This window comes from Chrysoperla carnea, chromosome 1 (genome assembly GCF_905475395.1).
Source record: "Chrysoperla carnea chromosome 1, inChrCarn1.1, whole genome shotgun sequence".
Classification (NCBI taxonomy): domain Eukaryota; kingdom Metazoa; phylum Arthropoda; class Insecta; order Neuroptera; family Chrysopidae; genus Chrysoperla; species Chrysoperla carnea.
Window position 1 is genome coordinate 96,108,942 of NC_058337.1, and position 1,099,161 is coordinate 97,208,102.

General features: G+C 29.1%; 18 protein-coding genes and 2 non-coding genes across 32 annotated transcripts; 10 read left to right on the forward strand and 10 right to left on the reverse strand.

Annotated features, from left to right (window-relative positions):
• Positions 1–45,391: 45,391 nt before the first annotated feature.
• On the reverse strand, positions 45,392–71,841 carry LOC123305284 (annulin). Of its 3 annotated transcripts, none has more exons than XM_044886957.1 (5): positions 71,733–71,841; positions 62,831–62,976; positions 47,670–47,912; positions 46,932–47,603; positions 45,392–46,859 (listed from the first exon to the last, which is right to left on the reverse strand). In XM_044886957.1, the coding sequence occupies exons 1-5, from the start codon at positions 71,798–71,800 to the stop codon at positions 45,595–45,597; spliced, it is 2,394 nt and encodes a 797-aa protein (XP_044742892.1). In that variant the 5' UTR covers positions 71,801–71,841; the 3' UTR covers positions 45,392–45,594. The 3 variants fall into 3 exon arrangements, with proteins under 3 accessions (XP_044742892.1, XP_044742893.1, XP_044742894.1); XM_044886958.1 differs by lacking the exon at positions 71,733–71,841 and adding an exon at positions 65,996–66,228; XM_044886959.1 differs by lacking the exons at positions 62,831–62,976; positions 71,733–71,841 and adding an exon at positions 56,978–57,088.
• Positions 71,842–73,622: 1,781 nt separating this feature from the next.
• Positions 73,623–78,249, reverse strand: LOC123302856 (hemocyte protein-glutamine gamma-glutamyltransferase-like). Of its 2 annotated transcripts, XM_044885959.1 has the most exons (8): positions 78,110–78,249; positions 77,042–78,002; positions 76,471–76,970; positions 76,127–76,389; positions 75,719–76,057; positions 75,384–75,648; positions 74,492–74,823; positions 73,623–74,043 (listed from the first exon to the last, which is right to left on the reverse strand). In XM_044885959.1, the coding sequence occupies exons 2-8, from the start codon at positions 77,982–77,984 to the stop codon at positions 73,812–73,814; spliced, it is 2,874 nt and encodes a 957-aa protein (XP_044741894.1). In that variant the 5' UTR covers positions 77,985–78,002; positions 78,110–78,249; the 3' UTR covers positions 73,623–73,811. The 2 variants fall into 2 exon arrangements, with proteins under 2 accessions (XP_044741894.1, XP_044741886.1); XM_044885951.1 differs by having other exon boundaries at positions 76,127–76,970.
• A 2,933-nt stretch (positions 78,250–81,182) lies between these two features.
• On the forward strand, positions 81,183–84,329 carry LOC123292393 (transmembrane protein 231). The gene is made up of 6 exons (XM_044873035.1): positions 81,183–81,406; positions 81,852–82,018; positions 82,085–82,210; positions 83,480–83,714; positions 83,809–83,876; positions 84,228–84,329. Exons 1-6 carry the CDS (start codon positions 81,268–81,270, stop codon positions 84,327–84,329), a joined length of 837 nt encoding a protein of 278 aa, XP_044728970.1. The 5' UTR covers positions 81,183–81,267.
• An 819-nt stretch (positions 84,330–85,148) lies between these two features.
• Positions 85,149–89,499, reverse strand: LOC123298915 (mitochondrial import inner membrane translocase subunit Tim21). Of its 2 annotated transcripts, none has more exons than XM_044881026.1 (3): positions 89,300–89,359; positions 88,605–89,125; positions 85,149–85,357 (listed from the first exon to the last, which is right to left on the reverse strand). In XM_044881026.1, exons 2-3 carry the CDS (start codon positions 89,106–89,108, stop codon positions 85,223–85,225), a joined length of 639 nt encoding a protein of 212 aa, XP_044736961.1. In that variant the 5' UTR covers positions 89,109–89,125; positions 89,300–89,359; the 3' UTR covers positions 85,149–85,222. The 2 variants fall into 2 exon arrangements, with proteins under 2 accessions (XP_044736961.1, XP_044736953.1); XM_044881018.1 differs by lacking the exon at positions 89,300–89,359 and adding an exon at positions 89,407–89,499 and having other exon boundaries at positions 85,155–85,357.
• Positions 86,232–98,763, forward strand: LOC123298880 (solute carrier family 66 member 2). Of its 5 annotated transcripts, none has more exons than XM_044880980.1 (6): positions 86,232–86,254; positions 89,820–90,035; positions 90,193–90,329; positions 93,254–93,337; positions 97,510–97,726; positions 98,392–98,763. In XM_044880980.1, exons 1-6 carry the CDS (start codon positions 86,250–86,252, stop codon positions 98,576–98,578), a joined length of 846 nt encoding a protein of 281 aa, XP_044736915.1. In that variant the 5' UTR covers positions 86,232–86,249; the 3' UTR covers positions 98,579–98,763. The 5 variants fall into 5 exon arrangements, with proteins under 5 accessions (XP_044736915.1, XP_044736922.1, XP_044736943.1 ...); XM_044880987.1 differs by having other exon boundaries at positions 93,254–93,322; XM_044880995.1 differs by lacking the exon at positions 86,232–86,254 and adding an exon at positions 89,148–89,327.
• An 11,781-nt stretch (positions 98,764–110,544) lies between these two features.
• On the reverse strand, positions 110,545–110,667 carry LOC123291160. The gene has a single exon (XR_006534944.1). It is a non-coding gene; the product is annotated as a U5 spliceosomal RNA (small nuclear RNA).
• Positions 110,668–113,165: 2,498 nt separating this feature from the next.
• On the forward strand, positions 113,166–113,288 carry LOC123291161. The gene has a single exon (XR_006534945.1). It is a non-coding gene; the product is annotated as a U5 spliceosomal RNA (small nuclear RNA).
• A 49,451-nt stretch (positions 113,289–162,739) lies between these two features.
• LOC123305302 (ubiquitin-conjugating enzyme E2Q-like protein 1) lies at positions 162,740–181,961 on the forward strand. The gene is made up of 2 exons (XM_044886988.1): positions 162,740–162,770; positions 180,597–181,961. Exon 2 carries the CDS (start codon positions 180,713–180,715, stop codon positions 181,559–181,561), a length of 849 nt encoding a protein of 282 aa, XP_044742923.1. The 5' UTR covers positions 162,740–162,770; positions 180,597–180,712; the 3' UTR covers positions 181,562–181,961.
• Positions 181,962–188,112: 6,151 nt separating this feature from the next.
• LOC123305092 (NEDD8) lies at positions 188,113–188,694 on the forward strand. The gene is made up of 3 exons (XM_044886708.1): positions 188,113–188,304; positions 188,381–188,511; positions 188,576–188,694. Exons 1-3 carry the CDS (start codon positions 188,287–188,289, stop codon positions 188,658–188,660), a joined length of 234 nt encoding a protein of 77 aa, XP_044742643.1. The 5' UTR covers positions 188,113–188,286; the 3' UTR covers positions 188,661–188,694.
• Positions 188,695–188,960: 266 nt separating this feature from the next.
• LOC123292398 (transport and Golgi organization protein 6 homolog) lies at positions 188,961–193,190 on the forward strand. Its single transcript, XM_044873048.1, has 6 exons — positions 188,961–189,045; positions 189,146–189,364; positions 189,437–190,235; positions 190,860–191,443; positions 192,259–192,410; positions 192,473–193,190. Exons 1-6 carry the CDS (start codon positions 188,961–188,963, stop codon positions 192,776–192,778), a joined length of 2,145 nt encoding a protein of 714 aa, XP_044728983.1. The 3' UTR covers positions 192,779–193,190.
• A 1,628-nt stretch (positions 193,191–194,818) lies between these two features.
• On the reverse strand, positions 194,819–215,575 carry LOC123292408. The gene is made up of 4 exons (XM_044873061.1): positions 215,455–215,575; positions 195,964–196,359; positions 195,464–195,895; positions 194,819–195,167 (listed from the first exon to the last, which is right to left on the reverse strand). The coding sequence occupies exons 1-4, from the start codon at positions 215,573–215,575 to the stop codon at positions 194,875–194,877; spliced, it is 1,242 nt and encodes a 413-aa protein (XP_044728996.1). The 3' UTR covers positions 194,819–194,874.
• An 8,012-nt stretch (positions 215,576–223,587) lies between these two features.
• LOC123290669 (probable G-protein coupled receptor 158) lies at positions 223,588–262,640 on the reverse strand. 2 transcript variants are annotated; one of them, XM_044870930.1, is made up of 9 exons: positions 261,829–262,640; positions 258,193–258,332; positions 257,052–257,214; positions 240,732–240,800; positions 232,034–232,450; positions 226,508–226,759; positions 225,316–225,540; positions 224,241–224,261; positions 223,588–223,942 (listed from the first exon to the last, which is right to left on the reverse strand). In XM_044870930.1, the coding sequence occupies exons 1-9, from the start codon at positions 262,480–262,482 to the stop codon at positions 223,727–223,729; spliced, it is 2,157 nt and encodes a 718-aa protein (XP_044726865.1). In that variant the 5' UTR covers positions 262,483–262,640; the 3' UTR covers positions 223,588–223,726. The 2 variants fall into 2 exon arrangements, with proteins under 2 accessions (XP_044726865.1, XP_044726866.1); XM_044870931.1 differs by lacking the exon at positions 224,241–224,261.
• Positions 245,735–253,173, forward strand: LOC123290670 (ejaculatory bulb-specific protein 3-like). Its single transcript, XM_044870932.1, has 2 exons — positions 245,735–246,050; positions 252,762–253,173. Exons 1-2 carry the CDS (start codon positions 245,867–245,869, stop codon positions 252,950–252,952), a joined length of 375 nt encoding a protein of 124 aa, XP_044726867.1. The 5' UTR covers positions 245,735–245,866; the 3' UTR covers positions 252,953–253,173.
• A 58,676-nt stretch (positions 262,641–321,316) lies between the features above and the next one.
• LOC123296825 (rab3 GTPase-activating protein catalytic subunit) lies at positions 321,317–419,932 on the reverse strand. The gene is made up of 3 exons (XM_044878494.1): positions 418,467–419,932; positions 322,663–323,124; positions 321,317–322,172 (listed from the first exon to the last, which is right to left on the reverse strand). The coding sequence occupies exons 1-3, from the start codon at positions 419,900–419,902 to the stop codon at positions 321,320–321,322; spliced, it is 2,751 nt and encodes a 916-aa protein (XP_044734429.1). The 5' UTR covers positions 419,903–419,932; the 3' UTR covers positions 321,317–321,319.
• Positions 409,652–413,896, forward strand: LOC123306029 (leucine-rich repeat and fibronectin type III domain-containing protein 1). Its single transcript, XM_044887891.1, has 4 exons — positions 409,652–411,490; positions 411,916–412,266; positions 412,452–412,713; positions 413,280–413,896. The coding sequence occupies exons 1-4, from the start codon at positions 409,652–409,654 to the stop codon at positions 413,582–413,584; spliced, it is 2,757 nt and encodes a 918-aa protein (XP_044743826.1). The 3' UTR covers positions 413,585–413,896.
• A 4,084-nt stretch (positions 419,933–424,016) lies between the features above and the next one.
• LOC123305559 lies at positions 424,017–425,656 on the forward strand. The gene has a single exon (XM_044887314.1). It carries the CDS (start codon positions 424,034–424,036, stop codon positions 425,426–425,428), a length of 1,395 nt encoding a protein of 464 aa, XP_044743249.1. The 5' UTR covers positions 424,017–424,033; the 3' UTR covers positions 425,429–425,656.
• A 3,725-nt stretch (positions 425,657–429,381) lies between these two features.
• Positions 429,382–436,259, reverse strand: LOC123297020 (GATOR complex protein WDR59). 2 transcript variants are annotated; one of them, XM_044878790.1, is made up of 10 exons: positions 436,037–436,259; positions 435,714–435,855; positions 435,423–435,627; positions 435,075–435,358; positions 433,965–435,017; positions 433,563–433,903; positions 433,046–433,160; positions 430,668–430,697; positions 430,219–430,473; positions 429,382–429,789 (listed from the first exon to the last, which is right to left on the reverse strand). In XM_044878790.1, the coding sequence occupies exons 1-10, from the start codon at positions 436,138–436,140 to the stop codon at positions 429,499–429,501; spliced, it is 2,820 nt and encodes a 939-aa protein (XP_044734725.1). In that variant the 5' UTR covers positions 436,141–436,259; the 3' UTR covers positions 429,382–429,498. The 2 variants fall into 2 exon arrangements, with proteins under 2 accessions (XP_044734725.1, XP_044734726.1); XM_044878791.1 differs by lacking the exon at positions 430,668–430,697.
• Positions 436,260–438,856: 2,597 nt separating this feature from the next.
• LOC123292419 (peptidyl-prolyl cis-trans isomerase, rhodopsin-specific isozyme-like) lies at positions 438,857–449,133 on the reverse strand. The gene is made up of 7 exons (XM_044873072.1): positions 449,112–449,133; positions 445,475–445,527; positions 440,790–440,994; positions 439,896–440,015; positions 439,740–439,822; positions 439,175–439,317; positions 438,857–439,013 (listed from the first exon to the last, which is right to left on the reverse strand). The coding sequence occupies exons 1-7, from the start codon at positions 449,131–449,133 to the stop codon at positions 438,872–438,874; spliced, it is 768 nt and encodes a 255-aa protein (XP_044729007.1). The 3' UTR covers positions 438,857–438,871.
• Positions 449,134–464,122: 14,989 nt separating this feature from the next.
• LOC123292427 (26S proteasome non-ATPase regulatory subunit 6-like) lies at positions 464,123–465,424 on the forward strand. Its single transcript, XM_044873085.1, has one exon. It carries the CDS (start codon positions 464,123–464,125, stop codon positions 465,422–465,424), a length of 1,302 nt encoding a protein of 433 aa, XP_044729020.1.
• Positions 465,425–471,375: 5,951 nt separating this feature from the next.
• On the reverse strand, positions 471,376–807,962 carry LOC123301666 (homeotic protein spalt-major-like). 3 transcript variants are annotated; one of them, XM_044884512.1, is made up of 9 exons: positions 807,660–807,962; positions 672,541–672,576; positions 484,381–487,980; positions 483,968–484,101; positions 474,363–474,563; positions 473,537–473,996; positions 472,921–473,234; positions 472,451–472,624; positions 471,376–472,364 (listed from the first exon to the last, which is right to left on the reverse strand). In XM_044884512.1, the coding sequence occupies exons 1-9, from the start codon at positions 807,862–807,864 to the stop codon at positions 472,026–472,028; spliced, it is 5,463 nt and encodes a 1,820-aa protein (XP_044740447.1). In that variant the 5' UTR covers positions 807,865–807,962; the 3' UTR covers positions 471,376–472,025. The 3 variants fall into 3 exon arrangements, with proteins under 3 accessions (XP_044740447.1, XP_044740463.1, XP_044740455.1); XM_044884528.1 differs by lacking the exon at positions 472,921–473,234 and having other exon boundaries at positions 472,231–472,364; XM_044884520.1 differs by lacking the exon at positions 472,921–473,234 and having other exon boundaries at positions 472,264–472,388.
• Between the last annotated feature and the right edge of the window lie 291,199 nt (positions 807,963–1,099,161).

The following is a 1,099,161-nucleotide window of genomic DNA, read 5'->3' on the forward strand; positions in this document are numbered from 1 at the left end:
GTATCTAGATCAAACTCTCTTCTCTTTCTATCTCATTGTTTCCTTGTTTTTCTGACACTTTTTATTATGAAGTCTCAATACTAAAATGATATTATAATTTGATTGAGATATTGAGATTATGAGAATACACTGAGTTAAGACGAGGCTGCCTCGTAGCCTTGTGGAAACACAAAAATAAATAAAGTACTTCGAAAGTAGCCATAATTAATGTTGGGCTTATGAGAAACGGTAGGTGGATTATGGATTTCTCAAAGATTTCTCCAAAGCTAGTCGGCAGAAATTAACAGAATCTATTTAAATTAAAGTTAAAACTTTATCAAATTATTGAGAAAAAAAATCCGTTGTACCAGATTAACTAAGGATGTATGAGCACGGTAGTGGGGACAGAAATTTAAAATAAAACAAATTTTCAATTTTTATGGTGAATTATGATATAACTTGACAATATAAGACGAAAAGTAAGAATAAAACTTTTTGATATCTGCAGTAATTTTCGAAATATCGAAAATTGCAAATTTTGTTTAATTATTTAGCCTTCGATATTTCGAAAACCAAGGCTGATTTCGAAAAATTCTATTCTTATTTTTCATCTACATTCATTTAGTTATTACAAAATTCATCATCAAAGTTGAAAATCAGGTACAAATAATTTCAACCACAAGTCTAAACTTGCCTTGGCGCTCGATAAAATGCAGATATATTTAACGGAATATGTTTTAGCAAATAAATTTTAAGATAATTTCTCAATGAATCAAAATAGTTAATCTACTTAATCAGAAACATAATGATGTGGTTCAGAATGACCATATCCACCATGGGTTGTTATAAGTATTGCAAGACTAGCTGACCAAGACGACAGTCAATGAGCGTGATCGTGTTGGACATTTATTTATTTTTTTGTTATAGAATATATCCCAAACCTCGATTCTAAAATGGTCAATTTTGGATTTTGTATAATAAAACAATAATCGTATATCTTCCGCATGTATCGCTATAATATTGTGTATTTTCTTAGCGTTGCGTTGCCTTCTGGAAGCTCTATGTATAAACATTAGTTTATCTTTATTATATTAAATTATGTAGATTTGAATTATTGTAATGTATTTTGTCAAATGAAATTGTTGTGAAGTGAAAAAGGTGATTTTAGATTTCCAGTGCTGTAATCGTAAAATCATCGGATAGGGTACGGTAAAAGGGTCGCAAAAAGCAAAGGGTATACATTAGATATAAACAAGAAGTGCGGTTTTGGATTTTCCGATAACTAAAATAAATCTCTAGATTTCTTGTTATATCTAGTCAGAAAGGTTTTTTGGCAAATTTTTCTCAAATTCTTGGCATTCTCGGAGGAGATTTGATAAGTTAGAAATTTTACATTTTTCTCTTTTCGGATTGATATTATGTGCTATTATGTAATTATTTTTTTAGAAGAAATTAAAAGAGTTGGATAACCACCAAATTCCTAATGAGTAACCACCAAAACGTTTTTTCCTCGAAGACTAAGGAAAAGTTTTACAAGATACTTTTTGGGTCGAATATGATTTGGGGAATCTAACCTTTTCTTGTTTCTCAATGGAATTCAATTTAGTTCCTCGAAAAAAATTTAATTACTTTTTATTTTATTTTTTCAATTTTATTTATTTTTTTTTACATAAAATTTTATATTTAACTTTTTATTATACTGGGAAATTAATCGTGTGAATCTCAAGGGTCCTACCAGACCCACCTCATGGCTTGTATATATCAAGAATATCACTTTTTGAATCATATTTTAACGAATAAAGCAATTTCTAGGGAATTTTCTTCAGATATTCTTCGAATTTGTGTGTAAAAATAAATCAAAGTTGACTTTTAATTTCTATGGCAGTATTGTGTTATGACTCAGGTATTCTAAATTTTTTCAAAACTTGTATAAAGTATTTCAAGAAATAATTTATGAAATTAAAGTCTCTATCGAACCAATGCAAATCAATCAAAAATATTTGAGAGAAATTGCTATGATGATGACATATATTGATATTGTTTTACTTCAACAACATCATTAAAGAGTTGTCTTTCCAAATTATATATGAACCGGTTAAAAATTTTAATAAAACAACGCATTGCAAAAATTTGGCTGTAAAATTTTTTTTATTGTTTTAATTTTAAAAATATAAAAAAATATTGTCACTCTACCCCTATAATAATATAAATAATAAAAATTACCTGTGTATATACTTTCTTGTGGGTATTAAAGTTGTGCTTTTATATAAATACTCTCTACAAAGCTACATGCTATTAAAAAAAAGCCGCCAGGGCACAATGTGTAACCCTGTCAAAAGAATAACGTAACACCTGGTGTATTTTGTTTTTATTTGTTTATACGTGTAAAATAATATAATCATCAGAATATGTGGCTTGAAAATTCTCCCCCTCTCATATTTTACATTCTCTTGTTTTTTTTTTTTGTTTTTTTTACAATGTGTGTTTTGTTTCTATGTTTTTCAACTGTTTTTTTTTTTATTCAATAGAAAATTTTTCGAGTTATGTATATATTATTTATAAAACCGTACTCAAATAATTACTACCCTTACCACTAAATTTTCTCTGTGGTGAACAGTATATCATGGCAACAAACCAAAAAATTGAATAGTGTTACATTACACCATGGCCAATGTATGGTAATAAAAGTTCGGATATTGTAAAAAGATATTCGAATTTTCATATAATAAATATTTTTGTTCTACAATATTACAACTCCCAAGTTGACTTTATTTCAAACCAATCCGCATTTTTTTTTTAAATGTGGGAATTAATAATAATATTTATTAATTTTCAATCGGTGTTTTTTTTTAATATTCCAAATTTTATGTTTAAGCACCTTACAATAAAAAAACATAAATTAATTAGTTAATGCAATTTGCTAATATGTATGTACGTAAACGTATTCTAGCTAGATTGATGATCAAAAAAATGAAAGCAGAGTAAATAAATTCAGGACAATTTGTACTGGTACCACTCAGGTAAAAAGCGATTTTATCAAAGGGGTACCCCTTGTAAGAGATTGCTCTTACTTATGAAAATGCTGAAATAAAATACGAAATAAAACCAAAAGAACTATGTTTGAGAATTTATTCCGCAATTATGTGGAGTACAAACAACAGGCGTTGCTAAGGTAATGTTTGTATACAAAGCAAAGTCATATCTATCGAATGTACAAACATTCGATAGAAACGCAATTACAATGTCATTACATTACAAGTAATGACATAGGCAAGTACAATGTCATTACACCCTTAAAAAAAGTTAATGATTTTTCGTTGACCCAAAAAGTAAAAAAATCGTGTGCATTTGACGATTGGTAGAATACTTTATGAGATACGGACTAAAATCAATCCAAAAATTGCGATATCTCAAAAAATCTGCATCCAATCATTAAATTAACCTGATTTTTATACTTTTTGGATCAAAATTATCCACAGAATTTCATCAAATTCCAAATCAAAATTTATTTTTGCGATTTTCTCGATTTTATTAAAGGAGTACTCGATTTTATCGAGAAATTTGTTTATCTCCAATTTCGATAAAACTCAGTATACAAGGTAATTTTGACCCAATAAGTATAAAAATCGGGTGCATTTGACGACTGGTCGAATAGTTTTTGCGATTTTCTCGATTTTATCAAAGGGGTACAAAAGAAAAATATATTTATAAATAATTAATTATACATAGTATGTAACATTTTACATTTACTGTACCTATTGTAGAGTTCGTACAAAACGAAGTGGCACCGAGCAAGAGAGAGTGTATGATGTATATGTATGTGCACTCGTATCTACACTCTCTCTTGCTCGGTGCCACTTCGTTTTGTACGAACTCTATGATATAATATAGGTTCAGTAAATATTATAAACTCTATAAATATTATAAACCACATAAAGTTAACAAAACGTTTTAAATATACGAAATTCACATCCCCTTTTTAATCCCTTAGGGGATAGATTTCCAAAAATTTCAGGCTTCTAGACCCAGCGGTTTGAGCTGTGCGTTGATCGATCAGTCAGCTTGAATTCTTATATATATAGATATAGGAGAACTATTAATAAAGCTATTCGCGAGTGATGTCGCTGGTAAATGCTTTTATGATTATAAATACAATTTTATTTGAAAAAGTTAATCAACTTAATAATGAAAAGCTTATACTCAGATAACTTTATATCGTACTTTTTATACTTGAGATGCCACTGCACAATGTTCTTAGATAAATAATCAACATTTACTGTCAACTTTATTTCCATCCATGTATTAATACTAAATTAGATTTTGGTGTAACATTAAGTAAATAAGTTCAAATAATTAATAATACTAGATTGTCTTCTTATACTTTTTTATATATTTGAAAATAAAAATTGTAATTACATAACGGGATTTTTCTATATAATAAAGCTATATACACATTAAATTGAACATAAGCCTTATATTATTATTATTGTAACATATTACTTTGATATTGGCTGATTCACACTATATGATGTGAGTTTCACATCCTGTATCGATAGCTTAAACATAACTTTCATTGATTTGTTAATTCAGCTTATGTACTCAATTTCAGATTTAGTTTTTTGTAAGCTGTTTGATCAAATTTTAAAAATTTATGTCCCGTAATCATTCAAATATGTTATAAAAGTCGTCCTTATCATAATTACCATGTTGTTCATAATGATAACGACTTAACTGAAACTAATTTTGGCTCATGGAACTATATCAAGGCAAGTAATATTTTACACGTTTAAATACCAATGTTGAAACGTTTAAGTGAAATTTCATAATTATTCAAGAATTTAGCACTGAAATCACGAACCCATATAACAAGGACGTGATACTCGAGTGCAGAGGATAGTAGGAAAAACGCTATCTGGGCGAGGTCTTTTGTTTTTAATCTTTTGCCTTTTGTTTCCAATCAATTGAATGTGATTGATAACAATTTCAATTGTGTTAACAACGCTTTCAAACGAAGCATTTGAACCAAAGTAAAAAAAATTAACAAAATGGAAGCAATGAAAATGACACACACTTGAATAAAATTGTAAACAAAATTAATTTTGCTTGGTTGACTTATTTCGTTTGTTGCAGGCACATGTTCTACAAAGCATAAACACACAAAAACAACAAGAAAAAAAACCAATTTATTATAGAAAAATGGTTAGGAGTGGATCAACTTAAGAAAAATCTGTTCTGTGATGGTAGGTATAGAATGTTGGTAAATAAGTTTCTTATTACATTATTACTATTATTATTATCTTATGTCCTTTTTATTACGTCACAGGTGTGTTTTCAGTTACAGGAATTACACTTTGACTAAAAAGGCAATTTTATTTATTTATATAATTTTTTTGCCACATTATTGTGTAAAAGTTAATGATGCCGCGAAATGAGGTACCGTAAATATATGTACTATATGTAAAACGTATTAAGAAATTCTTTTTAACCTTCATATAACTTAAAAAAACACAAATTTTTAATAAACTGGCAGTTAGAATAAAAAAAATGTATCGAACGAACCACGTATATCCTTTAGGATTTTTATTATTCGAAACGTAATGGTTAATTGAAGGAGTATACTAAATTGCATGTTTATAATAGATTTCAAAGCTATCGACTATAAAAACTTTGATCCTAAACATTTTTATCAAGCCGCTTATGATTGATATTAGAATTAAATGTCTTTTATTATATATAGAATTACTTTCTAGTTTAAGGATTGTCTCTATCTCGTATTAGTCATGTGCCAGAGCTCATTTTCAAACGACCTTGAAAGCTATGCTCAAATTCAAGATCTCTAAAGCCCGCTCCGATCAACACAGCTTCAGCATGCATCATTTTCATTTTCTTAGTATATAAATATTTGAATAGATATATAGAACTCATCGATAAAGATTACTAGTCGGTTAATATGTTTGTTAAAACATACAAGACCCTAACAAAGTTATATCTTTACTATCTAAATAACTTGCTGTAATTAGTATCATTAAAATACTAAAAAAATTAAAAATGGTAGAGAGAGGTGCAAAGCAATATCACCCGTGCAGAGCGATAGTTTAGTCAAGATTTCAACTTGTTCCCTTTTATCCTTCTCGGCATCGCTAGTGACAACAGTAAATATACAAGACATGAACTTAAAGACAATAAATATATTCAAGAATATCTTTTGATTTATTACAATTTTATTTATACGTTCTTATACTTGTTTTAAGGATATAAAAATTATTGCAGAAGGTGAATTTTTTTATGTTTTTATCAAGAAATTTATGAAATGCTCGTAAGACTCTATGAGTCTAGGAATATGTAGTCAAAACAAGGTAATCTATTTGATAAAGAGTGTGGCGTAATCGCCAATTATTTATAGTTTTTTACGTTTAAAAATATTAATTAATTATTTTAATATCTACTTAATAAACAATTAAATAGAAAAAGCTTGTATAAAATTAAAATCTAAGAGATACTGAAATTATTTTTTAGGTAAATATGATAATTATACCAAAAATTAATTTTAATTCTAAACATGGTACAAAATTCCATGTTTAATAATTTTAGACATATTTACGAACGTTCAACTTTTTGGCAACGTAATATCAATTCAAAAACCACAAAAAAACCTGATATAATGACTAAATATGTATTTAAATTTTTTAACTAAATATCGTTTCGTTTTTAATTTCAGATCGATCTTCTACCAAAAGTATATATGTAAAAAAGTGAGTCAATGAAACAAATAGTTAAGATTATCGTTAATAATTAAAGAAAATTGTCTACATAAATGTATACCTTACTTGAATTTTCCATGCTTTTAAACTATACCTACTTAATACGCCTCGTCACCACTATTGTTTTTTAGCAAAAAAGTCGTTTCTTATACGCATTAATAAGAATGCAAATTTTTATAAAATGTAAAAAATTTGATTCTTATATTATTTATATAGTACAAAATAATAAAATTCTTTAATATTCAGACCATGAAGATCTACCCTAACAAAGAAATTTTTTATTTGTGCCAAATTTTTTTGTCAAACCTACTAAAATAACAATAGTGTTTAATTTTATTCTCATACGTTTCAAATTTCACAAGAAACGGTTCATATGTCAATCAACAGTCATCATAATATAGAAATGAATTCAATATTTAATATTGTGTTGAATAAAATTATTGTATTTTAAAAATTGGTATAGAAAAAATTATCCCATCTACAGAGTAAATATATACATAATAGTTCCATTACTTGACGTAGAAAATTTTTTTCAGCTCTTAAATTCTTGCTTCAAATCAATTATATTCCTTAATTAAAGAAAATTATATTCAAATAACTAATTTTTGGACTCAAACTCAATCTATGGTATTCAGTCAAGTATTTCAGTCTATTTTCTGTTAAGATAATAAGGTGACAAATGATATCGAAACGATTGTACATATAAAATTATTGAAGCATATCAAATCTCGAAAAAAATGCATTCGTCTAGGAAAAGTAAAATTGCAAAAAATTAGTTAAGCTTCACTTTCGGACTACCAAATCAAAAAGAGAAAAAAAACCGGGCTTAAAAAAATAGTAAAACCTTCTATATAAATCACATAAAATTTTCGTATGGAAAAAATCCTGGAAATACCAAGAGAAAAATTTTCAAAGAAATGGTGAAAATATGTTTATTGTTTTATATTCTGGTTCCGTCAAATTTTTAACAAAAACCGGCTATTTCCAAAGATTATTAATAATTTTAATATAAGTTACACATCTGGAAATGGACTTTTTCGTCCACGCTAAATATACATAGCTTTTATTCGATGCTATACGCTATTTAAAATGCATGCTAAATTTTTTTTTCATTTTTAAATGGACTTAAATAAGATTAACATTTTATTTAAAAAAATGTTAAGCTTTTGTTAAAAAGGGTTAATATTTAACAACAAAAATATCATAGGGTTAAATAAATGAGATTATAGATTTATGTTATCAACAAAAAAAATTTATTTATTTATTATTTATTTACTGAATCACGTTTTATCTATCAGAAAATATCACAAATAGTCTTTTTGTTTTAAAAACATGAGGTTGTTTTTTTTCATAACCTAGCAATCCTTATTTCTATATAAGGTATTTAATACTCATTAATGATATTAACAATAGTTCCATGCTCAAAAAGGCAAGAAATAGTTTATACAAGAAAAAAGTGATCATAAAATTAGTTGTACTACACAAAAAAACTTATGCGACTTACTTCATTTTTAATCTAATTTATTTTATAATTTAACCCAAAAAAATTGCATTTTGGTCCTTCTTCTTAAGAGTTACAGCATCCAACTTTTGATCTTCAAATAGACCTCTTTCAGATTTTAAAATTACTGTACACAAAAAATATATTTTTTCAAAATCTTTTATTTTTTCAAAGTTTATGTTTTTCGAAAGCTATGAAACTTTTAAACATGGAAATAAATATTCAAATCAATTCAATTTAATTTCAAAATCATCGTATTTTTTTAAAGAATCTGTGAAAAATTTTCTCACCCTACGATTAGGCAAGCCCCAGATCTCAATAATCATTTTTGTAAAAATACTTTTCACAGTGTATTATACTATTATAATAGGTATCTTCATAAACACATGATCCATCGAAAATTAACTAGAATATTTTGACCAGTGATCTTGACTCGCTACTCACTTCTTTACTCTTCTGATGATCTATTCGATTGACTACAGAATGAGTATTATTATCTACCTACAAATTATATTTTGTATATATTATTTGCTATACATATATAAATAAAACATAAGGTAAGTATATTTTAGTAGCCCGCCGAGATTAAATTGAGCAAGTCTTTCAGATTGCAAAATATAAAAATTCAAAAATATTACCATTCTCTGATTCAAAATAATTTTCGTCGTATTTGACTAATAATCTCGTAACAAATTATAAATCTGAAGCCTTCAAAATAATGATTTGAGGCTTCGATGCAGCGTCATATTAAAATATCCCAGCCAATTGTTTGTGATATTCGGGTAAACGTTTTCGAAAAATTTAAGAAAAACGAAAAAATTTCTAATCATTTCTACAAATTTATGTACCATACAAAATACCTGAAACTCTGATAAGCATCCCAAAAGTTATTAGCTTAGTGTTTCGTTGCCAATTGGCAAAAAGAACCTGCATAATTTCTTCATATCCACTCTCGCTGATCTTGTGCAGTTTTGATAAGATTGTTTCTTAAAAAAGTAAATAAGGCCGTCTAGGCAAAGTTAGTTTAGAGTGGCTGTCCTGGGGTGGGACATACTTTGACCATAGAATAATGCGTCTAAACAACTTGCGAAAAAAAATTAAATTACCTGCTTGAACTTTTCAATCTTAGACCCTCTATATATAAATGTATTAGGTATATAATAATTTTAGTATCCGTAAAAATTGCCTAATTTTCTTCTACCATTCAGGTATACCACCATACGAAATGAATGAAATAATAATAAATAATTACAAAGATGCCGCCTGCTTGCAACTTGCTTACCATCAGATGAAGAAAATCTTAATACAATAAAAGAACTATCGATAATATTTAGTATTAATATTTTTATTAATGTATTTAAGATGTATATGCCGCCAATAAATCGACCATAATTCTTACATCAGAGTATATTATTAAGTATTATTATTATTATTATTATTTAATTTTTTTTTTTGTATGAACAAAATAATTTCAACTTCAATATAAATATTTCTTCTTTCTTTTAAATTATTATTACATTTCAAATTGTAGTGTAAATTATCTAGCATGCATATTTATTTGCAAAAAATTAGCACAAAGAATAAAATATATCTTGCTATGGATAGAAATAATTTTGTTTGTTTATTCTATAACGACAGAAGTAGAAAACGATTCACAGCTTATAAAGAGGCAATTTTATACAACTGGAAGATTGCTTTATTGTTACTGTGATTTTTAAAACTAATAAATCCGCGATGAATAAAGATACTGCTCAAAAGGAGGTTATTATAACATATAGCAATAACTTGGTTTAATTTTTTTCCATTTTGGTAAAGATATATGTTCTATTTAATCAACCTAACCAAGAAATTTTAAATTAATTGTAACAAGGAAAACATAAATAGCTGTCTAAAAATTAAACTTACAAAAAACATGACCATTTATTCAAGCATTACTAGTTTCGTGCCAAACTATATGTACCAAAAATCAGCGAAAATGCGTATCTAACATTCAATACTCAAATTTGCAAATAATTTTTATAATAAAAACAAATGATTATTAGAAATAAATAATTCTGATGTCGAATTGGCCATATTACCTCTAAAAATGTAAAACTGGACTTGATACCATAACAAAGTTTGGAAGTGACATTAAAATTGATTAAAAAACGAAGAAGTTAAAAGCAATCGAAGATTGCATTCAAAGGTTGGCCATCTCCTTTCAGCAAAACATAGTTTTACGAGTATATGTAATTTCTATGGCGATACCCACGTATGGCATCAATAGTGGGTATCTTCTTCCTTCTTGTTTTAATTAATAAACGTTCATATCTTGCATACTAGTAAAGATTTGTAAAAACCAACCCCACTTTTCTATTCGTGAAGTGAAAATTCTTCATCTGAAGAGTTAAAAGAAATTTAGTCCGATTCCATATTAAGACACCCCGTTATAAAGGCTCATAGTATACTATGGACCTTTATGGACGATTAATAAAAATATAACTAACATAATGTAACATTTTGAGATGATGTCCTTTTTTTTAATTGAAGTTAAGAACTCAATTTGAACCCCCCTCTTCCATATACAAATTTTGTATAAACCGAATTATAAATATAGATTTTTAAATCGAACAAGAGACACATTTTTGTTTCGCTTTTTATGAATCTCGGAATAAATCCAGAATATCAATTTAAAATTTTGAAAATGGATTAACACATTTTTAAACATAAAACCACTATTTTAAGTAATTAAGTATCTTATTATTTTCCGCTGAGTCATAAATACAACTACAAATCAATAATTATTATAACATTTTGAAAAACAAGACGAAAATAAGCTGTCAATATATATGTTATCATGTTAAGCTGTGTAGGCTAATATTATACGTAGTTAATGGATAATTGGCATATCTTATTCATATTAAGTGCTATATGTTTAACGCCCAGAATGTGATGTTATTAAAAAGTTATTGACAGGAATTTTAATTTTAGTAGATAATGGACTTCATTAAAAAATACTTAAATATGTGGTGAATAAAAATGTTTGTTAAGTTACATTTATTTTAAACTATCTAAAATTAGTAACAAACGATAAAAAGCATCACTTTTTATACCATGTTTATATATGTAATATATATCAAGGTATAATACGTTTAGTCCCAAGTTTGTAACGCATAAAAATATTAATGCTATGAACAAAATTTTGGTATAGGTGTTTATAAAATCACGTAATTAGTCCGTTTCCTCTGAGTGCCCGTCTGTCCGTCTCTCCGTCTGTGTACACAAGCTGTTTAGTATAATAATAATTATAGCGTGCTCAGGTAAACCCATCTTGTAGACCGTTGATAGAACAAAAGTTTAAATATAAAAAATGTTCCTTATAAACAACTTTTGTTTGAAACATTTTTTCGTAAACATCACTGTTTACCTGTGAGGTATGTATTATAAGGTAATATCAGTTATGTATGTGTGACATGTGTATATGTGTAATGTAACAGTGTAATCAACACTGTCTATACATGGTATTTCAACAATAAATTCACTCAATTGATTGTTTTCACTTGTTTAAATAAAATTTCATCATCTACCTGAAGCAAATGAGTTAATACCATTCGAATAATATCAAATTTCAATATTTAACCTCAAAGGGATGTTGCCTTCGACCTTCGTGGCGGGTTATGAAATTTTAAGACTGTTCTATACACATTTTTGATTGACGTAGAATGAATCTTTGACTGGCGTGAAACTTTATAATTTTTTTAAGAATCCTTTAAAATATTCATTGATAAAGCACAATGGAACTAAATATCTCAAAGAGAAAAATTCATGCATCTTTGAAATTTTCTACAGTTGTTGAGTAGGTTGTAAAAACTTCTTTAAAAAAAGGCGATCTTTCAAGGGCGCGCCTGACCCCCTCTTTTGGTAGATAGATAGCTGGGGGTTTTAATCAGTTTTTTACAAATTACAAAAATTCAACTAAAAGTTCTAGCTTGTTTTATTGTGCAAATTTTTTTCTCGACTTTCTTGCTTTAAAATTGATCAAGATATTCCAATTTTGAGATGGAATTTTTTTGCTCTTTTAATCAAATAAAAAGTATCCGTTGTAAGCCGTTAGAGATAGAACAAAAGTTTAAACAAAAAATTTATTCTTTATAACAAAATTAACAACTTTTATTTGAAACATTCTTTCGTCCCTGTTTACTCATGAGGGCGAAACTAAGGAAAAAATTTTGGTGTCCCTTTTCTCCAAAAGTATAAAAAAATGTGTTGAATATTTTCAGGCTAATTTCAACTAGTGGTTTTGTGAAACATTCTAAACAAACAAACAAAAATTCCAGAAAATACTTTTTTTAAACAAAAAAAAGTCAAGAAAATAATAGAATAATTAAAGCAAAATTGTGGTCCTATATACTAAAACTATGTTTTATTTTAATTGTCAACTTTCAAACTTTCATGAAACAGAAACTGCTAAAAATGATGTATTATTGTCATTTTTAGCAGTTTCTGTTTCATGAAAGTTTGAAAGTTGACAATTAAAATAAAACATAGTTTTAGTATATAGGACCACAATTTTGCTTTAATTATTCTATTATTTTCTTGACTTTTTTTTGTTTAAAAAAAGTATTTTCTGGAATTTTTGTTTGTTTGTTTAGAATGTTTCACAAAACCACTAGTTGAAATTACCCTGAAAATATTCAATTGAACAGCAGGATTGTGGAATTACCTGTTCAATTTCATATTGAATTTCTCTTTTAATGCTAAATAAATAAATACTTCCCTAATTACTTATTTATTATACCGTCAATATATTTCATAAAAAAGATTTATAAAATAAAAGCTGTAATATTTAAAAATGAAATCCTACAATAATTAAAACCAATAAATTCCCAACTGGGATTAAAATAAAAAATATTAGTAAAATACATTATATATTATATGTACACCACAGAATTTTTCCTCATTTAAAAAATATAACAATCAATCAAAAAATAAATAAAAATGATTGAACTTATCTTTAAACAAACAGAAAAATTTGAAATAAATTTCTTTTTTATTGTTTAGATAACGGAATACAAAGTGCCCAAAATCTACATAAGATAAGCGATTACAAATATTAAAAAAATAAAATTTTAAACAATAAATCATTTAAATAACCATAAAATATATGTTATATTAATAAAAATATTAATAATAAAAAGATTCACCCTCACTCGCCTCGATAGATAATAATCCTGGACATCAAATTATGTACATAAAAAAAAAAACATACAAAACAACCCCTAGTGAAAAACTAGTTAATCGTTTTATATTTTCTATCTCTTATTTTAATATATATACGCATATAGTATTTTGCAGCATCGTTAAATTAGCATGTGACATGATACCCTAGCGTTTATAGTCCGTCTATTCATCTGATTCGAAACGTCGGTTGTGAGATATGTCGAAATTATGTTAATTGAGATAAATACATTAACTACGGTATATACATTTTATGGATAATAAACCATATAATTTCTTCTTTTTTTTTTTGTAATATTTTTGAGTATTTAAATTCATCTAGACCGTTTCCGTTTTTGATTTTCTTATAAAAAGTTCGAAAAGATTATGTTTAGTGTAATGGTAATGAATTCTAAAAACAATTAAGCCGTGCATCTCTAAGGAGATAGAAATGTTTGTAGTATTTAAGTGATAAATGAAAAATTTCATCAAAGCAGTCTTATAGATTAAAACACATAAGTATTTTTCAAATTGTCGAATATTGAATTTTGTTGTTGTTATGTGTGTCAATATTACTAGTTTTGGTACCCGCTCGCTTCACTGGGTTTAAAAGTAAAAACCACCGCTTTATAGCCTCCATCTCTCTTGATCTCACTTATCACCCTTACATTACACTCGAAGGGATTGTTTTACACAGCTAAAATATATGAAGTTTTCAATTTTTAAAGTGTAAAATAGTTATAATTCATTGAGTATATCAGAAAAGATGGCTATGAATTATTTTACATTTACTATTTTAAATTTTTACAGAAATCTTTAATTTATGGTTCAAAATGATAGCCATAGATGGAGCAGTAAAATGTCATATTAAATTTAATTTTTTTTAAATATATCTTTATAAATTATAGCTTATGTGTTATTCTGATGTATGAGCTACATTATTGTTCAGTTCAAATCCATTCATTAGTTTTTCCGTGAAAGCGTAACAAACAAACAAAAAAACAAACAAACAAACAAACATTCTTACTTTCACATTTATAATATATTGGGAAATAGGGAAATGATATACTCTAGAAGTCTTTGGCCACCCTTAAAATGGATCTTTCTTTTCAAGTATGTTAGATACAGAAAAATGCCAGTGTACTCCAAATCACTTTTTCCACGATACATTTCTCAAACGAAACATACGCCAATAATAATGCCTCATTTACCAGCTAAAGTGGTCTCATCCATTTGTATAGAAAAATTAGCCATTTCATTTCATTAACACCTATGCCTTTGAACTGCGGTGTTGCTAATAGACTAAAAGAAAGTTTTTCGTTTACCTATATTATTTGCAGGATTTTTAGTACAATTTGTAAAATCAGTGGTCTTGAAATCAAGCAGACAGTCGGTTTTATAGAAACCTGCATATCATATAATCAAAAAACTATATTTTAACCTTTACGGAAATTTCTCAGAATCGATCCATGGTGATCGATATGGATCACTTTGGATATGGTGTTCTAGACGATATTCAACATATGAAATATTTATTATTGAATGAGATAAAACAAATATTAAACAATATATTATATTGTATTTACTATTTATTATTAATATGATAAATAAAGTGTGTGTTTTGTATATGTATGTTATATATATAATATGATGCTTCCTATATTCACTACTCTTCATTTAGTATAGAAAATAATTCAACACCCCAATTGTTATTATTTTAATAATATTCCATAATATAACAAACAATGTATCTATATTGTATTGTTTAATACGTACCATGCGTGCAACCCATTTTATTGAATAATTGCACCATAATATCCAAACAAATTAGATAGGCGGCTTTGATTATTTATGTAAAATTAATGTTCTTTTTATTTATTGTTAGGATTCATAACTCAGCTGTACCGATACTATTTGTATATTTTATACATCACTATATGTATCATTTCTTTTAATAATCCTATATAGCAATTCAGAGTCAGTTGGCTGTCATTTTAAAAGGAAGACTTTGAAGGTGTATATAAAGCTATTTGTAAACATAGTTAACATATTGAAACTTTATTCAAATATCTTCCAAAGTGATTTCCAAAATCACGATTTCAATCTACCCCTCTGAGACTGTTAGTAAGTATTTCATCAATGTCGTCTTGAATGAAATGAAGTCATTCATGAATAGCAGGTTCGCAGTTATTCGTCTTAGCACTATTAAAGAAAATGATCATTTATTAATAAGATTTCCAGTGCTTATGCAGAACAATATCCTAGTGTAGGCGTCAAAATTCCTTTATCATTCATAAAAATTTAATATACTGTTATTATATATAAAAATATTTATTTCATTATCTTTAAAACTATTTCCGATAATCGATAAAAATATATATAATAGCAATATTTTAACTATTGATAATTCAAGATAATATTCAAAGACAACAGAACCGCATTAAAAATTAAAAATATGATTTTAGTCTAACTTTTAATGGCCCATGGGCCTATTTCAAAAATTAGTTTTACCCACAAAACTTGAACATCAAGCATTAATTTAAAAAAGTTTTTCAAACTAGCCAAGATGTGGCATGCAATTTTGTTAATTTTTGCTGGTAATTAATATCATAAAATTAATATCATATTATAATAATGAAATCGCAGAGATCAGTGGAGAATTAACAAATTTGACCATTCTATGGTTAAGAAATCGAATTACTTGTGTACGTTCATGAGACATCGAAATTTTCATATTTAAAAATGTCCAAAGTTATGCAAGCTACAACTTTGTTTGAAACTTTTTGTCAATTAATGCATGGTTTCAATTTATTGTTTTTAGGTAGAAATTAACACCCCTAATCCTTTACACAGGCCATATCCTGAAAGGAAAAGGGGAAGTTTGTTTTCTAAAATAAATTTTAAACAAGAAACTATCAGTTTTTTTTTTTTTTTTCGTATAACGCTTAGTTTTGAAGATAAAAATGTGTGAAAATTGTGATTATCTAATAATTTTGTTTCGTAAATTAAAAGAAACACTTTCTAGAGATATGCCAAAGCACATGTCAAATACGAATAAACTAATCGTGCCATAGCAACTAGTTTCAGAAAATTTACCAAAACTATGTTACTCTTGCATGCATCTCGGCTTTTTAACCCCCAAACTAAAAAAGGGGGCGTTATAAGTTTGACTGCTATATGTGTGTGTATGTCTGTCTGTCTGTGGCATCGTAGCGCCTAAACGGATATACCGATTTTGCTTTATTGGTTTTGTTTGGAAGGTAATTTAATAGAGAGTGTTCTTAGATGCGTTTCAAATTCGAGTTTAGGATTCCGTACCCGAAGAATCCAAAAACCCGAAAAATTTCACTTATTTGCTATGTGTGTGCTGTCTTTACAGTCTAAACATTAAGTAATTCATTTATCCAATTATTTTAAAAATTTCTGGTGTTAGATTTTTTACACAGAATATAAAAACGTATGAATATTAGCATACCAAACTTGTAAAATAATACTATTTGAAAAATTTCATTATTATTAGTTGATATATTAAAATGTAAAAATCATACGGCCAATTTGTGACTCAAATAGAGCGTGATTCAAACCCTGTTGTCATACACCGCAAGTATAATATAATAGCTTATAGGTATCCATATATTTGTAGGTTCTACACACATATAAGTGTATATGGCATACATATTTGGTATAGTACGTACATATTCTTAAGTAATGTCCGACGTTCGTTTACTGGCGCCAACGTATTTATGTGACTTAAGTAACTAAAAATGATATCAATTACATTGTTCATAATTTTATAGAATTTCATGGTTGCTCACGATAAATTTAACGCGCTCTTTCATTTAGTTTTAATAAACATATATAAACAATAGCTGCTTGTTTAGCAAAATAACTTTTGGAATATTTTGTTCACCTAATAATTTATTCGGGAACCGTTACAAACTTGGGACGAAACTTAGTATACCTTGATATATTTCATATATATGGTATATGCAATGTAATACTTACCATAAAAATGCTTTATCATTCAATTTACATATGCATGCAAAATTTCAGCTCGGTTGAAGATATATGCTTCAAAATTGAGTTGCAACATTCCACTTGAACAAACATAGTTACATTCATACATATACATATTTTGTAAGTTAAATAAAAGATGCATCTTTATAAGGAAAAATTTTTATACTTTAGCCCAACCTGCAAAATTTGACTTAGAAATTAATTGATACAAGGCGCAAGAATAATCTATTCCGAAATTTAAAAAAAATATTCCTGTTTATTTTGTCTAACAGTCAAAATAAGATTACTAGAATATCAATCAAAAAAATAAAAAAAACAACAAATTTTGTGTTGAAGTAAAAAACTTTAAAGGAATATTTTTTTAGTTCAACGAGAGTACCACATACCATATATAGCTACAGAATGTTCAATGAAAAACCCTCACAAAGTCACAAACAAATAAAGGTCAAATGCAAACCCAACACTCAAAAAAATCTGTAAAAGGCACTGAAACCTAATAAATATATAAGAATATAAACATCAATAATATATAAATCGATACTAACATAATAAAGCTGACCTGAAGAGTTTGCTGAAAATTACTTTATCACCAAGTAACGTGAGATGTAGTTTATTTTCCAAAAAATATGATATTCCTACGAAAACTGCAGTAGTGTAGGTGTTAAAAAAATATCGTCTTAGAATTTTGTAAAGAATTCATATTTCCTATTTTGCCAGAATATTTTGGATGGTACATTCAGTATCTAAGTATATTGTTGTTTTGTTATAAACAAAGTCGAACAGAGAGCAATGCTTATCCATCTTCACAATGGGATGTCTACAAAATGATATGCTATTAAGCTGCTGTGTTCAGAATTTCAATTACATTTACATATCATTATATAAAAGAATATTTTTTTGATTTTTATAAAAAGAAATGGCTATTTGTTATACATTTTCTTCTCATCAAAATGTGACGTTGGACTAATATACAAAGATATTCAAAAGTAAGATAAAAAACAAAATCCAAAATCTTGCACTAAACACCTTGCAAGGAATAAAAGAATATTATAATAAAAATATGTTAAGGTATGAGACCACTTCATATCGGGCATGGGTCCGGTTTAAAAACTATATAAACTTAAAGATATAGAACTTAAACGGAGAGAGGTACAGAAAATATTTATTTTATAATGCGTATTCTATAACGATATTGGAAGAATCTTACTTCAGTCAATTTTTCCTTGGAAAAATTAAACCGCGCACTGTATCGATAACCGTTTTAAACTTGGTTTCGGCAAGCGTTGAACAAAAAACAGATAGGTATTATGGAAACCGCAGTAATTTACAACACTATTGTTCAAATGTATGAATAAACGATCGAAAACAATATAGCCAACAATTTTTAATGGTATATGGTCATTACACTGCTGTTTTTTTTACGAATTAAGCCTGATTAGGACTACTGCATTGAGTGTCTAACGTCATTAGTGATTTTCCCAATATCCTCTAGAAAACTATTTACTTACTCTTTAGTTCAAATGGTTGTGTACTACGCGGTACTGTTTTATAAAACCGCAGATCAATTTCTTCTATTTGAGAGCATTCCCAGGAGAAAAACACTTTTTCCATGTATTTATGGCTTTTTGCATATATACATCATCCCTTCAAATTGCCCTAGAGAATTGTCTATTTGCGTCGAGGAGGTGTAATTTGGAAATGTTAACTTCATAACCTTATCCTTCGTTTTTAATAAAGAAATATTTTTTTGCGGTTGATAACCTTTACACACATACCTTGACACGTCTGCTAAGTAAAGTTGAGTTAGTGTTTTTCCCTTTTCTAATATATATACGCTTCCTCTAATCTAGGTAAAAGGATTAAAATAATTTATGTGTGAATTGGTCTTGTAAAGTCTCCAGTCCACCTTCAAATCTTTTTATGTAGATATTTCATGTTTTCAATCTACCTTAAGGTTTTATGCAATGATTCCTACTTTGATATCACACGGTATAAATAACTTAGAACAAGAAAAATGATTTATAAAAATCAGTCAATGTAACTTGTAACTTGTGTGGGTCATTTGTTAATGCTCAACTTATGAAGAAATAACATTTAATATTATTTATTTATACTTATTAAATTTATATAAAAGTTATTTTAATAATTTTTGATATGTGGAATGTGGTCGAACTGCTTCCGAATATATTATTATTATTAATTTATATTATTAATTATATTATGTTTAATAGTTTAATAAACAGGGTTGTTCAAAATGATATAAATGGAAATGATTCTGTACAAAAATATGTTATCATTTAAATACGCGAGACACGTTATACAAAAAGATGTCATCTTAAAAAAGGGAAACGTGCGTTTCAAGGACCTTGAATTTTTTATTAAACACAAAATGTAATATTAAACTAGTTATAGGTATTTTTATTAATCGAATATTAAATGAACTCCATTTAATATGAAAAGTAATAGTTTAAAAATCTAAAAAACACGCTTTTGTAACTAGTTGAACTGAAATATTGTGAGGTGCTAAATTTCAACTATGATAAATATTTTATAGACAGATGGTATTGATAAAAGTAAACTCATTATAAAATATTTTAAAAGCACCCCACGCTTTTTTACGATAAAATGATTTTTTTGAATTTAAAGATATTTTCTACTTTTTAGTACAGCAAATTACAAAAGCGTGATTTTTAGTTTTTTTAAACTAACTATTATTTATATATCAAAAATTCAGTATAAATATGGTGGGAGCGCAAATAAATTTTTTTGTGATCATAGCCGTTAACAAGCGCGAATCGAAAGAAATGTTTCGAGTAAAACTAAATTTTTTTAACATGGTCAACTCTAATAGCTCAGTTGGATAAATCATAACCAATTTCATATGCCTAGGATAGCGGATTCGATTACCGTGAGTAATTTACTTTACTGTATTAAAGCGAAACTAAAAATGGTGTTAATGATTCTTTTTATTGCTTCTAACTTTTGAGTGCCTTCTTTCTATTGCTTCTAACTTTTCGTTAACTGAAAGATTTACATGAATTTCTTTCTGGGCCATCAGTCGGTATTTTGTGTTACATCGTAAAAAGTGTGATGGCACAAAATGTTTATAAAAAATATAACAAAATTGGTTTGGTTTTCGTTTCGTAAGAGCAATTTCCGACTGAGCTATGATTCATTGAATGTAGAATTGTTCGACCAAAACATTGGAAGTTCGAAAATGAAATAGAAAAAGTTACATGGTTTTGAAACTACTGTCCAATAATCGGAAACCATATTAACTGACAATGATGATGTGTTATAAAGAAATTTTACTATTTCTAGTATCTATGTGGAGATATCAGTTTTAAATTTAAATTAATTATTAATTTTCATAAAAACTTCCATGCTATTCAATGAAATTTCAAAGTGAAAATATATGTTTAAAAATGTAATACAAAGTAATACTTTTACTGGTTCGAAAGATTAAAATAACAAATTATTATTAATCGAAATCTATTATAAACAACTTCGTATCATCACAAAAATCATTTGTAATTAATTAGACAAAAACGTGATTACATAAAAAATCTATATTTACAATAAAACTCAAAAAAAAAAACAAAATTGCAATAAATTTTAATTTTGTAAATTAGTACTGGCAAATTAAAACAATAATTATTATTATTTCGCCAAATGAATTCATGTGTGTGATTATAAACACAGAAAAAAAAATTATTTTGTTTTAAAATGAATCGGAAATAAATTAATTATTACGTCATTCTATCATCAGTACTAATTTATTAGTGCATAGGTTTATTTCAATTATTGAATTTATCTTTATCAATAAATAATTTAAAGAAAGGAACAAGCATTTCTATCACAAAGACTTTGGAATTCGATGCATTTGGAAGTTTTAAGTTTGGGCCATGGCTACAACGTTAAAAATTCATTTCCTTATTCAATTAAAAATCAAAAATACGTTTTAAAATATTTAAAACTTTGGAAACTTACATATCTCCTTCTGTTGGGGCCTAGGAGGTCGAGATTTTTAGAAAATTAAAAGACACATTGCTTTTATAAACAAATTACAAAATCATTTTTATACAAAATTTGAATAAGAGATGATTATAAAAATGTTTGTAATTTTGAAAAACACTAACATTTTTAAAGCGATATACAATAGCTAGTAGTAAATGAGCTAATACTTTACTATTTTTCCAAAAATTAAATGAAACTGAATAATTAATGAAATTTTTTTTTGTGATTATTGCCGTTAACTAACGCGAATCGAAAAAAATGTTTCAAATAAAACTAAATTGTTTAACATGGTCAACTCTAGTAGCTCAGTTGGTTAAAGCTTAACCAATTAGCGGATTCGATAACCGTGAGTAATTTTCTTTCTTTTTAATTATAGGCAACTTTATTGCAGAAATGATATACAAATTACATAATGAACAAAATTAAATCTTAACATTATTTCTCTAACCTGTTTTTTCCTAAGTGGTACATTTTTAGCTCTATTTTTCGTCATTATCCAGCACGATAAGCTTGAAAAGGATTGTCAAATGTTTAGTAAACTTCTTTTCTAATTGCCTCTCTAAATAGCTAATAAATTTGAAAACAGTGTTAAAAAAGTGACGTTATTATTCAATATAAATTTATTAAAAATGAATTATAATAATCAACACAACAGCATATAATAATGAATAAATTGTTTCTATACACTACATTCTTACTCATCCCTTTTTACTTCTATATTGTATTATATTGAAATACTGGCTCAATTTCGAAAATTAACGCTTTCACCGACTATTAAAATCCAAGAAATAAACAAACATACTGTACCTACACGTGTGATTGGGTGTATTTATTGCTAAACGAAATTCCATCTTTGGGAGCTCGCATATAAAAATGTGAAATATCACATCCAAAACTACCACGTTACAACTGGAATCTTATCCGATTTTCTGATACAAAGCAGAGAGTACTTCATAAAAAACACACAACAGGATGAGTAGAAAAGAACTCCAGCACATGCATAACAAGTACAAGTACACTATAAATCAAAGTATCCTGCACAACATGACAGAATTGTTGACAACGCCGAGCTCCTTAGCGAATTTGATTTAGGCGTTGCTCCTATAATACCGAATATCGATTTTTTTTGTGTTTCATATAAAAATACTGTGAAATGAGGAATAAAGTTAATTTAAAAACGGTCAAGATGATATAAGCATTTTAAAACTACTAATAAGACAGATATTTGACAGAGAAATCAGACATTGTATTTGACGTCATATACTATTTTTTCCATAAGAGCTTTTGTCTTGCTTGTTGTCTTACACACAGACTTAAATGTGCATATAGGGGTCATGTGTGGCGTCCATGCAAAATTTTTTTAATAAATATTTTGTTTCATAAAAATTATTGTATTTGAAAACAAAAATATACAAATAATAATAAAACAAATTATTGTTTAAAAACAATATTGCGTTTTTATTTTAAAAGGGTTGAGTAGCATGAGGAAAATTGTGGGTGCGATGATACTCTCTGGCTTTAATGGTATGAGAGATGGTTATTATTGTTTGTTTGCCAAATAATTTAATAAAATGTTCATAAAAACAAATTGACAAAAATTGATAATTCAATTTTGTTACAATATAAAATAATGTATTTATAATATTAATAAATAAATTTTTATTATTTTTTATTTATTTATTCGTTTGGAGGGTGTATGCAGATATTATTAATTAAAAATAAAGTGAATTAATTAAAAATTATACTAAAATTTTAAATCACATATCCATATCCTCTGGAAATGAGCTTTACATCTTGGTCATCAGCAGTAACTTTAATTATGATGACTTAATATTTGTGTCTAAAAATCTATACATATATAAATGGTTGGTTTGTGAATGCTTCAAAAACTCAAAAAGTTTAATATTGATTGAGCTCAAATTTTGGCACGACAACACGCTTCAAAGATGTTTTTATCTATCTTCAATCTCTGACGCAAAGGGATATGGTATTGGAAGTGGGGATGAACAATTGAATATTTTCAAATGAACCCAAATAGAGTATCAAACAAAAGGTCAAGACGTATCGTTACAAACTGCAGACCCCCACGCAAGAGAATGTTGAGGTGGCAGAGCGATGATCAATCGAATATTTTCAAATATACCCAGGGTATTAAATAAAAGAGTATATGGCAAAAATGTAAATTATATGAAAATCAGTTCAATTAAAATTTGTGATTTTATCGGGGGTTATCAAATTTTATAAAATTTACTAGCTGTTACTCTTTTAATCTATTTCTGTGCAAGCATAATATGTCACAGCGAAGCCTGGCAGGGTAGAGCACGGTAGAGCCTGAAATTCTGACCGTCTATCGTCCACTTAATACCGGACTAATATACTACATGTATAAAACAAGACCAAGATCAAGACTAAGACTAGACCAAAATGAATTCCAAAACTTTCGAGTATTGATCTTTTTCATAACTTTTAAAAACCGATTTGAAAGAACCATGTTGGAATAAGAATCTGACGCTATTTTAAAAGATGTGCAGAAAATACGTGCGAAATGTTTGGGTCAAGTTTTTAATACCAGTTAAAGATGTTGTTCTTTATGTGCTGTTTTGTACCCAGATTCAATTTCGTACACAATCAAAGGGATATGTAAAACTTTGAAGTTGCACCATCGCAAAGCGTGGACAAATTGGAAGTGTTAGACCTATATTCCACATTACCACAAATTCGTGAGACTCATACTTTTTTGAATAACTTCAGGAGCGTCAATCTTTTCAAATAGAAATATTTGGAGCAAAATGGTAGACAAGCCTATTGTTGCTCGTCTATTTGTTTCGCGATGCAGCTATGTCGAAAAAGTCCCCTCTAAGAAATTATTTCAATTTTGTGGGTTTATATCAAACTTCTAGTAGGAGCTATAGAAATAAAAATAAGTCGAACCGTTATATATCTATCTCACAGTTCAAAAATTTACATTTAAATGAAATGCTTTCTAAATTTGTAGACTGTAGTTGATGAACAACATATGTGTTACACTAGCTTAGCTATCTACACACGCAATAAATATGACCCGTTTTCTTTATGTGCAATGTGTCCAAGAATGGGAATGGGATCCTTTTTTGATTTTACGATAATGATTCATAACAGTCAAAAATTTAATAACTTAACGAAATATCCTTCAACAAATTTTTCAATTATAATATCCTTAATAAGCCATGTGCCATCAATCGAATTTTTCCTTGGTATTTTGAATCTCAAATGACAAATTCTTAAGCGGATTTGTCCGATTGTATCAATTGCTCATGCTCACATGATAATTTTTTGGTACTGTTAATAATATTACTTATGTTAAACTAGCTGAAAACTACCCGCTTTGTTGGGCAACATCCCTACTTTCACTCCCTTCCTTCATATAACCCCTCCTTGCGTAGGGTTACAGTTTTATAATGTACAGGTCATGCTCTTTTATTTGATACCTTACTTGGGTATATTTAAAAATATTCGATTAGTCATCCCAACTTTCTAGCTCCAACGTTCCACTCCCTGAAGGTTAAAAATAGATAAAAACAATCCTTGAAGCTGGTTGTATATCTTGTCAATATTTGAGCTTGATCGATTAACAACTTTTAAAGTTTTCGAAACACATCCGTTTCAGCCCCTATTTCAACCCTTTACTCTACTATTATTCATTTATTTTAAATTCAAAACTTCCTCTTGAATCACTCTATATATTAGAAAAAAATCCGTTGTGTAGTTTTACAGATCTAAACATGCACAGGGATTAGGGACAGACAGACGGATTGAAGCGACTTTGTTTAATACTATGTATTGATAAAATATTTTTATAATAATAAACAAGTGAAAACAAACAATTGACTGAGTTAATGATTGAAATATCCTGTATTGAAAGTGGTGAATATCAGTGCTAACATTATTTTTTTTTTAGAACAGTTTAAATTAGAACAGTTTAAAAAACCAGCACAATTATGGCGGCCTTTCGGCCGTTGAAGTTGGCGAGTACGTGCTTATGGCACGAATCCTTCTATAGTGTTTTCCAATTTGCATAATAATAAACAATTTTTGGCTCTCTATCTCGTCGAGAAGAATCTTATTTTTAAAATCAAACTTTCGCCGAAGTCGAGTCGAAGAGAAAGTCAGGCAGTTAAGACAAGAGAGCTTGTTTTACAAGTGCTTATAACAAACATTGTTTGAAAGGTATTTATTTATCGATCTAAAATATAAAATGAGAACCCCTTCCTTGAACACACTGTGAATTCATCACAAACTACACTGTATGTTAGAAAACAAGTATTGTAATTTAATTAGAAATGTGTTACATTGTGAGGTGACACAGCCAAACAACAATATAATAATAACCAACCTCAAACCAACCCCAAACTAGTTTCTCACTCACTTGTGTCATGTGTACCCAGGTATGTGTTGTGTGAACCCTTTTTAAAATAATAAACCTAAGGTTTTCTTCTTTTAATGTGGTTTTACATAATTATTGTTCACCTTAAAATATTGTCAATATTATATTTGTGTATAATAACAACATCACATGGTCTGGTATATGTAAATATTGCCTTGTAGAGCCTTAAACCACCGGCGCAAGGGAAGTTTTATTATATTATGTCAATCTCAGTGTGGTGTGCCAAAAATGTCCATTATCGTTATGATTAAAATCTAACAGCCATAGGTATAATGTGCAATTTTAAAATATTATAAAACCAAGCATTATCATACTTGATTGGTTAAAATTAATGAAGAACTGGCCAAGGTTGAATAATGTATTTGTTTTATATATTGTTACTCATGTCACCCCAGCCCCCTCTCTACCATCACAAAGCAAATCGACTCCATCCCAAAAATTTAGTGCTTTTTATGTGCTAATTTGTTGCTCTATTCCCGATTTTGTTCATTCCCTACACAACACGACATTGATTTTGTATATCATTATTTTTAACCATCCTGTCTCTTTTTGTTATAATATGCGGTATCGTATGTTCATTTAATACCAAAGTGTGTATGTACACTATTACACTGGGTGTGCAATGCTTAAAAACTACGCGTTCTTATTGGAAGGTGTATTACGTTATGTTTCATATGAACATTCTCATTTACACTAATAGTGTATTTATTTTACACTCAGTGTACTACACCGGGATGAAAGAAAGAAACATAATGATACACATTAGTCTGTATAACATGAGAGCAGCTAATTGTACAGGCCGTGCTAAACTCAACAAAGTCAACCGACATATAGTGAGTATTAAGGCTGTTGTCTCGCTATGGGCATAGTGTCAGAAAGTTCTAAATTTATACTTATTAAGGATATGATAATACAATTACCATAAAATTTCGATTTACCATCTCTAACTCGAGATAAATTTAATTAAAGTTCGAATAATTAACATGGAAAGCATACGGGTGATTGTGTTTTTAACAAGTTATTACTTAATTTAAAAATAAAAACTTTAAAAAAAATTTTCAAAAACTAACTGATTATTGGTGTACTTACTCTGTCTAAAATAAAGAAAAAACAAAATTAATGTCTCATTGATGAGACCAATTCTTTCGATAATCGAGTTCAGCGACGCCAAAAATCCCCGAGTAACAAGTTTGGAATAATTTTCATCACTATTAACTGCATTGTGAATTGAGAATTTACGGTCAATTTAAAATGCAATTATAAAATGCATATTATATATGCAAACTGTATATTTTTAATATCTTATAAATCAATTTAGAGCACAAAATTTCCTGACGCCTCTAACGAATCGAATGCAGAAAACCGCATTCAAATCCGTCTAACTGTTCAAATTTTTCGAACTTTTACATTGTTTTTAGTTTTTCGTTTCCGCGACTATAACAATATTGTAACAAGGCAACAACCTTAAAATCAGTTTCATCTATCTACCTACCAGCTTCAGACCTATCCATTTATGTATTGTAGTGTTGTAGTAGTTTTAGCAACAAATATTATTATAATTCCTTGCATAAAATTAATATGCATAACAATGTTTCATTTAATTTGCATGTTTGTGTCATATGGTTTGCTTACTTGCTTTTATACTTTACTTTTTGGTTTATAAGCAATGTTTACCCTTACTTAATATAACAATAACATTCGTTATAATACATACCATCCTCATGCCATAGGCGGCATAGACGCAATAATTATATATGTGTAATAATATAAGTGGTAACTAAAAAATTCGTCTTGTTCAATCAAGGCATTCAATATGTTGCAATTGTCAAAGGATATTAATTTAATGTTAATGGAAACAATATAGCTAATTATGTTCGTAATATAACTCTAACTAACTACATTTAAACAATGTAATAGATGGACGATATATGCGAATGTATTTTTTCAATATTTTTAAGAAAAAGTCAACAAAATGTTTAAAAAAGGTTGGAGATATGCATACATCGTAAACGATAAAAATGGAGTGCACTAATAAAATCTTACTATTTTTCAACCCTTCCGTCACCTTTTAATTACAGTTAAACCTGCTTAAGAGAGAGTAAGAGGGTCGTAGAATTTTTTTTCGAATGTATCAATAATGACTCAATTTACATTCAACTTTTGATAAAATATTCATCAACATTTAAAACACATTTTTCCTTCTTCATTTTTTATTGTTCTTTGCTCGTACTGTAAGTAAAATGTTAACGCAAGTATTTAATTTGCAAAAAATTCGACGACTGTTCGTGCGCATGCATGGATAGTTCTACAAAAAAATTTTCTGAAAAAGAGTACATATGCAACCCTCAATTTTACGAGCTCACTATACTTTGTTTAGCTCGAAATGATAAACAACGATAGACAGGGAAGTGGTATTTTAGGTATATTTCTTCAAAACCACCAAGTAAATAAATCCAAGTTAATGTCAATTAATAACGCAACAAGATAATGCCACATGTTGCTATTATAATATCTCAAACGCTTCAGTTAAATACGAAGTGACCCACCCTCGATAACCAGTAGTTATCATGTTGCCTCGCCAATCCGTTTGAGGAATTGACCGACACTTTAATCGTATTAGGCTTACCTCTTTTTAAATCATTAAGTCGCAAACTATTTCTTTAGGAGTTGATTTTAATTTTAATTTAACCAGTAGGGTAGTGATATGAGATTTCTGTGGCCTATTTACGTCCTAAATTCTGTAAGTTTCCCCATAGGACGAGTGTTGCTACCCCTGTATAAAGTGATTTCTGACTCACATATTTTTATTTACACAAATATAATTTCAGATCCGAGCCAAGTTGAACTCATTAATTAAGATATTACAATAACTCGTTGTCCTCACAAGTGGGTTTACCATTTTGATCCGCGAAGCAGCCTTTTACTTTGAATCCGTGTCGCAAGAAATAAATATTACATGAGTTGAATATTAAAGTCGTAATTGAGTACGCCGCATGGTATGACCCCTAATTTTACTACTGCGAAGGCTACAAAAAATTTCACGTCGAATACAAAAAAAAACGCCCCATTTTAACTAATTTATAAATGTGCAAGGTAGTCATGAAGCGGCCACAACAGATTTTTGTCCTATATCATCTCATGGTAAAATATCTATAATTATAAAATAATTATATGTATTATTATAATAATGAGTTTGAGTCACGTGTTCGCTTATTATTTAAGTCTTTTGTAGTCTACATATTGTCCAATCTATTATGACTCATTATGTCATTTTCTGTGGTTGTTCTTTTCATTGTACTTAACATATGTTTGTAAAAAATAAAGGCCTTGAAGACAAATCAAATTATTAAAATTTGCATTTTTATAAATAAAAAAAGTACAGTTGTTATATTTGGCACATTTACACTAACAAATTTCTTGAAAAAAAATTTCGCTGGAGTTCTATGTACTTGCCATTAGAAACAACTATGCGTTTCATGGCAGAGTTTAGGATGTTAGGGAAAGTTTTTTTCATATCTGGAAGATTTCAAATGGATTATATTTTTCAATTTCTGAGCAGCTAAAATCACTAATCCCAGTCAATCAAGTTTTAAAAGGATTTGTATAAAAAATTCTTCTTAATCTATCAATTAATATCTTAGTGTTAAAATTTCTAAGAATATGATCCAACAGAACTGACTTTATCAGTTATTTATATCAATATTGTAAATCTCACACAGGTGGAGAAGATTACACACCTGGCTTTGAAAACTTCAAATATTTCATAGGTAATGTTCATGAATTCCCATGATGAATCAGCAGAACTATCGATTAATGTCAAAAGGAAGATCTCATATCACTATTATTTATTCTAAATATCATGTAGACGAATATTTGAAAGTCCTGTAACTATTATTCAAAAATTAAGCTCTCACTATCACAGATTTTATCCCGATGGAAGTACCAAAAAAAAATTAACGTAATTTAGAAATCTATACATCAATGGTATACATTTATTTTTATGATCTTAAAAAATGAACACTGAGTGCAAAAATCATTTTGCATAAAACAGATAATACCATCGCTAAAATTAAGGTTAAAGGAGAGCCTAAGTGGCCAAAGTTGCGCTTGGATAAGAACGAAGTAACCGACTCCACCCACATCAAAATTGTAATTGTAAATATAAATGTAGTTAAATAAATAAAGATAATGACGTGGGTGGCCTCGGTTATAGGCGTATATGCCAGAGAAACGGAGGTAAAACGCCATTATAAATTAAGGTTAAAGCTTGTCGAACCTTCTCTGATCTGTAAAATACCCACGCAAGAGGTTCGAGTTCGATTACCGGTATGGGCACCAAATATGACGGCTAGACAAAATTCTCTCCTGGACATGCTGAAAACCCAAATAATAAAATAGATACTTTAAAGCATGAATATTATTATCGAATGGAATTTAATACAAAATATGTTGCCATGTCGATACTGCAGACACAGACTTATGACCATACCATAAAATAGTATACCATAATGCATTCGAACAATTACTTGGATAATTAATGGTAAACTGACTGCTATATCTGCTACAAACTTAATATAAGGTACTTTCAGCTTTGGAATGATTCGCGAATGCAATCATTATTCCAGTAGGTTCAGTAGTTAACGTGAATAAACCAACTATTTTCAATCACTTAAGTAGGTATTTTAAATGTTTTGGATGTTAACACAGAAGTAATATCAATCATGTAATATACAAGTGGGTCAAAAGTCGCGATCCATCGTAAAGATGCATAATTAGAGAGACTATCTGAGGCCGGCGAACAATTACGCAAAAACAAGAAAAATTCTAAATAACCCGCCGGAATATTACTGTTTCTTGCATAAGAAAAAACACAGATCAGACTGAAAATTCGGTAGATATCTCTTGACATATGACATGTATTTGTTGGAACAAATAATTAAAAATTAAAAAGAAATTAATAACATTAAACAACTACTGAATATAGAAAAAAAAATCAAATAGACATCGAAATATAGTGGACTACATAAAAAGTAATCCCATTTATAAAAGTATTTAATTCAAATGCTATGATTTATTAAAATTATACGTTCTGTTCCCAACCAAGTCCAAGAGTACATATTATACAGTTTTTTATATTTATTTTATTCTCTCTCTAATACATTGTGTTGGCGGTATTATGTGTCTTTTATAAAAAGAAATCAGGAGGCGGGCATTGAATCAACGGCGGTCAATTTTATATATGAATCGATTATACACAATTTATTAGCTTTGGCCACAAGTCCTTACTCTGCATTGCCAACATAACGAAATAAGTAAAGCGGCTTGGCTTGATCAACAATAACCGATTGCGGTCAACGATATATGGATACTACAGAGTAGTTAAAACAGTTAACCGGCGACGCATATAAACAAAATGTGAAATATAAAAAAAAAAACCAACTATTCTATGACACGCCTACTAAACATCAAATCAAGTTACACTATATATGGTACATACATACATACATTCATATACGTATACATACCTTGAAACAAATGAATTCGTGATTAAAGAGAGAAAAAATGAACATCAAAACATCAAACCTTTTAACTTATCATGAAATTAATACTCATATTGGTTTATTTCATATACAAATCGTTCAGATCATTTTTTATTTTGGTTACTAAAAATTGTTAAATTGTCTTGGTAAATTGAAATAATTATGTAAAAAAGTTTTCAAAACATAATCTATACATATAAAATGTCCTGAATAACTGACTGACCTAAGGATTAACGTTCAGCCTAAATCGTTGATCGTAGAAACCTAAAACTTGGACGTAGCCACACGAAAAAAAATATGTAGAGATCCGCATGATGTAGCAATCCGAAAAGAAAGAAAAAGAAATTCTACTCCTAAGGGGGTGAAAAACGGAGCTAAAGCTTATATGGGACAACGTGTTCAAAAATTCAAATGATCTTGAAATTTACCTGGGGGTTACAAGTTATTAACACAGACGATTGACTTTTATTGTCCTTAATAACTTTTGTATAAACAATTTTTCCAAAGCTATCGTATTTTCTTTCAATTAAATGCAATAATGACATATTTTTAAGTGGCTATCCTCCGAAAAATAACGATTTGAAAAGTTTTTTTATGAGCATCAACTTTCTAATTTAAAGTTTTATTTTATCTCCTACCTTTTAGAATCTAAATTGACAACTAAAACAACCCGGAGAATTAGGTCCAATTTGATGTCTGCTACTTTTGTTGAAGTTATTTTTAGATTGGTTAACTATAAAGCGAGCTATTAGCAATAATATATTAAAATGGTCTACCCTGTATAGTCATTTGGTAGTTTTATCATTACAAAGATAATTTAGAGGCGACCTACATGTCAAAAAATTAACCGCATTAGGCCGAAACGAATGCTGACATAATTAATACATTAATTACATTTTTTCTGAAATAAAACTAATTTTACTTATATGAATTTAAAGTAAATCTTAATATACAATTGAAAATAAAATTCTTTTAAATAGATCTTAGAAGAATCTAAGGAACAATAGAAAATTTTCTTTAAATTAAATGGTATAAGTATTAAGAACTGGCTTTCTATGATGTTATTTTTTACAGTTTCACGTATATATACATAATATTGTTTTACAAATGAATCGTGGTAAAAAGAGATAGATAGTATACTTTAGCAATATGTTCAGGTTCACTAGATGGCAGTTGTAAATAGTGAGAAGTAACATTTTCTTGTATAATCATAATGAGTAAAATTCCATTTTAGTTAAAATGTAACAGAATTATAGAAGATATTTTATACCTTATATAAAAATGTATATCTTAAACAAAGACTTCTAAAAACTTTTTTGCTAGCATAAATATATTAAATAGTTCGATATACGTGCATGAGTAGTCAGAAATTGTCTTTTCGTAGTTACAACTTTCAAATGAGTTAACCTCCTACAAAACCCATTTTCAATGTTCCTGTTTAATTAAGTAAATGTATTTCTCAAGAAATTCATACTCACGAAAAAAATCTAAATTGAAAATTGTACATGTATCTTTGTTTGTAAAGCAATGTCGCAAAAATCATTGTTTGCCAACCTACACTACCTTCATGAAGAGTAAGTAGAAGACACACCTTTTACTTCAGCGATATGTCAGCGAAAAGGTCAGAACACGGCCAAAATTTGTACTACCGACTGTTACATTTTAACTCTTTTAGAATTAGAGGTATGAAAACTATTAAAATCATCTTTCGTAAAGATTAATACATTAAATAATAATAAAAGTCATTAATTGTTCTAGATAGCACAGCCAGAAACCATTTCCAATACAACTGGCTAGACATCTTACGAAAAGGGTAGACAACTAATAGGAAAAGTTGCTTTGAATTGTTGGAGAGCCTTGTTTTTTTTTTTATTCAAGACTGTTGAAAAATTATCCGATACTGATGCATATATATGCAATTTGCATAAAAACGAAATTCTTGGTTCGGTAATCAAGGTATACCAGCCCATGCTAGATCGCGCACTAGACAACCAAGAATCTCTGGTTGTGGAAACTGCTTTATGGAGAATGCAAGACCGCTCAGCAACCTATTTACTCATTATAATAGAGTTTGTAAGAACATTTTATTGAGAAAATGGTTAATTTCGTTCCACAAAATCTTAATTTAATTTTTATAATTATATCAAGAAGTAAGTTCATTTGAAGATAGTACTACCTGTACAGTTGGTGAAGAAGATCCTACCAAAGTGAAACTGCTACATTGCAAACACAGTTTTGGTTGATGAAAGAGGAAATCACTATGCCTTGTGCAGCAATAAAAAATCATTTTGTTTCAAACTTGAGTTCAGATGATTGAAGGAACGAGAACATAAAGTCTAGGGCATGAGGAGACGGTAAAAAATATCTAGTCTCTTAAATATGTGATCCATAAACAGCTTTCGATCACCTTTTTAAGTACAACTACTTAGATCTCTTATTATCCTTTTAATCATGGTGCAGTCCTGGTAGGCCAAGGTACGAAACGCTAAATATCCTGAAAATATTGTTAATTGGAAGTACTATTGCGATTAATGTCTTATTATATGTTATTGTCTTTATCTAAAACTGGAACTAGGGATCCTAAGAGCTCATTGCAAAATCGGAGTAACATGCATGAGTCTTTCTGTCACCATTATGGCTACAGCAGTCTCATCTAGATAATCCTCTGCTTGATATTTAGGACCATGTCATTATGGTTTTGCTGCTTAAGATCGCAAGTGAAACTGCACACCATTGAGAAAGGATTTATTTATTGAAGAAAAGGTATAAGAAAACACAAAAGCGCCTATAAAATTTCGTATTTAAATTATTCGCATTACTTCGAATAAGTCGTTTCTGTGTTGGCAGGTAATGTTCAACATATACAGAATATTAGACAGTTGTATATGTTGTCGGCTTATATTACAATATTCAAGTTTGAGGTTGGAAGGTGAAATATAATGAATTATTAACGCTATAGGTAATTATCTTCTCTATACATGAACAAGTTCTCCATTCTATTCTTGACGTTATTTGACCAAGTTTTTTACACTTTTAAATACTATTTATGTACTTATGTGAAATTATATATATACAGGTTGTTTGGTTATGCGATAGCCACCTTGAATAGGCAAGAGGGTCGAAAATGACTTTTAAATTTTTCACATGCTTTGCATATGAAAACTTCAAAATTTACCTATCCGAACAAAAACTATTGCATTTGGGGCATATAACTGAAATTGGTCTCAGAGCTAATGAGTTATTGACTCCTCTAAAGTACAATACCCAAATCAAGGTTACTCAAAAAATTTATAATACACTTGGCTGGTGAATTCAGAAAAGTATTTCTCTGCTCATAAAATTTCCAAAAATATTTAAATATTTTCGGTTTCATTCTGGGATGCCCAAAAAAATGACCAAAATACATATGTCACAAAATCTATATGTCACAAAATTATATGTGACTCATGCGATTTGTTACCGTACATTTCATATCATGTGGTCATTTGAGGCGCGTATTGTATTTTAATGGAGACAAAGCTCATTAGCTGTTAGATTCAGCTCACTTATATTCCTCCAGTGTAATATCACTACTTTTTTTTCTTTTTTTGCAATAGGTGGTAATATGTGAAAGTAAGAGGAAAATTTAAAGTTTGCCCTAACTCGAGAGCCGTGTATATTCAGTTGCAACTGGTCAAACTTGTTGCAAACGAGGTCTAGTAGCTTGATCTCAAGTTGTCGAATTAACAGACACCATGTATGTATGTAGTATACGTATCTAAGTTACTATGTATTTAGTATCTCGGTATACAGGGTGGATTCCTTAAAATTAGGTATTATTAAACTTGTTTTATGTATTCTGTTTCCACACTTATGTACGTCAAAAAAATTCGTAGCACAGGAGCTGTGTTAGGAGAGCGAATTCCCTCAGAGATTGGAAAAATAACACACTTTTCTTAAAATCGAATATTGCATTTTTAAATTTTCAATAATTTTTATTTCGAAAACTAAGCGTCTAGATAAAAAAAAAACAAGAGTACTTTTTGTTTAAAACTGATCAAAAAATTCAAAAATATTTTTTATTTTGAATAAATTCAAAATTATGTACTTTGCTTTTAAATTTCGTGCTACACTTCAGATTTGTTCCATTTGTATATTTTCGAAAAAAAATTATTTGGACTAAGGCTATTGCAATTTTTATGGGAAACTTTTTTGTTTACTTACTGAGATAAACACCGGAAACCAGGCTTGGGTCAATACGTTGAAACGATGTTATCATTCGATGCAGGTACGAAATTGAGCCATTCATGCTTTTCAAGCGTAGCCGATGCTAAACCATCATCAGGCACGCTTGAACCAATATTGGCCCGTTTATTTTTTTCTATATAGGCACCTGTCTGCTTATAATTTTTAATATAAATCTAGAAATCTTAACCGGTTCAGTGGCCGAGCTCGCTAAGGCGTCTTAGCTTGCTATGATCACTGGCTGGGAGGTTGCGGGTTCGAACCTAGGCAGCGGCAGTGTGAACAAAACTAGTTAATGGGGTGGTAAATTGATCACACTGTCGTCGCTTGGGTAAGAACGAAGTAACCGACTCCATCCACATCATGAAAATGTAATTGTATATATTTCGAATGTATTTGAAATAAATAAAGATTAAAACATAATGATGTGGGTGGCCTCTGTTAGAGACATAAATGTCTGATGAACGGAGGTAAAACCCCCATTATTATTATAAATCTAGAAACATCCTTTAAAGCAACATAGACGAAAAACTACATACAAATTTTCAAATCCATTTCAAGTTAATATTATATGGTGTGCTCTTCTCTTACTCTCTAATTTTGTCATCTTCCGTTTTTATTTGGCGGCCACCCAGTGTGTACAATAATTTCCACTTTGTTTAAACGGCAATGAACATATACACTGTTTTATTTTTGAACGCATAATTTTTGAAAATAAAATATTATTATATAAATTTAAAAGAAAATAAATTTAAAATTTCATTATCATTCGAATGGTTTAAAAATATCAACATTCTTTTAATTGATTTTTGCAGGTAATCTTAATAATTTATTTTAATTCCAATAGAAGTATAAGACAAAGAATTAACATGCAAAAAGGAAAAAATCAGAATCCCACATACAACAGCGAAAAGTATTTAATCGCACTTTAGATTTCAAATTAATTGTTATTTAAATTTTATATAATTATGGCCCAACATAAAAAATTTACGAAAGAATTAATAACTTAATAATCTACTCAAAATTCATTGTTTATCAATTATTTAAAGCTATAGAAAATAAAATTTGAAATTACTCGAATACTGTTGGTGTCGTAAATAAAAGACGTATCTAAAAAAAATTGTATCTTACTTTAAAATTTTAAACTTTATTTATATATTACACTGTATGTATAATACACGTGACATAGAGTCTAAAAAAATATATACCTTACATTATAAAGTACTGGCTAGAACGACAATATTTAGGTGGAGGAGAGTGCTCACTGAACATTATAGAGGGATCATCGAGCTGTCGGGGACGACTTTTGTACTGTTTTATTCAATTTTTCTTGTTTTTTTCAAAAAAATAGGTGAGGGGTGTGTTTAACTTTCCATTTTTTTAACTTCAAACTATAGGAAGTTATTCTAATGAGTCCGATTTTCGATATCGTAATTTTCAACATATCTTTCCGTTTCGTGGTTACGCAAAGGCATTAGCCCTAATTTGGAGAATAAGCGTGTGTGTGTGTGTACGTACGTCCGTAGGCATTTTTTTCGTCGTCGATATCGCGCGAAAGAAAAATTATATCTACTTCGTTGAGGGGCCGACCGAAGCGTATTAACGGCAATATGATTCGCAAAGAATTCCATAACATTCAATTAAGTCGTTTCGAGTCGGGTAAGATTTTTCTTAAATTATTTACTGACCCATATCGCGCGAACAAAAAGTAATATTGACTTCGTTGATATGCCGACCGAAGCGTATTAACGGCAATATGATCCGAAAAGAATTTCATAGCATTCGATCGAGTCGTTTCGAGTCGGTCTAGTTTTTATTTCGGTCTAGTTTTTTATTCAAATTTATTATAACTTTAGTTTGCTGGGAAGTTATTCGTGTGGATCTTAAGGGTCGCACCAAACCTTATGCACGGCTGGTTTTTTGTATTTCGATTAATTTTGCATTATCTTATAAACGCTTTTAATAATACCACCGAAATTTCTCCCAAAAGACTTGTGATAAACATCATAAACATGCATCGATGAATGTACAAAGGCAAATCAAAAGTGTACGTCATCTCAAAAATTGAATAAAGTCCATTCATTTTGAAAATTTTTTTATCGTATTTAGCTTGGCTATGTGATTCATCCTTGTTACATAGGCAAATATCACAAATGTGGACGTGCTATTATAAACTAATTATGAAACGCATTCATTCTTATAGACAAAATTTGGGAACTACTATTAAAACCATTTTTGAGAGATTATCTAAATATTTCAATGTTGAGGAAAATTTGCTGTTAGAAAAATAATCTATTTGTATTCTGTTAAAATAAACTTTTAAAGTTTCCAATTGACCTAAGTGATCATCTATCGATAAAACTCATAAGTAATATTTTAACTTTTTATCTGTTGAATTGAGAACTGTGTTGTTGTAGCTGAATAGTGTGTTATATGTATATGTCGGAGAGTCAAAATAATTTGTAGGTATACTAATACATCATTTAGAGTGAAGTAAGGTTGGGTGTTTAAAACAACAGGCCTTTAATTATAACACAGGCGCCGGCAATAAGATATATACAATGTTATTTATACTTATAATATTGCTGGCTTGATCTGGTGTTACTATTCAGTTAAAACTTTACACACACACACTATATGTATTGCTGCATACTATAAGTATTTACTGAATGGTTCACATAACATGACCCTCAATTAAAAAATTAACATTGATACGATATACGTATATCGAAATTAATTTTTACATTTTGAATTAAAAAATTATATATATATATATATATATATATATGGATAAATTTAGCGGATTTTGATAATGGTTAGGGTTAGGTTAGAGTGGCTGTCCTGGGGTGGGACACACTTAGACCATAGGGTCCGTTGTGATACCGAAAAAAGGTTGGCCCATCCCTGACCATTACTCCAAGGAACATTTGGAGCTGTTTAAAAACAGCAGGAGAGATGAATTAGAAAAATTTTTGCAAATGGCCTTTTTTTATTAAATAGGTTTCTTTTGTTGTAAAAAATACAGAAAAGGAGTTTTCTGGTTCCGGAACGATCTGCATAACCTCTTGCACGTGGTTTTTATCTCTTTATCTATTATCTGTATTGTTTTATTTGCTGACGTTTTCTTGAATATCTCTTGTTTGTTAAGAATTTGTTACATCGACCATGCCTGCTATCGAGCTCTGAATTTTTTTTCAAAACCTAAAAAAACGGAAATTTTTGATTGTTGTATCTTGTAATGATCTGATTTTTTTCAAGTTTTTTGCATTTTTGCTTTGTAATGTTTCGGCTCATCAGGTTTTAAACTGTACGAGCTATTGAAATTATTCAGTTATTTATATATTGGGCTAAAATTAACCATCCTTTTTTATGATCATAAGTAACAGCTTTTTCCAATTGCAACTCAATTCCTTCAATTTTCGAAAAGTTATCAGAAAAAGTTGAAAATAGGAGGTAACAGCGATTTTCTTGAGATTTTAAGGTTATTTTGCTATATTCAGGGTTCAATAGCAGGCCTGGACAGAAATTATTAACAAAGAGTACTTTTTTTTTGTCTCAATCAATAAAAAACGCGTGCAGAAGATCGCGCGGATTGTTCCAGAACCGAAAAACGTTAATCTATTTTTGTTTTGGAAACTATTTACATATGGGGTCTCCATACATAAAATATCCCCTATTTTGCATTCTAAGGAATGCTGTTTCGAAAAATATCATTTTGAATTACGCTTACACACTAAATTTTTCTTCTACTAGTCTAGGTCTTAAGGAGTGATTCTATATCGGGACATTGCCAGGCATTTAACACGTAATAATCCTAGAAATTAGAAAAACATAAAAATTGTAACATTTTTACGAGCCAAATTGTAAGTATATGTATAAGTATAAACAGTTTGTATCTTTATTTAATACATACAAATAGGTATATGTTATTTCTTTTTCTTAAATAGACATAACTTATGTGAATACTACTTAAGCTTACTGATTTTTTAAGCAGGTGTTTAAGATAAACACACGTAATATTAGTTCTGTATACCTATCAAATTTGAATATTTATTGCTTTATAATATTCGAAATAATAATATATATGTTATAACGCCCTTTTTTACTATTTCTTCTTCATGATATCTGATTGCAGGTCCTTTAATTTGTATCCCGATACTTCTAAAGCCCATATACAGGTATTATGGGTGTACTTATACATTCTGATAAAGAATGAAATATCTTTTAGTGAAATAGCAATAACGATTACTTATGTGATTGTATTTTAATGCAATCAAATCTGATATGGAATTTACCCTCCCAAATTGAATTTAGAATTTTTGAATCATTTTACATTGTTTGAGCTACAAACTTTCTTAGGCCAAAAAGTCAATATCATATTTTTAAAAGCTATTTTTAAAAGCTTGAGGCGCTCCGAATCATCCTAGGTATTTTAAATTGAGCACCTCAAGCTTCTGCAAATAGTCATATAATAGTGATATATGCATAGGTGTCCATGAAATTACCTAAAGAGTCTATTTCCTGGTTGCCCGTCTGTCCATGTGTTCCGTCTGTGGTCATTGGCCTTGCAAATTTTTCAAGACCAAGACCAATATAGTTATCACTTTAACAAAACCAATACCAAGACAAAGCAATCAAGAATCAAGATTATGATCAAGACCCAACTTTGCAAAACCGAGACCTAATTCTGCAAATTATTTACGCTAGACCAAAACTCATAACAAGACTTTTACCTTGAACTTATGGTTGAAAATAATTATTGAACTCGCTAGGGAATTTGTGTGCTTTTTTTATACCTGAATAAATTTTTCTTTCGCATTTTAAGTAAAACCAGAAAAATAAAGAAAAAACACTAATCTACTAACTTTCGATATAACATCATTTTATATAAATAATAGATATATATGTAGAAAAATGAATAATTTTGTAACGATTATAAAAAGTAAGACTACAAAAATTCTGAAATAATACAATAAGACTTAAACTCGAAACTTAAAAGCTCAAAACATGGCTAATGCAAGTACAAAAACAAGACTCGTAGACCAATACCAAGACTAAGATTCATCTCTGCACTGCAAGACTAAGGCTAGATTCTGCAAGACCAAGACATATTTTTGCAAGACTAAAACTAAAAATGTAAGACGCATACCAAGATCCAATGGTCAAGATCAAGCCCAAGGCCAAGATAACTATGATCTTGGTTATAATATTTGTTTGTCATATATGTTCATTTGTTTTAATTCTATCAAATCTTTTTTTTCGATCAATAGATAGGCAGAAATACATGTAGAATATCAGTATCCTTATAATATATTAAAATTTAAATTATTTATCATAATTCATTACAGCTTTCAATTTGGTTTTTTTTTTTTTTTTTAAATAGTTAAAGTGTAAAATTTATTTTAAAATTGGTGACAATTTTGTAGACTTGTTTTCAAATTAACACAACAGGGGGGCACATAAATAAATAAATATTAGTTTGAAAGAAAGACAATAATAAATTTGTATTCACATAGCTGTTTTTGGACCACAAGCTATGCTGGATCCAATATTTCAATTATTTAAAGACGTTTATTTTATGAATATAAAATTTTTTTTTAGACAATTATTGTTATACAAACAAATATTTATAATACTTTGTAAGAAATAATTATTGTTCGCTTTTTTTTTTATAAATGTGATATCTGTATCACCTTTGGGACAGTGGGTACCAAAAAAATATAAACTGAAAGTGGACAGGCAGAAACAGATCAGGAGGCAACGTAAAAATCAATTAATTTTTTTTTAGTATAGGATGAATTATTCATTAATATTGCTAAGAAAAGTGCGATTTCTTTCACAAAAATAATAACGTATTCGGTCTCATACCAGAGCTTGGCAATAAAATAAAAATTCACAGTAAATTTAGCTTTATAATTTTTAAAAAAATTGCTTTAGTCAGTCCAATATAAGGTATCGATGCTTTTCTTTACAAAGAAATATACTGTACAAAATTTCTTTGGAAATTTTTGCCAAAAATTACTGGAGGCTTTAACGCACAATTGTTTGTTGTAAATACAATTCTGGTTTGTGATTTTACCACAATAATTTAGGAATAATATTATACAACTTGTTTTTACAATTACTTGTTACAACTTTTGCAATAAGCCTTTGTCCTGATGCCGATTTCAATGTATCTTTCGACAAAATTTGAAATTGTGTGAGAATAGATGACAAGATCTGAAATCAAAATTAAAATCGATGATAAACATAAAAGAATATAAGCAATTAAATAATTTTTTCTATCTTATTCTTGTAAAACAACTTTTGATATGTAGTCTCTATGGCTATTCTAAGTTATGACGTCACCAAGTGTTATTTTCCTTTCTTTCTATTTGTACGTTTAAATCCTTCATATTTTCGTAGTTATTAATGTTATCCCAAAATTGATTTCACACTATATTTTGGCACGATAACGAACGTTTTTTGGAAGCATGAAAAAAATTTTAGGACAAAGGCCCATTATTACATTGCTGGTAAACTTTTTTTACCAAAAAAAATATAGAAGGCTCTAATAAAAATTTATTAACATCAACTTTTAATGACCATAACACAAACTGTGAAAATTATTAAACATTCAAATATAAATTTGCCTCAGATTTTGTGGTAAATTTATTTGTAAACGCAACCTGAAGCTGTACAGGTCGTATCACATTAAAAGTCTTTGAAATACAAAAGATTTTAGTTAAGTATTAAAGTAGGTGCACATACACTGCAGTAGTTAGAATTTCAAGATTTAGCTTCGTTAATTAAAATTTCAAAAAACAAAGTTCAATGAAATGATGATAAATAGCAAATGAAAAGTAAAGTAAAATTTACAAAATTTACAAAATTTAAAAATCCCTCAAAAAATTTTCCGGAACGGAATTTTTGGGGCACTTGAAACATAGCTAACAACAATCTTTATTAAATTACTTTAAGGCTCAGAGCCTTCTCCAAACTGAAACGATTTTGAAGATCATCGCCTATTTTTTAGTTGTTTCGGGTACAGAACTCTAACTTGCACTTTCGGTTCGGGGGGTTAAAATTATGAAAAAACTTTACCTGTTTGGAGTATTTTAATACAATACTTACCAAAAAATTTAGTGTTTTTTGACTTACCTATTTTACCAACAGACGAAAAGTCAATAGCAATTTTTTTTTTTAGAAACCGAGTGTAAGAAATTGAAGGAGGGTACTTACAGCTTTTGAGATCCGTAGGTTCGTAATCAAAGTAAAATGGACAAAATTTTTATTTTAAACTTTTTATATCCAGAAATAATGAACACGTACCAATTTTCCGGTTATAAATCAAAAGCTTAAAGAACTCTCTTTCCACACCTTTACACTCGATTTTCTATAAAAAAAAAAACCCTTGTCTCTCACAGATGCTTTTCCCTGCACCTTATATTTGTATTATGAACCATTTTTATGATGCGAATTTCACGTTGACTTTTGAGTTTTAGGTCTTCAATTGTTCTAAATTTTTGGTGATCATTTAACTTTCAACTACACGGTCCACTCTTCATTTGATAACACAAACTTAAAGAAAATTGTCGTGATAGCTTCCCCGTAGAAACCTGATGATTACACAACGTAAAGTAAAAATTAAAGACATAAACGATTAACGATGGTATGACACTCTGTATTTGTTATATTTAAAAAGATAATAATAGGTTTTTTGTCGGCAACCTTTTGTTTCACACCTCAAATTATTATTATTGTTAATTAGTTTCAACATCCAATTATCGAAAAATCAAGACCCATTCATAATACTAATACCTACCATTATATTTATCTTGATGGCCATATTTATAATATGGGCATGGGTATCCATTTGTATAGGTACCAAAGAACATCATTTAAGATCTACCTATTAGATATTATAAATTACAATAATAGAATATTATATGTGGATCTTAATTTTATAGAGATTAATCAATTTTTGTTGTGATCTTTTATTAAATATCGCTTGAAATTTTATTCTTTAAGTTCGTTGACATTGTTTAAATTTTAATAAAATACAAGCTTTCTTCATAAACAAAAATTGTTTTTAGGTAATTATCACCAGTGTCGCATTTAGGATTAGCCAAGTGAGGCAGTTGCTTAAAGCGACACAATTTGATGAGTGACTGAATTCGGGAGACAAAATAGGTACAATTTATTCATTTATTCTAAGTATATTTTGTTTCAAAATGTTTTAAAAGATAGCATATCAGAATTTCGCTAAAGCGGCCTGGTCATTAAATTCGCCCTTGAAAGTCACAGAAAGTAAACAACCAGGAACAAAATTGTTCATGTTAGCATTATTATACAATAATCAAATCAAAGTTGAATACCCAACAAAATTCTTTTGCTTCCAAATAAAATTTTAAAAATATTTTCAAGAAAAAAATGTAATATAAAGTAGGTATATTACCTTTAGATAATTTGGATTTGAAATTTTACCGAGAACATTGGCTTTTTATATGAAGCATATATTTTCGCTTAAATATTTTTTAGTTTCTAACGAATAATAAAAATTTTGGTTTGTTGAATTGATAAATATATTTCAAATAGATGAAAATCAAAGAAAATGTTTGAAGTCTGAATCAGCCCAAAATCTGAATCAACAGCATGATGTTCGCCATTCAGCATATACTTATGGAAATTCCTACCCAATTTGAGTGACAAAAAAAAAAACGTAAATTGATATGTATGATTATTGAATTGCATAATCGAAAATTTTATAAATAAATAGGAGCTAATAGGGTGGTCCCAGCCCGAAAAATGGGTCACGGCTCCTTTTACCATTCACGTAAATTGTTATGGAATTCCTTCAAATTGAATCTTGGCACCAGGTTACATACTTACAATAAAAATAAGAATATTGAATCAGTTTCATTTAGGTCAAATTTTCGTACTTTTTTCACATCCGACTTAAATTAATAGTAATTTCCAAGTTTGAAATGAAGTCCCGGTTCTTCCTGGCCAAGTATATTTTTTGTATAAAATTAATACATTTAGTCCCATCTACATTCAACAGCTGAAACTAAAAAAAAAACACTCCGGTTAATTCAGAAGTGACATCTATGATGAATATTACTAACTTCGGAAGAATAATGTAAAATATTTATCCATGAACATTACCACGAAGGTTATACAGTGATCTGAAAAAGTGTGGAAACTTTAGACGAACATTTTGAAAAAATAAACAACCGTTGTTTGAAACAAATTAGGGTAAAACTTTAGTTTCCGTTTTCTCCAAAACCATACAAGATAGACTATTGAAAATTTGTAGCTAGCTTCAAATAGTGACGCAGCTGCTTCTTATTTCAACATCAAACTGATCAGATTATATGACCTGGGTCAAAAGGGTTCATTTTCGAAGAAAATTTTTTTAATATGGTTTCAAATCATGCAGATTTGGTCTATGTTTATTTACCACTTAGCCAACCATCAGATAGTTAGAATTTTTTTATCCAACTATAATACAAATGCCATTCATTAAGTAACGATTTGTCCACCCAAAGCTTTTGTTTATCTACCCTTTAATTATAATTTTTGAGGAAATTAAAATTTAGATAATGTTTGTCTTCGTGTCTGCCCGCAGCTTTATTAGCTTCAGAATTTATTTTAAAAAATTTAACACTTTTCCAACTCAACAGAAAATTTTAAAAAAAGTTTCTTTATTTGCAATTCAAATAATAATAATAATTATAATAATATAGGCACAGTCAAGAAAAAGCACGTTTTTGGCACTAAATTCGTTTAAAATCTAAGTAAGTATCTTACACGTAATAAATTTATATAAAAATAGACATATTGTTTTGGTATTTTATAAACTTCGTATAAAAAAAAAAGTCAATATTAAAAAAATAATATTATTCAAATGTATTAGCACCCAATTGAAGCGTTTTTTTCAGTTCTATGTAATATTTACGTATTCGTTCCATTTTTCATATTATTCATTTCCTTATTTGGGATAACCGTAAATCGAGTAAAGCCATCGACATCTTCTAGTTCCTTCGATGTAAATTTGGCAGTAATTGTTTGTCTTCCGGTTCTCGGTGGGATGAAATCCAATTGTGCCTTAGCAAAACCACCTACTGGAATTGTATCTTTTAATTTTATAACTTTTTGATTTGGTATTCCTGGTCCTTCCACATAAAACACACCCTTTTTTAACGGCAATGGTAGTGGATTTTCTAACGATATGTCAGCAGTACAAACTAACATTTCTTGTGGACTAGCGTCTTGTAATTTAATTTTAATGTCCGGTTTACGTACACGGAAATCATCCTGTGCAAAATATTCGAATTTTGTGTCAGCAACTGTTGCCAAGCATGCGATATTGAAGAAGCATTGATCACATAATTTCTTGTGATATTCTTCGAATGTAACGTTTAATCGAATCTCTTCGACTGAATTGGCTTTAATGAGTTTTTCTTGTTCGTCACGTTTGACTAAATCGTGTATTTTTCCAGTGTAATAGGTCGTTTCAACTCTTAAAATAACACTAACGGTATGATCGTTGGTATAACTACGATTTCTTACCAATAATGCAACAGTAAATGGTTGTCCAATTTTAATATCATCCCGTAATTCAAAATCAAATTTAATATCATTGAAATCCTCATTCAAATAGTATCTTGAAAATAGATTTTCCGATTGACGTAATGCCTTCAACATTGTTAATCTCTCTTCTTCAGTTTTTTCAGGATATTTATAATTACTAGTGATATCTTCTCTTTCCATTTTACCTACAGCCTTTGTGCTCATAAATTTACCAATTCCTAATGTATCTTTGCGCATTAATTTCAATGGTTGAGTTGGTCCGGAATATTTCCAATATACTTTATCTGCATTTACTTCGGAAAATAGAAAACTACAATCGTAAGGGCGTAGCACTTCCCCTTGTTTAACGGCAGCAACTGGGGCTGGACCACATCGATACATTTCGTCACTCAATTCTTGCGGTGTTGCGTCAATAGCTTGCCAACCACCAAATTCAGGTCCTAAATCTGGACGATCCATCCAAACTTCGTTCCATACATGAAAATTCCAAACAGAATCTTCAATCATTTCTTCCATTAATTTACCATTTTCATCGACAAAATAATCGACTGTCAAGGAATCTTGAGTATCGTGAGCTGATGCATAATTTGTCACAATACGACATGGAATACCAATTGATCGGCAAACTAAAATCAAACAGAAATCATGTAATATTCTTAGTGAAACATTCCTGTAAAAGGTTTATTTGAAGTACGTACTTGTTGCTAAAACACCCGAGAATACCCAGCATTGTCCATATTTAACTGGTTTTTTAGTTTTATAATATTGTTGTAAAATTTTCATGCTACCAACCCACTTTGTAGGCGGTGTATGTTTTCCCCAATCTGTGCCCCAATTTCCATAAACTACTCCGTCATCGTCCGGTGAATTTACAGCTGCTGACAATGCTCTAGTCACTTTAACAGGATCGGATCGCGTTTTGCCAGAACATCTGCCTACTTTACGCATTACGTATAAAGAACATTCTAAAATATCTCTTTCAAATTGTGCATATACCCAAGGTACAGGACGTAAACGATTTCCTGTTCCACGCCATATTAAACCTGTATTTTCCATAACATACTCTTGTCGATGTTCTTCTGATTCTAAATAAACTTGATCTTGCAAGCACCATGGGTTATACAATATGAAAATGCCTACAGGTAGTGAATAACTAACCGCATTTCCAGTTGATTGTAATTTTGTATCAATGTCCATCTTCCATTCGGATACAACGCATTTTGAGGGTGTATTTATTCGAATTTTTATTTTTTCTTGAGTGGAATCTTCGAGCCACGCATTCCATTCTAAATTTGTTTCATCGATTGCATGTTTTTGTTGTAACCCGGCAATACCTAATGTTCCTTGACCATAATTAGGTTTGGTTGAGTCTGAAATTAAAATTTTTATTTTATGGCTTTTTTTTATCGAAAACGGCTAGTAATGAATAAGCTTACCAGCAACGCTAAAAATAAAAGAAATCCCATCTGTTTCAGGATTAAATGCACGATTTGCTGTTATTTCCAGCGAAAATGACTGTCCACGTCGAACAACCAAACATGGTTTCTCCTTCCTATTCATTAATTCGTATTCTGATGTATGGTGCTCTTCGCCATTTTGTTTCAGACATAAATCAACTTCTTTTATTGTTAAAATTTCTGGTGCAAGTTGTAATACGGTACCATCGACAGTATCTGCAACTGAAAAGGATAAAAATTCTTAATTATCTATCGAAATCATTTCTATTATACTATTACACAAAATTATTTTTAACTTTCACACAAAAACTATTAACTTTCCTAGCATTTCTAAACAATCTTTAGTGCCTTTAAGATAAATCTCAGGTTTCTTCACCTTTGTACCACGTTTAACGCAGGGAAAATATGATTCTTTAAAAATAATTTACTTGTAATAATTTCCATTTTTTCAAAATTATATGTAAAATGGCTAAAAAAATGTAATTTCAAATTTTTGTCAGGCTGACGTCCACTTCAAGTCATCAAGTTTTGCATATATTAAGAATAGACCCGGCCCTATTTGTCAATTTGTAGTAGGCTGAGTTTAAAGTTCAGATTTCGGTTAATAGTCTAAGATCCCAATTAGGATCGACCTTCACCCATCTGTTTACCGAATGAAAGTTATTTTTTATGAAATATAAAATGTTAACAAATATCCCTGCAATGGGTTGCCTAGAAAAATGTGGTCAAGACTACTTTTAGTGAAAATATCAAGAGTAAAATTTTTTGAAATTTTTCAGACTTGCATATCTAACGAATATTGATCTACTCGAAAGTAAAAGCCATAAAGAATATGCAGCAGCTATGCTGTCTGCCTCTTTTCGTTCACTATTTTCGCATTTATACAAGTTGTGAATAGTAATTACGTTCATCTGTTAATTCATTGCCTCACATATATAAATAAAGATAATTTTATTGCAAATACGGTGCTATATGATTGTCCACAAAATATCAGTCAAAAATAAAATTTACAAGCTTTCCAAGTTTTGATATTTTTATTAAAAGTTGTCTGGACCATATTTTTTAAGGCAACCCACAACAGGGATATTTGTAAATATTTTACATTTCATAAAAAATAACTTTCATTCGGTAAACAGATGGGTGAAGGTCGACCTTATTTCGGATCTTGTACTATAAGTATCTTAAAAAATAAAAAACATCTCCCTGTATAACTGTCCGATATCCCTCTAAATAACAAAAATATGAGTGTGTCTTCATCTTAAATGCGACACACTGTATGTGTTTACACAGAGATTTTTGGTCGGGACTACTCAATATAGCTAATTTTGACTGTATAGCAAAATTATAAAAATAAATGTGCAGTTAGGTAAATTAAGACCGCACCCAAAATTCAAGATGAGTTCGATTTATTTAATTAAAAGTGTTATATATAAATTAAAATTGATTATTTCAATAAAATATATCATGTCTTATTGGCGTGGGATTTTAAAGTTTAAAGTTATTGTATTTTAACATCTTGACCTTTCTTTATAATTTATTTATCAATTTGTAATGATTTATGTGTAATATGTCACAAAAGTAATTGGCAGAAAAAATTTATACTATCATTTAAAGTGATTCCTGATGTTTAAAGTTTATACCAATAAAAGCAGTCAGTAACAATAAGAAGAGAATTTAAAGCCCCCAATGATTGTGTGGTTGATTAGACAGCAAGGTACACCCAGTGACGGATTTAGGCCTAGGCCCGTGAGGCCCGGGCCTAGAGCGGCAGAATTTGAAGGGCGGCAAAATTTATAAAATTCCAAAATTTTAGAGTCACAAAAAAGTAAAGACAATTAATTATAAAAATTGGTTCAGAATAGTTTTTATAATAAATTTTCGATAGAAAATATTATAATCCAATTCATTAATCTACTTCTCAATCTGTGTGGGTAAGATGTTAATTTTTTAATCGATCAATGACATTCTTTATCATTTAATATATAGAACAAAACATCGAGCTATCGAAAAGTCACAGCAATCATGATGTTTATCCGAATGTGGACATTGCTCTCCGTATTTTTTGAGTATTCCGGCTAAAAATTGTTCAGGAGAAAGATCTTTTTCTACTCTTAAAAGGGTAAAAACCTATTTACGCGCAAGCATGGGCCAAGATAGACTTAATGCACTTGCATTACTGTCTATTGAAGCCCAACTAGTCCAAGAAATTAATTACGACAACATAATTGACGTTTTTGCACGGACCAAAGCCAGGAAAAAGAAATTTTCAAATTGATTAATATTAAAAGAAATATTAATTATTTATCTGTCTAAAGTTTATATATATATTTATCTGTCTTGTTTATCAGTAATATTTAAAAAATTATATTTCAATAAATTAAGTTACTTTAAAATAAAAAACTGGATCAAAATTAATTAAATTCATTCTATCAAAAAGGGCGGCGAATCGAACGGGGCCTAGGGCGGCAGCAAACCTAAATCCGTCACTGGGTACACCAAGATTAATCGTAGTTGACTGTAACTGTTGGTTGCATATTATGGGACAGTTAAGCAGCGTTTTTAAAATTCAAACGATTTTAAACAAAATTTGAATCATCGAGACATTTGCTTTGAAAAAAAATTGTCCCTGTAAAAATTTTGAATTTTAAAGGATCTGCAGTTCGAAATTTTGCATTTTGTACACATAAAAAAATTGATTGAGGCATGAAAATTTATTATATACATCAGATTCATATAATTTTCTAAGATAAGTTCAATTAATTAAGAACTCTGGATACTTGAAATAAAATTTCTAATTCGCCCTAATACAGTAAATTGTATTTCAAATAGATATGTATTTCGACAACAATGTACCTAGTCATTATCCGTATCTCTCTTCAGACATGTTACTCGTCGCTAATTTGATAGAACAGTCACCAAGAATATTTTCGATTAGGTAATTCATGCTGATAATGATTGCATTATGTTATAAATACGTTTTTAAACTAAAAAAAATCGATCTAGAACGAACTTAAACTCGCAGTAACACACTCAAAAATTTCAGCTTTCTATTCACGGTTTAATCTCTGACAGACAGATAGGCAGACAACGGAGTCTTAGTCATAGGATCCCGTTGATTACTCTTTGGTACGGAATGCAAAAACGTCCTTTATTTAATTCTGCATTATGTTTTTGTAATTAATACAAATAGAATACAAATATTTAATATTTGAATCATTTATTTAATTAACATTTTATAGAAACGGGTAAAATGTAGTACCTAGACTCAAATGTAACTTAAATCATCTTATTTCTCGGTAGATATTGTTATTTACTAGACCGTTTTCCGTATAAAGAATATTTGTTCCATGTGTAGCACAGCTTTTATTGTGAGTTGGATCAATCATATTTTTTAAAATACTTCATAGAAATGTCCGTCTGCAGTACGTCTCTGAACTGATTGAACGATAGACAAGTACCCAATAGCATCTCTTAATTGAATTAGCAAGGTTGCTTTGAAAAATGTAAGTAATAAGCCATCTAAGTGTTACTATAAATAGCTATAACGTAATTAATAATTACTTTATAAATGTGATATAGGAAGTTATTAAAAATATTTAAATCAGTATGCGCATAAATTATAGTTATTATATTTACATTATAGTAGTACCTGCAATCATTTTGGCTTTTCACCTCTCATTTTATGCATGGAATGTAAATTTTTGGTGGGATATAGAGTTCTATGCGTAGAGACCAATTTAAAAAAAATTAACTTCTAATGTGAGCACAACAAACAAATTTAAGGGTTTTTTTGGCCCGGAATTAAGCAAATAAGTGATAGCTAGAGAAAAACTGACATCACAGCTGATAAGAATGACTCGAAATTGGTGGATTTCAAAAAAAATCCAATAAGATCGGTTCAAATTTGCCTGTTTTATCCAAAAACTCTAATTTTTTAACTTTATGTCGTCATCAGAATCAAAAAAGATTAATTTGGTCCTATCACATTAAATTTTATCCATTTTGATAAATCAAGTATGTAACCTAGCTCTAATGGGTTTCAAGAATGTGGTCCTGGTGCCCGAACTAAGCAAATAAGTAATAGCTAGCGAAAAATTTACATCACAGCTGAAAAGAATAATCCAAAATTAGTGGGTTTCAAAAAAAATTTCATATTATTATAGGCTCAACACAAAACTCTTATTGGCTCAACACAAAACGCACATCAATTGGAAAAAAATTATGTTTCACCTTGAAAATTGTTAAAATATTGTATTTTCATCAAATAAATAAAAACCGGTTTGTTAAGTCAAGAAAATATAATAATGAAATAATTTCAATTATATTTCATTACATTATTAATAGGGAATGTAAATTTTTTATTGCGTTAATAAAAGCTCATTAATGAAACAGCAGAGAAAAATTATTTTTAATATAAAATAAAAATAAAAACTATAATAACAACCACGATAAAAAAAATCAAAGATTTGCTTGAATAGCTCATCAGATCCGTAACTAGGGCGTGGCAAAGGAGGCACCCGCCACCGACATATAAGAAATAGAGGCAAAACAAACGTGTGTTTTATATCTAAAACAAAAAGTTAGTAGAGAATCATGTAAAAGGCGCTCCTTAATTTACATAAGGTCATAAAGTTAAAAAATCGATATTTTGATGATTCCGGGGCCAGCTCTCCACATTCTTGAAACCTATTAGAGCAAGTCTGAATTTTTTTTGAAATCCACTAATTTTGGGTCATTCTTTTCAGCTATGATGTCAATTTTGTGCTTGCTATCACTTGTGTGCTTAATTCCGGGACTAGGACTCCACATTCTTGAAACCTATTAGAGCTACCTTAATTTTCTTTCTCAAATTTGAAAAGTATGACCCAAATTTAGTAGGATTACATACTTGGTTTATCAAAATTGGATAAAATGTGATCGAGCAAAATTAAATTTTTTGGATTCTGATGACGTCATAAAGTTAAAAAATTCGATTTTTTTGTTATCATAGGCAAATTTGATCCGATCTTATAAAAAATTTTTTTGAAACCCATTAATTTTGGATTATTCTTTTCAGCTGTGATGTCAATTTTTCGCTAGCTATCACTTATGTGCTTAATTCCGGGGACAGTACTCCACATTCTTGAAACCTATTAGAGGTAGGTTAATTTTGATCTCAAATTTGAAAAGTATGGCCCAAATTTAGTATGATTACATACTTGGTTTATCAAAATTGAATAAAATTTGGATGTGATAGCAAAATTAAATTTTTTGGATTCTGATGACGTCATAAAGTTAAAAAATTCGATTTTTTTGTTAACACAGGCAAATTGAATCCGATATTAAAGGAATTTTTTTTGAAACCTACTAATTTTAGGCCATTCTTTTCAGCTGTGATGTCAATTTTTCGCTAGCTATCACTTATGTCTTAATTCCGGCGCCAGCACTCCACATTCTTGAAACCTATTAGAGCTAGCTTAGTTTTGATCTCAAATTTGAAAAAACAAACCGAAAAGATATTCATAGATATTTAATTTTTGTTGACTACCTGAATTCAGCACTTCTGGCTTCCCGATCTGGATTCAGCGCAATTTAATATTTTGTTAGTTAAAAACCCCATTAAGTAAAAAATAACATCATAAATAGTCAGAAATATATTATATTTCTCTTACTATTGTTTGATGATTCGGGTACAGGCTGTTAACGACAATAAAAAAAGCAAACTTTTTAATAGTTTTGTACGTCAATTCAGGAATTCATAAGAAATTATGCAAATCAAACATTTTATTAAAAAAATGTGATTCACTTATAAAATTCACTGAAAAATTGTTATCATACAAGTAGCATTTTAATTATAAAATTAGATCACTCTTTTCTATTTAAATGAGACATTTAAAAATAATTACTTTATTTATTTTTATAACAACTGCACTAATTTACGACTAATACTTTTTCTATTGTTTGGTTTTGTCGAATAATTTCTATTGAATTGTGTAGGAGATGTATAATTACATCATCATTTTTGGAATCTGAAGGGCATGTTTATGTATAAAAATATATGAAAAAATGTAATGACCTTCCGCGCAAATGTATTTTATTACTTGTCTGATTTTATGTGGGTATTTTACGCTTTTATAGTCAAGTATTGGCGATAAAAATTGCACAATATATACATACAAAATTTCTACAGGATATCGAACTATATGGATGCCTTATGATGTTTTAATACGAAAAATCCTTCAGCGTTTTTCGATCTAACGGTGATTGCTTAACATCGAATCAACCGGTCGAATCATTGAAAATCATCTGCATCTCGGTTAAATCCCTTCAATATTCGCAGAATTTCTACTAACGCCCCAAGAAATACATAACACGAAAGCTCGGTAACTTGAGAAGTATAGAAATCTTAAAATCTCATTTGGAAAATTTATCATTTTATTTAGTAGATGCTGCCTAGACAGTGTCTGTCATTTATTTCGAAGGATTAAAATGTTTAAAATTAACAAGAAAAAATTTTTTTTATTTTGAGGACGCTATCTTGAAAAAGGTTCTATTTATGACAAAATCCTCTTGAGAACCTTTGATTTAACTAACAGTGATTACATATACGAATTTTAGGGCTGATCTGATGGAAGGTGTTTTTTGAACCCTCAAAAAAGAGGAGGAAACTGCTCGGGCAGACGAATCTCAAACCATCAGAAAACGATTCTATTGGTTAAAAACATAAGAAATTAACTGACCCTCTTGCCAACCCCTCTATGGCCACAAAGCACTTGCTAGCGACTGTAGTATTGTGAAATCTTTAATATGAATATGAATAATATTTATTTATAACCTTGAAATTAAACTAAACAAAATTTACCGGAATTCCATGTTTAAAATGTATTACGTCATTTTGATTGAACTTTATACCTTTAACTGTGAATCAAATTAGCAGAATAAGTCATTTAAAAATATCATAAGGTAATATTTTAACTAAAGGTAAAAATTAATCCCATTATTCACCTATCAAAATTTTATGTTTTATGTTTAAGGGTGCAGACTACAGAGTAATAGAGTAAGTAAGGTACAGAATGACTCATAAGTTAGAAACTGATAAAAAAAATGGAATAACTTCATGCACCAGACTTATCCATTATTGCATTCTTTACAAAAAATGAAAGAATATATGAATAATGCTAGCAAATGTAATTTATGAATCAGAATAGACGAGATTGGGCTTGATTAGAGGAAAATTTGATTTCTAGTAAAATGGTTTATTATTACAACTATCTTTTATTATAGTTCTTTCAAATTAGGACCTTTATTAAAAATTAATAATTATTTAGCTTTATTTGCAAATGAGATGCATAAGTATTCGGATATTATTGTACATTCCGACTAAACTGTTACGCAAACTATCTTCTGATTGAAACTACTTAAGTATGTAACGGCCCTACTGGTTTTTCTTATTTAAATTAATAGCCTTATTATAACCTTTTAAAATAATTATACTATTTAATTGAAATATAAATGATACTAATATGTTTAAATTTTTCAGTTATTTAACTTTCTTTTTTTTAAAAGAACGGTATATCTTAAATTCTATATCATGCTATTCTATATTAGGTATATCTAAAACTTATAAATAGAAAAATGACATTAATGAACAAGTTTTACTGCATCCATATAAATGATAATAATGTCTTTTAGAAAATACAGTTCATTATACTTTGTATATATTATATATTTCAAGGTATACTAATTTTAGTCCCAAGTTTGCTACGCATTAAAATCACTTATAAGTGATTAATTAGTCCATTTTCGTTTGTCCGTTCGCCTGTCAAAACGATAACCCAAAAACGCAAAGATATCAAGATATCAAGCTTAAAATTGTATACCTTGCTCAGGACGTAAATATTGAGTTTAAGTTCGTATATGAGCAACAAAGTCAATTACGTCTTGAGTCCGTAGGACCTATCAGGTAAACCGTTAGAGATAGAACAAAAGTTTAAATGTAGGTAAAAAATGTTCCTTATAAAAAAATAAACAACTTTTTTTTGAAACATTTTATCGTAAATGTCACTGTTTACTCGTGAAGAACAAAACTTTAGTTTCCATTTTCTCCAAAGATATTTAAGAATTTCTCCAAAAATATAAAACTAGAAAAGAAAGAGAAGAAAGGCCACAAGGCCACCGTAATTGTATTGGTTTTTTTAACTTTTCTAATCTATTATACAAATAATGCAAGCACTGACATTCAGCATTTTCTATACAGGGTATTTCATCAATTAACTCAGCCAATTGATTGTTTTCACTTTTTATATTTAATTTGTAATCTGCGCACTCTTTTATTAATTCATTACAAAACAATTTAAAGTATTTTTACCTCTTTATACTGCGATGCTGAAATTATCGGACACAACAGAAAGTATGGTGCCTATGATTCTTCGATTTCGTTAAATAGCGATTTAATTTAAAAAATTTCTCGACTAATAGGAGGTAAACTTAAATTTTTATAAAAATCACTTAGTACGAAAATCGCAATTGACTACTTTTTTCGCAGAGCTTAATATTCTTTATACAAAGCTTTCAAAAAATATGAGAATAGTCGAAAAATTCGAGAATAATAATTTTTCCAAATCTATCCAGTAATTTTTAAAAATCTATCTGTCGAAACGAAAATCCGAACCCTTCACAAAGCCTCTAGTCTGGTAAAGACCCTCTGGGCTGGGACAGAGCCTTCACAAAGCCTCTGAGCTAGGTCGCTGTAGCGACTTGTATTCATTCGTATTATAAGCCAACATATCGCCTATAACGACCAACGCATGTGCATACACATCTGTGTTAGGTTATAAGCTTCATTTTCAGCCTTGTTAACTTTATTTTGGAAATTATTAGCTCTCATACATCGGTTATAGCGACCAATTGTCATTGGAATTAGTCAGCAATAACAACCAGCAGGCAGCATGCGTAAACGTTCATATGCACATAATTTCATCTTAACATAAAAATGTACATATCACTTATAATGACTATCGGTTATAACGACCAAAATTCTTCATTGATTCAAAGTCGTTGTAACCGATTTTGACTGTAACTCCTTGAAGAAAGTTTGTCCTTTTTATAATGGAGTTTTGACTTGCGAACAACCCAGAATATGCAAACTACTTGTAAATAATTAATGACTGTTTATAGCGCTTTTTTTCCATTCATTTAATTTAATAAAAACTTTTTCTCTGCAACACATTTATTTATTAAATAAAACATAATAATTATAATAATTAAAAAACAAAACAGCAAAAAATTGATAAATTGGAGTTACATACTACGCCTACGAAAAAAATTTAAACGATCCATAAAACTTTGCCTGCGCCTTGGCAATGAAGGTGCTCTTTGCCTACGAAACATATCACTGTACACACAACTAGATCACTATCACTAAAATAATCGATAAATAATTTAATAATTAGCGTAACTACAAAAAAATTATTTAGTTATAATTTTAAAATGTTCCACCACTCTTGTAAAATTTTCACTTCAAAGCTCGTCAAATTTATGAGTAGGGATAACAAAAATTATTTTATAATAATTATATGATGATTGATAGTATTCATACAAATTTAAATTTGCGAATATAAATAGTTTTGTGGTTTGCAAATAAAATTATAATGACTTAAAAACTAATAACTAGATTGACTATTTAGATATAAAAGGAAGTGAATATATTTTCATATAAACTAATTACATATTTAATGAATAAAAGAAGAAAAAAAAACAGATAAAAGAAAAGTTTATAGTTTGTTATAAACGATACCATTTATGGTTCATAAGGAGCTGACAAAGTAATGAACGTCACACGTAATGTAATATACAACGTGATCATTTCAAAAGTATCTACCCTTAATAACTCTTGATCTCATGTGATTATTGTTTTGAGTGAAAACACGTCGATTTAGATATCAAGGGGGAAGTTCAAAAATGGTACCTAGAGAATTTTAATTTTCACCCCTTCGCCCCTAACCACCCCACTTTGAAATTTCAAACGGCACACCCTACCTTGTTATACATCATTTGAAAGAGCATAAAATTCTGTATTCACCATGATAAAAAATAAATCAATTCGATCTGTTGGCTCTTAAAATAGACACCTCAGAAGATTGAATTCATATCCTCCATCTTTCGTATGGTCTATTTTAAGAACCGATCGATCGATTTTAGTTTTTTATCATGGTTAAAGAGATATTTTTATGCCCTTTTAAATGAGGTATCACAAAATAGGAAGTGCCATTTGAAATTTCAAAGTTGAAGTGGATGGGAGTATAAGAATGAAACCTAAAATGTACCATTTTTGAACTAAATTAAAGGTACCATTTTTGAGCTTTTTTGTCGATACCTAAATCGACGTGTTTGACTTAAAACAATAATCGCATCAGGTGAAGAGTTATTAAGGGTGTAGACTTTTGAAATTATCACACTGTATAACGCAAACGTGTAGTTTTCCGACTATAATCAGTTTGCCATATCATTAAAAAATCTACCGGCCTGGTTTCTTCTGTCACCATGCTAAATGCCACCAATGCAGGCGAGGGAAGTTTTCTCGTCATTTTCCCGTAAATCAAGTTTGTCATTTGTTACACATGTGCAAAGTTTCTATTACTCAAAGCCCAAATAATACAAAAATTTTATTTACAGAAATTATGACCGCAGCGATTTAGAAAATTATATTTTTGTGGTATTTGGATTTTGAGTTTGCAATATTGCATTTGCTGAAAAAATCACTATGCACCTGCGAAGGCATAGAAAAAATAATTCTCGAATCTTTCTCGTTCTCGGATAGAGCTATAGGTTCTATGATTCATACTATTCTTCTCCTTCACCTGCATCGTTTTAATTTGACGGTATTTGACGGATTACCAAGGGATTTAAAAAACAAAACAAGTGAAAATAAGAAATTGAAATTGAGTTAATTATGAAAATTCTCTTTTTGGCAAGTAATGAATATCAGTGCTTTGAAACGAATCTTGGAGTCTACACTCTTTGAAACGAATTATGAAAATAAATAGGTTTACAATGGGAAGCTAGGTACCTTTAATTTTCAACTCTCTATTTTTAGTTACGGGGGAAATTGAATCTAAATGTTTATCCTTATAGCTGTCTCCACGGGAAAACAATGATATTTAAGTTTCAGACACAAGTTTTCAATATCTGTTTGAAATTACCAAATAAATAATGCTCGATTTTTGAATACAGAATCCAATCAATTATTTATTAATATGTCCTTCAGTATAGGTGCAAAAGTAGAAATTTCTAAATGGTATTTGTTACTCCTTTGCATAAATATATTTGAGTGGGATTTGTTTTGTAGGTAATAAAATAATTAAAATTAGTAGGTAATGCATACATTATACTTAAGTTTTTTATTTTTTTTCCACAAGTAAATTGTCATAATTATTAGACACACTTATGTATTTATTTAATTCTCATACAGTTACAGTGATTAACAAAGACAAAAAATAAATAATTAAAAATCCAATTAGCATAAAATATGAACAAAAAATGTAAAAACAAGTACTCATTGTAATCTCGAATAGTACCTAAATCCTTGTTATAGAACCTAAATGATAAAATGCAACCGAAGAAGGTAAAAGTAGAAAGTAAGTTTAGAGTAGGGTGTTTTAAGCAGTCGGGTATTTTTCTATTGATGACTTATTGGTATGTTCCGAAATACATAGCTTTCAACTGGTAATAGCCATATTATTTTTCAGAAAAAAGTTTTTTTTTTCAGATTTATTATTTAACTTTTTAATTATCTTTTAGTGACATCGCCTATGATATGACATTTCACGTGATAATCCTTTTTACAGTTGGGTAAAAATATTTGCTTAACGCACATTTCTAATTATATTTTAATGTACGACTTTTTTTTAACGTTTAAACATATATTTAATAATAATGTAAACAAAATTTTATTAAATCATATTGAAAAAATTTTATGCCTTCAATTTTAATCTAAACAATATCAAAACGTCATAAAATTTGAGTTGTTGATACCGTAAAAAAAATTTTCACATTTTTATTTGTATTTTTGGACATTGTGTTTATTGGAACTGTACTGTTTTTATGTCGTTGGTTTTGAAGGAGGTGCAAGAAAGATTCAGAAATAATTTTTCATTTAAAAAAATTTAATCAACTATGTCTTTTAATTCCTCGAATTATTAGTAATAAATAAATAAAAAAAACTTATCTATTAAGAGAAACAATTTAATTTAATTTATTACAGTTGATTTATTTCATTTCTATTTTCAGAATTCATCCATTGCATTGTGAGATTATTAAATTTAAGGTTGTTGAGGTGCTACAGAAAAAAAACACCATTAACTTGTTAACAAGTCATAATTGGTTTTTTCAAAAAGACTGTTTGAAAATTAAGTTTTTCAGAAAATAATCTACCGTAAATTAACATTGGTTCTTATGGAAAAACCATAGTTTTTAAAGAAAAGTTTAAATTTTACATTGATAAAAAAGTTATTTTTTTATATTTATTACACAAATGTTTACTGAAAATGATTTATGGTGACTTATTTTCTGAAAAACTTTTCATAATTTTCAGACAATCTTTTTTTAAATTTAAATTAACATTTTTAAGAAACTTTGAAAATATGTTTCTTCTTTATTGAAAAATTTTGAACACTTGCAACCGAATTTTTAAGAATAATTTTCTCCACTCAAGGGAAAAAATCTTATCTCTCTAGCTCTACGTTTTGGAGAATAAAAATTCCAAGTGAAAAACTTCATTGATTATACTAAAGATATTTAACTAAAAAATTTTAATTTATTAATTTAGTTAGATATTACTTTAGAAATATAACAAGTGATACCTTAACAAACCACACGCACTCATTTCGTTCATAAATTTTTATTAATTATAGATGTGTTTAATTTATCATGTAGGTATGAATCATAAACGTTTTTAGTTATAAAAATAACCGAGACAGATAACATTGCAATTGACCTTTATGGAATTTTAAATGAAACTATTTTAAAGAAACAAAAGAAAAAAGAAAACCAACTACATTTAATTGTTTAAATACTCTTCATGTACCTACTTGGGAATACAAGTATGAACGGCTTATATTTAAAAGCAAAGTCCTAAGAAATTTTTCTATTATATGTAAAACTAACGAGAAGGCACTTCGTTGATTGACATTTTTAATTTTGAAAGTTTCTTGATTAATTAATAGTGAATAAAGATGATGTTTTTTTGCTCATTCATGTAACAAACAGCAGAGAAAATTTATTTTTCGAATAACTATAAAAAAAAAACCAAGATAAAAGCCATTAAAAATTTGTTTGTATCTTTTTCTAATAAAACAGAATTTAGCACAGAGTTATTATGACAAGCATATGGCATCAAATAATATGTCCGATGACTCTGTCTTATCTATCTAATTAGTAATTTAAAATGCTTAGTCATATCTTTTACGGTATTTTCATATTTTCTAAAAAAATCCGAAAAAAAATCATCGATAATGCCGAGTTTTTCATAAAGAATGATATAACTTTAAATTTAACTTAACCAGCCAAATATATCCCGTAGCTTCGCTGGGAGGCGCAAATACGGGAAATAGAAATTGTTGACTACTCGACCGCAAAGATATATTCGATGCAATGGTATATGCTTACTTTTAAGGATACTAGATCAAACTTCATATTCAACGATTTTCGCGCGTTTTTCGATTAAAGATGGCTGAATCATTTTTTATTAATCATTTTATACTTAAAAGTATCTCAAGCTAAACACTCATTTTGATTAAAAAAAGATCCGGTAACTAAGCTGCAGCGTCAACTGAGCGATTTTCTTTTAACAAAATTTAATAAACTAATCACTCATTATTAACATTCATTCAATTCAATTAGTGAATATTTTGTTTAAGGAAAATAGATATTAAATATCAAATCAATAAAGATAGATGTGATAGAAAAAAAAAAAAAAAAAAAAAGATAGATGTGATCATATCTTTAAAATTTATTTATCAGAAATCTAGAAATGTTTTACCAGAATCACTTTAAGATTTTTTGTATGTTGGAATTCTTATGAGGATTTTATTCTTAAGGAAGTTTATATTTTACTCATATTTTAAAGTAATATTTCATTTTCGGAGAAAATATGACTATCAAATGGTAAGAAAATGGTAAATTTCTTCGTAAATTCTATTTTCCCACCTTTTCTTATGATGAAACATTTCAATTTTACTTATATTTCATTATTTTAATACCTACATGCTACATCGTTAATTCAAAAATATCTGTGTATCATTAACGATCACCCCATATAATTTTCATAATAGAAAATTGGCAATTATTCATAAATATTCTCTGGAATGTTTATAGTAAACTTTTTTATTAATTATAAAATATTCTGAATATGTTTGTTTTCATAAATTTTTTTTTTCAATAATATTTTAAATTTTATAACAATAAACATGAGCTAACAATTTGTTCGGAATTTTCCCATAAATTAAGTATTTATTTTTATATTTATAATATCAGAACTTCGACGGATTATCTGATTTGGTAAGCATGTTAAAACATTTTAATATGATTTTATGGCAAAAACAAGGGTCCAATATAGTGAAGATTATAATTTTTTTGTTCTGTAACCATTGTCAGAGATTCCCAAATAGATGTGATGGTTTAATCGAAAATATCATCTGAAAAACCTAAACACCCTTTTCAACTTCACTCTAGTTAATCTAAGCGGAATATTTAATTGTAATGCTTTCACAATTCTCTAATTTGAAATATCAGTAAGTGCATGATTTCAAACATCATTTGGCTTTGGGAACTAGTTAGGGAGAGAAAGAAGGCTATTAATGTTTGTTTGAAATGTTTTATATAATCAACTACATTTGTGGACTATTTTTTAGTTGTGCAGATCTACCTTAAATTTAAGATTAAAAACATATTATGACTTCCCGTAGCCTCCACCATTCATTTACCTATATTTCGTATTATTACCTCTATTGTATTGTCATTGGTTATTAATATAATAAGTAATCAATTAATCATAATTTTAGATTACATAGACACCCTGAAGTGGGTGAAATTAAATTAGAAAATTCCATTCTAATTACACTGGTTTCATACATGTCAAGCTAATAAAATTGTTTTAAAATTACCTTCTGATTCCCTTGGTGGTCTTGGCATTAATGCCATAGAATTAGAAGCTTCATTTGGACGAAATTTTGCTCGAAATGATGTTGGGCAACAATTACAGCAACACTTTTTGATTTTCTCCATAATGTTATTTGTGGATTTAATAAATCTGGAAAAATAATTTTAAACAAATTAAAAGACGAAGTCGAACATAAAAATATCGGTATAAAATTAAACACTTGATAAGTAATAAGATATGATAAATTATTAACGGAAATTTCACGGATACAAAAGAGATTTAGATTCTAGAGACACTATGAAAATTAACTAAATTACGAAACTTAGCTCAAAATGCAAAATAAGCAAGCAAAAAATCTTAAAGGTAAGTTATTTGAAACAATATACTAAGTGAAAGAAATAGTATGAAATAAATAGTAGAGATCTAAAATAAAATTTCTTCTGAATCAATTATACGTAACTATAAATAAGAACTTGAGATACTCACTTAACGGAATTAAACGAAAAATTCTATTTCATGAACATTGGATCTGGTCTCCGACACAAGCTCTGGACTGATCGATGTATCTTTGGCATCGTAGTTAGTTAACGAATGAAACAATTTTTTGTTTGTTTGAAAGATCAAACAAATTCCGTTAAGTGAGTATCTCAAGCTCTTATTTATAGTCACGTATAATTAATTCAGAAGAAATTTTATTTAAATCTCTACTAATTATTTCATACTATTTCTTTCACTCAGTATATTGTTTCAGATAATTTTTTGCAATTTATCGTCTCTTTTCTAGTTGTTTCGGGTACCCTAAACTCGCACTTAAAACGTAGCTAAGAATAATTTTGATCATATAACCTTTCAAACAAAAAATAAATAATAACAAGTGAAAAGAAACAATTGACTGAGTTAATTGTTGAAATACTATGTATAGTCAGTGTTGATTTCTTTATCACATAACACATACAAAAATGTATAGACAGTGTTGATGCGCAATCGTTTGTTTTTTTGACGTCACGTAAATAACAAAAGATATTCACTTTTAAATAGACACACACACAACTGATATTCCTATATTAATACATACTATAAAATTTGCACCTATTTAACGCCCTCGTGGGTAAATAGTGATGTTTACAAAAAAATGTTTCAAACAAAAGTTTTTTATTTTTTTATAAGGAACATTTTTTACATTTAAACTTTTGCTCTATCTCTAACGGTTTACAAGGTGGGTCCTACGGACTCAAGACCCAATTGACCTATGATGCTCATTTACGAACTTGACCTCACTTTTTACGTCCTGAGTACGCTGTAAAAATTTCAGCTCGATATCGTTTTTCGTTTTTGAGTTATCGTGTCCACAGACGGACGGACGGACGGACGGACAACCGGAAATGGACTAATTAGGTGATTTTATGAACAGCTATGACAAAATTTTTTTCCTAGCATCATTATTTTTAAGCGTTACAAACTTGGGACTAAACTTAATATACTATGTATATTTCATATATGCATGGTATCAAAATGGGTTCATCCGTTTAGAAGCTATGTTGCCACAGACAGATACACAGGTACACAGACACGATAATTTTATAACTTCTCTTTTTAACCTGGCCCGTTTTTGTCTTTATTTAGTATAGGATGAAAAATTATTAAGCAGGTCCGTATTCAGGGCGTTGCAAAGGAGGCACCCGCCACCGGCGTATAAGAAATAGAGGCGCTAAACAAATGTATGTTTTAAAAGTAAAACAAAAAGTTTGTAGAGGATCATGTAAACGGCGCTCATTAATTTACATAAAGTCGTAAAGTAAAAAAATTCAATTTTTTGATAATACAGGCAAATTTGATTCGGTCTTATTGGAATTTTTTTGAAACCCACTAATTTTGGGTCATTCTTTTCAGCTGTAGTGTCAATTTTTCGCTAGCTGTCACTTATATGCTTAATTCTGGGACCAAGACTCCGAATTCTTGACACCTATTAGATCTAGGTTAATTTCGATCACATATTTAACACGAATGACCTAAATTTAGTAGGATTACATACTTGGTTTATCAAAATTGGATAAAATTTGGACGTGATAAACAAAATTTAATTTTTTGGATACTGATGACATCATAAAGTAAAAAATTCGATTTTTTTTGCTAACACAAGTAAATTTGATCCGATTTTATTGTAATTTTTGTTTGAAATCGACTAATTTTGGGTCATTCTTTTCAGGTGTGTTGTTAGTTTTTCACTAGCCATCGCTAATGTGCTTAATTCCACGAACAGTACTGCACATTCATGAAACCTATTAGAACTAGGTTAATTTTGATCACCCAAATTTGAAAAGAATGACCCAAATTTAGTAGGATTACATACTTGTTACATAATAAAATTTTTTGGATTCTGATGACGTCATAAAGTTAAAAAATTCGATTTTTTTTATAGCACAGATAAATTATTTAGTTTCTTATTCCCTTCTAATTTCAAGTTTCTTGTCTATTCTTATTTAGTAGAGTCAGAATGATTTTGGCCTTGTTTACATTATAAAAGCTTTAAAATAATTATACTTAATAATCAATTTTATGTTAGTTTAGTGAAAAGTGTCTTAAAAGCCCCCTGTAAACTTATCAATTCGAAAAAACACTTTTGTTAACAAGTTGATGATGTATGAAAATTTAAAATATCAACAATTCTTTAGTGTGCTTGAATTGAATTGTTCAACGATATCTAAAACAGCGAATTGCACAGGCATAGTTATTGCGCAAGTTCTTTGTTTGCAAACCATTCTGCAGAAGTGGCGCACAAATCTTGATAATGTATACAAATAGCTCAATCCATAAACCATCAAATTTTACAATTTACAATTTAATTACAATCTAGGCTGTTAATAAGCAAATAGCAAATACTTTTTACAATGGCGGGTTTGATGTTGATGGCAGTCTAGACCCTATAGACATCTTCAATTCCCTTTTTTTGTCACGAAGCATCACAAAAATCAACATTTTGTATTCATGAATGATAAGCTAACTTCAATTACAAGAAAATATCAAAAATTAGCAAATTTTTGCAACATTTCTAAATTTCGGCTCCCGTTAGGTAAATGATGTTGACATAAGCCCATGTCTCATAGTCCTAAGCGGAAAGCAGCGACTGATTTATGAATGATTTTATCAACAATTAAGCATATAAACTTACATAAATTTTCAATAGAAGATAACTTAAACACACATTTATTTATTAATAATTTCACGTTCTTATAATCTTTTCCACAACTTTTCACAATAATTAAAAATCACAAACACAATTTTATTAAGTCGTCTTACACTATGTACTACATAAATGAATGGCCTTAAGATATTATGTCAATTTTATTTTATTTAATATTCAACAACCATAAAAGAAATATAGAAATATTATTAAACTCTTATTTCATCGCTCCTACTCTAAAAAAATATGTGCGGATTTCAAGTTTATATTATTTTATTATTGTTATGAATATTGTTGTTGTTAGGCTGAATATCAAACCGCGTGCTTTTTAGTATTATTGTATATATTGTATGAACAAATTTACCATAATATACTATAAAGTTGTTAAAAATCTACATATACATATTTTAACAGAGTGGGAGAATTTTAAAACACAAAAATCCTTGACTTTAATATTGCAATATTGTAAATTTGTTTTTATTCAGTCTTAAATTCGGTAAATTTGTTAATCACTATAAACGAATTCTACCGTTTTTCGATTTTTCTGTACCCACAACGACTAGTTTAGTGTACCTAATAAAAAATAGTTGATGAAATTCTTACAGCATTTGTTTATTTGAAATGTAGTTTGTATAGCAAGTGAAACCAAACAATTGACGGAGTTAATTGTTGAAATACCATGTATAGACAGTGTTGATTACTCAATCACATTACACATATACCTGTCACACATACATAACTGATAATCCCATATTAATGCATACTATATTTGCATCTTATGTGTGCCCTCGTGAGTAAACAGTGATGTTTACAAAAAATGTTCCAAACAAAAGTTGTTTATTTTTTTATAAGGAACATTTTTTACATTTAAACTTTTGTTTTATCTCTAACGGCTTGCAAGATGGGTCCTCTTGAATTTGGAGAAAAGTATGTATGTGTGTTTGTGTTTGGGAGCCGTGGTCAGAAAAAAGTATATTGACTTGACTGAAGTGTCGATCGAAGCATTAATCGATTAATATATATTTTTTTATAACTATTTATTATGCTGGGAAGTTATTTGTGTGGACCTCAAGGATCGCACTAGACACTACTCACAGCTTGCTAAAAATTTTTTAGCAAAAATCATAGAATTATCATTAAAGTTTTTATTCCGTTTTAAGGGAGTGAAAAAAACAACTTTCTATCAAACACTTAAAAATGATTGAATGCAAATTTGGACAAATGAGTAAATTTGGCTTATGTGCGCAACGGATTTATTAATGAAATCATTTAATTTTAAAAAGATGATGATAATACTAAATTTTTTGAAATGTATTTTATAATTAATTGATTAATCACTATTTGGGATATTTATGTTTTTATTTAAGCACGCATCAACCGCAAATTTAATTTGAATATGAAATGTTTAGATTAATACGGAAAATGTAGTAATTTCTTGGTTAAAAATGTACGTAAATGTACTTAATCGAAAAATTCAAATACGTAGATATATCTTTTAGTGATGTGACGAATATCCGCATTTGACAAAAATTATATACTGATATGTAATGAAAAGAAAACTTATCAGATTTATATTTTTTATTTGCTTTTATAGATAAACAAATTATAAATTTTTAAATAATGATTTATATTTAGTCCAAACTTTACTAATATGTTCTTTACTCATATTTTTATATCACTTTTTAATCACAGTTAAATTTGAAAGTTCCTCAAATCAAAACAAACTGAAATTTGCTTTTAATGGACTTATAAGAGGAATTCTTTTACGCTAATGAAGAACTAACTATATTTATTAAGTTAATACAATAATAATTTGCGAGCGCTTCATTTAAAAATTAACATTCGCGAATGCTACTATTGGCGAAAAATACATTCGTCCCATCACTAATATCTACTATAACATATTTTATTAATTATGGGTATAGTACATACCCATAAATAATAAACACGGCAAACGGGTCCTCTTTTTTTCGAAACCAAGATTGAAAAAAAATTTGTGTAATTTAATTCGTGTCATACATGCTTAGCTTTGTTTTTTTAAATGGAACTGTCATACATGCTTAGCTTTGTTTTATAGTTTATTAAAAAAAAATTAGATAGAGGTTTTTTGAACAATCAACTAGTATGTATAATTCAATCAACTAGTCGAGCGGAGGTCTAAATTCTCTCTATGACGTAATTTTTATACATTGTGAGTCCAATAGGATGTGCATATTTAAATACCTTCACTTTATCTATAGTTAACACGTTTAGGTGCCTCTGTGAGTAATTTTCCATTTTGATCTCCTTTGAGTTTTTTTATGGGTTGTTAAGTTTACCAAATCTTATGTTACTAATTTGAAATATTTATCGGCAATATTTTCTAGGCTATTAAAACAATTTTCCTTCGAGTTGCGACAAAATGTCATTATAGAGCCTTTGTCCTGATGTCGATTTAAATGTACCTCTCGTTAAAATTTGAAAATGTACGACAATAGATGACATGATCTGAATTAAAATGAAAATCGATAAACATGAAAGGTATTGGCAATTAACCCGTCAGCACTCCTGTTATGAGCATTTTGCTCACGCTCGATTTAAAACATAAATATCTTTTATTTTAAAAAATGGTATATGTGGTTGAAACTTTTTCTAGCTTCTCATCATGAGACTAACAAGTCTAATTTTTAATAATATTTCATATACATTTTTTTAAGTATACGGATCTCCGTGGCTCACAAAAATGAGATTTGTACTATTTAAACATTAAATTTTAGAAATATATTTTCCCAACTTTTATTTTCTTGTTTTTAAAAGTTACTAGATTTTCTTCTCTGGAAAATATGCAGATATGGTAATGATAGTACCAGTTAATATTCAGCTTACATGTAAAGATTATGTATGCGCAACATATAATACCCGCAGTAAAGTAAAGAAATCGTTATACTTGTACAAAGTTAACAGGGATCATGGGGATATTTACTTCAACCATCACTTTGTGATTTTATTTCTCCGTTAATTTTTAAATATTTTTAATTACTGCGCTTAGACTACATTATAGTAAACAAAAGTCTTGATAAAACAAAACATGTTATTTATAAAATTCAAACAAAATATTTCATTGTTTACATTATTAAATAAGATAATGAAATATTCTTTTTATATTACACACACAAAAATCCATTGCAATTTTTCGTGCATATTTTATTAGTATGAAGTTGTTAAGTGTCCTAAACTGCGATTATTTTATTTCAATAAATGAGCAAAATCCATTAAGGTCTGCTATAAAACTATTACCTAATTGTTGATAGTCTGGGGGACTGGTCAGGGAAGCGTCCATTCTGGACGTGGACTAAACTGTAGATTTTGTTGGCTTAGTATGTTTTTATGTCAAAATACTGTTGAATTTTTGAAATTTTTTTTGGTTTTTCCCCCTCTCTTGGTCCAAAATTTAGGTAAGGTCATGTACTTCAGTTAAATTGTTACAAAGAAACCCTAAAGATTTTTATCTACCTAAGTGTCAATAGGGCTTTTCATTTTGAAATCACGATTCACATTTGTTTCGTACTAAATGATTTATAACCAATGTGATAAAATGAATAACAAATATCTTCTATCTTAGTCCTACTTATTGCTGTCAGTACGAAAAAATAAACTCTGCACTTACGCTTATGACATGATGAATATAAGATTAAAAACTTTTCTAATTCCTACCACTTAACATAACAAATAAAATTTACAAAATTTTTAAAATCCCCGATAAATGTTTCGGGTACGGAACCCTAAACTCGTACTTGAAACATATAAAAGAACTCTTCATTAAATTACCCTTAAAGCCTTTTCCAAACAGTCAAACTTTCAAACCCTTTTTTTTTTAGTTCGGGGGTTAAAAACGTTAATAGTAGTTACCTACAGTACAAGACCGAATTGGTTCTGTTATACTTTATTCTAGCTGTCAAAAACCTTTTTAAGGTGTTTTTCCCAAGTTGAAATTCATAAAGACATCAAAATCAATAAAATTACTCATTTTCAAAGCTCCTGGTAGCCTCGTTTTTTATGAACCAAATGACAGTATTACTAGCTTATTTAAAGATTTAAGCCATATACTAAAAATTAAAATATAATACCTATAATAAAGCTCAAGTGCAAGGTAAAAACAATAATTAATAATAACCATAACAGTCAATAGCACTCTCCTAGGGGCACATAATATTATTATTAATTTTGGAGGTCGTTAAAAAGTCTTATTTAAATCAAATATTATAATTTTTATAATTGCGTATAAAAGATAATACATGAATGTAAATTTTTTTTAAAGTAGGATACTATAAATTCTTATTACACACGAAATTATATTTAATTATGAATCATGTTGATATTTAAATCCAGTCAAATATGTACATTGTCTAGCTACCTAACTTGACTAGAACTTTTTTAAATGAATTTGTTTTGAAATACAACTTGTGGGTTTGCCTTTTTTTTTAATAAAGAAGTAAAAAAAAAAAAATAATAAAATATTTAAATAATCAATAAAAAATCGTTTATATGTGTCAGGGAGGCGAGGTTGTAAATTTCATAAAACAATTTGGCAAAATCTTTAAATTAATTTTAATTTAGTGCATTATACTTACTTGAAAAAAGAGAAATTGCAGCAGTTTTACAAAATTTAATTATTAAAATAGGTAAGCCAAAATTTCCCGTTGTCTAAACAGTCAAATTTCGCCAATCCGATTATTAACTAGCCCTAGAAGCGTCTTTATAGGCCAAAAAAGTATGACCCAAATTTAGTAGGATTAATTGGTTTATTGGGATAAAATGTGATAGAGCAAACATAAATTTTTTCATTTACGTCATTAAGTTAAAAAATTCGATTTGTTTGATAACACAGTCAAATCTGATCCGATAGTATTGGAATTTTTTTTTTGTAACCCACTAATTTTGGGTCATTCTTTTCAGCTGTGATGTCAATTTTTCGCATGGTTTCACTAATGTGCTTAATTACGGGACCAGCACTCCACATTCTTGAAATCTATTAGAGCTAAGTTAATTTTGATCACAAATTTGAAAAATGTGGCCCAAATTTAGTAGGTCTACATACTTGGTTTAACAAAATTGGATAAAATTTGGATGGGATAGAGCAGAATTTAAATTTTTACATTTACAAAGTTAACAAATTCGATTTGTATGACCTACATGGAAGATCATGTCCTTCACGACATTATTTTACACTTCCCTCCATTTTTTATATAAATAAAACTGTTTAAACACAACCGACCCCATTTTGCGAATGCACAACATTTTTAGCTAGTTTTAAGTATGAAATTTTTTCTGGTTTCCTCTGCCATAAAAGAAAATGTTTAAAAATAAATACAACTTAATTATTATGTTTATAAAAAAGTAGAATGATTATGAAAGAACTTCTTTTTACTATTAGCAATTAAGTGAACTAAAAATAAATTTTTATATCACTCTGAGGAAATCTGATATCAATAAATATTTACATAGCCTAAAAAATAAATATTACAAAAATAAATTCGATTTATTTGTTGCATGATGATTATTTATTTCATAACAAAAGATTTTCATGTTTTGAAAATGAAGATATAATCCGCGGAAACCAGTGCCAGATTAAGCTAGCTGGGGGTCAGTAGCAAATACAAACAAGGGCCCTTTTGATGTATGTACCTACAAAAAAAATGATTCTCCAGAATGTTCTTTTAAAAATTATAAAAAAAAATTTCCTTACTTTTCTAGTCCTCCAACTAAGGTTTCTTTTATTCCCTTCTTAAGAAGTGAATTATCCATTTCCTCCATTATTTTAACAAAATACCGTTTAAACGTACCGGTCTAAAAATATACCATTTAGTAAAAAACAGGCTAGAAAAATAATATTAAGATTAAATTTTGTTCGTTATGTAATGTGTACAACATATCTGTAATAAAATTGCCTATAAATAAAAAGAATGCAAATTACATTTGATATTATATTATTTCTCTAGCCTGTTTTTTGCCACGGGTACCGTACTGCGGAATTCCCCACGAGCCGAGCTAGAGTATTATATTTTTTGATTTAAAACTGTTTTTTTGAAACATCATTCCACTCCTCACTGCATAGCAATTATTTTCAAGAGAAACAATATCGTGATCCGAAAATTCATAACTTTTTACCACAGTGCCAACTTTAGGTAAATTGGTACCTAATAAACTTATCTATTGTTACTAAAGGAAAGTACTATATAATGATCCCCCGGGGTAAAATGATCCCTCAATGTCTTAAGTGAACCATATTAAAGCCACCAAGTAAATTTATCGATAGATGACTTCCGCGTGATTCCTAATTTTGATCTATGGTAAGACTTTAAACGTAAAATTTCTTTTTTGTTGGCTGGTTGTTTTTCTCTTGGATTCTGTTGACTTTTAATAATATTTAAGGTTAGTTTTTAAGACGATATTCAAATATGTCGCTACGGGTAAAATGATTCCTTTTATATGCGGTAAAATCATCCCTATTATGTGTGTAAAATTGTAATAGGTAAAATGCTATGTGGCTGGTCTTGAATGTGTTGATTTAGATGATTTTACCAAAGATTTTTGTATCCATATTAATCATTGATGTAATGTAAAAGAACAGTAAATATTTTATGTGAACTGTTTGGTAAAAAATACAATGGGATCATTTTACCCACTTTTCTAACAAGGCCGGTCAAAATGATTTCTTTTGATGAATATAGTTCTGTATAGTTCTAAAAATTTGAACAGATCAAAAGAAATTGACATGCCAATATTGTAACACTTGAATAAAGAAAACAAAAATATTTCAACGCTCGTTGTACAAGTCTCGCTTTTTAGTTGAGTTAGTATCAAGTATGTGCTTTTTGTGTGTGGCAACTTTTCCGCCCCTCTTTCCCCATTTTTGCACTACAAAATCATGTTTATAAGCACATTTTTGTTTGAACAAAAATGTTTTGACAAAAACACATTTTCATCCAAAAGTATGAAACATTAAATCAGGTATGAAACATTAAATCAATACAAAAACCATATAACTTGCAGAAATTCACTTTATTGTTTTATGTAGAAAAAATAACTAACAATAATTTTTTTTAAATAATTAAATAATAAAATAATTTATAAAAAATTGAAAAAAAGTTATTTTAAAAAATATTTCAACTGTTTATATGATGTATTTTGAATAAGTGTTATATTTAAATTTACACATAGTTGAAATACTTTTTTTACTTATATAAAAAAAATATAATAAAACATTGTAAAAAAATTTAATTAATTAGTTAATAATTGTAATAATATCCCACTGTTTTTTTTTTTTTTTTCATTTGAGAACAAACAAAAACCCGACAAACTTTATAATTAATATCCATACACTCTAAATTAATCAAACGAAATATTAATTAAGTGCAATATTATTAATCAAACAAAAAATAACGAAAAAAGAAACTACATATGGAAAAAGTGTATAAGAAAGAGAAAATAGATTTTTCACACTTTTTTTGGTTCAGTTATTAAATAAAATCATGATCCTTTAATTCATTGCCTATTTTGTCATTTTTATATCATTAAAAACATTTAGCTATATTTGAAAATGTGTATAATTTGAAAATTTTTGTTTATAGCTCCAGCTTATTTGTAGCTAAATATTTTTATCTATGACATGTGTCCCAAAAATCAATCATCAAATTCATATTAGCCAAATATTAAAGCATAACAATAAAAAACCCAAAGTAAATATGCCAAATAGAACGATGCGGTATTTATTATAAAAATGTTTGCTGCAATTTTTGGCTATACGAATTCGAGTCCACTTGTCTTACTGATGTACCAAAACAGTTTGACTACCAGTAATATCACTGATTTGACGTGACGTAAATGTAGCAACAAGTTTTCGATCACCTGGGCGTCGTGGAATAAACATTTCAGTGAAGGATACCAGTTCACCGGGTCGGCAGTCACGATAGCGTACACGGCGTGGTCGTTGTAATCCAGGACCTTCCACAGTCCAGTAACATTCAGTCAATGGTATGTTCAATGGATTTTGGAAGCTGCAAAATGAAATTACAATATTAAGTTTGACGTAAATAAAAATGCATACTAGCTTTTACGGAGAAAAATTGCTATATTCAATGAGTCAGAGATTGTTTAAGTTTGCAATTTATCTTTTAAATAAAAATAAAATTTGTTTTAGATCTATTTTCAAATTGTCGGTCTTTTAATATTTGTTTCCAAATTTTATGTAATTTATGATTGTAATTACTGATTTAACTAATTTAATTTTTTCTTTAATTTATTGCGTTTTAATAAGTGGTTAGCGCTGTATTTGTTTTCAGCAGCTGGCATTTGTTTCAAAAAATAAAAATAAATCATTAAAAAATATAATAAAATCAATAATTTGGATTTATGCCAAATTTCATGCTAACAATAATGCAACATACTTTGAATCAAAATAAATATTTAAAATATGAACCACAAATAAATTTTTTTATTACAAACCTGAATGTTGCGTTACATTCTTGTCCCACTCTTGGGCTACCACGAATTTGTACCGACATTCTTGGTTTCATCAAATGGAAATCATCCTCTTCACTCCATGTTTGTTTTGTTTCTTTCACAGTTGCCAAAGCATAAATTTTAATTAATGATTGATCTACTAATTTTTCTAAATATTCATTTTGTGAGACATGTATTTTAAGCACTTCACGTTGATTTGGTCGTACAACAAATTCACCTTGGGCTCGTTTTAGACGACAAGCAGTGGTTCCAGTATAGTATACAGACTGGCATGATAAGAATGCTTGAATTGTTCGGATATCGTTCGATTTATTCTAAACAAACAAAATGAACATAAAATTATTATATTAACAAATTTTTACACTATATTATAGGCGATTCAAAAATAGTATACTTTTACAATATTAAAGCATAAGTTTATCAAAACAAGATAATCCTTCACAAAAGTAGGCAAAAGTTTATAGAAGCATATGGTCAGAGATTTTGCATTTTTGAAAAATACAATGATAAAGTTTTGGTTTACTATTTTCATATTTTTAGAACCCATGCCGATATTTGTAAGCATATTTTCGAATCACCTATAGAAGTAATAAGTATTCTCCTACTAACAAATCGAAAATTAATTTCCAAGGAATTTTTACGTTCTAAGATACCTTGAATTGAATAATGCTATTTTAGTCATTGGTCTGTATGTATCTTGCGAACAATAAAATTGCAACACAATCTAAACATCAGATATATTTGGCGGTTAAAAATACACATTTTTTAATGTGTGTTTTAATGCAACCAAATATATCTGATATACACACAAAGTTATGTATAAAGTTTTAGTGGTATTTCTGAATTTCCACAAAAAAAAAAAATGAATTCTTACATGAATATTAATGATGACATCAAAGCTTTGACCGAATGGAACAAATTCAATATCAACTAAATCGAAGAATACATCTTCGTGCATTGAATCAGGATAATCATAGTATTGCTGTGCCCGTGAAACTCCTCGTACTGCATTAAATACAGACAAACGTTGATCATGAGATCCTTCGACATTTTTATATTCTTGAGTAATATCTTGCATATCATTATCCCCTTCATCATCATCGCGATCAGGACGTTTAGAGACAATACGACGTCCCACTCTAAACATTTCCAATTTGATATGATGGTTAATATACTATCAAACTAACTAAATAGCTGGCAAATACTTACTGGTATTGGTTAATAGATAGTCTTGAGAATCCCCAATCGGAGTTATCGTCTTCTTGGAAGTGGCATACATCGGCATTCATTTCAGAGAAAATGAATGGAGTATCATAAGAGAAACCAATTTCACCACGCCTAATTGCCTCCAAAGATGCTGGACCACATCGATAAAAGTTGTCACTGTCTTCTTGAGGTGTTGGATCAATAACTTGCCAACCACCATAACCTGGTGGTAAATCAGGTCGTGCCATCCAAACATCATTCCACACATGGAAGTTCCAACATGAATCATTGCAATCACCATCGGGGCCATGCAATATTTCATTACCATCGCGATCAAAGTACCTTTAAACATTAAAATTAACGTATAAACAACAGTCAAAATAGCGTTACAAATATTTAAACCACACTAACTTGTCAATTGTCAAAGATCTATTTGTGTCATGGGCAGAAACGTAGTTGGTTACAGATCTACATGGGATACCCAATGCCCGACAGATAGTAACACAAGCCGCAGAGAATACCCAACATTGTCCATATCTTACTGGGCGACCGCCTTCTTGTAAATATCGTTCCATAATTGCAACAGTACCTGTCCAAGAACATGGATTGGTTCCATCATGATACATACAATCCCATCGACCTTCTAATAGACCGCAATCGTCCATAGAGTTGATCTTTCGAAAATAATTACGGTCATATTTATTTCTGTTAGAGTATGCGAATAAATTTTTACGATTACGTGAAAATGCACTCACAACAGATGATATAGCTCGGACTACTTGCACCGGAGAGCCTCGATCTGGATGGGGTAAATTTGATTGTTCTAATAAATACATAACCGCTGGTAAGACGACGTCATCGAATTGGCCGTAGACCCAACGGCGACCACGTGGATGCCTGTAAGAGCCACACCAAATTTTACCAGTTTCATTTAACACATATTCCCGGCGTTGTGTCTCATTTTCCATGTAAACAGGATCGTCCCTACACCAAGGATTGAACAGAACATAAATGTCATCTTCACATTCGTAATCGTATCGTAATTCTCGTTGTCCTTGGCGGCTTGTTTCAATTGTGCAGTGCCAAATACCAACTTGAGCAGTACATGGAATGTACACTTGTAATGTAATTGTATTCGAGTCCTGTCGATGGATGTTTGCACTCCACCGAAGTCTATCAGAGGGTCCTAAATTGTCATGTTGGTGGGTCACAGGAAGAATAACACGGGTACCTTTTGTCACAGTTGGTTTTGGACCTAAAAATCATCAAATGTAAGATAATATTTCTAAAAAATTCAAAACCGTATTGTACCGTTGAATTTCTTACCAAATCCAAAGTTAACGCGAACAACATCACGTTGTGGTTCAAACGGACGATCAAATCGAATTGCAAAGAAGAATGTTTGACCACGACGATAAATTGGTGTTGGTGGGTTGTCTTGTATTAATTCATACATTTCAGTATGGTGTTCTTTCGAATTATCCTGTGCATAAAATTCGGTTAGTTCAACTTTGATTGGTTCTTGTCCATGTGGTACGATTCCACTTGGTGGGGTCGATTGTGAGCCAGATTGCGAGAACCAGCTATGAAATGGCTGCTCAAATCGACGGCGACGATCATGTTCAATATTAAAACGATTCATCAGGCTTCTAGACCAATTTCTGCAATCAACACGTGGTAATCCACGTGAAACGCTAAAGTTTTGATTGCCAGTTTCGTTAATAGTTCTATTACGATCTGCAGCCGATCCAAATCCACCACTAAACCCATAAAACGATGGTCCATAACGGAATGTTTGAATACGGTGGCCAGATGGTGTATATCCATAGCTCGAATAGTGATTACCAAAAGTATCATAACGATCATAACGACTTCCTGGTGACCCATAAAGTTGTAGCGAAGTACAACCATACCGATCCATATAACGATCTACGCTTGACACATAACGATCAGTTGAACCATAGCGATCAGTAGACCCATAACGATCAGTTGAACCATAACGATCTGTCGATCCATAACGGTCATCGGAGGATCGATAACGGTCTTGAGGGGCAAAACGATCGGGAGATCCATAACGATCTGACGATGATCCGAATCGGTCAGTTCCAATTAAACGATCAGGATTATACTGCCCATCGTAGGTTCCTGAACCAAATGACCCGGAAGATCCTTGACGATTATAATTTAAATTTTGGGTAGATATTGGTGTTGGACTTGAAGTCCTAGCTGGTTGGCCAAATGGAGAACTTGGACGGTGTGGGACAGACATTGAAACTGATGTTATTTCCTGATGAAAATTAATCAATTTAAAAAACAACTCTTTGCGAAATTTTTTGTGTCTTAGAAAGAATCGTAATTTTTCTAAGGCACTTTGAACACGCAATAAATTATTACCGTAATAAGAATCACTTTTGTAAACTAACTTTAACAATGATCGATTCAGGAACTGTGGAAGTACTTATAAAACGAGGTACTTCCAGATTTTGGTCACTCACAATGCTACAAAATGCTGCAGACACTACTCTGATCACAACATCCGCTGTTGTGGTTGTCTTTACATCTCTCTACAGCCCTTTATATATGCAAATGCGAAGAAGATGATGAATATGGATGTTATCACCCCCAAACGATTTGTTGACACGGTCAATAATTTTTAATTCAAGTTTTTATTGTATTATAATATAAAATATCTAAATAATTCTTTCCCTCGCACTTGGGTATTAAATTCGTGTAAATATAATATTTTTATCTAAATAGTTTGTTTTAAAAAATGTAGAAAATAAGTATGCTAAATTTCATTAAAAGTATACTTAATGTTATTTTTGCCATGGAACCGTTTGGCAACCAAATATTTTCAGAAATATGTCTTATGATTATCAAATCTTAACTGCCTCTGAATCTGTTTCACCGAATATCAGAACACCAGCATCGAATATGGTGAGATAATCTAGCAACTTCAATGTAGCATTAGTTTCAATTATACAATAGTCCATGGCTCAAAACTGCAATTTTAGGATGGTCAGAAGCATAAGAAAGCATGAGTTTCATTTTCTTCCTTTTTCACAGTAAAATACTAAACTCTTCGAAAAAACGTGGAAAATAATAGATTTTTCGGAAATGATCCTTTTTTTTGCACATACAAACTTGTTATTCTACAGGTAAAAAGCTAAAAATTGGCACAGATAGCATTACTGCTTTTCTTCGGCATTGCTAGATTTCACCTAATTTGATGGAATATTAAAGCAAGTAATATCTCTTCTTAATTTTTCTTGATTTTTTGGATAAATATCACTCTTTTAAGGGCGAGTATTGCATTCAATCGAGGGGGGAAGGCTGTTGCATTCAAAATGTCTATTTCTAAAAGGTTAGAGAAATTCATAGAGACAAGCAAGCATCCCATATGACACGATATTTGTTTATAGAATCATAAATTTCGATGCAATAAAAAAAAAATTCCCTTCCATCCACTACATCCTTGATCCATAGAAAGAACCCCAAGTCTAATTTACAGATGTTTTTGTGATATTATATTCTACATAACAATAACTTTAACAGCAAATTAAAGGCTTTTGGTTACTATTGCTTAAGACCCAAGTTTTCGACAGCAAAATTTATTTACTTATCACGATTTTTCTCGAGTCTAACAGGATATTTTCGAGCTCTGTAAGTGTATTTGTAAAATGAAAATATAAATTTATTACAGGCATAGGTGTCCACAGCCAATTTGTTCTTAAGAATTAGGTACATTTGATAATAATAAATTATAGCACACGAGCAATGCCAAGTGCAGGTAATTTAATAATTAATGGTACCTATATAATAATAAAAGAAGAAGCATTGAATTTCTTTTAAAATGTTCATAAACCGGGACGTCAAAATCTAAGTCTTCTACAATTACCATAAGTCGGCGACACTATTGTACGAAAGAAATGAAATTGTAGACGATGTTAAACGGTGGTTGACCCAAAGAGACAGCTAGCTAATCATACCATAAAGTCTTCTTATTTTAAATTTTATTTCTTGTTACAATTATTTACAATGATCAAAGGATTCGCATAGCCTACAATATTTTGCAAATTTAGTTACTAGCCCATGATTACGCATTAGTCATACTGCAACCCTTGATTAAGACATAGATCGAATAAGCACAGACCTATGGCCCTCGATCAAAAATAGGCACCCACTAAATACTAGAAAAACCCACCTTTTATCAAAATATCTCAATAAGCTAGATGCGGATTAAGAAATTTTTCGCCCGTGGACAGTTTTAAGAATTTTGCACCCCTCTCTAATCTTGTTGATTAGATTATAAGGGAGAAACACCATATCCATAGGTGACTTTTGAATATTTAAGGTGTTAAAATCAATTCGCATTATGAAAATGTGCGTTTTCCATGAAAACGTAAACAGTAAGATATAGAAAAGTTAATAATATTTGATAAAGAATTACATTTTACATCTGCTGTTGACATATAAAACAGGGTGTTCAATTTAAATTAAACAAATTATTACCGTTAAAATCTTGTAATTTTTTAGTCATAATTTTAGGACAACCTGTATACGTAATTCAATTATTCACAATTGCGACATGAAACTCAATCGATTAGCAGACTCCGAATTTGGTTTGAAAAACGGAAATAAGCCTTGAGAATTTAAACGTTAAAATTGTTACAAAATTTTCAGAAAATACAAAATATTTCGAAAACCGTGAAGTTAAAATGAAATGAATGGTGAAACACACTTCTTTTTATCGTAGAACCTGAAAATGAAATAATATACAGGGTGTTCCATTGTAAAAAACACAAATTTAATACTTTTCGTCTTTTCCGGTCATCCTGTATATTACGAAAATAATTTTAAAATGTACAGCCAATAATCCTGTATCTATTCCAGAAAGAAAATTTTCTTAGAATCAAGCGGTTTAGCCGTAATCTTCCGTGTTGTTTCACGTGAATAACCTGGGTTTTTATTTTACCATTTATGTGTAAAAAAAAAAAAAAAAACAAATATCACACCTATTTAATACATATTTTATTATTTTTAATAAATGGGAATGTTTTATGGCAAGGCAAATTTGTAAACTGGAGTTAACTCACTTTTGTACACAATAAATACTTGGCTCAGGGAAAAAAATATTATTTTTTAATTTTTTGTAGGTATATATATTAGGTATTCGGTAATAAAGAGCAGAATAATATTAAGAATATATCGGTAAAGTTTTACTGATATAGTCTCTGGTAAAGGGACAATAGTAGAAAACAGTCGATCTCAAAAACAGCTGAAATTGAAAAAAGATTGAAAATTTTATGTTACTGTTGGGTTCAATTTTTTTTACTTTGCTGTACGCACATTCATTGCGACGCCGGTTATTTTACAATATTCACTCCTAACCATGAATATACTTAACAACCAACGCGTCGCTAACCATATACACTTTTCCACCTGCTTCCAATTAACAACCAACAAAACATATCGGTAAGCGTACTTACCTGCACTGTAAACAAACTAATGCGTCATAACATTATAAATGTCAAAAATGGTTAATAAAAAAAATGAGAATGTATACTTTATTTGCTACAAATGTTGAATATACTTATAAAAATTTATTCTGTTCAAAAATTACAGCATTTATTTTGTTTACAACAATTGTAACAATTGTATTTCCATTGATTGTTGCGTATCGAAGTCGTGGTATGTATGGAAACATTGGAATATAATTTTATAAACTAAGAGCTAAATGTAAAATTTTAGAATTAAAAGATAACAACAAATTTGTTACAATGGAAAAAATCATTTTATGTCTAGGCAAAAGTTATTTAAAAACTCCTCCTAAAGCGTTTACGGGTATAATTTTTGATTATGCAGACTTCTAAAATTCCATAGTTTATGGCATCATGAAGTAATTTAAAGTACATTACTTTACAAATTTCAAATTGGTATATTTCGAAAACGACGTGATATGTCGTTTTTTATTAAACATTATGGGTTAAAAATTTACGCAATCCTTGATTTTACAAAAATAATTTTCACATTTGTGTCTCATACTTTCTTGTTACCTTTTGGATCCAAAATTTTAGCTCGCTCTTGTACAATGTAGCATATTGTTTAAAAGCATTAAACTTTTGTTTTTCCTAAGGGTTTTGGATAAAACAGGATGTATTTTATGAACAGCCACAAATTCATTACAAATTTCAATATTTGTTTATTGGTATAACAAATAAATTTGAGGAGCCAATAATATGCAGTAATTTTTTGGAACATAAACAATTATTAAATAGTTTTGATAGATGTAATTCAATTGAAGTATGTTCGAAATAAATAATATCCAGAAAGTATCATTGTTTAAAAACTAATTTGGAATCGTTTTAGGTTGAAGAAATGGATATTAATGAAGATGGGATTAATGATAAGTTAATATTTCGACTACATTTCGATAAAAACAAAATTGAATTACATTCGATAACTCTGTTATTGCCAATTGATTATCAATTAAGTGTAAGTTAATATGTTTATCATAAAATTGATTGATCTATTTACATTTTTCATAACTGAACATCTTTTTTTTTATTACTTAGACAACTTATTAGACATAACTGAAGTTCATAAATATTCTGTTAAAATAATATTCTAAGGTAGTACATTCGTAAATCTACTTTTCTTTAATTGCTAATTGCCCTTGCTAATTGCTAAATTAAAATCTTTTTTTCCATATAGTAAAAGAAGAATTAGATATCAAAACTGGAACTTTTTGTGTGGTTTAGATGTACCAATTATCTAAAAGTGACAAGTTTTACATCATAACTTAAAAACTTTAGCACTTTTGACGCGTATTACTTCACTTCAAACTTTACTATCGATTTTTGCTGTAAATACAACAGATCAAAACGTTAATGTGTTCAATGTGTATGTATGTCTGTCTGTGGCATCGTAGCTTCTAAACAGAGTGTTCTTAGCTATGTTTCAAAGGCGAGTTTAAGGTTCCGTAGCTGAGTGATTCAAGAGTTCTTTAAAATTTTATTTAATATTATTTTAAATATAATTTGTAACAAGTTATGGATAGGGTCTGATGCGACCCATGAGGTCCACACAACTACCCAGTATAAAAAATACAAAAAAATAATAACTCAACCGACTTGAAAAGACTTGACCGAATGTTATGAAATTTCTTTTCGGATCATATGTTGCCGTTAATACGCTTCGATCGACACCTCAACGAAGTCTAGAGCATTTTTTGTTCGCTCGATATCGATCAGGAAATAATTTTAAATAAACTCTATCGACTCGAAACGATTCAACCGAACGAACGTACTTCTTCTTCAAATTGGTGTTAATGACTTGTCCTGACCATGAAACGTAAAGATATTTTGAAAATTTTTATTTCGAAAATCGGATCCATTACAATAATTTTCTATACTGAGAGTTAATAATGATTATAAGCTAAATCATGTATCAGATAAAAGTAAGAAAGATAATGCTATCATTCTTTGGATAAATTTTATAATTATCAAAAATTTATTAATTAAATTTGAAAACCTCGAATATGCGTAAAAAAAATTTTTCATTAAAACAGTTATAACTTAAATTTTGTAAAGAAAAAAAAAGTATGATGATTTTCGCAAAAAAATTTGAATTTGATGCATCCATAAAAAACCGGAAATCTTTCAAAAACCAAAGTTAACGAATCGTGGCGTTAGAAGTACCTATACTGAATGCAATTTATTAAATATTTATAATAATGATAATTCATTTTTCATCTTTTTACAGACCGTATGTCCATTACGAATGCAATCATTAATTACAGTTCAAAAAGATATTACTTATCCAACAGAACAAATGCAATTTATTGGAGATCTAAATATCAAACAAAAATCACCATTGAATTGTTATTTAAATTTCGAAGACACAAGTTACAATTACTCAGCTTTAACATTAAAAACGATAAACGATTACGATCCGTTCAATATGTTCAAAATTTTTTCAGAATATTCAGAACGGAAATGTAAGTAATTTTGTTTTAACTTACGTAATGTCTTACTTAATGTTATTAAATTCTTTGTTTTAATTATATTTTTTTAAATACGTTTATTTTTTAGTTGCGACTGTTTTCGGTAATTCTTACACGTTTTCTAAACCAGGAAAATCATCAACTTTTCAATTAGAGGTAACCGTGCACTATACAGAAAATGCAATACGTTACAGTTCAAGTTTCTTTCAATTACTGAAATGGGCTTGGATTCAATATTTGCCCATTTATTTAATAACAGCTTGGCTTATGAAAAAATTTCAATATTTTATAATTGAAAGTAATTTAGTGACAACCTTTAAATTAACTCCATGGGAAAATGAAAATAATTATTACTAACATTATGTGTATCCTGTTTAACAGTGTCATGAGATCTTTCTCTGCCAGTTTTTGCCACAAAAATATCCAAAGTTACATTATTGATTTTCCAACATTCTGTCCATGATATACATATATTTTAGACATAAAAAATTGCTTCCAATGCGAAAGAAATTACCGATAACTGAAATGCCTAAATTAAAGAAAAAATTGAATCTAGTCATAAAACATAACTCTTCAGACGAAACTGCATCGCGTCCAACGTCCAGTTAATACTCCCATGTATTTTATTGTCAGTCTTTGCCACAATAATGTCCAAAGTTACTTTATTGATGCTCTAGCCATTTATCATGGAGTATTACATATATAGGTTTTATTTTGAACTATTTCTGTGCTGAAGTTAGCAGCTCGCCTTTTTCATAAAGCAACTGATCATCAAATTAAAATTAAAACAGAAATCGTTTATATTTTTCCGCTATAATAACACGTTTTGCCATTTTGACTGAAGTTTGAGTAGGGGATACCAAATCCTAGATTTTTTTACACATACTTACGAAATCGAATCTCATGTACGTAATTTATTTGAAGACTGACGTCTTTCATTTTGAAATCGAGTTTTGTATATTTTAGAATTATGTACCTTCTTTTAATCTAGTCTTATTAACTAAAAATTTAATGTACTTAAATCATTGTAAAAAAAAACAATTATCTCTATCAAAACATTCGGACTATCATCGTTTTTTTCTTTTCTCTACTTATTAAACAATTTTTAATAAAATCGATTACACATTTGTATTGCTGAGAAAACTTTTAAAATTTTATCTGTCGATAAAAGAATATTAAATATTTAATTCTGAGTATTACAAATATTTAAAATTAAGATTTAATAATTTAAGACATAAAGACGTATTCACTAGTCCGTCCTAAAATTTATGTTCAAAATGACTCAAGATTTATATCGCAGAATTATAATTATTTAACGAATTATTTTTGAAGAAACATTAAAATTTTGAAATATCGTATGGCAGAATAAAAAATAATATCATCGTGTTTTCTTAAGAGATGTACTTTTATAAAGATTTATATACATTACAAATAAAAATTCTTAACAACAAATGTACAATTTTATCACACTTAAGACCTTCGTTTACACAAATAAATATTAACTAAAACAACAAACTATTTTCAGTCTTCGAAGTTTCGTCGATTTGCAGTTGATTATTTTCGATAGTTATAGTTCGCTTTGTGTAATCATCCAATTGGACAATCAAATATCGACATTCATAAGAACCAGCTGAATTCTGAAACAAATGAAAAACAAAATTATGTATCTGAAGTTATTTTAAATAATGCAGTAAACAGAGACAAAATTCCGGTGTTGAATATTTAATTTTTTCATTTTTAATGCTCAGTTTTAGTTTGGAATCGAAAATTTATAACGACTTAAAGAAAGTAAAAGTGTTCACTTAATCACTACTGCAACTTGACTCCAAATCTGGATTCAGCGACCACAAAATTTCATTTAAGGTGTTACTCAAAGCTTTATATTTTTATCGCAATTTTTTCCTTTGAGAAGTCCATTTACAAGTCCATGTAAACTACTGGACTTGTTTCTTTATTTTCAGTTTTTATTTAACGAATTTTTTATATGTCTACGGAAACATTTTGCCAAAAAATTAGTTGTGACGCAAAAGTAGAGTTCAAAAACCTTTACTCACTGTATTATAGTCTAGTTGAAGCTCTTGAAGTACAGAAAATCGAATTTTGAAAACATTCAATCTTGCTGCATATAGACATATTTAAGTTCAAATTGAGTTGGTTCTACATGCTGCTACCCGATGCTAGCAATTGTCACACAAGGATAATCGCGACAAACTTAAAGCCCTTTATAACCTCTTTATAAGTGATTAAAAAACAGTGTTGTAAAATGATAGAAATACTTTTAATTGTCTACGGATCCATTATATATTTACTTTCATTAGATAATCATATCTTTTCATTCATTTCTTTTCTTATCAAATATAAAACTCAAATTTATATTATACAACTCTTTTTTTATGATTCGTTCGAACAAAAACATTACTAATTATAATTATCAGTTATTTCTAAAACAATGATTCAATAATATAAAACAATAAACTATTGAACTTAAAAAATTGTTATGATATTTTATTAAATAAATTTTAATCATACATGAGGTAAGTGCAACCAAATAATAGAATTAGTTAGAATGACTATCATAATAGTTTTAAATAATTAGAATTTTGAGTCAGTCAAAATCAAATAGAGCGTATAATTTTAAACAAGGAAAGCATTTAAAAATATTATGCAGTATGTTTTTTTTATCAAAAACAATGCATTGTAAAATTTAGCATATTTATATCAAAAAAACATTAACACTTTCTTTACAGTTGATTTGGTGTTATACTCAATTTTTTAATAAATTTAATTTTAAAATTTCAAAAGAAAAGTAACTTTTGTTATTGATTCAATAATTTTTGAAAAGTAAAATTCAGACTATAAAATGTACAAAGCCCGAAAAAAATTATTTTGCGAAAGGGGGATAACAAAATTAGTTTTTTATTTACACATAATTTTTATGATTTTGTAAAAAGTTTGAAGCCTCTTGGGCAAAGTAGCGACGGAGAATGTTAGTAAAATTACAAAGTTTTTATAATTGAAATATTTCTTAATTTACTAAAACATAAAAACTAATAAGAATATCATGTCATTATATAGTTTGACCATGTAGGAGAGAAACAGATATTAGGTGACCAATAATATGGCGCTAACCAAATATGGGGAATACTAACGGTTTAACTAATTAAATTCGACTCTGAAAATTTAAAAAAAAATTGATAAAAATATTCTGATATTTTAAATGGTATAATTCTGAATTCATTTTGTAAAATTTTATACATGGGGTGCCCACACCACCTAGTCTAAAATTACATTTCAAATTATAACATAATAATCCAAATTAGCATATTAATTTAATTAATATATGTCAAATTGATTTTCTGGAATATCAAGAGCATTTCGATTTTGTTTTTAATTATAAAGTATTTTGAGCTTGGAAGAATATAATTTTTTAAATATATAATTAAACTATATACAATTTCTAAGTATATAAATCTTTTTATCTTTAGTCCTATTCGCCTCCATACTGAGGTTAGGGACCTCTACTGATTTGATTATGAAACCACAAAGAGGCAGTAAACATTGCCTTAGAACATATTAGAAAATGAAAATGAAGAATTTCTACTAGTTGGCTTATGAAATAGTCTTGAATGATACAAAATAAGTGATATGTTCTATGATTTTTTGATTGTTCATACCATGGAGATAGCGATTTTTATACCTCTTTCAACCAACAATACAGTGCCATCTATAAATTCTTGGAGTCCCGAATAAAAGTCAGAGAAATATGGTGGTTAGTCAATAGAAACTAGCATGATTGCAGCACCGCGTTATATACCTAAAACAACAATAATAAAGAGTGCCACCTTTTTTAATGCATTATGTAGGATGACTAGCAGTAAACCCCCCCTCCCCCTCCCCAACGCTTCACTGGGCAATTTCAAATTAAAAAACAAATATCCCCACTACAGAGCACTCGCAATATAGAAAATGCTTTAAAGACAAATTCACCAAATGTATCCTTCAACCTATTTCTCTCCTATTAGCCCGCCCCTTAAACACCAGCTTTACTTACATCCTTTGGATAATTATATGATCTTTGGCCACTTTGCGCTCGCAATTTAGTATGGACATTAATTTAGAATGTACATGGACAACGGTTTAATAATATCTAAGTACTGTAAGAAAATTTGGTTTTATCGCTATATCTTTGCCCACCTTAATCGTAGCAAGATAATTAATTATAACCCATGTTCTATTCTGATTTCTAAGCTACAATACAGTTAAGTTTCATCAAAATTCGCCCAGTAGTTTTTGCGTGAAAGAAACAAAGTCACATACGACTTGTGTGCATATTCATTTGAATAATAAATTCATGTAGGTATGTTTTTTTTAATTACTTTAAATTTAGATATCCATAGAGAAACTTGTTTTCCTGTATCTTATTTCCGATTTTAATTATAAGAGCATCGCCTGATACCTCTAATAGAGACAGCACTTTTATTACGTACTAAAAGTGCCCATAATCTTGCTGATCTATATCAAAAGAATAACTTTCGAGATTTTTTATGCTAGGTCACAATCAAGATTGCCAAAGCATTGATTTAAATAGTGCCGGTTTTGCTTGATTTTTTTTGCAAATGAATAAAAACTTTGAAAAGATTGAAAATTACTATAAGAATTACTATTTTTGTGTAGGGTCGTAAAATAAGTTTATGGGTCTGTTAATAAAATAAACAAGTTTTAAGAAGATGTCTCTACTTCATCAGAACTGTGTTACATTATTAAAGCATTATATTCTCAAGGAACCTGCACTTCTAATAATCATATGTAAAGTATTTGATGAATGGTATCAGTTTATCAGTGAATTAAAAGTAAATATAAATTAAAAATAGAACAAAGTCATACTTCTGCCATTTCTAGATGTACAGTAGCTCTGTTTCTAGTTCCTTGTATATAAAAAACCATTTTAAGGTGTTTCACGCCATTTTTAATGTAAGTAACATGGCTAACATGTCCACGTCTTCCTCTTCTAGTTTCCTCACCAAATCCTTTGATTGGTTCGCCTAACAAATCTTGTACTTTTGGATGTGCAATACATTTCTCTAATGCTTTTGAATATATACTATTTGGACTGTTACTTGAAAATAATTCAGAAAAAATAGTATAAAACATTGCGCCTGTGACACCAACCCCCAATAGTATAACACCTAGATATGATGTAGTTTTTGCTGTGTCTTTAACTTTTTCACTTAATGGTCTCACATCTGTGGTTATTTGTTGATTGCCTTTATAAGTATCAATTTGTTTCTTTTGTGATAATTTCGTCCTTGAAATATGAAGGGTACGGCATGCTTGACGTAGTGTAAATCGCATTTGACATCTTAAAATTGGCACGGTTATTTGTGACATATTTATGAACTTTTTATCTGAAAAATCAATAATCAAATCTAAGCAATTTTATTTATCCTTTAGTGAATATTAATAAGTGTAAACTGTGAATGTTGGTTTTATTCTGTAATGTTAGTGTCTACTAATAGGCAGTGCTAGTAGTCAATTTTTAGTTATGAATTATGAATAATATAAATCAAAAATATCAGTACCCTAAATAGTTTTAATTTTACGTTTTAGGTATGTATCACTTTTTAAAATATAAAAACCATTCTAAAACGAAACACAATTACAAAAATATAAAAAATATTACTCTAACCTTTAAAAGAATCAATTCTCTTTATCTTCACATAAACTGACTTTAGTAAAATGTTGAATATTCCTAGAATTCTCAGTTTATTTTCAATATTAAAGCGCGGCAATTATGGATTAAAGATGTAAATACAGGTTTATTTTTGTGTAATATATATGTAAATTTCATACTTTCATAGTATTTATTTGAATTATTGCAACAGGAAATTTTGAATTAAGATCATTTAAAGTTATTTATTATCGTTTCTACATTTAGTCATGGTAATTTCGACATAAAAATTACAATATTTTAGTAATAAGTAGCCCCGATTTTAGATTAACTATAGAATCTTAAAAGATTATAGTTATCGGTTTTTTTGGTAATAATTGGGCTAGATTTTAAGTGAATTACAACTAAACGAAATTCAATTCTTTCCACAGAAATTATAATATCATGGATTGGGTCATTGTAGACGAACTTGAATTGACCGTAGGAGATCTTGTTGGGTGGTGCAGTGCAGGTGCCATGATTATTGGAGGTGTAATTCCATATATTCCACAATATCGGCAAATTAAAAAAACCCAAGATGCTGATGGTTTTTCATTACATGTATGCTTAGCGTTACTGATTGCGAATACTCTTCGCATACTTTTCTGGTAAGTTTTATCATTTCTAAATGGCTTTACATTAAAAATGCAGGCACAATTCTGAGACATCCATTGAACACAATATTACGTACGGATATCCTTCCTAATTAATTATAAAAACTAAAATATTCTAAAGTATATGCAAAAAAATATTTGAAAATTTTAGGTTTGGGAATCAATATGAACTGCCTTTATTAGTGCAGAGTGTTATTATGAATTTGATGATGTTTGCGATGGTACATTTATGTGTGAAGGTTCGAAATAAAAATCAGATAATTAAAGCTCGAGAAAAAATATTTTCCGGTAAGCTGCAAGATATAATTATTATTATTTTTTTAATTTAATTTTTATTTTATATCATGATCATTTAAAGTGAAAAACCGAATAATAGGTATTATATTTATCATGCTTCCATATTTTCTTTTATTTTGTTTTATAGACGTAGTGATTTGGGTCATCATTTTCAAAACTAGTTGTTTATTTTTTGAATAATTATTTTTCTATTCTTTTTTAGCAGCTATTATTTCTATGCATGAACAGAATAAAGGAAGGGGTAAATATGGTACTTTAGGATTTTCACTTCTCTATATTTTATTTTATATTTTTATTAGCTAGTTTTTATTTTCTTTCCATTCTTATTAAATTATGTTCTGTTTTTACAAATTTTGTGTGAAACTTTTTTTTTTGACTAAAAATTTTAACTAAAATTTCTAAAAATGCACTTTTAAAAATTGATTAAAAATACTATATTATACTTAATTGTACAGCTTTAATATATACTTACAGCGTATATACTTTTTGGATGTTTGTATCAAATTGGAATTCTTTGAGAAGAAAATTATATGAAATATTTAATTACATTTTTCTTTATTTATATTGCATATCTTAAAGGCGTATAATTATGAACTTATTTCAATGATAGCATAAATATCATAATGAAAAATTGAACTTAAATTAAAGATTCTTAAATAGATCATTTAACACAGGAAGTCTTTTTCAATAAATTTATGTTAAGAACAAATATGACGATTGCAAATTAATTACAAGATTGCAAACATAGCGAAATTGTTAAAATTAGCGCGAACTGTGGAATTATTATGTACCAATACTACATGTAGCGTAATCTATCAGTTTTAAATATAATTGCTATTACTCCTTTTTGATAGCATCAATTTATTGTAGTATCGCGCTGGTATGTCGTTAAAAGTTTTTTTTTTTAATAATAGCATTGCCAACTTATTTTATATTTTCTATATCTGTGCTGAAAGCTTAAATTGGTCTAAACAATTTTGAGCATTGAATCGACCTCGTATTTCACCCTTATTTGTATCAAACATTAAAATAGTAATAAAATAATAATTGTGAAGAAAACGAAATAATTTTTAATAAAACATAAGAACTCCAATTTGAATATAGCCAACCAAAAACAAAATTTAAATCAATATATAGATATACTTGTTTCATAATTATGATCAGTTATTTAAATTACTATGAATTTGTTTAAATATTAAAAGTATTTCATCAAATTTAACAATTATTATTCATTGTTGCTTTTATTACATAATAAATTTAGAAAATTGTTTACAGAAACTAGTGTACCTATCTACATTCTTTGTTAGAATTAATTATTCACATAACATAAAAATAATTTAAAAATAGGCGAAAATTGATAGATAGAACCGTTCATGTTGATTCGTTAAATTTTGTAAATAAAGGACAATGGTCTGCAGATTTTTTTATGGATATAATAAATACTTATTTTGAAAAATTATTAAAATTTTATCCAAACCCAATTAACTTGTCCAAATTTTAGACGAAACAATGAAAGGGAACTAATTTATTGAAGAATACAATTTTCAAGATAGTTTAGTAAATTCAACAAATTTAAATCAAAATGTAGTGAAGAGTGATGAAAGCGATTCATACATGTTCTGTTACTAACACTTGCTACTCGACTCAATTTTTGGTCTTATATGTCTACAATGTTTTAGTCCTACGATGAACCGAAAAATGAACTTAACTATTTAACGCATTTTACAGCTACATCAAATGATACCCGACTGTTTTGACATTCGTATGTTCGAAGTCCGAATCCCAAATCAAGTTTTTTTAGTTTTTTTTATTGATTACATTGCCAGTTTTACAAGTTTTGTGAATTTTATGTTATGTGAATGATTTTAAAAAATGTCATACGAACAGAGACTAGAAATATCCAATGGTAACATTTATTAAATTATGTCAATTTCTTTATATAAACATCTACCATTGAGTTAAAAGACTTATGGAGTGTTCCATCCCTATTTCAACAAAATAGAGCGTGAATAATGGTTATAAGAATTTCCCAACGGAATCAGATATAAACTAAAATATGTGTCTACAACTGATTCCAGCAATTCTTTTTCAAAAGGTAGCGTGCTAAAGACTCCTATGTAGGTTAAAAAGGTAAAAAAATGTATCTATTTCTTGGCGGACAATGGAAGGAAAACTTGAGTAATGAATCCCCTAATTCGAATATTAAAAGTTCGCTAATTTAAGGGATCTCGAAAATTTTTATTTAAATTCTAACTAACTCAGGATCTCTTGGAACCGACAGACTTATATATTGAAGGTGATAATATTACTAACGCTTTTCTACCACTGTCAATAGTCGGTGGAATGGATTGTAGATAGTGCATTTTTAACTGCATATCTCAAGTCTGTTAGGAAGACTTTCGGCAATAATTCTTCCTTCCACCTCTCCGATACCCGTACCCGAAAAACTGTTCGGGTATATGCTTGTATTTCTGGATTATAAATCGGAAGCTCAAAATTATATACCATTCTTTATCATATTGTGTCGAAAAAACGAAAATTTACTATAATTTTTTTATGAATTTTGAAAGTGTACACAAAACACAACAAAAACCTTCGAAAGCTTGTTCACATTACATTTTTATACGGCAATATAAATAAGTTATTTAGATTAAATTAATATATCTCTGTAAGTGGCAAAAACCAATCCTTGAGTTCTTTAGTCAGCGTTTCTCATAACCGAGTCACTAGAATTTGGAACATTCCATATTACACTTTGCATTGCAATGATGATAATAAGTTAGTTTCATAAGACATTTTTGATTCAAAATACATCCATAATCTTAAAAAGAGTAGAAATAATTGAAAATAAAATTATTTAAAAAAAATTTAAGTAAAAAACAAAAACATTATTGTCTTATCGGCTATATTTGTAGCCAGTACAGTTGAGATGGCCAGATTGATTCAAGCTTCTGCGAAAAAACGCACTTCACATACGATATGCGGTACGTTTCTTTCCCGTACGTGATCTTGTTAAGTATTTTTTACACACACACACATATACAAGTATTTTGCACCATTTGTGTATTAATTTTGGGCCAGCAATGAATGTTAAAAAATCATATTAATTCAGCTAAGTACCTTAGACATTGAATGAGGTATTGTATGTAAATTATGTTTTAAAAAAATACGTTATGTTATTTTGTGATTCGTTTTTGTTTGGCTGTTTTGGAAAAAACAAATAATTTTGTGACGTTGAAATTTTTAAGTGTCTTGCACGATATTTAGTGTTTTAATAATACATTAACAAATATTCTTAAAGAGATACAAAAAACATTAGAAAAAATAAATTATTGGGTATACCCAATTTTTTTAAAATAATCTTTACCTTTGTACTTAAATCGGGTAATATTCGAAAACAATGTAATTTTCGATGAATTTCATGCATACGTGTGCAGAACTAAAATCGCTTAACAAGTGGGTAATAGACATCCCAAATGGTTTTGAAAATGGCCTCTTTTTGATTCTGTAAACTCTAATTTAAAATTTCGTCTTTTTATTCGAAGACATTAAGTTTTATGCCATCATTTTTATCAAAATAATCGGAATAAATTCATGTGTTAGATGAATAAATCATGAAAGATCCTACAGGCAATAGTTAAAAAAACTTATTTTTGCATATCTTTAAGAAAACTGAAGGTGAAAAACTTTCAAAACATAATGTTGTAAACCTCCTATATCCACTGGGTCGATATGGTTCATCAATAGTAATTTTTTGTTGGTTATAGGAAATATCGATTGTTACCTATACTATGTCGCCACTATCTCCGGTCGAAGCCGTAGGCTTTAAAGCTCTAACAAATTTTACTCAAAATTGTCTACAAGCTATAATTAATAACATTATTTTAAATTTTAATATTGAAAGTTTATATTGATTGTATAATGTAGAAATGTAATTTAAATCATCTAGAAGTTGGTCTAGAATGATTAAAAAATTACCTTGCAATTTATCAAAAAACTACCTTCAGCTTCTGCTGGTTTTTGTGCCGAAGCAGAAGGTTTCGTCGAAGGTGGTTTTTTGGTCGAAATCGAAGCCGAAGCTGCAATCGGACACTAATACTAAGGCACATAACAGCCAATGATGTAGATCACAGAGGTTTCATATATTAAGTTATTACGAAACACAACGATTTTTCGGATATCATTGTTTGGGACTTATGTGCTATTATGTGTAAAGGCTCAACTCCATTTAAAAGTTAAGCGATATACAACGCTGGCGTTAACCAATCAGAAGCCAGCATTTTACGCTGCTTAACGTTTAAATGAAGCTGAACCCTAACAGCTATAATATTTTAACATTTTTAACGTCTTTTTTAATACTTTGGAGTTATTTAACAGGTAATACGCGTGTGTGTGACTCATGTTATAAGAAATGAACTGTCAACTGTATTATATGGGAATTAATCAGAAATTAGTATTATTCGTTTTAGTGGGGACGAATTTAATAATACAGTAGAATCTCGATAAGTTAAAAACCAAGGGAAATGTTTAATGATTTGAGTTATCAAGTTTTTAATTTACTAAGGGTTTAAGTTAAGTAGTTTGTACTTAGTGAAGTTTATTTATGTTCTTTGTGTTTTTTACGTTATCGAAATTTAAATTAAGTTATCGAGATTCTACTGTAATGCTGATTTCTGATTCATTTCAATATGTATCTATTGGAACGTTTTAAGATTCAAATGATGTGAGCCTCAGCATTAATATTGACTTATTATCTGCTAATTAGCTCCATCGTCTATGTTTTTTTTTTTATATTTGTTTAATGGGAGTGTGAATTAATTACAAAATTAATTCAAAATTGAATCATTTCTATTCAATTTTATTTACCAGATAATTAATTCACATTTCTTGACAGTTTATAAATTGGATATACCTATTTTTAACATTGGTCGCATTCATCCTAATCACAAATTATTATGACATACAATTGCTCAATAGATGCTATTGAAAACAACATACAAATTAGCATTCAGCTGAAAAATTTAGCGACTGTCAGGAATTTTAGATTGCCAGCTAGTGATAGAAAAAAATATCAATTTTTAAATTCTGTTAATGATAGGCGGCAGAAAGCAACAGAAAAATATTTAAAATAACATGCATAAAGCATTAATGCTTAGATATAAATTAACATTTATTTGTAGAACAAAGAGAAAAATTTTTTACAGTCTGCACATTCGTTTGAATAAAATGCAAAACTGTTCAATACACTAAAAATTTGTTGGCAGACGGTTTTATCAGGTACAAACTTCAACATAATAATATTAGAAAAGAGATTGTTATGTTAAAGCTTGTACTCGGTAAAATCGTCTGCCAATAATTTTTTTATGTCACTACCTGAGCAACCTATTTACTTAGAGATGAATACGGTGAATGCGCCCATTAATATGTTCAAAATAATTTTAGTTGCTTATCACTGCTTTGCTTTTTAAAAAGGTTTATATTAACTTTAAGATACAAAATTCTAATTACTAAAACTAATTTTTTATTTTAAAAATATAGAAATTAAGGGTAATTTTATTTAATTAAGATTAAGAACATTAATTTTTATTGAAAACCAAGGACACACTTGAGTATTAACGAGCAGGTTTATTCTGTGTTACATCTGAAAATATTTGTAAAAGTTGCTTAAATGGTAAAATGATCCTTTATAAATATGAGTCTGTTAGCTAATAGATTCATAGGTTAAAAATCGCTAACATAATATAAACCTGATCGTTATAAATTTTCTTATATAGGTGATTCATTTTAATCGAGTCAGTCAATTTTTCTTCTAATGGCTACATTTTTAAAAAGAGTTAAAGAGCTGCATACAAAAGTTTCGTTATTTGGAGGGAGAAATATATTTTTCGATGTAAAATTTTTTATAATAGACCCTTTCGTTTCAATTACGATTCATTATTTTTTCGAACAGACAGTAATAAGTTGGACAAAGATACAAGACTGCTATTCATTTTATCACATTAGTTTTCGAAAACTGCCGAAACAAAGGATAAACATTTTTTTTAAATGAAAAGGTCTATTGGGCGGTTTCATGGTCAACTTAAATTTTTTAAATGGTAACCTTAATTTTTTTTATACCAGATTCGATTTACTTGGTTAAAAATATAAAACTTTTTTTCCATGTTTAAAAATGTTTTAAACAAAAATTGCATATTTTTTCCCAAAAAAAAAAGAAAATCTGTCAATAAACAAACGGTTTTTATTTAAAAATAATGGCGAGAACCTTCAATTTCTTTTTTTCGGAAGTGTATTTTCTACTCCAAATAACGACAACTTTGTACAAAACTTTTTTTTTTAAATACTCCCCGATAAAATGCCTGAGTTGATTAAAATGAATCGCTCTGTATAACCTCTCGTAGTTTAAAATACCAATGAAGCTGTGTAATTTTATTATACATACTTATATAAATTACGTCGATTATAAATGTTTATAAATCCGTTATCACTCATTGGTATCTCCATTGGAAATCTCAAACGATAGATATACTCACTTCTTTAAATTAGAGACACTGTAATCAGAGTCTGGAAACGACGCGACGTATAATCACCATTTTTAGTCGAAGTACTAGTATAGTATTAGAGTAGATACAGTACTAATTGAGTATTAACAGCCACATACTCCTCTTTCAAAATGGGGTATGCAAGAATACAGCTGCAATGATACTTTAGTATTCGCTCTGTCAAACACCTTTTTTAGATAATATTCCTGAATGTATTTTTTCATTCATGTTATTGACAAATTGTTGTAATTTTAAGATTTCATTCTCACAGTATTTGTTCTCTTATTTTAGTTTCTAAACCAATTGGTAAACTTACTTTGCTTATTAAAAAAAATTTAAATTGTATTTAAAAAAAAAAAAAAACGAAGCTCGTTCGTCCATGGTAGATCAGCATAAACATTTCAAGACAACTATTTTCTTAAAATTTTGGAATATTCGTATACTGATAATTTCTAAAAGATGAACTGAGCTCTAACGTTTGAGATAGTCATTTTATATATTTTAATTTAAAGAATTGTAAAACGAGAGTAATAAAAATTTAGATTGCAAGTAAAATAATTGCATGTTATTACAATGACAGTAAATATATTTGTGATATTGAACATTTAAAATAATAAATTCTCATTTTACAGATTTAGAAACTAAATATTTTTGGAACTGGACAGACTTTCAATCGTATGTAGATTTCATACTGTTGTTCAGTGTTGTTTCAGCAGCGTTGATGTATCTATTAATGGATGTCAGTGCATTTGTAGAAATTGTTGGATTTTTAGCTGTATTTACTGAAGCAATGTTAGGTGCACCACAATTTATACGAAATTTTAAGAATAAATCAACGGAAGGAATGAGGTAAATTATTTTTCCTCAGACAGTTTCCATTCATACGTATTTTTCCGCCCTTTTTAATCACTTGATACAGAATCGAATTTATCACCATTTCGTCATAGTCATAGTCATGAGCAAAGAACCTTTCAAAATCATTATGGCAAATGGATTGTAAAGGAAAAAATTGTAAAAGGAAAAGTGTTAAAGGGTACAAAGTTTTTACATGAACAATTTTTGATCTATTTGGTACGAAAATTGGGTTTGCTCACTGTCAACTTCTAAGAAAGTGACGCCCCGCACGTTATTTTCAACATGTGCGGAGTTCCACAAGTCTATTTTCAACTTGCAAATAATTATAGCATTAATAGATCCGTGCCTCTTAACACTTTAGTGTTTTTTAATCATTTAAAAAAAATGAAAAACAATTCGTTTAAAAACTTGGAGCCATTAATATTTTTGATAAGCAAGTTAAGTTATAAATTACTTTTTACCAAATTTTGATCGAAAGTTATTTCGCATAAAGATTCTGCAAAGTATTTTCATCATCAGAAACTAAAATGATTCAAAATTAGTGGTTTCTTTTCCTTAAATCGTCCTATCAAAAAAACTATTCTATCGAAACCTTAAATATCCTAATCTGTTGTATGCTGTTCATGCTAAAATTATATTATCAATATTTTTTCTTATAGTTTATCGATGGTGATCATGTGGACCTGTGGTGATCTATTTAAAACATCATACTTCTTATTACGCAATGCTCCGTTACAATTTTGGGTGTGTGGTACATTACAAGTGTTGCTCGATTTAGCAATATTAACACAGGTTCAATTATATCGTAAAAATACTGTTAAACAAAGACCTAAAATTCCCGATTGAGGGTGTGTGCCCTGCCCTGATTCCTCCCAAAGTCAATCTTCCAAATTAGATACACCAGCAGTAGTAGTGGTTAACACGTTTGAATCCGACCCAAATGTCGTCACTTCGACAACTATTTAATAGAAAAATTTCAAATAACTACTTCAACGAATACAAATAAAATTGGATTTTAATTAAAAGGGCAGAGCACCATTAATTCAAATTATGAATTTAAAAAAGAAAAACTTTAAAAGTCAATTAGTTCAATTTCGTTACTAAATGAAAATATTCCTTAAAAATTTTTTGCTATTTTTTTATGGATTTATTGCATTTAAATTTAGTTTTTTATTTTTTTAAATGCGTAATTAAAATTTTTTTTTAATGTTCAGCAATACTGCTAAATTAGCATTACAAATATGTAATTATGTATTTTAAAGATTATTATTGTACATGTATGGTTGTTGACTTTGTTAAATTTATAGAATCCAAAAGTGATAAATATTTTGATTTTAGAGTTGTATTGCGTGTAATTATAAAAGTCATGGTGCTAATTGATTAATTGTTATCAAATAATGAAGTATTAATGTCAAGTTTTTAAAATAGAAATAATATATTTTTTATCTACTTTACCAGTTATAGTCTAGGTTCTATTAATTTATAGCAAAGTATTTGTATAGGACGTTCAAAAAACATGTACACATCTCTAAAAGATTTCATCCTATATAACAAAAAAAAGACACTAAATTTCAATTTCCTCTTTCTTTGGCGTCTACACATCTGCTTATGCTTAAACGCGCTTAATTATAACATACTCGGCTGTCAATAATGAACTTTTCAAATACTTATAATTCTTACAAAGTATTCTAAGGTGTTAAAAAATGTACGAAGATTGGGACTTTTTATAAAGTTGTAAAACACTTTTATTGTTAAAAACCTTTTAATATATATTTTTTTAATGAATGATTTTCATTCTTTTATGAATAGGTCGTTATCCTGACAAAAGTAGGTAGTAATTTACAAAATAATCATTTTAATTAATCTAAAATTAATCCTCAAAATTAAATTCCAAAAAAGTCTTTAATCGAATTTTTAAATAATATTCTGTACCTATAAGTGCAATAAATAAAATTTTTTGATGAGGAATAGAAAATATACAGAATGCTATCTAGAAATATACAAATCTAAAAAATTTGATTACAGACTTGAGATATAATTTTGAGGGTTAATTTTAGTTTAATTAAAATAATTGTTTTTGTAAATTATCATTCATCTGCGTACACTCACATTTGTCAGAATAATGACCTATTCATAAAAGAATTAATCATTATTCATTTAAAAAACATGTATAAACAAAAACTCTGAAGAACGTTCAAAAATCTTTTAACAATAAAATATGAACTGTTTTAAACTGTATAAAAAAAATTTCTTATCTTGGCTGGTTTATTACCGTTTATATTTTTATGAATTACTAATATTAAGTTTAGGTTCTCACTTGGAATATAAAAAACTAATGGCGAGTACATAGCATAGCGAATAGATTCGAATCAATTTCGAAGTTTATATTTAAATTTACTTGTATAAAATAGACTGGGAGTGCCGAATGAGTAGCTTAATATATTAAATATAGTGATTTTCGAATTCGTAATCAATTTACGATTATTAAAAGTAATTTATGGAAGATTTATATAAGTTGCATTTTAGTTTATTTGAAGGGTTGAAGTCGTAGTCGAAAATAAATATACGAATACTCCAAAAATAATGTTTTAAATTAGTTTCTCTTTATTTTGATGTTAGTAAACTATTTAGTTAAATAATAATTTTTAAATTTCAATTTCTGAATGAATTCTAAAACGTTAGAAATCACTATCTAAAACTTTAACATTAACAGTCATCAACTTCTTAACAATTATGGCAATAATAATTACTATTTGTATTGCTAATTTTAGGCACCAAATCTATGTAATTTTAGTAAATACAAAAACTAGGTTCGTAAGTATCGTTTCGTATAATATATTTACAAAAGTATTTTGTTAAAGTTTACAAATTTACCAAAGAGAAATGTGCTGTTAGATTTGATTCCATTAACTTTGATTAAATATTTCAGCTGTTGAATTGAATTATCAAAAGTTGAGACTAATACAATCATTGATAATCTACGTCTAAGGCACTAGATGTTTAATACTAAGTAATGCACTCCTTTAGAGTAATAACAATCATGTATATCAGAGGGGTGAATTTGTTAGAGCAAAATATTTCATTTGTTTTGTAATTTGTTTAAATTTAACTTTCAAAAGTCTTATAAACAATAAAGAACGAAATATTTTCAACCTTTTTAAACTGTATAAAAAGGCTTAATCTTGGCTGTATAACAGTTCTGCGCAGTTCGGTAAACTTTTTTCATAATAGATACACATTTTTAAGCATTTCAGAATACTTTTAAATACTTAAGAAGTTTCGAATCAAAATATATTCAATCTAATTGTTTATAATTATTACCTAGTTCTGTTTTTTTGTTTATACGTTTACGGCACATATCAAAGTAGTTCATCATGTTTAAAATTGACTATAAAATAATTGAAATATGCTAGTTTCAGTCCATTAAATTCTCAGGTCCAATTATTTGACCAATAATTTAATTAAAGTTGGTGGAATCATTTCTTAGTATAAACTTATAATGTCGCATAATTAGTTTTTTATATATATTTTTACGAAAATAATGGAGCATATTTTGATTCGTATTAAATTATTAACTCATTTAAATATTTTTTTTAATTGTGACATTCACGTAATACGAAGAAAAGAGATGTGAACAACTAATCGAGTAAAGTGATTTTCCCTGCCATTGCACTACTAAATTATTATATAATTAAAAATAAGTGTTCAAGGGTTTAATATTATAGATTGTCTTCAAAACTCTTAGAGAACTAGAACTTTTAAAGCAATAAATAGATATCAAATTTTTAACGTCGCCATCGAATGTGTTAATTATTATTAATATTATTTTTAGTATGTATTAATCATAAAGTACAATTATGTAAATAATAATTATAGAAAATAAATTATGTAAAAAATTTTAATTATGATCAAGATTTTTAAATATATTCACAACAAAATGGCATAAAATAAGAGTTTGATATAATAATAGAAATAAATTTCATATACAATTTTATGGGGCTTTATTTTATATATTCATAGCATTTTCCATTCTCTTAATGTCCCACAATTTATTATACTCTTGCTATAAGATTTGTTTAAATTCAATTATATTTACATAATCATTCTTAATCTACCAAATTATTTAAAAACCGGTAAAAAATGGAAGTCTCCGAATGTTATGAATATAGCTTATATACAAACGTTCAATAAATAAAACAAAAATGTTTGGATAAATGTCTTTTTCTGGACAAAATGTGCTTTTATATGAAAAGTTGTGTGCTATTCTCGATGGTAGTTTTACATTTATGAGATATGCCCTTTCCGAAATTATCAATTATTTTCATTACATATTCAATTATTGATGTACTAAGTTTATAATTTTGCGAATATTTTGATTTTAATCGCTTATTATTTTACTCATTTTTTTAATAATGGGGCTATTCTAATAATAAAAAAAGACGATTTTCAAGTTTTCTTATTTTAGTAAATTTATTTTTGTATTTTAGTAAATTTAATGTGCCTTGTATGATATGTGTAGCTGTAGCGATTAGTGTGGTACTTAGTTAATTTATACATAAACAATTTTGAAAAAAAACTCTTAATTTATGTCATTATGAACTTTGTTTTTTCAACAAAGGGTGTCTTAAAAATATTGTAAATTTCTCTTAGCTGCATACTTGTAAATTTATTGATCATTTATGTGATCGTTAATGACATCCCTTATTAGCGATTATAAAAATTCGCTTTATTCCAATATCCAGTGTACTACTTTGAGACGCAGTGGAGTATTTATATAAAAATTGGCATATATACAAAGTGACATAGTTTTTACAGCTTCGCTGATCTTATTTTCAAGTACATCATTAATTAAGGTGGAAAAAATTTATTTCTCACGTTAATTTTTCATGCAATCTATGTTACATACATCATGTATATCAGTTTATAAGGTTTAAGGCAGTTTATTTCATGCTTCGATTTTCCTCAGGTTATTGATAAGGGAAATTTATTTTCATCAATAATTAATAAGTTTATATTGACAAGGCAGATCCTCAAAAAATATATTCACATGTTATAAATCGATTCACACGTTTAATCAAAATGAATTAGCCAAAGAATAACACTAATGTGCATAAAATCCATAACTTTGTTGTAAAAATCTACGCTTGCCCACGCAAATGACATTTACTATCATAATGTCACTAAAAGCCCACTAAAATAGAACTTAGTTAGGTACCAAATCAGGGATGATTTCTAAAATTTGTAAACTCTATCTTACAACGAATAAATAAATCATCAATAATCTTTGTCCTGTTTTTTCATCTAAATATTCTACTGCTGCGTTTAAACTAATCACTAAAGTTAACAATTGTTGATAATATTTTTAAATTTATCAATTTTGGTATAAATTTATTAAATTCAGAGCCCTTTGTTATTATATTTTTATAATTTCTATGGCAATTTAAAATAAATTATGAAAATAAAATGAATTGTGAAGCAACAATTTTTTAGAGTAGTTAAAATTAAATCAGATATACGCTATTGGATTTTAATACTAAGAAAGACTCTATCTAACGATAATAAAGAGAACTATAGTAGAACAACGCCCATAGACACATAATAATAGAAATGTTTGTTTAAAATTTTGTAAACCATACACATATAAAAGATGTTAATGTAAATATGGCACAGCACATTTAAATGTATAATGAAGTATTCATCTTTAGTCTTTTTATTCAATGAAAAAGTCAGCTGAGTGTTTTAAGTATGGTTTGCATTTTTTTTTACTCGTGGCGCTGACATCTTAGCGTTAAAATCGAATAGAGATTTTCAAAGGTGGGATGTAGGGTTAGGTACATACTAATAAAATTATATCCTTTATTATTAAAAGATCCCGACTTGGGTCTACCTACCCTCATAAATTTTTCTAATGCAATGAATATTTTATACAAAGTAATGTATAAGTAAACAAAGCGTATCAGGATAGCCGTCCCACATACTGATAAGGCTATGTGTTAATGATTAACGCTCACCAAAGGATTTTCTTTATCTAAGGACTTTTTTCAAGTGTCTTTATATGTTATGTGCAAAATGAAGCTAATAATATTAGGAATACGATATTATAGGGCTGCGGTAAAAAATTAGGCAAATCTTGGGGCTTTAACGGTTTTAAGTTCCAATAATTTAGACAACTTTAAATATTACACAACTTTATTTATATACCACCGTGCTCGCAGTGTTATCATCTGCATGTATATATAATATATAACGAAATACGATAACTTTTGGATTCATTAGATGCAAAATAATAATTTCTCTATGAAACTTGATGAGGGTAGATCGATCTAGGTCGAAATCTGAGACTATTATACAAAATGAAAGTGAATAAGCAAAATATTTGGAGTTAACTTCCAATTCAACTGTGATATTTATTTTTAAAAAAAACTGCCATCTGGTTTTACAACCACGAAATATTGAATATTGGTTAAAATCTGAATTAATTGATCGCTTATTCAAATGAAATATACTTGTCGTTTAAGATGAGAAAGATATTGAAATTCAAATTAAAATAAAATTAACTTTAAATAAAAAATATTAAGATGCTGCAAATCAGAATATACCAACCAAAACAATGTTTTATGAATTAAAATAAATTTAACAAACAATTGTTTGTTTTTAAATTAGAATTCGAATAATTTTAAATATACACTAACTCTAGCCCAATCTGTTTAATAAACATCCATAAAAACTCTTTGAAACATTGTATTGATTAAAACTTGAGTTTAAAATATTTTAAAACGAAAGGTAAACGTAATCCAAACAATTCAAATAGTAGAGTGAAATTACGCCTTGTGTATGGATTAAAAGTTCGAGCAACGAAACTTTGGGGTTTTTCTTTTCACATCAAAATAAGTATTTTTTGAAATTTTTTACTTTCCCGGAGTGGTGCAACATGTTCAAAAAACAAAATGGCGTCAAAAATGGAATTTTTTTCAGAAATTTTATCATTTTTATTTTATATTCGCAAAAGGGGACATCGGTGGATATCCAAATTTGGTAGGTTTGTAGTCAATGTTAAGAACTACTCCTCATATTTTTTGGGGGGGGTTTCGTCCCTTCCCCTCCCAGTTATATATATATGTATACATACATATGGTAAAACAGTTCATTTGACTGTAACTTGAAAAATATTTGATTGATTTTAATGAAACTAATATCAATAGTAGGTTTCATTACTTACAACTTTCGGTTAAAATTTTAGCAAAATCCGTTACATAGTTCGGCCAAAATTTCCAATTTAGTAAATTGTTTAAAATGGCTGCCATTTTATGCCATTTTGTCCTACGAGGTTAAATTTTTTTTTAAATTGTAGCATTTTTTATTATCTTTCGATTTTATAATAAGTGGCTTACCCGTCAAATGACTCCTTGATCCATATTTTTGCGAAAAACGGAAAATTTAACACTTTCTGGAAATAATTGTTTGGGGGGTGTATGGACTGGCTTTGGGGGGTGTTTTTTGCTTTGGCTTCAGAAAACTATTTTTAAAAGAGGTCTATATGGTTTAAAGCAAAATTTTTAAGTTTTAACCCCCGCGCTGTTAGGGGGAAGGGGTGTATGGAATAAATGTATCTTAAAAGATTTTAAAAAGAGGTCAAAATAGTTTAAAATGCTAAAGTAACCCAAAACCTTAGATGTTTTTATTAATATAGCCCTTTTTACAACATCCACCCCTCCCCGTCCCGCTTTCATATTTTTGCAAATTCAAAAATTTTATGACGTATAAAGGGGTTTTTGGGGTCGCTGATCTCGAATTTTGCACTTGATTATCAAGAAAAAATAGTAATATTTTTAGGGGGTGTTCTTATTTGGGCCAAAAATTCGAGATCAGCGACCCCAAAAACCCCTTTATACGTCATAAAATTTTTGAATTTGCAAAAATATGAAAGCGGGACGGGGAGGGGTGGATGTTGTAAAAAGGGCTATATTAATAAAAACATCTAAGGTTTTGGGTTACTTTAGCATTTTAAACTATTTTGACCTCTTTTTAAAATCTTTTAAGATACATTTATTCCATACACCCTTTCCCCCTAACAGCGCGGGGGTTAAAACTTAAAAATTTTGCTTTAAACCATATAGACCTCTTTTAAAAATAGTTTTCTGAAGCCAAAGCAAAAAACACCCCCCAAAGCCAGTCCATACACCCCCCAAACAATTATTTCCAGAAAGTGTATGGATCAAGGAGTCATTTGACGGGTAAGCCACTTATTATAAAATCGAAAGATAATAAAAAATGCTACAATTTAAAAAAAAATTTAACGTCGTAGGACAAAATGGCATAAAATGGCAGCCATTTTGAACAATTTACTAAATTGGAAATTTTGGCCGAACTATGTAACGGATTTTGCTAAAATTTTAACCGAAAGTTGTAAGTAATGAAACCTACTATTGATATTAGTTTCATTAAAATCAATCAAATATTTTTCAAGTTACAGTCAAATGAACTGTTTTACCATATGTATGTATACATATATATATAACTGGGAGGGGAAGGGACGAAACCCCCCCCAAAAAATATGAGGAGTAGTTCTTAACATTAACTACAAACCTACCAAATTTGGATATCCACCGATGTCCCCTTTTGCGAATATAAAATAAAAATGATAAAATTTCTGAAAAAAATTCCATTTTTGACGCCATTTTGTTTTTTGAACATGTTGCACCACTCCGGGAAAGTAAAAAATTTCAAAAAATACTTATTTTGATGTGAAAAGAAAAACCCCAAAGTTTCGTTGCTCGAACTTTTAATCCATATAACAGCCTTTTTTTGCTTAGATTTACTCCAGTAAAAGTAAAAAACAGCATGATTGTTTGTCACTTTCCAAACTGTTATTTCTGAAAAATCGATCCCACATTGATCATATTAGCGTAGCTTAGAGAGTGTTAAAAACATATATCGATCGATTATTATTATATTTGAAGCGAAAAATTTTTCATATAAACTTTATATAAATAGTTTGTAAAATGAAGCTTTTATTAGTTTTTTTTTAATCAAAATTATGAAAAATTTTCACTTTAGGTATAAACCGTTCCATAAAAATGTAGGTATCATCGAATCGGCCCAACAAATGATATTTAAAAGTTTGATTGGCTTATGAAATTGACTATTTTAGGGATAGTACGTAAGTAAGAGACAGTATATACATATAAGTTATTCTTACGTCTATCGTACATTATCAGAAATTTTTACGAGAAATTCTTAAAGTGTGCGATCACACCAACACTGCATTAACGATTTCTTTCATTTTTAATCAATTTTGAATTGTATAGACTGAATTACTCATTAGAAACGCAGTGATCTCGATTATTAAATTTGTCAAGACTTATAAAATTATTTGCTATAAAATTCTTTTTTTTAGTTTTAAATAGAATCTTTAATCTAGGTATTAGTTGCTTCTTTTAATACTAAAAGCGTTTGTGTTGCTGCTAAAAATTCAAAAATTTTTTTACTAATATCTTATTATTTAATATGTTTTGAAAATCAATCGAAAATTCGGAATAAAATTGAAATTCAGTTTCAGATTAAATTTTTTTCAAAATCATTCAAGACTTTGAATAGGAATAAAACCTACTCAAAATTTTGAATTGAATGGAACGTAAAAAAATTATTTTGATTTAATATTTCCCCTATTCTAAATTTTAAATTGGTTTGAATAGAATTTAATCGAAATAACTGAATTTATCAAATTTATGATTCATTTAATTCAATAGCAAATATATTGGAGTTGTTTATTAGAAATTAAAAAATTGTACATAAGTTGAAATTCGATATAATTTACAAGAAATTAAAAATGTCAGAAAAAATTTTAGATACTTTTTGTTACTACAGAGTACAAAACTTATTTCAATAGATTTTCTATGAATCGAAATGAACAGGAACTAAATTTATAAAAACTATTTTTTTCCTTATTCTAGACCGTTTTTATCCAAAATTTTGAATGAGAATCGAAACAGTCATATATCAATTATGTATAAATATTTCTAAAGATTTTAAATAGTGAAATGTGAGTCTAGAATATAAAAACTTCAACACCTCATAGAACCATTAATTTCGCACTACTGTATTATCACAGACATATATTAGACTGTAATAATAGCTCGAAACATATAAAATAGCATCAGTAGCCTTTTAGTGTCTCATATATGTTAATAATGCAAAATGATTCAAACAATGTAATCTTTAAGCATTTCTGCCATTAATCGAGTAAAAACATCAGATTTGAGAGAGACCAAATCTATTAGGATTAATTAACATATTTGTCAAAAATTATATAAAATTTTTTTTTAAATTAATGAAGTGTTTTTAACAAGTTAAATTAGATGTTAATAAGAAGAAAAGTATCTATAAAAATCCAAAACTATGTACTAATTAGGCTTTTCATTTAAAAAAAGATTATTTTTTGTTTCGGACAGTTGTCAATCACGTAAAGGCATATCACATATCTTCTATCTTTGTCAAAAAACGCTGTTTGATAAAGGTAAAATATAGGTATTCGATTTTCTTTATTTGAATAGTTTTTTGACAACTGTCCGAAAAAAGAAAAGCAAATTGATGAAAAGGCCTATTGTTCACAATTAGGTATTAAATTTTGTATTATTAAAAAAATGAATAGTCATTTGCCAAAATACATTTTAAATTTAACCCCTAAACAGCTACAAAATGGTGGCAATATTTTGATTAGATAAAAGATTTATATTGTATAAAGATTAGTTTTGAATTATTTGTTAATATTCGATTCAGGTGAAATCAAAAATTTGAGAATAGATGTTATAATTAAACACAATAACTTTAAAAGGATAAAACCCTTATTATTGTAATACACCTGTAGCCACCAGAACGGTTAAATTTAAGTGATAGTGTCCCCCACATGAGATAACACCTGATGGCATGGTATTTGAAAAAATAGATAGAATAGATAGATTAATAGATATGATGAATAAGGTGTGAAATCAATTGCATGAGAACTAAACTATGGTCGGCTAATGCCAATTGAATCAACATTTATATTTCTAATAGAACTAAACGTAACCTAAATTATGTTATAATCTGATCTAAACAACATAATATTTGCCTTAAAAATAAATATACATATAATTTTTTGATCTATTTAAAAGATAATATTAATTCATATCAGAGTTTTATTAATTAATTGATACATTTAGATACATCTGTCTATATTAGATACAAAATTTAAAAATTGTACCTACGTATTGTACATTTTATTATTAATCGTTTCGATTCAGAATATACTATTCATCAAAAAATATTATTTAAGTGTATCAATTCACAGAGTTACTGTATGTTGAAAAAATATTAATGTAAAATTAATAAAGTTAGAAAAAACGAATTTATTTGGTGTCTTTCTTTCATGCATCCTGTGATTTGTTATAGTTAGAAGAATTGGTTTAGTAATTAATCGACACGGATTTCAAAAACTCCCATCTCCATCGACCCCAAGTTTTTGCGATGAAAGGATGGAAATGCCGCAATCTACAGAATAGAGGATAATCCAGATGTCGAATTGGTCATATTACCCATAAAAATGTAAAACTAGACATGATACGATGACAAAATTTGAAAGTGAAATTAAAATGGATTAAAAAACGAAGAAGTTATAAGTATCCAAAGGTTGCCCATCTCCTTTTAGCAAAGCTAAGTTTTATATGTAATCTCTATGGCGATACCCACGTATGACGTCACTAGTGGGTATCTTCCTTTTTGTTTAATTAGGAATTTTAAACGTTCATATCTTGCACACTAGTAAAGATTTTTAAAAACTAACTTCATTTTTCTATACGTGAAGTGAGAATTCTTCATCTGAAGTGATAAAAAACCGACCCTCTGTTTTATTTATCAGAACGTAAATAGATCGTGAATGGGAGTGTTCCTTAATATTAATGCGTTCGTGCCTTTTAATTAAACATTTAATGAGAGTGAGTGCAGTGGTTTTTGAACTGCTAAAAGCTTTCTTATGTTATAGATGCCTTTTGCAAATTTCCTTTGTGGTTGTTGAAATAACAAAAGAGTTATTGAGACTGACATTGTGATACGGGCGTTCTCTTTAGGCAAATCTACGTCAAAGTCACGGATAATAAGATTCTTTGTAAGCTTTGTCTAAATTCTTTGGAAAGCACATTCTCTTCCATTGTCTTTTATAAACAAAATATGAAAGTTTTGATAGCTATCTTTTTTCAAGAATTGAAAGTTCTATAAATTCATAATAATAACTTTTTTTGTAGCTTGTATATATTCGGTTGCTCGGTTAGATGTTCGATGTAAATATCGTGCGACCAGCATATCCTGTCCGATGCCATCAACCGATTCCATGGTCTACGTGTACTTGGGTGCTATTCTCAAAGATTTTACTCAGTAGCTAGTTGGTAAAACTGCACTTACACGGATTTCCAAATTTCGCATATGAATAAATGCTATTTAACGATAGGTGCAATATGGACCAGGTGTGCCAGTGCCAGGTGGGTTAGGGAGTTTTTAAAATCAACTAAAGAATCCATTTTCGGTTGTCTGCTGTCGTCACGATTACTCAAAACCCAAAATGGAAATCGAGCTGAAAGTAAAAAGTGAGATCGAGTTCAAAAATGACTGTGTCTTCAGTAATATAATTAATTGCAAGTGATTAGACTGCGAATTATGTCATACCGGCACACTTCACACGAGCGTAGAAGGTCAGTAAGAGACGAAGAAAACTAAGAGGACGTGCTTATAAGGCTCTCCAAGACTAAACTCGAAATATATTTTTTGATTAACATTCCGAGGCCCATCCAGAAAGGATGAGCCATTAGAAAAATTCATTCTAGACTCATTTGAGTTGTTCCTCTCCACGGAAATCTTTAGTAAAAGGCGAAAGATTTATTCGCTCTGAAGAGAAACCAGAGTAATTGTACACATGTTTCATAATGTATATAAACATTTGACTTCAACATACCTACTGCGCGAGGATAACAAAATATTTTATATAAACTAATATTGAGTACATAAAGGACCATAATTTCGAATATGTAATTACGCTAAATTATGTTCAAGTATATTTTCTAACGTTTTCTTATTTTCTTTTATGAAAATCTCATGTTATTTTCGTTGAAAAAATATGAATTATTAAATTCAAAGAGTAATGGATATATATGTTTCGTGTATTCAAATATTGTTACTTACACATGTGTGTATGTGCTTGCTTAGTATGTTATCCTAAAAAATGAAACGAAACATCCTCAAAAAAATTTTTGGAAAATATTTCCATTAGTAAAATAATTACTTATTCACTGTTATATAAATTTTATAAATTTGTCATAATTAAGTGATCCTAGAACCAGTAGCGTATTTAGGTTTGATCCCGCCTTTCGAGCGTCATTTATTTAAGTTTTTAAAAATTTTCGAAAGTAGAATTTTCTGTCAATTTTTGGGAATATTTCACAAGACCACTAATGGAAACTACTTGCAAATTTTCAACTGCATATCTCGTTATAATTTTGTCCTAATGTGCTTCCTCACTGGTAAACAATGATATTTACGAAAAAATGTTCCGAACAATAGTTGTTTATTTTAATTTAAAGAAAATTTATACTTTTGTTTAAAAATTAAAAAACATTGAGGAACGTAATAGTCTAAGATCCCAATTAGGATCGACCTTCACCCATCTGTTTACCGAATGAAAGTTATTTTTTATGAAATATAAAATGTTAACAAATAACCCATTGCCTAAAAAAATGTGGTCAAGACTACTTTTAGTGAAAATATCAAGAGTAAAATTTTTTGAAATTTTTCACTGTCTTACATATCTAACGAATATTGATCTACTCGAAAGTAAAAGCCATAAAGAATATGCAGCAGCTATGCTGTCTGCCTCTTTTCGTTCACTATTTTCGCATTTATACAAGTTGTGAATAGTAATTACGTTCATCTGTTAATTCATTGCCTCACATATATAAATAAAGATAATTTTATTGCAAATACGGTGCTATATGATTATCCACAAAATATCAGTCAAAAAATAAAGTTTACAAGCTTTCCAAGTTTTGATATTTTTATTAAAAGTTGTCTGGACCATATTTTTTAGGGCAACCCACAACAGGGATATTTGTAAATATTTTACATTTCATAAAAAATAACTTTCATTCGGTAAACAGATGGGTGAAGGTCGACCTTAATTCGGATCTTGTACTATAAATGTGTTCTGTAAGTAAAGAAAGATAGTCACATACACACTTAACTGTTATTATTTTAACAGTGTATGTTTAAACCTTTGTTCTATCTCTAACGGTTTGCAAAATGGGCCCTGCGAATCCATAGCGGACCTCCTAGGGCTACTGGATTCCTAAGACAGTCCAGCACCTTTGTCTTTAATTTTTTTATCAGTTCTAGACTGTGCTGGATTTAGGCTTTGGCCCGTGAGGCCATTTTCGAAAATTTCAAAGGCGGACCAATTTAGGAGCAATCCGAATTTTTTCAATAAAATATATTGAATAATATAATCATGGAATTTACTTTTTATTTTGCTGCAATGTTAATTTTTTAATAGATCAATTGGATATTATCAATATTAGTCTTTATCGAAAAGTACTATGGATTACTTAAAAAAACAGAATGGTAGTCTTTATCGAAAAGTTCTATGGATTATTAAACAAAACAGAATGATGAAATGAACAATTTTGAGAACACATTTACGTTCCTCAATGTTTTTTAATTTTTAAACAAAAGTATAAATTTTCTTTAAATTAAAATAAACAACTATTGTTCGGAACATTTTTTCGTAAATATCATTGTTTACCAGTGAGGAAGCACATTAGGACAAAATTATAACGAGATATGCAGTTGAAAATTTGCAAGTAGTTTCCATTAGTGGTCTTGTGAAATATTCCCAAAAATTGACAGAAAATTCTACTTTCGAAAATTTTTAAAAACTTAAATAAATGACGCTCGAAAGGCGGGATCAAACCTAAATACGCTACTGGTTCTAGGATCACTTAATTATGACAAATTTATAAAATTTATATAACAGTGAATAAGTAATTATTTTACTAATGGAAATATTTTCCAAAAATTTTTTTGAGGATGTTTCGTTTCATTTTTTAGGATAACATACTAAGCAAGCACATACACACATGTGTAAGTAACAATATTTGAATACACGAAACATATATATCCATTACTCTTTGAATTTAATAATTCATATTTTTTCAACGAAAATAACATGAGATTTTCATAAAAGAAAATAAGAAAACGTTAGAAAATATACTTGAACATAATTTAGCGTAATTACATATTCGAAATTATGGTCCTTTATGTACTCAATATTAGTTTATATAAAATATTTTGTTATCCTCGCGCAGTAGGTATGTTGAAGTCAAATGTTTATATACATTATGAAACATGTGTACAATTACTCTGGTTTCTCTTCAGAGCGAATAAATCTTTCGCCTTTTACTAAAGATTTCCGTGGAGAGGAACAACTCAAATGAGTCTAGAATGAATTTTTCTAATGGCTCATCCTTTCTGGATGGGCCTCGGAATGTTAATCAAAAAATATATTTCGAGTTTAGTCTTGGAGAGCCTTATAAGCACGTCCTCTTAGTTTTCTTCGTCTCTTACTGACCTTCTACGCTCGTGTGAAGTGTGCCGGTATGACATAATTCGCAGTCTAATCACTTGCAATTAATTATATTACTGAAGACACAGTCATTTTTGAACTCGATCTCACTTTTTACTTTCAGCTCGATTTCCATTTTGGGTTTTGAGTAATCGTGACGACAGCAGACAACCGAAAATGGATTCTTTAGTTGATTTTAAAAACTCCCTAACCCACCTGGCACTGGCACACCTGGTCCATATTGCACCTATCGTTAAATAGCATTTATTCATATGCGAAATTTGGAAATCCGTGTAAGTGCAGTTTTACCAACTAGCTACTGAGTAAAATCTTTGAGAATAGCACCCAAGTACACGTAGACCATGGAATCGGTTGATGGCATCGGACAGGATATGCTGGTCGCACGATATTTACATCGAACATCTAACCGAGCAGAGACCCTGTACAATGGTACTTAATGACCCGTACTACATTTGAGGCATGCCCTCTTCATACATCAGTGTGAAGTTATATTGCTATTGTGATTGTGTATTATGCGATATATAAAACTGTGATATGACACTTGCTATGTTTTCTGTTTTTAAATCCTAATTCCAAATATTATTTTAAATTAAGTGTTTATTTTAAATGTGTAGTCCTAATTATTTATTATATTAGATTTTATCAATTTTTTTGTAAATGTTTTTTAAAAAATTTCAGACTACACACACTTGTTCGATTTTAAATTTAATCTTTCTTCCAGGTCCATCCAAACAGATGGATGGACGTTGTAAGCTTTAGTAATAGGATTTATTTAGCACGGACGTTGTAAGCTTTAGTAATAGGATTTATTTAACCCTAGGAAGACGAGATATGCACACACGCCGTGGACTTTTTTTAATACTTCAGCCCATTAGCGAAAAAACATATTATGACTTTTTTGGAGACATCATAAATCCAGTTCCTTGTTGAAAAACTAGCTTACAACAATCAGAACATTAATTATTAACTTTTATCAATACCCTTTATAGAAAGAATAGAGACTATTTATTTTATATATGAATTGAACATGTTACAGGCTGTTAGAAAAGTATCGAAATTGCAGCATAATTTTTGTTTAGTCCAATTTTCGAAAAATGTATTTAACAAAATGCATTCTTCCTTTTTTATAGATCACCATCTTTGTAATGTTCTTCCATTATGTGTTTAGTTCCTGAACAAAATTTTCGGATAAAAGTTGTTGGAGTTTTTATGTGAAATAACTTTCTAATTAAAAGTTCTTCTCTATCTCTTTCCAGTTAAGAGTTACTTTTCATTGACTTTAAACGTCAAGGTCTAAAGGTTAGAATTTATACAATGGGCCTTTGTCCTGAAATATTTTTATTGCTTCAAAAGACGTTCGTTATCGAGCCAAAAAATGTTGTGAAATCAATTTTTGGATAACATCAATAACTACGAAAAAATGTACAAATAGAAAGAAAGGAAAAAACACTTGATGACGTCATAACCTGCAATTTCCATAGAGACTACACATCAAAAGTTTTTCTGCAAGAACAAGATTATTTTATTGCTTAATTTTTTTATGTTTATTAATCGATTTTTATTTTTATTTAAGATTTTTTCTTCTACTCTCGCACATTTTCAAATTTTAACGAAGATACTTTGAAATTGACATCAGGACAAAGGCCAACTCTTTAGCTCAGTAGCTTTTGTATGCAACTTTTATTACTATTATTTTCTGAGATTATATGCTGCTGTTCCGGGACTTTTCTAACATTCTGTATATTTATTTAAACATTGACAACGTCGACGCAGAAATAATAATGATATCGATCGATAAACTACATTGAGGATTCTACATTGATAGCACAAGCGCTACGAATTTTCACGACAATTATGTCGTATACATAATATGTATATGTATAGTTAATAAATAGAGTTCGGATTAATTTGATTTATAATTATTAATGCTTGTTGTTAAGTGGTGAAAGTTTAAAAAACTTTTTAGGTTTTATTGATATTGTTATTTAGTATTTATATTATACATTTTTCTTAACGCTCTTATGAGATCAAAGACCTTTTTATAGGTTACGAATTACTTACTATTATGTATTTTAAAATTTATCTTAATACATATATTTTATTTATTTATATTGATATAATATAAATGTTTTTCCCATTGTTATACTGACTGTTTTCAATATATGATAACTGCAAATATGTAATAAAATTAATGTTAACGCCATTCTACCTCTATATACGGATAATAAGGACGTCACGATTTTTAGTTTATTTATTGTCTTGATTATTTTTACAGGCATTTTGGAATTGGGTGGCACTATTTTTAGAAGGTGTTCTCTAGCATAAAATAGACAAAAAATTTTAAATGAGCTCTTATTTGTCAGCCTTTGAATGGCCACCAAGATTTTCAGATTAGTCACTGATAAGATTATTTTACATCTTGGATGGGTTGGATGAAGTTCGTGGTTTATTTTAAGTCTTAACAGACGCATAAGAAATAAGAAATTGGACCTTTGACCAGGGCTGGATTAAATATTACGCAGAGTAGGAAACTGTTGGAGGCTTCGCATCGGATAGGAGCGGATATTTTCTTTCGTTTATTGTGTATTTTAATGCATTTAACAAGAATGTAGTTAAAATTAAAACATCCATGTTTTATGTTACTCACATACCTTCATCAAATTGAAAAGAGCTGATGATTTTCAAACGATTGAAAAGAGGTGTAGAGAATTGCATTGTCTACGGTTCCTGGCATGGTTGCTCTAGCCCTGTCTTTGACGCTGCAGCAATAGCTACTATGCATTTTATATTGTTTAGTTGACATTTTTAGGCCCCTCTATCTCGGTAATAAATTAATTTGAGACATACGTTTATATGAACTTTTTTGTTTATTTTAATAGAAACACCCCAAATTTAATTTAGAAAGCTTATATTTTTTTAAATAATGCAGGATCTATTATAACTTTTTTTGCATCATTTCATTGCCAAAAAAATTAAACAAATTCAAGCAAATTTTTAAAATTAAGTATATTATGATAAATAGTCCCTCTAATATTCACGTAACTATTTTTGCTTGCTTGCATGTAGATTTGGTAATACTGTTTTAGGCAGGCATGGGCGAGTTATTTTAAATCGAAATCACCATTATTATAACTTTATTGTGTGCCATAAACTTTATTGTGTGTCTCTTTATCCAAGTCCGTATTGCTCGTAGAGGAAAAAGCGAGACGGGTATATGACTCTTCTACCTATTTCAGTTCCTCTAATAGGAATGACATAGGTAGAAAAAAAAATGTTGTCTCTCTGTCTTACTCGTACTTCTGGTTGTCACTGGTTAGGTTATCACTGTCTTACTCGTATGTTAGTTACAGAAGTCTGAGGGACTTCTCTAAGTCACGTTTACCCATGCCTGGATTTGGGTATTACTTATATTTATATCCCCGTGTTATGCTTTACTTGTAAAATGAGGATTTTCAAAACCAGAGGAACTTAAAAAATAAATATCCATTGAAAACGAATTTTGGAGTTGAAAACATCATCTCTGTGTTATTACATACATAGAAGTAAAAATATAATAACTATTTCTGTATTTTTATTCACAGTGTGATAGAGTAACACACGTTTAACAATATAAGAGTAAGATGCAAGGCTTTGCTAACTGAGATCGAAATCACCTTTTTGTTTTTAATGTATACATACAATAATTTGAACGGTTAAGCTAACTATAGATTTATTATCTTTGCGTTCAGGCTACAACCACAATAGTGAGATCAAGATAAATATACCGACTACCGACTACCGAAGGCTAGTTAAAGTAGCTTTTGTTACAAAACTCCTTCAAGGACTTTAGAGTACACTCATTTGTTAGTACGATAGAGTTGGCAACCCCAAAAGGCTCTTCTTTGGTACTAACTTAAACTTCATATCGATGTACAACCTTCTAGGTCAATTTGGAAGGGCGGTAATTTCCATAAAATCGTTCTGCCTAGTAACTACATGCTGTATTTTATCTCACTTGTACTAAAGGAGGTGTTGGAGGTATCCAAAAAAGTTAAGAAAAAACATATACAGTATAGTCTCAGTAATCCAAACATTCAGTTGTTAGACACGTCCAGTAATCCAAAACCCTTCGCCAGCGCTTTCCACACCACTCTCTTCGCTTATGGGAGTACATTCATTCAAAATTGAATAATGGGCATAAATTAGATCAATTTCTAGCCTAGAAGTTCATAACTGATATCAAAATGAAGTTGTAACTGTTATGAAAATGGGTTGTTCCTCCGTATTTTAAACCTCAGTGTATGTTCAAAAATTAACTTCACGAGAAGATACTTGGGTTTATAATCTTCACCTATCTGATAATTTTCCCTTGGAATTTCATTTTTCTCTTTATTTGCCATGACAGATGATAGCAATAGCGTGTTCTTATTCTAATTTTACTGTCACTTAAATTTGACATGGCAACAATGCATTTTTCGTGGACCAAAATCGTCTCCTCCCGAAACAGGTTAATGTGAAATTTTTCATCGGTTCTCTGGACAGACTATTATTGTCGAGAAAGTTCAAAATGATATGAAGATACATACCTGGAGTATTTTTTTTTAGTATACCACACCCTTGTAGCACCTGGTACATTAAAGAGTAAAGCCTGGACAGTATATGAATAGAGAAATTTTACACATAAATATACAGTCTGTTTTGATAATAGACGTTACTGTTGTCATGATGTTGAACTACACCCTGGTAATATCAAGAATCAAAGAGCGGTTGAATATACACAATATATTCGCTGTGCTCTTCAATAACAACAACACACATATGGCATAGTACATTGCTTCAACTATAACGAGAAACCCCACCATTTCACATATATTATTGTAGACCGGGGACACGATACTAGTGGCTTGTGAATGCTGAAGTAACATCTTGTTCAATCTGCTTGTAGACTGCGATCACGCTGGTGCTACGCGTGAGCGCCTTAGCTCAGCTCTTCATATACACGCCGTGTGTTTCAATTGCATTCTAGTGAAACGACGGATTAAACAAAAGCGTGGGTGTATTTAGAGTAGACAGTATCCTTATTGTTTAGTGAAATTTTTCTTATTTTTATAAAATTCAGACACATTTTATTTAGTTCAGTGCCCTCTTGTTAATTTAAGTGTTGGCAGGATTGTTTTTAATTGTTGTTTTGTGTTTATTTTTGAAATAGTTTTACTTTACAATAGTTCCACGCCATTTTAAAGGATTATTATTTTTTAATTTCAGGTAGGTTACTTAAATTTTTCAAACAAATAAATACATTTGAAAATATGTACATAAATAAGTAACACTTAATTATAAAACCTTGGTTTTATAACGACACTGTATCCTTAATTAATTCAGTATTCAGGAAATACTTAAAAGGCTAATATTATTAAAAATGCATAATTATTTTGAAAAAATACGCTTTATTATTGTTGTCTACATATTATGAATGGTAAATATTGAATACGTATTTTTGTACTTATCAATAATGTCAAAAGTGTATCTTTCAATATTATCTATCATAAATTTTATTACGAATTACAACGATTATTTATAAAAATTTTTTATATAAACATTGATTTCTGATTGCGGTTTATTTACAATAAATGTTACACTTGCACTGTCCAAATGTTCTTTTAAAATTAAAATATTTTCTTCATTCAATGAATTGAACATAAAAATGTTGAATTTTGTAATTGAATTTAAATTTTTTTTATACAATCATAGATTATTGATGTGTGACAAGCAAAACACTATCAGAATATGAAACTGCTTGTCCGCATTATTCAGGAGAAATTTTTTGTTGACCTTACAACATTTTCAGTTGTAAAGGTACTAAATTATCTTATAATAATTACTTGTATAAAATTCTTAAAATTTGTGTAGGTATAAGAAAATTTAAAATTTCTTACAACCTAAAGCCCTTTCTTAGAGTTAATAGTAATTTATATTATTATTTGTTATAGTAATTTTGTGAATATATTATGTATTAATTATTCTTATAAAAATTTCTGAAAATAATTTTTTTCGGATCAAATTCAATAAAGTAATTTAACTAACAAAAATTATGTTTGTTACCTTTTATCACATCAAACTGTTTATTTTTTTAAATATAAATATTCTACGAGACAAAAGAAAACATTGGAAAATTGATGCATTATAAAATTATTTCAATGCGCAAATTTTTTAATTATTAAATTCAAAATCTGAAAAGGATTAATAAGAATTAAATTGAATTTTTTTAAACATTCATAACAAATTATATAATGAAAAAAAGTTGATTGATAAGAAGATTATGTATTGTATTTACATACAAGGTGTAATTTTTATTTTAAAAGTAGATAATAGATTATTTTTTGTATTTTAACAATAATTGTTTGGTTTATTGTTATCAAAGTAAAAAACAGCCAAGTTTTAATTATATCATCTGGAACTATTTACAATTATAGTATGTTTTATTATATTGGGGCGTCAATTTTTTAATCGCAATAACATTTTCTGGTTTTATCTGAAAGACAATATACTGTACCATTTGTGTTTAAATATGATTTAGAGCTAATGTAATTCTTCATAGACTCTAAATCAAGTGTAAATACAAACGGTAATAATAGTAGGAATAAATTAGAGCTGGGCTTTGCTATGTGCTTTTAATAATCGAAAAACAGTTAAGGAATTTCTTTCCCTTATTACCCATGCTATACCGTTGCTGTTACTGATAATGTAACATTTTGATCAAAAATTACAGTTGAGCTAAAGTTTGGTGTCCTACAGTCGTCTGTGGTGCCGAGTCGTCTGTTTTTGATTTTTTTGTGAATGGCTGAAAATACTTTTCGAAGGGGTTGTTTTGTGTGCTGAGCACAAATTTTGGGACATTAATTGCTGCTCGAGGTGAGAAAAAAAAGATATGGCCATTTTATGCGCGAAATTTGAATTGAACATGAAAATTTTGTTTTTTTTGAGTCTAGCTTTGAACAGAGGGGTCAGATCAAAAAAGTTTTCGGACAAAAGTTGTACCATCGATGATTTTACGAACCGCAAAATATGATCGACTTGAATTAGCCATAATTCGATATCTTTCGTATCAAATTCTGGTAATTGTGGAAAATTTTGAACCGTCGGTGATAAGCCCAAATCACGGATAAGAAAGTTATCGTTATTTCTACGTCTTTGTATTTTGATGTATTTTGAAGTTAATAATAAACACCGTTTCATAAAAAATACTGTTTAATTAATAATTAATATACTCTTTATAGAAAAGTAAAGGAAAAAATCTTTTTATTAAAAATTCGGTGTTTGTTCACCTACTTATTTTAGCAAACATGAAGCATCATAATAATAATTGTGTATTACAAAAACTAATTAATTATTATTACCCGTAAAATAAATTAAAATTTACTTTGTTTCAATAAAATTGGGGTTCTGTTGGTATTTGTATAAATATTTTCTTAAAATTCTTAAGATGTATATTTTCTTCACTAAATGTGTTCGAATTCGAATAGGATTGCAGTCTAAATGATACATTTTTGACCAGCCTTACTTTGGTCAAGGAAATCAAAATAGAAAAACCCGAACCATTGTGTGTCTGCCTTCTTTTTAACGATCATAATTCCAGTCCGATTTAAATGAAACTTGGTATAAGTTATATATGATTTGATTACTGTGATCATTATCGATTTATTTTAATTGATGATGAATTATAAGATAAGTACATATTGATTTTTGTATAATGTAGTTACGTTACTGTAGGAACTGCCTCTACTTTAATTACAATGATCACAAATCATAGATGTATTTTATCACTAATCACAGGCGTATTTAATTGAGTTTCAACAATTATGCTTTTGGAATTTGAAAGGTTAAGTTCGTAAATGAGCTAAATCGATTAGTAAACAATAAGTGGAGCGGTGGAATAAAAATGTTAAATAAATTTGATAAATATAAAAAATTTTTTTTGGGATATTTTGGCTAATTTTAAACAGAAACGGATGAATTCGCCTTGTTGACGCAGTCTCTGCGTAGCCACGTTGCTTTTTAAAATTGGGGTTTGAAATGGATTGGAAATGTTGACAAATTTAAATATGCAAATTAGAAAAGAATTAGTTTAAGATCGAAAAGAGAGCTATACCCTTAAATTAGACGAAATTGTAAGAGTAAGATAGATAGCCTTGGTACAAGTTGGTATAAAATATCCTTTTTATTTTTATTAGTTTTTCTCAAAATACAATTCGTGTGAACTTACGCCTTCATGAACCAACGCAATCCAATTGTATACAATTCACATGTATGAAGTAGGAAATGTTATTAAGTATATAATTAATATGTTTTCATTAATTTTCTTTATTGTTTTCAGGTGTAAGACAAATTTAAGAAAATACGTAAAGAAAACCTTATAGTTTGAAAACCTTATACATACTTTACCATTGTTTACACAATAAAAGACATCTTAAATAAACGAAGCGTTTATTACATTTTTGTTAAAAGACCACAAAAGATTCATAACAATTATAAACAATTCAAATGCACGTGAGAACTTATAGACGACAAGCCCATGCTGAAATTTTTCGGGTGAAATGATCCAGCAGGAATCATGTTGAAAAAGGTGGCGAGCACAATGGCGTTAGTTTTGCGCGATACAGGTGAGTACAAATGAGAATATGGATATCACACCCCTTGGTATCTCATTAATGCACCAGCAAATATGTGCGGCGTTGGTGGATACTAACTCGGCATAGGTATTTGAAGCGAATTTTATAAATGCTGTATAGAAATAAATCCGGTTACTTCGGTACCGGAAGTTAAAAAAAACTTTTAATCTCTCGTCAATTTCCAAAGCTCTACGTGTTTATTTCTGTATGGCATTTATGTTATTTGCTTCGAATACTTATGCAAAGCTAGTATCCATCTACGCCGTGCATATTTGCTGATGCAGGGGTGAGATATCAAGGGGTGTGGCATCTATATTCTCACCTGTACCGCGCAAAACTTACGCCAAGTTGTTTAAACTTACTTTTACATAGGAAACATCTTTTTCAACACGATTCCTGGTGAGTCATTTCACCCGAAGACTTTCAGCATGGACTTGTAGTCTATCACATGTTGTTGGTCTATTTAGAATTTAAATAGGGGTGTCCCACTCTTCTATTGCATTAGAAGAGTGATATATACTATAGAGTATAGAGAATATAATTCTGAGAAGAAAATGTCTTTGCTATTTTTGGACACAAATCGATGGCGCAATAAACGTTTTGTACTATACTTTTATTTTGTTCATTTTTACAATGAATTTTGATGACAAGTGAACAATGCAGAAGAAGCTATTATGCGATAATGTAGACATTATATTTGTAGAAAAGCATACTACATGGTGAAAAATGAAGATGTACATTAAAACTCACAAGTCTTTTATATGTGGAAAACAATGACACTCAAGCTCCGTTGTATATTATGTACCATGTACCATGCCAAATACAAATTACTAAATTTGTAGGGCGGATAAATTAGTTTTTTAATTCGGCGGGTTATTTTTTTCTCGCTGCTTTTGGGCATTTCTAACGACCCATTTTACTTTAGATTCGTTGAAATTCGGTTTACACGGTGCTCCTTTTCTCGATACCATAATTCAAGAGCGTATTCTTGTGAAAATTTTAAGTCTTATGTACTTTATATACTTTTTACCAAAGTCCAATAGCTATGTGCACTATTAAATTTAACCAATAAAGTAAAGATATTGTTGATTAAAGTAGTTTAAGGTGATTGTAAACCTATAATATTGTAAACAAGTTTTGGTTTATTGCACGGTACATACATATAAACCAAATACATGCTTTGTAGTCAAATAATGTGTTATATATATGAAACTACAAAAATATATAATAAATTGTGTGCAAATGATGCTTATAAATTTGATAATATAGATATCGCTCTTCAATCATTAATACTCTAACTATAGTCGTCTCTGTTGTTTTTATATCATCGGCAACCTTATACTTTTATGATATTATGATAAACTACAAGATTGTGAAAATTATTTTAGATAGTTTTTTACCACATTCTCTAGATTTTTTGATATAGAAATATCCGATTGAAAAGGATAATTCAATCCTTGCCTTTGTTAATCAAAAAATATATTTATGAAGTTTTATTGAAATCCCTAGTATTTTTCAATCCATGCATATCTCCTTAAAGAAACATAGAACGGAACCCTATTTAAATTGAGACACATAAAATTTATTATATTTCACTATGATTAATTTGTTATTAATTAAAATGAAAGTGATTATTATTTATAAGTTAGTGGTGTATGTATACCTCTATTATTACCTACTACTTTGTATTACTAATAGTCGTGTCATTTTAGCATTTCATAGAGAATTTTTTTGTACCTCAACCTATCGAGCCAGTTTTTTTTTTTTAAAATCATCAGAAAGGTCCATATATCAGAATCTACATCTAACCTTTTGCCGCTAGAAAATTTTGTTTTTTGATGGTCCCAATAGGCTAATCATTAGAATCCATTTATGAGGTGATTTTTGAAAATTTTTTAACCTTAAAAATATGGGCCAGAAACGTATACTCGGGAGTTTTCGGGGTCTCTGATCACTATTTCAAAAACAGAATTTCAATATAATCTCTTGGGATAATTTACCTCGATGGTCCAAAATTTCAATATTCTGTAAATATCCAAAAAATAGATCAAAAAAGTATACTCAGGGGTTTTTGGGGTCACTGATCACGATTCCGAAGTAAGAATGGAGATATACTCCCCCCTTATTGGGTTTTTTCGCCCTTCGTTGGCCTAAAACTGCAATTTTCTATAAATATTCAATTTGTACCAGCGATGTGAATTACCCCAAGAGGAAGGGGGGAGTATATCGAAATTCTGATTTCAGAAAAGTGATCAGCGATCCCGAAAACGCTCTAATGAACGTTTTTGGACCATTTTGTTGCATATTTTCAAGGTTTTGAAATTTTCTAAAATCATCTATTATAATAATGGACTTTTTTGGTTCATAGCAATGGCCAAACTTTCTAGCGGCAAGATTAAAAAGAAAAAACTGGCACGATAAGTTGAGGTACATAAAAATTCTTCATTTTAGCCTTTTTTAATCTAAAATGATTCGTCTATTTGTATTACTAAGTAATATGTAGTAACTATATATTAGTAATATATGCTTGTTGGATTTACCATGGTTTGTATTTCTCTTAAAATAAATATTTGTTACATAATAAAATTATTTATTTATAAAAAGTTATTGTTTAATCTTACATAAATATTATTTCTAAACAAACTTTTATTATTCGGTACTCTTTATAATTGAGTGTGTTTAAAATTTTACATGATTAAAACTTTCTGAACAAATATATGATTTAAAACTTCCTCTGGGAAGTTAAAAAGTCTAGACTGAATGCACGCAACTTCTATGTGCAAATAACATATGCCATTAAAAAAAAAAAAAAACTTTAAGGATGTACGAGCGCCAGAGCAATTTTGGATAAAAGTTTGCCTAAGTCTAAATCAATTCCGAAAATTTTAGGGGGTTTCCCGATTATTTAAATGAACAAATGACTTCAAAAGTAGGCATATTTAACATGAGTCTTTTGGGAAAACGGTAGATGGATGATATGTTTTCATACATTTCTCCAAAACCTGTTTGTAGAAATAAAAGAAAAAACTATTTAAATTAAAGTTAAAACCTTACTTAATTATTGAAAAAAAAAAACTCGTTGTGCCCGACTAATTGAGGATGTATGAACACGGTAGTGGGGACATAAATTTAAAAAAATATGTATTTTCCATTTTGATGGTGAATTATGTTATAACTTGACAATATAAGATGAAAAGTAAAACTAAAAATTTTTATATCCGGAGTAATTTTTAAAATATCGAAAATTGAAAATTTTGTTTAATTATTTAACTTTCGATATTTCAAGAACCAAGACAGATAACTAAAATTTTATTCTGGTTTTTCGTCTAAAATGAAGTTATAAAAAAATTCATCATCAAAGTTGAAAATATGGTACACATAATTTCAAGTCTAAGTCTAAACTTGCCCTGGCGCTCGTATTACCTTAAATCAAGGTATATTGCGAACTATATAGTTTTGCCATCTGTGAGTGAATTAAACAAGTTATCACAAATTCCTGTCACTAAAATAGATAAACAGAAATGTTTACGTGTGAATGGAAAACATTTATATGAATGTTTGGGTCAACAAGAATTATGTTATACATGTGTTTCATCTTGATCTTTTTTCGTTTTTGAGTTATCGTGTTGACAGACAGACAGACAGACGGACAGACAACCGGAAATGGACTAATTAAGTGGTTCTATGAACACCTATACCAAAATTTTGTTCGTAGCATAAATAATTTTAAGCGTTACAAACTTGGGACTAAACTGAATATACTATGTATATTTCATATATACATGGTATAATAAATTTCAATTTTGATAAAAAAAATTGCTTTTTAATCTTCAATCAAATGAATTCGATAAAAATGTAAAAAATAATGTAACTTGGATGGATGAAAAAAATTTGATAAACAAAAAATAGCTTTTTAATCGAAGATGATATTTGATTATGTGACATTATGACGCTGAAATTTTTATGAAAACCTGCAGTACCTAATATTGAGAATTATTGTCCAATGAAAACTTGTAACAACAGATTTCGTTGCGATACCCCAAAATGTAAGGTAAAATCGCTTAGTCTCCGGGCTGCAATATTTTTTTTTGTCCGGTTATATATTTATATTTATGTCCTATGATCCCGAGGGGGACGTAGGGCCTTAACAAATGCTCGCCAACGAACTCGATTCTGTGCCATGGACTCGACTTCTCCCAAGGATTTGCCTTCCTCAGTAATTTATTGCTCCGGGATTCTTTGCCAGGTATGACGAGGTCGGCCCACCCTTCTTTTTCCTTGGGGGTTCCACTTAAGTGCTTCTTTTGCAATGCTCTTGTTTCGCCTGATACTGTTGTTTGGGCCAATAAATGTTGAGGATGTGTCTGAGACAACTGTTGATAAAAACTTGCAGTTGTCTGGCGATGTTTGTGAGACTTTCCAAAAGAACACTTTTAACATTTGTCTCGAATATTTTCAATTTAGTGTGTCTTCTGAGTTGGTGTGATCTCCAGATGGGTCGAAGTTGCGCAAACGCCGCCTTGACTTTTCTGATTCTTTGTTCTGCATCTTCATCAGTGTCGCCATTTTCGGAAACAATACTTCCGAGGTATTGGAACTGTCGTACACGCTCTATGGGTTGGTTGTTAATGATAAGATCTTCATTGTTGGCGTTTATTCTCAACTTTTTGGTTTTTCCTTCGTTGATTTTCAGTCCCATCTTGTTACCTTCTTCGATTAGGTCGTTTATTTTACCTTTAATGTCATTGATATTATGTGACATAATGCAAAGATCATCAGCATAATCAATATCTTCTAGTCGTTCAGTCATTTTCCACCTGATACCTCTGTGTCTGTTTTCATTGACCTTTCGCATCACTTTGTCAAGTACTATTAGGAATAGGAGGGGAGAAAGCAAACAGCCCTGTTTTACACCAGTTTTGACGGGAAAGGGGTCGGTAAGTTTGTTTTGGTGTATACCTGACACTCATACCCGTCGTAAGTTTCCTTGATGATATTTACCAACTTTAGAGTCCGGTTAGAGGTTAGTAATAATCACGAGGAAAATTATTGTTTAAATATGCTATCATTAAAATTTCATTCACACCCAAAATAAATATTTATTAAAAAAATTTAGCATTGACAAAAAAAAAAACAATTTATGTAAATTAAGATATGCGATGTTATTTGTTTTAATTAAAATATTTTAGTTTTGCTATTTTTTTTTTTTATAGCAGGTAAAATATTTATGTGACGTAAATAAATATAAAATTTATACACAATACCGGATTTCATCACATAGAGATATAATGGAATAAAACTCCAATTAGCGAACGGAAAAGTTTGATGCTGTTAGGCCGAATGTTGTTAATTCAATTATAATAAAACTAGTCAATCATAGTAATTAAAAATATTTTGTTTTATTGTGGCGAATTGAATAAGCGAAAACTTTAGTATAATTAATAATTTTATCCATATAGGTATACTTTATGACATTAAAATCACACCAGTTAATACATCTAAGTGTTCCCGTCATATGTAATTTAATAGTTAAACTAATGTGCGATTTTAATGACATTGAGATAGATACTAGTGATATGTTGGATCAATAAAAATGCAGTGTCTTGAGCTAAAAATTTTATTTGATGCGTGTCTAAACCAGTTAGTAAACAACTAAACAATTTGTATACCATGTAAACGTGAAATATAATAATAATAATAATAATGTGAAATATATCAAGGTATACTGAGTTTAGTCCCAAGTTTGTGACCCTTAAAAATATTGATGTTACGAACAAAACTTTGGTGTAAGTATTCATAAAATCCATTTCCGGTTGTCCGTCTGTCTGTAAGCTCGATAACAAGGCCGAGTTCGTAAATGAGCAACATAGGTCAATTAGGAATTAACTTCCCAGATGATAAAGATAAGTTGCCACAGCCGCCTTAAACACTGCAATATTAATTATTTTATTACAAAAAAGATTTGAAGGCTAGAGGTTATCCACGCGCTTTCTATGCAAGAAGTTCTGAAATCAATATCCAACACATTCGAACATATTTTTTTTTAAATAATTCAAATTCACAAAATTTATAGTAATCGTATAGTAGATATTTCTCTAAATTTTTAGACATGTATCCAATTGTAATTTAATCTCAATTTTAACTATTTAATTAATTAAATAGCAATTTGTGTTAAAACAATCTTTAGTGTTTATAACACACAATTAAAACAAAAATTCAAGGTAAGCAGAGGAAAAAAAGCAAAACCCTCTTTGTGATGATGATTTTGTTGCATTAATTTTATCTAGTTCGTTATAATGAAATAATTATTTCTATTTTCTCTTATATATTTTCAAATCGATGTATTTGGTTTTAATTGGGAACATCCATTATCCTAATTACCCGCAAATAAACTAATATTTGTTTCTGTAAATATTAGTTTTACTGAAAAATGATCATAAATTATTGTTTAATATTGATGTTGTAAGTACATTACTAATAATCAAAATTTCCAATATTAACAGGAAAAATTTTTTCAAGTTTTATTTTCCACTACCCCCCTCCGCTTTTAACACTTTATTTTCTACGCGTCGTTATTGATTGGCGTGAATCCTATCTTTCGTTCACGATTTCTAAAATACTTACGAACGAACTCATATACGTAGATACTAAAAGTGACGTGAATACATTATCCAGACTATGAAACGTATTTCCAGCATGTTATTTACAGTTCCTGTGCTAAAGCTAAGATAAAATCCACTTTTCGAGAGAATTTGACGAATTTTTTTCACAGGCTATGAATAGAGAGAACTCTCTATTAAATTCCAAAGTTTCAGAAATTTTTGACCATTTAAAACAAGAGATAATTAATGCCGAAGTTCTCAATTTTGACTAATTTTCGTCAAAATTAATATCTCGAAGGCAAAACAACGTGATGCATTTTTTTTAAAATCTAAAATCATTTCTTTTAACTCTCCTACTTTTTTTAATTCTGTCGAGAGAATTTGTTAATATTGTAAGCAAGTGAAATTTACAAAATTTAAAACCACCCGACAAATTTTGCGGGTACGGAGCCCTAAACAGTTAAATTTCTTTTCAAAAAAAATTTAAAAAAATTAAAATAGGTTCATCCGTTTAGGAGCTATTTCATGATCTAAACGACCAAAAATTCTGCAACTTCGGGATCTCAGACATGATTCTGGTCTGTAAAAAAAATAGACCAAATCTGTCGACAAGTACTTTCATGCTAGAAATACCTTAAGATATGTTGAATTCATTAAAAAAAATATATATAATTATTTAATATTTATAATTATTATTCTAGCTAGTTAACAGCAATAAAAAAAAACGTAATATTAATTTGAACTTAATATTAGTTTTATATCTTCAGTTGAAAATTATTATTATTAATATAAAGTTTTTTTTTATTAATTTTAATCTACATATTAATTATTGTTATACATACATAATCAGAAAATACACACACAAAAACTTAATTACAATAATTCTTCTTTTGTAAAGAAAATGGAATATATTAATACTAAACAACAACGTAATACTTTGACGTCATTGGTCATGTTTTCTTATATTTGTGTGATAATATAAAATAAAATAATACCTAGACTAAAAATTATATACTTTTATGTAAATTTTTTTTGTACTTAATATTTTTTTTTATATTATCACTAGATGACTCGGTGAACTTAATTTCACCTACAGTTTATTTGATAATAACTTTTGATCAGCGGTTATTAATTTTAATTAACCTGTAGTTTTCAATTCATTAATATAGCTATATACTTAAATGCTTAGCTTACCCGCTAAACACAAACTTTATCTCCATCTCTTGATCAATTAGACAGCCTTCGATCCGGAGCTCGTTGTGCTTATATGCAACTTCTATTCATTACATATGGATCTGCTTATAGTCTACCTGCTAAACAGAAATTTTACTTGTATCTTTTGTTCAATTGGACGCCCTGCAGCTTGATTTAAATAGAAATATGAAATTTTTATAGCATGGTCGGGACGTAAAGAGTAATTTTGAGTTCGACGCAAACGACTAACATAGGTCAATTGGGTCTTGAGACCGTATAATTCATCTTGTAAACTGGAACAGATGTCATTATGATAAAATATACAACTTTTATTTGAAACATATTTTGTAAATATCATTGTGAGATCGCAAATTACGACAAATCATCAGTTTCCATTTCTTCAAAACTATAAAAGATAGTAATCTTCAAATAGTGAGTCTATTGATTCTAATTCCTTTCCAAATTCATCCAATAAAATCAAGGGAGTCGAAGGAGCTAATTTTCAAGAAACAATTTTTTGTTTGTTTAAAATTCTCACTCTGCAATTGTTTATTTTCCTTTTTTTCCCTTATAGCACGTCATAGAAATACATAATCAATTTTTTACAGTCTGGCATTGATAGAAGACATATATACAGACTGGAGCATTAAAAAATTTGAAAAATTTTATAGTCTACGTCAATACGCTTAGAATGTATTGGCAGACGGTTTTCTCGTGTACAAACTTTAACATAAAAATATATTTTTTGCCAACTAATATGTTAAAGTTTGTACTGGAGAAAACCGTCGGCCAATAAATTTTGTATTGTATTGAACAGCCTTGCCTTTAATTCAAATGAATGGCTGACTATAAAAAGTTTTTCTCATCAATACATAGTCACTTTAATCCGTCTGCCTGTCCCTAATGCCTATACGTACTTAGATCCTTAAAGCTACGGAACGGATTTTGATGCGGTTTTTTCTAATAGAGTGTTTCAAGAGGAAGGTTGGATTCAAAGGGATGTGATTCAAAAACTTAAAAAGTCATCAGCATCGATTAAGCTCAAATATTGACAAGATATACAACCATGTTCAAAAATTGTTTTTATCTATTTTAAATCGAATAATCGCATATTTTCAAATATATACCCAAGTGGGGTATCAAATAAAAGAGCATGACGTGTACATTACAAAACTGTTACCCCCGCGCAAGGAGATATGGAGGAAGGGAGTAAAGGTAGGGATGTCGCCTAACAAAACGGGTAGTTCACAGCCAGTTGATTTATGAACAAATGTTAATTTTTAACTATGCATTAATTCGTTATGAATGTTATTTTATACATTTTTCTGTTGCTTGTGGCTGTAAATATATATCCTCTTATCATTGGCAAAATGTAAAAACTTTATTATGTTTTTCTGTCACGAGCTCACAGTCTATTCATTAGTACTGAAAACTGAGTTTAAATGAAATTAACTCACTACAAAGTAAAATATGAACATTGATATGAAAAATAATAAAACAATACTCATACTTTGTGTGAGTCTGACATAGGACTTGACCCTGTGTATTAATTTAATTCCATTTTTACTGAAGAATTTTAATTACCATTTTGATGATTCTTAATTTAGAGTACACATATCGTGATAATAAAAGCAAATTTTCAAGGGCCTTTTCAATCAGTATGGGTAACATTTTAACATTTATTTACATCTTCTGAATTATTAATATATTTGAAGAATAAATTTATGAATTTTAGATTTGGTTCCTTTGGTTCCTGTATAAAATATAAGTGACTTTAAAATCTGAATTTGCATATGTTGAAAAAATTAATTTACCTGGACCCTCTCTAACAATTATTTTAAATTATATTATTCACTAGTCGATTTTTTTCACGCACCCCATTGTGTTGGGGTATCATTGGAGAAGTATTCAAAATACTTTTCCGATATATAGGTCTACGACCAAGCGTAATTTTTGTGACTTATTTCAGAAAGGCTGAAAATTTCATAGGTGTTAACGGTTATATAATAATCGTAAGACTATTCCGCGTTACCAAAGCGGGGATCCTAAGAAAGTGTCAGAGAGGCACTTTTAGCTTCTGTCAGAATTTTGAACTGATTTCAAAAAGGTTAGAATCAGTTATAATCAACAGCTGTTTAAAAAAAAAAGTCGAGATCGTCCGCAATGGTATTGGAGGAGGGAGCTTTTTCGGGAGAATATGTTGGCCGTGCCTCAACAGGAAATTGATTTCAAAATGGCTGAAATTCTGGTCACATGAAGAATTAATTATACCTAAAAATCACAAAAATCATTGCATCCGCAGTGTCGGGAGGGATGGTGTTTAGTCCGCTCGCAATCAGAAAAAACTTTTAAGCTATTATTCAAAAGTTTTCAATCGAGAAAGCTTGGATTTGGGATAGAATGGTACATTGATGTATTGACTTTGTGTGCTCGTCCGCCCCTCTATGTAGGTGAAACTGGAGCAAATATTTTAACTTATATAATTTACAAAATCAGAAAATGAGTAGCCTGTTCTTTCGAGTTTCTGCACACATTGTGTATCCAACGGATCATTATCCAATCTTTCTATAATGTGTACCACGTATGTCCCCCTTTGGTTTTCTTCTGGAGAATCTTTCTTACAAAAATAATGTAAGCACTGACATTTGAAACTTTCTATACAGGGTATTTAAACAATTAACTAAATTATTTGTTTTCATTCTAATTTTTTTATTGTACTTTTTAAAAAATAGAATATGGAAATTTTCCAACAACAAAAACAACCACTTAACTTGTCTATATGCGAAAACATTAAATTTTTTGTAATTTTGTTTGTTTTATTGTATAATTTTAGTAAGAAAACCAACCGGAAGAGAAATCAATAAATATGATTCAAATAAAAAACAATTTAATATACTTCCTGGTAAAATAGATTACATAGAGAGAACGCATTTTATTTCTTGAAATATGTGAGATAAATAAAAGATAGGGTAAAATCGCCTAAGAGCATACGATTACAATACTTAGAAATTATTACAAAGAAAATTCCTATTTAAAGATGACTTGTCAGTTATTTAGGTTAGGTCAGGTTAGAGTGGCTGTCCTGGGATACCGAAAAAGGGTTGGCCCATCCCGGCCACTACTCCATGAACCATTTGGAGCTGTTTAAGAACAGCAGGAGAGCTTTGACGTTGACGGACTCCAAGTCGGACAGGTCGTCAAAGAGAGGCTGGCTCAAGTAAGTCCATTTCCTCATGACAAGAGCTGGGCAGTGACAAACAAAATGAGACATTGTCTCCTCCTTCTCACCACTGTGACAACTCCTGCAGTAGTCGTGATACACTGCCAGGCCTAGGCGTTCAGCATGCCTGCCGCCCATCCAGTGTCCTGTAATAGCCGCAACAACTTTGCGAACAGATTCTCTTGGAAGTGATATTAGATCTCACTTAAGATCTGTCAGCTACTTATTCCTTGATAAAAATAAGAAGTGTATCGAACACGTTGCATATGTGCTTTTTAATAAGAATTCTGAGATCTTGTAAAAGTCGTATTTGTTAATACAACATGAATAATTATAGTAAAAAATAAATAAAAAACCCGACTGCTTGAAAGAAGTCCAATAGTTAACATAGCGACTTTAACAGATATTAATGGACCCCAACTTTTAAAGTCGCTATGTAAACTATTAAACTTGTTTCTCTTTTTTTTTCAGAGCTAATTTAACGTAGTGGAGTTTCACTCCTTGACAGTAGTCGGGTAAAAATCAAGTATGAAAAGTTATTCTTTCCTTTGTTATTATTTTTGCACTCATAAGAGCAACATCATTGTTATACTTTCTAACGAAATTATAACCCCAAAAAAGTTTAAATAAAATAAAGGTCAGTCAGTGGGTGGTGGACCAAATTAGCAACGAGTAACAAAATAAGAGTAATTACGATTAGCTAATCCATACTGATGATGACTGTTTGGTAATCGAAATACGTATTTATATATCGTATCTAGGAAATTGGGGCAAAAATAAAAATATATGTATTTAGAAATATCCTAGAGTTCTCATTTATTATCTTTGATAATATTTGTAGATTAATCTAGTTAGGCTTTTTAACAATCAACAGACTTATATAATATTTATTTACCTCTTTTTTATTTATGTTTATGTAACATATTAATATCGCAATAGATTACAAATGCGTACGATTAGACAGTTTTACTTTACCCTATGTAAGAGAAATAAATATGAAGAAAAACAAAGGAAATGTGTGTGTTATTGTATTATCATAATAATTAATTATTTATGATTGTTTTGCTCTGATTTTTTTTCATTGACATTTTATTTACTCTTTTTATAAAAATAATAATGTCGAGAAATTTAATTGGCTTTGTAGTGCCTTGTAATTATGCGTGTGATATTTATTACTTTAGGTCAAAATAAGAGTCATTGTAAACTGAATAATGCATTCTTCAAATAAGTACGATTTCTTTTCCCGAAAGCCGGAAATAGCATATATGTTTTCTTTTCGATTTAAGATCGATTGTTGCGGTTGAAGTTCCTGTGGATTTCTCGTTGGAGAATACAGATAACTTCATAATTATAAATATCTTCGAAAATGTGAAAAACGCAATAGAAGATTTTAGATGTCAAACTTAAAGATCATGAAATTCTCTAAAAATAGGACTCTTACCAAATTTGTCTCAAAAATCGGGTAAAACGAAATTTTAAAGATTTTAGTGACTGTATGTATAATGGCACATTTATGTTTTATATGTTGGTATTTATAATTTACTAGCTGTGAACTACCCGCTTTGCTGGACAACATTTCCAATTTCACTCCCACTCCCATATCTATATGTATTGATCAAATAAAGAGGGTCCTTACAGCTCGATTATTCTACCATGCTTTTTGCAATATTCACATTTTTTTTTTTTTTTAAATATCACATTCTATATTTAGAAAAGTCGTCTTGATCGTCCGCTGGTTATAGGCTTAAAAAATATATAATTAATATACTACAACAGAAAAAAAATACATAAATTATATATAAAATTCAAAAACTAAAACTCCGACGACTAAAAATTCTAGCTCGAGACTACTCACTATCTTTAAGACAGGTGTTTTACAGAAACAGGTCTCCCCTGCAGTTACTTAATTCCAGTGAATAATAAGAAAAATTTTAACCAGAACCGTTTTTTTAAAGAATTTTTTGTTTAAGTATTTTCTTTGGCATAATTTTAACTGTAGACAAAACATTTATTTCTTTTTGGATTGCCTTTATAATTAAGTAAATGGTATTCTAAATAAAGAATTCGAGTATGAAGTCCCGAAGAACAGCTGACATTTTATATCCAAGATGCATTCGCACTTATTTTTTCTTATTCAATTTTACATTGATAAAACCTTTATAGAGAAAGCCACAATAAACTTTCTTAACGTTGCAAACAATGAACAATCATGTTTTTTGTTACAAAAACCATACAAGATTATAAAATTTATTTAAATGGCATGACATAATAATATAACAGCAAAATTAAATTGCATAAAAACCACAATACAAAATTCTTATAAAATAAATATAGTCGCATCAATGAATGTTTTTAGTTGGGAGTCCTCAATGACAGCTCCGATTTTGATGATTTTTTTTTCTTAAAAATGATTGTTTTTGTATATTATTTAAAATCAGAAACATAAGGGCCAATGTCGCAACTGATATATCGACGCCCAGCCTGAATCGCTAATGATAGAAGTTTGGAATTTCGAGAAGATATTGATTTTATATTGTAGGTATCATATAAGAAAGGATTTTTCGAAATTCATCCCCTAAAAGGGTGAAATAGGGAGTGAAAGTTTGTATGAAAATGTATATAAACCGTCATTTGTGAGTTCATTACTTTTTATTAATATTTTAAAAATTCTTTCACCAACAAATGCTACATTATCAGCAAATTAAATGGGCTATATGGTATTTTTTTTAAATTAGGGTTCCGCACCAAAAGTAAAAATGCATTAAATATTGAAACCGAGTTTCAATATTTGAGTTCACTACGTAACCGATTTTAAAAATTATTTCTATATATTATCAGCAAGTGACATAGCCGTATTTTCTTTTCAAAATTATTAGCGATTCGCACTAAAAGCTACAATCCATTTGATAGTGAACAAAAGAGAAGTTAAGAGAATTGATGGCTATAACGTGGAAAACTGCTAGTTATTTATATTGTTTAAACAATATTTGTGCAACTTATATAAAAAAATAATTTTTGCGTGATTTTTTTCCAAAAAAAATTTTAACTTAATAGCAATAAAAATTGATTTTAACTTTTGATTTGATTTGATCCTTTTTAAAAATAAAATTCAACCCATATTAATTGGTTATAATAGCATTCTATGGGTGAAAGAATTTTTAAAATCGGAACTCAAAAAATGACGGTTTATATATATTTTCATACAAACTTTCATCCCCTATTTCACCATTTTAGAGGATGAATTTCGAAAAATCTTTTCTTATGTGATACCTACAGTATAAAATCAATATCTTCTCGAAATTCCAAACTTCTATCATTAGCGATTCAGACTGTGCGTCGATATATCAGTCGCGGCATTGTCTATCCCCCCCCAGATTATTTCTCCCATTCGAAATGTTTCTGATTTTAATAATATACAAATAGAATCATTTTGAAAAAAAAATCATCAAAATCGGAGTTGTTATTGAGGGCTCCTTAAGATTGTCTATTTTATGTATTCCTTTATCCGACTAAAAATAATAAATATCAGTTTACCAACAATTTAATTTATTTTAATAACATAAGAAGTATTCGTATTCTATTGTAAAATATTTTATGGTAGGTACATATAATTATACCATGTATATATGAAATATACATAGTATTATAAGTTTAGTCCCAAGTTTGTAACGCCTAAAAATATTGATGCTACAAAAAAAAAATTGGTATAGGTGTTCATAAAATCACCTAATTAATCCATTTCCGGTTGTCCGTCCGTCTGTGGTCACGATTACTCAAAAACGAAAAGAGATATCAAGCTGAAATTTTTACAGCGTGCTTAGGACGTAAAAAGTGAGGTCAAGTTCGTAAATGAGCAACATGGGTCAATTGGGTCATGGGTCCGTAGTACCCATCTTGTAAACCGTTAGAGATAGAATAAAAGTTTAAATGTAAAAAATGTTCCTTACAAAAAAATAAACAACTTTTGTTTGAAACATTTGTTTGTAAACATCACTGTTTACCCACGAGGGCGTTAATTAGGTACAAATTTTATAGTATGTATTAATATAGGAATATCAAAGTGAATATCTTTTGTTATTTACATGACGTCAAAAAAAACAAACGATTGCGCATCAACACTTGCGCATTATATGAGAATATCAGTTAAATATGTCAGATATGTATGTATGTGAAATGTGACAGGGTTATCAACACTGCCTATACATGGTATTTCAACAATTAACTCAGTCAATTGTTTGTTTTCACTTGTTTTTGTATAATTTATGGTTTCAATATTTTTTCTCATCACATTGTTATACTCTGTATATATGAAAAATATATCACGGTATACTAATTTTAGTTGTATACTAAGTTTATAACGTTTAGAAATATTGATGATACGAACAAAATTTTGTTATAGGTGTTCATAAATCAACTGATTTTTCCATTTCCGCTCATCCGTCTGTCCGTCCTATCGAACTGAAATTTTTAAAGCGTTCTCAGGACTTAAAAAGTAAGTTTAAGTTCATAAATAAGTAACATAGGTCAATTGGATCTTAAGTTCAGAGGACGTATCACAAAAGTTTGAATGTAAAAAAATTTTTTTATAAAAAAAAACTTTTGTTTGAAACGTTTTTTTGTAAATATCATATTTTCCTGAGAAGGTGCAAATTAGTACGAAAAGAAGTCGAGAAAGTTGAAAATTTGTAGGTGGCTTCATCTGGTAATTCTTTTAAAATATTATGGAAAGGAAACTAAAATTATTTTAATGTCGAAAATTTTGGAATACTGTAACAAAGAGCAGCCGAAAGGCCACCATAAAAATGGGTCGGTTGTCAAATAAATTTTTGAATTTTTTTTAGAAATTGTGGAAAGAAGAGGCGAAATTGCCTAAATAATACATATTTTTCATTTTCAATGTAAACTATACATACAAACTATAGACTTATATGATCATGCATAAAACTAGATTAATAAAGTAATGTGTCATAACCATGAAAACTCCTGAAATAAAACTAAAACTCATGCACGGTGTGAATACTGTATTTTAAATAGATCATACAAGGTTTTTAATTAAAAGACCAAAATGAAAATTTATAAATTTATTTCATATTTAAGTTTTTTTCAACACAAGTTAGCGGATGGAAAGATTATTATTATTGTCTATTATAGAAGCCCATCTAAAACTTTTTCATGCTACTAAAAAATTCATTATCATTTCAAATATGGATAGGCTTTCATTTCTATGTAAGAGGTCTGTGGTAGTGCTTTAATATTATATTTTGTTCCTTAAGGAGGGACAGGAGTGTTAAAAAAATCATCGTTCTACTTTACCAACATTTTCGTGTTTATACATTGGTAGTACTACACGTATATAGTATACATCTTCCATATACAGAATGTTCGATTAACATCACAGGCATATAAATATCACGACATGACAGAGTACATGCGTTAAGCAATGTATCTAAGTAAGAGGTATTCTAGGTGTTATATATGAAATTGTAAAAGTGACTTGTATCGTGGCTTATCTGTTGTAGTTCATCTATTCAACTAAGAAACTCCCACCCTCCACGCGTCTTACAACTATCTCAACGCATATCGAAACTTCAACACATGTATATAATACCTCTCACTAAGATGCATTGCTTAACGCATGTATTCTGTCAAACTCGTGATATTTTTATGCCTAGATGTAAATCGAACATTCTGTATATCAAATTTGCAATAGTCTGATAAAGTTAACACAAATAAATGTTTTCAGTGTTTGAATATATTTGACAATTAATTCAGTTTAGGTTCTATTTTATTAAACACTACTGTATGTACTGTGCTATACCTACTTCATCCTCATCAATGAGTGTTATGAATATCCTTGATCTAATTTTAAGTTTAGTTATTTAGTCACACTCATAGTAGAAACAACTGCATGACTACCTTGTGTATAATCTAAGTCAAAGGAAGAGAAATAACTATCTCTATATTGGCAACTAAGGCTATAGAAATAATAAATAAGCTTTAATTATGACAGGTACCTACTAATATGAATAAAAAAATATCCTCCACTTATCTATCTATCTTTGTCAGCTCAACAAGACCATTAAACAAAATAATATGATATCATTATAATTAATTGACAATAAAAGGTTTATCCTGCTTAATAAAACAATATAAGCTGTCCGTATAAAAGTGCAAAATTTTTAGTATTGTGTTTATAGCAACTCTTAGGACGTAGCCATACTTTAGTCCAGTAGGATTCCAAATCGAAAGTATTGCTGTTTGGTTCTAGGTCATCTCTCTAAATTTGATTTTTATTTATCGATTATTATTAATATATTACAATATATTGGAGTAATAATAAATTCAAAAATTATATTTTGCAATCCCTATACATTATAAATGTGAAAGTAAGGATGTTTGTTTGTTACGCTATATGGAGGATATGAAGCGGTGTTTTTAACTTTTAAGACTAGTGAAACGAGCGGGTATCAAGCTAGTAATATTATAAATAAAGAATATACATAAAATATTTAATAAATTTAAAAACATAAAATTTTCAAATTTATGCTCGAGTTTACAAAATAACTTTTAATAACCTTAAAGAAGACTTTGTAAAAATTCTCTTCACTGGCAAACTTACGTCTTTCAAAGAATGCATTTATACAATTTTTGATAAACAAACGTTTTATTCTTAGTTTCCATGTTTCATTCATTTTAAAGACTTCTTTATAACTTTATAAAGATAAATATTGATTTCAGTTAGAATATTTTCACTACTATTACTGTACTATCAGTATAGTGAAGATATCCTTCTGAATGAATAATAAAGAAAAACTTTTAAAAGTAGAGAAAATATTTTATGTTTCGAAGTTGAATAAAATTAAATATTTTGAAAATTCTAACAATATCTAAATATACAAAGTGTTCCTTAACTCCATCTGCATAGCTTACGAGCGTATTCTTTGGACAATTTTCGAAAGTGCCTTATATACTTTTGTCTAAGATCCAAACGTTAAGGAGCTATGGGCACTATTGAAATTAACCTACAAGTAGTGTCCGACCGAAGGTCGATTTTTGGCCGAAGCCGTAGCCGAAGCCGATTAATCGGCTATCGCCACAACCTTCGGCCGAAGCCGAAGGTTTAAAAACATGATTTTAAAACTTTAATATTAATGTTGATCTCTAGAAGTTGATTTAGAGGTTATGATCTTGAGAAGTTGATCTAGAAGTCAATCTAATGATGATTAAAAAAATTACCTTGAAATTTATTTCAAAATAATAATATTTAGTACAATTCGTTCAATTCCGACGTTTGCTAAGAACCTTCGGCCAAAGCTCCGGCTTCGGCCTGAATTCAGGCCGAAGCCGAATGTTTGAAAGAAGGGGTTTTTTTTTGTGGCCGAGGGTGGCCGAAGCCGAAGCTTCGGTCGGACACTACCTACAAGTAAAACCAGTGTTGAGTAAAGTTAATGTTTTATTAATTAATTAAATTGCATTTATAACAACCATTTAATTAAAGTTTTGGTTGTAAGGTTGTAATTGAACCCCCCCCCCCACAACTCCACTACCGCACAACACATTATTGCTCTTCTAGTAATTGAAGACTTAAATCTCTAAGAATGCCTAGGTCATCTTGTATGGATGCAGCTGCAATCATAATACATCAGAGATGAACTAATTAAAATATTACGACTGCAGATACATTCATACGAGACGACCCAGCTTCTCTTCACGACAGTTACGTCTTCGATTAATAGAAGAGCAATAATGTGCTATGAGGCATCGGGGAGATATTTTTAACCAAAACTTTAATTACGTTACATACTTTCAAAATTAAACGACCTCAAACTGTTTTTGGATTTCATATAAACTGCCCAATTATATTATTTTACAATTTTTTATTAATTGATTTGTTTTTGCAACAGATCGAAATGTGGTAAAAAGCTTTTTGCATTTCTTAAATTCGGTGTAAGTAGCAAAGAATAGTCTTCTAATACAATAGAAAGCACAATCCTTTTTTACTTATCGAGTGAGTGTAAAAAATGTACGCAAAAAGAGCATCTCTATGGTTTGATTTAAAGAACAATAATAATCCATTTACCATTAACATTTATACTTCCTTAATGTTGGACGAAACAATTGAATAATGTGTAAGCATTTTTCTTTTGTTTTGTTTACGTATGTAAATAGCTAGTAGGGGTCAAAGTGTTAGGTTAAATATAATAAAAATGAACAAAAATGTTTTTAAGAAGCCACAATAGAAAAATGAATAATTTAACAAGTGAAAATAACAACGAGTTATTTGTTTAAATATTTTGTATAGGTTGATTCTCAGTGTTTCTATTATTTTTAATGAATCACGTTAAATTAGTTTTATCCATTTTCTATCCATTACGAGTTGAATTAACTTGAACTAACTCATTTTCTATTTGTTGAGATATATACGAAATTCGTTTCGTCTCGCCTCGTGTTTTCTGCATCTGGGACACAGAAGACTGTAAACATCTTATATTTAAATGAAACAATTTGATTTAAAAAAATAAAAAACACGACTGCGAAAAATAAATTATGAAATTCTTTAACAATTTTCCAATAATGGGCCCCGACTGTTAAAGTCGCTTTGTAAATTACTGAACTTGTTTCTTTCTTTTCAGAATTTATTTAACGTAGTCTAAACTAAATTTTTAAGTAGAATTGATTAATTTATGCTATTTACGTCATTATACAAAAGTGGCCAATAATTGACCCATGTTAACAATACAAGAATAATTTGGCAAATTAAAACTTGATAAAACTCAAATTTCCAGAAGTTAAAATTTAAAATAATTAATATATAATTGTCTGAACAAATCTGGATTTGACTAGGTATCTCTTAAAAATAAACCATTATTTATTGGCAATTTAGCATTAATTAATTGATTTTATTGTTATTGTAAATTATGATATTAATGAATAATAATAAATTATAGAAATAACATATAAATTATATATAATAAACATTAATAATACATGTTAATTTGTTGATATACTTATATCTAAATTATTTAAATATTTGCTGAGTTGCAAAAAATTAATTCTAGAATATTCTGATTAAGCTAAGCCTTTGCATTTTGCTGCATAATAATCTGGAATAGTTTACGTAAAAGTTTATGTCGCATATGCGTAATAACATCCAGAGCTTCGTTCGTCCGTGTTCACTAAGCTGTGTAGTCGGAGGCCTGTTCGCATGTCCACTTTCGGCACTACATAAGTACTTTCCGCTTTAGGGCTTATTGAATATCGGTGTCTTCTTCTCCGGTGTTCTAGCAGTTGCGGATATATATTGTTTGAAATATTCGTACCTTAGCAACTTTTTTTTCATTAAGTTCCGTTAATTTTCGAGCCAATGACTTGAATTTTTTTGCATTTTCAAGGTTTTTTGTAGTACTTTAAAACGTGTACGATATACTTTTTTCAAAAAACGTCAAATTTTTCAGTTATTTGACGATAAATACTCCAATAGTTATTGCCAACGAAAAGACTTCAACTAGTTGTCTTCAACTAGCTGTATCTCATAAAAGAAAATATTACAGTAAATCCAATAAAATAAAATAGTACAGTATAACTAATAAAGTACAGTATTCTTTTTCTCTATTTATAAGCTAGATTTTCTGTGCAAAGTTTTCGTAGATGTCAATTTTTCGGAAAGTATACACTTTTCGAAATATGTTTTAATGACACTTTTGGCTTAGAATTTAAATGAATGAAACAAGCAAAAAGATATTTCTGCGATAAAAATATATAAAAATTAAAACTTTCCCATTTTATAGATTTTTATATTTTTTTAAGATTTGTGCCCGTGTTTGGTCATGTATTAATTACATGTTTCAACAAGTTTCCATATCGTTTCCGATAAATGTTTTCATATCTTGTTAAACCTTTCCAAAGACCTTTTTCTATCATAATTTGTTTTGATTCACGTACGTTATTATCGATGTTTAAATAAAACGCGTACATTATATTCTCAATCTATTTTAAGTCAATAAATAAATGTAATTTGTCATTCTTCGTCAAATGAAATTTTTATTTCTCTTCAAATAAATGTCACCCATGTTAGAACATTGTTGCCACATATATATAATTCAAACGGAATATTTTTTCTAGATTGAATATATTATCACGGGGTGTTTAAATTTATAATCGAAACTTGTAATTATAGATATGAAATATTAAATTTATTATTGGATACAAAAACAAGGGAATTTTGACTGGCGTTGTTTATAGTCAGTTTATTTGAAAATATATTAATTTTCAGTGGAAACTCTTAGTCTTAATAGTTTCAAAATGACAAATATCTTGTTTTGTAGTTAACCAATCAAAAAAATAACTTAAACAAAAGTTGCAGTTTGATAGGTGACATCAGGTTGAAGCTAGTTTTTTAGGTTTCTTTAATAGCCAATTTAGATCCTAAACGGTAAGAGATAGAAAAACACTGTAAGTTAGAAAGTTGATCCTCATTTTAAATACCATTATTTTTCATCTAAATTATTTTTTCGAAAATCGTCAGCTTTCAGAGGGAATGCGATTTAAAAATATGTCATTATTGCATTTAATCGAAATTAAACACGCTAACTACGGAAAAATGCTTTACCCAAACGTTGTCAAGGGCAATAGAGGACGTTCGCCTGTGTCCATGACTGACCTACAATTATCCATAAACTTTAAGCGTATTTCCTGTCGATTAAATGCAATAATTTAATTTTGGAAATACGTTTTAAGCAAAAATTGTTCGTTTTTTATGAGAATCAACTTTCAAATTTAAAGTGTTATTTCACCTCTTACCGATAACGATCTAAATTTACTAATAAAGAAACCCGAAAAATTAGGTCCAATCTGATATCAGAACATGATGTGTCCCATCAAACTTTTTCAGTTATTTTTGATTGGTTAGCTTCAAAACGAAATATTTAGGTATATAGATTAAAATGGCCCACTTAGTATATTTTTAGATTACAAAAAACTACAATATTTATGCTACTTATAGGACGTCAAACTTTAATTAAACTGTAAGTTTTGCTCAAAATGTTACATTTTCAGTAATATTTCAACTGTTTTTCTAGATAGCGCATAAAAGAAGTATTTTATTATTTATTTTATTCTATTTTTCTAATGTTACTACACAATTTATTTAAAAATTACATTGCTTCCGCTCTATAGAAAAACAGTTAATATTAATGAAAATGTAAGTAACATTTTGAGCAAATATTACAGTTTAGATAAAGTTTGGCATCCTAAAACTTTAAAAAATTATTGAAAAAAAAATAACCCGTTATGCCCGACAAATTAAGGATATATCAGCATTTTTTTTTCAATTTGGTTGGTGAATTATGTAATAACTTGACAATATAATAACTAAGACGAAAAGTTAGAATAAAATTTTTCGATATCTGAAGTAATTTTCAAAATATCGAAAATTAAATTTTGTTTAATTATTTAGCTTTCGATATTTCGAAAACCAAGGTAAATATTGAAAAATTTCATTCTTATTTTTCATCTACATTCATGCAGTTAAAACAAAATTCATCATCAAAGTTGAAAATATGGTACAAATAATTTCAACGACAAGTCTAAACTTGCCTTGGCGCTCGTACTAATTGTAGTTTATTTTCCAAAAAATATTTTTTCTCATTAGGGCATACAGACTTCTTTCAGAATATATGAAGAAAGAAAACATTAAATCGTTTGACTTTGTTCTTTTCGTTATTCTGAGGCGGAAGTGAGGCCTTATCGATTGACTCCTTCTTTTCCTTTTTGTACTCTCGGCAAGCTTTTTGCATGACCTTTTATCGTCTTTATTATATTAGAAATGATCGAAGTTCTGGTAAATTGGTACATAAATTTAATGCATAGTTTATACATATTTTAGATATAACGTAAAGCATTTCCACTTTATATCCATATATATCTATCTTTAAAACAATGTAATGAAAAAAAACATTCTAGGGAAGATTTAAAAAATATTTAAATTAAAATATTTAAATAAAAGTCGGGTATGTATGTAAAGAGTCTGGTTTGAACGCCATACAACCTCTATCTACGAATAAAGTATACACTCCTACTCTTACCAAATATATTTCTTTCAACGAAAAAAAAAACTGTTTTTAAAAAAAATTTAAAAATAATTTGTTGTCCAACTTCAATCCTGGGACTTGCTAAGCAAAATTTTGGGGTGAATTCAGAAGCTTGATGGAGAGTAAAATCACTAAAAACAAATGTTACAATTGTTATTGTTTTATAAATAAAATAGTGAGCTTCTGCTTCAATAATTTTCTATTTGCCCACCTTCATATTGTTCGGCAGGTTTGGTATTTATTAGTGAATTTTCAACCTTCTATGTTGTGGTTTTGGAGAAAATGAAATCTTATGTTCTAGTATGCACCTTCATGGGTAAAGTAAACAAAGATGCTTACGAAAAAGTGTTTCAAACAAAAATTGTTTATTTTTTTATAGGGAATTTTTATATTTAAACTTTTGTTTATGTTTTAAAAGATGGGCCCTACGAATAGAAGACCCAATTGACCTACGTTGCTCATTTACGAACTCGACCTCACTTTTTACGTCCTAGGCACGTTATACAAATTTTAACTTCTTATCTTTTTTCCTTTTGTGTTATCGTGTTGACAAATGGATGGACAGACGAACAATCGAAAATGGACTAATTAGGTGATTTTATGAACACCTATACACAAAATTTAGTATACCTATTTATTGTATACCTTGATGGGATTCATCATCATCCATAAGTTTTAATTGCAGAAAAAAACACACAAAAATTTGGACAGATCCATTTACGATTTCGGTAAATATTATATAAATCTCAAAAAAGTACTTCAGATGAGTTGCTACGAGATTCTTCATCTTTTTGAACAAAATTGAAGAAAACCCAAACATTAAATTTGAAAATCCTACTTCATGTAGGAGCAAGTTCTTTCGATTGTTTTATTTTATGCTTAACTTATGTCGTGAAGATCCATTGAAAGAAAACTCGCCGTTGAATTTTTCGGGTATAAAACATTACCTGTGTAATAAAATATATAGAGGTAAAACAGAGATAAAAGAGATGACATACAACTGACAGAGAAGATTTTCAAATAACAAAATGTGCAAAAAAGAAATTTTCTCTTCATGTTTGTGTTATAAAAGATGGGTGGTGGTACATGTGTATTTTGTTTTATTTTTATTAAATTTTTTTGTAAAATAAAAAGAAAATTCTTCATTGCGGTTATATATTTCGTACTATTTGTTAAGGTAGTTCGATCGTTATAGTTAAGTCCATAAAAATATGTTTTTATTTTCTTGAACTATCTATACATATATACAAATTAAACACACACAGCTGTTAACTAATAATTTTTTAAAAATTTTTTAACAAGGGGGACAAGAACCGTTTTCTTGGTACCAAAAAATTTGGCATAAATTAATGTTTGAATACGTTTTTGACAAAAAATGGTAAGAACCATTTTCGAGATGTTGAAGAAAAGTATCTATCTTTTAATGCTTACTATAATACCTCCAGCATGTTAATTAATTATGTACTTTTTAATTGTTAATATCTTATTCCACAAATCGGATAAATTTTCCTTTTATTTTATTAAATACAGAATACTTTTATTAATATTAATTTTATTTAATTCCTAAGAAAAACACTTTCACAAGTAAACTACACTTTGGGAAAAGAAATAAAAGTATATGTGTTTTGGAGAACGTATAGGGATGAACTTATGATGAATTCACAGAGCACGCGAAGAACATCGAGCGATAGATAAATATTAACAGATCTTTTCAAAGAAATCAATAAAATTATGATTGAACCATAGTTTTTTTTTACCAATAATCATTATTTTCTACATTTTTTGAACTGTGTAAATTCCATATTATAGTTGATTACCCTAAGCTACTACAATCCTAGGCTAGATTACTAAGATAAGAGGGTTGAGTCTGGTTGCTAAAATCATTGCTAAAGAAATTTGAAAGATTTTATAATTTGAAAGATAAGGGTGGAATCAGATTTTAAGCTGTATTTCACATTTAGCAAACAAATGCTGACTAGTCGACAGTGTGCATTCAAAGAGTGCTTGTGAATTGCCACTTAAATAGAAAATTTATAAGATCGGTTCTCGAATCAAATGATTGGACTTCAAAACTTATTTCTTTGTAGAAACCAAAGAAAGAAACCACGGGAAAATGAGATAATAATTTTTCAATGAAAAGGTATTTATTTTAAGCATTCGTGAATTAATTTTGGCGTAAACATTCGATTATGATTTTTTTTTACCTTTGCCTTTTTTTACTTTTTTGGGCGTAGCGATATCGACAGTTTACAAGAAAGTCATTCGGTGTTGACGTCAAAGTTTTTTATTATTATTTAAGATTTTTTTTATTTAACATGTAAAATGTATAAAAAAATGTAAAAATTTTTTACGGTTTAAACGATATTTTACGGTTTCTCAGTGTGTCATATTTCGAAACCTTTAAAATAAAAACCCTTGCTATTGTATCTTGCATTGTTGTGCCGTATTCTCCATAGATTTAAAATAATGAAAAATAAATATAGAATTTGTACTTTTGTTATTAGTATTATGTGTTGTTTTTTTATTTCATTAAAATTAAAACCTAATCATAATCCCAATTGGATTTATGATTGGCTATGAATGCTTTTCAACATTCAACAACAAAAATAATATTATTACTTCATTATTTATTTATCATTCTTTAAGTGCAGAACAGAGCTACAAATTCTATTTAAATAATGATAATGATAATCTTATTAATAAAATCAATGAATATAGCCTGAAGTTATGTTTCCGCGAGGCAGCGCTTAATTCGGTTCTTCACACAACACATACCCTGTATATAGAATATCTCGCAATATTTTATCTCATTTAACAATACGCTGCTTAAAAGAACATACATGTTTTTTATTAACTTATTACATCCTGAAAAATGCATTAATGATTTAAAATGAATTTCCTAGTTTCACAATTCTCACTAAAGAGTCCAGTTGTAGCCAGTCTAGTTATAATGCATACGAACCTTTAGAAATTTTCAACCCAAATTATTAAGATTACATTTTTGCCAATAATGGTAAAAAACGAAACGAATTCGAAAATGCAATACAAAAATCGAAACGCTACCTGTCGCTTTTACTGCCTAGACACATCTGGCCACTTTGTCGCAGGAGGATGGGATACTTCTCAAAAAATGTTCCGATGTACCAGTTGATGCTGTTGCTGGACGCTCAGAGTATTGGAGCTTTGCTAGAGAAATGTTAAGGATTTTCAATGTTTCAATCACATATATGAAGTATGCATAGTATGCATATGCATTCCCTAGAGTGAACAACTGTAATGATTACATGCTGAAGAGAGCCCCTTCAGGTATAATCATGGGGGCTGATTCTAGGTACGTTAGGATGTAAATCGCGGTACATTATGATTCTTAAACCAAATACGTATTGTTAGAAAATCAATATTCTTTAAGCAGAAACAATTTCCTTTGTGATACTATAATACTTGGCTTTCAAAAACACTTTTAGTGTAAACTTCAAACTAGAGAAATAAATTAAACGATTATTAATTTGGATATCGAAACAGCAATGTTTAGAATTTATAGAAAATTTAATAGAATCCAAAAAAATCCAATATCTTCTTACTTAGTGTTAAAAAAATACTGCCTACAATAGCGAACACCAGTAGAAGTGAGTAGACTCTGAAGAATTCGTATTGTACCTATGGAAATATGAAGATAGAGAACGCTAGCGTGTAAGTGGATGCGATATGCGAAGCGAGAGAGTAAGTTCCAGTAAGTTCCCCTGTGTCCTTGTCTAATACATATACTTATTAATATATATACTAAGTATGTATGTACATTTGATTATCGCAAGGGCACAGGGGAACTCACTGACAGTCTTCTCTTTCATTCATCATATCGCATCCACTTACAGGCTAGCAGATCTTTCGCGTTCTCAATGTATAATATTCTGTGATTGTACCTTAGATCGAAGTACCAAGTATAATACCGAAGGATGGTATTCAATGCGCATGATCGTATGACCAGAATCAGCTGCATCAATGATCTGTTTATATTTCACATTTACAACTGCATAAAAATTTATTTTGTTTTAACGTTCAAACGAGTAATATTGTTAGATAATTTTGTGTTAATTCTATGAAAAAAATTTTAAAAATGGTAAAATGGTAATTTGTACAAAATATACTGTTTTAAATTTATTTAAAAGTGATATAATATTATTTTAAATACGCGCCAGGATATTATGTTGTATATTAAGACATGCGTATTAAGACCATGCTTCGGCATTTATTATCCTTGTCAATCTATTTTGAAACGTGGTTCTCACTCTGTTAACAATTCCAGTAGTGTATTTTCAAAGGATTGTACCTATATAATTAAAGAAACATTGGAAACATTAAATTTTAAATGTTAATAATAATGACAAGTATTTCAAGATTCATCCCGAATGATCTTACTTTTTTTTGGAAATATTTTATTGACTAGTAGTATCCAGACAAAAGGTGTTTTTTAATGTACTCTTCGCCTTTAAAGTTTTTTAGTGTTAGCATTCTTATAACAATTAAGTAATAATAATTAAGCTTTGCAACCTTGTATATTGATATAACAATTTTATGAGATAATAGCATTAATTTGTTGAGTTATTTTTAAACTTTCTATTAAGGTCATATTTCAATTTTATTTTTAATATATGTAGTTTCATTTTATTATTTAGTTTAGAGTATTTATTTATTACCATCATTTTAATATTAAATTGAAAGCAATTCAAATACAAGTTTGTTCTTCTTGATATACCTATACAAGAAATTGATCGTGTTTAGGGGCGAGAACTCCATTAGGGTGCAGCAGTTCCTCTTGACGGAAAGTTAAAAGCTAACGAATTCAAATTATCGTCGTGTCATAAAATAATATTAATAAACCATTGACGGTAGGTTACAACTTTAATAAGCACCGTAAAACCAATCAGAAATCATGCTAAGCCCTTTTGCATTTTTTGAAGTTTTAACGATAAGAAAGGGAATATAATAAAAACTTGGTTCTTATGGGCTAGTTTTTATGTTATGCTAGTTTCTTATGTTTTAAGTATGCATTATTTTGAGTGGATATTGTTTATTATACCATGTATATATGAAATATACATAGTATATTAAGTTTCGTCCCAAGTTTGTAACGCTTATTATACCATGTATATATGAAATATACATAGTATATTAAGTTTCGTCCCAAGTTTGTAACGCTTAAAAATATTGATGCTACGAACAAAATTTTGGTATAGGTGTTCATAGAATCACCTAATTAATCCATTTCCGGTTGTCCGTCCGTCCGTCCGTCCGTCCGTCTGTGGACACGATAACTCAAAAACGAAAAAAGATATCGATCTGAAATTTTTACAGCGTACTCAGGACGTAAAACGACAGGTCAAGTTCGTAAATGAGCAACATGGGTCAATTGGGTCATGGGTCCGTAGTACCCATCTTGTAAACCGTTAGAGATAGAATAAAAGTTTAAATGTAAAAAATGTTCCTTACAAAAAAATAAACAACTTTTGTTTGAAACATTTTTTTGTAAACATCACTGTTTACCCACGAGGGCGTTAATTAGGTGCAAATTTTATAGTATGTATGAATATAGGAATATCAAAGTGAATATCTTTTGTTATTTTTGTGACGTCAAAAAAACAAACGAGTGCGCATCAACACTTGCGCATTATATGAGAATATCAGTTAAATATGTCCGATATGTATGTATGTGAAATGTGACAGAGTTATCAACACTGCCCATACATGGTATTTCAACAATTAACTCAGTCAATTGTTTGTTTTCACTTGTTTATTATAAAATTATGTCTACATAAAAACAATGTAATGAGAGTACTGTTAGTACTTAGTAACGCTTATGTGTTAACAAAAATTATCATATATTTACAATAAAATTGCAATTACCTAACTTACTTTACTTTCTTTTACAGTTTAGCCGATTCATTTGTGGCGAAACCGTATAGTAAATGGTGAGTAAAATAAGTAATTTTAATCATTTCTATAATAAATAAATTGCTTAACTTATTAATTAATTGAATATATACAGAATGGACCATATTTTAATCTATAATCTTTTCAGTTTAAACTCTCGAGACTTTTGATTTTTATAAATATTTTTTTTTTTTAATAATAATTACTTTTAGGAATTTCCAAAAAAGTGATAATTTTATTTTTAATAATTCCTAAAAGCAAATTCGCTTAATTTATGCAAGTCCTGCGCGACGAATTATTTTTTTTTGTTTTAAATTTATTTCAAACATAAACTATAATTTTTAATATACGGGCACTCAAACTATTGGTAAACAATTCTAGAACAGGCGCTGGATGGGGTTGAGTGTGCAAAATATGAGTACCTCATTTTGTCAATTAATTTTTGATCAGATAAACCCTATTGGTACAATTTTTGTATACGACCCCCCACCCCCACCCCTCCACAGAAACAGTTAAATGACACTCTTTTTTAAATCAAGTAAAAGTTACTCTTGATTCTATGGGTTATTTAACGTCAAAAAGGCTCTTTGTGATTTTTTCGTAAACTTCTTCTTTTTCGAGATATTAACAGTTTAATGTTTGGAAAAACTCCAAAAAGCCCATTTTAAAACCTGAAAAACTGGTGTTAAAATTAGATTTTGGAGCTCAAAATTCTAAAATAATGTTTGAACATCCTTTATAAAGAAATTACAGATTCTTTAATTCTAAAGCCTCAACTTTTAATTCCTTAAAGATGTTATAATTTTTATTAATAACAGTGTGTAAGACTGAAATATTTAGTATCTCTGTCTTACTCATTGTTAAGAATGGGAATTAAACATCTTCTTAAGAATTGAAAAATGAGCCTCTAGAATGAAGTAACCTCCATTAGTCTTCAGATCTTGATTAAAGGATGCTTAAACATTATTTTAGAATTTTAATAAACTCAAAAATCTAATTTTATGCCCTGTTTTTTAGCTTTTAAAATGGCCTTTTTGGAGTTTCCAAACATTAAACTGTTAATATCTCGAAAATAAAGAAGTTTACGAAAAAATCACAAAGAGCCTTTTTGACGTTAAATAACCCATAGAATCAAGAGTAACTTTTACCTGATTCAAAAAAAATGTCATTTAACTGTTTCTTTGGAGGGATAGGGGTATACAAAAAGTGTACCAATAGAGTTTCTGGCAAGATTCACATTATTAATCTATAAGCTTTTCTGATTAAGAATCAATTGAAAAAATGCAGTACTCATATTTTGCAGACTCAACCCCATCCAGAGCCTGTTCTATTCATTGTGAATCTTATATTACTTGTTTTTATTACATTTTGCATGTTTGAAAAAAAAAATCCATTAGTTTTCATTAGCTTGGAGTAAATAACACGCTAATATAATAAATTGACTTGTTGACGTATGAACACAAAGTACAATCAACCAGCAGCTACCAGATATTGGAAAACTCCAACCAAGTACACTATTGGTAAATGCAAGGAAGGTTATCGATCCCGGTGTATTGATACTTGAAAATAAATTAGTATACCATTGTTTTCATATACCTTTTATCTAATATAAAATAAGTAAATAGGATTATTCGGGATATTTTCTTTCTAGTAATTTATTTTCTGTAGTTAAAACATTTGATTGTACATAATGATGCTATTCCTTATAGTCCAAAAACTATTCGCCACGAAAATATATCAATTTTTACTTACTCCCCTTTCCACTCAATCAGCACTTTAATCGTATTTTAATCAACTTTGGGAAATACTGCTCAAATTGATAACTTACTAAAACGAGTAGGTAATAATAAAATAATCTCTGTTCCTTAGACATGCACATCTATAACAGAAGCTAATGTGGGTGGAGTCGGTTACTTCGATCTTATCCAAGCGACGATAGTGTGATCAATTTACCGGCCCATTAATTATAATTGATCAAACTTCCGCTGCCTGGATTCCAACACGAAATCTTCCAGTCTAAGTAGTGAAATGGCTAATGGTGATTGCACTATTACTCACTCGTCCACTTAGCCGGTTTACTAAAATGATTAACCATCACTTATTGCTAAAGCCGTAAGCTAGCAAATTAAGCAATTTCTAGGAATTTTTTGAATTTCTATAATGTTTCTCGGTCAGCAATAAGTGAAAATAATAGCTGTAAAAATTTTTCCAAGATAGTAACTTTTGCCTTCGTATAGCACACTTTTTCTATTAAACCAACAACGGTATGGCAATTTTTGAATGATTTTTAAAATTGCATTACTGCAAAGGCTTCACACTTTACAATAAGAAAAACTGGTTTCGGCCAAACTTTCTGAGCCTATGGATTTTTATGGTTCTTGAGTATCTAGATGAAAAACCTCCATGGGAATAAATTACTACAATTCGTAATTGTGACTGGCCAAAATTCAAACATATGCAATAAGATACGCCTTTGAGAGTGATGGGGGCTTAAGATTGTTCTACCGTAATTGTTCCAAACAAACGCACTTTTCCAAAGCAATTCCATTATTTCCTTTCGAGATCCAGTTTCAAATTTAAAAGTCAATTATAAAGTCAAAATATATTACATATTGTTTCCATTGCAATTTGCGTTTTAATGGTCACATGATATTTAAATGGCATTTACCATAATTTTGGAATTTAAATACCGTTTGAAGGCTTTGAAGCTTTAGTCTGTGAACGATATCTCAGTAGCGCCGAAACTATAGTAGGGCAACAGGATAGTGCCTCAAATTGGATTCTTCCCTAGCAACTTTTGAGATTTACCTTCGGGCAGATTTTGTCATGAAGAAAAACAAAATAGAATTTACATTCTTTGTGAGTGTGAAAAGAAACTCTCTCAAAAGAATACTATCATTTAGGATGTATAAAATTTCAACCAGAGAGTGTAGGCAAAATAAGTGATATCCTAACGGCTTTAAACAACCATTTCAAAACGATATTGGCGCTAACTACATTAAAGAATTATTCAAGTGCCTTTAATTTATTCCATAACGAATTTTGTAGTAACTACAATTATTGGTGGAACAATTATCCAAGTGTAGTGGAATTTGACATACATAATCTTCATTTTTATAATGAACACGCTTGGGTTGACTCGCAGTTTTCCTCCAAACAAATTTAGTTAAAAAATTTTTTTGACATTTTTGTGGAAAACTTAATATTCAATTCCAGCCTTTTCGTGTTAAATTGTGTTTGGCCAAATTTCATTACATTCGGACAATAATTTTTTAAGTAAATTTTAGAGAATTACTCCTATTAATATTAAGTGGGCTGCCAGGTGTTAATGTATATTAAAGTAGAATCTAGACATTTATTTCAATTATATAAATATGCGAAGACAACAAACTTATTTTTTCTTACTTTTTTATTTATTGATGAATTGATTAATATATTATTGTCTAACAATTTATATGATGGTAATTTATTAGCTGTTTGGTGTAGAAGTGAACACAGATAAAGAAGAATCATCTGTCTTGTATTATGAGAAAACAAAGGGACATATGGGTCATTGACATATTAATAATAAATATCGTGTAAAGTTATTTAGCTTCTGTTCAAGTTAAATTTATTATTAAACTACAATTATTATTATATTATCTGTGGGTGTGAACTGAAAACATATTCAAAAAATTTGTCACGTTGGAGCTGCATAAAATAAGATAATCTTAAAAAATGAAATTTTCGCTTGTTGAGAAATTTATTTCGCTTGTTTGTAAGTTATAGATAGTCCATTTGAAAATTTAAAAAAAAATCCTGGTTTAACGAAGCCCATTTTTGTAACCTACTATGTTGGATCGTTTGGTGCATTTAAAGAAATTTTTGCAAAGCTAGTTGATGGTGCAGATTCGTGCATTGATTTGAATCAAAAAATTTAAGCAGTTAGCTATTCTTACGAGCACTTAACTATCTCTTGTTGCACGGAAAGTCGTGTGGAAAGAAATAAAAACAGAGAAATAGCAGTCGAAAATAAATAAATTCGATTGTAAAAGAATTATGTGCTTTTTAATTCCGTCCTTGAGGTCATTTGAAAATGCCTTGCATCGTTAATTTTTTCCATACCGATTACATCCGTGAATTTGTTTGTAGTAAAATCAATCGACCAAATGCCCCACACTAATCTTAAGGAAATTGAATCTCGGTTAACTTTGTAGTACAAAAAAAATACCTAAGATAATAAAGAGAGGTACGTTTTCGATTTTTAAAAGATCACAAATAGGAAGCAGAAGAGAAATTTCGAACAAAAATTAGTTTTATTTTTAGGGTAGTAGAAAAAAATTTTAAAAAATTGGTAATTAATGGAAGAAGTTATATTATTTTATGAAGAAGGATTCATCAAGAAGTTATAACATTTGATTAAGAATATTTTTTACATTATTCTGGACTTACTGTTAAATTGATGAGTCTGTTGAATTTTGGTCAAAAGTGAATAAAGGACACTCTGTAAATATATGAGTGGGTGAATTTGGGCTTGTCATCCGTGACGTTCTCTCTCTAAATTTATATGGTAAATGGTAACGTATACGTATATAGAAGTTGTGTGGAGATGCCATTAGATTTTCATTTCGGAGTGTATAAGTTGTATTTATATAGAAGTTGTGCGGAGCTCCCACTAGATTTTGTTCATTAAAAACAGTAGACTTTTTGTTACGAATACTATAAATATAAAAATATACAGGTGATTTTTTTTCACTCTTACAGTACATATTTTTGTTTTTACGGGAACGGTTTCATGGTCATACTGGCGTCAACTCAGTTTTTTATTGAAACTATATTCGTTGTAAATTATGTGTATAAAAAATTAAGCATGAGTGTAGGCATTATTACTATAAGAACACATTCTTTATGCCCCCATCTACGATAGGACACATAGGTCCAATAAGTAACTTATGTCTATAAAAAATTTTACAATACCACTGTTACAGTTTTTGAACTGAAGAAAACGTAAAATCAGTCTTGAAAAACAATCTTTCAAATAAAGGAGCAAAGAATAGAATCTGTTACAAAAAGTATGAAGTTCCATTTAAAAAAACAAAATTGAACGCTAAAGACTCCCTCGTATAAAAAAAATACGTAGCAGAGGAGCTGCGTTAGCTAAGTGAATTCCCTCATAGATTGCAAAAATAACACTTTATTTTTAAATCGAATATTGCATTTTTAATTTTTGTGTTTAGTGTCTAGAGAAAAAAAACACAAGAGTACTTTTTGCTTAAAATACAAAAATATTGTTTAAAATTTTGTTCTTTGTACTCCTTTGGAAATTCCCTAAAATTAAGAACTCTATTTTCATAATACCTATAAATGAGCGGGAATGTTTTTTTGCGTTTAATGATTTGATCCGTTTTCAAAATACGGTTGTGAACTTTAATAAAAACCATCTGTATAGGTACTACACATATACATAAATAAAAACAAAAAGAAACCAAACTGGTGAACGTCGTCATAAAAATGTTTATTCGTTATTTAAATTTTTGTTTTTTTTTTTTTTGAATTGTGACAAATCTGGGATTTGTTTTAATTACCCTGATGGATTATTTATTATATAAATTGGGTCACTTTTACACAAAAAGAAAACAAAACGTTCACCATATATTTTAAACATTATCCAGCATCTCTTGTTCCCTGTTTAATATTTACAAGGCATGTGGTAGTTCAATAAATTGAAATGTCAAATGCCCTATAAAATATAAAATGTACAGTGCAATTTTATTTTAGCGATTTTACAATCGTATCCATTCAACCAAAAGGGAGCTTTATCCCTGAACAAAGTTTTGTATGGAAAATCAATATGTGTTTCAGTCCATTTCGTAAAACCTTTCATTCAGTGGATTGGCACATCTCCATTTGCTGAGAATGACGTCTATTTGATGGATTTGGGCCTTCCTCAGCGCCTCGCTGTACAGCGACTTTCGCTTGTTCGGTGCCCGCTGTTCCGGTTCTTGCGTATTATCGTTTAGATTATACGTGATGCGAAAACGATCCATAGTTAATCAAATTAGATGGTCTGATGGACGATTTTGATCACGTGTTACTCTGGGATAAGTCTATCCATTATGAAATGACAAACCGAACTAAACATAAAGCAACTCACTCTCCTGTCAAATAGGTTATCAAACAAAGGAGTGACATCAATATAAATAAGATATATAAAAATTCAGTTTTGTTTTACATTTCTACTGATTCTGCTGATTGTATATGTTTTTCTGTAAATTGCTTTTTGGATTTAAACATACGAACTGTCAGTACATTCGTCTTAGTTCTACGAGTGACAGATGATGCAATATTATTAGAGAAAAATCTGGATGCACAATAAAAGCTAGTAAAGCGCTATAGCGCTTTCTAGTCAGTTTCTCCTAGCGTATGGGCTAGGAGAAACTGACACAAAATTTTCGAATTATTTGTAAACGTAATAGCGGACAGTTAATAGGTCCAATTACTAATCAACTAGCTGTGAACTACTCGCTTTGCTGAGCAACTTCAATTTTAAATTTAGATTATTAATATTTATTCTTTTGGTACGGAACCCTAATTTTTTCCTTTCTTTACGTGAAATAATTTTTCAAGTCGGTTAAGTATCTAGTACCCACACCTATCTTGAAAGCTGTGGTCTAGTTCATATCATCTGTTACTTCCACTTTTCTAAATGAACACCTATTTTGCGTTATTGCGTTAATTTCAATTTCACATTTTGTAATAACTCCATTATTCTCTATATTAATTCTATATTTTTGATTTCTGAGCCGACGTCATCACACAAAAACTTTACCCCCCCCTTATTTTTATCTCTTTTAGGATAAAATTTTCACAAACTTTGAATATCGTAAGTATTTATATCTAATCAAAAGCCTATAAAATAAGTTTCAAGTTTCTAGCTTTAAAAATGACGTAATTTTCATACAAACTTACATCCTCTATTTCAACCCTTTGCAGCTTCTTGACATTAAACAGTAGCTTATGTCCTTTCACAGGCTCTAGACTATCTCTGTACCTTTCATATAAATCGATTCATTATTAGTTTAGACGTGATTGTGTGACATACAGACAGGCAGAGAATCTTTCGCGTTTATAATATTAGTGTGGATTAATTAGATAAAAATTGAAAGGAAAATAACGATGATAGGGGATTATTAGCTCATGTTTTAGTAAAATTTTTGCTTTAAATTAACTCTCATTTGTATTGCTTATATTTTAATCCCTAGCTTCTTGCTTTTAGTGATTACAAATGTCGCACCAATAATTGAGCACTATTAGCCTTTTTCGGTCTCTATAAAAGGTTTTTACTATATCCATTATAAAATACGTTATATGTGGGCGTTTGTTTGGTTGTTCTTTCTTCTTTTAAACGACATCATCTCGTGAATACTTAAGGATATGTCACGTATATCCTTACATGCGTAGGCGACAATACTATATATATTATATCTAAAATGAATAATTTGTGTATATTATATTTCATACTTCTATATGATGAATGAAAAAACCTTCAATAGAAGGCAATTCACATGTTTCGAAACGTTGAAGAACTACTAATTGCTCAGTAGATCCGTATTTGCATGTGAAAAAACAAATAATCGGTTTCCCTTTGAATAATTCAGTTTTTTTGGGGTGCTGAGTTTAAACTTGAAGCTTGACCACAAAATTTCCAGGATTGTTCCAAGATATTCGTAGTAGACAACGAAATTTTCCCACTAATTTCTGATTTCAGATTTGGTTTCGAAAATATGATTTTTTATATTTTAATTTTGTAAAGATTCATTTCTTAATGGAAGGTATCAATTCCATCTTCTGTGTAGTCTTTCTTGAGAATCAACCGATCCATTTTATTTTTTTTCCATCAGGATTGAAGAAAGGATTTTATACTCTTTGAAATGAGGTATCACAAGGTAGGGGGTGGCATATGTTTCAAAGATAGACTAGGCAGAAGATGGAAAGTATGAATTCCATCTTCTGTGTAGTCTATCATAAGAACCAATGAATTGATTTCATTTTTTATCATGGTTGAATAGAATATTTTATGCCCTTTCAAATGATGTATATCAAGGTAGGGGATGCCATTTGAAATTTCAAAGTTGGGGTGGCAAGGGGGGAGTGAATGAAACCTAAAAAAGACCAACCGTTAAAAAGACTGCTGTTGGTATAAAACTCTTTGTGCTTGATGATAATTTAATTTTTTTTTTACAAAAAGAAAAAGAAAAACCTTATTTAAAATAATATTTCTGAGAAATTCTTTCTATTTTCTTGTAGTTATTATAAATTGGATCGAATAACTTTTCTCTTTAATAAGTATTATTAGCAACTAGTAACAATAAAATTCTTGGTAGTTCTTTTTTATTTTCCTTTGGGACTACAAGTTTTTGTATAAAGGGAATGAATTGATATTTGTAGCAAAGGAGAAAAATCACTTATATATATGTAGTATCTACACAACAAGAAATATGAGCAAAGCTAATAAAATATGAATTTAATCATAAAACTTGTATAAATAAACAAATTTAATTTCAATACTTCATCATAAATAATATTGATTTTGCCAAGAAATTTTTTAAAACTATGCTTTCGTCATAACTAAGCCTTACTTCCAGAAAATAAAGCTTTATTAAAGAAAATAAATTATCTAGGACCATCCAAAACGATCTCAAACTAAAGGCCAGTATAAATTTAAACATAAATAATTACTGTGTTGACCTTTAGGCTTCCTATTTCCATAAAAACGTGTATTTTTTTACATAAATTCAGAAGCACTAAAAAAAGCAAAGGTCTGTAGATTACAAAGTAGATAATAGGCAGTATGTCATGTTTGTGACGAAATCCCTATATATTATAAATGTGAAAGTAGGGATGCTTGTTTGTGTGTTTGTTACGTTTCACATAAAAACTAGCTAATGGATTTGAATGAAACTGTACAATAATATATCTCATACATCAAAATAACAAATGAGCTGTAATTTATAAAGATATATTTAAAAAAATTAAATTTAATCTGACATTACCATAAATTGAAGATTTCTGTAAAAACAGTCAATTTAAAACAATTCATGGCCATCTTTTCTGATATACTATTTTACATTAAAAAAAATAAAAAACTGTACATATATTTTACGTGTGTAAAACAATCCCTACCATTATTTCGAGTTTTATGGAAAGGGGATGAATGAGAGTAAGAGAGGTGAAGCTATATCGCAGTGGTCTTAACCAGTCTTTACTTTTAAACCCAACGGATATGAAGCTAATAAGTCATATAAACAGACCACCAAATTTTCAAAATAATATCAATCAAAGTTTTTACATTAAACAATGATTTTTCTTCGATAGTTTTCATATCCCGATTTAAAGGTTTTTTTAAAATCGAAGGTAATTTTAGATTAATTATGGAAAAATAACAATAGCGGTTAATCTGGTCCCGTATGGTCCACACTATCCACTTCAAAATGATGAAAATAACTTTCTTTCACTGCTGTATAGTAACATTAATCTCAAAGATGAATTCACGTCTTCCAATTTTTCATATCGAATGTTAATTTCGATACTGACACAGTACCTTAAATTATCAAAAACTGCCGATTACAATTCTATTTCAGGACAATATATATTAAAAAAATAATAATAATAATGAATTAGAAAATAAATGCAATAATAAAAGCGTGACCAGGCTAATTAAAGTACTTAAAAATGAAATTAATACCAAATGTAATGTTAATTAATAAAAATTACTCTGCGGTCTACGGCTTAGACCGCTGTTAGGTACAGCTGATTACTCAGTTAAAAACAAGTACAATGTCATTAGTATAATTATAAAATTGTTTCATTTGGCAATGTACTGTGCACTATTTATCTATTAAAAAACACGCAATGTATATCTAATAAATGATTTAATAAAATCATTCAAAAAACTGTAATCATTATTTTAGATCTTAATTGTGGGAATTTAATACTCCTGGAATTTAATTATTAAAACAATTATTAAATGTCTCTTCTGACCAAATTATTGATTAAAATGACATTTTTATAAAATAAATACATAAAGTATATTTCTTCTACGTAGAGACTACCTATAAAGTGAAAATGTTCAAGAGTTAATGTATCAAAAAGGTATATCTCGAACAAATTTATTCTTGATTTTCGTGCAATTTCCCCAACTTCTAACAGAAAATATCAGCAGAATTCCAAAAGGTAGTCTCAAATAGATTATAGGTAAAACAAGTTAAAACAAACAATTGACTGATTTATTGTTGAAATACCATGTAAAGACAGTGTTGATTACTCTGTCACATTACACATACATGCCACACATACAAAACTGATATTCTATATAATACATACTATACAATTTGCGCATAATTTGCGCTCTCGCGTTTAAACAGTGATGTTTACGAAAAAAGTTGTTTATGTTTTTAAAAGAAACATTTTTTACGATTAAACTTTTGTTCTATCTCTAACGGTTTACAAGAAGACGGACAGACAGACAATCGGAAATGGACTAATTACGTGATTTTATGAACACCTATACTAAAATTTTGTTCATAGTATCAATATTTTTAAGCATTACAAACTTGAGACTAAACTTAGTATACCTTGGTATATTTCGTATACATGGTATAAAAATATGGTACTATCAAATATTCCGATCCGATTAATCCGAATCGCTAAAATCTATTGAAGTATTGAAAATCAACGTTATTTGAACGATGTCATCTTCGAACTCATAATCACATCTTTTTTAAGTAATTTATTACTACGTTTCCAATTTATGAAGCTAATATAAATTTTAGGCTAAAATCGAGATCTCGAAAATTTCAGTATCACTTTTAAGGATGTATACATATGGTATGCTAAAGTCGATGACGCATTCAAAACAAAAACTAAATATATAAAATTAATTTTATAATGATTTATTATTTTTTTGAAATTTGCCCCACGTTTTTTTATGATGCATTTATTATAAAATATTTGTAAATATCTTAGTCATGAATTTGACTGTTTTTTATTCAGCGTCCTAAAAATTATTGATTGCCTCAATAGACGTTTGTTATCGAGCCAAAACATCGTATGAAATCCATGTTTGGATAACATTAAAAACTAAGAAAATTTAAGGACTTAAATGTACAAATAGAAAGAGAGAAGAATAGCACGTGGTGACGTCATAACTTGCGACTCCTATAGAGACTACATATCAAAAGTTGTTTTTCAAGAAAAAGATAGATAAAATTATTTAATTGTTCATATACATTTTTAAATTTTAACGAAAGTTCTATGAAATAGACATCAAGACACTAGTCCATTGTTCAAGTTTTATAATTCCAAAATGTCGACAAACAATAGTTTTGACTACTAAGTTACAATTGGCAGTTAAAGACCAAGAGCTAGAGACCAAAATGCGGGTGACAATGATCGGCGTTTTTTTTTTTGAAGAGATTTTAGAGATGTAGCATATACGTGCCTACATAAAACATATCTTAAAAAACTCTCCTCTTCAAAAAAAACGCCATCAGCGTCATCGTCCGATTGAGTTAGAGTGGCGGCATTTCTAATTTTCTAAAAATTGTTCAAAATCATAATTAATTAATTAATTAAAAATTAAATAAATAATTAACTATAAATTATTTTTGTTTCAGATTGGAATTATCAACTGGATTGGAAAATTTTCATTAGCTGAGGTACGTTAAAATATATTTGTAAAATTTTCAACCAAAAACCAAAATTTGAACACAGGACACATGTTGGAACGTAATATAAAAAATAAAATAAAATACCAAAATTTATGTAAAGTTGTATAATGCAAAATTTTTTTCGAATCCAAAATTTTTTTATAACTTTCGATGTATTATCCCGCTGCAGTGAGAAAACCATTCAAATTATTTAGCGACAAAAGACTACCATGACGTATTAAAAAATATTTATTAATATTTAAGTAATATACCGATTTACAATTTTCTTTGAACCTGTTTCCAGTACCTGAGACCTCTTTATTTTCGTTTTGAAGCAAAAATAAAAAAACTTCTTTTTTATATGCGGGTAGTCTCTAATGTCGCGATATTTCGCTTTAGGCTGCCTAATTAACTTGTGATTTGAAAATGGAATTAAAACTACATTTAGCGGAAACGACAAAAAAGCAATGCATCTAAGTGAGAGGTATTATATACATCTGTTGAAGCTTTGATATGCGTTGAGATAGTTGTAAGACGCTTGGAGAGTGCGAGAGTTTCTTAGTTGAATAGATGAACTACAACAGATAAGCCACGATAAAAGCCACTTTTGTAATTTCATATACTACCTCTTATTTAGATGCATTGCTTAACGCATGTACTCTGTCATACTCGTGATATTTATATGCGTAGATATAAATCGAACATTCTGTATATGAAATGAAATATGATAGATAAAATAAACAAACCTTAAATAAATGAACAGTTTCATCGATTTCAACAAGAAGAATTATTGCCTATTGTTGTTTGTGGTTGTTTCATTTTGTAATACAAATACAAATCATGTAATAGTAAACAAATCTATAGATATACAAAATTACAAAATTACATGCACGATGCTATGTTTCAATCAATCGGCATACCGGAAGTTGGAGACAGTATAATAATATTATATGTTTTTTGGTCCGTTCATTTCAAACTTTGAGATTACCAAACTGAAATCTGGTCCAGTATCTAGAACTTGTGTTTATGTAGAGCTACCTGTTCTAAAACTAAAAAGTGACCTGGAGGTTGTAGTTGAGCAAAGTCGGTCAATTGAGTTATGGATTAAAGATTTTGAAATTAAATTTTTTTTCAAAATTTGGAGTTTATATTTGAGTAAATTAAATGTCTATAATTCGTTCGAAAAAAAATTCCAGTGTTCTTAATAATAAAAGAACGTCAGACGGAAAAATACCTTTTCATCTTAATTTTTCCATCACCTATCAACCGTTTTTCTGCTATACACTTCTTTTGAGCATCCTGTATACCCTCATTCCTGTGCTTGCCTACAGATTTTTTTTTTTTAATTCGCATAGTCATACTTGATCAGATAATTCTGAAATGGATTGTTCTCGAAACCAAATGATAAATAATTTATTTTTTTCTTTGTTAATTAACTTCCAGTAGAGCACTGCTTTGTAATGTCTCACCCCTAGCACTATGTCTAGTTTGCCTTGAAAATAATCCGCCTCTAACAATTAGAGTCTATTCCGTATATTAATATTTTTTAACACAAAATTGATGGTAATTATGAACTAAAAATAAAAAATGATTACTAAATAATAAAAGTGTTAAAAAAAACTTTTACAATTTCGTCGTTTAATAATAATTTCTAGTAATAAATTTAATGGCAGTTTAATTTCATATCATGCTATACATTTGATAAATTAATATACATCGTTGAGCTCTATATGACGATAGGTGTGGCTTTTCGGAGGAAGTAAAATATTGGATTTTTAATAGATAAGCAAAATATTTACATATATCTATAAAAACTAGCCTTCTTCACACTCTCGTGAATTTGCAAAGATTCAAGCAAGGAACGAGAATGTGCAGTTCGGGTTCGCTTAAGAAGGTGGGGAGAGGACGTGGGAGACACCACAAGTATGAGCTCCACATTCTCCTTCCTTGCTCGACTTTGCAACGTCCCGAAAGTTTGGAGGAGGCTTATTAATCATAAACAAAGTACAATTGTTTGTAGATTGCTTTTTACAAAGGCGGAAAATCGTTTTTTCGATTTTGCCGATTTTATTAACCCCCGAACCAAAAAAATGGTGTTCTAAGTTTGACCGCTATGTGTGTCTTCCTGTCAGTCTGTCTGTCTCATCGTAGCGCCTAAACAGATGTTTCAAATGCGATTTTAGGGTTCCTTACCCGGAACAACTAAAAAATGGGCGATGATCCTGAAAATAGGTTCAGTTTGGAGAAGGCTCTAAAGAAAAAGATAATTTAATGAAAAGTGTTATTAGATACGTTACAGGAGTTGCTTAATTTTTGTAAATTTCACTTGTATCTTATGTTCTACACCAGTTAGAAAGATGCAAAAAATTTACTCTACCAAATTGTTTGCTTCTCGATACCATGGATTATGTTCTTTTTCGTACATTCCTTGGAGTAAAGGTTAATAAAACCACACATGCAAGGGGACTCTACCGTCGTGTGGAGTTAAATTTTTTGATTAATGGTCGTAGGACCGCCGGTAGCAACAAAGTTCCTTACCCTTTTTCTTCAACTCAAATTCACGAACTTATTTTTACTACGACAGTAAACTAGAAATACCTACTCTTTTTTCTGTAGTGGTGTTTTCTACATGGTACTTTGTCTTACATAGGGATTTACTTGTATGACTCTTACATTCGATTGACGTATAATTTTATTTTATAGTTATCCAATAGAATTTACTCGTACACACACAGGGCATACTTAATTTTCCCAAATTCCTACGGCCGCGTTAGGGAAGTTCGTTCCAAAAATCAAATGATATTTTGTCTTCACTTAACGGGACTAACGTAATATACAGATAAACCCTGTATATTATTTGTAAATTATATGTTGTGTTCAAAGAATTTATCTATCACACTTAATTTATTAAATATGATAAATAATATTACAGAGTACAGACTAAAGTAAAGTTAGAACGATGAATGGGAAAGTTTTAATGTTTTATTGTAATGTATATGATCATCTGTGTCTCCTTCTCGTATTTTATAACTTTCACAGATAAAAGAGATGTGGTTTGTATACTTACTGCTTTAACTTGTGTTCCCGTTTTTGCAAAAAAACGATTAATAAAAGTTATTGTATTCGAGTCAAAAAATACAAAATTTTAACCTGTTCTCAAATATTGGATTTTTATGTTTCGAGTAGGTGAACATCGATGAAAAGTAAAAGATTTTTAATCGGTATGCAGTACATAATTGTATTCTCTCCTAATATAAAATCAAGTTTCTGGATAACTTAAAGTAAAGCTAAGTGAACACAGTATATATAATGTCATATAAGAAAGTAGGTTATTAAAGTGTGGACTAAAAAATGTACAGAGACATAGATAAAACGACCGCGACGCATAGTAATTATTTTAAATTATTAAAAGTGGAAATAGCAATGAAAACTGGAAGTTTTATTTCTTTATAAATTCTAATACTAAAAATAAATAATTTCTCTTTGTATTTGTATTTTGATACATACAGATTATATTCGTGATTCATTTTAAAGTTATTATTTTCTTATCGATAATAATAAATTTTGAGTATATAGTACGGCGGCTACACATGCTTCTAGTCACTCATAGTAGCTTGTACTTTGATGCCCCGAAATATTCTTACAATAATTTGTTCCATAGATTAGGAAGACGTTTGCCTGCAAAGTTTCAGCTCGATTGGATCACGGAAATACGGCAGTCAAGCAAAGATTACGAGTTAAGGTGTTTGTTTCCCTACAGTATATTTTAAAAAAGTTTTGATTTATTGTACGGTACATACATATAAACCAAATACATGTTTTGTAGTCAAATAATGTGTTATTTTTAGCTTTACAATACCACGCAACTACAAAAATGTATAATATATATTGTGTGCAAGTGCTGCTTATACATTTGATAATATAGATATCTCTCTTCAATCATCAATACTCTAACTATAGTCGTCTCTGTTCATCAAATGATCTTCGATGAACTCATAATTAAATTAAAATTTTGATTTTATATCAGCGACAACCTTAAATTTTTATGGTATTATTATAAACTAAAAGATATTTAAGATAGTTTTTTATCACACTCTCTAGATTTTTTGATATAGAAATATCCAATTGAAGAGGATAAACCTATATGATTCATTATTTTTTCAGCCAATTCTGAACGATAACATAATAATAAAAAGCTCGAAGGCCTAGGAATTTCTTGTGATTTTTGGAAACTTTGTTAATCAAAAAGTTTATTTTTAAAGTTTTATTGAAATCTCTAGTATTATTCAATCCTTGCATATCTCCTTTAAATAAAGGGAATAAAAAGAGAAAAAATTTTATTTTGAAATCTATTTTTTTTTTTTTTTTAATTGAAAAAATTGCTTATTATTGAGCCCCAATTATCGTAAAACCTCTCGGAGATCTGATAAAATGTTTTCACAAATCTCATATGATTCTAATTATTGTGTGATGTAATTTAGGAATGACTTCTAAGGGACCAATTGTACGCATTTGGATACTCTCAATTTAACCCGATATTCGACTTGGTGATCGCCGTACTATAATATAAAAATTATTATGTACGTAGTTATTTAACTGACTGATGATAAAATATACAGAGATTATTATTAATATGTATTAAATATTTATCATAGTCCCTATTTTTTTATTTATAGAATATTTTTATTGACTTTTTAATTTAGATAATAAATTAGTATTTTTAGTCTACAATAAAAATTCTTTCATTATATTAATAAGAATAATAATTGTAATCAATCATTATCAATAAAAATAATGCTTTAATTAAAGAGAGACTTACATAAGATCATGGATCATAAGAATATTTATTATTATTTTCTACTTTAAAATGAAAGAACGCTACTGACTGAGCTAATTGTAATACCTGGCAGCTTTATTCACGTCTCAATGCTTTTCTTTCTATTTTTTCGGTCTATTTTTTCCAGTTAACGTTCAACACACATCAATTATTTTGAACGTGCTTAAAAAAATCTCTTGGAGAGTTGACACAACTAAAATATATTTCCTTTATATGAGCTAAAATTAACATACAAGTTTGTAACTCCACTTAGAGAGAGATAGATATTTTTTGTGTATTTAAAACAAAGAGATTATATATAACGTAGAGGCTTAAAAGCATAGGAAATAAGTGAATTTTTGACCGTTAAAAAAGAGACCAAAAAAGGGGACGTCTTCCCTCTTTGTCTCCCGGCCTGACAAAGCGCTATATCAATATTTTGAATTATTCATCAAATCGTTTGGATGGGCACTTTACGGTTCTATGTTATTACTTCTATGATTTATAACGAATGTATCGTCTATTTAAGGTTAGAGGCATTTTGTCAGTATCAATGTATCAAATGTAAATGATACTATTGATAAATTTTTATATTTGTTGTATTTCCATAATTGAATTTCCATCTGTAACTGAAAAATGGAATGTAAATGATACAATTGATAAATTTTTTATTTGTTGTATTTCCATAATTGAATTTCTGTAATTGAATTTCTGTAATTGAAATTAATTGAAGTTTGTTTTGAAATCGAAAATGTGAGGAACGAGATGTGTTGATTGATTGGCACATCTCAGGCTTTCAATTCACATTGAAAACTCAACCTCAACTCAACTTAAATTGCAGGCGCAATTCCTCCGTGTGGCAAGGGGAAGGGGGAAACATTGTGACGTCACATGTTAAAATTTAAAATATAAACTGAAAGTTTAAAGTAAAAATAAAAGAAAACTAACCCGTAAAAACCAAGATTTTAAACTGTTGTTTTATTTTAATTAAATTTTTAACTGCTTTTAACACACAGGAGGTGGCTCCAAAAATGAGACCGTCTGTGACAAGGGGGGCACTTGTAACTTAAGTATTTTGCCAAAATTGAGGCTTTTTATTTTATATTGTAGATACCCTAGAGCCTACATGGCCGAGCGGGTTCGAATCCAGGCGGCAGCAGTGTGAACAATTTTTAATTAATGGGAGTGCAGAATTGATCACATTGTCGTCGCTTGGATAAGAACGAAGTAACTGACTCCACCCACATCAAAAATGTAATTGTAAATATGTTGTTAATTGCATAAATAAAGATTAACAAATAATGATGTGGGTGGCCTTAGTGATAAGGCGTATGTCATAAGAACGGAGGTTAAACCTCTATTATTTTATAGATACCCTAAAATGTAGATATAAAAACGATTTCTTGCGTGCTAATCCTAAGTAGTGCGAACAAATAAGAGATGAGACGAGACTACTTATGGAATTTCCTATTACGAAAGGAATTTCATCTCTATACAAAAAAAATATCACTAAAGGAACATTGTCGAAATTACTAAACTTAATTACTCGAAAATTAAAACAATCTTCAGAAAGTTTTCTTCTTCTTGTAAATCTTTTAGTGAATTTTCATATTATTATGGTGCATACATGTAAATAGTTTTTACAACCTTAAAATGGAATGTCTAATCCGAAAACGATTCAATTTGGGTACAATTATCTCAAAAACTTTGTTTTCAAATTTTTAGGAACATCAAAAACAAAATGTTATTGCAACATAAAGTGGTTAGATTTCTGATAATTTCAAATGACAGAAAGCATTTGTACGCATCAATAAACAGATTGGGTTGCTCATATTTTGTATACTCAACTATACCTTCAGAATTTTCTCTATGTGATGTTGTTAGCATACAAAAATCTTTTCACATTTAATTATTTATGTGTGTTTGTGTATAATTAATGAATTGTTGTAAATGATTAACAAACAACATTAATTAGGAAAGAAGGTTTAGATACAATTTATCATTCAGAATAAACAATAGAATAATTACAAATGTAATCATCACGTGGGGAGGTCGTCAAAGTCGTCATACCCATATCTGTAATATATTTGCTGAAGTATTTCTTGGTAGATTGTGCGATCTATCAAATGGTATCCACCAATGAAAGGATACTGCACAAAATATTCAATGTAAAAAATACTGTAAATAATCTCAAATTTTCAAAAATTAATTGCTGAAATCAGGGACAAGAATCTTTAAGCCTAGTATAGATACCAGTCAGCAAATATGTCTTTCATAAATAAATATCTAGCAATTCCTAAAACTTTTCCCTTTGCTTCTATAGATTCTAACAAACAATACCCTTGAACATACCGGAGGACTCCTCTCGCTTTCTTAACTTTTTTACTCGCTTATCTTTCTCTTTTCCGTACCATACCAATAATACTTCAAAACTTGCCTCGATTGCACGATAGTAAAGTTAATAAGTATGTGTTTTCATAAATATAGAGGCTGTTGCAAATATCACGATGTATCCGTAGGCCCCATCTTGAAAATCGTAAGAGATAGAACATGAATTTAAATTCAAAAAATATGCGTTAAGAAAAAATAAGCAAATTGTATCACAAATTCATCTTCAAATTCAGACCGATTTCAATACATGGATTCCTCTATCTATATGTTATCTATCTATGGAAAAATCCAATAAAGTTTTGATACTCAACAGTGTCTCTACCTACAGAGCATTTCAACAATTACTTACATCAGTCAAATGTTATTTTCACTTGCTATTTATAATATGACATTACACTTAAATGAATTTTCACAATAATAATACAGAATTATAATAAAACCTTGATTAATAACGTTATTATGTATGATACATATTTTACTAATAAATATGTTAAAATTATCATTTATCATCTACAATTATATATTCGCTATTTCCCCCATAGAGAAAATATCATAGAGCTGTATAGACTTAGGAAACACAATAAGTGAATTCTTGACCTCAATGAGAGAGGTGTAAAAAGACAGAAATCGTAAACGAATAAGAGAGACATATGAAACAGGCGGAGACAGCTATACGTGCCTACTTTATTTGTCTCTCTACAACTATACTACATGTACACTATATGTATACTATATACATGTCAATTGAATCTTTGTAGCTCTATGGTATTATCTCTCTGATTTTTTTCTGGCATCACAGGTATAAAATACTCGCCGACGAGCTCCATAAGCTTTTGTCCACTAAGAATAAATCGTTTGGATAAAAGTTTCTAATGATTATTCATGACATGTAGGCAGATAACAAAACACAATAGTAATAATTATAAAATATATGGATTATTATTATTTAAAGAAAATAAATTCTTTAAAATTATACATCTGGATACGTGACAGCAAACACCTATCAATTGTGCTTTGAATGTTCTACGTCATGTCATATGAAAGGCTATGTGAGCTTACAAACACAAAAACATATAAACTGGCAAATACTAGTAAACCAAGCTGTCATCTGTACCTGAATTTTTGCCACTGATATCTAAAAATTCTTAATTTGCCACTTTGAAAACCCGTTATAATGTAAAGAAAAAACTAAATACAGATAGCTTTTATATGAATAAACTTTTTAATAAAATTCTTTTAATTAACAGTATATTATTTGAAATTTGAACCTGATTAATTATTGTAAAAAAAGGTAAAGTATGATTAGTCTCAATCAACTCTGATTTCCTGTTTATATTGTAATTGATTAATTATTCATAATGTAGAACAACTTTCTACATAAAAACAGGTCCATTACTTGATTTTATAATTAGGTTATTGAAATATTTTTTAAACAGGATATGCCAATAACATCCTTCAAAACATAGTAAAACAATAAAGTTTTTAAAAAAAATTGGAGATAAGCTGGACTTTGTTGGAGTCTTAAACCTATCCACAAAACCCTTGACTTGAATGGGAATGGTTTTTAATTTTTTTGTAGAGAATAAGAGAAATAAAATCGAATTTTTTGTTAATATCTTAGAAATCATAAATTTTTCGAAAAACTAATCATGAAACAAATTGTAGCTTTTAAAATTTTGCATAAGAAAGGTCTGTAGGCTCTTTTCGCAGAATTCATTCGAGTCAAAGATAAGTTGCGCACGCGGTTATACTTTGGTTACCACAGTAATCAGAGTTTCAATACCTTTCAGTGCTTTTTAAATGGAAAATTTTAAATTTTCATTAGATAAACATCTACTGTCGATATTTTTCTTTATCAAACTCATGATCCTTTTTAAGAAACGTCACGGGAGTATAATTCGATTTTCCCCAACGTTATTTGCGCCTACATTTTTTCCTCTATTTTACGCCTTTCCACGCAAAAACTGTTATTCTAACTATAACTAATAGGTATTTATCCTCATACTTTACGTATTTTATCTAACCTCTGTGGAAACCGGATATTTATATATATGATAAAACTAGAATAATAAAAATTTTTTGCATATTTAAATATTTATATTCTTATTTAGTAGTTTTAAATATATCAGGTGTATCGGAATCAATTCACTTTTCATTTTTAGAGCCAAATGTATGAAAAGTGTTTGATGGAATGCAAGTATAGTACATATTATAAAATTTCCGCCTAATTGGCGCCCTCACGGGTAAACAGTGATGTTTACGAAAAAATGTTTCAAACAAAAGTTGTTTAATTTTTGATAAGGAACATTTTTTACATTTAAACTTTTGTTCTATCTCTAACGGTTTACAAGATGGGTCCTACGGACCCAAGACCCAATTGACCTATGATGCTCATTTACGAACTTGACCTCACTTTTTACGTCCTGAGTACGCTGTAAAAGTCAACTCGATATCTTTTTTCGTTTTTGAGTTATCGTGTCCACAGACGGACGGACAACCGGAAATGAACTAATTAGGTGATTTTATGAACACCTATGACAAAATTTGTTTCCTAGCATTATTATTTCTAAGCGTTACAAACTTGAGACTAAACTTAATATACTATTTATATTTCATATATACATGGTATAACAAGTGAATACAAACAATTGACTGAGTTAATTGTTGAAAAACCAGTGTTGAAAAACAAGTGAATACAAACAATTGACTGAGTTAATTGTTGAAAAAACAGTGTTGATAACTCTGTCACATTATGATGTTTACGCAAACTGTTTCAAACAAAAGTTGTTTATTTTTTTATAAGGAAAATTTTTTTACATTTAAACTTTTGTTCTATATCTAATGGTATACAAGATGGATCCTACGGACACAAGACCCAATTGACCTATGTTGCTCATTTACGAAATTGATCTCACTTTTTACGTCCTAAGCACGCTATAAAAATTTCAACTTGATATCTCTTTTCGTTTTTGAGTAATCGTGATGACAGACGGGCAGACATACGACAGACAGACTTACAGGCAGACAACCGGAAATGGACTACTTATTTAGGTGATTTTATGAACACCTATACCAAAATTTTGTTCATAGTATCAATATTTTTAAGCGTTACAAACTTGGGACTAAACTGAGTATACCTTGCATATTACATATATGCATGGTATAATTATATGCATTATAATCTCTATTAAGGGTGGAAATTATAAACGATCCTTATAAGGTTGATTGAAAAAATTTACAAAAATGATGCACCCAGTATAATGTAGTAAGTCAATGACGTCAGACAATAATATCAAGGATCAATACATAAATTTCTTTCAATATTTATTTAACATACAAAACAAATAATTATTATGGTTTTATATTTTATTGAAGGTAATCTGATAAGATCATATTATTTTCTTTCCATTTTATAGATGTTTAACCATGTTGTTGTATTCTAGTTGTAGTCTTATACCATTTTTTTCTTAAATTTTCTTTGAGATAAATAAATAGTACAGACAATAGAATCAAATAGTCACCTTGAGTTCAAAAATTACGCGAATAAAATGAAAAATTGATTCTAGATAGTTGATAAGATGTCAAATAATAATTTAAAAGACCGTGTATCACAAAGCGTCATACAACTTTGGAAAATGGAAAATTAACATAAAAGAAAGTTTTTCTCAAATAAATATATGTTTGCTTTAACTAAAAAATTCTCTCATACAAAAGATATAACTGGCGTAATTCGTACATTATTGTTTTTTAGGCGACTTCATGATTATAGCATCCTTCTAGCTATGCTGATATATGCGAGACAAAAATTTCGTAGATAACTCGAAAACCATACATTGTTGAATCTTATTCATCGATAACTCAATCGGATCATTCATTAAAATATATAACAGGAAAATCAAATATCATTTAGCAAAAGCTCATGAGTCTATTTTATAGTTCGTAAAAAAATAATCAAAATGAGCTGTAGTTGACGTCAGCAGCATGAAAATCACGGAGTTATGATGTAAATAAACTTTCGTATTTTCATACTCTTGATAGATCGAATGTTTCATTTAATGAGCCATATTTCCGAAACCATTATTTTTAATGAATCGAAAATCACTCGAAAATTGAATGTTTTTAAATAATCATCGAAAAACTGAAGAAATTTGTGGCTTCGCGCATAGCAGCTTATATATTTACAAAAAAAAGTAACTACTATTCGTAAAATGAAGCATATTTCAGTCAATATTGAAGCTAGAAAGTCGAATTAAAAACCAAAATTAGTAGAATTACAGCTCTCAAATTCTCTATTGCCTGTGCTAAAATATTTTATTTATTTGTGTAGATAATAATGTATATGCCAAATATGTGTGGGTAATAACACAATAGCAACGACACTGGCTAGACATTTTACTATTTTCTTGAGCTTAGAAAATCAACTTATTTTTTACATTGAACGAATATTAAATATCTTTGATTAATTTTTTGTACGTGTTTTGCTGCTCTTAATGTAACAAAAAAACTACTAAAACTGACTATTTTTAAATCATCGAAAGTCGAAATTTGTAGGAAGTTTTTTCGAAAATCCGTCGTATTCGCCTTGAAAAACTCTTTCAGCCACCTGCTCTCGATTCTATTTAAATAAGCGTAACTTTGACACCCCCTGCTACCCTTAGTATTGAGCACTATAATCGTAAATGGATACGTATTATTGCCGTCATAAATATTTCAGCCTTTTTTCTTAAACCGTATGAAATTTAGAAAAACTTAAATATCTTAAAACACTCATATAGACCTTCATTAAATTTTTTCCCATGTGATATTGAAGTTTATATCTACCGCACAAAAGATTCTGGTTATTTAACATTTCAGGCTGTAGTTTAATTTTCATTTATACATAAATGCTTTTTTCCAAATTCCAGGGTACGAAGCCGCGGGTGTAGAAAGCAAGTATTTCATAAATACATAAATAAACGCCGTGTTAGTAAGTATAAGTAGGTACAATGACATGGGTTTTACATTTAGTAAAACTTTCTTTAGTTTTTTTCACGATAAATTTATTTTCTTGATCATTTGCCAAGATCTGCTTTTATTTTACTGAAGGCACTAATCTCTCTATTAACAAGTGAAAACAAACAATTGACTGAGTTAATTGTTGAAATACCATATTTAGACAGTTTTGGTTAGGCACTCGCTTGTTTTTTTCTTCTTTTAAACCCAATAATTTGGGGTCATTCTTTTCAGCTGTGATATCATTTTTTCGCTAGCTATCACTTATGTACTTAATTCCGGAACCGGGACCCCACATTCTTGAAATCCATTAGAGCTAGGTTAATTTTGATCACAAATTTCAAAAGTGTGACCTAAATTTAGTACGATTACATACTTGGTTTATCAAAATTAGATACAATTTGAATGTGATAGAGCAAAATTAATTTTTTTTAATTTTGATGACGTCATAAAGTTGAAAAATTCTATTTTTTTGATAAAACAGGCAATTTTGATCCGATCGTACTGGAATTTTTGTTGAAACCCACTATTTTGAGGTCATTCTTTTCGGCTGTGATGTCAGTTTTTCGGGAACTATCACTTATGTGCTTAATTCTGGAACCAGGACTCCACATTCTTGAAACCCATTACAGCTAGGTTAATTTTGATCACAAATTTGAAAAGAATGAAATTGCCAAAATGTATTAGGTCTCTTATTGTAAAATAATCCCCTTAATTTTATAACATAGGTGTTTTTTCTGCTTTCATGGGAGGATTCGGTTTATTCTTCGACATACTTTACGGTAATTTTTCTGTTGGTAATCTAAAAGAGTAACTCTGATTCGAAGCCCGGGGAGTTATAGTAATACGAATCGGTAAATTCTTGATATCAAAAAACAATAATTCACGAGAAATTAAAGATGCAGTAGATTATGAAACGCCAAAGAATTTCTTCCCTTAAAATGTTATCGTTTTTCTTCTATTTATGACTTTGAGCACTTTATATGTATTCTATAATTATAATATTCAAAAGGCTTTTAATGGTTAAAAGTAATTCAATCAATTATGTGTTACATAATATAATATTTAAATGAGTGGAATAATTAATGAGGGATGTTAAATGTAATTTATATATATTCGTATATGATATATATACTCTTTTCATTTGCTATTTTTAATTATATATAACCCTTCCAGCATCATTCATCAGGGTATATTCATAGAGAACTGACAATTTTTCTGGTTTAACGAAAATCAAGCAATTCATATGATCATATGCACGAAACAGAGTACCTCTTTGTTTTGAAGTCGATGGATGGATAGCTGTTTTTTTTTTTTACTTTTAAATTTATTAAATAAATAAAAATATTAGATTTATACAAATTCATATATAAATGAAATAATTCATCTAAAGTGTATTTAATATACTTTTTTATAAATTAAGAATTATTTTTTTTATTAATTATCAATAAAAAATATTTATATTTTTGAATAAAAAAAAAAGGTAGTGACGTATTTACACCCTTTGAGGCAGTGAGCCAATTGGAATCACGCTAAATTTTTCTCCTTGTTTCTATGGTAAATTACGTTTTAATATATTGAAAGTAAGTTTAGAAACAAACCATTTATCAATCTGGCGTATGAATTTATAGTTAAGAAAAACCATTTTCAATTACAAAATTATATGAAATATAAAATTTTAAAAAAAAAATTTTTTAATTGTTCTTAGTAGTTTTTTATGAATGGAAATTTATTTTTATGCAAAAAAATTAACCTATTTGAACTCCTTGATATTATCGAATAGGTTTGATATGAAATCAGAATAAATTTACTATTCGAAGCTCCTTCAAATCATATATTTATTTATCTTTTAAAATTGTTGAGAAAATGGAAACTATAATTCTGTCCTGATTTATATCCTCACGGGAAACCAATGATATTTATGAAAAACTGCAGTATATTTTTTGCATTAAACTTGTTCTATCTCTTACGGTTTAAAAGAACAATTGACCTATATTCTATAACAGTTTTTCTACAGTTTATTCTATCTCTAACTATGCTGATAAAACTTTATAGGAAAATAATGTTTCGCATAAAAATACCAATAACATGGTCGAAACATCTTTTTCGAAAACTGCGTGGCTTAGGCATAGATTCAAAACAGTAGTTATAAATATGAAATATCTTATTTTTGCTTGAAACATTTAAACCTTTTACCTTTTTTTTAAACCAAATGAAGTAAACAATGTGATTAATAATTGATACATAAAATTTTAAATTTTTGTTATTTATTTCAATTTTACGCGTATATTGCATCCACTTTAAAGAGATATGCATGGATTGAATAATACTAGGGATTTATTTCATTAAAACTCTATAAATTCATTTTTTGATTAACAAAGTTTCCAAAAATCACAAAAAATTCCTAGGTCATCGGGCTTTTTATTATTATTTTATCGTTCAAAGTTGGCTGAAAAAAATGATAAATCATATAGTTTAGTTATCCTTTTCAATTAGATATTTCTGTATCAAAAAATCTAGAGAGTGTGATAAAAAACTACCTAAAATATTTAGACAATCTACAATCTTATAGTTTATAATAATACCATAAAAATATAAGGTTGCCGATGATATAAAAATAAAATTTTAATTTAATTATGAATTCATCGAAGATTCATCAATTGATGAACAGAGGCAACTATAGCATAGTTAGGCGACTATAGTTAGAGTATTGATGATTAAAGAGCGATATCTATATTATCAAATTTATAAGCAGCACTTGCACACAATATATTATATATTTTTGTAGTTGCGTGGTATTGTAAAACTAAAAATAACACATTATTTGACTACAAAGCATGTATTTGGATTATATGTATGTACCGTGCAATAAACCAAAACTTTTTTACAATACTGTGATAACACAAATGAATAATTGCAATAGACTATTGATGCAAAAAATATAAACTGACCCTACGGAGCTATGGTGTGTCTACTACTAATGTCTAATCTATATGCATTAAGCCATTGTAAACTCATACACAAAACATATCAAAAACAAATATATATTGATGAGAATGGTAGCTCACACTTAGTTTACTTTTATAGTAAATCTATTATTTATACAAATCAATTATTAATTGAATGGTGTTATGCAAAAGAGAGTTAACCCGTTAAACCTGAACATTAGGAATTATTCCACCTATTTTATATAAAAAGTTACATTGTTCAAAAATGATTCAAGCCCAATCAACTCTTCAAAAGTGAATTTATGCAATAAAAATTTTAACCTATAATCTTTGAATTATATTTACCTTAATATACCAAGAACCGAGCCTACCAAAAGACCCATTGTGCCCTGATAATTAAGGATGCATGAGCACGGTAATGGGGACACAAATTAAAAAAATATATTTTTTCAATTTTGATCGAGAATTATGTTATATAACTTAACAATATAAGACGAAAAGTAAAAATAAAATTTTTCGTTATCTAGAGTAATTTTTAAAATATTGAAAATTATTTCGCCTTTGATATTTCGAAAAACAAGGCAGATATCGAAAATTTTTTTTCTTATTTTTCTTCTACATTCATGAAGTTATAACAAAATTAATCATCAAAGTTGAAAATAATTGGTACAAATAATTTCAACCACAGGTCTAAACTTGCGTTGGCTGTCGTACTACCTTAGATAAATTTTCAATGTCTTCATTGTTTTTCCAAAATTTTCAATAAGTAAATTACTTTCCGAATCATGTGACTTATAAATTGAAAACAAATTCATTTTAATAACTGGTTTTTGTAAATTTTTTACCATTTATTTCTGGATGACCTTTGATATTACAATAAATGCATATAAAACATTTATTCTGAATAAAAATATTGTCATTTAAATTAATTGTAATATTACTTTTTTATAAACAGGTATGCCATTACAAATTCCTTGATCCAATCCTGTTTTTATACAATATCAATAAGGGAAGAGTGTAAAAAGTGGAATATGATAAAGAGAAAAAGTTTATGAAGTGGAATGATAAAATAAATAGAATGAATATCTTCTAGTATCTAATATAGTTGTTAACCAGAGCGAGAAGAATGTGTCAGAGACATTAATAGTCCAACCGATACCTTCATTTTCAAAACATCATGATCAATAAATTTAATCAAGCGTTGATTGGATTTCTTTTATTCTTCCATACTAACAAATGATAAAATTTATAAATTTATAATAATAAAAAAAGCTGGGCAAATTTCCCAATAATGAACCTGAACACAAATTGAGACACAGGATAAGGTAAAACAGAAATATCAGCTTTGGTCAAAATGACTGACATAATTTAACGCTACTCTATCTCTTTATTAACACCACACTAATTATATCTATTTGTATAGGATATCCATGTGAATCGTGAAAATATAATCAAATTATTAAGATTGGAGTAATATTCATTCGTCAATTTCTAAAGATACTCTTGCAAAGTAACGCAAAAAAGCCGACGAGCTTGCTAGAAATGGCACAATGCTGTCTGCAAGCTGCTCTTTAAAGAGGATATAAAAAGGGCCAATCTTAGATGGAGGGAGGAACGTACTTGTGGTGCGACAAGACAGATATGGTCTGAGTACAATCGTAGGCGTTCCGAAGATCTTATATCGCTTACAAGGGCCTCTATTAGCAAGGTTATTGCAGGTATTACAGAACACTGGCTTGGCGAAAGGCATGCTGAACGCCTGGGCCTGACAGTGTATCACGACTATTGCAGAAGCTGTCACAGTGTGGAGGAGATGATGTCTCATCTTTTCTGTCACTGTCCAGCTCTTGCCATGACGAGGTGGACTTATTTGAGCCAGCCTCTCTTTGACGAACTCTCTGACCTAAAGTCCGTTGACTTGAAAGCACTCCTGCTGTTCTTAAACAGCTCAAAATGATTCATGGAGTAGTGGCCGGGGATCGGCCAACTCTTTTTCGATATCACAACGGACCCCGTGGTTTAAGTGTGTTCCACTAGAATAGAAACTGGAAGTACCTTAAGAATCATCAAGTATCATCCTGACGCTATACGTGTCAGGATGATACTTGAAGAAACAGAATCATCATGTATCATCCGGACGCTAACTGTGTTTCCTTTCTAAATGTGTTTATATCTAAACATTTCGTTGTTAAATTAATTTGAGATATATGTATATTTATATGAATTTTTTGTTTACTTTGTGCTAGAGAGCACATATCTAAAATAGTGCCATGCAATTTTGAAACATTCTTTATCATATATTTTATCATTGTTATATATACATTTCTCATTTTAAACACTAAAGTAAGGTTCAAAAAATTTCCGGTTTCTTTATCTCCGATTTAATCGAATTCATTCAGCTTCATTTGAGAAAATGTTTAAGATTAATAAGTTATGAAATCAATTAAGAAATTTGGAAAAAAATAATTAAATCGCTCGAAATCGAACCTTAAAAGCTGCTCTTACATTGATTAAGATAAATATAGTAAAAATCTAAATCTAAAAAATAGGAAGTTACCAAATCAAATCAGCCCACCAGAAAAGCACATACATTTTCGGTGTGCTTATTTGGCTTGGGTAACTTCCAAAAACTAAAAAATGTCATGCATAAAAAATGAAAAATTAATAGAATTTTTTTGTTTGTTTCAGAATCTAGTCTACTTCTTAGAATTTTAAACCTGATCTTCAAAATTTCTTCATCTCATCGAAATTTAAAAGAAGCAACAGGTCATACTTCACACAATTTTCCTTAGTTACAAAGCAAAATGACATCAAGATCAAAAGAAAAAGTTGCTGCTGCATTTCGCAAATTATTTCGTTCATCAGATAAAATTGGCGAAGCGGGTAGCAATAATACAAGTAATAATAATAATAATAATGGTAATGCACAACAGGCAGTAGGATCTCCTGGCCGAAGGCATTTATTACGTGGATATCGTGATGCTGTTTCCCCTGCTGATGGATCAGCTTCTTTACCTTCAAGTCCAGCAAATCCTGCCGCAACATCAATATTTAAAAAAAACACAACAAGTCGTTCTGTTGAACGTGATAGCACTAGTACCGGTAGTCAATCAGCAGGTGCTGCTGCCGCGCAAAAGACTGTCAGAGCACGTAGATTAATGAAAGAATTACGTGAAATTCAACGTATACAATCATCTAGACCTGATCCTGTGTTCACTGTAGAACTAGTTAATGATAACTTGTTTGAATGGCATGTACGATTACATCGAATAGATCCAGAAAGTGAATTAGCAAATGATATGCGAGAAATGAGTATTCCACATATATTATTACATTTAATATTCCCAGAAAATTTCCCATTTGCTCCACCATTTATGCGTGTGATATCACCACGTATTGAGAAAGGTTTTGTTATGGAAGGTGGTGCTATATGTATGGAATTATTAACACCACGTGGCTGGGCAAGTGCGTATACTGTTGAAGCAGTATTAATGCAATTTGCTGCTAGTATTGTAAAAGGACAAGGTCGTATTGCACGTAAAGTGAAAGGTTCCAAAGATTTTAGTCGACGTTCCGCCGAAGAAAGTTTTAGATCACTTGTTAAGACACATGAAAAATATGGTTGGGTAACACCAGCATTATCTGATGGTTAAATTAATTTTTATAAAATTGTCCACTTATTATTTTATTATTAAATTTTACATAGAGCAATCTTTTCTTCAAGGAAAGATAATTACAAACTGTCTCAAATATCAAACGCATTTCAAAGTTGATATTTTGACTTTTTAGAACGCTTAGCGTTTCTAAAATGAATTAATTCATTTCCCTTTTAGGCTATCATATACCCGCATATTTTATTTCGAAGAATACTATCTATCCATCATCTATCTAATGGTCAATTAATTTTAACTGTAAATACAATTTTAATTTATAAGTTAATCATTATTTGAGACATTTTGTATTAAAATATTCTATGTGTATGATCTCATTTTAATCTGATAATTACTCAAATTTTACACCTAAACAAGATTAATTACAATTTTTTTAATGTAAATATTTATAAAATGGAATTTAATTTGAAAAATAAAATAAAACTTTTCAAATAAAATAATATGAAAATGAATTAACATAAACAATGAAATGAGCTAATGAACAATATTATATACGTTTAAGGATGTACGAGCGTCAGGGCAATTTTGTATAAAAGGCTTGATTTTTTTTTATATGAAGTTGGACTAAGTCTAAATCAATTCTGAAAATTTTAGGAGGGTTGCCCGATTATTTAAATAAATGACTTCTAAAGTAGGCATGTTTAAAATTGGTTTTATGGGAAAACGGTAGATGGATGACATGTTTTCATACATTTCTCCAAAACTAGTCGGTGGAAATTTAAAAAAATAAACTATTTAAATTAACGTTAAAAACTTAATAAATTAAGTTGAAAACAAAAAAGGCTCGTTGTGCCCGACTAATTAAGGATGCATGAGTACGATTGTGGAGACAGAAACTAAAAAAATATATATTTTCAATTTTGATGGTGAATGATGTTATAACTTGACAATATAAGACGAAAAGTAAAAATAAAATTTTTCGATGTCCAATATCTTTAATTATTTAGCTTTCTGTATTTCGGAAAACCAAGGCAGATATTGAAAAATTTTATTCTTATTTTTCGTCAACATTCATGAAGTTATAACAAAATTTATCATCAAAGTTAAAAATAAGATACAAGTAATTTTAACCACAAGTCTAAACTTGTCTTGGCACTCGTACTACCTTAAGATCAGTATTATTGTAATATAGATAAGGTTTTTTTTGTGGAAGTTCCATATCTCTCTACATCAATATTCATGAATGTTGTCTCATTTTAAGAGGACATTTTAAAAAGGACGGAATTTTTTCAAGAAAAACACAAAAAAAGAAACAACAAGCCTAAGATCCCCTATAGTCTGGAATTTTTTACAAATAGTACCAAGTAATCCGATTATTAGATTCTATATGTTTATACTCGAAAGTACAATAGTCTGATTACAAAAAAAAAAAAAAAAAAAAAAAAAACGATTACGACGGATTTCACGGGGAGCGGAATTAGCCAGAGGCTGGATTACCGGGAGTCTTAATATTTCTTAAAGTGAGACATCATTTTAAAGATCACCTCTAATGACCAAGTTTTTTTTTAATAGTCGAAAAGTAATGTTTTTGTTGAATTTGGCGAGCCTTGCGTGAGATAAAGGTCGCTGCCACGCTTAGTGCCCATTCGGGGTCAAGGCAAGCGGTATGAGTCCCGACTGAAGTTGAAGGCCGATATATAAAGTTTAATCCCGGTCGTTAATAAATATTTGCATTAACTTATTTCTCCATTTTTATATTACTGTTCGGAGGCTGATCAAAATAGAATGCGATTAATAGATTAATTCGCAGGGTCAATTATTTGTTTTCAAAAAATTTATAATTTTAATTAATATTCAAAGCAATTATGAAAATAGTTGTCATGATTTAAAATAAAAAATATTTTTTACGAAACTGTATATCACCCTTCATGCTTTTACTAAATAAGGATGCGAGTGTATTGTTTAAATCAAAATCATATATGTGTGTCCTGAATAAATAAAATTACATAAAATTTTACAAAATATTAAATAAATTGTCTAAAAATAAATTGCGGAAAAAATATATTTTTTATTTATTTTGAAAATTATTCGATTTTTAAATCAAAAATAATTTGTACACCAATTTATTATTTTTAATGAATAAAACCGGATTGGCTCATTGTTTTCTTAATAATTAATTTTAATTAAAAAGACAAACAATTTTTAATTAATGAAACTTTTTTAATCGTTGTCTTTAAGCAAAAATCTTTTAAATATGAAGGGTAAAGGTAAGGAGGACCATCTCATATGGTCGTGTAACTTATCAAGTGTCCATTGTACAGGCAAGTGTAGTCTGCCGACTTCAAACTGCTTTTGGCGCTATTATTAAAAAACGTATTCCAGAACACCAGCGCCACCTAAATTTGTTTTTCTTCACAGAGATAGTACTCTTTACCTATACCCTACACACTTAAAAGCAGAAAAATCTGAGTTTATCGGTTTTCTTCAGAAAATAAGGGGTTAATTAAATATATTTATTTAAAATTTGTAATACTTTTAAATTCCCGTTAAAACTCTTAGCGTGAACATTAAAAACTCCACGTCCTTTTAGCGTGCACATCAATTGTCCTGGTTTACACTAAGTGTAAATAGAAAAGGATAGTCTAATAAAACTGTTATAGTACTACCCTGAGTGTAAGTACACAGAGTGTAAAACAGAACAGCTTAGAGCACGCTAAAAGGGTGTGTCATGTGACTGTCCTAAACGAATACAGACAATATCATGTTTTTAGAGCCGTTTTGATAATGTTTCAACACAATATTTGTAAACAAAGGACTATCAAATTGAAATTTTAGAACAAAAAATTGCTAACTTAGAGCAATTTCTTTTGCTTACCTATAACTTTGGATTTTGGTATAGTAAAAATGAACAACGCGGGTGTTTCAGCGGCCAGCGGGAACTTAAATGTATTAAATTTTTAAAGAATATTGAAGCCTGTATGTCTTGTATGTCGTAAATGAGTGTTACCATTTAAACAATTTGAGACTATTAAAAAAATGGACGAAAACCTATTCATTTTCAATAATTAGTTTATTAATTAAACAAATCAGTCTTTTGTTTAGACCAGGTTGTGTGCTGGATATTTAAATTCGTTATTGTAAAATTACTACACTTGATGCGTCCAAAATTTGCACAACCATGGTTCAATTGCTCGTAATTATAAATCAAAACATTTTAACTAATTAACGAAAATTTCCATCATTTTCTTAACTTTTAATAAAATTATTTACCGAAAGTTACATTCCAAACGATTTATCAAGGTAGCTAGTTAATTTTTAGCCATATTTTCCTCGAAAATATAGACTTTTGCTCTGTATCGAAGTGGTGGGATGTGTTATACATCCGTCTCATGACCCTAGAACACAATTGTTAGGTTTTTTGGAAAAGTCTGATTCAAAATACCATTTCAATGAAAAGTATCTTTTAATAAGAAATATATGAGGGGGAAATATGATTTTGGTGATGGAGCTCTTACTGTTCACAAATATTTTTTAATTATGTAACCATTAATTGATTAATGAAGTGTAAAGAACAGTAGAAGCAACTAAGACTCAATTGGTTAAATAAAATAAAAAGAATTTATAGTAAATTTATAATCTTGATGAGAAAATAATTAGTATTATTATCCAGAACTATATTTAGTTTTGTATTTTTGTCTATTTTTTCCATAATCAGTTTGATGTGGGTACAAGCTGTGTATAAAATATTCTCACGAAAAATGAAACATAATTCCATGCTTTAAAACTTAATGTTAAACTTTAGTAAATAATAAGAAGAATATTAATGGTTTTTTTTAATGACTGATTTCAGTAACAATGAAGTTTATGTTTACAATGCTTATGCTTATGTAAATCCACCCTCAAAATTTATTCTAAAATTTAATTTTCAGTATAATCAGAAATAACATGAGGGAATTCGATTAACTTGACGTGAGCGATATTATGTGCTAGTGGTAGTTAGAGTCATCTTCTATCTATCTACTAATGCTTTGCGATACAGCCATATTGAAAAAGCCTCTCCGGAGCTATTTAAATTTTGGGGATTTATATCTCCCTCTTAATTGGACGAAATCGACTTTTGGTTTTCCTAAGGTTTGAGATTGTAAGGCCATTATGACTGTTTTATTCGTGATTTTTTAATGGTCGGGTAGACCATTTCATAAGTATTTATTGGCTCGCTTTGGTACCTGTCTGTCTAGTATGACTTATTTAACAATAGTGGAAGCGGTAAAAATATAAATTTTTTCCCATTACTTTCACCATATTTGATATGTTTACGATTTTAAATTCAAAAACGTAAATAATACTTTTTAAGAAACAATAAAAAGATTTATTTATTATTGTACTAAAAAAATGTAGAAAATATTTTTTTCTGAATCCCTCACATATGAATTTGAAAACGCTATATTTTATAGTTAGAAAAGTAAGGAATCCAGCTTCAGGGGCTTTGAGAGTTGGATACAAATAAAAATATATTTAAAATTATATTTGAAGCATATATACATGGGTTTATGGACCTATAAACCTGTATGTAGGAAATTTTAAAACGGTTTGGTAATAATTATAAAGTAATAAATTAATTTTCTAGCTTTTAATCAATTTAGTACAATCTTTTTGTCAAAATAATAAACATAAATGATTGTTTCTGAAATCACTTTTTAAAAAATTAACACTAGATCGTACTTAAAAAAAATATTATATAATTTTTGAGTGCCAAAATTAAATAAATAAAATGTATTAAAAAGAATACAATTAAATCAATTTGGTATGCGATTGTTGAATTTTTTTTTATATTTTCAATTATTCAAAAAGAATTAAAAATGTTTTTTTTAAATAATAAAGACAGAGTACAGAGTAAAAATTATTTAAAAATTGATCGGTTTTCAGAGAGAAAAAATATTACGTAATATCCGTCCCATGTAGAAATTAATATTTTTAAGAAATTTTATTTACTATGAATTTAAAAGACATTGATTAATGATTATTATTGGGGCCTGATTGTAAATAAGTTTTTGTTTCAATTTCAATTCGTACTTTGTCTTCCAATATATTTTCTGTTTAAGAAATTATAAAAAAATGTTATACAAAAGAGTTAGAAAATATATTTGTAATTTAAAAGAGGAAATAAATGACATGAATTTAAATTTAAAAATAAAAGAAAAATAACTAGTCAGATGGAGTCTATTATATATAAATGTTTGTTGTATATATTATCAATCATGTTATACAAAATCGATGTTTTTAAAATTTATAAACAGATTTTACTGCATGCTTGTGCAACAACAACAAAAAAATTATACGTTTATATAAATGTATATATAATTAAATTAGAATGTATAATTATTAATTTCATGTTGTGATTATATTATTATTAAATAAATTGTATTTGAATGTTATTTAAGTGATTTATTTTCGCCCCTATCTACTTAAGCTACAAACAAGGGCAAGTGTTAAACATAGCTATATCACTTGCAAAAAACAAAAAACATTATAATGTAGTCAAATGGTGGTTTTTCGACAATAAAATCCGAATTTAAAGTTTTCATGAGGTCGGCCTCAAACCAAAAAATGCTCAATATTTTCGTATTTTTAAAATTCTTTCCTTCAAAACTCTTATAATACCACGTAAAAGTATATTAAAATCGCCCTCCTAAAACGAAGAATAAGAAAACTACTCGAAGTGATTATGCAATTTCTGTGCTCTTTTTTACCCCTTTTATGTTACATGAACATTAAGTGCTACATACGTAAATTACCAAGAAAATAAATTTGGCGCACGGAGTGGGTAATTTGCTATTTCTTGCTCGGAAAACAGTGCAGAAATAGAGTCATTATCCCACATGAGCGAAGAAAATTTAATATCATTTGTATCAAAGAGTTTTTAAATCAAGAATGATATTCAGAATAGGAATTTATGTTCAAAGTAGGTAAACTTGATAGTAGTCTTTTGGTGCTAAATTTATAAATTTAAACTAATAATGTTTAAATTTCTTTCTTATTTTATAAATGATCACCTCAATTTTTTTTTTTTATGTCAAACTCTCTTTAAGAGACAATTTTTGAAGTGAAAATTTCTATAGGTGCGTTAGACGATTTTTGGCAGGGTAAAATCTTATGGTTTCACATCATGAATACTACATAATTTTTGCAGTATTTCTTCTAGTCGAATGTATGTTACCTTTTCTAAAAACGTTGTCGAAAGGCTGAACATAAGTTTTCGGCACAGCCACAGGCTATATGCCTTTTCATTTCTATTACGTTTCATTATTGTTTCGGACAGACCGTAATAAGTTGGACAAAGATACAAGATATTTGTTATTCATTTTATCTCCTTGTTTCTTAACAAAATGTCCAAAACAAAAGGTAATCACTATTTAAAATGAAAAGGTCTATTTATAAATTTCATATTTGGCATAAAATTAATAATTGTGCATGGTCACTGGTCTGATTAAAATAAAAAATTGCGTGGGATTTTTAAACTTTTGTAATTTCAAGTTCAATATAATGCCGACTAGTGGCAGCATACATCAGCCAATATTGAATAGGGTAAAATTGGGTAAAATCAGTAAAATGTCAAATACTAGCGATAAAACAACTGAGTTTGTAAAAAATTCATAAAAATCGAAACTGTTATTGTATGCAAAATAAATTCGTCAAAAGCTAGTTAATAAATTTGTAGTATTAGCTAAATAAATTATATATTTAAAAATAGCTAAATATAATTAAAAATGTTGATTAAAGTAAAGGTAAGTTATTCATTTCAAACAGAGTTTTTACTTTTCAATAATAATAATTTTTCAATATTATTTTTGGGTTTTGCAGACGTTAACCGGCAAAGAAATAGAAATTGACATCGAACCAACGGATAAAGTTGAAAGGATAAAGGAACGTGTAGAAGAAAAAGAGGGTATACCACCACAACAACAGCGGTTAATTTTTTCGGGAAAACAAATGTATGATTTTCTTAAAATTATAATTTTTCTTGTAAATTAAATTAAACTGTTCTTATTGTTACAGGAATGATGAAAAAACGGCCCAGGATTATAAAGTTCAAGGAGGTTCTGTTCTTCATTTAGTCCTTGCTCTACGTGGTGGATTCTGATCGAAAATTTTTATTTATTCTTCTTTCTATTTTTAATTTTAAGATATTTTGTATTTGAAAGAGATGATTAATAAATGGTTATTTTAATTTGAAATGATATATCTTATTTATGATTTAAGGTTAGGGAAGTTTTTCCAATAACTATCATACATTCTTAAAAAAGTAATTTGAAAATTTTTTATTAAAATAATTTTTTTGGCTAAATTATGAATTGAATGAAAGAAAGTCCGGCAAACAAGTCGCGTAATTATAATTTATATTAAACTTTTCATAACCTACAAATTAATTTAAATTTATAGAATGCGTTGTCATATTGACAGTTATCAAAAACATTTAAGCATGGATGGACATAAGGCTTTAGAATTATTAATTTTTAAAGATGAAGGTAAAATATAAAATTCATGATGGATTAAGCAATTATTTTGATTTGTACAAAAATTCTTGCATAAAAACGTAACTTGTTAATTTGGTTTTTTCTTTTCTAGGAATGCCCTCCGATTTAATAGAACGCCTTTCAATAAATTTACAATTAACATGCGATTATTTAAAAATAAATAGGGATAAAATTCAAGAAATACCTACGGTTGTGCAGATAACAGGAGATTTCTGTGATTCAGAAGATAAAACTAGCATTCTTTGGGATTATATCTGTTGTGGATTTTATATTTTAATCGATTGTATTAAAGTTCCAGAAGATGATAAAAGTGATATTTTTAGTGTTGTTCAACAAAAAAATATAAGAACTATATTAGAAATAATTTTAATGTTTGGTTTAGTTCCAAATTTAATACCTGGTGTTGGTATTCCATTAAACGTGCGTTCACAATTTAAAACATCTCCACAAGAATCTTTAACAATTATTCAAAAGTATACTCGTTTGCGTTCATGTGCTGCTGGACTTTTATTATGTAATAAAAATTTCGAAATACGTAAATTTATATTAAGCAGACATTTAGGTGATTTATTAGCTGCTTTGTTTCAATTATCTTTTGCTCCACTTAAAAAGCCTATACATGCAACGAATGAATTTCAAATAACCGAAGAAATATGGGAAAAGTTGCAAAGTGATCGACTATTTTTTCGAAACAATTTAAATAATTTACTAAACTCAACATATTTACCTGCTTTAATTAGAGAAATAATGGTTCTAATGGGTGTACAAAAACCTCCGGCGCCGAGATGGTTAAAAAGTGAATCTTCAAGAATGTTATGCGATTTATTAGTTAAAAAAGATGGCATTTTAGCATTATGTTATGCAATGTTTGAAAGTTATACTGTTGATATTGGCGCTCAATGGAAGCAAATGGAAATTCTACAAAAGTTAATATTTGATATTGGAAATTCAAGCATTTTACCAAATTTCTATGAAAATGTATCTTCTCAAATATTAAAAATGTTATCCGAAGTTGAAGATGACAATTCTAAACATTTATATCTAATTATAACAAGATTATTTTGTAAATCGATTATCGAACAAAAAAGAGAAATTTTTGAAACCGAAATATTTAGTGTTATTAGTAAACCATTAGCCAAGTGTACAAAAATTGATATAAATGAAGAATTAGTTGTAACACAGTTTGAATTGATACAATCTTTAAAATTTGTGTACCAAATTTTTGCTTTAGAAATTAATTCTAAAACGGAAATTTTATTAGAACCCTTAATACCGTATACTGATATTATTTTTCAATTTTTTGTGAAATTATTTAGTGATAATAGCACTGATAAAAAATACGCGAAATTGACTTTATTAAAAATTTTAAATAATGTTAATTTCGAAAAATTATCAGCCATTATTAATTTAATATTATTTCGGAAAGAGTCCGAAAATTTGTACAAATTTTCTGATCATTTAGAAATACTAACTGGTGACAGTGGAATTTATGTCAGAAAAAGTTTGAATAAAATTTATTACACCCTTAATGAAACTGATGAATCGTTTCAAAATTTATTAACAGATTTATCGAATAATGTACAAGCTAAAATTTTCCAAATTATTTTTAACGAATTTTGTAATATGTTTTCAAATAAAGCTGAAACAGTTAATTTACTTTTGGATGATGATAAAGATTTTGTACCAACATTTGCAGCAGATAAATTATTTTCTCTGAAAATTTTAGCTTACTTAGCTGAAAAAAAGTCTGTTATGGAAAAATTAGATATATCAATTTTAATAAAATTTGTTAATAACTTATTTGAAAAATATGAAAATTTAAATACAGATGATTTTGGAAATTCTGAGGGGCTATTTTTATCATTAATGCTGTTAGATATTCTTATTGACAATTCAATTGAACTGAGTCAATTGACTGGTTGTATAAATTCATTGGAAGCTGTTGCAAATAAAACTAAAAACGTTGAGTTGAAAACGTACATTACACAAACATGTACAAAAATACGAAATGGTGGCATCGATAAATCAAATAATGGGATCAAATCAGAATTTGACCAAGCATTGGAGGAAATTTGTGATCCTTTATTGCCAGTTCGAGCTCATGGATTAATGTCGTTAAAGAAGTTAATTGAAACGAACGATATAACTGCATGTGCTAGAAAACAGTATATTTTATGTATATTTCAAGAAAATTTGAAAAATACGGACAGTTACATATACTTAGCGGCCATTAATGGAATTGCTGCTCTATCTACAATTTATACTGACAATGTTCTTGATATTTTAACAGAAGAATATGTAAACATGAAAGAATGGCGGAATGAGGAAGAACATCATAGAGTACGTTTGAATTTAGGTGAAGTTCTTGTACAAGTTACAAAAAAGCTAGGTAAATTGGTTTCTTATGAAATTTTTAATAGCTTAATATATGAAGAGAGAAAGCTAGTAGACAGTAAAAAAAAAATGATACAGTAGTTAGTTTCAGTTTCTGTTGGACTATAATACGATTCTTTTAAAGGCAATACAGATAACGTAGAGGTTTTGTTTAAATGGAATGGTGATTGTGTCATTTGAAAGTTTTTTTCAAGAAGAATACATCAGATATTGAAACAAAGTAGACTGACTTTTTTCGCGAACTTACGGTGATTTAAATGTACCGGTACCCGCAGTAGGTTTTAGTATTTTTTATTACAAAAAGCACACGCACACACACTAGAGACGATTTAGAGTCAATTAATAAAGGGGGAAAGACTTTAATAAAGTGGAAATGAGTCCGCCGAAAAAACGTACGTGTGTCTGTCATAGTAAAGACAAGAAAATTATAACTCGTCATTTCTTTTATTTTTTACTCTAAACCCCTCATTGTGTGTGCGCATATGCTTTTTTGCGGTGAATGTAACAAAAATTACTAAAATCAAATACTTTTAAATTACTGTAAGTTCGTGAAAAAAAGAGTCGATTTAAAATCCATTGTTTTCATATTAAAAAATCTTTGCATGCCCGTGTCTCTTCTAAGAGCTTTGTGGCAGCAGTATTGTCGTTAAACAATCCGTATTTAGAGTCTTCTTGAAATCATAAAAATTCAGCCTTTTTGAACCCTTTGAGAGTATTTTAAAGGTTACCCTTCAACAACATTAATGGTAGAAATTCTACTATGTTGCATTAATCCAGCTACGCTATAATTTTGATTTTCTTATATTTTAGGGGAAATGGCTCCTAAATATAAAACCGTTTTGCTGAATACGTTTTTATTTGGAGTAAAGGATGATGATAATTTAATTCGAACATCTAGTTTATCGAACTTAGGACAAATTTGTGAAGTTTTGGGATATAAATTAGGAAATGCAACAATAGAGGTTTGAAATATTTTTTTTAAATATTAATTATCTTTTAATTAAAATTTGTTTTTATTTTTTAGATTTTACATTGTTTAGATTCAATTATAGAAACAGATAAAGCAATAGAAGCTCGACGTGCTGCTGTTATGGTTATGTATCAATTGTTGAAAGGTTTTGGACCAGATACAATTGTATGTCTGAAAGAAGCACTCCTACCTATTTATCGTAAATTAAAGGATATTTATATCCATGAAAAAGATGATACTATGCGATTACATGCACAGTTAGCATTAGAGGAGTTAAATAATTCAACTAGAAATTTTTTACTTCCGCCGACTCACTTAAACAAAACTATAAATATTTTTGGTGATATTTCTCTTCAATGATCCGTTAAATGCATGTAAGCTATTTTTGTATTTGATTAAAACTGTTGTATGATTAAGGTTGAATGTTAGATATTCGGACGTCGGATACATAGGCAATAAGTGGACAGTGTATAGAATGTCTCGGTTATCGAATGACGTTGTAATGTAGGATAATATATTTGCAACGTAACACGACTTACGGAAAACGACGTTGGACTATTTGAACTATGCCCTGTATATACGGAAATTAAATGCAAAAATCTACCTATGCTAATATGAAAGCGTGATATTTATAACAACTTCAAATATTAAACTTAAAAGTGATTTAGATACTTAAAAAGAATCGAATGCTTTGGAAAACATCTTCAATAGCATCGAAACATTTAAAACTAAAATAAAAAATATAAATAAAACTAAAATATGATAATTTTGTTACCACCTAATAATTTTATACAAAAAAATTAAAAGCATTTTTTTTTAAATCGACTTAATTTTTGCATTTGATTTACTTTCGAAAACCTATATAACACCGATTATTTCATTTGAATATAATAAATCTTTTTCTATTTAGAAGGTTGAAAACTTATTTTATCGATCATTTAGTTAATAAATACATTCAAAATTTGTAAATGATCCTTATTATAATAATTTCTTTGTCCGCATAAAGAAATAGTACAATTTATTAATTTTACGTAAATTGATGGAGTAATAATTGCTTTGACAGAATAATTGATAGATTTGATATTTGCGTATTTTGATCTGGTGCATGCTTGGGATAAACCAGTGTCAAAATGCTCTGTTAACGTATTACGCACAGCACTTATTATGATTTTTATTGTCCTGTGATTGTAGTACATTTAGTTAAATTGGCAAAACATTTACAAATTTGGTCAGAATTAATGACAATATACTTTCTTCATCATACAATGTGGCTATATAGAATCTATTGAAAGTATTTTAAAATTAGAATATGCTACATTAAAAAGCAAAACTGAAAAAATTATTTAAAATATATTATGGGAAAAGAAATGTTGTAACATGCTCCTGTGACTGTGTTTTTATTTTTATTTAAATATTAATATTGTGACAAATTTACAAAATTTTCATTTGCTTCTTCTTTTTTTGCAAGAAAATATGCAATATTAATTTATAATAAATAAAAACTCTTTTCGTAGACGTCTTAGTTGTTAGGTAAAATTATTCTATGCTAGTATTACTTTAAGATTTTCACTTTTTAAAATGAGTTCGAGTTTATCCACTTTATTATTAAGGACTGTATATTCTGATGCATAAGTTTTATTGCTATTTCTTGATTTTCTTCAGAGTTATACTTCTAAGGTGGCTTCTTCTTAATATTGAAGTCCCCAATTTTTGGCCAGAATTCAGGCTGATACAACATTACCTGTTATTTAGAATTAATACCACAACTTTTTGATTTTATATATTTTGATACTTTTTCCTCATTGGCAGTATTTTTAATACATCCTAAATACATCTACGTTTCTATTCTACAATTTCAAAACCGTTTTTCTCTTCTGAACTTCCTATACCATTCTTGACATTTTGATGCTAGTTTTTTATCTGTATGTTACAACTTTAAATTCTTAATTTATATTTATGCCTCGATTGTCTTTTCGTTTCGATTGTGATTTGGCTTTACTAACTGCAGAAGACACAGCCTCACTGTAAGGGAGTTTACCCATATTAGCTACAGGAGATGCAGTCTTACTATGTAAGGGTTTGCCATCATTTACAAGGATTTTACATGGATATAGTCCGAACTGAAAAGAATGCCTTCAATATTCAGAGGTACTTTATTATCAAATTTTCTCTTAAAACTCAAGGAAATAAGTTAAAATAGTTATATATTTTTAAATTTTTAGAAAATAATTATTTCTATTGTACAAGGGAACCATATTTATCATTTATTTAAGGAGTTCGTCAATTGAATTGTACTATTAGATTTAAATTAAGTTGCAAATATCTTTAATTCGTTCTAAATATTAGTTATTTTATTATCAGTCATTAATTAACAATAATAATAATTTAAGATTACTCTAGCCTTAATTTATCACCAAATTACTTTGGTGTTGAGTATGAAATGTATTTATTTAAAATTAAACTGCTGCACTTCCAATAGTTAACGAGTTTGCTGATATTGTTCCATTAACGGTGAATACATCTCCTTCTTGTGGTTTTAACACCGGTGGTTCAACTGTGCTTGCGACGGAATCTGTATCAGAAAATGGTGATTCTGTTGATGATGAAGTTATAGATAGTGTATCAACTTCTAAAGCCGCAGCCATTAATCGTTTTTGATGTGCACGCAATACAAATACAGTAACACCAAATATACCACATATTATAACAATTATCATTAGTAGAAAATGCGAAAACGGCTTTTCTGTAACTAAAATGTTTATATCATTTGAAATTTGATTGATAAGGTATTTTTGATGATATTTGGGCAATGAGATTTTTATTTCGCCATAATTGACCTGAATCGAATTTTTTTTTTGTTTGAATTTAAAAACAATAGTAATTTACAATAATACTGTCTGAAATAATGAAATTTTGAGTTCGTTAAATTTAACATGGAGTAAAACTGAGTATTAAGTTTGCAGATCACCATTGATTATTATTTCAAATATTCGCGATATAAGTTTGATAAGACTTCGAAAAATTTCAATATATATCTTTACTTACCAACTTCAGCTGATAATTGCCGCATTTGTCTTTGCTGTCTTACTTCATTTATCATATTTTCATATGGAATCGATTCAATTTGTGAAGAACCATGACCGTAAGCCGTTGGTAAATTAATACCTGCACGTACAGTTAATGTATCTGGTTGAAATGTACATAATACAAGGAATCTTCGGGTACTATGAGTTAAAATTGGTAAATTTTCTTGTACAATTATAAAAGTCGCAACTGTTGTTTCATTAACAACACTTCCGCATTCTTCATGGTTAATTCGTAACGTATATGTATCCCGAGCACTATCAGCTAGTCCCTCAATTGAACATCTCTCCTTACCGTCTGAATTTTCTACAGATATTCGCCCGCCAAAATATGGTCCCGTTTCTACATCTACTTCACTTACAGTTGGTAAACATAGTGTGGCTCTAGCAGAAACTAAACAAAATATTTTACATTAATTAAAACAATATTATTAAACGGTTTTCCATTTTCTGAAAACTTACATCCTTTTGTATCTAAAACAATACTATTTGAGCCACTTAAATCTTGATTTTCATTGTCATTGTGAATAATATCGTCAAATTCTTCACTTGATCGATCATTTCGATTTTCTTTACGATTGTTTTCCTCAATAGGTTTTACTTCGAATGTATATGTAGTTGCCATACGTAGACCATTAATACTTGTTGAATACGATTTCGATTCACGATTATTTGTTATTGAATTGTGTTCTGAATCATCTGTAACAGTCTTAGAGCGGCAACGATGTGGCCCCCATGATTGCAATTCACAATAATGTACTTGAAAAGCTCGTAACGCATCATCATCATCGGATTTTATCCAATCCCAGTGTAATTTTACTGCTCTATAATCGGAATTACCACTTAAATGTGTAATACCTGAAATCAAATAAGATAATTTATGATAAAAGGGTTTCTGAAAATAAAGGATTTTGTGTTTCATCGAAAATATATTTCGAAAATAACAGAAGGAACGTTAAATAATCCAAAAAAAAAATATTTTTCCCAGGAGTCAAGGAAAACGCGATTGAAGAGTTGTATGTGTTTTTCATTCGACGTAAAATAGCTACAAATTAAGAGAGCAAGTCGCAAAACTCAACAATTTTTATGGCCACCCCCTAAGATATGGGAAAAGCACCCCCCTTAGTTACCCTTATAACTTATGTTATTTATATCTTGATATCTCGAAAACCAAGGCATATATCGAAGAATTGTATTCCTATTTTTCGTCTACATTCATGAAGTTATAACAAAATTCATCATCAAAGTTGAAAATAAGGTACAAATAATTTCAACCCTAAATCTACCATTGCCCAGGTGCTCGTACTACCTTATATCTGCGACCAGGCACAAAAGCGAACTCCAAACTACGGAAATGGGTAAGTATTATGAACTGTTTGGTTCGCCTTCGTGCCTGCAACTTTACATAAAACAAAAAAGTTATAAACTTGTTATATTCTACTTAATTTTTTTTTTCAATTAACATGAGTTGTGGTGGAATTTATTGTTGTTTTTATTCTGTGAATTTTTTTATACGTGATAAGACAATCTTATGAAAACCCGTTACGTCATTACGAACTAACAATTCATTCTAATGAAAGTATAATATGCGATAAATATATTACTTGTAATTATTTTAAGCGATTATTATAGATATTTACTTTCGTGTAATATGTGCACTTATACAGTATGATTTTTCATAAAGTTTCCACCTTTGTATTTCTCAAACGTATAATGGGAAATAAAAAAAAAAACGCGATAACACGTATCAGCTCATTATAGGAGAATATATTTTTTTTTGTTGATAAAACTTATTTGTTTTTTGATTATTAACTTTTTATACTGAAAAATTTCTGAAATTAGGTAACAAAATTTGAGGTTTGGGAAAAAATATTTTTTTTTTAAATTTGTTTTTTTGCGACAATGCAGTTACAGTCAAATTATCAGTAACATTTTTTCAGTATTTCGTTAGAGGACGTTCAAACCTTAATTGGATCCAAAAGCAATAGTGTATTTTCTTGTACGATGATACGGAACGAGAATTAAACGAAAAAAACACGTTTTTTTAATTTAAAAGAGGCCTAAACATTCAAAAAAATTCTTTTCTCAACCCCAAATTTAAATTTTCTTCCTGGAATGTCATTTTACCTTACTTGATTTGGCCAAATTTTTTAATTCATTTTGAACTAACTGCCCGTACTTCTTCTCTATTGCGCATGAATTTGAAAATGATCGGAGCATTATTACGCAAGTAGTGTTTTTTCTCGCATTTTTTTGCTGATGATTTATTTTTTACGAACTAATAATAATGTAGCTGTCTTTAAACAGTCACCTAACTAATTTTCCTTTTAGTTATGACGAATTATTGTAATCTTAGACTGCGGGGTTTAGATGAACAGCTCTGTGCTAGAAGATGGTACGTATTTACTTTTAAAACAAGTGAAAACAAACAATTGACTGAGTTAATTGTTGAAATACCATGTATAGGCAGTGTTGATGCGCAGTCGTTTGTTTTTGTGACGTCACGTAAATAACAAAAGATATTCACTTTTAAATAGACACACACACAACTGATATTCCTATATTAATACATACTATAAAATTTGCACCTAATTAACGCCCTCGTGGGTAAACAGTGATGTTTACAAAAAAATGTTTCAAACAAAAGTTTTTTTATTTTTTTATAAGGAACATTTTTTACATTTAAACTTTTGTTCTATCTCTAACGGTTTACAAGATGGGTCCTACGGACCCAAGACCCAATTGACCTATGATGCTTTTTACGAACTTGACCTCACTTTTTACGTCCTGAGTACGCTGTAAAAATTTCAGCTCGATATCATTTTTCGTTTTTGAGTTATCGTGTCCACAGACGGATGGACGGACGGACAACCGGAAATGGATTAATTAGGTGATTCTATGAACACCTATACCAAAATTTTTTTCGTAACATCAATATTTTTAAGCGTTACAAACTTGGGACGAAACTTAATATACTATGTATATTTCATATATACATGGTATAAAAATGACAGACAATAGCAGATGAAGAGTGCCTCAGAACGATCAAGAACATTGCACTGTTTCCGAAGCTAAAATTATATTAAATCAATTTGTTACGTATTTGATACGATATCTGTAACTATAAATTCGATATGAATTGTTAAAGTAACGTTTCTACATGTAAAGGTAGAGTTACATATATTAATATAGGTAATAATGTTTCATGTACTGGAATATAAAAATAACCGTTTTTAAAACTAACGGACAAATTTTTTTTTCTTTTATTTAATTTTTTTTCATGTATTTCTCACGAATAAATAAAAATAATTGATATACAAAACATGATGATACATGAATTATAAATTATATTTGTTAAGTTTTTTATTTACTTATTCTTGAAAAAAAAATTTATTGATTGAATTATAATTAATGAATTACGCACATTCTTTAAAATATTCACACACGGCATTTAAAAAAGTAAAACATTGCATGAAAATTATCAAGTTTATAGGAGTGCTTAATGAATTGGTGACTGGATGTCAATTAAAATTGTGATAAATATGTCCTATGCATAAATGAACAACAATACTGACAATTCCGCAACAATATATAAAATTTTCTTAAATTAATCGATTATCGAAAAAAATTTTATTCATTTTTAAACTGATAGATATAACTTATAGATCCTTTATAAAATAACAAATAATTATTGTTTGAAATGTTTTTTTAACCTTCGAATTAAAAAGGGGGTGTTATAAGTTTGACCGCTATGTGTGTGTGTCTGTCTATGGTATCGTAGCGCTTAAACGGATGAACCGATTTTAATTTTTTTGGTTGCATTTGAAAGGTAATTTAATTAGTTCTTAGCTATTTCAAGTGCGAGCTTAGAGTTCCGTTCTTGAAAAAAGTAAACAATTGGCGATGATTTTCAAAATCGATTCAGTTTGGAAAAGGCATGACGTATAATTTTAACATATAAATAATTACTATGGAAATGAATGGTCAAATAAACCTGGCTCAATTCATTTTGAAAAGTGAAATGGTAAAATAATTTCAATTATAATATTTCCAAAAATTTGTCCCATCAAAAATGATAGCTCTCTAAGTATCCTTTTCATCTCACCTGATGTCCTTGACCATCACTTTGATAATGATTTAAGAAGGAGTGTTATAAGTTTAAAGTGTTTATCTGTGCGCCTGTCTGTTTCTCAGTGGTATCGTAGCCCCTAAACAATCGAATCGCCTTGATTGAGAACATTTTATAGCTAAGTTTCCAAAAATTGGTTTACAAGGAATACATCGCATTTGTCGGAGGTTTTTTAAATTTTGTAAATTTCACTTGTCGTAAGCATTCAATGGAAATCGAATCCAAAAATAAATTAATAAAATTTGCAACTATAAAAATTAGATAAAATAACAACTTACTAGTCGATCGAAAAAGAGGCTAGACAAATAATATATAAGTGATACAAAAGTAATTTACTTTCTTTTTATTGTGTATAGGCAATTTTATTACAGATATGACACACAAATAAGATACTGAACGAAATTATATCTTAAAAACCAAATCGGCGCGTTACATTTTTAGACCGTGAGTGTATTTTTCGTCAATAGCCAGCACGAATACCTACTAATGCCTCAACCAAATTAAAGCTATTTTTAAAATGCTTGTGAAAGTAAATTAAGTATTATCGTAAAGAAAAACTGTTTCCACTTTTATTGAATATTTAGATTCAATTTAATTCAAGTTGAATAAAAAATATTAATAATAATAATTAAATTCAAATACATATTAACTAGACCTGAACATTTCCAGTGTTTAACACAAATATGAATACCAATTTATTCATAAATGTATTATCTTTAAATAATAGTAAACTTTTTTTAAAAGAAGTTATTAGTGCCAAACAATTCATTTCTATTTAATTTGTCTTTTTAGTTTTTATATTTACTATAATTATCCGGCCCAGATTTACATGTCAAATTTAATTCACCATATAGTGATGACATTGCCTCACGTATATTGTGCGTATCAAACAGCATCGTATAAAACTTGATGAAAGCGTGTAATTTTTGTTAGGTCGTCATTTTTTATAATTTACATTGATCGGCATTTATTACCAAAAATAGATCGGGACTGCTGGCTCCACCCATATCAATCCTATGATAATTTTCATGATTACTTCGAAATAAAACGATTTCAGTCAAACTCCAAGAAACTATAGGTGACACAGTAACGGCACACAGTGGAGTATTTATATCAAATTTCTGTTCAAAATATAATGAAGGTGTTTTTATGCTCAAAATTGATTAAAAAGAATAGTTAGATGCAAAAGTACTTTTTATTTTTTTTTTTGAAACCACTAATTTGGGTCATTCTTTTCAGCTGTGATGTCAATTATTCGCTATTACTAATGTGCTTAATTCCGGGAGCAGGACTCCACATTCTTGAAATCCATTAGAGCTAGGTTAATTTTGATTATAAATTTGAAAAGTATGGCCCAAGTTTAGTAGGATTACATACTTGGGTTATCAAAATTGGATAAAATTTGGATGTGATAGAGCAAAGTTAAATTTTTTTGGATTCTGATGACGTCATAAAGTTAAAAATTCGACTTTTTTTGATAACACAGGCAAATCTGATCCGATCTTAATTGAATTTTTTTTGAAACCCACTAATTTTGGGTCATTCTTTTCATCTGTGATGTCAATTATTCGCTAGCTATTACTAATGTGCTTAATTCCGGGAGCAGGACTCCACATTCTTGAAATCCATTAGAGCTAGGTTAATTTTGATTATAAATTTGAAAAGTATGGCCCAAGTTTAGTAGGATTACATACTTGGTTTATCAAAATTGGATAAAATTTGGATGTGATAGAGCAAAGTTAAATTTTTTTGGATTCTGATGACGTCATAAAGTTAAAAATTCGACTTTTTTTTGATAACACAGGCAAATCTGATCCGATCTTAATGGAATTTTTTTTGAAACCCACTAATTTTGGGCCATTCTTTTCATCTTTGATGTCAGTTTTTCGCTAGGTATCACTTATGTGCTTAATTCCGGAACTAGAACTTCACATTCTTGAAACCCATTAGAGCTAGGTTAATTTCGATTACAAATTTGACAAGTATGACCCAAATTTAGTAGGATTACATACTTGGTTTATCAAAATTACCAATATGGTACTTCATGCTACCTTTTAATGAACAGCGAATATATTAATAATAATTACAATTTTTATCCAATTTTGTTTTTATTACTCTGTATTATTTACTTTATTTATTATCAGCAAAATTTCGATTTTAGAGGTCCTTATGCTTTTTTTGCGTAGAGAGAAATCAATACTTTAATTTGATACTCTATTATTTGAATAAATTTTATAAAGTTTATTAATTAAATGTATTTTGCCTTTACTCTTATGTTAAATACTATGAGTATACGAATTTTCATCAAAATCGTTAGAGCCGATCCCGATATATATAAGACGCAACCTAAATACTTGCCACTGGCGCTTTGTACCCTCGTTACGGCCCGGGCTTTCAGATGCGAGATGTTCAATAATGATAGAAACATCAAAAATTGAGCCATCTTAAAATAAATCTTGTGCCATAATAATCTAAAAGTGAGATTTAAATTTACCTATATAAATATTTAAAAAAAATTCTAATATATTTTTTTTACTTTATTTAAAAATTAAAACACCGCTATTCAAGGCAGTAAACAATTTTTTTATACTTTTTTGGTTAAGAAATCACCGTTAGTAAATTTTATTTTTGTAAATAAAAAGTAAAAATACCTAGAAGCATTTTATGTGTATTTTTTTTATATTTATTTATTGTAATTAATCTGTATCAAATATTTCAAATGTTAATCATTAATTATATTTTTATTGTTATGATGTCTGTTTTACCTTCATGTATTCATCAAAAGTACTTTATATTATTTATAATGTGCAGATACTTTGAAGGTCAAAATAATAATATAAAAAATATTTTTTTTATTTATTATTTATTATTTAATAAAAAAAGTAAATATGAAATGCGATGAATAAAAATAATTTTAGTAACGGAACTGTACATTAAAATAAAAGAATTAATTTTATTTCATCTATAATAAATTTTTGTTATTTTTTTCCATTGATTTGCCAAAGAAATTAATTAGTTTAGTATCCGGTTAGTAGAATGTTATAAACAGTAGTTCACATCGCGATATATATGCACTTTGAACTGTAAAGACTAAAAATTTATTTGAATATTTCATTAAACTATCAATAAATTACAATTAAAATACCTAATATCTGTCGAATACGGCTCTTAAAGGTTTTAAGGGTTTTTTCATAGCTTATTATGAATCTAGTAACATTGATACATTTTTGGAAAGGTAATGGGCTGATGAAGTTTTTCCTGAAATGGACACGTCAAATACGTCATACTTTTTTCGAGTAATCAATTCTTTAGAAAAACATGTTATATTTGATGCGTTTATTGAATTTTCAAATGTTCTCTCACTCAATAGCCTTTGAGTAACGGATTTTGTGGTATTTGGTCATTGTTACGCCGATTTCTTTGTAGTTGGCATTATGATATTACCGTCTCAAATCAACAAAAATTGGACCTACTTTTAAATGGTTTGAAACCCTTAAAAATTAGATTAAAGATTTATTTTTAAAACTAGCTTTTTAATTATTATTAATAATTTCTTTTAAAAAAAATTTTGTTAAAAAAAAACACAAAAATAAATTAATTACCAACTAATTAAGTACCAAGAATTACTAAAATAAAAGTTTTTATACCATGTATATGAAATATATCAAGGTATTCTGAGTTTAGTCCCAAGTTTGTATCGCTTAAAAGTATTGATAAAAGTAGTAGAAAAAAAGGCGCCTATCTGGGCGAGGTTTAGTCTTCGGTCGTTGCGTATTTTGTATTGCGCATCAGGCTGTGTTTTGTTTTCAATCACTTTCTCAAAACAGTATCAACTGTTTTCAATCACTTAGGCAGCCTGATGCACAGTACAAAAAAACGCAACGACCGATGACTAGACCCTGCCCAGATAGGCGACGTAAATTCAGCAATAGGCGCTTATAGCTCGGCATAGGAGATTTCACGTCCTTTTTTATATATATATATATATATATATATATATATATATATATGCTCTTGCAATAAAGTTGTCTACTACTAAAGTTCAACTATGAAAAATTATGTTAAATTGTTCCAGATATTTATTCTTTAAATTATAATATCGTTGGTAGGGTACTTAGGGAACATGTTGTACTAAGAACAATTGAAATTCTGTACTTTGAAAATAAAACACTTAAGTTCCATCATTAATTTGACTTTTTCAAAGACACTCTATAGGTATGGCCAAAAATAAATTATGTGGCTTTATTTTTTTTTATTTTTTGACAGTCTATTGTTAATTAAATTTCATACTACATATAAGTACTTACAAACAATTTGTACATGCTTAGAAATAACGGGTTATTCATTAATTCAATTGAAATGTAAAAATAAAAAAGTAACTGTCTTTAATGCAATTTCATTATTTTAAACACCTTATTTTACAAGTGGCCACTTTTTATTAAGTAATTAACTCGACTAAAATAAAAAGTTCATAAACGCCAAAAAATTCCCATATATAGGTATAGATAAGGTTAACTCCTAAATAGGTACGATGTAAAATAAAAACACATATTAAACGGGAATACAAAATGAAAATTAATTTATCTTAATTTCACAACCCATCTTAACTATTGAAACTTTGCGTGTACACACCCAAGATATGTATAAACACAGCTATTGTATACAACTGCGTTCTGCTGAAACTCACTGAACACAGTTGAGAAGAGTGATAGAACACTTAACAGGACACTGTCGATTGAACTACCACCTTCATGGGAATCTTTAATGATCTCATTTGCAGGGCCTGTATGAAGGGCGATGATCTCTATACATATTATTTGCACCTGCAGAGTCTTGCAGGGTGTTAAATATAGAATGTTTGGGTCCGAAACTTTGGATCCATTAATCTTGGAAGCAATCCTACAAGTTATTTACTTATAATAGCACCTCTTACCCTAAAACATCACGCCTTCGGATGACAGGTTGTTCTCAAGGAAGGCACATAGGACCACTTCTTCTAGTTGCAAGGGACCCATTTGAGGTACCACTCTTTATTACTTTGGGCTTTCACGTAAGGGAAATTTTTAATACAAGCTGTGGGTAGGGTCTGGCGCGACCCTTTAGGTTCACACAAATAACTTCTCAGTATAATAAATAGTTATAAAAATAAATAAAATAAATAAAAACTCGATATTCTTCTATTTAACCAGGATGATGCAGCTTTAATAAAGAATACACACCCGGTCGGGAATAATGTTTTCTGTTTTTCCGGACCATTTAATTATGAAAAGCTGTTTTGCTTTTAATTCAAATACGATAATATCTTTTATCCATTTATAATACCAAGAGATTGCCACGCGCTTAAATTTTTAACTTTTTTATTTATTATAATCCGTATGAATTAACGAATTCAAAAAAGTGTAACAATGTCAAAGAACTTAATTAAATCATTAAGTTTTATAGTGATGTGACGGATATAATCAAATACTCGATTCCGAACAAAAACAGTATGCCAAATGTAAATGTAGAGCAATGGTGCGTATATTTAGCATCGCTCTTTAAACCGACTGGCTCTTGGTTGCTGAATTATAATCTTTTTACCCTATTATAGAATGGCAAGGGTTATGTGTCTGACCGATATGTATGTATGCACATCTGTTCGAACTTACCTTCTAAACTGCTTATCATAATTTGACAATGAGATATCGTTAGAAGCGTCTTGATAGCCCGCTGGTTATAGACTATGTTACTTCATATTAAATTCAATACGGCGCCCTCTAGAGGACACAAAGCTATGAAAGCACTTTTCAAATAATTATATGTTGTTATACTTTCTCACGAAATTATAACCCCAAAATGGATTTGTTAAAATAAAGTTCGGAAACTAAAACCCTGACAATTACAGAATCGCGCTCTTATTACTTAAATTAAGTATGAAAACAAGAAAATAGTCTCATCTGAAATTGTTATGATAAGTAAAATCGTCATTTCAGTCGGAGGACCTCTAAGATTAAACAGTTTTCCACAGGACCGAAAAGAGGTCCCTCGACTGTAATGACGATTTTACTTATCATAACTTACTTATCAAATTCGATTCGTTAGAGCGTCAGATTTTGTGACCTAAATTGATTTATAAGAAATTAAAATTATGCAATTTGCATGATTAATATGCCTTTTATAATTTCATTTTAAATTAACCGTAAATATAGGTACTAAATTCACGATTCGGTTAACCATAGTGATGAAAATGATTCCAAACTTGTTACTGAGGAGGTTTTTAGGGTCGCTGAACACGAATATCACGACAGAATCGAGCACTAGGTACCTGATGCAGTGGATCTCCAGGGTACCCGAGGTATCTTGGGCACCAGGTATCACTTCTGACGCGATATTCCCAAAAACCTCCACCTCCAGGTATCCAGTTTGGAATCATGTTCATACCTATTAAACGAATTGTGAATTTAGTATATTTACGGTCAATTTAAAATGCAATTATAAAATGCATATTATTTATAAAAATTGCATATTTTTAATTTACTGACTCTCTAACGAATCGAATGCATAAAACCGCATTCAAATCCCTGTTACTGTTCAAATTTTCGAACTTCTGTGCTTCGTTTCTGCAACTATAATATGTAGTAACTATGTGCATGATATATATTTTGCCCATAAGTTGTTCACCTTTGTTGCCATAGGTTGTTTAGTTTAATAATGAGTAGAAGAAGATATATCAAGTCACTTACATTTCAAGTTTAATTTCAGTAATCACGTATGCATTTTACATTAGTAAACAGCCAGCTTGTTCGTATATGTACACATGCGTTTAATAATATGATGTTGATTATAATGATTGTCATTTTTATATAATATTTGTTCCGCTACTGGTGGTGGTGTTATCCAACTGACGATGACTCATTAAAATTATTATATTTGATAAAATAATAACATACTTTTATTTATCATAACACAATCTATTCACTCATTATACACCTATGACTGTTTATGGTTCTGTAGTTGTAGATTTAATATCCAAACATTTATACTTTTATGATTATTTACACTAAAGTGAATTTGGTATTTAATTATAATAAATAGTTTATGCTTAAGAAACTGGGCTCTTAATATTATTTCTTATACATTTTAAGCATATTGGATCGAACTCATGTAACAAGGACGAGAAACTCCTATGCCGACGAGCTATAAGCGCCCGTGGATGAATTTACGGAGCCTATCTGGTCTAGTCATCGGCGGTTGCGTATGTTGTACTGCACATCTCTCGAAAGACAGAAAAGCGATGTTTACACCATTGAAACAATTGAAATTGTTTTCAATCATTTTCAATTGATTGAAAACAAAAGACAGCCTGATGAGTAGAACAAAGCTCGCAAGACTAGACCTCGCTCAGATAGCCTCTTTTCTTCTTCTACCTTCTCCACTCGACTTTCAAGTCCTTGTTATATGAGGTCGTGCATATAGAGCCATCGTCGGGCCATGTATGTGTTATCTTCATTATGCCGATCGATACAATCTGGACGTCAGTGGCAGATTTTTAAATTTGCCGCCAATAGGCGATTTTAGTTTTGCTGTCCCTACTAACCTCTGCAATTCAATACCCTAGTTCACAATCATGTAAATTACATTTTTTTAGTCTATAAAATTACAATTTTATAATATGTGATTTATTGTCATCATTACATCAGATCGTTTTGTCCAGGGGTAAGAGTTTTTTTAAGGGTCTGGGTTATTTTAAATTTTCACATTTTTTAAGTACATATTTGGATCCAGCGACCAGAGAAACCACAAGGTAGCATTATTTTAGAGATATATTTAATTTTTTTTTTGTTGTATTTGCAAACAAATTGTGGGTTTTGAAACTTTTTTAGTTCAAATAAGGATTTAGCGTCTTCGAAAACTTCCAGAATAATAATATTTTCTTGATATTTTTGTTATAATCAAGTAACTAAAAATTGAATTTTCGGCCGTCATTTGAGTTTTCACATTTTTATGGTCAGATTCGAATTCAGCGACCCCAAAAGCCCCAAGATTGATATTTTCATCCTCATTTATTATTTTTAAAACGTTTCGGGAATTCGGGGGCATGAAAGTCTAATTTTCGAGAAAAGGAGTGCATAAAGGTCACAAACTAATTTTTTATCAGATAGTCAAATATAGAAGATACACAGATAAGAGTTTTGAAATATTTTGCAAATATGCGGACAATATTTTTCAGAAAATTATTTGAAATGAAATATTATACTATTTGAAGTTTTAAATTAACCACCATTCCCATTCTATTCAATTAAATGTATATTGAATTGATACATTGCGTGGCGTTGACTTTATATTGTCCGCCTCTGTTTAAATAGGAGTGAAAAAGTGTATTCATCTAATCGTCATATTTTGCATGAGAAAATATTATGCTCTTTTTTCCTGTAAAATGTAGATAATTTTGTAGGATATTTTTTAATAAAATTTTTTATAATCAACTATTAACATGCAAGGTAGGTATTATCTTTATATGATTGCAATATTACAAAAGAGTACGGTAGCCGAGCGATCAATCCATGTGGCATTTTATTATATAGAATTTGAACCTTAGTCAATTCAACTGTATATTTTTCATCTTAGTTAAGTTAGCCCCATAACGATTCTTCCTTCCTTATTTCTTCTTCTGCCTCGGAACTCAACCGTGTTTCGTTCCTAAAATACTAATTATATAAGTTTTATAAAACATGCTAATTATATTTCCGCATCTCAGTTTCATAATTTGGGAAGCTCAGCAAACAACTGTATATTAAAATAACTTAATGTTTATTTTTTGACGATTTTACAAAAAAATACAAATTTAACTGTTCCATTGTTAGTTGTTCATAGTACGAACTAGTAGTAAAATTAGGGGTGCAATACACAAAGCATGGCGAAAATTTGCTTAACCTACTTCTCAATAAAAGATCACAATAAAATAAAGAAAAAAAAATTGTAATCATTTTGAGTATAGACCAAAATAATGAAAAAATTAAAAATGCGAATTTTGCCATGAAAATCGTTTTATGGGTATCAAAAATTTTCTTTGTAACTTTTTCTAATAACTCTTTTCGATTTTTTTAACGTTAAGCAAAATATTAAGAATCAGCCCTAGGGTAATCGGTCTTTTGTCGCGTGGTAAATAAGCTCCCGAGTCGATGTGGAGCATTTTCTCACATAGGACATATATATGACAGAGCGGTGATTTTCGAAATAGAAGAGAAGGGGAAAATATGATAAAATTGGAAAAAATGTCTGCTCCTTGTCGAATAAGGTCCCTAACGACCACACAAATGTTACGTAACGCTTACAGGGGTTGCTAATTAGAAAACCTTAAAGCTTGTACTATATATGGATTCAAAAACCCAAAAAAACTCCTAGATACTGAATTTGAGCAATTTTTATGCTTTCTTACTTTTTATGCCTGTGTTACGCGATTACCACCTAAATATGCCCGCAGTCAACGAAACTAAAGGGTGGAGTTTGGTTCAAATACGAAAAGGATCATTGTTTTTTTATTATGAAAATTGTGACTTCATTTTTCCTGGTTATGGGTTAGTCTTATTCATTTGGGTCTAGAAAAGTTTTCGTTTATGACCTGTTGGTGTACGAGATTGCGAATTGGGTTTTAGTTACATCTGGTATTTGGAAACAGATTAATTATAAATATTTGTAGTATGTGTACCGACATTAGGTATATTCATATTCATTTATAAAAGAAAAAAACCATCTTGTAATTACAAAAAAAATGTACAGTTATTCCATATTATACTACTCAATCAAAATAAAATCTACAATTTAAACAAATATAATTTTAATATAGGTATAATCATTTTGTGTAATAGATATATTATTATTAAATTTAACTAGCTATCATTCATTATACGTATAGGCATTATTTCATTATTTTCTATGGCATCATTTTATTTTATATTATGGTTGGCTGTTTAATTTATCAATATTAGTAGCGAGACAGGATGGTAAAAATTTTTTAATTATTTAACGTAAGGCGAATAGCCACTAGTTTTTCTCAAATTAGAGTAAAAATAGCATTTCAGAAGACCAGTTGTTGTCCAGGTACTGATGAGGATGCTTAAGCATTTTTAACGGAATCAAACGGCATACTAACGGCATTTATATAATTCGCTTCGAATACTTATAGAAACACTATCAAGTAACACCGTACATATTTGTTGGTGCAGGGATGGGACAGCAAGGGATGTGACATTCATATTCTCACGTCCTTACTTGGAGCATCTTTTTCAACATGATTCCTGGTGGGTCATTTCACCCGAAAACATGGGCTTGCAGTTTACCACTTACAATATTAATTCCAATTCTACTATGAATATCATTCAATTGTAAGACTATCTAATTTAATTAAACCAATAAAATAATACTTTGACTTTTCTTCAATATACGCATACTATTAAAAAAAAGTTGCTTCCCGCTGTCTGCCTGTCCTTATGTATAAGCTTAGATCTTTAAAACTACGCAACGGATTTAAATGTGTTTTCTTAATAGATAAAGTGATTCAAGAAGAATGTTTATATGTATAATACATGCAAAATATAGTAGAGAAACACTGATAATTTTAGAGATTTCTAATGTGATGTCGTAAATAAACACATTTTTGTATATAGAGAGATTCTGTAATATACAACATTGCACAAGTTCGAAGCAGAGGCGGGTCGGTGTTCATTTAATAAAAAAAATCCTCTTTATCTACATTACTTTTAAAATAATTTAACAGAATAATTTGCTTTCCTTTTGCAACTAATAAATAAACTATCATGTATATTTCAAAATTAATATAAATTACCCAATAGGAAATTTTAAAACTATTTATTTAAAACAAAATAAAATAAATAAATAATTAAAGCCAAACTTTTAAAATTAATTAATATTCAAACTATAAACCACGAATATTGCACATTACTTCCGTTTTTATTATGCTACTTTTTAAGCGCCGCGTCATTAAAAATAATTATGCAAATAAGAAATTTGTAATAAAAGGATTTTTGTAACAATAATTAGGAACTATTTTTTCAAAAATTATATGTTGTTTTTAATAAAAATAAATAGATAAATTTAAATATTTCAAAATACAATTCACTAAACATCTAATTTATTTAATTAATATCTATTTTAATTAAATAATTTCGAAATTATTTAGCAAGTTCTACATTTTACAAAAGTTTCATGTTTAAATGAATTTATATTGTTGTTACGTACTTATTTGGCATGATATAATGTAGGTAGGTAAAAATGTATATTTGTGGCACTAAAAGTAAAATTTAGGGAATTTGGTTCCCAAAATTATCTTTAGTTAATTAAATTTTCATAGTTGATGGCTAATATCACATTATTCAGGAACATTAAAGGAATAAATAAAAAAGAAAATGACTTTAAAATTATTACGAGGGCAATAAAAAGTTGGTTTTGTTGGAACTGTTTGACGAAAATGAACCAGGAATCGGCTTCTTATTTTTGCATAATTGGACTGTAAAACTTGAAAAGACCCGTTGAAAACTTAAAACACCCGTTGAAAACTGAACACCTTATTTTCGGATCTATATTACCATCAACGATTTTTTACCATGTATATGAAATATACCAAGGTATACTAAGTTTAGTCCCAAATTTGTAACGCTTAAAAATCTGTCTCTCGTCTGTCCGCCTGTCATCACGATAACTCAAAAACGAAAAGAGATATCACGCTGAAATTTTTATAGCGTGCTTAAGAGTGAGGTCGAGTTCGTAAATGAGCAACATAGGGCAATTTGGTCTTGGGTCCGTAGGACCCATCTTGTAGACCGTTAGAGATAGAACAAAAGTTTAAATAACTTTTATTTGAAACATTTTTTCGTAAACATCAGTGTTTACCCGTGAGAGCGCAAATTATGCGAAAATTGTATAGTATGTATTATATGGGAATATCAGTTATATATGTGTGACATGTATGTATGTGTAATGTGACAGAGAAATCAAAACTTTCTATACATGGTATTTCAACAATTAACTCAGTCAATTGTTTGTTTCACTTGTTTCAATCAAGTCTCAATCAATATTAGAAGATAGAGGAAAGATTTAAAGAACAAAAAAACTAATGACTTCTATTTGGAAAAATTTTCCCGAAAAACGATTAGCTGGGTGTAGAAACTATGTTTCCTACAAAAAATGTTACCATTTTAATCAGGAATAACTATCTAATTTAAAGCAATTTTGAATCAGAGTGGGCTTTTAATTGAATCTGAGAGACTAGGTCGAAATTCATATCAAAGTATCCTGTATAGAGTGTATCAGTCAGCAAAATTGGCCTTGACTGTAATAAAATTTACCAAGATGATTGAAAAAATGACAGGTGATTTTAAATGTATGTTTAATGAAATCGCTAATAATTATAATAGAGCCCAATTCATATAATATACAGACACACAAATTAACAAACTATTATAAAAATTATGTTTCATATAGTACACATACGTACGATTAAATTGTGATGTGATGATTGGAACGGTATTATTGAATGATTGAATGAAAAAAAACGGATATCCGGTGTTTATACTTACTGTAGAACATTCTAGATACAATATATTATAATACTAATGTAACAATGAGTTTACCTCAAAAATTTGGTTTCATGACTATAGAACACAAAATAACCAGTAGCAAAAGAACTTAGGTAAAAATAACTACTGCCAAAAAAAATACCGAATTGGAAAGCCCGATGTTAAACGTGGCCGGTGGCAATAGTATTCGATGTTGAAAGACCTCATTTCAATAAGAACTTTTAAAAAGCAAGCTTGATTACTCTATCTATGACACCACAGATTTGAAGATTAAATTTTGCAATAATACATACATACATTTTGTCAAAATTTATCAATTTCATAAGCAAATTTTTAAAAAACATTTAAATACCCGGTATGTGTATTGTTTGTTTTCTTCTTCGACTAAGTACAATTACATCGTACTTACACTCTGTTTGGAAAGGTCAAGCAAAATTTGTGTACGGTCTACTCAAGCTAATTTTAATATGATGATATATACGTGGTTCAATAATAGTTTCAGACAGTTTTGAAAACGATTTCCAAACACTAAAATCTTGTAGGTAAAGTTTTGAAACAAAAATATACAAAACTTTGAATCACTTGTATATTGCTAATGTGCAATAGCCATAGGGGGCCCTAGAACAAAATTCGCAAACTCTTTGTTTGTGAGGACCAACATAAAATAAACCAACTCTATCGTTTATCATGTTTTACGAATTTTAATATAATTTATTTTTCGAAACTATACATCAATCGGCTCATCAACTTGTATCTTCTCAGTCTCATAGAAAGGAAACAAACCTCTGGAAACTAAACTATGTACTTGGTTAATTGTGCCCAATTTCATACCAACTAGGCCTGATAACATAAAAGGAGTAAAAATCAAATCAATATTTTTTTGAGAAAACGAATTTCACTCGTTTAATATTTTCAGATGGAGTTGGTATGCAATAAGATACAATTTTAAACTTTTTATCTTTTACTGCTTTGGAGGAAAGCTCTGGAAATTAATTTGCGTTTCATGTTTTTAACTTTAAATATAAATAGTACGAGCATGTAATTTTTTTTTTTCAAATAACGTTAAAATCTGAGGGTGAAAGTAAAATTTTCTGACTCGATACGTCTATTTATCAATTTTTCCCCAAAAATGGAATATAATTTAAAAGGGAAAGTCAACACAATGAAAATTAATTTATTTCTCGTCTCTTATAATATTAACTTCTCTTATATCATTAATTGTAATCAAATAAAACCATATTTTTAATGTTACATTGTGGTTAAACTTATTTAGCAGTTGACCGGAATACAATACGTGTTGTAAGTAAATTTTGAAATTGGATATGGATGAAATTTCTGGTCAGTGACCTGACTAATAAATAAATCGACTACAAAAATACACGCCAATTTAAAATTAACGTCAAATACTGGTATTTCAAATCGATAACTTTCTAAATAGTAACGTAGATGTAACAGTAACTTTATTATTTCAAGAAAATATGCTAAAATTCAAGAATTTATGCTAGTAGTTCCCGAAAACAAGCCAGTTAATGGAATGAGAATGCCAAATGTACATTTACTTTATTTCTGGACTTTCGTCAAATGTCTTGGTTTCGTCAAAAATCTGTAATAAACACTGGATAGTGGATGCCTATACTTTTACCATGCAATGTTTACCATGCGTATGTGCATATACATTTGCGCGAATGTAATTGTTTTTTACTTTTTACACATACATTTTGCGTTTGAGATAGCTTCTATTCCCTACGCTTTCTGTGACATCATCCACGATCCAACGGTATCAGACGATTCTACACTATCAAACGATTGGAAACTTGCACTGAATAACACAATGCGATTGCACGTTATGCGATCGTAGGGATAGTAGGGACAACAGACTTGATGAGGCCTTCAAATTGTAGGAAATGAGTTGAAAATTGTCAAAAAGTCATCCAAGGATTGAAGAAGATATTCCCGTGTTTTGAAGCCTCTATAGGGGCCTTATGAAGAAAAAGTGACCAGGGCCTCCAAAAGATTAAAGACAACCCTGAAGACAGTACGCATTACACAATAAAGCAACTGCCAAGTCCATCTCACATCGAACCAGTTGACTATCTGACAAAATATAAAGCGTCATAAAGCGTATAAAATTAGAGTATGTTTAACAAACTCAGGGTAAACAGAGGAAAGCTAATTGTATTTTTAAATCATTCTCTTTATGTTACATTATGACCTCCAAAATGCCGTAAGCTCAAAATTATATTAATAATATTATCCGCCTTTTTCCTGCTTGCATTTAACTTTCTCGGATGTTGCAGAATAACTCATGTGCAAAATTTGCTGCGTCTTGTTGCACCGCTGCAGTTCAATTAACCTTAACTTTTCATATACTACAATAACGTTAATTTTTAATTTGAGAACACAGCTGTGTGAAAGTTTTTTCTTAATTTGAGCATCTAACGAAAAACAAGTATTATGTAGTGTAAAACGGTCTAAAATTGTTTGCTAAAATACTTAAACATTATTCAAACAATATATAAGCAAAATAATTTTAGCAATATATAAGCAATATAATTTTTCTAATAGGATTTCTAGTTCGATATCATATATTGCTTGTATAATATTTTAAATTTGTACTTTTATTCTTTTTAGATAAAATTAAATTGTCAATTATTATTAAATTATTTAAAATTTAATGAATTTAAATCCAAAAACAAAAAAAAAAAAAATATATATATATATTTTAAACAAAATTCGACCTTATATTCCAAAAATTTAGAAAATTAATAAGACTCGATTATTATTTGAAAATAAGACCCACAATTTTATCTCCCGATAACAATAATTTTACGAGTTGATCATGCGTATATATTGAAGTCAAGTTGACACAGGTCTGCGTATTTTAGCCTTTACGTTAACTTTGCAATTCTACCGCTTTGCAGGCATGGCTAACTCTGGTTTCTCGTATAGATATTTAGTTGAAATAAAATAATTGGCGGTGCTAAAAGAAAAAAGTAAAAAGAAGTATCAATAATGTATAATTTTTATGTACGAAAAGATCGGTTTAAAAAGAGTGACATCTTAAAATTTCCAAAATGATTCCAATCAATAAAAGAATTCCACTATATAACATAAATATCTCTATATAACATAGAGATCAGTGAAGAATTCCGAATACTATTTATGGTTGCAGCCTCACTTTTTGATAACAACGATTCAGTTTATAAATAGAACAAACAATCAAACACCATTTATACAAATAATCCTTACCATTATTATTATTGATATTCGATGTTGATGGATTTTGCAATGCTGGTAAGCCACAAACATAATTCAAAATTAAAATTAAATTTATTGAACTACTGCTTATAAATATACTGATTAACGACATTTCGAACAAAACACAAACACACCACTATTTAATATTATAAACAATAAATAAATAATAGTAAATAAATCAAAATTATTTAAAATGTTTTTATTGTCATTTTCTAGATTCGATTTTTATAGTATTAACAAAACATTTCATCAAAATTATTGTTGTTGTTTGTTTTTGTTTAATATTTTGGAAATACCAACAATAGAATATAACAACATATAATAAAGATGATTTTGGAACACAGTTTTAATTTGATATCCATCCAACATGCAGTTAGTTCAAAAGTTTATTCTTCTAGTGTGTGTAGTTTTATGTTCTGCAAGAAGTTGAAACAAAATCCATCCACCTCTGCACATATACACCACAAACAGAGTGTTTATGTTATAAAATATGAAGTGTACCTATGTAAGTGTGATGGTATGTTCGCGATGTGGATGGCCGTATAGTTGTTGTTGTCGTTGTGTTTGAATACCTATTAAAGATGATGATGCCCACTATGTTTATATGTGATTGTTTCGCGAAATTTGTATGTTTTTATAGTGTTTGTATACATAGTACAATGTTTTTAGTACTTTCATGCACCAAAATTGCTGCTCTTATCAATTATTGTAAAATTGCTCTTTCATACGGGCCGAGAGGGGGATGCAAAGGGGTGCACTTGTACCCTCCTGCCTTGAAGGAAAATTCATAGAAAAATATAAAAATTCATTGTTCTCCTCTGCTCTTTTCCACCTTAGCAGTTCCATACGAAATAATTAATGCCTCACTATTAATTATACGTTCAATAAATGACAAGATAAGTAAAAATGAACACTTTGATGAGGAGGTCCTTTCTATTAATATACATATCTCATATTTGGAGATAATATTCTAGAGGGGCACAGCAACCATTTCTTCGGTATCGAAAGTAAAAGTTTTTAACCCATCCAAGTTTAGATGTGGATACATCCCATGATTGTAATCCTGGCGGCGCCCATGGAGTCTTTCGATCTTTGTACATTGCCATGATTTTCCTGGAATAATTGTGTTTCTGTCCAATCAATTTCCTTTTTGTTGAGAATTCAGATCGTTCATCAGAATAGTCCATGTTCTGGTAATGTAGACTTCCATTCATTGTTTACCATTCTTATCATTGCTTATCACCTTACTGTACCCCTATATACCTTAATCCTATTTTCAGCGAACTACACCTTCGATTGTGGTGTGTAAAACCAGGATAAAACAATTACACTGATAATTCTAAATTATTCAGTCCCCAAAGCGTAGTATCTCATTCGACCATATCTCTATAAGAAAAAAACTTCTAAATTTTCTCTGCTGAATGCATTATTGTGGATATATCCCACACTTATAACGAGTCATCGATAGTCGATGATGATAATCAATAACGCTAAAAGTGACCTTGTTGGTCTTCCACACAACCGCGGTATCTTTAATAAATAATGAAGAATGTGTTTTATGGTTTAGGAGTAACAAGATTGTCAATAAAAGCGTAGCAAACGCCCGCACCACTAAGGTTGGCCATACTTACTATTGAATATAGTGAAGCTTAATTTGCTTTACTTTTGTAAATTACCTACCTACTATTTTCAGCCCATGCAGGAATTTTTTTGGTGATGAATATAGAGATAATTGGACTGTACTAACATATCATACACAGTCAGTTTTTTTGTATACACTCACTGTTATAGAATATAACTTAGTGTATGTAGGTATGCGAAATCATGACTGACCGAGGAATTATGTAGTAAGCATAGATTCATTTGATTTGATTACCATTACAGATTTACTAAATGCTAACTAAATTAATAATTTAAAAAATCAAAAACCCGACTGTATTTTATAAAACCTGAAAAGAAAGAAACAAGTCTACATAGTGTCCCGACACTAAAAAAACTTTTTCAACCAATTTTATTATTTCTAATTAAATTTAAACATATAACTTATATATTTTTTTGTAATAATCGAAAAAGATAATTTTGTTTAATTTTTTTGTTTCTTATCACAGAAAGCGATGCTACAGTGGAAACCGATTCGCAACCCATTTTAGACCTATCACCATCAAAGTGTTGTTAACATGTGTTTTTTTTCGGAAAAAAGGGTATAATTACTTTTTAATTTTAGACATTGGATCATGATATTTTTATTTTTAATCTAAATGAAAACCTCTTTGCACGTAACAACAAAGCCATTTTCTTTTTTAACAAATACGATCTATTTACACCTCCATACCACAAAATCACACCAATTGTTAATTTGTGGTGTTTGTACGCCGTGAATTGTATTGCCCATTTATAGCCTTATATTATAATTCACTAAACGTTCTACCAAAAACAAAATAATGCCTATTATATTAATGACGTTTAAGTGGTTATTTTCATTTACCTAACATGTGTTATACATTCATCTATTGTTTTGTTTGATCAATCTTTTATTTCTTGTTTAAATATAAGTTCATCTGCTTGTAATAATCGGTAAATTAACTCTATGTGACTGATGACTTTACAAAGAGCAGAGAGCAGTTAAAAAACAGTATCTTTTGTTGCAATATAATTTGTATCATATGCTTGATGGATGTTATAAACTTAAATAGGCGTAACTTAAGTAATAAACATATGAGTACTTACCTACTTCTATATAGATAAATAAAATATAGGTAAAAATTAATTATACAATTGATTTATAAAAAACTAGCTGTGAACTACCCGCTTTGCTGGGCAACATCCTCGCTTTCACTCCTATATCCCCTTGCGTAAGGTTTTCAGTTTTGTAATGTACACGCAATGTTCTTTTATTTTATACTCCACTTGCTCCATCTTTTCACCCCCCGAAGGTTAAAAATAGACAAAAACAAGCTTTGAAGCTGCTTGTATATCTTGTCAAAATTTGAGTTTAATCGATGCACAAATTTTAAGTTTCTGGAGCACATCCCTTTCAACTCCTTATTTTATATTATACATATATTATACATAAAGACCTTCCTCTTGGATCACTCTATCTATTCGAATCAAAATCCGTTTCGTAGTTTTAAAGATCTAAGCATACATAGGGATTGGGGATAAACAGACGGAGCCGACTTTGTTTTATACTATGTATTGATATTATGAAAATCCTCCCTAATATTTTGAAAACTTAATGGAAAAATCAAGAAATATGAAATCACGTATCGACTCATTTGGATGAGGTATGAAAATACAGTATCCATGGTATTGAGATAGGCGTTGCCGAATAGCCGAAAACCATTGCAAAAGTTCTGTTGGATGGAAATTATCTTTGATTCCTACAATAAACAAAATCTTAATAATTTCGAATGAGATCACCTCTACGCTTGTCTAAACCTCCCCCGCTGCTCGAAAGCTGAAAGTGTATCCCTCAAATGCGAAACAAATTTTTGTGCATTTTTCTCCCTCTGCCCATTTGAGTTTTTGATACAATGTTAAAAACCAGCTTTTTTCATTTTAAGTACTGATTCGATAATATTTGACGTTTTTATCAAAAAGTTTAATAGATTAAAACGCAGTGTCTAATTTGATCAGAAAGATCGTTAGAAAAAGCGTAATAACACATTTTAAAGAGAAATTAACAAGCTTTCGAGTGCTTTAATTGGATTGGTTGAGGGTAATTTTCATTTTCTGATTTCAAAAATAGAAGGTACAAGCTTTCGAATGATTATTACCAAATGATCTCCGTTGTCAATTTTTTTTGAGTTCTATTTATAATTTTCAACGCCCATTTATAAAAACGTACGTAAAACGCATGTTCTTAGGTTAAAAGTTGGTAATCTTTTTGCCTAAATGTTTGATATACAATCAAACACATAATAAACAAAAAATAATTAACAAAGAATTTAATGGGGTCGGCTCTATGCTTTGATTAATGTACATATAAGCTAATTATTCTTCTGTTTGTTAAAATTTCCATAAAATGGCTATATCATTCATTATTAAAAACATAAGCAAATGAATATAAATGTTATTATATCTATCTTTCATCATTTTTATCTTTTTTTATTATTATAAGCATAATTGTACTACTAATCTAGAGAATTATCTTTTAATTTAAATTACGTACACTTGCAAATTTCAAGTAAACCATGAGAAAAATTTAGTTTTATCACGAGCTAAATTTCTTTGGTAACGCACCTTTTTCTATAGTTTAGATTAATGAGTCACTCTCGTAGGGCTGTCTATATAGAGCAAACTTATATTATATCGTTGGGTGGCTAATTCCTGAAAATTTAAGGTATTAATTTTAGAAGTCAAATACTTGTTTGATTCTTTAAGAAATTTAATTTTATAGCTACTTTTAGTTTTTACTGTGTGAAATACTTAATTGTAGTATTAGTTTAAAAAAGACATACTTCTGATTAAGTAGTTAACCCAATATGTGAGTACATTAATGGTACATTACGTTTGGTTTGATTAGGATATTGATTATGGCATAACATAAAAATTGCATTGTACTTACTTTAAATTATCTCTATTTTCTTTAACTTCTGATAACTGTTACAACTTAATTTTTTTCTATGACAAAACATAAAATTTTGACAAAAAATACAAATTGACAGTTATAAAAATATTTTATCATTTTCTCAAAATTCATGATAGCCTGAATCGATTGAAAAAGTTTTAGTTTCCTAGGTAACCTACATGTCGGTTTTTGATGTCTGTTGCAAGTTTTTTTGTTTTAACTCCCAACCAGCAAAATAATATCGTGTGATTAATTCCAAAAAAGGAAGTAAAAAATGAATTATTTTCGAATCTTTGTCACGTTGAATTAAGTACCCTGAATTACAGTATGTTCATTTCAAAAAAACGTTTTTCATTGTTTTATCTTTGAAAATATTATTTGAAAACAAATAACGGATAATGTTTTAAATATGTTTCTCTATCTTTATTTTTTATAAATATTTCTTTCTCTTACAAATATATTACATATTTTTATATAACATCAATTATGTATGATTATAATAAAAAGAATCTATACATGAAGTCGGGGGGAAATTGTTTTGGAAATGTGGGAAATGTATATATATGCAATTTTAGTGGCGTCTCGTTATTATGCTTATCGGCTACCCATCTACTCCGTTTTATGAAGTTTCTATTAGTATTGACTTTTAAAGCTTTGACTTTCGGATCTTTCTCATATCTGTTGGATTAGAGCTTGTATATAAATTCAAAATATTGTTATACTTTAACTGAGGTTTGGCTCCCTGAGACATGAGAGAACCCAAATTCAAACATTGGTAATAATACACGTCCTCGGGAGCGCATGCCTAATGTAATATTAGTCTAAGGAAAAAATAATCTTCAGAATCTTCTTCTTGTGAATAAAATTATAGAACGAAACTTTTTTCAGTAACTTCATAGCTGGCGATGCTTTTAGATAGGTCTTTATTTATAAATAAAAAGTCTTTCTTTGAAATTTCTCAAACGAATTTTGCACCAGATTTTCGCTGACTTTATATGGAGTTTTTTGATCTGTCCACCAGGAACTATCAAAACTCAAGCTTTAGAAATTTTAGTGACTGAATGATTATTCAGAATAATAATTGCCGAAATTACGATTGCTTAAACAAATTAATAAAGTTTGAATTTGCAATAAGCATTCTGATATCATTGATATGATACCGCAGAGTATCTTACAGGTAAGAGCATGCAAGTGTAATATACGCTTTGTTACTTTGTTCTTTTATAGATATACAGAGTGTCTTTTTTAAGTTGACACATACTTGAAACTCGAAAAATAACTTTTATCGATAAACATGCTCGAAGCGAAAAATTTTGGGTGTGTAGGCGCATATCTTACACATACATTAAACATAACCAAGGTTTTCAAGCTCAATGAAAAGCTCAGCCTAGTCCATAACTGGTAATCGATTGATGAACACTTTATATTAGAAAGTTGTTATTGATAAAAAAAGTAACATTTTTTTGTTCGAAATACTTTTCCGCAAACTGTACAGTCTAGAAAAAACAGACTGAAAAGTTTTTTTCGTATCAATTGTTTCTGCGAAATATAGAAACTTTTCATTGAAAAAAATTTTCGAATAAATCCATTAAAAGTGGTTTGTTTATCTATAAAGACAATTTTTGTTCAAATTGAAAGACCAAACGCACAAAAAGCTAAATATTTTCTATCAATTACTGTCCAAACTATTCGGTTTACAAAGAAAAAATGTTTGCGTATTTATAAAGAACAATTTTGTAATTTAAAGCGTTCATCTAATGTTTGTCAGTTATGAATCATAGTGAGGTTTTTATTGAACCGGAAAACTTAGATCGAATTCGATGGCGGTATAAGATGTGTGCCTTTGAAACTAGCATTTTTCGTTTGAGGTATTTTCCTTGATTAAATTTATTTATCGAATTTCAAGCATATGTCAACTTAAAAAAACACCCTGTATAAGAAAATGTCTCCACCACTACTCAATAGCTGATCTACCAGTACCTAGTACGTACTACCTACTGTAACTGTATAATTTCTGGAAGTACGCTACCAAGCAGAATCAGTTATTCTTTCACGTGCGTGCTCTATTCTGTATGATCTCTGTGTATGATATCGAGACGAGACTTCCAGAAAAACTACAAAAATAATTTCCCGTCTGAGAGTAATATTGAAGAAATTGGTAAGGGGTGAAAAATGAAAAATCGTATCGATAACAAAATTTGGTCCCATTTTGGATTTTAACGGTTTGATTATGTTTTGTTAACTATTTTGAAAATAAATGTGATTATCGAAAAAAAAAGTTAAAACCATTTAAATTTGATTGGATTTGATTATTTTTTTTTAAATTTTCGTTTAAATATAAAATTCGACTATGATTGTTAATAATTCTGTATACTTTATGAACAAAAAAACATTTTTTTGTCATTTGCAAAATGAATTTAAACGAAGCCACCAAAAAAGCTTTCATATGCCATAATTTTTGCTTTTTAAATAAAAATTCGATAATTTCTACTTTCTTATCGTCACACAAATAAAATTAATTTAATTAATCAATTAATCTTTTGTACTTCTACAAAGTTACAAACATTTTTGGCTGCGTTAAAAAACTTGACCATCCTTAACATTCAATAGCCTCGTAAAAATTCATCTAAAATTGGAAAGCTTTGCATTTTATATTAAAGCTAAATTTTTTAAGTATATCTTTAATGTTTAATAAATTTCCATGAAACTAAGTTAGTTCAATGTTTTTTTTATTATAATTTAAATTATTGCATTTATTTTAGTTAGGAATACAATGTAAACAAACACAAAAATTTGATTACATAATATTTTCAATTTTTTTTGTTTCTTTTTTTTCAAGTTTTTTTCTTTTGTACTTTAGAATAAGCTTTACATCATTTAAATAAATTATTTACATCACATTACTAACTACAATAAACTAAAAGTAAAATAAAAATATTCTTTTAAAAATAATATCAGTCGGATTAATAAAATATTTTAATTTTTTGAGCATTTATTTAAAATATTTTTAGTTTTGAAACAAACCATCTTATACTTTGACAATGTATCTTAAAAATATGATTATAGATGTCTCTCAATATGTTATAATATTGTGTAATATTTATTTATGTCTGGATTACTATTATTTTATCTATGGTCTGGATAATTAATTATCTAATAAAATGACAATATTTGTTATATTCTTAAAATAATATTATTAAAAACTATACAATAATTATCTGATTGGCATTATATTTATACAAAAAAAATTTCTTACCTATATTTTCTTAAAATATTTCTATTTACTAAATGACCCGCATAAAATTATTTTTTATTAAAATTTAATATTATTTTTAATTTCTTAAAATACGTTGTTAAAACAATTAATTTAGAAATATGCACAATGTTTTAAATTTTACTTAAAACACTCTGCGTAATTCAATTTGTTATTAATAACATTTTGGATAAAGCTGTAAAAATGGACAATTTTTTTTTTCTTTTAAATTTTTGTAAAAATATAACAATTATATATACTTAACATATTTTAAATCATTTCTTTTTTCGAACTGGTCAAATTTAGCTCTTAATGGGTAAATAATTAGGTTTTAATATATGATTTTATTTATTGCTAACAACAAAGGTACCTTTTTTCTATAGTGCCCACACTGTTAAATTTAAAAATTGTTTTTAAGTTAATAATAATTTACATTTTTTTTATTGTGAACTCGATGATGGAGGTGGTTTTATTAGAGCTGCCGCATTTGGTGTCCCAATTAATTCACTGTAGGTTGACGCTAAATCATTATAAATTGCACTAGGACCTTCGCCACTGCATACTGAATCTTCGGGAGTGCGTGACATTTCACCTTCTGTAACTTCAACTTCAGATGTATTGTGTTTATGGGATCGATGATGTTTACCATGTAATGCCTAGTTTTATTTATTTAAAAAAATATTTATATTAAAATGAAACAATAAGAATTTGTTTTATGAGATTTTTATGAGTGTTTGCAGCAGTTTTTGAAAAATTTGCAGCATTAAAATTTTTAATTCCAGGTATATCTAGATAACCAAATCAAAAAATGTTTTTTTTTCGTAATTTTAAATTTGAATGAATAACTCTACTTCAAATAAAATGCGTGTTTCGTTTCAATCGGAATGAAATCGAAATGAAGGAACAAAATCTGATTGGTTAAACAAGATTCACCTTTAAAATTGCTAATCTTACCTTTTCTCGGCTTCCTTTTTTCTAATAAATTGTAAGCATGTGCATAATTAAAATAAGCTCAAAATAATTAAGGAAATAAAATTTACAGTATGAATTGAGGGAAAATGAGCGAGTCTTCTTGCAGTATTCGCCAATGATGTGTAACATCTGGTAGACTGGCAAAATAAAGCAGATTAAAAGAGTGTGTTTTAATCTTTTTGTTTAATCGCCCTAAAATATTTTTTTTGTAACTGTTTGAAACAATCCTCTCGTTTAACCAATTAAAAATTTTTTAAATTTTTAGTTCGCCGACGCATTTATCTAGCACGAATTTTTCTCGTACAGTTCCTGAAAGAACTAGTATCTTAGACAAACTGATAAATGGGTAAAATAATCTTATCCAATTTTTGTTGTTGAAATCGTTTGGCCACGATTGGTCACTATATTGCGTCATTTGTACAGGATAAGATTGGTCATTACTAAAACCAGTGTTAGCAAAATTTTAAATTATCCAAACTATCCCAGATGTGTAAAAACAGAATAAAACCAGTAATCCTAAATCGATCCAAAATTTTCTTTGCAGTTGTTGAATCTGATGTGCCATTAATAACATACGATTTCATTAAAAAGCGTAATTTTGATAATTTTCTCTTACTTTGACTAAATTAATATCAAGTCAAATTGAAATTACCACTACCAAAGTAATAAAAAAATTTTATAGAAGATATCAAGGATTCCTCAAGGTTCAAAAATACAAAGTTAATATAATTCAATTGTACATCGAATTTCTAACCAGAAATTTTCTATTAAAGTATAGTCTCTCTATCTACTATGGGTCGCTCTCCCTCTCGTTTCGATTAACGGAGGATGATTTGTCGACTAGTTTCAGCATAGTCTTTTTCTTCTTCCTACTCAATGGATCGAATTTTGATTGATGACCTTTTTAATGTCTTTTTGTTGTCATTGTCATTAGTCTAGCCTACTTTCTGCTTAGTGTGTTTCATTTGAATTTACGTAATTCGTCGCACAGTGTCAACCAAAAACTAAGATGTTACACATCAAATAATTTCGAAATACTTAAGTTCGTATAACAAACCTGTAATGAGAAACGTCTATGTGCAACTTTTCGGCCACCTCGACGTTTTGATATATGTGGATTATTTGCTCGTAGTGTTTTGTTCTTTAATATCTCCAACTGGGTGTATAAACGTTTTAATTCGGCGCGTATATCATCTGGACTCATGTCAGCTAATGTAATCTCACCAACATCAACATCACTATTATTCGACATTAACGGACCATGGGTGTTACACGATTGTACCTTAAACAGGAATTATTAGTATATTTAATTATCATTAACCAACTAAGATTATAGTAAATGAAAAAGTTTACTCTTATTTGATCCTGAAATCCCCCACTTCTAAAACACCTGATATCTAATTTCCTCGTTCAAATGACGAAACATTTAAGAAAAATGCTTTTCTTAGAAGAAAAATGTCTTAAAAGATTAAAATAGATCACCTTTACCTATAGTAAGTCATTAAAACGGATTTAGGAAATAATGTCATGGGACGAATAGTGATTTGGGCGAATAGTCGAATGTCTTTGGTTCTAAGAGTTTGCTTCGATCGAAATATAGTGGGGATATTTTAATATCTGAGCTGGGTTACGAGAAACAGTATCTAATGGATACTTCCCGGCTACTAAAAAACAGCTGTCTACAATTATTCACTCGATGAAGGTCAAAGTTTATGTTCAACAAAATTATCTGGTTTTCAGGGGACATTGGCAGAAGAAATGTGTTAGTAATAATATACAATATGTAATTTTTAAATTGACATATGCTTGAAACTCAAAAAAATAAGTTTTATCGATAAAAATGTTGGGTGCATAGGTAGACATTAAACTTGATCTAGGTTTTCAGGCTCCATGAAAAGCTCAGTGTACTCCATGGCTGGTAACAGATATATGAAAGTTGTTATTGATTAAAAAAGTAACAACTTTTGCTCGAAAAATTTTTCCGCAAACCGTACAGTTTAGGCAAAAACAGACTGAAAAGATTTCTCCAAAAATTCTTTTTCGTTTGTCTTATGCGGAATCTAGGCACTAATAAAAGTGGTTTGTTTTTCTATAGGTAAAGAACATTTCTATCAAATTGAAGGATATAAGATATTATTATAGACTAGGATCGAAAAAAATTATAATAGGTTGTTAAGTTTGTGTAATATGAGGTTCCATGCAACAAAGATAGTATAGAACACTAAATTGTGCAAGTGAATGTTACTTACTGGCTTAAATGCATCCACTGGAAGTCGACATGAGAATTCTTGAGCTAATGAACGAGCTTGTTTATGTTGGTACCATAATTTTGGTATAAACAGTAATGCTAAAACAATTGTTGTTGTCAATTGGGATCGAATAAAATATGCTAAATATTCATGATCTGGATGTACATATGGTAAATACATTGGACGAATTATGTAAAATATTCCACTAAGGGCTAATTCTACACTAACTGCTGCACATAGAAAACGGCGTTCCTGAAATTAAATAGAAACTATTATTAGTAATGAAAAATAGCCAGAAATTACTTTAAAAAATATAGACTCGAAATAATTAAATACAAATAAATCTTTGTAAGAAAATGATATATAGCATGATGAATGTAAAAAAAAGGTAGAATTATACAGAATGTTCGATTTACATCTAGGCATATAAATATCACGAGGAGGACAGAGTACATGCGTTAAGCAATGCATCTAAGTAAGAGGTATCTCATCTTATCATCTTACTTTTTTGGGAGTAAAATGAGAACTTTTAGCTACAAATTGAATTTTCTGCACACCATTTTGAATTATTATATTTTTATGAGCAGATCCGAATACAGCAACTTTCTAGATGATATTTTTGTCTATAATTTTTTATATGTTTAGGTACTCATTTAGCAGACTTTGTTGACGAATAGGTAATAATGAACAATAATTTAATAAGAAAAATAGAAACGGCAATGAATGTTGTTGACGTAAAAATATAAATAAGATTCTTTACAATAATTGTTTTATTTATTTATTTATTTTATATTAAATATAAAAAACAAGTAGCATGGAAGGTTAATGAAGTAAACATTTGTAAATACCTATTAAATTTTAAGAAAATATATTATTCAATTATTAAATAATGTTATTTATGCTTATTAATAAACATAAATAAAATAATTTGAATTAAATTATTTCTTAAAAAAACATCGTTAAGATATACCTATCTTCAATATAAGAGAAATCTTTAGTTGTTAGTATACTGTTAGTGCCATATTGGAATTAAATTTTTAATTTTTCATTAAATTTTTTTTTTTTTTTTTTAAATTTAGATATTCCAATACTGTTATAAAAATGGCAATTTCCCTTCATGCTTCATGACCTTTGCTCCATTCGAGGAGATGAAGGTAAGAAATCCGATTTTTATTTCATGAGGTTATTCTTTAAAATTATTGGAAAAATGTCTTTTTGTATTTGAAGACAAAATGTATTTGTTGAGTTCTTCGATCGTTCCTATACTTTTTAAATCCACTATCAGGCCCGAAAGTAGAGCTAAAAGTTTTGATTCAATTCTTATACTAACTGCCATCATAGTCATGATATACTTGCAATGTTTCACTAGCGCTTTCAAAATATTTCGTTACATAAAAACGCAAGAACTTATAACTTAAACCTCTTTTTCCTAGATTTTACTGTAGCAAATACATTTATTATTTTATTGAAGTTAACGTTGGCGCTCTTTGTTTTTCAATGGACAGTATATGTTTCGAACAACTTAAAAAATTGTTCTTTACTTTTCCTGTCAGGGGGGCACCTGATACACTACCCCGGTTGCCCTATTATTTTTGGTTCTGTACACTGTGCATAAATAGTCGGGAGTTTGATGTGTGCACGGGGGTTGGATAAAAGTTCACGATTCATCCTTGACTGATCGTATTTCGAACAAGCACTAATTAGGTTTATTTTAACAAGGTGTAGGTATATATTTATAACTCGTACGTAATAAAATATCATTTACTTTGAATAAAGATAGTATATAGGGTGTGGAAAAAAATCGGCATTTCAAAATCACCAAAAGAAGAAAGAGAAAAGCAAATTAAATTTAAAAGAAAATTTTGAAATGAATCGTTTGAACGTTTCGCAATCTGCCACTTAGTATTGGAACGTGTTGAACTCTCATTAAATAATAGAATGTTATTCCAGATTTTTGTTGACATCGAAATTACGGTATTATCTGTATTTGTTTGTGTATTGAACAGTTAGTCTTGCCTTTTATTCAAATGAATGGCAGGCTGTAAACAGTTTTTCTCACCTCCGTGCAGAAAGTATCAACTGCCGTCACGCTGTGCAAAGCGAACTTGCCGCCGCGCTGTGCAAAGCAAAGTTGCCGCTTTCTGCTTCCGTCGGGTAGAGAAATAGTATACACATCATGAGAGCTAATAAAGAATGTCTCAAATCTTATGTTTGTTGCCCTTTGCTTGGCCCCGGGTGGCAATGAACATGAGATCTGAGACATTCTTTACTTTTGCTTCCTAGATGTGTAGAATTTTATGCATACTTATATAACACTGCACCAGGTTATGTGATAGTTTTGGATAACCACTACGAATATGGATGGAACAATAGTTTCAGTGTCAAGCGATACGCCATATTGAATTTTTTTATGTTTTTATGTTATTTTTGTTAATCACAGCATTGTAAATCAAATAATCAAAAAAACATTGCAACGAATCGATCATCTCGCTGTTTATATTTAATTTTAAAACGAATATAGTTAGCGTTTACTTCTATTTCAAATAACATTGTCTGTTTATTAATAAATAAAATGTTCATTTCATTGTATCTATGTATAGCTATACTTCTGTGATAATGGTAGCATACCCATCGTAGTTATAAATAAAGTTGGGCAAGTTATATTTTGACTGAATATCCCGAAGTAACGGCCATTTCGAATTAAATGTATCAGCTATCAAAAGTCAGGTTTGAGGATCTATACCAACGATTTGTATTAGACGGTACTTACTGATTTGAGGGTTTGATTGATATGAGGTAAGATACTGACAGGTTTAAAAGATCCCGCCCCGTATAATCCTTATGGAAAGTGAATTTTGAGCCAACTTTATGCACATTCGGGAAATGTTAATTCTTAGAGTAGGTACCTACAACAATAGTTTTAATTTCCACAAAGCTCAAAAGCTTATATCGATTTACATTAATTATGAAATAAGGCTTTGAAGAAATTTTGGCCCACCCATTAAAGGTTGGTTAGAAAAAGTTTCACAAAAAGCCATTTTCCTATCTAATATTGTAGGGTCCTTTAATTCTTTTGAAATCACCTTGAAAGTTGTATTTTTTTTTCTCTATTACAGAACTCTTCTTAATTATAGTAATATTATCTCCGAAAATATAAACTTCTGCACTGTTCTGAAGATAAACAGGGATGGAAAGGGTGCGTTATGAAATCGTGCCATATATAATATGTATCTTTCTCTCTGGCAGTTAAAAATTATACGATCTCCCATCCTCTTTTATACTATAACAAAAAACATTGACAACAAGCTTAGTTCCTTGGCCTTGATCAAGGTTTGAGCTAGGTATGGGAAACTAAGTATTGATTTATGATCCTTGGCCAAGGCTTGTTTATCTTAGATATGATACGAGCGTTCGAACATAGAGCTAAATTACTGAACTATACAAAAAGTATGAATTCGTTACGAATTCAAGAGTTATTTGACTGGCGTACCTCTCTGGCGTAACTGCACACTTGGTTTAAATTGAGTTAGAGGATAAAAAATTTGTACTTGAATTGAGCTAGTTAATGTTCTTGGTAATGAGAACTTTTCGCCATTATAAGTTAATATTTAATGCTTTCAAAAATATGAACAAACAAAAATTCCATTTCAATAAAAAGCAACTAATACAAATAAACACTTAAATTAGATGAAAATACTACTTTAATTATGGAACTTAGTTGCTTCTGAAGATCTCGATGGTGTAGCTTTAATTTACCTAAACAAAATATTCGCTAAATTATTAGCCCATGGCTAGTCAAAAATAATTTGCCTTAATGCGAGTTATACCTACTGGCAGAAAAACAATGAAGAGATATGTTTTTCCAGTGCACATTCAAACAAATAAATTCATTTATTTTATGTAATGTCATATTTTCCATACACGATTGTTAATTTAGATTGTGTCAACAACAATTTTAATTTACATTTCACGATCATACGATCAAAAACTTTTTAATTCATTTAAATACGATGATACTAAAATGAAATACAATGCTTATGTACGTAATGGGATCATCGAAAGGGCTTCGCAGCTAGTATCAGAAGTAGGTAAATGCTAATCTTAAATTACCTTATAGTAAATTGTCAATGCAAACTACGACAAATGATCGTGGAAATTAACCACTTACCAACCATGTAATCCATAATGCTGCGGGATCATTTCACTGTAACAAGCATTTTCCGTCCAATATTGATTAATGATCCTTGTCCTAGGCTTGAGAAAAAGTTGACAAACCATGACTTAATTACTCTTGAGAGACCAAGAATTGGGCGAGGGTTGAAAATTAAGGCTTGGTAAACCAATGCTGGCCCCTGTTCGAGTTCATCGTCAAGCTTAGCATTCCCAGCACGTGTCAGTAAAATTGTTTATGCTTATATTGAAGTAGCTCTACCAGCTTGTACCAAAATTGAATCCTTTATTTCCGAAATGTTCGAAATACGGAAAGAAAAGTGATGTTTAACGTGGCTGACATTTTGGAGAAAATTACCTCCAAGCCACACATAATTAACTCTTAACTTAATAATTAACTCTTTATTGATTTAACAATTAATTATTGTTTGAAATATGTTTATTTGTAAAATGAGATTGATTGTTGGGACGGAAAAGCATTAAAAATATGTCAGCCCAAAAAAAATTACTTCTTTTGGACAATTTCCAACATTTTGAGACTGTAAAAGTTTATTTCTGTTACATAACGAAGGAACTACAGCGTTTTCAATATAAGCATAACAGTTCATCCAAGCTATGTTATTTTGGGCCAATTGCCAATTTGAGGTTACAAACTAAGATGAACCAATATTATTCGAGATGATAACTAAATCTATACTATTTTAACCTTTAAAAACTCATGGAGTGTATTGGTTTACTTCCTTCAAAAAAACAACTGATTCTCTCTAACCGTCTCAAACAACACGTCAGCAGTCAAAATATTTTTACATGTCTCGAGGTACAAACTTTCCATTTTCACTGTCAGCTATTAAAACAAAAAAATTGCAGAAAATGCATATTACAGTGAAAGGCGCCCTCTACACGTGTGAAATTTTTGCAACACTGTTTGCCTTGATTACTAAAAGTAAAGACAAGAAAATTTTCACGGATACCTTTCGTACTGGTGGGCATACAGAACAATAGATTTGAAAAATAACTTACTCTTCTACTTAATATTTAAAATAAGTTACTGTCTTCTACTATTCGAATTTCGAATAGTAGAAGAGAATTGATTAAGATTCTTATCACAAATAAATTTAATTTCTAAAAGCAATTGCGAAAAGTTGTGAACTTCACCATCTGGCAACTATAGTACGCATTGATAAAAATTCTTTAAAAACGCGAATAACTGTTTTTAAGCTTTTGAGTTTGGAGTAAGTTTTTGCAGTTTATTGCAGGATTCTTCGTCTAAGTAAATGTTTTTATTTATTCTATTTTCATATAAGTATAAAAATTAATATATAAGGAGGAATATAATATAATTATCGATAGACTTACCTGAAACTGAGTGGCAGCATTACGACTTGCATAACTTAAATGTATACCAAATATTAATATAAATAATTCAGCACATTGTGTCACATAGTCCCATAATAATGGTTTACACATTAAAAAGTTCATACCATATGTATTTGAACTTGTAATTAATATATTAAAATGTTCATTTAGAAAATCTATTGTCGTGGCTGTATACGCTGATAAATATGCAAATACAGCAGCAATCATTACAAATAAATATTTTAATAAATCTGTGTCCTTCACAACCCAACGATGAGCTTTTCTTGTACGAAAGTCAATTAAATGACGATATAATTTTAATACAATTGCACCATAACATATTATAAAACCAAGTTCACGTGCCCATGCTTCTAATATACAACGTTCCACTGATGGTTCGAAGAAACGTATCACAATCTGAAAGTAAAAAAAAAGAAATGAATCTATTATTGTAGCTAATTGTAATAGACGAGTCAATCAGGGAATGGAAAAATTACATACAAGTTTTGAACTGTATGCTGTATGCTATAACTGTATACTATTGACTGCAGCTTCGAATAAATTGAAAATTTTACATTCTATCGAAAAAAAAAGTAGTAATATTACAGGTGATTCGGGAAAAATTGTTCAACAATAGCTTTTAAAAAGAGTCAAGTATGACTCTTCCGACTTCTGACTAGAAATTATTATTTTCTATTTTTTGGTACAATAAAAATTAGATCTTAATTGGTCAAATATTCAGCAAATAACATCCTTGAATATTTTTATCGAATTACCAAACAGCCCGTATAGAAATATAAAAATTTGCACGAAAGTAATTATCTTTTAATCTATGAGATCGATTTGAAGAAATTAAAGCAAAATTCCAGCATCGGTATAAAAGCAATAGCTAAACTCTTTAAGGAGGAAATTCGCTAAAAATAAAAGCACTTGCAGGCCTTAGAGGAAGTCGATATATGAAAAATTATGTGGCGAAATTTCTTCAAATTCTTGTCTGGGATTAAAGAAGGATAAAGCCATATCGCCAGCGGAAAACTGCGTGATGTTAGCGAGAGACGAGCAGAGAAGCATGCACTTTGTGCATTAGCCGTAGCTCAAAGGCCTCTCAAAGTATAAAACTACGATTGAGCTCTAATTATTCAAATTTTTATTTCCTGAAACTTTTATCATTTTTTTAAAAAACTTATCTAACCTCTACATTAAGTCTCAAAATCTCTGTTTACAGAAAAAAGTTTTATTAGTAAATCTATGTATGTATATAAAAACCACTCATTTTAATGTTGCCATTGTAGTTGGGGGACCGTTCTGTGGAACACCTTTTAATCTACTTGATGATGTAAGGATTCTAACAATTATCCAAATCTGTTCAGGCATTTATAAGTTATAGTGGAATAAAGAAAGTTACATAAATACACATACATGAAACCTAAAAACACTTCTTTTTTGGGTCATTCTTGTAAAACTAGTCATTGGAGTTTGAAGAGTGTGTGCTTGCACAATGACTCACGCAATTTCTTCTTAGATCTTTAAAAGGAGGTTTAGTCAGAGGGTTTTAGTAGGGTAAAAAAAATACATGTTATCCCAGAAACATACGTACTGATATAAATACAGGGACAGTACAATCCCTAATCAGTGCCAAACTTACTTAGTAAACCTAGGCTATATTCCCCAATACTCTTAAACAAATATTTTAATTTGTATATGGTAACATTTTGACAATTTTCTATTTATTGGGCGTGCAAGAAAATTGTAGGCGGATGTTTTATTCATATAAATGCATTTTATGACATTTATAATATATAAACTGACAGTATTCTAAGAGAAAGAAATAAAATAATATATTTTTACTCGTTCCATTCATTTATAAGTATAAATTGTGTGATAACAGATGAAACAAAATGATTTTAGACGAGGGTGTAGTTGCCTGCCCAAGCGAGTCGAGATCGATTTCTTCCCAGCGGCAGGTAATGATAGCAATCGCCCACCAAATGAAGTTTCACTCAAATAGTCTGAAATTATCTAGTTTTGATTGGCTCAACAATTTCAATGCAGGTTATATGAAAAAGTAGGTACTAATAATTTTCAAACTGCTGATTAATATTTAACTGGAAACATAAAGTCAAATTAGTACTACTCTTTACGGTTAATTTCTGCAATAAATCTCGATAAAAAAGAAACACTGCTAATAATTCCACGCAACCTCCTATCCCCATTTTTCACCCTCTGTTTCTTTTTATGAATAAATAATTTTTAAAAAAAAAAAATTATTTATTCTTAAAATTTTTTTTTTAAAAAAAAAAATTATTTATTCATAAAAAGAAACAGAGGGTGAAAAATGGGGATAGGAGGTTGCGTGGAATTATTAGCAGTGTTTCTTTTTTATCGAGATTTATTGCAGAAATTAACCGTAAAGAGTAGTACTAATTTGACTTCTAATCTAACTTCGTACAAAATGTTTGCAATATTAATTAGTTTAAGGAAAGGGCAAGGGAATAAGCCCCTCGTTTATAATACCTAGAACGGGCACAAATAAAAATATCCAAAAGTTTAAAAGTTAAATCTCTGATTTAAAATTTTTTACTTAAAAAAATTTTATGTAAAATTATTTCTGTCTGTCCTCTTTAAATGTTTTCGTTAAATAAATGTATGGAAAATTCCTATTTGCCTAAACTTTGTGTTTTATGGAAAAAAAAGTCCTTTTTCATATTTTGATTAGTGTAAATTACAAATGGAACCTATTCTAAATACATATGGTATTTGTTTTATGAAGTTTGTAACAAAAGTATTGTGTAAAATCAACTTGGGAATATCCTGAGAAGAGCTGCCGCATATATTCAAACGCCTACTTTACAACTATATAACAGAAAATCTATATTAATATTGTAAAATTTTCAAAAGGTAATCTCGGCAACTGGTTTCTAACAGTTAACAGTTAACTTTTTAGTAACCCTTATAATGTTTTACGATTTCCCATCGGATATGAATTATTTTCACATATGAAATTTGACATTGATTTGTGAATATAATATTACATTTCAAAAATTAATGTAATCGATATATTTTGTTATAAAACAAGTTTATAATTATGGTTCTGGTATCGAAATTCGGGCCCATGTTTTAGAAATTTATTAATGCGTAATTAAGAAATTACTAAAATCTAATGGTAATTACTAAAAATTTACGAATAGTAGGCAGAAAATAACGGAGTGTTAATTAAATAAAGTTCATGCTATTTTGTCTATGTATAGCCTCTATCAATGGTATTTTTTCAGTTAAAAGACACAAATTTTATTACTAATATAAGACCGTTTAAACTGTCTCTACACAAATACCAATTTAAATGTCCCGGTAATGTATTTAATTTCGTTAACTACGATATACACCAATAGATGTCAGGAAGAGTCATATTTTGCAGTGAATGTTTCAGTTTTTCATGAAAAGAAGGATAAAACGCCTTTTTTTAAAAATGAATCCTAGATCGCTAAAAAAAGCTAGATCGACTTTTCGCCCTAAAAAACCCCTACATACTCATTTAAATGAAAATCATTCGAGCCATTTCCAAGCTCTTTCCAAGATAATTTCCAGAATTGATCGTTTAAATATATAAGATGTATTCCTTAGAAAATTTTCTTAACATGCTTCGTCGATGAAATAAAGTTGGGGTCTTTACAATAGCACACCGTGTATATAACAAGATACAAAAACGTTTTTATAAAAGGATCATTCTCTCACTACTTGTATAACGTGAAGGTAGTAGAAAAAGTGTTGTCTTTTGTTTCAAAACATAAATGCGTCACTTTTTTATGTTGAGTTTTCAATACAAAAATATATACAAAAGAAAAGAACTAACTTCAAAATAACCATGGAAATGTGCTTTTATTGTTTAAAGCAATTCTTCAATAAAAAATATTTACAAAAGAAAAAAAGTAACTTCAAAATAACCGTGGAAATGCGCCTTTTTTGTTTAAAGCCTAGAGCATTTTTCTGCATTTATCCTGACAATAACAGATATAACCAGTCTAATATATAAAACTGACATACCAGTAATAAACGGTCCGAAACATCGGACAAAACTTTATTATATTATAAAATTGATATATTATTCTTGTAATATTTTTATTGAAAGCAGCCAATTGTAAGAATGATTTAAAAACAAGGAAAAGCTTCAGTTTCTTAACTTCACTAATTTGGCTTAATTAAGTATTATTTATTTCTTTAATTGATTTATTTGATTATGTGAACAATTTGAATAATTATGAGGAACAGGCTTAGGTATTTATTGGATTTAATATAATATTTAGAAGGATTTAGTTTGGTAAGGGTGAGGTTAAGCAAATATTACCAAGTTACAAAAGTTACTTAATTAGACATTTTAAATAATATTTGATCAATTTTGGGTAGGCTTGATTTGACCACTTTTGACGATTTCATCCCCTCCATCTCCACGGCTTCAGGGGGAGGGGTCCCAGAGGGGAGTTATATCAAACCTAGGACTTTGTTGATATAAGCCCTGATACCAAGTTTCACTACTGTCCCCTTAGCCTCTCCCTAGAAAATCCCATTTTCCTGTATTTGGAAAGGTTTTCCCTAGGGTGTGGACCTTCTCGAATTTTCCCGGATATGTGGCTTATACCAATTTTAGGAACATCTTAAGGTCTAGCCTTGTGCCCAGCTTAATCGAAATGGTTAGCCCCGTTTTTTAGAAAACCCCAAAAATTCTGTTTTGGCTTAGAGGGAAGTACCCTTGAAAAAAGGCTAAGGAAAAAATGAAAAAATAATCTGGAGTTATGACCAAACTGAAAATATTTACCGAGTTTGAGAAAAATTCGCAAGACTATGGTAAACTTAAACAACACGGGCATTTCATATTTTGTCTAGGGAGTTTGCGCAAGTCTATTGTTAATTGAGTGACACGGGCATTTCATATTTTACTTAAAAATTGTGCATTTAAGGGGAAAAAGGATAAAAAATTTTAAGAATAAAATTTTCCACCGATATATATATTTTGATTGTTTCCAATCTTTCGCATTTTTTGAAAAATCGATATTTATATGAAATATATGAAATTTCATGTAATTTGATTGAAGTAATGTAATTGAAAAGCTTTTTAGTGTTTTGCCCTCGATTAAAAATCTAATATGTAGTATGCAAAAAGGTTTACTACGCTAGATAAGATTTTATTACACTTTAACATAAATGTGTATATGTAGAAGATTGCATATAGTCGCATCAATGAATGCTTTTACTCAGGAGTTCTCAATAACAGCACCGATAATGATGCTTTTTTTCAAAATGATTCTTTTCGTATATTATTTAAAATCAGAAAGATTTTACTGGGGGAAAATAATCTGGAGGGGTTATAGGCAATGTCCCGACTGATATATTGACGCTTAGCCTAAATCACTAATCATTATTGTTATTTTTATTGTTTAAACAATATTTGTGCAACTTATATAAAAAAATCACTCTTGCGTGATTTCAACTGTTTTTAAAATAAAATAAAGCCCAGTTATAATTGGTGATGAGGTAGCATTCTATAGGTGAAAGAATTTTTAAATTCGGTTAAGTAGAGAACTTAAAAATGAAGATTTGTATATATTTTCATTCATACTTTCATCCCCTATTTCATTCTTTAAGGGGATAAATTTTGAAAATCCTTTCTAAAATGACACCAAAAATATAAAATCAATATCCTCTCGACATTTTAATTTTCTATCATTAGCGATTTAGGCTAGGCGATGATATGCCAGTCGGGACATGGCATTTTCCCCCCTCCAGATAAATTCCCCCCTATGAAATGTTTCTGATTTTAAACAATATATATAAAGAAACATTTAAAAAAAATCATCAAAATCGGATCTGTTATTCAGGATTCCCTAAGAATGGCTATTTTATGTATTCCTTTATCCGACTAATATAGAAAGTATATACACCTTCTACTTTTGTTTTGATAAAGTACACTTTAGTAATTGGTTAGTAAGCTTTCGTATCAGCATAGTATAAATTATAACGAGTGTCGCAAAAGTAACGCAACTATTCAATAACTTTCCAAAGTACCATTTTTTTGAATTCAAAGTAAAGTTTCAAGGACCAAAATAACCTATTTAGAGAATATAAGTTTGGCCTGAATTGATCTTATAAAGGATTAAACTTCAAAATTTTCAATAAAAACGCCCATTTTTTTGTTATAGATTCGTGTAAAAGACCTTATAAAAAAAGATATATTATTCTAAAACATATTTTTGTAAACCGAATAAATACGGTAGAATTCGAATGCAAAATTCTATTAATTATATTACGAAACAAACAGATATTATGTCAAGTGAGCTACTTTTAAAGTAAAGTTTTAAGTTATTTGAAACATAAAACTTTTGAACAACGGTAATACATTTTTTTATGATCCTTCAGCGCCAAAATCAAGTGAATGTCAAAATCAAGGTCACCAATAATCTCCTGGTTGAAAAGTACTTACGAAAATGGATTTTAAAAAAAGGATCATCTAACAGAATATATTGTTAAGTCTGTTGACATATGCTTGAAATTCGATAAATAAATTTAATAGAGGAAGAGTGCCTAGATTTAGCAGAAACAATTATACGAAATAACAATTTTGATACGAATTTCACACTGAAGTTTTGCCGTCACAATACGGGTTGAATTTTTTTTTTTGAAAATTAAATTTTAATTTGAAAATTTAAGGTCGGTCTGCATAGGGCCGCCCACGGGCATTTTCAAAGCACTCATTTGCTCTCTAAAAAAATAATTTTTATCCTTGCAAGAAAAAAAAAAAGTTTCTCTGGAAACTTCTTGGACAGTCTCGTTACTTTTGTGATACTGTGCATGTATACATCACCCTTTTTATTATTAATATAATAGCACTCTCATAATATACGTACAATATAATAAAAAAAAGTAGTTTTGATTTATTGCTAAAGATTGACAATGATGATATTACATAAAGCTTTATACACATCTCAGCATTGTGCCTACCAAAAAATTGAAAGACTATCCTCCTTGGTCCACTCAAAATATTGTTTTCAGGAGACTTTATTCAAAGGCAAAAAAAAAAAAAATAAAATAATAAAAAAGTAAGGTTTCGGCATCTAATTTAAAACCCTAAAAACGTGCAGTCTCAAAAGTGCTAGGGTTGCGTTACTTAATGCTATGTATACATAAAAATACGATTTTCGACCAATATCTCGAAGACCATCAACTTTATGAAAAATTGTCGGAAATTTTTTTCCCTAAAAAAATGTAGAATCAAAAATTTTGATATCTTCAGCCATTTTCCCAAAAATCGGGAAATATATATGTATTTATTTGCTAATTAACAATATCTTGAAACTAATTGATTTTAAACAAAAAATTTTTAAGAAGTTGTTGAAAAAATTTTTTCCTAAAAAAATGTAGAGTGAACAATTTCGATATATTTAGCTGTTTTCAAAACGATCAATTTTATATATATTTCTCGTTAATTATCCAATAATTATTCTCGAATTCTCGAGAGTTTTTAACTTGAAACTATTTTCTACTTTTTAATTCAATTAGTTATAAAAGAGTGTTTTTTTTTAAACTATTATATTATGGAATGTTATCTGCGCTTCCACCATTAAAGATTTTTTTTGTTAATCTTTAATCCTGAAGATCTCGACCAGGACAATCGAACGAACTTATTAAATTAGTCATCGGTCCTTGATAAGTATGTGAAGTTGCAATTCAATCCGATGTTTCGAAGTGGGTGAAGATGACGCACAAAGATTTCGTTACATAGATAATACAAAGTTAAAAACTAAAAAAAGCTTGTTAAAAATCTAAAATTTTAATCTAACTGATTTTAAATCAAATGAATTCGATAAAAATAATAGATAAAAATTTTGATGACATTTTGGCATTATGGTGTTGAAACTGAATTGAAAAACTCAATACTTGCAACTTCTAATATATTTCTGTATATAATGTTGCCTATCGACAATGTATATGAAATAATTCATCTTACAAATGAAGATACCTCTCAGATTGAGATATCGTCAACATTAAGTTCACTGCTTATGATTAAAAATAAAAAGGAGCCAAAATTCATGTTTACAGGATCATTCAATGAAGATCAACTACAACGTACGACAATAAATCAAATTCGTTCCCATTTTCCTTCCAAGAAGTTCTTTGAAAAATTCAAATTTTTAAACCCAAGCTAATATATGATGATATTTAATAGGTGAAGCATAACCAGGAGTCATTTTTTTGTTCAACAATTTCAATCCTTTACCTCCATGGACCTAGAAATATGGGAAACTTGAAATCTAAAAATCTCACGTTCTACTCTTATGGATTGATGATAAACTTGAGTTTTATGTGAGCTTTTTTGTTCTATAAGCTTGTAATTAACAAGAATTTTCAAAATTTTAACTTTAGAAAAAAAATCCATTTTAGAATTATTATAATTTTGCGATAACTCATTATTGTTGTTAATTTATCCTGTAAACTTATTAAAAAAGAAATTTGAGGGCAGACTCATATTGTTGTTTGTACCGCTTTTATAAAAACTTTATCTATTTTTTTAAATTTTGTATTTCTGAATAAAAACATTAACATTGTCCCTTTTTAGGTACAAACCATTAGAAAATTATGGATTATCTTGCTGCCACCCAAGAAATGTAATATTTATAATTTAATAAAAAATGAAATAAAGTTCACTTACAGTTGAATAAAGTAGGAATATTCCCAACAAGATTGTTTCCAGTATGGTCCACATTCCGGATGCAATTGTCTGTTAAAAGAAAATTAAAAGGAAATTAGAATGTTTATGCATATAATTAAATGTATAATTAAATTATTATTATTTTTATTAATATTTTCTTTTAAAAAAATGAAATGTGGGGAAATGAATTTTTTATTCCGGTTTTTGTAATAAACACAAATATTAATTTAATAAAGGAAGTATCCCTTTAACCAATTTCCTAGAATTAAAATACTTCAAGTATAACATGTTCTAATATTTCTGTTTTTTCATATCGAGTTTGCCAGTCTTATTAGTGTTGTCGAATATGCAATTAACTTGTAGCCAAGTCAGCAAAAGAAAAAAATCATTCATTTTTACCTCCTTTTGAATTAAATAACTACATTATCAAATCCACCTGAATAAAAATTTTGATACATGTCACATATATAATTGATATTCCCATATAATACATACTATACAATTTGCGCTCTTGCGGGAAACAGTGATGTTTACGAAAAAATGTTTCATACACAAGTTGCCTATTTTTTTATAAGGAATATACGTTTAAACTTTTGTTCTATCTTTAACTGTTTACAAGATAGGTCCTACCGACCCAAGACCCAATTAACTTATGTTGCTCATTTACGAGCTAGACCTCACTTTTTACGTCCTTAGCACGCTATAAAAATTTCAGCTTGATATCTCTTTTCGTTTTTGAGTAATCGTGATGACAGACGGGCAGACGACAGATGACAGACAGACAGACAGACAAGCGGAAATGGACTAATTAGGTGATTTTATGTATACCAAAATTTTGTTCATAGCATCAATATTTTTAAGCCTTACAAATTTGGGACTAAACTTGTTTTATATAATAAGAGGGTTTTTTTAGTGCTGGGATACTAAAAAGTCAAAAATGAAATAAATAATTTAATAAAATCCAAAACCCGACTGTGTAAAATAAAAGCTGAAAAGAAAGACACAAGTCCAGTACTTTACATAGCGACTTCAACAATCAGGATATATTTTTGGAAATATTTTATCCGGTTTAGATTTTAATGGAACCCGACTATTAAAGTCGCTACATAAACTACTGGTCTTTCTTTTTTGATTTTATTTAACACAGTCGGGTTCTTGGTTATTTTAAATTTATTATTTTATTATTACTAACTAGTATTACTAATTTACAATATACAATCGATGCTTGAATCTATATATGCGTGTCTCCAAGATGTAGGTAATGTTAAACAGTGTTTAAGTTATACATGATACACCTATAATTCCATATGTAGTAAGAATATTTCAAAATCATTATTAACATATAAAGACCCCCATATTATATCGATTGAGAGATCCCACCATCAACAAAATCAGTTCTTTTATATAAGTATTTACAGTGTGGTCTACTGAAATATGTAGTTCAAATCATATTCCACAGAGAAATGCATTAGTTTTCGAATGCGTAGGTATATTGAATTTTTGTAGCCTGTACGTTTTCAAAATTCTTAATAAATTATAAGATCCTTTTTCTTATTTTTCCAACTCTCGACAGAAAGCGGTTAGTTGGAAAAATGGATCTAGCGAATTTTGATAATAAATTCGATAGATTTTTACAAATGGCCAATTTTTTTAAGTATGTTTCTCTTGTAAAAAATGCAGAAAACCTGAATTTTGAGCAAAATGATTTTTTTTTTAATTGTAGGTTTTTGGATACTTTTATTTATATCTTTACACAGATTTGTACTTTCGGCTAATGCGAATGGTTTTTTCAAAGCCTGGTTATGAGCCGAAACATTGCGAAACAAAAATGCAAAATCTCGGAAAAATCCGTGTCGTTTTGATAGTATATATATACGTTTCTTGTGTGCTAATTTCGTAAGATCAGACAAGAGCGAAAGTTTTCAAGATATCTGTCTTGTAGTAACACAAGTACGTTCCTCTACATCTAAGATTGGCCTTTTTTAAGATATCCTCTTTGAGGAGCAACTTGCAGTTCACAAATGGAACTACCGGATATTTATTGATGCTTGTTCTGGCAAGCTCACCGGCTTCGAAATTTCCTGGAATGTGTCTGTGTCCCGGTACTCATACCAGGTTTACATTCATTTGTTCTGCCAGCTCATTTAAGGGCGTGCGGCAGCACTGAAGCTTAGAAACCATGACAAAAATATGACGAAGCTAAAAGAGGACTCGCGTAATGTTTATAACCATTCTGTAAATAATATAATTATTACATGAGAGATAGAATCACACAATAAGGCCACTATATGCATACAGATTTTCTTGTATAAGATATGTAAAATTTTATAATAATAATCAGTTTTTTAAATACAATGTGTCAATTTTGTTTTCTCATTATAACTATAATTATTGAGAAATTTGCTAATATTGTTTTATAGTCGTACACAGACACCTGTATATTTAAATGGAATTTTTGAAAAATATTTTACAAATTATTTATTCAGTGTTTGTTGAAACCCAGTACGAAACCGTTATCGTTATATTTTAAGATACCGACTGTCGCATGGCACATTAATTTTCCTAATACATACAATAAGTTTATTTTAGTGTTTCTTATCATCATATACAATGATATGCCTTGAAAGTAAATAATTGTTGTTCAAAAATGATTAATAAAATTTATACCTCATAAATAAAATTTGATGTGGGCATTATAAAATTTTTATGCACGTAATTCACTCACATTTACTAAACATATTTCGGGTATAAAATTTTAGAATAAAATAAATGCAATTAAAATTTAAAATAATTAAAAATAAAACGACTTAGGTCGACTAAAATTCAGTCAAACATGAAACTCAGATTGCTGAATATACTTTTTTTTATTTCCATCCCAATTACGCTCTACCTCATAAATGAAATCAACAGTTCGAAGTCACAACTACGATTTATTGTAGGGAATATTTACTCGATGCTAGCCAATACTCTTTATTATATTGTTTTATTAAAGTTTCATTTTCTTAATTTAAAATTTATTTCGAATATAGTATAACCTAATATCCAATGGTTTACTCGTAGCTCTATTTCTAACTTACCTATTACTATACACTTACCTTGAGGTATTTTTATACTTATACATTTCAATGCTTAACTCTTACATATCTCTATTTTTATAGTTCTAAGGTTTTCAATGTTAATTAATACATCCCCTATTCACAGTACCGGAACTCCAGTGAGATATTTGTGGTTTTACTAAATTATTCAATTAAAACTTTCAAATATGTCAAAAAAAATAAATAATTCATTTGTATTTTTTGATTAGTCTTAGGCAAAAAAGTACTCTTGTAATTCTTTTCTCTAGGCGATTAGTTTTTGAAATAAAATTTCTTGGAAAACTAAAAATACAATATTGAATTTTAAGAAAAATGTGTATTTCTTTTTTTTCAATCTCTGAGGGAATTCACTTAGCTAACGCAGTTCCTTCGCTACAAATTTTTTTATAGAGTGCTTATTTGCATTTATGTTTCATTTATGTGATCGAAATCTTTTCGTTTGGACAGAATTTGAAGTAAACGTATACATCAACGAATCTATGCATGCATACAGACCAATGTCTAAAAAATGTAATTCTGGAGAGCACCTCAGGTGAACAACATTACCTCCATAATAACTATGTATACGGAGGTGAACATTCATAAATATCCATTTGCAGTTTTTCTTTTGAATATGTAATTAATACTTGTAAGTGAATACCCTAATAATAAATAGAATGAAATAATTCGATATAAAAACTCTATCCGTGACCTTTATAGATGATTGAACGTGCACTTAAAGTATGGAACGTGTTGACATTCAAATTACCTAGTAATTAACATACGGTATGTGGCATACCTATAACATACACACAAAAAGTATGTCCATAAACATATATATAGGAAATCGTGTAGGATTTCACGATTGGCGCTGATACCAGTAACTTTCTGATTAAATTATACAGTTTCAAAATTTTATATCGAATATAAAGTGTGTCACATTTAAAATGAAGACACCCTCATATTTTCGTTATTTATTGGAATATCGATTTGAAATTTTGCACAGTTATTCAGAGTGATGGGTCACATTTTGAAGATACTTAACCGAAATGAGAACTATAAACTCAGCCTACTACATGTTGACAAAAAAAAAACCGATTCTTAATATTATGCCCAGCGTCAGAAATGGCAAGAGATATCAAAAAAAAAAAAATTCGAAAAAGTTGCTTAGAATATTTTCTTATACCCATATATCGATTTTCATGACAAAATTCGCATTTTTAATTATTTTGGTACACACTCATAAAATTATTACAACGTTATTGAAATATTTGATTATATAACACTATATAATTATCAATTTATCCAGTTTTTACAATCCATAGCACACTAATTATAAAATTAAAAAATAAACTTTTATAACTAGTTTGCTATGGTATGTAAAAACTGGACAAATTGATAATTTAATAGTGTTATGTATTCAAATATGCCAATAAATTTGTAATAATTTTGAGTAAGTAAAGACAAAAAAAATGAACAAATTAAAAAAGCGAATTTTGTCATGAAAATCGGTATATGAGCATAAAAAAATATTTTAGCAACTTTTTCGATTAGTTTATTTCGATATCTCTAACCATTTATGACGCTAAAATATTAAGAATCGGCTCTATTTGTCAATTTGTAGTAGGCTGAATTTAAAGTTCTGATTTTGGTTAAGTATATTAAATAACTCCCTCCCCTCCCCTTAATGTGAAACGTAATTTATGGAAATTTACTACCAAACTGTTAAATGTACTGCCAAATTTTCAAAATTAAGTAAAATTTCTGGACATATACATACACACACGTACTATGTAGACGACCACACACGATTTTTTGTTTTCTGATTGGAAACTATAACTTTCTATCTAAAAATTTAAAACAGATATAAATATAACCCAATGATCTTAAAATAATAATTTTATTCGTTATTTAAACTTCATACTGACTCTCAAACTATTATTTGGTGGTCGGTTATTTAGGATTCCTAGAATCTAAAGAAAGTAAAATTGAAAAAATAAAATTGAAAGTTTTTACATTTATAATAATTGAATAAATATTTATTTAAAAAATCAAATAAAAATGAAAGTATTTTGTTTCCTAATTTTATCACTTATCGCTATTGTCTACGCTGAAGACAAATACACAACTAAATATGATAATGTTAATTTAGAAGATATCTTATCCAGTGATCGATTATTACGTAATTATGTGAAATGTTTGAAAGGTACAGGAAAATGTACACCCGATGGTGCAGAATTGAAACGTAAGTTTTAATTTTTTATTATAATCTAAAACTAACTTATGTATAGCTCTTAACTTTTGTTAGAAACATTTTTTCGAAAATTGACTACATTCGTAGAGGCCGTGTAAGATCCATTTTCGCGTAAAACTCTACATTTAATTTCTACCTAAACTGTGCGATTTTTGAAGAAATGTTTCGAACCAAATATACTGCCCTTATTATAAGGAACAAATTTAAGTTCATTTTTCGAATTTTGAGCAATTGTTTATTCTTTTTTAAAGCAGCTTGTTAAATTCTAAAAACGAAATAAGTGATCCAGTTTGTAATGTTTTCTATAAAAAATTTTCAGTATTTTATGTTCCTAACAAGATCGAAAAGAATTCATATTATCGATAAACTAAGTCAATAAAGTCTATATGTTAATATAAAAAAAATTGTTGTTTTAAAATTTGGCTTTACGAATTTTTCGCTTCTCTCGCAGGAGCACCCGTAAGATGCCCTTCTCTCTCCTCTTTGCATAGCCAATTTTTTGATTACTACATATTGCCGAAATTAGCGACTTGTCGAATTTTTATTCTGGGGCCCCTGCGACTCACTCATCCTTTGAGAATAAGGAATCTCTCGATGAGCCAAGGGAATTAGGGAATAAAGTACATATACGGAGATATAGACCGCAACGCGGCACTTCCCATCAAAATTGCGGCACTTCGCTTCTTCAAATTTGTAAGAATTAGGAACGAAAAACATACACTATTTATAAGACCAATTACCATTAGCTAATTCCTAGTGCATATCACTACACAAGTCGAAATACATATTTATATAAAAATCTTTGGGAGTTTTCTTTTCTCTTATCTTTGATAATACTTATACTGCAGCTATATTTTGTATACGCACTCATTTTATTTGGTTACCGGGGCACTTGGCTCACAACCAGGAGGCTCCCAACTTATTCTAGTAGTTTTTTTTTTGATATTTCTACCCATATCTGACGCTAGGTAAAATTTTAGGAATCGACCCTACTTGTAAATTTGTAATAGGTTGAGTTTTCTTGACTCACTGTATATCTCATTGGTCTTGCATAAGAACAACAAGAAATAAGAATCATCAGGCCATTATAGGTTCTTCTGGAGATTCATTACACTACCTTTCCTTTGAAAATTTTCTATTTATATCCATAATACAAAAAATGAATTAATTTTTTATTTGTGTACATTCCAGTGAAACATTATTATGAATTTGGCAAACAAATTAATATTTTATTTATGTACATACATGATTAAATATTCATGTCACTTAAAGAAGCTATTGAATAAATAAAAATATTTTATTGATGGGTATTTATTGTGGGGGGTCCTACATTAAACTGTGTTTATTGTTACGCACAAAGACCTTTAGATTGTTTAACTTCTTTTTAGGGAAGTTCTTGTAATTGGTCCGAAAATCCATATAGAAATTTTCAACATATCTTTACGTTTCATAGCACTGAAAGTATTAGCTATTAGCACCATTAGTATTAGCTATTAGCCCCAATTTTATATTAAGTGTTCTTTCTTCCACATTTTTCGTTCACGATTTCTCGTAAATGAAAGATAATAACGATCTCGATTTAATCCTTGGCCTGACAGTGTATCATAACTATTGCAGGAGCTTTCTCAGTTGGGAGGACGAAGAAACGACCCCTCTTCTATGTCACTGCCCAGTTCTTGCCACGAGGAGATGGACTTACTTGAGACAGCCTTGCTGCGACAATCTCTTCCGTTCACGTCAAAGCCCTTCTGTTGTTCTTAATCGTAGATGGGCCTACCTCTTTTTACAGTATAACAACGGACTCTATGGTTTAAGTGTGTCCCACCCCAGGACAGCCGCTTTAGCCAAACATAACCTAGCATAATTTTTTTAATTTGCATCAAACAAAATTTTGTCGGTGACTGGTGCTAATCGCAGCATTTCTTGGATACAAAACGCGTGCTATTTATTATCTGAGAAGTTGATGGTGTGCACCATATGGGTCGTATTCAGCTTATTTTAGTGTTGAAATTGAATTTTTGCGTTTTAATGATAATTAGGCTTCTCAGAAATTGAAAGAGTTAGAGGAGATATATTATTATTATTCATATACCTAATCAAACTTTTACTTTTCAATAACTAATCGATATATTATATTGAGTAATTTGTAATTCTGTGTTCCACTTTGCCAAATTAAATAAACAATTGCATATAAAGTGAAATAAAATGTTTCCACATTGCATAATAGTTATAGTTATTATTAATACCGGTTAATAGTAAGGTGGGCTTGTTAATTAGGGTTCCGTTCTAAAATTTTATATTAAGGGATCATTTATAAAATACGTAACTTAGATTTGTTATAATTTTTATTAACAAAAGATGAGATAAGTTGTGGATAAATTTACCCCTGGATATTCGTAATCCAAGTTGTATATAAAAACTGCAATGTCCTCTTTTATAAATAAAAGGTCGGACAATTTTTGGACCAACTTCTCCCTCGTAATTCCTAATCCATTCATTAAGGAGCAAAAATTAAGGATGAACTTGCTTTCCTACCTTCAGAGATACTGAAATAGTTGTGAATGAAATGATTCATTTGAACTAATATTTTTCTTCCCCTTGGACGGAAAGTGTCAAATTTTTTCCCACTGTGCTAAACGTGCCACTTTCCGCCTTTGTCGACCAGAAAACATTATACTTACCACGGGAGCAAGTAAAGAATGTCTCAGATCTCATGTTTGTCACCCTCGGCTTCGCTGACAATCAAAGTGAGATCTGAGAATTCTTTACTTTTGCTCCCTAAATGTGTAATATACTAAGTATAATAGTATTTAAAGTAGTTCGGCCGTCATGTGATTAGTCAAATTGGCAACTAATTTATATTCATTGAATTTAAGTTATGAATAAAATATTATGAATAAAAATAATATGTGTATCACGTAATGTTTTAAAAATACTTATCGAAAAAGATAAAATTTATAATTTGACTAGTTTTTGACATATAAACGTCAAAAACCAGAGTTTTTTCATGTTTTCTTTTTAGAAAGCGCAAGGTAATGTTTTTTTTTTTTTTTTGCATAAACAGAATCTGTGATAAATGGTGAAAACTTTTTTGAAGTTCAATCACCGATTAATTTTAACACCACAAGAGTGTTTATTGTGATAAAGAACTTTGAACTATTATTTTCCATAAAAAAAAATGAACATTCACCGCACTTGCTGAAACAGCCGGACTACTTTAATTTCACTTCCCATTGCCACAGGTTACGGTTATTGTATTAAAAAAAATTGAAAGTGTCTTCTAAAAATAATAAATTTTTTCTGTTCTTATGATAATGCCACTTTTTTTATTCGTTAAGTATTGCATAATCAACCAGTTTGATCGGGGAAAGTATTTATTAATTCGAGGGCAATGAACACTAAGATACCTATATAATTTTGAATGTCATTGTGCTCAAATTAAATATTATGTAACTGTATTATTATAGCGTGTAATCTAGCTTTGTTCTGTTAAGTTTGATACATTCAATATGTTTGATTTAATTAAATGATTAGAAGATATTTATTAGGAACAAAATTTATAATCATAAACATTATTTTTATTTCAATGAAATTCTTTATTCCTTTTATTTACACACTTATTTTAATTTATTTATGTTTTCAACCTTCTACACGTGTTTGACCACGCATTTTATTGTATTGCAATTAACGTTTTACTAGTATTTATTTACAATATTGCATTATTCTCTCTTGTCTCTTTCTAACATAATGCAATTATTTTAAAGCATTGTAATTGCATTGGTTTTTACCTCCATATAAAATATACAGTGTCATTAAAAACTTGTTGTGGTGCATAAGGTTCTATAAGGACCAGAGTCATTACTTTCTTGGTGAACGAACATTTTGATCGAGACGTAACGTACGCAATCATGCCTAGATTTACATTTTGGCCCACATGGGCCATGGCCCTAGGCCGGAAATTGATCGAATGGTCAAAAAAAAAAGGAAAGGTATGGTTTTTAAATTCTGGTTTATACGCTTTCTGAAATAATGACAAATTCTTAAGCATCTAGCATCGATAAAAAGATTTGCGTAGAATTTTTCTCTTCAAATTTTATATGTAACTTAGAGTGGCAATTTTTCCATTGCCCAAGGGTGGTGCTTTATGTAAATTCGGCCCTGCACACAATAATATACTTCTAGTGAGTTTGGTGCTCAGGCACTCATAAAATATCATTAAAAGTGTACCTAAGAACCATACTTTGTACGTAAAACAGTTTAAATTCATTTCTCTTGCCATCTTAATAAATCGACAATAAAGTAGGCATATTTCAGAATCGTGGAGTAAGAGATTTTGAGCTTGGTCTTACGGTATGCGCATAGTATAGTCTTTAGATATTTTTTATAACTAAAGAGTATCTTGAAAAAATAAAATTTTCGTAGTTCAATTCTTGAATTTAAACAGCTTCCAATGACTAAAATTGGCAGTTTTGAGTAAATCACCACGGTAGGTCACATTATTAAACCCTTCTCCTCCAATGAATGGATATTAATAACGACTCTGTTTTAAGTTTTTTCTCGACTGCGCGATGCAAAGTGGTGCATTTATCAGTCTATATGTATGTATTTATGTATGTTTGTTCCCTTGCGGAACTCTAGAGGCCAAACGCGTTAATCCATTTTGATGATTCTTATGTCAATCGATTTGTATTGATCTTGCGGATGTCTCTAAATGCGCAGAAATGAAAAAAGAATTTAGCGACAAGCGGACGCCAAATAAAAAAAAAATAAAATTTTTCACTTTGGCATAATCCGTCAAGTTCCATTCAATTGAATCGTCCGGTTATTATTCGGTTTTATTCAGCGTTTCACGTAATCAAGTAAACACAGGCCAAAGAAAAATTGTTGCTATCATATTTAGACGCGAAAGTGGAAGTAAAACATTTTTTCGCTGGATTATATATTTGATATCCACAAAATTAATAAAATAAACCAACAAACCAACAAATAAAAGTAATCCAAAATAAAAAAAGCAATTTAGTTTTTAAATTGAATATCAAAAGTCAACGAACTAAATATATATTGTAAATCGAACTAAAATATACCTGTATAATATATAACCAAAGAAAGAAATATCTACCTACTTGTAAGTATGTAATAATATATAATTTAAAAATACAAATCAAAGATTGAATATTTTATAACATTGCATCATGTTTTAAAAATATATACCTTTTATTCATTATTGTTTGATTTCAAACATGATATGTTATATCAAGGTAAAAGAAAGTCAATACAAAACCCACTTATTCATTTTATTTTATTACTAAGTAAAACAAAAATTACTGGATTGAAGTAAATGTATTTACTTAACTCTTGATGTTCTTCAAGTAATTATCCATAATGATGTCAATACTTAATTCAAGAAAATAAGAATATTGCTCGCAGAAGCAAAGCTGACATGATTTTTCACTTAAAAAATTTACATCAAAGTTTGTATGTAAGCGCGTATGGACAGGCCGGATTAAACATTAGAAAGACCCTGGACCGAAATCTTAAGGGGCTCCCATGTGAGGGACCCCTTCTTATTTTAAAGGAAAAAATCACATGTAATGTGAAAAATTGATTAAATTATATTGAAATAATTTAAACGTAAGTTTCATTGTATGTTAAAATTTTTTAATTATTTTGGTTACCTGATTTTTACAGTTAATGTTATTTTGAATTTATTATAAGCACTCTGTAGTTTTGGAGATCCAACAACTATGTAGTTTTGGAGATCTACGATTGAAGATCGCATGCTCGGTTATTCCATTAGCCATTTGCTGATTTATTTTTTACATTTTTTTTCACATTTTTTTTTCATTTGATTGTTGAGGGCCCCCAGACACTCGGGGGCGCTGGGCCTGTGTCCAGTTATGCCCATGCATTAATCCAGTGTACGGATGTGTTTCCCTCACATACTTAAACTATTAATGGATTTAAAGCTGTCGATGCCCCCCCCCCCCGGGCTTCACGAGAAAGGTACGATGTTAAAAAAAATTTATATATAGACAGTGAGTGACTTGAAACTTCGTGAGTGGCTTCATTTTGGCGAGTCTACTAAACTTTTTTCTACGACTTTTTTCAAAAGTGCTGCATTTTGAAATGAGCATAATAATAATAATAATAATAAAGGGGTTTAACCTCTGTTCCTCAAACATATACGTCTAAAATCAGTATGATAACGTTATATTTTTCGGTCAGAAAAAACGCAGCAGAGAATTTGTCGGACATTATGACCTGCACTTGATAACATTATTAATTATCAACAATAAAATATTTTGTCCGATAAAAATACTGCACCGATGCTACCACCTCGAACATGCCGTACTTCAGTATTTTTGTGCATTCTTTACATCATAATATGGATCGATTCACATATCGAGAAAAATAGAAAGAACGGAAAAATTTATACTTTAGGTCCACTAACGGTTCGATTTAGAAGCCAATTTAGATAAATACTATCACAATTTTTAATCATACTTTTTTAATACGTTTTGTATGGTCATTTTAAATGGTTTATAATCACAATTAGTACCTATAGTATCTATTTAATAAACCATATTTTCTTTAAAATGACTTTTCAGCGAGCCCTTTGTTTTTGGAGTGATTGATCTAAATAAAAAGTTTATAGACAATAAAATTTTTATATAATTAATGTTTTATTATTGCTTGTTATAGGTTTATTACCAGAAGCATTAGAAACAGAATGCGCCAAATGTTCTGAAAAGCAACGAGAAGGTTCACACAAAGTCATCAGTCATTTAATTAACAAAAAACCACAATTATGGAAAGAATTAGAAGAAAAATACGATCCAACTGGAAAATTCCGAGTAAAATATGAAAAAGAATATCGTTCATTACAATCATAAGAATAATTTTAATGTTAAAAGACTTTTATTTTAAATATTTTTGTTATTATTGTAAAATTTCATAAAAGAAAAGAAAACTTGAGATATCATACTTGATCCCTATATAAGAATAAAGGTAATGATTTTGTTAAAAACATTTGAGCAACAAAAATTTACTATGTAATGTACACATAACCTGTACCTGTAATAAGAATAATAATATATTTTTAATTGAAAAAGTGGTCCACGATTTATTTTTAATTTTTCTTGAGTTTTAAAAGTTTTGGAATTGAATAATTTATAGAAAAAAATGTCAATTTGAAATATAGATTACAAAAAATTGAATGAGTTACAGACATTTCAGTCGGACCATGCTTAAAACGAAAATGCAATAAATTCTGAAAACGTGTTTGTTTCTCAACTCGCTTTACAAATCGTTTTTAATTTTTTGACACTAAAATGTTCGCAAAACTTGTGACTAAGGCTCACCGCAGAGGTCTTTCTAAATTTGGTTTAGCGTAAGCGATTTCATTTATTACTGCTTTTTTATTAACTTTCAAAATGGTTAAAAGAAAAAACAAGAATATCAATTTGTTGTCACAAAATAAAAAATCCTTCCCATACTTGTTAACGGTTAACAATTTTTTTCCCGAAAACGATTCCCGATTAATTTTTTTAAACTTTCAAATAACCTTCAGTGCGATATCGACGTCACAATGAAGAGCAGATATTTTGTTTGTTTGTAGAATCAAATTTTTATTATAAATTCTGAATATCTATTGTAATTTATATTCTTATATTATATAAAATCTCAACCTTAAATAATTACTTCTTCCCGGGGAAAAAATAGAAAAACTTGACCTTTTTTAATCTGTCACATAATCCTTTTTCTTTAAATTAATTGGCCTTATTCTATTTGCCGTAAATATATATTTGGCTAAACCTTATGTTTCTTGGGAAGCAAAATACATTGTTTTAGTCAAATGTTTTCAAATGCGAAAGGCAAAAGAATTGCCAGAAAGCCAAAAAATTGTTTTAATTCAATATTTTCAAATTTGAAAGGCACCAATCAGAGTCATCCGGCAAACCTAAAATATTGTTTTAACCAAATATTTCGAAACTTGAATGGCAAAATTGGGGTTGTCCAAAAAACCTAAAATATTCAAAGAAAGTTTAAATTAAAATTTCCTTAACGATATATGAACTGAATAATTAAAATAAACTCTTAAATTTTACTTTTTGTCGTACCTTGTTGTCAATCCATTTTTATTAAAACGGAAAATAAAGAAGCTGAGAATTATGTTAGGCTTTATTTTAGTTGATTAGTTGCATAGTCTTTTGATTATGTCATATAGAAAGGAAGTAAGGCGTTTTTATTGCAGGAATCGTTCAACGGGCTATTAAAGAATAAAAAATTGCGGAGTGCTATAAAATGAGAGGGTGGAAATTGACCAGAGGGATGAAAAAGCACTCCTTTTAGTTTTTTCCAAATATCTCGTAAACTAAGCAATATTTGGAATAAACCAAAAGAAGTACTTTTTCACACTTATCTTCAATTTCCACCCTCTTATTTAATAGCACTCCGCGGTTTTTCTTCTTTAATAACCCATTGAACGATTCCTGCAATAAAGGCCTTGAAGGCCTTAGTTCCTTATTGCCCTGTTTTTTAATACCTAATCAACATACTATAAAAATGATCTTGATTTATGGTCTTACATCTAGTATAGTTTGGAATTTTAAGGTTAGTTGTTTCCGATAAGACAAAATATTTTTGCGCCTTGCAAACCTTCTATCTTATTGTTTATCTCAGTGGTACACCCTTCTCCTGTAAATGGTTGATTTAATGAATTTATAAGTATGATTTCAAAACACAATAATATGTACAGCCTCTTTCTTGTTTTAATCTGTAACACAAGTTAGAATGCCATACCATTTTGGTCTAGTGTTTTGAGCTAAAGTTTTCTTCCAAACATACATTATCTCAATCGTTAGAGATAGTTTAAACTGGAATTCTTAAACCATAAAGTATTATAAAAAAATATCAAAGTTTAGTGTTACATACTCTTGGACTATTTTCAGAACAAATTTTCCTAAGATATTTTGAGACTCTTAACTGGATTCTAACATAGCATGAAAAATCATAAAAAAACTATTATGCATAAAAGCATAACCTCCATAAATTTTTAGGATTATTATATGAAAAAAATTACATAATAATATAAAAAGTCAAAAAAATTTAATCTTATAATAAAAGAACAATTTTCATACAAAACGAAAAGATACAAAGCATATACTTGGTTATTTTTTAATAACAACGTCAGCAAAAAAATAAAAAAATGAAGAAAAATATAACATATATTAAGGAAAATGAACTTAACATACAATGAAAAAAATAACCTTTTTACGTTCCTCTACACATACACAGACATATTTATACACATACTCTACTAAGGTACAAAACTTTTATTCTAAAGTATAGAAAATTAAGTTTTTTTGGAGAATGTTCTTCAAGAAAATATAGCTAATGGTTTTGTATCAAAGATAAAATTTGGCTTCTAAAATTATGCGAACAGAAATTTTAACTGAAAAATTAAGTGTTCTTCTACATTTAAAAATGGTTTTCAAATTCCAAGGAAAGAATCAAGAGCTTTGTGAAGAGTTTAAAAACTTATTCCTTATAATAAGGTGAATGCTATTTTACGGTCTAGATGTGCAATAAGAAGGGGTTTTTATCGCACATCTAGCCCATTTTATCATTTCAATTACATTTAATCATCACTGAAATTCCAACATACCCTATGAAGTGGACTTTTACTTCAAAATTTTCTTGGTAAAGTTTTTTTTTTTTGGTAAAGGAACTATAAATAGGTCTGATGAATAGATATCATGAACGGCAACTATCCAGTGATAGTCACCTAAAATACTCTATAGTATGTAAAAATTATCAGCAAGTGACATAGCCGTATTTTCTTTTCAAAATAATTAGGGATTCGCACTAAAAGTTACAATCCATTAAATATTGAACAAAAGGGAAGTTAAGAGAACTGATGGCTATAACGTGGAAAACTGCTAGTTATTTATATTGTTTAAACAATATTTGTACAACTTATATAAAAAATTCATTCTTGCGTGATTTTTTCCCACAAAAATAGTTATTAATGCTACATGTGGGATAAGTAGCAAATAATCTGACAGTCGTGGTGTTGCGGCGTGAGCGTAAGGTTATGGGACATTCTTATGAAGACGAGTGTGGTAGATGTCGCTACGAGCCGTAGGCGAGTTGCGACAACCACACGAGTCTTCATAAGAATGTCTCATAACCTTAGAGCGAATGCCGTAATCACGACTGTCATATTTGCTACTTATTCCGCAAGTAGCATTCAATACTTTTTACAACAATCGCTCGGGAAGTTGACTTTGAGAGAAATTTATCAATTTGAGAAATGATTTATTTACTTATTTTAAATGTAAATTATGTTAAAATTATTATGTATAAATAAATTATGTTAAAATATTAACATAAATTATTTAGTATATTATGATTTTCATGTTATTATCGCGGCGTCAGATGGCGTGTCAGTAGTTTCTAGTAAAGTGAGAAACGTAATACAGACAGTATCCGTGAGGTTATATTTTATAGTAGTATAGTGTATTAGGAATCTGTGCAGTTATGTAGTCTATAACCGAACATGTGCGTTTATGAAACACATATAGTTAAGTATGCGATTATTGTGTATTTTGAAGCTTCAAAGTGAAGCTTAGGTGACATACAGCGCTCGAAAAGTCTACTTCTCGAGCGGGCGTTGTAAAAATGTATTTTAACTTAATAGCAATAAAATTTTTTAGATTTTAACTATTGGTGCAGAATCATATTTTTTATGAAAATAAAATTTAACCCATATTAATTAATTGGTGATAATTTAGCATTCTAACTAGATAAAAAAATATGACAGGGGCACATTTTAGAGATGTGTGGTATTGTACAATGTATACCTAAATTTTTCCTCATTTATATAAATTTGTGCTAGACTACGCAGCTTCTGCGTGTTGATTTTAATTTATAATAACGAGTGGGTTGGTTATTTAATTGTATTATAAAAGATTTAAAATTTTTCATTACCTTGCATTTTCTCTGTTTGAATACAACTATTCCTATTATAATTGTTACACCCATACATGTGACTTGTACACCAAGCACTGCACTCCTTAATACCAGATCGGGATGTGCCATACATTGTCCTTCGTGATCGCAACGATCGCATATTGTTGGACATTCTGAACATCTGTAAAAATTTATTTCAATAGTTAAAATAAAACAAATATTATATCTATTTAATATATCAAATATTTAAATTTGTAACCGAACAGATTACAAAATCTATTGGCACGGTAAATTTCACACGTCATTGAACTTCGGGCTTGTAACGTATGTAACAAGATTCAATAGTTTAGACATCACTGTTTACCCGTAAAGTCGCAAATTAGAACAAAACTTTGTAGTTTATTTTCTCCGAAACTATAAAGGTAGGAAGTTGAAAATTTGCAGGTAGCTTTAACTAGTGGTCTTGCGGAACATTCTCGATTTGTGAAACATTCTAACTGAAAAAGCGTTCTTTTCTAGACATAGGGTCTTGAAATTTGAAAGAAAAAGGATATTTTTGAGAATATTTTCCTAAACACTTGTTAAGAAAAAATTGGAAATTTGACAGTGTAAGCTAGTAATCCTTCAAGATTTAAGGCGTATAAATTTCGGAAATCAGCGGTAATGATGTTTGCAAGCCAACTCTAGACCAACTGACTGAATTTCCAATGAATGAAAAGTCTATTAAGTAAATTAGACTGGTGGAATCGTTATGGTTATACCTACTAAGAATTTAAAAAAATATTTTGCGAAAGGGTTATATTTTCATCCTAATCAAAAGAATTTATGTTTCCAAAAATTGATGGGTTTTGTTTTGCACCGTTTTTAAAATGGTACACTTCTCTGCTCAACCGTATCATTTGATTAAATATTTTGTATCAAATGAACGTCATCCTTTGCAAATATTTCAGCGTATCACATTGTTAACAATTAATAAATGAGACAGATAATATTTTAAAATATTGTTCTTGAGAGAATAATAAAATAACAAAATCATTGTATGAAATGAAAGAATATAGAAAAAAACGATAAGAAAATGAATGGTAGATAAAATAAATATGAATAGAGAAAAGAAAAAGCAGTATCGGTTTCTATTCGATATTGAAGATAAATTACTCACCGTGGTATGACAAGCTCGTTTTCAATATCCTCACCGGAAAATCCCGTCCAAGTATTATTCACATCGGGAAAATAAAATCGTTCTCGACAAACACATTTGTAACCACCTCGTTTTAATCCATATTCAGTTTTTGGTACACACTTCACACATAGAATAAAGAAGAAAAGAAAACTTTTATTTATTTATTTGTTCGAATAATGTTTTGTTTTTATATGTTAGATATATGTTCTTGCTTCTTGTACTATGATAATATAATGTTTGCCTTAAGAAATTTACGAATAGAATTTGTTTTACTTCAGCTTTTTTTGCAATTTGAAATAGTTTTTCGATACCTATTAACTCGAAAATTATTATTATAACTTCATTTTTTAACAGAAAATCAGTTTTTTCTATAATTTTCTATTAAAATTTTACAATAATTTTTGAAGAAATCACTGTTTTAAAAATGTCTAATTCCAAATGTGTCGGCAGTAGGGAATATTCATAAAATTTAAATTTTAAACTTTATTGGCTGGACATTTCAACTAAATCATTATTTTAGTAATTAATATCTTTTTAAGTACTTAAAATTAATTAGTAAAAGTACAAATTCAGTGAGAGAAATTCTAATTTGTAAAAGGGAAATTCAAATTTTAAAACGGACGTGACGTCATAAATCACGTATGTGGCTGGTCAGATTTGTTGCCATACTATATGGTATCTATTAATTATTCTTATATTTTGTATGGTATTACATTGAGCCATATTATTCTACGGCTTTTTATTAGAAAAGTTAATAATAACATGTGTGAATTCTGTGTTGTAAATTCATTTATTTAAAGTGTAAATTATACATTGAACTGTTACCCATTGACAGGTCGCATATTAACACGTCATCAACAGATAGCGCCAAAAGGACTGCGTTTAAACATCCCAAAATTATTATCTATTTTAAATATTTGTTTACACTTAATTATGTTATAACGGTGGAAACAATGAATTAAAAATATTTAAAAAAACATGAATATTCCCTATTGGTACGAAAGTTTAACTCCCCATTCTATATGGCAGAGTAGCGGTGTATGTGGAAAGACCGCTATCGCGGAATCAGATTTATTAATGAGTGTATTTATTAGTTTTAAAAGTTAATTTTGAATAACATTTTTTCATTTTGACATGAAAAGATCTTAACATTCTTTCGATACATAAAAAATTTACACAAACCTGTTATACAAAATACAAGCTCCTAAAATTACAATCAAGAACTTAAAAATAGTGAGCTTGCGAATTAAGGTACCTATTGTTTTCTTCCAGGATATTTTCTTAAAAAAGCAGCTGTTTTGCTTGGAAGAAAATATTTTGAATTTGACTTTCAAGGTCACTTAAAAATAACTCATTAATAAATTACTATTAATAAGAAATAGAGAGATTTTTCTATAAGGAATTTATTCCTCTTTGAAAGTTATAATGAAAACATTTAACTGAGTCGGCAACCTCAAAATCATAAAGAAAATTAAATTTAGGTATTAGTAAGAACACTATCAGTCCAATTTAAAGATGAGTTTACTCTTAAAATATATATTGTATTGCTGCACATCTAGCGTAAATATCAAGTTTTTTTACAACGTTAAAGTGATAATATCTTTGGGTAGATAGCATGTTCTTCAATTATAATAAATTGGAAAAAGTTTTGAAAATATATTTTATCGAACTTGTGTTTCACTTTTCAAACTATGAAAAAGGTATGTAAAAAATTTGTTTTAAAATTATTTTCTACAGTGTTATATATTTTTATGCATCTCGTGTAATTTATTTAAGATATTTATCTATTTATATTTATTTTATAATCAATTATACATGCCTATATTTTTTTTAAAGTTATAATTTGAAAAAAATGAAAAATAAAATTCCAATAACCTACCCAAGTTTTTATTTAGTAACCAACTTTTGCCCGAGGCTTCGATCGCGTTAATATAAATTTTGTTAATCAACTTCAGGTTGCCGGTCGACACAGGAAGCATTATATAATACAAATGATTTACTCATTGTCTCGCTATGGGCATAGTGACAGAATTTTTTTTATACTTAATTAGGATTAAAATTTAAAAAAAGTTCAAGTAAAAGTTCTAGCTGATTTAATTGTGCATATTTTTGTTTGTTTTTTTTTTCGACTTTTTAGCTTGAAAATTGGCCGAGGTATGCCAATTTTAAAATGGAGCATATTTTCCTATCGGGCGCCATACTGTGTACTATACTGCATTAGAGAATTGTAACATTAGCAATAGTTATAAGACGATGCAGTATGGTCGTCAGGCCCATACTGGTTGGCGTTACCCACAATACGTCTGGTGGATGGCCCTATTCAAAGCTATATTATTATTAAGGCTTATATAGACACTATATGTATGTCTGTCCTTACTGTACCAGCAAGACAAATTATAGCTGATGTCCTATTCTGATGTATAAGGTATAATACAGTAAAATTTCATTAATATTCGCCCAGTACTTTACGCGTGTAAGCGTAACAAGCAAACAAACAATCGTATTTATAATAGTAGAACTAGGATAGGACTAAAACACTATAGGATAGGATAATGGGTGCTATTGGTAACTATATGAATAATTGATAACTATGAAAAGTTTTTCTTTAAAGTTATTTTTTGTTGTTGTTGAAAAAGCAAGATACGTTAAGTATTAAATAGTAAGAAGTTTTATAATTTCCTTCTTTTCTATAGTTGGAAAAGTGTAACACAAGTTAAGAAAACTTTTTCTTTGTGTGTATTTTTATGTCGATAAAATATATAATATTTTTCAATATTTCTTATCTCAATTTCTTTGGTATGAATCACTAGCGCCAAAAAAACAAGCGACCTTGCGTTTAATATCTCTGCAATGCCGCTTGGTTTGAATGCTTAATGGACTTACATTGCCCTTACATTCTAAAAATTAGCAATGTAAGGGCAATGTTAAATCCCAATGTAAGTTTTCGGCGTCGGCAAACGCCGGGATCATGTAAGAAAGTAAGAGAAATCTCAAAAACATTGACCTTATTTCAGTTTTTGCCGATTTTGACCTGGAAACCGGTTTTCATGAGACCAATAGTTTACAGCTTTACAAAGTTTGTCCACTTTTTCAAGTTATACGATACCTTATCAAAAAATTAACAAACACAACTTTTGTTTGAAACATTTTTCCGTAAATATCACTGTTTGACCGTGAAGGTTTTTCAAACTTTGAAAAACTATATTTCCCTACAAAAAACCGGTTTTATTTTAAATTGTTGAAAATTTAACTTTCATTAAAAATAAATTTTTGGCGAAAAAACAGTCTTTCCGGGCCAAAATTGACAAAAACTGAAATAAGGTCAAAATTTTGGAGGTTTTTCTTATTTTTTGGCATGATTTGGTCGTTGCCAGGGTTGAAAAAACAAGCAAGGTCCAATGTTTAATTTGATTGTAATAAAAGTTAAATTTTTACTTTGAAATATTGATTAAATTTTTCTAACAATTTCCACACACTTTCTCTCTGCAGATTTCCTACTCTTTTCAACATAGCGCCAAGAAGTTTGTTTGCAATAATAAATACAGTATATTTTGAACAATTATGTGCGCATCTTTAAAAAAAAAAAAGGGAAATTAAACCTAAACCATTACTTACTTTAGTTGAATAATCATCACATTTATGTCGACCACCAAATATATCCGCCAATAATAAATCGCATTGATTCAATACCACCGGTATAAATATGGCAACATGGAAATTTTTATGTGCTGTTGCTAAATAACCTTGATACCATGTACCACGATTTAATATACAATCACGTAATGGTGGCGACCATGTATTACCACCATTGTTTTGTTTAATAAAATCGATAACTTTCCAAAATGGTTCGGTTTCAATTGTACGATTACGATGTATCAATAAACGATCACGTTTACGATATGCCAATAAATTATGATGATCTGGTGATATTATTGCAATTGCAAATATACGTGTATGCTGATTGAATATTGTACGTACGAAGATTGCTTCTCGTGTTATATTTGAATGATGTTTGGGAAATTTACTTATAATACTTGCTGCATCTGTTGCAATTGTTATGTAACTTAATGCTTTTGGCGGTATTGGAATTGTGTTTAATATTTTTGGTACACAATTGTGTGTGGATGATTGTGGGGCAGCAATTAATGTTGGTATTATAGTTGTTAAACTGTTCTGTGTTGATGTTATATTATTGTTGATGTTACCATTTATTGTTTGTATTATACATATTATTGCCACTAATAACAGTAGCCAAACTTTTCTTGTCATTACGTCATCACTCAATTCATATATTTTTATTTTTCATTGATGTTCTTCATTTGTTGTGTTTCTATTTTTACATTATTAGTGAGTGTTGCTTACTTAGATAATAATGATGCGCACTTTTTTGAGATTACAATGGTTCTTTAAATTGTCATGTAATATCAATTATGAAATTTAAATCCATATTTTTTCCTGAAACAAAGAAACATAGCCATTAAAATGTGCCAAAAACTCTTATTGAAAGAAACTAATGTATAACATTATTTATCTCGCTCATAATCGGCCATCTTCGCTGAAATAATTCAACATTATACCTAATCTAATACAATCATCATACGACATTCGCCTTTTTCGTTGATTCTTTTCCTTTTTGAAGCCCCTGTGACCTGACCATCCCTTAAGTTCCCATGAACCTGACCATCCCTTAAGTTCCCATGAACAAAGCTAAATTACGCATGTTGTTATTTTAAAAAACCTTACTCGGACCACATCAGTTCTCACGTGATGCGTTTACTAACGAAAATCATTTTTATAGACGATTATTGTATTTGTAGACAAGTATCAATAAAACACAATCTGTTTATCATCTATTAACAAATGCATTTGATCATTTGGCAATATTTGCACTACCTTCCTTGGTGAAGCTTACAATACATACATACATATTTTCCGATTTTTCCGGATAACTTTTCGTTCCTCTAGAACCTTAAATGGACACGGTAGACCCATAATGATCTAAGTAACATTTTTATATTTGGAAGAAAATAAGAAAATTGTGTTTTTATGTTGAACAAAATTATTGACTTTTATGAGTTAATATATATACAATGTGATCATTTCAAAAGTATCCACCCTTAATAACTCTCGACCTGATGTGATTATTTTTTTCAGTGACCAACACATCGATTTAAGTTCAAAAATAGTACCTAATTTTAAGTTTCACCCCTTCGCCCTTAGCCTAGATTGAATTCATACCCTCCATCTTCTGTGTAGTCCATCTTAAGAACTTATGGATCGATTTCATTTTTTTTATTTATCATGATTAAAGAGAGAATTTTATGGCCTTTCAAATGAGGTATCACTAAGAAGGAAGTGCCATTTGAAATTTCAAAGACGGAGGTGGGTATCCTCTATATCTAAATCGATGTGTTTTCACTCAAAACAATAATCATACCAGTTCAAGAGTTATTAAAAGTGGATACGTTTGAATTAATCACACTGTATAATTAAATATTAACCACAAATGGATAACCAAAAATAAATATTAACCAAAAGTTCCATTATTCTAACAGTGGTTAATATTAATTTTTATAAATATTAACCACTGTTGAGATAATGGAAAAGCTAATAAATATTCGATTAAATTATTATTTTTTAAATAATAATAATAATCGTTTTTACATATTAAAAAATCAAAAATCATCATGAAATAAGACATTCTGATTTCACGGGGAAAATGATTACAAATATCACTTGGATGATTTATTTTCAGAAAAAGAATGCTTGAAAAGTACTGCTATTCTCATTTAATCTCATACAATCATTTAAAAAAAATGAAACAACCATATCGGCACATGCGTTCGTAGCATTTCATTTTACTATTGAACACCATATAATTTTAATTTATATGTATAAATGTTACAGGAAAAGTTGATTCTCCAGTAAGAGTTGACTCTTACAGCTGACTCTTCCCAGATAAAATCGACTGTTACTGGTATTTAATCTAGTATAATATAAAAAGTATAATAATCTTCAGTAAAAGTTCATTAAAACCGAAAAATTGAAATTTTATCAACATTTACTAGTTAGAGATAACTATAGCTAGGTTAAGTATACTCTCTCTGCCTAGAGCTAATAAAAGTTGAATTTTTACGAGAAAACGGTCTACCATCTAATAAAGAACAAATAAGGTAGGCAAAATCTTTATTAATAAGTGTATATGGAAAAGTTTAAAAAAACTAATAAAAATTGCTGTACGTAAGAATATAGAAAAATTAAAAAAATAAAATAAAATAAAAATTACTATATAACAAAAAAAAAGGCGAGGTTATACGGATACTATCGTGTGCCTCATGTTAGTATATAACTTGTAATTTATAAATTTTTATCTTAGTTTATGAGTTTTTCTCAGATTTTCTGAGGATCAGTGAATGAACGTAATCATAGGCTTAATACTAAGACGCCAAAAAACACGCCGATTCGTGCTAACATAACTTGACCCCATTAAAGGCATGACCAACCCGTGGACCAGAAATAAACGCAATCACAGTTAAAAACTATTAATTTTTCCTCAAAAACTTAGATAATATTCTGTTCACGCTAATTATCTACTCCAAATTACCTTAATGTGAGTGATGTATATCCTTACCTTAAAAAAAAGAAGAAAAAAACTAGTAGAAATGTAAATCATTTGCTACAACAAGGAATCTGACACAATTATTACACTTAAACTAAATTAATTTATTTTCATCAACTTGTATTTAGCCACAGCAGGCAGAGTTAACTCCTTCAAGGAAAACACGCGTGTTTACTTATTTTTAATCAATTGGTACTGTTGTTTTTAGTAAGACTTAACTCTGTGTAGGAAGAGTCAACTCTTACTAGCTATCGACTTTTCCTGTAACATATACATTTGTAGGTATACCACTATTGTTATTCTGTTTTAAACATTTCACTCCCATCGCATCGCTTCGTTTAGCTTGCATATAACCCTAAGTATTTGTGTATAGATTAATAAAATAATATATTGTAAATCATTGTTATTATGTAAAACGTATTTACGTATTAGTTTTACTGATTTGTTTTACAAATTTTAATTTAAAATTAATTTTATTTCTACAATAGATTAAATGACGATTATCTTTTGAATTAATTGACATTATTTTCATTGGTTGATAATCATTACATTTGTTTAAATTTAAAATAAAATTTTTGAATACGTAATAGCATTTTTTAAGTTAATAGGACTATATTGTGAAAATTTTAGATCAGATACTTTGGTGACATATGCACAACAATTTAAGAAAATTTTATTCTACAAATAGGTGTAAAGCAGTTTTCATTATGTTTGGTCCAAATTACTTTTGGATAACATACTAAAAAACCAGTGGCAGATTTACCGGGAAGCAAAGGAAGTAATTGCTTGGGACCCCGCTTGGACAGGGGCCCCGCTTGGACAGGGGCCCCAAAAAATGGAAAATTTTCAAAACACATTCGAAAATTTGAAAAAAAATAAAATAAATAACACATGAAAAAAAGAAAAAATCCATCCAAAATTCCATCCAAACTTGACTTTGATGATGGTATTCATCAATTTGCGACTGAGAAAAGTAGAAAAAAGTTGTAATTTAGATAGTAAATTATAAGTTAACTGTAAAATATATTGATTATGCAAAATTAACTAGTTATTCATTATTTTGAAATATCGGGGGGGGGGGGTATTTTACAATGAGGGCCCCAAAAACCTGAGGTTGCTTGGGGCCCCGTCCGAGGTAAATCCGGCACTGTAAAGACTAGGAAAGATCAAACAGGAACAGTTACTATAATCTGGTTATTCCTTCGAAAATGGCAAAAAGATTAAAAGAAACGTTCACTTCTTTCAATAAGATATATTAAGTGTTCATATTGTATAATTATTGGGTTTTGGACAAAAGCATGCAAATGCTTTTTATTAAAAAATTGAAACTTACACTCTCATTGGTACACCCCTAAGTTAATAAAAATCGTCATTTTTGAAGATCGTGTATACCTTATTTGAAGTATTACGAACCGTTATACTTCACATATCGTGACGATCGTAAAATATTGAGCTGTGATAAATAGGTAATAAAAACAAGAGAAATAAAAATATAGTTAATTAAGTAAAGTAAATGTTTATTTTTATTATTTTTATTAGATTTTGTGGTCAAACGTTAGAACAAATGTACATCGTAAAAACATAACGATATAGCAAGGAAAAACCTATCGAACTTTTTACTCTTGAGTGTGTTAAATGATAAGAAAAACAGTAATATAACAGTAGCTTAATGATTAAAATATAAAAATGGTATTTTACTTGCATTAAAGAAGACATTATTCTGGAAAATTGCGCGCAGATCGCATTGGCGATCATAAAATTTTCACTAATGGCGAAATCTTAGCGTTAGAAGTTATTTATCAAACTTATAAACCAATGTCAAGCTATTTATCAAACTTATAAACCAAAACTTGAAAATGAAAAAACTCAACCAATCATCAACAAATAGTAGTTTAAAATGACTTCATAGTTTCAGAATAGGATTACATCTATGTTAATTTATAAAAAGTAAGTATAATTAGATCCTTGGAAAATTAAATAATATACTATCTAAAAAGAACAAGTTACATTAATAGATTCCAAAAATACACCATTATTTTCGAATTATGTAAAACTGGTAGCCATTAAATGTGTAAACAAATATCAGATTTTAGAAAAAGTACGGAAAATCGAAGAACACGAGAAAAACGCAACATGAGAATCGCTATTTTTTTACAAATTCTTTGTATCTACATGTTAAAATAATTCATTTTTAGTGTTTTACTCGAAATGCTAACTTAAAACCTATATTCGAGGTGCGTTTGTTGATGGCGTAATCAAAAACATTTTTTTTTCGCAAATTTTGGATGAATTACGCAGTAGGGAAATAATATATGCAATTTAAACAAGACAATTTTTACTTGAAAATATCGAATTTCTTTAACTTTCTAATTTTCGGAAAATGGAAATGTTGTTTTAACCAGTATCAAATAAAACAATTTTTACATCTATATTTCCAATAGAAGAACAAAAAAACGCATATCCTTAATTATATTTAAATCCTACAGTTGTCGCATAACAAAATTATTTTCTTTGGTAAATCAAAATACCTTTTATTTTTCAAATGGTATATGTGGTTGAAACTTTTTCTATTTTCATATAATTTTTTTTATCTACTTTTCAATTCTGAATTTTTTGGATTTTTCCAACCAATCTACATTTTTCAAAAATAAAGTTCTTCAGAAATTGTTAGAATTTCCCTCATCACGAAAATAAACGTGTAAGCAAAAAAATATTGACGCTGGAAATTTGAGAGCCTGTTCGTGCAGTTTCGTTAGTTAAATATATGTCGCACTAACTAAATTAAAAGCACTTGTGGCAGAAATGTGGTGAAATTAGTGATTAAATGAATTTCATTATTAAGATTATTTCTCTGCTCTAATATTTTCACTCTCAAACATCATTTAATAATCACGTAATCAAACTATTTTTAATTAGTCTCAACACGCGACTTAAGATTGTCGAACGGTTGACGCGAATGCTGGCGGATTAATTTGAAATATCATTCTACAATAAGAAAGATTGAAAATGATATAGGTCAATCAAAATTGAACTACATAATTTTATAATAAAATAATATAATTGAAATATAGTAGTTTTACCAAGACTAGTAGTTATTAGTTATTTATAAACTATCATAAATTATATAAATAAATTATAATTATTTATTTTAGAGTTAACAAACTATTTCAAATTTAATTACTGTAAAATTGTTATGAAAATATATACACACTGTGCAATACTAATTTTCTGATTGAAAGTAATTTTTTCACTTCTCAAAAACGAAATTGCGCTTTAAAATGTCAATAATGTTTACTCAACGTAGCTCTCTACAAAAATTTTCTATCATAAATGCTAGTGATATTGTAGGAGTTTCAAATTATGTTTTCAATCAACTTCGATTCTATCAGACAACCAAAGAATATATTTTCAGTTTTTCCATTTAAAAAAAATATATCCAACAAGTTTTTCTGAGAAGAATAATTATAATTTGATTTTACAAATATTAAAAACCTAAGTAACATTGCCTTCATAGCAATCGTTAATATCGTTCTATTGTGTATCTGAACCACAAGTTTTATAAATAATGAACTTTACTACACATTTTTCATTTTATCATATTTTCTGGATACATTTTGGATCTGACCTCCAAAGGCCACATCCAGCACTGCTTGTATATTTTTGTATGTATGGGAATTTATAATTAATATAAAATTACAATATTTATTATAAAATCAAACACCGAAATGATTATTACTATAATAAATAGTGAATGTATTAATATCTAAAACCATAGCAAAAATGGAGTTTTTATTTAGGATTTTTATTACAAACTAGCTTTAACCGCAGCTACACCTCGTGATTAGCGAAAAATTGTGGAAGAAGAAAAAAGATAGACGAAGAGAAGAACAAAGATATAATTTGCATTGGAAAGATTTAATTTTTAATTTTTGGAACGAAGTTCCTTAACGAGGCTTGTCATAGTGAGCAAGCTGGGAAAATTCTATTTTTACCCAGCTAACTTGTCTTTGTTAGGGCCATATTATAATCCATATGCATCCATACAACATTTTATAAACTAAGTGACCTGGAAAAGGGTTGCAATTTAAATCGATAGATAGTCTTCGTTAGCAAAATTGTCTCGCATATAAATTACTATTCTAAATACTTTAAATTATATAGTTTCAAGTAAAAAAATGTGGCAAAATTAAACAGATTATAATATGTTTTCAGCTTTTTTTTAAATCTCAAAAATATCAGTGGGTTAATACTCAGTCAGTGGGTTAGTACTCAACGAGCGTACCATATGTAATGTACGACATACTTGGTTTTAACACCCTCTTTTGTTTCACTGTATCCCAACTTATCCTATATCACTAAAAAATGGTGAAAGAAAAAAAGTAAAAAATTGCATTGTGAAACTTTTACTTTTTTTCCAGAAATTATCGATAAATTTCCAGAAATTTTGTTTTTTTTAACGGAAAATGTGAAAAAAAGACATTTATGTATATCTAAGCGTGTATCTCCAACACAACTTTTGGAATACTCGTTAACCTATGTTTCTATAAAATAAATTTCGCTGTTCACTTTTTTTTTCGAAATATCCCTCTGACTTGCAGTATATTTGTTACATAGGTCATGTAGAAATGTTGAAATGTTATTATAAAGCACGAAAAGATAATAATTTATATAATTTTTAACTGATGGTGATGTAAGTTATTTTAATGTTGGGTAAGCATCCACAATATATGGCGTCGTGTTTCAATCAAACGTTTCCTTGATGCTTCTTCAATTTATTTCACTCTACACGTGTTGTCCAGGTTTCTCGAAATAAACTCATCGACTGCCAAAAGTCGTTTAATTGCCCAAGGCTTGAAAGTAAAGATGATGTTACAGGAGTGGACTAAGCGGGTCAAATGTGGCGATATATGGCGGATAGCAAGTGGCGGATTTGTCTTTAAAGGAGGGAGATAAGTGAAAGAAAGGTAGATATACGTCTATATTATTCCTGCCTAACATGATAAAACTTTCAAATTTTAAATGATATTTCCACATTTATCTATTTCTTCTACGGCAGTATTTTCTCATGCCTATCATTTTAACCTCGTGTGTAAGGTCTGTTCCCATCGAAAACAAAATTGCCTAATTCCTTTATAAATAAAATTCGTTTCTGATATTGACTGTAATAAAAGTTAATAGTCAACTAACTACTATATACCAAAGACTGCATATACTGAACGTGTTGTTAATTAATTATATTTTAACAATAAATTAAACACTATATCCAATACGTTTCTAAATTCTACCATCCTATACCATTAAATTATTCTATCACCCAAAAATAATCATTTAATTTTCCTCTAACAGAAATAGTACAGTAGTATAATAATAATAGTACACAAGTCAAATCGAAGTTTCCTAGACCACTACATTTAAATTTCTCTCTTCGAATTTGAAAAGAGATGGCTATCTTGAATTATTTTGTGAATGATGAGCAAAACATTTACAATAGCTTTTATTTCAACTTTAAATTATGAAAAAAATTGGCAAAAAGTTTCGCTCGGAATAAATTTATAACTGTTATGATATTATACCTAAATTTATTCAAGTATATACTTTTTTCATCTGATTTTCTGTTACGTAATTAAACCGAAAATAATAGTCACTCAGTCTGATATTTAGGGACCTTTATAACTTTTTAGTTAATTTTAATTTGACATTAAAGGTTTGAAACAATTTTTAGAAATATGTAATAATAATTTTAACCGTAAAATTATTAATTAGGGTGATGATATAATTTACAACTAAAACTCCAGATGGAGATCGAATTCTTGTAGGAAATCTAAGCGAAGTATTTTCAGGTGTATCCAGCCAGTATTTAACATTAAATTTTTCCCGATTTTCGATTTAATTCAAGTTGACTCCTTTTTTCGTCAATATTACAGTATTAACATAAAATTGTGTGCCAATAAAAGTATGCATTTAGATAGCATAGCTTGAAAAATATTATTTTCTTCTGTCATATATGTCATATATGCAATAATAATAATTGTTATAATTATAATTTTATTGTAAATAAAACTTGTTCCAAGTATAAAGATGTTTATAAAATGTAGTAGAAAATATTTATAGTAAGAACAGAGACAGAAATGTAAAATTATTATTTAACACTAACTTTTACCCACGTCTTCGCCTGTTTTTGTCCTTAAATAACGGGCAAAGATAATTAAATTTATCAATTATCCTGAAAGATCGTGCTTTGGCAGATACGTTCTTCTGTGATGAGGTCCCCCACCATAGGTCCCCCATATATACAAATTTTAAAGCAGCGTTATCCCTTTCGTTGAAAGACTGAAGCAAGCCAATAACTGTATAATAACTTTTTTGTTCAAACGTAGAAAATTAAGTATGAGATTATGTTTGAATAGAAACTGACCTTTTAGAGGAATTCAAAATATACCATACGCGCAAATCCATTAAGCAAAATGACAATCGAGTGAAGTAAATTAAATTTTTCGCCCTAAATTGCAAAAAAAAAAAAAACTATTTCAAAATCTAAAATCATTCTCCATTTCACCATTTTCAAAGGTATCGAGTTTTATTGGCTTTAACTCTGTTTTTTTACTTACTTACACCCCAAATTAACATTTCCACCTAGTCGCTGCAAGTTTTGTCCACAACTTTTGTCGCTACAATCGATAGTGTCTGAGTTACAGGGATTTAAACTATTAAATTTCTAATAACTTTTGTTTCGGACCACTTTACGTATAATCGATGGACATATTCATAATCATTGACCTAAACACCTTCAGAAAACACTGTGTCTTCTCATCTTTGTTTTACCTCTTACGAAACCCCATCTAGCTTAAGTACTATAAGGGATACTAATCTGTCTGCTGATAAATTCAGTACTGAAGTATTGTCTGAATTATGACATTGTTATAGCCCATGAAACAACACATTTTCATATTATGAAAATGTCATTGTGTTAGGTAAGTTTAAACTGTCATGTACACAATATAATCTGATATATTTCATTTCCAAGAAAATAAAATAAAATCTTACAAACTAAAGTGTTGCTCACTAATATTGTGCCGTTTATTTCCTAGAAAACAATTTCCACTTATTTATTTATACAACACTGTTACAATTTCTAAGTAGGATTATGAAAAATGATGTAAATAGTAATATACATTTAATGTTTTTAGTTTTATAAAAGTTATGTCTGTGACAGCGCTAATGTCAGTTTTGAAATAATTATTACATTAAGAACATTAAGGTAGTTCTATCACAGAAAAGTATATCCAGTTAAAAGTTATTACCCATACGCATCTACATAACTAATGTTATAAACCAAGTTTTTTTAGTGTTACTGTACATCTAACATTACTGTCTCACACATTTACTAGGAACGAATACCCATGAGAATGAATACACATATACTCTCCTCTCCATTAAAAATAATCCTCAAAATGTAATATTTAATTTAATATTTTATGAAAACTAATTTTCTTTCTTTTTTTTTAATGATTCGAAAGATAATATTCTACCACATATTTATATTGTCAAAACGGTAAATGTTAAAAATCTACTAGTGTTAAAATGCCATTTTTAATTGCAGTTATCTCATGTTAGGCGTGGTAAATTGTCTTCATATTTTAACAGCGTGTTCATTAGGCTTTTAATTACTTATATTAAAGTTTAGAAGAATTCTTAGATTTAACTTGCGTGATCCAACTACCCTAATATTAATAAGTACTATTAGCTTATACATATACTGTTTGCAGATTGCAGTTGCCTACAGAACCTTAATGAAAATTTTAGTTCTTGAGCAACTAAGGAAAGAGGCCTAAAGATGTTCATGGCAGCGAAGCAAATGTTTCAGATAAAAAAGCAGTTTAAGCTGTCACTTCTGTTTAGTTCTAAGTAGACTAGGATAGTCTTATAATACAATAGAAAGCACTATCCTTTTCTACTTACAACTAAACTGAAGTTAAAGTTTAAATTTTGATTAAAATATTAGACCTAAGATAATCTAAAAATGCCAATGACTAAGAATTTCGACCTTAAAACCCTGCTTGTTTCTTAAGGTTGGAACTAAAGAATTGCTATTTAATCAAAATAACTGCTCTTTTATCTAAAAGAACACTCGTTAAGATACGTATCCATGCCAGGACGATTAAGTTTATAGATCGAATCTCTGTTCGATTGAAACCCTGTCAGTCAGATATTGATCGATAGTAAAATTTATTTTCTACTACTACATTTGATAAGAATTTTGTGAGACTTATGTATTTGTGTAATCTTTACAATTGTTTCACATTACGTTTTAACCCCCGAAATAAAAAAAGTCTGTCTGTCTGTCAGTCGGTGGCATCGCAGCGCTTAAACGGATGAACCGATTTTGATCTTTTTTTGGTTTCGTTTTGAAAAGTAATTTAATGGAGACTGTTCTTAGCTATGTTTCAAGTGGGAGTTTAGGGTTCTGTACCCGTAAAAACTAAAATTGCCGATGGTCTTCAAAATCGTTTCGGTTTAGAAAAAGCTTTAAGGAAAAAGGTAATTTAATGGAGAATGTTCTTACATATATTTCAAGTGCGAGTTTAGGGTCCCGTATCCGAAAAATTGTCGGGGGTTTCTAAATTTTTGTAAATTTCACTTGTTTATTAATAAAAGTCCCACAGCACTTTCAGTCATGAAAAATTAAAGTTTTGCACATATATCAAAAATTGTTTTTTTATTAGACTTTAAAAAAATATCATAATTTTGGAAAGTAATAATGAGTCAGATTTTACGTTGCGTTACTAAGTTTAAAATTAATAAGTTTCAAATTTCGAAATAAAATAATTTTTGAGAAAATGCGTTCTAATTACATGTTTCATGAAATAACTATATTGATTATATAATTTATTACATAAATATTCAATTTTATCTAAAATGTGAAACAAGAGCGTTTGGAAAATGAAGTAATCGTATACGGTCGGCTGATTTTGTCTCCGTCTATAATTTTAATTTGTTGCACATATTAAAGTAGTGGAAGTAATTCGATGTGTATTAAAAACAACACAAATTTGTTTAAATTGATTTCGAACTAATGAAATGCAATGAACTATACATGAATATTTTAACATTGTAGTATTATCGGTACTTTCTTAACCAATATTTGCTTATAAACTCAAATAGATAAACTTAGAACAGTATAAAATGGTGTGTACATGTTGAGTATTAGATTACTTTCTTTCAGTAATATAGTTTTAAATAATAATATGTATGACCTATATTATGTTAGCGGCGCACTTTTCGAACTTTCCAACTTTTACATATGGAGAATTTTTCATTTTATCTTTAAAAAAATGGAACTAACAAACTCCATATTAAGTCAGCGGACCATATTACGAATTTCCCAACTTTAACATACCGAGAATTTACCGTTTTTTACCAGTTAATAATTTGTGGAATTTTCAATTTTTTCACATAATTATTTTAAAACAAGTGAAAACAAACAATTGACTGAGTTAATTGTTGAAATATCATGCATAAACAGTGTTGATTACTCTATCACATTATACATACATACCTACATGTTACAATACATAACTGATAATCTCATATTAATTAATCTTATATATATAGGAGACTTTCTATAGATATAGATAGATAGTCACTCATCACGATATCTCTGGAACTATAAGACCTAGAGACTTGAAATTTGGCAGGAATATTTCTTTTGCCAAGTAGAGGTCAGCTAAGAACGGATTTTACGAAATTCCACCCACAAGAGGGGTTGCGGGGGTGTTCATGACTAAAAAATTCATATTTTTAAATTATGGCTTTTAATAGTTCAAAACTTGGTCAGAATGTTTTAAATTACATTTAGAAATTTTTTTAACCTTCGGAGGGTAGAAAGGTGTAGCGAGAAAGTGGGAAGGAAATATCGAATATTTACAAATATACCTAAGTGGGGTATCAAATAAAAGAGCATGACGTGTAAATTACAAAAATGTTATCCAACGCTAGGAAATGTGGAGGGGGGGTGCAAGTGGGAATGTTGCCCAGCAAAGCGGGTATATTTTACGCCACGCAAAGCGGGCGGGTAACAGCTAGTACATAATATTAAATTTTGCATCTAATGTGTGTTTCGTTAGTAAACAGTGATGTTAACAAAAAAATGTTTCAAAAAAAAGTTGTTTATTTTTTGATAAGGAACATTTTTTACATTTCAACTTTTGTTCTATATCTAAGGGTTTACAAGATGGGTCCTACGGACCCAAGACCCAATTGACCTATGTTGCTCATTTACAAACTCGACCTCACTTTTTACGTCCTTAGCATGCTGTAAAAATTTCATCTTGATATCTTTTTTCGTTTTTGAGTTATCGTGCTCACAGACTGACGGACGGAAGGACAACCGAAAATGGACTAATTAGGTGATTTTATGCACACCTATACCAAACTTTTGTTCGTAGCAGTAATATTTTTAAGCGTTACAAACTTGGGACTAAACTTAGTATACTTTGCATATTACATATATGCATGCTATAAAAATCGGGCTGGTCTGCTAACTTGATATTAGCGGGATGATTATTTCAGACAATATAGGATTTTAATTCAGGAAGTGTCAATTTTGCTTAAAAAGCAAATATCTTGATCCAAAAGGCTCGTACAAGAATTTATAGATATATATAAACAAACTTTCGATTAATCTTAGTAAATTTGTTGTAAAAATTTTTAAAATTTTTGCATGCTTCTAAACTTTATTTCAAATTTAAGGATAACATTTATCACCCTTTCAACCATCATTACAAAGCGGTAAGGGATGATAAAATTTTTTGAGAAACCATTCCAAAACTACAAATTTTCTAAAGAGCTATTGGGGTTGTAAAATTTTGCGTTAATTAAATTTCTCTTTAATATTTTAAATGAGTACTATTTATGATTCAATTTCGGGACTAAAATGGGAATGAACGAAGTTTCAAAAAATCAAGCTTAATATTTATAACATGATTTTCGTCTTTTGAAAGTGTAATATTTGCAATTTTACCGTAATAAAAAAAATTCTAAGAGAGAAATCTTGTTCTGCAGAAAGCTCTGTCGTCGATTCAAATAATCTAAATGTCCTCGTATTCAAATACCTACCTATACTTTTATTGTATTACTTATTTTTAAATTTTCTATTAATTTTAAATTATGTTTAATTTGTAATCTATTTTAAAAGTTTCAGGATAATCTGTTTGATACTTTTTGAAAAAAATTTAAAAAAAAAGCATCTGAAATCTGAAGAACAGGAAAAATAATTTTCGTTTCTGATAAGTTTTATATGTGCTCAATCGTATGGGTCTATTTTTGTACTTGATTATACCATTATTGTCACTACTGAACCTTCTTTTCGTTCAAAAGAAAATTATATTAATTTTCTCTTTTCCTTCTTTTAAATTATTATCACAATATATTTCTATTCTACCCGTAATAATGGTATCGTGTCGACAATATTTAATTATTATTTAGCTCACGTAACCAATAAAAATTTTCCATCATGCCATCAATTTATTATCTTTTAATTTAATAATAAACAATTAATAATTTATCATCTTTTACTTTGTAATTGCATCCTTTATTTTTTGCTTTCTAAAGTGAAAATATTGTTAATCGACATCAAATGGTTTATTTTCAATTTATCAAACTCTCAAAGATCAGACCAATAATTTCCTATCTAAGTAAATTAATGTGTTAATCCAAAAGCGAAAGCAAAAATTAAATGTTTAAAAATTCAATTCATATTATAGAAGCATACAAATCAGAAGCATAAATAGTAAAAATCATTCCACCTCGAAAAAATCACCCCCCCCCCCCCCAACAAATGGAATGTCCGTGGACGGATTTCCAGTATCAAGTTTGTGCAATTTATTTTATATACCTATTGTTCTAACAGTGTTGAATTGGGTTTCCAAAAAAACAATGATCAACAAGTACGTGGACGAAGCAGATGTAAGTATTCTTCTAGTAAACAACTTTTCTTTGAGTTTTTCAATTGAAATATACATTTTGAGCATCCTCGAATGTATTTTAAGTAAACCATAATCAACTTACAGAGTTGATTATAGGTATATGTATAGTATTGTTTCGATGTGTGATATTATAGATTATAGTATAGTCTGTAGGTAAGGCCATTATTTATGTTTGTTTTATCATAATACATAGTATAAAACAAAGTCGCTCCCGCTGTCTGCTTAGATCTTTAACTACCCAAAGAATTTTGATGCGGTTTTTTCCAGTAGAAAGAGTGATTTAAAAGGAAGGTTTTTATGTATAATTCATTCATAATACAGTAGAGAAACACAGACAATTTTCGAGGTTAAACGAAATTGTGAACAAAAAGAGGGTAAGTGACGGCATATGAAGTGAAGGTTATCACACAATAATCTTTGTATTTAAAATTGAAGTTGCCCAGCGAAGAGGGTGGTTCACGACTATTTTTATACCCTGTTCTTCTGTACATGAAATATATATATCAAGGTACTAATTTTAGTCGTTTTCCCAATCTTATAACTTATTAGAAATATTGGTGATTCGAACAAAATTTAGATATAGATGTTAATAAAATCACCTAATTAGCCCAGTTCCGTTCGTCTGTCAGTCCGCCCGTGAACACGAAAATTCAAAAACGAATAGAGATATCAAACTAAAATTTTTATAGCGTGCTCAAGACGTAAAAAGTTAGATTGAGGTCTCGTAAATGAAGAACATCAGGTCAATTGACCCTTATTTGTAAGGCGTTAGAAAAATTCTATAAAATACTTCCGAAAACACTGATAATCAATACTAACTATACAGGGTATTTCAACAATTAACTAAGTCAATTGTTTATTTTCATTTGATTATTATATATTCGATTTCTATAATATTTATAATTGATTACTAACCCTATCTATCTCGTACAATAAAGATATTAGCATTCAAACAGAAGGTATAATGTTGTTTAGTTTCACTCGACTTGCTATTACTACAAATATTTGTGACGTAACTATTACTTTTATCTCACGTTTACCTTTATCATTATATACCTATAATATCGAACTTATATTATATTTTGTTTAGGTTACTAGTCAAGCATAATAAATTTTATTTTCAATAACGAAAACTTCTTAAAAGGAAATTTTTTTAGTCAGAATTAAATTCTTAAAAGCTATTGATAAAATATTTCAAATTTGTAGAAGAATTATGAAAAATATTTATATAGAGTTTATATATCTCGATTTAGTTTTATCAGATACTAACAATAACCTGCCCGCTTCGCTGGACAATCTCACTTATAAACCCCTCCCCCCGCATGCGTAACACTCGAAATGTATGTTGCTTTTTATTATGAACCCAAGTTATTTTGCTTCCTTTATAAATTGTAGCCTTTGTATTATTCTGATTTATGATCTATATTATTGTAAAGTTTCATTAAAATCCATTCAGTTTTCGAAACCATCTATAGAAGCCGGCGGGTAACTGCTAGATTTAAAAAAAATTTAAAACTCCCTAAAATAAAATGTAATTTAAATCAAAAACCCTATGGAGTTTTGATTTCCACTTCTATACAAATCACCCCCAAAATAACTTTTTATACCCGTTTTTAACCCCGCTAAGCGATGAGTTTCAACAAAATACGAAAAAAGTCTTCCATCAATTCTGTTAAAGAATGTTTATGTAAAACTTGCAATCACCAAGTAAAAGTCGAACCAAGGAATTTAATTGTCCCATACAAACTTGCCTCCGTTTTTCAGCTCCTTATGGGTAGAATTTCGGAAAATCCTTTCTTATCGGATGCCTACGTCATACAAAGAACACACCGCCCAAGATTAAGGTATCTACGATCAGCGGAGTACCTTAAGTAGTAGGTACTCTAGAAGAGATTACCCCAGACGTTTAAGATCAACGCTATTTTCATTATTTACATGCGTAAAATCCACTACATAAATAAACAAAACATTATGCATAATTAACAAAAAAATGAGTTATATTATTTCTATTTTGTTTACACGAATCGACGAAAAAAGTTAGAATGTTGTAGAAACTAACTTAACATAACAATATGTAAAACACCAACTTAAAATGAAAAACGTGGAGTCTGGAAAATATATACAAAGATAAAATGAAGAGTATGCAAATTTGTTTCCAGAAAATTAGAATATCTAAGCTATATAAAATAATACGATTATCGTAAATTGTTGTATGCATTAATTATACATTTTCATTGTTCTTACTTAAATATACCAGGTGTTTAATTTTTTTTAATTACATTTTTCGTCAACCTTATAATTTTGGCAGGAATCCGCTGCAAAAAGATGGACTCTGTTATTTGTAGTTTTTTTTTCTCTTACTATTTTCAAAATTGAGCGCATCAAACACACTTTCTAAAAAATATAGGGCAGATTTTTACTTTCGTTTTCTGTCGTATTTATTACGTTAACGATAAAATATTTTCAATAAAAGTTGTGTATTTTTTTTAAAGAAAAACTTTCTAATTTAAAGCTTTTCTCTATCTCTTATCCGTTCAGAGCAATAATTGATTTTTAAAGAATATTGCAAGTCAAGGTTAAACTTACGGTCTCTGTGGGGTGTCCCCCTCCAAGTAGAATATTTACTTGGGATATTTTTTCCAATAACCCTTCGATGAAGCAAATTTCAGGTGTATTATTTTAAATGGGACATCTGGTATAAATACTTAGCTTAATTTTTAATACCCAGCATAATTTTTCTTAAACACACGTGGGAAAAATTACCTGAGTAGGTAAATGATGTTCCTTTTAAAGTGGGATTGCTTAGAAAAGACGACATTGATCTACACTTTCAGTATCGTTTAAAATTAAATTAATACTTGTTGTAGAGACATAGTAAATGCTTAATGTTGGAGAGTTGTTCTTTATAGAATAACAATGCGTTATTCTGTTGCAATGTGTTATTCTGATGTATAAGCTATAATATTATTGTAAAGTTTCATTAAAATCCATTACTTGTAACGTTCAAGAAAACCCTGCAAAATAAATTTTTTCAGTAGAATCACTCCGAAATTGGATTCTATACACACTGTATAAAGATGCTGTTTTTTGCACTTGACGTAAAACTTCTTGAATCTTAACCTCTTCCGTCCTAGTGATCGAAAAAAAAGGTTATGTAACGTTTTTTTCTTAAGAAGCCTATCATAGGCATATACAGCATACGAAGGAGTCAGAATATCAAGGGAAAAGAACATTCGAAATAAGATTATTATTATTATTATTATTATTATTCTTTATTGATATGGAAATCAAAATATTGCAATAGAATAAACAAAATATTAAAAAAAAAAAAAAAAACAAAAACAAAATATAGATATTACATTATCCTACATAAACATAGGTAAAGAAAATCCAATTTAAGTATTTATAAATTAAACTAGAAACTACCTAATAAATTAAACAAAGCGATGCAGAAAAGCTGGCGCAGACAACAGTCCAGTTTAGTTTTTATAAATATAATTAACGTTTATCGAATATATATTTTAAATATTGCCCCACAATAGATACAATGTGTACGTCGCGAACGTTTAGAATGCTTTGAGCAGAGTTCAGTTCTATATTATTAAGAACTTGTCTAAGTTCACCCGATGTGCCTTCACAGTCCTCTATCAAATATTTTACACTCTCAATACCGCCACATAAAACACATATACGCTCACCATTTATTTTTAGACTATTCCATTTAAACCCATACATTCGAAAGCTTGCAGTGAGGTACCTTACATCTCTAGCTACAACATTAAGATATTTTGCTCCACCCTGGTAATGATCCCATCTACTATAAAGACTAAGACTTGGTTTAGCATTAATGTCCTGCAAGGATGCCAGCAAAGATCTCACCTAGTTTCATAATATATTGCTCTCCGCCTTTTCCTTTCATACATAAGCATTGCAAGGTTTTATTGCTATTTATTGTACTCAAAGTAGTACTGGTGGCATTACATCCAGTTCCATGTTGACAGCAGAATTAGGAATAGACTTTGGAATACATAGAATTTCTTTATAAAAGTTATAAGCAAAAGTATTTATAATTCTGATGCAGTCCTTGCTACAACTAAGTCCCCAAATTTCACTCCCAAATGTGATTATAGATAAGATGTCAAGTTCGAAAATGTATTCCGGACTGCATAATAAATATTAGAAAAATAACAATAGAACTAGAAAGAGAAGTGTATTATAACGATGTAAGTGTATCGCACTCGTATAAGTGTATGAAGCTTAAATATATTTTCATTGTATCTATTGTATCACAGTCACAATCGTTTGAGTCAACTATGACAATAGAACATATTATTTTTAAAGTCTTCTCTCTTTTAAATGCAGACCATAAAAAAACAAACAATAAGCTATTTAAACGTTAAGATGATTATTCGATTATTCTACTGCAAACAGTTATACCTATCTTTTAGATGTAAAGTTGATTTTATTTTATTATTTTAACAGATGTATCCATTTCGAGTATATCTGAAACAATTTTTTGTAGTTTCTTTTATAAATATAAGAAAATTCGCAAAAATAAATTAATCATTATAGCCGCACGAGGTTGAAATTTGAGATTAAAAACTGCAGTGTTATTCAATTTATTTTTACTTTTAAAGTCGGGTTAGATCCTTGTAGGGGTCACATTACGATGGAATAAGAAGTTTGCAAAGAAGAAATATTTCTGAGAAAGAATCAAAATAATAGATAAGTTTGTCTTTCCTTAAAATGACAATGATAAGCCTATTCTAAAAGGATCAACTTTCGTTGGCCGTTTCTTTTTTACTATCAATCTAGTAGGTTAAGTCAACCCTAGTAGCTCAGTTGGTTAAGGTGTACCAATTCCGTTCTCCGTATGCCTAGGGTAGCGAGTTCGATTCCCGCCGTCACAACAAAAATTAATTTAAATAGTAGTTATGATGGGCTAGTGTAGTGCATGGAATATGCATGAAGGAGGTGTACTCAGCCTCCAAAAATAATTTAGGAACTGATAAATGAAATTATCAGCGGAAAAGGTGGTAAAACACATATATGGTATCACAATGGGCTCTAAATGTGTCCTTCGTGGACAGCCAATTATAGCCTAAATCGATCTGGTAAGAGAAGAATAAAACATATTATGTTCGAAACAATACAAAATTCTACCTATAAATTAACGGAACAGTTAGATATTCGGATCGGTGTGGGATTCTTTTAAATACTAAAATGTTTTTTAAAATTTTCCAATGAGAAATTTTATGGTGACCCCAATTTTGTTTTTCGATAAACCACGATTGATTTGTAATAGCATTTTTGGCTGCCACATAAAAATCTAGATAAACTTGAATTATTGTACTTCCAGATTTTCTATTGACTATTCCTTGAAAAAATGTTTTCGCTTAAAATAATCTAGATTAAAAATGTATTTTTTTTTTTCAAATTCTTAGCCTAAAAAAGGCGTGAAGCCTTAAAAACTAATCACCTAGTATAAATCAACTGCAAAATTCCGGATGTAAATTATTTCCCAAATCAATGCAGCATGTTTTTTTGGAACAAAAATTTGGCTGACAAACAAGTAAAAACTGATAATTGAATTTGATTGCAAATATAATGTTAACACGAATATTTATAAGGGTTTAAATAAAACTGGATAAGTTATTTTTTAAAAACAAATCCGAAATATTGAATAACTTATTTGACATATGTCTACCAATTTCCGATATCCGGTATTCTATATCAAAACATATCTGAGATCTCTACTATAAGTGATAACAACGCCGTTGTGTTATATTTTATTCATGTTATGTGGAGATACATGATATATAGTTTTATTTTTGTAGAAAGTTATTTTACAATAATAATAACATTTATTGTATATCATAACAAACATGCAGTGGCGGCAGTTTTAAGTTTTCAGTCCCTTGTTATTCATAATCCAACACTAACTTGCACTAACTAACCAGAAACAAATCGATATATAGTACCTAAAGATTATGATTAAGCAGGTAATTCGGAATTTGGACATATTTTATTTCGGTAATCAAAGTTTTTATGATTATATACTTTTATAAACCAGTAGTACCTGAATGACCGAGTTCTGCTCGTTATTATTATTTTTTGGTAAATCTAAACTGAGCTATATCGATTTTTCGCCCCCAAAATCCCCTACATACTAAATTTCATGCAAATCGTTGGAGGCGTTTCCCAGATTCTTGGAAAATATAAAAATGAATTGATCGTTTAAATATATTAGATAAGATACTTCTGATAAGTCGAAATTTGACATATTTTATTTCGGTAATCAAAGTTTTTATGATTATTTACTTTAATAAAGTACCTGTATGACCGACCTTTGCTCGTTATTTTTATTTTTTTGGTAAATCGAAACCGAGCTAGATCGATTTGGAACCGTTTCCGATATTTCTGGTATATATGCAAGAATTGATCGTTTAAATATATAAGATAAGATACTCTACTCTACCGACACGAGGAAACGATTCGTAAGTATGTTCTAAATATTGTATATGTTTATTTAATAGGGCCACAACTTCTATTATCCAAATAAAATAGCTAATTAATCTTTAACCAATTACTTTTTAAAGTAAGCCTTTAAGCTTATATATGGCACAAAATTACGAAGATGGTAAATTCCATGTTCGCAATTTTTATTTACGTTATGAAAACTAGATTAAATCCTTCACCAACTAATCAAACCATCTTCAGTTGATGTCGAAGCAGAGCAACTTGGAAATTAAAAACTACGTGTATAAAAAATATTTATCGAACAAGTCATGAGGTAATGGCATTTCGGAAACGCTTATAAAATTTACAAACACGGAAAATGATTTATGATTTCTTTTTTCATAGATACGTAGCAAAGATACGTCCCCAACCTTTAGATAAGCATGTCACTCATTGACTAAAATTGAAGTTTTTTTAAAAATAAGCAATAAGAAACATAAATTAACGTATTTTCATTGATATAGTTAACATATACATAATTGAGAAGAGTTATAGATACAATTTTCTGTTTGTGATCGGGTCATTGATGTGAAAACTTCTTATTAGACTTTTAGTAGTGATCTCGTAAACGACGACGCGCTTTCGAATTGACAATATGTATGCATGCATGAAATGTTCAAAAATACAATTATAAAAAAATTTTTATTAAACTTTATTCTAAATCCGAAGTAGGTACATGGTATAGACCACTTGAATATATTATTTTTTTAATACTGTAGTAGTACCTAGCCGGTATTTATTTGAAGATTATGACTTTTTTATTGATCTGCTTTAATAGTAAAATATAAACGATATTTTGGTATTTTATGTATAACTACTCTCACGGGAATCACATCTTGAGAAAAATAATAAGAAGTCCTTATAACATGTCACATCATATTTAGAACTTTATCATGAATTTGGGACGATTACGATATCCGAATCGCCACAATTTGACAGCTTGTTACAAATTTAGTTAAAATAAATCGAAAATAAAGGATAGCATTTGTTAAATTTCGGCTAGTTTTAAGGAAAAACTGCAATTCTAATGACACAATGACTTTCAATATTTCCTTCAAAAAATGCCCATTTCACTATATATATTTGTTTTGTTTGTTAAAATTATACATTTTAAGTGAAGTATTAATTTGCCAGTGACATTACCTATTTTTTACATAGAGTATGAAAATAACCCACTTGGATCAGAATTTTCCAAATTTGCCATTTTTAGTTTGAAAAAAAAGTTGTTTGGTCGTACTTCAAATAAAAATAATGCCAAAACATGTGATTAAAAAAAGGTGGTTATGGCTGTTATATGTATAAAAATTTTTTATTGGGGTGAAACTTTCTTTGATAAGCGTGAAACTTTCTATTTTTTTTAAAGAATCCTCTTAAATATTGATTGGTGGAAATCAAAATTTATAAAGAAAAACAGTTTTCCATAAAAGAATGGTTAAAGTTACAATTGTATTTCATGCGATGCTATTATACCCTTTACTCTATCGATTTGTTGTTTATTTTTCGAAAATCCTGTTATTTTTCCCAATTTTCATTTTTCACACCCAGGTGAAATAAGAAAAATTTCTACATTTTCGAAAAAAAAAGTACCCAGGGTAGGTAGAATATGAATTCCTATAACAAGTCCATAGATATATAGTCGCATTGCTTGAAATGCAATTGTAACTTTAACAATTCTTTTCTGGAAAAGCGTTTTTCTTTACAAAAATTTTTTCCACCAATGATTCTCCAAATAATTATAAAATTGCCAAGCAAAGAATATTTAAAATTTCTACATAAAAGCCTTAATTGATGGAAGCGCTTTACAATTTATTATAAATCTAGAAATATTTCAGCATGATAATAGAGTTCGTTCAAACCAAAGTGGCACTGAACAAGAAAGAGATATATACCTTATTCACAATTTCATATATATGTATAACTGCATATATACATTATTTTAAACAGCCGTTTCAAAGATTCTCAGTTATAGTTTACTAAAAAATATCGAAACAATTTCTTTAGCCTTAATTTGGATCGATTTTTTGGAAAACTTTTTCATTCCTATTCATATTCTGAATTCAAACCTGGAAGCTTCCTGAAAGCAGCTAAATATTAATTATTATTTCCAAAATGGCTTCTACTGTTGTTGTATCGTATACGTCTTGCACAAATAATAAACTAAAACAATATGATACCGTAGATATAGTATACGATTATATTTATATTTCTATACAAAACATAATATTTTAAAGTATCTAGGGGATGAAAATTATAAACACAACACACCATAATAACAAAGTATGACACTCCTTTTAATGTAAATATTGATATTGTAAATACTACCTGTATACAGAGTGTATCTGAGCAAATGGTCAATGATCAGGGTCATCAGGGGTGTGGTAGGAGATACACTGAAACGAGCAAGGGCTTATTGATGTCTCATCTTCTCTGTCAATGCCCAGCTCTTGCCATGAGGAGGTGGACTCACTTTGAAGATCTCTCTGACGCCTTTCTCTTGCTGTTCTTAAACAGCTCCAAATAATTCATGGAGTAGTGGCCGGGGATGGGTCAACACCTTTTTTATATCACAACGGACCCTATGATCTAATTGTGTCCCACCCTAGGATAGTCACTCTAACCTAACGGATGGGACATTCTGATCAAAAGCTCTCACGGCCACAAAAGTTTTTCACGGCCAAAAAAGTCGAGCTACGGGCTATTTCACTCAAATTTACTTGTAGCTTTCATCGTTCGTAGCTCAAAAAGCTACCCGTTAAAAAATTTTGTGGCCGTTAGAGCTTTTGTACAGAATGATCCGAAGATAATTTTGAAGGCGGTTTGAAAAAGTTTCACCAAAAACCATTTTCCTAGTCTTATACTAAAACTATAATATATTCATAACTTTGATCGCCCGTATCGGCCGTGAGAGCTTTTGATCAGAATGATCCAAAGAACATTTTAAAAATAGTTTCACAGAAAGGAATATGTCGGAAGTAAAGTAAAGGAAGTATTCGGTTAGAAATAGTTTCTCAGAAAGCCATTCCCTGTCTAATATTGCGGGGTCCTTTGCAAAAATGATTCAAACAAAAATCTTTGGTATTTCATGAGAACCATTTTTCAATTGATTTTAACATTTTCTAGTGGTGTTCGTTTACAGACTCACGTTATTTATATAAAAATGTTTGTTTCGATGTTATTGATCATTTATTAAGATACATCCGGTATATAAAACGTATTTTACAATTTACAGATAGAAAAATACTTTTAATTGGATATAGGTATGGTAATCTGTTGGATAACATTTTAAACCTAGATATCTATCATTTTATACAAATTATTTGTAATATAATTTTATAAACTTTATGCACTTAATTAATTTTAGGGAGAGTGTTTCTAATCCAGGAATTTAATTTTAAAACCGTAATTACGAAACCTATTCTTAAACAAAACTTATTATATTCGCTATTATTCCTAAAAACTGTTGAAAATGTATTATTAAAATTTATTCTGGATTATAGCTTAAGCTTAGAGCAAACGAATCGTAAATGATGCAATTACCGTGCACGTTTCATTGTGCATCATAGCCAAGTTACAAGTCCATTTGACACTATGTTATTCTAACAAACTTCCATAAGCACGTTAAAACGGGCGTTTGTGTTACCTAAGCAACAAGCCTTTGTCCATCAAAAACGCAAACGAGCTTAAAATTATAAGAACATGTAGCGTTTAAGAAGAAGAATCCATTGAAAAAAAAGCTACAACCAAATATTGCACACTTCGTAATATTCATAGAAGTTGTATACCCTTTCGAACTAAGCAAAATTTGAGGTGGTAAAGAAATAAGGGGTGGTAAAGAAAATGAGAGATGCCATTTAAAAACGAGAAGTTTTTTCGAAGCTATATAAGTTTGAATTTGTTTTTACCTGACCGCCAACAAATGTTTAGTATTGCTTTACGAACATAGATATCGAAAGCAAGAAGAATTGAAAAACACAGGGGCATATATTATCATTTCAGCTAAAAATGACTTGCTCCTTGTAAAAAAAAAACATAACACTTTTTCGATAACTGAGTAGATTCATAATAATTTAATCAATTTTTTTTTTGTCTTATTTAAATCTATTACCATCGATATTTCGTTAGGGAGGTTACAAACAAAGAATCAAAAAAATTATGTTTGTCGAGAAAATTACCAACAATATCTCTTTTTTTTAAATGGTCATTATGAAAGTTACTTGACTCGAAAAAAGATAGATGATAATGATTTTGAAATACTCTTTTTTGATACCAGCAACTTTCATGTTGGTCACTTTAATGAGAATTATTTTTCGTCGCATCCATTCAATTTTCCAATAAATATTGTAAATAAAAATTGTTTGTTTTTTACAAGAAACAGCTTTTTAATTTAATGTATAAGTACGTCAACCCCTTACTAGTTATGTAAAAGAGTCAGCTTTTCAATAAACCTCAGGGCATTGATAATAAAAAGGTTCCTTTTTATTTTTTCTTCATTCTTTATACTATTTAGAAAAGGAAAGTTGTATGAAAATAATATAAATCGAAAATTCCTATTTCATAGACATTCAAAAACCAATGTGCATATAGTGCCGTTAAGGCAGAAAAAAATCTGATATTCAAACGTGATAATTTCTTATAGAAATGGATAGAGGCTTCAAGGGATCAAGCCGAGGTGCAGTTAGAGGTAAGTGTCATCAATTGTTCAAATTTCGACCCCAAGTGTTTCTAGTTCAAATTCATAATCAAAAATTCAGTATCAGCGTCTGAATTGAGCCCTTATGACGACAATATCAATGCCAATTTTGGCTTCCAATTAGTCTTATGTTTATTGTTTATCGGTGCAAACTAGCTACTTCATATTTCCCCACAGAAATTAATCCATAGATGTGAGATCATTCATGATGGAATATCAAAACAAATTGAGCACATTAAAATGAAAATTTCAAATCGATAATAAATGCATGTGACTCACCACCAAAACCAAAGGACATAAATTTCAAATTTTGATGCGTAATGTCCAAATCTAAAATAAGAATGGCTTCAAAAATAATATCACGAAAAATTATCGAATCCTTAATTGATCATTTTCTAAAACTATAAGTTAAAATTTGTTGTTTTATGAACTTTCAGGTTTTTTGTTTTTCCTTTACATCTAAACCTTTTTTTTAAGCTTGTATTTGATCAGCTGAAATATCATTAAAATTGACGCAACCTATAGCGCGTTGCAAATTTAGTTACAGATTAGGACACTAGCATGCATGTCCTACAAATCATTTTGATTTTCGACATGTAAACAATAATTTTCTATCGAAAAAGTAAACTTATAAATAAGCGTTATTTTTTACTTCAGTAATTTCATATTGAATAAATGCCTATCTGAATGTTTAAAGAAGACAGAAAATTGAAATGTAAAAAGTATTTCACTTCTAAAATTATCTCAATCACATGATTCAGGATGACATGACAGTCGTATACGTAAAATTCGTTTTTGAAATTCAATTTTTTTTTTGCGAAATATAATAATTTATTTGAAAGTTAACTGTCTAATACAGATTATACAGGAAATGCCACAAAAAAAAATGTACATATTAGTGAAGCGACGAATGTTCTATTTATTTCGTACAATTGTGAATGCGAATGTTTTCTCGCCATCAAAGGCAAAATTCAGTTTGTTTTTTGTTTATATGAAGTAAGTTTATAATATTGCATTTGACCAACAGTTAAATTTAACTGTGCTTAAAAAGTGATACAAAAATATAAGTAAAGTATATACATACATACTACATATTAGTGAAGTTTGGTGTTATATTGGAATTTATAATACAAAATAATGGTGGTTTTTTGTCAAACATAATCGTATCTTTTTTTGCGAAAGCGATTGTCAAAAAATATGCGAATGGCAGAGAAAAAACATTATAAAATTTTGTTTTAATAATAAAACCTACTCCGTGCCAACTGGGCCAGCAACGCTATGTTGCTCTTAAGAGTAATTAAAAATAAATTATTTGATGTAACTCTAAACAAGAAATATTATAATTTATAAAGGGAGAACGCACTTATTAAGGGAACCTCGGGTCAAGTTATTATTAAATAATTATTAATGAAAGCATAAGCCGAAATTTAAGTTTTAATTTTAAACAGTATTGAAATTTAAAATTTTAATGGCAAGTTTCAAAATCGGCAAAGAACTGGCGAACTCTTGTACATAAGTTCTAGAACATTGAATAAAGTTTTGGTTTTATTTATATAACTAGACCAGCTAAGTGTAGCCAGTTGTTGGCGCACAGGAAATAGAATTTGAATTAATTATCTACGCGCTTCGTTGGGCAAATTCAACATTAAAAACAAAGACTAAGAAAAGTAGTATAGCTTTTACCTTCCTGGTCCCTATTTATTCCCTCACCATACACTTGCAATTTAGACAGTACCAACTTTCAAGACAGATTTCCATCTCTTGATAAAATTAACAGCCTTCGGTTCGGGAATTCGCTGCGTTCATAATTTAGTATAGATATTTAGTAAATGCAAATACAAATAATTTCAGAAAGATAATAAACCATAAATTTTCCAAATACTTATACTGGGAAATTTGGAAAGTCAGCCACTCCCTTTTTTAATAATAGAGCTACAAAATTAATTAATATTAAAATTTATCCAGGCGAAGCTATTAGGTAGCCCAATAACACCGTCAAGGGCAATATCGAGAATAAACAAAGAGGATAAAGGCTGTAAGCGAAACTCATAATATATCGTCACCTTTTTTTAGCCACTCAGTATAGCTAAAAAGTGATTGATTAATATCAATATTTTGATGAATATGATGTTACTCATCTGGTATCTGAAGTCACCTATAAATAGATTTTGCTTCATGAACTTTTTTAATTATACGATTTTATGGGTGATTTCAGATATCGGTCTGGAAACGAGCACTTTTAAGGTGGTCTGGTCATATTCCACAGAATATTGATCGTGATGAATTTTTTGTTTACAAAATAAAGTATATATATTTCTTGAAAAGTAATAATTATTTACTTGAGTAGGGAACTCAAATAAAAAATCAGATAAAATATTATATTAAAATAAACTGAACGATATGAACAAATTTAATTTTTTTTATCATGACAAGTATGAAAAGAGATTAAAATTACCTCGTTCCATTAATTTACAAAATAATGATATTTTGTTTCATTATATGCGATCAAATTTGCACCCCTATATAATTTACTCCTTTACTTTACTTTAACTCTTTGCAATGTTTTGGTGTCAAGAATAAGACTCTACAATTAAATGAGTGCAAAATTTTTAACGAATATGGCTCCTTAAGTGGTTTGTTTGGGCACATGTTATTTTAACTCTTTATAATTAATGTTTTGGTGTCACGAATAACTTGCAGCAGCGATCCTAGTGCAGAGCGAGAGGACCGGGCGCTCTAGACCCAGGTAGGGGCGCTAAAATGACAAATGCAAAAAATTATTGAACAAAGCATGTAAAATAATAAATTAATTTAAATTAAACAAGTTTTGATTGTTGTAATAGTAGTTAATTTATGAAAAAGTTGGTAATTATTAATTAAAATGAACTGAAATTTAATTTATGGTTTAAAAGCGTCGACCAAAGAGTGTCGAAAGACAATCTCTTCAATGGGATACTTATTACAAATCACCCTAAATTATAAGCGCCTGAGTTTCTCCTTAATGTAGTTAATTTCGCAAAAGTCATCATTTTGTAATAGCTCTTATTCTTTAATGTAGTTAATTTCGAGCAAACATCATTTTGTAATGGCTCTTAAACTCACATTGAACGTAGTCGTAATCCGTACATTGAAGTAATAGGTACAATATAAAAAAGTTATAACGTTCCCATTATGTCAAAAATAATTTTGCAAATGTTTTTATTACTTTGAGAGGGAGAATAAAGACTCGTTTTTTTTTAAAAACAAAATATAAAAAATATGTACTTTTTAATAATAATAATAAAATGAAAACATAAAATAATAGGTTCTATAATAAAAATAATAATACAAAAGACAATCATTTTTGACAAGTATAATTAATTAAAAATAAAAACAATGAAAAAACTGTGTAGCTTGACAAAATTAACGCCTCATAACAGGCGTTAATTTAAAAAAATGAATCAAAAAAATTATTTATTTTTAACAAAAAGTTATATATTTTGGTGCTTTACAATCAGTTGAGATAGATTCGTTGAAAATTAAGTTACATGCTATGGTTTTCGACCTACGTTAACCACCTATGGTTTTCGACGTATTTGTTTCAATTGAATCCGAAAATCAAGATCGTTTGTGCGAAATATGGTGGAGTAATTTGTCATAAACAAATAAATTGTTTATAATGCTACCAATCATGTGAGCCAATGATTTTTGCAGTTTTAACTGTGAACAGAGATGGATATTATTCGCTAAAAGTAAGCCCAAGAAAGAATTTTACAAAAAATTAATTTAAAAATTTGGTGTGAATGCCGGAAAAAGATCGCTTTTTTAGAAATAATAGTTTAAAAAAACTAAAAAACACAAATTTGTAACTATAGCGCTTAACTTCAATTATTATAAATATTTATAGTTAGATATTGGTAAAAGTAAAGTCATTATAAAATATCTTAAAAAGCTTTTTTTATGGTAAAATGAATTGTTTGAATTTAAAGAAATTATTTTCTACCTTTTAGTTCAGCTAGTTACAAAAGCCTTTTAGTTTTTTTAAACTATTATTTATTTTGTGTTTTTTAATTTTTTAGATTATTTATTTATCAAAAATATAGTATAAATATGGTGGGAGCGCAAATAAATGTATATATTCTCAGATATGGAAATCGTTAATCCCGAAAATTCTGATTAGGATAATCAAATAAACTTATTTAATTATTGTATTTTCATCAGTCCTTCATAAGTAAGCCAAACTTCGAGTTAATCCGACGTTTTGAGGGGGTTCAAAATCATGTTCAAATATTCCGTTATATACTAACACACTAATATACGTATGAAGCCAATATAAGCTTGTTAAAAAGCGCTACATTCCTGGCTTTCTCACGAAATTTTGTTATAAGTTTTATTTTAGTTAATATTTTAGAAAAATTAAGAGATTCACGAAAACAATACTTATAGATAACTGATAAGCTGCTCACCTTAGGTAAAGTCTTAAGCTGTACGAATGTTGTTTCTGTATTATTACGTATACCTATAGATGTTAAAATATAAAATAAATAATAGTATAAAAAAACTAAAAAAACACCCTTTTATAGCAAATCGAACTAAAAACTTAAAAATAATTTTTAATAACAAAGAGTTTATATTACCGTAGCAGAAGGTTATACAATCAATCATAATTAATTACTTAAAAATAAAAATATAATAAAATTTAAGTTACAAACAGAATTATTAAATTCGGAGTGAAAAGTCGTGGAATTATTAAGTTCAGAGTGAAAACTCAGGATTAGTGGCAACATTCGTCTTTCAGCAGTTCCATAGCTACGCCCTCGTGGGTAAACAGTGAAGTTTACAAAAAAATTTTTCAAACAAAAGTTGTTTATTTTTTTATAAAGAACATTTTTTACATTTGAACTTTTGTTCTATCTCTAACGGTTTACAAGATGGGTCCTACGGACCCAAGATCCAATTGACCCATATTACTCATTTACGAACTTGACCTCAGTTTTTAGGTCCTGAGTACGCTATAAAAATTTCATTTTGATATCTCTTTTCGTTTTTGAGTTATCGTGTACACTCTCATAGAGGATATATGAAAAGAATATATTTATCCTGGCGGCCCTAACAAGGATAATGGGAAATTAACGAATTATTGCATTGTCACCGGTTCTTGAGACGTATGCAAAGTTTCAAGTTAATCAGATGTTTAGAAACCGGTGAAAATCGTGCTCAAATATTCCGTTACATAGTTACATACATACATACAAAGAAACAAACAAACATACAGCCCAAGCTTATAAAAGCGTGTTAAAGAAAAAACAAAATTGACATGATGTTGAACACAGAACATAAATGTGTGTGTACAAAACACACTCAAAAATGTGTTTGTCAGGAAAGCTTTTGTAAAACTTTATAGAAATATTATACAAAAAAATATATTATTTTGATCAAAAATTCAAAACAAAAACTTTGTATTTTCAATGTACATCCATTCGACGTGTTCGGATTATCTATTATATGTGTTTTCAATTTGTATGTTTTTGTTTTCTTTTTCTCTGTTTTCGAAGCATAAAAATCTGGATACGTAGGAGCTGCATCACATAGTACTTTTTTTTCCAGAAAATTAAATAAACCAATCACATTTTGCATGAAAAAAAAAGTATATTTATACGGTGATCTTGCCTAATAGTACAGTCAAAGATGTAACAGATTATGGAAAATGTTTGAAGTATACATATTGTAAAAAAATTCAAATATTTCATTTAAAAAAATTCAAATATTTTAAATATCAAGTAATCTCTGAGCAAAATAATCTAATCAGAATCATTTACAACTCATAGAAAGCTTGTAATTTGTGGTATATGCATATAAAGTTGAAAAATTTAGGTCAACTTCACCGCTTTGTGCAGTCAAATGTAAGAAAATGTTAAAAGCTATCTTATAATTTTATAAAAACTTATTAGTTCTATAAGTTTATATTAATAAAATACTAGCCGTAAGTGTAGTTTTCGTATACTACTATTAGTAATAATTACAAAGTTGGCAATATATGTATATCCCTGACACAAACTTATTTAGATGCTTTAATATTTCATATTTTAAGTAACGTGTTTCCCTTTTGTTACAATGGAATTGAAATATGTCGGTAAAGAAGATCGTAACGAATTTTGCGGTTATCATCTTATACTACTTTAAGTAAAAAAAAAATAGTTTCTATATCTCTTAGAAACAATATTATGTCCATCATCAATTTCTCTACGCATCTTGACAAATCAACAAAAATATAGGAAATTTTTGGAATCGTGGGTAAGAGCTCTTTAACTGGATGCTTGAAGTATGGGTCCCAAGTACCCTATCAACGGTAATTTTATATGCCAAGAATATTTGGAACAATGTGGCCTATTTTTTGTACCTCAATTTTTCTATCGAAACTGTTTATAAATATTAAAATTAAAAGTTTTATATAAAACATTAGTTAAAGCGAATTTTTTCAAAATTTAGAACTTTTTTTTACCAAATAGTGTTTTTTTTGTAGTAAGTCATTCGCTTATAACTTACGTTTCATAAGGTAAGGTATATTGGCTGTCCACGAAGGACACACTTAGGCTATAGAGCCCATTGTGATACCATATTATGTGTTTTACCACCTTTCATTTATCAGTTTTTCAATTTCAGAAGCTGAGTGAACCTCCTTTATGCATATACCATGCGCTACACCATAGCCCACCACAACTATTAATTAAATTAATTTTGTTGCGGCGGCGGGAATCGAACCCGCTTCCCTATGCAGTAACTGAGCTAATAGGGCGACTAATCTTACCTACGTTTAATAAACAAAATCATGTAATTCCATTGGCCGTCTTGCAACTGTGTAGTTAACCAAGTTTAGATGAATCGGTTTATTTTGATCTGAACTGTATGTGGTAGAACGTTGTAATAACCTTTGGAGACGCCGTATATATATAACGATTTTTTTTACATTTTTTCTAGGTATATAATGTTTTCTGTGACCCTTTTTATTGCTTCTCTTGTACTACAAAAAATGTGAGACAGATAATCTAGCCGTCATACAATTCAACATAGAGATTTTTGTTCTGCATGCCTCGTTTCAGAATTTATAAAAAATTTATTATTCGCATTGACAATGTATATATGTGCGTATAGGATAAATAATTTTTTAGAAACCGAATAAGGGTTGTTTTGTTGTTGAATGGTATGTTCATAGAGAATAGTAATAAAACAAAAAGAAGGTTCAAACATTAGTCTCGTTTTATTTTGTGAAGTCTAGTGTGATTCACTGAGTGAATTTTTGCGTGTTCACAATGCATTTTAGATCTTATACCTTTTTGATGTAAGATATTGACTAGTTGAAAATTTTGAGCTACCTTTAAATATTAAAATATCGATTTGAAATTTTAGGGGTCTTCATCATCTTTATTGGATGAATTACAACGTCATGCACATAACTATACACATAACTTTGTATATAATAAAATAAAGTTCAAAAACTAAAACCTCGCCGCTCTTACAAAATAGTGCTTTCAAACCTACTTATTATAATAATTTTAGATGAAAATATTTTCTTCTTTTTATACTTTTTAGAGCACTATTTTGTAAGAGTGTCGGGGTTTTAATTTTCGAAAATTATTTTATTTGAACTATTTTGGGGTTATAGTTTCGTGATTAAGTATTACAATATATGTATATTTGAAAAGAGTTTATTAAGCCCTTTCATTTGATAACTCACACGGTGTCATTAAATTATAATTTTAGTTCATAACTTTATGTCCTCTAGAAGGCACCATATTAAATTTAATGTGACGCAACAACATAGCCTATAGTCAGCCGATGACGAAGACGCTTCTATCGATATCTCATATGTAGAATTATGATAAGTAGTTTAGAAGATACGAGGGGATAGATGAAAATACCGGGCAAACACATTACCCACGTTATAGTATAGTTGGGGTAAAAATAATGATAGATAACACATCTAGGCATGAATTTCAATTACTACGTTAAATTCCAAACCTAAGAGGTATTTGAGGTTTTTCCCTAAAATGTACCTCAAAAATGTACAGATTGGGGAATATATAGTCTCGCCTTTAAAACATTCGGTAATAATTCACTTAAATTCAATTCAATTTACTTATTCTTTTTTTAAACAATACAATATTGTACAGAACATGTCATTTAAAGAGATGCAGCTATGGCTGACTTTGTTAGGAACTATTTCGGCATTAACCTCGTGCAAACGAGCAAATAAGAATCATCTAATTAGGAGGCAACATGACTATTGTGATATTTCTTTGTTCTTCATGAACTTTTTTCTGTATAATAACCATAAATATTTTATAGTAAGAAGTGATTAATTTTATATTTTCTTCAAGTTATGGTTCAGCAGAAATTTGAACTTGTTTGAAACGAAAGCAAGACTGTAGTCTAAACAAGTTTTTTTTTTGGATGAAACTACCCGAAACCACCACTACGGTCGGAAACTGCGTATTAACTAAGTTAACTATGTTATTATGATTATTATACTGTTAATTTATAATAATTTTAACAAGGGGTTGCTTAAGAATATTGCTGTTATTTGAGAAAAGTTAACAAAAGATCTATACAGAAAATAATAATACCTGTATAAAATAAGCTTTGAAAACAAACTATAACCATATAAAAGTTTTCTACCGTAAAAGAGCAGCAGAAGCATTCATAAAGTTTATTACGAGTAAGACAATATTTTATCGTTGAACAGCTACAAACTTATTTTGAAAAGTCGACATAGAAACTGAGATAATAACAATCATTATTTTGTACATTATAATTAATTGTATATTACTTGAATATACAGAAAGTGTTTTTTTTTTTTAAATGTATGATTGAAAAATAAGTATTACCGTGGATTCGAAAACTAAATTTTATCGAGAGCTCGAGATATAAATTTCATGTTTCAAATTTTTAGTTTCGCGCAAATGTCTTATTCAACTTGGGCTTGAAAGTTGAATGAAAATCTCACTCTGCTTCTAGTACCATTACAGATTATTAAGTTTATAGTTCCCTTTAGAAGATACCATTTAGTTAAGTTATCTTAATGACTGTATTCAATAACTATTTTAGTGATACTTTATCAAAGTCATATTTTGGCATAGAGCCTCTGCCCTGATATCGATTTCAATGTATCTTTCGTTAAAATTTGAAAATGTGCAAGAATAGATGACAAGATCTGAAATCAAAATTAAAATCGATTGATAAACATAAAAGATATAAGAAATAATATAATTTTTCCTTTCTTTTTATTTGTAAATTTAAATCCTTCATATTTTCGTAGTTATTGATGTAATTCAAAAATTTTAGGACAAAGGCCCATTCTTGACCACTAAAAAGGAGACAGAAAAGAAAGGCGTTAATATGTTTGTATATACTGATCTTATCTCTATCTCTATTCTCTACCTTATCGAAAACAGCTATACGCCCTTATTATCTCTACGTATTTTGGTCATATTCAATGAACTTAAAAATTAACCAAACTTAAAATTACACAAATTTGCTGAAAATATGCTCACACAAGCAATGCTCATTTTGACTATTATATACTTTCGTGGTAAAAAGCTAGTTGGCCATTATTCGACATAATTGATAACGAAGGGCATTATTGATAACGAAGGGCAATGCTAGTCACAGTAGTTAACTGACGGATCCAACAATTTTAATTCAATGATAATGATATTCATAATTTTGTAGATGCCAAATTTGATTTGTATTGCATTGATAGCTGTGTATTTGGTTTTAGGCAATTATTATTTTGATGTGTTTAATCTTTTGCATGTATCTAATACTTTATGAATTTTATTCTTTATTTAAACAATATTTAACAACGGTATTTTAAAGTAATTCAAATTTTTTGATTTGCTTGTTTCGATTTTATATTAAATTCACAAATTTATTTGGTAGAGTACAGTAAAAAAGGTTATAAAGAACACTTTAAATTCGAAGCCTGCTTATTTTTACAGAATTCACGCGCTTTTCAAAAAAATGTTGCTGGTAAAAGTTGTTTGTATTTTATAAAGATTTATTTGGAGTTTCTCCCTATCTCTAACTTTTTTCCAAAATTGAATGAAAATTTTATAATTAACTTTTAATAGAAAGTTTTCCTCTATCTCTTATATGGTTTATTTTTACTGTTTTAGTACTGGATTTAGATAAAATACAATGATAATGTCTTATAAAAGTTATTATGAATATAAAAAAATTTCATTAATTATTGAAACATAAAAATCCCGCTTCATATTTACTTTAGCGCCATCTGGTAACAAGATACAAAAAATTTACTTATTAAAATTTGTTGAATAGTATCACAGATGCCTACCTATCTATAATGTAACTAAAATTATTTATCTATGAAAAGTCCTTCTTAATCTCAAGTTCTTAAATTTAAGTAATATAATTTTCAATTATTTATATACCTTCATAATACTTCTTCAATTACGGTAAAAATTTATGAAGAATAAAAAAATATACTTTTATCAATAAAATTTTTCCATTGGTTTTAACAAAGAAAAATAAAAACAAAAAAATATAATAGCAAAATATAATAATATAAACTCCTTTTATATTACCAAAAAAAAAAAACAATTAACTTTTAACGAAAAATCATTAAATTTTAAAAATAAACAAGTGAGAACAAACAATTGACTAAGTAAATTGTTGAAATATCATTGATTACGCAATCGTCACACATACATAACCGATATTCTTATATAATACATACTATATATTTTGCGCCTAATTTGCGCTCTCACGGATAAACAATGATGTTTAAGAAAAAATGTTTCAAACAAAAATTTATTTTTTATAAGGAACATTTTTTACATTACATTTTTGTTCTATCTCTAACAGTTTACAATACCCAATTAGCCCATGTTGCTCATTTACGAACTCGACCTTTCTTTTTACGTCCTAAGCACGCTATAAAAATTTCAGCTTGATATCTCTTTTCGTTTTTGAGTTATCGTGATGACAGACGGACAGACGACAGACAGACAGACGGACAACCAGAAATGGACTTATGAAGTGATTTTATAAGCACCTAGAGTAAAATTTGTTCGCAGCATCAATATTTTCAAGCGTTACAAACTAAAGCGGACTAAACTTAGTATACCTTGATGTATTTCATATATACATGGTATAAAAAATGCATGTGAAATTTTTATTCTGTAGCAGAGACGTACACACATACTACAGTATTTCTAATATTAAATTTCAACTAGTTCAGCTTTCCGCATTACGATGAATCAATATTTAGATTATTCAAAAGGGCAGACTGTATTCTGGAATATTATTTTTTCTGTTCAAATATCCCGATTTACGACAACTAATGAAAAATGTTTGTTGATATAAGAATAAACAAATAAATAAAATATCAAATTTTATATCATATTTCAGTAAAATAGAGAAAACAAACAAACAAATGGCGAAAGTTTAAAAATACACGAAACAATAGTCATTGATTTAATTGTTATAATACCTGTATAAACTGTGCTGACAGTGCTAATTATCAATCCTTGTATTAGTTTTTACAAATAAGGCAAGTTTAAACCTCTTTAGCTGAAAAATTTAAGTGAGATAAAATTTTTTTGTTTTCGAATATTTCGGAAATTTTTTGAGGCATTTTCTAGAAAATAATTTATTTATTGTTTTATAACTACATGCTTTGAAAAGAATTTTTAAATAAAAATAATTGTTCTCCGCCAATTGACCCAATACCAAATTGACCCTCTATCTTAGTTTTGGAAAAAGGGAAAACTAAAATTTTACTTTAATAACAATTTAGTTACTAAACTTTTAAACTTTTTTTAAACTTTTGCTCTGTCTCTCAAGATTCAATTATTGCTCATTTACGTACCCAAACTTTGACTTTACGACCTGGACACGCTTTGAAAATTTCAACTCTATATCTCTTTTAGATTTTTAGTTATCGTGTTCACGGACAGACAGACAGACGGGCAAACGAAAATTACACAATTAGGTGATTTGATGGATCCATATGATCCACCTATTCATGAGATTACAAACTTGGGATTAAAATGAATATACTCGTATATATTTTTTATGTACAGGTAAAATGAACTTATACTCACTTTCACATATTTCACATACACAGGGTATGAAACTAACAAATGACTACATTACCTTTTTTTAAACTTTTTTATCGCTTCAGCTTTTTTATCTAATGTGTGTATTACATTCTCATTTTTTATCAAAAGAAAATGAGATATGAATAAGAAACAAATAACGTAGGTATAAAGAGAATATGTACGGAAGGTACACAGTATTTTGGAAAATATATTCATACATGGCACCACTCCATATATTTAATCATCATCTCGGGATTTTATTTCTGTTTTATTCAAATATATTACATATACATTAAAAAAATTACTGGAAGTAAAAATTTTTCTCTTTATTCCTAATTTTAATCATGTAAAACATGTATTTGTTCACAATAATTTCATTTGTTCATTCATTTGGTGCAAGTACTTCTATATAAAGTCCACGACTACATGTATATCTAAGCCCTCGAAATTTACAACTAGTAATTATTTTCTCCAATATCATTTCAAAACAACCAAGAAATTAAATATTCCGATGGAGAATTATTTATTATTTTGTTTCAATATAATAAAGCTTCACATTCAATAACTTATAGACGAAGAAAAGAAGGAATAAAGTTCCAAAAATTTGAGCAGTATGTCGGATTTGAATGCAGTTTTCGGCATTTGATTCGTTAGAGCGCTGGGAAATTTTATGACCTAGTCTGATTTATAAGACTGATTTTTGTGACCTTGTGACCTAGTGACTCTAGACGAAGAAAAACCGTTTATCTTGAGTACCAGGTATCTCTGAGTCCAATTCTGTCACAATATTCATGTTCAGTTCATCGAATCGAATGCCGAAAATCGCATTCAAATCCGAATTACCTCTCAAATTTTTCGAACTTTAATAATTTTTTGTGCTTCGTTTCTTCGTCCATCATAAAATAAATCCCGTTTATTCGTGTATCTTTTTCAAACATATTGCAGTGATAGGTTCTTAAGGTAGTACGAACGCCGAAGCAAGTTTAGACTTGTGGTTGAAATTATTTATGCCTTATTTTCAACTTGGATGATGAATTTTGTTATAACTTCATGAATGTAGACGAAAAATAAGTATACAGTTTTTCGATATCTGCCTTAGTTTTCGAAATATCGGAAGCTAAATAATTAAAACAAAATTTTCGATAATTTGAAAATTACTCTAAAGAACGACAAATTGTATTCTTACTTTTCGCCTTCTATTGTCAAGTTATAACACAATTAACCATCAAAATTGAATATATATTTATTTTTTAATTTGTCTCCACACTAACGTGCTCATACATTCTTAATTAGTCAGGCACAACGGGTTTTTTGTTTTCAATAATTTATTCAAAAAACTATTTTAATTTAAATTAAAATAGTTTTTTTTTTTTTTTTTTTTTTTCGACAGACTAATTTTGGAAAAATCTATGAAAACATATCATCCATCTACCGTTTTACCATAAAACCAATGTTAAATATGCCTACTTTTGAAATCATTTTAATATATTTAAATAATCAGACAACCTCCTCCCCCTAGAAATGGATTTAGACTTAGTAGAACGTCATATCAAAAAATCAAGCCTTTTATCCAAAATTGTCCTGGCGCTCATACATCCCTAAACTATTATTCATTTTTCAAAAAAATTTGATCTAGTAAAAATACGAAAAACATTGTGAGTAATATTTTACATTAAAAAATGTAAGCAAACAAAACTTATGTACCAGGCATAGATGGTAGTAAAAGCAGCCATGGTTCAAATTTTGTTTATTTTATAAACATGTCACGTTGAAAAACGATATTTACGGTACATGAATAATAAGTTAAATTACACACATTATACGTGGAATATGACAGAATTTATTTCAGTTTGAGTATATTTACTTACGTGCAACCTTCAAAATATAAAAATTTTTAATATATATAAAGTACTAAAAGAACCATAAAATTTTACCAAAATTTTAAACAGCTGTGTCTCTGCGAAATAGAAACCGCAATAAGTCTTTTGAAAACTTGCGGTTTGGTACGGAGGATTGGAAGAGTGAAAAATGTTATCCCTCAACTTTAAATAGCGTTGAGAATTGTTCAAAAATTTTAAAAATTATTTGACAACAAATTTGTTAAAAACTCTTGAGATGTGGTTGATTTTTCTCGAAAATGAGCTATACAAAATTCCCGTACGAGCTTTTTGGATCAATATATTATGCAAATTATGCTTTCCAGCATAATTGACACTTCGGGATTTAAAATCCTGTATCTTCTGAAGTAATCATCGCACTGAAATTTTTCTCATATCATTCAAAACTTAAACTTCCTATTTTTTTAATTTGAAGATCATCGCCAATTTTTTCTTTTTTCGGGTACGGATACTTTGCGCACCCCATATTTTCATTTAGAAATTTAAAAAAATATAATCCATACTAATATTATAAATGCGAAAGTAACTCTGTCTGTCTGTCTGTCTGTCTGTCTGTTACTCTTTCACGCCTAAACGGCTGAACGGATTTTGATGAAATTTGGTATGGTGATAGATGATAACCTAGAAATGGTCATAGGCTATAAATAATCACGCCATCGTTCTTGGGGGGTAGGCAGTAGGCAGATAACTAAATTGAGTTAGTGATTTTTAGTAGTTTTTGTTGGGACTTTTGCTCTTTCACGTCTAAAAGGCTGAACAGATTTTGATGAAATTTAGTAAGGTAATAGATGGTTACCTAAAAACGGATATAAGATCAAAATGATCACGTCATCGTACTTAGGGGGTAGGAAGTAGGCAGAAAACTGAATTGAGTTAGTGATTTTTTTATGGTTTTTGCTGGGAGTTTTGCTCTATCATGCCTAAACGGCTGAACGGATTTTGATGAAATTTAGTTAGGTGATAGATAGTAACCTAGAAAAGGATATGGAATATGGGGGGAGGGGTGAAAGTGGGAATGTTGCCCAGCAAAGCGGGTAGTTCACAGCTAGTATTTATATAAAAATAAAATGTGGCTCTACATCATTTCAGTAATTAAAATTTGTTTGTTTTCATCAAATCATACACGAAATAAATACAATTGTAAAGCAAAAAATCACAAAAAAGTCAAAAAACATTTCCAAGCTTTCAAAGAAATATTTTTTTTTAATGTGGTGAATGATATACCTCCAACATACCTCCTTCAGTTTATGTGTGATAATTAGTTCCATTTAAATTATTACTTTTTCTAACATATATTCGTTTCCTTTTATGAATAATATTGAAATTTCAATTTGCGTTTGTTTACATATCTTTATTTACAAAGTGAGCGAGCTCGTCTACGGCATTGAGTTTATACTGTTAGCAAATGAAATATAGTTAAAAAAACATTCTTTATAATATCGTGTGGGTTAAAAAGTGTAAAATAGTAAAGGGAAATCGATTAATTTGTACCTTTGGATCTTTAGAAAAAATGTAACTTTGAAAGCCATTTTTCGCTAAGCTAAAGCGCAAGAATTTTGATTCAATAACGAAAAGACTTTTTTCAAAATCAATCGTTTCTCAAACTCAATACTAGGTAAGTAATGGTCTAATAAAGACAGCATTTTATATACCGAAAACGTCGGAGGAAATTTTCCGTATATTAGAGGTTGCCAATCTTGAACGTAATGTTTCCTTGTTGTTGCTCGAAAAAAAATGTTCTATATTACTTTACTTTCACTTTGAGAGGCAGTACCATGGCGACATCATCTACAGGGTATGGACTGTACCCAGAAGGGATAATTTGGTCATTTTGTTGATATTACCGATTTTAACGCCTTTGTTTTGACATTGCATGACTTTGAGGACTCCCGAGTAAAAACATACATTGATGGCGACTATATCTTAGGTTTGGATATCAATATTAGGGATGTTGATTATTGAAAAAATTATTTTTTCGGGTCTATATTTATTTATATTGTACACAATTTTAATCAATACATGTATACAATTTTTTATCCTAAAAATATCACGCCATCAACACATTTTTTGTTACATCATTAATCACAATTTCTGATATTGAAATACGGTGTGTCAAATTTATAATGGACCTTTAAATACAATCTTAAAATAAGTGAAGGTTACAACCAACAAGGTATTTGTTTAGCCCATTTCACAACAACCTCTTGCCAGGCTTGTACCAATATTGGCCTAGTTTTCCTATATGGTAGTACAACTAGTACTTCACTTGAACAATTGATTTTCCAGTCATTGTAGCTCTTCTGTATATATGCAATATATCAGAATATATTAAGTTTAATCCCAAGTTTGTAACGCTTAGAAATATTTATGCTACAAACAAAATGTTGATGTAGGTATTAATAAAATTAGCCTAATTAGTCCATTTCCGTTTGTCTGTCCGTTAACACGATAACTAAAAAACGAAAAGATATATCGAGCTGAATTTTTTTATATCGTGTTCCGGACCCAAAAAGTGAGTTGTATTCGTAAATTGGCAACATGGGTCAATTGGGTCTTGTAAACCACAAGAGGAAGAACAAAAGTTTAAATGTAAAATTGTTTCATATAAAAAAGTAAACTACATTTTTTCGTAAATAATTTTATTTTTCCGTGAAAATCTAAATTAGGGTAAAAATTTTGTTCCTTTTTTCTCAAAAACTATAAAAAATGGTGAGTTGAAAATTTGTAAGTAGCTTCATTGCTACGAATTTCATACTTAACTCATCCGATAATTGAAAATTTGAATTTAGTAGTTTTTAAAGCAAGTGGGTGCTTTGAACCCCCTCCCGCTTGGCGACCCCATGATGACAGTAGTAAGTGCTAAGCTAGTAGTTCAATAAATGAAAAAAATTGCTAGAATAATTTTGACGGATTTGAGATTGCTTCGGTACTTTGTATAAAACAAACCCTATTACACGAAAATAATAATTCTAAACAATAAACATGTAGGAACATTCAAAATTGTTTTCTTCAACCAAAAATGCTAAACAGTCATGACGTAAACATTTTCACTTTTCGAAATCATTAAATAGAGGATTGATTGATATTTTGGCGCTTATATTCCGTACTATTTATATATTTTAGCAACTTATAGTTTAATACACTTCGCTAAATAAAAAGTTTTGCATGTAAATAATATTACTTCTTATGGGACATCCGTCATGAATAAATAATTTACTATTTATATAACAATTTACCGTTATTTTCATATAATATGACAATGATTAATCTTTCTCATTAAATGAATGATTAATTAAAAATATTGTTATTGTTATAATTAATTGTTTTTACATAAAATAATAATTAGTTGACATCATATTATTTCACAGAAAAAGAAATCAATATCAAATAGTGTATTTTGGATAAGTTATTACCAAGAACGCCGTATTTTAATTGTCCATTAAATTTTTATTATACCTAGCTTTTGTAAATCGTGTTTTACTCAAATTTCCGAAATTAAGAACGAATTCTCTATGAATGAAAAATGTGTAAAACAATCTAAACAAATCATTTATGATTAGAAATAATAATGATTTGTTTGTTGTCTTTTTTACAAAAATTGAAAAAAATTCGAAAATCGAAAAATAAGGCACCAAACTTAGTCTTGCTCGGAGCCCCTTTAACTTTAGTTCCGGTCCTCAAAACACGCATGGGAGCGTATATTTGGCTTAATATTCGTCTGACAATAATGGTAATTGGAAAATGTTTATTCTGCTTTTAAGCACCTATCATAAATAACACACACAATGAAATAATGGACAAAAACGTTCATCCACCAGTACACAATTTTATCCATAAAATAGTCCATACTAAATATTTATATAATATTTCGGAAGAATAGTTCAACTTAAATATTTATTTGAAGTATCCCTGAGCTAATTTTAACAAGTTTAGGAGAACATCTATACAAATGAAACTTCTTATGATATGAAACACTGTGAATGGTTCCAAACAAACTTCTATAACCATTTTGACATATAAATCCTATAAAACATTCACCATAAAACGTTTGTCAAACGCGTTTGGTAAAATGTTTGACAACTATTAAATTTAGCCAATAAAGTAAAGACATTGCTGCGTAAAGTAGTTATTAATTAAAAATTTTCATACAAAAGCTATAGCTGATGTAATTCGGCACATTTTCGATTTTTATTTGGCATCAACTTTCTAGCATCAAAATTGCCTGAGATATGTCACTTTTTATAATAAGTACAGTAATAGTATATTAATATTAATTATATCTGCATAAATGTGCAGAATTACATCAGCTGTAGCCTTTGTATGCATTTTTTTATTAATAAAACATTAAACTACTCTACTCAAAAATGCCTTTACTTGGATAAATTCAATAATGTCTATAGCTCCTTAACTATTGGGTTTTGCACAAAAGTCCAAAAGTCACTTCCGACTTAAAATTGTTCAAAGAATACACTCTAAAGCTATGGCCATCGAGTCACGGGACACCCTGTATATAGTTAATATTAAAATAAAATATAAAACATATAGTAAAATAATAAAAAGAAGCTTAAACTCCTCCTTAAATATATAAGAACACTCTCCATTAAATTACGTTTTTCCTTAAAATATTTTGAAGATCGTCGAAAATTTTTTGGTTTTTTTCGGATACGGAACCCTAAACTCGCACTTGAAGCTTAAAACACTCTTCGGTATGTTACATTTCAAATGAAACCAAAATAGTTATAATCGGGTAATCCGTTTACAGACAGACAGACACATATACTGATCCAACATTAAAAAGACAAGTTATGGTAGATGTGGCTATGAGAAGCCAGACCAATAATTTTATTTTAAGTTAATTATTAAATTCATTGTGAAAATTATAGTAAAATATTTTTTCTACAATTGTAACAAGGATAATTTTTTTATCCATACGAATAACATAAACAAAAACCATTATCAATAAATTTTTATTTTATACATTATATGTATGCCTCGTGTATCGTAACAAACATCATTTTTATTGGAACGGAAAATATGAGCTAGAGATTTATAGCGAATTTTCTTTTTTAAAAAGAGTTTTTTTTTTGTACAAATGATTACAATTTCAAAGGTGTGTTCTGTATGCACAAACATACAGACAGATAGAATAAAAGATAGAAGGTATATAATTTGAACCATGCACTCACATAAAACAGAAAAAACGAAGTAGGTTACGTCCGGATTTCTAGAAGACCTAACTTTGAGTTCCGGCTTCTGTGTATGTTTTAGTTTCTTTTTATTTGTTTAAATTATATATTGTTTATGTACCTAATGAAATGGCATAAAATATTGTTATGTGTGCTTAAATCGCTGTTTATTTAAGATGTTTTACAGAGAGGTACAGTGAGCGTCTTCGAAGAGCCAAGGCACACTCATCGCCAGAGAGAATTTTTGATTACAAAACCATGGCAAATGTTCCTCAACAGAAATTATTGTCAAATGACAAAAACAAGATTCGTTTCATAAACCTACTGACACTTAAAATGGGAAATCATAACATTCATGTACTCCAAGCAAGATGCATGCAGCTGTAACTGTTGCCTCTACTTATGATGTAGTGGTAGTTGTTGGTGAAGATATTGACTTGCTGATTATCCTCACTGCGATCTCAAACCAACGTGAAATTTTTTACAACAAATGTGAGAGAGGCAAAGCATCAGATGTCATGTATTCCAGCATTCCCTTTTCTAAATCCTCATTGAAACCAGAGCTTTTCTTCTTTATCCGCGCCTTTACTGGTTGAATTTTTAAAAGCTTTATCTCGGAAACAATTGGGTCTACAGAGACAATTCTAGTATCAAAATATAGCAAATTTACTCTACTTTAAAAACGTCCTGAAAAGGTACTATCAAAACTTGCGTTTGGAACTCGTGGTCAGAAGCTTTGATTATTCATTGAATTACCCGATTTGACAAGAGATCCGATGTATAAAGTTACTGGATTTGCAGTTTTTGGACTAAATTCAGATATGAAAACTTATTACTATGGAATTTCAAATGTTCCTTTTATAAATTGTTCAATAAAACCCTGTAGCAATTAATAATACAAAATCCATGCATCTGAAATAGTTCACACCATATAATTTCATTTACCAAATATTTTAATACACTTTACAGTCCAACCAAAACTATTTAAAGATATTTTTTTTATAGGTAATTGGCTCTTAATATTCCGAGTTTACCAAAAGCTGATAAATAGCCTATACTATTATACGTAAAGAGTTGTGGTATTAATTCTGACGAACAATTTCATTTCGAAGTATTTATAATTTTGTTTTGAATTATTTTGACTGTAAAATGAATATAATAAATTCATGAATATAAAACATTCAAAAATTGATCATGCTATAAAATAAAACAAACGAACAATAGTAACACCTGATCCCCATTAATTTAATATATGAAAAAACTGCTATAGGTATCATCACATTTTGGGGTGTAGCAAATACAATTTTGTCCCAATACCTGTTTTAAACACATATTATATTGATCATAATTTTTTATTTTGACAAAATTAATTTCATAAATCTTTTGATTGAGTATAGTTTATTTTGTGCGCCGAATCCATTATAATTAATACCGGATTGTGTCGGTAAATATACATTTTCACGAAACTTACCTCAATAATTTTAATTTTTGGCTTAAACTCAATAAATAAACTCCACACTTGATGCAAATTCGTTGATTTCTTGAAACTTTTAAAAAAATCACATTTTCAAGACACAAGAAAATAAATTATCAAAATATTGTTACACTATTTGCATTGGTTTAAAAAAAAAAATTAATACACTAAAGTAATTAAAATTATGTACAGTAATTGATTTGAGTAATTGATTAAAATTACTTGGAGTTTAGATAAAAGAAAAAAGAGAAAGAAATAATTATGAGCCGCTTAGATATGATAATAATTGTTGTAAAACGAACGCTGTCAAAGAAAAAAGATAGAAAATAGATGGTGTTATTATCGTTTAAAGTATAGTTATCTTAAATAACGTAATATATGATGAATAAAATCGCGGCGCGCATTGTTTTATGTAGAACTAGCAATAAAAAGACTGTGTCGAAGAGAGTAAAGATATTATTAAAATATGTGTGGTGCCAACAGGTCCTCTGACCGAGCGCGACCGTTGTTGGCTAGGTAAAGAGCTAAACTAGATGCATGTCCCTGACAGAAAACTCTCACTACCACACCAATATTATTACAACATTCTCCTATATTTTCTATCTCGTGGACGCAGGCGGCATTTTCTTGTTATATACCCCGTATGTCGTCCGCCACACCACCATATCGTCATCACATCGTTGTGTGCTGCTCGTTATTACTTGTGCTTGTGTGTATTCTCTCTGTGTTCGGTATTTGTTCGGTTGTTAGTCGACGTCCGTCGGTAGGTCGGTTGCTTATCTATAGAATAATGTATGTAGGTGTATTTGTATTGTATGACTATGTCAATGTGTGCGCTCCAAAACCACTGACGCTCTCATCTCATCTATTCTCTTCACACACATATACGACCGAGAATCTACGATATTATTTTATAAATGTTGACTGCTTGGTTGTTTGCTCGATGTTGCTCCTTCGGATGGATGGCGGCAGTTGTTGGTGGCTGCGTCGTTACATTTATATTTGGTTACTATGGTTACATTCGAATATAATTGAACTAGTCAGTCGCTGAAAAATGATTATGGTTTTTTGAGAATTTATATATTACATTTTTATTTAAATTATTATTTATTTTAAAATTTAATATATTCAACAATATTTTGAATGAGCTGATGTTTACTGTGTAGTGTAAGATAAATAATGTTTAAACATAAATTTGTATTACATTTAACAGAAAAATGGCGACTGAACAAAGGTACTGAACGTTTTCAATTAATTTCCACTAAAAGTTTTTTGGGTCATAAAAAATTCAGTTAAAGATCACCTTTACGTCTGCAACGAATATTTACCTCGGAAGAATTAAAAAGCGATCAGAAGTTTATTTTGTTCCATTTTTGATACAGTTTGGAAACTATGTTTTTCCCGTAACGGATTTGGGTTATATCTCATATAGTACGAGCAAGCTCTATTTGCAAGCACTAATTTTTGCAAATCGATCTATTACTTCACTCAAATTCAAGTTTGATGCCGCCTTGTTTTCTTTTGCAATTAAAATCAATATCAGTTCATAATAAGATATTATAGTTTCTATAATAGGTCATTTGTCGATTTCCCTTTCGATAAAGGGAAAAATTATTTTAGATGTTTCATTGTGCTGCAACCTGTGCCATGCATATTTTATCATCAGAAAATAACGGTAAAAAAGAGCGCTTATCAAAGGCGCTTGGCGCATGTATTGAAAATCTTAAGTTAGGAGTTCTGTTATTGTTAAAGCTCATTTAACATCGTTAAAAAAATTCTTGGGAGCAGGCTCGAGATTTGCTATCTTCGGAAGCTGACTGTTCTTTTCTTTTCAGTGCTAAGGAGGCTCTCTAAGCTTCGCACACTGCACCATCTAGACCTATGATAGCTATGCTACTGATTACGTTATGTAAGAAATTGAATAGAACGATAATGAGAAAACTGCTTCTTGGGAAATCCAAGAATATTATTTGTAGAATCATGAAGATATGTTTAAATTAACGATACAATTAAAAACCCAGGAATTTGATTAACTGAGCTTTCACTGCAGCAGTATGAACCTATGATTTCCCACGGACACAGAAAGTATCAGTGTAGTGCTCATGCAGACATGTGAGAATTTTCACAAATCAATTTTCATTAAAATTGATTTGAATTCAGTGGAATTACTCCCATCACAATTACGAACAAAAGTATATTCAGAAAACAAGATTTTGTAGCTCCCAGGCTACCATAAACAGAACAAACTGATTAGCATAGGATAACAATGTTTAGAGTGGGCACCTAGTTTACAGAATTGAAATGTAATATTTGTTAGCATTATCCATTATGATGTATTCACTCTATCGGTGATTATGTTAGTGGGTAAATGATAGATGTGCGCTTCTATTATAGATGTAGATGGATATGCTACATACAATATAGACTCTGACTACACGATGCTATGATATAAGTAGACCCTTGTGAAACATTTAATTAAAGCTATAATGGTTCATTGAAAACCGTGTTAGGAAATTATATTACTCTTTAATACCATTTACATGTATTATTATTACCAATACTGAGTGCTGTATGAAGGCATTCAGTGGTGTGTGGTATGAATATACCAAGGATGTATTTATTTTTATATACAGTAATGTGAAAAAGTTCGACAAACCTTTACTTTTAACCCGTCAGCACTCGCGTTATGAGCATTTGGCTCGCGCTCGATTTAAACAATAAATAACTTTTATTTTTAAAATGATATAAAGTTGAAGCTTTTTCTAGCTTCATATAAATTTCTCTTTTTTCGAATTTTGATCATGTTTCAGATATTTTTAACCCATCTACAGTTTTTAAATACATATTTTTCCAGAAATTGTGAGAATTTATTTCACCGCGAGAGTAAAGGTGTGAGAAAAAAATATTAACTTCGAAATGTTCATGTAATTTCGTTAGTTTAATTTAAGTCGTACTCAGTAAATGAAAAAAACCTTGTGAAATTATTAATCAATTTCCTTGTTCTAATATCTTCACTCTCAAACAACATTCAAAATCACGTTATTAAACTATTTTTAATTAGCTAGTGCATTACAAATATTTATATAAATTTATGTAAAGATTAATAATATATGACGCTTGTGCAGAACGCGATAGCAAATCACTCATCACTCGACTAAAGATTACTGAACGTTTGACGCGGGTGCTGACGGGATAAAAGATTCAAAATAAATTTTTGAAATTTATTCAAGTGGACTATAATACCTACGTTTTTAATGAAAAGAAACTGGGCTGAAGTGCTGCCTAATTCGAAAGAGTTTTTCAGACGAATACAACGGATTTTGAACAAATTCGCGATTACTTTTTTTGCGGAATTACGGTTATTTAAAAGTGGTGGTTTTTTTGTTCCATTAAGCACGTGGAACACGCGCACATGTGTTTTTCCGCAGGCTTTATAATGTCATCTCTTCATTATAATCTCATTAATGTCATCTTCACGTTATATAACGACGCTAAAATCTCTGGTGTATGTATGTGCATTTTTTTTTGCTAAATGTAACAAAAAACTACTTAAATAAGCTACATTAAAATTTGAACTTTTTCCTATCACTGTATATGCTATTTGTTCAGATAATTTTTCATTGCTACAGAACTACAGAGACGTATCTTTATGGAGAGCATTCATTATGCAAAATATCAAAAAAGATAACAACTAACAGAGTTAATTGTTTAACTGCGAATATGTGCTTGAAAATCAATTAATTTTTCACTGGTTAATAACATGATTAAAGTACACAAATTAAGTCCATTTAAATGAATTACATTTATAGGTGCTCACTTCCGATGTATTTTTGTCGTTAACTACCATAAGAAATTGAAAATCTGGATAGTACTTCCGAATGATACTAGCCAGATTTGCGATCAAAATACAATCATCGCGATTTGTTCGGATAAATTTTGGGGATAAACGTTTTCAGAAAAATAGCCCGCGCAACAATTGTTCTACTTGGAGGAAGACATTTTACGAAAATCTCGAATTTGATATTGACTTAGATTTCATACCAACGCCATCAGCGAAAAGATATGAGGCTAAAATTTTTTTAATAAAAAAATTTTATTGTTTAAAATTTAATGATTTTTAGAATGTGTCAACAAGTTTAATCACCAATAAGTTTGTGGCGTTTTAAAATTTCCAACCCTGATATTTTTACGCCCATGGTCGGATATTGAAATAATATTACCTACACATGGTCTCAAAAAATTTCAAAGTATATGTTTTAGAGTCAATTGAAATTTTTCACAACTGTAAGCATTCTACACTTTTAAACTAACATACGAAAAAAATACTTGTTTTCTCTTTTTAATTATATTTTGATTGTTAGATAGTTTTTGATATAAACAGAGCTGACAGTTTGTAATTAATTTCCATTGTTTCGAAAATGATGTACATTTTATCGAAACGATAGTCAACAAAATTTTGAAATCATATTGATATACAAAAATGTTATGTTCGTTGGTTATTGCTTATGGACTTAAAAAGTTCTGCATCGATTAAACTTAAATTTTTACACGATATACAACCTGCTTCGAGGATAATTTTTATCTGAGTGGGAGGGGGGGGTGAAATTTTGTATATGGAAAAACAATGTAAGTAATTTTATATACAAATACAGATCAACGTTTGCCTAAATGTCCTGTTACTTGGGTTTTTTTTAATTTCAAGTGATTTATAATATTTAAAAAAGATAATTCTAGTTATTATTCTCACAAGCAGTATGTTAGGAATGAATTCTTTATTAATTGAAAATCTACGTTGTACGAAAAATTTGAAACAATGGTTATAACGCTATATATTTAAAGTTCGACCCGGCAAAACATTGAAGATAGAAACTTGAATTATTGACAGATTTCTAAAACAAATATAGGTAGTTTAAAAGATTTTCTTTAAAAAATCAAATATCATGGAATGAGTATTTGATACAGAACTACTAACAGTTACGGTTCTATTAAATATCGACTTAATTTTTTCTTTCCTGTTATGGTCACGTATGTTCTTCCTATTCATGAACGATCAAATATTTTCCAATATACCCAAGTGGTGGGGTATCAAATAAAAGAGCATGATGTATACATTACAAAACTGTTATCCCGACGCAAGGGAATATGAGAGAAAGGGTTGAAATTAGGGATGAATGGTCGAATATTTACAAATATATCCAAGTCTGGGACCAAATGAAAGGGCATGATGTGCTGTTAAAAAACTGTAAGTTACATGAAAATCAGTTCAGCCGTTTAAAATTTTGTGAATTCTTTTATCGGAATTTATCAAATTTCATAAAATTTAATAGATGAGAAGCTATTTCATTGCACCCATAATCTCCCACAGCAAAGTGTGACGGGGTACAGCTAGTTTTAAATAAAATCTTTAATCAGTGGTTTTGGTATTAGAAATGTATTAACCATTATTAAGTACTAGAAAATTTGCTCATACCATATTTTAAAATTCTTATATAACAACTTTATACCACTTAGAGTTACGTTTCTGTTTAAACATACACGTGTATTACAATATTACACTCAAACAAAGGTGTTCTTGTTTCATATTTAATTCAAAAGCTTATTTATTTATAACCTTCTTTACAATTATAATTGCCAACCTGTGTGGTTATGTGGTATGTTAAATATTTTTGGATGATATTTCACATTTAATTTGTTGTCAATTATATATTTAAATATGACTTATTCATCATGGCATATCGTGTATATGTTAATTTTCGCTTCATTAAAAGTCAGAGATTAAAGAAGATGAACTTCTTATCTAATCTAATCTGATATTTTATATATATATATATATACATGTTACATACATACATTATATAATTGTACATAATATACTTAATATAATTGTTGTTTTAATATAGAGATTGGATTTTATACTGTTTTCCATTATCATATATGCAGTAAGAAGAGTTTTTATGGACATTCTCATTTTTAAGACAAGGAAGGACTCTTCAGAAAGATAATAGATGATATTGTGTACGCACTACACAGTCATAACAATAATTATCATATTTCTACCACGAGTATGACAGAAAAAATGCGTTCAGCAATGAATTTAAGAAAGAGGTATTTTAGACATGTATTAAAGCTTCGATACGCGTAAGTAAGTTCATCAGTTGTTCAGACTTTGTTATGCTAATTTGTAATGTTATAATTGCGCAGTGCGTACATGATATCATCTGTTAATTATGACAATGGAAAACAGTATAAAATTCAATCTGTACAGTTATTATATTAGTATTATATTAGTTACTAGCTGGGAACTACCCGCTTTGCTGGGCAACATCCCCACTTGCACCCCTCTTAAAATCCGTTCTTAGCTGACCTCTACTTGGCAAAAGGAATATTCCTGCCAAATTTCAAGTCTCTAGGTCTTATAGTTCCAGAGATATCGTGATGAGTGACTATCTATATCTATAGAAAGTCTCCTATATATTTATAGATTATATTAGTTGTTATTATACGCAAGTATACGTACTTACAAACTTATTAGGTAAGTATATGGTTTAAGATTTTTGAGACATCCGTCGCAATAAAGGTGGCATTTTATAAAGAAATGATTTTGTTCTATTCCTTCCCACTAGTGCCACCAAATATATCTGATATATAGATAGTGTAGCGTATTTATTGAACGCATTATATTTGAGAATCTGTTTGGCAATCAATAAGGAACGCTCTAAGTGAATATGTCAACACGGAAAACACTTACCATCGTTATGTGCTACAATGCGTTCAGTCTCCATTAACAAAGCTAAGCTAAGGCCTACTCTGAGAGAGACCACTTATTCGTTTAAAGAAATCAAACATTGAGTGATAGAGTTTAAAAGAGAGAAGGTGCCCAGGCGTACAACGAAGTGGTTAACAATCTAAACAATAGGTCCCAAAGTTAATACTTCTATCAGTTAAGTAATAAAGACAAGTATTTCATTTACCATAATCATTATATTAGCAAAGCCGAGGATAAACGATAGTAGGTACTTAAAAGACACTTAACTGGAGTAATGTGACCTAATTGCTGCCTTTGAATTGTTACTATAAACGAATGCCAATAAAATTTAATACTGAAAAATTTGTAATATAGGGGAGATGGGGAGGGGGCGTATTCCTTCACTGTTTTAAGTAATCTATTGAAGCCATTTATTATATTTATCAATGTCTTCCACGTTATCCAATCAATTGCCAAACAAAGTCTCATGACATGGCGATGTATAAACTATTTGGTGCTATGTGGCAAAAATATTAATTTTACTGGTTATGATCCATGGTTAGAAAAATTTCAATATAAAATTTACATTTTTGTTTTCGCCAAGTGATTTATTCTCATGATTCCAAATGACTTTTAATAATAGTATTAAAAATTTGATACTCGCTTAGTAAATTTTAAAATTCGTTTTTGGGCGTTTAAATACCGCTACGGGTTAAATGACTTGGTATGGGGTTAAATGAACCCTTTTTGTGATTTTGAATGTGTTAATATAGATGATTTTACACGTGATATTGTTGTTAATACTAATCGTTGATGCAACATACTACTTATTAAAACAAGCCTAAAGTGATCCCCTTTGAGAAGTGCGAACAAAAATGACATGCCAGTATTACATCACTTAAATAAAGAAACCAAAATTATTTCATTCATGGAAGGTGGGAGTCATTTTCCACGAAACTCCCCTATTTATATTATAATTACGGAAAATATTATTTTAAATGGATTTTAAATACCTCTTGAATGCATGGTCGTTGACTATGATAAATGATTTTTGTTATTTACCAAATAATAATATTCAATTTGTTACCATAAAATATAATATATATTATATATAAAACTGTCTATAATAAATAATTTTTAATTGTTTTGGATAATTTCCAAAAATATTATATCGTATTCACACGTACGTGTACTTTAAACTTCATATGTATAAAAACCTGGAGAGGTGATGAGCTCTCATTACCTCTCAAGGCATATTTCCCCTCTCATTTATTATTTTTTTATTCCCATGCTTTGTATTGAAATAAAAATCGCGCAAAAGCATTTTATTTTTCAATACGGATATTTTTAATGTTGAAAAAGCGACGTAAAAAAAGGTTTAAGGAGGACTGCAAATTTGATACTTCTCCATATGCACATCATTGACACTAACTCAATTTACATACCGATTTTAAATCCCTTTAGCTCAGGTTGGTGGGGCTACGGAAGTGTGCAAGTTGCGAAAAACACAATTTTGTAGTTTAAAGAAAATGATGGAAAATTGATACTCTCAAAAGGCATATATAAAATGATTCAACAGTACAATCTCATTAGCCCGGCACTTCAAGATACCGATATGTCTAATAATCCGGTAATCTCCAGCCGCGCAGGTTTCACATAAACAGACCTCAATATTCTCGTTGTGAAATCCTTTATTTTATTTGTTATGAATTTTTCTATACAATCCAGTAATCCCAATATTTCAATCATCCGACACACTATAATTTTTTGACGGCTAAGCTAAACTACCGCCATCCCTGCCACCAGCTTTTTATGCCACTGAATGTAAGAAGACGCTGGAGAAATAGGCAGAATACTTTCTGCTGTCTAAAACGGACGCTTTCAAGGTAGCGTACGTACATCATCTATGAAATATAAAATTTCTATACAAATTTAATTTAAAATTATGGTTTTTTTTCACAAAATCCACTTAAATATATTTTTTTCTAAGCCGACTGAAATAAATATTAATAAAACTATTCAATTCAGTGCAAGTGATAAATTACATTTTAGAGCATTAAGGTAAATGTACCATATTACGGGATGTTTAGGCATAATCCACTTTGAAGCTGATTATTGAAATAAATATAAATATTTCCACTATAAAAATTGATTTGTTGTATAAAATGATTTATTGAGAATTAGTTTTGATCATTTTTTCATCCCAAAGTCTTTAATTTATAGTATTAAACGTTAATTTTCTGGACTTCGAGTTTGTCTCTAATTCCGTGATAAAATTTGGCTTTGAACCTGACTCCGGGAATGAAAGTACATAATTCCGGGATACACACTTAACATAGGTAAAATAAAAAAATTGTTTTGTTTAATGTAAATAATATTATTGAGTATTATCATATAAAATTTGATTGAAAAATAAAAATTTTTAATTTTTAATTAATTTTAAAAAAAATCATAACATATTGCGAAATAGTAATGACAATAAATCACTGGTATTATAAATATTATCGTTATTAAATTAATGAAGTTAATAGAATTGTTATTTTCTTAAATTCTTTTAATAATAGTAAAAGTTATTTTAGCATTAATAATCATCAATAATTAATTTAAATAACAAAATAAAATCAAGTTTCAATTTTCTCCTTTATTATGTGATACTCCCGGAATTGTATACATAAGTAAAAACTCTGCTCATTATTCCGGGAGTTGAAAACACATTATATACTTATCATAAAAAGCAAGTATTTAAGCATAAATTATGCCAAATTAAAAAAAAAACATATCCCGTAATTACCTCACAAAAATCTACGGTATCTACTGCTTCAATCAGTAAAAAATATTTTAATAATTATAACACCAATTTTAAACGAGAGTTAAAAATAATTACCTCTTATTTTCCCTAATTACGGTAGACTCCCGTAATATGGTTCACTATCACTGATTTAAGAACATAATTCCGGGATTCATAATTTAAAGAAAATAATTAATTAAAATAATTTGAAAATGCTTTAAAACGATTTATTTATTCATTCTAATCAATATTTTTACATATTCAATAATTATAAACTTACCAGTAAACTAAAAAAAGCTTAACAATCTGACACTGTCATCTTACGTTCAAAGACAACATATTGGTTATAAAACCAGATGTTAACCGATTGATCACTTTTTCGATTGATATGAGTATTTAAGAGTGATTTGATTTGTTCAAAAGTCGATTTTTTTTGTTCATATTTTAGTGCTACAGGCTCTGTTATTTTTTAAAATCAAAAATTTATTTAGTGTTTCTTATTTTTTGATTAAAAGAAAAAACTCCCGGAATAACGTACTAACCCGTAATAATGTACATTTACCTTATTATTGGAATTGTAACTGTTATAAAATTGAGTTCAACTAAAAATAGTAACAATTATTATAGCTACTTTAGTAGAATAGGGCATAATAACAACATTCTTTTGAATGATTTAGAAAAAATAGACAAATTAAATTTTAACTAAAGAGAAGTGGTATATTCCAAAGTTTGCCTTTAAAATAAAAATAAAAACTTATTTAAAACATTTCTTCGGAAGTTTGATTCAAAAGAACTCGAATACAAAAACAATTTAAAATAGATTTTTGCATTAGATTTCCGTAAATTTTATTACGGTTACGAAAGACTGTTTCGAACAAAAGTTGTTCGTTGTTTTATGAAGAATAACTTTCTTTGTCAAGTAAAGTAAACTCGATGGAGGAAATTGTTTTTAATTAAATAATTATTAACCAAGTAAAGACTTGTGGAGATATGGAGGCGACATTTGTAGCTCTTTAATTTAATTTTTATATTATACATATTGTATAAAATACCCATTTCATTTAGAAACTCGATGCGTATCTGGCTCAGGATATTATACTGTGACTATCTTTAACACGTGTCAAATAATCCTATTCAACTGCTACGTATTCATGGGACACGAGGAAATTAGACACAATAAAAAGGTTGCGCAACAATGGTCTGTACTATAGATTGTAGTGGCTGTTAAATAATTTTATATTTATATCATTTTATAAATAATAATAAAATTCCAGATGGTGTATTTGAAATAATTTCAGCTATCGTACTTTAACACTTATACACTCATAGCAGAGAATATTATTTATTTTAATGGATAATAATATCATAATATTTTTATTTTAGATATTTTATGATGCCATTTTTAGGGTTCCGTCATCCAAGATGAAAAACGGAATCCTTATATTTTCGTCATGTACGCCGGTGTTACAACTTGTAACTTTGACATTTTCTACTCGATTTTTTAAGCCAAGAATAGTGTCGATGGTAATACTAAAGAAAACCTTCAATAAAAACTATTTCGAGCATAATACGTTAATTTGAGAAGGAGAACAAGCGCGTATCAAAGCGCGAGGGCACGATGAGCATGCCCACAAGCCTAATAATATTATATTCCCTTATTAATAATTTAGGGTAGAGATTGTCTCCGGAGGTACTCGACCTATTTCAGTAGGGAATTTTTCTATCTAAACCAAGTGTTTGTGTAAGCAATTGAAATATCGATATCGAGACCGTGAAAAAGAAGTCCAGATGAATCGACTATTCATTCACGATACCAGACTCAGTAGCTCATCATCTTGAAGCATGAGACCAATATTTGTACTCTAACATAAAAATTTTCTTACAAATACTGGCAACTCTCCCATTCTTCGCAAAGTAAATCAATGGCTCAATCGCAAAGCAGAGATAGCGGGATAGCTTTCTTAATTATACACGCAGATGTGAACCTGGATACAATGGCGTAAATAAAGACAAATAATTTGTCGGGTAGTTTTTCATTAAAGAAAGTTCTCTATAATAACGATGTTGCTTCTTTATATTTATATCTTGCGAAAAATCCGGTAGAACGTTTCATTGTTTCTGCTTTCATAAGTGATTATTTGTAGTCTACGCTTTAAATACTTAGTCACTTCATAAGTTAAAATTATTCATTATGTATTATGGATTATAAATAAGAAACGATAATACTTACCGGTGATACCTACCATACATCGAGAACCAGTTCCACATTAAATGAATTATCCGGTAAAATTAAATAAAAAAATATGAGTGAAGGTACAAAAATTCGCGTTCGGCTGAAATTTGGTAGGATTGCTCAAAACACCATCATAAATAAAATCTTAAAAGCCCTCATCGATCCGAGACGTGGGAATAAATTTACGGGGGATTAAAGTTCACAAAAACTTCACTAATCTTCTAGAGGCCCTGGACACATAAGGATCACGCAACCCGTGAGTAGATGAGGGTAGATAAGTAAAATTCTATAACTATATTCTGACTTAACTATTTTACTAATTAGATAATTATTAAATGTCACTGCCGCATTTCGTTTCATTTTATGTATTTTGATAGTTGGTAAATCGAGTTTCTTTCAATGTTCAATTACAACAAACTTCGAAAGTCGCATTGCAAATCAATTATTTTCTCATTGAATTGTGAAGACTCGACAATTCTAAAAGGTACCGTCAAGGACCCTTAATCACAATTAAACACATAAATAAGTATATCCAATCATATATACATATACAAAGATGCATACTTAGAGAAGCTAGATATCTAACGGTCGTATTTCAAATTTTAGGGACACTAAAAGGGATCATTGAAACTTATTATCGTTTCGTCGAGGACAGCAAAAACAGGTTAGCATCGGAAAGTTTGACCAAAAGCCGTTCGCCATGAGAAAAATTCAGACTAATTTTCTGTTTATTTCTATCGGGTTCCTCCAAGTCAATAAAAATTCATAAACATTCAATTAGTAATCTAAGTATAAACTTTTTACTTTTTCTATGTAAAATTTTCAATTAACAAACAAAAATTTATTAAAAACATTAAAACGGAAATCATCTAAAAAAATAAAGTATCGTGATTAAAAGCACCAGCTAATCGAAAATCATCTTTAGTTAATATAGCTCGCATAAACTGTATACTATATTTGGAGTATGGTGAAGGACGATTTGCCATTACACGTAAAACATATTCTTTTTTTTCAGGTGTTGGAAATGGAGAATTACTCATGCCCACATTACCCGACATCATAGATGCTGCATCATCACCAGCACCACTCTCCTCTACGCCCATATAATCTAAATGTTTATAAACATCCGAAAACATTTTTGTAATACGATCTCCAATAATTTCTCGTGGGCCTCCCGGTACAATCATTTCTTTATTTTCTAATAGACCAGTAAAAAATCGTACAAAATCCTCATTCGTTCTTTTATCGTCGATTGAATAAAAATTTTGACGAATTGATTTTGCTTTTGCAATTAATGATTCATGTGCTGCTATCTCTTGGAATACAATTTCATAACGTCGTGGTTGTGATCTGGAATCACGTGTTATACGTTCACTTGTTTTCACTAGATGACGTAACATTGTATTCAACTGTGGTAGTTCAACATATTCATTTTGTTTTGTTTCAGCTACCAAATAACAGAGAGCACAATGTGTTAGAACTGGTAAGATAAGATCAATTACTTGTGATATTGTACGGGATTCTAAATAGTGTAAAACTTTCTCAGCTTCACGCGTATCATCAAATAAACGTTTTTGGCGACGTGCAGGAATTGGTTTTGCTGACTGCCATACAACTGTCCATGTGTTATCCTCAATTTGCATACGTGAACTTAAGTGTCCAGTTGGTTGACCCCATTCATCGAGTTCAGTGGGATCATCAATCCAATCGCGTGGTGAATACCTGAAAATGAAATCGATAAATTTAATTCATTTGTTTTTTTGAAAATTCGATGACAAATTAGTTCTTTTATAGTAAATTTCTTATAAACGCACATACATATGTGAGCTCTTTATACGAGCCATCTGCGGTATCTTGGGCCAAAAATCACATTTTAAACACAAATGATATTAGTTTAAAATTAATTATTGCCAATGAACTCAATATAATGGTAATCCAATTAATCTACGGAGACCCAATGTTAAATTTGAAAAAATTTTTATCAGAAAACCCAAAATACGTTGTCATAGGTAAGTTAACAATGGCTAAGTTAACCCGAAAAACTTCGCAAAAGTCAAAAAACAGTTTTCTTGCATTAAAATCGGGAGTGTTACCACCTAAGCCAGCAAGTTTTGAAGCAACAACAAACTTCCATTTTATGGGAGAGTGGGCTTAGACTATACATTCGAGCTTTTTTCAATGGTGAGAGTTTTTCTAGTTAGTTGGAACTTACCAACGTATAAAATCTTCAAATAGTCCGTCAGGGTTAGCAGCTTTAAAGGATTCCATATCCGATAACAACGATGCACTCATCATACGTGCCCGTAACTCTGAGCCCATAGCATCGTCACCCAATTGTACAAGTACATCTGCATCTTCTTCTAGCTGATCTTCAGTTTTGGGCACTGCTTCTTGTGTTATTGGAACATATAATGGTTCACCTGTTTTGATTAGTTTCATACTACCATATTTTGATAAACGACCCACTGGTTCAGTCCATTGTTTTTGTTCTTCTTGATCACAATCAAAAAATTCATCATCTGAATCTGTTGATGAGACATTTTGTTCGTCAGTGTATGGTAGATTACCAAAATTCACATTTTCCCGTTTTAATTTACGCTCAATGCAACAATTGAGCAATTGTAACTTTTGATGAAGTAAGCAAGTACGAAAATCAGGGAACCCTGGTGACAGTCTGTAAAAAATGAGAACGAAAGTTAGTCAAAAATATAGAAATAGTCCAGGAGAAATTTCTGTTTGTGACAAATTAACGTAAAGACGCAGAGAGTTTAAGACAATACTTAGGCAATATTAGTCATGAAGCGTTCTCTTTTCTGCCACGCGTTTTTAAAATATATACACGTACGTAGTAGGGCTAGTACTCCATAAATGTGAGTAGGATTGTTCGCCATTTTTATGCTAATGTCAAATAGACAAAATGTTTTCAAATACTATTTTTAAGTAATAAATAACAAATAATAATGGTTTCCGTTTCTCTGACATATACGTCTAAAACAGAAGCCACCCACACCATTATTTTTTAATCTTTATTTCTTAAACTACATACATATACAATTACATTTACTGTGTGGGTGCAGTCGGTTACTTCGTTCTTATTCAAGCGATGAGAGTCTGATCAATTATACCGCTTCATTAAATATAATTGTTCACCTAAGTCTAGGTAGACAAGCCGATAAAGTCACTTTGCGCTTTAACCCACTCGGCTACTTAGCCTCGAATTTGATAAATTTTTAAGTAAAGGTAAGTGTTTTTAACTATATTTTTCTTTTTGAATAAATATAATCCATTCACACTTCTATAACCCACGAAACATTTAATTTTGTATTCTTAACTCAAAAGCGGCAATTTTGCTTATTTACGAAAACATATAACAAATAATTAGGCTTCATGAATTTTTTCATGGAATAATAGACCTATTTGAACACAAAAATTGCCGCTTTTGAAGTTATATTTTTTATCTGATCAGCCTTTATATCTCTTAGACCATATTATAACAATGTACCTATGTTGGCGATAGTCAATAATATTAGGTTTGCTTACTTGATCAAAATAATTAAAAATATTGTAATTAACTGATTAATAAAGTATTTCCTATACCATTACTTTTCTCTATTTAATAAGTTTTTAAATTTCTATTATCTAAAATTAATTATGAAAATTAAATAAATATTAATTTTTATGATAGTTAATTAAATTAATGATTTTGAGATATCTCAGTTAAATAGTGAAATTGTTATAATTATAACTCACTTACAATTTTATTTCTGTAACAAGCACTCACTCAATGTAATAGCACTCAAGCACTCAAAATATTAATGGTTATTTTATATTTATTTATAAATACAATAAGTACTTTAATTTTAAATTAAATTATTATAAATAAAATTAGTAAAAAAAATAATTTATTATAAAGGGTAAAGTGTTATACCTTGAGGATAATATATCTCGTGCCAACCTTCAGTTTAATTCCTGCTATCTGGAGAACTATATTTACCAGAAGATAACCAACTGAGATAATGATTGTCTATGTGCTTTTTCTTTTTCAAATAATATAAAAATAAAAATTTTTAATAAAAAAGTTATAAATTGAAATTAAAATGTTTTTTTATTTCAATATACAGTATGGCCATGGATTGAGTTTATCATAGGGAAAAAATGAATAATATAAATTTTAGGAATAAAGTCATTCTTTATAAAAAGTTTTGCTTACTTAAAAAATAAGATTGGCAATAAAAAATATTTAGTTAAATGTACAAGATGGTCAAAATTAAGGAAAACATGAAAATGCTCAGAAAATAGTACATTTATTTTCTATTTTATTGCAAAATTTCACAATCAAAATTAATTTATTACTTTTGTTTATTTACTAAATTTTGTAAACACATTTAAACATCAGTGTCTTTTGACACTATCTATTTTATTTGAACTATTAATGTTTATCAACGATAATTTCATATAGCACGAATCGAACCCGACTCTCTTGAATTATATAGATAATGTCTTGGTATTGGTTTTGTTTAAGTGGTATTATATTCGTCTTGGTGTTGAAAAATTTGCAAGACCAAGACCAAGACTGCAAGGCCGAGACTAATTTTGCTCATTAATAATCTTAATATATAAAAATCCACGATGTTCGTATACGCTAAGCTTCGAAACCACTAAACCGATTTTAATGAAATTTTTAAATATGTGGTTTTTGGTCCAATTTAAAAGATAAGATAATTTTTATCTTGATTAGTGAATTTAAATTTTTTAAATTCTGAATCTAGGATTTTTTTACTATAGAGAAAGAGTTAAATTCACTTCCAAGTTACACAAATTTTCGATAGATGGCGGTGCGAGTTATACAAATTGCCTAAAACAATCTTATTTTTATTTTGTGTAAGTATTAAATAGATGGAGCTGTGTTTCAATTTAAAATATGACTACCATTATATTACTTTTATTTATATGTATATTAATTAAATTGTGTTGAATAATTAAGTATAATATTAATTGATTGTATTATAACTTAACCACAGCAACGCATAGCCGGGGCAGCTTGTAGTTTTATAAACAATACTAATTTCATTAATTATTTATCGCTTGGTAAAGTAGTAAGGAATCCGTTATAATTTTTATTTTTAAAGTATATATTATTTACCTCATATATGGTTTATAATAATATAAGTATATCATCTTGATAATATAACCAACCACGAAATTAAATTGAAGGTAAAATATTATTAAATTACTTCTTGGTCTTGAGTCTTCTTCAATTATGTCTATATATCATATTGTAATGCTCCAATTTGTACCAAAAGAATAGCAAAAATTAAAACAAATTAGTGATTATAAAACTAATCATTTAATAATTCTATCATGAAATTATATTAGCAATTTTATGACTTATAGATCGTTTAATCAGTTCGATGTATATTAATGACAAATAATTGATTTTTAAAATCTACCTAAATTCCAAATACTTCGGATAAGTTGTATATTATACCAGTTTTTAGCCGAAAGGCTAAAAAGTTTGAACCAAATTGAAAAAAATGCTGCTTTACTGAAGATTGTTTTCGAATAAACTAAAAATAAAATTAATTTGCGAAAAAATAATAAAATTTGGATTATTGATTACTTCTGATTGGCTATTTTAGCAGGTATTTGCGTATTGTTTTTTTAGCGAAACATCAGTTTTCTCTGTTTGGAAAGAGAGGAATCAAAAGAAACATATGGGCCCACCTTAGCATCTTCAATTATCATAATTTATACCTACTTAAAAATTTGACTAATTAATTCTTTTAAGGTAGTACCAGCATGAAATCACTTTTCGACAGATTTGGCCGAATTTTTTTTCTCGGGTTTATAATAGCTTTATTTATGAATTCCTAAAATTTCATAATTTTTGACCGTTTAGATCGCGAGATATTTAAAGACAAAGTTCGCGATTTTGAGGGTCATGTCCCATTTAAATCATGTAAAATGTCCGGTCTCTCCAACTATTTTTTATGATATTATTATATATTGAAGAAAAAGGTGGAAAAAAATGTTTATACAATACAATTCTAAAAAAAAAATTTAGAAATTAATTTTCACTTTCGAGATATTAATTTTGACGTAAATTGATCGAAATTGGGACGTTGGCATAATTATTTCCCATTTTAAACGGTCAAAATTTCTGAAACTTTGGGAATTAATAGTAAGCATTATTAAATTCTTAAATTTAATTTTTCGTTAAATTCTGTCGAAAAAAAAATTGTACCATTGCTTTAACATAGAAACTGCAAATACCATGCTGGTACTACCTTAATTCCACTATAATTTATAAATTCTTGACAATATAAAATTTACATTTACATACAATTTACACAAATCTGCCTTTATTAACTGTCTGGTAGAAAGCTATTGTTTTCAGCCCGAAATAAATTTTATGACACCGTAAAAAACCTAAAAATATCAGTTTTATTAGTTAATCGGTATATATAGAGCGAAAGGTCACTCATTTACTCCCTTACTGACTAGGTAAATAAAATTGTAGGCTTTTATTCCGAATCACGTAGACTAACTTATAAAGAATTATCTGGTGAATAAACACTTTATATCAACCTTAAGTATCTCTGCGCTTTGGAAAGTAAAGAGCCTCAGTCTATAATCTAAGAGTTTATAAGTATTAATTGATCTGGTTCCAAAGGTAAAATCCGCATTGGATTGTTTTATTATAATTCTATGCAGGTATCTTTTAAAGTGTGATTAATGTACATATGTATTTATTTACAATAATTATTTTAATTCAAGGCAGCTCATCTTCCAAAGGCAGGCTTTTTCTAACCTAATTCAATCTTTTGAAATAGATCTGCGGCCAAGCGTAGTTTTTGTGGATCATTTCAGAAAGGCTGGAAATTCCCGTTTATCTTTAGTTTAGTCCCAAGTTTGTAACGCTTAAAAATATTGATGCTACGAACAAAACTTTGGTATAGGTGTTCATAAAACACCTAAATAATCCATTTCCGGTTGTCCGCAAACATTACTGTTTACTCGTGAGGCCGCAAATAAGTTTATAAAATTATATAGCAGGTAGGTATTTTATGGGAATATGAGTTATGAAAATTTAAGGGTGGTTGACCGATTATTTAAATAAGTAAATGACTTCAATAGTAGGCATATTTAGCATTGGTCTTGATTGGGAAACGGTAGATTGATGATGTTTTCATAGATTTCTCCAAAATTAAATTGTCGTAGGATGTTTCGTTGCCGATCGCGCACGATTTTTCCGAAGCAACTAGATATTATTAAAAGCAACAATTTGAGCCACGAATAGATTTCCTGCTAGTCATACAAGCCGAAAAAATAAATGGCAAAAAAATATGCTTTAATGTTTAATAATAATTTTTTTCGCGATAAAACCGTGTTTTCTTGTACATTTTCGAAAGGAATTGACTTTAGCTGGTCTCGTTTTTTTCCTTCTTTTACCATAACAACCCTAAGTTTTGTTTTTTTATTAAAATGCTTTTTTCTACCACGCGGACGATATGATTTTCGTAATATCATAATTGACGATACGTGCTGGCTAACAGCTATAAAATTTCCAATCATTCTGAAATTACTCACAAAAACTATGCATGGCCACACACCTAAAATATTTATTTACAAAAAATAAAAGAAATGCATACATTTGTGAACACCTATTCAAGCTATGATGTCAGCTATTGTTATTTTTATATGACTATGATTATTTAATAACAAAAAAAATTTGTGAATCAATGACATATGGTATAAATTATCTTAATTACAGTCAAATTTGTAAAGAAGATATTTAAGAGATATTTAATAATAAAGTTATTGTTGAAATAAAAATGGTACAAGTACAGAAGACACTATTATTTTATACTATTTATGGCGTTCAGCTTCAATTAAAACTTTACTGATTCGTAACTGGTAATAGATAAAAGCACACTGTTATTTAAAACATTGTTTCTAGTAAAAAAGCCTTTTTTTCTGAAAATATTATGTAAAAGAAATAATAGTTTGGATTGAAATTGAACGGAAAAATCTACCTTTTTGTGTATTTTTTTCATTCAATCTTTGAAAAAAGTAAGAGATAAAGAAAAACAAAATAACAAAAAGGATCATTATAAAAAACCTCACAACATTTTTGGAATTTACTAGAATATTATTTTCGAATAGGTAGATTCTGGAGATTTGCGTATATTGATTCCTTAAAATGTGTAGAGTATGTTGGTAAAGTGTTTGATCGAATTCGAAGTCGTATAAAGACATAGCAGTTAGATGAAACTGAAAGATGTTGGCAGTTTCGGATAAGTAGATAATTAGAATCATCGAGTATTCCCAAAAATCTAATTTTCAATATTTTCACCTGATTCTAGTTCATTCGATGCAATTGAACTTCTAAATTAAAATTCCGTTTTGTTTTTTTCTTTCAGATAAATTTTCTAGTCGAAATCGTGGATGAAGTTAGCGACTTTTTTCGAGGCGGGAGTCTTCGGAGTGGTACAACTTCCGTGTCAATGAAGATTTTTCTTCGAAATTTTTTGTACACAATTTTAAAATAATAATAAATAAATTATAGTTCTATCTTTTCATTTTTCGTCAAAAACAATTCCCAAAAAATGGACTGTCACACAGGTGGACTCCTTCACAAAAAATGTTTCAAACCAAAAATGTTATCTTTTGAATCAAGAAAAACTTTTGCAAAGTAGAGTGAGCTTTTATTCATAATTCTGAAAACTTTGGTCTAATTTAATGTTTTATGACTTTTTAACAAATTAAATTTACATAATTATATATTTTTCGTTTCGAAAACAAACTCTGGGAACTGGGAAAATGTTAAAAAATATATTTTCTATGGAATTCTTTTCGGAAAGTGTTAGACCAAAAAAAGCACAATTTGCGTAGTATTTCGTATTTGTGTTAAGATGCCTATTGATTTCATGACCTCGGTAGAATCTAGAGTTTCAAAGTTGCATATTAAATAGGTACAAGTACGCTACAGTTAATTAAGTGATGGTAGCATATGATTTTTATTAAATTACCGTTGTTTTTGTTTATTTTTTTACTTACTATTTTATACTTAACACATAGTCTCCATAATAACATAAGTTTTTTAAATATAACGGATTTATTATGAATATTTTATAACTGACCAATACCACAATATAAGTAGATACACTTACATATAAGTCTATCTAACTTTGTATAAAGAGTGGTCCAAGCAGGACTTCATTAAATCGTAAATAACGTTAAAATAATGACGTTTTTTTATACGCTTTAGCCAGGAAAAGGTCCTTTATAGATTCAGGATGTAATAATTTGGTAAAAACAAGTGAAATTTACAAAATTAAAAAATTCGTCGAGAAATTTTTCAGATACGGAACCCTAAACTCACTTGAAACTTATCAAAGAACACTCTCCATTAAATTACCTTTTTCTTTAGAGCCTTCTCCAAACTGAACCGACTTTGAGGATCATCGCCTATTTTTTAATTGTTCCGAGTACGGAACCCTAAACTTTCTGTCTATGCAGAGAAAATTCTTCACATGAAGTGATAAAGAAAACTCATCGTCCCAATTGTAATTAACAGTTATAGTTTGTCAATAACACCTGTATACAAGATAACTATCTTATTTAACTTGGGACTGACGTAATAATTTGATGAAAATTATGAGACTTTAACGGAATGTAAGTACTAACAAGGTCTCGTCAAAAACTGAGGAACAGACTTTAGGAAGTTATTTAAATAGGCTTGTGGCTAGTACTCCCTAATCGTAAATAATTGCCTATGTGTAAGCTATGGTTCGATCCCAAATTTGGATTTAAATACTAAATAACTTGGCATCTTGTATAAGAACAAAATTTCACATTCAATTTCCATTTAACCGGACACTTTTTGTGCAAATTTATTTTGTAAAATTTTTTTGCGATTTATCTTCAATCTCAAGTTAAAATGCACACCCTATAATCATAATACACACTTTAGTATAAGGTAGATACTATACGTGATTATATGCAAAAAAATTATGTACATATTATATATTAATTATTAATTTTTATAAATTTCGTCATGATTGTATGAATATGTGGGCCAAATACCTTCTTCATATAGTAATTGGATTTTTATACACTAAACTGATTCATATACAATATTTTTGTTAGATTGTCTCCGAAAATATAGACTTATGCTCTGAAACGAAGCTCAACGAGGTGAAGTGGTAAGGCGGGGAAATTCCTCTCAAAAAAATCAATTCTTTTGATTTTTTTTTAATTGATTAAAAAATGATCAATTTTTCAAATTAAAAACTGAAAATAAGGCTTACCTAATTAATTTTTACCATTGAAGTATTTGAAAAAGGTATAGGTAAACATATATCTCCATTGTACAGACAACTAAAAATTTTAGGGCTTATAACCTATTTTTACAAGCTTTTTCATCATCACTTCTCGGTTTCCGATTGAGCTGAAATTTTGCATGCACATTTAGTTTGGATGACAATGCATGGTAAGGTTGTGGCGTCCTGATTTTCCCATCACTTCCACCATATTTGATATATATAAATGTTTTTTAGACTTAAATTAAAAATTTTACTAAAAAATACTTTTTATTGTACTAAAAATTAGAAAATAATTTTATCTATGAGTCACTCATACCCGAGTATTTTTAAAAGCTTGAGGCGCCTAATATCAAGAATGAATTGAAAAATAATTCGGCATGTGGAGTAGATGGGGCGTTCTAGGCATGTGGAGTAGATGAGGCGTTCCGATTCATTTTTGATATTTTAAATTGAGCGCCTTAAGATCTTAAAAATAGTTGGGTATGAGTGACTCATAGATAAATTTATTTTCTACTTTTTAGTACAATAAAAGCTTGTCTCTTAAAAAGAGGATCCACCGAGTTTCATCAAATTCCAAAACAAAATTTTTTTCCGTTTTTCTCGATTTTTCTCGAAGGGGTACCCCTTAAAGATTTTTCAAAAAATCGGGAAATTTTTTTTATCTCCAATTTCAATAGAACTCAGTATATAAGGTAATTTTTTTACCCAAAAAGTACAAAAATTGGGTGCATTTGAAGACTAGTCGAATAGTTTTTGAGATACAGGCTAAAATCGTTCCAAATATTGCGATATCTCTGAAACTCTGCATCCAATCATGAAATTAATTAACCTGATTTTTATACTTTTTTTGATCAAAATTACCCAATCCACCGAGTTTCATCAAATTTCAAAACAAAAATTACGTTAGTAATTTCACCACCTGCGATTGTATTTTTATTAAACCGTAATGCCTTATACCTGCGAAAATTTTTAGTGCAATTACATAGAATTGAAAGACTGCACGTACAATAACAGCATGCAATTGCAGACATGTATGTACGCTATCATTCAATTTAAAAAATCAGTAAATAATTCAATAAGTAATCATATTTATAATAAAATCATAACACGCACAATTATTTTATAATGTTAATTACTCAAGCTTAAAGTATTATTTATTAGTAAGATATTTTATTATTGTCAAATTACATAAATGAAAACAAGGAAATTAACAATTATTTTTAAATCAGTGTCATTAACACCGCACGTGCTGTGCGTGTCTCATAAGTATTTTAATTGTAAAAATCAAGTAACATTAAGCACTACCTAGATCTAATACGGCAGAGGTACATGGTACAAGAGATACTGTATTCGATATTCGTGCAGTTTATCTGGTGAAGGTACAATTTAGAAAGTTTTAGCGATTTATTAGCAAATATCTGGATGACCGAGCTTTGCTCGGTATTCTTAAAAATACACAAATTTTATCACTTATAGAAGACCGTTTTAAATGTCTACACACAAATACCAATTTGAATCATTAACTACGATATACACCAATAGATGTCAGGAAGAGTTATAATTTGCATTGTATTTCATTAACTACGATATACACCAATAGATGCCAGGAAGAGTTATAATTTGCATTGCCGGTTTCAGTTTTTCATGAAAAAACGAATAAAACGACGTTTTTTTAAAATGAAACCTTGTTAGATCGACTTATCGCCCCAAAAAACCCCTACATACTCATTTTCATGAAAATCGTTGGAGCCATTTCCAAGATCGTAAATATATATATACAAGAATTGCTCGTTTAAATATATAAGATAATGCTAATTGTCATGCTGTATGGAATCGTATTTATAAAATGATTGTTAATATCGATCGATACAAACGAGAATATCCAGCCATGAAATCGTAAAGAACTTAATTTAGGTAATTTCAAGGGAGATGTGATAGAAAGCATGTGGCACGTGATAGCTTCGTGCTCAAGAACCCCCACAACAGCCTGATGTTCATAGTTAAACGGTAAGTTATCAGCTTTTCTGACCAATCCGTGTTAAACTTGAAAAGTAACTCATTTTATTCTCCATATCTTGCCAAGTTGATAACTGCTGCTTACCGTCAGTGGCGGGTTTAGATGCGGCGACCCTGGACAATCTCCCAGAGTCTAGCACCTTTTCCCACCAAAAGCCTTTTCCCACACAAGTATTAAGGTGTTTAAAAGTCTAGAGTATTCAAAATAACGTGAAAACGAGTGTTGAAAATCGTTCTAAAATTCAAATTTATTAAAAACTATTTGAAATAAATTATGGCTCAGGATAATTCGCGAACTACTGATTTCGACACTCATCGGCACATTATTAACACAAAAAGCTCGCAAGGTTAACTCTCATGTCTAAAAAGGTCTAGCAAAAAAAAATCTGAAAAGAGACATTATAATATTACAAAGAAACTTCCCAATACATGGCTAATTGTTAACTGAAGTCGGGTTTTTTAAAGTTAGTTAAAATTATACAAAATTAATTATCTTGGATCATCATATTACTTCAAATAGGCCTAATACTTCAGATAAGTGGTTAATAAAATAATAATTACTGAATTATTTCACTTTAGACTTGTGTATAGTAGCAATTAAACATACGTATCACATCACCATAAAGTGATCCTAATAGCAATAATCAGACATCTCATAAGATTTTTAAAACCTCGTGAGCAGTAAAGCATAGTTTTTTGCCTTTTCCAACTTTTGAAAAACATGCAATATCTATATAAACTAGCTCAACTTACATCGACTTTTAATTCTCTAGACACGCTTTCGGGAAGATATATACGCGTTTTTTTCAGACCAATAGCTTAAATATGACGTTATCATGCTAATTTGAAAACGCAGCACTTTTGAAAACAGTCTTAAAGAGAAAGTTTGATAGGCTCGCCAAAAGGAAACCACTCACATAAGAAAGCACCCTTTCTATACGGTCTATAAAAAGACGTCGTAATATAGCTTTCACTTCACATAACTTGAATAATGCGTTAGATTCGAATAGTTTAATCATAAAGCATACTTACTAAACAGATAGGTATTAGTTTCAAATACTCAAATGATTCGATATCCACCTTTATCAATTGCATACCAAACTATGTATACAGTACCAACATAAAATGGGTGCTCTTTAGTTTCACAATAAGAGAATAATAAACCAGTTAAATAAAGTAGAAAAACCCAATAACCAAGAAAAATGAAAAGAACAAAAAAAATGAAGACCTCTACAATTTCATTTTATCGAAGCTAAAAAACAAAGCCTTAAGCCAAGACTTAAAAGAAGAGATTTCAAGTTTTAAAATGAATTTGCCAATATTTAAAAAAGATAATTTTTCGCGCATTTGTGATAATTTGTATTCGAAAGTTGAGTGAAATTTTGATAAACACTTATTTTTGACGGCAAGTAAAAACACAATTTGTCTAACTTCTGTTGACGTTACCGTGCTGATATTGAATACTCTATAAAATAATTAAAATTAAAACCTTTTTGGTGTTTAAATCAAAAAGTTGTGAAATTTTTGTGGTTACGAGAGAAATACTTTAATGGTAAAAACACAAAATAAAATGAGTTTTTTGTTTTATAATTTTTAAAGTAAATTTAAAATATACAAAATGTACAAGAATTATGTTAACATGAAATGTCTAAGGTACTTGTATTCGCTCCGAGCGTGAATTTCGTTTCCATGACAACGATACACTACTTTAATTATAGAATTAATGGATGCATATATAATTGTGTGGATTGCATTGAAAACTTACATTTAAAATTTAATATTCTTGTTTCACAAATTTAAATAAATAATTACGATAATTAACATTTGAAAAATAATATTTGTACAATTTGATTTCTTATTTTCACAATTTTTAATGCATTAAGTTTAATTAATTAGTGTTTTTCAATCATTTTAATTTGACAGTTTCTATATCATTAACATGTAAATAATTGCAAATTAGTCATAACAGCCCACTTTATCTCCAAAATTTTTCACTTAAAGCGCTGGCATCGATTTTATTATCCCTACCATGACTACGCACACAACGAATATACGTTTTTCTTGCAGTGTAATAAAATGTTTTTTGGCAATTTAATTATAATTAATAAAATTATTATATGGGAATTTATGTAAAATGTTACCCTACTTGTTATAAAATTTAAATTAATAGAATAATTTTCTAATATCATTAATATTTCAATTACATTTCTGAAATTTAAAGAAAATGAATGTTTATTAAATCAAATGAACAAAGTAATGGGTGTATATAGAAAAAGGGATTTAAAAAAAAATGTCTTTAAGAAGACATTAAAACGATTTTTAAAACTAGGAATTGCGAGGTCTCAGTAAGATTCCTTCAAGGAATTGAATATTTCTAATTTTTTTTGTCATCATTTTTTGTATCTGATTTACAATTTTTCATCGATGTTCAGCTGTCCATACCGGAAACGTGGATTGGGTAAGTTTAACTAGATGATCCAGTGAACTTCGTTTCACCTACAATTTATTTGATAATAGCTTTTCAAAAGCGATTATTAATTAACTTGCAGTTCCAATCAATTAATAGCTATACTATGCTTAGTCCGCCCACTTAGCCTAACTGTGACTATTGGAAATACCTCTTGGAGCTCGCTGCGCTCGAATTCATAAATAGCTATAATATACTTGTTCTCGCTTTTCCCTTGCGCTAAGCACGTACTTTTCTTCCATCTCTTGGCCAATTAAATAGCCTGCATTCGCATACAGCTCCAATTCAATTTAATTCTTTACATAGGGTTTCCTTATACAAACTATCATCCCCTTTTTCACAATCTTACGGTGGGGGTAGGAGGACGACAAATACTTTACGAACTATTCTCATATCTATAGAATGTTCAAAAAACAATTTCATTAAAATACGTCCAACCGTTTCGGAGGTGTTTAAACACAAAAGCCGTGACACAAAATTTTTATATATTACATATAGTTGTTCTGTCAAAAAGATCACAATAACATATTCGTGATGGAAATGAAAAAATTTTAAATGGATAGTGAGAAGAAACGAAAGTAATATGTGTGTCTTGTATCTTTCTACAGTTGAGGAAAATACTCATGAGTCTCCCTCCATTACTCGTTCAGCAGGTATAAGAAAGTAATTAAGAAAATATGAGATTTATCAAAAGTACTGGAACTGATTTTAAGGCCAAGTAAAGAAAATGGATATTTACGCTTAGGCTTAGTTTTTAGTATATTTTTAAAGGTTAAAAAATAATTCAAAAGCCGTCCAATCGTTACGCGAATATTTATCGAAAATCAGGTTTCTTACTCATTATTGTCTCGATTCTCGATGAATTATTCTCGTACAGTCTCGTTTCTCTAGCCTCTCGTGGCATGTCTGATGGAGGTCGCTATAAATTTGGTACTTTTTTTCCCTAAAACTACACATCCGATCCTAATTCGATGGAGAATTAGTTGCGTTTAATTTTTATTTTTGACATAAAAAGGTACACTTTGAAAAAAACTTGGGTAAGCTATTTCGGCCCAAAATCGTAATATGCTTGGACAATTAAAACAAAATATTAATATAAATTCAATATTTTTTCAAGGAATTTATTTTCTCACAATTAATGCGAACATGTAAATTCAACATAGTTTTAGTTTTTATTTCTTTTAGTTAATAAATTTTTTATTTAAATAAATTTCAGATAAAATTATTTTAAAGTAGTTTGTGGTTAAAACTGATTTAAATTTACAGTTCACACATTAAAAACCCAAAAATATAATTTAGTTCTAATTTACAAATAAACATACGTGAATAATAAAATGCCCTTTTTTCGACACAAATCTAAGCTATAATAATGTTATAAAAATGGGGCCTCATTTCATGAATTTGAAGTGAATTTCCAGGGGAATAACCGCTCTTTTGGACATTTTCATGGCTATGCATATCTGTACAGCGTCTCCAAATTGAGATAAAAAATTACAAAAAAAGTCCATTTGGGGTAATCGACATTCAGCTTGGGGTAATCAACATTCAACTTGATTTGTTACAAAAACAGATATACAGGTTCAGGTACAAAACCGGTTCGGGTATGAAAGTTCCAAATTACATATGACACACCACGAGGTCTGATACAAAACCGGATCTTTATTTTATCTTATCAGATTTTTATTTTACGACAAAACAATCTCATTTAAAATGTTTTATGTTTTTTAAACATCGATTTGCAATACCTGATCATATTTAACAATAGGAATACAAAACTTGACATCTTCAATTTTTAAAGCATCTCTATATATTATAAATGCAAAATTAAGGATGTTTGTTTATTTGTTACGCTTTCAGGCTAAAGCTAGAGAATGATTTTTAATGAAACTGTACAGCAATATAGCTCATACTTCAGAATAACACATGAGCTCTAATTTATAAAGATATATTAAAAAAATAAAATTTAATCTGACATTTACTATTTTAAATTTTTACAGAAATCTGTAATTTATGCTGCAAAATGATGATTATAGATGGAGCAGATCTACAATCATTTTGAGCCATAAATTAAAGTATTCTGTAAAAATTTAAAATAGTAAATGTCAAACCATTCATGGCCAACTTTTTTGATATACTCAATGAATTATGACTATTTTACATTTAACAAAATTGAAAACTGTGCACATCAAGAGAGGTGGAGGCTATAAAGCGGTGTTTTTTACTTTTACTAGTAATATATCTATAATAATTTTAAAGTTTGAGAGTAAAAAGCTTTTGGAAATCGACAATGTGATTTATCTACCCCACTTCAAAAAATCGATCACATTGTGTTACCATGAATATAGATTTACGTACTCTAAACCATATAAAATTTGAAGGAGGTAGGAGTTAAAATTATTCCACTGATTATTGTCAAAAATGGTAATGGAAGTTTAAAGAAAATTTATATGATTAACCACAAGAATACAAAGAATTATTTAAATAATAATTGTTACTGCATGAAATTATTTCATATTACTCATAAAAATTAATATATGTATTTTTATAATATAACTATCTCTTTTTGTTGTGAATTGTAGGCGCAAGCTAGCATCATAAATTAGAAAATTTTTACAATACTAATAATAATTCATGGTTAAAATATTTGTGAAGGTGCAAGGTATGTATCAGAGGTTTGTCTTACTTAACACCGATTAATACCTACTATGATTACATCTGACTGAAAGTATTCGCAAGTAAAAGTACCTAGTAATATAGGAGAGACAAAAAGTTAATATTTTGTTTGAAATTCTTTAGAAAATTACACTTACACTTATTAGTGCATACTATCAATCAAAACTAAAAAATTTCAAAAGAAGTATACAATTTTTTGTCTCTTCTGAAAACTTCTCAAATGTTACTTGCGGTATTGTTATGTGTATAAGCGATGAAATTAAATTCAAGAAGAATACAAATGAAAACAAACAATTGACTGAGTTAATTGTTGAAATATCATGTATAGACAGTGTTGATAACTCTGTCACATTACACATACATATTTGTCACACACATATAACTGATGTACCCATATAATAATAATACAATTTGCGCATATTATGCGCTCTCACGGGTAAACATTTAAACTTTAGTTCTATCTCTAACGGTTTACAAGATGGATTCTACGGACCCAAGACCCAATTGACCTATGTTACTCATTTACTCGACCTCCCTTTTTACGTCCTCAGCACGCTATAAAATTTCCAGCTTCATATCTCTTTTCGTTTTTGAGTAATCGTGATGACAGACGGACAGATAGACGACAGACGACAGACAGACAGACAAATGGACTAATTAGATGATTTTATGAACACCTATACCAAAATTTTGTTCATAGCATCAATATTGTTAAGCGTTTCAAACTTGGGACTAAACTTAATATACCTTGGTATATTTTATATACATGGTATAAAAGTTACTTGGAATTTTATTTATATTCCATTTTAATTTATATCAAATCAAAAAAAGTTTTTCCCAGACCTTTTCGGAATAATGATTTTCAACAGTTGGATAAATCTCATATAAATTAAAAAACATTTTTTTCCAAAAATATTAATAATGGAGCACATCTATGATAATCATTTTGAACCATAAATTAAAGTTTTCTGTAAAAATTTAAAATAATAAATGTCAAACAATTCATAGCCAACTTTTCTGATAAACTTAATGAATTATGACTATTTTACATTTGACAAAATTAAAACTGTGCACATTACTTTTAAGTTCAGTGAAACGGGCGGGTATCAAGCTAGTACAAGAATAAAATTACTTAGAAAATTATTACTCTGGTTTCTAAGAACCATATATATCACAGCTTGTCTTCATTTTAAAATTAATAAATGTTTTGTTTTAATATTATGTGTATGGTTTACATTTTTTTTTGTCAAACGCATTACCAAACGTTTTATCAGACATGTATGTCAAACACTTTTATCAAACATTTTCATCAAACGGATCAAACGGATTTGTCAAACAAATGTTTGATTGTGTATGGAGCTCAAATAAACACATACTGGACATAATTATCAGTGTTAATTTAATCAGACAATTATTATAGCATTCCAAGCAATATTCTCTGCGGTAATCAACACTTAAAAATATTATTAAAAATTATTACAAAATTGGAATTTATATAAAAATGATTGCATGTAAAAATTACAGCACCAATTTCATATACCAAGAGCCAAATTTTGATCGTGCGCTGATGATGGTGGTTTTACAAACATTTTTTAATCTTTTCGTCTTAAAAATGTTGATTGTTGATAGAAAACTGCTGGTGTCTTCAATATACATATCGCTATTAACATAATTCTAAATACTACATATACAGGCAAAGATCACGAGACGAGGCTGTCGGACGCTATTTTATGATTGTTAACCAATTTTGACAAAGTCTTGACATCATTGATCCCCGTGTGTCAATAAGCACCAGTTACCAAGCCTGGCACCCTATTATCATTCCAGATTTCCACCAAGGCGTGACCAATACTCGTTTACAATCAGGGATAGTTCGGCAGCATTGCAAGCCAACATACTCATTTATAGTAGAAAATATCGAAATAATGTTTTGATTTCTGAAGAATTTGTTTTTGTTCCATATAATTTGTAACCTACATAAGACTCTCCTCTGGACCTCTGAAAATTTCTTGAATATCATAAGCTCTATTTAATATGTTATTCGCAAAGATACCGTTTGCATTTTATAATTTCGAGAACAATTGGAATATACCCAATGTCTTATCCAAGATAAAGTCCTGCACATTAAGTTTTGATAAGCCCGGCTCTTGATATTTAACATTAACATATCGTTCAAAAATCAAAAATTATTCAAAAATATACAACGTAATTGTTTGGTGTATTATAAGCGTTATATAATATTTTATGCAATCATATAAGAAATAAACATGCAAATTCCTTGTTTACAAAAATATGCTTATGTCTTACTGTTGTTGCAATTTGGATAATTCTTGATTTGACCTTCCCAGGACATAAAAAATTTTTTTATACTTAAATTATTAGTCCTAATTTTTTCTCTCTATTGGAAAGTGTTTTAATTTTCAAATACTCGATTTGGCCCGTACCTAATACTTCTCCCAATGATTTTCGAGTAAACCTTATTATTCTTAATTTTTCATTTACAATTTGTATTCTATTTTACTTGAAAACAAATGGACATGGACAGAAGATAACAATATCTTTCCAAAAACTGAAGGTCATTCAAGGAACACTATCATGAAGGTAAATCAACGACCCTGCATACAGAGACTTGGTGGTCCTCATATAGAGGTAAAAGAGTAATAAATATAATACAAACCAATAAATTAATTTACTATGTAATACTTCAGGCAATTAACATAATTAATAATTTTTATTCACATATCTATCTAGTTTTAGCACAAGCAATATACAAAGGTGTGTTATTTCTTAGCTGAGACCTTTATTAGTTGACTATTATTGAGAGTTTACTATTTATAAATAATTCTATGATTAAAAAGTCTAATAAACCCCAAAAATGGAATTGAACACGTTTTTAATTTACACAGAGACACTAAAAGCTTTGCACGAAGTTTCCGCACCATCTGCGTCGGTGGCCCAATTTCTTTATATCAACTAAGAGGTCCTCCATCAAGTTTCATTGTTTAATTCTTATTAGGAAGGTCAGGGGTGAAATCGGTCGTTAATTCGCTTCTTTTTTTTTTAATACAAAATACACATATTCGATTATATTATCGAAATTTCAAATTATTTGTTCTTCAATACTTTTTAAGTAGTAGTAGGATATTGATTAGATCAATAGATGACCTTTACTATTTATCAATACACTTATTTTTTAGTTGTGCAACGCCCAATATTTTAGTAATACAACATGCGTGTCTTATGAATCTCATAGAAAACAAAAATTATAGATATTACTATTTATAAATTTCAACTATAACTGGTATGTACCTATAACATTTTATACGTGTGTACTTAAAATTACATAACAACTTTCAAAAATATACAATAAAACATTAAAAAGATCTAATAAAAAAATTGTTCCATTAAATAGCAATATGACGTTAAGATAGAAAGACAATAATAAATCATCAAAAAAATAATAATTTAACCGCTGTGTAAGTTAAGATTAGATTATGCCGTATTGCCGTAACTTTTTCTATTCTTTCGTCGCGAAAACCTAAAATTCTAAAATACATTATGGTTTTACGTTTTGATGTATTCAAAATTCGAAAATAACATTCAGAAAAATGATTTACAATTTAAGCTCTCATGATGCGTTTTTCAAATTTTTATGTTGAATCAATAATCAAAGACCGACAGATAATTCGATGCTCGCCTTTTATGTGAAGTAAATTCTTCTAAGATGACTTCTTTTAAGATACGATTATGAAATCGCTAGTGTTTTTTCGGAAACAAAATTCCGAAACCAGTATTGGTCACGCCTTGGTGGAAATGTGGAAAGATAATAGGATGCCAGGCTTGGTGACTGGTGGTTATTGACACACGTGGACCAATGATGCCAAGACTAGGCCTATTTAGTCAAGCCTAAGTACTATTTTAAGAAGTCAAATACTTTTTTTATTGTTTAAAGAATTAAATGTTATAGGCTGTATGAATTAATTGTAATATTAGTTTAAAAAGACATACCTACTTTTGATTTAGTAGTCAACCCAATATGTGCGTACCTATATTTGGTTTGATCAGGATATCAGGATTCGATTGAAAAAGTTTTAGCTTCCTAGGTAACCTGCATGTTGGTTTTGGGTGGCTTTTTTCTTGTACTTTTTTTGGTTTAACCTATTAACCAGCAAACAAATCAGAACGATAAAGTGAGGTAAGAAACATAGTTCCAAAATTTTTTTTTCTACAATCAACTGTTTTTTGGTATCTGAGTTGCCTTCTATTGTGCTTCGGGTGTTAGCTGATAATGAAATCGTAAGCGAATACTATAATATAATATTATAGTCTTTCCATTTTATATGAAAAAATATATTTCGATGAGCGCCTTAAGGTGCACATAAGCCTCTAATCACTAATGTTTATATAATAAATCAACCTATGGTAAATATTTTAAATAATTTTTTTGCTATGCATGCTGTATGTATGAAAATGTATTATTTTTAACTGTACAGTCATTTACAAAATTACAAATTTATAATTGAATTTTATTTACTGTGCCAATAATACCAAAAAACTATTACTTTTTTAAGTGTATTTTGATTCTAATAAAGTTTCAAACAAAATGCGTTTAATTAATTCAGTATGATATTTATTTTTTAAATGATAAAAGTTACATAATTCTTTTCACATATGTGAAGAAAATTGTTTTTTGACCTCATAAAATTAATAAATCTATTTTATTAGATTAATTACAATCCAATTACATTAATAAGGCTCTAATAATAAAAAAAAATTTAACAGCAAGGAAATCATTTTTTATAAAATAGTCCCGCTGTGGTAAAAAAAAGTCATACAATAAAACAACTTTCTATGTAACTCAAAAAAACAAAACATTGTACTTATTTATTATGATCAATTAAAAAATTTAACAAAATTTCATAATTGGAAAATAATTATTAATTACAAGAAGAAAAAAAAACATGTTTTTTTGCGTCATATTGTTGTTTCCTTACCGGATTTTAACTTGATTATAAATTCACACAACGTAATAATTATCAAATTAAATAAATGACTGTTTATCAAAATTTTATAAACTAAATTGTTTTCATTTTTGTTTCCTTTGATTCTCTGTAATAGAACGTGAATAATGATAATCAAATTAATGAGTTTTTTTTCTTCAAATTAATTTTATTTCTTAATAAATATTGGATAGAATGTTATTATTTGCATCATGAAAACGAAATAAAAATTTGGTTATATCTCTATATGTTATTTAATAATAGTGACTGGTAAGACGAATAATAAACGTATTTGGAAGAGAGGAGGTGAGATGTGGATAATATATCAGTAGCAAAATTTGTATTTTTATAAACATTAGTAAAATGAATATATATGCTACTAAGTATACCTTAATTTTATCTTAATATTTACAGTGATCATAGACGTAAAAGGCCTTAACAACGATCTATCAGGTAGAAATCAGTTCAAAATAAGCTAATTTGGCTAAACAAACCTTATTACAAAATTGATTCGCCTTGACTATAGACGTTATTGAAGTTGAAATTTAAAAATTTGCGAAAATTGGTTATGGGGACATAGTTTTATCAGATACACATACTCTCCTAAATCATACGGGGGTATTTTGTATAAGGAACTTATTAATCTCCAAAATCGAAATTTTGTTGATAATGAATAAAGTAAATAATACAGAGTAATAGAAACAAAATTGGATTAAAATTTTAGTTATTATTAATGCATTTTCGCTGTTCGTGAAAATGTATCCAAAAATACCACATTGGCAATTTGATAAACCAATTATGTAATCTTACTAAATTTGGGTCATACTTTTTCAAATTTATGATCAAAATTAACCTAGCTCTAATACGTTGCAAGAATGTGTAGTCCTGGTCTTGGAATGAAGCACATAAGTGATAGCTAGCGAAAAGCTGGCATCACAGCTGAAAAGAATGATCCAAAATTAGTGGGTTTCAAAAAAATATGTCAATAAATTCGGGTTAAATTTGTCTGTGTTATCAAAAAAATCGAATTTTTTAACTTAATGACGTCATCAGAATCCAAAATATTTAATTTTGTTCTATCACATCCAAATTTTATCCAATTTTCATAAACCAAGTATGTAATCCTACTAAATATGGGTCATACTTTTCAAATTTGTGATCAAAATTAACCTAGCTCTAATATGTTGTTAAAAATAATTATCTCTTAAAATATTTTGTACTCTGACATAAAGGAGTTAAATTCTTGTTATTATTTATACAGCACTTGTGTTCACTACTAAAAGGCAACATTATAATCTATATGCATCCAGACAATATTTTATGTCTATAAAGTAACCCTTACAAGTGTTCCAATATAAATCGTTAGATAGAGTCTTTCTTAGTTGGAGTGTCGTTTACCTATCTAATTTTTTAAAAGAAAATAAATGTTAATGTGGGTGCAATCCACTTACCTATGCTCCTTACCTATGCTAAAACAGGAACTTATGAGCATAAGATCGAAAGTAATAAAATTGTCGAAAAAGATGTCACTATTCTCTATGCCACCTTTCTATAACATCCAGATTCAGCTTTAATCTGATTATTATCTTCGACGATATTTCCGGTGAACCTTAGGTTTCAACCCACCCTTATAATATGCTAATCATTCTTGCAAATTTAAACCTTTTACATTATTTTTAACCTTGTCTAAATCCGTGGGAAAATATGTATTTTTTTCAAATGAAACAATTATTTTATTAAAATTATATTAAGTTATGACCTGATAAAAGTATTACTAATAAAGTGAATGATTTTTTTTCTCAATCAAGGCACACCCAATGTATGAACCTTGCATTAATTAAAATTCAAATTAATACATATAAATAATTGATAGCTGATAATTGTCCATTTTGTAAAATAATTATAAATATTCAACTGTAAACACGCAAAAACTTAACTTTATTGGTATTTGTAACTAGCAATGTCATTGAAGAGTTCTATATTCTGTAAATGAATTATTTACATACTAGCTGTTACCATTCTGATTCACTCAATAATCATTAGTCTACATTCAGAGACTAAGGAAAAAGAAGGAAAAAAAGATAAGTGTTTAATTTGATAAAAAGCCCACGGCTCAATTTTTTCCCCATAAAAATAGTGTTAGGTGTTGCCCAAATATAGCTCTGTTATCTGTTAACTGTTAATGTTAAGTTAGTATTTATAACGTTTGTTAGTCATACAAAAATTATAAATTTCGCATTTAAATCTACACGTTTTTCACAAATTCCGAATCCTCACACAGTCTCTCCATAGACATTTTATAAAAGAATTTTTCTAAATAAAATATTTCGTATTTGTTCAATTTTTATACCATGTTTACATGAAATATATCAAGGTATACTAAGTTTAGTCCCAAGATTGTGAAAGAAGTGAGCAAGAAAAGTGAGGTGAGTTGTTACACAGTTGCTCGAAAATGAGTTGTAACATTTAGCTCGTAAATGAGTAACATTGGGTCTTGGATCCATAGGACCCATCTTGTAAACCGTTAGAGATAGAACAGAAGCTTTAATATAAAAAATGTTCCTTACAAAAAAATAAACAACTTTTGTTTGAAACATTTTTTCGTTTACATGCCTGTTAACTCGAGAGGGCGCAAATTAGGTAAGAACATTCTATAGTATGTATTTTATGGGAATATCAGTTATGTGTGTGTGAAACGCCGTTTTAAATACACAAGACTGTGGCTATCTAAGAGTGATTATCTTTCTTTACAAACAAACGATTGCGTTATCAACACTGTCTTTACATGGTATTTCAACAATTTACTGAGTCAATTGATGATTTTCACTTGTTTAATCCATTATAATGTATTATTACGATTTCTTCTGTACCAATGGATGTAAAAATTGAATGGATTTATTATTCAAAACAATAAAAATACACCTAAATACTGCTACTGCTAGTAACTTAATGAACTTTCCTGTATATGCATGACGTCAGTGATTTTTCGCGTAAAAATATAAAATTGTATAAAAGAAACAATATAGGTAAATTGGTCTACGATATATTCATACATTATAGTAGTTAATGCATTCTCTTATCTAAAAATAGATTTGCTATGTCGAAACAAAACAATGCAACAATATGCAAACAACCCCCGCTTCCATTCAATATTATATTAATAATAATAATAGATACAGGAATATATTATACTGTATCTATCATTATACCTGATAGTTTGACTGGAATCACTAAAGAGTTTATCTATATACATATTATAATAGTATATACAGAATTCATAAAGAACTCATTTGTTAATTATCTCAACAAAATGCGACATAATAATTTTTTTATTACGACTTTCAAATAAAGGTATTTCGAGATCCAATATATGTGAAAAATTGAAAATTCATATCGATTCTGTTTTCGGTTATGAGAAATTAACTATCAAAGTCAGCGTTTTGGCATCTGTTTTTAGTAAGAACACTGATTTGGAGAGTTAGGATTGGTTAGGTTATAGTGGCTGTCCTGGTACGGGACACACTTAGACCATAGGCCCCATTGTGATACCGAAAAAGGGTTGGCCTATCCCCGGCCACTAGTCCATGAATCATTTGGAACTGTTTAAGAACATCAGGAGTGCTTTGACGGCGACGGACTTTAGGTCGGAGAGGTCGTCAAAGAGAGGCTGGCTCAAGTAATTCCATCTTCTCATGGCAAGAGCTGGGCAGTGACAGAGAAGATGAGACATTGTCTCCTCCTCCTCACTACTGTCACAGTTCCTGAAGTAGTCGTGATACACTGCCAGGCCCTGGCGTTCAATTTGGATAGTTAATTTCTCATAAACCATACAGAGAATCGACATTAATTTTTCACAAAACATGGGGGTGAAAAGATGATTAACGCTATTTTGAGAAATTGAATTTCATCCCGTCGAATTAATAAACAGGCGATTTATTCATAAATGAAATTTAAAATTTTTGGTTTTATTTTCAATGTTATACGTTTATTGATAGGTTTTCGAAATATCTAAAGTAAAATTAGAACTAAAAAAAGTTAATTGTTAAAATATTCTGCATATATTTATTTGGGTATTAATTATACAAAATACTTGTGTAATTTTTAATACATTTATATACAAGATTTTATTACCAGACTTTCAAGGGTTGATTATGTTTTTCGCGTGTATCTTGTATGTATGTATGTATATTTGTTTGTAATTTTCTTTATTACCTCGTATCTTCTAAACGGTTCGATGAAATAATTAAACAAAATTTTCAATTTTCAATATTTTGAAAATTATTCCAGATATCGAAAAATTTACTCCTACTTTTCATCTTATATTGTCAAGTTATAACGTCTAAATTCACCATCAAAATTGAAAAAATATTTTTTTTTAAATATGTGTCTCCACTACCGTGGTCATACATCCTTAATTAGTCGGGCACAACGATTTTTTTTCTGTATTCAACAATTTATTAAGGTTTTAACTTTAAATAGTTTTTTTTTTTTTTAATTTCCACCAACTAGTTTTGGAGAAATCTATGAAAACATATCATCCATCTACCGTTTTACCATAAAACCAATATTAAATATGCCTATTTTTCAAGTTATTTTTTTATTTAAACAATCGGGCAAGCCTCCCCCTCCCCTTGAAATTGTGGCATCAAATTTGTCTATGCTAATACACACGTAAACAGAGACGCGAGAGACTTTCATGTACTTTATCCATAGATAATTCGACGATTCACTGTTAAACAATAATTCAGGATATAATAAATGGAATTGCGTCTTCGTTACGGGCTACACCTAATCGTACAGAGGCTATATAGCATTCCCAGCAGATTTTTACAGTATGATTTTATAGCTGAAATATGTTAAAATCATAACAAATTTTTTTTTTTAATTTACATTATTAATTGTATTTTAAATAGCTCGGTGTGAAAGTTAGTTGTACGTACTGAGTACTTTGTGTGGCGTTTTCCAATTAAAACAATTTAATTATATATTTTACTCTTTACTATATGCATTATAATATTTTTTTTAATTACAATTATAATGCCACTGAACTTGAAATATTTGGACAAGTTATAATACAAATAATTTATACCCAGTAATTTATTATTGTACAAATGTTACAAATTACACAAATAAAAGTTTTTTACCAAAAATATTGCTAAATCAATTTTATACAGAAAAAGTGGGTTATCACTGCCTTTTATGTAGTGCCATGCACATTCCCAAAACCTTATATTTCGAATTATTCCATGACTAAATATTTATTTACAGGTCGCCAAATTGCGTAACGTAACATTTGTGAGAAGATTACTAAAACTTTGGTTCCCTTGAAGGTTATTTAAGGTTAATAATATAACGTTGACTTACTAAATGTAAAAGTAAACAGAGGTATTGTACATTTTATACCATGTATATGAAATATACCAAGGTATACTTAGTTTATTTCCAAGTTTGTTACGCATAAAAATATTGATGCTATGAACAAAATTTTGGTATAGGTGTTCATAAAATCACCTAATTAGTCCATTTCCGGTTGTCTGTCTGTCTGTCGTCTGTCGCCTGTCTGTCATCTGTAGTCTGTCTGTCGTCTGTCCGTCTGTCATCACGATTACTCAAAAACGGAAAGAGATATCAAGCTGAAATTTTTATAGCATGCTGAGAACGTAAAAAGTGAGGTCCAGTTCTTAAATGAGTAACATAGGTCAATTGGGTCTTGGGTCCGTAGGATCCATCTTGTAAACCGTTAGAGACAGACCAAAAGTTTAAACGAAAAAAATGTTCCTTATAAAAAAATAAACAAAAACTTTAAAACTTTTAATTTGAAATATTTTTTTTGAAATTTTGTTTGAAATATTTTTTTGTAAACATCAGTGTTTACCCGTGAGAGCGTAAATTATGCGAGAATTGTATGGTATGTATTATATGGGAATATCATTTATATAGGTGTGACATGTATGTATATGTAATGTGACAGAGTAATCAACACTGTCTATGCATGGTATTTCAACAGTTAACTCAGTTAATTGTTTGTTTTTACTTGTTTGTCATTTAATTGACAATAAAAACATTTTGTCAGAGCAAATCCTCTATTTACTTCTATAAGAACAATATTTATATATAAGAGATAAACCTATCCATTTTCTGGGAAAATTAAAGAACAATTTTTTCAGACTCTTCCTTTTTTATTTATTATTCTTTTAACACTTTTTCACAAACTTTTTATTTACTGTTAGATACAGGTAGACGAATATTACATATGTATACGAATGTTGGAAAACATAAAAAAACACTTAAGAAAAAAGCATTCGATATCGTTATAATATCTGTACCTACTATTTAAAATGCCATTTTTAAATTAAAAATTTCGATTTATACACTGATATATGTAAATTGCCATCTTTTTGTCTGATTTGGAACACTTTTTAGATATATATTTAAAAAGTGTTCCAAATAAACAAAAAGATGGCAATTTAGTGAAACGTGCGCACTTTTTTTGATCTACAAAGCATTGTAGAATTTTTTATTGATAGCTAGCAGATCGAAAATCTGAATTTAGACTGAGGGCGTCAAAATCCATAGCCCATTTTGCCCTAAATGGGCAATGCATTTTGATCAATATCTTCGGTTCTAGATTAGATAAAATAAATCAGCCGCTCGGGCAAAAGTTAGGCCGTGGCCTATTCTAACAACGTGTAAAATTTGTTCAATATAAAAAATTCTAACCTTGAAAACTTACCACTTTTTCGAGGTTCGAATTTTTCAAAGTTAGCTCAGAATTCGGAGTATTAACCAAAAATACAATGGATGCTATTTTTAGATTAATTGACCTAAATCTACAAGAATAATTTTGAATTTTTACAATAACTGCATTTTTCGGCCTAAAACTTCGGAAATTGTTGATTTTGACGCCGGGAATGGCGATATTCAAAAAAACAAAATAAAAATCACTGTTTCATCATACATATTATTTTTAGATTAAACCTCCTACTCCAATTCAAAAGGACGGTAAAAATGGGCAATAAAAGGCCATATCTGAGAACTATAACCTTTTAATGATATTTAGTTGGCAAAAATTGTGCCTATGTACTCTAGCAACAACTTTTGTCAGAAAACTTTTTTGATCTGACAACTCTGGTTAAAGCTAGGCTCAAGAAAATTTTCATGTTCCAAATTTTTAAATACATCACATTAAAATTGAAATCCCCCTCCCTTATAATTTTCTGAACTGATTTAGACTTAGCCCAACTTCATCTAAAGAATTATCAAGCTTTTTATCCAAAATTGCTCTGTGTACTCGCAAAAACTTTTTTTTGTAACTTTTAAGAAAATTCCACATAGTAGTCAAAAATGATATATATTTAATTACTTCATCAACTTGAAATTATTGTGCAGATGCTATTTTTATGGCAATCTTCTGGCCGTGAAGAAAGGGTATATGGATAAGGACCTAAAAATAACTTCGAGAACTTACTTTTAAAGAAGCCAAAAAATTTTTAAACCAAAGATTGAAAAAGACACGCTGATAACTCGTCGTCTAATTTACCAACAAACCAGACTTACTCTAACAACATTTTAAAACAAAGTGACAGAAGCATTTGACATAGAAAACGATGGTGCATCGTATATCAATATACTAACATAAACTTGGTGGAACATACTACCTAATATACACTTTACTTATAATATCAACTCTATTAAATGCCTCCACCAGAACAACTTAGTGCACTCACAACACAGGTGATTTCCACTTGTGTGATGATAGAAACAAAACACTAAAAACACGTTTATTCAAACATTACCAATTCGAAAGGAATATTGTTGAGCGGCAATAAGATTATCAACAATTACATTGTTATTTTTTTATCACAACAATGAAGATAAACTTTTTTTAAAACAAAATTTTAAAGCGCATGTATAACGCACGCGTTTTTTTAAAAATAATATGGCGGTAAATATATGAAATAAAACAATTAGTGAAAATTATTTTTGTGTACAAGTTTTTAATGTGTTGGTTAGGACATAAAAAATGATCAAAGTGAAAATTCAGTGATTTTTAGCAACCTAAGAAGTGTTTATTTAGTGAATTTTTTTAGAATTGTTTTGATATTATTGTGAAAACATCAACTACTTGTTTTTCAATTATAGGATTTAGTTATTTACTTTTTTTGAAATAAGGGTTGGAATTAAATTTTTTTTTTCAATTAGGTAAGATTTTAATTTTAATTTTATTTTTTCTTACCTGTGTTAAAAAACTTTTTGAAACAAAATTATGGCTAGCATAATCAATGTTTACAAAAGTTTTATTTTTTTTAATGAAGACAATAGGATGAAATTTCAAAAGTAATTAAATGTGAAGGATTTTGAGAACGCGTTTCATATAGGAATTTCCTTTATTTTGCCGGCTTTTAACAATATATATGCTATATATTTCATTCTAAAACTTTAGTTTTACATTACTTTAGTACTATAGGTATAGAAAAATAAACTAAAATAGAGCGATTTAAATGGCGGTACGATATAGTTAACAAATCGCTTTTGTTAGACGAGCGTGAGCGTATCACGACAGTATCATATTGTGGCTATCAACTGAGACATAATCAAATGTTACTAGTTATTAATTTAATATTATTTATTTTTACTTTATTATTATTTAATTTTAATATCTCAGTTTTCTGTAATAGTGTCTTATTATTGAACTCCTCCTCTATAGTCGACAAATTCAACCCAACCAACTCGTTATTAAAACAATACAGAATTATCAAAAAATAAAATAAGAAATGTTTAAGACAACAAAAATGAAAGGGATAAAAAATCCGATAGATAATTAAATAATATAAATTTGATAATATGATAATAATAATAAAAAAAAAAAAATTGAGATGCTGTTGGATTCTACTACATGCTACATGCCGAATATGTGTCATAGTCGGCAACCAAAATATGATAATGTCGTGAGAAGCTCTTCTTGTAAGAACTGCTATCTCAAGCTAAAGTTTTTAAAAAATTTGGTATAGTAAGCTACATTTAACAATTACTTTTAAAAATTTTGTAAATTAAAATCAACAGATTTTACTAAGTGTAGTTCTTCGCTTAAAATTCGATAGAAGTCTTCTAAATAATAAATAAGCATGCTTTCCCAAAGTTCATTCATAAACTAACTTTCCAAAACTACTAAAGTTTTCAAAATGATTTTTTACTTTGCATAAATTAATCGGGTAGATCCAGGCCCGTAGCCAGACCATACTAGTAGTGTGGACACAAAGTAAAAAAAAAAACGGGACAAGATAAACTCTAAAGGAATTTTTTTATCCTAAAATCTAAGCAGCCTAAAATAGCAGGCATTTTTGATGATTTTTGAGGAATTTTAAATGGATTTTTGATATTTTGGTAAGTTTCAAGTCACTTTTAAGTCAAATGCCCAAACTCAAACGTGGCTACAAGCCTGGGTAGATCTATAATAGGGGGAAGGAGTTTGTAAGTTGTGCTGTGTTCAATATCTATTTATTCAGTATTTAAGCCTAAAATGACTGGAGGTCAGGTAGGGGGCATAGAGGAATTACTCTCTGCCTTATAAAACATACATAAAACGTACTTAAAATTTGTTGGCATCAGGTAGTTGGAAATAAAATATGACTTTATAAAATTAATCATAATTCAATTAAAAAATAAAATTAATGATGATTTTTAAAAATATTCACAGATACGCATGTTATTAATAAAATCATTCATAAATTACTTTAGTATGTATTGTCTATAACTATACAAACAGTAAACATATCGCATGTGCTAATAATAATAATAATAATAATTTATAAAATATTTTTAATATAATAATTAGATAACGGTGTGGCACACTAAACAAAAAAAGAATTAAATAAGAATTTCATATGAACGAATTGTTAAAATAAGAATTGAACAAGTCAAAACAATATGAGTTAAATAAAGATACAACTATATAATATATTATTATAAACTCGTATGTTTATTATTAAAAAAATGCCGTTATGAAATAAATTATGTAAAATTCACACATAAACGTATTCAGTTTATTTTAAAAAAATATTATTTGCGCACTCAAAAATACTACTGGTTTAAATTTTAACTAATGAATGCAAAAACCAACAAATTATGGTTAGATGGGAATTTTTTATATACTAAATTAATACTTCCAATAATTGTCATAAAAAATTGTCCAAAACACTTATAGCTTCCGTTTTAGATATTTAATATAATGAAAATGAATTTTTTAAATTGAACGTGTGAAAATCCTTCTCACGGAGGTACTCATACTTTGACAGTGATGTCATGGCACGAAAAAATAGACCATTACTACCGCCTGACCTAATTTTTATATTACGATCACGTGCCATTAATTAGCACTAGAACATCCAGTACCAGAAATGCTACGGCATCTCTACCGATCAGAGCCAACGATTAAGAAAAAATTTTAACATTTGTATCAAAATAAATAAAAAATTATCTGAAAGGTCGGAGCGATTATAGTTACTTTTCCACAATATAAATTTGTAACTATAAACCAAGAACAATGGTTTAACAAAGTTACACCTTCACGCCCCCGCGTGTAAAAAAACTAAAGACTATATTTCCATTTCTTCTACAAATGATCCGATACGTGTTTGCGCATTTTATAATTTTCCATCCTTTTTCCAAAATAATATATATTTATAGATTATTTATGTCCTATGATCCCGAGTGGGATGTAGGGCATAAAAAAAAAGAATATAAGGTATAGCAACTTCATTTAAAAGAATTATAGTTTCTTGATATTTCCCAAAAATATATTTCAATTTGTTGGAGTCAAAAAAAGTAAGTCGATTTTTGATCATGAAAACCTTATGACCCAGTAAAGAATTTAAATGAAATCAAGACCGTTTGTCAAATATAAAATCTTATATAAACACTACGTAATTTAATGATGGGCATATGTTTGAGTAAAATAAACGTTTCTGGTAGTAAGTTACGGTGTCCACCTCGAAAAATATATTTTGCTTTTAGATATAAGTTTACAATATTTTAACACTTTATTTGCTTTAAAAAGTGTATTTAATAATGCGGTGTACTACGTGCTACAACGCAAAATTGAGAAATTACTATCTGTTTTTTAAATCCCTTTTGTGTAAAATCCTAGGCACCTGAAGGTTGATAGTTGGTGTAAGACACAACTCTTGTTTTCTCTACTCTTTGCTGAGAAATCAATCATTTTCGAGATATTCAGTTTTCAGCTGCTAATGGTTTACAAACTTTTTTTTTGTCACCATCGTATTCAGCGCAATTGTCTATATAATATAAAAATAAATCGCTGAATGTGTTGCTAAGCGCAAATCTCGAGAGCAGGTGAACCGATTTGTTAATTCTTTTTTTATAATATTCCTTGAAGTACGATAATGGTTCTTACTTAGAGAAAAATTTAAAAATTGCCCAATAAAGTCTAAAAACAACACTTTTCTATATCCCCATACAGATAATTCGTAATAATTATTAAAAGTCAATTTGAACTTTACGGTATTAAAGTTTAAGTGTTAGTAGAGGGGTTCCGGGAAATCAAAACAATTGAGTGATGTTGGTACCGTATAAATATAAATGTCAATATGTATCAATATTTATACTATTGTAACATTGCTCAAAAACAAATTGTCTATGGTAAAATGTAAATTGTCTGTGGTAAAATTGAAATGTAAACATCTCGACTGTTAGGCGGTACGAAGTTCGCCGGAACAGCTAGTTTTAAATAAACATAGTAAATAAATTGGCCTCTTCAAATTTCTGACGTAAAAAAAGTTTATTCGTCTTAGCTAAGATCCTAATCAAGATAATCTGACAAACTTATTAAGTTATTGTATTGTCATGGATCCTTGATAAGTATAAAGTTTCAATATAATCTGACATTTTGAAGTGGGTGAAATATATAATAAGCTAATAAAAGCGTATTGAAAATGGAAATATTTACCATGGCCAAATATGTGTAAAATAAATATTAATATTATATTTAGTGAAAACCATAATTTACTTAATCAGAAAGTTATGCGTCTTGCCTCTAGAGGTCATTTCTACTACGGCTGGTTTGAATAAATAAATTGTCAATTTCATGAACTTGTAACATGGTATTTTTAATATACTTTTTCAAGTCACTATCCTATAATATACAAACAGGTTTTGTATTCAAATTAGGTAGATACGTATAACGTACGGTGTACTTCATATTTACAAACCCGATGAAATTGTATAATAATTAGTTTGAACTCACAATGTTCAATTAATTGACTGATTATTACCAACACCAGCACGTGAATGCGGAATTAGTTTTTCCAATGTTAAAAGTTGATTCTTTATGTAACACCGCACTTATCATGCGTATTATACCAGTTTTTATTTTTTAGAAGCTCTTTCTTGTCGCAAGTTAGGTCGTAGCTTTTTTTATCAAGTTTATAATCACCATTTTATTTCTTAAAGAATGCATTTTGTATCAACATAATTTTTGTGGCAAATGAGCCAAAATGTAAATTGGATTAAATGCCTTGTCCTGACCATGAAACGTAAAGATATGTTGAGAATTTCGATTTCGAAAATCGGTGCCATTACAATAACTATACCTAGTTAATAAGACAAAACTTGATAAATACTCACATATGAGTAACTGTCCAATTTTAAAATAAACTCGCAAATACCTCTCTAAGTATTAATGAGCTTTACTTACAAATTAATTTTCAGTTTTCAAAATTCTGTAATTGCCTACGTACCTGAAACAAAAACAAAGACATTATGAAAGAACGTCGTAATTTAGATAAGTAAATATGTAAAAAATTTATCAATACAATCATGGTATTTTAAACTAATTGAGTCGTCATTTGCAAACCCTGACATAATATTTTAGTATCTCAGTAAAGCCTTTAAAATTCAATTTGAAAATTTTGATTGGTTGCAAAAGAAGACATTCAGTTTCTGGTACAAAACCTGTCTAAAATTACAGATTAAAAATGTCGCACAACGAGTACAGATGTAAAATCGATCATTAATTGGAGGATAGTGGATATTTTTACATCAACTTCAAGTTGCAGTCAAATTTTTAAGTCGTATTTTCAGATTAGACAGACACGTTCACACAATTCTTTCTCATGCATAATAAATCCAAACTGTATTTTTTTTTGTTTAATTGTATTTAAAATTTCAGAAAAATCATTAAATATTACAAAAACAAATTATGTTTATCTTGAAAAAAATTATTTTACCAATGTTAATTTATTCAAAGTTTAACCTTGTTATCAACAAAACATTATATATTTTTTATCATATTGTCCCCAAAATTATATACTTAAGCACTATATTGAAGGTCAACCGGGGAGGGTGTAGGTGTGATAATAAATCCAATTTATGCTCTTTAGAAAACGGTTTTATGGGTTTTATGAGGTTTCTGGCATACCCAGCGGCACCCTTTTGTTCAAATGAGCTCGAAGTCTTCTTATGAGCTCGAGGCTCAACATTCGTAACGAAGGCTTCTTATTTCATCATTTTTTATGATTTTCAATTTCGGTACAGCCTCTTCTAATTGACCTAGAAATGTGCCTTTTGGGGTGTGAAATGTGCCTCCCTTTCCCGATTTCATTTTTAACCCCCGAATTAAAAAAAGGGGTGTTATAAGTTTGACCGCTATGTGTGTGTGTCTGTCTGTGGCATCGTAGCGCCTAAATGGATGACCCGATTTTAATTTTTTTGGTTTCATTTGAAAGGTATGCGAGAGAATTTAACGGAGAGTGTTCTTAGGTATGCTTATTTCAAATGCGAGCTTAGTTCCGTTCTCGAAAAAACTAAAAAATTGGCGATGATCTTCAAAATCGATTCATATAAACAATTACTATGGAAATGAATAGTCAAATAAACCTGGCACAATTCATTTTGAAAAGTCAAATGGTAAAATAATTAGGTAACTCAAAACAATAATTCAAAAGAACAAACTCAACTCAAATATTTCAATTTCAATTAAAACATTTCCAAAAATTTGTCCCAAAAAATGATAGCTCTCTAAGTATCTTTTTCATCTCATCTGAAGTCCTTGACCATCACTTTTATCATGGTTTAAGAAGGAGTGTTATAAGTTTAAAGTGTTTATTGTGCGACTGTGTGTTTCTCAGTGGCACCGTAGCCCCTAAACGGTACAACCACCTTGATTGAGAACATTTTATAGCTAAGTTTCCAAAAATCGATTTACAAGGAATAAATCGCATTTGTCGGGGATTTTTTAAATTATGAAAATTTCACTTGTGATAAATAACTTGAAAGCAATTAAAATTTCAAAAAATATACTTCGATTACAATCAAAATCTGAAAATATCGATGATAAAGTTATTTCGACAAAAAGATGGTTATATGATTCATATATATTTGATAATGTTTCGATACCAACCTGTATATAGAATGCTAAAAATTAATTGAAAGTTTATCTAATTCTGTGTAATTAGGTTAATGTTAATTTAACAACAAATTAATATGGTAATTATAATTAAACTTGAAGTTAAATCAGAAGACGATTCTATAATTTTAATTTTTTCAAAGGCGATAATATATACAAATTAAAACTCTATATACATATAAAATATACGTATTTAAACGAATAAGACATACGATAATAAATAATTATTTGTTATGTATGTATTCTAAACAGCAAGCAAGTCCATCGAACGGTAAATCCGTACTTTTTAAAAACGATTAACTAACGAACCCAATTGTTATATTAAAGTTTTTAAATACCATAAATATACTTTATTTAATGAGTATTAAGTAACTTACTTATACCTATTATGGTTAATTTAATTGTACATGCATTTAAAATTTTTATTTTAAATCAACGTACAACTAATCAAAGAGTTTATATACGAGAGAAAAGACTGCAATTGAGTTCCCCTGTGTCCTTGTCCATTACATACAAAAAATAATACAAATATAATAGCAGACACAAAATCTCATGCATCATATGATTATGGCATATGATTATTTCAAGGATACAGGGAAACGCACTGGCAGTCTTTTCTCTCGTTCATTATATCGCATTCTCTTACAGGCAAGCAGATTCCTCGTGTTCTCGTATTATCCCTATGCTACTAATGCAGAAAGGAAGCATTAAACTGAATTTAAAGCAAAAGCTTCAGAAATATTCTTATGCGTCGCTAACGGGGGGAGGAGGGAGGTAGGGGCAGCTGAGCAAAAAAAAACCAGACTGTCTGAACTAAATAAATAAAAATTAAATAATTTTAGTAAAATTGTGACGTAATTTCGACAATATCAAGATTTTTAATTGAAATAAAAATAAAAAAAATAAAAACCCTTGCTGCATTGATATAGTATTCTCAAAATTTTCGCCTAAATTCTTTGGAATACGAAGACCTAGAGGCGGATATTTTTTTACTATTGTTTTTTTTAACAGTAGTTGTTTAACATTATCAAAATTAGTGTTGAAATAAAAAACAAAATTAATAAATAACTACATATAAAAAGAAAATTAAAAACTTAAAATGATTCTAATGGGAATTAAATGATTTACTTTAACAGTGAATGCCGTTTGCGCAGTAAATACTTTGATCCTTATGATTTAAAGAACAGGGCTAAGAAAAATAATAAATTATTTTTAATATTTTCGACTTTACGGTTAAAACTATATTTATTGCTTTACAAATATTTCTTGAAGTATTAAACATGTATTTGCTAAATTTGAGCCTTTAGTACTTTGATTCCTGAACTTTAGCCCAATTACTCCAACACCAATGCAAATCTCCGTACACGCTCCTTAAGCATTGGCAGTGGGACCAATTCGTAAATAAATAACTGTAATTTATAACATTCAATGATACCTACCTATAATTTCTGTAATTTTACTATTTCCAATTAAATTATAAAAATTATGAAAAGTTTAATTACTCATTAATTTCATAATAGAATGTATCTAATATTAATTAATGAATTATACTATTTATTATTAATTGTGTACGTGCCATAATAATTTCATCTAATAATTTTTATAATAACTATCAAAACCACAAATGAATATGCCCTTATTTTATTTAAAAATGTTCATTATTATTACTATTTACTTATGAAATATAATTTTATTGTTTTTTTTCTTTTGAACAATTAACTTTACATGAATAGGTCAATACATAGTAAATAACTATTATTTAGTAAAAAGATTCACTGACATCTATGTGATGAATTAATGGTGTTTATTGAGTCTAATATAATATTATATGGCTCATAATTACTGTATCAAATTTCTTCTAAGTAGTTAGAAAAAAAGACAGTAGCATGATGTTGAAAATTTTCGATGAATTTGAGAATGATTTATTCCCGAATTACTATTAGTCCATTTAATCCAATTTTTAAAACACGCTGAATCATAGGTTAAAGTTAAATGTAAAGCGCCAGGGATATATAGTATCTATAGTGGCGTATTAAGGGATTTTAAGAGTGAACAAATCAACAGTGAACTTTTGAAACAAAATTTTCGATTGTTAAAAATTTTTGTTTTCGATTTTGCTTCTTTGAAATATTGAAAAAATTTTGTTCGAACACATTTTTTTCAATATTCAAAGAGGCCAAAACAGAAAAATGACTTTACTTAGTTAGATCATCTGTTAGAAAAAACTAGCTCGTTTATACGCAAAAGTTGCTTTTACAGGTCCAGAGTACACTTCAGTACATTTCTAGCGACGTAAGCTACCGCTCATATTATGTATTAATCACACATCCTTTTATGAATAAATGACAATAATTATCCTTTATATATTTTTGTCACATTGGTTAAACTCAAATCAAATTTTAAGTTTTAAAATTTTGGATGGTATATTTAAAAAACGTATACAAAATTAATCCAGTTCTTTGAAATTATCATTAAAATAAAATAAATAATATAAAAAACATGACTGTGTTAAATAAAATCTGAAAAGAAAGAAACAAGTGCAGTAGTTTACATAACGACAACAGTCGGGACCCGTTATTGGGAAGATTTGAGTCGGTCGAGATTTTAATGGGCCCCGACTCTTTCTATTGTCGCTATGTGAACTACTGGACAAATTATTTTCATTTTAATCCCCGAACTAAAAAAAAGGGATGTTATAACTTTGACCGCTATGTGTGTGTGTGTCTGACTGTCTGTGGCATTGATCTTCAAAAATTGGCGATGATCTTCCAAATCGGCTCAGTTTGGAAAAGGCTTTAAGGAAAAGGGCAATTTAATGGAGAGAGTTCTTAGATATGTTTCAAATGCGAGTTTAGGGTTCCGTTAGCCGAAAAATTTGTCGGGGGTTTTTTAAATTTTGTAAATTTCACTTGTCAGATTTTATTTAACACAGTCGGGTTTTTTATCTTTTTAATAATTTATTTTATTTCAGAATTTTTAGTGTCGTGGCTCTAAAAGCCCTCTTATACTATATTAAAACATTTAAGTCCAATTGCTCATTCCTAATTAAATTTAAACATACAATTTATATCTATTTTTGTAAACACCGTAAATGTTGAAATCCCTGGAACTGTTTGGACGATACGAAGTAATAAAGAAATTTACAAATAAACATACATAGATACATACTTACATACAAGAAACATTACCATTCCTTGACAGTCGGGTAAAAAGTCAATATATGGGTGAGCTTCGACTTTGAAGAATACTGGGATATAGCTCACCTTTTGTAATAAATATGAGATATAGCAGGGTGTAATTTAAACATAGAACGACAGAAGTAATACATATAGATATATTTGATTGTCATAAAATATACAATTTGTATTCTGTTTGTTTTTATATAAAGTTATGGCTTAGGAAATTTTAAATGTTTAAGTAAATTAAACCGCTAACCTAAATACACCACTGTCCGAGACTCCGAGCACAACTTATTCCCTCTAAACACTTCATTAAAGTTTGCTGGATTGTTTAAGATGGGATATCTAGTACATTACCTTCCCCTTTTTAATCGTATTACACTCCTGTCCAACATATCGTATTGTACCATATTTTCTTTTATCAGATTGTTTTTACTATAGATATATCATTTCTTTTGATTGATTATAATCAATTAAATGAACAATAGTTTCTTCAATTTTTGTTTTTATTTTTATTTTATTTATAAAAACATTGGCCAACTTTTCTTGATTGATTAAAATTCTTTTGACTTTTAAAATAATTTTCAAGAAATCTGTGTCGTCTGCGGTCTATTATAAATTACTTTTTTGACAAGAAAAAAAATTGCTATACAATATTAAGTAAATATATTTTTATTCGTTCAATGATTTGTGATATCGGTTATTAAACATAAATATACTTTCTTTGGCAGCAATTACGTTCTTTGCTTGGTTATTTACTAAACAGACAATGTACAGTTCGCAAAATTTTTAATTAAAGGAAGCATTTCCTTACGAAAAAAATAATGCTTGATTCACCTTCTATATTTAAGAAACGGAATTGATTGAAACCATAATAATTATTTATGATGAAATGAAGAAAATATACTTTCAAGGTAAATAAAATGCCATCTTACATCCTATACCTATTAATTTATTTACAAAGCTATTACAGGTGATTTATTGAAATCTGTTAGGTGACTTGAATGTTACACATGCTATTAAATTTTTGCTGTAACCTTAAGTTCTTCATTCTTGGAATCGCATTCCCAAGGATATTTCTATCATAAATTTACAGTCATATAGCATTTCACTTTTGCATCTTATGTATCTAAACCTCCTTTTGACGCTTTTGAACATCTAAATGTAAAAACAGAAATTCCGAAAAATTCCTCTAGCATCTAATTGGGCATCTCCTTGTTTCCTTTATATAATTTTTGGAAACTCGAAAGTTAAATCATGGGATGCCCACTTTAAATTTGAAAAAACCATCTATTTTCGAAAAATATTACAAACAAAAATTATTCAGATTAACCGGAATAAAGACGAAATTTCAATTTAACTTAAATTACTTTATTTAACCACGGAATTAATAAAACATACTAACATAAAATTAAACAGACCAAGCAAAATAAAATCGAAGCAACGTAACCACAACCGACAATTTCCAAATAATTAAATACAAATGTCAATTATCAAACAAAATATGTTATTTCTGTACTTTTTAAACAAACAAAAATACGTAAATAGCAAATGCACAAAGGTGAGCCTATGCGATTTTTCTTATTACAAAATTACTTTTCATACCCAAATATTGGAGGTCAAAAATGTGTATTCACTAGATTACGTGTTTTGAATACACAAAAATTTAGGCTAAAGTTTGTACCTGAATTTATTTCAACTGTAAATCAATAAATCACGATGTAATAAACAATTATAAACATAACTTGTAGGTATGTTTGAAGAGTTCAATAAATAGTTACAAGTTAAGCCTAAAGAAACATGCAAATTTTTATAATAGTAAATATTACTATTGTTTTAATTAATTATTATAAATATTTGGAAGGAAATAACGGGCTATCTATGTTGACAACAGTACAAAAACTGCATATTAGGATTATATTTATAACTGACATCAAGAAACGGGAGGATATCGACTCATTCAATATTTATTTTTAATCGTTTTTCCGTTCTTGCCTTATATTGATGCGTTAATCATAAATTTTGAGAGTACCTCGTTCAGAAATGATGGCAGCGATTGTTTACAATTTTTTTATAAAAAAATGTGATATTTTCATGTTTCCGAGCTTGGAAATAAGTTTTAAGCTGCAGATATCAAAACATATTTCCAAATGCGATACTTATAATACAAAATCATGTTAAATTTTTCAAAATTCTTTAAATAAATCCATACTTTTCGAAAACCTATTTAGTATTTTAAATGTTTACGGATAATGAAATAAATAACAGTACTAGAAAGTAAATTTTTTTGGCGAAATTTGCTCTCCCGTACTCTTATTTGTTCATTTCCCGGCAACTATTTAAATTACCAAAAAAAGCAAGTTTCTTGACGTCAAAACGCTACCTCAACGTTATTTTATTGTTTTCCATTAAGTTATCACCTGATCTTCCTGTTAAAATAACTTCGCAGTGCAACAGAATAACTGTACAGTGTGTTTACAGTGTGTCGCATTTAAGATGAAGACACCCTCATATTTTCGTTATTTATAGGAATATAAGTTTATTTTTTTATTTTATAACTTGTGTGTTACGGAATGAAAAAACTGGACAAATTGATAATTTAATAGTGTTATGTATACAAATATTTCAATAAACTTATATATTTGAGTGTAGAAGATAATGAAAAAATGACAAGTGCGAATTTTGTCATGAAAGTCGGTACATTTTCTCTAAAACTATAAAAGATACAGAGTTGAAAATTTACAGGCAGCTTCAACTCTTCTTACTAATGGTCTTGTGAAAGATTCCCGAAAAATGAAAAATACTTCTAGAAAATATTTTCGAAAATTTTCGAAAAACTAAAACAAATGGCGAAATGACCGAAAGGCCACCATGATTCCATGATTGTGTTGGTTTTTTAAACTTTTCTTAAAATAATGCAAGCACTGACACTTTCTATACAGGATATTTCAATTAACGCAATCGATTGCTTGTTTTCACTTGTTTAGTTTGTTTTTTTGAAGCCGGTTCTATTTTTTAATAAGTATTTTACAACAATTGTTTACAGTTGAAACAAGAAAATTAAATATTTATAACGACAATTCATTCATAATACATAAAACCTTACTATACATGGTAGCAACAACGTTAGACACGCAATGACAACAGTAGTTTTAGTATTATTTAATATATTATTTTAATATAAAATAAAATTTGTAACTATAAATAGTAATTTTAAAACGGAAATAATATTGTTTACATAAAGATCTTTTTGAGTTTTATGGTTCAAATAATATAACATGATTATATATCAGCTACTTCCTAATCAGTTATGAAATTATATTTTAATAAAAATTGTTTCATGCTAAAAGTGTTACCAAATTTTATATTTAATTGTATAATTTATAATAAATAAGATTAACAATTGGTTCCTCATTAATTAATTATCATTATTTTATAAGAATACCCACGATATTTGTTTTGTATAATGTATAGAATTTATAATTAATTAATATTTACACTTTAGATATAACGGGATTCATTCCACAAAATATACTAAAATTTCAATATCATAAAAATCTTTCAAAATTTTATCTTTTAGTAATAGAGATAGAAAAATGAGGACTGTCCACTTGCTATAGGAAAAGAGGCCACAAATAATTTTACTCTTCAAATCCCAAATAACTCACCGATGGGCTTTTAAAGTTCACTCAATAGCACCGCTTAATTGTTTTATCAGTGGCTGTCTCAGATTAGAATAATGATTTTCGATAAACTATCGAGAGAAAGAAAGCGAAATATGTGGTTCAAGATCCATACGGATACACAAAAGGCCTTACATGATTTTAATTTTAATTCATGATTAAATTTACTCATGTATAAACTTTTAATTCGTGTATAAACCCATCTGGATTGGATTTTCGGTGGTAGTTTTTTGATACAATTTATAATATATGTAAACAAATGATTTTTCAAAAACTGTAGTTTTATGATTAATATTTTATCTTAAGGATGTATGAGCATGGTAGTGGGGGCACAAATTTAAAAATAGATATTTTCAATTTTGATGATAAATTTATATTATTACTTGACGATATAAGACGAAAAGTAAGAATAAAATTTTTCGATATCTGGCTTAGTTTTCAAAATATCGAAAATTGAAAATTTTGTTTAAATATTTAGCTTTCGATATTTCGAAAACCAAGACACATATCGAAAAATTTTATGCTTATTTTTCGTCTACATTCATGAAGTTATAACAAAATTCATCATCAAAGTTGAAAATAAGATAAAAATAATTTCAACGCTTAATCTACTCTAATTCATTGCTAATATGTTTACTTTCTATTAAAAAGTTTTTTTTAAATTTGTTTGCATTCATTCCAAATGAAAATTATCAAAAACTTCCAAAATATGTCGTTTTTTGAGATTCCTCCATAAGAGCCAATGTATTCTATATCGATTTTTAATGACTTTTTTCTTAAAAATTTGCACGGATACCTAAGCTGAAATTTTAACCACATATTCTTTGAGTAAAAGACTACCTACAGACAAATTTTGAGCCTTTAAATCAAACATTGTTGTCATGCTCATACATCCTTAAGATACCATTGACTGTTATAATGTAATTATTAGTTTCAGAATCTATTTATTTTCTTTGGGAAATTTAAAAAATGCATTATAATATCTGTAAATTTTTAATGAATTATTTACTTTTTTATTGTTTCAATGAACATATTAAAATATTATTAGTAATAATTTATTAAAAATTATTTTTTCAAATATATTTTCACAAAATGGTCAATTGTAGAAACGAGACGGAGCAATAGAAATTTTTAAAAAGCTTTTAAATGCTCTTTTTATTTCCACGAAGCACTGTTACCAATTTTCAGCAATTTTAGTGGAAATACAGAACGTATAGATTGGTGCCACATACATTCTGAATCACTTCATCATTCGATGAGTCAGATTTACGGAATTTCACATAATAGCAAAAAGTATTTTTTTTAAATTTTGTAACCTACATTATTGTTAACTCAGAATTCGTAGAAAAAAAGAAAACAAAACCACAATTTACAATGAAGATTTAAAACCTACCTAATATACATGAATATACAGGGTCATTCAAACAACTCATGCCATTGCCTGTAAGTATAGTAAAAATCCTATTCTTGGAAAACCGCATTCACTGCATATTTAATTTCGCGTGATCTATCGGCTGCGTAAAAACCACCTGCTCCTATTAGAATGAATAGTTTCTATCCCTAACTCAATTTTATAAAATTATTCGTAGCGCAGGAGCTTTAGCTAAGCGAATTCTCTCAGAAATTGAAAAAATAACACATTTTTCTTAAAATCGAATATTGCATTTTTAATTTTCCAAGAATTTTTATTACAAAAACTAAGCGCCTAGAGAAAAAATCACCAGATTATTTTTTTACTTAAAACTGATAAAAAAAATAAGAAATTGTTTTTATTTTGAAAAAATTCAAAATTTTGTACTCCGCGCAATTTTTTTAAAATATGATTTTCAACCCCAGATTTTATTTTAAAAAAAACTACCCCTTCCGACAGAAGCAGGTAGATAATTTTAGGCTCACTAAAGAATAATGCCAAAGAAAATATAGAAAGTATTCACAAAATTGGTATGCTATAATAAATTCAACCCAAATGAACATGTCAAATAAAGTTTTATCGTCGATATCATAAAAACTTTACCTTCACCTTCTTAATGATAATCAATGACTCGATTTATCGTCTTAATGATAAATATCATTAACAAGCATTACTAATTTTTGTGTGTTATACATTCATTAAACTATCAGAGCATTATTCACAAATCAACAAATAAATCGACCTATAGAATAGTATACGAATATAATGTCAATAATACTTCTGCCGTGTACTTTAAGTGTTAAGTTAATTTTTGTCGATATGACCACTAGGTAAAAAGGCACAAAATAAGCAATTGTGATTATCCAAATAGATTCGTCTAGGAATAGGAATTTAATTGGACATGAATTTAAGTCGTGGCAAATCGATAAAAAAGTTTTGAAAATAATGAAAACAGAATTTTTAGACAGGATTAACCAAAAATACGAAAAACAAGCATAGGTAGGGTCTGGAGCGACCTTTGGGGTCCACACGAATAACTTCCCAGCGTAATATATAGTTATTAAAAATTAAATTAAATAAAAACTCGATCCATTCGAAACGACAAGACTGAATGTTATGAAATTATTTTTGGACCATATTTCCGTTAGTGCGCGTCGATCGACACCCCAACGAAGTCGATATAATTTTTTTTCACGCGATATCGATCACGAAAAAATAGCCACGAACTTGCGTGCATACACACACACATTTAAACTCTAATTCTATGTCTAACGGTTTAGAAGATGGGTCCTACGGACCCAAGATCGAATTACCTAAATTGCTCATTTACAAACTTAGCCTCACTTGATATCTCTTTTCGGGCAGACGGACAACCGAAAATTGACTAATTGGATGATTTCGTAAACACCTATACCAAAATTTTGTTAGTAGTATCAATATTTTTAAACGTTACAAACTTGGAACTAAACTTAGTGTACCTTGATATATTTCATATATCTTAATATATATATTTCTTGTGTGCGTGTGTATGTAATTGAACTCCTCCTAGACGGCTGGACCGATTTTGATGAAATTTTTTGTGTGTGTTCGTGGAGATTCGAGAATGGTTTAAATTTACAATTTGGTCCAGTACAACTGTTTTTGAGGGCTCCGTACCAAAAAAATGAAATTTCATTAAATGGTGGGAGCGCATATAAATCATATCACATTATGTATACTATGTGTACTATGTATTTTTAATAGTATTCAGGTATTGTCAATAGGCATTTATTAGAGCCATATGCGAGCGCAGCGAGCTCTACTATCAAAGACCAGGCCAAAGGTCGAAGGTCAGGCCACTACAATAAATAGGAGTTAAATTGGGGTTTAGCGGGATGGGTTTAGCGGACAGGCTAAACGTAGTATAGGTATTAATGAATTGGAGTTACGTTTTTACGGTACAACGTCCGTCGGGGCCGCTAGTACATGGTATAAAAACTAAGCACTCACTCTCTGTTTAAACCTTTACTGACGATTGACCAAAATTGGAGTATAAATAAATAATTAGAACACTTACAATGAAAGTATTATTAATAAAAAATAAAAATAAAAATAGATGTAACACATTACAAACGTATACTTACTTGATGATAATGATATTGGAACCATTTATTATGTACATATGTACGTAATGGTATGTCTATGTTTATTAAATAGATTTAAAAGTAAGCGTTCGCGTTCGTTGACTTGTAACGGATCATACCTACCTGTATAAAATGTTGTCCAATATCCACATCTTATCTACTAGCAATGTACCACGATCGTATAAATAAAGAGTTATTCATTAAGAGTGATACAACCAACTTTAAACTCGAACTAAACAACTTTTGTCTGTGACCCAAATCTTCGCTGGGAGGTGTGTATGCAAAAAAAACAATTTATCGATTACTCGATTGCATGGAATAGGCGATTGATATCATTGATCACATTGTTTATGCTTACGTTTAAGGGTATACGATCAAACTTTACGATTCGAAGTGTTGTATGATTTTGTTTACTGAAACAGTTGAAATATCGGTCTCCAAGCTACATCCAAACTTGTATCCAAACTGTTAAAAAATATCCTAGACTAGGTTGAGACATACCTATCGTTTGAGACGAGACTATGTGAATAATCGAGACTAGACGAGATTCTCGTTCAAAAATCGATGTTAGCTAAGTTTTCTTAATTTTTGTGTTAGTTTTTTTTCACTAAGACTACATGAGGCGACTTCAAGATGCTACAAGATTAATTTTTACGGGTTCAACACAATACGAAAATCCTATAAATCTCATCTTTTCCAAGGTCTTACCTGAATTTCGAGCTAATTTGCGTGAATACTCATCAAAGTTCAATATTCAGAGGGTGGCATCTCATAGAAGCTCAATGTAAAGTAGAGAGTTATTCTTTGTAAAATAACAAAAAACTTTTGTTGGAAACATTTTTTCGCCAACCTGAATAATTTCGGCGGAAAACAAAAATGTTTTGGTACTAAGTTTTACAAAAATAAACTTCGTTATTTGAAATTCTATCTATCTCTTACTATTAATAAAAATAAATAGCGCATCATACAAGGTTTCATATGACTATAAACCGTTTTTGCTTTCGATTTCTGTCGTAATTATTAAGTTTACGAAAAAAATATTAACAAAAGATGTTCGTTATTTTATAAAGAATAACTTTCAAATTTAAAATTATCTCTGTGCCTTCTCAGTCAAAGCTAGAGTTTGTTTTTAAATGACCTCGCGAGTCTAAGTGAAATTTATTGTTTCTATAGCATGCCTTTCTAAGTAGAGCAACTTTTACTTCAGACATTTAGACAAATTAGAATAAAATACTCCATCAAAAAAAAAAGAAGATATATCATTTTCAAGTTTAAAGTTCTATGACTCTTAATGGAAAACCTTCATATCATGAATACATTATTGTTAATGTAGGTACAGGTTGGTGTATTACTTTCTAACTACTTATATGTGTTGTAAATACACAATCAAAACCAATTTTTTATAACAGCACCACCAAAACTGTGAATCTAATCAAATCTAGGACTAAGGAACCTATTGTTGGTAATATTAGAATATAGGTAATTGTACAAATTATACAATATTTGAAAACCGATACTGATGTTGAAAAAATCAGTATTACGGTCCGAAAACAGTAAATAAATAAAATACAAAATTCGTATTTATTGTAGATTTTATTGAAAACTTCCAACTATTTGAGAAAAAGGACCCCAAATGTTTGCCCCAATTTGCGCCCTCACAGAAAAACGATGGCATTTACGAAAAAAAAAAGGTATCAAATAAAAGTTGTTTTATTTTTTTATAAAGAAAGAACAACTTTTCCTTTTAAACTTTTTTTCTATCTCTTACGGTATGTTGTTCTATCCCTTTTTGTTTTTGAGGTATCGTGCTCACGGGCAAACAGAAATGAACTAATTATATAGGTGATTTTTTATGAACACCTTTAACAAAATATTACTAGTACCATCAATATTTCTAAACGTTACAAACTTTGGACTAAATTTAATATAGCTTGATATATTTTATATACACAGATCACAAACTATAAATTTATATAAACACTGAAAGAAATGCAATCAAATAAGTTTAAGGCGGGAGATCATAAAACTAAAATGTATTATAAAAACTGCGCAATCCACTGACTAACTTATATGGAATAATAATAGTAAAATATTTCATTTAAATAATTATTTTACCTTGAAATTAAAAAAATATACACCTTTTTAATGATCAAATGATTGTTCTAAGTAAGCAAAAAAATGTTAAATTAATTGGGCCATCTAGCCAAGTCTTTAATGGAGGTTTTTGTGATAATGCAGTAAAATAAACCATCAAAGTTTGCGTTAAATTGGAATCGGAGAAAATTTAAGTTGAGAGTTAAGCCCCCTAGACACTTCATTTTTAAGATTCCCTATTTCAAATTCGAATAAAATTGCTACTATTTTGAACTTGAAGACAAGCCTATATTGAAATTACGTTCAAAATGATTATGACAAAAATTGTTGAAAAAAATTAAAACAATATTTCTAACAATTTATTACCAAACACAAAATTTATTACCGAAATGTGCACATTTAAAAGGTTACAAAAATTAAAAATGACAGTTGAGTGTGGAAAATGTTTTTTGGTTTTCGCATTAAAAAAAAAAAAAAAAACTGAAATTATTGCCTAACGCGCATAGCGTCTGATTGATTATCGCGGTAGACCGTGGATGTTTGTCGCGTCAATGGAATAAAAATTTTATTTAAATAATTTGAGATTATTACTTTTGGCATCACAAATTAATATAGTCTCTGAGTATTCCTGGTCATTTCGATAAAAAGCCTCTTTTGGTAAGAATTTTATAATGAGGGAGAAATATGACTTTTAACTCGGTGGAACTCCGCTGTTTAGGAAATTTTTTATATTTACTTTATCTTCTTATGTAGAATCAATGTCTAGATTTACGACCCTTCACCTTCATTCACCCTGTATATAAAAGCAATTAATAGATTCTTTATCAATTTCATTCACTGAAATTATGAAAAACAAAAGATTGACATGTCAGAAATTATATTATACAAATTATTTTTTTTTTGCAACTTAATTAAAATGAAAGAAAATTAGTTCATGAATACGTCTCGAATAATTAACTAACTCTTATAAACTGTATTATTACCTACATACAATAAATAATATATGACTAAAACAAACAAAAAACTTAATTAATGTTTTAGTTGAGTTAATTTTCAAAATTAGGTTGTTTGTGGTTTTAAAAAAGAAAAGTGTAAAAGTAATGTAATTCCATTCACGGTGTTATTAAATTGTTTTACTATCACATTGTAAATTGGAACATTTTTATTTAGCGTCCAAAAGATGACAGAAATTAATAACAGTATTAATCTGACCCTGAGAACGCCTAGTAATGTACACTACGGGATTCGAACCGCCATACGTATAAAAGCGAGGATTTGTAAGCTATCACTCTATACATACAGCCAACACGACTGATAGATGCTTGTGTAAAATATGCATACACATACTCAGAGTTAAATACATACTATATCTATGAAATTTTTTAACACTGCTAACATACCCATAATACTCAATATATTTATTTGTTTGACGATGTATTTTTCACGAATTTTTGTATTGTCGTAGATCTTTACGGTCAAAACCGTCATTTTAAAATTGTCTTTTAAAACAAGAAAATTTTTCATTTTACGCTTTGGGTATATCGAGCTATATATATCACAATTTTTTGCTTATAAATTTCCTAAAAAAAACGTAAATACCAAAAAACTTCTTAGAAAAAATCAATTCTTAGTGAGCAAAAATAGTAGTTTTACAATAATAAATTTTAATTTAAAATGCATTTGCAGTATCGATTAAAAACTTTTCGGATATCAATAAAAAATCTTTTAAATTCCGAAAATTCCCAAAATTTACTTCTAGACAATTAAACAAATTGGGCATAATTTGGACAAACGAAACAAAAATATCTGGAAATTTTACAAAAAAAAATATATATATACATTGCCACAATAAAATTTAAAAATACTTTCTATTTACCTAAATACAAACATAAAAAATAATTAGGTTATTATTATTAGTAAAAAAAACTTAATAAAATTAATTATGAACTAGATAAAATAAATATAAAAAGACATCACAGTTTAAGGTAGTCACCAAATCTTACAATAAATTAATCAGAATTAAAATTAACAAAAAAAAAAACACTTTTTAGGGTTCCGTCACTTGACACTAAAAGCTGGTAATTTGGTACTGGTACACTTAGTTTGGTGACCCAATCACTGACGTATAATATCAATAATTGAATTCTGATTTTTGTGGATAAAGGGCTCGTTTTGAGGAATATAAATATATTTAATTTATTTTTCCAAGATGTATATAGTTCAGTAACACTTTTTCAAGGTGTAACATGCTATATATCAAATGAAACAGTTCTTGATTGGGAGCACGCATATTTTTTAATAATTTTAAAATGAATGAATTTATAATTTTTTAAATTTAATTTTAAAGAAAATTGGCTATTATACCCTTTTCATCAAAATTAATGGATTCACATTTTGGGACAAATATAATATAACATGGGTCCAAACATAAAAAATGACAATCCTAAGTCTTAAAATTTCCGATAAATATATAATTAAATATAATTTTTTTTTAAGTTTCACGGAAAAAAGTACAAAAGTTTTATAAAAGAACTTAAATTTTCTAATACAAAAACCTTGTATCACTCAGGCTAAGTTTACTTATATTAAACGACAAAACAGAAATCAAAACAATACCTCATATGCAGCAATTTTTCATTACACTTTAGTATGATACATCGTTTTTTTTTTGTCACAACTACCAAAATTGGGCCAGATTTACAAATGATATGAGATGATTCAAAGAGGAACTCTCCCCATGCTAGTTCAACTCACACTTGACCAATTGTTTATAAAATCTTTTATACGCTTTGTAATTTTACTTAACTTTAATAAGATCGAAAGTATTTTTTTAGTTACGGCTTCCGCACATTGGCGGACTTATTTGCGGGAGATGACTGCAATGTTGGGTGCATATGAAATTTAGCTATGAGTAACTGAATTCATAAAATAACTTCAGTAAGATGATGTTAATTCAGGCGTGCGCATTCTTTCAGACAAACAAATTACTCTACACATTTTGCAAAATTTGAACCACGTTTTGTCACTTTCAATAACAATTAATATCATATCCAAATTCAGATTTTTACCTAAGTTACATTGCGTTAATGTCCGATCAGCCTTAAATTTTATTTAAAAAAATAAGATCAAACCAAATTATTCATAATTATTTTATTTACTTTGCTTAAGGTATTTTATAAAGTTTTCAAAATTATTTTCTCGAATACTAATAACTTTTTTGTTTTTATTTTTCAGAAATTTTTGAAAAGTAAGTATATACTTAAGCTTGAACTCTTGGAGAGTGCATTTTGTAAAAATTCAATTAAGGATGTACGAGCGCTAGAGAAATTTTGGATAAAGACTTGATTTTTTTTAAATATGAAGTAGGACTAAGTCTAAATCAATTCTGAAAATTTTAGGCGGGAAGGGGGTGGTTTGCCAGATTATTTAAATAAATAACTGATTTCAAAAGTAAGCATATTTAACATTGGTCTTATGGAAAAGAAAGATTTCTCCAAAGCTAGTCGGTGGAAATTAAAAAAAACTATTTAAATTAAAGTAAAAACCTTAATAAGTAAATTATTTAAAAAAAAAAAAAGAAAGTTTTGCCCGACTAATGAAGGATGTATGAGCACGGTAGTGGGGACACAAATTCAGAAAAATATAATTTTCAATTTTGATGGCTACTATATCTATAATAGTCCAACCACGTTAAACACAGAATTCAGGCGGTAAAATTTCTCTAGGAAAATTCGCTACTCTATTCATTTTCTTAGCGTTAAGAATTTACAAAAGTGCGCGGTGGAAAAATACATCATGAAAAAATAATATTACAAACTTTTTAATTCCGCCATGGTCTATCACGTGTTTGTAAGTCCCATTTGTAACTACGCCACGTCACGTTCGTTCCTTTTGTATGGAATTTAATATTAATTAATTAATTAATTAATTATTATTATTTATTAATTATAGTTACAATATATATCTAATCAGCATTTGAAAGAATGCACATCTTAGTTATGCAAAAACAAATTATGTACTATACGAATAACCTTAAATTTCATATTGATAATTATTTTATTTATATTTGTTTCAATTATGTTGTTTTTATAACAATTAATTTAATAATTCTCTGAATCCTCTAAGGCTAAGACTAGATTAAGAAAGTATATTATATGTTATTTTCTATACCTAAACATTTCTATGATTTTATATAGAACGGCCTTCGGTGATATAATTAATCATGAAAGTACTTTTCAAACGATGCAATGGTAATACATGTTTTATAATTGTATTGTTTGTTAGTACCACAAAAAGATTCACCGATTCATATACAGTTTTATGTAGATATTATGATGATGAAAATTGTCGTTATTTTTTAACCTTCATATTTCCTATGCGATTACAAAAATAAACTGGTTATTATAAAATCTCTTACAAGTTATTTTTAGGTATTCATGGTTCAAATAGCTTGTACAATGATGGAAATGGAATTTTCATTTTGCCATACGATGATAATTGGTGGAGTGATGAATCAAATTTTTTATTCATTCTAAATGTATTTGATTGCGTAGCACGCCTCCATTCTTCTTACATTAAATGTTGACGATGGTAATGTTTTCAAAATTTTGAAAACATATGAAAAATTAAGGTTACCGGTTTTAGTAAAGTAAAAATTGGTTTTTTTAAAACAACTTTCCCAGATTTTTTTTCTGTTGCTCACATGAAATTTTTCATATTTTTAAAACGACTCCAATTCACTTTTTAATTATTGTAATTTTAAATGTTCACTTTTTTCCCAAAAAGGCTAGTGGTGTTTTTCGATATCACCAAATTTTTCATGGAAAAAAACATCGATTTTTCGAATTATCCTACATTTGTCGATTTCGCCACTGACATTTCCAATTCGAAACTTTTCTTTTTCTACAAGAATATCTAATCGGAAATGTTTAACCTTTCAATGAATTGTTGTTAAAGAAACATAATACTTACTATTGATTATTTCTTTCAAAATTTTTTTTTAGGTTTTTTTATAAATAAGTAACTATTTTCAAAATTTACTTTAACTATTTTCAAAATTTTTATAAAGTCAATTAGTTGTTTTGTAAGAAATTCTTTTTTCTATGTAATCTATCTATTACATTATTAGTAACCCATTAGATACGTTATATTTCGAAGTAGTCTTCTTTATAAATAAAAATTACGTGTCACGTTGTTTTTCCGCGATGGACTTATAAACTACTGAACCGATATTAAATTTAATTTGCACACCGTGTGCAATTTGATCCAACTTGTAAGATAGGATAGCTTACATCTAAATTTATAGTCGCAATACTATTCTTATGCAAATTATTTGTCTATTATTTGACAGTCACAATTATCTGTTAGCTTCAAACGACTTTAACAGATGGCAATATCTGTTGACTAGATTGAGTGAGTATTCAATAGATGGCGCTATGTTAAAAATGCAAACATTTCATATAAGCTACAATTTATTAGTATGACCACCACGTGTTGTTGAGGTTAAGGTATAACCTGAATTTATTTTGTAATAAACAAAATACAGTTAAATTCAACTGTTCTTACTTTTTTCAATTTTGGGTATTAGCATAGCCGGCAACGTGTTACTTAGACTGAAGTATAAATTAAATTCATATCATAGTGAATATAATAATACAGTGAAGTTATTCCTGCATTAAAAACCTTATCCAATGCAACGCGTGGCCGGGTCTGTTAGTAATAATATAAATATTAGTCTTAGTAGACTAAAGTAGAATAAAAATCTTATCTTAGTAGACTATAAATGTTGTTGGAAGAAAGTCCAATAATTGATGTGAGTTGAGTCCCGGCTAATTTTTGGAGTTAAGTATAGATCTAAATAAAAATTTGTTAAAATTACAAAAATTACGAACTATTACAACAAAATTATATTATTGAGGAACATTTTTTTTAAGTATTTAATTTAATTAATTTTTTTTTTATAAAGAAATAACAATTTTCAAAATATACTTACTTTCTATAAAGTCAATTGGCTTACTTTATATTAAATAAATAATAATAATTGAAGGTATTGAAAGAATTTTACTTTCAATATAAATATTGGTTTTTGTTATTTTGTTAAACTATTTCATTTTATTAATATTTTTATTTTGTTTATAATCTAATAAAATTAATTGAGATAATTTGATTTAATAATTATATTATTAAATATTTTAAGCCTCCAGTTAATATTATTACTCTTTTTTTACTTTCATCATATAATTAAATTATTAAAAAATTTGTTTATAATTTTTATTTTTATTTTTTTTAATGAAACGCAATTGTGACAATTGATCTATGAAGATACATATCATTCATTAAAAACGCTGTAAACATTTTTATTCTGAATCATCAATGAAAAGGTTCCAAAATAAATGTTAAAACATGCAATACTTTCTTTTAGTCTCTATAGCTTGAAAATTATTACTTTCACTCTGAAAACAGAAATTCAAGGCAAGCATGAAAATAACGGAAAAAACTATCCAATCAATTTGAAGATATTCAATGGATATGGAGTCAAGTTGCAAATTTGCTATTGACCAGCGAACTTCAAGTATTTAAACAAACCGTATTTTTGCCGATTATTCTCTTATACCTGCTTCTATCCAAATGGGGGAGGGGGGGGGTTAATCACGCTAGAAAGACGTACCTAGTTCATAATCCAGCTTAAGATTATCATTAACAATGAGTTCCAGGGGATATTTTATGATAGTCTATCATTATTAGAAAAACATAATAGTGGCGGGTAGCGATAGTGGCTTCAAAGACATGAAATAAGAGAAACTCGGATAGGTAGACGAGTAGTATGCCCGTCTCGCTTTCTCCTCTATGAGCATTGCGGACTTGGATACACACAATAAAGTTATAACCATGGTGATACACAATAAAGTTTATGGCACACAATAAAGTTATAACAATGGTGACTTAGGCGTGGGCATAACTCGCCCATGCCTGTCTTAAATGCAGCCCTTTTTCGCTTTACTTATATTAGAGTGGTTATAACTTGAAAAACGGTTTTTTATTACAAAATGGATTCATAAATAAAAAACATTATTTAAGGTACAGTTTTCTTGTAGGTTCGCAAAACCTTGTTATTAATAAGCCTACTATTAAAATATATCGTTAATAGAATCTAATAACGGTTGACTACTCAATTAATAAATATAATAATCAATTATTAAAAATAATTACATAGATTTTAAAACAAATACCATTTGAAAAGAAAAAAGAAAAAAAATTTAACTTAAATTCGTCACGTTACAATAATTACTTGGTATACCTATCTGTATCTAAAACAAACCATTGCATTGATATCAGTATACAGTGCAGCCTCGATATAACAAATCGGAAAGGAACAGGTAAAAATTCGCTCTAACAAGTAATTCTTTAAACTGTTATATTGAGGTTAGGTTGGTCTAAAATTTGTTATAAAAAAGTAATTAATGATGTATCACTTTTCTGTGACTGATAAGGAACGCCTTTTACGTTTCTGAGCCATTGCAACTTGTATCTTTAACAATTACCACCGGCAGCAGCGTTTACATAACTTTCCATCAAACAACAATGATTGTTTTACGAAAAAAGTGTCAGAATCTGTCGCGACATGAATTATATACTATGGGACTATCGGTCACTTATTCGTGGGTACGTTGTATAAAGGTTTTAAGTTGACAAAATTCGTTAATTAGAGGTATTTACATTACAATTTTTTTTATAATTGAAAATTTGCTATGAAGAGGTAGTTGACTCTTTTGGACAATTCAAGGGTATTACGAATAATTTGTTTAATCGATTGAATCATTATATTGAGGTACGTTATATTAAGGTTGCACTGTAATATGTACTATGTTATTAGCCAGTAGTGTTCATCCAATCTACTATACACATTAATAGTTAGTTAAGCCATAGTACAAAATAACATTCTCTCATAAGCCCCACTTATTAACTGGGACGATTTTCCATATCATTATAACAAAAAGTGTTAACATACAACAAAACGTAAATGTTTGAACTTATAAGAAAAATGTAATCATTAAACTAATTTAATACACAAAAACCACAAAAAAATAATTATTTTTAGAAATAAGTGCACCCACAAATGTATTGTTGTAATTAATTTTTAACCTATCATTAAATATTGTGTTAGTTAATTTCATAGTAAGAGAATTTCTTTAATAATCTCTAACTACCAGAACAAACAAAATATTAAATAAAATCGGTCTATTTAATTTTAACACCTTTGCTGTATTCACTTTTAGAAATATAATTTATTCAAAATTAGTTTTTTTATATAGATTTTAATGTGACCTTGAAAAAATGAAAAAACAACGAATATAATGCCGGTTTTCCGCTAAACGGATAAACAAAAACAAAACTTAAACTCAAATAACAACTTACCTTATGCAAACTTTTTGAATACTGGTGTGTTTTGCGACAGTTGAAAAACCCATATTTGATTATTACTATTCAACTCTCACAAAACACGCCAGTCTTCAAAATGTTAAGTTATTATTTGAGTTTGTCCGTTTAGTGGAAAACCGGCATAACTTTTACATATGACTGAAAGTTCGTAAGCCCCCTGTATAAAGTCCTTTCTTTAAGGCTCGGAATTCTCTTTGAGATGAATCATAGCGTGCTAACTAAGTTTAGTAACCAACATCTGGCAGACATCAGCAGCCCATTTATCTATGTTAACATAAGTAATATAACAGTATTGAATAAGGCTATCCACCAGAAGTATTGTGCGTATCTCCAACCAGTATGGACCTGACGCCCATACTGTATTGATTCGTCCGCCATAACTATTGCTAATGGTCAAATAAGTATAGCGTTCACCGATACTAACATAGTGATATCCACCAAAAATTTCTTACCGTGTAATTGACAGGTAATTAAAATGGAGTCCACAATATATAGTCAAAATAAACTTTATTCTGAAACATTTGAAATTTATATACATTTATAATACAAATTGACAGCATCGTACAAGTTGACATATAAGGTCGATTACATATTGCTTTACATATTGCTTCGCGTTAGATATATAAAAAAAAGTATTAGAAAAAAATTAGAATGTTTTCAAAAATATGAGAAAAACAAAAATCACTCATAAAATATCAATAAAAAGCATTTTATAATAAGAAATATATATAATGTAAGGGAAATATGACTTTGGTAATGGAGCACAGTTGTCAAGAGTTTTTTTAATCACAAATTTCAATTTAAAGTAGGTCATAAATTGAAGACAAAAACTAAAAAAATAAAATACATGAATGAAAACCATATAAATTTTCATATTTAGTAAAAACGATAAATGCAAACCATCTAATTGATTCAAATGAAACATTTATATCAGTGGAGAGTGATAACATGAAACATAAAATAAAACATCTTAGTCATTAACGTAGTAATTTTCATGAAGGAAATTGTCAATACCTTAGATATATATATATTAATCATGTTTTTTTATATCTAGCAAAAACATGTTTTATCGAAAACAAACGAATGTAAGCATTGCCGAATAAATTTACTTACAAAACAAGTGAGCGTAAAAATTTTTGATAAGAAGTACGTATTCCACTTATAGTACACTCACTGTCAAAAAAAGTGCCACAGTTAAAACATTCTAAGCGTACTCATCATATGTTATGTTATAATAGTAACACTTAGAATGTTTTAAAACGAGCATTTTTTGTGACATTGAGTATACTTACCGCACGAATTTCAAACAATAAAATTAGCCAAATTATCTACAGTCAAAATCCAAAACTAAAAAGAAGTTACAAAATTTAAAGTTATAATTACCGTTTATTTACAAATTTTAGAGACCTATAGATAAAGTTTTGTACGATTACTAACGTATCTCCACTTTTATCGTAAGCAACTATTTTGATTGAAGAATTTTTCTATTAATATTAGAAAAATGGCAGACCAAGTTTAATTTAACATTTAAATTTTTGTTTACGTTTGGCGAATTTGAATACATTTTGAAATTTAGAATTTTCTATCAATCAATTTAATTTTCATAATTTTTTTTAAAAATATTTTCAAATTTGGAAACGTAAATGTTTGCTAATAAATGGTCAAATGATAAATTGTAATTTTGTAGTTTTGTAACTGCAGAGCTGCAAAATGCGGTAAATATTTTATAGTAACTCAGCAGCCTAACTGTTAAAGTATTTATAATGGTAATAAACTTGGAAAATGGCTAAATTCTGTACTAGCGAATAGTTCATATTCACGTTTTACTCATGATGCATACTATAACGATGGTTGAAAAGTGGTGATTTGTAACTTCGTCGGTTTTGTACGAACGGAAATTGATATTATTATTCAATTATTATTTTAAATAAAATCGAATTTGTGAGCTTAGAGGTTCTTTTTTACCAACCAATAATAGTTTTTTGTACAGATTTTAATTTTTTTGCTTAATACAAGTATTTTTGTTTTAGAAAATTTTGTTATTATACTATTCTGATTTTTTTTTGCGTTTTTTCTTCGGCCATGTTTGACCCGGAAAACATCCTTGGATATTGGCAGGAAACTGTTAGTAAAATCATCCTATATAATTACTTTAGATAGTTTCATCTCAAAAGTTCCATTTTCACAACGACCAGAATATTTTATCCTCCTACAAGCAAATGAGGATCCAGGTGAAGGTCATGGTTTTTTATCATATGAGCCAGATGAGCTCCAAAAAAATTGGTACTTCGAACAATTGATGCCATTACAGTAGATAGTTTCTAAATTAAATAACACAGACAATGATTGTTATTTTATAAACTAAGTTTGATAAGTTTGGTAAACTAAGTCGATGAACGAATTTGGACGAAAAGGAGATCATTTAGTTAAAAAAATTTGTTGCCATTCACATTCATTGTAGTATTTCAGAGGAAATGGAACAAAAAAACAAATTTCCGTGCCTCATAATTTTTGTTATTTATGTCTACATATATTTTACATATATTATCTGTTTTATTAGTAAAATATAAACGATATTTCGGTATTTTATGTAAGACTATTCTCTAATCACGAAAAAAATAATAAGATAAGTAACATCATATTCAGAACTTTATGATGAGTTTATTTAAATGTTATATCCGTTTTTTGAAACCATAATTTTAAATAAATTTTTATGTCATCATTCTAAACGCATAAATATCGAGATAACAAAGAAAATAAAAATTATATACATATGTGCTAGTCTTTTCGAAAATTTAAAGAATATACTGCAATTATAATTACACAATAGAATGGAATTTTATAAATAAATTCCATTCTTATTTCCTTAAAAAAACAATCTTTTTACGATATATACCTAAGCATTTTTCCCCCTACTTTGATCAGAATTTTCCAAATTTGTCATTTTTTGCTTCGTTTATTGCAGTTAAAAGAGATTCGCCTTCTTCAAAATCCATTTTTCGTATTAATTATGAATTATCTCAAGAAAGTATATTTCTTTGGAACAAGAGAAAAAAAAGTAAGCAATGTGATCAAATTTAAATCAGGTACTTCAGTCTGTGATTTAATCAGCAAATAGATAAAACTATTATTACTGCTAATAAAGATATAATTAATGTATTATTTAAATCAACCAATTAATGATTCATAAATAATTATTTATTTATTTATTAAATAAAATTATAAAACAATTTTTGAAATAATATTTTATCGGTTATAAAAACGAGATACGTTTTATTTTTTAACAGTTGGTAGGTATAAACGAATGCGATAACAAAATTGGTTGGTTTACTTCTATATATACATATGTACAACATAACTTAAACACTATACAGACTATGCTCATTTATATTAACGAATTTTCAGTTACTAATCGCTAACTTTAACCCCCCCCCCCTTTTATATTATTAGATGGGTTTAATATAAAATTTGAATCAATAGACTAACCATTTGTACAAGTTTTTATCTCTCTATATTTTATAGTGTTAGAGAAAATAGAAACCTAAGTTTTGTTCTACGAAAAACTGTTTTTTCAACAAAAGTTGTTTATTTTTAGATAACAAACATCCTTTATAATGGAGTTTTTGTTCTGTCTGTTACGGTTTAAAAAGATACCCAATTCGGTTTAAAAAATACATGTATTGCTCGTTTACAAACTCAAAGTTACTTTTTATGTCCTGAACACACTATAAAAATTTCAGTTTTATAACTCTTTTCGTTTTGGAGTTGTTGTGCTCATGACCGGACATAGAAAATAGACTAATCATATGATTTTATAAACACCTATACCAAACTTTTCTTGTAGCATCAATATTTCTAAACGTTACAAACTTGGGACTAAACCCAATATACTCTGATATATTTCATATATAAGTTATGAAAATAAAACAAAGAAATATGTACAATAAAAAAATAAACACGTTAAAGTGATTAAAGTACAATGATTTCCAATAAATTGACGGGCTGTTTTTTGTTTCAAGCCAATGAGAATCTAACGACATTTTACTCAATTTGAGATTCAGTGCTTAGATTCTATCCATTTCTAGATTAGAATGCGCTTTTCTTACGTCATTTCAATAGATGAACAGATAAAATTTATAGATCTAAAATATAGAATATAAAAATGTAGATTTAAAAAAAAAAAAACAAATTCGAGTGGTTCGTGAAGGCAAAAATGATCCAGAACCCCGAAATTCAACAATTCGGGCGGGAATTATAAAAAAATAAATGTTTTGACGAAAATAAATTCGAGTCTTAGGGAAACCGGTACCTGCCTCCCCTTTGATGATTTGTGTGACATGTCAAAAAGCCATGACCTCTATAGTATTTTGTCCTAAATTAGAAAAATTGGTTTAGACGTTACTTTAGTACAGTTACTTTAGTATCGGATTTACACCAAGAGAGTATTATTTTAAAAAAAAATTACTATTTACCTTATCTATTTTGCATTTTAAAAAACCAATTCAAATTTAGTTCCAAAAAAGTATAGAGTATCATGGCGTTTTAAATGACATCAAACCGTGACATACATTCATTTATGTAAATGCAAGTTTACAAGTATTTTCAAGTTTAGATGTTTTTGTATTTGTAAGAATACATAGCCTTTCATTTAACGGAACGCAATACCTTTAAGAACATCTGATTGGTGTTTGCTGTCACGTGACCGGATGTATAATTTAAAAAAATTTATTTATTTAAAAAAATATTAATGATCCTTATATTTTATAAAAATTAATTTTGTTTTTTGTTATCTACATATCATGATTAATTGTTAGAAACTTTTATCCAATCGATTTATTCTTAGCGGGGAAAAGCCTATTATCCACGAAAAAGTTCAAATTCTTAAACCAAATGCTATACCAGGGTACGTCCGCTTATGATTGTATATGGTAGTCATAAGAGGTTCCCAATCAGATTTATATTAAAAATAATTCGCACAATATACAGTTAGATTTTATGTATATGTGTAGAATAGGTTATTTAAAATCTTTGTGCAATAGCAATATATTCTGTTGATATATTTAAATAATGATATGTAGCTATGTATCAAATAAACACAAACACATATGTTAAGTCTGTTCCTCAATACAGACCGTCATGCTGCCCATAACGATTCTTATGTTAAATCTATAGGAATGGCAAAATCAAATCGTTGTGGGCAGCATGCTGGCTTGTATTTAAGAGCAGATCTATTATGTGTGCAAGTATTACGTGTTTTTGATTTTTTTAAATTTGTGAAACTGGTTAGGTTACTGGAGAAAAAGATGTGTGGTGTTCGATATTTAACTGTTAATATTTAATAATGATAGAAACTAGATTTAAACGACCGTGGCCGTGGTGAAAAATAGGAACAGGGCTTATTGGACATCTTCTATCTTCTATCTTCTTATAAATATATAGGAGACTTTCTATAGATATAGATAGTCACTCATCACGATATCTCTGGAACTATAAGACCTAGAGACTTGAAATTTGGCAGGAATATTCCTTTTGCCAAGTAGAGGTCAGCTAAGAACGGATTTTACGAAATTCCACCCACAAGGGGGGTTGCGGGGGTGTTCATGAATAAAAAATTCATATTTTTCAATTATGGCTTTTAATAGTTCAAAACTTGGTCAGAATGTTTTAAATTACATTTAGAAATTTTTTTAACTTTCGGAGGGTAGAAAGGTGTAGCGAGAAAGTGGGAAGGAAATATCGAATATTTACAAATATACCTAAGTGGGGTATCAAATAAAAGAGCATGACGTGTACATTACAAAACTGTTCCAACGCAAGGAAATGTGGAGAGAGGGGTGCAAGTGGGGATGTTGCCCAGCAAAGCGGGTAGTTCCCAGCTAGTCAATATATAAAAAGTAAAAATTAATATTTTGATTAAGGACGTTCTCAAAATAATGAGTGAATGAGAATTTTACTTGAAACGTTGAAACTTACGTTTCAAATTTTGAGGGTGGATTAGGAAACGTACGCGAAAATTAAGAGTAAAATTTTTTGGGCGCCGCTTGTTATAATTTTCCGTTTAGGAAAATATTTATCATGCTTATAACTAATTAAGATAATTTTTCCAAATTAATCTCAAGGAAATTATCCTTGGTATACAGTGTGTCGCATTTAAGATGAAGACACCCTCTTATTTTCGTTATTTATAGAAATATTGATTTTTCAAACAGAGTAATGGGTCACATACTTAAATAAAATCTGAACTTTAAAATCAGCCTACTACAAATTGGAAAATAGGGTCGGTTCTTAATATTTTATCTAGCGTTGGAAATGGATAGAGATATAAAAAAAAAAACTATTAGTATTCCATATTCCTATTTTTATGACAAAATTCACATTTTTAATTTTTTCATAATTTTGATCTGCGCTCATAATTATTACAAGTTTATTGAAATATTTGAATGCATAACACTATTAAATTATCAATTATTCCAGTTTTTACATTCCATAGCAGACTAATGGATGATGATGATGCGTTCCATATCTCTTAAGAGATGTTGGAGATCACTTCTCGCCAGAATTCTCTATCTGACGCATTATGTACAAGTTGTCTTCATCTTAAATGCGACACACTGTATAATAAAGCATACCTTAATATAGGATTCATAAAAACACTTCAATATAGAATTAATATGTGAAAAACGCAAACTTTAACTGCTCAAATCAAAAAATTGAACACTGTAAGGGGTATTAAAATATACCCATTATGGTATATGAGTACATAGGATTGTAAAAACGAAACTTTTTAATAATCTCTTAAATCTTACTTAAATACCATTCTCTAAGAAATTTCAGGTTTTATTATTTTCAATGACTAATTGTTTAAAATACAAAATTCAAAGATATTAATCAAGATAAGCTATAAAAACTCAATGATGACCTATCACGTTAATGATATTTCGAATTGAACCCTTCTTTTTATGTAGAAAAATCATGGATTTTTGCTAATGAAGGGGTTTTTCTGCCATCATATATATTATTTTTTTCATTCCCCTCACAAAAATAAGAAGACTTGCGTTTCATTGTTTTTTTTATATTAAAATTCGTTTTTGAAAAAATTAGGTGGAAACATTTTAAAAATCATGCAGTATATTGATTGTTTAAGTAAGATACAGAACATTTAAAAAGTATGGAAACAAAGTATGAAAAAAAACATGTGTTAAATATTTAATAATAATATATTTAATTAAAGTCGACAATCTTACCCCCCACCTCGTGAAATTCCCAGGCTAGGGCAGAGGGTATCTTTAAAATCTTAAATTGATTTTGATTGTAGATTCAAATTCTGTTAAAAAAGTAGTTGACGTTACTATCGTTAATTTTTTTTTCCTAATTTGAGAGTAAAATTATGAAAGTTATGAGAAATATAGGTATGATTATAAAATATTACCTCATTTCCATGAAATAATTGCTTAATAATTCCAAGTGCTTATTTGAAGTACTCTTTTTCTAATTACATTAGTTAACCACTTGTAAAAAAAATACTTCACTACTTGACAAAACTACTTCACTTGAAAAAAAAAACTATTTCAAATAAGCATCTGCTTGATAATTTCATGGAAATGAACTAATACTCTATTATTTTTCGTGACATGCATTGCTACATCCAATTTTCGTGGGGAACTGGTTTCGATTTTCATTTCATAAGATAGAGATATTTCAAAAAATGCCATTCTCGAGTTCTTCGACTGTTCTTATATTTTTTTGAACGTTCTGTATATTTATTTAGCAGATACAAACATAATGTCTTTTTTAACTAACATCTGTTACAATGACAAGAGTATATATTATAAGCAAGTATTATTTTATACGTTAATCAGATTATCTAACTGTGTTTTATTTTAAAAATTTAGGTTACCATTTTAAAAAAAAATCAATCGTTTGCTATCAAATTATAAATTACTTCTATACAAATTGGGTGTTATAAAAGTATCGGAAAACCGGAATAATTTCTGTAAAGTTTTTTTTCGAAAAATACATTCCCAAAATACAATTATTGTTTTATACAGGCCCAGTATTTCTCTTTTTTTTTTATGAAAATTTGAAGCTTAAAATTTTCTTGAAAGTTCAATTTGTAAGCTAGAAAATCAAGACTACTCTCAATATAAAACCTTGTACACCTCCTTTAGCATTATAACTTTTTATGAAATATTAAGTCGCATTCCACCACTTTGTGTTAAGAGTTGTCGAAGGTAGAAATCAAATATATGCATTCGAAACTTTATGCATTTCTTTGTTGCATCTTCGTACGAGTTTGCTTACCCCGTGTCCGCTTTCAAAATTTCGAAGTTCTTATAAAACTTTTCTTGTCATTCTAACTCTCTACCCGATACAAAGTGATAGAAAAGGACAAAAAAAACATCCGTATTCAGAAACTGCAAAATACAAGCATCCGAATAAAATGTACATGATCCTGACAAAACCATTTTTGCCGGTCATACAGATGTTTAAAATTTTGTAAATATTTGAATTTTTTAAAAGGGGAGACTTTTTTTGTTGCCTAGTTTATTTACAAAAAAGGGTTGGAAGGAATATAATGAACTCGACACTACCAAAAAAAATTTTCTTAACAATAACTCAATTAACAAAAACATTTTCTACTCGCTATCTCAACTTGAGAGAGCGGATAAAGAGAGAGTATAAAATTTCCTTTGTCACTCACTTAACCTAGATTCAGATTTTCAATCCCTTTTGGGAGGCTGTAGACACGGATAAAGTCTCTAAAATCGCGAAAATTCATGATATTGTGACATAATCGGGGGGAGGGGTTGAGACATTTGTACCTCCAAAAATCACTTTCTTGGCATTAGCACAACCTAAATACCAATTGAAATAACGACAATGGGCTATAGCGACGAATATGACTACAAATCTATTGAGAAAAACTCATACATAAGGGAAATTTAATAGATAATAATGACATTTAAAATCATCTTAATAAACATAAAAATTAAGGGAAAAAATCTTTGGAATGTAAAAAAGAAAAAAATTATTTAATATCAAAGTATTAAATAAATAATAACAATAAATTAAAATTTCTTTAGAATTGTGATAGTAAACGGCCTTCAAACATTATTCATTCATTTTATTAAAAATTATTATTATTAAAATTATACAAAATAATATTTCTATACTTTGCATATATAAATATATCTGAGTATGTGAAATTTATTCCCAAGTTCGAAATGCTTGGAAATTATGATGCAACAGATTAAATTTTGGTATAGGTGATCATAAAATCATCTAAATAGTCCATGTCCGCTTGTCCATCTGTCTGCTTGACTAAAGCACGATAGCTCAAAAACCAAAAGACATATCGAAATGAAATTTTTATAGAATATTCAGGAAGTCATAACGAGAAGAAACGTGAACGAGAAACAAAGGTTTTCTAAATCGTAACAGATAGAACAAAGCTTTATAGTAATAGTGCTAATTGGGACAAAATTTTAAATTCTATTAGCTCCAAAACCATAAAAGATAATGAATTTAGACTCTAGCTTGATATTAAGCTCATCCGACTAAAAGTTTTATTGTATACAAAATTACTGATTCAATTAAAATGAATAAGCCTACTCATACAGCATGTCCACCGATCGAGTAGTAATAATCACACAAGCAAAAGACAAAATTTTTTCAACTTTTACCAGAAAAAGCTCTTCTTTATTAAAATTGTTTGTGGAGAAAGTAAGGTTTCCATGTATCACACCTGGATTAGACTACATTATGGTATCTAATAATCAATAATCAACGAATTTCCTTCCAGACAGTGTTTGGGTATTCCATAGCATTCTTGGAAGATGTTATACTCAATTTAAAGATAAAAATTGCGATAGCTCGATAGCCTTTTCGATCCCCGATTCAACAAAGGCAAATTTGAAACAAACAATAATCTACTACACATCTAGGGAGCAAAAGTAAAAAATGTCTCTGTTATCATATGGGTGACAAACATGAGATCTGAGACATTCTTTACTTGCTTCCATGATGTGTATACCATTTTTCTCCCCGACGGAGGCAGAAAGCCGGAACTTCGTTTTGCACAGCGGGACGAAGGTTGACACTTTCTGCACGGAGGTGAGAAAAGCTTATTTTATCAATGAAAAAATGAAACAATTGAATTTTGATAATTATGGGAAATTTACAAGAACTTCTTGAATTTTTTTCAACATTTCATATTGTTCAACATTTTAACATTTAAATTAAATACAATAAAATAATACCTATACATAACATTTATTACATCTGTAAATTAAAATGCTAATTTTGGAAATAGAATACTTACAATCCATTTCAACTGTCAAATCAAATGTTACAAAGTTATAACATAATTAGATTGAATATGGATAGGATATATCAAAATATATAGTTTGAAGAAAATAGATTAGTAATAAATGAATGATATTAGATTATTAGAGAACATTTGGGTTTATAATAATAATATAATGAACCGACATATCGTATTACATGTGCATGTATATAGGATGTTATAAAAATAATTCGCTGATTTGATTGCTGGAATTAATTTTCAACAAAACAGAATTGTAGGGTGCCAAGGCTCTAGCCGAATTTCAAGCTATAAAAGAAAATAACATAAAAATTTTGATAAAGAAGAAAAAAAATAAAAATTAAATTAAATTTTGTTCTTATAATTTCTATTAAGAGTTACGAGTTATGCAGACACAATTTTATTTTTTTTTCGGTCATATATGTTACAATCTTCTGATCATAAGTCTATGATTGGCTGTATCTCTTATACTAACATAACATTTTTTACATTTAAACTATTGTTATACCTCTAATGGTTTACAAGACCCAATTGCTCTATGTTACTCATTTACTAACTCGACCTCACTTTTTACGTACTGAGCACGCTGTAAAAATTTCATCTTGATATATTTTTTCGTTTTTGAGTTATCGTGATGACAGTCGGACAGACGACAGACAGACAGACAGACAACCGGAAATGGACTAATTAGGTGATTTTATGAACACCTATACAAAATTTTGTTCATAGTATCAATATTTTTAAGCGTTACAAACTTGGGACTAAACTTAGTACACCTTGATATATTTCATATACATGGTATAAAAATCAAGACAAAAATCTTTCAACCAATCTAGGCCTCAAAACGTGACATTAACCAAATACCTTCGCAAGGGACAGACGGCTACCAGCATAACAATCACATCACATTAACAGACAACTATTTTCAGATAACAAATAGGTAAGATATTATGTAGAATTTCATTTCAATTAATCATAAACCATTAATCACGTATAAAAATATATTAAAATTATATACAATCAAATATTATTAATTTCCAAACTACACTTAACCAATAATTAAAAATTTCTTAATCTAAAATCTAAATTTTTCACATCATTAAATTTAACATTCATTTAATGTTGATTAAGTAATAAATTTTGATAAAATGATATACGTATAGATAGATATCTATATCAAAATAATCTACAGTTAAAAAAAATTTAAGAAGGACGTTTTTACAGGGTGTTTCAAAATTGCACGGAACTATTTTATATGCTAATTTTCTAGCTAATAAGAAAAAAAAAGTTCATATACACATAATATATCCGAAAATAATTTATTCTCCAGATATAGAAGTTATCGAATTATTTTTCTAAAGTTATTTATATATTAGATTTAATATTAAAAAATTTTAGAACTCGGATTGTCGAAGAGCTATCAACTATTAAGAATCTTCCTGAGACAGTCCTAAGATCCAAAAAAGCATAAATTCGATGCGCTGAATGCTTCAATCAATAAAGTGGTGGCAACTTTGAACAATTACTTTATATATTGAATTATTAAATAAACGTCTTTTGGCTCCAATATCTCAGTAATAAATTACTTTCGGACATGTGTTCGTGATTATTCTGAGCTAGAGAACCTAAGAGAGAGAAGTTCCTAAAATATTGTCGTACAATTTTGAAACACCTTATAGAACTCCTCTATAACATAACACAAGTTCATATTAACTAAATAAATATAAAATCAATCAGCTTAAAACTGAATATGAACACACATTTCATGCCTGTTCCACACTTATCCTCCTAAATTATATAAAATTTGGTAACCGGATTAGAACGGACTCTCACTTTTACATAATTTTCCCTTCACGTTCTACCTCAGGTAATTTTGAAAATATTGTCATGAGAGGAAATTGAGCCTAATTAATTAATCATTAATCATGAACAAAATAACAAGGTTTTTCATCAAATTGGACATTTTTTCACGCTTTCTTTTTACTAGAAACTTTGAATTGCATAAAACAGCATCTAGCTGGTAATATGAAAAATTTACAAACCTAATTTTCAAAAATTGTTATCTATTGGTGTTTTTGAATATTGTAGGTACTTTTATATTCCATGCTTATAACACAGGATTTTTTAAAAACCCATTTGAATAACCGAAAATTAGATGAATTTAGGAGGATAGAAGTGATATGCTGACTCTAGAGGGGATCTCAAAGTCATGGAAATTGCCTGTTAATCATATCCCAAATTAGCGTTACCTGATTAGTTTTTATTTTGATAACCCATGTGGGAAACCAAAAAAAAAAACGAAAAATAAAAATGTGCTCGGAGGAAGAAGAAGAAAAAATATTTCAAAGAAAAAAACGAAAACTGATAATTCCGGTAGATAGTATCATCTCTACTAGACTCTTAAACTAATCAAATTTTCTATTTTTAGTTTTTCCCTTTTTAAATGAGTTTTATAAGAAAATTTGATGCAAAAGAAAGTAAAAGATATTATTTTTGGATTCAGGACACTCATAATCATATAATTTACCTAAAACATGACAGGAAATTATCAAAAAAAATTTTCAGACCTTTATTTTTTATAAAAATAACAAAAAATAAAATTATCTTAAATCATAGCAAAATATTTATGACCTTGAAATAATTATTTAAAAAAAGAAACAAATTAACAAATAAATACTATCTCAGTGATAAAATCTTCTCCATAATTTATAAATACATAACACAATGCAATTTAAACACTCAAGGTATTTATTCACCGTAAATACATTATTTATGCATGCATTGGCGTAGTCAGGGGGCAACGCTGGGCTGTGTCCATCCTAGAAAAGTCAGTACCCATCCTAGAAAAATTGACAGTAGTAATAAAATATGCAGTCTCTATTTTCTTATTTACATAAATACTTATCCTTTTTTATTTTGGATAGTACTAGATTTCAGTGGGAACTGTAATTAAAACTCGAACTTTAACATGAATGAATAATTAATTTAAGACCCCGGTAACCCACTCTGAAACTATGATAAAATCAAGACTTAATCTTTAAGTTGATACTGTGCTACTACATCCTTAGGCTTAAAATATTCAGAAAAAATACGACAAAAATTTTATGTATCAAAACAAAATATCTTTCAAAAAAGTTTTTATGAGGTAGTTGGCCGGCTTCCAACCATAAGCAAAGTCTCTGACTACGCCAATGCATACATATATTGGGTATGCAAGAGATACAAATTTAGTGGAAAATAATTAAATTTCATCAAATACTTAATTTGAATACAATCGATATAACATAATTTTAAAAATTATTTGTTTAAGAATGATTATATGTAAGGAGTTGCTTTGCTCTCAGTCCTCGACCTTCTGATTCTGTATACAATGCACAGTATCCATCTCTTAATTATCTAACATCTCGATTCACCCTTCCATACTACAATTCCTTCTTAATTTCTAAGAACGCCTTTGAACTTTGAGGCTCGCTTTCCTCTCTTACATTATGAATAACAATAAAAAAATAATCAAATGAAAATAAATACAAAACTTAAAAAAATTCAAACAAATTCAACTAAATAAAATTATGTTCATAAAAAATGAATAAGCATTAATTAGATTAAAATTGACATAATCGTTCGAATTTTTTCTACGAGTTATTTTGAAGTTATAGAATCACCAAAGCCATTGACTTATCTGATAAGCGGCGAAATATTGAAAAAGAAATATAAAATATCAAATAGTTTAAGCACGGAATCAACCCCACAGACAGTTCAATTACACTTCGTCTTCACTATTTTATACACTTTGACATTTAGAGAACGTTTATTTGCATATTTTCAATTTACTTACCAGACGTGTGTTTCAATTAACAAAGAATTAATTCCATTTTATATGCAAATACGATATTTACAAAAACATTGTTTAGTTTCTTATTTAGTCTTGTAAAATTATAATTTTTTTAAGGTACCTACTCGTGAATAACGTGCTTTTCAAAAAACCAAAAAGTGAATTAACATAAATAACACCGATGAAAATCAGTATAACGAAAGTGAACTTAAATGTGTACTCGGGAATTATCAAGACTCATAAATACAATTTTACCATGAAAATTGGATAATTCAAAAAAGCGGATTCAATATGCCAATTAATAAACGTTATATCGCAGAAACGCTAGGCTCTTTGGGAAAAAAGGATTAAAATATTTTTTATATTTAACTATCTGATCTAAATTTTTTGTCTGAACTGATTGTATGATAAAACTTACCGTTTTGCAGAAAACGCGAAAAATACGTTTTTGTGACCTTTGACCACAAGCAAATATTTTCCCAGGTATCGTATCAACGAGGACTTTTTAGATTTCATTTACGATGGTGTTTTGAACAATCCCATCAACTTGAAGCTGGGTGCGAATTTTTATACATTGGCTGCTATTTTTTGGTTTAATTTGACGACCGAAAAAAATGTTATTCATTTAAAATTAAAAATAGTCATTTTTATTAAAAAAGTTATACGGAGTCCACCTTTTCGAATTTCCATATAAAAATCGTGATCAATGTCCTTTAAAAGCCCCTGAATTCCATATCAAAATTATAGTCAGTGGCCTAACCCCGGGCGAAGATTTTTTTTTAGTTTTATTTTTTATTTACTTTAAAAATAGCTATTTTTCTTTAACAATCGGACAAATTGCATCTGCCGTTTTGAATTTTGAAAAGCACACTTTCTAAGGATATAGTACTTCCCAAGAAATCGGCCAAATTGAGTTATTGCCAATTTGGCCGATTTCCCATTCTATACTTGTACCCATCTATACTTGTATTTCCGAAATAATTTATTGCGAATAAGCCATTATATTAATGGAGATAAATAAGATAAATAAGATAATACATATACTCAGTGCCACAAAAAATGCACGGATTACATGTAGTATTATATAAAAATAACAAAGTACCGGGCAATACTGAAAAATCCTATAAATGTAAAACCGTATACATTTTGAACTAAACCATGATGCGCCGATAAACAGATAACTCATTGCGTAAAGTGCAAGGCAAGTGTAAAGCTAATACTTCAAGACTACATGTAATTTTTAAAGTAATATATAAAGATAAGTATGCATAATAATTAATGAGTGGTGTTGAACTCCGTATGAGTCTTAATACAAATTATAATTTGATTTATAAAACATACAAATAAAATTACTTTAGTTTAAAAGTACTCTTAATAGAGCAAACATGTTGAAAAATAATCAATAGTTCATTAGGATGATAATAGCCCCTACCCTCCCATTTCGCTGGACAAAGGCTTATATGGTGTTGAACAGCAGTTTTTGTTACAAATTTATGAAGGAGGTGACATAAGGTCATCTATGAGCATCATTTTGAATCATCAATTAAAGATTTCTGTAAAAATAGTAAGTGCAAAACAATTCAGGGCCATCTTTTTTTATATACTCAATAAATTATGACATTTAAAAAAATTGAAAACTGTTCATATATTTTACCTCTATCATTATTTCAAGTGTTATGATAGGGGGATAAGAGAGAGGAAATGAAGTGAAGGCTATAACGCGATGGTATTTACCAATCTTTACTTTCAACCTCAGCGAAACGGGCGGGTATGAAGCTAGTATATCATATTTCTCACAGCTAACTTCTTATTGAAAAATATTATGTACTTCCCTTGGCTTGCTTATCTTTCGAGACATTGCATGGAGAATTAATAGAAAAATTTCCTATTTTTTTTTCATATTTGTATATAAACAGAGAACATTCCAAAAAATTATACATAACATTAATTTATTATACTTAAATTTTATTTATAGATTATTTTAAGTAATGATTTTATTTCTGATATTGAGAAATAAAATTAAGTATTTATTTTGTTTAATACTTAAGATTTTTAAAATAAAATTGCAAAACACAAAAGAATAATAAGTTGTTAAAAATGTATCTATTGAGATTTATGTATAAAAAATTTTTTTAAATGTCACAATTAATAGGATATTTACAATTTAAGTAGTAACATTTTAAAGTGATACCTATATTTTTTTTAACAAGAAGCTAATTTATGACATTAACAATAATATATCGGGTATCACAAAAGTAACGAGACGATCCAAGAGCAAAGTGATCAAATTTATGTAACGTAGAATTGACCTTGATAGAGTCAATAATAAAGTTATACCTAAAAAAGATAAAAAATTAAATCCATCGAATAATTACAGTAGAAATCGAATGAAAACTGGATATTCTATAAGATGAGCCTTTTTATACCATGTATATATGAAATATACATAGTATATTAAGTTTCGTCCCAAGTTTGTAACGCTTAAAAATATTGATGATACGAACAAAATTTTGGTATAGGTGTTCAGAGAATCACCTAATTAATCCATTTCCGATTATCCGTCCGTCCGTCCGTCTGTGGACACGATAACTCAAAAACGAAAAAAGATATAGAGCTGAAATTTTTACAGCGTACTCAGGACGTAAAAAGCCAGGTCAAGTTCGTAAATGAGCATCATAGGTCAATTGGGTCTTGGGTCCGTAGGACCCATCTTGTAAGCCGTTAGAGATAGAACAAAAGTTTAAATGTAAAAAATGTTGCTTATAAAAAAATAAAAAACTTTCATATGTTCTGAAGATGATCCAAGTGATCGAATGTATACAAAACAATTAATTTTTCTTTGAAAAAATTAAAAAAAAAAAAAAAAAAAAAAAAAGTGGATTATGCAAATAAATATACATATACAAATATTACATTTGTTGTTTTAATTTTATTATGGAATTCCACAAAGTAAATCTCAACACATTGAATAAAAAACTTTTGTTTGAAACATTTTTTTGTAAACATCACTGTTTACCCACGAGGGCGTTAATTAGGTGCAAATTTTATAGTATGTATTAATATAGGAATATCAAATCAAAGTGAATATCTTTTGTTATTTACGTGACGTCCAAAAAACAAACGATTGCGCATCAACACTTGCGCATTATATGAGAATATCAGTTAAATATGTCAGATATGTACGTATGTGAAATGTGACAGAGTTATCAACACTGCCTATACATGGTATTTCAACAATTAACTCAGTCAATTGTTTATTTTCACTTGTTTTAATTCAATGTCAATATTAAGTAGTTTTCAACAAGAAATATATGTAAGGCTTTAATTTTTATCTTTACGTTGATATTGAAGGTTATTTTAAGGTTAAAAAGGAATTTTTAACCCACTTCAAACAAAAAAGGAGGAGGTTCTCAATTAGACTGCATTTTTTTTATGTTTGTTATCTCAGAACTTTTGACTGAGTTAACCGATTTTGATGATTATTTTTTTTCTATTTGAATGCTGGTGCTTCCGTGTGGTCCTATTTCAATTTGGTCAGCCAAGGAATCGGTGTCAGCCAAGGAAACAACTGCGACAGAATAGTTTGCTACAATAACTTTGCTGACACCAACTCCAAAAATAACAATAATTATTACTACATTATTTTATCGTTATTTTTTTTAATTTTTAGTGCATTTTTATTTTTGTACTTTCTGAAGACGGTTTTTTTTTTTGTCAAAAGTTTCTTTATTATTTTTCTAAAATTTTTTATGATTATTTTTAAAGGGTCAACATCAGGTCAATATTAAAACCATGATTAGATTCCTGATTGAAAAGTACTTAAGAATGCATTTATTTTCTTAAAAAATTTACTCGCCTAATCGGTAATATACAAAGCAAATGGGCTGAACAAACTAAAATTCTTTCCATGCGTTTTATAGGAATTGACAATAAAAATAAATGGTTTCCCTTTGGAATTTTGAAACGGACTTTTATAGGATAATGGTTATTACAAGGACACGAAAATTGTCTCCTTTGGATCGTTATGTTGCTTTTTACACACCGTGTATTCAATAAAATAATAAAATAATGGAAAGTTGGAAGACTTAATTATATGGCAACAAAATGATTTATTTATTGAAATTTGATATAAATTTTTGTTCAAGCGTAAAACATCGTATAGGATGTTTCAGAATTAGCTTAAACGAAGAGATATTTGCAAGTGAATCGCGTGAATAACATATGGAACATTCCATTTTCCGAGTCCTTAATCTTACTTGATCGTTGATCATTCATATACCAATATTTCTGAAACTTCTAAAATCCTGAAAATTGCACTGTTTCATTACAAAATTAGGTTCTTGTTTCAACCCTTAAATTCCTGCAATCCTTAAGAATATCGTTTCCCAACTCTAGATCCTATCGTAGAATTAATTCAGTGAAATCATATAACAGTTTCAAAAATAAATTTCGAAATTTTAAATCGATTGAGTTATTACTCTGATATAGATTAATAAATACAGAGACTGATTTATTCCAATCTTAAAGCTATCCAAGGCCCACAAAATTAAGATTGATTAATAACATCTTCGAAATTTTAACTTTTAAAATTTTTGAATTTAAATGAAAATATAAACTATGCAAATTTCAAACGGACGAAGAAAAAAAAAAGAAAACATTTTTTCCGAACCGATATAATTTTTGTGCATGGAGATAGCACAACCTAAAAGGAATTACGAAAACTAATGAATAATTTTTTCCCCGAAAAAACATTGCATTCCTATGGTATATTTATTAGATTTCGAAAAGGTACATAAATAAACTGAACAACAGCATATAAATCGCTATTAATTACATAACTTATTAACAAACCACAAAATTTTTAATTCCTTGTTTTACGTAATTTCTTATGAATAGAAAGAAATCTGAAGAAAACTGTCACACAAAACCCACAACTTTTATGTAATTGGAGGGAAATCAAATTAAAACGATACTTAATTCAAAACCTAACTAATAATTAATTTACTTTTTTTGCAATGTAATAAAAACAAATGCACACACTACATTATCATTATATCTTACTTGTTTCTATTATTTTGTGGTAATTTATGTAAAAAAAAAAAGTACAATAAAATGCGGAATTATGAATACAAACATAGTAATTATTTCTAAACAAAAAATTTCAATCATGTAGGTACTCATTCTGATTACTTATGAATATAATTTTTTATAATAATCTATGATGGTGGTGCACTATGCATTTTTTATATAGTCTATTTCATATCAAATTGAATATTATATTAATTGTTTTTTTAATACTTATTTAATATTCAATATTTTATAATTTACAAATAATTTATTTATGTGAGTGAATAGTTTAATATTAGCCGTGCTTATCGGTTCCCTCCTTAAATGATTTTATTTTGCGCATAAATCAGCACAATTATATTTTTAATTTTGCGTTAACATTACTCTTCCAGTGTCAAATATGTAACGTCTAGATTTTCATTTAATCTTTCGGTTTCAGATTCATCAAACCTCTATTATTATACCATGCATATATGTAATATGCAAGGTATACTAAGTTAAGTCCCAAGTTTTTAACGCTTAAAAATATTGATACTACCAACAAAATTTTGGTATAGGTGTTCGAAGAATCACCTAATTTGTCCATTTCCGGTTGTCTGTCCGTCTGTCCGTCTGTCTGCCAACCCGATAACACAAAAACGAAAAGAGATATCAAGATGAAATTTTTACAGCGTACTCAGGACGTAAAAAGTGAGGTCGAGTTCGTTAATGAGTAACATAGGTCAATTGAGTCTTGGATCCGCAGGACCCATCTTGTAAACCGTTAGAGATAGAACAAAAGTTTAAGTGTAAAAAATCTTACTTATAAAAAAATAAACAACTTTTGTTTGAAACATTTTTTCGTAAACATCACGGTTTACCTTTAAGGGTGCAAATTAGGCGTAAATTGTATAGTATGTATTATATGTTGATATCAGTTACTTATGTGTGCCATGTATGTATGTGTAATGTGATAGAGTAATCAACACTGTTTATGCATGATATTTCAACAGTTAACTGAGTCAATTGTTTGTTTTCACTTGCACATTTTAAATTGAGTACATTTGTGTAATTTGCATAAATTACATCACTCAAATATCTTTTTAACGACTTCATGTAATTCAAAATATAAGGTTTTCATTCCATGTAAAACTTTAATAAACTTTAATTTTTAAATGATTAAAATATACCTCAAAATATACTGTTAAGAGTGTTGAGGCGCTGCAGAAAAATTAACATGCAGAAAAAAGACCATTAAACATGTTAAGAAGACACAATTAAATTTTAAGAAAGACTGCCTAAAAATCATGGATGCAAATTTTTCTAAAAATAAGAATCACGATAGAACAAATCTTAAAAATTAATTGGAATTTTCTGTAAAAATTATTTTTTTATAAAAAATTAAAACGTAAATATATTCATAATAAATTTAAAAAAATGGGGGATAAGAACTAACGTTTACGATAACTTACTTGGAGACAATCTTTAGTTTTCAGACAATCTTTTTAAAAATTTCTTCTGCTTAACTGACTTCTTAAAATGTTTAAAAGCCATAGAGATAAGACCATGGAGCTGAATAGACATAGGAAACGCAATAAGCGAATTCTTGTCCGCAGTGGTAGCGGTAGAAAGAGACAGAGATGTAGGCGAGGTATTAGAGACCTACTTTATCTGCCTCACTTTACTGCGATCAACCGTTTGGCGGCGACTTTGTAGCTCTATGGTAAAAACAATTCCAATATTTTAACTTAACTTTAACTTTAATTCCAATACCTTAATAAACACAAATCAAAAACTAAAAAAAGTTCGAAAATTTTAAAGTTTTTTTTAAACACCTCTCCTATAGCACAAGCAACAAATTAGTGTAAATTCAAACAAGCCTTTTTACGAGTAAATGAAAAGATTTAAGCCATTTCCAGCTTTCCCTGATTTATTTGGCCTACAAACCGCTTTAATGTTATCAAATTTTAAGATAAAAAGATAAAAATGTTACTAAAATTGTGAGATTTAAAAAAAAAGAATATTTCAAATAAATAACTTTAGCAATCTCTTGTATTTTTCATGTAAAAAAAAAAAAATTAATAAAACTTTCTCATCAACGATTGTTGTAGAAAAAAAACACATTTAATAGTAATAAATATAGCAACAATTGGAACAATTAATTTTGTTGTTACATTTATTTATAGATATCTTTTGTTTGTAATATATTTATTATGTTTGTTTTCATAAACGCAATATTTAATTATTTTTATTACCACACTTTAATCTTCTGTACTCTTGTCAAAATTAGTACACGCATTCAAATCACTAGTAAAATGCAAACAGTAGCAGATTATTATCTATATAGCAAGAGTAGTAGACGACACTACAGGCTCTGTGCAATTAGGTGGCCTGTGAACTCGCGAAAAAAAGTTTTTTATGAGGGTGTCGATTAAAGAGACGCGGTGGATTAACGAAGGTTAAAAAAGTAGTGGTGAAATACTCGTTGGTGATGATGCGGTAAACGTCATTTGGGGAACTTTACCCTTGTGAAAATGAAGTTTTGCACATGATACTCGCTGACATTGTAACTTTCTATGGGTCCAATCATTAAATTAACGTAATTTTTATACTTAAAAAAATTGCAAAAAATCAAAATTTTTTTTACTTCAATTTCGATAAAACTCAGTATATAAGGTAATTTTGATCCAAAAAGTACAAAAATCGGATGCATTTGTTGACTGGTAGAATAGTTTTTGAGATACGGACTAAAATCGATCCAAATATTTCGATATCTCAGAAACGCTGCACCCAATCATTAAATTAACCAGATTTTTATACTCTTTGGATCAAAATTACTCCATCCACCAAGTTTCATCAAATTCCAAAACAAAATTTTTTTTGCGTTTTTCTCTATTTTTTTAAAAAGGGTACCCCTTAAAAAAATTGAAAAAATTTCACTCACAAACTCCAATATCAATAAAGTTTATAAGGTAATTTATACCCAAAAAGTACACCAATCGGGTGCATTTATTGACTGGTCGAATGGTTTTTGAGATACGGACTAAAATCGATCCAAATATTGCGATGTCTCAGAAACTCTACCAGCTTCGCTGGACAATTGCAATTTTAAATATAAATAATATTTCGTTATAAACTTCACTTCATTTGCTATCACTTATTTCCGCTTTCGTACACATTTTCGTTGGTTTTAATTTTTGGTGCGATATCCAAATATTTCGTACAACGATTAAATATAATTTCAGATTTTTTATTTATAAAGATGCATTCATATCATACCGCTTGGGAGAAGAATGATTATTTTTTGAATATTGTAAATATTGTATATTAAAAAAACCTTGGTATGTTATAAAACATTATAACATACGTTGATCTATATTTATATATAAAATTATTAACTGCAGTTCCCATATAAAAAATTCGCATCCCCTTTTGAGCCCCTTAGGATTCATTTCCAAAATCCCTTCTTAGCACTCACTTACGTTACTCAAGAAACGTGTGTACAAAATTTCAGCCTTCTAGACCCAGCGGTTTCAGTTGTGCGTTGATCAGCCAGCTCTCTTTTATATATATATATATATATATATATATATAATAGATTAATAGCTTTTAATAGATTCGGAGTAAATATTTTTGTATTTTGTATATTTTCAAAGTTATTTCCAATAAATTTTTTCTGGACAGAAAAGGCCGAAAAATTGTTGTCTCCTAATTCGAATTTTAAATCTATATATATATATATATATATATATATATATATATATATATATATATATATATATATATATATATGTATATATAGATTTAAAATTCGAATTAGGAGACAACAATAATTTTTCAAAGTTATTTCCAATAAATTTTTTCTGGACAGAAAAGGCCGAAAAATTGTTGTCTCCTAATTCGAATTTTAAATCTATATATATATATATATAGATAGATTTAAAATTCGAATTAGGAGACAACAATTTTTCGGCCTTTTCTGTCCAGAAAAAATTTATTGGAAATAACTTTGAAAAATTATTGTTGTCTCCTAATTCGAATTTTAAATCTATATATACATATATATATATATATATATATATATATATATATATATATATATATATATATATATAGATTTAAAATTCGAATGGACAGAAAAGGCCGAAAAATTGTTGTCTCCTAATTCGAATTTTAAATCTATATATATATATATATATATAGATAGATTTAAAATTCGAATTAGGAGACAACAATTTTTCGGCCTTTTCTGTCCAGAAAAAATTTATTGGAAATAACTTTGAAAATATACAAAATACAAAAATATTGACTCCGAATCTATTAAAAGCAAATTTTCTCCAAAAGAGATATCAACCAGAATTTTTCTGTTTTTTACAACAACAAAAATTATAACAATAATAACATTCTCGTTAAAAACAAAGCGTAGACACACACACACACACATGGTAATATGAATACATAATGTAGGTAATTGGTAATTAAACGGTTGCTCTCTGATATTCACAAATCGATTCACTTCACTGATTTTTTACGGGAAATTGTCTACTGAATCAAATAAGATGGGTTGCAATAGAAAAGAATGTAAGGTATATAAAAACATCTATGCATTTTCTATTATGAAAATATAATTAGATATAAAAATTGTACCGAGTGTGCTAGAAAAAGTATAGAAATATAATTCATTTACATAAGTAATTTAAATAAAATCTTAGGCATTAATTATTACTTATTAATTAATCGGATACAGGAATACATAAAATAGCCATTCTTAGGAAGTCCTCAATAACACCTTCGATTTTGATGATTTTTTTCAAAATGATTCTTTTTCATATTATTTAAAATCAGAAACATTTCAGATGGCGGAAGTAAACTGGACGGGGAAGAAGCAAAAATTAGTGGGTATCAAAAAAAATTCCAATAAAATCGGATCAAATTTGCCTGTTTTATAAAAAAAAATCGAAATTTTAACTTTATGACGTTAACAGAATCCAAAAATTTAATTTTACCCTATCAAATCCAAAAGTCATCTAATTTTGAGAAACCAATTATGTAATCCTACTAAATTGGGGTCATACATTTCAAGTTTGTGATCAAAATTAACCTAGCTTTAATAGGTTTCAAGAATGTGGAGTCCTGGTCCTGGAATTCAGCGCATAAGTGATAGCTAGCGGAAAAGTGGTATAAAAGCTGAAAAGAATAACCCTAAATTTGTGGGTTTCAAAAAAAATTCTAATTAGATCGGATCAAATTTGCCTGTGTTATCAAAAAAAAACAAATTTTTTAACTTTATGACGTCAACAAAATCCAAAAATTTAATTTTGCTCTATCACATCCAAATTTTATCTAAGTTTGATAAACCAAATATGTAATCTTACTAAATAAGGGGCATACTTTTCAAATTTGTGATCAAAATAAACCTAGCTCTAATATGTTTCAAGAATTTGGAGCCCTGGCCACGAAATTAAGCACATAAGTGATAGCTAGCGAAAAACTGACATAACAGCTGAAAAGAATAACCCAAAAGTAGTGGGTTTAAAAAAAAATTCCAATAAGATCGAATCAAATTTGCCTGTGTTGTCAAAAAAATAAATTTTTTAGCTTTATGATGTCATTAGAATTCAAAAAATTTAATTTTGCTCTATCACCAAATTATGATATTTATAATATTTTAAATAAATGAGCGCCTGTTATATAATTCTTTACTAATTTTTTGTTTTACGGATAAAACATACTTTTTGTTTTGCCACTCAATTTCTGTTGCGCCGTTGACGGGTGCCTCCTTTGTCACGCCTAGTTACGGACCTGCAACTTATAGAGGGGAGTATCGCGTGGTTTTCTCATAGCTGGTGGTTACGCGAAGTCTGACGATCAATTCATAAACTAAACGATAAATCAGTAATATAGCCGTACGAATACACTTTTTTAAAGTGAAATGTGACTGGTTTATTTAATTTTCGTAAAACTAAATTCGCTGGTTGACGCTGCTAATACGGTACCGGATTTTTTTCTTTACGGCCAGTAAGTATAAATCTACAGAAAAAAAAATTCAAAGAAAGATGTATTTCGTGATAATAATTAACATAAACATAAATAGATGATACAGATTTAAATTCTATTTACCTATTCTTACCATATAATCTAAAAATAAATAGACCATAAAAATAAAAATAAATAAATAGTAAGAATTTTTTTTACTTAATAAAATAAATAAATAAATATAAAATTATTAAAATTAATATTAATAAAGCAAATCTTATATATGTACCGAGGATTTGAGTAATTATTTTTTATTGATAGTAATGAAAATTGTTAATTTTTAGGATTCTGTATTGTAAAAATTATTTTGCCATACGATAATTGAATTAAAATGAAACTGCGATACCAACTAAAATTATTAGTCTAAGATCCCAATTAGGATCGACCTTCACCCATCTGTTTACCGAATGAAAGTTATTTTTTATGAAATATAAAATGTTAACAAATATCCCTGCAATGGGTTGCCTAAAAAAATGTGGTCAAGACTACTTTTAGTGAAAATATCAAGAGTAAAATTTTTTGAAATTTTTCACTGACTTACATATCTAACGAATATTGATCTACTCGAAAGTAAAAGCCATAAAGAATATGCAGCAGCTATGCTGTCTGCCTCTTTTCGTTCACTATTTTCGCATTTATACAAGTTGTGAATAGTAATTACGTTCATCTGTTAATTCATTGCCTCACATATATAAATAAAGATAATTTTATTGCAAATACGGTGCTATATGATTGTCCACAAAATATCAGTCAAAAAATAAAGTTTACAAGCTTTCCAAGTTTTGATATTTTTATTAAAAGTTGTCTGGACCATATTTTTTAGGGCAACCATATTTGTAAATATTTTACATTTCATCAAAAATAAGTTTCATTCGGTAAACAGATGGGTGAAGGTCGACCTTAATTCGGATCTTGTACTATATGTTGCAGGCGTTGGATAGGTATTAAACAAGTGAAAACAAACAATTGACTGAGTTAATTGTTGAAATACCATATATAGAGTATTGATAAAGTAATCATTTGTTGTAAAGAAAGATAGCCACGCAAACCTGATATTACCATATATTACATACTTTATAATTTGCACCTGATATGCGCACTCAAGGGTAAACACTGATGTTTACGAAAAAATGTAAATTTAAACAAAAGTTGTTCATTTTTTCCAAAAAAATTATCCAATCTTGGCTATATTCAAACTCAAAATTGTTACCATCCCCTGCGGCTTTACGTCGAGGGTTGAAAAGTGACAAAAATTTTTCCAATTATTCCTATGGTCTTAGAAGTGAACGCCAAGTACAAAAATTATATTGCATGAAAACGAATATTACCATTGGCAAGTTTGTTCTTTTGCAAGAGTGATTTATTAACTGTTAAAGCGAAGCGTTCCATTAGATACAGCAGTTTAAAGTTAAAAATTTTAATTTTGCTCTGACAGTCAATAATTCGGTCAGTAACAGAACAAGCTAGCCAAGGGTAATATCAGTTTTAATGCAAAATAATTTATGCTCTCGGCAATGCACTTTCAACCGCTTTCCTATCGTTTTTATTAAATGAGTCGATGAAGGAGGCAAATTCAGGTTTCGACTGATTTCAAATAAATTTCAGAGCGCTCAGTCACTGGTTAAAATAATCAGGGCTTTTGATAATTACCCGCGGATACCCGATATTATATTAGAACCCTTAATGTATTATTATTCACTTGATCTTATTTTTTAATTCTTTTACAACAATAATCTACTAAATACTTATTACAATAAAAATAATAGGTTAAAGGTGTAAAAAATTACTTTCTCTATAAAAATAATAATGAATTAATAATTGATTTTAAACTACTAATTTTTTATTTGTAATTACCTATACAATTATGTACAACATTTGTTACAAATTCACTTAATTTTATTAAGTTTTTGTTTAATTTTATGGTTTGTATCTTACAAAAATTTTGTAATAAGAGGAGTTTCAGTTGGAAACCAGAAAGAAAAAAAATTAAGTAAATGATTTAATAAAAAACTGCCCAAGTGTAACTTGAGAGAGCATTCCGCTATGAATCATCTCCTAATTTTTGGAAATCTGATCCTAATTGTTTGCGTTAACAAAAAAAAAGTATCTATGGTCACTGTAATAGAAATTTGCGTTGCAACACAACTAAATAAGGGGTCAATTTGGGCAAAAACCTGCAGTGACATTAAAGTCGGATAAAGGAATATATAAAATAGCCATTCTTAGAGAGTCCTCAATAACAGCTCCACTTTTGATGATTTATTTTAAAATGATTCTTCTTGTATATTTTTTAAAATCAGAAGCATTTCAGATGAGGGAAATAATCTGGAGGGGGAATATTCAATGTCGTGACTGATATATCGACGCCCAGTCTGAATCGCTAATGATAGAAGTTTGAAATTTCGAGAAGATATTGATTTTATACTGTAGGTGTCACATAAGAAAGCATTTTTCGAAACTCATCCCGTAAAAGGGTGAAATAGGGGATGAAAGTTTGTATGAAAATATATATAAACCGTCATTTTTGAGTTCACTACTTAACCGATTTTTTTGGCCGATTTTTTGTCAGCAAAAAATATGCAGTCCAAAATTTTCTATACTTTAGGCCGCTTTAATGATACAAAAGCGTTAAACAAACTTTTAAGAACATTCTGTACCTAAGGCATTCAAGTTCCGATGAATAAGTAGTATACTTTTTCACTTCTCTGTTATTTTAAGGTTCGTGAGATTTCGATATGCATTACAATATTTCTAGGTATAGTTAAATAAAAAATAAAATAAAAAGTTCGATTCAGTATATAATTGATTTTGATTGCATATATGTCTGACAAATATTTGATGTAGGTTAGTATATTATTACATCATTCGAGTAGACACTTGCTTAATAAATATTACTAGTTCAAAGGTAACGAGCGTTTGTTTGAAAATTGTATGGAGTAATTTTGATGATATTTCAAAAAAGCCTAATTTTTATTCGTTTTTAATATTCTTATAAGTGGGTATTGCAAAAAATTATGTTTTAGTTTTCTTATTATTCACAAATTTTAAGACGAAAGTTTAATTTGAGAATGCTGGATTAAAATTTTTTTTTTTGTCATAACTTTATTTTAACGCGTTGGTAAACAAAAATTTTGGGTGAACAAACCGTTGCTAGAATAATGACATGTGAATTTTGTAAAAATTCGCATTCGGGGTTGCTGAAGTTAAATTTTAATTTTCCAAAGTTTAAAATTGAATGGTAGACAAAAATTTTGGTGGAAAAACCGTTGCCTAGCATTTGTTTTGTGAAAAATTGTCAACCCTAGTAGCTCAGTTGGTTAAGACGTTACCAATTCAGTTCGCGGTGTGCCTAGGGTAGCGAGTTCCATTCCCGTCGTAATTTAGTTAATGGTTGTGATGGGCTGGTGTGCATGGTATATGCATGAAGGAGGTACACTGAGCCTCTGAAAAGTAATTGAGGAGCTGATAAATGTAATTATCAGCGGAAAAGGTGGTAAAACACACATATGGTATCACAATGGGCTCTACAGCTTAAGTGTGTCCTCGTGGACAGCCAATATAACCTAACATAACCTAACCTTGAGAAAAATTCGCATTTGGGGATGCCTATCTCAATATTAATTTCCTGATAACTTAAAATTAACAAATAAAAAATATATAATTAATAATTTTTCATTAGCGTGGACAAATGTGGACAAATGTATTGTAGGTTAAACATTTATTTGATAATTCCGATGAGTTCACGGACAATATTTGATTTTTGACAAACAAATGAAATTTTCAAAATTTAAAAAACCCCCGACAAATTTTTCGGGTACGGATTCCTATACTGAAAACACATCTAACAACACTCTCCGTTAAAACACCTTTTTCCTTAAAGCTTTTTCCAAACTGAGTCGATTTTGAAAACCGTCACCAATTTGTTTAGTTTTTCCGGGTACGAAACCCTAAACTCGCACTTAAACGTAGCGAAGAACACTCTCCATTAAATTACCTTTCAAATGAAACCAAAAAAATTAAAATCGGTTCATCCGTTTAGGCGCCACGATGCCACAGACAGACAGACATACACACACATAGCGGTCAAACTTATAACACCCCTTTTTTTAGATCGCTGATTAAAAAATGTAAATAATAAATAATTATCAAATCCATTTCGTTAATGATACATCGAATCCAAAAACTACAAAGAGAACTTGAGTATGAGCAAATGATTGGATAGGAGTTTAAAAACAGACAATTACATTGTACAAAATAAAACTTTGAATGACCTAATTCAAATTATAAAAAAGAATACTACAAAAATTAAAACAATAATAATTGTATACAAAAAAAATCATTCAAACTTACTTTTAACATTATTGAAGTAAAGGCATGCTCTAATTTATTTTTGATTGAATGTTTAAAAAAAATATTGACAATAAGAACAATACTAATGTTAAGTCAAACACAATTAATGAATTAATTATAAAGTATAGAGTATGAAAGTTATTCATTCATCATTTTAACTTTAATAAGTAATTTAAATTAAACAATATAAATCACCTACAATCAATGATGGATGGAATTCATGAAATAATCAATAGAGTTATAGTTTTATATTCTGTTTTCAAAATAAAACCTTAAAAAATTAGAGCAAGGTAATTCCATCGACTATTATTAGGCTTATTTTGTGTAATATTCTATTTTATATCAAAACAAGCAGTTACCCGCTCGCTTCAATTCAACGACAATACAAACTTTATAAACAATTCCACCACGTGCTCTTCTTCAAGCTACTTGGCCCCATTTATCCTCGCCCCTAAACACCAACTATACTTTTGGTCATTTAGATTACCTTCAGCTCCTTGGATCGCTGTCCTCAAAATCTTGTGTATGCAAAAGCTAACAATGTTAAATTTCATTCAGAGATAAAGTCGTGGGTATCAGCTAGACTAATAGAAAAATTCGTAGCGCAGGAAATGCGTTAGCTAAGCGAATTCCCTCAGAGACTGAAAACTTAAAATCGAATATTGTATTTTCAATTTTTCAAGAATTTTTATTTCGAAAACTAAGCGTCTAGATAAAAAATCACAAAAGTACTTTTTTGCTTAAAAATCTTCAAAAAATAAAAAAATTAAATTATTTTTTATTTTGAAACAATTCAAAATTTTGTACTTTCTATCAAATACTTTTTAAATAATAAAAATTCTGAAGGACATATGCGGTTCGATTTACACAAAATTGCTGCTACAAACTGTCGAATTAGTATTTTGAAAACTCATAATTTTTGAACAAACAATTACGGTTTGATCAAACCAAAAATCATAATTAAAACATAAATTTGCTTAAATAATGTTTATGTTTAAACATCGAATAAACTGTAGATATTATTAATAAAAATACAATTTAATTGAGTAAACTCATGATAATTACAAGATTATTAATTATGCACATGGAGAAATTTGCCAGGAAATATTACAAAAAAAATACAAAAATGAAATTATTTGCTTTAAAAAACATGTAATTATAAATAATAAAAAATTTTGACGGAAATCATAATTAAAACATGGTTTTTACCACGCCTGTATATTAATGATAAAAGAAATTTGAACCTCTGTGAATGAAAAACTATTTATAACAGACCATCTAATAACTAGATTTTTATTAGAGGTTCAAATTTGGAATGCTTCAAGGTCATAAAACTCACAAAAGAGTATTTCACTAATTTTCTTTTTTAAGGTAGAGGCAAATTATGGTTTTACTAATTTCCTTTTTTAAGGTAGAGGCAAATTACGGTGTGTTATTTCTCGCTTTTGCGTCGAAAGGGGGCTAAAAAGTATTGATTAAAGTGAATGCAAATTTGCGAGTGAACTTTGTGGATAATATATCGAAAAATTCATTTTTCATTTTGCAGACAATTAGTCTGTCCGTTTCTTTTAAATCCGGAATATGCTTATACATCCGAAACTAATGCATCGAAGGCTGTAAATAGCGTCACTTTTAACTTCATGTGGCATTGCAACGCGTGACGGATTTAGCTAGTATTAAATAAAAATCGAATACTATTCTATAAAATAACATCAATTAATTGCTTTTTCTTTTTGTTTCAGACTACCAAAAAAAAAAAAAAAATTAACATCGATCGTATGGCGAAACATAATAAAAAATCAGCAGATTATCTGCTGTTTATAACCATCCACTTAACATTTTTAATAACATTAATTAAAGGACAATGTCCATGGCAACGTGAAGTGCCCGAGTTACAATCATCATGTCTATGTGCATACAATTTAGGTAAAGAATTATCTGTACAATGTGATATGGTGGATTTTCCAAAATTAATACAATCGTTAGATTTATATGCACAAAATACACCAATTGACTTATTATACATCAATAATTCAACAATAACAGAATTAAATGATTTTATATTTATTAATTTAAAAGTACATAATATACAATTATCAGGATGTAAAATTAAAACAATTGCAACGAATGCATTTCAAGGTCAAGAGGAAACGTTGAAAAATTTAAATCTACAAGAAAATATTATACCAGCAATACCCGTCGATAGTTTAAAAATATTAAAAAATTTAGCTTTATTGGATTTATCAAAAAATCGAATTACTGAAGTACCAGCAAATGCATTTATCACACTCAAAAAATTAACAACATTAAAATTATCTGACAATAATTGTACAATATCACCGGAAGCATTAAATGGTGTGAAAGATACTTTAAAAAATTTAAATTTAAAAGGTACCCGACAAAAAAATGTACCAGAAGCAATACGTGGTCTTAAAAAATTAGCATTTTTAGATTTATCACAAAATAGTTTACAAGAACTACCTGGTGATAATGGTTATAGCAGTTTTGAGGGTTTAGATTCATTAACTGCGTTAAACTTGGAACGAAATGTAATTCAAACCCTTGGACCTACAGCTTTTGAGGGTGTTAAAAATACACTAAGCTCTTTGAGTTTATTAAATAATCTATTGGCTGATTTTCCAACTGATGGTATGAGTGAACTTAAAGAATTGCGTGTTTTAGATATCGGTTTTAACTTATTAACACAGTTACCAGAAAATGCATTTCAAGGAAATCCATCAATTACACTCTTAGCTTTGGATGGTAATCCATTATCAACGGTCCCATTTAACGCACTATCACATTTAAATAGTACATTGCGAGGCTTAAGCTTGGGTGGGCGATTTTTGCATTGTGATTGTCGTTTACGTTGGGTTACCGAATGGATAAGAAATGGTGATTTGCAGGTAACAAGCCGTGAACGTAATCCACAATTTTGTGGTAGTCCACCACGATTTCGTGAACGTGGATTTTATAATATACAACCAGAGGAATTAATATGCCCCGGACAACCAACAGTTCCACCACCTGTATCGGAAAACACGAATGATTTAATTGGTGTTGCGACAGCTGTAAATCCTGAAGATGTGATTGGTACAAATACCGGAGTTGTTGACTCGTTAATTCCACCTGGTAGTCGTACAACAATTCGTCCAAATAATACAAATATCACATCTACAACAAGTACTACCACTACTAGAAAACCGAAAACTACGACAACTACGACTACCTCAACAACAACGGTTGCACCTGTTTCTAGTACCACAACAATGGTTTCAACAACTGTTAAAAATGTTACCCAAAAAACAGAGGTTACAACGTATTCTAGAAGTACAACTTTACCACCATGGAGATTAAATTCCAAGCCACAACAACAACATCAAAGACCGCCATTAGTTTTAGGTTTTCCACCCAGAACTAAACACGACGATACAGAAGTTATAGTAAAGAATGCATTTAGACAAGATAATTCTGTTATTATTCAATGGGGATCGGATACTGCGAACATATTAGGATTTCGTGTTGTATATCGTTTATTTGGAGATAAAAGTTTTAAACAAGGTCCACCATTGGAAGCAAGTGAACGAGAATTTAAAATTAAAAATGTTCCATCACAGGTAAATTATGATTATACATTAATTTTAAAAGGGGGTGGAATGGTAAGGAAAGGAGAGCTTCAACCCGTCGTTGCTTGTCTGATTAATAATTCCTACTTGAAAGAACGCATTTTGTAAGTACACGATTCCACATCATTTTTTGTTTTGGATAATGCATTTATACAAGATAATTCTGCATTTAACAACTGCAGATATTATATGGTCGGGATGCCCTTGTCTATGATATTCGTAGAAATATCAACTCTCCAGTTTTAGGCAGGAAATTCCCAAAAATTAAGTCTTCCACGATCGCCGAATTTATTTCTACCGATTTCTCAATTACAAAACTGTTTTGTATCTAACACATTTCACTTTTTTTTTATATATCCCCACTATTTTAATTACAAGAAACCAAAAACTTGATCGTTGATATTATATATTTTCAGGAGTGTATTGTTGTATGTGTTATTTCATTAGAAGAAATAAATGTAACGCCAGAAACAGTTCCGTATACACAATGTCGTGAAGTTCGAACAGTTGGTACATCGACATCAAATATGGATAAAATAACAATCGCAGCAAGTGCCGCAATTTGTGGTACAATTATAATAGCAGTAATTGTATTTATAGCTGCGTCTCGTCGGAGATCCAGGAAAATGCACGATCTTCAACAACAGCAGATGGGAGTAAAAACTGGATTACCTATTGGTGGTTTACCCGTAAATTGTTGTTCGGCGAATAGTCCTGGTGGTCCTTTGTCTTCATTAGCTACGCTTAATGCCTATAATACTCATAAGGTAGGTAAAATTTCTTAGAAACTTCAGTTTAGCAAAATAAACATCGTTTTTTCAATCATTTTACCACATTTGAAGCTCCTGAAACACACATTTGAAAATTCCGGATTCCTATAAAGTTAACTCAACTTCATTAACCTAAGTAATTCTAAAATAAATGTTTTTAATCAATTTTTCTCATGTTTTAGGAATGGGATCAAATTTCTGCGTATAGTGCAAGGAGTATTCAACGTCCACGAATATACGCAATCGATCAACCACCATCAATAAATGCAACAATGATACCAGATGATATGCGATCACATGGTGGCTCACATTTTAGTCAAAAAGGAAATGGTACGAAGTCACGTTCATTAGCCGATGGCCAATCCCAGCATAGCTTTTCAAATCATTCGGGGCGATATTTAGCACCTACTTCATTCCCTAGTAATTTAGTATCAACTCGTCAAGGTAAACTTTGAGGAAATAAATTTCTCCAAAAATATAAATTCCTCTTCTTCCATATTTTGTTCTAATTCTACTACTTACCAAAAACACCACCACTCTTCTCCGCCAATAAAAAAGGTTTCTTTAAATGAGGGTTTCTTCTAATGTGGTTAATCCAGGTAATCAACTAGAAAAATTGTCTAATTTTGTCTAACCGCTTTTCTTAACGTACTAACATGGGTTCTACATAAAAAAGGTTTGTCCTAAATAATAAATATATAACCTCAAAATTTCCAAATTAATAAGCAAGTCAACTAATTTTCATTTTATTGAATTATTCACAAAGTAACACTAAATTTTAATGCACTGAAGTCAGATTCAAGCTCAGAATTTCAAAATGACCCAATAATATATAGGGAGAAGCATCGAACGTATAGCGATTCATTTTATTCACCGAAAAAATATAACTTTTTTTTACAAAAAGAATTTCTTTTAATTGACAGAACACCTTAGAAAACCGAATGGCAAAATAATCGCTATTTCAAAAACGCTAGTTCAAAAATCATTCAAATTTATTTTGTTTTTAATAGAGCTACGTCAATCTCGTCAATCGTTGGCTGGTGCTTCAGATCGTATGTCACGCTCATCATACCCACCTAGCCACTTGACAGCGGCTACAGCAACAGTTGGATCAAACGCAGGAGGTGGCGGTGGACGACGAACAAGACCACGATCACGAACACGCGAACATCGTCCAGGAAGCCGTTATAGTACAGCTGGTTCTACACACACATTAAACAACTATTGTGACACATCTGACAATTGGACTGATCATGACATGGACATTTATATGGCAAGAAATCCAACGACGCGTGGAGGTTTAGTGCCGTTGTGATCCGAAGAGAAACGTACGTCGGATAAAAACGACACAACATCATCAAATAGTAAAAGTAAATTGAAAAAAGATGCAAAGAAAAATGTTGCGAAGTTAGTTGTGGAATTATCTGTAACTGTGGAACGTGATGAACAAAAAGAAGAGGATATTTTATATTAGAAAAATACGTGTGTGTTTTTTTTCGTTGATCAAATCGTTTATATTAGGGACCAACACAAATTAAATTATGTTTAATTAGCTATATTTCCGTGCTTTAAAATAAAGTCATAAGAACATTTTGTCTGTTGAATTAACGGGTAACGTGAGTTTTCTTGTACGGACAAAAGAAAATTTCATAAGATATTTATTGATGTAATATAATTTATTTTCAAAAATAATATTGATATGATCATCATGTTATAATAAAACGTCAGTATTAAATGCTCAAAAGTAACATTGGATTGAGCAATCCTGATTCAAGAATTAATTCAACTGTCAGACTTTTTTTTAAATGATTTTAATAAACCTAATTTTTTTAATGAATCGAATTAATTTCTCGTTCAATAGAATTTGAAAGTCTGAATTGATTGTATTGAAAAATGTGTTGCTCTGTCTTTTACTAATCAAAAGTCAACAAATGCTTTCCGAAAGACAATTTATGTTCCAAATTCTTGTAAATTTGCAATAATTCCGTTATGATGTGTCAGGCGAAATTAGCGTACGTATTTTCAAAACAAGTAGGGACACTATTGCCTGTATTTTGATGTTTTTAAGGTAAACGGTGTCCTTATGTCACATTAGAATGAATTTTATGTATTACATTCTTTCACGAATAGAGAGTAAAGATTCTTAGTATGTTCCTCAATAGATGGCAGTTTAGTTTATCAATTAAAACAAAATTAGTAACAAAAAATAATACAGATTCTAAATAAACAAACAAAAGTTTAATACGCCATTTTAATATAATCGTGTTGGAAAAACACTCTTTCACAGTTACACCTTTGCCCAAAACTCAATAATTAAGAAACTATGAGAAATATTAAATGTTACGTATTTAGTATGCGGGTACGCCTTGTGTGGGACACATGTACGACTCTCTAAATCTTTATCTTTATAATTATCAAAATATGCGTATTTCAAACTATTCCTATCGATGTCTGTTTGTGAGAAAAGGTAATAAAGATCTCGCTTTTGCACCAATCATTGCGTTATAAGATTAAGATGTGCTAAGAAGATTGATAGAAATGATGCGTAGAAATCGGAACGTTGGGCAATGAGAAAATAGTATATTACACACCTAGGGAGCAAAAGTAAAGAATGTCTCTCATCTCATGTTCATTGTCGCACGAAGAGGAGCGTTTATTCTCAAAGATTTCCTAACTTCATTGACCCGTAACGATTATTTTAAATTATTTCGTTTTGGAAAAAAAAGAAGAAGAGTTTTCGTCATAAAAATGCTAAAGGAACACGCTCTTAAAGCTTGTGTTGTTATTCGCAGTATATGTGTACATTTTTCGCCAATTGTATATCCAATCACGAAGATATGTTCTAGTATTGAATGAGAGAACTTTTACAACAACTCAATCCTACGCAATAAAAATTAATGATTTGCTAAAATACTTTAACGATCGTGCTTATTTTGAAATACATACGCAGCCAAATTTTTAATTTATTCAAAAAATTCAAGCAAGTTCCGTTTTAGTGAAAATATTACAGGAACTTCAAAAACTATTTTAGATTGACATTGGAAAATTACGATAAAATCAGTACCAAACTTTTAGTTTTTTAAATGTTGTGTAAGTCACAATTAGGATATTTTTGTTTTGTAAATAAAATTTCAATTTCATATTTAGATGGTAAGATATTAGGGCATGCATAATTTAAAAATAATGAACATAGCCCTTTATATTTAAAGACCTCGACCAAATTTTTTTTAAATTGTAAAATAAAATTTAGAAAATTTATTACGGTTCATGAAAACATCTTTGTAAAAAATTTTCTACTTCTGTATACATTGATTCCTAGAAAAAATTAGTAAAGCTAAGCTATTTTTTTATCTTCTTTTTGCAAAACAATAAACCATTGTCTTCTTTTAATTTGGCTAAAAATAAAGCCCATTCAATATTCCATGCTAAAAAAAAAATTAAAGTGAGGAGGCTGTAGTACTAGTTTATTAGGCAAACCTGTTTAATTTTAAAAAAGCTTTCTCTATCCCTCAAAGAAACAAACTAAATTAATTATTAATTCCACGAAGTATATTTGTATTCAAAGAGGTTTAACGAAATAGGTTTATTCAACACGTTTACGTTTTAAAATATTTGCTAAAATTTTATATTAAGGTTTCTGCCCTAATTTGCTGGCATCTAGCGTAGTATTAAAGGATTCCGTACTCGAAAACAAGTCCAAGATGCACCCGTCTATCAGCGGGCTGTATTTCATACATCGGAATAGTTAGAAAACTGACATTACGATATAGTGTGTATTACAATTGGCGCTATAACAATAAATAATGAAAATATCTAAATCCAAATTCCAAAATTTATATCCATAAATGGGGTGCTAAAAATTTAAGAGTAAATGGTAATCCGTAATTTATGTACATTTATTTAACATTCTATTAAACCTCCTGTATTACGTATACTTCGTGATTGATTCTTGTAAAATCAATATTTTTCAAAGTTATAAGAACCGTAATAATCCATAAATATATTATAGTTTAGTCAAATACCATATATAACATTTCTAAATATAATACCCAATATGATAGACAAAGAATTTTATATCGACTTAAAGTATATTGCGAACTATAGTCCCGCCATCTGTGAGTGAATTATATGAAGCTATCAGATGTCTAAGTCGGTAATTTAAATAAAAATAAATGTTTGTGTGTATGTAGACACATTTATATGAATGTGTGGGTAAAAATAAATATATATGGTACTTGACTAAAGTATATTATAAGTGAATAAGTAATATTTAAATTGTAAAATAAATAAGCTATTTAATAGCACAAAAATTGTTGTACATAATTTAGTTTATCAAGTCATTATATTTTTAGAAGTATTTTAGAGCCACTTTTTCAAATTTTTAACAAATTTGAAAATAAATAAAACAATATTAGTCAGTTGATCAATTGATTTTTTATATACAGAGAAATTACATTCGTGTAGATTCAATAAAATTATTAATAACCGATCGAAGATTCAGTTTCTGTTTCACCCTTAGTTTCGATTAAAAAATAAGCCAAAATTTTAGCCGCACCGAAACTTTACTCAAATAAAGTTATAAGAGTAACATTTTTTTTAATAGAAGAAGTAAAAAAATTGCAATGCCCGGGAGATAGCACTATTTATAGCTGCAAAAAATCAATATATTCATTTAAAAATTGAACTCGAGGGTTGAAAATCGGTACGTAGTTTGGATAAGTGCCAAAGATGTGCCTTTTGGAAGTGTTAACTTTCTAGTAATTCCACCCCCTTTTACCAAGGCTTTTCACAGTCTTTCCAAATTGAGCTAGATGGTTGAAAATTGGCACGTAAGTTGAATTAGTGTCGATGATGTGCCTTTTGGGGATGCCAACTTCTCAGCCCCTCAACTCTTTTTTATATACCAGAAAATCTTGTTTTAACCGGTTTTGTTTGAAGAAATATTAAATATGGGGGATATATGACTTTAGTGATAAGATTCTACTGCTCACGAGTTTCAACTAAATTTCAACAATCTTTAGAAATCTTAACATGTCTAAAGTTTCGGTTTCGGCCAAAACTGAGAGACGGAAGTTTTGGTTTCGGCTAAAAATCATGTTTCGATTGAACACTAAAAATTATTACCTATTCCAAATTGATAAAACTTGTAATCAGTTATTGTTTACTGCTCCTAAATTTCACGAAAACATTTAGTTAGAAATTATTACCATTGAACAAATTGTGCTCAAATTATGTGCAATATTTTGCAAAAAATATTTTTGCATAAACCAATATTTTTATGGACGGCTGAGTACAATTATATTTATTATGTTTATAACTAATAATTATTGTGAATAAATATAGTAAATAATATTTATTAAAATATAATAATTTTTTTTAGGATTATTTAACATTTAAAAGACATTTATTCCTAATTTCATTTTCAAATAATAATAAAAACGTGTTTTTTGTTTTATTAATTTACAGAAGCTGTTTTAATGTTTTATAAAAATTGTTTTTTTAAACCTTTGTTATAATTTACAAAATAAAGTGCATTATTTAATTATTATTAACCTTTCCAATTTTTTAACAAAAATCAGAAGTTGTTAAAAAGTAAAATGTTTTCATTATAAATAAAAGAATGTTTAATAACTTTTCAATAATATCTTTTAAAATCAATTACTGTAAGACCCGCCTCATACAATCGTCACACGGGCAATATTATTGAAGCAATATCTATTATTATGCGTGCCCTCGTACGAGTCAATAATAATAATCAATAAAAATGGTGATATAAACTGAGACAGCAGCCGTTCTAATAGTAGTGGTGTAATGCGTAACCACGTCGTCGCCAAATTTTCTTCAATTTTTTTTCCATCAAAATTACTATTTCAATATACTCCTAAGACGATCAATATATTAATCAATATCTATATTGTGTTACTAATATTAGACCTGTGGGATTAAACACTTCGATATTATGTGCTCGAACCTTCTTAAACATAATTATGCAGCAAGAAATCAAAATGGGTGCATCTAGCCGAACTAACAGGTTGGTGGCTCTTACAGCTCGAGAGTGCTTAATATCGGCACACCAAATATCTTCAATAAAAATTTGATAGTCAATATTTAAGGTGCCGGTACTAGCTAGCTAAGCGCTCAGTTTGGCTAGGCGCAGCCATTATAAAAAATGTTATTAAACTGAAATCATAACTTACCCAGGTATTTTGATGCTTTTTTCCCATCTGTATCTCATTTCTTGAACAAATTCATACCATATATGTCCAACTGTACGCACTCCACCCAAGGAATGTGCACTTTGAGCTAAAATAATTGCCAAACGCCAAACTAACGAATCAAACCCACAACTTTTAAGCACACCCGAATCTGTTGGATGATCAAAATCTCCAATATACGGTCTTTTAGGTTCTGGTTCTGCATCAGGGAATAAAAAGTATAAGATTGGCACAATAAACTCTTCCGATAACGGTCCATCTGAACTACGACTACGTTTTCGTCCTTGGCTTGTTCCAACACTTGCCGCGCGACGTAATACACTAGTAAGTGACGGAACTTTTGATTCAGTTATACGATTTAGCGCAAGCACAGTTTCATTATTCGAATCTGTTACATAATCACCTAATAAATCGGGCAATGTTTGATTATTCGCACTTAAATGTAAAAATTCAAGAATACAATCAGACAGCAGGCATGCAGGTGTATCTACCATTTTTATTTTCACTGCCCATGATGCAGCATGGAGCGGATCAAAATCTGAATAGTTTTGTGAATCAACTACAACACTTTCGGGTAAGTTTTCCCAAGAAGCTAACAAAAGCATTTCATTGAAGGGATCCAAACATGCACCAAATTGTAATCTTCCAATATCTTCCACTCCAATAGTTTCCCGTCGTCGGAATTCAAATTTATTCATAAATACAAGTGAATAACTAAACTGTACGGAAACCGTTACAGTATCTAGTGGAATGGGGGATGCTATTTTTGATTTAAACACATCTAACAACCCTGTTAAATATTTGCAATGTTGAGGTCCTTTCTGTAAGTGAATCATATCAAAATTTGTGCACAGGCCACGAGATTCACTAACGCCTAAAAAACATTGTTGCCATGTTTCCCCCACTTGTACGAACATTGGTAATTCACAATTTGAATTATTGACTGCCATATGGACAGAACTCAATAATATTTTTACTTTACTCTCGTTATCAATATCAATATTTTTTGTTGGTGATAGCACCACAAAATTATGTAATCCATAAACGCGTGCTAAACTAATACCAGGTTTATCAATATATTGTACAGGAGGAAAATCTTGACCAGTAAAATCTAGTTCCTTTGATACATAATTTGTTTCGTTTTCTAAATCATCATATAGTTCAGGTTCTTCATCAATCGATAAGGGTTTTAAAAAATGATGTGTCATTGTAAATTCAACGTCCGCGAAAAATAAATTTTCACTTTCACTCTCCCATATGCCATCAGAAAATGATGGATATTTTACATTTGAAAAAGATACAGTTAATTTCCACTCATGTAAAATTTCTTCAATACGTGCCATGAATATTTCCCATTCTGATGCAGTTGTGAAATCTTGATGATAGAATTCCGAGTCATCAATTTCAATATTTTCCATTTTATATTGTTTTCTTACTTTGTTATTGTTTTAACCTCGTGTTTTTATAATTTGACAATTAAATGACATTTAAGTAAATGAAATCAAATATTACCAACTGAAATTTTACTTTTGGTTTATACATAGGGTAATGACATCTAGCGCCACACATTATCGCAAATGGTTGTTATACCATGCATATATGTAATATGCAAGGTATACTAAGGCGATTCTTGTTAAGACTCTGATAGAGTATAGACGCATTTGTTTTTCGTCTACAACAATATCAAGAATTTTATTTTTTTTCAAATCAAAAACAACAATATTTCACTCATTCATTGTTTACGACAGTTTTGTTTGTGTTTAAATTGTTACCTTTTTTTTACCTGGTGAGTACATACAATAGCTGTTTACTTAGTAGTTAGTTAATTTTTGTTTTGTTTTGTTTTTTTTGTTTTTTTAATTTTTTTTGTATATAAATATTTTTAAAAATATAAATTTTCAATATTTTTTTTACTAATATAAACCATTAGGAGGTGGCTGGAAATGAATCTCCACCAGACCCTTCTCGGATGGGTCTGGAAAACCCTACTCCTAATGATATGCCAAAGAATGATACGCCATTAGTCCTACCTGACAATTCCACAATACCTACCAAAGAAAAACCTATTTTTAAATACCAAAAAAATGCACTCGGACCTTTTAAGATATTTGTTGAATCCAAGGATCAAAATATAGGACGCTTACATCCTTTAGCCGTTGGTCGTATTCTATACACAAATAAAATACCGAATATCGCCAAGATAGAAAATTTGGGTCGCAATAGGATTTGCGTCCAATTTAAAACAAGTACATCAGCAAATGCTTTTCTCGACAACCCCATCCTAAAAACCGAAAAACTCCATGCGTATGTTCCTACCCACTGCGTAACTCGGGTAGGTGTTGTTAGAGACATTGATTTAAATATTGATGAACAAACTATTTTAGAAAATATGCAAAATAACAAGCAAGTAAAAATATTGAAAGTACATCGGATATCTCGAAAAACAACATCTCCCGAGGGCGTACCGTCCTATAAACCTACCACCACTGTACTTATCACATTCGAAGGCACATTTATCCCCGATTATGTAACAATGTTTTACTGTTCCCGCCCCGTTGAAACATACATCTTCCCAGTGACCCAATGCTACAATTGTTGTAGATTTGGTCACATTACCAAAAACTGTAAAAGCTCTCCCCGTTGTGCCATCTGTTCCGATTCCCACAAATCCTCCGAATGTGATAAAGATGATTCCCTACTAAAAACATGCATTAATTGTAATGGGTCCCACTCAGCCACATATAAAAACTGCCCTGAGTATAAACGCCAAATAGCAATAAAGAAAATTATGGCCTCTAATGGGGTTTCTTATTTTGAAGCTTGTGGTGAAGTCCCCAAAATCCTGAGTAATGATACCCTTCCAAACCCAACAATAAACGTTAGCTCAACTCCCCAACAATTTCCCGCTTTATCTTATTCTACGTCTCCACTACCCACAACAAAACCTATTATCAGAAGAACATACGCTAAAATAACATCCCCAACCTCTGCTCCCTCGAATCCCAAAAAACGTAAAGATTCCTCTTCTCCTTCAAATTCTATTGCGGCTCAAATTGATAATATTTTGTTAAACCCAAATGGTAGATCCAATACCCCTATTAATTATAATTTTCCTTCTTCATCTACTGGACCCTCTCCAACTGACCCATTCTTCACTATTCTCATTTCCGTTTTAAATTCTGTTAATCTCGACCCAGCTATCAAAAAAAATATCTTACAAACTTCAATTAATTTATTAAATCATGGATCAGTTGGCTTCACAGCTGAACCTGCTTCAGTGGAACATCCGCAGTCTAAATCAAAATAAAGTTAACCTTTCCCTTATTTTATTCTCTTATCCTATTGACATTGTACTTCTAAGTGAAACTTGGTTAAAAGAAAATTCAACAACAAAAATTCGTGGTTATCAAATTTTCCGAAATGATAGATATGACGGTTATGGTGGAACTGCGATTCTTGTAAGAAGGGGTCTTTCTGCTCAAATCATTCCTGTTGAGTCGAATGACCGCTTTTTCCAGGTAATCGCGGTTAAAGTTGCTGGCATATCGATAGTTTCCATCTACAATAACTCCTCTCAAAACATTGTACCCTTAGATCAACTTAACCTTATGTTTCGTAATGTACCTGAACCCATACTAATTGCTGGTGATTTAAATTATCATCATCCTTTATGGGGTTGCCATGCATCCGATAGAGGAGGTGATATACTGACGGAATTCATGGATTCCAAAAATTTGGTTTGCATGAATGACGGATCACCAACAATTATTCCTTCACCTCAACATAGATCATCTGCTGTTGACATCACCTTTTGTTCCCCCCAACTCAGTTTAATTTCCCATTGGAATATCCTCAATGATAGTTATGGTAGCGATCATATCCCTATTTTAATAACCCTAAATCATCGTCACGGCCTATCCCAACCCAAACATTCACCTCGTAGACAGTGCGAGAGAGCAAATTGGGATTTGTACTCTCGTAGTGTAGACGATTCCCTTCCAACCTTCATACCCATAGACAATCCCTTGGAATGGTATTCCGTCTTTCAACAAACTATCACCTCTGCTGGTGATCGGGCCATTCCATATTCCAAACCTCCTAAAAAGTCAATTTCTCCTACACCCTGGTGGGATAACGAGTGCAGAATACAAATAAAAACAAGAAAAGAGGCCTTGAAATCTCTCAGGAATAATTTTACCCCTGAAAGATTCTGTACCTTTAGAAGGCTTCAAGCACTAACCAGGCGCCTATTTAAGGAGAAAAAGCGAAATTCCTGGAAGATTTTCTGTGAAAGTCTATCCAGGAATACGCCTATAAAAGAGATTTGGAATAAAGTCAAGATGTATAGCAGGTCTATTAACCCCTATCCCCAGACTCCTGTAAACCAAAACTGGCCGTTATCTTTCTTAGAAAAACTGACTCCGGATTTTGCTTCAATACCTATACAAATCCCGTTTGTCCAGAACGATCATCCACTGGATTGTCCGTTCGAAACTTATGAATTGGAGGGAGTTTTGTCTGGTCTGGCGGATTCGTCCCCTGGTCCAGATAATATTTCCTATAGCATGTTGAAAAACTTATCTGACAACGCTAAAAGATCTTTTTTGTCAGCATTAAATCAACTCTTTATACATTCATCTGTTCCGAACGAATGGAAACATACGACGATCGTTCCAATACTTAAACCTAATAAGGATCCTAATTCACATCAATCCTATCGTCCAATTGCGTTAGCCTCGTGCGTATCTAAAGTTATGGAACACCTGATAAAAAACAGGTTGGAATGGTGGTGTGAACGCAACAATATTATCCCACCGTACTCGCGAGGCTTTCGCAAGAAATCCTCTACCCTTGATAACCTGTCTATACTCATGACCGATGTTCAGATTGCTCTCTCCGAAAATGGATACCTGGTTTGTTGCTTTATAGACGTGAAAGGAGCATTTGATAATGTTGATATTAACATCTTAATCAACATCCTCACGTCTTTGTCTGCTCCTCCTAGACTAATATCGTACATTTATAACTTTCTGAAAGCTCGTTATCTCACTTTAAAGTACCAAAATCATTTATTAGGCCCTAGAACTGCATTCTTAGGCTTGCCGCAGGGTGCAGTTTTAAGTCCCCTCCTTTTCAATATCTACACCACTGGTCTACAAATCGTAAATCAGCCTCCTATCCAGCTCCTGCAATACGCAGATGATTTTGTTCTATATTCGTCCTCCAAATCCTTACAAACAGCTGTCGATAATGTTTCAAACGCTTTGTCCACATTACAAAACCATTTAATTTCTATCAATTTGGAAATATCCGTTCCAAAAAGTTTAGCCATGGTTTTCACTAGGCACAGATGCAATGTCGAATCCATTCCCTTTCTCAATACATCCATTTCCTGTCAAACGAACGTAAAATTCCTAGGAGTCATTTTTGATAAAAAATTGAATTGGAATTCGCATGTCGACTATATTATAAGTAAATGTACCCCACGAATCAACATCATACGTGCTCTCACCAAAGTTTGGTGGGGGGCCGACCAGAGTACTTTGCTTATGATATACAGACAAATTATTCGAAGTTTTATCGATTATGGTTCCTTCCTTTTGTCTCCACTTTCTAACCAACGATCTTTAAGGTTAGATAGAGTCCAATTCCAAACTTTACGCATTGCTCTTGGACAAATGCGCTCCTGTCCCACTAACTCCTTACTGATTGAGGCAGCGGATGCGCCATTAACTGTCCGTCGTCTGTATTTAGCTAAAAAGTTCTTCCTCAACCAATATTCTTCCTTATCCCATCCCTTAATTCCGAAACTTATCCGATTAAACAACCACTGTACAAACTCCCCCTATTGGAGAAATAAAGAACTTCCTCTCCTTGTGGTGGCTTATCGTGTCTTTGGTATAATTCCCATTTACCAATCCTTATTACCACCCTTTTTTTCCTTTGAGTTTGTATCCCGTTATTCAAAAATCCCGGTGTTTGTTGATTGTGGCCTTGACAAGAACGATACCGTTTATGGTTCTATTTTTGTCAATTCCACATTTAATAATTACCTGGACTCCATTCTTCCTAATTATACCTTCATCTTTACAGACGCCTCCAAGTTGGACGCAGACGCACGTGTGGGAGTTGCGTATCATTGTTCCTCTAGCGCACATTCTGCCTCTTTAAGCATATCAAAATTTTTTTCCATCTTTTCAGCAGAATGTGTAGCTATTTTGGAAGCACTCTCATACGTGGAGTCTGAAGGTATCAAAAAAGCAGCTATTGTATCTGACTCACTAAGCTCCCTTTCCCTTCTCAAACAAAATTCCATCTCTTCCAAAACTCCATTTCTTATAGTATTGATTAAAAACACCGTACTAAAACTAATTCAAAATCGTTTCTCCGTTGCCTTTGTGTGGTGTCCATCACACATTGGTATACGTGGAAACGAGTTTGTTGATATGTTGGCTAGGGACGCAGTTCAAAATGGTGCAGAAGATAACTCACCACCACCAGCACAAGATCTTTGGGCCGTCTGCAGAAAGTCTATGTTGAATGATTGGAACCAAATATGGAGAAATTCAACAAAAGGTCGTAAACTATATGCACTACAGCCTGCTCCAGCACTTCAAACATGGTTCCATGAATGGGATGTGGGCAGGAAAAATATTACAACGATTGGTCGCCTCAGAACGGGGCACAACAGTTTACCCGCTCATCTACATAAAATAAACGTTGTCCCCGACACAAATTGTAGATGTGGCTACCCATACTGCGACATAAATCACGTCATCTTCGCCTGCCCACTCTTTAATCAACATAGACCAATGCTCCTAAGCTCCTTAGCCCGTATGGGTGTTTTTGGTCCTTACTTTATACCCCATCTCCTATCCTTAAATAATTATGATATCCTCTCTACAATTTGCAGCTTCCTTAATAAGACCCAACTCCCAATTTAAACATAAATAAAGTGTTTTTTGTGTATCTTATGTAAAAACCCTACATACTTTCTCTATTGTAAACCTTTCCGTGGCCCCCAACCTATGTTATTATTGTCAACCACCTTTGTTAAAAGTCTCGATGGGCCCCGACGACGAACATCCTTCTAATCTCCTTTGTGTCCCCGTCTCTATAATTACTTATAATTTCTTGTTATCACTCTATAATTATTCCTTCAATTAATAAGAATTTCCCTTTTTATTTTCAAATTCCAAAGTCCTTATTAAGAATATACATTATTATTTGTTTGATTTTTTTTTTATTCTTGATTTCTTTTTTTTTTTTTCTTCTCGAATTAAAATTTTTTTTTTTTTTTAGGACTTAGTAGAATATTATATATTGTTTCATTTTTTTTTTATGACTTAGAATATTACATATTGTTTCAATCTTTCTTTTAAGTTTTGAATTGTATTTTAATTGTACTTTGTTAATGGCTGTATGGCAAATGCTGAAGCCAGTTTTTAAATAAAAAAAAAAAAAAAAAAAAAAAAAAAAAGGTATACTAAGTTTAGTCCCAAGCTTCATGGTCCCAAGTTTGTAACGCTTGAAAATATTAATGCTATGAACCAAATTTTGGTATAGGTGTTTATAAAATCACCTAATTAGTCCATTTTCGGTTGTCTGTCCGTCTGTGTGCCAACACGATAACTCAAAAACGAAAAAAGATATCAAGTTGAAATTTTTACAGAGTACTCAGGACGTAAAAAGTGAGGTCAAATTCGTAAATGAACAACATAGATCAATTGGGTCTTGACCTATCGGTCCGTAGGACTCATCTTGTAAACCGTTAGAGATAGAACAAAAGTTTAAAAGTAAAAAATCTTCCTTATCAAAATATAAACAACTTTTGTTTGAAATATTTCTTCGTAAACATCACTGTTTACCCGTGAGGGCGCGAATTAGGCTTAAATTGGATAGTATGTATTATTATATGCGGATATCAGTTACGTATGTGTGACATGTATGTATGTGTATGTGAGAGTAATCAACACTTTATGCATGGTGTTTCAACAATTAACTCAGTCAGTTGTTTGTTTTCACTTGTTTTTATTTTGAATTTTATGGAGGATACCTGCCAGGTTTATTTTCTGTTTATTATAAGATCATGGAAATATTGAAGAAGAGATCGAACGGAATAGGGAATTTTTTCATTTCGGAATCTCTAGATGCTCAAAAAATATAATAATTAATAAATTACATCTATTTTTAACCGACTTCAAACAAAAACGGGGGAGGTTATCAATTCGACTGTATTTTTTTTTTTTTTTTTTTTTTTTTTATGTTTGTTACCGCAGAACTTTTGACTGGGTGAACCGATTTTGATGATTCTTTATCTGTTTGAAAGCTGGTGCTTCCCATTTGGCCCCATTTCATTTTGGTCTAGTTCTGACGGCATCCATGAGAAAATCATAAAAGTCTTAAATTATCATTAAGTATGCTCGACAAGAGGACGAATAACTCAATATCACTTCGATGATTCTTTTTTTAGTGAAAAATTAGTTAGTGTACTTCAGATTCACTAAAAATCACAAAATAAAAAAAACTTTTAACAAAAAGAAAACCGACTTCAAAAGAAAAATTTTTCTCCAAACAAATTAAAATGCACTAAAAAGTAAACAAATAATGATAATATAATGGAGTTAAAATTATTGTTATTTTTGGAGTCGGTGGCAGCCAAGGAAACAACTCTGACAGAACAGTTTGCTACATTAGCTTGGCTGACACCGACTCCAAAAATAACAATAATTTTAACTCCATTATATTATCATTATTTGTTTACTTTTTAGTGCATTTTAATTTGTTTGGGGGAAAAATTTTTCTTTTGAAGTCGGTTTTGTTTTTGTTAAAAGTTTTTTTTATTCAGTTCACCATTTTAATCAACTGTGTAGATAGCTGACGACATTGATTGTTATATGGCGGTACTATTCAAAAGTTGCTCCATTAAAAATTTTATATTTATGTAAACGCTATTATTGTTTATTCATTTATTAAACTTAGAGAAAGAGTAAAACCAGTACTTATGTGAGAACGCCAGATTTAATTTTAAAATAAAACAACAAATAATTAAAATTTGACGAGTAAGTACTTACACGTACATTATTTGAGGGTAAAGCGACTTCTGGAGTCGAAGGTCAGAATCAATATATTATAGCACGATCGTGCGTTATTTTTAGACTAATGAAAATTGGTGCATTTTTATGAAATATAATTGATATCAAATATTAATTACATGCATAATATTTAGATCCGATATATCAAAATTGCTTAAAAGATACCGATTTTAAGTAATGCTAATAATAATAAATGATCGATACACAGAGTTGGATTTATCGGCAGATTATATAAATATGCTCGTACCAATAAACTGACAAGACAAAAGGATACAGCGGTGGGTTACGAAGATAAATAAGAATGTAAGCGAATTTTTTGTGACAGGCTCCACACTTTTAAATAAAAATAACCCCCGTGTGTTACGCAGGAAAAATAATAAACATGCTTTATTATTGATTATGAATTTCAAAAAAAAAAATAAATTGAAAATTTGTTATTTTTATTATTATTTAAAATATTCTACAAAATATCCATATTTACGATATTGATATTTTTTACATACGATAATCAAGTTATCTTTTACCATCCCTTACTGAGAGGGTAGCGGAGAATATTGTTGAAATAATCTAGCGAAGCTTCGGGTAACGGATGGTTAATAATAAATTCTTCGTTTTAAAATAGGATAAATTATTGCTAACTATATTAATTTAATCTAATATACAAAGTATCATGAATTAATTGACATAAAATAAATAAAAATAAATACAAAATCCCACAATATTTTTAATACATACATACATACTTCAAAAAAATTTTTAAAACTCTACAAAAATATCATTCTTAAAAAGTGGCAATATTTATCATTTTCAAAATGGCGTACAATTAATTCTTTTGACAAATTTCGAATTTATTGCTTGATAATTTATCTGGAACGTAAGGTTATTAATTTTTAGATTTACAAAGTAAATAAAAAAACTCCTAGTGAGCACTAGAGCTCCATCATCGTCATATAGACTAGTCGTATTTCTACCTCATTATAATTATAATAATGAGGTAGAAATATTAGAGATACTTTTTATTGAAATGACACTTAGGTTTTTTCTAGTTATTTAAAATATGCAATATCTACATAAAATGCGGTAAGGAGACTGGAAAGTTGACAACTCTAAAACACATATCCTTGGCACTAACCCAACTCTCCATACCGATTTTCAACCCTTTAGCATTGTTGCCAGATTGAGCTGTTTACCGAGAATTGGGCTAAGTAATTCTATTTTAAAATGGCAGTTCAAAAAAAATGTTCAATGTAGCAACTTTTCTTAAAAATGATCCCAAAACGACAGAAAAAAAACAAACATCTTAATACTTAAATAAAAATATTAATAATTTATGAAATTTTATTTCATATATTATTTGTTATTAAAATGGAATACCAAAAAGTAAAGTTCTTTACAATTTTTGTAAAAAAACAGTAGATTTTGCGATATTTTTTATGGAATTATGGTTTTTTGTAACTATAATTATAACCCGAAAATCATATTATAAAAAAAGTTGTTTAAATGTTAAAATATTCTACCATTAACAATATTTTGAAAGTTAAAATCTTCACAGAAGATTAACTTTAAAAAAAAATCAATATATTTACATAGTTCTGTTTTGAGACCAAAAAAATTTATTATTTAATCGTGTCCTTCTTGAAATAAATATTTAACTAATAATCTTTTTTAACGATATCACTGTCATACAAACTTTAATTTTGCTTTTCTTGCACCAATTAAGTTATTTTATCAATGCAATTTTTTATTTAATGCTAATCGAATAACCTTATTAAAAAAAAGTCTTCAATATAGCTTAAATTATTTCAAAAAATTGTTTAAAAATAATTTCAAGGTTATTTTACGTTTTATGCACTATTATTAAACAGCATCATTCTAATTGTAAGTAACAGAACTAATTTCAAGCAATATTTAAAAATAAATTATGAAAATACATTGGCGCCATCAGTTAAACATTTACAGCCACATCCTGTAGGGCATACATCATATATACGGAACCATTCCAAAAGATGTTTTGTGTGGCCACCATGACCACAAATTAAACAAAAGTTTGATGAACCGCGTACAGATATATGGCATACAATACAACTAAATGACATTTTACGACATTTATTACAATTAGGGCCGCGAGATGGTCGATCACAATAATGGCAGTCTGTTAAAAATTCAACACCTCGATGAGATTCTGGTGTGGTTGATAAAAATTTTAATACCTATAACAAAAATAACTTATAGATTAACAATATTCGGACCATATAATACACGTGAAAATAATAAGTCGATACACACAATGGATCTCCTAAGCCAACATTTTAACTAAACTAGTAGAAAATTATATAAATATTAAAAAAGATAATAAATGATAACTCTAGGATATTTTGAATATTATTTCGATTTAGTCCCAATTTTCTAGATCAATTTTTGTATTATATAAATACGTATTTCGACTACCAAGTAAGCATCATCAGCGCAGACCATAAAATGAGGGCCATGTAGATTATGACCAACAAAGAAAGAAATTCCAAAGAGGAATGAAAAATAATAAAATATTTGAAATCTAAAATGGAACTCCCATTTTCTTTTTTATCATTTTATTAAGGTAATACATCTCTTGAACATATTTGATATGGATTTTATATTACCTGAGATCTAGCATATAATAAATTCCATCGATATAAAATTTCTGCATAAAATTTTTTGTAACTATCATACAAAGCAGTATTTTTATCATCCAAAATATAGCAATCGTTTGCAGAACTTTCTTCAACTGGAAATTGCTGTTCGCTTAATTTCAAGTCATCCAATGAATTTGACCTAGTTGGTTTTCTAATTGGAAAACTCCATATATCAACGGCATCGGCTGGCGGTGGAATAGTATGATATGGTGATCCACCAGGCTAAATTTTTAATACAAGTTAACTTATTTTTTTTAATTTAAATTAAAAATATATTACAAATAGAAAAAAAAATAGCAAAAAAATGATACTTTAAAGCAGGTTGTGAAAATAAATAGAAATTTTATGTTAAAAGGCATGCAGACAAAATAAATGAAAATTTGTTTAGTAGTGATAGGCAGTGGCCCTAACCTTACCTTGAGCCACCGTTTTCCAGAGCCAAGACGCTACAAATTAAAAAAGTAAATATCAGTATTAATGTTTTCCGTTTCCCAACTATTGTTTTAATGCCAATCACCATCATGAATTTATAAACATTCTTAAGATAGAATGTCCGTAGTCCTACTTATTTACATAATGAAGTTAAATTTTGAGTCGATGTTAAGAATGACCGCCCCCTTGAGAACTGCTTAATTCATTATTTTTTGCCCGTCCATTAAAAAAGATATTGAATATCACAGTTGAAACTTTTTGCATGGGTTAAATGTATCAGTTGACTGAAATCGACACATTTTAAATTATATACAAAATTTATTAAAATAGAGAGTTTTTACAAGAATTAATTATTGGTACCAAGAAAACGGTTCTTACGCGCCTTGTTAAAAAGATTAAACACAAAAAAATTATTTATAAATATATTAATATGCAGCTGTGTGTGTATAATTTATATATATATATATATATATATATATATATATATATGTACACCATGCCTATGTATTATGTACAAGAACAAGGCTGATGTGACAAATAGTGTACGTATATATGACCATATTTTTATGAACTTGACTATAGCGGACATTCTACCTTAATTAAAAATTAGTCTTGAAAAATATTGAGAATTTGAATTTTAGATAACATGTAATAAAAAATGTAATATATCTTATTATCCAAGAGGAAACGACTCGCAAAATTTTTAAAAATAGAGAATTTAATAGATTAAAATAATTTAAAGTTAGCCTTTAATAAAGTAATATGAGGATAACAAAATGTTAATAATTTTCTGAAAATCACTGAAGCTTTATATTATATCATCTCTATCGATATCAATAAATCCTTTAAAAATTACAAGAAACCCTTTACTTGGAACGTTACTAATAACTAATAGTCTAGTAAACAAACACCATTTGGGAACGAACCAGTTCTATTCCCAGAAAATTTAATTAAGGCGTTATTTGATTCGGAATTATGTTTAGAAACTTTTCAGGGACAAATAAAGACATTGCGATAAGAATTACAAAAGTCATAAATAGTTTAATAACAAAAAAGAGAGAGAGAAAATGAAAATGAAATTCCTATATGCACATCTAAATTAAAACTATAAATATTGGTAAGAGTTCCGAAAGTGGGATTTATTTTTAGCAAATTTCCTGCTCTTGAAGGGTCTTTTTTAAATTTCGGATATCATTAATAGTTTTCGAAATATTTGCAAAAAATCAAACCCTGTTTTTTTTTTTTATTAAATTGTTTATAGCTTTTGTAATTTTTACCACAACCTCTTCATTTGAGTTCGAATAGATTATAAGCATAATTCCAATTCAAATGACACCTCGATCATAATTTTCCGAGAACTAGATCAGATTCGTTTTAAAATAGGGCCTGTTGACTAGACTATAAAATGACTAAAGAAGCAAACATGCTATTTACGAATTTGGTAAAATTTTTTATCGCAAAAAGGCCAACTCAAAGAGTAATTTGAAATGCGGTTAATGTAAGTCGAATAATAATTTATCTTTAATACTTTCACAGGGGAACGAGAAACATGTTTTCTGGCGGCGTTAGTTTTTTTTAAAGAAATTGGATGTCTTAAATGAGCGGATTGTTTTGTTTAAACTGAATCCCGTGATAAATCATAATATCAAAAAGAAATAAGTTATTTTTTATAAGCAATAATAATATAATTTAAAACTTCTTTTGAAATAATTCATCATTGAATTATCTTACTAAGAGGCCAGAACTACCTTAACTCATGAGCAACATACCTCAGCATCTCTGTTTCCCTGTGTTATTGCAAAAAATAATCTACAAACCTAATTATTCTCATGTTGGTCTTTTTTTAGTTTATGGAAATTACTTTTATAAATCGAAAACAATAAGAAAGCTGTAATTACACTAAGCGACACGATTTTGGTACCCAAAACATTATTAGCTTTTCTATGAAACTGCTAATAGCTAAATGATGAACACCCAAAATCACAAGCAAATTTTTGTATCATGTCACGTTTTTTAATTATTATGTGTAACTTTCTTTAGCCAAGTCGGAACTAGCCAATCACGAAATTCAAATCTACAAAAATCACGCCGAAATTATTATAAGTTTTTCTATTCATAAGATGATTGATTCATTAACTATCCTATTATTGTAGATACAATAAAACGAAAAAAAAAAATCAGGAAAGTATTTCCTAAAATTTTCAAAAGCTTACAAACATTGCGGTAGGGAGGATTTTCGCTCTGTTTATCAAAGATAACAAAAATGGTTCAAATTTGTCGCATAGTGTAATTTTTGGATGATTTCTATGAAATATAAGGCTACAGAAAATATTTTTTCAAAATTCTTAATTCAAATTCTTACACTATGACTGGATTTATGTCGTGTTCGTACTTCAAATGTACCCGTGGGCCGTGAAAAAACACAAGATAACATTGCAGCCATTTGAATATCAGACTTTTTTGCATAGTCGTTGATTCTGTAAATAACGAAATTTTAAAATTAGTTTAAGAATAATTATTATTATAATCGCAAATTTTTTTTATATAATTTTGTAGTAGCAAATTTGTAATAAGGGTAAATTATGTAATTGTAGGTGTTAAACAGATGTATTCTTTAAATATTTCGATACTTTTGATTATACAGGGCGTTCTGTTATTAACTGCCCTGTATAAATATTGACACCTGTAAAAACGAATGATTTAATTTTTTATCCAATAAAGGTAGTATTGGAAAAAAAATTAAATTATACGTTTTCAAAATTATCAAGATTCTTTTTTGTTTTTACAAGTTTTAATTAGTCTAATCGAAGTAAAGTTATTATATTGTAAGTAGGATATTTATAAATAATTTAAATTAGTTAAAGTATACATCAACGTACAATGATTCAATTAAAGCTCTCCCACAAGGATGAGATGTCCACGTGATATCATCTTCTTCCAAATTTTTACTATCGACAGTTTGATTTCCAAGGGTTGTAGCTGCAATACTTGCTAAAGTCCATGCTTGAACTAAATCAGTGCGGCCAACACTAGCAGCAATTACTGCATTTTTTTGACAAATTAACATTGGATCGTTGTTATCCAAAACATACCGTTCACCTAAAGTCCTATTCACAAAAAATAATTTTGAAACATCGTACACTGTAACCATCGGTTTCCCAGGAACATGTTTGCTTCTCAACTTTGTTGTTCTAGAATTTCTAGATGGATAATATGGAGCCTATAAATAAATACACCAAAGTTTAGTATCTAAAAATATTTATTTTGAATTATTAGCATACCCGATCCTGGAAATAAAAGGCAGTTATACTCATATTTCCTGCTGCCGTTCGACCAGTCATTGGATAAAGAACAGAACTTTGATTTCCTAATGCAGACATTGCACGTGGTGTTGAGCTTTCTGGTTTAACAGACAATCTTCTAGCATTTGGTGGTCTTCCAAAACACACAAGCATATTCACTGAACAAAATTTAGCACCTGAAGTCCGTGGAAATGGAATATACGCGTCATGGAACGAATTATTTAATGTTGTTGATAAAAATGGTTGATGCATTTTTAAATAATCTTGTGATGTATCAATATTTTCTTCATTTATTAACGAAAACTTTTCTAACGTAGTAACTAAATGCCGTAAACAAGGTTCTAAACATGATCGATTTTTACGAACTCTTTGCTGTGCGGTTTTTTTTAATTCCTTTAATAATTTGGACATAACAGTTTTGTCAATAGTAGTACCTTCACAAAATTGAAATACTGGTGTGGTATTGAACGGATATTTTGGTGGAAAATTGACTTGCATCATTATAAATTGGCCACTAGACGATGCTGTTACTGTACACGTTCGACGTTCCGCATCCATTTTTACTATTTCTACATTTGGTATGTTAACATTAATTAGTGAAAACTCCTGTTGGAGAGATTTAGGTTTCAGGCTGTTGCCGTTTACAGACTCTCTCGGTACAGATTTTTCACTTTCGATATCTGAAATGGCATCATCAAATTTATGAAGTTGAATTTCATCTGATAAACAACTTTGATGATCACCATCATCGAGATCAACAGATACATCTTCATCTGGCTCATGTCCACACAACTTTTGAAGCGACTGATCGATTCGCCATACGCGTAAACTTTGATCTTTTGACCAAGTAACCAATTGATAATCTGTAGAATTTTCTCTTTGTGGTCGCCATTCAAATTCTAAAACGACATCAGTATGACCGACAAATGTATGAACTGGTGCAGCTTGATTTACTGTATTCCAAAGTAGTAATCGATTGAAACCTCTTCGTAATTGTGGAACAACTACAGTCACCAGACCTTCACCAAAAGGCTGAAAAAAATTCCAGATTTAAGTCAAATATTATCGAAATTTTATATAGAAAATTACCGTAAAACGAGCTCTCCAAACTGGTGATCCAGTATTTAAAATATATTCAGCACGCTTTGGGTTTGAAATATTAAAAAATTTAACAGTTCCATCCTGACTCGAAGTGGCTAAACGATTTTCATGCTGTGGACTCCAATCCAAACCATGAATTTTGGACAAATGGGCGGCAATATATTGGACAGGAATTGTACCTTTACGTTGGTCCCATAATTTAATATCACCATCATGGGCTGTAGCTAGCAAATGTTCATTTAAACGATTCCATCTGACTTGCGTAGCGCCAGCTAAAAATTTATAAAATTTCATGTACAAACATTGATTTTTAAATATTTTCACACAATTAAATACCAATTGCTGACAAAGATAAAGATGGCCTACGCATATCACGAATATCCCAAATATGTATAAATGTATCTATGGAACACGATGCGAAAATGTTTATGTCGAAATGATGCCAATTTAAATCGCTTACGACCCGAGTATGTGATCGAACAGAGTGCGTAGTTGAAAAGTCTGATGTATTCCATGTCAATAATTCAATTTTCTGATTCGTCTTAAAATATAAGCAACGTAAAATGGTTAAGCTTTAAAGTAATTAAAAAAATTATTTTAAAATAATAAATAGTAATAAATAATTACCGCAATTGCACATATTTCTTTGTTTTGTAAACTTGGATTCCATTCTGCAACACTGACTTCGTAGTTACTTTGTGGCCTCGCAAACTTTCGTAATGAATCTGGTTGTTCATCTTCTAAGTTTTTTATTGCTAAATACCTACGACTGTAAAGACACATTTTAAATTAAATAAATCCAAATATATTTTACAATAAATCAGATATCAAACAGAGCAGGTACGAAAGACAAATTATTGGTAGAATTTTATCAAAAAGCTATATTCAGTTCCATGTTATGAGTAGTTTTTTACTAAAATAGTTTATAAATAAAATTTTTGGTGTATTACCCGGCTAAAAGGACGTATGTCCCAGTGCTATCTACAGCCATAGCACTGGCTTGTAAATCTCGATGTTCGGTAACCGTATATTCTGAACTCCATCTTTCCGCCATTTATATGTGCCTGTATTTATGCACTTATACGTTTTTTCGTTTTTTAATAAAACCAATGCATTTAATTTTTATTATACAGTAAATAACATTTCATAACATTGTTTAACATAACCACAATTTTAAATTTGTTATTCTATTTTTTGACGTATTTGCGTCTGCGTATTTCATACAGTTTCGAGCGACCTTAAAATCAAAGAGTATATGATAGAGGACGCAGAAATATAATTATGACATCTGCAGTCTGTGGCGTATACTACGGTTTTACATTTTAAATTCCTATAAGATCGGATCAAATTTGCCTGTGTTATCAAAAGAATCGAATTTTTTAACTTTATGACGTCATCAGAATCCAAAAAATTTAATTTTGCTCTATCACATCCAAATTTTATCCAATATTGATAAACCAAGTATGTAACCCCACTAAAGTTGGGTAATACTTTCCAAATTTGTGATAAAAATTAACCTAGCTTTAATAGGTTTCAAGAATGTGGAGTCCTGGTCCCAGAATTAAGCACAAAAGTGATAGCTAGCGAAATGTAAATTAATAAGCGCCTTTTAAATGATTCTGGACTAAATTTTTGTTTTACGTATAAAACATACGTTTTGTTTTGCACGTTTATTTCTTACACGTCGGTATCGGGTGCCTCCTTTGCCACGCCCTAGTTACTGACCTTCCAACATGAAGAGGCGATAAAAAAAATTAGGTCTTACTGCGCTTAGAATTGCATATGTACATTTTGAAGTAGGTGACTCGGGATTGATGCAGTGATATTTTCAAAAAATTTATCTCTAGCTTGGGCTGCCAAATCAAAATTTCAGAAAATCCAGATATCTTAATCTTCAGACTCACGCTACGTTAATTTTTTCACAAAACGGGCGATTTCATTATATTTCACTCCCTTTTCAATTTCTGGTGTTAATTATTTTTTTAAGTTTTTGCTTCACACTCACCCACCTGGTCACCTTCAGCTAGGTTTTGCTGCCGAACTTTTTTTGAATGTGCACTGAAGTTTCGCATTTTAAAAACGCAATAATATAACTGTGTCGGTGCGACTTCAACGTTCAACCATGCTTTAGATTACGTAGCTCTTGAAAATCTCTACAAAACAGTTTTTAAATCGATTGTATTTATATTAAAAATTAAATAATTGAAAAAAATTATTTGCTATCAATTACAATTTCATAGTTGATGCCTGTTTTAATCACGTCTGAAGTATAATTTGCATTTTATTATTTTGTTTGTCCACTTTGTGACTAAATGAAACTTTCCATGTATTAAGTGATTTGAATTTTTGACTCAGGCCTGGTCTGGTTCTAATATAATACATATTTAATACAAATAATAGTTTTTTTAAAGTGTCTTTATTAGGTTAAATCGTAAAAAAGTTTTTACAAATCATTTTACAAGCTTTTTATAAACAGAATGTCTATAAAAGGACTGCTCAAATAAGTCGATCCAAAGCCTTAGTACCAAATTGGTTTGTGTGGAAGCTATATGTTAAAATTTTGAAATCATTGGCTGTCTTGTAACTGAAACCCAAACGCGAAATTGTTTTTTTGATAAAAACGGCTATGTAGACTCAACATAGCCATAATAAGTTTATTATAAATCCATTTGCGAAGGACGCGGGGATTTTTAGATTACAAACCCCCCGTAGTTCTACGCCTATAGTGGTAAAGGATTAAAAGTGTTGAATTAATTAGATTCAGCAAATTGTTTACTACAAAAACGTTATCTTGATAAGAACCACTTATCCTCAGGATTTATAGATATACTCGAAGTTTGCAATTTTAATTAAAATAATTCGAATCAGTTTCAAAAAAAAAAAAAAAAAAAAAAACTGTACTATGATAAATTACGTTCAATTGTTTCACATGTTTTTTTGTATTTAAAAATACTGTAAATAGAAAACTTGTAGACCATACTAAATTAAGCTTATATAGTTAAAGATCTCGTACTTCATTATTCTAAAATGAACCCAGGTTTTAATCGAATTGTTAAAAATTGCAATAGATGGGTTTTACTATTGTATGAGCATAGTACGAAAAGTACTTTTTAACAATATTTTTAGATATAAAAAACTTCTGAATCAATTGAACGAAACTTTTCTTGGTTGAACTGAAACTAATTCCAATGACTAATTTTATAAATTTCGATTAAACACCATAAAGATAAACGATTATTACCAAGAAAATCTTTTGTAGTACACAATTTACTGAATCTAAAACACTTCCAATTCTTTACATCCATGGATGCATAAATTCAGATAGCTTGAAATCTTAAAGCCCACGTTCTACGCCAATGGATTGATGATAAACTTAATTTTTATGCGGGCTGTTTTTGTCTTATAAAACAATGAAAACGTAACCAATTTTATCAAAATAACATTTCTCGTTTGGAGTTAAGTTATAAAATCCAATTACAAAATTTCAAGTTAAGGACTACTACTTTCTACTAGCTTCAAAATCAAGCAATTTGTTACTAAGGAAGATTTAGCTAAATCGGCTTTTTTGCAATATAATCGTCAGCTAAATTATATTCAAATTTAATGAGAAAAAAACGGAACTTTTATAGTAGTGCTTTGTATTTTGTACCAACGATGCACCTATACTAACGATTATAAAATAGTATGATCTAATAAAATTTATAGCCAAGTATAAACAAGCAATTGTGACTATTCATATTGCTGAAAAATTTACAGAAACCAAATATTCTCACAATTACGGCACTTTATTGTTCTTTACGTTCTTTTGTAATTTCTTCCAGTTTAGTTTCTGCCTTATCAAGTTGTTTGATAATCCAATGAAAAAATGCTAATATTGAAAACGACATAGTAAATGGTACAATTGAAGCTTTTATCCATCCCATAATGCTGCATGCACAGAAAAAAATGAAAAATGATTAATCTTTGGGGATAATATAAAAGGTTATGTTGATTTTTAATGGAAATTATTATTACAAATTTAGAAAAAGTTTTTATTTATTGAACATAAAAAAATATATATTAAAAATAAGAAATAACATGTCGTTTACTCGTAAGGATCGTCTGAAACAAAGAATGGTGTCGGTGTTTTAATTTCTCCGGAATCTTTAATAATGACTGGATCAATTGGCGCATCATCGCTGTCTGTTTTCACTTGCTCTATTTTATGGACGATATTTTGTCCAGATACAACCTAAAAATTAAGAAAAATTAAGATACGTTCATTATTAATTTAACCACATTCCTTATGGATTTTTAATCCCAGTCGATTTATTGGAAATTGGGACACTCGTCCTCTTAACTATACTGTGAGCTATTATTTCATACTGTGAGCATACTATGAGCATACTGTGAGTTATTATTTCATTATTTTTTAGTTACGCGAAATCCAATAGAGAAATTATCGAATTATTTATGTTTGGTCCAAATTTTGTCTCGGAGATGTACTGTATTTAGCGTTATTTTGTAAAACAGAAATAGGACAGATAAATCGGAACTATGTTATCCCATTTGCAAAAAAAAAAAAAAAAATACCTAGAACTAAGATCCATAAAGAAGCTAGGGTATTGTAGAAGCTCAGAATTGGTGTCTGAAAAATATCTCTTTAAAACTTACTTTGCCAAAAACTGTATGGTGTCCATCTAACCACGGTGTTGCAATTGTTGTAATGAAAAACTGACAACCATTTGTATTTTTACCTATCAAAAATAAAGAAATCATTAAAAATTTATTTAGATTTTTTTTCCTTTAACGTTTGGGAAAATTACTAACCCGCATTCGCCATACTAATGAAACCAGGGCCAGTATGATTTACTTTGAAGTTTTCATCATCGAAATATTTTCCGTAAATACTGAGTGATCCACTTCCATCTGATTTGTGAATATCACCTCCTATTTTCAAAAAAAAAAAAATTATATTTTTATGAAGTTATTATGAATTAGAAGCCAATCTATAGAAAAAAAGGTTGGATTCCAACCTGCAGTCATTTTAATCGTTGATATATATTTATAAAAGCATTCATTTCCTACAATATGAAAAAAAAAACACTACAGCAGTACCCTTGAAGGGCCAAAACAAAATAATTTTTCTTGGTCATATTCCAACATGCAAGTTTTTTTTGTTTGTTTTTTGCTCCCTTAATACTACATCAATTTTAATGAATGTGGTGTTATTTTCAAAATAATTTTCACCCCTTGATGTCAAAAAAACTATATTTAAAAAATTCTTATAAACTTAATTTATTCATGTTATTTTGTGTAAGCGTATTTGTGAAAAAAAATTGCCTATATTTAACAAATTATTCTTACAAAATTCTATAAGACTTTATGAAGCGAAGGCCGCGTGCCTACTTAGGGGTAAACTCGATGCATACTTTGTGGTGGCTATTGGGGGTGCGAAATTTTAGCACGGGTCGTCTGGTATGTTTAAAACTTAATAAATGGCTACATAAGCGAGGAGTAAAACCAACTGCATATCTCACCGCAATAATAAACAAGGGTCGACTTATAAAAGACCTAGTTACTCCAAGTAAATCTTACAGTTCTGACTTAGTTCAACTTTTTATGCCCTGCAAATTTTTTTCAAAAGCTTTTTTTTATAGAGTTGGAGCTGAGTGTTAAGTTACATGGGAACACTCTATATACCAATATAAACTCTTTACAAACCTTGAATCATGAATTTTGGAATCACTCTATGGAATCTAGATCCGGCATATGTTTTACCATCAATACCTTTGGTAGCAATTGTATAAAAATTTTTTACAGTCTTGGGTGCAATTTCACCAAATAAACCAATAACGATACGCCCAATTTCTTCTTTACCATGCGTTACATCTAAATATACTTGATCTGTCACTTGATATTCCAAAGCCTAGAAATTAGAATTTATAGTTTGATATTAGGTCGATATATTTGAAGTAAGTACCTTATTCAGAAAAAAACACAATTTTTTATTTAGTTCTGGCATCCAGAGGGTTCTGAGGCTCATTGAGGTCGCTGAGGGATTTACCCAAGTTTTTCCTTTGAGTCTTTTCCTCCTGAATCATTCTGAGAATCATCCTTTTATAAAAACTAACACAATTACACACCCTAATCTAATCTACCATAAAAAGGGTTAAGAACTGAAAGGACATTAATTTTTATCTGCGGATCGATTATTGGAATATTAAAAGTAGTAAGGCACCTCATTAACTACGTATTTCTAACATGGAGCCGTAATACTCATTAGCTGTATAAGGCTTCCAACAAATATTACATAAATTATCTTATTAAATTCTTTAAAACATTTTTATTACAATCAAACAGTGTAATTCTAACTAATATCGAATGTAAAGTAAGCAAAAATTGCTTTAATCAATCTGAAAGTTTTATACCTATTATTAAGTATTATTTAATACTTATACCCATTATTTTCAATACCTTTTATCTCGAATTAAGTGTTTCTGCAATACGAATTGCAGTTTTATTTTTTTAAATAATATTATGACAAAATATCACGTTTTGAAAATAAATTATTTGTGAATACACATATTTATATTTAATAATATACCTATTTATATATATATATATATATATATATATATATATATATATATATATATATATATATTAAGTTGATCAATGCAACTTCAAAAAGTTCAAGATCCCGACGCAGGGGATTGTGGGGGAGGCGGTGGAAGTGGGGATGAACAATTGAATATTTTCAAATATACTCAAGTGGAGTATCAAATAAAAGGGTACACCAGCAACCGCGCCATCTAAAACAGTAACTAATAATTGCAAACGCCACGTATCCTTCGACACTCCTCCCCCTCGTTCCTTTTGTTACATATTACCACGCTAATCAAGAACTTTCTCCCCAATTTGTGCCTTGTGAACATATTTTTTGAATGACTCCTGGGAAGTTATGATTAGAAATAAAAGCAAAATTCAAATAACATTTATTATTAATAGTGTAGTCGTTATATATATTTTGGGTTACACTATGTTTCGCTTATGTATCGTAATTTGAAGACGATTGTTTCGTTAGTTTTTTATATTTTTCCAAGATGGTGGTCAAAAAGAACTAAAAAATTCAAACTCCAACAAATGTAAAATCTGTGCCAGTTTTATTTGGGTTGCTATTCCCATAGAGAAAAGAACAACCGGCCAAAATGGTACAAGTCTGGGTGGAGTTTTTTGGGCATAGAGCCAAGCTCGTATACTAAGACTACTCTAGTTGTGCATTGGTATCGCATGATAACTTTGTTTTAACGTCGAGTGTCGGATATTGGCTCAAGTCTGGGTTTATACGTATTAGGTAGTATGATTAATTATTGGTACGAATTTGCCATAAAGGAGAGTTAAGCCAATGTTTATACTTGTTGCAAGTCAAGTGAATTTGCTCACACAGTTGACAACCTCTCAACTAACATAGCTGCATAAAACATAAGTAATAATAATAATAATAATAATAATAATAATAATAATAATACTTTATTTAGAATATTACAATTCTTTATAAAGGAAATTCAAGTTTTAGAAATAAGAAAAAAAGAAAAAAAAAACAAACTCAATGTTAAAAAGAAGGAGGGAAAAACGAAAATTAATTATTTAATTTCTACAAGCAAAAGAGAAACATGATCAGCCCAGAAGTTATCCATGGAATCGCTATTGATCTAGTAGGAAGGAACGTATCAACAATATTGTTCTAACAAGCCAGAAAACTCTTTTTATATGTCCGATGCTCATGTCATGTAACATCTTTTCCAGATCAGTTTGGTTGCAGCTAGCTTTTTGAAAAAAGATGAAACGCTCGTAATTATAAACCGGGCAGATACAAAGCAAATGAGCAAGACTCTCTTTTTCGTTTAAGCTGCAGAGGGAGCAATTAGTTTCTTGATCAATAGTGTAGCTTAGGTTGTTAATAACGATTCTTAAAATTTTATGGTTTGTGGTACGTAACTGCGCAAATACTCGTATAATAATTAATATACTTGGTAATAGTAATTATTAATATACTTGGTTCTTTAGCCTTAACTAAAGCATGGATAAGAGCCATACCAAAACTTGGCTAACCAAAGCTGGCCCAATCTTGGAGAATAGCTGGCAAACCAAACCTTTATTCATTAACCTTGTTCAATGTTTAGGCCAGGGTTGGAAAAACAAGGCTCTATTTCATAGCCTTGGTCGAAGTTTGCGTCCAGCCTGGCAAACTCAGGCTTCCCTGGCAAACCCTGGCAAAGACGTTTCAAACTTGAACAGTAGCCATGTCATTAATATTGCAAAGATGAATATCTAATTCATTTAAAATTACATCATGTTACATGTATTTTTTTAATGAATTGTATCAGTTGTATAACCTTATCCTGAACTTTGTAAGTTTATCTGCAAATAAATACATTATAATATGACTATTAGTATGCTTAGAAATGAGGAAAAGTTCATATAAAATTTTGGTTAAAATTTTTGTAAATGTTTTACGACGATAAAGTTTCGACCGAATTATTTCGTTTTCGAAGAATTATAGTAACTAAATTTATTGATATTTAAAATTTTATTTCAAATCTTTATCATCAAGTATTTTCTTAATATTCTTTCTAAACTTTCTCATAGCACATCTGTAAAACGAAATATTATACTAGAAGTTTTAATTATAAACTTTTTTTGTTTTTACAATATTAATGATACACTCTGTATGTGAACAAAAGACTGATAAAAAAGGACTTTTTTCACTTCGTTTTTATTTTAGTTTAAAGAACTTACGTTTTCTGGTAAGTACATTGCGTATCATATATCTTCTATTTTAATTTTTTTTCCTAATTTCCCTACAACTGATTCTATATAAAAATCGCAGAGATCAGATCAAAATAGCAAATAAAAATCAGAATCTTGCACTACCTTCCTCAAGTTGCTTCGACAAATCAGAGTTATCTCCGCTGGTTAGAATCTTAGAATGGTTTGAAAGATACTTACGTATAATTTGAAAAACTGTACTTATTATATCTTTTTCATACAGCAATTAGCAAAGAAGTTAAAAACTCTAAACTAACGCTTTTAACTTTGAGCAATACATTTTTCAATAACTTCAGTTTTTCGCGTGATTATTATTTTTCCATTGTTCAAAGTAGGTAATAATGGATAAAAAATTTGGCAACCGGATAGTTCCCAAAGTAGGTTATACGTAAATCCGGTTCTGTAAACCTTACTTAATAATTGTCAACACGCTTTTTTATAACTTGTAACTAGTAGATTTTATTACCAAAACGATAATAAACAATATATTCAAACTAGAACAGACTTTTCTTCCATATAGGAAAATACGATACGAGTTTCTCTGAATTTCTTCAGTTTATGGTAATTTTAACATCGAGTTACATACTTCTAGTTTCAAAATCACTGATACTCAGCACTGTCTATAACTGAGTATTTGAACATTAACTGAGTCAGTTGTTTATATTTACTAGTTTTTTTAACGTTGATGTTATTTAAAAATCTACATTTCAGAAACTACCTTTTTTTTATAATCGAAAATTTCTCCTTAAGAATTAGCGAGATTGGATCCTTGAAATTTCGTAGTGTTAGCAATTTTTTGTGTGTATTTTTAAAGTAGATAATAATTCAACCAACATCATGAAAATCTCAAAGTAGGTAGGAATTGCATACTGACCATCAATAAAAAAAAAGGCCTCGCCCAAAAAAACCTTTTTTTCTATTATTTAAATTTTAAAGGAAGGACAGATGTTCTTTTTTATAATCTTTCTTACAGTACAATTACACATCTACAATGCTTTACTTTCTTTAAGAAAACATAGATTACCAATTTGGGAAGCAAAATGTCGGGAGATCACTCAGTTTGCTCACTAAGCACTGTATCAACCAAAACGCAATAAATTTTGTTTTAAATAACGTAAAAATATACCATAGCACATTCATAAGCCCGCAAAAAATTTTGTTCCCACAACTATAGAAAAATTTTATCCGATACCTTTCAGCAAAAATCAAAACAAAGTTACTGGATTATAAAGACTATGTATTGCAGAAAAGCACAACTTTACACATAAGTCACATAGAAAAATATCTACTTTTTTACCCGGCTTTAGTATATCATATTTTAAATTGCATTTGAAAAGATTTTGTTATCTTCCCCACATTTCAATAAAAGCGTCTCTTCTTATTTTAAAATAATTAATTACAATTTTAAATACTTTCTTTTTCATCTAAATTTAAAAAATTTTTCGAAACTACATTATTTAATAAAAATACTACCAATAAGAAGAAATCATACAACATTTGATCCAAAAGTGTAAAATAGGTAAAAGAAAGAAAATAGTTATAAATATTAAATAAACTTTTTTCATAAATTTTCTTACATTATTTGATGAAATTGTGATTATAAAACAAACACTTAAACCTAATAAATAATTAAATTGGTTCATCTTATTAATTTAAAAAATGAATGAGACTAAAGTTAAAAAATGAACTAACTTAAACTAGTAAAAGTTTGTAACTAAATAATATATAACGATGACTCAAAGAATGTTGTGTTACATTATACTTGTTCATATGCTTATCTAATTAACGAACACATGCCACCCCCTTCTTCCTTCTTCTTCGTAACTTAATTTCCATAGGACGAATCGAAACATTTCTACACAAATAACCATATTATAACATATAACATAATAATCATTTTTGTTCGATGTCCATGGTTCTCTACCCCGGAAAAAATACTAGTAACGTGTTAGTTGGGTTCGGGTATATCCTTGACGGGTAGTACCGACATGCGTTATTACAATATTTTTCTTTGGCGCTATAAAATGTTTGTATAGAAATTTGATACCGTGGGGGTGCTATACGAATGGCCATTTATGAAAAGTTAGGGAAATTTCATTCATGAAATAGGGTATAGTTGCCCAAGTCTATTTAATATTGAACAAAGGTTGTTGTTAAATCATTATGTAAAAACGACCAACATACAGAAAGTAGGTATGTATTCTGGTTCAAATCCGTTTAGTAAATATACTATAACTAGTAAGTATAAATCTAATAACTGTTTAGCGGCCAATCATTAATTACGTAAGGGTCCAGGGGTTGAGCAGGGAAGGGTTAAACAAATCTCTACATTCCCTTACCTTGGAGCGAAGGGGGCGATATTAGAAATATTTATTATTTATTTATTTATTTTTTAAGACTTTTGTCTGAAAGATTTCCACAAGGCAACCCGGAAAAACCGTGGCCCAAGCCAGTGGTTAAAATTTAAAACGAATTTTTTTAATAGTTATTCCTAATTAGGCAAAGACCAGAGGTTTGAATCAATATCGGATACCCAAGCTTAGCCGAAGATCTAAAGTTCATGCTTTTCACAATTATCATTCGATTTTAATGTAATCTTTCTTCTATTTCAAAACTAAGCAGTATTTGAGAAATCTGATGCTAAGTATACATTTAGTCAAATGGGCTAAAAAGGATTTATCTAATTGCACGGTTGAAACTTTAACGGGCTTCAACTTGCTTTCTGCATACTAATCTTTATAAAAATAACAAATAAAATTTATAAATTGTTACTTATTGATGAGTTTAAAATGCTTATCTAATTCGTTTTTTAGGAATCTGTATCCGAAGGTTACATCGATGTTGTTTACAGGAACTATGATCTATTCAAAGCATGCATTTGGAATAATTTAAGATAATATAACGTAAGTACTTTTTGTCTATACTTATTTAGAAACTCCGAATTCTGCAATTGTTATGAACAGAAGAAATGATTTATAAAGTTAATAAACAAAATTATATCAAAATTATTTCGAAACAAACAAAAAATTGCTTTCTGTATTATTATACAGTAGAGTCTCACTAACCCGGATTATTAAAAACCAAAAAGTACCGGATTACTATATAGAAGAATCATTTTGGACGAAAAGAGTGTAAAATGAAGAATTTTTTTGAATCTCGACCTATTAGGCCAATTTTTCTAAAAAATGTTCTGAAAGGTGTATAATTCGAAATCTACATCTAACTAGGTGCCGCTAGAAAGTTGTTTGGTCATAGCTATTGTCCAAATAACCCAATTATTGGAACCCATTTTTGAGGTGATATTTGAAAATTTTAAAACTTTCTACAAAATAAGCCAAAAAGGTTAACTCGAAGGTTTTTGGGGTCGCCGAACACGATTCAGAAGCCAGAATCCCTATTTATCCCCCTCCTGGGGTAATTCGCCCCTGCCTAAATGAAACAAAAAGGTAAACTCGGGAATTTTTGGGGTCGATGATACATTTTATTGTTACATATTAACTAGAATAGAATAGAAATAGAAGCGTTGTTGAAATGAAAAGTTGTATCGAAAATGATACACCCATACCATACATTTTGCCCTCATGGGTGTCCACTAAATAAAGTCAAAAAAGATTCAAGAATAAAATGAAGATTTTTATTGAAAATTTGCCGCTTATTTTTTTCACAAAGACATATGCACAATGGCCATGCATTTAGGTGTCGTACAGCATCTTTTGTGCAAGATGCTTCTCATTACCACTTAACTTAACATATTTTATAAAATTATGTCATTATTCTGGGGTCATACTAATTTAATCCATAAACGATTTTTTTTCTTCCATTTCTGTTAATATAAACAACTCGTGAATAGCAGAGCTCCTTCACTTAAGTCATGTTTTTCCTTAATTAAATGCTTCTTTCTTATTATACTTTCTGTTTATGTTTGAACGTTAAATTATTAAATATAATTTATGAAAAATCTGGGCATTTGAAATAAAATTTGAAATTCGCCCTGATGTCTATAGTCATCAGTATGAGTTAGTTTGTGGATTATTTCACCAAATGCGACGAGTTAGCGACGTATAACATCTCTAAGGAAAAAAATTACGATTAGTCATACTATTAAGAGAGGCGGGGGCGGGATACTGGGAAGTTAACAGCCCCCAAAGGCACCTCCACAACATTGACTCAATCTACACACAGATTTTTAGCCACATAGCTAAATTTGAAGAGACTGTGAAGACGCACAGAGTCTCCAATGCCGCGAAATTCTCTGATATTTCGACATAAAAAGGATTTAGACTAATGAACTGAAGCAAACTGTTTTAATTTTAACAACCGAAGCATAAAGCTTTAGTCCTTGCAGTTTTCTGCCCACTTCGCTCGACAATTCTCTTTTTTATTTCTAGAGCTGTTCTTCACAATGTATCAAAAATTGATAGACCATTAAAATACATATTATTCTAAAAAACAGACAACGCCTCAAAAAGAAAACATAAAATTTGTTATTTTTACTTAGCCTGAGATCATAAAGTGCACCCATGCGGTATTCAAAAGGTAGCAAGATCGATTTCCGCGACATCACAACAAAAATGAATTTAAATTAAATAGTCGTGATAGGCTTATAGTGTAGTGAGCGTGGTTTATGCATGAAGGAGGTGCCTCAAGCCTCTGATTAAATACAGATACTGCCGGTCGGACCTTTCAACCAAATCTAAATTTGCTGAAATGTACCTATATAGTTAACATATCAAAAATAAAATTTTTAATTAATCGATAAACCACTGAATAAAGAATTGGTTTATAAATTATTAAAAATTTTCTTAATATAATTAGTAAAAATTTTTCGACAACAATTCCGTGACTTCTATCGTTCTTTAAATTTTTCAAATCCAACTCAAAGAGATTTTATCTTCGTAAAATGCATCCTGTTTTCCATTCAACGCATATCTTTTAAAACATTGAAGTAAAATAAACTCATCCACATATGCTAAACTAAGTAATCTGTAGATACTCTGTTTCCTGGAGTCTGTTGACTTTTAAATATTGTAAACACGTGATGGTGATGTCACGTGTATTTTATATAAACTTAATTTTTATCAATCTAGTACAGCATTTTAATAATATTAATTAATTTCCTGAAAGCTAGCATCGCCGATGTCTGGGTTTAGTGGGCATAACAATTTAAGGATCGATTCTACTAGCTTTGGCCAGTAAAAACCAGTAAAGTTTTACTTGCAGTTTCTCGAACACTCATCGTACTATCTAATAGAATTTTCTTAGTACAGATAGATAAAATTTTTTACCTCTTCGTGCAAAGTAGGAAAAGTACCTAGTTTAATCGCAGAAATTCGGTTTTCAATTTTAAAAGTAAATATTCTATAATATTATAATTATATGCATTCCTGAATCCATTTTGACTGTTTCTGAATTCATTTTGATTAATTTGCAAACGTTCAAGAAATTTATGTAATATATATGGATTTAGAAAAAAATAGACCGGAAAAATAATTATGTAATAGTGTCCCATGGGATTGGTTGTGTTCAAAAGTGCACTTTTGAACACAACCAACCAGCTCCTCTATAGTCGACAAACTCAGCCCAACCACAAAAATTACAACAATACTCCGGGTTTATTAACTTTTCGGTCTATTTTTTCCGATTATCAATGTATATAAAAGATTTTTTATATTTATCATCTTTGTGTTGTGTAAGCTTTGATGACGTCTGTATAAAAAAAACCATTTATCTTGCAAATATCATTAAGATATTTGAGACACATTAAGCTGTGATTATTTAGTGAATATAATTGCAGGCGTTAAAAATGTTACTGGAATAATTCAGGCCACCGAGGAAATATTTGCCCGGGATTTGATTGTGGTTTATTTAACTTTTAGTATCCCTAATTATTCCACAGCTTTTGGAAGGATTGGATTGGCTAATGAGCCCGATGACGGAAAGAACCATCTTCATCTAAATTTGTGAAAAACACCATGGCGCAATTTCACCTAATTAAAATTAATTGTATTAATTTGATATGCCTAAGTCAGCACCTTTTTACACCTTTGACAATCTATCATCTTCGTTTGACAATTTATACTATAAAACAATTGAAAACAATCAATTGACTGAGTTGATTGTTGAAATATCATCTATAGACAGTGTTGATTACGCAATCGTTTGGTTTTGTTTACGCCATGTAAGTAAATAAAAGATAGCCACTCTTAGAGAGCCACATATACATACATATCATATAGGCACATAACTGATATTCCCATTTACCTTCCACGGGTAAACAGTGACGATTACGAAAAAATCTTTCAAACAAAAGTTGTTTATTTTTTATAAGGAACATTTTTTATATTTAAATTTTAAACTTTTGTTCTATCTCTGACGGTTTACAGTCCTGAGCACGCTATAATTTCAGCTTGATATCTTTTTTTATTTTTTCGTAGTATCAATATTTTTCAGCGTTACAAACCATTGACACAGATTATAGTTTTTAATTTAAAATAAATTATAATCTGTGATCATTGATTTAAACTAAGAGTCACAAAAATAAAAATTTTAAGTAGACAATTAATTTTATTTAATAAAAATTTTCCCCTACAAAATAAGTAGATAGATTTGAATGCTTTTTTGTTTGGAAACATGCAAGAAAAAAAATGCCAAAACTGAGCAAATGATAATTCAATAGATGTTTCTGATATTTTTTGTGGAAATTTCCAGAACAATCATTTTATAAAAAATGTTCATAAAAAACGTAGATAATGTTCATAGATAATTATCATAGTATCTAGTTTTTTGTGGTCAGAAAAGAACGCTACACCGAGTGTACCGGGTCCCAGGTAGATTTACATACACACAACAACAACTTATTTGAGTCCTGACCATAAAATAATGTAACCTATCGGACTTAACCTGACCCAAACCAAACCAAGGCCCAATAATAGAATTTGCTACAATCTCCACGCCGGTTTTTATCCGGCACTGGAGTGTATTGGATTTGGGCTAGATATAGTATATGAAGATTAGTTGGATGCGTGGTGCATATGTATAATTATAAATATACTAGCTAACCCAGAAAACGTTGTTTTGCCATATAAATTATTACCATCGATTATTAATCCTAATTAACTTGCAGCTCCAATTCCTTAATTGCTATACTATGCATATCCCACCCGCAACGACTAAACCTATCTCTTGGAGCTTGCTGCGCTCGCATGCAGCTCCAATTCATGAATAGCCATACCATGCTTGGTCCCGTTTATCTCGCTCGCTAAATACGTATTGATCTCTTGGTCAATTACTTCGATCTCTTGGTCAATTAGATTCCATACAGCTCCAAATCATTTTAATTTTTTAGGGCGGAACCCTCATCCCTATTCCATGCTGTTTTCTGAGTGAGAAGTGACACTGAAAGACCGCCTGGCTCGGATAACTGATCAAGTGATAATTGATCAGTTATCGATTAGGGTTATAAAGAAATAGGGGTTGGTGGTAGAAGTGTGAAAATTTAGGGTTTGTATGCATTTATCAATGCTACCTACATCATAAAAATTTTTTTCCGAAAAAATAACAAAAAATTTTTGGGGTATGAAAACTTATAACTAGGTATGAAAAACAGATTGCGACCGATTTTCAGACCTACCGAATATATATATATATAAAATTTCATAAAAATTGATCATGCCGTTTCGGAGGAGTATGGCAACTAACATTGTGACACGAGAATTTTATATATAAGATTGTTTTCAAACCTTATCACATATTTCATATATAGTATCCCTTTATCGTATTTTTTTAATTTTCTTTATCGCAATCGATTGGTTATTGTTTGGGTGCCCATTGATGGATATTTCATTTTTTGGTTTTTGGTCATTAGCGGTTTCATGTTTTTTCAAATTTATTTTTAATGTAGTTCAGCTTTTCATTTGTAGATAGCAGCACTGGTGTTTTAAATAGAGATATTAATGATAAAGTTCAACATACTTCTAAGAGATGGCTGTAGAATTCAAAATCAAATTGGACATTTTTGACTTTAAAGAATTCGAAATGAGCGGAACGCGTTGTTTATTAGGTTGTAAAAACTTCTTACCGAAAAATAGTCCACTCAAGGGGTGCTTAACTCATTTTACTGGGGGCCTGTTTGGAAGTTTTAATCAGTTTTTTTACAAATTACAAAGAAACTACAAATTAAATAAAAAAAGTTATAGCCAATCTGCACATTTTTGTTTTTTTTTTCGGCTTTCTAGCTTCAAAATTGATCGAATGAGGGTGTTTCGAAAATATGTACTAGAGTTTTTTTTTCGAGAATGTTTCACTAAACTACTGGTTGAAGTTACTTACAAAAATTTTCAACTCTCTAACTTTTATAGTTTTGGAGAGATAGATAACAAAATTTTGTCCTAATTTGCGCCCTCACGGATAAACAGCCATGCTTATGAATGCGAGCTCTCAGTTCAGCTGGAAGTAGTCAATTATCACAATAAACATCATCGTCCCAAAAAGCTTGATTGTGTTCACTTTGCTTAATGATAACGAAGTGTTTCGGTAAGGAGGTATAGAATCCGGCCACTGTTGGTGATAAATTTTTTTATTATAATAAAATTCTACCATACTTAATATTAATTTAAATTATTATAAATTTTATTGATTTATAATAAAAATTAGGTGTTTACTAACAAATTTATTTTACTCGAAATGTGCTACAGCTCAAGAAAATGTAATTTTTATAGAACTATTTGTCATTGTTGTTAAATTATGTAATTTTTTATAATGTGCTCAGTGGCAAAAAAGAAATTTTTGCTCACCCGTTGTCGAAAATTTGCCGCTCTCAAAACAATAAGTTTTTGGTTACATTTTAAATGTAACAACGACAATAAGACGTCAAAAGTCAAGGAAATATTAACTTTTCTAAATAGTTTGATAGAGTTGGTTTTTTGTATGTTGGACCTTCCAAACAAAGAGAATAAATAATATTACATATGGAATATATGTTTTATTATTTATTCTCTTTGTTTGTAAGGTCCAACATAAAATAAACCAACTCTACAGTTTTTGCTTAGTGTTGTATATTCAATTTAAGAAAACCTTAGTAAGGAAAACTCTCACTGAGAATTTTTGATTTTAACCCTCCCCCCTCTAAACAAAGGGGTAAGAGAACACTGACCGGGCAGACAGATCTGAAACCCTCAAAAAGCGATTATGCGCATCATAAAACAACGGAAATGATCTAAATATCTCGTAAGTCACTTCACGTTCACAGAATCCTTCTCAGCGAATGGACAATGTTATAGTTGACCAAACTGTAATATCATTCCCTCAAAAGTGTGCTGGGCATGTTTTATTTTGTAGCTCGAATAGTGAAAGCGCATGCAAAGTTTTTACCATGACGTTAATGCTGTTATAAATATAATCGCTTTATCACATCTTTTCACTTTTAGATATTTATGAAAACGACTATAGTGTTATATGGACAAGTCAGCAATCAAATTTGTACGTATAAAATCAGCATTTTTGATCGATATTAAGTATATTGACACGAAAGAACCAAATCAAAATTCAGCTATAAATAAGGACACTCAGTATTAATATATAATAAAAACAATCATCTAATTCTGTCGGTCCAATAAAACTGCCAAAATCGAATGATGTTTGTTTCTACTCGTATTCAAGTGACATGAGTTATTTCTGTCTCTTGTATCTACTAGCAGCACATTTTATTACTATACATAAATATAAAAATGCTCGTCGAACGAAGGCTGGAAACATTCTAGATGCACAAAATACGCTGCTATAGCTAGCCTTCTATACATACTCCACATATATACATATTGAAATCAATATAAGTCGTAATAATGAGAGAAATCATTGGTATGAGAGAGTTATATTCATATAGGGATGAAATCAGAACAGATGGGGAGAGGGTTGGACCTCATGGTGATTGTCGGAACTGCTTTTCTAGTTTATTTGACAGCTCGTTTTGTGTATATCTCTGCATCAATGATTATTCAGTTTTTTGTTGTTGTTTTATATTTTAAGGGAAGTGATTATAGCGGAACTTGTAATCAATTTGTTTTGTTTATTTTAAATATGTATTGATAGGCGGCAACACCATACATATCTCTCCACCTCTTACTCGGATCATCATATAAAAAATATAGCTCTATGACTGTGATTACACATACTCGTTCCTGTTGTATTGGTTTTTTGTGTTGACAGGTTATTTCATTAAAAAACAAGTGGAATTGATATGGCCTTTAGGGGCAAAACCAAGAACTTTCTGATGAATCTTGTTTAATAAACAAGTACCTTTAAGTTCCGCCAAATTGGAAGATAAACCAAAAGTCGGTAGATCATAATATGGGAGAAACTACACAATTTCTAGTGTCTCCCACTTAAATCTGGAAAGGTGGGTAAGATGGAAAGTATTAAGGGTAAGATGTAGTAGGTATCAAAAGTGCACCTTCTTCGTTGTTTCACTGACTTCTCGAAGACGATAAAAAAATAGACATATTCAAGTATCAAATGGGTTTATAGCATGGGCGTCACCAAGGGGAGGCAGGTAGGGGCAAAAGCTCCCTCTAGAAATTCCCAAAAATAGTTCAAAGTCTACTCATTTCATTAAAAAATGCCATATTCTACTGACTTCAAACTTTCAAATTCAAAATAATAGACTTTAACAGAAAAAAAAAATTGTAGAAAAATGGTATACAAATTACAAATTTTGTGTATAAGCAAATACAATCCCCCCATTCTTTAAATATGCCCCAATTAAAATGCCAATCAATAGAATAAATTTTTGAAAGAACGCGAAATGGTCAATTTTCTCATTAATGGGATAATTTGTTCGTTGGTAAGTGTGCGTTCGATAGTAAGATAGTATTTGTAGATAGTTAGCGTGCTACAAAACCAAGTAGTCACACATTTGTGACTGCTTGGGTGTGGGAACCATCAAACTTAGACAATAGAAAATTTTCGATATCAATTTTCTGGGTGAAGAAAATAACTTTGTTACAGGAAGCTAAAAAACTTTTTGAATGTTAAAAATGTAAATTTTTTTAATAAAAACTTTTATATGTATATGTGTGTACATACAATTTTCCCTGTATTTATTTTTGTTTTAATAGAATTTACCGAATTTTCGCTTCAAGGAAAATGAGCTATTGGTTTCGTGTTGATAATGTAATTTTGGAACAATTTCTTTAAATGCCTATCGATCCTACTTAATGGACTTGACAAGCTGGATTAAGTCGATAGAAGCGGGAGAGGTCATAGCCACAATTTGGTGGGAGTCTATTTAAGAGCTGGATCTTGAAAAATATTCCAAAGAGCCAGGAAAAATCCGTTAATCATGTCCATAATGTCATTAAGAATTAGAAAGAGAGAATATAAGCCCGATATAACGGAATGAAAAACTCCTTCATAATACCTTCTTAAATCTATCTTAATACTTATCTATGTAGATTGCTAATCCTTAAACTTTACATTATCATAACAGCGTGTGTACACTGAAATAAGACTTAAAAACATCCAGACGAATATTAATCGAATATAGTCCATATGTTTACACATATGTAAATCCTGTTGCATAGTTATAATATTATTTGATTTACATTTGAAAGAGATTCTTCTTGTTAAGATAGATAGGCGAAGATTCTTGTTTCAACTCTCATAGAGTGAAGACACAAATATTTAATTGTCTACAACAATAACAAGAATTATTATTTTTATCAAAAATAAAATAAATTGATAAATCCAATATTATTGCATAATTGTTAAAAATTTTTGTTTGTTTGTTTGTGATATACCTTTTTGTTTATAACTTAGGTGAGTCGGATACTTTATATATATATCTGTTTTTGTAATACTAAATTTGTTTTTACTGTATTTTTTCTAAAAACTTATTGTGTCTTTTAGTACATTTAAATTAATTAGAATTTTTATTGAGTTTTTTTTAAAATAAAATCAACTTTTAAGAGGTGGCTGAGGATGATCCTCCGCCAGACCCTTCTCGGAGGGGTCTGGATGACCCTCCTCCAAATCCCGATACTCCAGTAAATATTAATAATCCACCCGAACTACCCAACATCTCTACGAAGGAAAAACCTGTCTACAAATATGCGATAAATTCACTAGGACCTTTCAAAGTATTTGTAGAGTCAAATGAAAAAAATCTAGGAAGATTGCATCCGTTGGCAATTGGGCGCATATTGTTTAATAATAATGTACCCAACATTGTCAAAATAGAAAACTTGGGACGCAATAGGATTTGTATCCAATTTAACTCCCGTACTGCCGCTAACTCTTTCTTGGACAATCCCGTATTAAAAACTGAAAACCTTCGCGCCTATGTTCCTACCCACTGTGTCACTCGAGTGGGTGTTGTTAAAGACATCGATGAAAATATTGATGAACAAATTATTCTTGATAATATGAAAAACAACAAAAACATAAACATCCTAAAAGTTCATCGAATGTCAAGAAGAACAACATCCCCCGATGGCACACCATCCTATAAACCCTCCTCTACCATTCAAGTAACCTTTGAAGGAAGAAATCTTCCCGATTATATTACCCTATTTTATTGTTCCCGTCCCGTAGAAATGTACACATTTCCCGTGACCCAATGTTACAATTGCTGTAGATTTGGGCACATTACCAAAAATTGTAAAAGCTCTCCACGATGTGCCAAATGTTCCGAAGACCACCAATCATTGAATTGCACTAAAGATGACAGCTTACCTAAAATATGCATTAGTTGCAATGGTGACCACTCTGCTACCTATAAGAACTGCCCAGAGTATAAAAGGCAAGTTGCCATCAAAAAAATTATGGCCTCAGATGGCTTAACATATTTTGAAGCCAGTGGTAAAGTACCTAAAATCTTAAGCAATGTAACCCTTCCTAATCCTATTAATGTGTCGTCTACCCCGCAACAATTTCCTTTGCTGTCGTATAATTCTTCTCCAATCGCCACAACGACTAGACAAACAATTCGACGGACGTACTCTAAGGCTACTACTTCACCAACTACCGCCCCTGTTCCTAAGAAACGAAAAGACTCCACTCCCCTTACAAATCCTATTGCGGCCCAAATTGATAATTTGTTGATTAACCCCAACGGTAGGTCGAATTCTCCCATATTTTATAGTTTTCCATCTACTTCTACTACCTTACCCTCCCCCAACGACCCATTTTTTTCTACACTAATCTCAGTTTTGAACTCTTTTGAATTAGACCCGACTATTAAAACAAACATTGTACAAACTATTATAAATAAAATCACTAATGGATCAGGTGTCCCAAGAACTCAAACTGCTTCAATGGAACATCCGAAGCATCAATCAAAATAAATCCAACCTGGCTCTCATTTTATTTACCTATCCCATTGATGTTGTATTGCTTAGTGAAACTTGGCTAAAACCAACCTCAACATCAAAAATTCGCGGATATCAAATTTTCCGGAATGATAGATATGATGGCTATGGTGGCACTGCGATTCTTGTAGGGAAGGGTGTTTCGGCTCAACTTATTCCGATTGAGTCGAATAACCCTTTTTTCCAGGTAATCGCGGTGAGAGTTGCTGGCATATCTATAGTTTCCATCTACAACAATTCTTCTCAAAATATTTTATCTTCCGAAGAACTTAACCTAATGTTTCAGAATGTTCCCGAACCTGTAATAATTGCTGGTGACTTAAATTATCATCATCCTCTATGGGGCTGCACTGCGTCCGATAGAGGAGGTGATATTCTAATGGAATTCATGGATTCCAATAACTTGGTTTGCATGAATGACGGATCACCGACAACTATTCCTTCACCTCAACAAAGATCATCTGCTATCGATATCTCTTTTTGTTCTCCTCACCTAAGCTTAATTTCGTTCTGGCATACATTAAATGATAGCTATGGTAGCGATCATTTTCCCATTTTAATAACCTTAAATCATCGTCATAATTTACTCCTCCCCAGACATACCCCCCGTAGACAGTTCGAGAGAGCAGATTGGCCTCTGTTTTCTCGTACTGTAGATGACTTTCTTCCACCCCCCACATCCGATAATAATCCCTTGGAATGGTATTCCAGTTTTCATCAAAGTTTGGTCTCTGCTGGGAATATAGCCATTCCAAATTCCAAATGTCCTAAAAAACCGTTTTCCCTAACACCTTGGTGGGATGACGAATGTAAATTGCAAATTCAAACCAGGAAGGAGGCCTTGAGGTCTCTCAAGGCCAATTTTACACAGGATAATTTTTGTAATTTTAGAAGAACCCAGGCACAAACCAGGCGTCTATTTAAGGAAAAAAAGCGGAATTCCTGGAAGATTTTTTGCGAAGGTCTTTCCAGGAGTACGCCTATTAAAGAGATCTGGAATAAGGTTAAGATGTATAGGGGGGCTATTAACCCATATCCTCCTTCTCCATCAAACCAGGGTTGGATCTTAGATTTCTTACAAAATCTGACTCCAGACTTTGCCCTTATACCTATTCAAACCCTGCCCGCAAAAAATAATCATCCTATGGATCGTCCGTTCGGAATATGTGAGCTAAGGGGTGTGTTGTCTGGTCTTGTGGATTCGTCTCCTGGCCCGGATAACATATCCTATAGTATGTTGAAAAACTTGTCGGACAGTACAATATCATCTTTTCTGTCAATACTAAATCAACTACTTAGTAACTCATCTATCCCCGACGAATGGAGACATACGATGATCATTCCAATCCTTAAACCCAATAAAGATCCTAATACACACCAATCTTACCGTCCCATTGCGCTAGCCTCGTGCGTATCAAAGATTATGGAACACCTAGTAAAAAACAGGTTGGAATGGTGGTGTGAATACAATAACATCGTTCCACCATACTCACGAGGCTTCCGTAAAAATGCCTCTACCCTAGATAACCTTTCTGTACTCTTGACTGATATCCAGATTTCTTTCTCCGAGAATGGATACCTGGTTTGCTGCTTGATTGACGTGAAAGGAGCCTTCGATAATGTTGACATTAACATTCTCATTAACATTCTCACGTCTCTGTCGGCTCCCCCTGGACTAACTTCATTCATCTACGAATTTTTAAAAATTCGTCATCTCACCGTCAACTACCAAAATCATTTATCCGGTCCTAGAACTGCATCAATGGGCTTACCCCAAGGTGCAGTCTTGAGTCCCCTTCTCTTCAATATCTATACCTCTGGCTTACAGAATGTAATTCAGCCTCCCTCTCAACTCCTGCGATACGCAGATGATCTTGTCCTATACTCGTCGTCCAAATCCTTACAAACGGCTGTAGATAATGTTTCAAACGCTCTAGTTTTACTACATAACCATTTAAGATCTATCAATCTGGAAATTTCAGCTACAAAAAGCTCAGCCCTTGTTTTCTCTAGGCACAGATACAATATCGAATCAATTCCGTTTCTCAACACATCCATCCCTTGCCACCCATCCGCAAAATTCCTAGGAGTCTTTTTTGATGGAAAGTTGCAATGGAATTCCCATGTCGAATATATCGTAAGTAAGTGTACTCCTCGAATTAACATCCTCCGTGGCCTCACCAAAGTTTGGTGGGGAGCTGATCAAAGTACTTTACTTATGATATACAGACAAATCATTCGAAGTTTCATCGATTATGGCTCATTCCTCCTATGCCCAATATCAAACCAACGATCCTCAAAGTTAGATAAAATCCAGTTTCAATCCTTGCGTATTGCCCTAGGACAAATGCGCTCCTGTCCTACTAACGCCCTATTGATTGAAGCAGCGGATCCTCCATTGATAGTCCGTCGTCTGTATTTGGCAAAAAAATTTTTCCTCAACCAATATTCCTCTTTATCCCACCCGTTAATTCCAAAACTTGCCCAACTCAACCAGCTTTGTACAAATTCGGCCTACTGGAGAAATAAAAGTCTCCCTCTTCTCTTGGTGGCTTATCGTGTATTTGCAATAATCCCTATTTATCAATCTCTTTTATCTCCCTTCTTCACCTTTGACTTTCCATCCCGATATACGGAAATCCCGGTATTCATTGATTGTGGACTTGACAGCGAACATGCAAATTATGGCTCGCCCTTCGTCAATTCCACTTTTAATGATTATCTCTTCTCAACTCTCCCCAACTATACCTACATCTATACAGACGCCTCTAAGTTGAGTGTAGACTCACGTGTGGGAGTCGCGTTTCATTGTGGTGCGCATTCTACCACACTGAGTATTTCAAAAAACTTTTCAATCTTCTCAGCGGAGTGTGTTGCCATTTTGGGGGCACTCGCATATGTGGAGACAAATGGTATTAGAAAAACAGCTATAATATCCGACTCGCTTAGTTCTCTCTCTCTGCTAAAACAAAATTGCATTTCCTCCAAAACTCCCTCTCTCATAGTACTAATCAAAAACACCGTACTCAAACTAATTCAAAAACGTTTCTACGTTGCCTTTGTGTGGTGTCCATCACATATTGGTATACGTGGGAACGAATTTGTTGATATGTTGGCTAGGGACGCAGTTCAAACAGGACCAGAAGATAACTCACCACCACCCGCACAAGATCTGTGGGCTATCTGCAAGAGTTCTATGCTGAGTGATTGGACCCAAATGTGGAATACATCGCCTAAAGGGCGTAAGCTATACGATATAAAACCAACTCCATCACTTGAAACATGGTTCCACAAATGGGATGTGGGCAGAAAAAGCATAACAATGATTGGTCGCATGAGAACAGGCCACAATTCGTTACCCGCCCATCTACATCGAATACATATTGTCCCAGACAGCAGATGTAGATGTGGATATTATTATTGTGACATAAATCACATAACGTTCGCCTGCCCACTCCTTAATCAGCATAGACCCATGCTACTAAGCTCCCTAGCCCGTATGGGCGTTTTTGGTCCTTACTATATTCCCCACCTCCTATCCTTAAATAAGTATGAAATCCTTTCTGCAATTTGCACCTTCCTTAACAAGTCCAAAATCCAAATTTAAATGCAACTCCATTCTCGTTTTTTTTTCTCTCTCTTTTTTTATTTTTTGCTTCTGTTAAAATTTTTTTTTGTTTAATGTTTAACCCTCTCTATTGTCAACCTTTCCGCGGCCCCCAACCTGTGTTTTTACGTGTTATTTCCTCTGTATAAAGTCTCGACGGGTCCCGACGACGAATTTCCTATCTAATTTCACATGTATCCCTGTGTATATAGATATAAAATTGAAAAGTATAATTTAAAAAATTTTTTTTTTTTTTCTCTCATCCTTTTTTTTTTTTTTTTTGGCTGAACTAAAAATGTATTTATTTAATTATTTTGTTAATTTGCTCCTTTTTTTTTCTTTTTTTTTTTTCTCTTTTCCTTTTTTAAGAGTATATCTGTTTGTTTTAGATAATCCAGCATAAATAATTTTATATTTTTATCTACATTTTTTTTTCTTTTTTTTCTCTGAATTGTTTAATTTATGCATTATTTATTGTTAATTAAATGTACTTTTTTGGTTAATGGCTATATAGCAGTTTTGCTGAAGCCAGTTTTAATAAAATAAAAAAAAAAAAAAAAAAGATAGATAGGCAGTATGTTTTACTTCTGTAATATGAAAATAGTATAGCCACAAATATTATTGCTCAATTATCTATAAAAATAAAATGAATAAAAGCTTGGATTAGGTAATTAATTAAAACCATTTAGAAAAATTAAATCAATTAGTATTTTTATTTATTTATGATATTATATACATTTAGATATATTTTTTATTTTATTTAAAATAGGTCTAATAATCCAATATTCATAATAATAAATTGTAATAAGAAATACTTATATTTGAATAATCATTTTTTAAATATATGTCATTACTATACAACTTTTTATGTTTTAATATTTAATATTTTATTAATACAGTTTTAACCAAAATAAATGTACATGTACATAAGTAATCTGAGGTTACTCGCTCCCTCTATCTGCCAATCCATATTTTTAGTAGGAATATTAAAAAATATAATACAAATAAAAATATTTAGGGGGAGCGGGCCTTTGCATTAATATTTTTTTATTAAACCGATTTAAAATAAATATCATTATTGAAAAAAATTTCAACTATAAATGTATTAAAAGTATTTTATTCATCAAACAAAATATGTCACAAGATTTTAAGCAAAATCAATTTGTAATACTTAAAAAAATCATGGACTAGCTAGAATTTATAAATTATTATTATCCAAAATTAAATACGGTCTGGGTGATACAAAATTAATTTATAAAATTGTATTTTTTTAGCATGTAATTAACTCACCGTATCTTAATTTGACGCGTTCGAGGCTCGATTATTGGGAGCTCATTATATTAGGGGAGCCCAAGAAGGGATTTATGCAGTAACTCGAGCGAGTCAGATTATTATATGAGGGATTCTTTGGGTTCCGCGCGTAGGGCAGACAATCAGATTTGAGATTGGTAAAAAGAAATTGCGATAGATGAATTAGCTCGAATCTGACTCGCTCGAGTTACTAATCCCTTCTTGTTCTCCCCTAATATAATGAGCTCCCAATAATGAATATTAGGTACCTAGTGAATTAATTATGTATAGAAACCATAGAAACAAACAAAATGGTATTAGACGGAGATGCAGAGCCGAGTTTTACTCTAGTCTTTTCAATATAGTTGTCATTACGTAAAGTGGATGTGGGAGGAACCTTTTCGGTAATGGTGGCTAAAACTCCTGATGCGGGGGGGGGGGGCTGCGAGTAAAAATCTGCTCGTGTTATTTAATATTTTCACTTTCATAGTGGTCACACACACAAACACACACACGCACACACACACTTAGCGGTCTTATAACTCTCACTCTTTATCGTCGAAATTTAAGGTAGTTCCTCCGCGACCGTCCAGTCAAAAAGTTTTGGACTAATACTATCATTCAGTGCATTATCTGTGCTATGACTATTATACATATACCATATATTATTTTCAAAAGACTGTAGTTACTCACAATTATATATTCTATACGTATACACACACATACTTTGATATCTATCTTTACCATTAGTTTTTATATGCTTTCCACAAAAATCATCGCTAAAACGAGTTATTTATTTAAGTTTTTTATCGAAACTATATGGTAAATAATTTTTATTTTTATTTATATATTTTCTAAATATAGTATTCTACATTATATTAGTTTTTCATAGAGATGGTGGACGTCATTCATTGGTAAATAAATATAATATTTGTAAATTTGTGTATTTTTATACACTTCTCCCATGTACACGTACAAATTGCGTCACTTTTAATTGCTAATATCTCATGTATGGCATGGTAAATCATCTTCTAATTTTAACAGCAAGTGTATTATGAATTAAATATTTTATATTCTGAGTTTTGAGAAATTCTTGGAATATCACTTTCGTGTAGGTACTACCTTAAAAAAAAAAGACGTTTTAAATATTCAAAAATTAGAAAAAAAAACTATTTGACATAAATTAATAATCTGAGAATTTTTTAATTTTATTTTTGATTCTTTTCGTTATTTTAAAAGGATGATCATTCTTATAAGAGCATTGTTGTCGAAATTCCCAAAGGAACCATCCAAATTTCCCTTTGGTTTATTAATTTCCCATTCTTTTTTTAATGTTTGTTTTGCTTTAAGAAATTTTTGTAAAATAACATTTACGGAATTATACATTCAGCCACACTGCATTATTTATTCAAAGGCATATATTCAAAAAAAAATTTAGTTGCCAAAACAAGTCAAAAATAATAATAAATCCAAATATAGCCAATCAAAATTATATAATCGCAGGTAATCACTATATAAACACAATAATTAACAACAATAATTATGGCGAAACATTACATCTGTATAACTAACATTCTATGTCTATAAAGTCGCCCATAAAAAGGTTCCAATTATAATCGATAGATAGAGTCTTGTACAATAAGCAGGATTGTACAATAATTTAGTTTTTTTTTTTTTTTGTTTCTATGGTCTTAAAACTATATTTTGTCAAAAAATCTGCTATTTGATCTTAAATAGAATGAATTCTATAAAATCATTGGCTAAATCATTTATTTGATGGCGATTGATTTTTGTTGAAAAACCCATACATTCAATGCTAAGAATTATTCCGATTTATCATTATTATGAGTTCAGTGAGTCACATTCTAAAATGACTCTTTTTCTTTAGAATTAAAACAGTTGAACAGCATTAAACAAATTTGTCAAATCATTTGTAAAGTAAATTGAAAATTTTATACACATAAAAAATGAACATGGATTCAGTAATTGTCGATTCTGAGGAGGTAAAAAGTATTGAAAGTGTTAATTTAGAGTTACAATCGTTCGATGATTTAATTCAATCATATTTAAAAACACTCGCTATACCTGTGGAACCAGCTAATCCTGAGAATTGTGAATCAACTCCAGATTACATGAAAGTAGCACGATTAAAATTTTTCATAAGTTTAAATGATTCGTACATCGATACTGAAAATGTGAGAAGACAACTCATGAATTTAATAGAACTAAATAATATGTTACCGTACTATGAAAATTGTTGTGAATATTTTAAGTGGCCTGTTGATGAAAAATTAGTTGCGAAGATGAAAGCAAATATTGACACACAAATAATAGAATTGGATAAGTATGAAAAAAATGAAGAAAATACATCCTATGCATGGAAGAAACGCTTAGATTTCTATTTAAAAATTGGTGATTACGAAAAAGCTTATCAATGGGCGTATGAAAAGTCCGAGGATTCAACATTTAGTACAAACAGTCGTTTGGAGGCTACGTTTGCATTATTTCGAATTGCTTACTGTGATAATTGTAATGTTGCAGCAATGGGAAAATCTGTTGAAAAAGCTAAACATTTTATAGATAGCGCTGAACATAAAGCTGATTGGACTGGACGTAATAAATTTAAAGCATATGAAGGTCTATATGGTTTGGCTGTTCGAGATTATAAACGTGCTTCTATGAACTTAACCGATTGTGTTTCAACCTTCGAATCATACGAATTGACGGATTTTAATAAAATCGTAAAATTTACGGTAATAGCTTCTATGATTGCATTACCTCGTTGTGATATACGAAAGAAAATTGTTAACTATGGATTAATTATGCAGGAGTTGAATTATCCTCAATGTGAACATTTAAAAGAATTCGTTTTATCATTTAATGAGTGCCGTTATGGTGACTTCTTACGAATTTTGGCTGTAACTGAGCTCGTCCTTCGATTTGAACCATTAACATATCCACATTATCGGCAGTATATACGAGAGATGAAACTTAAAGCATACGCACAAATGTTACAATCCTATTCGATTGTAAGTCTCAAACGAATGGCGGAAATTTTTGGAGTTACAAGTGATTATATTGAAAATGATGTTAGTACATTTACGGCTAGTGGTAAGCTTACCTGTCGTATTGATAAAGTGGCTGGAAAAATAATAACTGCTAATGCTGGTATTGCTTATGATCGCTCTTTAACTTATCAAAACTGTATTAAAAGGGGTGACTTCTTGTTGAATCGTATAAAACGAATAGCCAGAATTATTGAGTCATAGAAAATTAATTAAAATTATAATTTAAAATTATTTTGTATCATTTATTAATAAAAATTTCATTTTTGAATTATTGATCCAATTTTTCCTTTCTTCTTCTATTAGAAAAATAAATATCCCTGAACATCAAAATTATCAGGATAAAATTTTAAACAGTTAGACTTTTGCGTAGAACAGTGTTAAACATTAGCTTTGACACACAAAATATTGGAACCATAGACGCCACATGCTGCAAAATATTTGACCCATAGACGCAACAAGCTATGCTGCGCAGACGTATACTTGACTGTTTTCTATGCTGCAGGTAACGCGCGCAGCTGTCATACTTAACTGTTAAAAATTAAAGTGAAGTAAAATGGGGCTTTTCATTTACAAAATGATTTTTTTTTTAGTTTCAGACAGATTTCAATCAAGTAAAGACATATCACATATATTTTATCCTAGTCAAAAAGCCCTGTTTGATAAAGATAAAATATATTAGACTTTATTAGATTGAACAGTTTTTTGACAACTGTCCGAAAGAAAAGCAAATCGAAGAAAACGTCAATAAAAGGATCAAGGGCGTGATTTCGTGGAACTGCAGATATGTTATAGAGTATGAAAATTTGCGTCAAAATCGAGACCAACCATAAAACCTCATGCATTAATAGATTATATAGCGATAAAAACAAAAAATAGAAAAAAGGTAATGGTTAGTTTTTCTGGGATACGTTGAAGAGAGAAGAGGGTGAAATTTATTATGAATTAATTTTTGTAGGTTTTGGCAATATTTTAATCCTACTCTGTTGAATGTGCGGACATCAGGTGATATTATTTTTTCTCTGTTTAACTATTTTTTCTAGCTAAATTACAAATTGCTTAATTTTTTACCATAAATTGGATTTGAATATTTTTATTGGCGTTTAATTAAACATTTGGTTTACATAGCCATTTCTAAATTTTAGTTTTGAATACCCCATCTGTTTATCAAATTATAAACTAAAATACTGATTCAGTGAATTAGTAGATAAAAACGATCTCCACTCAAAGCGCTGCAAGTAATTTAATATGGTTTTAAAACATACTCATTCATATGATCTGGCACCCCTTTGTTCGATTGTTCTGATTTTTGTAGCTTCTTATTTTTTTACAATTTATTTACCGTTTGAGTATAATTTGCCACTTAGTTTTTTCTAGCTAAATTACAAAATATGGTGTCTAAACGAAAATCCGAAAGTTTTAAAAATTAGTATGGCTTTTCCTTGGAGCCTACAACTTAACGTTTTTTGCTGATATTTTCATTACCACTAACATTACGAAAAATGTTTTATTGTTCAATATTAAAGATGATAAATTTTCCTTCAAAAAGCAAAAGACTTAGTACAGGAAAACATAAATTAAAAAATAACCCTTATTGGTATAAAAATTTATTGTATTTCATCAATCATGACCAAACGATAACCAATCAATTGCAATAAATAAAATTGAAAAAATTCAAAAAAGGAGTTGCAGGCAAAAAAATTCTAAAATACTTAGAGAGTAACTAATTACCAACTAATTAAATTAAATATAGTACCAATTCAAATATGCAATAGCGAAAATTGTAAAAAATTCAATATAGGGGTGCCGGACATAGCTTATTTAATAATCTTCAAAATAAATACACTAGATGGCCTTCGTAATACTTTTACATCGAATCAATTTTTGTATTTTATAAGTACGCATTTCGACTGCCATGTAGTCATCATCAGTATGAATTAGCAAAACGTCACCAAATTAGCAACGAAAGACACTATAAAAGTAATTACGATTAGCTAATAAATATGGATGATGTCTACATGGTAGTCGAAATACGTTTTATATAATACAAAAATGATCTAGGAAATTGGAGAAAAATCGAAATTCAATTCGAAATATCCTAGAATTCTTATTGATCATCTTTGATAACGTTTACATGTCGTTCTTATTATTTTATTTCTAACCAGAAGCAACATAATATAACTTTTTGGGATTCATTTTCCAAGTAGTATAGGTATATAGTATAGATTCGAATCATCAGTGTCCCAATTCATGGATATGCATACGAATTTAGTTTACAAGTTTACTAATTTAGAAAGGAATAAAGTAAAAAATAAAATATTTATTTCTATGTATGCCAGCTGACATGGTATGCTACGTAATATATTCATTTGATTTCGTACAACTTAAAATGCTGTAATTATTGTAAATTTATAGTGAATTTACTATTTAAATTCCTTTATTTGCTATAAAATCGCACAAAATTATATAAAAGATCTGTATAAGACACGCTAAAAATCAAACGGACGCGGATCCGATCTTTTATTTATGGCTATTTCAAAAACTTTTATGCAGTTTTTCCTAAAAGGCTAATACATACTTATTAGGTTTCACGTAGGAAGAAATTTATCTTAAATTGTTGCCCATTGAGTGTATTCATTACCTACTCTGTTGATTGTTCTATTCTATTAGAGAGGTATTCTGAATTTTTGGTTAACAACATACAGATTTAGATTAGACTCCCAAATCACAAGGTAACGTAAGACTTTATCATTAACTAGCATGCACGATTTCTCATAGATCGAAGTTATTAAACCAAGTTAATAATTACTGGTGTTGAGATGTCGAGTAAACGGTCTATATTATGACTAAGACGTAGATTATTATTATTTGAATATGACAGGCAAAATTATTTTTACTAAACTTAAAAAAATAATAATTATTAGTAATTTTTACGTATCAGCATTTTTAACAGAATGATTGCCATTTAAATCAAAGAAATATGCAAAAAAACATGGTACTAATTATACCTTTGATATAAATCAAAATGCTCTTTTGCATATTGCATACACTATTTACACTTGATGTAAGCAGAAAAGGATAGTCTTATAACTAAGAACATATATATTATGGATGTAAAACTTGCGTGGAGTGAGTAGCTGCAAAAAAGACGCTTACAAAATTTCCTACAAAAAACCTACAATTTCTTTTATATCTATAATGCTTATTTCATTTAGCGTTTAATTACGATATTCGACAAAATAGACCCGGAAAAATAGACATAGATAGAGTTTTTCGACTATTGAGGAATTAGTTGGGTTCTTTTTTAGCCCTTGCGTTCCAAAATGGGACACAAAATTTGTTTAGGTTGTTTTTTTCCGATCTATTTTTTTCTAAATCTCATAGATAAAAGTAATGAAATGATAATTTTACACAATTTTCTTTCTATATGTAGCCGGCCTTCTTGGGCAACTAGATTCCGAAATATCTGTTAAATGGGCCTTACATGATAAAGAAATTCTGATATATGATAAATTTGTGATTTTTGTACTATTTTATTTGACAAACAAACATTGTGTAAAATAATTAAACTTAATGTACAACGTAAAAGATGGAAATGAAGAAATAATAACAAATAACTGTGTTTACGTAAATAAACAAAAATAGCTGAAATGAATCCGTAGCGTAAATAGAAGAAAGAGGCTTTTGCAAATAACATAGAAGCAAATTAATTAAGTGTGATAGAATAAAAATATGCACCTACCTGCATTAAAACACACCATCCATTAAATTATAGCATGATACGGACTAACAATGCCTGTACAGTACTACAATTAAAGTTATTCGAAAAACTTAAAAGTAGATTTCAAAATTTAAAAAGAAAGTCGTACCCACTTACTAAAATATTTTAAAAATTAAAATCATAAGATTTATGGTGGGATTTTTGAGACCAAAAATACTTAATAGTAATTGTGGAATCACTTGGTAAGAGTTTGATGCCAATATCTATTATCAAATTAGCATCATCGATGTAATCCGATTACCAGACAAAACAGGTAGCACTGAATAATTTGTTTGTATCAAGACATTGAGTTTCGTTTGAATTAAAAATCCAAAAAATCCAATTAAGCTCGTTTTATAATCAACCAATCCAAAAATAACTTAAGCAAAAGTTGCAGAGTTTGGTGGAGGACATCATGTTCTGACATCAGATTTGACCTAGTTCTTCGGGTAGCTTTGATAGTCAATTTAGATCCTAAAAGGTAAGAGATAGAATAACACTTTCAATTAGAAAGTTGATCCCTGAATTTTCTTTCGATTAAATGAAATAATGACATATTTTTAAGTCGTATTTCCTACGAATGCTTACGTTTAACGAACAAAATTTTTTTATTAAAATATGCTAGTTTTTTTATGAGAATCAACTGTCTAATTCAAATTGTTATTCTATCTTTTACGTTTTAGGATCTACAAAAATCCTACGACCTACCCCCCCCCCCCCGAAAAAAATTTCTAGATCCGCGCCTGCCGAAGAACTAGGTCAAATCTTATGTCAGAACATGATGTCCTTCATCAAACTCGGCAACTTTTGTTTAATTATTTTTGAATTGGTTAATTACAAAACGAGCTATTAGCCATAATAGATTAAAACGGTCCACCCTGTATGTTCGATATAATATTATGTATTGCTAGTTAATATACATTGTTTTTAATTTCCATAAATTGAAAAATTGATTCGTTGGGTAAATTGAAGGTATAAATAATAAAACAAACCATATTTAAATCAGGAGCACACATTTATATTTAATGTGATTAGATAATGTACGGCAGTCGTAATAATAATAATAATAATAATATTTACAAATAATGCCACAGTTGTTCATATCTAGAGATATTTTGTAATAGTTTTTTTTTTTTGTTTGTTTTTGTTTTGCAAGGGTAACAAATAACGAAATTATACAAAGGACGTCCCATGACTTGATGCACATAGTTTAACAAGATCTTTTTTAAAACAATTCTAAATCAAAAATGCCTTATTAAATTTTAATAGACAATAAATTTATGAAATCGTGGAGAACTAATTACTGATTACTTAATTTACGTAATTACTGTTCTATTAATTGTGAATTTAAATGCACTGCACATGCTTGCTCGCTTAATAATTTGAGATGTACCACTTTGATGGATACTAAATAGTATATTTCACATCTAGGGAGCAAAAGTAAAGAATGTCTCAGATCTCATGTTCTTTGTAGCCAGACGCGAGGCCGAAGGTGTCAAGTATGTGATCTGAGTCGGAAAGCGGCAACTTCATTTAACACAGCGGGGTGGAAGTTGATACTTTCCGCCCGGAGGTTTTTATTGCAACAAGACTTTAATAATGATCATAATTTCATAATTATTCAGTTTGGTTAAATAAAGCATTTTCGAATTGAAAACTGTACAAGAAATAAGCTATTGGGTAAGATATGTGCATCAAGTTACGGACACCCTGTATACATATATATATATTTATAATATGAAATGTTTTTTTTTTAAGTTTTTTTCTTTTTTTATATCTATTTTATGTATTATTTGATTTTTTACAATCATAAAAAATTTATTCATTTTTCGCGTACAGTTTCATTAAAACTTACAATTTTAAGTACTTACACACGCTGTAAAATTTGTTTTTTAAACATCAACTAACCTCTCTTTTTGTAGCAAATTTGTTATATGTATATACTCAGGTGCCACAATTTTGGGACACATACGGTAATTAATCAAAAATATTTTTTATATATTTTCGATAAATAAAAAAACGGAAAAAAATAAGAATAAGTTCAAAAAAATATATATTTTTGTTTTTTTTATTATTAAAGCATAAAAATTTTTTCTTCAAAGTTGATTTTTTTTCTTCAATTTTTAAATACTTTTTGAGATCAGTACTATCTTTAAAGTTTTTATTTTATCCTAAAGAATTTTTGCTCATTGATATATTTTTGATTGTTTTATTTTCAATTTTTTATTTAATATTGGTAATAATTTACATAAAATAATTAACTTAATATTTTCAATCACACTATTTTTTAATAAAAAAAAAAACAGACATAGGAGCCAAAAATTTATTAAGAAACCAGAAATGGCATAAATTTTTACGAAAACAAAATAATTAATTTAAAAAATAATGAGGCAACTGGCAACCAGATCCGGTTTCATTGAAGACGTTTTTTTTAATAAAATAAGCATTATCAGTTAGTACAATAATAAAAAAAGAATTCTAATGCTTATGATATTTTTTTTTCTTAAAAATGGCAAGATGAATATAATTTGAGTAACGTCTCTGCCATTTGGCTCGAATGTCGCGCTACTGATGTAATAAGTATCACAGAGAATGCATTGCCCCTGCCCGACATCTTTCGCACAATATAATTAATATTTTGTAAATACATAATAATATAGTACACTTTTATTCTAGTTGAGACACACAGAAAAGTTTGAATTATGGATAAATCGATCACAAGATCCACTTATTTATCAATCCACTACACGGTATTGTGTATCTTCTCGCACCACTGTTCTATTTTATTTATTTTTTTTGCTAAATCGTATTAGACTAGTTTCATTTTAGGAACATTCCAGCCTTGCTTGTCCATTAAATCTAATTACACTGTGTACCACAATTTCCAGTGGATTATAATCCGAAAAAAAGTACTGAAAACACATTCGTGTTATAAACCACTTAAACATGTTGGGAACACTTAATTTTAATATAATACAATTTTGACGGATATTTTCAATTTTGAGGATATGTATAAAAGGTAGTTGAAAATAATTTAGATCTGTCTCATGCGGCTAAACCTTCACCACGCGTAGATGAGGGCACACCTAATTGTGAATTTAAATTTGGTGTTGGCACATTTATGGTACCATTTGATGGAGACACAGGTTCTTCTTCTGTCGTTGCTTGCCTTTCATAATGCAGATCCCAAACTCGAGGTAAAACATCTCTTGGTGGTCGATTTAGATCACTATTCTCACGAGGCGGTGAGCTGGCTACACTCGATGGTGGTTTATCTGATAAAGGCGAGCTTGGTTGAGACCGTAATGGTTCTGAGACTGGTGGATAGCCGAAACCCAATAAACTGGCATATTTTCCTGGTGAAGGAAGTCCGTTACCTGGATTCTGAATGACAGAAATCTCGTTCAGCTAATAGATAATAATATGTATTTTAATATTTTTTAAATAAAATTAGTTTTTTATTTTATTACCTTTTGTTGCATTCCATTAAGGAATGGAGCCGGGAGGTACGGGTAGAAGAGGTCTGGTCTCCGCTGTAGAAATTCGGAATCCTTGGGTGTCATGGGAATGGGTGGAAGATCGAGAGACATGCGGCGTCCGCGCCTGGATGCTCCGTTGCTCCACATATGAGTCCCCATGTGAACCTATAAGAATATTTTATTTTGATGAAATAATCCAAAAACAAAAAATATTGTAGCTGTTTTGGCCATGGCTTTAAATGTTTAGAATATTACATTTTATTTAGAAGAGAATATGAAAATGAAATGAGTTTTTGTTAGTTTAGCAGCTCTAGCGTTAGTATCTAAGCACCCCTCTCCAAAGCAAAAAATGTTTAATAGTACAATCGTGTCATGAGTTTCAAATTGTCTGTAAAAATTCTCATTTTTGGAGAGAAGTAGTTTTGGCTAAACCATTTTTGTGTGTTGATTGAAAATGTTACCTTTAAGTTTCCTTTCGTTGTAAAGGCTTTTTGGCAAACGTTACATCGAAATGGCTTGTCGCCTGTATGCGTTCTCATATGTATTTGTAGTGCGGAGCTTGATGAAAAGTTTTTATTACAAACATGGCATAAATGTTTTGTATTTTGTTGATTTCCTTGACTTCCAGGTGATTGATTTGATGCTTGATTTTGTGCTTGGGCGGCTGCGGCAGCTTGTTGTTGCTGTTGCATTATTGGCGATACACCACCGCCTGCGAAACGCACGCACTCTCTCAGCAACGCAATGCCGGAAGATGGTGGTGTTGTTGATAGGTCTAGTGAGCAAAAACCCCATATTGTGGTCATTTGTAAATCCTTGTTTCAAATTATTTTATGGGACTTTCAAGTTTTAACATTAATTTCTTAACATTTAGGTAATTATTTTAAATTAAGGTGAATATTTGAAAATAAGTCCCATAAACTAATTTTTATGAATGTTATATCAGCAAAATTAGCGCGCAAAAAGCGTACCGAGTTATATACAAAAATTAAAAAGAATGTAGCCCAAATAACAAAGATGATTTATGAGAAAGTATAAATGATAAAAATGACAAAACCTGTATGCAACGAAACTTACTTGGAGGCCGTTTTGGCAATGGCAATTCCGCTTCTGGAGGTGATCTTTTCATTAAACTCATTTCCGCTTTTATAGGCATTTCCGGAGGAAGTAATTGTGTTTGAATTGGTGGCAAAAGATCACGTTCACGTTCACGATCACGGTCACGATCACGTTCCCGTTCTCTTTCGCGTTCTCGCTCTCGTTCTCGTTCACGCTCTCGTTCCCTTTCTCGTTCTAATATTTGTGTAGGTGGTTCACTCGAACAGGAGTTAAAATTTTCTGGGCGTTCTGGTCTCTCCGGTATATTTATGATACTGCCGTGAGAATTACGTGAGTCTTCTTTAATGGAATTTGGTGGAGGTAATATCGATGATTGTGGTGTTAAAGAGGGACCACCAGGTGCACCTGGAGGTTTATCAAACATATGTTGTGGCATATCTCGTATTTTATGTGTCAGCATGTGCTGTTTCATGTTTCCCTGTTGACAAAGAAACAAATATGATAAATTTTTTGAGGTTGTGATAAACGCTACAATACCTAAAAGCAAAGCAAAAGTTTGCCAATTGTTTACAAAAGTCCAAAGACTACATGTTTGGGTAGTATGAAAATATATCATTTTCAGTTATGGACCGGAATAATTTTTTTTTTGTTTAAACATGAATAAAAAAATATTTGGTTTTTTAATAATTCCATTAAATGACTAGATAATAGTCCATAAAAATCGATCCATCACTGTAGTATTACAATTTTGTATCAAAGTATTTTAACAAGTAAAAATACACTAACTTTTAAATTTTGAAAAAAGCAAAATAAAGCAATAATGTAAGGTAAGGAATATCCTTACCAACAGAAAGGGTCTTATCCATTCGGAGGCAGAAGCGTATCCAGAACTGGGATGTAACATTGGGGGCCATCTAGGTGTTGCACTTGGTGTTGGTGTGGTCTTACGTTCGTTTGGACGTTTTCTCTTTGATTTCTGTGGGCCCCCGGCGTCCTGGATACGCCCCTGCTGTCCGCTTGAACATAGACATTCCTCACTTTTCGCCTGCAATAATAGCAAAGGCATTTTATTAATTATAATTTTAATAATATGACTTTAAAAAAATTGATTATAAGTATACGAATGTATTAGTGTATATTAAAACTGAAAAGGAGTAAGGTAGAATTTTTTTCTCTGAAATGTTGTAATAAACATGATTAGACTGCAATCATTCTATCAGAAATTTCCTGTGTGCGCTAAAGTCAATAAATATATAATTAAATGTATTATATTGTATTTTGCGTTTTTGACAGAAATTATAGTTTTAACGTCGAAAATCTGTTTTACTTTAATTATTCAACTATAAGACGCGAATCAAAAAATACTTTCCATATACCAGATGTTTCAAATTTGAAAACTGATTAAACAGATTCAGTGTTTGAAAATATTTTATTGAATATAATTTTATAATTATTTATTAAGGGTCATTTTTATCTGAATTAAAATTAATAACTTTTAAATATAACTGAACATAAAATTTTTTTTATTAGCAGTTAATATTCATATGAATGCGAAATGGTTAAAAGCAAAAAGTAATAATAAAACAACAGTATAAATTATTTTGAATAAAAGTTATTTCGCCCAAAAAAGACTTTTATTTTACTTTTGTATTTACACAGACAAAAAAATGTTTTATTGCTACCTTTTAAACTTATTAAAAAAAACAAAAAAAGAATAATTTCTTCACAAGACTCTGATCTGCAAGAAACCGATCATTGTATTATACATATTATACAAAACAAAATAAAGAATATTTTGATTCAAACGTGTTTTTTGTTATTTATTAGTCTTCAATCAACATATAATTTTTGTTTAAAGCATTTATCCTGATTTGATTTGTAGAAAAATTAAACATAAAGCCACTTTACATGACTTTTTAAAAGACCAAATCGATGTAAATAAAGTTACTATACGCTCTAGGTACAATACTATGACTGTTATTTACAAATTTTAAACAGTCTTTGTATATATATTTATTGGCGAAAAAAAATTTTATAAAGAAAAGCGGTTTTCCAGATAAGAATGGTTAAAGACAATTGAACTTCAAACACTACGATTATACCCTTTACTCTATCGCTTTGAAATTAGGATATGCTAGAAATATTAATATTCTACCTACCCTTTTTCGAAAATTATGGTAAGGTGTTTGTTTCCCTACAGTATTGTAAAAAAGTTTTGGTTTATTGCACGGTACATACTTATCAACCAAATACATGCTTTGTAGTCAAATAATGTGTTATTTTTAGCTTTACAAAACCACACAACTACAAAAAATATATAATATATTGTGTGCAAGGGCTGCTTATAAATTTGATAATATAGATGTCCCTCTTCAATCATCAATACTCTTAACTATTCTTCGATGAACCCATAATTAAATTAAAATTTTGTTTTTATATCATCGAAAACCTTTATTTTTATGGTATTATTATTAACTACAAGATTTTCTAAATATTTTAGACAGTTTTTTATCACTCTCCAGTTTTTTTGATATAGCAATATCCAATTGAAATGAATAACCTATATGATTCATCATTTTTTCAGCCAACTTAACGATAAAATAATAAAAAGTCCGATGACCTAGGAATTTTTTGTGATTTTTGGAAACTTTTTTAATCAAAAAATGTATTTATAAAGTTTTATGAAATCCCTAGTATTATTCCACCCTTGCATATCTCCTTAATTTCCCCAATTTTCATTTTTCACACCCAGGTACAGTGGAATAAACAAAATTTCTATAGTCCTAGAAGAGAAGAGAGTCCTCTAAAATTTTCTTTCGTTTAGATGCAGTGTTTGAAAAACCCAATTTCACAAAGGCAATTCTCTTTCCTTCTTCAATTTGTTCACACGTATTACCTGCCCAGGAACTATAGAAATTTTTCTTATTCCACTGTACTTAGGTGTGAAAAATGTAAATTGGGAAAATTAGTGTAGTGCTTGAAATTATATCAATTATAACTTTAACCATTCTTATCTGGAAAATCACTTTTCTCTATAAAATTTGTTTTCCACCAATGCAGTTTTAAAAGCATTCTTAAAGAAATTATAAAGTTTCATGCCATTCAAAGAATGTTTAAAATTTGTACAGCCTTATTGTTTTAGAAAGACTTGTAGGTAATAAACTTTTCTGTAGCCTTAAATTTATTATAAAAATGTGTCCAAGAAAACAAAGTAGATATAAAAATATCCTAAAAATCATATAGTTATTTACAACATTGTTATAGATATATTAAATGCAACATTGTGAAAATAAACATTTTCATGATAGAAAACCATTTAAAATGCATTAAAACTATTTTTCCTTGTCGATAATAAAAATGTTTTATTATATGTGTCTTGTCCTAATGATTTTTATTTCAATCATAATATATTTTCAATTCGTAAATAGAATTTTTTTATTCTAGCATTTATATACGTAAATGACTTTGTCCTAATTCAAACTACTTATACTGTGTGTTCTAGGATAAATTATATATCGATCGAATGTTTTGCTATTGTTAATTAAGGTGATTGTAAACCTATAGTATTGTAAAAAAGTTTTGGTTTATTGCACGGTACATACATATAAACCAAATACATGCTTTGTAGTCAAGTAATGAGTTATTATTGGTTTTACAATACCATGCAACTATAAAAGTATGTATATAATATATTGTGTGCAAGTGATGCTTATAAATTTTATAATATAGACATTGCTCTTCAATCTCTGTTCATCAAATAATGGATCTTCGATGAACTCATAATTAAAATTTTGTTTTTATATCATCGGGGACTTAATATTTTTATGGTATTATTATAAACTACAAGATTGTCTAAATATTTTAGATAGTTTTTTATCACACTCTCTGAAAAGGATAACCGATATGATTCGTCATTTTTTTAGCCATCTTTGAACGATAAAATAATAAAAAGTGCTTTTTGGAAGTGCCACCTTTATAGCTTCCCCTTCCCTCTTTTAGAAAAATGTTCTTTATAAAAACGAAAACATTTTTTGTTTGAAACATTTTTTTAGGTCGAATAGTTTAGACAGTAATTAATAGTAAAAAATCGACCTTTTTGCTTGTTTTTTCATTCAATTTGAACAAAAAAGATCTGTTTAGAAAAACAAACCTCTTTGATTGGAAATTTTTTCTCGACAAAAGCCTAAATTGCGCAGAAACAATTACACGAAATAATAATTTTGATACGAAAAAAACAACTTTGGGTAATATTTTTCAGTCCGTTTTAACCCAAACTGTACAGTTTTCGGAAAAATGTTTCAAACAAAAAGTTATTTTTTTAATTAATAACAATTTTCTAATTTAAAGTGTTCATATATCTTTTACCAGTTATTGAGTAGAATGGGCTTTTCATTGAGCCTGAAAGCTTAGGGCAAGTTTAATGCCTGTGTAAAATTTTTTTTGTTTTAATCCTGTTTATAATTAAAGCTTTTTTTTGAGTTACAAACACAGGTCGACTCAAAAAAAAAAAAACAAAAACATCCTATAGAGTATATAATTAACAAAAATGAGAATAAAATGCAAAGTGAAAGAAACAAAAAATATTTACAATCTTTAAGTATGTACTTGTAGTTAATTTAAAATATAATTATACTGAAACACTCAGTACTATACTTACATTATCTAAATAACAAATTGATATGAATTAATAAATCGTATTATGCTTGTTTGTTTGTATGTACGATACGTTTCATCACGATATAATCATAAATTGTCACGAATATTGTGTGGAAAATTGAAAATAAACAAAATACAATTTTCTATTTATAAAAAAAAAAAATAAATAAATAAATTGTTGTATAGTAAATTATTCACCAGATGGCATCATTGAAATTTTTTCAAATTTATTTCGAACATAAGTTTTGATTTTATTGAGAAAAAAAACATTAAAAATTATTTTTAATGATTGTGTTAATTTCACGAGTATTAAAAAAAATATTATTTTATGAAATTTTGTAAATATTTATACCAATAAAATTTTGATTTAATTATTTGATTTTTTCTTTGAATTATTTTATACTTTTTACTTGGAAGTTTCTTTTGAGTATATATTGGTCTCTATTTGGAATGGCATTCAATGTAGACGAATAAATTACATTTAAATTTTATTTAAAAACACCAAAAAAAAAATTATTTTTATGAAAAACTTGAATTAATCGTCTTGAAACAGAAAATTATTTAATTATTTAAAAAGCCAGTATTTCAAATTGAAAAATTTTATATTTACGCAATATTTTTAACATATTTCCATAGATACTATTTTTGATTTATGTGAACAAAGCGGCTAAAATGGCACTCTACTTGGGATTAGCGTTTTAGCTATTTGGGGTCTTTTTCAACTCAAAAAAATAAATGTTTTTTCTTAAAAAAATTAATAAATTTGATTATTTAAACTCGCCTTTATTAATTTTGATTGTAACTTCTAAGTGACATTGACTAAACAAACTAATAACGTATTGGTTTGAATTAGCGTATTCTAATTAGTGTATTTGTATAAAACTATGCAAATTATTGATTGGGATCGCATGAAATTTATGTTTTCTTCTGCTAATAATCTACAAAATTGAAGACACTATCCAATTATAATAATTTGGTAAATTATACAGGGTTGATCAATAAGATGTTATGACGAAAATGTTAGACATTTCACCCAAAAAGGAGTTACCTCTTAAGAAAATTCCAGCGTGGTGACTACTGTAAAATCTACTTTTCGACAGAATTTAAATTAGTTTTTTCACAAACTAAGATTAAGGCATAGGTATTATTAAATCTCAAAGATTCAGAAATGCTGACCGTTTAGAACGCGAGATAATTAATGCCTAAGTTCCCAACTTTGATCAATTTACGTCAAAATGACGAATTTTAGCATTATAATTATTTCGCGTTCTTAACGATCAAAATTTCTGAAACTTTGAGATTTAATAGTAAGTCCTATTTTTAGTCTGTGCGAAAAAAACTTGGTAAAATTATGTTGAAAAGTAGGTTTTACAGTAGTCACCGCACAGGAACTCTCTTAAATAGGTGAGACTTGCATATTAGGAACAATATAGTTAACCACCTATATAGATAAAGTGATCATGGGCGAAAGTATTTGTTTAAGCCAAATACTGTCGAATTTATGAAATTTTTAAGCTGTTAATTTCTGATTTACCACCAAGAATGGATATTGATAAAAATATAATTGGTTTTTATTTGCATTTAGAAAAAAATTTATTTATTGACCTGTGTATGACATCTACTATTTTTCATGTTTCATTGATGAGAGATTTTTGAGAGCAGTAGTAGAAATAATCAACGAAACACGAAAAATAGTTGATGGTTTACATGGCTCGATAAATACTTGATTTTCAAGATATAGATATAAACGATAAGAATTGAAAAGATTGGTAGGTACCCTTAATAGAACAGTGTTTATTAAAAATTTTAAAAAAAATTCTTTGTATGTTAAAATTAAAAAAAAAAAGATTTTAAATATAATGAGAACTTAAACAGCCTGTAAATGATGTCTGATTAAATATATTATTATTAAAAATAATAAAAAAAGTTCCGTGGCCGATAAAAAATTTAAGAAGACGTTTATTACAAACAACAATTTAAATAGTCGTTGTGTACACATATATACATTAAAAAAAGATAGAATGAATGGAAAGCATTCCATCATTGTTGGCAAAATGCCAACCGCTAATTTCAGATAGGACAATTTATACAGACATATTAAAACCAAATCATTTCTATTGTGTTTTGAAAAAAATTATTATAGTGCCATATTTACTTGAAGTTTTTGACATATTAAAAAAAAATCATTTGTCTCATTTCTAAAGAGCATATTACAAGGCACTCAAAATATGCAAGTAAAAATGAGAAAAAAGTCTCTGTTACAAATATAGGGTGTTACAGATATGTGAAATAACATTTTTTCTGTTTTTATCATAATATGGGGAAATTACTAGGTCAAACTTCGATATTTTTTAAATCGTCTTCATCAAAATTTATGTTTCCTCCATGTTAATGCTTTGCTCAAAAACCAATTGTAGTGTACATATCAAAATTTTTAGTAAGGAAATTATAATGTAAAAAAACAGAAATAAATCCAAAAAATTGTCCTTTTGAATTCGATGTAGAAAGTCGAGTGTGCTACAAAACTGTATAACATCCCAATCAGACCCGAATTTACCAGGCAGACAGAGGCAATTTTTGCAACTGCTTAGTCTTGTACTCCTAAACGTGCCCCAAACATTTAGCTTATCTGTTTTTTTTCGTATTCCAGCGAAACAATCATGATCTCGCAACTTTAGACTCGGTACTAAAATAATCATTTTAAAATTCTGCACAAAAAATATATGTACCACTTCTATGACTTACGCGACCAAAACAAAGCCTCCCTAGTTTCACAATTTTAAGAACTTTGAAGGCGAAATCTCGTGGAATTTTCTCCTGATGAGAAAAGTTGCTCACATTTTTTTATTTCATTTGTGAACATACAATCAAAGATAATATTATTATTGTGAAGATACCCTAGAAAGACTTCACTACCCTAGTGAAATCTAGACCGTTATTCTTAATACAGACATTTTTAATAGTTTATTTCACAAACTTCCAAAAAAAATGCAAGGAAATGAAACCATGAGGGGCATTAAAGAAATTTTTTTGAAAATTCAAACTCAATAAAGCTCATTTATACCTAATACCAGTATACCACAAGCATATTAGATTAAAAACCTTCTATTAAAGGGAATAAGAGTCAGTATTTAAAACCGTTTTCATTAAGTATAAAAAATCAATTTTTAAAGTGTATTTATAAAAAAACCAAAATCATTTAATCGGTAAATATTAGCTTTGAGTAATTGGTAATCATTTGTTGCTGGTGATATTTAAAATTCATTCTATAACAAGAAATGAAAAAATTTAAACTAAAGAATACCAGTTAGAAAGGCTTGTTTTTTTTTACTTTTATTTGGATTATATTTCATTCCCGGGCGATTTTTCGTACTCAAGATAGTAAGACACAATTATCGTAAAATTTATTTTAAAATTATTAAGATAGCATTCTTAAAGCGTTTAGCTCAGTTTCGGTGCAACATACAAAAATTTTGATATACCTTTTTTTATAAAGAATTTAACACTCTAATATAATATTATTACCTACATACTTTTTTTGGACTTCGCATGTTTTTTGGTGATATTTAGGTGAAATCTTTTTTTTTATTATTTGATTCTACTCATCATACAGTAGGTATAATCGAATTCCGAAATGGCGTGTTTTTTGAATATATTTCCTTGAATGGTTTAAATAGAATGTTTTTCATCTAGTATAATTGTGTTATCAGGTATATAAATGATATGAACATGCCTTTATAATAAAAGATTATATTTTACATCTATTTTACTTCTGATATACGAGTTTGTAATCTACTTTAAATAACTCATACAATAATATAATTTCTATTTAAAATCACCAAAAGAAACATCTTGATCTGTTTTGTATGACTGACAAACGAACAGACAATCAACAGACAGATAGACATGTATACTACTTCAACTATATAGTTATGGGTATATAGTATAAAATAGTATATACAAATCTAGTATCCACTTTACTTGCGTTCACTTCTTGCTTTACTACGACGCGAGCGATGGCAGGCAAACGTAAAGTGAATTTATATACGAGAGTATTCATCGTTGTGTTATGCTCTAGAGAGGAGAACAACTAAGAAGTGTTATATTTTACTCTTTTTTTTTTTATTAACGAAACGGAACACGGTATATAGATGATGTGGATATTGATTTGGACGCCTGCTGCCTATCCTTCGGGACTCTGACCTCTAGGGTCACATTACTACATTTGTTTAACGATTTTTTGTCATTTTTCATTTGACAATGTCTAGACTTTTATGTACTCACAAATCACAACAATGTGAATGATTTAGTTTATTCATTTTTTTAAAAATAAAATCGAAATATAATCATAATTTTGTTGTTGTTGATATTTCAATCGATTTATGAAAGTTAATTTTTTCATTTACATTTTTCTGGATCAATAAAAAAAATGCATTAATAAATAAATATTTTTCCGAAGTTATTTAATATTTAATGTAAGTAATTTTAGTACCTATGTAAAATGTAATTGGAAACTAACATGCAATTTCTTTGATATAATAAAATTAAATCAATAACAATATAATAATTTATGCTGTGGAGTTTATTTCTTTATGCGTTTTATTTGATAAATTCTTTATTGTACTCTCAAATTGCTGGTATGTAAGTCAAATTGGCAATAATGAACCTGTCCATAAAATTTTATTATTTATTTTTACTTAATTGAAGAAAAAATCTAAACAAAATAATGATTTTCGGTGCACTTATATTAGTTTCATTATAAAATATTTCTGTTAAAAGAAAAAACGAAACACAACTGGTTATATTTATCAATTAGTTTTAAATTATGACATCATAAATCGGCATTCGGTACATTTTTTGGATATTTTTTTTTTTAATAAACCAAACGCCAATTTTATAAAATTTAATTTTTTGTTTTGCCCATCAGCACTCGCGTTATGAGCATTTTACTCACGCTCGATTTAAAACATAAATAACTTTTATATCAACAGTTTTTAAAAACATGTTTTTTGCAAGTCCTTAGGAAATTGAGAGAATTTGGTTCATCACGAGAGTAAAGGTGTACCTACCTAAACAAAAAAATCTAACCTCGGAAATTTCCTTTGTACTTTCGTTAGTTTAATATAAGTCGTACTCAGTAAATTAAAAAAAACTTGTGATAGAAATATAGTGCCTTAAGTAAAAATGAATGTAGATATCAAACTGTTTTTAATTAGCTAGTACATTGAAAAATATATTTATACAAAACCATGTAGAGGTTTTGATTTACAAAGTTAAATAATATTAATACGCATGACGCATGTGTTGAACACGTGAGCAAATTTCTCATCACGCGACTAAAGAATACGAAACGGTTTACTCGAGTGCTGACGGGTTAAAGAATGTACTATTATTACATTAACGATACAAATTATTGAAGAAATTTAAAATTTTTTCCTGATAGGTTAACAAAATACAACTATAACTCTATTATTAGATATATGTTGTCGTGTATTGAATAATTGATTTTAATTTATTATTATTTTAATATTATCTGTTTTGAAAGACTAAAAATCATCTTAATATTTATTTCCTGTGTCAAAAGTGAAATCCCCTAAAAATTCTCTTTGTTCAGAACATAATTTTAATTTTGATTTTATCTAATTTCAAAAATTGTCTAATTGTTTTGCCTACATCTCGAGGTAATTTAAATATTGATTCAATACACTTAAAGGGGATTTTATTTTATTAAAAATATAAAAGTAATAATAATTATATTATAAATATTAATATATTGAAAATCGTAAAACATACCTTGGTAGAGAATCCACGATCGCAGACGGAACATTTAAATGGCCTTTCTTTAGTGTGACTTCGATAATGAATCTCTAACGCAGAATTGCACGCGAATGTCTTGAAACAGATGTTGCAAGTTGTATTTCCTCTCACTGAAAAGTTAATTTTTCAATCTAAATATTCTTCATATATGAATTTTAAATGATGAATTTTACTTTTTATTATATTTTAATTTTGATAATACATTTTCATCCAAAAATATTATTATTATTTTTATTTACAACAAAATAAAAAGGATAAAAATATATTTTAAATATTTATTAGAAGAAGATAGACAATAATGTGAGAGAGATAGACAGCTACTTATTTAAAATAATTGTGGAATTAAAAGGATAATAGGTGATATGCCGCCCTTTGTTTAATTATCCTACCTGCGGGACCCACTGCCAATCCAAGTGGACTAAATGCCGTCGACGTTAATACAGATGACGTTAAGGATGATAATGCCGAAGTCATTAATGGAGGCCCTGATGTTGGTACTTGTGGTAATAATCCAAAATTAGAGAATACTCCTGACGGAGGATGTGCTCCCGGTGGTCCAGGAGTCGTTCCTGGACTTGGTGATGGACTTTGCATTGGATGCTGTAATATGGATAGATGTTGATGTGCTATAGAATGTTGCGATGATCTTGGTGTTAAATCCAATGCGCCACCACCACCTAGTGAGGAATTTGATTCTTCTTCTGTATTTGGACTTCCAACACGTTGTGATGATGGCGGACGTACATCAGAGTCATTTGGACTTACTCTTCCAGACCCTTCGGGGGATTTATCACCATTTTGTTGATTTGGCGTGGATGTTAATAAACGAGAGTTGTTATTGCTACATAGATCATCAATTGATCTATTTAAACCGGATGCCGATAGCTGTGATGCCATCGTAGTAATTGTTCGCACCTGATTTTCAAGTGCGGCTAACGATGTAGAAAATGTTGGTGTTATATTTTGATCAGTCGTTGCATTCGACTCATTATCTATATCATCTAAATCCTCGTCTTCCTCCATAAAATCTTCATCATGATCAAACTCACCAGGTTTATAACCCATTGGAGGATATCCAGGAGGACCTAAAGGAGATAGACCAGGAATAGGTGGGAAGCCTTGATTCAAGAATGGATTCATGGAATTTGGTAATGGAAATCCACCCGGTGAAGGAAAGTCTTTAATTTCGGCGGCTTGTATTTGTTCTGGTGTTAAGTCGGTGGGTTCACCCGTGTGTAGTCGAATATGCTGTTGGAGTACGAGTGCATTTGTGAACTTTTTATGACAGACAGGGCATTGATGTAGTACACGCATTGGTGGCTTCGCACGATGCACTCCCATATGTGTTTTTAAATTACCTTTAGTTGTAAATGCCCTGCCACATATTTTACATTTAAACGGCCTTTCACCGGTATGAGTTCTGTAATGCATTTGTAATGCGCTCTTACATGATAAAACTCGATGACATATAACGCATTGATTTGGATCTGTTAACTTATGTTCTATGTTGTCGACAAGTTGTTGTAATTTACTAGTTTCTGATGTTTTTGTTACTTCAATTAAACTTTCCCATGAATTATCATTGCTACCTGGTCTTGGTAACATATTTGTATAGACGGCAGGGTCCCTGGCGGGATCTGAACCGGGCGGCGGAATGGGGAATGGACCTAAACTTCCAGAGGAAGTACTGGATGGCGGTGACGAAGTTGTATGTGAAAAGGGAAAGGAAGCGGGCATTCGCTGTCCTGTTGATATTGATAATGGTGTCGTTATGGATTGACTCTTACTCGATAAATTTTCTGGTTGATCTTGTAAATCATGTTGATCGTGTTCCATTGGTTCCATTGGACTCAAATCTTGATCTTGATCTTCGTGATCCATCATCTCCTCGTTACTGTATTTACTTTCCATGCTACATTCATCATACGTTGGTGTTGGAGATTGAAATTGTCTCTCCTGATTAATTTCATTTTCAGGTTGCTCGTGTTCATCAGTCTCTTCGGGTTCTTGCTTTGGCATGATTGTATTATCTTCAGAATGAGCTTCACTATTTCGCCGAGACGGTGGACGTGGAATCATATCGTCTATAGGTTCACTTTTACATCGCGGTTCCGGCATATCTCTACTTGGTGTAGGAGATGGAGTTCGTGGTGGTTTACTTAAATTTTCTGGTACTTCTTGTTCATCTCGTCTTGGAATAAATATTGGATGCGGTGGTAATGCTCTTATAGGACCGTCAATTGGAGGTCTTTGTGGTGATGGTAACGGTCGTGGTGGAAGTAAATCAAGTGGGCCAGATGGTGGTCGATATAATGGAAAAGGATGATGCGCTCCAGGAAATTGAAGTGGGTGTGGTGGAGGATGTGGAGGCATTCCTGGCGATACAGGGCGGTTTTGTCCCAATTGTGCTAACAATGGCGGATGATATTTATCTAAATGTTCTGGAACTGGGTTTGGATTCATTTTAATATGTGGAAATTTTGCAGTATGCCTTTGGAAATGTACTTTGAGATTGCCTTTGGTTGTAAACCGACTTCCACACACATTACACTTAAATGGACGTTCACCTGTATGGGATCGGATGTGTATTTGTAATGCAGAATCAGATCCAAAAACTTTACCACAATATCTACATCGATGTTTGAAAAATGGCTCATTTCTTCCAGATTTGCCATCATAAGGCGACATTGAACCTTTTCCTTTGCGAAATGCTAATTCATCGGCTAAATTACTGGCCAATAAACCTTGACTGGCATTATCTAGTACTTCTTGTGCACGACGTTGCAACATTTCAAGAGTATTTGGTTCATCTAGAGATGGAGGTGGATCATTATTTGTGATTATTGTAGATGCCAATGAAGACGATATCGAACAAAGTGGTGGTTGTGTAGCGACGAGAGGAACTTGTGCTAACGATGACAATGGAGGAGGTGTTGCTGATGTTGAAGGAGATGACGATGATGTTATGGCCGTAGTAACTGGAGCAGAAGTAGTTGTGACTACTGTTGGAGATAATGTGGACGTCGTTTGTGGTATAGTAGATAAATCAGCAGGCCTGGGAATTTGTGTATGTGTTGCTGGTATATTTTGACTTGTTGGTGTTACTAAAGGAATAACTGGAACCAATGGAGGTGTTGTTGTTGTTTGTCTTAATAATGGCGGCGATGATGATGATGTTGATAATCGCAATTGTGTTGGTGGCCTTATTGGTGGTGTCAACGTTATTGGAGGATGTTGTGGAATTGTAATTGGAAGTGGTGTAGTTGTATTTGGCGGATGTATTTGTGGCGTTGTTGTTAGATTTTCAACTGTAGTACAACTAGTGCTTCCAGAAATACCACCAGGAATCAAAGGTGGAGATGGTGATGTTCGGCCACTTTCTTTTGGTCTATTTATTGATAATTGCTGTTGTAATTGGTTGATTAATTGTAATTGAAAAACTTGCTGATGTTGAAGCGTAAATAGCGTTGATTGCAATACAGCAAGTTCTTGTAATGCTGCTTCATTATCTGCGTTATTAGCTAATGCTGTTGCAGCAAATTGTGCTACGGCTACTTTGGTATTTTGTAATGCCTCTAAAGTGACATGCCCAGCAGTTGCAGCTGGTACAGGAAATGGTGGCAATAATGGCCCTCTCATATCATTTCCTTCGTCTTCTTCACCATCCTCAATACTGTTATTATTGTTCGCCGCATCTTGTCGATGTCGACGAACTTCTTCGAGTCTTTTTTGACTACCACTACCACCACCGTTACTACTTAAATCTTCTTCATCTTGATCCTCATCACCAGACACAACCATATCTTCTGGATCAGAATGTGCTGGTTCATGATGTCGTCGTGCTTTACTATCACATATTGCTCGATGTGCTAAAAACTCCGGCATTTCTGTGAATTGTTCATGACATCTTGGGCACATATGTGTTTCTGGTGGTAAACTACCGGATGCTCCGCTAACAATTTCTTCTTCTGATGAATTTGAATTTTCACCTGTAACAAAAGAAATACAAACGAATTAAGATATTATTTTTGTGAATTCATAACATTTAAGTAAAAAAAGAAATTAGTTTAAACACCTTTTTATATACTAGAAATAAGTAGCTAAATCTTATTTTTTCCACTTGGGTGATAATATGCAATGACAAGAAATATTTAAATTTATCACAACAACATCTGTAATAACCCTTCGTTTCTAATAATTTTCTTTTATTTAAAAGGAAGATCATTGCACTAATGAGGACAGAAGTAGCAAGTATAAATGCAAAAGGTTTTGTGAATAATATGTCTAATGTTAATGTTTAATGGTAGTAGTAAGTACATGACACACTGGTTTTATTAGTTTAAGCGGATTGTTTTCGATACTACCTTGTTGCTTTGCTTACTTATTTCTTGTATACCGAATCCGATACCAGATTAAATAACATTAAGAGTTTTTGTTTGCCTAAATATGGTTAACATTATCTCTTGTTTATTTGAAAACTTCTTCAATATTTTTACTAAACAAATCGGTATATACTTTTTAAAGATTATACAAATAATCTTTATCTAGAGGTGATTAAGATGAACCTGGATATACCTATTTTTTTTTTGTTATATTTTTTTTTTTTGTGAAACATCGGCTCTAGTTTTATGTAATTTTATTTTGAATTCCTTTACAGAAATGGATTCTTTTTTACGTACTTTCGGATCTATTACTTTACAATCAATACTATCAAACATTTTACAATACTATTTTTTTTTCCGTTTTAAAAATGGGTCAAACAATCTTAAAATTTAAATTTTGATAACAAAGGTTAAAATATTTATTATTGTGGTTTCTCGTGTAAGTTCATTTCAGGCCGGTAGCACATCAAATTTTGTAATCTAGATTAAAAACTTACTTATCATAAAATTAATGTGCGGATGAAACAATGCAAGATGTTTAGAAGCTTTGTATGATATCAAAGTATTTGATTTTTTCCAAGAGAATCCGTTTACTACAATGTTGGTATGGTGTATAAACAGATACTATAGTATCTATGTTAGCATAAGTAATATTAAAGTACTGAATGAAGGGCTATCCACCAGAAGTATTGTGTTATCGCCAACCAGTATGGGTCTGACGCCCATATTTGATAGATTCGTTTGCCATGACTATTGTTAATGTTACTATTCCTTTATTGGTCAATTCCACAAAAAATCCTTTCTTACCGTGTAGAACAACAATTGCATTCATACAGATTTTCTTTTCTACATAGAAGTTCTACCATTTCAGGCAGAAATTTGAAGATTTTTTTATTAAAGTATATAGATTGTAAATTTATTTTGTTGTTACTATTAGTATTACATAGGCCAACGTACACCAAGGTTTAACAAATCATTTTGTCGAGTCAAGACAAATAAAACAAAAATATATTTAATACTTGGCGTGAGTTTCATATTCGATGTGAAAATTCTTTTAATCACTTGAACAAAAAATATTAATAAATTCCATATTTTCATGGGAATTATCGTTGCGATGAAAATGTATACACAAACATTGATGTAAGTATACTTGCTTAAACAATAAAGTCAAACCTCGTTTTATGAGGTATAAAGCTTCCAGAAAATGGAATAGAGAGTTTAATAAAACTCTCGAGTTTGAAATTCAGTTTCAAAACCGCAAATTTATCTTTGACTTAAGTTTTGTTCTTATCAAATAACAACCAACTTTGGATGAAATTTGATATATACGGATTAAGGTAACTTTTAAGAAATGTTTTGAGTAAAAGTTGTTATTGATTTTATGAGACTAACTTTCTTTTTTATTAATTTTGCAACAAATTTATTAGATTTTCGAAATTGTATCGAAAAAAAGTTGTTTGTCATTTTACAATAAATTTCTAATTAAATTAATATAAGGATTCTGAATATTTAAACAAAGTTTTTGTAGAACATCTTTTACTTGATCATTTCTTCTGAAAACCTTTTGTTGACGAAAATTTATAGGAGCAGGTTAAAATGAGGTAACAGTCATTTTCCGAACAATAAGTGTCTGATATTTGTTTCAAGCAAAATTTCGATCATATGTTTTCCAGATGTTAAAAATACTTTTGCTTCCATATCACCCGAATGTAATGAATTGCTATTTGCTCCACATCCGGAACTGTAATAGATTGTATACGGTGGTATATGACATGTACCCTGTGGTTTAATCTGACAACTAAGTGTATACCCTGTGGCTATTGAAAATTGAACAAATTTTACACTTTAAATTCCTAGCGTATTTCCTCTGAAAATGTTGATTTTACTAATAAAAAGGCACACAAATTTATTTCAGAAAAATACACACGCTTTTTTGCCAAAAACTTAAGTTAAATTTTAAACCTTTTTTAAACTGTCAAAAACGCGGGCATTCAATTTGGTGACGTAATATCGGTATCATTAAACGAAATAACACTGGTAAGTTTGACAGATATATTCATAGACAACTAATTATAATAAATATTAATATTTATTATATATGGATATATTATACCCACCTGTCTACACTGAACTAACTGATGGTCTATGGTTCATACCGATATGACATCACATCAGTGCTTGCCCGCGTTTTAGGTCACGTGATATACAGTTTAAAAATCATCATTTTTAATTTTAATATTTTAAAAGAAAAATGTGCTTTTTTGACTCGAAATCAGAATATTTAAGTATATTTTTTAATAAATTTTAACTTTTTTTCAAATTTCATAATTTATTTTTGACTAATGATAATACCCTATTTGGCCCCCGGTAGCTGTTACTTATAGCATGATGCGAGTTAGATAAAACTACAATATTATTCCGAAAATCACCTATGCAAGTTCGACTGTATTCAAATTGGTATATTTTTAGAAAATATGTTTTTCTTTTTCTATATAAATAATAATATATTATAAAATTTATTATTAAAACAGATGTGAAAATCCTCAAAACGTATACATAGATTTGATATATCTGTTTTATGTCATTTTTGATGTGAAATGTATTCAAAATAAATATTCAAAAAAACCTACACAATAAAAATACACACAAATACACGTAAAAAACATAATTGATATTCAACACAAAATGATTTAAAACAAATTTTTCAAAATGTCATTCAAAATTTTTATGAAAAAAAAAAAAGAAATTCTTTTTCGTCTCGTTTAATTGCTGACAAAATGCAATTGTTTTTTTTCCGAATGGTGGATGTTTAATTTTGACAGCTGTGATTTATAAAATAATTTTTTTTTTGTCTTTCTCAAATTTATAAAAGTTTGTTGATCTATTTTTAAGTATTTTAAATATTTACCAACTGTAAATAAATATCAATTTTTATTAAGTTTTTATACCATGCAAATGAAATATATCAAGGTATATTAAGTTTAGTCCCAAGTTTTTAACGCTTAAAAATATTGAAGCTAAGCAAAAAATTTTGGTATGGGTCTTCATAAAATCACCTAATTAGTCCATTCCCGGTTGTCTGTCTGTCCGTCTGTCATCACAATTACTCAAAAACGAAAAGAGATATCAAGCTGAAATTTTTATAGCGTACTGAGGCGTAAAAAGTGAGGTCAAGTTCGTAAATGAGCAACATAGATCATTTGGGTCTTGGGTCCGTAGGACCCATCTTGTAAACCGTTAGAGATAGAACAAAAGTTTAAATGTGAAAAATATTTCTTATAAAAAAACAACCAACTTTTCTTTGAAACATTTTTTCGTAAAGATCACTGTTTACCCGTGAGGGCGCAAATTATGCGTAAATTTTATAGTATGTAATTATGGGAATATCAGTTATGTATGTGTGGCATGTATGTATGAGTAATGTGATAGAGTCATCAACATTGTCTATGCATGGTATTTCAACAATTAACTCAATCAATTGTTTGTTTTCACTTGTTTTTAATATTTTCTTTAAAACAAAACTTTTTTAATTTATGTAAAATAATTTTGAGAAGTTATTTTTTTATTATAAGGGTTCTAAATGGATATTTTAAATGACTCTTGTGTACAGAAGTATAGGAGTCAAAATTAATATTTTACATTTTTCGAAACTTTTTTAATTTTCGGTTTTGGTAGTATTTGTTTTCGTTTCTTAAGTATATTCTGTTTTATAATAAAAAATGATTTTTAGTCATAAAGTAGGTATTTTTCAAAAATTGTATTTTTTTATGTTTGTGTCAACGATTGAAATTATTTAGAAGAATCTTTTTTTAACAAAGGAACAAAAGTAGTTTAGAATTAAATTTTAAAAATTTTGATATTAGGAACAAAATTTTGGCATAGGTGTTCATGAAATCACCTAATTAGTTCATTTCCGGTTGCTTGTCCGTTTGTCTGTCTGTCGGCACGGTAACTCAAAAACGAAAAAAGATATTAGGCTGATATTTTTATAGCGTGCTTAGGACGTAAAAAGTGGGACCGAGTTCATAAATGAGCAAAATGGAGATAGAACACAAGTTTAAATGTAAAAAATGTTCCGTAAAAAAAATAAACACCCTTTGTTTCGAACATTTTTTTCGTAAACACCACTGCCACTGTGAGGGCGCAAATTAAGTTAGAACATTATCGTATGTATTAAATGGTAATATCAGTTATGTGTGTGTGACTCAACAGTCGTGTTATATGTATAAACACGACTGTGGCTGTCTAAGATGACTAGGTATCTTTCTTTACTTTCATAATGTTAAAAAGACGAAGCGGTAGCGTAATCAAAATTTACTATACATTGTATTTCAACAATTAACTCAGCCAATAGTTTGTTTTCACTTGTTTTTTTAGCCCGCGAACAATAAAAAGGGGGTGTTATAAGTTTGACCGCTATGTCTGTGTGTCTGTTTTTTTGGTCTCGTTTGAAAGGTAATTTAACGGAAAGTGTTCTTAGCTATGTAGAGAGTGTTCTTCAAGTTCCGGTTCCGTACCCGAAAAATTTGTCAGGAGTTTTTTAAATTTTGTTTTCACTTGTTTTTTTTCAAATAATGCTTTTTCGTAAATTCACAATTTCTTTTCGTTTTTTGAAAGTTAACGGAAACGCAAACAAGAAAATTGCAACTTAACTCAAAACCGAGACCGAAAATTCCTTAACAATTCCCAGACATTTCCAAAATCTTAAAATTGCTTAAAAAATATGTAATTTTTAACTTTTAAAATTAGCATTTATATTTTTTAATTAATTTTTTTGGATAGTGAAAAGTCCTTGATTTGAATTGAATGCGCTTTTTAATAATACATTAATAAAATTTACTTAGCTTAGATAAATAAATATAAAAAATATATAAGTAATACATATACATATATTAGATATACACAATAGAAGATAAATACAATATAAAATGTATTATTACGATATCTAATCCTATATGAAAGCAATCTGCATATGTACAAAGTTAAATCTACCCTTCTCATAAAATGAAATGCTTTTTAACATGATAATTATTATAATACGTCTTCTGTTAGAATCTATCAAATAATAACTATATATATTTATTCAGCAGTATAATTTTTAATATATTATTAAAGTCAATTGTTTGAAACGTTTAAAAATTATCTTCACAGTAATTAGTGTAACTGACCATGTAGCTAACCTATATAATAACTGATTTGTTTTTATAAAGTCATGCATTCATTCAACGAATACGGCTATGTTTTGAATTATTTAACCAGATTGTATATTTTTATTATGCCTAAAATTTTTTGAGTTATCTTTTCTATCTAAGTATGTTTGTGGTGATTAAAATATTCATCGTGGAAAGCAGATTTTGATACGATCCATTTTCACAAATCTTTTTTTGGATCTCATTTAAAGTATTATGTGCGCCAAAGTAAGTTTAGACTTGTGGCTGAATTTATTTGTACCTTATTTTCACCTTTGACGATGAATTTTGTTATAACTTTATGAATGTAGACGAATAATATGAATAAAAATTTTCGATATCTGCCTTGGTATTCGAAATATCGAAAGCAAAATAATTAAACAAAATTTTCAATTTTCGATATTTTGAAAACTAGTCCAGATATCGAAACATTTTATTCTTCCTTTTTGTCTTATATTGCCAAGTTATAACGTAATTTACCATCAAAATTTAAAAAAATACATTTTTTTAAATTTGTGTCCCCCATTACCGTGCTCATAATCATACTATCCATCTACCGTTTTCCTATAAGGCCAATGTTAAATATGCTTACTTTTGAAATCATTTGTTTTTTAAAATAATCGTGCAAACCCCACCCCCCCCCCTTCCTTAAAATATTTGCCCAACATTATATAAAAAAATCAAGTCACATCCTTTAATATCAACAACTTTGATTTAAGAAGCTAACAGCCAATGGTCTTAAATTTTTTTGCAGTTTCATGTCGTTGAAAACTTGTCTAGTGAGCTTAATCCCTTTTGGAGTATTTTAAAATCAGAATTAAGTGACCTGGATATCATATGAGGTAACTAAAATACATATATTGTGTTCTTCACTAATACTATAAACGAGTCATAATGCACTGTGGATAAAAACATTTGGAGAGTGGTTGAATTCCTCTGTTGGGAATATCATATATATATAAGGTACACTATTATTATTACATCGAGAAGAGTTTTTAATATGATGATGATGAATCCCAGGTGTATTTAAATGTTTTATTTTCGTTTATGTAGAAGATGTTTCGATCACACGTATCGTATTTATCATGACGTGACTGACAATCTATCAAAAATGATTGGTTGAATCAACTATAAGAGAAAAGTTGAATCAATATTATTATTTTATATATATTGTATCTATTCTATATAAGGTGTTCGTAAAAATAGATTGCAAAAAGCTCACTTATTTTTCTTACATTTTTTTTTTTTGTAAAAATATTTTAGGCCTATAATAACAAGAGGTGATTTCTTAAGATTTCTTAAATGAAAAGAAGTTTAAAATGAAAAAAAAAAAAACATTTATAGTTGTAGAATTACCATCATTGAACCATATTAAACCAACGTCTCTCAAATGCATTTTAAACACGCCAGTGCATATGTTCATCAAAAATAGGAAACAACATTTTCGATGTGACACACACCTTAACGAATTAGAGCTTCATTAATTCTTGATTTCACAACTAATATTAGCAGAGTCGAAAATTTTATAAAATGCCAGCTTGTAAGAAATAAATTTTACTACAATTTACTGTATTATCATTTTTTCGATAAGCTTTTCTATTGTTCACTATTTTTAAGACAGTTTATATAATATTGGTAAAACTGGCATTCTGGTCCTGACTGTCTCTTGCTCTTATCGACTTAAACATACGTCTTTTTTTTCTTCACGAACAGTTTTGAAGTGAAAAATTCTTTAGGAACGCTGAGCACTTTTTGGGTGCACAAAATCACGCTCCATAACATGATTAACACAAACAACGATTCTTGCCCGAGTACAGAAGTTAAGCAACATTGTGTTTTTGCTTTTTTTATTATTATTTAGAATAGTTTTTTTATACACACGTTAATAATTTCAATTTACAAATTATGAAATTTTAATTATTTACAGATAAAATAATTAATTAAAAAATTTAAAAAAAGTTATTCCAAAGATTTAAGTTTTCACTTCCATCGCCCACATGACTAACTATAGGTACTTTTTGAAATATGCCTAAAGAGTGATTAAGATTTCTTATACGGTGGTAAATCTATGGGACATACAAAAATATGATAAGAGATAAAAACATTATAAAACTGAATTGGAAATACATATATAATAGGTTGGTATTAAAATAATTAAGACTGTTAGTTGTTATTCTGACTTGTTCTGGATATAACATTCTACTTCTTCATTCTGCTGAATAATTTTGTTTTTATAATTATTTAAACACCCGAAGGATTTCTATATATTTTTGTCACCCTTTATACATACCTAAATAATTTCATTTGCTGTGATCGTAATGAAAAATTGCAAAACGTTGATGCTATATTTTCCTGCAAAGGTCATCGATATTATTTTTGCTTTCGTCAGCTTTATCACGAATTAATTTTATGACCGTCAATTATACTTGTTACCAAATTGTAAAGCCATATGTTTGATAGTTAAAGATGTAGATGGACAATGGTAAATGTTATGTGTTACAGAACCTCGTTCATATGAGGATGCATGATGGATACACACAATCATTACAAGGGAATGAGAGCTAGTTGAGGTGAGGAAGATGGGTAGGGGGGTTTACTATGCTATATAAAATACTTCATATATATGTTCAACTACTATATATATAATATTAAATATACTGTATATATGTATAATAAAAGAGGTCTCTATTAAGGTTACATTTTATTATAGTCAAGAGTTCATTTAATAAGGGCATAGCTTTGATGTGTCGTAAATTATACCCACGTGAAACATTCTGCAAACGCTTTAGCGATAACTCAACGAATCACCAATCGATCGATCTTTCATGTTATTATTATCATTATTATTTTCATGTTCTATCTTATTTTAACTTATTTCATATTTGTTGTATGTTTGTGAGTACAACACGGTTCGAAGTGTGTATTTATATTTTATGTATAAGCTATATTGTGCTCTTTGTCTAATCTATTTATTATGTATGTGTTTCGTATTTATTATGTTTGATCAGTGGCATACAACCAGAAATTTTTCTTGTCTTAAAACACCTAGAAGTCAAAATAACGCAGAAATATAATACTGGGAAATACTATTTGGATCAATTTATACAGGGTGTAAGCTCTTTAGTTAAGATTACTAGACAAGATATTTGTCAATATTTAGTTTACGCTGTATGTATCATATTAAAAATCATCAATTATAATCGAGAGACCATGATGTAAATAAATATCGTATACATGATTAAAGTAAACAAAAACAAAAAGTAATAAGAATACAAAAGGAATTCATACAGTGGCTCTTATCTGTGGTATTTATTCAAGCAAGCATTTCGAATGGAATTCAATCAAAATGAGCCGAGAGAATTGAAGAGTAAATTTTAGACATTTATTGGAGAATAAAATTTTCTACTAGTTTTGTCTGAAATTGTTTTTTTGTTTTGAACCGCTGAACAGCTTAACGTCCTTTAGTGGTGGGCCAATATTTATAATTATAATGAATAATTACGTAAAAAATCATATAATAGACAGGGTCAATCGTGAATCCCAGTTTATTATGTGGTTTTATTTACTAAATTATTTATTAAATACAACTAAAATAATTATTTAAGGATTGTAAACCTACAGTATTGTAAAAAAGTTTTGGTTTATTGCACGGTACATACATATAAACTAAATACATGCTTTATAATCAAATAATGTGTTATTTTTAGCTTTACAATACCACGCAACTGCAAAAACATATAATATATTGTGTGCCAGTGCTGCTTATAAATTTGATAATATAGATATCTTTATTCAATCATCAATACTCTAACTATAGTCTTTTCTGTTCATCAAATGAAGGATCTTCGATGAACACCAAATTAATTAAAATTTTGTTTTTATACCATGGGCAATTTTATATTTTTATGGTATTAGTATAAACTATAAGATTGTCTAAATATTTTAGATAGTTTTTTATCACACTCTAGATTTTTTGATATAGAAATATCCAATTGAAAAGTATAACCTATATGATTCATAATTTTTTCAGCCAACTTTGAACGACAAAATAATAATAAAAAGCCCGATAACCTAGGAATTTTGTGATTTTTGGAAACTTTGTTAATCAAAAATGTAATTATAGTATTATTCAATCCTTGTATATCTCCTTAATACCTTATATTTATAAATATTGACCCTGCACTAAGGTACGTATAGCTGAGCGCTCCATGTTCTGTTTCTTTTTTTTTGAAGCGTCTCAACGACCTTACATGAAATTATGTGTTTCATCTTGCAGAGTTCGCTAGGGCTGTAAATGTAGTTCGGAGACGTTGAATAGACCATATTCCCAGAATCATCAATTTTCAGTTACTGTAATCCACAGGAGCATTACGGCTTATGCTGTTAAATACGAACATAGTATTTTTTTCGTATACGCCACTGTAAATTTAACGCTAACAAAGTCTGTATATTATTATATTGATAATCGAATAGCCCAATCGGCCGATTACTCATGTACATGTGTGTGTATGTACGTGACTATATACATTGTACAAACCAATACTTGTACACATTTTATATAAATCGTTAGTTAACGATGGTGTTTGTGTGGTATACTGGGATTGAATTTGTTCTTCTTTAACAAGACAATTACATAAAATTATTTCTATTTATTTTATTGTTTTTTTGTTATTGTTGCTTGTGTGTATATATGTATATAACGACGTCATTGTCTGCATATGCGCGTCGCAGTCTCAATAGATACACATTTGTATATATATATATTTTTTTTTTATTCCCTGTTTTTTTAATATATATTTTTTTTGAAATATTTATAAAATAAAATCATTTTAGAACAATGTCTTAATAAGAAAAGAGGTTTAAAATCTGCAGCTCGCTGGGTGGTTATAAATTTAAAATTTAATTGGAATGTACATGGTTATTAGTTAATAAAAAAAGAAATGTTGTGAAACAATTAAAATTTAAACTATGCATCAGGGTTGAGAAAGTAAATAAAAAAAACTTTTATCAAAAAGAAAATCGGCTTCAAAAGAAAAACTTTTCCAAAACAAATTAATATGCACTAAAAAGTAATAAAATAACGATAATATAATGTAGCTAAAATTATTGTTATTTTTGGAGCCGATTTTAGTGCATATTAATTTGTTTTTTTTTTTATTTTGTGATTTTTAGTGAATCTGAAGTACTTACACTAACTAATTTGTCTCTAAAATATGAATAATCGAAATCGGTTGGCGTGATATTGAGTTATTCATCCTCTTGTTGGGCATGGGTACTTAATGCAAATTAAGACTTTTATGGTTTTCTCATGGATGCCGTTGCCAGAACTGAAAATGAAATGGGGCCACATGGGAAGCACCAGCTTTCAAATAGATAGAGAATCATCAATAGATAAAAAATACAGTCGAATTGATAACCTCTTCCTCTTTTGTTTGAAGTCGGTTAAATATTGAACTATCCAAGAATGCTTGCTGAAAGCATTAGATAAAAATTGATAAGCTTTGACTAATCGCTACGCAAATGACTAAAATCTACTATCTACTATCTAAGATAAAAATTAGCGATAATCGCCGTACGATGATGTAAAAAACTACTTGTTTGATACAGGTCTAACTGTGAGAAAAGAAAAGAGATTCAGAATAGGCCGAAAATTTTATAGGCCCGGATTATTGTTGTAATTGCAAGTTGCGGTTGGATTGAGTTTGTCGACTATAGAGGAATTGAATGAAGTTTTTAGTCCTTCCGTTCAAAAATGGAACACTATTACAGAAATTTTTTCGGTCAATTTTTCCTAAAACTGTTTCGGCCTCTAAACTGGTGTCTCATTAAACATTGAATTTTTTATGTAGGTTTATCCTACTCTCCAATATTCTTGGAAATAAACTTACAACATTAACAGAAATACAATATTTTTATGTTAAACAGCAACACAGTCGATAATTTAATTATAATTTATCTTGGGCAGAAAATTTTGTTTCGAGTAGGGGTAGGTAGGTACCTACTTCTGAAATGAATTCGAAAATCATTTTGGATTTTGTACTATTTTCTATAACGTTTCAATCACTTTTAATTCACACAATAATTCATTAGGCACCACTTCGAGTTTTCAAAAAATAATTTTAAACTTTGAGAGATTAACGTTCCTCCAGAAAAATTCCACTAAGTACTTTTTAACAATGATTTTAAAATAATGGGTCTATATTTTATTCCAAGCATAACAACACGTAGATATATAAAGATATAATGAATGAAATTAATTTGTGTCGTCAAGTCACCACTTGCTTACACACAAATTGGAAAAGGTATATGAACGATTGAATTAAATTTAAACTGAAGGACATTTAAAAATAAATAAAAATCATAAAAACTATGTAGTACAGAAGCGTCGATACTAAAAATAAATCAAATAGTTCAATTACTCGCCTTTTAATTCAATTAAAAATATCATTTCTATCTAGACACATATACAGTCATATCTATATATCAATAAAAATTGATTTTATTTATATTTTGTACAACCCTTGTTGTATCTAATAAATAAAAATATAATAATTACGCGCATTTTAAAATTGAATTGTTATAAAAAAAAAGTTTTGTAATTTAAATGAAATTAGAACACACACAAAAAATAAGAATAAATCATTTATTGTTTTGATTTGAGATAGAAACTATGTCTATTGTTTAACAAATAAGAATAGAACTAATGCCTGATTCACATTCATACTAAATATAGTTTTACAATACAGGTGAATGACTAATATCGATTGAATTACCTAATAATAAAGTAGCACAATACGATCGATTTGAGTAAACAACTGAAACCGATATCAGACTTCGAACATGAAATATTATATCCAGTCAAAGTTGAAAGAGCAAACCAATAGCATTCAGACAAAAAATTCGTAGCGCAAGAGCTGCGTTAGCTAAAGGAATTCCCTCAGAAATTGGCATTTTTTCTTTAAATCGAATATTGCATTTTTAGCCTTTATTTCAAAAACTAAATGTCTAGTGAAAAAATCATATGAGTACGTTTTGGTTGGCTTAAAACTTATCAAAGAATACAAAAATATCTTTTATTTTGAAAAAAAAATCAAAATTTTGTACTTTTGCACATACTAACTCACAATCCCCTTCCCAGCGCTTTGTTTATTTGTCGATTTTTCTCATTAACGAACTTAACCTTCTAAATACCAAAACCCTCCTTCATACCAAATTTGATTAAAATCAGACTTAAATTAGGACCACCAGAAAGTTTACAGATATAGGTCGTAATTTAAGTCTGATTTTAATCAAATTTCAAAGGATCGATGAACATTTGAAGAAATTTTTCCAAAATTCCAACATCAATACAAAAGCAATAGCTCCATTTTCTTCGGCAATTCGCTAATAAACTATTTTACTTAAGGGGTCTATATTCTGATAAAATTTATTTTCAACAATTTTGTATTTCCTTTTAAATTGGAAAAGCTTTCAGAAAAAGTGGTATGATGTTAAAATTAGGAGACATTTACAACTATGTCTCACCATTACCGTTGAACATAGATGAGCGCAATTTCATGCTTGTAACATTAATGGTGATAAATAGGTAGATACTGAAAATCATGCATGTCAGGCAGATATCGAAGAAAAATGTGAAAAAAAATTTAAATGCCAAATAATTATTATTAAAGATAGATGTGTTTGTATGTATGAAATAATGCATTCGTCAAAAATTTTTGGCACCTGCTCCATATAGGACAACCGAACGAGACACATTCAAAATATATAATTTTTTTGTTGTAAATAAAATATGATGTTATAATAATGTCCGGATAGATTTTTTTTTCATTCTAAATGACTTTTTGTCAAGTCATAAATTAAAATAATAATAATTTTTAAAAATTAGATACATTTAAAACACCAACAAACAAAAATTTCATACAACCCTTTCAATGATGTTAAACTTTCTCTTAAATTCAAAACAAAACTCCAACTGAGATATTTAAAAATTGTAGCATATCGTTAAAAAATTTTTTGAATGTTGATACTTTAAATTAAATAAATCAAATTTTGAAATTTCTATTATAATACATTGACATTTAGAAAGTTCTATTGTTATCTAAAGTCTAAAAACATAAAGAAATTTAATTTTACCTAAAATTTCATTTGAGTAAAGGCTTAGATAAAAAATGGTTGTCTCAATAGTGCACATAAAAACCAATTACAAGAAATTTCTGGCATTGAAAGAAGGGTGGTATGAAGGTAAACTCTGAAGTAAGCTATACGGTAACACAACCAAACAATTGGATAATTTTAGTAAAATGGAAAATATTTTACAAAAACTTCAGAAATGTAAAAAATAAATTAATCATAATTGTATCGTCGGACCATTTTTCCATATAGTGTAATATTTTCAAAAATTTATGCGATATTTAAGTTCTTAAAACCAATATTCCTAAATTCTATATGTCTATATGTTCTAAATTCTATATGTCTTGGATTTAGGAAAAAATAAACAGAAAGAAATTTCTGTAATAGTGTCTCATTTTTGCACGCATGGACTAAAAACTTCAGAACCCAACCAACTCCCCTATAGTCAACAAACTCAACTCAACCAACTCGTAATTGCAACAATACTGTGGGTCTTTAATAATTTTCATTCTATTTTTCCCGATTACTGTAGGTCTTATTAAGAAAACAATAATTTTCTTTGCCAGGCCATTAAGTAAATACTAGTCTACCACAATTTGTTAAAAAATAATTTGTCGTAATTCGTAAAAATTTTTTGTTAAAATAATTATTATATATTGAACTAAAATTTAATTTTATAAATACCGATAGATTGAATTAAAATTATTTAGTATTACGATAAATCAGCAATCTTTGTTTTCTCAAAAATATTATTTAATTTAAATTTACAAACAAGCTATAAATATCACGCGAGTTTAACGAACACATAGTTTTCACCATAGGTATGTACCTATCTATCTATATATATATACATGTCTACATATTCAGTGAAGCTGATGTTGTATATCTATATATTTAAAAATCTAGGTCACGGTACAAGGTTACATAGATAATTTTCACAGCTGATTATTTTTTGTGAAAAAAAAAAAAATGTAAAAAAATTAACTCACCAAAAACGATAAACATAGTATTCAAATAAAAAACAAACTTAAAACTATCTCACTAAACAATAAAAAGTTTTAAAAAAAATCATATACACAAGAATAGATAGATATAATTTTATAATTGAAACGAAGAACAATCACTTTTAGAAAAGCCACGCACAATGCGCATCATACATTCATACACAACATATACATGAGAACTAACAAATAAGAAAGCATTTCATATTTTCATAACTCATATTTTATTATACAATCTAATGCGCACGTTCATATTTAATATTCATATAGAGATCGTGCGCACACAAATGAGAATATGACAAATTATACCTGATATGAGTAGTAGTAGGTTTTAAAAAGGTCTGTGTACTTGTGTACTACCAATACAGAATACAGTTTATGACGGCTGGTGGGGTTCACTTTAATATTTAATATATAAGAGAAATATGAACACGCCTATCATATTCATAACGCCAACCCTCTTTTCATATTTTTTTTTTTTTGTTATAATATTTCCCCTACCACTTTTCATAAATTCATATCTAAATCTGATTCGTATATTTCCTTTCTTTCTTTGGATGGTATAAACTTCGACCCTCAATATAATATTTGTATGATTTTTGTATATAGTATTGTGTAATAGAGGTCTCTACTGACTTTTTTTTGTTGTTGTATAATTTCGTTGTTTAGAAAGCAGGTTTTATCTAAGCAATGTGTTTTTTTCAGAAACATTATCCAAATAATTGAAAATTATCTTTTAATTTGAAGTTGAAGTTTTTTTTTGCTCAAATTATGGTACATCAACATGAAAGGAAAGTTAGTTTCATGTTTTATACTTATTCCGTCAGTATTTTTGAGTTATTAGATTAGCTATATTTGAGTTATTTTACCAATGCCAACATTTAAAAAACAAAGTACGTTTTTAAAGCACACAGTTTAATTTAAGTAGTTTCACCTTTTCATTCTGATTTAAAATAACTTAAGTTCAAAAAGTTGGCCACGGTAAAATAAATCAAGTAAAGTACCTTTTGGTTCAAAAACTCTAGTTTTAAAGCAAGTTCTAAAACCCTGTGAAATTCAAAAATGTACGATCAATTAATCTTAAATTACTTCATAAATGAATTTTATGCAGTGGAATCTACATAATTCGAGTTAATGAGTTTTCCATTTAACACATAGCTCGAGATACAGAGGATTTATTTATAGCTTAAATTTTGACTGAGAAAAGTGCGATTATATTTTACTAACTACGACTTACAGATCCTTCTTTTTGAAATTTGAGTTACGCAGTAAAAATTTGTACTACTCTCAATACCTCGCGGGAAAATAACATTTTGGTCGAATTACTAAGTCTATATAATTCGAGATACCGCATATTTAGGAGTTCAGCGGAGGGGAATGGAATTCGAGTTATAGAGATTTCACTGTAGTAGGTGTTTACAAAAATTGGGATCACATTAAGCCCTTTTTTCGTCATATTCGTTTTTACAGTTTGAAATTTTAGACCATTATATAGCTTCTGTTAAAAATTCAGTCTAATTGTGGCTAGTATTTTGACTTAAAACTATGGGGAAATGAATGCAGTTGGAAAAATGACATATGAAGGAATTCGAATTATTGATGTTCGAGTTTTCAAGTTAACTGTATAACACTCAAACCTTTTTTATGGTGTAGGTAAAACTATTATATATTTAGCATGATTTAGCTTTGAAAATGATATTTGTTAATTATAATAGATATTTAACGTGATAATTGTTTGATTTTATATATACGTTATGTGAACGCTAATACTAAGTTAAATTTTTGATTTATTATTTGTATTAATTGATTTTAATACACATAATAAATCAATAATTGATTTTAAAGTAAATTTTAAGTAATCTCTATATATATATTTTAAGTTTTGACCTTTACTCCTCCTGGTTTTTAGGCTCCTAACGTCAAAATAAAAATATATATAAAAAAAAAAAGTATATAAAATATTTATATATAATTCAAATTTATTTTGAATAAAATTTGAAAAATTTTTGTATAAATTGTTGTTATAGGTTAAATGGAATCAAATGTTTAATAAAAAAAATTCAAAGTCACGGTTTGACACCCACAATGTTAGAAAGACTATATAATATAACAGCAGCTATGCCCGCGATTATAATAACGATTCATATATAGCCGCGTTGCTTTTTATTCGAGGTGGTGTAAAATGCTAGTGTTATTTTTTTTGTGTGTAGCTAGGCTGCTACTATATTCACCAGTAAGCATATAATTTACATTTTGAATTTATTCTCATAAAAAACATATTGAAAAATAAAATAATAATATGAAAAAAAAAACAACAAAAATACCTATATATATTTATCCTTTTTTAGTCAAGTTTATCATAGCATTGTTTAGGTAATGTATTTTGTGTTTTGCTATTGTATATAATTTTTTTTTTTATTAGATATTCTCACGTTAAAATGCTGTTTAGATATTTATATTAACAATGATTTTTTCTGTTGTATTTAAAATATTTATACGTATAAAACGATATATATATAATATATTATAAATGTACACCCCTGATTTGCATATAAAACACGTTCAATCCTCTTTAATTCCTAAAATTTTTATCAAAAACATATCAAAAAATAATAAAAAATGTGATTAATGTCACAATTTTTGGGGTATGTTTATTTACCTATCGTAAACACATAATATACAAATGGATTATCGTACTTATAATGATTATGTAGGCAAACGTTATCATGTAAAGAATAGATTTAGGTACCCATAAATATTGTCTGTCTCTAAAATCCATCAGAGATAATAAATGTAGCTGAGATATATTGACTCTGTACGGAGGTAGAATCATGGTAGGGAGATTCAGATTGACGACCGCGCTACCAGTGGATAATTTTGGTGTTAAAGGAGGCTGTTATGGCTAATTTTCAATTGTTTACATGTAAATGTCAAATTAATTAATTGGTAAAAATTTAATTAAAATTATTGATAAATAACAAATAATTAAACTTTTTGTATAAGAAATGGCATAAATAATATTTTTGAAATGTAAATTAACATAATAACTGAAATTTTTTAAATTTTCAATGTAAGCCATATATTCAAACCATGCACTTATATATCCATCCATAAAATTATATTAATAAAGTACTACCATGGAAACTCCGGAAATAAATCTCATGCCCGATGCGAATCGGGGACCATCAGAAGTAGGTTTGCAATTAACTAATTTTAAAAAAACCTATAGGTACCTGGTACCGCAGAAACTCGTTGAAAGTGAGAAAAAGAGTGTTGAAAAAGAAAAATAGTTCTTAGGAAAAATTCTCAATTGTTTAACTATTCAAATAATTGTTCGCAATTCTAGATAAATATGGTGGGAGCGCAAATAAATACATTTGAATAATAAGATGTAATGTAGTAATATTATTTTTATTACCATTTATTTCATGGGCCAAATTGTGACCAAACTCTAAACCACTCGCGTCCACTTGTATACACACAAAAAATTTCATCAAAATAGGTCAGCTCGTTTAGGAGGAGTTCAATTACAAACTCACGCGATGACGCGAGTTTCATGATTTTTATTCACCATAAAGTGCTCAATGTGCCAAAAGAAGTTTTCACTTCAAAATTTTGTTGTTGAAATTAAGTAAAAATTGAAAAATTCGAAATAAAAAAACTTGCTGTCAGAATAAGCGTCTCTTCATGTTTGATACCCAACTATGTAATTATTTTCATGGGATATGAAAAACTATAAACCTATGATAATGTTTCATTTTGATGAAAAACACATGAGTAAAATACATAAATCAAATTAAATCATTTCAACTAAACTAAAAGCATTTTTAGTCGTTCATACGAAAATATGAAAATCAAGTTTTTATTTAAATTCAAATAATACCTAAATAAAATTTTTATTAAAAAGAAAAAATCGTGGGTGTATATGTAAAATATCGTAAACTGTCATAATATTACTGAATAAATTAAAATTCTATATTTAAAAATAAACTTTTTCATAAATATTTTGATAATTTCTTGTTCGTTTCGTTTATTGTATATATAATAGCTATATAATATATATTATAATTTATTTAATTTTTTAATTTTATTCTGTTCTAAATTGTACGTTTATAACAAGCGATGTAAGTTAATTATTTTATATATGATTTAAAAGATAATTTGAAGAAAAAAAATTATGTTTATAAAAATCAAGTTTGAAAAAAAAAAAAAAAAACGGAAACATTTATTTTTAGTTCTGCTTTTTAATTTACTGTTCGAATTATATTTTATTTTAATAAAGTCTACTAAATGTATGTTTTTTTTTCTTTACAAAGAATTGATTTGAAAACAAAAAAAAAATTATTATCTTCAACATTTGAAATAATGGGGATGGTGGTCAAATTCTTGTCATCACTTCCGGTGAAGAATTCTCACTACACGGGCAAAAAAATGAAGTTGAAAATCTTTAAAAGAATCGATATAAACGTTTAAAACTCCTAATTAAACAAAGAGGAAGACATAGAATAGAGACGTCATTGAACGGTATCGTCATAGTGATTACATATAAAACTCGTTTTGCAAGAAAGAGACGGGAAATAATCTTTGAATACTTACTTATAACTTCTTCTTTTTTTAATTTAACTTTCAAATTCTGTTATCGTATCAATCAAGTCTACTTGATATGTATTTGCCCAAATACATATAGACATTTTTATATGTATTTGGGCAAATTCGATATCAGCCATCTACCCCGTTGTCTATATTTGATATTTTGAATTATAAAAAAAAAATAGTTCGAATTCTTCCAAAAAATGTCTTATTTTGTGAACATCTCAAGACATAAAAATCAGAAACGTAAAGATCGTAAGGTCCAAATCAGCATGGATTGATAATTGTAATATGTGGCTGATACACGTGCCCGGTCAAACGCACACTGGGAAAAAATTAAACTTGAATCAAGCACCCAATATTTACTTGGTACAAGAATCTTCTTATTAGAATAACAAAAACGGATGCCGGTCAATTTAAGCCTGAGAGTACAATAAAAAATTTCGCAAATTTAGTAAAACAGAAGCGATTCCGCTATGCAGTTAGCAATAAACTGTGAAAATTTTATTAAAATCGGCAAGCTTTTTAGTTTCTTTCTTTTTGTGTTTGTTTTGATACCTCCTAGAACCTCTATAAGTTTGTCGATATATTTATGAAACATATAAACATATAAGAATGGTCAACTTTTTAGGACAACATGTATGCTGTGAGATAAAGGCGACAAAATGATTTAACACATTAATTGTAGGTATTTGTAAACAAAAATTTAATTGGTTAAATATTATTTTTTCCTCTTTGATGGTGTTGGTTAAGCTGATATATTCTTATTATATAAAGTACCTATTGAATGATCTAAGTTAACAAAATTAAATATTGTTTTGATTTAATTTAGGTTTTACCCTATTAAAATTTTAGAATAATTCTAGTTGGTATTTGAATATCAAAAGCAACATTATAGAAAAAAAAAAAATTAAAAAAATGTATCGAGTGGGTAGATAGATAGACAATCAAATTAAATTTAATCAGAAAACAAGTTTAAATAAAACAAAACATTATAACAAATATTTATAAAATTCTAATTAAAATTTAATTAAACGCATATATTTTGTTTTTATTAATAATAATAATTAATAATTAAAAAAAATGTAAAATATCTACATAAATCTATAATTTATGCATTTTATATATGCATATTTTGCGCTGTATTTGTACAAAATAAATAACATAGTGATGGGTCCGATATTATAAATATATCAAATATTTATATAACAAGCCAATTTAACAAGCTTTGGATAAAAAATTTTTTTTTTTCAATTTTGTTTTTACAACGTGTTTACAACCTAATAAGTAATGGTGGATAATTTCAAAGATGCATTAATTTTTTCTTTATTTCCATATTCTATTTAAATTTATTAGACTATACAGAATGTCCGATTTACATCTAGGCATATAAATATCACGAGTATGACAGAGTACATCCGTTAAGCAATGCATCTAAGTAAGAGGTATTATAGGTGTTATATGAAATTGCAAAAGTGACTTGTATCGTGGCTTATCTGTTGTAGTTCATCTATTCAATTAAGAAACTCCCACTCTCCACGCGTCTTACAACTATCTCAACGTATATCGAAGCTTCAACACATGTATATAATACCTCTCACAGATGTATTGCTTAACGCATGTATACAGTCATAGTCGTGATATTTATATGCCTAGATGTAAATCGAACATTCTGTATTTATGTAAAAATAATAAATACATTTTTGGTGGTGGCTCTTGGTTTATTATACTTGTATAGAAATATAGTAAAACGATAACACAAAATTTTTTTTTTGATGATTGTCATTAAACTGGATAAACATAGGATGGAAATGGAAACTTGAAATTTATATATTCCGTTTGAATTGTTCATGTTTGTATATGTATATTCTGTATTGTATTGTAATATGTATGTATGTATATATAGATTGCAGTGTAAACACTCATGAATGCTTTGTTGACAGATGATATGTCACACCACTATATAATTCAAATATACATATTTATATTATTATGTATTATTATAATATATATTTACTCAAAATAACATTTTAAATAACTGCAGCATATATAATCCAGTAGAACATATATATTATTGCTACAATAGGAATAAACATCAAATAACAATAATAAATAAGGCGGCCACAAATACGTTTCAAAAAACTCATAAATAATGCGCCAATATCACAGTTATTAGTAAAGTAGTGTTGCTACAAGAAGCGGCGAGAGTTGTATGTCCCTAATAATGCAATGAATGAATATTTTATTGAAAAAAAATACGATTTAAAAAATAATTTAAATAAAAAATTCGAAACTAAAACATTAAATAGCTTTAAAAATTTTCAAATATTGCCTCTTCTTTGAAGAATCGGTACAGATCGAAAGAGACGCCTTACAAAACCATAAACAATTTAGATCATTACTCTCCATAAGTCAAAACTGCTTATCCTTAATGGAATATGTTTTAATTGCAGAAAATTATTAAAAATTTTCCTTTTCAAAACAATTTTTACAATTTCCTTGCGCCAACACCAACAATACCAATCCTTATTTCCTTGAATGATAAATGATGAGTTCGACCATCATAAAAATAAATAGGGTTGTAAGCAGAATCGTACTAAAATATGTTAAAAATCAATAAGTAAAATGTATCTCTTTCACATTAAATATACAGGGTATTTCAGCATGGCTAGCCTAGGGCGTTCTTTTCAGGAGGAGTCATAAGGAGCCTAAAAATATATTTTTAATAATATATTTACAATGGAATGTGTAAAAAACAAATTTCATGTTAATACAAGCTAATTATTTTGTTGTCAATAAAATCAAAGTATAAATTTAGTGTTGAAAAAAAAACATTAAAGAGGGGATAAATAATATTTTTTTGTGGGTGTATATTATTAAATTAATACTATAACCACAAAAAATTATTTTATTGACAGCAAAATAATGCTTCTATTAACATGAAATTTGGTTTTTACACATTCCAATGTAAATATATTACTAAAAATATAGTTTTATGTTATCTTATGACTCCTTCTTAAAAACACGCCTTAGGCTAGCTATGCTGAAAAACCCTGTATATGCAGGCATTGAAAACATAAATTTAGGATTAAAACACACAAATGACAAAAGTGCGAAAATGATTGTAAATTGAATTTAAAAGAAACTTTAACATATTAACGCAATATAGATACATCGTGTTTCTGGTTGCCTTACATTAATAAATATTCAATACTAGGTTGTTGTACAGACAGACTGTCATTCCATTGTAGTACATTGTATATTGGTAATGTATCTCTAATGTTAGATAGATGTTACTATATGTATTCTACAGGGTATTCGTTTACGGGTAAAGATTCGATACAGATCAATTAAGAAATATTGAGTTCATCCGATGGGACTCAATTTTACTTTATTAACACGCTTTTATTATTAGCTTCATACGTATGTTAGTATGTTAGTATGTTAGTAGCATACTTATCAAGGACCGATGACAATACAATAATTTAATAAGTTTATTTGATTATTTTGATCAAGAATTTCAGAATTAACAATTTCCATATCTGAAAATATATTCGTTTACTTGCGCTCCCACCTTATTTATACTGAATATTTGATAAATCTCTATATATTATTGATGCGAAAGTAAGCATGTGTGTTTGTTTGTTTGTTATGCTTTCACGCTAAAACTAGCGAATGATTTTTAATCAAACTGTACAGTAACATAGCTGATATATCAGAATAAAACATGAGATATATTTTATAAACATATATTAAAAAAAAGTAAAAAAAATCTAAAAATTAATTTAATTTGACATTACCATAAATTACAGATTACTGTAAAAGTAGTCATGTGACATTACCATAAATACAGATTTCTGTAAAAATAATCATTATAAAATATTTCACGGCCATCTTTTCTGATATATTCAATGAACAATTGCGACTATTATACATTTAAAAAAATAGAAAACCATACATATATTTTACCTCTGTAAAACAATCCTTAAGATTATTTCGAGTGTTATAGAAAGGGGATAAGCGAGAGCAATTTTTATCAGTCTTTACTTTTAAACCCAGCGAAGCGGGTGGGTATCACTCTAGTAAATAATAGTCTAAAAAACACAAAATAAATAATAGTTAAAAAAACCATAAAACACGCTTTTATTCTTGTTTCATTTAGAAATATGAACAGTGTTACCATAGCGTTTATGGTTGGTGCAAGAATTTGGTAAAAAAGAAAAATTATTCTAAAATTAAATTTGACACTCATGTGTGCAGTATCAGTTCTAGCAATAGATTCAATTTTTATCTTAATTTACCTCAGTCATTTATACTTAATTCGTCTGATTTTTGTTAAAAGATTTGTTTTTGATTGAAATATAATAGTAAAACAAGTGAAAACAAACAATTGACTGAGTTAATTGTTGAAATACCATGTATAGGCAGTGTTGATAACTCTGTCACATTTCACATACATACATATCTGACATATTTAACTGATATTCTCATATAATGCGCAAGTGTTGATTCGCAATCGTTTGTTTTTTTTTGACGTCATGTAAATAACAAAAGATATTCACTTTGATATTCCTATATTAATACATACTATAAAATTTGTACATAATTAACGCCCTCGTGGGTAAACAGTGATGTTTACAAAAAAATGTTTCAAACAAAAGTTGTTTATTTTTTTGTAAGGAACATTTTTTACATTTAAACTTTTATTCTATCTCTAACGGTTTACAAGATGGGTACTACGGACCCATGACCCAATTGACCCATGTTGCTCATTTACGAACTTGACCTCACTTTTTACGTCCTAAGCACGCTGTAAAAATTTCAGCTTGATATCTCTTTTCGTTTTTGAGTAATCGTGACCACAGACGGACGGACAACCGGAAATGGATTAATTAGGTGATTTTATGAACACCTATACCAATTTTTTTTTGTAGCATCAATATTTTTAGGCGTTACAAACTTGGGACTAAACTTATAATACTATGTATATTTCATATATACATGGTATAATCAGCATACAGAGATACCTACTGTAATATGTAGTACCTATATATATTACACACATACATTAAAATTTAACAATGAAATAACATTTACCAATTATACAAACTTTGCAACATGTTTTCATTGATATAAATCAATTAATTTTATGCAAACTATTCTATTGTACATAAATATTGCATTTGTTAAAACTAAAGGTTAGTTCACATATATTTCTAAAGCTAACGCGTTTGATTAAGTTGTTTATAAAAATCGTATAATAACTGTTTTGTATTTTTGATATGGGCTTAAAAATGTTCTCTTGCTATGTGCATAATGTGTGAAAATTCTAAATTTTTTTGGAACTATGTTCCTTATCGCATGATATTTGTTTGCTAGTTGGGAGTTAAAAACAAAAAATCTGCAACAGATACCAAAAACCGACATCTAAGTTACCTAGGAAACGAAAACTTTTTTAATCGGTTCAGGTTGCCATGAATTTTAAGAAAATGCAAAAATCTTTTTACAAGTGTCATTTTGTATTTTTTGTCAAAATTGTATGTGTGATTATTTAAAAATAAATTGAGTTGTGAAAGTTGTCAGAATTTAAAGAAAACAGAGATAGAGATAATTTAAAGTATGTACAATGTAATTTTTATGTGATGTTTTAATAAATATCCTGATCAAACCAAACGTAATGTACTCACAGATTGGGTTGATTACTAAATCAGAAGTATGTCGTTTTTAAACTAATACTACAATTATTTCATACAGTAAAAACTAAAAGTAGCTAAAAAATTAAATTATTTAAATAATCAAACAAGTATTGGACTTTATTAATACCTTAAATTTTCAGAAGAATATCTTGTAAATAAAAAAAGTAAGCACTACATTTATTTAAAGTACGAAAGGAATATGGTTCCTACCGGGTGTTCCACGAAACCCTTCGATCTTTTTTTATATTTATTGAGTATATAAGAATACAATTACTATCTAAAGTTGAAGTCTATTGACCGTTTCTGACTCCAGATAAACTTAATCGATGTCTGGATCATTTACACGGAGAGTTCTTTTTTAATGCAATAATTGGAACACTCGGTAGGTATACTTATTCTTATATATTAAAAAAAAATAACTTAGAAAACCCTCGATTAATGATGACAAAATTTATAGTTAGTAATAAAATTTAACAGCCTCTTCTAAATTTGTATTTTTAATTGTAAAACAGTATTTAACATGAAAAGACAATTGTCGCATTACTAAAAGAATTTACCCACAACACATTAATATTGTTACAAGGAACATGTTCATAATTTTCGTTTTTAATAACATCATTCAAGAAAAATAATATTAAAAGAAATCATGGAATGTAGGCGTTTTGTACTGCTGTAGCTATAGTAATAATAATAGCTTTGATTCAAAAATCGACTTTACAGGACATATTCATCAAAATTAGCTAGTTCCTTACCTTTTGAACACGCTTTTATTAGCTTCATACGTATGTTAGTATGTTAGTATGTAACAGAAACTTTGAACATGATTTTGATCCAACATAAAACGTCGGATTAACTCGAAATTTGACATACTTATCAGGGACCGATGACAATACAATAATTTAATAAGTTTATTTGATTATCCTGATCAGGATATTCAGGATTAACGATTTACATATCTGAAATACATACATTTATTTGCGCTTCCACCATATTTAAATGATAGTCTAAAAAACTAAAAAACAAAAAATAAATTATAGTTTACTAAACAACCCTAAAATTTTCTTTGGATCATTCTGATAAAAAGCTCTCACGGTCATAAAAATTTTGAACGAGTAGTTTTCGAGCTACGAGCAATCAAAGCTTTACATACATTATAGTTATATAGCTCGTAGCTCGAAAAATACTCGATAAAAATGTTTGGTCCGTGAGAGCTTTTGATCAGAATGAACATTTTAGGGTGGGTAGAAAAATTTTCCATTTGCCTATCTAATACAGAGTCCTTTGGTATATTGACACTGTTCTACGGCACAAGTAAAACTATCAATCCGCACAAATCTGCGCAGATGGAAGTGAAAGTAACTACCTATAAAATTTAGATAAAATATACTAAAATATCTCCCCTATAGTGAAGACTCGATTGTTTTCGAATTTAATTCGAAATTTTAATCATGAGCAGCAATTATGAAGCACTAAAAATGATGCCCAAGACAAATGGAATCAAAATCGTCAAATTCAACATTAGTTCATAGCACAGAATAACATTTAAGTAGTTTTATACAATAAATATCATATGAATTTGTTTAAAGATCAAAAACAAACAAAAAAATGAAAATATACCGCAAACACTGAGGGACTATTAGAGCAAGAGCCCGCTTCGGCCAGACGCACATCATTTCATAAAACCCTAAAGTTTATCTGCGCACGTCACCAACACAGATAAGAACGATGAGCGACTATGTAGTTTAGGTAGTGGTTACCTTGGCAGGTAACAGGTAACAAAGGTGTAAAAAACAGCACCTCAAGTACATTAAGATATAAAGCTCTATTTTTTTACATTTTCTTCAGAATAATATTTAAAATGACGTCATCCATTGCCGGACACTTAGTATAGTTTCAACCCCCTGCCAGACACCCCCAAACTCTAAAAAATTGTGATTACACTTACATTATAGTATAAAAGCTGAATTTTATATATGTTTCTTGGGGGGCTATGAAAAGAAGTTACCCCAGTAGCCGGACAGTTTTCATGGTTTTTTCTATCTTGCCAGAGGCCTTGAGAGTCCGCCGTCGGTGCGAGCAGCACCTCAAGTACATTAAGATATAAAGCTCTATTTTTTTACATTTTCTTCAGAATAATATTTAAAATGACGTCATCCATTGCCGGACACTTAGTATAGTTTCAACCCCCTGCCAGACACCCCCAAACTCTAAAAAATTGTGATTACACTTACATTATAGTATAAAAGCTGAATTTTAAATATGTTTTTTGGGGGGCTATGAAAAGAAGTTACCCCAGTAGCCGGACAGTTTTCAAGGTTTTTTCCATCTTGCTAGAGGCCTTGAGAGTCCGCCGTCGGTGCGAGCGCGAGGCAATATATATTCAGGCGGGTTTGAGTGAGATGAGACAACGAAAAGTTTTTAATATTGTCCAGAAATTCATATGCAACATATACAATGTCGGTAGCATAATTGATGTTGATGAAAATTCTGAGCATTACTAAATCATTTTTTGTATACAATAATATTTTTTTTAACTCTGTAATAATTATAAGAATATTTTTTACTTTCTATAATATGGCTATGAATATAATAAAAATATTTGTTCATTGGATTTCATACGATAAACAATATTATTACCTCACACAGTCAAAACTTGAATTTCTCAAAAATATTAACAAAACTCGAAAAATTTATGGATTACTTTTTATACCATGTATGAAATATACATAGTATATTAAGTTTAGTCCCAAGTTTGTAACGCTTAAAAATAATGATGTTAGGAAAAAAATTTTGTCATAGGTATTCATAAAATCACCTTATTAGTCCATTTCCGGTTGTCCGTCCGTCCGTCTGTGGACACGATAACTCAAAAACGAAAAAAGATATCGAGTTGAAATTTTTACAGGGTACTCAGGACGTAAAAAGTGAGGTCAAGTTCGTAAATGAGCATCATAGGTCAATTGGGTCTTGGGTCCGTATGACCCATCTTGTAAACCGTTAGAGATAGAACAAAAGTTTAATGTAAAAAATGTTCCTTATCAAAAATTAAACAACTTTTGTTTGAAACATTTTTTCGTAAACATCACTGTTTACCCGTGAGGGCGCCAATTAGGCGGAAATTTTATAATATGTACTATACTTGATTATCAGTTATGTATGTATCACATGTTTGTATGTGTAATGTGATAAAGAAATCAACACTGACTATGCATGGTATTTCAACAATTAACTCAGTCAATTGTTTGTTTTCACTTGTTTCGATTTGTTTTTTTATTAAACTCACCATCTCACTCAAACCCGCCTGAATATATATTGCCTCGCGCTCGCACCGACGACGGACTCTCAAGGCCTCTGGCAAGATGGAAAAAACCTTGAAAACTGTCTGGCTACTGGGGTAACTTCTTTTCATAGCCCCCCAAAAAACATATATAAAATTCAGCTTTTATACTATAATGTAAGTGTAATCACAATTTTTTAGAGTTTGGGGGTGTCTGGCAGGGGGTTGAAACTATACTAAGTGTCCGGCAATGGATGACGTCATTTTAAATATTATTCTGAAGAAAATGTAAAAAAATAGAGCTTTATATCTTAATGTACTTGAGGTGCTGCTCGCACCGACGGTGGACTCTCAAGGCCTCTGGCAAGATAGAAAAAACCATGAAAACTGTCCGGCTACTGGGGTAACTTCTTTTCATAGCCCCCCAAGAAACATATATAAAATTCAGCTTTTATACTATAATGTAAGTGTAATCACAATTTTTTAGAGTTTGGGGGTGTCTGGCAGGGGGTTGAAACTATACTAAGTGTCCGGCAATGGATGACGTCATTTTAAATATTATTCTGAAGAAAATGTAAAAAAATAGAGCTTTATATCTTAATGTACTTGAGGTGCTGCTCGCACCGACGGTGGACTCTCAAGGCCTCTGGCAAGATAGAAAAAACCATGAAAACTGTCCGGCTACTGGGGTAACTTCTTTTCATAGCCCCCCAAGAAACATATATAAAATTCAGCTTTTATACTATAATGTAAGTGTAATCACAATTTTTTAGAGTTTGAGGGTGTCTGGCAGGGGGTTGAAACTATACTAAGTGTCCGGCAATGGATGACGTCATTTTAAATATTATTCTGAAGAAAATGTAAAAAAATAGAGCTTTATATCTTAATGTACTTGAGGTGCTGCTCGCACCGGCGGTGGACTCTCAAGGCCTCTGGCAAGATAGAAAAAACCATGAAAACTGTCCGGCTACTGGGGTAACTTCTTTTCATAGCCCCCCAAGAAACATATATAAAATTCAGCTTTTATACTATAATGTAAGTGTAATCACAATTTTTTAGAGTTTGAGGGTGTCTGGCAGGGGGTTGAAACTATACTAAGTGTCCGGCAATGGATGACGTCATTTTAAATATTATTCTGAAGAAAATGTAAAAAAATAGAGCTTTATATCTTAATGTACTTGAGGTGCTGTTTTTTACACCTTTGTTACCTGTTACCTGCCAAGGCAACCACTACCTAAACTACATAGTCGCTCATCGTTCTTACCTGTGTTGGTGACGTGCGCAGATAAACTTTAGGGTTTTATGAAATGATGTGCGTCTGGCCGAAGCGGGCTCTTGGACTATATGCTTTGACTATGTGTGTGTATAATACGCAGAGCAGTCAGAAGTGTGTTTGTTATTTGAAACTAACATACTTAAATTTATTATTATATATTATTATTTTTTTCCAACACTTTCAAAATATATAATTTTACATAAAAATGTATATTTTAAGAAAATATCTCTCTCAAGAAGGGGGGTTATTTACCTTACGTCTATGATGCCGGCTTTTATATAGATAGAATGAATATACCTACCTTCTACTACTCTATGGCTCACAAAGAACGAATTTATAACAACGTAACATTCAGTCAGCATAAAATAAAATATATAGTGAAAAAATTGTATAGTTTAAAAGGTTTATTTATAGCTATGAATGTAATGATATTGCTTTTGTATTTATAATATATATGTACATGGTGTTCCATTAAAAATTATACTTTTTTTTTAATTTAAAAAAATTAACAATTAACTTTTCATCCATCTCTTACAATCGAATATCATTTTGAAATTGTGTGTTTCTAATGATCATACAGTACAATGATACTTACACCTAATCTGAAAACAGAATTCGAAAATATGATACACAATCTTCTATATATACAAGAATGGAAACTGATTGATCGATCAACGCATAGCTGAAACCGCTTGCATTTAGAAGCATGCAATTTTGTACTCATGTTCCTTAAATGACTTAAGTGAGCACTAAGAAGGGATTTTAAGAAATTCATATAGAAAGGAGATGTGTATTTTGTGTATGGAAAGCCCATGCTAATAATTTTATAGACAAATATCCTAGATCAACGTTTGCATGTTTGTCATGTTACTAAGGTTTTTTTAACTTCATGTGGTTTATAATATTCACAGAGAATTTCAATCATTCCTCTCGCAAGCAGTATGTAGGAAATGCTTCTTTATAAATTGAAAGTCTTAAATTATATTTTATCGTTGTACGAAATATTTGAAACAAAAACAATGATTATACAGCGATCCGGCGGTCGCGATCTACACTATGAAAATCACTGCTTTATAGAAAAACTACCTCAATCAAAAGTTGTAGAGTGCAAAATTTATTATCGATTTGGATGTTTTCCAGAAGAGAGCAGAAAATTTTAAACTTTTCTGAAATCACCCTTCTTCCTGCAAATGTGAAAGGTTTTCTTCTGTAAGTCAAAAGCTTGGCATAGGTGGAATTTCAGCTTTTTTATTTCTAAAAATCAGATAATAAAAAGAAGCAGCCTGTATAATATGTAGCTAATAAATGTGATATTATTATATTTTTGTGAAAAAGAATATTATTATCGTTGAATTTTCCATCGTTGACATTTCAATATCACATAACATTTCATTCCTTATATTTTATATACATAAAAGCACAAAGACATTTTCAATCTTATAGGTAGAAAAATATATAAAAAGCTCTATAATATTTTGCAGTTGGCATATCTAATGCATGTATAGAAAAATCATATAGGTAGGTACATGTATAGAAAAATATAAAGAAAATCACAAACATATATAACTAATAAATACCATGTATCTCAAAAAGGTAAAGCTTTTTGATGGTTTTTTACCTCTACATTACCTAAATGTAGTCATATATTATAAGGTGGTGTGAGGCTCATACCAGCTTTTTTTTTTTAAACTGAAATTGGATTTTTTTTAAATTCAAAGATAAGTGCTTTAACTTTTATCCAAGCAATAAATATTTGAAAAGTTTTTGAATACTAAATTTTCGTAAAAAAAGTTTTTGCTCTATCTGTTACAGTTTTCAGATAAATGATTTAGGGGTGAGACTTGGCGGGGGTACATATTACTCTATTAACCACTCCCAATCTACATTTTACTCAAACAATATGTAAAAACATTTCGAAGCTGATATCTCATTGAATTCAATAAGTGATTCAATTAGTTTAAATTCCTTCATGGCAACATTTACGATAAATTTTAAACATGTATGTGAGATTTTGGTAAATACAAATTTTACATTCTACGATAAAATTGAAATATAAAGCTTTTGATATTGAGTATCGGAAATACAACAAAAGAAGAACGATCCAAATTCATTCATTATAGAGTTGTGTTCCGAAGTTTTTAAAACTTGATGGAAGAAGTAGTGGAAGCTAAAGTTAAAAAATATACGCTGTGAGCTTATATTGGAGAAATATTTCCACGATTCTTTTTGTTTGACTTTTTGAGGATTGAAATTTGAAGATTTAACCATTTTTGTCGACTTTTATTTGACAGCCGCATATGCTAAAAGAAATATGTCAACCTAATAGATAGTTCTAGACTTACAGCCTTTTTCCCACACATTTATGGAAGTAGTCAGCTTATTAGCTCTTAACATTTTGTAATAATAAGATTGTGTTAGTACTGAGTGTATTAGGCATACACTGTCTCTGTGCTCGAAAACTTATACACAATATCCACATATTTGCGTTACATTTATAATGCAAATTGATTCTTTCAATCGACTGTAAGTCGAAAATCAGTCATTGAAATTTTTGTGGTCATGAGAACTATTAATCAGGATGATGTAAGGAATATTATTAGAGGGGTTTTAACAACATTGACCGAAAGCAATTTTTCTATCAAAACGTGAGATGTCTTTTCTTTATGGCCAAACATACCAATTCTCAAAAAGGCAGACAAAAAGAATAATGTAAATTTCGGTTCCTTTTTAGCTCATTATATAAGAGCAAAGGTACAGACTTGTACTTTTCAAATATAGTCAGAGTTACCATATTCGAACGTGAATTATGAATTTTCAAAAAGACGACCAAAGCCCGCGGTTTTGGGAAATTTTCACGAAAACTACTGAACCGATCTGAACTTACAAAAACTCAATTGATTCGTATTTTAAATGCGCATTTTTACATGTAGTTATTTTTTTCGTCAGTAGAAAATTTTTTATTTTGAAACGTTAAAAACCCGTTTTTGACAGTTTTTGAACAATCTTTTGACAGATTTCCAGGCAAGGTAGCCGCATCCAAATGATACATGTTATTTGTCACGTAATCACCTAAGAAATAATAAATATTCGAGTTGACAGTTTCGTTGATTTAAGCCCAATTTTGAGGTAATTCTATCCGACAAAAATTTAGTAGGCACATATTACATACAATTATTTTTGAGTCTCCCTGTATATTATGTATATATACATTGGAAGTTTCTTTAAATATATTCCTAGATTATGGAAATGACAATATATATTTATATTGTGTGAGAGATGAATGATACATTATTATATTGGAAAAATAAAGAAAATGAAATATGATATAAAAGTTTGAAATTGTCAATATTATAAATTTCTCGTTTTCTTTTTTTTTATATTATTATTTTTTTGTGCAGATACGAAAAATATATTTTTTTTATACTCTTTGACAGTAAATATATGTTTTCATTTTTCACAAAAAAAGAAAAACGTACCATCAAGATTTACCATCATATTATTTGTGCTATTGTTTTTTTTTACTTTATTTTTTTTTGTTAAAGTGCGGTCATAAAGTTTGAGGAATGTTTTATTCATATATCAAATATCTGTTCCAAGATAAATGTTAAGATATGAGATTTAATAAGATACACGATTAGAGAAAAAATTTATTTTTAGTTTTCATTTATGCGAGTGAAACACTTTTTCCTACGGGACAAATATTCAATCAATTCGTAAAAAAAGAGCGTGTGAAACGAGCATAATTGGATCGTAAATTATGGATCTATCAGACACACAAAAATTTATAAAAGAGATAGAATAAAAAATTTAAAAACAAAAAATATTTTTTAAAAACAAAAAACTTTTGTTACAAAGATTTTTTATAAATTCTATAGAATTGGCACAATTTCAGATCGATCCCATAATTCAAACTAACTCCATAATACAATCATGAATTGAATTGATAGGTATGCATATATGTATCATAATATTATATTATACCGGGTGTATCAGAATAAATGGTCAATAATTTAGGAGATAGATAAGATACTCCAAAACGCGTTTTCGAAAAACTGTTGAGAGTAAAATTTGTTGACATTTTTACGAGAAACAGTTTTGTTCTATCTGTAACAGATTGTGAGAGATGCTGTAAATTAAAGAACTATTGATAAAAGAGTAAAACCAGCTCTAAAATTAACAAATCATTAGAAATAGATCAAAATTAAACGCCAGTAGCTCTGAAAAGCAGCGTTTTCGCCATCTGAAGTGGTAAAAAAAAATTAGTCCCATCCTTTATTCAGTTGCTTAGGTAGTTGTAATATTTCCTTGTTATTCAAAAACTGTTCATCAACGTTGTTAATCACTATAAATGAAGTGATTTTATTTCAATTCTGCTCAAAGAAAAAACTGAAATATTTTCTAATTTATTGTACATTTATCCAGTGCTTTATTGATTTTTCTCCTAACACAAATAAAAAATTTAGCAAGGATAACAATACGAAAAATAACTGAATCAATAGGCAGACAAATTTCCGTTTATAATATCAAAAAACTTGAAGACATTTAGTATATATATATATAATATAAATCGTAAAAAAAACAGGAAAAAATGAAACTATTATAATATATTGAGGAAGTTTCTATACAGATGAATAAAGTTAGATATTCTGTCTCGTTATTGATAACATATATTATTTCGTATATCGGTGGGAATAAGTATTCATGTATACATTATACATATAAACACACCCACGCCACATACATACATAACATACGAAGATATAGATAGAAGCGTGCATTACGTCGACGCATCATTATTGTAAAATAAGTTTAATATCTTTTTTTTTTTTTTGAAAATAAGTTGACACTGAAAAGCAGAAATACACAAACCAGATAAACATTACAACCAACCGTAATACTCTGAATACCATATTACACACTTGTACAATGCGGTTCGCAAAGACATGTACATGTTCATTCTAATGAGAGGTACACATATAATTGGTTTGAACATATCAGTACATTATAAAATTAATATTATCTAAACTAATATTATAAAGAGAAACGACTTGATTTTTTGTATGTTTGTTTGTAATGGATAAACTATAGAAAGTCACACTATTGGCGGATAACATTATTTGTATTTTATTTTCAATTTAAACCTAAAGAATTGTGAAGTGAAGACTTATTATGCGGTAGTTTTTTTTGTGGTAGCTAAAATTTGACAGCGAAGCGGGTAGGTAATTACTAGTGTTTTATACGGGAGGTACCCTTATTTAAATGAAACTATATATTTTATTTAAAAATAATTTGAAAATTTTACAAAAATTTGCACATGTTTAAATAAAAAGGTTTTTTTATACCGTGTATACATGAAATTTATCAAGGTATACTAAGTTTAGTCCCAAGTTTGCGCTTAAAAATTTGATGCTACGAACAAAATTTTGGTATAGATATCATAAAACCTAATTAGTCCATTTCCGGTTGTCTATCCGTCTGTCTGTCCGTCAAAACGATAACTCAAAAATTAAAAAAGGTATCAAGCTGAAATTCCTATAGCGTGCACCGGATGTAAAAAGTGAGGTTGAAGAAATGGTTCTTATAAAAAAATAAAAAACTTTTGTTTGAAACATTTTTTCGTAAACATCACTGGTTACCCCGAGGACGCAAATTATGTTTGAACATTTAACAGTATGTATATATGGGAATATCAGCTATGTGTGTCTTACATATACACGACTGTGGCTATCTAGGAGTGGCTCTATTTTTTACTTACATGACGTAAAAAAACCAATGAATGCGTAATCAACGCTGTCTTTACATGGTTTTTCAACAATTAACTCAGTCAATTGTTTGTTTTCACTTTTATAAATTGTAATTACTATTTGTATTTTTTGTGACACAGAGTATACACACCTACTTCTTCTCGTCAACTCCATCCTTGCATTGTACAAATTTTTATTCTAATCAGAATAACAGGTACAGTGTGCCGCCAATCAAGAGTTTTGATTATGAGAATTATAATTAATTAAAAAAGAGAAATTTAACTAATTAATTAATTAACAAATATTTTCGAAATCCTAAATTAATTTAGAAAAAGAGGTAGGTAGGTAGAATATTTATGTAATAATACCCGTCTATGTACGTTTATTTTTAAGAACCATCTGTGTTAGCTGTAAAGCTTCCATATGTTCACATATCACTTACTCGAATGTCGATTATTGTGACTGAAAACAGAATTGGAAAGAGGTCTCAATAACTCCCACACCTTTAATTCGAATAATAAACTATTTATAGAAATAATACGAATTTTTCGTATTGATGGAAAATTCAAACTGCCTACATTGAATTTCTAAAATATTTAGTTTATGACTATTACAAATATAGGGTTGTTATATCTATTTTAAATGAATAAGTCACAAATCTGCCTCTAGGGAACCATTTCCTGATACCATTCTGAACAACATGGTATAAATTTTAAGTTGAAACAGCATCATATTATTATAGCTAACGCGCGCGTATTCTGTATACTATGTTATTAGATATGAGATGTGTGTGTCTATGATACATACGCATGCATCTTTGTATCTCTATATATTATAAATGCGAAAGTAAGCATGTTTGTTTGTTTGTTTGTTACGCTTTCATGCTTAAACTAACGAATGGTTTTTAATGAAACTGTACAGCAATAGAGCTGATGTATCAGAATAACACATGAACTAAAATTTATAAAGATATATTTAAAAAATAAAATTAAAAGAAATAACAAAATTTAATTTAATTTGACATTTGAAATTACCATAAATTACAGATTTCTGTGAAAATAGTCAATATAAAATATTTCAAGGCCATCTTCTCTGATATACTCAATGAATAATTACTATTATACATTTAAAAAAATAATATATTTTACCTGTGTAAAACAATCCCCAATATTGATTCGAGTGTTATAGAATAGGGAGTGTTATAGAGGGATAAGCGGGAGTAATCTTTATCAATCTTTACTTTTGTACCCAGCGAAGCGGGTGGGTATCACTCTAGTATACACATAAAACTCATATCAACACACAAAAAAAAAACCTAAACACACAATTCAATCTCCCTTTTCATTTTTCATTTTTATTTGAAATCTTTTTTTGTTATTTTTAAAAGTAAAATGAATCATTATATACTAAAAACTACTAAATTCATCTTTCATTCTTTCATGCGTTTGAAATAAATCTATAAATTCTGACATTCTGTATTTAAATAAACAATGTTTTTTTAGAAAAAAATAATATGTAGTAAGTGCTTAATAATTTTAGAAATTCTGTCTGGTATCTTAAGGTTATTCAATTCGGCATGAAAATGTCGTATGTAGTTCTATTAATGCTATACACTGTATTTTTTTGAAAATTTAAATATGAAACAGATATCGATAAAAAGTATATTTATATATTTTTTAAATGTGATCCATGGTTCAAGACCATAAATCCATAATATACTATGACTCACACCATAAAAACTTGAATCACTCATCCTGATTGTTCCTGAAGAGTGTCTCCTTTACATGAACCATGTATTTACCGTTCACTTAAGGGAACCGTACCGTACACTTAAAGATAAGAGTATTTATGTGATTTATGTGAAACGTTGAAAACTCTTTAAGTTTCTTTTGGGGACCTGTGAGGGTTCGGTAACAGATTCAACTGCTTTTTTAATTGATTCTGGGTGATTAGTACCTACATTTTTAACTTCCCAGTATAAGAAGTTATTGAAATGGGTCCGATTTACCATCAATTTGGAGAAGAAATATGTGTGTGTGTGTGTGTGTGTGTGTGTGTACGTACGTACGTCCGTAGTCCTTTTTATTGGTTGATATCGCGCGAACAAAAAAAAGATATCGACTTCGTTGAGGTCACCGAAGGATGAAAGGATCAGGATCAATGCGTACAAACCGCAATATTATCAGAAAAGATTTTCATAGGATTCGGTCTAGTTATGTTGAGTCGGGCAATATTAAAAAAAATTTTTTCCTGATCGATATCGCGCGTACACAAATTGATATCAACTTTGTTGGGATGTCGGTCGAAGCGTATTATCGGCAACATGATCCAAAAAGAATTGCATAAAATTCGGTCGACTTGTTTCAAGCCAGTCTAGTTTTTACTTTTTTATATTTTTTATAACTATTTATTATGATGGGAAGTTATTCATGTGGACCTCAAAGGTCGCAAGAGACTCCATACCACGGGTTGTTTCCTTACATTTTCGACACTAGCTTAATTAAAATGAGCATACAAACCTATAAAAGTGGACAAAATAATTGTAAAACTAAGTATACCTGCGTAGCCTACACTGAGATTCTTTATTTATAAATTTGGGGCCAGCCACCAAAAAGTTCTTATCATCTTCTTTCTTATATACGTAATCCACAGTGGATCATCCTTTTACTCATTTGAATCCGTCCGCACACCGATACCCGCATTTATAGGAAAATGATAGAATTTGCTTATATGGCTGGCTCTGAACTTACTAGAATGTTATTAGAATACAAAACACAATCGTTAGCTCGTAATTAATAACAAGTTTTTAAAAAATTGTTACCATTTTTGCACTACAAATTTTTAATTTTATATTTTACTAGAAACCAAAGGCCATTCACACTTGTGGTTGTTTTCTAGTAAGTAAATAAATTTCAAGAAACTGAAAGGTCAAATACTCCTGCTTGGGTGAGTGTGATCCTTTGATGCACACAAACAATTTCCTAGTTACTATCATGTAAAATATAAAATTGAAAATATTAGACAATAAAAAATTATAAAAAGAATAATATTACGCAACGAATGGGACCAATTTGAAATCGATAGCGAACTTACCTAAACACCCATAAGGATCAATATAAAACCACCGTAAATATATTGCCCGGGCCATAAAATGATAAGGTTTGTTAGAATTTTTTATTTGAATTTTTCGACCCAATATGAGAGAGATGTTAAAATTAGGTATCGTATAGTGTCAGATAAAAACAAATGGGTGTTTTAGCTTTTTAAGATAAAAGTACACACAAATTGAGAACATTATACATATATTATACATTACATAGGCATGTAAATATTGGGGTGTCTGATACAAATTTAAAATATTACAATTGTCATCGTCATGGCAATTGGTAATATTGTAGTTTTAATCAAACGTAAAATTAAAAATAATTTTAGTGTGACGAATTAAGCAATTTTTGCGTGACGAATTTAGTTTATTCATATAAGCTTAAGTTGGTAATCAAAAACACCCTAATTTATGAATATCAATATGAATTCTTGCATGTTTAAGTATACATACATAATGAATAATGAATAAAAATTATTGACTTCATATAGAAGAGGAACTAAAACAAAAACAAAATTAAAATAATAATAATAAAGTACATACATATAGCTTTATTATACAGTATGTTCACCGATTGAGTTAACAACAGGAAGGACATGTCACAAACTTCTTTAATTTTACGGAAAAAAAAAATTGCTTATAAAAATCCGTGCTTTTCGAATGCTTTCACCATTAATGAGAGTAAGATTGCCATACTCCAAACTTCAATCGAACGACAAGATATCCAGTAAAAACGGAAATCATCAGAAAAATTGTATCAATCCTACAGTCTGTATTTCTCAAAAAAATAACGTTTCAACAAGTTAACAAAATAAACAACTGACCGAGTTAGTTGTTGAAATACTTTGTATAGAGATTATTGAAAATGACTGCTTGCTTTATTTTTTATCAACTGAATACGTAGAATAAAATGCACTTTCTACGAGTTTGTGACAAAGAAAAGTTTGTCACAAAGAAAAGTTTGTCACAAAAAAATTATTATATTTACTGAAATATGTTTCAAACAAAAGTTGTTTGTTCTTTCATAAACAACATTTTCTGTATTTAAACATTTTTTATTTTAAAAGAACATTTTCTTTTATATTTTAAGGTTTAAAAGATGGGCTCCACAGGGCAGTTTTCCATTTGATTTATTATGCTCTTTAAGCTTTTCTTTTTTATGTCTTTTAGGGTTTTAGTTTTTTCGTGCTCACGGACGGACAGACGGATGGACAAACGAAAATGACTTAATTCGGTGATTTTATGAATACCTTTAACAAAATTTTGGTTTGCTGTGCCAATATTTCTAAGCAGTACAAATTTTAATGTAGATGATTTGGTTTTGTTTCGTTAACAACTGAATACGTTGTCCGATTGAAGTTTATAATAACGCAACCATATTTTTTCGATAAGAAGGTTTTTTTTAACCCCCGAACTAAGAGATGTTATAAGTTTGACCGCTATGTGACTGTGTCTGTCTGTGGCATAGTAGCACCGATTTGAGTTTTCTTTGTAAATTTGTTTTCTTTCTAAGGTAATTAATGGTGAGTGTTCTTAGCTATGTTTCAATTTACAGAATAATTAAAAAATAGGCGATGATTCTCAATATCGATCCAGTTTGGAGGAGGCTCTAACGAAAAAGGTAATTTAATGGAGAGTGCTCTCAGATACGTTGCAAGTGCGACTTTAGAGTTCCGTTCCCGAAAAACTTCACGGGGATTTTAAAAATTTTGTAAATTTCACTTGTTAAAATGTAGAATGCAAGTTTTTTTGATAACTAATAATATATCGACGAACATACTGTATATTCACAGAATACATTCGTTAATGTGGCTTCATTTAGATAGAAATATGAACTCGCATTGGATGTGATGAAACCCTATAAATGTACCATGTATTTTTTTGTTGTTGTAATATTATTTTTTTATTGACAATATACACACATATAGATATAGATAGATATATTAATTAATTATAAATACATATTGTATTGTTATATATATGTATATTATTTTATTTATTTTATATGCATCCGGAATGATTTTTCAATACTCTTTTATATATTTTTATTTTATTTAAAATTGAATTATTATATTTATTTATTTAAATATAAATTGAATTAAAATAAAATATTGCATAGGTTTTATTACAGTACTTTGGTTTCATTATGTTTGGATTAATACTAATAGGAGCGTATTATTTCATTCCATTTACATATAATGAATAAAACATATATATATATATAGTACCTATACTTACTGTTGTATGCTAAAGTTCATTTATAATGATACGTACGTTTGGCACCTATCAGTACAGTATCAGTATATTCATTCACAAAATATTTCAGTGCCATTAATAATCTTTCAATACATCGCATCGGTGAAAATAATTTAATATCCTGTAAATAATAATTCATTCAACTAGCGATACTTTCGAATTATTAATTGATATCAAAGTTCTGAACCACACAAATATGTTCTGATATGATTAAATAGGGGCTAGCGAAATGAAAACAGGTCCGGGTACGTTTGCAAAAGACGAGAGAAAATTGCAATCTTGTTTATCAATAAATATTTTCGAGACTTTAAGAATTAAGCAACTTTTGTCTCATTTTGTTTCGCTGCAACTGATAAATATGTAATCTTATATTGGTAGATTCATTTTTTATAGATTTGAAGGAGGATTGAGTGGATACGAATCCTGCAAACCTCGATGTGTGACTTGACAAATGTGTTTTGCAACATGTTAAAGTGTATAGTTTTAATAAAAAGCCTATGTATGTTAATTAAATACCATTATAGTATGACGACTTCGTAAGTAATATTACATTTTTCCCAAACTTTCAAAGTAAGTTAAAGAATTATCTTTTTTATTTTATAAGAGAGAGTTGTCCATCGGATCAGCGTAAATATGGAACAAGCATGCTATTTTGGCCGTAAAAAATTGTAAATCCAAATAAAGCAGAAAATCAAATAAAATTTAACTTTTTATTAGATTCAACTCTTTTTCCATATCGTCTGCAATCATTTCAGCAAATGCTTTTTAGATTGGCAGCGATAAATTTTGTTAAATTTTGCGTATTACTTTTTAGTTTTTTGTTTAATCGGTTTCCCTTTTGTAGAATAATACTCTTTCTTTAGAACTTTGTACCCATGTACTTGGATTACTAAAATTTATTCTTAAACGAACATTATTGACAGTGTCGGCCTTGGCCTCTGATCAGGGTAGAGCGAGATGTTTTTTTTCAGCTCTTTTTGTCGATGATTTCACTTGGCATAAATTGATATTTGGCGCCTAAAGTGACCACTCCTCGTGCTCTAACCATGGGCCGGCGATGATTATGGACATAGCAGAGTTACGGCCGTGCTTGGCAACACTCCCATATAAAAAAAATGCATATTACCACGGGCAGTCCATCTAAATTTAATGCAGTGATGTTTGCATCAGTTTCAGTTGTTTATTAAGAGACTCATAATTGTGTTTATTCTATTAGATCTATAATGGAAATTTTCTGTCTGAGGTAAAGAATGTGTATATTACGATTGTGTCTGTAAAATATTTTCTATATATGCAAAGATAACATAAATATTATTTAGTATTTAATTAAGTATAAAGAATAACAATTTTTTTTAAACAAACTAAGCAAATAGATTCCGACAAAATATTCTCTCAAAACATAAAACACGTGCTATAAGCAAACGTACAAACAGTAAGCACTAACAACACGGCTTGTTATTTTTATGATTGCAGTGTCTATTTATGTCGTAGGCATAAATAAATTTGGTTAAATAATGATTTAACTAGTATAGTTTCTATAACGTACAAGAAACGTTACACAATGAAGTGGTAACGGGAGTGAAATAATAGGGAATATTCATGTATTTTTTTTATATTAATTCATTGTTTACACCGTTATAACAAAATATAAAAAATATAAATACTGTTTAAAAATGTGGTAAGTAAGTGTAAAAAAATATTAAAATAAAGAATAACTTTGAGATGTTTAAACGCATTCCTTTAGGCGCTCTCTATTGATGACGTATTAATATGTGACCAGCCATTTTGTGCCAGTTCAATGTACTGTTTACTACAAGTGTAGTACCCAAGTATGTAGTAATTATAGTATATATTCATGGTAATACCATACAAAATATAAGTAATTAATACCATACAGTATATCAACAAGTCTGACAAGCCATATACTATGACGCCACGTCCGTTTTAAAATTTGAATTTCCGTTTTAGAAATTTGACTTTCTCTCACTGAATTTGTACTTTTATTAATTAAATTTTAGCAATTAAAAAGATATTAATTACTAAAATATTGATTTAGTTCAAAAATCCAGGCAATAAAATTACGAAAAAAAAAATTTGACCAAATTTCAATTTCATAAATATTTTTTATTGGTAATTTTTCAGAAAGTGAAAAAAATAAATTCGCCGACTATAAATCAAAAATCAAAATTGAGTTTTATTAACATAAATGAAAACAAACAAGTGATACATAAATTTAAAAGTGATACAAGTTATAAAAACAAAATTATAGTATTAACACAATGAATAAAATTGAGGTTCATATTAGCATGATTGATATAATGATTTGATAATAATAATGTATTAATTTTTTTAACAAAAAAATGTATTGTAATACAAACCTTTGTTTAAATTATTTATATTATTCATATTCATAAATTAAAAAATAAATTATTTAATAATTATAATAATAATATAATAATAATAATATTTGTGTAGATTTGAATTCATTTATTTCTTTATAGAAAAAAAACGGAAATGGGTATGTTTTTTGTTGTTGTAGTTATAACTGTTTAAATTTTCCAGTCAATTAGCAAAATCGTGTTTATTGTCGGTCATAATACTATAGAAATTTAGGGTAAGTTTGGTCGAAGGAACGATTTGAAGCGGAACCAGGTATTTATAAGTTTATATTTACATAATATTATAAAGATTAATAAAACTGTCACCTTCAATTAAAATTGCCAACTATTCTCTACTATAACTTGACGGATTAGAGTACTCACAATTTATCGACAACAATTCGTTACAAAATTATATATACATATATTGATTTTCTATTATTTTTGGGAATTAAGCCCTATACATAGATACCTTTATTTCAAATGAGCTAAAATTAGCTAGTTACAGGGTAAGAAACGTATGGCGTTTATTATAATGCTGGAATGGTATAAGGGTAGATATTATAATATCTTTGTAAGCGTCAGTGAAAGTACAGCATTGTAAAGAGCTATCCACCAGAAGTATTGCGTTATCGCCAACCAGTATGGGTCTGACACCCATACTGCATTGACTCGCCCGCCGTAACTATTGCTAATGTTACTATTCCTTCAAAAGTGCATCAATACATTCAAAAAAAGTTTGTTATCGAGTAGAGTTGTTTACTTGATGTTATAAAAGAGAGGCTCATTTCACCAATTTGGGAGGAATTTTTAGGGAAAAACAATCAAAAACATCTTTTAACATAAATAAATAAGAAAGTGAAAATATGACTTTAGGGATTGAGCCCTGTTACTCATGAGTTTGATGATGAGGATTAAGAATATGATAATAATTAAAATTTTATAAAACCAACCAAACAAAAATTTAAGTCCTGGTCATTTGTCTGTAAAACTACTACCTACAGAAATATTTACGATAATTGAATTTCTAGAATTGATATAATATTTATAAAAAATATTTTGAAAGTGGCGGATATTGACCTTTTGACTACTTGCATAGGAGGCGCGTGTTTAGTCTCTAGCCTACACACCTTTGTTACAATAAAATAATATAATAATTAGGACCGTTGTGAAAATTAAATTTAATCATTTAACAAGAACAGCTTGTTGTATTATGGGCGCACAGTAGGTATTGCCATTGAACTGCATACAAAGTGTTAATACAAATTTCCATTATGCCTACAGCATATACCTATATACACATTAGTTTAGCTTGTGGTATCGATATATATGAAAAAGATGTTATGTTGTTGATCATTCGTGATTTAATGAGTTTTAGTGAGAAAACACAAAACCACAAGGGTTCTCATATGTGAGTGTGTATTATTTGTGTGTATATATGGACTCCCCCCGGAAGTATATTTTACTAAATATGTAAAGAATTTATATATCTTTATTAAATGTATAAGACGTAAATATCTTCCCGTTTCTCAAACAATATTTTTAATAATAATATTTTTGGAAGTTATATGAGTTATTTTATTAATCTTTGAAGGGTGTTCAATGTCTGACACTTCTTTATATTAAGTTAATTACAGAAACGATTCATCGCGTTTATCATTCAAAACTACTACAAAGACTGTATCAATTTATTAATGATAAATGCGGCTATGGATTTGGCCATTCAATAACTACCCAGACCCATTTGACCCAGAGATACATAATAAATCAATAGAATGTAGATTAAAAAAAAGAAACAGATATGCCGTGGGACACCCGGAAGGAACTATATTATTTTCGTTATAAATTATGTGTTATTGAATAGCAAGCACAATGAAAGAATGGTATTCGGTATATTTAATAAATTTGTTTCATGCTTTCGTTTATCAAGTTATGGAAATAGACACTTTCTTACTAATTATTATTATAAAAATATAAACAAATCATTAAAATTAATAATAAATAATAAAGTGTTAAAAATTTTATTTCAAACTCCATCTATGAACAGTATTAGGAAGTTTCCAAAGATCAGAATCACTTAGTTAATAGTTAATTGTACAGTTATAATGTTAATGACCTTTAATGTTAAGACAATTTTCTGAACTCGGTACTATTCTTTTAATCGTACAACTTTTATACAGAATTTTTGTTCTAAAATCATTATTATCCGAGTCGTTAGTCTATTTTGGTACTTTGCTAACACTCCATCGTGGTTAGTGTGCTGCAGAGTGTGCAATCATCAACATTAATAAGGTTAAAAGGTATTTATTTGTCTTAGCTGCAAATTGCAATCTTGCAATCTGTACATTTTATTATGTATTTATCTATGTATCTACATTCTACACTCTTTACACCTACCATAGATTAAGTGTGATTATACCTTTTACATTATACTTACAAAAAGAACAGTTTTATTTATGGTGACATTGACAACAGATGTATAAGTTTGAGTATATGATTAACGGATGTTTATTAATGTTTTATTAATAAAAGCTTTTTTGTTTTTATATTTTTAAATTATAGGTAGCGATACATTTACTTACATCGCTAACTCCATTAATTACTCCATTATCATATTTCCTTTTACATGTACGGTTTAAAATGTTTAAATAAAGAACAAAAAAATTAAGTACTACTAAGTTTTTATTAAGTATGTTTCTTTATTCTAATGTAATGCTTCAAATATTATGTTTGACAAATAAAATTGTACAATATCTGTACAAATATTACAAATAACGATAAATACAAAAAAAAAATACACTGTATACCGTTTTTATACCATGTATATGAAATATATCAAGGTATGCTAAGTTTAGTCTCAAGTTTGTAACGCTTAAAAATATTGATGCCACGAACAAAATTTTGATATAGGTATTCATAAAATCACCTAATTAGTCCATTTCTGGTTGTCTGTCTGTCTGTCTGTCGTTTGTCCGTCTGTCATCACAATAACTCAAAAACGAAAACAGATATCAAGTTGAAATTTTTATAGTGTGCTTAGGACGTAAAAAGTGAGGTCGAGTTCGTAAATGTGCAACATAGGTCAATTGGGTCTTGGCTCCGTAGGGCCCATCTTGTAAACCGTAAGAGTTAGAACAAAAGTTTGAATATAAAAAATGTTTCTTATAAAAAAATAAACAACTTTTGTTTGTAATATTTTTTTGTAAGCATCACTGTTTACCCACGACGGCGCAAATTAGATGCAATTTGTTTAGTATGTGTTATATAGGAATATCAGTTATGAATGTGTGGCTATCTAAAAGTGGATATCTTCTTCTTTATTTACGCCTCGTCAAAAAACAAACGATTGCGTCATCAACAATGTCTATACATGGTATTTCAATATTTAACTCAGTCAATTGATTGTTTTCACGTGTTTTTTATTTTATTTTAATAAAACATTATAGTTTGATTAACGAATTTGAAAGCATGTCATATCAATTGTTTTAATTTCAATGATGAGTCATATTATATCAGTAATGACCTTTGACATATGTTTCAAAATAGATTAAGCAGCTAATATAAATTTTGACAAATTAATATGAAAAAAATTTGGAGATACTTAATCAATTTTAAAAATTATAATACCGTATGGTGTTTGTTTTTTTTATCAACATGTGTGTCAAATGTAAATCGAACGTTATTTATGCTTACAATAGTAAAGTTGGTTTGTAGCTCTTATTTAAATAACGATTGCGAAAAAAAGAATTTAGACAAACCAGTAGTTTTTTTTTTTAAGTTAACCAATTAAGGTTAGGTTAGGTTACGTTATAGTGACTGTCCGCGAAAAACACACTTAGGCCAAAATTTTAATAACAGTTCATCAATTATTCTGCTTCATGTAGTTTTGCTACAGTTTTATTTTCATGCTATAGTTTTATTTTATCTTATGACTCCTCCTTAAAAAAAAAACGCCTTATATTAGCTATGCTGAAATACCCTGTATAAGCTTCAGTTGAACTTGGATGGAATATTAAAAATTCATTAAATCGGACGATTTGGACTTCAAATCTGGGAAACGAACAAATAGTCGCTGTATGAACTCACTTACAAATTTTACTAGACAAAACAAAAGACATGTATATAATAAAAATAATAATAACGTAAATTTATCTTTGTTCAAAGAATGTATGTTATTTTTATATAAAAATAGTTTGCATAAAAATAATATAACTGTATGAAATTTAAAAAATAATAACTTTTTATGAAAAATAAGTAAAAGCTTCATGTATACTTTTGAAATTCGTTGTTTTGTTTAAAATATTATTACAGATAAAAATAAAATTAATGATTAAAGTTTGTTATTAAATTGATTGCAGGATAAAATAATAGGTTTTTTTGTGTTTCGAAATTCACTTTGCTGAAAATCTTAAGTAATTATCAATTACTTTTTTCATGGCGTGCATTTATAAGATATGATCAATGAGTGAACAATTTATTATTTTCTATGGAATGTTACATAAACCAATACTCAGTGATCATATAATCACAAATCAAATGCCATTTTACTTATCGTATTTTAAGTTCGATGAATGATCGCATTACCATCAGTGATCATGTTTTTATAAGATATAAATATTTCCATAACATAAAGTTTTTTCATGCATTCGACATAAACTATTATTCGACTAGAAAAGTTATTTTACAAAACAAGTTTCGTTGAGTGTGAAATTATTTAATTTATTTTATATCTAGCGAGACTTACATTAGTGTAATTCTCACAGGACCGTCTTTACGCAGACACAGGGTCTGGGGGGAGCAAGCCGATAGTTTTAATATAAAACAATCAATTTTGAATACGTGGTAAAGGGGAGTCAGGTTGATTTACGAAGACTAAAACAAAAACGACGCAGTCCGATTTTCGCACCCCGGAGTCCAATAGTGTGAGAACGGTCCTAAATTCATGTAAGAGGTTGTTCTTTTTCAAGGCGCACCAGAAAATTTATATTTTGAGGAAAACTTTTAAAATATATGAACAACATTTTGTTTGTTTGTTATTAATTCTAGTTAAGAGAATAATTATATTCGTTCGAAACTCCGCAAAATTTAACTTCAGAAACTCTACTTTAATCTTTCCACTATGGAAGTTTTCTGCCATGAAAAATGAAAATAATAATTACGACATTTCTTTACGATAATTTTTCTAACCTAAAGCATTAACATAATACAGCCACAAAAGACTTTCTAGACCTGCGCGTATCAATGATGCCGACCGTTAGCTAATCTATCACGTCTATTAAATAAACATTTTATATACTCTTAACTTAAGGATCAAGTTATTTAACTCAACATAAACAGGTTGTACCTACTGCAGTTTAATATTTTATTTGATTTAAAATTCATTTTTAATTAACCACATCGAACATTTTGAACAAACCCACTACAAACCCAAGAACTACCTCTATACATGATCAAAATACACAAAAAGAAATGGGTACATAATAAAATTACATATTTTTGCATGAGATACTTTCTTCAAGGTCTTTCTTCTATGTCATTGTCAACTTAATATAATAATTATTGTCATTATAATCATGTAATAATGGTTTTATTTTTATTATACATTAACAATACCAGTTTGACAAAGATCTTTTACAAAAATTTTCTGTACAATGACATAATATACTTAGACAAAATAAACTATCTTTTACTCCCTCGTATAAGATACAAAGTGGTTCATATAAATTGAAAACTATTTTTTAAAGCAATTATAAAATAGTTTGCACAATATTCTAGATTGTCAACAGGAGAGCTAAGTATGAGAACTAGCAATTCGTGAATATACAGGGTGTTCTATTATTGATAGCAGACAATTATACCACTAAATTCAGCGTATCAAGACAAATAGAAAAACTCTTTACCAAATTTCGATTTGAGGCCTAATACGGGAGATGTAAGTGTCACTGTAAGGGTCATTAAACAAAGTAGGTGTCACTTTAGAGTATAGAGGGGACTATCATAAAACAATAATTGACTGTAAATTGATTTAATTGGGTAGGCAAAACTAAAAAAATTAATTTTTTGCCTTTATTTATAAAGAAAACAAAAAAATAATACATATTTATCAAATTATTTCACCAATACAGAGACACTTAGATGTGGGTATCAACATACGCAGGGGATTAAATTATGTATTCATATTAGTACAATACACTGCATATAAGTATCACATAATTTCTTATGATAACACAATGCTCTATCAAAGTTGTTGTGTTGTCCTAAGACATTTGTAAATTGTACTAATAGTTTAGGCAACAAAATAGTTTTTTTAGAATATTATCCATTAAATTTAGATTGGACCACCTTGTAGTAAGTATGTCCTTCAATATTTCTTGACATTTTTCAATATAACGTTGACAATATTTTTTATTTTTTTTTTTTTGTGTAACCAGGCTTTATTAAAATCATATCCTAAAGCAATTTTTAAGGGTATCAAATTTCTTTGTATGCATGTTGTGTTGACAAAAATAGTTTTTTTTTCTATCTTATTTGCTCAATTCCATTTCAATTGAATTGACAAAACAATATTTTATTTGTGTGTACTTAAAGGGCACTACTTAAAAATGATATGACAAAGATTAATAAAACTATTTTTGGGTGTATAATATACAAGTAAATAAAAACCTCATAATAGATGTTATTTTATAGAATAAATAATAATTTTTTTGGGGCTAGGTTATTTATATTGGTTTGCGGTAGTTTTTTTTTTAAAATAAGAAATTGAAACTCACTTGAATTTTATAGATAAAAAAAAGAACCGTTACTTTTTTTTAAAATTTTCATATTTATGGTGAATGTAAACCTACAATATTGTAAAAAAGTTTTGATTTATTGCACGGTACATATGTACATATAAACTAAATACATGCTTTGTAGTCAAGTAAAGAGTTTTTTTTGCTTTACAATACCACGCAACTACAAACATATAAAATATATTGTGTGCAAGTGATGCTTATAAATTTGATAATATAGATATCGCGCTTCAGTCATGAATACTCTTAACTATAGTCGTCTCTGTTCATCAAATGATGAATCTTCGATGAACTCATAAATAAATTAAAATTTTGTTTTTATATCATCGACAACCTTAAATTTTTATGGTATCATTATAAACTACAAGAATGTCTAAATATTTTAGATAGTTTTTTTATCACACTCTCTAAATTTTTTGATATAGAAATATCCAATTGAAAAGGATAACCTATACGACTCATTATTTTTTCAGTAAACTTTGAACGATAAAATAATAATAAAAAGCCCGATGACCTAGGAATTTTTTGTGATTTTTGGAAAGTTTGTTAACCAAAAAAAAAAAATATTTGTAAGGTTTTATTGAAATCCCTAGTATTGTTCAATCCTTGCATACCTCTTTAACTTTATTAAAATGTTTTGTAAATATATAGATACAGTTAGGTGATCGAATTTTCAAATTTCAGGTGACTTTTCAAGGAGCATAATCAATTAAAATGCCTTACAAAATATTATTAGTAACTAGGGAAATAAAATGGTAAATAATTAATGACAAAATATAAAAAATAATTCAAAAAAATACCATATTCCCTTGAAAATCCCAAATGTAATCAATATTATAGAATTAAAAATACATTTCGCTATAATCTACACCCTTTTTTCGAGTAAGGTACAGTTTAACTGAACGTATCTTTATAAAAAAAAACGTAATAAATAATTATATTAATATATAATTTATATGTTTAATAAATATTTGAAAACGTATCATCTCTGTACGCTCATACAAAACTCAAAACGTTGAATATTAAGTGACGTATGTTATATTTATTATGGGGATGGATATACGTTTATAAGTAGGTAGGTATATGTTATTTATTTAAAATTGAAAAGTATATACCACGATTATATTATATATACCGTCTCTAGAATGTATAATACTAAATATACAAGGTGTTTTTTACTAATTTAATACAAGCAAAATAACTTGAAGAATTTTAATCAGGAAAATATTTCAAACAAAAATTGTTGGATTTAAAAGAAGAAAGAGGGTAATTTAAGGTTACAGACAATTTGACTCCATTCTTCAGCCTGATTAAAAAGTTAACAGATAAGAAATAGAATTTGTTTTTTTTTTGTGAAATTTTTTCCTCATAAAGCCATGGAAGTTACAACAACCATCTAAACAATTCAAATCGCTTACTTATTCTAACGAAAATTTCATGTTTTTAAACTTTGATTAAATTTCTTCAGAGTAGAAGGTATAGATGATTACAATTATTTGTGATGAGCTATGATTGTGTTCATTTTTAATCCCCGAACCAAAAAAGGGGTGTTAAAAGTATGGCCGCTATGCGTGTATGTCTGTCTGTCTGCCCGTGGCAGTGATTTTGATTTTTTTTTGGTTTTGTTTGAAAGGTAATTTAATGGAAAGTGTTCTTAGCTACATTTCAAGTGCTAATTTGAAGTTCGGTACCCGAAAAAACTAAAAATTGCCTATGATCTCCCATATCGACCGAGTTTAGAAAAGGTTTTAAGGAAAAAGGCAATTTAATGGAAACTGTTCTTAGCTATGTCTCAAATGCGAGTTTAGGGTTCCGTAGCCGAAAAATTTGTCGGGGGTTTTTTAAATTTTATAATTTTACTTGTTGAGAATTTTATATATTTAACTGTTATCGATAAAAAATTTTTCTTTTAACAACTCTACCGACTATATCTGGGCGTGCTCTCCTCATCAAAAATTCTTTATAGTTTACTTTAGGGGCCAGCATCATTCTACCAGTTTCTATTATATGTACCCTTTTCTTAGAGTGGTCAGTAACAGCTTCAACTATTCAGTATTTCATTGCCTTAGGATACTTTAGAATAGTGGCATAATAATGGATAATGGACAAGATAAATGTAAGTGGGTACACTCTTAAAGTGTCTATGACAATTTTACTAAAAGTTTGGGAAACACATTTAATTAGCGAAACATGATATCGATGTCGATCAAATCGTATAAACGGCAATATGATGATCTGAAAGGCATTTCATAACATTTGGTCAAGTCGTTTTGAATCGGGAGAGTTGTTTTTTAAAACCGGTTCCCAATCGATATATCGCGCCTATCGACCTCAAGTGTCTGTTGATCGAAGCGTATTAACGCCAATATGATTCGAAAAGAACATCATTCATAAAATTCGGTCGACTCGTTTCGAGCCTGGCAAGTTTTTTCTTAAATTCTTTTCTGGTCCATATGGCGTGAAAAAAAATTATATCGACTTCGTTGAGGTGCCGATCGAATATAAGTTTTTATTATGCTGGGAAGTTATTCGTGTGGATCTCAAGGGTCGCATCAGACTCTATCCACGGCTTGTTTATTACTTTATTTGCACATGAAAACTACCCTCTCCATTGCTTGCCCTCTGATAGGTAAATGAACAAACATCTCGTATAGTTTCATATCTCAGAAATAGCGATATTTTTTAAGAAACTGAAAACTTATTAAAAATATTAATTTGTATGTGTGTTGGTTACATTTAATCATGCATACGATATTTATTTACATCATGGTCTCTTCGATTATCATTGACGTTTTTAATATGACATACAGTGTAAACTAAATATTGACAAATATCTTGTCTAGTAATGTTAATTAAAGAGAATTGAAAAAAATACACTCGAACCCGGACTGAATCCTCGACATGAATCCAAGGATTCCGGGTTCGAGTGTATTTTTTTCAATTCCCTTTAATAATGATTTAAGATATATTTTCAACAAGGTACAACATTTTACCATATACTTCGAAGCATCCTATATTAGATAGAAATATTTCCAGTATGTGAGGAGCAAATGTTTGTTGTACCAATATTTTATTTACTCTCAAAATACACGTTTATATAAATGTTTGTATAAATTTCATATCATATATACATACATAAATATATATATATATTTTCTTCTACTACTCCTTGGATTGGATAAATTCTGTTTCGTAGAAGGAATGCCCAGCCAACTAGATTACATTAAAATTCAAACTGTAAGTATTATATACGTACGTACATACGTACATACATTCATATATACTGATGCGATGTTTAAAATGAGGATGCAATATTGAAGTTTATATCTTGTACGGTATAAAATATATTTAACTTTGAGTTATTTTTTTATGCACATTAAAGTTAGAGAAAATACTTTTTAGATTGATGTTTTTTGATGGATATATACAGCGATGATTATATTATACTTATACAGAATATGTTCTTTAGATAATGATTGAAATTTGCAAAATATAAACATAAACTATTAAATAGATAGTCTTTATCAAAATAATCCCAGTTTTAAAACAATTAAAAAATTTTGGTGCTGCGCTACAAATGACTTTATCACGTATACATGGAAAAAATTAAATGTCCAAAACTTTATAAATTTGAAAAATTAATTGTTTTATAAGAAGTTTGAAGTAATTTACTTCCTGTGTACTTTATGACAGGCATGGGAGAGTTATTTTAAGTCGAAGTCACCATTGTTTTAACTTTATTGTGTGTTGTAAACTTTATTGTGTGTTTCTTTATCCAAGTCCGCATTTCTCATAGAGGAGGAAGCGAGACGGCTATACGATTCTTCTACCTATCTCAGTTTCTCTACTAGTAATGAGATAGGTAGAAAAAAAATGTTGTCTCTCTGTCTTACTCGTATTTTCATTTTAATCATCGCATAAACCAATAAAAATACTTTATCCATGGTGGTAATTCTTTGCCAGGAAAAAAATAAAATTGTATAAAAATACACTAAAGTGGTTTGTCTTTATAAAACTTGTATGTCTAAGCTTGTTTTTTCATCAAGATTTTCTGCATCTCTCACCGTTTGAAGGATTTCAATTTTGGGACTTCTGTAATTTCCCTTTTCTCCTTTCGTCTCTTCAATATTCATATGCATACTGAATTATAGTTCCAACAGTCAAACGGTGTGACTGGTATCGTGTTCACAAAATAAATGCCATATATATGCAAACATATCTTGAAAAATAAGCAAAAAATGAATGTAAAAGACCTCAAAACATGAAGTTTTTTCGTGAACTCCAAATCTTTCTTTATCAGGATAATTATATCTTAGTAGGAAAATTTACTTTCAGGCCCTAAAAACTTGAAATATTGAGAAAAACCTGAAAATTATTTTTTGCATGAGTACTACTCTTTCCTTATTTACTTTTTGCATGTTAAAGTACAAATCGGGTGAATAATTCTCTATGCCAACACCATCAGCGCTTTTGCGTTAGTACCAATCATCAGATTTCTACACCAGCAACGAAAAAGGCTGATATCTATGATATCTACACAGTATATACTAAATGAATGACTTTTATTCTCATTTGTTTCGATTGGTATTGCCAGCGTTGATAATATGTTTCTTCTAAGAAAATAATTTAAAAATCTAACTCTTCGAAGACATATGCGAAGCTATTTTGAAACACTATTTTTGTTTTTTCAATTTCGTTTTAAGTATACTTTATTTCTCAACAACCTGTATTTAATAATATACGTTTATAGAATATATAAATCTGATGATATCTTTTAAAATTATGTACGATAGCATCAAATGAATTTAGATTATTAAATACAACGAAAGATCAGAAGGATTCATATTTCCGTGGTATTTGATCAACTTGAATATTTTATACCTACTTTTGGGAGCATATTTTCAATTATAATTTCGATTTTCTAAGCATATTTCAAGTGTTAAAATTGCTTTGTAGAATAATTGTTTTTACTCACCTCAAAATTACTAAATCGGTCTTGCATTTATAAGTGTACGAAATACGTACCTTCTTACTGACTTTGCTATGTTAACCACCTTTTATAATGAATGTAAGCTTACAAGCATATCTATATATTTTATTTATTAAAACTTAAGTGGTAGAAAATAGACTTTACTATTAATTTACTTCAATGATTACCTAAGATAATTATTATTTGTATGTAATAAAACAAAAAATTTGAGCCATAATAAACCTATGTCGACAATCTTTGGAAATGTAGTCCAAATAACCTAAAAAGTTTATGTTAATGTATGGTCTACAAATTTTCTTTTTCCAGATGATAAAGTTTCTAACAAAAATATGATAGATAATCGATCATACAGTTTTCAGATTTTTATTTCAAAACTTAAATATGACTAAATATATCGAAAATGAATAGTCTTTGAGCATATTATGTTTGACCAGTCTTTGAGCATAATATGATTGACCAAAATAAGCAATTTTCTTTAAACCATTTTCATATTTTTGTTGTGAAAATTTATCACCCTGTATCTCGAAAATGAAAGGAATATGGAAAGCATTTCATACCCAAAGTTTTGTCACTCTTTTATTGAATTAAATTGTATAGTTTTAAAATGAAATTAATTAAACTCTTAATATTAATGTTAATGGCCGTGGTATTAGCTCTATTTAGGGTAGAATGTGGGTGGTTTGAAAACTATCCATGGCAACACTCTCTCTAGAAACAGTCAGTTCTACCAGGTGTGTGTTAATTTCTAGGAACCTACTCTGTTTTACCAATTCATCGTGAATGAATATACTAGTCAGAATTAACGGTTGCAAATTGCACTGTGTTATTTCTCATTAATAAGGAATTTTCTTTGTGGAAATATACAGTCGAAGAGCCGTAGACATTTGACTACATGAAAGACACAGCTACTTTATGAACAGCTGAAAAATTTAGTCTCAGATTGCGCTTCATTTGAATCGATCACGGCGCCAATTTCATTTTCAACGAGAATAGAGGTTGTACTTCTAAAAATAACACTTAAATGAAATTAATTAAACACTTCAATTAAACATATTAACCATACGCAATATAGAAAACGAACTTTATTACATTATATTTATTCATGAATAATAATTGATTAATATGAGAGTTATTACCTTCTATAAGGGAATATCTGCTTATAACTTGTTTTTTCAGTACTATGAAATATTCAGCATAATTATAGAAATTCGGTCAAATTTACGTTAAAGAATAATAATGATATTCAAATGAATTAATTTTTTTTTAATTGTATTACAAGGTGGAAATGATACAAAACAGGAAAGTCATGTAACATAAATTTGTTTAAAAATATTTTTATCAAATATGAAATCTATAAGAATTGCCTAAGTACATATATGCATATATATAGAGGAGAACATAAGGCCTCAAACGTTGGGAAAAGTTTTTGAATTTTATTTTTTTGGCTATTAACGTTCGAAAGAGGGTTCATAATAAAGATCAATCGTTTTGCGAGCGAATATGTCCAGAGTTTTTTTGGTACTATTAATGGATTAAAAAACTCCAGATTGACCATTTTCAAGATGAAGTGATTCTTGATGGCTTATTATCGATTATCTTGTATATATCATAACAAAGCTATTTCTAATATTTTTTTTAGATAAAATGAACACTACAGAAATTTTATAATAGTACCTAATAGGTTCATTATGGTGATTGTAAACCTACAGTATTGTAAAAAAAAATTCGTTTATTGCATGGTACATACATATTAACCAAGTATATGCTTTGTAGTTATGCAATGAGTTAATTTTGGCTTTACAATACCACGCAACTACAAAAATATAGGATATATTGTGTGCTAATGATGCTTATAATTTTAATAGTATAGATATCGCTCTTCAATCATCAATACTTTAACTATAGTCGTCTCTGTTCATCAATGATGGTTCTTCGATGAACTCATAATTAACTTAAAATTTTGTTTTTATATCATCGGCATCCTTTTATTTTTATGGTATTATTATAAACTACAAAATTGTCGAAATATTTTACATAGTTTTTGATCACACTCTCTAGATTTTAAGATATAGAAATATCCAATTGAAAAGGATAACCCATACGATTCATCATTTTTTCAGCCTACTTTAAAAATAATAATAAAAAGCCCGGTGTCCTGAATTTTTTGTGATTTTTGGTTAATCAAAAAATGTATTTTTAAAGTTTTATTGAAATGCCTAGTATTATCCAATCCTAGTATTATTCGTTCAATTAAAAATGTCAAAAAATTCAATTTAAAAAAAATTTGGACGAAATTTTCATTAGAAAAAGCATTAGTATAAATCAAAGAGCGTCTTTTGAACAGAAATATGTAATAAAATCGAAACTGAAATTTATTTCCCACCGTTCGCGTCCTTATGTGCTCATCTAATTTTAGTATAGAACACAATATGTGGACAGTCCACCAGCAACCAAAGTGATAGCTGAAATAAAATATGTTACTACAAATTCATACAAATACATTAATACAATTGACTTAATGCGGGGGAGTTTAAAATAAAAATAAGCCGGCAGATGTTTATAAATTTATTTATATTATTTCCTTTTTAAAATGACCAGATATTGGTGATGGTCAGCTTTTACCTTTTAATAATTTTGATAATTTTTTTTGAATGTTCTCAGTGCAATGTATTGTGCAGATATGTATATTGTATCTTAAGCTATGGCCAGATACGATTTCAAATTCGAATTTAACGATTTTAGTATCGCTAACTTAGTAATAAAAATATGATCATATTCTAGGCTTATTTGGAAAATATTTCTTAAAATACTTCTTTGAAAAAATTTGTCTGACTGTCAATTAATACGTTTCCATTATGATTGATGCATTCGAAGATTAAGGTATGACTTTTAGCTACATTTTTGTTATTTGACTATTTAAATTTCCCAAAAAATTTTGCTCTTTAAATATTAAAACATCAATGTTATCAATAGGGAATATTCATGTATTTTTCTTATATTTTTAATTCATTGTCTACACCGTTATTACAAAGTAAAAAATTTTGAGATATTTAAACGCAGTTTTTTGGCGCTCTCTGTTGATGACGTACAAGTACGTGATCTGTCAATTGGTGACAGTTCAATGTATAATTTACACTTTAAAAAAATGAATTAACAACACAGAATTTACACTCGTTATCATTAAGTTTTCTAATAAAAAGCCGTAAAATAGTATAATTTAATGAAATACCATATAAAATGTAAGTAATTAATATCATACAGTATGTCAACAAATTTACTATGATGTACTATGATGTCACGTCCGTATAAAAATTTGAATTTCCGTTTTAGAAATTTTTAAATGACCTCACTGAATTTGTACTTTTATTAATTAATTTTAAGTAATTAAAAAGATATTAATTACTAAAATAATGGTTTAGTTGAAATGTCCAGTCAATAAAGTTACGGAAGAAAAATATTTGACCAAATTTAAATTTCATGAATATTCCCTATTATGAGTTAAAACACAGAAATTTGAGATAATTTAAAAATAAATATGGACAAACTTAAATTGTAGCATTCATTCTTCAACAAGTTTCATCTAGTAATCATAATAAAATTATTATTACCTATACAAATTACAAATACACTATTCGATAATGAAATTATAATAATGCAGAGGACATGACACAAATATATTAATAAATGTGACAATAAAAAAATAAAATTTAAAAAAAAAAAAAAAAAAAAAAAACTGAATAGATATATATTTTAGGTATGACAAAAAAAAGATTATAAATTGCCAATTGTTGGCAATTATTATTATAGATATATCATTTCAAATATTTATTATTTTCAATCAATTGTCCATTATTAATTATGTAGAAAATTTTAATCTAGCATAACAAATTTTATACTAACGTGAATAACTAAACTTTTTTTTTATTATTATGGGATGATCAGAAGAATTGTTATTGTCACATATATATTATATTGCCAGACTATGTTTAAGCTACAATTGACATACGAGATAGCTATATTGTTAAAATTCGTGAATATTTTATTAGACAAGCTATTAATTTTAAAAATAATAAAACTCGACCAAGAATTGCTTCTAATTTAATTATATATCGTATTTTGCGTGTTATACGATTGACCTAATATTATTAATTTAAAACTTTTGAAGATGAAGTCAGGTAATTGAGCAGGACAGTCAATTTTTAAATGACTTTTCGAGGACTGTAATACCATTTTATGATCACCCGGTAGTAATTAAAATGCTTTTAACAAGCATTTATAAGACAAAACTATTGCGATTGCAAAGGTATTGGACGTCAGGCCCACACTGGCTGTCGATACTCATAATACTTCTGGTAAATAGCCCTATTCAATACTGTAATATTACTTATGCTAACATAGATAATATAGTATATGTCTCTATACCATATCAGCATTGTAGTAAATGCCATATATTTCTTACTGTGCAGATTCCGGTGAAGATTATTTTTAATCCCCGAACCAAAAAAACGTTGTTATAAATTTGACCGCTATGTATGTGTATCTGTATGCCTGTCTGTCTGTGACAGCGTAGTGCCTAAACGGATGAACAATTTTCATTTTGTTTTGTTTCGTTTGAATGGTAATTTAATGGAATTTCGTATCCGGAACAATTAAAAAATAGGCAATGATCCTCAAAGTCGGCTCAGTTTGGAGAAGGCTCTAGGGGAAAAGGTAATTCAATGGAGACTGTTCTTAGACATGATTCAAGTGCGAGTTTAGGGTTCCGAACTGTAAACTCGTATTTAGTGTGGAAATCCTTCTAATTATACCCATTTAAAGATACTTATTTTTATGGAAATCTTATAAATATAATTTTTATAGAAACTAGAAATTAGAACTATAGAAATTAGAAAACCTTGTATATCAGTACCAATACCAACAATAACATGATAAGAACTCATATTTATACGTGTTGTATATATATGTTTGGTAAATATTCAAGAAATTGAGTGCCATGCTTTATAATTGATAGCGAATTAATTAAACAGAACCGATTATCAAGTTTCTTCAATTTAATTGAGTGTAGTGTACCTTTATTTTAAATAAATATGTTTTATGTAAGTAATGCTTTTCGAGAAACATGTCCAAATAGGGCAAATAATAGAACAATAAGTATATTTTTTTTTAGAAACAAACATTTTATTATTATATTTATGCATACGTAATGTATAATAATAGGTTTGATTCTAGTTTTGTTTTAATGTTTAAACTTATCGTAGAATTACCAAAGCTGCAATTGTCGAAGAATTGATTCGATTGTAATTGCGTATAGTGATTAATGTAAATGTAAAACGTGATTATCTTTAAACACCGTTTTTTGTTATTTAATTGATTGATTGATTACACTAATTGGTCATTTATCATTAGAAAGTCAATTCTTCTAGGGATTGACTAGACAGGTAACAGAAAAAAAAGTAACCAATTTCTTTTTTTTGTCAAAATTTTAAAAAAAGAAAACAAACAATTGAGTTAATTGTTGAAATACCATGCATAGACAGTGTTGATTACTCTATCACATTATACATACATACATGTCACACATACATAACTGATATTCCCATATAATACATGCTATAAAATTTACGCTTCATTTGCACCCTCACGGGTAAACAGTGATGTTAACGAAAAAAAGGTTTCAAACAAAAGTTGGTTATTTTTTTATAAAAAATATTTTTTACATTTTAACTTTTGTTCTATCTCTAACGATTTCTAAAATGGATATCCAGGACCCAAGACCCAATTGACCTATGTTTCTCATTTGCGAACTTGACCTCACTTTTTACGCCCTGAGTACGCTGTAAAAATTTCAGTCTGATATCTTTTTTCGTTTTTAAGTTATCGTGTTGACAGACAGACGGACAGACAAACGAAAATGGACTAATTAGGTGATTTTAAAAACAACTATACCAAAATTTTGTTCATAGCATCAATATTTTTAAGCGTTACAAACTTTGGAATAAACTTAGTATACCTTGCATATTACATATATGCATGGTATAATAATTTTGAAGATAAAATATTCCGCGGAAAAAGATCTAAATTTTTGCCTTTTGATAAAATATTCATTTTAAAATGTTTTGTGTGGTAAAACGTTTTGCCTCAAAGGCTTTCTCCACCAAAATGTGTTAGAGCTTTTTTACAATGTGTAGTAAATTTTTCTGTTACCTCAACCTTTTAAAGTTTCGTTATTCGTGCCTGTAATCATCCATAACTGAATGCATGGATAAAACCTAATAAATAATAAAACACCGTCGCTCATCTACAGACACACATTTTATGTATAGAGAGAGGTTACTCGTACTCATAAACATGTATACATTTATTTCATTATCAATTTTTTAACACTTAATTAGCCCGTAATTTACGTTTAACGTGAAGATTATTTTTTATACATTGAAAAAAAATAAATAAATATATAAAACATTTATTTAATAAATTTATGAATACATGTATTTTGTATTTCACATTAATTACATGAAACACATTAATATCATCTTCATCGTTGTAGTGTTCGGAAGTTCGTCTTGGTAAAATACTTTTTTTTTTCTTCTTCATAATATTCTGTCTGTAGCATCTTATATTCTTTACCATACCTATAATGATACACGTACGTGGTGATAGTACTACAATCATTTTGGCTTCTCACCTCTCAAATAGTTTGGAAACATACCTATATATTTGTGTTTGAGGGATATTCAACGACATGAGAGAGGACGCGATATCTTAGAGAGAGATAATATATAGTTCGTTAAATAGTAGTTGTATTAGGGCAGTAAATCTGTGAACGCTACAACGATACTAGCATATATTGCTCCTCTGATACGGGGGAAGGGGTGAAAGTGGGGATGAACGATCGAATATATTCAAATATAGGTACCCAAGCCTGATATCAAATAAAAGAGCATGATGTGTACATTAAAAACCTGGACATGAAAATCTGCAGTTAAGTCATTTAAAAGTTGTGAATTCTTTTATCGAGGGTATGTCCAATTTCATAAAATATACTAGATACTTCTTATCTACATCTATGCAACTATCATGTCCTACAGCGAAGCGTGGTAGGGTACATCTGAAGCTTTAAAATCGACGAAATTGTGAACAAAAGGAGGGTAAGTGAAGGCATATGAAGTGAAGATTAAAACACAATAATTTTTGTACTTGAAATTTAAGTCTCCCAGCAAAGCGAGTAGTTCACAGCTAGTATATGAATAAAAAAGCGACTTTATTTGTTTGTTATGCATTCACGCAAAAACAACTGAATGGATTTTAATGAAAATTTTCAATAATGTAGCTCATAAGTTGGAATAAATAGGCTATTATTTATAAAGATACTATCAGTTATCCGAACGCTTCGATGCAAAATTTGTATTCTTAAATCAAAGACTAAATAGTTCAGATTAATAATAACAAGTATTTCGAGTGTTATGGAAGGAGAGAAGCTAGAGAAAGGGAGGTGAAGGCTATAAGAGTATTATGCTTGTAATAGTCATAAACGAGTACCTACGAAAAAAAACATTTTCTCATTTTGAGTGAAATAAAAGTTGGTATTTAACAGTATTTGGTCTAGAAATAATATTTCCATTTCTTTTTATTGATAATCAAACTTATTTTTCTAAGCAGAAAACCCTAAAGTTTTTATGATCAAGGTAACTTCACAGATATGACGTTGTTTTTGAATCACATCAAACACCCTATCTTCCTATCAACTTTCAGATTATTTGTATTTTTAAGAGGTTTGTAGAATGAAATGACTGTAGTATAAGTAACTAACCTACAGCTACGTGTGATTTAAACATATGTTTATTTTAGTGTTTTCTTGTATCATTTAATATTGTATTTATTATATTTCTTGTGTAATAATAATGCATATATCCATTAATATAGATGATAATGATGATAACAGATGATGATAACATCCAGCAAAAACAATTCTGGTATAAATGATCATTCAACCAACCTTTGTCTTAATGGAGGAATATAGTCGAACATAAATGTTAGATTTGTCTTATTTCAAAGTCTGGATGCTGCCGGTAAGTTTTCCCTATTACATTACAAAAGAAAAGCTTGCCATTTGAATTTTAGAACTTAACCCGATAAATATGAATTGTATGGAAAAAATAATAATGAAAGAAATGTCAGTTTACAAAATGAAATTCTAATCATAAAGCCGAAAAATGTATTTCTTTTAGCAAGTATTGTAATTCCGAAACTTTCAAAGTTGAACTTAAAATTTGCATCATCCCTGAATTTGTTTGACAAGGGCTCCCTTTGCCATTCAGCACTGAGAAAAAGTAATTTCAGCAGCTATAAGAAATATCCTCGTGCGGAATGAAAATTGGCTTCAGCAATCAAAAGTTCGTGCACCAGAAACGGGTCTTTGCAGCTGTTCTGTAACATAGGGGATCTTTAAGCCAAAATGTCCAGGTAAACCAATATGTTATAAATATGACCCTGTAAATGTCTCAAAAGCCACAAACCGTAAAATTTTGAAATTTTGGATTTACGACTGATGTAATATCTAGTTTTGCATCTCCTCTTGAATAATTTTTAGAATGTAGCGTTGTCGAAAATTTCCGATACCTCGTAGGCACCATAAACTTTGTACTGTTATAATATTGAATAGAATTGTTGTAACATTTAGCTGAATACCCCCCCCCCCCACAATCTTAGCTTCCTTTCTTGAACATGGCGATATCAAAAATCATTGATATTCAAATTCCCATAGAAAATATAATCTTCTTGAATAGCTTTAAATCCCTTTTATTTACCATTTATAATTTTATTTTATTCAACTACATAATTTATAGTTTTATTACAATGGTAAGATTCTACATTATGCAATTTTAAATAATTAGCTAGTTTCATGATTTCGAAAAATTTTAATCAATTTTCTGTAATTTGTAAATAATTATCGTAAAACCTTACAAATGGCAATACAATCCAAATTTTAACAATAAAAACAGGACTAAGAAATATTTTTTAATTTAAAACAAAAGACTATATCACAAAAAAAATTTCGCAGGCGGAGTTTCATTACATAAAATCGTTAAAACACACACAAATACACACGCGCACTCAAAACAAGATCAAAAAACCCAACACCAACTAAAAACAAAACAAAACAAAAATATATTTTTTATATTTTTTAAAAATACATAAATATTTTTATCCTTACTATTAAATTAAAAAGGACGCATAGTCTTTTATAAAACAAAAAAACAGCAAAAACATTTCTTCTCATGAGAGTAAAAAGTTAATACTTTTAGTTAAATCAGACGTTAAACAATGATTTATTTTATAATAGATGCGCCAATGTAAATAAAACATAACATACTTTAAAAACCAGTGGCGGTATGTATAATAAATATGTAGTCTTATAATTAGTGGATTTTCAAACAATACCCAAACAAGACTATGAAGGGAAGGCAACCTTTCAACTACAAATGTTGTAAGCAATCGTTGTGACTGCCATCGACTGTGAATATATGTATGTGTGTATATTATATTCGTATGGTCACAAAAATATTTCCAATCTACATTTCTTATATCGATTAAAATACCCGTGGATATACACATCATTTAAAAAGTGTGGGAACTCGAGAAAGGTACTTCCTACGCTCCGCTAATTGAACCCCTCACTAACCCTCGGGACTAGGTAAGGGTCAATCTAAAAATCTTAAATATAAGCCCCTCAATTTATATTACAGATTCAAATTTTCCAAAGTTAAAAAAGTGAATTTTACTCGAAATTTTATAAAATTACTAAATATATTTCATAATTTCTAATTCTTGTTTTTATCTAATTATTAAAAATTAAGAAAAAAAAATTTTTTACGATTAAAAGGTTAACGAAAAAAAATTATTTTTGTTCTTGGACTGTTCCCATACTTTTTGAGTGCCCTGTATAAAAAAATCCATTATTTGATATATTTTTCTGACTGTAGTCAAAACATTTTGTGCAATTTTTGCAAATAAGTATAAAAAAATTGTTTGTTCTTTATTTTTAACTGTAATATTTTTTCAAACAAAAATCTTTTTCGAAATTGTCTTTCGAATGACAACAAATCTCTAAATTTAAACTGAACAAATGACAATGAAAGATTACTTTTTTTAAGAAATGTTCTTTTTTTTTTGTTTATGATAAAAAAAAATTTAGAAGAAATTAGTACGTTTTGAATTGCTTATACAGGTTTACAATTGTTTCTGAATGCGTGATTTGAAATTGAAATTTTTCCGTGTATTAACTTATTTAAAACTCTCAGAATACTTTCATTTTAGATGTATAAGTACTATGCAAATTTTGCTTGATTTGGATAATTAGATATTTTCAAATGTTTTTACGTAAAATATTGTAAAGAGAGGACTTTAATTAATAAACTAAAATTCATGAAGTGAATGAGATGAGTCTTAAAATAGGATAATTCATTTGAGATGTATCATATACAAGATGTTCAAACATTTAGATCGACCAATTTTCTCACTTCAAAATCAATATTTGACATATTTCCGCGGATTCAAGGCCTTAATAACCGAATCAAATCTTTTCAATGTGATGTCTGTGTGTGTGTGTACGTATGTGCGTATGTTCGTTCGGATTCTTTCGCCTCGATTATCTCGCGAATCTATTATGACATTAACACATGACTTGGCTTATTCGACGCGTAATCACGTATTTAAGAACTGGAAAAACTCGATGATCGTTAAAGCATAAGCTGCAAAACATGTTCAAAACATGATCTATAAATGTTAACAAGACCTTTTTATAACTTTTTATTATACTGGTAAGTTTTTCGTGTGGACCTCGAGGGTCTCCACCAGACTCAATTTATTTTTATATAATTTGCAAAAATGCGAAAAAGTAAGGTAATACAATATGAGATATTTTGGAACGAAAAATTAAATAAATTAAGTCTTGCTTCTGAGACAATCGCTAGAGAAGTTCAAGGTCAATTTAATCGTTGATTTTATCCTTTTGAATCCAATAACTTTTGTAAAAAAATCGTTCGGTAGATTGTTCTGTGAACACAATGTACATATAACGCAAGCTTATTGAATGTGACTATCTTTGAACAACTACCTTAAAGTAATAAAAATATAAATAGAAACATGAAACGTTATTCGATTTTCCCAGATTCTAGATATTATTGCAACTGTTTCCCATTTATTGTTCAATAATTATTGTAAGTTAATAATATTCTTTTACAACGGAAATACAATACAAATTACATTAAAGTACTATTAATTACAACTAATAAGGGGTAAATAAGGGTTAAATTTGAGTACCTGTTTTTTTTTTTTTTTTTTTAAATATTAATACACTTAACTCTAAACATAACATAACATTTACAAAAAAAAAAAAAGTCAATTCGAATTCATTTGTTTTATACACAATAATAATAATTGCATGTCACACAATGAGTGTTTCAATTGTTTTTTAGTTTTTGTATGACTTCTTCCCTATTTACCAATGCATGTACAAAACAATGAATATAAATTTGAAAAAATAAAATAAAAGAGTGTACAATAAGTGCAGTGAGAATTATTTATATAGAGTAAGAGCCAGCGCCTGCCAGACACACATTAAAGTATAAAAGCTGAAATTTTTTTTGCGTATTCTCACTGTTGTAGGGACCAATCTTTGGGGGCTACAAACCTTGACTAACGGTTCCTTCGGTAGGTAGCAGGTAATCAGGGGCGCAGTACCCGAGCTCGCTCACGTTAAAGTATAAAAGCTGAAATTCACACAGAGTGTTCAAATGACCATTTTAAGTCAATATTGAAAAAGACATATCAATCCATCCAACTAACATTAGATGACATATCGGTCAAATATTCAATAAGTAAATCGTCATAGTTGTATAAGCCATAAACGGTTAGTGATACAAAAAAAATTAGTTTACAAAAAAGTAGGTAATTTAATTATCTACAATAAAAGTTATTACCATTTTTGGTCTAAAGCTCACGGTTATGGAGATATAGCCTAAAACGGTTTTCCTTAAAATGGAGGCACTTTTTGTAAGGATTTTGTGCTCTTACATTCAGTACGTGATACTGAACATATTTAAATAATAAAATAACTCTTGCAGTGAAATAAGTTCATAATCATGGAAGAAAATGTAGATAATTGTGTATTTTTGCATTTGACCTTCTACTACGTCTGGGGGAGTGTTAGCCCCTTCGGATTGATCTGTCTTTTTCAATATTGACTTAAAATGGTCATTTGAACACTCTGTGTGAATTTCAGATTTTATACTTTAACGTGAGAGAGCTCGGGTACTGCGCCCCTGATTACCTGCTACCTACCGAAGGAACCGTTAGTCAAGGTTTGTAGCCCCCAAAGATTGGTCCCTACACCAGTGAGAATACGCAAAAAAAAATTCAGCTTTTATACTTTAATGTGTGTCTGGCAGGCGCTGGCTCTTAGTCCAATAGCGACACTGATGCATGTTGATGTAGATCTACCCCAGATACCATGAAATTTTCTTAAGGTAGATAGTCGAAAAACAAAATCAAAGAAGAATAAGTACAAGAAGAACAAGTTAATCAAACAAGAAATTTATATACTTATACAGGGTGTCCCGTGACTCGATAGTCATAGCTTAAGAGTGTATTTTTTTGACAATTTTAAGTCGCAAGTGCCATATATACTTTTGTGCATGAGTTGATTTAAATACATAGTTGTGTGTTTGATAAATTTCAAGTGTATGTGGGTACTTGGTACTCTTCATTTTCAAGAACACTTTTTTTGAAAAATAACTCATAAATTATATTATATAGACTTTCCATTCATATATTTAAAAAAACGATGATCGCCTTAGAGTGCAATTATTCTCTTAATAATGAATAATTCAAAATTCGTTGTAAAAATTTACATGAGTAAATTTTATTTGACAAATTCAATCATCACTCTTAATCTGACAACCTCACATTTAAAAAATTTATATATTATTGTGATTTTTTTACAATTTTGATTATAAACCTAACCTAACCTAACCTAACCTAACCTACACTTTTTTGATAAATAACTCATAATTAAAAAAACAATGATCGCCTTAGAGTGCAATTATTCTCTTTATAATGAACAACTCTTAATCTGACAACTTCACATTTAAAAAATTTTTAATTGTAAACCTAACCCCACCTAACCTATTCTAACCTAACCTAACCTATTAGAATCTCTTGAACAATGTGATAAAAGGTTTTTTTTTTTTAATTTTAAATGCTTCCGCACCAAAAAATTAAAACCCATGAAATAAATGGTGGAAACGCATATAAATAATATTACTACATTACATCTTACTATTCGAATGTGTTTATTTGCGCTCCCACCATATTTATCTAATTGCGAACAGCTATTTGAATAGTATTGAGGTGTTATTTATTATTATTCAGATATTGTGAATAGCTTTTTATTAGAGAGCTGCAAGGCACTAGCCAGACCGAAGAGGCCAGTTATTCCAAAGTTTTAAATATTCCCTTTCGTCGACAGTTCCCCTGACTGACTACCTTTGTTTTTAGTTCAGCTAGTAACAAAAGCGTATATTTTCAGTTTTTTTACACAATTATTTAATTTATTAGTGTGACCGACTCATGTATTTCATTGCCTATCCAATTTTGTGAAATGTGTAAACTAGATATGTATTAAAAATTTTCTAAAATATTAAAGTTATTAAAATTTTTTTTTTTTTTTAGTTTAAGGTATTTTTAATAAAATTATTTAAGAACGAATATTTTTGTTTATAAATGTCTGCATAAACTGTATTAACTATACATATAAAAAAAAGGTAACTATATATTCTATATGAAAAATATAAAACAATAACAACATATACAATCAACAACTAACACTGATGGTGTTTTGTTTTGTTTTTGTTGCTGTTGCAGAAAGTGCATTTAATAATTATTAACCTGTAGCCTATATAATACATTGGAAGTCAATATTAAAAAATAAAAATTAGGGTGAAATGGGGGATTTCATTGACTGTAGTATTTCCTCTATACTGAACTAAATCACTTAGTAAAGAAGTATAATTGAATAGGCGATATCCGCGCATTATTTAACACTAAGAATATTTATATTTCTCACATTACACGAATATCTACCTGTCACAAGCTAATTGGAGAAGGAACGCAATGAAGACATGTCAAAAAATTTATGAATAAAAATAAAAAACAAGTGAGCAAAAAATACACAAGTACAACGGCAATTCGCGGAGTGTTGAACCCAAATAGTTTGTGTTGTAATCAAACCAATTTATTTTAGGCTTTAAACAAAAATAAAAATTTAAATTAAAATACTTTTTCAAAGCTTTAATTGTACTAAAAAGTTAAAAATAATTATTCGCATGAGTCACAGGTTTTTTACACGGAGGTGTCTTCACGGGTAAAACAGGTGTTAAATTGTTTTTTTATAGGACTGTATAATAGAATTAACTATGCTCTAAATCAAAATAAACTCAAAACTTAAACCATTCTAAGTGTTATTACCTACTAAAACATTACATGTTATTCACATATAATGTAAAAGTTATTATAATATACATATAAGCACTTTAGGAAGGCTTTTTGGAGTCACTGAGCACGAATATTACGACAAAATGAGGCACAAAGTACCTCGGATATCAATTCTGTCGCGATATTCGTTCTTAACGACCCCAAAAACCCTCAAGTAACGAGCTTAGACCGATCATATAACGAATTTTCCGAAAAATCCAGGAGACGCCGAGGATATCGTTTACCCTTAGCACCACGTACCTCGGAGACTAATTCTGATACAATATTCGTGTTTGGAAACATTTTCATCACTATTAATCGAACTGTTGAATTTAGTATATTTACGGTTAATTTAAAATGATATTATAAAATGCATATTGTTTATGTAAATTGTATATTTTTAATTTCTTATAAAGTAATTTCACAAATAAATAATAGATAATAAGTCACAAAATTTAATGACGCTCTAACGACTCGAATGCCGAAAGCCGCATTTAAATCCGACTGACTGTTCAAATTTGTCGAACTTAGACCGTTTTTAGTGTTTCGTTTCGGCGACTATTTATAAAAACCACATAAGTCTCTGGTTAGTGCAGTAGTTGTTGTATAAAAATTCAATTGATCCGAAAAATACCATATAATTGAATTTTAATGGTTTGGTGCATGTATATTACCTGCACTTAGTACTTAGCGTAGTTAGCTAGCTATGTACGTATGACGCTTATAACTCTATAGACGTATTAAACGTGTAATTAGACTTTTTTTAAGCATAATTTTTATAATATTCTGTAATTGTTTTTATATATTTATACCATGTAATATATGAAATATACCAAGGTATACTAAGTTTAGTCCCAAGTTTGTAACGCTTAAAATTATTGATACTAGGAACAAAATTTTGGTATAGGTGTTCATAAAATCACCTAATTAGTCTATTTCCGATTGTCTGTCTGTCTGTCGTCTGTCGATTACTCAAAAACGAAAAGATATCAAGCTGAAATTTTTATAGCGTGCTTAGAACGTAAAAAGTGAGGTCGAGTTCATAAATGAGCAACATAGATCAATTGGGTCTTGGGTCCGTATAGGACCCATCTTGTAAACCGTTAGAGATAGAACAAAAGTTTAAATGTAAAAATATTCCCTTTAAAAAATAAACAACTTTAGCTTGAAACTTTTTCGTAAATATCACTGTTTACCCGTAAGGGCAGAAATTAGTTATGTATGTGCGACATGTATGTATGTGCAATGTGATACAGTAATCAACACTGTCTATACATGGTATTTGAACAATTAACTCAGCTAATTGTTTGTTTTCACTTGTTTTTACTTAATACGTGATACTGTCAAACATAACGTAACAATCCATTTGTTTGACAATCATTAATAAATAGTGATGCGCTTGCGTGTGTGCAGTATTACATTGTTTTTTCATTTATTTTTTTGCTTGCTTCGTTTTCATAATTATCGTTAACAATAACTATCTACATCCTGGTTATCCAATACTTTATAGTATATATATATGTTTTTTTTTTTTTTCGTTGACGATTAATGAACACATATTTGTTCAGTTTTTAATTTTCATTTTGTATTATACATAATTTTGACAAATTGATTTTTACTTTACGTGACATGCATAGAGGTTATTTTTGGGGAGTACAAAATATTGTTAAAGGAAATTGATATATTTCTGTTGGGTTATTTATCATTTATAATTATGTATGAAATTATTTGAGTGGATTGGATAATTATATTTTGTGAATGTAAATCTATCAAGAATCTGTTTAATTTTAGCCCTACGTAATTTAACTTTTTTTTAAATAATGTTTGTCCCGCACCCACGTATTCTGATTATTGGAAGAAATGAAAAACAGAATTTATGATCTTATAGCATAGAAGTTTTTTGATACGATGTGCAATTGACGAAATGAATCTTCGTTAGTTCTAATTAACGTTATAATTTTAAACATTTCTCTATTAATATTAAATTTATCATTTGACGGAATTTTACTGTCTGCTTAATGTTAAACAGAGATTTTAACTATCAACACAAACTTGAAAATATTAAAAATTTCTAATTTGTCTAATACTTCTAAAGTTCTAATTTTTTTTATTTAGGAGTAGTTTGAAAAAGTGATAAAGTTATAAATTAGGAGTAAATTTTATTTTTTTACTCTATTTATTATAAAAATAATTTTACTAATTTACTTTAATTTTTACTTCAATCAAGAAGTTTATAAAATAAAATTGAATAATTTAATTAGCGAAAATTTATTTCATTGGATTATAAATTAAGGTCTAAGGTCTAACTTTTGGAACTAGAAATTTTATTCGCTATATCATTGTACTTTCCGATGGTGGTCATAATTTAATATATAGGTGTATTAAAGATTAGATTAATCTCTTATTTATTTAAACATCAATAATTTTTTTTTCTTTGAATGTGGTTTTTTCAAAATAAACACATTTTTAAAATACAATTTTGAATTTTTTTGTGGTAAATTTCTTTTAAACACGGAACAATATTTCTTTGAAATAATATTTAACAATAATATTATATTTCATACTCAAATAAAAATTTTATGCTGTTATAATTATACATTGGGTTATCTTTAAGGTGGTGGTGCCGAACTATTAAAACTAAATTTCATTTATACTAATACTAACATGTAGACAACTACTTTTGCTTTAGTAAACAATTCACTTTTGTTTGTTAAAAAAAAGAATTTAATAAAATTTTGATGTTTTTGAAACGGTTGTCCTTATCGCACGTTGCACGTTTGGTAGATGAGGGTAAGACTGAGAAAAGTGTAAGATTTTTTCTCCCATGTAGAAATTTTGGAACAGCCGGAGATCATACAGACTATCAACTAGTAAAGTATGTGCTGACCACGCTAGGCATCATTTTACACCATATTTTCCAACGTTGATTGGACGCAAAAATAGGACATCGAATTTATATACAGATTGTAGAGCAGTCGGTAGCCACCAACCAAAATCAGAGGGATATATCAAATGATGAGGCCTAGCTGAAACCATATTTCGTAATAACGATCGAACCACGAGTTTTTTTAAGATTTTCTTGTTTGTATAGGGTGTTAGGGCGTGGGCTCTAGTTCAAAATAAGCAAAAAAGCTCATATACCCGTACATCCAAAAAGAGTTTTTGACTGAGATATTGGAGCCAAATGATATTTATTTAACAATACAATACTCAAAGTAATTGCTAAAAATAGGTGCAATTTTGCTGAATGAATCATTCGCAGTCTGTCTGTTTCTCAAACAAATCAAATATATGACAAAAGCTACAAGACCAAAAAAATTATTTATGTGTACCAGCGCTCTTAGCAAATTGTGTCTTGATATTTTATATGGACTTTGTATTTGAAGCAAAATAGTAATCTTAAGTTTTTCTTTAGTGGATAAAATATTATCTCCTTGACTTTTTAAAACCGAAGTCCCTGATAATATTGTCAAAATTGATTTCACACAACAAACCAGTTTCAAACCATTCTATTTTTCCTGCTTTATTATAATACTACTGCCATAAATTCATTTCTATTTTGATTGACAATTAACAAACTATTTTTTCCATAAAAAAACATACATTTTTATCAGAATTTTAATAACAGCCTCTCTGCGGCGATTCTTTAATCACTAAACTGTATTTGAGTGCCAACTACGCGATTTTGGAAATGAAGTCTGAAGGTAGTATGAAAGCTTTTCTAGTGTCCAAGGGAGATGTAAAGAGGTTTAATGGGTTATTGGTTAAGGTATATTGAATCTGGAATGTGTTAAGTTGAAATAATCGAATAGCGTCAAATAGAACCTATTTATATAAAATAGTTTTGATCAGTTAATGATTATCATTGATTGAATCGAATCATGCACATGTAAGTATATAAAGTAATAATCATTAATAAACAATTCATGTAGATAATGATTGAAGTACCTTAGTCTTCAAGTACGTACCTCTTAGAACAAAAAAAAAAAAAAATAAAAATAAATAAATAGACAATGATAAATCTTTTTAAAAAAATAAAATAATATTTATACATATTATAATGTTATAATAAAAAGGTATAATCTCATTGGTTTATAATATTGTTACGATGTAGTTAAGATTGGCTCGGACTTAACCTGACTCCTCCTTAGTTATGTCCACTATATAACTTTTAATAAACAAACAACAACAACAACAACAACAACAACAACAACAACAGCAAACTTACCTGTCTGTTGTATGAGTACTTTGATACATACAATGAATAAGCGATATCATAATAGTAGGTACTTGCTATTACGATTTAAATATTATAATGTATGAGTTTTAAATATCCTTAGGGGTATGGAAGACAAAACGGACCAGGTATATAACTGAAAAACATAGTGGTGCTATCTATTCGTTGGAACAGCGCACTCCAAATTGTACATTTTCTCGAGATAAAAAATGATTTTTTTGTGGTTGATGCAAAAAAAGAAAATTTTGATTAGCCTTCCGAGAAAGACCAAATCATGATAAAAATATCAAATAAAAAACATTGTCAGTATATTTCCTCAAATTTTCAGTTCTCCTTAATCTCTCAAAAGGCGAAACAGACCGGGCAACTTGCGGTTTCTCATTGAAACAAGAAAAACTTGAAGGAAAGTTTTCAACAACGAAGTTCCTAAGCGCGGCTTACCATGGTGAGAATACTATTAGAAATCGTCACGTAAGCATTTGAGATACGCTGTGTGTGTGTGTGTGTGCGTATGCCATATTCATGGAAACCACCATATGTTCATCTACTTGACACTAACCAAATTCATTACTATTTTGTTAGCTGCCAAACGAACAACAATTTATAAACGATAATTATTTAATAAATTATTATAGCTAATTAATTTATATCTTTATTTAGGAGAGCAATCAAAAACAGATTATAGGTATAATACAGATTTAGAAAAGTAAGTTAGTAAAATTGTATATTATAATTTATTTAACGTTTACATTTGTTTTTGAACAAGTTTCGAACGACCGCCACATTTCTGTGATCCATTTCATCTGAATATAAAGTTAAAATGGACCAAAAAGAGACCTTGAAAATTCATCCAATAACTTCAAAATGATTCCGTTCAACTAACTCCAAAATGATAATTATGAAATCAAGGGATTCTTAAACTCCCATTTTATGAAAATCTTAATCCTCGGATTATCGATCAATTTTTGTAAGCATAGTAACAGGTTTTTACTTCCTAACATAATTGGCCTTGTGCAATCCAACCACTCGAACTTATATGCAATAAAATGAGAAGTTAAATGTTAAAAATGTTCCCTTGCTTATTGTATTTATGTCATTTTTTACAGGAATCAGAGGCAAATGAGAAATATGTATTACAATTCGAAAACATTGTTAACGTATTCTTATGATAAGAAATGATTTTAACTGTCATTTAATTGTGCAATCGTTTTTGTCGCCTGGTTGCCGAAATTCAGACTAAAGAATAGTAAGCTCAAGAATAGTTATCCGAATACAAAAATTTAAAATAGAAATAGCAAATTTTCAGTATGAGCTGAAAACAATGTTTCATATATTATAAAAAAATATTTAATTATTAAATAAAAACTCAGCACATAATTCTATGAAAAAAAATAGAACATAGCATGTAACAAAAAATAGAAATAAAACTTCATTACTTTTTTTTTTGTCGAGGAACTTGGTGACCCTACCATACAAAAATATACGATATTTAATGAAAACGAATGGCCATTAGAGGACACAGTCAAAGACAAAAATATATAATAATAATTGTATATTATATCAAGTAATTTATCTTAGTTAGAAATTAATATATTTATCTTTGTTAAAAATACTATGATTTTTTTTAACCGACTTAAAAAAATGTTCTGCTTTAAAGTACTTGTGTTTTTTACCAGTTGAAATTTCTAATAAAGCGTTTGTGTACATCCTAGAAAAGTTTGTAAAACCAACTTTATCGAACAAGAAGTATAAGTTAATCCGGCTCTAATTACTTAAAATTATCTTTCAGCCATAAAAAAACTGATTTCGTAGGATAATCACTCAATTTACCTCGATACAATTGTAATACTAATTATTTTTTTTCGTCGAGAAACTTCGTGACCCTACCATATATTTACTGATTACTATATCATTACTTCAAGCTTAAGCTCCCCGTTTCTACTATCTTATCGCACCCAAAATATAAAATGATCGCACTTAAAAGTCTCATCATTTGTTAAAATTTATTATTCAATCTGGTCATTTTCAAGCGAGATATAGCGCGCTAAAAATTATCTCACATAAAATTACATTATTTTTATTCTGTGTGAAAATACTCAATAAATCTTTACTAGAAATGAAAGCTTTATGTAAAAAATAGGATATCAAACCAAAATGTAATATATAATAGTTCAAAAAAACTCAAAAACACGCTTTTGTAACTAACTGAACTAAAAGGTAGAAAGTAATTTCTTAAAATTCAAAAAATCATTTTATCGTAAAAAAGATATTGGTAAAAGTAAAGTCATTATAAAATATCTTAAAAAGCATTCCATGCTATTTTACTATAAAATGATTTTTTTGAATTTAAAGAAATTATTTTCTACTTTGTAATTCAGCTGGTTACAAAAGTGTGTTTTTTAGTTTTTTACAATCAAAAATTCAGTATAAATATAATGGGAGCGCAAATAAATGTATATATTTTCAGATATGAAAATCCTTAATCCGGAACATCCTGATCAAGATAATCAAATAAACTCACTAAATTATTGCATTGTCATCGGTCTTTGATAAGTGTGCCAATGTTAATCCGACATTTTGAAGGGGTTCAAAATCATGTTCAAAGATTCCGTTTCATACTAACATACTAACATACAAATGGAGCTAATAAAAGACGTGGTAAAAAGTAATTTCTTCATTAAAATCGGAAATTCTAGAGTGGATGTTGAAAACATTATTAAACTTTGTTTTTGCAAAAAGATTTAAGCACTGAGCATTCGCAAACGGGCTTTAAAATTTGATATTAAAATTTTCCTACGATGAAAGGATGATTCATATTACTATTTTAAATTTTATTTTATTGTTTAAAAGTGTATTATTTCTAGCAGTATTTATTATGTAACTTGCAAAAATTGGTTCGTTTCGTAAGGCACTACCATAGTGATAGCACTCTAATAATATGACGGTGCTAAAGAAATATTCTCATAATACTCACTTTATTAGTAAGATTATGTGTGTTTGTGTGGTAGTGTATCTGTATAGACTGGGAACACACGAGTTAGTAACTTTATAACTACACCAAACACAAGTCATCAGAAATTACGACTTACAATACCCATATCTTCTAGAATACATATTACTTTTAGTGTGTATATTCTTATAACAAACAAAATATTATATTGAGACAATGTTGATAAAGATAACGGATGCACTCCAGTTTTTTTTAATTTTTAATTTTTAGACTAAATTTTAAAACAGTATGCATGTATGTAGTTTTTAACCGACTTCAACCAAACAAGGTTATCAATTCGACTGTTAGTTTTTTTTTTTTTATGTGTTTTACCGCAGAACTTTCGACTTGATGATTCTTTATCTATTTGAAAGTTGGTGCTTCCCATGTGATCCCATTTCATTTTGGTCCTGTTTGGATAACGGCATCCTTGAGAAAACAATGAAAGTCTTAAATATGCATTAAGTATACACGACAAGAGGACGAATAACTCAATATCACGCCAATCCATTTCGATGATTCGTTTTAATAAAAACAACTTTTAACAAAAAGAAAACCGACTTCAAAAGAAAAACTTTTTCAAAATAAATTAATATGCACTAAAAATAAAAAAAATAACTAATAATATAATGTAGTTAAAATTATTTTATTTTTGGAGTCGGTGTCTGCCAAGCTAATGTAGCAAACTGTTCTGCCAGAGTTGTTTCCTTGGCTGACACCAAAAATAACAATAATTTTAACTACATTATATTATCGTTATTTTTTTTATTTTTTAGTGTATATTAATTTGTTTTGGAAAACTTTTTCTTCTGAAGTCGGTTTTCTTTTTGTAAAAAGTTTTTTTTATATTAAAAACACACAATAGTCAGAGTGGTCGTACACACAAATCACAATTAGGTGAACAAACTGGTTGACTGGTGGCGATTTTTGATTCATAATAATTGAATACAACACTGTACCATAATAGACCGCAAGCTAACGCCTAAAAAAAGGTTCTGAGAATAGGAGAATAGCTTACCAGTAAGCTTGTATGTTCAGAGGGCATTTATGTTTTGATATTTCAAAAACCAAGGCGAATATTGAAATATTTTAATCTTATTTTCGTTTCATGAAGTTATAACAAAATTCATCGTCAAAGTTGAAAATAAGATACAAAAAATTTCCACCATAAGTCTAAACTTCCCTTGGCGCTCGTACTACCTTAACTGTTACAAAATTTAAAATGTACGAATCAGAATACTTGAAGTACGTTGATAATTTTTACAGTGAACACAAAAATATATAACATATGTGTAACATTTTTATGATATACTTTGTATTACAGTATACTAAATTCTATCGTTATACTGCCTTTTTCTTACCATGGTTGGTTGGTGGTGCTATTTCATCAAATACATTTTATTTATATATTTATATACATCGTCCTTGTTCATCCATTTTTAACACTATCCCAAGATAATAAAGTTTCATCAAACATGTTTCATAAATTTTTTTTTTGTTTTTACTTTGGAATGACGACGCGTAAGGTATAATATTTTTTTGAAAATAAACCATACAAAAAAGTTTATATTTTATATACAGAGATTTCTTAAAGATATTTTTAGTGTAAGTCATATTTGAAGTGAAATTTCCTTATTTCGTATAGTAAGCAATTTGTTTATAATGCTTAAGAATGTGGAATAATTTCATATAAAGCTTCCACTTGGTGGTTACATAATAGTTTGTACGGTATTAGAAAATTATTGTTTCACTTTTTCCAATAGATTGGATTTTGGAAAATATGGCAGTATTATTAATTAAGTGAGATTCCTAGTAGTATACATTTGCACCAACTGCCAATAGAGGATAATCCTCATGTCGAATTGTCCATAAAAATGTAAAACTAGACTTGATACGATGACAAAATTTGAAAGTAAATTAAGCTTGATTGAAAAACGAAGAAGTTGTAAGCAATCAAAGATAATTGCATTTGAAGGGTATCCATGTAATCTCTATGGCGATACCCACGTATGACGTCACTAGTTGATATCTTCCTCTTGGTTTAATTAGGAATTTTAAAAGTTATTATCTTGCATACTAGTAAAGATTTTTAAAAAGCAACTTCACTTTTCTATTCGTCATGTGAGAATTCTTCATCTGAAGTGATAAAAAAAATTTGGTCCGATCCCCTATTGCAGTAAATTGACAATTTCACATGAGAGTGGAGTTTGAGTTTTGGAACGGGACTCTGAAAGAAACAATCCGCACAAGATTCGGCATTAGTGCGCTATTTTTGAACAATTTATCGTGAAATGGCATATAGGTAATCACTCGTTATTTACTCGTCACTTGTGAATAATGTGATGAGTAAATTAGGCGAACGCAGTTTAAATTATTTGTCACGAAGGAAAATAGTCGGAAAGAAGCCTTTTCATGCATAAGTAAGAAAAAGGTATCTTCAAATGCCTCAAAATTTAAAACAAATTAAACATGAATAGTTTTTAAAGCATTAATAATTCACCAGAACGGTAATATGTTCGCTAGTTGTGACTGTCCGATAAATTTCAAGCTCGAGTAGTGTCCTTTATATAAAAGTAGACTGAAGTCGTGCGAGTATATAAAAAATACAATAAACATTCACTTTCGGTTGAAACATCAACTAATACTTGATACAACTTTAATTAACTTCCAATTATAGTAAAATAAATGTTAAAATTTGAAACATAACAGATACAAAAATTATTATTATTGATAAAACAATTTTAAAAACACAAAAGAACTTCACTGTCAGACAGACATTAAACAGAGAAGAAATATTTAATATATATAAATATATGTAAGCAAATATAGCAAAATAAGAGAGTATAGATAGATATAGTAAAGTTGAAACATTTAATATTTTATTATATTATAGCAAAAATAACGAAATATATATATAAAGTCATGTAAAACACAAGAATAATATAAACAGTAATTATTCCTTTGTAGTGAGACACGGCGGCCGCGTAACGTAAGCAATGTCCTCCTATAACTATATAATAATATAATATAATATAACTCTTAATATACATTAAACAACTGTCAAGTGGTGTATGTACGTATTGTATACTCACTCTGATTATTATTGAGTATTGTATTCTATATAGTATTTTAGTTAGTATATACTGTGTATATCTTCTACCTACCAAAAGACAAGTTGCGAATTGTAGTAGGTAATTGATTTTATACCTACAGAAAATCAAAAAGTATTGCAAGTGTTTGTAAATTCAGAAGAAATAAATCCTTTAAAAAATTAAGAAAATGGCCTGATTGGCTCTCATTGAATATAGCCTGAAAATTATAAAGTAATTTTTAAATGGCATTCCATTATCGTATTAAATATGATATATGCAAAAATAAATTTAAATACTTTAATTTTCGCTTAACCACTTTATTATAATTTATAATGCGACATGTTTCGGATATTACTCCAGCTGAATATGGAGTGGTTAAGCGAAAATTAAAGTGTTTAAATTTATTTATTCACAGAACATATTTAGTGCATATAAAGTTTATTGGAACTATATTCCTTATCATAAGATATTTGTTTGCTGGTTGGGATTTTAAAAAATTGAGTTGTGCAACTTATCAGAAGTTAAAGAAAACAGAGATAGGAAAGTACAATGCAATTTTTATGTTAAGTCATAATAAATATCCTGATCAAACCAAACGTAATGTACTTACATATTGGATTGACAACTAAATCATAAGTCTGTCTTTTTTAAACTAATACAACAATTATTTCATACAGTAAAAACTAAAAGTAGCTTGACTTATAAAATTAATACCTTAAATTTTCAGAGAAATATCTTGTAAATAAAAATAGTAATCCACATTTGTATGAATATGATGTAAAAATCGAAACAATTGTCACAATTATTTTTTAAAAATAGTAAGCGCTACATTCATAATGTAGCAAGGTAAAAAAGGAATATAGTTTCTATCGGGTGCTCACGATACCTCTCGATTTTTTTTTCAGTTTTTATATGCACTTTTTGCTTTCTGATTTTGATTTATATTTTAAGGAAATACATATTAAGGACTCTCCGCTAAATCATACAGAATGGTCAAATTTATTATAGCCAATACTGTTAAAATAATGGCAGTTTCTCAATATACTTACACTTTTTTAAAACAAGCTCTTGTTTAAAACCATAAATGAAATAAAAAGCGAATTGAACTCCCATATTAATTTATATTTTAATAAGGAAATACAAATTGAGGGCGCTCCGACTAAACAGGCAGAGTGGTTTAATGTATAATAGGAAATCTACATCTATTGAGAGATAACGTTAAAATAATGGCAGTTTCTCAATATACTTACACTTTTTGAAGCAAGCTCTTGTTTAAAACAAGGAACCTTATAAAAGAAATAAAAAGCGAAATGATCTCCCATATTAAGATGACAGAAAGTAAACAAGATAAATTTCTACTGTGTCATCTTTAAATGGGAAAATATTATTTTCTTTCTTGTCACTTTCTTGTTATTTGTATTACAAAAAAACTCGCTTTTAAAAGCACTAAATACTATTATGATGAATTTATCACTTCCCCTATATGCCCATTTTTGCCAAGGCTCCTCCATAGGTGGACAAATATGAGATATAACTTTTCTGTAGCAATCCTATTCAAAGTAGAAACTAATTCTAGCTCAAATAAATTTATCGATAATTTTATTTTTATAAGGTAAACAGGAACTTTCCTAATTTAGATTATTGGTTTTAAACTTTGTCTCACAAGAATTCAGAAAGCGATTAGATGCCTCAAGCCTAGTAATGTGCTTAGAACTAGGAATTTCCCAAATTTTAATGTCGATTTTAGGTACAATCATATCTTTCATACCAACTTCATCCGAGGTTAACTACTCAAAGTTGCAGTTAGCCGGATAATAGATGACAGCTTGTGGCTTAATTAATTCATGTTGCATGGTACATTTTTGGTTACGGAATACTTAAAGAAAAACTAGACAAACCTAGAAATATTATTAGTACCCAACCCATCCATACTTTTATATTATACTACAGTAAGTAAGTATATATTATACTTATTGCATTCGTCTAAAACATATTTATTTTAAATACAGAAGGATGCATCAGTTGGTGTACAGTAAAAATTCAGTGTATATATAATTGGCATTCATTATTTTAAAATAAGTTCTACTTATCATACAGGGAGAAGACCTTGTGAAGTTCATTAAATCACAAAGACTCAGGTGGTTCGGACACGTTCAGAGAATGGAAAACACACAAATGCCAAAGAAAATACTTGAAGCAAAGATATATGCCACTAGAAGAAGAGGAAGACCTCGACTCAGATGGTTGGACCAGGTGCTGGGTGACTTGAAGGTGATGAGAGTCACTGGATGGATATCTGCAGTCAAGGACCGCTCTGCTTGGAGGCGTATTGTAGAGGAGGCCAAGGCCCACCCCGGGCTGTAGCGCCATTTGATTGATTCTACTTATCATACATTACTTCAGAAAACGGCTCAAGAAAAATTTTAAGTATTAAATTACTACCACTACATAGTACTTCAAATCGCTGGCTCTGACTTCGGATCTTCCATTAAATCTTTTCCCCTTCATTTAACTTGCTTTGCCTAGAATATAAGCCTAGATGTACGATTAAAAATGAGTATATAAACTGTGATAAAATGACTAAGATCCAAAGAACCTGTAGTTTTGAAAACAATTTTTCTCACCTCCGTTCTTGAAGTGATAACTTACGTCCCGCTGTGCAAAACAAAGTAGCCGCATTCTGCCTCCGTCAGGGAGAAAAATAGTATACACCTTGAATAGTTCCTTGTCTCAGATCTCATGTCGTCTCAATGAACATGAGGTCTGAGACATAATTTACTTTTGCTCCCTACATGTACAATTAACGATTTTATTAGCATAGACATAGAATAGACATCGGCGAATCCGACCATGGTCAATAGGACTGTAAATTTTATGTGGAAAGTTAAGTACGAATCTTAAAAATTTAAACTTGATACAAATCAAAAACTTCGTACCTATAAATAACACTTGTAACAGTGAATCTACTTATGCACCCTTTTATACATAAAGTTTTGAGTGTATATTATATTATATGCTATAGCTGCTATAGCATAAGAATTTATGAATATACTGTGTGCGTGCATAATGCTTTTGCTGTCTTACAACATAAACAGCCTGAAATGGTAACTGAAATTGAAATTGAAATTGAAGATATAATACATAAACTTTTATAAACGTACATAAAATGTAGAAGAAGTATTATATGCACTATTATTTGTACGTTTACGTATAATATTCGTAAAAAAATTTATACTCTGTACCACAATCATAATATGTCATCATTACGGTAGTTCCTTCCCCGCATTGCTCTTATTGACTTGCAAAATTATTGACTTATTACCTATGCTATACGCATGCTGCTTTGTGTACTATCAATTACAATACAAGCAAGAAACGCACATATATAGTAATATTTAATAACTTTTCTTTTAATAATTAGAAAGTATAATTTTTTACTTTCTTCCTAATATTATTTCTCAAATTCGCACTCACGGGAAAAAGTTAAAAAGGTTGCCATGTTCACACGCATTTCCCGTGCTACGCGGGTGAAAAAAGTCATTTTTAACCCCCGAACTAAAAAAAAAGTGTTATAAGTTTGACCCTTATATATGTGTGTGTGCGTCTGGCTGTGTATCTATCTGTCTGTCTGTGGCATTGGTTTCGTTTGAAAGGTAATTTAACGAAGAGTGTTCTTATATATATGTTTCAAGTGCGAGCTTAGAGTTCCGTACCCGAAAAATTTGTCGGGACTTTTTAACTTTTGTAAATTTTACTTGTTAATTGCAATTATATCATATAGGCAGAATAAATCAATACAGGCAGAAAGATACCCAAACGAACAGAAGGACCACTAAACTCTCTTAACGTAAAACGGCCCAGTTGTTAAAACGAAATCGCAGAATGATGTTAAATCTTAATGTAAACTAAGCTATAACCAGAAAATCAAAGATTATATTTCACCGGCAAAAATAATTTTCCATCATTTATTGAGGCAAAAAGAAGTATGCAGCTAAAATTACATACATCAAAGTGTATTGGATTACTTTGATAAATTCAATAAAATGAATTTATTCATTGCTGAATCATAATTTTTTCAGCTCGACTCTACTATAAAGTGTAAAAGTACGCGACTAAGATCAGTAACAAAAAAACACATTAAAAAAACAGTGTTATTCACTTGTGGTGACTGAAACTAGAATAGAGTGCGGTACTATTTTCAATAAAAAACCAGTTTACTTAAAATGGTACTGTATTCTCTTTCTGTGCTTGAATTCAATCATCATAATAACTACATTTAACTGTTAGTTGTTGTAGTATGCATGTTTTTTAATAGAAAGTGAAATTAGATAGAACTCATCTTTCTGCATTGTTAGTTTAAGTTGTCATAATCGGGTCTAACTTTTTTGTAAATAAATTTCAAAATAGTTTTTACGGTTTTGGGATCATGTTCAGAAGAAAATTGGTTCTAATAATTTGTAGTGAAAGAATTTCAATTGAAACTGACATGAAAAATATATTCCCTAGCCAAGACCGATAAAAATTCGGAATTCATCTGCAATCTTTAATTCATAACTAATTGCTACGTTATAATATTTTAGTTAGTGGTATGTTCCAATAAAACAATACGAAAAGGTGCATTAGTCGGTAAGTATATATCGGATATCGGTATAATACCTATTCTAGTTTATTTGTGAGCCACAAAAATCGTTTGAACTAATCATAAGTGGTTATTGGAACTACGCAGTCTGGTGGTTCAAAATGTAATTACTATTACCTTTGTTATACCAAAAGTAGCGTTTATAAAATAATTGATACAAACTATATTGAAAAGTAACACATATACACAAGGTACATAATAAATGGAAAAGGGTACTCAGTTAATTTGTTTCAAATTCAGTATGTTTTCTCGATTTTCTAAACAAAAATTCTCATAGACCCGAAGAAATTCTATTATTAATTTCCAAAATACGAGAGATGAAGGCTGACAGAGAGTTTGGCTATTGCTGAATGTACTTAATGTGGTTTTTAGAACAATGTAAAACCTCTTAATACCATACTTAAAACTTTTGTATGGGAAGATTTCTTACAGATTACGATCTTCTGTATTCGAGAAATTAGGTACATTCAACAGAATAGCCAAACTGTCAATTACCATCGCAATACCTGGCTCAGAAATCAATCACTTGCCAATGAAAATTTTTGTTCAAAAAGTTCAGGACTTAATTTTGTAGAACAACCGACTGAGTTTATGTTGATACTGATACCAAGAAAGACACCGCATATTAGATTTGTAAATACTATTGGGTGCAATAAACAGAATAATTCGCCTAAATCAAAGTAATTGATTTGGAGACCATTTTCATAAAGATACGCACTATAGCTGTCGAGAAAGGCAATTTTATTAAAATCACTCCTTCCTTAAAAACTTAAGACTTTTTAAACCCCCTTCCTCGAAATTCTCTAAATTCACTTCTCTGATAACAATCCAGCCGGGAGTCATGATTACTTACTAATGTAAAATTGATAAGGTGTTTGTATACAATATAGCTATTTTTGTAACAGCTCTGAAATTTCGTTAACCTGATATTTAAAACCCGTAAAAAAGAAATTAATAATTTTGAATAGAATCGCAATGATGTGAAAAGAAAATGACGTCACGTTTATTTTACATTAATTGTAAGTAAAAAATCAATTTTCAATTTTCAATGTATTCGGAAAAATGATTATAATTAAATTTTTTCATTAATAGTTTTAATTAAACTTTCTATTGACAAAAACGTACTAAGAAACATGCAATTTAACCATTCACCTTAAAACTGAATCTTACACGGTAAGGGGTATAATTTTAATACAAATGAAACTTACTGTGCAAACTTTTATGTATATTAAATTGTCTCGCGTCGTTCTTAAACACAAATATTCTGTACTTATTTTTTTTTTTAATCGTAGATATATTTATGTGTAATTAGATAATTACTAATTTAGAAAAGTAATCAACTGCTGTTTGTGTATGGATTTCATAAAAAGAAATATTTTCAATAGAACGTAAAGGTAGGTCTCAATACTATAGACTAAAGACGACTGACTATAGAGTTTGGTATCCATTGATATGTGTTAGAAGACGTATTAAAGTGTATTAATAAATAAACGAAGACTAAGAACAAATTCGTTAAGTGTGTATGTGTGTGAGAACTAGTTTCAAGATAAGTGATACGTAGTAGACTGGCAGTTAACAACACTTTCGATTGTCTTATAAACTAAAATGTCAACCATTGAAGCAGGCATTTACATACATTAAAAGATGACGAAAGGCACTAATTTCCAATCCCCGCCTTGGCTATAAGGCACAAGGGGGCTAAATAACTCGAACAAATCGTACCTGACAAAATTTATTTAAAACAACTTCTGTTTGAAACATTTTACGAAAAAAACATATTTTATCGAAAGTGTAATTAGCAGCCTGTTTTTGTAGTCATTAAAATTTCAAACACGTAAACAATTTTTTTTCTGTCATATTTGGATACCTCCTCCCCCCGACTTCCTTGTACGCTTATACCCCATCCAGACTACCCCAAAGTATCCTCGTCGAGTATACTCGCCAAAGTTAGCCGAAGTGAAGCACTAAACACCGCACCCTCGTTTTAATTCGAAAGTATACCATTGCTATTCCTAACATCAAAGTGACACCAGCTACTACTGTACCTATCTGTGCATTATAACAAGTAATCACAATATTGTGTTACCTTTGACTCGGGTATAAAAAATCTATTTTCTAGCGGACAAGTCGAGGTGAGGGCAAGCGAAACACTGCAAGTCTCACCTTCACATTCTCGTTCCTCGTAACAACATGTTACAACAAGTCAAAATTTCAATATTCTATGTTCAAAGACTTTCGGTAGTGAAAACTAAATTATGAAATTTGATAAAAATCAAAATTTATGTAGAAATATACTTAAATATTTTGATTTTGAGTCATAAAAGCACAATGATGTTTTATTATATTAAAATTAAAAGTCGTGATTTATTATATGTATATCACGTGACCTAAAACACGAGCCGTCATGATGTGACATCATATAAACAAAAATAATATGCTTTAATTACTAATTTGTTGATGACTTTCATAATAATTGTAGGTTATGTTACCATCAACTTGTTTTTACCAATATTACGTCACCAAAATGGCTAGCAGTAACACATAATTTAATTTTATAAGAAGAAAGCGTATTTATTTTGCCAAAATAAATTTTTTTGTGGTTTTTTATCAGGAAAATCAACATTTTGAAGCACTTTTTCAAACATAGTAAAATACCTTATTATGCAAAATATTGACGTAGGTTACGTATGTAATACATGAGGCAGGCGCCAGGTGGAAAACACAGAAAAAAATATATTTATTGAACGACGGTAAAGTAAATATTTTAATTTTTAGCCTTGAATTAAAAAAAAAAAAACATGTTTCTTATACTTTTAAAATATTACACAACTAGTTCCTATTGTAAGCTAAAAAATATTAAATATTTTAAATGCAATGTTAGATTTAACATGAAAAATCTAAATTTTGTTTGTTTTATAAACTTTGCTGAAAAATTGATAGTTAAAGAACAAAAGTTTTAAATATTTGAAAAAAAAACATTTGAGAGTTTATTACACGCATACATTTTGGTTATTTAAACCGATCCAAACTCAGGCTTTTACATAAGATTCTGCCTGGGAATGTTTTTATATATTGTTAAGAACCCTATAAATCAAAAATTTTCAAAACACAAATTAACAAAAAAACAAAAAGTAAAATTTCCTAAGCTGTGAAGACTGATAAATCTGGTAAGGTACCTTGATAAGATGACAAAATCTGGTAAGGTACCTTGATAAGATGACATACAGGTAAGTTATTGATTGTATATTTAGTGAAGAACAGCTACGGAGCACTTAAAAAAACTACCACACACCATCATACTGCAGTCAAGTAAGTATTACATTTAGTAAGAGCATTTTATTCAAAAGGTTTTTATCTTTCATTCTTAATTAATGATTCGGATTTGATTTATGGCCAATTTTATTATTAACAACAACTTGATTGGTATTTTCTTTATTATTATCTATTTATATATTAGTAGTTAGTTATATGTAGGTATTATTATATATATGTAGTAGTCAGTCGCAGCAGCGGAGTCATTCTTGTGTATATGTCTTTTGTGTGTCAGGTGGATTATATTATACCTTAGTATTTAATTCTTTTTTAAACTTGTTACTTACTTTATTGATATTCAAATTATTTTATTTGAGTATACAGTAGACATATTGGCATTTACGATTAGATTTTGTAAAACTAATCATGAAATTATTATTATTATATTTTTTATTTAAATATTCAGAAAGGCAAATTCGTCTCAGAAGAATTGTTAATTGTTTAGGCTGGGAAGTTATTTGTATTCGGTTATTTGAATAACAGAGTACTTATACTTAGTTTACTTTATTATCTTTATCTACGCCCGTGAGAAAAGATGTACTTTGATAAAGTGTGATAATGAATTACTATGGTAACATTTCTAATTTTCTATTTTTCTAATTTTAATATATCAAAAAAATTTTTGTATTTTTTGATCAGTTTTCAACAAAAAAGTAATCTTGTTATTTTTTCCATAGACGCATAGTTTCGAAATAAAAATTATTGTAGTTAAAATTATTGTTATTTTTGGAGTCGGTGTCAGCCAAGGAAACAACACTGACAGTTTGCTACTTTAGCTTGGCTAACACCGACTCCAAAAATAACAATAATTTTAACTACATTATATTAGCGTTGTTCTTTTACTTTTTAGTGCATATTAATTTGTTTTGGAAAAGTTTTTTTGAAGTCAGTTTTATTTTTGTCAAAACCTTTTTTTATTTTGTGATTTTCAGTGAATCTGAGTACACTTACTACTTTGTCACTAAAAAAAGACTCATCGAAATCGGTTGGCGTGATATTGAGTTATTCGTCCTCTTGTCGTGCATACCTAATGTAAATTTAAGACTTTAATGGCTTTCTCAAGGATGTCGTTGTCAGAACTGGACCAAAATGAAATGGGACCACACAGGTAATAAACTTAAAAAAAAAATACTGTCGATTTGAGAACCTCCTTCTTTTTTGTTGGAAGTCGGATAAAAAATACAATAATGTCGATTTCAAGAAAATGTGTTATTTTTTCAATATCTGAGGGAATTCGCTTAGGTAACGCAGATCCTGCACTACGAATTTTTCTCAATCGTTTTTAGTAAGAAAGTTATTAAAAATGCGTGATTGCATCCTAAAATGTTCTACGTATTGCACATGCGTGAGATTACATTATATTTTTGGTAATGAACTCTGGCTATCATTTTTACGAAATTGTTTTTCAAGTATAAAAAAGCGTGATAGCATTCTATTAATAATCTATGCATAAAAATGCGTGAGTACACATCTTTTTAAAATTTACTTGGATTAAACACATGAGTCTGGCTGAGGTGAAAAAGATAATAATCGAATTGTATTGATTCAATTCAGATAGAAAATTTATATGAATTTTTTTCTTCAAATAACATAGAAACGTATTAATTATAATTCTTGTACAAACATAAATAAAATAGTTTTATTGATTTTTTATTAAAAAATTCAATAATAACGATCTTATTTATTATTACTACGCACTACCTCACACGAACACACAGGCACACTAATCGTTAAATATATATTCAACAAACTTGTTTTTCATATTTTATATTAAATAAAAATAATTGTAAGTTATTTTTTTATTGTTTTTATTAATACGATAACGAAAAAACATCATTGCAAAACAATTGTTTTTATAATTCTCGTGAAGACCAATGATCAATCATTTCGTTTCCAATCATATAAGTTTGTTCATTTTGAAAAATCGTCGGTAGATTTATAGAGTGTCTCATTTAAATCTCCTCAGCTAGGTGAAGTTGCTTAATGGAACACCCTTTGTATTAAAAAGTAGGTACTAAATCGAATGAGGCGAATAGATAGAGATTGTATTAGAGAAAATATCCGAGATTGCTCGTTTGAAATATAACAAACTGAAAAAATTACTTGTCTTCAAATTTTGAATGAGCAAACTTTTTTTTTTTTCTTTTTTGGAGCTGTTAAATGATATTCGCACCGGGCGTGTGTTTTATTTTAGGCGTTTCCATGGTAACGATACACTAATTTAATTATATAATTTTATGGATGCATATATAATTGTGTGGATTGCATTTATGACTTACTATGAAAATTTAATATTATTGTCTCACAAATTTAAATAAATAATTATGATTTAAAAAATAATATTTGTGCAGTTTGATTTCTTATTTTCACAATATTTAATGCATTAAGTTTAATTAATTAGTGTTTTTCAATAATTTTAGTTTGACATTTTCTATAACATTAACATGTAAAGAACTGCAAATTAGTCTTAACAGCCTCCTTTATCGCCAAAATTTTTCACTGGAAGCGCTGGCATCGATTTTATTGTCCCTATCATGACTACGCACACAACGAATATTTAACTGTCAGAATTTCACAGAATCATTTTAAAATTGATATACGATAACTTGAATAAATTATTGCCGAAATTAAATGTTTCTTATTGTTTTCGAAATGATGAGGAGTAGGTACAAAAAAAAGTATTTGATTGAACAAACTTATACATTTCGTATGAGGCGAAATAATATTTACTTTTGTATAAAACATATGAAATTGTATATTTATGTTGTTTGTTGATTTTTTACTTAAAAAAAACTTAACACCAAGCCAAACATTAATGCAATTCTTTTATTGTTGTTAACTCAAGGCGTTTCCATAATGTTACAATACTAGTACTCTTAAGCTTATTAAAATGTATACAATAAATTTATTGATCAAATTTGAATTAGCAGTCAGTGCGAATCAAAGTTTAAGCTGTTTAATATAAAACTAAACTGGATTTATAAGAAAAAAAATCATGTTTCACATATTAATAACAATTTCATAAACGTTTTCCGATCGTTAGCAATTCGTTATTAATTCGAATTTAATAAACTGGATTTGATCGATTATGGATGTTATATTTATACATTTTTTTAATATTAATTTTTATTGTAAGTTTGATTTTAATGAATTTTTCTATAATTTAATGTATTTAGTTTTTTGTTCGTGTTTGTTTTCTACGTTTCGAATAAATAACTGACCTAAATGATAAATAATTAATGAAAATTATCATTAAATTTACTCACATGTATTAAGGTAAGTGTCAAAACATTTGTAAAGCAAACGGTTATAGTCGACATATAAAGATAATAAATGCCATCATGAAAAAGTGATTATGCGCAGGAAAAGTGTATTGTTGGCAAACTTTCTTTCGTAAATGAGGTAAAAGCCACAACAACATTAGTGTAGTCCATTACAACGCGGTAAGTTTTTGTTTGTAAGAAGGTATCTATGATTATGATAATTCTAATATTTCGAATACAGCAATACAGGGTGAACCGTGAAGAATGTACCAAATTTAAGGAGTGTCTTCTACACATAAAAATAGTGCAAAAAACCCAATCCGTATTTAATTTTTTTTTAAAGATTTCAAAGTGCATCTATTGTACGTAGATTAAAGGAAATTTCGTGCATTAGAACTTGTTTTTAAGTTACAAATGAAAATCGGATAGCAACATTAGGGTTTTTTAAAATTTGTAGACGACACTCTGGAGTTTGGTGCATTCTTGACGACTCACCCAGTGTAATGTAAACATTAAAATCGTAATGTTTGTTAGTATCTGATTTATAAGTATTTCCATTGTACTAAATATTAATCGAAAAATTTTCAAATGTAAAAAATTTTGGTTAGTAGTAAAATATTGGGGGGGGGGTACTTATGAGAGCAAAATGGATGTGAAGAAAAGCTGACATTTTGACAATGTAAATCGAGCAAATTCCCAAACTCTTTCTAAACCATATCTACAATGATATATGTACTATCATTAATTGTCATCACTGTACCTATTTTTCTTTACATAGATAAGAATAGTTTGTTCTCTCTCGAATTGCTTTTTTTCCCTATATTTATAAGTTTACCTACTGAAAGTTTTAAGAAATCATGTATAAAACAATGTTCTTTTTGTCGCGATGTACTATAACACTAAGTGCAGATTATAAAGGATAATATCGCTTTCTATGTACATTTAGTAAAGCATACTATTGCGAAAAGGACTAAGTATTTACACCACCTAAGTTAAATACAAAAAGATGTCTTCTTCAATGTAATTCTACTACTCTTTTCTACTTTCCCTATTTTCTACCGATCCAAATAGAACAAACAAAAATAGAAAATTGGGAAAAAATGGAATAATAAACCCTAAAAATCATTTCGTCCTTATAAGTCAAGAAAATAGGGTGCAAACTGTCTCACACACTGAAAAGTGAATTTTTCACGGTGGGTTATTGAATTATTTTCGTACTTACATAATATGTATATTTGCAACAGACACCAAAAATCGACATCTAGGTTACCTAGGAAACTAAATATTTTTCAATCGATTCTGGTTTCCATTAACTTTAAAAATCTTTCTTGATCTGTCAATATGTTTTTTTAGTCCAAAATTTTATGTTTTATCATTTAAAAAAATTGAGCTGTGAAAGTTATCAGAAGTTAAATGAAACAGAGATAATTTAAAGTAAGTACAATGCAGTTTTTATGTTATAATAAGCCAAACTTAATGTAGGTACTCACATATTGCGCTGACTAATAAATCAGAAGTATGTCTTTTTTAAACTAATACCAAAATTATTTAGACTAAAAGTAGTAATTAAATTAAATTCTTGAATCAAACAAGTATTTGACTTCTAAAATTAACACCTTAAAATTTCAGAAAAATATCTTATAAATAAAAAAAAGTAAGCGCTACAATTATAATGTACCAAGGTAAGCATGGAATATAGTTCCTACCGGTTGTCTCACGACACCTCTCGACCTTTTTTTTGTTAATTTAAGCTTTTGGTGCAACCAAAATCTTGGTGCTCTGAAAGGTTAAGCATGGTTAAGCCACAAAAATTTTTGAGGGAAATACTATCAATGATATCTTATTATTCTTAATAACAACAAAAAAGTTTTTATAGTGTAAAAATTACTTATAGAACCATAACATAATTTATTTTATATAAAAATATAAGGTCAACTAAACACCATACAACAGACAATTTTTGTTGTTTCATTTAGATATTTATTTCAATGGTTATACGCCACCAATCAAATAATATTTATACCATTTTACCTGAATTAGAAACTAAAAAAAAAATATAATAAAACACTAAAAAAAACCTAAAATTAATAATAAATTAAAATAAATAAAATGTCATGTATTTTTAAAATCATCGCAATGCTTTTGTGTTTTATCTTCATTGAACAAGAAAAAAAATTATTAAATTTTTATATATAAAAATTTATTTTACATAGTTTTAGGTATATTATTTTATTTAAACAATGAAATCTATCTATTATAGCAGCAATTAATTTATAATATTTATGTTATTAATCAACCATGATACCGATTTGAAATAATATATTTTGTGTTGTTTTTTGTTTCTAAATCAATCATGCGTGGGTGCTTCGTGTGATTAGATGGAAAAATATTTTTATTTCCTTATAAAATCATATCCAATCAATAAATAGTAATTATTGGTTTAAGGTTATTCATTCAATTAGACTAAAATAATAAATAGTTTCAAAAACCTAAGAATAAAATAAGTAAAATTAATTTTTTGTTGCCAAGAAACGTTTTACAAAGTTTAAAAGGGCTTTTCACTTGCAAAATGATTCTTTTTTGTTTCGGACAGTTTCCAATCAAGTAAAGACATATCTTATATTTTCTATCGTTGTCAAAAAGCGCTGCTTGAAAGAGACAAAATATATTTAACTTTCTTAGGTTGAATAGTTTTTTGACAACTGTCCGAAACAAAAGCAAATCGATGAAAAGGTCTATTTAGCTGGGTCATGCGTTTTTTTTTTGTCATAACATTTACCTTGTAGTTACGGCAAATGTGGCAGAAAGCTTTTTTTTGAAGCATAAATGGAATAAGACGACGAGAAATTTTTTAAAGTGTAAAACTTTTTCTAAGCAATGTATTTGTTTTAAGGTAGTACAAGTGCCAAGGCTAGTTTAGACTTGTGGTTGAAATTATTTGTACCTTATTTTCAACTTTGATGATTAATTTTATTATAACATTATGAATGTAGACGAAAAATAAGAATAAAATTTTTCAATATCTGCCTTAGTTTTCGAAATATCGAAAGTTAAATAATTAAACAAAATTTTCAATTTCCGATAATTTGAAAATTACTTGTTTGGTCAAGTTAAAACATAATTCACCATCAAAATTGAAAAATATATTTTTTAAATTTATGTCCCCACTACCGCACTCATGCATCCTTAATGAGTCATGCGTAACGAGTTTTCAATAATTTATGAAGGTTTTAACTTTAATTTAAATAATTTTTTTTTAATTTTCACCGACTAGTTTTGGAGAAATCTATGAAAGCATATCATCTATCTACCGTTTTCCATAAGACCAGAGACTTCATATGAAAAAAATTAATTATCCAAAATTGTCCTGACACTCGTACATCTTTAAATCATAACAATTTGGTACCAACGCATTTTTTGCACAGATTGTATGGAGATGGGAATAAATTGCCAGCATGTATGATTCCTCAATACATTTTTTCAACAGGTTTTAACTATCTGTTAAAACATATTCATTTTGTATAATGCTTACGTATATATCAGCGACTCAACAAATATTCAAATATACAAAGAAATTGTTCTAAAAATACCAACCAAAAAATATATTTAAAAAAAAAAAAAAAAAACTATTGAATATCCCCTAAAAAAGTTTGTCGATATTCTTTTTTTTTTAAATCCGTAACCAGTTTTAATAATCACAGAGGTGTGTTTTTGTTTATATTTGTTTTTTTGTTTATTTGTTGATTTTATTATTTTAATTGGATTCTGCGGCAGGTTGAGCTGATGTTGCCCTACGAACACACGGGTAACAACACACAAAAAACAACGTGAATATGAACAAGGTTCAAGATTGGTGGAGAGACGATCTTGTGGTAGACGATTTATATTTATATTGCCCTTATAGCTTATAACCATCCATGTCCATTTACATAGCGTCCTTTATATTAAAATAAAAAGACATCACTACACTACATACATCGAATATTTATCTTTATTTCCCATGTATACATTTATGTTTGGTGTCCTTGTTTAAAATAATTTTTACAGGTTCTTGTTTAGTGGCAATTGATGATTACCTGTATAAATAATAAGTAGTAACCAATATTCATATTTAAACTGCAATGTTCAAAAGTTTTTATATCAAGGGCGAACTGGAAGTTTTAAGGTATAAACATACATTTAAAAAAGGCGTGTTCTTAGGCCAATACTTTGAAAATTGTAATTTTCAAAAAGTCCTAAGCTAACACAAATACAAATTAACAGGGCTCAAATTCTTTCAACAACGTGCGCTAAGCCCACACAAGTTTTTGATTATTGTAAATACAATTGCATTAAAGGTACGCGCTAGCTTTCTACGGATAGATTATTAGCAAAGATAGGACGAATATGAATTAAACATCAAATTCTTGCGGTTCAAATTTATTTGTAATTGCGATTACTTCATTGTTCTTAGAGTATAGATGAATGAGCCAAGTGAGTACCTATTCACATTTAAAGGTTCCTTTGTTATCATGAACCATTTCTCTGAGAGAAAATTGTAATGTGGGACCAATTAATAATAAGGTCCTTGAGGTACACACGAATAATTTTCCAGCATAATATCAGAAGCCGGGAGTATTGAACTCAAGCCACCAATTCCTTTAATTTTAATTGTAAAAATTTTCCGTTTTAGTTGTAATTTTGCATGTTTACTTTTAAGGGTTCAAAATTTTAATTGTACTAAAAAGTAAAAAATAATTTTTCCTGTGAGTCATTCATACTTGACTATTTGTAAAAACTAGCGGTGCTCAATATAAAACATTAAGGTTGTTTCGGAGTGTCTCATGCTTTTACAAATAGTCAAGTATGAGTGACTCATAGAAAAAATTATTTTTACTCTTAGATAATAAAATAATTTTATTTAAATTTTTTTTCTTTTGTGAGAGCGTCCCCAAATAAGCAATGAATAATACATACTTGTCGCATAAACTGATCTGGGCATTGGGAGAATTTAAAATTTTATATTTTTATGTTGGATATCACTGGTTTTAGGTTAATCCTGCCTCTCTTCAATAAAAATGAAATCGTTTTAATTATCTTTAATATTTTTTCCATCAATATATTTGTGTCAATATGCCCCTCACACGATCAATTCCAAGTATACTGTTTATAATTTATGCATAGTTCTTTTTTTTTGTAAAAAATACAACTATCAAATACACAAACTTTAACAATGCAAATGTAATTATCAAACATATACTTTTTAATAAAAATAAATATTAAAAGATTTTAAATAATTTACATTGCAATTTCAATGCCAATACAATATGTCTTACTCCTTTTTTTTTTATTGATTAATTTTATCGATAGATGTTAACCATAATAATCATCATTAAAATGTGCATAATAAAAGTTCATTTTAAAAGTTTTATCTTTGTCTCACAATGTTCAGTTGATTATTATAATGAGTGCCAAATAATACAAAACAATTAATATATGTTACTATATCAGTTGTGTAGTATATCTTTTTTTTGAATTGAAAACGAAAATTGATCTTTAGATGTGTTGGAAGTGTTATACCCATAAATTATGTACTGGGCTTGCGCAATCCATCTTATGTGTTGATAAATAGATCTTTTCATCATTCCATAAACGCAAGCGTAGCAACCTTGTTGAAAGAGCGGTCATTTAAAAGCTTTATTCTGTTTTGTGAAATAATGGCTGGAAAAATAGTATTATCGTCACAAACATTTTTATTATTATTTTTTGTGTTGTTTACTTTTTAATAATGTATACGATATTTATTTACATCAAAGTCTATCGATTATAATTGACGATTTTAATATGATATATACAGCGTAAACTAAATATTGATAAAAATCTTGTCTAGTAATCTTAATTAAAGAGAATTGAAAAAAAAAACACTCGAATCAGGACTAGCTAATATATTCCATATTAGTTAGTATATACATATTATAATGATTTCATATAAAGTATATAAAAGTAATAAATAAGTAGGTACCTGATATAAGTAAATTTTTATTATATTTAATAAAATTAAAAAAGATTTATCAATGTTGTTAAATTTTATTGTTTTTAATAAATACAAATGTTATAAGTTCTTTAAAACCTAAATTCAGCTCCTTATTTAAAAAAAATGAAAAATGTTTCATTTGATATTTAATAATTTTAATTATCTGTACTTGTTCTGTACTATATTTTTAATTTAACACGTTAGTTTATATAAAACAGGTAATTAAATATCCTTTATGAAAATGTAAAAACCGGACTAATTTTAATAATTTCAAATTACAAATTATGAAACTTTAACTATTCCTACTATAATTAATTTAAAAAATTTGAATAAACAAAAAACACATTAAATTTTAATACTTTCCCCAATTTTCTTGATCATTTTTGTCAAGTTTTACCTCATCTCTTATAGTTTTAACAATTTGTCAAAGCTCAATGGTTTTCAAACTAATCTAAAACTATGTCCAAGGAAACACTCTGGCGAATACAAAGTTTCGTCTAGCAAGTAGATTTGAATTTAAAATTTTAGTTATTTGGGTTATTAACTTCAAGGTTATGAATATAAAACAGTATTTAAAAAAAAATGTGAATAAAAACTCAGTTTAGGTTATTTGAAGGTAACATACTGAAAACGAAAAACTAATTAAATACATAATTGTACCTAATGAGGTTTTTACAGTAAAAAATTAATTTTATACTGTTTGGTGAGTTATAAATCCCAAAAAGCCTCGTTAGATTCATACGTACAGATTGAATATTAATGATGAAATACTTATTGAAAATGAACGATACATTGAACAAATCCTAAAACATTAGCACCGATGGGAATGAATAGTGATTGTCGTAAGGCACCGATATATTATAACTGATATTTATACTTGGGAATGAAGAAGTAAAATTTATTTGGTATACACAGTAACATGCATATATAAAACGTAAATCTCGTATAATATACTTAATTGTGGTTTATTGCAAATAATAAATACCTTTATAAAAAAAAATTTAATGTATAGTGATTCACTCTCACACACAATTAATAAAATAATATAAAGTTGTTGTTTGAAAAATAAAACTAAACAAAGACAATAAATATGCGAACTATATTTTTATTCACTTCACAAGACAGACAAACGAACACATTAATGCATATACATCGATCGATCGATGTATCAAAAAAAAAAAAAATTATATTCCTCTTATTATTAATATATATTAGATTTTTCGTTTTGTTATGTTTGTCGTACATACGAGTATAATATAGTAAACCATCTTTTATACTCCTTTTTTTTGCTGACTTCAAAATAAGAAGAACATATAATATATTTCAATTACAAAATTGGTTTTTATTAAAAAAGTCCCAACAATGAAAACCCTCCCAATGAGAAATGTGTCTTGGCACAAATTAGCTATAGTAAAACAATGTATGTTTAAAATAAACCAAGAAAATAAAAAGGAAATCAAGTACTCCTTTTCAAAATTTTAAAAAACTTAACTTTCAGATTTTTTAGCAAGCTGTATTTCAAAAACGGTAAGTTTTACAAAAAATTGTTTAAATAAAAGTTGAAGCTAATTTTGAGTCAAACAACTTTTTTATTTACACTTTTACAAAAAAATCATTTTTTCTTATTGAAAACCGTGGAAAACCCTTTTTTTGATACTTTAACGCCACTTACTTTTTGTAATTTAACTCGTATGACGTTGCTCCAATGACATAAAATGTAGCTGACAGTGTCTTCTACATTTTTATTTGAAAAACTTTTCCCTTAAATCAATAGATTCCGAGAAAAACGCATTCCAAATTTTTTTTTTCCCATTTTTTTGGATTTTCTCAAAAACAGCGGAACGAAAAATTCTCTTAATTTTTTTAAAAGTTATTTACATGCCCCCCTAACGATCTATAACCTCAGATCCAGTATTGTAATTTTTTCCAGTCAAAATGCCAGATTTACTGTACCAAAGGACCTCAAAGTCCAAATATTGGTAATCAAGCACTACTTTGGGGCTTGGTACACGAAAATCTTCTTAAAATAGAACTGAAGGACATTTTATTGAGTATTTTTAGATAGATATTTATAAAAAGAATAAATTTTTCAAAGGAATCTTCTCCATCAGCGAATATTACGCCAGATACGTTTTGATTTTGATTCCCCATATTACAATTGGGCTCCCACTTTTGATATACTCAACCAATACTTAAATTCAGAGTACACTTTTTCGAAATTCATTTACCATAAGAACAAAGCGAGGGTTGTTATTACAAACTTTTATCCAAGCATTTTGTAGTAAAATGACACTGCAACAAAATGAATACTACATTTAATTTTTGTCGGATTTTTACGCTTTGCGAAAAAAAGTTGGAACAATAAAGAGATATTATATATAGAGCGCGCAAAAGAACAGTGAGAGAGTCCACAGGTAAAAGAGAAAACACTTCAGAGCTACCATATCTTTCCTTCTATGGTGACTTCATCAGATAGATAAGATACCTCAGCGTTCTCTTACTTACCTACCGCAGGTCACTTATGATAAGAGCTTAGATCATTAAGTACACTGAATGAGCATTGCCTATCTTTCCGTACAGTGAGAGGTGTGCCAACAACTGAGGTAATTGCTTGGGTCAGTTAGGGACATTTAAAAAAAAATACGTTTTTTAAAAGAATATAGGGACATTTCTCAAAAAAACATACATTGAATGTCAAATTTTCATATCACAAAATGTTTTACATAAAACATCGTGATTTCACTGAACTTTTTCGCTTAAAAAATACTTATAACATATCACTTTACATTTTTTCTTACGAATCACAATGACAAGTATGACAACAACACTTTGTTTTGACATTTCTACACCGCCGCCATGATGGATTTGACAATAGCAATTACCTCAGATGTTGGCACACTTTAAATCGTTTGACGAAGTCCATGTGCTTATTGGTTTAAGGATAAGAGAGATAATCAAGGAGATTGAAATTCAATTGTCGAATATTGATATAAACACCACACTGACTAGCGATAGCCTGATTAAATAATTTTTTTTAAATTCCTACAACCAAAAAAAGGTGTGAACTTGTCCCATAGCCTCCATATACAAACTTATAATTTACCTATAGAGGTCGTGTGATGTAGTTACAAACATGTTTATTGAAGTCGGTTATAACTTTTTTGCTAAAATGTGTGTTTTTTGTATATATATTTATGATTATGATTATGATTATTATTATTATTACAAAGTATATAATATAATATAACATGAATGTATGTGTATGTATGTATGTATGTATGTACCTATATAACCATATTATTATAAACATAAAGTAATCGACCTTGTTCAATGACCAATGATCTGATCCGATCTGTTTCAATAAATAATCTTTAATTGAATATTTATGTAAATAAATATAAATAATTTTTTGTATTCTTGTTGCAGATTTTTTTATTTTTTATGCTAGTTTTTTGTTTGTTTTTTGTTTCACTTTTATGGTTGTGTCTTGAGTCTTGTATGTTTTATAATAAACATGGTCTGTTTGGATTTTTGGACCTTACAGCGTGAGTAATTCTGTCAGAATTATTGACCATAGTCATTTAGTTTTACAGTTCATTATTTATTTATTTTTAATTATTAAGAAATATTTGCTCAATGATTTGTATATTAATTGTAAACTTGCAAAATACGGTTTTTTTTTTTAGATTAAATTAAATGATTTTAAGATATGATAGTTATAATTGAAGTCTATAAACTGACCATAAACTAGTTAGTGCCAAATATTAATATTTAAATAAAAATCATATATCAAAAAATTGCTCCTGAAATGCTCCATCAGAATATACAATTGCTCCCGTTAAAAATAATTGACGTTTTAAACGTCAAATTATTTGTCATATAATCCCCACTAACGCCATCTTGATTTTTTTGTAAATATTAATTTATTATTTATGTTTATGTAAATGTAAATAGAGACAATCGGGAATTAAAAATTATTAATTATGAATAACTAATTACCTATTAATTATATTAAAAGAGGAATTGAATATTCTAAAGGAGCATTTCAGGAGCAATTTTTCGATATACATATATATTTTTTTCAAATATAAATATTCGACGCTAACTAGTTTATGGTTAAAAACTGTCTAGGTCCAAGTCTATCAATTCAAGTTTAGATTATCTCATCTACAAATAAATAAAATAAGAATAACATATTGAAAAAAAATACATTCATTTACATATAAATTAAATTTCAAATCCACCCCAGTTTATGAATTATAAATACTTACACATTTCCCCTACAATGATGTGATCATCAGCATGAATTAGCTAATCGTAATTATTTTCCGGAGACATACGTTACTTGATGCTAATTTAGGAACAATTTCTCTGAGAGTTTTCTTTCTGTCTCTTTTTATACATTTCCGAAATGTTTTTATTTTATATATATGGTAAAAATTATTACTCATGAAAGCCTCATTAACTACGTTGTATGCTTTGTATATTACACCGTTTTTTATTCAATAAGTATGGATTATGATAAATAATTCGTTTATAGGTTTATTTTAGATAATCGATATTTTTGTAACAAACATTGATGTTAAAAAGTTGTAGTTTAGATAAAAAAAAGTGATCAACATTTATCAGTCCATGTATGTATGCGGTATATATTTACTATATATGGAAGTCGTGTGAGATAAATAGAATATTGTTATATGAATCATTAATTTATGATGATAAGCTAAACTCTTAAAATTGATACACTAACTTGAATTATATATCACGTATAAAAACCGATTTTTTATAAAGTGTCACATGTAATCTTAACTTTTTATGAAAGAAAAAAAAGAAGGTAAGATAAGTTGTTATCAGACGTACTAAACTGCCATTTGAATTACATAAGAGTTGTACAATTCACATACACTACTCGAATGTCTAGGTATACTTTATCGATCGAAAACCGTCGATTTGAACATCAGCATTATTGCTAAATCGTGCATCATTTCTCACCCACGCTTTTATGTAATGTATACAATATTATACGTTACATACTATGATTAAAAAAATGTTACCGTACTCAGAATGGTTGAGTACGGTATGTATCAAATAATTTTACGTTATGTAATGATTACAAACTTTGAAAAGTGTGTTCGATACTGAAGTAGGTACCTACTTGAGATATAATCATAAAAATTTTACAGTGTTTCAAACTATTTAAAAACCTTTTTTTAATATGGTCTAAGAGACTGGATAAGGTCGATTTTCACTCATCTGATAACCAGATGAGATATATTTTGTATGAAATTTTATTGATTTTTTAACATGTCTATCATAGTTTTTCTATCGAAAAGTGTTCATGGCTATTTTTAATTAAATTAATTTTAATTAATTTTTTCCATGAACGGTTTTTTTCAGGCAAGCCTATACCATTAATTTCGCAGTTCTTATCACAATGTAAAATTTTGACAAGAATTATATGATTGCATAATGGAATGCAAAAATACTACATTGTGAAGCCTACTCTGAAGCCGTTGAATTGTACCATAAGGGAATATAAAAAAAAATAAAATTGGTACATTGCATTGGAACAAGATTTAAAGTCATTTGAAATTAAGTTTAGTTTAGCCACACATGATGAATTATTTTACACTTTGATTTAAGTGTAGGTGGTATTTTATTTACATATATGAACAGCAACAAAGTATTTTAGCATAAAACATTTTTTAGTAACAATGTACAAAATGGATGAAACAAAAATATTGTAGTAATTTTTATGGTTACCTGTAGATAATTGAAGTGACAACTTTTATGGCGCCCTAAAAAAAGGTTAAATAAAGTTATTTATTTTAGAGGCAAAATTTTAATACAAGTGTTAAGTTACGTATAAGATGATTATTAATCCATTTTTACAAAACTACTTGTTCGACAATCTTTCAGAGAAAAACGGCGCCTGTTTTTTCATAATATCAATATAGTTGTTTTTATGACGATGTGTAAAGACCGATCGAAATATCAATTTAATTTTAGCTATTCAAAATTACTCCTTCGGGGTCTCTGTAAGTCCAGTGTTTAAAAATATATTTGCAATTTTAATATCCTAAATCGTAAACCTTATCTTGAAATAATAGTTGTTAAAATGGTTTAATTTTATATATTATAAGACGGCTTCTTGTGCGTTATAGTAAAGATAGTAAAATTCTTTTGTACTTTCAGCATCATCTCATAATATTCCCTAAGACTCTGAAGGCTTTTTAAGTTTCGATTTGTAAATATACTAACCGTTACTTGCAAAGTTTCTGTAACTTTCTTTGGTTCGTCATTTTAAGCCCCCCCCCCCACTAATAAAAGCTAAAAAGAACCCTCCAGCCTCAGAAAACGGAAGTAAAATTGCATGCCCACCCCTCTTTCTTGGACTCCGTAAACCTCCTCATGACATTCTTAGAATCAAAATCTTAACTAACTAGATATTGGAATTCTGGGAATACAAACAAATGTATCATATGCGACCAAAAGAAGAATCCTTATTCAAAATGTTAGCTTTCTGGGTATAAACATTCCGAAATAAAGTGATTCGCTAGTGAATGAGTGGATTTCGCTATGATATGTTACCAATTTTTTCTGGGTATTAAAACTGAAAAAAATAAATAAGTCTTTTGCGAAAATAATTAAGAATCTTTCCAAGTTAGGATTTACTTGATTGTAATAGAACAATAGTCGTTGAGTTCGCCGCCTCGATTATTGAAAGTAGGTCGAGTCACACGGTTTATCCATGGATCCATGGAAGTGACTTTTTTTATATACAAGTTTGAAAAATCATAATTTCTAAGACATAAACATAACTATTTAGCTCAGTTAAGACTCAATTAAGTACCATAGAGGTTATTAATTGAAAAATACATAGGTTTGCCACGGAGTGATTCCATTTGCTCGACGAGTTGTAAAAAATTTTGTCGTAACCGGTACAACATCGGTATAAATTTAAACTTAGGTTAAGTGATGGGCCAGAATTGTATTCACATCCACAGGGGTGTTCTTCCCCGCGTTATACTTTGCATAATATGACCAGTGTGATACCTATTCATGGAAGTCATAAAAAACCGCGCACATAGTTTGAAGGAAAGGAACAAATATAAGTGATATTTTTGGCTAAGTACTACAGCTTAGAAAAACACTTCCCACACCCTTTTCGTGGAAAATGAGAATTAAATAAACTTTCCATGTACAAATTTTTTAAAGAAAGTAAAACGGCAATGAACTTCAAATCAGAGACATTCTCCAAGATTGCCAGACCCTAGTCAATCTATCATCTATCTTCTTAAATGAAGAGTTAAACAAGAGAAGTAAGGTCATTAATATATCTTTCATATTAATTTATTCCTCATTAATTTTTCAAAAATATCACCAACAAAAAAAGAAACAACAATGAATACGATAACTGTACACATTTCGATCAAACATAAGGCCAAAGTAATTAAAATATTATCATTAATCGAATAATACAAAGATCATATACATATATACCAAATTGTTCATAAGAGCATACGTACGACTGTTACTGTCACATATAGTACAAACCATTAAATCATTTTTACAATAAACTGACCATTGGTCATTACTATTATGTCTAAATTATTGTCATGTGTCCGGGTGCAACTTATAATACAATTGAGGCATAACCACCCACCCTAAATTTAGTTACGGGTTATAAATAAAATCAAACAAATGATCATATATATTTGACCCTTCAAAATATTACTTTTTCGAATGGACAATAGTTTATCAATCGATTGCTATTTTTGATAAAATATATTTTTAACACGATAAATCGCTTTTATTGATTAACAATAATAATAATAATAATAATAATTGTCCTCTGGATATATTATTTGATTTAAACAAAAATAATATTTTTAATTGCTACAAAATTCTAAGAGTAAAAATTATTTATAATTATTAATGTCCTTTACAATTAGTATCGTTTGAAAATATTGTTTGTGTAAATTTTACAGCTGCATGTCTATGATGGCCTGCTAGGGTCGAGGTATTTGTTATACTTCTAATTCAAGTTGATGTCTAAAAATTCCAATTAAAATTTAATTGAAATAATAAGTTATTGGATTATTTGCTAAAATCATTCATTCTTACTGACATTTGAATGGACAATCATTTGGAAACGTTTTAAACATATGGTCAGAATTTTTGTTCGAAAATACCTATCCTATGAAACTAAAGAATATTTGCACAATAGAAAAACGCGTCTTAACCATAATCAAGTTTCCTGGTTTCTACGATATTGAAAGTTGCAAGAATGCCTCTATTATTCACAAATACCTTGGAATCTATTTTAGAAGCATACTCATCTTTGGTGATAGAAAATTTCACACGAAAATTGATACCCAAATTTTATGAGCGTAAATTGGTCTTAATTCACATCTTACAGTAAATTGGTCTTAATTCTTACTACTAATATAAATCCGAAAGTAACTTTGTCTGCCTGTCTGTATGCGCAATCACGCCCAAAATACTGAACCGATTTAAATTAAATTTAGTACTGAGATAGTCTAGAGCCTGAGAAGGGACATTGGCTGCTTTTAAATGTGGAAAATGCGCTGTGAGAGGTTGAAATAAGGGTTGAAAGGGATGTGCTTCAAAAACTTAAAAAGTTCTGCAACAATTAAGGTCAAATTTTGACACGATACACAACCAGCTTCAAGGATTGCTTTTATTTATTTTTAGCCTTCGGGGAGATGGAAAGTTGGGGCTTGAAAGTGAGGATAGATAATCAAATTTTTTTAAATATACCCAAGACTACTATCAAAAAAAAGGGCCTGATGTATACATTAAAAACTGTAACTTACATGCAGTCAGTTCAGCCGTTTAAAAGTTGTGAACTCATTTATCGGAGGTTAATCAAATTTTATAAAATTTACTAGATTCTTCTCAGCTATTTCTATGCAACCATAATGTACCACAGCGAAGCGTGGCTGGGAACAGCTATATATTAGAAATGTAAAGTGGATTTGTTTGTTTGGATTCATAAAAAAAACTATTTCAAGTGTTATGGAAGGGATATAAATGAGAGCAGAAGAAGGTCATTGCTATAACGCGATGGTCCTTACTTTTAATCCCAGCGAAGCGGGCGGGTATCATGTTAGTTTCGTATAAAAATAACTATATAAGAATATTACCTCGTTAAATTTGTCTAAAAAAAGACTCTTTAAAATTCTCTTACGAAATTAAAAAACAGACACCTTGTAATTTTAACATGGAACATAGTTTTTTAAAACAGTATTGACTTGAGAAGAAAAGTTATTTGATATATTTTTCATATATTTCATTTCTAAAATCCTATTTCGAACAATACCCTAATTTAATGTGAGACGCGAAATACTAATTAAGTAAATAAATAAATTGAAACACCATTAAAAACAAAACAAAATATGCTTTTTAAATTCCTTCCCTTTTAATATCACATTTTTTAACTAAATTTAAAATTAGACAAAAAAAATTAAATTATTAGTTTAAATTTTGGATTTTAATCTTTTCCCATATTGTCTACTTCAAACCCCATGTAATAACAATGTTATTTCAACTTGAAATCCATAAATTACGTTATACAATACTGCAACCAAAAATGACATTTCTCATAAATAACATCAAAAATATTGCACATAAAAGCCGTACATTAAGTGCTGAATTCAGTCAACATTGAAAGTTTTAGTCAAAGACTTTTTAGAATAAATATTTAGTAGTAGGTGTAATACGGAACATATTAAATACAATAAATAAATATATATAGAATAATAATATATCCTGTACATATACATATAGAGATATGACGCGTGCCAAAGGACCCCTCTGAACAGATTTTGAAATTGTATATCTTAAATAATAATAATAATTCCATATGTGAAAATATACACAATACATACATCAAATAACACCTCACTCAAGTGGACGATTGATTTTTAAAAAGTCTATCCTTTTGTCTATTATATTATATGTGTGATTGATGTTGTTGCCTTTTTATAAATATGATGTGTGTGTGTTAAAATTTAAAAGCCTAGGCGGTATATTCAACTACAAATATTATATATATTTTTTTATCCTTTTGAAAGCAACCTGTAAAAAAATTATTGATTGCAAGTTTTTATGAATGACGATAAAATAGCTTTTTATGTAAATTGAAGCTTTGTACATTCTTTTGTTGAAAAAGATTGTATATGTAATGCATATAATATAATATATTACTGTAATATGTTTGCTTTCATTTAGGATAAAGGAATATCCTTAAAAATTACAGAAGTTTAAACATGAACTTAATATATAACTGTTCTGTAACGACCGCATTTAGACAATGTAGTGATATAAATAATAAAATTAAAAGCGAGAACTTATTTCAAAGTTTTGATTTACCTGCAATGACAACCTTCGTTAATTCTCAGTCTAACATTGTGTTGGTTCGTTACAATTAAAACACCTAAGAATGAAATCTTTGAAACTTTGATATATTTTACTGTTTAACAGGGATACGTACTGAGGCTTGATAATCACTAACAGAGTTTATTGTTTAAGTACCCTGTGTATGGTTGGACAACAATTTTACTTGTATAGAGTATTAATCTCTACCTTGAATTGTAAATTTGGGCGTTGGATCTATTAGCGTATATGAAAGACGACACAAACAAATATTTCTTGTTTTTCAAAAGGAATATCTTTTGTATTAAAATTTGTTCTCTCTTACGGTTTAAATATTAATACCATGGCCTAAATTACCTTTTGAACGCTTAAGAACTCAAAGGTATACCTACTTTTTAGGCCTCGTAAAAATGTCCAACTTATTAACCGCATTTAGTGCCACGCACGGAAAGTTTAATTCATCTTCGTTATAGTATCTATTATATAGATTTCTTGTGTTCGTGCGTAAGTCCTTAAACTACTCCTAAACGGATGGACCGATTTGGATAAAATTTTGTGTGTGTGTTCAAGTAATTGCAAGAAACGATCTAGAATTGTGAACAGGTATTTAAATAGTATTGAGGTATAATTTATTATTATTCAGGTTTTGTGAGCGGGTATGTATTAGAGTTATATGCGAGCGCAGCAAGCTCCACTGCCGAAGTCTCCAGCAAGACCAAAGTCAGACCGTGACCTAGGCCAATACATAAGAGTACATATTGTGTTTTGCGGGCGGGGGCGGGCTTAGCAGGGACTGGGCTAGCGGGTGGGCTTAACGGACTGGGCAGGCTTAGCATAGTATAGGTATTAATGAATTGACTTTGCATGTTAATTAAGATTAATAATCACCGATCAATAGTTATTATAATTAAATAAATTGGAGGGAATCGAATCATCTAGCAAGCATTTTATTTTTATCCGTTTCTTTCAAATTTATGCCTTTGGGAGTTTTCAATTTATACAGCAATAAACTGAAATGATCAGGATAATATTTAGTTAATAGATTTAAAAATCATACCGTAGTATATATTATGTAAAATTCGAAATAGATTTGTTACAATTCACACATTATATTGCAATTGAAATATCAAATATCAAAATCTATCCATTTTAAATTCGATATTGTTTGTGGTACGTTGACAAAGAGGGCAATATTTAACAATACAAATGTACGTACGTATATAGTCATTGAAATAACATTAAAAAAAATAAAAATAATAAAAAGCGTTACTGAAAAAATAGCATGCAAAAAAGACATTCAATTTTTGTATTTACCTATATAAAAGAAATAAATACCAATATTTATTAAATGTTTTGTTTCAATATTTGTGTTTGGCAGCTTGCTACAATAAGTGTCTGTACACTTGAGATCAACAGAGTTCATCTTAAAGATATTTCATGTACCTACGCCAGTCAAGGTAGTAGGTACGAGCGAAAAGGCAAGTTTAGACTTGTGGTAGAAATTATTTATACCTAATTTTCAGCTCTGATGGTGAATTTTGTTTCAATTTCATGAATGTAAAATAAAAATTAAATTATTCAATATCTGCCTTGGTTATCGAAATATCAAAAGCTAAATAATTAAATTTTCGATATTTTGAAAGTTACTCCAGATATCGAAAAATTGTATTCGAACTTTTCGTCTTATATTGTCAAGTTATAACATAATTAACCATCAAAATAGGAAAAACATATTTTTTTTAAATTTGTATTCCCCCTGCCGTGCTCATACATCCCTAATTATTCAAGCACAACAGGTTTTTCTTGTTTTCAATAATTTTTGAAGAGTTTACCTTTTTTTAAATAGTTTTTTTAATTTCCACCTAATAGTTTTGGAGAAATCTATGAAAACATATCATCCATCTACCATTTTCTCATCAGATCAATGTTAAATATGCCTACTTTTAAAATCGTTTATTTATTTAAACAATTGGACACAAAAATAAATTTTCAGAATTGATTTAGTCTTAGTCCAACTTCATATTTTAAAAAAATCAAGGCTTTTATCCAAAATTGCTCTGGCGTTCGTACATCCTTAACTGTTTCGAGTTTTCTTATCTTATAGTAACGAATCGTAGCAGCTGAATAGTTCAAATGGTATTGCAAGATCAAGACTGTTTGAACGATTGATGGTCTCGCAATTGGTAGTCCACCTTTTTTAAAGTAAAATCATTCTTAGGTGGTTCAAGTATTTATGATTTGTATGAATATACACACCTTTTCAAGAATATACTAAATAATACGTTTTATACGGTAAAGAACACTCGACTTTAGCATACAATTGGTGTGTATGTTTAAAACGCATGCGGTATATGTTTAAAGGGTGTACGACGTATTCCAAATATAAAGCTAATATTTATATACATTTTTTTTTTTTGTATTCGTAAGAATTTTACCATATTTTACACAGCGAAAAACAATAGGACAATAGTTGTGTTAAATATTGAATTTCAATTTAGGAATTTTGAAAATATTTATGAATATTATAATATTACACAAAAATTATGAATATTATAAGAATTTTTCACTCAGTTTTAAAACTTTGCTAGTTCCTCAGGAGACGGTATAAAGTCAAACTTCGCCCATCTGATAACCAGATGAGGCATACTTTTTATGAAATTTTATTGATTTATAATCGAGCCTATCATAGTTTTTCTATCGAAAAGTGTTCATGATTATTTTTAATTAAATTAATTTAAACCAATTTTTTCATTCAATAGTTTTTTGCAGGCAAGTCTACACCATGAATAATCTTTCTTCTGATACCAATTTCGATTTGTTAACAGATCGATGTAGATCTGATCATACCATATGAACAGGTAAATCAATATAAGAAACTATACCGATCTGTTTACCGATCGAAATTGGTATCAGAAGAAACAACAATTTAATTACGAAAATAATAGTATAATCTTGCTTGTAATAAAAGAATTGATTAAAATTAATTTAATGATAAATAGCCATGAACACTTTTCGATAGAAAAACTATGATGTGCGTGTTTATACATCAATAATATTTCATAAAAAATATGTCTCATCTGGTTATCAGATGGGTAGAAATCGACCTTATACCGTCTCTCGTGAGTTTTATAGGAGGCGTTTCCATGATAACGATACACTACTTTAATCATAGAATTGTATGGATGCATATATAATTGTATGGATTGCATTTATGTCTTACATTGAAAATTTAATATAATTGTTTCACAAATTTAAATAAATAATTATGATAATTTAAATTTGAAAAATAATATTTGTGCAATTTGATTTCTTATTTTCAAAATTTTTAATGCATTAAGTTTAATTAATTAGTGTTTTTCAATAATTTTAATATGACATTTTTCTATAACATTAACATGTAAAGAATTGCAAATTAGTCATAGCAGCCTCCTTTATCGCCAAAATTCTTCACTGGATGCACTGGCATCGATTTTATTGTCCCTACCATGACGACGCACACAACGAATAGCAACCTCTACACGTCTTGTGGAAGGTAATCTTCATTAATTAATCAATATTATTTTGCAAAGCTTTCCAGTTTAATTTTATCATAAAACAAAAGTTAACTTATAAATAAAAACTTACAGAGAAATGATGTAATTCTAAAAATAGCTGATAATTATTACTCTGAAACATAAAAAAGAAAAAAAATTAGCATAAATATTTTTATTACAATATTTATTTCCACGCATTATTAGTTATCTATATTATGTTTCAATAAAAATAGAGTAAGTACCTCTATATTATGGATGAAATATGAAGGGCATATTATTTTATGATTTGTTTTCTTTTTGTGGGAGTGTTGTTACGATGCTCAGCAGTGTGTTTATGCGTATTTTTAAAACAATTAAATAAAATTTTTATTAGTTGATTTATTATATATCGGATAAACTTGTTAAAAGTACTCACAGAAACTGGTTTAAAAGTAATTAATACTAATACAATCTATTTATTTTGTGACTGTAGATTTTTTTAATATTATTGTCTTTTTGGTTTAAAAAAAAGAATTTTTCCAATTTTGAAAGTTTTTGATTTATTTATAGATGATATTCATATAATTTGTTTTTAAAAGTAATTAAAATTTTCATCGAAATAATGTTTAAACAAAGGTGTTAGAAATGTATAGTTATACTATTGTTCAAAACAAGAAAAAAAGTTTTTTTATTAAACAGGTCTAATATTACTTTATGTTTTATATGGAACTGAAATGAAGTGATTATTCCATGCGTACAGAACTGAATTCAGTGCCGCTATCGGCAATATTTATACCTACTTCTGTATCGTTTCATTATTTTATTTATCTGTTTTCACACTATGTTGTATAAAAATAACAAGTGAAATTTACAAAATTTAAAAAACCCCCGACAATTGCGATTTATTTCTTGTAAACTGATTTTTGGAAACTTAGTTATAAAATTTCTCAATGAAGTCAGTTCGACCGTTTAGGGGCCACGATGCCACTGATAAACACTTTAATCTTTTAACACTCCTTCTTAAACCAATATCAAAGTGATGGTCAAGGACATCAGATGAGATGAAAAGGATACTTAAAGAGCTATCATTTTTTGGGACAAATTTTTGAAAATATTTTAATTGAAATTGAAATATTTGAGTTGACTTTGTTCTTTTGAATTGCCTAATTATTTTACGATTTCAATTTTCGAAATGATTGAGCCAGGTTTATTTGACCATTCATTTCCATAGTAATTATTTATATGTTAAAATTATATGTCATGCCTTTCCAAACTGAATCGATTTTGAAGATCATCGCCAATTTTTTAGTCTTTTCGGGTACGGAAACCTAAGCTCGCACTTGAAACATACCTAAGAACACTCTCCGTTAAATAACCTTTCAAATGAAACCAAAAAATTACAAACGGTTCATCCGTTCAGGCGCTACGATGCCACAGACAGACAAACACACAGACACACAGAAGTCAAACATATAACACCTCTGTTTTTAGTTCGGGGGTTAAAAAATGTTTCTCATAGAAATTCTAACAACTTTTGTTCGCATCATTTGCCCGAATACTTTATTTAAGATGGATGAATTAAAAATGTATAATAAAATAAAGAAACGAAAACCTAAGAGGAAAAGGAAATAATAGCTGAATCTTTAATAACTGATTATATATTCAATTTAAAAATGCATAATATTTTTTCATTCATTAGCATCTTGAAATAAATATTCATGCACAATAATAAAATTAACGATTATAAATAAAAAGATAAATAAAAAGTGTTATTCTTAATTACTTCTACTTCTATAAAACGACAGTATATTACTAAAGTGAATTTCATATCGTATCAAGTAACAAATAACAAATGAATTTTATGTAAATTGCCGATGTAGCAGACACAATATTTTCAACAGACCTAATAATATTGTTTAGTATCGTTTGGTATATGTCTTGGTAGTGGTACTACTGTTTTTATTATAATATTAAAATCCATGAAATTATATTATTATATACCGTGAAAAATTTATTTATTTTTCTTGTTTTTGTAATGAATCATCAGTCTTGCAAAAATTATTTTTTTCGAATATTTATTACTTTTTGTACCTTCAGAGAAAAAACTATAAAAAGTGTTTTAAAAGTAGAAACAAAATAAACTAATATGACTTCAGAGATACTTATTTCTAAATGGAAATTTCAATTTACTCAACCTTTAATCAAAGATGTCATATACATCTAAAATATACGATATCTTACAATAGCCAGGTATTTTGATAATGATGAAAGCAAGAAAATTTCTTTTTGCTTCTTTTTTAAAATGGATTTTTAGAATGCATTCTAGGAATTGAAAAGCTGCAAAAAAGACCGGCTTCTAAAATATCTTTATAATGTAGTATAATCATGTATCGAGGTTAGGCTATGGACCCAGAACATTTCACCTAGAAATTTAAAAAAATGCTAATAATGAATATTTGTCAGACCAATATTTCTAACAACTTTTGCTTGAAACTTTTTCCCAAATCCATATTCCAATAGTTCATAGACATTCATAAACGATAGTTGGAGTAAAAAAAGATTTTGGTTTTATAACTAAGAATTTGTATACTCTTTTTTTCGCCTACGAGTGACAGTTTAGGCCGAAAGCCAAAATGAAACCTATTTATTCTGTAAGTAGTTATTTTGGAAACTACGTTACTTTTAAAATATTCAAATTTGAGAAAATGTTTCAAATAAAAGTTGTTTAAATTTTGGTTTTGAAAAATCGATTATTAACGACTTGGGTTTCCATGGAATGCTAAGAATAGGAAAATTGACAAAAAAATTTTTGAGCAATCAATATCGACCGCCGATACTTTTATTATACTACTATGCATGCAATTAGGTTTGGAATGCACAAACCATACAGACTCAACAATAAATTAATCATTTGAACCCCCGAAATAAAAAAACGGGTGTTATAAGTTTGACCATTATGTGTGTGTGTATGTGTCTTTTTATTTGCCTGTCTGTAACATAGTAGTGCCTCAATGAATGCATCGATTTTGATTTTTTTGTTTCGTTTGAAAGGTATTTTAATGAGGAATGTTCTTAGCTATGTTTCAAGCGCGACTTTAGAGTTCCGTACCTGAAAAATTTATCGGGAATTTCTTAAATTTGGAAAAAATTTTGAAATTTCACTGGTTATCATCGAAATTTTAATGGTGGGGGTGCATGGTAGACATATATATTTGCTAATTTTTAACGATGTTATAAGTCTTAAATTAAAAATGTTGTTTTAAAAAACTAAAAAACACGCTTTATTAATATGTGGACTAAAAAGTAAAAATAATGAACTATTTTTATTTTTTCAATTTAACGGAATTTTTAAAATTGTAATTATATTGTACTTTTTAGTTGATTTCTTTTATTTTGATGAAAAGAATTATGAGAAATTTAAGTAAATAATATGCATACATCATCAGTTCAGTTGTTTATAAAAATATAAATAAATTTATTTATTTTAATAAACATAAAGCGACTATTATGAACCATCATAATATACTAAAAACAAAAAACTTAAATTATCAAAAACAACAACAAAATTTAAAATAACATTTCATTTTAATAGTAAAACTTTTATGATGGGGCAATAATAATTTTCTGATACACATTTTTATATTATAGCAACAGCATACTGACTATATTATAATATGTTAATCTAAATAAATTTTTAGGGCCCATCAATAAAACACATAATTCAAAATGGGTAAAGAAAAAAAAAAGAAGAATAGACATGTTTGTTATATTCAGCAAAGAGTTTAGTTACTTCAGCACTTAACGATATTTTAATAATGTGAAATAAAAAATTTTAATCTGTAACTAAAAAATAAAAAATAAATATAATTTCTTATAAATAAATGCATCGCTTTTTTTTTCATTATAATTTTTTATTTTTATTTTTTTTAAATATTATTTTGTTGTTAAGATGAACAGAGAATCATTTTAAAATTTTATTACAGTGCAATAAAATATTTTTTTTTAATACTGAAGATGAGTTGTAATTTACAATTTATATTTTCTACACTGTGTTCTAAAATTAACAAAGGAAAAAATACAAGACTCGAAGTTGTACAAGACGAACTAAAAAGATGAAAACAAGATGCATAGAAAATTTAAAAAGGAAAATCGTTAGATTATAGATTATAACATGTTCTGGTTCATGCTTTAAGCAATTGGGGAGGGTTGTTATTTTAACCGCCGAACTAAAAAAAGGAGTGGTAAGTTTGACCGCTATGTGTGTGTCTGTGTGTTTGTCTGTCTGTGACATCATAGCACCTAAACGGATTAACCGATTTAAATTTTTTTGGTCTTATTTGAAATGTAATTTAACGGAGAGTGTTCTTAGTTATGCTACGTTTCAAGCCCGAGCCTAGTTTTCCGTACCGGAAAAAACTAAAAAATTGGCGATGATCTTCAAAATCGATTCAGTTTGGAAAAGGCATGACGTATAATTATAACATATAAATAATTACCATGGAAATGAATGTCAAATAAACCTAGCTCAATTCATTTCGAAAAGTGAAATGGTAAAATAATTAGGTAATTCAAAACAATAATTCAAAAGAACAAAGTCAACTCAAATAATTCACTTTCAATTAAAATGTTTCCAAAAATTTGTTCCAAAAAATGATAGCTCTCTAAATATCCTTTCATCTCATCTGATGTCTTTGACCATCACTTTGATATTGATTTAAGAAGGAGTGTAATTAAAGTTTAAAATGTTTATCTGTGCGTCTGTGTGTTTCTCAGTGACATCGTAGCCCCTTAACGGTTGAACCGTATTGGTTGAGAACATTTTATAGCTAAGTTTTCAAAAATTGGTTTACAAGGAATAAATCGCATTTGTCGGAGGTCTTTTTAAATTTTGTAAAATTCACTTGTTTAGCATTACGGTATAGGGAAAGATTTTTGCTAGTAAATTGATGGTTCCAGAAATGGAAATAACAAATTTTGCAAACATAAACTCAAAGATTATTTTTATTGCTTTAACACTTCCTAAAGCTTAAACCAAGTAATGTTAGACCATAATGTATTTTGCATTATATGTTGATAATTCTAAAAAATCATTTCTATGAATTAGACGCAATATTTTCTATACAAAACCCATTCCATACTCACATTATAACCTGTCAGACGCCAGACACAAAATTCACAAAATATAGAATATTTATAATTAATCTGTAAACTGCATTTGAATACTAAATTATTTATATAGAATATACAGTCTTCATCACCCTCTTAAAACATTGTAATTAATTAAAATCACCGTTATTAGGCGCCAGTAAGAGATGGAAAATTCACAGGACAGAGAATTTTTTTAATTAATGAATAAACTGTACTTGAATACTAAATATCAATTGAATAGGTATGAAGATATACAATCTAAAATAGCTACGTTTAACACACACGTAATTTATAATAATTAACAATTGATATGGTATACAACAAAATAGACATACATCAACAACGGAATCATTCATAACTTGGTTCTATTACAAAAATTTCCACTGAGTTTATTTTCTTAAAAATCCGTAGCGAAGGAGCTGCTTTAGTCAAGCGAATTCTTTCTTAAGAGATTGAAAAAGTAACATTTTTTTTAAAAGAATTTTATTTCGAAAACAAAACGTCTAGAGAAAAAAACCACTGTTGTTCTTTTTTGCTTAAAACTGATCAAAAAATACAACAAATATTTTTTATTTTGAAGAAAATTCAAAAATTTTTACTTTGCGCACTACCTCTCCCACCCCTTGTTGGAACTGTGTTCCTTATCGCACGATATTTGTTAGCTGGTCATACAAAAAAAACCAACATCTAGGTTACCTAGGACTAAAAACTTTTCCATCGATTCAACTTGCCATGAACTATGAGAAAATGTAAAAATCTCTTTTTATAACTGTCAAATTGCATGTTTTGTCAAAATTTTATGCTTTATCATTTAAAAAAATTGAGATGTGAAAGTTATCAGAAGTTTAAAAAAACAAAGATTATCTAAAGTATGTACAATAACATTTTTTATGTTATGTCATTATAATTATCCATATCAAACCAAACGTAATGTACTCACATATTGGGTTGACTACTAAATCAGAAGTATGTCTTCTTTAAACTAATACTACAATTATTTCATACAGTAAAAACTAAAAGTAGCTATAAAATTAAATTCTTTAAAGAATCAAACAAATATTTGACTTCTAAAATTAATAACTTAAATTTTCAGAAAAAAATATTGAAATAAAAAAAGTAAGCGCTACATTTATAATGTACCAAGGTACGCAAGAATTAAAGTTCCTACGAAACCTCTCGATCTTTTTATTTGTAAATGGTCCCAGTTATTATTTTCTCAGGAAAAGAAAGCAACAGAACCTTCTTTTTCTTGTCTATATTAGAGAGGAAATTGACTGACTGATTCACTGACTGATCTATCAACGCACAGATTAAATCGATGAGTTTCAAAGGACGAAATTTAGCACAAACGTGTGTGCACTAAGATGTAACAAAATTGAATTTTTCGAAAAGAAGTTAAACAGTTCTATATTTAAAATTGTAAAACTTTATTTTTGCAAACTATTTAGATATAAAGCATTTCTAAAGTTTCTAGTTTCAAATTTGTTCGAGTTAAAATCATTTCAATTATGATGTTGATTATTCCGTTCGTAATCTGTATATACATACACAGAAGTAAAATAAATAATTATAGGTATAGTATTACAAATGAACCCAAAACTAGTGTCAAATTTTATACATATTGTGTACTAAGGTACTAAGTAATAAGCCCTAATATGATATTACTAGACACGTTAAGAATAATATGTGTATGTTATTATTTATTATGATGTAATTTAGTAAAATAAAACGCGTGCCATATACATACAAACATAAGTAAGTATTTAATAATATCTATCACATATATATACACTGTTAAAATATTAAGCACTTTAATAATGTGTAGTTGATGATTATTATATAACAACAATATGGTATACACATTTATATAATATGAATATATAGTTCATTCAAAAATACCACATGACGAAACTGTTTTATACAGATTAAATGCAAGAGAATTCGTCTATCCAACTCTGAGTACCTTTACTATATTCAAGCTTATTTTGAAGAAATACTACAAATCTTCTATCTATTGCAATCGTGAAAGTTTATGAAGATGTATGGATGTTTATTACGTTTTAATGCAAAAACAACTGGATGGATTTTAGTGAAACTTCACATTATAATAGTTTATACACCAGGACAGGGCATAGGCTTTAATTTATCTCGCTAAGATAACGGTGGCCAGAGTTATAACGATAAAACATTAAATTATCGTTCAATACGCAAGTATGATTAAACTATTGTACATTCTAAAGTCTGTATTAAATTGTGAGTGGAGTAAGCCCGGTGGACAAGCTCCATCTAATTGTATAAAGGAATGTAATTGAAGTTGGTGTTTTGGGGGCAGGCTTAGCGGAGCCAAGTAGGTTTATATTGAGAAGGATAAGGAGGAAGAGATAAGTAACTGACACTAAGAAGACATGTACATGCATAAATTCAAGAAAAATCTAGTTGATAACGAACTTATTCTCAACTCAGATTTTGTCAAAATTTCAAACAATCAGTAGCAATGGTTAGCTTTGTGCCTGTTAGCCTGTCAGTCACACTAAAGTCGAAACTTATTAGCTCACAAACGATCCTGAGATCAATGCGTTCATTAAAACCTGGTGAATCGAAATATTAATGTAAGCAAAGTCAATCTAGCCTATAAATAATTCTTTGATTCATAAAAAAGCCATTTGACATCGTTGAACTTTTACCACGAAGAAGAAAGCCCATTTAAACGACACGTCCAAAATTTCTGAATATAAACCAAATAAAAGAAGTTGGGTCGGACAAAAACTGTTGAGTCTGAAGAGGGGAATCTTATTCTAACCTTGAATTTCATCTAGATATTCAAGGTAATATAATAGCCAACTAAAATTCCTAATCGATAAGAGATAGAAAAACACTGGAAGTAAGTCGTTCTTCATAAAAGAACTAACATATTTAAATTAAACATTTTCAAGGTCAGAAATAAGTGTCCCAACAAATTTTTTGTGGCAGTTATATTTTAACAAACTTTTTGATGTATCAATTGAAATGGCTCATTGTGTATATGAATTTAAATACTGCATATATGTAAATTTAAATGGTGAAAACCCAAACACGAAAAGAGATAGTGAAAAATTTGTCGGGGGTTTTTAAATTTTGTAAACTTCATAAACTGTTTAAATCTCCATGAGTATATTTTGTACTTGTAATCGTAAATTGCTCAAAACATTAACACTCATATGCTTTGTTTGCAAACATATTGACCTAAACATGCAATCGTAGCCCTTTATATATATATACAGATTAAATTAAAATATGAAAATAGATATTCCTGAATCTACTGTAGAAATAATAATCACACTTATAAATGTAGATGCAGACAAGGATTTTCAATATTCTCAGTTTTGTACAAGACAAACACAATAAATGCTCGTTTTGTCTCCCCAAATCAGTCACAACATATACATACATATATAGTTTATTCAGTAGCGGAGTGTGGTAAATGTCTACGACTAGTGAGGGTGGTTTTTAAGTGTATGTATATGTATGTATTGTGTTGTTCTATGTATGTACTTCGACTCTTGACATTGGGGTCGAAACAGCTGTCACCCTTAAAATGTCAAAATATATAACATCCCGTTTTATAACATCTATATAATCATAATATTAATTCTAAATTATAATAACAATTTATTTATTTAGATACATAGTGGCAACATCGATTTATTCATTATATATTTGGAATTCCATAACCCGTGTACCTACTCACAAAGTTTACTAGCTCAGATGCATTCAAAACGAGACAGGCATATCTATATTTTTATTTGTATAATATAGAGTAGGCGAAATTGGGGCTTCCCTGAGTTTCCAATACTATCACATGAGAAAGAAGATAGATATAGTGGGTAAAATTGTAACAGCGGATAAAGTATACTCAATAATATAGAGCAGAATGATTGTTTTTCATAGAGCGTTTCCTCAGGGGTTCGCGAATGACCGCAAAAACTCAGTAAACGGAAATAAAGTTATAAAATTTCGTTTCACTACTTTTACTAGGAGTTGACGTTATAATAATGTTGATCTTTTTAGAAATTTGCCCAATTTCAATAATTAAAACAGTCACTTCAAGAAATTTAACTGTGGGCAGACTGACTATCATATCTCTCTAACCTATTTCACAAGCAATACCAAATTTGAATCCAACTCATAGATATAAATTACGATCTCTAAAGGAATTTTTCAAACTCGCAAACTCGTAAAATTTAGACAAAATTTTATTTTCAACAGTTTTGCTTCTTACAAAAATTTTATTTTGTGTATTAATAATCGAGAAATTCTCAAAATTACAGAATGTCCTATATCTCTTCATGTAAAACTGCACAGAAGATTTCTTTTTAAAATTACCCCCTCAATGTCAACTGTCCTCTTTTAATTCAATAACTTTAGGACATCCGTAGAGATTATAATATAGAAGACATAAGTTCCACTTAATGATTCCAGTTTCCTGATACAACAAATACAAAAAAGAAAATATAAATAGCTCTTTAAACGAATGTAACATAGGGGATGGATTTTGACAGCTTGATGTTGTTATATTCAAACAAGCATAAATTATGCATAATAAAAGCTTGAAAAAAAATGCATTGTCAGATTTAAGGTTTATCCGGAAGTGATTTGGTCCCAAATTTTTTTAATGTATCTGATTCGATGAGTTTTGGTGTGGATTATACTTTTATACATATAACGACAATATTTCACAGTTAAAGTTTTGGGTCAGTTAAAGTTTTTCAAATTTTAATAATAATATTTATGATGTAGATGAAACAAATCGAGTTGTTTATGTGTTGATTACTGCGTGACAAAATTTTTTTATAAATTGAAAATTAAAACCACACAGTGAGGACTTTTCTCCAATTGAGTTTCCAAAAACTCCAAAAGTCTAAACTTGCCTTGGCGCTCGGTACCTACAGACTCTATTATCTATAGTGTTTGTTATAGATAATAGAGTCTGTAGGTACCCAATTGATAAACAAAAAATTTCAAATGTAAAACATATTTTAATATCCATTTAAGAAAGATCTATTTACGATTCACAAAGTATATAAATAATTTGTTTATACTTTTAAAACAGTTAACACAACACACCCTCTAGATATCTTCTTCATAAACATAAAAATATTTTTACACCTTCTTGTCACTAAAAGATCACTTTTATGCATTTTAATGAATGAATTCTCAAATCCAATACATACATTTAAGTTTAAAAGTATTTAAATAACAACATTTGTTTAAAAACTATATTTGAATGTCATATAGAATTAAGACATCTGTATATTTATAACATATAACAAGTATAAGGTCACGTGATTGTCATCAAGTCACGACACCTTTCCAAATCTATCATTGAAAAATGTGAACTTTTTGGTAAGATGTCAAATATAATTTATATTATATTAAATACAGCTAATTAACATAATATCTTAGACTTTAACTAGGCATAACGAACATGTTAGGTTATGTTTTTAATACTAAACGGTTCAATAATACTTATAGTTTTGTGATTATGTTTTTACGATTTCTTAGAGATTTGTTTTTTATGGGTATGCAAAGGGTTTAACGCTGAATGTAAACATCCGCTTCATATTAATTTATAAATGTATTAATTTTTGTAGATCTGCTTTATGGTTTAGCCTAGAAATCCCAAAGTGTATGATTGATATAATCGATGCTTCTTAAAAACATCAAATTACCCACAAAAAAATATATTTTTATGCAGAAATATCTTACACTTGTTAAGTTAAGTAAGAAAAGATTTTAAACAAAAGTTGTCGAAATCAAAGCTGATAAGAGGTAGAATTAAATTTAAATTCGAAAGTTGTTCATTAACAAGAGACCACAATTATTCTTATCATTTTTACATTAATGGATTAATTTTAGAATAAAGTGATTTTAACAGTAGCAAATTTTTGGATTCAAATTCTACTGATATTATAAGTATTTCAAAAAACATTTTAAATAATTTAAACTGGTCTGTCCTCATTACTATAAAAAAGCTAATGCCTTTTCTCGTATATTGCACCTTCTACCTTCTTCTGTTATCTTCTTTCTTTTACCTATCAGTTATGAACTCGTTACAAGTTGACTGTTAGATGAGCCCGGAGGTCAAATTAAAATTCAAGTTCAATTTAAGATTCCATACTTTACATACTTTTTAGCCAAATTTTTTTTGTGGCTCAAGACATAGTGAATACACATCAAAAATTATTACTAATACAAATAAAAGTTGCCTTTTTTTATTATACAAAATTTTATTAAATGTTATAGCAGTTTTTATTTACAAAAATGTAAAATAACGCAATTTGTCCGGCAAAACAGCTTTACTCCCCTCCAAGGCAAGGCAAATTTAAAATTGTAGTTGAAATAATTTGTACTTTATTTTTAACTTTAATGATGAACTTTGTTATAACTTCATGAATGTAGACGAAAAATAGGAATTCAATTTTTCGATATCTGCCTTAGTTTTCGAAATATCAAAAGCTAAATAATTAAACAAAATTGTCAAATTTCGATATTTTGAAAATTATTTCAGATATCGAAAGATTTTATTCTTACTTTTCGTCTTATAATGTCAAGTTATAACATAATTCACCATCAAAATTGAAAAAATATACTTTTTTTTAATTTGTGTCCCCACTACCGTGTTCATAAATCTTTAATTAGTCGGGCACAACAGGTTTCTTTGTTTTCAATAATTTATTAAGGTTTTTTTTTTTTATTTCCCACCGACTTGTTTTGGAAAAATCTGTGAAAACATATCAGCCATCTTTCGTTTTCTATAAGACCAATGATAATATGCCTACTTTTGAAGTCATTTATTTATTTAAATAATCGGGTTATTTATTTATTAAAATAATCGCCCCATCATCCTTCTTTAAATTTTCAGAATTGATTTAGACTTATTTTAGCTGCAAATAAAAAAAATCACGCCTTCTATCCAAAATTGCCTTGGCGCTGGAACATGATTAAATAAACATAATCACAAAAACTATATAAACTAATATTAATAACAATAATAATAATAATAAATTGATTATTTAAAAAATATGGTGATTCAATAAACAAAACAGTTGGCACCATATGTTTTCTACTGGATTTACACATATTTTTATTTATTTTGAAAAAAAATGTATCATCAGACAATAAAAATATTTTTGTCTGGAATAAGAATATTATTACTAAAAATTTCGAAAAATTTCTTTAATCAATAGACAACATTATTCTTTTTTAAGATGAAAAAAATCTAATAAAAATCACATAATAATAGATCGTTGGTTCGTTTCGTGTTTTTTTATTTTTATGAAATAAATTTGTAGTGTTTTTTTAAGGGTTGTTTTTTATTATTTTTTATGTTTGTGATGATTATGATCGAACAGAAGATATTCATTGAGAAACGAACCCTCAATATTTTATTGGTAATAAATTATGATTTTTGCTCTGTATCATATTTTGTTCAATGCTTCTTCTTGACATTTCTCCCTTATTATTTGTGGTTTATCGGCATATTTAATCTGTCTTTTTACCTTGAAACTATAACCAAAAATAAAAAAAACAAGGTAAGAATTACACTTTTAGTTTAAATTTATGATTCGAACAATTTTTAGTTTCCTGTGTAATAAATTCTTTATTTTTTTCCTAAATTTTTCGAAATATCAGATATCCTTTTTAAATTAATTATTTAATAACAGTTCTGGTTTTTAATCATATAATTGGTTTATTATTATGGTTTCAAAAAAAAAAAAATTTTTTTTAATGATTTAATTATCCTGTTAAAATTTCTGGATGTGCATATAAAAAAGTGAAATTTAATAAAAAGGTTAACAGTATTTTCACACGAAAATAAACCATTTTGTAATCGGATTAAATAATGTTAATGGATAATCTATTATAAATTTATCTGAACACCTTTTCATGCCCTAATTTTTGTTGAATGATTCCATTAATAAATACATTTTTTTTTATTAAATTACTTAATGTTACTCCCCTATGATATAAATACAATAAATAAAAGTTTGTTATTTTTGACACGGTGTAATACACTAAGTAGAAAAATAGTGATATTACAATGAAATATCGCTATCTTTTTCTACTCACGCTTAATGTAAAAAAGTGTATACACTATTCACAAAAAGAACATATTTAACAACCAATTTTTTTATGTTCAAATTGTATGTCTTCAATTCCATTACAGTATTTACAGCATACAAAAATTTAATAATAAATTTTAGTCATATTTTCCACGAAAAACTCGGTGAAGAGGGAAGGTGTCTTTTTTATAATATTTACAACATTATTTAATTTTTACAGTGCTGATTCTTTAATCTAAATGAGGTGAAATTCGAAATTTCGACGATTTTATACAAGCGGTATTTGATTTGAACAATTTTGGGACAGATTTCAAGGAAAAACCGTTTTTTAAACGTCTTTAAGGTTTTTCCCTTCCTCTATTGAGCTTAAGAGTTGAAAATTTGTTTATTTTATTCGAAAATAGCTACGAAGTAGAATAGTTGTGGCAGTGACTTATATGTAAGTATAAGGGAAGTTGGTGAAATCGTACCAGTTTATCGATAGGTTAAATAATAAAATTAAGGTTTATGGCTAGGAAAAACAACAGACAATTTTTTCTTACAACTAGCTACATTCTATTTGAAATTGAGATTAAAATTCAGTAAAATGAAAAGAGTATTTCTATAAATCCCTATATCGAATTTTCAGAATAACCTTTAATGAGGTTCAGGTAGTATAGGAATTTTGTACGTATCCCTTCTTAAAAATGATGTACCTACTATAGAAATGTTTTATATTTTCTTTTTGATTTAAATAAATAGAAATCTTAAGACAAAATAAGACAAAAAGATTTAAAAAGGAGGTGGGTTGTTATGGACATATAACGAAATCCTTCTAAAAAACAATAGATATTCCAATACATTATTATACAAGATGTTCAAAAAGTTCAGGGCATCCCTGAATCTTGTAAGATTAAACTCAATGAATACGAAAGTTGTAACTAGATACTGCTTTTTGGTCGAATTAAAACCTTTTTTAAAGTGCTATCTACAGCTAATTTAACAAAACGATCGATTTAAAAAAGTAAATCTCCGACTGACTTGAATGATTTTATAACGCTTTTTTTAATAAGCATAGTATTTCTCTGATCTCGATTGGTGTTTAACCAGAGAGTAAACAAATTAATTCTAATTATTATATAACCATTAATTGCTATTTTTAAAATGAAAATAAATAAAATATCTGTCGACTAAAATTTTTATTGATGTGAGATAAGTTTTGTATGATTCCGTGTATCTGAATTGATTTGTTTGCGTTGTAAGTGTAAAGAATTCTTAATAAATATTTCGTAAAACGTAAGACTTAAATATTTATTATATTCATTATATTTATACGGACGCCTTAGGACGTCTTACTAAAATCTAGTTAAACATAACAACCGATCAGAAAATAATTATTGAAGAAAAAATTAATTTTGTTATTATTGTATTTTTTCAAGAAATTCATTAACTGTAGAAACGACTGACGGCTTGAGATAATACAAGAGTCTCGTAACATCCCCGTCTTTTGTTTTCCTTTATGAAAGTGTAGAACATAGAACTTTTATAATAATCAACAGACACAACGGTTCTATAAAATAACAAAGGGATAGAAAATAGATAATTTTTAGAGATAATAATATCAATTGTTTTTCTTTATCACATAGTAAAATATATCCGATGTATAGGTTATAGTCGAATATAAACCTATCAAACAAAAAAACTATACGAAGCAACAACCACACATAATATGAAATATAGATAAATAATACTATACTACTTATTATTACTATTATCTTCGAAACAAAAAATCCATTCATATATTAGTCGTGTCATTTTAGCATTTCATAGAGAATTTTTTTTCTACCTCAACCAATCGAACCACTGTTTTTTTTAATGATCAGGAAGGTCCATATATCGGAATCTACATCTAACTTTTTGCCGCTAGAAAGTTTTGGATTTTGCTATGGGCCAAATAGTCCAATTATTAGACTCCATTTACGATGTGATTTTTGAAAATTTTAAAACCTTGAAAACATGGTCCAGAAACGTTTACTCGGGGTCTCTGATCACTATTCCGAATTTCGATATAATCTCCTCCTCTTGGGGTAATATACCTCACTCGACCAAAATTGCAATATTCTGTAAATATTCAACAAAATGGATCAAAAAAGTATACTCTTTGGGGTAACTGATCACGATTTCGAAGTTAGAATGAAGATGTACTCCCCTCTTCTGGAGTAATTGGCCCCCGCTGGTTCAAAATAGCAGGATTCTGTAAATATTCGACAAAATGGGCAAAAAAAGTATATTCGGGAGTTTTTGGGGTCACTGACCACGAAGTTAGAATTGGAATATACTCCCCCTTTCTTGGGGTTTATCACCCTTCGTTGACCTAACACTACAATTATCTGTTAATATTCAATTTGGACCAGCGGGGTGAATTACCCCAAGAGGGAAGAGTATATCGAAATTCTGACTTCAGAATAGTGATCAGCGATCCCGAAAATCTCCAAATGTACGTTTCTAGCCCATTTTATTGCATATTTTCAAGGTTTTGAAATTTTAAAAAATCACCTTAAAAATGGATTATAATACTGGGCTTTTTTGCCCCATAGCAATTGCCAAACTGTCTAGCGGCAAGAAGTTTGATGTAGATTTTAATATATGGACCTTCCTCTACATTTAAAAAAAAAACAAAAAAATGGCACGATAGGTTGAGGTACATAAAAATTCTTCATTTTAGCCTTTTTTGATCTAAAATGATTCGTCTATATAGTGGAAAACAATAATAACATATACACATAGATGGAGAAAAATGAAGCAGAAATATTGAAAAGAAAAACACCTAAGTTTACTTAACTTAGCTGTCATAAAGTCAGATATCTCATGGGAGAAACAGAAAAATATAATACATAACAAACTACTCTACAGTCTACAGCAGGAACAGCAACATATGGATAATATGGAAGAAGATTTAACACGAACAAGTATATTTTTCATGGTGAGATGATACTTTATATATAAAGTTAACTAAAATATAAGTAATATTATTTTGTTGATGTATGTTCGAAAGCTCTTTCACTGACCATTGCACATTAGTTTGAAAATTTATGACCCACTTTATATATATGAACATTTTCTTTATAACTTTCCATACACGCTTACATCAGTACATTTCACTGTATTATAAAGTCTATTTCACATTAATACTTTTGTTTGTTCATTGTTTCTTTGATTTCATTCAAAAACTCTTTAGCTGTTTCCAAAAACGGACGATCGTTTTCAAGTTACAGACAACAAGATTGTTTTTAATGATAGCTTCTGCGACAAAAAATAATTAGAACAATAATCAAGCAATAGCTCCAACAAGAGAAAGTACGTTTTACCAACAATAAAACTGTGGTAAATATATTAACTTCTGTTAAAGTACTAATGAGCATGATTTAGACCAAGAAAAAAGTAACTATACAGCATGCCCTTCAAGTCCTTAGCCAATTTTTGAAGAGGTTCACTTTCATGCAGGGGCGAGCTGGCCGTATGGGAGCTTGGGACAATTCTCAATTCAAATTTCTTTAAATTGCGTATAAAAACTTATTTCAAAGTCAAGAAACTGATAAAAAATACCTCTACGAAAGATTGAAGTGCGTGACCGCTTAATTCTATGTTGGTCGGTCTGTCTGTTTCGTTTGAAAAGTAATTTAATGTAGAATGTTCTTAGCTATGTTTCAAGTGCAAATTTAGGGTTTCGTATCCGAAAAGACCGCTTAATAAGCGATGATCTTCAAAATCGGTTCAAAAGGCTTTAAAGAAAAAAATTTAATGGAGACTGTTCTTTGATATATTTCAAGTAAGAGTTTAGGGTTCCGTACCTGAAAATTTTATCGGGAGTTTTTTTAATTTTGTTAATTTCATTTGTTTGCATTTTGGGTCGAATTTTGAATGAGTTCCCGGTGGGCCGTTTCCTGCCAGCCCGCTCCTGTTTTCAAGGTATGTCTAAAACTTGACTTTCAAGATCAGTTAAAGATCAAGCCGTATTCGTAAGAATCCTACTGATATGAGATAGAATTCTACTTCAAATTAGAATATTATTGCTGTTATTTCAATTTGTTTTTGCAATATTTTTTTGAAATATGAATGGATTGAACAGGAATTGAATCTAGAAATCTATCTTTACAAAAAATGTTTAAAAAATTTGAAACTCTATTTTGACATGAGATAAGATTTTGGGATGCTTTTTCGATTGGTAAGGTAGACCGACGCGGCAGAGAGTTCATGAATTTTATTATGGCACATAAAAAAATCCATGAACTCTCTGCCGCGTCGGTCTACCTTACCAATCGAAAAAGCATTCTTAGATCCTAGAAAATTCTACATAAATATATTTTTTGTCTTTGATGTAATAGTTATTAATTCCTCAAAGTTTCGATGGAAAATGAATAGTATCAAATGATTAGTACGAATTAAAAAAAAAAAATCAGAATTTCTGAAATAGGTAATTATTTTCTATGTCAAGAAAAAGAAATTTTCTTCGTTCCTTTCTAGTGTAATGCTTGAGTGTAAACTAGGCATACAAATAAGAACTGTCTAGTTATTATATAGCCTACTGCAGCTTTCGTTATCTTGAGTACTTTACTACCCAGTTCCAAATGTACAAGTAGAGAGGCTACTCTACTATATAGATATATATTTATTATATTACAAATGCCTCATTTCACATTATTCTTAATAATTTTTCCATAGTTTTTTCTTTCCGATGATGGCATAGGTAAGTATCATCTATACTCTGTTTAGTTCTGTTTGTTCAAGGGGGAACGAATAAACAGTCGTAAGCAAACACCAAATGAAAAAAGGTAAAACATTTGATTTATAACAATTTCTATAAAAATATTGTTTCTGCGGAAAAATATTTTTATAATATATATTTCTTTTTTATTTATTATTTTATGACTTTTTAATCAAATTAATTTTTCTAATTGGTTATTTATGAGCGCAATAAATTTCTTAATATTGATTATATAAAGGTGAGGGAGGGTTATTTATGGGTTAAATTTTTTTTTTTTTTTTTTGGTATCCTGTAGATTTATAGCAATTTGGTACCAATGCATCAAATATTTGAGATTTATTAGTATTTTATTTGAAACATCAATTTTAGTTGTAGGTACATCAAGTTAATTGAAATATCAAATATATAGTTTATTTTTGATATCTTACTTATATAAACGTACTTTCATTACACCCGCCCGACTTGCTGAGTTTAAAACAAACCGCATTATAGCCCTCCCTCTTCCATAACACTCGAAATAGGGATAGGTTGTTTTACACAGGTAAAAGTATATGTACAGTTTTCAATTTTTTGTAAATGTAAAATAGTGATAATCCATTGAGTATATAAGAAAGACCTCCCTGGTTGAACAGATGTCCATAAATTGTATCTCGTTCACCATTTTTACAGAAATCTTTAATTTATGCTTTAAAATGATGTTCATAAATGGCGCAGTGAAATGTCAAAGAATAACTTTCATTTATTTTTATTTTTTTTTGTATATCTTTATAAATTATAGCTCATGTGTTATTCTCATGTATGAGCTATATTATTGAAAAGTTTCATTAAAATCCATAATGTAGTTTTTGCGTGAATGCGTAACAAACAAACAATCAAACAAACAAATAAACTTACTTTCACATTTATAATAATATAGAGATTTAGAATTTTTTTTAAAAATGATTTCATAAGTGTACTGCAAATACATGAAAATCTTTCCATTAAAAAAAATTCCTCCTTTCATTTAAGGCATAAAATACATTAATTTCATGTAGGCTTCCTGCCCTCTGCCGAGTTGCTTCAATTCGTTAATAATTTAGAAAAAAATTGGGTTGTATCATATGTTGTTTTAATATTTTAGTCTTGAACCAAAATATGTATTGAGATCGCGTTATGAAACATTCTATGATTCGTTATTAAACATTTATAAAAAATGTGAAAAATTATTTTTCAGGATGGAAACTTTTTTCAGGGGTGTGAGTTTTCTGGATAATCTTAGGAAATAAATCATTATTTAAATATCAAGTTTTATCCTCATCGTAAATTCCGTCTTGTTTCGATTAAAACCGGAATATATGCCAACATATGAATTGCTCAACTAATGTCGTACACCCCTTAAAACATTATAAGTTTCATTTCTAATTTAGTTAAAAGTATACAATTTTCGAATACAATATCGAATTAACGAGTAAGAGAGATAGATACATATAAAAATATAAAGCACATTTGGTAAAATATAGACAACAAATATATTATAAAAATGTTTGTATAAGAAGTGACAGATGGACTCAAGTTATTTTTAAAAATATACAAAATATATTTTAAAAATTGTTTAGTTGTGATATTTCTAATACTGAAATAATTGTTATTTCTACGTTAGACTTTCTAAATGATGTGTAGAAAACATTTACGGAAATAATATTTGTATTCCAAATATTTTACAAAAAAAAAAAAAAAAAATTAAAACGAGAAGACTGAAATATTTTGTATATTAAAAATTACTGTTTATGACGAAATAAATGATTGTTGTTATTGTTTTTCATTTGTAAAAATGCTCGTAAATCTATTATCAGATAAGTAATTAGTTGAGTTATTCTTTAAACCATACATTTTAGTCCTTTAGTCGTTTGGTGACCATATCAAAAATCAACTGGGTGAGGATTCAAACATGATCGCTTTCAAAGTTAGTTTTTATTTAAAAATTTCCATATTTTCATTTATAATGAATGTACGGTACATATTTGAATTCTTTAATAAATGATACCTTTGAAACTACTTTCAGTACGCGCCTGGCTATAAAGATGTTATATAAGTTACTAGCAGATACCCACCCGCTTTGCTGGGCAATTTCTCCTTTAAAATCAAAGACTCCCTAGAGCCCTCACTTATCCCTTTTCTTCATAATTTCATTTAATTTTTTGATGGGAAACTGTAACTTTTTTGAAAATGGAGTTTTGCCCATGATATATACTCGCTGACATTGTAACTTTCTACAGGTCCAATCATTAATTTAACCTGATTTTTATACTATACTGAGTTTCATCGAATTCCAATACAAAATTTTTTTTGCGTTTTTTTCGATTTTTTCAAAGGGGTACCCTTAAAAAAATTGCGAGAATTTTTTTTATCTCGAATTTCGCTAAAACTCAATATATAAGGTAATTTTGATCCAAAGAGTAAAAAAATCGGGTGCATTTGATGGCTGTTCGAATAGTTTTTGAGATACGAACTAAAATCAAACATTTACTCCCTTAGTCTACACTCTCCAAGTTTCAGGTCTCTACGATTAGCGGTTTAGGCTGTACAATGATCTGTTATTCATTCAGGACAAAGCATTTTATATGTATAGATTACTGCTTGAACATTCTAATTTTTAAACACATGGATTTTTACTGAAATTGCTTTGGGCTAGAGAAATATCGATTAATATTTATGCATCGTTATAAAACAAAATATTTACCAGTAAGGTTAATGTAGCTTCACTAATACAGGTTACAAAATGTACAAACAAATCTTAAGCAGTAGAGAGCACTTTGTCTAATTAAATGCTTTTTATTGACATAGAATTTTATTCCATTCAGGTTTTTAAATATTTGCATAAACGGGTAAGAAGTGGATCTGCCAAAAAGCACTTCTTCAACAAAAGCTCAATTTATATAAAAATTTTGAACTCAATTTGTTGAGACTTAAAACTACAAAAAAAAAAAAATTATATTACGATACAAAAAAAAGAAAAGGCGTTGACATACGTAGAAGGCATTTCCTTGAGAATAACTGAAAGCTCTTAAAACGTAGAAAGATGGTTCCTGGAAAGAAATTTGCAAAATCGTAAATATTCGCTATACTAATCATATTTTAACCCCTTAGCCCCCGACGGTAATTACACGTACCTACCACTTATTAAGACTCTGTAACTTGTTATGTTACTGTAACATTTTCTAAAAATTCGTTCTCATGTTATGAAATATGTAAACTTCACATTATTATCTACAGATCCGAAAAGAGTTTTGAGTAGAATTTAAAAAAATATTTTGAGGGAGGAGTGCGGTTGAATGGTGTCAAATTCTATTTTGTCTAAATGGGTCTTGGTAATATCGTAAATTTATACTATTTTATTGGGTGACCAACTAGGAAATGAAACAACAAAAAAACATTTTTATTAAAGTGATCATTTTGTAAAGAGTTTAACACACGTATTCGAAAATATGACACAAATTCATAGGTAATAAATAATTTTACAAAATTGTTAAGTGGTTATAAAATTTTGAAAAAGAAATCAATGTAGAATATCCAAGAATAATTTTTTATAATGTTTAAAAAAAAATTGTATTCATGCAAAAAAAACTCATAATTCAAATCTTTCAAAAGAAAAAAAGAAACCTTTTTAACATAATAATGATTATTACTTAATTTTGAAAAAAGGATTGTTAAAATATTTTTACTACACTCGTTTGAAAATCTCAATGTCAACTCAATTTATTTTTATTTCTGTTTGTTATACATTTGCAATATAAATAATAGCTCGCATGCTGTTAAAATGAGTTAAAATGTCGTTCATCCCTTTTTAAAATAGCATTTTTTTTTTGGAATTTTTCCTACATAGTTATTATTACATATTTTTATGTTAAAACACACATAGCAAGCAGTACATTGTATATTACAGAATAGCAAAAAAATAAAATTATTATCGTTATTTGTTACCGAGAATTATTGTTGAAGGGTGTGCAGGGTACAGGTACATATAGGGTTAAAATATATATAGAGTTGGTCAGTTGTAGGGGTTATATAATTGAAATGACCATGCATGTGCAGCATTCATTTGTAAAAATAATATTTCATGCAATTTTTCAAAAAAAAAAAAAAACATAATTTATTGCAAGTAGCAAAATATTTTTAAATTACCGTAGTAAATTTTTGAATCCTGGAGTTTATATAATAAGTCAATTTTGAAATTATGGGAACTGAAACTGAGTTTTTGAAATTAATTTGTTACCTTGAAATGAATGAAGATTTCATTATTTGTTCATGATTGACAAATTAATTATTTTTAAATGAAAACACGAGAGAAAATAAATAATTTGTTTTTTTTTACGTCATGTAAGTAAAGAAAAATGGCCACTCTCAGATAGCCACACACACATATAACTGATATTCCCATATAATACATACTATTTAATTTTCAACTTATTTCCACCCTCACGGATAAACAGTGATGTTTACGAAAAAATATTTGAAACAAAAGTTGCTTATTCTTGTATAACGAACATTTTTTACACAGATACTTTTGTTCTATCTCTAACGGTCTACAAGACGGATCCTGCAGACCCAAGACCCAGTTGACCTATATTGCTCATTACGAACTTAGGCTCCCTCTTTACAACCTGAACACGCTATAAATATCAGCTTGATATCTCTTTTCGTTTTGAATTTTTCAAAAAAAATATGATAACCTTTTGTAGTTGGTTAGAAGTATTATACTTCCTAAATTTTGTAATAATTAAAGTTATTTGAGTTTATTATTAGACATAGAAAACTTCGGCCATCGTATATTCAAGATAATTATATGTTATTTAAAATATTATGTTATTCATTCATTTATTTCTTATCAAAAAGATATATTTTTCAATTAAAACTAAATTTGTTGGAATAAAAAACAAAAACTGAATAAAAAATATAAATTATTCAAAAAAGTAAAAAAAAAAAAAACGAAAACGAGGAAGGTATGGGTTATAGAGTGTGTTTAAATCTTTATGAGACTACATATATTTATTAACTACGAAGTTTTTATAGATGTATAATAACCTTGGGCACTACTTTCATTACTTTACCTGAGAGGAACTCATCGTTAAAGCCTATTAATTCAACCAGACATTGTAAGCAAACCTACAAGTTTCTTTTGACATTTTGGTAGTGAATTGTTTATGCAATTTTTGAAAATAGCTTCTTGAAACGGTCCCCCTACAAATACAATTGAAATTTACAAAGTTTAAAAAACCCCCGACAAATTTTCGAATGCGGAACCCTAATCACGTGTTTGAAACATACCTAAGAACACTCTCCATTAAATTACCTTTCAAGAAAAACCAAAAAAATCAAAATCGGTTCAACCGTTTAGTGACATCGGTTCAAACCGTCACAGCGACCAAACATATAACACTCTTTTTTTTGTACGGGGGTTAAAAATGAATTACTTACCCTCTAAGCCGATAATATAGTGCCCTGTTTACATACATCCGTATATTCCCATACATGAAAACTATATTGAAATAAAAAAAAAAACCACACCTATATAGCTCTACATTTATTAAAAACATAGCGCTTGCTTCATATTATATTAAAGATATGAAGATAGCTGACATAATTCACAGCCTAACTCTCTTACAGTTTTTTTTAACATAGGTATCTATCTATAAATGTTATTATTATTTGTATATTTAAATACAGTAATGTATATTTAAGTTGGACATTATGTAAAGAACGAAAGCTTTATGCATTACACAATCTATAATCCGATTATCACACATGTTTGAACTAAAATAAGTTTTGATTATTGGGGTACTCTCAATCTATAATTTATATAAATTATAATTTATAGACTTCTTGCAGAGAGATTGAGCTAGACAGCTTTTGATATTCAACAATCATAGTAGTATCAAAAACATTTAATCAAAACGGAATTGAAATAGACTATACTTCATTGTTAATATTATATTTGTATGCAAATAATAATGTTTATTTAACAATCAATTTTATATGTTCGTATGATCAATACTTGTAGTTTAGTAAATTGAATAAGTTATATAATAGTAATGGTATTTGGACAACACTGTACACATTAGTGTAGTGTATACAGGATGCTCTAAATAGTGTATACAACGCTTGGATTGAAAGTGTTGAATTTTTGTACTAGGTTAGATTAGGTTAGGTTATTTTGGCTGCCTACAAAGGACACACTTAGGCTATAGGGCCCATTGTGATACCATATATGTGTTTTACTACCTTTTCCGCTGATAATTTCATTTAACAGCTCCTCAATTATTTTCAGAGGATGAGTGCACCTCCTTTATGCATATACCATGCACTACACCAGCCCATTACGACCATTAATTACACAGAGTATATATGTATATTATTTTTTTATGACACAGAGTATACAAGCAAAACTGCCAGAACGCGAAGGATTTGATAGACATTTGGAAACGCATCTTTATTCCAAATATCGAGTGTTGAACTAAAGTTGAAGCTCGACGACCCAGATATCGAGGGAATTATCATGCAAAATTGAATTTTTTAGTTCAAAAATTTGAGTGCAAAAGTTTTATCAAAATTTTTGATTTTGTTGAGAAAGAAACAAGTAAAATTTGATTAAATATTGCGATGATTGAAAAATCGATCTATAATCTTCAACTGAATCAGTCTGTACATTGATCCAGAACATACAAGATCATTGAGTCTGTTATGTCGCCATGGTTTTCGTTTCGTTTACTTTTTTTTTCAACCATAATATAATTTCTTAGTCTCAGCCAGTTCGATAGCCTCCAAGTTTTCTGTTTGAATGATAAAATTAAGTTTAATGTGGACATAAAACCCAATAAAAAATCATTTTGCGTTTGGAATTACAAGTTACAAAAAACCATTTCAACTTTAAGACCTAACTTCCAAACCAAGCAACTTCATATTAAGGTAAGTTTAGCATAATCGATTTATTTTTCGCTGTGTACTATATCTTGGTAGAACACCTTGTATATCTGTATAGTAGTCATATTTATTATATAGTTTGATTTTAGTTCTAAATAAGAGTTAGTTAGATGTGATGGTATATTATATCTATAATACTGATAAAAACTTCATGTTTAAATATTATATACACAAATATATAATATGTATTCAGCAGTATTTTGTATTATATATTATATATTATACAGTTTACCTATCTAAGTACGGACGATTTACATTTATATACAAAATTTATTACATTTATAACATAAAATAGATTTTATACAGATATTATTAATAATATAATCTATGAATTTCAAAGTTAACAATTTCGTAATGAAAAACTTTCAACGATGCATATAATGGTCTAATATGATCCCGAAAAACAGGTTTCTCTTATGTTATGACTATGGCGTATTCTGTCAAATATCTGTCTGTCTGTCTTAAGAAAAATGTCTGCTCTTAAAAAAAATTTTTTTGCAAAGCCTAAAGTTGATAATCGACTGTTATTACCTGAAATAAATTTGTGTTTTCACAAAGTTTTAGTTGATTGCCAAGTCTTGGTACGGAATCCTAAACTCGCATTCGAAACATAACTAAGAACACTCTCCATTAAATTGCTTTTCTCCTTAAAGCCTTTTCCAAACTGAGTCGATTTGGAAGATCATCGCTAATTTTTCAGGTACGGAACCCCAAATTTGCACTTGAAACATTAATTGCTAAAAACACTCTCTATTAAATTATCTTTCAAACAAAATAAAAAAAAAAACGGTTCATCCGCTTAGCCGCTACGATGCCACAGACAGGCAGACAAACACATAGCGGGGCCAAACTTATAACACCCCTTTTTTTAGTTCGGGGGCTAAAAATGACCCGAGACTAATAGTAAAGGTTGTCCCAAAATTAACAAAACATTTAAATTTTAGAACATTTTTCCGGCCAAGTGTTGACAGTTTGGGATTTTAAAAATGAAGGGCTACAAGAAAAGACAATGCGTTTTCTTTCTTGCAGGATATCAAGCGTTCTGACAATTTTCACAGAAATATTCTTTTACTTTAAAAATTTCTAGAAAACAGCGTTACCTGTTATAAGTGTATCGAGAAATTATCATTATCTGTAATTTGATGAAGTCCTACTTTTTCAACTTCTACCACACTGTATATACCTACCTAATAACGATTATAATATATAATCGCTATCATTCATTATTACTATTTAAGAGAACCATCCTTTGTAATTTCAACGTAATATAAGGATATCATTATTTTTATAAAGTTAAAATCTACAATCAATCACTTGTACAAAGATAACAATTTTTCTTTTTTTGGAAAAAATAATATGAGATATACAAATTTTGTTTTATTTTATTTTTTTTTTTTAAATAAGAAATATTAAAATTTATAATATTAGTTAATTTTAACTTTAAGTACCAGCAGTAATTTACTGACTGTTTTATCCAAACCACAATTTGTTTTATTCTCATATTACAAGTCATATACTTTCATTTTAAAATCTGTAAAATTTATTGTGTAAAGCAAAAAAAATAATTTCATATTTATAAAAACAGAAAATGATTTTATATTAAAAAACATATAATTTATTAAGTAATATACACTCTAAATAGATAAGAAATAAATACAAATTAAAATTTTCTATACACGAAACTTTATAATTTTTTTCAAATGATGTGCTATTTGGTGTTATTGTTTATCTTTTTCTACCCTGATGTGTACGTTTTTCCACTTGGTGTACAGTGTAGAAAAATCGCATACTTTAAAAAAAACGTGTTACATGTTATGTGGAAACCAGAATATTCTCTATGGTACATTAATTTTAACTTTTTATTCAGTTTATTTAACACTAAGTGTACTTGGACAAAACAAAAAATTCACTACTAAATGTCTAAAATTGTATAGATCCGGAATATTGTTGTAATTACGAATTGGTTGGGTTTAGTTGATCAACTTTAGAGGAGGTGGTTGGGTTCTGAAAAGGTTGGGTTCTCAAATAATCAGAATTCAAAAAGTTCGTTCAAAAGTATATATCTTATTATACAGTTAGAAGAAATGTTCCGGAACAGTATTTTAACTCATAAAATAATAGTTTAAAAAAAAAACGTTTCATACAAAAGTTGTAAAAACAAAGAAGTTCTTACTTATATAATGAATTTGAATTTAAAAGACACTGAAAAGTGAACTTTTAAGTTTTAACTGGTAAGAGATAGAGGATAACTTTTTCGTCATAAAACACCAATTTTGGCTGGAATTAATTTCGAAATTTTACCTATTCTTGTATTAAAATAATTTTCTGTATTGAAGTTCTCGTAGGTAACAGAAAGAGAGAAACTTAAATTATAAAGTTGGTTTGAATACAAAGAAGAATGTATGTTATTGAATTAGTTTTTTGAAACCAATTTCGATTTATTACGATACCTTTATCTCTTTCAAATTTTACTGAAAACTGAAATATACCTATATAGCATACTCGTTAATAAGCAGAGATTTAGGCAAATGAAAAAAATTTGTAAATTAGGTATAATACACAACAAAGGAGATTTTTAATTACATTGCGCAAGTAAATTTTATTCTATTATACTTGAAAACAAAACACATGGAAAATTTACTTAATTTTGTATTCGTATAATAATAATATTAATAACAATGGGGTTTTACCTCCGTTTTTCAGATATCTATCTATAACAGAGGCCACCCACATCATTATATTTTTAATATTTATTAATTTTAAAGATGATATAACTCGTATGACCAGTTGTATTCGTATAAAAAAATTATTGTTTCATAGAGCTCGATATCTTTCCAGTAACGTAAGCCTGTTCAAAGAGGCTAAGAAATATAGTTCCCGAGGTACACAAAATTGAAATAAATTTTAAAATACAAAGTAAACACATGTCAACAAAATTATGGAATAGGTATAATTTTATGAAATGAAAACGGGATATAAATCTAAAATTTAATTTACACTTAAAAAGTAATATACAAAAATAGATTTCAAATATAATAAATATATTATACCTACAATATACATAGATAATATTATTATTATTATTATTATTATTATTATACATTTTAAACCTCCTATTCCTATTATTGTAATTTAGAATAAATAGTAGAAACGTATTGCATTATTTGTTTATTTGTTGCGTGAGAAAATAGATTTATAAACATCATTTATTTTCCAACCATGTTTTAAATAGATAACTACTACAAACCATTACATATTAGCCGTGATCTTTATACTTATATCTACTCACTTACTCACTATTCTATCATTTAACTATAAGAAGGAAGGTTTGAAAACTTATGATTTGTAAACTCATGATTTTAAAACTAATTTATTTATTTAGAAAAATATAATGAAAAATTATATCGTTGGTTGCAGAACAGAGCTGTCAAAGGTAGTAAATGCATAGAAACACATACTTTTTTGGATATTTAAAGAGAAAAAAAAGGTTTCACGCATGGAAATAACAAGTCCTCTTTAAATAATATACTTGCAATTTTACATTAAGTTTGCTTGCCTTTCTAATATAATGAATATGGTGTGAAATTATAATTATTTCCGCGAGACGACATTTATTGACTGACTTAAAGGTAGGTTGTGAGGACAAAAAATTATATTCGTCCTTTAGTTTTACGGAAAAATCATTCGTTTTTTTATCAGCCATACCTTAAAGTCGTCATATAGATCGGTCATTAAACTATAAAATGTTTAGAAATTTACCAAAAAGTATAAAGTTATTGTGGCACCTCTTATTATTTATTCCTTAAGAAATATTTTTAAGGATCAAACATATCTAAATTTATTATGTTTGCTTCTAAACCAATTTTTAGAACACTCGTAAAAATATGGGACTTTGATTTGAAAAATAATGTTTTTGCTTATCTTGAAATTATCTACAAAAAGTTTTTTTCATTATCTACAAAATGTTTCGGGAGAGTTAAATACTAGTGTAAAAAGCGTTAAGCAGTGGAAACTGAACCCGAAAAATTTGCTCCTTTATGAATTTTAAGACAGGAACAAGAAGAAAAATTAGTCCTTTGCTCAATCAAATTGTACCAATCGAAGCGTATTAACGACATATGACCCGAAAATAATTTCATAACATTCGGTCGAGTCGTTTCGAGCCGGTCGAGTTTTTTTTATTTATTTTTTGTATAGCTCTTTAATATACAGTAAATTATTCGTGTGGAGGGTCTGTTCAACAGACCCACCTCACGACTAATTTTCTTTTATGTGTGGGTCTTTAATGAATTACTATAGAAAAAAGAATATTGTTACTAATCGAAAGATTATTACTATTTATTATCATATTTAAAATATGGGACACAAACAAAATAATAAATTACAGTTACTTCCTTACAATTGAGTAGTTATACAAAATTTCAAAAAATTAGCCTAAGGTTAACAAATTTCGGATTTAATTTATTTCCTCCTCAAAAAAATGGTATAGGTACATTTTTATAATAAGAATATGATGTATACATTACGATAAAAAAAACAACCGATGATATCGCATCTGCCCCGTATCAGTGAACACTGACTGCACTGTATACATTCGAATTAAATATTTAAATTTAATAACCAGGTGAAATTATATTTTTATTTATTTATTATTTATTAAAAAAAATAAATATATTTTATTGTTAAATAATGTAAGAACCACAATACGCACCCACACAATGCTTTAATGCACATATGATGGGTAATCAATTATAAAGTTTTAACAAAAACTAAAAAATAAAAATATAAGATACTTAATTATATTGTCAGCGAGCACACTGGCTGGCTGCATGGTTTGGTTCGGTGGATTCTGACGTTATTTTGATATCAGTTGGAATAAAATTAAGGTTTGTATATGTATAATACATACGCAAACGCGCTTGTTACTTTCTCATAATTATTACCATTATTAACTTTTTGATAGATTCTATTCACCCCAAAAATCGAAAAAAAATTTATATGAAATCTTAACAGGTGTACATATATAGGTATTAGGACGTGGGACAGCAACCTTCTTTGTTAAATGATTAATACATATTTGAAACTTCATGAGTGGCTTTCTTTTGGCAATCCTACCAAATTTTCTCTCTACGACTGACATAATAACGTCAACATCGCACAAATTTGGTTATTAAAAATATAAAATGATAATTTACGTTTTTTATTAACTTCGGAGCACTCTGCAATCTGAGCAACGAGCTGCATTTAGAAATATATTATACTTGCTTGATACCCGCCAGGTTCACTGGGTTTAAAAGTAAAGACTGTTAAAGACCGCGTTATAGCCTTCACCTCCCTTGCTATCACTTAACTTCCTTCCCATAACACTCGAAATAGGGGTAGGGATTGTTTTACACAGGTAAAACACATGTACAGTTTTAAATTTCCTTTAAATGTAAAATAGTCATAATTCATTGAGTATATCAGAATTGCATTTTTCCATTTTTTACAGAAATTTTTAATTTATGGTTCAAAATGATACGTAGTGAAATGTCAGACTAAATTTATTATTAAAAAAAAAATATCTTTATTAATTATAGCTCATGTATTACGCTGATTTTTGAGCTATATTATTGTAGAGTTTCAATCAAATCCGTTCAGTAGTTTTTTCGTGAAAGCGTCATAAACAAACAAAAAAACAAACAACCTTACTTTCACATTTATAATATTCTCAACAAGAAAGAATTTTAGGATTCAAACAAAACAAATATTTTTATAACTATTTTATTTGTTTCTTCAATATTGTACAAGCTGCAATTTATTAGAATTTATCAATATCTAATTTAGTAGATTTAAGTAAGGTTGTTGAAAAGTGGATATTACTATATTTAAAATATGAATACAGTGACCTGTTTCAACAGTAGATCATTGGTCTGATTTCTATAGTTTCTATTCACCACGAATTGTTTTAATATTATATTAAAATCATGTAATATACGTTATTTAAAATTTATCGCCTAAGGCTATTTCACATGCATACTGTTTTTATTTTGTTTTATAACACTACACATATCTTGGACGTTATACTTTGACAGTTTAAATTGAACTATTTCAAAGAATATTATTTTATTATAATCATTTTTTTAATGTTACGTGTGTTATATGACGTTACGTGTTAAATCTTTTCCTTTATTGAATAATTTGATTTGATTTTATCAAAAAAAAAAAAAAAAAAAAAAATTTCATAAATTTTAATATGCAGCCAATGAACTCCTATTAATAATTGTTCTTGTCCACGAACTGTAAAATTTTAAAGTAAAAATATAATCAATTAGTTTAGATCAAAAAATTATTTATAGATTATCTGATTTCTATTTTAACATCCCTTGAGCTTTAAAGAGGGGACGTCTAATTATATCCAGGTCAAGATTTTCGTGACAAAGGATGATTAACTTTATTTGTTCAATTAGCTGGTTTTTTAAGCAAATATTAAGTTATCATGTCTAAAATATTCATTTATTAACAGAAGTTCAAATAAAATCTCCCATAAAAGGTTTCATAGTGAGTTAAGTAGAGGAAAGGAGGGTTAATAGAAATTTTTCTTAACCTACAGTTCCATACGATGAAGTGAAACTTAATCATTAAAATTAATTTAGTTTAATCATATAATGTTGCGAAAAAAATGAAATTTATTTACTGCGTATAAGTAGTTTCAAAAGCATAGGTATTTATGAGAAAAAGCTATTTTGGATTTTAGAATGATTGAAGTTTGCTAATTGTCTATAAAAATTACTTGGAAATAATAATTTGGTAAATTAAGAAAAGAAAACTAACGTTTCATTTATATACGAACAGAAGAAATATAAATGTAATATAATGAAGTCTCTTGATAAATATAAATCAATTTATTTATTGTTATTTATAAGAAAATAACAAAAAAATTCTTAATTATTTATATTCGATTATGTCTCTAGTGAATAGTAAAAATATTAGAAAATTATGCCGTTCGTCTACAACAAAACAAAGAAAGAAAGAGATGAAGATAATATATAATCAATAAAATATCTACAACAATAAAGTAAATCAGAATAATAAAAGTACTAAATGTCATGTCATTTCAGATATGAAAGTAGGTACTATAATTACTCATTGTGTATTAAAAATCTTTCCATATTTGTTCAATTATGATCATCACCATAGTTGAACGTATAAGCTGTATGAAAAATCGCTCAGTGTTCAAAGTATTGAAACTGTAATCTATATATCGAATATCTAATTTTTAATAGGGAATATTCATGAAATTTAAATTTGGTTCAAATATTGTTGTATTTAGTTCTTTCGCGACTTTAATGACTAGACATTTCAACAAAACCATTATTTTAGTAATTAATATCGTTTTAATTACTTAAAATTAATTAATAAAAGTACAAATTCAGTGAGGGTATTTAAAAATTTCTAAAACGGAAATTCAAATTTTTATACGGACGTGACATCAAAGTACGGGCTTGTCAAATTTGTTGACATACTGTATGATATTAATTACTTACATTTTATATGGTATTTCATTAAATTATACTATTCAACGACTTTTTATTAGAAAACTTAATTATAACGAGTGTAAATTCTGTGTTGTAAATTCATTTTTTTAAAGTGTAAATTATATTGAACTGTCACCAATTGACAGATCACGTACTGAAAGTCATCAACAGAGAGCGCCAAAAAACTGCGTTTAAATATCTCAAAATTATAATGTTTTTTTTTAAAATATTTTTTTACACTTAAATACAGCATTTTTAAGCAGTATTTATATTTTTTACTTTGTTATAACGGTGTAAACAATGAATTAAAAATACATGAATATTCCCTATTGCTCAGTTTCGTCAATTCGCTCAATTTAGCTCTCATCTGCCAAAAGTAAAACGTGGAATGAGAAGCTTCCAAAAGTTTCTACAGTTGTCATAAGAACAGGGACTTACCCAGATTTTGATAAATCCAAGTCCAAGGTAGAGACAGTTTACTTGACCGCCTTCTTCTCGACACTCCCTGCTTTAAGAGTTTTATCTTTCATTAGAAATTATTCTAAAGTCATTGCTAGTATATCTGAGTGGCCCGTACAGACCGCTTTCGACCTTAACTTGTTTTCATAATAATAATAAAAATGTTGTTTAACCTCCGTTTCTCAGACCACGTCAATAACAGAGGTCACTCACATCATTATTTTTATTCTTTATTTATTTCAACTTCATCCGAATATACAATTAATTTTATGATGTGGGTGGAGTCGGTTACTTCGTTCTTATCTAAGCGACAACAGTGTGATCAATTTACCGTCCCACTAACTTTTTTGTTCGCACTGTCACTGCCTGGATTTGAACCCGCAACTTCCCAGCCAATAGCCATAGCAAGCTAAGACGCCTTAACAACGCCTTAACAAGCTCGGCTACTAACCGGTTACCTTTGTTTTTTGAATGTACAAATTGAAGAGAAAGTTCACATTTCTTCATTTCCTTCATCAATAATGGAAAAAGCAAATTAATTTATTATTAATACACAGTTTGTAGTATTTCTTTGTTATTTGTAATATAATATATCGCTTGATGAGACATTAAATCAAAATTAAAACCAAAAGGTGAGGTTACGTTAAATATTTATATTTATATACCTATACATGTATGTAAGTAACTCTATAACCTCACTTCATGTCAATCCTATACCCGTCACTTCATCTATACTTATACTTATTTTATATTATATTTTAGAATGTTTATATAGTCTGTATAAATTAATAATAAATATTTATTAATAATGTTTTTATTGAATTTTGGAACGTATAATGTTTTAATATCAACAAACAAGTTATTATTATGATTATTATCATTTATTTATTTACGTACATTTATAATACGTGAATGTAAATATACACTGCAGCTAGAATTAATCTAGAACTGGATTCCGAAGCATTCTACGCTACGCTACAGAATCTACAAAATTCAGCCAACTAGTAAACGATATTTAAAATTGAATTCTTTACTTTAATGCTTTAGTTAAAGCTCTCCCTATACGTGCTAGCACTCTACATAGCTACCTATAGAATAAATCTAACTATACTGTATGTTTCGATATCGTACGTACGTTTATTACAGATAGCATATGTAAACGTGGCTTCTAGCTAGATCAACTGTATGGTTACAGTGTAATATAACCTTTATATATAGATTATATTTTTACATTATTGTATTCTTTAGAGATTTTACTGTATTTTTGTATTCCATAATGCTCAGATATTACAGGCTATCAGTGAATTAACCCTGTAGAGACCAGATTATTAACTGTGTTGGTAAGGAAATTATGAAATGTATTAATTAATTATAGTTAAAAACTAATTTTTATAACTTAATCGAGAAATAACATGATAATCAAATATTCATTATTTATTTTATTTAACTTTAAATTTGTTTAGTTACAAAAATTAATTGTTTAAATGTAAAATTGTAAAATTATACAAAATAAATTAATTGAGATACCTTGTAATAGAAATGATACGTGCAATAATTCACTTTGAGGTTTTATTGTGGCAAAGATAAACAATTTATGAAAAAATTATCACACAATAGTTGTTTCTTTTTTCAAAATTTGTTGGACTAAATTTTTCTTCTGTCTCTTACTTTAAAAAAATGTATATCATGGATTCATGTCTTAGTTGGAAAAGGGGATACAGAATCCCCGAAGAGATTTTATCTGAAGGCAATTTTTTCAACATGAAATCTTTACATTCCAGCGAAGCCATAGATAACGGTTAGTCATCAATAAAAAAGTTTATGCATATCTCAAACTTTTTTTTTCATTTCAATATTAAATACATAAATATAAAAAAATTACCATCAATGACATTTTGTTTGATTTATTCAACTGTGAAAATTGTGAAAAATTACATATAAATGCCACAAAGAAATTATTTGTTTATACAGGATGCTCTAAAATTAAGTTATAATTCCATACGCGAAATGTTACTATACAAATATTGGGTACTTTGACGTAGGACAAAAAATTTTATATAAAAATGAATTGTACCATCAATTCATTGACGTAGAACGTAGAGTTTCTAGAATTCAAATCTCGCGTATTTCTACGCTCACGGAGAAGGAAAGTGCTTTATTTAAATTGAGTAAATTATTTTTTATCCTTAAATGTGTCTGGAATATAGCGTTGGACAAACATTTTAGAGAACGCTTTATATCTGTCATCATTGATTATACGCAGGGTTGTTCAATAAGATTTTACCATGAAAATGGGACACTATTTCCCCACAAAGATCTTATCACTGAAATGGGAGATTCACATTGCCCAAAAACGTGGTAATACAAGAGCTCTTAAATATTATTCTTAGATACCTATATATAAACTAAAGATATTCTTTTTAATATACATTTCATCCATTTAAGTGATTTCATCTTTTTGGATAATGCATTTCTCCCATTATGAGTGGTCACATCTTTTTGGGCAAAATTTCAATCTTTTACGTCATAACAGTTTTTTGTACAATCCTGTATATCAATATGGTATGTAATAAATAACTATTTTTTATCTATGTTCAATATACAGTATTGAATATTGTTTTTAACCGACGAAAAATCAGAAGGATATCAATTTGATTTTTTTTTGTGTGTGTATGCTACACGATATCTTTGCTTATTATCAAACAAATTTGGAAACTGCATGTTTTCGGGGGCGTCTCTTACAAAAAATTACACCTCTAAGAGTGAGGGGCAATCTATTTAAAAATTATGGTATGCAAATTTATTTTCAATTTTCAATTTTGAGTGACCTCAGTGCGTACAGGATGATCCTGTTTAAATTTAAAACCAAACTCCACCCTTAAGGTGGATACTGAAATACAAAAATTAAAAGAGTTAAGTTTTCAAATAATTTTAGGCCTTATTTTTCATAAAATAGACTCTATTTTAAAAAAATGCAGAAAAAAGTAAAAAATAATTTTAATGAAAATCGTCATATCAATAATTTTCTTATGAACAATTACTTTCTGGAGTCTAAAACATAATTGCTGACGAGAAAATTATTGATTAAAATATTTACTATCTTTTTTTAAGCCGGTTCTAGTTTTTGTAAAAAACTTTTTACTAACAAAAATTGTGGGGGTTGATTTATATTGTATATAATATTTATGTATTATGTATTTATTTGCTTTTATCAATATTATTAAGGGTAGATACTAATAGGTGTATTTTTATCCTATTATTATATGATTATTTGTTTATATTAATAATATGTTTTATTACATAATTTATTTTTGTTTTATATTTCAAATGACTCTCAATATATTATGATTATTATGAAAAAAAAAAATCATTATTTTTATTATTTTCTATTCAAGTAAAACTTTATATATTTATATATAAATCACATTAGTGACCTATTTATTATTTTCAGATTTTTATGAAAAACTTGACAACTTATGGTTAAACTTTTCTATTCCCACGTGGCTCAGAATATTGATCAATAGGTCAATTGTTACCGTGATTTGAATGGAGACAATATCTATCTCAATATCGATAGCGACTCAATAATAACTACTGGGGCCATATTATTATTTGCTACGATTCATTATTTTATTATTTTAGCACTCGGCCATGTGCATTTAAATTTATATACAGAGTGATTTTTTCAAAATTTCCACACTCATATTTCGAAAACGAAATGAAAAATCAATAATTACAAAAAAAAACAACATATCTGGTCTTTTTTAGGGGGAATGAAAATATAATATTTAGTTTTTTTATACGGGGGCGTTTTCAAGGTCAAATACTGGTCAACTCTGTTTTTTTTTTTTAAAGCCCACATTTCTTTAATAGATTTTTATTCTTTGTCTTACAGTAAATTACTTAAGCCAGCTACAAAAATTTGCTGGATTTTTTTAATTAAACGGACCCCCTGGTCCAATTCTATGGCATTTTATACAAAATTATCCTCTTATTTTGAATTGATTTAATTTTTAACTGGGAGTTTGATGTGATCTTTATACACAAAATCTTAAAACAAAACTATCAAATAGAAAATAAGAGGTGGGCAAATTCTGATTTTGAATTGAAAAAGGTTAACACTCTGACTCAACTCAATACTATGACTGTATAACTGTTAAAATTAAAAAGATAATAGATCCTAAGTGAATTGTCAAATTACAACTTTTGGTTAATATAGCTTGCAATTTTCTATCTTGCCTAAGTATTTATAATCTGACAATAAGTGGTTTATGAAAAAAGTAACCAATGGATATTTATTACTCCTAAAAATATGGTCAAAATGAATCAAAATAATTTCTTTTAAAATCTGGTATGGACACCTGAAATAATATTTCTTTTTTAATCTTCAGGCCACTGTGAACAGCGGAAACTGGTAAATAATCACAAAATAGGTAAGTTGCTGTGAGAAGGTATGTCTCCGTTGCTGGAATTATTCATTTTAGTATCGCAATAATAATAATTCCATATGCGGTAACTAGGGGACAACCAATAGTTAAAACTTGTTTCAAAGAGTATCCCAATATGAATATAAAAATTTTATTCTGCGGCAAAGTTGAACATTGCTCTTATTTTTCGACAATTCCCATTCATAGACTATTACTCAATTTCTATAGAGAAATATTTATGTAACCATTATATATTACATCAATAATATTAGTAGCTTTTCATATTATTTTTATTTGTTTTCAGTATCTACCCGCCTGAGTCAATACCATATATACTTTTGTCAAATGTTCGAAAAGTAATATCATAACAATAAATTTTCTTTTATGGTTCAACATTCATATTGTTCGATAAGAAATCATGGAAAAACTCATACCAAATATCATATAATATTATTATATTATATATATCCATATGTTAGATAGTTTATGCTATTATATTCAATATATCTATTGATTTTTTTCTTTTTTTTTTTCGAATTCGATAATAATATCATAATTTTGTCTTACGAAGAACATAAATTTTCTTATCGTATAGTAATATTATATATTTTTACATGTTTCTATGGATTATTATTATGTTTATTTTCATTTAAATTAATTAGTAATATTCCAAAAAGCTTTTATTATTTAATTTAAGGTTATTGTAAACCTACAGTATTGTAAAAAAGTTTTGGTTTATTGCACGGTACATACATATAAACCAAATACATGCTTTGTAGTCAAGAAATGACTTATTTTTACCTTTTCAATACCACGCAACTACAAAATTATATAATATATTGTGTGGAAGTGCTGCTTATAAATTTGATAATACAGATATTGCTTTTTAATCATTAATACTCTAACTATAGCCGCCTTTGTTCATCAAATGATGGATCTTCAATGAACTCATAATTAAATTAAAATTTTGTCGTGAATCATTTCATATTAGGTATAAATCACTTTGTAACATGTTGATATTTTCAAAGAAAAATTTAATAAAAAATAAAAAAAAGAAATTTTATACTCTAGTGGGCGTATTTCGGGGGTGTCTTAATCTGCTTGTTTGCCTGTACACGTGATCAGGAATTTACGGAACCTACAAACATCTTTTAAAAGATAAGAAATCATCCCGTAGTTTATTAATCTTAGTAATTACAAATAGCTCAAACTTTGATATCTAAGCATGTATGTTCAGAGTAAATAAACAATCAAGTCTGTTAATTCTTATTTTCATTTCTTTTTAATGGTGTTAAGACGACCTATATATATATATATATATATATATATATATATATATATATATATATATATATATATATATATATATATATATATATATATATATATATTTCAGTTTTTTTATTACTTGCAATCACTGCACCCTATAAGATAATAGAAAAAAAGATTAATGTTATATAACTCTAATCCCATCAGATTTGCTGTCAAATTGAGAGTAGAAACAGGGTAAAACAGAAAAAAGAAAGTTGGAATTTTGCGGTTGATAGAACTAAAATAACAATTAGAAAAATTAAAAAAAGATTTTTTTATTTATTTCAATTGATGCATTGTAAATTGAATTCAATTGTCGAATTCTATCATTTTCGAGTTAGTCATATTAACATAGCCTGAGCTATATATCTATCTACTCCCTTATCTATTCGATTTCTTTTTGCTTGATATATTTTTTGGCAGTGCATATCGGGAAATATTTTTTATTTTCTTTTCAAAACCGAAAAAAGTATGAACAAAATAAGTTTGCATTTCTGTATATAATCTATATTGGAGTCTACAACATACCTATACTTAAAAACTACAAAATAAACATATTACTTTCCCGCTTATAAAATGAAATATTACCATATTGATAATAATAGTAATTTAATTGGTATAATAAATCAATAAATGTATTGATAACAGACATAATATTTGACGTCACAAATTAATAAATATGTGTAGTCAAGTAGTTAAGAGTATATATTTTGTATCAAGTGCTGCTTTTTATGTTTACTTACCTACACTTGTGTGTCAGAATTAATAGGGTTGCCAAATCTACAGTTTTAATGGTCAATTACATATTTTTGAAATTTACCAAGAAGAAAATATACTCAACAAAATGTAAAGTTTGGGGCTTCAAAGTCATACTGATCAGGATAACCAGTATGATGACATCATCAAAACTTTACTGGATAGCATTCTGGCATGTATTGAAGAACAGAAGCAAAGTTTATAATACAAAATAATAAGATATCGACTTTGTGTAAAAAATAACGAAGAAGTTACAGGCGCTCATGAAACTCGAACTAATTTAATTTATTTTATTTCCAGCAAAAAATAATTTTATTTTTAAATTTCCTACATATTTAAAATCAAATTTTTTTTTACTAGTTCTTCACTCCACCGCTTTTTTAAAACCTTTTTTTTAAATGGCAAATATTGTTTTGCGAACGATAAAAACCGGCAATCCTAGTATGAATAATGCTCTTAAGCATACAATGTGAATGATATAACAATGCTTATGTTAAGTTATATTTTACTTATGTTAAGATATAGTATACAGATATTTAAATTGTTATATAGGTAGGTACTTTATTTAACTTAAGCTGAATGCTGTGAGAACATGTATTTACTTACTTAAGTATTATATCGTAACACCTGTCATATGACCTTTATCAAATAAATATAAATTATTGATTATTATATCCAAATACTGACTTCTCGGGTCATGTTAAATGCTTAAAAAATTAACTTCTAGTAACACGATAAAATGTTAGAAAAGGGGTAAATAAGGACAATTACCCCAAAGATTAACATTGTAATTTTAGCTTCTTCTTCTGGATAACCTAAAATCATATTGTATAAAATAGAAGAAACGTGAATTTTATAGGTGACAGCCACAACAAAAGTCAAATTAGATTGTCGCATTGCACCTTCACCCGAAGAAATTAACTCTTTTGTAGTTTTTATGATCATCAACAGAACTAAACAATTATATCAGATTATAGCATTCCAAGTACAATAAGTCTCAATAAGTCGAAAAGCGAATTCCTCGGTTCTTCGAACTGTGTTTATCTTCAAATATTATCCATAATGTTAACAACTCTTCTATAGTGTATGTTACACCCTTATCTTCAAAATACAAACTACGTCAAAAAGAATCTTTTATTTCGAAAGGCTCACACTCTGTAAAATAAAGTTTCGATTTCAGAGGTATTACATTACAGACATAGCTACGAAGTTGATTTTTTAGATCTCCATTATTCGAACATTGATAAATCGCAAACTCCGTGTAGTTCGAATGTTTGTATTTCCTCCTGAGATTTGAGTTACTACTGTAGTTACTAAATCAGTATTGCCATAAACTAAACATTAAGCAATGTTCACCTATCCTTAGTGAAAATATCAGAAATATAATTTTAAAATAATTTTAACTATATTAACCGACATTTAGATCCAATTTCTCCGTACTCCATTATCATAAAAAAGTAAGCAAAAACAAACCTCAAAAACTTTTTTTTGAACACTTTTGGGGAAACTCAAATTTCGTACAAATGAGATGAATCTATTTTCATACTCAAATAAATGTTTTGTCGTTTTAAGAAAAGTAAATAAAGTTCTAAGAAGAAAAAAAATTTGTATAACAGCTTGTCTATATTATTTGAAGGTTAAATCGCACACAGAAACAATAGAAATTCTTGACATTTTGTTAATTAAAACTTCAATAATTTTTATTAAAAACAGTATCTAATTATTTTGTCATTCATAAAAGCATGATATTATTTTAAAGAAGGATAGTTTTACACATTTTAACAAATATGTTTTTCATTTTCCACCAACGTCCATGTCAATTTTATATTGAGTTAGTAAATATATGAATTAAACATATCACTCTTCTTTCTCAACTAATGAGACTTATCAAAAAAGTCATTTTTCTCAAGCTAGCTATTAACCCTCATTCCTACCCACTACAGAGGTGCCAGGGTTTAAATATTTTATATTTAAATATACACTTGTGATATGTTTTTGAATAGAAGATAAACTCTTTTCAGTGCAATACTTGGAGATCCAAGCAAATATCCATATCTATGTGTGTACTTTCTGCGTGGATATTGTACTATTATACTCGAATAGGGAATATTCATGAAATTTAAATTTGGTTCAAATATTTTTTTTCCGTAACCTTATTGGCTGCACATTTCAACTAAACCATCATTTTAGTATAAAAGTTAGTATAAAAGTACAAATTCAGTGAGAAAAATTCAAAATTCCTAAAACGGGAATTTCAAATTTTTTAACGGACGTGACATCATATTATTTGTAGACATACTGTATGGTACTATTTACTTATATTTTGTATGGTATTTCATTAAATTATACTATTCTACGGCTTTTTATTAGAAAACTTAATGATAACGAGTGTAAATTCTGTGTTGTAAATTTTTTTAAAGTGTAAATTATACATTGAACTGTCGCCAATTGACAGATCACGTACTTATACGTCATCAACAGAGAACGCCAAAAAACTGCGTTTAAATATCTCAAAATTGTAATGTATTTTAAATATTTTACACTCAAATACAGCATTTTTAAGTAGTATTTATATTTTTTACTTTGTTATAACGGTGTAAGCAATGAATTAAAAATGTAAAAAAAATACATGAATATTCCCTATTGATGATGATTATAATCTGACAGTGATTCGAGGTTAGAATTCAATTAAAAAAATAATAACAAATGAAGTATAACCTTTCAAATAACACAAAATAATTAATTTCATCAATAAGAGGAAAAAATAAATTGAATATACATTATGAAAACATTTTTTTCTATAAAATGTCAATTTTGTTTTCAAATAAATAAATGTTCATGTTGGAGGTAAATGTATACAAAATAGTAGGAAAAAAAGGGAAAAAAATAAAAACAAAAATTAAAACATCTATTGATTAAATTATATTGTATCAAATTTTGTGTTTATTTACCTACTTTTTTTTTACTTCTATATACATACATTGGCATTTTAAGCTCGCCCTTATTCGCAAAATGCACCCTTAAACCATTGGTTTGTGTGTGAAAATACATCATAGAAAAATATAAATGAAATACAATGAAATAGGGATTTTCATTTACGAAATGATTCTTTTTTGTTTCGGACTGTTTTCAATCAGGTAAAGACATATCTTATATCTTCTATCCTTGTCAAAAAGCGCTGCTTGAAAAAGATAAAATATATTTTTACCTTCCTTAGGTTGAATAGTTTTTTGACAACTGTCCGAAACAAAAGCAAATCGATGAAAACTTCTATTTATCTCTCTAAAAACCTTAAACCATGTTACTATAGCACCTCTGAACAGACCGCTGTATCAAAATATTATAAAATCGCATTAGTAGCGATATTTATTGTTTCATTGATAATATTTAATTTTTACTAATTTTTATTATGTTCAATTACCGTCCTCTAAAAAGACGGAGCCAATGACACCCAAGACATTCCTATCAATGAATTGGAAGACTCCCAGGATAGATCGTCTTCAAACCTAAGGGCTTAAGTCATTCAAATTTCGAAAATTCGTAAGACTATCGCTTTTTTAAGACCAAAATTTTGGTATATGAAACCCTCAGGAAAATTTAGAAAGAATAATTTATAAAAGAGATAAAAGTAACGAAAAACTAATTTTCTTTAACTTTTTTTTAAAAGCATAACTGTCCGATTTGGTTTTTTACTGGGACAAAATTTAGATAAATCCTACCTCCTGGATTTAAGATGCGATTAGATTAGACTCCCCTCCCAGTTTTTACGACTTTTTGCAAAAGTAATTCCATCTGAATTACTTTTGTTAAGATATATCAGTGTGTATACCTTCACAAGAAGAATATATATGGAGGTGTAAGTGTGGCGTGCATATCTGATTTTTATATATGAGTGAGTTATAGTGAGTGCTATACTGTAGCCGTAGCAATCAGTACTTTTTATTATAAATGTATAATGACATTTTTTAATTAAAAAATTGGATTTTAAATGCACAATACTCAACGGTTTTAAACAACTGTCAATATTATTTATATGGTGTACAAAATGTGCCAAAAAATGGGTTACCAACTAATAAAAGTCAACAACTTGGAGACTCAATACAAATAAAATTCGCATAGATAGGTATCAGTTTTATTGAACTCAAACTAACAATAATGACCATAAGTATTATTGCCCTTGGCAATGAGCCATTCTCATTGAAGAGAAAAAAGCAATTTAGGATAATAGAGCCCCCATGGCTACGAATAACTTTAGGGAACGTCCATAAATAACTTTATGGAACCTTGAATCTTTTTTTGAGTATGTTTTTTTTTTCTTTGGTGCGCTCAAGTAGAGAACCTGAAAAGAGGAGCAAGACCTATCTGATGATAAAAAAATTGCGAGAAAGGATTCGAGGGCCCATGTGTTTTAACACCTTTTCAACTAATAATTTAACTTATCAGCGCCTTAATTATTATGAGAGGCTGAGTGCACTACACCAGCTCATTCCAACCATTAATTTATATTAATTTTTGTTGTGACGGCGGGAATCGAACTCCCTACCCTAGTTATGCCTCGTACGGAATTGGTTAGGCTTTAACCAACTGAGCAATTTATACTTACAGTATTTTTTTTGTTACAATCTGTATTCATTGCAAATACAAATAAACCCTCAATATAATAGGTATCTCAATGTCAAAAAAAATGCTCGTTTTAAAACATTCTAAGTGTTACTATTATAACATAACATATGATGAGTACGCTTAGAATGTTTTAACTATGGCATTTTTTTTGACAGTGAGTACATTCGGAAAAATTTCACCCATCAAAAATCTATTAATTTTTTTCAAAGTTTTAAAACGACATTTAATTAAAATTTCATATTGTAATTTACGTTTGAATAAGATCCTAAATGGATTTTAATATCAAAATTTTATTCCATTGCAATATACCTACGTTTGTATAAATTATTCACTATGATTTTTATTATAGATTACAAAAGCATATCTATTCTCAGTGCGTTATACTTCAAGAGTACTTTATTAGCATGCTTATTAAATCGATTACGCATTCTTGTTTAAACGATAAGTGCTCTTATTTTTAAAGATGAAAACACTTCTCGTACTCTGATTTTTTTTACTTACTTTCAATTACAATACTAATGAAATATTATAATTTTATTAATTTGGATTTCAAAACATATTTCAATTGATTCATTTCTTTCGCGTTGTTTCTTAAGATATTAAAATAAAATATTTATAAAATAATCACCAGGTGTTCAACGACACTATTTATGTATAACGAATAATTCCTTTTATAATTTATAATAGTAGATATTTCAAAATTTCTTAAAAATTAAATAATCTTAAGGGCAAAGAAAATGAGATACGAACAAAAGTTACCATATTGTTTAAAAGAGAGTGAAGAGTTGTACAATTTAGGCACTGATTACAAATTTCTTTTCCATAAAGTGAAAACTGATCTGACAAAAGCAGAAGTTCTGATCGTATCATACTGTAGGCGAAGTATATGTTTATAAGGATGAATTTTTGTTGACTTCGAGTTGAGACATAAAAAAACCCACAAAATAGTTTGTTATAAACTGACACAAAAAATTTGGTGGTCTTGAAAAATTTATTTTTTCAATTTTGTGATAATTTTCGTGTTTTATTTTTACTGCAATTCGTTAGTAATGTTTTAAATATCGACTTTTAACTTTGTAAAAAGTGTTTGTAATATATTATACAAAAAAATTCAACTACTGGCGATGGTTGTGTTTCAATCGAAATATTGTTTTTTAATTATATTTTGAGTATCGTGGTATTTATTTCAAGAAGTATATGTAATAATCAACAATAGAAAAGGCAATCCTTTGATCTTGCAATGCATATTTCACAGCATATTTCATCGGATAAAGCCAGCGCGGGGCCTGTAGCAAATTCCATCAAAGGCCTTGGTTCGCTTGAAGGCAGGGTTGAAACAAGTTGTTGTTGTATGTGTGTCCTAAATATAAAGTGCTAAAGATTTTTTTATAATTAACAGTCAGTCTACATAGACTGCACAGGGCCCTGAAATTCGCGGGGCCTGTAGCATCTGCTACTCTTGCTACGTCACCTATCTGTAACTCATCCTTCATAATAAGATTGTAATGCTAGACATAATTCTTGATTTAGGCGAAAATACCATAGTTTGAGTAAATATTTAAATTATTTGGACGTCAGGAAGCCCTTAGATTGATAGCGTCCTTGAGACCAGTGGGAGAGGCTTTGAGTGTTCCTCATTGTCGCTGCCTTTCTACGGAAAGTTGTATGACCGAGATTTTCTTCATGAATATCCCTAGAGTCACAAGGCACTTTTTAACGTAAGAACTTGAAAAGATAAATATTTTGCGCACGATTAAGAAACCCTTCTTATTTATCCTTTTTCAAATATATCTGTGTGTGTGTGCAGAGGTGGATTTACACTAGGGGCAGTCGGGGCTAGTGCCCAGGGCGGCAAATTTTCTAGGGCGGCAAAATTTGGAATGTGAGAAAATATTTTCTATACAATATATAATTAACTAATTCTTTTAAATAAACATTTTATTTTTCAAGAAATATAATTTATGCATTATGTATCAAATCAAAATTTTGTATATTATAATATGGGAAATTTAAGTGAAAACTATTAAAATAGTTTAATTAATTTATTTCCATAAAGGTTTGCAAAAATAAAATTTGATATTTTTATTTTCTGGAATTGATAAATTAATATACTTTTTTTGAAGAATTAAAAATATTTTCAAATTATGTATGTCTTTTTGATAACAGAAACTTTAATTGATCAATGAATTTTCCTAAAATTGGAGAATTATCAAATAATACTAATTAATTTTAATTTAAAAGAACAGTAATAAATAATATGTAATACATAATAAATTTTCTGCAATTAATTAGTTATTCTAATTTTTTTTAAATAAGATATCAAAACTATTAAAATAAAATTTCAGTCATAGGGCGGCATTTTCTAAAGTGCCCCAGGGCGGCAGAAATTTAAATCCGGCCCTGTGTGTGTGTGTGTGTTTGTAGGGGTGGGCTAGTTTGGTGGTTGCGGATATTTATGGTATTGGTGTGTGCGACTATTACTCCTTAATAATTTTTGAACTTTTCTTCTCAATTTTTCATCTAATAGAATTTCGTGTGGAAACATTCATTATAAGTTGTATAAATACAATATTTGAATAATTTATTGTATTAAAGAATTATTGTTCTGGCAATCAAAAATATCCATATCCAGCTCGATTTATTTATAATATTATCCGACTCTCTGTACCATTCATTGTATCTATATGATTTGTTTTAAAATAATATTATTGTTTTATTGTTTGACATGAGAATTTACAATAATAATTACTATTATTTACCCATATGTTCTTATTATTCATAGAATTGGTATTAAATATTACATACATACATAAGAATGTTGTAGGTACACACATGTGTGTATATTATGTATACCTATATGTGTTTTGTGTATAAGTAATATATATTACAATTTATTAACACATTGAACAGGTGAAATAATAATACCTACATACACTTTAAAATTATCTTTATCCATTCAAAATATTTTTATTTTTTATCAAATTGTAATGCTTGTTTAACATTCACTAATTAATTATTTATGAAATTGGATTATAAAGTGTTGAAAACAATCACAGATATACAGGGTTGTTCAGTAAGATATTATCATGTAAATGGGAGACATTCTATCTAAAACGATGTTAACTTTTAAATGAGGCAGGCGGCATTTGAAGAACATATTATAAGAGTAATATTGTTTGTTGGTTGGGAGTTAAAAAAAAACTGACACCAAAAACCGACATCTAGGTTACCTTCGAAACTAAAACTTTTTCAATCGATTCAGGTTGCCATGAATTTTGATAAAATTGGAGGTGTTTCCATGGTAACGATACAATACTTTAATTATAGAATTGTATGGATGCATATATAATTGATGGATTGCATTTATGACTTACATTGAAAATTTAATATTATTGTCTCACAAATTTAAATAAATAATAATTATGATAATTTACATTTGAAAAATAATATTTTTGCAATTTGATTTCTTATTTTCACAATTTTTAATGCATTAAGTTTAATTAATTAGTGTTTTTCAATAATTTTAATTTGACATTTTCTATACCATTAACATGTAAAGAATTGCAAATTAGTTCATTGTCCCTACCATGACTATGCACACAACGAATAACTGCCAGTTTGTATTTTTTGTCAAATTATATGTTTTATCATTGGAAAAAATTGAGTCGTGAAAGTTAATCTAAACAACTTAACTCAACTAACTAAACTAGCCTCGTCCATTCCTACTTGTTGTTCGATGCTGTTACGAATATTAAACTAAATTTTCATTCTCATCTTACTTTTTCTTTAAACTAAGTCCAATGATTTTTATTTAGTTTTTAATTATCATAAAGTAGATATACTTACTAAACAATAAATTTCAAAAATTTATAAATTATGAACATAACAATAAAGATAACAAACACATAAATAACTAAAATAATTTAAAGTTTTATATTTTTAAAATCGATTTATCTCATTCTAAAAATAAAATTCATTATTTTCCATTGTTCATTAGAAGAATAAATTTAGATTATGAATATTAAATATATGCACATGGTAGTATACTTACTTATACCATCTTATCAGTAGGTAGGGTAGACCTTTGTATGTGAATACTATTTCCAAATACAGCATGCACAATGATTTAAAATTTTCATTAATTCAAATCAATGTTTCTGCTCAGCCTATAATTTATTATGTACACCATTTTAAGACTAAGATAGGTTAGGTTAGGTTAGGTTATATTGGCTGTCCACGAAGGACACACTTAGGCTATAGAGCCCATTGTGATTCCATATATGTGTTTTACCACCTTTCCGCTGATAATCTCATTTATCAGCTCCTCAATTTCAGAGGCTGAGTACACTTCCTTCATGCATATACCATGCACTACACCAGCCCATCACAACTATTAATTAAATTAATTTTGTTGCGACGGCGGGAATCAAATCCGATACCCTAAGCATACCGCGGACGGAATTGGTTACGCCTTAACCAACTGAGCTAATAGGAAGACTAAGATATCAGACAGAATGAAATTCCATAATATCTTTTCCCATTATATTATTAGTATTATTTTCTTTATATTAATCATAGTGAGTTCTAGAACTTCCTTGGCTGGCTTAAAGTTTTCTTTTTTCTAATACTTCATGTGGGTACTTCAAGAAAGATAGGTAAGATTCGTTTTTTTTTTTTAATCAGTTTTCAAAAAAAGATAATCTATGAAAAATTTCGTTAACTTGTTTCATGTATTCTATAAAACTAAAAATATTTTCACTAAAGAGACCATATTTCGACTAAAACCCATGAGTATTTCATTATAACGAGCTAAGAGATTTTTAACTAGGAAGTTTAGTTTCTAAGTACTGTATTTAATACACTTTTAGACATAAAGAACTTCTGGACAATTGAACTAAATTTTTCATAGTTAAATTTTTTAAAGAACTGTTTGTTAATATTTAATTTATAAATTTCGAGTAGAAACTAAAGGATGAACGATTCACGACAAAAGAACTGTTTTTTAACCTTCTTACCTCCTTGGATAAATAAATATAGGAGAAGAGAAATCTAAAAAACCCGCGTTGAACGTACCAACAAATAGCACATCGCCTTTGGAGATTAATTATAAAAAATGATTTCAAAATTTCAACTTCAAAACCGCTTTACTGTCAAATAAAACAATCTGCTACTAAGGCAAGTATGGCTTAATCAATTTATTTTGGGGTGTACTATATCTGGCTTAGACCTTTTATAGGGACAACCTGATTAGAGGTTGATAATGATTCACATAATCATAGTTTTACTAACATTTATTATATTCAAATAGATTTTTTATCCCCTATGCTAAGATCATTTATAAATACTATAGATATCTTTTGAATTGTTTGCAACTAATCAATTTTTCATTACATCAATCATCAATCAGTTTTATACTTTACGTTATCCAGACAGTTTATGTTTTATACGTAGTGCTTGAAATATTATATGGAATCCCATATTTCTTAGTAACTAAAGTTAAAACATCCCCATCTTTGTTACTAGTAAGCTGAATGTGATATTATTACAGAGAATTTCTGAATCAATATTTACGGTGAAAAAAAATGCAGCTACTCTTTTTCTTTCATATCTGATTTAAGGAGATATGCAAGGATTGAATAATACCAGGGATTTCAATAAAACATTTTTTGATGAACAAAGTTTTCAAAAATCACAAAAAATTCATAGGTCATCGAGCTTTTTATTATTATTTTATCGTTCAAAGATGGCTGAATAATGTGGGTTATCCATTTCAACTGGATATTTCTATATCAAAAAATCTAGAGAGTGTGATAAAAAACTATCTAAAATACTAGACAAGTAGTTTATAATAAAATCATAAAAATATAAGGTTGTCGATGATATAAAAACAAAACTTTAATTTCATTATGAGTTCATCGAAGATTTATCATTTGATGAACAGAAACGACTATAGTATTGATGATTAAAGAGAGATATCTATATTATCAAAATTTACAAGCAGCACTTGCACACAATACATTTGACTACAAAGCATGTATTTGATTAATATGTTTACAAAGCGGTAAGGAGACAAACACCTTAAATAAAAAAATGGTTTCATTTGTAAACAATGATATAAAGTAAATGTTTATTAAAATTGATAATTAAAAGTATATTAATGTTTCTAAGATAACTTCTTCGTTCATATAAAACGTTTTATGAGTCGAAAAAAAAAAACAGCGGAATAAAGTATATATTTTTGTAAAAAAATCTGTCCCATAAGATTGTAAGCAAATCCCTTCTACTTACAAAATTATCTTTTGAACCAAACATCCTCTAAAAGTCAATAAACTGGAACATATTGTAACAAATATAATACATAAAGTACGTGTCAAGATTATAACATATATTAGAAAAAACAAGTGAATATAATCAAGTTTTTCTTATATAATACGTGCGCACCATATACCAAACAAGCAATCTACGTGTTATACATATAATAATAATAATAATAATAATACATATCATATATAAAGGTGTTTTATCTTTATAGAAGACAAAGATACAAAATAATTCATATACCATCTTTATCTAACTTATATAGAGCGATTTTTTAAAAAGTTTCCACTCGCGTTTATATTTCGAAAACAGAGTGAAAATGAAAGAACACGCAAACACGCCAGGGTTCATTTTTAGGAGGATTGAAATTACAGTATTTAGTTTTCTTATAAGGGGACACCGTCATGTCCAAATAGGGGTCCACTATAAATCGAACTACATATTTTTATAGCAATAGAGCAACTTTAGTTTGAAAATTTTTCTTCCTAAACCTCCACTTTCTGTACTTGAATTTTACGTTTTTAAAGGCTAAAACTGTAAGAATAGAGTAGGAAAACAATTTTTCTAAAAAAAGTTGTCTGTTTGTCAATAAAAACTATCAATCTGTATTTTGCTATCTTTTTTTCTTTTTGACGCATTCAATATATTTTTAAATTGTTTTTATTTTGAATATACATTATTAAATTTTTCTTTTTGGAAACTTTTTAATCTGAAAAAACTCCTGAAATTAGATACAATCATATGATTTGTGGATAGTATTTGTATTTACATAAATTTCAATGTACTTGTTATATACGCAGTTCAAATGTTATACAATACGTCAGTTGTTTAGCTACAGATATACTGCTAAAAGCATATCGGCGCGCGCACAGCACGTCGGTAACGCGGACCCATAGTATTTCCCCTAGTACCCAAAAAGTGCCCAACGTCGCTAAAGAATTTTTCACTTCAAAAATGTAACTCCATTTATGAGAACAAAGTTGTCCCTTTCTTGGTCAATAGAAATTCTACATTTTCATTCCCACTAAAAATATAAACATAAGGGTGGTAAGTTTTAAAAAAATAACTTTGTATAATAAATATATATTATATATATATATATATATATATATATATATATACTTTATTTAATTTTATTTATAATATAATTTTCCATATTAATCTGTATAAAATATCAAGAAAACAGTATGAGGTCCTTCACATAATTGTTATTATGATATGATTATATGCGCATGTGCGCCTATATTTATTCATAATAATACTTATATATGTATGTATATATGACGTAGATTCCTGCTGCGTGCACTTACTTCCGGTTGTCATGACCGCCCACATAACATTAATAAATAATTTGTTTCAACTTCACTTTTATGCTAATTGCTTTGAGTAATTTTTTTCTTTTTTTTTTAAATATTTAATTTTTTTCTTGTATATCTTTTTACTTATTTTTTTATTTAACTGTATTTATTTATTATATATATATTTTTTTGTTATACTGATTTTATCTTTCTGTTATTTAGTTCGTTGCTATCATGTATAAATGTGAAGTTAAAGTGTGAAGAAAACCATGAAATTTGATTAAAGAATAAGAAGAAATTTTTATTAATATGTTTAAAGTACAAAAAAAAATAAATATATATTTTTTTCCTTTGTTTGAATAATTATATTTTCAAATTCAATTTGATTATATTTTACATAAAAAATTTTTATAAATATAATAAACACTTTTGATTTTTTGGTACCAATCTTTTCTTTGTATAATGCAGGAGAACACTTTAATTACCCAATATTACATTTACTTAGTATTCTCAAGATCCGAGATTCATTTCATATTTCTTACGAAGAATATTCAAGGTTTATTACAAAGATTTTCGAATAACGTATTTTTATTACTTTTCGTAAAGTATTAATCTGTGTAAGAAATGTTGAGGCAATTAATAAGCAAAGTGTGATAGAAATGACAATCACAATTAAAAATACCGTATAAATTACAAATATCGATCAACAACATCCTCAAAGTTAGTTTATTCAAAGGAATTATGAAGTTAAAACGGTTGCTGCAGTGTGGTTAAAATGTTGCAGATACAGTGTGCCGCATTTAAGATAAAAACAACCTCATATTTTCGTTATTTATAGGAATATCGATTTGAAATTTTGCACATTATTGAGTGATGGGTTACATTTTTTAAGATAGTTAACCCAAATCTCAATTTTAAACTCAGCTAACTACAAATTGACAAATAGGGCCGATTCTTAATATTTTACGCAGCGTCAGAAATGGAAAGAGATATCGAAAAAAAAATTATAAGAAAATGTTGCTTAGAATATTTTATTATATCAACATGCAATTTTAATTTTTTTATTATTTTAGTCTTTCATCAAAATTATTTTTCAAAGTTTATTTTTTAATTTTAGTACTAGTGTACTATGGAATGTAGAAACTAGATAAATTTATAATTTAATAGTGTTTTGTATTCAAATATTTCAATAAACTTAACTTAATGTAATAATTTTGAATTTAGACCAAAAGCAACTTTTACTAACAATTATCCTTATTTGTCAATTTGTAGTTGGCTGAGTATAAGGTTCTGATTTTGGTTAAGTACCTTAAAAGATGTGGCCGGCCCATCACCCTGTATCACTGTGCAAAATTTCAAATCGATATTCCTGTAAATAACGAAAATATAAGGGTGTCTTCATCTTAAATGCGACGCACTGTATATAAAAATGTAAAAACATTTTTCACGTATTTATTTCAATTGCCTCTACAGTTACAATTTCTTATTGAGAAAATTGTAACCCTGTAAATTCTCAAATACCTATTAATGTTTTCCGATAATTTGATGCATCTATTTGAACTCAAGAGCATATAAGTAAATTTTTCGATGAAAATATTCAATTAAGCTCAGACAGTATTTGTAGACAAAGTTTCAAATAGGACGAAAAATATCCAACTAGTCTCAAAACTTACTTTATACAAATTTTAACCTTTCCATCTTACACAAAACTTATGGAAAATGATCCTTGTCATATTTTCTCAAAAATGGAAAAGTAAAGCATGTTTTAAGAGAGCTTTGTAGGCAACGATCATTCTAAAACTTTGTGTGGGTAAAATCGATCTTTAGGGCCATAAATTAACAAATGTGCGACATGTTTTTTTTCAAATTCCATACAAAGTTTTTCGATATTGAATAAGAACTTTTGGCGTTTGTGTCCCATCGTTAGCTCTAACATAAAGGCACAGCTATAACAGAATGGCACTCTTCAGAATGAAATTTTCTCAAATTTGTATACTGAAGTCTTGACTGAAATTACTTTTCCACAAGGAATCAAGGGAAAATTTTTAACGTTTATAAAAATTAGCAAAGAATGATCATCAGGAATTATTCACCGCAAAATTAGAAACTTAACTAAATTGTATACCCCTTATACGTGATTCCAAGAAATAGTGTAATTCTTTATAAAGAAAATCAAAAATCCCATTATTAATTTATTTTACTTCTTTCAATCGTACTTTCAAGGTCCGTCTGTCTACCAAGAAATACAATAATAATTCGTAATATTCGGTTCCTTGTATATCACAACATATATACACATACACTAGAAGAATAATGGAATCATGTCTGAATTTTTACGACTTTTGTTAGTCGTAAAAATGTATACCCTAAGGAACAAAAATGTTATTATCATTCATACAGCTAACAAATAAATGTGAATATGTAATATACAAACGATAGCCGATGGTGAGTATGAATTTGATAACGAATTTAAAAAAAAGGATACATATCTTTGTGGAAAAATCCCCAACAGTGCATACATAACAAGACCCACATGATATAAATTGCTATGCTTATTCGTCACTTTTTAGTCATTATTTCTCCAAATATATAGACTTATTTACTGCATTGAGAGTCAACGGGGTATTTTACACCGCATCAACTCTTTTTGGCGGCGGCACGCATGTATATTTTCATACAACATTTGATCACTTTTTGAAAAAAGCCTACTTTGAAAGATTAATCCATTTTTTGAATTTATTTTTATTTTTGAGTACAACCAGAGGGCACTGTATTATATTTATTCGCAACTCGCCAAAAATTTGTCACACCCTCAATTATAACAACCTCCCAGCGCCTTTTTTTCATCTTCTTTTTTTATCTTTAAATGCGGAACCGTAAAAAGCCTCAACTAATAAGAAACGTTAAATGAGGGGAAATATGACTTAAGTGATAAGAGTTCTGCGGCTCACGAATTTTTTTCTATTGAAAGGGTTCTTAAATTGAACACACTTCATTTGACACATGAATTATATCGATAAATTTTATATTTTGTATGAGGAATTACAACTGAGGAATATTTATAGTTTTTGTCATAAAACATTGGTTTAACCATTTACATATATAGAGAGAAATTTCGAGGTCGAAAAATATTTATTATTAAGCCATTCTTAATGTACGTTTTAGCTAAACAGTATTGAAAGAAAATTTTCACCTGATATATCCTTCAATTTAGGTAATAGCGTCTTCATGAAGAGTATGTGTAATTTGAAAGAATAAGCGTGTCGTTTGATGAAACGATTGGACTATTTTTGTCACTCTTATCATACGATGTGACGCGCTCATTATTTCTTTACAACTGCGCTTTATAAAGACAAGAGTTATATGAAATGACTGCGAGAGATTTGTTATTTTGAAAATAATATAAAACCTTACCTTATTTTAATGTAATAAAAATATACCTACGCCTATACAGGTTCTTAACAATTATATTTATATATATATATTTAGTAAGAAAAAAGAATACATTATTCGTAGTTTAATTTGATAAATTTTATTAAAAACAAAATTTTATAGCCTTTTTCAATAGCACACAACTTTATTTTTTCAGAAAAGAGACCAACAACTAAAATTTTGAACTAGATATCCATTAAAATTAAAAAATTTTAAGGCAAAAACCATAGTCTATATGTTAATCATAGGCTTATGTCACGTTTCTTTCGAACGGAAACTGATTTAAAAAGAAATCCAATTTAATAAGAGAAAGAAAATAAAAGAATAATTTGAGCCATCACAAGTAAATAAGTAATAAAATAAATCAAGCAAAAGATCTTTCATAATGTTTCTCTCCATAATAAACGAAATAAGTTTTTGGTTCTTAAAAATGTAAACGTCAGATTATAATAGTGTTACATGTTTCGGGGCAGTTTTAAACATAAATACGCGACAAATAAAAAAAATTAAAAAGATTCAGGTAGGTTAAAGTATAAAAATTTTTTGTTAAACTGAGCAATTAAGTATCAGTGAGTAAGGTCAGTTTGTTTTTTTATTAGGTACGTATTAAAAAGCTATTTAATTTCAAAGTTTTATTTATAATTCAGTTATAAAACTTCAAATCTATCGGAAATAAAAACGGATTGTAAGATGGCATGTATATCTATATGTTAATAAAATCAAGTGTATGCCAGCCTATCTGTTTGTTTGCGTCAATCTCAGGAAAGGCTACTCAGATTTCAATAATACTTTCAAGGGAAGGTGCAAAATTTTTTTTGGGAATATATGAAACTATTTACTTTCTTACTTTATTTGGGTAGAGAAGTGTAAGTCGAAGTACAGTGTAATAAAGTGACAAACATATAATTATAATTATAACACATATGACATCATTTGATAAACCTCGGCTCCTGAGACTCAGGGCTAAAAAAATTGTATTTATATAGACCGTTAAAAATAATTATCTAGCACTCCTTCGCGTGTGATTGCGTTTGTCATATTCGGTGAAATATCTCAAGGACGACTTTCAGATTAAAAAATTTCGTTAGCCTTGCACTTTGATTATTTGTCGTATATTTACTTACTATCTATATATAGATAAATTTGTTTCCCAAAATTTGCGTTTTTACAAAACAATTTTTTTTATTCGTTTTATGTATTTGACATAAAATTTATGGATATTATTATTATAAACAAAAGACAAAAACTTTTACGTTATTAAAACCAAAATCAAAGTTATATTTTATTATTAAATTCATTTTATCTAAACTACATTATAATATAACCAAAAAAAAAAATACATAGCGTGTATTCTTTTCTCTAAGTTCTGACTGGCAAGCGGACGACGATCTACGACGTGACTTTATAGCCGAGATTCGTTAAAGATAACGCCCGTATATATGTACTAATTGGACGTGGGTACTTCTCAATCTAAAATAAAATATATTGTTCCATATACCAATATTTTATATGCATTATACCAATTTTAAACTTTTTTTTTTCGATTTCTATACTCTTTATATATGAAATATATATATCAAGATATATTAAATTTAGTCTTAATTTTGTATAGCTTAGATATCTTGATACTACACCAAAATTTGGGTACAGGTTTTCATAAAATCAGCTAATTAAAATTAGTTCAGTAGTTTGCATGGAAACTTTAGCTGTCAAATCTGGACCAGCTAAAATTTTTCCAATAATGGGTCCTTACTGTTAAAATTGCTATGTATATTACAGGACTTGTTTTTTTCTTGTCAGTTCTCATTTAACGCAATGATCGAGTTTTTCGATTTTTAATTTTTTTTCTGTAAAAGTGTAGTTATCACGAAACAACTAATTATATTGGTAAGATTTTAATTTATTCTAAAAGTTGGAAAAAATCTAAGCACTATGTATCTAAAAAAAAGTGGAACCTATTACTTATCAAAATTTTAAAAAATCGATTGTTTGTATCGAATTCGGTAAATTTTCTAAAAGTGTTTCAAACATAATATCACTAACAGAGTCATAAGCAAAACCTACTATATGTCAAACAGTAAAATATTTTGTTTTCCATTTTCAATCTCCAGCAACTTCTGTTTGAAACGGTTTTTGAAAACCCGACGAATTTGTCGCAAATCTAGAATGTTACGCAGTGGTTTAACGTCTGCAGCTCATAAGTTATTCATTACCCCCTTGAATATTGACAATTAATTCAAGTACTCTTGTATTTACATGTTGCTACTAGTCTTTTTTTTACATCAACTTGTGATAAGTTAATTATTTATTATTGACATTTAACAATCGGTGTTGACGGTGACACGCGCTTACCCTTTACAGCACATTTAAATAAAAATTAAAAACAGAAACCTGTCAAAATAAACAATAAAAAATATTTTTAATTCACCGAAAAAAACACCTTGACTAATATTTACAAAAACATAACCATTTCTTCATTATGATTATTGTTATTAGTTATTGTATATCTTTTGCTTTATTTTTTTATTATCTTCTTTATTTTTCAACAAAAGACAGGTGTAGAATATCTGTTGGTTACTGGTGTGCAGTGTAAGAAGTAAGGTGGATAAAAGTGTCCCTCCTAGGTGGACAAGTCTGCGGGGGTGTATATATTGTATTTTATCATATGTGTATTCAAATTAGTAACATTTAACTGATATAGCAAGCAAGCAGTATGGTGTATCAAATTTTATTTTATAAATTTGTTATGCAAGAAACATACATTGGTATATGTTTTCATACAGGGTGATAATTGATAGGCCTACAGCGAATAATCGCTCCATTAACTGTTTAAAAAAATTAATACTTTCTTTTAAAACTAAAATCATACTTATGATTTAATGATTGTCTAAGAGAGATTGATTCAGGACGTCCTCTGAAAACTCTATATATTCCCCTTCTAAAACGAAAGTCCCTAGCTTTACTATACCATGGTAACTTGAAAGAGATACTGGCTCAAGTATTAAGAAATATTTTTTCTATTTTATGATACCCTTTTTGTAATCACATCAAAAGGGTGAATATTTCTTAACACTTTAATGGCCTATTGTGATTTTTTGTATTGACAATAAAATCAGCATGAAGTCACTTGTCGATAGATTTGACCTATTTCTTTACAGACTCGGAATAATGTAAGGTGTGAGATCCCGAAGATAATCAGCTGCAAAGTTTGCTGTCCTGCTGCCCAGCTATTTTTAACGATATTCTCTCGACAGAATTGAAAAAAAAAATAGGAGAGCTGAAAGGAATATTTTTAGATAAAAAAATATCACAACGTCCTATTGATTTCGAGATATTAATTTTAAAATTTCAAAATTCGAAACTAAGGCATTAATTATCTCGTGTTTTAAACGTTCAAAATTTAGGAAACTTTCTGATTTAATAGTAAGCCTTGTTCTTAATCGGTGAATAAAAATTCGTTGAATTCTGTCGATAAGTGGATTTTACCATATAGTTTTAGTGTAGGAACCATGCTGGAAATACCTTAATCCACTTTTTAGATGTTTAAAAATCATACTGAATTGGATTATTTTTTATTATATCACCTTGTAGGGGCTTATACTATAGCTAATATGCAACAAATTTGGCCAGAAATACATGGCTCTCGAGTTTAACTTTTAAGTTTTTTCATATGTTTTACATTTTGGTGGAACTATTGATAAATAGTAAGAAACATGGTAGTCCAAATTAGAGGTACTGAATACGGTCCACTATCTGTTTTTAATTGGTACAAATTCTTATCACCAGTTGGCGGGATTTATCTGATTTGAAGTACAAATATAGCCATTTGGTTGTCTAAATAGGAACTGCTGACAACGAGCCCACTTCCTGTTTGAATTAGTACAAATTACTATGGCGTCTTGCACTGTAACTCCCAGTTATCAATATTGAGGATCTAGGATTTAATAACTAATAAGTTTCTGACTGTATTAAAATACAATACACGCCTCAAAATATCACATGATGAGAAATCTAGGGTAACAAATCGCATGAGTTACAAAACTTTTGTTGATTATTCGTAAAAGAACACACAAAAATTATTATAAACTTAGCGGACGCAAATCAGAAAAAACTTTATAATAACAAACTAAAAGAAATAATTTATAAATCAATTGCCTTCTGAGTGACTTACTTCATACATCATATTGAACATCAACATACACCCCCGTACAAGGAATGTGAGACAGAAAAAATAGGGAAAAAATACAATAAAAACTTGGAAACTATTATTTGCCTTCGAATCCTTCTTCGTTCTAACATTGTTGGTGACAGCAACTAAAATATAGCTTACACATAAATAATATTGTCCAAGTCTTCCTTTACATTTGAACTATATAATTTTTGAAATTGTACACTGTATTTATTATGTCCACTCTTTTTTCTAAACTTTAGATTTACATAAATAAAGTAACCATTTTTTATTTTATTTGTGTGGAGTGAAGATGTTCCTGTTTTGTAGAGAGATATCTTTTTATTATATTTTATTTAAATAAATTATTTACTTAGTTAGTGAGCGAAGAAGCATCTGCTATTTTTGGTTGAAATGTGTTGTTTTTTTTTAAAATTAGGCATTAAGGTTAGAGAAATGTAGTATTAATTTTTTTTTATTGTGGTCATTAACAATAAAATACTTGCTGTCTGTATATCTATGTATTCCTATGGTGTGGTTTTGTGTCACATTTTCTGTATCAAAAAGGATCTGTTATTATACTCTTAATAAATTAATTTGATAAAATTTAAAGATGAATTCCCTATTGACTTAAAAATAATCGACATATACCTAAAAATTAATTACATGAATCAGAACAGAGCCAATTGTTTCGTTAATAGAAAACAATGATCTCTAGTACAAAAAAAAGTAAATTTTTTAATTTACATACAGCGTAAGAAAAGATCCAAAGGTGTCGTGGGACACCCGGTAGGAACTATATTCCTTTCGTACTTTGATACATTATAAATGTAGCGCGTACTTTTTTTATTTACAAGATATTTTTCTGAAAATTTAAGGTATTAATCTTAGAAATCAAATACTTGTTTGTTAAATAATTTATTTTAGAGCTACTTTTAGTTTTTACTGTATGAAATAATTGTAGTATTAGTTTAAAAAAGACATACTTCTGATTTAGTAGTCAACCCAATATGTGAGTATTTACGTTTGGTTTGATTAGGATATTTATTATGACATAACATAAAAATTGCATTGTACTTAGTATAAATTATCTTGTTTCTTTAACTTCTGATAACTTTCACAACTCAATTTTTTTTAATGATAAAACATAAAATTTTGACAAAAAATACAAATCGACAGTTTTTTGCAGAAGAAGATTTTTGCATTTTCTCAAAATTCATGGCAACTTGAATCGATTGAAATAATAAAAAATAATGTAATATTAACGTGATTGTTGTCCAAAATCAACGTTGAAATTTCTGATGAAAACATATTGATCTAAAATACTGACACGTGACTAAGTTCTACGTCTTAAGTCTTACAATCTACTTGTAGGACCTAAATCACATGAACAACTGATATTTTAAACCATCGCATGTATGTTAGAATTATATAATTTTAAATAAATTTTTAACGTGCTACGAATTACCCATCATTTGAATAGCTCTATTTTACATGATGTGTTGCTTAAACGCACATTTGATGCATCGTGTTACCTCAACCTAAAATAACATACAAGATCAAAGAGGTTGCTTTTGTACTAAAACTTACTTAATGTAGGTTTATAAATTAAACAAAGAACACAATAAAATCTTAAAAATGATGTAAAACTACGTGTATTTTTTATTCATTGTTTAACATCTTGATAGATGTTCTTATATTCGCCTCGAAAATCGAAATCAACACTTTTATGACATTCTGACATCCGGAGACGTTGTTATTTTGTTTAATCCCTCAAGTGCTTGTAGTACACACGTAAAAGAATTCCGTCATATGATCCATGAGAGTAACAATAAATAAATATTTTATCGGATTTCACGAGATAAATTATAAAGAAGCAACATTGTAACTTTTTTTTTTTACTTACCTAAATATTTTACGAATTGCAGGCTCTCAAAATATTAATTTTAAGCCCTTTTTTGTCCTGTATTAACGGGACCTTTTCAAAATACTAAAAGCTTATCGAGTGCCTTCTATAATCGATATTTTTTCAGATTTCTAAATCATATGGCTTAAAATTTGAAACGTTAGCACATTCGGACATAGCGAAATTATAAGGTATTCACCTAAAAATAAACATGCATTTGGCATTGACCGAGGCTTTCAAATGATCAAACTTTTGTTTGAAACTATTTTTTATATCCGACTTATTTTTTAATCTTTGTGCAAATGTCAGGTTAAAAAGCCACCCTGTATAATCAAATGATTCGCCAGACCACGAAGCGTCTTACTCAGCTCGATATGTTTTCAATATTTTGGTCGATTTTTTAACATATAAATTGACAGGCAGTAACCAGGATAGCCCTACAGAGCAACAAATCTTATACACACACAAAATGCCGTTATGAGTATGACATTAGGGGTCAGATCACTAAGGATCTAATTCAGAAAAATATTGTATAATTTGATGAATTACTTACACAAACTGACATATTAGATTAACAACTTGATAAATATTTCGATTACTTTCTAAATAATCGACTTCCTTTGATAAGAGTACAATATCCTTTTTCGTAGCACAATGTACTACAATTTCTGGTGTAATTGTTTAAAATGGTAGATTTTATCTAGCATTGTCGATCATGAGAAAATTATTTTTTTCACACACAAAATTATTTGTTTCCGAATTCGCAGAATTATAGTTAATTCCAATTTAATTTGTAAATAGTTATTCAAATACTCAGTTAACCTACACATTAAAATCAATTATTATTAATAAATAATGTAATTAGGGAGACCGAATTGAAAAAGTACATACTTTATAATTTACATTATGAAAATTTTGCAAATGGTAATATTATTCTCAATATTACATTCAGATAAAATATTTTGCTGATTTTATAAAAAAATATACTTGCAGCGATTTTGCTTATTATAAAGCTAAAAAAACTATTCACTTTTTATATCGAATATACAGGGCGTTCACAAATGGAAAAGATTTAGATACAGATTTAGAACAGATAATAAGGAAAACGGTTCAATAAATCACTCCCGAGATATGAAGAATTGTATTTTGAGATAGATCTAAGAATTTTGAAAAATAACAATTACTTGTATGGAACGCGAAGGTGGATACGATAAAAAACAATTGCAGATTTTTTCCATATGAAGGGAACTTAAGTAGACACGCTGTATATTCGAAAAAAACGAGAAAAATGCAATTGTGGTATTTCAACAACTAGTTCACTCAATTGTTTATTTTTACTTATTTAAATGTTATTTATTTAAGCATTATAGACTTCTCAAAATGTAAAAAAGATCATCTAATTTTTTATTTCGATTTTCGGGAATAAAAACGACAAAGTTGTATAAGAAAGTTAAAAACTTGGGAAAATATATCAATTGTAGTTTAAATGGTTTGACTTTTTTATAATATGAATACAATGGATGTGGTGAAGTTACCAGTTGATCGACAATAACAACAGGACACAAGCGAAGCACTGCAAAAGAGGAACACAACAATATGAGAGGTAGGTATAGGTTGAGTAAGTGATTTGAATCTTTTCTCGTTTTCTGTTTCGTTAAATGATCTTCGTCATCATCATCAGAGCAATACACGCAGTCAGTCCATCCATAAATATAACCATGGTATATAATATGTGTACGTACCTTCACCGTCTTCAACAACGGCGTTGATCGACTAGTGAGTTAACTTTTAAAATTATTATATGCTGAATTTTTATACGTAAATCAGCAGTAGTGGAAACTCTTACGACGATGTCCAGATCATAACATAGATTATTTAATGTCACCACATATGTATCGAAATGAGATTTATGGACATATATAAACTATATGTATATATATACGCAGCAGATCTGATTTTATTATGTAGGTACCTACTTACGTTTTGTATAGTCTGGTGTTACTCATGTGATTTTATTTTTTTCACAAATACAACTCTGTTTTTTTTTATCGGTTGTAGATTTTAAGGTTTGTTTGCTATGACACAATTATGAACATACCAATTCTCTTCCATCAAAAACATAAAAAATGTCAATTTTTCGAATCATTACTGAAAACGCTACAAATTATTCCATAAAAGTTTATAATAAATCGCGTTTCTGCCAGCGTTATAAGTTAAACAAAATTTTGCTAATAAACATAGTATTCGCTTTAATGAAAAAACAACTTTATGCTATTTATAAATAGCCTTAGAAATGATTATACTTGAGTTATTTTACCGATGCCAATATTTAAAAAAATAAAAGCACACAGTTTAATTTAAGTGGTTCGATCTTTTGATTATGATTTAAAATAGCTTATATTTATTAAAAGTGTAAATTCGAATTAATTAAATTGTATTATTAGGCTCGAAAACACACTTTAAAGATCAAAAAGTTAGTCTTGGTAAAATAAGTATAATTTCAGGCGTATTAGCAACATGGTTGGCTTAAATCAAACACAATCTTGAAGTCTGAGTTTCGATAACTTCATTGAAAAGTTCTAGCCATGTAGCCTGGGGAATGCTATCTTTCAATTGGTGTAGCGGTTCATTTTAGTTAATAATAATCCATTTCCGATTGTCCATCCGTCACCGCGATAACTTAATAAGGAAAAGCTGAGATATGATATATTTAGCGAGATGAAATGTGTGGTAATTTGACCAAAAAATATTCTAATCTAGGATTTTAACGGAACGACTTTTTTTCTGAAAATTGTTATCCGTTATTATACCATGTATATATGAAATATACATAGTATATTAAGTTTCGTCCCAAGTTTGTAACGCTTAAAAATATTGATGCTACGAACAAAATTTTGGTATAGGTGTTCATAGAATCACCTAATTAATACATTTCCGGTTGTCCGTCCGTCCGTCCGTCTGTGGACACGATAACTCAAAAACGAAAAAAGATATCGATCTGAAATTTTTACAGCGTACTTAGGACGTAAAAAGTCAGGTCAAGTTCGTAAATGAGCATCATAGGTCAATTGGGTCTTGGGTCCGTAGGACCCATCTTGTAAACCGTTAGAGATAGAATAAAAGTTTAAATGTAAAAAATGTTCCTTACAAAAAAATAAACAACTTTTGAATGAAACATTTTTTTGTAAACATCACTGTTTACCCACGAGGGCGTTAATTAGGTACAAATTTTATAGTATGTATTAATATAGGAATATCAAAGTGAATATCTTTTGTTATTTACATGACGTCAAAAAAAAACAAACGATTGCGCATCAACACTTGCGCATTATATGAGAATATCAGTTAAATATGTCAGATATGTATGTATGTGAAATGTGACAGAGTTATCAACACTGCCTATACATGGTATTTCAACAATTAACTCAGTCAATTGTTTGTTTTCACTTGTTATTAAACTGAGATTAGTCATCATCATGAATTAACATCAAATATTTGGCTAATGGGTTATATAAAAAAAAAATAATTTTAATATCAACAATTTAGCATCATAGCAATATAATAAGAAAATTGTTTAAATCAAAACTTTGTATGACCATTATATAACATTTTCAATGCGTTTCAGTTAATTAGAGTCATAATAATTGATTATTATTATTGATTGTCAAGGATAATATTTATATTAAATGAATAGAACATTTAATAAATTTAATAAAAACTAGTTTTCTTTATTACCGTTAATTAAATAATTTTCATTAGATTCTGTAATTCACATAAATAACTTTTGCTAACCTGTCTATTGGTCGTCATTCCAGTTTATATTAATTAAGTTAATAATTTTTTTAAATAAACTTTTAGTTTTTATTACAGTTGATAACTACTTATTATAATAAACACCCACAATTAGATAAGGTTATAGTAGAAGAAATTTGAATTTGAAAATTTGCTGCATAAATCAGAATTCTTCTTCTTGTAACCAAATATATATTTTTTTTAAATTGTTATTATAAAAAAATTAAAAAATTATCTTTACACAATCAGTGCCATATTAAGTAAGGCTTCCATACATAGTCAAACAATGCAAAACGTTTAGGTAATCCACTCATGCTCATTTTTTATATTAAGGAGCCACAAAGGTGTCTCAGGTATGGAGCATCGGTTTGGCCGCAACATAAATTTATTGTCCTAATTAGGTGTTATCAAAAACGTAATTAAAAGACAATGTTTCATTTATTTTAATATTTAGAAAAATATTCATAATTAATCTGGCTGAATGATCTTACTCTAACCGGGTTTGCATGCATTTTAGAAAAAGTTTCTTTAGTTTTAATGAAATTTGTGAAATTGTGAACATTTTTTGAAAACTTTCCGAATATTTAAGCTCAGATATTTAAGCTCAGCAAGCTAATCGCTTAGGCAAACCGTTTGTGTAAGTAATTCTATACAGGGAATGATTAACCTGCACTTAGTGCAAAGATTTGACTTGTGTATGAAATGAATTGTGTAATGAATTGTATGATTCGTTTCAAAACAATGACGGCACATGTCATCAAACACAACAGATGCAACAATGTATACAAAGGTATTTTCGATTTAAAGAATCTATTTACATTAATAATTTACGATATTTAAATTGCAATCGTTACATAGTCAAAAAAGTAAAATTTAAAAGGTAATGCAGTAAAATTTGAGCTACTTTTAGCGTCATCTAAAATTCCCAAGCTATCTCCTCTATTTTGTAAAACAATTTTTGTGGAGGTATAGACCATCAGTTATTACAGTACAGAGGACGTATAGACAATCAGCAAATTCGCTATTTTTAAGTATCACCTGAAAGGGCTTGCTATTTATTGTTGAAGAAATTCCTTAGATTTTTATTGACGAATAAATTTATATTTTGATCATTGATCATTGATCTAATTTAATAATTTACTACTTCTCCTGATACTATTAATTTAGGAGTACGAACTTTTCAAAACTATAGTAAAAAATTATCTATATTTGGGTAAAAATTGTTTTAATTTTCTTGAGTATTGTATTCCATTCTAAATTTATCAGAATAAATCACGAAACATTCAAAAAATTCATTTTAAAATATATTATAAATTTTTCACAAAATTTCTCATGGGGTATCAAACTTTTGTCATTACAAAAAAATGAAGCTTCGTTTCGTAATTAATTTCAAACTTTTGTTTATTTTATCGAACTTTTTTTAGTTCAACGAAAAAAACAACTAAAATAAAAACTGTGCTCAGACAACACGACAAAATGTGCACATACATACTATATAGTACGCGGCGACGGGCGTATTTGTTAATCAGATCCACATAATAGAGGATTTTGTATATTCACGATTTACCTTGAATTTCTTCATATATATATATAATACTTACTAATCACATACAGTAAATATATATACAACCAATACACCATCCATACATATAGATGACTCAAAAGTTACTAGATTCTTTTAACAAGTCAAATTTACAAAATTGAAAAACTTAACTTTTTTTTTGTTCTTTCGAGTAGGGAACCCTAAAGTTGCACTTGAAACATAGCTAAGAACACTCTATTAAATTACCTTTCAAACGAAACAAAAAAATCAAAATCGATGCATACATTTAGGCGCTACGATGCCACAGACAGACAGACACACACACCACACACACATATCGGCCAAACTTGTAACCCCTCTTTTTTGGTTCAGGGGTTAAAAAATAATTATATTTGCAAAAAGGCAAAAATTTATGTTAAAGCGGATTTAAGAGTCCATCAACATATTTTCGTGGTTTTGAAGCTTTTTTGAGAAGAAAGGCTTGGTTTAATTGTTTAAAATTGTTTCTCAAGCTTAAAATTAATGAATATTAATAGTTTTTCTAATACTCTAATATCAAGGTAAATAAAAAACAAATGCAAAATTTTTTATGCCTGATATCCGCCAAAACAAATACCCTTCCCCTTTTCGGGCACTTTTTGACGAGTATTAAGTAGGTAATAATTCTTCGGCAACTATAAATTAACATCTTTATACATAATGATTGATATGGTTGAGGTGCAATTTCTTGGGAACTATGCTCACTAAAACGTAATTAGTCTAATATTATATCATCTATGGTTAGTCTATGATATAATTTCATAATATACCAGTTTATTTCGAATAATGTTGCTGTCCATAAAGATATATAATTTTAAAATCTCACACTGTATTTTTTTGCTCATACTGTATTAAAAAAGGGCATTTTAATAAATGTATAATCTAAACCATCTTTTGTCCATACTATAAGTTGTATTTTATAAATTGTTATAAAAATTCGTTCTTAATTAATGATACATCGAACGAATTACTGAATATTGAGAACTGGATATAAATACATATATGAATATATATGGGAAGTTGTAGTACCTAAAACAAAATTTACATATTTGCGTTTTTTAACACTGTTGTTCTTCAACACTATGTAATTTTTTCGATAATTTCAACAGCTAGCGATAAAAACGTGTGAATCATTGTACATGATGGGTGAACCATGGCAAAACATCAATTGTATCTTGGCTCACACATACTACCTAAAATCACACCCACCGATAATACCTGAAGGCGCTCTCTTCAACAAAAAACCGTCGCAATACACTCAGAGGAACAATAACATAGAATGTATGAGATTGAATTGTAGAAAACCCTACAGGTTTCTCTAACAAGCTCATTTGGCTCTAGATATTACATGTCCGCCGCAATGTTTTAAACACGCTACGTAATTTCATAAGAATTAAAATATTAAAAAGCTATCAATATAAGCATGAGATAAATGATACACAATCATAATGTACCATGGATCACATCCTAATGTACCTAGGATCACCCTAACATAGGGAAGCAGAGCATACATTGTATGAAAGTGAAACATTGAAAGCCCAACAAGTTTTTCTTACAGTCATTTTTACGTCTGTGCATCCCTTAACGACGACCTCAACACATATTTTTGATGACTTTAGGTGAATGAGAGCCTTTGCCACTTGTACCTTTCTAACGTAAAATTGATTTGATGTGCATTGCCTCTTTCTACACTTTACCTCCTCAACATTTTACAAAACTGAAATTAAGTATGACAAAATATCCACCATAAAGCAGTGATTCAGATGGAATATGTGAGCAATACAATAGCCAACAACTTGTAAATGACTGAAAAAAAGCAAAATATTTTCTTTGAAACACTAAAATGTTATTTCTATCTGCTTGTACTTTGCTTGATAATAAATTCACAAGAATCACGGTACTACACTCTACCTTTTATATTGGGCATATGAAATTCCTGAAAAAAATAGTGTGTCTTTGTGTGTTAGACGACATTGGATTATATTCTATGTTTTTCTGTTAAATATTCGTATATAGATAAATGATTTAAGATACCTATGTCATGAGATTAGGAGGAAATGCATTTTATTTAATTAAAGTAAATAATTATTATTGTATGAAAAAAACTAATACCACCATTTAAACTCCAAGTGTGAAGTCATGTGAAATCACATGAAATCAACTGAAAGGTTTCGTGTAAATTTTTAGGAAATATGATTTTTTTGTTTTTGTGACAAATACATGATCGAATTTTCCAAAATTTATTTAAATACCAATTGATCGAATCATATTGATATCGAAAATAACAATCGTCCAAATTTGTGTTTATATATTTATTTGTAAATAGTTATATATACTGGGTCCATTTAAGTAAGTGACTAAATAGCCCCCTTTCTTGCCAAAATCATCGCATTGCACATTATTTCAATTTTGCGCTACCTCTAAAAGAATACTGTTACACATTGAGCAGACTGTTCGAAAACGGTAATCGGAAAAAATAGAAAGAAAGTTTTATGAAGTTTTTACCCCTCGCGTTCAAAAATGGGACACTATTCCAGAAACTTTTTCGGTCTATTTTCTTCGGTCTATTTTTTCCTAAATCCTTCGGAAACTGTTCCTTCGGAATAATGACAGAACAAAAGAAGGGATTCGTCTCAAATTCAAATTAGTGCGCGAAATTCGTGATGGTTGTAGCTTCGATGGAGACTGTTTTCGGATCCATGTTTATATGAACTTTTTGGAATGTTTAAGTCTGGCAAAGACCTAGTAGACACATTTTTATATTATGTACATTGAAATACGGAGTCCTAAAAATAAAAGGTTCACTTAAATTAAATAAGTAATAACGTAAGTGAGTATATAGGAATAGTTTGCATGCATTCCGCTAATTAGAACAAATATAATTATATATGATTTCAATTTATTTATTTAAATAATAATGATCTTAAAATATTGGCCATTTACACATTCATGGCGATTAAAATAATTTGATAAATAAAGAAAATTAGTTTGTGTTTCGTATTACAATCAATCCCCGCAATCGAGATACCTACTTATTACAAAATCATTGCACAAAATTGATTTCTTGTTAAAGAAATAAAAAAATAATGATACCAATGAAAGATATGACCGTTAGAGTTCAGATTAATAACTTTCCTATGAAGTTAACTGTTAACTACTTCGCCAAAAACATACATTTGCCGAAATTTCGAAATAATTTCTTTAAAAATCCATCATGATCCCACCAAATTTGCCGAGTCTACTAAATATGTCAAAAATAAGAATCGTTGAAAATAGCCAAGTATAAGTAGAAAGTAAGTAATAAACATATGCGAGTATGCAAGTGTGTTTGAAAGCCTTCTAGCTTCCAAAACTTTAGTAAGATTCAAAGAACATTTCAGAACGGGGAATTTTGAGAATTTCTCGACAAATATTAGAAGGACTAAAATTATATAAATACCGATCTTCCGGCATAAATAAAAGAATGTATTATTTGAAAATTAGTCAAATTTTATTCTTATGGCTTGTGTCGAAGGTCAACGGAGACGATTTTCCCCTGCTACTTTTAAGCACCTCCAGCAGACTCTTTTAGTTATTAGAGCTGGGGAGTTGCGGAAAATCATTTAGTTTCGGCTTTAAATTAGCTAATCGAACCAACGATGAAATCGAAGTTTTAAATGACTTAGTTGTAAAAATTAAAATTTAAGTGTAAGCCCGGACAGTACAATAAATGTCAATGTTTTTTATTCTAGAAAATAAAATCATAATAATATACTCTCCTAGTTCATTTAATACATAATTATTATTCAAAAGGAATGTTTGTTTCTGTTCGCTTGACTGAACACAAAGCTATGTTTTGTTCTCAAACATCTTACATACAGAGGCGGATTTATTAAATAGGTACAAAATTTTAATTAATTTTAATCAATATTTTATTTTATCGATGGTTTTTTAGAATTTTCACAAGTCATAAGATGACAAAATTGAACTTTTGAAGAAATGTAGTTTAAAATGAAATTGAATTAGGAACTTGATATACAGGGCGTTCTGTTATTAACTGCAGATGTATTACACAATTTAATCTCCCCGTACCTCTTTTCATATATAATTTGATACCTCCCACATCTAAGTGTCACTGTATTAGTCGTAAAAAATAGGTTTGTATAATTTTTTTTTTCTCAAAGATAACAAAATATTATTTTCGCTACCCAATTAAATCAATTTACAATCAATTATTGTTTTATGATAGTCCCCTCTATATTCTAAAGTGACACTTACTAATGAATTTGATAGGTTTGTGAATTCATAAATATTTCTATTTTTCCCATAGCCACAGTTTCCGAATCAGGCCTTGGATCGAAATTTGGTTAAAAGCTTTTTTGTTCGACTTTATGAGATTATTCTGTAGGCCAACAGCCTGCAGTTAATAACAGAACGCCCTGTATATGCGTACACTTATAAAATACATATGAATATATTATTATTAAATGATATGCGGTATGTGGATCAGCCATAGAATCTTATTTTAAACAACATACTCATTGAATGATTTGTTTATTTTAATTTATACATCATTTGACACCTAATTATTATTTGTTTAACATTTTTATATTCACTGAATAATATTTTATTTATTTATGTTTTATAGATCTGTTTTTATCTACAATATATACATTATACTAAGACATATTTCCTTCGATAATTAACTATATTCATATTACAACGCTTATGTAATAGTTCGGATGACAAGTGCCATCCACCCGACATTTAATCGTACTGCGATGCCCCTTGGTACGAATATTTTATGTAACTTTGTTTTCAGAGCGGTGGAGTGGATTTCTTTATCTATACAAAACTAGCTCTTCGCAACTATAGCTCGAATACCATGGGTTCCATAAAAATAATTTTCGAGCAACAAGTTCTACTTAAGGTAATTTCAAACATTATTGGCCATGAAAATTGGTCAAGATGAATTTTTTTTTAAGTAAAATAACCGAAACCACTCGCTTTTATAGCCGAATTATTTCAAAATTACTAAATTTCTAAAATTTCGGTCAATGTTTTCGGTAAATATATTGCTACCTTAAATAGGCCAAAACTAGGCAAATATTGAGTTCAGAGAACGGAAAACAAATTTATCTCGTCATTATTGTACCCATATTGTACCAGCTTCATATTTTGTTTGCATTTCCAGGACAACTGTTTAAAGTCAGTGGTTTCGCACAAAATAAAAAAATTACTCATTTGTATCTTGAGCACTTTTCATCTTGTTTAAAAATCAAAAATGAGTGAAATTACTTTAGATAACCTTTGTTTGAAACTTCATTTAACACATGGTTTTCAAGCAAGAGAGAAAGTGATTTTGTAAATAGATTGTTCATTCTCCAACCGCCCTGCAGATAGTGCCATTGTGGCACCGCCATTGAAAACGAACGAATGAGTAGATAGAAGATTCGTAACAAGCGACATCGTGAACTGATTAAATGCAAAATCGCTTCATATTATAGCGCTTATCATCCGTACTATAATATTTTACCAGCTTTTAGACTTTGAAAATATTTAGCTAATGTATGAAAAGGCGCCAGTTAAGTAGACGCTCTTGTCTTCAAAAGCATTCAAAAAGAAAAATTAATAAATTGGTTAAGGTTCAAAAATGTTTTATTTCCGGAGAATGTGCATGTGAACCAGAAGACAAAAATGTTTATAGTGGCAAGCCTGCTTATTTTAAAGTAGTTCGGGTGTTAACGACTACTCATTATTTTAATGTTTAATTAGAGAGGTGATCTATTGAAGTTCTGGACCGTCGGAATATAAATTTTCTGAATAAAAAATATTTGTCCAAATTTCCATTTAAATAAGTATACAGAAAAACTTCAGAGTCAATTGACGGACAATTTTGAATTTTAGCAATTGTTAAGGTGGTGTTTATTCTGAACATCTATTAAAAATTTTATTTCATTCTATAAAAAAATGGTTTAACGTAGTTTTATTGAACCTTAAATCAAATCTCATAAATCGCTTTCTTATTCAAGTCACTAATATATTGTACATAAAAAAACTAGTTTACAATTAATTGATTGATTAATGATTTCTGACGTGACAAAAATAATAATTTCACCTGTAACATAAGCTACCGCAATTTTTTTTAAATAAAAACATAAATATAGTTTTTTTCATACAATATTGTTTCCGGTGCCGTTTAGCTTTTTTTAAGATCCTAATTCACCTTCAAAATTCGCAGCAATTAAAACTAATTACCAATGTAAATGAATTAAAAATCATACAAAAAAATTTTTTAATAGTAATTTAATTTAAATTTAAAAGTGATTAAATTGGCAAAAAAATACAAAGTTTACTTATAAAACTCAAAAACAAATCACAAAATAATATACCCGAATGATACAAGGTCGACATAACCTTAAATGTTAAAAGCCTTTTACATAAGTATAGTAATAGTAGGGTATATAGTGGCATATACTATTCAGAAAAATTATTCAGTAGAAATTATTCTTTTGGGTCTACGATACAAGAATAATCGAGCTATAGAAAATGATATTTTGATAGGAAGTGGCAAATCAACCTATGTTACCGCCGAAATGTAAAAACTTTACCACAATGAAGAAGAAAAAATTATATCGACGCTCCGCTAAGAAGAATCTACGTGGTATTGTAGAATCATTGGAAAAATAATTAGCAGAAGTTAATTTCAACAATTTATTTAAGACAACTTACAACGACTTACACTTACAGGACTGATATGCTCGATGATACGAAAATAAACAGTGAACTGTAAAATCATCATCTTTAGGCAAGGGTTAACCCTTGATTTTCCGATTAAGGATCAAGCTATAATTAGTCCACAAATAAAGATTTTTTTTCTAAATTTTAAGCCTATATCGAAAACAGCACCCATGTAAAAACTTTAAATCTTGTACATTGGCTCAAAGGTTATAAGAAGAGTTAAAGACCAAATAATTCCTAGCGGAAATGGTGCGTACTACGGTGATTCTTTTAAAAAATAATTATGGTTATTTGAAAAATATATTTATTTTTCGAATAATTTCTTGTAAGTTGTGCCACTATTACCTATACAATGTAATTTATTAAAAACAACAACAGTTGATTAAACTTTGATGAAGACAATATGATTCAAACAAACGTGTGGGGAATATTTAAATTTTTTATATATTTCATTCTAAACAGTTATCTAATTAATTCTTTTCAAATAACTTACCACAATTTTGTTCTAATGTTGAAAATTGACTTGGATCATCTGAAAAAAAAATATTGAAAAACTTTTATTATTCATAATTCAAAATTTTATGTCAATATTTGATGTCTACTAATTTATTTTAAGTAGTATATAGCTGCCACATTGAATAGTCATTAGTAGTTTTGCCACATTTAAGAATTTATCGTGAGTGCCTTCAAAAAACTTTTTATAGACATGTCTACTGGCTTGATTAAAAATGTTAAAATAGTTTTCTCCGTATTTCAATTATTCACTGGAATTATTATATATCTGAAAACTTATTTTCTTCTTTAACTGTATAATTAATACGGCGTATATCTTACAGTTTGATATGAGAAAAACACAAAAATTCTATTTATGTAAGGCAAAGTTCGTTAGTAGTATTAAATATAAAATAAGTTATACTAGGCAAAAGTAAATAACTGACAAAAGTAAATTAAATAATATGAGACAATCAGGGTGAAGGAGATACAAATTATGGACATCTGTTCAACCAATGTTATCAGACATACTTCTTAGAAAAAAATTAATAGAAACATATTAACTATTGCTTAAAACATGGAAATCAATATAGAGAAAATAGGATTGAAACTAACAAAAATTTTTTTGTTATTATGTAAAAATGATTGTTTCTTTTAAATTACTTCTTTTCAATGAATATGCAATAATCAAAAGTACACTTTTTCTATTGTTTTAAAGTATATGTATAAACAAATCAGCTTTCAGATATCCAAAAGTTACATCTCCGTCACCCTGTTTTACGAAATGTGGAAATAATAAATATGGTTTTTTTAAATTTTTTTATACCTTTATAAATTATAACTCATGTGTTAGTCTGCTGTATGTGCTATATTATTTAACAGTTTTATTTAAATCCATTCGGTAGTATTTGCGTGAAAGCATTACAAACAAACAAACAAACAAATAACCTTACTTTCACATTTATAATATAAAATAATAAATATAGGGATATAAAAATACAGGTCGTTCTAACCATCAACGAAGATTCTCTTCTATAGGCTAAGACCATTTTTCTAGAGACCAAAAAGTTTCTCTTATACTTTTACACGACAGATTATTGCAATCTCCATATTTTTTTATAGAAAATTCAGCCATAACCAGTGTTATTTTATAGAACATCGGAGTTCATCAGTACTCTCACATTGAACAAACATGAAATCGGTTGGCAACGATTGTAGCAGAGCAAATGGAAATAGTTTTTACCCAATCACATTCAGACACAGAAGGCACAGAAGAGGATTTTCATAGAACGTATTAATAATTTTTTTTTTAATAATGAAAGAAAGAAAAAAAAAATACCAACAAATAAGTGATAATGACGACTGCGACCAAACCTTATTATTCACAATCAAGTTCCAGACGTGTGTATTGGTATACATTTTATTTTAATGATTTTTTTGTGTTTATTATAAAATGTTTTCAGTGTAGTAGAGTAGCATATAGTAAACTTTTTTAAGATGTAAATAAAATAGTTAATAATATTATGTAAATATAGTGAAAAATGTTTATGGCGGCATCACCACGTAACAGCTTTCGAGTTGAAAAAACGAAAACGAGACTAACTAGGTTATAAGTTTGGGAAGATCTTATATATATTAATTATAATCGTGAAAGTTTGGATGGATGGGAGGAAATTATCGACCGGATTGGGAGGAAATTTGACACAGTGATAGAATATAGTCTTTTATCCCGTTAATAGCACATAGGCTTTTTATCCCGTTAAAATGTATGGTTCCAGACTCACTTTTATCCCAGGAATAATGCGCGGTTAAAATGGTATAGCATACAGGAACTGTATTTTATAAAGGGTTTTGTAAAAGTGTATGAAATAGATTTATAGCGCTTTTTTCTATTGATTAAGTTACACAGTAACGATAAAAACACTCAAAATCTTTTTTAACCGCGGGAAACACCACTCACTTTCAACCACGGGTTACACCGCGGAACGCATCTAGTGGTTTTATACGTTTTAGTCAGTTTTAGAAAAGTGATATAATAAATAGTATTTTCTATTTAAATTTTCTTTTCTTTTTCTTCGTCTTCTTGAAAAATAGAATCAGAAACATAATTGTACCATGCATATATGTAATATGCAAGGTATACTTAGCTTACTCCCAAGTTTGTAACGCTTAAAAATATTGATGCTACGCACAAAATTTGGGTGTAGGTGTTCATAAAATCACCTAATTAGTCCATTTCCGGTTGTCCGTCCGTCCGTCTGAAAACTCGGTAACTCAAAAACGAAAAAAGATATCAAGCTGAAATTTACAGCGTACTCAGGAAAAAGTGAGGTCGAGTTCGTAAATGAGTCAATGGGGTCTTGGGTCCGTAGGACCCATCTTGTAAACCGTTAGAAATAGAACAAAACTTAAAATGTAAAAAACATTTCTTATTAAAAAATGACCAACTTTTGTTTGAAACATTTTTCCGTTAACATCACTGTTTACCCGTGAGGGCGCAAATTATGCGCAAATTGTATTATATGTATTATATGGGAATATCAGCTATATATGTGTGACATGTATGCATGTGTAATGTGACAGAGTAATAAACACTGTCTTTACATGGTATTTCAACAATTAACTCAGTCAATTGTTTGTTTTCACTTGTTATATATAATTTGAACTAGTAAGTAGTTACGCACTAAAACCAACACCCACTTATTAGTTATACTATTGGGTACAAGAACAACCTCGACGTATTGACATTCTTTCTAGATCGATATAAACGAATTTCACTCTTTAACTACGTATATGTATTGTATATATTGTATATACATACATAGTTTTGAATAATGTTTACGTGACTAAAGGCCATAAAACAAAACACGTGTTGAAATGAAGATACGAAATAATGTTTTTATTTAAGTACATCTCTCATAGGAGAGTTTACTAATTAACTTTACAAATACTAAATATACTAACAATATGATAACAAATAACTAAAATTTATATTTTATGTACGACGGACGGATCGAACGTGAAAAATATTATTTTATTAAAAATCATTTTTAAATGGGGCCACTTATTTAATATAAGAATACCGTTCAGATCAAATCTAAAATGCATTCTTGATAATTTTCTTCGCATGTCATAGTGTGTAAAATTTCTAAAGTAAACATTTCATGGTGTAAAATTTCTAAAGTAAACATCAAGCAAAGTAAAAATAAGAAACTTATGGTAGGATGAACTAATTAGATTTGGATGCAATTAGGTTTGAATATTTTTAATTTGAACTAAAAGTAGAACGGTATGAGATATCTGTAGGTATCTCTGTGTCACAAATATGCACAGATTACATAATATAATACTCTATACAATCCTTGCGTAGACACAGAGTCTACATATTCTACATATGACTTATTTTAAATCTCAGATATTATAGATAATGACATTTTTGTTAAAAACTATCATGAAAATGAATTTTACGCGGAAATAGAAATGCTAATTTCATTTTGCACCAATAACACATAACTCTTTAAACATGATTTAAACTGCATTTTCATTGCGGCGAAGTCATTTAAGATACTTCCAGCATGAAAACACTTGCCAACAAATTTAGCCTATTTTTATCCCGAAGTTGTAGATGTACCTTGCCTCTTTACAATAAATTTACATCCTCATGAATCATGTTGGCGATTTGAAGGGGTAATTGGATCGTATATTTGAAAACGAAACTACCCTTGTTTAGACTTCGAAGAGACGTTCATTGGCATAAATTCATTTTTAGATAAAAATGTCTACATCTCATGTCTTATAAATAAAAAATCATATTGATATCTGATACCTATTTGTTTTCAATCCAATTAAAAAATGTACAGGTCTTTTCTGATCACCTTTTATTGGACATAAGTATGTCAGAATGCTGTTGCCGGAAAATGCACGCAGTTAAGTAACTGCTATCAAACCTTTTAAACTACAATTTCTCGAAACCTCTTATTTTTACTTCTTATTACATTTTTTTCTCATCTTTTGGTCTAAATATCGATAATTACCAAAAATTAGTAAAAATAGTACCTAATGCAGAATTTTTCAGGATTCCAGGTATCAAATATTCTAGAATTAAGTATTAAAATGAATGACGTGGAATATTTGCTTGATATAAGAACATCAGCAGCCAAGTAAACGTATTCACTTCAATCCATTAATTCTAGTATACTATGTAGCCTATGATTATTGTGTTAATTTAATTGTTTATGATGACAATAAAATAATTAAATCTTAAAAGAACAGATATTCGAACTCTTATCTATACGTTGTTGTAACAAACACGTCTTCTATAAATGTTCACAATCGATGTTCACTGGTAAATACTCTTTGTGATTTATTTTGAATAGTAATTAATTTGTTATTTAATTTAACATAAACAAACAATTTTTTTATATTTATTTGATTTCTCACAGTGATTTTTCAATTAATAACTTCACTTTAAATATGAAAAACATGGCATGTTTTACACATAATTGATAACAGTCATGGATATAAACTTACACGTGTGAAGAATAGTCAGTCAATTTATTTTGTACATGGAATATATTGTATTTATTAATGATAAAATAAAAAAGGGAAGGTTGTCTATGAAGTTCCTTCCACAAGTCGGTCCACTGCAATACATAAGAATTTAAATTTTCTACTGAGATATTTGATTGTAATGAGCTCATTTTTTTGGCAGTACCAATTTGGAAAGTTTTTGCAATGCATGTGTAATAAATGGAATGCCCGTTTTGAAAGTTAATTTTTGAAAAGTTTACAATAGGGTAGGGTAGGGTGCAGCTTTCGGTAGTGAAAAATAAATTATGAAATTTGAAAAAAGTTAAAATTTATGTAAAAATATACTTAAATATTCTGATTTCGAGTCATAAAAGCACATTTTTTTGTTACAATATTAAAATTAAAAATCGTAATTTTTAAACGGCATATCACGTGACCTAAAATGCAGGCAATCCCTGATGTGAAGTCATATCGGTATGAACCATAGACCATCAATTAGTTCTGTGTAGACAGCTGGGTATATAATAATATATCCATTATCCATAGATAATCAATATTAATATTTATTGAAGTTATACTTCTTTTGGCGCGTTTGGATGAGAGTGAATTTGTGAGCTGCGCGCGCACGAACGACATGATGAAGTTAGCCACAGAATTGAAATAATAAAAAAATATATCAACACTGAATATAGTTACAGTACAGTGTATAGTTACAGTGTTTTCAAATATTAGAGGTTAATTATATAAAATCATTTTGTGAATCGAATCGAATAATTTTAATCATCTCTTTTTAATTTATATTACAGATTACTTGACAAATCTTTAACAAAATCTTTTTGATTGATTTTAATATTTATTGTCGATTACTACTGCATTTGAGTTATTTTAAATTTTTTTCATACACCAAAGAAGTATAACTTCTAACGCGTGTACATAAGTACACACACTCTTTTTTTATAATTAGTTGTCTATGAATATATCTGTCAAACTTATCTGTGTTATTTCGTATAACGATACCGATATTACGTCACCAAATTGGATGTCCGCGTTTTTGACAGTTTAAAAAAGATTTAAAAAATTTAAGTTTTTGGCAAAAAAGCGTGTGTAATTTTCCGAAATAAATTTTTGGCGGCTTTTTATTAGCAAAATCGACATTTTGAAGTACTTTTTCAAATATAGCAGAATACCCTTTTCCAAATTTAACAAAATATTCATGGTAATTGTTTATTTTTTGAAGGAATTCTTCGCGGTAAAAAAAAATTTCTGGATTGAACCAAGTACATTTACTTGGCTTTGGAATGTTCTTTTAAAAGTTTTTTGGATAAAGGAACTGAATTTTGCAAACTATTTTCTATTTCTCGAATTATAATTCCAAAGAAAAAAACGGAAAAATGTCACCAATTTCACTTTTGTTTCGTTCATTCCATTTTTTACATTCAGTTTCAACTATTTCACTTGCTCGATTTTCATTCATGTGGCAACCCAGAGAGAAAAGGTTTATTTTGGCAAACATATTTTTATATATATTTATTATTTTTTAAACTTTTATCCAACTCGTTTACAAATGGTTATTTATTAGGGACAAAAATTAGATGCAAGATCGACCTTGACGATTTTCCCATATACTTACGTTAAAATTTTTGATTAATTATTTGACTAAATATAAAAAAAAAAAAAAACTTTAACTACTGTATTTAACCTTTAATTGCCCACCTTGAGTCATTTAAATATTAAAATCCAGTAATTCGAAATTTGCTTACTGATTTTTTTGGTAACTGAAATAAAGTAGTTAAATGGGGTTCTCTGTATCAAGTTTAGTAAAAATTAAAATATTGCAAATCGAATCTAACATAATTTCTTAACCCGAATCTTTGTAATTCTCGAAAAAGTGTTTGCAATAAGGGTTGTTGAATACTGTTGTATAACCTTTTATGCTCTACTTTTGAATGACCTTGTATTTTCGGTAACTACTGTATTTTCGATTCTGAGCCGCGGCTTTTTCCTATTATTTATACTCTTCAAAACTTTGATGAAAGCGTTTAACATGTGTGCCAATCGTGTGAATATTTTCTAACATACAGGCCAATAAAGACAATTGTTTTGATTATGTCATCAAATAAAATTAGTCATATCCAATAAACATATTAATTTGTTAATTTATTGATAATTTATTAATCATAAAATTACCATAAAAATTTCAAATATTAAAGTAAAAAATAAAAATGAAATATTTGCAATAGAATTTTTTTTTGTTACGTGCACTTTTCATTAGTGTTAAACTCAAAGATCTAAAATGCTCTCTGAAGAAGAAAAGAGCTCACAACGCGTTTCGATTTCTTTCGGAGAAAAAAATTTTTAACACGTTTTCATTTCCTGTAGATATTGTGAAATTTGTTTTAAAAGGTACTCTTTAAAAAATGCGTTGCAGAAAACACAAACACTTTATATTCAATTTTCAGCTAAAATTGAAACTCTTCCCTTGATTAAATACAATCAAAACTCTCTTAGGCTAGTAATGCATTGAGGAGGCTTATTAATAAAATGATTACTTATATGGGTGTACGACCGTCAGGGCAATTTGATAAAAGGATTGATTTTTTTTTTAATACAGTTGGATTAAGTCTAAATCAATTCTGGGAATTTAAGGGGGACCGGCCCTATTAATTAAACAACTAAATGATTTCAAAAATAGGCATATTTAACATTAGTCTTACAGAAAACGGTAGATGGAATATATGTTTTCATAGATTTCTCCAAAACTAGTCGGCGGAAATTAAAAAACTATTTAAATAACGTAACGTGTAAGTTAACTGTCCGACTAATTAATGATGTATGAGCACGGTAGTGGGAACTTCAATTAAAAAAAAATATATTTTTTCAATTTTGATGGTGAATTATGTTATAACTTGACAATATAAGACGAAAATAAGAATAAAAATATATTCAAAAATATCTTAAGTAATTTTCAAAATATCGAATATTGAAAACCAAGGCAGATATCGAAACATTTTATTCTTATTTCGCGTCTACATTCATAAAGTTATACGAAACTCATCACCAAAGCTGAAAATAAGGTACAAATAATTTCAACCGCAAGTCTAAAGTTGCCTTGGCACTCGTACTAGCTTCATCTTAAAGTGATTCTTTACTTTAAAAAAAAAAATCAAAAAGTTTCCTGGCCGTTTTTATAGTTTCACTATACAATTTTCGCGTTCTATATGTTTTAAAAAATCCACAATGCTTTGTGTGTTTTTTCCTAGATCAATGAGTTTTTTCGGTCTTTGATCATTTTTAAACTTAGTATAAGTTTGTAAATAAAAAGCATAAATGTATTATGTGCATAGTTTAAATGATAAGATCGCGTAAAGCGTGAAATGTTACGTGAATGTATGTGTGTAGTGCAGTGTATTTGAAACAGTGCTATATGTGTAATATAGCATACATACATAAATACATACATGCACTCGTATATAAAAATAAATACTACACATATATAGTACAAAAAGTATTAACGTCGAGTGATTGTCTACCATATATTTCACAGGTTTTAACGGCGCCTTCGTCAACGCTATCTATCTTTGTCCTTGCTCAATTATTATTTTATATACGAAATAAATGCTAGAATTACCTGATATACATTTTTTTTTTTTAATATTAAATAAAAAATTTTAAAATTACCGATGAACAATTTTGAACTTTCGACAGGAAGTTATAAAACGAATAGAATATAATATTTAGGAACAATACAAGATTAGTGTCAATTGATGGTAGTTTATACCCATTCACTAACTTAGATTTTAAGATTGTAACTGTAATTTCTGTAATTTCTAAGGTAATTGAGATAATCTTTGTATTGTAACCACTAAAGCGTTACATTGAATTATTTAGATTCTATTATTAAAATGATCTAAATTGATGAATATCTAGTAAAATTTTACAAATATATTTTATAATTTATTTTACGTATGTATAAACTTCCAATGTTTCTTCCACTTACTATAATTATTGTGAATTTTTTATTGGCAAGATTTTAATTTTCTAAAGAAAGAATAAAAAAGATTGAGAGGTGCGTGGGGCACCCGATAGAACCATATTCCTTTTGTTCTTTGGTACATTATAAATGTAGCGTTTGCTTTAGTTATTTATAAGATATTTTTCTGAAAATTTATGGTATTAATTTTAGAAGTCAGATCCTTGTTTAATTGTTTAATTATTTTTAAGCTAATTGTAGCATTAGCTTAAAAAGACATACTTCTCATTGATTAATCAACCCAATATGTGAGTACATTACGTTTGGTTTCATTATAATATTTAATGTGGCATAGCATAAAAATTGCATTGTACTTACTTTAAATTATCTCTGTTTTCTTTAACTTTTACAACTCAATTTTTTTTAAATGATAAAATATAAAATTTTGACAAAAAATAAAAACTAACATTGGTCTTGATTTTATATTGATATAGTTAGAGCATTAGATTGGAATTAATATAATATAAAGTTTAAACATTATTAATTTTAAGTATTATATACAAAGAATTATTATAATAATATACTGCTTAACTCACTCATAAAATCACTTGAACAATTTTCATTTACAAATTAACACTCGTATTGTTATATTAAATCTAATGCCAAAATCAAATAATTAAGTAATAAATGTTAATTATTTCATTGCTTTAATAAAAATAAATAAAAAACAAAAAAACAACCAAATATAACATCAAAATGAAAATGTGTGCATGTGTTTGAATGTACAAGATGTTACACGAAGACATGATACATATACTTATAAGACTTACTTTCCTGAAATTACTACTGTACACAGTCTAGATTTTCAAAGACAAAGGAAAATGATTTAAACATAGTTTTTTAACGGGTGTTGATTTAGAGGATCGTAAGTCAACAATTTTTTCCAAAATAGCATCAGGAATTAGATGATTGCCGTACATTTTTGATGTTTAGAACAATCAAATTACTACTGTACTAGGCAATTGTTTAATTATCAAGTGTATTAATAGCGAACTAACAGGGACATTTGGAAAGAAATCAATAGATTTGTGAGATATAAACGTGAAAAAAAATCCAATAAAGTATGTTTTGGCTTTTTACCTCTTCATCATTATTAAACGGTCAACGTTATCAAAAAAAATAACTTTTGCACTTAAGTATACGAAATACCAAATGAAATATTCTAATTTCAAACATAAATCATTTAGAATTATTTAATATTGCCCTTATGACTTATTTATTAATATTAATTTTTAATTTTTTTAAATATCTACGGAAGTTCTATTGTTCTAATAAATTTATTGATTTCTTTTCCAAATGTCCTCAAATTATTTTATCAAAGTTGGCAACACTAATAGAAGTAAATTATGGTGACAATAGGAATAAAGTAAATATAATTGAACTTTGAATAGATGTGTCCGTAGATTTCTGAAACACTATTCATAAATATATATTTGGTTTATTACAGTATATAAATATAAAGGCATAATATTTGTATATACAGAATGGTCCAAGCTATAATAGCAGGACATCATTAAATGGAAGATAATGCAAATGTTTGAGTGAGATAGAAATAATGATTTTCTACTTACATTAAAATTATACCCTTTAAAAAGTATTTTTTATTTAAGTTTCTAATTTAAAACTAAAAAGGCACATAAATCAAATATGGTGGAAGCGTTGGGAAAATCTAGTTACGCTTTTCGTAACATGCGCTGGCATTCGATTTACATATATTAACCCGTTCATTTGATACCCATATTATGGTTGGTTGGTTGGTTATATTGGTTGTTCACGAAGGACACACTTAGGCTATAGAGCCCATTGTGATACCATATACGTGTTTTACCACCTTTTCCACTGATAATTTCATTTCATAGCTCCTCAATTATTTTCACAGTTTTACAAATATGAATGTATGGAGAAATTATTCTTATTTTTTTACCTTTTTTACCTTATCCGCCATTTGATTGATGAGGTGCTGTTGTTACAACATGGAACACTCTGTATATACATACATCCACAATGTACAATACACGTATATTCATTACACATTCGTAATGCCGTTTCTTCAGACATAAAAATGTCTTGAATGATCCATAGATTATAATCACAAAAGTATATATAGTTTTATTTTTACATGTTTATAATTTATATCGTTAATATTTTGTATTTGTTATTTATAATTATTATTCTTATTTTCTGTTCAGCATTTATTTTCAACAAATTTATTACTTCTATTTTTAAAATATGTTTTGTTCATGAATATTATTATAATAAACGTAATGTATATACATCACATCACATATAAATATAATATACCTACTTAGTTTCTCATACATACATCATACCAGTATTCGATTTGATATTAAATAATCAAATATACAGGACGTTCAAACTGCATATTTCAAAGCATATTTCGGAAATTCCACGTTAGAAACCACTTCGTTTAAGAGACATCGACTTGCTAAGTTAGACTCTTCGGAAAGAATAAAAACGAAATAATCAATTTTACTTTTATTTCAATTTTACTTAATTGTGAATGAAAATTAATGAAATATATTTTTTTTTAATTTTATTTATTATTAAGGTTATTGTGTTCCTACGGGCAAGAAATTGTACTTAGAGGATATTATAACATAATTACCATAAAAATTTGAAGTCGATTGACCGGTCTCTTGCTCGAGATAGACTTAAAAATAATTAAAGAATAGGGGAGGTTGTGTTTTTAGCAAGTTTTTTAATTTTAGAAACAAAAACTATCAGAAATTTTCAAAAAACTAACTGCTTATTAATATGTATCTTAAAGTTAAATAATAAAGAAAAACGTAAATTATTGGCCGCTTGTTGAGATATTTAACAGTTGTAGTATTGCTCTTAAAGAGAAGTAACTATATTAACAGAATTTTAAACTCATCCTTAAACATTGTACAGTGATGTATTAAAAAGGTGAGTTGCACAGTAAAGACAAAAGTTATATATTATTCACTATAAGAAGGAAGGCAGTAACCTTAAATTTTTTAAATTTGTTAATATAAAATCAATTTAAAATATTTTGATTATACAGGATTATTCAGATAACTACAGACATAAATATACCAGGAACTCGAAAAAAAGTTCGTCTGTAGTTTTTGGATTCGCTGTACTATTTACGGAATACAATTTCGATAGTTATCGCTTGTAATTTTAAAAAATTTCTTTATAATTTGTTTATTTCAAAATTTCAAATAAAAATAAATCAAAATAAACAATTGACTGACTAATGACTAATTATAGAAATACCCTGTATAGGTGAATTTTTGTGCGTTTAAAATGTTTTTTATGAATTAGATACGTAAAAAAATAAAAACAATTATGTAGAATAAAATGGAATTTTTTTTAAACAATGAAAAGTTTTCTCGAAATTTGATTCTTTTAACGCCCTTAATATTATCTGATGAGTTTGCTATGAAATTATAATCCACAGGCATCCGATTTGAAGATACCAACAAATTTTCAACCATCTATCTAGTATGGTTTTGAAGAAAGTTATAGCAATCTAGAAATCCATTCAGTCTGGGATGGTAACTCCAGACATATACAGGGCGTTCTGTTATTGACTGCAGATCGTTATCCTGTAAAATAAGCTCATATAGACGAAGAAAAAAGTTATTTTCCACTTTTGGATATGAGGCCTACTTTGCGAGATAATTAACAAAATAAATTAATATATCTTTAGCGAATCACAGTTCAATAACATTTTGAATGAAACCAATAAAACACTACTTAAAGAGAGGATGTGTTTTATCATAGTGGAAGGCGTCTCTAAATGCAAAATTATTACAAAAAAACTCTATTTGGCTACTTTTGTTATTATAAAAACTAACCCATTAAAACCCACACTACGTTTCTTGGTAAATTCAATGTTGTACGCAACTAATCGTGCGTATATCACATACGTTAGGCATATAGTTGGCAAGACGGACAATTGTCCGTTTTGATAAATGTATGCTGAGATACACATACACCGACACAAACCAAAGTATGTATGTTGTGTGTTGAAGTTGTAAAGTAATACAATGTTTAAGATTTTGTATTCTGTATTACACTATTTATTCCCCCCTGCCCCGTACCTATATTAATATATAATTTGATACCTCCCACATCTAACTGGCTATTGGTGATTTATATTTTAGTTTTCTTTATAAAGAATAACAACAAAATATTTTTTTTAATATTCACTACCCAATTAAATCAATTATTGTTTTATGATAGTCTCCTCTAAGTGACACCTACTAATTTAATGAATTTGATAGGTTTGTGAATTCATAAATCTTTCTATTTTCCCATAGGCACATCGCCCGTATCTGGCCTCAAATCGAAATTTGGTAGAGAGTTATTTTGTTCGTCTTTATGAGCTTATTCTGTAGGCCAACGATCTGCAGTTAATAACAGAACGCCCTGTATATACAACTAACTTCATGTCATCCACAAAATTAAAATTGTCAATACAAAGGTTTAAAAACAAATTTTGAATTTCAAACGTAGAATATTATTTGAATTTGAGTTGCTCAGGAAAAATTAGAATAAGGTAAAACAAAAATTAACTTTAAAAGACTGGTAGAACATACAAACTATATAGATACGATAGTCTAAGAACCAAATACGAAATACTAACGGAACTTGCATTGACTACAAATTGACACTTCAAATAGCCCTTCAAAATGAACAAATCTCATTTCAATGAAAAACATCTAACAATAGGAAACTTTAACTGAGGGAGAAATATGATTTTAATGATGGAGCTACGACTCATAAGTTTTTTTCTTCCTCTAATTATTTTTCTTCATTTATTTCAAAATGGTAGGCGTGTTACTAAAAGTAAATAAAACAAATGGCGAGAAGAAGTAAGTGAATTGTGTAAAGTTTATTATTATTCTTTATTCAAATATTTTTATGTCGGACAGCCATCTCATAATAATTCATTGTTTCTGAAATATTCATGAAGCGTGAACGAACTCGAAAAGTATAACAAAAATATAATTTTATTTATTATTATTTTTTTAAAGAAACAAGTGTATATTATAATAATAAAATACATATTTATTTATGTTAATTTTTATTAATTAAAAACAAATTTTATATGTTCTGTAACAAAATCATACACACATATTATTACCTACTCAAAGTTAATCTATTATCATTTTTTTAAAAACTTTTTATTTGTTTGATATCTAAATACTAAAAGATTACAAATTCTTTGTTTTAATATTTATACCGAGTCATTCAAATGTGGCGGTATTACATAATCTATTCATTTATCACTTCTCTTCGATTAAAAAACAATTTTTTACCCAAATTTATGGAGAAATATTTCTGACTTGAAAGTGTGTTCGTTACTTATACCACTTCTGTTTGAATTCTTACTAGCACAGTCTCAAAGTTCGAACTATATATTATATAAGTCAGTTTAAATTAAAGTTTTCGAACAGATATTAACATATATACCCAAAAATATACTATAATAGAATGTAGCTGGAAGTAAACCCTCGAACTACACTTTCAAAGGGAATCTATACTTTATTCTTTATGACCCAGGCTTCTTATTCATTTGCTCTGTACACTCAAGTATGACCACACCTACTGGAAATCAAAAACTAGAATAGTCTAAAATTGCAAACTAAATAAGTTAGTCTAAAGTTGCGAGTAAAAGTTTAAAACCATGAGCCCAAAAAATGAGGCAAAACGTCGCTATTTATTTTTTCCGAAAGTAAATGAAAAAAGAAAGTCATTGACAAGACGGTACATAAAACAAAACGTAAGAAGTTAGCAATTTTCAAACCATTTATGTACACACTTGCTTTGTCAATGATGCTATGTGTCTGCCTGTCTGTGTGTCTGTCGATGTGCCTGTCTGTGGCATCATACTGCCAAAAGGGATAAATCAATTTGGATTTTTTTGGTTTCGTTTGAAAGGCAAATTAATGGGGAGTGTTCTAAGCTATATTTCAACTGCAAGTTTAGACTTACGTACCCGGAACAACAAAAAAATAGGCGATGATCCTCAAAATAGGTTCAGTTTGGAGAAGGAAAAAAATAATTTAATGGAGAGTGTTCTTAGATACGTTTTAAATGCGAGTTTAGGGTTCTGTACCCGGGAATTTTTAAAACTGCTCAAATTGCCAAGTTAAATCGGTAAATTTGGCACCAAGCCACGGTCAAAGCTCTATTTATCTTTATAACCAAACTTACCTTTATCAATCATACAAATGAAAGACAAAACGAATCCAAGAAAGTTCGCATCTAGACATGTTACATAATATGTAGCGTATAACAATCATTCTGTACCTTTAAGTACCTATACAAGTACATTAAAATGTAAAATAGTAAATGTATAAGTACCTACCAATCTATTATGTAATAAAAGTAGTCTATTTGTTATATTTTTTGAAAAGTTAAGTAATAATAATTTGTAGCAAAAGGAAGAAATTATTTTGAAATAAATTTGCATATATTTGTAATTAGTAATGTAAATTATAATATTATATTCTAAACGTCAGTTTTATAAAGATTAAAATAGAATAAATACTGATTTTAATGTTTAGGTATAAAATATTATGTATGGGTACCTACGAATTAATAATTATTTTTATTATTAATTTACACAGTATGCTGTAATTAATTACATTAAGTACAGTAGCGTCGCCACCCACATAATATTTATTTACGGTACATTATTCACGCACGCATGCGAAATTTGTGCAACGAGTGCGTACGACAAGTTGGGGAAATCAAAGAATTCGTTATCACACAAAACTCTACCTAATCCTCTAAAATGTGAAGAAAAAAACTATCATTTTAAATTTGCCATGACTTGAAATTGACATTTTGACAATAATTTGTACTGTGGTAATGAATTCATTATAATACCAGTGCGGAAATGAATTCATTACGACACTAGTGCGGTAATGATCTATTTTCCCACGCATACTGAGTGAGAAAAATAGTTATTATCTCTCACGGGCATAGATAAAATATATATTCAGAACGCGTCTTTTTATCCATAGACGAGTCGACGTAATGTCCAAATCATCGATTTATATCAGAAAACTGAGTTAATTGTTGAAATACCCTTACACATGTGTAAGGGTATATACCCATATAATACTATTCAATTTGCGCATAATTTGCGCTCTCATGTGTAAACAGTGACGTTTAAGAAAAAATGTTTCAAACAAAAATTGTATATTTTTTTATAAGGAACATTTTTTACATTTAAATTTTTGTTCTATCTCTAACGGTTTACAAGATGGGTCCTACGGACCCAAGACCCAATTGACCTATGTTGCTCATTTACGAACTTGACCTCACTTTTTATGTCCTCAGCACGCTATAAAAATTTTAACTAGATATCTCTTTTCGTTTTTGAGTAATCGTGATGACATACGGGCAGATAGACGAAAGACGACAGACAAACAGACAACCGGAAATGGATTAATTAGGTGATTTTATGAACACCTATACCAAAATTTTGTTCATAGCATCAGTATTTTTAAGCGTTACAAACTTGGGACCAAACTTAATACAGTGCAACCTCGATATAACGAATCTGAAGGGAACCAGTAAATATTCGTTATATCAAGTAGTTCGTTAAACTGAGGTTTGTTATATTGAGGTTAAGTTGGTCTAAAATTCGTTATAAAGAGGAAAAAAGTGTCGGAACCTCTCGCGACATGAATTACATACTATGGAGTATACTAACTGTCATATATTGGTGGGACTTTATACGTTATATAAAGGTTTTGAATTGACGAATTTCGTTATTTAGAGGTATTTAAATTTTTTATGTAGTTGAAAATTCGTTATAAAGGGGCTGTTCGCAAAAAATATTCGTAATGTAGAGGTATATTTTATATTGACTCTTATGGACAATTCAAGGGGATTGCGAAAAATTTGTTAAATCGAGGAATTCGTTATATTGAGGTTCGTTATATTAAGGTTGCACTGTATACCTTAGTATATTTGATACACATGGTATAAAAAGTTAACACGATTGGGCTATCCCTAGACATAAATGAATATAGGTATAAAGTAATGTGCATAAGTGTTACTATATTTCTGACAAATTTATAGAAATGAAATTTTGATCAATTTATAGAATTTATGAGCAAAAATCAATTTTTCTGTTTTCAAAAATTAGGGCTAAGAAGATTAATAAATATTGCTTATATTTTTAAGTTTAGAACAATTTGGAAAAATTTCCGTTTGCTATCTCTTTTCTTTTTTGAATTATTAGCTTGAGTTACTAACAGATTTTATAAGCACCTACTGACAAAAAAAACTAGATTTGCAATAAAATATTTACATATTCTTGTTTATAATCAAAAGAACTTATTGTATCTATACCGTCTGGTACAACTAAATTTATTTTCTATGATTTTTTCAAAAATGAATGACTAATTATTTATTATTTTTTAATAAAACATTTATTATAAACAAAGAATAAATTAAAAATGTGTTTTTTTTTTAGAATTATTATGAACTATTTGATAGATGATTTTTTTGATGTACTGTTTTAATATCATTTATGAGTGATTACAATTTTTTTATGTGAACATATAAAATATTCCGTTTTAAATCATAAAGTTTTTAATTATATGTTAAATTTCCTTAATTCTAAATAATATACATTTTTAGATTTGAATCAGGCATACCAGATTCAACTAATAACAAACAAGTGAAATTTACAAAATTAAAAAACTCTCGATAAATGCGATTTATTCCTTGTAAACCGATTTTTGGAAACTTAACTATAAAGTGTTCTCAATCAATACGGTTCAACCGTTAAGGGGCTACGATGTCACTGAGAAACACACAGACGCACAGATTAACATTTTAAACTTATAACACTCCTTCTTAAATCAATATCAAAGTGATGGCCAAAGACATCAGATGAGATGAAAAGGATATTTAGAGAGCTATCATTTTTTGGAACAAATTTTTGGAAATATTTTATTTGAAATTTAAATATTTGAGTTGACTTTAATCTTTTGAAATATTGTTTTGAATTAACTAATTATTTTACCATTCATTTCCATAGCAATTATTTATATGTTAAAATTATATGTAATGCCTTTTCCAAACTGAATCGATTTTGAAGATCATCAACAATTTTTTAGTTTTTTCGGGTGGGGAAAACTAATCTCGCACTTGAAATAACTAATAAATAAGCTAAGAACACTCTCCGTTAAATTACCTTTCAAATTAAACCAAAAAAATTAAAATCGGTTCATCCGTTCAGGCGCTATGATGCCACAGACAGACACACACACATAGCGGTCAAACTTATAACACTCCTTCCTTGTGCCACACTCCAGGTGTTATCAGAGGTTCTGTTAATACAGAAATGATCTTTTTGAAAAATAAATTGATTTTGAATTTTTTCATTCTCGTCCGCTTGCTAAGATTATTCCACCACTATTTGAAGAGAAGAAGAAAAAACACACTTCATTCAAGTTTTGAAGGTAAAAAACCTTTTAGAAGAAGAAAGAATATCTCAAATAAACCTTTTCAATGTCCACAAAACTCGTGCTTCAACAATAAAGGCTATTTTCTTTCATGTGTTTTTTTTTTTTTTTTTATGTTAGGTCTCATGGTGATATAAGATTTAAAAATCGACCGTAATATAATGAAACTTTTATTTATTTTTTGTAATAAGGAATACTTATCGCGGTTAAATTTACATTTTTTACATTTAAATTACTCTTGCCATTTAAAAATTTTAAAGAATTGTTTTAAAAATAATGTTATTAGATATTTAAATGCTGTGTGCTGTGCGTACAATTTCATATAAATCTGTGTGGCATATGTTCTGTTTCTTTTAATTAATACCATACTCTATATTGTCTTTTATATTTTTTGCTATGCTATGAATCATTTCATACACGAGACAATATTATTCACATATCTATTTATCGCAACTTCTGGAAAAAAAATTATAAAAACTGCGTCAATATTTAAAGATATTTTATAGTTACGGTAATTTTTTTTTGTTAGAAAATTATAAAGGAATTTATATTTTTTATAATAAATGTTGAAAACATATCTCTAATAGTTAATTTTTTTTGTTTGTTTGAGACAGACAGAAGAAAATTGTTTAATTGGTTGATTTATGAATAGTTGTTGGTACTTATAGACCCGACATCGATCCGACGTCGTTGAGCGTCGATAGATCCGATGTCGTTGAGCATGTTTAATTTCGCATGAAAAATTTTTGCAGGATCCCGTTTAAAACATGCTCCTAAACTTTAAAGTGTAGGTTGCCGGTGAGTAACCCGATAGAATATTGTTTAAGATTTTTTAAAACTTGGCGAGACTATAGTTCGCAAAATACTTTAAGGTCCATTTAAACATTTTAGTGCACGAACAGCAACTTTTATTTAGTGCTGTGCAAAAAAGTCAGAACTAGCGTTTTTTTAATTAAACAGACTTCACGACATCATACATCCAATAAAGTGATGGGCCAACATCCCAGATTTCCTCAAGCAGTTCTAACAAAATAGATAGGAGATGATAAAACACATTTAGACGAATTTGAAATTTTATACAAATTAAATTCCAAATTTAATTGCAAATATCATGCTAATTTTCTTGTTCTCTACTTTAACAAATTTTCTTGTTCTCTACTTTAATATAAACCAAGCAAAATAATCTAATAATGCGTCCCTAGGATCAAATTATTCGGGAGGAGCATAGCAAATTTTTCGACCAACATATCGAGTCCTACACCTGATATCAGCTCAGCCGCCTTTTGTCTTTCATTGGCCATCAAAGCCAATCTTGCTAGCCTATCCTCTCCCATTTTACTCCTCAAATAGATTTTCAGACGTCTGAGTGACAAAATTGATCTTTCAACCGTTGCTGTGGTAATTGGTCAGGAAAGACTAATCTCTAAAAAAAAAATGTAGTATGCTTGGAAGAGTTTTACTCAAATAATATTTTTAAAATAAGCCAGCATGCTTGTAAAGTGACAGTTTTTCGATGGTATATTGAGAGTCCCTAAAGTTAGTAATTGCAAAGACTCTATATAACATGATTCATTTGAATGTGCATGCTATTTGTTTTTGTGATGTTTTTTATGATATTATTAACGAATATGTAAAATTTCACATAATATGTAGTAAATAAGTTATTTCCATTTTATTACGTGTTTAAAGAAGTCTAGAATAGTAAAGAAGTAAATAAAATATCTTCATTTTTATTAAGTTTTCAAAAAATTCGAAAATTATTGGAGGGGTACTTGCTCCCGCATGGCCCCCCGTATGGACGGCTATGTGTAACATAATCAATAGTAAAGGTATGTACAAAATATGTATAATTCGAATATATTATGATAAAAATTTAAATAAAACATAAGCAAACAAAATATTTTTTACACCTTTACAATAATTTCCATATAAAATATATTAATAGAATTTAAAAGTATTTAATTATAATTATATATATATATATATATATATATATATATATATATATATATATATATATATATATATATATTCGTCGAATTCTTCATAGTTTTTTTATAGCTCCATTTAGTCAATGATTTATTATAAATGAAGATTTCATTTAAGGTGGTAATCACTATATTTAATGTGATATCTACACGCGAATCTTCATACACAATGAAATTCATATATTTATATTATTTATAAGGTAGGTTCGTAAGGTAAATCCATATTTTATAGACATTCGGTTTATAAATACATAATAATTTTACTTAAATTATCAGTACCAAATAATCTTCGCACTTTTACACTCCAATCACTTCTAATTAATTATATAAAATTACTCATTAAATATTAATATTAATAATTGAATTTACAATTTTAAACCATGAAATTTTCCAAAAAATAGTGTCTTATTAAGAGAAGGTAGTACGTGGATCAAATTATTTGCAGCTTATTTTCAACTTTGATGTTGAATTTTGTTATAGTTTCATGACTGTAGACGAAAAATGATGAAAACATTTTCCAATCTACCTTGGTTTTTGAAATATCGAAAGCTAAATAATTAACCAAAATTTTCAATTTTCAAGATTTTGAAAATTAATCAAGATATTGAAAATTTTTATTCTTACTTTTCGTCTTGTATTGTTAAGTTCAACATGAAAATTGAAAATATATATTTTTTTTATTTTTTTCCACGGACATGTTTTACTCATTTCAGTGACATATTTTGGACAATATGCCTCTTCTCTTTAAATTGTAACATTTTTTTTGGACAAAAGATCTTTCATTTACGTGGTAACATCTTATTAAACAACCCTGTATATATTACTAATTATGTAAAAATTTGGATACGTAAATTCCGTGGAGACTTTTTTGCGATAGTCTATAAAACAGTTTACGATTCTTCAGAAAAAATAACGAACTACGAATATAATTCAAAAGACTTAAAAGGGAATTTAAAAATTCTCAAAATTAATTTATCAATACTATTTTTCGTTTTGTTTTCAATTGTGGGGAAAGTATTCGCAATGTGCATTGTCTCACAAATTTAAATAAATAATTATGATAACTTACATTTGAAAAATAATATTTCTGCAATTTAATTTCTTATTTTCACAATTTTTAATGCATTAAGTTTAATTAATTAGTGTTTTTCAATAATTTTAATCTGACATTTTCTATAACATTAACACGTAAAGAATTGAAAATTAGTCATAACAGCCTCCTTTATTGCCAAAATTTTTCACTGGAAGCGCTGACATCGATTTTATTGTCCCTACCATGACTACGCACACAACGAATAGGTCATTAGAAATTTTAGTTAAAGCTTCGTTCAAAAATATTTTAATATTCCCGTTCATATAGAAATATTTTTAGACGGTCTTTTTTCGTTAAATTATTCTTAATTAAATCAATATTTTTGTAGATATATATAAAAAACAAGTTTCAAATAAACAAATATTTTAACTCATATTTTTCAAGATTGTTAAAATTGATAAAACTATCATAAAAATAAATCTATAAAATATTATACAAAAAATTTATTAACAAAATTTATAAAATTTAAACATTTTTTTTAAATAATATTTTTGATAGACATTTGTGTAATAACCGGATTTAAATTAATCAATTAATAATCATTTTTTCGGTTGCTTATAACTCATTATAGTTATTAATTAGTTAAATATAGATATCCCGTTTTTTATTGATATTTGAAATGTGATCATTATTTTAAATTACATTATATCATATTCAGTAAAAAACAAAAACAAAAAAAACATGTGAGAACATAAATTAATTACAGTTGAGGATGTAAATTTGTACTATTTATGTGGTCTGCTGTCATTAGAATTTTTTTCTAATTTGCTACCTTGAAAAATCAAATCAATAATTAAATACCTAGACATTACCCGGTGGCATACAGTTGCGTTGCAGTGGCTAAGGTGAATTAAATGTTAAATACTTAACGTAAGTGCACGTTTGGAACAAAAAGATCGAGACGTGTCGTGGGACACCCGGTAGGAACTGTATTCCTTTCTTACCTTAGTATATTATAAATATAGCGTTTACTTTTTTATTTACAAGATATTTTTCTGAAAAAAGGTATTAATTTTAGAAGCTAAATACTTGTTTGATTTCTTTTAAAGAATTTAATTTTATAGCTACTTTTAGTTTTTACTGTATGAAATAATTGTAAGTTTAAAAAAGACATACTTTTGATTTAGTAACTAATCCAATATGTGAGTATATTACGTTTGGTTTGATCAGGATATTTATTATGACATAACATAAAAATTGCATTGTACTTATCTTAAATTATCTCTGTTTTCTTTAGCTTCTGATAACTATCACAACTCAATTTTTTAAAATTATAAAACAATAATTTTGGCATAAAAAACATATTGACAGTAATAAAAAGTTTTTTTGCATTTTCACAAAACTCATGGCAACCTGAATCGATTTGAAAGAGTTTTAGAGTCCTAGATTTCGGTTTGTGGGGCTAGTTGCAGTTTTTTTGTTTTTAACTCTCATCCAACGAACAAATATTTTGCAATCAGGAACATAATTCCAATAAGTCCAGAAAGACGGACGGGTAGGTATCTACTAACACCCCATTATCTCTTTTAGGCGCCGCAGCAGAGACTGATCCTCCAAGGGACATAATTCTGATCCTCAAAAATCAATTAATATAGTAGACTCGCCTTTTCTAAATTGCCTTAGTAATTGATGCTTTATTTACCTAATAGAGGGCATGTAATAAATAAATGAAGAAAATGACCCAAAATTTATGACAAGTGAAATTTGCAAAATTTAAAAAAAAAAACCGAGAAATTTTTCGGGTACAGAATCATAAAGTTGCACTTGAAACATAGCTAAGAACACTCCCCGTTAAATTACCTTTCAAACGAAACAAAAAAATTCAAATCAGTTTATCCGTTTAGGTCTAGGGGCTACGTTGGGCACAGACAGTCAGGCAAAGCGGTCAAACTTATAATACTCCTTTTTTTGGTTCGGGGGAACAAAATCGGTTACAAAATGACGGAGAGGAATCTTCTTTTTTGTTTTAAATAATGATCTTTACAAAACTTTTTACAAAACAAAAAAAATTTTTTTTGCAACCATACTACTATCTTACCAAACGTGTTACCAGGCCGTACAAGAATAAATTAAAAAGAAAGGTCAGTTTTGAATGAATTAAATCAAAATGATTAAAGCCCCGAGAATAATCTAATGTTCTTCAACCCAACACTATTTCATACATTATATAAATATAAAATACGTATATTAATTAATTTAATAAATACAATTTAAAATAATTTAATAAATTATCATTGGAAAATTAATATCTAACAATAACTTGCTTAATGAGTTTTATATGCTATTAAAGTACCCCTCTTTCTTATCCCTTTCTACCGCATTTTAACTCCGCCATCCAAATCCTTTTATATTCATATATACATAGTCAATTTCCACAATTTTCATATAATGTATGCATATACATATAATATCTGTATATATAATGTTTAGGGTAACGCGTTGTAGGCTTAGTTACAGTGTATCTGGTATCACCCTTCAGTTTCTAGAATGAATATGAGACATTCTATGAAGGCAAAATTAATTTACCAGAAGGCAAGCAACTTAGAGAATAGTTGTCTACTTGTTTTTCTCCAAGTAAAATGGAAATAAAAAAACTGATACTGATAACTTGTAAATTGAATATTGTGCTTTGTTTTTAAAATCTGAATCTACTTAAGGCATTTGTTTACCTACATTACTGTAAAAAAAATTTGGTTTATTGCACGGTACAAACATATAAACCAAATACATGCTTTATAGTCAAGTAATGAGTTATTTTTAGCTTTACAATGCCACGCGACTACAAAAATATATAATATATTGTGTGCAAGTGATGAATATAAATTTGATAATATAGATATCGCTCTTCAATCATCATTACTCTAACTATAGTCGTTTCTGTTAATCAAATGATGGATCTTCGACGAACTCATAATTAAGTTAAAATTTTGTTTTTATATCATCGACAACCTTATATTTTTATGGTATTATTATAAACTACAAGATTGTTTAGTTTTTTATCGCACTCTCCAGATTTTTTGATATAGAAATATCCAATTGAAATGGATAACATATATGATTCATTTTTCAACCAACTTTAAACGATAAAATAATATTAAAAAGCCCGATGACCTAAGAATATTTTGTGATTTTTGGCAATTTTGTTAATCAAAAAATGTATTTGCATAGTTTTATTGAAATCTCTAGTATTATTAAATCCTTGCATTTCTACTTAAAAAGTGTGTAGGAGTAATCGTACTATAACGAAATATACTATGCACAAAAATAGTTACATTTTACAAAATTGCTGTAAATTGTTATCCTAGGTACGATCCCTTCCCGGAGGTATACACAGTATATACGAGCATAAAGAAAAGTAGAATAAATGAGAGGAAGTAAGCAAAATGGAAAATTTAATGTGTTGGAAAATATATATTTATTCATATTAATTTTCTTTACTTTTAAATAAATACAACAATTTAATTTAATGTTTGCATTATCAATTATTATCTATACATACGCTTCTTTATATATCTATGCTTTCTGATATAAGTCTATCTTTGTTTAAATATTCTTTTAATAATATATATATCATTCGTGTATAATTTATTATTTTTAAATATTATTATTTTATTTTGATGAAACCCGTTACGAATTTTCCATATTGAACGAATCATCGTTAAATAAGTGGATACTAAATTCCTTTTAATCATTTCAATATAAATGGCAAGTGCCAATCTTGGCTGCATTTTGTAAATTTACATTCCTGTTTTATTTTCTTTTACATTCCGCCGAACAGCACTCTTTTTAACCGACTACAAACAAAAAAGGAGGAGGTTATCAATTTGAGTGTATTTTTTTTATGTTTTCTACCTCAGAACTTTCGACTGGGTGAACAGATTTTGATGATTCATTATCTTTTTGAAAGCTGGTGCTTCCCGTGTGGTCTCCTTTCATTTTTTCAAGTTCTGACAACGGCATCCATAAGAAAACTATAAAAAACTTTTCCAAATAAATTAATATGCACTAAAAAGTAAAAAAGTAACGATAATATAATGTAGTTAAAATAACAATAATTTTAACTTTATTTTATTATCGTTATTTTTTTTACTTTTTAGTGCATATTGGTTATTTGTTTTGGAAATGTTTTTCTTTTCATACTTGAAATTGTTTATCATTTAAAAAAAAGGATGCTATCCCACGGGCTATTGCTTCAAACTTTTGAAAAACATTCATTGTTTTTCGAGTGGATCTATAACCAAAAGTTAGGGACAAAAGTCAAAAGTATGGTCGTCCTTGACGGATAATAGAAATGAAATGCAGTACGTATATTTGAAGAGGCTATTCTTTCCAGTTTGTTCTCTGATAAATAAGTTTTTTTCAGGGAAAAACCAAAATTTCTTAGATTTAGTACAAAGACTTCCCTGCGCGCCACTAGTTCGTCGTGCTCATATGGTTATGTTTTAAAAGGTCGCCCAGTGCAAGGTTGAATATGTCATCAGCAAGAAGATTCTTTATTAAATAAAATTTAATAAAATCATCGTAAACTTAATTTTATGATTTGCAATTCATTTTTTTTGTAATGTAGAAAAAAAATACAATTTTAAATTATGTGAAGGATATAATATGAATACATCTTTTTCATTACATTAATTCATGGTGTCTTCATTTCATTCTCATCCCAATAAAACGTACATATCGTTATTCCTTATCGTTATTCTAATATTATATTATGTATATCGACATAATATAATGTATTGAAGAAACTAAATATATTGATGTCTACGTATGAGTTACTGATCATTTCTAGAGGTGATTCTGAATACATTTGTCGATCGGATATCTAATCCAAATTTTTGTTATTTTTACTCCACTGCGCGATGCAAAGGAGTGGTAATGTGTTTATCATTCTACATATGAATGCATATGTGTTCCTTTTAGTCACAGTAGAGACCAAATGCGTGACACAATCTTGATAATTCGTACGTAAATCGATTCCTGCGACTGAAGATATGGCAGTAATGAAAATTCAATAGGGCGACCATCCGACGACATATTGTAGAAAAGAAAAGAAAGTCGACGAACTATGTTAAGTGGGGTATCATTGAATAGTTATTAATTAGAAAAATCGATTGACGTAAGAAAAAATAAAATCATTCCACGCATTTGGTCTCGTTGGAGCGCCTGAAAAGTCGAAACATAAATATTCAGTCTGAAAATGAAATTCGAAGAACTATGTTAGCTAAAAAAAGTAAAATAAAAATCAAAAGCCCGACTGCGTAAAATTAAATTTAAACTGTTAAAAAAAAAAAACAAGTCCGATAATTTACACAGCGACTTTAATAGTCGAGAACCATTCAAATCTATACCGACTCAAATCCTTCCAATAATGTTTTTTTTTTAATCTTAGGTTAAATTTAACGCAATTGGGTTTCATGATATTTTAAATTTATTTGTTTATTCTTATCTCTAAAACTAAATGAGTGAAGATTTCGTTACTTAAGTTTTCTAAACTATCAAAAGTAGTTTACATACTTCGAAACGACTAATGAAAACAAATGCTATTTTAATTTTGTTTTCATTCACTGCAAAAGTGTTCGTAGTATAGTTTTTTGTTATTTTAAAAAAGGACATTGGTGTAGTAGAGCACCCGCTAGGAGCAAAGTACTTTTGATATGTATTATGTATTAACTAAAAGGTTATATGTAATTAACTTTTGAGAAATAATGAAAAATAATCTTTCAAAATAAATGAAGCAATGGTAATTGTTATAAATAATTAAGTAAATTAATAGTTAATTAATAAAAAAAACAATTACAAGTCGACAGCAAAAGTATCAAATTAATTATGCATATAACGAACGACATCCCGCATTGATCGTGACTCTGGATATAGGGTAAACAGGATTCACCATGAAATTTTATGTTAACAAAAGTTTCAAGGCGATAAAATATTACACTTTTTCCAGTCTATAGTACTCATTCACCAAATGTTTATCATGCGACAAGGAATATCAAATATCCCATCATGTTTCCTTCCTTAAGTCTAAATACCACAAATGCCAAAATATAGGAAAAGTTTCCGACTCCATATCATAACAATTTGTATGCATTGGATTGTAGTTTTAATAAATAAAGATTAAAAATAATAATATGGGTGGTCTCTGTTATCAACGTGTGTGTCTGAGGAAAAGAAGTTAAACCCCATTATTACCTATCATGTCGCTGACACGTAGAGATCATTGTTATATATACTCTTCGCTGACAATTTCAGACTCATAATTATTTTGAGAGTTTAGTGTACTTGTTTCATAGATATGCATCCGCTGGACCAGCCCATCCCGCGTAATGAAATACAACATCAGGAAAAAGGCTTATTAAACCAACTGCCTTGATATTACTTTATTAACACACATGATATTAAATTTCTTTTACACAAACCATAGCAGTGGTTTCTTATCTCAGAACACTACCGTTAATCATTCATAATTACCCATCACTAAGTTCTATATAATACTTGTTAGACTTACATTCTCTTTATTTTATATACATATATATATATATATATATATATTGAATCGTCTCTATAGTTATTATAAATTCACATAAATATATCTAAGTATATAGACTTTCTGCCTTATTTTATGTATTATTTTTAACATGGTATGAGAATTATATCACCGCATCATCTCCAACCATGTCGTCTTTTCTTCACCCATTTTCTTCATACTTTATTATATGATGCCCTCATTTTCATTTATACAATTTTCTTCTATAAATTTAAATTGAAAACTTATTTGAATATTAACATTCAATTTAAAGAAAATTGAATTGTATTATTTATTATTATATATACATATAAACATATTATACATTTATTGAATTAAATATGTATACAGTCCGATTTAAAAGCCATCATACTGTTTCAATCCGCTTTTCCAACAAAAATTGACTTTTAAAAACTAGATATTTTAATGCATTTTTCTTGATCTTTTAAGCCCAATATAGATTAATTTCAAAAATCTAATTGTAATTTCAAAAATGTTAATTTATCATTTATACCTAGGTGCCTAGAAATGACATTATTGTGTATTTTTATATCAGGTTTGCCCGTTATATTTAAGTAATTGTTTTGTACAGGGTGTTATTTAATTGACTCTGGAAGAAGTAAATTGTATAGCTCCTCTATAATTTTATTCTTAACCTTAATATAATATTTGATTACTCGCTTTCTGACATTAAGGGCTTTGTGGTTGGTTGAAAGATATCTGGGAATATTTCGAAAACTACGCATCAGATCGAAATTTGGTAAATATCTATTTTGTTCATCTTGATAAGCTTAATCCCGCAGTAGACTATTCCAGGGTCAATTAAAAGACACCCTGTATGTCTAGGTATTTGATAGCGAGAATTGTATAATTTTAGTGGGAAGAGTTATTTTGTAATTATGTGTCTGTATATTTACAATCTATTATTGGTTTTATGAAAATATGTATTTATTATTTATACTATATTGTAAATACCCCCTTAGTAGCGAACGGGGAAAGGGGAGGTATTGGAAAGGTGGGGTTTGTATAGGGGAATCAACGATAAATTGTTTCATAAAGAAGCATAGAATATATTTTCAATATTCTATCATTTTTCTATTGTTAGCAAAGTTTAGGTAAAAAGTAAGCGACTTTACTTCACTTTAATCACCCCTTTTCTACCCCTTTCATTTTATAAAACGAAAAATGTTTTTGTGTGAAAAACAAAATTATGTATTTTTTCTAAAAAATTTTAAATACGTGCCAAAAGATAAACTACACTTTAATCATCGTTTGAATATGTAAATTATTTTTCGCACCATTAAAAAAATTTTTTTATTTATTTATTTAATAATATCGCAATATAAATATTATGTAGACGCGACGCGTCCTAACGTAACTTAATACGATACAATAATAATAAAATGTTATTTACGATAGATAACTTTATTTTACCGAACGCTATTGTAATTTATTATCTCACGATTGTTGCTTTGCCCACTTTCATTTTGAAATTAAATGTGACATGTTTTGGTCTACGAGAGCAAAATCAAACTGTGATCTTTTACAAATTTTGTGCACTATTTTTACTTAAAAATGAAGTCATATGAAAAAACATTTTATGTAATGAGAGAAAATATACAAATTTTTTTATAATAAACCAAAAGATTAAATAACATAAAAAAAACTGTGAATGGTTTAAAATCACGAAAGTAATATAAGAGTAATAAGATCAGTTGGATACAAACGTTAAAGTCAAAAGAATGAAACTTTGATTAGATCATAAATAGAAATCAAGATAGCATGAGGAACTATTGATTTATTGATGTAAACACGTCATAACAAAAAATTTATTTTTTACACACAACAAAAACAGTACAAAATGTCACACTATGTAGGGTTTCATGACGGAGAGAGCTAGTAATTCGTAGTATGATTTTATTGCGCGTTTAAAAGCATCCAAACTGTCCAATGTGTTTCTTATGTTTATAGATTTCTTTTGCTTCCAGGACCAAGAATTAACTACTGTTAACTACACCAATATAGCTGATACATCAGAATAACACATGAGCTATAATTTGTAAAGATATATTTTATATAAAAAAAAAATTAAATATATTCTGACATTTTACTTCTCCATATATGATCATGATTTTAAACCATAAATTAAAGATTTCTGTAAAAATTCATAATAGTAAATGTCAAACAATTCATGGCCTTCTTTTCTGATATACTCGATGAATTATGTTTATTTTACACTTAAAAAAATTGAAAATTATGTAAAACATTTCCTTTCGAGTGTCATGGAGGAGAATAAGTGAGATCAAGAGAGGTGGAGGCTATAAAGCGGTGGTTTTTACTTTTAATCTCAGTGAAGTGAGTGGATATTAAGTTAGTTCATATTATAAACCAAGTGCCAATCGAATAACCTTAAATAAAATATTTTATTATCTCTTCGAACATATTTTATGGAATTGCAAAATTAAAATTATGAAAATACATTTAATTGCTTTGCAAAAATATTTCACAGAAACCGTTTATAAAAAACAAATGTTTAAAAAAAATATAAAAAAGGTAAATTGATATTAAAAAATTAATTCTCATAAACATATATTTATAATATACATAAATTAATTGGTATTAATGGTATTTCTTAATATACATAATAAAATAATGAATAATTATAAAAATATAAAAAAAAAAATTCAAAAAAAGGCACTTAACATTCCACATCATTTTCAAAGTTATTTGTATGTGTGTTTTTTTTATATGCATCTTTCATAACAGACAAAGAAAAAAATTGTTAATATTTATTTTTGTTTATTATTAAAACCAAAAGAAGAATTAACTTAAAATATGAGCGACAAATTTTGACAAATTAAAAATAGCATAACTTTATGTATAATTAAAAATTATGACGAAAATAATACCATACACGAGCCACTGTTTTAGGGATAAAACAGTAAAATTAGCTCTCTCCCGTCCTTTGTACATGTACACCACCATATGGAACATAATACAATATTTCATTAATTTAAAAAAAATACTATTTTTACACAAAAACGGTATTTTTTTTCTAGTTATATAGAGAACACGCGCATAAACGGAAGTAATATATAATATAGATATTTTGGTGTACGAAGAGGGTTAAAAATAATTATACAATGTACAATATTGTTTTTGTTTTTTTAAGTAAAAACATTAAGATTTAGGAAGAATTTAAGTAATGCGATATTTAATAAGAAAAAAATAGACAGTTGTAAAAAAGTAAAAAAGTGGGATTTTTATGATTGAGCTAAGGGTGCGATAATAGTTCATAGATTTTAGGAGAAATGATATAGTTTAAGCATTGATTTCGCTATAGACTTGGTTGACTAGACGTAAAAGTAGACTTTGTAGAAGAATGACTCACGCAACTTCATGTGCTTTTATAGATTGTCATGATATCAGACAAAATGCTTTTTTTAAAAAGAATACGCTAGGATAGATTTGATCCATCTGAACATATCTGGGGGTTAGACAAAGGGACTTGAAGTTACGAACAAAAACCAATCTTTTCATTAAATTATGTTGGGATGGTTTGAAACTGACTTAGCTTCACCAATTTTCAAATAAATGCAGAAAGAAGTGGTGATAAATTTTCCTAAAACCCTAAAGAACACAAGAAAACTGAAATTTTCTTGTGTTCTTAAACGATACTACACAACAGGTTTTCGACATTTTCCGGCTTATTAATTCTATTAAGTGAAATTTTACTTTAGAATAATTTATTGAATGTACAAAGACACTTTTTTAATCTAAAATAAACTATCTCGGAAGTACTTTCTTGAAATAAAAGAAAAAAAATTTAAACATAAAACGTGATATTTTATATTTATTATACATTAATAAATTAATTTTATGATACAAAAAATATTATTTTCACTTCGAAAATGGAAAAGAAATGATATTATTTTAACGTATTCAATTAAAATAAAGTCCAGTAACGCAGGATCTGCGTCGATAAGGCGAATTTCCTATTAAAAAATTGAATAAACCAATCAAAAATTTTAATTTTTTTCTTTCGGTAGACAAATAATTTAATGGAGAGTGTTCTTGGCTATTTTTCAAGTGAAAGTTTAAGGTTCCGTACCTGGAACAACTAAAAGCTAAGCGATGATTCTCAAAATCGGTTCAGTTTTCTTTTAAGATTAAAGGTAATTTAGTGCAGAGGGTTCTTAAATATGTTTAAAGTGTGAGTTTAGGGTTCCGTACTCGAAATATTTGTCGGTGGTTTTTTAAATTTCACCTGTTTAATAGCTTTTGTTTTGTTTTTAATATACCATTTAAATGTATAAAATTGAAAAACAGTCAGATCGGTGTCGTTTAACAACCCAAAACTATCCACTGGAAGCGCTAGCGTCAATATAATTCTATCTACCTTAACCACGCATAGAGTCAATAGATAGCTTTTATAGGGAGAGTCAAGCAAGATATTTACAGAGAAATTTGAAAATTGGAAAATTCTCGGTTATTATTACCTGTACCATTTACAAAGACAACCATTTACAAACAAAAGTATTTGTGATTGAAAATAGTTCTAAGAATTAGCGGAATGAATAGCATGTCTGGATATGACATGTTTGGTCCAATATACATTATTTGGTAAAATAAATTTAAAAAAATCAATAACAATATTAAACTTTATATTTTGAACAAAAATCAGAAAGTTATTCCTACGGCTCCAAAATGCCAAATCCACGGTGGCTTATAAAAGTAATATTTACATTAGGCAGAGAGTATACAACAAACAATATTATTGGAATGAGGATATTTAAGACTGTGTATAATATCATGATGGGTAAGTATCGAGTGAGTAGGATGAGATATAGTGGATAGAGGAACATAGTGTAATGGACCATGAAATTATGAGAATCAAGAAGCATCATCTAGAAAACATCTCGAATGATGATTATATTGTTGGTGTACAGTAGTGGATGGAGGGGTGTTTGATTGTTCTCAATGTATATATGTGAATATTTCGTAAAATAAGGGATGAAGAAAAAAAAATTGACTAAGGGTGAAAGTATCATTTTCTTTCGTGTACACTATTATACTTGATTAAAACCAATTTGGATATACATCACAATTGGGACATGATACTAAATTTTTATTTATTACTAATCAATAATAGAAAATATGTATTTTCAAAGTTTTTGGTTCGGTTTTTAATAGTTTTATGAGTTAAACCTTTTTGATTAAACCTTTCATTTTGTCTCAAGTTAATAGTTTTATATATCTAACGCTTTTCGTTTTAATTTTTGTAGAAAATGTATTTATCTGAAAATATTAGGAAAGAAAAGGTATCTTTTAGTAGGATGTCTCTGCATATCGGTACTTCTAAGACAGTTTTTCGGAACAGTTTTGCTTCCATGAATTATAAATACAAAATATAATAGTAATTTAAAAATATTATCGATTTACTTTGTCTTCGTTTCATAAGGCGTGCACTTAGTTAAAAAATTGCATAATCAATTTAGGCGCTACGATACCATAACAGACAGGCAGACACACATAGCGATAAAACCTAAAACAAAAACAAAACCTGTGATTGTACTCCTGTTTGTTTGAACCTGTTATTTTCTGAGAAATTCATGTAGCTTCGAACAGGAGCATTTCAATCCTTTTTGGCTCCTAATAATTACCTTTTTAAGCCAAGACTCCTCCAAACTTCCTTAAATAAATTACTTATTTTAGTTTATACACAAAATATTTATGATAAATTATCGTTAATTTAATAATGTTAAGTTAAACTATAAAACTTGTTCATTCCGTTTGCGAAATATGATAGTGGAAACTTTATAAAAAATCATTTGATATATATTGCATTAAAAATATTTTTGATGTACCTATACATGTTTCAGGAAATGTAAAATTGATCATGTATAACTCAAGTTCCACATCGACGACTACTTAAGTAAATGTTTCTGTTTTCTATATATCTAAATCACCTTATGTTAAAATTATGTCTTCGAAAATATGGCATCTAATATTACAATAATCACTTCATTAAAACACATATTATATACCGAACAACTATTATATGATGGAAAAAAATATATAAGTAGGTTACTTACATGAATAAAAATTTTGTAAATTGGTCACTAAACTAAACATTACTATGAATATTCATTTAATAACTTTAAAAATAATATTATATTACACAAGAAACCACCCATAATACTCATTTCATATTTATTTGTAGTCAGTCTGTTAATAAGACAAGGTAAGTTTCAATATTGAGAAATTATTCAGTTGAATACCAGTTAAATTAAAAATATAATAAAATTAATATAAAAATGATAAACTATTTTGAGAATAATAATCAATAATTAGTATAGTGCGGAATCACATGCCCTTATCGAATAAAATATGCCATGATGAGTCTTAGATACCAGCACCCTGCAAGCATAAATTCTAACTCTCCTGATATTTAGCATGCAATCAATTTCATTCTCAGTATTAAGTATATGGTAATACTTAAGGCTGACAAATTGAATTTGCATGTAATACAATATCTAATACAATTTTATTAACAAGCTTCTTAAGGAGATATGCAAGGATTGAATAATACTAGGGATTTCAATAAAACTTTATAAATACATTTTTTGATTAACAAGTTTCCAAAAATCACAAAAAATTTATAGGTCATCGGGCTTTTTATTATTATTTTATCGTTCAAAGTTGGCTGAAAAAATGTTGAATCATATAGGTTATCCTTTTCAATTGGATATTTCTATATAAAAAAATCTAGAGAGTGTGATAAAAAAACTATCTTAAATATTTAGACAATCTTCTAGTTTATAATAATACCATATACATATAACGTTGCCGATGATATAAAAACAAAATTTTATTATAATTATGAGTTCATCGAAGATCCATCATTTGGTGTACAGAGACGACTATAGTTAGAGTATTGATGTTTGAAGAGAGATATCTATATTATCAAATTTATAAGCAGCACTTACACACAATATATTATATATTTTTGTAATTGCGTGGTATTATAAAGCTAAAAATAACACATTGTTTGACTACAAAGCAAATATTTGGTTTATATGTATGTACCGTTCAATAAACCAAAACTTTTTTACAATACTGAAGGGAAACAAACACGTAAAGTTTCTTGTTTTTTTGATGTATCGTTGTTTCATCATCGATAATTACGCAAAAAAACTTGCAGCCGGTAGAAAAATTATTCTAACATAATCAGAAAATGTCCATGAATATGAGATTATATAAATTAGTACACGATATGTGAATCAGTCACAATATTGCTTTACTGCTTCTACCTAACATTGTCACTAATTTTATTTAAACGTCCAAATAAATATTTATAAGATTTAATAAATACAAAAATTTTTGATTTATAAATATTTATAACAATTAAAATTTTGTATTAATTTTTAATAAATTAATATTAACAAAATAATTTATTGTTTAAAATCAATTAACATTTTTAATAAAAACAATAATAATTATCAATTAGTTAAATATGTTAAATTATTATATTTATATATATTTTTTAAGTCAATGACATTTTTATTATGTTTTAATTTTTTTCCTGGCGTTTCTTTTTTGGGAATAATGCCAAAATTAATGAATTATTTTATGAGAAAAATTTCTTCTAACCGCAATTTAATAACAATTTTTTTTTCTTAAAAATTATAGTTTATTCAATCAATTTGGTGTATTTTTATTTTTATTTTTTAAATTTGGTTAAAATTATTGGATATTTTACCAAGCCTCAGTCTGCTTGAAATATATATAATCGATTTGAATTCTTTCCGATCTTTTTAAATAAAGTTTTACTTCAGAGATAACAAATATCCACACTTCGTGGACATTTCAAACGTAAGTCATGGTTAGTAACCTATATTCATCTTCGTGTGTCAACTCCGTTTCAGTGAGGAACTTTTGGTACACCCAGTATTTGTTCACTTATAGACCTTATGCTCATTTGAATTCAAGCGGCCCATTAACTAATGCAAGAAGCGCCACCAATTAAATTTATTGGACTTCAATATTTTGGCGTTAAATTAGAAAATAAATTTTTGATATTCTGTATCTAGATCAGGCATGGGAAAACGTGGTTTGCGTGACAAGCTAACCAGTGACAACCAAAAATACGAGTAAGACAGAGAGACAACAATTTGTTTTCTACCTATCTCATTAATATAAGAGAAACTGAGATAGCTAGAAGAGTCGTATACCCGTCTCGCTTCCACCTTTATGAGCAATGCGGACTTGGATAATGAGACACACAATAAAGTTTATGGCACACAATAAAATTATAACAATGGCGACTTCGACTTAAAATAACTCGCCCATGGCTGTCATAGATACTTAAATTTAAATTTAAAGTTAATTTTATGAATACCATTACAAAAATTTTGTCCGCATCAATATTTTAAGCGTTAAAAACTTGAGACTAAACTTAATATACTTTGATATATTTCACAAATGCATGGCATAATTAATAAATGTGACGTAAATAGTAAACAAACCAATGCGTAAGAAGTACCTAGTTCCGTCTCAAAGGAGCTTCGAAAATTGAAAATATTCTAATTTCAGGGTAGAAGAAAAAGATGCGATACACTTAAGAGACAGTTCATTTCTATATATAAAGACAAAACATTTCATGCGTAATGTCAATTTAAAAATACAACTTATTATTATACATATCTCCCCTATTTAATAGTTTTTTACACATTTTATGAAACTTTTCTTTAATGCATGAACAAATATTTTGTTTATGCATAATTTTTTTTTTTTTTGCTTTTTAGAAATTATATTACTTAATTATGTTAGTTTGTAATTTAATCTAAAAAAATATATAAATATATTATGTTCTACATAAAAAACTAATTACAGTAATTGACTACGCCATCATTACTATACTTTTATGTTAATACAGGAAATTACAAAATCATTGTCACTGAAATTGAAACAAAGAAATTACGGTAAAAAATCAACACAACAATTCATATTACAAAACTAACACATTAATGGATAAATAAAAAATATACATAATTTTAATATTACTGCTTTTTTGTTTAAATAAATAATAACCCTGAACCTGATATAGATACAATCATTATATGTATGAAGGTAATTTGAGCACTAAACATCCTGAGAGTTTAATTTGATATGCAAGCTGGGTAACAATTCTTCGATAACATTTTATAAATAAACTAATCGAACCTTATCATTTTTATACCATGTATATATGTAATATATATCAAGGTATATTTAATTTAGTCCCAAGTTTGTAACGCTTAAAAATATTGATGCTACAAACAAAATTTTGGTATGAGTGTTCATAAAATCACCAAATTAGTCCCTTTTCGGTTGTCCGTCTGTCTGTCCTTCTTTTCATAGCGTGCTCAGGACGAAAAAAGTGAGATCGACTTCGTAAATGTGCAACATAGGTTACTAAGGAGTAAGTAACTCTTAGAAAAAATCGAAGAAATCAGAAAAAAATTTGTTTTCGATTTCGATAAAACTCTTTATATAAGATAATTTTGAATGTATCGATTGTACAGTTTTTGAGAAAATCGCTCTTTGTGTCCAATTTGGGATTATATCCCAAAAACAACGCATCCAATCATTAAATAAACCCGATTTTTGGATTTTTTGGACCAAAATTATCTTATATAATGGATTTTATAATATGGGATACTTCCCTCGAGAAGAGTAGTAAAAATATTACCCAAAATATAAACATGATTATGATTGTTTAATCAATTTATTGTTGTTATTTCTTGATAGTAAATCAGGAAATTACAACAAAAACACATTAACAAATCTTTTTAAAATAATTTTTTTGGCAAACATCACAAATTTTAATATCTTACATCAGAATTTTTGATAGAATTAATAAAAACAAAAAATACAAATTGTCTATTGTTTTACTTGAAGCAAATGAAAAAAATTAATATTTTTAACATAAATTATTTATAATTACAATGGTTGGGAGATTTGAAATGATAGGCCATATTAAATATACCAAGCCCAGCGAAGTACGATATTTTCCTTCAGAAAATCTCAAGTCTTTATCTTAATTTTAGACTATAATAAAAAAAACTTTTAACAAAAAGAAATCCGACTTCAAAAGAAAATCTTTTCCAAAATCGGTTCACCCAGTCGAAAGTTTTGAGGTAACACACATAAATAAAAATACAGTCGAACTGATAACCTCCTCCTTTTTTGTTTGAAGTCGGTTAAAAATATTCATTACATATATATAGTTTATTACTATTACATCAGTTATACGCCAAGCTGGGCTATTAAAAAATTTAGTTTTGTCCTCAATAATTGTGATTAGACAAATAAAAATGTATACAAAAGTTGAATATAATAAAACCTTGGCCGTATAAATTTATTGCATACATTATCGTTTTGACAAAACCTAACCCTTTACTACGGGACGATTCCTCCCTCGCCCATCGAAAATTTAACTTATCGGTAAGGTAATAATTTTCCATGCGATTTTTAAGATAATACACGATTTAAGATATTGAAATATTAATATAACACAAAAATTATCATTATTTGGCCCCATCAACGCGGACGTAAGGGAAAAGAATACTTTTCAAGGGCTAAATGCTTTTAGTAATTAAATAAAATAATTAAGAACATTAAGAACACTTAAGTGGTAAGAATGCTTCCCCAAATAGACTAAAAAGTAATATTTTTATCATGATGTCACATTTAACCATTAAAAACATCTTAACAGTTACTCACATTAACATTAATAAATAAAAAATAAAATAATAGATTTGCAGCTGTTGAAAATTTCTTTTGTTTTTTAAAAATAAATCAAATACTGTACAAAACAAAAATAAAATACATAATAGTAATGTTATATACAGGATGATTGGCTTTCCCATTCCCACTAAACTTCGGTAAACATCAAATGTGTTTGACAAATATTGATAAGTCTGATGAATTTGTTTGATAATGTAGGCAAAATGTTTGATGCATAAGACAATGTTTATTGATCATAACATTGATCAAACATAGATCACAATTTCATCCTACTTAGGGAAAACGATAGGGCTGTAGCACTAACCCGTCTCCTACCCCACATATATCTAGCAAGTTGATAACCAAACGTCATTCATTGTTAACAAAATTAGATGAGCGAGACCAAGACAAAACAGGAGGTCTATTCGAGAGAGATATGCAAGTACTGCGAGCATCTCCGATGCAGTTTCGATAATAACAAATTTGACATTGTAACGCTAAAAACTGTTGCTAGTAGAAATAAAATTCCATGTCGGTACTGCTTTCTCTTCTTCTCCTACAAGCACCTTTTCATCTATTTTCGACGGTGCAGAGGAAGCGTTCCGGTTCCATAACCAAGAAGTCCGTAGGCTGAAACTAGGCTTTGCAAATAGAATTTTTATTAAACAAAATTATAGAGGTGCAGGTCGTTTATGACAGAACACAATCACTAGAGGATGAAACTCGTATACTCTTTTTCAACATTGCCAATAATGGAACTCTTCACCTCTATCTTATACATTTAGATCTAGGTAATGGTTGTCAGTGGTGACATTTGTAAAGTCAAACCATTTACCTAGATTTTAATTTAAGATTTCTCTTAGATATGGCTTAGGCTTGAGTATTGGACATTGCCAAATATTTCCAGACGTATTCATGGTAGGAATCTCGATTGGCAAATTCGCTTATGAGTTAAAAAATCACTCTGTATTATTGGGTGGATAATTTGTTTTCATAAAATTAATATACAAATCTAATGGATTAGAAAATTATTGTTTTAACATTTTTAATTCATTGTATTATTTACAAAAAAAATTTTACATAAAAAATTTCTATTTAATTTCCTATAAATTTTCATTATTTTATAAACATTTTTTAATGTCTAGTAAATTTGAGCCTAAAATTTAATTTAGAATTTTTTTTTTCAATTTTAATTTGTCATTGTATCTTTTGAAATTTATTTATTTAACATATGGGTGACAAAGTTTTTAAAATTACGACTTTAGATACAAGAGTAGGTATATGATTTCCATTTCAATGTTTTCTAAAGCAATCATAATACATCCGTACACAATTTATCAATTTCGTTTGAGTTTAGTATAGTCGATCATCGATATACAATCAAATCCAATTTAAAAGAATTTTATTCCGAAATAAATGGTTATTTTTTTCAGTAAATGATTGTTTGAAGGAATACCACCTTTTGATATGAGTGGCATTCGAATCAGAATCCCATCTCAACTTTCAACCATAAAAGCAGATGTCTCGAGAGAAAAAGAAATTTAGTACATTGTACATTCAATCAGCAACTTTATACTTAACTACAGTGCAACCTCGATATAACGAATCTGAAGGGAACCAGTAAATATTCGTTATATCAAGTAATTCGTTAAACTGAGGTTTGTTATATTGAGGTTAAGTTGGTCTAAAATTCGTTATAAAGAGGAAAAAAGTTTCGGAACCTCTCGCGACATGAATTACATACTATGGAGTATACTAACTGTCATATATTGGTGGGACTTTATACGTTATATAAAGGTTTTGAATTGACGAATTTCGTTATATAGAGGTATTTAAATTTTTTATGTAGTTGAAAATTCGTTATATAGAGGCTGTTCGCAAAAAATATTCGTAATGTAGAGGTATATTTTATATTGACTCTTATGGACAATTCAAGGGGATTGCGAAAAATTCGTTAAATCGAGGAATTCGTTATATTGAGGTTCGTTATATTAAGGTTGCACTGTATAATGAATGCAAAATGAATAGCTACATTTCCTGAAAGAATATTCTCATATTTCGTGAGAATCAACACTAAACACTGTGTTTTGTGTATTTTAATTAAACACCAATTTTATACCAGCAAATTCAAATTTTTCTATAAGATACTGTAAATGATTTATTAACGTTGCAAAATGATTAATTGGCATAAAAATATTTGGTCAAATTCTAGGAAACACCAAAACAAACCAAATATGCAACTAATTTTTAATGAAGTGTTTTTTTTTTTGTTAAGATCTCAAAAAACGAAAATATAGGGATTTTTTTCGTTGCAAATACAGATGAAAGACAACATACAATGTTATGTTTGTATATGTTTGAAATTCGCGTGTTCATAATAAAATATTTACAAAACATGGAATGAGATGATAGGACATCTTACGTCGTTGTGTTACATGCAGATGGCATGTTTTATACGATTGCTACACGGTAGTAGTACCTATATACAGCCATTCTATTTATGTAGTTGAAAATGTTGTGCCAACGCCACAAAACTTCTATGTACTTACGCTTCATAATAGTTTTCCGTTATGGGTGTCTTTAAATTTAAATTAAAGTATTATATACCAAGTGTCCCATTTTAAACAATCCAGTTGAATATTTCTTCAGCAATCTGGAATAATTGTTTCAAGTAAAAGTTTTTCTAATTGGAGGAGAATATCTCAAAGAAGCGATAAATTTGAGCTTCCCTTGTTCAAGTCATGCTCTGAACTGATAGATAGAAGAAAGCTTCCAGTTATTCCTAATAAAATAACAACCAACTTTTGTTGGATACATTTTCTTGTAAGGCTCATAAATACGGTAGAAATCGAAATAAAAAATAAGTCTATATACTCATATGAAAGTGTGTATGATGTGCTCAATGCTTTTTAAAGAGCATGTCGTGGGACTCCCGGGCGGAACTATATTGCTTTCGTTTTTAAAAAATAAAGATATTTTCTAAAAATTTTAGGTATTGATTATAGAGGTCAAATACATGACAAAGACATATTTCTGATTTAGTAGTCAAACCAATATGTGCGTACATTATGTTTGGTTTGATCAGGATATTTATTATGACATAACATAAAAAATTCATTGTACTTACTTTAAATTATCTCTGTTAACTTTAACTTCTGATAAATTCCACAATTCAATTTTTTTAAATGATAAAAAATAAAATTTTGAAAAAAAATAAAAATTGACAGTTATAAAAATATTTTTGCCTTTTCTCAAAATTCATGGCAAGCTGAATCGATTAAAAAAGTTTTAGTTTCCTAAGTAACCTAAAGTAGTCGTAGTAGTTTTAGTAGTCGTTTTTTTTGTTGCCCTTTTCTTGGATTGACCTCCCAACCACGAAACAAATAAGAACGATAACGTGCGATAAGGAACATTTCCAGTTCCAAAAAAAAAACGAACAATTTTTGGAAACTGGCTTGTTTAAAATGCGTCACTTGGTATTTAAAATCTAGGCTGAAACGGATATAATATATTATCGCCCTTTTTTAGATTAATTGACACAATAAACAAATTATTATTTATGGAAGGATGTATATTTCCAAAAAAAGATGCTTTTGATGTTTGATTTGTATTAAATTGTAGATTTTAAAACACAAATCGAATATATTTTTAACTTAAGCGACAATTACCTCATTACCTCTAAATTATCAAGTATACAGAGGTGAAAATATAGCTATATAATACAGATATATACTTCACCCACTGTTCTCAAAATATTTTTACTAATGTTCGTATAAATTTTATAATACCACCTATATGATTACATACGTAAGTATGTGATTAGTATAGTGATGTATGAGGTGTTAAATAGTCTGTTGAAAATTTTTACAAAAGGAAGTAACGTAATAATTGTTTGTATCGAATTTTTGAACAATTTTCAAAACGGCTGTATATATAGTGCAGCAAGAGTTTGATATTTTTAACGATAGGCAATGGATGTTTTAGTTTATATGGAAAATTTAAACCCACAATTCAATTTGATTGACATTCAAAATTATGTCATATACAATCAAGTCTGTAGTTTTACAAGAAATTGTTCACACAAAAAAATTAGAAAAACTTCCTATTTACCTCAAATATTTTGGTGGAAAACGACCAAGCTCTAGATTAACATTAGGCAAATTCTACCACCATGTTAAAAACTGGAAAAATACAAAAAGAGAATAGTGATTGAAGATAGTTACGATTTTCATATTCTAAAATTCAAAAAACCTCAGTTAGTCTAAATAAAAAGGAAGTATTTATCATATAGTTTAGAATGTATAATCTACGTAGCATCAAAAATAAGATTTAGAGAATCAGCAGTCATAAACACTTCGCAAGTTTTGTACTGTTGAATAAATTTTCTACAAAATGAAACCATAACGGTTTTATATAAAGCTACAGCCATCTGCAACCCGCTACGAACATGAGTTATTTCGAAGTCACTTTGCGTTATGTAACATCTATATGACTGCTTCAGTATTCAAAACGACTCACAAAATCTACCGACCTATACGCCAAATTTATTTAATCGGAACATGATTGATATGATTCCAACAGCCTCAAACACCAAATAAACACACAAGTTTACAGATTGTTAACATAAATTGAAGAATAATAACGGAATTGGAAAAAACCAATATAAATATTTTGTAAGTTTTTGTGAATTGCTGAGGAGCAAAAAAAAAAAAAAACTTTAGGGGTTGGCCAAATAACTTATTGATAAAAACCAAATAGGTAGGTATAATATAAATTTATTTAATTTTGATATCTTTAGGTGTCCCATACCTACTAACTTACCGCTTTTAAATTTATACCGCCTTTATCTAAAAATAAAATCAATATTATTCTTAATTGCTGACAAAAAGAATTTTTTTTTCTTTAATTGAGTCAATAAAATACAAAACAAATGAATGAAATATTTTTTTACAGAAATTAACAATAACATGTTTTTTATTTTTAGACAAAAGACGATTATAATTTTTAAAATTATTAGACCACTTTAAAGCCAAGTTCACAGGAATAGAATAAAGAGTAATCATCCGAGTACATAGTACTGGACTATCTAGCCGTTGGTAAAAGCTAGTTTTGCACGGATTTAGTAATCATGCAAATATTTGGTCGGTGAATAGAATCGAGAAGTCCTATCTATGTGAAACGTTTAGTGGAGAAGAACAATAATACAGTAGATAGTAGTTGATAGAGTACCACGGTGAGAAAGTATCATTTTACCATACTCCCATCACAGATATGTACCATACTAATAAATATTTTCGTTTACCCACGACCAAACCCAAAAGAATTGTATTCGTGTAATACTACCTTTAAAACAAATGTATTTCCAAAAACTTTATCTGCTTACAATTGAATTTACCCTGAGATAAAAGATTTCTGTTCATCATCCAAACGAACATATTAATCGCTATCGATATAGACCCAATTTAAAAAAAAAAAATAGAATTAGATTCTCAATATGGTTTGAAAATTTATCAAATAAGAAATTAAACAAAGGTAAATGTATAAACATCAACTGAAGGGTTATCGTTAAAAGTGTCACCGAAAGCGGTAAATGGACGAACAGGCAAGCGTATAAAGTGTGACCATGTATGAAAATGAATCTATATTTGTGTAAATATATAAATAGTGTCCTTAATAACGTACATTCATATTATATCTATCTATCCACTACTAGTATTAGCTATCTGGGTATCTACCCAAACAGTTTGTAATTTACATATGCTGATGATCATCATGCAAGTTAAAGGGGTTTATTTATTTTATGCAGTATTTGCTGAATAAAATCATTTTGATGGATAAATGAATATAACCAAGTCGATTGATAAGTAGCCTTGATCTGATCCGATGAGCATGACTTATGTGATCACAGTTGTTTGTTTGTAATATACTATACCCTATCTTAAGTTAAGGAGATATGCAAGGATTGAATAATACCAGGGATTTCGATAAAACTTTATAAATACATTTTTTGATTGAACAAAGTTGCCAAAAATCACAAAAAATTCATCATCGGGCTTTTTATTATTATTTTATCGTTCAAAGTTGGCTGACAAAATGATGAATCATATAGGTTATCCTTTTCAATTAGATATTTTCTATATAAAAAATCTAGATTGTGATAAAAGTCCGACAAATTCCTTGCTGCGTTTTTTCAAAACGATAACTTAAATATGACGTCATCAAGTGCATTTGAAAAGGCTTTTCGAAAAAAATTGTAGTGGAAAGTTTGGTAGGCTCGTCAAAAGAAAGTCACTCACGAAGTTCCAAGTATGTATTTATCATTTAAAAAAACTCACGGTCTAAGTGGTTGGGAAAAATTGATTGGAATCTTAGAATTTTTATAAAAGTCTGTATGTAAACTTACCATCATAAAATTTAGATTTAAAAAATTAGCTAAATTTTAAAAATCTATAGGCCCGAGAAAAGTTATCGAATTTAAATCTCCTATGGCTCATTGGAAACATTCACTTTCTAGTTTTCTAATCAAAAGAACTATATTAAACTTTTATCGTATCTACATTCGATTTTTTGAACAAGGCTGGATGGAGCTAAGGTACGCTTTTTGACCTTATTAATAAAAAATTAAGTAAATAATCTCTTTCAAGTGTCGGTTCAAAGTACTGGGGTATGATACGGTTTATTCAAGTTAATAATTTTTTCTTCAAATTCTGAGCCGATAAGTGCCCAAATCGACATGACATAGATAGTCACTGATCTATGAAAAAAGATCCGCTTATAAAGCACTTTATCGAACACTTAATAAATTCGGCAAATGTTGCCATCAAATTTTTTTTTAATTCGATTTTTTCAAAATTGAGTTGCTAGGTATAAAGCTTGCATCACTCTTGAAAGTAGGTTTTTTATAGGTTATTGAAAGTAGGTTTGAAGATTAGAGGCAAACTAAAATACGTCAACGCAGTTTAAAGAATGGTCGGATAAGAAAAGAACTTCAGAACAAAACTAACTTATATGATGAATAGAAAGCGAAAATTTTTACTGAGGATCCATCATAACAAGACGATAACATTTCCGTTGATCACTCCCTTCAAAGATTTCCAATAGTTCGGCTAACTATACCGGAATTATGCACTCATGAAAAAATAAACAATTATACAATCTGCATATACACTTAAGTCTTTATGTAGAAGTTTTTTGAAGTCGAGTAAGAAAACTAAATATATGATAAAAATTGAAAGCGAAAATTTTTGCTTCCCTTTTAGCAAGATGATAACATTCGCGTAGATCACTCTCTTCAAAGTTTTCCAATAGTGTGGTCAACTATACCGGAATTATGTGCTCATGAAAACATAAACAACTCTGATTATACAATCTTTATATACACTTAAGTTTTTATGTAAAAGTTGTCTTTCATTCATACCAAACTCTTTTCACAGCCACCCATTAAATATAAAAAAAACCCTGAAGAGTAAAATTATTATAAAAGTAAATCGTATATTTAGTTAATGAATATTACCTGAACAAAACTTGATTTTATTTTGACAATACTTTATTTTGGTATACACATATACATGCTAGTTATCAATGTTGTGAGATCTTTACCTATTTTTGACTGATGTTACACGATGTCACACCTATAAATTAAACGGTTATCTATGTTGCGTCGTCTGTAAAACGATGTGTTTTAAAAATGTATTTAAAAAAAACAGACACAATATTTTTATTTTTATATTCATGCTTTTTCAACGATTTTTATACTGAATGTACATATAGACGATAATTAACGATCATATAACGAGTGTTTCAACAAAAAAGACAATTTATTTCTAAAAAATATTATATTTTTAATAACGCGTAAAAAATTATAATGGGGCTAAAAATTATTGGATAAACTGATTAAGTGGCGACCAAGTATAGTCGCAATCGCCTTTAGCCGTTTGACTAGTAAGACTGGGAAGTTGCGAAATCGAATCCAGGTAGCGGCAGTCTGATCTATTATGTAATTAATGGTCGCCTGGATAAGATTCAAGAAATCGATTCCAGTAAGTAGATAAACTCGCAGCCCAATGTGAAAAGAAGTTGTTATCAGTTTGATTCAATCAATAGCATATATCATCACTCTTCTAATGCATCTCGTAACTAATTCTCAAACAGATTTTTAGTAGATTTTTCTTTTCAGGCATCTTCTACTGTTTTGCTCTTTTTTCAACTCCTACAAAATAGTGCGAATCAAACTAATCTTTGAGTAACCAAAAGAAGAATAGAAATATTAATGTCATAATAACTGAAATCATGTTCGAGTTACGCGGAAGTTGATCCGAACAATTAGTGATATCCCTTGGGTAAATTTTTAAAGGCATTTTATGAAAAATTATAATTATATAGATCCAGTTAGGTACTCGATTGGTGGAATAAGCAAGTGATATGTTTTCATAGTCTATGTTTCTAAAGGCGAAAAAATAAAGCAGTCGAAAAAAATTAATTTCTTCGGAAGATTAGAGCTTGGTAAAACGCTTTTTGTTCGAAATTTCAACGATTTTTCCAACTTTGCATTAAATTTTACGTCAGATTGACTTGATTGGCTTTCTCAATGGATTGAATAAAGTAATAAATTAAGTAATGACAGACATAAAATTCTTAAAAGAAACGTATGTCACCTCACAAATTTGATAAAAATGAATTAAACAAAAATTTTAACAACTAAATTCCACAAGTCTTTTTATGTTATTTCTGAATTATTTATCATAAATATAATTTAAATATGAAATTATTAGGTGTGATTTTAATTAAATCACAACGAAATTTTTTTTTTCAAACAATATTTGTTTAATGTAGTGACGACAGTTTATGAATGTTTACTGTCATTTAACTACTTATTATATGTGCTTTGATATATATTTTTTTTAGAATAACCTATCAAAAACAGTTATTTATCAAAAAAAATACATAGTTTAAACAAATTAGTACAATGAACTCTCATTTTCGTTTAACTCTCTAAACGCCTAGTTTACCAATTTATTGAAAAAAATCATCCGCTTTGTAAAAATTTTATAATTAACTACCTACATTATTTTTCATGCATTTTATGAAGAAGTTAAAAAAAATTATCAAAAACTAATATGGATTGACTTTGACTTTCTATTGAAAAGTTTTTGTTTTTATTCCAAGTAAAAATTATCAAAAATTTTCAAAATATGTCGTTTTTTGAGATTTCTTCATAAGAGCAATGCATTAAAATACTAACGTTGAACTTTAACATTGAATAATTACTTAAAGACCCTGGTAACATCGCCCCCCTCCTGATACTTAACTAAATTTATATGTATTTCAACTACATTTAAAAAAATCAAGCCATAGTATTTAAGTTGCTATCCTGCCCCTACAGCCTTCAAAAATATCATCACTACATAGTTTTGCAGAGCACAAAATTAAATGCCATTGTTCAGAAAAAATAAATCAATTCATACAGTAAATTATCTCAATATTTTCAAGTTAATTAATTATTAATTATGATTTATAAAATTGTATATTGCAACTATAGATAAAGATTATGATTCGATTTTTCATTTTTGTATAATTTATTTAAATATTATAATTTTTAGTTTTATAAGAATAATTAACATTTCTGAATGTCTTAAATCAATGACCATGTTTAATCTTAATTAATTATCACAAGCTTCTTTGATAATTGGACGTATATTTAATTGCATCAATTATGAAATCGACTGAAATACTATGTTTCTTGATTTAAAACTAACAAGGACCAGAATATGTCAATTTAAAAATTATTTGGAAATTAGATATTTTTGGTAGTATCTTTATAAATCATAGAAAATTCTTAGAAATATGTACCTATATAATAAAATATATATGAATATTATACATTGCAAAAACAATAAAGTTCTGACAATAAACAAATTTATGTAAGCTATTAATAATACAAAAAACAGATAACAAAAAATAAAAATAAATGTTTTTTTAATATTATCAACAAAAAACAATCAACATAAATTTCAGGAAACAACGATACACTTTTTGTGTTTGTGACAAAAACCATATAATAAAACACATCACTAATATTAATTTCAGTCAAAAATACATAAAATACAGGTAAAAATTATTATTATTAGTTGAAAAATATATCTACACACAGACAAAGAATTGTAAAAATGTCTTTTGTTTCAAAATCAAAATATCATAACAGATATTTTTAAATATTACATATATAGTTTTTTTGGTCCAAAATATTTCAAAAATATGTACAAAATGTTTCTAATTGACATTTGTTATGCAAGAACAGTTATAATTCGTTAAATTAAAATTTACACATGCTTAAAAAACAGTAATTCACCTAATAATTTATATCACGGAAAGTACTCCAGTTATTCTTAAGTGTTTTAGTTTTTAGGTGTGCGATTCTTCCGAAATCTTAAGTTCTTCCGAAAGTTGCTGAATTAGCTATGCCTAATGTTAGAGTATTTTGTCCAAAAGTCCAAAAATTTTTAAACTTATTAGAAATATTCTTAATTATTTTTTTATACCATGTATATATGAAATATACACAGTATATTAAAACTAGTCCCAAGTTTGTAACTCTTAAAAATATTGATGCTACGAAAAAAAAAATTTGGTATATTTATTCATAGAATCATCTTATTGGTCCATTTTCGGTTGTACGCCCGCCCGTCCGTCCGTCTGTGAACACAATAACACAAAAAAGAAAAAAGATATCAAGTTGAAATTTTTACAGCGCACTCAGGACGTAAAAAGTGAGGTCGAGTTGGTAAATGAGCAACATAGGTCAATTGGGTTTGCCTCCTACGGACCCATCTTAAAAATCGTTATAGATAAAACAAAAGTTTAAATGTAAAAAATGTTCCATATTAAAAAATAAACAACTTTTGTTTGAAACATTTCTTTGTAAACATCACTGTTTGCTTACAAGGACACACATTAGATGCAAATTTTCTAGTATGTATTAATATGGGATTATCAGTTATGTATGTGTGACATGTAAAGGTATAGGTGTAATGTGATAGAGTAATCAACACTGTCTATACATGGTATTTCAACAATTAACTCAGTCAATTGTTTGTTTTCACTTGTTTTACTTTTATATTTTGGAGTAGATACGATTTGTGGATATAAAAATTGTTCAATTTTCTTTACAGAATGTATATAAACATCCATAGCTTCAGGAGCATATTGTTCACAACAAAAAATTACAAGTTCGTATGAATATGGCTCAGATAAAAACCACTTTTAGAGTTATAGCTATAACAGATATCGTGCACCATTATTCGAACATGTGTCGAATCCCTTGGGTTTTTGAATAAAAGTTTCTCTCCATATATACTAGTTATTGCAATATCTTAGATTGCTATTATATAGAGAGCAAATTAATAATGCTTCGATAGGGGTCGTTTTGGATCCACATTCATCTGAAATTTTTGAAATGTTTCATTTCCTTTCTTTTCATTTCATTTCCTTAAGCCATGGATAATTATTTAAAAAAATCTTCTTTAGAAAAATGAACAGATTTCATTATTAATATTAGTTCGGTTTATCCGTTTAGCAAGAATTTAACAAATCAAAAAATAGAGCAGCCTTAAGACTGTCACAAAATTAGTCGCTTTCTGATAAAACTAACCAAGATTAATTGAAAAATATATCGTTTGCTTCTCGAATATTTATAGTTTATCTTTCGAATATTTATGGTCTATGTTGTTTGTCTATTGAAAAGTTATGCTTAATTTTTGTGGCTAAATTTTTACTCCAAAGGTATACATCGATCAACTCGACTTTAATGCAATGTGTAATTGTGTATAGTAAAGAAAAACACTTATTTCCGAATTTATATTTCAACGGTTTATTAAAAGGATAATGATTTAAGGTCGTGTGTTTTTTTACATAACACTCTTTCAAAGTGTACACTTTGTACATTTTTAATACAGTGACATATTAAATGTCCTTTAAAATAAATCATTGAAAGCCTTAGCATTTTTTAACGGTTTGTTTTAGGTCGACTATATGACAATTATTAAAACAGTGGCAATTTACAATGACATTTGTATATAAATAAAAATTAATAACTAATAATTTTTTATAATAAAGTCTGTTGTTTGGTGCACAAAAAAAAAAGGAATTTAATGTCCATTCTTGGGTATCATACTGATGACAATGTTATAAATTACTTCAAAAAAATATTATTTAAAGAAACAAAAATTGAAAATAAAAAACATGAAAGAAATGCTATGACACTAATTTGGATTTCGGTAAATGTGTTTGACTTTTTTATAAGTAATCAATTCATTAAATTTGAATATTAATTTAAATCAAGGAACTAGTTTTTTTTTTGTTATTTACATATGAGATGTCCAACAAAAATGTCCTAACCCTATTAAAATTAAAATTTGAGAAATAAAAAGGCAGACCAATAAATCGTCTTCAAATAAATTAATAGTTCATTCAAATTTAAAAAAGCAGGTATATTTTTTGGTGATTATAGAAATAGTATTGAGTTGTTAATTGATAAAATCATTGTGGGATCTTAAAGTTTTCAGTATACTAATCTAATTTAGGTTAGTTGGGCATAGATTTACAAGTTGGGGGTTTTCAAGTAAATAAAAGCGACATTATAAACGTCTTATAGGAAATATATTACCAGAGAAAAGATACAATATATATTTATTTCTATTCTTTGATATTACTTACATAATATGATCGTTTCATGAACAAGTTTTGAATCATTATCCGCAATCAATGAGACAATGATGAAACGATTCAAATTTAAAATGAAATTTTAAATGTTTTTGTTTTCTTTACCATAAATTCGGTATATTTGAAATAAAGTACTGTGAAAAATGATTGAGTGCAAAATTTTCAGAAAATATAAATAAACAAAATACTATCATTAATTGTAGAGAGCTTTACTTTGCGGAACTCCATAATTGGGATTGAAAAAATAAACTACTATCAATGTGGTAGAATCTGGTTTAGAGCATCATAAAGTATGATAATGAAAATATCAAAGACTGCATCTATCTGCGCAAGAGCTTACTATATTTCAAAAATAAATCATTGAATAATTACACTTTTTTAGAGATTATGGTAATATTTAGAAACCGACAGTTGCCATTTGCAATTAATATTGCAAAATATTGTTATGGGTTCCAAAGCTTAAAATAATTGTTCTCTTTCGTGTAGCATGTTTTATGCAACACCGTTTGCTTAATTCTATACTATGACAAAAAGTACTCAAATACTTAACTGTTACAAATCGTTAATTTTAGTCACCTTTCCTCTATAAATAGTGTTATTTAGCACCTATTATATCTCCGAATTTTATATTTACAGTCTTATTATTTAATGATCAAAGCTATAAAAATTCAAAACTTGAAAGAAATTGAAAATAAAACTTTGACTACCACTATTTAAAAAAATTATCAGATGCAAATTGCAGTGAACATTTTATTTTTGTCATTATATAAAATTGAGTAAATGGTGTACTGAGAATCGCTTAAATTTTAATATTCTTTGTTTGTACAATAGTTGGTGGGTCGAGAGGTTGAGACGTCTATGTCTTAGAATACTTATATACTAGAAGCATTCAAAAATTTTCAAACTGCACCATTTTCTCAGAAAAAAGACTAGAAATGGAAAAAATCTTTTCTTCAAAAGTTGTTTGATTTTAAAATGCCTCATGTTTTATTATTGCATCTTAACGAAAAACCAACGTTAAAATTACAAAAAAGTGGTCCTAAAGTAGATAATTAACTCAGACGTTAAGAAATAGCCGAAATGCGAAAAAGTGTGCATGTATGCAGTAACTTACAGTGATTTGACCTTGAAGCTGACTTTTGGAAATCATGTTGACGTGGGAAGTGGACACATATTTCAATGAATCGACCTTGAAAAAAATTTCAAGAATGTTTTCATAGTCAAAGTTAAAATCCAAGAATTTGTGAAGATAACAATTTTTAATTCCTATATTCTCTGTTCCGAGAAATTTGGCAAGTCAAGAATTATGCAATTATAACTTCAAATACTGTTTTTTTATGATAACAAAAGTTTTTAACAGTGTACATAATATAAATTCAGTTGTTATCATGTTTTATTTCAGTAATCGAATAACCTTACCATTCTAATCAACTTTTTATATGGAAAACAAAATTTACTTTATACTTTCCCCAAAGAAACAAAAAAAAAAAAAAAAATCAAAGCGTTGTCATAAAATTGAATGTATAGATTGAAAGAAAAAAATAAACATGACGTTTTCCATTCGTATTGACTCGATAAAGAACTCAATTCATATATGTAAACTGTTATTTAGAAAATGTCGAAGAAAATCAGTATATATGACGTGATATCTCATACATTGTTTTTTGGATACATATCAACAGACGGATAGACACAGATATACTGATATTATTATTATTATTATTATTATTGGTGTTTTATTGTAAACGCTGAATTGTTGTTTCGTATATATATTTGTTTGTCCCGTACCGTCATATAAACTGTATACCATACAAATAATACACTACGATGTGTTGCTAGATCCCTCGGGAACATTCATATGTCGTCTATATTGACTATGGATATATCCGATACGGTTCAATATACAATATCATATAATATATATGTAGAATTCTCGATTTGAAAAATAAATACAAAATTGGTTTGTTTCAAACAAACTAGATTCGTGTACATAAAAATATAATATAAATAAAAAAATTTATATTATTCGCAAAAAAAAAAAAAAAAAAACATTGATACTAGTGATATATTTTACCGTGGACAATCTTGTGCTAACAGTATATGGAGAAACGGACAAGATTCGTATTTTGTCTCCGACGAAATATAATTTTTTTACAACCATAATTTAAAAAACAGTTTTCTCACATAAAATTATGTAAGATTAGATTTTAACTGAACAAAATTGAACTGAATTTACAAAATTTTAAAAACCCCCGGCAAATTTTTCGAGTACGGAACCCTAAACTCGCACTTGAAACATATATTAGTACATTCCCCATTCAATTATCATTTTCCACTAAACAATTTGAAGATCATCTCCAATTTTTAAAAATTTTTTTTGGATGCAGAACCTTTAACTCGAATTTGAATGATAGCTAAAACACACTCAGTTAATTTACCTTTCAAACGAAACCAAAAAAATTAAAATTGGTTATCCGTTTAGGCGCTACGATACCACAGACAGACAGACAGACAGACAGACACACACACACACACACACAATAGAGGTCAATATTATAACACCCCTTTTTTTAAAGTTCGGGGGTTAAAAATGAATTTTTAAAAAAGAACGAGAGGTGTCGTGGGCATCTTTTAGGAATTATATTCCTTTCGTACCTCGACACATTATAAATGTAGAGCTTACTTTTAATATTTACAAGTCAAATACTTGTTTTAAGAGTTTAATTTTATAGCTAATTTTAGCTTTTACTGTATGAATTAATTGTAATATTAGTTTAAAAAAGACATAGGTACTTCTGATTTAGTAGTCAATCCAATATGTGTATATTACGTTTGGTTCGATCAGGATATTTATTATGACATAACATAAAAATTTCCTTGTACTTACTTTAAATTATCTCTGTTATCCTTAACTTATGATAACTTTCACAATTTTTTAAATGATTAAATCGATTCAGCTTGCCATGAATTTCATAAAATTCATGGCAAGCTGAATCGATTGATAAATTTTTAGTTTCCTAGGTGCCCTAGATGAAAGTAGTTAGTTAAATCTAATCTTATTTAACGGCTTAATGGTTATTTTTTATCCAAAAGTAATGTTGATCGAATGTTTAAAAAATTTGTTTTTCATTTAATATTAAGTTAGCTTTGCCAAAATATTGACACTATATATTTTGTAATAGGGACGCAATATCTACAATAAAAATGTTATAGAACATTTATAAAAATTGTAGTTAATGTTTAATTCAAATATGTTCAAACATGAGAGACAACGAAATGGTTATTAGTTGGAATTTAATAGGTTTGCAGACAAAATCGTATAAAATATTTAATACAAAAGTGAGACTATAATAATAATTTCAAATTTAATGAGTTTTGGAGAAAATTACACAAATAAGGGCTTTTATAATTACGCAGGAGCTGAGTAGCCTGAGTAAATTTTCTAATTTTTGAGAAGAAAAGTTTATTTAATAACGCAAATGAAATTATAAGGATAGTTATGTTCATACAGCCTTAAAATAAATAAATATTGAATATGGAAAATAAGAGAATGCACCTAAGTCTTAACAGTTCGTATAGTAAATGGAGTTTGTGTTTTTAAAGAAAATTCCATTCCCTTCCATCACATGAAGACATTGATGAGAATTTTGTATTTACATTTTGAATTAGTCTCATATGAAAATTGCTTACTAATTGTTCATCTCAGGGGCAATTATACTCCTTATTAACTAACGATTCTTTTAAACGACAGTCGCAAAGTTAATGTAAAAATCTCTCTCTTTCTTTTGTGAAAATCTTATTTTTGGCACGCTTGGCTTCGGGAGTAATGTGTTGAATGTATGATCAGAATATAAAAAAAATGTGTGGTCAAGCTTGTTACGAACAGTCTAATCAAGTTGAGAGGGAGATATATTAGTTAGTGAACGTAGAAAGAGTTCGATACCGGAGAACAGAGTTCGAAACCAGGTCATATAAAGATTCAGAAAGTGTTTGTTTTTATTGCTCAATAATCTTATAAATAATATTTATTCTATTTGAAACATGTATTTACACCAAAAGATGGAACTAAAGAAGTTTTACTTCCGTTATTTGGTCTAAAACACACTCGTTTTTTTAAATGAAGACGTGCGGAGCTAAAGAAGTTTTACTTCAGTCGCGAGATCTAAAGCACACTCGTTTTTTTTAATGAAGGGGTGCATAGACCACTGTCGTTACAGTAAAGAGAGACTTAAATTAAAGTTGCTTTAATTTTAACAATTCCGATAGAAGGTTCCGTTTTCAATTTATCGCATAGACTTAAGTTTGAAACGATAACACAGCAATACCTATACTGTACTCATATTCCCATCAGAATAAATAAATTTATAACTCAGACAAGAACTCTGAAATTTAAATTTATTCAATCGACTACTGTGTTATTTTACATTGAATACAATATAAACTCAAACGTTCCACCTCTCTTTGTTGGTTAATTAATATTCAACTCAATAGTTATATAATAATAAAACATTTATGTATAAACTAATAAAATTAAAAAAATATATTTTTAATTTACCCAAATATCGTTTTATATAGAGGTACAGAAAAAATTATTTTGTGTGAACATCATACAAAACCTCTGTACTAAGATCATAGACTTTAAAACTGGACTCTGAACATAAAATCAATTTTTATACTAAAAATTCTTAAAACAAGTGAAAACAAACACTTGACTGTGTTAATTGTTGAAATACCATGTACAGACAGTGTTGATTAGGCAATCGTTTGTTTTTTTACGTCATGTAAGTATAAAAAGAAAGCCACTCTTACACACAAATTAAAAACAGTTCCTATTTTCCCACTTCTTAGGTAGGTACTTCAATAAAATACATATAAACTATTGTTTTTTTAAGGAATATTTTTTACTTATAAACTTTTGTTCTAGCTCTAACGGTTTACAAGATAAGTTCTACGGACCCAAGCCCCGATTGATCTCTGTTGCTCATTTACGCACTCGGCCTCATTTTTTACGCCCTGAGCACGCTGTAAAAATTTCAGCTTGATATCTTTTTGAGTTATCGTGTTGTCAGACAAACGGGCGGATTAACGGACAGAGAGACAATCGGAAGTTAATTAATTAGGTGATTTTATGAACAGCTATACCAAAATTATGTTGGAAGCATCAATATTTTTAGGCGTTACAAACTTGGGACTAAACTTAGTATACCATGATATATTTCATACATAATAGATACGTGGTATAAAAATAGGTACCATAAAATAAAATAAAATATTCAAATTTTTAGATGAACATTAGATTTTTAGAAAAATGTATTTTTTTGGGTGCGTATTCAGCACCCAAAGTATGGTGTTGCTGAAGGTCCGCATTGATGTTAGGAAATATATGTGTAGGCATCCAGAGATTCATTCAATATTGTATCTTAAAACCGACACTCTCATTAATGTATAAACCAAAAATTTCATCATAAAACTGCAAATGAAAATTTTCCTCGCCTGCCGACAAATATTATATATCCTTCTGTGTATAGAGGTCCAAATACAGAACCTTATTCAAATAGGTAAATTTAACCTCAATTAAATATTTATATAAAATATATTTTTTAAATAAAAAAAAATATACAATAAACTAATTTTTTCTTCTAAAATAATTTATGATATAATGAATTTACGACCCTATAGTTTTCTTGTATACATTTTTTTTTTGTTTTGGGTAAAAAGTTTTTGTGTGTAAGACATTGGGTTGACTGACTACACTCGAATACAAAACAATTTTAACAAGGAATTATTTTATTTTACTCGACAATAGTCTGTTGGGTATAATTGACTAAATAGCTAGTGTAATCGTAATAAAAATACCTATATGATCCACTAGAGGCCAACAATATTACATATAAAATGTGACGACTATATGTGTGTGTGTGTGTTTTAGTTTGGGATGATTATGGTCAGTCAGTGTGTGTATGAAAGGAATATACCCTTAGTAATTAAACTGTACACCATAAAAAGGTTATGATGTATATATACCAGAAAGCTTTCATTTTTTACTCTAAAAATATGTATATAAATGTTACAAATAAAATATAAAATTCATTCAAAGTATTAATAAACTGTGGTACTCCTTTCCGATTTAAAAAAGTATCCATTCAAAGTATATATCACAGAATATAATTTATTACATAAATAGATAGGCAACTCTACTGGACATGAAATATTGTCCAAAAAGCTCCCTGGAGAAAGGCACTATTTTAAAAGCAGTGTACTATTAAAAAAAAAAAAAGCGGGAATGATATAATATTTGAATTATTTTTATTCTGTTTATCTTTTTTTTTTTAATTTATTTGTCTTCTTATAAAATAAAGTGAAATTTTTTAAATAAAATAACAAGTATGAATAAAATAATAATATATTGCAATATTTGAAACAAAATAGCATATATTTTAATATTAACATTATTATTAACAATTATTTACTAGTTTGATGTAAATGCAATATCAAACTATCGTAGTTCGTTAATAGTTAATAATAATCACAAATAAACACGACCTAATCCGTAATCAACACGATTAACAAAATCGAAACACTAAAATAAACTCAGTAGATACCATAAAAAATCAGAAATAATATAAACACACCTACAACGACCTAAATTACAATAATTAGTTAATGAACAGGGGCAAAATATTCAAATTCAGAGCCACCTGGAGTAAGACACCTTCAGAGAACTAAAATAGTAAATAAAAATGTTCAGGGAGTTTGGGATCTGTTTTAAATTAAAAACTATAATCAGTGGTATAAATCAAACAGTTAAATAGAGTAATACAGTGTTTCTGCATGAAGCGAGTTAGTTAACGATAAAAACATTTTGTTTTTCTTCTTTTCAAATTCGAACTATAAATTATTATTTTTATACTTTAACTGTAACATATATACCTTCTAAAAAGGAATATTTTTAACAAGCCGTTTTATACCCACTACTTACATGTCAGAATAATATTTTAATACTGACTTACTGAGTTATATAATTTTTATAGCATTGTTGTCAAAACTATCAAACCTTAAATCAAAACGTTCACTTTTCATTTTTATATTTGGTGCGCGAACCAGTTGTTTACCGACTTACTCTCAGGATATTCCTAGAAATGAAGTCACTTGTTTTATTTTGATCGACATTTTGGAAATAGTGTTCTAAAGAAAATGAACACGTCCAATTTGATTGAAACAACAGCACTATTTTTTATTATTAACGATAATTTTAGATTCTGAACTAAAATAATTTTGAAGAAGTTTTGGCTAAAGAAGGTAATGCGGTGAGCAAAAGAAAATATTTTGATGAAGAACTTGTGTTTAGAAACGTCCATACTCGGGGCTAAATCAAATGGAAACTTCGGATATTGTTTCGAGTTAAAAGAGAAATATTATTGCAAAATCTTAAGAATAATAATTCTCGAAATTACAAACAAGTTTCTTACACAAACATCGTCAGCTTTTGTCGATTTTTTCCATTCGGTACAAAATCTTAAAAGTTTCTCAAAGTTCTAAGGTTTATAACTCCGAAAGCGGGCCGCTTCCGGATGCATGTTTTTTACTCAAAAATACTTGGTATTCGTGAGAGCGCGATAAAAACGACATCTGACGGCAACATTAAATCATGTTCTTAGAAGATTAGTTAATACGTGTTGGAAGCCAAATATTTATTGACAAAGGAGAATTTAAACCAAAAAATATATTCTTCCTGTATAAAAGTTACAATATAAGTTGAATTAAATGTTTGTCCTTAAAAACGAAAACAAATATTATGTGAACTGTCAAATTGACAGATTTCATCTGACAAAAACTGTTTTTGCTAAATTTATTAAATATTTATTCAATCTTTCAGATATAAAATGGGATTTATTATATACAAAATATAAATATAAAATTTATTTTAATTCTGAATGTGAGCATGATTTAACGAAATTTTGTCCACATCGAGCGCTATGATCGACTCAGTTGATAGATCATCCGGTGTGCTCCATACGAATAAATTATTCGTCTTTTGAATATTGATTATTTATTCAACTGGTATATTTAAAGGCAGTAAAATATAATTATCATATATGCGTTGGATACATTTAATTTTGAAATCAGGATTTAAATTAATTGGAATGTGTTTTAATACCCTTTAAAATAAACTAAATTGTTACAGTATTTTTTACTTTTAAATTGTCTGTCAAGTTGAAAGAAATGTCGAAATTACAAATTATTATTAATACTTCAAAAAATATTATACTCATCACTATAAATAATAAAGCTAAATTTATAATGTGTGTATATAAAAAGGGTTTCAAGGGTTTAATAAACATTTTATTATATAAATCTATGTACAGAGAGTTTTTAAAATATTGATAATACACAAATCTAATAATGCGCTGAAATAAATTAATATGTAATAAAACGAAAGTATACAGTGATATGTATCTTCGTTTTATTAAAACTGAACTTCCACAAAGTAAAGCTCGAACAAATTAATTAAGTAAATATGTATCTTTTATCCGAGAAATGACCGAAATTTCGAAATAGTCTGTTTTATGTAGTGCTCAAAACATTTGTATGCCTATGATGTGGATAATTTTAAGAAAGTCTATTCTAACATCTATAATTTACACTCATTTCTTATATCTATAACACAGGAAAATCAAAAAAAAAAAACTTATGGACGTAATGTAGAAATAGTACTTGCAAAAAACTGAAAACGTAATGCCCTTTATAGTTAAAAAGGGATCAATAAATGTACCATGGATACTGTTTAGAAAATATCTGTAGGTACTCTTCCATAATACATCGCAATTGTCCAGTAATGAAAAAAAGAACAAAAATATCGAGAGATGTCGTGGGATACCCGGTAGGGATTATATTCCTTTCACACCTTAGTACATTATAAATGTAGCGCTTACTTTTTTTATTTACAAGATATTTTTCTAAAAAGGTATTAATTTAAGAAGACAAATACTTTGATTCTTTAAATAATTTAATTTTATAGCTACTTTTAGTTTTTACTGATTTAGTGGTCAATCCAATAAGTGCGTACATTACGTTTAGTTTGATCAGGATGTTTATTATGACATAACATAAAAATTTCATTGTACTTACTTTAAATTATCTCTGTTTTCTTTAACTTTTGATAAGTTGCTCAACTCAATTTTTTTAAATGAGAGAACATAAAGTTTTGACAAAAAGTACAAATTGACAATTATTATTGGTTTTACTTTCAAACCAGCAAACAAAACAGAACGATATCGTGCGATATGGATCAAAGTTCCAAAGTTATATAATTTTTTTAACTAATTTTATCTTCAATATTTGACGAAGTCTTCTGTTAATAATATAATATACACCTATAACAAACTCTAAATGAAATGTTATGGAAATGTTGAAAATTGATTTTGGATGAAAGACGCCCTACAGCAAGTAAATATACATAGCGTTACAACTACGAAATACCACTATATAAACCAAAATATATACTATAAAATGATGCTCTCTGTATGCATAATGTACAAAACAGAGCGTCGTTTATACCACAAGTAAAATAAAGTGTTATACCATACGTTGTTGGTTGACAAACGCTTACATGAATATCATATTTACTGCAAATAAATATTTACATTAAGGTTTGATATTTCATATTCAAATATACGTATTTTAGAACGTATAGCAGGATGTAATCAGGGTTGTCAGATCTCATGTTTTATTTAATATACCGTTCGTTTTTTTTTTTCTAAATCAACAACCTTTAAGGATGATTGAACACGGTAGTGGGGGCACGAATTTAAAAAATATATATTTTCAATTGACAATATAAAACGAAAAGTAAGTATAAAATTTGTCGATATCTGGCGTTATTTTCAAAATACCGAAAATTGAAAATTTAATTAATCAGCTTTCGATATTTCGAAAACCAAGGCACATATCGAAAAATTTTACTCTTATTTTTCATCCACATTCATGAAGTTATAACAAAATTCATCATCAAAGTTGAAAATAAGATAAAAATAATTTCAACCCTAAATCAACCCTGCTCTTACATCCCTTATATGGATGGAGACACTTGATTTTTTTCTCTTCTATGCCATTGCTTATATGTTATATTAAAAACTTTGTTTTCATTCATTCCAAATGAAAATTATCAAAAACTTTCAAAATATGTCGTTCTTTGACATTCCTCCATAAGAGCCAATGTATTTTATATCGATTTTCAATGATTTTTTGTTTAAAATTTGTATGGATATTTATGCTGAAATCTTAATCACATATTCTTTGAGTGAAAGTCCACCTATAAAAATTTTTGATTTAATTGACCTTTTAAATCAAACATTGTTGTCATACTTATACATCCTTAACGTGTTCAAAAAATTCCACGGTAATAAAGATATAAAGGTAAACAATTATTAAATTTTCGAAAAAATGTAGATGTTCCACTTTTTTATGGATCAACCGCTTATCGAAGTGCCCTGTCGGGTTAAAGCCGTGATAAATATTTATGAAATTGTGATGGTAATAGAATGTAATAGAATGTTACAGAAGCATCTAAGTATAATGGCATTGGAAATTATAATACGATACGAGCTATTTTTAATATCTAGTGGGAAGAAAATGTATTACGGTAGTTGGGATACCGATAAAGTATTCAATTGAGCCTTAATAAAAAAAAAATCCTGCGAATAATAGTACGAAACGTTTGTGTGTTCTATATGCACAAATATACAAAAACAATAAAGACACGAAGAGATTACATATAATTTGTGTCACTAACATAGAACAGAAATGTTGGGGTTGTTACGTCCTAGACTGGATATTTAAAAGACCCAAGTTCGAGTCCCGGTTTCAATGAAATTTTCTTCTTTTTTTCCTATTTGTTCAAAGGAAAATACGTAATGTGCGTTTTCCAATTAAGTGTACAGCCTTACTCTCATATGTCAAGTTTTAGAATGTGTTTATATAACAAAAGTTATTAAAAGGATCATGTAAGAGGGACTAAAAACATTAATTTATTACGAATATTCTGGCAAAGAAACTTATAAACTTGCAGCTATGTTTGTGTATTGAGTATACTTATTGATTCAATTTCTTAGTATTGTACACTGTTGCCACAAATAGTGAACGAATGTAAGGATGGACATGTTTTTACGGATTGAACTACAACGAGTAAAATACCTAAGGGAGTTTTAGCGGTGAAGTAACAATGCTAGCAAAAAAGTGGTTAGCAGCAAGTTTAGAAATGTTTGTTTATAGTAGTTATTAAATTTAGCATTTAATAAAATTAATTTTTGAATCATTATTTCATTATATATTATTAATGAAAAAATATGAATCATTATTTTATCATATAAATTAATAATTTTATCTATAATCATATCGATATTTTAAAAAAGTTTCTGAATGACAATAATTTGAAGATTTAACAACATCATTTATTAGACATGTATTGCACCAACATCAAGAATTTTATTTTCTTATTAATATGTCAAAAAAATTAATTTTACTTACTCGCCATTGAATGTTAAACAATATTGAAACACATACCTGTAAAAGAAAAATGTAAATTAAAAATTTTGAATACAAAGATTATCAATCAATCAAATCATTTCCAAAATTAAAGCTTATTAGATTTTAATTTTACTGTGATTAAAAATGCTTTTTACTTAGTTTTAATAATAATTTAATCCATAAATTGGATTATGATAAAGATACGAATTGTAAAGAGGCAAATACGGGAATTTTAGAAATAATTTATATTAGGTTTTTGGTAGTACATACAATATTACAGATAACAACTAAATTTTTTTGAACATTAAGAATATCAAATGAAAAATAATATACAAATGTTAAAGTTTGAACAACATTTTTGGAAGATCTACAATAATGATAAAAACCTCAAAATCCACCACAAGCAACAGTCCGCCGATTCTCATAATAAAATGTAAAAATAAAATTTCATAAAAAACAGCACGTGAATTATAATGACCTGCATGTTCAAAGCTCTGCCACAAAATCAACGTGATCCCAAAAATAATGTCCAAAAATTTTGTTCAATGTTGAAACACAATTTCTCAATCAATTAAAAGGTAAACATTTTTTTTAAAATTAGCTTCTTACATTGATTTAAATAACGTTATTTAACAGGTCGCTGATTAGGATTAAACTTCAAAGGATAATCATTATCCCAAAATATTTTTGTTTTATAAGAATAAAGTGCCAATCAGTGTTTCACGGATATAAATTTTTTTACCGTGAGAATATTTGCTTTGTGGGACATCCAATACGTACGTGCAAGTATGCACAATGAACCGTCTTTATTAATATTTTGTACTGTATATTGTATAATGTGTTAGTTACGTATAATGAAGGTCATTTAAAACGCCTTTAAGATAGTTTAATGCCAAAAGCACCTTCTTGCAATATTTGTGCAATCCGAATAATTTTATTGGAAATGTTAAAGAGTAATGCATCAAGATTGTTCTTAGTTCATATTCTTCTTATATTTTTTTTTTTGCTGTTGTGGTAATAGAAAGAATGGCCATGGCAGAAAAGACGTTTCACTTGCAGTAGCCATTCACAATGACTAGATCAAATTACCGCTTCTTTAAGTATTAACAATCTTAGAATTGATTAAATTACGTATGTGCCATAAACTTTATTGTGTTTCTCTTTATCCAAGTCCGCATTGCTCATAGAGGAGGAAGCAAGACGGGTATACGACCTATCTCAGTTTTTCTAATAGTAATGAGATTGGTAGAAAAAAAAATGTTTCTCTGTCATACTCGTATTTTTAATTGTCCGAGGGACTTCTGTCCCGTTTGCCCATTCCTGCTCAATAATCTTCACTCAGGTTGATACCAATATTTATCTATGGCTAATGAATCACTCTCATTTATATAACGTCTTGAATACAGTTTAAAAGCTCTTTAACCAAAAAAGTTTTATATACTAATTCAAAGGTAATAAAATTAAGTAATTTAATCCGAGTCTGACATGAAAAATAAAACCTTTAGTAAAATAAACAAACACTAAGTAAGTGGAAAGAGTAGTTAAAGATAGCTAACATATAATGTGCACGGATCTTTAGGTAGGCTTTAGACTTCTCTATATAAATACTTTACGAATGTTACTAAATATGTACTCTCTGAGAGTACCTTAAAAAATTAAGGTACTTAAATTTACTTAAAATTATTGATTGATTATAGGTTCAATTTCAAATATCGATATATTTGTTTTGTACTGAGTATGTAAATTATATACTGTCTAGTTAATACTACCTTAATAATAAATCACACATAACGGAATAAAAATGAATTGTTTTGTTTTTATAATGATGAGAAATATCGAGTTGACAAAGTTTGAGGAGTGAGTGAGTGTAGTACCAGGAATCAAAATTTATATTTATGTATTTTGTAAAACTATTTCTTAAACATAACAATAGAAATAGTCTCTACATGTTACACTAGTACCTATTTCTACACTATATATTTTGGGAATTTAAACATTAGACAGATATCGATAAAAACATGCTGCTAAAATGTACCATGGATCACAACCTAATGTACCTAGTATTATTACATAGATGTTAAATCTGTAGCTATATTCATAGAATGTTGCTGACGATGATGAAGATAACATAGTATTGCTGACGCGAATCCATAAGATTGTACCCTACCCAAAACCTCTAAGTAACGCGCCTATATTGAAGTTTCCACTTCAAAAAATTATAATTTACATGTCCCTGTAAACTATTTGCAGGAGATTACGATATTATTAAGAATTCGTTCATACAAATTGTAAAAATTTTTTTAAGAATTCAACTTTGCTTTCAGAATTTTGATTAGATGGTTCGGTGAATACTAAAAAAAATAAGTCATAGGCCATATTGATAACATTGTACTTAATAGGCGATATAGTATGTATTATAACAAAAAAAAACATGTGTTTAATATCACTTAACAAAAAAACAGGCAGATATCTTATTGAATAATCTATAAAATTTTAAATTGATACACATTTTAGGTTCTATTAGGCTTATTATTACATTTTTATATGTAAACATTATATATAAAATAAACAAAACAACGATGGAAAAAAAACATATCTGATATGAATGATGACAAGCGAGTAATTTGGCGTGAGGCTTTTTACAGGCCTTGTTTCTTTTTATGTGTACCCATTTATACAGTGTTAAAATGTATGATATAAAGTAGCCGTGTAGTAGATAGATATAGGGTAGAATAGATTATACGCTTCATGGCATTTCAATTCAGATACGACTTTTGTTTGGTGACATATTTTTAACATTAATAGAAATAAAGCACCCCTCTTACGTCTGTTTTTATTAATATTATAAATTATTTTTGCATTTTTTGATATTTATTTAATATTGTATCATTGTATATTCTGTCTATTCAGTGTCTATTGTTCAAATTAAATAATTCCTTTTTTTTTGACGATATGTTTATTTTTCCAGAACAGAAATTGTAACAATAACGATATAACATGTTTTGTGAATTGGTACTGCTGGTTTTTAAAATAAACATTTTTTTTGTATGTATGAATGCCATCCAATCAAAATAATGACAGTTTGATTAAAAATATGTATATATAGAAAAGACTCTTTTAGCAAGTTTTAATTAAAAATGAAGAAGGATTTTTCTTTGATAGTTTAATTTGATATTGTGTAAATATTGTGGAAAATTCATACAAGATTGAATATTACGTAGGTACTTCTAGATATTTAATATTTTCCATCAGCAAATTTGGCAATAATAACCATATCAAATTAGTAAATCTCCGAGTATCTTCGAATCGGCGTAAAGTATTGACCAAATAATTATTCATTTAGCTCTTATACTTTCAGCAAGACAAAGATTGTATTGACTATCATTGTTTAAAGAACTTGTCTTACTCATTGGTCTTAGTCATGCAAGTCTTGTTTGGCTTTGCTTAAGTGTAAGGGCAAGATCAAAAAACCAAGTATGCTAGACAAAAACAGTTAATTATAAAAGGACCAAGCCCAATGTGTAAGAGAAAGTGCAAAGTACAAGTCTTAGTGTGTTAGATAAAAACAGCTAAATAAGTCTTATTTTGGTCTTGGTGCTCATCAATAATTGATGGGAAAATATAATTATGTTATATCAATTTTAAGAAGGTTTCCAAAACTTTTTTTCTAACATTTCAGAAAAGCAGGTTCCAAATGTACAGCTCTCTTTGAGTTGTGAGTTTATTGATCCGCGATCCGCTATTTTATGATATAGCGATTAATAAAAAATATCAATTTTTTTTGAAAATAAGTCATTTTGTTGATATTTTTTATGGAATCTAAATTTTTTGAAACGAATAATTGAAATAAATGAATCGGTATTTCGATGAATTTCTTAGAATCCATCTATTAATATCGTGAAAGAAATATAATTGCCAAAAAATTTATCAATATATTTATAACAATTGCAATGTCTTCTAAAAATTTGAAAACTACCGCCAGCAAGCTAGGGGAAAAGTTATAAATAAAAATAAAACTTTGCAGTGTTTTTTATTATTTTTTTAAGATTTTCGGAAGCTAAAGATTGTGTTTTTGTCAATCGCTAAATTTGTATATGTATTCATTTACACTTTTCTATTAAAAGGATGGAAATATAATGAATTCTAATAATTAATACTAGAAGAGTAATCAGAAATGTCTTTTAGGGCAAATTTTATAAATGCAGTTTGGTATTTTGTAAACGTATTAATAGTAAATAATCTTAATTTATATAAATAAAGTATTTGTGCAGTTATTTGTTCATGAATCAACTACATTTGTTAAATTGTTCTTTTCTATTCATATGTGATGTTAAATTAACGCACATATAACAGTTATTTATTTATACATAAACTACATATGAACAAAATACAGGGTATATACAAAAAAGTGTCCGCAGATTAAAAAATTTATAACATTACCAACTACAAATCGTTTATCAGAAGATTTAATAGTATTCCAAAGCAAACCAAATGAAAATAGCCTGTTAAGGTATTTCCAGCATAAATGGCAGATTTGGGCTATTTTTTTAACAAGCTCGGAATAATGTTAAATGTGGGATCCCGAAGTTGCAGGATTTTTGACCGTTTAGATCGCGAAATAATCAGCTACAAAGTTCACAATTTCATGTTTTAAACGGTCAAAGTTTCTGAAACTTTGGGATTTAATAGGAAGCCCTATTAAGTTGCTACTGCAAGAACTGCAAATACCATGCTGGAAATTTAAGAGAAAAATACACTTACTTATTATATTTAAGAAAAAAGTTGGTTCTAGAAATTTGCGTCAAAAATAAACATATGGGCTTTAATTGATTTTGAATCACTTTGCTAGTTATAAGGTTAAATTTAAAGCCTATGTCGGAAATCATCCTTCAAGTAAGACAAACTTTTGCTTGAGTAATTTTTCTCTAAAGTCTTTCTTTAACAAAATTTTCGGTTAGGTTGTATAAAAATGGACACCTGGTATGCAAGCGTACAATCTTTGGTGTGATAAATTTAGAATTTAAATCGACATTAATTTATTTTATATAGATATGCAAAAAAAAAATTATTCGTTGTATATGAGTGCAATAATAACAAATACTATTATTTCATACATCCATAGGACAAACATACGACAACATTAATTTCTTAAATCACATTTTTAATAATACAAGAATAAATAAATTTTTATACAGCGAGTTTTTATTTTCAGCGAATTCAAATTATAAATTGTTTTGATTTATAGACCTTTTATATAATTGCATATTAAGGAGATATGCAGGGATTGGATAATACTAGGCATTTCAATAAAACTTTATAAAATACATTTTTCGTTTAACAAAGTTTCCAAAAATCACAAAAAATTCCTAGGTCATCGGGATTTTTATTATTATTTTATTGTTCAAAGTTGGTTGAAAAAATGATGAATCATATAGGTTATCCTTTTCAATTGGATATTTCTATATCAAAAAATCTGGAGAGTGTGATAAAAACTATCTAAAATAATAAGACAAACTTGTAGTTTATAATAATACCATAAAAACTTAAGGTTGTCGATGATATAAACACATAATTTCAATTTAATAATGAGTTCATCGAAGATCCATCATTTGATTTACAGAGATGTCTATAGTTAGAGTATAGATGGTTGAAGAGCGATATCTATATTATCAAATTTATAAGCATCACTTGCACACAATATATTATATATTTTTGTAGTTGAGTGGTATTTCAACGCTAAAAATAACTCTAAATTACTTGACTACAAAGCATGTATTTGGCTTATATGTACGTACCGTGCAATCAACCAAAAGTTTTTAACAATACTGTAAGTTTACAATCACACAATAAAAATAATAAATCGAACTGTTATCCGTTGCGCAGGATTTTAAAGATTTAGTCCACAAAGCATATCATATTTTTTGTAATTGTCTTCCTACTACATAAAATTGTGCATTGGTATACATATGTTTTATACAGATTTAATTTGATTAAAAAACATAGTACCAATGTAGAATGGTAAGACAAGAAAGATGACTCTAACTGTACGTTTAAAAATAAGATTATAAAATGGAAAATAAAAATATTCAAAATTTTGTTATATTATGAATGAGAGATTATATATATTATGTATAATTTATAATATCAATAAATAATTTATTTATTTATAATCAAACATCCGGTATAAATTATAATAACATGATTTGTACAAATGGTATTTAAAACAAATGGTATTTCAATTTACTTCTTTTTTTTACTACATGATCGAAAATAGTTTTATGAGCTTCGTCTGTCAATAAAAAAAAAAGATTCAACAATACAGTCATTTATCCTCTATGTACAGACTGCAGTTTGTAAATAGAGAATGTGTGGCAGGTTTACAAAAATTTCGTTGCAATTAAAATAAAAGTGTAAAAAAAATTATTACTGCATCTTTTATCTATCTTGATTTTTTATCTCTTATCCATCATTTATTTTACAATTTTTAATAGTTTGTTTTAACATGGAGAAATATAATGACGAAACATTTTTTATCCTAGTATATATTATCTAATACATCATTGTCTTGAAATTCGAATACATGTTTGTCTTGAAATTCGAAAGTTTGTAACGTTATGCAGAAATATGAGCCATGAAATCTTAGTTAGATGAAATTTTGGTGTCTCTTTTTCTCTGTTTTTTAGAGAATTCATAAAGGTAAGATTGGTAATTTAAAAATTGACGTAGGTATTCATAAAGCATTTTCGATTTTCATAATCATTTTCGACAGTTGCAAACTGTCCGTTTTCCAAGTTGTATTGTCAGAAACTGTCTTTTAATATTATACGACAGGCAAAAATAATTGTAGAGAAATATGAAAATCTGTCTACACTAAATTTTAATTGTCTTTAAAAATTAAAATTATTGATTTATAAAAAATCAGACGAAAAGAGCCTAATTTTTGAAGTTCGGTTCATTATGGATTCACGGTCTATATAGATGTTAAAAGATTTGTAAAAGTTTATTTATTTCGCTAAGATAAACACTTTAACCTCCGTACACCGAAAAAAATCGGTAAAATTTTTTGAGTCAAAATTCCTAAGAGATAAACAAAAAGTAAACACGAAAATATTCTAAATTAAAAAAGAAACATCTTTTCTTTGAAATACTTTTTCATAAACTCTATTATTAATGGTTTTGATGGAGGCATTAAAATTCGAAACTCCTCTATTAATAATAAAAAAATCGATGTATTTGCCATAAGTTGCAGAAATTAAATTTTACTACAATTGATCATTGCACATAATAATTTACTAAATCAAAAAGTTATTGACCTGCCGCAATAAAGTCTCTCACGGCCTATTATTATTAATATTGTTATCAATATTATTAAGTATTATTCCACGCCTAAAAAATTTTTAAAAATTACTTTAAATGTGTCACGTACAATAGCTAGTTTATTGTGCTTATTTTTTGCATTAAATCATATTGGATATATTTACTGAGTGTCTTCCTGTATATACATTATAGTGATGTCCCGAATATCCGTATCCGCCTTCGCGTAACATCTGTCTCAAATAAAAGATCGATAATCGTATCCATCTCTTTATTTAGTGCTAAAAATGTTTGGGAGCAATTTTATATATAAATTTCGACTGTGAGTTTCCCCAGAATTAAATATTTTTACAAAATTAATAACTAATAAATCAAAATTAATTAAATCAAAATTTCCAAAGCACTTAAAACAAAAGAGTATTTCACTATTTTTGAAAAAGTACCTCAAAATGTTGATTTTGCTAATAAAAAACCACCAAAAATTTATTTCGGAGAAATACACACGCTTTCTTGCCAAAAAATTAAATTAAATTTTAAACCTTTTTTAAAGTGTCAAAAACGCAGGCATTCAATTTGATGGCGTAATATCGGTATCATTATACGAAATAACACAAATAAGTTTGACAGATATATTCATAGACATCTGATTATAATAAATATAAATACTTATTATCTATGGATATATTATACCCAGCTGTCTACACTGAACTAACTGATGGCCTATGGCTCATACCGATATAACATCACAGTAGGGCTTGCCGGCGTTTTAGGTCACGTGACATACAGTTTAAAAATTACAATTTTAATATTTTAAAAGAAAAGTGTGCTTTTATGCCTTGAAATCCGAAAAACTACTTAATTCGGACAAGCTAGTTAGTAATTTGGTTCATGTAGAGCACTCCAGCTCTATTAAATTTCGACCAAACAATTGAAGATACCCAGTGCTTTGGAAAGAAATTAATTCTGAAATATTAATTTAACTGTCTGAACCTCTTGAAGCATACACCAAACGAAAATTATAGTTTTAAAACAACGATCTATATCCGTATTCATATTTGCGAATCAACATTTTGATAATCCGACACAACACTAGACTACATTATAATACATTTGTCGTTTATTATCCATAAAAATTATATTAAATATAATAATTTAAATGCATTTCACGTATTATTTTATAATATCTACATATTTTGTTTAAAAAAAAAATTATTTATTCAAATTTAGTAGAAATGATAATTTTTTTTTTATTTTGTATAAAAACTGCGGGCACCAAGGTATTTTTCCTATATTTATACATAAATAAACAATAAATAATATTGCAATCATTATTTTTATATGTTTAAAAATACATAACTACATTTTAATAATTTTAAATTATTATTACAATTATTATTATTTATAATATTTTTATATTTATTTGTTGACGTCATGGGAAATGTTAAATAATAAAATCATATATTATTGAAATGATTACAGGAATACTAATAAATACAAAATTTTTATTTGATGGAGAGTGATTTGAAGTATCAAAAAGAACTGAACTCAGCTACTTAAAATTAGTCAAATTTGTTTACTTGTCAACGAAATTTCTTTGTCCTTTTATTTTAAAAGGTCGTATTTTGTATTTTATATGGATAAAATGGAGTTCCAAGAAATCAATTACACGAAGTATTTTAGGATACCCGGTAGGAACGAAGTACCTTTCGATATATATTATGTATTAAACAACCAGCAAATGAAAAATAATTGTTCTAAAAAATGCAGTACTGCGGTTTGTAACAGTTAGAAGTACCTATCTAAGAAAAATGTTGATTTTAGTGTCCCATTTTAGAACGTAATAATGTCCCATTTTTGAACGCAAAGTCAAAAATTTCAGAACCCAAACCAACTCCTCTACAGTCGACAAACTCAACCCAACCAACTCGTAATTATTACAATAATTCTGACCATAAAATTTCCGGTTTTTTTTTAAGGTCTATTTTTCCGAATAACGCGCAGGAAAGATAAAAAATCACGTAAAGTTTATCTTTACATATTAGATTTTTATAAACATATTAGCTGTTACATACCCGCTTTGAAGGAAAGTTCCTTTTTTACTTTCCTTGGTCCGTCCATCCTTCATTCAATGAATCCAGGGTAAGGCGATAGGATTGATTGGTTTCAAAATACTGTGGGTCAATCATAATGTAATTGAGTTTTTACGGAAATCTATTTCCCATAGCCTGTCGCACATCAGTGATGTGAATTCGCTATAAAATTACACATTAAGTAAAAAGATACAGCTAGATCTACCAGAATTGGCTTCAAAATCGACTAGATCGCAATCGGTTTATTGGTTACTTGTTATAATTGATTGTGATATTTATTATAGAGATAACTTGTTTATCGAAGAACTTTGCAAAGAAGAAAAATTGATTATCTTCCTTCTTGCACCATTGACGAGTCATTTTGATACTCATACTTTTAGAGTACTTTTTAATAGCTTGTTGACAACGCGATGTGGTCAGAAAATCAATTGCAGGTCTCCTAGAAGCTTTTAGCATTCATGGTATCCTCTCATTATTCTAAATACTGTTAGTTTTTTTTTTTTTGGTTCGTTTTTATACAATTTTAATAAAAATGGTTGGTTTTTACATTTTTAATTAATTTAATTAATAATTCTATGTATGTCGTATGTACAACAAAACATAAATAATTGTTTGATAAATAAATATAATGTACACAGATTCAAACGTAGATACACAGATACATATATTGTAATAAACATAATATTATAAATACATTATCATTGTCAGTACACTCAACTTCAAAAAAATTGTATTGATCAAAGTAAAATAATTATTAAATTTTACTTCTAGACTATTTGTTCTGAAATTGTATTTTCTAGATAATATCACATTTTCAATAATTTCTATTACAAATAATTCTGAAACTGTACCAGACGTGTGAACAATTTACAGCTTGAACAGGCCACGCAGTGAGGTCTTAATTAATAGTGATTTCACAATGTTATTTATATGCGTGTTAACGATGTACGACCGCAAGAAGTCATATTTAATATTGGTCTTATGGTAAAACCCTAGATCTAGATGAATGAAATGTTTTCACAGATTTCTCCAAAACTACCCGGTGTAAATTTAAAAAAAAAAAAAAAACTATTTAAATTAAAGTTAAAGTCTTAATAAATTATTGAAAACCAAAAAAAACATGTTGTGCCCGACTAATTAAGGATGTATGAGCACGGTGATGATGACACAAATTTAAAGAAATATATATTTTCAATTTTAATGGTGAATTATGTTATAACTTAACGAAAAGTAAGAACAAAATTTTTCGAAACCTGGAGTAATTTTCAAAATTTCTATAATTGAAAATTTTGTTTATTTATTTATTAATTACTAGCTGTGAACTACCCGCTTTGCTGGGCAACATCCCCACTTGCACCCCTCCCTCCACATTTCCTTGCGTGGGATAACAGTTTTGTAATGTACACGTCATGCTGTTTTATTTGATACCCCACTTAGGTATATTTGTAAATATTCGATAATTCCTTCCCACTTTCTCGCTACACTTTTCTACCCTCCGAAGGTTAAAAGTAGATAAAAACAATAAATCTTTGAAGCTGGTTGTATATCGTGTCAATATTTCAGCATAATCGATGCACATCTTTTTTAGTTTTTGAAGCATATCCCTTTCAACCCCTATTTCAACTCCTTACTCTACTATAATATGGATGTATCATACATAAAAACCTTCTTGAATCACTCTATCTATTAAAAAAAACCGCATCAAAATCCGTTGCGTAGTTTCAAAGATTTAAGCGTACATAGGGACATAGGGGCAGAAAAAGCGACTTTATTTTATACTATGTAGTGATTTTTTACATTCATGAAGTTATAACAAAATTCATCATCAAAGTTGAAAATAAGGTACAAATAATTTCAACCGAAAGTCGAAACTTGCATTGGCGCTAGTGTTAAGATAGTAAGAGCGCCACATTAAAGTAGTACGAATATACATTTTTCTTTTGTTTTTTATAATTTAGTGAAAAGTGAAAAAAGTTGTATATAGCATTATAAAATAAAAAAATTGGAAAAAGGTGGTCGGACTTTAAAGTAAAAGTCGGACTTAAAGTAAAATACGTTTTCTTTATTCATAAAGATTAATTTTGTAATTTTTCTAGATTTTGAATAATTTATCAACAAATATTTCTAGCATCTTACAATTAGAATAACATTTAAAAAAAAAAATCCAATTTTTATAAATAGAGAAAGTCTTGCGAGAAATTCTTTTTGATCATGAGGATGGAGTGGCTTCTATCCTTTTATTAAAAGGCCAGAGCCAGTGACACGACCTACCATTCATTGTTATATACTTTCAACTATTTTGATTAAACGTGTCCAATATCGTATATGTATTAAAAGTGTAATAGTAATGGTGTTTTATTAGTTTGAATATGGTTGTATGTCATTTCGGTGGTAAATAAAATTGATGTTAAAATTTATAATAATTTATTCATATGTTTTTATTATTAAAATATGTACATATACGCTTCTGGTTTTTATTAATAATAAATAAATGTACAAGTACATATAAATACGTTTATATGTATGTATTGTAGCAATGTTTTGTAATACGGGTGGTGGGTATGTATGCCTATACCTATACCTAAACGTATATTTATTATACATTTGGTTTCATATTGAATATATATGTATTCTTCAATCTCATATTTGAAAATTATACACCTATTAACACACCTGCGTACAATGATTATATTAATTAAATTTTGTATTGACATTATTTTATTATAAAATGTATGTGTACGATTATAATGAATATAGGGTAAAGTGTTGTAGTATGATGATAATGCAATGTACCTTGGAACACTCTTTTAAAAAAAAAAGAACTATTGATCTGGATAGAAGTGGCTAATAACTCGATCACGAACCAAATATAAGTCGGTCCCTCGCGCTTTTTACATAAAATGTAGGAAATTATGATAGAAGTGTAGAATTTTCAATCATTATCAAAGATTCTATACAGCTCATTGGATAGTCCTGTCGCTAATCATTCAAAGGAAGCCCCCAGATATTTTGGAAATAATTTACCATTAAACTAATAACCGTGTCATCTTGCATGCTACACTGACTTCATTCCAATGGTTCGAGTACTTGATCATATATAATTAGGTTGTTTTTTTGTAGGTAATTAATTATACAAGGTAGTTTAGTAAGAGTTTTTAGATTCCACCTGCATAAAATTTACTCTATAGCTTTAAATATAAGAAAAAATAGTATATATAAAGGAAATGTATAAAGTTTATGACTCTATGTATCGCTTGTTGTCCTACCAAACGTTTTACTCTAATATTCTCTCTGGTAGCCCTCCCTTATCAAGGGATAGATATAAACCTAACAAATTTAAATAACTAGGGAAAAACTTTTCACAAGGGTGCATCTTAAAAGATGCAGAGATTTTAGGCAGTGATTGTTCTATATGTCATCTTGCGAAAAAGTTCCTTCACTGGCTCTCATAGTTTAAACCAAGAAAAGTTTAGTGCAAAGTGGCAGAAAGGTTCATTGACACTTATCTGTCTATCGCGGAGCAGAAATTTCGGGGGTATAAATCTTCACCTTACTTGAAGTCATGAGATCGAATTTGACGAAAAAGGGCAGACTGGTATTCAAATCTTGACGTAACCATCAATTGTTTTTATAGAAGCTGAAACTGTATGTACTATGTTAAAATTCTCACAAAAGCTTCTGTACATATACTTTTGAAAAGTTTGATTTGACTAGCAGAAACAAATCTCTATGAAATAAGATTTTTTATCAGACTAGACAGGTACATTAGACGCTTAAAAAGTGTTAACCCAGAAAATTGATATTCTGATTATTCGGCAAAGAATATTGACCATTTCCTCGCGGTATTAAAGCAACGAAGGACCTCTTACACACATAGTAAAGCATGGTAAAAGGTATGGTTGGTATATATACTTAAATCCATCCTAACTCTAGATTTTGTGTTCTACTGGATAGACACAAGGGTATGCGCATGTTCGATAGAGCATAATGAAATCTGGTCGTTCGTTGGAATGACTAGTAGCATTGTAAGCCACTTTAACGGTGCTATAACGTCTGGTTTTCAACAAAATATGTGTATACAGTATGATCCAGAAATCCTTAGGCATCCTTTTATAAATTTGTAGGTTAAGATACAAGAAAATGTTTCTAGTTGTCGGTTTTAAAGGACATCTCATAAAGACTTTGTTAAAAGATAGAATAACAGGCTAAATTCGAAAATTGTTTTTTACAAATTAACCAACATTTTCAAAATATGAATCAATTTGGCAGAATTTTAATACGTAATTTACTCAAACAAAAATGTTTGTATTTTTATTACACAGAACTTTCTAATTTGAAGCGATCTTATCAGTTACTATCAGTTCTATCTTTTATCAGTTACAACTTACAATCTAGAATTGACTTTTAGACGACCTCAGTCTTCAAAAACACTTTCAAGCTAAGATATCCATTCTTGAGGATTTCTTCATATCTTACTTTGCGTAAAATATATTTTTAATTAAAGAGTGGCTAAGAACTTCTGGAACATATTGTACAGATGATTGCATTACATGACAATAATATTTATATCAATATTTCTGTATCTTTTTACTTGAAAATATTGAGTAGGTTTTATGAATTTTATTATTTCAACTCAGTAATGTAAAGGTAGTCTATCTACTTAGTATTTGTTATATGTAATAATATTTGTTTGTATTAACGTAGTACAGCGACCAGGGGCGAATCGTTCCGTAGTTGGTGTACGTTTTTCCCATCAAAACTGTTTCTTAGTATTTTGACCTGATCTTTCCGACTTTGAGAACTCATTGCTCAAAGTTAAGCATCAATTGTTAATAATCAAGTTTTAAATTTTGGATTAAAACAGTCATAGATATTTCAATTAAAGAACCAGGCTTACTAAGAATTTCAAAATGTCAACTAAGCCAATAGAACAAATTAAAGACCTCACTTGGCCCCAATTTTTCGCTCATATCTTTCTTTCAATATAGCTGGCGGTTTGTGTTACCACTCATTTTATTGATGAGACCTTAAAAAATATAAATGATTACTTAACGGATAGTGCAGCAATCATTTGTTTTATTTATAAAAAGATGAGCAGAATAAATTTTAAATAAACAAATGTATTTGTAAAATGAACAGGTTTTAGTTTTACAATCTGTATAATGAGAAATCATCTCAATATATTCAATAAGGTAGCTGTTTCAGGTATAACCTTCTTTTTAACAGCCGCAATTTTAGTAATCGCAATGAAAAGTACATTCGAGCAAAATGAGAGCCTACGTAAAGAGAGTTAAAGAAGGGTAAGTAAAACATACTTTATAGAATTTCTTCCGTAAAATATATATTTTTTTAAATTTTTGCTTGAATGGTGACGAAAGCTCTCTACCATCATTCAGATTAACACTATAATTTCTATAGTAGGTATAATGGTTACCACTATAGATAGTGTTTGGGTAAGATTATAATCGTATTAAGTTCTTAATAAAAGTAGGTTCACGGCATAACTACCTAAGAGCAACACTACAAGTCATTATTTTTTGCTTTGTTTTTTGTGTGACAATAAAAATTAATACCTTTGTTATATTGTGATCGAAGCAAGTTCTATGACCGTAGCTATAGGTCAAAGTTCTTTTTTCTGGGCCAAGAAGAGTGGGAAATAAAATTTTGTGCTATGTAAAGTAGAGTATAATAAGGTCGAGACGTGAAAACTAAATTTGTTTATTGCACATATTTTGCTGAACTTGAAATATAAAAATCTATTTTGTGTCTTGACAAAAAGTTTTCAAACAATAGTTTAATATGACAATTTATATATAAAAGCTATAGAATTGGATAAAAATCATTTAATAATCTTTGTACATCGTATTCTTTTAGGAAAATTTGGTTTTGAACATTGCTATACCATACAAAGTTATTAGTGCGCTTATTCATGGACTGAAGAAAATAGGATATTTTTAGGCAAAACGGTATTGATTGATTAAATATTATAAAATGAAGAAAATTTAAAGGTATAAAAAAACGGAAGAGTTAAAAATCATGGCTGATGGTTGATCCTTCAAGCAAAATGAAATAGGAAATTAACTATGATTTATTGCCTGATAACTATTTCGATGAGTTTAATATTTGTATTTAATATTTTACATACAATAATATTTAACTATTGATAAGCGATTTGTATAAGCGATAAATATGGTGGGAGCGCGAATAAATACATAAGTATATAGTAAGGTGTTATAATGCATTATTTAAATGCGTTTCCACCATTTATTGCATTTAATAGTTTTTCTTAAATTTTTTAATGTTCTGCTCAACTTCCTTAAGTGAGTGAGATAGTTAGTCGGACAAAGCATAATTTAATGCTGTTAAACATTTTGCTAAAAAAGGCTAGGCAGCTTCCACATGACGACTGTTTTGTTTTGTTGTTTTTTTGCAATTCACCGCTGTCAGATTAATCCAACGAACAATAAACGTATGGTATATTTAATATTTTCAAAATAACAGCTCTATGATATGACATAAACTTACTTGCATTTTATATAAAACAGTAAATATGTGTATTATACATAATATACGCTGCACTGCCACGCTGCAACGCTGCTACACTAATGTACATATTATATAGAAGATAGAATTTATTGTATATTTATTTTTGTTTTCATTTGTTATTATTGGAAATCTGAAATCTTTCATATGAACTGTTTGTTCGTTGTACGTTTTTTGTTTCGACATTTTTATTTATTTATTTTTTTTGTGGGTATATATATTTTATGTTTTTATTATTTATAGATTTTTGAATATGTCATATGATATTACATATCATTTTATACGATTCTGTTTTTCATAACCTGTAACTAGTTTAAAATTCTTGATTTCGAAAAATATTTATTGTAGTTTATAATAAAAATTTAATGATATACGTCATTATGATCTATAACATTTTTCAAGATATCTGCTGAATGCTTTATGACTATAGGACCTATTTTTTTCGTGATCCAGTTTTACTCTACGTGGGCTCTTGAAGTTGTTTTTCTTACAACTTAAAAAAAAAAAAATTGATCAGAGGGGAACAATACTCCATAAGTCATCACAAATTGAACCGAAAACAAGCTAATTGAAGTATTTAGACAGATAAAAGAGGACGCTGCAGAATTCTGACTAGCAATAAATAAGAAAAGCCTGTTTTCCTGAAGATCTCAGCCTCACAAGACCGGAGGACAATGGAAGATCTAGTCGTAGATGGTGTAGTTTATCGCAGTTCAAATATCTTGGAGAACACTTGAACAACGAGAGAAAATGAGTGCCGCAATAAGAGAAAGGTTGCAGAGTGGAAACAGGGCATATGGCAATGAAAGTTGAACCTTGGCACAAGAAGACCAGGAGAAAATAAGAAGGTTTGAACGGAAGATCATAAGTAAGATATGTTGCAATCCAAGTGAGCGAGGAAGACTGGCGCATACGAACCAACAGAGAAATCTAAGAGATCCTGAAAGGAGAAGATATTGTGATACCTTGACATGGCATGTGAACCTTATTCATTTTTCAGTTTTATATTTGTATGTTTGGTCCTTTGTGGCGCTCTAGAGGACAAACATGGTAGTCGATTTTAATGGTTCTTACGCCAATACCTTACTTAACATGATTGATCGAATTTCATTTTTACTTTTTCGCAATATGACGTAATAATTTAATAATATTTAAACGTATATAATTTTAAAAAGCATTATAATAATATAAATTATATCAAGATTAAAAATCAACGTTGAAAAATAACATTTTGCAGAAAGGGCACTAAAGTGTATCTATCATTTCTTTATAATACATTATTATATAGTACTTTTTAGTCTGTATAAGTTAAAAAAAAAATATGTCACAATACAAATAATTCATCGGACTCATCTTTGACGATTATCAGTTTGTCTGTCGTTCCACGTTCTGTCTGTTATATAATATGCAAACAACAAAAGACATTATGTTATGTTGTTATCTTCAATACTTGAAGTAGATAGGTATGTATTAGAAAGGCAATTGTCATTGTTGAATTCTATTGAATATACTTTTATTTTGTACCTATGTAATACGATCATTATTCCCCTTAGTTGAACAATTCAAATATGAATCAAGGTTTAGTTCATGTAAAATTTTAAGACTAATGATTCCTGAATTATAAATGCCCATAAGATTGAAAAATTTCGACATTGCTATGATACAACAGTACTAAAATTTCTTGTGATCTTTATTTATGTTAAATAATTCATAATCCAATAACTTTATGAATCAGAACTTGCGTCAAATCCTGTAGGTGTTTATGATATGGACTCATTGAATAATCCCAGTTTGACCTTGAACACTGAACACAACTTTACCAAAAATCGAAAAAACCGTGTAAATTTCGGTGATTATAGCGCTAAAAGACTAGTTTTTGAAAGTACCTTTTAAGAAAGTTTTAAAGAAGACTAAACTTGCTACAGTATGATACTCTGAATTGTCTCTGTAGATCCAGTGGTATCCGAGATAAAGCTATTCAAAATTCAACCACTAAAGACATGAATGAAGAAGAAAAGTTGTGATTTCAATTTGAGATCGCAATGATTATGATCAACAAGTCAATGTCCTCACCAACGACTACCACTACATTATAGGTACCAGCCACAGTTGCACCTCTTCCATCTTCCTCTACTTGGAGTACTGGAATGTTGTGATTTCCCATTTAAGTTGTCAGCAGGTTTATGAAACGAAACAAGTTGTTACCATTTGACAAGAACTTCTGTTGAGAAACATGTGTCATGGTTTTCTTATCAAAGATTATCTCTGACGATGAGTGTGACTTCTGAGATCTACGATAACGCTCAGTGCTCGGAAACTATTGAGTCTACAGATAAAATTCTAGTCTCAAATTGTAGCAAAAGTCTATTTAAAAAACGTTCTGAGAAGGTACTATGAAAATTAGTCTTTCAAGGCAATACTCGCCAAAACCTGAAAAAAAATCCGGAATTTTCGCGATTTTTAAAAAAAATGACAAACATACGTTCGCCGCTTGAGGCCACAAACTTAGATTATTCATTGGGCAAACATCATAAACATATCTGCAAAGAGTCAGAACTACCGGACTTTGAAGCAAACTACCCCGTACATTCAGGTGAAAATGTTACTGGACTATCAGGGATACTAGATATTTCTCTTGAAAATTCGGCATCGAATTTTTTTCGCAATAACCGTATTGTTTTTACTAAGTTTGGGAGGAAGGGGTGTCCGTAAAAGAGTTTTTACGTGTTTTAGAATCAAACCTACATAATAGTTCTGATCGATTGCATATGGAAAAGTTTTAAAAATTGCAAAATTTTTGTATAGAAAATTTTGTTTAAAATATTTTTTTCGGAGTGATATTCAATATTTTTATGAACATAGGATCCAATATATTCTACCGATGTACAAAACCAGTAATCAATCATTGGCAGCTCTCTATTTAACATCATAATCACGTTTTTAATCGAAGTCTACATTTCATACACTTTTAAATGATTATATATAGATGTGAGAAAAGCACATAGCTCTAATATTATTAGATATTTAATTAAAACGCAAAACAATAATTTTTTAATAGACATTATAAAGTTATTATAAAAAGATTTATAATTTAAGTCACGTTTATCCACATATATTCAAGAAAAACACCCACTTAGAATATCTAATAAAATAAAAATAATCATAATCATAATTCAATATATTATAATGTGTAATTTGAAACTTTTACATAAAAATAAAAAAAAAACTAAACTCAATAATTCACCAAACAACCATAAACATATATATAAAGAAGTTTAACTGTAATAAAATATAATTTCAATAATGCGTTTTGAATAATCAAGATGATACTTAATACCAATAGTTTTGTTCCTGAATTTTTGATTATAATCTTTAATTCATTCGACAAAATATTATACTCGTTCGTTCCTATGCTGTACATACAATAACAAACAAAAAAATGAACAGATGTGTGCTTTGATTCATGAAAGATGAAATTTAAGTCAAAATGTAACATTATTTGGGTATAAAACATTAACTTATAAAATCAAACAAGATATTGAAAAAGTTTGTAAAATTAATACAAATTAAAAAAAGGACTGAATATTTTTTTAATGGAATATGTAAGGTATCTTCCCAAAAAGAAACACTTTTTCATCGTTTTTCCACTAGAAGAGTAATGTTTTTCGAATCTATGATTATACGTATGTGCTTATATGTCTATTTCTTTCTATGCTTTCGAAGTCACTACCTTAAACAGCTTGACAGATTTTAACGCTTGAGAAGTCGTTAAATTAACGTTAATTATTGGAGAAATAGAATATAAATAGAGAAGAGTGGGGAAATATTTTTGTTTCAAACTTGCATTCGAGTTTACTGGATGCTTTTTATATCAAAATATGGTTAGCCGATTTATGGATAATAGTTGTTAACAGTAATGTGAAATATATTAAACTTAAAGAGCAGTGCGGAATATCTCAAGTTAATTATCAAAGTGCCCTTTAAGTTAAAAATTTCTAAATTATACAATTTTTACCCCCCTCCCCCCGAACCAAAAAAAGGGATGTAAGATCTGTCTGGGGCATCGTAGCGCCTACACGGATGACTCGATTTTGATTTTTTCGTTTAGAAGATAATTCAATCGAGAGTGTGCTTAGCTATGTTTCAAGTGCAAATTTAGGGTTCCGTACCCGGAACTATTAAAAATAAGGCGATAATCCTCAAAAAGGTAAATTAATGAAGAGTGTTCTTAGATATGTTTCAAGTGCGATTTTAGGGTTCCGTACCCGAAAAATTTGTCGGGTATTTTTCAAATACCCACCAAACATGTGCAGTCCGCCACCAAATTAGCAAAGAGTAACATTCACTAGCTAATTCTTACTGATGATGACTACTTGGTAGTCGAAAATACGTATTTTAAAAATACAAAAAACTGATCTAGGAATTGGGGCAAAAATCGAAATTTTATTTCGACATATCCTAGAGTTCTCATTTATTATCTTCGATAATATTTATATTGTTTTACTGAGTATGGAAGGTATCTGATAGTAAAATCAATGTAAGTATCACATACGATTTTTTTCTAGCTAAGATATACAACAGCTCGTTAAAAGAAATGGATTGAATTACCTTTTGGAAAATAGTCAATCGATTTTAAGTTGAAATAAACTCAATCGGTTTTTAACTGAGAACATTTTCTAAAAATTGATTTCTTGCATGTAGCAATGAAATGCATAAGTGCCATGAAAATTGGTCCATTTTTTAATAGAATATACCTAAGCTAGCCATACAAGCCCAGATTCCATATTGTACTACAATAACTATAAATTAAGAAGCGTTTCAAAATTAGGAAAAATTGTCTAAAAAAAAACTTTACAGAGAGATTTGGTACAGTGAAATTTGATTTAAGCCTCGAACAAAAATCAATGTCTAACAATTTTTCCTAATTAATGGTTATTTTCTAATTTTAGGACCGCATTATGTTGAAAATATTATTAAAATAGAATAGAATTCAAGAGGAGCAAACGAAGGTTTAAGAAATGGTTTTTAACATTCAATTTTAACAACAGGATAAGTATTTAGAACATATTTTATTTTATTCTTTTTTGTTTTACATGAAAATACCATATTTATTACCGTTTGATAGTTTTTCGTATGAAAATTTTGAATGGATGAATTTTGAATTTATAAATTTTTTAATAATTTTATATTCTTATATCGAAAGAAATTTGGTAACCTATTTAAATTAAATGAATGATTACTTAATTTTGCCTCACGTGGACCACCAAATTAGACAAAATCATTATAAATAATTGTTTAAAAAAATAACTCATTTTGCATTTTTAACATGAAGAAACTTTTACTCAATCATATTTAATTTATTGTATTTTAAAAGAAGTTTATGGAATGAAAAATTGTAAAATATTTAAATTAGTGTTACAAACAATAATAACTTTGTCGTATAGCATCTGTCAAAATTATGATTTATAACCCTTAGAAATGTTGTTAACTAGGGTAAGCGACAGTGTTTACTAAATATTTCTACTGACTATAATAATTTTAACTGTTTTAAAAAAATTTTCAACCATTCGAAAGTAAACGTGTTACATAATTTCACAAATTTTAAGCAACATTTAAAAGAATTATTTCTATATTTCCAAAATAGGTTCTAGCCTTCAATCAAGTAAAGTGCAGATATGGATAGCGGTATTTTATTAAGTGTAAAAGCACATATTATGTTAGTATTATAGTACAAATTATACCAAAACCTACAAAAAGATATTAGCACACAGGCGAGATTTTTCAGGACTTTGGATAAGTTGTGGAGGGTGAAATCCTGCGTCATAAATTTCAATCTTAAATGTTATGAATTAATTGAAATGAAAACTTCTTTTGGTACATTGAGCACTTTTTGGGTGAATCAAAATCATGGAACTCGCGTCACCGTCACCGTCATCGCGTTTGTATGTTATGGAACTTCTGATGGACACGTTTTTGATGAACATTTTTGTATGTGTTTAAGTGGAAGCGAGAATGGTTTAGATTCATAATTCGGTTCACTACAAAAAGTTTTTCCGAACCAAAATTCCGAATCAAAAATCCAGAAAATTAATGGTGGAAACGCCCATAAATAATATAAAACATTACATTTTACTATTCAAATTTATTTAATTGCGGTCCCACCATATTTATCTAGAATTGTGAACAACTATTTCAATAGTATTGAGGTATATGACTGGCTATCTTTTTTTGGGAACCCTGAATACAGTCTTTCTCCCTCGAATTATTATACTTCAACACTTGACTTCCTTGAACTCCATTGAATATTAATCAATTTCGTAATTATTTTTACTCTACTAGTTTAGAAGGCCGAATATAAGATTATAATAAAAAATAGAATTACTGCTAGTATATATAAATTGAATTAGTATCCTGGCTTGGCACTTTTTAGGCTAGAGTTCTTTTTAAAACAAAGACTTTGCTTTCATGCTGCCTAATAAATTACCACTAGAATAAATTCGAGACTCCACCCTGACACATACAAACCAGAGTTACTAATCAATATAATGCTTCTATTAACGAACATCCCAGTGTTGTTTATATTTATGCCAAATATTTCTTATTACTCTCATTTCTCAAATGTCAAATTAAGAACGAACCTAAATGAAATGCATATTATGTTGTAAGTTATTATCTAATGGTATAGATAATCATCTACTTTTTTTCTTTTTTTTTTTTTTTTGCTTTACACAAAAACTTTTTCATAAGTATTCTTAATCGCTTTGAAATAGGTACCAACTTGATTATTACTACGCATGAATTAATAAAATTTTGAAAAAAAAAATAAGAAGTACATATACATATTTACCTTGTTAATTACGCATATGGCATTTGATTTAGGCTGAGGGCACATTATAAGAATTCCTTAAAGAATTAGTATTCTATGTTCTCAGTCTTAAGGCTATTTTGTCCTTATTGTGGACATAATAAGCAAATGTCTTTTAATGGATTATTATAAATAAAAAAACCCTAAAAATGATTTCATAAAACAATAACGGTTTTAGCTTAGTAAGAGAACCCCATTCTCTTACTAAGCAAGCAATAAGTTATGAGACTGGTTTCAGGAAAGTATCTCAGATCATAAGAGGGTATTCATGGGTATTTTAGCCGAAACGGTACTTGTAAAGTAGATACCAGTGCACATTTGTGATGGCATAACCAAGTGCATATTTTGACAAACAATGATAATAATGTAGCCATGTTCAGTCAATTTTTTTTTCTATAGTAGTATAAAAGCTTTAGCCAATCGTAGAGTTATGATCAGGCTGTATACGACCGAAGCAAAAATTAAATTGTATGTATTGGTTTAACTCTACCTTGAACATTTCTAATATTTATTAATTCTTTAATTTGTTACACAACGACAGCCAATCCATACCATCTTCGATTCCGTAATAGCATCTCAAATATTTTTTCCGATGAAAAGAATCATTTGCAGTTTCTTGGAAATTATTGATATTTACTGGACAGTATTTGAATAATTGAAATGAGAATTTTTAACAGAATATGGGTAAATCAAATACTGATTGCCAATACGATTTTGTTTCTAATAAACTAAAAATACAATTTTTTTTTTTGCGATAAAGTATAAAATTTTGATTGTTTTATCTAACTTTAAAGTTTGATAAAGTAAAGTTTGTAATACGCAAGGTAAAAATTTAATCTCAATTAATGGCTTTAAAAATATGTCTTCTGTTTTTTCAGCCAATCGCCTTAAGCTGCATTGTATAATTAAGAATACATATTTCTTTATTATAGAAAAAAAAAGATTTACCAATCCAAAACTAAATCATCTTTCATTACAATAAAGGTAAAAAAAATTTCAACATCCTTCTTCCTTTGATCAAAATAAATAACGAAATAACGTGTATTCATAAATTAGAATCATCCAATAAAATAAAACATAATTGTACAAAATTATAAAGTCTAAATTTAATATGGTTAACTATAAAAAAATGTCATTCAAGAAAAAAAAAACAAAAGATACGAACGCACAGGAGGTATTTGTTCCAAATTTTAAGGTAAACTTTTAGGCTGTGTCTTTTATCACGCTAATATTGGTTGGCTGAATAATGTTACGTAGTTGGTAGCAAAAAAACAACAAACCGAAACAAATGTACAATTGTGGACAGTTTTTAAATGCACTCCACAGTTAATGATTGCCCAATGTCTAACTAATATAATTGGGAATATCTTCTTACAGGGTGGGCCATTTTAACTGATACACCAAAATATCTTGTTTTGAAGTTACCCAATCAAAAAATAACGAAAGTTGCAGAGTTTGGTGGAGAACATCATGTTTTGACACCGGATTGGACAAAGTTCTTCGAGTTTCTTTAATAGCCAATTTAGATCCTTTAAGGTGGGAGATAGAATAACACTTTAAATTAGACACGCTAACTACGAAAAAATGCTTTAGCCAAAAATTGTCAAGGGCAACAGAGGACATTCGCCTGTGTCAATGACTTTTACCTTAAATTATCGATAAACGTTAAGCGTATTTTCTTTCGATTAAATGCAATAATGGTCACATTTAATCCGAAAGCTAAATTTTTTCGAAAAAATGTTTTGAACAGAAATTGTTATTTTTATATGGGGGTCAACTCTCTAATTTAAAGTGTTATTCTATCTCTTACCGTTTACAGACATAAAAATTTGACACAAGCATGACTCGAACAAACATGAAAATTCTGCACGGACGTGACTTAAATAGAACGAATATAAAAGTTTTACAACTGACTTCTTATCGTGATACCACCAAAATTAGCTGAAAAGTCTTATAAACACTAAAATCATGAACAAACTCAATTCTCACTACTCTAGTTGCTGAGGTCAAATCCATCGTGGTGGCGATTCAGCAATCATAATACTAATTTTTTAGACCCTTACCCCGCGGTGACACTATATTTTCAAAAGTCCGGCTGCCCAGCAAAACCTTCTAAGCCCGTAACTACCAGGCAAAGCCTGAGTAGGTAGGAAACCCTACTTCCAGTCATTACACAATTTATTTCCAGCGAAACGACCTCCTTAACTTCAACTTATACTGTTAAGTAAAGCCTAAATGGCCAAGCGGTCTAAGGCGATAGACTTTGATTGGACTCAGGTTGCGCGTTCGAATCCAGGCAAAAGCAGTGTGGACAATTACAATTAATGGGAGCGTTAGAATTGATCACATTGTCGTCGCTTGGATAAGAACGAAGTAACCGACTCCACCCACATCATAAATGTAATTGTAAATATGGATGTAGTTAAATAAATAAAGATGAACAAGTAATGAAGTGGGTGGCCTCTGTTATAGGCGTTTGTCAAAGAAACGGTGGTAAAGCCCCATTATTATTTTTCTTATAGGGTAAAGTCGGTAATGTGAGGCACATTAGTGTGTGGTAGGAGACACGGCCAAACTGATTTCTAAAATACGACAGTGTATTTTGTCTGTCATTTAAGTTGACTATAGCCTATAAATATGTTTATTGTTATATCAATAATATACAATGAAGTAAAATATAACAAAAATATGTTCGTCGTTACGTTTGTCCATCCATTCGAGTCACACGTCACCACTTGTCATTCATTGCATATTATCGGCTCTATCCCACAATATACCTACTTTGTTTTTGTTTAGCAATATACAATATTGTATGATTTATAATATGCTAAATAATGACAGATAGAATATTATCATTGTGAATGAGTTGCTATAATATTGGTATAGTTATAGTATATAGGTAGTCAAGACAAAGTATTACATATTTCTTTCAGAGCTACCATACCATCACTTATACTTCAATAGGTATTTGCTTACTATATCCAACACAACAGCTATAATAAAAAAATTTGAATAATATTTGAATATGTCGCTTTTGTCTGAAACACTCATAATTCCTTTAGCATATATATTTAAATTTTTATTCATTTGGTTGTTTTATTGGAACTTATGAGCACCGAAATCAATAATTGTCTAAATACATTCAATGGCTAAAGTAGGAAACTAACCATTAAATCGAATATAGCAAGATAAAGTATGATGATAAGTTGCCGAGAAGTGATATCCTGGATTTGCGACGGAAAACTCTGATATAGAGAGTAATATGGTAGCAAATAAGGTTTGAACTAAGCAAGCTCCGTGTGGCGATCAACAACAAAAGTTGATGATTTTCTAAATACTTCTTTAGTAATATATTTACAAATACAAACGAGAAATTGTAATAAAAAAAAACGAGAGAACACGGTAGGAACTATGTCTCTTTCGTATTTTCGTACATTGTTAATGTACGTGCCTGTATGTATTTTCTGAAAATTTTAAGTATAAATTTAAGTCAAATATTTCTTTCATTTAATAAGGAATTTAATTTTATAGCTTTTCTTTTTTATCCTTTTTCTTAACTTGTACTTTTCACTGTATGGATTAATTATAGTATTAGTTTAAAAAAGACATACTTCTGATTTATTAGTCAACCCAATATGTGCGTACACTACATTTGCTTTGATCAAGGTATTTATTACGGCATAGAATAAATAACTCACTTTCACAACTCACTTTTTTAAATAAAAAAACATAAAATTTTTACAAATAATAAAAATTTTTTTTCATATATTTTTATTATTTGTTGTTAAATTTAGGACATGCTGAATCGTTTGAAAAAGTTATAGTTTCCTAGGTGACTTAGGTAAAAATTGTCGATATTTATATTCGTTTTTTATGTTACACTTTTCTAGGTTTTACTCCCCAACCCGCAGACAAATCAGAACTTGCAATAAAGAACATAGTTCCAAAACATAGGCACAGAATGCTATTTCTGCTACAAAATGCCAGAATGTTCAGAAAGCTTAGTTTGTTCAGAAAGCTTACTTATATTTTTCGTTATACACATACAAAATTAAAGGTTTTTCTTTAAAATCACGATAAAGAAATGCAAATAATTTTTAAAGCAAAACAAAGAAGAATTATAATCTGCTTGTCGAACACTAATCTGCTTGTCGCAAATAAAATTGAGCTGTAGCTTATAATTTGAATTGTCCCCGTGACCAACGCAGCCAAAAATATTTTGAAATAATATTGTTATCAAATTAATTTTCAAGCGTGAATATCACATGAACATATTTCTGGCCAGACCAGGTTTTAATTGTAAGTAGACCCTTCCAATTATTAGCTGCATTTTATTAACTGAAGATTGTAGAAAGTATACCTTTGCGTACTATGACCATGGTAAGGATTTATACAGGAATTTCGGTGTTTGTCTTTATAAACATAAACCGAAAAACAACAAAATATGATATTTATTCATAACAAGTGAAACAAATGAATGAGAAAATAAAGATGAAAGATGAGAAAACGAACATATTTTAAATATTATGAATGGAAGTTTAAAGAGAATGAGGGACTTTGTTCCATCCAACACAAGAGCGAGCGGATTTAAACATAACGATTATAGATGTAAATCATATAAAAACAAAACAAAAAAAACAGGATGTCCTACAAACATTTATCCTATATTTCAAGGGTTACCTTTATTTGTAAATATATGTGGCTGGAATTGATTTTAAAACAGTCAATTGGAAGGCCTATTAAAATATATAAAAAGTTTTTATTTTGTTATGTAGTTGCTAATACTATCTACCGTACTTTATCTCAGCCATCATCATTCGTTTCGCTTCAATAAAAATTAATAATAATTGATTATTGTTGGAAAAAAAATCTCTTAAAAATTGTTATCAGAAAAAGTCCACGATTTAACTGAATACTCACAAATAGTACTAACATGTAATTTGTGGCTCAATTTGTTGTAGCACATTCATTGTCGCTACCATTATTAATCGAATTCTTGGTTAGAAAACAACTCATCTAATAATAGTTCGAAATAGTTCACCCCAAAATGAACTTGTCATAAAAGTCGATGATACTTTTTAACATTCTAATAATTTAACTTCAAATTAAGTTATAATGTTATTTAAAAGAAAACATGAGTCCTATATAACTATCAAACTGCGGATTAACTTCAGAATTATTTTTTAAACTGTAGAATTACTTCGAAGTCACTAATTTAACAGGGAAAGAGAAAGATAAAAGAGTTCTCATTAAAAAAAAAAAACTGTTGAACCTATTCATTTTTGGGATATAACGTAAATTTAAACAATTTATGAAAAAAATTTTTATCAAAAATACTTTTTAAGAGACAACCTTTTATAGTAATAAAAAGTAGAAAATAATTTTTTCTATGAATCACTCATACACGACTTTTATTACGAAAGTGAGACGCTCCGAGTCATCCCTGAGCGTCTAAACGGTCGTGTATGAGTGACTCATAGAAAAAATTTTCTACTTTTAAGGATAATAAAAGCTTGTTCCTTAAGAAGTATTTTTATTAAAATTTTTATTTAAAAATTATAAAATATATGTATATAAAATACGGTGGAAGCGATGGGAAAATCTATTTATTCAAACAATCGAATTTCTTAAGAATGTACGAGCATCAAGGCAATTTTAAATAAAAGCTTGATTTTTTTATATGAATCTTGAAAATTTTAGGATGGAGGGGGGGCTTGGTATTGGAATTGGAAATTGAAAATCTTATTTAATTATTCAGCTTTCGATATTTCGTAAACCAAGGCAGATATCCCAAAATTTAAATCTTATCAGGCATGGCGAGTTATTTTAAGTCGAAGTCACCATTGTTATAACTTTATTGTGTGCCATAAACTTTATTGTGTGTCTCTTTATCCAAGTACGCATTGCTCATAGAGGAGGAAGCGAGACGGGTATACGACTCTTCTACCTATCTCAGTTTCTCTAATAGTAATGAGACAGATAGAAAAAAATGTTGTCTCTCGTATTTTTGGTTGCCACTGGTTAGGTTATCTCTGTTTTACTCGTATGTTAGTAACAGAAGTTTGAGGGACTTCTCTAAGCCACGTTTGCCCATGCCTGGTCTATATTCATGAAGTCATAAAAAATTATCATCAAAGTTGAAAATTTCTCACTGTCCCTTTGTTATTTATCAGTATCTCTAGTCCGCTTATTAAAAACATAAAGAATTCTGAATAATTAATCTGATCCACACTGTATAATAAATAATAAAATATTTAATATTTATATATGTATAAAATAAATAATGAAGAATATTGATTCTTCGATGTTGATAAGACATTAATATTTCTTGAATTATATTTCAAAAAAAAATTGATTATTATCAACGGTACGATCGATCGATCGTTCGATTGATTGATTCAAATGGTGACGACATAAAATGATCACAAAAAACAATAATTCATATTATTTTATGCACATAAATATGTATGAACGAACATACATAACATACAATTTATAAACGCACATATTATATAGCTAGCATTCATGAATGCTGAATGAATAAAATGCTTAAATTCCAGCTATAAAAAATAATATAAAAATATTATTTTGGAATTTAAATATTTTCAACACAAAATATAAATATTAATTAAAGTAGATACTTACGTACGATGTATATGTACGTACATATGAACAAAAATTTATAGAACTATATTATTTTAGCGCCAATCAAAAAATTATCCAAAATGTTTTTTTTTTTTTTTTTCACTATGTATTACTATGGCATACCAAGTTTCTGTTTTCAATAATTTCACACATTGCGAATCGATATATAAACTTAAGGATGTTGGTGCTTACATTTGATGCTTATATAATAATACAGGGTTTTCAATAAGTGCAGACAAAACAAATCCCAGCAATTTTGCATCAGTTTTTTTCCCAAAAAATTTTTGTATCCGATGTGCCATTAACAAGATACGACCTCGTTTATTACTGGAGTTCCAAAAAAACAGGCACACCTAGGCTACCTTGGAAATTAAAAATTTTTCAATCGATTCAGGTTGCCATGAATTTTGAGAAAATGCAAAACTGTCAATTTGTATTTTTTGTAAAAATTTTATGTTTTATCATTTAAAAAAATTGAGTTTTGTTTTGTTATCATAAAAATTATCATATGACAGTTATCAGAAGCTAAACATAACAGAGATAATTTAAAGTAAGTAAAATGCAATTTTTATGATAATAAAACATAATGTACTCACATATTGGGTTGACTACTAAATCAGAAGTATGGCGTTTTTAAACTAATACTACAATTATATCATACAGTAAAAACTAAAATTAGCTACAAAATTAAATTCTTTAAATAGTCAAACAAATATTTGACTTCTAAAATTAATACATATCTTAAATTTTCAGAAAAATATAAAAAGTAAGCGTTACATTTATAATGTACCAAGGTACCAAAGGAATATAGTTCCTACCGGATGTCCCACGACACCTCTTGATCTTTTTCGTTTCAAGTTTTAAGAATTTCTCGATACATCTCTTGATCTTTCTCGATTAATATTAGTATAATCGAATATTTTGCTATAAACAAAGTTCTATGAAAGAAAATTTAACACAGTTTTTCGCCTCTGAGGGCGAAGATTTTTTTAAAGACTTTATTGAGAGATTTTCTAAGTTTTAAAATTCTAAAATACATTGTTTTTTAACATCGTCGTTAAAACAGTCGTGGGTAAAATTCGACAACCCATAAATTGGTTTGAAACGGTTCAAGATCTCCTATCTTGAACTGTTCAGAGGCTGTAATTTATTGATAATTTAGCACTGAAATTATTATGACTTTTAGACGTCGAAATATATTGTTTAAACATTATATGACACAATCTCCTTTACTTGGTAATTTGTAGGTATTATACCCAAAAAAGCTGTAAATACATCTTTCTGGCATCAACATTTGAAAATCAATAGTCACATAGTCATGATTTTCAAAGGCTCAAGAATATGATTTTCGAATTTCCAAACAGCTTAGTGTCGAAAGTGTTCTTACTCATCCGGGTACTTAAATATTTTAGAATTAACGTCTCGAAGTATAAACAACATACAACGCAACGCCCCTGCTACCTTAATTTGTAGTCAATAGTTAAATTAATATGCATAAGACAACATATTTGTTATTTTTTATACTTTTTTTCACATATGCATTTGTTTATCTGTATTATCGTTTTTATTTTTGTCTTATAACGGTAAAGTAAAAATTTATCACATTTCTATTTGGCCTTGGAGTGTCAACGATAAATTTCATAAGTCATAACATTAAGTCACGTTCGTACAATGGTCTGGTAGCGAGTGAAAGACTGATTCTCAAGCATCGGTCAGTTAAGTTAAAGTTATTGTCTTCCATTACTATAGATAAGTATGTTTGAATGTAATTACCTGTAGGATGTTATAATACACACCTCAATCAAATGATTTCTGAAGTAGATTCATAGTGATACACACAGAACATTTTTCATACATACCTGGAGTTTTTTAGATTTTCACTTTTAAGTCTCGAAATGGTTTTATTCATACCTATGTTTTTTTCTATTAGTTCTTCAACTTTATTCGCTACTTCAAACATGCAAAATTTCTAAAATTAAAATTCAAGCAATTTTTGCCGTTCTTTAAGCTTGAATAGTAATAACAACCTGCTTATTATAAAACATTTCTTTAAGGCAAAAAAAATAAGATAATCGGCTAAATACCTATCCTAAATATGCTTAGGTATGAGCTGTTTATCTTTATATAAAGGAACAGCTCAGGTTAAAAAGCTAAACTTAATATATTTTTTTGCGATTTCAAAATACGCAAAAATTTTCTTTGTATGATTGCACGAAAACACATCGTTCTAAAGATATTGATTAGTTAAATTACAAACTAGATTAATTTTTAAAGCTGTACGAGCGTCCGGGTCATTTTGGTTGGGCTAAGTGTAAATCAATCAAATTCTCCAAAACGAGTATTGAAAACAAAAAAAAACCGTTGTGTCCGGACTAACTAAGGATGTATGAGCACGATAGTGGGGGCACAAATTTAAAAAAATATCTTTCAATTTTGATGGCGAATTATGTTATAACTTGACAATGTAACACGAAAAGTAATAAGATAACTGGAGTAATTTTCAAAATATCGAAAATTGAAAATTTTGTTCAATTATTTAGCTTTCGATATTTCGAAAACCAAGGCAGATATCGAAAAATTTTTTTCTTATTTTGTTTCTACATTCCTGAAGTAATAACAAAACCCATCATCAAAGTTGAAAATATGGTACAAATTCGTTCGTCCTACCTTAAGTTTCAAATATTCCAACTTTATAAACAAATGTTCCACTCTTTTTCAGGCTCTGTATCGATACCCCCCTTCATTTAGCCCTCTTACTTCGTTCTCTTTTAAGCCCCGGTGATCAGAACCCAACCAAAAATCCAAAAAAATATATTTACCTATGTCTACCCCCCATCTCGCCATTAGGTCCTTTTTAGATCACCTCTTAAGCCGATAAATAAAGTAACGACAGATAAAGGAAATAAAATATCGCTGGTAGGGACATGAAATCCCATAATTCTGAATATATATTTTGCAAACAAACGTAACGGTTATTTATTTATTTATTTCGCAAAGTTGAATTTGTACAAATTCCTTTAAACAGTGATGTTATTTATTAATAGTACTTTAATATACCACGGTTAAAACACAATTTCGGCCTAACTGAAAACTAGCGAAGTGTAATTAATTTTTATTAATTCTCGTATGATACAAAATGATCCCTTACAAATATTATGCTCGGCATTGTCATAACAATAAAATTTATTTTTGTTTAAGGATTATAAAAATTGTATTTATATTCGTTAATATTTTTTTTTTCCAGAACAATTGTGGTTTTATATTAAATGCAATAATTTTTTCTTTTTTTTTTTTTGCATCTGTCATATTATAACGATTAAATAATATTATTTAAAAAAATGCCTATAACTGTCAACAAATTATCTTATAATTTTTAGTTGATTCTATATTTCCCCATTTTTTTGTTGGGCGTCTTGCTGTGAGGGTCTTCATCCGTAAATTCAAATCGCCCCAAATATTTTGATAGTTGATGTGATAAATGACTGTAAATCATTAAAAGTCTACTTAACTTCTTTTTATCCAAAAAAGTAGTTTTGTTTATTGATAACCTCTTAATCGTAAAATTAATTTCTATTGTAGAAATTTCTACTTAAGAGTTTCCAATTCGATAGGTACTGTATTGAATATTGTCAGCTATTGAAAACACCGAAATCACCGAAATCACTGATAAGAGGGTACTTACTTTGAAATTTAGAGTGAAACAAATTCTATCGATATCCATTATGGTTGTGTTTTTTACAAGTTTATTTAATTATTAAAAATTATTAGATTTTTTCAAAAAACTAACTAAACATGGTATATTTGTTCCGAGTTTAAAAAAAAAAAATTATTGACCATTTAATTACCGAGTTATGTTTAATTACTCAAAGTTAATGAATTATATTGTTGAACAGAAACAATAAGCTTTTATGTATATAGATACTTATTGTTCGAATACTTTTATAGTCTACGGAAGGGTTAGATTAAATTGTTTTGTCCCTCAGATTAAGGAATACCAGATGGTATGACTGTCGAAAAGACGGATAATTTTCAAAAGTAGGTATATAGCCATGAAACATATTTCCTTCAAATTTATGGCATTTGAGTTCTGAGAATAAAGTCTTGAGTGAAAACTGAGCATGCAACAAACTGATAGGCTTAACATGTTACAAAAATACAAATACAACTTCGAATTTGATAATATTACTTAAAGGCACATTCTGTGTCTATAAAAAAACGCACGTGTTTTACCATTCTAAGTGATATAGCTTTAACATTATATGTGAATTGCATGTACTATTATAGTAATATCACTTAGAATGGTTCAACTTTTGCGTTTAAATTGACTTAGAGTGATAATAGACAACGTCGTAAAAACCGACAGCATCATCTACAATGTTTAATTTAATACAGACGAACTGTAAATAAATTAAATTCAGAATATGATTGCGATACAGGATATTTTATTAGGTTGTGTAATACCTACTCTTTGAGTTTTAACTCCGAGCCGTTATAATCAAAAAACAATTCAATATGAAATCGAAACAATTTAACATGAAATGAGACCTCACACAAAACCCATTTTTATATAGATAGATATAACACAATCGGCCATTTTGATTATATAAATTTCTTTATAAATACGCAATAATATATTTTATAAATTTAACCCTTCCATAAATAACAAAACATAACAAATTTTAGTATTTAGTTTGTTACCTTCGCTGATTATACCTAAAATATACGTAAAAGCAAATAACCTATGTTTTTCAGGCGTATATGGTTATATATTCATGTATCCTAAATACATCGAAATAATTTCATACACTGTTTGTTATAGATATTCAGGGGGGGGGGCAGTTTAAAAGGGCTGAATAAATGTTGTAAATGAAAGAAAGGGATGACACGATCATCATCATAATCTTATTAAAATAGGGTGTGTTTTCAACCCTTTAATATGTATACAACATACATTATACCTAAATATTAAAATGGGCTATACATATTATACATACATAACAAAGATATGCTTATTACATATTATTTATGTTAAATAAAGACAGAAAATATGAAAATAATAGAATAATACAATGTGTAATAATATTTTAATATATAAAAGTACTAGCCGTTATTATCTGCTTCGCTGTAACTTTCTTCACTAGCAATTTTAAAAACATTGTAAGAAAGAATGTGTATGCAAAAGTATACAATATACAAATTTTGCCTTCTTCTTCGAGCTTCTGATTCCATATCAACGCAAAATATCCAAAAGGCCTTAACCTTCACCCCACACCTTTTGATTTCATTATCTCCTCAATTCTTAACGAAGCATAGATATGATCTCAGTGCTTTCTTTAGCCGCTATATCTAACATCTAAAAATTTCGTGTCACGGTGTTTGTGTTTACACTCCTACGAAACGGCTTGACCAATTGTAATAACATTATTTTATAGAAAAAAATTGATGTTTTCTTAAATGACAATGTTACTAAGGTTTTGTATAAACTTCATATGGTTTATAATATTTACAAAAAATAATTTTAATTATTCTTCTCACAAGCAGTATGTTAGGAATGCCCCTTTATAAATCAAAAATTGGAAACTGAAATCTTTATTTAATATTGTATTATATGTATATGTGTATAATATATACAATATTGTATTATATGATATTTTGCACTTCAACTTCAATCCCTAAAGCGAGCAAATTAAACATAAGTCTAATTTTCCTAGAAATAGGAGTAAGTTTTTGTTTAGCGGAAAGGCTAAGCGAGAGTTGAACTGACGGGTGGGCTTACCGAGCGGGCTCGCCATAGTTTTAGCTGTTAATGAATAATTAGAGCTGCAAGTGTTAATGTATTAACAAGCGCTGATGAATCGCCCATGTTAGCTAGACAATCATACCTATATCCCTTTAGCTCTCTTACATCCTTCAACCGTCCTATTTGGGCACATTATCCCCTTTTTATTTTTAAACATTCGTTATGGCATCAACCACCTTTGATAAAAACATACTATGAATGATAAAAAACATTTTTACTCCTTTAGGAGATGATTTACAGAAATAAAGTAGGCAATGAACCAAACTCAAAGTTCTAAGTATAGCAATATTGAGTTTCACCAGAATCAGTACGGTCGTTTTTCAGTGAAAATCAAACACACAAACAGGCATGGTTACTTTCGTATTTATAATATTAGTCAGGATTAGTAAGGATGTATAATGTATATACATAATATTATATTATATCTATTCTTACCAAGGGATATGCTATCTATATTGTACGTATCTAGTCTAGTATATAAAATGAAATAGAATGAAAATATAACATTAATATGTGTGCATAAATATGTGTGATAGTTTATGGTATGATATGGTATCCAAAAGAGTTTCTCGTTTTGGTTTTATAATATGTGAAATGTATTTATACAGATAGAGCGAAGAAGTGGTTGATTTCGAAAACGCTGTAAAACGAATACATCAATTTTTCCAAATTATTTTTTTAAGATAATAAAAAAGTATTTATAAAAATTATATAGGAAGCATTTCATTTCAAATTCTTGTCTAGGATGTATAAAAGAATGAATAAAGCTATGTTTCCAGAGAAAAGTCGTTCGCGGAAATGGAATACGGTAATATATATCTTGTGCATTAGTTTTTGCTCGAGAATCACTCAACGCTGAACTCAAATTATTCAAATTTTGTTTCTGTAAATTTTATCTTGAGATTTTGTTTTTTAAATGTATAGTTTCTATAATAAACGCGATCTTTGAAACCGGGAAATTAGGAAAAAGGGAAAAGTTAATTTACGGCGTTTTAAAATCGCACGATTCTTTGCCCCACCCAAAGAATAGGTTTATGTATATAAAACTATTATAGAGAGAAATTTGATATCTTCATAATATACTATTTAAAACTGATACCAGATGGTTCAGTAACTATTTCCACCAAGATATCTGCTACCAAAATCATCATTCTAGTCTATAAATCCTGCAGAAGCATAGATAAAATTGTAAGGTGCGAACGCGGCTTTACCCTCTAAAATTAAATTAGTGAAATTTTCACTAATTCAGCTAGTGAAATTTTTTTCACTGTAAAATTAGTGATTTTACTAGATTAATCAGTGAAACACTCACTATCTCAATTAGTGATTTCAATTTTCAATAATTCAATAGTAGTTTTCATCAATTAGCAGTTGCTTTGTCACTAATTGTATTAGTCAGTTTAGAATTCACTAATATGCAGTTATTTTTACTTGGTTATCAGTGATTTTATGACTAATTGCATTGATGGCTTTGATTTTCACTAATTTATCAGTGATTGTCCCCCCTTTTTATTTAAAGTATGCTCTTTATTTACTTGTACGAACGGAGACATATAACATACTTGTACGAACCAAGACATAACAGTATAATAAAAGAATATTTTAGTTTTATGACTATGATTCTTTCATTACTTCAACAGTTTCAAATGATCTTTCGTGCAAAGAAGACTGTCAAATTTTGATTTAAAAATTTTGATCCAGAGTAAGTGAAGTTTTTTCTCTTGTAATCAGTTACATTGTAATGTTTTAATCATAGCACCGGCACACAAAATTTTTTAATCCAATAGTTATTTTATATGTTTCTAGGAAGAGAGGTATTTGAAAAAATTTTCCGAAGAAGTAATTGCGAACTCCAAAGAAAGCATTCAACCCTATATAATAATAGAATCGGGACAATTTGGAAACAGTTCATTTATTCAAGGCGATGGAAGTAGGCAAAAAACTGGAAACAATATTTGCATTTGATTGACTATACAGATGTTATTATGTATTAAATTTGGAGTATCCAAAGGAATTAATGAATTTTTATAATTTAATCGATTATTTTATTTTTAAAATGGGAATAAAACCCAAAAATATTGTATCAGCTATTCATATAAGTATGTAATTCATTAAAATCAATCATGAAATAATAGTTTTAACATAAGTTCTAACAATGAAAAATGTACTTTTGCAGTAACCGATAACTTTCTTTCTAGTGCTTCAACTAGAAAATTTATAATTATATGATGAACAAAGACAATAAAATTTTTATTAAATGAACATATTTTTTTCCTTTTTCTAATAAAAAATTATTTTACTTACAAGTTCCCAATTGAATAGAATAGTATTTTTAACTGATAAATTAGTGAATTTTGCTAATTCACAACAATAAAAGAATTAGTAAATTCTGTTAATTTAATTGGCGATTTTACTAATAGACCGTTTGATGTAACTAATGGATTAGTGAAAAGTACTGTCACCATTAAATTAGTTATTTTCACTCACAAATTAGTGATTTAAATTTTCACTTATAAATCAGTGAAATATATTTCCATTTATCAATTAGTGAATCTTATTTTCACTGATGAATTAGTGATTTCTTTTTTCACTGAATCATTCAGTGAATTTTCACTAATTCTAAGTTGCTGGATTTCAACTAAAAAAATTAGTGAAATTTCACTGTGAATTAGTGAAATTTCACTAATTTAATTTTAGAGAGTAGTATTCCGATGATAACTTTTGTTCAGTTGCAGGTACTATACGGCCAAGATTATTCAAAGAAATTCTCGGTCGTAATACTTACTTTTTCGTCCAGGATATATATATTATTATGTATTTATTATACATTGCGTTCATTTCAAAAGTATCCACCCTTAATAACTCTTGGCCTGATGTGATGATTGTTTTGTGTAAAAACACGTCGATTTAGATATCAAGGGGGATGTTCAAAAATGGTACCTAGAGAATTTTAGATAACACTTCTTCGCCCCTAGCCATCCCAACTTTGAAATTTTTAAAGACATCCTCTACTTTGTTATACCTCATTTGAAAGGGCATAAAATTTTCTATTCAACCATGATAAACTACACAGAAAATAGAAGGTATGAATTCCCTCTTTGGATGGGCAATTATATGGCCTTTAACTACTGACTTCTTTTGAAAATGAAAGAACACTGAACGTCATTGTATTTGTTGCACTGATATCTCCACCGTTGGTTTTCGTAAAATATGACCATAGCTTTGAATCATGCGAACCATGAAGGGTTCTTAATTCATACTATGTGCCAAATTTCCAATTTTTCTAAACACACGTTATTCCAATACCCCCAAAGTTACCTGTACAAATTCTACCAAGAAAAGGCAAATAGTCATTATTATAATATTTTAACGTTTCCGATCATTTTCTGTTATAACTTGGAACATCCTGTATATGTATGTGAGTGTAACTTTATGAGAAATAATTTTGTATTTGAAATTTTAATACTATAAATTATTGTTGCTTGGTTTTAATTTAAACGAAGGTGAATGAAATTGAGGGATATTATTTCTTTTAAAAGTACTTATATATATATATATATATATATATATATATATATATATATATATATATATATATATATATATATATATATATATATATATATATATATATATATATATATATAACAATTCCTGAACATATGCTTTGAAATGTATCTTAATTCTACATTTATGGAGCATGTATACTTTATAGTGTATATTCGGGCCGATGTTTCAAACAACATTTACATGAAAGACGAATTTATTATTTTTATTTTATGCAAAATACGACCTTTCGGTTCAAAATGGCTCCATTTGGGAACTAAGCCCTAAAGTTGTAATATTTATGATATTTAAATCCTATATAAAAATGATAATTGATGTCAATTCAGTGGCGTAAAATGCAAAGTTATGAAAAAACGTTTCACAAAAATTCAACAACGAAAAATTATGTTTCGTTTGAGAGCTAAGACTGTCTAGATAAAATTATCTTGATCTTAATAATTAGATAAAATTATCCCAGTATTAGTTGAGCAGAAAAGGAGGATGACAGTGCAACTACATATACGGAAAGGTGTAATAAAGAGTGCAAGACCGCGTAAAATCTATGGTTTTCTGTGACATGTCCCGCCAGATAAAACAATGTTTTCAAATTCTTTATAAAATGAGAAAAAACTTTTATTGGAATCATTTTTTCGTTTACTTAATTCTTATGTCAGAAATTGAAAGCAAAAATCACTTATATGAAAGTGTGTGTGATGCGTTCAATTTTTGTTAGTAAAAGATAGATCAAAATTTCAAATGCTATGAAAATAACAACAGTTATACGAGTAATTGTAAATATTTAAAATATTGTAAATTGAAAATTTACTAGTTTTTATCCTCCAAAATGAGGACTAACCGTCTTGAAAGAAATATGTCACTCAAATTGGAAATTTCAACCCCCATCCCCTTGGATATCTTTCGTATAATAAACAATCATTTTAATAAATAATCCGTAAAAATGATATTATTATATAAAATTATATATATTTAGCTGTATAACATGAAAAATAAATAATAATTTTTTAAGTAAGAGTGTTTCCTAATAATTGTGCAAAACATAAAAAGATCAAAAAGGTATTATTCTAAAATAGAAGCTATTCATTAAGAGTATCCTTTTATAACTTATTATATCTGATAAATTCTATGTCCGTTTCGTAAATATTCATTCTATATACAAAATCATATTCGTATACCTACCTACGCCTACGTAAAATTTATCTGAGTCATAATTTACCCGAAATTATAAAAACCTGTCATATAGGTATTTGTCAAACCATCTGGTAAGTGCTGGATTTAACAAGGCGACAAGTTTGTAAATTTAAGAGCGGTAAAATTTTTGTTGAATATGTCCATTGTTTGAAAATTTGTCTAGATTTCAATGAGCCTATTTAAGTCGCTATGTAAACTACTGAACTTGTTTCTTTCTTTTCAGTTTTTATTTAACGCAGTCGGGTTTTTTTTATTCATTACATTTTTATTTTATTTTAAACTTTTTAATATCCTCGCACTAAAAAAACCCTTTTATTATAGAATATTAAAACTTTTTAAACCAATTTATTTTTCCAAATCCCCTTTTAATATCCTTGATTTGAAATGAACGTATTATTATTTCACGCCAAAAATGCGCCATTTTGTCCTTTTTTCTCAAACTCTTATCCAAAGAAACTTGGGTTTTTGTCGGAATCTATCAAGCCGTTTGAAAGATACGAGATAATAAAGAAATTTTCAAACAAATATATAGCCATCCATGGTAAAATGCGCGTGAAAAATATAGCCACTGCTTGAGAGTCGGGTAAAAATACTGCCCAATTTACTATATATATAATATCCAATACCCATACATATGTAGACGGCAAATTTAAAACAATCCATGCTTGGTGTATTTATATTTAGGCGAATAAATACAACACCCTACAAATAGGTATATTTGGCACCCTCTAGTGAGTACCTTTTTAATATGTTCATTCCAAGCTTGAATTTACTATGTGCAGTAGTCCCTTTAAATTCATTTGAATTAATACAATATATGGTAAAGAGGGATTTATTTAATCATACCATTTTATTTCTCTTCTATTTGATGTGTGAAATATTAAATAGAAAATTTTAATTTTATTTATAATTAAAAGATTATTATATTTAATGTTTTATATTACATATACGATTATATAATTTTATATTTAATTTAATTTTTTTTAATACTTAATTGTGCCGGTACAGTAAACGTTATCATATTAATTGTACATACACGGTAAGTAGCTCTAACTGATCACTCATATTGGTAAAAAAAGTTCAACTATTTGCATGCGTCGTTCAATTATATTGAGATCGAGAGATGTCGTGGGAAGCCCGGTAGGAGCTATATTCCTTTCATAAATGTAGCGCTTTCTTTTTTTATTCACAAAATATTGTTATGAAAATTTAAGCTATTAATTAAAGAAGTCAAATAATTGTTTGGTTTGATAAGAATTTAATTTTGTAGCTACTTTTTTTTACTGTATTAATTAATTGTAATATTAGTTTAAAAAAGACATACTTCTGATTTAGCAGTCAACCCTATATGTGAGTACATTACGGTTGGTTTGATTAGGATATTTATTATTGCATAACATAAAAATTGCATTGTACTTAAATTATATCTGTTTTCTTTAACTTCTAATAACTTTCAAATACAAACTGACAGTTATAAAAAGATTTTTGCCTTTTTTGAAAATTCAAGGCAACCTGAATCGATTTAAAAAGGTATAGTTTTCTAAATTTCACTTTTTAATTGTTCTTGACTACGTTTCATTCAAGTTTCAAGTAATAAGGCAATTCGATTCAACAGGTGTGTTTTCAAATCAAAACTATTTTTTATAAATAAAAATAACACAGGCAACTATAAAAATAAGTTTTTAGCAAAGTCATCAAGTAATTTTATTTAAAAGAAACTACTAGTCAATTTAATTTTTATATCCAATATTATGAAATATTTCAAGGTAGATTAAGTTTAGTCCTCAGTAACGCTTAATTCGTCTATTTTTGTTTGTTCCTTTTTTTTCAAAAAGTTTAAGATATCGAGCTCGAATTTTTAAACTGAACTCAGGACGTAAAAGTAAGTTTGAATTTGTAAATGAGCAACGTAAGTCTTGGGTCTGTAAAAATTGTTTCTTATAAAAATATAAACAACTTTTCTTTGAAACATTGTCTCGTAGATATCTTTATTTTTGCCTGAATTTCCATTTTCTCAAATAAAAAATAGAGAATTGGACGAATTTTAAATACACTCATGTGTACGTGTGTGTGTGTTCACGTAGGAAACTTTGTTCATCAATGTGGGGCTTGTTACAAAAAATTTCTTTCCGTAATCCACCATGCCCTTCTAGTGCTAATAATTGGCACAATCCTATTCCGCCAACCTGTATATCTAGCACTTCGATAAATCGGCATCGATACATGTTATATCGAAATCAAAACATGGATACATCGTCGGCAGCAGTAGGGATTGCTAGAGAAGCTTGAAAACTATTAAATACAAAATTGAACACTAAGCAACTAATCAAACTAAAGCTATTAATTTCACCGTTGTTGCACGATAATTTATTTTTGTATAGGAACAAAAAAAAAAATTGATAAAAATTACATAAGATTATAAAATTTTTTTATAAAATCAATTAAAATTAATGATCTTGATCAAAATTTATTAATTAGTAAATTAATAACATCTTGAAATATTTATATGACCAGAAGCAACGTAATTAGTAGAAATATTAAAATATTTAACACACACTCTTTTTTCATCCAAATTGATAATTTTGTATGAGTTAGTTTGATATTTTGTGGAAATAATCCTAATAACTTATGTCTCTAATTTTTTTGGGCTATTCATTCAACCTGCAGACATCGATACAAGGTTTTATACTGAACAGTATGTCTCAGATTAACTATTTCACAATATAGTATTGTAGATTAAAAAAAGATTATTTTAAACTATGGGTGTGCGAATACCAATGTCATCAAATTCCATGATTTACCCCTTATTTTCAAGTTTGGCCTTGCTGGTTTATGAAGAAAAATAGACTTACGGTTAAGAAATGTACCGCTTAGGCAAAAACAGGCTAAAGAAATAATATTAAGATTCAATTTTTTTCATATTGTAATTTATATATCATATCTGTAATAAAATTGCCTATAAATAAAAAATGAAAATTTTTAGCCAAGAGTATCTCCTTGCATTGTAAATGTTATTATCCAATCAAACAATTCTGTTCTATTCAATTTTGGGTGCCTCTAACTGGTGACTCACATCTGAGTGTGCGGTTTTTTTTAGAATGCATTTTTTAAGTAGGTATTTTATTTGATATTCGAGGCTTTGCACCATCCTTTCATGTCGTAGAAATATTCGAAATTATTTTAGAATATTCGAAAAAATTCAATAAAATTTTCTTTTATCAAGTTGGTGATATCATTTATCTTAATCTCTAACTCTAAAACAAGTCAATTCTTGAATAATATATAGTTTTCATATAATTCTAGAGTAGAATACGATATTTGAGGAAAATTTCTTGAATGACTAAACTAAGCGAATCTTATCTCAATTAGATTTTTGAAGTTTCTGAACCAAAACTGCGGCTGCCAAAATTTTTTCTGTTACATGCTGTATACAATATGTTTTCTGTTGATATTAACTAATAAAGAGTTATTATAATAAAATTAATGATTTCCGACACATCATTTATAATGATCAAATAATTTCCACAAGTTTTATGTTTCACAGGTGTACCAATCATTTATTAAAATAATATTTTAAATTTTTAAATGTTTATCAACCAAAACTTTTTGTTCTCTTTATTGCTAACAGGTACCTTTCAAACTATTACTAGAATAAAAGCAAAACTATTACTAGCTAGAAGTATTTAACATTTACTATGAGGAACTGAATATACTTCTTATTTGTTATTCTCGAACCTTTACAAACATTGTAATGTAATGGTTCAAGAGATTGCTAGAAAATTATTTCAAACAATTAAAAAAATCATTTCCCAATAATTTTCTAATCTAATCAATACATCTGTTACACACAATACCTAACAAAAAATCTGTAGGCATGTCATTTGAATTATACAAATAAATATACCCGGGAGAAAATTAATGAAAAAAATGTTTATACAAGTTAAAATTATTATTTAGTTTAATAATAAAAAATAAATAAAAAACTAAAAAAATAATAACACAACTACCAACACTTTAGGTAAATATCATACCCCCTACATAGGCTAGAAGAGCCCTCATAGAACATTTACACTTTTGATGTTTTTAAATTTTAATAAATAATAGGTCAGTAATCTAAGCTAGTCGATGCCGGAAAATGGAAAATTGAACTACATTTCAAGCTGTCGAGCTGTTTCTAGACTCAAAGAAAAAACGAAAAAACAAGAGAAACGGTTTGACTATACCTTAAAGGGATGAAATTAGATTGCCGTAACCGATGCCGATACCCAAAAAAAACTAGATATTTTAAGCTATTTTTAGATGAAGTTTGATTAAAGTTTATAAGGTAGAGAGAGATACATCTCTCACAATATCGAGCTGCCTTTTGCTATATTTCACATTTTTCAAAAATCATTAATTTTTCCAAAAATTTATGAAATTTTTTGAATTTGAAATTCAAAATAAGAAAACAAATATATTAAATATTGTTATCCAAATTTCGAGCTACAAGCTTGAAAACCATAATTTTAATATATCTTATTTATGAAAAATTTCTAAAAATATGTTTAAAAATTCGAGCGAGGTGTTAAAATTTCGAGCAGATTTCTAGCTGAAAGATAACTTTCTCGAGCTGCTTTGAAATTTCTGTAGAAAATCCTGAAAACTTGAATTCAATTAAGTACCTATGCGTTATCTATATATTATTATAAGTCAAAACTTCCGTATAATTTACAAAAGTTAAAAGTTAGTAGCCAAGATTACTAAAATTATTTTTCATTTTTAAATTGGTGTTCTACGATTCGGTTAAACGACTATAGTTTTAACATCTACGGACCATAAAAGATATCCCAACGACAATTTATTTGGAGGTTCTCATACCACACGCATGATGTACATTTTTCCAGTCATTCAGTATTAGTTATTATACAAAATACTCGTGAGCAGCACAGCTCCATCATTAAGGTCATATTTATCCTACTTAGATGCTTTTTATTGATATTAGATATTGGTCTTTTCATGTTTTTGAACAAAATAACATTTACAAAACAAGACAGAACGGTTAAATATGATGAGGTTCGAGAGGAACCCAAATTCTTAAAAACAAACTCAAAAACACGAAATAACCAAACAACAAGATGGTGAAGCAGTTGGAAAGTTGAAAACCCACTTTCTGGGCTGGACTCACATATAAATCGCTAAATTGCATTTGCTTGACACTACAAACTCACATATAGATATTTAACCACTTAATCATCTCGCCAAGGTCAATTGGAGAGTCTTTGGAAGCGGATCAAGACTAAAATACTGCGAAAATGCAAAAATCCATGACAATTTCCACCTAAAAGACCATTATATTTCGACATTTAAAAATGGAAAGGGGGCTGAAAAGCACTTTCTTGACACTAACGAAATTAACTTTAGGTTTTTCAACCGTCTTAGATTAATTTTAATGGGCTGTACAAATGCAAAAACCCTTTTTCCGCCAGAGATTTATAACCACATCCTTCTTCGCTGACCTTACAGAGGGTAAGTCTACATCTTTGGGGTAAATATGACTAAACATACAATATAGATATAAACTAAAATAAAAAATAAACATACAAGCAATATAGATGAAAAAATAATGTTTCATTGTTACATAAAATAACATCGAAGAATTACTTTTTATTAAAAAAATTGTTTTAATTGTAAAAAACAGAATTAAAACACAAATTATTACCATATCAAATTAAATGCAACGGTTGAAAAACAATAAATTATAGTAAAAATTATCTTTACCGTCCGTATGACGATATTGTGTCGAGAATCATATTTACTCCAATATTTCGTTTAAATTTCTTTATAATGTTTAATTTTTAGTCTTACTGGCTAATCTTAATTTTTTATTTTTTACCATTAGTTTTTTGAAATAATTATTTGTATGATAACTAATTTTAAAAACATAAACAAATCATTAATTTTTGATTATTATGTCAATTCATTGTAAATATTAAAATCCAGAAAGTTCGTCTTGATAAAAAAAAAAAATTGGTAAAAAAAATACAGTTTGGAAAGTTCCACCCCGATTATTTAAGTGAGGTTCAAAGCCATCAGTAGTCAGTCCATTACAGTATATTATACATTATTGTGAACAACTTTCTGGGTTCAAGTTCAAGAAAAGAAAAACTGCTTGTGAAATGTAAAAATCTTTGCAATTAAATATTATGTGTTAAACGGAGTCAATAAAAAGAAGGCAAATTGAAATTAAATATTATAAATTTTTTTGTTTTTATTTTGCTGTATTTGAAAATTTTAATTTCAGGTTTATTTATGTTTTAAAAGATTTATTCGATAACCCTTTTTCTGTAAAATAATAAAATCATGATTTTTTTAATTTATCCATAGGCTAGAGCAAATAAATGATAATCTTACTTTACCAAAAATTATTTTTCCTTGTTCTAGAGCAAAAATCAAAATATCTCAATGTAATCTTTATCTGAGGCCACACTGTATATTTTAATCAGACCTTTGCACCCATATATTATCTGTAACATGAAGCAGAGTTCTCTATTTTTAATATTCGGTTTTTAAAAAATACAACCTATATTCCACAGTTTGTAGTAAAATAAATTCCAGCATAACTCTGACAATGCCCTAAACCTACTGTATATGTCTATATATTATAAATGCGAAAGTAAGCATGTTTGTTTGTTTGTTTGTTTGTTTATTTGTTTGCTTGTTTGTTACACTTTCACTCTAAAACTAGCGAATGGTTTTTAATGAAACTGTACAGCAATATAGCTCATACTTCAAAATAACACATGAGATATAATTTATAAAGATATATTAATAAAAAAAAAAAAAAAATTAAAAATTAATTTAGTTTGACATTACCATAAATTACAGAGTTCTGTAAAAGTAGTCATTTGGCATAACCATCAATTACAGATTTCTGTAAAAATAATCAATATAAAATATTTCACGGCCATCTTTTCTGATATACTCAATAAATAATTTCGACTATTATACATTTAAAAAAATAGAAAACCATACATATATTTTACCTATGTAAAACACTCCTTACCATTATTTCGAGTGTTATAGAAAGGGGATAAGCGAGAGCAATCTTTAGCAATCTTTACTTTTAAAACCAGCGAAGCGGGTGGATATCACTCTAGTATAATTCTGTATGTTGAGTTCCAAAAATTCGGTAGATACTTGTATGTAGAAGTAAAGATATTTTAAACTATAATATTTTTCGGATTATATTTACAAACAAAGATATAGCGCTAAATTCAGATAACAAAATACAATGTTTTGAAAACACAAAATGAGATAGATATTATGTATAAACACATACAATTGTACAATAATCCTTACTCACTACCATATTTTTTTTTTAAATACAATTTTTTTAAATTAAACAATTTTTTGAACCCAATACAACATTAAAAATTGATATAAAAACACTCCTGGCGTGAAAATAATTAAAATCAAAAAACCGATAGGTATAAAAAAAAAACATTTTAAAAACATGTCAAAAATATTTTGCAATGAATAGACGCTTAGAAAAAGGTAACAACCAAAATCATTAAAAAAGTGCAGTAGGTAGCTCTGCCGGTATATTTCTTTTATGACGATCATAACCGTGAAATGACTGGACATCATTTTTACTTATGATCTACTTCACAAAACATCTATATATAGTGCAATATTCATAGTCATTCATATCTTAGTCAATACTTAGACAATGCACTCAGATTCAGTTATATTCTTAGTTCAGAATTAAAGTAACCTAAGTCTCTTAGAAACAATTATAACTAAACATGGTAAATTACTTTAATATTCTCATTTAAGATAAAAGGTGCAAAAATCCACTTTTTTACAAAAATCTAATAAAATTTTATGCTAAGAATAAAGCGCACTCTTGTAGTAGCCAAACGAAGCAATGAACTTGGAAAAATTTGAACAGTAAGTCGGATTTGAATGAGAATTTCGACATTCGATTCATTAGAGCGTCAGAAAATTTTTTGATCTGAAAAAATATGCAACATGCATTTCATAATTGCATTTTAAATTAACCGTAAATATACTAAATTCACAATTATCGGTTAATAGTGGTGAAAATGATTCAAAACTTGTTAATCGAGAGTTTCGGAGCCGCTGAACACGAATATCGCGTCAGATTCGCTCTCCGAGGTATCTGGGTACCTGGAGTTTTCGAGAAATTCGTTATATACCGACAGAATATATCGCGATAGAATAGATCTCGCATTACCTATTATGTCACGATATTCGTGTTCAGCGACCCCAAAAATCAACGAGTAACAAGTGTGGACCGATTATATAACGGATTTCCTCAAAATTCAAGGAGACGGTAGAGATACCGTATACATTGGGCACCAGATACCTCGGAGACCGATTCTGACCCTCGAGTAACATGTTTGGAATCATTTTCATCACTATTAACCGAATTGTGAATTTAGTATATTTACAGTTAATTTAAAATGCAATTATAAAAAGCATATCATGTATGCAAATTGCATATTTTTATATTTTTTCTTATAAATCAATATAGCACTTACTGTTAAAATTTTTCCAACTTTGCTCGTTTTTAGTGTTTCGTTTCTGCGACTAGAAAGAATTGCTTTCTTTCTATTAAATGACAAAGTTTTAAGACGTATTTTCTTCGAAAGCTAAAAATTTTCGAAAAATGTTTCATATAAAAAATGTTAATTTTTTTTTATGAGGATCAAATTTCTACTTTAAAGTGTAATTCTATCTCTTACCTTTTAAGATCTAAATACATTATTAAAGCAACTCGGAAAACTAGGAAAATTGGTTAATTACAAAAAGAGCTATTAATATATTAAAATGGCACACCCTGTATATATATACTTAAATTGAGTAACTTAATAAGGAATAACGTCGTTTACACTTGATTGTTTAGCCTTTGTTTTTGAAATGATATCTCATAAAGAAATTCTTAAGCCAATACTTGAAAAACATTCTCGAATACCGCCCCCATCTACATTATATCATACGATGAATTCAGCATTTTCAAATCGCATTCATAATTTTAATCGGCAGGTTGATTACAACTTACACTTTTTCAATAAAAAAGAAAAAAAAAATTATTGTAAACCCAAAATGAGTTGATCCCATGAAAACAAATTATTCAAACCAGTCAAAATGTTGATATGTATTTGACTACTTTATTTTACCTACCAAAATCGTATATATTCCTTTATAATGAAAAAACGATCATAATTTTATAAATAAAATTATACTTTTAAATTTAACATGTCAAATCAAAAATTCACGTTTTGAGATTGGAATAATTTTGTAATATATTGACCTTTGGTATGTATGAATTTGTTTAACATTTCAATTTTTTCTTTCTTTTTATAATTTAACCTATTTCTTTCACACAGACTTTGTTATAAGATAGTCATAGATTGTAATATATTATCTTCAAATATCATGTTTAAAAATAGAAAAAGAAACATAAAAATCCAGCCTAATTTTTAACTGAATGATTGCTGGTCGATGGCTTTTCGGCAGGGTTTTTTATTTACACGTTTAGTTATTTACACGTTTACAAGTTATTTTTGATTGATATATGTTCCTAAATCACTGATGTATAGTCGAAAAGAAAAATTGAATGAATCCAAAATGGCGGCTAATTTGACCATATGATCAGATCTTACATTTGAGGAGGTTTTCATAAAATCTACTTAATGCAAATTAAACACTGACATGTTTAACTTGAATCCAAGTTTACGAGCTTGACAGACGACCGAGTAATTCCCAAAGATAAAATAAAATATATTTTTTTTTACTTTATTTTATTTTTTATCGATTTTGACCCGGAGGGAATGGTTTTTCATCAAAGATTGTGGATTTCTTAATCATATTAAAGAAGAATTATATGTGTAAATACATCGATGAAAAATATCGGAAAATCTGACATCAGTTTTGAAGATGTATTTATTTTAATCAAACTTAACCCTCTTTGATGGACCTGGTTACTTCAGTTTCATCTGGCATGCCTTGTGGATGAGCTGTAATCGTGTAACATGAATAATTGGCCAAATTTTGAAAAGCTGTATCTCCGAAACTATTGACCCTACAAAAGCTGTTCTGTGCTCAAATTGTTTGAAATTTAGCCTACTTTTTGATGAAAAACCAGTCCTTTCATAATCAAAATCGACAAAAACTGAAACAACATAAAAAGTTTTTTTTTTTGGAAATGATCCTGCCCTTAGTTATTCATTTATCCTTAAATCACTTATAACGAGGCTACAGATCCTCGGGGAAAAGTTCCCAACAAATATAAAACTGTTAAATAATATCCGCTGAATACCTACTTAATCGTTTGCATTTGTGTCAATGAGAAAAAAATTTTGCTTGGAATACAAATAAATTTAGAAACCTAAGCCCAAAATTTTGTTTCTTCCACCCATATTTTGTTGTGCTACTTTAGATTAAACTTTATATGAATTACAATGTATGCAGGGTAGAATAAAAATGATTCTAAGTTTTCAAAAAATGTAATTTTAAAAACCAATTTAATACAAACATTTAAGAATTCTAAACATAACTTTGAGAACCGATTAATTTTAACTTCCGTTCAATTATAAGTAGGTTGAATCGACTTTTAATATAAAATATACGTAAAAGTAGAAGACCATAATATTTTTTCACATAAATCCTTGAATTAAAATTCCTGTTAGAAATGATACCTTCAAACTAAAACCTATCTATACCTAAATTAATATACAAAATATTTAGAATCATTACCAGAACGAATTAGTTTTTTTTATTTAAAATATTATACTATTCAACCAACTGGAAGCGATGCGATATATAAAAAAAAAAATCTAATGATTAACTAATTGAAAATTTTTATAGTTTGTCAAAAATCAATTAAATAATTCATTTAAAATCATATCTTTTTTTTTCTTATTTAATACAAATAACTAATTTTTTTGTTGTTTATGAAGTATTATGACTGTTCAAGGTATTTATAACACTCACTATGGTTATTTTTTCCCTGGTAGATTTCATTGGGTTTTATTGCAATTATATTGAGTGGTCACAAAAATGTGTCATTAGTGTAAGTATATTTATAGCCAAGCATCGATTTCACAGATAAATAAGATAACCACATCTCGTTGATGTAAAATTACTGGCATTCTTTTGTCTGTAGTTATATAGGATATCCTGTATAATCTGATAAAATATTAAGGAGAAAAATTAACGCAGAAAAACAAAAATCCATCATCAAAGTTTAAAATAAGGTACAAATAATTTCAACCACAAGTCTAAACTTGCCTTGGCGCTCGCACTACCTGAAACGTATGGAATTTTAAATTACTTTAAGTCTATGAAACTCAACCAATTAACTGAATTATCTTTGGCATTTTCCACGTAGGAAATGCTAAACTTGTCGGTGTAATTGAGATTGGACCAGCAAGTCAAGTTTGGTTTGCCAGCTCTTGCTCAAGCTATGGCCATGGTTAATAAATCGAGTATTAGTCAGTTTATTCAGCATTGGTTTGCAAGTGGTATAACGTAATTGTTAATCTCATGTAATCAGACAACCTATATGTTAAATTTAAATACTTATTGGTGAAGGACGGTGATTATTAAAATTTGTAAACAGTAGTTTTCTAATAGTTAGTTATTAGATAAAATTGTAAATTAAAATTATATGTAATGATTTATGTTAATTAAATAAATTAATAGTTAGTAGAAAAAAAAAACAACGGTCAAGTGCGAGTTGGACTTGTGTGAAGAGGATTACGTCATGTCTACAGGCATTTTTTTACATCAGATTTACATTTAAAAAAATATTTCGTACAAAATTTGATTTATTTAAAAATGTTTGTTTCAGTTAAAAAGAAACATCCTTAAACATATGCCATACTTAACCTTAAAAACAACTGATTGAGTTAATTGTTGAAATAACCTGTATAGACAATGTTGAATACTAGTGCTTGTATTATTTTTAATAAATTAGAAAAGTCATCCATTACCACACATGACTTTATTTATGTTCTGACCAAATTAGCGCCATCACGGTTAAATAAAAATGTTTGCGGAAAAATACAAGAATTGTCTTATAAGAATTCCTTGTTTCTTCGAATGACGGAATCCTAAAGACTATATAATCGTAGTGCATACAGAATACTTTCTAAATTATTAAGTTAATTAATTAAAAATTGATTAGATAATTACCGCAGAATTTGAGATATTAAATATTTGGTGAGTATATTAAATTATAACGGAAATATTATTTCCCAACGTTAATAAAATATTTTTTTTTTTAATTTATTAGCGTACCTAAATTTTTTGTAAGTATGGTTAAATTTGTAAATTTGGAGGGTCGTTGAATTGTGGTAAAATTAATATTTGTGAATCGTTGTGGGTTTTTATCAAAATTTGGGACTGTATTGGGATTAGTTTAAAATTTATAGAAAAAATCTGATATGTTCATGAGATGGCATCTTTGTCGAAATAATAATGATAATCTCCAAACTGTATTTTTTTTTAAATCTAAATATACAGAAGGAAAGATATACACTACAAGAGGGTAGTGCTCAATTAGTTGTTCCCAAATTTCTAAATCTAAAAATAACGATTCTACGCAAATGGCTTTTGAAGTGTAGGTATCCAAAATTTAGTTTAGGTATCTACAAAAGAAGGAACTCAGTTTGATGTTACAATTAGTCTTGAAAGATAAAAAATTTAAGGCTAATGATATAGATAATGATGTGTGTACTTTTTTTCCCAAGTTAGTGTTACTTATTTTCAATAGGTCAAAAATTGACTTATTGACATATTTTTAAAAAGCTTTAATGCTCAATCTGAGAAGTACAATAATTGTTTCTAGGAGTTAAATACAGCATCCCAAATCAGAAATACATAAACTTGAAATTAGCTTTGATATATGGCTTCGATATTGACCACCAATAAACTCCATCTGAGATGGCGGAGTTTCGAAATAGCTTCATCATTGCCTATGTGCAATCTATTTACACTAATGTACAATTAAAATATATAGGTAAGTAATATTCTCTGCTGATTCCGCCGCACATTTCAAATATTCACGTGGCGGAAATCAACTGTGAAATTGGAAAATCACAATCAAAAACATCTTCAAAAACCAAATTTATATGAGAAAACGTATAACGTTGTTGGTACCAGTGTCTCTAGATAGGTAGGTATACAACAAACTGCAAACAATCGGAATAAAACAAAGGAAACAATAATTTGTTGTCAATTTTAAAAATTGTTTCGGATATGTATTTATATAATATATATATATAGGATGGTTCAACTTTTAGTTCTTTTAAATATGTTATTGTATATGCGGTTAAGAATGGAAAAGGTTTTTGTTTAAATTATTGCCTCGGCTGGACAATCCAATTTTCGATACATTTTTAACGGTTGGAGCATCCATATGAATTTAATTGCGTCCTTCAAAACCCTAGCTTTCTTTGTATGGTAAGCATAACACTTGTCCCTGACAGATCACTCCTTTGCAATATTTTAACAAATAATTTTGTTGGTATAAATATTGAACTTTTAAATACTTTCAATAAAAATAACTTCGATTACCAATTAAATAAAAACGAATCAAAATATGAACCACCATGTATGCATTTTATGTTCATAATTGGATACAAACACAACAACTCGAAACCAAAAACTGTTATAATAAATGGTTGTATATACATGGTGACAATTGTGATTTCGTTCATGGGTTTTATGTCATGAAACTTATAAGAACCTTAAAAAAGATTTAAGGGGTCGATCTGCGATGCAGACATTCTGGGATGCATGAGAAAAAAACAGATCCAGAAAGAATAGACCGAAAAAAATATCATTAATAGTGCCCAATTTTGGAACATAAGGTCTAAAAACTTCAGAACCCAACCAACTCTTCTATAGTCGACAAACTCTTCTATAGTCGACAAAACCAACTCGTAATTGCAACAATACTCCGGTCTTATTAAAATCGGTCTATTTTTTTCAGGTCTATTTTCCGGGTCTATTTTACCACATAAGTACACTTGTATGAATCATAAATAAACTATAAGAAATTTGTATTGGACCTACCTTTATCAATGTATTTTTTCGCTACGATAGCAGGTGCCTTATTTTAGTCTTCCAAGCTAAATTCTTCTTCACAAAAAGTTTCGGGAAAAACTTAGTGCACTGGCCATATTACCCATAAACATACAAAACTAGATTTGATACTATGACAAAATCACGCCACTAGTGGATGTCTTCTTCTTTGTTTAATTAGGAATTTCCAACGTTTATATCTTGCATTCTAGTAAAGATTTTTAAAAACCAACTTCAATTTTCTATCCGTGCAGTCAGAATTCTTCATTTGGAGTTATAAAAAAAATTTAGCCCGATCCACTATTGTGAATATATAGATCCACATTCGAGGTGTTAAATAGATGTCCTTTCCCAAGTAGAACGTTTGGGGAGATTTATATCTTCGCTTTGCATCTGTTCCCTTTCTAAGCATTGCTCATTATTTCTAATAAATATATTTCAGTCGTCTCTTTCGAACGGTTTGAGAAACCTGTTCTCAAATTTTCAAGATGAGTAAATTGTTCGGCAGACATCTCCACATAGTATTCACAATTAAAACAAACTACAATGCATGATTTTATTATAATATTAGTAAAAAATCAGTGTTCAAGCTTTAGCGATAAATTGTAGGAAGTCACTCCAACACGCAAAGGATGTAATGAAGCCATTCACTCCTAAAAAAATCTTTATTAAAATGTAAACTGTATGTTCTATTTTTAGCTGAAGTAATGTTTTTTAAGTTGAAGGTAGAAGACAACTTTCTTCCTCATTGGAACAACTGGTTTGGAATTGTCTTATTATTACTAAAAATGACAACGACATATTTGACATGCTATATATAAAAAAAAATAAGCGGTTTTTCTGTTTTTGATGTGTATGACAAGCTAAAATGAAAATATATAAAAATGTCTTTCATTCAATACCATGTATAAAAATTCTCTAGTTATTTCGTGTTTGATTTTTTATTCTTACAAATTTATATAAACTCACATATCATATTTTTATTATAAAGACAACTCTTGTGATGATAGTGTGATTTGAATCCATTATTGATAGCATTCCGAACTTATTAATTTTTTTGTTTTGGAATTGTTTTGCACAGATTGTTAATATTATAGCAAAGGCAAATAAACCCTATATATAATATAGGCAAAAAAAAAATTCGAAAAACATTGAAAGGTGACGAAATTTATTTATAGATCAATATTCGTATAGTCAATATTTTAGAATTACTAGTTTTATTATGTAACCCAAAACATATTACTATAGTGAGACCGAAATTTAATTTCTCTTTTTATACCATATATATATGTAATATACCAAGGTATATTAAGTTCAGTCCCAAGTTTGTAATGCTTAAAAATATTGATGTTCCGTACATAATTTTGGTATAGGTGTATACAGGGCGTTCTGTTATTAATTGCAGATCGTGGGCCTACAGAATAAGCTCATAAAGACGAAGGAAAAAGTTATATACCAATTTTGGATCTGAGCCCTAATTTGGGCGCTACAGGTATGACAAAAATTGATAAATTGGTAAATTCACTGAATATCATTCGATTAAATTTCATTTTCTAATATCTACTGATTATCATTGGCTACTGGTTATCGAATGATATTCAGTGAATTTACCAATTTATCAATTTTTGTCATACCTGTAGCGCCCAAATTAGGGCTCAGATCCAAAATTGGTAAATAACATTTTCCTTCGTCTTTATGAGCTTATTCTGTAGGCCCACGATCTGCAGTTAATAACAGAACGCCCTGTATATAATCTATTTCTGGTTGTCACGAGAAGAGAGATCAAACAGAAATTTTCATAGCGTACTTAAGGCGTCAAAAGAGAGGCCGAGTTCGTAAATGAGCAACATATGTCTATTGGATCTTGGGTCCGTAGGACCTATCATGTAAACCGTTATAGATAGAAAAAAAGTATAAATATAAAAAATACCTTTTAAAAAAATGAATAGCTTTTGCTTGAAACATTTTTTCGTAAACATCACTGTTTTTTAGGGAGCTAGACATAAGGTGTATCAATTAATTAAGGGCCATTTAATTATAATTTTGCTCTAAAATTAACCACAATGGCACAATTTCAATAAAAATTTTCATAAATTTCTGTTTTAATACCAAAATTGAATAACACAATGTACTTTATTTTCTTGTTACAGAATAAACAGGTCAGGTTTATTACAAGATACAATTTTAATAAAAATAATATCTAGAATCGAATATACAATAATTTCGATGCCATTCAAAATGAAGTAAATGATTTATTCAGAAGCGTTTCATTATAAACATGTATTTTTAAAAGGGGCTTTAAAAAAAATCATTTAAACGGAAACAGGTTACTTATCAGAGAATTATAACGTCACATGATCATATATATACCTGTATATTATTAGTTGTCTTTTATGCATATTTACTCTTAAAAATTGTGAAGGACATAAACAACACACAGAAGTCGATGATAATAATTGAAACGAATCCATTATTACTGTGCGCGAAGTATATTGGTCACCGAACGTATCGTTCGTATTTTTCCTTTATTTCACGCTTTTTATCGTTAATCAACACATTCTACGAATTAACGAAATACATTGTATCTATGGATTTTTTTTATTAAAATTTTGCAATCTAAATTATAAATTTCTTAGCAACCTCCTTAATCTGCGTCAAATCGGGTAGTTGGGCCAACGAATAATCCAAGTTTGTGGCCTAAAGGGCCGAACGCATCTTTGTTAAAAACGAGCAAATTTCGGTTTTTTTCAGATTTTTGTGATTATAGGATTATAATCGCCAGGTATGTAAAAAAAGCTGAGATTTTCATTTCAATTTTTTTATTTATTTTTAACAAAGTTGAGTGCCGAACTCGAGTTTACTAACTTGGATTATTCACTGGGCAAACATCATAAACAAATATGCTAAAAGTCAGAGCTACTGGATTTGGCGCAAACTACCCCGTACTTTCAGACGACAAAGTTACTGAATTACCTGTATAAGTCTATTTGTAAGTCAGTCACGAACTCGTAATTATGACTAGAAACTAGTTACGGTTAGTCGTATTTTGTGGGTGTAGGTGTTACATATACGATGCTTCAGTCTCAGTTATAAGTACCTAATTTTTGGCGATATTCTAGAATATATGAAAGATAGAAGTAACTCATCATTTTAATAAATTTGTATTATCGTCTAAAGAAAAAAGATTTTTTTAGAATATGGTTATAATATTTTTATGAATGTAAAGAAAGATTTTAATATTAATTATATAATAGGATTTCTCGTAATAGATTTTTTATTAACTTTTTTTTTTTTAATTCTGATCATTCTGACTAAGCAAATTATAGAATTCATTGATAAAAAAGTAACTTTTAATTTTACGAGTTTATACTTTTTATAGATATTTCCGTTTTATCATAATATTATAACCGAGGTATTAAAAATTTAAATTTTTTAGATCTTCAAAATCGTAAATAATTTTGTAAACATTATAATCGCAAGTAAGAAAAACATGATTTGTAGTAAAATTTACTTACTGCAACTTCAATAGGTAAATATTTTGATTTCTTTTATACATCCTACGAAAAATATGAGATGGACCGTTTCAATCGATAAACGGAAAAATCGTGTAATTTAGCAAAAAAAGAAGTTTTCAAACAAAAAATGCATACCTTGTAGATATCTCGAATGTTACATTAACATTCATAACCAGTTTCATGTAAAAGATACCTCTGTTTCATTACTGTTATAAGAGATAGAAGAACAATTTATATTAGAAAGTTGTTCCTTATAAACAATAAAACATCTTTTGTACAACAAGTTCTAAATCCTAGTATACTTATTCGTATGAGCTTTATCGTTTTTTTGTTTCAAGAAACCCTTTACTGTAGTTGTCCAAGTATTTTTGAATAGCATTGAATAACGCCCCCGATATGATTCACTAGATTTAGGATAATGAGAATTTGTTACAATCACTTTTGTGAAAGTTTCCCCGTATCTACCGCTTTAAATAACACCACTGGTCTAACGTTTTATTCACACTGTAAAAAAAATATTTGCAACAAGAAATTGGTTCTAGAAAATATGTTCTTAACGTTGTAGCAAGTAAAATAGTTTCTTTTAACTTCCATTTTTCAGACATCCATGTATATAACAGAGGCCACCCACATCTAGTATTTATTTTATTTTAAACTTCATCCGATTATACAGTTAAATTTATGATGTGGCTGGAGTCGGTTACTTCGTTCTTATCCAAGCAACAACAGTGTTATCAACTTACCGCCCCACTAATTTTATTTCTCAGATTGTCGGTCGCTGCCTGGATTCGAACCCGCAACCTCCTAGTCAGTAGTTCAGTAGTCAAACGGTTAAAGGTGATAGCACCTTTACTCGCTGGGCCACTGAGCTGGTTTGCCTAATTAAATTACTTGTTTACAGAAATTAGATTTCTTCTTTCAATAATTTATCGTTCTTTTTTCTTGAATTAAGTATTGAGAAGTATTGAGTACCTGCATATATTTGGCTTTACTTCACTCAAGTAATTTTTTTACTGTGTACATTCATCCAAAACTGCAGAATAGATGAAAGAACGTTAAAGAATAATTAAATTATTTGAATAAAACAACAATTATTGTCAATTTTAATTCAAAAAAATGAATGTTTTATTTTAAAAAAAAAACTGGTCTAACAGGTTTAAAATTAAAAATTTTGGATACCCCTCCAAATAAAAAATAAAACAATATTTTTTTTCTTAAATCCTGACAAACATTAAAATGAACTAAAAAAAAAAAACGTCGTATACAGCCTACATGTTGAAACGCCCAGAAAAAAAAATGGACTGAAATATTTATATCATAATTTTATTAATTTATTTGGGAGTGTAGGTGTTTAAGATATAAAGGTAATTGGATTCGAAACAAAACAAGATATATTTTTAATATTTTAAGTTTAAATAATTATTGTCATGTAATTGGTCTGACATTCTTTAACACAAGTAACATTGGAGGTCGTGTTGTTAAATTGTCTCTTAAAAAAGTCGTGTAACTAATTTAAGTTTATGTTTAAAAAGCGATGCTAAATATTCTCCACTTTATTTATAAAAAAAATGTAAATACATTGAAGTTTCAAGCGAAATGTCTCGATGTGAATCCCAATTAGATAAGTACCTACTTGTTTGTAAGATAATTTTGAAAACGAAGGAATTATGCAAAACGTTCCTTAAGAACACCCCGGAAGACCCCTTGTCTCAGAAACATAAAGGTTTCAAAAATCTCCTAGAAGTTTGAGGTTTAGTAGTTGAGCTCCACATACCGAATCTGCCAAAGCTTACGATGGAATCGAGGTGCGCCGACCATTATTTTATCAAGCCTTGGTCTTTCAGCTTTTGCCTTCCTTTGGCAAGGCTAATAAAACAAGATTTCATGAGTCTTAGCACGCTTAGTCATAGACAGTTAATTATTTTATAGGGCTGTTTTACATAAAAAGTCCCCCTGTGATTTTTTCGTAAATTTTATCGCTTTCAAGTTATTGACAGTTCAACGTCTGGAAAAATTCCAAAAAATTCATTTTCAATTTTGATCTTTGAGTAAATATGCTCAAAGATGAATTTAGGATTTTGAAATTTCATTTTTTAGCCTTGTTTTTCAGCTTTGAAAATGACCTTTTTGGAATTTTTCCAAACGTTAAACTGTCAAGTACTTAAAAACGGTGAGCTTTACGAAAAAATCACAGCGGGTCTTTTTTATGTGAAATGGCCCAAAAAACTTAAAGTAGGCAGCTTTCCTTCTTTCCAAAAATAGACATTTGACTGATTTTGGGGAAGGGAGGGGTTATACAAAAATTAAAGCAATAGAGTTTATGACAACACCCGGAATATTAATGTATAAGCTTTTCTGAACAAGAATCAATTGACAAAATGTGGGTCTTACATTTTGTGAACTCAAATATGTCCGGCTCCTGGTATGTTAAACGAGGTGTTTTTTTGTAATATCCTATTTTTAGAATTAGTAACAATTGTCATTAATAATCTAAGAAATTTAGGTGATTTGATAGTTAAATACGACGATAAAGACATCAAACTGTTTATGTTTTCAGTTTTTTTTGCCCAAAGAAATCACTTTCAACTTTTTTGGTAGCCACCTCCATATAAACAAGTGCACGCCTAACAAGTCCACAAAACTTTCCAGTGGGCAGTGAATGAATTGATTTTTTAATTTTCCCAATAGCAATATCTCGGTAATTAAACCTTAAATCGAAATTTGGTAAAGAACTTTTTTGTTTGTTTTGGTGTGCTCATTCGGGAATCGTAGAGTTCTACAGTCAGTTTTAGAACATCCTGTATACATAAAATCATTATACCAAATTGTGCCCATCACTGCATTAATATTAAAAGTGAAATTTTTAATTTTTCCATTAATTATTGTTACACAAAAAAAATTAATTTCCTCGTCATTTTTCCTCATGATTATGTTGAAAGAATTTATGAAATTGTAAAAAAAAAAAACGATATTGCAGAAATGTAAATTAAGTAGGTATATAAATGAAAACAAAAATTTACTTAATATTAAGTAAATGTTTTTTCACAAAATTATTTATGAAATTTCATTAAAATTATGAAAATAATGATGACACTAAATATATTGAGAAAAAAATTGTAGGTAATTTAATATCCTTTTAATAAACGCGACAAATTTATCACTTTTGTTTAAAAAACGACATTTTAACTATAATAAAAAAGAAGGTGAGATATAATATATACCTATACATATACACATATTTATATATATATATATAATATATGATTTTTTTTAAAGTTTCCAACTAATTTTTACCAAAATGGATCGAAACATCACAAAGAGGTAAAATCTGGAACTCTTTAGAGTCGGAGGGAAGAAAAAAATGCGTCTTGTTTTATTTTCGCAGAGCAGCAAATTCTGATTTTTGCCTCAAAAAAATAAACTTTTTTCCTAGACCTCAAGTTTTCTGGATACCTGATTTTACGATTTTTTAATGATAAAATCTGTATGAATAGCATATGAAACAAATTTTTTGAACAAAAATTACTCGTTTTTCGACAAAAAAATAAGAATCAGTACTAAAAATTGAATAAGTAGATTATATTCTTAGGGGAAACTTTTAACCAGAATATATCTGAAATGAGGAGTCAATGTTTTTGAGGCAAGTAATTAAAATCTGCTATAAACAAGTGCAATTTACAAAATTCAAAAAGCCCTCGACAAATTTTTCGGGTGCGGAACCCTAATCTCGTAATTGAAACATATATAAGAACACGCTCTATTAAATTACGCTTTTCCTTAAGCATTTTGAAGATTGTAGCCAATTTTTAATTTTTTTCGGGAAAGGAACCCTAAAATCGCTAAAAACACTCTCCATTAAATTACCTTTCAAAAAGAATCCAAAAAATCAAAATCGGTTCATCCGTATAGGCGCTACGATGCCACAGACAGACAGACACACACACACACACATAGCGGTCAAACTTATAACACTACTTTTTTTTAGTTCGGGAGTTAAAAATAGGTCTATTTATAAAAACAAAGTTGATCATCGTTTGATATGTGGAGGGCGCCATCCGAGAATAGAACTAGGCGTAATTTTTCTTCGCGACCCCGCTCCCTCCCAACTGTATGAAGACCCATATGCTACCGCTTTTTGTTATTCCGATCGTTTTTTGTGAAAATTTGATGAAAACTTTTTAAAAAATCACCCTATATATATATAAAGTAAAGGTGTCAACAAAAATTTAGTTTTGTTTAAAAAACAAAAGTATTATAATGTGTATAATATTACAAATAATCGTTTCTTTTTTTTTAAATATTAAGTTAGACTATGTTTCTTTTTTTTTCTTTTTTAATCATCCTTTGGGTTGACAAATATTTGTGTTTGAAACACGAAAAATGTTTTCACATGTCTTTAAAGTTATGCAAGGACTTTTGTATTTTTTATGACACCTACAATAAAGTTTTCTGTTCCGAAAGAGTAATTCTAATTCAATACATTTTAAAATGAGTCAAGTTACATTTAAAAGTTGAATTATTAAATCATGATGAGTCTTTTTTGCTACGGTCAAATGGACAAAATGTTATTAAAGTCAATTTTTAAAGGTAAATTATTTTAATAAACATGTTATTAATTTTATATCAACGCTACACAAAAATTGACGGATTTTATAACCTATACCACCTACATGATATTTAAGGAATTGATATTTGAAAAAATGCCAATTATTACCTTCTTTCTTATAGCCTTTTCCAAACTAAGCCGATTTTGAAGATCATGAAATGACCTTTCGTACGAAACAAAAAAAAATCATAATCGGTTTATCCCTTTAGGCGCTACGATGCCACAGACAGACAGACACACACACACACACACATAGCGGTCAAACTTGTAACATCCTTTTTTTTAGTTCGAAGGTTAAAAATGTGTCAATTTCAGTGTAAGGTTGATCTAATTAATTAATTGTTAATTAAAAAAAACTTATCCAAAATAGCATCTGAAATAGTTTATCAATTTGACGTTCGCATAAAAATGGCGAACGATCTTACCCACATATATACAGATATAATCAAAATTGTTTATTTTAGGAAAGAACAAGCACTCCCATCAAATTAGAGGAATTTTACATTTAAGTTATGGAGAAAGCAATGTCAAATATGCCAAGTTTTGTTTTCTACCTGATGAAAAATCATTTTTAAATGCGTTGAGAAAAAAGTGACTGCGGAAAAATAATCGATTTTCCATGTTTGTCGACAATTTTGTACATATTACTCGAAAACTGTGCATTTAAGAGAAAAAATACATCAGTTCAACGTTATTGGGTGTAAAATTTCCAATCGATTTGTACATATAAACTTTTTCTTATCTTTCAAATTTTCTGAAAAATCTTCATCAATGTACATTATAGCGGTTTTTCAGCTTTTCTTAAAAACTGTGCATTTTTAGCAAAAAAAGCACTTCTTATAAAAGTTGTTAGGCATAAAATTTCCTACCAATCTGTATATTTTTATTTTTCCGAATGTTTCGCATTTTCGAAAAAATCGATATTTAAAGAAATATATACAAGGCATATATACTTATATTTCTATAAGAACTATTATTCGCTCCGTGTGTGAGTTTCGTTTCCATGGTAACGATACACTACTTTAATTATAGAATTGTATGGATGCATATATAATTGTATGGATTGCATTTAAGACTTACATTTAAAATTTAATATTCTTGTCTCACAAATTGAAATAAATAATTATGATAATTTACATTTGAAAAATAATATTTGTGCAATTTGATTTCTTATTTTCAAAATTTTTAATGCATTAAGTTTAATTAATTATTGTTTTTCAATAATTTTAATTCGACATTTCCTGTAACATTAACATGTAAAGAATTGCAAATTAGTAATAACAACCCTCTTTAACGCCAAAATTTTTCACTGGAAGCGCTGGCATCGATTTTATTGTCCCTACCATGACTACGCACACAACGAATACTCATGTTTGTATAGTATATTATACGAAGAATACATATTTATGTTTCTTTTCCGCCCTCTAGTAGTGAATTATACTATCAGAAAAAAAACTATATGTATATATCGTTTGGAAATTTTACGCTCTATAACCTTGGACTGGAATGTTTTTTTCTTAAAATGCATAGTTTTTGAATAAATTCTGAAAAACTACCGTTTTTAAGAAAAATTTAAAAAAACCACGATAAACACGGAAAATTGTACATTGATAGATTGTTCAGAAAATATGAAAAGTAAGGAAAAGATAATAAATACAAAACGATGAAAACTGTGAGCTAAAAACTATGATTTATTACCTTCAAAATTTTTCTGGAAATTTGTCCACAATTTTTAACCAACGTAATAATCTTCTTCAGCCAAAAATTTTCTGTAATTTGATACCACACACAATTATAAAGTTTTTTTACGATTTATAAAAATTTTACAAACTTGGCAAAAAAACACACTATTAAACTTACATTTTTCTAGATATTCTGGAAATATTTTACAATTTCGAAACTTTTTCTAGACCTTTAGACGATATGGTAGATGTGGGTATTCATACCTACTAATTGTTATGTATTAATTGGTAACTTTTATTTGAGATTATTAGACATATATTTAAATAGTTTTTTAATTCTAATTTAAATAAATTAATCAAAAAATGATGCTATCTGCAAATTGTTGAAATATACAAATTTTAAAACATTTTTACCCAGGAATACTTTGGTTGCATATATTTCCCAAGGTATGCAAAATAATAAACTTAAAAAAACTAGACCAAAAATATTTCTTAAGGGATTTAAGTTCTGAAATGGGATGAAGTTCTGAAGTTAAATGATGATCAACTTCATTTTTTTAAGTAGAACCCTACTTCTTTTGTAGGTGATTGGTTTTTTTTTATATCATTTATTTCAAAAAAATTTTTTTCAATTCATATTTTTTGTAATCTGAGCAAAAAAACAGATATTTTCATGGATTTCTTATGCGAGAACTATTGTTTTTTAAGAAAATTCTTAGAATGTAAGAAGTGTTTCTTATTTAAACACAAAATCATTGGGAATTTTTTCAAATTTCTGTCATACCAACATTTTTTTATTTTTTTTACAATTGTCAAGTTAAAAAAAAACATTCTGTATATATCTGTACTAAAACAGCACACTATTCTTATACATATATAATAATAGTCCAAGAGCTTATGAATTTAGGAAAAGTATTTCAAGCAACTTGAAATAATAAAGAAACAATCTTTAATAAATGTGTAAAACTTCAAAAATACAATTCTCAAACAATTTTGTTCGTTTTCCAATATGACATGACTTGCCGAAATATATTTTTTTACTTTACGCAAATAATATACTTAAGGAATTAAAATTTCGACCTATAGCATGTTTCTTAATTAATTTTGAAAATGCGTATAAAACGCCAGATAAGTGATACGGGAGACAAAGTTAATAGTGCCGGTAGCTGGTGAGACTTTGACTCGGGAAGCTATGATTGATTGATTGCTGAAAGATCTTAAGTGACTCGTCTTCCTGAGTCGCGAGTCGAGATTCGCACATTGAAACAATTTTTAGTATTTCAATTTGCTTCTACCTTCTATTTCAAATACCTTCTATAAATTCGTAGTGCAAGCTCTTGGACTATAATAATAGTTTATCTTTACATCACAGTAAATCTTACGAAAATTCTTGTTTCGGCATATTTAATAAAGCAGATAAATAATTTACACAGACAATCAACATACCGAAAATTTGCGCTATGCCTTAATATAAATCAATCTAGGCAACGTTAACTTCATTGATTAAATTATTTTTAAATTCCAATTACTTCTTTAAATTTAGGTAGACTAGTATGAAAGTGGAAAACTTGTCCCACATTTTGATATTAGCTTTTTTTGTCAAAGCAATCATAGTTTTGAAACATACCATTGAAATACTATCATTTCTTTACATCACAATAGCCCAAGAAAATAAAGGTTTTTCTGATTTAAATATCCAATCGAAGATTTTTCACCGAGATTATCTTTATTTGGATGGAATAAATGGTCTATAAAAAATCAATTGCAAAATTATGTGAGCAAAAAAATTATTTAAGGTCAAATTTCGCGAAAATAGGTTTTTTTCAAATATCTCGTAAACTATTAAATTTATTAGTGTTTTAGCTATGATAAAAACTTGTTCGTGAGTTAATTTTACATAAAAAATGTGCTATACAAAATTTCTGTAGGAGCAATAGTTTTCAAAATATTGACTGAGAAAAGTTTGAATAACACGTTTACTTTATTGTACGAAAAATATTAAAGATATAATAGATAAAAAATTAAAAAATTTATATTTTTTTGTCAGCCAAGTATCTTGAGAATTACGCCTTGAAAAATTTTTTTTGGCGCACATGGTTTTGCAATGTACTTTTCATATGCCATTTCTTGCATCCAGCTAAAGATAATCACGGTCGAAAAACCTCACATGGATTTTTTAAAGCACTCCGGCTGTTTTATTGTTTTATTTTTCTGGGCTACAATTAAAAGTAATTTAATGAATCCATATCACATAAGCCTAAAAGTAATTATATTCCCAGTACTAGTTTTGAGGATAGATGGGTTCTGTTAAGGATAGACACCCCAATCCATTTATCACTATGAGTGTATAGAGTTGCCTTTAGGGATTAATAAAAAGCAATGTATTATTAATAATGTTTTTTTTAATATTTACCAATGGTGTGTTTTACTTTGAGTATTAAGCTTTATTTTCTTTAAAGTACAGAATAATAACAACACAAAAATCACTTCTGAAATTTCCTTAAAGTATTATTCGATCACATCTGTTACAGTAGTCACTGTACATAGTACTCACACACACGGTAAGAAATTTTTCCCGAAATCACTATGAATGTATACGCAATAATGTACTAATGTAGGTGGCGTCAAAGTTTTTTATACCATACAATATTATAAATAACGCCATAGTTATGGATTTTACTGCAATATTATAGCACCTACATTATCTGATTATTTTTGAGTATCTGTTCTTATACCATACCAGCATTGTAATAAACGCAATGCATTTCTTACTGTGTAAAATTCTCATCTAACCACTGTTTGTACATAATATATTTTTTCTATGCAGCAGATGATTTGGATTTTTCGTAACTTCCAAAACATTCAGCAAATTTTGAAATTTTATTTAAATCAAATTCATTAGTATGCTTTATAAACGTATCACTTATCTACGCGCCCGAAATTTTCGTTTGTCATTTTTTTCATTTTTTCACAGTCACTTTTTTGAATACCAATTTCAGCTGACCAACGTCTATACTTTTGCAAGATATATTTCGTGTAGAGATTTACCTTTACCCATATACTCATATTTTCTTATGTTTTTAAAACTGCTGCAAATTGTTTGCTGGAAAGATCAAATTATTGTTTTAGTGATTTTCCTTTTTACTAAATATCAAAATTCCCAATTTCTTAATAATAAGTCAAGAGATATCATGAACGAAAAAAAATCTTTGAATGCACATATAGGCATCAAAAGTAATGTAAATATCTTGCCCTGACCATGAAACGAAAAGATATCCGAAACATTTGGATAAAGATTTTCGGGCCGATTACAAAAACTTCTTCATGCTGGGAAATTAATTATACATACAAATATACTTGAAAAATAAATACTTATCATAGAAATGAAAGTCTATATTTTATAAGTTCTATCGATAGTTTGAAGAAACGACTTTGTTTGGAAACGAAAAACATGGGGTGCATGCAACAGACACTACACTTTTTATAGTTATGTAATGCGCCCCATGTTTCTCGTTTTCAATATTACAAGTATTTGAATAGCTATTTATTATTTTATACTTTTAAGTCCGTTATAAAAATTTGATATGGTAAACTTTTTTTAAAAATCGACTTTGGAAAATTGAGGCCTATAGGAAACTAATTTTCCAAACAAGTTTTTTTTTTAGACAAAGAATCCGAATTAGCTACAAAAAATTAGCTAGTTTCATATAAAATAAAAATTTGACCATCGTTTGAGCCGGAAGGTGCCCACGGAAATAAAAGTAGAGGCATTTTTTACTTTCCCCCCGGTTATAAAGAGACTCTCATTTTACCGCTTTTTAGTGTTCTAATCCGTCATTATCAAAAAATATCATCTTTATAATATTTATAGCTCATTCACATGAAACTTATCCGAAACTCGTAAATAAATATTCGTAAAATTAAAAATAACATGATAATTAGTAAATCTTTATTAATTTAACAAAAAACTAATTATATAAATTTTTATTTTAAATCGACGAAAAATTTAAAAAATGTTCAAAGAAAAAAATGGTAAATTTAGTATGAATTTACTATCGCATTTACCTCTAATCTTAAGTAAAACTTGATTTAGTTAATCTACCATACAAAGTGTAAGTAATAAATAGTTCAGTAAAATAAGTTACACAAATCGCCTAATTAAGGAAAATGAAATAAACCGCTCATTTTCTGGTAAAATTTGATTTAATGTGCTTCTTAGGTGTCAAATATCATACGTAAGCCATGCGTTGCGTTAGTTGCGCAAATATTTCTATTTTTAAATAAACAACAAATAAAAATTAATAAATAGATAACTTGTATTACGTATTTGTAAGTGTCGGTCAAATAATCGAAAAATTATTATACATGTATAACATATACGTAATACAAGTCGCATATTGATTAATTTTTTTAAGTAGACTTGTACATGGAAACTTTCATTTAAATAGCAATTTAGAAACACTTGCGCAAGTGATTTAGGAATAATATTTGACACCTAAGAAACATATTCCAACAGGATTTAGTAAAAAGTGGCGCGGTTTATTTTATTTTCCTTAATCTGTTACATCTATGACTGTACTATAAATTATAATTTGTCAAAACGGACCACCCTACTACACAGAATTTTTAATTATTATAGCAAAAAAGCAAAAAAAAAACTATAATCGAATTGACCATAGCCAACTTCAAAGACCTCTGTGTATAGTCTAAAACAAAGTTGACAAGTTAAATATACGTTTTTAAATGCATGGGAACAAAATTATATTAAGCATATTTTATTTTTGAAATATAATAATATTCCACCAGTTGTCCCGCGTTGGAAACGAACACACTTCAAAATACCTATATATATATATATTGTATATTTTTCGGTTTTATTAAAAACTTTTTTTAGCTAAAGTTGTTTTAAATATTTCTTTTTGTAAGTCAAGAACATTATTTTTCTGTTAATTTTGATATTTTCAACACTTTATAAAATGTTTTTTTTTTTTTTTTTTGCTTATTCATTTGTTATCTAAATGTTTATTTAATTTATTATACCCTGTATATATGAATTATATATCAAGGTATAATAATTTTAGTCCCAAATTTATTACGTTTAGAATAATTGATGATACAAACAAAATTTTGGTATTCGTTGTGTGCGTAGTCATGGTAGGCACAATAAAATCGATGTCAGCGTTTCCAGTGAAAAATTTTGGCGATAAAAGAGGCTGTTATGACTAATTTGCAATTCTTTACATGTTAATATTATAGGAAATGTCAAATTAAAATTAATGAAAAACAATTAATTAAACTTTGCATTACAAATTGTGAAAATAAGAAATCAAATTGCACAAATATTATTTTTGAAATGTAAATTATTATAATTATTTATTTAAATTTGTGAAACAATAATATTAAGTGCATCGTTACCATGGAAACGCCTTCAATGAAACTCACGCACGGTGCGAATAGGTATCTTTTCATAAAATCATCTACTTAGAATAACTCAAAAACGCAAAAAGATATCGAGCTGAAAATTTTATAGCGTGCTCAGGTCGTTAAAGGTGAGTTTGAGTTTGTAAATGAGCAACATAGGTCAAACATGTCTTGATTGTACTTGCAAGAAAATATTCCTTATCAAAAAATAAACAACTTTTGTTTGAAACATTTTTTTATAAACATCTCTGTTTACCCGTGAGTGCACAAATTAGGATAAATCTCTGATATCCATTTTCTCCAAAACTATAAAAGATTGGGACTTGAAAATTTGCACTAACTAGTGAAAATTTCCCGAAAAAAAAAATCCATAAAATACCTTCGAAAATTTTTGAAATTTTGAAACCCAAATAGATGGCAACCGAAAGGCTTAATTGTGTTAGTATTTTAAACCCTTTTAATTTATAAAAAATAATGCAAGCACTGGCATTCAACATTGTTTTCCCGCGAGGGAGCAAATTAAGTCAAAACGTTGGTGTTTATTTCAACCAGAGAACCTTAAGAATGATTTTTGAAAAAAAAAACATAATAGAAAAGTTTTCTAGAAAATATTTCAAAAATTTTTCCAAATTTTCTTTCAACTAGAAAAAATAGCAGCTGGAAGGTCGCCATAAATTTTGGTTTTTTCCAAGAACTGTCATATTTAACATTTTCTATACAGGGTATTTCGACAATTAGCTCAGTCAATTGTTTATTTTCACTTATTTTCATTCTTTTTTATAATATTGAAAAATTTTCATTCATTTATCGAAATTTGAGTACCTGTCTGTTTGTTTTTGTTTGTATTTTGTTGACTATTAAAAAAATTTTATAGTTTTATCTTTAAATTTAATTAAAAATTGATTGATCTTGACATCATTTTCAGAAAAAACTGTTTCATTTAATATAAGTAACTTTGAAAAATTCCAAGTTTTACTTAGATATAAAAACTGCCATTAATTACGATAAATAGAAATTTAATTAAAAGAAGCACAAAAACAGTATTTTTTAAAATTTAAAAAAAAAATTATAACATTTTCTGTATAAGTATCCACAATTTATTCGCTTTTAGATATTTACAAACGATAGGGGAAGGTAGCTTAAAACAGGTACCCCGCCCAAAACGGATAAGCCTCTGTATCAAGCATCAGCGTTTTGTGCGAGTTCGCGGAAATTTATCTAACTCTAACAGAGTTTTAATAAGCTGAGCTCGCGCGTCGGAGTTGTTTACAAACATAGGCGTTTTCAATAAAAGTTTTTTTCTCAGTTATACCAAAAAATTTCAAGGTAAGTGTTTTATGATTAGTCGAAAATCGTTATAATTGTCGTTGTAATATAAATTTGAAATTACATTTGCCAGTTTTATCTGTCATTTTGAGGCTACTTGAACTTGATAAAAACACAATGCTCTAGGATAAAATGGATAGATAGTTCCTTACCCGTTTTCTCTGGAATAAGATTTTTATTTATTAAGACCTTTGAATTGTTTTTAGATGGTAAATAACTACAAGCGATAACAGGTAACTACATGGGTTTTGGAGCGAAGATACAATGCAATTAGCAATACAAAGATTAGATTTCTTCAAGATCTGCTCCCACAAAAAAGTATAGCCTTACGCTTTCAACTTTCCAACGACTTACAAAAAATAAATGAAGCTCGGAGAATATCGGCCAGTGAGCGTGCAGCTAACATGTTTTGCCCAAAAGAAGTTACTCGTTTCAGACTTACATGTAGGGTAAAACGGGTTTTTTGATAGCTTTGTTATTTTTTTAAAGTACATACCTGACATACAATGTGTTCAAATCGTGTTTTATTTCAAAGTTTAATTAATATTCTGTATGATAAAGTCAATCGGATAATAATCAACCTACCAGTTTTTTTTACTTTCGCGCTTAGCTTACCCATTTTAAGCTACCTTCCCCTACATTTGGCAATATTATAAAAAAATATAGATAGGTATACATAAATAACAATTTTATCCGGAAAATTCACAAAGTTAAATGATTTTGCGAGAAAATTTTAGTTAAAAAATTCAGAAAGAACTTAAGTTTTTGATAAATTGCTATCTAATTTAGTAATTTTTTAACTTCTATAAGAAAAATTATTAATAGAATTTTTCCTTTTTAACCCGCGAACTAAAAAAAAAGGTGTTATAAGTTTGACCGCTATGTGTGTGTGTGTGTCTCTGTCTGTCTGTCTGTGGCATCGTAGTGCGTAAACGGATGAACTGATTTTAGTTATGTTTGAAAGGTAATTTAATGGAGAATGTTCTTAGCTATGTTTCAAGTGCGAGTTTAGGGTTCAGTATCCGAAAAAAACTAAAAAATTAGCGATGATCTTCAAATTGACTCAATTTGGAAAAAGTGTATTAAGGAAAAAGGTAATTTAATGGAGAGACTTCTTATAGATGTGTTTCAAGTAAGAGTTTAGGGTTCCGTACCCCAAAAATTTGTCGGGTGTTTTTTAAATTTTGTAAATTTCACTTGTTTAAGAAAAATTGTAAATCGAATTTATTCCTTTTAAAAATTAGAAATAAATTTGAATATAATTTTTAGATTAAATGATTTATAAATATCGTTAAATTATTAAATTAATATAAAAAAAGATAACTCAAAATATTTTCAAACAAAAATATATGAATTACTTACAATTATAACGATTTAGATAAAATTGAAATAAAATATTTCTCATTAGGTATAAAATTAAAATGAATTAATGTTTTTTTTGCATGGTTAAGTCCATATATATTTATTTCTAAGAAGTCCCTCGAGATGTTCAATTTAGATTATGAAATGAAATAAAACACATGAATAAAAAAGATTTGATGTAATGTATAGTTGAATATATATACCCATTAAATTTTAAACATATTATAATATCGTTATTTATTAAATTAGTTTAAACATTTTTAAATTAGTTCCAGCAGCTCCTCTTTGTATAATAATAACTTCCCCAAAATTATATTATCCAAAGCTCATAACCTTTCTTATTTAAAAGTAATTCTATTTTAAATTTATTTATAATTTCAAAAATGATTTTTTGTCCGACGGAAGGTGAACCAATTTTTAATCAAACAATAAGGACTTACCGTGATGTTCTGTTAATGCTGATGTTGGTGGAGGAGGTGTTAATGATGACACATTATTTTCATCGGTTATAATGTCTGTCACTAAATTAGTTGTTGTTATTGTTGTTGTTGTTGTTGTCGAAGCCAATGTTGTAGATCCTGTATCACCTTCTTCCTCTTCGTCCTCTAATAGACGCACAGGATGCGCTTGTTTTCGTCTTGACATTGCTTCAATCAAATCCACGTTGAGTTTTTTATTATCAGCACAATAATAAAACACATAATATTGTTATTATTGAGCAAAACATTCTCAACAAACACCATTAAACAAATTATGTTAACAATCACGATTATTGTTTAAAAAAGATTAACCCCAACAACGCACACTAATTTAACCAAAAAAAATGATTCTCACATTAATAAATCCGATATGTTTTTATTTTGCGCAAATTTGAGCAAATTAGTTATGTATGGTGACTTTGATATGTGAGATGACACCATCACACAAAAAGTCACTTTTAAAAAAGTTTATTTTTTAAAAATCGCTCGTCATTATTTAAACAATGCTCTCAAAAAATATACAAACAATGAATTTTAAAAACACCCCACAAAGTTTGTTGTTGTTGTTTTTATTATGATGTTTTACGTTACGCCGTTATGTTGTTTCGATACTAATGTCAGATCAGTCAAGACTAAATTATAACGAAGATCAAGTTTTCTCATACACACAAGAAAATAAATTGCTGCGCGCAAGTCTCAAATTATGATTATCAATAATATAACAGTTATTAAATATGAATTATTCTGATTGGTGCAGGACGTTTTCGATATATATATATATATATTTACGACCACACAGTTTTCACACACACACAAAATAATTATGAATTTTCTTCGGTTACACAAAATATTTTTATCTCACTTTTTTTTCACTAGTTCATTTCACACTGTTTTTTTTTTTTATGTTGGCATTGTTGCACGTGACAACAATTGAACAATTTTTTATACACTATAAAATTGCACTAGAAACAGTTTTTGATTGTTGTTGTAATAGTTTTTTTTGTCTTTCATGGCATACTTTTTGTTAGTTTTAACGATAAATTTTGGTTGATGAAAATGTTTGTGATTTGTTGTGATGCGTCGTCGTCTATAAGATTACTGCCTGTTTGTTGTATACTGTGACTATAATAACAATAGTCACACATAGCAGTTTATACAGAGCAGACAACTTCTACTACTGAACTGTATTAAAGTAGTGTCATATTTTGTGCCGCCGTTATGGGCGGATATTTTCTATGAAAATAAACTCCGCCTTATTACCTGCCTTTGATATATTTCCATCTTTGTTGTTATTATTATTAAAATATAGTATTTTAGTAAGGTTTGCACATATCATTATTGTGTACCTGTGATGTTGGTGTAGTCAGTAGTCAGATTCGAGGTTTTTTCGATTCGAATTTAATACAAAACAGACAAACTCAAATATCTCATCATATACATACATACATCTATATGATTGTCTATCCTTTTTATTTAGGATATTATTTTCTTTTATACTAAAAAAGTATATTTATTTTCTTATACATATTGTATATAAAATTTTGTATATGATATTTTATGTCGTTCATCTTCTTTCTCTTTTACTTTGGTTTAAAGATTTGCGCGATGAACTTAACGATTCATCGTTTTCGAGATGGACTCTATCACTGCTATGACTCTTCGTCGATATAATGCTGGCTCGAGGATGAGTTCACTTGTGTATATGTGAGTTTTTATTGCTCTTTCTTTTATTTTCTATCTTTTTTATAATATATTTTATATTTTTCTCTTTTTTCATGTCTTTTTTGATTCTCTTGTTAGTTCTTCCACATCTCTTCTAGCAGCCAAAGTCACATATAAAAGTATAGCAACTTTTTTTATATACTTTTTTTTTTTTTTTTTTTTTTTTTTTACTTGTATATGTGTATTAATTGTGTATATAAAACTGATTGGTTACTTTTTGTTTCATTGGGTTGGTATTATCCACAATTTTTTTTCCATCTATTTTTTTTTTTTTTCTGTTATGTTTGTTTTTCGAGCTTGTTTTTAATAAAATATTATTAGTATATAAGCCATGAAAGATTATATGGGGTGATAAATTTTGTGAATACAAGAATTTTATGGTCATATTTAACAGAAGTGTTCAATAATTTTTATATTTGTGACATTTATTGAATAAAAAAATGACCTTCGAATATACTTAAGTATACAGGGTGGTCCAAATTATAACAGTGGGATGGTAGATAACGATAAAATAAAGGCATTTTTCTCTATTCACTTTTCTGAACAAGCGTTCTTTTCTGGATACAGTGACGACTGCTTAAAAAACTTGGAAATTTGACAGTATGATCCAAGGATCCTTCATGGCTAAAGGCTTATTGTAATAAATTACGAAGATCGGCGGTAAAAATATGGGTGTACAATGCCCTAAATAAACTTGGAGCATTGTGTGCCAAATTTTACAACTGTTTAGCAATATTCGACAAAATATACTTTTTTTCCTTTAAAACTTTAACACTCTATATCTAAACGCTTACTCTCCCATAAGTGTATTGAGAAATTGTCTTTACTGTAAGGAGATATGCAAGGAATGAATAATACTAGGGATTTCAATAAAACTTTATAAATACATTTTTTGATTAACAAAGTTTCAAAAAATCACAGAAAGTTCCTGACATCGGGCTTTTTATTATTATTTTATCGTTCAAAGTTGACTGAAAAAATGATGAATCATATATGTTATCCATTTCAATTGGATATTTCTACATCAAAAAAACCTAGAGAGTGTGATAAAAAACTATCTAAAATATTTAGACAATCTTGTAGTTTATAATAATACCATAAAAATATATAGGTTGTCGATTATATTAAAACAAAATTTTTATTTAATTATGAGTTCATCGAAGATCCATCATTTGATGAGCAGGGACGACTATAGTTAGAGTATTGATGATTGAAGAGCGATATCTATATTATCTAATTTATAAGCATCACTTGCACACAATATATTATATATTTTAGTAGTTTTGTAAAGCCAAAAATAACTCATTACTTGACTACAAAGCATGTATTTGCTTTATGTACCGTGCAATAAACCAAAACTTTTTTACAATACTGTACTTAGCTTTACAATCACCTTAATTGACGTTATTCATCATTTGATGAAGTCCTGCTTTTATAACTTGGACCACCCTGTATAGGGTGTAAGTAGTATATAGATATACCGGGCGAATCATTTGATCATTTGACTCTAATTTCATAGAAAATTTACATCAACCAATGTTATGTAGAAAGAAAATAGTTACTTTAAAAATGAATATCAATCAGTTAAGCGTGCTAATTTACTTAAAAATAATAATAGCATCACATAAGAGAAAAGGCATGGGAAACTTTCGTTTCAAATAATTCTGTTGGCAACGTGCCTTTTTTATTTATTGTTCAAAATATTACTAACCAAAAGCTTGATCGGAGGGATTTTTTTGTTAATTCGACTTGTTGCAATAGTTCTTATATCTAGATTAAATGAAAGTTCACCCGTTGAAATACCATGAATTATTTTAATTAGATTGGAAATCTTAGGCTTCTATTTGATACTTGATTACTTGTAAAAGAGGAATCGCAGTGTAGGCACTTAAGACGCTAGTTGTCTTTTATTGAATTAATAATGATATTTTATTTAGCTAATATTCAAATAAATATGTTTAGATTTAATAAATAATAAAAAATCTTTTGAAGGTTTACTGTTCTTCATTGGGTTTTTTTTGGATATTTAAAAATAACAATAATTTTAATCAAAAACTTCTGTAACTGTTTTTTAAAACAGTAAAGTAGGCCGTAAATTCTGCCAAAGTATACAACTACAGACAAATTTACAAAAAAGCACAACTATGCCAATGGAATTGTAATTTAATCTGAATCAGACAAACGAATGAACTAATTAGGTGTAGTCGCAGAAACGAAGTAATGAAGTACCTACTAACGAACACGAATATCGCGTCAGAATTGGTCTCCAAATGCCTGTTGCCCAGAATAAACGGTAACCTCGTCGTCACCTGGAGTTTTCGGAAAATTCGTTATATAACGGTCCAAATTCGTGACTCGGCGAGTTTTTGATGTCGCTGCAGAGCATGAATATCTAAACAGAATTGTTCTTCGATGTACCTGGTGGCAATAAGAGACGAAATGGCATAAATAATATTTTTTAAATGTAAATTAACTTAATTACTTATTTAAATTTGTTAGAAAATAAAATTTCAATGTAAAATTTATATGTAATCCATAGAATTATATTTCCATTCATACAATTACATTAATAGTGTATCGTAGCCATGGAAAATAAATAAATATAATAAAACTCATGCACGGCCGATATTTATTAATTCAATTGTTCAACTGTACCATTCCAAAGTTGTCTCAGAAAAGGATTTTGCAATATAATATTAGAAAACGGCTTTCTGTGAAACGTTTTCTAACTCACCCTCAATGTTCTTAGAACTATACTGATTAAAAGCTCTGGCATCCCTAAACATTTTTAACATTTTTAGTTTTCTAGTTACGGGCGATAAAAGCTGCACATACATTATAGTTATATAGCCCGTAAGTTATAGTTATAAGTCCGTTGTGGCCGTGAGACTTTTTGATCAGAACATTAAAAAAGTTTCACAGAAAGCCATTTTCCTAGTCATATAGATACCATAAATATATGCGTAGCTTTGATGCTACTCGTTAAAAAGTTTTGTGACCGTCAGAGTTTTTGACTAGAATGATCCAAAGAACATTTTAGGGTGAGTTAGAAAATGTTTCACAGAAAGCCATTCTCTTTGTCATATACTAAAACTATAATATATTCGTAATTTTCATCCCCCGTAGCTCGTAAGTTATAGTTATAAGTCCGTTATGGTAGTGAGACCTTTGGTTTAGAACAACCCGATAAACATTTTGGAGGCGGTTTGAAAAAGTTTCACAGAAAGGCATTTTACAAGTCATATACTGAAACATAATCCGTAGAACAATATATTCGTACCTTTAATCGCCAGTACCTCGAAAACTACTCGTTAAAAAATTTTTTGACTGAGTGCGTTTGATCAGAACGATCCGAAGAACATTTTGGGGGTGATTTGAAAAAGTTTTTGATTAGAATAATCCAAAAACTATTTTATGGTGAGTTAGAAAAGGTATTACAGATAGCCATTTTCCTATCTAATATTGCGGGGTTCGTTAAAAATTATTTTTAATAGTAGGTACACTCAATGAAAACCGACGACTATCGAAGTATCGTAAAAATTCATTATACTACTATACCATTATACTTACTACCTACTATACGTTGACTATGTATGCTATAGGTACTAAGTAGTTGATTTTCACTCTACTAGATGCCGACTAATGTATGTGTTTAACTGAAAAATATATCAACTATATACAGTATTGCTTGAACATATTAAGCTACGTATACACGGTATAAAAAACTTTCGTATAGTTTCGCTATACATTGATTATAGCCGTGCGTGTGTTTCGTTTAGTTAACAAGTATCCCTATATTTGAACAATACGGTAAGCATTTTACCTTGTTTGATATAAAATGTATTTTATCAAAAGAACTAATAGGGTAATATTAATAATAATTATAGGACGTGGGACACCACGAAATTTTTAAAATGATGAATTCATACTTGAAACATTGTGAAGGGCTTCCTCTTGACGGGTCTGCCAAACTTTCCCCTAAGATTTTTTGCAAAAAAGCTGCGTTTTTAAATGAGCATGATGACGTCATATTTGAGCTTTCGTTTTGAAAAAAACACAACAGGGAATTTGTTGGACACTATGGCCACTTGATAACATTAATATTAATAAAACAAGTGAATTATGTACGTATTCAAAAACAATAATACTTAAGTACGGTATGTTTGAGGTGGTATACCAACTCATTGTTGCAGTATTTTTATAGGACAAAATATTTTATTGTTTAATAACCCTTAATTATATCAAGTAATCCTAGTGCCCGACAAATTCCTTGCTGCCTTTTTTCAGAACGATATTTGAAAATGCAGCCTTGTCAAAGACATCGTAGAAGACAGTTCGGTAGACTCGTCAAATAGAAGCCGCTCACGTTGTTTCAAGTATGTATTTATCATTTAAAAAACTCCGTGATGTCCCACGTTTAGTTTTATCAACCATAGAATAGTAAAAATATATTTCTGTGTAAACATGCTCATTATAGGCTATAAGAAAATTATCAGCCATAAATATTGTCTATGCCATCAAGAATGGATAGTTCATTAGAATTTCTATTTAGTTTTAATTGTCGGTAGTATTCGTTCATCGTTGTCGTTTCATTTACAATTAAAATTTCTCTTGCAGTGCTTGGTTAATAAAACTTCTGCAATTTTCTAACTGGTTTTTTTTGTTGGAATATGTTCAGAGGTGTCCCCCAAATTATAAATATAAGTTGGATAGACGGGAAGGGAGCGCGAGGATCAGCCACCATCTTTCCATCATTATTTCACCCACATCATTATTTTTAATCTTTATTTATTTAAACTACATCCGAATACATACAATTAAATTTATGATGTGAATGGAATCGGTTACTTTGTTCTTATGCAAACGACGACAGTGTGTTTCCAACGACAGTGTCCCATTAATTATAATTGTTATAATTGATCAGACTGCTGCTACCTTGATTCGTACCCCAAAACTCCGTCTGAGTAGTCAAACGGTTAAAGGCGATTGTGCCTTTACTGCTCGGCCACTTAACCTGAAGCTTCTCGTGTAAACTTGTCGGCTACAAAAATCTGATTTTTACTATATATAATTCAAAAATAAACTACAGCAGCTATCATATAGCAAAATATACTAAAATTAACTTTAGTATAGTGTGGGCTATAATATAGTTAAAATATAATGTATTCTTGACTATAATTAGAGCACGTGTGAAAAAATATGCTAGTTTACTATACCTATGGTTAAAACTATACCCTAATCTTCTATCCCGTGTGTACGTAGCTTTATGACTTGAATGTATTATGTGTAGTGTGAACCCTTTTCCAACCAAGCTGTTTCTTATTATTTTGACGTGATGATTCTGAATCTGGAATGCAATTCTTTCAAAGCACGCAAAAAAAATTTTTTCAAAAAGGTAGGTACCCCTTTAGAAAATTGCAAAATATTGAGAAATTTTTTTTTTCCTATTTCGATAAAACTCAGTATATAAGGTATTTTTGACCCAAAAAGTACAAAAATCGAGTGCATTTGATGACTGGTCGAATAGTTTTTGAGATACGGACTAAAATCGATCCAAATATAGCGATATCTCAGAAACTCTGTATCCAAACATTAAATTAACCGGATTTTTATACTTTTTGGATCAAAATTACCCCATCCTAAGAGTTTCATCAAATTCCAAAACAAAATTTTTTTGCGTTTTTCTCGATTTTATCAAAGGGGTACGTACCCCTTAAAAATATTGCAAAAATCGAGAAATTTTTTTATTTTCAATTTCCATAAAACTTAGTATATAAGGTAATTTTGACCCAAAAATACAAAAATCGGGTGCATTTGACGACTGGTCGAATAGCTTTTGAGATACGGACTAAAATCGATCCAAATATTGCGATATCTCAGAAACTCTGCATCCAATCATTCAATTAACCTGATTTTGTAACTCTGCATTGTAACTTATTATAATAGGTGAAATAATTTTTAAAATCGGTGAAGTAATTTATTCAAAAATGACGAATTTTCATACAAACTATCATCCCCTTTTCACTACCAAATTACAGAGTTTCATATAAACTTTCACCGTCTTGAAGAATGAATTTTGTAGTGAACCATGCTCATATATCATTTTTTACATTTGTAACTTCAAAATTGACCAAGTTTCATACAAACATCCAACACTAACTTTAACTCCTTGAGAGATTAATTTCCTAAATTCCTTTCTTAGTGCACGCCTACGTATCTTAAGTAATATTTGTAATCTATTCACGCACATTTTCAAATTTTAATGAAAGGTACATTGAAATCGACATCAGGACAAAGTCCTATTCTTTTGTAAGTTCAAAAATTAATGATTTGATAAATAATTAACGAAATCGGCCCAAGTTTGTTAGCCGGAATTTTTGGTGTCGCTGATAACGAATATGATGTATAAAAGTTTCCTCGATGCACTTGGTGACCTAGACAACCTTGTGGTCGTCCAGTGATTTTGGGATAATTCTGGGTATGAGGTCAGTTATTAATTTTTATTAAATTCTACTGCGTGTTTAACTTCATTATAATTCAATACTTTTTGACAATGAAGGTGGCCGTTTCTGGACACATGTTTATACTATCAAAAGCTTGTTTTAGCATATTCTCTATAAATCCCATGAATATTCACCATTTAATCTGTTAGTCTGATACACTTGTTTGAATAGATTGATTTTAATAACCGATTCTTTTCTAAGTACTTGTCAACTGGCATAGAAATATTCTCCGACAAAATTATAATCCCTTTAAATAAAATATTAATAAAAATATTTTTTAATTTTCTTTAAGCAATAATAAATATCTGGTACATGTATATACATCTATGAAGACAGACAACATTGTTAAAATTTTGATACAAAATTAACTTTTTGTTACTAGATAGATATAGGGGGTACAAACTGCAATGAGGCTTGTTCAAGAAATAGTGTAGATTTCAGTGCGTATGTGATGTGTACTAGTGATGGGACGAATGTTGAATTTTGTACATTCGCGAATACGAATGATTATTTCCAATATTCGCGAATGCGAATGCGCGGATGTTAACTTTCAAATGAAGCGCTCGCAAATTCTAATGTATTAACTTCAACTGATAATTAAATGGTATTAACTTCAACTGGAATATCTTCCTTATTCCTTTATCAAATTCCATGATTCATTCCTTATTTTCAAGCATATCATGTTGGCTTCTGACGAAAAATGTTCTCACGGACGGAAATTGTACCCCTTAGGAAAAAGCAGGCTAGACAAATTATAAATAATTTTAGCGAAAAAATATATCTATATTTTCAATGAGTTAAATAATAAGTGTATCAAGCAAATATGATTTGAATTTAACAGTTTGTATTGATGTTTTTCTAATACTGATTCCAGCTCAGTGGTCGAGCTGTCATTAAGACGTTAGTCATTGATCGTTTGGCTACTTACCGGGAGGTTGCGGGTTCGAGTCAGCGGCAGTGTGAACAATTCTAATTAATGGGGGTGCAGAATTAATCACATTGTCGTCGCTTGGATAAGAACGAAATAACCGAATTCTTCCACATCAAAATGTAATTATAATATGAATGTAGTTAAATAAATAAAGATGAACAAATAATGATGTGGGTGGATTCCCTATAAGGCATATATGTCAGAGAAATGGAGGTTAACCTCCATTATTATTATTTACTAATACTGAAGACATACATAATTAAGAAGTCAATCAGCAACTGTAAAGATATTTCAAATGAAACTATTTTTAAAACATGTTCTCCTAATATTAATTTAATAACTTTTGATTGTTTTCACCACTTTTCTATGAAATTTGCTGCTGTTTTTAGTCACGAGTACAGGGTTACCATGGGCTACAGTAGCCACGAGAGCGGAATTCCGCACAGGTCGGGCTAGTTCGTCTTATAAGTCTATTAAAAACAAACCATATCAGTCCATGAAATGCAAAATTCAGTTTTATTTTATTTGAGGTTAGTTTACTATCATTGCATTAGTCCAAAATTCAAATTTAACAATGATAAAAAGTGATCTAAAAATATGAGTACATATTAGTGAAGTGAAGTTTGGGGTTATTTTACAATTTATGATACAAAATGACGAAGATTTTTTTGGCAAAAACGTTCGCAAAACATTCGTATCGTTGTTTTGCGAATACGAAAAAATAATGTGTACCTTCTCTTATTCGGGCTCATTTTAGTTTGAACGACCTATATATATAAACGTTAATATTTATTTATTATTGACACAATACAGATGTGCTTTGAGAGTAAAATATATTTTAGGGTTGTAATAATAATAACAATAATAATAATAATAATATAATGTATCGAAATAAATGATTAATACTGCACTGTTGACACGTGAAAAGACACGTGTCTGTTTATAATAACATAACTGACTACAGCAACATAGATATCGAAAAGGGTTAATTCATCTTTACATTGAGATTATACATATATATCGTAGGGACCTTAAATATATTTAGAATGCACCCTCTCACACTTAGAATTATCTATGCTGTAGATAAGTGATTATTAAATCATCACTTTATATTATAAATGTAATAAAAATGTAACATATTTTCATAGACACAGGAAATAATCATTCAAATACTTCAAGATTTGAGGTTATGAATATTGTAAGCAGGAATAAAACATTGAATCATTTTAACACTATTTGTGAACGTAACATGGTGATTTGCTGCAACAAGTACCTATCTATATGAAATTATTGGATTTTAAAGATGATTCAATTGCTTCTTCACTGGTAGCATAGGGCTTGTTAATAATAAATAATTAGAGAATAAGTAATAATTTAGGCAGTACAAGCGCTAAGGCAAGTTTAGACTTGTGGTTGAAATTATTTGTACCTTATTTTCAACTTTGATGATGCATTTTCAACTTCATGAATATAGACGGAAAATAAGAATAAAATTTTTCGATATCAGCCTTACATTTCAGTAAGTACATACATTACAGTATGCATCAAATTTGGTAGTTCTGATTTTTCAGTCATTTATTTATTTAAATAATCGGACAACCCTCCCTAAAATTTTCATAATTGATTTAGACTTAGTTCAAACTTCATACAAAAAAATTCAAGTCTTTTATTCAAAATTGCCCTGGCGCCGCGGCCGCCCGTACATCCATAAGGAATAAATTCTTTTAATATTTGTAAACGTGTTGCGCCTCGATAGATAATAACGGTAATAGATTGAGTCTATCTTGATTCATGCTTGCTCGCAAATACTTTTTCACCGTTTTCAAGACTGAAAATGCTATTATTCCCGAAAATGTGTTGCAGGAATACTCATTCGTACTACACACGTTGAGCGATATCTACATTTAGGTAGATATCGCAGAGAATTGTCTGAACACTTTTCGACAATTTTTACCGTTTGTGTTTTCAATTCGAGCGTGTCAATCTCGGACCAATTTTCAAAAGCAATGAAATTACTTTGAAGTTATTGTTATGCTTTTTTACGGCCTACTTAAGCTAAAATGTTGTATTTAATATTGATTCGAAAATTCTCTTGCCTAAATTTAGATTATCTATCATGTTTTCTCTTTTCATCCCATTTAGAATCCGTTCAGCCAATTGTAATTGTAGTACTCCGAGTATCACGCAAGAATTATCTAAATTTTCAACTTCAAATAACAATTGTTCTTTTTCTTCATAATAAGAAAATGTTTATTTCTCATTTCTTGCACAAATATAGCAAAAGTCTCTAGAGAGTTGATGACGGTTGGTAAATAAAATTTTGATTCTTAAAGTTTTTTCATCAACTAAAGTGAAGCGTCTAGAATCGCTGATCTCATCCCCAATTTCTGGAATAAACTGTCACGCAACCAGTATACCAAATCAATATTTCTCGAAAACAAATCATGCATCATTTAATGCTTGGATTAGGGCCTGATAAATTTTGTTGAAATTCAAATGTTGTCATCTTAGGTCTAGTTCTGATGGACCTAAGGCTAAACCTAAACTCATCACTGAATCTGAAAATAACTTATCGTGAACTAGACCGAGTTTGCAAACCAAGGTTAGTCTTGCTGATAGGTCAGAAATTGGAATTTTTGAAATTTAGGCGCTATAGTCGACATCGTATCTCTTATTCTATAAACTTCCAGTTGTTTACTTCGTTTTTAAAACAGCGAATTTGTATTATGTATTATTATATACACCATTTTCAACTAGGGTGGAATAATTGAACTTAGTTTTCATGTTTAGCATAGGCCACTGATTTGTAGTCCAGCGCTTTACAGTCTGACTGACTGTTCTTTTTATTATGGGCCGTGGGTCAACTAATATACAACCGACTATCAATCGGGGGTGGAATGGCTATTTGAAAATTATTTTTGGCATTTATTCGAAAATAATTGAGAGTAGGTAGTACCGCAGTTGATGTTTACTAGGCTTTATAAGATCATCAAAGAGTGTACCTGAGGAAATACTGATTGTTAATAATATTAAATGTTCGAACATTGAGTCATTACATACGATTCTAAGAAGTTAAGATTGCAACGCAGTGGTGCCCTCTATGTATCGCATAATCAATTAAATCGAACAAATAAGAAGTTCATTCTGCGCATGCACATAAAACATAAAATATGTTGCAATATTTATTGAAAAGTTTTTATAACGTCCATTGTATCTTTCAATGTTACTACTTTTTAACTTTTCTAGCAAGTTGAATAGCTTCATCTTTTTTAGTCAACATTTTAATTGCTCCCAGCTATAAGTAAAGGTATCCCACCCAAAAATATGTTGAAATATGACTCAAAAAGAAAATTGATGTCTGTATATGAATGATTGTTGCCTGTATATGGAGGTGATACATACAATCGCTATAGCCAGTATATAGCGGTAAAATGTTTGAGAAGGAAATAGCAAGACCCTGATAACTTCACACCAATCCATTAACAATAATTTTTTTCTCCTTATAATTATTATCGTTTTATTACAATTCATAGCTATTAATAACCATCATACGATAGATTCAAAACACTTGGCGTATGTAATAACTTTAATTGATTTTGATATTCCGACCCTATTTACAAAGTGTTTTTTGAATGACATCTGTTCATCAATCTTTTATTTATTATTATCTGGATATAAATATTTAATGCTTGTTTTCATTATTTAGTTACGTAATTATAATAATTTTTTACAAATGTTCCCCGATAATTCAGTTAAACTTGTGCTCCGTGTCTAATGCCATCCGTGAGATGTGCTATATATATGGGGGTGTTCCAGGAGGAATTATTTTAAGTATATACTCAAGGATCAAATTTTAAACACATATAGATTTCTATAAATATGGGTCCTATTGTAAACCAATATAGAAATACTTTCCATTTTTCCTAAAGTCCTTAATAATACAATCAATACTTATAAAAATTTTTATGTTCAGTTAATATGCGTAATCAAAGTCGTAAAAGAATTTTTTTTTATAAATCTAGGCCATATTATCAAGCGTTACAGCAATAAAAGACAACGCTATATTTCTGTACCGCTTTGAGAATAAGACCAAGACCCATTTTTAAAGTGAAACTTTTTATGGGACGTTTTGTCATGAGAGTTAACTCGTAGAGCTAACAAAACTGTTAAACTCCTTGTCTCTTTCTTATTACCATTTACTCCAGCAGAGTGAGAGGGGTCGTGGGACTTGATAACTGTACATATACCATTTATTTATTAAACAAGGATAGTTCAAACCTACTTACATTTAAATCTTATATGTCGATCTTTATTTATTAAATGTTATTAAAGTGAAACTTTTTATGGGACACTAGCGTTTTTATTAAACAAGGATAGTTCAAACCTACTTACATTTAAATCTTATATGTCGATCTTTATTTATTTTAATATTGTTTTTATTCTCAGTTATTGTCAATGAAGATACAAAAAATGTATGCGTCAGTCCAAAACTAACAGCGTCAAAAGTGAAACTTTTTATGTAATTCAAAAACTGTCAATGAGTGTACAAAAAAATACATTGCAGCAAAGAAAAATTGACTGGAAATTATAATAAAAATGATTTATAATAAAAATCAAGAAAAATCTACAGACTATCCCGAATTAATTACTACGGAAGTTTCACTCGTACGTACTATTATTTACATATACATAAAACTATATACATATACGTACAAGTGAAACTTCCGTAGTAATTAATTCGGGATAGTCTGTAGATTTTTCTTGATTTTTATTATAAATCATTTTTATTATAATTTCCAGTCAATTTTTCTTTGCTGCAATGTATTTTTTTGTACACTCATTGACAGTTTTTGAATTACATAAAAAGTTTCACTTTTGACGCTGTTAGTTTTGGACTGACGCATACATTTTTATATGAGATTTTATGATTATTTTGGGTCTCTGTATATTTACTATTTCACCTGAAACACTCAGTGATTTCAGAAAAAACTTCTTTAACTCATAAACATTCAACAAAATATTAATATTGCAGGGTTGTTCCCGCGATGTACCAAAAATTGACGATAATACATGTCAATGGGTATCAATTTTTTGGTCTCCTCAAAGAACATATTTTTTATATCCATCTTTTAGATCAGGGCTTCTTAAACTATGGGTCGCGACCCCATTTGGGGTCGCGTAGCAAAATTATGGGGTCGCGAGAGGTAAAAATAAAATTTAACAGAAAATGTTTTTTAACTTGTAAAATTATTGTTATAAAGATAAAATAACAATTATCGTAGATAAATATATCATAAAATCTTCTAGTTCGGAAAGATTGTTTGTACCTGCATTTCTATTAAGAGTTTTATAATAACTTGAATAACATTTACTATGAATTATGAAATGTTATTGGAATTAATAAAAAATATAAATTTATTTTTCTCAATCTCTAAAAGCCGAAATAATCCCGAGAAATAATTATCAACAAAATTCCTAGGTATTATTGCTGAAGAAACAGCTTTAACACATATTAAATCCCAATATCGTTCAGCGATAAAAAATGTTGAAGAGGTCTTACGTCCAGCAGTTTCAAACATTCCACCAAGATTTGATTTGTTATGCAATAAAACACAGGCACATCCATCTCATTAAATTTTTAACTTATACTTTAATTTAATACTTACCACGCAACTACTTGAATATATTCGAGAGAATTAAGACGGTCAGAATCCACTTTTATTTTTGAAACTATAATAAATACAATTTTAGAATTTTTTGTGCAATTTTTAATTTTAGATTTTTGTATGTTTCAAAACGAATTCTAAACTTATATATTTTCATATGTATATGTATATTGTTACCTAATAAATAAATCATCAAAAAATATTAATTTATTTTTCTTTTATATTTGTATGGGGTCGTCAAGAAACTCGCAATCATAAATGGGGTCGTGAATTACAAAAGTTTAAGAAGCCCTGTTTTAGATATATCCTGTACAAAGAGTTCCGCCGATAAATATAGACAGAAGAATACCAGCAATTTTACATCGAACTTACCAAAAAGTTCCTTGATAGTTTTTGGATCCGATGAACCATGAACGCCATGAACCAAGTTTCGTAAATATGAAAGTCCCGTACGTCTACTCCAATGGAAGTAGGTATAGGATTTTGAGTACGAAATTTAGATTAAGTAAGTGGTTTGAATTGTAATTTTTACTTACCTACTCAAAATTTGCAATTCTAATTTTAATCATTGGAAGCAATTTCGATACAGAAATTGAATTACGAAAAATTATGTTAAATTTCAAAACTTTTCTTAGTTCTCTAAATATTGTCAACAAGATACCTATAGAGACTCTAATATGTTAACTTGAGAAACGTAAACTTTTCATATTATTTAATGCAATAACTATGAAGATTTGTAATAACATTTAGTCTAGACACAATATTGGTACAGTTTTAAACTATTTAAACTAAGACTATGTAGAATCGGTTGGAGATCTCGATTATAAATCAATACGATTGCCCATTTCTGTAAACGTAAATTCAGCAGAGATTAGATGGTAAAAACATGCAGAAACTAGAAGGTATGGCTAGCCTGGTATGCCCTGTCCACAAAGGGCAAACTTAGGCTATAGAGTGCATTGTGATACCTTATGTGTATTTTACCAACTTTTTCGCTGGTAATTTTATTAATCAGCTCCTCAATTATTTTGAGAGGCTGAGTGCATCTCAAAATAATCATGCATATACTATTCACTAATTTTTGTTGTGATGGCGTTTAAATGATTGTATGCAGAATTTCTGAGATATCGCAATATTTGGATTGATTTTAGTCCGTATCTCAAAAACTATTCAACCAGTCATCAAATGCACCCGAATTTTGTACCTTTTGGGTCAAAACTACCTTATATACTGAGTTTTATCGAAATTGGAGATACAAAAATTTCTCCATTTTTGCAATTTTTTTTAGGGGACCTTTGAAAAAATCGAGAAAAACCCAAAAAAAAGTTTCTTTTTGGAATTTGGTGCAACTAGGTGGATGTAGTAATTTTGATCCAAAAAGTATAAAAATCAGGTTAATTTAACCATTGGACCTATAGAAAGTTACAATGTCAGCGATTATTATGGGCAAAACTTCACTCAAAAACCCAAGGTGTACGTTCAATGACCTAATTTTTTAGCAGTACAAAACTATACAAACTTTACTTAAAAATTTTGAATTCAGAATCCATATTCTTACATTTTATTGCTCTTTCAGAAAATTCCAGCAAAATCAGTCCAAGAACTGCCTATATAGTTTGGCAGATGGAACCGCTGTATTAGAAAATAGAAACATATCACTTAATGGTATATGTTATGATTATTACATAATACATCACCCCAAAATATATATTTACACAAACCTATATTCAGTTTGTGAAATACAGTCCTTTGGGAACATATTTCTATAGGTATATAATTTAGTAAAGTTATATCCCTATATATGTATATCTATATAATGCACTCTGACACAAATATCATATTCACATCTTACTCAAGAGACTATTTCTAGATCGAATATTCTAATGTATAAAAATTTCTTTGTGATTCATATTTAATGAAAATGTATACGACATTTTTATACCATGGATATATGTAATATGCAAGGTATACTAAGTTTAGTCCCAAGTTTGTAACGCTTAAAAATATTGATTCTACGCACAAAATTTTGGTATAGGTGTTCATAAAATCACCTAATTAGTCCATTGCCGGTTGCCGGCCTGTCTGGCATTTACCTGTCGTCTGTCTGTCTGTCTGTCATCACGATTACTCAAAAACGAAAAGAGATATCAAGCTAAAATTATTATTATAGCGTGCTTAGGACGTAAAAGGTCAAGTTCGTAAATGAGCAACATAGATCAATTGGGTCTTGGGTCCGTAGGACCCATCTTGTAAACCGTTAGAGATAGAACAAAAGTTTAAATGTAAAGAATGTTCCTTATAAAAAAATAAACACTGTTTACCCGTGAGAGCGCAAATTATGCACAAATTGTATAGTATGAATGTTATGGAAATATCAGTTGTATATGTGTGACATGTATGTATGTGTAATGTGGCAGAGTAATAAACACTGTCTATACATGGTATTTCAACAATTAACTCAGTCAATTGTGTCTTTTCACTTGTTGTGTATGTATGCACGATATTAAGGAATGACAGTCAAACAGACAGACGATCATTGATCACCACATCTATAAAAGAAAGTCCATTTTGGAAAATATGTTTTGTGTAAAAATTGAAATCACCACACATCTATAAAAAAAAAAGTTAATTCAATTTCTATCTTGTTTAAAACAGAATTTTTGATATTTTTTTAGTATTCAATCATTTCGACCATTTCGATAAGTTTGAAGGGAGATTTATTATATGTTTTTGAAAGGTAGATACTAACACAAAAAAGTTATCAATAAAAATTCACTACTTAAAATATTTGTTCTGCACTAAGAGTTTTACAAGCTATGTATGATATATTTGAAATTGAGGGAGACTTCACTTATGTCAATTTATTAAACACATGCATTATGAAATATGTATGGTCATAATCGACGGTACCTACACTTTTTACTAATTTGTAGTTTTAGCCTTATACACTTAAACCCACATAAACCAGCACTTAGCCTTATACGCTTACTTACGCTTATCCTTGTACAGAATTTCGACCAGATATGATAGAAGTATCAAAAAAATTAAATTTATTCAAAACTCATTTTAGCATTTCTGAAATTTTCCAAGCATCATATCTCAAAAACTATTAGACATACGGAACTGTAGATCGGCTAAAATTGTTTCAAATTTAGTATAATTTCAAAATGATACGGCAACTAATGTCAAAAAGATCCTAGTGTTTGAATTGAACTGTGAAAACTGAAAAAAATCCGAAATATTTCAGTTTTTCGCGCATTATGCAGAAAGCACAACTTTTTTTGCTAACAAAATGTGGTTTCACACTTCCCCATGGGGTCCAACTAACAAACAATTAAAAAAAAAAAAAAATTCAGTAATAAAAAGAGTGATAAATACTTGCAGGGCAGGATTTAATTTTCATTTTTAGAGTGTTTCAATTATTTATTATACAACTTTTGTTTGAAACATTTTTTTATAAAATAATTAGTTTCAAGATATTGTTAATTAGCATATGACTATATATATTTGGCCGTTTTTCCCGATTTTCGGGAAAATGACTGAAGATATCAAAATTTTTCTACATTTTATTAAGGAAAAACAATTTCCGACAATTTTTGGTTGAAACTTTTTTTCATAAAAATGATGGTTTACGAGATATTGGACCAAAATAATTTATTTATGTATTTATGTATTGTTAATTAACGCGACCCTAGCACTTTTGAGACTGCGCATTGGTAGGGTCTTAAACTGGATGTCGAAACCTTTCTTTTATGGATATTTAAACCTGCCTTTAAATAAGTTCACCGCAAAACAATATTTTGAGCGGACCATTCGTCAAAATTAAATTTCAGCCGTACTAAAATTATTTAGGAAAAACTTTTTTTTCCTCACCAAAAATTATTTGGCTTTGAATAGGTAAGCAACGGCCAAATTTTCTCTTCAATAAAACCCACCACAAATTATTTTCATTGCACAAAAATTAACGGGCGAACGAAAAAGCTCACGCCAGCCAGGTTTTTCGCATGAATATCGACATACTGAAAAGGGATATGATATTAGAAATAACTTGCCTCAAATTCCTTTTTGTGTGACGTTGGTTGCTGGCTCTTATACTATAAGAAAGAAGAGTACATTCACACTAAATTTTCTAAAATATTCACCCATTATTTATGTGTAGACGACAGAGACACAGTGTGATAATAAATAAAATAAAAACCATTTAAAGAACAAAAATTTATTACGCATTGAGAAACAATCGAAACATACTTACAATATAACCGAATTGTCAAATCAAAACGAATAATATAAAACAAAATATGGTAATGACAGTTAAATATATAAAAATATTTTAGTATTCAGTTTTTGATGATGTCACTTAAACAAAATAGTTGCACAAGCCATCACCACTGTTGTCTTCACCATCTGCAAATATGCACCGCTGCAGCATTACTTAAAAAATAAGAAAAAATTTATATAAAATCAGAATTATTCATATTATTAAACATATTTTAGATCCTACTGGCCTGATACCCGCCCGTTTCACTGGGCTTAAAAGTAAAAAACATCGTTTTATAGCCTCCACCTCTCTTGATGTGCACAGTATTCAATTTTGTGAAATGTTAAATAGTCCTAATTTATTGTGTATATCAGAAAAGTTGGCCATGAATGGTTTAACATTTACTATTTTAATTTTGTACAGAATACTTTCATTTATGGTTCAAAATGATGATTTTGAACCATAAATTACAGATTTCTGAAAAAATTTAAAATGCTAAATGTCAGATTAAATTTTATTTTTTTAAATATATATTTATAAATTATAGCTCATGTGTTATTCTGAAGTATGGGCTATATTGTTGTATAGTTTCATTAAAAACCATTCGCTAGTTTTAGCGTAAAAGCGTAACAAACAAACAAACATCCTTACTTCCGTATTTATAATATAAAGAGATAGAGATAGAGATATTTAGATAGCAAGTGAAGCGATAATTTATTAGTAAACTTGCTGTTAAACCAGCATCACCTGAAAGTAAAACTAATATCTAGGCTAATTATCTAAAAATTTAGTATGCTTCACTTCAAAGCATCCCGATCATAAGTGTCAGTTGGAGTAGTATTCGAAAGTTGTCTGTTATCAATGGTCAATGGTCAAAATTGATAGGTATATAAATATACCAATTTGATATGAAAACAAGCTTATTCTTGCATTAGACATTATTCTAATAAAGAAAGGGGGTAGATCGGAAAAATGTAATTTATCAAACACTTCACCTGCGAAAATACGTAAAACATTATAAAATATTCCTGCCAGTTCCAAAAAAAAGTAGAAGGATGTGGTTTTCTTTCGCGTCTTCTTTTTTCATTAAGGTGTAAAATTTGCCTATTTCAAAAGGGGGTAGAAAATTTTCTCTAATGCACAACTACTTAGAGATCATGAGCTATATAGCTCCATCACTAAAGTCATATTTATCTCTTATATAATGTCTCTTATTGTTCCATACTTTTTATTGAAATGGGATTTTTTTTTGTTTTTTAAAAGAGGTAGCGAGATTGCAAAGCTGACACCCGTACTAGACAAATCTTAACGCTTAGCCAACTTAACAATATTTAAAAATCTAGCTCAACTTGGATCGGCGGCGTGGACGTGTAAAGCCCATAAAACTATATTCTATACCCACAGACATATGCCCAGATTTCGGAACATAAATATGAAAAACATTCAACTGCATTAGTCTAAATATCTGAAGTCCTTGATGATTACTTCGAAAAATCATTTGCTTCTAAAAATTATTCATCAATAATAAATGTCTACAAATATAATCAGAAAACAATCTATAAATAAACTTTGATTCACAAAACAAAAAACCATATGACTTATCAATATTACATAGTATAAAACAATGTCACTTTGTCTGTTCCTATTTCCCTATGTATGCTTAGATCTTCAAAACTACACAATGGATTTTGATGCAATTTTTTTTTAATTTATAGAGTGATTCAAGAGTAAGGTTCATATGTATAAAATAGTAGAGAAGCACTGATAATTTTAGAGGTTTCTAATGTGATGGCGTAAATAAGCACTTTTGTTGTTGATAATTGTTGATTATCTTTTGTTTTTCAGTTTTGAATAGTAAGTTATAATTAGTAATGGCAATCTATATTTATATAAATATTATAAATGCGAAAGTAACTGTCTGCCTGTCTATTACGCAATAACGCCTTAATTATTGAATCGATTAAAGTAAAATTTGGTAAAGCAAAAGCCGCATGAAAAGTTTGTACCTTTTGATAAATAATAAACTATAAACCGAAAATATATGAAAGTTTTCTTTTTCAAAAGTTTACCTACGATGTCACACAGTGTGTATTTGTTAGAAAATATTCTTAACAAAAAAACAGTACAGAGAGTTTAAAATAAAATGAACAGTATTTTATCGGAAAGCAGGTATACTAGAGAATGGTAAAGAACTTGTCAATGTGGTTTTGTTTCTTACAAAAAAGTAAACTATTTTGATTCTGCTGAATGTATATTCATACTCCACAATATTTCAGTTTTAAAAATGTGGTTAAATTTTGAGAACGTAAAGTTTCAAAACGCAAAGTGATGTACCTTGAATCAAACAACATAATGTACCATTGGTACATGGTAATATGTATATGCACTATATTTTACAATTATGTTTTTGGTTAAACCATTACCAAATATAGGTAAGCGAAGAATAAGTAAGAAATATTTACTCATTCACACTGAATCATTAAAAATACCAGTTGAAGCTATTGCTGGACGCTCGTAGTAGTGGCTGGATGGTATGACCACACGTTTGTATTTATTAGTGCTATATGCCAGGCCAAAGACCGAAGGCCAGGTCAAACGCATAAGGCTAGGCCAAAGGTCGAAGGTCAGGCCGTGGACACAGAATTATTTATATTGAACATATTTTAGATCCTATATTTGATGCTCATCAAGTGAAACTTGATGCTACTAAACCAGCATCACCTGAGAGCAAAATTGATATTTTGGCTAATTATCTAAAAATTTAGTATGCTTTACTTAAAAGCATCCCGATCAGAAGTGTCAGTTGGTGCAATATTCGAAAGTTATCCTTTATCAATGGTCAAAGGTCAAAATTTATAGGTATATGAATATAACAACTTGCATTACACATTATTTTAATAAAGAAAGGAGTAGATCGGAAAAATTTAATTTTTCAAACACATCACCTTCGAAAATACGTAAAACATTCTAAAATATTCCTGTTTGTTCTGAAAAAAGATAGAAGGATGAGATTTTTTGCATTTACTGTCTACTTTGTTCACTAGTGTATAAAATTTGCTTATTTAAAAAGCGGATAGAAAATTTACTCTGATTCACAACTACTTAGAGATCATTAGCAGTATAGCTCCATCACTTAAGTCATATTTATCCCTTATATAATGTCTCTTATTGCTACATACTTTTTATTAAAATGGAATTTTTTTTAAAGGCAGTGACGAGGCTGCAAAGCTGACACCCGTAGTAGACAAATCTTAACGCTTAGCCAACTTCTATACTCACAGAAATATGTCCAGATGCCTGTAACATAAATATGAAAAACATTCAACTACATTAGTCTAAATATCTGAAGTTCTTGATGATTATATTTAGAGTGTATATGAAGTGTAAGAGAGATTCTATCTATATGTATACAGAATTACAGATATCTATGATCATACAGATTTTTTCCACAAATTCTCATTTTTGGGAATCGATCACAAAGTAAACGAGATAAAATACTACGATATTTTGTATGATATAAATAACAGTATAATAGTCTATAATTCTTAATCATTACATTACTAATTATATTATTTTATTCAATAGTATGAGAAGTTCCCTTTCATTTTATCATTTTATTATATGTTCTAATAATGTAATTTTTACACCCTCCACAACATTTCATAATTTAATAAGAAGAGGTCAGGTCGGTATTTAGTAGTCGCGAGTTAAAAATACTATATCAGCAACATAAAGAACAGCTGCTCCGCCTGTTCAATCAAACCGAAAATTAACACTTTTTTATACCATGTTGCTGGAAAGAAGTTAAAAAAAACCTTATATTAAAACCAAATTAGATATGACACATTATTCGAATATTTACCGGACAATATCTCTCGGAGTGTACCGTATATTGAGAAACCAGATTGAGAAACAGTTATAAACCTAAAATATTTGTTTGTTTGTTTGCTTACCATACTACCAGTACGATAGATACCTAATTAAATTATTTAAAAAAGTATTAGTCATGAGATAGATAAAGGTATAGGTACGACGTATTTTTGCTCCATACTGTGCTACGTTAGATCAATAGTTACTCAGTTATAGAAAAATTAATATAAACAACTGAAATATTAATGGACCTAAGGGTCATAAAATGCTGATTTAAATCTTTCTAAGGGTCATAAAAACAAGAGGAAATGTAGAAATTCTTGCTGTTTTCCAGGTTTTAAACATTTGATACTTTTCTCCGGCTTACTGGAGCATACCGTTATTAATATATAAAAATTTTTCTTACAAAAGCTGTTTATTTTTTTTTACTTTTGTTCTATCTCTAACGGCTTACAAGTTGGGTCCTCCAGGACGCAATTAACCTACATTGCTCATTTACGAACTCAAACACACTTTTAGCGTCCTGAGAACGCTTTAATAATTATAGTTTGGTATCTCTTTTCTTTTTTAAGCTATCACGATGACGAACGTACAGACGGACAAACGAAAATGAACTAATTAGGTGATTTTATGATCACCTTTACCAAAATTTTGTTCGTATCATCAATATTATAAAGCGTTCCAAACTTGGGACTAAAATTAGTATACCTTGGTATATAATTCATATATGCAGAGTATAAAAAACGGTAAAAAATATTTAAGACATGATTCTAAAAAAATTATTAATATTTATATAATGTGTGTATATGTTATGAGTTATGATAAAATATTATCAATTCACTGAAGGTAGGTATTTCATATAAAGATAGATATGAAGAATGTCGGTGGCCGCACACATTCACACACACCACGCTACTTACGAAGACCATCCATGAACGGTAAAACAACAGAACAGAGGACACTGCTTCAGATAGGTCTGATCATGAAGGATATATATGCAGGAGATTAAACGTAATGTTAAATAAATGTACATAAATTGTGTCGTACAAATCTACATATAACATGTGAAAGCAAACAATTGACTAAGTTAATTGTTGAAATACCTTGTATAGGCAGTGTTGATTACCCAAACGATTGTTTTTTTGCGTCACGTAAGTAAAGAAAGATACCCATTCTTACATAACTGTTAATCCCATGTAATACATACGATATAATTTGCGACTAATTTGCGCTTTCACGCGTAAACAGTAATGTCATTTTTGAAGTTAGAAATGTACAAATTTATATACGTGCTCTTGGTTTGCAGTATCACTTTTTATTGTATTCTTTAAGGGAGCGTAGAGAACTCCATGACTAAATGCCACGTTATTTTCCAAGGGGATGTAAGGAGAAGTGTATGTTTACAGGGAGGGCTAAGCGAGAACAAGTGGATTGAAGGATAGTATATGTGTCTTCAAAGTTGGCATTGTTCGTATAGCGAGTAGTATATAAAGGGAATAAGTGAGGTTAATGTAGGTTCTCTAAATGAATCAATGATTCACTAACTGAATCATGTATGCAATTTATTGAAATGAATAATTTTCGCTAGTATACAGTACATTCTCACTAATATACAATACGGTCACTTCTGCACTTGAGCGACTCCAGTTACATATAAATAAAACTATAATAACTTTACAAAAAACTAGATTTCTGAAGATTAGCTGTGGCTAGTTGCCAAGCAACTAGAGGCAGGGAGCACGTCGTTTTTGCATTTAGTTTTGTATTTTATTTTGTATTTCGTGCGTGTAGATTAGCGGCTTTTGTAATCATCGTGACAAAATGAAAACAGTTTTTTCCGCACATTGTAAATATCTAGACATATTTCAGGAATAATTTAAGTAGCTGCCAGTATTTCATAGGAAGGTAAAGCAGTTCTCATAACTGTATTTTTGGTAGACCTTTTCCTTCATACGCAAGTAATAACGATAATCTGATAGCTCTGAGCTTAACTTTTGTGGTAATTTTATACGAGTGTATTAATACATTTCTCTTTGTAAGCCAACCATTGCACTAAACTTTGCGTTTCCGCTTCTTTTTATTACACTTGATGGCCACTAACAAACCGACCAGAGCGATCGTGTTGTCGTGTTTTTTGCTTGTCGTCTTCTTTTTCTCGACTGAGTAGAAATCTTTCGGTTTACCGTAGCATGTGTGCTGTAGCCTGCATACGTATTTCTGTCCTGTATATAGTTAAATCTTTCGGTTTACGGTAGCGTGTGTGTGCTTCAGCCTGCACAGGTATTCCTGTCCCATATACCTTTGCAGGTTTAACTGCACAGGTAAACACCGTTACGTGTATGTTCAGCCTTAAAAGTGTTGAATAAACTTTTCAAGTTAAACCTCCTTATATATATCTTTCGTGATTTTGATGATGAATGTGTTTAATGTACATAATTTATGATTGTATGTCAATCAATATTATTTATTTGAAATCAAATCTTATATGCGATATTTAACGGGATTGTATATATACGGCGTTGACTTTATGTCCAGCAAACGTTTGCTTATCTCGAGAATGAAACAAAACCGCGAATAAGAGTCGATGTTAAATTTTCTTTTTACTGTGAACGAAAAAGCAATCATTTGGCTCGTAAATTACCTATAAAAGTTCAAAATGTTTCAGAACCTACTGGAATAAGGGTGTGTCAATCGCCTTCTGTTTTAGATCAGCGAAACATAAACCGTAAGTTATTCTTGGGTTGCAATAAAATTTTGATGAGTCGCTAAATTTGTAAAAAGTTTATTTTGGCGATAAGAAAAATAGGTAAGAGGCTTTTCTTCAACAAATGACAGATAACACAAAGACAACACACACATAATAGTTTGTGCACCACTGTGTTAGATAATACAAATGTGTTCAGTTATTAGGTAGGTGTATAGATTCCCCCTTACCATTCATTTATCCCCATGTGCTTGCTCTTATACATCATATCGTAATATCATCACACGTTCATAACATCTACATATTATTTAAAAGCAGAAAGAAGCTTTGCAACTGTAATTTTGTTGACATCATATCCTGATGCCATAACACATTCATCCATTTCGGAACAGAAGCATAATACCCAATAGCTGTAGTGAATCAGTATCGTCTAACACATAGGCCAGTAAAATACATTTTAACATAGCACTAAATTACCGATCCCATTTTTATACCAAGTACATATATATAAAATATATCAAGGTATACTAATAGTATATATAAGTTTAGTCCCATGTTTAAGAATAGTGATAATACGAACAAAATTTTGGAATAGTTCTTCATAAAATCACCTAATTAATCCATTTTCGCTTGTCCGTCTGTCTGCCTGACATAATACGATAGCTCAAAAATGAAAAAAAATATATCAAGCTGAAACTTTTACAGCTTGCTCAGGGCATAAAAAGTGAGATCTAGTTCGTACATGAATAACATAGGTCAATTGGGTATTGGATCCGTAGGATCCATCTTGTAAATCGTTAGAGATAGAAAAAAAATTGGAACGTAAAAAGTATTTCTTATTAAAAAATAAACAACTTTTGTTTCAAACATTTTTTCGTAAACATCACTGTTTACCCGTGAGGGCAATTTTCCAGAAGTGACAATTTTGCTCGGAAAGCGAATATCTTGGCCTGAAAAGCTCATGCGGAAAATTTTGGTACGCTGTTAAACTTCGTATAAAATTTAGGGAGAACATTTCTCACTCTTTCATTTCTCCATGAAAAGCGGTAAGGAGTGATAAAATTTTTAAGCAATAGATTCCAAAACTAAAAAGTAAAAGTTTTAAAATGAGCTATTGTGGTTTCAAATTCGATGATTATTTCGCAGAATTTAGGTAAATTTTTTGTTAAGTTTTGTTCCTTTAATTATTAATTGTAGGTGGTAGAAGTTACAAAAAAAGTTTAGGGTAAATATAAGAAGCGAAATTTTATTAAAATGCATATTTTCCGAGATATCGGCCAAAAATTTTTTTTCAAGATGCAGCCTGAAGCTTCAACGGAATGTGTCAACATTTTGTGATTTTATACTCAGTTAGTGATCCTAAATCTGATAAAAAAAATTAGATTGGTAGTTTAGTGCGAAGTTGACAAAAAAAGTCTATTATTCCTGGTCTAACAACGTCAATTTGGCGATACATATCGAATACAACTCGTAAGTCTATATAGGTATATAGTGTGGAATAATGATCTATGTGACAGATGAAATGTTTGTGTACAATGTACCTTATCTGGTAAGTTCTACATATTAAGGTTCGTCGGACAGTACATTTCAATTGTACGTATTTTTTTAAACAGAAAAAAAAAAATTTATTTTGTGAAATAATTATTTAAATTTAGATAAAATTTAACATCACTAGTAATAGATTTATGTAATTTAATAGATTTATTTAATTACTAAAAATAATAAATAATAATCGTCTTCTGACTCTGTCCGTCTTAGAGGGCGAAAATTTTCGAGAATTTACAAAATTGTATGCGATCATTTAACATTTGCAATTCACAATCACAAAATGTTAAAATTCCTATTTTTAATGATTCACTACATAAAAACAACCGTTCGTTAGATTAGTTCAAAAAATTATTTATTCAGCAATTAATAACATCAAATTTTAAGCTATCCATTGTCTTAATGCCCGTTATATATCCATTATCCATCCATTGCCTTAATTGTATTTGTTATTGTTAGTTCCAAAATGGAAGGGAGCCTCTAATTCGTGGTTATGCTGTTAGTAAATATCTATTTTTGTCTTTCATTTCACAGGAAGCCTATTATTATGTTCTTATATCTGCGTTTCATTAAGGTCGGTTCTCATGCTACACTTCGGGAAAATGGAGATACCCAAAATATAAAGGTTTGGAAGCTGGAACAATGCATAACAATTAAGTGCTTATCATATGCTCGAAGAATATCCAAACGGCATTTCTCTACATAAATAAACAAATGCTAAATCTACCAAGTGCGACGTGAATTAGTTATCGCAACGTGCGAAATTACTGAGCACATAATTATCTACGGCATATGAGTGATGCTTTGGGTATGTTTTATTATAAAAATTACTTGCTAAATTTTGTGCTCGGAGATCGGAACTCGTTCTCAAATTATTCCCTCAGACAGATATCTTAGTAAAAACATGTCCGTTTTTCAATGACTATATCTTTATCAAGAAATGCAATTATTAAAATTCATACAGAACGCCCTGTAGACAAATACCTATGTCTGATATACTTCTTATTCAGTGACACTATGATCAAATATCTTGTGTTGCTTGTTAATAAGGTAAGGTGTTATCCAACGAAAATAACCAGAAACTAACCATATATGCACAAATCGAATCCTTCTTTTTAAAAAACAAATGCAAACGATCAATTTCTGTTTTACTTGTTTCGGTTTTATTATTTCTTCACTTTCTGACAGAAAATTCTTGTTTCTAGTCCTGAAACTGAAAAAAAAGTTTGGATATAAATTACTTATATGTATTATACTAGTGAGGTATATTCTCAATTTGCAAATACGAACGGAGTTCGTTATGCGCAACCAAGAAGTGAGTTGTGAATGCGACTTGACAATAAAAGCGCTTTTTTCCTTATGATAAATAGCGAGATTTGGCTAAACATAACAAATAGTGGGGAAAGAGAGTACTCAGTAAAATGCTTGCCTGCAAAATACTCCAGTAAACATTGACCTGAAAATTTGGGATTAAGGATTGTTCAACCTCTAGATCAAAAGTTATATGGTGCCAAGGGGTGCATTTTCCCAGGAGGTGGCAACCACCCATTCTAGGGCCTGGAAAGATACATGTGGAAATGGCAACAGAAATCGATTGAGCGATGAAATCGAACCAAAAAGTGTCATTTAAGTATATTTCGAAAAATCAATACTTTCCGAAGAAATTGCCTTTATCGTTAAATAATTCCCAAATAATAAAATTACAAAAAAGTTTAGAGAAAATTTAGCTCTTTTTCCGCAGAATATTTTACCTTCCAAACGTTTTTTTGTAACTTTATTATTTTTTGAGTTATTTAAAGATAGAGACCTTTTTTTTTTATTTTTCGAAAAAAATTTTTTACATTCAAATTCCAATATTTCAAAAAAAATATATCCGAAACTGCTATTATTTTTTGCAAGTAAAATAAGCAATAATTTTGAGAGAAACATATTTTTGTAATCTTAATGATAATTTACTCTAAAAAGGTAATAGACCTTTTTCACATATTTTTTTTCTTTTTTTTAAATGAAAGTAAATGTTTTGATAAATGGGCTAATTTTTTTCCCCGATTTTTTTAAAGCCATATGACCGAGGAAACAGACAATGAAAATCATTAAAATTCAAATTGGCGAAAACGATCCGGAAACACACGATGTTACATGAAGGTTGGTTTGACGTCATTTAGAGTTGATAATAGTGATATATTAATACAACTGTTGACAATGTTTTATTGTCATTGCTTGTCGGATTGACATCACAGATCACGTGTGCGGTGGAGCCAAAAAAAATCGTTTTAAAATATTTCAAATATTGTGTCTTTTTAACAATTTTTTTCATAGCGTTTTTATTGTTAAAAATGCGTAATTTTTGAGTTAGGGCTCTACTCGACCTATATTTTCATAAAAAATTATCAAAAAGCATTTCTGTTTTTCATTAAAGAGGTCTATTAACTAAATCAGCAAGTTTTGGACATATTAAAGCCACATACAATACGGAGTACGGATTGTTTCTTTTGGCGTTTAATACGTTGTCAGACAACTCTGCATATTCATTGATTGTCATTTTGTCAATATAAACATTTTGTTCTATAAAGATTTTGGATCAGAGTGACATTTGTTCAAAGTACGCACTATTGAGAAGATTCGTGTGATATCTTGAGATGTATCACTACGAAAACACTCGTATTTAATTATAGTATCTATATATTAATTTTTATGTAACTGATTTCGAGAGTATCTTCATATAATACTTTTACATACACGGACATTACAGCATCTATTTTCGTTGATTTAAATTTTTAAGAAATTATCTTTTTAAAACATATGAAGTATTTAGGCGCAAAAAGACGCAAAAAAGTCAAGGTTTAAGCTAATGTTTGAGCTTCAGATATCAGAAAACGTAAGGGTAACGATATAAAGGATTAATTTTTTTTTTTAAATATGGTCATATTTGGTTTTTTAACGATGTAGCGATGTAAGTAAGGAGCTCGAATGTTGGCCAAAAACAAATGTTTAGAAAGAATCCCAAAATTTTCGAAAAAAGGATTTTTTTAGTGTCTAAATCGACTTATATCATGGTTTTAACTGTTCAAACAAATTTTTCTTATATACTACAGAGGGGGTCAAAAAAGACATGAATCATCGATTGAGCTGTTTCAAAATTAAACACAAATGGAATGGATTTGATAGCTTAAAATAGATCGGTAATGACAGGTGATACTTCGACATGCATCTGAAGTTTTTCGAAATTTAAACGAAATTTTTCCAAAAAGGGTTCAATTTTCGAATTAACTAGAAAATATTTGAGTGTGATGAAGAGAATTTTTCAAATGTTCATTAAAAACTTTCTGCCAAAGTTGCAATATAAAAAACAAAATTTGTTTGTATACTGTTAATACTAGTATATAGATTAATTTTTAAATATCGCACCGTGCATGAGTTTTATTGGAGGCATTTCCATGGTGACGATACACTACTTTAATTTTAGAATTGTATGGATGCATATATAATTATATGGATTGAATTTATGACTTACATTAAAAATTTAATATTATTGTCTCACAAATTTAAATAAATAATTATGATAATTTACATTTGAACAAGTGAAAACAAACTGAGTTAATTGTTGAAATACCATGTATATAGACAGTGTTGATTATCACATTTCACATATACCTATATACATGTGACACATACATAACTAAAATTCCCATATACTATGAACTATATGTGAACTATATATAATTTGCACCCTCACGGATAAACCGTGATGTTTATAAAAAAATGTTTCAAACAAAAATTGTTTATTTTTTGATAAGGAACATTTTTACATTTAAACTTTTTATATCTCTAACGGTTTACAAGATGGGTCCTACGGACCCAAGACCCAATTGACCAATGTTGCTCATTTACGAACTCGACCTCACTTTTTCAGCTTGATATCTTTTTTCGTTTTTGAGTTCGTGTTGACAGCCGAACGGACGGATAACCGAAAATGGACTAATTAGATGATTCAGTGAACATCTATACCAAAGTTTTTTCAATATTTTTAAGATTTACAAACTTGGGACTAAACTTAATATACTATGTATATTTCATATATACATGGTATAAAAATAATATTTGTGCAATCTGATTTCTTATTTTCACAATTTTTAATGCATTAAGTTTAAGTAATTAGTGTTTTTCAATAATTTTAATTTGACCTTTTCTATAACATTAACATGTAAAGATTTGCAAACTAGTCATAACAGCCTCCTTTATCGTCAAAATTTTTCACTGGAAGCGCTAGCATCGATTTTATTGTCCCTACCATAACTACACACACAATGAATTGCCTTACTGTCAGAGAAAATGAAAATATAGTTGTTTTTTTACACGTTCCCATTCATGGTAAAATAGGGATCAATTTTGTTTGTTTAAATGGAACTAAGTTTGTTTTGTAGCGAATTCCGCGAATTCCGCGGTCTATATTTCGGAAATTTTTCCCAAGATCTCACTTTATAGCACCTGATTTCAAATATTTCCAGGTAAAAAAGTTTCCGTCAAGAAAATATTTAACCAGCAAATTCTGAATTTTTTTTTTCTTGATTCCTAATTTTATTGAAAAACAAGAAATTTTTGCCATAAAATTTTTTTATATTTTTAGATACCATTTGGCTATAAAATTTTTTCCTATTTAGGTCTATTTCTAAAAAAGTTTTCTATGCAGTAAAGAACGAATTTGCTTCATAAAATATGTAGTTTGATTAAAAAAAAAAACAAAATTGACCTGTATGACCCTGAAGGCGTCTCTGTAAAAAAACAAAATATTGTATTTTCATTCTCCATAAAAACGAACCTAAATGTGTTTTCACGTTTTATGATTTTCCAATTCGTTTTCGAAGTATAAAGGAGAAACTAAGATTTAAAAATCATATTGTACCCATCTTCAAATGCTTTTCTGAATCCCCCGACTGCAAAGTAATGTTTGCTATTTATTTCCATTTTCTAGATTGCATAATAGGGGATAATCCTGATGCCGAATTGGCTATATTACCCATAAAAATGTAAAACTAGACTTGATATCATGACAAAATTTGTAAGTGAAATTAAAATTGATTAAAAAACGAAGAAGTTATAAGAAATCACAGATTGCATTCAAGATTGCCCATCTCCTTTTAGCAAAACAAATATTTATATGTAATCTCTATGGCGATACGCATCTATGACGTCATTAGTGGGTATCTCCCTCTTTATTTAATTAGGAGTTTTAAACGTTCATATCTTGCGTACTATAGTAATGATTTTTAAAACCAACTTCACTTTTCTATTCGTGAAGTGAGAATTCTTTATCTGAAGTCATAAAAAACATTTATTCCGATCTCCTATTGCGAGAATTTCATTCTCTAATACAATAAATTAAATCACTTTTTAAGATTTCAGAATATTTATTTCAAAATTTTTAAATATGTCTTGACGCATTGCTTTTACTGAATTAGCTGGGAAACAATGAAAAAAAGTGTAAAATTTTACACATTCATTTGAAATTAAAAGAAATATTAAATTTTTTTTACTTTAGGAAGTAGGGTACTTATAGAAAAATTTGATTCGATAAATCAGAATGGTAGATTTATTCATCCTTGAGTTTCAACCTCAAATAAACTGATATTAGTAACACCGAACTAAAACTAAAATATTATATAGAGTATATTATTATTGTTATTGTGTTTTTATTTATGATATGATTCTTCTGATCTGCTGTTATTTATAAAAAGGTGTCTGCTTACACGCCTGATTTGGTGTTCAAGTTCATCATCAACATAAATACAAACAACGCAAACATATACAGCCCGAATACAGGGCATTCAAAAGTATGGGAACAGTCGAAGAACTTAAGAAAGATATTTTGTTATGAAAAAAAAACTGTCCAATAGAGAAATTGTATGTTTTTTAATTTAATTTTATTCTTTCAAAAGTTGTTAAAAATTAATAAAAATAATTTTAATTTTTTGTAAATTGTTTTTTCATGTAATTTTATACATGAAAATGGATTTATTTCTTAACTATAAATTCAAACGCCAGTGACGTCAACACATCGTTTTCAGCATCGCCACCCTCCGGAGAAATGATAAACATAACATGCAGGATGATAAATGGTTTGTTTCTAAACTTACTTTCTATAAATTATAACGTAATTTACTAAAAAATAAGCTTTGTATTCAAAACTTTAACTATTTTTTTATTAATAAGTAATAAAAAAGTGGAATTCTAATTATTCTATCATTTATATGAATGAAATAAAAATCTCAAATAGAAAGCCTCATTTCTTATAATTCATCTTTTCCATGTTAAACAGTTTAAAATTTGTTTCGATTAATAACGTTAACAAGCGTAGATCGGAAATATTATTATAAATATCTGCATGATAATTTTAACTGTGTAATTCCAAAAATGACGAAACAATTTTTACGATTATAGCTTAAACTAACGCAAATCGAAAAAACTATCAAATAAGCATATGCATAAAAATTTAATGTATTAATTAATGAATAATACATTTTTATTTTTCATAACTTGAGCAAAAATCCTTACCCCAATCCCTGTATATTATAAATGTGAAAGTAAGGATGTTTGTTTGTTTGTTTCTGTGTTTTTGTTACGCTTTCACACAAAAGCTGACGAATGAATTTGAATGAAACTGTACAATAAAATATAAAAAAATTAATTTCAGCCAATGACATTTCACTACGTCATCTATGCGTATCATTTTGAACCATAAAATAAATTTTTCTGTGAAATTGTGTACGCTATACAATTCATGGCCATCTGTTCAAATACACTCAATGAATTAAGACTTAATAACATTTAAAAAATATTGAATTCTGTATATATATTTTACGTGTATAAAACGGGGATTTTTCCTATTTCGATTGTTATGGAAGGAGCATAAACGAGAGCAAGAGAAGTGGAGGCTATATTGCGGTGGTCTTTACTTTTAAGCCCAGGAGTTTCCAGCTAGTTTTTAATATATTTGTAATTCGAAATATATTTGATTGAAATCGAAATTTTTAACATGCATTTTTTTAACTCCTTTTTTGTATGGCTGGGTGGAAATTTGTAATTAATTTTAAACTAACTTCCCGATGAGCTAGAGACTTGAAATTTGAAAAACATAGCACACAAGTGGATGACGAAACATTCACATAACCCTTAAAAGAAGGTGCCTACCACGTTTTTTTAACGGACTTAAAAGTATAAAATAATAAATAGCTATTAAAATACTTGTAAAATTGGAAACGAAAAGGATGGGGCGCATGCAATACATAACTATAAATAGTGTAGTGCATGCTGCTCGCGCCCCATGCTTTTCTTTTCCAATCTTATAATTATTTTAATAGTTATTTATTATTTTATACTTTTTAGTCCGATATAAAAGCATGGTACATTAAAAATTTTTTTTAATTTTTATTTTTTTTGTTTTTAATTTGGAGAATTTGAATCTATATTAAACAAGTGAAAACAAACAATTGACTGAGTTAATTGTTGAAATACCATGTATAGACAGTGTTGATGAAGCAATCGTTTGTTTTTTGACGTCACGTTAATAAAACAAGATATCCACTTTTAAATAGCTACACACACACTGATATTCTCATATTAATGCATACTATAAAATTTGCACCTAATAAGCGCCCTCGTGGGTAAACAGTGAAGTTTACAAAAAAAATTTTCAAACAAAAGTTGTTTATTTTTTATATAGAACATTTTTTACATTTAAACTTTTGTTCTATCTCTAACGGTTTACAAGATGGGTCCTACGGACCCAAGACCCAATTGACCCATATTGCTCATTTACGAACTTGACCTCAGTTTTTAGGTCCTGAGTACGCTATAAAAATTTCATCTTGATATCTCTTTTCGTTTTTGAGTTATCGTGTCCACAGACGGACGGACGGACGGTCGGACGGACGGACGGTCGGACGGACGGACGGACGGACAGCCGGAAATGGACTAATTAGGTGATTCTATGAACACCTATACCAAAATTTTTTTCGTACCATGAATATTTTCAGGCGTTACAAACTTTGGACTAAACTTAATATACTATGTATATTTCATATATACATGGTATAACAAACTTTGGACTAAACTTAATATACTATGTATATTTCATATATACATGGTATAAAAATGGAAGTTTACATCTAAGATTTTATAGTTGACTCCTGCCCCCAGTCAGGGAATAAACGAGAAGAGTGGGGATACGATTTTTATTTCATTAAATAGATTTTAAAACCATATTGGACTCGTGTGGAAACAATGTTTTTATCGAGCTTCTTCGACTGTTCTCATTCTTTTTAACGGTTCTGTATGTATGTATAATACCTAATATATACTTCGGCGAAATTGATTATATATAAAACATTTGGAAGGAAGAGAGTGTGTATTTTCAAAAAGGTGTTGTGAATTCATCAAAATATTTAAAAAAAATAATCGAAGAATTCGAATCATTGTTGTTATAACATTGATCGATACACAATGATATTCATTTTTTCTTCGATTTGATTTTATTATTTTTTTTTTTTTTTTAGTTTTATGTGTTCTGAAAGAATCTCAAATGTCATACATACATGCATTGGTTGATCTTTTTTTGCGACCCTTTTGTTTTAAACAGATGTTAACTTGTTTAAAGGATAAGAAATTTAAGAAGTGTGAAACACCTGAATTCGCGTTTTTAAAAGATTTATATAAAAAATTGTTTTCTGCCCACTTTGCCGGGCAATTCGTTGTTATTTTCCTTCAATCGTTATTACGAAGATATTGATGCAAACTTTCGGTTTCATATGCGATATTGGCATTTCAGAGATTAATTAAATTGAAATAAAATGCTAGGCTGCCATTTCGAAAGGTTGAATTTTAAAAGTTCTTTCTTATTACATATCCAGGGCACAAAATAACAAAATAAAAAAGACCTGTATCTTCACCTTATTAGAAGAAAAATGGCCTCTTAAACTCTTCAGAAATAACTTAAGTCTTAAATATTCATTTTTGAATATAGAGAAAAAACAACTATTTTTGGATGATCTTGTGACTTGATGATAAAAATAAAGTTTATTTAACTTTTTTCTAATTCCGAATGATGAGTACATAAATAATGTTTTAGATTAGGGAAGTTAAAGATTTTCCTCTTGAAAAATAACACTACAAATCAGGCTACAAATTATTTGGATGCACTTTGAACATTCTTAATAAGACTTGCGTTTGTAAAACCGCGAAAGTTTAACATATAAAAAAGCAACCTTCCTTTAAATTTAGGACCAACGAGTGAAGAACTAGAGTTGGAAAACTTGAAAATTTGTGTACTTCACAATAAATATTTTTAATCTGTCAGAGACAAAAAACAATTCAATGAGAATAAAAGTTTCTTTTTTAAAAGAATCTTTTTTTGAAACATTTGTTTTATAAAGTCAAGACGGTTGCGTTGAATTACAACAAGTCATTTCCTATCCACCGAAAATTACATAAAACATTTGTGTTTGTTAATTTAAAAAGAAATTGAAAATAATCTGGTCAATGATATAAAGTAGTGAAAAAATGATGAAAAACAAAAGTTTTTAAAACGTAATTATAATTTTATAGAAATAAAACATAGCATCTAAAACGGGCAAAAATCCATCAGCTTATGGAGTTCACAATATAAACTTAATTTTTTTGCGAGTTATTTAACGATAAAGACATTTTTTTGTATTTTTCGAAATTTTTTTTGAATTTAAATTGCCATTTTTCAAAAAATATTCATCCAAAACTGCTAGAACTTCTTGAGCCTGTTGCTGGTACCTAAATAAAGTTAATTGGAAAGCGGCAAGCATGAATTTTAGTTCCCTTGGTAAATTCATCAATTTTGTGCTCCCTTTTTTCATTTTCATGGCTTATATGACTTCAAAAAGTGTACGATATACTTTTTTCAAAAAACATCAAATTTTTCAATTATTTGATGTTAAGTACTCCGAATTTCAATCGCCAATAACTCGGAAAGTGTTGAATTTTCGAAATATGTTTCAATGACACTTTTTGCTTAGAATTTATTCTTATATCGAGAGTCACCCCGAGAAGGGGTGACTCTCACCCTCTGGGCAAGATCGCACATTTTTGTTTTTAACTTGTTTAAGTAAGCTTTAAGCAATGTGTTCACACAGTTTTTATATAGATTCATTGATGATTGGATTACGAAATTTTAAGATATTTATACATTACGGTTGGTTCTCTGTTATTGGTAAATGTTTGAAAACAATCAGCGGCACATTAGCAGGAGTTATCCAAAAAATGTTTATCATTAACATTTTAAATAATATTTTGATCAAATTTGAAAGAAGATGAAGACCTTACAGCCAGAAAATGATTCCTTACAGATAGAGTCTTTATGAGCTCTTAGAAAATTATTTATGACATCATTATTAAGAGCTCCAGAAGACGGATATAACATGTTAGATATCTTGTTTGATAAATAAAATTTTTCAGTTTATGAATTTGCATGCTAAAAATAAGTGCTTAATAAAAACAAAGATTTGATTGATTATATTTTGTGGATATTTTATTATATAGGAATTATTCTAAAATCTTTATAAATTTTGCAAAATTAACATAGATTTCTAATGTTTATTTAAAAAGGTGAGCTTGCAGTTTCTTTGTTATTGCAATCATCCTTATTCTAATACCATCTCTTTATTATACCATGTATATATGAAATATACTGTATAGTATATTAAGTTTAGTCCCAAGTTTGTAACGCTTAAAAATAATGATGCTAGGAAAAAAATTTTGTCAAAGGTGTTCACTAAATCACCTAATTAGTCCATTTCCGGTTGTCCGTCTGTCCGTCCGTCTGTGGACACGATAACTCAAAAACGAAAAAAGATATCGAGCTGAAATTTTTATAGCGTACTCAGGACATAAAAAGTGAAGTCAAGTTCGTAAATGAGCATAATAGGTCAATTGGGTCTTGGGTCCGTAGGACCCATCTTGTAAACCGTTAGAGATAGAACAAAAGTTTACATGTAAAAAATGTTCCTTATCAAAAATTAAACAACTTTTGTTTGAAACATTTTTTCGTAAACATCACTGTTTACCCGTTAGGGCGCCAATTAGGCGGAAATTTTATAATATGTACTATACTTGATTATCAGTTATGTATGTGTCACATGTTTGTATGTGTAATGTGATAAAGAAATCAACACTGACTATGCATGGTATTTCAACAATTAACTCAGTCAATTGTTTGTTTTCACTTGTTATTGTTAAGTTCGAAATTTTTTTAATATTGACTGTTGTTTGCAAAAAGAATATTTAATATTATTTGAAATAGTGAATTCACTTAGATAAATTACAAGAACAATATTTTAATAAAAATAATAAGCAAGAAAATAAAATAAACAAGACCAAATGCAGAAAATTTAATAAATGAAAAACATTCTGTTATTATTGCTAGTCGCTGCCATATTTGTAAATCTTGTAATAAATCATTTGATTGAGGTATTTTAATAGAAAATTATGATATTTGTATTACATAATAATTACCGTACATAATAAAATATAAATACAGCTGTTCAAATAATGGTATATATATATATATTTTTTTTATTCTTGATAATTACAAATTTGGTGAAAAATTTCTCAAAAGGTGACAAATCAAGATTCCACATAAAACCATAAATAAAATACATAAATAAATTTATTTTGGTATTTAGTATATTCTCTCTTATTTTAAAACCATAACTTTTTTAAGGTTATTCGAGGTTGTACAATAACATAGTCTAGATCTAGTATATACCGTGGAAATAATTGTAATATTGTAAATGCATAAAAGTATTATTGAATCAGCCTGTATAAAAACGCTGCAAATGATTCCACACAAACTTTTATTCCTCTTTTTCGTGCTTTTCTGATAGATAATATTAAAATTTCACTGACCAAGTATACTAGTTGCTGCCAGTAAACTCGTCAATGTAATCATGTTTACTAACTAGGAAGCAGACTTTAGTATGTTGAATACTAACTCTGGTATATGTGATATTAAGCTTCCTTACCTCAACTCACACTGAAATTAGATGATCAACTCACTTGTTACTCCTCTAATAAAAAAAAATACAGTAACGAGAACTTGAATTTCTACCCGGTTAAGTACATATTACAGCGATAGGAAAAAGTGTTGCAACCCTTAAATTTCATTTTAAACGGTTCAAGGGCTGAAATTTGTATGAGTTTAAGTGATCTGTAATACGGATTGTTTAAGAGTGGCGGCTCTTTTGAACGATTTTCAAAACAAACACAGCCGGTATTAGAGACAATAAATACCGTGGAAATGACTACTTAAAAAGTTCTTGCCTCTGCTATAACACACATACACACACACGCCTGCTCGTTTCTAAGATATTTGTTAACTCAGCATTCATCACCGCCGTGTTCGTGGTCAGTATAATTACCGAAAAATTTGAATATGTCGTCGCTCGAAATCAAAGCACAAACTTAATGTTGAAGATTTGTGCCATACATTTAATGAAAGATGTATCAAAGCTTTTCACAAATAAATAAGGAATTACAAAAATTTGAAACAACCAAAAGGTATGCTTACGGCAGTTTCTAAAATAAGAAGAACTTTACAAATAGAGTATTATATAAAACTTCTTACCTCAAACTGTTTTATTAAATGTTGAATTACTTCAAACCTACAGAAACTCCTCCCCTCTCTAACTAAGCCTCCGTATATTAGATGAATCCTTTAAAATCTGCCTATTCGTTTCTGTGCATGCTGGAAAGATACAGCTTTTTTTACTATGTTTGATTTCTGTGACGCGAAAGCCAAGAACAAAGGCCGCCTCAGGCGGAACATTTTTAACTTTATGTAAAGCTGACCCACTAACTGATCTATATAATTTCGAATAAACTTCAAGAAATACTAGAAGCATGCGGTTCTTTGATTTCGACGTAGAATTCTATCAATTTAATGGAAAAATTCGAAAACATTAACTTTCTTCATTGCAATCTTCAAAATTTCAAATACAACCCCAAAATTGCCAATTTTACTTCTAAACATGTCAAGAGGATGCAATTTTTATATTCGCCACGGATTTACTTCAAACTAACAAAAACGCCCCCTATTTAGTCTATAACCCCTCTAGAAATGGAAATAAATCTTAAAACTATCCTCTTTCCTTTAAGGTATACTAGAAGGATGGGGTTTTGTGCATTAGATGCAGAATTTCTTCGGACTCACAGAAATAGTAGAATACTCTATTGAACATATCCTTTGAAGAAAATCGTATAGGTCGAATAGTTTGACGAATTTATGTAAGAGATTGAATAACCTTAAAAATTATAAATAGTAATTCTTCATAATAATTTTATTATATGACATAAATTATTTTCTTTTATATATGATAAATTATTTTGTTTTCTCTTTTAATTGTATGACTTGTTTTTCTTTTAATATTTTACATAGTTATTTAGTTTAGTGCATACATAGCGTATTGGTAATATTTGATTTATATTATATTAATTTTTAGTTTATTATTATATTATTAATAAACAAACTATTGGATGAACGAGAAAATAAATTTTAACCGTCTCTTCAAAGTTTACTTTTGTGTTCAAAAAACAAAGAATTAGAAAACGAAAGCAATCTGTCTGCCGTCAATTGTTTGTGGCAAGAAATTTTCTATGAACTATAATTTCTGATATATTTTTATGCCAGGTATATATGTAATATTTATCAAGGTATTCTTAAAGTTTAAAAAAATTTAGTCCTAAGTTTGTAACGCTTAAAAATATTGATGCTACCAACAAAATTTTGGTATATAGGTGTTCATAAAATCATCTAATTAGTCCATTTCCGGTTGTCCGTCCGTCCGTCCGTCTGTGAACACAATAACTCAAAAACGAAAATAGACTTCAAGCTGAAATTTTTATAGTGTGCTCTGGGCGTAAATAGTACGGTCCAGTTCATAAAAGAGCAACATAGGTCAATTGGGTCTTGGGTCCGTAGGACCCATCTTTCAAATCCTTAGAGATAAAGCAAAAATTTAAATGTAAAAAATGTTCCTTATAAAAAAATAAACAACTTTTGTTTGAAACATTTTTCGTAAACGTCACTGTTTACCTGTGAGGGCGCCAATTAGGCGCAAAGGCAGTGTAATCAACATTGTCTTTACATGGTATTTCAACAATTAACTCGGGCAGTTGTTGGTTTTCACTTATTTTATAAACACAACTACTCATTTTCATTCACGTAGGTCTTGTATCTACCGACACAAAACTTGGTTAAATATTTTTTTTGATATTTCATTGACTTCTGGAACACAAGAAGCTTGCAACTGTGATGGTAGTTTTGGAGTTGTCAGACGTATTGGTTTAAAATGTCAATTTCATGGTGACAGGATCCAATAATATAAACAGACTTTACGCCCCCCTAATAAATCTAAATAAACATGAAAGATCCAATCAACGTCAACTTTAAAATTTCCAGTGGTAATCCTCATTTATTACCTATTGTTGCGTAGAAAAATTAAAAAAACCTTTTTATTCAAGACATTCATTGGTAAAACCCAAATCAAAACCAAAATCTTACCTTTAAAGTAGCGTGACAGCTAGGTAACTAGTTTTTCAATAGAGGTAAAGTCATTCTTAGGTGATTTTCAACAAGAAATGAATGTAATAGTTATGACGTTAGTTTACGAACTATAATAAAAAGAAAACGATTGAAAACGATTCAAACATAAATTTATAACATTTTGTACATCTCTAGCATTGATGTCAAAAATGTAATAATAAACTTATGTGGAATAATCTTTTAGTTTTTTTGATATCAAAAGTTGAATTGATTTTTATTTTTAAGGGATGGGTAATATTCAAACTTATTTTTTTTCTTCACATTTTTATCTATTTAAAAATTTTTACAGCAAACAACATTGTAATTTGTTATATTTTACTGTTTAATGCAAAGGTACATTAATTCTCCTAGAAAAATCAATTTACAATCTTGATTTTCCAAATTTATGCGCAACTAATTCTTCGCACTAAGCTACGCACAATGAACTCTTCAGATCGACTGACTTGTTGTTGCCACATAACTCACAACTACACATTTTCATGTACGTCGTTTCCGTAACTTCACAGATTGGATTCTGGGAAAGGTTCCGTCCCATCAATGATATTCTTTCAAACAACCTCCTTTGAATTAGCTGATTCAGATTGGCGGGTGTGAATTACCCATTGACGTTGATGTGGCGTTCGACTACGGTAGTGAATACGCTGGAAATCACGGGCTCTATCTCTTTTCTGTACTTCATCTTCATTATCCCGATTACGGTTGACTCTCTTTGCTTTGTAGACTCTAATTCTATTGCTCGTTAAACAAATCAGTTAATTTACTTCGGACGTATTTGTGTAACACGTTGCTTCGTTTCGTTGTCTCGAAGGTTATCAACAGTGGCGTAGCTCGCCTTGGAGAGGCCCTATATCAAAATTGGTTGGGGGGCCCCATTGAGCTGCGGGCCCCTTTCGGTTTTAAAATAAGTTATTTTACAATAGGATCATAATTAGATATAAATCTCTCCAAACTGTAATTTTACTATTGATTTCATTTTGCCATAAAATATCGATGGTATTTTCTTGTAACCAAATATTATAAGATAGGGATGCATTAATATGCTACTGTGAGTTTACATGGTTAAATATACATTGTGTAAATTGTTAGTCTGGGGGCCTCTGTAGTCCGGGGGCATCGTATCATTGATATGGCTGATACGGCGGTAGTTACGCCCCTGGTTATCAACGAACTGAATTATTTAGTGACTGACTTATTTAGTTATTTGCACAGCACTCTTAATAACACATCTCTATATATTATAAATGTGAAAGTAAGCATGTTTGTTTTTTTGTTACGCTTTCACGCTAAAACTAGCGAATAGTTTTTAATGAAACTGTACAGCAATATAGCTGATATGAATAATACATGAACTATAATTTATAAAAATATATTTAAAAAAAAAAAAAAAAAAAAAATTAATTTAATTTGATATTTACCATTTTTTAAATTTTTACAGAAATCTTTAATTTATGACTCAAAATGATGATTATAGATGGAGTAGATCTATGATCATCATTTTGAACCATAAATTAAAGAATTCTGTAAAAATTGAAAATCATGGCCAACTTTTCTGATATACTCAATGAATTATGACTATTTTACTTTGAAAAAAATTGAAAACTGTGTATATCAAGAGAAGGTGGAGGCTTTAAAGCAGTGGTTTTTATGCCCAGTGAAGCGGGTGGGTATCAATCTAGTTTCTATATATGCCGCGTTCACCTAAAAATTAACTTATTAAACCCTTATTTTTTATTTTAACAGACTAAAAAAAGTTACTGAAATATTAAGATTATAAAGCGATAAGTATGACCCGTATTACCCAGAATCTCCCCCAGTTTCAATGTATATACAAAGTGCTAATTATTTGTACAGTCTTGAATTTTTAATATAAATAATATGTGCATTGACCATAAAAGCTAATAAGGACATATCAGTTTTATGTCGGATGCATATCATATCTTACATTTGTTACTGAAAATAGAAATTTATCTTAGATCTACATAAAAGGATTCGTGATCTATAGTTAGAGATATTATTAAACAAAGTATAAGTAAATCTACTATATGCTACCTGAGTGAGTTTTGAATTTATAATTAATACTTAAGTAATAATATTTAAGTAATGTATGATCTATATTTGTGTATGTTACCATAAATATGTAAATTAAAAGTGAGATGATTAAAAAATTAAATAACAATTTTTCTCCATAAATTTATCATACATCTACAGTCTACACGGAAAACGTTGCTTTTAGTTGCGGAAACTAAACGCTAAAACAGTCAAAGTTCAAAAAATTTGATCAGTAACATGGATTTGAATCCAGTTTTCTGCATTCGATTCGTTAGAGCGTTAGGAAATTTGATAACCTAAACTGATTTATAAGAAATTAAAAATATGCAATTTGCATAAATAATTGATTTTTACTCAGGGGTTTTTGGAGTCGCTGAACACCAATATCGCGTCAGAATTGGTCTCCAAGGAACATGGTGCTCAGGGTAAATGGTATCCCTGTCGTCTCCTGGAGTTTTCGGGAAATTTGTTATATAATTGGTCCAAACTAGTTACTCGCGAGTTTTTGAGGTCGCTGAACACGAATATCGCGACAGAATCGGACACCAGCTATCTGTTGTCTGAGGTAACCTGGACATCAGGTATTTCCGGTACCAATTCTGAAGCTATAATCGTATTCAGAGACCCCAAAAACCTCCGTGTCACAAGTTTGGAATCATTTTCATCACTATTAACCGATATTGTCAATTTATTATATTTACGGTCAATTTAAAATGCAATTATAAAATGCATATTATTTTTGCAAATTGCATATTTTTAATTGACGCTCTAACGAATCGAATGCTTAAAACCGCATTCAAATCCGTCTTACTGTTCAAATATTCGGACTTCAGTGCTTCGTTTCTGCGACTATTTCTAGTAAAAATGAAATCATCGCAAAAATCACATAAATAAATGAGGAAAGGACGTTCATTCAGACATTCAGAAGTTATGGACTGTGAAACAAAATTTCAAATCACCTCCAATACGTAATTATAGGAAAGAACGCTCGCTATCGTGGGGCAGGGTGTAATGACGACTCGAGACTACTTCTAAAAGAAATTATTATGGACTTTATTTTATTTTAATCGTAAGAAGATGGAAAGAGGAAACTGATATTTTGAAAATTTTTGGAACAAAATAACTAAATCAAAATGATTTAAAGAGAAAGGGAATCTATGAAATTGTGTTTATAATAGAGAAAAAAGTTGAGTTGAACTCTTCAAGTCATTCTAAAAATAGAAAAGTTTATAGAAATATTTAATCGGCAAGAGTTCTAACAGTTACTCATATGATTAGCTTTTTTTAAAAATGGGGATGTATATCTAGTTGCAAACACTGACACTAAGATATCGATGATGAAGCCTCACAAAAAATTGAGTTTATTATTTATATGGCGATGGAAAATCGACATGAGAAGTTGGTGAAGAACTGGGCCTAAGTAACTCAATAGTTGCAAACATTTGGAAGCGCAACAATTTCAAATGTTTTAAATATGGAAAACCCCATAAAAGATTTTGGCTGAGCTATGATTGAAAAGGTTGAATCGGAGGCTCAAGCGACAAAAACAATTTGACAACTTAAACAAATGGAAATATCTCGCCCAATTTTGCATGAAATTAATCAAAATAAATGGAGTCGAATTCCTCATAAAAAATTACAAATTAGAAAAGAAAAGTTTGTTCTAGCTCTACCAAAAGCTGAAAAAAAATTTTTTTTTGAACTGTTTTTATATGAATACGTTTATGTAATTAAAAGTATAAGTTTTAAATAGAAAGTAATGTCGAAAAATAAAATTTTCAGTTGCAGTGAATGTAAGGATGGATTCAACTCTATCTTGCTTCTTCAATTTAGTCTCATTTACACATTATTTCCAACTAATAGAATATCCTAGTCTTTCTAATATTCTTGCTCAAGCCACACACAGAATCTGTTGCACATAATGGATATAAGCACGACATATATTATACTCATTTGTTAAAGAACGTCGCACTTTAAATTCTGTGTGTTTGTTGATTCAGACTGTACAAATACTGTGCATATTTCTTTTGCAATAAGAAGTATTTAAGAAACGGACCACACATACACGTATATTGGAATGTAATCAAGGTTGGCCACACTTTTGTCTTTAATTTCCGTTTAATCAAGAATTTAATTCATCCGCGCGTATTATTTCAAAGTTCGGAGGGAAATATTATAGAATGAAAAATGAAATAATAATAGGAAAAACCGACGAACCACGTGTAGAAATGTTTTTTTTGTTCATGATGTGGTTCTTTATTCAGAATTACAACTTTTTTCTCCAAATAGCATCGTTAAGTGGTTCATGACAACTTCTGCGCATTCTCGGAGTTCTCATTGCCGCTCATGACTTGGACGATACCCATCATATTTCAGGGGCATGTTACAAAATAAAGAGTATAAGATAGAGGATAAGGTTTCCATTACTGGCAATGAGCTTTCGAGTTCCAACGCCTCTAGTAATTGGATCCAGTCATAAATGTTCTTCACTTCCATAATTTTGTTTAAAAAAAATAAGTTAGCAGAGCGTAGTTTCAATCGAATTACCTGTGGGTTATGTGCCCAGCACGCCTCCTCTGATTGCAAAACACATGTATTGTTAATACTTTCAAAATCGGTACTTGTATGAGAATTATTCACTATCTGTGCACGAGATCTAAAAGAAAGAATAATAAATAATATTTTTTATCCTAAGGGGAGAGTAAACAAACCTTACTTTATTTTTATGTCTTTATGTTTAACATTTATCCGCGACAGAAAACGAAAATTTTTTGACTTTATTACCGATTTAATATTTAGTTTATAAATCGTCGGATCTTGTATAAAATCCACCAGGTATGAGAAAGCTACGAGGTGCGAATTAAACCCGGTTACGCGTTTACTCTCCCATAAGAATTAAAAATATTATTTATTGTTATTCTTTCGTTTAGCTTTAGATCAATGGTATTCTTAGGGTATCCTCATCAATTAAATAAAAATATTAAAATATAAGTTATAATATTATGATATTTTTATTTAATTGCTAAGAATATCATATAAATATTTTTCTAAACGTTTCTAAATTTTTATAAAACATTTGTATCAAGTTTTTTAATTCGTACAAATACAGAATTTCCAAGCGTTACTATTAAGAAATTTTCATTTAAATTCGTCTACTACTTAAGCAAAATAGATCCCATTGATGCCTTTAAACCTAAAGGGTACAATTATTTATTTATGATTTTATGTTTGTTTACTAAATTTTGTTTGCAAATAAACTTTAAAGCCTTTCGATTATAATTGACACAATAGCGAAAACCATTTAAACAATAATGCTCGTCGAATCAATCTTTATAAAAAGTATTTGAAAAAAATACACACATACGAAACGAACCCGGGTCTCTTGGATTCATGTCAAGTTAACCAATCTTAACCAATCTTGGTTTAACCAATTGAGCTGTAAGTGTTGCAAATGTCGGAAGTAATGGGCAATATGTAGTTATTCTTCGTCAACAAAGAATTAATTTAAGAAATTCATGAAACGTTTGTATCATGCGTGAACTATCTTAAGGAATTAAAAAAAAAAGATGCGTTCCTGACTTACAATTGAAACAAAGTTTTAAAGGCTATTTAAATCTATTGCAAATTGTATCCAAGTATTTTAAAGTTTTAGACGCCATATAAATTTGATATTCCAAAAATAAAGAAATAAGTTTTATTTTAAATGTCATCAATGATATAAATCAAAAATATTGATGATGATTTCTTGATGAACTCAAGAGCAATCAAAGTCGTCTTTCTCTAGCTCATATATATTATATGACCGTTATACTTAACTTAGCAGTATACACTTAATGGCCACCCAAGGCGAATCAATTATAACTTATAGATCAATAATGATTATAAAAGTTTAGTATTTTTATTTGTTTGTCTTGGAATTGTTTGGCTCCAAATATTTATTTTTTGTGTTCTATATCCTAAGCTCTCATAACAGTGTGTCATTTATGAGAGGTCCACTTTAAATATAGATTTTGAAGTTACTTCTATTCGAGTACCTAGTATGGCCATAAAGTGTTCTGAGCAAGTGAGCCAAAGGTATAAAGCCATAAAGTAATTGGAAATGTGGATCATTATGTCAGCACAATCTATTTCAAAAAAAAAAAAAAACTTTTAACAAAAAGAAAACCGACTTCAAACGAAAAACTTTTCCAAAATTAATTAATATGCACTAAAAAGTAAAAAATAACGATAATATAATGTAGTTAAAATTATTGATATTTTTGGAGTCGGTGTCGGCCAAGGAAACAACTCTGACAGAACAATTTCCTACATTAGCTTGTCTGACACCGACTCCAAAAATAACAATAATTTTAACTACATTATATTATCGTTATTTTTTTACTTTTTAGTACATATTAATTAATTTTGGAAGTTTTTCTTTTGAAGTCGGTTTTCTTTTTGTTAAAAGTTTTTTTTATTTTGTGATTTTTAGTGAATCTGAAGTACACTTACTAATTTGTCACTAAAAAAAGAATTATCGAAATCGGTTGGCTTGATATTGAGTTATTCGTCCTCTTGTCGTGCATACTTGCTGCAAATTTAAGACTTTTATGGTTTTTTCATGGACGCCGTTGTCAAAACTGGACCAAAATGAAATGGGACCACATGGGAAGCACCAGCTTTCAAACAGTTATCAAAATCGGTTCACCCAGTCAAAAATTCTGAGGTAACAAACATAAAACAAAATACAGTCGAATTTATAGCCTCCTCCGTTTTTGTTTGAAGTCGGTTAATAAATTTTGATATAACACCATTTAAAGAAAACATTTATAGAAGGTGGGGTACACTTGGCATCAGAGGGTGAAATAGGGAATTTAGTATACCTTGATATATCTTATATATACCAACGATCTTGGAAATGGCTCCAACGATTTTCATGAAACTAAGTATGTAGGGTTTTTTGGGGGCGAAAAGTTCTAGAAAGTTTCAATTTTAAAAAGCGTCGTTTTATCCGTCTTTTCATGAAAAACTGAAACATGGACTGCAAAATATGACTCTTTCATTGACATCTATTGGGCTATATCGTAGTTAACGAAATAAAAGACATTACCGGGACATTCAAACTGGTATTTGTGTGGAGACATTTAAAACGATCTTATATTAGTGATAAATAAAATTTTGTGTCTTTTTAACTCAAAAAAATCCCGAGCAAAGCTTTGTCAACCAGATATTATTTCATATATACAGGGTATAATGTTTGTTTTTACTTTCTTACACATTAAAGATTGTTCAGGGCTAAGGTAAAAACCCAGGCAGTATAATATACAATGGATTAGCGTAAAGAACGAACACACACACAGAGTAAAGTTTGGTATTTCAATAAAATTATTATTCGAGGCAATTCATTCAAATAAGAATAATCATTCGATAATTTTATTCGTCACTAGCGAATAATTTGAGTATTCTTATTCGTTATTTGTCATTCGAAAAAATTTTACCCATTTATGAGTCTTACAAATCAACAAATTTTATAAGTTGTAGAATATTTTGGTTCGGTGCTTATAATTCTAGAATTGGTTTATTAAATAAAGTGTTGATACGATTTCGGCGATACGTCATTATTATATTCTAATAGATATACTAAGAGTGCTAATCGTAGTACACGAAGGAAGGGTTTAATCGAAAAAATGAAAAGTTATTATTTTGCAGTAATTGGGAGAAGTAAATCTGATCATCCAGCTAGTTTTATGATACTTAATGTCACAAAAAATGCTCTTTTTACATATAATGTTATATGTAATCTGATGCATTTTTTGTGCAATTGAGATTAACGCTAACGGAAAAATACTGTGTACAATTTTAGAGGGAGCAGAAATGGATTCGGATTCTTATGTTTCAGATGTCACATTTTAATACTTTTAAAATTAATTTTGCGGATTTTTAACCAATTTTACGATTTTTCAGAAAATTAGTATAAATATATCACTTCGGGCTTCTTGTTTTTAAGGCTCTTATGGTATAAAATAATATTCGTGTAAAGTTGTTTGGTGGTGAAATTTTTATTACGATTGCAATTTTACGATTTAAAAAAATTTACGGTGTCATATTTGTACCCGGAGATTCTATTCTAATATGTGAACCATCCATACAATCAATTATACAAGGGAATCTATGCGTTGCATTCAATCACATTTTTCAATTTCTTGCCGAGTCAATCGAATGAAATCTGTTCTCGACATAGTTAATTACCCTGGATTCTTTCAATATTATCCTCGAAGCAATAGAAATTTAAACTCCATCGAAATCACCGACCGAAAAAAAACACTCATGTTGCGTAAAATCTTTAAGCCAATAACAATTGGTTTTTTGGTGAAAATGCTCTTGATCTGCAATGTTATTTTTTATTTTTTTATAAATATAAGAATTAAAAAGTTTCTTGGTTATTAAAAATTATACTTACAGGTTCTACATCACTAACACCTGCTCCTATATAAAAATCCTAATAATATTAATACAGTATCTTTTGTTAAACGAAATCGTTTCAAAAAATCACAATCATTCCTAATTTCGAAATGTTCCGGCATATTCCCAACTGTATATGGCCGACGAAGTCTTTCTATGGTAACTTCGTCATCACCTTTACTATTACTGCTGCTGCTACTACTATTGCTATTCTCATTGAATAGTTCATACTCCTGGTACTGGTCGTAATATTGGTAGTCCTCCCAATTTATTTTGCAATCTATGATAAGAAAGTGTTACATTTTGACGTTTTTAGTTGTGCAGTTTTGTATTTTGTCAATTGACAACTGAAGAATAAATAATGGTTTCTATGAAAATTTGGAGACGTATTATAAGTTTAACGTGTCTTCGTGTCTATTTCACTCCCCCTCCAAATCACCACAAAAAGAAACAGTCGTGGAAAAATCTATTAAATTAATATATGAATATTTATTTACCTTCAAATAAATCCTGAATTTGCTCTATGATGTTTTTAGATTCCAAATTCAACAATACTATACTACTATGCGGGGGGACGCGATTTGTTGTTCCGTTTTGGGTTTTTTTGGTCGATGATATTTAATTCCAAGTCAACAATACCACACTCCAGTATGGGAATCATGCCATTTTTGACCAAAAAATTTAAATATAACCTTATTGTTTAGATAATATCTCCCAGATTTTTTTGGCCGATGATTTCGAATCAAAATTCAACAACTGCACTTCCGTACGGGAATTGTGTCATTTATTGACAAAAAACTTCAAAAACTGAAATATAAATATTTGGCTGTGCACATAGTTTTTCATTTGATTAAAATACTACAAAATATTTTATTATACCACAGAATTCTTTCTGTATCTATCAATATCATAAGTTTGACAAGTAAATTAATTATTAATATTATAATTTTTTTTTATTTAAACGTTTAAATTCATCGTAATCGGAATCATGTTCTAAAATTGGAAATTCTGAATTTTTTGGGCGTTCGTCAGTATCACTTTCTGCGGCACCAGATACGTCGCGATTTTTGAAATTATTTTCATTACAAAATTTACAAGCACGCTAGCAACATGCCGTTCAATTGTGACAACCACCAAGCTACCTCGCATCCATTGTGGCAGCTACACATTATAACATCAAAAATCATTGAAATTTGGCAGTAGATTACACATTTAGTCTAAGATCCGAATTAGGGTCGACCTTCTCCCATCTGCTTACCGAATGTATTACCGAATGAATGTTATTTTTTATGAAGTATAAAATGTTAACAAATATCCCTGTAATGGGTTGCCTAAAGAAATGCGGTCAAGACTATTTTTAGTGAAAATATCAAGCGTGAAATCTTTTGAAATTTTTCTCTTACTTGCATATCTAACGAATTTTGGTCATAAAAGTATGTAGCAGCTCAATAGTAAAAGCCATAAGAAATATGCAGCGACTGAATTGTCGATCTTTTCATTCTCTATTATCCCATATATACAAGTTGAAAATAGTAATTACGTGCATCTGTTAATTCATTGACTCGCATATCTAAATAAAGATAATTTTGTTACAAATACGGTGGCATATGATTGGTCACAAAATATTGGTCAAAAATAATGTTTACAAGCTTTCCAAGTTTTGATATTTATATTAAAAATAGTCTTGACCATATTTTTTTAGGCAACCCGTTACAGGAATATTTGTTAATATTTTACATTTCATAAAAAATAACTTTCATTCGGTAAACAGATGGGTGAAGGTCGACCCTAATTCGGATCTTGTACTAATTAGAAATACTCATATTTACCTTACTAAATAATAACTTGTGTGCATTCTCACAGAAAATAATTATATTACCATTTTTGTACGAAAAAAATTAATTTTTATGTCCAAAAACGGCACGGGCTCGGCACGAATCCCAAGTGTCATATTGTTGAATTTAGATCCCAGATTTGTGGCAACAAAAAAATCTCCTGGGACAAATTTTGGCAACAAAATGTATATATTTAAAAAGTTCATCCAAAATAATGAGTTTTTTTGACCAAAATAACAACGCAGCACAAACGAAATAGCACAAATCCCGCACTGTAGTGTGATGTAGTTGAATTTGGGGCTCTAGATTCAAATATCCGTTTTAGAAATTTTTCATGAGTTGACACTAGATTCTCTAATTTTCAAATGAATGCAGAGGTTTAGAGCTGACGAATATTTGTGAAGATCTAACACGTAGTAAAAATAATTTTAGAAATTAGTGTTGTTCGGTGGTTTTTCACACTTTACAGTATTTTCCGGCATATTTACTCGACTATATGATTATTTTAGAAATATATATTTATGGTATCAAGTAAGTTGGAATGAAATAAGTGATGGTAGTATATTTTTCACTATGGAATCTTACAAAATGACAACAACTATTCAAATAATTCATTATTTATTTGGTGTGTGTGTTAGCAGTATTTGAAATTAATATTGCCTGGTTTACACAAATTTTTTTTGAAATAAATAACATATATTTGAATTGGAAAGAATTGGAATACGAAAATACAAAAAAAAAAACATGGGTTTGACACTGTTACGCCGTCCATATTACGGATTCCTAGTTTTGTATTTAATATTTTGTATATATACGGAAGTTGCGGCCGAGGATGAGACCAAACCAACCACCGCTGGTTCGGAAACAACGACTAGCAACGCATATGGAATTCAACCAGTGGGTCACGCTTATGTTTATGCGTTAATATTTGGTCTGCTTGGATTTATAATGACGATGAAATAACTGTTCCAAAAATGGTGGTTTTACAAGACTGAAATAAATCTTTTCGTGTGTAAATTGTAAAATTTTGTATGATTAAAATCAATAAATGTGGTTAGGGAAAATAGTTCACTAGTAGTTAGTTTACTATTCGTAATATTTCAGAAAACGAAGTTCATGAAAAAATCCTGCCCGCAAAAAGTATTATAAAACGAAACAACGAAAAAAATCAATATATTATTTATAAAAATGTCATTGTTTCAAAAATTTTGTTTACGTAATAAGATTTTTCAGAAACGCGTTCTTATTGAAATTTACCAAATAAAAAAGTTGTTCCCCGTTACGCAAATTGCACGAAAAGAATTATCAATTGTCCAGGAATGGTTTTGGAGTATGCATTCTTTATAAAAGATAAGGAATTTTAAAATTTCTAATTTAAGATGCCTTCTCCCAACTAAGTTTGCTCTTCGTTAAAAAAATGGATTGCGAAATAAGGGTGTGTGATATAAAATATAACTTTCATACACTTCGAGATATGCTGGAACTATGAAAACCTTCGTAAGTTTATCAAGAAATTCTTCCTACAATTTTTTTACAGATAGGTAAGTATTATACAGTAGGCTTGCCAGCCTACAAGAATATAAAAAAATATTTGTGCAATTTGCAAAAATTATTGTGAAATACCGGCATTTTTGACAGTAATTTGTTTACCGATTCTACAGAACTCATTCATTAAAACCATATTTTATAAATTTTGGTTATATCCATGGGAAAACACATTCATTTTTCAATTGATCGTCAGATCGCATAATTTGATATTTGACGGGGATACCATTATAAATCACGCCGTCCATAGCAAGTCACTTCGGATGATTACCTCTTTCCTAAAGTTTCTTCACTTGTGGATTGTACTTAAGTTACATCATAAAAGCTTATTTTTATGTGTCACTTCAGCTTATTTTGTCTGCCTGTTCAAACTGATTCTTTTCGAAGATGTTACTCAGGTAATTTACTTTTGCTGATTTTAACCTTCCGAATGAAAGTGAAGGTCAATCGTAGGTCCGAGCGTGTAGGCATCTGTATAATACATCTTATAACAACGTATACGATTTTTCGTAATAATTAAAATGATAAGTTAGGTAAATATTACATTATTTAACTATTAGAAATAATATTGTAAAGTTAATAAATAAACAAGTGAAAATTAACTGAGTCAACTGTTGAAATACCATGTATATACAGTGTTAACGCAATCGTATATTTTTTCAACGTCATGTAAGCAAGGAAAGGTAGTCACTCTTAGATAGCCACATACATAACTGATATTTCCATATAATATATTATAATGTTATTAAATAATTTGCGCCCTCACGTGTAAACAGTAATATTTACGAAAAACTTTTTTAAAAGAAATTGTTTTTCTTTTTATAAAGAACATTTTTTGTTCTATATTTAACGGCTTGCAAGAGATTGGCCCAATTTACCTATGTTGCTCATTTAAAAACTCAAACTACTTTCTACGCCCTGACCACGCTATAAAAATTTTAATCGTGTTAACGGGCGGACAGGTATCCGGAAATGGTTTAATTCAGTGATATTATGAAACCAAAAATTTCTATACCAAAAGTTTGCTCGTAGCATCAATATTTTTAAGCATTACAAACTTGGGACTAAATTTAGTATACCTTGATATATTTCATATATACATGGTATAATAAATTTAGTATACCTTGATATATTTCATAAATACATGCCATGTATTACATTGTATAACAATAAATAATTTTATAAATGACAAAAAATTTGTATTCAAGTATAACGAGTTTTGTAACCTAATTTTATTTAATCTATGAATGAATTCGATAAAATTTTAATATTTTATTCAAATTAAACTGTTTATTATTGATTTAATTAATAAAAAAAATATATAGTTACACCATACAAAAATACATACAATTTTTAAAAATCATCGTTATAATATTTTTCAGGTTTTCATCACTGCTGTTCCATTCCAAGACCTCATCCATTTCTTGTCTAGTGATTTGCTTAAAAAGTTTGGTAGCTGATCTCTATCAAACCACTTGAGAATAATATATACACAGGGTTGTTCACGCTATACGATACGGAAGATTATGGCTAAACGGCTTCATTTTAACAAAATTTTCTTTCAGGAATAGATGGAGGTTTATTATCTGTACATTTTAAAATAATTTTCGTAATATACAAGGTGGCTAGAAAGAAGGAATATGTCAAAGTTGTATTCTTTTAAATAGCATCCTGTTTATTATTTCATTTGTAGGTTCTACAATCAAAATAAAGATGTTTTTCATTAAGATTTACCTCACTTTAACTTCATGGTTTCCGAAATATTCTGTAGTAATTTTAAAATTTCTCAAAACTTATATTAGTTTTTCAAACTAAATTTACCTTAGAGTCTACTAGTCGATTGAGTTTTTTGTCGCAACTGTGAATAATTGAATTCAGTAAACGGGTTGTCCAAAATTATGACTAAAAATTACCAGTTTTAAACGATACTAACTTGTTTAACTTAAATACAACTGAGGATTTATGTTAATAGCAAATGTAAATTGTAACTGTTAAATATCATCAACTTTCCTATATGAGCCCGTTCATAAAGTACGTCACGCTAAAATTATAATTTTGAGACCCCCTCCCCCCGGTTGTCACACTGTGTCACACTTTCTGTGACCCCCCTTTAAATATTACGTAACAAAAACTAAGTCCCCCCTCCCCCTGAAAATAGCAAATTTTGATTAATAGTACACAAATTTTTATATTAAAAGATATTAATTTTTTTCCAATAAAATTTAAGTAAATTAACAAAACTCTTTTATGACAAAAATAAATAGTGAACGTCACATTGTCTTAGACCCCCTGTTCCCCCTTCTCACATCTTGTCACACTCAGCAGAACCCCCCCTCCTCTTGAGTGCGAACGTATTTTATGAACGGCCCCTATCTAACTGTTTTCATGAAAAACGTACATTTTCAGAATCGAACTGATTTTAACAGATTTAGCAGAGCGTATAAGACTCTATCATCGTTTAAAACTTGAAAAATTTTAGGCATAACTTTATGAATTACATTACTGCGGCTTTTGCAAGTACCCATAGCATTTCAACTTCAGCATCAGCGGGTCATAAACCTAGAGAAATGCTTGTATCCAAAAAAGTACAACGAATATGAAGCGAACTGCTCATGGCTACTATTCTATTATTGTCCACAGTACAGAGGGGGTGTCATTTCGTGACTAACACACTCACGAAACTTCGTAAGTGGCTTCATTTCAGTGTAACCTACAATATTTTTATTTACGAAAACTTTAGAAATTGGGGCGTTAGCATAATAAAACATATAGTCGTTAAACTGACATGTCGAAGGCGTACTTTTGAGAAAACGGCTTATGAAATATGTAGGCCAGTATGTACATTTAATTTTATTTATATTTATTAAACAATAGTGTAAGAATTAGCCGGTTGTTCATAAATTTTCATATCCCCGTTTTTACGGAATGTTGGGGGTGGAGGTCACACCAAACGGCCCAATATTTATGTAGGCCACTATTATTCTCGCTTATTATATTCATATATCTTGCATGCAAGAAAAAAGACAACGTTGTTCATATTTTTTCAATAGGTTGTATAATTGACATGTTTCCCGTTTTCTCCATATTGAAAACGCTCCAATTTCCAAGTTTTCGTAAATGTAAATGTTGTAGGTTACACTGAAATGAAGCCACTCATGAAATAATTTCATTTAATATTCTACAGCTGAAATGTGTGACTAAAAAAGTATTCAACGGTTGTTGGTCGATTTTGCTCAAAGAAACTTAGTAGTGAGAACGCTGATTAATAAATGAAACTATTTATAACTGTATATGCACTTACGTTCCACTCTGTATAAAACTATATACGCATTAAAACATCTTTTTTTCAATAAAAATGTCATTCTAATAAAAGTTTATGTGCACATAAAATGGTATGAATCTCATCTCTTAAACATTCTTCCTACAAAGTAAATTGGTTCCAATACCATAATCATGTCATTTGAATTGAAACATACATGATAAAATAAATCGGCAAACGAATTCACTATCGTTTAGTAATGGCAATCGCAATACAGATATCGATATAGTAAATATATCGATAAGTATATCTGTATAAAAGAAAATGCTTTTTGATTTGAATATAAGGTAGACGCCCATCTAACTTTTTTTTATGGTTATCAATCAAAAAAACGACATTGCTACGAACCAAAATAAAAAAAATTATTCACTCGTTTAATATACAATATATTAAGAGAAAGTTTTGTGAAAGAAAGGATATGTTATTTATAAAAAGACCTATCTTTTTCTTACTTACGTCAATATAAACACGAGAATTGTAATTTTTCTTTTACCGAATTTTGAATTGTAAAATTATACTACACAGTTTCCACCATATAACTGCAACTTTCCATTGTAGGTATAAAGCAGTGTTTGCATGTCGATAAATATGCTTCTTTTACCATGCATATGCAAGGTATACTAAGTTTAGTCCCAAGTTTGTAACGCTTAAAAATATTGATGCTACGAACAAAATTTTGGTACAGGAGTTCATAAAATCAACTAATTAGTCGATTTCCGGTTGTCCGCCCGTCCGTCTGTCAACTCGATAACTCAGAAACGAAAAATCAAGCTGAAATTTTTACTGAGTACTCAGGGCGAAAAAAGTGTGGTCGAGTTCGTAAATGAGGAACATAGTTCAATTGGGTCTTGGGAGGACCCACCTTTAAACCGTTAAAGATAGAACAAAAGTTTAAATGTACAGAATACTTCTTATAAAAAATTAACCAACTTTTGAAACATTTTTTCTTAAACAGCACTGCTTACCCGTGAGGGCGCAAATTAGGCGTAAATTGTATAGTATGTATTATATGGGAATATCAGTTGTGTATGTGTGACATGTATGTATGTGTAATGTCATAGAGTAATCAACACTGTCTATGCATGGTATTTCCACAGTTAACTCAGTCAATTGTTTGTTTTTACTTGATTTCCATATTTTAGACGTGTTTTCACCTGGCTCCCGTTATCTTAAATCTTATCATGCTTATTAGAAAACTTGTACTTTCTAGTTTTGGAATCTCAAAAATGTCTAGGGTGAAATGGGTATTAATTTGGACAATTGAATTGTTAAACATAATTTTCTTTTGACAAAAATTGAAAGATCGTAGATAAAACTTTATAACAAAAACGCTCGAAGAAAAATTTGTTTGTAAAACATCGAGTGACGTAATAATTTTAGTTGAGAATTGTATATTCTTTTAAAGTATTATGTCACACGATGTTTTAAGACAATTTGTTTTTGTTGTATAAATTTTTTCTTCGGGAATTTTTGGTTCTTCTTTGGTTCTTCTTTTTTTTTCTTTTTTTTTTTTTTTTTTTATAACTTATTATGAAAAAATCAAAAATAAAAACAGTTTTACCCTTAGATTTTTTTTTAGATTTATATGTGATTTTCATCACATCATCTTTTGTCTCTCAATTAGCTATAGAATACTTAAAAACATAAAAACAATTTTTTGTCCCTTCGAATATAGAAAATCGATATATTAAAATTAAAATTAAAATAGGTAAGTACATAGAAAAGAAAAGAAATGAATATAATATACTGAAGTAGGTATACAAATTTAACAGTTAAGAAAAATGACTCGACAGTAATAGAAATAAAATTAGTATTAACGAAGCATATTAATAAATAAAACAATTTTGGGTACCTTACCCAGTAATTAATTTATATATTTAAACAAGCAATTCTTATATAAATGTATATATTTTCTAATCTCGGAAACGGCCCCAGCTATTTTCATGAAATTTGATATACAGGGGGTTTTTAGTGCGAAAAATCGATCTAACTAGGTCTGTATTTTACAAAACATTGTTTTAACCGTCAGAAAAACTGAAACATAAACTGCAAAATATGAATCTTCCTGATATCTATTGGCGAGTATATACTTTGTACGTGGTTCGTTGCATATGTATTGGTTAGTGTGCGATCCGTATGGCTATGTCAGTTTTGGTTGATATATAGCTGATGTGATTTCCGTATATCGTGGTTAACGATAAAATTGCTTTACCAGGATATTCAAATTGGCATTTGTGTGGGGACATTTTAAAAAGTGATAGAATATGTGTCTTTTTGACTCAAAACATACCGAGCAAAGATCGGTCATTCTGGTACTGAATTAAAAATTCATTAAATAACATAACCTGTTCCGGTTATATTATTTAGTGTATTTTTAATTAATTAATTGCTCTCTTAATTGAACGATAAAGAACGACAAATTTTTGGTCGCAATACTTTTTTTCCTAAGAGTCACCGTTTTTGAGATATAACGATTCAAAAAGTTGGAAGAGTTGTAATCGTCATTTGACTTTATGGATGTACATATAATTATTCTATGGCTTACATTGAAAATTTAATAATATTTTCTAACAAATTTAAATCAGTAATTATGTGAATTTACAAATAAAAAAACAATTTCCTATCTTATTTTCACAATTTCTAATGCAACAAGTTTAATTAATTGCCATGTTTCAATAATTTTAACTGGGCATTTACTATACCATTTACATGTAAAGGATTTCACTCATATTTTTTTATTTAATTTGACTGGATAACTATACGAAGTGTCAAGTAAGCATAAATTCATTGTTCTGAATGCTACTCTCAACAAAACGGGGATCATTTTAAACAGTCACTCTAATTGCAAATTTAATGTTCTATTGTGCCAATATCTTTATGTCCTTATATCTCGGTAGTAAATTAATTTGAGATATATGTTTATATGAACTTTTTTGTTTTATCTGTGATAAAGATCTCATACCACAAGTAGAGTTATGCAATTCCTGTAGATAATAATCCTCAATCCATTACATATGTATTGGGAATACAAATATATATTACCATTCACTCTGTATTTAACTTGAAATAATACTGATAAAAAAAACAAAACTAAAATAACGAATGTATATGTATAACTAATCCTCATTTTATCTTTACACGAATGTGGACCCCTAAACAATTTTTAACGCATTATATTCACAGGGCTTGCGAAATTAAACATCAAGAAACATTTCACAAAGTCATCATCGTGTTGGGTAAAGGCTTTGAATTTTAAGTAGTCATAAAACGAACAATGTTAATTTCTATACATTTCCCGTTGCAAGTAAGAGAATATAAGCTTTCAGCCATATTACAAATATAGGAAGGAGGGAATACTATTTCCTCCTTTTTTTTTATAAAAAACGTGATAAGATATTCAATTGTCGTGTCCGCACTTCATACACTACATGATAATGATTATGCAGATTTTCGAACACAGTAAAAAAAATAAGAGAAATATATAAAAAAAAACGTATAGTTTTAAAATTAAACGAAACATAATTAAAATTTAGTACTTTTTTTAATACATTGATCATGTATTTTTTGTCCCGAACATTGTATATTTATTCTAAGTTGCACCATTAAAATAAGCTAATCTTACTTTTTATGTTTTTAAGAAAAATTCATCCATTTGTTTTATGAAAAATTTCCATAAGTTTTATAAAAATACCATTCGTTGTATTGCGTAACTATTCATCGAATCCACCAGTGTCTTAGACACCTGGGATTGATTCTTTGCAATGAGCATATTCTTTGATTTCATTTTTCTACTTTATATATAGATTGAAAACTTGAAAATTGATCACACATTGCCGAAAAATGAGGATAACCTGAGAAATCGATAGACACAAAATTGTAAAAAATGCAATTAATGAATTTTGTAATAAAATTATAGAAAATTAAAGCTTAGAGGATATATGTATACTATCACTATAGCCCAGTGCAGTTACGTACATCGAAGAGGGCGGATCAAATAAAAGTTTGTGACATTAGATTTTTTTATTGATTCATTCAATTAGAAAGTTGATCCGCACTGTAAATTAAAAAGTGATCCCCATAAAAATATTAACATTTGTAAAACATTTTTTCGAAAATCGTTGACTTTCGGAGGGAATGCGACTTAAAAATATGTCATTATTGCATTAAATCGAAAAAAAAAAACCACACTAACTACAGAAAAATGCTTTAGTTGTCAAGGGAAATAGAGAATATTTGCTGTGTCCATAACTTTGACCTGAAATTCTAATTTCAAGGTCGTTTGACCATGATCTCCAAAAATCTTGAAAATTTGCGTTTAAAAGTTATTAACACAGATGAATAACCTTTTTTATCGTTGATAACTTTTGTCTAAAAAATTTTCCTAAAGCTAGCGTATTTTCTTTCGATTAAATGCAATAATTGACATATTTTTCGGTCACATTTCCTTCAAAAGCTAACGATGTTCGAAAAAGTGTTTTGATCAAAAAATGTTAGTCTTGAAAATTTGGACACAATATTTCTCAGTTCTTAATTAGTAGGTATATAGAGAAATTCTACTGTAATTAGTATAGGGAGCATTCCTTATCAGTAACCCTACAATGAATTAGCAAGGGGTGATATGTAACATATTTCAATTGTAGATAATTTAACCGGGACCCATAATCCATAAGGTTTGTGCAATGAAGAACTTTATTGAGAATCTTGAACACAAAACTATAGAAATTCTAGAGTTTTTGTTATGAATACAATGAAAACTTTTCTAAACCATCATTATGAAAAAATTGAATGTATTTGATAAGCTTCACTTTTTATATCGTGTATTTTGTTTTTAAGATATAAGTCCGATTACAGCGCGATAGATATAAAGACGATTTCATGTTTGGATCAAATTATTTATAACTTTTTTGACATAAATATTTTAATTTGTAAATATATTGTAATAAATTATAGCTCAAGTGTTATTCTGATGTATGAGCTAGATTATTGTCAAGTAACATTCCAATACATTGAGTATAGTTTTTCGTGCAGGAAGAATGATTATATGATCTTATCTGGTCATCTGGCTACAGTATTTATTTAGACAATATTACAACTATTGATAATATTAGTTCAGTTATGCAAGCCTGACTCTTCCTCTAAAATAACACAGAATAGTTTATGCAAAGAGAAAATTTGAAATAAATAGAATTTTCGGATTCATGTGTGAATGCTCCACGAAGCCATCTTCTATATAGTCGAAATGACTGAATCATTTAAAATCCATTTAGTATATCCCAAGTATAGCTCGTAGCTCATAGAATATAACATTACAATCTTTGGTTTATACATAGCAATTCCATCTCTATCCCCTTCCTCCCTCGCCTAAAATACAACCATATCACATTGAAATTTAATATTATATGCAGAGTTTTGATGTATAGTAATGGGGTACATACATATACATAATATACATTCAATAATAATACTTTTGACTGGCATGGAACAAATGACATACATTGAATCGTACTTATGGTTTTGTATTGAAATCATTATCATTAAATATAACACCTAACACACTCTATTCTCAATGCCTTTGCCATCAACCATACACGATATCAATTTTATTGTAGAAAATCCTACACTATATACCTAACTTATTACTTCGACTGTGCATACTCAATGGGTTTGTTCAGCAGAAATACACAAACTACAGCGCGTTCACTTTTATCCGAGCACAGGCATGAGCCTGGGTTCTAAAATTTTTTTATTGCTTCAAAAGACGTACGTTATTGAGCCAAAACATCGTGTGAGATCAATTTTTCGATAACATCAATAGCTACGAAAATATGAAGAATTTAAACGTACAAATAGAAATAAAAGTAACACTTGGTGACGTCATAACCTGCAATTGCCACAGAGACTACATATCAAAAGTTGTTTTGCAAGAATAAGATAGAAAAAATTATTTAATTGCATAAATCTTTTATGTTTATCAATTGATTTTAATTTTGATTTGAGATCTTATCATCTATTCTCGCACATTTTCAACGAAACATGCATTGAAATAGTCAACAGACCTAAAATATGTGGTAGAATAAAAGAGCGAACGCTCTTTTTATTGGCCCATTGAAAAGAAAATTCACTGTCGATCACCTATTTCTACTGAACAAGGTCAATCCCATGCATTCGATACAAAAGATACTCGTATGCAAAAGATACTGTTGTATGTAATGTATATAATTCAACAAAAAGGGCGTAAGCTCACCAAGTGTATTTTGAGGAAATGCTAATGAAAACTAAAATATATTTTGAGCCAGTTTATGTTTTTTAAGGGTATCTTTAAAATCCTTTATAGTTTAAGGAAAAAAATTTTCAATTGAAATTGGTATACTTCGAAAACGTCTTCCATCTATTGATTTTTGAGGCATAATTATCATGTTTTTCCTTCTAGAAAAGGCGATGGTGGATTACCCGTAGAGTTACTGGAAAATTTAGTTAAAAGGGATTAAAAATGCATATCTTGGAATCCTTAGAAATATATATATAAAAAAAAAGAAAGAAAAGCGAAAAAGTGATAATGTCCAGCTGGATTTTTATAATTCACCATTATTTGCAAGATTATGAAGTTACTTATTGAATAAAAAAAGTTAACAATCTTGAAAAAAAGATAAATAATAAGGAAGGAAAATCCAAACAAAAATAGATCGTCGAAACACTATTTGGAACAAATTCAAATGTATTGCCAACTTAGGCAACACAACATACGCAAATGTATTGTCAATTGTCGAAAACAATAATCAAGTAAATGCTTCTAAGTAAAATGTTTCAAGTGATTTGAATGTTATTGCCAACTTAGGCAATAAAACATACGTTAATGTAGATACTATAAAATTCTGAAAACAGTATAATCAACTAATTGAGACAGATTGAGATACTTCTAAAATCCTAATTATATAAATGAACAAAGACTATAATAGGCAATGCCACTAACGAAGATTTTAAATGTGTAGAATCCAAAATATGTGTCATTGGTCTTGGAAGATGTCATCAAGATACAACCCCGGATAGGTCTCGAGTTTATGGTATTCGGGCATTGTGATGACATTTATTATGGTTCAACTAAATGACCCTATATCATAGTTGTCCCTCTATCAATAGCTCTCTATTTGTAATACTTAAATGCTTCCAGTATAATATGAATATTTCTTGCTCTTTTACTCAATCAATTTTTTATGTATCTTTCTTAGATTTTACAGCTTTTTTGGATTTTCATAATTGAGATCAAATGACAAACTTGGCTTTACGCAGTAGTTACAAATTTTTTCATTGCTTGGGGTTTTCATCGTCGCAGTTCTCTATTACTGCCTGTGTTTTTTGTATTAATTTTTTTTAAGTTTCTCACTTACCCCACTTCCACTACTATCGTACGAGTATTTGAAATACATGAGTATTTCAAAATAATTCTGAATAAAATTTGTATAAACTTTTAATAAAAAAAAAATTATTTAGTACTTATTTTATAATTAACAAGTGTAAAAAACAATTGAGTGAGTAAATTGTTGAAATACCTGTATACAAAGTGTTGAATGTCAATGCTTGCATTAATTTTAATAAATTAGTAAAGTTTAGACTTTTGCGGTCAAACATTTTACCACCCTATCTCTCATAAATGATAAAACGAAAGAAACTTTTATTAAACATCAAAATTGAAGTTTAAGAAAATAAAAGCATCGCTAGAGTCAAAGTAAATCAGCTACCAACTAGGCCCATTTTTTAAAACAAAAGTACGAAAATGATTCCACCTATTTATTGATATTATGTGATAGTATTTCTCATAATTATCATAGTCATTATTGATTTTATTGTTAAATCATAGTCTATTCATACTCTTTTCACATGACTTGCTAAAGGTTAAATGATAATAATAATAATGATAGAAAAATATAAATCAAATAAAGAAATACCTACAAAATTTATTATATTTAAAAATTATATTAAATAAAAAATTTCAAAAAGCCTCCGACCTCTTCCGAAACTTTCGGGTACGAAAAACTAAACTCGTACTTGAAACACAGCTAAGAACAATTTCGATCAATTAACCTTTCAAACAAACAAGAACCAATTTAAAAAAAAGACAGAACTCTTCAGAGTAAGGAACCCTAAATTCGAACTTAAAACATAATTAAGAACACTCTATCAAATCACCTTTAAAAAGAAAAAAAAATCAATTTCGGTTAATCCGTTAAACAGCTACGTTGCCACAGACAGACACACAGACTTCAGGTACGGAACTCTAAACCCCACTTTAGACATACCTTATAACAATAACGATGAAATTACTTTTCAAACTAATTAAATTTCGATTTTTACAGAATTTTAAAGATCAATTTTTTCCATCTTCCTAGAATAATACAGTGATGAGCTGTCTAGTAAAATCATTTTAAAATTCAATTTATTTTATTTTCCTTAAATTGATGGAAATATTATATCGTGTGCATGATCCAATAATCTCTGATTCTTTATTTCCGCAAAAATGAAAAATTTGGTTCCTTATTTTCTTGACTTTTACAAATTAATAATTCATTTTAATTAAAGTAATAAGTTCGATTTTGATTTATCACATACGTCAAAAAATTTAAGCGCAATTAGATAGTTAATGCCAAAAAACCAAAGCCTGTTGTTATTCAATTCGATTTTCAGTCAATGCGTACGACCGTGGAAGCGAAATTGAACTTTACAATTACAATAATTATTAAAAATACATTAATTTGAATACTATGCACAACAAATAAGAATACTTACATACCCATGGAAAATAAATTAAATACTTGTTAATAAAAATCCGTTGAAATGAGTTGCCAGTTGCTCCTTCTGTAATTTAGAATACCTTCTTTATTTCCAAAGTCAAATTAAGTAAGTGTAAATCAATAAAAAATATCTATATGCAAATTATCATAAAAAACAACAGACCGAAGCTAGTACAAAATCATAATGTACTAAAATCGAACAAAGTTAAATAATAACAAAATTTATTCATGAATCTTCTGAAACAAAAAACCAATTTTTGAATAGTGAAAATATGTTGTTAAAACTTATTATAGAAATAGATGATAAATTGGAATTATTGATTGAAAAAGTAAAACAACAAGATTAAAAAATACATTAAAACAGTAGAAACGTAATGACGGTAATGTAAACGATAGTTATTTTACATTTTGGGATGATTAAATTGATATTTCAAAAAATCTTCAATTTGAGTTAGGCAATAAAGGTAACAGTTATGTTAAAAAAATAGCATCAAAATCAAAATGGTTTGGAAATACCCTTGTATACAAATATCGTTCACAAATGGATATAGGCAAAATCAAGAAGGTTCTAATTCAGAATGATGGCAAATTCAGAAGAAATAGTAAATAATAACAATAAAAATGAATTCGAAATTGTCACGTATAAAAGAAAGCGTAGAAGAAAGAATAATAATGTTGTAAATAGTACTTCTAAGCGATCGGAAAATGAAGACTATAACGTCGCAGAATATTTCGTTATTTGCCGGTGGTCTTAACCCGGTTGTGACATCTGAGAAAGTTCAAGCTTTTATTAATGAAAAGCTTTAAACTGACGAAAATATTGAATGAAACCAATTAACAACCAAAGGATATAAACAAGAATTTAAAGTAGGTGTAAATTCAAAATATCAGAACAAATTATATTTTTGGCCCGAAAGAACAGAATTATTTAGGTATAGAATTTGTTCTTTTCGATTAAATAGGGAAACGGAAAACGATCATGTGATACACAACGAAGTTATAGGATCAAAAAGCATTAAAATAATACATCAAAATATACAGTGTGTTTCAAATAAAATTGAATTGGTGTTCTAAAATGAAATTTTAATCTATTCATTTACCGAATTCTCAATAAATTCTAACGTCAAAATATCGTGCATGACTGTATGGGTAAAAGACAACTACTCAACAGCTTCACTGAGTAGAATTTCAGTCATTTATGCAGAGAAAAAATATTTGATTGAGCTGGTATCAGAATTAGTGGGGCAGTGCATTAATTACGTGTGATATGCAAATCTCCTAGCTCGGTAATAGACGAATTTATTAGTAATCTTGATGCTCTGATTAGTTTTTTTTTTAAATATCAATCGCAGATTATATGCCCAATTGTAATAACATTAATGGGAGTCTTAAATATTAGCTTAATGAGCAAAAATACAAACAATCAAAAATTAGCATAATTATGACTTGGCCATAATGTTGCTAGTACCGTAAATAAAGCCACTCGCATAGTTGGTGCTTGAGCAACGGCGTTCGTTTACGTAATTGTGAATACAAAGTTCGAATATAACTTTTGTGATGTTCTAGATTTATGTTTATCTGATCATACTGCACAGATATTTTCTTTCGAAACTGCTTACAAAAGCGAACAATTTGAAATTTCTCTTAAATCTAGAAATTATAGCGAAAACAATCAGATTCACAAAGACTCCTTTATATATAGTTTATGTTGGAAGGGCTTGTACGGCTTTGACTATAGTGTTCCATACAATGCGTCATAATAAAGTAAACAATAAATCTTGCAAGAAAGGCGGTATTATAGAAGAAGGGAAATATACAAAAAATATACATACAAAAAATGTACAAAACGTAAAAAACGGCTATTTTCTAAGTTATATGGATTTTAATACTTGTAATCAAAAAACAATTTGGGTAAGAATTAGTCAAATGTTAGGTAAAGAATTCAAAATTAATAAAGCAATAATCATTGGATTACAAGTCACAACAAACAATTGACTGAGTGAATTGTTCAAATACCATGTATAGACAGTGTTTATTACTCTATCACTTTACACATATACCTATACATGTCACACATTCATATTAACTGATAATCTTGTGTAAACAGTGATGTTTAAAAAAAATGTTTCAAACAAAAGTTCTGTATTTTTTGAACAAGGAACATTTTTTACACTTAAACTTTTGTTCTATCTCTAACGGATTACAAGATGGGTCCTACGAACCCAAGACCTCACTATTTACGTCCTGAGTGCGTTGTAAAAATTTCAGCTTGATATCTATTTTCTTTTGTGTTATCGTATTGACAGACGAACGGACGCGTAGATGGACGGACGGACAACCAAAAATGGACTAATTAGATAATTCTATGAACATCTATACCAAAATTTTATTCGTAGCATCAATAATTTTAAGCGTTACAAACTTGGGACTAAACAAACTTGGCATGCTTAAGAACTAACCCCACATATTTTTGAACTGTTGCAAATAATTCCAAAAATTGTTCCTAGTTTTATACTTGCCAGTAAAATTTCAAAATAATAATTCAATAAAATTTATAGTCAAGTACAAATTAGATCATTATAAAATATATATAAACTTTACTTTAGCATAATATATAAATAATTTTATAATCTAAATCATTCGGTGTCGTTCGATACTCTGTAAGTATACAATTCTATGAGAATTAGAAAGTAGGTACTTTGTATATATACTACATACTTGTAAAATATATAACATATACTACCTAATGTATTAGTAATAATACTAGCATTGAATTACTATATAATATAATAGCAAATGTATACTATAAGTAAATACAGCATCTCATGTTCATTTGGGGATTTGTTAGCCAAGATTAATGCCTTCTCGAATATGATTTTAGTGGGTCATTTATTTAAGCTCATCTGATAAACGATTATGTGTTTTCAAACACAGAAGAATAACTTGTGTTTGTTTGTGTATTGTGTATACCCCACGTTTAATGTGTGTGTTACTTATTGTATTTAATTGTAAAGTAGATAGTTAGCTAGCTCTAGCCTAGCTATAGGTTGAGTAGTGACAAATCACGAACAAACTAAATAACGAAAACTAATAATGTAAGATATGCATTTTCGATAATATATCTCTAGAATTAATTTCATCATACATTTTCTACGAGGCCAAAACAATTGTTTTTTATCTTATGTGTAGGAGTCCACAATAAATAGAATGGAAGTTAGAAATTTTAGGATTTTTTAAGGGATTGTTTAATTAACATTTTCTCAAGTTTTCGACTTCAAGGATCATATGTGAAAAGATGAGGAGGGGGGCGTAAAATTTTTGACTTTCCTCCGGTTTTTCCTCAATAATTTTTTTATTTACGTGCTCAAAAACATTTCTTAAATTTTTGTAGCGCGTTAAATTTTCTACAATTTTCATCGTTCAAACGTGTGTACATGTCCATGTGTTGTCGAGATATGGCTCTTTAAAAAAAGGACATTTTTCACAATCCGCAAAAAAATTCCAACTAATGCAAGATTCTACCTTATTTCTTATGCCCGAATTATGATGTTGTAATTATGGTTTCTGATTGCAATTGTCATCATTCAAAATGGCAGCCGGACAATTCAATTTTTATCTATGGCCCTGTCAATATAAAACCCGATTAAAACAAATATAATTCATTATTTAAAAAATAATATTGTCCTGGGAGTTTTCAAGGTTAGTTAATCCAAATCTGAACTTAAAAAGCCCCTTTTTTACCAGTTGCATGAAGAAAGTAGTGCATAAAGAAAATCATGCATGAAGAAAATGGTAGTGGGGGATTGGGTAGGATTTTGAAGAATTCAAACTAGAACGGAAGGATAAGGTTGTGACTCTCCCTTGCGTTTCTTGCTGTCGGTTTTCACTATCTTTCAGCGTGTCTACACTGCCAAAAAATCTGAAAAAGATTTGAAAGAACTGTTCAAGTTTCAATTTGCACCCTTTCCTATGTATAAGTTTGCCATGTATTCATTCTTCACTTCCATACAGGAAGTTAACCTTGGCAACAGAAAAGGTAAATTTTGTTCTTTCCCAATCCGTACGGTGCTGACGTGGGGGTCACAATCACTTATTGCGTGGAGAAAAGGTTTGTCCTCAGTGGGAAGGGAGCAGGAATTTGGATAGCAAATGACAACAGGACAATTGCCTCCACAATAGCTTTAAACGACAAAACGAGCTTTAAACCATAATACGATTTTGTAAAATCAAATACCTCTGGCTCCTGGTATATAAACGGAGAAGTCTAATTTATAATATGTGTGTTCTCAGAATAGTATCTATAATAATAATCGTAAAACGTGGGATAATTTGATAATTAAATAAAGAAAACAAATTAAACCAATTAAATTATTTTATACTTTTTTAAAAATCCCTTCCATAGTTCTATATTATTAAATGACATCTACTACGGTCTACTGACATTACGGTCTATTGATTTTTGGTGTGCGAATGAACAAATTTTTCAATTTTTTCCATACCTATGTCTCTCAAATTAGGCCCCAGATAGAAATTTGGTAAAGAGTTTTTTCTTTCTTTTTTTTTTAGCTTAGTCAGAAGTGGAGAGGTTGCAATCAATTATAGAGCACTCTGTATAGTTTAAACGGGCTATTATCTATAATAGATTAAAATGGTCCACCCTGTATACATAGATTAATTACTCAGTTTGAAGATAGAAGAATCCGAAATTTGATTATTACGTTTGCGTTCGATTTTTGTAATTCGGAAAGTGGCTTTAATTACAAAATAACCTGCACTGGACTATTTGTAAATTAACTATTTCTAAACATTGAAATAATAAAGTTATTAAATTTAGATTAATGTCGATAATTTTTATCGATTCCGAGTCTTTTTGAAGTACTCTGCTTCAACTAAAAGACCATTTATTTGAGTCATTTATTCACAATTTTTTGATGAAAATTAAACTGGTTAGATTCAAACTGGGCACCGTTTGTAGTATACGTTTGCTATGGCGCATTCTAGCAGTGAAATTACGTTAAAATGAAAAAGGGAGAAGACAGGTCGTAGAAATATTTAATTCGACAACTTTTTTCTGGTATTTTCTTTATAAAATATGCACATTTTAGGAAAGTGCATTGGAAGTTAAAAAATATTTTTGGTGACGTTTTCGTTCCTAAACGAATATATAAATTTCTCCACCTTTTTCGTATGTTTAGTAAGTGTTCATAAAATCACCTAACCAGTCCATATTTGCCTATCCGACCTTGATTTTTTTTCTCGATTTTCTCGATTTTTTCGAAAACTCCTTAAAAAGATTACAAAAAACCGAGAAATTTTTTTTATTTCCATTTTCGATAAAACTCAGTATATAAGGTAATTTTAACCCAAAAAGTACAAAAATCGGGTGCATTTGATGACTGGTCGAATAGTTTTTGAGATACGGACTAAAATCGAACCAAACATTGAGATATCTCAGAAATTCTGCATTGTAACTTATTATAGGTGAAATAATTTTTAAAATCGGTTAACTTTTCACCACCAAAATTACAGAGTTTCATATAAACTTTCATCCCCAATTTGACCCTGTTAAAGAAAGAATGCGAAGCAGGGATAGCGAACATATCAATAAGATGAGAATACACAAACTAAGCAAAACTTGAAATCATTGACTGAGTTAGTTGTTGAAATACATGAATAGACAATGTTTGTTTGTTTTTTTATGTCATGTAAGTAAAGAAAAATAGCCACTCTTAAATAGCCACACATAAACATACTTGTCACACACATAACTGATATTCCCATATAATATATACTATACGCGCCAGATAGACGGACAGACCGACAACCGGAAATGGACTATTAGATGATTTTATCAACACCTATACCAAAATTTTATTCGTAGCATCAATTTTTTTAAGCGTTACAAGTTTGGTACTAAACTTAGTATACCTTGATATATTTCATATACATGATATAAAAACATGACTGAAAGTTCGTTCCCAAACACAAACAATTTTGTTATATGAAAAGTATAGCTAAATTGACTAATTTTGAGATGGCTTAGAGATGGCAAGGACCACCCCAAATACCCATTAATCGTGTTTTAAAGATTTTCAAAAGGAATGAAATATTAACCACCACTGCACTCCGCACCGTTGACCTTCGATACAATACATTGGTTTACTTACAAAATGCAATAGTTAAAAAAATTTAATTTAGCAAAAATAATTTGTATTAATTTGTTTAATAATAAATTTAAAGTTCTTTTATTTTACAGCCATTCATTATTTTATTTTAAGTGCCTACTGTGCTACCTCAAACGGATTTAGTGACAGTGTGAGACGGAACAAATACTACGGATACATTGAATAAAATAAATAAAAGCCAACAATAAAAACAAAACAAAAATTTTATTTGCTTAATTCCGCTTTTTCATCTTCTCCGAATAACCGGAATTGAGTTGACATTCTGGAAAAAGATGCAATTAATGATCAAAAAAAGGGTGCCAAATTTTAGTCTAATGAAGAACCTCAATTTTGAGGAAAACGTATTTTTCTGAAAAAATTTTAACAGCTGGTACTGTTAAGGCAAATCACCGGACTTCAACTTTTTTTTTTTTTAAATTCCAGGTTTTTTTCTTCAAAACCTGATAAAAATTTAAATTTTTCAATTATTGTACCTTGTAATGTTGCAAATCTGGATTTTATCGAGTTTTTGTGTATATTTGTTTTGGAATGCTTCGACTCATAACCAGGTTTTGAAAAAAAAAACTTTTGGCACTATTCTTTTTCCACAACTTCAACTCAGTTGCTTCTTTTTTCGAAAAGTTGTCAGAGAAAGTTGAAAATATGAGGTTACAGTGACTTTCTTGAGACTTTGAGATTATTTTACTATGTTCAGGGTTCAACAGTAGGCCTAGTTGATATCAACTCGCAGAAATTCTTAACAAACAATTTTTTTTTTAATCGTCTCAATCCGATCAATAGAATCAGAGATATTAAAGAAAACGTCAAGAAAGGAAACAATTTAGAGATAAAAACCGCGAGCAAAAAGTCGTGCGGATCGGAAAACACAGTTTCTGTCTACAACAAAAGAAACCAATTAGCCATTTGCAAAAAATTTTCGAATTCACTATCCAAATTCGGTAGATTCATCCAACTATAAGTGAAAACTACAACTTGATATCATCGTTTAACAAATAAAATTGAGTATTTTGAATATATTTTTCTTAAAAAAAAGTGGTAATTCATAATGTTATTTAAATCTGAGCCTACTCTATAAATGGTATATTTTTAAATTTTTTTCGCTATAATCGACATGTGCAATATATCAAATTTCCTTTTCGCATTGTAGCATATGCAACTGAATTCAGAAGTTTGATTTTTGGTAATGGAACATCTTTTAAATGGGAGAGAGAGAGAGAGATAGAATATAAAATATACTTCCTTTCCATAAAAAAGCTGTCAGCAACTCCGGTTGGCGAAACTCTATATATTAGCAATGTATTCTTCTACTTTTTTTGTACACTGGACACATTACATGGGATCACTTATTTTTGCTCTCAAAATCCAATTTATTTTGTTTTCTTTATATTAAAGTATCGTTTTATATTCTGCTGAAAAATGTACGTCAGCTGAATAAAATTTTCGAAAGGCATTAAATGTATTGTCCAGCTGCGGTACACTAATAAATATAAGTTATTTCATAAAATACAATTTCTGTAAGGATAGTTAGACGTTTGAATTATTACAGGAACACATAACTCTAAATTTTTATTAAAATATATATATATATATTGCCACCGAAAACATCTTCTTTTACTTTCTAACTTAGAACAAATAATTATCAGACTATTTTTCTCTGGCATATAGATATTGTTCGTTTCATCATAAATTTCTTCCCCTCAAAGCTACACACACACAATACCTCCACACGTACAAACTCACACTATATGTACATATATATATCTATAGAGTGTTTGGTAATACGGATACAAATATTTAAGAAAGGTATACTGGGGTATGTTTGCCTTCAAACCACGAAACGAAACTTTAGGATTTTTAAAAACCGCCACGTTTAAGGAAAATAAATTACTTTTGTCTGATAGATAATGAGTCAGTCACTCTTTTTAAATAAAAACAAGACTCAAATCATCGAATGATAAAAAATTTTGGGCAATACATCACATGAATTACAACAATTTTTTTTACATAAGTGAGGTCCAGTAAATTTTTGGAAATTTGATAAACCCCCGATAAAAGAATTCACTACTTTTAAAAGGCTGATTTTTATATAACAGTTATTTAATATACACATCATTCCCTTTTATTTGATACCAGATTTGGGTATATTTGAAAATATTCGATCATTCATTCCCTCTTTCACCCCTACCTCCATATTACCTTGCGCCGGGACTACAGTTTTGTTATGCACACGTCATGCTCTTTTCTTGGATACCTCACTTGGGTATATTTGAAAATATTCGATTTTTCTAACACAATGGAAAATGTTAGAAAGGCCTTCTATAACATTTTCCATTGTGCTGTATCTCTGGCAACCCTTCTCCAATAAGGGCCCGCTGTGAGCTTCAATTTATTTTCCCATCTCTTAAATTGTCTTCCCCTTTTCCTTTTTCCAACTCTGGGATACCAGTAGGTCACAATTTTACTCCACTTTTCCTGAGTACTCCTTATCACGTGTCCTGTCCATCTTCATTTTAGTTGGTCTATAGGTCCTGTCTTGTTTCGTGATGTCTATCATGCTTCTCTCCATCGCTCTTTGACAGCATTGTAGCTTATCTTGGTGGTGTTTTGGGAGAGGCCATGTTTCACAGCCGTATGTGATGCAAGGTAGAATGCAAGTGTTGTAGACTTTCCGTTTTGAACCGATGCTAAGGTCGTTGGCCTTCATGATTTCTTTGAGTATTTGTTCCAGCCGTTTGTTATTCGTCTTTTGATTTCCTTGTTCGTCTGATCCTTGAACGAGATAATCTGCCCCAGGTATATATACTCTTCCACGTATTCGAGGGGTTCGTTGTTTATTGATATAACTCGGTTATCAGAGTTTGTCAGAAGTTGGTCTTGATGATATTCATGGATAGTCCTAATTTCTCGCTTTCCCTGTTTAGGTCTTCGAGTTTTCTTCGACGATGATAATATCATCTGCGAATCTTAGGTGATTTAGTCTTTGCCCATCTATGCTTAAACCAAACCCCATTCCATCTTTCGGAATATATTCTCCAATACTGCAGAGAAAAGCTTGAGGGACAGTTGATCTCCTTGCCTGGCACCTCTATTTCAATAAAACGGCTATAATAAGCATCTGTATATGACGTTCATCGAATACACCAAGGTCTTCGACAGCATTACCCATAAAGCTATATGGGAAAGCCAGAAAACCAAGGAATCCCCACAAAATACATAAAACCATCAAATCGATTTACTCCAACACTAAAGAAAGAATACAACTAGAAGGTTTAGGGCAGACCTTCGATATAAAATAGAGGTGGCATTAAATAGAGAAATAAAAATATTAATTAGAAACAGTAAATTTTCTTACCGGTTAAGATGATTCCAATTACAAATGGAAGTTTTACAAGAAACATTCTTTTCGACATGAATTAGTTTCGCTATAAAGCACAACAATTTTTAATTGTAATTTTTTTTAAATTTCACAGTCATGAAAAACAGTTAATTAGTTCATTTACTTGAAATTATCACTCACATGCTAATTTGAAACATTGAATTCAATGAGCGTTAGTTAGTCACCAAAAAAAATGGACATATTTTTTGGAAAATCCACCATTCTCCTCACAGAAACGAGCTTGTATTAATTTATTTCAATTGGATGAACTGATAACTATTTTTCATAACTCTGTTTATAGCATTAACTGCTAGCTCGAATTGCATAAAAAAGTTTCTTGTAAAAACACCTTTTTTTAACATGAAGAATCTGATTCTGTAATAATAAGGGCGGGAGAGTTTCACTTAAGATTTTAAAGTTGACCTCTAGGGAATTCTATTGAGGGAATGAACATAGGGATTCGATTTTCATTTCATTAAATAGATTTTTTATTAATATTATAACACGTGTTTTTTCGTTTTTCCAAACAACCCTATATATAATATATAAATATATATTTATATATTGTATATATACAATATAAAGTCCAAACGGAATGACCACTGTATATTAATAGAAGGGGCTTCTGTGCTGTACTGTATTGTATATGTATACACAACTATAAGTTGTATATGAGCTGGGGGCGGCAGACCTATCCACCACTGAGGGGCAGTGCAGTTCGTTGCTATAGCAACCACCTCGTCATTAAAGGCATCGCCTTATCATAACTAGCCAGCCATCTTTGTAAAATAGCAAACGGGAATATAACGAACGAACCCTCAAAATATGACCACTTGTTTCTCTCCGAGGGGTTAGGTAGATGGTTTGAATGAATGTACATCGAACGCATCGGTCAGTTTGTTTGGAGTCAGTCTTTAAACTGTATACATAGACAGACTATCTGAAACTCCTGTATTTGATGGTCATCGTTGGTCCACTAATATTAACCATTACTCACGATGTCAACCCTCGGACGAGTACTATGCACTCATACTCTAAAAATTTTATATCTTCTTCCAATTAGGTGGTACGGTGCTGTATGGTCTACCAATTTAATGTCGATTCATAACGAATATTACAGATGAATAAGTTTTTTAAATGAAATGGTAAAATTTTGTTCTGGTTATGTTACAGTTTGTTTAATAAGATTGTGTTATGTGATAAGAATAAGTGTTTAACTTTTTTCAATCTATATTCAACCTGCAGAAATGATTCTTACTTTGTATAAATAAATATTATCTTTGAAAAAAAATTTAATTGAAAATTTATTTAGTAATGATTTGGTTTACAAGGTCGTGGTCAAACTATTTGTTTGTATTATGAGCATTTTATTTTATAGCTGGTTACTTCTATGTTACCTCTGATGGTGTGCGCGCTCCTCTATCCTATTGGGCATTGTGGGAAAATGTGCAAGGCCTAGCGAACCACATTTTATCTAACACGTTAAAGGCCACCTTGGCGATGTTCGGTTCTTGGCGAGAACCAAACAAGTTCTTGAAATTACGAACACTCTTTTCCAATGTGTAATTAACTCCCTAGGATATGACAATAAAAAAGCATGCACTAAAATAAACTGACTCGTTGAATTACGATGGACCAAATTCCATTTTATTTGGAAACTTCTATGAAAATGTGAGGTCAGATGTGAAAGATTTATTTTTGACTGTAGATTGATATTCATCCTACAGTAGATATAACATGATTCATTTTTAAAGGAACTTTATTTACCCAATATACAGGGTGGGATGTTTTAATATATAATGGCTAATAGCTCGTTTTGTAGTTAACCAATCAAAAAATTACTTAGAAAATTGTAAAGTTAGATGGGAGACATCATGTTCTGACATCAGATTGTATCTAATTATTCAGGTTACTTTAATATCCAATTTAGATTTTAAACGGTAAGAGATAGAATAACACTTTAAATTAGAAAGTTGATATACATAAGAAAACAAACAAAGGAAATGCGACATATGTCATTCTTGCTTTTAATCGAATAAAATACGCTTAAAATTTATCGATAATTATAGGTCAAAGTCATGGACACATGCGAATGTCCTCTATTCCCTTGACAACTTTTAGCTAAACCATTTTTCCGTAGTCAGCGTGTTTTCTTTGATTTCATCCTAAAGTTGACGAGTTTCGAAAAAAAGGTTTTGATGAAAAATGTTAGTTTTTTTATGAGGATCAACTTTGTGGCTATTAAAGAAACCCTAAGAACTAGGTCCAAACTGATGTCAGAAAATGATGTCCACTATCAAACTCTGCAACTTTTATCACAGGTATTTTTTTATTGTTTAACTACAAAACGAGCTTTTAGCCATTATAAATTAAAATGGGCCACCCTATATAAACTTTTCAAAACCCCAAAGGTTAAAGATCAAAGGGTCCCAAAAATACATAAAATAAAAAGAGCTGCATTTTCGTTAACTAACCAAGCTTCTTCACAATAAAATTCAATTTGATATAATTACTTAATAAAAATCGTCAATTAATAAAAATTTGATTCAAATATCAAATACACGAATAGTTGATTTACTCATTCATTTTTTTTAATCAGTATTTATTAAAAAATTATTTGCAATGAGTATTGAGGGCTGATGCATTGTCATTATTTTTTGATACGGATAATTTTTATATATTTTTGGAAAGAGTTTTTTCTGGAATGGAAGCCTAAAAAGTATAATACAACATATCAAAGTGTCCAAAAATGATAGTCCGGCATTGTAGGAGTTGCGCCAACTAATCGAGTTTCCCCTAAATAAAAATCAATTTGATAAAATTGAATAATTCATTTAACATTAAAAAGCGTATATTTTTATTTGATAGCTCGCTTTTATAAAAGAAAAATTGATTATTAATCTCTTCTCTATCTCTATATATTATAAATGCGAAAATAAGCATGTTTGTTTGTTACGCTTTTACGCTTAAACTACCAAATGGTTTTTAATGAAACTGTACAGCAATATAGCTATTTCAGAATAACATAAAAATATATATCTTTATAATTTATAAAGATAAAATTAAAAAAAAGAATTTAATTTGACATTTGACATTACCATAAATTACAGATTTCTGTAAAAATAGTTAATATAAAATATTTCACGGCCATCTTCTCTGATATACTCAATGAATAATTACTATTATACATTAAAAAAAAAAAACATACATATATTTTACCTGTGTAAAACAATCCTTACCATTATTTCGATTGTTATAGAAAGGGGATAAATGAGAGCAATCTTTATCAATCTTTACTTTTAAATCCAGCGAAGCGGGTGGGTATCACTCTAGTTATCCAATATATATGTGTATCTAGGTAGTATTTACTATGCCGACGTATGAGTACTCTCCACTCATCTACCGTATACTCTGCGACTCAAAATCTGCACAAGTTGATTATCCATATTTATAATTAGTAAAATTTCTATGGTTTTGTTGATAGGTATATCTCATGTATATCACCAAATAGTTATGACATGTATATATCACATGTATATCACCAAATATATTTTAGAGAAAAAAGTATGATATCGTTTTTACATTTACTCAGTGCAGATTTTGTGACGCAGACCTACGTTATGTAAGAGTACAAATATACTTGATACAATACATTTATCATACTATAAAATGTTCTAATCTAATTAATGAACACTGATGACGTTCTCATGGGTTAACGTTATCCGTTATCCATTATCGTGATCTATCATATCCAAATTTAATCCAATTTTGATAAACCAAGTACGTAATACTGCTAAATTTCGGTCATACTTTTCAAAATTGTAATTAAAATTAACCAAGCTCTAATAGATTTCAAGAATATGGCGTCCTGGTTCCGGAATTAAGCATATAAGTGATACCTAGCGAAATACTGACATCACAACTGAAAAGAATTACCCAAAATTAGTGGGTTTAAAAAAAAGTTACAATAAGACCGGGTCAAATTTGCTTGTGTTATCAAAAAATCGAATTTTTTAACTATATTTTATGACGTCATCAAAATCCAAAAAATTTTATTTTGCTCTATTATATCCAAATTTTATCCAATTTTGATTCACCAAGTATGTAATCCTACTAAATTTGGGTCATACTTTTCAAACTTGTTATCAAAATTAGCCTAGCTCTAATAGGTTTTAAGAATGTGTAGTCCTGGTCCCGGAATTTATCACATAATTGATAGCTAGCGAAAAACTGACATCACAGCTGAAAAGTATGACCCAAAATTAGTGTTCAAAAAAATTCCAATAAGATCGATCCAAATTTGCCTGTGTTATCAAAAAAATTACATTTTTTAACTTAATGACGTCATCAGAAACCAAAAATTTTCATTTTGCTGTATGATATCCAAATTTTATCCAATGTTGATGTAAGCAAAAAACCAGCACCACAGTTGAAAAGAATGAGCCAAAATTAGTGGGTTTCAAAAAAAAAAAAATTACAATAGAATCGGAACAAATTTGCCTGTATTATATGTACTATATTGTAAATTAATGAGCGCCTTATTCACGATTCTTTACTAATTTTTTGTTTTACGTATAAAACGTACGTTTTGTTTTGCGCCTCTATTTGTTTGGCGCCAGTGGCGGGTGCCTCCTTTGCCACGATCTAGTTACGGTTTTTCATCCCTATCTTCAAATTTTACACTCCCATTTAATTGCACTCCGCGGTTTTTCCTTTTTTTAATAACCCATTGAACGATTCCTGCAATAAAAACCCGTAAAAGACGTCGTTTTTTTCTATTTGACACAATCAATAGCCTAAAAGTCAAGTGCAGTGAGTTAAAGAGATCTGTGTCTTCTGAAAAGGTGAAGGCTTGAAGTTAAAATTTTCTAATAAGAGAGTGTTTTTGATTATTTCAATATTTAATATTTATCTCTGGAATAGTACTATATGAAGCTAAAATTTTTTATAAACGCTTTCCTTTTGTTTCTGTGGACAGAAAACAGCTAGCGTTGTATAAAAACAACTTCTTGATTTTCATGCTTCATTGTTTTTTCTCAATTCACATTAAAATAATATAAGAATGAATTTAAACTAATAATATTATTATTGTTTCGATACAAATGGTTTTTAACAAAAAATGAAGGCATTTTAGTTTTATTTATTTAAAGTTTTAAAACTAACGGAATATTCTTGTAATGTTACAAAATTGTTGAGATGGGCACTTTGAAAAAACGATACAAAATTACTCATAGAGTGCTTGAAAATTTTGATAGTTATATATTATTTATGTGAATCGTTCGTTCGTGCATCGCCCTTCGCGTACTTTTTCTTGCCTTTTTACTGCCTTAAGTTATATCACTTAACCACCAAACTTCTGTAGGATCCAAGTTGGTCCCCTGGTACGAATATTCTCCATTCTATTGCTTGCTCTGCCATGAGTCCGCGTCTAGCTCTAGTACTTTATTGGTGAATCTACCCTCAGAACAGAACAGACCGTCTAAGGATGGTGGCACAGCACTGACAGGCTGCCTAAAGACTTTTTTCATAGCATCTAAGCTCATTTTCCAGCCGTTTGCATTAAAAATGGAATATGTGTCAAGTGCCGCTACCTGTTTTTCGTACCAAAATTTGAAACTTTCATAGAATTCAGAATGATTTTGGCGTTTCCTTCATGCAATCCTTCCCGCACTTCCTTCAACACTTTTATGAACGAATCTTTTTTAATTTATCATCATCGAAATACCAAACACCCTACATATATTTTGGGGTTAAATAAAGCGGCCTTATACAGCACAACCACCCCTCTCTACCCTTGAATTCAGTATATGTGTCTATATTTTCGAGAGAAATATAACTGAAATTGAAAAGAAAATAATTTATCCATGTATTACAATAAATCGTTTTATAACCATTGAGATTTCTTTATTTCTTGCTACTAAAAGAAGGCAGTATATACTTAATAATGAATGACATGTATTGAAAAAGATACAATCAATTCTACATTGAAGTAAGACTATGCTCTGAAAGAGCGCTATCTCTGTTTATTGCCCAACTACTTTACAATATGCATGAAGTTGTATCAAGAAAAAGCTTTCAAAATATAAAATTGTTTTTTTTAAAGATTTGACAGAATTGTGAAGTTTATTTTATTCTCTTTATTTATTCACCTTATAGTACATACCAGTACAATGTTAATAATATAGACCTTATTATATAAATCTGTATAAGGAATACAATCAACATTAAATAAAGCTTTTAATAATCAAACTTATATTGAATATTATATATTTTTATGGAGTTCAGTGTTTTGTGATATTTGATATACTTTTTAAACTTTTTGTAAATCAAGTAGCTTAAAAAACCATTTACTTTTTTTCCACATTGGTGGAATTTAAGAAGGGGTCAGTGGGAACATTGTCCTAGGGCCCCACCAATTCGGATAAAACAGGATGAATGATTGGTATATTTTTTAATTGATCTCAAATTCGATAGAAACTAAGAGAGGGTTTCAAGTGTAGTTGTTAGCAATGGTTTTGGATCTGTGAGTATTCGATTGAGATCGCTAGATTATGAAACAGCCGATGTTTTGCACAACAGTCACCGAGAGACATTTTTCGAACTAAATTTTTCTTTCAATTCATTGACCAACTGACCCTATCTTCTTGGTTTAGATGATTACAATGGAACCTTCTCAGTTGGAACTAAATTTTCAAAGGTCAAAAATTTTGTACATTATTACCCTGATGATTTAGACTTGAATTAAGCAAATGAAAATGTATTCAAACTGTCACTTTTGTGTTTATAACTTAACCGATTTTAATAATTATTTCACCTAAAGAATGTTACATTATCACCAAGTCTCATTAGCTGTGACTTGCAAAAAAAATTAGGGTTCCGCATGAAAAGCTAAAATTTTTGTTTTTTTGTTATTAAGTTAAAATACTTACATTTTTTGTGCAAAAAAAAATACTCAAAAGTGACTTTTTAAAACATTTGTTTAAACAATATTGTTTAAATATTGCTCCAAGAACAAAATTTTGAATTTTTTCTAAATCTAAACGCTTAGTTTTCGAAATAAAAATTCTTGAAAAATTAAAAATGCAATAAGCGATTTTAAGACAAATGTGTTATTTTCAAAGCCCTGAAGGAATTCGCTTAGCTAACGCAGCTTCTGCGATACGAATTTTTTTTATGAATTCCTATTGATCGCTATTTGATGCGACTATTAAGAATGTGACACCTAGTAAAAGCGATAATTCACATTTTCGCTTAATAATAGTGAAAAAACTACTACAATTTGGCCTTTATTCTACAAAAACCAATAAAAAAAACTTTTAACCAATTCTAAAAATAAAAATAAATTCAAATAATGACCAGAGCATTGTTTATCTCACGGAACAATAAAGATAACAATTTGGTTATTGTTGATTGTGAGTATCGAGTTGAAATTGATTTTTCTCTTAAAATGATTATTGGTTTCTGTGAGGATTACACAAAAATTATTTTAAAATGTATAAGCATGCACTCGCTCGAACATGTTGAAATTCATTTTCTATCTCAAACAGATTTAAATTCGTTTTCTACAGTTGATAATAGTTAAATTCAATGAAATTCGCTTGAAAAGCATCACATATTGCTATTGTCGACCTACTTAAGTTGACCATTTATCACTATTATCACAAAATATTGGAATCTCAATGTCGTTTCAAAGTTGGAAAGTTGTATGAAATGTTAAGTTAACCTATTGCCACTTTACATGTATAGAGTGTAAAATCAGCAGTGCAAAATCTAGATACCCAATTTTTAATTTCGAGGAATATAAAAGAAATAGCTGGACAAAACATGATTATTGTAAAATTCAAAACGCTAAATTTATATTACAATATCGAGTGAAATTCTTCCACAATTATACTATGTAGATGTTTTCGGCCAGCATACTATTATGAGTGTAGTTGAGATATCCTTTTCTCATATGATGGAATTTTTTTCAGTTTTCCCAATAGTTTTCTTCTGATTATAATGTCGTCAAAATGATGCTGTTGAATCTGGTCCAGTATACATATTGTGTTTGAATTGAAAACACCCCCGAAAAGACAATAGCATTGATTATAATTATAATTATGCATGAGAAAAGTAATTCCTTCGTCAATTTAGTTCGAAAGATTTTTGTGAGAAAAGGCTTTAAAAAAAGTAAATACCGAATTCCTAACGTACCTACTATAAAATACCTTATACCTAACGACTATCAAGTAAGTGATCCATTGTAAATATAAGAAACGCATCAAATAGAGTCGCATGGTGAAAAATCTCGAGTAAAAAACAATCACGGAAGTTATAACATGTTATTTTTTTCTAAGAAGATACCTTGAGTACGATTTTTCAATTTCAATTCAGTGTTCTCATTTCAGGAAAAACTTCAGCAGGTCATTCCTTTTCCAAAACAAAAAAAAACCAGATGGGAGGATGGGAGGTATCAAAAAATCATGTAAATTCAGTATTAGTTTCAGATTACTTACAACAAAATTTTATGAAATTTAGATATCCATAAATAGAAACAAATTAAATCAATGACTCAATATATTAGTTAAGGATGTATGAGCGTGTGTGATAGATAATTTCCGGTAAACAAATACAAAAAAAATATTGATAGTGAATTATAACTTGACGATATCGGATGAAAAGTAAGAATACAATTATTCTATATCTGGCGTAATTTTCAAAATATTGACAATGGAAAATTTTCTTTAATTATTCAGCTTTCGATATTTCAAAAACCAATGCAGATAACTTTGTTCTTATTTTTCGTCTACATTCATGAAGTCATAATAAAATTCATCATCAAAGTTGATAATAAGATAAAAATAATTTTAACCCTAAATCCAACTCTCTTTAACACAGGTTGTGTTTACCGAAGATTATCTAGAGGTATACTAAGGTTAGTCTCAAGTTTGTAACGCTTAAAAATATTGATTCTACGAGCAAAATTTTGGTATAGGTCTTCATAAAATCCATTTCCGGTCGTTAGTTTGTATGTCCAACTGTCCACCTGTCCGTCTGCCGACATGATAACTGAAAAACGAAAAATTGATATCAAGCTGATATTTTTGTATGCTTAGGACGTAAAAAAGTCGAGCTTGTAAATGAGTAACATACGTCAAATATAGAGTATGTATAATATGGGAATATCAGCTATATGTGTGTGCCATGTATGTATATGTGGCTATCTAAGAAAAGCTATTTTTCTGTACTTACATGACGTAAAAAAACAATCGATTGCATAATCAACATTGTATATACAAGGTATTTCAACGTTTAACGCAGTCAATTATTTGTGTTCAATAGAATAATGGTTAAGACGGGAAGACAGAAAGTGGACCCGTTTACAGTGATTCTAATTTAGGCTACCAGTTTACTTACCATTTATCAATAGTGAAAGATGCTACTATTGAAGGGTGAATTATTGTACAGCCTGTATATTTTGTTGTAGCATAAAACAGATATATTAACAGATGACAGATATAAATACAAATTTTCGAAAACAAAATGAAAATGTGTTCTAACTGTTATTACAAAAAAATAAAATAAAAAGAATACAAAGCACTTAAAATACAGAAAAAAGGTTGTGCATTTATTTCTTATCAGTAAAGCCATATTTTTATTGAGACCGCGTTGAGGTACGTGCTATTGTAACTATTGTGATATGTTGCATCTAATGTTATACTTGAAGTATTTGAAGTTTATTCATTTAATAAATATTAAAAGGATAACAAAAACAACCATCGTCCTTGTTAACAACGTAAGGTGTCTGGTTTTATTAGTAATTTGAAAACGGAAGCAGAGAGCATTTAACTTTTTTTTGTAGGAAAAATGAACTTTGTTATTGGGATTTTGCAACAAATTTTATTTGGACTAAAATGGAAAGATCATATACAAGTTTTATAACAAAACTGTTTTTATTTTTTACTTTTTCCTGATAAATTAAAAGTTACAGACAGTTTTAAAACAATTTTTCAATGAGCAACGAAACGCCCGCAAAAAAATTGTTCGTAAAACATCGTTGTAACGTAATAATGTTAATTGAATAGAATACAATTATAAATTAACATAATGACGTCACACGATCTTTTACGAACATTTTTTTGTCGGTGGGTTTCGTTTCTCTTTTGAAAAGAAAAACACTAGCATGTTACGTACCAACCATATGTTACATTCGAGTCGTATATCGTGGGATCACTGATCGACAGCTGTTCCATTGAGACAGAAATATCTAAACGACCAGGAAGGTCAAATGACTCCTTCTTAAACATTCTAGAGCAGTGCAGATAAACATGTTTGTAAAGATTTTATTTTGTCATAGTAACACTTGTTTGTGTGTATTCATGATGTTATTTGACCTATAGCGTAAATAAAACTCACAGCATACATAAAAATACATATAAAGAAGATATATACATGGTTGTGTATAATAGTACAATGAAGCGAAAAGGAAATTTGGAGAATTAAATTTGTGGGGAATCTAAATCTTTACCGAGGCATTATATTCGATGGTGTTGTGTTGATAGCCAAAGAATAAGTATAATAAAGAAAATAAAAGTATTCCTTTAGCATACATACCTACAAGATGTGTCAGGAAAAACGCAACAAGCATTGGAAGCCATGGCAGTCATATTATCAACAATATCAAGGCGATCGTCTACTTGGAGTTGGATCTGATATTTTCAATCTATCGATGTGGGAATTCAAATTAGTAGAAATAATGTTGGTAGTAGTCTGCCGACTTTTATCATTCATAGATAGGCTTCGATATCGTTAGTTGTTTGTCTTTATTTTTAAGAGTGCTACATTATATCCCATAAGATCTCTAGCCTTAATTATGATCTGTCAATACAAATTGACTCTTGAATTTGAATTATTGTATCTTCTGGAATAACCACCGTACAGAAGTCTTTAGCGCATCATTCGAAAGCTGAAATTGTCTTCTGGGATGCTTCGATATTCATTTTTCAAAAAAAGTTTTCTTCTGGTTTTCGTGTTTAATTTACGTGACAAAAACAGATCATCACTGTAAGATAATTTGGACCAAACATAAATTATTCGATAATTTTCTATTGGATTTCGTATTTATCACTTTGTCAAGAAAAAACTGTCGAAAAGTTGAAATGGAAATTATAACTACCACTCGAAAAATACCCGTTAAAAATTTTGTGAGTTTTTGATCAGGACGATCCGACGAACATTTTGGGAGCGGTTGGAAAAAGTTTCACAGAAAGCCATTTTCCTAGCCATATACTAAAATTAAATTATATTGGTAGCTTAGATCGCCCGTAGCTCGAAAACTAGACGTTAGAAATTTTTGTGGTCTTGAGAGCTTTTGATCAGAAAAACCTAAAGAACATTTCAGGTTGGTTTAGAAAACGTTTCACAGAAAGCCATTTTCTTGTCTAATCTTGCGGTGTCTCCTTTGTAGATCAATCCAATTTTTAATATTTTTCTACTGATACATCCTGTATGTAGTAGCTGTATGTGTAGTGTGCACACCAACTAACATCAGCTGGTGGTGTTCTGATGTTATATAGTATACCCATCCATACATACCTATATTATATAATACCCATACCTATATTTCTATTTATCTTGAAATTCATATTGTTAGTATGTATTTTTTGGATGGGAAGTATGATGGTGGATGTAATTGAACGTTTAAGAAAAAGTGTAGCTTATTCAGTAGAAATACCTGTTCCACATGATACAGTTCTTATTTTTGTGCGAAATATTATCTAACCTTCGTGTTAACATTACAAAACCATTTAAGAGCATATCGACAGAAAATTATAATTAAGTCTATACTTATTAAAGTGATTATTTTACTACAGTATTATAAAAAAGTTTTGGTTTATTGCACGGTACATACATATAAACCAAATACATGCTTTGTAGTCAAATAATGTGTTATTTTTAGCTTTACAATATCACGCAACTACAAAAGTATATAATATACTAGCAGATACCCGCACGCTCTCCTTTCTCCTTTCAAAACAAAGCCTATCACGTTATAGACCTCATTTATCCTCTCTTTTGTTCACAATTTTATGGACTTTAATTTTTGGAAAATGAAGTTTTCCCATGCTCTTGCTGACATTTTAACTTTCTATAGGTCCAACCATTAAATTAACCTGATTTTATACTTTTTGGATCAAATTTACCCCATCCACCAAGTTTCATCAAATTCCAAAACAAAATTTTTTTTTACAATTTTTTCGATTTTTTCGAAGGGATGGATACCCCCTTAAAATAATTGCAAAAAATCGAGACATTTTTCTAATCTTCAATTTCGATAAAACTCTGTATTTAAGGTAATTTGGACCCATTAATATTTTTTTGTCCAATCGTCAGTTAGTGGTAACTTACTAGCGACTTCATAATCAACTTTGGATAAAGCTAGGTTTATAAAGATTGTTGTATTATTATAAAGATAATATAAATACTACGTACATTATTCGATTTTAGGTATTTCTTTACGAATACTTAAAGAAACTGTTGCCCAAAAAGATTTTTTTAATTATGCAATTTCACAAAAACGATTGCGTCTAAAAGAAGTTTAAAAAATTGCGTCTTGAAAGAATCCATCGCAACCAACGTATTTTCAATTGATCAATTTTATCAATTTTATTGAAAATTACTCGTATAGTGTTCGGAAATTACTCGGAAAAATTGAATTTTAACACGTTAAAGTGGTTTGGATGTTTAAGCAAGTACGGTAAATGTTCATTTTTTTTGGCGGAAACTGATAGTTCAAAGTTCCATGAAGTATTGCATTTTAAAATTGTGATTTTTAACATTGTACCTTATGGAAGAAGTTGAACAAATGTTAAATGTACAAAAATTAATCGGTGAATGTGCTTCAAAAAAGTCTTGACGAACGTTTATCACAGATTCAGTTTATACAAAAAAAAAAAAAAAAAAAAATTACCTTACAGAGCTTTTCTTTTTAGAGCATTTTCTTACATGTACGCCATACAAATTGCCTAGTTGAATAGTTACTTGACAGAAATAATCCTTTATTGACATTTAGATCTTAATACAATTTTCAATTTCAAATTAATACGTTTAGTAGTTTTTGGAGTGAAAAATTATAGGCGCTTTTGACGATATGTAATGTGGGGTAAAATCTTCTAGTATCACGTCAGCGACATGCTATGAATGTTGGTACAGATATAACACCATAACGTTAGAAACTAAAACTTTTTCAATCGAAAAAACGACACCTACGTAATAATAACTCAAGCTGTAGAATTAACTATTAACTAAGTGATTCTGATCTTTGGTAACTTCTGATAACTGTTCATAGGTGGTGTTTGATATACAATTTGAAAAACATGATTAATTTTACGATCGTTTATATTTTTAAAATAATAATTTTTATACTAGTTTTTCATACCCACGTTAATAATTTCAATTTATAAATTATGCAATTTTAATTATTCATACTATAAAAAATAAATAAATAAAAATATTCCAAGGTTTTAAGTTTTTACTGCCATCGACAGTCCGTGTGACTGACTATCTTCTTTTTTTTCTTTTTTGTAAAGAGATGGCATAAATGTAAAATGCCTGATAGAGGACTGACTTCGGCTGATAATTAGGAAATGTTGTAAATCGGCTGATTATAGGAGAAAACATAAAAATTAGAAATATTTGTTTATTGTATTACTGAATTTTCCCCTGAAAGAACTATAAGCCAGTTATAATAATTAATTATATTATTAATATTCAATTAATCATGAGTACGGAAACATGACAAAGTAATATTATTAATGCCAGTGAAAAAAGGAAGGGCAATCGATTTTCTTTTTGATTGAAAAAAAAAAACTACGCCTTAACTATTTATATAATAAATAATAATAGCTAGTTCGAACCCATTTCTATTTTTTTATTAAATAATATTAAATTCAAATTAGTATTATTATTACTATTATTATTATTATAATTCACATATGATCAAAATAACAATAATAACAAAATTATAATAAATTGACAAAAAAAAAATTACATATGTTATATAAAATTATTATAATTTTGATATATATGTTTGCAGTATTGTTGCAATTGAATCATACTTATATTTTTGTGTATACTTGGTCATGCGTGGAAAACAACCTTCACAATTCATTCTACAATTCTCTCCTATTTTTGTACATATCCATCCATTATTAACAAAGAGATTATTTTATTGAAATGTAGTTAAATAAATCTATTATATTATATATTTATAAAAATAATATAGTCGAAATTATTTTATATGATTCAAATGTATTTTAAATATATACATAAACACTAAAAAATGCGTTAGTTTTTTAATTCAACACACGTAGTCTATTTTTCAAAGGTTGTGTTCTTACACATGGAATAACTTTGGCACAATAAAATTAAAACATAATTTAAAAGGCGTTTTTTTTTGTTTTCACATCATGATCTTCGCTGATTACCCTTCGTGAAATGATTTTGTTACCTTGAATACTATTGCTCCGTTTCTGGGCAATTTAAGCCGCTGGGCACGAACTTCGCAGCCAAATTTTTCTATCACGTCACGTTTATGAACTGTGCTGCGAACATTATTTCATTCATACACAGGCTGTTTCATTTTAAGGCATTTTTCAACTCGAATTTACATTTTCCAAAAATTGTTTCGTACAAAAGTGATTCCCTTGAGAAGGTATATATATCACACATATTAATTTTTTCATTAGTCAAGGCATTATTCAATGCAAATTGGAGGCCAACTAAAAATTTTTATAAGAAACTAATATTTATCATAACAGATAGACCGCAGGACACCAAGATTTTTTTATTGATAAATACAAACCTGAATCTTCGTGAGTGGATTCATTTTGACGAGCACTTGATAACATTAATAATTATTAAACAATTCAGCAAAAGTGAGTTTTGTATGTATATATGAGGGGTCATAGTTTCTGACTAATTGGCAAATTCCCTGCTGCGTTTTTTTCTGACCGATAACTCAAATATCTTACATTCGTTTTCTTTACAAAAAATATAAAAGTTTTGTTCTTAGTATACAAATTTTTATGTTTCTGAGAAATCTAAAAAGAAATAAAAAACTAGTTTTTTCTAACTCCAGGAAAAACTTACAAGGAAGGGATATTTTTAACTAGGCCTCTTGAAATTTTGCATTAGAGTTGTAAAAAACGAAAAAAAAATCTTAAAAATATATGACAAAAATTTCAACCTAATATCACTCAAAAATTAGCAAAAAGTTTGTAATTAAAGTGTGGCAAAACGATCTTTGTTGAAAATGAACTCAACAAACAAGCCATGGTTAATTTGCTTCATTATGTCTCATAGTCTGTTTTTGAAGGCAATAAAATACATTATTAAAGAGAGTTATATATTTTCTTTCTTCTTTTAACTTGCATTTTTAGTGCAGAAAAGTGGAGGAAATTCCCCCACTGAGGCGTAAAATTTATGGCATTCAGTTGTTTTCGGCTAGAATAAAAATCTAAATATACAATCCGGTGAAAATAGCCTTAACTCTCTCAATTGATTATTATTTATTGTTCTTTGAAAATTGTATTTGCTTGTTTTCAAAATTAATTTGTCAAATATTTTCAAATCAAAATGTTTTGTTAATACATATTGTTATGTACATGTATATTAAAACATGGTAAAACTTTTTAACAAAGGGGTTGTTCAAGGGATCAAATACCAGTAATATCTATCATCCCTTTGTGACTATATTGTACATTATAATAACATTTATAGCCACCGATCGGAAACAAAAAATTTCCGGTACAATTGTTTTAATTAAAAAATTGCATGGTAATCATTTAATGAAATCATTCAGAAAAAAAATTTATAAGACATAAGGAATTGAAAATACGTAACTATATGTACTGAAATACGTAAAAAATCAATTAAAATTACCAAATATGTATTATTAAAAAATAAAAATTTGTTCATTCTAAAAATAATATAACCTTTTTTTAATATAAGGTTCACACATGAGCGCCTTTTTGTCATGATGAAACGAATGATCTATATCAAAGTACCCGTGGTTTTATTTGATCTTTGTTTTGACTGTATTATATCCTGAATTCTCAGTGAAAGGAAATATGCGATTTAACCATTGGAAATTTCCGTATACCACCAATTTTTACCTCTTAATACTTTATTTGTTAATGTTTAAATTCTATTATCTTAATATACCGAGTGTCTGCAAGTTAATGTCGAATTAACTGCATCTATGAGATATCTCTCTCTCCAACAAGAACAATTTTTAATTGAAAATACATGGCGTTTATTCTTATGCTGGTATGGTGTTCCAATGCTGGTAGAAAAAGATACTCTATAAAAGTATCTATCCAAAACTATGGCGTTATTTATAATATTATATGGTATAAAACTCTGGCGTCACTTACATTAGTAAATAGTAGAAAAGTAGTAATATATTTTCAATGTAAATCATATATGCAATCCATAGACTTATATGCCCATCCATAAAATTAAATTAATGAAGTAAGGTGCCAGTACCGTTGTATTATACATTGTATTCGTCAGGTTTTTATTGTAAAGCCCCACTTATGGTTTTTAACATTTAGTCTAAAATTAAATTGGAAAATTATTTTTGTGAAATTTCTTACTGAAAATTAACATTAAAAGCTTAAATTATGTTATGGTCAAATACTTTTTAGTTTCGTCATGATATCAGTTTTTTTTCTAAGACTATGATTAAGTACACTCGAAGGATGAGAGCTACGAAACTTTTTATTTAATATTTGATGATTTTAAGAGGATACGAAAGGGATAGCCTGGTTTGGAATCAAGATTACTAGCCATTTCGTTATCGGGCTCATGTTGTAACTATCATTAATTTAATACTAATTCTGCAAGTTTGTATTTTCATTTAATTACTATCAAACTATGTAAATTCGTTGTATCTGTTTCTATATTTCTAATACGTAATGTTGTTATAGTCTGGTATCATGGGCAGCTGTGGAAAGGTCTTTTCTGAAAAACAATGAAGTTAAGTCTGGTATCTAAGGTGATTGCGAATAGACTCTTTCATTTCAGTGACGATTTATTATTATTTCGAACAGTGAGTAATAATTAAGATAAATATACAGTATATTTGTTATTCATTTTTATCACATTATTAACAAACTGTCCGAAACAAAAGGTAACCTCTTAATAAGATTGAAAGGTCTATTGAGTCTGGTCTATCATATCATGACTTAATTTTTGGGTCACTTTAGGCGAAAAGTTCTCACAGCACACTCAGAAAAATGAAAATGGTTTTTGAAAATCTTTAGAAGAGCGCAAAATATGAACCTTTCAAATTCCTAATTATACAAAGAGGAAGATACTTTAAAAGTGACGTCCTTGTTGATTATCGCCAAAGAGATAACATTTGAAACTTTTTGCAAAAAAAGAGACGAGCAATAATCTTTGAATGCTTTTAGCTTTTTCGATTTTTATTCAATTTTAATGTAACTTTTTTTGTTATGGTATCAAGTCTACTTTTGCATTCTTATGGGTAATGTGGGAAATTCGATATCAGTTATCTACTCAATTTAACATGATTTCCTAGGAAACGACTATACGAAATAGTATAATTATGGGTGTGCTATGGAAATAACTGTCAATATGGAGAGTTTAGTATGGAAAGTTTATACAAATGAACAATCCAAAGCAGAGTGGTTACTTATAGTTGGTTATTCAATTATATTAAAAATATATTAATTTTGCAAGTCAAATATTGTTAATTGATCTTGTGGAATTAAAGGTACAATATACAACAGAAAGAAGTTCGTTATGGACATGTACTTTTTTTAGCCCCCGAACTAAAAAAAAGGGGTGATATATGTTTGACCGCTATGTGTGTGCGTCTGTCTATTTGTTTGTTTGTTTGTCTGTCTGTGGCATCGTAGCACCTAAGCGGGTTTCGTTTGAAAAGTAATTTAAAGGAGAGTGTTCTTAGCTGTGTTTCAAGTGCAAGTTTAGGATTCCGTACCCGAAAAAGCTCAAAAATTGGCAACGCTCTTCAAAATGCTTTAAAGAAAAAGGTATATTAATGGAGAGTGTTCTTATATGTGTTTTAAATGCGAGTTTAGGGTTCCGCACCAAATTTGTTGGGGGTTTGTTAAATTTCACTAGTTACTATATGTTTACATAATGTATTTTGTTTGAAAATGTCGAAAACATGCTTTACTTAATATAAGCATACTTTTGTTTTATCGTAATCATGCTCTATCTGGATAACGATTTGCTTTAGACCATGTTTATATCAACTGTTTTCGACCCTAGTGGCTCAGCGGGTTGCAGCCTAACAAACTCGAACGTATGCCGTATGCCTAGAGTAGCGGGTACGATTTCCGCCGTCACAATAAAAATTATTTAATAATAGTTGTGATTGGCTGGTTTAGTGCATGGTATGTGCATGAAGTTGGTGTGATTTGCATCTGAAAAATAATTGAGGAGCTGATAAATGAAATTATTAGCGGAAAGGTGGTAAAACACACATATGGTATCACAATGATCTCTATGGCCTAAGTGTGTCCCTCGTGGACAGCCAATATAGCCTTACCTGACTATATGAACTCTTTTGCTTCTTACAGAGAGTCTACGTACTACGTTTATTTCTAAGCATGGTAGAAGCACACTGTTTTTTCTTTCAAAGTTTTTTACGTTAAAAATACAATTTTCAACATACAAATACCTACCCGCAAGTTTGGAAAAACAACCCCCAAAAACCCACTTCACTTGTATACATGTATACATGCCCCCCCAACATGACTATTTTTAAAATTTTTCGACTATTCCCTTAATGTGGAACTTAAATGGGAAAAATGAAAAAGCAGTTTTCTAGCAAGTACAGCAATTAAAAGAGATATTTCACTTTTCGAGTGGCTTTAATTAGAAAATTAGTTCAATTGATTTCTTACTGTTAAACTGAAAAAAGATTGAGTAAAACCGCTACGTTCTTGTACTGTATAAAAAGTTTAAAAGTTTTTTCATAATGTTTAACCCATTCTCAGGGAGAAGGGTCCACAAAAAAAAATTTGGTTTGAATGCTGATTTCTGTGTTCCTGGATAAAACTATACTAGACGATTCACGTTCGATTTCCGCCTGCTGTGCAATTTTTCCGCTTATTTCTAAATATAAATATACTTATGAAACACCCAATACTTGATGTGAATTTGGATATCTACATAATTTATATTCCTTAGTTAAGTTACTTAATTTGTGATATTGTGCAAATTTAAGCTACCATTAATAATCTGATACAATTTGTAACCAATATTTCAGTTCCCATCCGTAATATATGAATGTGTGTCTCTACCATTTATATAGATACAGAGTATAAATCATCAAATAGTAATCATATGTGTCAAAAGCTTAAAGATTATAACACATGAATCATTTCATCTGTTTGCATCTGCAGAAAACACCACATTGATTTAATCTTAACATTTCCAATAATTATCCATTTCACTGATATAGGTATTTATATTCGAATGTACATTCGATAGTAAAGTCATTTGTTTAAGCCATCAAACATAACATTAACATTAATTTTTTAGCATTTTCACTTTTGGGAATGGTTTTTATGTTTTCGAAATGTGAAATTTTTTCATACATGGAAAATTTCGTTCCATAGGAAATGGCACTTGGAATCTGTGTTTAATCCAAGTAAGGAAAAATTTATGGCTCCAAAATACTACAAATTTACTGCAGTCTACTATCTACAGATTGTTCTCAGAACAAACATAGAGTTTCAGGTCATCTATAAAGAATAGATGAGATACGTGGTGCTTTCTTTTTGTCGGTGGCCACAACGGTAACCAGGTTATTCTTGCAAAAGCAAAGAAATGGGCACTAGGAAGATACAGAATAGGAGCAGCCTAAGGCTGTCGTCTGGATTACCAGTTCACGCTTATACGTTACCAGTTCTATTGAGATAGTACGTTACGGAATGATAAACGTAGTCTTCCACAGTGGCAACCGTTCTTCGATACATCTGATGATATCGGAGTGAATTTTCAAGCACTTGAAGCACCAATACGATTTGGTCAAAGGTGGTGTCAAATAGTTTACTATTATCCACCCAGGCCATACTCAGGTCACGTTGATAATGACGGACGTCTTGATAGATGTTATTAGAAGATACTTGCTCAAAGCTGGTAAGGTTCCGTATCCAAAGAGGCAAGAATAAAGTGCCTAGCAAAATGAGTGGAAGCTAAACTTTTACTCCGGAAATTGGACACATCCATACCAACAACCGGCGATTTCTCCAATTGTAGTTTTCGCTTCTCAAATACACTTTTCCCGTTTAACTATCTTTTTTCGAAGGATTGTAGACTCATCTTTACAATGATCTACTGCTAGATAGTGAGCAGGATAGCGTTTGGTGTTGGTGCCTTAGGTCAGGGGCAAAGCGCCAAAAATAGGGGTGAATTGTGGATATAGAAATCAATATTGACATTCGAATAATTACCCCCAAGAAACTTTTTGCTATGTTGAAATAGAATTTAAACATTCCATGACCCTAGACAGGCTTCTAGAATGAAACCAGATTTTATTAAATTTGTTATTTTTAATATTTTGTTATTGTCAAGAAATTCAATACTTTGTTTACTGTCTAGGATAATAACAAAATATTGAATATAAAAAATTTTAGTTAAATCAGTTTTTACCTATTAATTATGTGTTGGAAGAACTTAAATGTGTAAAATGATCTCTGCAGGATTATAAAATAGAAATAAATATTATCTACTGATTATGTTGTTGTTAAATATAAACATTTAGACTAACAATTCATACGGTATGCTTATATATAATATACATTGCTTAAAATAATTAACGAGCCAGCCCAAAAAATTTTCAGAGAAGTATTTTTTTTGGAAAATGTTTCAAGCAAAAGTTTAAGGGTTCAAGATTTAGTGAATATAAAAGTGTGAAAATCAATTTAAAATTTCAAATGGAAACCCCCATTTGTTGTTGTCGATTCGTCTAAAAGATATAAAAAGCTTTTTAGGCTCTTGCATTAAAATGCAAGAATTGCTTCTAAACTCACCCGACCATCTCTTACGTTATCTCCCACAATTTCTACTGTTCATTCTTGGTGTTCAGAATATAATTCGCTTTGACCATCGATCGGTTTTTGATCGTAAAATGTGTCCTGCCCAGGTCCACTCTAGCTTTTTAGCATTAAACTTTGCTGAGTGAGTTTGTGTTTTTGAACGTATCTCCTTATTTCTAATTTCATCTCTCCGGATAATGTTGAGAATACAGCGTTCCATTCTTCTCTGGCAGATATACAGTTTATTACTTATCATGTCTGTTAGAGCCCAAGATTGACATCCATACGTTAGAAGTGGTGTTATGCATGTATCGATTCTCTCAGAACTTCTTTTAGAGACTAGAATTTCTGACAGGTTTTCGCGTAGCGTTTTTACCATTTTTGATTTTGAATAGTTTATTGAGAATCTCGTTGGCTTGAGATGGTCGTTTAGTTGATTAAGCATAATTGAAATGTTATTGGGTGAATTGGAAATAATTGCCAGATCATCGGCAAACCTCAAGTTTGACAAAATCTCATCATTAATATTCATTCCGTATTCAGTCCAGTCAATTTTTCTGAAGACATTTTTTAATGCACAATTGAATCTGGGCTGAGTGCTTAACTCCCCGTTTTAACTCAAAAGAAACTCCCTACTTTTCTGTTTCGTTATAGGTTTTGCCGCACGAATAAATTGTATAAGTTTGATATACTTTGTACCAACACCAGCATGTTTTGGACATTCACTTGTTGAATACTCGGTATTTATTAAAGTTTAAATTTTAATTAAATCTTAAATTTCCATAAATTATTAAAAATGATGATAAATCTCATATAATATTGCAAACATATCCTAATGTAACCCTCGTAAAATATTTAAATAAATTGTAAACACAATTTACTAATATACACTATCGATGAAAGGGATATCAACAAACAAAAAAACAGAAACTGTATATTATATTACAGATTTTGATATAGCAATAAGTACCGTAAAATTTGAAGACATATGATATGAATACATTCATATGTATGTAATATTCACATATAATAAACATGCGACATAATGCATACCATCCAATTGTTCCACCCTCTAAATATCATCCCTCACTTAACCAAGTGTCATATTATCTCTTGAAAAAGATCATCATCACTTTTCTACATGTATGTACAACTGGTAAGCTAATCAAAAAATTGGGGGAGATATGAAAAAAAAATATAAAATTTAACTCTGATTTGTCACAACACAATAAATTTTTTTTATCATCTAATTGTCAACAATTTTATTGTTATTAATATGACATCTGTTACGCTTATTTATTTTAATTTTTTGAAATTAACATGATACCTACTCTGTATGTGTAAATTTTTTTATGACCAAAGGTAATGTTTTTTATTTTTTATGTTATTTAAAGGCCTTAAACTATCAATTTAATTTGATATATTGAATTTTAATTGACTGCTGTTGCGGGAATTGCGGGTAACTAACATACCGTGGTGATGAGTGTAGGTATAAAATCATCACATTATAGTATGCAAGTATATTGGAAGTTGTAAATTTGAATTACCATTAATAATACTAGAGCTGGTTACCATACAATGTTGAAAAACAGAATAAAAACATCAAATTTTTGAATTTTACAAAGGTCATTTTGAAATAAAAGTTCATTTAATATATCGACTTTTAAAAATGTGTGGCATTATATTTATACTCGATGTATATGACATTCTGTACTAGCAATTTCAAAACTAGAACAGTGGTTATCGCTTTTGATAAGTATGGAACCTAATAAAATAGAGAAGCATACTTGGTTTAAGTGAGCGAGTATTTTTAAAAACCGAATGGATTCGATAGAAATTGAATGTGTCTTCTATAATCTGGGACCGTATTCTTTAATTGTTCAGATGCGAGAATTTGGCTGTAATTTAATCTACAGAGGTACGACAGTAGTTTGTATATCATTTTAATGATTTTTTTTTAGTTTTGCTATTGTTATTATGATTAATCAACTAACTTAGTCGCTGTGTTAGAACGGACCAGGGCCTCGTACGTTCCTCTCTTTAGAGCTGTAATGATGCTTACTGTGTATTTTGTCCTAGTTTGAGGGTTGAACGTGAAAACTTTTCCAGTTTCTAGAAGATACTGTTGACATACTCCAGGTTGCTTACAGTGAGGCAAACGTCTATTCATGTAATAAAAAAAATAAGTATCTTCTTAATAAATTAGCAATGAGCTTTTTTCTTTGATAGCTCAATACTTTTCTGACGATCAATACTTTTTACTAGTACCTAATTAGGCGATTATCCTATTGGCAAGCAAAAAATCACAAAAATGTGCTTATCGATAACTGTTTCTCAACCTGGTGAAGTTAACAGCACCTCCTTTTGATCGAAAACCGAAAAATTGTTAATATTGAGTTTCTAGGTAATCGATACTCTAGCGTTTTTAGCGAGCCCTCACGGTCGTTACACAACCTATTGTTCACATTTACATAAATAAACATATATTTCTTACCCGCTTACATAATAATGCGCTCCATTATTCGGTTAAAATATTCTTAATGTTGTTTTTTTCAAGGTATCAAAATTGTATTCAAAAAATTTTTGTTTCTTTGTTTTACGGTTTTGTGATTATACCAGAATTATGGCCTGCTGAAATTTGAGACCAACGAGAGGAATAACTAGAGATTCTTTCGGTGGTAACTACATGCAAGTTAAATATGGTAAAAGAGCCTGGGTTCGTACAGGATGGGTTCATATCGGAAATTGACTTATGTATAAATCTTTCTGAAATCTAATACCTGCGTGTCGTTTAACTGCCAAACATAAGCCCAATCATAACTTCAACTATAAAAGATTCTTTTAAAATCTTGAGTTTTTTCAAACTAACTGCTCCTACCTAAACTAATTGGACATATGTTGCTCGGAATATATAGTAATTTGGATTTATATTCATCAATTTAGTAAATTCTGTAATCAATGAAGAACTATTTCGGGGAAATCACATATCGCGGAGCTAAGTCCCTAAGATCCATCAGCGTTGAAAATTACAACAAAGCGTAAAAACCTTTGGCATGTTCCACGTGTTCGTTTTCAGTAAGTTTTATTTCATGTTAAATAAATAAAACTAAGTAACCAAGTTTGTTTAATCAATTTATTTATGCTTCAGATTTATAAAATATTCCTTGTATATATTAAATTAAAGTTTTATACAAACTCATCACAATGTGCGAGAGAAATATATATGTAGTACAGTTAAAGTTGTTATAAATAAAGGAAAATTACAGAAACCGCTCCCATTTTGCCAAAACCTCATGGAATGTGTTTCTTAGGTGTCAAATATCATTATAGTAACGCATGAGTGGCGCTAATATTTTGTTAATAAACAATAAATTGTTAATTCAATGGAACCGTTGATGTTAAAATTGACTTAAAAAATTAATAAATAGGCAACTTGATTTACGTATACGTTATACATTTTACGTTATATAAGTTGTCTAACTACTAATTTAGTAAACTTTAACAATGAACGTTTCATTGAATTTAAAATTTATTGTTTATTATCGAATAGAAACATTTTCGCCACTAGTTCATGCGTTACTAACAATATTTGACACCTACGAAACACATTCCATGAAGTTTTAGTAGAATGCGAGCGGTTTCTTTCAGTTTCCTTTATTTTTCTTGATTTTTGTAACATATTTTAGTGTAGCGAGAAGGTAAAATTTTGGCGGCAAAATATCCCAACAATCAGGTGTATATGTTTTAATTGTCATGTTCATTAGTGACATCGTTCACCGTAACGTGAATCAAAAAAGATTATTCCTTAGATGTAGGTATGCATATAATGGCATGTTGTCACTTTATATCAATGGAAAATTCAATTTTATTCAAAAAAGCTCTTGAAATTTGTTCAATTAAAATGTATAGTTTTTGAGTTAAAGCTGATAAATCTAAAAGGGAAAAAGCTCATCAATGATATTTAATAAATGTAAAAAATAATAATAAAAAAAATGTAAATATTGCAATAAAATTGTAAAATGTTGTGACTCTCAGATTATGTAACATTTATTTAATACTAAACTAACATTTAGACATTTAGAGATTAATCAAGAGTAATCTTTAAAGAATTGAATCATTATTTAATCAAGATAAAATTAATTTCCGGTGTGCGTGGCATGTCGTCTTCATTTTACTCTTATACATACATAACACAAACCATTTTCTGCTTTTCCATCGTGTATATCTGTGATTTTTTATTATGTATTGAATACATTAATTATTTGGTAATCATATTTTTTTACACATGTATCGTTTTTGGTCTTAATTTTGGCCTTCTTCCAATAATAAAGGCTTTTTAAAAACCATGTATGTAAAATGTATGCAATATGTTTTTCTGTAGGAAATACAGGTACTGAGCATACAAACCCTCTAAATCGCCAAGTAATTCTTTGTTTGTATTACTTACTTCAAGAATTTTTATTGCTGAGTACGTAAGTCAAGGCCGTTTTCTTGCATATATTATGGAATTTTAAACAAGGGCAAAGTTGAAAGTAGACCGTAGGCAAATTTATTTGGACATTAAAGGTGGGCATCCGAAAAATCCAACCCATAGATCTAAAATATACCGACTGGAAACTATACAAAGAATTGTTGTCAGAGATAATCAAGTGGAATCAGAGGTAGTCGTAGAGTCAATAAACTCATCTGCTACCTTTTACTTATGAAGAAAGTTGTCCGACCAAAAATAAAAGAACTAATTGAATAGTTTTTTTATCAAACAGTTCGTTAACCTTAACAAAATAGCGACTATCCATGAAACAAAAGAGTATCTCTCCATGGGATATGAATTAAAACGCTTTAACAAAATAAAACTCTGAACTTGGTTTGGAATAAAACTTTGGTCATCTTAAAACCTTGTAAGACAACAGAAGAGGAGAAAATTTTCTCCATCTTAAAATAGGCTAAGAACTAGCATGAACATGACTGATGAAGAAATGGATTAACTCAAAGCGTTCCCGCAGATACATAAAGATGCACTTCATCAGAAAAATGATTTCAAGCTGACAGTCAAAGCCACTAGAGATTGCCCACAAAGAGGAATATTATCCTCACTTCTGTGGCCTCTAGTAGTAAACACAATACTAGACACATTAACTGCAGCTGACTGATATCGACTAGATCGAGGTTACGGTGCTACGGTAGATCGGGGATATAACTATCATAATCGGGCGTTCCTTAACAGGAGCAAGTCAGAAGATTGAACTGGAATAAATCCACAAGCATGATTTTTGGGGCACCAAAAAGCTTTTGATACGATTAAGACTTACCCACTAATTTTCTAAATTTAAACTACTGATCTACATCCCGTAGGAAAATGATGAGAATTGGGTATCTGGTTTTAATTGCTGACCTTAAATTGTAAATATGAAACATTTCTAATTTGAATATTTTAGCTATTTTTTATCACGAACATGAGTTGAATTTCCATCGATCTTTATAGTAAGATCAAAATTAGGGTCTTCTTAAGATCTCCCTTTTCAAACAGAACAACTTTTACTAGAATCATACACGGCAAGAAATTTTTTGTTGATATCACTATGCCAATATCGGTGTGAAGACTATACTGTGTACTTTATTGAGGGAATAGTAACATTAGCAAAAGTTATGGCGGAGAAGTCAATGCAGTATGGGCGTCAGACCCATAGTGATTGGCGATACCCACAATACTTCTCATGGATAGCCCTATTCAATAGTTTAATATTACTTATGCTAACATAGATACTATATGTCACTATTTCATATCAGCATTGTAGTAAACAATTTGCCTTTTTCCTGGGAAGATTAAAAATAAATCCTCTAGATGGCAGGATATATTTGTACCCCCCTAGTGCCGCCATCTAGCGGATCTTTTTTTAATCTTCAGAAAAAAAGGCCTGGAATTATTAATTATTGTATGTCCGGCTTTAATGATAATATGATAATGTTTATAATTTGTCTTATGTAGTTAGTTAAAAATTTTTATTAGTCTTCTTTTGAAAATATAATTCTTTAATTATATATTTGTACCCCCCCCCCTAGTGTTGCCATCTAGCGGATCTTTTTATAATCTTCCCAGGAAAAGAATAGTACGTCAAATTATGCCGAATCGTTGTGGACAGATATTTAATTATCAGTTTTTTAGAAATAGTTACTATTGGAATAAGCACTGTCACATTAATGAAATCTAGCTATTATTAGATGCTAATAGTAAGGACCTTTGGTTCAGTTCGTTGGATATCGGAGTGGCATGACAATCATGTTCTCAGTTGGTTACATAATATTCCATACTTCTGGATCTGCACTATATTTATAATCATCTATATATTCATAAAATCTGTATATAATATTATGTTCTGCTTTAACACACCGGTATTATTATTTACGATGAAAATGCCAAGAAAATCGAATACATAGACTTACGTAATACAATATAGTGTTTTTCAATATCATAGCCGTTGTCTCGCTTTTCTTTACCATTTAAATATAATAGGTGTTTCATTTTAAACGAATCGGCATTTTTCTCCCTAGGTTTACATTTTTGGAAAAAAATATTCCTGCAATAGTTGATTAATTTGAAAAGGAAAATACATAACGCATAGCAATGTTTGCATTACCAAATGTGCTCAAGATGAATTTTTGTTTTAAAAAGAAACCTATTGAAATGAAGCTTGCATAAATTTTCTGGAATAGACATATTAATCCCGTAGATCACTGCTAACCTCACCGTGTTTAAACGCAATAACAGGGTCAATACAAAGACAAAAAATGACGCAGAAGCGTGCTAAATCAACATCAAGAAACGCAGTTTCAATCCAATAAGTATACGCAATCACAGGACTCACGAAAAGATAAGAAAATCCGTACTTTGATCCGATTCCATTAAAGGTATGACTTACTCTTGGAATGAGCGCAATCACGAAATATACGGAATAGCCATAAACTCGTAAAACTGTTCTTGTTTACCTCTATTAATGATATGACCAAACCCTAGATCAGTGAGCGAACGCAATCACATGGTTAACAAAAAAGTCAAAAAAGGTCCACACACCTGTCGACCCCATTATGGACATGGTCAACTCAGGAATCGCTTAGTGAACGTAATCACGGGAATAATGCAATGGCCAAAAACACCGCAGGCCCGTATTTACTCTACTTTGGTACAAAGTAAACGCAAGGATCGAAAACCAGCAAATTGGTAACAGCAAAGGCAAAATTCGTTTGTATTTTTAACCTCCAAACTGAAGAAAAGGGGTGTAATGAACTTAATGTAGAGTGTTCTTAGCTATGTTTCAGCAAAAACTAAAAAATTGAGAATGATTTTCAAAATCGGCTCAGTTTGGAAAAGGCAGCCATGTTTATTTAATTGTACTTTTTTGTAGTGTCTAATTTAATTTAATGTGATTACTATATTTGATATAATGGTATTTTAAGTATTTAAATATTATAATAAATTAGCACAAAAGCCTGTCTGTATTTCGATACTATGAAATTTGAAAATATTATTTTAAATAAATATTATAAATTTGAATTTTCTTTTTTATTGCTCATATAAAAAAAATTGACAAAGCTTTCATATTTTTTTGGTACAGATAACAAATCTCCTATAATCTACTACTATCTATTATTCGTTATAGTTTTAAATCAGCGTACATTTTCAGGAATTATTTTATTTAGCTAAACAGTTTACAGTTTAAAATTTTTATCTATGAATTCTAGCAAAATGTAAGCAGGCTACCGAATGCCTATTTCATTTAAAATGAAATACCCTGTATATCTAAAGTTTAATACAAAATGTAATCAATCAATATTTGTCATTTAATTTTAATTTAACTTTTATACATAGAAAACAAACTTTATATTACAAAACATCGTTCACATACACACACATACACATACTATCAACCTTTAAAAAAATATTAATGACATCTATTAGTTGATATTGATAATATATTAAAAACAAAACACGAACGCAAAAAAAAAAAAATAAGAAAACAAAAGAGAAATTTATTTGACGTAATAAAACATTTGCAATATAATATAAAAAGAAATGAAAAAGAAGCAATTTTAAATAACATTTTCTGTTTTTATGTTAAAATGTAAATAAATAAACACAGAATATACAATGAGAGAGAACAGGAGAGACGTAAGAGTTGTTGGATAAAGAAGGATGAGGAAGGGTGGTGCCAGTGGTGGTGACATATAATGGTGTGATATAAAGAAAAGAATGGGAAAAAAAACTCGCATACACAAAAAGCTTTGGTGTTGTTATTGTACGTATGTATGAAAACATTATGTATAATATAGAGTCAAGGCACGAAACGGTAGAAAATGTTATAAATTAGGCCGATATCTAATAAAGCTTTCCTAGATTGATTGGCACTATATTCAACTAAATAGTGTATTTTTACATAGTATACATATAAAAGCTATTATTATATAAACAAATATATACATTTTTCATTTTACTTTCGATCAAATATTGATGAAAAACAAACAATGGAAAAAAAAAACAATTTTTTTGTTTGAGATTTTTATCTCAATATTTTTGTATACAATATATTATGGCGGACTAGAATAGACAGACGTCCAGACGTCTTAGGTAATCCATTTCTATAATCATGAAATGAAAATATTTAGTTTTAAATAACAGATGTTTACAACTGGACTAAAAGTGATTTTACAACCATAGGTAATTTAGAAGACTATATAGAATTGAATATTGTAGTTAATAAATTATTTTTGATCGAACTGTTTATTCGGAAAGGTCTGAGCAAATCTTCAACTTTTATCTCTCATTTTTTACTATATTTCAAGGCATCAGCCCAATAAGCTTATTTTTAGATGAAATCTATTTTGTTTCAATTCTTCTTGATTTTCAGCTGGGTGTAAACGATCCCCCTCCCATTCGCTTCAATGTTTTTATCATCAGTTTAAATTTATGTTTTTGCGCTGGAAAATACGTCTCAAGAGTCTCGAAAAAATAAATATTCAAGGTGACTACCGTGTAACTAAAAACGTACATATAAGAATGAAATTAAAAAACGTATGTTTCTCATTTGGATGTCAAATAAAAAAAAAAAAATAAATAAAAAAAAAAAAATTGTTTTTTTAATAATGCACGAGTTTTTTTAAAACTTGGGTTTATTTATTGAGAAAAGAATGGTAGAAAGTGTATATTTCAAAAATTTCTTACTATGTATAGATTTCCCGGAAAACAGTTGCAAAGTAAAATATGTTTTTTCTTAACTGGTAGAATGACCAAAATTTATAATATATTTTTAACGTTGTCAAATAGTCTATTGTTTTTCCTATTCATCTGCTTGTAGTTATGTAGGACACTCTGTACATGAAAAGCATTGATTAAATATATAAAGTAGCAGAATCAGTTAAGGCTTCCTTAACTCCAAAACGTCATAAATTGTCCAAATTAATTTTTTTCAAAAAATTGCCATGAGTAAAATTATTATTTATTTATTGGCAATAAAAATTTTATAAAGTTTCCATATTAAAGTGATTCTAGAACTGGAAAACTAAATTAAGAGAAAGAGGTGATGGGCTATTTTAACAATATAGTTGCCCAAGTATTTTATTAATACTTACATATGCCTATTTATATTTTTATTAAGTATTAAATAATTGAAAATAAAAAAATTTTTGAAAATAGGATCAAAAAGTACGCGTGAGACATTTTAAGTCTATCAAAATCAAATATTGCCACAAAATAAATTTTTTTCTTAAATCAAAATTATTACACATCATCAGATCAGATATTATAAGGAAAAAGTACTTTAATCAGTCATTAATTTTTTGTAATAAAATTTTGTGAGCTATGTTTGATTGCTTGGGCTTTCGTAGCAAAACACGTATCGGGTTATCATAGGAAACCTTACTCAATTGTAATAAATCATTTACAGAACAGAAACTTATATTTAAATCATTGTCCAAACGATTTAATATGCACATGTACTGCTAATAGTGCACTGCACTTTGTTGTTGATAAATAGTATGTATTAGAAATTATATGTAAATTCTCTATGTCAGAATCTTTGCTTTTTATAGATTCATAAAGATATTTGAACGGTCATAGTAAAATACAACCAAGTTTCCGAATTGCGATTAATTATTTGTCGTAGATTACAACAAATCTAACATATTAATTAAAATGAATTATTAATTTGTAAAAGTCAACACAGTAAACCAAGAAATCAAAGTGTTCATTTCTGCGGAAATGAGAAATAAGATAATCCAATGAATAATGCACATGACGCAATATTTATTTAATTGCGTTTAATTTCTCTCCGTAGCTGATAATAGCAAAATAAACTGATTAAATAAAAGGAATTATTAATTTGTAAAAACTTATTCGCTAAAACAAAGAAGATGAAGCCATCTTAATATTTTTGTTATTTATAGGAATATCGATTTGAAATTTTGCACAGTAATACAGGATGAGGGGTCACATTTTGTAGGATACATTACCGAAATCAGAACTTTAAACTCAGCCTACTACAAATTGACAAATATGGCTAATTCTTTTTGATATTTGCCAAGCGTTAGAAATGGTTATGAATATCGACAAAAAAATATTAGAAAAAGTTGCATAGAATATTTTTTTGATGCCAGTTACCATTTTCGCATTTTTAATTTTATCATTAAATTTTTCCAGTTTTCCATAGTTTTTCTAATTAGTGTGCTATGGAATGTAAAAAGTTTTTGCCTAACTTTCAGTGTTGGGTTGTGAACCCCTGCGGCAGACCAGAGGATAACAAACAATTTTTAAAAATATTAATTACTTCTTTATCTTCAAAAATACGGAGTGTCCAAAAAAATGTATACACTCGTGAAGTTTCAACGAGATTTAGCAACGAAATTCACAATAACTTATTAGCGATATTATTTTACAGAAGAAAGAACAGTCCAAAGTACTCCAAAAATTTATTAAGGAAAAGTAATCTCATAAAAAAATTCTTTTTTTTCTTTGGGGGCACTTCAAGCACAATGTTTATAGAATAAGGGAAGCTACAAACAGTAAGCTAAATGTAGCCTTTGAAAACAAATGTGCCCAAAAACCAATTACAAAAATTAGGGAAATTTTTGATGTCATTTTTCAGCGTTATCACCTGTGCCTGGACCACAATGGCCACCAATCTGTTTAATTTTGATAAATGGCTGTTTTCTACACATTATAATAATTATAGATGTTACAGGCATAAAAAGAATGTATACATTTTTTTTGGAACACTGTGTATAGTGTTTTCTTCAAGTTCTTCGAGCGTTTCCGTACTTTTTGAAAACCCTGTATACTGTATATTTTTTAATGATCGACTTTGTGCAAAATCCAATGTCAGTAATAAATTTATTACGCTGTTATATTTATGTTTACCAAAAAAAAATAATAATAATAAATCGTTTCAAATACTGTTTCCCTTATAGAATGTACATGCAATTGGAATCATCTTCCAATTTGTTCAAAAACTTTTTTGTATGCATTATTGGTACAAAATTGATTTAAGCAAAACTAAAAAAAGTCAAAACATAATACAATAAAAAGAGATAGTTAAATGAAACAATAATGAAATCTGAGATAAGGTGAGGAAAATTTTCTATTTTGTTTTATGGAAATAAATATATACATATATTGTTATTTCATTCTAATATTATGTAAATTATTCGTACGCTAGCTTTGGCTTAGTTTATATACCTACAATTTTTATATATTCTGTTCACATATTGTACATATAAACACCACCACCCACTGGCATCGACATAGCACGGCACTGTTTTTAAGTATAACGTTTAAATTGTACTTTTATTGAAAAATACAATGACAAATGAATGATGATTGTTTTTTTTTTTCTTTACAAATGTTTCGTATGTTTTTCTATACGTTAATCAAATCTTATAATTCGAATCGAAAATCAAATATTATTATTCGAACCACCAAATTGTATCACACTTTGTACAAACGTATGGATGGTTGATGCTGCAATCCAAAGACATCACTTTTTGCGTTTTAACCTCACAAGTCTTAAATTAAGATTGCTTGAAAGTTTTGAATTATGATTTCCTAATTTAGCATTGAGGTTAATGAAAAACTGTAAAAATATTCGATTTGAATGAATTTTAAAAAATGATGATTAAAAAAAACTAGTCACAATGTAAGGAACACTTACATCTCCCTGGATATGCTGCACGTAGGGTTACATTTCCCTCAATTGGCATAAAACTGAAGTTGATGGTGTGGAAAACATCCTCAACGATTACTTGATTTTGGAGAAGGAATGGAACTTGAACTTATAAGTTCCAAGTACTTACACTAATTCCACTATTGTTTTAGATTATTCAAATCTTTCTTGCACTTCTCGACAGATGGTGATCTATTATCGATATAAATATGATTTCCATATGTTTCAACAACAAATTTTATTACTATTTAGGCTTGGTTTTGATAAAATACATTATTTTTGGCAGTAACTATTTCTTGTATTTACAGGCGTAAAAAGTGGTCAGATTGGCGTAAAAAGTGATCATATTAAATTTAATGTGTGTTTTATATTTCTTTCTCCAAAAGTTTCTCCAAAGTTATGTTCATGAAACAATTCAAAACCCTGACTAAATACTTTATAAAATAGCGATTCAGTTAATCAAAATTTTATTGAATCCAGACTTCTGTTCAGCTGATCTTCCTAATAGTTGTCAAGTCTTTTGAACCTAATTGAACCTTTGAATGATCTAACCTTAGTGTCTTGAACTGAACAGAGTGCTTAGCGATGCAGTGTATTCGTTAGCTGGACCTAAACATACCGTTGTCAAGCACTATGAAAAGAAGAAGCATCTGAGTTAAAATATTCGAGCCCTCTAGTCATACAAAAAAAAAAAAAAAAAAAAAAAACACACACATACATTTAAAAAATAAACAATCAAAATTGGAATTGATCATGGACAAGATGGGTATTAATTACAGAGTTAATTATTGTTATTTCCAGTTTAAATAACTATTAATTTGTATTTATTTATTTCCAATTTATTTAACTATAAACACGATTATTATAAAAATAATTTAAAATAATAAATGTGAATGCATTACATGAACAGCAATTGTCACTGTTGCTAGCAGAATGAGATTATGGGAAGAAAAATTATAAAACTGTTAGCAATTTTCATGATACTGTGCGTACTTATTTAGATAGTTTAACTTTTATAATTAATTTTCATGACATTTAGCGTGTTTAAATAATAAACATATCAAACCAATAGAATTCTATCAAACAATTATTAATAAGACAGCAAGTAAAAATTAAACAATTTTTTTATTTTTGTTAAAAATCTATTTATATCAAAATGAACCCCTATTTTTCAGGTAATTCAATCACGCGTGAACGGATGATCAATTTCGCAAATTTTTGTTGTTGTTGTTGTTGTGTTAATTATGGTCAGGAGAAGGTTTGTATGAAAGAAAAAATTAAGGAAGTTGAGCGGAACCTTCGAAAATTTAAGAAAAAAATATTAGATGTAATTAATGGTGGAAACGCAAATAAATAGCGTATTATATTACATCTTACTATGTAATTTGTATTTATTTGCGCTCCCTCCATATATATCTAAAATTATGAACAGGTTTTTGAAAATAGTATTGAGGTATTTGATATATTTAAACGAGTTATTCTTGTATACATATATTCGTTTAATGATATAATGTTTACTCAGAATCATTATTTTTTTCTCACAAAAATATAATAAAAATATAAAACTGAGATACTTTTACCAAATTCAATTAAATAATTTCATACTTTTTTAAAAATACCTTCCATTATTAAGTGAAATTTACTACTATCAACTGATTAACATTGGTTATTGGTTATCGAATGATTGTCAGTGAATGAACAAATGTATCAATTTTAGCTATACCCGTATCTCCCAAATTAGCTTAATTGATGAGCTTATTTGGTAATCCGTGTTTCTGCAGTCAATATCCGAACACGACGTAAATGTACATATTGATAGTATTTGCAAACAAATAACACACTAAATACATCTATATGTATGATCGTGATTAAATAATCTTTAAAACAGTAATTATAGAATTTAAATAATAATCATTATTATACATTTTTTAAATAACTAAAATATAATATAAATTATTTAATTAATTTTACTCATAGGAAATTTATATATGTATATAAAATATATACATACACATTATATTTATGTACATAATACATATACCTACTGAGTATTTTATATGGATAATATTATAATGGTCTAATTTAATGTTTAGTAAACTCCTAAGGGATAATGTTTCATCAAATGACATTACTCTATACTGTTAGTTATCCGGTGCGTCACAGGGTTCATTATAATCTCGCCCTGATTTGACCTTCTGTCATTTCTCTTTTGTTAATAATGGTAAATATTCCATATATAATACACTTACCATGTATTGTTCAGTACAGATTGTGACTCAATATACTTTACATATCTGGCGCGTATTGTGACTACATTAGGGTTGCCACCTCGGACAGGTCCTTCGCCCGGCACATTATGCAGGTGGGGTTTTATATTAAAAAAAAGTCTAATTTCGTCATATTCAGTTTATTTCAAAAACATCAAAAATATATGTATGAAGTAATATAAATATATTAGAAATTTGCGGTTTTTGTCCATAATTTTGCAAAAAAGCTAGCAGTCAGTTTGTTTTGGCATTAATCCTTAAGTATCTATCAACACTTAATCACAAGGTACAGATATAAAAAATTTACGCAAGTATGACTGGAACTAAACAAACAAACATGAAAATTACTCAAATAGAACGAATATATAAGTTTTACTACTGACTTCTTATCGTGATACCAACAAAATAAGCTGAAAAGTCTTATCAATTCTAAAATCTAAACATCAAAATCTAAATATTTTTACTGCACAACCCGGCAGTAAGTCCGTTACTGCCGGGTGAGGCCCGAGCAGGTGGCAACCCTAGACTACATTCACAAAAATAGTATATTTATCTGTCAACTTCGCATTTAACCAACAATTATGATGAACGCTTTACGTTTTCTTTTGCGAATGAGACCGTTGTCCATTTATTGAGATCAAGGCTTATATTATTATTATACTCTGCATATATAATGTATAATATGAAATTTATATCAAAGTATATAATAATTTTAGTCCCAAGTTTGTAACGCTCAGAAATGTTGACGATACAAACTAAATTTTAGTAAAGGTTTTCATAAAATCACCTAATTAGTCTATTGGTTAAAAATTGAGGTTGAATTCTTAAATGAGCCACATAGGTCAATGGGGTCTTCTTGTAAACCGTTAAAGATAATAAAAGCTTAAAAGTAAAACATTTTCCTTATAAAAAAGAAACAATTTTTTCGTAAACATCACTTTTTACTCGCGGGGGCGCAAATTAGGACAAAATTTTGGAGTGTACTTCCAAAACTATAAAAGATAGGGAATTTAAACTTTGCAGGTGCCTTCGACTAGTGGTCTTGTAAAATATTCTTGGAAAACAAGCAAAAATACTTTCTAACATTTACGCAAACCAAATAAATGTTGCTTTTTGAAACATTCTAATTTATAAAAAATAGTGCAAGCACTGATATAACACACTTTCTATACAGAGTATTTCAACAGTTTAGACAGCTGATTGTTCTCACTTATTATTATTATTACAAATCTAGAATCTATATAATTTATGTGAATCAAAATTTATAATTTTCAAACAAAATTTTTGCGATTACAGCGATTAAATCAATTCCAAAATTTGTCAAAATGCCTATTATTCAGAAATCAGAATGATTTGTTTTACTTTATGGCAATTCCGGCGAATTCCGGCAACAGGTTCATTCCACTACGAAACAAAAATTTTAATTACATACTTAAATTCCCATACTACATTTCGATATTATTATATTATCCGATGTAAAAAAAACATTAATATGGCAAACATAAACAAGCACAATCTGTAGAAAAGTAAAATGAAAAGTGGCATTCAGTTTTATATATATGTACATGTTTTAGATTGAATAAACTTTTATTAGGGGTGCATAATAATTTTTCATGAAAATTAATGATTGTATGTACAATGATTTGATATGAAACTGACGTGTTTTAAATACTACAATAGTTATATTATAGATTTATACATTAGCTGAAATATTATTAAATAAATTTTTTTATATAGAAATTTGTGTAAATTAATTTAACGTGTATAATACTTAAGTAATTCGAAAGTGTTGTTGATTCAATGTGGGGTGAATTTATTATTGGTAATTTTAAAAAGTATATTTTCTTTTGTATCCGTAATGAATAAAAAATTTCACAAAAATAATTGTATTAATTGTTTAAGAGGAAAAAAACATTTTGTGCCTTGTACTTTCTTTCGTAGGTTTTGTATTTGTTAGAACAATTGAATAATAAGATTTACAGGGTGTCTTTAAAAGGTCTCTAGAAACCTTTGTCGGATAAAATAGGTACCTACAATTAAAATTTGCTCTACAAGTAATTTAGCTTAAACTTTCCTTAAAACTAGCTTCAGTTGAGAACTAGGAGACCCCTAAGTTGAAATTTTGACATGTTCTTTTGTAATTTAACCCCAAACGCTGTTTTTCTAAAAGTTGGTATGTTGATTTGTTTTGTTCGACAAACAGATAAAAATTAGGTTTATCATCATCAATCTATTTGCTCAGAAGGAAAAGTTTTTCGAATTTAAACCCCCCGTCCTTCTTGTGTACTGCAAAAGATTTACTTTTAAAATTGCAATTAATTTATTGCAATTTGAAAATTTGCAATTTAAATAATTGGAATAAGTTTCAATAACCAAATTTTCAGATGTTCTTTGCATTTAAAAATATCGTTAATAACACTATTTGGAGACCATACAATGCCAAATCATTAAGCACCAGCATGCCCAGGTCAAGATCTCATAGCTAATGATTTGAAATGCACCTATGTTTTAATTGAATCGTCAAGCATTGAAAATACAGATTTAAACTAATGTCTGAAACAAGTCAACGAAGTTTTTCATATTACCTACTGCTTCCAAGGAAAAAAATTGCATATTTCGAGTAAATCATAAGGATAATCGATGTTCAGCAAGAAGATGTTGTTGGGCCGTATATAATTTAATGCATCTGAACTAAACAGCTTCAAATCCTTAACCACTATGGTGTAGAAATACAATGAGTTTGAAATTCAACACGCCCCACCTCCCAATGGATTGTTGATAAGCTTAATTTTATGTGGTCTTTTTTGTCCTATAAAAAATTGTCAACATAACCAATTTTAGAAAGGCAGCGTTTCGCGTTTGGGGTTAAGTTACAAAAAACAATTTGAAAATTACAATTTTGGAACCGCCAAGCTCCCAATTGATGCAATTCGGTAATAAGATAAGTTTAGCTAAATCGACTTAGGGACTGTACTTAAATTACGTAACGCATTTAGACAGACTTTTTAACCCCTACCCCCCCCCTATGTAACAGACTGTAACAAATTATCGATAGCCCTCCCCTAACCCTTAATTTTAGAGTATTATGGTTAGATCCCTTTTTATTATAAAAGATTTGTGTATGTTGAAAGACTCCCTCCCACGTACCATAACAAATAATAACATTATAATTTGACCCCCTCCCCCCCTAAATTTGTTACGTAATTTAAGTACAGCCCCTTATTTAAAATGTAATATATATTTGGTTGAGTGCTGTACGGACCTTTTAAGAACACCTCTCCCCCTGTATTATTGGTATATAAAGAATGTTTAGGGTCTATTCGTCCTGTTAGATTTTGATATTTCAGTGTCGTGAAGAAGACTATGACCCCTTTTCCAGTAAACAGTGCCAAAAAATGCCACCACTGAGCCGTGCAGCAGCCACTCACTCCCACCGATAAGTAGTACACGTGATCAGACAGACGCCTTCACATTAGATGGTTTTAAATCATACGGTCAGTTCTCGTTGAGCTACTGTAATTCCAGTTTGGTTAAACTTGATTTAGTTTTTTGTACAGTCCATCAAAGGAGGCAACCAACATTTGAAAATAATGACAAACTATTTCTCGGCCCACGTTCTCTCTCCAAGTGTAAACGTATAAAATCTTTGACATAACTGTAATTTCCAAACCAATCAAAATTGGTTTAATTCTTAGTCATTAGGTAAGATTTCCACCAAAATATTCTAAATCGTCCAACTTAAAAAAAGTTCAGGAAAAATCGATGATTGATTTACTGTAGATTGGCCCTACAAACCAAAACTGATTGTTAATGTATCTTCTGTATCTTCTTTTCTCGACATTGCAAATTAATTTGAATTGATACCATGAAAATAAGTAAACATAAACATTCTAAAAAATCGTTATTGATTTTAGTTGTACTTCTATATATTGAGTTGTCGCTAATTAAATTTATTTTCCAAATAAACTGCCGTTTGGGCTTAAACCTTATCTTCAAGGCGCTGAAACGCGATACGAAAGAATACAAATGTAATTAATAAGAAGTTTTCGCTTTAATCTACATTCTTTTTGTCATAATGTAAGGTGTAAGATGTAGGGTTTAAATGAAAGTAAAAGCTGTGTTTTTGATATTTATACTTGTTTAAGGAAGCTAACAAATATCGATATGTTACTGTAGTAGTATAACATACTCATATGCTATCATTCTCATAACAGTATAAATTTTCATAACACTATCTTTTATTCTCATTTGCTCGCTGCAGCTTACACTCTATACTTTTATTATATTGATTTCAGTACACAAAAATTAGTTATATATTTTGTTTTCTTTGGTATAAAAAAAAAAGGGCATTAAAAGCACATCCGAAATACGAAAATAGTTTTAGAAAAGAAAATCATTATAGTGCCCAGGGTAGGTTATTAAATAAATCGATTTTAATTGATGCGTCGAGTAGTCAATATGTTAAAAACTGGTTTGAATTAAATGTCTTGAAGTAACCAAACAAAATTATTGAAGTAAAAATACAAATAAAAAAAACACTCGACCCGATCACTAAAAAACGAACTCAAAAGTATGATTTAAAAAACTTTTTGTCAAAGCAAACACAAACATACGCAACAAAAAAACTAAAGAGAAAAATATAAATTTTGATTTGGATCGTTTTCGATAAAAAAAATAGTTGTAGTCAAAGGACAAAGCCATTATGACCCTAGAATTTAAACAAAACAATAATGCAAGACTCTCCAAATCGAATGAAGATTTTGATCCGCAATTTTTTTTAGTTGTTTTCAATATTTGCGTGGTTAGGTTTAGTTTTGAACTTTTTAAAATCACAGTAAACCTTTCATTTCAGGGGGAAGAAGTATTCAAATTATACTAGGTCATTAAAGATACTTTCTAGAAATAAACCGAAGATAATAATATCAATTTCGAACGGTAAACGGTGTCCTTATTGTATAAAAAATGTTTTTACCTATAACTATAAAAATATACCTTGAGTTTACCCTCGGTAGATCATAAAAAACATCAAATATCTCTCTCGTTGACCATTTAAATTAAAAGGGATAAATAAATACAAATTATACAAATGAATAAAATTCAACAAAGAGAGACGTTGAAATTTAAATAAAAATAATATCTACCAAGCTAACGTATACAAAATATTAGGTCACAATTCCGATAGCTTTTTATTTTTTTATTATTTTGCAATATTTTTGGGAAAGCTTAACAAATTTTTCTCGTACCGTTTCGAAGAAACGATAGTTTTCCCAGCTTGAGCCTCAAGTAGTCTTCCCCAGCTTTTCCACAGTCGCATCTCATAACCAAAGAAACGATTCAAAAAAGGAGATAGAACAATATTTTTTTGCTCATATTTTACTCATACTTATTTGCACCAGATTTTTTGTTATTTGTCTACACTAACGATTATGAAATGAGTGGATTCGCAAATTTGACTGTTAGTTCACTTTCAAATGGACCTAGTTTAAGTTGTTTCTCACAATAAAAAATATTTTAAAACGAGGAGATAACTTTTTATATGCAAATTTTTGATTTTCGCATGTAATATTTAACCACAACGTGACTCTTTTTCTCCAGCATCCCCAAGAAACTGCTCCTCTACCAGCTTTATTTTCAAATCAGACAACCCACACTCGTAAGTCCGAATCTAGAAATTATATTGAAACGGTTTATTATGTTTCCAAAATATGCTTATACAAATTTTTGGCTCGAATTTTTTCTAAGAAACAATTGCTTTCTGGATTAAATCTCAAGTTAGCGTAGACTCAGCCAAGTCTCCAAATCTCAAAACGATATTGAAACGGGGATAAAACCACATTTCTTGCCGTTTTTTTTCCCAACGAATTTCCTCATACATTTAAAAAAAATTGTCACTATCCAGAATTTTAGGTTAGCGAAGTAAATTAGTTTTATCACCTCACCTTTCTACTAAACCTTGAAATGGAGATAACGCTATAGTTTTTAGCTCTTATTTGTCCACAGAATTTCAATGCGCTAGTAGTTTTTCACGAGACGCGACAACTCCGTCGTCAAGTTTAATTGTCTCGTCAATTTTATTCGAAATCCGGTACTATTATGCGTAGTGTACGAGAGATTTTGAAATAGGGCTATGGATTCAATCGAAACTTGAGACTGAAACTAGCTGAGCCATTTATTTGGAAACGGTTAATGCTAAAATATCAAAACTGGAGGCACTGTATACTGGACCTATTCACACTAGATACGCCTATACCCAATACGCATTGTATTGGATACGTTAGCTTGATAGACATATAAAAATATGCTTCGTTAAGTTTAATAATTTTTATATGATGTTTTAAAATTTACATTTTTATCAATAATATTACCTGGAGAATAATTTAAGTAAAATAAGATTTCGATGTTAAAATTTTAGGACAACTGCACGAAATCAAATTTCAGAATACAATTCACTTATAGAGGAAGTTCTTAAGTATTCAAATTAGTCCTTAGTCTTGGCAGATGTCGTCGGTTAAGGCGGTCGATTTGACTCCTTGGTTTAGTGTCCAAATGTCGAGACTCGAATCTCGGAAACTCGCGCAAAAAAAATTATTTGATAATTTTCTATAATGATTGAAAATCTAACTTTTTCAATTTCTTTTTCCTCTTAACAAATCCCGTTTACAAACGGGTCCAATTAAATAAAGTCAAATAAAAGAAGCTTCTGCATTCATTCGAATCAATTATAAAACTAATCTTCAGAATTGATTTAGCGCTTGTTTAATTTCCTCACAACCCAAAATTGACTTTTAAAAACCACAATGGTTGAACCTCCATTCAAACAGAGCCAATCACTCAATCAAAATCAAATCAGAACAGAAGTTATTCCGCCTTGTATTCGAAAGGCGCGGAGTACGATTCCTCACTGGAGTGACAACATCAAACAAGTTTACTTGATATTCTCACAAAAATGCCACTTGCATCATTATGATTTTACCGTTCTATTTTCCCGAACTGAAAAGATATTCCTTGCACTTAATACTTGTAGACAATTTATGAAAAATAGAAAATTTTCGAATACAATGATTTTTATACTCTTTATATGAGTCTCAAATGTCAAAAATAAACCGTCAACTCATATCAAATACAAATTGTGACTAACAAAAATGTAAAATGTTGTGAAAAATAATCATAAATCATCGAACAACGATAATATATGTCATTACTATTCAAAATTTAAATCAGTAGTTACATGTATTTTTATTTGCTATCATTTTGAAAATATAAGTGACGTAATATAGTAAGATTGACATGTGACACAGAAAATGATAAAATGAACATTTTTGATAAAAACAAAAACGTAATCATATGTGTATACTATTATACACAGCGGGAAAACATTGGACTAACGATGAAAGAGTGTTTTATTGTCATTGATAAACAGTATATATTAGCCTGCGTAGGTACAGGTTGTTCACACATTTTCCAATATTATGTTATTACTTCAATATTATTCATGATAGTTCTTTTCAGGAAGAAAACTTTATAAACCAGTCAAAACATATTTAGTGAGTGTCAAAAACGATTACTATTTTACAACCAGTTGCTATGGGAGACGCATTTTGAAGCTTGAAACGTCTGTGTTATTTGAAATATTTTAAAAAATAAAAAAAATATATTGAAATATTTCAGTTTGTTTAAACTGTGTAGAGTGCCACAAGGTCTCTGGAATACATGAACTGCACATAGTTTATTTTCTCATCGTGTGTCCGCGGCTGAAGGCTAGACAAAAAAGTTTCCGATCGACTTTTTTTTATTACTCCCCGAACAAAAAAAGGGGTATTATATGCTTGACTGCTATTTGTGTGTTTCTGCCTGTGGCCTCACAGTACCTAAATGTATGAACCGGTTTTTTTTTCTTTTCAACGGCAATTTTATGGATAGTGTTCTTAGCAATGTTTCAAGTGCGAGTTTAGTCATAGGTGTGTTAAAAAAGAGCTTAAGAGAATACTATTGAAATATTTAATGTGCTATTCTCATGCGGGAGCTCGTAATGTCGAAAACTATCCACCCCCAACAAATTTATTTAATTTATTTTAAATATGGTACTTATCCTTCATGTGGAAGGTCATTAGGATGTAACTCATCCACGCCAAAGCATTTTTAAAAATTATTAATGAATAAAAATTAAAATTTTATTTCCAGTAAACTGAAAATCGATTTAATAGTATATTTAGTATTTCATATTTAATAATATGTAATCGATAACTTTCATTTGGTCCTAAATGCATGTAATCCGAGCTTGCGCCTTTCCTGGAGGTGTGTTTAAGTTTTTGGAGCCAAATAACCGCGAAATTTTTGCCCTTTTTTCAGTTTTTTTTTCTGCTCAACACAAGATGCGACGGACGGAAAATGTCATTCCACTCAATATTAAAGAGGAAAATTTAGTTTAGTTTAGTTTAGAACGAAATAAAATAGTTGAAACCGAGAAAAATTCTCATATTAGTAGAAACTTACCTTTGTTATAATTTAAAATGTTTTTCATTCTTACTTCTTCGAATCTCTACTCAGAGTGTAAATATTTATGTAATAAGTATTCTGATTGGGCATATCTTAGAAATGTTTTTTGCCCTAACGCTCCATTAAATTTAAGCCTCACACCTCATTTTTATGAAAAACGTGTAAGTGTGAAGACTTAGGACAAAACGGATTTTTTAATTTTTGCCAAATTTAGTCTTTTAACATAACATTTAGTCTTTGAAAATTGAGGCCTCAATATGCCATAAATTTTATTCTCTTCAACTTATATTCTATGAGATTTTCAACAGGAGTAATCTGCTTCAAAGATATACGAAAGTTGAAATATATACGCTAGCAATAAAATGAGAAATTTCTCCAGTTTCTAACTTTTGATTTCTGCTATACCACTGAACTGAATTTGATGTGTTAGATGCTCATTGGACGTATAATTTAACCCTCTTTAATATTGAATGTTATGATATTTTCCATTGGACTACCGTTTTAGAGCTACACGCAAAATATTCGGCATAAACATATTTTCAAATTGAAAAGGAAAAAGGCTTATTATGAATGTAATTTTATTGTAATTACCTAATTTCAGGCAATACAAAAATTTATGCAAACATATAACCAAAAATGTTATTATTATTATTAATACATCTTAATAAAATTACATTTGTAAGGTAAAGAAAATGTTTCGGAAAAAGTGTTTCGTTATATTCGAAAAAAGATACTGAATAGTTTTGCTCCTGTATTTAAGGATAAATATAAGATATATATATATATATATATATATATATATATATATATATATATATATATATATATATATATAAATTATAACTCCGAAGGAAAATAGTTCGAAAAAAAATGATTTTATTTATTAAAACACAAACAATTATTTAATTACAACAAAACAAATTAATTACAATTGAATATCGACAAATAATTGAACAGAGTAACAGTATTATAAATTATTGAAATATTAAGTATTTTACATTTGAAACAATACGCGTTTATATAGTAAAAAAGTGCAATTCTGCTTATTTTGGTAAAATTTGTAGTGACGAACATCACCTGTTGTCACGTTGTTGTTTGGATGACCGGATGCTTGCTTAATACTTTTATATTGATAGGTGTATACCTGGATGTATAACTCCTCCCTCCTTAAGATGGTTGTTTAATTTCCCAAGGGAATTGAATAACCGGGGCTGATGGTTGAGTTTTGTATACTACCACTGGTTCACCTTGTAGCTGCGTTTTCTTTTTGAAATAACGTTTGTATATGAAAAATATTAGAATAAAAATTAGTATAAAAATGATAATAATAAATGAAATACTAATGTGTGCAATTTGTTGATATTTTAAAAGGTTGAGTTCTTGAGTATTTTCCAAATGTTTCATTTGTAAATTCTCCAAGTTAAAGTCCGTTGCGATGTTCGTAATGTTCACAGTATTGTAGATGATTTGTTCCAATTTTATATTGTCAACGGATGTATGTAAATTTCCATAAGTGATACCATTGATGTTGGCTTGACATTGTGATAGAATTACATGAAGTCGTCCCACGAAATTTGTTATGTTTTTGCCACAATTGTTGGTTATATTCAATTGAACTGAAGTAATTATTATGATATGATTGTCTTCTATTTCTTCGATAAAGTCATTTTCCATAGTGCGATGTAAAGTACAATTTGCTGGTTTATTTTCTAAGATCTTGATTTCGCAGGTATTAGATGTTGGTGTTTGAAGTTTTGTTGGTGGACATATTAGACTTTGTTCTATTCTATTGCAAGATTTCTCAAGAAATTGATATTTATTAGGGTTATAAAGGATGTAACTGCTTTTTGGTTTAATAATTTGGTGGTTTTCTGGGATAGGTCTTAACTTGATTGTTTGAAAAGTTTCGTTAGTAAATTGAGGTATCATAACGACGAAGAGGATATTACTGCCGTTGTAATACGCTCTAAGTTCTAATAGCTCATACAAGTGTTCATCGTTTAAAATGTTTACTTGTTTGCTAAGTGAATCATGTACGATAGTTAATTCTTTCTTTGTCAGAATATGTTTTGATATGATACCTAGTTTTGCTAAACTTATGGATGAAATAATGTCGCTTACATGGTTGTCTAAATATTGCAGTTGTGATTGTAATGAAAAATAAAATTGTGATTGAAATAACTGTTGTTCGATAGTTGGAAAAGAATTCATGGCAGAAGCTAAAAGTTTTAGCTTAGCTTGTTCGCAGTTAATGAATTTTGTAATATTGTCAAAACGTTCTATCATTTGTGCGTTAAGTTGGTGTTGTCCTGTCATTCTGTCCGTGATTAGTAGCTGATTATTTTTTAACGTTTCTATTTGATTATTGATTTCTATTGCATCGTCGTTGTCCATGTTACCGGTAATCTTTTTAAAAACTGTTCCTAAGCCATTTATAAGTCCACGTTTGTTTCTGTAATGTTGTATTTCTATGCTTTCGATTTTATGATCTAAATTTGTATATTGTTGTTTCAGATTTTTTAAGTTATAGAACGATTTCGTTTCGTCAAATTCTGTCTCAAATATATTGTGATACATTTGGTTTAAACTATTTCTAATGTCGGTTACGTTAATTATGTGAATTAAATTGTTGTAATGGGAAGTAAGCTTTGTGGGTCCTAAATTTAATGCTAACAGTCCTTTCGTGTTTGTTAAGTCATGGTATTCAATGTGTTGTGCTTTGTTGTAATGTAAAAATCTGAAAGAATATTACTTTCGTTTAGGTTTTGTTTTAGATTTATGATATTTAATATTTTGGGTGGTTTTGAAAGTCAATTTGTTTTCTGTTTGTTTGGTTTTCTTATCGAATGGGGTCCGAAGCTTTGTATTTCGTTGAACGTTTTTTATATAAACCTCCTTATCTAGTTCGGGGGGTTCATCTAGATTTTCATTGTATCGATCAGTACGTTCTTGCTGCTTTTTATTGCATTTGTCGATTAGGTTTTTTATCTCATTATTTTCTTCAATACGTTTGTTATTGAATTCAGTAATAGCGTTTGGTTTTGGTTCTAAAATAGTTCTATCCCGAATACCTCTCACAATTTCGAATGGGGTTAATTTTGTAGCTGAGTGAATTGAATTGTTGTACGTGATCATTGTCATGTCCAATAATTCAGTTATTTCTTTTTCTTTATTTTTATGTTTGAGGATTCGTAGTATTTCTAGGATTGTGTTGTGTAGTCGTTCGATAGGGGAGTTACCCGTCGAGTTACGTGCAGCTGTTACGTGAACTTTTATATCATATAATTTAAGGAATTCGCGTACATCTAAATTTGAAAATTCCAAACCATTATCGTGTACGATTTTGTCCGGTATGCCATTTCGTGCAATGTAATTTTTTAATGCTTTTAAGATTTCCACGGAATTTTTAAAGGGTACAACAATGCATTCGCCATACTTACTGAATTTATCAATGAGAGTAAGTATGTTTGTTTTTTCGACAGACAAGATATCGATATGTATTATTTCGAACGGTTTGGTTGCTATTTCGGTTGGTGATTGTTTTAGTTTAAGGGGATGCCGTTCGTATTTAAATTGTAAACATATGTCGCAGGTGTTTATGAATGTCGTTATTTTGGATTTCATATTGTCGAAGTAATGAATACGTTTTAGGTGGTTAAATGTTTCGTCAATTCCGCGATGTGTTGAAAGTTCGTGGTATTCTTTTATTAGCTTTGTTTGCTCGTCGATCGTTTCTACGTCATTAAGAAGAGATGTACAGCGTATTAGTTTATATTTTGAAAAGTATTCGTCGTATGTTTTACTAATTAGTTTAAATGTAGTATCGTCGGTGTAAATGGCATTAAGTTTTGTAGGGAGCATGTATTCTTTAAAAATTTGTATACATTTGTCTGTGGTCAAGCTGTTTTCAATTTCAATTGTTGTACGTCTTCTCGTTTTAAATAAGTATTCAGTATTCGTTGCGTCACGAAGTCCAATGTCGATAATTATTTGGTTATTAAATTCGTTTAGACAACGTTCGGATATAGGGATTCCTTTGTTAAGATTTTCACTTGAGCTGTGTTGAGTGGATACCTCAGCTTGTTGTGAATTGGCTGAATCTGTTAAGTTTATTTCGGGCTTCATTCTACTCAGAGCGTCGGCGTTGGTGTTTTGTTTTCCTTTTTTGTAATGGATCGTATAGTCGTATTCCTCGAGTTTTAACCTCCAGCGAACTAGTTTGGAGTTTGGTTCTTTGAGAGAGAATAACCAAATCAGAGGCCTGTGATCCGTTACTATTGTGAACTTTGTACCATAGAGATAGGGCCTGAATTGTTGGGTTGCCCATACTATAGCAAGTAGTTCTTTTTCGATAGTGCTATAGTTTTGTTCGGACTTAGTTAATGTTCTAGATGCGTAACATATGGGTTTGTCAGATCCAATGTTACCTTGAGAAAGGACTCCGCCTATGGCGTAGTTGCTTGCATCTGTCGTCAAAACGAATGGTTTCGTAAAGTCCGGGTATTGGAGTATAGGGTCGTGTGTCAGGAGTGTTTTACAATACTCAAAGCATCGTTTGTATTCAGTATTGTTAATGTCTATGCGTTTGTCTTTTTGTAAGCATTGCGTGAGTGGTTTTGTTATTTTGGAAAAGTCCTTTATAAATTTTCTATAATATCCCAGTAGTCCAAGGAACGATTTAATTTCTGTTACCGTTTTGGGAATGGGAAAATTTTTTATGACTTCGATTTTCTTGGGGTTAGGTTTTATCCCCTCGGTTGTAACTATGTGCCCAAGGAACTCAATTTCTTTGTGAAGAAATTCGCACTTATCCAGTTGGGTCTTGAAGTTGTGTTCTCGTAGTTTGGTAAAAACTTTTCTTAACGCCTCGATATGTTCTTGTAAAGAGGATGAAAAAATGATTATATCATCCATATAAACTAGAACATTTTTACCGATGTGCTCGCGAAGCATGTTATCCATGACTCGTTGGAAAGTAGCAGGAGCATTTTTAAGCCCAAATGTCATGCGCGAGTATTCGTAATGGCCATGGTCGACGCTAAAAGCGGTTTTTGGAATGTCTTTTGGATGCATCTCAATTTGATGAAATCCAGAAGCAAGGTCAACCGTACTAAAGTATTTACAGTTTCCTAGCTTGTCGAGAATGTCAGAGATGTTTGGGAGAGGGTATCGGTCGTCAATAGTTTTTTCGTTTAACTTCCGATAATCAACAACTAGTCGCCATTTCTTTTTTCCGGACGCGTCAGCTTTCTTTGGTACTATCCAGATAGGAGAGGACCATGGAGAATTAGAGGGTCGAATAATACCTTTTTCAAGAAGTTCGTCAATTTGGCGTTTTATTTCTTCCTTATGACACTGAGGGTATCGATAGGATTTTGTAAATATCGGAATGTCGTCTTTAGTCGTAATAGTGTGTTTGACGTCGGATGTGAATGTCATGTTCAAATGTGGTTCGTAGAAAATATCACGAAAATCAATACACAACTCTGTTAATTGTTTTTGTTCCTCCTGGTTAAGATGTTTCATTCGAATATTATTAGTAACAAACTCGTAATTGTCGGAATAGTCGAAATCGTTAGGTGAATTTGTATTGTTTATGTTGTTGAATTCGTGGTAGTTAGTCAGTATGTCAGCTTTAAGCGGTTGAGATAGTAAAAATTTTTGTTGTTTGTCCGAGTTGTTTTGGATGTATATTTTCGTATGGTAGTCTTTAGCTTGATAAATTCCACCAATGGTTTGTATATAGTCGTTTATTATTGTCTTTGGTATGTAAACGTCATTTTGTTTTTTATCGATAGGTAGTGTTATAAGTTTTTGTTCAAAAGGTTCTAATGTATACACAGGCGTTTTTATGCATGGTTTGTAGAAAATTTTGTTTCTAACATTATTAAAAGTTATTGAATCGTTGGAATAATTTATTTGTGTATTAAGTGTCCTAAGTGTTTGATTTCCTATAATTCCATCAAAGAAATGATGAAATTTGAACACTAAGAATTCCAATGGTTCGTAATTATTTAATTCGTTTAAATAATCAATTTTAATTTTATTTGTTATTAAATGTTTATTCAATGCTGTGGTTATTTCTTGTTTGGTTGGTATTAGTATTGAGTTTTGGGTATGTTTAGGGTCGATAAAATTGTCGTCAGAGCCAGTGTCGATCAAAAATCTAAGTTGGGCATTACCGTTACGGATGTGGATGTATGGTAGTTTCCCAAAAGGTGTTTGTTGGGAATTTAATTCTACGTATCCAGTTGTGTTGAAGTAGTTAACTGAAAATTTTCATCTTCAACAACGTTAAGTTGGTTTAAATCAACTGAATTATTTTCGATAACGTCAGGGGGTGTATCAAAATAGTTGTTATATTGTGAATAATCATTCGGATAGGCATGATCACTGTGGTAATCATTAGGTTGCTCACTGTAACTATCGTAATATGAAGCGTTTGTATCATAAGGATCAATATTGAATAATTCCTGTGATACAAAATTTGAGGGACCAGTAGGTTTAAACATATTGTTGTGATATGAACGCCTGGTGTTACCGGAAGAAGTATCCATTGGTTCTGGTCTTGGTAAAACAGGTTTGTTAGGTGGTGGGTTATTAAATCTATTAGAATTATGTGGGTTTGATTGCAAAGTGGAAGGTTTTTGTTGGTTATATGAATTGTTAATTGGGGGCCTATACTGTGGTCGAGGTTGACCAAAGGTGTTACTGTATTGAGGGTTTGCTTGATATGGTTGTACTGGGGGATAGTTGTACCGTGGTTGTATGTTCGTGTTATACGGAGGCTGGTGCATAACATATGGTAGTTGATTAGCATACGGAGGTCTGATGGAGTCGTTCATATTCACATGTCTTATAGCAGGTTTTGGTTGATGTACATTGTTGTTAATTTTAATAGGAGTTTTTGTAAATTGACTTTGTTTGTAAAACACATTTTGTTCGATTTGGACACGTTTAAAAGCGTCAGAAAGTGTTTTTGGTTGGAACGCTCTAACAATATTCCCTATATTTCTATTTAATCCCGTTAAAAAGCAATCCAAAGCTAGTTGATGGTAATAGTCAATTTTATTTTTCCTTACTTCATCAGTTAGTTCCTGCAAAGTTACGTTATTTATAAGTGAAGCGAGTACTTCATTTACTTTACTGAAGAAACCTTCAGCGGATAGATTTCCTTGATGTAAAGTATGTAAATCTCTCGTTAAACTATATTCGTCTCTTTTATCAGCATAGTGATTGATTAAAATTTCTTTAATTTGAGTCCAATCTCTAACCCTACCGTACTGGTTCAGTACGTCGTTGGCGTTACCAATAATTTTTTTTCTAATTTCATTATTATAAATAGCCTTAATATTATCGTCAACTAAAGGTAACAATGTTGTAAATATAGTATCAACACTGTCAATAAAATTAAATAAATCGGATTTATTTCCGTCATATTGTGTAATCGTTTTAATACAATCAGGTATTCTAAAGTTATTAATTATTTGATCTAAAGTAAGAGTTTGTGGTATTTGATGCGGGGTTGTTGGCATTTTGTTTATATTAATTATTTTTCCCGTTAACTCTGAATTTGAAGAATTATTGTCGGATTCACTGTTCGATAAACCGTCGAGCTTGTAATTGCTATTAGAAAACGATGAACCGTCGTTTATTTTAGCGTTTGTTCTGCTGCGAGTGTATGGATATGGTTTTGACATAGGATGATAAATAATAAAATTGAGTACTTACAATAGAATTATGAACTTTTTCCACATATTCACCATAAAACGATAAACCGTCGTCTCTGAATTGATACGAAGTTGAAACAAATCTCGATGATCCAGTCAATAAATCGATAAACCGTCGAAAAATTTCCAGTTACCAAGTATTTCAACCATAAAACTCCAATAAACCGTTGAAGTGTACCAATCCACGAATATGTTGCCAAACCAAACCAGTGTGTTTCTTGTCGTGAATTATAATGTATTTGTTTGTTTCGTAGGTTCGTCCCAAAGTATTAAAATACACTCGTAGTTTTTAACAATAAACCGTCGTTAAATTTTACGATGGACGCTAGATAGTAGGTGAATTTTCACGAACTATCCTACCGGCTGCGCCAATTATAACTCCGAAGGAAAATAGTTCGAAAAAAAATGATTTTATTTATTAAAACACAAACAATTATTTAATTACAACAAAACAAATTAATTACAATTGAATATCGACAAATAATTGAACAGAGTAACAGTATTATAAATTATTGAAATATTAAGTATTTTACATTTGAAACAATACGCGTTTATATAGTAAAAAAGTGCAATTCTGCTTATTTTGGTAAAATTTGTAGTGACGAACATCACCTGTTGTCACGTTGTTGTTTGGATGACCGGATGCTTGCTTAATACTTTTATATTGATAGGTGTATACCTGGATGTATAACTTATATATATATATATATATACCCTTTTGTACTACCCTATATTAATTATATCTAAATAATCAAATTACATAAATATCAACTTTAAGGCTTAACATAATCCTGTCATAAAAAACTCATATTTCATTATAATCGAACTAAAATACATATTTATCCTAACATATGTGTTGAAATCCCTTAATATGCGTTCATTGTTAAGTCACGTGTGAGATACATGTTTTCACATTGTAAACGCCGTTCTGTAAAAGTTTACCAACACTGTACATATTCGAATTTAGTAAACATAGAAACATTTAAAAAAATCAATTTTATTTTAAGCACTTTTAAATGCTTTAGATGAAAACATACCTGATGGGAACAGTCAGATAGAAACTAATGGGCTCTCGATTTTCATGATGAAACCTACATTATACAAATAACCAGAGAGTAAAAAGTAAGAGATTAAAATGATACTTTTCTTTCGCGCACCCAGTTTTTCAATGTGAATGATTTATTTTTTATTGTTAATATTTTTCGCGACAAAAAAAATCGTCGACGATTTACAATCTACGCAACTTGACTTCTCTTCTAAACATTCTACAGATTTAGTCATGCTTTTGCATACGAAACTTCCATATTTGTTTCTTCCAAAATACGCTAATGATTTTTCGTAACTCTTAAAAGTAAAGCATATTAGCTTATGTTTTTGAAAATAAAAAGTTTCTATTTAATGAAAATAGGGACGTTAAAACGTAAAAATAGCGTATCGCTGGAGCTGCGTTAGTTAAGCGAATTCCCTCGGAGATTGCAAAAATAACATATATTTCTTAAAATCGAATATTGCATTTTTAATTTTTCAAGAATTTTTATTTCCAAAAACTTAGCGTTTATAATTTTTATTTTGAACAAAATTAAAATTTTGTACATTGAACACCCTCGCCTTGTTTATCAGTCGATTTTTCTTATTAACGAACTTGACCTTTCAAATACCAAAATCCATCTTGATACCGAATTTTATTCAAATCGGATTCAAATTGCGACCGCTAGAGAGTTTACAGACACATAAACGTGTAGATACATACGTATATACATATATATATAAATTTTTGCGATGATCATTATTGACATGAATGAGGTAGGATCGATGAACATTTATTAATGTTATTTTTCATTTAAGGTGCTAACAATATGTTAAAAATAGAAATGAAAATTGAGTATCGACATCTATTAGTATGTGTACTATTTTTTTATTTTTCTCTTGTCTTGAAGGTTTTGACTGAGTTAATTGTTGAAATACCATGTAAAGACAGAGTTGATTACGCAATCGTTTGTTTTTTTACGTCATATCAGTAAAGAAAGATAGCCAAACATACATACATACATAAACACTTAACTGATATTCCCATATAATACAAACTATATAATTTGTGCCTCATTTGCGCTCTTACGGGTAAACAGTGATGTTTACGAAAAAATATTTCAAACAAAGGTTGTTTATTTTTTTTAAGGAACATTTTTTCATTTAAACTTTTGTTCTATCTCTAACGGCTTACAAAATGGGTCCTTCGGACCCAAGACTCAATTAACCTATGTTGCTCATTTACGAATTCGACGTCACTTTTTATGCCCTGATCACACTATAAAAATTTCAACTTGATATCATTTTTCGTTTTTGAGTTATCGTGTTGACAGACAGACAGACAGACGGACAGACAAACGAAATTGGACTAATTAGGTGATTTTATGAACACCCATAGCAAAATTTTATTCGTAGATCAATATTTTTAAGCGTTCTAAACTTGGGACTAAACTTAGTTTACCTTGGTATATATAATATACCTTTCATATACATGGTATATCAACGTGTTTCATAAGTAGTATCAAGTACAGTTTATTATTAATTTTTTCGAGTTGATCGATAGTAAATGGTAGATATACGGGTTTTTTGAAAATGGAGAAGTTATGCAACAAATATTTAGAATAGCTCAATTTGTGAGACCCAACGATTGTATACAGGATTTTTGGTGGAATCCGGATAAGGTAAACTTCTGGTTCCTGTAACTCCGGTAAATGACAAAAACTTCATGAATAAGATTTCGTCATATAGACTCATACGAACATTTTGCTGTTCAAAAAATGAGTATAGGTAAACAAAATTCCGCTGTAAAGTCTTTTTTTCGGTTTTTAAGTTAATTATTATACTATTCTATTTAGTAGTAACATTTATCATATGTTTATGATTCTTTCCCAAAAGTAAAGTATTTAATATTTGTGTAGATTTAAAGAGATAGTTAGTTACAACCAATATTGTAAATAATACGAATACCTCACCCTACTTGGTACACACATGGTGTGATTGCGGTAACCAAGATGAGCCAATTTGTTCATTTCTACCCTCACTAAATGTATCACATAATTATAATAATATGAATATAGCATATCTGAATATCTCACCCCGGGTTTTTCGTATTTTATGTATGCTTAGTATAGAAAAACAATGTAAACACACATTATAAAAGCGTTTGATTATATACAGGGTGTCGTTTTTTAAGTTGACATATGTTTGAAACTTGAAAAATTTAACGAAGAAAATGCTTTAAACGAAAAATATTGATTTCAAAGGTATACATCTTATACGAGTATAGAATTTGATTCTCTCATTCATAACTGTACTCACTCTAATTCATAAATGTAAAACGTTATATGAACAATAAGAAAGTTGTTCTTTATAAAACATTTTTTATTTGAATCATTTTTTTGTAAACCGAATAGTTTAGGAATTAATTGATAGCAAATCTAGCTTTTTGCGTGTTTCTTCATTCAATTTGAACGAAAATGGTCTTATAGATAAAAAAACTATTTTTAACCCACGAACTAAAAAAAGGGTATTATAAGTTTGACCGCTGTGTGTCTATGTGTGTGTCTGTCTGTGGCATCGTAGCGTTCAAACGGATGAAACGATTTTAATTTTTTTGGTTTCGTTTGAAAGGTAATTAAACGAGTGTTTCTAGCTATGTTTCAAGTGCGAGTTTAGGGTTCCGTAACCGAAAAATTTGCCGGATGTTTTTTAAATTTTGTAAATTTAACTTGTTATTGGAAATTTTTTATCGAAGTATCCTTAGTTTTCGCAGAAACAGTTACTCAAAATTACAAATTTGATATGAGAAAACAATTTTGGGTAAAACTTCTTTAAATTAAAAATCTCTCTTTAACAATCAATAATAATTTTCTAATTTAAAGTTTTCATCTATCGATTTACCATTATGGAGTAGAGTTTGCTTATCATTGAGCCTAAAAAACTTTTAAAGTTTAATTTCTGCTAACCCAACATTTTTTGATTGAAGCATTTTTATCGATAAAACTTTGTGGCAAGTTTGTAGCATATGCCAACTTAAAAAACATCCTGTATATATATATATATATATATATATATATATATATATATATATAGTTTAAAAAAATTCGATAGATTTAATAATTTAATTTATTAAAATTCAGTCAATTCAAATGATTAAATATTTATGTTGAAATAAGTGTCCCATATGAATTTTATTATAATTAAATATATTCAATCCAGCGTCGGGGAACCGTACAACCATAGTGATCCAAGTAACACTTTATATTTTATAAGAAAAATAATTTTATAATAGTTTTAAGGAAACTAATAATTAATATTTATAAAAATAAAAGTTATATATATAAATAATTAATAATTATGATAAATAATAATTATGTTATTTTACATATAGTCCAAGAAATAATCTTTTAATTTAAATTAAAAATACATGCGCCCATATTTTGATAGGCAACCAGATAAACATATATTCCCCTTTTCATAACTATCTAGAAAAATTGTATTTTGATTTAAAAACAGATAGGTAAACATAGTTATCTCGTAGCCGTATCTCTGACTATTTGAACTATATTGTTAAAATTGTACTAGACATACACCTAAAATTATGCCCTATTATTCTGAAACACCTAATATCATATTTTATTTTTCATAAATATAATATATTTTTATTTCAAAAACTTTCATTAATTATTACATTGATCAATCCGTCAACAAATATGTATCGGAAGGTATTCAATGCCATAGTAAATGTTTGGTTAAGTGTTTCAACAAAACTTTTACATATACACGAAACTAATATAAGGTTATGCCTGCTCTAAGCCAATCTTACCCCGCCTCCATTTCTTCGATTTAATTAAACCGATACTACAACTTGAAGAAAACTCTAAACTTTATTTGTAATTTGTTATACTTTGCGGCTAAGCTTTATATATTTAATTGCAAACCTAGATTCCTTATGACTGTCTAGCTTGGAGTGAATAAACTCATTAATTATGAATGTTTAAACTAGGAAAGAAGAAAAAGGTGTCCACTACAGTAGGAACATTGAGCTCCAATCTTCGGTCATCTTGAATATATATGTGATAATAAAACCAGGATAGCCAGGCAATATAGCGGAAAGAAGGAGAAATCATATCTAAAACACTGACATTAATACGTTGCTAACGATGTAAATAACAAGTTATATATTGTTGAGTTGTGTTCAATATTTATTATTTATACAAAGTGATCCAAGTTATAACAGCAGGACTCAAACAAATGGTACTTTACGTTAAAATAATGTAAATTGACCAACACACTTACCGGTAGAAAACTGTCCTTCCCTAACTAAAGACTGTTAATATTGTGAATATTGCCAAAACGACTGATTAAAACAATTTTTGCACAGAATGATCTAAGGGTCCTTCATGATCTAAGCCTTCAGCTGATAAAATCCCTGCAGTTGAGATATTGGTTTGCCATCACCTGTTTTGAAAAAATCCTTAACGCCACTTACTTTGTAACAATATCGTCCAATACCCAATTTAGAACAAGTTCTACCAAATTTACTGCTGGTTTTTGGAATTTATTACTATAAGTCCTAACTCATGAGAGGCCCCTAGTTCATATTATAGACCAAACCAAATTTCCAACTCCAAATTGTATCCCAGCATTGGTGGGTATTGCAATTTGCTGCAGTGCGCAACAAAAGAGATGCCCTTCTTGGAGGATCCCGGTGTGGCGGATAGGAGAACGCCCTTCAGTTTGTACCCCTTTACTGGTGGGTAAGGAGCTTGCATCACCTGGACCAAAACTTTCTATGTACGGGAACAAACTTTATTTATATGCTGGTGTGGAAGATGGAATTCATATAATGGTGCAGGATTTTGGATATCAAGTTGCGCATCAAATATTTTGTAACTTTGTAAATCATAACCTCTACATAATGTTTAATGAATTTATTATTTAATGCACTAGCAAATTACAAATAGTTTGATTACGTAATTGCTGAATGATGTTTGAAAGTGAAAATATTAGAGCAGCGAAATAATATAATAATGAAATTCATTTTAATTAATTTCTTCCTTTTTTATCACAGGTTTTTTTTTTTTTTAATTTACTGAGTACGACTTTTATTAAAATAACAAAAGTGCACGAACAGGTCCAAAAATTTCCGAAGTTAATATGTTTTTGCTTATACCTTTACTCTCGTGATGAGAGAAATTCTCACAATCTCTGAAGGACTTGAACAAAATATATTAAATAAATTTCGATTTTTGTCCCTAATTTCCTATATCAGTTTCTTGTATTTTATAAATACGTATTTCGACTACCAAGTAGTCATCATCAGTAAGAATTAGCTAGTCGTGATTACTCTTATTATGAATGTTACTCTTTGCTAATTTGGTGGCGGATTTTCATCACCTGTGCAGTCCGAGAAGAAGAAACTGATCTAGGAAATTGGGGCAAAAATCGAAATTCATTTCGAAATATCCTAGAGTTCTCACTTATTATCATGGATAATATTTATAAAATTTATTATTAAAAACTACCGATAGGTTGAAATAACTGAAAAATTCATGATTCAAAAATGGATAAAATTATATGAAGATAGAAAAATTTTCAACCACACATACCATTTGAAAAGTAAAAGTTATTTATGTTTTAAATCGAGCTTGAGTAAAATGCTCATTACGCGAGTTTTGACAGGCTAATAATACACGTAGCCATTCATTTCTCTCATAATAAAAATAAAACGAGAAGCTCGATTAAGTATTTATATGCTTACAAAAATACCGAGCATAGTAACTTAAAAAACTGAACTAAAAAGCAAAAGTAACTCTATATCCACTTGCGTCTCATTCAGTATGTACAGAGATAAGGCATATACATAAATATTTTTAAGATTTTGAAAAATCCAAGCCTCCCTTCTCTAAGTTGATTAAAAATGACAATGAACAGCTTTTACAAATCTCATCTACATTTTTTTAATCAATATTTCATCTGTTTATTATAAAAAGCTATTATGATGATAAGCGCTTCCAATTGTTGTTTGAATATGCAATGAATGAATTTTATCACCCACCTAAGTTATTATCATCCTATTTATAATAAAAAAAATACAACTGCTATACTATATAATACTTAAATACTTTCATTGTGTATGAATATAACATAATAAACAAGTATATAATACAGCATACATGAAAATCTTTTTGTATTAAAGTGTTAAATTATAAATACTGGATTGTGCAGAAAATAAAACAACACCCCCTATAGTGAATTAACCAAAACAAAATATACTATAGGTACTAGTCTATACCGTATTTTTCCACCTCTCTGTCTAGAAACATTATGCGACCATAAAAAATGTATCATGCTTATATAGGGTGTTTCTGTATTACGTTCTGCTAGCTATAATACCTACAGCTCAAAACAAGTCAATTTTGTTAAACTTGCCTTCCAAAAAGCTACCCAAAAGCTTCCTTTGGTAGCTAGACAGTCCTAAAGTAAAATTTTTTGGATTCGTTCTTTTTTTTTTTTAGAAATATAATTACAAATAGGAAATGGTAATTTGCTAAATTTGAGTATGCTGACATTGTTTTCTAATATAAAAAAGTCTATATAAAGTTTAAGTTTATATTTTTACGCCCATAGAAGCAAAGGATTGAAAGTGTTGAATTTGTATGTTGTAAGTTGTATACTATACATAAAAGTTACTCTTGATAAGAATCGTTTATCCTTGTGGTTTGTTCAAAATTTGCAATACTGATAGAAATTTCATGTTTACATCTATACTATCGTTTGTAACAGCAATCGGTAGGTTAATTTTTATAGTATATTGTTTCAAATTTGTAGCGAGCTTGTTGAGTTTATATAAAAAGGATTCGATCAAAGTTATTGATAATTTTTTGAGAAGGATTTTCGTTTGTGAAAGTAGCGAAAATTTACCCGAACAATTTTGTTCTATCTCTAACAAACTCTCAAAGATAGAGTAAAACTATTACCTTACCTAGTAAACGTGTAGATATATTTTTTTTTAATATTCCCAATAAATATATAGTACAAGTTCGAAACCTTTTATAGAAAAATTAATATATCTAGAGTCCAAAATCCCAAACGGCTTAAGAAGTTTTTACGTCAAAATGAAATACAATGCAAAATGAAGGTGCATAACTAGGTGTATATTTTTTAAAGACATGTACTCCCTTGTTTACGAACAAGGGAGTACAAAAGGAGATGTGCACAATATTCCCAAGATAACCTATACAAAGACTTTTGAATTAAAAATTTCAACATTTCAGGTAAAAGGTAATACAAAAGAGAAGGTCTATGAGTAAGTTTTTAATTAATGCGAGCTATCCAAAGGTTTCAATATAGCTGCGTACAAATTCAAAGGAATGCAAATGAGGAAGTGTACAATATTGCTTAATACAAAAAAGTCCTAAATGCTAAATTTAAACATTCTAAGCCTAATATCTTTCGCTAATGCCAGACACATATCAATATCAAATGGATTTAAGAATGCTTAAAACGAATATTTCAAATATTAAAGTAATGTAAAATATTCAATGACCTCCTTCATAAATATACATATAACCATGTACTCTTGCTTGCTGTATCAATATTAAAATATATATGTTTTATGAAATTAACAGTCGTTTATACGGTTGAACAATTGCCCATTAACCCTGCTATAGTATATAATATATAGGGCTTAGTGTTGTACCATAGGGACAATGTATCTTGTGGATCACTCTTAAGTTTCTTGAAAGATATTGCTATCAATGAGACAATATCTATAAGATGATACATTATACTTAAGAGAACAGAGAACCAAGAGAATGTTTGCCGATGTATTCGTTTTCAATTAAAACGATTATAATTAATGGGGGTGCAGAATTGATCACATTGTCATCGCTTGGATAATTACGGAGTAACCTAATCCACCCAAATCAAAATGTAGTTGTAAGTATGTATGTAGTTAAATAAATAAAGATTAACAAATAATGATGTGGGTGGCCTCCGCTATAAGGCGTATATGTCAGAAAAACGGAGGTTAAACTCCATTAATATTATAGTATTACATCAGAGCTTGCACCAAATCCGGTAGTTTTGATTTTTTGCATATCTATTAATGATGTTGTCCCAATAAATAATACATATATGTGACCCCGAGCGCCGAACGAAACTTTGTAAAAAATCGAAACATCCGTGAAAATTCTGGATTTTCTTTTTTTCCGATTTTGGTGGTTATAACCCTAAAGGACTAGTTTTTGATAGTACCTTTTCAGATAATCCTAGTCTCATATTGTAGCAAATTTCAATTTTAAACGTCCTGAAAAGGTACTGTCAAAAACTAGTCCTTAAGGGTTTAAATCATTAAAATCTGTAAAATACCGAAATTTTCACGGTATTTTCTATTTTTGACAAAATAACGTTCAGTGCTCGAGGTCACAAACTTGGAATATTCATTGGACCAGTATTATAAGCAAGTATATTTTCGGTAGAGTTGCAATAAAATATTGAGAAGGTAAAATTTGAAAAAAAAAGTATCGTCATGTGCCTTCTATCAAAGCAACACACGATATCACTGATTGTAGATAGGTACTTAATACTTCTATTTTTTATCCTTTTTTATAGGTGCGTATTGTACAAGTGTAGAAAACCGCTACTGGCAACTCAGAGAATAGGTTACTTATCAATGAAATTTTTCGGGTTTTCTATGTTTGAATCACAAACGTCTTTTGATGCAAATCCTATTGCATGTTGATAAGTTGATCCCCTATGATCGCGGGGAGGGAGTTGTTCCAAAGCATATTAAGGTAAAATTCATTGTTAATTATCGACTGGAACATGCATTAAACGCATTGTAATACTATATAAAACTATAGGAATAGTATAGGAAGCTATTTCAATAGGAATGGTATAGGAAGCTATTCTATCCATTGTTATATTTAAGAAATTGGATTTAAGAAACTAAATAAATGAAAAATGTGATCCAAGGTATGATACTCTTTCCTACATGTATGAATAGTATGAATTGTATGATACAGGGACCTTAGTATGCAAGCAGAAACGCCGCGCTGCCTTCTATAAAAGCAGGAGTTGTGATTTATTTATTTATTATACACATAATACAAAGAGATATACGCAGTACACAGGGTTTTTAGAGATACATTTTATTATATAAAATTGTTAATGTTATTAAACAACTTGTGTATCGAAGATTGGGTTCAATATTAACAAAAAAAAGACACCTATAGATAAATTTATTATATATGAATTTTAAGGGTGGAAGGTAATGTTAGTTACAGTAAAATATTTCTGTGTTGTTAGGGTTGGTGTTTTTGATTAATTGTTTATATATTGAACTTTATGTGTGACAAATACTATAAGAATAAAATATGACCAAATATTGATAGATATATTTTAATTAAACTATGTATATAATATGTCAAATAATTTATATGGTCATAACATTTATAATTTTTTTTTATGTTCAATAGACCAAGAGACACTGACTCAAATGTTCAAAATTTTGTTTACCTAGTACAGTAAAAAATCTTATAAAAATCGGCTAATAGAAGAAAATGAAAGAAACCTTTCGCATTTTAAAAGAAAAGGAGAAAGTTCATGCAAAATTATTTTCATAAACATTATAGAATTCTTAAACTAAGCCTTGTTACAAAAATTTTGCCCTGCAAGACCTGACACATAAACCAAATGCTTTGAGTATGATAAGTTTAATGAGCAAACTACACCAAAAACAACTTTCACAGCAAAACAAAAGAGACTCTGACTTTTGGCCAGAAATTTGATATAAATTATCTACTGTGGCCGTGTTTATCTTTTAACAATCTCATAGTTATTGTAATAAAGTTTATTTTTATAATTATATAAATAATATAAAGTACAACAACTTTTTCATTCGATAATTGCATCATTTCATTTCTTTAATAAGTTTTTTTAACAGCATTCTTTCGTTATTCAAAAACCAATGTTTTTGTTCAAATTTTTTCGATTTTGTTTGTATTCTATTTCGATATTCTGTTACCTCGTATTCATTTGGTATCTTTTGTTTCCATTTTGTACTAGCTTTCGTCCGTTCTTTATTTTGACAATTTGTACGTAAACATTTTTTTGTTTGATTTATCATCACTTAACTTTCAAACTTAAAACATTAAGCTAAAACAATAAATTTACAATTAAAAAAAAAAAAAGTTGCGCAGGAGCTGTGTTGCTACGCGACTTCCCTCAGAGATTGAAAAAATAGCTCATTTTTCTAAAGTATTTTTTTTTTTTGCTTAACGCTGCTCAAACTCAGACTCGAGTTGCGGAATTTGTGTACTTTTTCATTTCTTTTTATTGATTCAAAAAAAAAAAAAAAAAGTTTGATAAAAATTTTTGCCTGTGCTGAAAAATTACAAAACTCTAGTCATTCAGCAAGATTGGTTCTCATTTAAAATACTATATAAAATCAAACATTTAAAATGTCTTCGAAATGAGATTGGAATTATCGAAATGAAGTACCTCATGAGATTTAGCAGCATATAGTTGGTCTGGCCTCAAGAGGCCATTTCAAATCAGTTTTTTTTTCTTGAAATTATAACCAACATCGGGTACGGTTTAGATAATACCTTATTCTTACTTAATGGTTAAGGTACACGGAAAGTTTTGTGTGACTGCCGCAAATCTTAATAGGCGCCACCTATCAAATTACCAAAATCCTATAAGATAGAACAAGCCAATGCCATTTTTTTACTACATACAAATTACATGAAGATTGAACAGCAACAGTTTTACAATGCGTTTAACGTATATGTTAATATCGTTAGCTATCTATTAGGTTTTGAGTAACATATTCGTGGTTGGTTAATTGTGCACAAGTCGGAATACCACAAAACTAACCATAGTTTAAACCGCAACTACATCTGCTAGCGGCATGAAAAGTATATAAAATATACATGGTGTGTAAAAAACATGCGTATATAAAATCAACACTTGTTGACGGTATATATATTTATATACAGGATGATTTTTAAAAAAAATTGCCACCTCAACATTTCACAAACGAAATATACACGGGAACGTCTTTATGATTCAACAGGGGTACAACTTTGGTATTTAAAATGGAACTAAGAGTTGTTATGTAGCCTATTCTGGTTCTCTGAAAACAAAAAGAACAAGAAAAATTTTTTTTAGGCATTTACAAAAACTATTTCTGTAGACTTCAGTTTTTAGCACCGGGTCTCATGTTTTCAAGTTACAGTTCCCACCATGCAAAAATTTTACCAATCAAATTCTCAAAATAATTTTTTTTTTTCAGATTCTCATTTTTAATGTAAAACAAATAACTTTTGAGGGGAATTTGGTTTGTAATATTTTTCTTGCAGTTTTTAATCTTAAAAATCGTCAAATCGCTTAACGAAAGGATAGTAGGTACCAAAAATTAAGTAGGTATAGGACAAAAATTCCAAATAAAAGTTGTTTGTTTTGCGACAAAGAATAATGATCGGCTACCAAACATATAATGTGTGTTGATTTCAAAAGTATCCACCCTTAATAACTCTTGACCTGATGTGATTATTGTTTTGAGTGAAAATACCCCAATTTAGATATCAAGGGGTATGTTCAAAAATTGTACCTAGGAAATTTTAGGTTTCATGTTTTCACTCCCAGCCCTCTCAACTTTGAATTTTCAAATGGCACTCTTTACCTTATGATACATCAATTGAAAGAGCATCAAATTCTCTTAGGAACCAATTCATCGATTTCAATTTTTTGAGAAGAGTTATTAAGGATGGATACTTCTGAAATGAACACACTGTATAGTCCCATTTATGAAAACAAATTTGACCGATTATTTCAATGTAAACGTCTTCGTAGAAAAAAATCAAATACTGCATATTAATTCTTCCTAAAACTGGACCAACATGTAATTTCGCCCGTATTTAAACTTTCTTTTTTTCCATTCTGTTTTCGAAATATGTATGCTTTCTTAAAAATCATCCTGTAACCATACATTCATAGCCTTAACATTTATATTGAAAGCAGCACATCCAAAATAGATTGTAGATAAAACAATCGTATATAATTAATTTTAGTATTAATAATCAGTTATTTGGCTTGATGACGATATATTAGTATGGCAACTGACGTTTCAAATTTTCTGGTTGAAAATTTTAAAAACTGGTTTAAAAATTTTTACGCGCCATTCTCTTAAAAGTTACGTCTTATGAAGCTCTCATTTTTACTAACATTTAGCTCTTCTTGTCATAAGTTAATATTATGAGACGGGAAGGGGTTGATATTTAAAAAAATATGTGCCTCGCGGAACAATTACTTTTTGGAGCATTTTCAACATTTTAGTAGTACAAAAGGCAATTTTCCGATTCATGAAGTCTCAATATATTAAATTTCAGTAATTTTTAATAGACCTAAGCATAAAAATTTTGTTTAAATTCTCATTTTTGACCGATTGCAAATTTATGCTCATATCAGGCAGATATAAGCTCATATACACTTCACTAGGGCTTATTTGCAATTTTTAACTTTTTTGACAAATTACCATTTTTTATTTTATAAAAGTTTAAAGTTAAAGTTCAAATTTTTGCAAGGAACAAACATCTTTTATGAATGATTTTGACTCTAAGAAGTTTATATACAGAGAGAACGTGAGGGATCCGGATCTGCTAGCCTGTAAGTGGATACGATATGATGAATGAGAGAGAAGACTACCAGTGAGTTCCCTTGTGTACTTGCTATAATCATATGACGTATAGAGATTTTGTGTCTACTATCATATTTGTTTTGTACAAAGAGGTTAAATACAGTTTTATATTATTTTATCTGAAAAATGAAAAAGTGTTTAATATGCAGATTAGCATATTCTCCAATATGTGGTCGCAATTTATACTAAGTACACAAGATACTAAGTACACAATTTGTTTTGTCAGAAATATTGTAATTGAAATATTAGTAGATGCAAGTGCACATAAATTTAAATAATAATTAAACTGAATAAAAATTTTAGTTAATTTTATTAAAATTAAACTATTTATATTGTGTTTGTTATGTTAATAACGTTTCGATTGACGTTTATATTTTTTGAGTAACTTTTAATGTATGAAATAATATTCCATAAATCGTTTTTTTTTTTTAACTATTTACTTTATAGCAATAATGTAAACAATATGTAGCCAATGACATATAAATTAGACAAGGACACAGAGGAACTCACTTTCAGTCTACTGTCTCATTTATCATATCGCAAGGCCCTGGCGTTCTCTAGTTGTATAAACTTTTTGGTGTACTATGAATTATCATAAGAGATGACGTCATGATTCATGTCGCACGATTCTGAATTGTTTTAATGTCACAATTTTTTTAAGCGAGTGTATTTATTGCTTAACAATTTTAAATGTAAATATTTTATGATAGGAATCATCTCTTCGGTCCCTTCAATCGATTCAACGTGTTTTTGGTACATCGAAAAATTTACTGGAAGTTTCTATTTGTTTCTAGCATTACTTTTTTTACATATTATACTTATTCATTAACTTATAAAAGTAATAAAATAATAAACTCAATTAATATTGACACTAATGTGGTATCATACGTAATAGTATATAATTTGTTATATAAAAGGGTAATAGATATAGATATTTATTATAATATTTATGTAAATCAACAACCCCTTTTATAGTGTATATAACTTTGTATATACAGTAAATATTAACAGGAAATAACTTATTTGAATAATTAATAATATAAACCCTAAATATGAAACCAATAAGTTAACAGTTGATAAAATTATATAATAACAACATTATATAAAAACTTATAAACATGAAAATATATTTATAATTAATGGTTATATTTATTCAAGGGAAAACTTCATGGAAGATTTTTAAAAAATCATTGGGGGACGCACATAGGACGATTTGGACGATTTAGGTGGCCAAAATTATTTTACAGTGTATTTTGCTTTTTTTACCTTTATTTTATCATTTCATATTATTCTTTGTATAATTATGATGTTTTACTGAACAAAAACGCAAATAATTCAACAAAAAGTAAGAATATTACCATATTTTTTATTATGTAAGTAATTATATCAATTTTTATTGCATGTATTTCAAAATAATGTATAACTCGGCCTCCTTACTTAAAATACGGGTAGGGCAGCGACAACCTAACCAACGAAAACCTAAAATACGAGTAAGACAGAGAGACAACATTTTTTTCTACCTACCTCATTACTATTAGAGAAACTGAAATAGGTAAAAGAGTCGTATACCCGTCTCACTTCCTCCTCTATAAGCAATGCGGACTTGGATAAAGAGACACGCAATAAAGTTTATGACACATAATAAAGTTATAACAATAGTGACTTCGACCTAAAACAACTTACCCGTGCCTGAGGTATAGGCCAAAGCAGGTATGATATTTTAGGTCGAAGTCACTATTGTTATAGCTTTATTGTGTGTCATAAAACTTATTGTGAGTCTCTTTATCCAAGTCCGCTCGAGTACATGACTCTTATACCTATCTCAGTATCTCTAATAATAAGAAGATGTAGTCTCTGTCTTACTCGTATTTAAGGGTGCTACTACTAAATAATGACCTTTCGACCATTTTTCTTTCATAGACGTTTTAAAATATGCTTATTTTTGTTTCAAACTGTTTTTATTATCAGATGTGTCACCATAACAGTCCAAAAGGTAATTTTCTAGATAATTTAGTTTTTCATCCAAATTAGGCAAATCTTGCAGTTGCATTTTATCGTAAAGATAACGTCGGGTCACTATTTTTACGCCAGAGGTACCTAAAGTAAAAAAAATGCACTTTATTAAATTTTAAAGAAAAAATTAATTTTTTTTTCGTATGACTTTCAATCTTAAAAATCCTCTAAGACGGCCATCCGCGGCCATCCGCACCTAAAAAATGTATCGTTAGCTACCCCAATATGTAAAATATTTAAAACTAAAAAAATTATTAGGCGAGAGGAGGCGATAATATAACTAAATAATGTTTGAACAAGAAAATTAACAAAAAATACATTTTTCTAACATACCCTCTTTTAAAATTGAACAGATACTATAAAATGAAGTTAACACGCTTAAAATACATTAGAATATAATAACTCTTACTTGAATTACTTGAATCCATCACAATCCTTGCCAAATATCAAATAGAAAATACAAAAACTAGTTTTCTTTAATTTCGTCAATTGAGATAACTAAGAACAATGTCATAGAGTTGTAGCGAAGATCAAGTTTGAACTGCGAGTGCAAGCACACAGTGCATCTTTTTTAGGTGGGAGGGGTAAATTCTGGTTACTGGTGTTTTTCTCTTTCTATTTTGGCCACTTTTGGTTGATAACCTTTTCTTTTAAAAAATTGACTTTTGGCCGCCTAATTATTAATAATCGTCCTATGTGGGACGTATGGCATCGTTGTTCGCAGTCATATAATCATAGTTTGATTTCGAGAACTTTGCTTTGAATGTAATTATTTGCTTTGTAACATTATGAAACATAAAATAAACGTAAATTCGTCTTATTAGTTGAGTTTTATTAAAATAAAAATTTTCTCTTCGCATATTTCTAAGCACATGAAATATTTACAAAAAGAGTGGGAAGGCGGGCAAAGGAGTTGACAAAAGTAAAAGGCACTTAACTTGAAATCAATTTTCAGACAAATTTTTAATTCGTTATTCAAATTGGTATAGCTCTAGAGCTATATCCTTAAAAATTGCACAAATATGATATTTCGTCATAAAAAAAGGCAAGGATGTGACAAAGTTGACACCCCTAAAGTCACATTCTTGGTACTCATTTAACACACATATACATTTTCTACCGTTTTGTGAATTTGTAGACGCTGTAAGGGTTATCAGAGACTAAAAGTGAACCGCGAAAATTCACGATATTTCGTCATAAATGAGTCAAAAGGGGTTGGAAGTTGACAGCTCTTAAACACTTCCTGAACACTTACTCAACCTACATAACGACTTAAGGCCCCTAGCTAGTAGTCAAAGCAAGCTAAGATGCCTTAACAAGCTAGGCTACTAGCCGGAATTTATTATATACAAAATATAAAATTTATTTCTGAATTAATTCTGAACGTGAGAATGATTCAACGAAATTTGATCGACCGTACGGAGATGCTGTATGGTTTATAAAAACATTTATTCGCTTTTTCATAACCTTATTTGAACCAAGAGTTCTCTTTATCTGAATATTGAATTGTTCGTTTATATTTTTTAAAGTAAGAAAATGAGGAAATTGCATTGAAATATCCACTTAAGCAAGTTGTAGAAAAGGAATGATTAACAGTTTTACATAACGTGACCGGATGTATAAATTATAACACGCATATTTTACAAAATAACAAAAATTGATGAATACTTGAAAACATAAAGGTTATTAAAAAAATAATATGAGATATTATCGAGGGTTTAAATATTAAAAGTTAATTATTTAATACTACCTATGTGGTTATTGCCTGTCTATATAATGTACATACTTAGTTGTTTCATGTATATCAATTTTAAATTGGTTTTTTCTCAATGCTAAGTCAATAAATATATTCAACAATAACAACTTTGGTATTGATTTGATTTTTGTATTAAAACTGTTAACTTATATTTAGTAGGATTTTATTTTATTACTAGTAGAAGCTTAGCCCCCGCGATTTCGGTGGAATATTTTACAACTTTTTAGGCAATGACTTGGTTATTTCAGTCATCGTATATGGTACGTTCGCAATGAATAAACCACTAGATATCGGGGCTGTTCTAGGTACATTAATAATAGAGAGGAGAAAATTACGCTTTTAAAAGAATGAAAACTAGAACACATTTTCATTCCCGATTGTAATGCCGATTTAACTTATTAAAATAATTTCAGATTAAAATGTTTTCTTGTTTTTTATTTTTAAGTCGGCGGGGTTTTAATTTTTGAACTCTATTTTATTTAAACTCTTTTGGGGTTCCTTGATAAAGTATTATAACATATATAATTTTAAAAAGTGCTAATTACGCCCTTTCATTCGATACCTACCAAACACGGTGTCATTAAATTAAAATTTGTTTTAAGTTCATGACTTTATGCCCTCTAAACGACATAAAACAAGCATATTAGATCAAAACTCTTGTTTCAGCGTACCCTATTAGCCCCAACAATAATATAAAATGATAACCGGAAAAGTAACATGAGACAAAATTTTTTTATAAAAACTCACCTTTAATTCTAAAGTCATATTATACGATCCTACTATGGTTACTCTCTTAACTCAAACACTCAGATTTGTTTTTACAAGTAGTACACCGATTGAACTTATATAATATAAACCATCCGCCTATTTAGAGTTTGATTTTTTTTCAGTATACATTATAACACCGATTTTTTGTAACTTCATAAGTTTGGTGCCTTGCCTAATCATTGATCCAAAAGACCAATGCAAAATTTCAAAGGTAGCATTTTTATTAATAACAAGCAAATTTTTCAAAATATAAAAGCCCCGGACAAATTTTTCGGGTGCGGAACCCTAACATATCTGAGAACACTCTCCATCAAATACTATTTCAAACAAAAACCAAAAATATCAAAATCGGTTCATCCGTTTAGACGCTACGACGCACAGACAGACAGACAGACAGATACATACACAAAGCGGTCAAACTTATAACACCTTTTCTTTTTTAGTTCGGGGGTTAATTAAAATCCACCAAGAATGATGTTATTAACGTTTGTAAGAAATGAGCGCCCTGCTTGCCTGGATTCCGAATGACCTCAAGACGGGGGGAATAATTTTCTACTGCAAAATTTACACTTTACTTGGTCAATATGTTATAGAGATCAAACCTATGCCAAAATGTAGAGTTCAAAGTGTTATTCAAAGAAAAATTGAAGGCCTTTAAAAAATGATCCAAGTTGAGGCAATATTACTCAACTTTTTTCCCGCGTTTTAGTAAATGAGAAAAGGTAGGAATAGAACTAATTGGTGGGAAATTTCTTAATAGAAAAAACTAGCCATAATGTAAAAGTTTTAAGGGAAAATGTTCAGTTTTTTATTTTTTGTGGTACCACTCTGTACATTTGCATTTATATGTACATAACAACTTTTGTTGATAGAATGAAAACCGTTTTTTTATTTTTGGTAAAATGGTCAATATATAGAATATTTATGGTTGGATTGTATGAAAAATTGTTCAATTTATTTTTATTTTTGTAAATAACAAAAAAGTTTAATAAACTTTAATATAGAAATACCTAAATAAACAAATTTAGGGTTGGTATTTTTTTGAATTTTTAAGCAGCTATTAAAATATTTATATATAGCTTTTTGTGTATATATGGACCGAATGTTCATTTTTATTTTCCTATTGAAAATTCATGATTACTTTTAGTAAAAATTTATTTATTCGATTCATAGTATTTTGACAAAATTTTTTATACAAATGTATAAAAAATACATATGTAGGTATACAAATGAAGTTAGGGGAAAAAGAAACAAAAAATTTTGAATTTCTAACTTAAATGAAATGTTTTATTATTAAAATGAAAATTGTTATCATAAGCCTAATCGGAAAATGGAATTATCTTCCCTCTTAATTTTTCAATTTTAATGTTTAAGAAGAGACAGTTGATTTTAGTTTTCTTTATCTCTTGGGGTTGAAAAATATACCTTTGAAACAAGTAAAGGCATAATCACATAATTAATTATTATGTGATTTCAGTTTCGGTTTTAAATTCAGAAAAGTTTTACTAGGCGGCTCTTGTGTGTTTCTAATAAAAATCATTGATTTTGCTAGTTTTAGATTTTATTAGTTTTTAAAAGAAGTAATACCTCCTGAAAAATCAACCTATACCCTGCACTTTTATTTACAACTGCACTTTAGTGTTTTAAAGGTATAAAATGAAACTTGGTCCGATGATAACGGAGACAAGTGTTTGGGTTCTATTTTACAAAATAGCTATCAAGTCAACTTAAAAAATAGAACTTAAACATAAACTGAGAATAGAAATATCGTTAACGTATATTTTGATCATGGAGAGTCAAATAAAACCCCTGCCGACCAGGAACGATCCTTAGTTTGACCGACGACCTCCTTTTCCGGAAAAAATGGATTATTTTTTAAAAGCGAAAATTATCAGAGATTGGTCGTGGAAGGAAACTTTCAGAGATATTTCAATCAATTAAGATCAATCAAGATTTATTTAATTCCTTTACAGTCAAATAAAACAATTCTGAACTAAATCTGCATTAACTTTGGTCTACAGGTTCTATTTTTCATACTTCGACCATGAGGAGTGGAATAAAACCACCCTAAACGATCGATCTCGGTCATAGATTTGTCTGTTAGCCTCTTATTTCTGATTTTGTAAAAATGGGGCATCAAACCAAACGATTCTGAATTCCTAGTTCATATACACACATAGCGTATCATGTACTTCCATTTTTAACAGGATTTAACTAAATTTGGCATACTTATCAAGGACCGATGACAATACAATAATTTAATAAGTTTCAGTAGTTTATTTGATTACCCTGATCAGGATTTCAGGATTATCGATTTCCATATCTGAAAATATATACATTTATTTGCGCTCCCACCATATTTATACTGAATTTTTGATATATAAATAATAGTCTAAAATATTTAAAAATACAAAATAAATAATAGTTTAAAAAAAAACTAAGAACACGCTTTTGAAACTAGCTGATCTAAAAGGTAGAAAGTAATTTCTTTAAATTTAAAAAAATAATAATTTTACCGCGAGGGGTGCTTTTTTATATTATAAAGACTTTACTTTTACCAATATCAGTCTATAAAATATTTACAATAACTGAAATTATAACTTTTATTTATTTGAAAATACATCAAAATTTCTGGAGCATTAACCTGATGAATGCATTGGAACGGGAACGTTTATATTCGTCTCGGCATAACTGAGATATGCGGCAATGAATTTCGATCGTAAATTTGTAAAATTATTATAATTTTTAAAATGGGTGACCATTAAAAAAAAAATAGGACCACATTTACGATTTTGATCGATTAAAAAAATTACGTTACATCAGGTGAAATTTCATTTTATAGTTTCCAAAAACTATACGCAAAGTTTCAGAGTTGTATTCAAAAGTGTATCTATCTAGAAAAAAACATAACTCGAACTAACTTTTGAATGATCACACTACCAAACCTAATTATTAATTATTGAAAACTTTTCGTGTATAAAAATACTTCGATAAAATAATTATTTAAAGAGAAATTTAAAATATTTATTAATGAAAATTAATATTGCATTCAAACAATAGAATAATTACACGATGTAACAAATCTGTTTTAATATTTAATAATGAAAATCGACTTGCGAAAAACATGAATAATCAAACAGAGTGAAACAAAGAACGAGAAACGAGAACAATCTATATCTATAATATGAAAATAAATGAATATTTGAATATTACTACTATACAAGCCAGTCAACCAGTATGAGTTATTGTAATAAAGGAAGGGAGATTTGATTTTGTGTTATATAATAATTCAAGTAAGGTATATGTATGTAGTAGAGTTTGATACAGAATTTAATTGCTCTGGAGCATATCTGCATACCTTTAATCTCACGGTGGCGATAGGGCGGATATATTATCATGGGGCGGTATAATGAATGTTACTATTCAACAATGATGATTACAATAATGATACTCTCACTAAATGTTACGATCTATATAGAGGAGAGGAAACGAACGAAAATCATCTTATATTCTACAATGTATTAAACCAAACATAGTGTGATACAGTACCTAAATACAGTTGGCAACAATGGATAGGATGGGTTTTATAAGTATAGATAACACTTAAACTATTGAAAATTATATTTTACAATCATCTTTAGTGGTGTTGTTCACTTCAATATACCTAATACCTCTACTCTCTCTAAAGTCTAAAGTATAAAGAAGAGACGCTATGTAATATCGGACTTACGAGTCACTCTGATTCACTACATCATAGATTATTGTATTTTAAGTATGTTTGAAAACTGTCTGATATACATTTGTTATTATAATCAGAGTAGTCGAAGGTGGAGTGTATACCATATTGCACTTTTTAAAACGTGTAACTGTCTTTTGAAAACTTTTGAATGTTCATTATCGCACGTTATGATTTGTTTGCTGGTTGGGAGGTAAAACCACAAAAAGTGCAACAAACCCCAAAGTCCACAGTGTAGGTTACCTAGGAAACTAAAACTTTTTTAATCGATTCAGCTTGCAATGAATTTTAAGAATATACAACATTTTAAAATCTGTCAATTTGTATTTTTATCCAAAGTTTATGTTTTTTCAGTCAAAACAATGAGTTGTGAGTAATCAGAAGTTTAGAGTTAAAGTAGCTATAATGTTTAGTTCTTTAAACAATAAAACAAGTATTTGAGTTCTTAAATTAATACTTTTAATTTTCAGAATTACCATTGCACAGATGCAAGAAAAAATGAAATGAAAAAAAAAAATTAAACCAAAAATTATCAACGCACAGAAATGGAAAAAATATCGAGAGAGAAAAAATATATTGAAAAAAAAAAAAACAATTAAAAAGGTAATTGCTCTAAATCTGCAGCTAGTATAGTTATTTGTTCGAAAGGAACATAGTTCTTACCGGATGTCCAACGATACCTCTCGTTCTTTTTCATCAAAAAATGAGTTGTCATTTGTACTTTAGGCACTAGATTTTCATTTCACAAATTCTCGAAATAAGTAAATACTTAGAAAAATAATAAGAATATTTGTATGAACTAGATAAAAATGGTTATGAACTAGATATTGATGCCATGATGTCAGTCTCAAGAACCAAGAAGAAAGAAATTTTTTAAAGTGTGATTTATGCAGTTACCACATTTATGGACGACAGAAATCAAAATTGATTCCGCCGTTCACAAATTTGAAGCTGCTTTGCATTGGTTCATCTATCTTAATTTCGTAAAAAGTTTTCTTCTTCTTTCATTTAATATTTCAATGGTTTTGTTTTAGGTGTAAGTAAAATTCTGAAAATGATGAATTCTGTTTTTCATGGTAAACACATGTGGATCAGGCACGCATAATAAAGCCATGGACTTTCGATGAATTACGACAATGGGTTTAATGTGGTGTACAAGACCAAATGTTAATATTGCTTACTATGTATATAAGGTAGGTACATAGTAGGTATGTATAAACAAAGTTGGACTATTTTATTAGCTTACGGAAATGTTAAATTAAAATTCGATATTGTTTTATAACCGTTTAGAATATGTTATTAAACTTGAATTTGAATATTCAAACTTTGTAATAATCTGATTCGAGTTTTATCATTTATATTAAAAATATTTACATACATCTAACAAATTCCTAATCGATATAACCATTTGGAAAAAAATGAAAATAAAATAACAGTGTTTCTCGAAACCCAGTGGCATAGAAAGTTAAAAGAAAAAAAAACGACAGGAAAAATAATATAGTACAAGAGAAATGACCAAAAATAGTAGTGTATTGTTGAAGGCTTCTGGGTTCTCCCATTTAAATTGGGAGAGAAACGGAGTTGACGTTTAGCAAATTTACTATTAAGTTAGCATATAAAATGGCTAAAAAAGGAGGAATATTTTGTTTTATAAAATGCCGTAGGTAGAAAGTTGAAAAATATGAGCTTTGCGTTCTATGACATTAGATCCGACCGGGGGATGGGGGCGGTAAACTTTTTTTATTTTTTTGACCAAATCCACCAATTCTTGAGGTATTTAAATTTTTTTTTTTAATTTGAAAACTTAATGTTAGACTGATAACTTGCTTAGTTTATAAATTACTTAAGTAATACATTCGATACTCAAAAAATATTTTGTTAAGTACTATTTTGAAAAAAATTGTGTTCTGTTAGATCCAAGCGAGAGAGTGCAGGGTAAATTTTTATTAATTTTTTTCATAAAATCAACCATACCTACTCGAGATATTTTTTAGAAAAATTAATACTTTGTATATTACTTAAGTAAAGCACATTCACAATTATGGAAAAATGGTATGAGACTCGTGTTCTATGATGTTAGCCTAGACCAGGTTAGTGCGGGGGTTAATTTCTGTTTATTTTTTATTGACCATTCTCGAGAAATTAAAGATTTTTGGAAAATTATTACTATAGTTGTTTAGTTTATTGATTATTTGCTTACTTAGTACATTACCTAAGACCATATTCAGTACTACTTGAAAAATTTGGTAGGTTTGAACAATTTTAATTTTTTTTTTCTATTTGGGCTCAATGTTGTTAGTTCTTAGCTTTGAGGTAGATAGCGCAGGCGTAAATTTTGTTTGGTTTTTTCTTTTATAAAATTAACCTTTCTCGAGCTATTAAAAATTTTTCCGAAAATTTTTTCTTTAAGTTAGATTGATAATTTTCTTACTTTGTATATTACATAAGTAACATATCCTATATTCGCAAACAAAATTTTTAGATCTAAGCAATTTAAAAAAAAAATGTTTGTGTCCTATGATGATAGTGCTGACAGGGGTTAAGATAAATTTTGTAACCTTAATCCACAGTCATCAAAAGTTTCACTCAATTAAGTCATTGAAAACACTTGTAACGATAAGAATTTAAAAAAAAAAAGAAGCCAAATATGATAAGAATCATGCAAATGGGTAGGCGTGTCATTAAAAGTTCAAAAAGCAACATTTTTTTCCCTTCACAGAGTTGGAAATTGGGTAAAATTTGATATCTAGAAAAATATTATTTAACACTTTTGTTGAGTAGGTATCTGTAATACATATGTATATACATTAATATACTAATGTATATGAAGTATAAATTGTGAAATATATATTCTCTGTAAACAGAAAAGAGCGAAGAACACTAAAATCGCGAAGAGATTATCACAATCTTCGTTGCTTTGTTCCAATCACACACTGTTTCAAACTAATGGAACGTCATTCTTTTCATAAAGACTAATTATGAGAGATGATTCTGTTCCAAAAAAAGAAATAAATAGATCATAATTCAAAAATTGCAAAATATCAGTTACATGTAACACTTTGCCACACTTTGAAGCCAGATAATTAACATCAAAACTCTCAATTTACTATAAATAGAAAAAGATAGAAAAAAACAAGTGAAAATAAACAATTGACTGAGTTAATTGTTGAAATACCATGTATAGACAGTGTTGATAACTCTATCATATTACATATACATACATGTCACACATATATCACTGATATTCCCATATAATACATACTATACAATTTGCACCTAATTCGCGCTCTCACGGGAAAACAGTGATGTTTACTAAAAAATGTTTCAAACTAAACTTGTTTATTTTTTTATCAAGATCATTTTTTACATTTGAACTTTTATTCTGTCTCTAACGGTTTACAAGATGGGTCCTACGGACCCAAGACCCAGTTGACTTATGTTGCTCATTTACGAACACGACCTTATTTTTTACGTCTTGAGTACGCTATAAAAATTTCAGCTTGAAATCTTCTTCGTTTTTGAGTTATCGTATTCGCAGACGGGCAGACGGACGGACGGACAAAACGAAAGTGGACTAATAAGGAGATTTTATGAACACCCATAACAAAATTTTGTTGGTAGCATCAATATTTTTAACCTTTACAAACTTGGTAATAAACTAAGTATACATATATACATGGTATAAGAACCGAAAAAACCATAATAAAGACGATGGTATAAGAAAAATGTATATTAAAGATTCAATGTGTAATATGTATATTACATAATACTAACATTTTTATAAAATTATATTAAAACCGGTAACAATTTTTCGTTTCAGATAAAAATGTGCTCCACCCCCACATTTACTTTACTGAACATAAATATTATGGTATATCACATCATCATCATCTTCACCGTCTTCGCCGTATCCTTCCACCCTATTATGTATATATTATATAATACATAAAAATAAATATATGAAGTATAACACATACAAGTATTATATTATTTCAAGTTATAATACGAGTAAAAAATAAACCTCCCACGTACAGTTTGTACCTCTTCATCCTTCTACTAAGCGTTTCTCCCCAAGCGCCTGTCATTTAGAAAAAAAAATACAGTAATCAAGTGTGAAACATACATAAAAAGTTTGGTGTTCTGAAAATTTTAATATATCTTACAGTTTCTAAACATAGACAGCTAGTAAAGAAGGTTAAATCACAATCGATAAAAATATATATTTTTCACATTCTTGAAATCTATTGGAGCAAGATTAATTTTGATAAAAATTTGAAAAGTAGGACCCAAATTTAGTAGGATTGCATACTTGGTTTATCCAATTGGATAAAATTTGGATAGAGCAAAATTAAATTTTTTGGATACCGATGACGCAATGTAGTTAATAAATTCGATTTTTTTGATAATACAGGCAAATTTGATCCAATCTTATTGAAATTTTTTTTAAACCCACTAATATTGGGTCATTCTTTTCAGCTGCGATGTCAGTTTTACGCTATCTATCACTTTTGTGCTGAATTCTAAAACCAGGACTCCACATTCTTGAAACCTATTAGAGCTAGGTTAGTTTTGATAACAAATTTGAAAATAATGATCCAAATTTAGTAGGATTACATACTTGGTTTATCAAAATTGAATAAAATTTGGATATGATAGAGCAAAATTAAATTTTTTGGATTCTGATGACGTCATAAAGTTCAAAAATTTGATTTTTTTTAATAGCACAGGCACATTTGATCCGATCTGATCGGAATTTTTTTTTAAACCCACTAATTTTGTTTCATTCTTTTCAGCCGTGATGTCAGTTTTTCGCTAGCTGCCACTTCCAGGACCAGGACTCTACATTCTTGAAGCCTATTAGAGTTAAGTTACTTTTGATCACAAATTTGAAAATTATGACCCAAATTTAGTAGGATTACATACTTAATTTATCAAAATTGGTTTAAATTTGGATGTGATAGAGCAAAATTAAATTTTTTGGATTCTGATGACGTCATAAAGTTAAAAAATGTGATTTTTTTGATAACACAGGCACATTTGATCCGATCTGATCGGAATTTTTTTTTAAACCCACTAATTTTGTGTCATTCTTTTCAGCTGCGATGTCAGTTCTATGCTAGCTACCACTTATGTGCTAAATTCCAGGACCAGGACTCCTCATTCTTGAAACCTATTAGATGTAGTTTAATTTTGATCACAAATTTGAAAATAATGACACAAATTTAGTAGGATTTCAAACTTAGTTTATCAAAATTTCCAAAATGGTACTTTTTGATTGGTGGTAAAATGGTACTACATTTTAATGAACAGGGAATATTTTTTGAATAACTACAGTTTTGTTTGTATTACTCCGTATTATTTACTTTATTTATTATCAACAAAATTTCGATTTTGAATGTTAATCATTTCCTTTGCAAAATACCCCAGTATCGTTTAGGAGAGTAATGAGTTCCTTAAAAATTTTTTACTCGGAAACGTTGAGAGAAATCAATACTTTAATTTAATACTCTATCAAATGTTGTTTGAATAAATTTAAAAAGTTTATCAATAAAATGTGCATGTCCCCTCCCGCGTTTTGTTCGATTCCACCCACATTATAAATGTAATTGTAAAAATTAATGTAATTGAATAAATAAAGATCAACAAACAATGATGTGGATGGCCTCTGTGATAAGGCGTATGTAATAAAATCAGAGATTAAACCCCATTATTATTTTTTTATGTACTCTCCCGAGTTTTGCCTTTGCTCTTATGTTAAATACTATCAGAATTTTCATCAAAATCGTTATTGCTACTCCCGATATGTAGAAGGCGCAGCGTAAATACTTGCCGCCGGCGCTATGTACCCTCATTACGGCCCTGATTTTTGGCCTTATATTGAGTAGCAGTGAACTTCGATTTTATAGAAATTATTTCTTTGTTTTGCCCAAAGATATGTTTTACTAGAAAGCGAATAACATCGAGACAGTAAAAATATCATGTTTTATAAATACTATGTTTTTATAATTAATTAGTATCGAGTCTTTAGAAATAAATAATACAATGATTAAGAAATTCACAGTATTATTTATTACTTTGACTATTATTTACTACTAGATGCAACACGAAGAAATCAACGGTATCTACTTTGGATTCCAGTAATATTTATTCGTTTTTTTAGTGGTTTGATGACTTAAGTAAAATTGTATATGGGGAGAATAATTTAGGAAATAGAATTAATGTAATTGTAAATCTTATTAGATTTCAGACTTCAAGCCTGAAAAAAAATTTAAATATTCTGAGATGGACATTTGAACAAAAAGTCGTACACAAGATGGTTCCATTGTCTACTCTACAAAATAAAGCATAATTTAGTTTGGTACATTGTACTCATTTTTATTCAAATTTTAAAAATGTTTGAATATCAATAAATGACCATAATATATAAAAAAAAACCTCCGGTAAATGCGATTTAATTCTTGTTAACCGAATTTTGGAAACTTAGCTCAATCAAGTCGGTTCGACAGTTTAGGGGCTACGATGCCACTGAGAAACACATAGACGCACAGATAAATACTTAAAACTTATAACACTCTTTCTTAAATCAATATCAAAGTGATGGGCAAGGACATCAGATGAGATGAAAAGGATACTTAAAGAGCTATCATTTTTTGGGACAAAGTTTTGGAAATATTTTAATTGAAATTGAAATATTTGAATTGACTTTGTTCTTTTGAATTATTGTTTTGAATTACCTAATTATTTTACCACTTCACTTTTCGAAATGAATTAAACCAGGTTTATTAGACCATTCATTTCCATAATAAGTATTAATATGTTAAAATTATATGTCATGTCTTTTCCAAACTGAATTGATTTTGAAGATCATCGCCAATTTGTTAGTTTTTTTCGGGTATGTAACCCTAAACTCGCTCTTGAAACATACTTAAGAACACTCTCCGTTAAATTACCTCAAATGAAATAAAAACAATTAAAATCAGTTCATCCGTTTAGGTGCTACGATACCAAAGACAGACAAACACACAGACACAGACATAGCAGTCAAACTTGTAACACTCCTTTTTTTTAGTTCGGGAGTTAAAAAATATTTTAAAATGTGCAATATTGAGATTATTTGTAACGGAACGCTAAAAAATATAAAATGACATAGCTTAAGAATTTCATTTTCTTATGAGACATAAGCCGCATACTTTAGTTCATATACAATTATAATATATTGTGCATGTACGAACATTTTAAGGGGGCGAGAAAATATATAAAATAAAAAAAAAATGAAAATAATTAAATTTGTCGCATTGACAATACCAATTTTTTGAATACTTTTTTTTTATTCAATGGTAGGTTTTTTTATCTAACTGATGTTATATCTGTCTTTTTCGTTTTAAAAGTAATTTTATTATATCATTTATTTATAATTTATCCTATAGAAAGTTTTTTTCAACCTTAAATTGATTTGACTTGACCGTGGTTTATAATATAAAATTGAAGCTAAATTTAACACGAATTTTCATTTATTTCCGCCGAGAAAGACATTTAAAGAAAATGGTTACTCGGTAGGCCATTTATCAGAAAAATTCCTGTTGATAAAAGTCGTTCCAATTTTCGTATTCATACTTTTTAAAGTCTAGTAGAAAAATCGGAGTTTGATAAATAGGTTTTATGGCCGCCATTTATAACAAATAAAATAAGAAGGAGTCGAAGAACCTATAAAAATTTAAGTTAAACAATCGCGTTTTAGGCTGTTCTCTTGACTAAAATGACTAAAACTCATTCGGTAAAAGTCGTTTGTCATATCGAATAACAAAGTGCATCGTTATAACAAAATACATTTACACAAACTTAATTTAAAAATTTTGTATTTCAAATTTTCGCTTGAAACGCAATTGCAATATAATTTGTGAATTGTCAATTTTATAGGATTGTTTAGTCTGGAAATAGCCTCATGTTTGTTCTAATGTGATTCAGTTGACGTACACAAAATCCTTTTCAGCGGTGTAAAATCATTGGTAATTGATTGCCAAGATACTTCTATATTTCGTTTTAAGATTTTTCTTCGTTGTCTTCAAAAATGATATCTTATAACGGGTCGGACATTTTAAAAAAAAAATAAAATTTTTCTATTTTCAAAAACTTCGTAAATCTTTTTTTCCTCTTTTCTTCAATTGGCAACATTCGAAAAATTATTATTTTCATCAATATATACCTTCGCTTCGGATCCGATGGACTATTAGCGAGGTACAACCCCGTTAATTTTCAAATTAATATTAGTCAAATTGAAATTAGTAAAATAAGCGGAGTTTAAAGTGAATGAATAGTATTAGTTTGTGCCAGTATTTTCTCACTAATTTGCATATTTACGGAGATATTTACGTTCGAAGCTCTAAAATATAAAGTACCTAACTAAAATTGAATAAAGTTATGGTCTGTTATTCATGGATTTACGTGGAAACTTTGAAATAGTAAAAACAGAAATTTTCTGATTCTTTTCGTTCAAACGAAACTTATCGAAAAATCACGAGACGATTGGGAGATAAAAATTACGCATTCATAGAAAATTTGTTTGCAAGGGAATTCCATGTAGAATTACTTCTGCCTATATTTATCTAGGACACCCAATATATGCATAAAGAATTACTGTATAATTACGTTGTGTGTTGTATAGTTAAACTGGAGAGGTATGAGAGAAAAATGACATTACTTTGGTGAAACATTTTTTCTCATGTTTGTCCTTTTCATCTTATTCACACCATTCGTTTAAAGTTTACCATATACATGCAGCTATATTGAAAGGGATAGGATAAATACGATAGGATACGTGTCTTCAAGGGATACTACATATCGTGTTTGCAGGTTTTTGTACTCTCAACATCGTACAGTGGAGTATTTCAATAATTTTTTCATTTTATCAATTTTCTGGACAAAAGTCAGAAAAGTCAACTTTTTTTTTATTGCATTGAAATTTGTTTTTTGGTGTAGTTAAATAATCACTCCATCATAAAAAAAATTTGAACTAGCGCTACCTACATAGGTGGTGGTATTCAACGTTTAACGGAATTAATATCAAAGTATGGAATCTTTGGTAATATGTTTCTTACAGTCCATCAAAAGACCATACCGAGGCTGGTAGCCACTTGCGCATTCGTGCTTAGGAGTATGCCTAAAATATTGTCTTTGGGAACGGAAATAAGATGCTGTTTGCTTTTACAATTAATTGGAAAAATCATTAATCATTGACCTCATAGTTGGTGACCGCGAAGTTATCAGAGAAGCATTCTTATGAAAAAATTTCAATAAACATTTGAATAGCAACTCTATTCAACAAGAGTCAACAATACAACAATTCAACTGCACTTTGAAATGTTGGTAGTAGTTTTGTGAAGAAAAAGAACTGACACTTTTGTTTTTCACCCAAATTTAACTCTAGAATTTCTATCATAAAAATTTAAGGGACCCTCAACATATGGAATATTAAATACCATGGAATATTTCGTCATTTTTAGGCCACAATGTTTTTACTTGCCCCCGGTCAAAGCACATAACAATCACAATGGCGACACATTAAAAAGTAACATCCGTAATGAATCACGCCATTAGTTACGTCATATGTTAATTCTCATCACTGGTTGATCTTTTTTCTCCGGACCTCACTATGACATCAAAGAAAAATAACTATTTTTAAATGTAAAATTTAACGGAAAGACACGTTTACAGAACGAAACAAGTTAAAAATTTTAAGAATGCCTACGTTTTATGGTTAGCCTTTAAATGAGTATTAAAAAAATGTTTTTTTGAAGTTTTTCATTCGACATGGGTATTAATTTACAATGAAATAACATACAGTTTTGTCAGATTTAATAATTAATTTTTCTGTTCTACTCAAAGTTATATTATTACTATACTTATCGCCAGTCATTCATTTATACAACGTCATTGCCATTCATAGCCCAATATATATGTTTTAAATCATTAATTTTTCATTATATATTTTTTCTTTACCAGTTCGTTCTGGGTGGATACTGACTTAGTAGGTACCGTTAAATGAGTGAGGATGAAAAATTGTATATATATATATTACTTATTTGAATATTTCTTTTTTCCAATTTTTATAGCATGTTTTATTGAATTAAATTTTATAATTCAATTTATGTAAATATTTTCTGCTAACAATGGTTTTTTAATTTATTATATTATCTAACGTAGACAAATAATATAAGTATAATATAGATATAGCTCAATCAATTCAGCGGAATTTTTAAAATCCTTAAATGAAAAGATAAATTTATTGATTTTTTTTATAGTTACAATTTTATTATTTTATGTGTACTTTGACTTATTTCGTTTTTATACCATGCATATATGAAATATATCAAGGTATATTAAGTTTAGCCAAAAGGTGTAACGATTGAAAATATCGATGCTAAGAACAAAATTTTGGCACAGGTATTCATAAAATTAACTTATTAGTCCGTTTTCGGTTGTCTGTCCGTCTGTCCGCCTATCTGTCAACACGATAACTCAAAAACGAAAAGAGATATCAAGCTAAAATTTTTACAAAAAAGTCAGGTCGAGTTCGTAAATGAGCAACATAATTTAATTGGGTCTTGGGTCCGTAGAACGTATCTCGTAAACCGCTAGAGGTAGAACAAAAGTTTAAATGTAAAGAATGTTCTTTATAAAAAAATAAACAACTTTAGTATTTAGCCACGAGAGCGCAAATTAGATGCAAATTTTATAGTATATATAAAATATATGGGAATATCTCAGCTATGATTGTGTATCTATCTAAGAGTGGATACTTTTCTTTACTTAAGTGTCGTCAAAAAACAGACGATTACGCCATCAACATTGTCTATACATGGTATTTCAACAAACATGGTATTTTAACTCAGTCAATTGTTTGTTTTCACTTGTTTTTAAATATAATTTGAGCTATTTTGATCGTAGAATAACTCGACTAATCATAGAATCTTCGATGAGCCAACTTTTCATAAAATCAGAAAACATATCTTGTATAAAGCTATCAAGATAATTGAGAGCTTTGGTATATATTGGTTTTGTGCAGGATACCATGATCCTATGAATATCTAGGTATTTATGAACGTTATAATGTTAAATTTAAGATCTTAGCGCAGTAGTAGCAATAAAATGAACCATTCTACAATTATATCATCAGTTATATACATTTATTATACTACCGATAACCATGCTGTACTTATATACTTAGAACAAGCAACAAGCGTGTTTTTAGTTTTTTAAACAATATTGTTATTTCATAGAAACTAAATAGGTAGTAGTTTGAAGGAGTAAATTTTTTAGTTAAAGTTGAAGTATTAAGTGATTTTTTCGTATAACAAATATTTCATCTTCTTAAGACGGTTCTCTGGTGACGGTGAAATTATTATTTGATTGGTGTGAAACTTTATAATTTTTCCTCTTAAATATTCATTGGTGAAAAAAATATTTATAAAGAAAAGCGGTTTTCCAGATAAGAATGGTTAAAGTTACATTTGAATTTCAAGCACTGCGATTGTACCTTTTACTCTATCGACTTGAAATTTGGATATGTTATAGGTGCTCATATTCTCCCTGCCCTGGTCACATTTTTCGAAAATCATGTTAATTTTCCTAATTTTACTTATTCATATTCAGATATAATGGAATTCCAAAAAATACCTAAGTGTGAACAATGGAATTTGGGAAAATTAACAGGATTTTCGAAAAATAAACCAGTAACCAGAGCAGATAGAATATTTGTACCTATAACATGTCCAAATTTCAAATCGATAGAGTAAAGGGTATAATCGCAGTGTTTGAAATTTAACCATTCTTATCTGGAAAACCATTTTTCTTAATAAACAATTTTTTACACCAACGAATGTTTAAGAGGAGTCTTAAAAAAATTATAATGTTTCACGCCAATCAAATAATGATTTTACGCCGTTGAAAAATTTGTATAGAACCGCCTTAAGTTCTTTCATTTATAGGGCATAAAATTGTCTTATTATTTCATCGACATAACATATTATGGCTACAAAGTACCCTGCATAAGGGTCAATAAAGAGCTGAAATGTAATTCTTAGCTTAGTTCAATATCCATATAGGATGTTTATGCTCGAACACATGATTTTTCGGTTGAAAATAATAATAATAATATCGAAATTTATCATAAGTGTAGACGTCGACTATAAATCGAAGTAAGAAAATTTTTATGCAATTTTGATGGTAAATTGTTTGTTCAATGCATGAAAATACATCAATTTTTGTCATGTTACTTGATACTAGTATATTCAAAATGGTATATTCAAAACAACATCGTAACTGAATACAAAATTAGACCACTGTATAAACAAATTTTAAGTAGAAACATTGTCATCTATGATTTAATATGGCGTTCAATGTTCATTCTGCAAGAGAATATTACATGCATAATAACTATATGTATACTTTGTGTATTGTAGAAACGTAGAATACAATATACAAACAAAACATTGAATAAATAATTAAACAAAGATAGTTATATATAATTTAATATTACATATAATAAAAGATAAAATGATATAAGAATCTTAAAACTCGAAAACTGGTTTTGTTGTTTTCATTTATTTATTATATATAGAATTTACAGAGATATCTTAGTCTAAAAAAACTTTTTTAACATTGCTTCAGAAATGCACATTAGCCCGTATTCATCGAATCTTAACTATAAGATAATAAGATATATACAGTAGGTCTCTAGAAATCCTTAACCTCCCTTTTATAAGATCCTTCTTCTTAAGTAAGTAAAATTTAGGCACTTTGAATTGGACCTTGCACTTGAAGATGAGTTAAAAGATCGATTTCGTTAACAAAATTTGTTTAGGTGAAAAAGAGTAATATTTTAAAATAGAAAATTTTTTCTTAAAAATAAATTTAACATCTCTTACCGCTGATGAACTATCCCAGGCCTTCAAAGGCAAAAAGTATCATTGGGTTGTGGTATGGTTGCTGTGTCCAACCTCAGGTAGAAACATTTATGAGAAATTTACTAAGAAAGAAGACCTTTCAGTTTCGAGCAATTACTAATCAACAACATGTCTGAATACTACATACACAGCGTTCAACTTCATTTGTAGCGAACGAATAGTCACAATCACAAAACGAGTTATGGCTTGGTGGATTATGAAAGCATTTGACACCATCTCTCACAAACTCATATTGCTGCTGGCTCAAATGTATGAAAATTCATTCCATCACATCAGAGTTATCCAATAATTTTGCCACTACGACTGCTGGAAAACTAAGTTTAACATTAGATCTGATAAATATACTGTCTCAACAGAACTGGTCACATATATGCGTGGTGTCTATTAAGCCAAATGATCACTCGGCAAGCAGAAAGTATCGTGTTATATATGAATGGCCTGATACTCTATGCTTCTTCTGAGAGTTTTCTCTCTGAAAATCTTTAAAAAAAACATGAGTACACGAAAGTCATTGGCATGGAATTTGGTCTGGATAAATATGTCGACGCACATTGTAAGCGAGGTTGTGCTCCTTAATACGATGCAGATGCGCAGCTCTCAGAAGGAAGCATTGTGAAACATCTCTATGAACAAGACTTCTACACACATCTAGGTGTTGGTGAAAACCACATTCAGGTATAAACAAATATGAAAATCAGAATTTTTATCATTTGACTAGCTGGACTCAAGTCTGCAACAGACAGTTGCATCGTCGTTGTCCAAGATAACAACGCGTTACAGTGGCCACAGCTACTCTTACACAACAACAGTGCGTATTCTAGGAAGCAGTCTTCACTATCATGTACAGACCTTTTCAAATATCAGCGCTCTTCGTTGGTTGTACTTCTTCCTAATACCTAAATATGAAATCCTATCAAAAGCTCCAGAAAAGATCGACTCCATCACCAAAAATGACTAATGTATTACCTTCAGGAATTTCTCATTTGAAACTACTGGGAAGCTCTCCGCTAATAATCCTGAAACAGTTTTCCAACTTGTCTTATCAAAGACTATGTACATCATTGAGTTTTCTGCTCCGCGAAACGAGCATAATCTAGAAAGAGGAGAAAAAACGAACTAATGTATTACCTTCAGGAATTTCTCATTTGAAACTACTGGGAAGCTCTCCGCTAATAATCCTGAAACAGTTTTCCAAGTTGTCTTATCAAAGACTATGTACATCATTGAGTTTTCTGCTCCGCGAAACGATCATAATCTAGAAAGAGGAGAAAAAACGAACTAAATATCAAGATCTCCTACAAGTACTACACCAGCACGCTGACTACTCAGTCAAAATGATTTCATTATCAGTTTCATAATCTGAATCATTATCAGTTTCTTAGATTTCATCTTCGTCACCTTACCTCTTCTTTGCAAAAGGCTGCCATCATATCCTTTTCGCCGCTAAGCTCAAAATTTTCACTTTCCAAAGGAAAATATCTTAACACTTACAAAATCTTTACAGCAGATCCAATCCAAAAAGCCAAGAAAAGCATGGAGTACAGAAAGACTGTGTAAGAAATAAGTGATAACAAAATGGTAAAAACTGCTGTTGGGAAGTACTATATCAAATGAATGTTATATTTTATAAATGACGACACAATATCAGATATTTCCTCATCACAACTAAATATAGCAATGCTCTTGCTTCAAATATTGTTCTAGTCATTCCCCATGTTATTTTAATTTTACATAAGAAATGTTATTTAAATGTCACACAGAAGGGATGAGAATTCTTAGTAAATTGTCTGACGAATACTATAATAGTAAGAAAGATTCCATATTCCATCCACCAACCGCAATTTTTTATTAGCCCAACTAAATGAGGGTTTTACGAATAAAAAATTTCCCTAACCTTGAAATTGTAACGTTCTTTAGTAGTCCAAAATAATCCTGTTAAAATGTTAACAATGTAATCCTCTCGGAAACTTAATCGGCCAAAATGGTTTGGGCTTACATCCTGGAAATTATGATTTTCAAAAACTTGCCCAAACAAGCTGTAGTTGTCGCTTATGTTATTTTACGCATAATGTTATTTTACGCATTTTCGTTTTTTGTTCATCAAAGTCAAAAATTGGCAAAGCTATGACAGTTAAAAGTTTACGTAAGGTTTCAGTCTTTGAATGTAATGGATTTTCCTGTTAGTTTTTTGTTAAAATTATCGTAGGAAAATCATGAAACTGCCACAACTTGACTGCTAACTATTGATTTAGAAGGATGAACAAATATGGTAAACTAATCTTTTTTTCAGCTCTTGTGTGGAAAACTTTCTGAAAAACTTAATATTTTCCAAGGCAAAACCCATCTGTGCGAACCAACAGCCTCAAATAATTTTTTCTGTGGGTCAATTTTCAACGTAGAATAAATTTTTTAGTATTGCTGATATTATGTTTGCCTTTACTTGGGCTATATTTTTTATAGCGAAGAGAAGTACATTGAGAGTGTTAATGACAACGTTCTTTCCCTTTCTTTTAAGCTTTCATACAGGACTGCATGTTACTTCATATCACAAAAACGTTCCAAAACTTACTAAAATATTATTATTATCACATGTCAAGGCTACCTATCTCATACTTCTTACTTTGCATATAATTCAATTCGTTTTAATGACTGTTTTACTTTATGCTTGTGACGTGATTATTAAAATTTATAATTAATTTGTTTAACGGAGGTACTGTTCCTTGAAAATGTATGTAGGTAAATTTTTGAGCGTATTTGAATGAGGTTTTCTTTATCTTCCAGTTCATATTGAACTTTTTATAGAAATGTTCTAAGATATTTTCTTTGATTTGTCCCAGAAACTAACGTTTTAATTTTTAGAAAACGGTGGTGGTTTATTTTGACATTGAGGTAATACTGAAAGGTATTAATATTGAAAATTTTTTGTCTTTCACCTTATCAGAAATAAAAGATTTAATTTTATCATCAATTATAATATATATATATTAATAACTCCCCCGCGAGAATATTTGCATTTGGCTTCCGTATACTTGAACTTTTGATAACAATCTCGTTTGGCATCCAAAGTTTCAAAAAATTTTAATTAAAAACAATTACTAACTCTCGAACCAAAAAAAGGGATGTTATAAGGTGTCTCTGTGTCTGTCTGTAACATCGTAGCGCCTAAACGGATGAACCTATTTGGATTGTTTCGTTTGAAAGATTATTTAATGGGGGGTGTTCATAGATAGATTTCAAGTGAGGGTTTAAGGTTCCGTACCCGGATCAACTAAAAAATAGGCGATAATCCTTAAAATCGGTTCAGTTTGGAGAAAGCTCTAAGGAAAAAAGTAATTTAATAGATAGTGTTTTTCCATACGTTTCAGGTGCAAGTTTAGGGTTTCTAACCCGAAAATATAATAATAGAGACAATTTTTTACTATACTATTGCAAAAAATTGTCTTTTGACTTCTATAAAAATACATTAAAATTTACGATAGACATTTTTAATATCTATTTGTTAGGATCGATGAAGATTTCAAGAAATTTCATACCTTCTCAGGGGAAATTTGCTTAAAGATTTTAACTGCTACTCATTAATTCTAAATTTCTTTTATTTCTAATTGTATGAACAAATTTATGTTAATTACATTGGAGATGAAACTTTTTTTTAATAATTTAATAGACAAAAAAAGGCATCTTTAAAAGAATAAAAATATAAATTTCTTACATACGTAATTAATATAAAATAAATCTGTTCATTTTGTTATCTGAGAGTTTACGTAGTAAGAACGAAATGTCGTTGAAAGGAAAAACAATCCCCTCGGTTATGTTTAAAACTTATCTACCTCAGCTTTATGGTATTTATATCACCCATTATTAAGATTTCATTTTCTTCTACACAGCTTAAATGAATCTACAAAAGTTAGGATGTGATAACACCTTTTTCCGTACTAAGTGTCCCAAATTATTAACTTTGCTCACCTCTTAAACTTGAGGTTATTATTTTTGCCAGGAAGCGATTGATATCGCCTTATTAGTTTGTACTAGGTTATTATTTTGTAAAGCAAGGTAAACCGTAATGGAGCCACCAAAACTTTGAATTTATAGTAAATGACTATTACACTGTGGGATACCACGGATAAATAAATAATTTAAAGGATAAATACATACAATAGAACGCCGATTATCCAAATTAATTGCGATCGGGGTCGATTCGGATAATCGAAAGTTCGAATAATCGTACATAGACTGGTAATAAAGAAAAACGCGCCTCTAGCTTTCAACCATAACAATTGAAATATATCTGGACTCCAACGAGTTCCAAATCGTTACAACAAAACAACAAACAAAACAAAAATTACATACATACTTGGTTTTAATTTCTTATTTTACGCAGATTCGAATATTGGCGATTCGGTTAATCGGCGTTTGTATAATCAGCGTTCTACTGTACTTGAAACTTCAGTTTAGTGAGTGAGACAAGTGTCAGTTTAGTGAGTGAATTTAGCCCTTAATTGTTATCATGTAACCGCGGTACTACACGTTTTTTGATCTAACCAACATGGAGTGATTTTGTCTTTGTTGATTTTTCGATTTGAATTTGTTTTAAAACAGAACACAATATAATCAACTTGTAAATAAATAGAACAGTAGAAGCAATATTTTGTGCTAAGTAACACTAAATATGTTATTCCTATTTTAATAAAAAGCAAAGGCACATGGAAAATCATTCTCGACGTTGCTTGGCTTTTTAAATAAACTAAATTTTCATTTAGTTGATATCACACAAATAGCAATATATGTCGAGAAATTATAGATTGAATCATTACATTGTATGCGGGGTACTAAACCTCACCCTAGGATAGATAAACGGTAATCTGCAGAACCCTGGATATATTTTACCTTGAAACTTCTATGGTTTCTCAGCATATAAATGAGACAACGACAAAACAATTTTTTACTTTGAGAACTCAAAAAAGTAAAAAACGTGAGTTTTTTCATTTAGATACTGTACATTTGTGTATAGGCCGCTCAAAATAATTGAAAAAAGCGATTTCATGAACTTATTCAAAAACAAACAAAAAAATTTTTAAAAAGGGAGGTTTCGGCATCTAGTTTAACCTTCTAACGCGCATAGTTAATGCTATTTATACATAAAAACTATTTTTGACTAATATCTTGAAAACCATCAACTTTATGAAAAAAAGTTTCGAAGAAAAATTTTTGGAAATGAAGTCAAAAATTGTGATATCTTCAGCCATTTTCCCAAAAATAGGAAAATTCTGATTTTTGTTACTCCGGCGTTTTTTAGGTCACTGATTGTGAATACGATGATAAAATAGATTCAAAGCGCACCTGGAGCTCCGTACGCCCTGGTATCGACGTCGCCTATAGGAATTAAAACCCGATCTTTGGCCGTTGTAAAATTAAGGCACCTTCATCCAGTTATCTACCATTTGTTCTGATAATAATTTTAAATATCATCAAGTTTATTGATTAAATAGATAATCCAAAGTTCATCTGGTACTATGGATCACATATTTTTTTCGACAGCTGTGTAGGACTATTATTGCTATGCAGAGAGGCTATTCCCGTATTGTTATATATTTTTAAATGGATTGAAAAACTCATATATGTAATTTTTGATTACTGGTACTACACTCTCCTCTGTTATATAATATCAATTTATCATCGTGTGAAAAGAAATACATATTATATTTGTGTGTGTTATTTTCCATTTCCCAAATGATTAAACTTTAATGTGGTATATATGCATGTTTGTCTGTCCGATCGCTTGTTGTTCGTCCATTTATCCGGTCAGATAAACTATTTTTATTCTTTGCATGGCTTGTTATTTTAGTAATCAATCTTGACCAAAAAAAGGAAAATTGATATTCACTGTTTATTTATTTTCATTCTTATTTTCTTTTTTGCTTTTGCTTTGGGTAGAAAAATGTATAAATAAATTTATTATGTTTTTCACTTGTTTATGACTTGAGTTTTTAATAAATAATAGCAGTGAAGCATGTGTAACAACACACCAATGCAAAACATTTTCGGACGAAATTGTTCCCGCTGGAGTTACTTCATTTTTTGGTGAGTGCAACAACACCTACCAAGCTCAACCTGCGTAATCTCTGTCACTTAGATATATCTACCGTAAATACTGTAAAACAGTCCTACACTTGCAACAATTGCAATAATTACCAATATTGTACCATAAATGGAGAATTAGCTTTTTGAGAAATAAGATAAATTTTATACAAAAGAAGAGAAAAGCTTATGTTTGAGGACTGTAACATTTTTTTAGATTAATTATTAATGCTGTGTCAGTAGATTCCTGTTTAATAACTTAAAATTTAAGCGTGTATCCTTGAGGATACACAGTGATTTTTTTAATCCTTGTTTTTTTTCTCAAAAAAAGCTACTTACGATTGAAGAATTTGTTTCCTAGACCTCAATTTTCGGTACCCAATGTTACGGTTTTGGAAGTTTAATAACTGTAGGAATATTATAAGAAAAAAATTTTGTGGGTCAAATTTTCTTATTATTCGAATAAATTAGGAGTCTGAAAAAAACTATTATTTAACAACTTGTTTGAAAAATTTTTGTGGAAAATCAGGTGCTAAAATTTTTCTGGTTTCTATGCAGCAAAGAACCAAAAACCTGCTACAAAAATATGTAGTTCTTTTTAAATAAAAAAAGTAAAGTTGTTTTCTGCTTGAACATTGGATTCAGAAACTACAAAATAAGTTTTTGTGGAAATTCGAAGAAGATACTTCTGCTCGAAGTTATCTGGAATACCCTGTAAATAAAATATGATGTGTTTGTTAATTGCACTGCCTTATTTTAGGCGTGTGTTCTTTAGCTCAAAATAACCATAAAAGTTCATATAAACATTTATTCGGAAATAATTTAGCCAAAAGGTATTTGTTTAACTGTACAATATTGAAAGAAATTGTTCAGATTAGTCGCCACCGCTTTGGTGAATGAAGCAACCAACCACTACAACGAATCAATGTTTCTTGTGCACCGATACTACTATAAATAATATGAGACGAAATGAACAAAGTTGTAGTCATACACCAATAATAAAATTGCTTTTTATAATTTTAATTATTTATTGTAATATAGTATGTACTACCAAAAACCTGATATAAATTCAATTAAAAAATATTATTTTTTATATATTTTATCATTTTTTCAAAAACAACGTATTTGAAACATTGTATGATGAATGTATGACGAATTTTTTTGTACCAAGAAAATAGTTCGTGTCCGATTTGTTGAATAGACTGCCTCAATATAGTATACTGTTGTCAGAAATAGTGTACGAACATAAGATCATGTTTTCATGGACTTGATTATTACGAGTGTACAATCTATCTTAAATCATTTATAATAGTTCGTTTTTACATCTTCAATTTCTGTAAGAGAATTCTTCAAGTACCTTGTCTTATAAATCGACTATTTAAATTAAAAAAATATACAAAATTTTTAAGATTAGTATTTTTAGAACTTTTTCAAAAATAAATGTTTTTAGATTTTAAAAAATAAAAAAATAATTGTTTCAAAATACATGTATTATTTATTTTTAAAATCGTACCATATTATTAGAAGGTACTTTTGAAAGGTACTTCAAACAAAATGCAAGCTATTTTTCAGAAAATACGCTCTCAAAAAAAAAATAATATTATTATTATTTTTTGTCTAACTGAGCTTATATATATTTGGTAGTTAGTTATGAGGTAGAGTCATAAATAACTCTTTCAGATAGTAATCGTTCAAAATTACAAAAAATTGTTTCTGAGAAAAACGTACCATAATAAAATAAACCATAATAAAGGTACACAATAAAATATTACAATTACTTAGATACGTGACTGCTTTAGTATAATCTTAAGAGTCATATTAATGTACGTCACTATTTTTTCTCAATAACTAACCAATAAAATTCACTGGTAGAAGTCATGGAAGGCTAAATTTAGTATTTTTTTATGCTTTTGAGGTTTCTAAATACAAATATGATGTTGAAGTATAAGTAAGAAAAGATGACGAAGAGTAAAGATTAAGTGATAAATGGAGTGCCAATTTTTGCATACTTTTTGTCAACTTGCTGTACCTACCTTTGACAATTAAAATAGTTTCTTAAGAAAATATATTAACTTTTTTCCAATATATTATTTAGTAAATAATACTATATTTCATTTTCATAAGCACTTATAAGATGAGAAGCGAACTTGCAAAGTTACATAACCACATTTTGTGATACGTCCTCCTCTCTCGCAAATGCTGAATGATGCAGTTTCGAATTTCAAATAATCGACTAGCAGATACAAAAAGATGTGTTAAGAAGTTGTCTGGTAAGTATGAACTTTATAAATACATAGACTCCGAGATAAACTTTAGATAGGTATATATTTCTTTATTAAATATGAAAAATTGATACTAACCAAAATACTGCATTATTTATCATATTTTAATATCTGATAGTCTGTTAATCGTAATTCTTTATCACTCAAATTTTGTAACAGCATAAAGAAAACTGTAAAATTTGTCAGCGTTAGTTTGAAAGCTCACTACTGAGTCTATGAGAGTGTTTGAAGTTTGGATAATTAAAAATGCCATTATTTCTTAATTAATACATTGAAAAATAAGTGCACACATTTTCTATAACTAGTTAAATGTGAAATAGTTTATTAAAAAATTGTTGTTTTTTTTCGCAATGATGCCCTATTTTAACAACAAAAAACTGAGACCGCCTGGTATCAGTTTATTACTAACTTGCTAGTTCTAGAAGTTTTTTTTGTTTCACTTATGTAATACCATTATACTAGAACAGTAGTGTAATATTTTCTAATCTTACAAAAGTGCTTTTAGAATGACCATTTACTTTCTTCTTTGTCTTTATTATAAATGAATATTAACTTCTTTATTTTTATATAATAGTATAGTTGCTGCCATCAGCAGACGTTGGTTCAAGAGGTTTTATGTAACCAACAAGCCTCTTTACGTCTTACCTATCATTTCCAAGAGAAATGCTATGTTCATTGTGTAGTTTCTCATGTAGCTTGTTGTAGGATTATTAGCAAACTCAAGTCAATAATTGAAAAATTACAAACAGACCATCGTTAAACTGTATTACGCCTTATTATATATACCAAAAGCGAAGATATCAGCGCGTCGCGGTAACTGTATTACAAAATATCGTTGTAATAATGATGAATTTACTAAGAGCTCATACTATTCATGGCGTTTATTACAATGCTCCAATGGTATATAGCGTTATTTACAATACAGTTTTGTAAATAACGCCATAGTGCGTGGTAATAAATATCATGCATTTCTAACCGTGTATCGACAGTCAAAGCAGAAATATCAATTATTTGCATTGGTATACCAAAATTCATAACCACTAAACTAAAGGTCATTTTAATATAAACTTATCGTTGGACAAGGAAGATATTGCCTCCCTGCCCAATAACAACCTACATGCGCAATAACCTTATAAATTAAATATTCTTTTATGTAAGGAATTATTTACTTGATGAAAAAAAATTGAACTTTCATTTCATTTTTGTGAATTACCAATTCGATACCTCACAAAATGAGAGACCCGAAATAAAAATTTCCTTAATTTCAATAGATATATAGATATATTAACACAGTGATGGGGAATATTTGACAACCCTTTAATTACTTTTAAATAGTCTAAGATGAAGGGTTGTTCAAGATCAAACAGTTCAACCGTTCAAGGTGATTGTACTATGTATCTTTTAACCTGTCAGCACTACGTCAATCGTTCGGTAATCTTTAGTTTCCTAATGAAAGATTTTCTCTCACGTTCTGCATTAGAGCAAAACCTCTACATAATTTTATATAAACATATTTTTTAATAATCTAAAAAATTAAATTCATTTTAACTAATTTCACAATGTGTATTTCACCATTAAACTAACGAAAGTACACGAAAAGTCCCGAAAATTTCCAAAGCTACTATTTTTTGCCGATATAAATTTGATCTTTATTTGCTGTATTTAAAAATCATGGGTAAAACGATGGGAAAGGAAAATAATAGCAAACTGATTAAAAAATGCCCGTTTGTCGTTAATCAAAAACTGTAAATACGTTATCAAGAAAGAATCTAGAAAAGAAACAGAAAAACTTTCAATGATTTACTATCAATAATCCTATCACATAATATTTCATAGATTATATTTTCCACTACAGCTTTTGTTTTTTTCATGAGTATATTTTATTTGTTGGTTAAAGTTATCTCAACCATCTACCTTCGCTATAGTTTCTAGATAGATACATACTGTACAGCTGACTAGACAATATAGTGGTCAAGCTCCCGGTAATATAACGGGCGATATGGAATGCTATTATAGGTATACTCTTATACTTGTATATAGGTCCCATCTTTATGTGTGTGTAAGTACATTATGGCTATGAGACATCAATCTTATTTATGTGGCGGTAGAAAACTTAGAAAATGGTCGTTCCACAATAAAATGGCCGTCTACCAGTATATTTTTACCTTTATTTTTATACTACAATACAATCATATAAATATAATTCTTCGAATCTGCTCTCTCTCTATTTAGTTTTCTATTTTTATGTACATAATATATCAATAAATGCACTAAATCTAATTTAAGTGCTTTACGATTCAATTCTATATTATAGAGTGTGAATAAGTTTAAATTCTAGATGCAAAGTGTGAAATGTTTCATGAATAAGAATTTTCGATTTAATATCTATCTAAACTATGTTGAGAAACATTTCAGAACCATAGATGCTATAATATCACTAGTGTAAAAAGGAGGAGATGAGGCCAAAGCCCTTGATCTACTACAAGAAACAGATGTGAGGGACTAGCGTAAGATCAAATCAGTATAATGTCTTCAAAATTTCCATTACCATGTGGGAAATCCATTACCTTGTGGGAAATCAAATAATTGTTAATTTTCAAATATTTGCAAAAGAAACTCAATAATGCTGGGATTATTTCTCACAGGCGACATAAGTAGTACTAGCTGCTACAGAAGCATCTCTAAATTGAATTTGATTAAAAAATGCAGTCAATATCTTCAATACCGTTGTTAAGATAAAAAAATTCAGGAATTCTGGAACGAGAGGCACAAATTAACATTGACGGATGTAACAAACACTTCATCCAATAGGTGTTCGATTAAGGTGTTTTTTCTTTGAAACAAAATTAAATACTTGAAATAAATAAAGTTAATTGCCTAATTAAGTCTGATTTTAGGTCTGTAGCTACCTAGAATGAAGTGTAACGATTTCACATATTACTATAAGAATGTTTAAGAGAGACTGATGCCGTGAATAAAGGTGCTAATCCAAGACCAAGACTTTATGAAATAAAGTAAAAATACTTTCAAACAATTTCCTTACGATTGGAACAAGTACAGCTAAGTATTTGTATTTACAATAGAATGGGATCGAATTTCAAATATTAATTCATTAATCCAAAATCACTGAAGTTAAATAAAGAAAATCATTACTTCTATGAAAGAGATTGATTTTAGTTTGCCTTTTAGCCATGCATTTTATTGATGGAAAATAAAATTGTACTTAGTTGGAATATATAATGGTGTAAATAAGGCGAAACGATGAATTAAAAGAAAATTTCTTTGCGTTTGCTTTAAATAGAGGATTTAATTATTATGACCACATATCTATCATGTCTAGGTCACATGTGATTGAGCCAACTAAATGAAGATTGCTGTACTAACTTACAAAAAGTTTGAAATGAACTTATTGATCATTTTTATAATATAAACCATATTTTTAGTTTTTATATAACAAGCATCGGTAGCACAGTTGGTTAAGCTGTAGATCAGTATCCTTTTTAATAAACCTATTAGCAGGTATAAACCTTTTATTTTTTGTACCAGCTCGTGTTGTTGTGACAATCACATCAGTATTTTGTTATAATATTTATAAGTGGTAGAAAAAGATTGTTTAAAACTATGTTGCATTTCAAAACAACAATATTTGAAATTTGTTAGACTTGCGCTTGTGTCTACTTCACCACTCAACCCTGTACGGTAGTTGTATCGCATTCGTGGCACCATTAAACAGTACGAGAAGACTTTTACTGTGATGTTTTATAGATTCCAATAAACAAGAATATTCATTTTTGAATCTTCGACATTGTCACAAACAATATGCATGCTTTATACGAAAAAAGTAATTTTCAAAAAAAGCAAGAAAATTTATCTCATACTTTTATATTATTATTTAAGTTTCTAGTATCATAAAATATATTTCATTACTAGCCTGTCTAATAAAAATTTATTAAAACCATTCTTTGCATTCACATTTAGAAACATTGAAAGAGTACAGAGAGAAAGCGAGAGAGAGAGAAAGGAAGACGATGAACCATACCATCCCATAGAGTCATTCATTCAAACCTTGTTCGTTATTTTCTGTATGAATTTAAATATATTTGCAATTAACATTTGTATTTATTACAAACAATTCAACTTTAGAGATATTATTCTTCTTATACTTTGTGTTGGTACAAACAATATTATACTACTATCTTCACAATTATACTTATTTACACACACACCACTTTAATACCTATATGTACACCTTCTACCTTACTCCATCTCGAATACGTTCCCTCACTATGCTAGAAAATTTGTTCATAGCCGTTGTGAGTACGGACAACAAAACATACAAGCAATAAAATGGTTTTAATAAAATTAAGTTCATTAATATTTTTCATATAAATTTTCATTTTCTTCATATCGTGTTATTTTCTTTGAAATGTGTATTCTGTATAAAACACCGTATTTTTCTCTATTTATTTATTGATATAAAACAATGTAGTTTATTTTTTATAAAAGCTATAAAATTATGAAAAAATTCAATTTAAATTGAAAAACAAAAATAATTTGTCGAATTATCCTCTTAATTTACAGCTATTTAAGGTCTAGCGCAAAAACCACATCTTTCTAAAAAAGTTAATAAAAAACACTTTTTAAGGGACAATCTTTTATTGTACTAAAAAGTAGAAAATAATTTTATCTATAAGTCACTCATACCCGACTCTACTCCACATGCCTCATTATTTTTCGATTCATTCTTGATATAAAGCACCTCAAGCTTTTACTAATAGTCGGGTATGAGTGACTCATAGAAAAAATTATTTTCTACTTTTTAGTTCAACAAAAGCTTGTCCCTTAAAAAGTATTTTTTATTAAAATTTCTAATTAATTCTAAAAAAAGTGTATATATATCAAATATGATGGAAGCGATGGGAAAATTAGGACGCCACAACCTTACCATGCATTGTCATCCAAATTAAATGTGCATGCTAAATTTCAGCTCAATTGGAAACCGGGAAGTGGATCAAATTTGAAAAAAAGATTCGATTACAGGCAGACAACAGGACAGGTGGAATGATTCTGTAATTTGGAACCTGTTCCACATCGAATGCAAAAAGTTTTTTAGCCCAGTTTTATGGGCGTTTTTCTCTTTTTCGGGAGATTGCTATGTAAGTAACGCAACCATTTGAAGTTTTTTGTTAATTTGATTCTTTATTTGTGCCGATTGCGAAAATCCTATTTTCTAGTAAGTACAGAAATAAAAAACATACTTGAGGGGGGTGTTGTTATTACGGCTTCCTAAGGAAGTGAGGGTCTAATGAAATGGTTTCAAGAAGTTCGATGCCAAATAACATACTTCAAGCATATCTATCTATAGTATCTGAGAGTACTTACATTTATATTTTATATTAGACACGCTGTGACTCGCTAGCAACCCCTTGACCCCGTGAATATCGCGTTATAACATTATCCTCCCCTACCCTCCCTTATCCATACTTATCCCCTTTCATAACACTCGAAATATATGTTACTTTTTCCTATGAAACCGAATTCTTCTGTTTCTAAAATCGATCAGCGAAGCGGGCGGATAATTCCTATTATCTTTATAAATAATAGCCAAGATTTTATTATGACGTACGAGCAATATTATTGTAAAGTTTCATCAGAATCCATTCAGTTTGTGGGAAACAATAGTAAACATCTAGATCTCCAGACATCCATCTTCACAAAGCTTCACGTTTAAAATATAAAGAAGATTATTTTGTACATCAACTATTTTTGCGGATCCAAAGTATTTTATCTTGATTACTCATTTTTTTCTAATTTATTTTCAAAAACTTTTTAATATAGGATAAATTTTTGAACATAAAAAGCAGTTGATTAAAAAGTCACACAGCTATAATTTTGTTGTTTTTAAAACTTGTGTAATAGTTTTATTCATTTTATGAATTATTAATGTTTTATTTATAGTAATAGAAGTATATTGCACATATATTTCTTTTAAATTCTGATAATTAAATAATAATGGTTCAAGATTTTGTTTATTTTCAGGATAATTAAGGTTATTGCTTTGTTTAGTATCTTTCTTGGTTTATGATATATTTTGCAGATTTTGAATTATTGATGAGTAAATGTTGTATGCTTACTCCTCAAGTAATGATACCATAATAATAATAATAATAATAATAATAATAATAATAATAAATGTATTTGTTTAAATGAAAATAAGAATAACTGTTTAATTTTAGACACTTCTCGAAAAGTAAAGATCGTTTATTAAAGCCTTATTTTTTATATTAAACATCAAATAGGAGTTAATGAGATCCAGATTGACTATGTATTTGGCAAAGATACTTTATGATTTTACCAGTTAATTGTTCACTCATCTTGTAAACCCTAACAGATAGAACAAAAATTAAAAATAAAAAATCTTCTTTATTAAATCATCAGAAATTATCAAACAACTTTTGTTTGAAATTTTTTTTCGTAAATATCTTTATTTTTTCAAAAGAGGGTCCAAATTAGGGCAAAACTATAGTTTCCATTTTCTCAAAACCTATCAAAGATAGAGAGTTAACAAGTGAAAACCAACAATTGACTGACTTAATTGTAATAATACCATGCATAGACAGTGTTAATTACTCTATCACATTAAACATACATACATGTCACACATACATAACTGATATTCCCATTTAATACATACTATACAATTTACGCCTAATTTGCGCCCTCGCGGGTAAACAGTGATGTTTACAAAAAAATGTTTCAAACAAAAGTTGGTTATTTTTTATAAGAAATATTTTTTCATTTAAACTTTTGTTCTATCTCTTATGGTTTGCAGGATGGGTCGTCCTACGGACCCAAGATCCAGTTGACCTATGTTGCTCAACTAATAACTTTTTTCGTATTTGAGTTGTCGTGTTGACAGACAGACGGGCAGACGGGCAGGCAGACAGACAGAAGGACTGATGGACAGACGGACAGACAACCGCAAATGGACTAATTAGGTGATTTTATAAACATTTATACCAAAATTTTGTTCAAAGCATCAATATTTTTAAGCGCTACAAACTTGGGACAAAACTTAGTATACCTTGCATATTACATATATGCATGGTATAAAAATGTGTAGGTAGTGAATGTGTTCCGATACTGTTTAGGTCGTACTCCACCATCCAGTACACGGCCGTCAGCACCAACAGCAATCCCGCCTGCATCTAAAAATGAAAATAAAAGATTAATATTTTGAAGTGTGGTAGGAGCTGAAGCACTAAATTATAACACCTTTTCGATGTATTATAACAATAGGGTACTTTCGTTAGTGAAAAATAAATTATGAAATTTTATAAAAATTAAAATTAATGTAGAAACATACTTAAGGTAGTACCAGCATGAAATCACTTTTCGACAGATTTGGCCGAATTTTTTTTCTCGGGTTTATAATAGCTTTATTTATGAATTCCTAAAATTTCATAATTTTTGACCGTTTAGATCGCGAGATATTTAAAGACAAAGTTCGCGATTTTGAGGGTCATGTCCCATTTAAAGCATGTAAAATGTCCGGTCTCTCCAACTATTTTTTATGTTATTATTATATATTGAAGAAAAAGTAGAAAAAAATGTTTGTACAATACAATTCTAAAAAAAAATTTTAGAAATTAATTTTCACTTTCGAGATATTAATTTTGACGTGAATTGATCGAAATTGGGACGTTGGCATAATTATTTCCCATTTTAAACGGTCAAAATTTCTGAAACTTTGGGAATTAATAGTAAGCATTATTAAATTCTTAAATTTAATTTTTCGTTAAATTCTGTCGAAAAAAAATTGTACCATTGCTTCAACATAGAAACTGCAAATACCATGCTGGAACATCCTTAAATATTCTAATTTTGAGTCATAAAAGCAAATTATTGTTTTATTATATTAAAATCGTCATAATTTGTAATATGTATTTCACGTGACCTTAAACTTAAGCTGCCATGATGCGACATTATATGGGCAAGAATAAATAATATGCATTAATAACTAATGTTACCATCAACTTTATTTATACATATAATAATTACATCCACGACTGTTTTTACCAATATAACGTCGCCAAAATGGCTGACAGCGATTTTGCGAGAATAAAAAAGTTTTAAACTTTAATTTAATAGCAAGAAAGTGTGTTAATTTTGAGGAATTTTTTTGATGTTGTGGCTTTTTATTTGAAAAATCAACATTTTGAAATACTTTTTCAAACATAGAAGAATAGCCTATTATTTTATTTGTTTTTTATATGTTTTTATAACCTAATAAAACATAATTTCTTCTCATTTCTAAATAGAACAGGAGCAAATATTATTAACATACCCTACAGATGATTATTGTACAACAAATTTAAAAAATACACTGATTAGAAGAGAATTATCTGACACGATTTTAATGAATCACCTGTATACAGATGGTTTTATGTGTTTATATAACCATATACATATGTATTATTAAACAGAGATTGATTGTCAAATGCCTGAATTATCATCTGAAATTGATGCGCCTCCAGGTGTAGTATAATACAGATATATCATCAATACACATGAATAGTAAGGAAAAACTTAAATATTTATAGAAAAAGTAAGAGGCATTAGCGTACACAGTCTGTCAATATAATAATCGTCATATATTTGTGGTTGCATGTGCTTTATAAATGAATATAGTCGCATATAGTATTGTTCAAATAAATTGCATTTATTGGTCGTTATAAGCTTTTTATAGCGCCAAGAGTAAAAAAATCTGTACCACGAGTAAAGAAAATGTAACCAATATTTGTAAGACTTGGCTGATTTTTTCATTGAATGTAAAGTCAAAACATGTATCATATTTGTACTTTCACATGTAAATACAATTACTAAAAACTGATCAAAAAATACAAAAATATTTTGAAAGATATTCAAATTTTTGTACTTTGTGCATGTTTATCTGTCGATTATTCGCATTAACAAACTTGACCTTTCAAAAGCCAAACCCTTCTTTAAACCAAATTTTATTCAAATAGGACTTTAATTGCATCTGCTATACAGGGTACAGACACATAAAAACATAGATACATCTTAATATATATATTTCTTGTGTGCGTGTGTATGTAATTGAACTCCTCCTAGACGGCTGGACCGATTTTGATGAAATTTTTTGTGTGTGTTCGTGGAGATTCGAGAATGGTTTAGATTTACAATTTGGTCCAGTACAACTGTTTTTGAGGGCTCCGTACCAAAAAAATGAAATTTCATTAAATGGTGGGAGCGCATATAAATCATATCACATTATGTATACTATGTGTACTATGTATTTTTAATAGTATTCAGGTATTGTCAATAGGCATTTATTAGAGCCATATGCGAGCGCAGCGAGCTCTACTATCAAAGGTCAGGCCAAAGGTCGAAGGTCAGGCCACTCCAATAAATAGGAGTTAAATTGGGGTTTAGCGGGATGGGTTTAGCGGACAGGCTAAACGTAGTATAGGTATTCATGAATTGGAGTTACGTTTTTACGGGACAACGTCCGTCGGGGCCGCTAGTATACATATATATACATACATACATACACATATAGAAATTTTAACGATGGTTATTTTGACATCTATTAGATAGGATCGATTCACTTTTCGAAAATATTTTGTGAAAATTACATCATAAGTACAAAAGCAGTAGCTCCATTTCCTTCGGAAATTCAATAAAAGAAATTTTAAAAGAATTTGCTATGGTTATTTATGTTTGCTATTCTATCTCGATACCTTACTAAAATTAAACAAGTGAAATTTACAAATTTTAAAAAACTTCCGACAAATTTTTCTGTTCGGAACCCTAAACTTGCATTTGAAACATATTCAAGAACACTCTCCATTAAATTGTCTGATTCCATAAAACTTTTTCCAAACTGAGCCGATTTGGAAGATCATCGCCAATTTTTATTTTTTTTCGGGTACAGAACTCTAAATTCGCTCTTGAAACATAACGAAGAACACTCTCCATTAAATTACCTTTCAAACATAGCCAAAAAATCAATATCAGTTGCTCCTTTTAGGCGCTACGATACACACATAGACAGACACACACACATAGCGGTCAAACTTATAACTCTCCTTTTTTTTAGTTCAGGGGTTAAGAATAAAATATTCTCTACACTCAATTCATTTCCGTTATGAAGAAAAGGGTTTTATTTTTGGTGAACCACCTGTATAACTTGTATACGTCTTCTTATTAAATTAACTTACTGTTTGTAAGTATTTTTATGTGCTAGAGATCATTCACTCATCATCAATTTATACTATATCATCTTTCAACATCATTCTCTCCATCTTCATTATATCATGTATGCTTTTCTTATCTTTAAATATACATTTCAGTATATCACATTCATTTATTTATCATGTATGTATGAAATTATACATACGTATATCGTATATTATGTGTAGCTTAAATAAAATTCAATTTATAAAACTTGTATAAATATTTATTTAGTTTTTATCTCAGATCCCTCAAGAACAGCTTCCATTTTGACGATTTAAAAAAATATTATGTCAAATTTTGAAATCATAATGGCGTGACGCAGTTTTCGGCCTGTTTTACGCAAAAATTGATAAGGAATAAAATTAAAATAAGATTCATCGAATTCCAAAAAAAACCTACCTCTTAAATAAAAAATCGAGAAATTTTTTTATCTCCAATTTCGATAAAACTCATTATATAAGGTAATTTTGACCCAAAAAGTACAAAAATCGTGTGCATTTGATGACTGGTCGAATAGTTTTTGAGATACGGACTAAAATCGATCCAAATATTGCGATATCTCAGAAACTCTGCATCCAATCATTAAATTAATCCGATTTTGATATATATAATAAGTTCAAAAATCACCTTGTATGCTATTAACCTATGTAAATAAAGTGCATACGTATTGTCCGACCCATGTTGGTTGTATGTATGTGTTGTACGTAGATAGCACATATATATCTGTATTTGTAATCCATTTTCTTATACATAGGGAATATAATCAATTAAATATACTTTTTTAAACGTTAAGTGTGGTTGTGGAGTATTAATTTGCAGGGTGGACGAATTTCCTGCATTAAAAGATTTTCGACTTTTCTTTTCAACCGAGTACGTGTTTGTGGCTAGATCTTTCTATTCAATTGCGTATGTATTACGTATTGCGTACACATATGCATGTATTCCGTATGTAGGGTACGTATGTATTATGTAGGTAAATAATACACACGTACAAGTGTAAGTAAGTGCGTGCGTACCACGTACGTTTGTACGTAATACGTACGAACGTATCTGCATACTATGAAGTAATTACGTGTACGCAATTATTAATTTGTTTTGGTTTTCGAAAATTTTCGAAATTATTTTTTAGAACTTTTTTCATTTGTAAAGAATCTTTCACAAAAACACTAGTTGAAGCTACCAGCAAATGTTCAACACTCTATCTTCTATAGTTTTAGCGGAAAGTTTTGCCCCAATTTGCGCCCTCACGGGTAAACAATGATGTTTACGAAAAAATGTTAAAAATATTTTTATAAGAAAATTATTGAAGAACACTTTTGTTCTATTTATAACGGTTTAGGACATGGGTCTTCCGGACTCAAAGTCCATTTCTCTTATTATATCGGCCCAATTGATCTACTTATATATTTATTATTGTTCTTTATATTAGACCTATGTTGCTTATTTACAAACTCAAATTCCCCTTTTACGTTTTAAGCACTCTATAAAAATTTGAGCTCGATATCTATTTGAGTTTTTGAATTATTTTGTAGACAGACGGAAATAGTCTAATTAGGTGATTTTATTAATATATATAGCAAATTTATGTTCTTATCATCAATATTTCCAAGCGTTACAAACTTGGGAATGCTTAAAATTGATCAAGGCATGCAAAAATATTTTTCATGTAAAAAAAAAATCAAAATTATATATTCTGAGCGTGCTTTCAACTCTTAATTACTCGCAGATTTTTCCCAAATTGTAAACTTGTCCTTTCAAATTCCAAAAGAATATCACAAACCAAATTGTATTCACAACAAACTTAAATTGTGGCCTCTTGGAAATAATTCAAAAGTATTTCGCAATAGTTATTTTTTCCCATTATTTTAGAAGATGCATTCAACTTTTTTTTTTCAAATACAGACTACTTTTTTGTAGAGTTTAAAGTATGTACACAACAGCAAATTTTTTCAAAATTCATTTTTTTTTCTCGAAAGGGATGCGCTTTTAAATTTGTAAATAAATATTCACTAAAATGACATTTGCGGAAATATAGTGTATTTCACTTCATCTAGATACCCATAAGCTAAACACTTAAATATTTAGAAAGGTTTATTTAAAAAAAACGTAGTTACCTATTTTTATTCCCGTTTTTCTATTCAGGTGACATCAGATACTCCAGGTATTCCGGAAATATCAGGTCAAATATCAGTTATAGTTCCATATCGCATTGCAGAATCATTAAGACGGGACATATATTGGTCAAAATCTCTCTTTCCAAAAAGGGAAATATGGCAGTTGATCGACTTTTGTTTGATAAACCGATTATTTATTTACGAATTGAAAGAATTACCAATAAAATACGTGAACACATCCATTTTATGAATAAAAAAAAAATTGTAATTAATTTTTGAAAAAAAATTCAAAATGCGTCTTTTTTTCATTATCTGCGAGGGGATAGAAGTACCTTTCATAATATTGTATAAAGTTTTATGTAATATCTGAAGTTGGAAAAAAGTACAAGCAAAAACTAACAAACAAAACAAGAGAAGGCAGAAAAAAACATACACAGAGAAATAAACTTTAATGTTGTTTAAACAAAGACAAAGCTAACAAGCGCCACATCTTTACCAAAAGGTAGGCGAGTTTGTACAGAGAATCCATATCAATCGTTTATATATATGTATATATATATATATATATATATATATATATATATATATATATATATATATATATATATATATATATATATATATATATATGTGAAACATCTCATTCTTGAAATACTGGTCGAATGAACCACAGTACAACGGACTATGACTAAAAATATATGAACGAGAATGGTGGTAGGCATTGAATGAAGAGATGGAGAGAGTAGAAAGTAGAAAATGAAAAAGAAAAACTCGAGGAAAAATTCAATATTAATATTACGAGGAGAATCCATCCTGTGTAATAGTTTGTGTTATACCTTATCCACTCACATACTCATAATTTTTGCTTGAACAGAGATAGTGTTATATGTAATGTAATTGGGTAGAAAAGAAAAAGGCAGATAGGGCAAATGTATTCTTGCCCACACTCACTTCGTTTTTTTTTATTTTTATAATTCAGATCATAGTTATATTCTGTATACAAATCGAATGTTAAAGTGCACATTTTTTTTTTTTTTATATCTACGTAACGTCCAAAACAGATGGGCAGAGCAGGAATCTGTAATTGCGTTTCTATCGAATTTATGTACATTCGATAGATGCGACTTTTGCTTTGTAGACAAATATTGCCTAAGCAATGCCTGTTGTTTGCACTCCATATAACTGCGGAATAAATTCTCAAACATAGTTCTTTTGGTTTTATTTCTTATTTTAGATTTCAGAATTTTCAGATGTTAGAGCAAACTCTTACAAATCTCAGGCAACGGAACATGCTAAACGTCGTTGATTTTCAATACTTAATTTATATAATCCGAAAAAATTTCAAACATATAAGCACTCCAAGGTCAATTTCTGTATCGATTTTAAACCACTAAAGTTTATTCTTTCCGAAACAGACCTACAGACCAACTAAGTTTAAGTAAGTAAGCATTATATTGAAGTGCAGTCGCCTAGGACGTAGGTTGTCAGAGTGACTTTAAATAAAAACGATTAAAAAAAAAAGTTTATTTTAAATTCCTAAGTCAGTTTTGCTTCGTTTATAATACTTTTCAAACATTTCCCTAGGATTTCTAAATAATTTTCTTTCATCCGTTTGAAAATTTGGTAACAAGTATATTATATTATATAAGTAATTTCCATCATATACTTATTTATTCCTCGTTCCAACCGGGTGGCTTGCGACACTTCATATTCCTTTTTTAAATTAATCTATATATTACAATGCCAACAACGAATTGAATGCGAAAGTCAACATTAGAGTGATCTTATAAAAAAGACGAGTAGAACAAGATTTGCGGTGTATGTTTGGTTTTCCAAAAGATGTAATAATATTTTAATGTTCGTCTTAACTATATAATTAATTAGAAAGTAAATATAACTTCCAGTGCCATATACGCATTTTGTCAGAATAAGTATAACGTTGCCGATGATGGCATTTTTCTTTAAAAATTAAGTCTACTTCATTCTTTGCAAATTACACATCATATTATACATGCATACATTTTATGCGATGTATAATATGTGATGCAGATTTTTATTTGGCTAAATCCGCATTATAATCTTTATGAATCATTTGTGAAACAAACTAGCACACGAACTATATTAGTGGGTGTCTTATGAAACCTTATAGTGGGTACTCTCTATTCTGAAGTCGACACAACACAACACTCGACGATTCGAATAGCGTCCGTTCATAAAGCGTCAGTATTATAAGTTGAGTCAGAAACTGAGAGTATGAGTTAAAATCACCCAAAATAGTAACGTCTAACAATCTATATATACTGTATACGGTATACTATATTGCTTTGGTCACTTTGAAGAAATTTATACACACAACCTCTATATATTGGACCAATGGCTGCCAGGTCTATATGGATATGATGGATTTATGGATCTAATATAAAGCACGATTCCTATTGGATAATGTTATATCTCGGTTATATGTTTTGGTATGAGTGTTACTCTAAGAATATAAATATGTACATGTACACAACTAGTATTATGTAGCTGATGTTATCCTCGACCGTCGCTGGTGGTGAACGAACCAATGTGGGTGGTGTTTTTGTTATATCATATATACGCAGCACCCACCAACCGACAGACAGACATATATATATATATATATATATATATATATATATATATATATATATATATATATATATATATGCAACGGTGGTAAATTGTGAATTATGGTTATTGAAGTAAACAGGGTTGTTAGAAGTAAATACATAACCTGTTATATTATACTGTATTATATAATACGATTATATTATATGTATATATAATACATTCGTATATAATTTTACTCTTTATAACTTTGAATGTAATATGTATATAGGATTAATACATGTACAAGAATTATGTATATCATAGTATAATCAACGTTAGAACTATAGGTATGGTGTTTTGTATTGTTGCCTACCGTCAATGCTGATAAGCCAGTTAAACCAGCAGATTCAGACTAATAAATATGGCATATTCTAAAGATATCTGTAAATCAAAAAATTTGATATTTCTACAAACAGTGAAGTAACAGGAAGAGATACAAGACTAAAAGTTATAAAACCAATATCACAATTGCAAACGGCCAGCATGGTGCCCGCGTTTTTGGAATATATTCAAAGGCTCGCGGAGTTGATGGAATAACTAATACTTGCATGCGCTACATTCCTCGGATGCGGTTGTATACTAGTTATACCTATACTGCGTGTTTGAGACTTTTAGCTGTTTTCCTGACCTTGGGGAAACTGCCAAAGTGCCTCTTCTTAAGTCGTGAAAGTAAACTTAGGCGCCTTCAAGCAATCGACTTATCAGTTTGCCCGCACAAAGTAGCTATGAACCAGCTGCAGTCGCAAGAGGATATCCACAGACAAGTGATCTCCCAATAGTTTTGATTCATACCGAACTATTCAACAATGAGCCAGCTTGGACAGCTCAATAACCACATTTTTCTGGATATAATTGGAATAAATCCACAGGTACAACGACTCACATCATTTCGAGATTAAATTGGAATAAAACTACACGCATCTTGCCTTGGACATCGAAAAAACTTTTGGTTTCATGATTTCCAACGATGAGCTTATTCACAAACTTTCCAAATTTAACATACCTACCGACATCCTGAATTTCGTGACTTGCAATTTATTAAACTGATATTCCTAAGTGAGAGTTACCTTTCAAAGAGTTGAATTGGACACAGAACGCCAAAAAGCGTCTTGCCGTTACTCAACATGAGGGGTAAGTTAGATGAACGAAGTATCAACGAACCTTCATCGACACCATTTCAAAATTATTTTTCCAATCATTATTCAAAACTCTGTTCCGTAGATCAACAAACTGGGACCTACAACACGCGTACGTTGCACTTGGGAAAAGATGCCGTATGAAAAATTATGTCGATTAGAACTGATTCGATGTTATCTCAATTGCAAACTTTTTCTTTTAGGCTCAGTTTTAATTGGTGGTATATCTATCCAACTTAGTTTCAGTCATGTTTATATATTTTGATGTGTTAAATTAATAAGATGATGTATTATAGGTAAAATTTACGCTAGTTTTAAAATATATTGTATTTAAAAATAAACCTTAAATTATTTTGAACTCGAACTTAACCAGTTAAGTACATTAAAATATGAACCAATCTAATTTTAGTGACTCTTAAATATAAATGTTCTTGCTATTTCAATAATATAGGAGTTTCATTACCATAAACTTTCTATATGTTAAACTTCGAACTTTTTCATATTGGCAAAAGTATAATTAACTGTATGCATCAGCAAATTTTTTCCGATATGGTCAATTTTTGAAATGTTTTATATCGAAAATCATAAAAGACATAAGCATAATGGTTCTAATGCTTCATCAAAATAACTCGAAGTACTCATATTGTGAAACACACCATTAAAATTATCTTAGTATTCTATTTGGTGATATGTACAGAGAACGTCAAACAATGGTACAAAAAATATGCTACTTGCACTGAGACAAATAGCCCATTACAATTGACAATATGATGTGGGAAATTCTTCCGAAAGAATTGCAGTTGTTGTTGATGGCTCATTCTGATACGGGAAATAAATACATCATCATGCCAATGGACTACTTCAGCAAATGTTTAGGAGCCAATGCTGTTCCAATGGCTGATGTTGTGGTCAAAAAGTGAGTATGCCGTTTTATTGTTCCAATTGAGCTTCATTCTGAGAAAGAAAGAAATTTCTAATCCAACATCTTCCAAGACTTATGTAAGACTTTAAACATCAACAAGATTAGAACAACTGCATTATATCCGTAATTGGACGGTATGGTCGAAAGAATGAATAAAACCATTAATCGGCATCTTTTCAAAGTAGTTTCTGAACTTCAAAGAGGCTGGGACAGATATCTCCATTTATTCTTGTTGGCTTTACGATCAACCGCCACGAAACAATAGAACAAACACTAGCAAGTATAGTGATGGGTCGCAAATTACCATTATCCTATAATGTAATAGCACCGTGTTCCACTATTTGTCGCTTTAAGGGCTTGGAGAAATATTTTTGGTGGACTAAAGCAGGAATGTGGACTCTAACTGTTGATCATCAAGGCGACGCATCTCTGTGCTCTTGGGTACAGAGACTGTCGATATCTGTAGTCACGACAAGATGCTCCTGGGTATGGTGAATCTATCTCTGCAACCTTTAGGCTTTCTATTATTGTAGTTTTATTGGGCAATTTTGAGCAGTTTCTTTGTGGGGTTTCAAGAGTGTATGTGCCAAATCGTTCCCAGTATGATTGTGGGTGAAATTAGTATCGACATGTTCGTGAAACGTTTCAATTCCTCTTAATTTGTGCCTATTTAGTGTCGGAATTGTAAAACATCCCATTCGTGTACCATATAATGAAAAAGGTCTGTTTTGTTAACATTCTCTTTTTCAAATAACCCTGTCACCTGTTTTACCTCGATTGGGAAGATCTTGAATAGAAGTAATAAGGATAGTTTAAGAGGTGTTTAGAGGGGTTGTGGTGTAGGTAATGAAATTTTCTGTTAATTTGCCTTTATTTTAGGTCTAAAGATCAAAAACTTTTCTACTAGCATGTATAACACTGAAAAACGTAATTGAGGGTGGGGTGTTTTATGATTTTCCGGAGGATTGCAATAAAAAAATTGTAATCGATTTTGCACATAGTTTTTAAGGAATTCCACGTCGAGCGTAAAACCCGCATCTTTCTAGAATATCTAGAACAATTGTCTTCGAATTTATATAGATGAATTGAGTGAGTCACCTTCACTTAGAATTTTATATTATATACAAGATACAGTTAACAAGTAACTAAAGTATTATATTTTTAATACTTGTAAATAATGAAATTATAAATTAACTTATGAAGGAAAAAAATAAAAAAATTGGAAAATTAGACGTTATAATAATATTTGTACATTAAATAAACAGTTAAGAATAGTTTTTCTTGTTAAATTGACTCAATTCTTTCCACTAAATTGATTTTTATTTCTTTGAACAGTTTGAGTTTACAAATTGCTATGCATAATGTTGAAATCGACCGATGATCATCTTAAATACCTTTATTGTGGTTTTAAGACCCTTCCACTATTTCAATGAATCAAACGACATTTAAATTTCCTCTCTTTGTTAACTGATATGATAATTTCATGATTTTGTATCTTATTTGAATATATTTTATATCGAAGTAAAATGAAGAAGAGAATATTAAAGAAGAAAACTTTAAATAGAGTTAAATAAATTAAAGGTACAGTGTTGTAAGCTTTTATGCTGTTTTAATTTTTGTTACTCAAAAACCGTGATATTTAAGTTAATGTCGAATGCCACACATAATTTATATAAAACCTTTAAACTTGATTTGTTCGAGATAACGGTTCTTTCCCGTCTTGTTAAAAAAATGAACAAAAAAAATCTTGTTGTTGTGCTTTTTCTGAGAATATATGTACGGTGCATGTCCTTCAAAAATTTTATTTTTCTAAAATCATAATTTTCCGAGCTTGGCTGCTGTTCCGGAACATTTCTTACACGAAAATTTAATTTATCAATTTTTCTCATTTTCTATTTTTTTAAAAGTAATTAGAAATAAAAGTAAGAAAATAATGAATGTTTTTCCAGGAAAAATTTATTTCAAACAATCCAAAGTGAATGATTTTAAACTGGAATAAGAACCAATATTAATTTCAACATAACTCATCATTGATTGGATTTTGACATTCTGTTATTCAATTACGGAACCTTACACCGCCATTAGCTTTGTTCTACAAAAGCCTTTAAATTGCCATAAAAAGTATTGATAATATATTAATCGAGATAAAAACTATCGTATCATTAAAGTAGAGCCGAATTACATACAGTGTGCAAAATTAGATTATGATCGGCCGCGTGGTTCGTAATTTATCGCGGACAAACATGACATAAGACACGTGATTTATATAAACAAACAAAAAATGCAAATAAAAAGCAGAAATCATTCACCTGACTCAATGTCATTGGACCGATCAGATTATAGTTGTCCTACTTGGTTGGTGGAACAGTGGTTATATCTTCCTCATCCGATTTGTATATACATATATTTATTATAGTGTAAAATTCATATAGGCGTTGCAAGCCTCATGTGATTCGAAACTCATACTTACTGGCCTGGAAGACCCTGGCAATATAGATAAGGATTTCATGCGTGGTCATGAAGGGTCTACCATGCAAGTCTTAATCGCAAGAGCATTTTCAACTCGCACAACATATTGCGACTATATGGAGTAATATCAATCTTATATATATATATATATATATATATATATATATATATATATATATATATATATATATATATATAAACAACTCGTATTAGGAAGCTGTAGATGTTCCAACATCTATGTATGATGCTTTGTAACAATCTGATTACAATCTAATGACATTGAGTCAGGTAAATGATTTCTGTATTTTATTTGCACATATTGCGTTTGTATGTTTTCCTGTATTATATTTTATTTCCTATATTTCTTTTTATCTATCAAAATTCTTGTTTCTTTTCCAGAAAACGAAGCGGTGATAGATGTATGGAGCCATTAACTTTTGATAAAAAATATTTGTTAAGAGAAATAAAATTTATATTTTACATATAAATCTGTTTTAATTAATTTCAGTTATCTTTTATAATATATTCACAACATAATGTATTATATAACATCTTCACAGTTTATATGTTTAAATATCAATGTTTATATTTCTATCTCATTTGCAGTAACTGCAATCTGCATTCAGTAAATAATTTTTAAATAAAGTTATTTTTTCGGCTGATAACTAACTGCGATGTCATAGTATAAGGCACCTTGCCATATTCTATTTCTCACATTGTAGTCCGCACAAGTACGTTGTACTGGCACTCCTCAAACGACTTTGTAGGATGGATGCTAGAAATAAATTTTGGATGCAATGTTTAGAATTAATAGATTGCATACACAATTTTTTTAGGTTTTTGAAATGCAATATATTGTTCCGCTTCTCTAAAGGTGGTTAGAGTGAACATTCTGGTAACAGAGATTTTTAGATTCCTCAGGTCAGGTTTACGATTCACTGAACAGATTTTGTATCTAAAATTTTGCAAAGTCTCTTTCCTTTAGAACTCGCTCTGTATACCTAAAAAAAATCATCAATAAATCTATCTATCTTGAGGCTACTTGGAAAGTACCCGCTATTCTTATGTTATAAATATTTTTATTTCATTTAGTATTTATTTTTTCTTGGGATTTGGTAGTAGAAGAAGAAAGATAATAACAAACAAAAATATACTACATACTTCAAAAACATCAGGATAATAGTAAAGTCGATGGAGAGATGGACACAGAAGCATACACCAATGCCCATCAATACTTCACAAATAAAATGTACAGCATATATTTGATGATTCTACCACAAACTTTCACACATAGATAAAATAATAAAGGATAGCTTTATCGAAAATATTATTTTGTTATAATCCTAAAGCCTAATTCACATTACAGCAATCTTTACTTTTTAAACATTTGAAATTGATTTAATGTTTACTGGCGTAGGGGCTGATGAAAATTTCAAAAATTATCATTCTTGGCCCGGACAATTTTTTTGATATCAATCATTTAAACAATAAAGTTTTATGTTATAATAAGTCTATTCAAGATAAATACACATACTCTTGGTGACACATTCTCATCCTGACTTTGAATGAATCTTTGCGAATGTCTGGCTCAAAATTTGAAATAACTTTAGGAAGATTTTCAGTAGTTATTCCAACGTTGTCCAATGGCGTATTATATTAGAATATACTTTGTTTGTTAGTAGCTGTACGTGGAATTTTTAATGTAAACATTTTAAAGCTTTCCAGCTTTTCTTGGTAAACATTTTATTATATAGAAAAAAATGGCATTCATTATATGCAACAATATTAATTGCTAATTGTAAAGAAATTTTGGCTTTAACCCAAAAGATTGAATCGAAAATTTTATGATAAAAAAATTTTATCTTATTTTTTTTCAGATGCCTTTAACTTGGGTCGATTATTATTAATATGATTCCTGATCAGTAGGACTAGAGCTTTTATTGTAAGTTTTAAAGGGTTGTAAAAATTTATTTGGGACTTAATTAATTTTATAAGAAGGTATTTAAGATAGCGATATGAATTGAAAATGAGCGATTACTACGCTGACCTCTTTTACAAATCTTTTTATTTAAATAAATTCAGTTGGCATCGTCATATTTGTGTAATTGAGTGTTTAGTGAGCGCCTTCCTTTAACAGTTTCCAGAGTAACGTTGTTTATGCTTGTTTCATAAATCTAACCTAAAATACATATCTCCAATATATACAAACTTACCTATGAGAACTATCTGAAGTATTTCTCCACAAGCACATATGAGTTAAATTTGATTGTGTTTGTTTCTGATTGTAGTAGTGTAGTATGAAGCTTTAAGTACGTGTACCGAGTGTACTTGAACAATTGGCAAAGATGTAATAGAATATATCGAAAAAAAATTGTATAATAGATATAATGAATTAAAATTCGTGTCTTTAGAGTTACAGACAGAGTAAAATGATTTATCTTAAATAAAGACGTCAAAACTTAGTTAGAAGATTTTGAATTTTGCCAAGTTCATTAGATTTTCGAAAAAATGTTTCGAAGTTCATGATATTCTAATGCAAAACATTTGTGTGAAAAGTTTACTTTAGCTTTAACAGTTGGTTAGACATACAACAAAGTTGTAAGATACAACATAAGGATTCTACACAAATCAAAACGATGTGCAAAGTTTGCAGACAGATTATCTTATGTGCCAAAATGAGTGTTTGTGAACCCTATCATGCTCTAGATTTCTAGATTATTGACCATTTGTTTAGGTTCATCCTGTACATGGATAGTATTCTTTCACATGTTTGTACCTTTTTCAGAAAGATTGAAATACTTTGGTATGAGTAAAAAGAATGATACCTCTTTGGGGAACCCAAGACTTAGGAACTAATCAAACTTTGATAAAAGTAAATTCCACACGTTATTTAAAGACAACAGGAGAATAAAGTATATATCCCTACATCTCGCTCATATATATACAATACATGCATACAGCTTCCACGTAACATATCTGTGGATTGTAGATATATAAAATAAATGTTTTTCGATTTTTTTTTTATTTCTATAGATTCTATAGATTAATTACATGTTTATTATACATATATTACTTTCAGTTTTTGTTCTTTAATTTAATTTTAAAATTGTGGTGATATAATGTTTTAACATTACAGACATTTCTAAATGAAAAGATCATCACATTTTCAATCACTCTTGCTATCACTCTGAAATGATGTAGATGTGCTTTACACTTTTGTTTGCAATAATAACAAGTTTTTACATATGACTAACTTTAAAAAAAATATTAATTGTATGACAATTACCTAAATAACAAAAATTTATTACCTGTGATGCATTCACTTGTTTCTACTTACCTGAGTTGATTCAGATAATTTTTATGTAGCAGTTTAAGTTTTACACTTCAAATTTTATTCGGGTTACATCTTCCATTCGGCGCCTTCCTATCTAACAAAGACAGAGAATTCCGATCAAACAGGAGAACAATGCTCATGAAAGGTTTAAAAAATACCGATCATCGGTATCTTCGTCAAAGTGGAAACAACAATCAGAAGTGTTCCAGAAAGCGTAAAGCATCAGGTACGGGGGGAATTTTTATCTATCTTACGAAATCTAGTTCTATCAAAGAAAGAACTGAAAAGTCATATATCACATCATAAAGTTGTGAAATCGCTTACGGTACAGGAGGTCAGGATCACCAAGGTAGAGAAAGGTAACGCATTTATTGTTTTCCATAGAGAAGATTGCATTCGGATTAAGAATTTTTTTTTTGGAAGGAACAAATCGAGAAGGATACACCGTGTCAATGTTGAAAAACAATTAAAGGCAATTGGCAGAGTACTTCCCACAACGATGCATATGTAGACAATCTTGGTGTCCGAAATGGTAATCATGGTAACCATAGTAACCTTCTTCAATCCTCATATCGAATTACCAGCCATCCTGTATACAAAAGAATAAATACAATCAGATATAGGTATAACATAAAAATCAGAAAGATATCCTCATAAGAAATTCCACCTCCAGGAAGAGCTCAAGTTTTTATTACTCTTTTTTATACAGTAGGTTTTTTTCTTGAAATGCTTGATTACTAAATGACATATTTACGGTTTTCTCTCTAGAAATAGGATTTTTAAATTGAAAATAAACACATTAATATATTTTGAAGGTGGTGTCAAAACAAAAAACACAGTAAATTCATGTTATTTTTATTAACCAAAAATATAACATTGTATTCCGATTATAAAAAATTAAAATAATTTGTTTTCAATAATTAAATATGACAAAAACATTACAAATTTTAAATTGAAAATTTTATTAAATAATAAATACTTCCGATGTTTAAACACACGACAATATACAATCACATATGCGTGATAAAGTAATAAATAGAGACACACAGTCAGGGGTATAAGCACCCTTAACAATTTGAACAATAATAATATAAGGATGTTATTTTAATCAGTTATTGATAAAACCAATTAGTTTTTTTTTTAATAAATTATTTTCACTGTGGGCACTTCTGTTTCAATTATGGTACCTGTGTGAAAATTTACCTGTTTAAAAAATGAGTATATTATAGCATTTGATTCCTCCCCATATTTATAAAATTAAACAAGGGTGATGTATGATATTTAAGGGTGGAAATTATTCATGCGATTATATTTTTTGATCTTTGATTTTTACAATAAACATTTACTTTTTTTGATTTGCTGTGTATGACATCATTATATTAATATAAATTAATGATATTTATTAATTTTTTATTTAGTTAAGGTGATTGTAAACTTACATATTGTAAAATACTTTTGGTTTATTGCACGGTACATACATATAAACCAAATACATGCTTTGCAGTCAAGAAATGTGTTATTTTATGCTTTACAATACCACGCAACTACAAAAATATATAATATATTGTGTGCAAGTACTGCTTATAAATTTGATAATATAGATATCGTTCTTCAATCGTCAATACTCTAACCATAGTCGTCTCTGTTCATCAAATGATGGATCTTCGATGAACTCATAATTAAATTAAAATTTTGTTTTTATATCATCGACAACCTTAAATTTTTATGGTATTATTATAAGCTACAAGATTGTCTAAATATTTTAGAAAGCTTTTTATTACATTCTCTGGATTTTAGATATAGAAATATCCAATTGAAAAGGGTAACCTATATGATTCATCATTTTTTCAGCCAACTTGGAACGATAAAATAATAATAAAATCCCAATGACCTAGGAATTTTTTGTGAATTTTGGAAATTTTGTTAATCAAAAAATGTATTTACATAAAATTTTGAAGTCTCTGGTATTATTCAATCCTAACTTATCTCCTTAATAGAATTAGATTGATTTAATCATAATGGCTATTTCTATTGAAATCTGATAGTCAAAAATTTTCGACACTGCTACTTACAAGTACAAAACAAGTGGTGCAAATTTGTATACCTGACATATGGTACTACATATTATATAAAATATTCCTGAATACTTCGTAAATATTTATAAAATCATAAAAAATAAATATTTTATTTGATACAATCATGTTATACTGGCTGTATGATGTAGCTAGAAAATTCAAACAATAAAATATATACATATATGTATACATATACACAAAATAAGGAGCACATAGTAAATATATATCTTTCACTTACATACGTATATGAAGGCGCTTTTACCAACAACAACAACATTTGTAGAGGAGAAGAAAAGCACTTTCATAAATCTGCTCAGAGATATATGTGCTCACAATTTCCGGGATCCGGCCATTAAGTTGCACAGCCGAGTCGTTATAACATATAACGGTATAGAAATGCATACCTTTAAAGACGAAAGAAGATATAGATATAATATAATATTATATATAGTAGAAAATATTCTTCGAGTTCTGTTATACTTATCTCATTTATTCAGAAGAGCCGCTGCTTCGTTTTGCAACTATGTATCACATTATTGTTGCAGTTTTTCGTATCTATCCCTACCACTATCCCCACTTTCAGTCATGTCCACTTTCTACTAACACATACAATATCATGTCCACTTTCTATTGTGACTACAACTATACAATTCCACTGGAAGGGATATTATTTTATATATATGTAGAGTTTTTGTAATCTATAGATTTTTATATTCAACATTCTTTTTACTCATCATTGGTCAAGAATATAAATTATTATGTCGTTGTAAAAACGTTACAGTTTTTTTTTTTTTTTTTTTTTTTTCTGTATAAGAATACAATTTCTATCACTTTTGTTCATGCGAATAAAAATGAGAAAACTTACAACTAAAAATGTTTATTAAATTCAACTTTTAAAAGATTTATTTTTTCTACTATTGGAGAAAGATATCCCAATGGAACAGCATTTTGATGAATCCACTCAATTTTTTTAACGTATTTTCACCATCTGAACACGAATTTTATTTGGATTTTTGTAAAAGCCGAACAATTACTAAAGGCCGGACATATAATAAAATTTGGCAAAAACAAGCTGTTCATGAGAATGTCACTTCAATATTACCATTTTAACAAAGCTAAAGAATCGTTCTCTTTTCTAGAGGAGTTTAAGGGAGAAGAGCACTAATATCTCTGTAAACATATTGTCACTGTCACATATTCCTAGACATCATTCCCAATTCAATGAGCTATCATATATATTTTTAAGAGCAATATCTCTAATTTTTAACTTATTGATCAGACTAGTACGAGTATCAACTTAAAATTTATATATTAAAGATCTATTATACCATGTTTATATGAAATATATCAAGATATACTTTAGACCAAAGTTTGTAACGCTTAAAAATATTGATGGTACGAACAAAATTTTGTTATAGCTGTTAATAAAATCACCGAATTAGTCTATATTCGGTTGTCTGGCCTTCTGCCCGCCTATCTGTCTGGCACGATTACTCAAAAACGCAAAAATATATCAAACTGAAATTTTTGTAGCGTGCTTAGGGCGTAAAAAGGGAGGTCGAGTTCGCACATCTTGTAAACTTTTAGAGATAGAACATAAATTTATATGTAAAAAATATTTCTTCCTTAACGCCACTGTCTACCCGGTGGTTTACCGCGGCGGCACGTCAAAGTGTGCTGAGCACAAATGGTGTTAATTCTCGGGTACGAATCCCTTGCGGAATTACCCCCCATGTGACCAACAAGAAAAGGGCACTCAGTCTAAGCGAAGCGTCGACCAAGCCCTAAAAGCAATATCGCATTTAAAACACAATAACCCCCGTATCGTCATCTTCGGAGGTTGGATGGTTAGAGCTATATCAACATCTTGGCTGACGCACCTAACGGCAATGGTACTTTAGCATAAGAAGAGTGAAGCATCGCCAATCTCCTGGCCGAACAATTTGAGAGTGGTAGTGACACCTCAAACCATCCATTCTAAAAGAAAACAGGAAGAACGTTCCTCCGAACATCAAAGACAAAATATATATAAAATCAACAACATGGTTATTCTTTTGTTTATCTGTATGATTATCAGCTTTTTTCTGTTATCAATAATTAAAACCGTGTCTCGATGACAACAAAAGAATATTTTTAAACAGGAAAAAAATCTGTCAGATTTTTTAATTATAATTCATTTGTTTTAGTGTGCATTTATGCTGCTGCTCTCCTGTGAAAAGTTTTTAATGACATAGGAGGAATAATTTTACTTTTACATTTGACTGTCAAACAAATGACTTAAAAAACAATTTTATTACTTTTCTGTTTTACGGACTTCTATGTATTACGTCTGAATGTGTGTTGATTTTATTCTATGTATTTATAAAACACCACATTTTTATCATACCCTGTTTATTTGTCGAATTTACACCCGATACGACGTATCCAGATTCACAGAATGTAACAGTAATGGCAAGGAACTTTTATAAAACGATGGTTAAAATCAATTTCCAGTATAATCTTGGGACAACACCTTCTTTCAGCTAGTATCTTTTCAGCTAGGAAATGTTGATTCTGCGTAACTTTCACTTTTTTTGGGATAAAACACGTTTTTATTCTTTTCTGTTAATTCTGATTTATGTTTACTGGAAATATAATCATTCATTAATGGGTTTTTTGAATTCGTAAATTGGGTCTCATCGTCATTTTTATCAACGATACAAAAGACAAAACGTCGTATCGGGTTTAAAACGAAACGAAACGTGCGTTCCTGTTTATTTATATTTAAAATTAAAATTTTTACTTTGTAGACCGCCTAGCTTCCAAAGGAAGCAACTTTATGCTAAAAAATCGACTTATTTTGAGGTGCACAATACGTTTTAGAGCGTTTTCCATACTATTTGGAGACATGCTTTGTTAAAAAATATGCTGTATTAAATATGCTATATCCAAGCCTAATAATCAATTTTTACCGTGCAAAAAATGTTTTTCCAAAATGGTCACTTTTTTAAATTTACATAGACTTTTCCCTTTAAGCCGTCATAAATATAACCTACCATTAAACGTTGTAGCTGATACATATTGTATTACTGTCAGCGTAGAAAGTCTATTCTTCATTAATTTACTATGGTAATATACTTTTCAACAAAAATACATAATCAATGAAATGGTTACTTTTATATGACACGACAATATATAAAAAAAATTTGCATCATTTGCTATTATTATTTAAATTTGAATTTGAAAACTTTTGGTTTTTTTTCTATTCTTTCTACTAATACAGTTATTTGAAACAAATACATTTGTTTATAAATGGCGTGTCCAAAAACTACTACTTTAGATAGATGATAAGACTCACTTATTAGAGAGTTACTTAACATACGAAATTCCAAGAATATAGTTTGTTTGAAGTTTTAGAGAGATGTATCACTTAGGAGATGGAACTTCGTTTGCACCTTTCAGAATATCGATTAATACTAATTTAATTGAAACTTTTGCTAAAAAATTAAGGATAATAATAAAGAGACAGAGTGCCCTGCTCGTTTGTATGACGTAACTGTGTCTTGACTATCAGCCCAGTTTCCAAAATCAGATGGTATCAGATAGCCTAGTTAATCAATCATTGCATTCATTAATCAAGATTATTTATGTCGGATTTACTTATATCATGGTTAACTTAGAGACGATTCGCTGGATCATATTGAAACAAATAAGAGTTTAAAATACAGAATCCTTAACAATTTGTACTCTAATCTAATCGACGGGGGTTTTTCTAGATAGACCAAATTCAACAAGAGTATTCCTTGTGAATGTTGGGATTACTCCACAAGCACTAGAGATTATCCTCTTTTCAGCAGAACCTTAAACGTAAATATCTAGGTCAATTAAAATTTTAAAGAAAAAATTATAGTTGATAAAATATAAAAGAAATATCCTCATAAAAAAACTAACGGAAGAAATATAAAAATAGCGACTAAATAGGCCCAATCTGATGTCAGAACATGATGCCACCCATCAAACGCAGTTTCTGTTTAACTTATTTTTTAATTGGTTGGTTACGACACGAGCTATTACCCATTATAGATTAAAAGACCCACCCTGTATGACTTTTTATTATTCCGGGTTTCCACTAAGCCGGCAAACATAAGCAAAACTGAAACTCATGTCGAAAAACACAAAAATGAAACTTTTTACAAATTTTTTGAAGACTGGCAATGTAATGACCAGTACAGTTTCAGCTTTGTTTCAGTTTTGTTTTTATTTTTCAGAAATAACTCAATAAAAACTCAACTGCACGTTTAGTGGAAAACTGTCATTATATCTATTACAATTCATATCTATTACTATTACAATTCACATAACCCTTCAAAACTAGATCTAATACATCATTATAATAATACCTATATTGTTCTTAATACTAACACATGTCATTCTTAATATTCGTTATAAATAATACTCAAATGAAAGCTACTTATTAGGATTCTCTTCAACCCATTGATTGTGAGTGATTAATAAAAACAAAACGGGTAAAGCAATCAGTTTTTTGTTTATTTAAAAAGCAGTCAGTCATTTTAACGGACAACAAAAGAAAGTTTCTAAACCATATTAAATGAATTTTCAATATCTATACTATATCAGATAAATTTTCTCTGACATAAGTTTATCTGAAATAAATTTAGTCCCAAGTTTGTAACGCTTAAAAATATTGATGGTACGAATAATATTTTGGTATTCGTTGTGTGCGTAGTCATGGTAGGGACAATAAAATCGATGCCAGCGCTTCCAGTGAAAAATTTTGGCGTTAAAGGGGGCTGTTATTACTAATTTGCAGTTCTTTACATGTTATAGAAATGTCAAATTAAAATTATTGAAAAACACGAATTAATTAAACTTAATGCATTAAAAATTGTGAAAATAAGAAATCAAATTGCACAAATATTATTTTTCAAATGTAAATTATCATAATTATTTATTTAAATTTGTGAGACAATAATATTAAATTTTCAATATAAGTCTTAAATGCAATCCATACAAATATATATGCATCCATACAATTCTATAATGAAAGTAGTGTATCGTTACCATGGAAACGAAACTCACGAACGGAGCGAATGTCCTTCTGTCATTCTTTACGTCTGCCTGCCTAGCAACACGACAACTGAAAAACGAAAAAAGATATCAAGCTAAAATTTTTCAGCGTGCTTAGGACGTGAAAAGTGAGGTCGAACTCGTGAATGAGCAATCTAGGTCAATTGGGTCTTGGATCCCCTAGGCGTATCTTGTAAACTGTTAGAAATAAAACAAAAGTTTAAATATAAAAATTGTTCCCAAAAAAAATAATAACCCGCGAGGGCGCTAATTAGGAGCAAATTATATAGTATGTTTTATATGGGAATATCAGTCATGTGTCTGTCATATGTATGAATGCCTGGCTGCCTAAAAGTGGGCATCTCTCTTTACTTACACGGCGCGGCGTGAAAAAACAAACCATTCCGTAATCAACATAATCTATACATGTTATTTCAACAATTAACTCAATCAATTGTTTTTTTTTCACTTGTTAAAAATAAATTGTAGCTTTTGATTTCGTCTACTTATATATTGACTAATTTTCGGAACATTTTGAGCTGTACCATATATGGAAGAGGGTTTTACAGATCTTTTGATACACTCGGTCCTAAAGTCCATAAAGTTTTTTTTTGTAACTTTACTCTAAATGGGACAATTGTATGCTTTTGCGACAAATGCAACGTACCAAAACAAAAAAGGGTACTTACAATAATTGGAAATATGGCACCTACTCTCAAGCATGTCGCGTTGCACTACGTTATTATGTTTGGCCTAAAGTAAGTTTTTTTCTTGAAATAGGGTGATGGGCTTGTTATCATGAAAGATCTTTAGCAATATCGTAAATTTTCAATTTTATACCATGAATATCCACCATCAATTGTATAAATTTTTACAATTTTTACTTAATTTCACATGGCCCGTTATCTGTAATCAAATTTTGTCCGCATCTCGGTTGCTAATTGAGGTGAAATTTTGCATGCGTTAATCGGATAACAATGTATAATTACGGTAAGCTTAACCTGATTTTCTCATCGTTTCTACCGTATTTCATGTACATCCGTTTTTTAGTTTGAAATTAATGTAATGTGTGTCACTGACTTTAATGTAAGTACACCGTTTTTCAATGTCCCATGCATTAAATGCTTAGTTTCCAATTTTCTAAACGGTCTAAATTAAGTTATCTTATAACCTAAAATAATCTCCCACCAATTAAAAAAGTTAAGGTGAATACAATAATATACAATAAATACAATATAAAAGTTTTAAATGAATACAATAGGAAGATTGTTTCAGCTACGTTCACATTGTATAGGTAAATGTGGCTACTCATTTTAAAAACGCCCCATGGACATGCTTTGCTGAATGTCCCTGTATAAGTATATTAAGAAATTGTCAATGTTTATATGTTATATAACATTTCTTCTTCAATATCTTATTCTATATTTTCTATTATAGCTTGGACACTCTTTCCAATCCAACAGTCATACTAATTCTGTGTAGAAAAGAGCCTACAAATGAATTATATTTTGCGAATTTATTAAACATGTTGTAAATTTATCATAATTTCCACATACCTTTTTTTCCAAATGTTTGGAACTTTTTCTTTCGTTATTATAATAGTATAAACTGTTTTTGGTGCAAAATGTAGCATTATTAAATCAGTTCGTGTATCGTCATTCAACCATACCATTCTGCCATTCTTTTGCCGGAGCGAAACCAAAATTTTTTCAAATTTTTTTGAGAGCTGAGGATGGGTGTACTTGCTTCAGATCTCTCCGGTTATAATCTAAAATTCACTACTGCTGAAAAGTCACCAAACTATTACGAATAAATTATAATATAGGCCAAACAAAGATTGGTCTTCCATAAATTCAAACTTTGAACTGTTTATTATAGATCATGATGTTATAAAATATATTGAATTACAAGAGTTTAGAAATAAACGTTAGACGATTTCTTCAAGCGTAACAAACCACTCACTGGTAACGACAACATTTCTTATAAGTACACAATTTTTTTTTACCAGAATTATTGGTAGTATATTTCCTCTTACATTTATTATTTCAGTTAAGTAAAGCGGTATAGAGGCAAACCAACAGACATGCAAGACGAAGATAGACAGTAAAAAGTTAAATTTCTAATTATTATTACCATTAAAAAAAGAAAATTATACGCAAGATGAACGTAAGAACACAAATTTAAGTTAACAAACGACATAAATCTTTTATACTTTAAAAATTTATGTAAGTAAAATCGTAACTGAAAGTATATGGCAAGATAAATATATATACAGAGTGTTTCATAAATATATCGACCAACTTCTACAGGTTGTGGGCTAAACATTTTTACACCAAATATGTATATAGGTACCAAGAGGAATCAAAATCATGAAAATATTTTTTTACTTAAAAAAAAAAAGTTTTGCTTCTTAGTGAAAATGTTTAAGGTCATCGTTTTTCTTTTTGTAATGTTTAGGACATTTTACCACCTTTTTGTTGGTTAAAGAAGGTTCGCTAAGCTTGATTTGTTTCCATTTTGAATTTAGCAAGTAAACACTTTTTTGCAATTAGTTCTACGAGGTCCCCGTTTAATAATCGATGTTCCATAAAAACAGGTTGAAAGAACAGTTATAAAGGAAAAAAACGAGCTCAGGTAGAACACTCTCCGATTTTCTAAAGTTGTAGAAATTCAGTTGCAAATAAAAAAACTTTTAACAAAAAATATCGACTTTAAAAAAAAAAAATTCAGAAACAAATTAATATGCACTAAAAATTACTTGTGGTTTTTTGCAATTTGTAAAAAAACTTCAAAATGAATTTTAACACACTGGAGTGCTCATTTTGTAGATATTTGTGGATAATGCCTACAACTTTTGACTTTTCTTCAGCGGCTTATAAAAAAAATGTAGAAAAAACCAGGTCTTGAAATTTGGGGACGTTATTTTTAAATACTTTAAGGAACACAATTCCGCTGAAACATCTTGGTTGGTATTTATTTCATAAAACACCCATACCACTTGCTCGATTGATAGGTCTATAATAGGCACATGCAAATATTCGATGTTGTGCTCTGAGTATCAATGTTATCTCTGCCTGAGAGCACATCTCAGCTTATTTGAATCTTTCGAAAGTTTTTATTTATTTTTTCGTAAAAATAACTTTTATTTTGAGTCATTGTTTTGAAACAAATTTGAGTAAAAAATTTATTTTGAATTATATGAAAAATTTGCTGGAAACTTAAACTTGAAATGATTGCCATCTTTTGATTTGATGACTTTATTAATAATAACAATAGCGTGGTCACTACTTTACTAATAGGTGAAATGAAATTCGTCATTAATCTGCGTGTTTTTGATTTTGGCAGGGTTGGAAAATGATTGGAAACACTCGGTACATGAATGTAATGAATGTTTTTTCACTCACCCCATAAATGAAAGCATCCCCCTTTGAAGAATGGAGTAAGATCATGTTGATACTGATGATGATGATTATTGTATGAGCTAGTGGAATGGTGTAGGTAAGTTAGATATCTTGTCTTAATTACACCATCACATTGTGCAGTAGCTGATGGCCATAATATAAGGGTCGCGACATTCCAACCCATACATACAATTTCTTATCTTTTCTACCATCTTTCACAATTGTCGGACGATTCACAAACAACAAACAGTTTCATGCACTAGCGTTTGCTTCTTTCTTTCTATGTTTATATTTTTAGAGACACAAAAGACAAATAAAAACTAAGAAAAGATTTTTAAGGAATGAATTTATGTGTAAAGAAAAAAAAGTTTTTCTTATTTTTATAAATAAATGAAATTAAAAATTTTAATACAACGAATACGTTGTACAATGTGATTTATAGTGCTTTTTTTTTAATCAGTTTATTCACATACTCTCAGGCGATAAAAAAGAAGCAATGGTGAAATTGACTTCAGGAGGCTATACCAATAACCTTCTGACAAAACTATTTCTTTTAATAATCTAATCAAAAAATTGTCAGAAAGACCGTAATGTGTTGGGAACTACTACTAAAAAATAGCCCCAATAAAGTAATGCTTAATTTTTTTTTTTACTTAATGCAAATCAAGGAAATTTATTCAGTTAGCTTTAAGAACATGCACGCAGGGGCAATGTCTGATGAAAGGCAATGACAAGCCCCAACTATATGTTGCCGAGTAACACCACTGCTATTCTAAGGAGATGAAAATTAACATTACATAAATAATTGCCCTGTAATTTAGTGCATTATGGATAAGAGTAACGAGCTTCTATATTACCTGTATAAAGTAAAATAAACTAAAAACCCAGCATGTTGCCTTACAAAAATAAAAAAAGGAAAGTACAAGTGAAATTTACAAAATTTAAAAAACCTCCGACAAAATTTGTGAGTAGGGAACCCTTAAGCCGCACTTGAAACATATCTATGAAGACTCTCCATTAAGTTACCGTTTCCTTTTATGCTTTTTCAAATTGAAACGATTTTGAACATCATCGCCAATTTTTTAGTTTTTTTGGGTATGGAACCGCGCATGTCGAACACTCTCCGTTAAATTACGTTTCAAACGCAATCAGAAATTTCAAAATCGGTTCATTCGTTTGGGCGCTACGATGCCACAGACAGCACAGACAGACACACACACATAGCGGTCAAACTTATAACATCCCTTGTTTTTAGTTCTGGGTTAAAAATATTGATGGCCATGACCCAATAACTCAATTTTTGTTCATGAATATATCAAACAGATATATTCAGTCAGTACACGCAAAAAAAAACTTATATTTTTTGTATATTAAACATTAAACATTGAGAAAAAGAATTAATCTAACTATCGCACTCCTTGCATAAAACTAACGCATTGGTTTCAGTAAATGTTACATTGAAATAATATGAAACCATATATTATTCACAATCAGATTTTGTTATAGCTATATGTGTTTATCTACAGTAGGCATAAATGTATGTGTTTACGTATTCGCGACTCCAAGAAACTATAAATAAATAGCATTGTAATGGCGGTTGAAAAGGCTGGAAACATTATCATAGAACATAAAAAAACGAATTTCCACTAATTGATTTATGAATTTGAGTTATGAATGATATAATATAGATTATATTTTCTATGGTTTTTTGTTTGTTTATACCGTGGAGATAGATATTTATAACCTATTCAACCATAATTACAGTGCTATTTTTGGTTTTTTGGAGTCACGGATACTAGACCTGTCTTGCTTACTTGTTTAAAAGTGGAAGATCAAAATTGGTACTAGTATTAAATTAAAATACGGGCTTTAACGTTACCCAAACATTTTTCTGATTTTAACAATAAAAATTTTCTTCTCTTAATAATAAATTTTGTTGAAAGTGTAACGATTCTAAAACACTGGAAATTTTGAACGTTATTTGAAGGAAATTCTTTCGAAATATTGCATACAAAACTGATGAATTTTTATATAATAACACAATATCTTAAAAAACATGACTACAAGATCGTAGGTATATAAATAAAAAAAAGGGCTTGCATGCTGTATTGCCTGTCACCAATCGCCTTTTTCATAATCAAGATAGAAATGTTACCAAAAAGCATTTTGATCTTTTTGTGCAGGATGCGACAAATTTATAGCTGTAATTTTCGGTTATTCTTTTCGATAAGTTGTTGGCAGAGTGATAGCTCTCGTAAGGCAGCCTCTGTTGCAACGATTTGTCCCTGCCCATAAAGACTTTTAATCGATCACCGGGGAAGAACATATTGCTAGACACGTTACGGAATTTTTCAATATTTTGTGTTACCTAGATTCTAATGTACTTTGAGCAATCGTAGCCAACTGATTGAACTTTTGCATAAGAGCGATGATTTATTAAAACCGTCAATGTTTACGGCTCCTAGCTGAGACATACTTAACATTTTGGATTCATATTTCACAAACACTCAAATTAATGATGCGAATATTTTAATAAATAAGTTTGAAAGAGATGTGGAAGAAATGGATCCTTGGTATGAACCAGGTGGCATTTTTCTTGTGGATAGAGAATATCGTGATGTTATTCCTAATTTAGAAGGAACAATATTCAAATTCCGTCCATTTTAGAGATTGAACAGCGGCAATTAACTACCGAAGAGTCAAATGCTTCTAGGACCAAGTAACCAACTGATTAATTGTAGAAGCTTGCAATGAACACATGAAGATGCTTTTCCAATATTTTAAAGACGTCATAATTTATGCATTTCTACCCAATGTTGAGTCTTTTTTAATTAATATGTGCTTTAATGTAAGAAGCCACACCACAGCTAACCAGAGGGATGGTGGCAAGGGCTCATGAACCTCGCGAGTCGAACATGAAGGAGAAAGACTCCGTGATCTAAAATGACAAACAGCTATACGTTAAAAAACGGCCTCAGAATAAATGTATGGCAGTCTGAAATTTCTCTTGGAATAAGATATAAATATTGCGGTTATACTATGACAAACCTTCCTCTACTAAAATTGATAACAATTTCATACTTTTAATATAAGGTGCACAATAATTTTACTATGTCGTATATAACTTTATACTGTGCCGTTTCACTATTTCAAACTTTTTTTGGAATAAGGTACAAATATTGCTGATTGTTTCAATGTGCTTCGTTATTAAGTGTACCTACCCCATCTTTCTCTATGTAAATAGTAGTTGTATGATGATATTCATTTCACTGATGATTCTTGATTGATTTATTTTCTCTTTTGTAGTTGAAAAATTGTTTAACAAGTTTATGCAAATTTATTTTAATAAGAAGAATGGCTTTATTATATGAAGTTCCTGATTTCCCTCGATATCGTCGTTGTCGTTTTAATAATAAAGGCATATTTTATTATATGGAATCTTTTGTTTTCTATTAAATTAATTTACTAAAAGTTTCTTCATAATATCATCGACTACCCGTTCATTCTATTAGAGTAGGTGTGTGTTAGTGTAAGCCAGGTGAGCTGGACGTGTGCCAAATTAAAACACGTGGTTTCTTTTAATTATTGTCTACGGGGTGTACAGGGATGTAGCCAAAATTTAATTTGATGTAGGGCAGCACTGGTTACAAGTAAGGAAAGCATTAATTACAGGTAGGTAAAAGCGAACTCTCCGTACCATAGATTGCTATATAGCCCACATTACAATATATGGTACGGGGAATCCTCTCTGCATCACAGATATTCCCTATACACAGCCATCTATACACAGAACAAAGAATTATTCTAATATGAAATGAATGTCACAAACTGTGATATATTCGGAAAAGTTTAGATATCTATAGCTACAATTGTTTTTATCTCAAACTATGACCAAACAACTTAATTATAATAATTTAGCTTAGTTTTTGGTACTTTTTAGGAAATGTCAAGGTAGTACATTTCCCCACAATGCCCTCCCCCCTAGCTACGGTCTTGGGATGTAGGAAAAACAACTATTTTTGCTCTAGTCCCGATTTGTACATTGAGTATAAAATAAATACACTTGAAAGTGTAAACTAATATACCCTAGAGAATGAAGTTCTTATATCTACACAACGTACTACACCTTGTAAAAAAACCGTGAATTTTTTTTACACCTTAAGTACACTCGGATGTAAAAGTTTGCGCGTTGGAGTACAAAAAGAACATCAATAGGGAGTCGTCTGGACACTGCTTATGATTGGTGTAGGAGTAGTGGTGTGTATTAAACCTGTTGTAAAAACTTCATGATTGCAAATTGGCAAGCGAACATTGTTTAGCTGATAAAAAGTTAGGTGTATATTGATTGTTTATTTGTATATAATTAATTGTATTTTATTGTGTTGTTTATTCAAGTTAATGTTAAGATACGAAATTTTATTGCACTTAAAATATTACACTTAAACGTTAATGTTGAATGAAATGAATATCATTCAATAAGATTGTAATTAGAAATAAACTACTACTTTTGGTATCAATCTTTGAGAGTCTATTGAGAGAAAAAATAGTTCAATTCCAGTCTGCAAGCATTTTGCATGTCGAATTATAATGAAGTCAGTATTCATTGTCTACAAAATGAAAAGTAGTTCTCTCTTCAACTTTTTCCAAGTTATTCTTAAATAATATTTTAAAATAATTAGAAAATAGTGATGAGAAAAATTAATCTCGTTCTTGCAGTCTTGGTTATGGTCTTGCAAAATTTCCATGCCCAAGACCAATATAGTACTTCTTCGACACTAACAACACCAAGGCCCTATCTTTATTAATAAGAATCAAAACCAAAACCCAACTCTGCAAGATCAAGACCTAACTCTGAAAGGCGAAGACTCGATTCAGCAAAACGAAGGCATATTTTTGCAAGACCAAGACTAAAACTAACAAATCAAGACCAATACCAAGATTTCATCGTCAAGATCAAGACCAAGGCCAAGGTAACTATGGTCTTGGTATTAATCTGAGTCATCACCATCAAAAAGTGGGTAATAATATACTTAAAATTCGCTCATTTTGATCACTTGAAAGTCTAATGACACCTTGATTCGTTTTGGCAGCAAATTTGAATACAGTATTAAATAACAGTATATTACACTACAAGGGCAGAAAGTTTGAGATTCCTGCACTGCGCGATATAGCGTGCAGTTTGTAGGTATTTTTATTAATTTGATAAGAAATATCCATTTCCTTAAATATTGTCAAATAACCTTAAAAAATTATATTATTACTATTGAATAAACTATTTTATTGAAATGTGACTATTAATTTATTTATTTAATCTTGTTTAGAGGACCTTCACTTAGGTAACGCACATCTACGCTACCGTTACTACCTGCTTTGCAGCAAAGTCTCATATATTAACTTTGAACTAAAAGCGCATATGAAGAAATGTATCTACACTTGCAATGTTCATGAAAATACACATCTACCACCATTCCTGCAGTTAAAGTTACTGAGTTCAGTATCTTCACTTACATAATGCGCGTATGATTTAAAGTGTATATAATGTCTTATATAATACATATAATACTAACATACCATCTATAATAGTAGTAGTTCAACCCCTAATGCAATGTAAAAAGATAAGTACAACTTTATCTAGAAAATATTTAATGCAAAGCATAAAATGAGAAATATAATAGACTCATAAAATTTGTAAAAATTTATATACAGATGATTGAGAAATACATCAAAATTATATTAAAGTTGTACTTTAACAAATGAATACAAACAATAGACTGACTTAATTACTGAAATACCATGCATAAACAGTGTTGTGAATGCTATCTAAAAGATAACCACTTTTAGATAGCATTCATAACTGCTCTATTCATAACTATCTAATTTGCGCCCTCGTGGGTAAAAAGTCATATTAACAAAAAAATGTTTAAAACGAAAGTTGTTAATTTTTTTATAAGGAACATTTTTTACATTTATACTTTTGTTCTATCTGTAATGGTTTACAAGATGGGACCTACGCATCCAAGACCCAATTGACCTATATTGTCCTAAGCACGCTGTAAAATTTCAACTTGATATCTTTTTTCGTTTTTGGGTTATCGTGATGACAGACGGACAGGCGACAGACGACAGGCAGACAGACAGAGAGACAACCGGAAATGGTCTTATTAGGTGATTTTATGAACACTTGGTAACGAAATTGCAAAAATCCAAGAGATATCTAGGAACTTAGTCATCCACAAAAGTTTAAAATCATAAGTTATGTAAGTCTATGATTTAAATAAATGTTAATAAAATAAAAAGAATAAAAAAAGAACTCTTATATTTTTACAGATAGAATGCAAATGCCAAACTTAAAATTATTATGTTTTAAATGAAAATTTTTGCTGTATTAGCAAAAGGGAGTAGAAACAGGACAGAGGATTATATTATATGTAGGAAAGAGGTTATGATTATATAAATTTTGTTAGTAGCATTCTATTAAAAAAATGTAAATTCTTTTACCATGTATATTTTCCCCACGATTTTCTCTTAGATACACGAAAATTACACGTCAATTTTAAATTTATTTATATAACGAAAAAGGCATTATTTTAAAATGAAAATTGATTAAATTTCACAACGTTTTTTGGTTTTGATGTACCTACTTAGAATTATGTATTATTTGTATAAGTGTGTACTATTTTACACTGCACTGGTTAGTGGATATAAGAAATTTTTTTTTTTTTTTGAGGCAATTTTCATTGCTTTGAAGTTTTTTGACTGTTTAAGAAAAACGGTGCAGCGAACAAAAAAGTTGCCAAAAAATAAATTAAGATTCAAACAAATTACATCGTTTAAAACTAGTTGCAGCATTTTATCTTTAACCGTTCAATTGCTATGTACAAATTAAGGGTTAAAAATTAACAATTTTTTTCTGATTTTTTTCTGCAAAAAGTCGCATAGATATTTTATTTTGGTCGATATATTGTTTCAGGTATTTTGCAATTGTTTAAACAAGTTGATTAATTTTTTTACAAAAAAATTGCCCCTATCGCTCCGAAAATAAATAAAATAACAAAAATATTATGTGTAATTTCCGCAAATACAACTTAAAAAAACCATTAAGGTTAGGTTAGGTTATATTGGCTGTCCACGAGGGGCACACTTAGGCTATAGATATATATAGTGATACCATAATATAAGGATGTGTTTTTTACCATCTTTCCGCTGATAATTTCATTTATCAGCTCCTCAATTTCAGAGGCTGAGTGCACCTCCTTCATGCATATACAATGCACTACACCAGGTCATCACAACTATTAATTAAATTAATTTTGTTGCGACGGGGGGAATTGGACCCGCTACCCCAAGCATACCGCGGACGGAATTGGTTACGCCTTAACCAACTGACCTAAAAGGGCGACTAATAATGCAATAAAAGAAAAAAATTATGAAAAACTACAAAAACAAGTTAAATTAATTTATTAACTTTATGTTAATGAAAGATTTAAAAACAAAAATTAATTAATAAACAAGTGAAAACAAACAATTGACTGAGTTACTTGTTGAAATACCATGCATAATCAGTGTTGATTTCTTTATCACATAACACATACATGCATGTGACACATAGATACATAACTGATATTCAAGTATAGTAATACTATAAAACTTCTACCTAATTGGCGCCCTCACGGGTAAACAGTGATGTTTACGAAAAAATGTTTCAAACAAAAGTTGTTTATTTTATGATAAGGAAAATTTTTTACTGTTTACAAGATGGGTCCTACACATCCAAGACCCAATTGACTTATGATGCTCATTTACGAACTCGACCTCACTTTTTACGTCCTGAGTACGCTGTAAAAATTTCAGCTCGATATCTTTTTTCGTTTTTGAGTTATCGTGTCCACAGACGGATGAACGGACAGACGGACAACCGGAAATGGACTAATTAGGTGATTCTATGAACACCTATAGCAAAATTTTGTGCGTAGCATCAATATTTTTAAGCGTTACCAACTTGGGACTAAACTTAATATGCCTTGCATATTACATTTATGCATGGTATAACAATTGAGACGTCAACTTAGGCTTAAAATTAGAGTCAATATAGTTTGATTAAATTTGTTTATCAAGATTGAATGATTCAAGGCAAGCCACAATTTTTCAGGGAAGCATAAAAGTAACGACTAGTAATTATATATAATTATATATATTTATATCTATAAATGTATTTTATATAATATAATAACTTTAATAATTAAATAAATACTTCAAACATTAATAAAATAGAGCATGTCTACTCACTTATTTTTGAAATGTTTAATGATAATCATACCATGCGAAGTCTTCCACGACATCTGTAGTCAGACATGAACACTTTATTCAACTAAGAAAAGTGAGGAAACTGAGTTAATGAAAACAGAAGAAAGAGCAAAAAATTATTTTATTTACTATTCAATTTAAACTTTCACTGAAAATTAATTTTTATAAAATAATAGAATATTTTTTGCGAACAGTAAATAATTAATTTTGGAAATTTATCAAAACAACTCATACAAAAAATACGTGTATATAGGATAAAATGTAGTACCTGGAGTACGTTGTACTCTAATGCGATGCACATTGAATCATTTCGTAGTTTTTCGGTAGATTTTACTGAATGGTAGTTGACTGTCTTTATTTATTTGCTGTCTTATATTTTATTTTTAACTTGGTATAGTTACCATATTCAAGTTTTAAACATAGCGTTAAATTTTTAGGAGGAGATTTCTTATGCAAAGATCTATACTAAAGTAATGTATCTTAAATCTATACCAATGAAACTAAATATCTCAAAGGAGAAAGTTAATGCATCTTTGAAATTTTCCACAGTTGTTTTTAGGCTGTAAAAAAAATCAACCTCTCAGGGGCACGCCTAATCATTTTTCTTGGGAGGTAGTTTTAATAATTTTTTTACAAATTACAAAAAAACTCACTTTTTTTTCTAATTTCTAGCTTCCAAATGGACCGAGATATGCTAATATTAAGATGAAAGTTTTTTGTTCTTTGAACCAAATGAAAAAGTATCCATCTTGTAAACCGTTATAGAGATAGAACAAAAGATTAAATTTAAGTTATTACTTATAAAAAACTTATTCCTGAATCATCTTTCGTAAACATCACTGTTTGCATTACTCGTAAGGTCGCAACTTAGGAAAAAACTTTGGTGTTCAATTTCTCCAGAACTATAAAAAAGAAAAAATTTAAAGTTAAAAATTTTCAGGTAAACTTCAACTAGGATTTTGTGAAACATTCTGGAAATAAAATTTTGTAAAAGCATGATTAATATTAAGTGCCTCAAGCTTTTACAAATAGTCGAGTATGAGTGACTCGTAGATAAAATTATTTTCTACTTTTTACTACAATAAAAGCTTGTCCATTAAAAAGTATTTTTTATTTAAATTTTAAATGTAAGACTAAAAAAAATGTATATATATCAAATATGGTGGAAGCGATGGGAAAATCTGGACGCAACAATTTTACCATGTATTATCATCCAAACTAAATGTGCATGCAAAATTTTAGATCAATCGGATACCGGGTATTGGATCAAATTTGTCTTGCAAGATTTGATAATAGACAGACAACGGGGCAGATGAAACTAAATAAAAGCTTGTAAAAAGTTTGTAAAAAATAGTTTGGTACTACAGTCTTCCCCTATACATTATATATTAAATACAAAAAAGGACGAAATTCACATAATTAATTGTTAAATAAAAGATATGTATATGAAATTTATGAGTTAGATTACTATATAGAGTAGAATGACTGACTGTACACATTATGTGTATGCCATCCAAAGTACATCAACAATTTCTATAGTCTTAGTTATTAATTGTTGGCAACATCCAATATATCTGAAGTCAGGCTGGAGTGTGTATGTATGTATGTATTTTAGTTTATATTTCACAAATTATATTATATATAATACAGTCGAAATAATCATTTAATATTCCAAAATTTCATAGAGGTTTCGGTCATCGATCCTTTTATTATACCATGCATATATGTAATATGCAAGGTATACTAAGTTTAGTCCCAAGTTTGTAACGCTTAAAAATATTAATGCTACGAACAAAATTTTTCATAAAATCACCTAATTAGTTCATTTCCGGTTGTCCGTCCGTCCGTCAGTCCGTCTGTGGGCACGATAACTCAAAAACGAAAAAAGATATCAAGCTGAAATTTTTATAGCGTACTCAGGACGTAAAAAGTGAGGTCGAGTTCGTAAATGAGCAACATAGCCTATGTTGGGTATGGGTCCTACATAGGTCAAGGTCCAATTGACCTATGTAACATAGGTCAATTGGACCTTGACCTATGGGTAAGTAGGACCCATCTTGTAAACCGTTAGAGATAGAACAAAAGTTTAAATATAAAAAATCTTCCTTATCAAAAAATAAACAACTTTTGTTTGAAAGATTTTTTCGTAAACATCACTGTTTACCCGTGAGGGCGGAAATCACGCGCAAATTGTATAGTATGTATTATATAAATTGTATATGTATGTGCAATTTGATATAGTAATCAACACAATTTATGCATGGTATTTCAACAGTTAACTCAGTCAATTGTTTGTTTTCACTTGTTATTATTTTATCTTTCAAAGTTGTCTGAAAAAATGATGAATCATGTAGGTTATCCTTTTGAATTGGATATTTCTATATCAAAAAATCTAATAGAGTGTGATAAAACTATCCAAAATATTTAGGCAATCTTTTAGTTTATAATAATGCCATAAAATATTGCTTATGATATAAAAACAAAATTTTAATTTAATTATGAGTTCATCGAAGGTCCATCATTTGATGAACAGAGACATCATTTGATGATGGTTAGAGTATTGATGATTTTTTTTACAGCAAATAGCTTTTTACTAGATTTCTTATAAAAAAAAAATTATATTGCTTGTGGTTCACAGAATTATACTTGAATTTAAAATTGGAGAACAAAAGAATTAGATTGCATTAAAGAAAATTTGAATACGAATATCAAAACTTATTTTAACATTATACTCTCAAAAAACATAATACAGTTTTCTAAAACAGAACGATGCGTAATTCGAATGCGTTGATGTTTATTTCTGAGAAGGGGTGACCTGATGATGGACGTTATATGATGTGGACGACCTGATATTGGATGTTGAACAATTCAGTGAGATGAATTGAAGTATCTAATAACCAAAAGAAACACAAATCAGTTTGATGGTGAACATTGTAAAAAGTGCCTAAATGAGTTGAAACCAGAATGATGGCATATAGTAGATTATGATGAACCAATAGCATCAAATCCAAGAAACTTGAACATAAAGATGGAAGTCCTATAATATAAAGACTATTATTGAAAAATCATTTTTTTAAGAAAGACGAAGTGCAGCAAATTTGAAATACTGTATATAATTTGGAATCAATTAACACAATTAATGTAAATGCCATTTGTATTTTGTTAACGTAAACATAACGTCACATGACATACAAAGTCAATGACCACTGAAAACACGTTGACGTCTTGACATTTCTGCTGTGAGCTACACGGGAATAAAACGTCTGCTTGAAAAACTTATTTTGGTGAGAATGCAATCCTTAATAATATAGTATATTAATTAGTTGTAAAAAATTATACGAAAGGTTTTTACTATATTCGTTAAAATAGTAAAAAATTTTTGGATCCCAAAGAAAATAATGTACTTTATCGGTATTTGGCATTTTCATTTGAAATAACGCCTGCCACATTACGTAGGAATTCATAATAGAAACATTATATTCTTATTATATACTTTATCAAATGTTTTTTTAGATCGAATATTCCAAAACAAATCTGCCACGTGAATAATAGGTGCTTTTTGATAAACACAACAACGATCCTTCTTTCTCTTAAGTGCCCTTTACATTATCAGCCTGTAAGTTCTCGGGAGCTTAAACGTACCAAAAAAAAGCAATTTTCCGGATAACTTTTCCAAACCGTTGAAAACAATTTTTTTTTAAATAATCACAAAAATTCCGTAGATAAAACACTTTAAGATTTTATCGATTTTTGCAATTTTCAGACAACTTTTCTTTACTTGAACTTTTACGAACACTTAAAAAAACTCAAATGGATCGATCCGTTTGCAAGTTACGGCCTAACAACGAACAACTTTTCATTTTTACTTATATAGATTTCAGATAGAAAAAAAACTAAAGTATTTTTCACAAATTGATAAAAAAAAAAAACTTTTTAGGGATGAGGAGGTAATTACATGACATAAAGAATGATATATAGCTAAAAAAGTACTTGTACATAAATACATAGTTTCGTTTCGTTTGTAAAGATAATGATGATTGAGATTTCTGTCTATAGAAAATTTCGATAACTTTTTCCACTCTTGTACATTTTCTAGTTTTTTGACTGGATTAATACACAGTCGAAAATATAATGTATATAATAGAAACAATAATAGCTTATACGAGAAGAACATATAGTAATAAAGCTAACACTTGAGAAATTGTTGGTCCAGTTTCATAGACCACGTTATTATTTATTCTAACCACTTCTCTTTCAACCCTCACACCAACATTCAGACTTCATATTCATCCCCAAAATATAGCATTTCAGTGAATGTATTATTGTATGGTATTAATATTAACTAACTAACTAAATTCATTTCTGACTATGATGTTGGTATTAAAACATTAGGGGAGAAAATTTGCTTATTCAAATATTATATTACAGACATTTGTTTTGCTTATAAGTAATAAATTTCTAGAAATATCTTTTTTCTTTTAATCGATTTGTTTACATTTATTACGCATCAAGTACAACGTTTAATATTTATATACAGGTTGTCGCAAATTGTCGGGTGAAAATCAATTTTATAAAATGCAGAAGAAATCTGCATTCAGATCAATTGAGGCGCATTAAATGCATATGGAGTGGGGTCGAGCGGATATAAAACTAAACAAGCTGTTCATGGAACTTCGACCTTTATGAACCACGTATCAACTTGATAAAAATAGCTTTCCATAAAAATTTAGAACCTAATCAAGTGCTTTGCATACAAAAAGTTCTGAGTGCAACACCAAAACAAATTTTAATTTTAATTAAGTTTAAGTTTTAATTAAGTTCATCAAATTAACTGTTCGTAAATATTACTTTCCTACAACTTTCCTAATGACCAAAATTTCCAGTTTCTTAATATTACAAGAAATATTTCAAGTTTTATATTTCTCTTTCCCTCCCAAACCTTAATGTAATTTTTCAGCACATCTTTATGTAATTACGTCACGATCGGTTAAATCCAGCATATTGTCTTGACTAAAGAGTATACGATAGAGGAGAAGGCTCCCATTACTGGTAATGTGAAAAAAAAAAGTATACTAGTTTCAAAGCCTCTTGTGATTATGTCCTGTCATAAACGCTCTTCGCCTCCATTATTTTGTGTAAAAACATTATGTTGGCAAAGCGTAGTTTCGATCAAAAGACCTCTGGTATGTCCCAACACGATTCCACTCCGCCATTTTTCTCTGTGTAATAATATCGTAATAGTATGTACCGATTTTGTTGTAAATACAGTAGTAAAAAGAGAAGTTTATGCCCTTTCAAATAATATTTAACAAGTTAGGGGGTGTTATTTGAAATTTCGAAGTTGGGTTGGCTAAGGATGAAGGGATGGCCTAAAATTCTCTAGGTAACATTTTTGAATTTCCCCCTCGATATCGAAATCGAAGTATTTTTACTCAAAGCAATAATCACATCAGGCCCAGAGTGATTAAGGGTGGATACTTTTAAAATGAACACACTGTATATTGAAAGTCGTTATAATATTGATCTCTAAATGAAATTATTTAAGTAACATTATGAAACACTCGATAGCGTTTCATTACATGTAGAAAACGTGACGGTATTATTAGAAATTTAAAATAAATAAAAAAATTTCAATTTTGCTTAAATTCAATTTATTTTCATTATTTTTTATTTTGAATAACAGTAATGATATTTGTTTAAATACCTTCATCCAAATTAATTTGCCTTGAAAATTACCTTTTAATTAGATACATGAGATTATTTCTACCCTAAAGTTAGTAACCGAAATAAAGATTAGTTCAGGTACTTTCACAAAAGCCTTCGCTTTCTTGATAACTTATGAAAAGAAAAATAATTTTGCTAAAAAACCGCACTTTATCTGATAAATCTTAAAAAATTTAACTTCATATTTATTTCAAAAAATCAAATAAACAAAATTTGCAAGTTTTTTCACCATAAAATCTTATTTTTGGTTTATTTGAAAAAAAAAAAAAACAATTTTTTTACTACACTTTAGCCTACCTTTCTAATTAAATACTGCTATTTCCATACCAATTCTGTCCAGTATAAAAGCAATATACATCTGGGTACTAAATCATCATTACACAATTATAACATTCACGGCAGGAACCCTTATAGCTTGAATCAAACTTTTTCCTAAATAGGCCTTTTAACGAACACTAATCATCATACTAAGCCATTTTATTATTGTACGACCTGCATCCAGAATTTTTCTTACCAATATCAGTATATTTGGTTTTATAAAAACAAAAATCAAACTTTTCGTCTTTTATACAGCTTTGCAGTATCTCATCCCTTCAAGGATGCCACTGATTCTCTCTTCTTCTTGCAATTACTTGCCTGCTACTCTGTTCAACATAAAACAACTTTAAAACATTCTTTAGTTTTTTTTGTTTCAAATGTAAAATAAAATATAAAGAACTGTTTTTAGACTTCATAACCCACTATTACAAATTATTTATTTACTTAGTTTGCTATAAGGAATTACACATATCGAATATTGGCTACGTTACAAAACAAACGATAATATTTTGTTGTACGTGAGATGAGTGAAGTTATTTAAACTTTTGCACTGTAAATTTCTGAAGATACCTTAAAGATATCTTAAGTATAGATATTTAGCTAAAGAAATCTAGGTGTAGATAGTAGGGAAGCGGTGCTCGACTGACGCCCAGTCTGAAACCTACTTTTCGGAAAAGGAGTTAATAAATTTCAGAAACAGCCAACTGACCCAAAAAAGTCACAATATCATTTTTTTTAAATGAGTCCAAGAAAAAACCTCTTTCAGCTATGCCAAAAAACATTAGCCGTTAGAATCAAAAATTTTTGTCGTGCAATTTTCAGTAGTTTTGAAATTCACGAAATTTTGCTTCCTGCAAAATCAACTGGAAATTTGTAAGCAGTCAATTTTCTTGGTTCTTTGCATTTTAATTGGCAAATTGGTCGTTAAAAGTTTGAAACCAAAAGTAGCATTCTTGTGGTGAGAACAAATCTTGAACAAAGATGAGTAAAATAATAAATATCACACGTTCTTTGTTTTTCCGATAAAAAATTAAATATTTTTAAATCTCCGAATCAAGAATATTTTTAAATCGGAAACTTCGATTTTAAGGATTTTGGGCGTTGACAGATCTTCAAAAATTTTAAGGGAGTAGTGGTACATTTATCAAACGTTCGTGGCATTGTTAAGGTTGAAGTAAAATCTTTAAATCAATAACTTGGTTTAATTCGTTAAAATTCTTTATTTTGTAACACAGTCATTTTTATGTCATATCCGTATATTATACAGAATCGAATGTCTAGTATGGGAATTTATTTTTTCGTCTTTTTCGGAGATAGTTTTCCTTTTATTTTATTATTTTGTAATATATGTATGTGTATATGGCATTCCTCTTTCTTTTTGTCTATACCTTAACTTATCATATACGATAGCCAGTAGGATTGTTGTTGTGATGTATGAAGCGAATGCAAGATGGACTTTCAAAGTGGGTGGTGGTATATATTCTATATACATTATAGTTTTTTGGGTGGAGAAGGTGGATATAGCTCTTCGAAAAGTATAGGAAACTGGTATAGACTACTACTATAACGTTAGTAAGCGTAACGTGCCTCGTTTGTAATACGTGGCACGTTCCACTATTCCAACAATGAAATATATGACCCCAGAATTCCATATAACATCATTTGAAAATTGTACATTTAGTATATTGTACATGTATGTATGTGTATGTGTATGTGTATTTGTATAAGTATAAACTTCTAACTTTCAACTTGACCAATGAATAGCTATTTGCTACTGTTTGATATTAACAACAGTGACTCCGAAACAATTTAGTATTATCTTGTAAAAAATTTATAATATAGAAGATGCATTTTCTGGGAAACGGCAACTCACCACCCTATCTCTCTAATGTGATGGTAATTTTGATTATTTTCATCATGTAGAAGTGTTTTGGCAATTTTTAGTCAAAGATTAAATACAACTCAAAATTTTTAACCCAAATATCATTTTGCAAAAAATTTACAAGAACAAAAAAGATTGCCGCATGAATTGTTCTATGAAGTTGGCCTTTTTCAAGTAAATAGCACTTCTTTTCTTTACAAATTTGATTCCATAATCACCACTTGAATCGATAAGCACGTTTTTGCAACTGGTTAATAATCCTCTAACTTGACATTTTAAAGCTATATCTCGTTCAAAATTAGTACAAAAATTAAAATATCTCACCTATATTCAGTTTTTTTATTTTTTCAAAGCTCTATCTCGTCCAAAACCCGCAATGAAATTACAGCATCTGACCTGTTTTCTGTATTTCTTACTGAAAACTGATTTTTTTCAATTATCATAAATTTGAATTGATTAGAACTCTTTTAGAATTGTTAAAATTATTTGCCATTTATAAGGTGTATCTTGCCCAAGACTTGCAATAAAGTTACAGCATCTCATCAGTCTTGTATTAAAGAATTGACATATCCAAAGAAAGGACTGGTCGTTAACATATTATATTTAGTGAAATAAACTCAATGTGTCTGGTCGGTTTGATTGATTTTCAGTCACAGCCTGATAGCGATTTCAAATTCATTATGATATACCAAGATCGCTTCTTTATTTATTGTTTATACTGCATAAAAATTTTTATTATCTTACACTGTTTGAAATTTATTTGGGGGCCACCGGACTTTTTCCCATCACTGTATAAATATAGTTATATGCGGATGAATACCAGCACTTCTGAAACGAATTTCTACCAAATATTATCCGATCAAATTAATCCAAAAAAATAGGAGTGGAGGTACAAAAATTTTCAACCAGCTCAAAGTAGGTAGAATTGTTCAAAACACCATCATAAATGACATTTAAAAAGTCCTCATCGATCCGATACCTGGAAAAAAATTTACTCAGTGTCAAAGGTTACAAAAATGGGTTTTTCGCAATTTTCAGCAAAACGGCAAGTTTTATCACGAAATTGGTTTAGACGAAAATTGTATATCAGATAATTAAATATAAAAAATGTCTCAACGATAATCTACTCTTCCAAATTTTTGAATCGTTATATGTCAGAAACGGTAGTTCTTAAGAAAGTAGTGGCATATTTTTTTATTTAATTATCTGATCTACAATTTTTGTCTGAATTAATTTTATGATAAAACTTATCGTTTTGCTGAAAATCTCGAAAAACCCGTTTTTGTGACCTTTCACACCGAGTAGTATTTTTCATAAAATTTGAAAAATTATATTTATAGTTATCATTATCATTTAGTACCAAACATCCTTTGTAAACTGATAACTATAAATATATTTTATTACATAAAGTATTTTATTAGTAGTAAATAAATATAAAATAACAATTATATTAGAAAAAATTATATTCTAAAGTTGCTATTTCTCTATTTCTCTGCAACTTTAACATTCACTTCTTAAAAGATAGGTAAGCGTATTTTAGGAAAGTTTAAGAACGGTCAAAATTGATATTTTTGTGCAACCGAATTCTTTTAAGACTAATAAGTTTATAGTAAATCTAGCCAGATTGTAAACTGAAGATAGATTATGAACGGAAAAAAAAATTTCACGCTTTCATTTTCAAATCTTTATATACCAACCATGGCCAACTGTCATTTTATAATTTAACGATCTTAAGTTTGACAACAATGCAAGCTGCGGTTCAATCTCTGCACGGTATTATTGTTGGTAGAATGTATTTGTCTCCATACAGTTATAAATACACAAAAGTTTTTCAAAAATTAAACAAAGTAGTAACTTAAAATACCTACATATGCCATTTATTATAATAAATTAAATTATTTGTAAAAAACATTTATAATTTTTGTTAATCTATATAATATATATAAATATAAAAATGTTATATTTGTTTGTGTATTGCTTCTGGATTCAAAAAATTCTGCATCGATTGAGCTCAAAGAGGGTGGAAATGGGGGTGAAATTTTGTATATGGAAAACCCATGTAAATAATTTCATAGACAAATATAGATCATCGTTTTTTATAATGTCATGTTACGATAGTTTTTTTAATTTCATGTGGTATGATATTTAACAAAGAGAATTCTAATTATTCTTCTTTCAAGCCAGGAGCGGATCTAAGGGGGGGGGGGGTCACAGGGGTCATGACCCCCCCCCCCAAAACAGCCCGCATTTCAAAAAAAAAAGAGCTGAATCAATATTTTACAAACCGAAAAACAAAAAAAAATTTTGTTTATTTGGTTTTTTTGTTATTTTATTGAAAAACAAAAATGACAAAAATCCTACGACCCCCCCCCCCCCCCGAAAAAAATTTCTAGATCCGCGCCTGTTTCAAGCAGTAGTAGGAATGGTTTTTTATAAATCGAAAATCTGAAACAATATTTTATCGTTGTACGAAAGATTTGAAGCAATGTTTATAAAGCTATATATGTAAAGTTCGAATCGTCAAAAAATGGCAAACCATTGAAGATAGAAACTTGAATTTTTTAACTTTAAAATTTAATGCATGCATATAACTTTGTATAAATGTTATATTAAAGATTCGTGGTACATCACTTTGCATTTTTTAAGTTGTATCTTCTAAATTTTAGCTTATAAAATGACTTACTCACCAATAACGTTTTACGTTGAGTATAACTTATAAAACAATATGCAATGGTCAGCTTGTAAATAGACAGGCAAAAGAATCAAAACTTGAGACAAAACGAATCTTTCGAACTCAAATAAACATTGACAATCTGTCTTCAGCCTACATGCGTTCTCATAAAATACCCTAATTTCAATGTAAACACTGTACTACGGTACTAAATCATACCCTAATATATTATAAATCCTATATATTGATTCCAGCATATTAAGTAAAACATATTTTACATAGTTATATAATAGATATATAACAAAAACTTCAACCCTTAATTATTTATTTTTTATTTTGTAATATAACACTTTTCTTCACTATTGTTTTCATATTCTTAAAATCAATCGAGGGAATAATGAAGGGTAAATTTTAAGAAATCAAATATTTTTAATTATTTTCTTGTTTATTATTTTTATTTAAAATACAGTACCTAGGTACTCAATATAATTAGAAATAAAATATTTATAATTAGTTTGTTATGTTTTCTTTTTTTTCTTTATATACAATACTGTATAATAATGTTTTTAACATCGTCTTAATTAAGCCTCCAGTTATAGCGAATGAATCGCAAGTAGCTCGAGAAGACAGGAGTTTATAGTGGTGTGAGAGCTAATATATCAGAAAATATAGTTGGATAATAACCTGCCATCCTAATATTTGAAATGTATTGGTGTGAGTTGCTACTAGAAAAACACTGTTTGAGATTTTGGAAAAATGAAGTATCTCAGTTTATCTGAAAAGAAGAGTTTCAGGAGATATAGAGAGAAACTGTTCTAAGATAAACAATCAGTCGATGTACTGAAATAATGAAATTGACAATAGGTGGTTCTAACCTTTTGGATTGAAATGTTATGAATGTCCTCACCTAGAAGAATGTGGATGACTCTTGCTGGAGTTACTTTTTGAAGGCAGATACACTTTGACATATATTATGAAAGTGAACCTTACCACTTCTTTAATATTGATCTAATAAAAATAGATTTAATGTTTTAGTTTTGATTTTGTTAAGTAACAAATTTTAGAACTTTTTTAAAAGAGGATATTGAAAGGCGTATTCGAAATTTATGCTAAAGATTAGTCAACAGAGAAAAATTCTAACCTGTAAGATATCTCAAGAAGCCTGCACAAAATATTAGATGAATTACTGCTGCTGAAAAATTGGTTAACTAAACTTTACTAAGTCAAATAATGCAAGACAATTGATGAATTTTTTTATATGGTACTTATTATTTTAGAATTATTTTAAAATGGTTTTTACACAAGGTAGCAAAGGTGCTCGTATCCTAGACTTAAACTTTCACTGGCCGATGTGCTATTAGAAGCGTATACAATGTGCACATTAAATATTTTTCAATAACTCACAGTTTTTATTTAAAAATTCCACAAATACTGTTCTCTTAGTATATTTACTTATTCAAAATAAAGAAACCTTCTGATATAGGTACATAATTGTAGAAAAGATATGTACTATATATTTTCCTACATTTATAATCAACAACAAAATGAGTACTAGGTTTGTCTGTTATATTTCAACTATCCATAATGCAGCCATATTTTCCATTCCCATAACCCCAACTGTATAATAATCTCTCATACCAATTTGTATGTACCTCTTAATGTTGTTAATATATCTCTAGAATGAATAAGGTAAAATTAATGTTATCTAACAAACAATACAGTAACGGACCGGCTTCATCTTTTCCAACAAAAACTGGTCTCGTAATTATACATATAATATATTATACACAAATATACAAAGTGCTCTGTAACAAAGTGTAAAGAATATTTGTAAGATGTTTTCATCGAAAAAAAAAATGATGAACTTTAGCGACATATACTTTTTCAAAGGGCAAACACTTTCTCAATGCATCGTTTATTTTTAAAGTGGCTGGCCTTAATTTATATTTAAATTGAGATATTTGAGGTTTTGCATTTTGACAAATTTAAAAATATTGAAATGGAAGGAGCTTAAAAAAATAAGCGTTCAACTAAAATTTCTAGTTATTTAATATGAAACTTTTTCTACGTCATATTCCCTAGAAAACGGAAACAATACCCCTAAACTTATACATTCTAATTCATCACGAAATTCGAAAATGTAAAATTTGTTCATTGACTTTTTCACTTCTGGAAGACATGATCGCAATCTTTAAGTAGTACTTATACTAAGGACCAACGGATGCGCAGAATAAGAGATTCAAACCGCTAACAAAATAAAAAGAATATTCGTAATGCAAAACATAAGGTGCCTTTATGCATTGTCGTAAATTTAGAATTCTACCCAGGAACAGATGACGAAGTTAAAAAATTCGATTTTTTTGATAATACTGGCAAATTTGATCCGATCTTATTGAAATTTTTTTTGAAACCCACTAATTTTGGGTCATTCTTTTCAGATGCGATGTCAGTTTTTCGCTAGCTTTCACATATGTGCTTCATTAAATGAGCAGGACTCCGAATTTTTTAAACCTATTAGAGCTAGGTTAATTTTGATCCCAAATTTTGAAAAGTATGACCCAAATTTAGTAGGATGACATACTTGGTTTATCAAAATTGGACAAAATTTGGATGTGATAGAGAAAAATTAAATTTTTTGGATTTTGATGCCGTCATAAAGTTCAAAAATTTTGGGTCATTCTTTTCAGCTGTATCTTAGCTTTTAATCAACAGCGAATATATTAATAATAACTACATATTAAATCCAATTTTGTTTGTATTAATCTGTATTATTTACTTTATTTATTATCAACTATCAGAATGCCGATTTTGGATGTTCCTGATGTAAAATACCGCAGTATCATTTAGGAGAGTAATGAGTTCCTTGTTTTGCTCGGAAACGTAGAGAAAAATCAATACTTTTATTTGATCATTTGAATAAATTAAAATACTTTATCAAGTAAATGTACAGACTCTTTAAGGTAAAATGACACGAATATTGGGTTCCCCAATTATGTTTTTACCTATTATGTTACCAGAGTACGAATTCATGTTGAGAGAATCATGCAGTGAATAAGATTTCATTCAATCTTGGGATTTGTTTCAATGCGTTGATTACAGCCCACAATTTATGCGTTGATTACAGCTACATAATTGTAAGAACTTCATCATTATTTGTTTATCATTAAAAATTATTAATAATATTTACAAGTGTAAAACTTCGCTTATCAGACAATTCAGCTTGAATGTTTGTGGTTCCATTCTTTTCTTTGGTATATGCCAAGTACGTAGCAGGTAGATAATGATGGAAATACAATTTTTCAGCACCTATCACCATATTCACACGAAATTCTTCATCACAGTGAACAGGTACACTACAGAAGCCATCACTTACATGCGAATGAATAAACAGATCACATATATACTACATTCCAGTTACGTATACAGTTGTACTTGAATCTGAGTCATAGATATTGCTAAGCTTTTTCAATTTGACTCTGTCTTCAAAAGACAAATATTTGACATTGCAGGACTTACTTTCCCAAAGTACTACTGGTTGAGTTTTACACTTCATAGGGCACAACACTTTAATTCTGCAAGCTGCAACTCTAACTACACATTCATCTTCAATTACTATACTACTACACCATCTATATTGGTACATACGCACAGTTCTCAAACTATTATACTAACCTTTTTAATTTCATAGCCATTTAAATCTTCATACTTTTCTTTATTAAAAATTGAAAATTTATCAGGCATTATGAACAATTTTCTATTTTTTCTACCTTTACTACCTTTTTAGCTCGCAGTGTCTGCCAGTGATGGTGTAAAAACTCCAGAGATTCTACGTTATCGTGGCACCTCTATTTTTACTTTTACGTGGATGCTAAAAGAAATACATAGTAATCTATTTTTATTTCGAAATAATATCATTAGATAAAGTGGGAAAATGATTTAATGATTTAAATATACCTACACATTCTCTCACTCTAATGAATATAATAAATTTATTAAAATATAACCGTTTTATAGCTATTTCATTGTTGTTAAAAAATCAGTTACTATTGTGTCATATACTGATAAGCTGCAGTTTCATATTATATAATTTTATTAAAATTATACATTGTCTAGTAAAAGATTTTCAAACAAATGTAAAAAGCTTGAAAAAAAAAAAAAAAAAAAAAAAACGTTGTTTAAAGTGTCAAAAAATGTCAAGATAAAAAATCATGAAGCAGCAATACCAGAAATTTCTGTTGTGGATAATTACAAATTTATTTACAAAAGACATTATAAGGCTGAAGACATCGTTGAATAAAGGGATTTCAGTAGTAATAATTAAGATTTTAAAAGTAATAATTTTTAATAGTCACGGTTGATTTGAAATTCGGCACATACTTTTCTCAATTCCTTAGAAATATTTTTCCTGAAACTTTAAGAGAATGTCCGTCATGTTATGTGTAATTATTGGAGACAACTCGTAAAGTCGTAAAATTGTTTAATTTGAAAATTATGTAATCATGCAATTTTTACCATTTTTTCAAAAAGAAATATCATTTTATGCTACACGTTCGGTTTCAATTTTATTAAAAAACATTATTATTGATCTGTTACTACCCGATTAGCTGATACAGTTAGGAAATACCCTTATAATTAATGAAGATGATACTAACTAAAAATTGATTAAAACAAGTGAAACCAAACAATTGACCGAGTTAATAGTTGAAATACCATGTTTAGAAAGTGATGATATGCAATGGTTTTTTTTCCTCGTCATGTAAGTATAGAAAGTCGAGTAAATATAACACGACTGTGGGGTCACATATACATAACTGATATTCCCAAATAATACATACAAGTAATAATATAACCTTATTTGCGCCCTCACGAATAAACAGTGATGTTTACGAAAAAATGTTTCACACAAAAGTTGTTTATCTTTTTATAACGAACATTTTTTACATTTAAACCACGGATTCAGGACCTAAAATCATAGGACCTCTTTTGTAAACCGTTAGAGATACAATCTAACGGTTTACAAAAGAGGTCCTATGATTTTAGGTCCTGAATCCGTGGTGCTATCTAATGTTTAGTAATGTAACTATAAAAGTTTCATTAAGAGACACATTCTTTTATCAGCTGTTAAATGAATTGTACATGTATATGACTGTATTCTTAGCAAATCGATAAGCACTGGAGTTTCCTTGTTACTGTTCTTGCCAAATTAACAAGCACGGAGGCTTCTCCGCTGTTGTTCAAGGCTGGTTTTTGTTAAGTTTTTTTCCCGATTAATATAATAAATCAGAGCCGCAACGTGGTTTGCACAATTCCCTTTGTTTATAAACTCAAGTGCAGCTAATATTATCAATTTAATTTTCATCGTTTATCTGCAAATTAAAATTTATTCTATAACAAAATGAAGAACTTAAAACGTCTTTGACTTTTTTACAGGTTGTGTGATAAGAAAGTAAGTACTTACAAACGCTTTTAGATAAAATTTTGATACTATTAAATAACTTTTCCCACATTTCCTTAACTCTTTTACATTTATAACGTGACCAGTCATAACTAATTGTAGATATCTTAAGAACGGTACCATTACTTAGAAATATGAAAGTGACCCCCTTTCAAATCTTTGCTCGTGTGTACAGCCACCCAAAATTGAGCTAGAGAGTACAAAATTGGTATGTAAGATCATTTTTAGGCTAATTACGTTAGATTTGATGTGTTTGACAACCTATAGAAGTTTGTAGGTATTTTCTTTGTAACTCACAATAAATTTTATAATATTTGTTACCATTATACATTTTATAATATGTGCAAGTTAATATTGCGCTCTTCATAATAATGTGAAACAGGCATTATATTATATGATGATGATGAGTGACTGACCGACTAGTCAATAATTCATCAATACTATTGTAATAACGTTTTAGGTACAAAACACACAGTTAGTTAGCGATGATGAGGTTTTAGTGTTATACGTCGTATATATTAGTAATAATCAGGAGGTTAGAGACGTTAAAACGTCACCTAAACTCGATGCAAGGATGAGCTTTTGAAAAAAGTACATATCTTACTTTACAAAATGTTGTCGGTGTATGAATAGGCGGTTTTATATACGATAAAAAATATATTTGGAAATACCTCCAAAGGGGATTGAGTTTAAAAATATTACCAATATTTTCGCATTTTTCACAGAAATCAAGTATTTATGCATTTGTAAGCTCTTGAAATGATTTTGCATAAACCACTAATGAAATCAATGATATCTTAATAACGAAAATCGTAAGACTGCAAAATTTTAAAAAAAAATTCAAGATATGGTCTAACTAATGAAAAACAAATTAATTTTACCATTAGTAAAACAACCATGACATATTGTTTGAACAAATTCCCAACCGAAAGTGATTTTTTCAATCTGAAAATCCTTCCATCAGAGCTAGGAGTAATTCAAGCGCAATTTTGTAGCCAAATAATTTAATAACTTGAAGGCACAAGACACAAGAACTTCATAGCCAAATAATTTAATTACTTAAAGCTGGTATCAACAACTCTTTTACTTTCGGTCATAAGCTCTAGAAAATTCTGCTCAATAGTATAATTTAGTTTCCAAAATAATTTAGCTTTCTTCGAAACTAAATGGTGTAGAAAGTTGTAAGTCAGAAAGTAGTTATAAATTATTAATTTATTCTGCCTTATTGCATATCAAACTCATCTTATAACATTAAAAGCATGAAATATAGGAGGATTTAACACAAAAAAGACCTCCGATCCTATGTTTATATAACCTTTTTAATCACTTCCCGAAGGAACGTAGGCGATTTTGCAGCTGGTACTTTCCTGTTTTTTTTCAGATATATCCCCAGCAATATCCTCTGCCTACAATAACATGAAATTAGGTATGCAGGGCTATGTAGTAAGATGTTATAAAAGTGTAGGTTGATTCCAGTAATTTGGAGTCGATTCTCAGGGAAAAACTTCTTTTTTGGTGTTTTTATGGTTTGCGTTCACAAACAGCCCTTTCGAATTCTGAAAATTTTTACGTAAATTCAGTTAGTATCAAGTAATGCTTTACGGAGATGGCAACATTCAGCCTCCCTCCCCTTGATTATGACAATGTATCGAACCTCCACAGTCCTTTCAAATTCAGCCACCTCACAAATTTGTTAAACATTAGTGTTAAGGACGTGTCTTTTGGTGTGTCAATTTGTCATCACCCTTGCACCTTTTTTATGTTGAAATATCGTGTTTTTTCGCACACTTTTAAACTTCTTTCAAATGAATTAGAGAGTTAAAATTTTGCAGGTGAACTGAGATATCGTTCAAGAAGTGCATTTTTGTAGTATAATCTCTCCAGCCTTGTTTTCCGCCCTTTTTAGATATTAGTAGGTTATTCATTTATCCAAAAACATTTACACTAAAATAACTTTTCGATAAACAGTACCTAGCTATATGAAACAATAAATGAGGGCGAAATATGATCTTAGTAATGTAATTTTGATGTTCATTAGTTTATTTTTATTCCAGGAATTTAATCTAAATTTTTTTTCTGAGAGTCAAATCTTTCTTTCTTCCACAAATGATACCATGTTGACTTTTTTATTTAAGAGTTACCCTTAAAGCATGAACTTTAAATGTAAATTATAGTAATGTTGAATTAACCTCCTAAGTAATATAGTAATACTAACACAGTAACGAGAGGAGCGTTGCTCTTCATTTGTAATAGTGAGAGGTTTGATCAGATCAATACATTTATATGCTATTATTAGTAAGCGAACGAATATGTTTGTTATATAGAAGGATTGATTGATTGCAGCAGATGTACAGTTATTATATTATCAAAAAACTAACAACTAATAATAACTTCAAAATATCTGGTACGTCGATCTCATTTAGTTAAATATTATGTGTTGTAGACAAGCTTTTATGTGTTTATTACCAGTAAACGATTTTCTTCACTTGCTTTTGTAAGCTTAACAAAATGTTGCATGAACAACAGAAAATGTTCTTCCTGCATCTAACCACTTTTGTTAGCAGATCCACTAGAAACGTAACACCAGGCGTAATAAAATGTTGATGAATAAACTTTCTGGGGAAAACGAAAAAACGGGGTAAATCATTTTCAATTGCATTCAAAGACAGCCTTTTAAGTTAAAACCTTGCATGGTTTTTGGAGCTATATCCCGGTCATCTTAGACAAAATAAGTGGCCAACTTCGGAATCTAACGAAATAAGCTGAATTTTGGTACAAGGCTTTATTTTGATAGTCAAATGCTGTCTCAAAAGTTACATATGGTCACGCGTGCGCGTCCTTAGATATTAAAGGTCAAAGGTTTCGAAAATCGACTTTTTGTGAACATCTCGTCTCTTGTGCATTCAATCGTATTAACATTTATTATAATCCAAATTTTGGTTGAAACTTTTTTTTGTACGTTAGCTTTTAGCTTTACAGCTTTTTGGAAATTTTTCTTCCCCATCTATAACAACATAAATACCTTCGGGAAAAGTACTCCTTGGTCTTATACACCATTTTCACACAATCTGAAACAATAAAAAATCGTCAAAAATCATTAAAATAAAAATAAAGTGCCAATTGTTAGATGCACCGATAGACACTTCCAGCTGTGTCTCTAATAATATAAAATAATACATCAAATAAAAAAATTTTATTAAATAAGTCAAGAAATTAATAAAAAACAACTTTTGAAAATAATTACTAAAATTAATTTAACAAATTGAAGCAGATCAGCCTAATCTTAAAATATATTAAAGTAAAATAAATTAAAAGATAGGATTTTTCTTCAAAATAAAGTATAAATTTCATTGATAAATAGTTATAAAAGATCAAGGTTATAAATTACAAAGCGTCGTTGATGCGCTGTATGTATGGCATCATCAATTAAATATAGAATTAAGAAAATTCATTTCTGCTCATGTACAAAATAATGAACAAAAAAGGCGACGTAAACAAACATGTCATAATAAATTATTTTCAACAATAAGTATTAAATCAATATAAATTAATGGAGTCAGAAATACTTTATATTTCCAAATTTAACAAATGAACAAGTGACAAACAATTGACTGAGTTAATTGTTGGAATACCATGCATAGACAGTGTTGATTACTTTATCACATTACACATACGTACATTGTCACACATTCATAACTGATATTCCCATATAATAAATACTATAAACTTTACGCCCAATTAGCGAACTCACGGTTAAACAGTGATGTTTACGAAAAAAATGTTTCAAACAAAAGTTGTTTATTTTTTGATAAGGACATTTTTACATTTAAACTTTTGTTCTATCTCTAACGGTTTACAAGATGGGTCCTACGGACCCAAGACCCATTTAACCTATGTTGCTCATTTACGAACTCGACCTCATTTTTTACATCCTAAGTACGCTGTAAAAATTTCAGCTTGATATCCTTTTTCGTTTTTGAGTTATCGTGCCCACAGACGGACGGACGGACGGACAGCCGGAAATGGACTAATTAGGTGATTTTATGAATACCTATACCAAAATTTTGTTCATAGCATCAATATTTTTAAGCGTTACAAACTTGGGACTAAACTTAGTATACCTTGCATATTACATATATGCATAGTATAATAAAATCTTCGAAATAAAATTTCTACAAGTGTGTTTTTATTACACAACCTCAACAATTTATACTACAAAAAATAAATATTCTTGATGCTATACCCATTTCGAAGCAGTAACGTGACAATGTCCGTTTGGTTTTTAAATTATGTAAGAAGTATTTTTTCAATTTTGTATTGAAATCAAATTCAATAAGTGAATAAAATATATATATTGTATTAAATAAAAGAACATTTGATAGTTTATTTTTCAATCTATAAATATTATAATGTAAAACAATAAATAAATATTCTTGGTTAAAGCACAGAATGATGTCATATACAAACGGCAATAATGCAGAATAGTTTTGGTTAGATTCAACGTTTCAAGTGACCATTCATTCATCTTTATACTTATATTATACACACACAAACATAAATGTATATGTATGTATAACTAGATGGACTCCAGATGTTAGTATTGCATTTTCTATTCTATATAATGTAATAAATACTCTGTCAGATAACTTCACTTTATACCATCTTCACTACATCTATCTGCCTGTATCCGTTGAGAGACCGACACAGAATTCACATCATAGATATCTTATATAGTACAGTGGACAAGGAGAATCTGCCCCTTATTCAGTGTTCGCCAAAGCGTCTCTCTCTTAATATTTTGATCGGCTTTAGCAGATTTTGAGAGAGAGAGTTCCAAAAGTTGCAGCAGCAAGCTGGGATTACAATATGTGGAATACAAATCTCAATTAGGTTCAAAGTAGTTGCACAATAAAGGTTATAGGTCATAGAGCCTCATAAAATTACAAGTATTAATTGTTTATAGATGGGAACTTCTTTTTTGCTAATCTGTGTCATTATGCAGAACATTAGGTTTGGTTAGAGTGGCTGTCCTGGGGTAAGACACACTAAGACCATCCTGTTCAGGGTCCGTTATGATAACGAAAAAAGAGTTGACCCATCGTCGGTCAGTATTCCATGAACAATTTGGAGCTGTTTATGAACAGCAGGAGTGCTTTGACGTCAACGGATTTCAAGCCGTAGAGGTCGTCAAAGAAAGGCTGGTTCAAGTGAGTCCACCTCCTCGTGGCAAGAGCAGGACCAGTGACAGTGAAGATGAGACATCGTTTCTTCCTCATCCTCAGTTTGACAGCTCCAGCAGTCGTCATGATACACTGTCAGGCCCGGACGTCCAGGGAGCCTGTCGCCTAAAATTTGGGTCCTGTAGTAGCAGCAACAATGTTGATAATAGAAGCTCTTGGAAAGGGAATAAGATCTTCGGAACACCTACGATTGTACTCATATTGTCTTGTAATACCACAAGTACGTTCCTACCTCCATTTAATAATCTCCTTTTTTAAGGTATCCTCTTTGGGGAGCAACTTGCCGTTCGCAAATGGAACTCCCGGACAAAGCAGAATATTAAATAAAATTGAAAATTCGAAAAATTCTTCGTTTTTCGATTGCAAACCTTTTCTATAAAACCCTGATCTTTTTAACACTTTGAGTTTATTTAGCTAATAAATGAATTCTCTGGATATTTTTTTTTTAGTTTTGATAAGCAAAAATGTTCAATATCGTTGAGTGTGAAGAAGTATATAAACAAAAGGGAGGCACACAGTTAGAAGTCAAAATAGTTTTAAATCCAAAATTTACGTACATGAATACTTCTAGGTACATAGATACAAACGTCATGGCAAAAACAGTTAAAAAAGACAACGACATTGAATTTATTCGCGATTTCATTCCTGTAAATTATCTCATGGACAGAAAATGTGTAGTTTGTTTTCTGCTGTATTTTCGAAGAATAATCTTAATTACTAAAAAATTATTATTTCGGTTAATTATTTATTTTCGGTTTCCGATGCTTGTTTTCGGATAGAAGCGTAATCGCATCTTAAAAATTTCTTGGATGAAGCCTCACAGTTTTTCCTTAAAAAACTTTTATTTTGTAATTACAAATTGTTTTTGTAATATTATGAATAGATATTATGAAAGTTTAATATTTTTATTTTATTTTTGATGATAATAGTGTTTCAGTTTTCATTCATTTTGCTTTTGTTTGTTTAGTATCTGTTTTATTGCAGAAACTAAGCGCAGCGAGTTGATTAACGAATTAAGTATTAATAATAAAGAAATTTACCACTGTAGTCTATAGTTTATAGTGATATTCACGTTTTGAAACTAAAACTAAATAGAGTTTGCTCGAAATTTCGAGAAATTCTTAAGCGAATGAATAAACTAAAGAACATATAAGTGTAATTATTTGTATAGTACGAAGAAGTCTATGTATCTTGGACCAAACCATGGACACAAAACATAAACAGATCTCTTTATAATATTTACCCAAAGTGTGGGGTATAAATGGGTGGCACTCAAATACTCAACTGCTAGTACCTCTAGAGGTAGTGAAGTACATGCATAGTATACACATACATATAAATACGAATACGCTTGCTAGTGGTATGATGATGGGAACATACAGTGGACAACACACTCGGATATTTCCCAGATGTCCATATTGGGTGAGTAAAGAGAAAACTATTCAGTATCTATATAGAAGAGGTAGGGTAGTATATATATATCTGTGTATTAGTCAAGCATCTTTCATGTTATATTCCTGGCTACCGTTAGTTTACTGACCATTTCCCATTCCACTACTATACTATACATTATAGAAAATCTTCAACATAACCCGACCACCTTCTCGTCGAACATCATCATCATAGCTAGCAATAGAAAGCAGTATATATATTATATCGTATTGGTTCTGATCCAGTTCATCGTATTGTAAATGAATATATGGCCCATATTTCAGTAAACTTACGTATACATTCGTATTTTACATTGTACATGTTGGTCTTTAATAATGTAGCCTTTTTTCGTCATAAATATAATCGACAGTGATATGTTATTTCCAACGAATTATCGAAGCCTTTCTGCTAATAACGATGGGTAAACATTACGTCTTAGTTGTAACCGTAAACAAGTTGGTATTGAGCGATGAGTAATAATGAAAAGTTCGTGTAAACTTGGCTTTTACACTAATACTATACTAATAATAATGCTAAAACTACAGCCTTGTTTATACAAGTTTAGTTCTTATCATAAGTACTAATCGCTTCCTACTGACTTGCTTCAGGACAAGTGCTCAGTAACTATTTACACGTTGGTAGTCATTGGGAAAAGCACGCCAAAATCAGCCTAAGAATAACACTGTTACATTAAAAAGCACTTTCCAATTAAACACTTATAATAATTTTTTACGGTCGTCCATAACACCTACAACAAATAGCGAGAAAGCACAATTTTACCGTTTTTGTTTCATTACCAGGCTTTTTCATTTTATTATTAAGACGGGCCCCGCACACATTACATTGATTTTGGTTTCTGTTATAAATTTTTGAAAGTATGAATTAAGGTAGTTTTTGTCATGCTGAAAAAAGTTACTATGGACTCAACCCTCAAAAACCCTTTCCTTCCAGCTACGGCCTTTCAGAAATTATGCCTTCATGAGATATTTTTAGATTGCTACGTGCACACATACAAACACACACACAGACAAAAATAAAATGAAATGTAGAGCAAGATAGGGATGGCATTTATAGTATGACTCTATAAAAGAAAGGAAATCATGTCTGAGAAAAAGGTTTTTGAGGGTTGATTCATACGGGCTGCATGCACAAGACATTTTGTCTTGTGCAACGAGAAAAAGACTTATCGAATCACACATAAGATTCATAACCGGACTGCGTTAAAAATAAGTAAATCTAGAATTTTGGACCTATGAAGGGTCTTATCTCGGAAGGAAAGAGTTGAGTAGACAGGTCTCAAGGGTCTTGACATATCCATACCTAGGAAACATTTTTCAAAGGAGAAAAATCGTTACAAAAATATAAACAACATTTGTAACATAACTGTGTGGAAAATATGAAAATCCAGAGATTTTCCCTTTGAAGGGTCGTAACTAAAGAGAAAGCGTTTTGAGAGTTGAGTCCATAAGAACTTTTCATTAGCATGATCAAAACTACCTTAATCCATACTTTTCAAAAAATTTACCCGCAACCAAAGAGTAATGTATTGTGTGCGGGGTCCTTTAAATTTTCATTGTCTCAGTTCATCTATCAATGACCATGTTTGGAGAGGAAAACTAGAAAATAAACCTATCCCAACATAGTTCTAATCCACTTAAATCAACTTTCAATTCCACATCAAATTCAATCATATGACGACACTATATGACACCTCAAACTTTTTGATAGACATAAATAAGTATAATTTGATCTGGGATCCACATATGAAAAGTGTTAAATTTCATTCTTATTTACCTATATGTTCATTTTCTTCATGTCTTTTTACAAACAATTCAAATTTAAATAATTTCTTACTATTTTAATATATAAAATAATCTGTTGAAAATAATAACGATAAACACTATAGCAAAATCGATTATTTAAGAATGTTTTTTTCTGACATTCTATCTTAGAGCTTTTTGACAAATCTTTGCCTGAAGCGAATTTACCTTAAAGCTATGAACATCGTGGAATTATTTCATGAGACACCATATCTTATAACATTAAACCTTCATATCCCAAGTAACATAAGTATCAGTCTCCCAATGTGAAAGGTAAACATTACTGTATCTAGAAATGTATAATTCTCAACATATGTGAATAGTCCATCTTCTCTTAGTGGATACCGCCACATTCCCGCTACCCACGAGTACTAATACTATCTTCTATGTAATGTGCTTGCTAGTGGACATACATTATAGATATGTTCTTTTTGCATTCACATTTTGCACTTAGTGTAAGTAAAAAAGGATAGTTTTATCATATACTAGATGGCCTTATCCCCTTCTATTTACACCGATTGTAAATAGTGTATGCAAAAGAAACAAACAATATTTATATAAAAGAGAACGAAGAACGTTACATATATGTAGTAAGTATATATTCATAGTCCAATTTATTTACTTCGATATAAGTATATTTCAGTTGAATAGTTAGAAATAAATAACTAAATACTAACACCATAATAGTACAGTTAGTACTTACTAAAAGTGTACTAACCCAGAAACCACTACTTTTTATTATAAATTACTTTTTTAATTGATTATAAATATCTATAATATGGTTAAATACGTTTTAAATTATTTTTATATTCGCTTGGAACGCGATAGTGTAACAACACCATACGCTATTCCAGTGGAGGTATTTAGTATACATGAGCAAGCTCAAACTTGCAGATCAACGTTTTGATCTTATTCGTGAGGCTTCATAGTTTTCCAGTCATATTTACACTCTATATACTGTATCATATTTCAACTTTGAAGGTTGGAAGTATACAGGTTTTTTCACGCTATGCAACACGGAAGATTATGGCTAAACGGCTTGATTTTAACAAAATTTCTTTCATGGCTAGATGGAAACTTATTGGCTGTACATTTTAAAATTATTTTCTTAATATAGAGGGTGACGACTGCATTAAAGTTGTATTTTTAAATTGAAACTCCCTGTTTATTATTTCATTTTCAGATTCTACGATCAAAATAAAGGTGTTTTTCATTAAAGTTTATCTCAATTTAAATTCATCGGTTTTCGAAATATTCTGTATTTTCTGAAATTATAGTAGCAATTTTAACGTGTAATTTCTCAAATTTATATGAGCTTTTCAAACCAAATCTATTTTGGAGTCTACTAATCGATTAAGTTTCTTGTCGCAACTATGAATAACTGAATTATGTATATAGGTTGTCACAAAATTATGACTAAAGAACACACATGGTTTATGTCAATAGCAAATGTAAATTGTAACTGTTCACTATCAAACACTATCAACTGACGTATAGCTAGCTAACTGTGTACGTTTTCATGAAAAACGCACAATTTTAAATTTGAACTGATTTTAACAGATTTTATATTCATAAAGTTATGACTAAAGTATTTCAAGTTTTGAACGGTAATAAAGCCTCATTGGTTGTGCATTTTAAAGTTATTTCCTTAATATGTAGAGTGTCCGAAAAATATGAAACGAATAACCAATTCGTTTTCGAAGCCGTTCAAGAAATAACCTAATTTTCAATCGAAAAATTGTTGGCTCAATTAGAATAAATAAGTGTTCAGAAAAAGCCATCAAATTAATCAGTTTTGAAATTTTTAGAAATCAAGCCGTTTAGCCATAATCTTTCGCGTCTTATAGCGTGATCAATCTTGTATAATAAATACAAAAATTATAATAAAAAATCCTATTTAATAAGAAGTATTGAATGATGGGGAAATATGTCCTGATCTACAATTTTCGTCTGAATAATTTTATTATAAAACTAACCATTTTGTTGAAAATCGCGAAAAACTCGTTTTGTGACCTTTGACCCCGAGAAAACTTTTTTCCATGTATCAGATCAATGAGAACATTTCAGATTTCATTTATGATAATATTTTGGAGAATTTCACAAACTGTGAGCTGTGTGCGAATTTTTGTACCTTCGGATGTTTAATTAGACCGGATAAATTATCTGGTTCATGACAATAAGATCCAGAGATATTAAGACGTCAGAAAGATATCGAAAAAATTTAAAACTTCCAAATGTAATTCGATTTGAAATAGGCTCTTGAACACTAAAAAATGAATTGGTGAGCATCTAACGCGTACGAATTGCTAAGCCTATCACATATAATGCTTTTATACTGCATTAATAATATACTTGTACTATGCTTAAAAACACACCAATACATATAACGGATATAACAGCATTGAAATAAAAAAAAGTGTCGCCACAGTCGAATTCTTTAATTTTTTTTCGGTCAGGGTTTCATCGGCCAAGTGTCTGCATTTAAAGTGTGATCAAAATAATTTTATTTATATATTTTGTCTTTTTTGCATTAGTTAACAAAGATCGTTGCATATAAGCATAAGTACTATTTTATATTTATAAATAAATCTGTGAATAAGCACTTTAGAAGGGGACTGTAATCCTTCTCATTTTAAGTTGAAGGTTCATATCATCTCATATTAAGTTGAATATTAATTAACAAACATAAATACTTAAAATATAATCTGAGAATTCATAAAATAGAATAAAGTGTCGAAATAATTAATTAGTGTATGCTGTTAATTAATGTTCATGTCATTATTAATTAATATATTGCAACTTGACTTTTTTATAACGAAATAACGTTCCCAAAGACTTTTTATAACTTAAAATTCTACAATTTAACTTTGAGAACCTGCTCGTTTCAGAATTTAAGTACCCAAATGTCTAATTTGCTTATACTAATAACATATACTGTTAAGAATGAAATGGATATTATTTATCGAATGATGATAAAATATCATATGATTTTATCTTGACAATCTTCATTATAAAAAAAGCAAGAATGAGATGCACATTAATTAATTAAGTTATTTCCACTTTATTATATTTTATGCAACGTAAAGTTTTTAAGCTTTAAAAACGATTTTCGTGACCCGTACAATCTATAATATATACTATAATATATATATTTCTTGTGTGCGTGTGTATGTAATTGAACTCCTCCTAGACGGCTGGACCGATTTTGATGAAATTTTTTGTGTGAGTTCAAGGAGATTTGAGAATGGTTTAGATTCACAATTTGGTCCAGTACAACTGTTTTTGAGGGCTCCGTACCAAAAAAATGAAATTTCATTAAATGGTGGGAGCGCATATAAATCATATCACATTATTTTACAACTTACTATGTGTACTATGTATTTTTAATAGTATTCAGGTATTGTCAATAGGCATTTATTAGAGCCATATGCGAGCGCAGCGAGCTCTACTATCAAAGACCAGGCCAAAGGTCGAAGGTCAGGCCACTCCAATAAATAGGAGTTAAATTGGGGTTTAGCGGGATGGGTTTAGCGGACAGGCGAAACGTAGTATAGGTATTAATGAATTGGAGTTACGTTTTTACGGGACAGGACAACGTCTGTCGGGACCGCTAGTATGTATATAAATATCATCGGATCATTCTTCATATCGTCATATCAGGTCATTCTTTAAAGAACCTCGAGGGCAAGAATTATCATCTTTCCCATATGATGAGACTTTTAAATTCAAATTAATATATTTTGATAAACTATTGGTTATATAGGATTTCGATGCCAATAATAAACGAACTTCAAATAAAAACTAGAATTTTATCTCATTTTCACCTCTCATGGGGGCAGAATATATTATATAACGAACTTCAAATCTAAACCGTTTAATTTTATGTCGTAATCTTTGTCTTTGAAATCCTTTGTAACAAAAATTTTATCAAAATATATTAATTTTGGTTCAAAAGTGTCATCAAAAGGTAGAAACGTAGGTGAAAACGAGATAAAATTTTAAAGTTTTGAGTTGCAATTCGTAATCCTTGCTCCTGAAACCAATATTTTTCAAAATATATAAAGTGTGATATAAAAGTTCCATTAAAGGGGAGGCTGTGAGAGGTGAGCACAAAATAAAAATTTTTAGTTTTGAGTCACAATGTTCCAAGCTGGGAACAAATTTAACATTGCGCCACATTGCCGTGAAGCAACCAACTCTGTGCGCAAATTCAACACGAGGAACGAAGAGTTAGATTATTTTACCCCCTTCGACCGTCACACAATTGACGTATTACTCTGTAAATAAAATTATGTAAGAAATTTTGATTAACAATGATTTATTAATTGACTTGAATTTTTTATATATTTCCCACTCGAAGTAAATTAACAATTCATTCAAAAAAAAGTTGTTTATTATTCAATCTTATAATAATGTTTTTGAGTGGTTTAACGTTGATTTCTTATTAAGAATAATGATTTTCAAGTGAACCAATAAAAACCAATTATGAATAATTGTATATCCGACGTATTTCGGATTATATTTCACGTGGACGCGGGGCTATACGAAATTTTGGACGAAATTTAAATGTAATTAAGCCCTGTCCATAATGTGGTAGGTACCGGTAAATGTCCTCGTCGAATTATGCACAAATGTCAAGAATAGAATAGAAATGTTTTCGCAGTCACGCTCCAGTTGATCCACAAGTGAGTCCAAGGACACAAATTTGGTAATGGTATCCTTTGTCGAATCACCAAGAAAACGTTGTCTCACTACGCGCTTCAAACACGACTACGCTTTTTCTAGTGGTGACTTTGCAAGTCAGTAGTCTAAAAGCGGGCACCACAGTGCTTACGTGCGCGGAATCAGCCAATGGTAAAAGATTTTCGCCATTTAGGCGAGGCACTCGGAGGTATATTCTTCCAGTTGTTGTGTAGCTTTTTGATGGTTATTACTGCACCCGTCAGTGGTCTTTTGGCAACATTGTCGCCTTCCAGAATAAACTTTAGCTGATAAAGTGTGAACATATTTAAGGCTTCCAGTTTTTCCAGGGACGAGAAAAGGCTCGTATACCTGTTGAACGTTCTCATCAAATACCTTTTGAGTGACGCCATGGCCATCATATGCACTTAGATGTTGGTGCTCAAACCTCCTCCTTGAATGGTAAACTCTGTGAGAAAGGCTTTCGATTGTCGCTTTGAATTTTGAAGACAAAAAGCAAATAAATCAAGAAATATACTCCGTATCAATCGGTATATCATGCCGTCTTTTATAAAACTAATAGTAATAGATATTATTATATTACTACCTGTATATATAGCATTAATAATATCTACATATTTCAAGTAACTCGTTATAAAATATCTCTTTTCGACTTTTTACGATCCACATTTGGGTACTATAAATATACAGCAACTAAAATAATAATAGTTATACTTATTTCGTGTGCTAGTGTGACATTAAGCAGTCTAGTTATTTACGATCTACACAAGTTTTACTGTATTTATGTAATAAATATTTTATATTTATTATAAATTTTATTTTGATTATTATTAATGTATTCAATTTGGAAAGGAGATTACTTAGCGCCTTTTCCATGTAAACTCAACACACATATGTAATTTTAATTTATTACTGCTATCAAAATGTATAAATTTATATTTTGTTTTTTTGCATTTTACGAACTTTTACGTGCATTAATAATACAGTACGAAAAAATAAAAATAAAGTTGGGTAGGTATAATAAAACAATAGATTCAAATAGAATATAATAAGGTTATTCCTAGCTATTCATAAATTTTTTTGACTTTCTAAATACTTCCAATGAAGGAGAGAATTTACCAACTAAGTTGGAATTTTGGACCATGAGGAAACTTTTCTAGATTTTATCATTAAAGTTTGGTACATTTAAAAGACCCTGATGTAAACTGATTTTTAATATAAAGCTGCTTTAGTCTTTCAATTTTTGTTTCCAGTTGGTAAAACTCATGTCAGATACTTTCAGTATTATATTTTGGCCATTTTTCACATTTGAATATTTATTTATGAACTAACATTGCTTTCATTTTTTCATCTTGATTTGCCAAATTTAATTTTCAATTATAAATATTATCAAAGTTATGTGCATGCCTGGATTCAAGCCCGGAACCTCCTAGTCAGTAGCCAAACGAGTATAGCCGAACGTGCTTTTAATAACTGTGTAGATAATTTTTCAATGAATCTCAGTGTCAAAAAAAATGCAAGGATTACATATAATACTACATATATGTATCTATAGCCATACTCAGTGGCTGTGATATTAGAATTTACCAACTAAGTTCTAGATATTATCATTAGAATTTGGTTCATTTCAAGGTTTAACCAATAATAGTTGGTAAATGTTGGTGTTGGACATGAAAGACCCAGATGTAAACTGATTTCTAATATAAAGGTGCTTTAGTTCTTCAATTTTTGTTCCCAGTAAGTAAAACTCATCACTTCTCCCTATTTCAATATTTCTTTTTTACTGAAACGTTTTTCCATATATTTGACTATATAAAATTTGTTTTTTTTACACAAAAGCTCAAAAAGGCTAATGGGGAAATTTATACAATCAGATGACACTTCCTTAATTTCTCATAAAAATTTCCCATCGTCAAAAAATAGGTGTTTCCCTCTGGAACTCCCCTCCAACCTTGATCTTGTCTCATCTGTTAAAATATTATTCTTAAATTTTGATATAAAAACAATTTCAATTTGTTTTAGCTCTGATACACCGAAATTCCATAGAAAAACAAAAAACAAAGACACATCCGTACATTTCAAGAGATAGAATCAAGAAAAATTTCAAGTTATTTTAATTCCTTCTTAAAGAAGACGCTTCTAACTTTAAAATGTAAATACGATAAGTTCGAAAAGCTACGAAAAGTGAAGATTATTTAAAGTTCCGTGAAATGAACCAACACAAAATATTTCATGTAGTGGACACTTCATCCTACCAACTTTTTCCTATGAATAAAACACATAAACGCCTAAAAAGGCGAAAGCCTTTTTCATTATCGCTACAGTAAAAATATTTTATATTTGATAATAATACTACCCAGCGTGAATAATTGAAAGTTTAAGGTAGAAAGTCAAATCTGAATTAACAACACATTTGAAGAAAATTTTTTAATGGAAAGCCAACTTCTTATCATATAGTTTTGAAAAATCGTTATAATGACTCTTATATACCAAAACTAATTTCGAAATACTTAATCTTTAATGATTGGTTAACACCAAAGATGAATATGTCAAAGAAGTTGTATATAAAACAAAACCTAAAAAGAATTCCACCTACAACATTTTAATATTTCATATTTTCATCAAATCATAACCACTAACCAATAAAATAACTATGAATATGAAAAATCATATAATATGTTGAAGATACAACAAGTTATATGATTGGCTTAGAATATTAAAAATATATATTTGTTACGAAAATATTTTCATAAAACACCAATCCTCACGAATGTTTTCTTACACATATTATTTTAGTAAATCATAACTTGGTATAATATTCGCTTTTTATTGGCTGAAATTATGATGACGTTGCAAAATATAATATCATACACCTCCATACCGCATATATGAGACAACGACGCCGTCCGTTCGTTCGTTTTACGTATTACATATAACTTTTATATATATAATATTATATTCAGCTATATATATATAACGGAATAAAAAGGGGGATTGAGTATAAGAGTATAGTGAAGAACAAATATAGGGTCGTAACGACGTTATACCGTAGTGACGCTCTGCTTCGATTATTATATCAGGAGGACAACGAATAAACCTATCTACGTATATAATATGTATGTATTTATATGTAATGTTTGTATTAGTATATGTAATATTTTCATATGTAGGTATATATCTCGTCTCTCGAGTCGACGGCTAGTGTGTTATATGCCGGAGGGGAATCGTTCGTCGCACATTGTAACGACGTTCGATGCTCGGTCGGTTATCTAGTGTTACGTAAACATACAGGATGAAAAAGTCTTAAATATCAAATTTTAAGATTTCTATCAAATGAATTTATTAATTAAACAGTAAACTTCCAAAATAAAAATAAAACTTTTTTAGGAAATTCTCCTTTCATTAGTTTTTATCTTGAAATTTAATTGCCTTTGAAATCTTAAGAAGTTTGACTATGGAGCACTTACCCGTTTGCCAAAATTTTCACGGTCTCTTAAAGGAGAACAAGAAGGTATAATTTAGTATCTATTTAGAGAAAGTGTCCAATATATGAAAAATATTTAGCAAAAAGTTGTACTTTTATAGTTATTATAACTTATTATGAGATTTATATTTAAAAATGTCTTCGCTATTATCATTAAAGATCTTGTTTAACTAAAGAGAATATCGAAAAAAACTATTTCGTTCTTTCTCTTAAATGTTTGAATCTCATATTGGACTGATTTGGCTTTCGCTACAGAGGATGATTAGTTATTTACAAAAACATAGCACGGAGTCATATAGTTGGAGTAAAATGTATTGCCTAGGCTAGCTATCTTTGATAATAAGTCTGCACAGTTTTAAGTAACCATGCTCATCAACAGTCTGCTCACTTAGGTATATTATTCACATTAAACAATATTGCTATACTCTATGGCAGAATCCCTTAGAAAACCCTAAAACCATCTCTCTTATAAGTGGAAATTTTATACTGAAATTGGGCCATAGGAAAATGGCTCAAGGCAATAAGAAGGGTCAATATTAAGTGGGAAAATGGTACATTTTTAAGTATATGTTCGAAGGACAATTTAGATAATATACATTAAAGGAAAATTTCTCTCCGAGCATCTAAAGTGCATACAAATAGCTATCCTATCTAAATGGTCTATCGCCAATCTTCAACTGGTTTAGAACCGGGCCATAGGAACATGATGCAAAGCTATCAGGGGTGAGTATTTTGTTACAGAATGTCTGTTCCACCTTTTGCTATGACAAGACTAGCACACTTGAGTTAACCACACTTAGACGACATTTTAGAGTTACATGTTAGAAAATCTGTCGTCATTGTTTGTCATTGGCTCTTCCAGAATAAAAGCTTTAAATAGAAGAGACTCCTAGCGAGACAGTCCTTTCTTAAGATATTATAAAATGGCAATCTAGCCTGAAATAGATATTTATTACTGCATGCATACACGGTTGATACCAATAATATTTAGTTTAGTAAATTTAATCAATTTGTAAATTTAATTTCGAATCATACTATTCCAATCATATCGATTTGTTAAAGTATGAGTTATATGAATGAAAAGGGCTATCTCTCAACTATATACGTATATACGTATTTCTGGACATTTATGAACGGACAAATCAACATGAATAGACAGACCGACCAGCAAATAGACGACAAACCGACGGATATTGTATAATGATGACACTGCATAAAAGGACGTTGGTTGCAGAATATACGTTATGTTGCAAGCGGACATAAAATGAACAATAATATGAGAGATGAACTAACGGACAGACAAATGTGTGTATATTACGATCAATAAATTCTGTATTTTGCAATATATATATATATATATATATATATATATATATATATATATATATATATATATATATATATATATCCATATTATATATATTATATATATTACATCTGGTTATAATAGAAATTTGTGTAAATTTACGATTACGTTTACATCGTTTACATAATATTATATGTAAATTATATATTGAATATATTATCTGTAGGGTAGAATTAAATTTTTACATTTATAACATTGTTATAGTATTGCATACTAAAATTTTTGATGAATTGGCTTTTTAAAGCTATTCGAATTGCATTTCAATAGTTTATGAAACATTAAATATATATTTGTATGCAAAATTTCTTTGCGCTTGCAAACAGTTAGCAGTCAAAGCCAATCCTACCGATTTTCTGATCCTCTCAAATATTTATTTATTTCCAATCCTGATCTTCTCAAATATTTTTTCTCAGATAGTACGGTAGTAAAGCAGTACAAAAGCCATATCACTCTAGTCAAATCCTTATATTATATAATTTTTCTCATAATATGTGTTTTAATTTAACTATTTTTAACCCCCGAACTAAAAAGAGGGGGTATTATAAGTTTGACCGCAATGTGTGTATGTCTGTGTTTGTCTATCTGTGGCATCGTATCGCCTAAGTGGATGAACCGATTTAAATTTTTTTTTTGGTTTCATTTGAAAGGTAATTAAAGGGAGAGTGTTCTTAGCTATGTTCAAGTGCGAGGGGTTACATACCCGAAAAAGCTAAAAAATTGGCGATGGTCTTCAAAATCAATTCAGTTTAGAAAAGGCATGACATATAATTTTAAAATATAAATAAATACTATGGAAACGAATGGTGAAATAAACCTGGCTCAATTCATTTCGAAAAGTGAACTTGTAAAATAATTAGGTAATTCAAAACAACAAACTCAACTCAAGTATTTCAATTTCAATTAAAATATTTCCAAAAATTTGTCCCAAAAAATGATAGCTCTCTAAGTGTCCTTTTCATCTCATCTTATTTCGTTGACCATCACTTCGATAATGATTTAAGAAGGAGTATTATAAGTTGAAAGTGTTTATCTGTGCGTCTGTGTGTTTCTCAGTGGCATCGTAGATCCTAAACAGTCGAACTGCCTTGACTAAGAATATTTTATAGCTAGCTTTTTAAACATTGTAAATTTCACTTGTTGAGAAATAAAATACAAAATAAATTTATATGAATTACTTTAGGTTTAAGTTGGTGTAAGTGTATTACTGAAAAATATAACCAAAGAATAGAGATAATGTGTTTATCTGAATTCTTTGATGAAACCTATATGTGATACTGATACTGCTTTTCAAATTATTTTGAATAAACAAACCCACGTGTAGAATTTTAATAAAAAAATTTTAATTTTCAATAAAAAAAACGACATTGAAAATATTTATATTTAATGCTTAATATGTCTCAAATAAGAAGGAATATTATTTAATATACAGGACTATTGAATTTCGATAATTTAAGTTCAGGGCGCCTTGTTAAGCGCTTAATATACATATATCCCTAATATAGCTCTTGACGAAAAAACAAAGGCAAACGCCAAGTTAAAAAAAGCTGCACGGTAGATCATGTTGAAATGCAACAAAAATTCGTTTTTAGTGTTACATCAAGAAGATTTTTACTATAGGTGAACTGTGCCAATTTTTCAAACATAAACCACTTCCGATTAAACTGAACAAAGACACTCATAATGTATGTATTTTATTAATAAATTCATTTAAATACCACGGAAATCATAAATGAATCTTATTTATTTATTGTACATAAATAAATAAGACTGACTGACCAGCCCTGTTCTATCACCTAACTGACTGCCAATCATAACTGTTATTTATATGCAATATACATACTGTTTAACAATGTTCAGCTTTAGTCAATTCATTTTACTACCACGTACAACTTAACCATTTCAATAGCATATATCTGACCCCCGTTCTTTCGTTCACTTGACAGACCGCAGTATGTGTGTGTACACAACTACTATAACCAATTCTCAAATGATGGGCTTTAATAAACTCAACGAATATTTTTTTGGTCTGGTTCTTCCATTATACCTACTTCTAAAATTTCTTTAAAATATTTCAAAAATCATAGTGTTTGTTTTTTCTTGATTTAAATCATCCACTTTAATTTTCTTCTCGTAGATATGAACATAATTTACATTTGAGAAGTTATTTTATTCGACAAGTTTTTTAAATAAATTTTTAATAGTTTATTAATTTTGTTGCTGTCTTTCTTAAGCTGTCTGTTGGAGAAATGAAGAAATAACGGAAGAAATTCTAAATATGTATTGAAAATTTTACTTGACAATTATTTATTGAACAGAAATGAATACTATCTATCACTTATGGAGTCTATCAATGAGTTAAACTAGACGTTCATGAATTATCCAGCAAGTAACCAGGCAAAATCGTTGCTCTTTTTTTCGGTTCATAAGTGGGAATATTTTATGGAAATTTTAACAATTGTAGAAATATACTTTTAAGAACAGTTTTTTCACCACAAAAAATTTAATACATGTTTTAATTATAGCATCAGTAAGTGATTCAAGTTCACAAAACATTTTTAAAGTATTGAACATTTTCAAATTAAAAAGTTTTCGGTCTTGACAAATTGAGATATTTTATATTATTTTAAAACAAATATAACTTTAACCGGGTAGTACAATATTACCAAATTTATTTTGAGAGCTCTATCGAGGATATTTTATAAAATTTTTGATAATTTTCAAATATTTGTTCACATACCATCCTTCATCAATTAGTCTCCTTCTTTAAAAATATCTGAAGAATTTTCAAAATTTTTATATGACTTTATTAAAGTAAGTATACTTCCACGAGGAGCGATCATACAGGGCTGATTAAGATGATCACTGCATAGAAACTGTACTGTTTGTTCTATTTGAATGAATGAATTGTATGAATATTTTGTTGTTTATCTGGTTAAAATCGACTACAGTGGACCCACGGTAATACGTCAAATGTTTTGCAAAGTGGTGTCGAATTATCTAATTTGTCAAACTATAAAGCACTACCACAAAGCCCCTGTAATTCAGAACTTTTTGAAAAAGAATACTCTAGCTTTAACTTATGTGCTTAATTCCGGGACCAGGGCTCCACATTCTTGAAATATATATTACAACTAGCATAATTTTGATACAGTAGGATTACATACTTGGTTTATCAAAATTGGATAAAATTCGAATGTGATATGTGATGAAATTAGAATGTAAAAAAATTAAATTTTTTGGATTCTGTTGTAGTCAAAAAGTTAAAAAATTTGTTTTTGTTGATAACACAGGCAAATTTGATCCGATCTTATTGAAATTTTTTTTGAAACCCACTAATTTTGGGTCATTCTTTTCAGCTGTGATGTTTATTTTTCGCTAGCTATCTCTAATGTTCTTAATTCCTGGACCAGGGCTCCACATTCTTGAAATTTATTAAAGCTAGCTTAATTTTGATAACAAATTTGAAAAGTATGACCCAAATTTAGTAGGATTACATACTTGGTTTATCAAAATTGCATAAAATTTGGATGTGATAGAGCAAAATTAAATTTTTTGGATTCTGATGACGTCATAAAGTTAAACAAATTTGTTTTTGTTGATAACACAGGCAAATTTGATCCGATCTTATTGAAATTTTTTTTGAAACCCACTAATTTTGGGCCATTCTTTTCAGCTGTGATGTTTATTTTTCACTAGCTAGCACTTATGTTGTTAATTCCGGGGCCAGAGCTCCACATTCTTGAAATTTATTATAGCTAGCTTAATTTTAATAACAAATTTGAAAAGTATGACCCAAATTTAGTAGGATTACATACTTAGTTTATCAAAGTTGCATAATATTTGGATGTGATAGAGCAAAATTAAATTTTTTGGATTCTGATGACGTCAAAAAGTTAAAAAATTTGTTTTTGTTGATAACACAGGCAAATTTGATCCGATCTTATTGAAATTTTTTTTGAAACCCACTAATTTTGGGTCATTCTTTTCAGCTGTGATGTTAATTTTTCGCTAGCTATCACTTATGTTCTTAATTCCGGGACCAGGGCTCCACATTCTAGAAATTTATTATAGCTAGCTTAATTTTGATAGCAAATTTGAAAAGTATGACCCAAATTTAGCGGGACTACATACTTGGTTTATCAAAATTGCAAAAAATTTGGATGTGATAGAGCAAAATTAAATTTTTTTGGATTCTGATGACGTCATAAAGTTAAAAAATTTGATTTTGTTGATAACACTGGCAAATTTGATCCGATGTTATTGAAATTTTTTTTGAAACCCACTAATTTTGGGTCATTCTTTTCAGCTGTGATGTTAATTTTTCGATAGGTATCACTTATGTTCTTAATTCCGGGACAAGAAGTCCTTATTCTTGAAACCTATTAGAACTAGGTTAATTTTTTAATATTTATTATAATTACAATTTTAATCCAATTTTATTTGCATTACTCTGTATTATTTACTTTAGGTACATATTATCAACAAAATTTCAATTTTGGAGGTTAATCAGTTTCTAATGCAAAATACCCCGGTATCATGTAGGAAACGTTAAGAGAAATCAATATTTTAATTTGATACTCTCTCATTTTAATAAATTTAAAAAGTTTATCAATTAAATGTACAGACTCTTTGAGGTAAAATGACACGATTATGGAAACCCTTTTTTCCTTTACCTTTATGTTAAATACTATCAGTATACGAATTTTCATCAAAATCGTTAGAGCCGATCCCGATATATATAAGGCGAAACATAAACACTTGCCACCGACGCACCCTCGTTACGGCTCTGCCATGAAGAATTCATGTATTTATAATAAATCTGCATTGTCAAAATCTTTTATGGTTATGTCGAATTACGGCGGGTATACCGTAACGTAAAAAACTTGCAGTGTATTGTCGTCGAAACTCAGCCTTACATTAATGGAAAGTGTAAGTTGTTTAGTAAAATAACTGTCAAAAATATTATTTTTTAAACTTTTTAAAATTTGTTTACTTTTTCATTTTGAAAACTAATTCAAAAATTTTATCAATAAAAAGAGGGAGGTGGGAAATGTGTTTCGACCGAAATGTTGGAATGCTTGAAATTTTTTAGTAGTGGGTTGTCCAAAGAGTAAATAAATCAAGGTGTAAAAATAAGCAGCTTACAGAGAGTTTCGATTTCAGGTATCCTGAAAGGCGATATTGAAGATTCGTTTGCATAAAGATCTATAGAAAATATTATTCTCATTGGTGTTTAACAAAACTTCATACACTTGTTTCTGAACCCAATTTTATATAAGAATAATACACATAGAGCGGTAGTTTGTGAAAAATTTGCCACATTTGTTGTAGGATTTTGGGCTGATATTTTATGTAAAGAGAGTGGATTGGTCTGGCGAGCCCTATCATGGAAGGTTTGTGGAATGCTGGGAAAATAAAACGAATCGATCTCGATATTGTGGTGTTCGTCATCTCGAATTGGTGTATTCGTCATCTAGAATTTGGGTTTGTTTACTTTAGTGTATGTGCTTAAAATGTCTTTTTTTCTTCTGAAAAATAAAGAAAAGTTATCGATCCTAATAAAAAATTAATCGTAAAAAAATTTTTGATCTGCAATTTCGAAGGAAATTAGGATATAGAAAGCATATTTTTATATGTGCCAACTATGAACCCAAAGCTTCAAAAAATGTCATTTAATCCCCGCCAAAGACTAGAAGAGCAATACCATTAGGAGCCAAAAAGCACAATTTTCCGTCTTAAGCAATAATTATAAAATTCATTATCAAAAATAATGATGTTTGTTTGCATTTTTAAACTATAGAAATTAAACAAGCATACTTTATATACTCCATGGTTAAATTTAATTTTTTAGACAGATGAAAATCCCAGCTTGGAAAAACTATGGTCAAGTAATTCTAAATGTCTATACGTAAAATTATCGTAATCTTACTATCAAAAAATACTATCCACTTGCATTATGCTCCACTAAAGCCAAAACTAGAGAACTTTCAGCTCTCAGTCTAGTAAAATAATAGGAAAGCGGAGCCATATTTTTAAGTAAAAGGTATTCTTTGATGTTAAGGTGATGAAATTTTGTGAGTTACAATTTATAGAATAATTCTTTTGAAAAACAAATCTTTAGGATTGCAAATAATTGGAATACAATAATACAAATCCTACAAACAAGATTTTTATTCCCAATGCTTACACTGTACTATATGTACTAGTTTGAGTATATACCCAATAAAAAATTGATTCAAGTTTGAAAAATATAACCATTAAATAAGAACATCACGTTTAAAACAAATAGTTCGATAAATTTATCTTAAACGACAATGCAATAGTTTACAATGGTTATTCTACTGTAGCTCGCCTAGAGATGACAAGTACCTAGGTTATACAAAAATACCTATACATTTAGGTATATCGATTTCTAAAATAATTCGACATTTGTCGAAAATAGTTGTGATTCATTGTGGATTCACCACTCAGAGGTAGTATCTCTAAGGTACTATTTACCATACGCGTGCAGTGATCACTCAAGTTAGAATTGATACTATACATACACCTAAGCCGTACACGGAACGGAATAGTCTAGTTTATATTTTTTGACCGAATCCAAATGCTTGTATTTCATGATATGGGCGTAAATATACTGCAATGTTCTAAATACAAATTATTTGCGATACTCACTTATCAATTTGCTGATAATTATCCCAAAATAATCGAATTGACTTACACTTAATGTCACTATTGTATTCTTTATTGCATCGCCTTTATTGTAGTGAGAGAACGTTAAATAATTATGTTTAGTATCCAAAATTGACAGGCAGTCATTTAAACGTGGTTTCCAAACAACAATTATGAAAAAGTATAATTACATAAATATGGGTGTTCTGGTGAAAGAACAGTCAGTAGATACGTATAATTCGGTATGGGCTCTTGATACGAACAGAACAGTGCGAACAATTGTTGAATTATTAAAAATATATCATAATTTGTGAATATATTTGGAAAGTCAATATTGTCAATTGATTTTGTAGAAGAATTGAATGTACCTTTGATAACCAGTAATATGTAAAATTCTATAGGTAAAATTCAGCCAGAAGTAAATTCTATGGTTTAGAACCTTCAGTGAAAAAAGTTTCAATTGGTGTGGGGTGATGTGGCATATAGATTATTATAAAGTATTCTACTGTTACCCAGTTAAAAGGTGAATAATAAAATTTTGTTCTCTCAAAGATCTAAATGCCAATGTTAAGGAAAAACCTTTTTGAAAACATTGCAAGCAAATTATAATACACTGAGCGACAAGAGGAGGAAAAGTTCTAAAAGGCGGAGAAAGGCGGAATCGAAATGAAACCAATAGGAGATTCGTAGACGTAATATAGTAGCTAGAGGTAATACTCACGACAACGCTAATAAATTATAGAAATTTCGTGATAATGAAGCGTTGATTGGTAAAGATCGGTGAAGATTTTTCAGGATTGGAGGCCATGAAAGGCCTGTTACTGATGCCAAACCCGTACCGGAACAACTAGTGACAAACAATGGAATGGAAGAGTATCGTGGCAGTATAGCGATGATCGGTGATGGCAGTTCTTTAGGCTTGGAGACCGTGAAGAAACAGTCGAAGATTCACCCAGAACTACCAGCGCTCAGAAATGGGATGGAAAAGAATCGAACACAGCAAGTATGGGATTGCTAATATTGGATAATCTGATGCTTAGAAGGCGGTGATAAAAATACCTGTGTCTTTGAGTGGGAATTGAAGCAGATGATAGACGTGAAGGGACACGAGGAAAAGTCACAAGTAACCAGTTCTGGCTGCACAGCTAATCGAGGCTCACTTTATGTTGAATTACAGCTTAGATTGCGTCAATGGTTTCATTCCCGTGATATTGTATTTATAGAGGATAAAACTTTATTCATGCTTTGTAGGCATAGAAAAAGCTTTCAATTCAATAGACAAGGAAATTTTATTGAACAAACTGCAAAAATGAAATGTCAAGCAAATACGATAGAACTACTAAAAGCAATTTACTCTGATTATACACTTTGCATAAAAATTTATGCGAATCACGGAACAAAAACCGGTGATCCTAACAGATGCTTAAGACAAAAGCGTTGTCCTGTTAGGTATTAGACATTTTAGAATTTTGGGAGATGATGTGTGGTTGATTCCCTTAGAATGACAGTAAAGTCGAAGAAGAGACGCAAAGAAGAGCTTTTCGGGAAAGATTATCAAAATTGGTAAAAATAAACAAAATTTAAAAGACAATGATTTCATATTAGAATATAAATATGGTTCAGTCTGTATACTTTGATTGACTTCAACTCCATACACTAAAACCATAGTAAGTTATCATTTTGTACTGTACTCTTGTCTTCGATAATGTAAATGTCTCTAACTTTGTTAGTCAATGCATCACACAATTGCTGCTACATGTGTGTGTGTAGGTACATGTGATATTGTATCGATAAATATGCTCATTCACTTTATCAGACGTATAGGTGTATTAAATGTCTGATTTGTACACTCATATGTTAGTGGTGTATTCAGTATTATCTATCTATCGATCGTAGTAGCTACCATATAGGTATAATACAAATGGATGGCACTTTTAACTGTTCATGGGAGATAGTTTTAAAAATTGGATAAAAAATGGTACAATTGAATAGCTAACTTATGCCAACATACTCAATGGTAAAAAAAAGTATTTATAACATATCCGATATTTCAATACATTTATTAAAATGTGACATTTACGTATTCAAAATGGTACATGAAAAGGCCTCCTTGACGTTTATATATACTGGATAACTTTTATTTAACATGGTGCCTTTTTATTACCTTGTTTTAACGAAATTACGAAGAAAAGTTGTCTATTTTGGTACAGGCATGGCCAAAAAAGTTTTTGTCATGTTATATAATATAATCCAGATCCAAAATTAAAGCTCGTTTTTACCAAATAACTCTTTACTAGCGAATTCTAGCTGTTGGTCATTAAATGTAGTAATGTCACGACTGACTACTCAGACACTGACGAGGAATGCTTCCAAGTTGCTTGGGATCATTACTTAGTTATTGTAGTCAAATTGTATTTTCATTTCGAAAAACCAAAAAGTCGGAATCCGAAACAGGAACTATCCAACAAAATTTCCTGGTAGGTTTTGAAATATGCGCATTAACACAGAGAATTTGGCGTTCATTTAGTTTTTTGGTGGTAATTGCTATAGTAAGTTATTAGTAAGTAGGTACTAACAGATAGAAGTACTAGCAACATAATATTACATTTTGTAAAGGGTTTGTCATTTTTTTGTTTGAAAAACTGAGAGCTTATCAAGACTTCTGGATGGTTGCTTGATCATTTGCAAAGTTCAATTTGAGAGTATTAGCACCTGAAACTGCATTATCAACGTAAGTCTACTTGATAATGGCTTTAAAAACAAGAGGATAGGCAGTAACTGTATATTAAACGATACCTGTGATCTGCTAAAATCGTATGTATTATATACCACCCGAATCTTTTTGGATGAATATGAATTTTTAAATATACTATGGTGTGGTATAACAAATGGAAAAAGGGAAATCAATGGTTACATGTGAGCAAACTCCTCATATGCATGCATGATTGATTGATACGCACAATACACCGCTGGGGACGAATTTCCTGGTTTCGAGGTCCTAAATCAACACATATAGTCCTGTTGTTATTCTGATTTTTATTCTCATTGTTGTTCTTACTTTTATTCCTTTTCTATTTTTATTTTTATGTTTTTGTTATTGGTGTTAATTATCCGAATTCTTATTTGTTTTATTTTCTTCTTGGATTTTAGATTCTGTTATTTCTGGTTGTTGATAATTTTTAAAAGTTTCATCGTTTTTTGCTACCTTATCGATGATTAACACGGGCTTGTCTCTCTGTGAATCAATGTTAAGTGGGTTCTGAATATATTAATTCATCCCCGGAATTTTGATCAATGTTTAATTTAAAAATTAAGATGAATCATTCATATAAAAGTCAATAATAAAAGGAACCCTAAGCATTTTTCTCAAAAATACATGTGTTTATTGTAATTTATTACCAGACACCACACATTTGATATTGATAAGAACATTAAGCAAAATGAAGAAATAACCATTTGGTTGGATATTTATTTACAAAAATGCATAAAATGTTATAAAAATAATACAAATAATTTTAAGGACTTTACATTTTCTATAGAAAGGGTCAGCACGTTCAACAGCATCAATTCAAATAGAACGATATTATATGTACCAGCCGGAAATACCGAACCGTTCGATACGTGTATAGATAGAATAGTACTAGTATTTCAGTTTCATTTTCATTCATTTTTTTAATAAAAAGTAAAAATTCCTAAAAATGGTCTTTGTACAAGTTCTTGGGTTCAAAGAGGGGCATGAAATAAAAAGTATTTTGAATTAGCCCCTTCGAGTCATTGGATTAGAATGAATGTTCCATATTTAAAAAAAATCTATGTTTGAGTATTTTTCCGAAAACTGAAAAGATTTTGCAAAATTTAATTTCTTTTGTTTGTCTATCACTCCCGACCTTGTAGAATACCTTTTGTTGCAAACGTCTTTTCGAAAACTTAATGGATTTGCCAAAAATGGGCCATTTTGCTGAATGCAGTGTGGCTATTTAATAACCTGCGATTAATGTAAATTGATGCAATGAATATAAATCATAAGTATTCCTCTCTTTGGGTTCTGAATTCACGTACAATATTTTTCAGTAAGATGCTACCACATAATTGGGTTAAACTAACTTTCACTAAACAAACTGACGTCAATGTGGTAAGCTTGATACATATATGGTAAGATATTCTTGAATAAGCCTGTATATAATAATTTATAAATATATTTAAGTCAGCAGAATTATCGGCCGGAACAAAACTAAATTGTAATGAAAATTATTAACGAGGTATATGATGATAAATATCATGTCCGTTCCTTTAGTACATTGTAGTCATGCCCAGTCGCTAACCAATAACATCATCTATTCAATTTAACAGTAGTTTTGCTACTAAAATTGTTTGGTATTATCGGATCCTTATTCCCAACTACTCATTCCCTGGGTCATCTCTGACACGATATGCATCAGTTTAATTTATATAATATTTACTAGCAAATACTCGCCCATTTTGCTGGGCAATTTCTCCTTTTTAAAACAAAGACAATCACGTTATAGTCCACACTTATCCTCCCTTTTGTTCACAGTTTTATGGATTTTAATTTTTTTGAAAATGAAGTTTTGCCCATGATACTCGCTAACATTGTAATTTGCTACAGGTTTCAAAGGGGTACTTTTAAAAAAATTGCAAAAAATCGGGAATTTTTTTTATCTCCAATTTCGATAAAACTCACTATATAAGGTAATTTTGACCCAAAAAGTACAAAAATCGGGTGCATTTGATGTCTAATAGTTTTTGACATACGGACTAAAATCGATCCAAATATTGCAATATCTCAGAAACTCTGCATTTTTCAAAAGGGTTTTCAACGGTTTTTACAAAGGGATTCACCCCTTAAAAATTGCAAAAAATCGAAAAAAATTTGTTATCTCCAATTTCGATAAAACTCATTATATAAGATAATTTTGACCCAAAACGTACAAAAATCGAGTGCATTTGATGACTGGTTGAATAGTTTTTGAGATACGGACTAAAATCGATCCAAATATTGCGATATCTCCGAAACTCTGTATCCAATCATTAAATTAACCTGATTTTTTTACTTCTTTACTTATACTTTGGATCAAAATTGATCCAAAAAGTATAAAGAATTAATCTGATTTTTAATGCGTATTAGAAAGATACTATTATATACAAGCTTATACCTTATAACAATATTTGTCTTATGCTCATTGTTTTACGTATATGTACTCTCTCACACTCATTGTTGCACTTCGTGAAAAATATAATATATTAATTATATTCCTTAAATTCCGTTTTATAAACAGTGTTTTCATAAGAGGAAATTTAACTGAAATTTTATAGAATATTCCTCATGTGGCTTTACTCCTTAAACACATTTTAAATTATTGAACATTTATAAAATTTTTATGGTTTTTTTTAAACAAAAACGGCTAAACGTAATGAAATATTTCCAAATTTATCTTGGAGACACTTAAAAAAATATTCTATAAAAATATACGTACTTACTATAAAACGGAAAACCTCTAAAATTGAGAAGGGGGATAAGTAGGTAAAATTTGTGGTATAATGTTTGTACTCAAGGAAAAACCATTAACAGCCTCAAATTGGCGGACAAAAATTCATATAAACGCTTCATTATGGAATGACGGTCTATATGCACCGAGCTTATAAAGTAGAAAGATCTATACTCGCCCCTTATTTATCACACTACCCTTATCAAATTACTAATCATGAAGCTCCCAAATATCATCTAATTTGTATTTTTGTATGTGTGTACAATTATACATATCTATACACTGTGTATCAAAAGTAAAGCTGCATCTCTAAACCATGGATTACTTGGGTCAAAATAATATATATCGAATCTCCTACAAAAATGTGTTCGTTTAGCATGTTTTAAGAGCTCTGTCATAGGATAGTTTTAAAAATATTTTTAAGAAGTCGCTCAAAATTTCTATGAAAATTATTCATTCATTAATCACTCTTATCGGCATGTCCTGGTACAACAAAAGAACTTACAACATTTGAAACAATCACGTATTACGATGACGTGTCAGAACAAGTCCCAAGAGTTTTAAGGGACGAAGGTATAAATGTCGCGTTTCGCTCATCTTCAACTCTGAGCAATCAAATCCTCAACACCAAGACCAAGTGTGATGTTATAAAGAAATCTGGTGTATACAAAATAATCTGTGGTGATTGCCATGCCCTATATATCGGTCAAACAGGGAGATCCTTTTCTATAAAAAAAAAACGAATACTTATCCTCATATAGGTTTAAAAAAAACACTCAAATTTTGCAAATCACGTACGAGAACAGGACCATAGACCCAAAAAACAATAACTTTCAAATGACCTAATCTCATCAGCTTTATTTCAGCTATTGAAATAAAGATGAAATTAATATTTCAATATCAGGTTTATTGGAAGTTATACAAGTTTAAATCTTCACCTCCTATTGTTTTTAGCTTTCCACATACAACTTACATATTACATGTATTTTAATTAATCTGACAATATTTCCTTATTAAAGCTATTTATACAAATTATACCTAACATATTTACAAATTTTGGAAAAACAAAAAATAAATTTATTAAATAATTTTTATCCACTTGACCTTCAATGTAAAATAGAAATAATTTTAGTAAAATAATATGTATTTTTAACAAAATATTGAAGAAGTTGTTAACTTGTTTTTATTAGCTGTAATTACATAATAAGTAAACAGTATAATAATAACCCTGTAAAATTTTTAATTTTAACTATATTTAAAACAATTAATTTTTCTTTTAAAAAATTTTAAAATGTGGATTATACAAAAATAAGAAAAAAGTAATATAACATTTGTTGTTTTAACTTGTTAATGAAAAATTTTTTTTTGTTGCACACTATTTTCTTCAATAAAAATAATGGAGACCCTTAAAATTTGAAGTCAATATTTGGTTATTTAAAGGATAGATAAAAAAAAAAACCTTGAACCTCGATGAATCTCTAAATATTAAAATATTGACTTGAAATTTTAATTTGATATATACAGGGTAGACCTAATATATTATAGCTAACAGCGCATTTTGTTCCAATCAAAAAATAGCTTAAACAGAGTTGTAGAATTTAATGGGGAACATCATCTTCCGATATCAGATCTTCTGACATCAGATATGAGGATCAACTTTCTAATTTAAAGTTATATTCCTTATCTTTTAGAATCTAAAAAGACAATCAAAGCAACCCGGAAAGCTAGATCCAATCTGATGGCAATACATGACGTCCTTCATCAAACTCTGCAACTATTGTTTAAATTATTTTAAGATTGCTACAACTACAAAATGAGCTTTTAACCATAATAGATCAAAATGGTCCACCGTATATAATTAACAAAGCTCTGTTACGTTCATCGTACATCGAGTTGAAAAGCTTTTGGAAAATTTTTGACTGTTCATGATTTCTCGAATTCATTCCCAAGAAATACTGCTTGACTTATGAAACACTCTGCATAAATATACGACACCATACATTGTACGGTAGTATAATTCTGATAGTACAACATCCACCTTGTTTCAAATTATATTCGTATGTTGTTTGTAATAAATGTCCGGTCGTAAACATTAGCCAATGGAATAATTCACTGTCTGTCACAAATTTGTATTACATGGAGAGGTCCGATGGTCGTTAAGTTATTATTATATTAGAAAACTTTATTCGAACATTATTTATACATTTTATTTTACTCACTTGTAATAAATTATTGTAATTACTTAAATATTTATTGTTTCTATATCATTTTTTTCATTTCATTTTTTTTTATATAGCTCAGAACTGCAAATGTAACAAATTAATAGTGGTGTTAAGCAAACTATACACTCTTTCTGTAATTTTTATATAATGTAATGTTTTTGTTAACAAGAGAAATTTACAAAATTTAAAAAACCCCTGCACAATTTTCGGGTACGGAACCCTAAACTCGCACTTGAAACATATCTAAGAACACTCTCCATTAAATTACCTTTTCCCTTAAAGCCTTTTACAAGCTGAGATCATTTTGAAGATCATCGCCAATTGTTTAGTTTTTTCGGGTACGGAACCCTAAACTGCACTTGAAACTAAGCTAAAAACACAAAAGTAACAAAGAACACTTTTCATTAAATTACATTTCAAGCAAAAACCAAAAAATCCAAATCAGTTTGTCCGTTTAGGCGCTACGACGCCACAGACAGACAGGCAGACAGATAGACACACACACAGACAGAAACACACACACATAGCGGTCAAATTTATAACCATTTTTTATGTCGTGGGTTATAAAATAATATAAGATATCAATGTGTTGAAGTTTGTAAAATTTAAGTATTATTTTCCTAGTTTTGCATAAAATGATAAACAAAACTTATTGTAATCGAAACAGAAAGAAGAGACTGTAGCCTCATCTCAAATTTAAGAGTTTTTCGGTTCTGGGTTTGTAGATTTTCAAACTACAAGAAATAATTTATAAACGCTGTACGCAAAAAAATTCCAGAGCTTTTCTCCAGAAGATAATTACTTGAAAATTACTATTAGTTGTTACTATCTAGTTGTTGGTCGATGGTGCATAATTTCATAACAATTCCGTCTGATTATATTATGGAGGTGTAAGTGATGAAATTCAATTTCTTACAACAACATTAACCCATATTTCATTTTTTTAATAATAATAATAATAATAATAATAATAATAATAATAATAATAATAATAATAATAATAATAATAATAATAAGGCACTCGCAAACTCATGAACGTCAATCGTAGTTTGCACCCACGTGCTTCTGTACCCCGTAACTACCTCCCACGCCAGCAAGGAGGTAGAGGTCTCCTATCCGTTGAATGTCTACATGATAGGGTAGTTTTAGGAATAGCTTGTCAGGTCATAAATAGCTCTTATGGAACTCGTGCGCGATCATGAGCTCCAGGGTAAAGGAGCATTCTTGTTCTCTGCAGCACAACATGCAGCGTCTAAATTGGGCCTTGCTTTTGATCCGTCTAATCGTGATCTTGATGATAACGTGATCCTTCTCTCCAAATCTCGACTTCGTTTAGCTGTAAAACGAGCTGAAATACGCTCCCTCTTCGAGGATCATCGGCATCGTGACCATCAGGGAATGTTCTACCGTGATCTAGACTCCTGTGGTCTTTCCGTTGATCTTACGTTCTCTTTTCTGCGATCAGCTGGACTCAAGTCCGAAACAGAAGGCTTTATCATCGCTGCCCAAGATGGTGTGATAGCGACGCTAACTCACCAAAAGTATGTATATAAGAAAGCAGTCTCCACCACTATGTGCAGAGCGTGCAAATCTCAGCCGGAGACGCTGATGCACCTCATCTCGGCATGTCCTTCTTATGCCAACACCTATATACATCGCCATAACGCTGCCCTCCGCGTGCTGTACTACTTCTTGAGACACAAGTATGAAGTGGACCCTACGCCAGTCCTACCATATGCTCCAGGCGAGATCGAGTCCGTCGTCAAGAACGAGAAATGCATTATCTTCTGGAATTTCTCGTTTCCAACTACCAGGCAGCTCTCTGCTACTAAGCCCGATATAGTGCTCCAGGATATCTCATCTAAGACTATGTACGTCATCGAGTTCTCTGCGCCTGCAGAAACGAACATAGTCACGAAGGAGGAGCAAAAACGGACTAAATATCTTGATCTCTTACAAGAACTACGACAACTACACCCTGGCTACTCAGTCAAAATGGTTGTCCTCATTATCGGTTGCCTAGGCGGAATTCGTCCCACGCTCGAGACGAATCTATCTCAAATTCCGGTATGCAGGTCTCATCTTCGTCACCTTATCTCTTCCATGCAGAAGGCTGTCATTATAGGCACCCTTCGTACATTGAGATCGCATCAGACTGTCTTCAAGTAACAGCCCTTGAAGTTTCTTTTTTTTCTTTTTCATTTTCTATTTTTTAGTAGGTTCCACATCGCTGCGGTGCAGGGACGGAGCCTGCTTGACCAGGACATTAGACAGACTTACGTACCACCGACTCGGAAAACAGACGGACCAACAGACGTCGCGTGGACTGACGGACGTACAGACTACACGGCCACAAGTCAGTGAACTTTCTTCAAAAGACGTAGCTGCCTTGTGAAGATTTATGTCTCTCAAGGAGATGGGAGGCTCTGGGGTGTAAATCCTGTATCCTCTCTCCCTCCTTGGCAGGCATGAATTCGTTAATTTCAAATTTTAAATAATAATAATAATAATTATACTTTATTTTATCAAATCGACTTTTTTTTAAATCGAACTTACCCTTAACTTGAAGTATCCTAACAAACAGACACCTTCTATCTCTTGCAGTTTTGGAGAAAAGCACTGGACGCGTTGAAGCACTTAACTGTGTAATTTTGCAGGTTCGAATTGTTGATCTATAGTGCTTAATTTCATATCTGCATAATCTGGTAATATTTAAAGGGTGAAAGGAGATTATTTTCGGGAAGTTGAATTTCTAGAAGATACTATAAATGATAGAAGAATGAAAATTACGTTTGCAAAAACCATTTCCAAATTCAATTAACAACAACATTTAAGGACTAAAAATCTAAGCTAAAAAATTTATTCCATTTCTGAATGCAAAATGTATTTTCCAAGTAAATTTGCAAACTCCAATGATGTAAAACACAATTAATATTCAATGACCCCGTTCGATTAGATAAAAATTGGCTTTCTGTCAAACTTTTTCAATCACCCCCCCTTTTTTTCGAATCGCTCTACTCAAAAGCTCTTACGGCCAAAAAATTTTAAAGGATAGTATTCGAGCAACGGGTGCTTAAAGCTACACATATATTATGGTTATAGTATATGACTACCGTGTGTGGTATGTTATGTGTGCATGTGTGTATTACTAACACTATCACTGTTAGTAATGTTTATGTATAGTTGTGTTCTCTTGTTAGTTGATGTTTTGTACGATCTATAAAGCAACATTCTCCATTTTCTGAATCAAATCCGGTATTTCTGATTTTTCGTAGACTTGTTTATAATTTTGACCCAATGAAAAATCCAAGTTTGTGACCTCGAACGCCGTACGCAACTTAATCCAAAACAGAAAAAAACCGTGAAAATTTCTTCAGATTTTAGCATTTATAACTCTAAAGGACTAGTTTTTGGTACCTTTTCAAAAAAAGACTAAATTTGCTACAATATGCAACTAGAACTGTCTCTGTAAACTCAATAGTTTTCGAAATAAAGCCTTTCAAACTTTATCAATGTAACTTTATACATCAGAGCATACGTCAAATCCGGTAGTTCTGACCTTTTGCAGATTTGTTTATGATGAAGGTGCAGTAACTAATCCAAGTTTGTAGCATTGAACGCTGAGTAAAAAAATTAAAAAAACCGGGAAAATTTCGGTTTTTCTCTTTGGCCGATTATAACCCTAAAGGACTAGTTTTTAATAGTACTTTTTCAGAATTTTCAAGCAATATTATTAATTTTTCTGAAACTAAAAAATCTTATTAAAAATAGGGAACTTAGTATTTCAAAACTGCAAACTCGTTGCCATATAACGCAGCACCCAAACGAAGCAACGTTGTACTAACTTGCAATAACGTAACGTTTGGTAGATCAAACTAAGTTGAATCACACTGTATTTGCAGCAGCGTTGTAAAGTTGTTTTAGAGACACTGTGTATAATAATAAAGATTTTCATTAATATAACATTGCAAGGTACATGATAAGAACATGCTATGTCACACAAATATTTGCAATCAAACTCCTTGAATGTACTTTTGGTTTGTTAAGATAGTAAGACAAAAATTACGTAAATATGAGCTAAATAAATTTACAGTTAGAAAAACTAAAAAATGGCCACGGCTGAATAAAAGCTAAAAATATGAAATTTTTTACTTTTCCAAACTTTACTTAGTAATAAATAAATTGTTTAAAAAAACCCTGTAGAATATATATCCTTATCTAATATTGCCCAATTTCTCCGTAACTATATATTTGTTAGGACAAAAATAATTTCGCCGTAGCATACTACATACTATAATATGGCATTATTAATTAAAGAAAACGCAAAAATGTAACATAACATGTTTTTTCCTTGTGCCCTTCATTTACATATCTATCCAAGGCGTATAGAGAATAGGTGTGCTCTTACACATTAGAAAAAATACCGGTCACATGAACTAAGTACTTATAAGTATTCTACTTTTTATTTTCATCAAATTAGCGCTAATATCTAATCACCTTATAATAGGCTTTTGTCCTAAATTTGAAAAATTGGTTTATACGTTACATTAGTATCTGATTTACACTTTTTTTTAATATTAATAATCCTTATATTTTATAAAAATTAATTTTATGTTTTGTTATCTACATATCATGATTAATCATTAAAAACTTTTATCCAATCGACTTATTCTTAGAGTCCGTCCGTCCGCCCGTCTGTCAACACAATAATTGAAAAACGAAAAAAGATATCAAACTGAAATTTTTACATCGCACTCAGGACATCAAAAGTGAGGTCGAGTTCGTAAATGAACAACATAGGTCAATTGGGTCGTACTCATCTTGTAAACCGTTAGAGATAGAACAAAAGTTTAAATGTAAAAAATGTTCCTTATTAAAAAATAAACAACTTTTATTTGAAACATTTTTTTGTAAACATCACTGTTTACTCACGAGAAAACACATTAGATGCAAATTTTATAGTATGTATTAATATGGGATTATCAGTTATATATGTGTGACATGTATATTTATATGTGGGATAGAGTAATTAACACTATGTTTACATGGTATTTCAACAATTAACTCAGTCCATTGTTTGTTTTCACTTGTTTTTTATTTAATTTATCTGCTATTTTATCATACAAATCACGGTACGAGCACACCTATGTTTTCTGTACACCTTCTATATGTAGTATATCTCAGTATAGCAATAATGTAAATGTTTCATACTCAAGTCACATTCAATGAATATTCAAATTTCTAATTTTCATGTGTACGCGTCAATAAATACATTTAATAGATAGATATAAATTATGTTTTGTTATGCAAAATGCATTTTAAAATAACATGTTAATTAATTAATTTATAATAAAATATTCAAATGTAGATATATTGAAACAATAGATTTAATATAAGGAAAAATAAAATAGGCAAAATAAAATAATATCTAAGCAAAAGTGAAGTTTACAAATTTATAAAAATCCTCGACCGGAAAAACAAAAAATTATTGAAACAATAAATTATGCAAAACTTTTAAAATTGCTACGGTATACAAAGGGAGAGTTGAGGTTCGGGGTAATTGACAACTCCAACAGGCTCTTTTTAGATACTTTCTGAGCCTAAATACAAATTTTCAACGCTTTGTCCCATTTTGAAGTGGCTGTAGAGTTGATTATAAACATTAAAACAATAAATAGGATTTTCTCTTTTAATCTCTCCAAACTGAAAAGATTTTCTTACAACATGGCGATAAAAAACTGTCGGCAAGGAACTAGGGAAAAGAACTTTTCATGTTAGAGCCAATTGTGATATCATATATATGTTTTACCACCTTCCCGCTGCACCTCCTTCATGCATTTACCGTGCACTACACCAGCCCATCACAACTATTAATTAAATTAATTTTGTTGCGACGGCGGGAATCAAACCCGCTACCCTAAGCATACCGCGGACGGAATTGGTTACGCCTTAACCAACTGAGCTAATATGGCGACACTTTCATGTTAAAAAAGAATAGATATCATTGTTTGTATTTAATCTGTCTTAATGCCAGTATTTAGACATTGGAGCATGCTTCCACAATCGGAAAACTCTTCTTTCAGAACTCTCGGCAAACATAGAAAAGCTTCTAAAAAGGCAACATAATACTATTGGATAGAGAACAAAATAACCTTTCAATTTAATAACTGGCGAGCGTATATTAATAATATCTATTGGCCTGTGTGTACTGGGCACTTGACAACTTCATAGTTGTGCTGGAGGAAAAGTAGGCAACTCATATTTTTCCAATTCCACGTGTAATTTTAATTTTATCTCAATTATTTTATCAATAACAAATCAGGAAAGTTGAATAAAAAAAGTTAATTAAAGTTAATATTATTTAACAATATTAATCCGTTATTTAGCTAGGAAACCCATTTGCGATTTATCAATGTACATGTTACCTAAGATAAAATCTTTGTCAGCATTAAATAGCAAATAATATTTGAAGGTGATATTTCCTATACTGTATCTCGTACTATAAGTAATAATGCGTTTGAGTATCGTTGAATGCACACTTGCACAGTCATGAAATTAAGTTTTCATAAGAAAATTATCATCAATCTCTCATATCTCCAGAGATATATTTAACATAAAAAAAGGAAAAATATATTTTAGAGGATCTAATTGTATATAAAGAGAAAACCAATGACAATACAATAATTTAATAAGTTTATTTGATTATCCTGATCAAAATTTTCAGGAATCACGATTTCCATATATGAAAATATATGCATTTATTTGCGCTCCCACCATATTTTATACTGAATTTTTGATAAATAATTAATAGTCTAAAAAACTTAAAAAAACAAAGTAAGTAATAGTTTAAAAAATCTAAAAAACACGGTTTTGTAACAAAGCTGAACTAAAAGATCGAAAATAATTTCTTCAAATTCAAAAAATTCATTTTATCGTAAAAAAACGAAGAGAGAAGTTTCATTGTTCGAAGAACTTTTTGTGTAAATAAAATAGCCCTCAAAATACTCGCTTACAGAAAGGAGTTAAAGTTTCGCTTAAAATTTCTAAAACACCGGATTCTAATTTTTCCTAAGAAGCAGTGAGATAAACGCCTTCGAGAGGATATCTTTTATGGTTCTTTCTAAGGCTTTCAGTTTCATATCCCTGCCTTATCTAATAATAGAAGTAAATAATAGAATGTCTCAAGGTTCCTATGGAATTTATAATTTAAATCCAAGTTTTGGATGTTTCTTTATAGAGTAGACATAGTTATATATTATGTTTTGTTAATAATGCAATATTCAATAATTGAATATTAAAATAAATCCCAAAGCTATGTTTAATCGTTTCTACTACACCCTTTGTATCAACTTAGTAGGTATTTAATAAAACAGTGTTTAGTATATTAAGATATCTGATATTCGAGCATTATAGAATTATTGATAGGTTTGCCAGTTTTTTAGACAATTTATCGAGTATGCCATAAAAAATATAGACTTGCTTAAAATGAAGGTAAACAATAAAGCAGATATTCTGAAAGTGTCATGGATTTTTGAAAATAAAAATATTATAATAATTTTAATATTGCTGCTAACCCTACCATTCATTGTCATCTAGACTAAATGTGCATTCAAAATTTCAGCTCAATCGGAAACCGGGAAATGGATCAAATTTGACTTGATTACAGGCAGACAACGGGGCAGGTGAAACTAAATAAAAACTTGTAATAATACTGACTATATTAAGAACATTAATAAAAATTTTCAAAGCAAATTAGATACTAAATAATTCATTAGATATATGAAATAATTCTTAGTTATAATTAATTTTTAATTAAATTCAATCTTTGAAGAATCTAATTAAAAGAAAAACAAACACGATTAACCAGGAAAATTATAGCGTCACCAATAAAAAACTAAATTTGCAGTGCTTTTTAACAACGTATTTGAATACAAATTATTTATCGACGATAATTTCTGAAAATTTTGATACCATATTTGTGTGTAAAAATGTGTACGGTTTTAATTCTATTAATTTCATAGAATTAAATCAGAATATTGTCTTGTTTATAATGTTTCATTATATATAAAGCTTTTAACAAAAAAAACCAACTTCAAAAGAAAAACTATTCCAAAACATATTAATATGCAATAAAAAAAACACGATAATATAATATAGTACAATTATTGTTATTTAAGAAGTCGGTGTCAGCCAAGAAAACAACTGTGGCAGAACAGTTTGCTACATTAACTTGCCTGACACCGACTCCAAAAATAACAAAAATTGTAGCTACATTATATTATCGTATTTTTCTTTTGCATACTAATTTGTTTTGGAATAATTTTTCTTTTGAAGTCGGTTTTTTTTTTGTTAATAGTTTTTTTATTTGGTGATTTTTTGTGAATCTGAAGTACACTAACAAATTTGTCACTAAAAAAATCGGTTGGCGTGATATTGAGTTATTCGTCAATTTGTCTCTCACATACTTAATGCAAATTTAAGACTTATATGGTTTTCTCATGGATGTCATTTTCATGCAATGTACTGATTCGCCTAATCGTTTCAGTGATGGTCAAAACAGTAATTTAAAGTTCGGTTGGTTCATTGTCAACCTATTTATCAGACTTAGGCTCCACGCATTATTTTCTTTTTGCAGACTAGAAAAAATAGTTCGGTCTTTTAAGGTTTTTCAATGCAGAGGGAAGGAGGTTCTAACTATAAATAAGTTATCGAAGCTACTTATATTTCAGACCACCCTAAATTTAAAGTAAGAATAACAAACACTGTTATATAGTACATAAATTGATATGTTATTCTACTTAGTATATGTAATATATTGCATAATTGACTAAGAGTTAGACAAAGATAGTACGTAAAGACAGCATTACTAGGTAAGCACATAGCTTTAAGTTACTAATTAAGATTACCACAACTATACTTCAAATACATACGTAAACTTGAGACTTAAAACTATATTAGACTATAACATCATATTACATTTTATAAATTTACCAGGTGTTCGATTTTAAACAATCCATCAGCCGAAAATTTCTTTAAAAAACCCAACCTTAAATTGCCAAGTGCTCTTAATAAAATAATAATTTTTTATATAAAGTAATCTATACATATAAAATTCTTTGTCCTGAATGACTGATTGACTGACTGACGGATCAACGCACAGCCTAAATCGCTGATCGCAGAAACCTGAAACTTGGAGTGTGTTCTCTTTGTAACAATATAGAATCCGATAAAAAAGGGCTTCTTTGGTCCAATCTACTTCAAATTTTGGATAAACATTCATTGACGAAAGACGTTTTTCGTATTTTATTCAAACTCATCGCCTAACTGGGTTAAAAAGGAGAAGAAAGTTATTTTGGGGGTGATTTGCATTGGAGTTGATATTCGTCATTTTATACTTAATCGGTTTTAAAAATTATTTCACCTGTAAAAAGTTACAATATCAGCCAGTACCCAGCCCAACTTTACTTTCAAAATAATTAGAAAAAATTAAAATCCATAAAATTGTGAACAAAAGGGAGGATAACTGAGCTGAAGGAAAAGTGGGCTCAGGAAAGTGAGGGCTATAACACGATAGTCTTTGTTTTTAAAGTTGAATTTGCACAGCAAAGCGGGCGGGTATCGCCTGGTTCTTTATAAAATCATCAACTTTTGTTCGAGACATTTTTTCTTAAACCTTATATATAAAGCAAAAATCAGTATATACTTATATGAAGTATGTGTGTTTCATGCGCCCAATTTTTGAAAATATTAAGAGATAGGAAAAACTTTAAAAAATCTTTAAAAACTCACAAATTAAAATCAAAAAAAATTTGTGTGACAATTTATTAGTTTCCGCAAATCGAATGGGAACACGGGTACATTTTACTAATATGGGTAAATTTTTAAATTCGATTTCCACCATAATTATAAGATTGACGTGTAAATATATCTTACAAAAGTTATTTGTTATTTTAGAAAGGATAATTCCTTAAATTAAACTTTTTCTCACATCTCGGATCGGTTATGAAATTGTTAAACGAATTTGCAAAACAAGGTCAAATTTAAGGCACCCGTAAGACATCTTACTTCGGATAGAACAATTTTTCCAAAAGGCATATTTCTAAAAGCCCTTCGTTAAAAAAGTTTTTAGCTGGATTGTTTAAAACGCTGGACACTTAGTATTCTATAATATACACTCATGAACATGAACATATGATAAATTAAAATGAACAACATACAGAGACGAGAAGGAACATCTTTAAGAACAACAACAAACTTGTAGTAAATTGCAACCAAAGCAAGTTTATCTAACAATATACGTATATAGTTTAAAATTTTCACATAAATAATATATTATTATTTATTACTATTTTAGGTGTATTGTTACTATGTATTACGTAAATTATACATTCAATAACTCATACAAGTATTGGGATCTGTCGAATGGGTATACTGTAATAGCATTTGGTTTTAAAATATTTTATTTCAAGGAAATGAATTGGTAGAATTTAAAAGGTAGCGCGTTTTTAAATAAAAAACTTAAATGATTATTTCTAGATTACAAAAACGAACACAATATTAAAATATTGTATTGATGTAGATTCAGTAAGATATCCAAAAGTTTTTGAAGAAAAATTAGTCCCTTTTGATATAAACTTTTCGATTGAAGAATAAATATATAATATAACCATAATATTAAATTGTAATTATTATACCATGCATATATGTAATATGCAAGGTATACTAAGTTTAGTCCCAAGTTTGTAACGCTTAAAAATGTTGATGGTACCAACAAAATTTTGGTATAGGTGTTCATAAAATCACCTAATAATTCCATTTTCGGTTGTCCGTCCGTCCGTCTGTGAGCACGATAACTCAAAAACGAAAAAAGATATCAAGCTTAAATTTGTACAGCGTACTCAGGACGTAAAAAGTGAGGTCGAGTTCGTAAATGAGCAACATAAGTCAATTGGGTCTTGACCTATGTAAACCGTTCTCAGATAGAAGAAACTCATCTTGTAAACCGTTACAGATAGAAGAAAAGTTTAAATGTAAAAAATGTCCCTTATCAAAAAATAAACAACTTTTGTTTGTAACATTTTTTCGTAAACATCACTGTTTACCCGTGAGGGCGCAAATTAGGCGTAAATTATATAATATGTATTATACAAATTGTATGTGTATGTGCAATGTGATAGAGTAATCAATACTATTTATGCATGGTATTTCAACAGTTAACTCAGTCAATTGTTTGTTTTCAGGTTTTGAAGAAATAACTTCCAAATTTTCTTTGCTTAGTTCACTGTTTTATTTATTAATAATTTAAATTATTATTACAGACATGTTTCGTCTAAACTTAGACATTTTCAATGTTTGTTTTCACTTGTTTTTCATTAATTTTAGGTGTTTTTTTAGATTTGGTACAGTTTACTGTCATAGTGGTCGATACAGGCTACGTTAATTCCTTAAATAGGGGGTTATTTTTTAATAGTTGCGACTTTGTTTCATTCTTATAGCTTGAAATGAATCAAAAATATGTGCAATTATGACAAAAGTAGTCCAATGAAGGTTACTCTACCGTATGTTTTCAAAATTTTTATATTTTTTGCAGAAAATAAGGAAAACCCACTCGAAGATTTGTATATGTAAGTTATGCTAATTATTTTTTAGTTATTTTTAAAAACTTGTACATCATGACATTTAAAGTTCTCGATAACACTAATAAATTTTCTTAAGCAAAAAATCATAACTTTCAACTCAAGCATATTAAAAAAAAAACCTTGATCTTCCGTATTTCATTAATTTGAATGTCAAATTTAAAAAAATTGGAAAATTAAAACAAAATTATCTTTTGTTTGCAGCTGGAAAATAGGTAATTATTTAAGCTTAACTCTATCTTTAACCGTTTGTTAATTATGCTCTTGTCCAGAGCTATAGGAATCAGATACTTTGATATTTTTAAAATTTCGATATTTTTAAAAGAAACATTCTTGCAATTTAAAGTTTTGATCGATCTCTAACGGTTTTCGAATAATTTCCCATAGTTTTTAAAAATGTTAAATTTAGAGCACAAATGCTCTATCTTTAGCAAACTATAAGAAAGTTAGAAACTATAAAATACATATATAATCTTATATATAGCTTATATATGCTTATTATATCAAAATTCCTATTGTGGGAAATGTATAAAGAACGTTTTCTAAAAACGTCCTATATATAGGGTATATACATAGGATGTTCTTAGAAAACGTTCTTTAGTAACATCACCGACATAATTATATATCAAACATGATGACACTCCACCCATGAATTTTACGAAAAATTACAAGGGTGCTTTTTTAAGTGAAATGATACAAAAATTGGAGGGGAATACAAAAGTTCGAGCAATATAGTTTCTGGTAACATCCGAAATATAAATCTATAAAATTTTCTGTACAAAACACAATTGACAAAACGTGGTACACACATTTTGCAAATTCAAATACTTCTGGCTCCTGGTATATGAATTCGGAGCTTTAATTATAATATCTGGATGACCGAGCTTTGCTCGGTTATTCGCCAATAGATGTCAGCAAGAGTCATATTTTTCACTTTAGACTACTCAAACGCCTCCTTTTTGTTATGTTATAATTTGCATTGTATTTCATTAACTACGATATACACCAATAGATGTCTGATGAATTTTTCGTGAAAAGACGGATAAAACGACATTTCTGATGAAACCTAGCTAGATCGACTTATCGCCCCAAAAAACCCCTACATACTCATTTTCATGAAAATCGTTGGAGCCATTTCAAAGATCGTTGATATATATATATATATATATATATATATATATATATATATATATATATATATATATATATATATACAAGAATTGCTCGTTTAAATATATAAGATTAGTTGTTGTTGTTACCTACTACGACCTACTACGTCTGATGACTATCATTGGTATTTTAAATGAGTATTATAAACAAATTTTCAATTTTTTACATAGCCATATCGTCTAAATTAGGCCTCAGATCGAAAATTGGTAAATAAATTTTTCCTTCGTCTTAATGAGCTTTTTAAGTCGAACGTTCTGCGGTCAATTATAGAACACCGTGTATATATAAAAAAATTTTAAACTCCACTCGATAAATTTATTAATTGATTTGCCTCAGTTCGAAATTTGGTAAAGAGCTTTTTCATTCGTCTGTATAAGCTTTTTTGGGAAGTCAGGAGCTCTGCATTAAACTATAGAACGCCTTTTGTTGTGTGTCTCCCTTCCCTTGGTGTAGTTCACGTTTCAATACCAAAAATTTTCAATATTACACATCAGTCACAAAGGATTATAGGTATACTACAATTTTGTATTTGAATTTTTGTGAAAACAATCAATTGACTGAGTTAATTGTTGAAATACCATGTATAGACCGTGTTGATGATTCTTATCACATTACACATATATTCATGTCACACATATATAACTCATATTCCCATATTGTATAGTATATAATACGTGATATTTACGAAAAAATGTTTCAAACAAAAGTTGTTTATTTTTTTATAAGGAACATTACATATAAACTTTTGTTCTATCTCTAACGGTTTACATTTACCAACTTGACCTCACTTTTTACGTCCTGACTATGCTGTAAAAATTTCAACTTGATATCTTTTTTCGTTTTTTAGTTATCGTGTTGCCAGACGGACGGACAGACGGACTACCGAAAATGGACTAATTAGGTGATTTTATGAACACCTATACAAAAATTTTGTGGATAGCATCAATATTTTTAAGCGTTACAAATTTGGGACTAAACTTAGTATACCTTGGTATATATTACATATATACATGGTATAACAATAACTTTGTACCAACCAATCATACAATTTTATTAAATTAGCATTACGTGTATTGATGATGTGTATGGTATATCAGTATATGTGTGTTTGTTATGAATGTTTAATAATATCTATAGATGTCTAGTATATTTAAATAAAGTTATGGTATAATAACTTCACATGTGATCCAATTTATTTATAACTAATAATAAATTAGGTGTAACGTTTAAAACGCATACATATTATGTAAATAGAACAGATATAATACATATACACATACATACATGTACGTAAACATAGACATCTATTACTATGTACCTAATTTAAATGATCATTTGTTTATTATTGTTGTATAAAGAATCCATCTCTAAATGTTTAGTTCAAAACACAAATACTGTATGGCTTTTTATAAACGCTCCCATTATATAGTTCTCTCGTAATACAAGTTAGCTTTTCTCTCAATACGAGTAAGGTTATGCACTTGAGGAAGTTGGAGCGAGAGGAAGCATCCAATGCTAAATCTATGGAGCTTCTTTGCCTCTACCATCTTTAAAAAAAAATATTTGATTGAGTGAAATTTTAATAATAACTGCCCCACAAGCATAGGAACCCTTTAATATTATGAAAATAGTTAATAAATATTACGTGATAATAATTGATTTATTTTTATTTTATTTTATTTGGTTTTCTTGTAGTATTTTTTTTTTTATAAAACCATCTGGCAACATTGCAATTTCGAATATCACGATTGGCACTACTGTTCAAAATATGAGAAAAATCATATATATATATATATATGATTCCCGTTCAGATCTTACACAAATTGAACCAACTCTAAAGCAAATTAGTATTAGTGAAATTATTCTAACCTAACTTTCTTTATTTATACTTGGAGTAAAAGAATCTGAATAAAGAAAAAATGTTTCGATATGAAAAAATTCGTCTGAAAAAGTTGTTCATCAAATAAAATAACAAGCTGAAGTTTGCAAGAAACTCAACCAAATTTAAAAAGGGAAGAAGAAATTGAAATTAGCTCAAAAGTGGTTATTTGTGATAAAACGTTAATTATTTTAGTTCATAAAGTAAATTATTATAGTCGGTATTATTGCTTTATTTCAAATAAAATCTTTTTGGGGAAATTCGGACAAGGTGATCTTCCGGTATCTCAGATTAATGAAAAAAATCTGAGTGCTCATTAATATGTCTTTGCTACGTATGTACACTAATATGAATATTTTGAGTTCGATGCCAAGACCTTTTTTATGTTTCATGTTCTCGTTTAGTATAATATAATTTTTTATACAGACTTTCAAGGTGTATATAAAACAGAATGTATAATACCTATATTTTTACAGAGTGTATATATCGTATTAATATTACACATAGTGTATTAAACTTTGATAATTGCAATAATGAAACTAGTAACCATTAGATTGGAAAAAGTGTAGAATAAATGACTTATAATGTAAATCTATCTTAATATATATATTTCTTGTGTGCGTGTGTATGTAATTGAACTCCTCCTAGACGGCTGGACCGATTTTGATGAAATTTTTTGTGTGTGTTCGTGGAGATTCGAGAATGGTTTAGATTTACAATTTGGTCCAGTACAACTGTTTTTGAGGGCTCCGTACCAAAAAAATGAAATTTCATTAAATGGTGGGAGCGCATATAAATCATATCACATTATGTATACTATGTGTACTATGTATTTTTAATAGTATTCAGGTATTGTCAATAGGCATTTATTAGAGCCATATGCGAGCGCAGCGAGCTCTAATATCAAAGGTCAGGCCAAGGGTCGAAGGTCAGGCCACTCCAATAAATAGGAGTTAAATTGGGGTTTAGCGGGATGGGTTTAGCGGACAGGCTAAACGTAGTATAGGTATTCATGAATTGGAGTTACGTTTTTACGGGACAACGTCCGTCGGGGCCGCTAGTCTATATATATATATATAGTACCTGGACCAATACCTTTGCTCGGTATTTTTTTAGTTAAAAAGATACAAATACAAATTTTATCACTCATATAAGAACCATTTAAAATGTCTCCACACAAGTACCAATTTGAATCTCCCGCTAATGTACTTTATTTCGTTAACTACGATAAACACCAATAGATGCCAGGAAGAGTCGTATTGTGCAGTTTGTTTCAGTTTTTCCTGAAAACACGAATAAAACGAAATTTTCTGAAAATTTAAAAAAAAACCCATGACATGAAACCATCATTCGTTTAAAATTTTGAACTTTTTTATCGTGGGTTTATCAAATTTCATAAAATTTACCCGATACTTATCATCTATTTCTATGCCACTATAATGTCATCGAAGTGTAGCGGGGTACAGCTTGTATACTTAACTTAGTTAGAGTTTGTTACTTACATTCTCTTCAAATCAGTAACATAGTTATAATTTCAATATGAGTATAATTATTTGATACCAATGTGTATAATTTAGAATTTAGTACTATATTTATATGAAATGTTTTAACGAACATACATACACTATACACACTAGTTAGTTATAGTCACTACACATACATATCTACACATACAACACACGATATCGTAACTATTTGTTAGGTTATAGCACACATTATCTTCATGTAAATTTCATTAGCTATTACTGTGAAGTATAAATACTGAATGTAACAGGACACCTAAGCTTTATTTTATGTTGGAAGAATAATCAAGCCCCATCGCCTACAAGAGGCCTTTGTCCTGATGTCGACTTCAATGCATCTTGAATTAAAATTTGAAAATTTTTGAGAATAGATGACAAGATCTGAAATCAAAATTAAAATCGATTGATAAACATAAGAGATATAAGGAATTAAATAATTGTTTCTATCTTATTCTTGCAAAACAACTTTTGACATGTAGTGTCTATGGCAATTGCACGTTATGACGTCAGGAAGTCTTATTTTCCTTTCTTTCTATTTGTATGAATTTAAATTCTTCATATTTTCGTACTTATTGATGTTATCCAAAAATTGATTTCACGCGATGTTTAGGCTTGATAACAAATGACTTTTGAGCAATAACCAAATTCAGGACAAAGGCCAATTATGTTGGAAACAGGCCACGGATATGCTGAAACCCCGCTTGTAAAATAATTAGAAGCAAACAACAATCGTACTTACAAACAAAATGATCGTGCAAACTATATTCCTCAAATTAGCTAACCAATTAGTGAAAATTTTATACCATGTATATATGAAATGTATCAAGGTATACTAAGTTTAGTCCCAAGTCAGTTTATACCATGTATAAGAAATATATCAAGGTGTACTAAGTTTAGTCCCAAGTTTTAACGCTTAAAAATACTGATGTAACGAACAAAATTTTAGAATAGTTGTTCATAAAATCACTTAAAGAGTCCATTTCCGGTTGTCTGGTTGAAGTAGAAGTGCGTGCATGTAAGAGTAACTGAATACTATGATTAATGATTGGCATCCGAAACTCCTTGCAATAACTCAGTAAAATACTGAGAAATTTCACCTATACCGGTTCTTAACTACACCAAGATATTCCATTTTTGTATGGAATAAGGATCGGATGAATGATTAAATATGTATACTGGAGGATTATAGGTCAGCCTGTTATTGGATAGGCCAGCCAAAAACACGTTTCTCATTTTAATGGCAGCAGATTCCCGACGATTCATTTTTTTCTTTTTATTATTTAACATGCAATAAATTGTAGATACTTTTTTTTGAAGAAAGGCCAACGTAATGCAGGTATTATATTAGCAATGCAAAATCGACCATGAACTGCACAGTTTTTATTGATCTTTATAAGCAGGTAACTTATGTTAAAGCTTTCTGGTTTGAGGAATTTTTATTGGGTTTTTGTTTCTCTGAATCGATTGTAATGTGTTTTCAGGCAATATTTATATCTTCAGGTTATGTTTTCCTTTCATGTATTACGTTTTCTCTGTTATTCATTGAGTGTTGCATACCCAAGCGTTGCCCTTACAATGTTGAAGTGTTTTATCAAAACAATATTAAAACACCAAAGGAGCAAATCCGAAAAGAGGTGGCCCAAATCCCACTGGAAATGCTGCGATATGTGTTGAAGGAATTTCAAGACCTACCAGCAAAAATGTTTATGCTCAGAAGGACGCCATATGATACTTAATTTTCTTTTACATAATTTAAGGTGTAAACGCTTACTACTAAAAAAGCAGAAGGACAATAATTAAAAAATAATAAAATTTTCAAAATCTTAATACATACAAATATTAATATAAATAATTTCCAATATCTTACCATTAATAAAATCCTCCCTTTTAAAAGTCAGCCATCAACATTCTATAAAAATCGATTAAAATCTTTCTTAATTTTTTATTTGCTTAAAAATATATTTCATGAAAATATAGTATCAGGATTCTATGGAAATGTTTTTGCCAATTTCAATTGTTTTTGTGGAAATATATGTTCTTCTGGACAATTATATTGTTGAGAAAATAAGTTGGCACCACGTTTTGTTACTAGGTTCTTTTTTGCTAAGGATATTTATTTCGTATTAAAGAATTTACCTATACCTACCTATGTGTGTTGTTAGCTTTTACATATTGTGAATATCACATGATGATGAGGCAGCCAGATACAATTCTCACAATCACAACATTAACATTTATTTGTGAATATGTTTAGAAGCTGTTTAGTAGCTGTTGTTTTAGTAAAATGTCATCAACTATACAACATTTATAGAACACACAACACACAAACATTTACAAAACCAAAGATTGTTGGTTGCTTGTTATTTGCTGTATAATAATAGAATAAGATAGCCTATAAATTTGATCAAGATCATTATATTATATATTTGAGATACTTCGTTGAAAAATCAAAGGCTTACTATCACTATTATTAAAAAGAAACAAACGTATGATATTTAGTTAAAATCACAGACAATACGCGTTAGTCTGTATATAAGAATTCATTGAAACGTGAAGATGCAAAAAATCGTTTACTCTTCAATTCTGTCAAACAACAATTAGTGAGAAGACTTTTAACATATCGCCCCATATTTTTGTCGCATTTCCCCCGCACCATGCACTGTAATAAAAAAAATAACGCTGAAAACCCAAGAAATTATCTGTGTCTAGAGCTCAAATGGCCCAATTGGTATTACGCTTGGCATGAATCCATGAAGTCCGGGTTCGAGTCCTGGTTCGAGTGTATTTTTTTCAGTTCTCTTTAATCAAAAAACTATCGTTTTTAATTATGGCCCCGATCTGTACATTCACCTTAAAACTTCCTGGGGTGTACCTGTTTCTTTATCATCTCTTGAACATAATTTATGAGTTTTGAAGAATTAGGTACTTTAAGTGAAAGAATTGCTTTTTCCAATATTTACTAACAAACAAAATAAAACCCTTGCTTGGAAATTTTCTGAAGCAAAAATAGTTCTTAGCTCATCAAAACCGGGGGATTTCAGTCTCAGAAAATCGGTCTTTCAATGAAATTATTAGCTTAATTTGTGCAAGATATGCTTTTACACGTGAAATGCAGTTTTTGACTTTTTTATGGAAAGGCAATAAATTTACCAAGTAGTTTTTAAAATAAATGTTTACTAATTTTTTACCGATTCTGAAAAACTTAAGGTGTTTAAGCCGGCTGTATTTTGTTTTACTTATTAAAAGTTATTTAACGACGCTTTAGAACAGCTATTCGCAAAAAAACAATACAAGCAAGCAAATTTGAACAGCTACCTCCCGGTTAACCAACTTACTGGGCATCTGATTTAAATAAAATACCATCAATAAAATTAAATAAAATAAAATAAAATACAATCAATTGTTTGATTAATTCGTCATAAAAAATATATTTAAAGCGTATACGTTTGGACAATGAAAAGCAACACTTTTGCTGTACATCAGGTATATTTGAGGGTTGAAAAATACACATTAATTAATATGTGTTTTAATGCCATCAAATATTTAAAGAGAATATTTTAATGCCGCAAGATACATGGAAATTAAATCATGTGACGAACTCTCTCGACAACTCGCCGGTTTTATTATTAATTTGTAATTAATTAATTCGCAGAGGGACTGTCATAGAGGAGGGGAGATTTATTGGAATCGTCATTATCGACCGAAAACCCCCGAGTTTGCTTTTCAAGTGCATTTTATTAAGTATTTTCAAAATTTTAAAATTTAAGAAATTCATCTCAGAAATGGATTCGTAGAATTCATTACGTAAGCATTTAATACTAGCTCTATAAGTAATTTAGTTTATGGATAAATTCTCACTTAAGATAACGAATAACGATTAGTTGGTGACAGGAACGTTAGCAATAATAAATATACCTTTGTATGATTTGTTGGAGCTCATTTGCCATTATTAGTTGTTGACATAAAATGGAGCTAAAGAGTTTAAGGTTTATTTGTGGGTTCAAAAGTTGCCAAGAAGGTGCCGTTTGAGGATGTTAGCCTACCATCCTTCCTACCTCCTTTTTTATTTGCAAACCTTATGTTTTTGGTCGGTTTTTAAGTTTGTGTTCACCTCTACTACCGTCACAATGTGAGTTAATGTTAAGTCAATGCCTTTTGGTATAGGGTCAACTTCCAACCTTTGTTTTGGCCTTTCTTGTAAATACTTAAAATTTTAAAAAATTTGAAAGGACGGCAGTTTCATATCTAAAAGAATCTAATAGTAAGAAGCACCTAATGAGGGGGAAATATGACCTTAGCGACGGAGCTGAGCTGTGTTTTTTTAACACCAATAATTGTTATGAATTAAGATTTGTTTCTTATAAAAATTTATGTAAAAGTTCATGTTAAAACTAAGGGTTCGAAGTAATCCTTGATACATGGGTTGAGACAGAGGTGGTATTATTCATAGAGTAGATTTTTCCCTTGAAAATAATAAATTTTCATTCTTTTATTCATATGATTCGCATTTCTTGAAATGTCCATGTCTCCTTAAAATATTTTGTTTATATTTTTCCAGTAAGTTGGAAAATAAATCAAGTTACAAAATTTATACCACAATACTCAAAATAAAAAATAATAAATTACTATTTCTTTATTTTAAGTATTGGTATATATGGTTTGATTTTTAACTGTTCTATTGTTCAATAAATCGTCTTGAAATCACTCACTAGGGACTACCCTTTAAATTTTATCCTATATCAACCTCAAAAAATGACCGTATACTATTAGACCAAGCTCCCAAGGCAGTACCAAGTACGTCTTAGAACACCTCAATACGAGTAAAATAAAACATGGTAGGAGTATGAAGTCCACAGAGTAATGAATTTGTATTAATTGCTTTTAAAAGTTGTAATAAAGCTGGTTTACCTCAAAAACTTTTAGTCATATTTCCCCCGAAAATATAGAATTATATACTGTATCAAAGGTCAAAGTGAAAGGACGGATATGTGGGAATCTGTTTCATGACCCAGATGTAGAACACAATGAATGTGGTTTTGGAGATGACTGATATGCAATGAGATCCTGAAAGTGCAGTACAACGCTCTGTCAGATATACTACAGCTCAAAATTCAGTTGATTTAGCTAAAATTTCTTTAGTACCAAGTTGCTTGGTTGGGAGCCAGGTTGTCCTAACGTCGAAGTTTTGAAATCGCAATTTAGCTCCCAGACGAGCTATTTTGCTGAAATTGGGTGTGTAAAATTCATTAGAGTAAGATCGTGTTATTAGATTTCAAACTATCCTCATCAAATAAAATCTACAATCAATTTTCAAGCGACTTGTTACACGTCTTTACTAAACCTTTTTTCGATTTTAGAAATGTTGCCTTATTGGGTGTCATGGTAGGATCCTCCTTTTCGAGGATTGCCTACCTTCAGAGGCGTTCCACGCCCATTTCTTGCTAATTTGTTGTTAAAAATTTTATGATTTTTTTTCATCTTCAATTTAAAAACTTTTGTAGTTGTTTAAAGATAATTGAAAAAAATACACTCGAATCAGGACTCGAACCCGGACTTCTTAAATTCATGTCAAGCGCCCTACCAATTAGGCTATTCGAGTTCTAGACACGAATGCAATTTTTGTACTTGTACTTTGTGTTATGAATTTTGTTACTCATTATATAAGGATATGCTCGATATCTTGTTTGATGACAATATTAGAAATTTTTTTTGAAAATACGCAAAGGGGTTAGGTGTGCGGCTAAGCTTGTGAGACTGAGTACGCATATTTGCGTGCTTACTTTTATCCCGCGCAAGAAAAAAAATTGGCAAAAAAAGCGACGGTTAAAATTTAAATACGAAAAAGTCTGTTCAGCCAAAGCTACTAGAACTACTGATGAAACTAAGAAAAACATAACGACTTTATTAAAACTTATTAAAACTTTAAGCTTTATAATAAAAGCTTGGAAATATTTTCAGAATTTTCATAAAATCTACTTAAAATATATTTAATAATAATATATTTAAAATATATTTAAGAAACTAAAAATTTCGTTCTTTTAAAATCGCTTTTTGGCCTCGAAATCGGTAATTCAAATTGCTTAGCTTAACATGATAACAGTCAACGTTGTTGGCGCCATTTCACAGCTAAACCCTTTCAAAAACTTAATTCAGTGGGATAAAAATATAGGTAAAAAAAAGTTAATGTAAATTTGGATCCCATTCGGCTTTCAAAAATGGTCTGTCGTCTAGCTCAGCAACGGTTTTTAAATACACATGAACTGTTAACTAAGGGTAAGGCACGAGAAATTTTTGTAACTAAGTGCAATCATTCAAATCAAAACAGAAAAATCCAAAGAATAATTTGGGCGACGGTATTCCACTCTAAAAAACTAGCTGCCAATTCAAGAAAAATTTCTTACCTACACCAATTTTACTTCATTTAGTTTTATTTTGAAAAATTCGACATTACGAAATTTCTTCCGACTATAACTGAAAGTAGGCAGGGAACCCCTCAAAAAAAGTTTATGCTCTAAAAAAAATTAATTGATTTAAAACGTTAAGTCTAAAAACTTTTGTTCTCGTCTCATACTCTCTAAAACGCTCCCGAATCGAGCTGTACATAGGCATATTGATTATTGAAAACTTTAGTTTGTAGAATTCCATATTAAATTAGTAAATAATTAGAAAAGTAATCAAGTAATTTTTATTTTTAATTTTTTTGCAATATCCACTTTTATTTATTGTATGTTGTGAAAATTGTTTCAATTTGAGAAATCACTAGCTGTGGCCTACCCGCTTCTCTAAGTAACTTAAATTTTAAATACAAAGATTATTGTGTTACCTATAACCTTCACTTCATATGCCGTCACTTATTCACCTTTTGTTCACAATTTCGTCGATTTTATTATTTTGTCACGAAACCCTAATGTTCTTGAAAACAGCACAGGAAAGGTTTGTATTTATGAGGTCAAAACAAATTTTTATTTGCTTCACATATGTTCTAAAATGGATCCCCTCGGTTTGAGCTAGAGCTGATTGAAAAATAGTGTATTCAAATGTATCGATATTAATTTTTTTTTTTTTGAACTGAACTTTTCTAATGAACTGAATGGATTCACGCTGTTTTATTTTGAAAAACTAGGCATTACAAAATTTCTCCCGACCATAGGAAACTAATGTTAAGTTGTGCAGCTTTTTAAGGACGAAGCTTCCAAACATTATGGGCGTAAGATAATTTTTTTCAAATTAGCTTACGGTAAAATTAATAAATTAGTAAAGCATTATCAAATATTATGTCTTTTAATGTGAGATCAAAAAAGAGCCCTCTTTTAGCCGTTTGAAGATCATCAATTCTTTTCAAGTTCATGAAGGGATGTGAGTAAACGAGACGCTGGTGCTTTAATTTTAATATGCAATGAAATGCAATAAACTAAAGAAAAAAGTTTTGACATGGGTGTTTTAATTTAAACTTTATTTTTGTTAAATGCAATAAAAAAACAATAAACGAAAGAAAATAGTTTTGTCATCAAGTATATTAAGTTTAAATATTAACTTTTCTAATGTTTTTGGATACAAAATTGTTTATAACATCTTGAAAGTTGACCATTTCCATTACATAATTTTCAATCACCATTATCGACTATGAATTTAAACGATTCTGAGACATTGACGAGCGGAGACAATTTTTTATTGGTTTTAATTTTAAAGGTAAGTTACGTTAACCCGTTGCATTTGATAACATCTCACATCTGCAACATCATCTTTTCATGATTTTAGCTGGAATCTCTCTGAACTCTTTTTTAAGGTTTTTAAAAAGATGGATTTAATTTTTAATTTCTAGCTTTAAGTATCTCAATAAACAAAAATTGTTATTATTTTCATTCAATAGCAACTTGGGCTATGTAATATGTGTATTACATATGTGTGTATTAAATATGTGTATTAAATACATTACAATTTTACATAAAGGTTTAATCCTTATAGTGGCATCTATCTACAGTAGTTCAAACTACAATCGACAACATAAACACTCTGTGTCTTAAGTATTTATCTACATACGATTAAATACCACTTTGATTTAAACAACGCTAGATGTCTCTAGTAATAACATAAAAATGGTTTTTAAATTAACTCCTATTCAAAGCGATAAATAAAAATTAATTTCAATTATATGAATTATTAATTATCAATAATTAATAATAATATTAATTTCAATAACTCCACATTCAAAATGATAAATAAAATTTATTAATTTCAATTTTACAATATTTAATAAATAAATAATTTACAAAATAATTGACTTAGATAAAAATTATGTATAAAGCAACAATTAAACAATAAACTATTATTGCGATAATTGATAATGTGATCGATAAGGATCAATATGATTATCAATCGACATGTATGATTTCAGATCTCTACCATGATGATGCTCGGGTACAGTATGTACTTGAAACGTTGCAGATTCGTGATGGTTATCACTTTGGAATACTTTTTTTAATAAAATCATACCTGCTATTACCAATGCAATTTTACTTGCAATCAATGCTTTACCCGCAATTAAAGTTAATGTTTTGATTGCAATTGGTCCAAATATACTCATGGCTGTTAATTTCATTAATAATATGTACGGTAAAACTTTTTTTACTTTCTTCTCCTTCTTCTTTTTATGGTAATCGTGTTCCCCACCTTGATCACGGCTTTCTATTTCGTTATCAGTGTCATCAGTTAAATCCACTTTAAATGTATGCGTCGTCATTAAATTTTGCAACGCTTGTACAATTCGTTGATCAGGATCTAAATAATGCACGTTAAAACTTCGTTTTTCGGGAACATTATTTCGTACTAACACCAAATCGTCAGTAATTGAAATATTTCGTGACAAAGCGCGTTCAATAGCAGTTGCAGCTTTATTTTTTAAACAATATGCTGGATCATTTGTATTTTTTGCACAATCATCGAACATTTTTTGTAACACACTTAATTCACCACTTGGCCACCATGATGACGAAATTTCACCAACGACACTTAGAAAAATGTTTTGAAAACTTAGTATTAAAATAAAAAATACTTTGGACATTTTTTGTTATTTGATATTGATCAAATTGAAGAAGAAATAAAATAATGTTCACTATAAGATATATTATTTGCGAATGACAACAGGAATACAATGTGAATGGTCTTATAAATACATTTTCCCGGAGTGTTGGTTATCTGGGTGACCGAAAAAATGAAATAAAATTCTTCTTATGCATGTGTATGCGTTTACTGCATTTTATAATTTCATCTGTATCTATTCAAACTAAATGAAATTTGTTCTATTGTAGCTTTTTATCTTCTTAATAAAATATAGTCTTTTCAGCACTTTTCGTTTTTGCTTGAACCAAAAACCACCATAATAAACCAGAGATGAACTTTTTAAGACTTTTCTGATTTTAACTCTCTTTGAGTTCAGATATGAACAGAATCATAACAAAACAATTTTCTTAATTGAGTAATCATTATGAAAAAGAAATATATCTATATTCAACTTCAAAATTCACAAGTTTACAAGTTAATTAATTTTAATAATTGTTGACGATCGTTTCATCATACTGGTGGGTTTCCAGGTAACTAGGGTGGCCGTACGGGTACCTAGGGTACCTAGGGTGACCTTACGGGTACCTAGGGTACCTAGGGTTTTCCGGGTACCTATATATAGTGGAACGTTTGACGTTAAATATCTAAGGACACGTACAGTTGACCATATATGGCTTTTGACACTACATTTGTACTATTACAAGTAAAATTTACAAAATTTACAAAATTTAAAAATCCCCCGACAAATTTTTTGGATACGGAATCCTAAACTCGCAATTGAAACATAGCTTAGGACACTCTTCATTAAATTACCTTTCAAACAAAACAAAGAAAATTCAAAATCGATTCATCCGTTTAGGCACTAGGATGCCACAGACAGACAGACACACACACACACACACACATAGCGGTCAAACTTATAGCATTCCTTTTTTTAGTTCGGGGGTTAAAAATAAAGGTTTGCACAAAAATTTTGCTTTTCCATTAGATTCCGAGCCCTTTTTAAATAAGCTTGTCGGGTTTTATATGGCATTCACACCGATACTGACATAATGATAGCTACAAAAAATTTCTTACTGTTGCAGGTACTTATATAGTTAAATACGCATAATCACAGTTGAATAATTGTGGTTGAACAGAACATACTTATATTTATAACCAATTTTATCTATTATAACTATTAAGATGCGTGATTATTATGTACTTATTACACACGTCTTATTTCTAGCACGATAATAAATGTACCTATGTGGAATAAATTTACATATTTTATATTAACAATCATGTAGAAATTGATTTGATTGAAATGTAATTTGATGTTTCTAATAATTTCACACTGTTACATATTTCCTTATAGGGATGGTTATTTGGATACTATATTCAGTGGCGGATTTACGCATTTGCCACCCAGATTTAGAAAGTTTGTGTATATTTTTTTTAGTCCTTACTTACCGTCAGCCCTTAATGCCCTTTACGGCCGCCTATTCTCAAAAATTATCTTCTCGTTGACCTTCATTTTTCGCCAGTAAGTAAACACCACTCTTTAACATTAAACCTCTATTTCTTTTCTTTCGAAAATTCGCCGCTTCTAAAATCTTCCGCCATAGGCTTCATCCTACTCAGCATAATTATAATTCCACCACTGCTCATGAATTCAAAATGTTTATCATACCCTTTCCGCTTTCTGTCATGTGCTGAAAAGATAAGAAAATTATATTCTAATTTTTTTACTTCACTCTTACCGATATTCAGAATTTTTGCAAGGGCACCGATGAAATGAAAGCACTCGAGAGTTTAATCATTTCTCTTTAAATTTCGACTTTTTGTCGTAAAATTAAAAAAAATGTCTTTTGTCTTCTTGATAACTCGTTCGTATATAATGTTATACGTGGGTATATGTAATATACAAGCTATTTAGGAGTATATAAATATAGTCTGAAGTTTGTAAGGCTTAGAAATAATGATGATAGAAACAAAAATTTGATATATATGTTCATAAAAATCACCCAATTAGTCTTTTTCCATTTGTACGCCTATCTGACTGGTTCGTTCATTTGTCTAAAAAAACCAAAAGAGATAGCGAGCTGAATTTGCGTTTTCTAGGCTGCAAAAATTATTTCGAGTTCGTTAATCAAGAAAATCGGTCATTTGGGTTCATAGAACCCTTATTTTAAATCGTAAGATATGAAAAAAAGATGTAACTACAAAAATTGTTCCATTCGAAAAAAGAAACAACTTTTGCCCTCTCGAAAGTGAGTTCAAGATTAATTCACACAAAATATTTAAATTTTCGAATATTTGTGTAATTTAAAAAATTTAATAAAAATAAATAGTTCAAATATTAATTTTCAAGTATATTATGGAAGGTATTTAAACAATTAACTCAGTTATTATCTCACATATTTTTTAATACTTTTTATAGGTATTTTATTCAAAAATATTATGTTACAGGCAACACCACAAATAGGGGTTGCAATTGGAGGCGAAATTTTAAAATTTTAATATTGCTAATTTTTTCTAAAGACCTGAATTAGCAATTCATCGAAATATATATTCCCAGAGGTAAGTATATCATAAAATTTTCTTCAACATAGATAGAGATACTTAATATGAATATTTAATAGACAAAGCGTAATACGTTTATGAGCATCATGGAGAGACTTTACTGAATGATCCAGTACTTAGACTTAGGTGAATGAAAACCTTAAATTAAACGAAATGCGTATCCGCTAGTATGATAAATTTTCATCTATCTATTTACCTATTACTCCATATAGGAATATACATGTGACCCAGGCGGTAATTGCTTCATAGGATTCAATTTTATTGTGCAAACTTAAACAATTAATTTCCTCCTTATTTTAAGAAAATAATAATAATTGGGTTTTACCTCCGTTCCTCAGACATGTACATCTATAACAGAAGCCACCCACATTATTATTTTAAATGTTAATATAAATTTATGATGTGCGTGGAGTCGATTACTTCGTTCTTACCCAAACGACGACAGTGTGATCAATTTAGAGCCCCATTAATTATAATTGATCAGACTACCGCTGTCTGGATTTGAACCCACAATCTCCCATTCTAAGAAGTCAAACTGATAAAGGTGATTACAAATTTTATCGCTCGGCCACTTATCCGCAAAGAGTAGTATGATATCTATGACATCGTCACGTGATTGAATCATATATAGTTGTTAAAAATCGACATTTAATATTTTAAAATATCAATGAGATTATGTTCTGGTCAAAATAGGCAGCGATGCAGGCAGGAAGCGACTGATACGTATATATTTATTATTATATTTATTACAACCTTAAATCGCTTGAAGATACATAATAGCGCTAAAACTTTCATGTTTGAACATGCAACCTTTATATTCTAATCGTACAAGTCCAGTGCTGGATTACCCATTAGGCCGGACTAGGCCATGGCCTAGGGCCCCCGACGGGCTGGGGCCCCCACGAAAATCTGATATGATTATTTTTGAACAAAAATTTTCAATTTCAAGTTATTTTTTTTTTTAAATTTCGAAAAAATTTCTATTCAACCAATTTATTTCATGATAATATGAATTTTGAAACTCAAAATATTCAAAATAACGATTAATTTTACAATTATTCAAAAAAGGGGGGCTCCAAAATTTTATTGGCTTAGGGCCCCCGATGGGCTTAATCCGGCACTGTACAAGTCGCAACCTAGCGATTGAATGGCGAAAACTAAATTTAAATGTATTTTTCAAGGCATTTATTTTACAAACTGAAGCCATTATGGAAGTACCAGTTGATTATACCTATTTTACAGTTAATACAGTTGATTATATTATTTTATTTATCGATTTATCAACGCTACCAACTCTGGAGTTATGTTTCGAGGAAAAGATAATGCATTGCCTGCATATTGGTTTGTATATTAATATATGCAAAAAGTCAAACGGTAATACTGATAATATTACGAATATTCTTTAGGAAATGTACCCCAAGGATATCATGTCTATTTCTGGTACACAAATTCGACGTTCAAAAGGTCAAACAAGTCTCAATAAAAATAGGCTATCTATTTATGGTCCTTGTAAATTAATGGACTAATATATTTTAAGTACGGCCTAATATATTTTTATGTAGTTACATTGTGCCGTATAAAATCTGACAACACGAAATGTTCAGTTCACAATATTCAGTTTTAAAACTATGAAATTCATATGGCCACTGATATTAATCGCATACTCTAAAACGCAAGGCTAACAATACAAGCCGCGAATAAAGTCTGGTACGACCCTTGTTGTCGACCAAGTTGAAACCTAAATCTTTTATCTATGGTCATATGTTTTATAAAGCTTATGTATCTGTATTCTTTGATAAAGCCCTCTTACCCCGTATAAGCGACATGAACTTTACACTACGTCGAAATAAGAGAATAAAATATATTTTAAAAGAAAAACTCAAGATTAAACCAGCATTCATTTTATTTATTGTTAAAGACTTTTTACCATTGTTAAAACTTAAACTGCTTAAACCCAGATGAATTCATTATCTTTAAAATAGGTTCAAATTCAAGATAAGAGCTTGTGAAAACCAAAAATAGATGTCAGAAATATTCTACTTTAAAAATAAATGTCTTGGTATTTTTTTATTTTATTTAAGGTCGCTTTTAACGTCTAGGTCATTAGCGACCGCAGAGACTTATACATGTCTTGGTATTATAAATAGGAAAATGGCTTTCTGTGAAACTTTATGAAACTCCCTCAAAATTTTCTTCGGATCGTTCTAATCAAAAGCTGTCACGGTTACAAAATTTTTTAACGGGTAGTTTTCTAATTGCGGGCGATGAAAGCAAATATGTATCTATTTATAAATTTGTATGCCTGTGTGCGCTCTAGCAACCACAATTAAGGTTCGATTTTTTATGAAACTCGGTAGGTACCTATGTGATTTGATTTAGGCATAGAGGTTATATATAACATAGAGGCTTAAAAGCATAGGAAACGCAATAAGTGAATTATTGACCGTTAAAAAAGAGACCAAAAAAGGGACCGTTTTTCCCCATTGTCTCGCAGCCTGACAAAGCGCATATATTAACGCATTATAAAGCGCATATATTAAAGCGCAATAGGAATAATAAATGCTTTCATATAGATAAATGATATTTATAGTTTGGATCATTGATTATATTTTTCATTTTCATTGATTTTCCTCGAAGCTAGAAGGCTAACAGATTTCTCTTCGTCTAGCTGTTTATCTTAGACCTGTTTGGCTTGGTTGACTCGATCAGAAGCTACCGTTAATATATTAGAACCAAAAAAACAAAATTTTCTGCTTAAAATATTCATAATTCTAAAAAAAAGATTTTTTATGTATCTCAACTAACTCTTTTTCCTATCCTATGACTCTATCGATTCCTGTTGCTATTTTAACATATATTATTCCACCTCCGTTACCACCTCCTGGTAAAATGCACCACTCGGCACCATATAACTTTTGTTTCTTGGGGTATTTATCTACTTACCGTCAAATTTTTAGGCCAAT

Excerpts from the sequence above, each read along its gene's own strand:
- LOC123298880 (XM_044880980.1), top strand. Across the intron at positions 90,036-90,192 it reads ACTCTTCGCATACTTTTCTG|GTTTGGGAATCAATATGAAC; the intron begins GTAAGTTTTATC and ends TGAAAATTTTAG. Across the intron at positions 97,727-98,391 it reads AAATCAACGGAAGGAATGAG|TTTATCGATGGTGATCATGT; the intron begins GTAAATTATTTT and ends TTTTTCTTATAG.
- LOC123292398 (XM_044873048.1), top strand. The coding sequence starts at position 188,961 with ATGCGTTGTCATATTGACAGTTATCAAAAACATTTAAGCATGGATGGA. Across the intron at positions 189,046-189,145 it reads ATTAATTTTTAAAGATGAAG|GAATGCCCTCCGATTTAATA; the intron begins GTAAAATATAAA and ends TTTCTTTTCTAG. Across the intron at positions 189,365-189,436 it reads AGTTCCAGAAGATGATAAAA|TTCCAAATTTAATACCTGGT; the intron begins GTGATATTTTTA and ends TGTTTGGTTTAG.
- LOC123296825 (XM_044878494.1), bottom strand. The coding sequence starts at position 419,902 with ATGGAAAATATTGAAATTGATGACTCGGAATTCTATCATCAAGATTTC. Across the intron at positions 323,125-418,466 it reads AAAAGCATCAAAATACCTGG|ACTGTCACCAGGGTTCCCTG; the intron begins GTAAGTTATGAT and ends CATTTTTTACAG. Across the intron at positions 322,173-322,662 it reads TTTGAAGATTTTATACGTTG|GTATTCACCACGCGATTGGA; the intron begins GTAAGTTCCAAC and ends TTTCATTTTCAG.
- LOC123297020 (XM_044878790.1), bottom strand. The coding sequence starts at position 436,140 with ATGGCGGAAAGATGGAGTTCAGAATATACGGTTACCGAACATCGAGAT. Across the intron at positions 435,359-435,422 it reads TTTATCTTTGTCAGCAATTG|CTGGCGCTACGCAAGTCAGA; the intron begins GTATTTAATTGT and ends ATAAATTTTTAG. Across the intron at positions 433,161-433,562 it reads AGAGCTTTAATTGAATCATT|AATCAACGACTATGCAAAAA; the intron begins GTACGTTGATGT and ends CGTTATTTACAG.
- LOC123292427 (XM_044873085.1), top strand. The coding sequence starts at position 464,123 with ATGAACATGGATTCAGTAATTGTCGATTCTGAGGAGGTAAAAAGTATT.
- LOC123301666 (XM_044884512.1), bottom strand. The coding sequence starts at position 807,864 with ATGTCAAGACGAAAACAAGCGCATCCTGTGCGTCTATTAGAGGACGAA. Across the intron at positions 484,102-484,380 it reads ATTGGCAGTGGGTCCCGCAG|TGAGAGGAAATACAACTTGC; the intron begins GTAGGATAATTA and ends TTAACTTTTCAG. Across the intron at positions 472,625-472,920 it reads CAACGAAAGGAAACTTAAAG|GTTCACATGGGGACTCATAT; the intron begins GTAACATTTTCA and ends ATATTCTTATAG.
- LOC123302856 (XM_044885951.1), bottom strand. The coding sequence starts at position 77,984 with ATGTCTGTCCCACACCGTCCAAGTTCTCCATTTGGCCAACCAGCTAGG. Across the intron at positions 76,058-76,126 it reads AGATCTTTGACAATTGACAA|GTACTTTGATCGCGATGGTA; the intron begins GTTAGTGTGGTT and ends TAATGTTTAAAG. Across the intron at positions 75,649-75,718 it reads CTATCTATTAACCAATACCA|AGTGGGACGTCGTATTGTCT; the intron begins GTAAGTATTTGC and ends GGAAATGTTTAG.
- LOC123292419 (XM_044873072.1), bottom strand. The coding sequence starts at position 449,133 with ATGAGTGTTCGAGAAACTGCAA. Across the intron at positions 445,528-449,111 it reads GAGTGTTCGAGAAACTGCAA|ATTATTTATTAGGTTTAAGT; the intron begins GTAAAACTTTAC and ends TGAACCAATTTA. Across the intron at positions 439,014-439,174 it reads GTTTCAGACGATCCTTACGA|CATTATGGGATGGATAAAAG; the intron begins GTAAACGACATG and ends CTGTGCATGCAG.
- LOC123305092 (XM_044886708.1), top strand. Across the intron at positions 188,512-188,575 it reads ATTTTTTCGGGAAAACAAAT|GAATGATGAAAAAACGGCCC; the intron begins GTATGATTTTCT and ends TTATTGTTACAG.
- LOC123298915 (XM_044881026.1), bottom strand. The coding sequence starts at position 89,108 with ATGTCACAAATAACCGTGCCAATTTTAAGATGTCAAATGCGATTTACA. Across the intron at positions 85,358-88,604 it reads TACATCTAGAAATGGCAGAA|AATTCAGCTGGTTCTTATGA; the intron begins GTATGACTTTGT and ends CATTTGTTTCAG.
- LOC123306029 (XM_044887891.1), top strand. The coding sequence starts at position 409,652 with ATGGCGAAACATAATAAAAAATCAGCAGATTATCTGCTGTTTATAACC. Across the intron at positions 412,267-412,451 it reads ATGCCTATAATACTCATAAG|GAATGGGATCAAATTTCTGC; the intron begins GTAGGTAAAATT and ends CTCATGTTTTAG. Across the intron at positions 412,714-413,279 it reads TTTAGTATCAACTCGTCAAG|AGCTACGTCAATCTCGTCAA; the intron begins GTAAACTTTGAG and ends TGTTTTTAATAG.
- LOC123292408 (XM_044873061.1), bottom strand. The coding sequence starts at position 215,575 with ATGTCGTTAATCAGTATATTTATAAGCAGTAGTTCAATAAATTTAATT. Across the intron at positions 196,360-215,454 it reads GAATATCAATAATAATAATG|GTATTACACATTTAAGTGGT; the intron begins GTAAGGATTATT and ends ATTTGATTTCAG. Across the intron at positions 195,896-195,963 it reads TGTTTTAGATACAAAAGGAT|TTTCTGCTAGAGCCACACTA; the intron begins GTAAGTTTTCAG and ends TATTTTGTTTAG.
- LOC123290669 (XM_044870930.1), bottom strand. The coding sequence starts at position 262,482 with ATGACAAGAAAAGTTTGGCTACTGTTATTAGTGGCAATAATATGTATA. Across the intron at positions 258,333-261,828 it reads GTGATGATTATTCAACTAAA|TGTGTACCAAAAACTGAATA; the intron begins GTAAGTAATGGT and ends CTATGTGTGAAG. Across the intron at positions 232,451-240,731 it reads TATTCCTACTTTATTCAACT|ATTGTGATACGTTTCTTCGA; the intron begins GTAAGTGAACTT and ends TTTTACTTTCAG.
- LOC123305284 (XM_044886957.1), bottom strand. The coding sequence starts at position 71,800 with ATGGAGGAAATGGATAATTCACTTCTTAAGAAGGGAATAAAAGAAACC. Across the intron at positions 62,977-71,732 it reads TTAGTTGGAGGACTAGAAAA|ATTTATTAAATCCACAAATA; the intron begins GTAAGGAAATTT and ends TTATTTTTCCAG. Across the intron at positions 46,860-46,931 it reads CTCGGGTGTTTTAGCAACAA|TTTGCCGATCAATTGGTATT; the intron begins GTACGTACTTCA and ends GTTTGATTTTAG.
- LOC123290670 (XM_044870932.1), top strand. The coding sequence starts at position 245,867 with ATGAAAGTATTTTGTTTCCTAATTTTATCACTTATCGCTATTGTCTAC. Across the intron at positions 246,051-252,761 it reads CGATGGTGCAGAATTGAAAC|GTTTATTACCAGAAGCATTA; the intron begins GTAAGTTTTAAT and ends TGCTTGTTATAG.
- LOC123305302 (XM_044886988.1), top strand. The coding sequence starts at position 180,713 with ATGACATCAAGATCAAAAGAAAAAGTTGCTGCTGCATTTCGCAAATTA.
- LOC123292393 (XM_044873035.1), top strand. The coding sequence starts at position 81,268 with ATGAGAATGTATACTTTATTTGCTACAAATGTTGAATATACTTATAAA. Across the intron at positions 82,019-82,084 it reads ATAGATGTAATTCAATTGAA|GTTGAAGAAATGGATATTAA; the intron begins GTATGTTCGAAA and ends GAATCGTTTTAG. Across the intron at positions 82,211-83,479 it reads CAATTGATTATCAATTAAGT|ACCGTATGTCCATTACGAAT; the intron begins GTAAGTTAATAT and ends ATCTTTTTACAG.
- LOC123305559 (XM_044887314.1), top strand. The coding sequence starts at position 424,034 with ATGATATACAGACAAATTATTCGAAGTTTTATCGATTATGGTTCCTTC.